The 993142-nt window shown below is 45.1% G+C and overlaps 2 protein-coding genes across 4 annotated transcripts; one reads left to right on the top strand and one right to left on the bottom strand.

The window, feature by feature from the left end:
- Nucleotides 1-210277: 210277 nt before the first annotated feature.
- SHLD2 (shieldin complex subunit 2) lies at nt 210278-777946 on the bottom strand. 3 transcript variants are annotated; one of them, XM_069240624.1, is made up of 11 exons: nt 777793-777946; nt 684693-684803; nt 679479-679589; nt 602337-603844; nt 542831-542938; nt 515021-515215; nt 459954-460088; nt 365093-365299; nt 359065-359299; nt 212521-212636; nt 210278-210987 (listed from the first exon to the last, which is right to left on the bottom strand). In XM_069240624.1, the coding sequence occupies exons 2-11, from the start codon at nt 684734-684736 to the stop codon at nt 210815-210817; spliced, it is 2832 nt and encodes a 943-aa protein (XP_069096725.1). In that variant the 5' UTR covers nt 684737-684803; nt 777793-777946; the 3' UTR covers nt 210278-210814. The 3 variants fall into 3 exon arrangements, with proteins under 3 accessions (XP_069096725.1, XP_069096726.1, XP_069096727.1); XM_069240626.1 differs by having other exon boundaries at nt 210837-210987; nt 212525-212636; XM_069240625.1 differs by lacking the exons at nt 679479-679589; nt 684693-684803; nt 777793-777946 and adding an exon at nt 654127-654232.
- A 358-nt stretch (nt 777947-778304) lies between these two features.
- GLUD1 (glutamate dehydrogenase 1) lies at nt 778305-959583 on the top strand. Its single transcript, XM_069240627.1, has 13 exons — nt 778305-778834; nt 830073-830153; nt 830854-830909; nt 836919-836982; nt 851292-851386; nt 873298-873477; nt 880223-880360; nt 907639-907776; nt 917833-917913; nt 919244-919367; nt 937842-937933; nt 952704-952766; nt 957419-959583. The coding sequence occupies exons 1-13, from the start codon at nt 778456-778458 to the stop codon at nt 957536-957538; spliced, it is 1611 nt and encodes a 536-aa protein (XP_069096728.1). The 5' UTR covers nt 778305-778455; the 3' UTR covers nt 957539-959583.
- The last annotated feature ends 33559 nt before the right edge of the window (nt 959584-993142 follow it).

Below are 993142 nucleotides of genomic sequence, written 5' to 3'. Positions count from 1 at the left end.
TATTCTTAAACATATATTTTACATTATCTTTATATTATATTACATTTTTTGTGTTGTTTTAAATTTACTACTAAGAAAAACATATATAAATATATATGTATATATAAATACATAAAACACAAATGAACAAATGAAATGCAAATACATTGAATTCAAAAATAAAAAAGATTCTAAAAATATTAAATAACAAAATATATATACACATATCTGTATAACTATTATAAAAATGAAACAAATAATAATATTACATATATTTAACCAATATTAAAAAGATAGTAAAGTCTTGGAATGATAGATATACTATTTCATTCCAATGTTTACAACAGTAGGTAAATTGTTAGACTTCAGAGGGGTAAAACATACTATTCCCACTCCAGTTTGTGCAACTGTAGGGAAAGCGTTGGTCTTCATAGGGTTTACATTTACTATTCCAACTTCAGTCTATGCAACAGAAGGGAAATAATAAGATTCCAGAGGGGCAAAATTTACTATTCCCACTCCAGTATGTGCTACAGTAGGGAAAACATTGCATTCCGGAGGAGTTAAATTTACTATTCCAACTTCAGTATGTGCATCAGTAGGGAAAGAGTTAAACTCCGGAGGAGTAAAATTTACTATTCCCAAATCACTCTGTACCACAGTAGGGAAAGCGTAGGACTATGAATGGTTTAAATTTACTATCCCAACTCCAGTCAGTGCAACAGTAGGGAATGCGTTGGATTTCAGATGGGTTAAATTTACTATTCCAACTCCAGTCTGTGCAGCAGTAGGGAAAGCATTGGACTCAGAAGGAGTAAAATGTACTATTCCCACTCCAGTCCGTGCATCAGTAGAGAAGGCGCTATACTTCAAAGGGGTTAGATTTACTATTCCCAATCTAGTCTGTGCAACACTACAGAAAGCATTGGACTCCTGAGGGGTCAAATTTACTATTCCCTCTCTAGTTGGTGCAACAGTAGCGAAAGCGTTGGATTCCAGAGGAATAAAATGTACTATTCCCTCTCCAGTCAATGCAACAGTAGGGAAAGCGTTGGACTTCGGAGTAGAATTTACAAGTCCAACTACAGTCTGTTCAACAGTAGGGAAAGTATTGGACTCCGAAGGGGTAAAGTTTACTATTCCCGATCCAGCCCATGCAACTTTAGGGAAAGCGTTGAACTCCGGAGAGGTCAAATTTATTATTCCCACTCCAGTCTGTGCAACAGTGGGGAAAGTACTTCACTTCAAACACATAACATATATAAAACAAAACACTATTACCTTTTAACAAATATAAAACGCTTAATATTACATTTAATAATTAAACCCAAAGATATATAACAATAAAAGTAATTAAACAATTAACATGATTAGTAAACAAATTATTAATTCTCTTTTTTTTAAAATTGGCATGCATTTATTACTTAACTTACCACACTATACCCCCACAAAACTACCAGCCCACACTTGAATTATAGCTAAAATAAATAATTGTAACAATTAACTCAATTAATAATCAATTAAATATTAATTAATACTTTTACTAATTAATTAATTAAATATTAACTTCCACCCAATAACCCTACAAACGCAGTAGCCTGCACCTAATATACCACTTACAAAATACAATTATTACACAACTTGCATAATTATTCATGAATTAAATAATTATTATTAAATTAATAACTATTTTTTTATTTAATTAGTACTAAATAAACATATATGTGAAAAAGTATTACACAGTTTACATATTCATTAATGAATAAAGTAATTAATAATACATTTGAAGTTAATTATAACCTAATTAACTTAACACCCTATGTCTTTACAAATCCAATTGCCCACACCTTATATATAAAACTTAAAAATATAATAATTAAACAATTAACACAACTAATAATCAATTAAACAATTGGTAAAAATGTATTAAATAATTAATATTTACTTCAACCTACTGAACTTCCTATCCAATACCCCTACAAACTCAGTGACCTAATAATTATGTAATTAACATAAATAACAATCTATTAAATATTTAATAAAACATTATTAAATAATTATTGATTAATTAAACTAACTTCCCACCCTATACCCTTACAAACCCCCCAGCCTGCCACAATAGTATAAAGTAGTATTAAAAATTAAATAAAAAAATTGAAATAACTTAAAATTAAAAGCTATATTTAAAAATATTGTTAACAATTATAAAACCAATATTTAATATATCAAATTAATATATTACTATAACACATTATTTAAAATAATTAAAAAACTATATTATTTACAACTACACTATTGAGAACGATATTTAGAATGCAGATACTTTTGAAAACATATTACTTTCTTAAAAAGTGAATATTAAAGTCAGCAATGTTTCTGCATCATGATGTATATTTGTTCATGATATCTTTTCTCTGATATTTCTTCATCTTAATATTTTTAAATTTATATTATGTCCAAACGCCATTTTTCTAAATCATGTTAATATATTTACATCGGCACCAGTATTGCGGTAAAATATTAGTGAGTTCAGATTCAAGCAATCAGAAAAAAGTAAACTTTTCTCATAGTAAAGAGCAAAATTATAGATATGTAGCTACACCAGAAATGGTTCCATTTAAATTTTCGATTAATTCCTCATTACTCTATCTGGCATTTAGGGTCTCATTTTGAGTTTGGCGGACGGAAAGCATGTCTGGCAAAGTCCCGACAGGGTGGCCGTCACTTTCATGGCAACCATCCCGGCAGACCTATTAGGAGTTTCCCACTTCCTGCCTAGTGAGAAACAAGCTACAGCATTGTCTCCAGCTCATAATCGAGCCTGCAGCAATGCTGTAGCCTGCAGGGTGCACCAGCACCCTCGCAATGTTCACTGTCTGCAAAGCAGACAGTGCGAGGGTGCTGGGCTGGGGGATCCCTTCACTGCCCATGCCAAGTGCATGGGCAGTGAAGGGGCCCCCCTGTGGCACCTGCACCTGTTCTGCACCAGCCTTTTCAATGTGGTGAAACAGCCATGAAAAAGCTGGTGGAGAACGAGGTCGTAATTCACAGGGCAGCTCTGCATGCAGTGATGACCTGGCGCATTACGATCTCCGCCACTGCCAGGCCATTGGGATCATGGATCCCAGGGATGCTGGCCGATCCTTGTGGTCTGACTGCCAAGGTCTTTATGTGGCAATCGGATCTCCACAGCAGCGGTGGTCCTGACCGCCACTGCGGGGCTGGTGATCTGAAGATCTCCAGCTTCGTAATGTGGGCATTAATCTCAAGTTATAAGGGCAATGGTGTGAAGTCCGTTTGTCTACATTGCCCACTCCCTATGACCACACAAAAGATCTCCACATACGTTTGGCAGGCCCAAGAGTACTCCATACTGGTCTACCCTAGCCAAAGATTCACTGATCACTAACACCAATAACTAATGCCTATTGTAAGGCCATTACTTGATCATGAAAAAACTTCAATCTAGTGTAAATATCGCTCCTCACCCCCCCACTAAATTATGTTATGTTATGTAAATTATGTTATGTAATGTACACTACATGTTATGTTATGTACCCAATAATCAGGATTTAGGACCTAGCTTGACATTGAATTTACTCGGCCACTGCTTGACGTGGGATTATCTTCATAACTATACACTTTTTTTTCAAAGGACGTCTTTAAAAAACTAACAATGACATGTGCCTCAAGCCCAATTTTTAAATAGTTGCAGTACTTTCTCACAGGGAGAGAATACAGAGCACCAATGCTAACTTCCATGTAACAACCTGATTTAGTTATTGGTGATTTTACACCAGTATTTTGCTCCTTTTGCTATTAAGGGACAGTTATGTATGCGTTTATGAAAGCTCACTAGGAGCAAATGTATTGATGTGGTTTGCCACCATGCCAGGGTAACCAAAGTGCCATGTAATGCTCTTGGAATATCCAGATGATATCACAGGAAGTTACATTACATTACGTTTCACTCCATGATCTCACAGGAAGTGACGTCCTATGGGTTATGGTTTTAACAAAATCAAAGGAAAGAAAGTGACTAATTTTTTTTAATAAAAGCTACAATAATTACAATATAGATAAAACTGAATGGTGTTAAGTTAGATAGAAATATTTCAGTTACCAACACTACAGTTACGAGGGTTAAGGAGTACAGCCGTGATATACCAGGGGCATATTTTCAAGAACTGACGAATTGCTGTGGTCAGGCATTGTTGTCTCCACTTGTTCTTATGAGGCCCAAATATGAAGGGGCTGAAACGCGTGGACATTTGTGTTAGAAAGGGAGGTTGTAACAAAGATTTATTGAACCTTTAAGGGATGCACCACACATTTCCTTATGACTCAGAAGGAAAAGTTTATAGATTGTGAGATGTGTGTCTTTTAGAGTACAACCATTGCAGATATGTGGATTATTGCCTTATGGGACGATATAACCACATTGTTTGTAAATGTAGGAGAGCAATGATTTATATACCTCTTGTGCCATTTAGTAGTTTTGATAATACATGTTTGTATTTGTGTGTAGTTATTTGTATTTAGGATGCTTGTTCTTAATGATTTTCGTCCTTTTTTCAAATGAATGAATAAATGTTGAAATGTATTTTCATTACCAAGGGAGTATTAATAACCCCATAGTGTATGAACTTCTTTTGTAGATTCTTTCCTACTAGTTGACCAAGTTCATTTGTTGCTTTCTCGCTACCCAGGTCTAGTAGGGTTAGAAGGGTAGACCTCTCTTTTTCAGTGTAGTGGAACGTAGCGATGCATCAGAAAACTTGTTCTTCCCTACAACATTTTCCTACACCATGGATTTGTCGTTTTTATGTGAGGGTGCACCAGGGCGTAAGGTCCCATGGTGTGTCATGAAAATGACTCATCAGTAGGAAGGATGACATAGGGAAAACTGACACGTGCTTCAGAAGTGACTCATGGCTGATTTGCAGCATGTAGAGCAAGGCAAGTCAGCCTTGTATCACTTTTTAGTGTGTAATGCAGCAGAAACCCCTCAAAAAGTGACGCTTTTAAAAAATAATGTCTTTTCCATACATAGAAAGGAAAAGAAGGGTCAGGTAGAAGCAGCCAGGGCAACTACTCCAACAATCCGAGCACCAGACAGGATGCCCTGGTAGACCTCTAGGGGAAGAGGGGGATTAATCTTAGTGAGGAGGAGAATCAAATACTTATAATAGAGGTGACAAAGCATGAGCATCAACTCTTTGCCACCTCAAAATTGTCATTTGGGAAGAAAGAGGCCATATGGATAAGTCCACAGTGGATAAAATCAACTGTGTAGGCATAGTCAAAAGTACAGTGACAGACTGCAAGAAGTGCTGTCATGATTACTAGTTCAGGACCCAGGAGAAATTGGCCAGAAATTTGAAGTCAGCCATGCAGACCGGAGGAGGAAGAGGACCTGAGGTCCAGGAGGAGCTGACATCCTTGGAGGAGCAGGTAACATCACTCATCCCAGTTGGGTTGGTGGCAGGATTGGAAGGACCTCACAGCACAGTCTATGAGGACCAACAAGACCTACAGGGTAAGTGGCAACAAGGGACAATATCAACTAATATGTCAGACTCAGCTGCGCAGCATGCAATGTTTCAGCACCGCACTGCGCTGAATGTAAGGGAAAGGGATGGAATTTACCATATTTCCAGTCACATATCATAGAAATGTAACTTAAACACTCACATGTTGCATAGCCCGGTCCACATCTGTTATGTATGTACAGCCTATGTGTGATGTGTTTCACCAGTCCTGCATCACTGTTGGATCTTGGGATTTGTTGAACAATGTATAACATCCAGGAATACAAGTCTCACAATACCAACCAAAAGATCTGAACTCGAGCACCACAACATGGCTGGACACTGGAACCCTGACCACCCTGACTTGGATAATGCATGCCCTGGCATCATGAGGCTAGTGGGTTTTTCTTGGGGCCACATAGCCAAATCTAGACTGCAAAGCAATGGAATGGAATGGAGTTGTTATTGAATGTAAAATGACCGTTCCTCACCTGCGAGGGGAGTCAGGTGTTAGACATGTAAAGTATTACCACTTAGAACTAGGTGAAGATCCACATGCAGAGGGGCATAATGAAAACAATAGTAGAGCAGGGCAGCACAGCAAACGTCCATGCTATGCTGCCCTGCGCCACAGAGAAAGGGCAGAACGGCACATTCATGTTCCTTCTCCCAGTGCTGGTGCCATTATGACAGCCTAGTGACAATGCAAGCACCATGGTGCCAGGGTGCCTGCGTTGCTTTCAGAATTGTTTTTGTGCAGGAAGGGACACCTTACTGCACAAAAACAATCCATAGATTCATTTAACTCTTCCTTTTTGTGCTGCAGAATGCAAGACATATGGAAAGAGGATATATTTCTCCTCCTTATTCCTCCCCTGGAGAGGCATATGGTTTTGACTGATTTCCAGGTTTACCCTTCCTTGTAAATCTGGGAATGAGTCAAAACCCATGGAAGTTACATTGGAACACCCACCATAACGCACATGTGACAGTAAGTGGTGTCACTGAGCCTAAATGAGGATTGCCAGAGGAGTCATGTACAAGTTCAAGTGAGTGGAGCTGAGTCTAACAATGTGTGATATTCAGTAGATAACCAACTTTGGCAATGATGAAATGGGGTGAGCGTCAGCGCTAGCTATCTACCTAGTTTGTCTGTGCACATCCCCCCAGAGTTAGCACACACTGGCCACTGTTTTCACAGATAGCACACCCATGGTAACTACATGCACTTACATATTCCTGCACTGTAGCAAGCTTGCTAGCTGTGTAGTGTGGATTCATGGCCAATATGAACCTTGCCCACACAAATGCACAATATGCATGGAAGACAGCACAACAAGGCACAGTGCTCTGGTATAGCTTGTGTGAAGGCTGACAGCAGGAGGAAATTGAATACATCAACAAACACACATCACTTTCACAGGAGCTTTGGCCTGAGTAGCGGCCACAGGCAATGCTTGGCACCCTGGTGACGTCAGACAATTTTGGTGCAATGTGCACAGTAGTGCTATAAATACATGAAAAAACATGCATAGCCGTCATGAAAAGAAGTGCTACTCTCCAAGCTCGATGTGTACCTTACCTCAACTTATCCCCACTGGCAGGGAAACATAGCAAGCTGTGTTAATGTGTTGTATTGTGTGGTATGACACAAACAAACACCCTTGTCACATAGTGGCGGATGAACAATGCACAGATACTGCCATCTGAAGGGCAACTACAGTGCCAATTCCCCTCAATACATAGAAGTCATGTAAGTACTACACATCACTGTTGAGATGAAGGTGAATGAGGATAAATACTGTATGTCAGCCACATTACTCCTGTCAACATGTAGCATTGATCAACTCTGATATATATCAATTTTCTTGCAGAGGAAAACACAACTCTTCCTGACCAGCTGCCTGTCCAGGTTGACCAACCTTCCAATGACATCCTGCCACCTATGGACAAAGACGTTTCAGCAAATTGTGGACTACACTGCTAACCTTCTCCAGGTGTGGGAGGGGCTGACTTTGTCATAGGGTCTCCAAAAGAACCACCTACATCTGAACTTACCCCATCTGCAAGTCCCGGCCCAGTTCTGGACTTTGAAGACCCACAGGTTGTATTTCAAAACAAAGCAGTAGGAGTTCAGCTGCAGATGTTGGATGAGGTGTGGGCAGGGATGGAGACCATTGTGGGCAACCTAGAGGGAGTCCCTAGGTGCCTCAGTCCCAATAACAACACTTCTGATGCAATTTGAAGCACCTAGACTCTGCTCCAGAGATTGGTCAGTCCCTGGCTGACATCGCTGGTGTCATAAGGAAGAGGCAACAACAACAGTCCTGCCAATGTGACACCAGTAGGTTGTCACCTAGCTCGGGGCTAAATGCACCATCCTTCAATCTATGGAGCGGAAGCAGGACTCCTACATTATAACAGTGTGTGCTTTTCATCGTGAAGGGGTTGCTGTGCTGACAAGCCAGCAGACCCTTCTCAGCGCTGTGTTACCTTCCTTGTTGGCACAGGGAAATGCTACTGGGGACAGGGGATCCACATCTTTAGCACTTGATGTGTGTGTGCCTTCGATGCCTCCTGTACAAACACCCCCACCCTCAGAGGAGGCACATTACACATCAGATGAAGAAGATGTGGACTGTCCCACTTTCAGGCGAAGAACTTCCTAGTAGCATATGTTGGTGGCTTAGGCCAGTTTCTCATTTGACCTGTGTTGAGTAGAATGCCATTGACTTTGTCATCTGGCACTGCCTAGTTTGTGTTTGCCCACCTGTTGTTCTTATCTATTTGCGGACTGTTAATGTGGCCTCCCTTTTCTAATGGCAATTTGGATCTCCTTCTGACTGGAATGCTCCACTCTTCTACATGTCACATGTACTGTCTGGACATCATTTAGCTCTCAAACAATGTTGTGGTTGTTGCTGCTACTGTGGTCCTTTATATTTACACACATGTAAACAAATGCACTATTGTTAACCTGTGTGTTGCATGTCTATTGTTGATTGGACTAAGTGGACCATGGTGGATGTGCTTACCCTTAAGGTACTGCCTACTATCTAAATGGAATTGTGTTTAATAGCCCCATGGAGAAATCTACAAAGGTCAAGGAAAGTAGTTAATGTGAACCCTATGTGCATCTAAACTAGTAAGTAGTTACCCAAGGTCACAAGTGGGAAGTGCAACAATTAGCAACCAGTCAGTGGTTAGGATGAATGAAAATTATGCTCTGGTTGGGCCCATTTCCATGGATACTAGCCAGCAACCAACAATGATGTGACAATAAAATGGTACAAGGGTGAGTGTGTAAGTGTCTGGCACCAGAGTGTGACCAAACGCACCCTTGAATAGCAACAATGGGTTGACATAATCTTCCATAAAATACATGTAGCATAACCTACACACAGTGCAACAGTAGGTGATTACCTGTTTTGCCCTTTGTGTCCATTCACAGCAAGAGAGCCACTTACAGTGCGCTATCATATTTAAATATCCCTTAAGTGACTCCATTGCAAATCTGACAGGATCTTCTCCACAGGTGTTTCACCTAGTAACACATGTATACAAACACTGCCGGGAAATCCTACAACATGTGCTTAACCAAACCGAGGCATGTATGACAGCTCATACACATTAAATCATTAAGTAGTTGTGAAAGTGGAAAACATTGTTTATTATTATCATTATAAAACTATTGAAATCTAAAATTAACTATCCTACACCTACTTATCCTATTTAAACTATGACTAAACTACCCTATGCTAACTAACCTGAACTACCTTAACTTAACTCTATCTTAACCTCCCTAACCATAACATATACTACTCTACACATATATCGCAAAGCGCTACCTTTTTCTGGGCGGTACAGCCAACAAAAGCCTGGCGTAAACAGAGCACAAAAGTGAAAGGACTCACCATTGGAGACAGGGAAGAACTACGCTGCCATGGAACCCGAACTGCAAGTTTTCCTGATGATCTTCTACGTTATGCTCCACCACCAACACCAACGCCGGCGAAGACGACGACGGTGAGTACAGCCGCCTAGCACACAAGGGAAGGAGGAAAACAAGAGTGACACACACACTCGACACACACAAACCATACACACAAAAAGCTGCATTACAAAAACAATTTGACACCGACAATCTGAAGAATAATGCAAGGACAACAGGAATTTATGAAAGTGATTGTAATCAGTTCAACATCAAAATTAATAATCCGATTTGGCCATGAAACAGATATGTGCACGTGTATAAAAAAGGGACACTGCCTAGTCCATAGTTCAAAGGGGCCACATGGCCAAAGGGCACAGTCCAAGGCCCAACTCGAATCCTGCACCAATCCGGATAGAACACTGCAGGGGACTCAGTTGTCAAATAGGCAGGCACCTCAGGGGGAGGGGGGTTGGCACCTCATCCGGATACGGGAACAAGCCCACTGGTTCAGGAGGGGGCAACATGCCCATTGCTTTGTCCTGGGGAGTGCAAGGCCACAGTTCCTGGAGTGGGTGTCTTGCCCACTGGTTCTGGAGGGGGCAACATGCCCTGTGTTTTGTCCTGGTGAGTGCAAGGCCACAGTCTCTTGAGTGGGTGTCTTGCCCACTGGTTCTGGAGGGGGCAACATGCCCTGTGTTTTGTCCTGGGGAGTGCAAGGCCACAGTCTCTTGAGTGGGTGTCTTGGCCACTGGCTCTGGAGGGGGCAGAATGCCCATTGCTTTGTCCTGGGGATTGAAAGGCCACAGTTCCTGGAATGGGTGTCTTGCCCACTGGTTTTGGAGGGGGCAGCCCGCACAGTAGCCCCTAGAGGATGGGCTACAACGCGTCGGCCGGTGGTGATGGCTGCATGCTGGTGGTGGTTGTGGGAGGCTCCTGGACAGCCCCTGTACTCGGTGATGGCTGCATGCTGGTGGTGGTTGTGGGAGGCTCCTGGACAGCCCCTGCACTCGGTGATGGCTGCATGCTGGTGGTGGTTGTGGGAGGCTCCTGGACAGCCCCTGCACTCTGTGATGGCTGCATGCTGGTGGTGGTTGTGGGAGGCTCGTGGACAACCCCTGCACTCGGTGATGGCTGCATGCTGGTGGTGATTGTGGGAGTCTCCTGGACAGCCCCTGCACTCTGTGATGGATGCATGCTGGTGGTGGTTAGGGGTGGCTCCTGGGCAGCCCCTGCACTTTGTGATGGCAGCACATCCACAGGTGGCAGTGAGGGCCCTGTGACATCTGCTGGTGGTGGCGGTGTTTGCTGACATCTTCCGCTTGTGTAGAGTGCCTCTTCTCCTCCTGGTCATGGGTTTGGGCTCCCTTACCCTTCCTGGCAGGGGTGGATGGGCTCTTCCCCCTCTGCCTGGTGGTGCAGGCTCCTTCCCCTTCTTTCCAGCTGGTGCAGGCTCCTTCCCCTTCTTCCCAGCTGGTTCAGGTTCCTTCCCCTTCCTCATAGCAGGTGTCAGACTCTTCCCTTTCATCCCAGGTTGTGCTGCCTCCTTCCTCTTCAGTGTTGGTGTTCTGGTATCCCCACCACCACGACTAGGTGGTGCTACCACTGTCCCCGTGGACTGTTTGGCTGAGGTGCTGGTCTTTGTCCTTGCTACCCTGCCCATACGTGCAGGATGGGGGAGGGGTAGGGAAGAGGTCAAGTTGGGCAAGGTGAAGCTTTTTAGGGACGTTGGGGAGGGAGGAGGGAGGAGTAATGGGAGTGGAAGATGAGGGAGTGGTCGTCGGAAGTGTATGTCTGCTGGATTTGGGTGCAGGTGCATGGGCTGTATGCTCTTGTGAGGTGGATGGCTGTTGGGTGTCTGAGTGCTTGCGTTTGTGTCCTTTAGGTGGGGGGACAGAAACGGTGGGAGAGGACACAGGGGAAGCGTGCATTGATGTTGTGAATGTGTCTGCCAGTGAGGTGTGTGTTCTGCTTGGTGTGGTGATGATGTTGGTACTGGATATTGATGTAGTAAATTCTGGTGTGAGTGTGGATGTAACTGGGTTGGAGATGGAGGGGGAGGAGGAAGGGGAGACAGTGGAGACAGTGGATGTTGTCGTGTCTGCAACAGTATGGTGTTTGTGTGAGGTCCTGTGGGATGAAGTGTGGTGCTTGTGTTTACCTGTGCCACTCTTGGGTGTTGTCTTGTGTGCATGCTCGTCTGTCTGTGTGCTTGGGATGGGTTGGGGTTGAGTAGAATGGGACTGGGAAGTGGAAGTTGGAGGGGGGACGGTAGAAACAGGGACATTGGCTGCCATCAGAGAGGAGGCTAGAGCCTGAATCGATCTGTGTTGGGCCGCCAACCCACCATGAATGCCCTTCAGGAATGCATTGCATTGCTGCATCTGTGATGCAAGCCGCAAGATGGCATTCACAATGGTTGACTACCCTACAGAGATGGATCTCAGGAGGTTGATAACCTCCTCACTCAGGCAGCAGGACTCACTGGGGTAGAGACTGAGATGCCTGGGGCAAAGGAGATGCCCACCCTCCTGGGTGAATGAACACGAGCACTCGCTGAGGGACTACTGGGAGGGCTGTGCTGGTAAGGGAGTGGCGGCTGATCCTGCAGCTGGGGTGGTCACAGAGGTGTCTGCCTCCACCAGGGAGCTCCCATCAGAGGAGGTATCAGAGTCTGTGTTGTCCCCTCCGTAGTGCTCCCCTCGCCCTCCGTCCCACTGGTTCCCTCAGCGTCAGTAGACTCTGCCTCCAGAGACCTGTGGGACGCAGCTCACTCTGTCGCCAGTGCCTCTGCTACTCTGCCAGATGATGCTAATGCACATAAGGACAGGATGACAAAACAAGAAAGGCGGAAGAGGGACAAAGGATACACTGGGTCAATGACTGGAACAACACCACCATTGGCGTACACTGCAATCTCACACACAGGGAACAGGCCTAAGAACTATCCATTGACCTACCAGTGAAATGGCTAGTCACTAAGGAATGAGGAGAGGCACACACCGCCAACTGCAGCACACCCGGGACCCATGCAGCCCTGCCAAGAAGTTAATACTAACAAGCTAGGTAAACAGTATTTTACATTCAAACCCTTAGCCACCAGAGGACCTATGCTGCTATGTCTGGCCTGGCCTAGGGGCACCCAAGGACACACAACCACCACCCAGATACCACCCCACCAGTCGTAAGTTGTAATGATAGTCACTGTACTCAACCCCTTGTGGCTGCTGTGATGCCCTCAAGCGCCCATCCATCTCTGGGTAAGCCACTGCCAGTATGCAGGCCATCAGGGGGGTCAGGGTCCGACGGGTGCCCCTTCCTCATTGGGAGGCCATCCCCGGCTTGGCCGCTGCGGTCTTCCGTGCCCAGCATTTCAGGTCCTCCCACCATTTCCAACAGTGGGTTCTCTCCGCCTGCCATAGACCCCCAGGGTCCGCACCTCCTTGGCGATGGCACACCTAATTCCCTTCTTTTGATGGGCGCTGACCTGCAGAGGCAGTACAGACAGGAGAACACCATTAGACAAACAGTCCAGTTTGTCACACAAATGGCCCCCCCATACCCGATCCCATCACCATTGGTACACACATAGTCCAGCACACAACATGTACACCGCTAAGAGGACATCCCCCACCCCCTTACATGATGCCTTCACACACAACTCCATGCATTTATGCCATATGCATCATGCCCACGGTGTACTCACCTATTGGTCTGGAGGCCCATACAGCAGTCCGTACTGGGGTAGGACCCTATCCACCAGTTGCTCCAACTCCTAAGAAGTGAAGGTTGGGGCCCTTTCCCCGGTCACACAGGCCATGGTAGGTTCCAGAAACAGATCACAGCAGCACATGCAGTGTAGGTCCTCTCCGATGGAAGCTCAGGAAACAAGTGAGGATTGAGATAGAAAATGGCGGTCACTTCCGCGGGGGTGCATCCCGTCACCACCGGCGTAGATCCCCATTGGCCACTGTACCCCACAGGTCCCAATATAAACGAATGAGGAATTGCACGGCAGTTCACGTCCGCCTCCCACCACGGCGCACAACGTCGGCGGAATTACCTCACTTCCACCTGCCCCTCCGCACAGGAAAGGCGGTCGCCATTTCAGGGGGGTGAGCAGGCCTATCGATAATTGCTGCGCCACAGGATAAATAGGCACAAACATTATAAATCACACTGTCCCAAAGCATGTTTGCTGTTGTGGTATAGTTGTTCAAATTGTGACAGCCTACTCACTCTTGTGTCCCTTGGATACCTACCGCTGAAGATGAATAGGAGATGGAGACATATCCCCATGTACAGACCCCTGGTGGACTTGGCTACACTGGAGGACAGGCACATTATACTCACCTATAGACTGGACTGGGCCACAACCACAGAGCTGTGTGCCCAGTTGGAACCTGACCTGATCTCCGCTATCTGTCATCCCACTGGGATCCGCCTCTTGTGCAGGTTCTATCAGTGTTCCATTTCCTGAAAACTGGTTCTTTCCAAGTGACAGTGGGCTTGGTAGCAGGAATGTCACAGCCAATGTTCTCAATTGTGCTAGCAACAGTCTTGTCTGCCCTGATAAAACACATGTGCAGCTATATTGCTTTCCCTCAGGTGGAGGATTTGGCCATTGTGAAGGCCGGGTTTTATGCAATGGGACATATCCGCAGTATAATTGGGCCGATTGACGGAACACATATTGTATTTGTCCCCCCGTCAGAATGAACAGGTGTACAGGAATCGTAAGAGTTTCCAGTCCATTAATGTGCAGATGGTGTGTCTGGCGGACCAGTATATCTCCCACGTCAGTGCTAAGTATCCTGGATAGGTGCATGATGCCTTTGTCCTAAGGAATAGCAGCATCCCAAATGTGATGTCCCAACTACAGAGGCACAGGGTGTGGCTAATAGGTGAGCCCTGGTTCCCACCCAGTATATGTTGGTGTTCGCCTATGGTGTGGGCCATATAGGATAGTGTGTGCTAAATGTCTCTCAATATTTGCAGGTGACTCTGGTTACCCAAACCTATCATGGCTGCTGATCCCTGTGAGGAATGCTAGGACAAGGGCAGAAGAACGTTATAATGAGGCACATGGGTGAACCAGAAGGATCATTGAAAGATCTTTTTGCCTCCTGAAGGCCAGGTTCAGGTGCCTCCATCTGACAGGTGGATCCCAGTGCTATTCACCCAAGAAGGTCTGCCAGATGTACAACCTGGCCCTCAGATGCCATGTACCTTTTCTGCAGGAGGAGGAGACTGGAGATGCCCCTGTGGCAGCAGTGGACCCTAAGGACAGTGAGGATGAGGTGGCAGAGGATGAGGATGTGGACATTGGTGATACGTCAGTACCTCCAATGACACACAGGTGACACAGTGCAACTTCACATTTCTATGACTACTGGTGTATTCTGTGTGGCATGACCCACTTCTTTCCCTTACTTACTGCTACCTATGGATATTCATTTTACAGATGTCAGTGATATTATAACATTCTCCTGATGTGATCACAACATCCAGCTACAGGTCATTAATTCTATGCTCATGCTATTTACAGTTCATTTGCAATGGTTGTTGCTGTTTCAATCAATACAAATGTGTAATACATGAAATACTAGTAGTCAAATTTTATCCAGGGGTGTTAATTGTTGTGGTAAAATATAGAGGGGAAAGTGCAATGGAATTGGGTGATGATGGAGGAAAGTCCAGGGTACTGTTCCAGTCTGTTTTTAGCACAGGTGCATTGTCCATGGCGACATAGGAAGGGGAGATATGGCAGTTCAAAGTGGACAAGGTGATAGTGTGGGACACAAGGGGGACAATCAGGAGAGTCTAATTTCCTGGCGGTTGTCTTGGCAAGTGTCTCTGGCTTCTGTCTGGTTCGCAGGGAACGTTTGTGCAGGGGGAGGGGTGCTGGTGGCCTGTTGGTCCTGTGGCGGGGTCTCCTGGCTGTGCTGTTGCCTCCCTCATGATGTTGGCCATGTCTGCCAGCATCCCTACTATGGAGATCGGGTGTTGTTAATGGGCTGCAAGTCCTCCCTGATCCCCTGATACTGTCCCTCCTGCAGCCGCCTATTCTCCTGCACGTTGCCTAGGATCTGGCCCATCATGTCCTGGGAATGTTGATAGGCTCCCAGGATCTCGGAGAGTGCCTCCTAGAGAGTCAGTTCCCTGCTCCTGTCCTCCCCCTGGTGCACAGCAGTCCTCCCAGTGTTCCTTTTGGCCTGTGCCTCTGTCCCCTGAACGGTGTGCCCAAAGCCACTGACCACAGGTCCCTGATTGTCTTGGAGGCGAGGTTGGCATCGGGGTCCCTGTACAGGTGGGCACACTGCTGATTGACGTGTCCTGGGGACAGAGGTGTAGGTACGGTGGGTGGGTGTTGTAGTGTTGGTTCCTGATGGGGGAGGCTCTGTGGTGGTCTGTGAGTGGGCTTGGGTGACCGGCTATCCAGTGGTCCCTGATGGGCCAGGTAGATCATCCAGATCGAGAAGTCCAGAGTTACTGTCATCACTGGGTGCCTCTTCTATTGGGGGACTGGATAGTGGTGGCACCTCCTCTCCAGTGACATTGGTTGGGGTACCTGTGGGGATGTAAATGATGTATTATGCTTCAAGTGTCTGACATTAGTATTTTTGTAGCTTCCCCTCTATAGTTGTTGTTCCCCTGCCAGCGTTTGCTTGTGTATGTTGGTGTATTGTGGGATTGTTAGTTTCCCTATGCTGTGCATGCTTTAGTGATGGGTGTCCATGCAGGGCTGGGAGGGGTGTCCATGCATCCATGCATTGGTACAGCATGGAGGGCCTGGCATTGGGATTAGTGAGATGTGATGGTGGAGTGTGTGGGATGTGGTGGAGTGATGGGAGTGAGGGTGAGGGTGTGTGATAGCATGTAGGTATGGGTGGTGATAATAGTTAAAAATTGACTTACCAGAGTCCAGTCCACCGCCAACTCCGCCGATTCCTGCCCATGCTGTGAGTTGTGGGGGAGGAGGTGGGGGTCCACCGCCAGTCCTCTGTATGGCCAGCTGGTGTCTTGCTGCTATGGAATGTACCTTCCCCTGTAGGTCGTTCCACCTCTTCCTGATGTCGTCCCTTATTCTTGGGTGCTGTCCCACTGCGTTGACCCTGTCCACGATTCTCTGCCATAGCTCCATCTTCCTTGCTATTGATATCTGCTGCACCTGTGCTCCAAAGAGCTATGGCTCTACCCCAATGTTTCCCTCCACCATTACCCTTGACTCCTCCTCAGTGAAACGAGGGTGCCTTTGTGGTGCCATGGTTGTTGTGTGATGTGTGTTGGTGAAGGTGTGTTGGGTAATGCGGTGGGGTGTGTGATGTGGAGTGCATGAGGGGTATACGGGTGTCAGTGGTCTGTGTGTCTAGTTGTCTCTGTGCTCTTTTTCTCAGTCTTGTGGTGGCAATAGTTGTTGGTAAAGGGTTGTGGGTATTGTGGGTGTGTGTTTTATAGTGGTGTGGGTGTGTGGGTGTCGTGTGTGTAGGAGTGTCAGGTGTGTGTTTTTCATATTGTCCAATGTAGTGTTGTTTTGTCTGTGGGTGTCTATTCTGAGCGTGCCAGTATGTGCCGCCAATGGTTTACCGCCATTGAATGTCCACCGTGGTGATTCGTGGGACATAATGTGATGGGCGTTGTTCTGTTGGTGTAACGGTGTGGGTTTTGGGACTACCAGTTCATCACTGACCGTTGGTCTGGCGGATTTGTGTATGTGGCTGTATTCTGTCGGACTGGTGTGTGTGTGTCATAATATGGTGAACGGATATTCGCCAGCGCGGCGGTAAGTTGCCAGCCGTCAGCGCGGCGGTAAGCAGCATTTACCGCCAATGTCATAATGAGGGCCAGAGTCACATAATAAGAACATAAATTGTACCTATACACACACTAGCTAAACAATAAAACCTAAACAAATATATATTATCTTGTACTCTGTATTTTTCTTATAAACATAGCCTAAACGTCATCCCCCCACCCACCTGAAAACCTAACCCCCCCATGTCTCCACCTAACAAAAACTCACTAATAAAATATTACAATTACTAATACTAACTGAACCCATCCCTAAGCTACAACCTATCCTAACCTGTGCTAAAATAGTAATCTATTAAAGCAAGATCTAAAAAACAGAGGAAAGGCTAAATGTCAGAGAGAGGGATAAATCTGTGCAGCAATCCGATCCACAGACTGCTGCAATGTCTGCACTATCTGCATTGATGAAGCTACTTGCAACTCAATCCCAGCCACTCTTAGTTTAAGTTCTGCAAGGTCTCCAAGGGCTCATTTTGAAATTTGGATTGGTGTCCTGGGGTTGTGGTCACGGGCTGTGGTGCTTGTGCTGGCTGAGCTGTTGAGGTGCCCGGAACTGCAACTGCTTCCCCACCATGGAGTATATCAACATCCTGGCTGTTGCTTCACATGGCCGGTCCTTGTTGTTCTTAAACTCCAGAATTCCAGGTCCTGGCTGCCTTCCCTTCAACGTACAACCTTCCCATGTTCCTGTAGGCCTGGGCAACATACCTGATGTGGCGGTATCTCTCCAACCTGATGGTATAAGCCTTTTCTGTTCTGGATTCATGAAGTCTGGTAGAAAGGAAGTAAATACGTATTTGACAAAGTTGAACTTGTCATCAATATTAAGCTTTAAAAACATCACGTCATGTCCATTCAAAGAACCATTTATTGAATGAAAAATTAGCAATCAACAGAAGAAACATATACTTCCCCTAATGTCAAAATGAAAACATACCCATGTGCTGGCATTGTAGGTATATGAAATGGCAGTGTCCGTACAAATAAACCTATAACCATTATAGTACTAAGACTGATTAGGAACTATGATGTTGTGGACACATAGAATAGTACACATGGTCCACCTAGGGACTCCAGGGGGTTTGTTGTGAAACATGCAGCAGGGTATATTCTATGGCCAATAACCTATGTGAAATGAATAATGTCTAGCAAGTTTAGCAGCACAAAAGGATGATGGACAGAGTGCTGAAACTTTTCAAACACTCACCGTGGGACGTGGGTACATTGCTCGCTCCACCATTGGATTCAAGCTAGCTTGGCTGATGAAGGGTGATACCCTGAAACCGGTGCTAGGATGCTTGTTTCAGTCCAGGGAGGACCTAGCTTGTCAGTTCTGGCTGGACTGGTCCCATGGGGAGCAGGGTCAAGACTGAGTTGCATATGTTTGGGTCCAAACTGGGATGACATGGCAAGCATAATAACAATGGATTAAACCCAGATGTGTGACTGGGGGTGAGTGTCTGAAACGTTTCAACACTCTGTCCATCAATTTATTTTGTGATGTTGTAATGTCTAGCAAGTACAGGTAGTGTGCCTCAACATAGCTTAACTGATATGGCAACTACACAATACCACACACATTGCTGCATAGACTGACTCTTGCCAGGTAGTTGAAACATAGATAAAGGGTGGCAGTTACCTCAAATTAAACAGACCTGTTGGACACTTCTCCAATATTGAGTCATGGAAATATCAGGAACCCTATTGCATGCCTCGTGTAATGAAATGCAAGCAGTACCATGTGGACCTTTAAATACCCTAGTGTCTTGCCATACATGTCACCAAGGAATCCTACCTTGACGCATATCACCTCAAACCATGTCCATGTAACGAGTGAGTGCATGCATGCTGTGGATATTTCATATGTATAAGTATCTTATGCTGTGTCTTGCAGGTATTTGCCAAATATGAGTCAAGGGTGACAGCTTTTTTGGGAGCCAGTCGGGGGTAATACCACAAAAAGGTGGACTGTGTGATGGGCTGTATGCTCACAACGCAGTGCAGACATGTGTGCGGTCATTTACACATTGGCTATTTTGTTAAAAAAACACCACAATGTATGATCTTGTGTCAAATATAGGACACTGGGTTTATAAGGGCATGAGTGAGGCATTTATTTAACTGCACTACCATATGTGGACTGGTGACATGTGCCACATCTAGCCATACCTATTCTGTTTGCACTGAGGTAGAAATACATCCTGTCGGGACCTGCCAGACAAAATGTCCATACATTGGAGACAACTACACTAGCAATGTGCATCAGACAGACAGATTGAAGTTGAACCATTGAACGCCATGTTCAAATAGAGTCTCTCTCCTACATCCTTAAAATCACCATGGCATTTTGAAAAATGCTACCCTGTTACCCCATCTCACACATCACTGATATTCAGTAGTTTGTGAGATGCTCAGGTACCTATGATGCTGGATGATAGTTGCCATACATCATGATAAATGTGGGCTAAGTGGTGAATCCAAAAAAATGATTACTATGGTCAATGTACTCACACACTCACAGCAGCACACAACGATATGCCATTTGAAGACTGGTACTGCTCTAAGATATGTTACATGTTAACGTTGACCCCCCACAAATGCATATGCAGCATCTATCTTAGGAAGGAAAGTTGTTTTGTGATTTCTAGCCTGCTCACATGGTCATACAAGTTAAATGGATTTCAAAATTTAGCTAGACACCTAGCTACTGGGACATGTATGGATCCCAAAACAGTTTGGGCTTTGAATGGCATGAATGTTTGAACATGCCTTTAATCCTTCACACTGTAACAATTGTGGTAGTGATGAGAAATGTATTCTGCATGTTTTAGCATAGCATGATGTGAACACACAATAATATGACTATTACATTTGGAAATATGTTCACTGTGTATAGTTTCCCATAAACATGTAATGTTGACTATTGGTAATGTTGTCTAGAATATGTGTTACGCCCCAGCCTCACCTGTGTCCTGCTCAAATTTGGACTTAGGCAAACATACTGTGTCTAGAAAATCACAACCTATCTCATGCAATTTTTCTGTCAAATAATTTTGGGAAAAATGTGCTACTTTCTGTCCAATGCATGGGTGATAGACAATTACATTTATGATCATCTGGTGGTCTTTGGGCTGGTGATGGTACATGTGTCATAAGCATCCACATCAAAGCTGGCCAAACATTACCTCAGCAGATTCTGAGCCATCAATCATGTAGTCCTGCATGCATAGGCAATACATGCACATGCCACTTTGTCCTACTTCATTTGTGATTTGACATGTAAGGGAAATTGTTTACAAGTGAATGGTGATACCCCTTACACATCTCAATGAAACCAAAATCAGAGATCCACCACAATCCTTACAGAGCAGAGAAAACATTCAGGTGACACTCACTGGTAGCACTGGGGTCCCTGAAGGTGTCTACCTAAGCATTGGTGTGTGGTGCAGGTCCTCCTTCAAGACAAAAACATGATACGTTGCTGTGTGAATATTGAACATGCACACTGTGTAAATATGAAGCACAGTACATTGACCTCACAAATGTCTGGTATTGTCTGCATGTTGGACATGTAGCATATGGCAAAGCTGGCATGGCTTAATGATGAACATATATATGCCATGTTGCAGTGTTTATAGATAATATCATACAAATCACGTCATTGGTGCACACAGTGCTGACAATGTACAAAACAATCCTTCATTGCTAAATGGTGCAAGGGAGCATGCCATTCATGGCTATGTGAACAGTCAAATTTGACACACCACACTCTGCAAGGTATTAATTTTGCTGGGCCTTTTCAACTCTATGCATGTTCTTAACATTGCTACACACATCAAACAGTATCATGCTTGTTTTTCTTATTCACTAAGGGCTACATGGACTAAAGTTTTGCGAGTCGCAAATTGGTTGCAGAGCTATTTGTGACTGTGCAAAAAGCAAAATGGTATGTTCAAATGACATTTCGGAGTCCCAAATAGCGATGCGACCAATTACCGACTCGCAGAATTTGCGACTTGAGATTGCGACTCGCAATTAAGAAATCGCAAATTGCTAGTCGCAAACCGCATGTACAAAGCAGTCGCACATTGCGAATAGTGACAAAAAGCCCATTTTGCACACCCAGATTAGCACTGATTCCAAACAGGTGGTAACCAGAATCAAAGTATAAAAGCAGACCCAGAAGGCATCTGGGTTTCTCAAAATGGCTGCACTCTACGTGATTGCATGGAGGAGGAGGGTCCAGGCTGCCCAGCAGAGGAGGAGGAGGCAGAGACAGGAGAGGATATAGGGAACCAGGCAGACCATATTTCAACAAACTGAGGAGGAAATATATGACAAATACAGACTGAGCAGCGCAGTTATCTTAGAGACTTGCAAACTTTCCCCATGTAATAGGGTGTGTGGATGGGACACATATACCCATTTGCCCACCTGCAAATCTGGAATATGTGTTCCACAATAGGAAATGTACCCACTCACTCAACATCCAGGTGGTATGTGATGCCCGTAATGTCATAACTGATATAGTGGCAAAAATTCAAGGGAGCACACATGATGCATACATATTCAGGCACAGTGGGATACACCAACGCCTAGACCTGTAGTGCACACCAATGTCTTAAATACATGTCACTGCATAACCACGTGAAGCCATGCTCATATCTGCTGTTTTGTTACACAGGCGACAGCGCATATGCTCTGTGGCCATGGATACTCACCCCATAACACCTGCCATTCAGAATGAGAGGTGATACAGCATTGGACATCGGCGAACCAGAACCGCCAATGAGAGGACCTTTGGCATGTGGAGTCACGTTTTCGATGCCTGCACAAAAGTGGAGGGGCACTCCAGGATGCCCCAGAGACTGCATGCAAGATTGTGGCAACATGTGCCATCCTACACAACATAGCAACCTGACGTGGACTACAACTCACTGTAGATGTCACAGATTTGGAGGATGAGGAGCGAGAGCCACCACAACGACAGCCTGGGGATGGTAGCATTGCACTGGAGGGCAGACGGGACCACATTGCAACTAACTACTTTGGCAGGTACGTGGCAACTGTTACAGCACTCACAAATGTAAGACACACATAGCCAGGTTGTGCAAAAAAAATATCCCTTTAATGTCAGGAATGTAATAATGAACTGTTGACGTATAACTAGCAATAATAATGTAACAACGTCTGACACATTTACATTATGTGCCTCAGGCAAATCCCAGATAAGCAAAATCACACCATCCTGCGACAACGCCCACCATGGCCCAATCCTGGTTGGTCCCCTGATGTTTGGCGGGCACTGCTACTCCGCAGGATGCGTGCATCTGAGGCAGAAACTCTGCTTACGCTGGAGATGTCCTCACTATCCTGAGCGGTATCGCCAATGCCCCTTGCTGCCTGGGTGGTCTGTATTAGGTCCACTGCATGACTGATGCGCCCTAGTACCTTTGCTGCATCTCCGGCAAAATGCCAAGGTCCACCTGTAGCGTAACAGTGTGCCTTGACAGCAGGTAGTTGTGGTTGCGAGGCGGCCAATCGACTGATTCAGCCGGTCCAAACGGGCAGCAGTGTTGCACTCTCTGCCCCTTGCATGGGCCCTATCCGCTACCAGTTCCCTGCACATTGATGGTGGTGGTGAGGTTTGCCTAGTTGTTGTTTATGGTGATGAATTGTGTTTCAACATTGGAAAATCCCTGTGATAGGGTCTGTTGCAGTCTGTGCAGGTTCCTGTTCATTAACCTCATATGTTTATTTTGCAGGCGGTGACTGCTCAGTAAGGATGCCTCCAGTCCTAGGAATTGTTCACCTGTGACATCCTTCTCACCTGCTGACTGTGTTTGACGTCGCCGTCTCCGCCCAGACCCAGCTGATCTATGTGGCCGACTCACACTCTTCTGTGGCCCCAGTGTATGGTTGCCTGTCTCAGTGTCCACATTTGTCTCCTCAGTGGTCTCACGTGCCTGGTGGACAAGTGGTGTGGTCATGTACTCCCCTGCAGATACACTGGCCGCCTCGTTTGCTGTGATGGTGGCAGATTCATCTCCCTGCACACTAGGGTCATTGGTGGGTACTTGTAGGAGACCTGTGGGAATCAGGGGATACACTGTCAGTGCCTCTCATACGTGTGGTGTATCAAACTAAATGTTCCTCAAAAGTTGGACTACTGCACTACATTGCCCATAATGCATTGTTCTGCAGGTTGCAATATAGGCATGGAACACATTTGGATGATGCATGCTTTTGTGTACTGTGGTTGTGTGCATGGTGCATTCAATGGTGTAAACAAGTGAGACTTGCTACTTACTTTTGAATGTTCCCGGTGCTGAACAGTCCAGGTCCCCCATTTCTACGACAGCCTCCGGCTCAAGTGTGGTCTCCACCATGCTCTCAATGGCTGTAGGAGGTGGTACTGTGGATGGTCCTCCACCAGTTCTGTGCGCCTCCCTCATCCGTTCTGCCACCCTTTCTTTGGTCCTGGACCTGAGGTCGTAACACCTTTTGCGGACCTCATCAATGGTGTGATGGCTGACTCCTATCGCATTGATCTTACTCTGAATGTCCAGCCAGATCTTCTTCTTCTGTGTGTCAGCGACACTGTGTGTCAGGGACACTCATTGCTGCCTTGCCAAACAGGACCTCATGGTGCAGGCAGCATTCCTCAGTCAGGACCTCCAGCTCCATATCAGAAAATTTCAGTTTCTTCTTCCTCCCTGCAGTGGATGTCTCCTTGGTCTGAGTTGACATGGCTGCAGTTGCTCCTCTCAGCTGGGTGTGCCTCTGCTGTCTGTGCTGGGTAGACTCCTCCCAGTTCCATGGTGGTACTTCCTGGTTCTGATGTCATCACTCAGAACCAGAAAGTGTGTTTTATTCTTTTTTTTTGGCACCCACTCGCAAATTGCAACACAGTCTCAATTTACGACTCCGGGCCACACCCATGTGCAATTAGCAAAATCGCAATTTGCGATTTCACAAATTGCGATGCGACTCCGTACTGAATCACAAAATGGAGTTACGATTTCTACTTACATTCCGTTTTGCAAGTCAGAAATAGCGATTCGCTTTGGGTTGCTATTTAAGACTCGCAATTCTTCAGCTTCGTACATGTAGCCCTAAGTTCCTTACATGTTACTAGTGCAGGGTAAGCATTAACCATACATGCCCTGTACAGGCTCATTCATGATTGATAACCATGTTTCAAAATACATGTATGGTAAATTATTTGGGGTGAACCAAACACCCTGTCCAACCTGTGGCATGATAACATTTGAGTGTGCTCCCCTGCAACATACATGGTGGATGTCCCCTGCGCTTTGGATCCAGTAATGAACTCGCAGGTGAGGGGTCAACATACCCTGCACAGTGCCAGATGGGGGCCCCAGCACCTCTGGGCCTCCCCTGCACTACATGGACTGTTGCGGATAATGTTAGGTCACTGTGAACAGCCCCGGGGCATGTTTTTTGCTCTTAACTGAGTTAGCCTCTATTATGGCATACTACCCTAGAAATTATCTGAGCTTTCCAGTCGAAAAAATCAATACCCGATTATTGCTAAAGACAGACAGTTACAAACTTATGGAATATATGTACTTACCAACAGGTTCACAAACTTCCAATAAATCAAATCAGCCTTCTGGCTCACCATATCTGCCCATCTGTGCTTGAGTTGGTGGACAGTGTGGTCGACTCCGAAAAAAGACAGCTCATGTGGAACTGTATCTTCTCCCACTGCTGCTTTGGCTCTCTGGTAGACTCACCCTACACTCCCGTCAAGGTCATGTAGGAGACGTACTAGACGAGCAGCCAAAGAAGGCCCCCAAACTCCTCCTCATACAGTTTCGTCACCCTCTTCTTCCCCAGCATTTCCCAAGCTAAACTCCCCACCCTTAACTGGAACAAAACTAACACTAGCCCTTCCCCCTACCACTAAATCTACAACCCCCTAAATAGATTTACACCCAACAATAAAGTGAACAAAACAATTCTGAAGATAAATACAATACACAAATAACAATATTTATACACAACAGGGACAGCACAGACACCAACAGGACCGAAATACTAAATCAATCAACAGAGCACACACCATCCAGCTCCACCAGCCAGCAAAGACAAAAAGCCTGAAAATGAAAGTGAAAGCAACTTCACACTTCCTGGTTTGCAGCATGGAAAGCCATTTTATCCTTTCCTAAGTGGATGAGACATGTTTTCTACAAATGAGTAGTTTTTTCTGACTTACTGGTAGAGAAATAGTCAAAGCGTGATTTACGCACAACGCATGTCAATGCGCAATGCATTGTTTTTTACGCATTTAGGGGGTCATTACAACCTTGGCGGTACAGGACCGCCAGGGCTGAAATGACGGAAGCACCACCAACAGGCTGGCGGTGCTCCCCTGGTCACCGCGGTCGCACCGCTGGGGCCGGTGGTTTCCCGTCACAATGGCCCCGGCGGTAGTAATCCGCCAGGGCAGCGCTGCTAGCAGCGCTGCCCAGGGGATTACGAGTCCCCCTACCGCCAGACTTTTCCTGGCGGTTTGAACCGCCAGGAAAAGGCTGGAGGTACAGGGAGTTGCGGGGCCCCTCGGTGCCTCTGCACTGCCCATGCCACTGGCATGGGCAGTGCAGGGCCCCCCTGACAGGGCCTGAAAGTGAAAAGCGCGACGGGTGCAACTGCACCCGTCGCATGGACGCAACACCTCCGGCTCCATTTGGAGCCGGTTCCCATGTTACAGCCCACATCCCCGCTGGGCCGGCGGGGATGTCATAATGGGCACCGCGGGAGTATGGTCGCATTGGCGGCCGCACGGCGGTTACAACTTGGCGGGCGGCAGTTGCCGCCCGCCAATGTTGTAATGACCCCCTTAATCTGCTGAATTATGCTCCAGGTGAATGCATTGAGCAAAAGGCCAATGCATGTGTTTTTTTTAACGTAGCCTATTGTGTGTGGTACAGTGTAGTGAATTGTGCAATGCAGGTAAACACTCCCAGGGTTCACTTTTCTTGCTCAACTTTTCTTAGGTGATATGCTTGAAGTCTTGAGTTGTGTTGCATGTGTAGGTTAACAGTGCCCATATGTGTGACTTATTTCTGTGAACTACACATACATACTGTGATTTGTGGAGACGTATACATTATTTAAATGTATTACAGTTTGTATTATGCTTGGCTGAAAATAGGTAGATGCGCAATAGGCCTTTTTTATGTCTGAGATAATACAGTCCTATGCAAATGAAATATACATTGTTATACATGATTGTGCACAAACTTAAAGATCACATTATCTGTCTTAATTCCTGACATGGGATGTTTTACTGACAAAATACACACTCAGGAAATGGCATACACTGGGTGATTCAGCCAGTCTACAATGTATGTGGCATTCAGCTCACAAATTGACTGTATAGATGTGAAAGGTATGTGGTGTGTGGCTAGGCCAATATGACACCCGTTATTATTTCAAGACATCATTTAGCAGAATAAAATACCCAACCACCACCTCATCATGTTCTGGTACACACAGATCTGCTGTCAGGGCTTGTTGCCTGGCACAATATGTGTGGCATATGCACATTACACTGTCGGAAAGTGTTTGCCAAAAATGTGAGTCTATATATTGATCATCACAAGGCCAGCTTGAGTAGCCCAAACAAGTGTGATGACTTCCAAGAAGGAATATGTTTACCATTTCCATGCACCCCATTATTTGGCAACATAGAGGAGTTATGTGAACTTAGCATTTGGGTAGACATTCACATCAGATGGTCACATGAGCATTTGCTGACAGACTACGCCACTCTAACCTGGAATGCATTAGTGCATGCTACCTTGGCAGGAGTGATATTGTATGCTGTTATACCTTGACATCTATTTTGCTCTTTGCTCTTTGATTTTCATTCTGTCCTGTTTTTCTCAGCACACGTAGATGGAGCTGTAGGGGTTGCAGCATTGTTTGTTTAAGAGTAAGACGTACCAACACGGTCACATCCATTCCAGCATGTTACAGTTCCATCCTTGCCTAATGGGGCAAGTGTGCCTGCATTGGGCCTAGGTAGCCGGTCCAGTACAGGTAAGTACTCATCATTCATATATGTAATGTAAGAAACCACACTTATTTTGCTATGTGCTTGCAAACATTGATGTAGCATATGGAGACTATCTGGATTGCACTGTGTGCCCATGCATATCATTTGGGACTCTGTCCACAGTCATAGGAATATAAGGTCACTATACTGGCCTCCACAACTGTCAAGACATACAACACACACACTTAGTCATTGCACACTGTTTACATCCATACTCCCTTTGGACTGTGGTAAAATGTCTGGTGATCAGTACACTGTAGCAGCACATATACTCACAATATGTGCGCAATGTTCCACATTGCTACTTTTGTTTGGTGTATGACTTCCCGATTAATCACATGCGTTTGTCACATGTTGTTGATATGCACACAGATTTTAGTCTACATGACGTCCTGGGGTGAGACACCTAACTACATTCCTTTGTGATGGGGCAAATTTTATTAGTTGAAATGTGACTGTTTTGATATTTACAGTGAATATGAAATGATATTGCGTACAGGAAGCAGTGTTTATACATTTATTTACATTTTGACGAATCATTCACCCAAGAAAAAAGAAATATGTCCATCAAGCCAAATCACTTTTCAGTAAAACAGTTCTGTACAATGAGGCTTCTTCGCCGGTACCTGCAATTTCCCCTCTGACCTCATCTTCATCCTCATCCATATCCCGTGCTTCATGGTCCTCATGGCCCACATCTCATGGGACTTTTGTCTGCACACAGATGTTGTGCAGTATACAACACACTAGGATCATTTTGCAGTCAATGGGGGGAGTATAGCAATCTTCCCCCAGACATGTCTAGGCACTGGAAGAGAGACTTCAGGACCCCAAAATCCTGCTCCACAATACCCCTGGCCTTGCCGAGTGCTTGGCTGTGCCTGGTTGAAGTTGTGCTCTGCCCCTGTCTTGAGATGTGCAAAGGGAGGCATGACCCATGGATGCAGATCATTTCCTTGGTCAGCTGAAAAGACTAAAAAATAAAATTCAGTCACTGATCATGGTGATTGATTGACCAACATTCAAGTACATGTCTGTTATGTGTACTGAAGGACTCATACACATTTCTACCAGTACTGAACAGTATTGGTGACTTTTAGATTAGCACATTTGATTCCACGTCTCCTCCTGTTCCATGTGTCATATCAATAGATGTGCATTGCTATTTTTGACAGTGCCATAATCCGACAATCACATTTGGTCGATAGCTCCTTGTGATAGGTGTTTTGAAGGTCCATTTCCACTGTAAGTGATAGTATGCTTTTCTTAATTTGGAGTTTTTGGTCATCCTTTGGTTGGCTGTGCTAGTACCAACATACATGTGTCCCTGTGGTACCACTGGTGTTGTTGCTGCGCCACCTAGATAGCTGTACGATTCACTGAAAGCCTTCAGCTGCCACTTTTCATCAGTCAGTATGTCATGGTGCATTGGGATTGACTACATAGGTATGCAATGTGTGGCATCTCAATGTAGGACACACTGAGTTTGTAATTTACATCTGTCTACCACAGACCTGTACACAATACATTAGTTTTCACACGTATGTGTAAATTGCCTATTTGCAAAGGTTCTATCATCATTGCTATGTAAAAAGAATGTTGAGATCAGTATCTTGGGTACACTGTGGTACCTTGCATAGGTTGCATTACAATCTATATTGATAATTGTTGAATGCCATGTTTGGTAGCATTGTTTTATTTTTTGTGACCTGTGCATTGCTGCATTCATATTGTTTTCCTTTGGGAAAATTACCCGTATTGTTGATGTAACTTTGTGAACCTGTATATACATTTACCCATTTCTGGGGCCTACACTGACATTGGATGGCACAAAATTATTATTCCTGACACTTTAATACACATACAAGTTAACTGGCATGTGTGACACACTTGCTAATTTTAAATAATTTTCTTTCACAAAAGCCTAAAAATGATGAGTCTTGAATGAGACGGAGAGTAAGTACACCATTTAGAAGACAATTATCTCACACTTCTCCATTTTGTTGGCTTGGGGATCATATTGGCTTGTCTGGCCTACAAAATGTTTTATTTTTAATTTCGTTACCCGGTGCAAAAGATGTAGTCCCATTCATTCACAAAAATTGAGGTGTGACAGTAGTAGTCACTGATGTTCAGTTGCTTCTGGCATTGATAGATCAGTGAGTGCATGTCAATGTTGAACATCATTGTCTGCATGTTGCAGTGCGTTGGACCACTATGTGGACAGGACATAAGGGCCCAGATGTTTGGAAATGTGGCACTGTACAGGCATCAAGTAAATTATCAGCACTAAACTACCTCACTAGGAAAAGGCAGTGTAGGACACGTTTTAGGCCATCCACCACAGTCCTGAGCTGTTAAACTGCAATGGCACACAATAGACTGTGCAGCACCAAGACAGGCACAATTGCAACATAGTTGATCATGGTGGCTAAATTTCATGTGAGATGTACTTTGTGCATGAGGGGGCAACTTCCTGCACACCATGAACCTATCTATGTGCCAAGGAATGCAAGAGTGTTTTGGTTAACTTAATTATTTTTTCTTTGGTACACATGACCTGGGGAGGGCAATTAATTTGAGACATTTCACAGTTTACATGGTATGGGATACATGACATGACTCATGAACCATTGAAGTTGTGGGCACAAAGACGATAGTCTTGGAAGCCCTTCCTTGCACACAGTGATACAGCACAGCATTTTTTCTAATGTTGCATTGCTCTGGACCTTTCAACTATTGAAAGGCATGCACAGTGGCTTAGGGTGTCTTAGCATGTGTGACTTGCAGGGTTGCATTGCACATGTGCCATGATTTATTATGCAAGTATGAGGGACACCCCTCCTACATATGCACGGTCTCAGAGATGGCTATTTTATCATATTATACACTATTAGGTCTGTCATGTACTTCTGATGTACTTTCCATCCAATAGGCCATTCCCATACCTCCCATTCTGGAAGCACTCATTAATGATGGAGTGCTTGAAGATGTAGGCATCATGAGCACTCCCAGGGTACTTGGCCAGCACGTTGATGAACATCCCTAAATGGTCCACAATTGCCTGTACTATTACTGAGTATGTGTGCTTCCTGTTGCGGTGCAGGTATGATGTTGCAGCAGGAGGCACCAGTTGCACATATGGGCAATCTATAGTCCCTAAGACGTGTGGAAAACCAGCTATGGCATAAACGCCTTGTTTTGGGCGCAGTTGTTGCTGTGTCTTGGGGAATATGAAGTATTGGGGTGTGAGGCTGATGGTGGCATCCAGGATGGAGGGTAGGAAAGATGAAAAAGATGGCTGGGCGATTCCTGCCAGTGTGGCTGTGGTGGTCTGGAATAAACCAGATGCCATCATGTGGAGGACTGCCATCAGCTTGACCTGCCGAGGGATGTCAATGCAACTCTGAGATGTTGGCTGGAGCCTTAGTGCAATGTGGTTCAGAAGCTGTGTGATGGACTCCCTCCTGAGTCTGTAGTATGTAATGACCTCCTCCTACCTGAGATCAAGGAGGGCAGCCCTTTGGCTGTACACACGCTCTCTTATCCAATGCCGCCTATGTGATGGGGGTGGTTGTGGTTTCCTCACTGCTCCTAGTTAAAGTATTAGCACCTCCATAGCGTAGTTGAGCTTGCCAAAGTGATTTGGGTATGCTCTATTGATATACTAGTGCCAATGCATCATTCCTTACACATGAGTTGCCAATGTTTAGAAATGTTGACTTGTTTCAGGCTCTGTGTGCTGCTTTACAATGATGCATCACTTTTACCTAAACTCTTAAATATCAATGTGTTGGTTTTATGTTAGGATTTAGGAAGGAATGCCTACCTTGCATTTTTTAACTACATAGCGCAGCCAGTTCAGATGCAGGTATATTCCAACGTAAGCCTACAAAAAGTGATGCATTGGCCTAAATGTGTCAGCTTGTAAATATGGAGTACTGACTGTGCAGCCAGAGCATCAAAAAAAAAAAATGCAACAGCAGCGCAACATCCTTGTAACTATGCACCTAGGCGTATATCTATCACGGGTCAGATTTTGTTGACATAACATACTGCAGAAACACGATCTTATGCCTGATACAGTTATTATGTGTTCAAGGAGAGCAAGCTATGCAAATAACAGCCTCAAATACCAATAAGAATCCCAAGCACTCAGATGCAGCCTTAAATGACCAGACATGGCCTCAATTAACATACAAAACTACTATTCAAGTTTTTTACACACACACACACACAACCTCCCCGCACAGTGAGCAGAACCACAAACTTCCTTCACATGTCTTAGGCTAGGCATATTTTACGGTATAGGGCCCTTTTGGTTTCCAGCTCTCGTTAAAAAAATGCACACCAAACAAACCCTAGTTGGTGGAATTACATGAAAAGTTAGTGAGATTTTGCAGTGTTCAGTAAACAAGTGGAGTTAGGCACATCGCTCTACTCATGCTGATTTTTAATGTCAGGAGCATGTTCTACACTGAAAAACCTGCACAAATGCCACCATGTGGTGCACCAGAGAGCTCTGCTTCTTGAGTTGATTTTGCTGCTGCTCGAGTAGATTTTCAACTTGAATGGCAGCTTTCTGATTGAAGTTGCGGTCGCCCGCAATGGGGGAAATCTCGGCAGGTGTCCTCCTAATAACCAAATATTGCACTAGGAGATGCCAAATCTTGCTCCCCAACCTACCATTGATGAGTTGCATGTGAGAAAAAACTTTGCCCAGGCAGTTGGTGGAATTTGGCCAGAACTCGGTGTTAGATGTGTAACGCAGAGTGGCCAAAACTCTGCCATATCTGCCACCGGAGCAGAATTTACTTTCCACCACTAATTTTCATCTAATTCAATACAAGCATAATGTCAGATGTTCTTTTCGAGTCTCTGTTTTGATCCTTCCAGTCAATGTTTGGTCTTTCTATCTGATCATGGAATCTCTGCAAAATGCAGATGTATTCCTAATTTGACGTCTTATTTGGCTTTTCCTACTTTACTACTATAGAAAAGAAAATTTTTGTCTGAGTGAGGTACATCCACCAATAATTACCCCATGTTTTAGGAGAGGTACACAATTGCTAGTCATAGCTAAATGCTGATCTTATAAAAGCTAGTCTGCAAGACCAGTGTATATTGGCTGACATTTTGGCTGTTCGAAATTATTTGGTGAGTCCATAAGCAGATGACTCCTCCTTTTTCTTTTTGAGCTCCAAAGAAGACCAATAGAAAAATACTGCAACACATGCTATGGAAGATGGTGAAGTGGAAACCACATGCGAAAAGTCATGTTTCGAGGTGCTCTAAATTACAAGTGGAAGTACAAGGGATCTGCTAAATGGCTAATGGGAATACTTTATTTCAAATTACCAACCAAAGTGGTGAAAGAAGCTACAGCTTTTCTAGATGCTAACTTACTATTGAATTCACCATCACCTGTTAAGAAGAGTCTTTCCATTGTTTGATCATATAAGCAGCAACTTCTGAGATCAGGGCTAGCAGGGGTAATTCTAGGATATTGATGGACAAAGCAGAGGAAGCAGCTGCTTCTTCTTTTAAACACCAAATGGCAATGTCCCTGAATAATGATGATCTTTTTCAGCACCACATCAACATATTCAATTAAAAGTACTTTGCCATGCAGGTAAGTATTTTTTTAATAAAATAAGTTTTATTTTATTTTAAAGTGGCATATGTGTGGGTGGAGGTAAAGAGGTGTAAGGGTGACTTTAGGATTTGTGAGTGGGTAGAAGTAAATGGAGGTAAGGTTGATTCGAGGAAATAGGAGTGGATAGAACTAAAGGCATGTGAGGGTGATTTTACCGTGAAGAGGTGGATAAAGGGAAAGTGAGGTAAGGGTAATTTCAGAGTTCACAGCTGGGTAGATGTAAAGGGAGGGAAGGGTGATTTTAGGACCTAGGGATGGGCAAGAGAAAAGGAAGGTAGGAGTAACTTTAGGGTTAAGGGTAGGTAGAGATGAAAAGAGGTAAGAGTATTTCTAGGATTTGGGGGTGGGTAGAGGTAAACAGAGTCAATGGTAATTTTTGAGTTTAGGTAAAATGTGGATTTGGGGGGGTTTAGAGGTATCCCCAAAAATATAATTAAATACAATTGTGCCCCCACCATTCCTAGTGTTGTAATCAATAATGTAATTTGGGATATTATCACTGATGCCATCAATATCAGTAAACATGTCATGAGTGGTGCAATCCGTGAGGTCATAAGCAGGACATCGTGAGGGAATGAATTCTAGTTAGCTCAGTGAACTACAAATGGTAAATTCAGTGTTTTTTTCAGTTTAAACTGAAATTTTCACCTAACTTTAAGGTCACTTTAAACTTTGTTTCAGTGAATTTCTGAAGCTTTTTCAATGGAAAGTAAAATATCATCAATCTAACTATAACATCACTTTAATTGTTGTCTTTTTTCAGTGAATTTATCAGGTATTTTTAAAGTAAGCCAGATCTTATTACTATTAAAAAAACTCACCCAATGCAGCCCCCCACTGCACACGGCCATACAGCATGGGGTTTGGTACAGAGCCTGGCCTCAGGCTAAGCCTGCACCTAAACCCCCTGCGGTTGTGCAACCTACCACACACATTCTTTGTTCATGTGTGGCATGGCCAAAGAATGTGTCTATGCCCCCTCTGCGGATGACCAGTCCCCCACCATGCGCAGCCTAGAGCTGTGGTGCACATCATGGTACTCCAACCATATTTTGTTTTAATTTTGGCCCGTGAGGGGGTGGACAACACCATAAGGGCCAGGGGGTCAAGCTACCCCTAACCTGACCCTTATATATATATTTTTTAACATTTTAATGGCAGGACTATGAGAAATGGGGTCGGTGATTGAGTGAGGTATTAGCCCTGCTCAAGCAACAGTCACAATCCCTGTCGGGGAAACCACAAAAGTAACTAAATTAACATGTTCATAACCCTCTGATCGCTTAGCACAAAAGCAGTCAGGGTTAGCCCTGAGGCAATGTGTAAAGTATTTGTTGCAGCAGATAAACATTAATAAAGTGAAAACACAACAAGAAAAATCTCAAACCAATGTAGAACAAGCATTTGCGATGCAATGGGTCTCGCGTTTGCTTGAGCTAGAGCAATTAGCATTGTAAACTCCTAACCAGACGTTTCTTGCCACATAAATTGAAAATAAAAATAAAACAGTTTCACATAACTAACTGAACTTTTCTTGCCATATAAACTGAAAAGTAAAAGTTTCACATAAGCGAGTTGGCGGCCACCATCAGTGCAAAGCAGACACACAAAGGGAAATCAGAGTTTACTCGTAGTGAATCCTATCAGCAAAAGTGCAATTATCCATGTAACCTGCAAAAGTGCAATTATCTAAGTAATTGGCAAAAGTTCAACTAACTATGTAACAGGGTCGATGTCGTGCAAAGCGCTTGACTTTTGCCCAGCGAGATCGCGCTGCGAAAAAAGAGAAAAAGTAGTCCAGAAACCGGACAGAAAACGTGGAGCCTCGTATGTTTTCAGTACTTGGTTCCTGCGCTTGAGGAGGGCTAAACACCGGAAAAAGCATGACTTATGCATATCTTTCACTAATGAAAGCAAGCAGATTTTAAAAGGCAAGCCCATGAACCAATGAAAGAGACTGACGTGACATTGCGTGGTTTGAAGTCCAAAGAGAGATTACAACACGGGACAGAGCGCTTTGCTCTCTCCCTTAAAAATAGAGTACATTTTAATAGATTATTGGACACTAAGAGAACAAAAACCCAATCAGTACACATTTTTCTAGGTATATGAGAAAAGAGCACCTAAAAGATCAAAGCACCAACAATGGGCATCTGGTCGCATGACCCTAGGTTAAAGTAGAAAGAAAATGGCCAACTGCAATGGCACATGGTCAGATACAAGAAGTGGATTGAGCCTGGTTTTCACTTACCTTTGGATTTAGAAGAAATTTGGTGAAATAATTTCTAGGGAGGTGAAGTTCAGTGGGGCAAGGAGGAAACAGTGCAGGCATTACCAGACAATGCCTTTACCACGCATTATATACCACGCATATCCCTTTCACATGCATTCCTTTAGAATGCAAGGTAAGCATGGTGAAGGTAACTATGTATGTGTGTGTGTATGTATAAATTATGGTTTAGGGGTGGGTAAGGTTAGAGGGTGGTAAGGCTGTTTTAAGGATTTAGGGGTATGTAGGATTATAAGACAGTAAGGGTATTTTTAGGGTTTAGAGGGTAAGAGTATAGGGTGATAAGGGTGTTTTTAGGGTCTAAGAGTAGGTAGGGGTATAGGGTGGGAAGAGTATTTTTAGGGTCTGGGGAGGGTAGAGGTATAAGGTGATAAGGGAATTTTAGGGTTTAGGGGTATTGGGTGGTAATGGTATTTTAAATGTTCAGTAGGGGAATAGGATGATAAGTCTATTTTTAGGGTATGGGGTGTGTAGGGTGTAGGGTAGTAAGGACATTTTCAGGGTTTAGGGGTGAGTAGGGTTATTGGGTGGTAAGTGTGTTTTTAGGGTTTTGGGGTGGGTAATGGAATAGGGAGATAAGAGTGTTTTTAGGGGTGAGTAGAGGTATTGGGCATAAGGGTGTTTTTAGGGTATGGGGTAGGTAGGGATATTGAGTGCTAAAGGTGTTTTTAGGGTTATGAGGTAGGGAAGGTTATAGGATAATAAGGGCATTTTAGGTTTTAGGGGTGTAGGTATGTGTTTTTTGGGGTTTAGGTGTGTGAAGGCAAATAGGGTGATTAGAGCATTTTTTGGGGTTTGAGGTGGGTAGAGGTATAGGGTGGTAAGGGTGTTTAGGGTTTAGGGGTGAGTAGAGGTATAGGGTGGTAAGGGCATTTTAGGGTTTAGATGTGTGTAAGTATATAGAGAGGTAAGGTAAAAAAAGGGAGAACAACAAATATTTTATAGAAAGGGAGGTTAAGGGGTCTGCCTCAATTAAACAATTTAATTTTATAATATTTTAAAGGAAAGAGGAGGGTTACACAATTACTAACTATGTGTATAAATGTATATATTCACTGAAAAAAAACAAAGGCTACAAGGGTGCTATAGTTAGGAAATAAAATTAAAAAAAGAAAATAGAAATTCACTCAAAAAGCTAAAGGTTACATGGATGTTATAGTTAGGCTCACATTTCAAACATGTTATGTTATGAACATTTATATAGTGCATAGCTACCCAAAGGCCTCCTAGCACTATACAAAACCATATAAATTCATCAGTTATAGGTAGAGTTATTTTGGGTAACTATAACTCGCACCCTCACCATGCATAGTTTTCTCATCAATAATGTTACTGTAAATGTTACAGTGATATTATCAATGATATTTTAAAAGATGTCATGAGTGCTGTAATATCTGGGGTAATCAGCAGTGCATGGTGAGGGCCTGTGGCCAGGCTCTGCTGCCAACTCCCTATGGCTGTGCGCAGCATTGGTTGGCTGGAGGGCTTGCCTACACCCCTATACCCACCGACTGAAGCCGAGTCCCAAGATGGATGCCAACACTTCCTGGTTGAGGTTTTGACAGCCAATCAGAGCTCCGCAGATCTCTGCACAAGCTAGTTACTATTTACGAAACCTTTGCGGCTTTCTTTTTATTTTAATATCTCAAAAACTATTGAACTGATTCACCTAAATAACACAAAGCACTTTTCTGGACCAATAGCTACCCTCCTGCCACATTTGATTCAATTCCACCCAGCAGTTTGGGCTGTAGTCATGTCTAAAATCTATATGGGAATTGAAATGGGAAGTGCCCTTTTGTTTTTAACCCCCCCCTTCCTCACCCCCTTCTTGACGAATCACCCCAAAACCTCCCATGAATATATATATATATATATATATATACATATATACACAGGATTTGGTGCTGCAGAGAATAGAGGTGGTAGCTGCTGAGAAGTCAGACTTACCGCTGATGCTATTTGAGGTTATAGACAAGCAGTTTGATTCTGGTCTCCTCTTGGTTCTCAGAGCAGTTTTTAGCTAAAAAGTATTTACTGTCCCGAGGCTCTGAGCAGTAGCACAGCCAACTGGCCCTTGGAATCACTTTGGTAGTATTAGGGTCAATAGGTGGCAACAAAGCATTCACCAAAGAAGCAGGCAGTCCTCTGAGAATCCTTCCACAGTTTCAGAAAGTGAACTGAAGAGTGGGTCTCAGGGTCCTACTTTTATTCTCCTTGAAGTGATTGGAGTTTCCTGCCTACCCTGCCCTGGCTCCACCTGGCTGCCTGAGCGATAAAGTGGTGTAAAGTTATTTGTGTGAAGGGAGGGCACAGCCGATTGATTTGCAAGTGGGGCTGTGTCCAGCCTTGCCCCCCCATCCTGCCAGTGATGCCCATCTAGGCACAACTAATCCCTCTATTTTGTGGTTTTCTGGGAAAAATAAACATAAGTCGAACTTCCAGCTACACCTAGTCATATGACCCAGGAACAGGTTGCAGGGACAAAATAGCTAGGACAGGAAAATGCCAACTTTCTCACAGTGGCTTTTTGAAAATTCTTACTTAAAATATGACATTACCATTTAAAAAGATATTAAATTATAATTTTGTGGACACCAAGCATGAAATCTCTACCTGTTCCCAATCAAAAATTATCACTTATTAAATTTAAGACAGGCAACCCAATGCTATTCCATGGGAGAGGTAGGCCTCACAGTAGTGAATTTTGTAGTTTTTCACTATCAGGACATATGAACCATAATCTTTTAAGTACAATTTTCCCTGCCCCATGGCCTACATAGGGCCTAACTTAGGGGTGACGTAAATGCAATAAAAGGGGAGTTTAAGGCTTGGCAAGGGGGGTATAATGGCAAGTTGATTGGCAGTTTAAAACTGCATTCAGGCTGCAAATACAGACCAGAGATTTGTTTAAGAGGCTACTTAACTGAATGGGGCATAAGTACTGCAGGCCCACTAGCAGCATTTCATTTACAGGCCTTGAATATATGGTATACCACTGTACTAGGGACTTATAAGTAAATTAAATATACCAACTAGACGTGAGCCAGTTTTACCATGATATATATAGAATGAGCACAAGCACTTTAGCGCTGGTTAGCAGTGGTAACATGTAAAGAGTCCTAAGGCTAGCAAAAACAAATTCAGAAAAGTAGGAGGGTGAAGGCAAAGGTTTGTGGTAAGACCACCCTAAGGCTGACTGGTCTAACATGTACCCCACCGCTAAACGTAGGGAGAACAACCCAACCACCTAGGAGTTCCCATCACTATGGCAGAAGAATTTGGATAGACCTTCAGCAAAGGAGTGATCCGAACTCGGATGGTGTTCCACAGTCTTCCATAGTGAAATCCATTTCCTGTAGGGAGATGACCACTACAGCAGTTTTGCATTCTCACCCATCATCTGCATGAACCATCTTAGGGACCTGTAGTCTGTCTAAAACTGGAAGTGAGTCCCAAACAGATATGGTCTCAGCTTTGTCAGTTCCCAGACCACGGCAAAGACTTCTCTTTCAGTAGTACTCCACCTATGTTCCCTGGGCAGTAGCCTCTTACTGATGAAGGCTACAGGTTGGTCTAGGCTCTCCTCATTCAACTGTAAAAATGCTGCCTTTCTGCCAAGCTTTGAGTCATTAGTTTGAACAATGAACTCGAATGTCAGAGGACTTGAGTACAGGGTCTGCACACATGACCTGTTTGAGTGTGCCCTAGACTTTCTGAAAGCCCTCTGTCCAGATCACCTTTTTGGGCTGCTTCATAGAAGTCAGTTCAGTTTGGGGGTCACAATGGTGCCATATCCCTTAAGAAGCCTCTTGTAGTTTCCAGTGAGACCCAGGAAGACCCTTAAGTCTTCTTGGATTTCTGGGGGCTCCCAGGCCAGAATAGTCACTATGTTGGCTTGAGGGGCTGAAGGGGTGCACTTTACTCCTGCCCATGGGATGTTCCAAGTGCACCATAGAACCCTGCCCTATCTTGCACTTGCTTGCCTGGATAGTCAGGCCTGTCTGTTGCAGGGCCTCAGCACTTCCTATAGGTGAAACAGGTAGTGTTCCCAGCGGCTGCTATAAAACAGCTATGTCATCTAAGTAGGCAGTACTGAAAGCCTCCAACCCCACTAAGACCTGTTTATCAACCTCTGGAAAGTGGCAGAAGCACTCTTTAAATTGAAAATGGCCCATTGAGGTAGAGAATGCTGATGTCTCTTTGGCACCATCTGTTAGGGCTAATAAACTAAGGTCAAAAGTATTCAGGTACTTGACAGCCCCTAATGTGCCAATGAGCTCAGCAGCTTGGGGGATGGAGTGAAAATCAGTCTTGATGACTGTATTGAGTACCCTGTAATTCACATAGTTCTGAGGGTGGTGCTTGTTGGGGCAGCTATGGCTACCAGCGACAGGGACTACTGGATTCCTCGTTAATTCTGGCCCTCACTTTATCTGTCAGCCTGTATATTTAGTTTTTGACAGACAGGCTTTTCCCGCTATCTATATCACAGGTTCACGAGTGTGTAAGCCCAGAAGTTAAAGAACCATTGAAGCAAACTGTCCCATGAACTGGTGATAGTCCTTCTGCTGTTCAGGGGTCAGAATGGAGGAAAGGGTAATACCTTCCCTGGATCCGTCTTTCTCTTTAGATGATAGGAGATCAAGGAGAGGTACTCACCCCGCCTCTTCAACATCATCTGCCACCAACAGCATGGTGACCTCAGACCTCTTTTAGTGGAGTACTCTTAAGAGTTGTCTGTGGGTCTAGAGGCCCACCAAGTAGGTGGCTTTATCCTTCCTCTCAATCACTTCTTATGACCTGTCCAACAGTCTTGGAGGACCCTAGCTCAATAACACACACCTTCTGGCCAGGCTGAAACCATGAGGATGGTCTTCTGGCCATACCAGTGTTGCCCAACCTCCTGGCTAACCTCTAAGTGCTCATTCTTAGATACCTTCTTCCAGAATTTGGACATCTGGATCCTGAGGGCTAGCAAGTTGCTAATCACATTTAGGGAGCATGGGGCTTATTGGGAGATACCGCTCACCCTTCCTTCACCAGACTGAGAAGTCCCCTAACAGAGTGTCCACAAAGAAGTTTGAATGGGCTAAACCCAACTGCCTTCTGTGGCACCTCTCTGCAGGCAAACAGTAGTTATGGTAAGACGCACCACTTCTGCCTGTTGGGCTCAAGAAGGCCCACAATCATACCTTGTATGGACTTTTAGAATCTCTCAACAAGCACACTGGTTTGAGGATGATGGGGTGTGGTCTAGGTATGTGTAGGCTACTCCACACACTTCCCACATGGACTTCATGTAGGCAGACATGACGTTGGTGAACCTCTCAGACACAACATCCTTGGGGACCATTACTCAGATGAAGATCCCCGTCAGGGCGTTAGCCACTGCAGGTGCTGTCACAGACCTCAGAGGGATTACCACTGGGTATTTAGTGACATGGTAACCAAAACCATGATATACATGTTGCCCAAGGCAGTTTTGGGGTTCAGAAGTCCAACAATGTCGATGCTCACCCTTTCATTGGGGGGGGAGGTGAGCAACAAGTAAGAGATTCAGGGGAGCCTTCAGCTTTTTCCCTGTTTTTCCACTGGCTTGACAGATGAAAGATGTCCTGCAGAGTGTATCTGAGGATATCTGCATCCAGTGCCAATGAAAGCGGGAGACAGGTCTGACAAAGGTCTTTCCCGTCCCAGATGCCCTGGCAAGGATATTTCATGAGCCAGTCCTAGTAGAAAAGCCATGTAACATTGGGGGACCACCAACACATATGTTGCTCCATGAACAGGCACCTTAGGTTCACTAAATAGGAGATCATTCTCCCAGTAGATGAGGTGATCTTCAGAGTTGTCACTAGCTATGTGGGTTTCAGCTTGCTGCCTCATGTCCTCTATGGTTGGGCACTCTTTTTATAACTTGCAAAACTCCTCCCTAATAGGCCAACCCTCCACTTATAATCCAGTAAGCTCAGGTAGTTCTTAGGAGGCCATGCCCTTGCTGGTAGGCTCCGGGGTATCCTCCTCTGGTCCCCAAACCACCTGGACCGTGGGAGTCTCAGGGGTAGGTTTCCCATTCCACCTTCCCTTCCCTTCCCTTTCTCTGTAGCTGTTTGGGCCATTCGTCCAGGCTCCAGACCTTCTTGACTCCCCTTCTGGGCAGCCATGAACCTTTGGTCATACAGACTGTTGGAAATGGGCCTTTTTGCAGGGTTAGCCCCAAACATTTTGCCTCTCACCTCCTATTTTTGACTGTGTGCAGTTTTAAGCTACCATTTTAACCTAGCAAGTGCACCCAATTTCAGGCCCAAATCTTCCCTTTTACTACATGTAAGTCATCCCTAAAGTTGGCCCAAGGCAGTCCCATGGGCAGGATGCAGTTCATTTACAAGATAGGACATGTACTGGTGTGCTTTACATGTCCTGATAGTGAAATACTGCTAAATTTGTTTTTCACTATTGCAAGGACTTTCTCTCCTATTGGGTAACATGGGGCTTGTCTTGAAATGTCTTTGAAGTGTAATTTCCCATTGAGAGCAGATAGAAATATGGAGTTTGGTGTCTCTGAACTCAGAATTAAAAAATACATCTTTTAGTGAAGTTGTTTTTTAAATTGTAAGTTTTAAAAATTAGATGTACAGAAGGAAGTTTAGGGAGAGTAGGAAACTTGATTTCCAGACCTGGCTTGAGTATGTGTATTCCTTTTGCAGAGCACTGGATGGTTGGGTGAAGGGCAGTGAGGTAACAGGTTATCAGGGGCTGTACAATTTGTTTGTATGGGAGCGAGTACTTGTCTAGCCTGTGTTTTCCAGAGTTGTGCCAGCACTAGATTGATATTAGGCTCAGTGACCCCAGGAAGCTTGTTCAGGATGTGGACTGCTGGATGAATACCAGGGTCCACAAGTGGTTGAATGGGGTAGACTCAGCCAAGAATGGGCAGGGGCCCCATCAGAAGAAGGAGGGGGAGGTCAAGGGAGACACAGACAGGTCCAATGATCAGGGGGTGAAAAAGGTTCCCCTCTGACAGGAAGGAAGGAGGTTCTGGAGGGTGGTGCCTCAGGGCGCCCCATTTTCAACTACGTTACTTTGAGTGTTCCCAGCTAGGACACAAGAAAGGGTACTCTGTCTGTCCTAAGAAAATCCTCACTGGTGGCCCCTCTACAGGGGTTGTCAATGTGGCCTTAAAGGGAGGTAATCCCCCGGAGCAAGTCGTAGACCATGCCTTAATCTCCCTTAGTTAGGCTGTGTACTCAGGTGTGAGATGGTGATCCCAGAGTGTGGTAGTCAGCACTTCCACCAGGTGAAAGTGGAGGTGGCCCCAGTAACTGTTCTGAGGGACACTTGGGCTAGCCCGACCATGGTTAAGGAAAGGCTAGTTTCCCCAGAGCCATACACCAGCCAGGTGTGCAGAGTGACTGAAGCCCATGGGCAGACCGTTTTAGCACTATGGCTCTGGTGTCCTTGGAATGGGGTGGGAAGGTGACCCAGAGAAGGGTCTTAGTTAGTCCCCAGATGCCCAAAGACTCTATTCTGAGGAATTAGTTGCCCCCGGTGTCAGGGGAACTGTGAGGGGCAGCCTCCAAAGGCGCTCTAACAGTTCAGGTTTCTGGGGTACCAATCCAAAGTGGAAGGTACAGGACCCCAGCAAAAAGGACAGGAGGAGGGAAAGCCCACCCCTGTCCTCTGCTCAGCCTGAGGGTACAGACCCTAATTTGAGTGACCAGTCTAAGGATATCACCCCTGAACTAGTGGGAGGTGAATTGAAAAAAGGTTACAAGACACCCCGGGACGACCTGTGGCCTGGCTCTTGACACTGACAGCTGTCAGTGGCCTTTGTTGGTTGTTCCCCTTTGTTGTCAGAGTTTTACCCGGGTTGGGGACCAAAGTCAGACTCAAGGGGTGAAATGGGTCACATCACACCGTTGCACATGGTGGTACTGTCTGCCTATTGTGATGCATATACGAGCAAGGTAAGGTTAAGTGCTGCACAGATGGAGTCCACATGTTAGGAGAAGGGTTTCCCCTGGGTTAGATCAGTGGATCCACCTGGGTCCAGAGAGGCATAGAACTGGCAAGAGCCCCTTCATTAGTGGGCCATTGTCCAGGTTCCATCACCCTAAGCAGGAAATTCCAGCAAGGTAGTCATTGGCCTACACTGGCTTTAGGCTTGAATGGGGTTGTCTACTTGAAGACCACAGCACTCTCAAAAATGTATATAAATAGTAACAGTTTGTAGTATGGAAGTCTAATGATCAATGTAATTTATCACTGAATAAATGTTTTATATTTCTCAGCAAAGAAACATTTAATGAACAACTGCGTAATTTATTTGTGTGAACAGAGAGTCCTCCTTGATGTAGTTTTATTCCCCTTCAGACAAGTCCATAAAGCAATGGTATGTAGTCAATCTTTGTAATAATAGCCACATGTAGTCACTTATTACAATGGCAGCCAACACGTGTTTTGTCACACAGTGACTTTTTCAAGGCTGCAAAGAAATACGTATATATACTTAATAAAGAGCACAGCTAGCAAATGTATTGAGACATGACAAAGTTGGAGGAAAGTGAAGCACCGAAATGTCAAAAGTATCTACCTACAATGGTGAATAGGTGAGAAAGGATATCAGAGTGTAAATAAACCACTCGTGTTTCCAAAAAGGAGTCATGTTAGTACTGTGGCGGTTCTCAACGGTCTTACCCTCGCAGCGGAGAGGCGTAGGGGAACGGTCCTTGTTCCGACGGGTTCTGCTCTGGCCGAGGTAGGGGCGACCCCTTCCGGTAGCCACGGTGCTGTTTGGTATGAGCGAACCACTACAGTCCGTGCCCTCCAGAAGGAGTCCCAGAGGAAAAACCCCAGTAGGGTAAAAAACCTCCACAGGAACTCCCTGAAACGAAAAGGAGGACACCAGGGTATTAGGACCGCAGTTCAGGAAGGCAGGAAAACAAAGCAAATCAGGAACAGACAGGATTCGCAGAAGGATATCAAATAGGAGCGTGACTATCACCAAGGAGTGTTGCAACGCAATGAACAGGCAGTTGGAATCCCCTTAAATATCCCTGGACAGGAAACAGGAAACAGGAAGTAGAACACCGCCATCTTGGATTGGGGAAAAGAAAACAGTAATGAATTAGGTATGTGTGTTAGACAATGCATGCTGGGTAGAGAGGAAGTGGTAAGCATGCTGGGAAGAGAAAAAAGGCAAGTATAAAGAACCCCCAATGTAAGGGTTCGGTTTGTCCTAGGAACATCGGTAAGTGGTGGTGGGCAGGTGAATACATGCAAGAGAAATAAATGTTAAGCGCATAATGCGCTGTGTGCGGCCATGCCTGAAACCCCCTCGGGGTTTCAGGCTCTGCCGCGTCTGCCTTTAAGGCAGAACTTGAAAAAGGGGGAGCGGGGAGCGGCGAGCGCCGTGACCCCCAGACCGGCTCCCTGGAGCCTTTATGGCCCTCGCCGGAGCCGCGGCGACCCCCGCGACCTGGGTGTCTGCCTCGGCGTCTACCGCGGCCCGGGCGTCGGCCGCGGCAAAATTAACGTGCCGCACCGCGGCAACCTGAGCCCGCGGCCGCAGCGAGCGCTGCGGTGTAACAGTATGCCCCCTCCCCGAGGCCCCGGGTTTGTGAGGGAAGAGCCGAAAAAAGCGGCGGATTAAAAGAGGAGCATGGACTGAAGAGGCATCCTCCCAGGAACACTCACTCAAAGGGTACCCCTTCCAATGAATAAGGTATTGGAGGCGCCCATGGAAAAATCGAGAGTCACAGACCTCCTGCACTTCGTATTCAGGCACATTGTCAACCAACAAAGGAGGGGGACAGGGCAACTGCCTATGAAAGAGATCAGGACGGTAAGGTTTCAGTTGCGAGACATGGAATACTGGGTGGATCTTCCATGTCCGAGGTAGGCGAAGACGCATGGACACTGGGTTGATCTTCTTGAGAATGAGAAAGGGACCATAAAAGCGGGGCTTGAATTTGTTTTGGGTGAGTCGGAGAGGTAGGAATCTAGAGGAGAGCCAGACCTTATCATGGACTTGATATAGAGGAGCCGCACAGCGTCTCCTATCTGCTATTGTCTTCATGCGGGACTTGGTGGACACAAGGTTAGAATGGATAATTCGCTGTATACCCCGTAGCTGTCGAACGAAAGAGGAGATGGCGGGAAGGTTGGAGTTGTCTCTCAGGGAAGTTGGGAAGGCCCTGGGATGGAAACCATAGGAGCCATAGAAAGGAGAGACTTTAGAGGCACTGTGTAGAGAGTTATTATAGGAGAATTCGGCAAGCGGTAAGTAGGGAGCCCAATTACTTTGTGTAGCGTTACAGAAGCTACGTAAGTACTGCTCGAGACCCTGATTGAGTCGTTCTGTTTGTCCATTGGTTTGAGGGTGGAACCCGGATGACAAGGCCACCTGGATCCCCAAGATCTTGCAGAATTGGTTCCAGAAACGGGAGATATATTGGGGACCTCTGTCTGATATAATAACTTGGGGTAGCCCATGTAGCCTGAACATTTCTTGAGTAAAGACCTGACTTAACTCCTTTGCCGTGGATAACTTTCTCAAGGCCGTGAAGTGGGCCATCTTGGTGAAGGAGTCCACAGTTACCATTATGACGTGGTTTCCCATTGAGGAAGGTAAGGCGCACATAAAATCGGTGGATATTGTAAGCCATGGGCCTGGGGGAACAGGTAATGGGCGGAGTAAGCCCACAGGTCTGGTTCGGGGTGTCTTGGCTTGAGCACATGTAGGACAGGATAACACATATGCCTCAGTGTCAGCCTTGAGAGTTGGCCACCAGAAAGAGTGAAGCAAAAGATCTTGAGTCGCTTTCACTCCTCGATGACCCGCAATAGGAGAATCATGGCACATGTGTAAGGCTTCGATTTGCACTGTTTTAGTGGGTAAAAACAGGGCCTTATCATGATAATAGTAGTCATGATCTATGTGCAGCTGTGGACGTAACCTCTTTAGTTCTGTTTCGTGTAGACGGGCATATTCAGACTTAACTTGATCTAAAAAGGTCTGTGCTACCCCTATGATTTTATTGTTGTCGAATAAGTTTTGAACCGCGGAATCACCGCACCCAGGATAACGTCGGGACAGGGCATCCGCCAGGATGTTCTGAGAACCAGGGATGTAGGTGATATAGAAATCATACTGGCTGAAGAAGAAGGCCCATCGAGCTTGCCGGCTATTTTGGCACTGGAAATTTCTTAAACACTGTAGATTTCTATGATCGGTCCGGGCTTCGAAGGGCTCCTTTGATCCCATCAAAAAGTGTCTCCATTCAGTGCACGCGACCTTTAAGGCGAGTAATTCGCGTTCTAGCACGGAATAGTTTCGCTCAGAATCAGATAGAATGTGGGATAGATAGAATACAGGGTGTTCTAGGTCATCATCGTCTTGTCTTTGTAACAAGGCAGCCCCAATGGCTCTTTCTGAGGCGTCTGTGACAACAATGAATTGTTTGCTAGTGTCTGGGTGTCGAAGAATAGGGGCTTGACTAAAGGCTTTCTTTAAGTCCTGAAAAGCTGACTCAGCGCCTGGTGTCCAACAAAAACCTTTCTTTAGGTGTTCCTTTTTGAGGGTTTGAGTAATGAAGCTGGTTCTCTGGGCAAAGTCTGCTATGAACTGCCGGTAGAAGTTGGCTAGTCCCAGAAAACATTGAGTCTCCTTGATGGAAGAAGGAGATGGCCAGTTCAATATAGCCTGTACTTTGTCTGAGTCCATGGCAATTCCGGTTTGGTCTATACAGTATCCCAAATATTTCACTTCTATCTGATCAAATTCGCATTTTTCAGGCTTACAGAACAAATGATGTTGTCGGAGTCTTTCTAAGACTTGGCGGACGTGTTTGGAATGTTCCTCTGGATGAACCGAATAAATTAGGATATCGTCAAGATACACTACCACTGTTTGTTGCAAAAGATCAGAAAAGATAGAATCCATGAATCTTTGAAAGATGGACGGGGCATTAGTGAGTCCGAAGGGCATTACTCTATATTCGTAGTGACCAAAAGGTGTTCTAAAGGCGGTCTTCCACTCATCACCTTCTCTGACTCTTAGCAGATGATAGGCTCCTCGGAGATCCAGCTTAGTGAACCTCTTGGCTCCTCTGACTGCTTCTAAGATGTCTTTGATGAGGGGTAGCGGATACCGGTCTTTGATAGTGATCCTGTTTAACCCTCTGAAGTCGATACAGGGACGCAGGTCTTTGGTTTTCTTTGGTACAAAGAAAATAGGAGCCCCGGCGGGTGAAGAGGAGGGAGTTATTAACCCACTTTGTAGATTCTCATCTAGGTACTCCTTCAGAATTTGTTTCTCTGGTTCGGTGAGGGAGTACATCCGCCCAAAAGGAACTACAGTGTCTGGCTCTAAAGAAATGGCACAGTCGTATTCTCTGTGGGGTGGCAATTCAGGTCTTTCTGGCTTCTGGAATACATCGATATAGTCCTGATACTGTCTGGGAACTCCCTGTAGAACATTAATGGATCCTCCCACCTGGGCAGGTGTTGTTGAGAGACTTTTTGGGGACCAATAATCCCCGGCCGGATAGCAATGGTGTTGACAAAAATGGGAGGATAACGAAATAGTTTTTGTTTCCCAGTTGATGTAAGGATTGTGCCGTGTAAGCCATGGAATTCCCAGGATCATGACATGGTGTGGTGATGAGATTAAGTCAAACGAGAGAATTTCCTGATGTTTACCGAACTGTAAACAGAAAGTAGGGGTGGTGTATTGTACCGGTCCAGAGGCCAAGAGTGACCCATCAACAGTATGTACCTGTTCTGGTATTTCTTTGGGTATTTGTGTTATTTGTTGTTCTTTGGCCCAGGTTTCATCTAAATATAGGCCACTGGCTCCGCAATCCAATACAGCCAAAGTTCTTGCTTCACGGCCATCAGTTAAATGGAGGATAACTGGTAAGAGAAAAAGAGCAGTTCCTTCCTCCCTGGAAGAGCAAATAGAAGGTATATCACGATATCCCGTCCTCACCCTTCTTACTGGGGACGGGAGTTGGCGTTTCCCAAGGGCTTGGTTGGACGAATGGGGCAGGCGCGAATTAGGTGACCAGCTGCACCACAATATAGGCAAAGCCCCTTCCTTCGTCTATGTTCCCTTTCGCTGGCGGATAGAAGTCCGCGAGCTGTGTCAATCTGCATGGGCTCTTCCTCGGTATTCCCTTTGGATTCAGGGCGGGCTTCCTCGGAACGATGGGCGAAGGGACGAGATGGTACTGAGTGAAAAGGCAAACGACTCTTCTTTTTCTCCATTCGTCGTTCATTTAACCGATACTCTATAGTTAGTGCTTGGTCCATCAACCCTTTGAGGTTTTCTATCCTGGCAGAATGCACTAGTTCATCTTTGATGTCCTCTCTTAGACCTCTACGGAAGAGTGTCACCAAGGTACGTTCCACCCAGGTTGTTTCTGCAGCTAATTGTCTGAAACGGGTGATGTATTGTAATACATCCTGACTCCCTTGTTGGACTTCGCAAAGAGCCTCTTCTGCTGACGCCTCGAGTCCAGGGCGTTCAAACATCTGTTTAAAAGTAGTGATAAAGGTGGAATAATTAGATAGACAGGGATCGTTTCTGGTTACTAGAGGTGTGGCCCAGGCCAAGGCTGGTCCTGATAAGGCACTAATCAAATACCCCACCTTGGTCTTATCTTGTACAAATTGCGAGGGGCGAAAGGCAAAGTACACCGTTAAGGCATCCAGGAATTCTTTTAATGTGGTGGGATCCCCGGAAAATCGAGGTGTAGAGGCGGCTACTGCAGGGACATCTGTGGTCCTGGAGGCAAAGGTTTGTCGATAAACAGTATTCTCAGTACGTAATTGCTGGAGTTCTTGAGCCTGTTGTTGTATCGTCGCCAGTAGGTCCTGATTAGTAGGTTCCGTGTTTACCACTGGGTTATCCATAGTTCCGGACTGCAACAGGAATTGTGGGCGTTGCAATCTGTCGCGGTTCTCAACGGTCTTACCCTCGCAGCGGAGAGGCGTAGGGGAACGGTCCTTGTTCCGACGGGTTCTGCTCTGGCCGAGGTAGGGGCGACCCCTTCCGGTAGCCACTGTGCTGTTTGGTATGAGCGAACCACTACAGTCCGTGCCCTCCAGAAGGAGTCCCAGAGGAAAAACCCCAGTAGGGTAAAAAACCTCCACAGGAACTCCCTGAAACGAAAAGGAGGACACCAGGGTATTAGGACCGCAGTTCAGGAAGGCAGGAAAACAAAGCAAATCAGGAACAGACAGGATTCGCAGAAGGATATCAAATAGGAGCGTGACTATCACCAAGGAGTGTTGCAACGCAATGAACAGGCAGTTGGAATCCCCTTAAATACCCCTGGACAGGAAACAGGAAGTAGAACACCGCCATCTTGGATTGGGGAAAAGAAAACAGTAATGAATTAGGTATGTGTGTTAGACAATGCATGCTGGGTAGAGAGGAAGTGGTAAGCATGCTGGGAAGAGAAAAAAGGCAAGTATAAAGAACCCCCAATGTAAGGGTTCGGTTTGTCCTAGGAACATCGGTAAGTGGTGGTGGGCAGGTGAATACATGCAAGAGAAATAAATGTTAAGCGCATAATGCGCTGTGTGCGGCCATGCCTGAAACCCCCTCGGGGTTTCAGGCTCTGCCGCGTCTGCCTTTAAGGCAGAACTTGAAAAAGGGGGAGCGGCGAGCGCCGTGACCCCCAGACCGGCTCCCTGGAGCCTTTATGGCCCTCGCCGGAGCCGCGGCGACCCCCGCGACCTGGGTGTCTGCCTCGGCGTCTACCGCGGCCCGGGCGTCGGCCGCGGCAAAATTAACGTGCCGCGCCGCGGCAACCTGAGCCCGCGGCCGCAGCGAGCGCTGCGGTGTAACAAGTACTGTAAAATACTTATAAAGTGCACATGCAGTCAGTCTGTGTGTATGTGTTAAAATCACACCCGAAAAATATGGGTAAAGAGTACCCTATCCAAAACAGAAAATAAAATAAAAGGATGGTCAAAAGACACTCATCGAATAAGTGAACCTACCAGAAAAATGAGAGTCAAGTCATCTACACATAGTTATTGGAAAGTTACTGCTAAATTTGTTTTTCACTATTGCAAGGCCTTTCTCTCCTGTAGGGTAACATGGAGATTGCCTTGACACATCTTTTAAGTGTAATTTCCCATCGGAAGCAGATGGAGTTATGGAGTTTGGTGTCTCTGTACTCAGAATTGAAAAATACATTTTTTAGTGAAGTTGGTTTTAGAACTGTAAGTTTGAAAATGCCACTATTAGAAAGTGGGCATTTTCTTGCTTAACCATTTGGTGCCTCTGCCTGCCGGCTAAATATACATCTGGGTCAGGATGACAGTTGGGCTGTTTGTGCATTCATAATAACAAGTCACACAAATGGAGCTGAGGTGTGCCCTGCATATTCTCATGGCCCATCGCCAGACTGATGGGTCTTCCTGAGCTATAGTCGTCAGAGGAGCTGACAATTGCACCTGAATAATGCTGTGCCTAGCCTTACACAAATCAGTCTGCAACCCCCTGTATTGTGCCTGAGGCCAGAGCAGGGAAGGCAGGGTCTCATGCACTACAAAGACTTCTCTTTGAAGCTTGCCTACTTCAAGACAGAAATGATATAAAGAACTGGACCTCTGACACCACAGAGTTAGAATACTTCTAGACTGAGGACATTCTGCCAGGAAGAAGAGCTGAATGCTGAAGAAGGGGCTGCTATTCTGCCTGCTGCTTTGTTGTGCTCACCTGCTGCTTGCTGCTTCTGTCCTGGGAGTGAAAGGACTGGACTTTGCTTTCTACATCCTGCTTTCCAAGGTTCTCCAGGGTCTTAAACTGAGCTATCATCCTGTTAAGTAGTGTCAGGGACATCAAAGACTTCACCTGCCAGCACCTGGGTGCTCTTGCTGAGAGTCCCAACTTGCCAGGTGGTGCCAAATCCAGTTCCTGGGCCCTTTGAAGTAAGCTCTAGCACAACCAAGAAGAAACCAAGCACGTCGACTCCAGAGTGACTTCGGAACCGGGGCCGCTCTCCGACCCCGTGCCACTGCCTGCACCAGAGCCATGGTCCCTGCTGAGTGCAATGACTGTGACCTGCAAAACTGGCCCAACTGCACCGGAGCACTTCCGGTAGTCCGACCATAGCGTGAGTCCCGAGTTGAGCATGGTGTGATCGCGACACCGCAAAGTTGACACCTCGTATCTTGACATGCTATATTCATCGACCTTCTGGGTCATAAGGAACTGACGCCTCACCACCGACACCGCATCACCTCCCCTGCACTGTAAGGAGCCTACGCCTGAACTCCCATGCCTAGCAATAAGGAACCGACGCCTCACCTCCCCAATAGCAGTAAGGAACTGACTCCACACCAGATCCAGCGACACCTCACCTTGCTGATTCAGTGCAAAATCTTTGTTTCCTCATCATTTTCCAAGGTACTATGTCTGGTGTCCTTGCGAGTCCGTGACCATCCTTCACTCCCTCACGAGTGGCGTCAGACTGCTGGGAACTACTCCGTCAAAACACTGTTAGAGCTATTGTGTTTCTAAGTGCTTTACTAACGTTTAGGCTAGATGTATGACCTAGAGTTTTGCGACTCGCAATTTGTGACTCATAAAACCATATGTACCACAGTGTACCTCACACTGTTTGAGATTCCCAATGGGGTTGCAAATTACTTACCTCAAGAATATTCATGGGGTAGGTCGTAATTTGTGACCCCATTGGGAATGGCTGCACTCACAGGGATGGTGGCCTCCAGGGGACAGCAGATCACCATATCAGTGACTGTTTTGGATAAAGCAATTTTTTTTCAATGCTCCCCGTTTTTCTTAAAGGCAAATGGGATGCATTTCAAAAACAAAAATTAAAAGTTTTCTTTTCATTTTTTCAGAGCAGGCAGTGGTCCATTGGACCACTGCCTGCTCTGAAAAAATATTTTCGCTACCATTCACAAAGGGGAAAGGGTCCTATGGGTACCCCTTCACATTTGCGAATGAGTTAGCACCAATTTGAAATTGGTGCTGACTGCAATTGTTTTGTGACCACATTCACGGTCACAAAACAATCATACATCACACTGAGACTTGCAATTAGGAAGGGAACGCCCCTTCCTAATTGTGACTCGCAAACCCTATTTCGGATTCGGTAAAGAGATTACTGAATTGCAAAATTAGGTTTGTGCATAGCCAAATGCTTTTTTCTCGTTGCAAACATTTTGCAACAAGAGTAAAGCTTTGTACATGTGGCCCTAAATCTTTTACATTTTTTATCTTTATTTGGTTGTGTTGGATTTTTGTCGTTTTGGTCTTGTACTCATATACATATTGGCCATGTTTCTAAACTGGTATGGAGTACTTTTGTGGTGTTCTCATTGTTTTAATGTGTGTGAGTGTGTACAAATACTTTACACATTGCCTCTGAGATAAGCCTGACTGCTCATGCCAAGCTACCACGGGGCTGAGCAGGGTTATCTTAGCTGTGTGACTCCATTACCCTGACTAGAGAGAGGGTCCCTAATGGGACAGGATGCAAACCACTGCCAACTAGAGACCGCATCTTTAACACAGACTCATTCAGGTGTGACTAGAGTCCTCCAGATCACTTCCAAGAAATCAATCCTCAGGCATGGCAGGACTCATAGCTACCCTAAGAGACCCTGTGGCAATACCCCATTGAAAGGGAACCAGAGCCACTGGGTAGTGACTCTCACAGTTGCCTGCTGCTACAACCTGCATGCATTAGTTACCACCTGCTCTGAGGATACCAGTTGACAATTGACAGTAGTCATGCTGGCTCCTCTGTCACGCAGGGGCTCCACTCTCTTTACCATTGATGGTGGACCACTGAATGCATGTGACCTTTGATCACCATCTCTCTGTCACCAAGGAAGGCTAGGGTAACTTTGGCTGTTCCCCTCTGCACTTACTGGGGACATTTTTCCCCCAAGCGCTACACTGGCCAACCTAGGGGTGCACCCACCAGCGGAGAGTTGTGCCATTTTTGGGCACTTGGCCTTACCCTTGATGTGCCCAAAGTGGTAAAATTCATAGCACTTACGGACCAATTTACAAGTGTTCTTATCCACAAACCGTATTTTTGGGTCAGACTGGGGCTGAGTTCCTTTCCCCTGTGAGTTATTTTGGTGGCCTTGAGAGAACTTCTTTCTAGTTTTTTCTTTCCCCTCATTCTTCTGGTGGAAACCCTGACCACCCTTTTGGGAGTCCATGCCAGATACCTTCTTAGACACTCTACTGACCCAGAGGTCAGCCTCCCTAGCAAGGTCGGGGGTCCGTGAGCTTACTGTCCTTTACGGGCTGGTGCAGCTGTGTTAAGTATTATGCATGTGCTCCCTCAAGATTATATTGTACAGCCCAACATTGGTGTCAACCTTGCTGTCCCTCACCCAGCCATTCAGTGCCACGCTGGAATAGTTGAAGATAGCCACCTAATACTGGTTTGGGAGTTTTTGTCTATATCTGACCCGAACCTCTGACAGTACTCTTCAGGGGTAAACCCACGTTTAGAGATAAGTATGTCTTTCATAGGAATATACTTTGTCTGGTCACTAAACTCAAAGTAAGAAATATGCCCCTCCACACTGCAGGCATGTGTTTCCACAAGCTACTTCCCCCCCCCCCCAACCACATATACTCCTCTGGGACCCTATGCATTTGCAGGGCTATCAGATAGGCAGAAAAACATTTGTTTATGTCATCACTTACCACGTAACTGGGCACCAGGTCTTATGGTATGCAGACCCTCACCTCTCCAGGAGACGCTGAATGTATACTGCCACCACCACTTCTGTATTTTGAAGCTTGCCTGGCCTTACACTCCAGTTCCTTCATGTTCTTCTCATGCTCCAGGAGTAGCTTCTTTTCAGCCCTCTCAGTCACAGAATTTTCTTTGGTGAGGACACTCTCTGACCTCTGCCTTTTCTCTGGCCAAGGCCTCCCTGCCTCAGCCTCCATATCCTCTGATTCCAACTTCATTTTGACCAGCTGTAGTGTGAGCTTCCTCCCCACCTTCCTGTCCTCCAGCTCCTGGAGTGGAGACAAACTGCTGGTTGCCCCCTCATGGAAATCCTCTGGGGTGTGTTGTGCTTCTCCTGCAGTTCAGGACTCATGTTTGGGTCCTCCTCCTCCTCATTTTCCAAATGTACTCGCTCCTCCTCAGGTTTGTCCTCCTCTGGTGTCGCATGCCACCTCTTGACTTCCTTATAGGCTCTGTGGGCTAACTGGATGTCTGACTTTGTAGCCTTCTTGTTTGCAATCAGCCTACTTTTCTTGCAGAGCCTCTGCATCTCAGTGCAAGTGAGGGTGTCAATGTTGAGCAGCTCCATCTCCATAGTACAAAAAATGGAGGTAGGACACTTCAATTTAGTAAAAGGAAAAAACAGCCAATGGGAAATTAAGAAGAATTTAAAAGGAGGTCAATTCTGGTGTCACATTATTTCTATGGGGTTTTTGTTTTATACAAATCACTGTATAGAACTGCATAAACAGAAGTACTGGACCCGACCACTGATCACCAATATGAGAAATTGGATTGTTGCTTGAGTGGGTTGTTAACCATTGTCAGACAACATCCACAAAACTCACTTAATTAACCTGTGCTGACCCCTCTGGTAGTTTGGCACAAAGCATTCAGGCTTACCCTGGAGGCAATTTATAAAGTATTTATGCAGCACACAAACAGTAATAAAGTAAAAATATCATCTAAGAACAATTCCAACATTAATTTAGAAAAATGGAGTACATTCTATTAGATTATTCAACACCTAAATAACTAAAATTCAGTAAATAGAATCAGAGTTATGAGTTTTAAAATTTGAAGGTTACAATCTAGCACCTAAAAGATCAAAGCATCAACCATAAAGATCTAGGCGGATTGGGCCAGGCAGCGCTTATCTTTGGACTAGGAATTTTTTTTGTGGGAAAACGTCTGAGAACGTAAAGTTCAGTGGGGCAAGTCTGCTGGTGGTGTCCAGGGAGCAGGCAGCAGCAAGCTGCTGGATAAAACTGTGGTGAAGATTCCTCGGTTCGAACATAGGGCCTGATTTAGAGTTTGACGGACAGGGTTACTCCATCACAAACGTGACAGATATTCCATCCACTATATTATGACCCCCATTATACCCTATGGAGCTATTAATATGGTGGACTGGAAATCCGTCATGTTTGTGATGGAGTAACTCATCTGCCAAACTCTAAATCAGACCCTTAGTCTCTTTTTTAGATTTCACAAATCTTCAGCGGGACAAGATGGGAGGCTGTAGCAGACTAGGGCTCGACAAAGTGGTATACCGCTTCAGTGAAAGGACCACTAAACAGGAGCTACTGTTGCAGAAACGAATGAAGCTGGAGTTGCCATGAAGTCAGGCCAACTGGTGATACAGCTTAGCGGATAGACAAGCAGTTTGGTCCCGGCCTTCTCTCTGTCCTCAAAGCAGTTTTTAGCCAGAAAAAGTTTAAGTCCGAAGTTTTGAATATTGGCCATTTGTACCACTTTCAGGGCCTCAGAACTGGGGAGATACCACTTGCAGGGTTGGTACTCAGTCTGGGTGCTGGAGCAGGTTCAGGATGGTTGGAGCCTTTTCTGTACCTGAGGCTTTGATCAGGAGTCCAGCCAAAAAGCCCTTGGAGTCATTCTGGTATTCCTGGGTTCAAAAGTGTAATAGAGCTCAAGCAGCAGGACAGGCCTCTGAGGGTTCAAGGCAGGCTTCAGGTAGCAAAGAAGTCTCCTGCCCCTCCTGCCCTGGCTACAGCCTGGCTGCCTGAGGAAGGGAATGGTGTGAAGTTGTTTGTGTGAAGGCAGGACACAGCCTAGTGATTTGTAAGTCGAGCTGTGCTCACCTCCGCCACCTGATCCCCCTCCCCCCCAAGATGGGGTTGATGGCCCAACCAGGCCAACATAATCTTTCTATTATGTGGCTGTCTGGTAGGAATAAAAAAGTCCAACTGCTAACTACACCAAGTCATGTGACCCAGAAACAGGATGCAGACACAAAATAGCTAGGCCAGGAAAATTTTAACATTCTAAAGGTGGCATTTTCAAAACTGGAACTTAAAATCTGACTTTACTATTGAAGACATTATTAAATTACAATTTCTTAGACATCAACCATGAAATCTCCACCTGTTCCCAATCAAATGTTAGCGTGCATGCAATGTAGTAAGGCAACCAAAGCTATTCTATGGGAGAGGTAACAATCACAGTAGGGAAAACGTACTGAGAAGCTTTTTACCATCAGGACATGTAAAATGCAAAAGTACATGTCCAACTTTTTAATACCGATGAACCCTGTCCTATGGGCTACCTAGGCCCTACCTTAGAGGTGACATACGCAATGAAAGGGGAGTTTAAGGCTTGGCAAGAGGCTTATGCCAAGTCAAATTAGCAGTTTAAAATTGCAGTGGAAGACCTGGGACATATTTTAAGGGGCTACTTAAGTGGGTAGCACAATAAGTGGTGCAGGCCCACTAGTAGTATTTAAATTGCATGCCCTGAGTATATGATTATGTAATACGACTAATAAGTAAATTAAATATACCAATCAAGTGTGAGCCAATTTTACCACGTTTTAAGGAGTGAGTACAAGCACCTTGGTAGTGGTTAGCTGTGGTACGGTGAACATAGTCCTCACACAAGCAAAAATAAGTTAAGAAAATTAGGAGGGTGAAGGCAAAAAGGTTGGGGGAAGACCATCCTAAAGACCTAGGTGGTCATTATGAACATGGCGGGAAACACTGCACTGCCAGCGGTGGCGGTAACTACCGCCAACAGGCTGGCGGTCCGGTCCGCCAAATAGCAGCATGAAGCACATAAGAGACAAGCAATGGGCCATCCACCCACCGCCATTTTGGTAGTCCCGCCAACGATGGGGGAAGTCACCCCCAGGACGGCGGAAAGGCCCCTACCCGCCCATCAAATTATGAAACACCACACCGCCATCAGTTCCGGGGCAGGAACCACCGCCAGGCAAAGTGTGGCGGAAACAACCCATATAAAGGGAAACACTCACCAGAGGCATACAGAACACACCAACGCAGACATGGAGCGAGAGTTGGAAATAATCCCAGTACTTCTCCTTGCCATATTTCTCCAGGACTGTGACCGACGACGACGACAGTAAGTAACGCAGCCTAGTACACATGGGAAGAAAGGGCACGGTTACATACCCACCCCACCCACACCACAAAGCACTCCCAACCCCTCCCACCATCCTAATCCATACATACTATAACAAGATGTACTTACCAGACACAAGCCAATAAATACCTGAACCAATGCACACACATGTGCACACCACACTCCCACAGTGAAATGCTGCACAATGAATCTATATTGTGCCAGCAGGACTGCTGGGCACTCAAATTTAATAAGAACAAATAATATAAAATGTCCAAACAAGGCCATAGGCTAGTCCTTAAACAAGTCACGTAAGGTTACACTTGAGTCCTACTATGGCAATTGAAGCTCCACTGAGAAGGGGGCATCAATGGGTCAGCCAGGCACCACAGGGAACAGGGGCAGGGGGTAGTGGGGGTGGTGAGTCAGGTCTTGAAGTGGGGGTCTTGGGCTTAGGTTTCGGAGGTAGAGGTGGAGAGGGTTAGGGCTTGCCCATGGAAGGAGGGGGAGTGGGCATAGACCGGGGGAGTGGCAGAGGGACTTGGGGCAACACATGGCTTCTTCCTTCCTGGGGAAGGGGCACAGGAATGGGAAGGGCAACCTGTGGCAGACTTTGATGAGGAAGGAGTGGACTGGGCTAGGGCATGGAAACATTTAGGGACAAGACGGGGTGGGCCAGTGGGTTCAAACAGGTCCACACTGGAGAAAAGCTTCTTAGGTGCAGTTGCAGTTGGAGGGGATTTGGAGCCAGGTCTGGGAGTGGAGGTTGAAGGAGTGGTGGTACGAGGTGTAGGTGTGCTGGACGTGGATGCAGGTGCCTGTTTAGTCTGCTTATGTATGTTGGATGTGTGTGGTGTGAATGAGTGTGAATGAATGTGAGCGTTTGAGTGTTTTGGGAGGAGTGGGGTGGACACAGTGGGAGAAGACAGACTGCCAGTGTATATTGATGTTGTGTGGGCATCTGCAGGTCTGGTGAGTGTGCTGCAAGTGTATGTGAATGCAGGTGTGGTGTCTGGGGTGCATGACTGGATGTCAGCTGTTGTGGTGACTGCAAGAATGGGGGCAGCAGCAGTGACGGAGGGTGCAGTGCGTATGGGTGTGCAAGGTGAGGTGACAGACAAGGAGGCGGGGGAGGCTGACACAGTGGGGAAGGTGGATGTTGTTGTGTGTGCTTTGATATTTTGGGTGTGTGCCTGACTGTGGTGGGAAGTGTGGTGTTTGTGTTTCTCAGTGTGCTTCTTGTGTGTTGATCTGCATGCGTGGCTGTCTGTATGTGTGCTTGGGATGGGTGAAGGGAGTGAGGTGCTGGAAGGGGTAGAGGTGGTGTGAGGGGGGACAGAAGACCAGGGACACTGGCTGCAGTCAAAGAGGAGGCCAGAGCCTGAATAGATCTCTGTAGGCCAGACATGGCACTGTGAATGCCTTCCAGGTATGCATTGCATTGCTGCATCTGGGATGCTAGCCCCTGGATGGCATTCGCAATGGTTGTCTGCCCTACAGAGATGGTTCTCAGGAGGTCAATAGCTTCCTCCGTGAGGTCAGCAGGGCTGACTGGGGCAGGGGATGAAGTGCCTGGGGTGAAGGAGACACACATCCTCCTGGGTGAGCAGGCACGTGCAGCTTGGTGGGGAGCAACTGAGAGGGCCGTGATGGTATGGGGGTTGCAGAAGGTGACAAAGAATGGCCCAGTAGTGTCCGCCACCACCAGGGAACTCCCATCGGAGGAGGTAACAGAGTCACTACCTCCAGTGGTAGTTGCCTCCCCGTGGTACTCCCTTCGCTCTCCAACCCACTGGTCCCCTTGGTGTCGGTCAACTCTGCCTCCTGGGAACCGTGGGCTGCAGCATCCCCACTCACCGGTGCCACAGCTCCCTCGCCAGATGATGCTAATGTACACAGGGACAAAAGAGCACAGGGGTGGGGAAACAAGAAAGAAGTATGTCAATTCCAGGAAATATGCACATGTTGGCACATATACACTTCCACCCATCTCAGGCACAAACCCTCAGCAGACACAGCACATGTTATGAATGTGCCCCTGACTGGTAGGCATGACCCCACAATACACTACATTCCCATCCTGAACCATTACTCTGATACACTTTGTGTAGTGAACCAATGAGGGACGATGCCAAGCCAACACATCTACAAGTTCATGAGGCTACATTGAATACAATGGTCCAAACAGGGGACCCCTCACAGGCCTACACACCTTGCCAAAACTAGCTATGACACTATCCCACAGATGTGGAGGGGGGCAGGACTGCAGGGACACACCTGTCTTTGTTCCTGGCACTACTACGCATGCACCCCTTCGTATCTACCTACACTCATCATAGTGGCATCACAACAGTGTTGGCACTCACCCCCTTGTGGCTGCTGTGCTGCCTTCTAGTGCCCCTCCAAATCCGGATAGGCCACTGCCAGAATGCGGACCATTAGATGGGGTCAGGTTCCGAAGCGCACCCCTCCCTTGTTGGGAGGCCTTCCCCAGCTGGGCCTCTCCAGTCTTCCTGGCCCAGCGTCTCAGGTCCTCCCACCGCCTCCTTCAGTGTGTGCTTGGCCAGTTGTAGACCCCCAGGGTCCGCACTTCCTTGGTGATGGCTTGCCACAGTCCCCTCTTCTGATGGGCTCTGACCTGCATGGGACACACAGAGTACAGAAACAGACGTCAGTGTGGGTACCCCATACACAAATGTCATGCCCAATCAAACTGACATGGCCCACGGAGGCATGCACATGGACAAATTTCAAGCCAAAAACTGCCAAACACACTACGGGTGAGCAGTTACACGGCGAACAAAAATGCATACAGGCATCCAACACTTTCACACACATCTAAGGAGAACAAATAGCAACTCACCTGCTCCACTGGTTGTCCATACAACTTGCCATACAGGGATAGGAGCCCGTCAACCAGCTTCTCCAGCTCCTCCGCGGTGAAGGCTGGGGCCCGTTCCCCCGTAACACGCGCCATATGAAGGACTAGAGTCAGGACACAGCAGCACACGCAGTGGAGTTCTTCCCTTCTCGAAGTGCAGGAGTCAAGGGTCAAGGGCCTGTCAAAATGGCAGTAGATATCGCGGCAGTGTGCACAGTCACCGCTGGCTGCGATCATGATTGGCCCAGCTTCCACATTGACAGCCATGTAATCCAATGATCAGGTGCACGGCGGTGAACACCGCCTACCGCCATGATGAGTTACGCCAGCGGAATGAAGTCACTAAAACACTACAATCCCTGGATGGCAGGAGGCTGCCATTTTGCATCCACCACGGCTCCATAGCCTGGCCGAGGGCCTCATCCATGGCCCCATTCCCTCTCTCCTTCGTCGAGTACTGTCATGTGTACTGGTCCCCTACATGTAATCATGGTTGGAAGTGTGTCTACACTGTGATGGCATTATGACTGAGACACCTCACCACACATTAGCCTGACAGGATTACCTCGTTCTTTGTGTTTGTGTGCATTACATATGTATTGCGTTGAAAACATGAATTGTGTCACCATGTGATGCAAGTGTATGTCCAAACTCAAGATGTGTTACTTCATGACCCAGACTGATGTGGCGAGGGAGAGACCCATCTGGTAGATCTGGGCACCATGGAGGAACGTCATCATCATTACTTACCGACTTAATCGATCTACAATCCTTGACCTCTGTGCAGAAATGGATCCTGTTCTGAAGCCGGACAATAGGAATCGCCATGCCATACCTATAACTGTGCAGGTACTGTCTGTGCTCAATTTGTTGGCCACAGGCTCATTTCAAGTGACAGTGGGCATGGCTGCAGGTGTATCTCAGCCAATGTTCAGCCACACCCTGTCTAATTTCCTGAATGCATTCGTTCAACACTTGCAAAGTTATGTCCAGTTTCCCCAAAGGGCTGATCTCACCGCCATCAAATCAGGATTCTATGCCTTTGCAAATATTCCCCATGTGAAAGGTGCCATTGATGGTACCCACATAGCCCTCATACCCCCAAGAGTGAATGAACAGGTGTATTGGAATCATAAAAACTATCACTACTTAAATGTCCTATTGCTGATCAGTACATTTCACATGTCAATGCAAGGTTCCCAGGATCAGTCCATAATTCATTTGTCCTGAGAAACAGCAGTGTGCCACACATTATGGGACAACTACAGGGGGACAGAGCTTGGCTCATAGGTGAGTGTGTATGACACTGGGTCGGTTACATAGCTGACAGCCAGGCTGCATGCAAGTAAAATGTGTGTGTTTCAACCCTCTTTCGCCCACTTTTGCAGGGGATTCTGGCTACCCCAACATGCAATGGCTCCTGACACGTGAGGAATCCCAGGACAGATGCAGAGAGGAATTATAATGAGGCACATGATCGTACTAGGAGGGTGATTGAGCGCACCATAGGGCGCCTGAAAGCAAACTTTTGTTGCCTCCATCTCTCTGGAGGATCCCTTTGCTATGCCCCTGACAAGGTGTATAAGATAGTGGTGGCCTGCTGCATGCTGCACAACTTGGCTGTGAGGAAAGCCATCCCACTTCTGGAAGAGGAGGATGTTGTCCAACCAGCCTTGCCACCTCAGAGGAGGGATGAGAGTGATGGTGAGGAAGAGGGGGAAGATATCAACTCCAGGCCCCAGCTAATACCACTATACTTCCAGTGACTCTGAGGTACATTTCCTACGATGTTGATTGCTCCACTGCATTGTTTCAGGCTGACTCATGTAGTAAGTACTGTGGTGTCCTTTACTAGTGATAAGGCAAAATCATGACTGAAGTGGCAGATGCAAGTGCATGCAATGGAATGTACAGTGTAACATACTTTAGACACTACAGTCTTTTAGACCCCCTCCTGCAATAAAAGCGGCATTATGCTAGTAACTGTCTAATTCATTCACAATTGATAGCTCATATTAATTAAGGACAGATATTTTGAGTGCACAGGTGTATTTATTCCAAGTCAAAACATCCATGAGTGTTGGGACAGTGGAAGGGAGTGGGCACATGGTGAACAACATACTCAGGGACAAATGCTCAGCTGTTGGTTGCGCAGGGGTATCGTCCATGGGGCCATTGGAAGATGGTGAGATGGCAGTGGCATGTCAACGAGGTAGTTCAGTGGCACACAAGGGAGACAGTTCAGGGCAGAGTCACTTCCTGGTGCTGGTCTTGGTCTTGGCTGGTGTTTCAGTGGGATGTCTGGGTCGGAGGGCACGTCTGCAAAGGTGAAGCTGGGCTGCAGGGGTAGGGGTGATGGTGTCCTATGAATCTTCTGGCAGTGCCACCAGTCCAGGGGACGCTGTAGATGTAGATGGCAGGGCAGTGTCCTGGCCAGTGGTAGGGGCCTGCAGGTGGTTGGAGGACTCAGGCTGGATGTTTGTCTGGTGCTGCAGCACCCCTGCAATGAAGGCCATGGTGGTATTGAGCTGTTTCCATTGCCTCCTAGTGGTGTGCTACCTGCAGCCTCTGATTCTACTCCGAGGTGGCCAGGATCTGGCCCATCCTGTCCTGGGGATGGTGGTATGCTCTCAGGATCTCAGAAATCACCTCTGCATCCCTCCTTGGGCCAACCCCCTATGCCACTGATGGCCTTCCACTGGCCCTAGCTCCCTGTGCCTGTGTGCGCTGCACAGGTCTGGCAGTCCCACTTGCAGTTGGCCCTTCATCATCCTGCCTGGTGGTGGGTGGAGACTCTGGCCTCTGTACATGTTGACACTGGTGTGGGGTCGTTTGGCCAGAGCTGATGGTGGTGGCTGAGTGGTTGGGGTGTTAGTGGTGTCCCGGGTGGGGCTTCTGGAGGGTGACTGTCCAGGGCTGCGGGATGGGCCAGGGATTTCCTTTGTGTCCAGACATCCCTCTGCACTCTCCTCAGTGTGGCCTTCATCTTCAGGTGGAGGACTGGGACTCCTTGATGTCTCCACCCGGGTGGCCTGGGTGGTGGTGCCTGTGTGTGAGAAAATAGAGATGTGGCTGTCCTGCACTTTCTTGTCAATTGCAGCACTGGTCAGCAGTAATTGGTGGTTGAATTCCCATGTAGTGTACATTTTGATGCATTTATTGAGGGGGGGAGGTGCATTGTGGGTGTTTTAGTGCTACTGGGATTCCATGCATGGGTTGGTGACTGTGCACAGGGGGCTGAATGGTGATTTGTATGGGGGATTGTGGGCATGCAGGTGAGTGTGTGGGTGTTGTGGACTGAATAGGGGATGGGGTCCTGGTGGTAGTGAGAGGGATGGGGTGATACATGCATTATAGGTGTGGTGATTGTTAAGGTATGGCAGTTGACTTACCCGAGTCCAGTCCTCCAGTGGGGCCCTCCGGGTGCAGGATAGCCAGGACCTTCTCCTCCCAGTCGGTGCTTTCGGGGGGGGGAGGTACGGGAACACCACGAGTCTTCTGTACGGCGATGTTGTGCCAGGATGCCATGGAACATACCTTTCCACACAGGTCATTCCATCTCTTCCTGATGTCATCCCTTGTGCGTGGATGGTTTCCCACAGCATTGACCTTGTTGACTATCCTCTGCCATAGCTCCATCTTCCTGGCCAAGGGTTTCTGCTTCACCTGTGCCCCGAATAGGTGTGGCTCGACCCTGAGTATTTCGTCCACCATGGTCCTTAGCTCCGTGTATGTGAAGTGGGGGTGCTTAGGGGTTGCCATGGTGTGTGTTGTGAGTGGTGTGTTGTAGGTGTATTGGTGAGGGTGTTGTTGCATGGTTGGGTGTGTGGCTTGTGATGGTGGTTGAGCAATGTATGTGTATTGGTGGTACATTTGTGTATGTGACTTGTGTGATGGTGAGTTCAGTGTATGTGTGTTGTATTGTCAATATCTGTTGTGCTATTGGCGTTGCAAAGGATTGTGGGGTGTGTATGTGTGTGTTTTAAAGTGTTGCGGATGTGTGTCAGGTGTGTGCTTTTCGAACTTCCCAATGTGTGCATTTGTTGTTGGCGGGTCCCATTGCTGGATGTGGCGGTTTGTACTGCCAATGGTCGTTTGACATTCACTGCCCGCCAAGCTGATTTGTGCATCATTATTTGGTGGGCGGGGACTTGTCTATATGGCGGGGTTAGGAGAACTGCCTTTCCGCCGTCGTTGGCCCTGGAGGTAGGTGGAGGTTGCAAGGTTTTTGGAGGTTTGTCTTTTTGGCATCATTATACGGTGGTATGAAGTTCACCGCTACTGGAGGTCTTTTATTCACCGGCAGTCGGCGATGAATGCTGCCAAGTTCATAATGAGGGCCAAGTCCCCAAATCCTGTAATGGCCACCACAACACTTCTGCTCATGTTGCGGTCAGCCAATCAGAAAAAGACACCCCAGGCAATCAGAAATATTGTTTTATTTTTTATTTTACCCTAGCTGTCACTATATCTATAAATTTTGAACCTCAATTTCTTCAAAACTACTGCCATTTCAGAACCTGGGGGACCCAGTACCTGTGTCCTGAGTTAAAAAAAAGACACAAGCTGACAAAGTGGTCCTTGTGTGGGCGGTTCCAGGACACCCTCTAGGGCTAAAATAAAAAAATAAAAAAAATTCCATGTTTTAGGTCCTATGGTACTTCCACTGACCAGGAGGAGCCAACGGTGAGCATATGAGGGGAGTGTAGTGGTATCCATTGTGGCCCTCTGTGGTCCTACGGGAAAACTGCAGGGTACCATTGGACAGTGCAAGAGTTAAAAAGTGAAGCTTGTACTGTCCCGCAGCAACATGGAGTACCGCTGGCGTGATGATCCTGCAAGAGTACCACAGAATTGCAAAGAAAAAAACAGAAAAGGTGGTCAGGAGCAGCGCAGGGTTGGCCGCTGGTGGTGGGTTTGATGCAGGCAAGTCCCTGTTGTCCAAGCACCCTCCTGTGCATAGTCAAAATGTATGCTCAGTAAGAGAGTTGGGTGGCTATGATAAAAAAAACAAATTTACCAAAAAGAAACAAAGTTATAGTGACATTACAGTTAGGTATGGTAATCAGATCTTATTTTAATGTGAGAAAAAAACCTAAAAAAATCACTGAAAAATCAACAGTTAAAGTGATGCTATTTTTTTTTAATATACAACCTTTTTAGATAACATTTAAAAATCCTTAGAAATTCAATGACTAAACAAAAGTTAAAGTGACATAATAGCTGAGCCCTGTAATAATATAAAAAACTATCATTTTACAACAGTACAACACTGAAATTTACCAGGTAAGAGACCAATGGTGAATGAGGGCTTTACAAGAGTGCCTTAACATAACCTTAGCATAACACTTATAGGGCCTCATTTACAACAAACTGGCACATCGACCACGAAGCTCCAGGTTGCCTGCGCCACCCTGCGACCCCCTAATGACACCATGGTAGCACTGCATTTACAAAACAGTGCACAGTGGTGCTCATTAAAATTTCTGACGCAGTTGTGGCGTTTTGCTGGACTAGCAAAATAAATGTTGACGCTAGTCCAGCAAAGCTTGGGGTAGGCCACTTAAAACAGCCTAATGTCATTTTAATGCCTGCCCTTGAGCAGGCCTTAAAAAGTGACGCTAGAATGACACAGTGAAATCTACAAGATTTCCCTGCACCATTCCTGCAGGCTTCCTAGAGGGGGAATGCCTTACTTGCATACATTATGCCTGGCGCAGGTATAATGTGATGCAAGGGTTTACATACTAGCGAAATGGTACCAATGCACATGTTTGTATATATGGTGCAGAGTGGGGGACTGTTCCATGCTGCTGAAGAATTTAAAAAATGACACTATATGCAAGGGGCTTGTGAATTAGCCCCATAGTTTATAGAGCTTGCTATAACTTGCCACCATGCAATTCTTATGACATCACACATTACATCACTCATCACATGTTAAAAGACATCACTGATGACGACTCAAATGAAAAAATTCATGACATCATGCAGTCATTGTCACACTATCGTAATGTGTTTGTAGGTTTGAAGTAATTCAACATACTACAGGTGTTCCCTTCCTATTTGCGATTCTGAGTGGTATACAATACCATTTGCGACCGCATATGCGGTCGCAAATGGTGTCGCAGTTACCATCCACTTCAAGTGGATGGTAACCCACTCGCAAATTGGAAGGGGTCCCCATGGGACCCCTTCCACTTTGTGAATGGACCCACAAATATTTTTTCAGGGTAGGTAGTGGTCCAAGGGACCACTACCTGCCCTGAAAAAAACCCGAAACTAAAGGTTTCGTTTTTTTTTTAAGTGCAGCTCGTTTTCCTTTAAGGAAAATGGGCTACACTTAAAAAAAAAAAACCTGCTTTATTTAAAGCAGTCATGAACATAGAGGTCTGCTGACGACAGCAGGCCTCCATGTTTGCGAGTGCCTAGACTCGCTATGGGGCCGCAATTAGCGACCCACCTCATGAATATTAATGAGGTGGGTCATTGCGACCCCATAGCGAGTCGCAGTCGGTGTCTGAGACACCGTACTGCATACCAATTTGCGAGTTGCAAATTGCAAGTCGCAGGGACTCGCAATTTGCAAGTCGCAAATTAGCATTTTGCTACATCTGGCCCAAAGTCCCTTACGAACATTCTGACCATAGGCAGAACCAAAAAGCTGTCCAAAGCCTACGTTTCTCATATGGAAGCTGCAGTCCAAACAACAGTAAATTCTGAGCATGTCAACACTGTTGCACCTGCACTGGCACCAAGGAAATCCAAAGCAGAAGGGTCCTCACTAAGACCATGTGGTTATTGCGGCAGACCCATACACCGCCCAGCCGACTGCCCAGCAAAAGGCAAAAAGTGTGCGGGTGTGGAAAATGCAATCACTTCACGAAAGTGTGCCGTTTAGGGAAAGGAAAAGCACCCAGCTCCACCATCAATAATGTGTCCAAACACATGAACACAACTGTGACATGAATGATGATGAAGATGCTGAACACAGTCCATTCTGAGTTCACAATAGAGATGGCGATGCAATCTCAATGACACCTGCCAAAATGCCAGCTACAGGTGGGAGTACACCCCGTACTACCCTCCGTGGAGACCGAAGCCATTAACCTACTATCTACAGAAGCCTACTAGATGTTACAACCTCTGCCACCACTCCAGAAAATGGTGATCAAAGTCTTCACGTATGTACACTCATCACCCATGGGCCCCTGAATTCCCTCATCTATATTATAGATAATGGCCACGGCATGATGATGGGGTGCCGCACCACAGAGGCACTTGGAATTGTCATGTTCGCCTTTGGAGTACACCAGGAAGAAGTCTCACATTTCAGCAGGATTCCTGGAAGTGTTTGAAGGCTTTGGGTGTTTGAAAGGAAAATAAATAAAACTCCATATCAACTGCTCTATGTAGCCTGTGGCCCTGTGACACTGTACAATTGCCTTCCATCTGAGGCCTCAGACCGAAAAAGAATTAGAGAAGCTGGAAGCCACCAGGATAATAGTGAAGATATCAGGACCCACCTCTTGGGTGTCCCCCATCATGGTAAGCAGAAAGCCAAAGCAACCAGGTGAGGTATGCATACATGTAGACATAAGGCTCCCCAAAGTGGCAATCAAAAAGGGAATGTCACCTTACCCCCACCATTGAAACCTCATAGAAGAGCTGAGTGGAGCATGCTGGTTTTCAAAGGTAGACCTCAGATCTGGCTACCATCAACTCACCCTGGCGGAGGATTCAAGGTACATTACAACATTCCCTACAAGTGGGTTTGTGGTGATATAGATGGCTGAATTTTGCCATCTCTAGCTCTGCAGAATTGTTTCAGAACCCAATCCGAGAGCTTCTATTGGGCCCACCGGGAGTAGTGAATGTCAGTGATGACATCTTGGTATATGAGAAATCCATCCTCGAGCACAATGATCGACAGCGGAGCATCTTTCATCAGATAAAAGATTCTTGACTAACTCTTCGCCAGAGCAAGTGTGAGTTCCACTGACAACTATTGAAGTTCTTTGAATATACTTTCTCAGCAGAGGGCGTTGTGCCTGATCTGGAAAAGGTATATGACATCAAAGAAGCAGTCCTGCAAGCCACAGTATCTGAGGTCTGCAATTCTCAAGGGATGTTTAATTATTGTGGACGTTTTATACCAGATCTGACCACTTTGACGCAACCTCCAAGAGAGCTCACAAAGTCAGCCACCCCGAGTTACTGGGGAGAAGAACAAGAGAAAGCATTCCATGCCACCAAAGCAGCTCTGTCAGCTCACACCACGTTGATGTATTTTGATCCATGGAGGGAGACCAGCATTGTAGTTGATGCTGGCCCAAAAGGAATGGGAGTGATGCTGATGCAGCGGCCTAAGAGTGGTGTATGGACACCAGTACCATTTGCGAGTCAGTCTCTCATAGAGACAGAGCAGCAGTAGTTGCACATTGAGAAGGAAGCAATTGCAATACACTGGGAGTGCCGGCATTTCCATCGGTATGTCTATGATCACTAATCCCACCTTCCACTTTTCCAAGGGACGGCATCTAAACCACTACCGCGAATTGAAAAATGGATGCTTCAGCTCCAAGAATACAAGTGCCAGGTGGAGTATCGTCCAGGTACGACCAGCCTGGCTGATTACCTATTGAGGCATCCTCAAGCTGCTACCCCAAAAGAGGAGGAAGAAGTCAGCAAAACTGAAGAGTACGTGCAGCACATAGCTGACCACTCCCGACCACTAACAATCTCGGCTAACCACTCCACCATGGAGCTGCTCTATGTCACCTGCTCATGGGGTGGGTGGTGCAAGATTCAATGCCTGATTCCCCCAGTTAAATCCTTAACCCAGTGGATGATCAGCGTGTCCTGACCACGGGGCGAGTCATCAATGCACAAGCCATGCCAAACAATCCCGCCTCAAGTTAGGCATATTAGGAGCAGATTTAAGAGCCTCTAGCACCACCTTAGCCCTGCCATAGCATCATTTTTTTACACTAAGGCTGCGCTAAAGTGGCATTTTCCCTGCCCCATATTTACAAAGTGGTGTAATAGACGCATTGCGCCACTTTGTAAACCTTTGCACCACATTATGCATGCACCAGGTATAATGTATGCAAGGGGGATGTTCCCCCATTAGGGGGGCCAAAAAAGTGGGGCAAGGAAATCTAATAGATCTCCTTGCACCATTGTTTTCAGCACTTTTAATACCTGCTCAGAGAAGCATTAAAAGGGGGTATACCATTATTTATAATGGGCCACTATGTACTCTGCAGGAGTAGAGCCAAAATGTTGGCGCTACTCTTGCAGAGTACATCAATAGCTAAAAAAAAAATTGACGCTATTGTCCCCTATCCTGTGCCATGGTGCACTTTATTTTAAATGAGGGGCACCAATGGTGGTGGTAAGGTGGCACTACGGGGGGCAAGGAAAGTGGTGCTGCACTAGATGCAGCACCACTTTTCTTAAATCTGTCCCTTAGTCTTAATGAAGGACTGATTCTCAGGCAGAAAATTCAGACTAACTTTTGAACGCCACCCGTGAACCAACACTCACATTCATGGCTCCAAATTAAATGTTTGATGAGGTGAGGCAGAGGTGTCACAGAACATTTCTCAGTTTAAGCAGCTTTATGTGTCAAACCCTCCAAGTCCCAACCTGAAGTGACTGATGCTGAACTTGGTGACATGGAAGAGACATCCATAGAAGACGGTCCATCCTATGGCTTTCCGAGCCCGTGAGAGAGGATAGTAATAATGCTGATCAGGGCATTGGTGCTACCGAGAGGGCGAGCAGCAGTACTAATACAACAGTTAAGTAATTTATGGTAATTAACAGTAAATGAATTAATAATAAATAAATACATATTAAATGGCAATGTACAAAAATATCGCATTAAATTCAGTCAGGGTTAATAACGGAGACAGTAAACAACCGCCAGTATAAAAGATACGTACACCTCTAGTAAATATGGCGTAATATCAGTAAAATAGGATTCCGTTACTAACAAACAATCGAGGAAACCTCTTTGTAACAAGAACAGTTTCAGATCTTTTTTGAAGGTTGTGAGGATTAGTCTTGTTCCTTGCTGTTTTTTGAGAAGGTGTGATTCAGCTGATTTTGTATAAAGTCTGCTGCTTGGCAACACTCAACAGTTCGAAGTTTATCTAGCGCTTAATCGATTATTTGCCTGAGAGCCGAATTTTCTTATTATTGCAGAAGGTTACAATGCTTTTATTTTTATTTAGCGTCTCTCATCAGGAGCTCCCCCTCGCGGCCATTAACTAAGTGAGAAGCATTTGCTCTCCAGTCTGAAACACCTCTGACTCAACATGAATGTCCCTGGACTTGAAAGGTTCAGGCAGCACCCTGGAAATAAGGGGGCGCAGTTAGATCTTATCTAGCGTCTGCTTAGGGGCAGGGGATAGCGGCATTGATTTCTTGAATAACAAACATCCGTATGCTAGATATTATAAAGACAGAAAGTAAGATGTGTTAAATAGCTTTTATTCACGAGTAGATGCTGGGGTCAATTAAATCACGCAGGAAGAGTAAGAAAACCTAGGAGGGCAACGTATGTGCAATTCAAACACACTTTTGCTTTGGGATATTCCCTTCTAAGCTCTTTGTTACTTGGGTCTGCTCATTTTGATCAGATTCTTTGAAAAAAGCGTCATTTACATTTTGGATCAAGACAGAAGAGTTTTTCAATCCAGTTGTTGGCTGTGTTTTTTGCGAGGTGTGTTAGTCCGCTTGCCAAAAGAGTCATTCCCAACGCAGTATATGGATGGTGAAGAGAAACGTCAATGCAATGGAGTCACATGTACGCTCCCAACTGTGTTTTGATGACACTAGGAAGTTTTGCCCAGACGACCAATGAAAAAAACTTACAAAAGAGACACAACATAGTCTGCTCCCTGTGTGTGTGTGTGTGAATAGCACTTCACTTGGCATTTCCAGTGAACAAATTCATTGCATTCCTTACCTTTCAAAATTGTGACACACAGAAAGTTTTTTAGGAATAATGTTTTTATTACAGATATTACGCAGTGGTGATAGCCACTGTGTAATTATGGTTCAGTCTCATTTTCCATTGAAAAGGCAGTTTTAGGTCTGCCCTAAAGAAAGCTTTAGCAATCTTGATAGCCTCATTTTTTTAAACAAAAAAAACAAAATAAAAATACTGGCACATAGGAGTCTTTAGCCAATACTTTTTATCCATTTGCACTGCTGAAATATCACTCAAATAATGCTCCCCCCCACCACAGCACACAGTATACAACACTGGGTCAGCCCACTTTAGACATTGGATAGGTTCACATTGAGAGACTGGATTTTGCTTGTGCACATGTATATAGCCACCTATAAATAGTCTGCCAATGTCAGACATTTGAAGATACTTGTGTTTACCTTTGCCTGCTAGGACGTATGGATTGTACCCTGTCATAACTGACTTCAATAAAAATCAATACATTTAAATACATTTCCAATATTGCCTCATTATCATAAACCATTTTTGGCGTAATTTTTTATCGTATGGAAAACAAAGAAAAATTATTAAAATTGCAAAAGTGTATATGCAAATATATAATGAAGCCTCTCACTCAAGTGTGTGCAGGCCATTTGAAGCACTAGGGTGTTACTCAAGAGAGACACTTGAGGTTACACCTTTATGAAAGAGTTTTCAGTCTTTGGCATCTGTATCGTGAGGGACTGCTAGCAATGACTTGATGTACTGCAAGTTTGTGTAAACCAGTTAGATCTGACTCCAGAGGGACACCACTTGAAATATTGCAGATCTGTTAAAGAATTTTGAGTCACTACTGTGTAGTTATAGTGAGAGCAAAGATTCCATTGTAAGAAGATATTTTATTTTGATAATAACTTCACACCACTACATGAACCTTAATGAAACTTTCCAAAAAATGCATCCACTTCAGCTCCTCTCTGGAAAGTTTTGGGGTGATCCGTCATGTGTGAGCAAAGAAAAGGGGGGTCCTAAAATGCTGATTTGCCATCTTAATTGCTATAGTAAATTTTGGAAAATGAAATACAGTTGCACAGAATTAAACCAGATTTGACATAAGGTAATCGCTTTACTAAAAAGGGGTGTTTTTTGTAATTTGGTGCAAATCTGTTCAGCAGTTTTAGAGAAATTTGGGCCAGATGTAGGAAGTCTTTTGCGCCTCGCAAACTGCTAAAAATGCAGTTTGCGAAGCAAAAAAGGCTTAACGCGATGCACAACCTCAAATTGTGAGTCGGTACCGACTCGCAATTTGAGGCTGCGACTCGCAAATAGGAAGGGGTGTTCCCTTCCTATTTGCGACCGCATCGCCATGCAGAGTTGCTTTGGGACCGCGAATGCGGTCGCAAACCAACTCGCAGTTACCTTCCACTTGAAGTGGATGGTAACTCATTCACGAAAGGGAAGGGGTCCCCATGGGACCCCTTCCCCTTTATGAATGTCACAATTTTTTTTTTTTCAGAGCAGGCAGTGGTCCTATGGACTACCGCCTACTCTGAAAAAACCGAAACCAAATGGTTTCGGTATTTTTTCTTTGTGCAGCTCGTTTTCCTTTAAGGAAAACGGGCTGCAAAAAGAAAAAAAAAACCTGCTTTATTTAAAAGCAGTCACAGACATGGTGGTCTGCTGTCTCCAGCAGGCCACCATCCCTGTGAGTGCCTAGATTCGCTATGGGGTCGCAAACTGCGACCCACCTCATAAATATTCATAAGGTGGGTCTTTGCGACCCCATAGCGAGTCGCAGAAAGGTGTCTGAGACACCTTTCTGCATCTCGTATTGCGAGTTGCAATTTGCGAGTCGCTATGACTCGCAAATTGCAAGTCGCAATTTTTTACTTACCTACATCTGGCCTTAAGTCTATAAATGGTGCTGAAGGTAGTCATATAGAAGTTACAACATAAGTATTTTCTGGAGTGTAGATGCCCAGATATGCTCTGATTGGTCACTTTAAAGGGATTAGTCAAACCTGATTGGCTGGCCAAAAACTGAACACTATTGGTAGCAGCCATTACAGGATTTAGGGGCATTGCTTCTGAGTTTCAGAAAAAGAATACAAAATGTGTAAGGGGGAAGGGTGAGCACAACCTGACCAGAAGGGGAATGGCCACAACATGGACAGTATGTTGAGGCAGCCATTACAGCACTTAGGTGGTCATTATGACATTAGTGGTAAATGCCCCTTACCGCCGTGGTGATGGCCGCCAACGTACCATTGCGGAGGTGAACATCCGTTTGCCATATTATGACACACACACATGAAACCAATAGAATACTGCCACAAACACAAATCCGCCAGACCAAAGGTCATTGGGAAAGTGTTGGTACGAACGCTCATACCGTTACGCCAACACAACAACGCCCACCACATTATTACCCACAAATCACCACGGCCATGTGGAGAAGTGTGGCACAATGGCTAGAGCGGCAGACCCTGAAGCAGAGATCTGGCTCAAGACCAGGGTTCAAGTCCCACTTCGGCAGGTCTTGGGCTCAATTCCCTTGGACCAGATAATTTTCGCCTCGGTGCTTAATCTAATTAATGAGTCCCACTCTGCAACTCTGGGCAATAGCTTGCTTAATCTCCACAACGGCCCCAACAGCGCTTGGATGCCTGGCTTCACCCTGGGGGTGCCCAGGAGTGGGCACCTCACAGGGAAAAGCCAGGAGGGGTTCCATAGTGGTATGAATACAGCACCTTGAGACCCTAACGGGTGAGTAGTGCGCTATACAAGTGCAAAGTTTACAGTTTAAGGCGGACATTCAACGGCGGTAAACCATTGGTGATACACACCAGTGCAGTCAGAATGGCCACACAAATACAAAACAACACAACATTGGACAAAACGAAAATCACACACCTGACACTCATACACACATCACACCCACCCACCCACAGCACTACAAAACACACACCTACATTACACACAACCCTTTGTCAACACAAAAAGACTGCAATTGATAACCACGCAAATCACAGAGGCAACTACACACACACACCACAACCACCCATACATCCCTCACGCACTCCACATCCCACACCCCACCACATTACTCAACGCCCTCTGCACGACACACACCACACAACACCCATGTCCCCACAAAGGCTCCCATGTTTCACAGATGACGATTTGCAGGTCATGGTGGAGGAAATAATCAGAATAGAGCCACAGCTCTTCAGTGCACAGGTACAGCAAATATCTGTTGCCAAGAAGATGGAGCTATAGCAGAAAATCATGAACAGGGTGAACATCGTGGGTCAGCATCCAAGAACAAGGGACATCATCAGGAAGAGGTAGAAAGACCTACGGGGGAAGGTACGTTCCATGCCAGCAAGGCACCAGCTCACCATCCAGAGGAGTAGTGGTGGGCACCAACCTCCTCCCCCACAGTTGGCAGCATGGGAGGAGCAAGTCATGGCAATTCTGCATCCTGAGGGACTCACTGGAGTAGCCGGAGGGCTGGACACTGGTGAGTCAAAATGTATTACTTATCACCCCCCATACTTGAATGCCATCTCACTCCCTTACCCTGACTCCCATCACTACCCCATCCCACACAGTGCACCTACACATGTGACTAACCCCAATGCCAAGCCCTGCATTCCATACCAATGCATGTACAGCCCTCCCAGCCCTGCATGTACACCCACCACCAATGCATGCACAGCATGGAGAACTAACAATCCCACAATACATCACCATACACAAACAAAGGTGGCAGGGCAACAGCAATGATATAGGGGAAGCTAGGGATGTAGAATATGTCAGAGACATGAAGCATAATACATCACTTACATCCCAACAGGTGCCCCAGCCAATCCCAGTGGCGAGGAGCTGCCACGACTATCCAGTCCCCCAAAAGAAGATGCTCCCAGTACCGCTGGACTTCTGGATCTGGATGACCTACCTGGCCCATCAGAGACCACTGGTCAGTCAGCCACCCCACTCCACTCCCAGTCCACCACAGAGCCTCCCCCCTCAGTATCCAACACCACAGCACCCACCCAACGTCCCCACACCTCTGTCCCCAAGACACGTCAATCAGCAGTTTGCCCACCCGTATAGGGACCCCAGTCCACACCTTACATCCAAAAAAATCAGGGTTCTGGGGCCAGTGGCAGTGGGCACACCGTTGAGGGGACAAAGGCACAGGGGAACAGGGTCACTCAGAGGACAGCTACGTACCAGGGGGAGGACAGGCCCAGAACACCGACTGTCCAGGAGGCACTCAATAATGTCTTGGGGGCTTACCACTAATCCCAGGACAAGATGGGCCAGATTCTCAACAACATGCAGGACAACCAGTGGTTGCAGGAGGTTCACCATCAGGAGATCAGGTAAGATTTGCAGGCCCTCACCACCATGGTCTCCATAGCAGAGGTGCTGGCTGATATGGTCAGCAGCCTAAGGGAATATACAGCACTCCAGCGGGCCCCTTTCACCAGCCAGTCAAATGAACAGCCCACCACATCTGCTGCAGCTAGTGGACAAGAGGCACTGCCACAGGACCAACAGGCCACCACCACCCCTCCCCCTGCAGAAGGTGAACCGCCCAGCAAATGGTCCCTGCGACCCAGACAGATGCCAGAGACAGTTGCCAAGACCAAGACCACCACCAGGAAGTGAGACCCTCCTGAATGTCCCCCTTGTATTTCACTGTCTGGCCATGTCCACTTTGAATTGCCATTGCTCCCCTTCCTGTGGCCCCTTGGACACTGGACCTGTGCTACAGACAGACTGGACCAATACCCTGGACTTACCTTTACATCACCCCATTCCATTGCACTATTCCTTTTATATATTCCACCACAATAAACACCCTTGAACACAACTTGAGTGATAGTGCTTTATGTGATGAAAATGTGCAATTATGTTCACAGTTACATCTTGTTCAATTGACCTGAACTTTGTGATAGCATAAACATAATGACCTGTAGCCGTCTGTATTAATCACATCAGTACACAGTTGTAATAACACCATCATCTGCAAATTGAGAAGGCATAGGTGACAGTCAGTTGAGATGCAAAGGAAGTGACTGCCATCCTGCTACAGCCACACTGAACACATCAATAATTAGAGGAATGGTCAGTTCCACTGTCTAACCTGTGTGTCTTTTTGAAGTACTGCAGTATTACTGATGTTCTGTTGTCCACATCCTCATCCTCTGCCTCCTCATCCTCACTGTCCTCAGGGTCCACTGCTGCCACAGGGGCATTTCCAATCTCCTCTTCCTGTAGATAAGGCACATGTAGCCTGAGGGCCAGGTTATGCAACATGCAGCTTACCACAACTATCTAGAAGACGTTCATAGGGGAGTGGCACAGGGATCCACCTGTCAGATGGAGGCATCTGACTCTGGCCTTCAGGAGGCCGAAGGTACGTTCTATGATTTGCCTGGTTCGCCCATGTGCATCATTATACAGATTCTCAGCCCCTGTCCTAGCATTCCTCACAGGGATCAGAAGCCAAAACAGATTTGGGTAGCCAGAGTCACTAGCCAGAATTGAGGGGCAAATATTAGCCTTACACAATGGTATGGGGGATTACTCCAAAAGGCATTACACTGACATATCTTGGGTGGGGACTCACCCATCAGCCACACCCTGTGCCTCTGTACTCGTGCCATCACACTTGGGATGCTGCTATTCCTCAGGACGAAGGTGTTTTGCACCGACCCAGGATACTTGGCAGTGACGTGGGAGATGTACTGGTCAGCCAGGCACACCATTTGCACAATGAGTGAGTGGAAACTCATCCGATTTCTGACCACCTGTTCATTGTGCCGTTGGGGGGGGGGACAAATGCAATATGTGTTCTGTCAATCTCCCCAGTAATATTAGAAATATGTCCCATTTCATAGAATCCAGCCTTCACAGGTGCCAAATCTTCCACTTTGAGGAAAGTAATGTAGCAGCACATGTGTTTGAGCAAGGCAGACAAAACCCTTGCCAGCACAATTGAGAACGTTGGCTGTGACATTCCTGCTGCCAAGGACACTGTCACTTGGAAAGAACCAGTTGCCAGGAAATGAAGCACTGATAGAACTTGCACAACAGGGGGGATCCCAGTGGGATGATGGATAGATGATAGCAGATCAGGCTCCACTTGAGTACACAGCTCTATGATTGTGGCCCTGTCCAGTCTGTAGGTCAGTATTATATGCCTCGCCTCCAGTCTAGCCAAGTCCACAAGGTGTCTGTACATGGGGGCTTGCCTCCTCCTCCTATTCCTTCCTCAGCGGTAGGTATCTAAGGGACACATGAGTGTGAAGGGTGTTACAAACTGAACAATGGAACCACCACCCCAGTGCAACTGGGCATGTATGTAATCTGAGGATGTGAATGGCAATGTATGTACAATTCACAGCAATGACGCAGTTCCAAATTTCTGATTGCTGTCCACCACATGCAATGGCGACCGCCTGTCCTGTAAATATGGACAGGTGGAAGTGATGTAACTCCACCGGCATTGGGCGTCATGGCGGAAGGCGGTCTTGCACCACCTTGCTATTCTTCATTAGCTTACATGGGGCTCTACGGAGTACAGCATCCAATGAGGATCATCGGCGATGGTGATGATGTAGACCACCGTGGACGTGACTACCATTTTCTACCTATAACCTCACTTGATTCCTGATTTTCCACAGGACAATACCTACCCTGCGTGTGCTGCTGTGACCTGTGTCTGGATCCTGCCATGGCTGTGTGATCGGGCAAAGGGCCCCTGCCTTCACTTCGGAGTTAGAGCACCTGGTGGAAGGGGTCCTACCCCTGTATGGACAGTTGCATGGGCCTCCAGACCAACAGGTGAGTACACCATGCAGACAATGCATGCAACAAGGTGTGGGGTATATCTGGTGGTAGGTGTAAAAGCAGGGCGCCGGGTAATGTGTATGCCAATGGAGATGGAAATGTAATTTGTAGGCCATATGTGTGAAAGGCCGGATTGTCTGGTTAATGATGTCCTCCTGTCTGTATTACCTCTGCAGGTCAGCCTCCATCAGACAAAGGAATTGTGGCGTGTCATCGCCATAGACGTGCGGACCCTGGGGATCTATAGCAGGCAGAGCACCCACTGCAGGAAAAGGTAGGCGGGCATGAGACACTGGGCCCGGAAAAACACAGAGGCCCAGCTGGGGATGGCCTCTTAATGATGGCGGGGCCCCCATTGGAACCTGACCCCCTTGATGGCCCGCATACTGGCTGTGGCATACCCAGAGCTGGATGGGCGCATGAGGGCAGCACAGCAGCCACAAGGGGTGAGTACAGTGAGCGTGACAACCATTGGTTTTGGCTGGCATGGGATCCAGGTGGTGGATTTCAGTAAGTGGGTGCCTTTAATGCCAGCTCAGACATTGCTGCATGGTCCAGCATAAGGTAAATGTGTGAATAGCAAAATCTTGTATTCCTGCTAGGTGGAAATACAGGTCAGACAGGGCTTAGTGGGTCCCAGGAGGGGTGTAGTTGGTGGTGGGTGGCTCTCATCTTGCTGTGGTACCTAGCCAATGGAATGCCAGAGCGATGCATAGTGCCCAATTGTGGTCCCTGTATGTGATGGTAATGTGTATGCCACCTGTGGTGTTGGTGCTGTAATTGACCAAGTGCTCCCTTTCTCTTTCCCCCCTATTTTCGTCTGTCATCCTGTCCATGTGTGCATTAGCATCATCTGGTGTAGAAGCAGGGGCACCAGTGACTGAGGAAGCTGCATCCCACTGGACCCAGGAGGCAGAGTCCACCGATGCCGAGGGGACCAGTGGGATGGAGGGTGAGGGAAGCACCACGGCGGAGACAAGAGGTGACAACACTGACTCTGATACCTTCTCTGATGGAAGCTCCCTGGTGGTGGCAGACACCTCTGGAACCACCCCAGCTACAGATACAGCCAGAGCCCCGTACCAGCACCGCCTTCCCAGTATCCCCCCACCGAGTTGCCCGTGCCCGCTCACCCAGGAGGGTGGGCATCTCCTTCGCCCCTGGCACCTCAGGCCTTGCCCCAGTCAGTCCTGCTGCCCTCAGTGAGGAGGCTATTGACCTCCTGGGATCCATCTCTGTAGGGCAGCCAATCATAGTGAATGCCATCCAGGGGCTGGCACCACAGATGCAGCAATGCACTGCGTTCCTGGAGGGCATCCACAGTGGGTTGGCAGCCCTACAGAGATTGTTTCAGGCTCTGGCCTCCTCTCTGATGGCAGCCATTGTCCCTGTTCCTACCGTTCCCTCTCCAACTACCACTTCCCGGTCCCAGTCTCCTCAACCCCACCTCATCCCATGCACACATACAGACAAGCATGCACACAAAACATCAGACAAAAGTAGCACAGTCAAACACAGGCACCACACTTCAGGTCACAAGCACTCACACAAACAACAAGTAACAAACAGTTGCACACACAACCACATCCATTGCCTCCACGGCCTCCCCCTACTCCTCCTCCTCCCTCACAGTCACAAGCGCACTCACACCTGCATGCACTGCATCAACAGCTCCCACCACATCACCCCATCATGCAGCACACACACCTCACTTGCAGACACCTCCACAACATCCATCCATTTGTCCCCTTTGTCCTCTCCTACCCTATCTGTCCTCCTCCTAAGAGACACAAATGCATGCACTCAGACTCCCAACAGCCATCCACCTCACACGCGCACCTCTCCATGCACCTTCACCCAAGTCCAGCAGACGTACACCTCCGACAACCACTCCCTTAACATCCACTCCTATCACTCCTCCCACATCCCACCCCAACATACCTAAGAAGTTTTTCCTAGCCCATCTCGACCTCTTCCCTCCACCCCCCGTCCTGTCTGTAAGAGGGGGGTCCCAATGACCCAGCACAGCACCTCAGCCAAACAGTCTGCCACTGCTCCCATCAAATCCTCAGCTGCTGGTGCAAAGGGGCCCCAGAGTGTGACGGCTGTCACTCCTCCTGTGAGCACACCTCCACCTCAGAAAGGGAGGACTATACTGGTGAAAACCAAGGGACAGGAGACGGTGACAGTAGAGGCACCTCCTTGTCCTGGAGGCAAGAAAGGGAAAGTTCCCACTCCACCACCCGAGAAAGGGAAGGTACCTACTCCACCACCCAAGAAAGTGAAGTTTCCCACTCCACCAGCAAAGAGAGGCAAGAGGGCCCCTTCACCAGCAGTGGGCAAGGTGCCCTCACCTCCAGCAGAGGCAGCCAGGGAAACACCTCCATCAGTAGTGGGCAAGGAGCCCTCACCTCCAGAAGAGGCAGCCAGGGTAACATCTGCAACAGCAGTGGGCAAGGAGCCTTCACCTCCAGCAGAGGCAGCCAGGGTAACACCTCCACCAGCAGTGGGCAAGGAACCCTCACCTCCAGCAGAGGCATCCAGGGTAACACCTCCTCCAGCAGTGGGCAAGGAGCCCTCACCTCCAGCAGAGGGCATGTAGGCCACCCACCAGGGACAATTAGGCATGGAGCCCCCTCCAGCACCAGTGGGCATGTTCCCCACTTTAGAGACTGTGGCCTTGACTCCCCACCAGGGTCAATTGGCCATGGAGCCCCCTCCACTTCAGATACTGTGGCCTTGCACTCCCCACCAGGGACAATTGGGCATGGAGCCCCCTCCAGACCCATTGGGCATGTTCCCCACTTCAGAGACTGTGGACTTGCACTCCCTACCAGGGACAATTTGGCATGGAGCTCCCTCCAGACCCAGTGGGCCTGTTCCCCACTTCAGAGACTGTGGCCTTGACTCCCCACCAGGGACAATTGGCCATGGAGCCCCCCTCCAGAACCAGTGGGCCTGCTCCCCACTTCAGACTGTGGCCTTGCACTCCCCTCCAGGGACAATTGGGCATGAAGCCCACTCCAGAACCAGTGGGCATGTTTGTCACGTCAGCTGAGGTGCCCCCCCCTCCCTTCCACCTGAGGTGCCTGCCCATTTCCAACATGATGCTCCTGCACAGTGGAGTCTGGATAGTCAGAAGTCAAGTTGGGCCCTGGACTGTGCCCTGTGGCCATGTGGGCCTTTTGGACTTTGGACTGGCCATTGGCCCTTTCTGAACATTGACGGATGCTTTTGTTTTCGCATGGACAATATGGTGGCGGTTGGCATCAAATAACAGTGTCAGTTAAAGCTCAATGTGGTCCTTGTTTTAATTAGACGTGGGTCCTGTGACATTGGCTTTTCTCTGCAGCTGGTTGTGTGTATGGTGTGTGCGAATGGTGTGTGTGTTTTGCATGTGTGTGTCACTCTCCTTTTCCTCCCTCCCTCCCTTGTGTGCTAGGCGGCTGTACTCACCGTCATCGTCTTCGTCAGCGTTGGTGTTCCAGAAGGACCATGGGTTGGAAGAGCATCAGAAAGACATGAAGTTCCGGTGCCATGGCGGCGGCACAGTCCTCTGTGTACCTGTTGGTGAGTCTTTTTTTTTTTGTGTTCTGTTTCCGCCATGCTTTTGATGGCGTTGGTACCACCCCGGAAATTCTGGCGGTTGGCTGTGTCATAATATGGTTGGCTGTACCATGTCTTTCACCTGGCTGTTGTTGGCTACCACTGTAGTCAGTGGTGTTAACGCCCTGACAGTTGGTGTGGTACATTGGCTGTCTATGGGAGGAATTACCGCCATGGTCATAATTTGGCGGTAATTACCGCCAACATGTTGGTGGTATTACCACCACTTTAACCATCACCTCCAATGTGATAATGAGGGCCTTAGTGTCCATTGAAATGCATGGCAGTGTATGGCAGATTTTGTTAGTGGTAGTCTATTAAGTCACAATACAATTCATTTGTTGATGGCACTATACTACGTTTTAGGAGTTGTGGTGTGTTCTAGAGTGATTTCATTGTGTGAAATATTGATGGTCTGCTGGAATTTGATCAACCATGTTTGAGAAGAAAATGTTTTCTTGCATTATTTTCAAATAGAGCTTATGGAAGGTCCTCCAGAAGCTAAACTGGGAGCACATTTTCTATATATTTACTGTATTTTCCACAACTGTATGAGGATAAAGTCTGACATTCTCAGTCAAATGTACTTTCAACAGAAGCAGCAGCCTGCCAATTGATTCCCCAGTGTTCTATGCAGCCTCCCACAGTGTTCTAATATACAACTAAAACACTAACATTATAAATTTATGATAGAAATATGTCACACCTGAAGCCATCTTGATGAAATCAGTGCTGTACAATTTAAAGCATTTCTTTAGAAATTAACAAAATTAAAGTGTGCCATTACGTCAAAGAAATTATGGGTAGTGCTTTACATTGCTAAAATAAGAGCACATTTTGTATGAGTTCTCAAATGCATTTTTCATCCATGTCAGTAAACTATTCTGATATCCAAACTGAAACATAGTTTTTCAATATGCTTCCCACAGAGCTATAATAAACAACTAGAGCACTAATATTTGTATTGACAACAAAAGTGTGCGTTACCTGGAACCATTTCGATGGAATCAAAGCTGTAAAACCTAAGACATTTCCTGTAGAAATTAACAATATGAGGGGATTCTTTTTGTTATAGAAATTACAGTGAGTGCTCTAAAAAGCTAAAATTAGGGCAAGCAGGTATCATGTGGAGTGGCAGCACAAAGGACCAAGATGGCTGGAAGGAGAGGGCAGGGGCACTCACACAGAAGACTGAATACCAGCTTGGAAAGTGCCATGCCAATGGACCAGGGACATTAGATGGAGGAAGCAGGTGCATACACACGGAAAATGGAGGACGGTATTTAGTGGGGTGGGATAGGGGCAGCAAACTGACCATGGAGGGCAGGCCTACTACATGGGGCTGGGCAGCAAGCTGACCACAAGGGGCAGATGGTAGAGGGCAAGTGAAAGGGGGGCAGGAGCAGCATGCGGCCACGGAGGGGAGGCAGGCATCAGCTCGGTAGCACAAAAGACCACAAACAGCAGGAAGGAGGGGGCAAGGACACATGCATGGAGAACAAAGGGAATGAGGGGGTAGGGGCAACAAGCAGACCACAGAGGGCAGTCTGTCAGGGGCACAACAATGGACCATGTAGGGCAGTTATAAGGGGGACGGGGCATACACATGGAGAACACAGGGCAATGGGAGGGGAGAGGAGTAGGGGAAGCAAGCTGACTATGGGGGCAGGCTGGCAGAGGCAGCACAACTGACTACGGAGGACAGAATAAAGGGGGCAGAGGCACATGCATGAAGAACAGAGGGCATAGGGGCCTGTGCAGCAAGCTGACCAAAGAGGGAAAGCTGCTGTAGGTTTGCCATACAGAAGTTGCGTGGGCCAACAACTCTGCAGCACATGGCAGAGAGCTGTGTGAAGTTGGGCTGTTGGCTGAAAATTATTTCATGAAACATGAATCTACTGAAAACATTACAGTTATAGAGACATTATAGCTAGGTATGTTTGTATGATCTTCCCTTTCACTAAAGGAAGAATTAAAACACTGAAATTCACTGAAAAAAACATGTTAAAATGATGTTACAGTTGGGTGCTGAAATGGGTTAAAAACTTACATTTATATACAAAAAGCACTGACATTCACCAGCTAGAGTTTAGTGAACTTACTAGAAAGTGTGTCCCCGTCATGCACTGCCAATGACCTCACAAATTATATCAGTCACAACATGTTAAATGACATCACTGGTGACACAATCTAATGAACACTGGAAGGTATTTAACGAGGTATACTCATACCTAATTTTCTATAAAGTCTGTAGTCCTGAAGGGCGCAACTGATGGGACAGAAAAGTTCTCTGCCTGATGATGGATCTGTACTCCTGTTTTGAGTGCCGCAGCAGCAGCAACATATGGATCCTTTGTACTGATACTTCATGTAGAGAGAACAAGGATCAGCTATAGGCACTATGACTTAGGCTAGTCTCACAGAGCGTGATCTTGTTAAACTAGGAGGAGTGCATAAAGAGTTACCCTGGTAGTGGTAAAAGGCTACTGCCCTTACTACGTATTAAGTAACATGAGTGTGGTGGTGACAGCATACCATTTTTGTAAAAGTGATCAGTTCAGTGAACAGGATTTTTTACCTGTGTCAGTGGAGTGATGGCTACCAGCGCATTAATGTAAAATACCACTGACCTGGTCAGTGCACTGCTCTGCCTCACGTGGCTTGACCTTGCAAGTAAAGCCCTTTCTCTGGCTCCCTTGAACGCCTGACCTCTGTCAGGAGTTTGAGGCCCTCCTCCACCCGCAGGCTTCTGCCTGCGCCTCATCCCTGGTGTCTAGTGGGAGAGCTCTGCTTTCCTACTAGGCTACCTTCCACCTTTCTCCTCTTTTTCTCCTTTCTCTGCTTTGCTCTCTGCTCTGCTTCTCTTCAGTTCCTTTGTGCTCCTCTTGCTTCCCTACTCTCTTCATCTTTTGTCTCTCACTCCGCTCTCTCTCTCTCTCTCACTTTCACTCTCCCCCTTTCTCTCTCTCTCCCCCACAGCTGCTGCCCCTATGGCCCACCCCCTTTTTGTGGCCCGCCCCCTTTTTCACGCTGTTTTTTGCCCCTGCTCCCACCTCCCAGCTGTCCTCTCCTCCCCCCCACCTCCCTACTTAATGGCGGCCGATGTGCGGCTGCGCTGCTGGCACACTAAAGGCAAGCCCGTCTGCACCCGTTGGTGCCTGGACCGCGCCCTGCGCCAGAACCTGTGGCTCTCGTCCCCTCCACCGCTGCCACGCACATCTTCACTATGACACCGCCACCCTCCGCGCCCTCAACACCGGCTGCTCTCCCGCCTGCCTTCAAGCCTCCCCGCAGACCACACACGGACCCTTCTGCCAGAACTGCACCTTCACCAGCCTCCACCCCAATGACCCACCCACCGAGGCAGGATGCAACCATCTCAGATTTATCCTCTTCAACACCCGCTCCGTCCACAAGCACGCAGTAGAGCTATGGAATCTACTCGACTCAGCTTACCCAGACGTCGACTTCCTGACCGAGACCTGGATGAACTCCCCCTCAGCACCTGACATTGCCATAGCCATCCCTGACGGCTACAAGATCACCCACGGGGACCGTTCCAACAAACCAGGAGGAGGTATCGCCATCATCCACAAGAACACCCTCAGGATCACCACCAGCACTGAAGACACCCTCAGCACCGCTGAACACCTGCACTTCCAGATCCACAATGACCCAAACACCATCCTCCGCGGGACCCTCATCTACAGGCCCTTGACAGCAGTTCAACTCTTGCATTCACTGATTACAGACTCCTCTGGGACTTAAACTTCCACCTCGAGCACACCAATGACAACAACACTGCCACCCTGCTCGACAACCTCTCCAACCTTGGCCTCAAACAGCTCATCACAACACCAATCCACTCCACCCCATTTTCTCCACCAGCAATCACGTCTCCTTCAGCCACACCACCAAACTCCACTGGACAGACCACCGCTGCATCCACTTCTCCTTCAAGAAACCCACAACACACCACCACCCACAACGGATCCCCCACCGCAGTTGGAACAAGGTCACAGAGACCAACTTATCGCGACCCTTGCCCAGAACCCACTCATTGGCACCATTGACACTGATGCAGCTGCCTGCAAGTTCAGGCAATGGGTTGACACCTGTGCCAATACTCCCGCCCCAATCAAGAATCCCTCCAACAGACGCACCAACAGACAGCCTTCTGGTTTATCGCCGACCTCCACAAATCTAAGCAAACCTGCAGAAGACTCAAAAGAAAGTGGCGCCAAGATCAGACTCTGTACAGCCACACAGCCTTAAAAAACACCATCCGCAGACACCACCAACTCATCCAAACCGCCAAGAGAACGGCATTCAGAGGCCGAATCAACAACAACGCACACACCCACAAGGAGCTCTTCAACGTCGTGAAGGAACTCTCCAACCCCAGCTCCAATGCCAACGACATCCCGCCATCCCAAGACCTCTGCGACTCCCTTGCCTCCTACTTCCACCGCAAGATTGCAGACATCCACGACAGCTTCGGCACCCAGAACCCACCCCCCCCCGGAAACCACCAACACCACAGATTCACCTCCGACCAACCTCCTGCTCTCCTGGACCCCTATCAACGACAACAACACCATCGAAATCATGAACACCATCCACTCCGGCTCTCCATCTGACCTCACCACATCCTCAATAAAGCAAGCTCCGTCATCGCACCCCAACTACGGAAGATCATCAACAGCTCCTTCGAGTCTGCCACCTTCCCGGAGAGCTGGAAACACGCCGAGATCAACGCCCTCAAGAAACTCCAAGGTGGACCCAAAGGACCTCAAGAACTTCCTGCCTATCTCCCTGCGCCCCTTCCCGGCAAAAGTCATCAAGAAGGCTGTCAACACACAACTAACCCGCTTCCTCGAGAGGAACTGCACCCTGGACCCTTCCCAGTCTGGATTCCACAGCAACAACAGTACCGAAACTGTCCTCATTGCCGCCACCGTCGACATCAGAACCATACTGGACAATGGCGAAACCACAGCCCTCATCCTCCTGGACCTCTCGGCCGCATTCAACACCATCTGCCACCACACCCTACGCTCACGCCTCAGCAATGCAGAAATCCGTGACAGAGTCCTGGACTGGGTCACCTCCTATCTCACCGGCAGAAACCAGAGAGTCCACCTCCCCCCATTCCACTCGGAGGCCACCAAAATCATCTGCGGCGTACCCCAGGGTTCGTCCCTTAGCCCAACCCTCTTCAACGTCTATATGGCCTGCCTGCTTACATCACCCGGTCCCACAACCTCAACATCATCTCATACACCAGTGACACCCAGCTGATCCTCTCCCTCACCAAGGACTCCGCCAAGACCTACCTCCAAGAAGGAATGAAGGCCTTCGCAGAATGGATGAAGAGCAGCTGCCTCAAACTCAATTCTGACAAGACGCAAGTCCTCATCTTTGGCTCCACCCCCTCCGCATGGGATGACTCCTGGTGGCCTGCCACTCTCGGAGCCGCTCCGACTCCCACCAACCATGCACGCAACCTAGGATTCATCTTGGACTGCTCAATATCGATGACTTAGCAGGTCAACACAATCTCCTCCTCCTGCTTCAACACCCTCTGCATGCTCCGAAAGATCTACAAATGGATACCCACCAAAACCAGAAGAACAGTCACCCAAGCCCTCGTCAGCTGCAAACTGGACTACGGCAATGACCTCTACGCAGGAACCATGGGCAAACTCCAGAGGAGGCTGCAACGCATCCAGAACACCTCCGCATGCCTCATCCTGGACATCCCCTGCCACTGCCACATCACAGACCACCTGAGAAACCTGCACTGGCTCCCAGTCAACCAGAAAATCACCTTCAAACTCCTCACTCACTCTCACAAAGCACTGCATAATACCGGACCAGAATACCTCAACAGACGGCTCTCCTTCTACACCCCGACCCGGCATCTCCGCTCCGCCGACCTTACCCTCGCAACCATCCCACTCATCAGCAGAACTACAACCAGCAGTCGATCATTCTCGCACCTCGCCACCAAAACGTGGAACACTCTTACCATCCACCTGCACCAGACCAAAGACCTCCTTACCTTGAGGAAACTTCTCAAGACCTGGCTGTTCGAGCTGTAGCAGCACCACCCCCCTTTTACTACCCCGCCTCAGCTCCTTGAGATCCTCACAGGTGAGTAGTGCGCTTTACAAATTCCTGATTGATTGATTGATTGCTGCTGTGTTTCATGCGATAATGTATGTGTACCTTTCTGAGGTACAGTATATCTAGGCCTGTAGTTTCTTATTGGAAGCACAGGGCCTTGGAAAGGCACGTGGAAGTGGAGGGGCCATCCCACACAGGTAGATTGCTTGCATTTCTGAGAGCTGGGTGGGACATAAACTGGAGTAAGGGAGAGTCTGACTCTCTGGTATCTCAAAAGGGTTCTTTGATTCTGAAAAGTTCACCTGCACGTGGGGTCTGGGCAAATTTCAGGAAGGAGATGGGGCTGATAAAGGAATTATAAAGAGCCTGGATAAAGGCCTTTAAAACATTCTAATTCGCATATATCATTGAGGCTGACATCCAGGTGTAATCCTCTAGCTCTAGCCACTCTCATGGCTTGTGCTGTGGGACTATCAAATTTGGTGCTGCTCATGCTATGACTGTTTCCTGGATAGAGAACAAGACAGAAGAGTGGGCATAGAAAGTGGGCAACCCTCACAACGCAAACTTCAAAGACTTGGGCCCTTGTTTGTAATTTGGTGGATGGCCCATCGCATTGCCAGGGAGACAGAGTGAATTATGAAATAAACATCAAGCAGGCCATCATTTATAATGCAATGGCAAGAACCGCAGTCATGGTGGTTCCTATCAGTGCATCTTGCTGTTTGGTACAGGGCTGCATCAACGTGACAGAGCCCTGCATCAAACAGTTGTAGTTTTACGTCGAGCACAAGAGTGCTTTTCGACCTGTTGTAAGTATTCTGTGGGCTTTTAACCACTCCCATCTCATAGCCATCACTTTCTCTTGTTTGTGGGCTTGCCTTTCAAAAATTCCTTGATGTCATTGGTAAATGTTTTATGTTTGTCCTGCTTTGGGCGATTTTGTTACCGCCTTGCAGACTGACCCTGTTGCATGGATTATTGCACAATTGCCAATATACTTTAGTGTGGGCAAACTAATTTTTTCTTTTGTCTCTCCCGTTTGTGCTCCATGGCAGCCATGGCGCAAACAACGTGAACAGCACAGAACAGCAGAGTGAACTCCATCAGCAGTATTGAAGCACTAGTCACATTGTTCACACTGCTACCTAAGTCATACCTTTTGGCTCTCCCCTTCACACTCCAAAGCTTTGAAAGAAACACTTGCAATTGATAAATGCTTTACATAAAAAAACACAGAAATCCTCAAAGAGGCTTTCCCGACACAGCAGGAGAGCCGAAACTACAATAGTCACTGCACGCTGGAAAATCGCCTCATAATGCTTTGCAAGCATTCTTTTCCAAAACATTTTTGCCCATAACCCAGCCTGTGGTGGTCCTAGAATAATGGGTCTACCACCAAAACGTTCAGCATGGCACACTCTTTCTCTTTCGGTCATCGCTGGGTCCCCACACTAGGTTTGTCGGGACCCCTAAACAATAACCCCTCCCACCATTCACTATCTGTTTAAGCTCTCTCATGGCTGGAACTTTTGTTTTTACAGCTGAGAGTAGTTTGTGTTTTAAGGGCCTTGTTTGTAATATTGTTGCAGTAGGCCTGCCAACCCTGAAAATATGTAGTGTACTATGCCCTTTAGGGGCTAAATTTATGCTGGCACTATGTTATTTTCTGCCATTTTGTTTTCATGTGGTTATTTTCTTTAGGGGCTAATTATACTGTTGCATGACCATAAGCCAGATGTATCATGCATTTTTGCAGTCACAAACATCCCAATCTGGCTGTTTGTGACAGCGAAAATGCATTTTGGTATTTATGAATTCCAATTTGCAATTCCTTGTTACCGAATTGCAAATTGGAATTGCGACTACATACCGATTCGGTATTAGGAATGGGCTTGTCAAGGGCGTCCCTTTCTAATATCGAATTGCAGCAGCATGTAGGAATGTTTTGTGACCAAAATGTGGTGGCAAAACATTGGCATTTTACCACCTACTTCAAGTATGTGGTAACCCATTCAAAACAGGAAGAGATCACTTCCCCTTTGTGAATGCAGCGAAAACATATTTTAAAAGCAGGCAGTGGTCCCATGGACCACTGCCTACTGTTAAAAAATGAAATGTAAACTTTTAATTTCTCTTTTTTAAATGCATCCGGTTTTCCTTGAAGGAAAACGGGCTGCATTTTTTAAAAAATGCTTTATTTAAAAGCAATCACAGACATGGTGATCTGCGGAGCCCAGCATGTCACCATCCCTGTGACTTTATTGTTTCCTAATGGGTCACACATTGTGACTAGCTTCACGAATATTAATGAGGTAGGTTGCTCTGCGACCCATTAAGAAACACAAAATGAAACTCCATGAGTTTCATACATTTGAATAGCGATTCCCTAATTGAGATTCACAGGGTATCGCAATTAAGATATTGCAGTTTTATAAAATGATACATCTGACCCCATGTTTCTTATAAATGCTGTTTTTATTGTGGTTTCCTCTAGGGGCTGTTGGGAGAATTACAGTTAACATACTACAATAGTTGCAGCACTTCGAAATCTGCCCCATAATGCATTGCAGACCATTCTTTTTTCAAAACATTTTTGCTCATGACTCAGCATATGGTGGCATGGACAAGGGGATCACCACAAAAACCTTCAGCGCTATGCACTTTTTCTCTGTAGGTCAACTCTGGGTCCCCACACTAGGTTAGAGGAGACCCCAAAATAATAACCCCTTCCACAATTTAGTGTCTTTTGAGTTCTTTCATGGCTGGATCTTTTATTTTACAGCTGAGAGTAGTTTGTGTTTTAAGGGTCTCGTTTGTAATATCATTATAGTAGGCGTGCTTACCTTGAAAATGTGTAATTGACTATGTTCTCTAGGGGCTACTTCATGTGTAAACTCACCCCATAATGCTTTGCAAGGCATTTCTTTTACAAAACATTTTTGCTTATAACTCAGCCTATGGTTATCCTAGGAAAATGGGACCACCTTCAAAACGTGTTCAACACGGGGGCGTGGCCGGGCCACGAAACAAGATGGCCACTTAGAGCGAGAGCTCCGTGCCGAGGCGGTCCCGGATGGGCGACGGGGGCGAGAAGACAGCCGGACAACACACCGGGTCCGGTGCCCCTCCACCCCTACAACAGCGGCGACACAGAATCATGTCCGGGGACCCCGTAGGAGCGGGACACAAGGCAGGAAACTCGCGACTCGCCCCAGGCCGATAAGGCCTGGCAAAAGGGGCGGAGTCGCGTCTTCGGAAGACCGGGGACGGCGTGCACGCAGCAGCAAGGAGCAAGCTGAACAGGCCGCAGGGACTGCGGGAGCCGTGACGACCCGCATCCATCTCCCTACAACGGCAACAAACACCCGGGGACCTTCGACCCCCCAAAGGGAGACGGGGAGACGCAGCAAAGGGGTGCGGCCCCTTCGACAGCCGGGAGAGAAACCCGCAAGGTAGAATCGAGTCTTTTCAAAATAGGAACGGCATCGCCGGAGGCAGAGGCACTACTTCTCCCATCTTTTCCATCACAGAGGGACAACAAAACTCTCCCGCTGGGATAATAAACTCTCGCCCCCCCCCTCCAGACAGCTAATACTGAGGAGGGCAGAGGGGCATGACGGGAGGCACGTGGAGGCGAAGAGACGAGAGGGGTGAGCGACTGGAGGGGCATCGGAGATGAGGAGAGCCAGAGGGAGCCAAGAGAACAGAGATACAGGAGAAGGGAGAGGACTGGCATCAGTGTAAGAAATCAAAGCCTCCATCGCCCCTTATACTTATACTTATACTTAGCGCGGGCTACTGACGGGGACAGCCGAAGAGCCACACATACCCCTGCTCAGAAAGACCTGGAGGAAAGTAAATCAGCCCCTTCCCCCTACCCCCCTCAGCTATTCAACGTCAACCACTGAAGAATCAACCTTGGCAGACACAAGTCACAGCTCTCCAACAATAAGGGCCAATGTAGGCTCTACAACGACCCCATGGCAACTCCTTGAATATAACCTTCTCTGCCCCATAGACATAGACATTGACAGGCCTCTGCCATTTCCAAAAAACGCTAGGAGGATACACTAAAGAGAATGAGGGCAAAAAAGATATACGGAGAACAATAAATAAGTGAACGCGGAGACAGGAGGAGGGAAGGAAAGAGGGGGAAGTCAAGTCTATCACCAGCAACCAATGACCCAGAAAAATGAGAAGAGACAATATAAATTCGAGACCAGGCTGGCACAGAACATCTATATCCTTATCGGAATCCACGGAGGGAGACTCGGGCCCCACGTGGCCAGACTCTGCAGACAATTGAGGCGATGCTCGGCAACAAACCGAACCATAAACCTGTCAGCAAGCCTGCACGACAACTATTATTCTCAGAAGCGCTACAACACAAACGCCTAACCCCCACAAAGATAAGCCCTCAAACATCGCCACCTTTAAACGAGTTCACCACGATGTCTGATAAAGATCAACCCACAACTATGGACAGGATACTACAAGAGATCACCACCGTCAGCCGCCGCAGAGAGGGGATGGACACCTCTATAACTTCATTGACACTAGAAACCAAATCCATGCGATCTGACATTGCAGGCTTTCAATCTAGAGTGACAGGGCTAGAGCAATGCATGGGATCACTAGAGACGCAGATCAACACGTCTCAGGAGCGAGAACAAGACTTCCTCTACCTCAGGAGCAAACTAACGGACATGGAGGACAGGAGCCAGAGAGACAATATCCACGTACTTGGGATCCCGGAAAACGAAGAAGGCTCGGATATGCAGGCTTTTCTGACCTCCACTCTTCCAAAAATGATTTCATTGGACTTTGACCCGCCGCTAGAATTCCAACGGGCACACAGGATAGGCCCAAAACGCTCTGACAACTCCTCAAGGCCCCGCCCAATCATCGCATGCTTGCTGCGGCATAATCAAACCCGACAAATACTCCAAGTAGCACGCAACCACGGCCCTTTCCGAATAGACCAGCACGAGATCCGAATAACCGCCGATTACTCCAAGGAAACCAACGAACGTAGAAAGGCTTTCCTAGCCCTACGACCCCGGCTTCGCAAACTAGAGATGAAATACGGTCTCTTTGACCCTGCAAGAATGTGGGTTAGCAAAAATGGAGTATCCAAGGACTTTTATAACCCCGACGAATTGAGACTCTTCCTTGACTCTTTCCAATCCCAGCCTATGGACTCTCTCAACACAGACAGTGAGCATGACATTGTAGGAGGCAGTGATAGGGCCGAAACCCCCCACTCGGGAATGGAAAAGGCGAAGACGGCTCTACACGACACCGGAGCCAGTCATAGAGGTAGAGACATGGAGAGACTAACCAGATCATATGATGACAGGGGTCAGATTTTACACGCAGTAGTAACCCACACCCAACTATCGGAGAGAGACAAATCCCGCTCCCCTTTAAAGCCTACAACTGGATCTTCTTGAGAAGGTAACGCAACAAGACGACTTGTGGGACTATCGCTAGAAAGTCGAAAATAACAACTATAGACTCCGCGGAAGGATGAGTACCTTTCCAGATCATATGTGTATTACTATTGTAATTGTCTAAGACTGCTAGTATCAATGTTAAAACCAGATACATGAAAAATCTATGTTCTTTATGACTAGAGCCGAGGCCCTATAATGGAAAACTACCAGTAAATCGTTATTTGCCCTCAGTACACGACAGATGATGATTACTAGAACAGGGATCAGACCCCACCAACTCCCTGTATGTTGAATAAGGGCCCGGTCCCGACCCTATATTCCTATAACAAGGTAACAAGGTAACAGGGGCATTAAACAGATAACAAAAAATAAACACTAACTAACTATCATGGAACTTACCTTATATTCCACACACTACAAAATATCTCACGGTAGTAAACAACAAAGTATGTGAAATCTTCCTAATACACACCACACTCGACCAGCGCTGACATTAGAACCGTTTAGCCCCCATTATCACCCCAAGGGATGGGACTAGACCACGTAAAGATAAATTAATTCCAATACAGGGACACACAACACGATATAACCTGAGACATATCAAAGCTCCCATTACTTGACTTTATTTTATTCTACAATATGAAAATGGGGAAAAAAATAAAAAATAGAACACAAGGACATAATACAACATAATACCGCATAACAAAGCGAAATAATATGACATCCTACACTGCCACACCACACCACATTATAAAATCACAATGTAAATTATAAACTATTAGCTATTCCTTTCCCCGGATGTTCGTACCTACCCCCATCCTAATCATTATTACTATCTTAAACTATCATCTACAACAGAACGACTATGATGGTGGCACATACCAAGTAAGACCTTAGTAGGTCAGTATTATGATGTAATAATACACGGCAAGGAGTTTGTAATAGGATGAGATATGCATTATCCTCGCGTAACCCGGGGCTCAGCTACACTCATTACCTATCCTACGATTAATAGAGAGACGCTTGGCATAATGGCTCCTAACATGATAATGTGATAAGATACCAGGATATGTTATGTTGATCAACCTAATATGTCATTGAAACGTTGTAAGGCGAGACGAGACGAGGCAGTGTTATAGTTGAAAAGAAATGCTCAGGAAGTATTATATTATATTGTATATTGGTATCTTTATGTACCCTTGCATACGCGAGAACTGTAATACTCTGTTTGAGCTCTTTCCCCCCTCCTTCGCCCTGCCCCCCCCCTCGCCAGCCGGTCTCGGTCTTTCTGTCTGCCCAGTCCCTACTTTAATTTACGACCCTATCTTATTAACTCCTAAACACCCTACGATACCATACAACATCAAGTACTAGGCACAACATCCTAAACACCATACCCCATCAACACCCAACACCCCCCCTCCTCTCCAGCGCCGCCCAGGTACTATAGTTATTAACCGACCATTACTTCTGCCAATATACACTTTAGTTATATAACTGATACACTAGCCACTAACCACCGATGAACAGACCCACTTCTCGATACATAAACAGAAGCACTGCTGTGTACCCCCCCCACCCCTCCTTATCACCGACATATCGATAACTGGCTGTCTGTTGTTTCCCCCCTCGCCCCCCCCGATCGAGATCGCCCGACGGCACGAGAGCTCCGAGAGAAATCGGTCCCGCCGTTTACAGACCTAACGAACAAAGGAGGTTGGACTCTTAACCTCCCTCATCCCTATCCTTCTCCACTTCTTCCCCCCAATTGCACGCTCTCTTGTTATACTCTCAATTTCAACTTCAGCACACGCATCCATCCCTTCCCTCTCATTCTCCCTCTTTTCTTCTCCCTCTCATTTCTCCTTGTCTTCTTTTCCCCTCATATTTCCCCTCCATCTGGCTCTCGTCCTACTTATATTGCCTCTCTCCCTTCACCCTCTCCTCTCTCTTCTCCAGAGGACTCCCTTGGCCTCCACCAGCTGCTAACCCCGTATAAAATAAAACACTGTATCATATCGAAACACAACTCCCACTCTAACAACTAAGTCAATATCTCCCACCCTCCCTCCCCCCCCCACCAACACCAACCCCGGAACGAGGGTGCTTACTCACAATTATCCAAGATGTCGAAGTCCCACCCTCAAGCGACACGACCATTACGTATACTCTCTTGGAATGTACACGGCATGACGAGCTATGTTAAGCGGAAAAAAATACTGTTCTATCTTCAATACAAAAAAACAGATATAGCTCTGATTCAAGAGACTCACCTTGACACCCTGGAATCCAGTAAACTTAAACGGGATTGGGTAGGGAGGGTTGCCTTCAGCTGCCGTCCAACGAGTCAGGAATCTGGAAGTAACGGACCCCGCAAATGTGGAGTGGCGATACTAGTGCGTAAATCCCTCCCGGTCACTATCATTAAAACCTGGAATGATACGGAAGGAAGGTATATATTTGCTAAACTAAAACTAGGGGACACTGTTTTATGCGTGGGATCCATTTACGCACCAACCGGCCCAAAACGCCCATTCCTTCTACAGCTAAATCGCCTCCTGACAGAAATCGGAACTACTCGATACATAATCGGGGGAGACTGGAATCTCGTCCAAGACGCCATAATGGATAGGACAGGCCCTGTTGATATATGTAACAATCACGACAGAGCGCTTCTGACAGACCTGACCACCGACGTCGGTCTAGTGGACTGCTGGAGAATACAACACCCGAAAGATAAGGAATATACGTTCCTATCCACCGTCCATGGCACCCAATCGCGTCTGGATTATTTCTTAGTATCACACACTGTAATCCCTCATATACAAGACACCTGCATCCTAGACAGCGGGCTCTCAGATCACTCCCCAATACTAATCCGGATCCAGGTGGGACTCTCCTTCTCTGGTCATAAACCATGGCGATTGGCTGTACACAGATACCGCTCTCCCCAAGGGAAGGAACAATTAAAAGCTCATATAGCTACATACATGGCCGAGAATACAGGCACTGTATCCTCAAAAAGGATCCTATGGGCGGCAGCAAAAGCAACCCTAAGAGGGAATATGATGCGAGATGCAACACTGGCCAACAAAGACAGAATAGCCCGCCAAACCACCTTAGAGACCACGATACAGGACCTCACTAAACAATATACCGCCCAACCATCCCCTAGGCTGCGACATGCCTTAGAACAGGCCCGCATGGCACACAACGAACTCTATACATCTCAGGCGGAATACGCACTGCAAAAATTGCGAGGCCGCCATTACGAACAAGGGGAAAAAGCAGGTCGCCTCCTAGCAGCGCAGCTCCGACAAAGAGAGGCAGCCTCTGCCATTGCGGCCATAACATCTTCTTCAGGAGCAGTGCTAACTCGCCCACAAGACATTGTAAACGAGTTCGCCAAGTACTACCGACATTTGTACACTCCTGAAACAACGACAGATCAAACACAAATTGAGATATTCCTTACCACGGCCAATCTACCCCGTCTGTCTGAGGCCGGCAGGGCCCTCTTGGACGGTAACATAAGCAAAGAAGAGATAACCCAAGTTATAACAAGCCTCCCCTACCATAAATCTCCAGGAGCGGACGGATTCCGTGCGGAATTCTATAAATGGGCTGGGGAGGAGGCAATAACCGCAGTACATGAAGCACTGACGGAAGCATGTCAAGAAGGCTCCCTGGGCGCTCTATCCAATAAAGCCACGATTGTCATCTTGCCTAAGCCAGGGAGAGACCACCTTCTCTGCGGCAGTTACCGTCCTATCTCCCTTTTGAATGGGGATGTCAAACTCCTAGCCAGTGTTCTAGCAGCGCGGCTCCGCAAGGTGATACCATCATTGATTCACAATACCCAAGTAGGATTTGTACCAGGCCGTACCTCCAGAAATCATATGCAAACTCTTTGCCATACACTGTTAGAATCCATACAATTACCTGACGAAGCCCTAGCCCTGTCCCTAGACGCGGAGAAAGCATTCGACCGCATTGAGTGGTCCTACCTATTCACAACCATGAAGCATTTTGGCCTGGGGGAACACTTTATCTCTAAAGTACGTTTATTATATGACCACCCCACAGCACAGGTTAACTGTGGGGGCATCATGTCAGACCCATTCCCTATTGGAAGGGGCACACGCCAGGGATGCCCCTTGTCGCCACTTCTATTTCTATTGGCCATGGAACCCCTAGCTGCCACCATACGAAATTCTCACCAAATAAAAGGGATCCATATCACCGGGGGCATATCCAAAATGTATCTCTACGCAGACGACATTCTGTTAACAATGTCCGATCTAGAAACCTCGCTCCCAGCACTACTTTCCACTATAGAAGACTTCGCATCCCTATCCGGATATCGGGTAAACTGGGATAAAAGTGAGGCACTACCATTATCCCGCATAACGACGAGGGCAGCGATACATGGCCTCCAATTCAAATGGACCCGACCCGCCTTAAATATTTAGGAACGTTCATTAACCGAGGTCTAGAACATATGGTCAGGGACAACATAGACCCCCTTATATCTAAAATGAAACAAGACTTTGCCAAATGGTCCCTACTAGGCCTGTCCATGTGGGGCAGGACACAAGCGGTCAGAATGGTCACCTTACCACGCTTCACATACATGCTAGGCATGCTCTCCCTACAGATATCTCTTTCCTCACTCCGATTAATAGACGCATCCATAAGGGCCTTCGTCTGGGGCTCCTCACGCCCAAGACTGAAACCTGCAACAATACTGGCACGACGGCCCTACGGAGGATTAGGACTACCCTCGGTAGAACAATACTCTCTGGCCCTACAACTCTCACAGCTAATATATACACTTCCGGATATAGCCGATCCACCGCAATGGGTGATCACAGAGAAACTCCTATATGGACAGTATACGGAGATGGGAGGAACATACGCCGACCATGTCCCCTTAGCTAACCCCATCCTCAAGGCTACAAACACAGCGTGGTGCAGAGCCCATCGACTACTAGGAGTACACCCCTCCCTGCATACTCAGGCTCCCATAGCAGGGAATAAAAGCATTAAAATAGGAGGGAATATTCTCAGATGGCCCCAATGGTCCGAGGCAGGTATCCACAATATATCTCACATAATAGATGGAGATAGCTTCCGCACATTCGCCTCCCTCCAGGAAGAATTCGGTATCCAAAGTAACCAGGAGTGGCGATATCTACAGCTCAAACACTGTATGCGGAGAACATTAGGAACCCCCCGTGGATGCTCAAAACCTCACCCATCGTCACCTATCTTCAGAAATGGGGCCGACAAAAAGGCATCTTGGCTGGCCTCTATGCCGAATTAACTAACCACCTTCACTCTCATCCTTTACTTGAACGAATACTCTTAAAGTGGCAGGATATACTAGAGATAACCTACACGGACGAAGAATGGCCAGACATACTAGAAGCCCTCGACAGGGGCGTACGTGAAGCACGCCTGAAATTTTGCCTATTTAAAATCCTTCAGGGGTGGTACTGGACCCCCGTTAAACTCTTCAGGGCAGGGTTGATACCACACGCGAACTGTTGGAGATGCACAGAGCCATATTGTGACCAACTCCATATTCTATGCCACTGCCCAACGGTACAGTCACTATGGGACGCGGTATGCCTCGCCTTATCGGACTTCATACAGATACCAAAACCGACCCCACCAGCATTTATCATTCTACATGACATTCGCCCGTATCCCTCCCTATCGCGGGCACATAAACGATTAATCCACACGGCGCTTGCCACGGCCAAAATATGCATACTCCGGCACTGGAGATCTAGCATTGCCCCCACACCCATAGAATGGATGACGGCCATGTATCAAACGGCTACCCATGAACGAGTGATTTATAACCTACAGGACCAAGCAGAACAATTTGCGGAGGTCTGGCGCCCATTCTTGAAGAGACCATGAAGCGGCTGGTGGATGACCAACGGATGACCAATGTTCAATGATCAATGATTAGGGAATATCAATTACCAATCACCCTCTGAGAATCCTAGACCCCGGAAACACATTTAATTTCCTACTGTCCCTTCTCTCTCTCCCTAGCTACGCTCTCCTCTCCCCTTTCTCTCTTTTTTCTCTCTCTCTATCAATCCACAGGCCTCTAATTTTGACATATGCCCGAGACCCTGAACTACCCAACATAGTAATACAAGTTGCTTCCTAACACAAACAAGGACTGAGAAATCAACTCATATAAGACGTAGACACTCTCTAACCGACCTCACCATATCTAACATACATACTATCTACCCCTAGATAATAACTTGCTACAGACGGAGAAGTACAGAATGATTTACTCTTCGGCCTGAACAAGCTAGTCTCAGGATACAAAGACCCCATGCCTACCTCGAGTCTCTTCACCTTACATCCCCCCGCGATTACCCTTCCTCTTTCTTCCTCTTTCTCCCCCTTCTCTCCCCCTCCCCATTTCACATGACTATTTCGTCTCTCCCCTATACCAAGATCAACCCCCCCCACACAAACCTATCCTCGCTCCCCCTCCCCTTACCACCCCCCCCACACCTGTTTTCCATTTCTCTTCAAAATAAGGGTACAAAACTCAACTATGCAACTGGGAATTTTTACTTGCCTGTCAGTACATGCATATATGCTCACAATGGAAATAATTGTGGTAAAAGAACAAAAACAATGTTTTGAAAGCTAAACAGTTTGTTTATATGCTGTATGTACCGCCTTATATATTCTTAATAAAACTTTTGAAACTTAAAAAAAAAAAAAAAAAAAAACGTGTTCAACACAACTTGCACTTTCTGTCTATATCATCTCTGGGTCTCACACTAGGTTAGTGGGGACCCCAACATAGTAACCCATCCCACCATTCAATGTATTTGTAAGCTCTCTTATGGATGGGACTTTTGTTTTGCACCTTGGAGTAGTTTGTGGTTTAAGGGTCTTGTTTCATATTCCAGTAGATCTCTAGTTCCTTAGTTATAATTAAGTGGAAGAAAGGACCAAAATATGCAGCAGGGTTGACCAATTAATGTGGTAAAAGAATTCCACTTATAAATTAACAATGCCAATATCTCCAACTCAAGTAAATGTGAGACCTACTGCACTGAAAATGCTTGTTTTAGGTCCAAAAATAAAATCCAGAAACAGGAAAAAATAATTGAATCCCCCCCCTCACCATGGGAGTCATCTCCGATGGCGAGGGGGACATTATTTCTTTTTTACTGTCCCTTGCCACAATGGGACAGTCAAAAAAGGACTATGAGGGTCATTCTGACCCTGGCGGCCGGTGGCCGCCAGGGCCACCGACCACGGGAGCACCGCCAACAGGCTGGCGGTGCTCCAACGAGCATTCTGACCGCGGCGGTTCAGCCGCGGTCAGAAGCGGAAAGTCAGCGGTCTCCCGCTGACTTTCCGCTGCTCGTTTGAATCCTCCATGGCTGCGGAGCGCGCTCCGCAGCCATGAGGATTCTGACCCCCCCTACCGCCATCCTGTTCATGGCGGGAAAGCCGCCATGAACAGGATGGCGGTAGGGGGGGTCGCGGGCCCCTGGGGGCCCCTGCCGTGCCCATGCCAATGGCATGGGCACGGCAGGGGCCCCCGTAAGAGGGCCCCGCAAAGTATTTCAGTGTCTGCCTTGCAGACACTGAAATACGCGACGGGTGCCACTGCACCCGTCGCACCTTCCCACTCCGCCGGCTCGATTACGAGCCGGCATCCTCGTGGGAAGGTCATTTTCCCCTGGGCTGGCGGGCTGTTTTTCAGCAACCGCCCGCCAGCCCAGGGGAAAACTTGTAATACCCGCCGCGGTCTTTTGACCGCGGCGCGGTATTTTGGACGGCGGCATCCTGGCGGGCGGCCTCCGCCGCCCGCCAGGATCATAATGAGGCCCTATATGTCTGCTCATCATGATTGGGTGTGCAGACTTTCAGCCATTTCTCTGACAGTGTAGTCACCACCGTAGGCAAATCTATGGTCTGCCTGTAGGAGAATGACCTGGTTTGTGGTGGGTACCACAGGTAATTACACCTTATACCAGGTCCAGTTATCCCTTTTTAGTGAAATGTAGTCATTGTCTAGAAGCCAGGCTGTCTACAGGTAGCTGTAGGTAGAGCAGCCAAGGCTGAGCTAGGAGACATGCAAAGCTCTTGCAATACCACTGTAGTCACACAGTACTCCCACAAATGAAAGGCAGTACTCAGTGTTACCAAAAATAAAGGTACTTTATTTTAGTGACACAAGGCCAAAAAATATTTTTGGGGACTACACTCCCTTAGAAGGTAGGTAAATCACGCAATATATACACTAGTAACCAAAAACAGGTCAGAAAATAGTGCTAATAGTGAAAATCACCATAGGTTGCAATGGGCCTGGGGGAACAAAAACCATATACTAAAATAGTGGAATGCGAAATATGGTTTCCCACCCAGGCAAGTGTAGTGTATAGAGGGCTGCTGGGAGTGTACGAAAACACCAAAGGTAAGTAAAATACTACAGCCCCAGGGCCCAGGAAAGCAGGAGTAGAACACAGTAAGTTTCCTAAAACACACTAGAAGTAATGGTAGAAGACAGTGCAAGAATCAGAAGAGACTGCAAGACAGCAGTGATGGATTCCTGGACCTGAAGACCTGTGGAAGAAGGGAACTAATTCCAAGAAGCACTGAAGAGTCCAGGGAGAACACGAGCCCCTGCTAGCTCGGATTAAGGTGCAAAAGGAGGACCCCCGGTGAGAAAACAAAGTCAGTATTGCACCAAAGACGATAGATGTAGGTTCTTGGTTGGTGCAATAGATGTCCAATGCCGGATGGATGAATGTAGTCTTGTTTGTGTTGCTGGATTCCACCAACAAGCCTTGGTAATTGCAAAACCTACAGTTTGCGGAAAATGGTGCTGCCCGGGCCCAAGAATGACCAGGACGAATCTTCCCAGAAGGGAGAGACAGAGGGCGCTCTCAGCAACTCAGAGAGCCCTCAGAAGACCAGGCAGCGCACACAGGAGTCCCACAGCACGGGGACAAAGGAGTTGCAAATGGCGGTCATCGCAGCACTACAGAAAGGGATCCCATGCCACCGTAGAACAACTCAGGGAGCTGAGCATTACAGGATAGAGTGCTTGGAAAAGTGCACAGAAGCCCTAGGAGCTACAAAACATGTGGTGCACAGGGGTACTGTCTGGCACGGGAAGGCAAGCTTTTACCCTCCACCAAATTTGGACAGCTGGATCTTTGGACAGTCAGAGTCACTTAAGTCTACCACCTGTGTTCCAGGATCCATGCTCATCGTCAGGAGAGGGGACACAGAGTACCGGTTGTCGCTGCAGAGAGGTGCCTGCTGAAGCAGGGAAGTGACTCCATCACTCCACGGGAGATTCCTAAGGTTCTTCTGGTGCAGGATGAAGACAGGCAATCCTTGGAGTGTGCACAACCTGGAAACTGTTGCAGTTGCTGGCAGGAGCTAAAGTTACAAGGTCACAGAAGTTGTCTTTGCTTCTTTGTGGCAGTTTTGTAGAGTTCCTGAAGCATTCAGCAGTCAATCCATCTGCAAAAAATGAAGTAAAGGATGCAGAGGATTCCTGCTGAAGTCTTGCAATCCAAATCTGAAGAATCACCCAGAGGAGGGACCCTAAATAGCCCTGAGAGGGGGATTGGTCACCTTACCAGGTAAGCACCTATCAGGAGGGGTCTCTGACAACACCTGCTGGCACTGGCTACTTAGAGGCTCCCAGGGTTCCCTGGCCATCCTGAAAACAAGATGGCAGAAACCAGGGACACTCTGGAGGAGCTCTGGGTACCACCCCTGGGGTTGTGATGGACAGGGGAGTGGTCACTCCCATTTCCTTTGTCCAGTTTCACGCCAGAGCAGGGACTGGGGGTCCCTGAACCGGTGCAGACTGGATTATGCGAGGAGGGCACCATCTGTGACCTTCAAAGCATTTCCAGAGGCTCTGGGAGGATACCTCTCCCATGCCTGTAACACCTATTTCCAAAGGGAGAGGGTGTAACACCACTCTCCTAAAGGAAATGCATTGTTCTGCCTTCCTGGGAATGAGCTGCCCAAGCCACAGGAATGCAGAAGCCTTTCTGTGAGGTGGCAGCAGCTGGGGCTGCAGTGGAAACCTCAAAAGGCTGGTATGGCAGTACGGGGGGCCATGGTGGAACCCCCAGAGTGCATGGGATTGTGCAACCAAATCTGGAATCAGTATTGGGGTACAATTCCCAGTTATTAGGCACATCACATGACCATAGTCAGGGTTACCATTGTGAAGCTTCATGTATGTATTGACCTATATGTAGTGCATACTTATAATGGCGTCCCAGCACTCACAAAATCCGGGAAAATGGGCTTGAACGAAGTGGGGGCGCCTCTGCTAGTGCAGGGGTGCCCTCACACACAGGTACTATGCATCCAGACTTCAGGGTCCGAAGGCCTGGCATATAGACGACTTATAAGTGTCCTGGGTACCATATACTAGGGACTTGTAAGGGGTGTCCAGTATGCCCATTTGGAGTGGAATACTGGGTTACCAGTATGTAAGGACACACTTGGAACCAGAGAGAGCATAAGCACTGGTGTTCCGGTTATCAGGACTCCAGTGGCACAGTTAAGCACACTGACAAAAATAGTGAAACAGACTGACAAGTAGGACACAAACCATAAGCACTGGGGTCCTGACCAGCAGAATCCCAGTGACACAGTCAAAACACACTGACAAACAGGCCAAAAATGGAGGTAACCATGTGTTAGACCTGATAGCCTTAGGGTGGTCACCCTCAATCTTTTGCCTGCTGCCTTGCTGCCCTCTGGTTCTGCTGGGAAGTGCTCTCCAAGGGCTTGGTTTAAGCTTGCCTCCTGTTTCCTGAAGTCGCAGGGCCAAAAAGACTTCATCTCTGCAAAGAACTCCTTGTGTGGCGAAAAATCGATGCACATCCTGCCGGAAAGACGCACAGCCTGCCCTGCGGTGAGAAAACCACTGCACGCTGAACCGGAACGATGCAGCCCGGCTCCCCGAGAAAAGATTGATGGAGCACCAGCGTTGCGACCAGAACTTCGACGCACGGTCCACTTGATCGACGCATTGCTGACCCACAACGATGCAGCCCGACTTCCAGCGAGTAGAATTAACACAGCACCCGCCGTGCATCACAAATTTCCCTGCATCGTCCACCGGATCGATGCAGCTCCTGTGACTTCATCCTGTACACCCATGATTTCTCTGTGTCGTCCCCGGGCCATCCAAATACCCCCCAACCCGAAGAGGATCCAAGCCTGCGTGCCGGAATTCAACACATTGTCCGTGTGCTCCCGGAGAAACCAACGCACCCCTTCCCATTTTCCACGCATCTCCTCCTCTGCGGTCCTGTGTGGATAATTTAGACAAATACCAGGTACTTTGTGATTGCAAGAGACACTTATTGCTTTTTAAGAACATAAGACTTTTTATCATTTTCTAAAGTGTAGTTATCAAATCTTGATTGTTTTGTCCCGCATTTAATCAGATAAATATTCTATATTTTTCTAAACCTGTGTGGTTTATTTTTGTGGTGTTTATACTGTGTTATTGCATGATTTATTTCACAAATACTTTACACATTGCTTTCTAAGTTAAGCCTGACTGCTCAGCTACCAGAGGGTGGGCACAGGATAATTTGGATTGTGCGTGACTTACCCTGACTAGAGTGCACCAAACCACCTTAGAGACCACGATACAGGACCTCACTAAACAATATACCGCCCAACCATCCCCTAGGCTGCGACATGCCTTAGAACAGGCCCGCATGGCACACAACGAACTCTATACATCTCAGGCGGAATACGCACTGCAAAAATTGCGAGGCCGCCATTACGAACAAGGGGAAAAAGCAGGTCGCCTCCTAGCAGCGCAGCTCCGACAAAGAGAGGCAGCCTCTGCCATTGCGGCCATAACATCTTCTTCAGGAGCAGTGCTAACTCGCCCACAAGACATTGTAAACGAGTTTGCCAAGTACTACCGACATTTGTACACTCCTGAAACAACGACAGATCAAACACAAATAGAGATATTCCTTACCGCGGCCAATCTACCCCGTCTGTCTGAGGCAGGCAGGGCCCTCTTGGACGGTAACATAAGCAAAGAAGAGATAACCCAAGTTATAACAAGCCTCCCCTACCATAAATCTCCAGGAGAGGACGGATTCCCTGCGGAATTCTATAAATGGGCTGGGGAGGAGGCAATAACCGCAGTACATGAAGCACTGACGGAAGCATGTCAAGAAGGCTCCCTGGGCGCTCTATCCAATAAAGCCACGATTGTCATCTTGCCTAAGCCAGGGAGAGACCACCTTCTCTGCGGCAGTTACCGTCCTATCTCCCTTTTGAATGGGGATGTCAAACTCCTAGCCAGTGTTCTAGCAGCGCGGCTCCGCAAGGTGATACCATCATTGATTCACAATACCCAAGTAGGATTTGTACCAGGCCGTACCTCCAGAAATCATATGCAAACTCTTTGCCATACACTGTTAGAATCCATACAATTACCTGACGAAGCCCTAGCCCTGTCGCTAGACGCGGAGAAAGCATTCGACCGCATTGAGTGGTCCTACCTATTCACAACCATGAAGCATTTTGGCCTGGGGGAACACTTTGGGCCTGATTCTAACTTTGGAGGACGGTGTTAAACCGTCCCAAAAGTGGCGGATATACCACCTACCGTATTACGAGTCCATTATATCCTATGGAACTCGTAATACGGTAGGTGGTATATCCGCCACTTTTGGGACGGTTTAACACCGTCCTCCAAAGTTAGAATCAGGCCCTTTATCTCTAAAGTATGTTTATTATATGACCACCCCACAGCTCAGGTTAACTGTGGGGGCATCATGTCAGACCCATTCCCTATTGGAAGGGGCACACGCCAGGGATGCCCCTTGTCGCCACTTCTATTTCTATTGGCCATGGAAACCCTAGCTGCCACCATACGAAATTCTCACCAAATAAAAGGGATCCATATCACCGGGGGCATATCCAAAATCTTTCTCTACGCAGACGACATTCTGTTAACAATGTCCGATCTAGAAACCTCGCTCCCAGCACTACTTTCCACTATAGAAGACTTCGCATCCCTATCCGGATATCGGGTAAACTGGGATAAAAGTGAGGCACTACCATTATCCCGCATAACGACTAGGGCAGCGATACATGGCCTCCAATTCAAATGGACCCCGACCCGCCTTAAATATTTAGGAACGTTCATTAACCGAGGTCTAGAACATATGGTCAGGGACAACATAGACCCCCTTATATCTAAAATGAAACAAGACTTTGCCAAATGGTCCCTACTAGGCCTGTCCATGTGGGGCAGGACACAGGCGGTCAGAATGGTCACCTTACCACGCTTCACATACGTGCTAGGCATGCTCCCCCTACAGATACCTCTTTCCTCACTCCGATTAATAGACGCATCCATAAGGGCCTTCGTCTGGGGCTCCTCACGCCCAAGACTGAAACCTGCAACAATACTGCCACGACAGCCCTACGGAGGATTAGGACTACCCTCGGTAGAACAATACTCTCTGGCCCTACAACTCTCACAGCTAATATATACACTTCGGATATAGCCGATCCACCGCAATGGGTGATCACAGAGAAACTCCTATATGGACAGTATACGGAGATGGGAGGAACATACGCCAACCATGTCCCCTTAGCTAACACCATCCTCAAGGCTACAAACACAGCGTGGTGCAGAGCCCATCGACTACTAGGAGTACACCCCTCCCTGCATACTCAGGCTCCCATAGCAGGGAATAAAAGCATTAAAATAGGAGGGAATATTCTCAGATGGCCCCAATGGTCCGAGGCAGGTATCCACAATATATCTCACATAATAGATGGAGATAGCTTCCGCACATTCGCCTCCCTCCAGGAAGAATTCGGTATCCAAAGTAACCAGGAGTGGCGATATCTACAGCTCAAACACTGTATGCGGAGAACATTAGGAACCCCCCCGTGGATGCTCAAAACCTCACCCATCGTCACCTATCTTCAGAAATGGGGCTGACAAAAAGGCGTCTTGGCTGGCCTCTATGCCGAATTAACTAACCACCTTTACTCTCTGCCTTTACTTGAACGACTACGCTTAAAGTGGCAGGATATACTAGAGATAACCTACACGGAAGAAGAATGGCCAGACATACTAGAAGCCCTCGACAGGGGCGTACGTGAAGCACGCCTGAAATTTTGCCTATTTAAAATCCTTCAGGGGTGGTACTGGACCCCCGTTAAACTCTTCAGGGCAGGGTTGATACCACACGCGAACTGTTGGAGATGCACAGAGCCATATTGTGACCAACTCCATATTCTATGCCACTGCCCAACGGTACAGTCACTATGGGACGCGGTACGCCTCGCCTTATCGGACTTCATACAGATACCAAAACCGACCCCACCAGCATTTATCATTCTACATGACATTCGCCCGTATCCCTCCCTATCGCGGGCACATAAACGATTAATCCACACGGCGCTTGCCACGGCCAAAATATGCATACTCCGGCACTGGAGATCTAGCATTGCCCCCACACCCATAGAATGGATGACGGCCATGTATCAAACGGCTACTCATGAACGAGTGATTTATAACCTACAGGACCAAGCAGAACAATTTGCGGAGGTCTGGCGCCCATTCTTGAAGAGACCATGAAGCGGCTGGTGGATGACCAACGGATGACCAATGTTCAATGATCAATGATTAGGGAATATCAATTACCAATCACCCTCTGAGAATCCTAGACCCCGGAAACACATTTAATTTCCTACTGTCCCTTCTCTCTCTCCCTAGCTACGCTCTCCTCTCCCCTTTCTCTCTTTTTTCTCTCTCTCTATCAATCCACAGGCCTCTAATTTTGACATATGCCCGAGACCCTGAACTACCCAACATAGTAATACAAGTTGCTTCCTAACACAAACAAGGACTGAGAAATCAACTCATATAAGACGTAGACACTCTCTAACCGACCTCACCATATCTAACATACATACTATCTACCCCTAGATAATAACTTGCTACAGACGGAGAAGTACAGAACGATTTACTCTTCGGCCTGAACAAGCTAGTCTCAGGATACAAAGACCCCATGCCTACCTCGAGTCTCTTCACCTTACATCCCCCCCGCGATTACCCTTCCTCTTTCTTCCTCTTTCTCCTCCTTCTCTCCCCCTCCCCATTTCACATGACTATTTCGTCTCTCCCCTATACCAAGATCAACCCCCCCCACACAAACCTATCCTCGCTCCCCCTCCCCTTACCATCCCCCCCACCTGTTTTCCATTTCTCTTCAAAATAAGGGTACAAAACTCAACTATGCAACTGGGAATTTTTACTTGCCTGTCAGTACATGCATATATGCTCACAATGGAAATAATTGTGGTAAAAGAACAAAAACAATGTTTTGAAAGCTAAACAGTTTGTTTATATGCTGTATGTACCGCCTTATATATTCTTAATAAAACTTTTGAAAAAAAACGTGTTCAACACAACTTGCACTTTCTGTCTATATCATCTCTGGGTCTCACACTAGGTTAGTGGGGACCCCAACATAGTAACCCATCCCACCATTCAATGTATTTGTAAGCTCTCTTATGGATGGGACTTTTGTTTTGCACCTTGGAGTAGTTTGTGGTTTAAGGGTCTTGTTTCATATTCCAGTAGATCTCTAGTTCCTTAGTTATAAGTATGGCCACTGGCATTAAGTGGAAGAAAGGACCAAAATATGCAGCAGGGTTGACCAATTAATGTGGTAAAAGAATTCCACTTATAAATTAACAATGCCAATATCTCCAACTCAAGTAAATGTGAGACCTACTGCACTGAAAATGCTTGTTTTAGGTCCAAAAATAAAATCCAGAAACAGGAAAAAATAATTAAATTCCCCCCCTCACCATGGGAGTCATCTCCGATGGCGAGGGGGACATTATTTCTTTTTTACTGTCCCTTGCCACAATGGGTCAGTCAAAAAAGGACTATATGTCTGCTCATCATGATTGGGTGTGCAGACTTTCAGCAATTTCTCTGACAGTGTAGTCACCACCGTAGGCAAATCTATGGCCCGCCTGTAGGAGAATGACCTGGTTTGTGGTGGGTACCACAGGTAATTACACCTTATACCAGGTCCAGTTATCCCTTTTTAGTGAAATGTAGTCATTGTCTAGAAGCCAGGCTGTCTACAGGTAGCTGTAGGTAGAGCAGCCAAGGCTGAGCTAGGAGACATGCAAAGCTCTTGCAATACCACTGTAGTCACACAGTACTCCCACAAATGAAAGGCAGTACTCAGTGTTACCAAAAATAAAGGTACTTTATTTTAGTGACACAAGGCCAAAAAATACTTTTGGGGACTATACTCCCTTAGAAGGTAAGTAAATCACGCAATATATACACTAGTAACCAAAAACAGGTCAGAAAATAGTGCTAATAGTGAAAATCACCATAGGTTGCAATGGGCCTGGGGGAACAAAAACCAAATACTAAAATAGTGGAATGCGAAATATGGTTTCCCACCCAGGCAAGTGCAGTGTGTAGAGGGCTGCTGGGAGTGTACGAAAACACCAAAGGTAAGTAAAATACCACAGCCCCAGGGCCCAGGAAAGCAGGAGTAAAACACAGTAAGTTTCCTAAAACACACTAGAAGTAATGGTAGAAGACAGTGCAAGAATCAGAAGAGACTGCAAGACAGCAGTGATGGATTCCTGGACCTGAAGACCTGTGGAAGATGGGAACTAATTCCAAGAAGCACTGAAGAGTCCAGGGAGAACACGAGCCCCTGCTAGCTCGGATGAAGGTGCAAAAGGAGGACCCCCGGTGAGAAAACAAAGTCAGTATTGCACCAAAGACGATAGATGTAGGTTCTTGGTTGGTGCAATAGATGTCCAATGCCGGATGGATGAATGTAGTCTTGTTTGTGTTGCTGGATTCCACCAACAAGCCTTGGTAATTGCAAAACCTACAGTTTGCGGAAAATGGTGCTGCCCGGGCCCAAGAATGACCAGGACGACTCTTCCCAGAAGGGAGAGACAGAGGGGGCTCTCAGCAACTCAGAGAGCCCTCAGAAGACCAGGCAGCGCACACAGGAGTCCCACAGCACGGGGACAAAGGAGTTGCAAATAGTGGTCATCGCAGCACTACAGAAAGGGATCCCATGCCACCGTAGAACAACTCAGGGAGCTGAGCATTACAGGATAGAGTGCTTGGAAAAGTGCACAGAAGCCCTAGGAGCGGCAAAACATGTGGTGCACAGGGGTACTGTCTGGCACGGGAAGGCAAGCTTTTACCTCCACCAAATTTGGACAGCTGGATCTTTGGACAGTCAGAGTCACTTAAGTCTACCACCTGTGTTCCAGGATCCATGCTCATCGCCAGGAGAGGGGACACAGAGTACTGGTTGTCGCTGCAGAGAGGTGCCTGCTGAAGCAGGGAAGTGACTCCATCACTCCACGGGAGATTCCTAAGGTTCTTTTGGTGCAGGATGAAGACAGGCAATCCTTGGAGTGTGCACAACCTGGAAACTGTTGCAGTTGCTGGCAGGAGCTAAAGTTACAAGGTCACAGAAGTTGTCTTTGCTTCTTTGTGGCAGTTTTGTAGAGTTCCTGAAGCATTCAGCAGTCAATCCATCTGCAAAAAATGAAGTAAAGGATGCAGAGGATTCCTGCTGAAGTCTTGCAATCCAAATCTGAAGAATCACCCAGAGGAGGGACCCTAAATAGCCCTGAGAGGGGGATTGGTCACCTTACCAGGTAAGCACCTATCAGGAGGGGTCTCTGACAACACCTGCTGGCACTGGCTACTTAGATGCTCCCAGGGTTCCCTGGCCATCCTGAAAACAAGATGGCAGAAACCAGGGACACTCTGGAGGAGCTCTGGGTACCACCCCTAGGGTTGTAATGGACAGGGGAGTGGTCACTCCCATTTCCTTTGTCCAGTTTCGCGCCAGAGCAGGGACTGGGGGTCCCTGAACCGGTGCAGACTGGATTATGCGAGGAGGGCACCATCTGTGACCTTCAAAGCATTTCCAGAGGCTCTGGGAGGATACCTCTCCCATGCCTGTAAAACCTATTTCCAAAGGGAGAGGGTGTAACACCACTCTCCTAAAGGAAATGCATTGTTCTGCCTTCCTGGGAATGAGCTGCCCAAGCCACAGGAATGCAGAAGCCTTTCTGTGAGGTGGCAGCAGCTGGGGCTGCAGTGGAAACCTCAAAAGGCTGGTATGGCAGTACGGGGGGCCATGGTGGAACCCCCAGAGTGCATGGGATTGTGCAACCAAATCTGGAATCAGTATTGGGGTACAATTCCCAGTTATTAGGCACATCACATGACCATAGTCAGGGTTACCATTGTGAAGCTTCATGTATGTATTGACCTATATGTAGTGCATACTTATAATGGCGTCCCAGCACTCACAAAATCCGGGAAAATGGGCTTGAACGAAGTGGGGGCGCCTCTGCTAGTGCAGGGGTGCCCTCACACACAGGTACTATGCACCCAGACTTCAGGGTCCGAAGGCCTGGCATATAGACGACTTATAAGTGTCCTGGGTACCATATACTAGGGACTTGTAAGTGGTGTCCAGTATGCCCATTTGGAGTGGAATACTGGGTTACCAGTATGTAAGGACACACTTGGAACCAGAGAGAGCATAAGCACTGGTGTTCCGGTTATCAGGACTCCAGTGGCACAGTTAAGCACACTGACAAAAATAGTGAAACAGACTGACAAGTAGGACACAAACCATAAGCACTGGGGTCCTGACCAGCAGAATCCCAGTGACACAGTCAAAACACACTGACAAACAGGCCAAAAATGGAGGTAACCATGTGTTAGACCTGATAGCCTTAGGGTGGTCACCCTCAATCTTTTGCCTGCTGCCTTGCTGCCCTCTGGTTCTGCTGGGAAGTGCTCTCCAAGGGATTGGTTTAAGCTTGCCTCCTGTTTCCTGAAGTCGCAGGGCCAAAAAGACTTCATCTCTGCAAAGAACTCCTTGTGTGGCGAAAAATCGATGCACATCCTGCTGGAAAGACGCACAGCCTGCCCTGCGGTGAGAAAACCACTGCACGCTGAACCGGAACGATGCAGCCCGGCTCCCCGAGAAGAGATTGATGGAGCACCAGCGTTGCGACCAGAACTTCGACGCACGGTCCACTTGATCGACGCATTGCCGACCCAGAACGATGCAGCCCGACTTCCAGCGAGTAGAATTAACACAGCACCTGCCGTGCATCACAAATTTCCCTGCATCGTCCACCGGATCGATGCAGCTCCTGTGACTTCATCCTGTACACCCATGATTTCTCTGTGTCTTCCCCGGGCCATCCAAATACCCCCCAACCCGAAGAGGATCCAAGCCTGCGTGCCGGAATTCAACACATTGTCCGTGTGCTCCCGGAGAAACCAAGGCACCCCTTCCCATTTTCCACGCATCTCCTCCTCTGCGGTCCTGTGTGGATAATTTAGACAAATACCAGGTACTTTGTGATTGCAAGAGACACTTATTGCTTTTTAAGAACATAAGACTTTTTATCATTTTCTAAAGTGTAGTTATCAAATCTTGATTGTTTTGTCCCGCATTTAATCAGATAAATATTCTATATTTTTCTAAACCTGTGTGGTTTATTTTTGTGGTGTTTATACTGTGTTATTGCATGATTTATTTCACAAATACTTTACACATTGCTTTCTAAGTTAAGCCTGACTGCTCAGCTACCAGAGGGTGGGCACAGGATAATTTGGATTGTGCGTGACTTACCCTGACTAGAGTGCGGGTCCTTGCTTGGACAGGTGGTAACCTGACTGCCAACCAAAGATCCCATTTCTAAAACCATGCTAGAAAGAGGCTACTTTCTCACACAGCCAACATCTAAGTCGGGTGTGCAGACTATTATGTTGGTAGTATACATACTCTTTTGCAGTTGAGACAGAATATACGTATCACAAACATATAAATTGGGCCCTAGGGCAGTAAATCACATATGTGTCTGAAAATAGATTACACAAAAGGAGATCTTGACCTTCTTAATGTTGTCAAACTGTATCTGGACATCAGCTTGGAAAAACTCAACACCACTTCTGCCTATTGTGACCAGCACTGGGGAGCAAGGTCTGCTATTATCCCTGCTAGTGTAGAATACATCAACCAGGAGAATTAGAAGGACTCACCCTGGGGCCTGGAACACCAGCATATGCCTGCCCTGTAAAGAGGAGGAGGAAGTGTGTGCCTGGTTGAAGCGTGGTCCAAGGGGGTCCTGTTGAGTTGATTCCTAAAGCGAAGTGGGATTCTGGTCCAATTTGGGAACCATCACACCAATCGAGCTGTCTGCCTATGAGCAATTATTTTCATCCCTGTATGTGAGGTGGGGGCCATGATGAAGAATAAGGGTCATCACTTTGGTGCAGCACTTGTGGCTGCAGCGGGCCATCAACAGACCTGCCAACTTCAGCAAAAATCTCACAGTGTGAGGATGGGGCGGGCCTTGTAGGTGCGTGGCCTCATGCTGAGAAACATCTAAGAGGCACTTTTGTCCCCACCCTGGCCACAAACGCCCTCCTCTTCCTGAGACTGCTGACAATGTCCTGGGGTGTTTTCACACTCATTAATGGACATCAGCAGTTAAAAGCCCCTGACAACGATCTGAGAACCACTGTCCACAGTGGTTATCAGCTTGTTTTCCCTGCCACCATGTGATATTGGCTCCTTACCGTGTTGGAGCCAGCATGGTGTGTCACACAGTGGGACAGTGTGAGTTGGGAGGTCTGCATCAACCTGTATAGTGGTGTGACCTGGCGGGGCTGTCACCCAATGGCAGCGTATGTGACCCCCGTAAGTCAGGTGGGGGCTACAGTGAAGAGAGAGGGCCATCACCTTAGGGCAGGACTGCGACTGTAGAGGGCCATTGTCCTTTGCAGTGTTGTGACCAGACGAGGCACCGTCTTCCTGTGTGCAAACCCCATATGCCAGATTGGGCCACAGTGAAGAGGGATTGCCATTACCCTGGTCCTTACTGTAAACAAAAAGAGCAGTCACCCTGTGCAATAATGAGGCTCAGAGGGACCATCACCCTCTGTGCTGCTGTTCAAGGCCCCTATATGCCAGGTTGATACTACAGAGAAGCGAAAGGGCTGCTGCCCTGGCACAGCATGAAACAGTGAAGCATAACTGGTTGTAAACCATGGCAGTAGAGCACTGACTCAACTACCTGAATCCTGAAGCACTCGAGACTTGCCACCAGACTCAGGAAGAATTATCATACAGCCAGAGGAGCGCCATAGACTCCTGCTGTGTCACTGAGTTCTGCTTATTGATGGACTGCTGACACCCCTCTGGACTTTCCATGCCTCAAGTCCAGAGAGTGAGTGGTAAAAATGATTACCCAGCGGCTGGGCAACTGAGTAACTTGTTCTGAATAAAGAGCCACAGTGCTGCGATACTTTGACTTTTAAAAAGTCATTGTGGAACCTGCAAAACTAGTACTCAGTGGGGCCTTACCTGAATGTTGTCTCACGTAAATGGGAAATAACTAGTCACAAGAAAGTGGGACTAAAGATCTTACCATAACAACACGAGTATTGACCTTGCAAAGAATGTGTATTGTTTGTGGTGTGGGGTGCTGTACTTTAATTTGTTTTTGTATATAATTACAACTTTTTCATAAAAGCAAGTATTGGGTTAGACATTCATTTATTGGGATTGCTGAATGTGCTTTGAGTATTGTGTCTGTGTAAACTTTGCACCTACCTCTCACTCCAAGGCACCTTGGCCTACTAGCTCTGTGTGACTACTGACAGTCAAGTGCTGAAGGGGTACTTGGCACAGTTGCTTAGAGCCCATAGTAATTTAGGTCCAGAGATATTAGGAGTAAACTGCCTCTCCTCCATGCTCAGTAGCACATGCTTGTCCTGTGGCACCTTGAAAGGGGATCTGACAATAGGTGACAAGTGCTGGGGCACCTAACAATTAGGGGTCCAGGGTACATGTCCTGCATTGGCCATTGCCAAATTACACCAGTAACACAATATGTTAAATTTTTAGACACAAAGGCAATCATTTTGATACTGGTGGTAAAAACCGCCTACCGCTGCAGCAACAGCTACCAAAAGACCGTCGCTGTGGCTACCAGCCATCCGCGTATTATGACAACAGCCAGATTTCCGCTAGAATGATGGCAGAAATCCAGCTGTGGCTATGCCAGCAGATGGCGATAAGGTGGTGCTGCTGCCACCAGCAGCGCCACGCCAGTAGACCGCCACCAGCCATAGTATGACCCATAAAACGGCCTGGGGGTGTTCTGCTGGTGGACGCTGGTGGTGGCAGTAGCGCCCCGTCTCCTGCCGGAGGACCCCCTGCACACAGGTGAGTCGGGTCTCCTACTGGGGAGGTGGTGGGGTTTGTTTTGTATGTGCGTGTCGGGGTGTGTGTGTATGTTTGTATGTGCGTGGATGCGGGTGTGTGTTGTGTGTTGGATGCGAGTGTGCATGTATGGATGTGTGAGTGTGTGCATGTTGTGAATACGTGTGTGCATACATGTTTGAAAGTGTGTGCGGGTGTGTGGATGTATGCACATGTGGATGTTTGTGTGGAAAGGGCGTGTGTATGTGTGAGTGTGTCAAGGGGGAGCATGAACGTAGGGTGGGGTGGGGGGCTTTGGAGAGACAGGGGTTTGGGGGGCTTACTGGAGAGGGAGGGGGATACCCCTATAAGTGACAGGGAAGGAATCCCCTATCACTGATAGTGACTACCGCCATGGTTTTCGTGGTTTCCTTACCGGTAAGGAAGTCACAAAAACCATGGCGGTAGCCGGGGTCATAATCCCGCAGGCGGACAGTGGCGGCTGCCGGGCTGGGGGTGTAAATCTCCAGCCTGGCGGCTGTTACCGCCGTGGTGGTCGCAGTGGTACATTGGTGGGTTGGATTCAGCTAACCCGCCAACGTCATATTGTGGCGGTAAGTACCGCCAGCCTGCTGGCAGTACTTACTGCCATGTTCCCACTGGGGTCGTAATGACCCCCAAAGTCTGTACATGTAAATAATGGAGAACAGAGGTGTTAGAAATGGGGTCTTTGGTTGGCAGTCAGGTTACCCCCTGAACAAGCAAGGAACCTCACTCTAGTCAGGGTAAGTCACACACAATCCAAATTATCTTGTGCCCACTCTCTGGTAGCTTGGCACTGAGCAGTCAGGCTTAACTTAGAAGGCAATGTGTAAAGTATTTGTGCAATAACTCATGCAATAACACAGTAGAACACCACAAAAATACACCACACAGTATTTAGAAAAATATATAATATTTATCTGGTAAGATGCAGGTCATAATGATTAAGATGCAATAAGTATATGTTGAAATATCACTGTAAAAATGATATAAAGTGTCTTTAGTCTCTTAAAAGCAACTAATGTCTACTGCAAGCACAAAGTACCTGGTTTGCATTCAAAATCTCCACAAGGAATCGCAGAGGAGGAGATGCGTGGAAAACAGGGAGGTGTGAGTCGATTTCTCGGGCCGCATACGGCGACGCATCGTTTATTTTCCATGCAGGGAAGGCTTTGCGTCAATTTCTGACGTGCGGACTTGGATCCTCTTTGGGTTGTGGGGTTTTCGGATGCCCCGGGGACGATTCATTGAAATCAGGCATGGACAGGACAAAGTCACAGGGACTGTGTTGATCCGGTGAGCGTTGCGTAGAAATTTCTACTGCACAGCAGGCGCTGCGTCGATTCATCTCTGGAAATCGGGCTGCGTTGTTCCGTTTCGGCTGTGTGTCGAATTTCCAGTCGCTACCCAGGCGCTGTGTCGATCTTCTCCTTGCAAAGGTGGGCTGCATCGTTCTGGTTCAGCGTGCAGTGAGTTTTTCACTGCGATGCAGGCTGTGCGTCATTTCTGGCAGGCTGTGCGTCGATTTTCACCACACAAGGAGTTCTTCTTTTGGTCCTGAGACTTCAGGGAACAGGACGCAAGCTCTATCCAAGCCCTTAGAGAGCACTTCTCAGCACAGCCAGAGAGCAGCAAGGCAGCAGGGCAACATCATGGCAGCAGTCCTTCACAGAAAGCAGTCAGGTGAGTAATTTGGGCAGCCAGGCAGTTCTTCTGGGCAGGTTGCCGGTTCTGGTTCAGGTTCTCTTCTCCAGGAAGTGTCTGTGACAAGAGTGTCTTGTCAAGAAGTGTTTCGAAGTAGATTGTCTACCGCAGAAGTGTCTGAGTTGGTAGGGGCAGAGGCCCTGTTTAAATACCCAAATGTGCCTTTGAAGTGGGGGAGACTTCAAAGAGTGGCTTAGAAGTGCACAAGGTCCCCTGTCAGCCTGGTTCCAAGTAGGAGGTTTGGCAGTCCTTTGTGTGAGGGCAGGCTTCTGTCCTTTGAGTGTCAAGCCCTCCACCCTCCCAGCCCAGGAAGACCCATTAAAAATGCAGATGTTTGCAAGTGAGGATGATTATCCTGTGTTTGGGGGTGTGTCTGCGTGAATGCACAAGGGAGTTGTTAACTAAATCTAGCCAGACGTGGATTGGAAGGCACAGGATTTAAGTGTAGAGAAATGCTCACTTTCTAAATGTGACATTTCTAAAATAGTAATATAAAATCCAACTTCACCATTAAGCAGGATTTTGTATCACCATTCTGGCCATACTAAATATGACCTGGCTACTCCTTTCAGATCAGGATCTACCACTCAAACAGCATATGAGGGTAGTCCCAATGCTATCCTATGAAACGAGCAGGCTTCACAGCAGTGTAAACATGAATTTAGGAGCTTTACTCTACCAGGACATATAGAACACACATGTTCATGTCCTGCCTTTTACCTACATAACACCCTGCCCTATAGGCTACCTAGGGCCTACCTTAGGGGTGACTTATATGTAGATAAAAGGAGCGTTTAAGGCTTGGCAAGTACTTTCAAATGCCAAGTCGAAGTGGCAGTGAAACTGCACACACAAGCTTTGCAGAGGCAGGCCTGAGGCATGGTTAGGGGGCTACTTATGTGGGTGGCACAACCAGTGCGCAGCCCACTAGTAGCATTTAATTTACAGGCCCTAGGCACATGTAGTGCACTTGACTAGGGACTTACAAGTAAATTAAGTAAGCCAATTGGGTATGAGCCAATGTCACCATGTTTTAAGGAGAGAGCATATGCACTTTAGCACTGATTAGCCGTGGTAAAGTGCGCAGAGTCCTAAAGCCAGCAACAATGAGAAAAAGATAAGGAGGAAGGCAAAAAGTTTGGGGGTGACCCTGCAGAAAGGCCATTTCCAACAATAGGGTTAGGAGTAGACCCTAACATCATGTCTGTACATCAGCTAAAGGATTTATGTCGGGACAGAGTGTGGAGGGCTCCCAGATGGGGGGCAGTGATGTTCTTGTTGATTTCAGAAAGAACCAGTTTGAGAGACTGGGTGCAAGGGAGGAGTCTGAGGGAAGAGAACCATGGCAGGAACACAGGAGAGAGCACTGTGGTGCCAGTCTCTTGTGTTCCCTTAGCACAGATGCATTCCAGACAGCTGGCAATTGTGCCCCTTATGTACTTTCCAGAATCTTCCCAGGCACATGCACCTACTGAAGGTACCACGGTCACCTATTCCAAGAGTAGTCATTTTGGTGAGCCTAGAAGAGACCCTGAACCTCCAGTTGGCTCCCCAGAAACCTAAAGCTGAGCAGGAGTAGAAGGCGAGGGAGTTTGAGAGGGAGAAGCTGTGGCTAGATCATCCTGAAAAGAAGGAGAAGTAGAGGAGAGACGGGAGGACTGGGCCCAGGAAGAGAAGTTAAGGGAACAGGACGAGAAGCTAAGAGAGCTGGAAGAAAGGGAAAAGGAGAGGCTACGAAAGCTGGAGAAGGTAACAATTTCCTTTGAGAAGGAGAAGGTTAGGATGGCAGCAGGAAGACCTCCATTTGAGAGACGGACCTCCACTAATGGCCACCTCCCCAGGTAGTAACCAAATTTCTCAGAGACCTGCTACACATGCATATGAAAGGGCAGAATATCCTGAAATTATTTGTGAGCTTTGAGGTCACTTGTAAGGCACAGAACCTAGAATGAGGTAGCTAAGGAAGCTGCCTTAATGAGTCACTTGCCTTTTTTAGGAACAGCCATCATTGAAAGCATGCCTGTGGCAGACCAGATGATCTATAAGTGAATGAAGGAATCTCCGATTCAAAATGTTGGGCTGAAACCCGTTGAGTACCTATAAGGTCTCAAGGAATGCAAGCAAGCAGACGGTGTTCTGTTTGAGCCCTGGATTCACAATGTTTTGCTTCACTGGAATGAGTGGGTGAGGGATGGAGGCTATGGATTTTCAGTCCCTTAACCAGTTGATGGTGACAGAATGACTCACAGAGGAATGCTCTACCCCACTTAGGCAACACCTGTCCAATCTGACAAAATGGAATCTAGAGAAGCTTGCAGTGTTGGCTAACAAGTGGTTAACTAACAGGGTTGACAAGAGACTAGAACAGCACATTTATAAGTCAAAAGGGAAGAATGTCCCACAGACTGGTTCCAAGTGGGAAAATAAGATCCTGGGTAATTCTCAGGGGCCTGAAGAGAGCCCAGGTGAAATGAGAATGGTGACAGTATGTCCGAGAAGAAGGATCATGAAAAAGGATAACAGAAACATCTTCCAGTTCCAATGTGGTGACTTGCTGTAAGTGCCAACAGGTGGAAAACTACAAACTGGACTACCAGATGAAAGACCTATACCAGCTGCACCCATGACAGCAAGCGTGCCACACATGTGTGAAGTGACCCAAGAGTGCTTGATTACGCTCAGCCAAGTGAGTGGCTATGCACAGCTAGGAGAGTGACCCAGAAGCTCTGAATCACATTAATCCTAACATAATTGGGTCTGTGCAGGACTTTAGTATAAATGGAAGGAAAGTGCCTGCCCTGAGATATACTGCAGACTTCCAAACTATGGTTGGGAGGCACTAACTTACACCTGAGGAGTTTCTTCCTGGTACCAAGGATATAGGTGTGGTAGTCAGTGGAGAGGACATAGAGTTCCTGTTTGCCTGAGATAAGATCGCCCTCAACAGCAAGGCAGCCATATTAAATGCTGCAACAAGAGGAAAACAAGGTGTTGAACATTGGCCAGTGATCGGACTGCCACTGGCTTGGTGCCAAGACCAAACGCCTTTATGGCTTGGACCAAATCATTAGTATTGACAAGAGCTCAGGCGGCATGTCAGTCTGGGGATGATTCTGAAATTCTCCTAATTTGCAGGCATAAGGACAAGGTAGTTTGCAGGAAGAGATAGAATCCTGGAAGGCACAGACCATGGAGGCCATTGCTTTTGCTCCAGAGGGAGAGAAGGGTGGGGCTTCTGAAGCAACCAGGAGCCAAAATAAGGGATGCACAGTTTTCTTATGCTTGTGGCACTTTGTAAGAAAATCCAGAAACAGATCAGCAAAGGAGTGCTTGGAAAATACTATAATGGCTGGAGAGATAGCCTACTCTATACTGAGCCAGTAAATCCTGAGCTGGGTTCTAGTAGAAGGCTAGTGTCTCAGTTAATGCACAGGAATTTCCCACTCGCCCACGAGGTGCCCCATGCAAAACATTAGGGCATTAAAAAAAAAAAAAAGATAGTTTGGACACTCTGTTCTACTGGCCAGGGATGTACAGAAACACAGAAAGGTTCTATATAACCTCTTCAGCTGTTCAATTTGAGCAGATGGGAATAGACATTGTTGTTTTATTTGACACTACCCTCACAATCAGGCAACAAGTATATCTTCGCTGTTGTGGATCATACTACTAGGCAGCTCTGAGTAGCATGGCTGCATGGGTTGTATCAAGAGCTCTCTTATGGATCTCTTATAGGGTTAGATTTTCGACATCTGTAATCTCTGACCAGGGAAACAATTCCATCTCCTCCTATATGAGAGAGATGTGGGAGCAAGCCAAGGAACAAGCTGGTGTGACACACCACGTCTCCTCTGCATATCACCCAAAAAAAATGGTTTGGTGAAGCAGGTTAACAACACACTTAAGTCATGTCTCTTGCGTGCCTATTGAGGGATTCCACATAAGGGGGTAGGGTTCAATCCCTTTGGGCTGCTGTATGAACACATGGTACAGGATCCACTCACTTTTTTCATAGAAGAGTAGGAAGGAATCTCAAAGTTTCCTGTTGAAAATGTAACAGATTAGCATATTTAAAAAAAAAACTGTCAAGATTCTGCACATTGTTTATAAAACACAGGAAGCCTATGTTTGACAGCCAAGGAAGGATTCTGCTTTGCAGAGCACAGGCAGTTCATAAGGTTGTAGGCCATAAATCAGGAAGCTGATGGCACAATGCAAGGAGCAGGTGATGGAAAACCTTCAGGCTAGCCAGGCATTAATGAAGGAATGGTACAAACCGCATGCTACACTGACTAGGTACCAAAAAGTTCCGGAGGATTTGGGGCAGAAGCCTATTTGTTGGGGGCTTTGGAAGACAAATGGGTGGGCCATACAATATAGTTCAGAAGATTTTAGAGGTTAATGAGGTTACCTATTTGGTGGAAACAGGTGACCCAAGGGACCACAAGAGGGTGCTCCATGTGAACAGGCTGAAGTCTCGCCTCCATTTGGATTACACAGTGAATATCATGGCTGTGATAGAGAAGGTTGAGAAAGACAGTGGGCCTCTTCCTCACCTGCTGCCTATGGATGGGTAGGGTGGCACTGGAGAAGGGGTTCAAGTAGCACCTGAGTAAACGTCTGCACAGCAAAGAGGGTGTAGAGAAATGTTGGCATGGTTTACCAACCTGTTTTTACTGGTTTCAGAGTTGACCCACATCTGTGTGCATAGACATAGGAAACAGTCTGCCAGTGAAAGGCAGAATGTACACAATGTCTGACCAGATTCAGGGATGCATCAGGGCAGAGACTGCCAAGATGTTCGACTTGACTGTTATTGATAGACCTTGTAGCCCCTGGTCTAGTCTTGTGGTGCTAGTAGCAACACAGGGACTACAGACTTGAGGATCTGTGTGGACAATCAAGCCCTCAATGAGGTAACCAAGACTGATGCTAATTCAATCCCCAGAGCGGATGAGCCTGTGGATCTGTTAGGTGCTCCCAGGTACTTGGGCAACTTTGATTTGATCAGTGGGTACAGATAGATCATCTTACTACCAGGTGCCAAGGCGAAGACTGCATTTTCTATGTCAGAGTTGCTGTATCAGTAATTGGGGATGCCCTTTTGTCTGAGACTGCTTATGCCACCTTTCAGTGCCTGGTGAACCATATTATTGCAGAGTTGAAGAGTTCTGTGTGGCCTGCCTGGATGATAATGCAGTGTTTAACACCTCATGGCACAACCACCTGTGATACCTAGAAGAGTTATTGGTCAGGATCCATGAGTTGTAACTGAACAGCAAGGCAGCCAAGTGTCAGGTGGGGCAGTCCTCTGTAGTCTAAGCTGGGCCTGAAGTGGATAACAGGAAGATTAGCCTACAGGTTGCCAACATTCAAGCTGTAATGGAGTGGGAGTTGCCTACTAACTAGACAGAAGGGAAGGCCTTTCTAGGACTCACTGGGAATTACAGGAACTTTATGGGGAACAATGGAAGCATATATGCATCACTGAGTACTTTAATCTCCAACAAGCAGCCTAGAAAGCTGATCTGGATTTGGGATTATCAATAAGCATTTGAGGGACTGGAATTTAGGATTATTAACAGGCTTTCAAGTGACTGAATATTCCTTGCATCTATGGAATGTGGCCTACTGGTCCAGTCATGTAAAGTTCTACTGCTGTGTACCTAACTTGGCATTAGCCTACATTGTGTGATTATGTAGCACTGTGCACCATGTGTGTGATTGTGTGCACACTGTAATGTATCTGTGCCTGTGTATGGTGTAGTAGATAGAGTAATGGGGGTTCAATATTGGAAGACCACGGCCTTGAAAAGGCATGTGGAGGGGCCAGCCCAGACATATTTGTGGTTTGCTTGCATTCCAGACAGCTAGGTGGGGGACACACAGCATGGAATGGAAAGTCAGGCGCTCTAGTGCACTTCAAAAGGGTTATTTGATTCTGGAAAGGTCACTGGTCAGTGGGGTATGGGCATATCTCAGGAAGGTGAGGCTGATAAGGCAACCACAACGAGAAAAGCAGTGGGCATTTGTACTGGATTTGCATATACATTATTGAGGCTGACATCCAGGTGTGATCCTCTAGTCACTCTCATGGGCTGTGTTGTGAGGCTATGAATTTTAGAGTCACTCCTGCTGTGGCCAACTGCTTCCTGGAACAGGTGAAAGGACATAGTAGTGTATACAAAATGAAACTCAGAAACTATGGGACAGATTTAAGAACCATGGAGCTGCACCCAGTCCAGCGCCACTTTCTTTGCACCCCTGAGCACCCCCACTACCACCACCATGTGTGCGCTGTATTTTAAATACGGCACACCATGGCGCAGGGTAGGGGGCATTAGCGTAATTTGTTATTTTTTACAGCATTGATGTATTCTGCAGGAGTAGTGCCAAAACTTTGGTACCACTCCTGCAGAGTACATTAGGGGCCCATTATACATAATGGAAGCCTCCTTTTAACGCCTGCGTTAAAAGTGCAGAAATAAATGCCGCAATGAATTCACTTAGATTTCCTGCACCATTTTTTCAGCTCCCCTAACAGGGGAAAGTCCCCCTTGCATACATTATGCCTGGTGCAGGCATTACAAAGTGGCCCATTCCATTCATTGCGCCACTTTAAAAAAATGATGCTGTGGTGGTGCTAAAGGCTCTTAAATCTGCCCCCAAAGGTTTAATGGATGGGTATTTACTCCATCAGGGCAACAGAGTAAAGTAGTCTGTTAAGGGAGTACCCACGTGTCAAATTTTTAAATGTCCGCTGGCCCAGTGGACACCCCTTGAATGCCAGAAACGTATAAAAATATATATATATATATATATATATATATATATATATATATATGATGAATCTTTATGAAATTTTCCACCCAAAAAGTGCCCAAGGGTTAGGGTCTTTTTGTACATAGAAAGTTTCGGGGTGATCCATCAAGCACAGTCGAGAAAAAAGGGAGTCAATAAAGTGTGATATTATGTGGTTTAATTCTGTTCAGTAGTTTTTGAGATATTTGAAGAAAACTAAATTTGAATATCTGGGAGGAGCCTAAGCATATATCTCATGGTGAGAGCTGATTGCCTGCCAGCAATTCAACCAGGATGCACAAGCAGCCATCTTGGGACCAATATACATAATAGCACTCTATTGAAATGCATTGTGGTAAGCGGCAGGTTTTGAGAGTCACAAAAAGGAGAACATATGAAGGGTGACAATAGATTTTAATTACAATATTAATCATTTGCTGATGGTACCAACCTAATTTTAGGAATTGTGGTGGTTTCTAAGGTGATTTTACCCTGTGAAAATGCCTTTTGGTGGGATTTCGTGAATCATGTTTTCTCATGATTTTCCCATAGATGGTTAGGAAGGTGCTCCAGAAGCTAAAATGAGAGCATATTTTGTGTACGTTTACACTATCTTCTAAACCATATGAGAATGCAATCTGACATTCTAAATAAATCATGTGGTTCCAACAGGTTCAGCCTGTCAGTTGATTTCTTTGTTTTCTACTGCAGCCTCCCAGAGTGTTCTAAAGAACAACTAGTGCACTGACAGTCTTACTTATGACAAAAATTGTGGCACACCTGAAGCCATCTTTATTGAATCAAACTGGTAAAACTTAAAACATTTAGGCCCAGAAATTGAAAGAGCACGACGCTGCACCAAACTTGGCAGTGCAGCGCTCCATCATTTTCAAAATGCAGGGATGAGCTGTATTTAATAGAATACAGCACACCCCTGAGATTCCTCCTAAGCTGGCGCTAAATTTGCTGCAGAACACCAATGCAGCCACCCTTGTGCCACGGTGCAAGGATGGGTGAGTTGAGAGGGAGATTGTTTTTGTGCAGGAAGGGACACTTTCATGCACAAAAACAATCTTTAACAGTGATTTTCTCTTTCTGTGTGTGCTTCAGAATGCAGCACACACAGAAATAGCAAATAACAAAGAGAAATGAAAGCATTTCTCCTAGTTGTGCCACTCTAATGCCACCCCAGGTGTGGCGTTAGATTTTGGCACTGCCTCAAGTTGACGAAATAACATAAATCTGAGGCAGCAAAAAAATTAAATGAGTGTTGCTGTGGCACACCCACAGCAACACCCATTGCACGGCCCTTCCATTCAAAGTGCTGCGTGTGAACGGGCCGTATTTACAAGGTGGTGTTAAGCCACAAAAAGTGGCTTAACCCCACCTTGTAAATACAGGGCATTGCACCACAGGAGCGTCACAAAAAGTGATGCTCCGGTGGCGATTGGGCCTTGCAAATCTGGCCCTTAATTTAGAAAGGAAGAAAATGAGGGGATTAATTTTATCATAGCTATAACTCGAGGTCTAAGGTAACTATAACTCTCACCCCGCCATGAACAGTATTTTCTTCAATAATTTACTGCTAATGTTTCATTGACATTTTTATTGATGCTATAAAAGTTGTCAGGAGTGCTGTAATATCTTGGGTAATTAGCATGGCATGGCGAGAGCGCAAGCTATAGTTACCTAAGTCTGAGAGTTATAATTAATTAAAAGAAATAACTCTAACTATGACTGCTGAATTTCTCTGGTTTTGTGTAAGCAAATTCAGAACCTAATTATAACGTCCCTGCAACCTTGATAGTAAGAGAATTTCTATTTTATGTAATTTTAATTATTAACTATAACGTCCCAGAGAGGGTGTCTGTGGGTGTCAGAGTGGGTGTATGAGTGTCCAAGTGGGTCTGTGAGTGAGTATGTGAGTGGGTGTGTGAGCGGGTGCATGAGTGTCTGAGTGAGTCTGTCGGTGGATGCATGAATGTCTGAGTGAGTGTCTGAGTGGGTGTGTGAGTGTCTGTATGAGTGTGGCAGTAGCTGTGTGAGTAACTCGGCCACAAAGGAACCTAACCTGCCCTCTTATCCAACAAGAGTCCACAGCTTTGCACAAAATATCTACCAAAGTGGAGTTCTTTCTGCCTCCTTGGGTAAACGTCCTGTATGTATTCTACACTACAGCTGTATAATGGAGCACAAGACAATGTCACAAGTGACTTTGTGTGAGATTTGGCAACATAATTGTTTCTGTTGCATCTTTCTCTAGAACCGTGTGATAACATGAATCATCCTATAGAGAGGCCAACAAGACTACAAAGACGTAAATCTCCAACAAACCAGGGTCCTTCCTCTTATCTACATGACGTAAGTGCTTCTTTGTTTTGTAGAGATGTCCTCATATTCTTTGGCATCAAAAATGCACCACCAAAATTGGCGGGAAACGCATTGTCGGGCTCTTTGGTAAGCTTGCAAGACGAGGAGAAGACATTTTCATACTACTAAGGTAGACATTGCGGAGCCAAGCGGGCACGGCTTCCAGGTGATTTGCACATTTGCATACTCATAGCAATTTAAAAGAAAACCATGGACTCTAAGGGAGGGAGGCTGCACCATAAACAATTTGAGGTGGGGGTGCGTGGCCCTACTCCCCTGGTTGATTTCAGCCCCAGGGACCCCATCCCCCAGAGCCCGGTCATGTCTCCTGGGTGTCCCCCCGGCACCTACAGTGCAATGAGACTACAGGGGGAGCCTCAAGGCCCCTGCGGTCCCAGCCGACCACGCGCATCCTGAAGGGGTGGGCAGTTATCTTGCGCACAGGGAGCTGCTAAACATGCAGCTCTCTGTATGCAAGTGCAATTGTTTCACCTCTTTCCCTGCCCACATCTCTGTGGACAGGAAAAGAGATGAAACCTCCTTTTCCAGCTGGAGAAAGCACTTTGACAGCTCTTGTCTGCTGGAACCAGAGTGTTTACTCTGACTTGGCGGGAGCTGTCAAACTCCCGCCAAGTCAGAGCAAACAGCTATGTCCCAGGGGGGGCACCCCATGATAAAGCAGGCCTTGATGGTGGGTGGTGGTCCCCAGGGCCAATATTGGCACACGAAGGGGCCCAGAGGCCTCCCTCCAACCTTTAATTTATCCCAGGGAGGTGGTGGTCATCAGGCCGGGGTCCATGAGGGACCTCTTTCATCATGTTATTTCAACCCCGGGCATGTGGTGGTCCCCTGGGCTGCGAGGAGGCCATGCGGACCCGCTGTACTAATTTGATATTTATCCCGAATGAGTTGGCAGTTCTCTGGCATTTGAGTGAGGCCGTACAGGCCTTCCCATTAAAAATGATTGTTTTTCCCCAGGGAGGTGTTGGTCATCTGGGCGCGGGGGCAGCGTCCCACCCGCACACTTATGTTAATGTGCCCTGGGGGAATTGGTGGTCCCTAGGGCTTTTAAAAGTCCTAGGAGTGGGGCCCCATGCATCTTCTTTTTTAAGCTCCCAATGTGCCCAGGACAAGGCCCACCTGGGGGCAACATTTAAGAAAAGGGCTGTAGACCACAATTTTTCTTTTAAAGCTCTTGGATCCATTAGTGGATTTTTCAAGATTTTTGTTTAAAAAAATGCTTTTTAGCCCTGGCAGGGTCCGTGGGAGACCCCTAGACCAAGGCTAGGGGCTCAGGATGACCCTACCATGGCCCCTATTATTTTTTTTCTTTTTTGTGGAACATAGCTCAAGGTAAGCCCTAAGATTGCTGTAAACACTTCCTTGTTGAAGTGTTGGCAGTGGATCGGATATCAGCACGCAGATGATACTCATCCATAGATATCTATATTTTTTAAACTCTAATATCTCAAAAGCTACTGATCCGATTTACAACAAATTAGAAAAAGCACACTTTCTGGAGCTAGCTGGAGCTACCTTTCTGACAAATTTGGTGTAACTCCATCAGGCGGTTCGGGCTGTAGTCATGTTCAAAATCCCTATGGTAAAATGCATGAGGAAAATGCATTCTGGGCCCCCTATTTCTTGGCCCCTGCCTGATGGATTTTTCAAGTTATTAAAAAAAAATTGCATATCTAGTGATGCAGATCCTCTGTGGATCTGACAGATCTCATGCTGAGATCTGTTTGGCTGCCAACAGTCAGCCAGGGAGTGACTCAGCCGAACCCCAGCCAAGTCCCAAAGAAAAGTGAAAATAAGAGAAGGGGGCAGGGTAGGAATACCCTGACCAGCTCAGGGACCTTGCTGTTGCCCAAATGCATTTTTTAAACTTTTTGCCAAAATTGTCATGGAGGATCTGCAAATAACGGCATACATTAAAATAAATTATTCTTAAAGAGTCTGCTGCAGTCGAGCTCTCTCCATGCACAGTTTTCTCATCAATAACTTTACTGCAAATGTTGTAGTGGTATTAGCAATGATGCCATACAAGATGTTATGAATGATGCAATATGTGGGGTAATTATTTGTGCATGGCGAGGGCATGAGTTGTAGTTACCAAGGACACAAGTGATAGTTACTTGAAATAATTCTAACTATAACGGCTGAATTTCTATGGATTTGTGTGTGTAAATTCTGATCCTAGCTATAACGTCCCTGTAACCTTTGAATTTTTAGTGAATATATAGGAAATGCATGCATTTTTTGTGTTGCTAATAACTTTAGCGCTGTTTGGCAAATCTTTGCAAAAGTTTCCAAAGAAGTGGTCTTTTTGACTAGTTTGTGCATGGAAAGTTACAGGATGATCCATCAAGTGGGGGGCCAAAAATAAAAGGGGAGGAGTACCAAATTGTGAAACCCCATTCATTTTTCATAGATGGTATAGCACCAAATTTGACAGGAAGATAGATCTTGATGAACAGCTTGTACTTTTAGTGATTTGATGAAAATAAATTCTGTAGTTTTTGAGATATTAAGATGTAAAAATATTTGGATATCTGGATGGTTGGGTTTGAGTGACTCTTGCCAGAGTCCCTCTAATCCAGTTTTAAAAAATTGAGCATTTTGATTAGCCAAGGGAGCTGTTTTTTCCTCTTGGGCCAGTTTGTTCTCATGGGAGTCAGACTCTAACAGGAGCAAGTGCTCTGATTGGCTGCCAGCAACATGTGGAAAATGTTTCTGGCAGCCATTACAGGACTTGGGGACTTGGGGCCACTTGTACAAAAATCAGGTTTTGAGACTCACAAATTGCGATTCAGAGCGACTTGCAATTTGCGAGTCGCAAAACCTGATGTACAACAGTGTCAATGATACAGTTTGGGATTCCCAATGGGGTCGCCATTGACCTACCTCATGAATATTCATGGGGTAGGTCGCAATTTGCGACCCCATTGGGAATGGCCCCCCTCACAGGGATGGTGGCCTCGTGGAGACAGCAGACCACCATGTCTGTGACTGCTTTTAAATAAAGCATTTTTTTAAAAATGCAGCCTGTTTTCCTTAAAGGAAAACAAGATGCATTTCAAAATTCAAAATGAAAAGTTTTCTTTTCTTTTTTTCACAGCAGGCAGTGGTCCGTGGGACCACTGCCTGCTCTGAAAAAATATTTTCGCTACCATTCACAAAGAGGAAGGGGTCCCATGGGGACCCCTACCCGTTTGCGAATGGGTAAGCATTCACGATCACAAAAAAATAATACATACCATCTGGATTATGCATTAGAAAAGGATGCCCTTGTCACGACCCTTCCTGATACCGAAGCACAAAACCCAAACTGAGATTCGGTAACAAGTTACAGAATCGCAATTTGGACTTTGTACATCCCGAATAGCATTTTTTAAGTTGCAAACGGGCCGATTCGCCATTTGCGACTTGAAAACTGCTTCGTACATCTGGTCCTCGGTCCCCTATCCAGAAGCTTTTTTTAAAAATGTAAGGGGGAAGGGTAGGGATACCCTGACCCATTAGGCCCTGTGACCAAGACCCTGAAGAATCCCCCCCGGGCACAAACTAAAAATAAGAGATAAAAAATGCTCCTGCTGGCTGGGAACAAACATCTGTTCTATTTTCTTGCCCGCACTCCTGCATAGGGTTGGCTGCCTGTGGGTCAGTTGGACGCAGAGCCTGGCTGCATGTCAGGGTCTGTGACCAACCCCATACCATGCACCACTAAAGGCCATGCGCGGGCATGGGGTTGGCCTCCTTTTGGTGTGGTTGGAGGCAGGTCGTACAGCCAAACCCTACAATGCATGACCAGAGGCCATGCACTGTGAGGGGCTGGCTTTATGTATGGTAATAAAATAAAACTTCTGTAATTATATTTTACTTTACATTACGAAAAACCTTAGAAGTTCACTGAAGAAACTAAAGGTTAAAGTGATGTGAAGGAGCTAAAGTGAATGAGACCTTTTTGTGGAATGTTTTGTGAAGATTTATCAAATGGAGCTAAAGTTTTTAGGAAAAGAAAAAATATACATGCATATATGTTTATTTATATTCACTAAAAAAAAACAAATGTTGAAGTAACATTATAATTAGGGGAATTTTTCAGTGCCAATGTTAACGTTTTGAAGTTAAAAAAACACAGAAAATCTCCAGTTATAGTTAGAAGCACTAACTATAACTTGCTCCCCCGCCATGCACTACTTATGACCTCACATATGACATCACTCATGACATGTTCAATTACATCATTTATGACATCTCAAATGGCATCACTGATGACATCTATGATGACATCTCAAATTGCACCATTGATGACATCGCTAATGATATAATCCAATGAGTGTGCTAGTTTGTTGTTCAGTTTATGTAGTGACAGATGACCATAACAGCTGTTTTCTACCCATTTTTGTGCAAACCTAGGTCTAGGTAATAGTTGTAGGTGTGCACAAAACGAATGTACACCTAATGCACCATAGATGTGTAGAGGTATTGATCACATTATAAGTCTTGGCACTGATGACTGTACAAGGAACAGTTGAGTTGTGTTCATTTTGGTCTATACAACTTTTTGGTTCTGCATAGAATGTTTCCAACAGGAAAAACACTCTATGCTGTAGATACTAACTTTTGTAAGCATCCTTGTGTTATTAGATTGGTTGTGTCATGATAATAATTTATACTTAACATAGAAGAGGGTCCGTACCAGAAAGCAATCTATGTACATTTGCTTGATTTGCTTCAGAAGATGTAATGTATACAGTATAGGATGCAAGTAGTATGATCTTTAGATCCTTCAGATCTTGCTTTATTTTAACCAGTAGTGTCATTTTTGACAAATGTTTCATACAATGTTCACTGTTCTTGGTAAATTCCTTTAAATACTCTCTAGTGTATTTCCCAAGAGAATTTCACTGTTTGCAAATAGTGTGTCATAGAATCAACTCTGTTTATAGAGTAAACATTGTTTACATTACTCAGTTTTCTACTGATACGAACTTTGGGCCTGATTTAGATATTGGCGAACAGGTTACTATCTGTCACTGTTGTGATAGAATAACCTATCCACCAATATCTAAATAAGGTTTTTATTTCTTAATGTACGTTTGGGGTGTGTCTAAGGTTTGATACAGATAAAAGCTGTCCCTAGTAGGGCATTTGTTTTGGAACTGGCCTTCACTATTTTAGCTTTCTTTGACCAGTTGTACAGATATTTAACAACTTGCGCAATGAGGGTTTCCCATATATCTGTGGTTGATTGATAATGTGATCTATGCTTCATGTAAAGTGTACAATATAGGGTCCATGTTGCACACAAGTCTTGTTTTAAAAACTTAAGGGAGTTGTTTCTGTGCTTGTAGAAATTATGCCTAATTTTGTCCTGAGCTATTTTGCACTTACTGATTAGACTTTTAACGGTATCGTAATTACCTGTATGCAGGAAAATGAAGTTTAGAGGGTGTCATCAGTGATGTCAGAAATTATGTCATTTGAGATGTCATGAGTGGTGTCAAAAATGATGTCATAGAACATATTCTGACTGATGTCATATGTGAGGTCATAAGTAGTGCATGGAGGGGGCACAAGTTATAAATAGTGCTGGTTACTATAACTGGTAAATCTCTGTGTTTGTTTTTACTTCAAAACATAAACCTTGTTCTGAGAAATTCACCAAACTATAATGTTACTTTAACTTTTCCTGTTTTCAGTGATTTTCTAAGGTTTTTCTAAAATCAAGAACATATTTGTTGTTTATTACACCTAACTATAATGTTACTTTAGCCTTTGGTTCGGTCAATTTCTACTGTTTTTTTTAAGTAAATTAATTAATTATGTGTGTCTATGTATGACAGAATTATGTTATAATATATGTAGTGCTTAGATATTATTTTGTGAAAATAAAGTTTTTTTTTTGTTATGACATAGCAGGGTATAGTTTATACTTTGTAAAATGTTTGTAAAATGTGAGTATGCAATAAATAGTTAGATATTCGTTATTTGAGTAATATATTGGTATTCACTTGGTTCTTGTAACTCTCACATGTATACATGATACAAGCAATCCATTCTTAAGATGCCATTACTCACACAAGAGCCTCTAACCTGTTATCTAAAACAGGTCTATTCTGAGCTAGCCTCTGTTGGCTTATTTATATTATTTTGAACTGTTTCCCTTATTTGCTCTTTTTAAAATCACTTGCAAGACTTTCACGAGAGCCAGAGAACCCCATGATAATTAGCGGCTCTGGACACCCTCTTGCAACAGTTCACCACTAAGTAGTTGTAGTTAGGATCTAGTTTCTATGGAAAAAGCATTTTGTGACTTGCCTATGTCTTTGACGCCCATTGATAAATCTCCACAAAAGTTTTCAAAATAAATTTGACGCTCACTTCAGCTGCTGTCTTGAATGTTCTAGGGTGATCCATCAAGCGGGGGCTGAGGAAAGGGGGGTCCCAAAATGTGTTTTCCCCATGTTAATTCCCATATGGTTTTTGAACACGACTACAGCCTGAACTGCTGGACGGAATTACACCAAATTTGGCAAAAAGGTAGCTTTTGGTTTGGAAGGCACCCTTTTTGTTATTTGGTGTAGATCTTTTCAGTACTTTTTGAGATCTTAAAGAAAAATCTAAATTGTATATATAGGGACACAAAGGCACCCCAAACCTTCCCAGTCTTGTGCTTATTGGCTGCCAACACATCAATCATAGTGTTGGCAGCCATTTTGGGACTTGGTTTTTAGCCAAGATTAAAAAAAGAAAAGGGGCCAGGGTAGGGACTCCTTGACCCCTTAGCACTGGGGCTGTGGTCACAGAGGAACCCCATCAGAGTAAAAAAAGTAAATGTTTAATTTTTTTCAAAAATCGCGGTGGATACGCAACGCCTCCAAAAATGTATGAGCCTGCGCTTGTTTTGAAAAAGAGCCCCCAGGTGGACCAGGTTCCGGAGGCATTATTTAAAAGAAAGGAGAGGGAGTGCCCGGGCCCCCCTTCTGAGGCTCTTGGGGCCCAGGAACCATTACCTCCCCAGGGCTTTATTTGGAAAAAAGGAGGAGGACACACATGGCCTGCATCCTGAGGCCCTATAAGCCCCAGAGACCACCACCTCCCCAGGGCTAAATTAGCTGCAATAGGAGGGGCATGCCGTCCCCCTCAAGCCCGAGGGACCACCACCCTCCATGTAATGGGGGGTGCCGTGGAACACCCCCAGGCCCTGGGGATCACCACTTCCCCGGGGCCAAATGTTCTAACGAATGGGAAAGGGTCAGCGGGAGCCCATAGCCCAGGGAATGACCACCACTCCCCCCCCCCCCCCCCACCGGGCCGGTGCTTAAAAGTAAAAATGGGGCCATGCAGACCCCTCCTAGAGCTAATATTAGCCGCACCGCCCCCATTATAATTGAATTATGGTGGGCCTTGGTGGATCGTGCTTCTGGGGCCAATATTGGCCCAGGAGCGGGGCCACATGGCCCACCTCCCCCATTCAATTGTGGTGGGCTCTAGATGATGGGGTCTCCAGGGCCTATATCCTCCGGCACTTATATAAGTAATAAAAGGTCTTTCCCCTTTTGCCAGGATGATCGACAGTTCACCAAAAGGCCCCCCCATGGCATTTGCCACCATTTTGGTGGTGTGTTCTTGGTGCCAAGGGATATGAGGGCATCTCCACAAAACAAAGAAGCACTTACTTCATATAGATAAGAGGAAGGACCCTGGTTTGGTGGAGATGCACGTCTTTGTAGTCTTCTTGGCCTCTCTATAGGAGGGTTATTCAAGAGTTTTGGAGTAATTTGCACGAGTCACAATCACATTGCTAAATACACACAAGGCCGCTGGAGAATTTTCTTCATGGTCCACTACGCAGCTGTAGTTTAGAATACGTACTGACATTTACCCAAGGAGGCAGAAAGAACTCCACTTGGGGAGATATTTTCTGCAAAATTGTGAACTCTTGTTTGATAAAAAGGCAGGTAAGGTTCCTTTTTTGGCTGAGTCACTCACGCAGCCACTGACACACCCACACAGACACTCACACACCCTCACAGGCATACTCAGACACTCACTCAGACACTCATGCACCCTCTCACAGACCCACACACCCACTCACAGACCCTCACGAACCCACTCACAGAACCACTTAGAAACTCTCAGACGTACTCACAGACCCAATCAGACCCTCATGCACCCACTCACAGACACTTACGCAGCAAATCACAGACCCACTCAGACAATCACGTACCTACCGACAGACCCATTCAGACAGTCATGCATCCACTCACAGACCTACACGGGGCTTGGGGGTTGGGTGGTTATAGGGGGTTGGCTCCAGGGCCTGACCCCAAGCCTGGCCCTGCGGCCAACACCTGCTGTGCACCCAGGAAGGCCATGCGTGGTGCTGGGTTGGGTAGTTATAGCGAGTTGGCCGCAAGGATTAACGTATAGTAATTAAATTTACCTTACGTAAAAAAAAAAAAAAAAAGAAATTCACTGAAAAAACAGAGGATATAGGGGCGTTATAGTTAGGAAATAGAATTTTTTTTAAACATAGTTATTCACTTAAAAACCCCAAAGGTCACAGGGACGTTACAGGTTGTGAATTTACTCACACAAAAACATAAAAATTCAGCAGTTAGAGTTATTTTAAGCAACTATAACTCATGCCCTAAGGTAACTATAACTCGTGATCTCGCCATGCACTGGTAATTACCTCAGATATTACAGCACTCATGACAGCTTTTATAGCGACAATAAAAACACCAAAGAAACATTAGCAGTCAAAGTATTGAAGAAAAAACTGTGCATGGCGGGGGCGGGAGTTATGGTTACCTTAGGGTGTGAGTTACAGTTACTTGAAATAACTAACTATAACAGCTGATTTTCTATGGTTTTGAGAGAGCAAATTCAGAACCTAACTATTACGTCCCTGTAACATTTGTTTTTTTAAAGTGAAAATGTATATATTTATACATATATTCACTGAAAAAAAAAAAGGTAACAGGGACGTTATAGTTAGGTTCTGAATTTACTTGCACAAAACCTTAGAAATTCAGCAGATATAGTTATGGTTAACTCAGGTAACTATAACTCATGCCCTACGGTAACTATGATACTATAATATTGCCAGTAGTGCCCATACTACAGAGATCTAAATACTGGGAGTCAGAGTTGGCCTATTACTCAATAGTGAGTGGGTGTACCCATTCTATTGCCCTCTTCCTGCAATAGGCACACCGTGCGAGCATCTGTTCATCTCTCCTGGGACAGGATTTTGACTACTTCATTTCCTCATCACAAAGCAGGGTTGATTAAGGGGCTGATAGTGCTCAGAACGAGGTGCCCTGCTGTTGTTATGTCATAACGGTAAAAGAACTGATAGGAGTTTAAACCCTCTGCTTCCCACACACACAGTGTTCTGGAATAGTACTTGACCCTATGGTGCACCCTGCCACTCACCTCTGGGTGTTATTACTGCACAATAAGATTTACCAGTGCTCTTAAGCACACTCAAGTGAAGATAGAGGATGGTGTAAATCTCATGTAAACAAACTCTACTTATTCCACTACACGGGCAGCTACCCTCCTGTGTTGTTGAGCTTGCCACCCTTCTCCTAAAAGCAACAAAGTGGGGTAAACCAAATCCACTAAACTGAACACTCAGCAAGGTTGGGGACTGTCCCAACATAGTCACTCTGATGCCTTCTCCATGTATACTCTTGAAGAATGATCCCACCCACAGACTTGGCTCCCCAAGGACAAATTAGATGTGATTCTCCAAGAGAACATTGACTCTAGATCCACCATTGAACACTGCATCAACACACTATCTGCTGATCTAGGATGTTTAAGAAATGACGATTGCAAACTCTCAGAGAAAGTGAGACAACAGAAAACACATTGGCTGCACTGGATGGAACAACGCATGCACTTACAATGCATGCCTTTACAATGCGGTAAGTACAATACATGGTCATTACCACGCATGCACTTACCACAAAATGTTTTTACCATGAATATGCTTTTACCACGCATGTCTTTACCACAAAACATTTGTAGTAAAGGCATAGTTGGTAAAGGAATATGCATGGTAAAATGTAGAGGTAAGTATAATATATATATATATATATATATACACACACACACAAACACAACTTTCCACCCAAAAACCCTACCTACCCTAAACCCTAAAAATAACCTTACCACCCCAAAACTTACACACCCTAAAACATAAACACCCCTTACCACCACAAATCTCATACCCAGCCTAAAACCCAAACCCCCTTACCACCCCAAATTCCATACCCACCCTAAAACCTAAAAATGTTCTTAACACCCCAAAACCCAGACCATCCTAAAACCTAAAAATGCCCTTACCACCCCAAAACCCATACCCACCCTAAAACCCAAAAATAACCATACCACCCCAAAACCCATGCCCACCCTAAAACGTAAAAATGCCGTTACCACCTCAAAACCCATACCCACCCTAAAAATGACCATACCACCCCAAAACCCCATACCCACCCTAAAACCTAAAAATGCCCTTACCACCCCAAAACCCCATGCCCACCCTAAAACCTAAAAATAACCATACCACCCCAAAACCCATGCCCACCCTAAAACCTAAAAATGCCCTTAACACCTCAAAACCCATACCCACCCTAAAACCTAAAAATGTCCTTACCACCCAAAAACCCATACCCACCCTAAAACCTAAAAAAGCCTTTCCCACCCAAAAATCCATACCCACTCTAAAACATAAAAATGCCTTTACCACCCAAAAACCATACCCGCCCTAAAACCTTAAAATGCCCTTACCACCCCAAAACCCATACCCACCCTAAAACCTAAAAATGCCCTTACCACCCCAAAACCCATTCCCTCCCTAAAACCTTAAAATGCCCTAACCACCCTAAAACCCATACCCACCCTAACACTTTTAACACAATTACTACCAATAACTGTTACCCACCCTAAACACTATATATATCACTAAACCCACTTAATACTTACCTGTACTTACCTTTAAACTTTTACCACGCATATACTTTTCAATTCATGCCTTTACAATGAAATATGTTGTAAACGCATGCGTGGTAAAGGTATATTCGTGGTAAAGGCATGCGTGGTATAGCCATGCGTGGTAAACGCATATGCGTGGTGAATGCATTGTCGTAAGTGCATTTTGTTGCATTCACTGCGTTGTAGGTGATGTTCCCGCTGCACTGGCCCCTCAACAAGCCTTGCATTCTACTAACAACTGACATCCAGAAGCAATTAATGGCTATACAGGGCAGGGCAGAAGACGCTGAAAGTCGCGCAAGTCGCAATAACATATGCATTGTGGGAATGGCAGAGGGGGTTTAAGGCACCAATCCATTGTTATTTATTGAGCAATAGCTCCAGTCAACCATAGACCCTCAGGGGATTTCTACCCGCTTCACTGTGGAACGTGCACATAGGGTACTAACCAGACACCCTCCTCTCGGAATGCCACAACCCCCTATGATTGCACATATTGTCTCCAGAGATCGTGACACTCTTCTTCAGAAGGCCAGGGAGAAGGCTCCCATAATATTGGACAATGTTATGATATCTCTGTTCCCGTATTACACACTGAAAATACAGCACAACCGAACATCCTTCCTGGCAATTAAACATCAATTGGGTACTGAAGGACTTACATATGCCTTAATGTACCAGGCATGCCTGAAAGTAACACATGACCAGACCACTACATTCTTTGACTCCTCAGACACTCTGTGGGACTGCCTGAAGCAACATTATCCCAATGCACGATGCCCTCCTCCCCTGGAATGACCTCAAAGGAACAGCAAGAACCTCCTCAATGCCATAAGTGTTGATTGACTTGAAGGCCACCTCTGGGGCACCACTATGTCCGCAGCAGGCCCTGGAGGGTAGGAGGGCCATCTTGGCATGGATGTCTTCAGTGGGATCACAATGCCGCCAGCCATTCTCAAACTCCTTAGCTAGTGATGACTCCCCATTCCCCTTACTTACTAACCCTTCCTAACCTCAGGGGGAGGTGTGGGTGTTGATATGATAGTAAGATCCAGTGTCTGTATTGCATCAATGTGTCTTTATTGAAGAGATTGGTATTGCTAATTATTTGTTTGTTCTAATTTTCTCTGAAGTCAATCTTGGCACAATATTTACTGTATACATATTAATTATGAGGGTTAGCTCATCAATAATTATCCTTCCAGGTTTACATACTAGTATTCTGAATACCTGTTCATGTGGCACCTGTGCGGGGTGATTGAACCCATTGTAATGAATAATCCCCAGACACGAGTTTTGCTCCCCCTCCGCAAGCGGTTTCAATACGTATCAAATTGTTTTTGTAAACTGTTTGCTAGTATTTCCTTGGTCAGTCACAAGCAACATAAAATCCTGGCACAGCGCCAAACGCCACAAGGTGAATATAGTCTGTTTGCACTAAACTGCTCAACAAGTGGAGGGATCAGTTGTTGGCCACTACATACTCAGGGTTTGCCCATGAAGCAGCCATTTGGTTGAGAACTGGAATTACCTCTGAGGCACAGGACACGAAAGTCAGTGTTGACTAGCATTAGATCTTTGTCAGAGGGTCCCTAGGTGGTGAAATGTTGGACCTGGCTAATATATATGCATCAAACCCTGAACAAAACATATTCCTCCAACATATATCCTCAATTAATTGAGCTATGGATGTTAATCTAGACCAAACACATCCCCCTTACCGAGTACAAGGGTGATCAAACAGGCTAAGGCCCTTTATGGTTGGGCACCAAATTGGTCCCTGGTAGACGTTTGGAGGGAATATAATAGAGGCTTGAGTGAATACTCCTTATTCCCCACAACATAATCTGCATGCACACTTAGATTACATCCTTTGTACATCCCACATGATTCAACAGTTCACCAATACCTCTTACCTGGGAAAGACCTTCTCAGATCACGAATCACTAGAGGCCATTCTGAGCTGGGACAGGGTCCCGACACCTATTCCTATGGGGCGCATGCACCCAACACTATTAAAGGATGCAGTCTTCCATGATATCCTAGGCATTGCAATAGACTCCTATTTCACTGATAATGAAGATACGGCCTCCACACCACTTATAGAATGGAAGGTGTTCATGATGTAACAAGAGGAGTATCCATAGCCACTTTAACAGGTGCTAGACATATGTGATCTACATCACACAGAAACACAGTTGGGGCCTCTTGAATGCAAATCAAAACAAGACCCACAGGCCTAGAGAACCTCCAAAACACTAGGATACGCCATGTGGAGTTATTAGAAAATCTGGGCTAATTGACTATAGGTTATACACACAGAAAAAACACTCCTAGGGTGACAGGGCTGGACCATTGCATGCTTGCAATGTACAACCTCTACTGTCTAAAACCCAGATCCTGTCCATCATAACACCGTCCAAAATAAACTGCACCACACAAGTAGGGATTAATGAAGCCTTACGCTTCACATTTCACTGAGCTCTATAGAGCCCAACCTACACTCCCTTCCTCTACCAAAGATGATTCTCTCAGTAGCCTCAGACTCCTTTGAATTTCACCAGCAGTCCGAACATTGTTAGAGGCCCACTTGATGCCAGGCAAACTATGACAAGCAATGAAAGGGAGGGCACACAATAAAACATTGCCATAGACGGTTTGTCCATTGAGTTCTACTCAGCCTTTGCCCCCTGACTGGTCTCACATTATCAGAAATTATACGTGTCATCCCTGGAAGCAGATGCTTTAGCCCCGAACACCAAACAAGCTATAGTTACCTACCTGCTTAAACCAGGCCGGGCCCAGGAAGACCTTGTCTCATATAGACCGCTCTCCTTCTTAACTTCCGAAAACAAGATGCTTACCAAAGTGTTAGCCCTACAGCTACTTCCACTGCTTCCTGATTTGGTCAATATTGACCAATATGGCTTCGTCCTGCTTTGGAGCAATTTTCTGAACATTAGACATTTATACCAGCTGATGGAGATAGTGCATGATTCATTCCCAAATGCCACTTGCCTCTAATTGGACTTCGAACAGGCTTTTGATTCCTTAGATTGGGATCATATGCTTTCAGTCCTGAGCATATCTAATATACCTCCCTCCTTCATCAACTGGATTAAACTATTGGATGCTACTCCCACAGCAAGAGCCAAAACTGGCACACACATCGCAGAGTGATATCCTGTTTCTTGAGGTATACATCAAGGGTGTCCATTGTCACCCCTGCTATTCATGTTAGCAGTGGAACCTTTTGCACAAAACCTTAGACAGGAGGCAACAAACTAGTTTATCTCAATGGGACCACAAACTCATGCAGTATCTCCATGCACTGATGATATGCTACTATATGCACGTGACCTTAGCATGGACCTTATACCAATTGCTACCATACTACACTCATTCAGATCCCTGCCCAGCCACCAAGTCAACCATTCAAAGACATGCACATTTACCTTTTGCAGCAATATACCCCACAACAGACTATAACGACTGCACATCACACATTCCAGTACCTGGGCATCCAGGTTTATAAAACACAGAAGGACTTGTTAGATAGAAACTTACTTAAGGCCATTGCAGCACTTCAGGCTCAGGTGAAATTCTAGGTTATTCTGCTTCTCTCTGTAGCAGGTCGTCTTGCCCTTTCCAAGATGGTCATGTTACCCAAACTATTATATTACTTTGTCAATTTACCGGTAATTATTCCATGGTCAGTCTGGAAATTACTAGGCTCCCTTGTCCTTGAACTCATTTGGGCCCTGGCAGATGTTGAGTCAGTCTCCCAACATTACAATTACCAACAGAGAGAAGTGGACTGGGAGCCCCTGATTTCCGGTCTTACTGCATTGCAGCCCAATTATAATAGCTTTCTCACTGGGTGCCAGGAATAAATCTGCAGAAAATTGGGTATACGCCACCTACGCTACACACAGGATGCTTACATAAACTCCTTTTGCCAGGAGTTGTGTGCCCCCCCCTACACTTTCTGTACTCCTACATAATGCCAGAACATATTAGAAATAAGCACTCCGTTACACACATAACACACTACCCTATGCCCCAAACATTCCCCTCCATGGTCTGCCTACCCCTTTGGGCATGCTCACGTTTACAAGACTAGCACCTTGGGAGGAGACGGGATTACTATGATTGGTGACCCTTTTGAGAATGGGCTACTAAAGTGCAACCAGGACTTCATGCAAGCCCATGAACTCTCCGGAGCTCATTTCCTGATGCATGTTAACATATTATGTAATATGTGGACATGGGGCCAGAACCTACAACACACACACTGGTGCAGGCAATACATGAGTTGGGCAACAGCAAACAGTCAAGTGGCTATACAAAGATCTACGCTCCCATTTACATACTTCACTCCTCCCACTGAGTTCCCAGTCGGAGACAGAAATCTATTCTATTGCATGACAAGGAATGGTGCTTCATTCTGGAGCATAATACCCTGCAGCACACATTTCAAGTTCATTCAGTTTATGGCCCTGCATAGGTAATACTTGTTACCCTCTAAACTACAAAGATTTTCCCTACGGTCCCATCCTCATGTCTGCGATGCTGGACTGAAGATGCAAATTTATTACATATGGTATGATCATGCCCTGCTCTTCTCACGTACTGGGCAGAGGTCTGTGAATCCTTTAGATCCCTTATGGGAAGTGCACACTGGGACACAACAGAACACTGTCTACTGGGTCTCTACTTGAGACCCAAATCCTTGAAAGCAGTAGTATGATCCGTGGACCTAGCACTTCTCCTTGCCAAGAGTCAAATAATGAGATGCTGGAAGTCCCCCACAGCACCCCAAGCAACAGGCTGGCGTGAAGAAGTATGGTGTTGGGGCTCTGATGATAGCCTAGCGCTCCATGGAGAGGAATATAGCAGACTACATAAACAACCCATAGCCGTGACTTAGGATACCATGCTAGAACCTTTTAAAACACAAGAGGAGGATATAGTCTGATTCCAAGACACACAACTACAGCTGACTTGTATGGGTCCACCGCCCGATGTTTGACTTTTTAACAAACGTTGACATGATACTGTTTGGAATGGCCTCTGTGTCTGTTTCAGAGTCCCCCAAAAAAAAAAAAATATGGCAGGTCACGCAGCATGAAAATAAATGCAGACGGAATCACCCACCGCTCCAGTTATGAGATTAGAAAGAGGTGGTATGACCAAAGGGCATTAACAAAGGAGAAGGTGGCAACAATACTGTCTGAGTCCTGCGCAACTGGAGGTGACCACTCAACTGTACCCCCACCCACTGCACTGGAGTCGATGGTTGAGACCACTCTGGAGTCTGAAGCTGTTCTGGGATTTTTTGGCACCTCTGCACCTGGAATATCACAAAGTAAGTGTAAAATATTTACAATTATTACATCTCTGAACCCAAATCTAGGCTCAACATCCATTAAAAACTGAAGCATACATCAATCGGGTGTTTCATTAAGTGGTAACAAAATGTACCGTCATAGTGTGTTATGGGTCATGTAATCAAAAAGTTAGCACTGCAGTCACTGTTGGACATTTATTATTCTAATGCCATAAAAACTGAAAACATTGAAATGTCATCATATCAATTATTAAATAAAATTAAATTTTAACACAAATCTCTGTTGCGATCTCAGTAAAGAAGTCACATGTTCATGTAGACTTTGTACAATGGCTTTTTATTTCATACAGTCCACACCAGGAAACCACCGCTGTGTCGTCCGTCAAACATGGGTTTACAACTGACAATCTTGGAATACTCGGTCTTGACGACAGCGACAGAATACTCAAGCCAACACTCTCGATCCACAATAAATGAACATAACATATTATCCCCCTTTAAAAAAAAAAAAAAACCTTTCCCAATATGAACACAAACATTCCACCCAAAACAAAAACCCTTAACCTAAAGACAAGTAAGTACTACAAAGAAAACTTGATATCACCAAAGGTGTAACAAAACAGTGTAAGAACATGTGCCCTAATATCTATAACATTACTTGAGTTACCACGGAACCCACTTTCACAAGCAGATTTCAGCAGCAGCAACTTCCTAACAAATGTTTGACACTTGATGCGTACCACATCTCCAGGCTGAAAAGAATGCGCTTTTGTCGAATTTTTCCAGCCATATCTAATTTTCATTCTTTCTTGTGTTTTTTTTACCTCACCCAACATTTTCTTCTGGTCCACTTTCTCAGTGATCTTACCCCCTACAGCCTTTGCTAACCAGGCAGGAAAAAGTTTAGATGTGGAACGCCTTCCCCTGAGGAGATCAAAAGGAGAAATCTTTGTAAGCGAATGTGGAGTAGTGTGATAAAACCACAACATCAAGTTCACTGCATCTTCTACATCATGCCAATTTACTTTAGCCCACTTAATACATTCTACCACCACTTTATTCATCCTTTCTTCCAACCCATTTGTTTGAGGATGGTAGTGTGAGCTTTTCAAAAGTTTTATACCTGACTGTACAAGGAACGTTCCCATTTCATGACTAACAACTGAACTCCATTGTCAGAGACTATATACTCTGGAAACACTTCTCTCCAAAAAAATTCCCTGAGAAACTGTATGGCACTACTAGCCCCAGGCTTAGGAAAAAACTTACCTCAGGACACTTTCTATGGTAATCTATCAGGACAAAAGCATAGCGCAACTGAACTGGGAGAAAGTGAAACAGCCCCACCATGTCAATTCCCAGTTTGACCCAAGCTTTATCAGGCACTGGTATAGGTTGCAAGGGAGGTTTCACAACATTTAACCCTTTCTCTGCACTGTTACACACCACACACCTACTCACAACCATTTCCATATCTCTGTCCATAGAGGGCCACCAATAATGAGCCCTGACACGTCTCTTTGGTTGTACCTAAGTGCCCTTCATGTGCATGGTCCACCAACATAGAACGAATAGCAGCTGGGGGAACACATTTGTCATTCCTTAAAATCACACCATCTTCAATCGACAATTCTTCACATACTTTGGAATACAGTTGTATCTCAGAACTTAAGTTCCTTTCCTTTGTCCAACCATTGACAATATACTGCTTAACACTGCCCAACACAACATCGTTACTCTCAGCAATTTTCCACCCTGTCTCCGTGCAAACCTTGGATTCATCAACAGCTACAGATGCTATAAAGCAATCTTCCTCGTCAGACTCCAAATCAGTAGTCACCTGTTCATTAATAGGTAACCGAGACAAAAAGTCTGCAGTAAAATTTTCCGGTAATGTATTCAACATGGAAATTATACTGCAATAATTTTGTGCTGAGATGTGTAATGTGTGGGGTGGTGTAGTTGATTTTGTCCCCATTCAAAATGTACACCAAAGGCTTATGGTCAGTTTGAATTACATACCTCCTGCCCCGACATAATTCCTGAATTTTTACCTCGCCCAGTAACAAGCAAGTAATTCTTTCTCAATTACAGAGTAGCTGATTTCCGGTTCACGCAAAACTCTTGAGGCATAACTTATGACTTTTTCATCCTCACCAGAACCCTGGGACAAAATTGCACCCAGACCATACTTGTTAGCATCCACTGTGATGATGCACAATTGGCTAGGATCATACAGACTCAGATTTCTAGCATTAACCAATTCTTATTTGACCTTATCAAATGTGTTTTGACACTCACTATCCCAAAGAAATGGAACCTTGATTTAAAGCATATTAGACAAAACTTTCAATTTACTGGCATAATCTGGAATAAACCTAGCATAGTATTCGCACATGCCAATGAATGAACGTAACTCGTCCTTGTTCTTGGGTTGGGAGATTCTAGAACCGCCTTTACTAAACCTGGCCTCGTGCTATCCCCTCACTAGACACACAGTGCCCCAAAAACTCAATTTCTCTTTTACAAAATTCACACTTCTCTTTCTTTACAACAATACCATTTGTCTGAAATATCTTGAACACCGTTCTAACGATGTCGTCATGCTCTTCTAAACATTTAGCATAAATCAACACATCATGTTGGAAAGTTAGAACTCCTTTGACATTTACTAAAAGCTTGTACATTATGCGTTGAAATACTGACGCTGCAAATGCTAGCCCAAAACTGGAATGTACCAAATGGGGAATTGAAAGCCATATAGTGGTGTGATTCCTCATCCAGCACCACCTGATGATAAGCTGAGGCTAGGTCAATTTTAGAAAACCACTCAGAACCTCTAAGTTCTTCAAGAAGATCACTAATGTTGGGTAGAGGGTATGAATCCACCCAAATTTCTTTTTTGAGGCTCTTCAATTCTACACACAAACGCATGTCCCCATTTCGTTTCCTGGCAACAACTAATGGCGAAAGCCACAGGCTAGGTGGAACCACACCAAAATATTCAAGCCTTTATATGCTACATATATTTGCCATAGATCGTGCGTCCCTTGAACTCTAGGCAGTCTTCTATGTAACCTTCTAGATCTATCTTTCTTGCCTCGTATGAGACAGGTTCCCTATCCGGTGGAAGCAATTTCCTATCACTCCGTGTTGTGAAATAATTCCAATGTAATCATTGTAATGCGTGCCCCTGAGTCAACCAATAAGTGTAAACTTTTATCTCTCATCTGAATGCCCACAAAGGGATCGACACATTGCCTATAATCTCCAACAAACCTGTAATTGTCCTTACAATGACCAATAAATTGGTCTCTTATCAATTGGTCCTGGAAATCCCTAAATTCACATTTCGAAGATAACTGTCTAAGTGCACTAATATATGTATCTATATCTTCGTTATGCAATTGAGAACGTTTAAAAAAGAGAACGTTTAAAAAAATTGTGTCTCAAAACTACCAGACTTGGTAGTATGTCGAACCTCATAGCTAATTTCCTGCTGGCTACTTGATAGTCATCCAATTCTTCTTCATTTTGTGCCAACTCCGTTAGGTGTTTAAAAACCTCTCTGCCTTCATATCCCAATGAATGTAGTAACAAATATTCAGAATACTCAAGCCAACACTATCGATCTACATAAATGAATATAACAAACTCCATGAGGAATATATTGATGACACCAATATGGAGGGAGTGAAGGACTCAAACATTGGAGCTGGAGAACCCATACCCACAGCTAGTCAGCAAAGCACACATACTGTCCAACCTAGCACTGCTTCATGATCAGCACAGGCACCAATAATGGAGGGTGATGATGTCACTCTGTCTAATCATCCCATCCGGCACCCAGATGTGAGGAACAGACAGCAATTGTCACAGTGACTGTGTACACTTGGAGCTGTGAGGCATATCTTGCCATGGATCTTGAATAAAATGTACAGTTGTTTGGAGGCCTTGAGGCATCCATGATCGAAATTCAGTCTCTGTAACATAAACAGATGAAACTAATAAACCAAAAGTTGCAGAACATGCAGCAGCGCATGTCATTTGGATTTGACACTAGGCATGTGCACTGTTACCTGGAACCAAAAACACATATGTGAGTATGCCTAAAATTTGCATTTGATGAACACAATCATATGTGTCATTTGTACTGCATCACATTCCCTAATAAAAAGCCATCATCAAACTCCCCTCTTTCCAGGAGTTGGTGTATTCCACTGTGCCTGAAGATGTAGGAGTCATGGGTGCTCCCTAGTTATTGTGACACTGTATCAGTAATTAATTAGTTTACATCGCAGACAACTTGTATGTAGAGAGAATGGATATTTTTCCTATTCCTAAAAAGGTATTCTATAAAGGCTGGAGGACAAATTGAAACATGTCTATCTATGCATCCTATAACATGGGGAAATTTGGCAACCTGATATTATTTTATTTTTGTGCGTTACATTTCCTCAGCATTCCTGAGTAGGTATATGTACCTGTTGACATTTTGGAGCATGGTACTTAGAAAAATCCTGAAAAGGAAACATGAGAGAACACTTTGGGACACCCCACCAGCAACAGCAAACCCACCCTGGTAACTGCCAGAGGCCAGAATGTGTAATGAGCATAATATCTGCAAATGATTGGGGATGGAATTGCTGCACCAAGTACTGCTTTGAAGATGTGGTTTTGCCATTTCAATTAAATCTAATATCACAGCACTACTTAGCCTGTATTTTGCAATTATGTCCTCCTCTGTCTGTTGGAAAATGATAAGTCTGGTTCTAAATATTCTTCCTCTGCTGAACAGCCAGTAGTTGCATCCTCACATACAGAGCAGCCTTTGTAGAAATGCCTGATGCTTTCTGGGCCAGCCTTTCATAGTTTGTACACAGTTACCACTTGAAATGAATTTGTGTTAAATGGCATGTGCAAACGGGCATTTTTGTGACAAGTTGCTAATTGTGACAACCTCGAACATAAGGTTTGTGAGTCACAATTATCGAATCGGTAATTGCGACTTGCAAATTTTGGTCGCAAAAAGTACCGATTAGCTAAACGATTGCCTTGCTAACTTAAATTTGTGAATGGCTTATGTACATATGAAATTACCACTACTTCACTGGCTAACCTATTTGCGGCCAATTTGCGTGTTGCAAAACCTTTGTACATCTATCCCTTGGTCTTTTGACAGACACTTCTAACTGCAGATTCCCCAGCTTGTGAACAGATACCATAGCAATACCTCCCACGTTGGTAGGTCTGTAAACTGGCTTAGACCAAAATGGCCTGCAGGATTGAGCAGGCAAAATGCTCCTTTCGATGTTTGTGAGCGTGTGTAGCACCAAAAGATGTCAAGACCTGATGCCTCATTTGCTAATACAGGGGTTGCAGCTTTGGCCCTGTTTGAATGAGTCAACATGCCTTCTTTAGGCTGCTTCCCTAGTGCATAGCAGATTGTTATGCAGAGCCCAATCCATCTAGAGATGTCCCACTTTGCACTGTCTTGCCCTTCTTTGATCCTGGAAAACCCAACAAAGAGCAGATTGTCCACTAAATGTTTTTGGTACAATCAATATATAGAAGCTAATGGTCTTTTAGGATCCATAAATAGAGTCTCTCTTCCTCCTTGGAGGGATGAGGTAGAGTAAACACTTGCAGAAGTGTGATAGCCTTCCCAACATGAAAAGAAGTAACCACTTTCAGTAGAAATGAAGCTCTGCCCCCAAAACCAACTTATCTTGGAAGAAGGTGGTACAAAGTAGAAAGTCTTAAGGGAGAACTGGGCGGTGGCTGGGAAGGGATGAACATCAAGAAAGTGAGAATTAAGTTCAAGTTCCACTGTGCCATTACAGAGGATTTAGCATGAAAAAGTGTTGCAAAGCTTTTAAAAATCCTGTCATAGTGAGTGATTACAATAACCGATGCCGCTACCGTGAAAAAGCTGAAAGAGTAGATACATATTCCTTAACTGTGCCCAAAGCAAGTCCTCGCAGGGCTAGGGATAGAGCAAACAATAAAACTTCAGGCATTTTTGTCTGTAATGGGTCAATTTGGCAGATGCCGCCCCAATCCACAACTTCGTCCTAATGATTGGAGTACACTGATTTTGAAGAGGGATGTCTTGCAGCCAAGATGACATCAAACCGCAGGTCGAAGGAGGTTAACTATTGCTGCACAATCTCAAAGCATGGAGATGGGAAGTGTGAGGGCCTAGGTGCAACATCCTGCCCTGCTGCTGTGATAGAAGATCCTCCCTGAGCATCAGCTTGTTCGTAAGATAGATGCTCTTGCCCAGGAGTTCAAAGTATTGAACTCTCCTGGCCCAATCCGGTGCCACTAAGATGATTTGAGCCTGGTTGTTCCTGATCTTCAGAACTCAGTTGGGAAGAGGCAGTGGTGGGAAGGCATACAGGAGTCCAACCTAGATGGAAGTCCCAAGCGGCCTGTTTATCATCACACTCTTCAATGATCTGTGCACTAAAGACAGCAGAAATCCCAAAAGAATATGAGGATTTAGTCGCCGTTTTTGATGAAAAGGAGGCTGAGAAATTGCCACCACATCGACCCTACGACTGCAAAATTGAACTGGAGCCAGGTGCGATATTGCCATGTAGCAGAATATACGCATTGACCGAAGCAGAGAATCAACATTTAAAAGAGTATTTGTATCAATATCTTGCTAATGGTTTTATTCGTCCTTCTGAATCTCCAGTGTCATCCCCACTATTTTTCATACCAAAGAAGGATGGGAGTCTTCGAACTTGCATTGATTATCGAGCCCTCAATCAGGTTACCATCAAGAATCGATACCCACTGCCTTTAGTGTCAGTTTTATTAGATCAAGTAAAGAATGCTAGAATCTACACCAAATTGGACCTGCGAGGAGCATATCATTTGATTCGAGTGGCTTCAGGGGATGAATGGAAAACCGCTTTTCGGACTCGATACGGATTATTTGAATATCAAGTGATGCCTTATGGGTTATGCAATGCTCCAGCTGCCTTCCAGCATTTCGTTAATGATATATTACGAGAATTCCTCGACCGGATTGCCGTGGTTTATATAGCTGACATTTTAATCTTTTCCGACAATCTACAGGAGCACATTTCCCATGTTCGATCCATCCTCACAAGGTTTCAAGAAAACCATCTCTATGTAAAATTGGAGAAGTGTGCATTTCATGTGGAATGAGTTAAGTTCTTAGGATTCATTTTGTCACCAGAAGGAGTTAGTATGGATCCTGCCAAGATAAAGACAGTGCAAAAATGGCCTTCTCCTTGCAATGTCAAAGAGATCCAGAGTTTCTTGGGGTTCGCTAATTTTTATTGAAGATTCATATCCAATTTTTCTCAAACAGTTACACCCATTACTCGATTGTTGAAGAAAGAAGTGAAGTTTGAGTGGACAAAAGAAGCTGAAAATGCTTTTAATTTTTTGAAGAATTCCTTCGTCTCAGCTCCAATCTTGCTCCACCCCAATCCAGATGAGCCATATTATGTGGAGGCAGATGCTTTAGATGTTGCCATAGGAGGTATCCTTTCCCAGCGTCATAAAGATACAGGTCAATTACATCCAGTGGCCTATTTCTCTCGAAAATTAACACCGCCAGAGATAAATTATTCAATTGCGGATAAGGAGCTATTGGTAGTCAAAGAAACTGTTCGTGAGTGGAGGCATTACATTTTGGGAGCTAAGCTTAAAGTGACCGTTTACACGGACCACCGAAATTTACAGTTTTTAAAATCAGCTCGAACTCTAACAGCTAGACAACTGCGTTGGTCCCTATATTTTGCAGACTTTGATTTTGATATCACTTTCAGACCAGGAAAAGTAAATGGGAAGGCAGATGCTCTATCTCGAATTGATACCGGTGCAGTTAAAGAGCCTCCAGAAAAAGAATTGATTATTCCACAAGAGAAGTTCATATCTGCCATATTGTATGAAAATTTAACCAAAGAAATTCAAGAAAACTTTACATTCGAAGGAATGCTGAAGTGGTCCAAAGAAGGCCAAGGAAGAGAAATCAAAAAAGGTTTGCCATACTTTAAAGGTGCACTGTATGTTCCGACTGTGGAGCTGCAAGAAAAAATTCTTCAGGCTTATCATGACGATCAATTGGCTGGACACAAAGGAATTCAAAAGACTCAAAATCTAATACAATGAGAATTTTGGTGGCCAAAAATGAAAACTCAGAAAAGACAATATGTGTCAACTTGTGACAAATGTCAAAGAGGGAAATCAAATAGAACAGCTTCACAAGGTCTGTTAAGACCTTTGCCCACTGCACCCCATGCCTGGCATACTGTTACTATGGATCTTATAGTGGACCTCCCTAGTAGCCAAGGTTTTAACACTATCCTAGTTTTTGTAAACACTTTCACTAAAATGGCGCATTTCATTCCTTTGAAAGAAATCCCTCGAGCCCCACAGGTTGCACAGTTGTTTACACAACACATAGTACGCGCCCATGGTATCCCAAAAAATCTAGTTTCAGACAGGGGTCCCAATTTGTTTCTCGCTTTTGGAAGGCCTTTAGTAAAAGATTAGGAATTGATTCTCGTTACTCTACCAGTTACCATCCTGAAACCGATGGGAAAACAGAGAGAGTGAATCAAGAGTTAGAACAGTATTTAAGACTCAATTTATTCGATAAAGAGAAGGAATGGCCTGAGTTGATGTGGGCAGCTGAATTTGCTTACAATAATGCTGTTCATTCCACCACTGGGTTCACCCCCTTTTATCTGAACCATGGTAGATATCCTAATGTAATGTTGGGTAAAGAAGATGATTCAGTGCCTGCAGTAGAAGAGATGGTGAGGGATTTGCAGACCACGTTAGATAGGGCTAGAAAAAACATCATTCAAGCAAAAGACTCATATAAGACTCAGGCTGATAGAAAAAGAAGAGAGAGCCCCATTTATTCGAAAGGAGACAAAGTTTGGTTATCCACTCGTCATTTACGTCTCAAAGGAAATCGCAAATTTCATCCACGATTTATAGGCCCATTCAAAGTTGACAAGATGATCAATCCAGTGGCAATTAAATTGCAGTTGCCAGCTCATTTAAAGACACATCCTGTTTTCCATGTCTCCTTGTTAAAGAACAGTCCTCCAAATTTACGTCAAAACTCCTCTCCAATTCCTATCCAGATTAGCTCTGCAGAAGAGTATGAGGTCAATCAAATCTTAGATTCCAAAATCCGTAATGGCCAGCTTTATTATCTAATTGTTTGGAAAGGTTATGGTCCAGAGGAACGATCCTGGGAGCCGCACGAGTATGTACATGCTTCAAGAGTAGTGAGAAACTTTCATAGAACCTACCCAAGCAAACCTAAATTGGAGAACTGTTCCTTGAAGGGGAGTACTGTCATGACCACACAAACTTGCCAAGTCAAATCAAAGAAGTGCATGAGAAAAGCAAAGAGATATCCTCAGTGTAGACAGCAAAGCCCAAACTGGAAGAAGGTTTGCAGAGTAATCTTGCGCTTATTTCAAAGGAAGAATCAAGAAGAGAAGATCCAAGATGGCCGCTGTGAGTCCTGAAGGTTAGTTACAGTTCTAGTCTTGCAATCGGTTGGTTGCTAGGTTACGAGCTCTCCAGCTGGAAGCCTTGCACTTCAACTGAGGTCTGACAGAAATCAGCTGTGTGGAGAGAGAGCGCGCTTCAGAACAGAAACTCCTGTGAGGTAAAATTACATTTGAAGATTATATTACAGAAAACGGATAAATATTGTCAAGGTTTATTCGAAGAGTTTGATAGTAGACCGTTCCCGTGGAAGTCGGCAAGCCTACAGAGTTAATGTATGAATTAACCTTATGTTTACAAGGTTCTTGTTTAAGATATTTAAGTCAAAGAAAAAACGAACTTTAAAAGAGCAAGTATCTACAAATGTCAAGGTTATAAACAAAGGCCAAGTTTAAAGGAGAAACGAACTGTTAACAAATAAGCATTTACAAATTCAATGGTAATAAACCAAAATAGAGTTTAAAAGAGAAATGAACTTAAATAAACAAGCATTTACAACTACAAGTTATCGACAGATGTCGAAGTAAGGAAGGAGAAACTGTCGCGTGGGCTCTCATTATTCTAAATGAGACTACTGGATTTCTAGGCAGCATAATCGATAACGGTGTGGGGGACCGAGTCTGACCCACGTGTAAAGAACTCTGTCACCCTAAATCCGTTTTTTGCTCCGGCTAACTAGCAGTGCCTTATTTCTCCCATGTGGAAGGAATAATTCGGCAGCCGAGCGCATGACATCTTTGGAACTTCTCAGGGAAGTCGTGGTTACTCAGATCCAAACCAACTCTCTTATTTACAATATGATCTCATGTACAAATGACAAAGACAGTATAAGTCTTATATAATGTTTTAATAAAACAACTGTATTTTAGATATTAAGGCGTGAGCCGCAATAACCAGAACGATACAACACAGTAGGATTGAAATAGTCACCAGGAGAGTAAAACATAAAAACAAAGCTATCATATTGTCTAACAGTTTCTACTCTCCCTCTGCTTGTTCTATTTAGAGCACAGCATGTTAAGCTTCTAGCTTGCCTATTAGAATCACTGTGGAGACATCAGCCCTCATACCTGAGCAAAGACCTGTGATCTTGGTTCAGCATCTGCAACGAGGCAGTCAGCGTCTAGTTGTGGTTCCCTGGTCGGAATCTCCCTCTTGCGTGTATTGGGACAAGGAAGTGATTTTATAACTAACATGTCATCGTGATCACAAAATGTCCCTACGCAGGAATGCCAAGTCTAAACTCCTACCACGTCTATCGGCAATGTACCAGACTGTATCCTTGACTGAAGCACAGAGTAAATGTTATGGAGAACTCCAGTGCTGAAGTAGGCAAAACAGTGTGATATGAATAAAAAAACAACACCGTAGAACTGGCTATTCGAAAAATAACAGTACGAAGCCTAATAAAAAGCATGTAGAGCAAAGTGCACAGAGGCTCTAAGCTGTCAGCAAATGAATAAAATATAGTCAGGGCAAAGTGCATAAAGGCCTAAAGCCTGAAGCTAAAGCGCAACGAATATGTAAAACTGACCACACTACACCCTCCCATTGTCGGTAGCAAGTGGTTCCAATAATATAAAACGATGCCCCAGAAATAAACAATATAAAAATCATATATTTCGACAAGGTGAGAAGACAACAAAGTCATAAATTTAGGCAACATGTGACCATATAACCAAATTCAATATTGTGTCAATTTTGTAAAAAGGGAAAAAAATCCAATCGTCAAACAGAAGCAACAGAACGCAGGAGTTCCTCCACTTCGATATATGTCAATACCGGAAGATCCACGCCACAAAGTACCATGGAGCAGGTGTGGTCCAAAGCCCCAAAACCATTCAGGGCGGCACCCCGTGCAGAGCCTATGAAAGAGACAATACCATCTTCCTCCAGGAAGGGAATCTCATAAACCGCCTCACGAAGCAAGCGCATCCGTAGTGCACAAGTCTGGGAATGAGCCCTAATCGGGAACATCAACAGATCAGAATCGACCATTGGAGAGCGCTGCAGTGAGAGACAGAGAGCCAGTGCATGTTCAAACGAGCACCAAAGGCATCGAAACACGGGTTGCACACAATCCAAAACCGGTCTAAATGACAGAGACCAGTCACACTCCAAATGTCCCAGGAGTGTTGCTCCAAAATGCTGCATCATGCGTTCACGACACAGCTGCGCTGACGGGAGCAGTAATACAGGATCTTGTCGTGACGGGACAGCCATTGCGAAAAAATAGCAACAACAGCAAAACTCCAGCCAATAAAGCTAAAGTAATCGGGAAACCCCCAAAAATGCTTCCGAAAATAGAATGTATAGCCGAAGGTATCAAACCGAATATGGAAGAGAAGGTGTGAGTAAAACCAACACCAACGGCTTTGAAAAAATGTACAATACCAGCAGTGCTGGATGCATTAAATATACGTCCCACAAGTTCACCGAAGTGACTTGGAAAGTTAGTATTCAAAAGGGACTGTATCTCCGCCGATGACCTTGCCACTTGAAGTGTGTAGGTCTCGCTAGCAGATGTAAGGGCCACATGCTTTTGAAACAACAAAGCTTTTAGCCGACTCAACTTGTCGAAATCAACCTTGGAAGTAGCAATATGAGGCCAGATGTCTGCTACCTCCCTAATTTGAGTGGGGGGAAACAACACATTCCCGCAGCACGTAACGGCCTTGTTGACAACGACGATGTAAACTATTCCGGCACGCATGCCACAGCAACGTTCGCTGTTAAGAACAACGTAACTGCCGTTAGAAAGCACCTGGAAAGTGTTTTTAATAACTGGGACTGGAACTCCCTTCAGATAACAAGCTAAGTTAGCAATCGAAGCGTTACACGCCCCGTACAAGGACAGCTGTTTACAAACCATTGAATGGCTGACAGAAGCTTCGCATTCGCTGCCGCTAAGAAAAACCTCCCTCAAACCATTAACACATCTGTACTGAAAGGGAAGCTCCCACACCTCGTGTATGTAACTGTCTCCCAATAGTTCATATCTACCCACTGGAATGTGCTTCAAACACGAAGTAAATTGCAAAGTGGAGATAGGCAAATTAATAACCCCATGACCGCGTCTGACTCTGCCCATGATATAAAGAAGACATGTCCGATTTAATAATGTCAATGGCAGAGGAAACAATGCTGTCAATTGTGTAAACACGGTCAGAAAGGGTATGCATGCCATTATCAACAACAGACAAAGTCTGCATCAGGTTTTCCTGATCAATCTGCCTCAACCGGGCTGCAGCCTCTTGTTGTGAAAGCTTCCAAATCTCATTATAAACTTCGTATAAGAACCTTTTCTTCCGTGGTACTTTGGGACCCGACAAAAAATCTTGTAAATCAGTATCATTAGACAGTAACGTGAGATGTGACTTAACTGCATCCAGCGTGGATGACTTCAACCATTGCTGACAAAGCTTCCCCACACTGTATGTAGTTATAATATCAGCATGTTCTGGTGAAATATTACGAGGGTCTGCCCTACTAGTCCTGAACCCCCCTGAAGAGGTGACAAAACGTTGATGACACACATTAGTGTCTACAGGCCATAATAACCACCCGCCTGGATGTAACGATGAAATGTTAAGCGTACCATTCTGGACCCAATGTGTAAATTCACTAAAGGTAGCATTCACATAATGTTGCCAATCTCTCAATTTAGAAGGGACAGGTATACTAGGGAAAGTCAACTCTCTAATTGTCGCTAAGCCCAAACAGCTAGTCTGTTGTACTGTGTCATTGAGGAAAATCATCTGCACAGGGATAATACATGCTCTAAATAACGTGTCCCTGCCTCGAATTTGCCAATTTTTTGAACCCCAAACACTTTTCAAATCAACAGTTTTAAACCAGTATTCATACCCCTCGACCGAAAGTTTAGATACAAACAAATTTGAATACAGTAATTTAGTATCGGTCAATAACATTTGCTTATTGGAATACGGTGCAACTTTAAAATAGTAAGACTTAGCATTTCGTTGATCATGCCCAGAAAATTATGCAAATTTATCATAATACGTTTTCGAACTCCCTTGTGGAGGAGTCGAGCAATGTTCCCATTGCACATAATTAAATATGGACTTAGGGCTACTAGCTTTATGAATAAAGTGGTGTCCATAATAGTTGTAGCAAAACATGTCACCATGATTATCTCTAAATTGGTAATCATCTTCATCGTCATAGACAGTATAATATTGCAAATCCGTTAGCATAGAATCTACTGTCTTCACATCCAAATCATCAGAAACAATGCCAGGTATAACAATATCATTCATTGACAATTTGAGGACATACGGTATTTGAATCAATTCAGTGGGACCATATATATCAAACATTACTTTATCCCACACAATCCCATCCGGAATTGGTATAGCAGAAATGTTTACTGTGGACAAGTCTCTTCGAACCATATGAGACGAAAAATGCGGTTTTAACACAGTCTCCACGTGCTCAATGTCAGATCGATCAGGAAGAAAATGACCATGTATTATCAGAAAAAAAGTAACCACAAATCCCAACCACAATAAAAGAGTCATCACGGCCAAAAACAGCCACAAATAGTTCCAAGGAAAAACAAAATATGTGCGTTTATGCCAATCCAGCATCCGACGTGGACCGTGGATAGAAGACATCGAGGACGAGGAGCCGGACACATCAGCATCAGTGTTATTGATGCAGCCAGAGGCAGTTCTAGCAAAAGGCGCAACTGTGAACATAGAAGCAGATGGAGGCTCTCGCCTTGGCACGCTATAGATCACATGTTCAGAAACATCAGTAGAACGTACAGCAAGTTGATCAAAAGATTCCATATTAATCATCGTCGGTGGAACAATCGCAAGATCATCATCCACCCTCCCCAAGCTCGGAGAGGAAACAGCATCGGTGTAAATCACCTGCAGCGGGATTTCTTCCCCAGTAGTGAGAGGGATTCCAGAACTACTGGGTGTCCCTCTTGGTCTGCTGTGCAGAATCGGCCACATGTTGTAACTTGACATTATCAATGGAAACAAAGCGATTTCCTTTGGCCCCTCGCAGCGGTGGTAAAATCACAGTTCTTGTGCCGCTAACTCCCAACACAGGGACAGGTGCTCAATAAGAAGGACCAAATTCTTTTTTAACTGCGACCTTTTCACGCACTAGATCCCCAATCCTGGGTATCCAGCCAGTAGGTGTTACTGGCTCATCCTTAATTCCTGAGGAGGCAGCACAGGCAGAAGAGTTATCTTCACAGAATTGTTGTAAATCCTGCAAAACAGTGACACGATCATTTATGTCAAAGGGCGTATCTGCCGCCTCCACACCAGGACCATCTAGATCAGGAACATACATTTGTGTTCCAAACAGGCACTCATATGAAGTACGAACCCCCAGTGACCTTCTAGGCAAGTTATTAAGTGCTCTCTGTACTCCATATAGGTGGGCTAGCCAACCACGACCCGTACCTATAACCCTGGCCGTTAAGGATTGCTTTAAATCACGATTTAAACGCTCCACGACAGAATTTCCCTCTGGATGAAATGGAGACGAGAACTGGAGTTGGACCCCCAATGAAGCCATGGTGTCCCTGAATGCCTTAGAGGCAAAAGCAGGGCCCTGGTCCGAATGAAAAGCCGCAACTGCAAATATATCGACAAAGATGCGCAAATCTTTAATAACAGTTCGAGCGTCAGCCGAGCGTTGTGGCCATACCCACACAAATCTGGAGCACGAATCTACAGCAACCAATATATATTTGTATGCACTATCTGGTGTCAGCGGACCACAATGATCCAAGTACACACACTGTAAAGGCTTATTTGAAATCAGAAGGGGCGTCTGCTGCGGGCGTCTAGCCGACGATGCTTTAATTTGTTGAAAGATGTCACAACAAAGGACATACTGCTTCGTCTCTTTATAGAGACCAGGCCACCAGTAACGAGCCTGTAAAAGTGAAATCGTGGCAGCCACCCCAGCATGTGCAGAAGCCACCCCCTCATGTGCTGCAGAAATTAATCGAGGTCTCTCAATTTTATTGGGAATTTCACGTACACCAATGCCTGGAATTGCAACAGTAGCATTCAGCGCACCATTCAAGCAGTAACTATATTTAGAAGGAAAACCTTTAGGAAAGGGCGTGCCTTTATGGCAGCCGAAATTTCTGTGTGGGACTTGTATGCAATCGGGACTGTCTCACCCTCATTAAAGGTGACATACGTAAACCCAACAGCCCCAGGTATCACCCTGATGACTAAATGTGTCTTATTGTCCCGTGTGTGTAAGTGTTTAACTGCCAAGAGATCAGTCTGTAACTCTCGTAGTATGTGTGTATGCTCAATCGTCCAAAATTTACTTGAAAAATTCGGGCGAATCAATTCATATAAGGGTTTTATACGCGTAGCATAATCAGGAATGTAAGTTCTGCCAAAATTCAGAAACCCCAACAATGACTGGAGCTTCCGAACCGTATTAGGAGGCTGCAATAAAGCACATTTCTCCAAAAAATGTGGCGCTAAGCTCTTGCCCTCACTCGACAACTCATATCCCAGGAAAATGACGCTGAGGAAGGCAATCTTTGATTTCTTAAAATTAAACTTATAGCCAATATCAGCAAACCCCACAACAATGCGCGATACACGCCTTAGATGTTGCAGAATCTCATCGTCTGTCAGATATATGTCATCAACATATGATAACGCTTCAGGGTCGAACTCGTGCAGCATTTCAGTTACACGAGCCGAAAACAGTCCTGGGCTATTCTTATACCCCTGAGGCAAACGACAATTTTTTTTCTGAGAGCCAAACGCACTGAAACTGGTATAGTCCCGACTTTCGGGCGCTATATTCTGGCAGAAAAATCCATTCGAGATATCCAATGTAGTTTTGTATTTTTTACGCACTATATTATTCATAAGCGCTGCGCTGTGTGAATTCTGTATTGCATATGTGCGTGTATGACCATTCAAATGTCTATAATCCACCACTATCCTATATGAATGGTCCGGTTTAGCAACCGGAAATAAGGGATTATTCATCGGCGAGACACAGGGCTCAATCACACCCTGGTACTCCAATTGTGTAAGAATTTTCCTAACCGATGCCCTTGCTTCAAATTTAATAGGATACTGCGGTTGTGGCTGAGGTTCGCCCTTTATCGGAATTACGTGATAAGGTGATTGTCTGTCCCACCCCACGTTATTTCTATACAAGGCAGGAGCCTGTGCCAGAGCCCATGATTTACTATAGGACTCCGCTAGTTCTCTCGGAACAAGTGGTGAGAAGGAAGGTGTAATAACCTCCTCCCCAACCGGACAGTCGCGAACAAAGTCAGGTGGCCAATCCTGTTCGGCCAGCAGAACATCATATGATTTTACCACATGGTCCCAAAAAATGGCGTTTATAATACGGTCAATGTCCCCTTCCAATCGCAGAGTCACTTCATATACTCTATCAGGATCAGCGACTCGCATATCCGCCGTCTCGACTTGTATGAAGTCATCAGTTGCTTTCACCTCCAGATGCTCTAGAAGACTCCGGCGAACTATTGTGACCTCTGCCGCGCTGTCTAACAGTGCTAACGCCCATGTTTTGTTCGTCAAGAGAACTCTCTTCTTGAGCGGCATGTCTAACTGAGACTGCTGCCACTTTCTTCTTTTTAAATTGCTGTTTTTGTTGCAGTGGTTTCTCTTCTTGTTTAATAGAAACCTCTGCCGAGCGTTGTGAATCCTGTCTCGGTTTCACGTACTCCGTCCTCCGCTCTGACCGCCCACCGCTCTCACTTCTCTTTTCCGAGGAGTCCTGAAAGGAACGAGATTGGCGTGTATCAGTATATTGATATCTATCAGGCGTCTTCAAAGTATCCCTATTCCGGAGATTATACTTATTCTGTGGGGTCTCCGGTTGCGGAGACTGCCCACCATCTTTTTTAGGTGTTTGCTGTTTCTTGTCCCAGCGCTTTTTTGAACCCTCAGGTTGTTGCTGTTTAGCATTATCTTTATTATTTTTACCCTGTAACTGGGGTTTCTGTGGTCTAGCACCTAGGCTATCTCGACCAATACTAGAATATGTTTCCGCTATTATTCTCGGAAGTTCCCGCTCCTGATTAAGCAGCGGAACATCCCGAAGACGCATTCGCACCGCTAGCGCTACTGCCTCTCCTTTGAGATTACTCAAAATAATAGAAGAAACTGTGGCAAAATTGCCCAGCAACTGCATGCCCAAATCTAAGGCAGGGGCAGCCCCATATTCATCTTGAATTTGTTTAAGCACGTCCGGTAAATTAGCTAATGTTGGTGTACCGTGTGCCGTAGTGTAGAGCGCGGCAAACACCGTGCCCCAGGTATTACAAAGGTCCACCGGAGGAACCATCCCATACGGCAAACACATCGTCAAAATTCTATGTTTATCCTGAGGTCCCGTATGGGGAAATACTGCTTCCAGCGTATTAATTTTTTGCGCCAGCCAAAATAGAGTCTCCTCTCGTTTAACCGGATCCTTACCCATAACAGAGTGTACAGTGGCCGGATTAATACCCGGAACCACTGCCTGTGGGTGCGCTGGAGCAGCACGCGCTGCGTTTGTATTTAGTGTCTGCATTACAAACTGAACTAATCGTCTATATGTAGCCGTTAAGTCTGTGTATAAACGACGAACTTCAACCACTGCCAATTGAGCAACCGCAGGATGAGGTGTATATGTAGCCAATAAAGGCCAGGTAGGACCATCATTACTCAATGGACCTAACCTAACTTGTGCAACTGTGTGTGGGAGGGCGCCATCAAGCCAATTATGGTGTTCTTGATAAGATAGAGGTATTTCTAAATAAGCGTAAGCCCTGTATTGTCCAGGGACATTCGCAACAGTGTATTCGTGAAAAGTATTTGTACCCCCATCCACTGCTGGAAATCCGACCCAAGAATAAAAAGGTTCTGTTCTATAGGCTGCATGGGCGTCCACCACAAAAGTGACTGGACCCCCCTGGACCGTCAGTCCATGTGCCAACAGATGTCCTGTGAGCGGTTGACGCATATTGATTGCAATATTCACTACATTAGGATTCGCCATTTATAAAAAATAGCTCCAGGTCAGAGAAGGCACACCAATATAGGGGTTTTCCTTTCAAAGTTCAAGCTTGAACAACCAACCACTAAGCAATAGGAAGCACCTATCCCGTGGCGGCGGAAAGCCTCAGCCCCACGGACGTCTCCGTATACGGAACCGAGGAGTCAAAATATATATGAGACCAAGAGAGTCAGTCGGACCTAAACATTAGAGCCTGACCAAACGTTGGCGGCGCCATGTCGCGTGGGCTCTCATTATTCTAAATGAGACTACTGGATTTCTAGGCAGCAGGATCGATAACGGTGTGGGGGACTGAGTCTGACCCACGTGTAAAGAACTCTGTCACCCTAAATCCGGTTTTTGCTCCGGCTAACTAGCAGTGCCTTATTTCTCCCATGTGAAAGGAATAATTCGGCAGCCGAGCGCATGACATCTTTGGAACTTCTCAGGGAAGTCGTGGTTACTCAGATCCAAACCAACTCTCTTATTTACAATATGATCTCATGTACAAATGACAAAGACAGTATAAGTTTTATATAATGTTTTAATAAAACAACTGAATTTTAGATATTAAGGCGTGAGCCGCAATAACCAGAACGATACAACACAGTAGGATTGAAATAGTCACCAGGAGAGTAAAACATAAGAACAAAGCTATCATATTGTCTATCAGTTTCTACTCTCCCTCTGCTTGTTCTATTTAGAGCACAGCATGTTAAGCTTCTAGCTTGCCTATTAGAATCACTGTGGAGACATCAGGGGCCAGATGTAGGAAAAAATCAAATTGCGACTTGCAATTTGCGAGTCTGTGCGACTCGCAAATTGCAAGTCGCAATTTGACATGCAGAAAGGTGTCTCAGACACCTTCTGCAACTCGCAATGGGGTCGCAAAGACCCACCTCATAAATATTTATGAGGTGGGTCGCAGTTTGCGACCCCATTGCGAGTATAGGCACTCGCTAACATGGAGGCCTGCTGACGTCAGCAGGCCTCCATGTTAGCGACCTGCCTTTTAAATAAAGGTTTTTTTTTTTTTTGAAGTGCAGCCCGTTTTCCTCACAGGAAAACGAGCTGCATTTCAAAAACATCCGAAACCTTTTGTTTCGGTTTTTTCAGGGCAGGGAGTGGTCCCTTGGACCACTCCCTGCCCTGAAAAAATAATTTGGGGTCCATTCACAAAGGGGAAGGGGTCCCATGGGGACCCCTTCCCGTTTGCGAGTGGGTTACCATCCACTTCAAGTGGATGGTAACGAGTTGCATACCACTCCGACTCGCAAATAGGAAGGGGACACCCCTTCCTATTTGCGAGTCGCAAATGCATATTTCGAGTCGGTAACGACTCGCAATATGCATTTGTGCATTGCAAACCCACGTTTGCGAGTCGCAAACGGCGATTTTCGCCGTTTGCAACTCGCAAAAGGGTTGCTACATCTGGCCCCAGGCCTCATACCTGAGCAAAGACCTGTGATCTTGGTTCAGCATCTGCAACGAGGCAGTCAGCGTCTAGTTGTGGTTCCCTGGTCGGAATCTCCCTCTTGCGTGTATTGGGACAAGGAAGTGATTTTATAACTAACATGTCATTGTGATCACAAAATGTCCCTATGCAGGAATGCCAAGTCTAAACTCCTACCACGTCTATCAGCAATGTACCCAGTGCTGAAGTAGGCAAAACAGTGTGATATGAATAAAAAAACAACACCGTAGAACTGGCTATTCGAAAAATAACAGTACGAAGCCTAATAAAAAGCATGTAGAGAAAAGTGCACAGAGGCTCTAAGCTGTCAGCAAATGAATAAAATATAGTCAGGGCAAAGTGCATAAAGGCCTAAAGCCTGAAGCTAAAGCGCAACGAATACGTAAAACTGACCACAGTACAAAACTAACTGTAATAAACAAGCATTTACAAATACATATTAGCAACAAATGTTGAAGTAAGAAAGGAGAAACAAACTTTAATAAACAAGCATTTACAAATACAAGTATTGACAGAAGTCACAATAAGACAGGAGAAATTAAATAACATCAGCTGATTTGAAGAACGCATTATCACCAACTATATATATATATATATATATATATATATAGCAACATAAAACCAATCTCTAACAAAGGTTGAGAAGTTCTTCCAGAATCAGTAATAAGCATTTTTTAAAGAAGAGCTATCATTTATAGAGAGATGCAAGGCTACAGAGAACTCAGGGTGAGTGAAGAAATAATAGAATTAAAGAGAATTAAGGGGGTCATTCTGACCCCAGCGGTCAAGGACCGCCGGGGCCGGGGTTGGCGGGAGCACCGCCAACAGGCTGGCGGTGCCCCGCAGGGCATTCTGACCGCAGCGGTTTGGCCGCGGTCAGAACAGGAAAACCGGCGGTGTCCCGCCGGTTTTCCGATGCCCTGAGGAATCCCCCATAGCGGCGCAGCTTGCTGCGCCGCCATGGGGGATTCCGACCCCCTCACCGCCATCCTGTTCCTGGCGGTTCCGACCGCCAGGAACAGGATGGCGGTGAGGGGTGTCGTGGGGCCCCTGGGGGCCCCTGCAGTGCCCATGCCAATGGCATGGGCACTGCAGGGGCCTCCGTAAGCGGGCCCCACATAGAATTTCAGTGTCTGCATTGCAGACACTGAAATTCGCGACGGGTGCAACTGCACCCGTCGCACCCTTCCCACTACGCCGGCTCCATTCGGAGCCGGCATCCTCGTGGGAAGGGGTTTCCCGCTGGGCTGGCGGGCGGCCTTCTGGCGGTCGCCCGCCAGCCCAGCGGGAAACACAGAATGGCCGCTGCGGTCTTTTGACCGCGGTGCGGTCATTCGGCGGTTCCCGCCAGGCGGGCGGCTCCCGCCGCCCGCCGGGGTCTGAATGACCCCCTAAGTGTTGAGAGTAGAAAGTGAAAAACTGATGTTGTATGTCCCTAGTAATTGAGACTGTGACTCTTGCAGGTGCTGTATCCAATCTTAGATGTGAAGAGGCAGACTGAGTACTGGCGTTCATCACTTCTGTGGCAGTCTCTCTACCATCCCATTCCCCTTTCCCCCTCCGGGGTACTCAGCACGAAGGATTAATATTCGTTGTGAGTAGCTCGGGTCGGGACTGAGGAGTTATCTTCTGCTTCTGAGGAAATCGAATTGAAGTATCCTGACACAAGGTAGGAGAAGACTGGTACCCCAGACCTCTGAATTTGTGCTGTAACCGCTACCCTAACTTTCATGAACACCAAAGGGCCATTAGAAGCCAAGAAGAGCACTATGGACTTAAAATGCTTCTATCCCACCATGAAACTCAGGTAGCACCTATGATCCCTGCAGGATCAGAATGTGTAAATTAGCATCCTTCTGTAGTAAAGCATGCTAGGGCCTGCTTAGTGCCTTGATTTTTTTACTTAGCATCTCTTTTCTGTCTGTAACCTTTTACATGACTTTTCTTTAAAGTGACAATGTACTGCGGAATAATGTACATGTTGCTTGTTCCTAGTAAGCACTGATGCTATCTAGTCTGCACACTCTGTCCAAGGCTGAGCAAACAGAATGTGATGCCTAAACAATCTAACTGTCTGTGGAGACTTTTCACTGCGTAGATCTTGCACCTCTAACACTGTGTGACATGGATGGTGATCTATCCCATAGTATTCTTTTTCTAAGCATGCATGTGGTGCTGCCAACACATTTTAAGCCACAATGGCATACGATCACATACACAAAAAATCTCATATTGCAAGTAATTCTGACTTAATTAAGTGTTTTCCCTTGATCTTTATTCAGATATGTTTTTGTTGCTTGACCAATGTATCTCACTTTACATTGTTGGCATTTAACAAATCCTTTTTGTTGTAACATAAGCCAATTAGTTGCGTATTTAGGTTAAAATTGATTTCTGATCAATTTATCTCGCAATGATGGTACTCTGCGGAATGTCATCAATGGTCTGTCCCCTATTAGTGAGGCCATGTAGATATCTTTTTTGAGGATGTTCCAATGTTTCTGTACAGCTCTCTTTATTTAATAACTTTCCTTACTATACATGGCTATCATCCTCATAGAATTTTCCTATTTTATGCATCCAGTTTCTTTTTTTGGAATCAACAATCCATTCTGTGTCTTATTCTTGATTTTCTCTAAGCAATTGTCCAGAATATTGGAACACATTAGAGCCATCAAGTATGCAGATTTGGGTATGCAATGGCCAAACACCTTCAAGGACATCAAGAGAGAAATTGGAGGATGCTGAGATACTATGGGATAGATCACATACCAGAACATGAAAGAGGGGGACCCAGGACAAGTAAACTTCGCCAATTAGAATCAAGAATCATTATACCGTTAAGGACTAAGGGAGTCATTATGATCCCCGGCGGTTCAGACCGCCATGCCGGTGGTGGGTAAAAAGACCGTCACCGGCATGGCGGTCTGAACCACCATATAAACAACACAGGGGGGCCGCCATAGGCGGCCCTCCTCCAACGCCAGGCTGCCGCCGACAGGCAGCCTGATGGTGGAGGGAATCATTGTCCGACAGGGCAGTGCTGCAAGCAGCGCTGGCCCTCGGATAATGATCCCTTCTGGCACCAGCCTTTCCGTGGAGGGTTCCCCCGCCAGAGAAAGGCTGGCAGAAGGGTTGCTCCGGGGCCCCCCTGGAGGCCCCTGCACTGCCCATGCACTTGGCATGGGCAGTGCAGGGGCCTGTGTGCAGTGCCCCATCGAGCAGGTCACTGCCCGATTTACGGGCATGGCCGGCAATGTCCTGGCACAGCAGAATGTTCTTTATATGGCAGGTGGGGCCCCAGGGCGGCTGGCGGTCAGTGAAATGACTGCCAGCCTGAACACGGTGGTAAACACCGCCGTGTTCCTAATGAGGGCCTAAGACTCCTTTTGGGTTGAATAACAATGAAGAGATGTTTGTGCATCTATGAACTGTAAATCATTATAGGTGACAATAAGGTGGACATAATCTAAGACATTTTATTGTTGTAAATTGAGCTGCTTTAAATAACACATTTTGTGTAATTGAAATTTAAGAACTGTCTTATTTTAGGAAAAAAAAAACTCCTTAACTTTTGGTTCAGATATATATATTTTCTTTATTTATATTTACCCACATAATTATAAGCAACAATTGTTTATTATAGGTTGTTTGTGACAGTGGCACTGGATTCAATTCAATAGGTGATACTTATTCATTAGGGGACTAACCCACTATGGTCAAGATCAGTAATGAAATAATGTAGGACAGACCGCCGTGATTATATAATAACATGTATGGTTACGATGTGTATTAAATTCGAATTATGAATCGCAGTTACAGTCCTGGAAGACACCTATCGCAACAATTAGAGATTGATAAACAGGAATTGAGAGCAGGATCCAGAGTACAACCCCACCTTACGCTTAAGTGGTGCGCAGCACATTATTCGCCATGTGCGATGACTATACAGTGTTTTGAATGAACTGTAAACAGCATTGAAAAAACCTTTAACTTTATAATCAATTAGATCACTGTGGGTAACTATATTTATGTATTTAAGTTCACACATACTAACTACAACTTGTTTTTTTAATGATGTTGTAAAGTTGTCATGAGTGCTGTAATATCTAGGGTAATTAGCAGTTCCTGGTGAGGTCACGAGCTATAGTTACCTGAGGGTGCAAGTTATAGTTACTTGAAATCACTAACTATAACTGCTGAATTTCCATTGTTTTTTACGAGTAAATTCAGAACGTAACTATAACATCCCTGTGACCTTTGTTTTTCCCTGTAAATTTCTATGGTTTTTTAATGTAAAGTTATTTTAATAACTATACGTCAATCCAACCACCGTCGCACACCCCACCCCACACCTTGCATGACCTTTGGCCGTGTGCAGTGGGGGTTGGCCGCAGAACCTGACCCAGGCTCTGCAATCAAAACCCTATAATCACCAAACCCTGTATCGTCTTATCTCTGTTTCTGCCTTTCTACTAATTTCTTGCCTTCTATTTGTCCATCCCTGCCGTTTCTTGCTTTCTTTTTCTACTTCTCTGTCTGTTTTCTGCTTGTTTCTTGCCCTCTGATTATGCCTTTCTGCTCATCTCTTGTCCTCTGTTTGTACCTTTCTGCCCATTTCTTGTCCTCTGTTTATGCCTTTCTGCCTATTTCCTACCCATTTCTTGCCCTCAGTTTGTGCCTTTCTGCTCATTTGTTCCCTCTCTTTGTGCCTTTTTGGTCATTTTATGCCTGTTTATTTCCCCCTGTTTCTGCCTTTCTGCTCATTTCATAACCTCTGTTTCTGCCTCTCTGCCCATCTTCTGTTAGTTTCTTGCCCTCTGTTAATGCCTTTCTGTTTATTTCTGCCCTCTGTTTCTGCCTTTCTGTGGGATTCTTGCCCTCTGTTTCTGCCTTTCTGGTCATTTTATACTAGTTTCCTGCCCTCTGTTTCTGCCTTTCTGCATGTTTTTTGCCCTCTGTTTCTGCCTTTCTGCTCATTTCTTGCTCTCTGTTTCCGCCTTTCTGCTTGTTGACTGGCCTGTGTTTTTGCTTTTCTGCAAGTTTACTGCTCCTTTCTTGCCCCCTATTTGTCTCTCTCTGCTCCTTTATGTCCTATATATTTCTGCCATTCTTTTTGCTTCTTGTCCTCTGTTTCTGCCTTTCAGCACATTTCCTGCCCTCTGTTTCTGTCTTTCTGGCACTTTTCTGCTCATTTCTTGCCCCGTTTGTGCCTTTTTTGTCTGTTTTCTTGTCCTCTGTGCCTTCCTGTCCATTTTCTTGCCCTCTGTTTGTGTCTTTTTTGTAATTTTTCCTGCCCTCTGTTTGTGCCAATCAAGCCTGGCTTTAGGGCAGTGTGAGTGGTGTGGCCACACTGGGTGCTGACCTGAGGAGGCGCGCTGACCCCAGTGGGCTCTGCTTTAGCCATAAGTTATGATTTTAAAAACACCTGCTGAAGTGTTCCTCGTAGTCCATCTTTCAGGTAGCAATAAAAATGTAAGGATAACTCTTGAGATTAATGTTTCTGCTGGAGAGGCAGATGGAGTTTGTCTAATGGCAGTTTTGACTCGCCATAAAATTGCATAGAGGGTAAATATGCCTCCTGCAAATAACGCCTACGATGCAGATCACAGATATGTATTTTATGTGGATAGCTTACTGGATTAGTGCTTTTATCACAGAGATCCTTTTGTTACCGCAATTCATTAGATACAACCCTAATACAGAACAATGACTGTTGAAATGTCATCAAAGAGCTGCATGTAAACTGCATAAAATATGTTAGGACGTTATGTTTTTTCCCCCTAGTCTTTCATTATCTATTCGTAATGTTGCTAAAAAGGAAATTGTTTGGGTAGATAAACACTCTTTTTAATAAGGCCAGCCTTTACCAGTGCTTTAAAATAAAATGAAATGTATGTGAAAGAGGGGCTGTGGAGAGATGAGGGGGCACTTTTGCATGGTGGTAGTGAGGAAATCTGAGGAGGAGGTCATGGGGGAGTGCCAAAGATTACTGTTGCACCGGGTGCCACCAGCGCCAGTGCCGGCTCTGGTGCCTATTTTCTTGTTTTCTGTCCTTTTGGGCTATCTGAGACCATGGGGGGAGCCTAGTGGCTCCTTGCGGTCCCAACTGGCTCCCACCTCTTGTGGGAGTCGGTATTGCTCCAGCAAGCAGGTAGATGCTTTTCATAGTTGACAGGTTCTGCTGTCAGAAAGCAGACTCTGTTTGCTTTGCTTGGTGGGAGTAGCTCCCACCAAGCAAAAGCAAACAGCTATGTCCTGGGATGGGCTCACTGGGACATAGCAGGAGCCAGGCCTAGGGGGTGGCAGTCCTCAGAGCCAACAGTGGCCCCATGGCCCCCCCTTCCAACAACAAGAGCACTGGGGAGGTGGTGGTCCCCAGGGCTAAGGGGGTCCAATATGGTCCCCCTATGATTATTTTTAATGTAGGCCCAGGGAGGTGGTGGTCCCTGGGGCTGTGAGGGTGGGGCTGTGCACCCCCCACACAATATTATGAATGCCCTGGGCAGGAGGTGGTGCCCGGAGAGGTGAGGGGTACCCGGCAGCCCAGTGCATTCCAATAACTTGACGCCCTAGGGAGGTGGTGATCCTCGGTGCTGTGGGGGAGGCCGATGGGCCTGGTAGGTGGTGGTCCCCGAGGCTACAGAGGGGCTGGGTGCCCCCCATTACATTGAAACAATGCCCCTGGGACTTGGCCCCCTGGGGGCTACAAAAAAAAACAAAGCATGGGAGCCCGTGCTTAATTTTTAAAAACATTTTTTGGTGGATCCGCTAACCCACCATGCCTCTCACTGAACATTTTAAAAAAATGCTTTTTATCCCTGAGAGGGTGTCCCTCTGGGACCTCACCACCAGAGCTAAGGGGTCAGGGTGTCTGTACCCTCACCCCTTTTTTAAAACATTTTTGTCTGGGACTCTGCTCAAGCCCAGTCCCAACATGGATGCCAACAACTCCTTGTTGAAGTGTTGACAGCCAGTCAGATCTCAGCACGAGATCGGGAGGGGTCTGAATCCTTCACGTCCCTTTTTGTACAAATATGGATTTCCTTTAATTTCTCAAAAACTACTGAACAGATTTACACGAATAACAAAAAGGGCTCTTTCTGGACCTAGAACTATCTTTCTGCATCATTTGGTTTAATTTCATCCAGACAGGAACAAACACGTTTCCTTGCCCATGCTGGTGCGGGCAGGGAAATTACTGTGTCTCAGGGGAGGGCACGCTGGGGCACAGTAAGTGAGCTGCCCAGAGAGATGGGGTTCCTAAGGACTTTAAGGGTCCAGGGAGGGTGGCCACGAGGCCTCCCTCCTTTTTAAATGGTGTTGCAAACCAAGGAGATGGGGTTCCCAGGGTCTTTTTAAGGCTTGGGAAGGGGGCACGTACAGCCCCCTTCCCCTTTAATTCACATTTTGGCTCCAGGGATGGGGTCACTGAAGCCTAATTAGGCTCAGGGAGAGAAGATGTATGCCTACTCCCATCATTAACAACTTGACCCCAGGGGATGAGGTTCCTGGGGCCTTTTCAGACTCGGGGAAAAGGGCCTTGTACCTCCTTCCATTTAATTTACATTTTGGCCCAGTGAATGGAGTCCGCTGGCCTAATTAGGCTTCCCTCTGCATTATTTTTAGGCCTGGGCATAAACGTCTGCTCCGCTCCCTGAGTTTTTGGAATTTGGGTACTTTGCGCTAAGCGAAGTTGTGCAGAGTTCCTGAATTACATCATCTGGCACACATGAGATTTGTTTTTGGCACTCGCTCACGCCACAATATTACTAGGCTGCTAGCAACCACATGCATGATTTCATGCCTGCGACAGCACCAATATAGTGCCGCACATGGGCGTGAATGTACCTCGAGTAGATTTTCTACTCAAGAAGCTGTTAAATCTCCTCAAAAAGAGGATTTCAAGTAGATTTTCTTCTCCAATGGACCGTTCAGGTTGGTTTTGCAGTGCAGAAGCCTTTTTTTTTTTTCCAACAGAATTGAAGTGCCGCAGAGACTCCAACTTCCTGGTCCTGTCTAACAGGCTTCTCCCAGTGCTTTGTCCATCTCCTGGTCACTTTTCTTTTGGATTTCGAAGTGGAAGAATCACTCTCTTTGTCTGCTGGATTTTTAACTTTGGATTTAAGGACTTTGTTTTTGTAATATCACACAAGTAAGTTAAAAAACTATTGTATAAGACTGTTGTTTGTTTGATAGGGCAAGCACCAATATTTCTTTGTACTTTTATTTGATGTTTAAATTTTATTGTGGTAGATGGCCTGGAGTTTAGGTAGGGGCTTGGTTACTTTTTTGCATTTCATGTATTTTTCCTATTTTGTAAAGGAAAAATGTTCCGCAGTTCAGTACCTTTTTTCCATGTTTGTTACATTTGCAATATTCATTTATTTTTCTATGTGCCCTAGACTTCCAATGCGGCATCTAGTCAGTAGGCCCAGTACTAGTCATCAGTGCATGAAAGAAATATCTCTGTAGTATATGTTTTTAAAACTTCATTTAGGGCATTGGATTACATTACAAAATGTTGGTTATTGTTTGAATTTCACTTTTTATCAGTAACACATGTGTTTGTAGGGTAATATATGCTGGCATAGGAGGATCTGTGTTGTAAAAATTTTTATAGCTCAGTTAATTTTCGTATTTTGCATTACTGAATTATTGGTAATGTTTTCTTCAGTGTTATCGCCATGCCTCCTTTTTCTGGTCAGTCTGTGTTTGTCATCATCCACCATTTGTCTTTGTTCTCCATGCCTTGTGGCCAGGCATCGTTTTTGTGTAGTCTGAGTACATAGGCCTGAATGTGTTCTTTGTTCCCCATGCCTCCATGCTCCCTGTTGTTGTTCGACCATGTTGCTGATGGCCATTTTGTGCACCCAGCTGTGTGCTTTTGCTGGAGGCTTGTAGTTGTTCTTTGTGTCCCATGCCTTCTTGCTCGCTGTTGTTGTTTGACCATGTGGCTGGTGGCCATTTTGTGTATCCAGCCAGGGTGCCTTTGCCCTGCATCATTCAGTTTTTTTTTTAGGTATCATTTCATTTCCTCCTGGACACTTGAGGTGCACTGCAGACACATCCGAATCATTATTTTTTTTTAATGGTTATTCCATTTTCCCCTGGAACACATTGTCTGTCATAGGCACTCACAAACCTTTGTTTTTATAAAGATTATAAAGATTATTCCATTTACCCATGCACTTCTTTGACTGCCACAGGTGTCTCCTTTAGAATGGATGGACCTAGAGCAAAGAGCTATATCTGTATGTTGTGTGTTATTCTGACTGGAAATTAAATTTTATGGTATGGTGGTGTTGTTTGACTTTAAAGTGGTTGATTTATTATTACCTAAGTAACCAACCACACTAATATTGCCTTTGTCTGTACTAATTCAAACTGCAACAAGTCCACATTTCAATAAATGTTTTTCTTGCTTGTTTGCTTCTAGGTGCACAAGAGAAAAAGAGACAACACCCGTGACAGTGACATCAGTGTCTCTTCCACTTGTGCAGTTGCTCCCAAGAAAGTAGTCAGTGAGAAGAAACAGCTTTCTATCAGTTACGTGCCAGCCACAACCTTTTTCGGGAGGTGTGTGCCTGTCGCACCAGCCTCTGGTAAGCAGCAATCTGACATCAACAGCACCACCCCAACCTAAACCTCAGACCATGTCTGTCAGTGAGGCAGCCACTGCAATCACGGCGACGACCGATTTGTCCCTTTCGCAAAGTAGTACCCAATTGTTTTAGGAAACAGAGCATAGTGAACAGCAGCCTTATCCAGCAATAGTAGATCTTCCTACAGTTGGAGAAGAACAGGACCAAGAACCTCCTCTTTTACAGTCATTCGCTCACAGATCTCTAGAAAGGAAAAGGAAGGGTACTACTCCATCTTCTACAAGTGGGGGGCGATGAAGGGGAGGAAGAGGAAGACATCCTTTTGGACCTCACCCTTTTTGCAGGGCCACCCCCAAAAGTTTTGCGTTTCTTCTCCAATTTTTCTGACCTCTGGCTCTAGGACTCTGGGCACTTTATCACTGCTGATCAGTGCTAAAGTGAATGTGCTCTCCCTTCTAAACTTTGTATGATTGGCTTACATCTGATTTGCTTATTTAATTTACATGTAAGTCCCTTGAATAGTGGTATCCCTTACACACAGGGCCTGCAAATTAAATGCTACTGCTGAGCCTGCAGTGCAGCTTGCATAACCCACAGAAGTAGCCTTTCAAACCTGTCTCAGGCCTACAACAGCACGGCCTGCATGCATAGTTTGCTGCCACATAGACCTGGCATCTGAATTTACTGGCTAGGCCTGGAATTCCCCTTTTACTACAGATAAGTCACCCCTACGGTAGGCCCTAGCTATCCCCGTGGGCCAGGTGCAGTGTAGATAAGAGGTAGGGCATGTTCCTTGTTGCGTGGCCTGTCCTAGTAGTGACAACAGCCTTTTAGGTTTCTCACTGCTGTGAATACTGCCTCGCTCATAGGATTGCATTGAGAATACCCGTTCATACGGCTGAGTGGAATTGACTGAGCTATGAGGAGTGGCATGGGCATGTTTGGTATGGTTGGAATGGTAGTAAGAAATGCTGCCTACTGGTGTAGGTGTAATTTCTATTACCATTGTAGAAATGCCACTTTCAGAAAGTCAACATTTCTCTGTGCTTATAACTCTGGTGCTTTTGCAGCATGACTCCAATCCACATCTGGGGTAGAGTGACAGCTGGGCTTTGTGAATACTTTTCAGACAGCCAGTATACAGGGAGGGTGGAGGTGTAACAGGAGTACATCTGCATACTGAGTGGTCTTCCTGGGATGGGAGAGATAAAGGCGGGGAATTCATGCATTTGTAAAGGCTCTGCACTTGCCTCATACAAAGGTGGTGGAGCCTGTTCTTCTTGACCCAATCTCAAGGTGGGAGGGAGCCCTCTCAGGGTCAATTTCTTGCCAGGATTCAGAGCCGAGGAGTGGACAGCCCCAGCGAGTATGCAGTGTGGGGATGTCTCCCCCGCCCAAATTGGCTACATACCTTTGCTAGTGCGGCATTTGTGGCACATCAATCTTGCTAAGATTATTTGAAGTACCCTGCCCTGATGTAATAGGAGCGCAGGAGCTCCTATATGTGATATGTAGATTGAGGCTTGAGTACCATAAATCTTCTAAAGAAAGTGCAGACGTGTTGACACCTCCGGGTAAAAGTGGTGTTGGTGATTCTTGTGAGAACTGTATTTCACCATTGTATTTCTGCCTTTCTTGTTATGCAGCATATTTATGTGACCTGGTTCCTGTTGTACTTGACATGCTGGGGTGACACCCAGGTTTCAGAGTCTACCTTCTATGCAGGGGGGGGTGGGGGGGAGTGTGTAGGAGGATATGGGCAATATGGAAATGTTCCATTTATTTGCATTCATGTTGATGTCTTGGCATTCATGATAATGTGTTTGTTATGATATGTACCTTTTGGTGATAATGGTGACCTGACTACTGCTTGTGTTGCAGAATACTAGTAACCAATGTGTTTATCTGACTACTGCTTGCTTTCGCAAAGTACTAGTAACCTGGTGATGTTCTGACAGTTGGTTGTGTAGCAGGGTATTACTGACACATGTTGTTTTTTAGCCCAATTATGTTTTTTTGTATTATTTTTTTTATTTTTATTTTTATGTATCTTGTTGTGGAGTTTTCTTTGTGGTGTATTTATTGTGTCTCTTGTATATGTTGTGCAAATGCTTTACACTTTGCCTCTGGGATAGGCCTGACTGCTTGTTCCAAGCTACTGAGGGGCTGAGCGGGGGTTATCATGGATGTGTAGCTCCCTTGTCCTGACTAGAGTGGTGGCCCCTGCATGGTTGAGGTGTCTACCCTAGCCAACCAGGAACCCCATTTCTAAAACATCCTCATTCAAAGCAATCCTGTCCCCAGCAAGTGCACCGAAATCACTCACCTCAGCGACCTCACAATGGCACCAAAAGTCTCAGAGTCAGAAGGAGACACCACAGCATACCGTGACTGCCCCATGATGCATATTGAGTCTACAACCACCTAATTCTCGAAATTTGCTTGCGTCAGTGGCCCCCAAGAAGAAGAAAATCCAGGCTACTATTAAAGGCATGTTTAGGTAGGAGGGGCCCTATGACTGCAACCCAGAACATCACACTTGCATAATGGGAAACTGCCAAAAATGTTAGCGCTGGACCTCCTCCCTTTTTCTTTTGTGGAAGGAGTGAGATTCTTAGAATTTTTGGCAGCCACTTGCCTGAAATGGAAGGTTCCATGTTGGACCTATTTCATCAGAGTTGCTGTTCCAGCGAAGCATCACAATATGTTGCAATTGGTTGGGCAGGCTTTGCACCAAATTGTTGTTCACACTATCTACCTGATGACAGACATGTGGAACAGGTGTATGGCAAATGATTATTGTGCATCGGTGCACACTGGATCTCTTTTGTGGGAAAGCAAAAGCAAATGATATCTAGAGGTCTTGGCCCTGAAGAATGTTTTAAGAGCATTCAGGAGCATGCAACAATGGCCATGTACAGCTGCAAACATCTTGGATGAGTTTAACAGCAAGGTGTCTGAAAGGCTGCGACTCAGAAGTCTCAGAACTGAATTTATTGCCACAGACAATGGCAGTAACATAGTCAAGGCCATGGCAGACGGTGGCTATTTCAGGGTCCTGTGTTTGGCGCACTCCATCAACCTGGCTTTGCAACACTTTCTTAAAAAACAAGCAATATTAAGCAACATACCGGCCACCTGAAGATGCATCTGCACTCATTTAAGCCATTCTTATAAAGCACAGGAGCAGTTGCAGATTATTCAGTGTGCTAGCAGGGTACCAGTTAAAGCTCTGATACAAGAGGTGCCACCATGTTGGAACTCGCCCAATTACATTGTTGCATCTGCTACATGACCAGCTAAAGAAGGTGTCTGAAATGTTCACAGTCACAGATGTCAATGAAAACAGAAGTTCATGCCTTGGTTGCGAGCTTAGTCTTTCGCTTAGCTTATAATGCAAGGATGCAAAATTACACCATCTCATCCAAAGAGTACAACTGTGCCACTCTACTTGATCTACAGTACAAAAAAAATCTGCCCGCTTTCATTCCTTTATCTGAAGAGGATGTTTCAAACTACACGAGATGGATTGTTAAGCAAACCCGACACCAGGAAGAAGAACAGGTGGAAGTTAGAGTCCCACTCCACAGTTCTGGGGTGCCGCCTTCAACTTCCAGAGAAGGCAGTCTTGTCTCATCACAGCATCCAACATCATCAACAAGAACACTGGCAACAACAGCAACAGATGATCTGGACCCAACCTCTGCAATGGCTTGGTTTCAACTGGCAGGCCTAAGTCCAGTGCAGAGGCGAGGGCAAAAGAGGTTGAGCAAGTGGCAGCACCAATGACCATTCAGAGGATGTTTCAGGAGTATCTGGATTACCCAAAAGAGGTCTATGCAGATCAAAACCAATTGATGTATAGGTATGGGAAGGTCCACCAAAGGCCAGAACTCAGCAGACTGGCAATAAAATAATCTGGTTTGTCCTGTAGCCAGAATGTCTGCTGTGTGTGTGTTCAGTGCAGCTGGCGCAATTGTTACAGTGAGAAGGACCGGTACCTTGCCTCAAAACGTGGAGCATTTGACCATGATAAAACTGAACCAACATTTCTTACCACATGATTACACTGTTCCTGAAACAGCACATGAGGAAGTGGAGCATGATTGGTCAGAATCAAGTGAGTTAGCTGACCGACTTCTCAAGGAACTCTACTTCCCTGACAGAGTGCCACCATATAACTTTTTAATTATTTATTGCTTAACTTTTCTTTGCCATCCCCAAAAAATAATGTAGCTAGTAGAACATTATGTTTATGTCTAATGTACTCTTCCCCACCACTTGTTAGCCACATGTATGGCCAGACTGGATTTGGACCAGTGTGCAGTGTTCCAGCCTCCACATTCCTTTAAGACATTGGAGACAATGCCTGTCTCCCTCACATGATGTTACCTATCCTATATTTTGCATCATCTAGCAGGACTGTCCCAGAAGATAATTTAAAAGACTGCCATTGCCAATGCTAAATTCCAATGTGTTGCAAGGAGAAGATACAATTTTGTATCTACCACTGTGCTTAGATTGGAAGAATTAACTACTAACTATTGCACCAATGAGTGATGATATATTATTGAGTGATTGTGAGTGATGATTGATGAAGTATGTGGTAGAAGACAGTGAGGAAGTGTGTTCAACAAATTTGTGAACTTGATGTTTGATGGCTGATGGGTGATCATTTTTCCTGAAGGTGATTGGCCTTTCAAACTTAGCAAAATTTACCTTCAGGATCCACTCCTTTTTTCTGGTTTCAGAAACCAGACCAGTCACTTTAGTTAACAAACACAAATCTACACAAAACACTCAAATTCTATTTCTCTATTTGTTGTTCAGCATCAGTGCATTACAAGTTTATCTTGGTTGGTTTGTGAGTGGGACGGAGTTACTCAGAATCAGGTGGAGGTTGGAAGGAATCAGGGCGGGACTAACTACTTCAACAGCTGAAGAATAAAATTATCGACTTCAAAAAGAAACCATGATGATGAGGAAGACTCTGAGGCGTAGTCCTCACTTAGCTCTGTGGACTGGAGAGAGGTGCATTGATTTGGGAAATGCTACCGATTCTGTGTTTGCTGCATTGCTGGCTCAAATATGAAACTCCTTTTATGCTCTTGCTCTGCCTCTGACTCTTCTTGCTACACTCCTGACTCCTCATGAAACGTAGCTTCCTTCTGTCCTTCTCCTTGACTCTACAGTTTCTGTTTTTCAATAAGCAGGCCTTCTCCTTTACTGCACAAACTAAACTTGGTGAAAGCTCAACACTCGAAATGGCAATACAATATCATTATAACATCACTCCTCCATAACTTGTATTTTTTAAACCCAGAAACCTAGAAACCTAAACTTGGTGAAAGCTCAACACTCGAATTGGCAATACAATATCATTTTAACATCACTCCTCCATAACTTGTATTTTTAAAACCTAAAAAACAAACATTTAGAGATAAACTATCTTGGGTCTCTCTGTGGCTGAAAGACTGTTTGAAATGCATTTGACTGAACTGTGATATACTAATTCCTTAATTAAGGCAAAATAGGCAATGACAATCACCCACTAGTGGTCAATATAGCTACACAGGGTAGTAGCGCAAGGGTATAACTAAATTACATGCACTTTTTTCTTTTTTAAGCATATATAAAAAACAGGCTATGCTAAAAGACAGTGAAAACACCAAAATAAAGATCTGAGGCATAAATAAAGTTAAATACATTTCCCTTTTATTATTTACAATTATAAAACCCACCCTTTTCACCCACAACAGGCCCACCACTCTCCCCCAAGCTAATTGTCCAAACCCCAACCAAAGTCCAACCAAAGTCTAAAGTCCAGCAAAAGAAAGAAAAAGTTCAAAGTGAACAAACCCAGACCCAACTCCCTTTTCCACCCTCTCCACCCACAAAAAGTGTCCCTCCCAACCAAAAACAAATGTGAAAAAGGGTTAAAAAAAGGTAGTCTCTATATGGGTCTGGAGATCATTCAGGGTTTCCTCAGTCTGTGCCATTCGGCGATCCAGGTGCTCCAGGTGTTGTATGATGCATCGCTAGAATATGCAGTCTGAGCAATAGGGGATGGCAGGCAGTGGTAAGATGCGGATGGGCTGCTGCCACTGAAGCTGCTGAATGTGGAAAGGGTAACATTTGAACTGGCATGAATCCGTTGCTGAAGCCATGAAATATAAATCACTTGTACATATATGTGGTGCATGCCAAAAGGGATTTTAATTTTTTTTTGGGGTGTCTGGGACAGAACTTATGAAAGAATAAAGAACTGAGGTGCTAAAAGGTGACAGAGTGGGCACTGGGAGGGAAAGGAGAACTAACTTGTTTTAAGTTTGGAATACATTGACAAGTTTGTAAATGCAGCATTAACTGAAGCAGATGCACACTGCACAGACAATATTATTGTACTGCTGAACTGAACCACGCTGTAGTTACATCATAGTATCATGGGTGACTAAATGCCACGGGCAGGGAGGTAACGAATGATGAGGGTGGGAGGACACATATCTGCCTTGCTTAACAAATACAGTGAGTTAAGGGAGTAGACATAAAACTAAAATATCCACTACTGTGAACCAAAGTTTGATAACCAAGAAAACCAAGCAAAGTAGGTGAACACATCCCTCTCCAGAAGAGCTCCCTTATTTCTTGATCCAAGCAATTATCCATTCATCTTTTAATTGTTCTAGTCACCCTTTGATACCCACCATTTAAGATTTACATTCTCTCTCATCCAGTCTTTCATCGATACACCTATCCATATATCCACTTGTCCATTCATACTCATCTATCCACCCTTTCAACCATCCTTTCACCCACCCATCCATTTACCAGCGCATTGCTACCATCCATCCTTTAACCTACCCAAGCATCCTTTTACCCATCCACCTTTCACCCACACAGGCATCCTTTCACCCATATACCCTTTCATCCATCCTTTCACCCACCTCTGCCATATACCATTTCACCAATCCTTTCTTTATCCTTCCATCCTTTGTTCCTTTTTTCATCAACTCATCATTTGTAGTGCCTTTTCATTCTGAGCTTTTGTCAGCTGAGATGCAGATAGAAGAGGTCATTATGAACTTGACTTCTGGTGTAGCTGTTAAGGCAGGGGGTTCACAAGCAATGTCCCTGCAGTGAGTATACTAGTAATTGTTAACAACCAATGCCCTTACCTTCTGCATTCAGTTCACCTCCTCCGACTGCTGCAGTATCCGGCACACTGCTACTGCCACAGGCCTCTGCACTGGTGGTCGGTGTGGCTGGAAAAACATTACACATTTTAGATGCCAGATATACCTCCCCTAGTTATTTTTTAAGAACTAATTCAACATCATACAACTGCAAAAGATCACTACAGTTCTATCTTCTTCTATCATTCACTTTAGGAATGTTGTTGGTTAACTAGATTAGAAAAGTCAGGTAGTCCAATCAACCACAAATGATTCATAACGGAGAGGCAGAGCGAAGCCACTGAAGTGCAATGAAGGGATGGAATATTTGTTCAATCCAGGGCCTACGGTGAGGTCGTGGTTGGCAAATTCAATGGGACCATCCTCATGCTAGTTTCTAGCTGTGCAGCACTGTCATCGAAAGTGCTGGTATAGCATACTGCTATATGACCATGGCCACTCTCTCATTTTACTGTTTGAGTATGAGCAAGGAAAAGAAAACCTTCACAAACATGCATATTCTTGGTAGAGTATCTGTCCTAAAAATGTGACTTCTTAGTGTTACATTACCATTCCACAAGATATATAAGGGGAGAAGGGAAAGCTAAGCTTCCTAACAAAACAAAACAAAAGCTACATACTAGTGCAGACAGGAGGAAGTCAGGTACAGAGACAAGAAAAATAGAAAAATGTAGTGATATCAAGTATTTAAAAATGCTTAGATAGAATAAATATGAGTACAAAAAAGGTAGACAGGAACAGTAAAAAAATACACATTATTCTAAATGGCAAGAGGTAAAAGTTAGAGAAATAATAATAATATAACAGGAAGACTTGCTAGGGCCCAAAGATCTGACAGATGCCGCACTGCTGGTGGCATTGACATCCTCGTCTCCCGGACCAGCCTCAGATCTTGCCCTCTTCTTCCCATTGGGTGCTAAGGTAACAAAAAAGAAGATTAAAAAAATTATTAGTGGCACTGCTAATCTCCCAAAAAATATTTGATAGGCAAAGGCAGAGTAACATTGTACTTTTCTAAATGAGATCACCTATAGTACTAGTATCAACTCAAGCTGACCTATTAATTTCCAGCTCCAAAGCCCTACTCCTAATTTCCTAAACCTAAACTATATTTCCAATTACCTACCACTACTAATGCATTTATATTGAAATTAATTATCTTTGCTTCTCAACCACCTTTGATGAGCCACCTCAGTCTCCCTTTTTTTCAAAGCATAAATGCATACTACACATCACTGGGAGACTGTGATTGGGACTGGATAAGATACATAAAGAAAGGCACAGAGAAGAGAATGCTAACTCTTTGATATTACTTGCTACTACTACCACTATCTTATTCTTAGGGACAGGACAAAGAGTCTCATGGCTTCTTAACTAATCAGCCCAAACATGCGCCTACAAGTAGAATTAGGTAGCGCTGACTAAGCATCTGGCTAGCTCAAACTGGATCACATATTATTCATTGTAATGTAAATTTAACTCTGTGATTCAGCACTGCTATTAGAAAACAATTAGCATTGTGGAACACACACAACAAATAAATAATTATTTGCCCACCGAATCCCGACACCTTGACGCCCAGCAGGTCGAGCAGGTCCTGCTCGTGGTCCAGTATGTCCGCCCAACAGTGCGTCAACTGCAGCTTGGACATCTGGACCCCAGTGTGCTGACGCACACAATGCCGCACCCTCCACACAGCAGTTGACGCACCCGAAGGGCATAACCGCTCCCAGGCCTGCCGCCTACTGCCAGCATGGAGGGGTGGTAGCACTGCACAAATGACACAAGTGCTGCCACCTCTGCCTCTGTATAAATGGGTAGGGGCTGTATCCCTTGGTGGCACAGAAGACCACAAGGTGTGAGGCTAACAGAGTGGATTAAGTTAGGCCCAGTACCATGCATAAAGAAACAGAAGAAAGCAAAATGGCCGTGCATATGCAAACTGTGTGGTGCCATTCATGCGTTGTTTTCAGTGGGTGCACATGCATTACGCTCCTGAACTTGAAAAATGTAGCGTGAATGGGCGCATCAAGCAATTTCGCCCGCTGGTGAAGTTCCACAGAGCTTGTGGAGTTTTTCACCCACTCTGCAGAATTCCAGGTAGCAGAACTGTGTGAGCTCCACACACCCCTACTTGCCTTGACCCCAAGGGATGGGGTTCTTGGGGCCTCTTAGAGGCATGTTAAGTGGGGCCAAGAGTCCCTTCCCCTCAAAAAAATAATATGCATCACTCTTCCCCCACCCCCACGCCCTGATCCATCCTGGAGGGTTTTATTAAGTAAGCGCAAGAACCTGTGTTTCTTTTTTAATTCAATTGTGCCACAGATTTATGGACCATTTGCTAATTTGTGGCAAATGTTTTTTTTAAATGTTTATGGCCCCAGGCAAAGGACTCTCTGGGACCCCACTACCCTGCCTCCTGAACCCATTATGTATGTTTTTTGTGGTTGTTGTTAGAGCTTCGACTGAGTCCAGAATCTTAAGATGGCTGCCATGACTATTTGGTTGAAGGGGTGGCAGTCAATCAGATCTCAGGAGGTGATCTATTGCCTCCATGATTCTTCTGTGGCACGATAAATACAAATGTTTCGACCCTTAATTTCTCTAAAACTACTGAATGGATTAACACCAAATCCGAAAAGGCACTTTTTTTCTGGACCAAGCTCTAGCCTTCTGCCCAATGTGGTGTAAATCCATTCAGTGTTTTGAGCTGTAGCTGAGTCTAAAGTTCCTATGGAAAAATGAATGGGGAAAATGTACTTTGGGACCCCCTTTTTTCTCAGCTGCCGCTGACGGAGCACTCAGAAACTTTCTGTGCATAAACTAGTCAAAAGAAGCACTTTTATGGAAGTTTTATGGAAAGTTGTCAAACGGCAATAATTTTAATCGCAACACAAAAAAGGAATCGGGGGCCAGATGTAGCAAAAATAAAAATTGCGACTCGCATTTTGCGAGTTGATGCGGCTCGCAAAATGCGAGTCGCAAATTGGAATGCCAGAAAAAAAGTGATCCGATTTTGCGACTCGCAGCCGGACTCGCAACGCTGTGTGCGAGTCCGCAGTTTGCGAGGTCGCTGTTTGCGAGTGTGCAAAAAAGAACTTGCAATTAGCGAGTGGGTGTCGCAAATTGCGAATACCTTCAAAATTGCTTGCAGATGCAGCAGAACACTCCAGAAAGCATACCAGAACACTCTGGAAACACTTCCTGGCACATGATGATGGCATCACAGCCAGGAAGTTAACAAATACACCTGGGAGGAGGGCTCAACAGTGAACAGTGTCTCTGCCACTCACAGTAGGGTGCTGAGGAGTGGTAGGCACAGCACCATGGACGCAGCAGGGACCAGCCAGGCTGGCAGGAGGGGCAGGAGATCATAGATAACAGCCAGGACAGATTCATGTGGCACATGGCGTTAATGTGCCACATGACTGGTTGGCATTTTCCTGCCCATGGACAATTTCAACTTGTATATAGTTTCTTCATGACATTAATAAAACAGTTATTTTTGTTCCACTTAACAAATGGTTAATAGGTGAGTATGGTGGGAGTTGACACGTACCGTCCAAAATATTGCGTTGCAATGTGGTCCCGTCTCAGTCTGCCTTGATTAGCTAGACTCCTATCCCCATGATGGCGATGTGGTTGTTCTTGCTCTTCATCATCAGGATCTGGGTCTGCAGGGGTGAGAGGTAGCTCACGTCGGGTGGCTATGTTGTGGAGGATGGCGCATGCGACCACAATTTTGAAAGCGGTAATGGGGGTGTATTGGAGGGCGCCTCCACTGCGGTGGAGGCATCTGAATCTTGCCTTCAGCAGTCCGAAGGTGCGCTCGATCAGGTTCCTGGTCCTCTTATGCGCACTGTTGTATTGCCTCTCCGATTCAGTTCTGGGTGTTAAAAACGGAGTCATGATCCAAGGCCTGAGAGCATATGCACTGTCACCTGTTGGGCACAAAAGTACACGGTCAGGAAGTCCAGATTGTTGTGCACAGTGACCTGTGTGTATGTCTGCAAGTGTCTGTGGCTCTACCTAGGAGGTAACCGTCTCCAAATTCCCCACGTTCCAGGCGTTGATGTATCCCACTATGCCTAAAAATGTATGAGTCATGGGTACTGCCAGGAAACTTAGCTACGATGTCCGTGATGACATAATGGGCATCACAAACAACCTGTATGTTGAGTGAGTGGGTACACTTCCTGTTGCGGAAAATGTGTTCCAGATTAGCAGGGGGGCATATTTGAATGTGTGTCCCATCTACACACCCTATGACATGAGGAAAGTGGACAATGCGGTAAAAGTCCAGCTTGGTGCTGTTAATTTCTGCCTCATTCCTTGGTAAGTATATGAAGTGAGACATGTGCGTGACTAAGGCATCTAGGAATGCCCTGAGGAACCTTGACACTGCACTTTGGGATACCCCACCTGCCACGGCAATGACCCCCTGATAGCTCCCTGAGGCCAAGAGGTGCAGTGCGCATAGCACTTGCACATGCGTAGGGATGGCGCAGCCACACAGAGGCCCTCATTCTGACCTTGGCGGGCGGCGGAGGCCGCCCGCCAAAGTCCCGCCGTCAGCTTACCGTTCCGCGGTCGAAAGACCGCGGCGGTAATTCTGACTTTCCCGCTGGGCTGGCGGGCGGTCGCCTTCAGACCGCCAGCCAGCCCAGCGGGAAAGAGGCTTCCACGATGAAGCCGGCTCGGAATCGAGCCGGCGGAGTGGAAGCTGTGCGACGGGTGCAGTTGCACCCGTCGCGTATTTCACTGTCTGCGCAGCAGACAGTGAAATACATGTAGGGGCCCTCTTACGGGGGCCCCTGCAATGCCCATGCCAGTGGCATGGGCACTGCAGAGGCCCCCAGGGGCCCCGCGACCCCCCCTACCGCCATCCGGATCTCGGCGGTCCGACCGCCGGGATCTGGATGGCGGTAGGGGGGGTCGGAATCCCCGCGGCGGTGCAGCAAGCTGCGCCGCCGCGGAGGATTCAATGGGGCCGCGGTACACTGGCGGGACCCCGCCAGTGGTGCCGGTCCGACCGCGGCTTTACCGCCGCGGTCGGAATCCCCATTGGAGCACCGCCGGCCTGTCGGCGGTGCTCCCGCGGTCCTCCGCCCTGGCGGTCAAAGACCGCCAGGGTCAGAATGACCACCAGAGTCTTGTGTTCTAGCTGTGGTTTCAGTAAATCTATTAATTCTAGAATGGCTGCGCTGCTAAGGCGGTATTTGTCATAGATCTCCTCTTCAGTTTGCTGAAAAAGAGTCTGACTGGTTCTATATATCTTCTTCTGTCTGTGGCCCCTCCTCCTCCTCTGCTGGGCTGCGTAGACTCTCCTCCTCACTGCTATCAGGTATATCTCCGCCATCTTGAGTAACCCAGATGCCTTCTGGGTCCCCTTTTATACTTTGGTAATGGTTACCACCTGCTCTGAGTTAGTGGTAAATGGGACATGCAAACTGGGCTTTTTGCGACTAGTCGCAATTTGCGAGTTGCAATTGCATAAGGTTTGCGACTCGCAAATTGCGACTTGCAATTTGCGGGTCGCAAAATGGGGTCGCAACGGATGCGACTCGCAAACGGGTCCCATCGCTTTTTGCAAGTCGGAAATGGGCTTTTTGCATCCCATTTCCGATTTTGCACTGTCGCAAATTGCGAATCGGCCCGTTTGCGAGTCGCAAACGTTTGCTACATCTGGCCCTTAGTATGGAACAGTGGTTACCGCCACTGGTCAATACAATCAAATATAGGTTTTGTTTCTTATTGATCTAAAATGTTATTAAGCTTATTATGCTTGCTGTGTTTTGTAGCTCAAATATACTAAGAAGTCATTATTTTCCGAGTAGTACATTTGCACATTTCTGCAAAGTGTAACCTTGTTTTCATTGTTGACAACTAGAAGCAGGATTTTAGGAAAACAATGAATGCAGTATTAGATTTATGAATGATAACCTTAACAATATCTTGTGCTTCCATTAGAAGATCCAGCCACCTGTTCATAGGTTTTTTGTTGAAAGTAACATTAACAAGTTTCCGTCACAATATTAGGTTCAAGAGACTTGTATTGAGAAAAAAATGTATATAAACAGCCCTAATTGCATGTATGTTAGGATTAGGCTTCATCTGTTCCTTTTCTTGCGAGGACTCTGGCCAGCAGAAATGACAATTGTCTTTGATTATTTGCTCTGCTACTGTTATTTGTTTGCATTAAATGGATGTTAGGCCTGAGGGCTGCCCAATGTGTTGTTTTTTAAATTTTTAATAACAGTTGGGTGGGAAACTACAGAGAAGAGCTAGACTGCTAACTTTGAAAAATACTCACTTAGGGTTTGATCCTACACTTCCTTGGATTGTAAAACAGAGGGCCCTAGAATAGCATGCATAAGCTACCTGGCACGTTTTGGATGGTTGTATGGCTTTCTGTTTCCCAGGTTTGCCACCATGTTCAATCCCTGGATCTCAGTTGTTAAGCTCCCTTCTATATCTCTTGATTGTTTTGTATTCTATCTCCTTGGTATTCCAGATTTTGGGGCCCCCAGGTTTGGCACCTGTGGCCAGGTCAGTGTTGGGCTCATCACAAAACCTTTCGCCACAGAGTCTGGTAGAAATATTTCCATTATACTCTCATATGGTTCATATCTTCATGTCCTAATTTCTTTGTTACCTATGTATTTGTGTGTTCAGTTCCAATTTTTCTCTACTCTGTTGAGCCTGCTGCTATCTTATTGAAGTTCCAAAGCAGACAAACACCACAGGTGTCTCTTTTTCTAGTTCCTCTCCTCCGTTCCCCTTTTATCTTCACGCTTCCTGCTTGACCTACGTATCCTCACACTGATCGACAAGAGAGTGAGAAAGAAAAGCGGAATTAAAATTACAACCAAAACCATCTCGCAAGGCTTGACAGCATGGAGAAAATAGCTAAAAACTGTAATGAGAGTGTCAGTCATGAGAAGGAAGGAAGAAAGACATGAATGAAAGAGGTGGGATAATTGAGTTCAAAGAACATACTATTGGAAGTGCACAGGTATAGAACTCTGATATGAGAGATGTTCAACAGGAGGAGCAGATGTAATCTTACTGCTCACTGGAGGAATCCATAATAAGGCTCAATATAAGGACAGCTGGATAAGCATAAAGCAGTGTAAGAAAAAGTAACAAATGAAACAGAAGAGGTAAGAACAAACCCATCAGACTAAGACAATAAAGTGCCTGTTGTACAAGATTTAAAATGGAACAGGGGCACTGTATCAATTGTTGATAAATGATTCAACAGTTTTAGTGTGGGAAATAATTTAGGCATCAGCGACCAGAGGGAATATGGAATGTTCACGCTGTTAGATTAACTTTAAATTAAGCTACAATTAGAATGAGCGTGAGGAGAAGTGACATCTGCATAGGTGAGGCCGAAGAGCTCCTAACCAGATGAGTTGAGACAGACGCTTGTAGAATTTAAGCATTTTTTTCCTTTTATTGGTGGTGGTGGATGCTTTTTTCATCATGAACAGCCAACACTTGTTTTGTCTATTGGAATTTATAAAGGCCATTTAAGTCAACAAAATCAGTTTTAAGTAGTAATTACGTAACTGCTCAAAAGTGTACATTCCATAAGTCAAACTTTTAAGAACATTATGATATAACTGAGTTTGTGCTGGCCAGTCATGAGTATAAATGGTACTATCCACTAGGTCATTGTTAGACCTGACAGCCTTAGGGTGGTCGCCCCTCAACTTTTTGCCTGCCTCCCTCCACTTTTCTGACACTGTTTTTGCTGGTTTTAGGACACACTGCACACCTTATCACTGCTAACCAGTGCTAAAGTGTGTATGCTTGCTCCCTTAAACATGGTAACATTGGTTCATTCCCAATTGGCATTTTTGATTTACTTGTAAGCCCCTAGTAAAGTGCACTACATGTGCCCAGGGCCTGCAAATTGAATGCTACTATTGGGCCTGCAGCACTGATTGTGCCACCCATATAAGTAGCCCCTTAACCATGCCTCAGGCCTTCCTTTGCAAGGCCTGTGTGTGCAGTTTCACTGCCACTTTGGTTTGGCATTTAAAAGTATTTGCTAAGTCTTAAACTCCTCTTTTTCTACATATAGGTCACCCCTAAGGTAGGCCCTAGGTAGCCCATAGGGTAGGGTGCTATGTAGGTAAAAGGCAGGGCATGTACATGTGTGTTTTATATGTCCTTGTAGTGGAAAACTCCTAACTTCAATATCCACTACTGTGAGGCCTGCTCCTTTCATAGGGTAGCATTAGGACTATCCTCAAATACAGTTTGAGTGGTAGATTCTGATCAGAAGGGGGTAACCATGTCATATTTAGTACAGCCAGAATGGTAATAGAACATTCTGCCTTTTGGTGAGGTTGAATCTTATATTACTATTTTAGAAATGCCACTTTTAGAAAGTGAGTATTTTGCTGCACATAAAATCCATCTGCGCTTTACAGCCTGTCTCCAATCAACATCTGGGCTGGGCTGGTTGACAGCTTCCTTGTGCATTTCACCCAGACAACCACAAACCCAGGACACTCAGTCACACATGCACTCGTCTGCATACTGAATTGGTCTTCCTGGGCTGGAAGGGTGGATGGCCTGACACATTTCAAAGGCTAATGGCCTGCCCTCACACAATGGACTGCCAAACCCCCTACTGGGACCCTGGCAGACAGGCCTATACTGAAAGGGGAACTTGTGCACTTCAGAACCACTTTTTGAAGTCTCCCCCACTTCAAAGGCATTTTTGGGTTTGTAAACTGGGTCTCTAACCTCACCAACTCAGACATTTGTGGACCTGAACCTGCAACCTGTCAAGAGGAACTGCCTGGCGACCCAAAGGACTAATCTAGACTGCTTTGCTGAGAAGGACTGCTGCCCTATGACTTTGCTGAGAAGTGCTCTCCAGGGGCTTGGGTTGAGCTTGCCTCCTGTTTTCAGAAGTCTCAGGGCAAAAAGTACTTCATCGCTTCGGGAAACCCCTTGTGCGCCAAAAATCAACACACAGCCTGCCAGAAACGACACACAGCCATCTTGCGACTGAGAAATTGCCGCACAACCAAACCGGAATGACGCAGCCCAACTTTCCGAGTGAAGATTCAATGCAGCTCCTGCCTTGCGACAGAAAATTAGATGCACAGCCCTACCAGATCGACGCACAGACAAACCGAAACGACGAAGCCAATTCCCCGAATGGAAAATCGATGCAGCGCCTGCCATGCGACAGAAATGTTTACACATCGCCCTACCTGTTTGACGCAACACCTGGGACTTCTTCCAGCAAGCCCAGGAATTCCCCGCATAGTCCCTGGGCGTCAAAAAGATCCCCGCATTGCAGTAAGGAAACAAGACTGTGTGCTAAAACATTACGCAAGCCCCTTGCAGCGTGGGAAGAAAAGACACATTGTTTGTGCCGTGTCGGAAAATCCAACGCACACCTTACTTTTCCACGCATCTCCTCCTCTGCGGTCTCTGTGCATGTTATTTTTTACGCAAACAAGTTACTTTGTGTAAAGAAAGAAGACAACTGTTGGTTTCTAAGATATAAGACTCTTCTTACACTTGCAAAAGTGATATCTCAACTTGTGCTTACTGAATCTTTGTCATTTTGACCTTATTTTAACCACATAAATATCCTATATTTTTCTAAACCTGTGTGGTGTACTTTTGTGGTGTTTTCACGGTGTTACTGTATGATTTATTGCACAAATACTTTACACATTGCCTTCTAAGTTAAGCCAGACTGCTCAGTGCCACAAACTAGAGGGTGGGCACCGGATAATTTGGATTGTGTGTGACTTACCCTGACTGGGATTGTGGTCCCTACTTGAACAAGGGTGTATACCTCTGCCAACTAGAGACCCCATTTCTAACAGTCACATATAATAGTCTTTATACTGCTAAAGAATTGTCCCCCGTCTATGGTAAGTCGAGAATACCCGGTCAGTTACCTAGGATAGCTGTGTGAGCATGAACATGTGATATATAGGTATTTCACATATTTTGAACCAAGCCACTCCACAATCTAAACAAAAAATAGACTTACAAGTCCACAAACATCTATGAATACTCATTTTCTGATATGGAAATTACTTAAGTGTTTTATCGTTTTTCAGTTCTCTTAGAGGACAGACAAACCCTTGCAGGACAACTTGCCTTTACTCTTCGGCTAGTCTTCTTGGGAGACACCAAAGTTCAAAACACTATCTTGATACAGACGAAGAAGCATCTCAAATTCCCTCTCCTAGCCTGGTTGCAGAACATAAGAGATGGAAGTCCATTACTTAAGGACTTCCCGAATTCAGCGTGCCATACAGGTGCCACTCATTAAGTGCGGAACTATTGAGGCAGATAAATATGAACCAGTTGTGCTGTTGATAAGCAAAGATTTGTGTACTGAAAGTGGAACTCTACATTAGTGTTCTGGTGTGTGAAGCAACCTTACCCACTGGTCACAGAGCAAGCACAGGGAACTGGGAAACCAGGATCCATCTACAAAATTATATATATTTCTAGGGGCAGAAGTACAATCTGCTGCAGTCTTAGATTCTGCAAATAGATGGAGTGAGGTGCTCCCACGTAATCCTCTGTGGAGACGGAATGGATTAGGCTTCAAATCGCTACCACAACTGAATGCCAAAAATATAGAGAGAACGTCTTACAGAAAGTACGCCACCAACTATTTAGCATTTTCTGGGTATTCATTACAATGCGGACAGCCGAACTGGTAAGCTCCTTGGTCCTTCCCAGAGGGAGTTTTAGTTTTTCAAACACCCAGTTCTTTAGATTTCCCAGGCGGCTCATCGAACACCTGTTGAGGTTTGACAGCATTCTTCAGCTTAAGAGCGAAATGTGGACTTTCATTCACAACCGCCACAATTTTTTTGCATGTTTTTGGTATTTTTACATCCTTTCCTTAATTCCTACCTGGGTCAATTATTTTGGAATTCAGATGAAGCATTTCCAATTTTAGTGCTTAATCTTACTGTATTTTACTGCATTCTTACCAGTCTCTCCACCAATCTGTATGGACAAGGTACAAAAATGCGGGCAGTTTGCTAACTTTAATCATTTATGCTTTACTGAACTGAAATCAGTTTCAAAGTGTCTTGGTTTGGAACGAGTCAGAAGAAGACTTTTAAGATTCTGTCAGCCTCACACCATTAGAAAGGAAAGCATCAGATACAACTGAGAGAGAGTAGCTTATATAATCTATATTAACAAGAAATGTTTATGAACTAATGTACAGTAATGCCGCATAGAAACTATATTAATATGTTTTGTTAAAGACGTGCACTTGAATTGTGCCCACAGGGAGTGGCCGCTAATGTATACGGGGACTAATGAAAATGACTAATGTTTATGAGTAAATGCATTTAAGTGATTTTATACTAATTATTAATAATTATGTGATTAAAGTTTGCTAATAAATCTTGCAGGCCTTAGTTAGCATGAGTCGAGGCGTAGCTGCCTGGCTCTCATATTAAATGTGTTTTTCTAACGTGCAGTGTGCTGACTTGCTAAAGGAACATGAACTCTTGTTTTCCTTCAAACTAGAAGCTGAATGTAACTATAGTAGATCCGTTCTCATTAAATTCATATTGCTTGTAGAAATGTACTAGCTAAATGCAACAGTGTAGATTAGTATAATGTACAAGGTCGCCCAAACCGGTACAGACAATGGAGCTACTGACCGAAGATGTGCAAAGAATTACAGAAGGATGAAATCATACCGGACGTTCTACCTCTGAAGACGTCAATCATATGGACCAATAAACTGCCTGAGAACTGATGCGGGGGGAAAGATTTTATGACATAATGTGTTTTTTAATTGGCTAAGGATAGTGGGGTGCAACCTTTGTCCAACCAGATTTTTGGGGAATGTACAACGAAAAGGGGATAAAAACCCCTGACACCAGGAAGTAAATCAGAATTAGGTAGTAGGAGACTAGGAGAGGGGGAGATGCTGATGCTACGTTTTATGATCCAGAAACTTTGTCACTTTTATTAGTGACAGGGTGATTTATTTAGAACCACCCTTACCCTTAGATTGCCCATTTTCATTTTACCTCCTTATGAGGGAAGTGCCCTTTTCCCAAAAGCTGAGTTCCAGACTGATGGCGAATCAACTGATGTCCTGAAGACGAAGACCGAACCTGAGTGCTGACCCAAACCTTGGAGGGTAACTATATGACAATGAAATTGTGATTGGCTGTTTGCTTTTCCTTTATAGGTACCAACTGCTATTCTTTTGACAGAGGCCATAGCTAGATATTTTCCAAATTTGTGTTACTAAATTGTTTTGCATGAAGCCCAACATGCCAAATGCTAATTAGAGGTTAGTTGAGAAGGGTTCACTAAACTGACGCAAATAGAAAAACGACTGAATCAGCCTATGTTCACACTCTGCTATGTTCTGATGTTTGTGATTCTTGCTTTGATGAAATCTTATCAGAATTGCCATATAGTGACTATGCTATTGTGCTAATTGGTTTTGAGAATAATAAACGTGATGGTAGTATTGTAACAAATAGGGAATAAATATCACTAAATTCATACTAAACTGGTGTGGTTATTCATGACTGAAAGGTCATGGTGGTGTCTTGAGTTGATTAATGTCTTTGACTAAAGTGAAATGCATTGTTGTAATAAATATTGATGATATTATTGACGTATTGATTGACATGTTGATTAGTTATCTCGTCCTAAGGTGTCTCTCAACTGGGTCAAAAGATTCATTGGCCTAAAACGAGTCCCCAATGCGTAATAATTTAATATAAATGGACGCGTTAGCACAGCTAATGGAGTGAAAGTGTACTTAGTTCAGTGGCTTCTTGCACGAATTAGCAGACATTGTTATCATAGCAGTTGAACATAATAAGCATAATTATACACTTCATTTTTTATCTACTTCAGATTAAAATTAAATAAAATGAAACGCTGCACACATTGCGTTAACATTAGAAAATAAAACGTTAAAAAATTAGTATTAAGAAGGATTACTTGAGGACTTACTTAAAATTATGGAGGCGGGATTTTGATTCAGACTGGCTAAATTACACTACAACTTAAACATGCAGGAAAAAATGCAGGCAATAGCCGAAAACATAGCAGTTATTACCCTTCACAGTCAGCAAGCTCTTGTCTTTTCTTCCTATAGGCAGCTATGAATTGCATGTTATCAAATTCAATAGGCGAGGCAGAGTGACCTGTACAGCTCGCTATTGTCCTCTACAAATGGCAGCTAGGAAAACCACATTTATGGTTTGGGCTATCATCTGTTCTACAAAACAAAAGTATTAGGAATCAGAAATATTTTATAACAATTTTATAGTAGAATCCAAGGGCCTGATGATTTTATTTTGCAGCCATAAAGCCTACAATTTGCAAAACAATAGGAGTTGCGACCGCAAAATCAGGAGTTGTAATTTACCAAACATACTTAGAGAGCTGGAAAAGTGTTTCTGATTTGCAAAGGGCCTTTTGCAACCCATCCTGAATCGCAAAGAAAATTGCAAACCACTAAACTGATATGGACACCTAGCTTGCAGTGTTAACCAATTTGCAAAATTGAAGCTGTCTCAGGGCACTGTTTCCACTTTAGGGAGGAGTGTGGGAGTGTGGAGGAGACAGTGGTCCAGGGGACGACTGCAACCTTCCATCTATCTCATTGCCTGTATGTGTGAAATAGATGCTGTATATATGGCTCATATACAGGCTTGCTGAGCAGCTAGCTTATATAAAGGCCAGATGAGATATACAGTATCTATTTCAGTTATGTACTACAGTATTCACGAGCAGGGGACGCTTTTGCTGCTGCACCAGAATCATTGAAACAACTGTTGACTAAGAGTCACAACAGTTTATTTTGGAGTGCCTTTTTTGAAATGCATAACTTTTTGACAGACTGCATGCATGTGAACATTTTAAAGTAGCCCTTCCTACTTTAAGGGACAAGGGCTTATTTTAAAATATGTTTAAATACAGCGAACGCAGGGCTAGATTCCTGCTGCCAAGGGGCGCTCCTCCGCAATGGAGAAGGAGAGTCACCCCAGTGGCTGAGCCACCAAGTGAAAAATAAAACAATAGTGCACTATCATTTCATTTTTCATCTGCTGGCTCAGCCAGCAGTACAGGTATGGATGCGGCAGGGCCATGGGATGTGGGCTGGGGGAGGAGGAGAGAGTGTATCTAAGTCCGCATGTGTGTTTAGCCGGGAATCTCAGGTTTAAAAGCCGGGGTGTAGAAACTGCAAAGACGCCAGGGCTGTGTCTGAGTGGCAGTCACTGCTGCTCTGACCAATCCTGACAAAGCTTTTACCCTATTTTTTAGCATGAAAGCAGTGCCGGGATTGCTGGGGAGCCTCTTCTGGTGTCCCAAAGAATGCTGGGACACCACAAGAGGAGCGAGATGGCGGGAGACTGTGGCGCAACAAAAACAATAACTGTTTTGTTTTTTTAAACATTGTTCCCCCTGCCGTGCTCCCCACCCCCATTGACATTTGCGGTGGCTGTCGATGCTCCTGCCCCTCGCATTCGTCCACCTCTGCATCCGTAGACGTTCACAGGGAGTCTCACTGTACCTACTAACTCCTACTGAGCCAACTCACATGGTGCCACCATGTGTCAAGCGATTTCAGCTCCCTTCACACGGTCACACAGTGAACAGCCAAAGTCATACGGTAGAAAGAAAGACAAGCTGGAAACCACTGCACAAAGTGGCTATCCAGCTTGTCTTATGAGGCGGTATGCAACCTATGTCCTTGAAGGTGTGTTGAAAACACCCCAGGACATTGGCGATAGTTTTAGGAAAAAAAATATTTTTTTGGTAGGGAGGTGGGCTTGGTAGGGGGCTCAGGGGATGCCTCTTATATAGTTCTTGGAACAAGGTCCCATCCGCTCCTCACACAGTGAAATTTATTTAGAAGTTGGTAGGCCTGTTAAGATTACTGAGGCAGGAGGCTTTGCACGCTCCCGTAATGTGCTAAAGCTTTGACACACTATTTCGTTAACAAACATACACAACTGCATGCACACTCCTAGACAAATGCATGCATCATATGTTCTGTTTAAAATGGACAAGTGTTTTTGTTGTGTTTTTGGGTTTAAAATGTAACACCTTTGTACATACAAATCTCAGTAACAAGAAAGTATTTTTAGGTTTACAGTGTAAGAATAATACAAACAGTATGGTTGTGATTAAGGGTGTCGCCATGTGGGAGTCAGCCATGCATTGAGAAGCGTTTGAAAAATAACTATGTCATTACTCACTCTAATAATATGCAGCTAATATTCCCTAACCTTGTTAACCACTAGTCCCTGCTGAGTCAGCTGTGTCTAAGTCATCCGGCGAGGCTGTTGGGTACTGCAGTCTGAGATATTTGGAGCATGTCAATCTGTGAAACTCTGTGGAGAGCAATGTTATGCATGATTTCCACATCAGGTATGCCTCTGGTTTATGGTATGTCGACGGAGTTAACTTTTCCATAACCTGGATGTGCCATACCCTGTGCAGCCAAGCTGAGTGTATAGGTACCTTATCTGGTCCCCAGTGGGAGAGCATTGGCTGGAGCACCGTCCCAGGTTCCAGACTGATATGCCAGCCCGTCTAGATTTCAGAGGAAAGGCTAGAGGATCGGGAAGCCCCAAAATATTATAGGCTGGGTAGCATGGCAGCTGCATGCCAAGATAGGAGTCTACGGACGACAGAACTATGGGCCATATTTACAAAGCATTTTTTAAGTCGCAAACAGCACGATTTCCGAAATCGGGCTATTTGCAATAGCAAAAATGCTTTCCCAGATGCACAAACACTCAAACTGCGATTCGTCACAATCGCAGTTCGGGTGTAGAAATCGCTATTTGGAAGGGACATGTTGCAGAATAACAACTTGAACATGCAATAAAACATGCAAGCAATAGCCTCAAACATTGCAGTTATTTATACACCATAATTTATACAGTTATAAAGTGCTTGTGTTCTCTCTCTCTCTCTAAAACATGGGCCCTCATTACAACCCTGGCGGTCGGTGTTAAAGCGGCGGTAAGCCCGCCAACAGGCCGGCGGGAAAAAAAATGGGATTACGATCACGTCGGGACTGGCCAACATAGACAGCCACTTTAACACTCCGACCGCCACGGCGGTACAGACAAACAGCATGGCGGTCACCGCCAACAGTCAGGCGGAACACAATGTACCGCCCACACTATTATGACAGGCCAGTCCGCCTCCTTTTCCAGGGCGGATTCAACGTGAACAAAAACACGGCGGAAACAGGACTTGGAAGGGGAAACACTCACCTCTACATAACCCACGAGGAACCAGGACGCCATGGAGCCTGAACTCCAAATACTCCCTGCGATTGTCTTCCTGCTCCTCTACCAGGAGCACGACCGACGGCGGCGACGACCACGGTGAGTACTGTACCTACAACACAGGGAGGGGGAGGGCAAAGAGAGTGACAAATACACGCAACATGCAACACCCCCACCCCCACCCCCACCCACAACAACACACACACCAATATATGCTGAAACATTACATATGCACCCCCCAACCCCGCCTAGAAGAACGCAATGACAAAAGGAAAGGAGTTGAACGATTGTAATCATGTAAAATCCATTAATCAAAAATGTATATATACACTATAAACAAATATGTACACCAAGAATTCAAGTCCAGGTACTGCACCAATATAGTCCGTGGACCACTGGGCCTAAAATGCATGGGCGAGGCCCACACAAGATACCCGATCGAAACGGAGAGAACACTGCAGGGGCATGAGATCAAAAAAAAAACAGGCACCTCAGGGGGAAGGGAATGTGGGGCACCTCAGCCGGATGAGTGCCCGACGCCAGCTCCACGAGGGAGCTCCATGCCTTTTGATGTATCCTGGGGAGGGCAGAGCCACAGTCTCTCAAGTCTTTCAAGTGGGTGGTTTGCCCACTGCTTTATCCTGGGGAGTGCAAAGCCACAGTCTCTCAAGTCTCTCCAGTGGGTGAGTTGCCCACTGCTTTATCCTGGGGAGTGCAAAGCCACAGTCTCTCAAGTCTCTCAAGTGGGTGGTTTGCCCACTGCTTTATCCTGGGGAGTGCAAAGCCACAGTCTCTCAAGTCTCTCAAGTGGTTGGTTTGTCCACTGCTTTATCCTGGGGAGTGCAAAGCCACAGTCTCTCAAGTGGGTGGTTTGCCCACTGCTTCATCCTGGAGAGTGCAAAGCCACAGTCTCTCAAGTCTCTCAAGTGGGTGGGTTGCCCACTGCTTCATCCTGGGGAGTGCAAAGCCACAGTCTCTCAAGTCTTTCAAGTGGGTGGTTTGCCCACTGCTTCATCCTGGGGAGTGCAAAGCCACAGTCTCACAAGTCTCTCAAGTGGGTAGTTTGCCCACTGCTTTATCATGGGGAGTGCAAAGCCACAGTCTCTCAAGTCTCTCAAGTGGGTGGGTTGCCCACTGCTTTATCCTTGGTAGTGCAAAGCCACAGTCTCTCAAGTGGATGTATCTCTCGGAAGGGGCTTTGTGCCAAGGACTGAGGTAGTGGATGCCTTTCTCCACTGGTTCTGGAGGGGGCTTTGTGCCCAGACTGCTTCATCCTGCCAGGGACTGAGGTAGTGGATGTGATTCTCCACTGGTTCTGGAGGGGGCCTTGTGCCCAGAGTGCTTCATCCTGCCAAAGACTAAGGTAGTGGATGCCTTTCTCCACTGGTTCTGGAGGGGGCTTTGAGCCCAGAGTGCTTCATCCTGCCAAGGACTGAGGTAGTGGATGTGATTCTCCACTGGTTCTGGAGGGGGCCTTGTGCCCAGAGTGCTTCATCCTGCCAAGGACTGAGGTAGTGGATACTTTTTCCACTGGTTCTGGAGGGGGCTTTGTGCTAAGAGTGATTCATCCTGCCAAGGACTGAGGTAGTGGATGTGATACTCCACTGACGGTGTGGCAACATGGAAGCTGCCCAGACCCCTGGTACTGACCACCAGCCTTGTACGAATGACCACTGGGGATGGCAGCCATGTCTGCGGTGGTGCCACTGGCTCAGGATGTAGCGTGGCTGCTGGCGGTGCTGGCGGCGGGCTCAGTAGCGGCGGTGCTTGCGGCGGTCATTGGGCAGCGGTGCTGGTGGGGGGCTCACTGACCTCGGTGCTGGCGGCGGTGTCATGAGCGGCGGTGCTGGTGGGGGGCTCACTGACCTCGGTGCTGGTGGCGGTGTCATGAGCGGCGGTGCTGGCGGGGGGCTCACTGACCTCGGTGCTGGCGGCGGTGTCATGAGCGGCGGTGCTGGTGGCGGGCTCGCTGACCTTGGTGCTGGCGGCGGTGTCATGGGCGGCGGTGCAGGTGGCGGGCTCACTGACCTCGGTGCTGCTGAAGGGCACAGTGTCTGCGGTGCTGGTGAAGGGCTCAATATCTTGGGTGCTGGTGGCGGTGCCCTTGGCGGCGGTGCATGTGGAGGTGCCGGTGGCGGTCTTGTCCACTGTGCAGGTTTGCCGCGACGTTGACTTGCCTTTCTTTTTTCAGGCTCTTCCCCACCTTGGATGGTGGCGCAGCTGTCATGCCACTCCCAATTGTTGTCTTAGCTGAGCCCTTGGTGGCAGGTGTTTTGGCCTTTTCCCTCCGGGATGTGGGAACCTTCTTCTGTTTAGGGGGTGGGGGAATGTCCTTGACCTCGCTCCTTGGGACACTGGCAGCCCTGCTGCTGGGCGCACTCCAGAATCCGGTTACTGCTGGCACCACTGTGCCCGGTGATGTGGTGGCTGAGGTGCTGGGTTGGGACCTGGAAAGGCGGGCCCTAGGGGACGGAAGGGGTGGGGGAGGTGAAGGGAAGAGGTCAAAGTTTGACAGGAAACGTTTTTTAGACACACTGGGACGGGTCGATGGAGGGGGTTTGTGAGTGGAGGAAGAGGTAGTGGTTGTGGGAGGTGTTCGTTTGCTGACTTTGGGTGAAGGTGCATGGGCTGGAGGCTGTCGTGAGGTGGATGGCTGTTGGGTGGGTGTGTGACTGCGTTTGTGTACTTTGGGAGGAGGGCTCACAGACACACTGGTAGAGGACACAGGGGATGTGTGAATGATAGTGGGGGTGGTGATTGCACGTGAGCGGTGTGTGGTGATGGGCGTGCTGGTGATGGAGGTAGTGGCTGAGGATGTAGTGCATGCAGGTGTGAGTGGAGACGTGACAGGGAGGGAGGAGGGAGACGTGGAGGAGGGGGACACAGTGGAGGCAGTGGATGCAGTGGATGTTTGTATGTGTGCATGGGTATGATGCTTGTGTGAGTGCCTGTGGGATGTGTTGTGCTTATGTTTGCCAGAGCTACCCTTGTGTGTTGAGGTGTGTGCATGCTGGTCTGATGGTGTGCTTGGGATAGGCTGAGGTACTGGGCATTGGGTGGAGGGGGGAGTTGGACACAGGGACAATGGCTGCCATCAGTGCTGAGGCCAGAGTATGAAATGCTCTCTGTTGGGCTGCCTGGCCAGACTGAATGCCCTCCAGGTATGAATTTGTCTGTTGCAACTGCCTCTCTACACCCTGGATGGCATTCAGAATGGTAGACTGCCCAACAGTGAGGGATCTCAGGAGGTCAATGGCCTCCTCACTGAGGGCAGCAGGGCTGACTGGGGCAGGGCCTGAGGTGCCTGGGGCGAAGGAGATGCCCACCCTCCTGGGTGAGCGGCCACGGGGAACACTCTGAGGGGCTGCTGGGAGGGCGGTGCTGGTAGGGGGGTGGTGGCTGTATCTGTTGATGCGGGGGGCACAGAGGGGCCCGCCACCGCAAGGGAGCTCCCATCAGAGGAGTCGGTGTCGCTGGTCTCTGCACCAGTCCCCGCCGTGGTGCTCCCCTCGCCCTCCGACCCACTGGTGAATTCTGACTCCGTAGTCTCGCCCTCCAGGGCCATGTGGGATGCAGCTCCCTTCTGCTCCGGCGGTACAGCTCCTCTGCCTGATGAGGCTAAGGCACACAAGAACAAGGAGACCACAAAAAGGGGGAGAAAGAAAGTAGAAAGACATGTTCAGTATATGCAATACCGCTACCATTGGCGGACATTACAGACACAGCAGCCCTCTGCACAACGCCATGCACTTAGAGTTCCCTAATTCCTCACAGGGACATGGGGTACATGGCCTATGCCCGATTGCTGCACACATGGAAGTCACAGGAGCCTGACTAGGTGTAGATGGCTCTTACTACTGGTGGGGTTGGGGTGCCACTTAGCCTGCCTCACAAAGGGTCCTTGCCTACAAGGCTCGCCCTAGCCTAGGGGAACCCACAGCCCACCTCCCCCATCCAGACACCTCCAATGCGCGCAGAGTCAGATGGATGTGACTGTTCTCACCCCCTTGTGGCTGCTGTGATGCCCTCAAGAGCCCATCCAAGTCCGGATACGCCACCGCCAGGATCGGGAACATCAGGGGGGTCATGGTGCGACGGGCACCCCTCCCACGTTGGGAGGCCATCCCCAGCTTTGCCTCCGTCGTCTTCTTGCTCCAGTGGCGAATGTCCACCCATCTTTTACGGCAGTGGGTGCTCCGTCTGTGGTGGACCTCCAGGGCCCAGGCGTCCTTGGCGATGGCACGCCAAATATCCTTCTTCTGGTGGGCGCTGACCTACAGGAATAGTACAAGGGAAAAGGTACAACATTACCCGTCCGGACCGTCACAGTCATTGGCCCACGTTCCCCCCCCTTGCCCTGACGCAAATGCACTCACTGACGGATCATGCACGCCTCATCCCACCCCATCTGCCATCCACACCACTCAAAACAGGCATTGCCCATACAGCATGCTCACAGTGTACTCACCTGTTTGTCTGGAGGACCGTAGAGTAGCGTGTACTGGGGAAGGACCCCATCTACTAGTTTATCCAACTCCGCCGATGTAAAGGCAGGGGCCCTTTCCCCAGACACATGAGCCATCGTCGCTTCCAGACCGAGGTCACAGCAGCACTTGCAGTGTAGGTCCTCTCCTGTTGAAGATCAGGTACCAAGTGAGTGAACAGGGAGAAAATGGCGGTCACGTCCGCGGCGGTGCGTACCGGCACCGCCAGCGTACATCGTCATCAGAGGAGTCGGTGTCGCTGGTCTCTGCACCAGTCCCCGGCGTGGAGCTCCCCTCGCCCTCCGTCCCACTGGTGAATTCTGACTCCGTAGTCTCACCCTCCAGGGCCATGTGGGATGCAGCTCCCTTCTGCTCCGGCGGTAGAGCTCCTCCGCCTGATGATGCTAAGGCACACAAGAACAAGGAGACCACAAAAAGGGGGGGAAAGAAAGTAGAAAGACATGTTCAGTATATGCAATACCGCTACCGTTGGCGGACACTACAGACACAGCAGCCCTCTGCACAACGCCATGCACTTAGAGTTCCCTAATTCCTCACAGGGACATGGGGTACATGGCCTATGCCCGATTGCTGCACACATGGAAGTCACAGGAGCCTGACTAGGTGTAGATGGCTCTTACTACTGGTGGGGTGCCACTTAGCCTGCCTCTCAAAGGGTCCTTGCCTACAAGGCTCGCCCTAGCCTAGGGGAACCCACAGCCCACCTCCCCCACCCAGACACCTCCAATGCGCGAAGAGTCAGATGGATGTGACTGTTCTCACCCCCTTGTGGCTGCTGTGATGCCCTCAAGAGCCCATCCAACTCCGGATACGCCACCGCCAGGATCGGGAACATCAGGGGGGTCATGGTGCGACGGGCACCCCTCCCACGTTGGGAGGCCATCCCCAGCTGGGCCTCCGTTGTCTTCTTGCTCCAGTGGCGAATGTTCACCCATCTTTTACGGCAGTGGTTGCTCCGTCTGTGTTGGACCCCCAGGGCCCAGACGTCCTTGGCGATGGCACGCCAAATATCCTTCTTCTGGTGGGCGCTGACCTACAGGAATAGTACAGGGGAAAAGGTACAACATTACCCGTCCGGACCATCACAGTCATTGGCCCACGTTCCCCCCCCTTGCCCTGACGCACATACACTCACCGTCGGATCATGCACGCTTCATCCCACCCCATCTGCCATCCACACCACTCAAAACAGGCATTGCCCATACAGCATGCTCACAGTGTACTCACCTGTTTGTCTGGAGGACCGTAGAGTAGCGTGTACTGGGGAAGGACCCCATCTACTAGTTTATCCAACTCCGCCGATGTGAAGGCAGGGGGCCCTTTCCCCAGACACATGAGCCATCGTTGCTTCCAGACTGAGGTCACAGCAGCACTTGCAGTGTAGGTCCTCTCCTGTTGAAGATCAGGTACCAAGTGAGTGAAGAGAGAGAAAATGGTGGTCACGTCCGTGGCGGTGCGTACCGTCACCACCAGCGTACATCGTCATTGGCTCCTGGGACCCATAGGGTCCAATGTTAACCAATGCAGGATTGAGCCGCGGTCTCCGACCACCTACCTCGACGGTGTACAACGCCAGAGCAGTTACCTCATATCTCCTTGTCCCACATTACAGGTCAGGCAGCCGCCATTGCAGGGGGTCACGTGGCATTAATTTTAAATGCGTCACACATATCTAGGCCTTGCATACACACTAAGACAGGCACATAGCGGATTGACAAATGTGTGCAATAAAGTTGTTGTTTTAGTACCTCAGTGTTGGCTGACCCTCTGATCACTGTTCTCATCCATAGAGCACGTCCGCTGGGGCAGGTGATGAGTTGGCGGCATCCTCCGGTGTACAGACCGCTGGTGGACCTGTCGACAATGGGAAAGCGTCATGTAATTGTCACCTATAGACTTGATCGTGCCACAATCCATGAACTGTATGCCCTGTTGGAGCCAGACCTGATGTCAGCTATCCGCCATCCCACAGGAATCCCCCCTCTAGTGCAGGTCCTGTCAGTACTCCATTTCCTGGCAAGTGGGTCTTTTCAAACAACAGTGGCCATAGCATCATGGATGTCCCAGCCTATGTTCTCAAACGTGTTGTCCAGAGTGTTGTCTGCCCTGCTGAAACACATGCGCAGCTACATCGTTTTCCCTCAGGTGGAGGATTTGCCTACAGTGAAAGGTGACTTCTATGCCCTGGGACATATCCCCAACATCATAGGTGCCATTGATGGGACACATGTGGCCTTGGTACCCCCCTGCAGGAGTGAACAGGTGTACAGAAACCGGAAGAGCTACCATTCTATGAATGTGCAGATGGTGTGTTTGGCAGACCAGTACATCTCCCATGTGAACGCCAAGTTTTGTGGCTCAGTGCATGACGCTTACATTCTGAGGAATAGCAGCATCCCTTATATGATGGGGCAACTCCAGAGGCACCGTGTGTGGCTAATAGGTGAGGACAAGGACCCTATACAGTGTGAATAGTGGTCTGGGGTTGTCCCTAAGGGTTAGTGTGTGTCTAACAGTTGTCCCTCGCCATTTGCAGGTGACTCTGGCTACCCCAACCTGTCATGGCTACTGATGCCAGTGAGGAATCCCAGGACAAAGGCAGAGGAACGGTACAATAAGGCACATGGGTGAACTAGGAGGGTTATAGAGAGGACCTTCGGCCTCCTGAAGGCCAGGTTCCGGTGCCTCTATATGACAGGTGGTTCTCTCTACTACTCACCGAAGAAGGTGTGCCAGATCATCGTGGCCTGCAGTATGCCGCACAACTTGGCTTTGCGACGACAGGTGCTTTTTCTGTAGGAGGATGGACCAGAAGGAGGTCTTGTGGCAGATGTGGTGCCTGTGGACAGTGAAGAAGAGGAGGCAGAAGAAGAGGACATAGACAACAGAAGCACCGTGATCCAGCAATACTTCCAGTGAGACACAGGTAAGAAGACATCACTGCCTCCTACATCTGATTAAATTGTTCGACCTATCATCTGTCTGTCACATTCACCCAGTGTATGGACCCTCATTTGTCACTTTCCCTTTCGATTTCACAGATGTGGGTCCCACTGTGTGACCTCTGCTATGTTCCCTCATGGACTAGAGCTGTGTGACATAGGTATGTTGACAATACAATGGACATTGCTATTTCCCTCAGTTAATGCAAATACACATTTATGAAAGCACAGACTAACTCCAGATTGTTTCGTGATTCAAGGGTGTTTATTTAAGTGCTAAATAGTGGAGGAGGTTTTAAAATGGTCAGGGGTGATGGTGGAGGAATGTCCATGGCAGAGTCCAGTCTATTTGTCTTACAGGTGCATTGTCCAAAGGGGCATAGGAAGTGGAGCTAGGGCAGTTTAAGGATGGACAGGGTGACAAAGTGGGACAGAGGATGACATGCAGGGTGGTCTCATTTCTTGGCGGGGTATTGGCATTGTTCTCTGTCTTTGTCCTGTATCTCGGGGACCGCTTGCGGGGTGCTTCTCCATCAGCAGGGGGTGGGGTGCTGGTGTCGTATTCCTGTGGCGGTGCCTCCTGTCCACTACCGACGGCGGAGGTGGTGGGCAGTTCATCATCCAGGCTAGTGTCAGGGGCCCCTTGTTGTGCCAGTGTCCCTCCTGGTGTTCACGAGGTCCTTCAGCACCCCTACAATGGTGCCCAGGGTGGTGTTGATGGACTTGAGTTCCTCCCTGAACCCCAAATACTGTTCCTCCTGCAGCCGCTGGGTCTCCTGAAATTTGGCCAGTACCATTGCCATTGTCTCCTGGGAATGATGGTACGCACCCATGATGTTGGAGAGGGCCTCGTGGAGAGTGGGTTCCCTGGGCCTGTCCTCCCCCGTCACACAGCAGACCTCCCAGTTCCCCTGTTTTCCTGGGCCTCGGTCCCTGCTGTTGCTGGGGTGGTGGGTTAGCCTGGGTTCCCTGTAGTGGTGGACACACTACTGCTTGACGTGTCCTGGGGACAGAGGTATGGGCCCGCTGGGTGGGTGCTGTGCTGGTGTTTCCTGAGGGGGAGGCTCTGTGGTGGCCTGTGACTGTGTGAGGGGAACCGACTGTCCTGAGGTCCCAGATGGGCCTGGCTGGTCATCTAGATCCAGTTGGGCAGAGCTGCTGTCATCACTGTGGGCCTCTTCTGTGGGGGGAGTGGACATGTCTGGAACCTCCTGTCCAGTGACGTTGGGTAGGGGTCCTGGAGGGGTGTAAAGGCATGATTATTGCATCTGTGTGTGCCATGGTGTGCAATGGGTGGGTGACCCTGTACCCCAGTGCTTACATTCTTGTGTAGGACCTTGTATGATAATTGTTCAGGGGTCTGTGTGGGCATGTGTAGTGGACATGCATTGGTGATGGGTGCCCATGCTTTGTTGCTGCATGCAGGGCTTGGTGTTGGGATGTGTGGTTTGTGATAGTGGGACATATGTGAGGAGTCGGAGTGATTGGGGTGAGGGCGAGGGTGGGGGTATGTGATAGCATGCAGGTAGGGTGGGGGATGACGTAGTTAAAGATTTGACTTACCAGAGTCCATTCCTCCAGCTACTCCTGCGAGGCCCTCAGGATGCAGTATAGCCAAGACCTGCTCCTCCCATGTTGTTAGTTGTAGGGGAGGAGGTGGGGGTCCGCCGCCACTCCTCTGAACAGCAAAGTGGTGTCTTGAGACCACGGAACACACCTTCCCCCGTAGGTCGTTCCACCTCTTCCTGATGTCATCCCGTGTTCTTGGGTGCTGTCCCACTGCGTTGACCCTGTCCACGATTCTGCGCCATAGCTCCATCTTCCTAGCTATGGAGGGGTACTGCACCTGTAATCTGAATAGCTGTGGCTCTACCCGGATGATTTCCTCCACCATGACCTTGAGCTCCCTCCTCAGAAAACCTGGGGTGTCTTTGCGCTGCCATGGGGTGGTGTGGGTGATGTGTGAGGTGGTGTGTGTTGTGATGTGTGGGGTGATGTTTAGGGGTGTGTCGTGTTTTGTGCGTGGATGTGTATGAGTGATGGTGTTGTGTGCCTCTGTATGCTGGTGTGGTCTCTGCTTTGCTGTCTCTCTGCTTCTTCCAAATTTTTGGTAGTAAGGGTTTGTGGGTAATGTGGGTGTGTGTTTTATATTGTATTGGGTGTGTGGGAGTGGTGTATGTATGTGTATCAGGTGTGCGTACTTCGAATTGTCCAATGTGGTTGTGTTTTGTAAAAGTGTGTGTATTTTGAGCGCTGCGATGTGTACCGCCAATGGAATACCGCGGTTGAAAGGCCACCGCGTGGATTCGTGGGTCGTGATAGTGTGGGCGTAGTCCTGTTGGTGTGACGGTGTCGGTTTTGTTATCGCCAGTTTATCACTGACCTTTGGTGTGGCGGACTTGTGTGGGTGTCTAGATTTTGGCAGATTCTGAGCTGTGGGTCGTAATAGATATGGCAGAATCCCGCTGCCGCAGCAGTGTGTTGGCGGTCTTCTGCACGGTGGTAAGCGGGATTTACCGCCAATGTTGTAATGAGGGCCCATTGTTTGGTTGACTTACATCTGATTGGCATATTTACTTCACTTGTAAGTCCCTTGTAGAGTGCTATACCATATACACAGGGCCTGTAAATTAAATGCTACTAGTGGGCCCGCTGCACTTCTTGTGTCACCCACTTAAGTAGCCCTTTAAAACATGTCCCAAGCTTGCCATTGCAGCCTAAATTCAGTGGGAAACTGCTATGTCGACTTGTCATTAACACCTCCTCGCCAAGCCTTAAACTCCCCTTTTATTACACATAAGCCACCCCTAGGGTAGGCCCTGGCCAGGCCCAAAGGTAGGATGCAGTATATTTAAAAAGCTGGACATGTACTTTTAAGTTTTACATGTCCTGGTAGTGAAAAACTCTAACTCAATTTTTTACTACTGCAATGCCTATCCCTCTCATACGATAACATTGAAGTTGCCTTAAGAAATTTTACAAGTGTATATTCCAAATGGGAAGAGGTAACCAGTTCAAGATTGGTGGGTCTGGAATCACAGTTTAAAACCCTGATGTACAGTGAAGTCAGATTTTAAATTGCAATTCTGAAAATGCCACTTTTATAAATTTAAAGCAGAAAACAATTGACCCCAAGGGGGATGTGTATGCCTTGACTTCAATGACATTAAGTCAAGCACTTATTCAAAAAAACATGTTTGACTAAATGTGGTTTTCTTAAATGAATTCCTATCATTTATTTATTCAATAATTTCAAAGTAACATGTCAAATAAAAACTGATGTAGGTGCTCCTATAGTGACGGCGCAGTGAAAGTGGGTAATGTGATATATATAGTGCTGAAGTGATATATACAATATGTACAAAAATGTGGTTAAAATGATCAGTGATCTTACAAAAGACCCCTTCCATCCAGGTGTCTTGAAGTCACCATTTATCTCCCCATTAATCCACATCGAATTATATCTATTGATGTTTCGACTCAGCATATGAGCACAAATCAAAACGGGTCATCATCAGCACTGCTATTCTTTTTAACGGTAGCACCTAAGGTAAATAAAATAAAAAAACCTTCCTTTAGTCATTTTGTGGGAATGACTAACTGACATTTAAAGATCCCATCTTACTTAATGGCTGTTAACTACTTACCCACTAGTCAGATAGTTTTCAATGAGAATTTCTTTAAACTGTTTCTTATTAGCAGATATTCATGGTCAGATATGGTCGTTTCTCCTATTAAAAGTGCGAACACCCGTTGTATATCGTCTGTTATCTGGGTTTTTCAAATCCCCTCTTTCCTTATTATGTAATAAAGAATAAGAAAGTTCAATACTGTGCAATCTGCACTTCTGTAATATTTATTTGCGATTTGTTATTCATTAACTTACAAATATTAATGTTTGTAATTCAACAAGGCCGATGGGATTGGTAAACAATTCCTCTATTCCTATATCATCACTTATTATCCAGTGCCTCTTCGGAATAACCTGAAAAAACAGGTAAACATTAGAAAACCCCCGATACATCTCTTGTATTTAAAGTATTTAAAAAGGCTTAAGGTGTGTAACTAAAAGCCCCAGGACAAGACTTACCTCTTTCGGTGGGACGGAGGATGCCAACTTGCATCTCTCCGATCGCGCCAAAACTGCCTCCCTAAGTAGATTTAAGCCATGCGTAATGTGCACCCTCCAGTGTTACAAAGTAGATTAACGGGAACCTAATCCTCTAACGAAATCCGTTGGGAGGACATTGGGCGTTCTCAGCCTGGGCAGCATGAGTCGCTTTACTGTAGCAGTTTTCATGTTTTTTGGCACTCTCCACATTATATGGGAAATAAAAAATAGTAATTACAATTATTTGAAACCTAGGGCCATATGTACGAAAGCTTTTTCACATAGACACAGAATGGGTAAAATCCTTTGGTACATTTGGCTCCTAATTCTCTAATGGAATCTCCTTGGTGGACATCGAGCCTTCTCGGCCTGGGAAGCACAAGTAGCTTTACTGTAATGGTTTCCATGTTTTTTGGTACTCTTCACATTATATGGAAAATAGTGAATAGTAATTACAATTATTTGAAACAGGTAACACTTGTGAATAATAATCACAATCATTTGAAAAAATGCAAATACATCCATGTAATAATTTAACACCGTACATAGCTTTAACATTAAAGTTTTCCAAAGCAATAGCATTTCACACGATTAAAACTGTTTGATTAATGAAGATCCCAATTGTTGAGGAGAAATGCATTATCCCAGACAATTCCATGTTTAAGGGAAAAGATGGTACATAATTTCGACAAGAAATATATTTGGAAAATCAATAGCAATAAGCCCCTTTCAGACTGTCGAAGCCCGTCTCCATTCTTCCAATGTATTGAGTCCTTAGTTATTATCCTGCTACAAGAGCCAGGTTTCGGGAACACAGAGATTGAGGCCTCCTGCATGATGCGAAGTAGGGTCTGTGTCTCTGTGAAGGAACTGAAGAGCCTGGTAAGAATCAGTACTAAGGCCTGGCAGAAGGTTTTATAGAACAGGGCAGTGAAACAGTCCGGGCCAGGTGAGCTGAGTAGTTTCAGGCAGGCTATATCAGAGTCACCTCTTCTATTCGAATGGGCATCTTCAGTGACATCACCTGTTGCGAGGTCAGGCAGGGGATATTAGAGTCCTGAAGTTAGTCATGGGTATCATCTACCTGGAGGTCCAGGGCTTCATAAAGCATGGCATAGCAATCCCTGTAACTTGACACTATGGGCCTGATTCTAACTTTGGAGGACGGTGTTAAACCGTCCCAAAAGTGGCGGATATACCACCTACCGTATTACGAGTCCATTATATCCTATGGAACTCGTAATACGGTAGGTGGTATATCCGCCACTTTTGGGACGGTTTAACACCGTCCTCCAAAGTTAGAATCAGGCCCTATATCCTCATTGTCAGCGGTTTTGTTGCCACCAGGGTGAAGATCCCACCGCACTGTCTCTGCCTGCCACTTAGCTCAGAGCTTATGAGCAAGCAGTCTACCACACTTGTTCTCTATCTCTTCCATGAAAAAGGTATGTTTAAGATGGAGGAGAACATATTCTGCTATCTCTAGGCCTAAGCTACGCAATTGGAACCGAGTGGCCTCTAGCTTCCTCCAGACCCTTGGGTCTCCCGCCCTTGATTGAATGTCCTCCAGTTCTCGCACCCGTCCCTCAAGGTCCCTCCTTTTATTCTTATGCAGTCTGTTGTCGGTAGGAGAGGTGGTTATAAGCTCTACTCCTACCCCTGCCTTCAATGTCTCCCATAGTGTGGCAATGGTGGTAAGAAGTTGATGTTGCACTCACGTAAGTGTCTGGGCTGTGTCCTGCCAGTGGAGGAGACTATCTTGCATTCTCCAAGGGCAGCCTGCTGTTGGGGTGAATCAACCCACATGGTGAGATTAAGAACAGCATCATGATCCTACAGAGCTCGGTATGTAGTGCCAGTGTACCCAGAAAGTAATCTATCCTGCAATATGTTTTGTGGGCTGGGGAGTAGTAAGTGTAGTCCAGAGTGTGGGGGTGGGCCGCTCTCCACAAGTTCCTCAACTCCACCTCTTGAAACACTGCACATCATGTTCGGATAGAGCACCTGTCTGCCCATAGCATTGGTCAGATCTATCAACTCGTTGTTCAACACAAGGTTAGGGTCCCCTCCAAGCAAGACCGATTAGTCGGGGGAATCTAATGTCTCCACTATTGCTTGCTTCAGGAATCACACCTGTTGTCGTTAAGAGCACACGTAGAAGCGACAGTAAAGGAAAGCCCTCTCACTTGTATGTGATATGCCAGAGTGAGGACACTGCACACTAGGTCTCACGATACCATTGTGTGCACTGTGCCAAGCCAAAAAGTTCCTATGTGTTTCTTTTTCCCATCTACAGCGCATACATTAACTTGAAAAATCTCACACTTTGTGCACTTACTGACAGCAGAGCTCGAGAACATGAAGAGGCAATTATTTCTCAGTGTTTCCGAGCTGTGCTGTCTACAGGCCTTGTAATAAGTCAGAGATTTTTGTAGTTAACATAGGCACTTAATATTGGAAAAATAAATGCACAGACCCCTTCTGAGTCAGTGGACTGCATGGGAGCATGATATAGGGTCTGGTGTGCAATTGTCCAAATCAGGCATCTCTTTATAAAGAACTACATATTTGGATCCACTTCTTTTTCTTTCCTAGAGGAGAATGGCTGTCGCGAATTGAACATAGGATAATCATGCAGTTTGTAATACAAATGTAAATATGATTTTATTTGCATAGCACTTACTTCAACTGTTCTTTACAGAACACATTTTAAATTATTACCATCAAAATTGGCACTCCTGTCATTTGGAGTACTGAATACATTTTGATGAGTTTTACACCTCAGATTCACACAAATATTACAACCCCTGCCTTCAGTAAAACCGTAAATCAATGGTTCTGGTCACCTATGTTCAAAAGATGCCACTGCTTCCCCAAGGAAAAGAGTGAAAGGCATAAGCAAGTAAGATTTTAAATCGTGACAAATAGGAACATCAAAGCCACATATGGAAATGGGAGACCTTAGAGGACCTCTGTAATATCACCTGCCTTTTAACTGGACCCACCTATTTAATAACTAGAATATAATATGTTTATTGCTGTGTACGAATATGATTTTGCTCTGCTCTCCATCTCTTATAGAGTATGATGTTTTATTTTGAAGCAGGCCTTATTATTTTGAGGCTCCCAAGTCCTGGGGCTTGTGTAGTCCGATGGATTTGCATGCAGTGGTGACTCACAGATCCGGAATTAAATCCAACAAATGAAAATCCTGCTGCAAGGGCATGCTGTTGTCATCCAACTCAAAGAGACTCCTGAGTTTCAGCCGGTATGAGTCGCCTGGGTCTGCCAACAGCGAGTAGCACAGATCAGCGACCACCATCCCATAAGTCACATCTGAGGACGAGACTGAGAAAGACAAAGGACGAAAGGGGCCATCAGCTTTGTTTGTCAGCAGGAGTGTTCCATTTCACAGCAAACTGAACATGTTCCACATTGTATGTTTAGGTATGACTATTCGGTTGTATATTGCCCCTATGCACTGCCATTATACAGTACAGAAGAATTATGGCAGCTGTTGACAGCTACTCGCGCCAGTGTGGAATCAAATTACATCTACCCTCTTGGATATCACTCGGCTACAGTCTGCTTTGATCGCCTTGGCAATTAGTAATTGGAAATTATGTCGCTGCTCCAATCAAAACCGCCTTTTCATCCTCTACGTCTCTACACACAGAAGAAGAAATCGAGGATGGATAGGTGCTGCAGAACTTCCTTTCTCCAACTTACCCTTCTGCCCGCCTTTGTTTGCCTTACATTACTTTCCCAGATATGTTATTTAGAGGCTGTAATTCTGAAAAAAAACTGATCCCAAGTAACAAGAGTATGAGTTTCTGAGAGAATCAGCCACAAAGCACAGGGTAAGAGTGTCAAAGTACGACCAATGGTAGGTATGGGAGGTCAGCATGAAGCCAGTTATACTCGGTCTTGAGCAACAGACAAGTTAAAAACTCCGCTGTTGACGACCAATGGTTCTTTTAAGCAATACACAGAGAAGGCTTGCGGCCAGCCCCTTGCTCGTGATTGAACAGAATGCTTGTCTATCTCAGATTTCTGTTCCTTATTTAATTCCTTTACTTTTCATATTTGTGTTTGGCACTCCCTGTGTATTGCTGATTCACATTGCTTTTGATTCCCTTTAACTTATTCCAATCCATACAAAATGCCATTGTAAACCCTGTATCTGACATGACCAAGTGTAAGTAATGGGTGGGTTCTAAGCACACTGTAACATAACATATCTCACAACAAGCAGTGCATGTACTGTCTGAGGAGAGTCCTAAAAACAGAGGAAATTTCTATATGCTATTAGGAGAAAATCTGGCAAAATAATGACGTCTGGTACATTTTGGGAAAATGTAGGAACTTTCCAAGGATTGCAATGCAGATACCCATTAGGGACATATTGGGCGTTATAGTGGGATAGGCAGTAATCGATCCCTATCAAAAAGTTACTGATGTCCCAACATCCCTACACTCAGTTCCAGTACCACTTTTAGAGGTGCAAGAAACAATGTGGTTATAATGGCGAAGCTGCCACCTTAGAGTCATCAGAATCATCCTCAATGGGACTGGACTGCCGGATGACAGGGAGGGCATTCTGACGCATGGCAGTAATTTTTTCTTTTCCGGCATGGATGACATGACAATGTTTAGGATTTAAGGAACAAAATATGGCTTGTGCTAGGATGACACTCCCAGCGCACAGGGGGCATTGATTTTGTGATTCCAAAAACAAGCCCTCCTGTGGCAGGGGTGTTGTTCTTTGAAAAACAACACACATGAGACTACTCTGTAAACAAACTAGACAAACAAAGAACATAGCAGGTTCTGATGGTTTCACCAACAGTTAAAGCACATAGACACAAATTCAAGACATACCTACGCTTCTGTTCAGCAAATCGGGAGGGATATGGAGAAAGATCTTCTCGACCATCTCAGGCAACACGTGAACCCGGATCTCGCATTCTCCATCATATGCGGTTATAAGTGCTGGTCTAAAATATCAAATACAGTATATGCTATTACTTTAAATCGAAAGCGTGAAGAGTTAGTTTTTGAAATGGAGGAACATGCACTCTAAAGAGACAGCATTTTAAGGAAAGTTAGATCCGATTTAGTTATTGTAAAGTGGAAAGCAAATAGTGTTATCTAATGTTTTCAGAATGCAGTTTTGTACAAAAGACAGTGATCATATATCTACTTATGGATTTACTTGCACTAATTACAATTCAAATACTTTTCACTACAAACACAAATGAGGTGATTCATTTCCATGTGCTACTATAGTGCCTTAGCAGTCTCACAACACCAGGGGCTGTCTTATGAATACAGCACACGTTTCGTCTTTGTGCCTAGGCACACCTTTAAAAAGGTGCGCCAGGCGCAAACAGGGTCAGTGGGCCATACTACGTGTACCCCTGCTGCCCTGAATGCCCTCAGGGCAGTGCATTCAAGTAAAATACAGAGCAGCTCTATGTTTCACTGTACAGGTGAAACATGGAGCACCCATGTGCAGGAGGATGTCTGGGGGTCTATGTGGCCCCCTGTCTATCCACTAGAGGGCTGTCTTTTGGAGGAACCCTGAAAGTGTGCCACCTTTATGTGGAGTAATTTCAGTGCCTATGACTAGCCTTTCTAGCAACACCTTCTTTCCGCCGATGATACCTGCCTGCACCAACTGTGATGGATTGCTTAGCAGATGAATGCTGCATCCAAGGCAGAACACACACAATGATGGGTACTGACTTCTGCCCAAGGGTAGCAAGCACTAAACTTTCTGGGGCTACCTCTTCAAAAATAGTGCACATCCCTAGTAGAGGTTACTGCAGCCACCGGGCTAAATCAACTGCTGCAGATGGTGACTGTTGCACGAGTACAGTATATATTGAACAAATGATGTCCCCAAATCACTGCATTCAACTGTGACTGTTTACTGCTAACCCAAAATCAGCATTAACTGTTACTGCTGGTGTGGCTACTTTCAGGGCATGGCACACCACTGTGGATTGATCATTGCTGACATCATGTTAGCACACATACATTTGACTGGCGTTTGGGGCCCTAGAGCAGCTTACCCCAGCGGCTGTTGCCTATAGGGCTGCACATACTTCTGTTGTTGACTATTGCCCCCAAGGTAGCACACAATTTAAGAAAAGGTGACTCTGTGCCCCCATGGCCGCAGACAAATCTATTGCTGCCGACTGCTGATCACCTGCCAGCCACCACTGGCAACTGCTGGTGGCTGCTACTGCTAAATCAGTGTTATGGTCTGGACGTCTACCCATAAACCAGGTCCAAGAATTCCACTGTCTGAGGTACAGGGACTGCTTCCGGAATCCATAATGTCACCATACAACGGAATATATGATAGGGAGGTGCCCTAGAAAAGCTGCCACCTCCTCAGGAAGAAAAGCCAAAAACCTAAAAAAAACTCCTTGCTGGACAAAGACTTCGTTGGGATGAAGAAAAACAGTAATCTGGAGTCCGACTGTGGAATTCTTCAGGAATGAAGAGTCAGGATCAGAGAAGGGGGAAACAAGGAAATAAGGGAAGGAACACAGCTTCGTTATAATGTTCTCCAACTGACTATTGACATACTAAACGATAGGAGAAGGAAATGGGATCAACGAACCACATGAAAGAAACATACTGTATTGGAAAAGTCAGTACGAAACCAAGAATGAAACAGCCATGATAGAAAAAGAAAGGGAAATAGAACGAAAACCTGAAGTGAACTAGCTGTGGAGCAACTTTAAAAGGCAGCTGCAAACCATTAGACAGGTGATTGCCATTCAGGAGCTGAAGGAACAAGGAGCTTGAGTGAAAGCAGCCCCATGCGAGAGTGACTCCATGGCCACATCTGCGGACTTCTTGCAGTAGCTTCTGAGCCCCAGGAAAAGTGCAATCCCACACGGTACCACAAACCTTGGGCGCCCAGGCAATCAAGATGGCATGGACACAACAGACAGCACACACTCCTATGGTTGGGATCTGCTATTGCTGAAGCTGGATGTTTCAATGGCAGCACACCCAGGTATAGATGGTTACTTGTACCGTCAGGGCAGCACAATCACTATGTGTTAGAAATGCGGTCTCTAGTTGGCAGAGGTATACACCCTTGTCCAAGTAGGGACCACAATCCTAGTCAGGAATAGTCACACACAATCCAAATTAACCTGTGCCCACACCCTGGTAGCTTGGCACTGAGTGGTCAAGCTCAACTTAAAAGGCAGCGTGTAAAGTGTTTGTGCAATAAATCATACAGTAACACAGTGAAAACACCATAAAATACACCACACAGGTTTAGAAAAATAGATGATATTTATCTGAATAAAATAAGGTAAAAACAATAAAGATTCAGTAATCACAAGCTGAAATATCACTTTTGCAGGTTTAAAAAGAATCTTAAATCTCAAAAATCAACATTTGTCTCTTGATTAGACAAAGTACTTGGTTTGCGTCAAAAATAACATACACGGAGACCGCAGAGGAGGAGATGCGTGGAAAAATAAGGTGTGCCTTTGATTTTCCGATGCGGCACAGATGTTGCGTCAATTCTTTCCACTGCAAGGGCCTTGCGTCGTTTTTCGGTGGGCAGTCTTGGTTCCTCACTGCGATGCAGGGATCTTTTTGATGCCAAGGGACGATGCGGGGAAATCATGGGTGCGCTGGAAGAAGTCACAGGCGTTGCGTCGATCCAGGAGGGCGGCGCTTCAAATTTTCTGTCGCATGGCAGGCGCTGCCTTGATTTTCCACTCGGGGAATTTGCTGCGTTGTTCCGGTTCGGCTGTGCGTTGAATTTTCTGTTGCAAGGCAAGAGCTGCGTCAAAATTCCACTCGGGAAAGCCAGACTGCGTCATTCCGGTTCGACTTTGTGGCAATTTCTCGGTCGCAAGGCAGGCTGTGCATCATTTCCAGCAGGCTGTGTGGCGATTTGAGGCGGGCAAGGAGTTTCTTGAAGAGATAAAGTCTTTTTGGCCCTAAGACTTCAGAAAACAGGAGACAAGCTCAATCCAAGCCCTTGGAGAGCACTTCTTAGCAAAGTCAGAGGTCAGGAAGGCAGCAGGGCAACAGCAAGGAAGCAGCAGGCCTTCATAGCTAAGCAGTCCAGATGAGTCCTTTGGGCAGCCAGGCAGTTCTTCTCGACAGGTTGCAGGTTCAGGTCCACAAGTGTCTGAGTTGTAGGGGTAAGAGACCCAGTTTATATACCCAAAAATGCCTTTGAAGTGGGAGAAGACTTCAAAGAGTGGTTTCGAAGTGCACAATTTCCCATTTCAGTACAGGTCTGTCTGCCAGGGTCGTAGTAGGGGGTTTGGCAGTCCATTGTGCGAGGGCTGGCCACTTGCCTTTGAAATGTAAGTGTTAGGCCCTCCGCCCTTCCAGCCCAGGAAGACCCATTCAGTATGCGTATGAGTGCAGGTGTGAATGAGTGTCCTGTGATTGTGGTTGTCTGGGTGAAATGCACAAGGAAGCTGTCACCCAGCCCAGCCCAGACTTTGATTGGAGACAGGCTGTAAGGCACAAATGGATTTTAAGTGCAAATAAATGGTCACTTTCTGGCATCCTCCACTGTGTCGAAACGAATTATGTGAAGAGACACTACGCACAAGTGATGAGCAGATGAAATTAATGACTCACGCAGGAAAAGGCTGTTGTTAAAAAAACAATAACTAGAAATGAGAGAAATCCTCAAGACAGTCACAATGAATACACCAATACTGACTGGTTGGTGGATGCTACTTATATGAAGACTATCAGTCCTGTTGAAGACTCTTGATCAATTTGTCCTTATATATGGGGTTGAAACGTCAACATATTGAAGTTATGGATTATTGTTGAGATAAACAGTGACTTCTAGACACCAGGTAAAAATGGGTCCAACAGAAGATCGCAAAACCTTGTTTTTTAACCACACCTTGTGTACATATTGTATAAAGCACCTTGGCATTTTTTCACACAATTCACTTTCGCTGCGCCGTCACTAAAGAACACCTGAATATACTGAGTTGACTGTTTTTATTTGCAATGAAGATGGATTTACTAAATTAAAAGTATGAATTGTTGAAATAACTATACTCAGAGGAGAAGTTTATTATAATTATTTAGAAATTATTTAAAAATTATTTAAAATATTTTTCCTGGAAGACAAGGGTCTTACTTCCCTCTAAGGACCACTGTTACTTTACTTTATTTAATTACCCAGGTCCATGGATTACGGGGTTTTGCCTCATTTCATTTAGTCACTTTTTAAAAGTGGCAATTCTAAAACAGTAATATAAAATCCAACCTCACCAATAAGCAGGATTTTCTATTACTATTCTGGCCATACTAAATATGGCCCATTTCTGATCAGAATCTACCACTTAAAAGTATTTGAGGGTAGTCCTAATGCTATCCTATGAAAGGAGCAGGCCTCACAGTAGTGGAAAACTAAATTAGGAGTTTTCCACTACCAAGACATATAAAACACATATGTACATGTCCTGCCTTTTTACCCACATAGCACCCTGTCCTATGTGTAACCTAGAGGTGACATATGTAGAAAAGGGGATTTTAAGGCTTGGCACGGCCCACTAGTACCATTCAAAATACAAGCCCTGGGCACATGTAGTGCACTTTACTAGGGACTTACAAGTAAATCAAATAGGCCCATTGGGAATGAACCAATGTTACCATGTTTAAGGGTGAGAGCATATGCACCTTAGCAACGGTTAGCTGTAGTAAAGTGAACAGAGTCCCAAAACCAGCAAAAACTGTTTCAGAAAAGTGGAGGGAGGTAGGCAAAACATTGGGGTCTATCACTATGGTTGGTATTTTTGTCCTCCAGGGCATGCTGCTTCTACTGGTTGCTTCTGTCATGAGGCATGTTTTTATTTTATGTAATGAATAGGTTTTTAATGCTATCTGTTGTGAGTTAGTGTCTCCCTGTACAGTTTTATCTGTGTATTCCTGGAGTGTTGTCCTTTTTCTTGTCTCCTTTTCTCTAGTGTTCATTTTGAGTTTGAGCTGGAGTTACCTGTTTAAGAACTCATGTTCTTTTTCTGCTAAATGTTTAGGTTAGCAAAGTTCATGCCCTTCTCCAACATTTACTTTTTTGTGGTCAGGTTGTTGATGTTGGGAACAGTGCTGCTTTTCTATGCCTGCGTGTACTGGCTTAACCGAACCTTCTTGTTCAGCTAATCTAGTATTCTGCATCGCCATATTTCAAGTTTGTATTACTATTTAAGCAGGATTCCAGTTTTCCCCTAGTGCTCCGTAGTAGGGCTTTTCTGTGTAATCCATATGTTACACACAAAAAAGAGCAAATATCATCCACTCACCCCCCTTCTCATCCGAACCCTACCTCACAAAAACAGGGGTCCCCCAAGGGTCAATCATCTCACCTTTGCTTTTTAACATCTACATGATATCTTTACAAGAACTGATCAATGATTTCCATCTCACATGCTACAACTATGCAGATGACACACAAATACTACTTCAATTAGAAGACCCCAAAAACATTGAAAACTCTCAAATCTTCAGTTGCCTCAGAGCCGTTGATCAGTGGATGACCTGGAGCCATCTCAAACTAAATACCTCCAAAACTGAAATACTCACATGTGGTGACTGGAAACATTATGACCCTCTGTGCGTCTGGCCTGACGATCTCGGACCACCTCCTCAATTATCCAAGGAAGTGAAAAACCTAGGAATCACCATGGATTCCAAACTAACTATGAATACCCAAGTAGACAAATTAGCACGCACAAGCTTCATCACCTTAAAGACTTTACGATGCATTTTCCCTCACCTCGGATTTCCACACAAGGTGCAAGCTACTATCTCACTTGTATTATCCAAACTGGATTATGCCAATAGCCTCTACCATGGATCATCTCTATCTGTTATGAAAAAACTACAACGTATCCAGAATTCCGCAGCCAGGCTACTACTACATATAAAGCCGCAAGCCCACATCTCCCCTGTCTTGAGAGCACTACACTGGTTACCCGTTGCCAGAAGATGCACTTTCAAGCTGCTTTGTATCACCCACAAAGCTATACATGGAACAGGACCGCTTTTCATCAGAAAAAAAATTACCAAATACATCCAACAAAGAACCCTCCGCTCAAGACTGGCACCCCGCCTTAGAACACCACCATAAAAGAAAAAGACCGTAGGTGGTACATCCTTCTCCGTCCAAGCAGCCAAACTATGGAATTCATTACCCCCAACTATAAGAGCCACAGATAACTTTCTTGTTTTCAGGAAACTACTCAAGAGTTGGCTCTTTCCTTCATAACCACCTTTTTCAAACAACTATGAACTACATATGCCTATGTGGATAATTATTTTTTCAGATTATATGTATATTTCTATTTATTTATAGTTTCTTTGGAAACTAAAGCAAGGCTGTGCGCTCAGAGATCCCATATCAGAAAAGATCTAGAATCCTTCCTGGAGGTGAACTGATGATGTACTGGAGCGTAAGCTGTATCTGACTGTGACGCGCGGGTTCTATCCTCCTCTCCTGGAGACACAGAGTAGAAGGTTCTCCCTTTATAAAGCACCTGTAAGCTTCGCCCGCTGAGCCACGCCCGTCCACCCTCGAAGTATGTAAAGGAATTCCCGCCTTTTACCAGGATGATGGACAGCTTTCCAAAAACGACCCCAATGCGTTTTACCGCCGATTCAGGTGGTGCGTTGTTGATGCTCTGAAGCACGAGGACATCTCCACATAGACGCACTAGTAACAATCACATTGCCAAAGGAACACAAGGTTGCTGGAGACGTTTACCCCGTGACCCATCACGTACCCTTAGTGTACAATATAAACGGGGCGTATATAAAACATGCTAGGTTACGCTTACTGACATACTCGTAGAAATACTCCGGTTGGGTAGGCCACGATGCTCATTTTTCAGAAACTAAACCTCAAAGGAAGCACTTCCAAATATAAACGTAGCAGGTGCCGCAGTTGAAGCTCAGCTTCTGGAAAGGACAAGCCACCCTAACTCTTGGGCTTGGCAAAGATAAAGCAAGGCTATGCGCTCAGAGATCCCATAGCAGAAATGATCTAGAATCCTTCCTGGAGGTGAACTGATGATGTACTGGAGCGTAATCTGTTTCTGACTGTGACGCGCAAGTTCTATCTTCCTCTCCTGGAGATACAGAGTAAGGTTCTCCCTTCATAAAGCACCTGTAAGCTTCGCCCGCTGAGCCACGTCCCGTCCACCCTCGAAGTAGGTAAAGGAATTCCCGCCTTTTACCAGGATGATGGACAGCTTTCCAAAACGACCCCACTGCGTTTACCGCCGATTCCGGTGGTGCGTTGTTGATGCTCAGAAGCACGAGGACATCTCCACAAAGACGCACTAGTAACAAGCACATTGCCAAAGGCACACAAGGTTGCTGGAGACGTTTACCCCATGGCCCATCACGTACCCTTAGTGTACAATATAAACGGGGCGTATGAAACATGCTAGGTAACGCTTACTGACATACTCGTAGAAAATACTCCGGTTGGGTAGGCCACGATGCTCATTTTACAGAAACTAAACCTCAAAGGATGCACTTACAATTATAATCGTAGCAGGTGCCGCAGTCGAAGCTCAGTTTCTGGAGGTGAACTGATGATGTACTGGAGCGTAATCCGTATCTGACTGTGACGCGCGGTTTCTATCTTCCTCTCCGGGAGACACAGAGTAGAAGGTTCTCCCTTTATAAAGCACCTGTAAGCTCCGCCCGCTGAGCCACGGCCCGTCCACCCTCGAAGTAGGTAAAGGAATTCCCGCCTCTTACCAGGATGATGGACAGCTTTCCAAAACGACCCCACTGCGTTTTACCGCCGATTCCGGTGGTACGTTGTTAATGCTCAGAAGCACGAGGACATCTCCACAAAGACGCACTAGTAACAATCACATTGCCAAAGGCACACAAGGTTGCTGGAGACGTTTACCCCATGGCCCATCACGTACCCCTAGTGTACAATATAAACGCAGCAGATGCCGCAGTTGAAGCTCACCTTCTGGAAAGGACAAGCCACCCTAACTCTTGGGCTTGGCTAAGATAAAGCAAGGCTGTGCGCTCAGAGATCCCATAGCAGAAAAGATCTAGAATCCTTCCTGGAGGTGAACTGATGATGTACTGGAGCGTAATCTGTATCTGACGGTGACGCGCGGGTTCTATCTTCCTCTGCTGGAGACACAGAGTAGAAGGTTTCTCCCTTTATAAAGCACCTGTAAGCTCCGCCCGCTGAGCCACGCCCCGTCCACCCTCGAAGTAGGTAAAGGAATTCCCGCCTCTTACCAGGATGATGGACAGCTTTCCAAAACGACCCCACCGCGTTTTCCGCCGATTCCGATGGTGCGTTGTTCGTGCTCAGAAGCACGAGGACATCTCCACAAAGACGTACTAGTAACAATCACATTGCCAAAGGCACACAAGGTTGCTGGAGACGTTTTTACCCCGTGGCCCATCACGTACCCTTAGTGTACAATATAAACGGGGCGTATAAAACATGCTAGGTAACGCTTACTGACATACTCGTAGAAAATACCCCGGTTGGGTAGGCCACGATGCTCATTTTACGGAAACTAAACCTCAAAGGAAGCACTTCCAAATATAAACGTAGCAGGTGCCGCAGTTGAAGCTCAGCTTCTAGAAAGGACAAGCCACCATAACTCTTGGGCTTGGCAAAGATAAAGCAAGGCTGTGCGCTCAGAGATCCCATAGCAGAAAAAGATCTAGAATCCTTCCTGGAGGTTGAACTGATGATGTACTGGAGCGTAATCTGTATCTGACTGTGACGCGCGGTTTCTATCTTCCTCTCCTGGAGACACAGAGTAGAAGGTTTCTCCCTTCATAAAGCACCTGTAAGCTCCGCCCGCTGAGCCACGCCCGTCCACCCTAGAAGTAGGTAAAGGAATTCCCGCCTTTTACCAGGATGATGGACAGCTTTCCAAAACGACCCAATGCGTTTTTAACGCCGATTCCGGTGGTGCGTTGTTGATGCTCAGAAGCACGAAGACATCTCCACAAAGACGCACTAGTAACAATCGCATTGCCAAAGGAAAACAAGGTTTCTGGAGACGTTTACCCCGTGGCCCATCACGTACCCTTAGTGTACAATATAAACGGGGCGTATGAAACATGCTAGGTAACGCTTACTGACATACTCGTAGAAAATACTCCGGTTGAGTATGCCACGATGCTCATTTTACAGAAACTAATCCTCAAAGGAAGTACTTACAATTATAATCGTAGCAGGTGCCGCAGTTGAAGCTTAGCTTCTGGAGGTGAACTGATGATGTACTGGAGCGTAATCTGTATCTGACTGTGACGCGCGGGTTCTATCTTCCTCTCCGGGAGACACAGAGTAGAAGGTTCTCCCTTCATAAAGCACCTGTAAGCTCCGCCCGCTGAGCCACGCCCCGTCCACCCTCGAAGTAGGTAAAGGAATTCCCGCCTCTTACCAGGATGATGGTCATCTTTCCAAACGACCCCACTGCGTTTACCGCCGATTCACGTGGTGCGTTATTGATGCTCAGAAGCACGAGGACATCTCCACAAAGACGCACTAGTAACAATAACATTACCAAAGGCACACAAGGTTGCTGGAGACGTTTACCCCATGGCCCATCACGTACCCCTAGTGTACAATATAAACGCAGCAGATGCCGCAGTTGAAGCTCACCTTCTGGAAAGGACAAGCCACCCTAACTCTTGGACTTGGCAAAGATAAAGCAAGGCTGTGCGCTCAGAGATCCCATAGCAGAAAAGATCTAGAATCCTTCCTGGAGGTGAACTGAGGATGTACTGGAGCGTAATCTGTATATGACTGAGACGCGCAGGTTCTATCTTCCTCTGCTAGAGACACAGAGTAGAAGGCTCTCCCTTTATAAAGCACCTGTAAGCTCCGCCCGCTGAGCCACACCCCGTCCACCCTCGAAGTAGGTAAAGGAATTCCCGCCTTTTACCAGGATGATGGATGGATGACTAAGTATTTTTTACCCATGATTCTAATTATGTATTATATGTGCATATGTGTGTGTGTATAAATATATATATATATATGTGTATGTATGTGTATGTGTATATGTTGTTTCTGTGCCTGGCATGTTTGTGGATCTTTGCATGGCTCCTGGTTTTTTGGGTTGTTATACTAGATATCTATGAATTTCTGCTCTCTTTTATCACACTTATCTACTCATCACTCTTATGTCATGTCTCTATCAAACTATCCTCCATTCTCACTCGGACTCATCCCAAATCCCTTCGACCACTTTCATCTCCTAAACATCTCTGCCTAAGCTCCTCCCTCCACCTCCACATCTAACTCACCAAACCTCACTGTACCTCTGTGACCTCCCACACAACCCTACTAAATTCTCCTGCATTCATCTCACCCTCCTACTATGCTCTCCCTAACCCTTCCACATCCTCTTTCCCCTCCGCTCCCCCTTTTATTCATCTCAAGCCTTTGGATTGAGTAAATGAAGGATAAACTCCCAATTAACACTTCTGGATTTCTTTCCTCCTCCACCCCTCCATCACTCCAGTCAATCTAACTAACAAACTCTCATATCCGCAACTCAAATTAACTCATAATAATACTAAAACTGTACTCCTTATTAAATTATACTAATCCATCACTAATTCTTTTGGGTACCGGAGTAGCGTGCTACTCATCGTAAAGCGCTTCGACGCCTCGTCAGGGGTAGTAAGCGCTATATAAATACGATTACAATACAATTACAATACAATACAAGGCAGGAAGGCACTGTAGAGAAAGCGAGCGAGAGAGAGATAGACAGAGTGAGTGTGTGCGTGTGTGTGCACACGAGCACATGCCAATGTTAGTGCTCAGAAAACTAATACTATGAATGGCAGTGGTAACAGTATTATTCTCCAAGATATAAGCAGACATTAGTGAGACTTAAAAGAATACAGAAATGGTTTCTGCAACAGCGGCGTTATTGGTGCTCCGGAGCTATAATACAAGAAGCTGCACAAAAGTACCACCTCCCCTCTCCATAGAAAGTTAATGTACAGGAAAGTATATAGAGATGCTAAGATTTGAAAGGGTAAAACAGCAGGACTGATTACTGAGGGAACATGCTGAAGCATTGATAGGCAACTGCAGAACCAATGGCTTTCTGAGGGATGAGAAAAAACGTACATGGCTGGGAATAGAAATATTAGATTGGGTACATCTAATAACCATTCAGCCACTATATAACAATCATGGAGCTGACACATATGTACATTTTAGGTAAGGACTTGCCTAGTCGAATAGGGGAAATAAGGATATGTGCTCAAATACGCTTAGACCTTTCCGGATGTTTATTTTGTTTATATTATCGCTGCAGGGATTTCAATAACAATGACATTCTGTTGCACAAAATGTATGTGGAATTTATACAATAATTTGTAAAATAGCAGCAGTGCCGAGTTCTGCATCTATATACAATACCTGTCCTTTAGATGAAAGTTTTTTAGAGGGTTGTCTGACTCCTAACATTTCAAATCTGAGTAATCAGAACTTTTCTGTTTGGGCTTTAAAAACCTATGTGGATGTGCACGTGCCCCTAGAGGTGGCGGTCACAACACTTTATTATCATGATTTATCATGATTTCAATGTTTTCTTAGCTCTAAAACAACAGAACAGACCATGCTTCTGTGGGTGTGATCCCTGTGCCATTTTGAATCACATCTTGTTTGTTCCTGATGAATGGATGCATGTGCAAAACAATATTAGTTGCAAATTGGATTTGATTTTCTTTGTGCCATTGTACAGTGGTCAATTGCTGAGACCTGACAGAGAGGTAGCCTGTCTGGCGTGCTGTCAGACTAATTTTGTGGAATTTAGGAGTTCAACGGCGGCTAGGCAAGTTTTCATGACAAGTACTGTTCATATGGATACTTCTATCTACAGATTCCTTACTTGTAGAACAAATCCAGGTGCCCAACTGGTTCTGGAAACTTCAAAGCTTTCACATCACCAGTCCCCGGAAGTGGTGTCTTGTGATGTCAACGAAGTCATATGGCGCCCACTCCTGCGCAACTTCATCAATTCCCTTTTTTTGCTGCCTGCAACGCAGATCCAGAGCTCACTCTCTCTGAGGATTTTTTCCTCACAAAATGAACAACCTTTTTAACACTGTACAGTACCAATGTCTACTCCCAAGTAGTTGGGTTTAAACCCTGTAGAGATTACGAGAGACAGATGACAAACTTGGACAACCATGCCTCTGGTGCCTAGAGTTGGACCATTACTCCCAGGCCTGTGCTTCATGTCTAAGCACTCCAAGCAAGGAGTTCTTCATGGGAGCGCAAGGCAAAGCTCTTCATGGGTTGCACCAAAGAGAGCCAGGCACTGTTCTAAACTGCCATCTTCTTCCTTTGGGTATAAAAAGAAGAAACACAAGAAAACAAACAAGCATTCTAGAGGCAAATCCCCACATCACTCTCCTACTCTCACAGGACCTTTGACCTCGAGCTGGGGTTAGTGGATATTTAACGGGTGATAATCCCTCTGAGAAGCCCCTCTCTGTTGACCCTGCTGGACCTGACTCTGAATCTGGCCCCGCCTCTATCCAGATCATTGGAACCAGGACCAGTTTCAGCCTCCTACGCAGCACCAATGCCAGCATACCCCGACTTACAGACATCTGGTCCAGATTCAGCTTAGTTTTTAAATGCCATGTACTCTAAACCATATGGACAACCTACATGTATGCCCATGACCTGGCTATGACGCTGACCGGCACTGCACCATCAGCTTCAATACCAGTGCAGCATTTCTTTGACCCGGTTTTGTGAATACATGCACCATGGGCGATGCCATTGCCATGCCACTGCCTCCACCTTAGAACCGACGCCACTGGTGCTAATACTTGATGCCACTCCTGAGACATGATTTCGAAGAGAAGCCAAGTACATCCTTGCAGAGGAACAATAAAGGTAGAAGCTGCATGAGATCTTTGGCACTGACTAAGACGCCCTGGACATGGACTTGGATCCAGGCCTAGCATCTGCAAGTGACCTAGACACCTTCCCTGAACTGGCTATGGACTTCCACACTGAATCACCCATGCCATAGGTGATGTCTCTTCATAAGATTCTAGTGAAAGCTGCAGAGGTGCTAGGTCTGAGATTTCTAACTGATGTTCTGCGACAAAACCTCAACTTCCCTTTAATGAGGACCTCCTGGAGCCAGTCAAGGCAGAGTGGGAGAAAGCTTACTCAGCTGCAGAGATTAACATACTGGTTGCTCTTCAGTATCATCCTGTCCTGGGTGATATGCCTTTTCTCTCTGCACAACCTTTGCCTAACAGCCTCATAATAGACGCTTCCTGCTCTGGATAGTCTGGAGGGATCTTCCGATCTACTCTTGCTGACAGGGAGTCAAAGTGCCTAGAAGCATGGGGAAGAAGTCTTCCTGTGCAGGCAGCATGGTGCTCAGATCCACTAGTGCCAACTGTCTCTTTTCAGGATACACTCAAGCTTTTTTAGATATGGCCCAAATGGTGATAACCTATGTGCCAGAAGACATGTGTAAGCACTTTCAAGAAGTGATTCAGTACAAAGAGAACACCTCTAGGCATATTATCAAGACAGGACTCGGACCTAGGCACAGCTGACTCAATTGCTCTAGCAATAGGTACCTCAATGTCAATCATGAGGCACGGCTGGGAAACATCCTTTTTTACGACTTTTTTTTTCCGAAGGTCGTGGTTAACGAAAGCGCAACAATGCTTTTTTTAACCACGACTTCGGTTTTTTGTGCCTTAACTACGTATGTTCTGAACAACGAACATGCGTGGTTAAGGTACAAAGAAGGGACTTGGCGAAGGTAAGTGTGGGTTTAGGTTTTGGGGAGGGGGTGGGGGGTCAGGGGGTTTTAGGTTTTAGGGTGGGGTTGGGGGGGTGGGACGTTTTTGGTTTTGGGGAGTGGGTGGGGGGTCAGGGGGTTTTAGGGTGGGGTTGGGGGGGTGATGCGTTTTTGGTTTTGGGGAGTGGGTGGGGGGTCAGGGGGTTTTAGGTTTTGGGGTGGGTTTGGGGGTGTGGGGCGTTTTTGGTTTTGGGGAGTGGGTGGGGGGTCAGGGGGTTTTAGGTTTTGGGGTGGGGTGAGGGATGTAGGGTGAATGGTGCCTATTGCTAATGATTTTATCAGGAATGCCTTTACAACGAAATATCGTTGTTAAGGCATTCGTGGTAAAATCATTAGTAGTAGCAACGAGGTCGGTGTTCCGACCTCGTTGTTAAGGCAGTAGTTGTTTTTGCAGTCGTTGTTTCATCGTACAGTCGATGTTGAGAAACTTGAATTTCTCCTCTGATGTCCAGAATAGCTTGATGGACCTACCCTTTGATGGTGCATGCCTGCTTGGAGACAAAGCCAATTAGGCCAGGGAATGCTTCAAGACCACTAAGGCCCCCGCTCATTTCCGGGGCCTACAACCACTATCCACCTCAAAAGATTTTCATCAATTCCAGTGTTTTGTGACTTCACCAGAGAATATTCTTTTGGAGCAGGCAGCAATAATATCCACAGAGTCAACGTCTCAAGCAGTACAGAGGCAAATAAAGAGGAAATGGCAGAGGCCACGCTCAGCAACCCTCCTCCTCCGCCACACCTACAGGACAGCAAACCTAGTTCATTCCCCAACCTCCATAAGGAGCCTGTGGGAGGGAGAGTGTCCTCTTTCCTCTCGGCTTGGAACGCTAACACTTTTTTACCAGTAGTTCATTCAAATAGTGAAAAGCAGCTATGTCTCCCTTTCCTTGAGGTTCTATCTCCTATGCCCCACCTTCATCTCCCTCCCCAGAGTGCTCAGGCCAGGAAAAGGGTCACATATGTTACACATGTGACTTCCTGCTGCCCAAGAAGCATGACACTTTACACCAGATTCTGGACCTCAGGGACCTGAACTACGTCTTCAAAAAGGAGAGGTTTAAGATGCTAACCATAGGTCAAGTTCTACTGGCACTGGAGCTCGGGGACTGGATGGTGTCCCTCGAGCTACATGAGGCAAACTGCCATATCCCTATCCAGTCACACTGGATGACCCTGTAGTTTGTAGTGAGTTCTACATACTACCAATATGCGGTCCTACTCTTTGGCTTGACATCAGCACCTTGAGTCTTCACGAAGGTGATGGCAATGGTAGCAGCACATCTTCTATGGTTGGGCATCCCTATCCTCCTGTTCCTGACAACTGGCTAATCAGCGCAAGGTTATCAGAGGTGGTGTTGCACCATGTGTAGGTGACAGTATCCCTCCTGTTCACCCTAGGAGTTTCGATCAACGAGTTAAAATCTCATCTATAGTCTTCCCTCTGACTACAGTTCATAGGGTCAGTACTGGGCACCACTCTTCTGCGCACCTTTCCTCCTTCTCAAAGGAATACCAACATTCAAGAAATGCTTCCATCCTTTCAGCAGGGTGTGGGAATTTTGGTTTTACGGGTTGTCAGATGGCTAGGTCTGCTAGCTTCCTGCATTCTCCTGGTCACACATGCATGCTGGCACATGAGAACCCTGCAGTGGTGCCGTCAAAGCAAAACCTGTCTTGCCTTCATTGTAATCTCCCTCAGCGCTGCTACTGAAGTGTCTTGGTGAGGAAACAAGACAAACCTGACATGCAGGATGGCCTTCAATCCCCTTCCAGCCGTGAGTATGGTAGTGACTGACCCATCCACCCTAGGGCGGGGGCACATCCGAAAGATCTATAGATCATAGCTCTCTGGTCTCCAGAGGAATGAGTTCTTCACATCAACTTGTCAGAACTGTGGGTGATCCGCCTAACTCTCAAGGCCTTCCTCCCCTCCATATAAGGTTAGTCCATTCAGATCCTGATGGACAATACGAATGTGATGTGGTACATAAACAAACAAGGGGGAGTGGGGTCTCACTGCCTTTGCTTGGAAGCACTGAGACTGATCTTGGGTACATCGTCAAAGGATCTGGTTCACCATCAGTCACCTACCGGGGTCTCTGGCTGTCAAAGTCAACAGCCTGAGCCAGCGTTATGCTGCCCATCTCAAGTGGCCACTGCTACCCAAGGTAGTTCAGGAAATCATTGTGCAGTGAGGCACTCCTCAGATGGCTTGTTTGCCTACTTGGAAAATGCACAATGCCAGCAGTTCTGCACTCTCTAGTATCCGACAAAGGGAGCCATCAGGGATGCTGCTTTTCAGTGGACTTTGATCTTTCAGCTGCATTACACATTTCCTCCCCATACCCTTGATTCCTCGGATTCTGACAAACATTAGCCAAGACCAGTCCCAAATCATTCTCATTGCCCCAGCTTTGCCGAGAAGGGTGTGGTATACGGACTTCCTGCGGTTCTCCCCATGTCCCCCACTACTTCCACCCAGCCCTGGCCTTCTCTCCTAGTCTGGGGGAACAGTTCTTCACCTCAATCTCCAAGGCCTTGACCTACATCTGTGGAGACTGAGCTGGAACATCTAAGTGCCTTTCAGCTACCACTGGACATAGGGGACATCTCAGAGGAGTTGTGCGGTAGGCACTGTTAAGGGATATTTAGCCACATGGTCTGCAGTCTTCTCTACAGACCAGCTGTCCCGTTTCAAATCCCCCATCATTTTTTATTTGTTGGTCCTCAGTGAGACCTTAATTTAGTTTTGACCTTTCATATGGGGGCTTTGTTTGCACCCCTGAATAATTGTTCATTGGGAATTTTAATGTTGAAGACTGTGTTTTTGGTGGCTATCACTTCAGGCAGACCTGTGATCAAATTACACACCCTGAGGTCCTTTCCCTCCTTTATATCTTTTTTTTATGGCAAGGTGGTGTTGCAAACCAGAGCTAACCTCCTGCCAAAGGTGGTGATTCCATTCCATCTGAGTCAGTCTGTCACTCTTCCAACTTTCTACCCCTACCTCACTCCACTAAGGGGGAGGAGCAGTTGCATCAATTGGATCTCAGATGGATTGCTAACTACTATTCAGATGGCACCGAGAAAATATGACTAGACGACCAACTCTTCATTAGCTACTGTGGTGCCAAAAAAGGGAAAACAGTGGAGAAAACAACACTTTCATGCTCTGCATCAAGCTCTGTTAAGCTTTGGTCAAGAAAAACCCTGCACAAGAAATCATGGCCCATTCCACCAGGGCCAAGTCCACCACTTCTGCCCTTACCAGATGAATTTCCATAGCAGAGATTTGAAAAGCGGTGACATGGGCATTGCTGCTCAAATTCACCAAGCAGTACTGGCTTGACTCTGAAGTGTGCAGAGATGGGCAATTTGCCTATTCTGTTCTGAATGATTTCCTAGTGTGACCACCCATCAAGCCTTCTTGATATTGTTCTGTAATCTGTTCTACAGTTGCAGAATCTGCAGGTAGAAGAATCCGTCAGAACGAAAAGTTACTTACCTGTGATAATAATCTTTCTGATGGATCCTCTATCTACCTGCAGATTCCTCTATAACCCTCACACCTCCCTTTTTGATGGATGTGTTGTAGGGAAAGTTTAAAAGATCTCACTTTAACCATTTTTTGATACTGCACTCCTCTGTTGATGTGAATCTACCTATCTCCTCAAAGACACCACTTCTAGCTTCAATATGACGCCACCATCCTCTCCCAACGATGTGGGAGCTTTGAAGTTTCCAAATCCAGTCTCACGCGTGGGCATGTTCTGTGGGTGAGGAATATTCAGGTAGATAAAATATCCACCAGAAAGATCTTTATCACAAGTAAGAACATAAAACATTTGTTCAATCCAACAACAGACGTATATATTGGGAATCATATGCATTTTGAGTGCACTCACAAGAGGAAAGCTGCCATAGACAAGTGCAGGTGGGAAGAGCCTTTGGCTTGGTTGTGGTTTCAGTTGGCACATTCTGGGACATACACAGCAGCTGGGGCAGATCATGGAGAGCCAGGAACTCTTGCAATTGTTCTGGGTTGCCAGGGAAACAGACACATGTCAAGTAGTTGAGTCACTTTGCGGCAATAGCAACACCTTTCCTCACTAATGGGGCCTAATCCTTACCCTTTCAGGAAAGGCAGTATAGTTATCTTGACTCTAGGCCAGTCCTTTTCCTGCAAAAGATAAACCCTGAGTTGACCCACAAATTGGTGAGTCCTAGGAAGTTTAAGGTTTGTAGAGGCAGACCAAGGTATAGGTTAGACAGAGTGGCTAGCTTGTGGGGGAAGAGGATCATATACACCTTTTTGACTTTTGTTGGAGAGAGTGCATTTTTGGAGTGATCTTAAACGACAGCGAAAAGCTGATTGCCCACAGGTGATCAAAGGATATGTTTCAGTTTGACAGAGCCAGAATACTGAAAGCCTAGTATCTGGAACGCATAGATGTTCTGGGTTGGTAAACAGGTTTCAAAGGCAGTTCACAGATTTCTGCTATTGTGTACTGGCAGCAAGGTCAACAGTGCATAAAATACTTTGTCTGTTTTTAAACAAAAAAGCATACTGAGGTATCTTGACAAGAAGAGTCTTACATATTCCATTGTGTTCATTAGTAGACTAATATTAACCAGGACCAATCCAAAACATATTGATATAATGGTGCTCTGGCAATAGTAGGGATGAAAGTTTCAAGGTGCATGTTGGAGGTAAACAGTATACGAAGGGTTCTAGCTGTAGTGAAAGGTGTAAGAGAGACAGGAAGAGAGGACATTTGAATAGGCACAGGGTGAGGGCACCGATCTTCCACTACACAGAAGCCTTTGGCTAAAATAAATCTCATCTGTTCACAGAGCAGCTTTGCGGCCAGGCCCTGAAACCAACCCCACGTTGTGCACAGACAGGCCCTGGTGTCAACCCCTGCGGCCAACCCGCTCAGGCAGCCAAACCTCCCTCTACCACTTCCCCCACCACATTCAAAACCAACCCTATATATATATATATATTATTTTTCTGCCAATTTAACACACAAGTTAAAGATGCCGCACTCACATGATTCCTTCAATCCTCTTTTATTAAGTAAGAAAAACCCCACCAACTAACACCAACGCGTTTCGACCTTCCCGGTCTTGATCACAGTAAATCATTCATCCATTCCTAGCACTACTTCTACTCTTCCACTAAGCCATGCCTTTATGTGGCATTCTGGGATATGAAGTGTTTTATACAAAGTGTATAGTGCTAAACACCCCACCAATAACATAAATATGCCACATAAGTGCTTCTAATATAACAAAAAAATATATACTAGAAATGCAGATATATCAATCTTTTTCTGGGGAAGATGAGGGGAGGCCGAGGGCCCTGCCAGTTCCCCTGCTTGCACTCATCACAGATGCAACAGGAGCTGGCATTGGCCCAGCCCCACAGGAGCAGTTTCCTTTTGCTCCTGCGGGATTGTAGCGATCAAAGCATTTCCATGTCTGAGATCCTGGGCAGGGAAATGTTTTGTTCTCCAAGCAACTTTGTGCTCCCAACCAGTGGGAGAACTTTACATTTTCTCTGTCTGCGCTTGTGAGCAGAGAAATAGACAGTCTCCCGGAGGTTGGGAACCCCAGGACACTGTCCCTGAGATGGCCAGAGGGCATAGAGCCCCCAGGGCCATTGTATGGCTTCAGGGAGGGAGAAGGCCACAGGGGATGGGCTTATGTTTTTAATTTGTGCCCCAAATTTGCAGATCCTCAAAGAATTTGGGGCAAATTTTAAAAAAAGAATGTTTTGGGTTCCAGGTGTGATCCAAGAGCAACCACACCACCAGCCTTGTGTGATATATACAATTTTGAAACTAAATTTTTCCAAAACTACTTAATTTATTTACACCCAAACACAAAAAGCACTGTTTATGGACCAAGATCTAGCTTTCGGCCAAATTTGATGTGAATCCATCCAGCAGTTTGGGCTGTTGCCATGTCTAAAGATCCTATTGAAAATAATTGTGGAAAAAACGTTTTTCTGGGCCCCAGTTTGAAGGATCTCCTTGAATCTTTCCAAGTGCAAACTAGCCACAAAATAGCACTTTTTCGTGGAGATTCATCAATCACACAAAAAGGCATTTTTGTATATATGTATATATTCACAGAAAAAAATCAAAGGTTACTGGGATGTTATAGTTAAGAAACAGAATTTAAAAAACATAGAAATTCACTTAAAAAGCCAAATGTTAGAGGGACATTATAGTTAGGTTCCGAATTCAGCACAGTGCCATCCATGCAGGGCTGAAAAATGGCAATAGTCTTTTACCACTCCTGGAACACTATTACAGCTTTGGATTGGTAAAATACCACCCAAGCCAACCTGGAATGAATTAAAGCCCCCTGACACATGTGTTTCGCTCTAGTTAGAGCTTTTCAGAAAGTTTCAGCTTTTTTCAGAGAGTGAGAAAGGGCTTTGTCATTTTTCAGCTGAACACGGATGGCACTTGCTGACCCTATCCTTAAAGACTCTGCTGTACAAATGGCAAAAGGCTTTGTTACGCTCTAGCTTGGAGTGGATGACACTGTGCTAATCCTATGCTTAAGAACTCTGCTAGAAAATAGACACTTGATGTGAGGTGATTCAGAGTGTTTGTGGAGTTGTCGGGTGCTCCATATTAGGAAGTTGCTCTCCACCTAAACCTGGGAACTTACAAAGTTCCCGGCTTCAGCTTTTGCACAATTTATGCGGCATTCTAAGCATGAAAGGGTATTGTCTTCACATATATACATTGACCAAGTCTAAGATTACGGTCAGATGATATAAAAGTGTACCACAATAATGAGATCAGAGTTACTGTGTTTGGTATCACAGGCAGAGATTTAATTGATCTTTGTAATGTAAAGAGTGGAACTGTGAGACAGCCTGAGTACTTTTAGAATCAAAGATCTGAGAAATGTAGGGAAGAGAAGAACAGATCTCACCAGTCTCAATATCCTGGATATTATCAAAAGCACAACTCCAATATTCAGGGGGTTTTCAGGATGGCACTGCTGAGAGTCAAGGTTTAAAAACAACAAACCTCGGCATGGATCACGATATGATGAAAAACAAAGTCATGGATGTGTTGCCGTATTAACAAGAGCGTACTTGCTATGCCACCAGATTCAATCTAGCCTGGCTGATGAAGGGTGAAACCCTGAAACCGGTCCCAGGATGCTTGTTTCTGGTCCAGGGAAGACCTGGTCTGGCAGTTCAGGCTGGACTGTTCCCATAGGGAACAGGGTCAAGACTGATTTGCATATGGCTGGGTCTGAGCTGGAATGGCATGGCAAGCACAAAAACTGATGGATTAAACCCAGATCTGTGACTGGGGGTGAATGTTTGATTTGTTCTACATTCCGTCCATCTTCAGTTGTTTTTGCAGTATTGACCAGAGCAGAGCCCTGAGAATACTTAGGAGGAGAACTCTGAGTAAGTTGGGATAATGTGAGTAGAAGTGTTTTAAGTGAGTATTTGCAATGACAAGGGAAGATCTCAGAGTAAATCTGACTTTTATCAGGAGCAGAACCTTGTGTGTGTGTCAGCAATATCAAGGGAAGAGCTATTAGTATGGGTATGATTAACAGCAGAAGCAAGTGGGAGTAAGAATCTTAAATAGAGCACATCTATATATGAACCTGAGTATTATCTGGAGCGGAGAAGAGAAATGGAAAACATTGGGTTATCAAAAACAACCTTAATTTAGGTTTTAGTAAAGAAAAAACATCTAACAAGGTTTGTCTTATCATAAAGAAAAGATCTGAATGAATCTATGGATGTTCAACCAAAAGATTGAGGGCCTGATTTAGAGTATGGCAGATTACTCTATGGTCTATGGAATTATAACATGGCGGACGGGCTATCCATCACATTTGTGATGAAGTAACTCCTCTGCCAAACTCTAAATCAGGCCCTGAGATTTTTGTGTTAAACTGCACATATATTTACTGCACAATATCAACTAGTACATCATCAAAGTAAGTAGAGATGGGGTTATGAATAATACATGTATACTTCTCTATATCTGCTTACCTTGACAATATGCTGGAAGTTTACATTTTGGAGTAGATATATGTGCATATTGATATTACTGAGCTTTAAATTTTAACTTACAGCTGACTGTAAATGAAATGAAGTCCGAATCTCAAAAACCTTCTTTCAATGTCTTAATAGACTACACAAATGTTTAGTGTTATGCAAAATGTCTCAATTTAATCACAATCTCCAGTTAAAATGCATTTTGCAGTTATAAGCTCAAACTATTTCGTTTTTCGGTGTAAACTAAAATAAAGATTTTTTTCTACCTTCCCATATTTTTGGGCCCTGTACCATGACTATGTATTAATTTAGAAATTGTACGTAGCAAGTACAAGACCCGAGAGAAAGAGCGCTGACCGTAACATGTATAAGATAAAATGATACAAAAATCAACAGGTGCAAAATGATAAAAACAAATCTCTGGACCTATCGAGAACAATGATGTTAGGTGGTAAAGAAATCTAGTTATATAAGATTGTACAATTGAAAAACAAATACAATGTGTCTAAATGAAAAATTTGCATTACACTTAGCCAAGATTAACATTTAGAAACATATCTAGGTATTGAAAGATCAGGTTATGAAAGGTAATGCGACAGATAATGCTATGGGACTAATATGATTTGGATCGGGTGACTATTCTTGCTACCAGAAAAAGCATGCAGTGTTTAACCATACAACAATTGTTTTGAAGGTTATTATTGTTCCTCATATCATATATGAATGACATTACTTGTGCAGTGACTCATTGTCTTACATGTAAAAGATTTTGTTTATCATACAAATATTTTCACTGTATCGAGAGCTACTGCATGGAACAACATTTTCTCACAGAAATAATAAACATTTTGAGTGCTAGAAAAATAATGCATTAGGACAGTTTTACAAATTAGGACTTACCTGTTTTCCAAGTGAAAATCTGAGGTGCTCGACCTGTGGTCCCGTCCATGAATTGTTATGGTCATAAAGATATAACTTTGATGGACAGGGTGCTTGCAATAAATTACCTCAGACCAAGTTCAGGTGAGTTTCACCAATGTCCATCAATTATGCATTTGTGAACTAAACTTTGACTAGCTGCCCATTTACCTTACCATCCACAATGGGCCTGAAGTTTTCTTACATGAGTGTAGGAAATAGTTTTTTTTGTTGTTTTTTATTTTTTACTAATGGGGGTGAAAACCCTTCTCAAGCAACAATCACAATCCTAGTCAGGGTGAACTACAAACATCACAAACTTAACCTATACTTAACCCTCTGGTAGCTTGGCACAAAACCAGTCAGGATTAACTTAGAGGTAGAGTGTTAAGAATTTATGCAGCACACAAACAGTAATAAAGTGAAAACACAATACAAAAGATATCCCACACCAATTTATAAAAACAGTAAAATGTAATAAATAAAATTAAACCAAAGCACAATTATTCAGCCAGAAGAACCAGAGATATGTAATTTTAAGGTTTAAGTAAAAATACCACCAAGAAGCACAAAGTGCCAACTATGGGCATCTGGTTGAGCTAGACTGGGACAAAGTCACACGTTTAGGACCACTGCAATGACGTGTGGGTCCGACACAGGGACCAGGTTATTTCTACTGAAAAGCAACCTTCTCAAAATGTGTGCACAGTGTTCATAACTTCAGGATTTCAAAGGAGCTCAACTGATGCCACCCAAGGGTCAAGGACAGGACCAGGGGAGTTACCTCCTGGTGATCAGAAACTCGCTCCAGAAGAGGCAGCAGGTTTCAGGCAGGTACAGCTGCAGGTCCAGGCAGGGCCAGTTGCAGCAGGTCAGCTGGGCAGTTGCAGGAAGCTCTATGGAGCTTGTCGTGCCCCTAGAGCCCAGAACAGAAGGTGGTTATCCTTGGATGATGGCAGTAGGTTTGGGTTTCCTTCTTTGAGAGGAGGGCAGGCCTAAAGCAGCAGGATAGTCCTCTAGGGAAGAAGGTAAGCCTCAAGTAGCAGGGCAGTCCTCTGGCAGCAGTGGGATAGCCCTCTAAAGAACAAGGCAGGCTTCAAGCAGCAGGGCAGCTTGAAGCTTGAGTAACAAGGCAGCCCTTCTTCTGTTATTTCCATACATCCAGGAGTGTACTGATGAGTAGCTCAGGAGGTCCATGTGGTAATGGTAATGTTTGCAGGCCTTTAAGAAATGTTAGAATGTGGTATTGGAATGTCAATGATGTGGAACAGTGGGATTTTGGAGATTCGGTTGGTTGGCAGTTGAAGACAACTTGGGAAGAGAAGAGAAGGTTTGGTGTGAGGGGCTGTTTGAATATATTTACTTCTGAATAAACGTACTACTTCAACTACCCGCGTGGAGTATTACTACAGTCCAATATTTATACTTGGTGCCACCCTTTGAAGTGGAGGAAACCTATGTATCTGATTCTGGAAATGTATTTCCTTCCCCTTTCTTCGTAGGTCAGGCTTGAAAAGGTCTAGGGAGACAAAAGGCTGGTGTTAAGTTCCTTTGGAAACTGCTGGAGGCAGCCCTTTGAAATGTAAGTTGGGCAGGGAACTGCCCCATGCCTCTCATCCTGGCAAGATGCAACACTGCTAAATACAACCAGGTCCTATCGATCTCTGTCTGGGCCCAACACGCTTTCCTGATGGTGGAGGAATTAACAGACCCAGGCAGCGGGAAACTCCTAGAAGGCCTAAGTACATTTATGGCAAAAAAATACCAACTTTTTAAAACTGGCAGTTTCACAATTGTAATCTAAAAGCCAATTTTACCGTTAAAGAGCATTTTACATCACAATTCATTTGAGTCCAAACATAATATTATTTTTCTACCTGCTCCCAATCAAACATTAGCACTTAATAAATGTAAGAAGGTAATCCAATGTTATCCTATGGGAGTGATAGGTATTTCAGTGGTGAAAAACCAAGGTAGGAGTTTTTCACTACCAGGATATTGAAACTCAAAAGCACATGTTCTACTCTCTAAATGCTATTCACCCTGCCATCTGAGCTGTTTAGGGCCTACTTTAGGGTTGGCTTATAAGTATTAAAAAGGCATATTTAGGCGTGGCAAAAGGTTTATTTTCCCAGGTCAAATCAGCAGTTTAAAACTGCATTACAGGATGCTATGGCAGGCCTGAGACTTGTTGTAAAAGGCTACTGTTAGCGTTTGGCACAATAAGTGTTGCCGCCTACTAATAGCTTTTAATTTACAGGCCCTGGTATATGGTATGCCAATCTACAAGGAGCTTACAAGTAAATTAGATATGCCTATCAGGTGTAAGCCAACCAAACCATATTGTAGGGAAAGAGCACAAGCACTTTAGCATTGTTTAGCAGTGGTAAACTACACAGAGTCCTAAAAGCCAACAAAAACCGTTTCAGAAAACAAGAGGGAGAAAGACAAAATCACACTCTCACATTCTCAAGCCAATGGAACTTGCTTTATTGCCCTACATCATACCAGCTTTACTTCTTGCTTGCCTATCTGCACTATCAAGTGAAGGTCCATTCATGGGCCTTTATTAGAGTACTTCTGGCCCTCCCTGGTTGTTCCTCTAGAGCAACTGATTCTTAGAGCATCTGAAGCTCAAGGGCCAGCTAGAGTATCTTAACTTTGGAGTCAGGTTTGTGGAATACGTTCCAAACTCAACTGAAAAATACAAATTTACACATCCAGTTATGAAAGCCTCTTTGACCCAACCTGTTCATTTGATAGCCTGCAAGGGATCATGTGGATGTAAAGTGTTTCAGGTACTATAGACCAAGGTGTGACATGGTGTCCGATAAGGAGAACATATAAAACAAAAGTTGGCAGTGTCAGTCTAATAAAGGTCCAAGTGACAAGGTATAGTGATCGACTGTACAATAAGGTTGAAAATACACACACATTACCCTAAGCAGACAGCGTTCATCAAATTAATGAAAAAAGCTGTCAGGTCAAATCTGGTAAGGACCAACAAACAGCCACCGGGCACACACAAGGAAAGAAGAAAATAACGCACATATTCAGCCAAGCTAGCCCCAGGGCATACTTTATTTATGTATGTATTTATTTTGTAAAGTGCAGCAATCGCCAGCGGGCATTGTAGCACTGTAGAAATTGCACAGCTATTAACAGGAAGTAACGCTGTGGGGATACAGACAGGTTTTCAATGCATGTTTATATCCCAGTAAATTAGATTCCATGCAAATGAAGGTCGGCTGGCAGCTAGCAACAAGATACACATTTCAGGATTAACAGGAAACACTACAGGTGCAAAGGGTCCTATTGATCACTGGCCAACACATGCCATGGAAAACCGTCATATACCTGGAAATCCTTCTACGTAGCCTCATCAGCATGGAGTGGCTCATTGCCAAGTCATCAGCCCTCTGCCATGGCCATGGATGACAGACGTCTTGAAAAGGAAGAATTGATATGCCAATGGAACCCAAAAACCTCCAGTATCACAACAAAAATACACCCAAGCCCAATATAGCACACTTTAGATCAGTAGAAAACATTCTACAGGACAGCCAGTCAAAAGATCATTCAAAAGGAGCAAGCCGCGTATGAGTCTAAACCAAACATTGCAAAGAATTTGCCACTATGCAATGTTTTGTGCATTCACACATACACACACACCACCCCTTCATTAATCTTCAGCTCAGGACACCACAGCATAACCCACAATGCAGTGTGCACCTAAAAGCTGAGTTACCACATTACAGTTCTACAACACTACAGTATGCAATAAAGTGATGCTAGGCAATATTTACACTTCCCACAAAAAATGCTTGTTACCAGGCAAATTAGTAACAGATGAACAAGATACTGTCCTTCGGTAACATACTTTATTGTAGAAATGATCTAACTGCAGATTCCTCACTTTTGAATATTGCCCACGCATCAGAATGGCTCCAGGAGCTTTTGAGCACTGCCTCTTTGAGCAGCGCCATGCAGCTCTCCACGGATACTGTTCTGCTCCAGAAATGAAGTGCAGCGCCAATATAGGAGCTACTCCCAAGCAATAACATCAACTGCTTTCAAGGACGTCTGTGACTCTTGACAGAGAGCCCCAACAGTAAATTGTTGTTATGAAGATTTTTATAGTGCCTAATCACCCTGAAGTGTATCCTTGTGCTTACCAGGAGTGTGGAGCTGGCCTCGATTGGCTTTACTCGAAGACCTAGGTCTTCAGCTTCTTGCAGATTTCAAGAAGTGGTGAGGAGGCTCTAATGTGGTGTGGGAGGTTGTTCCGTGCTTTAGGAGTGATGTATGTGATGCATGACATCCTGCTCTGCTTCTACATATGTGAAATGTGTGCAAGTGAAAGTCTGACTGAGTAGAGATGCTTGGTGGGTTGGTGAGGCTGTACAGGTAGGCAGTACCTGTGTTATGCCTTGCTTTGTTTGTGTGGGTAAGGAGCTTGAATGGTGAACACTTATGCGTAGGAAGCCCTTAGGTGGGCAGCAACATGAAACCGACATGGGAAGTTGAGGACCAGTCTAACAGCTGCATTTTGAATGGCCTGAATTCCTTTTGTGAGTTGGTTTGGTGATTCCCCATAGAGGGTGTGCCTATAGTCCAATCTGATGCTGATGAGGAATTGGGTGATGGTTTTCCTGGTATTGCTAGATAGCTGCTTGAAAATCTTTTTTAGCATCCTTAGGGCTTGGAAGGCGGAGTCGACCACATTAATCTAGGTGGACATTTTTAGATTGCTGTTGATGATGATGATCTAGAGGTTTCTTGCTTGTGTGCTGGAGGGGAGTGGCTCCAAGGTCCATGAGTCACCAGGTGAAGTCCCATGGTAAGCATCTTTTCCAAAGATTATCACTTTGGTCTTGTCCTTGTTGAGTTTGAGGCAGTTGGACCTCATCCAGGTGGCCACTTTGGTCATGCATGAGTTAAAGGTGTTTCTAGTGTTAGGTGTTCTGTCTGAGAGGGACAATGTCAGTTGTGTGTCACCAGTGTAGGTAAGTATGTCAATGCTGTGTGTGTGAATGACGTCTGCCAGCGGTGTCGTATAGATGTTGCAGGGCTCCTCAAATGAATCTCCAGGCCTCTGAGGAGTACGGTGGTGTGTTGACTGTTTTGCTTTATTGTGATAAGAAAGATGCAGATCCATTTAAGGGCTGGTTCCTTGGACATCATCCTTGTGAAGTCGTCTGATAAGATGGGATGGTAGAATGTATCAAATGCTGCAGAGAGGTCAAGAAAGATAAGGGCTGCTGTTTCTCCTGCATGGAGGATCATCGGGATGTCAGCTGTCGCTGCAATGATGGCTACCTTTGTACTGTGTGGCGTTTGAGGAGCTGGTGGTTGGTGAAGTGGTCAGCGAGGTGTCTATTGACAGCTTTTTCTAGGATCTTGGCAGTGTATGTTAGGCGGAAGATAGGTTGGTAGTTTCCAAGTTTGGCTGGGTCTCCTGAGGACTTCTTCAGAAGGGCATTAACAACTACATGTTTCCAGCACAGGCTTCCAGGACAGTGGCTATGTCAATGTAGGTGTTGAGGATGGGGTGAAGGCTCTTCAAAATGGGAGTTCAGCCTTTGTCGCAGCCGTGTTTCGGGCAAGTGTCAGATGAGGCCTTGAGTGGACGGTCTTCATGTCTGCTGTGGTTTCCTCTGTGGTGAGAGGGTTCCATTTTGTAAGAATGTTGCCTTTATTTGATACTGGCAGGCTTATCACAAGGTTGATGCTGCAGAAGTCTGAGAGGTCATTGTCCAGTTCATGGGCAGGGGTGATCTTGCTGATCGTTGCTGCTGGTGTAGCAAAATTCTTGTTGACAGCGAAAATGTGCTCAGCTTGGGCCTTCCTTATGGTTTCTCAGATTTGCTGGAGGTAGCGTCTCTGGCGTGTTTGAATGTGTCCTTGTCCGATTCTCCCTGGCGCACTCCATACCTCCATTCCAGTTGTTTGCAGTGCTGTTTGGTCATTCTGAGTTCTTCCTTGTACCAGCTGGTCTGTATTTGGGTTCTTGTTATTTGTTTTTTTTCTCAGAGGCCCCAGCGTCTCGGCATAGATGATGATCTAAGTGGTGAAGTTATTGTTGTCGCTGGTTAGGTGGCTTGTGGGCTCTGGTTGGCTTTTTGAGAGGGCGGAAGCCCAATCAACCTCACCTATGTTGTTCAAGTGTCAGTGGTCAAGCCCTGTTGTGATGGTTTTTCTGTGGTTGAGAATGTTGATTGAGAAGCTGATGATGGAGTGGTCAAATCCAGGTGAAGGAAGTGAGTGGTGCTGATTATGACCCCACTGTATGAAATAAAGACAGGGTACAGGATATGTCCAGCGGCATGAGTGGGGACTACGATGTGTTAGGTAAATCCAAGGTTTGCAAAACGTTCCAGGCATGTGGTTGTGTTGGATTCGGTCCAGTTTTCTAGGTGAAAGTTAAGATCTCCTATGAGGATGTAGGTGATTCAGTCATTGATCAATGTACCAATAAAGTATGGGAGGTTGCTAAGATAGCTCAGGGTCCTGGAGGATGGTAGACAAGGCTTCTGCCATGGGTAAATTTGGCTGTGATTTCCAGTTTGAAATTGAGGTGTTCCATATAGTAGGTTCCAGCTTCCATGTTGGTGGTGCAGCTAATGGAATCCTTGTATATGATGGTGATTTCTCTTCTGGTTCTTTGTTCGCAGTTTTGCTTGACAATCTAGTAACTGGCGGGAAAGGCTGCAGAATATCTGCTTTTGATGCTGCATTTAGCCATGTTTCAGTGAAAGAGAAAACCCAGGGAAATGATGTACAGCAGGTCCCACGTTCGCTGATGTTGCAGAGCATGCATGATTTCAAGATTTAACCATTGTGCAGCCTCTAAACTAGGGATCCTATTAAAGCGTAGAGTCCACCTCATCGGATTTGGAGGATGGGATGGGATGGTAAGTGAGGAATATGCAGTCTTTACCAGAAAGAGTGTTACCAAAGGAAAGTAACTTGTGCTTCAGATAGAGACTTCTAACCACAAATTGCTCATCTTGATACCAAAGCAGTACCTATTTGAAGGTTGGTCCGTGAATGGGCTCAAAAACAAAATCCTGTAGGACAGAGCAGGCATAATGCCCCTCTCAGCGAACCTAGCTATTCAGAGAGTAGTGCCTTTTGAAAGTATGGATTGATGCCCATGCAACTGCCGGGCAGATGTCTAGGACTGGAACTTCGAGACCTAATGCACCGGTAGCAGCCTAGGCTTTCTGGCCAATACAGAGTAAGATCCAGTGGGAGATGGTCCTTTTCTGCACAGCCTTGCCTTTTTTCACTTCAAGGAACCCCACAAAGAGCGAATCATCCACCTGGTGTTTCCTGGTACGATCGATGTAAAAGCTCAGTGCTCTTTTGTTGTCGAAGAGATAGAGTCTCCCCTCCTCCTTAAATGAGTGAGGTGGAGCAAAAAACTCAGGTACTGTGATATTTTGACTGACTTCGAACAGCATCACAACTTTTGGCAAGAAGGGTGCTCGCGTCTGAGAACCTATTTGAGAAGAATGTGGTGTATTGCAGGTTGACACAGAGAGCCTGAAGCTCACTTACATACCACACAGATGTTAAAGCAACAAGCGATATTGTCTTGAAGGTAAGAAACTACAAAGGAAAACTGTGGAGAAGCTCAAAGGGAGTACACATCAAGAAAGTGAGGACAAGTTAAAGTCCCTCTGGCATGATAAAGGGGGAAAGGAAGGAAACATAAGTTGTAGGTTTACTTGTTAGGTTGTTTGCTTGTTTGAGGCATGGTGAGTGAGATCCACGATAGACATGATGCGGCCAAATACTTTTTAGGGGCTGGTATGTGCACCATGGACTGTATTGGCTGCACAAATGGCACCAGTTCTATAATTTGGTGACACGCCGGATGCATGCCCACAGGCTTTTCCAGAAATGTCCAGGAATCCCTTATGGACGTGTGTTTTGATGGTTCTTAGCTTTTTAGGGACAAGCCTGATTCAACACTGGTACTCTTCAAATACAGCTGTACTATAGCCTTGTTATTGGGAAACTTGCTACTTCTGTTTCCCTTCTGTTTCATCAATAAAAATGATGTCTTGAGGCAACTTCAGGGCCTCACTTAAAACCAGACTGCCCTCATGACTGGTGCAGCAGTCTGCCTTGCCCTTTTGTGGCTCCAGAGAACTTGGTGGGGGCAGAGGCTGCAACCACCAGCAAAGTAGGTCCCCATCTTCTTCTTCCTTGTCCCATGCTGTGGCACATGCCAAGCCTCTCTGATTTCCCTTACAGTGGTCATCTGTGGCGTGAACATTTTTGTTTACTCACTGACATGTAATGGCCTCAGACAAATAGGTCTTTGTCTCCTGTTTTTGCTCAGAGTTTGACAGATCACGCCTCTATGCTTGCCAAGTAAGTTTAATCTTTACTTGCTAAGGGGGAAGAAAGACAGGCAAAAACGAGCCTTGAGTGCTACTTCCTGTACTTTTTGGTCCCTAAGAAGGAAGAGGGACACAGGCCAATTTTTAACCTTCGGTTCACAAATATTTTTTCTTTGGTAAGACATATTCAAGATGCTAATACTGGCTCCAGTCTGCTGTAATTGCATGGCATTCAGCTGGCTCTCAAAGGTTCACTGCCAGCAATCAAAGGCAAGCCAGTTCAGGTCCAGACTGTAGGAGGCTGGCCTGGTTTTTAGTAGGTACCTAAGGCACTTACACCTTATACCAAGTCAAGTTATCCCTTATTACTGAAATGTAGGCAGTGTCTAGCAGCTTAGGCTGTCTAGTGGGTAGCTGTAGCAGAGCAGCCAAGGCTGAACTAGGAGACATGCAAAGTTCTTGCAATACCACTATAGTCACACAATACTTATACACAATAAAAGACAAGGTACTTTATTTTAGTGATACAAGGCGAAAAATATCTTAGAGGCAATACTCTTTCTGGAAGTAAGTATTATACACAATATATACACTAGTAACCAAAATCATGTAAGTAAACAGTCATAGAATAGTGCAAACAGTGAAAAACACAATAGATTACAATGGGCCTAGGGGCAACACAAACTATATACTAAAATAGTGGAATGCGAAAGTCGTATTCCCCCCTAGGCATGTGTAGTGTGAAGAGGGGCACTGGGAGTGTAAGAAAACAGCATAGGTAAGTAAAATACCCAACCTCAGAGCCAAGGAAAAAAGGAGTAAAGTACAGCAAGTTTCCTCGGACCTCAAGACCTGTGGCGAAAGGAGACCAAGTCCAGAAGTCAATGAAGAGACCAGGAAGAACAGAAGATCCTGCCCACCTGGAAGAAGGTGCAAAAGTGGATTTTCCAGTTCAAAGAAAAGTACAGAAATGCACCAAAGAAGATAGCTGTGGGTCCCTGCTTGGTGCAGGAGATGTCCCATGTCGAGTTGTTGGATGCAGGCAGTTTGTGTTGCTGGATTCCGACAGCAAGCCTTGGTTCACGCAAGAACGCGTTTTGCGTCAAAGAGGACCTGCCCAGACCCAGTAGGGACCTGGGGGTCTCAACTCTGACTGAGGAGACAGAGGGGGCTCTCAGCACTTCAGAGAGGCCTTAGAAGACCAGCAGGCACCCAGGGGAGTCCCAGGACATGGGGACACAGGAGTTGCAAAGTGCGGTCGTCGCAGCACTACACAGAAGGATCCCACGCCGCCGGAGAACAACTCAGAGGTCTGTGCGTCGCAGGATACAGTGCTAGGGAGCTGGGCTATGCTGTGCATGAAGAACTTTTGGAAGAAGTGCACAGAAGCCCAAGGAGCTGCAGAAGGCGCAATGCACAGGGGTACTGTCTGGCACGGGAAGGCAAGCTCTTACCTCCAGCAAATTTGGACAGCTGGACCTTTGGACAGGCAGGGTTACTTCGGTCCACTAACTGTATTCGAGAGATCATGCTCGTCGACAGGAGATGAGTCCCAGAGTACCGGTCGTCATGCAGAGAGGTGCCTGCTGAAGCAGGGAAGTAACTCCGTCACCCCACTGGAGATTCCTTTGGTTCTTCTGGTGCAGGGTGAAGACAGGCAGTCCTCAGAGTGTGCACAGCCTGGAAACTGTTGCAGTTGCTGGCTGGAGCTGAAGTTGCAAGTCGCAGTATCCTTCCCGGATACTTTGTTGCAGTTACAGCGGTTCCTGGAGCAGTCTGCGGTTGATCTGACGGTCAGAAGCTGAAGCAGAGGATGCAGAGGAGTCCTGGTGGAGTCTTGCTAACCGCATCTGAGGAAACACACAGAGGAGAGACCCTATATAGCCTTGAGAGGGGGATTGGCTACCTACCCAGGTATGCACCTATCAGGAGGGGTCTCTGATGTCACATGCTGGCACTGGCCACTCAGATGCTGCCAGAGGGTCCTCACACCTTGGAATCTAAGATGGCTAACACCAGGGACACTCTGGAGGAGCTCTGGGCACCACCCTTGGGGTGGTGACGGACAGGGGAATGGTCACTCCCCTTTCCTTTATCCAGTTTCGTGCCAGAGCAGGGACTGGGGGGTCCCTGAACTGGTGTAGACTGGATTGTACAAGGGGGGACACACCGTTTATGCCCTGGAAAGCATTTCCAGAGTCTCTGGAAGGATACCCCTACCATGCCTACCTATTTCCAATGGGAGAGGGTGTAACACCCCTCTCCTAAAGGAAATGCATTGTTCTGCCTTCCTGGGATTGGGCTGCTCAAACCCAGGAGGGCAGAAACCCATCTGTGAGGTGGTAGAAGCTGGGGCTGCAGTGGAAACCACACAGATCTGGCTTGGCAGTACTGAGGGTCCAGGGTGGAGCCCCCAGGGTGAATGGAATTCGCCCCAATACCAGATTTAGATTGGGGGTTCAATTTCACAACCTTAGACACCTCACATGGCCATATTCGGAGTTAGCATTGTGAAGCTACATATATGTGTTGACATATATGTAGTGCACCCTTAGAATGGTGTCCCCGCACTCACAAAGTACGGGGAATTGGTCCTGGACAACGTGGGGGCACCTTTGCTTGTGCAAGGGTGCCCTCACACACAATAACTTTGCACCTAGCCTTCAGTAACTGAAGCTTAGATATATAGGTCACTTATAAATTACCTGGTGAAATGGGTGTGAAATAGTGTGTGCACTATTTCACTCAGGCTGCAGTGGCAGTCCTGAAGGAGTGTTTGTATGAGCTCCTTATGGGTGGCAAAAGAAATGCTGCAGCCCATAAGGATCTCCTGGAACCCAAATGCCCTGGGTACCTAGGTACCATAAATACCAAAAAATAAGGGGGGACCAGTGTGCCAATTAGAATTGGTATATGGAGTCACTAAACTATAGTGACAAATTTGGTAAACAGAGAGAGCATAAGCACCGGAGTTCTGGTTATCAGCACTATAGTGACACAGTCAAGCATACTGACAACACACATAGGCGACAAACTATGAGCACTGGGGAACTTGCTAGCAGGATCGCAGTGAGACAGTAAAAACACACTGACAAATAGGTCTCAAACCACAAGCACTGGGGTCCTGGCTAGCAGGATCCCAGTGAGACAGTAAAACACACTGACAAACAGGCGAAAAATGAGGGTAACCATGCCAGAAAGAGGCTATTTTCTCACCCTGACAGACAACACAACTGTTGGGTGGTACTGAAACAAGCAGGAAAGTGTGGTATCTCATGCTGTGCTGTGAAGCGCTGCTTCTGTGGAGGTAGCTAGACCCTGATGAGATTTCCCTGATAGTCAACTAACTTGCAGGAGCCCTGAATTCCAGGGCAAATGAGCTCAGCATGTGGCATCTAGTCAACCTCGAGTGGCAGTTGACACAGAGTTAGTTCAAGGTATCTTCATCCAGTCAGGAGGGGTATGCCTTGAATAAATCCTTTTTCTACCTTGAAACTTCTCTGTGTCACACCTGTTGGGCCATGAAGGCTCCAACTCGGGGCTCTTTTGGGAGACATGTTTCACCTTCTGTGGGACTCTGATCTTCTTTATACATTTCTGCCCCTAAATCTGCTTTCCTGAGTTTTGAAGGTGGTTAGGAAGAGTGGGCTCAGATCACCCTCGTAGCCCAGGTCTGAGCTTGGAGGACCTGCCCCAGCTGCTGAGTGCTTACATCTGTCCTCTCCTGTATCTTCCTCTTCGCGGGGGGAGCTTACCTTCTCAACAACAGGACAGGTTTTTTATTCTAATCTCCACAACCTACACCTCCATGTGTGGAGATTGAGGGGACCCTGTCGAGCAGATTTGACCCTGCAAAAGTGGTGGATGCTACTTTGGCCAGGCACTGCCCATCAACCAAGTCGATTTATTCTAGATGATATGGTTTGTGACCTGGTGCAAGGACCATCAGGTTGAGCCACTCAAGGCTAAGCTCTCTGATGCCCTTTTATTTGTCCTGTCCCTACCCCAACATAGCCTATCTGTAAACACTTTTAAAAGTTACTTGTCTGCCCTGCAACCTTTTTTGTGTTTGCCTGATCAGCCCTCCATATTTGTCGCCTGTTGTAGTGCATTTTCTGAAATGGCATACATTTATATATTCTCTGTTCTTGATGTGCATGCCGTTCAAACCGAAGTACAGATGTTTATGGAGGTTTATTTTATTTATCTGGGGATTGTTTCTGGTATTTAAAAACTCATGCCAAACAGAGTGCCATGACAGGGCAGCCATCCCTGCATGTATTTCTGTTGAAAGCACTTCTGCCACGCTGGTGGGTACACCTTCAATAAAATTACCTGCTAGAGTGACAGGGAAATAACAATATGGTGGAGAGCTGTTGTGAGTGGAGATGAAGCCAGTTTATCTGAAATATCAGCAAAAACACGACTGCCTCTTTTTTTTACCCATGCTATTTCTTTGTAGATAGTCTTCTCAAAATTAGTACATGTCTCCCAAAACTCCAAAACCTATATGGCAAGAAACTGACCATACTGGAGCCAACTGCCCTTAAAGCATAGATGACCAGCTCAACCTATAACAATGCTAAAATCATGATCCATGCATTGGATTACAATTTAAATCATGGAATGTATACAGTTGAATACTCAGGAGTAGCAGGGAAAGACTAACACCAGACAATCAACCCACAACAACAAAGTATCAGACCAGACCAAATCGAATTCCTATGAAAAGCTGTAATAGGAACTTATACGAAATTGTCAAATGAATCACATCCCTTCGGACCCAACTACACCAGACTCTAAACCTGAAAAAATTAGAAAATGTTTTCACATTTTTGAGGAAAAAGTGAACGATATTTGGAACTCTTCCTTATTTAAGCAAAAACTGACACAGCTTATTATTCAATAATCAAGTACCTTGTCGTGCTTCAAAGAAATCCACTATATGAATATATTATTGCGGGACTTAAATGTTCCTCCCACTTCCTGGAACCTTGACCTGCCAATATCATGAACCTTTAATATTTTGCTCTGAACCAGCCAGATCAATGCCTCCTTAATCCTAGGCCATGTGTCATCCATGACTATCTCTAATATTCAGTATTGGATTTCATGCCAGCATTTTAAATCGAACCCTGCAAAAATTGAGTTCCTCTTGTTCTTCCCTTTACACTGTTTGGTTCCTGCTTACCCCTGGCTTGACAGACTCATTAAACCTCTAATTGTACTAGCTCACAATGATTCATGGTTGACAAAAATGGCATCTTTTATTCCCACATCAACTCTACTGCCAAAGCTTCACAATATCCGATCACACTCCTTATCGGGATCAAAAATTCATCCTGGAGACACTTAAATAAGTGATTCAATCCCTAGAGCTCCCTATGATCGACTATGGAAAGATACTTCTTACAGCCATCCCAAATCTACATGAACCCCCTAAACTCTACACTATGCAGCTAAAATGCCAGGAACCAGATCAAATCACAACAGTCATTATTAAGGTTTGTCTTTATGCCTCTACCCACTCGTGTATAATAGCAACTATGTAAAACGCTCATTTGCCTTACAGGTCGAGTACACGCTGTGTAAAACCTAAAAAAAATCTAAAAGGGTAAAACACCTTCAATTCAAACCGTGCCTGGTAAAATAATAGAACATGGACAATCAGGGTGAACGCTCAGTAAGTGTCCCGTGTCACCATTGCTGGCTTGTGGCTAGTAACAAAAGGGTTTCTAACGGATATAATTTGTGTTGTAAGATGGTACACTGGGAAACAATTTAAGTCCTGCAAGTCCAGAATGTAATTCTGATGCCAGTTGTCATTTTCGGACCCTAAAGTGCCTCAGGCCGTGCTTAATTCGTGCTTGCTGTTTCCGGTGCTGAGCATCGGCACTTATTGTTGAGGGCAGGGGCTTATTCTTCTGCATCAAATATTTGCTGCGAGCAAAAGAAACCTATTGGAAAGGCGGATGAAGGAAAAAACGTCACAAAGGGAGAAAGCAGAACGCTTTTAGAGTGATCTGAAGGGGCAGGGAGTGGCTTTAATTGGATTGAAGAGGCCCAAGATGGTTTAAGGATTACGGTGCCTCAGTATTCTGTGCTCGCACACTTAATTGCAGCAGCTGCATGTTTCAGAGGAGAGCTTTGGGCACCGGCACCTTTTTATTTACAAATTAAGCACTGGCCTCAGGTAAAGAACTGTAATGTCTTTCATATACGTTTCCATCATTCTATTCTCTAAATTGAATTGAATTAACGGAGTAACTTGCTAACTAGACTCTGTTTCTCTGATCAGACTTTGTTTCACGCTGATGTCTGGTTGGGAGGAGACATACAGTGACCCCCAGTCCACAATTGCTCTGAAAGGATTGAGAAATCCTCCCATGCTTGCTAAAATGGAGTGGCACAATCTTTCCACTGTATGTACGGTTGTCAAATCTGGGAAAGCCTTCAGCTATGCCTTAAATATACACATTTTCTTGAACCTCTACAAAGTGCCAGGCAGGAATGGGGGAAGCTGTAAGGTTTTCTTTCGTGAACATTCTGCAGTTCTCGCCAATACTATGATTAATTACTAAGCTTAATGCATAACTCGTGAAGTATTTTGTGAGTGAGCTATCATGTTAGCATTGAGTCCTTCAAACTCATTTTAAGATGTTTCCAGAAAAAAAAAACGGGCACCATCTTGTGCTAGACCAACTTTAAAACGTCGCCCATCTCTACATAGATCATGATGGTGTAGTTTTCCACATAATACATAAGTGTTCACTGTCACATATGAATGGTGAAAGGCCAAATGTGAATATAAGACCATAATGCAAGTGTAAACCCTAGGAAGAATTTCTACTACTTCTCTGGGGAAGTAAACGTATATGAGAATATCGCAATTTACATATGTCAAAGTTATATTTTTTCCACTTTGATCAAGAAGCACATTGTGACTTTTTACCCTGAAAAAGTAATGCAATCTCGCGAGTCCGCGCTCTGTATGAAAGCAATTAAGGCATGCTGACCCTGCGGGTTCCCAAGCAGCGAGTCCACCCCCACTGGCACGCCTAATAGCCACAGACGTAATTGCAATGCGAAAGGAAAATAATTAGTCATATTAATAAAGGGTAAAAATGATCAACGTTTTTCTACTGGACGGATGCACCCTAATTAAAAAAACAAAATCCACATTTTCGGCACTGGTTCATGTGCAGGGTGATCCGCACTCACGTCTATCCATTTTAAATCTGCAGAGCAATCACGGTTCTTTTAAAATGATACTTCATTTTAATGGCCGAGGTGTGGCGCCGATTCCTTGTGTTAAAGCTGCTAATTGGCATTAATAGTTCAAAAGAAAAAAGGGGTTGGTGTCAGCTAAAGGGATCTTATTTGAGCAACAACAGGGAAGGAAGGCTCCTGGGGTTGCACGTATTGGCATTTAATCACCTTTAGAAAGGTCGCCTACACTCAACAGACTTTGATGTCTAGTTACAAGAATGAGTAATGTCTTCCAATCATCGAGTAATATTGATGCATTTACTAATATTGTTTATTTTCCGTTTACTGCTGCACCCTGCTAGTTTCACAAAGCTCAAGGTTGATTACCCACACAATTTGCAATAAAAAGAAAAAACACATCGTTCAGTTGAAGAAACCGTTTCTAAGAGTCACATATCCCAGAAAAATCTTCGAACAACGACTACCATATTTATTGGTTTCACGATAAACACGTAAAATAACAATTTGACAGCAGCTGATCAAAGCTCCATTGATGAAGGAACAAGGTTTGCTTTCTATTAGTAAACACGCATTCACCCCCTTTGGTCATTCCAGTGATATCAGGCCACTTAAAACATGCAATGAAAAAGTTGTGAAAAGTTAATAATAACAAAGAGGACGAGTTGCCTGTGCTTAAATGAACATGAAAGCTGTACGCGTAAGTGGCGCAATTTAAAGTAAAATGTTTGTCATTTACTTTCCAAATGACTAGGAACTGAAACAAATGCTTTTCATTGCTTGAAGCAGCCCATGAAGAACATATATGGGCCTCTGGGAAAACAGATATTTTTAAAATAATTTAAACACAGCTGGTGTTTAGAAAAATACTCCTCATCTTAATATGTTGTTCAGCAAACTAGGAGAGTTATTTGTCAAAAAAAGAGAATCACAATTAAACACAATGCTGACAAGGCTAAAGGCCTTATTACGAGTTTGGCCGTCTTGCAACTGCCAAACTCTCAGTGGCGGTCAGACGGCCACACTCCTGGTGGTCTGACTGCCAGATTACGACCCTGGTGGTCCGGCTGCCAGGAGACTGCCACCACCGTCAAGAACTTGGATCCCAATGGGTTGGCGGCAGTCAAAGTCGTGGTCAGCCATGCAGGTGCTGAGTTCGGTACAGCCATACTGCTCACAACTTCCCTTTCTGCCAGCCTTTTCATGGCGGGGTCCCACTGGGGGCTCCTGCACTGCCCACGACCATGTCGTGGACAGTGCAGGGACCCCCTTGTCCAACACCCTTGGAATGCTTACTGTCTGCTATGCAGACAGTGTGCATTTTGAGGGTGCAGGGGGCACCCTCTGTGCGACGGCATTGGCCTTTGCTCCCTGAGGAGCTGGAGCCAATGCTGCCACAGTGTTTCCACCAGGTTGACCAGTGAAAACCTCCAAATACAGAGGTTTCCACCAGTCAGCCCAGTAGAAAAGCTGTAACTGGGCCACAAGGAGACCTCCAGCTCTGCTGCGGTCTCCTCCCCACAGGTCTGGCGGGCTGATGGTCGGCCTACTAAACTCGTAATGAGGCCCTAAGATATTGGTTGCCTACGGCAGTAGCGCTTTGTGACATGATGCCTACTGGCTCGCAAATATAGATCCTTAACCTGTTCCATTTAATTTGGTGAAAAGCCTAGGCTTCAACATTACCCAACGAACAAGTTACTTACCTTCGGTAACACCTTTTCTGGTGGATACACTAGCTACCTGTGGATTACCTCACTCATTGAATTTTCCCCACGCGCCAGCATCCAACGGAAATTTTCTCCTAGCTTCAGCACGTCGACGAGGACGTCACAATTGCCCGACTCCCACGCGACGCCATCTGACGTCATACAGGCAATAAGAGGTCCTCGCCGGCGTGCTGACATCAGTTACCAACATTTTTTACGTGCCTTTGAGGTGAACAGGTAAATATCAACAAAACATATCTGATACGAACACATCAAATAAAATCTTATACCATAATATTAAATCAAATTAAATAGAAAAACATTTGTATAAGTATGTATATATATAAAAATATATACATATAAAACAATATACAAATATACAAAAATAAATATAAATACATCTGCATCAGTATAAACCTATAAATAACATAAAGGTGCTCACCCAAGGAAATCTTGGTAAGACCAGACAGGCAACGGGGAGGCGGGTGGGACCGTGAGGAATCCACAGGTAGCTAGTGTATCCACCAGAAAAGGCGTTACCGAAGGTAAGTAACTTGTTCTTCTGATGGATACAACTACCTGTGGATTCCTCACTCATTGAATAGAGTCCTAAAGCAGTACCGCACTCGGTGGAGGGTGCCTGAATGGTAAGACCAAGAAATCCTGCAGCACCGACCGCGCAAAATGGACATCCCTCCTGACCTCCGAATCCAAGCAATAATGCTTCGCAAAAGTGTGGAGGGATGCCCAAGTTGCGGCCTTGCAGATGTCAACCACAGGAACACCTCTAGCCAGAGCAGAAGAGGCCGACTTAGCTCTGGTAGAATGAGCTCTTATTTCAACAGGGGGTTCCTTCTTTGCCAGAGAGTAACACAGCTTAATGCAAAGAATGACCCACCTGAAGAGTGTTCTCTTGTGGACTGCCTTTCCTTTCCTCTTTCCCACGTACCCGATGAAGAGTTGATCTTCCAATCTGAACTCCCTCGTCCTGTCGACAAAGAAGCTCAGTGCTCTTCTCGGGTCCCCTCGATGCAGTCTTTCTTCCTCTTTCGAAGGATGAGGTGGAGGATAAAAAGAGGAGAGTGTAATAGACTGACCCATATGGAAGGGTGAAACAACCTTCGGCAAGAAAGCAGCCTTGGTCCTCAACACCACCTTATCCCCATAAAAGGACGTGTACGGGGGCTTAACAGAAAGAGCCTGTAGCTCACTCACGCTTCTAGCCGAAGTAATGGCAACAAGGAAAACAGTTTTTAGAACCAATAGCCTTAAGGGGCAAGATTACATCGGCTCAAACGGTGAGCCCATAAGAAATATTAAAACTAGGTTCAAATCCCACTGAGGCATAATTAAAGGAGTGGGAGGATATCTATTAGTCAGGCCCTTTATGAACCTCAAAACTAATGGGGATTTAAATAAAGAGGGTTGGTCGGGCAGACATAGAAAGACTGACAGAGCCGACAAGTAGCCATTAACTGTCGCAACTGCACAACCCCTCTGTGCCAAGGATAACGCAAAAGACAAAATGTCCAATAAGTGGGCACGTAAATTATCAATTTGCTTCTCTCCACACCAATTCACAAATTTAGCCCACCAGCGAGAACGGCCTTCCTAGGGAAATGTTGCCGTCCGCAGCCCACCATCGAAAATCCGCTGCAGTGTCTCTGGAAATCTTTACCGATTCCTCAAGATCCCCTTTGTGTTGAAACCACTGTCTTCGGAGGCACCACTGAAGAGCCCTCATGTGACAGCGTGCATGAGTGACCAACAGAATGCAAGAAGTGAACAGACCGAGCAGACGAAGGACCTTGAGGACTGGAATGACCGATCCACTTTGAAACATTAGAACCAACACCTGAATGTCCTGAATCCGCTGGGGCGGAGGAAAGGCTTGATTCAATGTTGTGTCCAGTACCGCCGCTATGAACAGGAGAAGTTGAGAGGGATCCAGGTGAGATTTGGGCACGTTCACCGAAAAGCCCAGGGTAGATCAAGCAGGGCCGAATGAAAATCTGGAGAAAAACCTGAAGAACGAAGCCAGGCCTGTCTTCTCATAGCGACAGTGGTGCCCATAGCCCTGGCCACAGAATCAGTTGTGTCCAGCCCTGACTGGATTACTTGGGTCGCTGCAGCCTGAGCATCCGACAAAAGGCCCAACACCTCCTGAGGTAATCCAGAATGAGATGTCTTGACCTCCTCCATAAGGGCGTGGATGTATCTGCCCAAGATACATGCGGCATTTGTGGACTTAAGGGCCATACTACAAGAAGAGAAAGTCTTTTTTGAAGACTGGTCCATCTTTCTAGAATCTCTGTCCGAAGGAACACCCGGAAAGGAACCTGGAGCAGTACGCGAGGAACATGAAGCTTGCACCACCAAGCTTTCTGGAGTCGGGTGCTTTGACAAAAAGCCTGGATCCGCAGGAGCCACACGATATCTACGCGCTACTGTCCTGTTAACAGCCGTATATGTGACTGGCTTTTTCCAAATCACCATAATTGGATCAAGGAGAGCCTCATTAAAAGGCAAAAGAGGTTCTGCAATAGCCGAAGCCGGTTGTAGCACTTCTGTCAAAATGTTAGGTTTCGTCTCAGCCACTGGAAGGGGAAGGACTAAAAAGTCAGCTGCTTTTCTTAAAACAGAGTGGAAAGAAGCAGCCTCCTCTGTATATTCCCCAGGAGATGTCAAGTCCCACTCTGGGGAAGTGCCCAAGCCACTAGCAGTGTCCAAACCATGAAGATCTGCCAGAGGCTCCTCAATGTCACCCTCCTCCAAGGCCTGCCTGTTATACTACTGTTCCTCAAGGAGGCGAAGAGCTAGCCTCCTAGAATGAAGCCTGGCCTTGATCTTTGGCGTCGACAAGCGTCCACCGACGTTGATGACCTCACCTGACGCTGATCCTCTGATCCATCTGACGCCGGATCCATCGGCACTGTGGGCTTTTTCGGCGCCGACTGAGGCATAGGACGAGATGGTGAAGAACCCTCCGGCGCCGGGGCAGCAGTCCTCATCGGAGTCGCAGGTCCTGTAGACGACGCCAAAGGAACCGGCGGCGAGCCAGCACCTCCCATTGGAAGGAAGGGCATGAAAGGTGTCGGCCGTAAAGGAGCCGGAGCACCCATATCAAAAGCCAATGGCCCGAAGGACCAGTTGGACCACCACCCAGAGCCATCTTTGCAAATATGGCAAACACCGCATTAAGAAATGCAGAACTATCAGCACCTGGCGCCGGGAACGATGGATATTGCGGAGCCTGCGCCCGAGGTGATAACGGCGCCGGCCCAGGCATCTCAGATTGCGCAGGTGAAAACTCAGGATCCTGTTGAGGTACGACCTCGAAGACAGATGGCGGAGACGTCGGAGAAGTCGGAGAAGTGGTAGGCGTCTGCGGCTGAGGAGTGATGGTGGGACTATCGTCCCATGTCTTACGGCGCCGAACCGAAGGCGACCTCGAGCGTGAACGCTCTCTACTCGAACGGCGTCGAGAATCACGACGGCGTCGGGTGTCACGGTGACGTCGATGAGATTTCGGTGATGAACATCTGCACCGGTGCCGCTTTTCCTTCTTTTTCGACTTCGCCAAAAACAGCTTAGCCTCTCATTCCTTCAACGCTTTAGGATTCATGCGTTGACAGGATTCACATTTTTCCACTTCATGGTCGGAGCTCAGACACCACAAGCAATCTACATGTGGGTCTGTCACCGACATCTTGCCTCTGCACTCTCTACAAGGCTTAAAGCCCGACTTTCGTTGTGACATTTCGATAGATACAGTAACTGTAACTACGCAGCAGAAACAGTTGCTCCCTCGAAGAATAACCGTCGCTCGAAGGCACGGAAAAAAAGGAACTGACGTCAGCACGCTGGCGAGGACCTCTTATTGCCTGTATGACGTCAGACGGTGTCGCGTGGGAGTCGGGCAAAAGTGACGTCCTCGTCGACGTGCTGAAGCTAGGAGAAAATTTCCGTCGGATGCTGGCGCATGGGGTAAATTCAATGAGTGCGGAATCCACAGGTAGTTGTATCCATCAGAAAACTATCTTTCATGCCTGAGGTCTCCACAGAAGTCTCTTCTTGTACATATCATCTTAGCTACTGAGAAAGATTCTGCTAATCTTAGCTTCAAATAGTATTGTATTGTATTGTATTGTATTGTATTGTATTGAGTATTTATAAAGCGCATTCCGGCCCGAGGGCATCGAAGCGCTAACTGGGAGAGGCAGAGTCAGCTAACAAGGGGACTCCAAGACTTATTGCGGAAAAAGCCAAGTCTTGACCAGTCTCCTGAATGTTAGATAATTGTGTTCTTGCCTTAAATCCAATGGTAGTGAGTTCCAAATTTTAGCAGCCGCAATGGTAAACGCTCTATCTCCCCACTTCGCCTTCTTAGTGCGGGATGTTTGAATTCGATAGGCAGAGGCAGATCGCAACAGCCTATTAGGCCTGTACCATTGCAGCTTAGTGGTTAGAGCCTTAGGCCCAATCCCATGGACAGCCTTGTGAGTGATGCAGAGAGCCTTGAAAGAGAGCCGCTGGGCTACCGGAAGCCAGTGTAAATCTCTAAGGCACCTCTTAGCAGAGGCCCCGCGAGGCAGTTTCAATAAAAGCCTAGCCGCAGTGTTCTGCATCAACTGTAGCTTATTCAGCGATTCTTTATCCAAGTTGAGCAGAAGCGCATTCCCGTAATCCAATCTGGAAATGACTAGAGCCAGAGTGGCAGTAGTTCTGCAGGATTGTGGAATAAAAGGAAATATTTTCTTTAATTTCTTCAAAGTCCACATACAGGTCTTAATTATCTGGTTGACCTGAGGTTTGAATGACAATTGATCGTCAAACAATAATCCAAAATTTCTCGAGGTAGACCGTGGTACAGGGAGAGTGCCACACTCTTCAGGCCACCAGATGGAAGACCAGTGTTCCCTCTTAATCCCAAAGCACAGAATCTCAGTTTTTTCACAATTAAGTTTTAGCCAATTGGCCTTCATCCAGTTATTCACTGCTGTCATACAAGCGTTGAAGCGGATGGCCACTTCCTCCATATCTTTGTTAATAGGGATAATAATCTGAGTGTCGTCTGCATACGAAGTAGGGATAAAGCCAAAAGAGCGAATTAGCTCTGCCAGCGGTGCCACGTACACATTAAATAACGTAGGGCTGAGGGAAGAGCCCTGAGGGACCCCACACGGCAAAAGGTAGGCTGGGGATCTAAAATCACCGCTGCTAACTGTGGCCCACCTATCTGATAGAAAGGATTCAATCAGCTTGAGAGCCTGATCTCTAATGCCTACCTGATGTAGACGGTCTAGCAGAATATGAGGGGCAATGGTGTCAAATGCTGCCGACAGGTCCAATAGAACCAGAAAGACCCCCTGCCCCTCATCCACCAATCTGCGTATGATATTGGATGATGCAATGAGAGCTGATTCGGTGCTGTGAGATTTCTGAAAACCATGTTGCGAGCTGTCTAGGCCCTTTGAGGCTGACAAAAAATCAACCAATTCTTTATTAAGATGTTTTTCCAAAATTTTGGCCGCATAGGGAAGAAGGGCTATTGGGCGTAAATTCGTCAGGTCATCGAGTTTGCCAGTTTCCTTCTTTTTTAACGGAATAATAGTATTTTCTTTCCATGCCTTAGGATACACACCCGTAGTAAGAACTTCCCGAATAATGGGGGCCAGCATAGATGCCACTAATTCTGGCACTAATTGAAGGATGGCAGGGGGGCAGGGGTCCGTAGGGGAACCCGATTTACATTCCAGGAGTAGCTTGCACATGACCTCTTGAGATGGCATTTTAAACCTAGAAAGTGAAAATGGCTTATCTGGCAGCCCATTAAGTGTCAATACAGGGTGCAGTGGCACAACTAACCAGAGAGGGGAGTTAGCTTGATCCTTGTCTAGCATGAAGCTAGAGTAGATGTTAAGAATTTTACATTCAAAGAATTTGGCTACTTTGTTGCAAAAGTCTTGGGAGTTTTCTACTTTAGGAGTACCTAAGGGAGTGGTAAGGACATTAATGGTTCTAAATAGCTCTCTAGAAGAGTTGTCTGCCTTGCTAATTTTACGTGTGAAATAGTCGGATTTGGCTACCAGACAGGCTTCTTTGTAAATGTTTAGTGCTAGTTTTAGCTCTGCCCTCTCGGCTTCCCAGGGGCTAAGTTTCCAGCAGCGCTCCTTCTGCCGGTATTTTCTCTGTAAGATTTTGAGGTCTTGAGAGAACCATGGTTGGTTGGGTTTTTTCCTGGTGCGGGGGACAAAGACCCTCGCCGGTGCTAGCGAGTCCATTGCCTGCGTAATGCCCAGATTGAATCTAGCAAGCGGTGACAGAGAGGATGCCTTTAAATCATTCCAATTATGAATTAAAGCTATTTCCAACGGTTCTGCTTCAATGTTTCTCCAGGGTCTTAGCAGTTTTTTCTGGGGAATGGGTATCAAAGGCTGCTGCCTGACCAGAAATTTAAATGTCAGGAGAGCGTGATCCGTCCACTCTAGCGGGGTCGTTAAGAGATTAAATTCTTCCTCAGGGTGGGTGAAAATCCCATCTAGGGTATGGCCTGCTCTATGAGTGGCCAGCCCATCCTTTAGGACCCAGTCCAGAGCCGCCATAAGATTGAGAAATTCCACGACCAGCAAATCACTCGTATTATCAAAGTGAATGTTAAAGTCTCCCAGGATAATTGCTTTAGGAGCCATGATTAAAGGTTCCAATAATGAGGTCCATATCGAGAGGAACTTAGAGATGGGGCCGGGGGGCCGGTAAATTAGCAGGCCTTCAAAGACCAAGGATTTACTAAGGAAAAGTTTAAAAGCCATAGTTTCACAGACCTCTGGCATGTGGCTAGCACTATTCCAAATGCAGGTAAACTCAGACCTGCAAATAATAGCCAGGCCTCCTCCTCTGCCTTCATTCCTGTCTACCCTATAAAAGGAGAAGCCGATGGGGGCTGCCTCAATAAAATCAGGGTCCGAATCAGGCCTCGCCCACGTTTCTGTTAGGAAGAGACAGTCTATGTTGAGAGTGAGAATAAGTTCGTTAATTTCAAATTTGTGTTTTGGGAGGGATCTGACATTAATAAGGGCAAAAGAGCCCACAGCTCTAGAATCCCTTGTACCTCCACCCGAAGCGTACTCTGAATTGTTGCCTCCTACTCCCCGAACTCCCTGAGTTTTCTGCTTTCCCACCATTGATGGTATAGGTGCCATCCAGTTACACTGCGCACACCTCCAGACATGAGTGATGTCAGGGGTAAGTGTGTGCGTGCACCGGGGGCCCGCCAAGTTCTTAAGCTCCGCTATGGTGTACCTGTACTTTTTAGTGCAAGGTGCGAGGTCCCTGGCCCTCTGACCCGTTCTGGCGCGGACGGGCGCAGACGGGCTTGCCTTTGGCGCGCCAGCGGCGCGTCCGCTGCGCGGCCGTGTTTCTGCCCTCATTTATCCCCCTTGGTGAAAGGCAGATCAACTAGACCGCAAACCGCGGTTTCTGCCGAGAAACAGGAAGTGGGCTCTAACAGGCCCAAACTTCCTGCACCGAATGGGTCCAAAGTCTCACCGGCGAAAATATACCCCCCACAGGAGAATATTATCGAGGTAAGGAAGGTGCTTTTTCCCAAACTAAAAAGTTAAGGCACATTAAAAAACAAATATCTCCTAAAAACTAGTAAATATCTTCTAAAATCGGCCCTGCAATAATTCGTTTTCTTTAAAAAAATCAGTAAACACAGATTCAAATTCAAACACAACAATGCGGCAAAATAATGGGAACCATTAAACTAAATTTGATAAAATCGACAGTAAACACGGAAACGCGCTCACCTCAGTCTGTAAACATGGCATTCAATGCCTAATAGGATCTCATATAGATTATGCCCGTTCTTTATCCTTTGATCCTCTGTTGCAGACATTGCAAGTCATCCAAAATTCTGCAGCACAACTACTCTCTGGAGCACCTCAATTTTATCATGCTGGCTGTTGGAAATGACATTTTCTGCTGCAGGGTTATCCCAAAACGTTTTGCCTTTCTCCTCCTACTTTTTTAACCTTTTTGTTGGCTTTAGGACTCTGGGCATATTGCTGCTGGTAATCAGTGCTAAAGTTGCCCTCTACCCTAAAACATGGTATGTTTGATTTACACCTGTTTGGCATATTTAATTTACCTGTAAACCCCTTGTAAAGTGATATACCATATACCCAGGGCCTGTGAATAAATTCTCCTAGTGGCCCTGCAGGACTGATTATGCCACCTACAAGTAGCCTTTCAAAACTGTCTCAGACCTTCCACTGCAGGCCCTGCGTGCGCAGTTTACTGATACATTGACTTGGCATTTCAAACTACTTACCGAGGCCTAAACTCTCTTTTTTACTACACCTATGTCACCCCTAGGTAGTCCTGTGGGGAGGTAAAAAGGTAGGACACGTACTGTTATGTTTTACATGACCTAGTAGTGACAGCCAATTTCATTTTTCACTACTGGTAGGTCAGTTCTTCTCATAGGTTAGCAATGGGAATTCCCTTATATACTTTTAAGGGGTAATTTCTAATCTGAAAGGATTAGGATTGGCATGTTCGGTATGTGTGAATTGTAGTGAGAAATCCTGCTTACTGGTGTAATTTTGCATTACTATTTTAGAAATTCAACTTTAAGAAGGTGGGCATTTCTCTATGCTTATAACTCTATTGTTTTGCAGCCTGACTCCAATGAACATAAAAGGTAGACTGACAGCTTCACTTTGTGCATACTTTCTAGACAGCCACAACACAGGAGGGGCTGTGTGTGCCAGGAGAGGCATTTGCATTCATCTACATACTGTCAGGAGAAGTTGTTCACACCTTACATGTCAATAGGCTGTGTCTTGCAATCACATAAAGGGCTGATTTACACCCTACTGATGCCTGGAGCCAGGACTGGGTTGAAGTGGGCTGTGTTATACTTTAAATGGTTCCTTTGAAGTCACCCCTTACATCAAATTCATTTTTGAGTATAAGCACAGTGGCATTGACCCCATGTTGTTAGAGCACTTTTGGGAACTGGGACTAAACCTCTGACAGAAGGAGTGCTGTGCTACGCAAAGGACTCATCTAAACTGCTCTTCTGCTGTTGCCCTGCTGCCTGCTACTTGTTGGGTGGCCTAAAGAACTCACTGGGTTACTTTTCTGCTTGTTGCCCTGCTGCCTGCTGCTCCCTGACTCAGGGCTACTAGCTTCTACTGGCTGCACATTGCCAGAGGACTGCTGGGTCACTGGAGGGAACCGCCATTGGAGTTACTTGCTTTGTTGGGCTGACTTCTGGCCAGCAGGGCTGCAAGAAGGAGTTCCACTTTGCTAAAGAGCTCTTGATTTGCTGGCCTGCCTACCTACCACAACGCTTGCATCAAGTGTTCTCCTGGGACAGTGAACTATCCAGAATTGGCCGTGGAACCCTAAGTCCGGCCCCCAACTTCATTTGCAACTAGTGCCTGTTAGGAGTTTCATTCCCTTTATCCAATAGGTTTATCCAGCACGTATGGAGTGATTTGGTTGGGGCCAATCTGAAGCGCGGGCCCTTTTGTAAAGAGATTGCCCCAGTACTTGGCAACATGCACCATAGGATGCACCTCCTCTGGCCCTTAATGCGTGGAAACTGTGTATTGAGCACTTTTCAGCTATATATAAGCGCCAGCACCTTTCCCCATTGAGACTCATGCTGTGCATGCTGAGCTGCATTCTGACTGTCGGTGCCCCCCACACCACTGGAGTTGGGTTCACCACTTCTGCTAGCAAGAAGATAGCATGGCAGGGAAAGGGGAGGATTGACAGCAGCCGAATCGGGCATCCACGGGCGGCTGCATCCTGGCATTTTCCTCATGTCGGGAACCCAGTGAGGCCTTCCCACAGCAGGTGACTCCTTTATTTTGGTTAACCAGTCATCCAACAGACCCCGGAGGGTCCCAGACACCCTGCAATGTCAGCCTTGTTGCCAGGAGCTATGTTGGCCAGAAACTGATCTGCTTGTTCAAGGGCAGCTGCCTTCCCAGGTTTCACACACAGGGGACCCAGTGAGGTCTCCCCGTGGAATTCAGCAGTGTATGCGGCCTCTTGTGTTGGCACATACCTCGGGGCCCTGGTTTGCCTCACTGGTGGCTTTAGGGGGCGAGTCCTTGACAGAGGGCCCCACTTCGTGGATCTAGTAAACGCACTGGAAAATACTATATTACCCATAATAGGCACACAAGAGATTCTGCAGCATACACTTCCTACCTAGTCCTAGTAGGGAGTATACCCTAACCCTGCTAGTAGAGATACAGGGTTAGTACACCTATGTGGATTCTCTTGACCAGAGGGGCTTATGGGGATATGTGGGGGATTTATGTATCACATTGAGGATTGATGATCTATGTGCAGCACCTCTAACCTAACAGTTGCATTTCAGACATTGATGTCATATTGTATGTCATTCAGAACTGGTATAATACTCACCACATTCATGATTCATTATGTTTTTGGTCTATGATATTTGTACAATATAAGAAATCTATTTTCATAATCCTGTGTGGAGTTTCTTTTGTTGTGCACTTCATTGTTTTACTGATGTGAATGTGTTGAGCAAACGCTTTACACACTGAGGGCCTGATTCTAACTTTGGAGGACGGTGTTAAACCGTCCCAAAAGTGGCGGATATACCACCTACCGTATTACGAGTTCCATAGGATATAATGGACTCGTAATACGGTAGGTGGTATATCCGCCACTTTTGGGACGGTTTAACACCGTCCTCCAAAGTTAGAATCAGGCCCTGAGTCTGGGGATAAGCCTGACTGCTCTGCACCAAGCTACAGGGCGTGAGCATAGGTTATCTCTGGTGTGTAACTTACTTGCCCTAACTAGAGTGATGGGTTCTGCCTGGGTTAGGTGCATACCCTAGCCAACCTAAAAACGTAATTTCTAACGCTGGCCCTTTCCTTCACAATTTGCACTGGCTGCCTATTAAACAATGGATCTAATTTAAGTCTCTTTGCAAGTTTCAAAGATTCTTAACTAGATCTCTTCATTCTGCATCTGCCAATTTATTGGTAGTTCCGGCGTTTTGAAAGTATAGAGCTGGCAGGCGCAGATTTGTTACATGCCGTCATAAACTATGGCGTTCCCTTTCAGATTCTCTGCGCCATGAAGAATCTTGCTTTTTGACGGCCTCGTAAAACCTAGCTCTTCTGTCAGATATTTTATTCTTAGCTCAGTCTAAGCTTCCCCATACTTCAAGGGCCACCTTCTTTGCCTTCTTTAGTGCCAAGGGACCTATGGTGTTTGGGCACTCTGTAAATTACATTAACATAACAAAATTCAGCAGTGTTGTCCTCTACCAAGCATCACGAATGTTAGATTTGAATGCCATTGTCTGGGCTTTCATGTAACATGGAAAGTTGGAGATAAAAGGAAACCAAGATTATCAAGTCTGCTCTTTAGTCAAATGCGGCAAAAATATAACTGTTGCTGTGTTTGGAGGGACTACTGGGTGGGTTGGGGCATAATATAGAGAGTGCAGGGAGGCAGGAATGTTAGTGTGAAGCAGCATATGGAGGAGAGCAAAGATAAACATGCATTGGAATGGTCAAAGAAAAAGAAAATAGTAGGTCCCTGATGAGAGAAGTGTAAGGATAGAAGTCAACTAATGAAATTGGTTTAACGAAGCTATGCTGTAGGACAGCGACAAACACAAAAACAGAAGGAAAGCTATTGAATAAGAAGTAATCAAATAAGAGTCACAAAAAAGCCAACCCAGGGTAAGCGATGGTCTGGCCCAAAGACCACTTTAGGTTTTGGTATTGTCAAGAAGATGTTTTTGGACAAAAAGACAGCTAAAAGTTGTCTGTTAATGAGACCCAAATAGGATTGCAGGCCTATGAATGTTTTTGATAGGCGTGCAATTACAATATATGGCAATATGTTTAGAAATTAGAAGTGATTATTGAGCATTTTTAGGCTAGTCAGACAATACAGCTATGAGTATGATGTTTTGGAGCACTGAGTTACAATTTTACTTCCTTTCAAAACCACCCCTCTCATGCCACTTGATGAATAAATATAAGGAACAAAGGTTCCAAGCACTCAACTGACATAAATTCAATAGATGACTAGCAATACAATTACCACCATCAACGGTGAATACAAAAGCATAAATGGCCCCCTTCTTGTGCAGAATCTTATTTAATTAGGAAACAACGCAAAATCACCACAGACAAACAGAAATGAATAACAACAAAAAAATGAAACGACTCAGTACCTTCAATCATCACACAAATAAATACAATTAGATTGGGAATATATATTTGTATGTAAAAATGGCTGCATCCCGATAAGTAAGGAAAGATTAACTATATACAACTATTCCAACTCAGTCAATAAAAAGGTGCCAGACGACCTAGTCTGTCAGTTGCAGTGTTCTCAATGTTTCTGTCTCATACTTCGTTGTATGAGGCCCCCATCAAGATCAAAAACAATATAGAATACGATACACAATTGTAGCAGAATTACCAGGTGATTTTGAAATGGATATTGTATGGTGTCGTTTTTTTGTATCACTTGAAAGATGGATGCTGGTTATTGAGACAATAAAGGCTTCAAAGCTGAAAGGAAGGTTCTAGTTATGGAAGTAAGCATCTACTCTGAAAGTCCAAAAAAAGTGGATATTTCAGCACAGGAACACAGGGCCTGGTAGTGCAAACTGCCAATAATCGGTTTAGAGTTACTCTCATCGGGACAATATTCTTTATAATATTTCCCAGATTCCCTCTGGCGCATGGGTTGCCCTTGTGATTGCTACCTGATAAATAAAAGCAGTGGTTTAAATACATTTGATGAGCCCTCTGAATTGTTTGAAAATGTCATGACCTTGAACATACCCTTTAATATATCTTCATCAGACACTTGGCCTAGATATTTATCTGCCCATAGGGTGGCAGATGGTAAACTGCATATGGCATTTGTTGACCAAAAGCATAAGACTTCGGAAACTGAAAAATGTTGGTGTTAATGCCAGTGACTTTAGTGTAGGTATACATGTATGCATATATATATATATATATATATATATATTCACAAAAACAAAGGTTACAGGGACGTTATAGTTAGGAAGTAGAATTTAAAAAAAACATAGAAATTCACTTAAAAAAAACAAAGGTAAAAGGGACCTTATAGTAAGGCTCACATTTTAAACGCACAAAATCATAGAAATTCACCTATTATAGTTAGAGTTATCTCAAGTAACAATAACTGGTGCCCTAAGGTAACACAACTATAACTCATGCCCCTGCCATGCACAGTTTTTTCGTCAAAAGGTTTATTGCAAATATTACATTGATATTATCAGTTATGTTATCAAAGATTTTGTGAGTGCCGTAATTTGTGGGCTAATTAGCCGTGCATGGCAAGGGCGCGAGTTATAGTTACTTTAGGGCAACAGTTATAGTTACTTGAGATAACTCTAACTATAAGTGAGTTTCTATGTTTTGTTACATTTAAAATGTGAGCCTAACTACAATGCCTTTTTTTAAGTGAATTTCTATGTTTTTTTACATTTTATTTCCTAACTATAACGTCCCTGTAACCTTCGTTTTTTTACCGAATTTCTATGGCTTTTTTAACGTAAAGTATTTTTTATTACTATACATTAATTCAAATACAGCTGCGCACATCCTTGCTGGTGTCACATTTATAAGTCATTGTTTGAAGAGAACATTGCAATGTTAATCTTTCTCTCTCTCTTTCATCCCTTTAAGGGATGAAAGAGAGAGAGAGTGACAGAACCACGGGTGGAGAGCCATGGGTGAAGCCTCAAGGCCCCCGTGGTCCTATCAAACTCCTGACTTCTGCAGGAGCGGGCACTGCTCCTGCAAGAAGGGAGCTGCTTTTAATAGCAGCTCCCTGCTTGCAGGAGCAATGTTTTCATCTGCCTTCCCTGCACGCATACTTGCGGGCAGGAAAGACAGATGAAAAATCCACTTTCTGACAGCAGGAGCTGTTTGACAGCTCCTGCTGTAAGAAACCGTAGTTTGTTTGCTTTTTGCTTGGTGGAAGCAGTCAGCTCCCACCTAGCAAAAGCAAACAGATATGTGCTGGGGGTGGGCTCCCCAGGATATAGTAGGAACTGGCCCTGGGGGATGGCAGTCCACAGGGACATGTATGGCTCCAGGAGGTGGCTGAACACCCCCACTCCAACGTGAAGCAGCCCGGGGAGGTGGTGGTCCCTGGGACTCAGGGGTACGCCCCGCACTACATTAGTTCAGTGCTATGGGGAGGGGAGGTTCCCCAGGGCTGCAGGTTGGGCCGGATAGCCCCCCGCATCGGATTTCTTTAGTGTACCGGGGAGGTGGTGTCCACGGGGGTGCAGGGGTCCAAGCAGGCCCCCTGCATTCATTTTGACCAAAGCCTCAGAGAGCCGGGGGGTCCTGGGGCTGTGGAGGGGGGTGCTCCCCTCATATGGAATTTATTGGCCCCAGGACCTGGCCAACCCTGGGTCTCTATAGAAAACAAGCGTGGTTTTTTAAAACAAAAATTGCCAGATCCGCGGATCTGCTGCGAATCGCAGCAAACATTTAAAAAATGCTTTTTAGCTCTGGGGCACCAGCACCAGAGCCAAGGGGTCAGGGTAGCCAAATGTGGTAGAATACCATCCAGTGGTTCGGGCTGTAGTCATGTCTAAACGTCCTATGGGAATTATTATGGGAAACACAGCTTTTTGACTCCCCCCCTGTTTTTCTCAACACCCCCACTTGATGGATCACTCCAAAACTTTACATGCGCAAGAAGAACCACTGGGGTACTTTTTTTTGGGAAAATGTTAAGAAGATTCTATATATATATATGTGTGTGTGTGTGTGCATGTGTATGTGTGTGTGTGTGATATGTATACACTTGAAAGAAACAAAAGTTAAAAGGACATTATTGTTAGGGCCCAGTGACCTACCCCACTGCTGTGCATAGTGAAAGCCAAGTGCGGCGAGCGTTGTTTGCCTGCTGTAGGTTGGCTGCAAGGCCTAGTCACGAGCTATGCCCTGGGGCAACCCCATGCATCTCAGGGAGCTGGCTTTATGGAAGGTAATAAAATATTACTTTTCATTAAAAAAATCCTAGACATTCTCTGAAAAAAACAGAAAGTGAGGTTACAATTACTTGAAAATGTCATTGACAATTTAATGTTTTAAACTTAAAACACACTGACATTAACCAGGTATAGTTATCTCTAGTAACTATAATCCGCACCTTAAGGTAACTATAACTTGCATCCTCACTATGAACAGCTAATTATCCCACATATTACATCACTCATGACATGACTGATAACATCAATGCAACATTTTAAATAATAGAAGTGTGCGTGGAGCGAGCACAAGTTAATAGTTACCTCAGGGCACGAGTTATATCTACTAAAGATAACTATAACTGGTGAATTCAGTGTTTCTTTTTAGATTAAAACATTACATTGTTAGTGAAATCTTCACCTACCTATAATGTCACTTCAAACTTTTTTTTTTTAGTGAAAAGAAAAAATATATAGTTATAAATATATATAATAACAATATATACATGTACATATAACTATATATATAACTATATAACTGTATATATAACTATATAACTAAATATATATATAAATATAACTGTTAGACCTGACAGCCTTAGGGTGATTATCCCCCAACTTTTTGCCTGCCTTGCTCCATTTTCTGACCCCTGTTTTTGCTGATTGTAGGGCTTTGCGCACTTTACAACTGTTGACCAGTGCTAAAGTGATAACGTGCATGTGCTCTCTCCCCTAAACATGGTATCATTGGTTCCTACCCAATTAGTATATTTAATTTACCTATAAGTCCCTAGTAAAATGCACTACATGTGACCAGGGACTGTAAATTAAATGTTACTAGTGGGCCTGCAGCACTGATCGTGCCACCCACATAAGGGCCGGGAGCAATGTTGTCCTGGCAGTGAAAAACTCACCAATTCATTTTCCACTAATGCGAGGCCTGCTCCTCTCAGAGAATGGCATTAGAACTGCTCTCATATACTTTTAAGTGGTAGATTCTGATCTGAAAGGAGTAGGCATGACAGGTTTAGTATGGCCAGAATGGTAATACAAAATCCTACTTACTGGTAAAGTTGGATTTAATATTATTATTTTAGAAATGCCACTTTTAGAAAGTGGGCATTTCTCTGTGCTCACTGCCATTTGTGCCTTACAGCTTGTCTCCAATCCACATCTGATCTGTTATGGTTGACAGCTCCTCTTGTGGATTCCACCAAGACAGCCATAAACACAGGACACTCAGTCACATCTGCATTCAGCTGCATACTGAAAGGGTGTCCCTGGGCAGAAAGGGTGGAGGGACTCTCTCTTATACTTCAAAGGCCAGTGGCCTACCCTCACACAAAGGACTGAAATCCCCCCACAGGGATCTTCGCAGACAGGACTGGGCTGAAAGAGGAACTTGTGCACTTCAAAACCAGTCTTTGAAGTTTCCCCCACTTCAAATGCATTTGAGGGTATATACACTGGGTCTCTGACCCCACCAAATCTACACCTGGACTCTGTCAGAGGGACTGCCTGGCTGCTCAAAGGACTCATCTGGACTGCTTTGCTGAGAAGCACTGCAGCCCTACATGTTGCCCTGCTGCTTGCTGACCTCGGACTCTGCTGGAAGGACTACGCCTTAGCCACAAGTGCTCTTCAAGGGCTTGGAGTGAGCTTGCCTCCTGTTCTGAAGTCTCAGGGCCAACAAAGACTTCAACTCCTAACTAGTTCACGCACTTCAATGACTCCAGCACTGATGCTGCTGCCTGATGCTGCACTGCTGCCTGCTCCGTGCTCCTTGCTGCACCCAACGACCATCATCTGCAACGCAAATCCAACATCGCCACAACGCCGCTGACATCACGCAGTGTGATTGAGGTACTGAAAAGTTGATTCATTGAATCTTGACAGACTGGATTCATCAAACCCTGCAGGTTCACATGGAACTGACTTTTCGCCACTGCCACGGCATCAGCTCCCCTACAACAGGACGGAACTGACTCCTCACCTCCCCTACCTCGCAGTACGGAACCGACGCCGCACCTCCCCGGACGTCGTAAGGGACTGGAGGTGCACCAGCTTCAACGATGTATCACCTCCACGACTTTGTGCAATGTCTTTCTTTGTTTTCAAAGGTACTGTGCTTGGGGGTCCATGCGACTCCCTGACCGGCGCTAGTGGTGTCGGACTATTGGGAAGAACTCCGTCAAAGACATTGTGATAGCCCCAGTTCGAGTTATAGGGTTTATAGGCGCTTTATTGGGATTTAACCCTTATAAATTCATATCTTGGCTTTTATACTTTGGATTTTTGACATTTTGATCTTATTTTATTCAGATAATGATTATACATTTTCCTAAACCTGTGTGACATATGTTTGTGGTGTTTTCACTGTGTTACTGTATGAGTTATTGCACAAATACTTTACACATTGACTTCTAAGTTAAGGATGCCTTCTCTGTGGTAAGCTCCTAAAGGAATGAGCACAGGAAAATTTGGATTGTGCTGTGCTTACCCTGTCTAGGATTATGGTGCTTAATTGGACAGGGTGCATACCTCTGCCAACTAGAGAACCATATATATATATATATTTATATATATTTATACACATTGATATGTGTGTGTGTGTGTGTCAAGCCTCCATGAATGCTTGTTTTTCTTCAAGTGATCAGCTGCACCAGGTGTGCGCCACTCTGCAATCCATTAACCATGAGGAACTGAATGCGGTATGAAAGACTGTATATATTTAAGTTCCAGCACCATACATATTGGTATGTAAATTTGTTCAGCAAAAGCCTTCAACTGGGCTCTTATTTCAGTATAAAAATAATATATTTATTTAAGTTACAGCACAATATATCATGGGGAAGCCAACAAATTTTGACAAACACCTGCAAGCTGGCCAATCCATAAACTAAACTCAATACTTTTTATACAGTCCTTCCTCTATTACTTTTTTCTTCAAAGGGCCCTGTGCTCAACTGCAAAATCATAACAAAGTACTATAGTGCAACGACAGAACAATCATCATCTTATGTTAACATATATAGAAGAAATATGAAAAGAAAAAGAATAAAAATATCCAGGAATCGGCAGCACCACGTGTATAAGTCATATCATTATCATTAAAATACAAATGTAAGCATCATAATTTCAACATGATCAGTGTGTATTGTTGAGATGATTTTCATTCACAAATTGATGATACAACAACAATAGGTACTAATACCCCTTACTTCTATTAGGATATCATCAAATATTTTCACATATATGGAGTTAAATAGGGGTCTTCCTATGTAATCTCTTTCCCATTCATCATATATCATCAAGTGTAAAGCACAGTGATTAGTGCTGAAACAACTTTTTGAAGGTAAGTACCAGTCAAAATTAAATTACAATAACAGCTTTCTTAGAATGATTCCTTTCAGCTGGGTCCACATCATCACTAAAATCCAAACACTGCGCTTGACTGATATCCAATAAAGCAAATACCAATATTAAATATTTACACAGAGGTCTGCGTCAAGATTGTGACCCCACAGTCTCTCAGAACCTAATAATAAGGGTTTGAGTGGATGCAATTTAATGTTTTTTAACCCAAAATGATCTCCTTTGTGAAGATACCAAAAATATTTGGCCATGGGACAACTCCTATTGTGTTTTTTTATGGCTCTGACGTGTTGTAAAATGAAGACTTTTACTTTATTTATTGTAGTTCCAACATATTTCATCTGACAATTACATTCCAAAGACACAGACAACTAACTGTTTTAGAGGTAATGCTTTCAGTAATCAGTCAGATTCTACCCTCAAACATTTTATATTATTTTTTGTTTATTCCTGTAGGGTTTAGTCAGACTTGTTCAGTATGTATTTGGTAAGACAAGTCTTTATTAAAGTAATGTTCAGCTGTTACAGTCACAACTAGGCTGTAATATGCCACACATGTAGTCTCTTCCGTACATCTCTCCATGCTTGAGATTACCCCTGGTTTCACTTGTCATCGTGGCTTATGAGAAGCCCCTCAGGAGAATAACAGACAACAAAATATTCTGGCCCTCATTCTAAGTCTGGCGGGCGGCGGAGGCCGCCCGCCAGACTTCCTCCCTCCAGAATACCGCACCGCGGTCGGAAGACCGCTGCGGCTATTCTTAGTTTTACACTGGGCTGGCGGGCGACCGTCAAAAGGCCGGCCGCCAGCCCAGGGTAAAACTCCCTTCCCACGAGGACGCCGGCTCAGAATTGAGCCGGCGGAGTGGGAAGGTGCGACGGGTGCAGTGGCACCCGTCGCGAATTTCACTGTCTGCAATGCAGACAGTGAAATTCTTAGTGGGGCCCTCTTACGGGGGCCCCTACAGTGCCCATGCCATTGGCATGGGCACTGCAGGGGCCCCAGGGGCCGCACGACAACCCATACCGCCATCCTGTTCCTGGCGAGAGAACCGCCAGGAACAGGATGGCGGCATGGGTTGTCAGAATCCTCCATGGCGGCGCAGCTTGCTGCGCCGCCATGGAGGATTCTAATGGGCAGCGGAAAACCGGCGGGAGACCGCCGGTTTTCCACTTCTGACCGCGGCAAAACCGCTGCGGTCAGAATGCCCTGCGGGGCACCGCCAGCCTGTTGGCGGTGCTCCCGCCGACCCTGGCCCCGGCGGTAAGGAACCGCCGGGGTCAGAATCAGGCCCTCTGTGTTTTAGTAATAATAAGGGGAAGAAAATTCACCTGTCACTTTCACCCGTGTTCAAACACACACTTGTGTATCTGAAGCTGAAACAGAATGTAGGAAACAAATCTCCCTGCTATACCTTCCACTTGTGCCTGCGAGGTTTGTGTGGTTCCCAGTGGACTTTTACCCATATCACTTTCAACCTCATCCCACAGAGAGTAATCTCAGACCCTCACTTGGCTGAGGCCACAAACCTGTCTCAAGCCATGGTAAGCAAGGCAGCGATGTCCTTTTTCCTTTGAGTCCAATGGGTTTTGCTCTCTTCTCCTCTCATCCCTGATGTCTCTGCTCCACTTCTTCATGTGTCACACTCCTCCTGTCAGCCCCAGTGTCTCTGCCCCACTTCTTCCTGAGTTGTGTTCCTTTTCTCTTCCCAGATGCCTCAACTGTACTTCTTCCCGCCTTGCTCTGTCCTTTCCAGCTGTCACAGACCACTCTGATCACACTGGTCTGCTTCCAATGTCTTCTCTCCTCACCTCCATTACACCCTCTTTAGATCCTGTTGGGCACAGCTGCATCCAATCTTTTCCAAAAGGATGTGTGACTAAAACATTAACTTGTCGTTCCTCTTTACCTTCTTTGGCCGCCATGTTGGATGTATCACTGAGCTCTGGGTTACAATCCCAAAACAACATACTTTGCAATTTCCACATTTCCAGAATTCATTGTTCTTATTTGTTAGCCAGTCCCCCTTTCCCCTGATATAAACAAGTTACTCATAAGCACATTATTCAATAATCTTGCTTTAAGGTATACGATCTTTGGATGTGAACTAATTCTGGCTTTCAAATGTTCCTCAGAGAATATGCCAGTTTTTTCTAAAATCGATCTTGTATGCCGGTGTTTAGCATTGTATTCCATTAAAAATCTGATCTGAGGCTTATGAGATTCTGGATCTTTTTTTGAATGTGTACCCAGAGGTTATGTCATTGTAGTTCATCTCTTTTGTGTCTGTGCACCTATCTTTAGACAAGAACCTTTTAGGTTAACCTTTGTTGGAGAATCTAGCAATCATCAAAGTAGCCTCTTTTTCTAAGTTCTCAGCAGACAAACAGATTCTTCATGCTCCTAACAACTGGCTGTAAGGGATGCTCCATTTTAATGCTTAGGGATGCCAATTATTTGCACACAGTAGTCAATTAGTTGTGATTTCTTTGCAATGGATTTGTGAGTTTAATTTATCATTTTTAACATGCAATGATTTGTCAAGGAAGTCTATCTTTGTTTTGCTCCATACTGCAGTACGCTGGATAATACATTCACTGTGGTAAAATTGATCAATGTATTCTATTAGCATTGATTCCTCTATGTCCCAGATGTGAAAAAATAGTTGATAAACCATAACCAAGGTACTATTCTCTCAATTAATCTATTGTGTTCATCTGCTCGGGCTCCCTCCTTTTCCCACCAGGTTGCCATATGTGGGGACAAAGGAGGTCCTCATTGCTGTTCCTTATATTTGTAGCTATATCTTGCTGTCAAAGAGGAACACATTATGTGTAAGGCAGTATTGAAACATAGTCATTATCCTTTGAGTGTGTTGTAAAAGGTTGAGGGGTCTTGCTGTTAAGAAATATGAACATGAATTCATCCCAAGATCATGCTTAATCAATGTTTACAAAGAAGTCACATCCATCGTCACCATAATATATGTAGTTTTCCCGGGGATGTTATTCACTTTGTGTAAAAATGTATTACTATCTCTTATGTACGATGGTTGCAAATATTTCATTGATATTATCTGTGATGTTATCAAAGATGTCATGAGTGCCAGAATTTGTGGGGTAATTAGCAGTGCATGGTGACAGCACATGTTATAGTTAGCTTAGGGCATAAGATATAGCTACTTGAGATAACTCTAACAATAACAGGGTAATTTCCATGGTTTGGTACATTTAAAATGTAAGCCTAACTATAACATCTTTGTAATCTTTGGTTTTTAAGTGAATTCCTATGGGTTTTTTTAATTCTATTTTCTAACTATAATGTCCTTGTAACTTTTGATGTTTTTCAGTGAATTTTTATGTTTTTTCTAACATTAAGTAATTTTCATTACTATATGTTAATCCAACCACTGCCACACACAGCCTTCAGCTGTACGCAACAGCGGTTGGCTGCCGTGCCTACCCTGCGGCCAGACCTTGCGGCCAACCCCTCAAGTTGCACACGGCCCGTTGGCCCTACGTGGCAGGAGCTGCCCATGACCTGTCTCTCTGGGTGTGAGAATAGGTGTGCAAGGGTGTATCTGGGGGTGATAGTGGCTGTGAGATTGTCTGTGTGTCAGAGTGGGTGCATCAGTGTCTGTGTGGGACTGTGAGTGGGTGTGTGAGGGTTTCAGTGGGTCTGTGACTGGGTGTATGAGAGTCAGAGTGGCTTGGTGAGTGGGTGTGTGAGGGTGTGAGTGGTGCTGTGAGTGGGTGCACGAGGATCTGAGTGGGTCTGCGAGTGGGTGGGTAAGGATCTGAGTGGGAGTGTGAGTGGGAGAAAGATTGAAAAAGAAATTGAGAGAGAGAGAAAGAGAGAGGGAGAGAGAGAGAGACCGTTTTTTAGGCTTTGGTGAATGATATACTTAGAATGAGATATTTCTGGACAAACAGAAAAGAAAATGTATTGGTCAATTAAAAAGAGTGAGATAATCTTTCAGTATGAACCTTAAACTTTTAAAGTTTAAAATACATTAAAATAGTGAAATGACCACAGACACAGCAGGTCTGTGACCTTAACCATTAGATCACGGGTATCTTTTGTTATAATCATTGCATGGAAAGACCATTGCAATGACTATTTCTTTCTATGGGATGGTAGAGAGAGAGAAAGAGTGATAGGATCATGGGGGGAGACTCAAGGCCCCTGCTGTCATAAGCAGGCTCCCCATGTCCTGTGGGATCCAGCATTGCTCCCACAAGCAGGGAGCGGCTTTTAATAGCAGCTCTCTGCGTGTGGGAGCAACGTTTTCATCTGTCTTCCCTGCACGTATATTTGCATGCAGGGAAGACAGATTAAAACTCAGCTTTCTGCAAGGTAGAGCTGTTTCACAGCTTTATCTTGCAGAAACAGGACTTTGTGTGATTTTGCTTGGGGGGAACTGTCAGATCCCAACAAGCAAAAGTCAACAGGTATGTCCCAGGGGTAGGCAACCTGAGACATAGCAGGAGCCAGCCCTGGGGGATGCAGGGCCATCAGTGGCTCCGTGAGGGGGGTCACACAACCCCCCTCCAAAAAGTATAGCAACAGGGAGATGGTGGTCCCCAGGGCTGCAGGGGTCTGAAACGGACCCCATTTACTCTTTTATCGTAGCCCCAGGGAGGTGGTGGTCCCCCGGGCTGTTGGGGGGGGGGGGGCGCACGTCCCCACCAAATTACATTTAAGCCCCAGGGAGGTGGTGGTCCATTAAAATTAACAATGCCCCCGGGACTTGGCCCACCGAGGACCTTGAAAATGATGAAGTGCAGGAGTCCACACATCGTTTATTTTCACTGGATCTGTCGTGAATCTCTGCAAAAGTTTTCGAAAAATGCTTTTTTGCTCGGGGGGATCCCTCTGGGGCCCCAGCGCCAGAGCCAAGGGTTCAGCGTGACTCTATTCTGGCCCTTTTTATTTTTTTTCTATTTTTGCTCTGGGACTGGCTTTGCAGACAGTGAACTTTGCAACGGGTGTTAGTGCACCCTACACACTACAGCATTGCCGCAGGCTCCATTACGAGCCAGAGACAATGCTGTAGACTGGTTTCCACTGGGCCAGCAGGCAGAAAGTCTGTTTCCGTCCACTGATCCAGCAGGAAACAGGTAATAGGGCCGGCGGGGATGCAGCGCAACTGACCTACCTGTCGGGACTTTGGTGGACCGACTTTTCCAGCTGCCGAAGTCGTAATGACCCCCTCATATCTACATAATACATATACACACACACATATATGTATGTGTGTGTGTGTGTATATATATATATATATATATATATATTAATTAATTAGTGGCAGTCGACACTGGATAGTTATAGTTAGGGCCATTTTTTTCCATAGACAAAGCGTTTTTTGTTTTGCCAATAACATTGGCGTTGCTTGACGCATCTTCACAAACTTTTTAAAACTTTTGATATGGTCAGTTCAGCTGCTGTGTTGAATTTTTTTTGCTAAACCATCAAGCAGGGGCTAATCTAATAAACAGAAATAGGCAACTATAGTACAAACATAAGCACATGAACTTACCAGTCGGGTGAGATTACGACAAACAAAACATTATGGTGGTCATTACAACCATGGCGGTCAGTGTTAAAGCAGCGGTAAGACTGGCAACAGGCCGGAGGTAAAAAAAATGGAAATACGACCGTGGCGGAAAACGCCAACATAGACAGCCACTTTAACACTCCGACCGCCACCGCCAACAGACAGGCAGAGGACAATGTACTGCCCACAGAATTACAACCCACCAAACCGCCACCTTTTCTGGGGCGGATTCACCGCGAACAAAAACACGGCGGAAACAGGACTTTGAAGGGAAAACGCTCACCTCTACACACCCCACGAGGAACCAGGACGCCATGGAACCAGAGCCCCAGATTTTTCCAGCCTTTATCTTCCTGCTCCTCTACCAGGAGCACGAATGCCGGCGGCGAAGACCACGGTGACTACTGCACCTACGACACAGGGGAGGGGGGAGGGAAAAAAACAGTGACACACACATGCAACACCCTCACCCCCCACCCTCACCCACTACAACACACACGCTAATACATCATGATACATCACAGTTACACCCCCCAATCCCCACTGGAAGAATGCAAGGACAAAAGGAAATGAGTCGAAAAATTGTGATATATTCAATTACATACATCCGAAATATTTACAAATATATACATTTATACTATATACAATTAAATACACCAAGAACACAAGTCCAAGGGAGTCCACCATCATAGTCCGTGGATCACTGGGCCCAAAAGGCATGGGCGGAGCCCAAACAAGATTCCCGAACAAGACGGAGAGAACACTGCAGGTGCATCAGATAGAAATAAAACAGGCACCTCATGGGGAAGGGAAAGGGTGGGCACCTCAGCCGGTTGAGTGCACAACGCCAAATCCACGAGGGGGTCCCATGCCCACTGTTCAATCCTGGGGAGTGCAAAGCCACAGTCTCTCAAGTCTCTATAGTGGGTGGTTTGCCACTGATTTATCCTGGGAAGTGCAAAGCCACAGTCTCTCAAGTCTCTACAGTGGGTGGTTTGCCCACTGCTGTATCCTGGGGAGTGCAAAGCCACAGTCTCTCAAGTCTCTACAGTGGGTGGGTTGCCCACTGCTTTATCCTGGGGAATGCAAAGCCACAGTCTCTCAAGTGGATGTCAATCTCCACTGGTTCTGGAGGGGGCCTTATGCCCAGAGTGCTTCATCCTGCCAAGGACAGAGGTAGTGAATGTATCTCTCCACTGGTTCTGGAGGGGGCTTTGTGCCCAGGGTGCTTCATCCTGCTCGTGGCGGGCTCAGTAGCGTCAGAGATTTTGCCGCTCATGGGCCTGCAGTGCTTGTGGCGGCGGTGTCCTTGACAGCGGTGCTTGTGGCGGCGGTGTCCTTGGCAGCGGTGCTTGTGGCGGCAGTGTCCTTGGCAGCGGTTCAGCTGCTGGCGGTCCTGTCTGTGGCAGTGGGGCTGCTGGCGGTCGCCTCCTGAGCAGCGGGGCTGCTGCTGGCGGTCCTGTCTGTGGCAGTGGGGCTGCTGGCGGTCACCTCCTGGGCAGCGGGGCTGCTGCTGGCGGTCCTGTCTGGGGCAGTGTGGCTGCTGCCGGTCGCCTCCTGGGCAACGGGGCTGCTGCTGGCGGTCCTGTCTGGGGCAGTGTGGCTGCTGCCGGTCGCCTCCTGGGCAACGGGGCTGCTGCTGGTGGTCCTGTCTGGGGCAGTGGGGCTGCTGGCGGTCGCCTCCTGGGCAACGGGGCTGCTGCTGGCAGTCCTGTCTGTGGCAGTGGGGCTGCTGGCGGTCGCCTCCTGGACAACGGGGCTGCTGCTGGCGGTCTTGTCTGGGGCAGTGTGGCTGCTGGCGGTCTTCTCCGCCGTGCTGATCTTCCCAGACTTGCCGGTTTTCTTGAGCCCCTTCCCCACCTTGGAAGGTGTCGCAGCTGACTCCACAATCCCAACTGTACCCCTGTGAGCGACTTTGGTGGCTGGTATCTTCCCCCTCCCCCGCCGGGCACTGGCCAACTTTTTATGCTTGACAGATGGGGGACTGTTTCCTAAGTTTCTTAGGAACACTGGGGCAGGTAGATGCAGGGGGTTTGGGAGTGAAGGAAGAGGTAGTGGTCGTAGGAGGTGTACGTTTGGTGACTTTGGGTGAAGGTGCATGGGCTGGAGGCTGTCGTGAGGTGGATGGCTGTTGGGTGGGTGTGTGGCTACGTTTGTGTACCTTGGGAGGTGGCCTCACAGACACACTGGGAGAGGACACAGGGGATGTGTGAATGGTGGGTGTGGTGACTGCACGTGAGCGGGGTGTGCTGGTGGGTGTGCTGGTGATGGACGTAGTGGCTGAAGATGTAGTGCATGCAGGTGTGAGTGGAGACGAGACAGGAAGGGATGAGGGAGGCGAGGAGGAGGGGGACACAGTGGAGGCAGTGGATGTTGGTATGTCTGCATGTGTGTGATGCTTGCGTGAGTGCCTGTAGGATGTGTGGTGCTTATGTGTGCCTGAGCTTCCTTTCTGTGTTGAGGTGTGTGCATGCTGGTCTGATGGTGTGCTTGGGATAGGCTGAGATACAGGGGTGTGGGTCTGGGTGGAGGAAGTTGGAGGGGGGAGGCTAGAGACAGGGACAATGGCTGCCATCAGTGCTGAGGCCAGAGTCTGAAAAGCTCGCTGAAGGGCTGCCTGACCAGAATGAATGTCCTCCAGGAATGCATTGGTTTGTTGCAACTGCCTCTCTACACCCTGGATGACATTCAAAATGGTAGACTGCCCAACAGTGAGGGACCTGAGGAGGTCAAGGGCCTCCTCACTGAGGGCAGCAGGGGTGACAGGGGTAGGGGCTGAGTGCCTGGGAAGAAGGTGATGCCCACCCTCCTGGGTGAGCGGGCACGGGGCAAAGGCTGAGGGGCTGCTGGGAGGGCAGTGCGGGGGGGGGGGTGGCAGCTGTACCTGTAGATGCAGGTGCACAGATGGGCCCGCCACTGCTAGGGAGCTCCCATCAGAGGAGGAGTCTGTATCGCTGGTCTCAGCTCCTGTCCCCATCGTGGAGCTCCCCTCGCCCTCTGTCCCACTGGTGAATTCGGAGTCCGTAGTCTCGCCCTCCAGGGCCATGTGATGCAGCTCCCTCCTGCTCCGGTGCCACTGCTCCTTCGCCTGATGATGCTAATGCACACAAGTACAGGGAGACCACAAAAGGGGGGGGAGAGACAGAAGAAAGACATGTTGAGTGCATGCAATACCGCTACCGTTGGCGGAGACAACAGACACAGAAGCACCCTGCACTACGCCGCGCACTTGGGGTCCACCATTCAATCCCTGGGACATGGCTTACAAGGCTATGGCCGATTTCTGCACACATGGATGTCACAGGAGCCTGACTAGGTGTAGTTGGCACTGTACCCAGGTGGGGTGGGGTGCCACAGGGTCTGCCTGAAAAAGGGGACTTAACTTGCAAACTCGCCCTGGCCTAGGGGCACCCACAGCCCACCTCCCCCACCCTGACACCTACAATGTGCGCTGAATCAGCTGAATGAGAGTGTACTCACCCCCTTGTTGCTGCTGCTGTGATGCCCTCAAGCGCCCATCCAACTCCGGGTACGCCACCACCAGGATCCTGAAGATCAGGGGGCGTCATGGTGCGACGGGCACCCCTCCCACATTGGGAGGCCATCCCCAGCTGTGCCTCTGCAGTCTTCTTGCTCCAGCGGCGAATGTCCTCCCATCTTTTCCGGCAGTGGGTGCTCCGTCTGTGGTAGACCCCCAGGGTCCGGACGTCCTTGGCGATGGCACGCCAAATATCCTTCTTCTGGTGGGCGCTGACCTACATGAATTGTACAGGGGAAAAAGAGAAGTTATTACCAACTGCACCGTCACAGTCATTGGCACGCATCCCTACCATTGCCATGTGGCACATGCACTCACCGTCGTTTCATGCACGCCTCACTCTCCCCCCTATCTTTCATCGACACCACTCCACACAGGCATTGCCCATACAACATGCACCCAGTGTACTTACCTGTTTGTCTGGAGGACCGTAGAGTCCCGTGTACTGGGGGAGGAACCCATCCACGAGTTTCTCCAACTCCTCCGTGCTGAAGGCAGGGGCCTGTTCCCCAGACGCACGAGCCATTGTCTCTTCCAGACTGAGGTCACAGCAGCACTTGCAGTGTAGGTCCTCTCCTGTCGAAGATCAGGTATCGAGTGATTGAACCGATAGAAAATGGCAGTCACGTCCGCGGTGGTGCATACCGTCACCGCCGGTGTACATCGTCATTGGCTTCTGGGACCCATAGGGTCCAATGTTAACCAATGCAGAATTGCGCTGCGGTCTTCGACCGCCTACCGCAACGGTGTACAATGCCAGCGCAGTTACCTCATATCCCACTGTCCCACTTTACAGGTCAGGCAGCCGCCATTTCAGTGGCCCACATGGCTTTATTTTTAACTGTGTCACACATACCTAGGCCTTGGCTCAACACTCATACAGGCAAATTTCATTTTATGAATAGTTCTCCGAGTAAGCTGTGTTTTCGTGCCTCAGAGTTGGTTGACTCTGTGCTCGCTGTTCTCCCCCATAGGCACCATCCGCTGGGGCATGTGAGGAGATGGCGGCATCCTCTGGTGTACAGACCGCTGGTGGACCTGTCGACTATGGATTAAAGACATGTGATCATCACCTACAGGCTTGATCGTGCCACAATCCTGGAACTGTGTGCCCAGTTGGAGCCAGACCTTATGTCAGCTATCCGCCATCCCACAGGAATCCCTCCTCAAGTACAGGTGCTGTCAGAACTCCATTTCCTAGCAAGTGGGTCATTTCAAACAACAGTGGCCATAGCATCAGGGATGTCCCAGCCTATGTTTTCCAACGTGTTGTCCAGAGTGTTGCCCTGCTGAAACACATGCACAGCTACATCGTTTTCCCTCAGGTGGAGGATTTGCCTACAGTGAAAGGTGACTTCTATGCCCTGGGACATATCCCCAACATCATAGGTGCCATTGATGGTACGCATGAGGCCTTGGTCCCCCCCGGAGGAGTGAACAGGTGTACATAAACCGGAAGAGTTACCATTCGTTGAATGTGCAAATGGTGTGTTTGGCAGACCAGTACATCTCCCATGTTAAAGCTGGCTCAGTGCATGACGCTTACATCCTGCGGAATAGCAGCATCCCTTAGGTGATGGGGCAACTCAGGATGCACCGTGTGTGGCTATTAGGTGAGGACATGGACCCTATACAGTGTGAATAGGTGTCTGGGTCTGGGGATGTCCCTAAGAGTTAGTGTGTGTCTAACAGTTGTCCCTCGCCATTTGCAGGTGACTCTGGTTACCCCAACCTGTCAAGGCTACTGACCCCAGTGAGGAATCCCAGGACAAGGGCAGAGGAACGCTACAATGAGGCCCATGGGCGAACTAGGAGGATTTTAGACCAGACCTTCGGCCTCCTGAAGGCCAGGTTCCGGTGCCTACATATGACAGGTGGTTCCCTATTCTACTCACCAAAGAAGGTATGCCAGATCATCGTGGCCGGCTGTATGCTTCACAACTTGACTTTGCGACGACAGGTGCCTTTTCTGCAGGAGGATGGTCCAGATGGAGGTGTTGTGGAGCCTGTGGACAGTGAAGACGAGGAAGCAGAAGAAGAGGACATCGACAACAGGAACTCGGTGATCCTGCAATACTTCCAGTGAGACACAGGAAAGAAGACAAACCTGCCTGCTACATGTACTTTAACACCACTACCTCTCTACTGTCTGTCCTTTTCACCCAGTGTATGGTCACTGAGTTTTCACTTTCCCTTACGATTTCCCAGATGTGGGTCCCACTGTGTGACATCTGCTTTGTTTCCTCATGGACTAGAGCTGTGTGACATAGGTGTGTTGACATTACATTTGAAAGAGCATTTTGTCACTGTAATTGCTAATACACTAATTCGAAATCACAGACAGACTCCAGATTGTTTTGTGCTTTAAGGGTGTTTATTTAAGTGCTCAATATTGGAGGGGGTTGCAAAACGGTGAGGGGTGATGGTGGAGGAATGTCCATGGCAGAGTCCAAGCTATTAGTCTCACAGGTGCATTGTCCAAAAGGGCATTGGAAGTGGAGCTGGGGCAGTTTGAGGATGGACAGGGTGACAAGGTGGGACAAAAGGATGACAGTTAGGATGGTCTCATTTCTTGGTGGGGGTCTTGGCATCGTTCTGTGTCTTTATCCTGGATCTCAGGGACCGTTTGTGGGGTGGTTCTCCATCGGCAGGGGGTGGGTTGCTGGTGTGGTGGTCCTGTGGCAGTGCCTCCTGTCCACTAGTGCCGGCGGAGGTGGTGGGCAGTTCATCGTCCAGGCTAGTGTCAGGGGCCCTTTGTTGTGCCACAGTGTCCCTCCTGGTGTTGAGGACTTCCTTCAGGACCCCTGCGATGGTGCCCAGGGTGGAATTAATGGATTTGAGTTCCTCGCTGAAGCCCAAACACTGTTCCTCCTGCAGCCGCTGGGTCTCCTGAAACTTGGCCAGTTCCGTTGCCATCGCCTCCTGGGAATGGTGGTAGGCTCCCATGATGTTGGAGAGGGCCTCGTGGAGAGTGGGTTCCCTGGGCCTGTCCTCCCCCTGTCGCACAGCAGCCCTCCCAGTTCCCCTGTTTCCCTGGGCCTCTGTCCCCTTAACCGTGTGCCCACTGCCACTGCCCCCAGGTCCCTGTTGTTGTTGGGGTGGTGGGTTAGCCTGGGTTCCCTGTAGTGGTGGACACACTGCTGATTGACGTGTCCTGGGGAGAGAGGTATGGGTCCGCTGGGTGGGTGTTGTGCTGGTGTTTCCAGAGGGTGGAAGCGCTGTGGTGGCCTGTGACTGTGTCAGGGGAAGCGACTGTCCCGAGGTCCCAGATGGACTGGACTGGTCGTCTAGATCCAGTTGGACAGAGCTGCTGTCATCACTGTGGGCCTCTTCTGTTGGTGGTGTGGACATGTCTGGACCCTCCTGTCCGGTGACGTTGGGTAGGGGTCCTGCAGGGGTGTAATAGCATGATTATTGCCTCTGTGTGTGCCATGGTGTGCAATGGGTGGCTGACCTTGTACCCCAGTGCTTGCATTCCTGTGTGGGACCTTGTGTGAGGATGGTTTAGGGGGGTGTATGGGTATGCACAGTGGCCATGCTTTGGTGATGGGTGTCCCTGCTTTGGTGTTGCATGCAGGGCTTGGTGTTGGGATGGGTGGTTTGTGATATTGGGACATTTGTGAGAAGTTGGAGTGATGGGGGTGAGGGCGAGGGTGGGGGTATGTGATGGCATGCAGGTAGGGTGGGGGATGTAATAGTAAAGATTTGACTTACCAGAGTCCATTCCTCAAGCTACTCCTGCGAGGCCCTCAGGATGCAGAATAGCCAAGACTTGCTCCTCCCATGTTGTTAGTTGTGGGGGAGGAGGTGGGGGTCCGTCGCCAGTCCTCTGTACCGCGATGTGGTGTCTTGAGACCACGGAACGCACCTTCCCCCATAGGTCGTTCCACCTCTTCCTGATGTTATCCCTATTTCTTGGGTGCTGTTCCACTGTGTTGACCCTGTCCACTATTCTTCGCCATAGCTCCATCTTCCTAGCTATGGAGGTGTGCTGCACCTGTGCTCCAAATAGCTGTGGCTCTACCCGGATGATTTCCTCCACCATGACCCTGAGCTCCTCCTAAGAAAACCTGGGGTGCCTTTGCCGTGCCATGGGGTGGTGTGGGTTGGTGTGTGTTGTGATGTGTGGGGTGATATTTAGTGGTGTGTTGTGTGAGGTGTGTGGATGTTATGTGGGTGATGGTGTTGAGTGCCTGTGGATGCTTGTTTGTAGATTGTGGGGTCTCTCCCTGGCCTTCTTTTGGAAATTTTGGTAATAGGGGTTTGTGGGTGATGTGGGTGTGTGTTTTATATTGTATTGGGTGTGTGGGAGAGGTGTGTGTATGTGTATCAGGTGTGTGTATTTCGAATTGTCCAATGTGGATGTGTTTTGTAAAAGTGTGTGTATTTTGAGCGCGATGGTGTGTACCGCCAATGGAATACCACGGTTCAAAGACCGCCGCATGGATTTGTGGGTCGTGATAGTGTGGGCGTATTCCTGTTGGCGTGACGGAGGAGGTTTTGTTTTCGCCAGTTTATCACCGACCAATGGTGTGGCGGACTGGTGTGGGTGTCTAAATTTTGGCGGATTCTAAGCTGTTGGTCATAATGACCGTGGTGGAATTCCGCAGCAGTGTGTTGGCGGTCTTCTGCACGGCGGTAAGTGGCTTTTACCGCCAATGTTGTAATGACCCCCTATAGGCCATGAAAGTGACAACAAATTAAGATTTGTGTTTTTTATAACCTGAACTCTCCACAGGAATACCCTCTCTCTTGGTTTAAATGCTGCCATCAATGCACGTTCCTTATGAAATACACCTCAAGAACTCCCAGCTTAAAGTTAGAATTTTGAGCTCCATAATTCCACCGGTGGAGGTCGGTCCTTATTGGTGTTGAGACGGAGCAGCAACACATTTTTGCTGCAGCTGTGAGGGACCCACAGACAAGCACAAGACGAGAAACAGGATCTACATGCTGACAAGCTGTACTGCAAACCCTTGTTAGTCAATCATACAGTGAGCTTGGAGATCCCACTGTAAGAAGGTTAAAATCATGCCAGTAATGCGAAGAGTAAACCAGGTGAAGGAGTAGAGATGGAGCCAAAGCAGGAACATTGCACATGCAGAAGGTACAGGTAAGTAAAGATGTGCTCAATTGCACAAATGTCAGTCGTTAGTGTGCAAGTCTGGGTGTGTATGTATCTGCACCTGTGGGTGTGCTCACGTGTGTGTGTGAGAGAGAATGAATTTGTATGTTGGCTGTGTATGTGTCATGCATGCTGTTCCTCTGTTCTACAGTGCCCCACCCTAAAAGTCACCTTACCACTAGGATCTTGGGCTAATTGTGACATCTAGAACCCCCATTCATAGGAGGGTCATCTTTGGTATGATTAATTTATCCAGACACAATGGTGAACATTCTTGGCATGCTCCTGCTTAGTACTGGAAATGGTCTTTGTACACTATGGATGCTCCTAGTGTGTCTATAAATCATCCTCCATTTAGTTTTCATTATAGTTATAACATATATGTAGGTTTATTTTTCATTGTGGGGGAGACTGATATTTAAAGGTGGGTTTTCATCAGGATTAGCTATGAATGGCAATGGCCCAATCATCTGTTATTGTTCTGCCATCCACTTGTCTACACTGCTTGAATAATGTTGTCAATTCATCTAAAGCCCATTTTTGAACATCTTGTCATGTTATGGCTTTCCATTGCATTGCAATGTTCTTAATACAAACCCCATTGCCAGGTCTATAAATTTACATATCTATTTAGTACACTTAATTCTAGACATGCTGCCCAGAAAGTTCACTAGCGGGTTAAGGTCTATCAGCCTACCTAACAGCTCTGCTATCAATGTCTGGATAGCAGCCCAAAATGTCTGTACCTCACAACACTCCCACACAATGTGATAAATGATTGCTTGTACAGTTTTGCACCTTGGGCAGGTTTCTGAGGTACCTGGGCATAGACGGGCAATGAGTTTTGGAGAGATACAAGTTTGGTGTAATTAATTAAATTGGATAAACTTTAATCTGGGATTCCTACATATAGTCCTGGTGAATGCTAGTATTGGTGCTGATTTCTTATTGGTGATCTCATTTCCCAGTTTTAACTTCCGATGTCCCTTTTTAGGGCTAAAGTTGAATACAGTCAGGTTACTGAATGTCTATATTAGCTGATGATTAGGATCTTGAATATCAGCTTGGATCTAGGGGTTCACTGGGTCCCTCCTTTCACATCATCCTGACAGCCTACACCACGGCATTAACGAGGTGAAATAGCCCTGTGGCTACTCCATTTTGCTCTCTATGGGATTTGTATGAAAGGATAGACCCCCTCCGAGTAAGGATTACCAAAAATGGCTAAAACTGCCAATCCCACGGAGCCTGCTCATATGTTTTCAAGAGATTTCAAAACCTACAGAGGTGATTTTGGTATTTATGGGGCATACGAAACTTCAGAACCAAATCTCTGCGTTAATCTCATCCAGCAGAATCCCACTGGTTGCAGAGCCCTGGAGTGAGGGGATAATAGTCCTACACCACATTGGATTGACAGTACTCTCAAACCCACTAATATTTATGTCCTCTCCTTTTCATCCTCGGTGTTCAATCACATCCTCTGCAAGATCAGCTGAGCTTCCCGGTAAGTTAGGGACTCCGAGACCTCCCTCTTCAAGCAGTCATGTTTACTTATCAATAACAAGTTGTTTTAGAGTGCTACCCCGTAATAATCCTGAAAGCAATCTTTGTAGTTACTTAAGCACAACCTCCCAATATGACTGAAACAGCCATAAGGGAATTTAATAGCCTGAGCTATATTAGCATATTCATTATCACAGCCCTTCCCAGAGTTGAAAGAAGGAGTCTACATAAACTGTCTAATCTCTGATATTACTCTCTCATGATCCCACCTACTCCTCCAGCGACAAGGTAAAAGTCAGCCACATCACTCCACTCACATGGAACGACCACTCAATTGTCCACTTCAACCTAACAGGGCCACAAATCAACCGTAGAGAGTCTAGCAGCACAGCGAGCCGCTGCTGGAAGAAAGTTACTGAAACTGAATGGCTTAACAGCCACCAACTACACTACCCAGACCCCACTAACAATCTCATCAATGACACAAACAACTTCAACAATTGGAAAACCACCTGCTCTAATGCCCTGGTACCTCTGAAAAACAACAAACCCAAAAGATCCAACAAACAAGCTAGCTGGTTCAATGCTGACCTTAGAGAGTCCAACACAGTTTACAAACAACTCAAAAGGAAATAGAGACACACCAGAGGAACCATTGCAAGAAACACCTGCAAGGTCACACTGAGATGCTATCACCTTGAACCAGAAGAAACCAAGAAAAAGGTCCTGACCCTGAGAATCAAGTCTAGTTCCAACAGATTCAAGGAAAGTTTCTCCATCATCAATTAATTCACAAACCCAATAGCAGCAACCAACCCAATAGCTGCAACAACACCATCACTGTTACACATGCCTCTGCCACAAAATTATCACCAAGTTCTACAGCAACTTAAAACCCCAGGCACTCCGCATTGACTTTCCCAGCAAGGAGCCCTCTATCCATCGAGGACACTGCATCAGTAATGAAGAAAGCCCACTCAGGGGCACCCCCTGACATCTGCCTCCACCATATCTACAGCCTCGGAAGAGCCACGATCAGGATTGCACTCACTTCCATCATCAACACCTCCTTCAAGACAGATACATCCCCAGATAGCTGGAAACAAGCCAAAGTCACTGCCCTTCTCAAAAAACCCTCAGCCAACTCTGAAGTACTCCACAACTACCGAAGAATCTCGCTCCTCAACTTCCCAGCCAAAGACATCAAGAAGACCATCAACACACAACTCTCTGACTACCTAGATTGCCAGAAACTCCTGGATGACTTGCAATCAGGATTCCAAAACAACCACAGCACCAAAACAGCCCTCACTGCTGGTACAGACGACATACGCACCATTCTCAACCATGAATAGACCTCCGCCCTCATCCTCCTTGACCTCTCTGCTGCTTTTGACACAGTCTCCTACCACACACTTGTTGCCAAACTACACACAGTGGAAATACAAGGACCAACACTCAAATGGAAAGCTTCCATCCTCCCTGGAAGAATACAATGAGTCAGGCTCAAGCCGTTCACTTCAGAACCTAAGGACCTCACCTGCGAAGTCCCACAAGGATCATCACACAGCCTCAAACTTTTCAACGAATACAGGACTCCTCTGGCTAACATCATTAGATCCCATGTAATCAACATCATCTCCTATGCTGACGACACCCAGCTAATTTTTCCCATTCATACAACACTGTCACCATCAAAAACAAACTTCAAACAATGCATGGCCAGTGTGGCCAATTGGATGAAAGAGAACTGCCTCAAGTTCAACACTGACAAAACTTAAGGGATGATCTCTGTGAATATGAGCTCTTCTTGGCACTCCACCTGGTGGCCCGCGATCTCGGACACACACATACCCTAACTGACTATGCTAGAAACCTAGGCCTCAACCTGGACCCCAACCTCACCATGAAGTCCCAGGTCAACGCGTTCCCCTATCCATTTTTCTACATACTCTGTATGTTACGTAAAATCTTCAAGTGGCTCCGACTAGACAATGGATATACCATCTCGCAGGCTATAATCAGAAGCAGGCTGACTATGGCAAAGCACTCTTCGCTGACATCCCAACCAAACTTCCTCACAGAATTCAAACCATCCAAAACACCGCCACCAGACTTGTCCTCGACCTCCCGCACCGATCCCCCGCCACTCCTGAGAGAGCTCCACTGGCTTCCCACCCAAAAGCGCTGCCAGTTCAAACTTCTCACACACACATTCAAGTCACTACACAACAAACTACCCAGATACCTCAACCATCGTTTCACTTCTACCAACCTACCAAACAACTTTTATCAGCATCACTCTCAATCGCACAAACACCGCACATCCACAGAAGCAGAATGTGAGATCGATAATTCTCCTACTAAGCCACCAAATCCTGGAACGGCCTTCCCAACAGATCAGGGCCTCCTCCTCCTCACTTCTTGATTCTGCAAGAAGCAAAAGACCTGACTTTTCAATTATTATTCTTGCAGGTCCATTCAAGCTGTCTGTATTCGGGCCTAGACTCACCACACACCTAATCAGTACCTGGATACCAACATGGATGAGAAGCAGCCCTCTACAAATTCAACTTACATTACATCAAGCCAGATGTACTAAAATGCAATTTTGCATTTCCTAAATAGCGACTTCATAGAAATTGCTATTTAGGAAATGCAAAATGCTATGTACAAGGATGCCGATTTCCTAATAGCGATTCCTACAAAGTAGAAATCGCTATTAGGAAATCGCAAATGAGAAATCTCATTCCATTTGAGACAATGGGCCAGTTTTGCATTGCCCAAATTGTGATTTCCTATTAAGAACCAAGGATGGCTATGGGCAAAAGGCCACCCTTGGTGCACCCCAAAAATAGTAGTGCACACAGAGAGCACACACATGCCCAAGGGGTTATGTGTGTGCTCTGTTGCACTTAAAAAAAAGCATTTTAGGGTGCTTTTTTTAAATTGCACATGGTTACCACTGACTTGAAGTCGATGGTAATTGCATTTCTTAAATGCTCATTTTACATTTAGGAAATGCTTTGTACATGTGCAAGAAATTGCAGATAGAAAATCCCTATTTGTAAATCCCTAAAGGCCTTTGTACAAAGGAAAATGCTGTTTTGCATTGCTTAGCAGACCAAAGATGTGATTTGGCCAGTAAAGAAATGCATAACGCCTTTGCACATCTTGCCCATGATTACCTGAAATTAACAGTACACCAGTATGGTGAATTTAGATCCTCAAATATTTAAATATATTTGGTTCCCCTTGTAGTGAAGACCCATGTGGCTCCAATTTAATATGGGCAAGTGTATTGGGAAAAGGCAGTATTTTTACTAATTAATATGTAAACCAGACATTTCACCAAATTCATCCATCATCACCATTCATTATTTCAGGTAAACTGTTTGGCAGATCACACAGGTATAGGAACATGTCATACACGTAAAACAACACCATGTGTATTTGCACTTCTACATTCATTCGTCCTTCAGATGGCCTTCTGCATAGTATATTTGTGAGGGACTCTATTGAAGGTGAATAGTACGGGTAAGACAGGGCACCTTCTTCTCGTGCCACTCCATATCAGCCATGGGAAAAGTATCACTCACCTTGGCTTTACTCTTGTGACCGGGCTAATGTATAACAGCTTGACCCACCAAAGGAAGGATGGACCCATCCCAATTTTGCGTTGCACTGCAAACACGTTTGCCATAAAAAAGTACTGAACATCTTCTCTATATCTAATGAGGTGACTGCTAAGTCTACCAGTTCCTGAGATATTTGTAAGCGCCACTCACGTCAGTCACATGTCACCTTGAAAGTAACTCTGCTCTAATGAAAATTGTTGTGAGGTGTGCCCTGGTGTGAAGAAGAAGGAATCTGGAGGACAAATTATTTTCAAAGACAGCATCTTTAAGGATCTCCTAGAAGTGATAGAGATTAACTCGAAAAATTGCTCAGCTTTTGTTAGATGTATGAGAAGGTCAACCAAGGAGGGAATTATGTGGACATAGTTAGTCAATTCTTGGAAATATTTCCCAGCTTCAAACTTGTCAGTGAGGAACTTATAGGGTTGCCTTATTTCAAAGAAACAGTTGGAGGTACAGCAAAATGTGTTTTAAAAGGAACTGAGAGTGGTGTAGTACTAAAAAATATAAGGAACTGATACAACACAAATAAAATACCAAACCAATATAGATAAATAAATGTAACAAATTGTTTGACACCAAAATGCCAAGAATCTAATCAGTAGAACCAGAGATGTGCAATTTTAAAGATTTAAGGTAAGTATAGTGCCTCAAAAAGCACAAAAAGCCACTTATGGTTATCTAGTCGTGCTAGATGAGAGGAAAGTCACAAGGTCAGGCCAGCCACGATGGAGCACCAGTCGGATATTGGGACAAGGCTTGTTCCGCTGAAAAAGGTTACCTTCTCGAATTTGTATGCCAAAGGTCCAGTGCACGGTGAAGGAGGCCACCGGGAGAAGGGAGAGCGTTGAGGATGATCATCGCTGAAGTGCAAAGATCTTGTCTTTCGTCATGGACGGTCATTGCTGGAGCTTCATGCTGGCATTAACTGTGGGCTGTTAATGCTGCCATGCAAAGTACAGATCTTGTGTTGCTGGTCATCGCTGGTGGTGACTGTAGCACAAAAAGTTCGGTTCACTATAGCTTTTATTGGTGGTCGGCGCTGGCAGCAAGATCTTGGTGTGAACAAGCCTGTTTGTGGTCACAAACGGCCCAAAACTTCAAGATTTCTCTTTTTCTTCCAGAAGGAGCTCAAATGATGCTACACTAACCCCCTTGTTATAACATTGGCGGTCTTTTTGGAACACCGCTGTGCTGGCGGATGCCAAAAGACCACCAGAGTCAGCAGTCTCACGAGCGCAGTATTACGAGTCAGAGACCGAAGACCTCCAGGTTACAGCCACAAACCCGACACCGCCAGGCCGTCTGAGGGAGGGAGGGAGAGAGGCGGCATCGGCGGTGAAAGCGCCAACATCCATCCCCTCCTGAATGACCACCTCGACATGGCCTTCTGTGTGGCCCAGACAGGTAGGTGGAGCTACTGGTGTTTGCAAGTGTGTGGATGGGGAGGTTTGCAAGTGTGTGGACGTGTGGGGGTGCGTGTGCCTTTGACAGGAATGGGGATTCCTGTTGCCGGGTGCGTTACCACCAGGGTTATTGTGGTGGGGCGACCACTGCAAAAAGCCTGGTGTTGTGCTGCCTCTTAATATGGCCGGCAGTCTTAGGTTTGCCGGCGGCCCGGAGCAGCTCACCTCTCGCTGCGGCGTTCCGACTGGACTGGCAGGACTGGTGGCATTGTGTTGGTTTGGCTTTGGCCAAACCGCAAGACTTGTGATTCGGTGGTCTTTAACGCCGGGTCCGCGGCGGTTAAACCGCCACCACGAGTGTGGCAGTCCCAAGACTGCCACACTCGTAATGAGGGTCTAAGTGTCCAGGACTAGGGAGGCATCTCCTGGGGATCAGGAACTTACACTGACAAAGGTCAGTAGGGCTCTGACAGTTCCAGAGGCAGGTCTAGCTCAGCGGGTCAGCCGGGCAGTTGCAAGGAGGCCTTTGGAGCTTGTTGAGTCTTTTTAGCTCAGAACAGGATGCCAGCCACCTGACCTTTGGAGTCACTGTGTCTGGGATGAAGCACGCAGATCCATTCTTCTTTCTCAGAGAGCAGGGAAGACCACAGGCAGCAGAACAATCCTCTGGCAGCAGGGCAGTTCTTCTGAGTATTCACGGGTCTAGGAGTGTACCAAAGAGTTGGTCTGAGGGCCTAATATTTCCAATTTGTTCCAGCTTTGATGTGGGAGAAACTTCTAGAGTTCTTCACCTACATCTGGTTCTGAAATGTGTTCCTTACTCCGCCCTGGTCCCAAGCCTGGCCTTTGTAGAAGTACAGCAACTTCAGCTAAGCCTTGCGTTCACCTCTCATACGGGAATAACCAACCAAGCCCAGCCTTCAAACCATGCACAGCAAGAGCGGAGTGGATAGACTGGCCTATAGTACCACACTGTCACAATCCCACCATACATATAACTCACAATACACAGTCCTGCATGCTGCAGAGTAAGCACAACTCCTTGCAAAAGGTCAAGCTCCACTCCCATCTGTGTATGGATCTAAGCCCCATTTCCAGTGACCAAAACAGCCCTAAAAAACGATTAATTTTCCTCATATTCCAGCAGTAGGTTGGAAGGTAGACTCTGCGTTGTTAGGACATTCCATACAGCAATAACAGTTTGATGATTCTTTAGTATCTTATCTTTAGTGTACAGCCTGGTAAAATTTAAATTGGCATGCCCAGAGATCCTGTGGTTTATATCACAGGATTTTTGTAAGGGATTGCACTATGTATGATGCCTGTAGTAATGTATCAACGTAGATAATAGTGATGGAATATTTGATGGCACGAGTGATGTGATCAATTATGTAATTTGTGATGTCATCAGTAGGATCATGTGCGAGTTCATGGTAGTGCACTTGGTGCATATTATACTTTGTGCAGTCAACTATAACCGGACAGTTAACGTGTTTATTAAGTTGATTGTGTAAATGTCTTTTATGCAAATGAAACCACATCTTACACTGTAATGTTTTGATAGTATACTATATTTATCTCCTATGCTTTTATATTGCACTGTTGCCAAATAAAATATCTGTGAGGACACCACTGCCACCGCACAGCCTTTATCTATGCTTGGCTGGTACTGACTGAAGGGCCTCGCACTGATTCTACCCAACCACGCAACCTACTTACCCTGTGCATGTTCATTTGATGGGATCTGCATTTTTGAACAAGCATTTACTTTTCAGTGAAGAGCTGGCATTCTGGAGGTGGGCATAATGATGTCTTACGAATCTAAAAAGCTTTTTTTCCGGAAACTGAGATTATGTATTTAAATTGGAAAAACTGTATTTAATAGCAAGATGTCTGAAGCTGTACATTCTGACACGCTGATGTTTTGGGACAAAGTAATTGCTTTCAATATATTTTAAGATAAGATTTGCATTTACAGTTCATTTAGAATTCAGTACACTTAGGGCCAGATGTATCAAACGATTCTGCATTCGCAAACGGTGTGAATCGCAACATTCCACTGTTTGCGAATGCAAAATAGCCTTTCAGGATTCGTGAAGAGCATTCGCAGTGCAATTTAAATCTAAAATCGCGATTCCCTAAATAGGGAATACCTATTTGCGATTACCTATGCACATGTATCATGCATTTCCTAAATACGAACTGGGCATTTAGGAAATACAATTACCACAAATTCAAATTTTGTGGTAACCATGTGAAATTTTTTAAAATGCATATTTAAAAGTGCCATGTAGCGCACACATGCCCCTAGGGTATGAGTGAGCTTTACACGTGCACAATTTCTTTGGAAGGGTGCATCAAAGGCGGCCCCCAGTACCCTTGGATTGCCTAAATTGCAAATTCCTAACAGGAATTCGCTAATTAGAAAATGCAAAACCATTCGCACCTATGGGCCTTCAGGCCAATAGGGATAAATGGAGTACCGTTCCCTAATAGCAATTCCCTAATAGTGATTTCGCATTTTAAGAAATCACTATTAGGGATTAGGGATTTTCTTACATCCCATTTTGCATTTCTCAAATTGTGATTTCTTAAAATTCGGTATCTAAGAAATGCAAAACAGGTCTTTGATACATCTGGCTCCTAGTGCTGATGTTGATTCTTGTTTGTTTGGCTATTATTGTAGGACTTGTCTGAAGACATGTCGTTATGTGTTAATATTATATTAATAAAGCAATGTGTGTTTATGGCATTAATAATACAGCTGTCTGAGGTCTTGGCTGGTAAGACTGGTCTAAAATCTGCTGCCTCAACCTAAGACCTCAGGGGCGGTACCACCGATGCGTATGCTTGTGAAATGTACCTAGGTCTCCTTTATAGATGAACAATTGTGATATCTGTGTAATTTGCATTTGTTCTACGTTGTGCCTTTAAGCTAGATTGTCACTCATAGCAAATATTATGGAAGAGAATCTCTAAAAAATGAAATGAGGGGGACTATAGAACCAAAAAATTAGGTTATGTATATTAAAAAAAATATAGGCCATGTTTAATTGCATTCCCAGCTTTTTTTTAACTGCATGCAGGGCGTAATAGACTTTTATCCATTTTTAGGGAAATTGCGCAAAAAAATTGACCACTTCCAACTAATTTTAGAGGACAGGTGAAACCTCCTCACAACTCGGGGTGGTCATGCTTGTTCGACACTGGAAGAATTGAGTGTTAAATCAGAACATATGTGCCCCGATGCTAAGGAAATAGTGCGATTTGGCAAAAACATTTTTTTTTTTTTTTAGAGAATCTCAAAAGGAGTCCCTTTGATTTGTCCAGATTCTAAATCCCCCAAAGGAATTGCTACTTTAGGATTCGCAAAGTACCAGTATAAACAAGTCTTACGTTGGTTAGAGGGCCACTTAGAATATGTATTTATTCCTGTTTACCGGCTCCGGAATTATAACCTCCTCACACACTCAGGCAGCAATTGTGGTAAAGTCTGCTGCTACCGGTCTGCCATGGCTGGTGAACTAGTCTGCAATCAGTGCAGACAATTAAAAATCAGTACTTACACAACAAATTGGAAGTGGCAAACCACCAAATGGTTGGAAATCTGGGTAACAGTAATTGAAGTAGGTCTGCCACCTGTGCGAACCATAGACAGCATATGTCTTGAGTGAGCTGGGCCCACGCCCAGGGCGTGAACTCCCGAGGGGGAGGGGCGCATGGATCTGCCTGCACGAAGGCCTGCGTGCAGCAGGGTGTGCCACTTGGCTCCTGAGATTCAGTTTAAATTGAAGTAATCAAGATTACTACGTCAGAGGCGCAATTTTGAAAACCTCAAAGAACCCCCGTCTTTCCCCTTCCATCTCCCTCTCACCCACCTCTGCACATCTCTACCCAACCAACACCCTAGCAACACTATAACCGAGCTGAGCTGTGGGTGATACAGGGGAGCAGGGGAAGGAGCCCAGAAATTTGCATTCATGGGCCAGTGAATGCCCTGAATAAATAAGCCAGGCAGGGGCGTAGAAGACAATACATTTCTGGGGGGGACAGGACAGCCTTGAGGACTTCTCAATTGACCCTATACAAATCACCTGTTGTTTTCAAGATGCAGGCTCTGATAAATGTATACAATCATATAGTTTATACCTGAAATAGGGAGAAAAAAAGGCATGTTGTCAGTTTGAAAGTACGTTTTATTATTATTTCCATTCACAAAGTATTTGGACTAAATGTAAAAAAAAAAAAAACATGGATTAACCTGGCATCTTCATGCACCAAGCAAATAAAGGTAGGAGGGAGAAAAGGAAGAGCATACCCTTTGCGCCCCACACCCATCATGATCGCACCTTATGCAAATTGAAACAGCACTGGAGATATTGAAAGCGATTAGGTACAAACTGTGCTCTGAAACGTAGTTCTAGTAACACTTCTACTCCTCTGTGTGATCTTGGGCAGCTCAGGCCCACATCAGTCAAAACTGAGAGCATTTACAATAAAGTAGCCCTTGGTGTTACAGACTATTTAGTACATGGGATTCTGTGATCCCTGTATAAACAGAAGTCATTAATTTCTATATAAACGGCTACTTCTGATGCATCACGTCACCAATTATTAAAAAAACAGAAGTCAGAACAAGACTATTATAAGGTTATTACAGTCCAGTTTTGACTTGCCTTCTGCTAGAGCCAGCAGCCAAGGTGAAAGGCAGGTCAGGACATGGAACATAATTAAAGCAGCTCCTTAACCCCCAGGGTGCCTGGGGTGAGCTGGTCTTGTCCAGGCACACGGTTATCATGTGCCTGGGAAGAGACCAGCTCGTCCTGCACCCGGCCCACAACCCCCAGTCGGGGATGGAAGGGAAATTGCTTCCCCTTCCACCCTGACCTCACCCCTCTCGGCAATCTGATGACGTCAGTGCGCCAATGTCATCAGCAGCTGCTGAGGACGCGCTGGAAGCCATTCGCTTCCAGCGCATCGAGAAAAAGGACCTCAAACAGGTGAGTCCTTCTTCTTTTGGGGGTTTTCGGGGGAAAACAGACACGGGGAAAGGAAAGAGTTTTTCCTTTCCCTGTGCCTGTTTTCGTGGAGCAGGAATCCCCACGAGGCACCAGGGATTTCCTCTGTAGTTTATTTTGGGGAGCGACCCCTTGGGCAAGGGTCGCTCACCTGGGGGCAACAATAAATCCTGTTTCGCCTCCTTCCCGGGGGCCATTTGTTCGGCAGATCTGCCCCCAGGGTGGGTGCAAACCCACAAGGAACCAGGGATTTCGTTTTTGGGCAGCGACCCCTTAGGCAAGGGTCGCTGGCCTGGGGCAAGTTTTTTTTAATATATTTTGCCTGCCCCCCCCCCCCCCCCGGGGCTAGATCGGCCATGTTTTTTAGCCGATCTCGCCCCTGGGGGGGGGGGGAGGAGGTCGAAACCCACCAGGCCCCAGGGATTGTGTGTTGTGTGTCTTGGGGGCACCCCTTGGACAAGGGTCACCCACCCAAAGGGGGGAAATTAGTGTTTCCCATTTTTGCCCAGATGGGCCTATTTCTTTTAGGCCTATATGCCCCCAAAGAGGGCAGAACCCACCAATACGAAAGGGATTTTTGATTTTCTTCCCCTTTGTTTTTTGTGCTGGGGGTTCCCCCTTTTGCCCCCTTTGGCAATGGTTGCACCCTAAAGGGGGCACAGAGCTGTTGGTCACTTCTGCCCCCCCCTCCTCCTTGGGGGCAGATCGGCCTATTTTTTTTAAGCCCATCTGCCCCCAAGAGGGGCAGAAGCCACCAAGACGTCAGAGATTGTTTTTGTTGGTCTCCTTTGTTTTTTTGTGTGCTGGGGGTGGCGCCTTTGACAAGAGCCGCCCCCCAAAGGAGGCACAGAGCAGTTGGCTATTTCTGCCCCCTCCCCCTTGGCGGCAGATCGGCCTTTTTTTTATAGGCCCATCTGTCCCCAAGGGGGGCAGAATCCACTTAGGCACCAGGGATCTTGTGTGTGTGTATTGTGGGGGGGGCCGCCCCTTTGGCAAGTGTCACCCCCCAAAGGGGGGCACATTACTGATGGCCATTTCTGCTCCCTTGGGGGGCAGATCGGCCTATTTTTTTTAGGCCTATCTTCCCCCAAGGTGGCAGAAGCCACCAAGACATGAGGGAATTTTTGTTTTTTGTTCCCTTTAGTTTTTTGTGCTGGGGGCAGTCCCTTTCGCCCCCTTTGGCAAGGGTCGCCACCCCCAAACGGAGTACAGAGCTGTTGGCCATTTCTGTCCCCCTTGGGGGCAGATTGGCCTATTTGTTTTTAGGCCCATGGGGGCAGAATCCACCAGGGATCTTGTGTGTGTGTTTTGTGTGGGGGGCCCCTTTGGCATGGGTTGCCCCCCTACAAAGGGGGCACATTACTTATGGCCATTTCTGCTCCTTTTCAGGGCAGATCGGCATATTTCTTTAGGCCCATCTGCCACAAGCCACTTAGGCACCAGGGACAATTTCTAAGTTCTTGGTTGCAGGTTGTTTGTCAACTGGCGAAGTATTGTATTTGTGATTACAACAGTTTATTTCTTCTTTTTGTTCTAGTTCAAAGCTTTTGCTTCCTTTGCTGTGGATCCTTGCGGTTTTGGCAGTAGTTGTCCTGCGGTTTGCATAGTTGCATGCTTTAGGTAAGTAAAAGCAATTTACTCCAAATGAGTATTGTTGACAAGCATGAATGACATGTTTGTAGGTGGTGTACTAAATGCAGGATTGTGTGTGAAATCTTCCTTAATTTTGAGCACAATGATATTTGTGTTGTCATATGTCTAATTTGCTTCTTTCTTTTTTCTTTTTAGTGGGATATCATTGGTGATTGCTGTGTCTTTGCAGAGTAGTTGCTGGTGAGTAGCTTTTTCAGGCAAGTGAGTGGTATAGTTTTTTAGTACATAACTCTTTGTGATAAAGCTACACTTTGTTTATTACTTATTTTAGTGCCGGTTGTTGTTGACAATCCATTTGTTGTTAGAAAGGATCATGGCTTGCAGCAGAGTGAACGCTCAGCAGGTTGTTGGCATGCTTTTTGAGTCGTCTTCTGACCATGATTATGAGACTGACTCTGCATCTGAAGCAGAGGAGGAAGTGAGAGATTCTGGCAGTGAGTTTTCTGTCCGAGAGGATTCTGAGGAGGAAGCCACTCTCAGTGCAGATGAAGCGCCTGTCTTAGAGGAGGACATTGATGTGCCAAGAGTGCAGCAGCCTGGGGCTGAAGGGTTTCCTATTGAAAGACCTGACACCTGGACTGCCTGAAACATGGAGCAGCCACAGTTACCTGCATTTACTGATCTCCCAAACTATTTGCCTGTCAATTTCTTTCACTTAATTGTGGACAATGTATTTTTGGAAGAGATTGTTGAGCAGACTAATTTGTATGCGGAGCAATATTTGAGGGACAACGCTGCCAGACTTAGGCCTCAGTCTAGAGCTACTCAGTGGGCTCCCACATATCTGGAAGAGATGAAAAAGTTTTTAGGTTTGACTTTTTTGATGCGGTTGATAAGGAAGCAGTCACTGGCTTCTTAATGGTCTACTAGTCCCTTGATGGCAACCGCTATATTTCCTGCAACTATGACTTTTAATTGCTATTTGCTTCTTCTTCGTATGCTGCATTTTGTAGACAATGCCTTAGCCTTGCCACAAGATTACCCTGATTGTGACCATCTTTTTAAGATTAGGCCTGTTCTTGATCATTTTCTATGTTCCAGGCAAAAAGATAATTGTGGACGAGTCTTTGGTCCTGTTCAAGGGCCTTTAGTTTTTAAGCAGTACATTCCTAGTAAGAGGGCACAGTATGGAATTAAATAGTATATGCTGTCAGAAAGTAGTACAGGATACGTGTCTAATTTCCGGGTCTACACTGGTAGGGATTCCAGTATTGACCCCCCCCTGGTTGTCCGCCCACTTTTGGAGTTAGCAAGAAAATTGTGTGGGAACTTGGTAGACGACTGTCTAACAAAGGTCAACATTTGTATGTAGATAATTTCTACACTGGAGTGCAGTTGTTCAAGGAGTTGTTCAGAGTGGACACTGTTGCTTGTGGCACAATCTGTTCTAACCGGAAAGGCTATCCAAGGGCGCTTGTCTGTAAAAAGCTTGAGAGGGGACAGTGCAGTGCCTTGCAGAATAATGAGCTGCTAGCTCTGAAAATTTCAGACAGGAGGGATGTGTACATGCTATCTACCATCCATGATGAGAGTGCTTCCCCTATGACTCTTTGGGGTCAGGTTGCCGAAGTGCGCAAACCTGCGTACATTTTGGACTACAATAGGCACATGGGTGGTGTTGATAGAGTAGATCAGAGGTTAGAGCCTTACATTGCTCTTCGTAAGTCTTACGTGTGGTATAAAAAGTTGGCCCTACACTTAATTCATTTGGCAACTTTTAATGCTTTTATTGTGTTCAAGGATTGTTCACCTGAGTCAAGGTTGAAATTTGTTAAATTTCAGGAGTCAGTGATAGAGAGCCTTATTGTGGTGGAACAGGCAAAAGTTCCTAGAGTTGCAGTGGTGGAGGATGTGGCTAGATTGAAAGATCGCCAATTTCCAGATCACATTCCTCCCACTCCCAAAAAAGACTTCCCCACTAAGAAATGTAGAGTATGTGCCCGAAGAGGTATCCGGAGGGTGAGCCGGATGTACTGCCCCGACTGCCCTCCAAAGCCTGGGCTGTGTGTGCCCGGCTGTTTAAGGAGGTACCACACGAAAAAAAAATTGGGGGAAATACCGTGAGCATAAACTGCCTCTTTTATATTTTCAGATGTTCAGTTTCACATTTCTGTCATGTTTTCAGTTAAAGCTTTTGTGTTTGTAGTTTTGTACTATTTTATAATTAGTTAATGGTTTGTTTGTTGTTTATAAACAAAACAAAAGTGATGGCGGTGTGCGCTGAGTGGCGCTTGGCTGACGATGAGTGTGGGGTGGCACTTGGCTGGCGGTGTGCGTGAGGTGGCACTTGGCTGGGGGGGTGCATAGGGTGGTGCTTGGCTGGCGGTGTGTGTGGAGTAGCGCTTGGCTGCCAGTGTGCGTGGGGTGGCACTTGGCTGGCAGTGTTTGTGGAGTGGTGTTTGGCTGGAGGTGTGTGTGGAGTGGCGCTTGGCTGGCAGTGTGTGTGGAGAGGCGCTTGGCTGGCGGTGCCAGCCAAACATCAGTCCACACACTCCCATCAGCTAGTGTGATTGCTGTTTCAGGCATGTGGGCGTATGTAAGTGATTGGCCCTTGAGTGGCGCTGTCTGTCGATGTGAGTGTTGTAATGTGCTTGGCCTGTGGCCGGCGGAGTGAATGGTCTTGTGCTTGTCATATATGAAAGGTGTGTGAATGGACTGTAAAACGGTTGGAGCCTTGATGCGGCTTTACAGCTCACGAGCTGCGAGTCATTGGTTCAGTTTTTTGGCATTTCAGTTATTAACAGTGCATTTCACTTTTGTGAAATCTCTTGTTAATAAAATTTGATCTACTGAACCATCACTCAGCCTTGTGCCAAATCCAACCAGTATGTGTGGTAAAAATGACAAAACCTGCTCTGCTGTATTCAGGCATCGCAGCACACCTGTGACACGGTAGGTGTCTCAGGTGGGACCCCGATAATGAAGCATGCCACCAACTTGGTTGGTGGGTGTGGGGTCTTTTAAACATAACCTAAGTGTGTTTCTTCTCACAATTTTAGTGTTTGTAACATCACAGAAGTCAGTGGACACATCAGCAAAATGATATATTACTAAACTACCTGTGTTTGGGGGGAAGTGGGTACCTATGTTTTTGGTCCCAGGTGCGGCCTTCATCTAGGGAAACCTACCAAACCCAGACATTTTTTAAAACTAGACCCCCCCCAAGGGGGCGTGGTCTGGGCGCCAAAACGAATGGCTGCATTAGCGAGGAGCTCTGTGTGCCGGGGTGGTCGGGCCTATCAAGGGGGGCGCTACTTTTCAACAAGAGCCCCTCCTGTTACATCGGGCAAACACGGCGGACCCGGGAACCGTGGAGCCAGGTGACGCAAAGCAGCTCTAACTGCAAATGACAAGATATGGACGGGTGCGGCCTAGCAAGGTGCACTTAACCGTGGCTTCGATTTCAGCGAGGGGCGGAGGGCTCCGGCGGTGATTGGAGCGACCGGGAGTGTCTCTCCTTGGTTGCTCGTGCTGGCTGGGGATCCGCTCCCTTCGACCAGACCAGAGCATGCTAGGAGGGAGAGGCGAGAGGTGAACACCCTCCTCCTTCGTGTGGCAGGTCAGCCCAGTGAGGAGCAGAGTGCCTTGGACCGGTGGGGGGCCCCACGGACGTGTGGCAGGTGCGGCAGACGACCGGACGCGATTGAGGCTGATGGAGTACGGTGTCCTGGGGCCCACGCAAGCCCACGAGGTCCAGGCAACTCAGTTCCAGCAAGTCACCCTGGCTATAGGGCAGAGGGGCTTTAAGGAAAGGAGCAGGAGGAAGCAGCACTTCTCTGCTCAGAGCTCCCCAGGCAAAGGCAGGCAGCAGATGCAAGAGACCCATTAGGAGGTTACCCGCCCTTGAGAAGCGTCTAGTCTCCCCAGCGGAGTACTGTGAAGGGCAGGGCCAACCTGTCTGACCACTGTGGAGCAGCGGTTGGGGTCCAAAGTAGTTAGACCCCCTGGGGCTTATCACTGCAGATGCCATTCTTCTGCCTTCTACTCTCCCAACCTGGTATAAGCCAGGCAATTCGTGTTGGGCCCAGAACAAGCATGGGATGACTCTGGGAGCTCAGTAGGGGAGGTCCATCGCTGCTCTGATTGCCGCAGTTGGAATTGAGATAGCAACCTCTTGTTTTGGAAGATTTTTGAAGTTGCGAGATCCCCTCACCGCGACTGACATCTTTCTCAGGCCTTATATGCTAGGTTGAGCCCTCACGACGGCCATAGTACCGGAAGCCTCAATGGCTACGACGCAGACACCAACGCTCCTGCGGCAGGACCAAGGACTAATAACCACGTCTTCATCAGGTGAGGCACGAGATCAGGGTGCGATGATGGGACGGGTCTTGCGGAGGATGCTTTATGTAGAGGGCCGATCCTGTGGACTCTTTGGAACTCCACTGGCAGGGAGAAATCCAGACCAGTGAGCTCAGGTAGGAGATTTTTGAGAAAAGATTTGATATCGGAGCCCTCTTTGTGTTCCGGAATGCCAAAGAGGCAAACGTTATCTCTGCGACTCCTGTCCTCCAAGTCTGTGACCTTTGCTTGCAGAGACTGTAATTCTGCAACTTGCTCAGGCAGTGACACGACTTGGTCCTCCACAGTCGTGAGGCGTCGATCTAAGTCATTTACGGTCTCCTGGAAGCCGGCAACGTCAGCTCGTATGGATGTAGAGGCCACGGTCGGGTCTGATATCTTTGAATCCATTGCCTCGAGACAGCGCCCCACTGCAGTGATCTCCTGCAATATGCGATCCGCTATCTCCATTGCCTGGGGTTCAGCTGGCAAAGTCGCGGGGCAAGGAGGGACCGTCTGCGCTGCCATGGTCTTCGGTTGCGCAATGGCCTCAGAAAACAATAGTTGACAGGAGTGTTTGCCGGAAGACTTCCCGTTTGGCATTGCCCAGGAGAGGAGATGATCCTGAAGGGGAATTACCTCATGTAGATGTGGTTATTAGACCTTGGTCCTGCCGCAGGAGCATTGGTGTCTTTGTCGTAGCCGCCGAAGCTTCGGGTATATTGGCTGTAGTAGGGCTCAACCAAGCATTTTAGGCCTGAGAAAGATGTCACTCGTGGAGAGGGGATCTCGCAACTGCAAAAACTGCGCCATGAACTGGCACGCCAGACCATCTCTGCAGCTAAATCTCAAGGTCCGTACTCTCAGGAGAGGTATGAGATGAAGGTGGCGATGGATTTTTCCAGACTAACAAACGAAAAGCGGAAGGCATTCTTGGCCCTCCGTCCCCAACTCAGGAACCTGGAAGTTAAATTTGGTCTTTTCGAACCAGCTCGCATGTGGATTACATATAAAGGTAAATCCAGGGACTTCACTGAACCTGTGGATCTCAGCGCCTTCATAAATGGCCTCGCTCCACATCCTATGGATTTCGCCACAACACATTCGGATCCAGACACCCTCACCTCTGGAGATCCCCCTCTGCTTCACTCCCTCTTTCTCAGCCTCAACGTACAGCCTCGCGAAAGAGGGGCAGGGTTTATGACCGTCCGCCTAAATCACAGGAGGGCCGGGACCATGCCCTCCAAGCGGTGATTGACCACACTCAGGACCAGGGCAGAGACAAGTGCCGTTCCCCCCTGAAGCCAGCTTTCGAAGAGCACCCGTAATGTTGGACTCCATGGTGCTCAGAGGACTCCTCGTTCCCCGCCCAGCAACAGGTGCTTTCTCATTGGACAGCTAAGTGTCATATTAGACTATCCTTATCATTCTCTATCCCTTCGGCTGGGAGGGTGAAGGGAGGGACTGGGCCAGAGTTATGTCCTTACGTTTGGGTAGTGGCTGCAGTTATTTACCTCTACTTTTGGGCTTGATACATGGCAAGCTTCATCATGAATACTTTGTCACCTTGGGGGTTAAATTATGGTCGGAAACGATGAGCAGCAAAGGATACAAACAATTTATTGAAGCAATATTGCATAAGTTTCATGTTACAGTTTATTTAGATTTGATTATTTACCATTAGCACTTTTTGTATGGTATCAACTATACGATGCATATCATGCGATCTACCTCTGGCTGTGGGATAGGATCTCGCCACCAGATGCCGCCAGTCGCCCCCCCTCCGTGCCCTACCCCCCTGGGTTTTCTTTCCCATAACCCCTGGGGATTCACACTCACAGGGAGCCACCACGAGACATGGCCCATAGAGGAACCCCTGCATACTATATGTCCCAGACAGTCGGACTATTTAATCACCCCGGTGGTCTAACTAGTGAGATGCTCAGGTGGCACGTGCCATAGGATCTTAGTCCTCATTCCGCGACCTCCTGTGACCACCTTACTTTTCTTAGGCACTCCCTAGGCCGTTCTATATGAGTACTCCTTTACCTGTAGTTATGGGCCCTTTGACCTGCCCCCCCTTGACGCTTCCGACAGTAGCTGTCACGCCTTTCATGACCCCCGAGATACCCCTCGTTGGCGCTGTCAGCCCTGAAATGATATAGCATGGACCTTATCCTCTCTATTCGCTCTGGTAGGTGATACCTCACGAACACCTGTTTGGGCTGTCGGCCAGGTTGCAGTCCTCTCCTCTCCTCTCTTTCAGTAATACCTCTTGTCGTATCTCGCCTTTCCATGCTCTTTGTCCTCCACTCACTATCGCCCGGTGATATTTACCAGTGGGGGCTACTTGGTAGTTCTGTTAGGTTGCACGCTCATTCCTTCGTCCCCATCCTGCCTCCCCCGATGCACGCCCGGCGAGCGGGTCTTACAGGTTCCGACCCGCAGTCTAAAAGGGCTTTCTGTGGCGAGATACTTTCTCATTCACAGTAGTTTTTGATTCCTATTTCTTCCCCTATATTTATTTCATTGTACTCTTCTTTCGCTTCTTACTCACTTTCCTCTCCCTTCTGAGCATAACCCTCTGCACACTTCTTCCCTTTACCTCAGCGCTTAGTATCCCTTTCTATTTCTTTCTCTGTCTCTTGTGCATCTCTCTTTTTCTTACTCCTTACTCTACTGTTAGTCTGATTTTTTCTCTTCTGTGGCCGAGGGTTTCCCCCATATTTTCTCCCTTACCCATTTGTTCCTTGTCAGAACACAAGTGCTCTGAGCTTCGCCACTCCCAGCCTACTCTTTCATTCATTGCAACAACGTACACATAATCTCCCACTCCCCTTCGACTAGGTCTCTACTATGCTCCATAATGGGGTCAGTGACCCCGCTCACGGTCCTCTCTTGGAATGTACACGGTATGACGCACTACATAAAGCGACAGAAGGTCCTATCTTATATCCGATCAAAAATGACTGGCATTGCCCTGTTGCAGGAGACCCATCTCTCCTCATCAGAATCTGAAAAACTCCGTAGAGACTGGGTGGGCAAGGTGCTTTTAAGCGGAGCGCCATCTGTGCACAGTGAAGCGCAGGGATTGGGACGAAAATGTGGGGGGGCGATACTTATTTGTCGATCCCTACAGTTCAGGCTTCTTAAAACTTGGTGCAATCCAGAGGGGCGTTACATCCTCGCCAAGCTCACCCTGGGCTCCACAGTTTGTATTGGTGCTATCTATGCTTCCACAGGCTCCAAACATTCTTTTTTTCTTTCCCTATATCGCCTACTGACAGAAATCGGTGCATCCCAATACCGGCTTGGTGGGGACTGGAATCTAGTGCAGGATGTCATCTTGGATCGATCAAGTGGTCTTGATGCGGGCAATAATGCACATCGGGCCCTCCTAAGTGAGGTCCTTTTGGATCATGACCTTTTGGACCACTGGTGCCTTTCTCACCCATCCGATCGAGAATACGCCTTTGTCTACCCGGTATATGGGACTCAATCCCGGCTGGGCTACTTTCTGATTAATCATCGGTTATTACAGATGATTTGAACATCTGAAATTCTTCCGGCCGCACTGTCTGATCATGCTCCGGTTTTATTGGCCCTGGGGATGGTCTCACCCAGTCGTAAGCCTTGGCGTCTCCCAAACCTCGGATACCGAACCCCGAAGGGGAATGAACAACTTAGGTCTCACATCGCAACCTATCTTCAGAACAATAAAGGTTCGGTCGATTCGCCCCAGCTATTGTGGGCAGCGGTGAAGGCAACGATTAGAGGACAGCTTATAAGAGACACGGCCATTTCCAATGCCGAAAGGCGTGATCAGCAGAAAAAACTGGAAGAATACATTGCCCAGACCACCCGCGTATACACTCAAACTCCCACTCCGTCCACTCGTCGTCACCTGGAATTAGCCAAAATGGAGCTCAATTCCCTCTATATATCTTGGGCGGAATATGCCTTACAGTGACTGAGAGGTCGCCACTAGGAGCACGGGGAGAAGGTGGGTTGCCTGTTAGCCGCTCAACTCCGTCAAAGGGGGGTGGTACTGGCCATACCAGCCTTACGTGGATCCGGCGGCACGTTTATCATGCCCCCACAGACCACTGCAGAGGAGTTTGGTCGTTTCTACCAAACTCTATATACCCCAGAAATAACTGAAGACACAGGTCGCTTGGACACATTCCTTGGGAGGGCAAATATACCATGTCTCTCGGATGAGGGTAGAGTGCTCCTGGAGGGTGACATGAGTAAGGAGGAGATACAGCAGGTGATAGCCAATCCCCCATATCACAAGGCGCCTGGGGAAGATGGGTTTACGTCAGAATTCTATAAATGGACGGGAGCTGATACTGTAGACGCCTTATATGAGGCATTCCGGGGGACTGATCAGAGGGGTTCTCTAAACTCTCTCTCCAACAAAGCCTCTATCATAGTTCTACCCAAGTCAGGTAAGGACCCTCTTTTATGTGGTAGTTATCGTCCCATATCCCTCCTCAATGGATATATCAAGATCCTAGCAGGGATCTTGGCATCCCGCCTCAAGAAGGTCATCCCCTCTCTGGTTCACCACACTCATGTCGGTTTTGTACCTGGTCGCTCATCAAGGAATCACCTATGTACGCTACTTCACGCCATCTGGATGGCTAGGGATTCACAGGAGGAGGCCCTTGCCCTCTCACTGGATGCTGAGAAGGATCGTGTGATCGAATAGAGTGGTGGTACCTCTTCGAAACATTGAAACGTTTTGGTCTCTGGACTAGCTTCATCAACAGAGTGCGTTTGTTGTATGACTCCCCGACAGCCCAGGTAAATTGAGGCGGGTTTCTCTCCGACACTTTATCTGTCAACAGAGGGACTCATCAAGGCTGCCCCTTGTCACCGTTATTATTCCTTCTAGCTGTAGAACCCTTAGCGGCAACAATTTGAGTTCCAATCTTATTTCTGGAATATCGGTCCCTGGCGGCGTGTCCACCATTTATTTATATGCTGATGATATTTTACTCACCCTCACTGACCTACCTAATTCCTTACCAGCCCTCAGAGCTATCCTAACGGAATTCGAACATCTTTCGGGCTATCGGATCAACTGGGACAAGAGTGAGGCGCTACCATTATCCCCAATGACAATAAGCACTTTGGTTCAGGGATTCTCAGTCAAATGGAAACAGTCACATCTTCATTATATGGGCATTGACATTAACAGAGGTTTGGATAAAATGGTAGCTGACAATTTAGACCCATTGCTTAGTAGTATGAAATGGGACTTTGAGAAATGGACACACCTGGGGCTCTCTATGTGGGGCAGAGTGTAGGCGGTACGAATGGTGACCTTACCATGTTTTTTAAACATCCTCAGCATGTTACCTTTGCGAATACCTCTGTCTCTCCTCCAAGAGATAGATCGCCATATCAGGGCTTTCGTTTGGGGGTCCGGGCGTCCACGGCTATCTAGAGCTGCTTTGCTCTTCAGACGTGAGTTTGGAGATTTCAGTCTCCCCTCAGTGGAACATTACACCCTAGCATTACATCTTTCGCAGGTGGTCTTTTTACTCCTGGGAGTGCAGGACCCGCCACTTTGGGTGGAAGTGGAATGGACACTCTTGCGATCCTCATCAGGACTTCAGGTGCTCTATAACGCAGGCCCGGCACCCCGTTGTATCACCAATCATATGATCGGAGCCATGCGAAATTCATGGCGGCAGGCCCACCGTTTAATGAAAGTGGACCTCCATATACATGACAGGGCGCCAATATGTGGCAATAAAGGTTTTCTGATTGGGGGAAAGACTATTTTCTGGAAGGAGTGGTGTTTGAAAGTTCTTAGGAGGGTGGACCAACTCATAACAGGGGACAGATCGAAATTGTTCTCGGAACTCAGGGAGGAGTTTAATCTCCCGGAACATCACTCGTGGCACTGTATACAGCTTAGGCATTGTCTGGAAAGAAGCTGGGGGAACCCACCTTGGCGACTCCCTCAATCCCCGATACTTCACTATCTGGAGACCTCGGGTCGCTTGAGGGGAGCCGTATCAGGACTGCAGACGTTGATGAACCGACACCTCTTCTCTCTCTCCCCCTCCTCATCTTCCTCAACAACAAATGGCAGGCAGGCCTGCAGGTCGAGCATGAACTGGAGGATTGGGCAGACTTAATAGAGGCCAGAGAACGCGGAGCACAGGAGGCCTGTTTGAAATTCAGCCTTTTCAAAATGTTGCATGACTGGTACTGGACTCCCCAGAAATTGCGTATTGCAGGGTTATTATCTCACGCCTCCAGCTCGAGATGCTCTCACACTCAAGATTTACTACATATATTACATGACTGCCCGGTCATTCAGCCCTTTTGGCTTTCAGTGGGGGACACCCTAAGAGAAGCGTTGCTCTTACCGTCTTCCCTCACTCCTTCCCTCCTATTGCTGCATGATACCGGAGAGCTCTACTATCTCTCCTGACCGCAACACCATCTATTACACACCGCACTGGCCACAGCTAAGGTATGTATCCTCAGGCACTGGAGCGCATGGAGAATGGATCACTGCAATGTATCAGACAGCCTCCCAGGAGCGACTCATATATGACTTACAAGATAAAACAGAAGTGTTTCTACAAACCTGGTCACCCTTTCTCTTAGAGTCAGGGAACTGAATACCCACCACGAGGGTCATGATACAAATGACCAAGCGGTGCCACGCTTATCCGGAAAATGTATCATTACACACCAGTGCGATATCATCCCCTTCTGCCCTGCAACGGCCCCAGCTGAGTGCAAACACACAACCCCAACTGCTCTACATTTGGTCCTCTCAGGAAGTACCGACCAGTTACCACTAACTTTTTTTTTCTTTCCTTCCTTCCTTCCTTTTTCCTCCCCCTCCGCTCTTCCCCTTATTCACCTTGCTTTCACAATTCTCCTTGGAAGTATCCCCTGCCCTTACTCCCCCTCCCATCTGTGATATTTATCCCCCCCTCGGTCACCACCATTCCCATTATCATTCTCATTATCATCCCCATACATGTCTCTGCACTATACAATCTCACTCTCACTCTAACTCTCGCTCTCTCCTTCTTTCTTTCTCTCATTGACACCCACTCCCTATGTTATTACCTCTGTCTCCACTATCATTATTAACCCATAGTTATGATTCTCTTGATTTACTTTTTCAGTTTTGTATATAGCTTCTTCAGCAGATGCCCCCTTCCAAATCCGTGATCCCATCCTTGCTATTTCATACTGTCACCCAGCGACACATACTCTTCTTCCCTGCTTTGCTGTCAACGGGGCGTTATTCTTCCTCCATCCTCCCCCATGTCACCTTTTGAATCCTTCCTTCCTCTTGTCATGGAGTGGATATCTCCCCTCCTAGCAAACTGCTCGGACCACCGTTCCCCACCATCTGCCTGTGTCTCGTGTCTGGGGGGCCTACAGAGCCGTCTCTTACCTATAATTCACCATCCTCATGGGACATTCTCATACTTCCCATCCTCCTATCTTCAATCTAGTCGAGGGATACTGGAGCTCTGAGACACTTACAGGAGGGGTGGTTCAGGATGGTAGGTTTGATCGTTCTTTGAGGAATATCTCTATCCATGCCCTGTATTGGGGTCTGAAGGGGGACGGAGGAGGAATATTGTAGTATTGTGGTACTGTAGCATTGTAGTATTGTGAAATTGTATTTTTTATACAGTATTGTGTAATTGTATTTTTGCACTACCGTATTATGGTATTGTACTACAGTATATTCTGTTACTGTGCTATGGTTGTTCTATGTGCTTTATCACAGTTGCAGTGTTGTGCCTTAGATACAGACATGGAGTACTCAGGATCTTTTGGACATTATTATAAACCAAAGTGTCTCTCTTTTCTAATATGTTCGACCGTTTCTGTGTGGTATTGCCAGATTGTAAAGTGTACGATGCACATGGATCTTACGGGCCTGTTATTTGCTCTATGTACAATGTTATGGAAAATAATACACAATCACAACACAACAAAAAAACTAGACACCCCAAGGAATCCAGCGAGGTGGCTTGCGTGGATCCCCCAACATTGTCTTACCCAGACTCCTCTGCAAACCTCACAATTTGCTTAAAAAAGCATATTTTCCTGACTTTTCTTTGTAGGATCACAGCTCCGGCACAAAATTCCTACTCCCCAGCATTCCCCTTAGTCTCCCAAGTAAAATGACACTTCACTTGTGTGGGCCCCCAAAGCAGAGTCAACCTAAAGATGTATAAAAGAAACATATGTGCTTATCAACTCGCAGTGCTGTCCCCTCAAACTGTACAGGTTCTTGGCCTTTTTCTGTTGCAGGCACCTGGGCCCCCACACAAGTGAGGTATCATGTTTATCGGGAGACTTGGGGGAATGCTGGACAGAAGGATATTTGTGGCTCCTCTCAGGTTTCAGAACTTTCTATCACCAAAATGTGAAGAAAAACTGTTTTACTAGCCAAATTTTGACATTTGCAATGGATTCTGGGTAAGGAAACACTGGGGGATCAATGCAAGTCACACCTCCATGGACTCCCTCGGGTGTCTTGTTTTCAGAAATGTTTGGGTTTGGTAGGTTTCCCTATATGGCTACTGAGCTCAGGACCAAAAACGCAGGTACCCCCCCCCCCCAAAAAAAAAAACTGAGTTTTTTTTTTATAACTTTGATGTGTCCACGTTGTGTTTTGGGGCATTTTCTGTCACGGGCACTAGGCCTACCCACACAAACGAGGTATCAGTTTTTATCAGGAGACTTGGGGAAACGCTGGGTGGAAGGAAATTTATGACACCTCTTAGATTCCAGAACTTTCTGTCACCGAAATGTGAAGAAAAAGTGTTCTTTTAGCCAAATCTTGAGGTTTGCAAAGGATTATAGGTAACAGAACCTGGTGAGAGCCCCACAAGTCACCCCATCTTGGATTCCCCTAGGTGTCTAGTTTTAAAAAATGCATAGGTGTGGTAGGCTTCCCTAGGTGCCGGCTGAGCTAGAGGCCAAAATCCACAGGTTCGCACTTCGCAAAAAATAGCTCTGTTTTCTTTGAGAAAATGTGATGTGTCCACATTGTGTTTTGGGGCATTTCCTGTCACGGGCACTAAGCCTACCCACACAAGTGAGGCATCATTTTTATCGGAAAACTTGGGGAAACGCTGGGTGGAATGAAATTTGTGGGACCTCTCAGATTCAAGAACTTTTTGTCACCAAAATGTGAGCAAAAAGTGTTTTTTTAGCCAAATTGTGAGGTTTGCAAAGGATTCTGCGTAAGAAAACCTGGTGGGAGCCCCACAAGTCACCCCATCTTGGATTCCCCTAGGTGTCTAGTTTGCAAAAATGCACAGGTTTGATAGGTTTCCCTAGGTGCCAGCTGAGCTAGAGGCCAAAATTCACAGGTAGGAACTTTGCAAAAAACACCTCTGTTTTCTTTGGGAAAATGTGATGTGTCCACGTTGTGTTTTGGGGCATTTCCTGTCGCAGTCACTAGGCCTACCCACACAAGTTAGGTATCATTTTTATCGGGAGACTTGAGGGAACGCTGGATGGAAGGAAATGTGTGGGTCCTCTCAGATTCCTGAACTTTCTGTCACCAAAAAGTGAGCAAAAAAGTGATTTTTTTCAGCCATATTTTGAGGTTTTCAGAGGATTCTGGGTAACAGAACCCGGTGACAGCCCCACAAGTCACCCCATCTTGGATTTCCCTAGGTGTCTAGTTTTCAAAAATACAAAGGCTTGGTAGGTTTCCCTGGGTGCCGGTTTAGCTAGAGGCCAAAATCCACAGGTAGGCACTTTGCAAAAAACATCTCTGTTTTCTCTCAGAAAATGCGATGTGTCCATGTTGTGTTTTGGGGCATTTCCTGTCGCGGCACTAGGCCTGTCCACACAAGTGAGGTATCATTTTTATCGGGAGACTTGGGGGAACGCTGGGTGGAAGGAAATTCGTGGCTCCTCTCAGATTCCAGAACTTTCTGTCACTAAAATGTGAGGGAAAAGTGTTTCTTTAGCCAAATTTTGAGATTTGGATTCTGGGTAACAACACCTGCTGAGAGCCCCACAAGTCACCCCATCCTAGATTCCCCTAGGTGTCTAGTTTTAAAAAATGCACAGGTTTGGTAGGTTTCCATGGGTGCTGGCTTAGCTAGAGGCCAAAATTCACAGGCAGGCACTTTTCAAAAAACAGCTCTGTTTTCTTTGAGAAAATGTGATGTGCCAATGCTGTGTTTTGAGGCATTTCCTGTCACGGGCACTAGGCCTACCCACACAAGTGAGGTATCATTTTTATCGGGAGATGTAGGGGAATCCAGGGTGGAAGGGAATTTGTGGCTCCTCTCAGATTCCAGAACTTTCTGTCACCAAAATGTGACGAAAAAGTGTTTTTTTCGCCAAAGTTTGAGGTTTGCAGAGGATTCTGGGTAACAGAACCTGGTGAGAGCCCCACAAGTCACCCCATCTTGGTTTCCCCTAGGTGTCTAGTTTTAAAAAAATGCACAGGTTTGGTAGGTTTACCTCGGTGCCGGCTGAGCTAGAGGCCAAAATCTACAGGTAGGCACTTTGCAAAAAACAGCTCTGGTTTCTTAGGGATAATGTGATGTGTCCATGTTGTGTTTTGGGGCATTTCCTGTTGCTTGCGCTAGGCCTACCCACACAAGTGAGGTACCATTTTTATCAGGAGACTTGGGGGAACACAGAATAGCAAAACAAGTGTTATTGCCCCTTGTCTTTCTCTACATCTTTTCCTTCCAAATGTAAGACAGTGTTTAAAAAGACGTCTGTTTGAGAAATGCCCTGTAATTCACATGCTAGTATGGGCACCCCGGAATTCAGAGATGTGCAAATAACCACCGCTTCTCAACACCTTATCTTGTGCCCATTTTGGAAATACAAAGATTTTCTTGATACCTATTTTTCACTCTTCGTATTTCAGCAAATTAATTGCTGTATACCCGGTATAGAATGAAAACCCACTGCAAGGTGCTGCACATTTATTGGCTCTGGCTACCTAGGGTTCTTGATGAACCTACAAGCCCTATATATCCCTGCAACCAAAAGAGTCCAGCAGATGTAACAGTATATTTCTTTAAAACATCTGACATCGCAGGAAAAAGTTACATAGTAAAACGTGGAGAAAAATGGCTGTTTTTTTCACATCAATTTCAATATTTTTTTAATTCAGCTGTTATTTTCTGTAGGAAACCCTTGTAGGATCTACACGAATTAACCATTGTGAATTCAGAATTTTGTCTGCTTTTCAGAAATATTTGGCTTTCTGGGATCCAGAATGGGTTTCACACTCATTTCTGTCACTAACTGGAAGGAGGCTGAAAGCACAAAAAAATCGTACAAATTGGGTATGTCCCAGTAAAATGCCAAAATTGTGTTGAAAAATGGTCATTTTCTGCCTGTTCCAGAAAGCTGGGAAGATGATGATTGTAGCACCCCAAACCCTTTGTTGACGCCATTTTCAAGGAAAAACCAGAAGCCTTCTTCTGCAGCCCTTTTTTCCCTTTAAAAAAACAAAACAAAAAAAAACGAAATCTTTACTGTATTTTGGCTAATTTCTTGGTCTCCTTCAGGGGAAACCACAAACCCTCTAGAATCCCTAGGATGTTGGAAAAAAAGGACGCTTATTTGGTGTGGGTAGCTTATGTGGGCAAAAAGTTATGAGGGTCTAAGTGTGAACTGCCCCAAATAGTCAAAAAAAGGCCTGCCACCTGAGGGGGAAAAGGCCTGGCAGCGAAGGGGTTAAAGAAACAAATGGAACATTGCTTTTTTTTCTTCTGCTCTATTTTAATACCTTAAAATTACAGAAGCTACGCACTAAGGCAGTGATTCCCAACCTTTTGACTCCTGAGGACCTCCACTGTATCACCACTGGAAGACGGGTACCCCCAAGCAATTTGTATAATTTAAATTTCAAACATTAAAACAACAGTAATTCGCAAAAAATATACAAGCAAGTTAACACCAAACAAATACTCAAATTACTAAAGATCTAATTATATTATATTGAAAAAATATCCAAGAATTTAAACATTTTAATGGGAAGGTTGGTACTGCATCTCAGGTGCCTAACTTTTTAATGTTTAGTCTTATTTAGGAAAGCTGAATCCTCAGGTTAGATTCTACATTTACCAAGCGATTTCTTTTTTAGGTATGTAAGATCTGTAAATTCTTTTTCACATAAATATGTGGTGGGGAAATGAAGTAAACCATAAGGGCCTCGCATCTCTCCATAGCCTCTGTCATGTATAATTAATTTGTTTAATAGCACCTCTCATACCAGTGTAAGGTTTTGGAGCACTTTACAGGGAACTACAAGGTGTAGGATTCACATTTCATCCACACTCATAGGCATTTTCTAAGAGTGCTTGGTGTGGAGAAACACAAACTCGGGATTCAGAATGTAGCACAATGGTTAGCTTTGACTTTAATAATAAGAATATATTTCTACACAAGCAAACCTTTATTAGCATCATAGGAAAAATGAACGACTGGGAAAACAAAACATAACTTTCTAATTTGTGCCATGCAGTTTGCATGCAGCTCTTTGATGGCAGTTCATAGCTCACTGTGCTAGATTATGGGTGTAACTTATGACCTGCACAGTAACAAAAAAATCTCTGTGAGAAAAGTAGTAACCCACTGTGCTAGGCACATAAAATACTGTTCTTTGCATGATACACATTCTTTGCATATTAAACATCTGCGCTACCTTAGATGAGTCAAACCTCCCACTAGACAAAACCCCTACCTCTCTCCCACAGGTACATTAATCACCAGAGTTATCTTGATGCTGAAAGCCTCTGGTGAATGCTAAGAAACGGGGGTGGCGAGGCAGGGGGATGAAAAATAAAAAAAGAACACTTAATCTGTGTATGGCTGCCGTCTCTCCTACGTCCTCTTCTCTTCCTGAGTCCCAGCAGCAAGGAAGCACACAGGCTCCCAGATTACCTTAAGCCAATCAAAACGCTGCTGTCGCCAGCATGACAGCAGCTTCGTGATTGGTCTGAGCAGCCTGGTTCAGCACTCAGGCAGGGACTGGGAGCCTGTTCATGTTCTCCACCTGGCTGTACAATACAGCCGGGTGGGGAAATACTAAGTGTGCATGTCTGTTTGGCCGGTCCAAGACAGCCAGCTAAACCCTCATGCGCATTTATGGTGCACATTCCACTGCTCCTCGATGTGACACAGTACCACCCACCTGCCCTAACTTGTCTCTGTTTTGAAACATAAAATGATAATAACACTGTGTTATTATCATTTTCTTCTTTCTTTTATGCACTGCTCAGAGCAGTAGGGCAATGCCCCTCGCCCTTAGCGGAGGAGCCACCACTGCTGGATGTACAAGTTAGCAGTGCCTTTAACTGCTGCACAAAGGAAGTAATAAATATAAAAACACAAGTGTTTCTAGATGTCCCAGCTAAAGAAGTGCTTTTCTGCTGGCCCAGGTCTGCGGATTCCCTGGGAATGTGTCTCGGACCTTTGGGGGCCTCAGACCACAGGTTGGGAACTTCTGCACAAAGATTTTAAGTGGCTTGCGGGTAAGTTGATGGTTTGACTATGTATTATATGGGTTATTGTACCCCTTGGCATAGATGATAAGGATTCTGCAAGTCATCTTGCAGTTCCATACTTTATAAACAAGCATTGGCAAAGCCAATAGGTCTCAACTATGCAGAGCTATTGGCTTTGCTAGTGTGTTGTAGCAATGTTGTAAACTAGCATGGCTGCTGTTCAGCATGGCTATACGTTAATAGCATAAAGGAGAATGACATGTCATAAAGTGTTGTCGATTGGTGTGGCTCAGAGTGTCGAGGAGTGAGTAGAGTGTCATAGAGTGGAGTAGTGTCAGAGTGGAGTAGAGTGGAGAGGCATAAAGAAGGGTGGAGTGACATAGGGTGGAGTAAAGTATTGTGGAGTGCCATAGAGAAGTGGTGGAGAGTACAGTGGAGCAGAGCAGATTGGCAAAGAGTGCATAGGTTTTTAGTAAAGTGGTGTAGAGTGCACTGGTTTAGAGTAGAGTGCACTACTCCAGTGGTGAAGAGTATAGCCACGGAGTGAAGTGGTAAAAGCATAGATTACAGTGGCACAGATTGCAGTGGTGCAGAGTGCTGTGTCGTAGGATGATGTGGTGCATGGTAGAGTGGAGTGCTACAAGATAGAGTAGCATAGAGTGCAGTGATGCAGCATAGAGGGGTGTAGAGTGTAGTGGTATAGAGTGCATTGGTGAAGAGTGCAGTAGAGTGGCACAGAGTTGAGCGGTGGCGAGTAGAGTGCAGTGCTGTAGAGTTCAGTGGCACAGTGTGCACTGTTGCGGAGTGGAGTGTCATAGAGGGCAGTGGTGTAGAGTAGAGTGGCATAGAGTTCTTTGGCGTAGAGTGTAGTCGCATAGAGTGGGATAGAGTACCGTGGTGCAGAGTAGAATAGAGTGGCGTAATGTGCTGTGTTGCAGTGCAAAGGGGGTCGTAGAGTGCAGTGGTGTAGAGTGATGTAGAGAGCAGTAGTGTTGAGTGCAGAGGTGCAGAGTAGAATAGAGTGGCGTAGAGTACAGTGTTACAGTATAATACAGTGGTGTATAGTAGAGTGGTGTAGAGTGCATTGACATAGTCTACAGTGGTGCAGAGTAGAGTGGAGTTGCCTAGACTAGAGTGGGGTAGAGTGCATTGGCATAGAGTAGAGTGGTACAGAGTAGAGTAGAGAGGTGCAGAATGGAGTGGTGCAGAGTAGAGTGGAGGGACATAAAGTGGAGTATGCATAGTGTGGTAGCACACTGCATTACAGTCAACACATCTTCAACTGAAATGACCATTACATTTGCAAAGACATAGAGTTTTACTGATAAAAACATACAGCACACAAATGTTAATGTGTGGAAATGTCATTACCTAGTGTATTGATTTTTTTAGATCATCTTAAAATATTTGTTTCCACTGCACTTATTTTCTTATGTATCTGCACATTTCATTCACTAACATTTGAACTTTGTATGATAGATAAAAATAGCATCCTAAAGCCTTCCTCCACCACACCCCCAGTAGCTAGCATGATTGTCATATAACTTCTCTCACTTTGAAGTCAGAGAAAGAAAGATAAACGCCAAGCTCCATGGGAAGACAGAGCCTGAAATTTGGCCTTGGTCTTTGAATGCACAGCAAGTGAGACAAGATAAGAACAATATTTAAAGGCCTGTTTACAGACATAAAACACTGGTGGAAGGATACAATATACAAGTGATGCTCTACTGCAGGGACAAACTCAAGCTGGACAGCCTAAATCAAATTCAGCTAGAAAATAGAAACCAAGCAAGTGTAAGTTGCAAAGCCAAAGGTAACCAATGGGTGGAATACATTCCCAATGAAGCTTTCCAAATGTCCTCTAAATGACTTTAGCAAACCAGACGGCTTTGATCCAATGACCTCAGCCTTCAGCCTAGTTCCTATAAATTTTTATGGAACTCCTCTGTGACTGCGACAGCCAAAGTGTATCTTGCTATTTAGGGCCTGTTACACATGCTCTTATGGGCCAGTACTGCTGTATTGTCCTGTAACATTATGAAATGTGTGCAGATTTATGCAAATGCATTGATATGAACACTGTATTTCTGATGCTTGGTTTGGCTATCGCCAGGGCCACTGCAATTATGCAATTGTGCGCTGCAGTGTTTTTTGCATACTTTTGGATTTGCCGCATTTGCCACAAAATCTAACATCTGCTGCATAATCTGCAGATTTAAACAAAAATGGTTCAAAAGTTACTAAAAGCGCAGCAACATGTGCTGGTGCACAGTGGAAGGCCCCTTTGCAAACGTTGGCAGCTAACCTTTCTTTGGCTTGTTGCTATATTTAGGTGTTAAGCTGGTACTAATGAGGTGAAACCTAAGCCCAGAGAGTGTTAGCAAGTGTACAAATGTGAAAATAATAATGTACTATCACATTATGTCGCATAATTTGCCTCTTCTGCCTGCATAACTTAGTCAACCCTGCCACATAATTTGGTCCTCCCCTGCTTCATAATTCTATCTGCCCTATCACCAATGTATCCTCATGTAACTGTTATTTTTATTTGCCATTTTTTCTATCATAAAAATTGAAAATTAATTTACAAAAATGATAATACAAGCCAAATGAGAATGTTAAATGGAGAAAAGATAATATACTTCAATTTGCTTAAGTATGTGACAATAACAATAAGTAAACTGCCCAAAATGAAACGTGGCTTCTCCCTGTTAGCCATGCTGTAATCCAACCCTTCATTACTTAGATGAAAAAACATTGGTCCCGATTCACAAAGGTGATCGTAGATGTTTGGTCTAAATTTAGACCAAACGTCTAATTTTACGATTTTTAGGAATTCACAAAGGGCATTTACAAGTAGTACGTCTGCACTTGGGGCAGATTTCCATTAGGTGTAAATGTTATAAAGCGTTACCCTTCTAGTAGCTAAATCATATAGTGTGAAAAGATAAAATCTCACCTTCCCTGTTCACTAAATGGTGAGATCCTAGGCAACTACAAATACTCAGGGCACAAGTCCTAAAAAAAAAAAGAAGTGGGGGAGTAACCAAGTTAGGCAGTGTGCAAGTGCATGCATGACTTCAAGGCGTGTGACACTGCACTTGGCATCACAACCAATGACCTTAATGAAGGTGGCAACAGATCTTAACACCTCAAGACATATCAGACACCTCAAGACATATGTTTAGCAGGGCTATCATGAGTACATTTGAGCACATTACTATATTTAACAAATGAGAGTTTGCTTTGTGGTTGTGCCAAAAAAGTTAGGCAACCTTAACACAAAATCTGGGTCTCAATTTATAAAAAAAAACATTTAGAGGCTCTGCCACTAAGAAATTGGCATAAGAGAGAAATGTGGCAGTAAATCAGTTCAGCTTAATTGGTGCAAAGTCTGCATTTTAAGATATTTTGTGGGGGTTAAGGCATCTGCTGAAGAGATCTTTGTGTGCCCAGTATATCTCAGTGTATAATAATAATGTGTATGACGTAAAGCGCTTGGACACCCGGCATTGGATTAAGGAGTGCTATAAAAGAAATTAAACAACATAATGGTATTTAAATTGTTATTTGTGTAAATACTGGTGCAGACCAACATATCTGACATTCTTACAGTGCATACCTATCTCTTTTATGCAGGGACTGAACAAAGTCAAAACCAAGTCTCTCTTGGATACTGGTGAAGTAATAGCAAGCTGTGTGCTTTTGTTTCCTAAATAGCAGCGAGGTGTGAGGCTCCAGACAGCTTCCAGCTGGAATAATCAAACAAAAGGAGGCCTAATGGCCCCTTAACTTCAACCTTTGCCCTGGACCAGCAGAAATGTAAAATTGGAAACCCTCTCCCATGCTGCCCAGAAGGAATGAAAGCGCTTCTGAAAAGTGTGTGTGTGGGTGCTTCTTACAATATAAAAAACACCGGGTTGAAATGGCCATGCAAGTTATATAAGTGAGAAGGGAAATTCTTTTGTCCCCTTGCCCCACCCCCACCCCCACCATCGTCCCCCACACTCCAAATTCTGGGGGATACATCCCCTGCATCCTGCACACTTCCTACCCCCATGAAGTCAGGGCAGACCAGGGAAAACAAAAAGGGACCAGATGTCTCATTTTATTCCCCAGCAGAGTTAAAGTCGTGGCGCCCTCACAAAGACTGGTTCTGGTGTGAGGGCCTTTGGTGATGTGCCTTTGTTCTAGAAGAGCATAATGATTGCTCTGTATTTTTTAAATTATGAGACAAGAAGTATGCTTTCTCTTTGATTAACAGTATTACACTGAAAGTAAAATAGAGATATAACTGGGCTGTAATAAACAACAGTCATACCAACGACAGCGCATCCTTCTTGTTGCCCCAAACGTAAACAATGATATTACGCCAGAGACACCATTGATGTCTTCATGTAAGTAATCACCCAGACCCCTTAATGCTGTACCAGTGCACCTATCTTAATAAACAAGAGTCTGGAAATTAAAAATGAGTATAAGTCAAGTGTTTTCTGCATTCTTTTGAAACATGGCAGACTACCTCTGTTTGCTTTAGTAAACGTCTAAGATACATTACGGAATAGAAAAATACTTTAGAAGTGACTACTTGCTGTAAACGCTGTTTACGCTTAAAATGGATTTTAAAAAACGGCATTTTATGATTTTCACTGATAAAGAACTGACCTTCACATAGCATACGGGCTGTGTAATTAAATTGGAGGTCACGTGGGAAAACTAGTAACAAACTGAAAATGACAAAGCAAACTAGGGCCTTAAGACACCTGCTGTAAATATTTCTGTGTATCCAGCAAGTTTCAGGGTATAATATTGCTAAGGTAGTTAATGTGAACTGTCACTTTGAGAGAGATAGGAGAACAACCCTTAAAACCACCACTCACTCAAAATCTATAATATAAACACACTAACGTGGGCAGAATTCTATTGCACTTCTGACACTTCTCAATCATTTGTTATATACTGCTCCAGGAAGATAGCTCCCTTTTATGGATGGAAATGCCCCACCCACTCAGTCGTGGCATGCTTCATTATAGGCCAGTCCATCCCACAGGGTTAAGATAGTACCAACCCTGCAGTCTGAACCGTAGCCTCAAGGAGATCAGAATAATGTATCTTCTTGTCAGTAGGGCACCAGTATCAATAAATAGTTAAAACTACCTCCGCATCTATCCAAAGACACTGTTTTATTCAGGATGATGTGGGGTAGGGTTAAAACAGATTTTATACTAGTTCCTCCTGTGTTACTGGGGGACTACCAACTGGTGTTCTTGGGATCTTTGATGGATCCACACACCTTCTCAGATGCCTACCAACATGTTTTGGCCTACTGAGGTACCTGTCTGGATTATTTTATTCCTAGACCTATGGTCCTCCAGCCTTCTTCAAAGCAGAAAATATGTCCAACATCCCTACTGTCAATCACATGTTAAGATAAAATACATGCAACAAGGGAAGACTAGTTCTTATCTGGTCCTCTATGCGTCTCCATAACGTGGATCACAAGAGATAATCGATATACTGGTAGGATATATTACAAACTTAAACAGTAATTAGTGCCGTGTGGGATGGTCACCCAATGTAATTCACTCACAAGTGCATAAAAACTCAACACTGCACACAGTGTCCAAAACTAGTAACTGTTTGTTCCTCAAGACCTAGGCCCTCATTATGACCTTGGCGGGCAGTTACAGCCGCCCACCAAGATCTGACCACCGGGCGGCCGCCAATGCAGCCGCACCCCGCCACGGTCATTACCAGGTTTCCGCCCGCCGGCCCAGTGGGGATCTCGGCCGCAACATAGGAGCCGGCTCCAAATGGAGCCGGCGGTGTTGCGGCCGTGCGACGGGTACAGTTGCACCTGTTGTGCTTTTCACTGTCTGAAAAGCTGCATGGGGCCCTGTCAGGGGGCCCCTGCACTGCCCATGCCAGTAGCATGGGTAGTGCAGGGGCCCCCAGGGCCCCCGCGACTCCCCGTACCGCCAGCATTTTCCTGGCGGTTCAAACCGCCAGGAAAAGGCTGGCGGTCGGGGACTCGTAATCCCCTGGGCAGCGCTGCCCTGGCGGATTATCACCGCCGGGGCAAATTTGGCGGGAAACCGACGGCCCCGGCGGTGCGACCACGGCGCTACGGCCGCGGTCTTAATCCCCTCTGAAGCACCGCCAGCCTGTTGGCGGTGCTTCAGCCAAAACATCCCTGGACCGCCAGGGTTGTAATGAGGGCCCTAGTGCCAAGTGTAGGATTTTCTTTGCTTGCATGTAAGGTCAAGCACTTACTCTGCAACTGTCAGGGAAAAACCTCATCAGTCACAAGGAGGGGGAGTCTCCCTTATTGTCACACACTACAGGTAAGAACACATTCAAAAGACATACTTATAATCAGGAAGGGCAGGCCACCAAGAAATGTTTTTTTTTCACTTTCGCTTAGTAGCCTTTAGCTTCATTACATGATTTCTGATATCTCATTATGTCAGATTCTATCTATGTCCTCATTTTTCAGAATAGTACCTTTCTAATTTCCCAGGGTAGTATTATGCTACTAGCCCCTTTAACTAAGCGACTAGTATGTCAAACCCAATCTCATACATGCTCCCACTTCTAATATCCCATAGTGTACAGACATGTACGTTCCAACTCCTTTTTGTCCCTTACTGAAGCTGCACAACACACATCTCACCAAGACCACCACTTCACCAGCAGCCCATGACAGTTTAACTCATCTTTCTGGGCTCCTCACAATGTGGTAACACCAAAAATGACAATCTGTTCATGTGTCATAATATAGCTTTGTCTTCAACACAAACTTTCTTATATGCAATGTGGAAGCTTCTTTTGTATATATGGGAGCCGAGATTACTCCTTCAGTTATCTCCGCCATGCCCGGTTCCACATAGCGGAACAAGACAATCACCATTCCATCACAAATTTCGACCGGGATATTGGAACCCCATGCCCACTTCTGGGAGAGCTGATTACCACTGTATCACCATATTTAATGTGGTGAGCTTAGAATCAGCTCGAATTCAGCTTAAATGTCTGACCCGGCGCCCGCTCGTATCGTCCCCACACTTCCTCTCAGCACTTATGGCAAAAGTCAGCCTTAATATTGGACCCCAATGCCCCGCTTACTTCATTGCAGAAAGCACCCACCTTCTCAGCTTGCTTTTTTGGTTGTAAGCTGAGTGTCATCTTAATTGTCAGACCACCCCCCTCCACTTACTTCATCAAAAGGAGGGCTCCTCGATGTTACCCAATGACAGCCACTGCTGTCCTACTGACTCATGCCTGGGTGTTTTAAAGTGTCTTCCGTTCTATGGACGTCCCACTGGGCCTTCGTGATGGTGTCATCATGGGTGCCTGGAATGTGGACCCATGGGAATTTAGTCCCTAAGTACTTAATCTCTTCTCAGGCACTGCAAGGATCCATCCTGAGTGTTTTTCAAGGATTTTTGATATGCTGTTTCACCTGTATTCACTAAGAAAGCCTTAAGCATAGGTCAAGCAGGAGTTTAAAGTCAAAACTGCTTTCTCTCATATGTGGTCTTACATATTTTTTCGGTTATATCACTCATTTCTAGATGGTTCTGATTACTTATACTCATACTGCCACCCTCTTATCTCAGGTCAGTATAAGTGTACTTTGCATATTCTCCGTCTAATTCTATCTCATCTTTCCTTCATTTATAGACCATCCGTGGTTACTCTGTTGGGAGTAGTTCTTATGCCTAAATGGTGATATTCTTTGTCTATTCACATCTTATTATATTTTGTTTTCTAGATGACTGGTGGATATGTATTCTTATTCATTAGTTTTCAAGGCCTATGCTCCCACGCGATTGTCTAGACCGGTATAAGTGTGAATGGGAATTATTGCTATCCTGTCTGATCCCATCCTTTCTATAAAATAGATTATTTTACTGTCATCCTCTCAGTCATTACTTAGGTAAGCCCATTGTATATCATCATTGAGCCCCCGAATAGCTGTGTGGAGTGAAAATATCCATCTTTGTTCCCTTTGGAACGAAATTCGCGCTGGCTGCCTGTCGGATGTTATTGTATGCTCTGTGACATACCAAGTAACGTCATCCACTTTATGACCTGTCTCCAGAAAATGTGCATCAGTTTGGTTGGTGACTTCTTACACGTACTCCTGTGTTCATAGATGCGTATCTTAACTGGTCGGGTAGTCATTCCTCTATATTTTAATCCACATATACATATCATTATGTATACTTCATTCTTAGTGTTACAGTTAGAGAATTTTCATAGATACCTTGTTGTGCTGAGACCCAATTCCAGGGTGTATTTCTTTTTTGTCAGATGGCAAATGTTGCACTCCCTGCACGGGTGATGTCCTGTCACTGGGGGAAGGTCCCAAAGTGTTCTTTGTTTCTGGGCTACTTGTGCCTTTCTTAGTCTTGTACGAATTAGCTGCTCTTGTATACTACTCGCACATTTAAGGGAAAACATAAGTACTTCCAAATTCAAACTCTCTGATCTTAGGAATTTCCAATGCTTCTTTACTATTTTATTTATTTTATAGAAAAGTGGGGTATATGTGGTGACACATAATATATCACCTTTCGGATCCTTGGTGTGTGTCTCTAATAGGGAGCCTCTAATGCTATTGTGGGCGCCTTTTATCGACATTAGTTATAACCCCTTGTGGGTTCCCTCTGTCCCTTAACTTTTTTGTGAGGAGCTCTGCGAGTTTCTTATATTCTTTTTCCTGCGTGTAGTTCCTTCTGAGGCACAGGAATTTGCCTACCGGTAGATTATCCTGTAAACTCTTTAGATGGAAACTGCTATACCTTAGTAAATTATTCCTGTCTCTCGCGTGTAGAAAATCTCTGTGCATAAAGTTCCTTTACATTAAAAAATCCTCAGATCTAAGAAATTCAATTCTTTATTAGTCATGGTACTCCTAAACTTTAGAAAGAGTTCAATATTATTCAACCATACTCAGAAATCCACCACTGCTTCTCTGGTCCGGCACCAAATTAGTAGCACATCATCTATATATCTTTTTTATATCCTAAGATACTGATAAGGGGTTCCCGCTGAGCATATTTGTGATCTTTCCAGGAAATAGTCATACAGACAGGCCAGACTTGGAGCAAAAGTACTGCCCATAGAAGTCCTGTGGACCTGGAGAAAAAATTCTCCTTCATATGTAAAATAGTTATGCGTTAGAGCCATGTGCCCAGAGCCTATCATGAATCCCTTTGGAGTAATGGTGTCCACCACCTTTAATGTCTCTTCTTGAGGGATGCCTGTATATAAAGCTTCCACGTCCAATCCAATGATTACCTCAGTAGCCGGGTCAAACTTCATCTCATTCAATAAATTCAGGACTTCTTTAGTATCTTTCATGTACTCTGGCTCTTTTGTACCAGGGGTCTGAAGAAATTATCACAAAATTTTGATAGTGGTACGAGTTCTGAACCTATCCCACAGATGAGAGGACGGTCTGGGGTGGAGTGATTCCTTTATGAACTTTCAGTAAAATGTAAAAATATGGTATGTTAGGTTCCGAATTGTTTAAAAACTGGGCTTCCTTTGCAGTAATTCAGCCATTACCCAGTCCTGTCGCTGTTAAAAAATCAATGCCTTCCATTATCTCTGGGGGTAGGATCCCTTTGAAGTCTCTTATAGTAGTTTGAGACACTCCTCTCTGTACGTTTCTACTGGAAGAATCACAATGACTCTGTCTTTGTCTGCTAGTTTTATGGCTATATCTTGCACCATGGATAATTCAGAGATGGATTTCCTTTCTTCCTTTGTAATGGTCTGGAAGTGAAGCCATGGTGTCCCTGTCATATCCTCTACTTCTTTGCTGACAGCTCCCTCAAAGGCCAAAACTCCTGTGGGCTTGAGATGGGATGGGGGAGTACAAGTTGACCTCTTATTAAGTCTTGTGTTACCTTCTTCAATGTCTTGTATCTCCATTTTATCCTTAAAAAAATACCTTTAATCAGAAGGTTTTGAAACAAATTGACATATCCCCCCCGTAATTTGAAGAAATATTGTTGCGGATTTGGGACAAATCCCAACCCTTTGTTTAGTACCAATAGTTGTGACTGTGTCAATTGCCTGTTACTTAAATTCATCACAATATTATCCTGTGATATCACTCCTTCCTTGTATTTGTGGCCTCTTCCATTGCTCTCCATGTTACCCCTTGCTCTGTTCGCCTTCATTCCCCTCTTCCTGGTCTTCTTCATAAAAAGGCTGCTGAAAAGGTGATTGCCATGGGCCCATCGGATGGGTAATGGGCTGCAGGAAACCATATGGGTCAGCCACCCCCATCCGTGCTCATATTGCGGAACCTGGCTAAACGAGCCATAAGCCCCACAACCCCTCTGTCTACCTGTTTGGTTCCGGCCCCTCTCTGGGGGGGACCGGAGGCTTCAGAATCAATAGAGGATCTGCTCCTTGATGATGAATCTAATCTTCAGTCATCTTTTCCAACGTAATCACCCCTTGTGTAGGGATAGCACGTTGCTCCTTGATGATGAATATGAGCTTCTGTCATCTTTTTCAAGTTAATCATCCCTTGTGTGGGGATAGCACTTTTCCAGCAAGAAGTTTTTCAACACGTAATGGAAATTCTGAATCTTGGATGTCAAGTACCACTTGTAGTCATTGATCAACTTGTTCTCCTCAAGTTTCATTTTAAAAAACGTAATTGAGTCTAAAGTCTTGAGATTGTGCTCACTCATCTTGAGTTGAGCCAGGAGGTTGTCTGACAACTTCTTGGCTGTCTTTATTATCAGAACAATCAAATCCCTAGTTCATTTCCATGATATCAGTGAATAATCCCTGTGCAACTCCTTGTCCTCCAAGAAGATCAAGAATGAGTTGGTCACTATCAATCCCCGTAGTGCTACATTCGCTCGCTAATACTCTGTGAGTACTGCTGCTCCGTGCAGCAGGGTTGTGATTTGATTCTTTTCTAATTCCATCAGTGTCTCATTCTCCAATCAGCTGTATGATCTGACCCATGGTTGTGTCTCCTAATAACATTGGTGCAGCTAAAGGGGAGGCAACTGCATCCTCAGCTTGAGATAAGCCTTCAGTCATCATAAAATGGTCCGGATTCATATATCTATCCTTTCTTATTTATCTAATTATAGGTGCAAGAATCTGACCATCCTTAACTTATCGCCTCTTGCAGCTGTACCGCTCTGCGGAAGCATCCTCGTCCTGCATTGCTAATTCCCTCACATATTAACTCATGAGACAAGTTCTATGACATCATTGATAAAAGCACTGCAACATCTGATGTGACATCATTGATAATAACACTGTTTGTCAAGAGGGCTAGTTATAGTTACTTTAAGGCATAAGTTATATTTACTTGAGATGATTCTAACTGGTGAGCTTCAGCTGGTTTCTCAGTTCAAAACTTTGTGTATCAATTAGCGTTTTCCCCAAACTACAATGTCCCATTTACCTTTGTGTTTTTCCAGCAAATGTCTAATGTTATACTAAATGGAAAGTAAGGTGTTGTTTCAATTCCTAACTACAACATCACTTTAACCTTTGAGGAGAAATATACACACATACAGATACAGTTGCGTGGTAATTAAATACTTCATGCCCCATGCTTTTTATTCCAAGAGCAGACTTGTGATTCTGGCCTTGGGTGATGGACTCTGTAGACTGTGATTCACTGCTCATTAAATCCTGCTGTGCTGTATGAATGAGGCCAGGCATCACAGCTGGAGACTTTACAAACAAGTAAACTTTGTCTCTGGTGTGATAAGGGGGGGTGGGGGTCGGTGCGTATATAAGCCTGCACAACACTATGATATGAACGTGCTCACCCGACTCTATGAAAAACAGGGACAGGCATTTATTCTTGCAAAATGTATCGGAATGCCCCCCGTCGATCTATGACGTCTGCTCCCCGTACGGTATAGTCACACACTTCACCCACCTGAGAGGGGATCAAAGTCCCCTTTTAAGAAGCACTAGCTAGCAGCAAGTGAAAAAGGGGTCGCTTTAACAAACTGCTGCTCTATCTTTCATTGATGTGCTCTCCCAAGCGCCTCTTTCCATGTCATCTCTCGACCTTGGTTTGCGTCAGATACAGCAGACGAAGGTACACCTGCCACAGCCTAGTTCGTGCAGCAGATTGTGTAATGCAGCCCCAGATAGTTATCAGCTTTTTTTTTTTTACTGTTCGCATTGTGGGCCACCATCAGGGCTGTGGATCGTTTTGCATCTGGACTGGCCTGGTGCAAAGGTTGCTCCTTGTAGCCTGTTGTTAGTACGTATCACTAATTTGAGCACGTCAACAGTGATTCTCTAAAGTGGTTTTTTTTAGTCGCTATTGCCCTCACACTTAAAAAAAAAAAAAAAGGGTTGTAGTGAAAGCAACCAGTAACTTTGTAATGTGACTGTTTTACTGACTGTACACGCTTTCATGTCTTGAAATTTAGGATTTGCATTCTGAAAGACGTCTTATCTGACTATGAAAGTGTAAAATCGTTTATGCAGTAGGCAAGTGCTGTTTTTGTCAACGCGTGTGACTGTGCAAGATGCAGCTTTTGACATTCCCATCATTTGCAAAACAAATACAGCTGACAATGACCTCAACAGAACCACATAGAAACAAACTTTCATAGCTTTTTTCCAGTCTCCACTGCCAATTTTCGCCCAGTTGTATCATTAGATGTAACTGCTGGACAGCATTTCCTTTTGTGATGCTCAACAAATAAATAAATACAAAAACATTATTCTTTACGCCATATTCATAAGCTACCTGACAAATAATACGAATTGTTTATTAAGTGTAAAGGAGTGGCTGAGCCTACCTATGTATTGCATAATAAAACATATTGGTGAAGCCAATAGGCCTGGCGTTGGTTGTCAGCTTTATGGCTTTGTCAATGCTTGCTTTGTTTTGACTTTTTTTTTTGCAAAACTTTATTTCTGCGGAAGCTGCTGGACACTGATCAATCTAAAAAAAAATGGCTAAACGCAAACCTAATTTTTGTCTCAAAGGGTGTACATTTCCATAGTCGTCCTTAGCACTCAAGGGAACTACTTTGTTTGTGAATGTGCTCCTTGTACAAGGACGAATGCTGCCAGTAACAGTGAAGCTGACCAATAGCTGAAATGGGTCGATACACTGCCCCATTCTGTTTGCGATTACGTGGGAGAAAAATGTGAGTGGCACAACAGACCGAATAACCCCATCAATAAGTATGTTATACACACTATTTTAGTGAATCAAAAGGCCTTGGCTAACACCAGACCCAAAAAAAAACTGGAAAGAAATTTATCAAAACCATTCAAGGAACTCACTGTGGGTATTTGTTTAACTGTTTTCTAAGGAGCAAACAAGAGCAAGGGTATAAACATTCTACTCAAGGAAAAGGACAAAGGTAGCAACGCTGCCTGGAACATTTCCACATTACCACAAGGAAAGTGTTTCAATATCTTATCAGGGTTTGAAGAAACGCTGTGTGTAATGGGAAATAGTGATACGCCCTTTTGTTATGCGCCAGTTTCCCTTCACTGCACGATTTTCATTACTGAGCGCAAGAATGGTCTCAGGATTAAGATAAGTGTGACTTTCTGTGATATGTATAAAAATAACAAGAACTTGTGTATTTAGGAAAGAGGTTCAAGCCAAATGATTAAAAAGCTGGGACGTTAGTAGCAGCTAGATTCTCCAGTCAGGAAAGAAACAAATTATGGTGTGACAGAAATTCACGATGTGAAAATAACCACTTTTGTTAGAATGCATTTAAGTACCATTATGTTTCCGAATCAACTATTCATGGCTTACTCAAGTTCAGATGCTTTCTGTGTTTACGAGCTGTACTGTAATGAAAACTGATGTCAAAAAAACATTTTCCTTTCCCTAATGGCCTCATCAAGCAATTATAAGAATGTCTGGCAATAACAAGAGAATGAGCGGAAAGGATGTGTCTTCTTTACATGGCATTTCATAAATCACATTCTGGTCTACACTCCGGATCATGCACTAGTTCGGTTCAATGGCCGGCCGGTTTATCACTGCACCACTATCAATGTTTGAAGGGTGTGGAAAGCTTGTGAGCAGGGGTTTGCGGGCAAGTTATTTATACTCTGTCGGAAAAATGGTGGTCACCCCGTCTGCCGTATTACAACGCCAACAGGCAGTAATGCACTTGTAATTCCAGTATCCCATCTGTCAAACTCTACACAAGTCCCTTTGTATTAACTAGGCTGTCAATCCATAGCAACTAAGGATCTCAGTCCCAAATATTTCTGCCCCCTTAAGGGCAAACGTGTACTTTTTAAAGTAGCCAGCACTTTCCTTCCTCCACCGTTCAATGATACGCCTTCTTTGCCAGGGATCTGGGTGGGGGGGGCGGTGGCTGGCTGTTTTGTAACACTGACCCAGGGATCAACACATGAATTACATCTGGCGACAGCAGCTTAGTAACTCACAAGATTTTAATTTACTTGAAACTTCATGAGGTCCTTCTCTAGTCCACATGTCTATGGCCCTTACAATTCTGATATTCATGCTGGAGAACAGTTTCAACTAAAATGAATGCCTTTCCTCAATGACAAATTTACAGCTGGAGGGATTGCAATCAGTAAAGTGATCCTTTTCTTGATATGCAAACCTATGTAAAATATGTCCTTTAATGTGATGCAGAATGTCTTTAAAAGAGTCATATCTCAGACAGCATCAACTGGATCATGGAATACTTTTTATCCAAGTATTAGGAAATACACTTTTAATTTCTCAGTGCATCTTTCATAGGTGAATATGGAGTGTTGATTTTAACATAAGATCTCCTAAAAAGCTCTTACAGTTTCTTATTGGAGATAAATACAGGATACTATGGTGGTCAACTTTAATCTGGTAAATTATTGGCTAATTATCTAGAATCCAAAAAGAAATCCCATTTTAAGCCCATCATTGATAAAAATGGTAAAGTCTAAGGAAATCCATTTTTTGTGAGATCACCCACCAAATGTTTGGACTGATGCTGCTAATTTTGCATCTCTGAAATGCACTTAGCCCTGCTGTCCAGACCCCAGGTCATGTGCCCTGACCCCTCAAATATTTGTGTAATTAGCTACTACCTCATCGTCTTATCTAAATTACCTATAAGTCCCTAGTATGCTATTTGCAGTGTACGCGGGGGCCTGTAAGCTAAATGTCACTAGTGGACTCCAGCATGCATTGTGCCACCACTGTAGTGGCAAGGTGAAAACATGGCTGTATGCCTGCCACTGCATCCTCTAAACTGTCAACACAGCAAAATAACACTTTTTGTCAAGTCTAAACCTTCCTTTTTAATATTTATAAGTCACCGCTAAGATTGGCCTAAAAGCCCATAAGGCATGGTGTAGGATAATAAAAAGAAGGACATGTTTCTTTACGTTTTACATGTCCTGACAGTAAAACCTTAATATCATTGTTGTTTTCACTGTATCAAAGTTGGTATTCCTATAGACTAATATGGGGTTACAGTGGCACAATGTCTAATTGCTAGCTTCCATTTGGGAACACCAAAAATAGTACTTCAAGGAATCGAATTAACAATTGGACTAAATCTGAGACGTTGTCAAAGTCAGATTGAAAATGACTATTAATTTAAAGGTGACTTTAGAAAGTCGCTGCTTTCTTTCCCAAAGTTTCTAGTAGTCGAGACAGCAAGCTGCCCTTCATTCGAGGAGCTGTGAATTGCTCCCAGGAAAGGAGAAAAAAGGGCCTGTTGGTGGAAGGTGGTGTGGGCAAGATGGCTAGAGGGTTGGTCTGCAGACAGCCAAACTTCAAAGGGTCAGCCACCTGTCACAGGCAAATGCGAGTCATGCTTTAGCCTGCCCGATCCTTTCTCTAGGTAGAGAGGCTGGCATTTCTCCCAGAGAGTGAAAACCTGTTGCAGAACTGGTTTTCCAGGAGTAGTTGATCATTAGGGTGGACACAACTCACTCGTGTTCCTAGGACTTTGACTTAGGGAACACAGATTCTGACATCCTGGATTCAGACAGAGAGATGCAGTATAGGATTGTTTTGTGTTAATTCTCCAGTAAGTGATGGAAGAATGGGTAGGGTTGCCAGTGGGAATTTTACTCTCATGGATTAGTGAGTCATCCCCATTTACAAACTTGAAAGTGGCATAAAAGTGGCACCCCTGGGTGCCAGCCTCAGAACACTACTGGACTCATAAATAACAGGTGAATGACAGCACCTGCTGAGCCCGTGGACCTCAGAAAGAAAGGTTGCACCAAGGAGGACTGCAACTGCTGAATCACAGGCAGGATTTCAGAGGGATGATTGCTCCTGCTGTTAAACCCATGGAGAGAGACCCCCAAGGGCCGTACGTGCTCCCCCTTGCCTTGGACCAGAGAGTTGGCTTCAAGGGCTAGTTGGCTATCCTCCTGGTAAGCTCCAGGAACACAAAAGCTAAAGAAGCCCTGCAACCGCAAGAGTCAAGCTGACCAATTACAACTGCATGTTTCCTGGACCCCCCTGGTGTATTCTGAGAGATCGTATTTTAGCCCCCATGAAGTGCCCTCCCCCTGCCAGTTCGAGGAACCTTGGCTGGTGCTAGAGTTTATTTTTCATCCCAAAGGGAACTGCAACTTCTGAGCCTAGAGCTCAAAGATAATGATTTTTGAAAAAGAACCAAACGCTTCCACACCACTGGTACTCAGCTCCCCGTCGTCTCTGAAACCTTCTTGGGCAGCCTACTTTACACTGAACCAGCTGAAATGTTTTGCCGGTTTGTGGATTGCCTCAAAATCCAGAGGAGAATCAAGGCTCTAACCGGGCCACTGGACCTTGCCAATCTGCTGATGTCGGGCCCAACACAACACCCAAGCTACAGAGGACCCCCCTGATGAGCCACATCAATGAAGAAAAGAACCAGAAAGATTTCTAAGTGCAAAGGTAAAAGCTTGAATGCATCTGGCCAGCGTTCTACAGTGGTCGGCCTGAAACTTTGATTTTTACCCGGTCCCCGCATTCAAGACTCATAGACTTGTGCAGCACGTGAAAATTAATGATTTATAAAAACCTTTCAAAATTATTACTCTGGTTCCCTTTATCAGATTTGTGTCATTTTAAAGAAGAAAATGTACTATTTTTATAAACTGGAGTGGGATTTTTATTGTGTTGTCTTTACTACTTACTAAGGGCCAGATGTATCAAGCTCCCGGTTTGCATTTTCTAAATAGCCAATTTTAAGAAATCGCTATTTAAGAAATGCAAAATGGGATGTATGAGAATTTGCGAGTTGGTAATAACGATTTCTTAAAATTCGCAATCGCAATTAGGGAATGGGACTCCATTCATCCCTATGGGCCTGTAAGCCCATAGGTGCGAATGGTTTTGCATTTCCCAATTTGCGAATTCCAGTTAGGACTTTGCAAATTAGGTAATGCAAACCCCAGGGTGCTGGGGGCCTAAGGCCCCCTCTGATGCACCCCAAAAAAATATTTGCGGACATGTGAAGCACACACATGCCCTAGGGGCATGTGTGCGCTACATGTCATTTTTTTTAATGCATTTATAGTGCAGTTTTAAAAATTGCACATGCTTACCACCAAATTGGATTTGGTGGTAATTGCATTTCCTAAATTTCCAATTCGCATTTAGGAAATGCTTGATACATGTGCTTTGGAAATCACAAATAGGAATTCCCTATTTGTGATTTCTTATTTAGAGAATTATTCTGCATCCACATTAATTGTACTGCGTGATTGGTCATGGTATTTTATGGTGGTCAGAGGTCATTCACAAGTTTGCTTGGGGTAGGGAAGGCAGAAAGACGCTCAACATTCTGCAAAACTCTGGATAAATGTACAGTTGCAAGTATGTTCTACATGTGAAATTATGCCTGTGTGTGAATTTCATGTTTCACAAGCTTTTTCCTTCCACTGCTTCTTCTAAAGTTGCAGAATAATCCCTTTGTTTCTCAATGTCACCTATTATATATATATATATATATATATATACATACTATTTCACTATAAATCACCTGACAGGTGTATAGTCACAAAATATTTCTTATCATAGACTGGAAGACAGTAACATGATTTCACTGTCTATGTACCACAACTATTTGTGGCAATCTTACCTTTCTTGAGACCTAGACCTGATATGCAATTTTGCGGCATGCGCCATCATTTATTTGCTTATCTCAGTAATTTTTTTTGCACTTCCGTGTTGCCTAGGGTCACCCGAAGTTCTGCTAGGCAGACTCTGAGCCGCTGGGGGTCCTGGTGTTCTTCAATCGGTGGAGTTTGGAAACCTAAGAGAGGAACAAGGTTGTTTCAGATTCGAACAGCAGGATAACTACGAGTGTGTCACAGGCTGCTGGTGATGGAGGTTAAGCAGTCACTATGAAGTGTTTGCTTTTAAGCTAGCTGGACAGGTCCATCATTTTAAAATGCAGGCAAAAGGTGTGTTCGACCTCTGCCATTCAAGACCTTTTCCCAGGTCACAATGGAGTCGTAGACAGGACTGTTTATAGCATAGTTTTTATTCTTTTCAAATTACTTTTTGCAATTCCTTGAAATGTTCTTGCATCATGTGACCAAACCATTATTTTCGATACCATATTTTGTATTTAGGTTTGCAGTTTTTCCATGTATAAATGCTAACCTTTCTTTACTGCCTCAACATATTTAAGTTTCTCTGTTATCAGATTTTGATTTGCATAGGCAGGTACCAAAAATAAGTTTGCTGAAATCTTGATTTCTCCCTCTTATTTCCCAAGGCCAGCTTTAGCACAGGTAGCGTCCAGTGGGACAATGTCTGTTGGCGCCCGCCCAAAGACCACCTCCGCCTTGGATTCCCTTATTACCACCCTTTAACAGTGCCCCTCAAGTCTCCATAACCACTCTCTTTCAAATGAATTTGATTAATTCGTTTTATGGATCAAATCTGTTTATTAATATTTTTCAATACAAACATTGATGAGACCAATGCCCCAACATACAATGCATTCTATACAATATGATAAGGCAGTGACAAACCAAATAGTAAGAAAAGAATGACAAAAAAAAGAACAAACATTGTTTCCTTTCTGTTGGATTATATAATCGCATCAATATTCTACAGCCCCAGGACCTATGCGCGCGTAATCATGACCCCAGACACGGATAATCGTAACTCCCCCCCTCCCACTCTAGAGCAGCCTCAGAACCCTCAGGTAAGTTGGACATGTCAGAGCCGTGAACTCCGTCGACAAGATCTGCAAGAATGGACGCCATAATTCCTTAAACTCATCCCCTTCCAGCAAAGAGGACAGAGTAAGATTTTCCATGGCGAGAATGAACCATAGCTTATGAAGCCATAGTGTTAGCGACGGAATCTGGTCAGACCCCCACTTACTCAATAGGAGTTGAGTAGCTGCATTCAACGCCAAGGCCATCTGTCTACCCTTCATGGACCTCATAGGGAAGGTAAGCTCATTAGAAGACCCAGTAAGACGTATGCAGGGAATCTAGGTATATGAGTATCAAAGGCTGAGTCAAGAGTGTCTAAAATACTTTCCCAGTACCGATGGAGCTTAGGACAATGCCATAAGAGATGTGCAAGCGATCCGGACATTCCACACCCTCTCCAGCACAAGTCTGACTTAACAGGATCCCAGGCATGAATCCTTGCCGGGGTGTAGTACCAGTAAGACGCTACCTTATAAGCTGACTCTGTTCCTGCCGCGCTATATGCAGTGTGATGTGTTCTGTAAAAGATGCTCTCCCATTCCTCCTCCGAGAGGTCTCTTTCCAGCTCTCTCTCCCATCTCAACTGACCCTTAGTTCTAGGCGGTCGGGCCCCCCCTCACAGGAGAGCATAAAGCTCGGAGATCAATCGCTTATCATCTTTTTTTGTTATAATCCATTTTTCAAATGGTGTTAGGGGCCTATCTATTGACGATCTATTGGCCGGCAAGAAGGCCCAGTGTCGTATCTGGTAGTACATCATCCTGTCCGCCTCCGTCAGGCCATATGTCTCTCTCATCTGCTCAAAGGGAATTACACCCTGTTTATCAAAAAGACAGCCAACCCTTTTACAGCCCCCCGCGTACCAACGACGAAGCGCCTCTACCTGAAGACCCGGCTCAAAATCAGGGTTCGCTCCTAGAGGAGTCATTGGGGACGGAAAGGTCGTCAAGCCCACGCGTCTGGCCAGATGGTCCCATATTCTCATCAACACCTCCGTGACCGGGGACACATATAACCCGAAGGCTCTGTGACGGCGCCTTAGCCATGGCTCTTTCCAAATATGTGAGCCCGCCACTGCCTGATCCATGAAACACCAGTGCTTCTCGGAGGACGGGCGGTTCCACTCCAGTAGAAAACGCAGTTGAGCAGCCTGAAAGTATCGCAGGAGACAGGGAACAGCCAGTCCCCCCTCCCGCTTGGGGGAATACATCTGTCTCCGAGGCAACCTCGCCGCCTTCCCCTCCCATATGAATTTTAGAACCACCATCTGAAGGACTGCAATTGTTCGCAGTGGGGGTTCCACTGGGAGTGGCTGAAAAACATACAACACTCTCGGCAAGATGGTCATCTTGACGGCTGCCACCCGGCCCATCCAAGACAATTTAAGCCTCCCCCAGCTTTCCAAATCGCGCTGTACCTCCGGCGTCAGCTTCTCATAATTCAATGACGCCGTGCGAGCAACTGTCGGGCCCAGCTCCACTCCCAAGTATGGGAGCTTTGAGGAAGACCAGATAAAGGGGAAGCGGTCCCTCAGATCCTTTTCGTGTTCAGCGCTAATATACCTACTCATCGCCTGCGACTTTAACATATTGATTCGGAAACCTGAGACTCGTCCAAAATCTTCAAGTACATGCATTAGCGCAGGGAGCGAGGTCGCGGGATTGGCCATGGTAAGGATCACATCATCCGCGTACAATGAGATGAGATGTTTATCCCCCCCGAATTTAAGGCCCTCAATCCGAGGGTCGTCACGGAGACGCTGAGCCAACGATTCCATATATAAAGCAAACAGAAGAGGCGAGAGGGGGCACCCCTGCCGTGTTCCTCTTTGAACCGAAAAAGGCAAAGAAAGCATCCCGTTAACTCGTACCGCCGCTTGGGTGCTTGGTAGATGCATCGAATCCAGGCCACAAACCCAGGGCCCAACCCGAAACGCTCTAGCACCTTAAACAGGTATGGCCAATGAACCCCGTCAAACGCCTTTTCTGCGTTGACAGACAAGAAAAGTGCCTCCCTTCTAGAGCGTTCCGTTTTGTCTAGGAGATGGAGCAGTCGTTTGGTATTATCGCTACACTGTCTACGCTGTATAAATCCAGCCTGATCCGGATCAACCAGGCCAGGCATATAGTACTTTAGACAATGCGCCAGGACACCTCTAAACAGCTTAGCATCTATATTTAGGAGCGAAATCGGCCTGTATGAAGCACAGTCTACGGGGTCTTTCCCTGGCTTCGGGATTACTACAATGGTGGCATCAAGCATGCTAGGTGCGAGGGTCCCCGTACGTAGAAAGGAGTTAAAAAGGTGCACCAAGACTGGGACGAGTTCCACGCAGAAGGTCTTATAAAACAGGGCAGAGAAGCCGTCCGGACCAGGCGACTTCCCGGGTTGCAAACGCAAAATTGCCGATATAACCTCTTCCGCCCTTATAGATTGCTCCAGAGAAGCCAAATCCCCCTCCGGGAGAGGTGCAATTGCAACACCCTCCAGAAAGCTCTCTGGATAAGAAGAATCGGGCTCCTCCGCCTGATATAAAGCCTTATAAAACTTTGCAAAGGCGTCTGCTATTTGGTCACTTGTGTGCGCCTCGTCCCCCGAGGGAGAGCGGACCATTTGTATCAGTGACGCCATTCGCTGTGCTCGTAGCCTGTGCGCCAGCAGCTTCCCACATTTATTAGTACCCACATAGTACTTGGGTTTGAGTCGCGCCAGCCCATATTCTGTCCTGTCCCAATCCAGCGCTCAACTGTTTCCTTTCTTTCTCCAACTCACGCCAGACCCTCGGGCCCCAGTACGTTTATGTGAACGCTCTAGCTCACTGACCCGCCGCTCCAGTTCCGCTCTTAGGAGTCTCCTAGCCCTGTTATCCTTAGCCGATAGCGACATCACCTCCCCCCTAACGACCGCCTTCAGTGCCTCCCACAGCGTCGCCTCGCAAGTGGACCCATCATCATTCCGATCTATGTAGTCTATTATAGCCTTGCGGATCTCTTGCACTGTTGCGTCATTCTGGAGCATTGAGTCCCTAAACCGCCAGCCCGCCGCACTTACACATTCTGTATTCGTATGAACGACCACAGTAATCGGGGCGTGGTCTGAAAGCGACCGAGGCTCAATCAAAGAATCCCCAATCCGGGGAAGAAGTTCCTGCGAAGCCAGGAAGAGGTCTAGGCGAGCATATGTCTTAGTCGCTGCCGAGTAGAAGGAATAATCCCTTAATGGGGGATGAGCCCTACGCCACACATCCACCAAACCACATTCATTCAGCGAATGACTGCCAGTCTCGGATATGGACCCTGTCTGTCCCCACCTCTGATCCGAAAGATCCAGCCCCCCATCCATCACCAGATTGAAATCTCCCCCAACCAGGATAGCTCCATCTGGGGATTGCAACAACGGGGTCAAAGCTCGTTTTAGGAAAGCTTCCTGCTGAGAATTAGGTGCATATAAGGAGGCGATGGTAATAGAAAAGCCCCCCAAGCCCCCCAAGCCTCCCCGGTATCTCATGTAACTTGGACACCACCTCGCCCGGGAATGAGCGCGCCAGAAGGATCGCCACTCCCGCGTGCTTTGTTGTAACCGAAGACCAGAACTGCCTAGGGAACCACCTTGAGCGCATCCGGTATATATCTTTCAGGACAAGGTGCGTCTCTTGAAGCAAACATATGTGACAGCCCGACCTCTCCAGGGCGGACAGAACGGCCAACCTCTTAGTAGGGTTATTGAGCCCACGGACATTCAAACTCACACACTTAAAAGGCATAGGCTAAAGTAAGAGTTACATGCAAAGAGGAGGATAGAGTGCCAAAGGGAGGCCCCGAATCCAGATCCACCCCATCTGTATCCACAAGCCCTGGGAGAAACTCCATGTAGACGCCAATCCTGCCAGGAAACCCAACAACAAGTAACAAACACGCACAACAGGTGCATAGGGTATATGAGTCCTCGCGCTTCCTTCCTCACGAGGTAAGGTTCCCAAAGGGCAGTAGAACCAGTCATGCGTGACCATCCACGTCCATCACCTCCGCCGCCCCGACCCTCTCCAACGGCCGACATGCCGTTCGCAGCAAGGTCAGACACCCAGCAGGACACCTCCGGGCACTCTTCTCTACGCTGAAGTTCCAGCTGCCACACTACTCAGAACGGACTCCCTCTCCGATCTCAGCTCGGAGGGGGACGGACGCCGCGGCCTCCGCCTCTTCTCTTTTCGTCGCCACTGGGGCTGGCCAACCCCCGACAGGGCCGGCCTCTCATTCGACCCCTGTGACTCATCCTCCAAGCCCAGGATCCGCGCCGCCTCCGCAACAGATGTCACCTGCCAGAGCTGCTCCTCCCAGCGAAAGACCAGGCGTAATGGGTGACCCCAAAAATAGGAGACGTTGTGCGCCCGCAAGTGTTCTGTGACCGGTCTAAGCTCTCTTCTCCTCTGTAACGTGCGCACAGAGAGGTCATGGAATAGTTGAAGTTCATGTCCTCTAAAGAGGACTTTTTGAAGAGTGCGGGCTTGCTGCAAGATCCGTTCCTTGAGGACAAAATCATGGAGGCAGGCCAAGATGTCCGGGGGACGATCCCCAGGGCCACCAACACGACCGACCCGATGCACCCTATCCAGGGCAATCTCCTGCGTCTCATTCGGGCCCAGCAGGGAGCGAAACAGGCCCTTCACATAGTCCCCAATGTCCTCCTTCTCCGCCCCCACCGGGGCCCCCCTGATGCGTATGTTCTGTCTTCTCGAGCGATTTTCCAGATCCTCGACCGTTAGTTGGAGATGGTCTTGCTGCTCACGGAGGCAAATCACCTCCTGCTGCAGGCCCGCTAGCTCTTCACCACATGGAATCTCTCCATTCTCCAGCTGTGAGACACGCTCTCCCAAGGAGGTCACCTCTCCTTTCAACTCCTTCACCTCCTTGGATATGTCCCGTCGCAGATCCTGTATGTCACTACGGAGTGAATCAAAAAGGGATGTCAAAAAACCATTCGTGACCGGCGAATTACCATCTGGGTCCACCTCCAGGCGAGTTTCAGGAAGTCTTGTCACTGGTGGGTCTTCAGCCAAGCTACTTGAGGGTAAACGAGCGCCTGCCAGCATGTCTTTCACTGACCGCTCTCGCTTAGACTTAGCCGCTGCCATAATTCTCAGGGCTAGGCGCGGGGCGTGGAATCAGCTCTCCACGTTTCTACACCGCCTCCTCGCAACGGTGGGCTCAGAAGTACACGCTGCCCCCTATGCCTGGGATCCGCGCCCAGAAAGTGCTTCCCGCTAGACGTAGCGCTCTGGTCCTCTGCTCTCGTGTGCCAGGCCCGCTCTCCCTGTCGAACTCAGGGTGTCTCCTGTTCAGGGCCTCTACTCGTATGTAGGCCCCGTTCATCGATCGCTGGTGTCTTCCAGGCCACGGCGCCCACCCGGGCCCACGCTCACCTGCTGTCAAAAGGGGGGCGCAGGATGTCTTCACGATGACGTAATGGCCTCTCCCGTCTTCCCTCCGGGACTGAAGCTTCTCCCCTTCCCGCGGCGACACATTAAGGGAGCTCGCCTCCAGCCCCAAGTGGCGCTAGCACGGGGGAGAACTCCTCCACACCCCCAACTCTTCACGTGCTAAGCCCAAGTCCGCCACGCCCACCGGCAAAACACAAGCACCCAAGTGCCAAAAAAAGGGGGAAAAAAAACGATAAAAATAGATAAGGCTCCGGGGCTCTTCAGCCCCCCCAGCCTCAAGGGCGAGGTCAGGGGAGCCCCAGGAAGGAGAGTCTGCTCACCGGCCTGGGCGGCCGCCCCGGCCGCACCGCGTCTCAGGCCGCCCTTCTGCTCCTCGTCGTCGCCCTCCAGCTGGGAGCCGCCCGCACCGCGCCGAAGCCCTCAGGCGGCAAAGCGCGGGTCACAGCGGCAGTCGGAGGCTCTGGGGGGCCTCAGCGCGACCCCCCTGGCAGACCCAGTGGTATTCAGAAGGGCCAGGGCGGCGGAGCTCGGACAAAGCGCGTCCTAGCACGCCGCCCCCCGATTAATTTGTTTTATGGCGCCACACATAACAGTGTCAAGAGTAAGAGCACTTTACACAGAGAGAAGTCAATCATAGGTGTGTAAATCAGTGTATAGGAAATGTTACATAAGGTAGAGGACTGTAAGGTGTAGGAGTCACGTCTGGTAAGCAGTAAAGTATGAGTGCTTGGTCTGGAGAGGCACAAACTCCGAATTTAAATCCTACCCGAATTTAAAAAATCGTAACGCTCTAAACTATACCTTGCGGGTTGCATGCAGCTCTTTGATGAGAGTTAATAGCTCACTGTTCTATGAATCAAAATGTTAAATTCTAAACTGCAAGTAACAAAATGATCTCTCTGACAAAAGCAGTAACCACTAACCTATTTATAGTCAGTGCTTTAAATGGGCTGGTACTTTTCGGTACTGAGTACCGGCACTTTTTTATTTTGAGAGGGAGAGTACCTGCACTTCTCAAGAAAAACGTAAAACTTTTCATTGGAGAGTACCGGCACTTCTATTTTTACCTTTCAATACACTTTGTCATCTACATGGTATATATTCTTTGCGGCAGGCACAATAAACCTCTGATCTGCCTTCCACTAGACAAAAATCCAAACTCTCTCCGGGAAGAAAATTAATTACCGGAGTTATCTTGACATTTTTATTGTTGCTTGAAAATTGTTGGAGGCAAAGAACACAGCAGCAGGTGCTTCTGAAACCCTAATATACTTGCAAACCGGGTGCCTTCAACCAAAGTCAGCGCCCAGTGAGGAGGCACCGGCAGTGGCGTAACCAAACGTGAGGGCCCCCCTGCACAGTACATGGAGGGGCCCCCCTCTCCGGACTTACTCGAGGGGGTATCAGGGCAGTGTACTGTGCTGAGGTGGGTCCCTGGAACTTGGACCTCTCCGCACTGCGAGGGCTGCTGGGGCCTTTGTTACGCCCCTGGACACGGGTCGCCACGCCCTAGAACTGGCCCAGCTCACCTTTGTGGATTTCAGTTCCAATGCCTCCTGATTTAATTTGGAGTTTGTTTCTGCTTAACCCACACATTCTCGCCCTCCCCATTCCACTTCTTGGCTTTGCGGTTGGGTGTTTTTGCTCCCTGGAATGCAGACAGTCTTGTTGGCTGCAATGTTCCGTGCAGAAAGTGACAATTTTAAGCTGCCGTCTGCGCCAGGCCTTTATCGAATATATCTACAAGTGAATAACCTTCAGGCGCCAGGTGTCCTGCATGGCGAACCCACCTTTAATCATTAATGTCCACCTTTTTTTGAATTTTTGAATTAGGTAGAATGGAGCAAGTGACTGAAGAAAGGAAGTGGCTTCCATAATCGTTTTCGAGTGACGTGAATCACAGGCTTATGTGCGGCTAGACACTGTGCTACATGTAACCGACAAATAGTGGGAAAATACCAATAATCACCACAGAAGAGGTCAAGCATAAAGAAGAAATGATTTAGAAGGCATGGACAGCCACTTAACAGCACTAAATAAACGATGCACACAGAACAGAAAAATACAGACGTAAAAACAATGGAACTACTTTTGTTTACACGTACCAGTGCTTAATTTGTCAGGTGCTTGCAGGTAGTGGCATCGGCAATCATTTTTGGGGACCCGGACATATTGTTATTATCAACAATAACTAAGAAGACGAGAGAGAAAGGCAGCAGGTGAAGAAGGAAGAGAAAGCAAAACAGTGGCAAAGGAAGTGAAGGCCAGGGGACAAGAATGAGCCACGGGGTGGACTCAAGCCTCTGCGGCTTTCGTATTTGGCGACCAAGGCACTTTTGCACATATTTATTTAATCATATACTAATGTTATATATAAACTAATTTTGAATTCTAAAAGTATATTTGCAAAATAATTTCTGTTTTTGCCGATGTGGAGGACTGACAATGGTAATTTCATTTGGGGACTTGGGTCTAGCGTAGTTGAGAAGCAGAGGATTAAGAGGGAAGGGCAGTTTTATTTGGAAGCAGTATTCCACGAGTTCGGTGTATATCGAGCTAACTGCTCTTGTTAACTGCCCTCTTCCTGTTCACAGTGCTTCATTTGTGCCGGTGTTTGCAGGTGGAGCCCACTGGCGTTCATTTCGTGGAATAGCAATTACTTTTCCTCATCAGACTCTGATCCAGAGCAAGAGAGCGAAGCATGCAAAAGGAGAAAGAAGGAGGAAGAGAAAGTCGAGAAACTGTGATAAGAGAAGTAATCGGGAACAGAAGAGAAACTGTCGTGTGAGGTAAAGAGGCAGAGTGTGTCTGGTGGCAACTGAAAGAGGCACGAGGTGGAATCAATACTACAGCCTTGTTATCCAGCTCTGTGTCCGCACTGGGGAATAACATGAAAAAGAAAAGGCTCATGGGAGATATCTGCGGTCACCTCCGCTGCACATTTACTTAGCCTTTCAATCCGACCTCAAACACACTCACCACTCTCACTCGTCAGAAACAATAACTGCTCCCTCCTAGAAAAAAACCAAATTGCACTTTTTAGCTTATGGAAATAACTGACCAGTGTGTCTTTTCAACTACAGCTTTCTTGTGTAAGGTTCAGGAAATTCCAAGAGGATTACAAAATGCTCCTCTTTACACCTGAATGACCTTCTCAGTGACCTGAATAGTTCACACACAAAGATAACTTTTGTGGTCCAATAGTCTTATTTGGACCCGAATGTATAATTCAATAAGAGTTAAGTAGTGCGTTGTCTGATCCTATCCTGCCATCTGCTGTCCGTTAAACTGTACTTCATGCCAGAACTCGCTGATCAGGCAGGCTTTGTATTGTGTTAAGAATAGTTTGCTTAAAACGCTTACTATTCATGTCAAAAATGCCTTTCATCTATCTGTCCAAGGACTCTACTGAATAATGTGTAACTTACTTATCGGACCCAGTTCACATGAGGTAAAGAATAGTGCCCCAGACTGCACCTGACGAGTGACCGGTTCTTTACCCGCTTAACAACTGCACCTCTTGGAGTGACTGGTGCCCCTAGCAGCTACCACAATTATCACTTTGAGTGACGGACACACTACGGCACACCACACACACCTTAAGTATTGTAACCTGAGTGATTAGTGCGCTACACCTCCTGAGGATGGTGCCTTTTCAGTGACAAGTGCCCCTTCACTAAGTTAACCCAGGATATCTGAACTCCTACAGTCACCTCTACATTGCTTAATTTGTGCTTGTTTTTCCGGTGCGGAGCACTGGCACTTATTTTTGAGGGCCGGCGCTTAGTTTTCTGCCTCAAGCATTTACTGCGAGCAAAAGACACATAAGGGAAAGAGGGGGGAAGACAAAAACGAAAAAAGCGTCACAAAGGGCGAGGCCACCCCCCTCCTTAGACCACCTCTCCTCCAGCCCTCTCCCCTTGTCTATGTTCCCTACGTTCCCCTTGTTCCCTCCTCCTCTCTGCTTTTCCACCCACTCCTCCCCTGACTATGTTCCCCGATTTCCCCACAACTACATTCCATCTCTCTCCCTCCCCACTCTCCTTTAGCAATGCTGTACTACCCCCTTTCCTCCCCGGGTAACCCCTTCCCTCCCTCGGTCCGAGCAGAATCACCTCCTTTCTTCAACTTCCCTTTCTCCCAATCCCCCCCACTCTGCCTGATACCCGCTCCCTCACAGCCACCTCACTTAGCGACCAGGACCTATCCAACCCCCTCCCCTCCCTTCCTTCCAAACCTCCCTAATCCCTATGACTCCTCACACTCCTCCCCTCTCCTTCCACCCCACCGCCCCACTCCTCTCCTATAGCCCCCTTATTCTGCCCTTAATTCCTATCCTTCTTGCAATGCCAACAACGACAACTCTCCTCTCATCCCTGACGCACCAACTCCTGCTCTCATCCAAAACCTTTCCCCACCTCTGAACCTATACCCCTACTCCCCTCCCGTTCCCCCACCTCTCCCTGCCGTACACTGCCTAGTGCACCCCCTCCTGTTTCCATCGAGCCACCCAACATGCCGTGCTCTCCCTCACTCTCTCTGGAAAATAAGCTAGGCTCTCTAATCACCGCCATCTCCCAACTTGAAGCAACCATTTTAGTTTTAAGCTCCAAGATCTCGACTTTTCCACACACCTCAATTCCTTTGACAACCACTCACCCTTCCACGAGATGCACCTCAGCCCCACATCCCATTATAGCTAAGCATAGCCTGTCGTCTGCAAATCCACACAAGCACTCGAATGCCACCCTTCCTTTACTTTCACTTCCCAGTAACCCTGTTATCTACTCTATTCCGACCATCTCCTCTGTCAGAACCACTCGCCCACCTAAATCCCGAGCGCCCTCATATAAGTACAATATCCCTATCACCCCTCATAGCCCAAGTGCCCCCATCACCAAAACAGTTGTGTCAGAGCTGCGCTCTTTGCTCCACAACTGCAGATCTGCAATAAAACACAAACTTGAAATCTCCGATACCATCAACTTGCACAATATTGACATGCTCTTCCTCACAGAGACCTGGTTCAACGATACCTCTCACTCTATGTTTGATCTCCTTGTACCCACAGGCTATTCTATACTTTGAAATGACAGAATTGACAAAGTTGGGGGAGGTGTTGCAGTCATCTTTAGAAACTCCCTTCAACTTAAGGTTCTTCCTAACAGCTCCTTCCACACTTTTGAATGCCTATCTCTTGAGCTTCAATTGCACCACCGCTCACCTCTCAGATTCCATGCTATTTACCACCCACCTGGTAGCAGCCCTTCGTTTATGAAGGAACTCACGGACTGCATCAGCGACCAATACACGCAAAGTGACAATCAGATCTTCGTGGGTGACTTCAATGTCTATTGGGGCTCGCCTCAAGACACCTATGCGAATTTGCTGGCCACCTTCCTCTCTGCAAACGATCTTATCCAACACTGCACCGAAACAACACACTCTAAAGGCTCAATCCTGGACCTTGTTATTTCTAAAGCAGGCTTGCTGACTATCGCTACCCCTATTCATGTAGACTGGTCGGACCACCTCCTCATCCCATTCTCTCTTCACCTATCACACTCTATAACTCTTGGCCAGCCTAAGAGGGCTACTTCCTGGTTCCGTGACACTAAAAATATTGACCTCAGCACCCTCTGTGACTCTGCAGTGCTATCACTTCCAAGGCTAGACCCGGACCTAGATGTTAACGAACTCACCTCCCAATGCTTCACAGTCCTTGCAGTCGAAATCAATAATGTCGCTCCGCTCCAAAGCAAAAAGAAAAGGCCCACTCCCTCAGCACCTTGGTTCAACAAATCCCTCTATGAAGAAAGGAAGTTCCTAAGAGCCCTTGAGAAACAATGGAGACAAGCGCCCTCCACTGAAAATTTGGCCACTCTTCGTTCAGCAAGATCCAAGTACCACAAGCTCATCTTCCTTGGAAAAGCGTCGCACTACAAATCCCTCCTTGACTCAGCCAAAAATAGACCCAAAAAACTATTCGACCTCATCAAGAACCCAAACAGCTCTCACCCAACCTCCAAATTGGAAGATTCCACAAAGAAAGCAGCGGAATTCGCTGTATTCTTTGACGAAAAAGTTAAATCACTTGTAGATCAGGTCATTCATCCTACCCCTACTGAGGAGCGCAAATCCTTAACCATTTGGCAAAACTTTGACCCCATCTCTGACGATGCTCTCCTTAAATGCATCCTCGATACAAAGCCCTCTAACCACTCTCTTGACCCCATCCCTAGTACCATTGCCATTGACTTCTATACTAATTCTCTTTCCTATTGGACCACTCTGGTCAACCTCTCCCTCAGTCAAGGCTCCCTTCCTGTTTCCTTCAAAACTGGGCAGGTCACCCCTCTGCTTAAAAAACCCACCGCTGATGCGAACGACCTCAACAATTACCGTCCTATCACTAACCTACCCTTTCTTGCGAAAATCACAGAAAAATGTGTAGCGAAACAACTCTCTCGCCATATCAAGGAAAATGATCTTCTTGACAATTTCCAGTCTGGCTTCATTCAAAACTGCAGCACTGAAACAGCCCTGCTGCTAGTGATTGATGACGCGCTGCGGATACTCGATTCAGGGGAGTCTTGTCTTCTAATTCTTCTTGATCTTTCTGCAGCCTTTGACACTGTCAATCAAAACACTCTCCTTAACACTCTTCAACAGAGAATGGGCATGGAGGGCACTGTGCTCAAATGGTTTGCCTCCTTCCTCTCTTATAGATCCCAAATGATCAAAATAGCGAACAGTCTTTCAGCTCCTTTAGCGATCAGTCAAGGTGTTCCTCAAGGCTCCATACTTGCACCCACACTGTTCAATCTCTATTTAGAACCGTTGGGAAATCTCCTGAGTAAATCCGGGATCCACTATCATCTATATGCGGATGACACTCAGATCTACCTCAAGGTGGCCTCCACTCACGATCTCTCCTTCCTTAGCTCTACTCTCGACTCCATTCAAAACTGGATGGTAACTCATCAACTGATCCTGAATCCCTCCAAAACAGAATTCCTCCTCCTCTCCTCCTCACTTTCTCATCCCCCAGTGCAAACATGGATGGATCAGATCAATCTAATGAACAATAAGCCATCATTGTCGAGAGCGCAAAGTCCCTTGGTGTCATTCTCGACAAAAAACTCAATCTACTCTCCCACATCGACTCCATTGCAAAGTTTGCTCGACACCAACTGCGCCTTCTTTGGGGGATTCGGCGCTTCTTCCCGGAGCACGACCTTAAAACCCTGGTCCAATCGCTGGTTCTCTCCAGATTGGACTACTGCAACTCTCTTCTTACTGGCCTTCCCAAATCCCACCTTTCCCCCCTGAAGTCTATTCTCCATTCAGCAGCTCGTTTCATATATGGGGCCAAAAGAAGCGACCACATCACACCCATTTTATCCACCCTCCGTTGGCTTCCCATAGAGGCAAGATCTATCTACAAAACTGCATGTATCACCCACAAAGCCTTGCACTCCTCCTCCCCTCGCTACCTGGTGAATAAACTGAAACTCTCTGGGGGCTCCAGACCATCACGTAATGCAGAAAAGTTATTGCTTGAACCTCCCATTTTCAAGAAGGAAAGATCGATGGCCCAATCCTTTTCAGGCAACGCGGTGAGAATCTGGAACTCACTTCCGCCTCAGCTTCGGACCACCACCTCTTCCCAGGCCTTCAAAACTGACCTCAAAGCTCTCCTCCTTCAAAGACACTTCCAAATTTAATTCTAGCTCTCTGTTTCCTAAAGGAAGTCCTTCCATTATAAGAAATTCTGTTCTCCACGCCTATAGAAGTGCCTTCCCAGGGTGTTTTTGTGTTTTGAGTGTCTGCCATTTAGTGCAGTATTATACCTCTACCTGTATTTTGTACTCTTTTGTATCATGCACACGGCACCTTTCCTTTTACAACGTATCATTTGCTACCTCTTATATCTTGTTTACTTTTGATACATGCACAACGGCCACCACTGCCTCATGTAACGGAAGTATTGTTTGAGTGTTTTGAGTGTCTACCATTTATTGCAATTTTTTTACCTTTACTCGTACTTTATGTGCTCTTGTAACCTGCACACGTCACTTTTTCCTTTCGTAACGTATCGTTTGCTACCTCGTGTATTTTTTTGCTCTTGATACTTGCACAATTTTCACTATTGCCTCATGTAATGTAACGTTTGTTTATGTAACAGGCTCACTTGTAATTCTTCTCCTCTTGTATCTCTACTTTGCCTATTGTGAAGCGCTCTGACACCCTCGGGTATAGTCCGCGCTATATAAAAACGCATTAAATAAATAAATAAATAAGAGTGAGCTGAAGGGGCAGGAGTGGCTGTAACTGGATTGAAGAGGCCCGAGATGGATTCATGAGTACGCAGCCTCAGTATTCTGGGCTCGCACATTTAAATGCAGCAGCCGAGTGTTTAAGAGGAGGGCTTTGAGCACCGGCACCTTTTTATTTACTAATTAAGCTCTGCACCTCTACCACGCTTAGCGTCCACTGCTTATACCTCCAGGAACTCTAACGATGACCCACACTGTGGTCGAGTACTCCTACCATACACATTGCACACTCACACTCACAAACACACTGGTAACCTCTCCGATGAACCGGAGCCAACTCCCCGGGTCCTTTTCCCTCTGGAACGCGTTTTCCTCTTAGTACAAAACCTGCAAAGTAGCTGTCTGATTTGAGTACCACAAACTCCTTTTCATTTGATTGCCATTTCTGAAATGTAAGGTCACAATCAACCCTGCTGTCCTACACACTCACCACGCTCGCATGTCGAGCCGGGTTTCTGCCAGTTAGGGAACTCAGAGGCAACTGGACAATCGCTGTAACAGGTATTACCTTTTGTCCCTGTATGCCCAGAAATCAGATAATACTCCAAGTTCAGTGAATGTAATAAGCTCCTTTGTTCGGTCGCGCCTGCGAAAGGGCTCATGCGCTGTCGCTTCAAGACACTTGGAGCATATCCATTGCTTACCATTTGTTGGCTTCATTGTCAGTCTTATTTCCTGCCTACTAGTTAGCCAGCACGCGCCACTGTCACTTATTTTTTGGTTTCAACCTTTACTGCTTGAAATTGTTTTTTTTTCTTTCTTTTTCCTCCCGTCGTCTTTGCTGTTGATTGTTCCCCAGTTGCTTGTAAGCTATCTCTGGTGCCTGCTCCCTCCCACCTTTCTGTTGTCTGTGTTGCTTCCTCTCTCCCACATTCCAGTTGTCCATGTTGCTTGTTCCCTCCCCTTGTTTGTGATGGTCCCAATAACAAACGTTGTCTGTGTTGCTTGCTCTTTCCCATCTACCATCCTCCTTTGTAGGTATGTCTCCCACCTACCATTAAAAAAAGCACAGACACGGCTAGTGCTGCCTGAGTCACAGTGCTCTGTTTACCTTCCCATTCAGTGCCAGTTCACCAAATAGACAAAGTAGGCACGGCCTATGGCCCCCACTCCTCTAAGGGGCCCCGCGACAATGGATAAAAAATATTGATTTGATGTTGAAAGAAAATTACAACCTATCAGGAGATAATTTACGAGGGGGACCCCGAAATTTCGATTGCCTAGGGGCCTCCACAGGGTTTAATCTGGCACTGCTCCCGTTGCCTGTGTTGGTTGTTCTCTCCCACCATCACTAATGTTGTCCGTCCTCCCACCCCACTGCCATAAGAAAAAAAAAACGACATAACACGGCCATCGCTGGCTACATCATAGCGCTTTTTTTTGTTACTTTTAGCCATGCTGCACAGCAGTCGTGCTACTGTACAACATGGCTAAAAGTAATAGCTCTTGCACAGGGGAGAGCTATTGGAATTGCTAATGCTTGTTAGGTTTTGACACTCAAGTACAAATAAAATGTGAACGGCACACAATAAATACACTGTGGAGGTATTGTTATGGCTTTCCAAAAGGATACATCATTAAGATTCACTTTAATAACAAGTTAAATAGTGCAAAAAAATGTTTTTCTCTTAGCATCAAATTATGTTGTTTCAACAATCAACAATAAAACAGAATGCGTGCACTTATAGGGCCATAAGTATGAACACATTTTCTCAGAGACAAAGAATGGTCAAAATTATTTGATACATCTGGGCCACAGTAACTACACTTGCTCAGACTAGGCACAAGAGCTGTAGTGAGCTGCTGCGCTGCTTTGCCTGAGGAGAGATGCGTGCCGATGCCATGCAGCACGCTGCGTGTGCTTCCAAAGCACCCTTTTGGTCAGGAACGTCCACAGGCATTGTCATCCATGGCAGAGTGTATTAGAGTAAAATGTCACTCTAGATGGGGTGATCAAGCTAGGATGTGCAGCCCGAAGGGCTGTAACACAACCTTTGCAGTCGCCAAGGACTTCCAGGGTACCACACTGGGATTGCGACAAAGTCCCATACAGTGATCAGCACACAACAACAGCATGCCAGGTTCAGGGGGAGGAATAGCAAATTGTTTAGGCCCTGATGCAAAAGTGGTCCGCCCTACAATATTTTGGATGGGTTCCTCCCACCCACGGTGGCGGCATACAAGATCCTCCTCTTGGCCATTATCGATTTGGGTTAGGCAGGGCAGTGGCATGGGTCTCTTGTCTTCACATCACTCTAACCGTGGGGTAGCGATCAGGCTTAGTTCTAGCAGGGGAGCCGGGTGGGCTTGGCACAACCAAACATGACCTTTGGGCCACCCAGTCACAGCAGAAGAGGCCACGGAGAAGGCACCTGTTAAATGCTTTCTCCACCTCAACATCAGAAAGCTGTAATGTTGTTTTCAGTCTTTAAAACTGAAACTGAGCGCTGTGTGTAGGGGATAGAAGTGGGTGAGCCAACAAATTTAACAGTGAGAGCCAAGTCAGAGCCGAGCTAAGGGTCTGGGGATCTGAAAGACCATGCACGAGCCAAACCCCAAAAAATTTTACTATGTAAAACAAACAAGAAACTTCACGTAAAATAAAATAAAGTCTCTTCAAAATTCAAAAAAGTGTTTTTCTTTAACACATGACAGCTTTGAAATTAATATGTCACAACATAGTCCTACACTGAAAAGTACTTATTAAAAGTGATGCTTTTTAAACATTAGCTTAGAGTCATTCCTGCCCCTTACTCAAACTGGTGACAACGCCATCAGTAAACCAAAAGGCCAGGCAGTTGTCACATGACCCCTGTATGCGACCCAGATTATTATAGAGAAAATATTAGTCTATGAAATCAAACAATAGGTTTTTGTATAGTTGGTTTTCTGATTCATGTGTTTGAATGTGTTTTCATGCACACATATGAAGAAAAGTACGCTTTGGTGAAATGGATACCGATTTTTCTCTCTTTGTATGTTAATGCTTTGTTTATAGCTCTTTGTGCCGTTTTCTGCAGTATTTATATAGTGCAAACTCTACTTGGAGGTACTGAAGCACTTTATATGAACACCAGGTATATTTCACAGGGTCACATTCATTACTTTTAGGCACTGGTGATTGGCCCAGGATCACAGGATGTAGAGCCACCACTGAAGCTTGAACCTAGCTTGCTCAAAGTTGGAAGCTCTCAACATAACACCACATCCAGGTAGATTGAGGGTGGCAGGTAGGAGGTTCATGAAATCTCGGTCTAGAAGTTCCAACAGGACCTCAAGCTGAGCCAGAGCCATGCTTCAGGTTCAAGCTTCGATCAAGGTTTCAGTGGGTCCCCATCTTTAGTTAGGAGAATGCGGACAGAGGTTTACCTGCTAATGATGCAGCAGGTGCAGTGACACCAGGGCCCAGACTTGTGAATGGCCTTCTGCACCTCAACTATGGGCTGCGTTGGGGTTCTGATAGTGTTTATCTATTTTAGTTTGTGTAAGATGCATGCAGTAATATACTTTAGGATGGGGCATGCATTATATTATTCACATAGTAGCAGCGCAAGCCTCATTGGATGAGCAGCCTTGAGGGTGAGGAAATCATAAATGTCCCCCAAAAATTAATGTGGAATTACAATACCTAAAAGAGTAACAGCCTGATTCACGAAGATAAACTTACAGGTTTGTGGAAGTTTACTATTAGTTTGTATTCAAGAACAACAAGTGTACTTTTACTGACAATAATGTTACGATTCCGGACATGCTGCAGTCGGGGTGAAGAGTTCCGCAAAAAAACAAAGGACAGGCCCAACTTTTTATGTGCAGACTCTCTGCTATGAGTGCAGAGTCTCTACGGTCATAAAATTACTATTTGTACAATTAAACTTGTAGTTTAGGAATACCAAAAATAGCTAATTTACACAAAGTGTAAGTTTATCTTTGTGAATCAAGCTCTAAGCATGTCTGTCTGATTTCTGCCACATGTTGGGGTGAAGTAAATAACTGTTATCACAAGTGAGATAATGTGTTGGGCTGAATTTGTTCTCACCAGTATGGCAGAATTACAAATGTGAGCATTTCATAATCTGATATCTTGTTACAGTACACTGCACATTCCCAGGTTACAGTCATCGCCACTGAAATTGTGCACTTCTATGGCTGTGGTGCTATCTGCAAAATTATGGGTTTGCCAAATTTGTCACATAATCTATCATCTACTGCATAATCTGCAGATTAAAAAATGCTTCTATCCTAAAGGGACCAAAAGTTAAAACAAAATGCAGCAATACATGTTGCAGAGCAGTTGAAGAACTTTTCCAAAGGTTGACTGTTCGCCTTTCGGTTGATTATTGATATACTTGGCTGTTAAACTTGTGCTGATGAGGTGCAACACAGGTGCCAACACATAAAAAACAAAGTCAAGCCCAAGTCAATGCCATCATTGCTTAGTGCCTCGACATACTTAAGATGCTAACAGAGATTTTCAAACGGCTCCCAGTCAACATGTGGACAATCATCACCCACACTCTTGCCACCAGCAGTCTAAACTACAAGAACCCCCTCTATTCCATATAAACAAGGCTCTCATCAGGAAGCTGCAGAACATCCAAAACTCGGCAGGCAGAATCATCCCAACCTCTCACGACACTCACACATGTCATCTCACCTCAAGGAGCCATACTGGCCATCCATACTCAAATAAGCAAATTTTAAACTCCTCACCTAAACTTTTTATGGCACTCTGGCCCAGTATACCTCAACAATACCAACTGCTTTCGCAAACCTTCCAGACAACTCAGCTTGGCAAGACTCATATTTGCACACACCCCACACATATGAAAAACCAGATCCAGTGGATGAGCGTTCTAGTGCATCTCTCCTAAAGCGTGAAATGAGATGCTGTTACACAACAGAGCCTCCTCCTCACTTCCTGAATTTCACAAGAAGCTGAAGACTTGGTTTTTCGAATAACCAAATTAGGCCCTAGGCTTGGCTAATCTCACACCTGCTCAGTGCCAGGATACCCTGGGTAAGAGTGCGCTTTACAAACTAACATAACATGACATGACCCAAGAGAAGCAAATGCAATTTAAGAAGTATTCAGTTCAGACTGACACAAAACCCAACAATGCTGGAGTATTCAGTTAGGTTGGATGATTGCTTTTGTTTCACATGTTATGTGCCTGATTGCTTATGTGCCCACATCCATAATATGGGTGGGCTGAGAGGCAAAATTATTCCCTCATCTGTGTGGGGTCACGCTCCATGGAAATGAGGGAACAATCTTTGAATATAGCACTGGCTACACGTGTGCCAGCGCTATCAGTATTACAGAAGGGGCTGCACATGCATCTGCTGCCCCTTCTGTAACTGGGGCACGCTGTGTAATACGGCCCGAGAAGGTTACTTTTCTGACCTCAATTACCAAAAAACTGTTCTCAGTTGTCAACAACACTGCTTCCTTTAAAAGTGTTGCTCTTTTTAAAACGTTTTTTAATCAATGAAAGTATACTGCTAAAAGAATGACTGACATGAAAATAAACAGTTACAAAGTTCACAGTATGCAAAGAACTAGGTATTGTGCAAATTGCAAGGAGTAAGCAGGCAGTCTTTCTAATGGGAAACGTCAAGGCTTAGGTGCGGTAGTGGGCATATCTTTAAGCTTGAACTACTATTACAATCTGCATGGAATCAAGGTGCTTGGGTTGAAGTCTGGTCTGCTAGAAATTATAAAGGTTGGGGCTGCTGACTGTAGACATTAGCTCTTACTCTCAAATAATGCTCTAGATGTGTGCACACCTGTTTGAAAGAATATATGATGTAAATCTTGAGCTTGTAGGCTACCTGCAGAATTGACCAAAATTGGGCACACAATGGCCCACCCGAATGTTCCCTTGGCCCATCCAGATGCAAATTCCTGGAACTGGGACTGGTAGCGATCCGCACCGTAGACACACAAGCAGCTGGCTTTTGATATTTGAGCTTAGTAAGGCCGGATCTTAGCATCCAAGGCAGTATATAGCCTCTCCTCCAATCCTTCAGCAGTGCATCCATCTCGGCAGACTTTGAAGTCTAAGCCCAAACTGCTGCCGAAAGGCTAATATTTCTGTCCCCTGTGCAGTGCTCCCCTGGCCGGGCTGCTCTGAGTGGCTATTGGGGTGGCAGGAGCCAAGCAGCCATTCAGAAGTGCTTCATTTTTTCTAGGGATCCAACTGTGTTCAAGTGCATCTTGCTTGAAATTGAGTTAAATCTGTTACAAATTAATATTCCATACTTTGACTGTGACCCAAGCCCCACAGTGTTGGTAAATATCCCGTAATATCACCATGCTCAGCTAATCGGGTACTTGTTGCTGTGACTCCATCCTTTAATGCCAGCACTGATCACAATGGTGGGACTGAGCGTCCAGCACATTTCCTTCGTTCAGGTTTTGCTGTGACATTAGTGATACTTCCTTCAAAGCCACCTGGTACCTTTCGGCAACAGAGCTGAACAAAAGCGTTCTCCCAGTTTCATTCTAGCTACAACTGCCTGGGCACGGAGGTGGCGGCGGCGAGAAGGGTGAGCAGCACAGAGGCATGCAGAGAGAAGGGGGAGACAGCCATTTCTGTGCCTGCGATGTTCATTTATGGCCAATGACCTTCCTCGGGGCTGCACATACATTGGGAGACTCCAGTCTGGGGTAACCTAGTCTCGCTTGCACACTTTATACATGCTATACACATTCACACACATTACCTCACAGGAGGTGGGAGCAAAGGGTGCCAGGCGTGGTTTTAAACAGATTACATCATAGTATTAGAAGTGTACCATAAACAAATATAGATCTGAATATATGAGAGGTAATTAAAGATTTTAACCATAAAATCCTACTTGGTGACTACGTTTTAATTATGAGAGATTACCAAATTTATATTAACATCTGGCTATGTATATGTGTATGCTAATGACCTTAATCGAAATTATGTTTTAGTTGGAAACAGCCATTGTGTAATTGTTAGCCAGCCATTAAATCAACTAAAGTCATAAACACGGGTTCCAAAATGTAATTATAGTTTGTTTTATGTCCATCTAAATGTGTTATAATACAATGTTTTGGAGATTAGTTCAGTGCTTTAGAAATAATGTTACATGAAAAGAGTCAACCAGACTGAAATGACAACTAGCAATCATATAGATCTAGAGAGCTTTTCCATATGAATATAAATTGCTCTGCTTGATCTTCAATGTTAAATTACATTTTTTTCAGTCCCCACAAATTTGCCATGTCGAGTATTCATGGGTCGATGTGCGTTTTAATTGCTGCCTTTCTGTTTTTAGCGCTGTTTTTCAGCAAATATAATTCTATTAGTAGACACAATTGTTATCCTTTTCCTAGGGGTGGCTACCTGGTATGTCATTAAAAAGAATATTTCTGGCTGTTAGCTCTGTGCTTTTATTTAAAAACATACTCATTTGAATAGTTAATTCTTTCCACTAGACTGTAAAGACGGGACATTTAAGAAACATATTGAAATAATGTTCAAATTGTATTCAGCATCTCCAATAATTTCTGCCTTCAAGAAGACTCAGGGCCAGATTTAGATATTGACAGCAATACCGCCAATCCGCCGCCACTGCAGACCGAGTACTCCATGAAGCTGACGGTATCCTGACCACCATATTTAGATATATTGTAGTTGAGCCGCTGACCGCCATGACGCAGTGCTCTTCCTAGCCGACAGACTGGCGGGTTTCTGCCAACCATATTTAGATGTTACAGTTCTACAGACGGTATACTGGTGGCAGACTGATGACAGAGGAAGGATGTCGTGGGATCCAATGGACATCGTACAATGGCAGTGGTTGTGGATTAGAGGTAAGTCGCATACACACACAAAGTGCCCCATAGCCATATGTGTCCCCTTGCACAACATACTACACAACACACTACATTCAAACTATTATAAATCTCCATTCCACCATAACACAACACATTAATGCAAAAACACACGTTGCCATACATAGATGACACAACATACACCCACTATCGACAGTACACCCACGCACGACACAACCACAACTAGATACTCATCTACACAAACACACTCCCACAATATCACAACTGCACACATCACAACAAGGGCTACCACACAACAACAGCCCTCACCCAAATGTTACACACAGCAACACAACACACAACCAAACATATCCAACAGCAGGCCCAGATGCAAGTGGCACAAAACCTGACACAACTATATCACCCACTACAGCTTCCTCCACCTCAACCAGCCAATCCAATTGCACACACACATACACAATTTGTATCACAACATTACAGGTAAGAGGTCCCCTTCCAATGTGCACACATGGACATAGTTGGCATGTGCAATTGTGACTTTATTGTTGTGCCAACAATCTTCCTGGAAAAAGGTAAGTTTTTACCTCATTTCCCCCTAATCTGCCACCTCAGGTGTGGAGGTTGGACTGCCAAAGCTGACTTGGCAGAAAGCCACATCGAAATCTGATCAGCGGCAAGACTGGCTGGAGTCCAACCGCCAGCCACTAATTCCAAAGGCTCAGTTGATGCGGCTAGAAATATCTGGCAGACTCAGCGGGATTTGGGCTGTCTATCGCCTATGGGGCCGCCAACATCTAAATCGGGTGGGTGGACCGCCAAGCCGGCAGATAGGTTTTCCGACTGTGAAACCACTGCAGCCAAGCTCTAAGTCAGGTCATCAGTTTTTCCATTTTATGAAGTGCCCGAATGATGTCTGTATCGACTGACTACCTGTTTTTGCAGAGGATAGCCCACTGAGTAGGCATTCTCCCCACAGGGGTGTTGGTAAAAATGCCTCAACCCAACAGCTATAGCACCTCCTCTTTCCAACTATTGCCGTTGTCAAGGCCTGGGCATGGAGATAGCACTGCCACTTCTTTGGCTGGAACCCGTCTCCATCAAAGTTGAGTACTCTGTCAGAGAGCAACTCACTTGGGCGAAATCTGTATGGCACCTGCAGGAAACTCAGCACATGACTGGTCATGAAAAAATGAGGTATATTAACAAATGATGAAATCATCAACAGGGATGGTCCGTGCCTCTGCACCAGGAGCGCACAGCACTAAATCCTGACATGACAAGTAAATATTCATCAAGAGATTGTATGTAATGCCGGAGTCAAGTTTAAAACCCAGAGATTTGCAATGTGAAGAAAAGCTAAACTCACAACTGTTGACCAGGAACCAAGGTTTAAAAATTGAAAAAAGTCTCTTTTCAGGTGGTTTAATTAAAGGCAATGATTCCATGCAGTTTCACTGCCTTAAATTAAAATCCTATGAGTGAAAGAATTGATGGGATTACAGCCACTGTGCAATTCCAAGGAAATAACTGACTGATGCTACCAACCTGAAAGAGCTGTGTTTTTTATTTGATAAATGATAGATCAGTCAATACATTCCAGTGTCCCCTTTCCTCATATGAACATTTCTATTTCACAGTGTGCAGTTTACGCAGCGTAAGAACCCGCAGAAGAGTATCTGCAGTGATACCCTCATATGGTACGTGAGTACAAATACAAACGAAAGTTACAATTCCTACTAAACGATAGCTGATAAGAATTTGGAAGGCAAAATGGCATATACTGAAGTAAAATCATACATGTTAAGCAATACAAAGCTTCAAACAAAAGAGAACAGAAAGTACCTGTAGAACATATGGACTTTGTTGAATGGAAGGCATCTGTAGCACTGTTGGTAGACCATGTTCTCATCTGTCTTGAGCTCGCAGCCACATTTTCCACACCCCGAATATGTAATCAGGGGTAATGATGCCACAATATTTTCCAATGGGGTGCGTGAATCCAAGATAAGATCCTTGATCTGGAGAGTGTCCAAGCTAAACTTCAGCTCTGAAATGTGTGCCTTCACTTGCACTACTCCTGGAATATTAACAAAAAGGAAAATATTCTGATATTTAATCACCTCAGTGTATCCAGGTCCATCATTCGTTCATTGGGTAAGACTAAAACATGAAATTTATCACAAATAATGTTGACAAGACATTTGCAAGTTTTTGCATATTTAAAAAAACGGTACAACACTAGTGCTAAAGTGCTTGTGCTCACTCCTTACAACATGGTAACGTGATTGGCACATTTATTACTTATGAGTCCGTGTATACCATATACCAAAGGCTTGTAAATTAGATGCCACTTGTGGTCCGGCAGTACTTACTGTGTCATCCACTTCAGCAGCCCTGTAAAACATGTCTCAAGCCTGTTAATGCAGCCTGTCTGCAGTTTTAAACTGTCAATTCCACTTGGCAAAATAGCCCCTTTGGGCTGAGTCACATCACTAGGTGCATTTGTTATCTTGCATTTCTGTTTTCCTCCCAGACAGCATCTCAATAGAAAGTCTGCATGTTGGCAGGATGGGCCATCTCTGACTTGATATGGGGTGGAGCTGTCACCTATCATACTTGCGCCACTAAGGCACTGGCAAAGCTCACACACAGAGGACTTTACCTTAGCCCACTGTGCCCACCGACAGACTGGGATCAGGGCAGGGAGGCAGGACATTTCAGATACCCCTGTAGAGGGAAACTACAGAAGCTTCTTCCACTTCAAAGTGGGTACCAGGTATAAATAATGGACCCCCAGACCCACTCTTGAGATCACTTCTGACCCAGGGAAGACTCAGGACTGTTCTGCTGTCCTTCTGCAAAAAGGACTGCCCAGCTGCTGTGCTGCTCTGCCTCCCCGTTACTCTGCTACAGGAAGGACTGCTCTGCTGCACTGCTGCTCGAGTAAGGAGAACTGGACCCGCACCTTGAACCCAGGACCACCAGAATGACTCTAAGGACTAGTTGACTGGCCTCCTTATCTGAGCCTCAGAGACAGAAAACGCTTCTTAAACCCTGCACTTGGACTCTGCCTACTGAAACTCCCCCAAGTGGTTCCTCCTCAATTCAGGACCCTTGGAAGTGGGACTAAAGTTGCTCTGGCATCAGGCTGTAGTCCACATCAGCACTGATGCAGAGTGACTCAACCCAATGCAGAATCTCGTCCTGCAGCCCTTAAAGCTCCCTGCCGGAACCGATGCAGTGTCACACAACCCAATGCAGGGCTTCACGTCACACCTCCGAACCAGTGATGTGCAGCACAATGCCCGCAACAAGGGTATTAGTTACAATTCTCAGCATGCCTAACCTGGTCCCTGTATCCGGCCTATGGCTCTCTTGAACGTGTGACTTTGTCCCAGTCTAGAGTGTCCAGATAACCACAGTTGGCGCTTTCTGCTTTTAAGCACTATTCTTACTTAAACCTTTAAAATTACATATCTCTGGTTCAACTAAATGAATGTTGTTTTGGTGTCAACTTTTTTAATAAAATATACTCTATGTTTCTAAATTTATGTGGAATTTCTCGTGTTGTGTTTTAACTTTGTTACTGTTTAAGTGCTGCATTCATAGTTTACACATTTCCTATAAGTTAAGCTTGACTGCTTTTCTGCTAAGCTACCAGAGGTATAAGCACAGGTTAAGCTAGTGACTTTAGTGGTTTCCCCTGATGGGAATTGTGGTTGTTGCCTGAGAAGAGTTCATATCCACCAGCAACCTGCTTTCTCACAACATGGAACCTAATGCAACTTTCACATATGATAACTGGCATTTATCTTTCAGAGTGAGATAGCATTTACTAACAACTGGTAGGCAAAGGGAGTGAATGGCAGGTATGGGTTGGAGTGAGGGTGCATGGATGGTGGCCATGCATACATTTTGAGCAAATGCAGAAAGCTAGCCTCTGTTGGTATTAATGACATGTTTACCAGAAGAAGATCCAGGTTTGCACTGTGTGTACTAAAAAGTTCTAGTCAGTCCCATTTACTTGGTTTTAGAGGAAGACATCTCTCAATCGGGAGAAATTAGGACATAACATTTTTGGCATTTAGTATAGGGTCTTCGTGTATATTCCTGGAAAGTTATACCTGTTGTAAAGGACTGGGCATATAGATGGAAAAAATGTGGCTTTTGGACTACCAGAAAAGGAAAATCTATGACAAAAGATGATGAAAAGCTATTTTCTTACATTTTCAGTTTTGGAAATTGGGCCCAAAGTGCTTGACATCTAACAAATAGCTTTACCTATTTTGAGCATGTATGTGAGGCAGTCACTGGCAAGATAGAGGTGGGAGAGATACTGAAAGCTTGATATTCTTTACCCAGATAACAAACAAGCTCCAAATCCAGCTCTTTACAAATAGGCGTGAGACAAAGGCTACCCTGCGGTATCTCATGGCTCTCTTTTTCAGTGGCTTGTATCAAGCTGAAAAGCAAGATCATAGGATGCACGAGCCAACAAACACAAAGGAATTCAATCAAGAGATCAAGAACATAAAGTCCAGACAAAGGTAGCTGAGCATAAAAATATATTCCAGTCTAGTATCCATTTTACTGTACTGTCAAATGCGTAAAAATAAAAAGAGAAACTCCCACAAAAGAGGCTATAACGTAGGTGTTTTAAGCAACTCTCTCCAGCAGGTCAGGGACCCCTGATAGGAGACAGATCTGGGACCATGTCAGCATGCATGTCTCCAGAAATGGGACAGTCCTTCATGAGGAAATATTTCAGTCTCCCAATTTTAGACATACGACCATGTAATCCTGGAGTCTTCTCTGCCCTTCATCTGCAACAAGAACTTTGGCAACTTCTGGCTGCAAGAACGACCCCAATAAAACAAGGTGAAGTAATCTGCAGTTTGGCATGAAACAGGGTAAAACCACTAACAATGGTTGTTGGGAATTTTCAAGACAATGACAAGCTTGCCTAGGCACGCCACCTGCCACTTTCACTACAAAGTCAGATGAGAACCACTCACAGAAACTGATAGACTGCCCTACAAATCTCAGGCTGAGTTTCCTGCAAAGTTACAATGGCTACCTTTTGCTTTTAGTGAAGACGATATCTCACCCTTGCCCTCAGGGCCCGACTGTGGAAACAAAAGCAGCCCCGTTACAAATGCTCAAACCAGCCCCTCTCCTTTTTTCACAATTTCTCTCGTTCCATCCATCAATTCTCTCTCCCCTTCTCCCGCTCTGATTACTTTCCCTCTATCTTCCCTCCCCTCCCTCTCGTTCTCTCTTGCAGCTGCAATTAATCCAGCGCTTGAAACAGATGAGTTTTAAGTGTTTATTTTGAGTATTACAAGCCCCGCACACCATGAAACGTCTCCTCTCTCATCCAGGCTTCAACTGTCACCTTATCCGTGTTCCAATTGGAACCCTGCACAATACATTCCAATCCAACCCGTCACTACACCCTTGGCTTTCAAAGCCAGCATCCGAGGGCTCCAACCCACCAGGGAAATGCCCAGTGGAGTAGAAGGCCTGCCTGGCCCTAGTTGCCATTCTGTGACACCTCAATGAAGAACCTTAGACGTATGTTCCATAGAAATGTTCAGCTCTTTTACCTCCAATGTGGCAGCTGGAGGCGAAAATACAAAAGACTGCGTCTAACTTGCTACCACAGCAAATTACTAAAGTCACTCATTTACAACCGAGGCCTTGGAACTTGGGAAAATCTAAACTGACACACTATCATCCCAAAATACGTTTTCTAGACATGACCAATCTACCGTGATTGTATTTCAGAAGGGGTAATTTAGTTTGTTCTTTAATTCACCAATCTTTCATACATCAGTAATTTACAAAAACTCATATTTTCATAAATTGAGATGAGCATTTGTTAATTTTAAAATACATTAGAAAAGACAGTAAGAACAATGCTAGTGTGGGTTACTTTGTGAAAGAGCCCAGGGACATAGAGTAAAATCCAGAAAAAAGTCCATGCAAATTTGTTTTATTTTACCTGAGCTGGGTTATATTATTCTACCTGAGTTTGGATTACTCTGCACTAATACCCCCTGCATATTTAAGGTTGTCCAATCGGATTCAGGCAAAGTTGTATTTTATACTTAAACACAAGACTTTTTGACCAACGGTGTCAAAGATTAAGCATTCAGCTAAGGTTGAATGCAGGTACACATATTAAAAAAACACTCAGGGTTAGGGGAGGGCATGTTTGTCTATGAAAGACTAACAGATGAACATACTCTTTTACTTTTAACTGTGAAAAGCAGCATAAATAAAACCCAGCTAGCATCCCACAGAGACATTACCTTACTTCCTCGAGCAATGCCCTTGTCTCGTATAACTGGCCTTACATTATGTCTACATATGTCAGGTTTCCTCCATTCTGAAAAGATTTAAAATGAGGTGACAGGAGGGTAAAGACACTTTTCTCAGTTATCTTCAGGGCATTCCTGTCTACGGCAATAGGCTTCCAATACTCGCAGAAAATGAGACGGGCTCCACCCTGAAGGCTGGTTGGAGAGAAGATCTTGGTCTGATGTATTCACTTAGGCCCATCCTGTAGCAATTCTCTTGCTTATATGACAGCCCTAATAAGCCATCATTCACAATAAAGGTTCCAGGCAGTTTATGTTAACCAAATTGATTACAACCTGGTGTAAAGTCACAATAGGCTGACTGCTGCTTTCCACCACTGCCTTTCTCTGGTGTCCACAGATCTGAATGAAGCGAGGTCAAGGCTTCTAATCCCACAAGTACTTTACTCCAGTTTATTAGAGATCCAAGGAACCCTGTGAAGAAATGTGTAGTGCAGCACTAACTCCCCCCAAAATGTCCTTACTTCCTGCAGGCCAGGCCCTTACAGTAAAAAATCAAGATAGACACATATGTACTGCAGGACATCCAGCCACAATCTCCTGCCGCTCTACAGACTCGAGTGAAGGAGACACAAGGCAAGTCCTGTTACACCATCTTCCGTTTCCTACCCTGCCAAGGACAGAAACACATGAAAATGGAGGTATAAGCAACTATAAGTGGACCCCAAGGCTTTTACTGAGGAAAAAGGGATCACCAGCTATGGATTAATCAACAATTAGATAGAGATTTAATATAGTGTTGGAAAGGAGAAAGTGCCCAGAAGAACTTGAAATCGAAATGGCAAAACCAAGGGAAAAGATCTGAAATGAGGGGAAGTGGACCAAGTAGCTCAAACTTCAGAGGAGGTTCTAAGTAGGTCTGAGATGGGGAGATAAGTGACATTGACCAGGAAATTGTCCAATGGTAATGCCAAATAGTTATTTACTCTGCAAAATCTTTTGCAAAGACGCATGTACGTCCATGTGTATTTTGTGTACGTGCATGTGCTTTCACATGGGGTCTCTATGTATGTCCTGTTTGTGATTGCATGGCTGCTTCTTGTCTGTTCTAGCATGTACACCTGTGGTGCTGTCTGTGTGGGTATATGATCCTTAACATATATGCTTATTTATATGCGTGTGTCAGTGTATGATCCACTGAGCCAACACGATGGCTCAGTGAGTTGACAGATACCTCTGGTGTGATCTGCAAGCCACAAGTTTGGGACACAGCAAAGCTAACTCAGCCTTCCATCTTCCCAGGTAAGTACACATAGTACCAATATATTTGCTAGTAGTACCACTCATAAATTAAAGTACATACATGTGGACGGAAGCCCAGTGGTAAAGCAAGTCACCTTTATTAAAAGACAAACCTCTTGGCTTTGTTAGAGCTTACGTAATTTGGGGTTTCCTAGGTTGGTCAGACAGGTAGGTAAAAGAAAGGAGATGATTCATTCCGTTTTCCAGGCGATTTACCCGCAAGCCACTCCGCCCAAGATCCTCACCTGAATACTTCTCAGTAAGGAGAGATGAGATGTCCCCGATATTTGGTGGTGCGAACTCATCATTTTGATATTTGGCTTTAAAGTCCAGGGCTCGTCTGTCATCTTCAAACAGACACTCGCAGGAGGACCACGGCGTTGTGTGTAGCTCTATGCCCCCTGAAAACGTATTCCGTCGGGCAAATAGATTTCGAAATTCCCATATATGCTCTTTAAATAAAGAGGAAAAAAAGAGAAATTAAGTTATGTGACTCCGGAGCTAGACAAGACACAGGATAAGCAAACAAATCACACTGTCTGTTTCCACACGTCTGTTTCATTACCACGGATTTTTTTTTCTGTTTTCTATTTCCACAGTTTTTTCATACAACGCAACACATCAGCTGGAGGTAGGTCGTCATCAGAAGACAGACTGATAATCAATAAGAAAGATTTCCAAAAGGAGACTGCCGAGAAAACAAGCATTGATCGAGTATAAACACCTTTAAATAATAAAGGTGAAATATGGTTCTTTATTGATTGGAAAGTTTGTATGTGTGGTTGCATGTACAACTAGTCAATGTGTGGGTGGGTCAGCATGAGTATGGAAGGAGGATGAGCGAATAACAGAGTATGAAAGGATGACTAACTGCATACATATAAATAAGTGCATGGATGGATGACCAGATGGGTGAACGAGTGGGTGAGTGGATGACTTGGTGGATGAACAAGCATTCTTGAGTTCCCTGCTCCTGCCGCAGCCTAGTGAGCCTGTCACAGGCTGCCCTGCGGTCTATGCCCCTAACTCAAAATGTATGTATTTATTTATATGTTTTTTCCAAAACGCCACTTCACCAGATGAGATTGCAGCGTTTTACATATAACTTTTTGTACATAAGCGAGTTATGCTCAAATAAAGAGACACAATTAAACCAGGAAACAACTGAAACAAACGCGGGAGAGTTTGGAAAGAGGAGAGAGGGGGACGAGGTGAGAGAACCATGTAAAAGTTGAGTATTTATCAACAACGGCAGCCCCTAAACCTATATGGAACCTGCATAACCTATTAGAAAAATACGCAAAGCTAACACGGGGCTCATTTCTCTCACGCTAACATCACACAAATGGTGCCCATGTGAGTTTAATTAATCAATCATTCATATACATACGTTTTGTGGGACCTGGCCCTTCTTGCAAAGTCTCTTCCAGATTTCTTGTCTTCAGTTGCTGACTTTGTTTTGATGGCATCAGTACTCTGTGCACTTTCATTGCTAACCAGGGTCAAGGTGCTTGAGCACTCTCCTTCAAACATGGTAAAATTGGTTTACACCAAATTAGTACATTTAATATACTTGTAAGTCCCTCGTAGATGATTCTACATGCACCATGGGACTGTAATTTCATGTAAATTAAATGATACGTGTGGGCCTGCAGGAGTCATTATGTCACCCACTAAAGTAACCTTTTAAAACATGTCTCAGTCCTGTCGCTGCAGCCTGTAGTGCAATTTTAAACTGCCACATCCACCTGGCAAAACAAACCTTTTGCCAGGCCTAGAAATTCCTTCTCAATACAAATATGTCCTTTCTAAAGAAGACTATAAAGGCCCTTAGAGCAGGGTGCATTGTACTTACAAAGTAGGACATGTGGGAATAAAGTTTTACATATACTAAAAGTGAAAAACACCTAGAGTCATTTTTCACTACTGTAAGGTCTATCTCTCCCATTGACTAACACTAGGTTACTTTGTTACATTTGAAAAGTCATACCTTTAGATTGGGTGCAACCAAAATAAGGTGATGTATTAAATGCTTGAATTAATTTCAGCCACTGGCAATCACTCGGCCTCATCCCAATCCCTTGTGTTTTTCCCCAACATGGCACCACACTTTGGACCCAGCCATATTCCAAAGGGAACAGTCCACCCTGAACCGTCAAGCCAGGCCCTCCCCGAACCAGAACACAAGCAACCTAGGACAGTTTTTTCCCTTCTAATTGTCTCTCCAGCTAGGTATAGCTTAATTCACTTAAGCTGTCAACTGTGACTAAATTCAAGCATTCTATACATCACCTTGTTGTTGCAGTTGACGCCCTAAGTGTGACAGGTATGCCCAGACGTGGGTCCCGTGCTCACTGTGACACTGGAATCAAGCTATACCTGGCTGAAGTGCCCGTAATAAGGAGGAAACCAGTCCTAGGTTGCTTGTGTTCCACTTCAGGGAGATCTTGACTAGGCAGTTCAGGCTGGACTGTTCCCATTGAAGCAGGGCAAAGATCGATTTGCATATGACTGGGGCAACCTGAGGTGGTATGGTGGGTGAAAAACCATGGTTTGGGATGTGGCCGATCAATTGCCGTTGGCTGAGATTAATTCAAGCATTCCATACATTACCTCGTTGTTGCAGCTGACACCCTAAGTGTGACAGGATACCAAGACTAGTAGGGTAGGGAGGGGTAGAGCTAGAAAGAGTATTGGCGAGACCCCTAAATTACAGTGGCCCATGTGGTGGATTTGATCTATTCAGTGTGTCTGTCCAATAGATGTCTTGTGAACAGGGAATGCTTCATCCTTTCCAGTGCCGCAGGGAATTCCACAGTACATCCATCACTTTCAGATCTCCTCTTGCTACCCAACACCAGACTGCTGGAGAAGACGAAGGTGCAGTAATGCGCATGGGAGTAATCTCAGGGCTCCAAATGGAGTGTGTACAATTAAGTCCCATGCTCCTGGGTGGACTGTCCTCCCTTTGTGGGGCATATTCCATAGGTCAGAAATTAGCTACTGTATACTGCTCACCTTCTTCAAGATGAAGTATACATAAAAGTGATGGATGGAATACTTGAATTAATCTCAACCACTGGTAATTACTCAGGGCCACATTCCAGTTCATTATTTATTTGCAAACCTGGCCACCTCAGTTTGCACCCAGCCATATGCAAATCAGTCTCAACCCTGCTCCACTGCTAACAGTCCAACCTGAACTGCCAGGCCAGGTCCACCATGAACCACAACACAAGCAACCCAAGACTGGTTTTGCTCTTATTAGGCCTTATCAGTCGGGTATAGCTTGATTCCAGTGGCAAAGTGTGCACTGGACCCATGTCTGGGCATACCCATCCCATTTAGGGCTTCACAATGATGTATATAAAAAGTGACAGATGGAATGCTTGAACTAATTGTTTCTAACCTCTTTTGAAATAAACTATACATTACTTTTTTTATATTTACATTGTCTTATGGATTTGAGCCTTTTTGGTCTCGGTCAGCATTATATTGTTTCATTCAATATGGCCACCACATTCACTGGTCTAGTCTTCGTGACTGATTTCTGGCACTGAGCATGTATAAATGCGGAAGTGCACACCGCATAGCTAGACCTTAGGGCACTTCTATGAGGCACTCCATACAGTGATTTACTCAAGCTTGGCGAGGTTCTCCATCTTTTTTCCCTGTATTGAAGTTACGAGCTTTAAATCATACCCCATCTTTTTGACATTAGATGGCTTTATTTTTGCAGCCCCATTTCATTTTCTTCAGGTCTATATTTGGCTGCTTCCCAAGCTGTCATCTGATTGATCTCTAGGTATAGGCAAGTTTCCCATACCAAACTGGTCGAGTTGTTTTTTGGTACTAATCCTCTCTACGTTGATTGTGTTTCTGTTTGATTTACAGACAGCACCAATTATTTCATTTGTATCAATTTGTTTGACTACTTCAAGTAAGTAAATATTGCTTTTGAATCTTTTGGGGATCGATACATTTTCGCTATTCCTTTGTAAACAGATGTTTTTTGATCCTTTTAAGATTTGTTACACTATAAGCACACTTTCACCTTTCAGTTTTTCTGGCATGTGTTTGCTTGGCACTATTTGAGCATCAGCATCTTAAGTAATTGTATGTCCACTCAGACATATTTAATACCTATTTTTATTCTTTAAGACTTTTGGTGTATGAGGGGCCATCTCTGCAATTCTTATATACTATGATGGTCCTGAGTATGGTCTCACAGATTAGTGACATTTGAGACCGAAACATTGACAAGTCCATCTTTCCGTGAATTTTCCAGATCTTCACCATTTCATTTATTGATCTTCCTGGTGTATAAAATTGGTATCAAATTGAGTGTTTTTTTGGACATTAATCTTTGTTTATGGTGAATGTTCTTTGGTATAGTCAGATATTGAAATTGCTTTGACAAAATTATTGTGCCTGTGGAAATTTGCTGATTTGTACCCCCTAATCAGACATACATAGTATAAGGACTGGTCAATTTTCTGTGTGAGTCCTTTCTTTAGGATTGTATCCTATACCAGCCAATTCTTGATTTATTTCTCATTGTCACCGTTTGGACAGATAATTGTTTTGGTATCACTTTTGTAAAACTTTATTGTAAATGATTTCCTTATTAGCCCTTAACCTTTACTCATAATACATACCCATGACCGCAAGAGACTATTGGGTTGCCCTTCTTCTTTATTACTGAATTATTCTCAGTCACTGCCAGTTACTTAGGCCGCATCCTAGTCTATCATTATTTTGCACACCATACCACCTCAGTCTGAACCAGACATATGCAAATCAGTGTCGGCCCTGCTGCGGTGGTGCCCATATTAGAAACAAGAATTCGATCAGGCACCCACTGTTCAAATTTTTTTCTCTTCATCCTCTAACATTCTTTGTCAAACACCAGCCTCACACCAGTGTGCTCTTCCACATGCTGTTCTAGATAATAAAATGTGGCATTCTGGCCACTATGGTGGCGGACCACTGGTAAAGATATTGGGCGATAGGGGCTCAGCTAAGGATGCTATGCTGGGTGTAAGGGTCGCTAGTTATTACTCTGACTAGGCGGTCAACGGGGCAACCAGATACAGCTGCCAAGAAAAGCTATGGCCTCCAAACAGAAACTATGTGCTGCTAATGTGTGCACCACTATCTGCTGGTTCGAAGAGGGGAAATAAGTGCAGATTGTCAGGGTTTGGGGGGGGTGATCTCATTGCTTATAGAGGTGGTTCAGTGATAACAAGGAGGAATACTAGATTTAAAGAAGGGACTGATTGGCAAGCACCAATCTTCTTGAGCACTCATATCCTGCTATATCAGTCTGTTTCTGTACCCACACAAATGTATACCTGACGGTTGTGCCTCTTTGAAGCTGCCCTGAAGTGGAGGTTGCCTACCTGCACCTTTTTCGACGTTCCTAAGCAGCCCCAGAGATGGAGTCATCATTTGAAGACATTAAGGAGAGATGAACCCTGCTGACTTTCTGTAACTTGCCAACTAATTGGTGCTTCTGTGTGCTTTGACTCACTTTTAGAAATCTGAAGACACCAACTTGGCATCAATTACCTTTGTGAGAGGCACACTAAGCGAATGGCTATATTCACATTTGTTTGCAGTCTTAATCTTGGGTGTTGCCTTCACCAGGTTTCACCTATCCATTTTCAGAGCAACCAATATCAAAATATTTTTCCATAAATTCAATATGGGGTAATCCATAAATGAACAAGATCCCAGTAGTATGTTTTACACCATCGCTGCACAACTAACTTGCACCAACGCAGTTAAGCCCATTCTGAATGAAGATTGCTACATTTTTTACCATTCAACTATTTTCACACATATACAGGTTAAAAAACAGGCTGCAGATAGAACATAGTAAAAGTTGAGGCAAAACCAACACCCAGGTTTCTCCCAGAACTAACAATGGTAGCCAATATTCAAAGCTACTCTTCCAAGGAAGCAGCTGTCTAGCGATCGAGCCACTGTAGCATGGTTCTGTCAGTTCTGAGTTTGATTCAATATCGTCCATACAGTTTGCTCACTCCCATTGGTAAGCACGAAACCTGTTTGCAGCAACACCTGGTTACCTCCTCAAACTGTGCAGGGGAAGCTGGGTGACTAGATCATGGTAGCCAAAGACAAGTGTAAATGTTAAAAAAGGTAGTGGCAACAAGAGTCCAAGGGGCACCACAACTCTGGATATAGAGTGGAAAGGAAGAAGAGTACGACATGAGGCAACTGGTTAAGAATGAATTAATACATCAATGAATTCAGGTCAGTACTGCATCTGGCAAACCAGCTTTTGCAAGTAGGTTCAGTATTACGGTAATAATGAAGATGTCAATTGTAAGTGCATCAAAGTAATGACAACAGTATTATTCCAGGCGAGCAGCAAATCATAAGAACAGCTACACGGACTGGTTGAATCCCTCTCTAGTCCTGAATTCTGCCTGGTAATGACACTAGGAAACTGCTGCTTTCACAAAGTCTGCCAGTCGCTCTGCAATATTCTGCTTTAGCACCTTAGATGCAATCAAGGGGAGAGACTTTGCTCAGAGGCTGGCTGCATCCTCTCAATCCATTGATGGCTATTTGGGTCTTGCATACCAGACAACGTAGGCTGTCTGTCTGCGAAAAGACCTACTGTCAGCTTACAGTAGGATTAGAGCCCACCACTTATTATCAATGTTTGGTTTTATTTTCACCCTCATTAACTTGCTTCTTATTTTCTAGCTTTTGTGGACTTTCCTTCATCATCCTATGATTGTCTGTCCATGGAGCATGGCCTCATTACTTGTTTCTTCCACTGCTTAATTTCCAAGCACTATGTTTTTCTTTTTGGGTGCAGCACTAGATAAGAGTGCAGTGTTTTGCATCTGTCTCCCTCATGTATATCTCCCCCACCCCTGCTGCGCTCTGTATTTTTCTCTCCATTACCTGTATGCTTTTCCCCACCATCCTCCTGCATGCTGCCGCTGGCCTCATGTGTTTCTTACTCATGCACCGACCCAGCTCAGATCAGTAAATGTTAATACAAAACCATCTGCATTACTTTGTAGGTAAACGCATGCGTAGTGTGTGAACCAGTTCTGGCTTTATAGTTACTGTTGACAGCACTTCACATGTTGTGACTTATAGTTTCACATGTCCCCTACAGAATTATGGTCTGTTGATGTTCCAGGATGCAAAGAGCTGTTGGATTTAATAACCAGGGCAGTCACAAGCTGAAACATGACAAGAGGCCAACTGGCAACTATCTTCACTACCTGCAGCAATAGCTGTAGTTGTAAGACATGGACTGTTAGAAATGGAGTTTCTAGTTGGCAGTCAGTTTACACCCCATTCAAGTAGGGACCCTCACTCTAGTCTGGGTAAGGCAGACACACAGCTTAGATAATACCTGGCAGTTTGGCACAAGCAGTCAGATTTGTTTCAGAGACACTGTGTTAAGTATTTGTACCCAAACACACAGTAACACAGTGAAAACACTACAAATGGACACAACATCAGTTTAGAAAAATAGCCAATATTTATCTAAGCAATAAAAGACCAAAACAACCAAAATCCAACATACACAAGCAAAGATATGATTTTTTAAAGATTAAGGTGGTCATTACAACCCTGGCGGTCGGTGTTAAAGCGGCGGTAAAACCGCCAACAGCCCAGCGGAAATAAAATTGGAATCACGACCATGGCGGAAACCGCCAACATAGACAGCCACTTTAACACTCCGACCGCCAAGGCGGTACAAACAAACACCACGGTGGTAACCGCCAACAGACAGACGGAGGACAATGTACCGCCCACAGAATTACAACAGTCCAATCCGCCACCTTTTCCGGGGCGGATTCACCGCACACAAAAACACAGTGGAAACAGGACTTGGAAGGGAAAACGCTCACCTCTACACACCCCACGAGGAATCAGGACGCCATGGAACCCGAGCTCCAGATACTGCCAGCCTTTATTTTCCTGCTTCTCTACCAGGAACAACAAAGATGGCGGCGAAGACCACGGTGATTACTGCACCTACGACACAGGGGAGGGGGGAGGGAAAAGAGAGTGACACACACATGCAACACCCCCACCCTCACCCACACACGCACTAATACATCATGATACATTACAGTTACACCCTCCAACCCCCCCTGGAAGAATGCAAGAACAAAAGGAAATGAGTTGAATGTTTGTAATATATTCAAATACATGAATCAAAAAAATATACATATATAAAGATATTCACACAATAAACAAATATATACACCAAGAATACAAGTCCAAGGGATTCCACCATCATAGTCCGTGGACCACTGGGCCCAAAATGCATGGGCGAGGCCCACACTCAATACCTGAACAAGACGGAGAGAACACTGCTGGGGCATCAGATAGAAATAAAACAGGCACCTCAGGGGGAAGTGAAGGGGGGGCACCTCAGCTGGATGAGTGCACGACGCCAGATCCACGAGTGGGCTCCATGCCCATTGATGTATCCTGGGGAGTGCAAAGCCACAGTCTCTCAAGTCTCTACAGTGGGTGGGTTGCCCACTGCTTTATCCTGGGGAGTGCAAAGCCACAGTCTCTCACGTCTCTACAGTGGGTGGGTTGCCCACTGCTTTATCCTGGGGAGTGCAAAGCCACAGTCTCTCAAGTCTCTACAGTGGGTGGTTTGCCTACTGCTTTATCCAGGGGAGTGCAAAGCCACAGTCTCTCAAGTCTCTCCAGTGGGTGGTTTGCCCACTGCTTTATCCTGGGGAGTGCAAAGCCACAGTCTCTCAAGTGGATAACAGTCTCCACTGGTTCTGGAGGGGGCTTTGTGCCCAGAGTGCTTCATCCTGCCAAGGACTGAGGTAGTGGATGCCTTTCTCCACTGGTTCTGGAGGGGGCTTTGTGCCCAGAGTGCTTCATCCTGCTCGTGGTGGCCTCAGTAGCGTTGGAATCTTTGGTGCTCACTGGCCTGCGGTGCTTGTTGCAGCGGTGTCCTGTTCAGCAGTGCTGGTGGCGGCGGTGTCCTTGGCAGCGGTGCTGGTGGCGGCGGTGTCCTGTTCAGCGGTGCTGGTGGCGGCGGTGTCCTGTTCAGCGGTGCTGGTGGCTGCCGTGTCCTTGGCAGCGGTGCTGGTGGCGGGGGTGTCCTGTTCAGCGGTGCTGGTGGCGGCGGTGTCCTTGGCAGCAGTGCTGGTGGTGGCGGTGTCCTGTTCAGCGGTGCTGTTGGCGGCGGTGTCCTTGGCAGCGGTGCTGGTGGCGGCGGTGTCCTGTTCAGCAGTGCTGGTGGCGGCGGTGTCCTTGGCAGCAGTGCTTGTTGCGGTCTTGTCCGCCGTGCAGGTTTTCCCAGACTTGCCGGTTTTACTGTGCCCCTTCCCCACCTTGGATGGTGGCGCAGCTGTCTCCACACTCCCAACTGTACCCATTGGAGCGGCTTTGGTGGCAGATCTTTTTCCTCTCTCCCGCCGGGCACTGGCCAACATTTTATGCTTTTGAGGTGGGGGACTGTCCGTGCTCTGGCTCCTTGCCACACTGGCTGCCCTGCTGCCTGGCGCACTCCAGAAGCCGTTTACTACTGGCACCACTGTTACCGCAGATGTTGTGGCTGAGGCGCGGGGTTGGGATCTGGAGAGGCGGGCCCTCGGAGTCTTAAGGGGTGGGGGAGGTGAGGGAAAGAGGTCAAGGTTGGACAGGAAATGTTTTTGGGGGAATATGGAGGGGCATTGGGAGTGGAGGAAGAGGTAGTGGTTGTAGGAGGTGTACGTTTGCTGACTTTGGGTGAAGGTGCATGGGCTGGAGGCTGTCGTGAGGTGGATGGCTGTTGGGTGGGTGTCTGGCTGCGTTTGTCTACCTTGAGAGGTGGGCTCACAGACACACTGGGAGAGGACACAGGGGATGTGTGAATGGTAGTGGGGGTGGTGAGTGCACGTGAGCGGGGTGTGGTGGTGTGTGTGCTGATGATGGAGTTAGTGGCTGACGATGTAGTGCACGCAGGTGTGAGTGGAGACGAGACAGGGAGGGAGGAGGGAGACGAGGAGGAGGGGGACACAGTGGAGGCAGTGGATGTTGGAATGTCTGCATGTGTATGATGCTTGCATGAGTGCCTGTGGGATGTGTGGTGCTTATTTTTGCCTGAGCTTCCCTTGTGTGTTGAAGTGTGTGCATGCTGGTCTGATGGTGTGCTTGGGATAGGCTGAGGTACAGGGGTTTGGGTCTGGGTGGAGGAAGTTGGAGGGGGGAGGCTAGAGACAGGGACAATGGCTGCCATCAGTGCTGAGGCCAGAGTCTGAAAAGCTTGCTGTTGGGCTGCCTGACCAGAATGAATGCCCTCCAGGTATGCATTGGTTTGTTGCAACTGCCTCTCTACACCCTGGATGGCATTCAAAATGGTAGACTGCCCAACAGTGAGGGAACTGAGGAGGTCAATGGCCTCCTCACTGAGGGCAGCAGGGGTGACAGGGGCAGGGGCTGAGGTGCCTGGGGCAAAGGAGATGCCCACCCTCCTAGGTGAGCGGCCACGGGGAAAACGCTGAGGGGCTGCTGGGAGGGCGGTGCTGGTGGGGGGGTGGCAGCTGTACCTGTAGATGCGGGGGGCACAGATGGGCCTGCCACCGCAAGGGAGCTCCCATCAGAGGAGGAGTCCGTGTCGCTGGTCTCAGCTCCTGTCCCCGCCGTGGAGCTCCCCTCGCCGTCCATCCCAATGGTGAATTCAGACTCCGTTGTGTCGCCCTCCAGGGCCATGTGGGATGCAGCTCCCTCCTGCTCCGGTGCCACTGCTCCTCCACCTGATGATGCTAATGCACACAAGAACAGGGAGACCACAAAAAGGTGGGGGGGGGAGAAAGAAGAAAGACATGTTGACTGCATGCAATACCGCTATCGTTGGCGGACACTACAGACACAAAAGCCCCCTGCACTACGCCGTGCACTTGGAGTTCCCTAATCAATCACAGGGACATGGGTTACAAGGCTATGCCCGATTGCTGCACACATGGATGTCACAAGAGCCTAACTAGGTGTAGTGGGCTCTGTACACAGGTGGCTGGGGTGCCACAGGGCCTGCCTTCAGAAGGGACCTTGCCTACTAAACTCGCCCTGGACTGGGGGAACCCACAGCCCACCTCCCCCACCCAGACACCTCCAATGCGTGCTGAATCAGCTGAATGAGAGTGTACTCACCCCGTTGTGGCTGCTGTGATGCCCTCAAGCGCCCATCCAACTCCGGGTACGCCACCGCCAGGATCCGGAACATCAGGGGGGTCATGGTGCGACGGGCACCCCTCCCACGTTGGGAGGCCATCCCCAGCTGGGCCTCCGCCATCTTCTTGCTCCAGCGGCGAATGTCCTCCCATCTTTTCCGGCAGTGGTTGCTCCGTCTGTGATAGACCCTCAGGGTCTGGACTTCCTTGGCGATGGCACGCCAAATATCCTTCTTCTGGTGGGCGCTGACCTACAGGAATAGTACAGGGGAAAAGGAGAAGATATAACCGTCCGCAGCGTCACAGTCATTGGCCCGCATTCCTATCCTTGCCATGACGCACATGCACTCACCGTCGTTTCATGCACGCCTCATTCTCCCCCTATCTTTCATCCACACCACTCCAAACAGCCATTGCCCATACAGCATGCTCAAAGTGTACTCACCTGTTTGTCTGGAGGACCGTAGAGTAGCGTGTACTGGGGGAGGACCCCATCCACTAGTTTCTCCAGCTCCTCCATGCTGAAGGCAGGGGCCCATTCCCCAGACACACGAGCCATTGTCTCTTCCAGACTGAGGTCACAGCAGCACTTGCAGTGTAGGTCCTCTCCTGTCGAAGATCAGATATCAAGTGATTGAACAGAGAGAAAATGGCGGGCACGTCAGCGGCAGTGCGTACCGTCACCGCCGGCGTACATCGTCATTGGCTTCTGGGACCCATAAGGTCCAATGTTAACCAATGCAGGATTGAGCCGCGGTCTTCGACCGCCTACCGCAACAGTGGACAACGCCAGCGCAGTTACCTCATATCCCCTTGTCCCACTTTACAGGTCAGGCAGCCGCCATTTCAGGTTCCCACATGGCATTATTTTGGACTGCGTCACACATATCTAGGCCTTGCTTAAACACTAATACAGTCATATGTCGATTTGCAAACATTTTTCGATTAAGTTGTGTTTACGTACCTCAGAGTTGGTTGACTCTCTGCTCGCTGTTCTCCTCCATAGGCAACGTCCGCTGGGGCAGGTGAGGAGATGGCGGCATCCTCCGGTGTACAGACCGCTGGTGGACCTGTCGACAATGGAGGAGAGACATGTGATCATCACCTACAGATTTGATCGTACCACAATCCTGGAACTGTGTGCCCAGTTGGAGCCAGACCTGATGTCAGCTATCCGCCATCCCACAGGAATCCCCCCTCTAGTGCAGGTGCTGCCAGTACTCCATTTCCTAGCAAGTGGGTCTTTTCTTTCAAACAACAGTGGCCATAGCATCAGGGATGTCCCACCCTATGTTTTCCAACGTGTTGTCCAGGGTGTTGTCTGCCCTGCTGAAACACATGCGGACCTACATCGTTTCCCTCAGGTTGAGGATTTGCCTACAGTGAAAGGTGATTTCTATGCCCTGGGACATATCCCCAACATTACTGGTGCCATTGATGGTACACATGTGGCCTTGGTCCCCCCACGCAGGAGTGAACAGGTGCACAGAAACCGGAAGAGTTACCATTCGATGAATGTGCAGATGGTGTGTTTGGCCGACCAGTACATCTCCCATGTGAATGCCAAATTTCCTGGATCAGTGCGTGACGCTTACATTCTGAGGAATAGCAGCATCCCTTATGTGATGGGGCAACTCCAGAGGCACCGTGTGTGGCTATTAGGTGAGGACATGGACCCTATACAGTGTGAATAGGTGTCTGGGTCTGGGGATGTCCCTATGAGTTAGTGTGTGTCTAACAGTTGTCCCTCACCATTTGCAGGTGAGTCTGGTGACCCCAACCTGTCATGGCTACTGACCCCTGTGAGGAATCCCAGGACAAGGGCAGAGGAACGCTACAATGAGGCCCATGGGCGAACTAGGAGGATTATAGAGAGGACCTTCGGCCTCCTGAAGGCCAGGTTCCGGTGCCTCCATATGACAGGTGGTTCCCTATTTTACTCACCAAAGAAGGTATGCCATGTCATCGTGGCCTGCTGTATGCTTCACAACTTGGCTTTGCGACGACAGGTGCCTTTTCTGCAGGAGGATGGTCCAGATGGAGATGTTGTGGCAGCTGTGGAGCCTGTGGACAGTGAAGACGAGGAAGCAGAAGAAGAGGACATAGACAACAGGAACACAGTGATCCACCAATACTTCCAGTGAGACACAGGTAAGAAGACAACACTGCCTGCTACATCTGGTTTAATTCTACTACCACTCATCTGTCTGTCATTTTCACACAGTGTATGGTCACTGAGTTGTCACTTTCCCTTACGATTTCACAGATGTGGGTCCAACTGTGTGACATCTGCTTTATTTCCGCATGGACTAGAGCTGTGTGACATAGGTATTTTGACAATACAATGGACATTGCTAGTTCCCTCAGTTATTGCAAATACACAATTGTGAAAGCACAGACTGACTCCAGATTGTTTTGTGATTTAAGGGTGTTTATTTAAGTGCTAAATAGTGGAGGGGGTTGTAAAATGGTCAGGGGTGATAGTGGAGCAATGTCCATGGCAGAGTCCAGTCTATTAGTCTCACAGGTGCATTGTCCAAAGGGGCATAGGAAGTGGAGCTGGGGCAGTTTAATTATGGACAGGGTGACAAAGTGGGACAGAAGGATGACATTCAGGGTGGTCTCATTTCTTGGCGGGGGTCTTGGCATTGTTCTCTGTCTTTGTGCTGGATCTCAGGGACCGCTTGCGGGGTGGTTCTCCATCTGCAGGGGGTGGGGTGCTGGTGTCGTGGTCCTGTGGCAGTGCCTCCTGTCCACTAGCGCCGGCAGAGGTGGTGGGCAGTTCATCGTCCCGGCTAGTGTCAGGGGCCCCTTGTTGTGCCACAGTGTCCCTTCTGGTGTTGACGAGTTTCTTCAGCACCCCTACAATGGTGCCCAGGGTGGAACTGATGGATTTTAGTTCCTCCCTGAAGCCCAGATACTGTTCCACCTGCAGCCGCTGGGTCTCCTGAAACTTGGCCAGTACCGTTGCCATCTCCTGGGAATGGTGGTAGGCTCCCATGATGTTGGAGAGGGCCTCGTGGAGAGTAGGTTCCCTGGGCCTGTCCTCCACCTGTCGCACAGCAGCCCTCCCAGTTCCCCTGTGTTCCTGGGCCTCTGTCCCCTGAACTGTGTGACCACTGCCACTGCCCCCAGGTCCCTGGTGTTGTTGGGAGTGGTGGGTTAGCCTGGGTTCACTGTAGTGGTGGACACACTGCTGATTGACGTGTCCTGGGGACAGAGGGATGGGCCCGCTGGGTGGGTGCTGTGCTGGTGTTTCCAGAGGGGGGTAGCTCTGTAGTGGCCTGTGCCAGTGTGAGGGGAACCGACTGTCCCGAGGTCCCAGATGGGCCAGGCTGGTCATCTTGATCCAGTTGGACAGAGCTGCTGTCATCACTGTGGGCCTCTTCTGTGGGTGGAGTGGACATGTCTGGACCCTCCTGTCCGGTGACGTTGGGTAGCGGTCCTGCAGGGGTGTAAAGGCATGATTATTGCATCTGTGTGTGCCATGGTGTGCAATGGGTGCGTGACCCTGTACCCCAATGCTTGCATTCCTGTGTAGGACCTTGTGTGATAATGGTTTAGGGGGGTGTATGGGTATGTGCAGTAGACATGGTTTGGTGATGGGTGTCCATGCTTTGGTGTTACATGCAGGGCTTGGGTTTGGGATGTGTGGTTTGTGATATTTGGACATACGTGAGGAGTTGGAGTGATGGGGGTGAGGGCGAGCATGGGGGTATGTGATAGCATGCAGGTGGGTGGGGGATGAAGTAGTGAAAGATTTGCCTTACCAGAGTCCATTCCTCCAGCTACTCCTGCGAGGCCCTTATGATGCAGTATAGCCAAGACCTGCTCCTCCCATGTAGTGAGTTCTCGGGGAGGAGCTGGGGGTCCGCCGACAGTCCTCTGAACCGCAAGGTGGTGTCTTGAGACCACGGAACGCACCTTCCCCCGTAGGTCGTTCCACCTCTTCCTGATGTCATCCCTAGTTCTTGGGTGCTGTCCCACTGCATTGACCCTGTCCACGATTCTTCGCCATAGCTCCAACTTCCTAGCTATGGTTGTGTGCTGTACTGTGATCCGAATAGCTGTGGCTCTACCCGGATGATTTCCTCCACCATGACCCTGAGCTCCTCCTCAGAGAACCTGGGGTGTCTTTGCGGGGCCATGGGTGGTGTGGGTGATGTGTGGGGTGGTGTGTGTTGTGATGTGTGGGGTAATATTTAGAGGTGTGTTGTGTGAGGTGCTTGGATGTTGTGTGAGTGATGATGTAGGGTGCAAGTGGATGCTATTGTTCTTTCTGGTGGTGTCTCTCTCGAATTGTCCAATGTGGATGTGTTTTGTAAATGTGTGTGTATTTTGAGCGGGCGGTGTGTACCACCAATGGAATACCGCGGTTGAGAGACCGCCGCGTGGATTCTTGGGTCACAATAGTGTGGGTGTATTCCTATTGGCGTGACGGTGGAGGTTTTGTTATCTCCAGTTTATCACTGACCTTTGGTGTGGCGGACTTGTGTGGGTATCTGGATTTTGGCGGATTCCGAGCTGTGGGTCATAATGACCGTGGCGGAATTCCGCGGCCGCGGCGGTGTGTTGGCGGTCTTCTGCACGGCGGTAAGCGGCTTTTACCGCCAATGTTGTAATGACCCCCTAAATCTCAATAAAGCACTTAGAAACAAAATAGCTCCAAATGGGGCTATCACAACGACGTTGACGGAATCGTTCCCTACAGTATGATGCCACTAGCGAGGGAGTGTGGCGCTGGTTATGGAGTCCCACGGACCCCAGGTATAGTACCTTTGAAAATGATGAAACAAAGCTATTGCACGGAGACACAGAGGTGAGGCGTTGCTGGAGGCGGTGCAGCACTGGTACCTTACTGCTACCAGGTAGGTGAGGCGTTGGGTTCCTTACTATGAGGCATCGGAGGTGAGGCGTTGGTGGCGAGGCATTGGTTCCTTATGATCCGGCAGGGTCAATGAATCCAACAGGTCAACACATAATGGGGCGACCTCTCGGGATCATGGTCACACCACAGGGCCACAGGTGCCACGGCAGAGTCAGATGTTACGGACATCGGTGACACAGCACTCGGGACTCACAATGTTATGGGACTTCAGAGGCACTGCAGCAGCTTCAGGCCATCGGAGCTGGGTTTCCTGCATCGGTCACGGTCGATGCAGTTCAGCGGGGACCAAGGCTTTAGGTGCAGGCAGCAGTGCGAAGTCAGGCAGCGGCACAGGTTCTGTAGTCGTCCGGAGTCGATGTGTCTGGTTGTTCTTGTTTTTAGGCCAGCTTTCACTCCCAAGGGCCTAGGAACTGGATAGGGCACGACCTGGTGAGCCATGGTCCTCAGCAAGAGAATCCAGGGGCTGGCAGGGGAAGTCTTGGATGTCCGTGAGACTTCTTAACAGGAGGCAAGCTCAGTCCAAGCCCTTGGAAAAACTTCACAAGCAGGATACACAGCAAACTCCAGTCTTTGTCCTTTCCATTGCAGCAACTGCAGGCCAACCCAGCAAAGCACACACATCAAAGGGACAGTACAAACCCTCGCAACTATTCAGCTCTTTTCCTTGGCAGAGTCTCTTCTTCATGCAGAAGTGTTCTAACATTGTGGGGTCAGTAGTCCAATACTTGTGCTCATTTCTGCCTTTTAAGTAGGCAAACTTAAAAAGAAAGTATTTGTAGTGCACAAGACCCTTCCTCTCATGCCCTGGTCTTAGACACACTCTAGGGGGTTGGAGAGTGCATTGTGTAAGGACAAGCACAGCCCTATTCAGGTGCAAGTACCAGCTCCTCCCAACACTCCAGCCCAGGAAGAAGCAACAGGATATGCAGGGCATACCTATCTCCCTTTATGTTACTGTCTAGAGTGAATTCACAAGCAGCCCAAATCATACTGACCCAGATGTGTATTCCAGCAGACAGGCAGAGGCACAGAATGGTTAAGCAAGAAAATGCCCACTTTCTTAAAGTGGCATTTTCAAACTTACAATCTATAAAACAAGTTAACCAAAAGATGTATTTTTAAATTGTGAGTTCGGAGACCCCAAACTCCACATCTCTATCTGCTCCCAATAGGAAATTACACATAAAAGATATTGCAAGGCAATACCCATGATAACCTACAAGAGAGATTGGCCTTGCAATAGTTAAACCAGATTTGGCAACATTTCACTATCAGGACATGCAAAACACCTACATGTTCTACATTTTAAATACAATGCACCCTGCCCAGGGGCCTATCTTGGGCCTACCTTAGGGGTGTCTTACATGTACTAAAAGGGAAGGTTTTGGGCCTGACAAGAGGGTGCACTTGCCAGGTCGACATGGCAGTTTAAAACTATACACACAGACACTGCAATGGCAGGTCTGAGCCTTGTTTACAGGGCTACTCATGTGGGTGACACAATCAGTGCTGCCAGGCCACTAGTGGCATTTGATTTAGAGGCCCTGGGCACACATGGTGCACTATACTTGGGACCTACTTGTAAATCAAATATGCCAATCAGGGATAACCAATCATAATCACAATTCACACAGGGAGCACTTGCACTTTAGCACTGATTAGCAGTGGCATAAGTGCCCAGAGTACCAAAACCAACAAAAACGAAATCCAACACACAGTCAAAAATACAGGAGGTAGAGGCAAAAAGACAGGGGAAACCACTCCAAGGATGCCAGGTCTAACATGGACTTCAGTACTCAAATTAGGTGCAGATCAGAAGGGAACCAGATGTGTTTAATGAGGCTATATACATACTGTTGATGAGTTCAGCACATGGAAAATTGGTACAAGCAATGCTCTTATACACAGAACAAGTACAGCACCCCTAGCAAGCAAAGCTATTCGCAGTTTAATTTTTTCTTTCATAATCCACTGTTGAAGTAAATTGGCCTCCAGGTGGTGCTTTTAGCTTGCACACGTTATTGGGAGCAATTTTAAAATATTAAAAAATGACTTACAAAGCCCTGAAGAGAGACACTTCAGAAACAAGTATAAAGTGAATGGTTCTGCTTTACTTCAAGAATTAACGCTTTTTAAGCTTCTGTACCTGTCATGGGCTAGCCAGTGGGAGACAATGCTCCACGCACACACAGGTAATGTAGGGTGCAGTAGCAGCAGTACTACAAAAGGCCCCAACAAAGGTACAACAGAAGAAGCATTGCAAAACTAACACACAAAATACAGCCCGAGTAGTGACACAGATTCAGTGCATCCCTCTCCATCTCAGCACATCCAGCATTGGTACACGCTTTCCTCAAAAAGGCAGCAAACGTTTCTCTCACACAAGCAGAATAGAAAGTAGAGAGGCAGAAGCAAATTAACATCCACTCCCCATGCACACACAAAAGACACCGCATTATCATGTTAGCTACCTATCTTCTCGTACCCACCTCAGGGGGCATGCATCGAGGATTTCCTAATGCTGGTCCGCGCTACCTGACCTCGAGGTTCTGGACTCACCTTTCATGCCTGGGCCTTCTGAAAGTCAGGATGCTCTTAATTCGAAAGACCCTTGCTCACTACTTGTCTCTAGGCGCACATGCCATTGACGAAAGGAAGACATCAGCACATCTGTGGCTGGCAGGGGCGTTCTCCTTCACACCCTTTCAAGCCTCAGTTTGCTTCAGTACAGTGTTGTGTATTGACGCAGTGTTTCTGTTTCATTTCATCTTCTTCTAGCGACTCCTAATTCTATGTGCTGCTGCAATCCCACGTTCATGTGCTCAGAAGTTCAGAGATGTGTTTGTTGCTTTGGGCCTATCTTCTGCATTTGGTTAAGTTAGGAACTACCTCCCCCCTCTCTCCCGCACCATTCCTGCCGTTGCTCTTTGTTACCGCAACCTGCGAGTTTGTGTGATCGCAGGATTTATGGGCAAAAATGCCATGTAGGTGGTGATTTTCGTCTACCCTGAGAGCTGTGTTTATGTTACCCCTTAAAATAACACTAGGTAAATCAACTCCAGAAGACCTTTCATAGTATTTATGTCCCTTCCCTGGATATTTTGTGGGCAGTATGCCTAGCAGTAGGTGTAGGTGACGAACGTACACTGTACTGTGCTTTAGTCCCTTCATGGGGAGTACTTTGCCCCACATTTCTTTCTAGAGTATTTTTACAGTCTTTTCTCTGGCGCATCCTAAGTGCTGTTTTGTAAGATGAACCCCCTTTTGTGCCTGTTCTTAGTGAGCCTTGATTCTGCTTGTGAAAAACGTCACTTTTGATTAGAAGTGTGATCTTGAGCAGCTCTCACTAGGCAGTGTGCCAGAGAAAGAAGCATAAAGAACATGGATCAACAGTCTTTCTTTCCCTCTCTTTCTCACTCTCATAAATAGATACAGACACACGCTCTTTTTCTCTATCAATCTCTCTCTCTCTCTCTCCTTTTCTCTCTCGATCTGTCCCAACGGGCATGCTTGGATCCTAACTTCACCAGTCATCTTCACAACATTTATAATATGTTACTGGGGAATGTGGAATGGTAAGTAGTAGAATGTAGAATGCAGGGAGACTATTTAGGGAGAGGATGTAGAAAGTTAAGCATTCTGTTCGGGAGCAATACTGGAGCTGGATTGATGCCTTTCTATGTAATGTCATTTTACCCTAGAATAAACAAAGGTTTACAATTATTTCAGTTGTGGTGTAATTTAATTCTCCACAACATATTGGCGACGATTGGAGAAGGTTGTGGATATCAATTTTACTTTGGATGTAACTCGGAAGCAGTAGTATTGAAGTATACATATCCGGAGAATACAGAGAGGCATTTTATGAATCTGGCAAATACTACGTGGATCCTGCAAGTACTTTAATTTTATTTCTCAATGGCATTTGCATATACTTTAACCCCTTCGCTGCCAGGCCTTTTCCCCCTCCTGTGCCGAGCCTTTTTTTGGCTATTTGGAGCAGTTCGCGCTTAAGCCCTCATAACTTTTTGTTCACATAAGCTACCCACGCCAAATTTGCGTCCTTTTTTTCCAACATCCTAGGGATTCTAGAGGTACCCAGACTTTGTGGGTTTCCCAGAAGGAGGCCAAGAAATTAGCCAAAATACAGTGAGAATTTCGTTTTTTTCAAAAAATTGGAAAAAGGGGCTGCAGAAGAAGGCTTGTGGTTTTTTCCCTGAAAAGGGCATCAACAAAGGGTTTGCGGTGCTAAAATCACCAGCTTCCCAGCATTCAGGAACAGGCAGACTTGAATCAGAAAACCCAATTTTTCAACACAATTTTGGCATTTTACTGGGACATACCCCATTTTTACGATTTTTTGTGCTTTCAGCCTCCTTCCAGTCAGTGACAGAAATGGGCATGAAACCAACGCTGGATCCCAGACACCGCAACACTTCTGAAAAGTAGACAAAATTCTGAATTCAGCAAGGGGTAATTTGTGTAGATCCTACAAGGGTTTCCTACAGAAAATAACAACTGAAAAAGAAAAATATTGAAATTGAGGTGAAAAAAACATCAATTTTTCTCTACGTTTTACTCTGTAACTTTTTCCTGCAATGTCAGATTTTCGAAAGCAATATACCGTTACGTCTGCTGGACTCTTCTGGTTGGGGGATATATAGGGCTTGTAGGTTCATGAAGAACTCTAGGTACCCAGAGCCAATAAATGACCTGCACCCTGCAGTGGGTTTTCATTCTATGCCGGGTATACAGTAATTAATTTGCTGAAATATAAAGAGTAAAAAATAGCTATCAAGAAAACCTTTGTATTTCCAAAATGGGCACAAGATAAGGTGTTGAGAAGCAGTGGTTATTTGCACATCTCTGAATTCCGGGGTGCCCGTACTAGCATGTGAATTACAGGGCTTTTCTCAAATAGACGTCTTTTTTACACACTGTCTTACATTTGGAAGGGAAAAATGTAAAGAAAGACAAGGGGCAATAACACTTGTTTTGCTATTCTATGTTCCACCAAGTCTCCCGATAAAAATGATACCTCACTTGTGTGGGTAGGCCTAGCGCCCGCAACAGGATATGCCCCAAAACACAACGTGGACATATTACAGAAAACAGAGCTGTTTTTAGCAAAGTGCCTACCTGTAGATTTTGGCCTCTAGCTCAGCCGGCACCTAGGGAAACCTACCAAAGCTGTGCATTTTTGAAAACTAGAGACCTAGGGGAATCCAAGATGGGGTGACTTGTGGGGCTCTGACCAGGTTCTGTTACCCAGAATCCTTTGCAAACCTCAAATTTTGGCTAAAAAAACACATTTTCCTCACATTTCGGTGACAGAAAGTTCTGGAATCTGAGAGGAGCCACAAATTTCCTTCCACCCAGCGCTCCCCCAAGTCTCCCGATAAAAATGGTACCTCACTTGTGTGGGTAGGCCTAGCACCCGCGACAGGATATGCCCCAAAACACAACGTGGACACATCACAGAAAACAGAGCTGTTTTTAGCAAAGTGCATACCTGTAGATTTTGGCCTCTAGCTCAGCCGTCACCTAGGGAAACCTACCAAACCTGTGCATTTCTGAAAACTAGAGACCTAGGGGAATCCAAGATGGGGTGACTTGTGTGGCTCGGACCAGGTTCTGTTACCCAGAATCCTTTGCAAACCTCAAAATTTGGCTAAAAAAACACATGTTCCTCACATTTCTGTGGCAGAAAGTTCTGGAATCTGAGAGGAGCCACAAATTTCCTTCCACCCAGCGTTCCCCCAAGTCTCCCGATAAAAATGATACCTCACTTGTGTGGGTAGGCCTAGCGCCCGCGACAGGAGACGCCCCAAAGCACAACATGGACACATCCAAATTTTTGAAAGAAAACAGAGGTGTTTTTTGCAAAGTGCCTACCTGTAGATTTTGGCCTCTAGCTCAGCCGGCACCTAGGGAAACCTACCAAACCTGTGCATTTCTGAAAACTAGAGACCTAGGGGAATCCAAGATGGGGTGACTTGTGGGGCTCTGACCAGGTTCTTTTACCCAGAATCCTTTGCAAACCTCAACATTTGGCTAAAAAAACACATGTTCCTCACATTTCTGCAGCAGAAAGTTCTGGAATCTGAGAGGAGGCACTAATTTCCTTCCACCCAGCGTTCCCCCAAGTCTCCCGATAAAAATGATACCTCACTTGTGTGGGTAGGCCTAGCGCTCGCGACAGGAAATGGCCCAAAACACAACGTGGACACATCACATTTTTGTCATAGAAAACAGTGCCTACCTGTGGATTTTGGCCTCTAGCTCAGCCGGCACCTGGGGAAACCTAGCAAACCAGCGCATTTTTGAAAACTAGAAACCCAGGGGAATCCAAGATGGGGTGATTTGCGGGGCTCTGACCAGGTTATGTTACCCAGAATCCTTTGCAAACATCAAAATTTGGCCAAAAAACACTTTTTCCTCTCATTTCGGTGACAGAAAGTTCTGGAATCTGAGAGGAGCCACAAATTTCCTTCCACCCAGCGTTCCCCTAAGTCTCTCGATAAAAATGGTACCTCACTTGTGTGGGTAGGCCTAGCGCCCACGAAAGGAAATGGCCCAAAACACAACGTGGACACAACATATTTTTTCACAGAAAACAGAGGTGTTTTTTGCAAAGTGCCTACCTGTGGATTTTGGCCTCTAGCTCAGCCGGCCCCAGGGGGGGGGGGCAGAAATGCCCTAAAATTAATTTGACCCACCACCCCCCCCAAACCCTCCCTGTCCGGGAGCGACCCTTGCCTACGGGGTCGGTCCCCCTACGTGACATTGGCGCCAAAAAACTAATCCCCGGTGCCTAGTGGTTTCTGCCCCCTTGTGGGCAGATTGACCTAAAATCGGCCAATCTGGCCCCAAGGGGGGCAGAAATGGTCTAAATACAATTTGCCCCCCAGGGGAGCGACCCTTGCCTGATGGGTCGCTCCCCATCTCTAAAAAAACAAACAAACAAAAAAAAAACACACAAAAAAAATTTGCCCTGGTGCCTAGAGGTTTCTGCCCCCAGGGGGGGCAGAAATGGCCTAAAATAAATTAATCCCCCCCCAATCCCCACCCCCCCTTCCCCCCGGGAGCGACCCTTGCCTACGGGGTTGCTCCCCCTGTGTGACATTGGCGCCAAAAAACAAATCCCCGGTGCCTAGTGGTTTCTGCCCCCTTGGGAGCAGATTGACCTAAAAACAGACAAAAAAAAAAAAAAAAAAAATTGCCCTGGCGCCTAGAGGTTTCTGCCCCCCCCCCCCCTCCCCGGGGGCAGATCGGCCTAATAATAGGCTCAGGGGGGGCAGAAATGGCAGATTGACCTAAAATCGGCTGATCTGCCCCCAAAGCGGGCAGAAATGGCCGAAATACAATTTGCCCCTCCAGGGGAGCAACCCTTGTCCAAGGGGTCGCTCCCCATCTGTAAAACAAAAAAAACAAAAAAAATCCCTGGTGCCTAGTGGTTTCTGCCTTGGGGGCAGATCAGCCTAATCAAAATAGGCTGATCTACCCCCCAGGGGGGCAGAAATGGCCTAAAATAATTCCCCCCCCCAGGGAGCGACCCTTGCCTAAGGGGTCACTCCCCTTGCGTGAAATTCACGCAAAAAAAAAAAACTCCCTGGTTTCTAATGGTTTCTGCCCCCCTAGGGGGCAGATTGGCCTCATCAAAATAGGCCAATCTGCCCCCAAGGGGGGCAGAAATGGCCTAAATATATATTGCCCCCTAGGGGAGCGACCCTTGCCTAAGGGGTCGCTCCCCACCTAAAAAAAAAAAGAAAACATTACAAAAAGAAAAAAAGAAAAAAAAGATCCCTGGTGCAGAAAAGGCCTTCCCAAAAAATGCCCCCCCTGGGAGCGACCCTTGCCCAAGGGGTCGCTCCCTTTTGACAATTTCAGTAAAAAAAAAAAAAAAATCCCTGGTGTCTAGTGGGGAAAAATATAGCGGTGGATTGTCATTCTTTACCTAGAATTCACTAGATTTTAGCAGCCACCAATGGGTCGACATATTTTTCTTTAATCGATCTCAAGTCGGCATACCATCAAGTTAAATTATCTGATTCTTCAAAAGATTATACAACATTTGTAACACCTTTTGGGGTGTATAGATATGTACGGTTACCTTTTGGGCTTGCATCTGCTGCAAGTGTATTTAAAAAATTGATGGACATTTTGTTCAAGGATTTGTATGGCATTCAAAAGTTTCAGGGTGACATTTTAATACATGTCGAAACCATCAGTGAACATAATTCTATACTGAGTAAGGTGTTGGGTACATTACAAGAGAAAGGGATGACAGATAGTAAAGGAAAGTGCAAATTTTTATGTACAGAAATCGATTATCTTGGGCATTCTTTATCTTCAAATGGAATAAAGTCCAAAGACGACTTACTGAGAGCTATACATGAAGCACCCAATCCAAAGGACAAGGACACTCTCCGATCTTTTCTAGGGTTGAGTGAATATTATTCAAGATTCATTATAGATTATGCTAGTATAGTTGAACCTCTTAGAAAATTGTTAAGGAAAAAGATAAGTTATGAATGGAGTTCTGAACAAGAAAATTCATTAAAAAATATAAAAGAAGCCATATTGAAAGCACCAGCATTAAAGCCTTATGGTACTAAAGGCAAGAATAGGATTACAGTTGATGCCAGTGCAACAGGTATAGGTGCTGTGTTCACTCAGATAGTGTTTGTTAAAGAGTTTACTGTGGCATTTATTTCCAGAATGCTAAGGAATTCCGAATGTTTTTATAGTACTATAGAAAGGGAAACCTTGGCATGTGTTTGGGCTGTGGAAACATTGAAAACATATCTTTGGGGCAATAAGTTTGAATTAATAACTTATCCTAAACCTATTGTATACATGATTGATGGAAAGGGCAATAGTAAAGCTTCGTCTAGATTAATTAGATTGTTATCAAAATTACAGGAATACAATTTTGAAATCAAACACATTCCAGGAGGTTTGAACAAACCTTCAGATTGCTTATCTAGGTTACCTGTGGAGGATAAGGAAGAGGTTGAAATATTGGATAGTGAGTGTGTTGCTGCTTATGTGGATGCTGTTGAACATTGTGAGGGTGTGATTTCTGGACAAGAGTGGAGTGAAGCTTGTGAGAATGATGTGGTTTTGCAGCAGGTTTTAAGATATGTGGCTAAAGGGTGGCCTCCCAGAAGAAATGTGGATAATCCATTTAAGAATTTTTTGCATGTAGCCAACAAACTGACTATTGAGGTTGGTATTCTTATGAGACATGATTTATATGTTCCACCTCACTCTATAAAAACAAAAGGTTAATTGAATTAGCTCATAAAGGGCACCCAGGATCTACGGCTACTAAAAGGTTGTTGAGAAGTTATTATTGGTGGCCAGGACTCGGTAGTGATGTGGACATGTTTGTAGATAGGTGCAGGGAGTGCGTCAAATCCGATAAACATTGGAAGATGTGTAAAAACGAGTAACAACCAGTGGATATACCAAATTCTCCGTGGTTTAAATTAGCCATAGATTTTTCAGGTCCGTTTAATTTACTTGATTCTGAAATGCGGTTTTTAGTAGTTATTACAGATTACTATTCTAAATGGATTCATTGGGATTTCTTAGCAAGTATAAACACAGATGTTATTATTGAATTCTTGAAGAAGATTTTTGCAATAGAAGGATTGCTAAGAACTTTGGTTTCCGACAATGAAACGCAATTGATTTATCTTAAAATGTGTAAATTTTTAAGTGAACATGGTATAAGACAAGAAAAAACTCCTCTTTATAATCCATCATCGAATGGTCAAGTTGAAAGAATGAACAGATTTATGAAAGAAGGGATTCAGTTAGCTATGGCATCAAACTTGAATGTATGTGAATTCTTACGTGACAAAGTTTGTAGTTACAACAATACAGTTAATTTTACAACTGGATTTTCACCTTTCTTTTTGTTAAGAGGTAGACAGGGAAATACCTTGATTACTCCGAGATTTGGTAAAGCTGTGGAAAATCAGAATGCGGTAAAGACAGTTGATGACAATGAGTTACATGTTAGACAAAAAATTGCAAACAAGCAAACTAAAACTAAAACTTATTATGATATGTTTAATAGAGTTAAACCTAAAATCTTCAATGTTGGTGATTGGGTTCGTATCAAAAAACCTTATAAAGGACAGAAAGGAGAATCAGTGTACACTTCTCTTGTGCAAATTTTAAAAGTCACCAATAGTTCTTTGTATTTGAAGAATAAAGGGTGGTGGAGTAAGAATGCGGTTGTAGTGTTAAAACTGCATCAAGAAATGTTTTGGAACTTTGATGAAAAGGGAGAAAAGGAAGAGGTTGATTCTCAACATTATTTGGATTAGGAGTCAAGTAAGGACAGTGCAGGTTTTAGAGAACCCAATTGTGGGAATGATACTGATGAAATGTGTATTGATGATGCTTCAGAGAGTTCTGGAAGAGTTTATGAAACACGAAGTCCAGATGAAGTACAAAGGGAGGAGGATATAGGTGAAGATGCGTGTGATTATGATAATAATAATAATGGTTGTGAGTCAAGGGCAAGAAGGATAGTACGAATACCAAAGAAATATTCTGAATTTGTAATGTATTAATATTGTTGTGTTTTTTTAATCTTATTTTCTTTAGTATTACATGTTTTGTTTAATTGGATTTTGTTAGGAAAGAGGAGATGTTGTATATAGATGTTACTGGGGAATGTGGAATGGTAAGTAGTAGAATGTAGAATGCAGGGAGACTATTTAGGGAGAGAATGTAGAACGTTAAGCTTTCTGTTCGGGAGCAATGCTGGAGCTGGGTTGATGTCTTTCTATGTAATGTCGTTTTAGCGTAGAATAAACAAAGGCTTACAATTATTTCAGTTGTGGTGTAATTTAATTCTCCACAAAACCCACCCTGCAGATTAAACTAGACCACTAGGCATCTCAGATATCATCAACATGGCTGTATCACAAGGTTCAATCATCTCACCAAAGTTTTCAACATGTATTAGCAATAACATCAACAATCTGAGTAGTTCTTGCATTCGTCCTCACTTGTATGGTAATGAAAGTCCATTTAACCTAACATTAGATGAGTGATCTTGGCCTGGGAATCAAGTTTCAAACTGCCTAATGGATGTTCAGCCGTGGGTGCAGAGGCACCTGTTCTTCCAAAACAGCAAGAAATCAGAGATCCAAACTAAGGGAACTATCCTATCACTTCTCCCATTTTCATGCCTCAACTAAATGGGCCCTCACCCCAACCCCGCTACAAGACCTCACATATTGTGGAAATCACACAACAGCCCTTTAGACACACTGTTTCCATCAACCCCTACAAACAAGCAACTACCTAGAGTGTTCTTTTCCATCTGAGTCAATTACTTGGTGTTCTTTCTCCCCTGAAAATTCTTAATAACCCCCTTAATGTTCACATTAGTAACCTCTGCAGTGTGCTATTTAAATTCTCTATAAGAAATTAGGTCTAAATATCAAATTCATTAGAACCAAGAACCATGCTGGGTGGTTCATTTATGCCTCAAACACCTTGACCACCTCTCACCTATCTTCAAAGCTCTTCACTGGTTTCCTGTTAAAAAGAGAGCACAATTATGTATTAGATTATTAGTTTATTAATTCTATAAAGACTTGCACATATGTAACTGCAGAGCACTCTAAGATAATTTTGAGTTCATTTCAATATTTGCACCAAAATGGGATAGTTGGAGTTGGTTTGGGTAAAGACAGGATCATCACGACTATCATGAATCAGGCATGTGACTGGTTAGTTAGAAGCATATCAAAAAGGGGCAGTTTGCATGTGTTTCCTGATGCACATGCTGCTTCAGCGAGGCCTGAAACAAACCTGCAAAGTGTCCCACAGTGTGTGGTCTAGAATTCTTTGGAGTTTTCCTCTTGAAGGTTTACTGGTTGTCAGAACCCCTTAAGAGGGCAATCAGAAACTACTGGGTCCAATCGTGGGGGTTGACGCCTTTTACTCCTGATGTCCTTGAGCTCGAATTACTATGGGTCCTATGTCTCAGTGGTAGCATGGGTTGACCAGTCCAAGGCTTCTTGTTTAGGGGTTGAGCAGTTAGGGGGAGGGGAGTTAGATGCAGGGGGGTGGATGCGGGCTCACAACCCAAAGTACATTTAGCAATAATAAATGACTGTCTAGTCAAATACTTGCTTTTATGAAAAACGAGTGTTTATATACAAACACAAGTGAAATGTGGCCTACACAAACCATGCACACAGGTCAGGGTTCTAGTGTTTAATAGGAAGGTCTCTGAATCCCACTTCCCGCTCCCTAGCGACAGTGGTTATTTCTTATTTGGTACAGGCAACATTCAGGTTAAGGTACACTAGCAGTGCGAGTCTCAGGAGTACCACTCCAACTCTCATCAAACTCAAAAGTCTCCCAGCGCTATGGCAGAGCAAGTTCACACTGGGCCTTCTGGCACCATAGATCAGTCTTACCCGCTCATGCAATGATTGCTTGATCGGAGTCTCCATGAGAAGCAAGAGTGGCAGCAGCTTCTGTTGGTGAGTAGGACTGGCGTTGATGGAGGGGCAGCTGCTGGGCATCCACCATGCTTCCTCTGATGAGAGGGTAGGTTCTTCTGATCCTTCCTAAAGGTGGGCGGCAGGTTCCTCTGGTTACGATCCTGAGCCGTAACAAGTCACCACAATGGCCTCTTCTGTGGATGATGGCTTGAACAAGGCATAATCCTTGTCCTTTCCGGTGACCAACCTGACAAACAGGGTCACTGAGCTTTCTCTGAATACAGGCTATGGCCCAATCAGCACTACAGCAATCTCCACGGCAGCACCCTCTGGTATACTGGGTCACCAACTTCACTCAACACACAGGCTATGGCCCGATCAGCACGGCAGTGATGCCATGTGACTACTTCACTGTGACTAACTCTGGCATATGGGGGCGCTGGCTTGAACTGGTGCATGGGCAAAAGCCTGATCAGTGCAGTAGCCGTCTCCTCACACTTCGTTATAGGGATCTACTTGCTAGGATCCCCATTGAACCTTGCTCCCTTCATCCATTTCCTCCTGCTCACAGGGCACACTGGTATTGGAAAGAAGGCAGGCACTGGTGCTTCAGGCTGCAGGGGCAGTTGGTCTTGGATATTTCTGGGTGATGTCCCCTCACCCAGCAGGGACACTGGCAGGCCTTAGCCCACAGCCATGGTCATAGGTAAAGTTCTTGCAGAGCTTTTCCTCATCGCACAGTCAGACTGCATCCTTGGCAGTTGACAATTTTGGGGGCCTCAAGCTCCACTTCTTATAGTCCGTTTCCAGGCACCAAATGTGATTTAGTGCCTGAGTCTTTGAAGTGTGTGTTGGGAGTCTGCTTCTTTTTGAAGTGCCCACTCCTCTGCCCTGCCTTTCCTGAGGAAAGCTGTCTGTCACAGCAGCAGCGACTTCAAATTTGATAGCCTCATAACACAGGACATGGAATTGACAAGAGGTTTATACCTGGAATTCAGCCACAGTGATAAGTGCATCAAACAATTACCATGGGGCCCTATACCTACTTTTTATGATTCTCTTATCATCCCCTTCTCTTTCCTGAGATGTACCGAGGCCCCTTTCCAGTGACCTCTCCCTGAAGTGTGTTGAAGAGCATGGCTCCTCCTCCTCCTCCTCTGTGTGTCCCACTCAGCTTAGAGGAATGCAGCAATCCACAAATTTGTCTGAGGGAATTTGTCTGCCTTCTCATGCTCCTCCCATCAGTCCTGGGTCTCCCAAAATGGAACCCAGAGTCTTCCATGTATTGTCCCATTCAAAGGCACATATATACACAGGACAAGTCCATAGCACACACACGCTGCACAGTGCTACATACTTACTTGATGTAGGCTAAGAGTAGGTAAAGGATACTGCAGGGGAACCTTACATGAGTAAGTCTTTAAGCCTCACTCCAGTGACACTGGAAAAAAGTCCTGTTCACTTCTACTGATCACTACACTGTACGCTGTCACCACCACACTATTACTACTTAACTCATGGCAAAGGCAGGAGCCTTTCACTACTAAGAGGGCAGCACTTTTGGCACACCTCCTGGTCCAACAAGACTGCAATGCCTGGGACAGGCCTAGGACTTGAGGCACATACATGATCCATGTTTGCCATGACAACAAAAATCAGCATTAGGGGTCCAGATACAATTGCAGCTGGGGCACTCGGGCAGGGATAAACGTCTGTCACTATGCAACTGACATTTGTATCCCAAAACTGGTTGACCAGGTGAGTAGTCAACAACTGCTAGCTCATGCACCGCCCTTAGTGTGTGTTAATTACAACAGGTATTTCATTCCCCGTTCCAAAAGGCTTTAAACTTGGCACAAAGGAGCTCACACATGATTCTTGGGCCCACAGGGAGCCAGATAAGTGCTGTTAGGACTGGTTTTATTTTGTTAAGCCACTGGAGGTTCAAACTCATTTGAGCGACTTGGTTTTTGATCTAGTCAGTTACCTTCTTCAGGTTCCTGGTACACATGATATTGCAATAATGGTGGTATGCCATCACCATGGCTTTCGTAAAATCTGTCCCAGGTGGTTTGTAACAAAGGTAGGATGCTCCTGGGTAGGGAGACCGATAAGGTGACACCCTTGAGCTCTGTTGAATTGCTGATGTTGGCAAAAGCCATTTCACAGTCCACAGTTCCCCAAATTCTTCAAGTTGTTATTAACCTCCTTGCATGTCAAGCCGTTATGCATCGTACACAAGTGTCTACATGGCTACACTCCTGAATACCTATTAAAGGATTTCCAGTCAACTCTTTCAGCCAGGAATGTGCAAATAATCTCCAAGAACTTTGCCCACTGTAATGTTGGTTAGTTCATCCTAACTCTACTTCTCCTAGTAGCGTGCAGGAAGGTTCTATTTTCCTGGCTGAGAATGTTGGGTTTATGTGTCCCCAATCGGTTGGAGAGAAGATGTGTATAGGGGCAGCAGTGGGTTCCTCAAGAGCTACAAATAAAGGACTATCTATTCATCTCGACTTGTGGAATACTTTACAACTTGGTGATGAGCACAACCCTGTAAAAAAATGTCACATGCAGTAGCTGGTAACATTTGAAAGTAGTGGGGCATCAAAATTGTGTATGACTTTGATGTAGCAAGCAATGGGAGTAACCTTAATGGACAAAAGTGGGGATGGGATGGGGGGGGTTTACATCCCGAGAAAAAAATTGAAAAAAGATTGGCAAATGGTGCATTTTAAAGCAAATTAATTTAGTGAGAAAGCAATTTTTATAAAGCAATGGGAACATATCGGTCCTCATTATGACCCTGGTGGATGGCGTTATTCTGGAGAAAAGTACTGCCAACGGGCTGGCGGTACTTCTCCCCAAAATATGACATTAAACCGCAAATTTACCACTCCGTCCGCCAGGGCGGTAACAGCCGCCGGGCTGGAGGCTTCAGTCTCCAGGCAGGCGGCCTTCACTGTCGCACCCGCAGGATTATGACCCCGCCTACCAACATGGATTTTGTGGCTTCCGTACTGCCACGAAAACCATGGCTGTAGGTACTATCAGTAACAGGGAATTCCTTCCCTGTCACTCATAGGGGTCTTCCCCGTCCCCCTTCCCCTCCTCAGTGTCCTCTCCGCCTCCCCCTCCCAACCCCCCTACATACACGCACTTGCACGCACCATCATACACACGCTAAAAACACACACTCATACCCACATTCATCCACGCTTGCATACATCCATTCACACACACTTACATTCATACAAGCATCCACGCATTCACAAAACACAACATACAAGCACACTCACAACCATGCATGCACACACCTACCACACGTAATGCACACCCACATTCATGCACACACAAACATACAGTCACCCCTCCTCCCCTGTCGGAGCACCCAACTTACCTGATTTCAGGGGGTCCTCTGGCAGGAGACCGACGGGGAGCTGCTGGCAGCAGCAGCGTTCGTCAACAGAACACCGCCAGGCCGTATCATGGGTCATTATACGGTCTGCAGCGGTCTACTGGCATGGCGCTGCTGTTGGCAGCAGCGCCACCTTACCGCTGTCCACCGCCATGGCCGTCGCCAGAATTCCACCATCCTTCTGGCGGAATTCCGGCTACGATCATAATATTGCGGTCGGCTGGTAGCCACGGCGACTGTATTTTGGCGGCCGTCGCCATGGCGGTAGGCGGTTTTTACCGCCAATGTCATAATGAGGGCCATAGTCTTGAAATATTAGACACGCTAAAAACTGCCCCATATCTTACTGCATCAATATGTTCAACAGTTACATGAATAAAAGTGAGGGCTCTCTAGAAAGGAACATGTAAAATACATTTCTGTGACTCCTGTAATGTGCCACCCAACCAGTATTTTAGTTTCTCTCTGATATGTTATTGCATCCACATATATAACACTACAAGTGACATACACCTAAAACCTGTCAGTACTATTGGCTTTGTCAATGGTTGTTAGCTGTCTAAGATAAATGAACAACAACAATTCATTTTTATAAATAATTAACATTGGAAATGTTTTAATTCTGAAATTGTGAGATTGTAAATTCAATATTATTGAGGCCTGTGGAAGGAGTAATGGACTTCAGTTATTTGCTCTTCATGCTACATATATATATATATATGCCCTTTTTCTCTGCACATCTCATCCATATGCAACCTCATCTCTTTCGTCTTCAGCATCCTCTTTTCACTCTCCCTGAATACACTTCCTCGCATCTCCCTCACTAACCCCAAACATTATTTGCACTCACTCACATTTAAGCACTTCATTTTCTTTTACTTTTGCCCTATAAATGTTTTGACATCTGAGTACTCCCTTCACACACATTTACATAGAATTTCAATTGCTACTGGAATACCCACTGACAGGCACTTTGCTTTTCCTTTAGACTCAGCGCTGGACCTGTCAATCAAAGACCCTCAAATACACCTGCCACGAATTAAAGAATGCACAATACAAGAATCATAAGATGCACGAAAAAAGCACAGAAATCCAAGATGATGAATTAGATGACTCTCATGGGAATCCTAAATTAAGTAAAACGTGTAATAAAAGAGGGACTAAATTGCTGACAAGCATTCCCTTAACACTTTTAGCACATATTGTTCATAAATCAATCCATGTTTTTGGCATTAATGTTAAGGGCTTGAAGATAGGGTCAGTTTTAACACCATCTAGCATGTAACTGTTTTTACTATAAGCACATAATTCTTTCTATGCGTTTGAGTAGGATATTTGGATCAACTTTGTAAAGGATTAAAAACCATGCTTGTCTTTTGGATCAGTTTTGTAGTGGAACAAATACAGCAGCTCAACTTCTAAAGGGGCCAGCAACCTGCAGCCAGGGCCTGGGGTGTCATAGTGGGGGAAGTTAGCCTGGCCAGGGGGAAGCCTGTGACACTGTCAGCATCATGGTTTCATTGCATCATGGTAGTCTGCTTCCTTGCATGAGGCCAGACATCCATCATTCACAGGCATAGATACCACCCTTTCCTATTTGTCACAAGCTGGGACTGGATGTAAGCATTTGATTTACAGGCTCTGGGCACTTCTAGTGCACTTTACTAGGGAGGTACTAGTAAATCAAATATGCCAATCAGGGATAACCAATCATAATCACAATTTAGGTAGAGGGCACTAGCGCTTTAGAACTTGGTCAGCAGTGGTAAAGTGCCCAGAGTACCAAAACCAGCAAAAACGAAATCTAGCACAAAGTCAAAAATACAGGAAGCAGAGGCTAAAAGAAAGGGGAAACCACGCCAAGAATGCCAGGTCTAACACACACCAAAGAATAACAGGGCACTTAAAGAAGGGTGTGTGTTGGTTAATGCCTTAATAGACCTAAATACCTTACTGACACAATGATAGGGCTCTCACAACTAGCAGCTATAAGTTATTAGCTGTGACAAATGAAGGGGTGCTTTTCTATTACAGACCTTTCGGTAGCCTAACACCAACTATCCTAACATAACAAACGTTAAAGGATTTTGGGGGTCATTACGACCCTGGCGGAAGGCGGAGAAGCAGCGGTAAGACCGCCAACAGGCTGGCGGTCTTTTTTTGTGAATTATGACCATGGCGGTTACCGCCATGGTCATCCGCCGCTTCTCCGTTCCACCTGCCAGGGCGGAGACGACCGCTGGGCTGGAGACCTGGGTCTCCAGCCCGGCGGTCGTCACTATACCACCGGCGGTATTTTGACCCGGCTGACCGCCATGGATTTCATGCGGTTTGGAACCGCCATGAAATCCATGGCGGTAAGCACTATCAGTGCCAGGGAATTTCTTCCCTGGCACTGATAGGGGTTTCCCCCACCCGACCCCCTCCCCTACACCCCCCACCACCCCTGCCACCCCCCAAAGGTGGCAGGACCCCCCTCCCCACCCCGACCCACAACATCACATCACTCATACACACACGACACGCACGCAGGCACCACCAACACACATACACGCACACACACCGACATACATGCCACCATCCACACACACAGTCAGACACGCACACCCACATTCAAACATACACGCACACAACCATATAGACATACCTACAGTCATACACGCACTCATTCCCAACCTCACAACACCCCCGCAAGCATACACGCACTCACACACCCCCACTACATAAACACACGCACACCCCCATGCACGCCCGCAACACACAACACCCCCCACCCCCCTCCCCTAACGGACGATCGACTTACCTGGTCCGTCGATCCTCCGGGAGGGGACGGGGTCCATGGGGGCTGCTCCGCTGACACAACACCATCAACAGAACACCGCCACGCCAAATCACAGGACGTAATTCTGTGGGCGGTGTTCTGTTGATGTGGCGGTGGAGGTGGAGCAACCTCCACTTCCCCGCCGCACGCCAGTATGGCTGTTGGCGGCTCTCTGTCCGAAAAAGGACAGAGAGCTGCCAACAGTCATAATACGCTGAGCGGAAAACCGCCACCACTGGCGGTCTTCCACACGGCGGTCCCTCGGCGGTCTTGGCAAAAGACAGCCGAGGTCAAAATGACCCCCAATGTCTCCTACTACACCTTTTGATTGTTATGCCAAAGGTATGCCATATGGGTTAGTCATATCTGTAGCTGCTTTCCAAAGGCTCATGAATGGATTATTTAAAGATATGCTGTCATTTTCTTCCAGAATGACATCTTAATTATGGGGAGGGAAAAGAAAAAAAACACATGACGATTGCTTAGGAGAGACACTGCAAATTCTTGAAAAAATAAACTTGACTATAAAATAATGTAAGCACAAATTTGATGAACAGAGTTGACCTAAGGTCACAAAGGTAGCTGCAAAGGAATGAACCGCATGAAAAGTTTGATAGAAGCAATTAGAGATGCTCCCAGAGAACAAAGATGATCACAAATCATTCCTTGGATTAATTGAATTTTAATCTAAATAGACATGCCCAATGACAAAACTACTGAAAAATGAGGCACAATTTGATTGATCGTATGAATGTCAAGAGGCTTTTGAGACAACCAAGAAATGTATTATCTTTGCTCCTCCCTTCTAAGGGCAAGTTATACATGTAAAAGCAGTGGCACTCCTGATGCGAGTGAGAAGGGAATAGACGGTGTGCTTACTCAAGAGAAAGTTGATGCAGAAGAAGTTGTAATTGTGTTCATTCAGTCTGTTTCTTTCTCCACCAGAATGTTATTCCATAACTGAACAGGAGGCATTGGCGTATCTGTGGCGTCAGGCCACTTCTGTCATTTGCTATGGGGCACAGATTTTGTACTGAAGGGTGATTATAAATCTTTGTGCACGGTTTTTAAAACCAATGGATTTGGAATATGCCTCAGCACAGATTGCAAGACTTTCCAAGTGATTACAAGATTAGAATTACAAAGTAAAATAAATGCCTAGCACAAAGAATGGAATGAAGGCATTTCTCAACAGAATGCCCCAAGCTCTGAAAGAATATGCTTGAGTTAGTTTGAAGGAGTACCAAGTTGTAAGATGTAGTGAAGAAAAAAATGCTACTAATGAGAGGAGGTGCAGACAGACTTATGACAATGATGCAGCCTTGTGGGAAGTCATGAAATATTTTAAGGAAGGGTGGTCATTCAAACGTAGTGTGGATGGAGATGACAAAGTATTGTGGGAAGTAAAACTTGAATTAGCCATGGGAAACGGATTCTTGTTAGGAGGGAAACAATATCATCCAAGGAGTCAAGAAACTGAATTCCTTAAGTTAGTCTTGAAGGACATTTGGGTATGGTAAAAATCAAAAGGAGGACCACGGAGTTGCATTGGTGGGTGGGAATAAATCCTGACATTGAATGTCGCTACCTTTAGGCATAATAACAATAATAGTTTGCCAAAATTCATATTTATATTATTGTACATGTTTTCCAAATTGCCAGCAAAACAAATTGTTAAGAAGGACAACAGGCACAATATTTGAAATTCTTACGAGAGGGTTTTTTGAAGGGTGACCAAAAGTGGACTCCATTTTACATCAGGAATATGGAAAGTTACTTAAAGCCATAATGAAACCAAACACATTACCATTTAACTTTATCACCCTAGTGGCAATGGAGCAGTCAAGAGGCATGACACGTGGAATCTGGACGAGTACAGTCCAGTGGTGAGTTCCACCAGGGCGCCAAATAAAGAAAAATTTAATTCTTTCAACTTATGGAACACTTTACACCGACCCAGACACAGGCGATTAGGCAGGTACTGTTTGCACATTTAAGGTTCCACACCAAACTTAGAATGAAGAAAGTTGCTTTAACTCCACACCTCTTCTGGCACTTTCTTTCTTCTAGTATAGGCCTTGCCTGGAACCATGACACCCGCTCTTGCACCCTGAAATTCACACATGTGCGTCATTAAAGCCTGAGGCCAAACAAGATTTTTTGTACGTTTTCAACTATTAGGCCTTTACCACTTTTTATATGTGAAAGATGCTAGCAACAAGTTGGGTAGAAGCTCTTGCCATGCAGCCAAGTGCACTGAGTCGGCTTAGGATGGTGGCATGCAGCACGTTACCCTCTCACACATGTAGAACTGCCAGTATACTCAATGACTACAGGCCACGTTTCCTATCCAGGACTTTAATTTTACAAATCACTGCTATCAGCTGCTGTAATCCAATTAGTTAATCAAAAACTACATATTATACAGTAAACAAATTTGTTAAATAAGAGCCCAGGACTTCAAAGTATGGTGTAAAGGGGGGAAAGCAGCAATTCATCAATATCACATAAGGAACAAGTAAATGCCATGGGCAGCTGCTATGCATGTTTCCCAATGAGAACAGATAGAGGGTGAAATGCAATACGCCAAGCTATCGCTCACACAAAGGCCAGGTCCAGTCCAAGGTCATTCTGCACACACGACAGACAGTACATATAGCAGCAGTGCGTTTCAATCACATGCATAACACATGGCACAGAGTGAGTACTGTACGGGTAGCAGCAGGGCAGGTTTATCTTACATAGAACAACAGTACAGGTGTCAGCAAGGCAAGCTTCCCACCCTTATGGATAGGGTAGAGCACAAGTAGCAGCAGTGTAAACTTACCTAAAAAACAGAGAGAGCCTCGAAAATATCCGAGGTAAACGCATTCTCTCGGTGCTTAATTTGTTAAACAAAAAAAACAAAACAAAAAAAAACAATATGTGCCGCGGCCACAATCTTTGTTCAAAAGCGAGAGGCTGGCACTATTAAAGGTTGGTGTGCTGAATACCAAAGCTTCCTAGCCTTGATTACTGGCCATGGCTCTTTAATTCAAAACCAGACACTCCCTTCCCCTTTATCTCACTGTTGCAGGCTCCTTTTCCACCCGTTGTCCCACTTTGTCAATGTTTTTCATCTTTCATTTCCTCTTTCTTTCCCTCTTTTATTTTTCTCTGTCTTGCTGTGGATCAAAGTTTGTTGAGAAAAAACATAAGTGCCAGCCCCGGGTAATATACCTTCAAGTACACAAGAGCAAATGTGTCCACCTGATAAGCATCACGTTGCATATAAGATCCTACACCAATAAGCACTTACACAAGATTTCTTAGGATAGACACTCTCAGAAAATGTGACATGTATTGACAGTTACTGTCCCATGTACCAGTGCTACAAGGCTACAGTTGCCATCAGTGGTGACAAAGCTAGACCTTCACAAACCTAAAATGGAGAGATTAACTCAATAAACCACTGACCGTCTCCGTGCCAGCTCAGCGGTATCATGAACAAGCGTCTCTGCAACGTTATTAATAAAAGACTGATCACTTTTTGACCAACAGTAACAGTTATCATACAAACCAGGAAGTTCTTCCTTAAAGCAACGCAGCGACAGCCACATTTTCACCTTACATCTGCTGACAAATATATAACATAATAAACAGGAAAAACGTGTGCTTACTTTATAGATTAAAAAAACGATTTCACTAGTTTAAGTATCCTTGTCTGAACTGCTAACTCCTGAGTCGGAATTCGATTACATCACAAAACCAATGTGTTTGTACGAAAACTGTAAGGTGAATGCCAACAATATGCAAACAGACGAACATGTTGGGCTGCGACCTCGGTCGCTTTGTGTTTAACATGTGTATTAATGATTAGCAACTCTGCTGGTAAATTTAGTACCCCAGCACTGCAGCCACATGACAGATCCCTAAAATGACTGCTATGAACAGATGAAACTCAATAAGTAAGGAAGAACTTGGACCTTCCAGAAAATTGAAATGTTAAAATAATGGCCCTAAAGGTCAATAATAAAATGAAAAAATAAGCGATATTAAAAATAATGGCAAAATAGCACAATAAATTAATGTTTTTCATAAATGATACAAAATTAGAACACATTGTAAAATGTGCATATCTGAGGTCATATGATTTCTCGCAGAGATATAACTGTCCATCAGATCACCGCAGGAAAAACACACTGTGCATTTCACACCATAAAAACCCCTGAAAAATCCAATCCCCATTAAAACTTCGGCAGAAACTATTGAATAATACAAATCTGGCACCTTATGAGAAGAGGGTGAACTCCGAGGAACAAATGGCTACAGATTCACATGTAATAACACTCATCTACAGTACGGTAAAAAAATATATTTATGTTACACCCCACTAGTTAATGTATTTCCTGACAAATTGTTTGGTACAGGTGCTTTCCGTCAGGTATGGTGATGTCTCCCGCATTTCTGCAGAAATTTTTACATAAACAAACAAAAACGCACACACAAGCTCTTCCTATCTGTTTTGAAAGTGCTCAAAATATTGGTTATTTTATAAAAAAAAGTTTTTCTCCCTCAGCAGTCCTGCCGATCTGCATTTCTCTCCCTTTCCACTGCCCCCTGCCCCCCCCCCCCTCATGGACTCTGCTTTTCCTATAATGTATTTAAACAATATACGCCAGCATGATTGTTGGAAAAGCTGAATCTCATACCCCTGCAATCTTACTGACCATTGACAAGCTACGCTCCTGGCAGTATGTTTGTGTTGCCACTGTAAGTACCAAGACAAAATGTGAATTGTGGGCCTCCCGTCCTCCAGTGTGTATCGGAGTGTAAGATTATGGGGGTAGTGGGGTCTCACTGAACTTCGATCAGGCGCTTGAGGGGTGCAGTTGCCGCTCAAGATCTGATGATTTGTTAAAGCCAGGGCGCACACGGAGGAATGTAGCTGTGTGACCAGAGAACTGTGGTAAATGCAGACTAGCAGCCTGGATACAAGCATTTTTTGTGGATGTGTGGGCCTGAGTGTGTTAAGAGTATGCTGAAAGATATTTGAAGTTCAAAGGAGGTGTGTGGCATCCTCCAGTCTCTCCTCCTCTTGATCACTGAGGCTGAAGAGAGGTTTCAGCATGTGATCGGTGCAAGTGGAGGTGACCCATGATGTCATGAAACGTAAAAGTTTTGCAAGATACAATTAAACAAGAGTTGGTAACCTAGTTTTTAGGTGGAGCGCGCAATTGTTTTGACCTTTTGTAATCATTATGGCTTTTAACCACGCCCATCTCATGCCCATTGCATTCATTCCTTCCTGGGTCTGCCTTTCAAAAATCACTTGATGTCATTGCTAAATTCTTTACATTTGTCCTGCTTTGATGCTGTTTTTGTCAGGCCTAGCATACTGCCCCTGATATACAGATTATTGCATGATTGCCGATATACTTCAGCGTGGGCAAACAATTCTTTTGGTCTCTCCCGTTCATGCTGCATGGTGGCCATGGTGCTCACAGCACAACAGGCACAACAGCATGAACTCAATCGGCGGTAGGGAGCACTGGTCACATTGTTCACAGTTACCTAATCAGAGTAATTTCTTATGGCTCCTCCCTGAAAACACTTTAAATTGGTAAATGCTTTATGTAAAACAGAAATCTTCAAAGCAAAAAGCGGCTCCGGCACAGCGGGCTCTTCACTGCACTCGGAAAACTCGCCCCATAATGCTTTGCAGGCATTACTTTTACAAAATATTTTTGCTCATAACTCAGCCTGTGGTGGTCCTAGGACACTGGAACCAATTACAAAACTTTCACCATGATGTGCTCTTTCTGTCTAGGTCATCACTAGGTCCCCACACTAGGTTAGTGAGGACTCCAAAATAATAACCCCTCCCATCATTCAGTGTCTTTTTAAGAAGTTTCATGGTTGGAACTTTTGTTTCACAGTACAGAAGAGCTTGTATTTTAAGGCCTTGTTTGTAATATCATTGCTATACACCTGCTATTTCTGAAAATGTGTAATGCACTATGCCTGCTAAAAGCTAAATATATGGTTACACTGCATTAATTATTGGCATTTTCTTTTTATGTGGTTATGCTCTCAGGCTAACTATACAGTTACATGACCATGTTTCTTACAGATGGTATTTTTATTATGGTGTTCTCTAGGGGCTGTTCTAACATTGCAGTCATTTCAACATACTAAAATATTTGTGGCACAGAAACTTGCCCCATAAAGCTTTGCAGGGCATTACTTTTGCAATACATTTTTGCTCATAACTCAGTCTGTGGTGGCCCTAGGGCAATGGGACCACCTTCAAAACATTGATTGCAATGTGCTCTTACTGTCTACATCATCTCTAGGTCCCCACACTATGCTAGGTGGAGACTACAAAATAATAACCCCTACCGCTATTATTTATCTTTTTAAGTTCTCTCATGACTGGAACTTTTGTTTTATAGTTGGGAGAAGCTGTTTTATTGGTCTTGTTTGTAATCTCATTGCCATAGGCCTGCTAGCCCTGAAAATGTGTAATGCACTACAGTCTCTATGGGCTAAATATATGGTTACACTGCATTACTTTCTCCCTTTCTTTTTTCATGTGGTTATGCTCCTTAAGGGCTGAATGTATGGTTAAATGACCCTCTTTCTTCCAAATGCTATTTTTATTTTTGTGTCCTCTACGAGCTGTTCTGAGCATTGAAGTCAACATACTATATTATTCCAGACACGAAAACTCACCACATAATGCTTTGCAGGGCAATACTTTTACAAAACATTTTTGCTCATAACTCAGCCTCTGTTAGTCCCAGGAGACCACCTTCAAAACGGTCTTTCTGTCTACATCATCTCCATGTCCCCACACTAGGTTAGTGGGGATCCCAAAATAATAACCCCTCCCACCATTCAGTGTCTTTTAAGCTTTCTCATGGCTAGAACTTTTGTTTTAAAGGCCTTGTTTGTAATATCATTGCAGTAGGCCTGCTAGTCCTAAAAATGCCCCCATGGGCTAAGTTTAAGGTTACACTACATTACTTTCTCCTGTTATTTTCATTTGGTTATGCCCACTAGGATCTAACAATATGGTTAGATGATCATGTTTCTTACAAATTATATTTTTGTTATGGTGCCCTCTAGGGGCTGGTTTGAGCATTACAGTCTACTGCCAAAAGTTTATTTCTGATAAAGGTTTATATGATGATTGTATGTGTTTCTCTCCTTATTACCAATATGACCATGATTCAGGCCAACTTAACATCCTTATTACGCTATGCCTGTTTGAACACTCTTGATATGTTTGGGTGACCCTTCTAGTTTATTTATCCTCTCTGGCTATTTGTGTTTTTTTTTTTAGAGAATTGTGTTAGCCAGACAGCAACTCTGATGGTGGGGTGGTGATAGTGGAATTCTATTGGAATTAGCATGACAGATTTAAATTAAGATGCTAAATGGCAATATTTTCATTTTTTACTGCAGGTAGCGGAAGAAGGTAAATGGAAGTGCTTTAGTTATATGCAGGGCCACTGGAATTATATGGCAGGAAAAGACAAAATTATGAGGCAGGGTTGACCAATTTATGTGGCAAGAAAAGTCCAGTTATGAATTTACAATGCCAATAGCTCTAACACAAGCAAATGAGAGACCTACTGCATTGCAAATTCTTGTTCTTCTTGGGCACAAACTGAGTCTGGCAATGTTTCATGAAACATGTTTAATGGAAAATGAGTGTTAGTGTATAGCTATGGCTAAGAAAAGACTTTTAGAAAATGCAGTATTTTTAGAAGGTCCAAAGGGGTTGCTGTACCTGTACACAAATCTGATATCTCTCAGACCAAAAATCCTACAATTTGATTCTGTGCTAGCCACTGTTGCATATGAAGAAGTAGTCTGCGCTGACATTTATCTTGTGAGCACTGGAATAAAAAGAACATTGCCTACTCGATTGATGAATGCGGATTCAGTCACATATTTTTAACAAATTTAACTAATTGGTTGAGCATCATAAATTGGTCTCTTCTCACATCCATATCATCATTGAAATCATCCTCGGTTGTCAAGGCAGAGGATTCAGCCTCAAAGTCTCTGTCTAGAGCTGAGGCCCAACAGACACACACAGCACAGTTACTTGCTCATGGCCCAACCCAAAAACTGACAATGACATCCTTGAGAGAACAAAAGAGATAGATTTGTGTGGTATTCTAAGTTAGAATGTATTTATTGGAATGCTAGGGTCTCCGAGGAGACAACAACAGTTGGAGTTGAGAAGAGGCAGAAGGAGAACGGGGAGAGAATCCTCTGTAGGGTGGGATGTTTTATTTATACAAGAATCTTATAAATAAACTACTGTTTCACATGAGAAAGCTGTGTTCCTGTGATCCTTCACTGGCGACGAGGATGGTGAAATTCCTTGTGGAGACGTGATCAAAAAACACCTCAACTACCTATTCCAGTACAGTGCGACCTCATATGACTTTTGTTGCTGCGCTTTCTAGCCTTGCTGTAATCTCTGGGAGCGGCTTGTCTTTTTTTCGTATATTTTTCTGCACCCCTTAAACACCTCGAGATGAAAAGTATGGTTTTCTCCACACCATTGTGAATTTGAAGTAGAACAGCACCAAGACCTTTGGCACTAGCATCAGCCATAATGATAGTTTGTTGACCCGGATCAAAGCTTTGCAAACATGGAGCACACTTCAGGTAGTGTTTCACATTTCTAAATTCGTCTTCGCATGCTTTATCCCATTGAAACGTAACACCCTTCCTAACCAACCCTCTAATGGCTTTGGTCTTTTCTGCGAAGTTGTCCACAAATTTACTATAAAACTCAGCCATCCCTAAAAACTTCATCACCTCTTCCTTTGAAGTTGGGCTCGCAAGGTTTTCAATTGTGTTAACTAAGTTTTTTTTTGGTTCAATACCAAGAGAGGAGATCTTGTGGCCTAAATAATCAATTTCACCAAGGTTAAACTTGCATTTTTCTGCTTTCAACGTTAGACCACTTTCCCTTAACTTCTGGAGAACCTGCCGAACCCTTGTATTATGTTGAGATACATCTTTGCCATGCACTAAAATGTCATCTTGTTAAATCTTGATTCCATGAATTCCTTCAAGAACCCTCTCCATGGCACGTTGATAAACAGCAGCAGCAGAGACTAAACCAAAAGGCATCCGGACGAACTTGTAAGTGCCAAAAGGTGTTATGAAAGCTGTCAAGTCTTGAGAATCTTGGTGAAGCTTGATCTGATGGTACGCAGAGGTCAAGTCAATGGATGAAAAACATTTAGCGTCACTGAGAAGAGCTAACATTTCATTAATGTTGTGCAAGGGATAGTGATCTATTATCACACATTTATTCAGCTCTCTCAAGTCAATACATAATCTTGGCTCGCCATTAGCTTTTACTGCCATCACTACTGGAGCCAACCACTCAGTGGCCTCTACTTCCTCAGTTATTCCATCCTGTTCCTGCCTTTCTAATTCTGTTCTCATTTTCTCCTTCACCATCAAGGGAACACCTCTCACTTTGCTGACTACTGGAGTTACAACCTTTCTCATCTTGATCTCATGAACATAACCCTTCAAACAGCCAAGCCTAGGCTGAAAGAGGTCAGAGAATTCTTGTTCATAAGATGGTCTACCATTTTCTACAGTATTGACACAGCCTAAATCTTTCAGTCGGACTGATGGGGACTCATTTGGATCAAGATAAACCCTCAAATCTTTCTGATGAGTCCAACTGATGAGGGAATCTCCTCTAATGGAGAGACCCTAGCGTTCCAATAAATACATTCTAACTTAGAATACCACACATCTTCCCCTTATCAACAAAACTAAAGAACAAATTTGTAATTTTAACACAATACAATAAAGAAGGAAATAATGCAATTATACAATGATATGCATTGTTACCTAAAGTTTTTAGAACAATGGAGAAATTGAAGCTCTTTCTCAACAAGAAGGAATAACACAGTTATATACATTGTTACCTTAAGGTTGAGGTGCTTACCCCTCACCATTATTTATACAAAGTCCTCTCAAGATGGACGTCTAATGATCCTAGAGCTCTTTCTCAGTTTAACATGGCTATCCCCTTGTTCACACTTTTTCTCACCACTTTTCACAGAATTATCTTCTCCATCCCCAGTGATTTTTACCACTCTCCCAATGTTCTATATCCTATGATCTTCAGTCTTCACAGCATTCTTCATGACTTTTATCACTTTGAGGGGAGAAGAGAATTTGGAATGACTATTAGAAAGACCAAAACGAGGATTTCTCACTTTGATGACATCACCTACAGAAATTACAATTTTCTTTACCGCCTTCCGTCTATCAAAATTGGCCTTTCTTTCTAAAGCTTTTCTAATTTCTCTGTCCATCTTATGTTCTACTCTACACCCAATATCAGGTTCTAAGCCCACCTTGTCATTTACCCAAGACGGACACATTTGTGTGTTAGGTTTTCTGCGCGTAAACAACTCAAAAGGCGTGAGACCTGTGCTCGTATGTAGAGTCAACCTATAGTTCTTGATTTTATTCAAAATTTCCTCCTTCCAACATTTGTTATTAACTAGAGCTAATTGAATAGTTTCTTTTAGTACTCTGTTTAACCTCTCTACTATACCATTAGTCTCAGGATGATAGAGAGAGGCCTTCTTATGTATAATTCCTTTGTCACTAAGGATCTTTCCATGTCTTGAGAGACAAGCTGTACACCATTGTCAGTGAGGATGGAAGATGGAAATCCCTCCCTATCAAAGATCTGATTAAGGAAGTCTATGACAAAGATGTAATTCCAATTTCAGGCCATATTGAATACATGTCTATTAAAACCAAAACATATTTGTCTACCGAAGATGTAATCCCAATTTCAGGCCATATTGAATACATGTCTATTAAAACCAAAACATATTTGTCAGTGCTGGAATATCTAATAGGTCCCAAGATGTGTAATGAAACTTCCTGCCAAGGTTCACTAGGTGGCTCCCTCACTTCCATAGGTTGAACTCTACACATCAAGGTCTTATCAGCTCTGGAACACTCCACACACTTCCTAACACTCCGCTCAATTTGGACATCCATTCCCGGCCACCAATATGTGAGCCTCAATCTTTCCTTAGTTTTAGAGATTCCTGGATGACTCTTGTGTGCTATAGATATAAGTTCATCCCTTAGTTTCTCTGGAGGAACAAGTTTAGTCCCTCTCAATAATAGACCCCCTTGAGAGGACAACTCATCTCTGACCCTCCAGAAACCACATAAGTGTTGATCTTGTTTCTCGGTGCCATCCCATCCATATTTGATTTTTTTTAAGAACATTTTGCACGACTATATCATTACTTAGATCAGTCATCCACTCACTCTCTTTAATTATCTCTTCCCTAATCATACAAACATCAAATTCATCAAGGCTCCCAGCAAGCTGATCGTCTACCGAAGATGTAATCCCAATTTCAGGCCATATTGAATACATGTCTATTAAAACCAAAACATATTTGTCAGTGCTGGAATATCTAATAGGTCCCAAGATGTGTAATGAAACTTCCTGCCAAGGTTCACTAGGTGGCTCCCTCACTTCCATAGGTTGAACTCTACACATCAAGGTCTTATCAGCTCTGGAACACTCCACACACTTCCTAACACTCCGCTCAATTTGGACATCCATTCCCGGCCACCAATATGTGAGCCTCAATCTTTCCTTAGTTTTAGAGATTCCTGGATGACTCTTGTGTGCTATAGATATAAGTTCATCCCTTAGTTTCTCTGGAGGAACAAGTCAGGATCTGAAACCTCATTCACCAGTCTAGAAAAGCAATCCGCAACAAGATTCTGATCCCTGGTACATATTGTACTTCAAAATACAATTCTTGTAAAGTCACTACCCATTTCCTAATGCTTCCTGAAATGATATCTAGCCCTTTTTTTCAAAAAATTTCTTTCAGGGGTTTGAGGTCAGTTCTCACAAAGAATTTGCTACCCCAAACAAATTTTCTTAGTTTGTTCACAGCCCAAAATACAGCTAGTGCCTCCCTCTCGATCACGGAATAATTTAATTCTGCTCCCCTTAAACACCTCAAGATGAAAAGTATGGTTTTCTCCACACCATTGTGAATTTGAAGTAGAACAGCAGCAAGACCTTTGGCATTAGCATCAGCCATAATGATAGTTTGTTGACCCGGATCAAAGCTTTGCAAACATGGAGCACACTTCAGGTAGTGTTTCACATTTCTAAATTTATCTTCGCATGCTTTATCCCATCGAAACGTAACACCCTTCCTAACCAACCCTCTAATGCCTTTGGTCTTTTCTGCAAAATTGTCCACAAATTTTCTGTAAAACTCAGCCATCCCTAAAAACTTCATCACCTCTTCCTTTGAAGTTGGGCTCGCAAGGGTTTCAATTGTGTTAACTACGTTTTTTTTTCGTTCAATACCAAGAGAGGAGATCTTGTGGCCTAAATATCAATTTCACCAAGGTTAAACTTGCATTTGTCTGCTTTCAACGTTAAACCACTTTCCCTTAACCTCTGGAGAACCTGCCAAACCCTTGTATTATGTTCAGATACATCTTTGCCATGCACTAAAATGTCATCTTGGTAAATCTTGATGCCATGAATTCCTTCAAGAACCCTCTCCAGGGCACGTTGAAAAACAGCAGCCGCAGAGACTAAACCAAAAGGCATCCGGACGAACTTGTAAGTGCCAAAAGGTGTTATGAAAGCTGTCAAGTCTTGAGAGTCTTGGTGAAGCTTGATCTGATGGTACCCAGAGGTCAAGTCAATAGATGAAAAACATTTAGCATCACTGAGAAAAGCTAACATTTCATTAATGTTGGGCAATGGATAGTGATCTTTTATCACACATTTATTCAGCTCTCTCAAGTCAACACATTATCTTGGCTCGCCATTAGCTTTTACTGCCATCACTACTGGAGCCAACCACTCAGTGGCCTCTACTTTCTCAATTATTCCATCCTGTTCCAGCCTATCTAATTCTGTTCTCATTTTCTCCTTCACCATCAAGGGAACACCTCTCACTTTGCTGACTACTGGAGTTACACCCTTTCTCATCTTGATCACATGAACATAGCCCATCAAACAGCCAAGCCTAGGCTGAAAGAGGTCAGAGAATTCTTGTTTATAAGATGGTCTACCATTTTCTACAGTATTGACACAGCTTAAATCTTTCAGTCTAACTGATGGGGACTCATTTGGATCAAGATAAACCCTCAAATCTTTCTGATGAGTCAAACTGATGAGGGAATCTCCTCTAATGGAGATATTTATCTTACTGGCTGTGAATCTATCCATGTATTGAATGGAACCTATGAAATAACCCAACAGCTTAATAGGTTCACCACGATATCCTTTAAGAGAAATATCTGGCCTGAACAACTTTACAGAGGATTTCAAATGTTTTTCGAACATACTCATAGGAATTAATGTGATCTTCGCTCCTGAATCGAACATCATAGGGACACAAACTCCCTCAATACGTACAACCTCCACTGGGCCACTTATTCCATTTTTTATTTGTAAGACAAATTTTTTGGGAGAATCGTCATCCTCCAACGTTATTTCCTGAAAAGCTTTTTTCTTTAAATTGGAATTCTTGCAGCATGAAGTAACATGTCCCTTCTTGCCACAGATTTTACAAAAAACCTTCCACCCTATGCAACCTTTAAAATTAGCATAGTGGTCAAACTCACCACACCTGTAACATCTTCCCTGCACACCCTTCTTAACTCTGGAGCCATTAAAATGATCCTTTACTAATTTCTGAGAGTTCGTCTTATCTTGTAAGCAACCCCCTTGACTGAGAAAATGGATTTCATCCTCTTTTCCCTGCAAACTCGTCTTCCTGATTTCATCAAGACAAGCCGAGCTATGTTCATGTGTTTTGGCAATAGGTACCACCTCATGAAGTGACAGATTGTCCTTAGTCCAAAAGGATTCTTTCGCTTTATCAATGTTGCAGCCCAACATGAATTGATCGCTCAACCTCTCATCTTTACTGCTTCCAAACCCACATGTGGTAGCTAATTTCCTTAGCACTGTAATGTACTCTTCTACAGATTCTCCGGACCTTTGAAATCTTTTCCCAAAATGATACCTCTCCAAAACTGTGGAAATCTTGGGTAAGTAGTGTAGGTCTAGTTTTTTTATACAGATTTCAAAATCATTGAGATCACCAGCATCTTCAACTGTAAATTCAGGTAGATTTTCAAAGACTTCCTGTCCTTCAGGACTTAAACAATGCATCAGAAGAGACATTTTCCTTTCTGCACTTAAAGATGTGCCACACACTCGAGCATAGTGCGCAAAAACACTTTTCCATTTCTTCCATGGAATTTGTGGTTCTCCAGCATATTAACAAATGCAAGAATCTTCTTCACAGCTATAGAGGCAGTCATCTAACTTTGTGGTGTTTCCAATACACCTATTAAAACTCATACATATTGAAGCATATTAAAGACAAACGCAGGATACTACCAGACACTGGATTTTCTTTTTTTTCTTTTCATTGTGTTTTAACTCTGTATCAGGCTCATTGCACATCTACAGTGTCTTACAACATGCAGAATGTTACCTGCCCACCGTTTGTTTTGTCCTCTCCTGGAGAACCACAAATTCCATGGAAGAAATGGAAAAGTGTTTTTGCGCACTATGCTCGAGTGTGTGGCACATCTTTAATAGCAGAAAGGAAAATGTCTCTTCTGATGCATTGTTTAGGTCCTGAAGGACAGGAAGTCTTTTGAAAATCTACCTGAACTTACGGTTGAAGATGCTGGTGATCTCAATGATTTTGAAATCTGTATAAAAAACTAGACCTACACTACTTACCCAAGATTTCCACAGTTTTGGAGAGGTATCATTTTGGGAAAAGATTTCAAAGGTCCGGAGAATCTGTAGAAGAGTACATTACAGTGCTAAGGAAATTAGCTTCCACATGTGGGTTTGGAAGCAGTAAAGATGAGAGGTTGAGCGATCAATTCATGTTGGGCTGCAACATTGATAAAGCAAAAGAATCCTTTTGGATTAAGGACAATCTGTCACTTCATGAGGTGGTACCTATTGCCAAAACACATGAACATAGCTCGACTTGTCTTGGTGAAATCAGGAAGACGAGTCCGCAGGGAAAAGAGGATGAAATCCATTTTGTCAGTCAAGGTGGTTGCGTACAAGATAAGACAAACTCTCAGAAATTAGTAAAGGATAATTTTAACGGCTCCAGAGTTAAGATGGGTGTGCAGGGAAGATGTTACAGGTGTGGTGAGTTTGACCACTATGCTAATTTTAAAGGTTGCATAGGGTGGAAGGTTTTTTGTAAAATCTGTGGCAAGAAGGGACATGTTACTTCATGTTGCAAGAATTCCAATTTAAAGAAAAAAGGTGTTCAGGAAATAACGTTGGAGTATGACGATTCTCCAAAACAATTTATCTTACAAATAAAAAATGGAATAAGTGGCCCAGTGGAGGTTGTACGTATTGAGGTAGTTTGTGTCCCTATGATGTTCGATTCAGGAGCGAAGATCACATTAATTCCTATGAGTATATTCAAAAAACATTTGAAATCCTCTGTAAAGTTGTTCAGGACAGATATTTCTCCCAAAGGATATGGTGGTGAACCTATTAAGCTGTTGGGTTATTTCATAGGTTCCATTCAATACATGGATAGATTTACAGCTGGTAAGATATATATCTCCATTAGAGGAGATTCCCTCATCAGTTGGACTCATCAGAAAGATTTTAGGGTTTATCTTGATCCAAATGAGTCCCCATCAGTCCGACTGAAAGATTTAGGCTGTGTCAATACTGTAGAAAATGGTAGAACATCTTATGAACAAGAATTCTCTGACCTCTTTCAGCCTAGGCTTGGCTGTTTGAAGGGCTATGTTCATGAGATCAAGATGAGAAAGGGTGTAACTCCAGTAGTCAGCAAAGTAAGAGGTGTTCCCTTGATGGTGAAGGAGAACATGAGAACAGAATTAGAAAGGCTGGAACAGGATGGAATAATTGAGAAAGTAGAGGCCACTGAGTGGTTGGCTCCAATAGTGATGGCAGTAAAAGCTAATGGCGAGCGAAGATTATGTGTTGACTTGAGAGAGCTGAATAAATGTGTGATAATAGATCACTATCCCATGCCCAACATTAATGAAATGTTAGCTCTTCTCAGTGACGCTAAATGTTTTTCATCCATTGACTTGACCTATGCGTACCATCAGATCAAGCTTCACCAAGATTCTCAAGACTTGACAGCTTTCATAACACCTTTTGGCACTTACAAGTTCGTCCGGATGCCTTTTGGTTTAGTCTCTGCTGCTGCTGTTTTTCAAAATGCCATGGATACGGTTCTTGAAGGAATTCATGGAATCAAGATTTACCAAGATGACATTTTAGTGCATGGCAAAGGTGTATCTGAACATAATACAAAGGTTTGGCAGGTTCTCCAGAGGTTAAGGGAAAGTGGTTTAACGTTGAAAGCAGAAAAATGCAATTTAACCTTGGTGAAATTGATTATTTAGGCCACAAGATCTCCTCTCTTGGTATTGAACCAAAAAAAAAACGTAGTTAACACAATTGAAAACCTTGCGAGCCCAACTTCCAAGGAAGATGTGATGAAGTTTTTAGGGATGGCTGAGTTTTACAGTAAATTTGTGGATAACTTCGCAGAAAAGACCAAAGCCATTAGAGGGTTGGTTAGGAAGGGTGTTACGTTTCGATGGGATAAAGCATGCGAAGACGAATTTAGAAATGTGAAACACTACCTGAAGTGTGCTCCATGTTTGCAAAGCTTTGATCCGGGTCAACAAACTATCATTATGGCTGATGCTAGTGGCAAAGGTCTTGGTGCTGTTCTACTTCAAATTCACAATGGTGTGGAGAAAACCATCCTTTTCATCTCGAGGTGTTTAAGGGGAGCAGAATTAAATTATTTTGTGATCGAGAGGGAGGCACTAGCTGTATTTTGGGCTGTGAACAAACTAAGAAAATTTGTTTGGGGTAGCAAATTCTTTGTGAGAACTGACCACAAACCCCTGAAAGAAATTTTTGGAAAAAAAAAGGGCTAGATTCCATTTCAGGAAGGATTAGGAAATGGGTAGTGACTTTACAAGAATTTTGTTTTGAAGTACAATATGTAAAAGGCGCTCAGAATCTTGTTGCGGATTGCTTTTCTAGACTGGTGAATGAGGTTTCAGATCCTGACGATCAGCTTGCTGGGAGCCTTGACGAATTTGATGTTTGTATGATTAGGGAAGGGATAATTAAAGAGAGTGAGTGGATGACTGATCTAAGTAATGATATAGTGGTGCAAATGTTTCTTAAAAAAATCAAATATGGATGGGATGGCACCGAGAAACAAGATCAACACTTATGTGGTTTCTGGAGGGTTAGAGATGAGTTGTCCTCTCAAGGGGGTTTATTATTGAGAGGGACTAAACTTGTTCCTCCAGAGAAACTAAGGGATGAACTTATATCTATAGCACACAAGAGTCATCCAGGAATCTCTAAAACTAAGGAAAGATTGAGGCTCACATATTGGTGGCCGGGAATGGATGTCCAAATTGAGCGGAGTGTTAGGAAGAGTGTGGAGTGTTCCAGAGCCGATAAGACCTTGATGTGTAGAGTTCAACCTATGGAAGTGAGGGAGCCACCTAGTGAAGCTTGGCAGGAAGTTTCATTAGACATCTTGGGACCTATTAGATATTCCAGCACTGACAAATATGTTTTGGTTTTAATAGACATGTATTCAAGGTGGCCTGAAATTGGGATTACATCTTCGGTAGAAATGCAGGTTGTCATAGACTTCTTTAATCAGATCTTTGATAGGGAGGGGTTCCATCTTCCATCCTCACTGACAATGGTGTACAGCTTGTCTCTCAAGACATGGAAAGATTCCTTAGTGACAAAGGAATTATACATAAGAAGGCCTCTTTCTATCATCCTGAGACTAATGGTATGGTAGAGAGGTTAAACACAGTACTAAAGGAAACTATTCAATTAGCTCTAGTTAATAACAAATGTAGGAAGGAGGAAATTTTGAATAAAATCAAGAACTACAGGTTGACTCCACATATGAGCACAGGTCTCACGCCTTTTGAGTTGTTTAGGCACAGAAAACCTAACACACAAATGTGTCCGTCTTGGGTAAATGACAAGGTGGTCTTAGAACCTGACATTGGGTATAGAGTAGAACATAAGATGGACAGAGAAATTAGAAAAGCTTTTGAAAGAAAGGCCAACTTTGATAGACGGAAGGCGGTAAAGAAAATTGTAATTTCTGTAGGTGATGTCATCAAAGTGAGAAATCCTCGTTTTGGTTTTTCTAATAGTCATTCCAAATTCTCTTCTCCCCTCAAAGTGATAAAAGTCATGAAGAATGCTGTGAAGACTGAAGATCATAGGATATGGAACATTGGGAGAGTGGTAAAAATCACTGGGGATGGAGAAGATAATTCTGTGAAAAGTGGTGAGAAAAAGTGTGAACAAGGGGATAGCCATGTTAAACTGAGAAAGAGCTCTAGGATCATTAGACGTCCTAAATCTTTAGAGGACTTTGTATAAATCATGGTGAGGGGTAAGCACCTCAACCTTAAGGTAACAATGTGTATAACTGTGTTATTCCCTCTTGTTGAGAAAGAGCTTCAATTTTCCAATGTTCTAAAAACTTTAGGTAACAATGCATATAATTGTATAATTGCATTATTTCCTTCTTTATTGTATTGTGTTAAAATTACAAATTTGTTCTTTAGTTTTGTTGATAAGGGGAAGATGCGTGGTATTCTAAGTTAGAATGTATTTATTGGAACGCTATGGTCTCCGAGGAGACAACGACAGTTGGAGTTGAGAAGACGCAGAAGGAGAACGGTGAGACGATCGTCTGTAGGCTGAGGTGTTTTATTTATACAAGAATCTTATAAATAAACTACTGTTTTACATGAAGAAGCTGTGTTCCTGTGATCCTTCAATTACTCACTATTTTTACTGTGCTTAGGATAGTGTTGTAAACATGTGGGCGGATTTAGTGAATGAATGCCTGGAAGGTCTGTAATCAGGAGATAGTGGACTATTTGACAGAGACGACTAACCACTAATTCAAGTAAAACCGAGAATCAGTCGTAAGGCAGGAACCGAATATAATGAATTGGTTATGGATGGTATGTGAGGATATAAGAAAGGTTATAGGGACACAGAAATAAAGCAACCAAGATGTTAGCTTAGCTGAGTAAACACAGTGAGACAACCAGGTGGATAAGACTAACTGAGGGCGCAGAAGGTGAGATGTTTAGATTGGAGATATTATTTGAAACTTTACTCACCAATACTTTGACTGGTAATTCTGAGATGAGATTCTTCCTTGTGGGACTTTCCCACCTGAAAATGTCAGACCTTTACAGTCTGAAATTGGAAGAAAATTTCAGCTGCAGAGACAGGTGCCATGCTGAAGTTGGGCATGGTCCCATGACCCAATGGCCTATTTGTCTAATCAAATGAAAAGTTGTCAAGTGTACGTTTCCCTAACTGCTAGACTATATGATACCCATTTCAAAAGGATAGTGTCAGTTCATTTTAGGCGTCCTACCATCACTCTTATTCATAAAAATGATACGCCAGCAACTACCTGCCAAGTCTACTGTTCTGTCTTACTGATTAACTTAAACGAGAATACTGGCAAGAATCCTCACTAATAGGTTGTTACTAATTGGGACAAATGTGATTCACTTGCCTGCACCTGGATAAGTTGCAAAACTACGTCCATGAGCATAACAGGCTAAAAGAACCCCCTGCAGTCTAAGCTATGCACGCAGAGAAGGCATTTGATTCAAATGAATGGTACTTTCACTTTAGGGGGGCTCTGTGCCCTGGAAATCAACCAATATCTCAATCTTGTACAGTTTTGCAATGTATATAACCGACTGTGCTAGTCAAACTGATATAACTTCATTACCCACCTTTGAAATTAAGTGGGGCATGAAACAGGGATGCCTGTATGCCCGCATTATTTTTACTCTGGAAATTGAGTCACTCAGATGTTGAATCAGACATGATTCAATATTTAGTGGATTTCAATGGGATAATAGTAATGAAAATTGTGTTATGGTATACATGAGACAGACAACATGCTCCTTTTCATAACAGAAATGGCAAGCATGATACAAAAGGGTCTGGATATATTCATAGAGTTTGGATGCCATTCCAGTTTTACCTTCAACAGTAGAAATCTGCTTTGTGTCCAATTCGAAACCTCAGCCCCAGTTCCCTTTGGCCATGATAATGAAAAGTATCTGAAGGATTGGGACATAGGGCCTGATTTAGAGTTCGGCAGATGGGCTGCTCAATCACAACCATGACAGATATCCCATCCACTGTATTACAAGTGCCATTGGATATACTGCACTTGTAATAAGCCGGATGGGATATCCATCATGTTTGCGAGAGAGTAACCCGTCTTACAAACTCAAAATCAAGCCCACGGGATTAAAAAAAAACATTGACCCAGAATTTACAAATAATAAGCAAAGGTTCACAGGCCATAATATAACCGAGTTTCCCCGATGCCTACCCAGGGGGGTCCTCGATGTTTAGAAGATTAAACAATATTAGCAGATTAATGCAGCATATATGTAGACATAAATAAGCAAATTGAACATTTTAAAACGCTCCATAAATAGGAGGGAATTTGAAATTGGAGGCTAAAATTTAATTTGGGGTCCTCATCTTATTTCGTTGGAGCAGGTCAAGTTTAGCAAACAGATTCTAGCATAGACAGTGTGTGGCCTCAATTGAAGCACTAGTATTTACTGAAAAAAAGAGCATGCATTGGAAACAAAAAAAGTCAAAGTGATATGCTGGAGTCTAGGACATCGTGGTGTTTTTTAGAAATAAAACTACATTTTGAAAATCTGTAACCTACCATTAAATTTTCTATTTTGCATATTTTTATTTGTACATTAAATAAAATATGTCATAATTTGTGTATTTTTATGATGTACACTTGTTTCTGTATTTTATTACATTGTTTGGCGTTTCAAACTGTAGAAGTTGTTGAGGCTGGTCTTCTCGACATCAGAACTGGCACAGTAGGGGCCCGCAGAAGACAAAAGGTTATGAACAGCTGCTCTACACTCTTCAGAATGCCCTAAACCCTATCTCTCGGGTACACTTTAGGAAAGTGGATGCTACCTTACGCAATCCACTATGGGCTACAGAAACTACTAAAATCCCTCTACTTGAACTGTACCAATCACTTAATGCAGGGTGGTATCTTTCTGCCTTATCTGCGTGGTTATTACTGGATTTTCAGCTGGCAGTTGTAAATGCATAGTTTTATTCAGCTACTTATTCATTTGCATCGAGTGGCCATGGGAAGTAAAGCTTACTGGTGTTACCTGTACAAGAAAGCACAGCCACCTCTCACTGCGAATAGTTAGCAACAAAACTGATAGACTGAGTTGGCAAAATAAAAGAAACTCCATAAAGGTTTTCAAGACCAGAGGGATGTACAGCCTGATATCAGATACGGCTATCCAAATTAGGGGATTTGATAAATGGGAAGTGATTGACATTCTTCGCAGAAATGCAAATTGATTTTGACTTAGTAAATTCCTAGTACTTGATATACTTAAAGTTCAAAGTAGGAAGCTAATCAAGATTACACACCCACAGAAACCATGGCTGTTATGGAGGAGATGATGAGCGGGCCCATCTAAAGTCTTTAAGGCTGTATTTAGCAATGTGGCAGAACTGTTGAAACCCTGAGAGATAAATGGGAAGATGACTTAGGGTCCAATGATGACACAACTTTGGAAGAGGCACTTACTCATCTTCGGGTGGTGGCTATAGCATCCAATTTGAAAAATCCACTTATATATCCTACACATGGTACATCATCATAGAGCTGAGCTGCTTTATATGGGCCCAACTTGAGAGTGAGTATGTGTCAGGTGTTAACAAAGGAAAGGTTCATTTTACTTTACAATATTTGAATGTAAGGTTATTCAAAAGTCTGGGGTGAAGTGCGTTCTGAATTGATGGCAGCCTTTGGGGTACAGTTGGACTGCACTTGGCCATCCTTGGACATGTGGCGAAGAAGCCCTGCTTAGACGTGAAAATTCTCTATATCTTAAGAACCCTTTAGTAATGATGTTGGCAATGAGGGATATTGCAAAAAACTGGAGCATTGCTTTGACCTCATATATAGATGAGTGGCGTAGTGTATGGGTTTGGAGAAAGCAATAAAAGAGGCCACAAGAAATGGCGGATGATTTGGACAGCACGAAAAGAAATTTGAATTTGCAAGGTGGTGGATACAATGTAAAGCGGGAATGTTAATGATAAGTTACTGAATGTTTTGACTACTTTATCATCATTATTCTGGCACACATAAATATAATTATTATTACGGCGTATCTACTAAGGAAAGGTTTAATAACAATGTGCACTTAAAATATGCTGTGTTTAATATAAAATTGTGCATTTAATGTTTAGGTGCCGAACAATCATGTTAAAAATAGATAAAAAAAGTTAAATAGGGCAAACATAAAAAGTGAAAAATCCCATTAGAATAGAACATCTATTAGGTGAAGAAAAGCTTTGAGGAATTAAAAACAATGGGCCGGCATTCTCACATTGCGTGCAAATATAAAAACAGTTAAAATGATCCTCATCGTGTGGATTCAATACAAATCTTCTGTTGCCACAATTCACACTTTTTAAACACGAAGAAAAGACTTTGGCCCTCATTACAACCCTGGCGGACGGTGTTAAAGCTGCAGTGAGACCGCGAACAGGCCGGCGGAAAAAAAATTGCAATTACGACCGTGGCGGAAACCGCCAACAAAGACAGCCACTTTAACACTCCGACCGCCACGGCGGTACAAACAAACAGCGTGGCGGTCACCGCCAACAGACAGGCGGAGGACAAAGTACCGCCCACACTATTATGACAGGCCAATCCGCCACCTTTTCCGGGGCGGATTCAACATGGATAAAAACACGGCGAAAACAGGAATTTCGAAGAGAAAACGCTCACCTCTACACACTCCACGAGGAACGAGGACACCATGGACCCGGAACTCCAAATTCTACCTGCGATAGTCTTCCTGCTCCTCTAACCAGGAGCACGAACGCCAGCGGCGAACACCACTGTGAGTACTGCACCTTCGACACAGGGGAGGGGGGGAAAACAGGGACACACACACGCAACACCCCCACCCCCACCCTCACCCAACACAACACACACACACTAATACATATCTATACATTATAGTTACACCCCCCAACTCCCCCGGAAGAATGCAAAGACAAAAGGAAATGAGTGTAACCATTGTAATATATTAAAATGCAGTACGCAAAAATATACATATATACACTATTAACAAAATATACACCAAGAATAGTAGTCCAGGTATTGCTCCATTTATAGTCCGTGGACCACTGGGCCCAAAATGCATGGGCGAGGCCCACACTCGATACCAGATCAAAACAGAGAGAACACTGCAGGGGCATCAGATAGAAATACAACAGGCACCTCAGGGGGAAGGGAAGGGGGGGCACCTCAGCCAGATGAGGGCATGACGCCAGATCCACGAGGGGGCTCAATGCCCACTGTTCAACCCTGGGAAGTGCAAAGCCACAGTCTCTCAAGTCTCTACAGTGGGTGGCTTGCCCACTGTTCAATCCTGGGGAGTGCAAAGCCACAGTCTCTCAAGTCTCTACAGTGGGTGCCTTGCCCACTGCCATATCCTGGGGAGTGCAAAGCCACAGTCTCTCAAGTGAATAACAGTCTCCACTGGTTCTGGAGGGGGACTGGTGCCCAGAGTGCTTCATCCTGTGAAGGACAGAGGTAGTGGATGCATGTCTCCACTGGTTCTGGAGGGGGACTGGTGCCCGGAGTGCTTCATCCTGTGAAGGACAGAGGTAGTGGATGCATGTCTCCACTGGCTCTGGAGGGGGACTGGTGCCCAGAGTGAATCACTCACCCCGTGACGGTACCAGTTGCGTCAGTGCCCCTGCCGCTCATGGGCTAGCGGTGCTTGATTTGGCGGTGCCCTGTTCAGCGGTGCTTGATTTGTCGGTGCCCTGTTCAGCAGTGCTTGAGTTGGCGGTGCCCTGTTCAGCGGTGCTTGATTTGGCGGTGCCCTGTTCAGCGGTGCATGAGTTGGCGGTGCCCTGTTCAGCGGTGCTTGAGTTGGCGGTGCCCTGTTCAGCGGTGCTTGAGTTGGCGGTGCCCTATTCAGCGGTGCTTGATTTGGCGGTGCCCTGTTCAGCGGTGCTTGAGTTGGCGGTGCCCTGTTCAGCGGTGCTTGAGTTGCCAGTGCCCTGTTCAGCGGTGCTTGAGTTGGCAGTCCTTCATGGCCCAGCAGGTCTTGTGCTGGCGGTCCTTCATGGCCCAGCGGGTCTTGTGCTGGCGGGGCCCTCCTGGGCAGCTGGGCTGGGGCTGGCGGGCCCTCCTGGGCAGCTGGGCTGGGGGGGCCCTCCTGGGCAGCTGGGACGGGGCTGGCGGTGGCCTCCTGGGCAGCGGGGATGGGGCTGGCGGTGGCCTCCTGGGCAGCAGGGATGATGGTGGTCTTCTCCTCTATGCTGCTCTTCCCAGACTTGCCGGGTTTCTAGTAGCCCTTCCCCACCTTGGGAGGTGTCACAGCTTAGTCCACACTCCCACCGGGACCCCTGGGAGCGGCTTTGGTGGCTGGAGTCTTCCCCCTCTCCCGCCGGGCACTGGCCAACTTCTGATGCTTCTCAGGGGGAACTGGCTGTGCTGTGGCTCCGTGCCACACTGGCTGTCCTGGTGGCCGGTGCACTCCACATACCTGTGACTACAGGCACCACTGGTCCCGGAGATGTTGTGGCTGAGGTGCTAGTTCAGGACCTATGAGATGGACGGGGTGGGGGAGGTGTGGGAAAAAGTTCAAGGCTGGACAGGAAAACGTTTTTGGACACACTGGGACGGGTAGCTGGAGGGGGTTTGAGAGTGGAGGAACAGGTTGTGGTAGTAGGAGGTGTACGTTTGGTGACTTTGGGTGCAGGTGCATGCGCTGCAGGCTGTCGTGAGGTGGATGGCTGTTGGGTGGGTGTGTGCCTGCGTTTGTGTATCTTGGGAGGGGGCGTCACAGACACACTGGGAGAGGACACAGGGGACGTGTGAATGGTAGTGGGGGTGGTGACTGCACATGAGCGGGGTGTGCTGGTGGGTGTGCTGGTGAGGGACGTAGTGGCTTTAGAGGTAGTGCATGCAGGTGTGTGTGTAGACGAGACTGGGAGGGAGGAGGGAGACGACGACGAGGGGGACACAGTGGAGGCAGTGGATGTTGGTGTGTCTGCATGTGTGTGATGCTTGCGTGAGTGCCTGTGGGATGTGTGGTGCTTATGTTTGCCTGAGCTTCCCTTGTGTGGTGAGGTGTGTGCAGGCTGGTCTGATGGTGTGCTTGGGATAGGCAAAGGTACAGGGGATTGGGTCTGGGTGGAGGAAGTTGGAGGGGGGAGGCTAGACACAGGGACAATGGCTGCCATCAGTGCTGAGGCCAGAGTTTGAAAGGCTCGGTGAAGGGCCGCCTGACGAGAATGAATGCCCTCCAGGAATGCATTAGTTTGTTGCAACAGAATTTCTACACCCTGGATGGCATTCAAAATGGTAGACTGCCCAACAGTGAATGACCTGAGGAGGTCAATGGCCTCCTCACTGAGGGCAGCAGGGGTGACTGGGGCAGGGCCTGAGGTGCCTGGGGCGAAGGTGATGCCCACGCTCCTGGGTGAGCGGGCACGGGGCGAAGGCTGAGGGGCTGCTGGGAGGGCGGTGCTGGTAGGGGGAGTGGCGGCTGTACCTGTAGATGCGGGGGGCACAGATGTTGCCGCCACCACAAGGGAGCTCCCATCAGAGGACGAGTCCATGTCGCTGGTGTCAGCTCCTGTCCCCGCCGTGGAGCTCCCCTCGCCCTCCGTCCCACTGGTGAATTCAGAGTCCGTAGTATGGCCCTCCATGGCCATATGTGGGATGCAGCTCCCTCGTGCTCCGGTGCCACTGCTCCTCAGCCTGATGATGCTAATGCACACAAGAACAGGGAAACCACAAAAAGGGGGGGTGGAAACAGAATAAAGACATGTTGAGTGCATGGATTACCGCTACCGTTGGCGGACAAGACAGACACAGAAGCCCCCTGCACTACGCCACGCTCTTGGGCTCTACAGTGCAATTCCTGGGAAATGGCCTACAAGGCTATGGATGACATCTGCACACATAGATGACACAGGGGCATGAATAGCTGTACTTGGCACTCTACAGAGGTGGGGTGGGGGGCCACAGGGCCATGCCTTATGGAGGGGCCTAGCCTACGGAACTCGCCCTGGCCTAGGGAAACCCACAGCCCTCCTCCCCCACCCAGACAACTCCAATGCGCGCAAAGTCAGCTGAATGAGAGTGTACTCACCCCCTTGTGTCTGCTGTGATGCCCTCAAGCGCCCATCCAACTCCGGGTAGGCCACCGCCAGGATCCTGAACATCAGGGGGGTCATGGTTCGGCGGGCACCCCTCCCACGTTGGGAGGCCATCCCCAGCTGAGCCTCTGCCGTCTTCTTGCTCCAGCGGCGAATGTCCTCCCATCTTTTCCGGCAGTGGGTGCTCCGTCTGTGGTAGACCCCCAGGGTCCGGATGTCCTTGGCGATGGCACGCCAAATATCTTTCTTCTGGTGGGCGCTGACCTACATGAAATGTACAGGGGAAGAAGAGAAGTCATTACCAACTGCACCGTCAAATTGAGTGGCCCCCATCCCTACCCTTGCCATGTGGCACATGCACCCACCGTCTTTCATGCATGCAGAACTCTGCCCCCTTCCTTCTTACATCCAGCCCTCTCCACACAGGCATAGCCCATACAACATGCTCCCTGTGTACTTACCTGTTTGTCTGGAGGACCGTAGAGCAGCGTGTACTGGGGGAGGACCCCATCAACGAGCTTCTCCAACTCCTCCGATGTGAAGGCAGGGGCCATTTCCCCAGACGCACGAGCCATTGTCTCTTCCAGACCGAGGTCACAGCAGCACTTGCAGTGTAGGTCCTCTCCTGTCGAAGATCAGGTATCGAGTGATTGAAGTGATAGAAAATGGCGGTCACGTCCGCGGCGGTGCGTACCATCACCGCTGGCGTACATCATCATTCGCTCCTGGGACCCATAGGGTCCAATGTTAACCAATGCAGCATTGTGCCGCGGTCTCTGACCGCCTACCGCGACGGTGTACAACGCCAGCGCAGTTACCTAACATCCCATTGTCCCACTTTAGGGGTCAGGCAGCCGCCATTTCAGGGGCCCACATGGCCTAATTTCCAACTGCGTCACACATACCTAGGCCTAGTCTCAACACACATACAGGCCACCTTTTGTGTATGATTGGTGTTCTGGGTAAACTGTGGGTACGTGCCTCTGAGTTGTTTGACTCTGTGGTCGCTGTTGTCCTTCATAGGAACCGTCCGCTGGGACATGTGAGGAGATGGTGGAATCCTCCGGTGTACCGACCGCTGGTGGACCTGTCGACAATGGAGGAGCGACATTTGATAATCACCTACAGGTTTGACCGTGCCACAATCCAGGAACTGTGTACCCAGTTGGAGCCAGACCAGATGTCAGCAATCCGCCATCCCACAGGAATCACCCCTCAAGTGCAGGTGCTATCAGTGCTCCATTTCCTTGCAAGTGGGTCATTTCAAACAACTGTGGCCATGGCATCAGGGATGGCCCAGCCTATGTTTTCCAACGTATTGTCCAGAGTGTTGTCTGCCCTGCTGAAACACATGCAGAGCTACATCGTTTTCCCTCAGGTGGAGGATTTGCCTACAGTGAAAGGTGACTTCTATGCCCTTGGACATATCCCCAACATCATAGGTGCCATTGATGGGACCCATGTGGCTTTGGTCCCCCCCCCCCACAGGAGTGAACAGGTGTACAGAAACCGGAAGAGTTATCATTCCATGAATGTACAGATGGTATGTTTGGCAGACCAGTACATCTCCCATGTGAATGCCATGTTCCCTGGCTCAGTGCATGATGCCTACATCCTGCGGAATAGCAGCATCCCTTATGTGATGGGTCAACTCCAGAGGCACCGTGTGTGGCTATTAGGTGAGCCCCTGGAAGCAAGACAGTGGGAATGGATGTCTGGGGTTATCCCTACAGGTTAGTGTGTGTCTAACAGTTGTCCCTTGCCATTTGCAGGTGACTCTGGGTACCCCAACCTGTCATGGCTACTGACCCCAGTGAGGAATCCCAGGACCAGGGCAGAGGAACGCTACAATGAGGCCCATGGGCGAACTAGGAAGGTGATCGAGCGGGCCTTCGGCCTCCTGAAGGCCAGGTTCAGGTGCCTCCATATGACAGGTGGATCCCTATTCTACTCACCAAAGAAGGTGTGCCAGATCATCGTGGCCTGCTGTATGCTTCACAACTTGGCTTTGAGACGACAGGTGCCTTTTCTGCAGGAGGATGGTCCAGATGGCGGTGTTGTGGGAGCTGTGGAGCCTGTGGACAGTGATGAGGATGAAGCAGAAGAAGAAGACATGCAGAACAGGGACTCAGTGATCCAGCAATATTTCCACTGAAACACAGGTGAGAATACATTCCTGCCTACTACATGTACTTATACACTACTACCTCTCTACTGTCTGCCGTTTTCACCCAGTGTATGGTCACTGAGTTGTCACTTTCCCTTACGGTTTCACAGATGTGGGTCCCAACGTGTGTCATCTGCTTAGATTCCTCATGGACTAGAGCTGTGTGACATAGGTATTTTGACATTACTATTTCAAGAACATTTAGTCACTGTAATTGCAAATACACTAATTCGAAATAACAGACAGACTCCAGATCATTTTGTGCTTTAGGTGTGTTTATTTAAATGCAAAATATTGGAGGGGGAAGTTAAATGGTGAGGGGTGATGGCGGAGGAGTGTCCATGGCAGAGTCCAGTCTATTAGTCTCACAGCTGCTTTGCCCGTATGGGCATAGGAAGTGGAGCTGGGGCAGTTTAATTATGGACAGGGTGACAAAGTGGTACAGTGGGATGACAATCAGGGTGGTCTCATTTCTTGGTGGGGGTCTTGGCATCGTGCTCTGTCTTGTTCCTGGATCTCAGGGACCGTTTGCAGGGTGGTTCTCCCTCTGCAGGGGTTGGGGTGCTGGTGTGGTGGTCCTGTGGCGGGCGTCTTGTCCACTAGCGCCGGCGGAGGTGGTGGGCAGTTCATCGTCCATGCTAGTGTCAGGGGCCCCTTGGAGTGCTACAGTGTCCCTCCTGGTGTTAAGTAGTTCCTTCAGCACCCCTACGATGGTGCCCAGGTTGGAGCTGATGGTTCTGAGTTCCTCCCTGAAGCCCATATACTGTTCCTCCTGCATGCGCTGGGTCTCCTGAAACTTGGCCAGTACCGTTGCCATTGTCTCCTGGGAGTGGTGGTATGCTCCCATGATGGAGGAGAGGGCCTCGTGGAGAGTGGGTTCCCTTGGCCTGTCCGCCTGCTGTCGCACAGCAGCCCTCCCAGTTCCCCTGTGTTCCTGGGCCTCCGTCCCCTGGACCGTGTGCCCACTGCCACTGCCCCCAGGTCCCTGTTGTTGTTGGGGTGGTGGGTTATCCTGGGTTCCCTGTAGTGGTGGACACACAGCTGATTGACGTGTCCTGGGGACGGAGGTATGGGCCCGCTGGGTGGGTGCTGTGCTGGTGTTTCCAGAGGGGGGAAGGTCTGTGGTGGCCTGTGCCTGTGTGAGGGGAACCGACTGTCCCGAGGCCCACGATGGTCCGGGCTGATCATCTAGATCCAGTTGGACACAGGTGCTGTCATCACTGTGGGCCTCTGCTGTGGGTGGAGTGGACATGTCTGGACCCTCCTGTCCGGTGACGTTGGGTAGGGGTCCTGCAGGGGTGGAAAGGCATGATTATTGCATCTGTGTGTGGCATGGTGTGCAATGGGTGGGTGACCGTGTACCCCAGTGCTGGCATTCCTGTGTGGGAGCTTGTGTGATGATGCTTTAGGGGGGTGTATGGGTATGTGCAGTGGGCATGCTTTAGTGATGGGTGTCCATGCTTTGTTGTTGCATGCAGGGCTTGGTGTTGGGATGTGTGGTTTGTGATATTGGTACATTTGTGAGGAGTTGGAGTGATAGGGGTGAGGGCGAGGGTGGGGGTATGTGATAGCATGCAGGTAGGGTGGGGGATGTAATAGTTAAGATTTGACTTACCAGAGTCCATTCCTCCACTACTCCTGCGAGGCCCTCAGGATGCAGAATCGCCAAGACCTGCTCCTCCCATGTTGTTAGTTGTGTGTGGGGAGGTGGGGGTCCGCCGCCAGTCCGCTGAACCGCCAGGTGGTGTCTTGAGACCACGGAACGCACCTTCCCCCGTAGGTCGGTCCACCTTTTCCTGATGTACTCCCGATTTCTTGGGTGTTGTCCCACTGCGTTGACCCTGTCGACTATTCTTCGCCATAGCACCATCTTCCTTGCAATTGAGGTGTGCTGCACCTGTGCTCCGAATAGCTGTGGCTCTACCCTTACGATTTCCTCCACCATGACCCAGACCTCCTCCTCCGAGAACCTTGGGTGTCTTTGCCGTGCCATGGGGTGGTGTAGGTGATGTGTGTGTGTGGTGATAAGTGTGGTGATTTGTAGTGGTGTGTTGTGTGAGGTGCGTGGAAGTTGTGTGGGTGATGGTGTTATGTGCCTGTGGATGCTGTTGTACTTGCTGGTGGTGTCTCTCTCTGTGCTTCGTTCTCAATTTTTGGTAGTAGGGGTTTGTGGGTGTGTGTTTTATATTGTATTGGGTGTGTGGGAGTGGTGTGTGTATGTGTATCAGGTGTGTGTATTTTGAATAGTCCAATGTGGCTGTGTTTTGTAAATGTGTGTGTATTTTGAGCGCGGCTGTGTGTACCGCCAATGGAATACCGCGGTTGAAAGACCGCCGCGTGGATTCGTGTGTCGTGATAGTGTGGCCGTATTTCTGTTGGCATGACGGTGTCGGTTTTGTTTTCGCCAGTTTATCACTGACCTTTGGTGTGGCGGACTTGTGTGGGTGTCTGAATTTTGGCGGGTTCCGAGATGTGGGTCATAATAGCTGTGGTAGAATTCCGCAGCTGCGGCGGTGTGTTGGCGGTCTTCTGCACGGCGGTAAGCGGCTTTTACCGCCAATGTTGTAATGACCCCCTTTGTATATTGAGGAGTATTATTACATCAAATCCCAACGTCCATAAAGCAAGAATATGTATTATAATAACAGTTAACAGAGAAAGAGGTTTAATTATTTCTTATAATAATGCAGGAAATTAACGTTAAAGATCACCTAACTAGTGATGTGTGGGGAGCTCAGAAATCCCTCAATGTTTCACTTAGGTCAGTAAAAATGCTTTGAACTTTGTTCAGTCCCTATCTGCTTTTGCTCATTCTTAGAACTAGGAAACATCAACTGCAAACGATCAAAGGACTGTTTTCAGTACAACGCCATTCTGACGTTTTTAACATGTGATCGCTTACACATGCGGTGTCTTTTCTCTTGAAGCAGGATTAAACAAGATGGGTTGCACAACTAACCCGAAACTAAGTAGGTGAAAGGGTTGTGTCCTCGACTGCTAGCCAATCCCAGTCACAGTATTATCTCTGCAAAAGTGTCTTACATGCAACAGAATATTCAGGTGACCCAGAACTCGGGTTTTCAAGACTCTTGGCAATTTTCGTTTAAACTGAAGATACTGCTTCTTCTTTGATTGGTACTTTATCTAGGTATTGCTAACGTTGTCTTCCAAATTTTAGGCAATAATTTACCAGTGTCGCCGTGTGATGGGTCCGATATTCAAGTCCCGATTGGAAATGTGATGGTCGCGATTAGTTCTCGGGTTGTGGTTATTCTGCAAGGAATCAGCAAAGACCCCTCCCTCAGGAGGTGGTGGATTAAATCAGACCACAGACGTCAGCAGAGCCTGAAAGCCTCAGTGAGCAAATAATAAAGAAAACCTTTTCATTAAAGGAATTAATTTGGGTAGCAACTCAAGCTCGTACGTGCATAAGGCTGGCATGCCCACTAGCAAAATAACAAGGGGTCCAAATCAGAAATGCGGCCTCAACTCCACCATACTATAAAATAAATGACTGGGCACAGATAACTGTGCCATGACTGATAACTGAGGGAACTGAAATACGTGAGCCACTGCGCTGGTGGTCCCGCACGAGCTAGACCCATCAGGGCTGCAGAGCACTGTCTAAAAGAAAATATGAGCTTAATAAAACAGCAATAATGAAAGCACCATTGTTTATCTATAAAGTAAGGTATAGAAATTAACATAGACACTTATTTACAGAAGAGTAGCACTTTAAGCTCTTTCTTGGACGATTTCAGAGAGAGGTTCGTCCTGATGGAAGGTGTTCTGGATTCTCAGAGCATTTCCTGAGAAGGCTCGTTTGCATAACCTGGCTTTTTTTAATATAAAAGTTTCAAGTCTCAGAGATTCTTCGGAGAGAGCATGAGCCTCCTCACATGATTAGTTTTTGTGTCATCTAGAGAGCAGCCTTTTGTTATTTTCCTTAGAACTGTGCATGCCAATTTCAAGAGGCATCCAGCTTCCATTGGGAGCCAATTTAGCATCTTTAGGACTGGAGTGATGTGTTCTGGTCTACCACGTGACTACCTGGGCTGCAGGGCTGATTGTTCCCTTCAAAGCGGGCAGGCGGACTTTTGGAATGCCGGTTTATAGGGATCTGCCAGTAATGTCTAAAGAGCAGTAAACACTGAACCACTGTTTTAAAGTCATCTGATGAAATAAGTGGCTTGATTCCTCTGAGCAGTATGCTTTAGTAGTGTGCTCCTTTCTCTAGAGTGTTAATGGGGGAGTGGAAGTGTGGGTGTTTGTTTAAACAGAATCCTAACGAAATTGCACTTTTCATGATGGCTAGCATATAGTTGAGAAGGCTGGATTTGGCCAGCAAGAAGTGAACTTTCTCACAGTGGAAGGGAAAGCAGGACGAACTCAGTTTCTAGGGTGTTAAGTCTGTGAAATGACATTCAAGATTGAAAGTCTTGGCAAGGCAGGATATTTCCTCTGGTGAGGAGATCCTGGGGAAGAGCTGAGTGCTATCTGCTAAGGAGTGATTTGAGCATCTTAGGATACAGCATATCAGTTCCATGTAAAAATTGAAGAGTGTTGGATGGAGGATGCAACCTTGGGGGCACACCTTAAGGGGGTGGAGAGGCAGTTGAAAAATTTTACTTGCTGAGTGCAAGTTGAGAAATAAGTCTGGAACCAACACAGAAGCGTTCTGTTTACCCGTATGCCTTCTTCAAGGACTTTTAGAAGGAAGATGTGGTTAACTGTGATGAATTCCGGAAAAGGTTGAGAAGTACAAGGAGGGAGGATTGACCATTATCAAATGCGTAGGACATCATCAAGTACATGCAACATTGCTGTATCAGTGCTGTAACCAGACCAGAATCGAGACTGGAGGTTAGTGAGGTGGTAGTTTTCTACTATGTGTCTGTTTACTAATTAAGCAACACAAGTGTTTTGCATTTTTTCTAGGAAAGAGAGGAAGTGACAGCATTTGTTAAGGTATACAGAGTTGGCATACGGATTTTTGAGCAGCGGCATGACCTGGCCAACTTTGAGACAGCCCAGAAACAACACCTTGTCTTAGAAAATAATTGAGTTAGTCAGTCGGTCAAAGAAGTTTATTTCCGGGTAGAATCCCATAAAATACGTAGTAAAACACAATAATACATTATAAATTATAATTCAAAAGGTAAGAATTAAAAACAGATAAAGAACAAATAGAAAAAGAAAAACAAGGTATTTACACAGTAATAGCTTAGTGATGAGGTAAGCCGTAGTCTCTGTAGCCGTCTATGCAAAGCTCACTGAAAAATCGAGCTTCCTCATAGTTTGTGAAATAAATATGATTACCACAATTCATGCTACACCCACATAAAAATCATTTCATCAAACATAATGAAGGCGATTTTATGTTTTGAGCATATTATTTCAAAGGCTAGTTTGTACCATCCACCTCTCTTTCAGAGGAGCATAAAAGAAATGTTTCCTTTCTTAACATCCAGAGACAAATTTACAAAGACAATCTGCCTGCTTGTGTCAGATCTAAGGACTCTTAACGCCACTTGATACCATTCGCGTGCCAAGGTTTAGACACAATGGCCAAATTCACTTATGTCTGAGTCTACGACAAACAGGGCAAAAGAACAATACATGTTAAATGGTCTTAGAAGGTGAAGACAATGATAACAAGTAGGAACATCACTCGAAGAGGAATGCCATTTGCAGGAGAGGGATCTCACAGATAGAATACCAACCCTGACCGCAACAAAGACTTCTTGTTAAAGGAGACTGACTCTCATCAAAGTAAGGTAAACTTGGTTACAAGCCAAGGAAAACTTAGGAATATGCTTATAAGTCAGAAATTGATCAGTAAGGCTCCCGCTCTTTATTGTCTGGTGCCACTGATCCGCAACAGAGCCGCATTAGATGTTTAAAATATTACTTTTTGTTGCTTTACTAATGTACGAGGGATCATGCCATATCAAATGCATCTAATTCTAAAGAACAAAGATTTCACAGTGTATTTTTAAATTAGTACCAAGTAGGAGTACTTCAACCAATTTGTGCTTAAATGATTCAAACTCATGGTGCGATCACACAACTTTAGATGATGGAGAAGTGACATCAAGGCAGATAAGTGTTCAATTAATTTTTATCTGGTTGTCCAGTATCAGGCATAAGTTTGGTTAACTGTGGGGGAGGCTTAGAAATGGTTTACCAAGTTGTTCTCCTTTGAAATCATGGAGTTCACATCTGCCTCTCCCCAGATTTCAGCGCTGTATTATGCAGCTGACTGAGACTTCATCATGTACACTTGTTGGGCTGGTAAAAGTGACCTAGATTGAGTGCCACTGGAGAGCTTCAAAATTGCAGCTGCTCTAAGCTGACACAGTTGTTTTTTTTTTTATCCGGGACCCCCATGGTAATAGATTACCCACTCCTAGACCAAGATGGTCAAAGGTCTGAACTTTTTCAAGAGTATCATTTCCCAGTTGCAGTGTGCCCTTAAGACTTTTAAAGAGGTTGAAACTGTACACTTGCTCTTTTGAGTATTAATTTTTAACCCTCTAAGGAGACAGAATTCTACAAATTTATTTAGAAGATTATGTGAACCAAGAGGCATTCTAGAAAATAATAGGGAAAAATCAGCAAATAGGAGCTGGGACTTTTTTCCATTCATTTTTGGGGAGTCGTTTACACAGTTGTTAAAAAAATGTACAACACCATTGATGTACAAGATGAACGTTGCTGGTGCCAGGACTCACCTCTGGTGGACACCACCCCTTTGAATTGAGATAGGGTTTCTTAGCTCACCCGTGCTTCCCCATCTAACCTGGGCATAGGTAGACTGATGTAGCCTGATCAAAATATTTAATAAGTGTGACGGAATACCCATTGAGCTAAGGACCTCCCACAGTTTTTTCCTAGGAACCAAATCAAAGGCACTCCTTAGATCAACAAAGGCTGCATAAAGGTGATCTTTTTGAAGATGAGTGTATATCCATTTTATAAGTGCTAAGGGGAAAGCCTGATTAATAGCACTCATTTTGGCATGGCACCCACCTGGAATGGGGATAAGATCTGAGCACCATCTACTCAGTTGTGAGGTTTGTTCAGAAGTTGCTTACAGAAATTTTTGTGTAAGTTATCTAGAATGCACATAGATATATAATTTCCAAGGGAACCTCAAACTCCCTTTTTATAAATTGGGATGATGTGTGGCCCCTCTGAGGAGTCTGGTAGTTCAGCCCCATCAAAAATGGCACTGTATATATGTTACAGGATACATTAACAGCCATTTATGATTGATATATGTCCTCTGGGATCATGTCTGGTACAGGGGCCTTGCCTAGTTGAACAAACTCAATGGTTCTGATTGTGTCAGTCAGTGAAAAGGCAATACGTTCTTTATCAAAGGTGTCTATCATGCCACAAGCTATTTTGCCTTCCAAGGGATTGGAGGTAATAGGCTTGAATAGAGATCAGCAAAATAATAAACCTACAGGCCTGTTTGTAAATAATGATCCGTACGCATGTCCACAGAGAAACCTCTATAGGCTATTATATGTAAAAAAATAACATAAATTTTAGTACGGGAAGCCTTCAATAAATCTTGCCAATTGCCCTTGTCCCATTATTGCTTTTTTATGATTGTATACTTGTATGCTGTTCTACTTTCTATAATGGCTTCACTGGATTTGGTTTGAATGGCTAGGATATGTTTTCCTTTATCCCTTCGGCACTCACTAAAGTACCACATAGCTGAATTAGTTTTGCCTTTTGGATCTGAGGTTTTTGTGTTTATCAAAAAAAAAAAAAACCCTGTAAGAGCAATCTGCACAGAGGCATGGACGTTCCCTGTTGCTGTGGGAAGTTCTGTGCCCTACCCTGTGTACAAACATAGTGAAAAAAAAAAAAAAAAAAAAACTTTGAGTAATCTGAAAGGTTTAGTATGGAGTTCTATTATTGGTATATGAGACTTGGGTATATGCCCCACAGGTGCTAAAATAGCAGATAAGGTGTTGTAAATGTTTGTAAAAAATGGAGGAATTACGTTGTATACTCGGCTATTAGACCCATACTCTATTGCTAGAAATATCGTGCTCCAAATAACTCAACGCAAGAGAGCCACCTAAGCCATGCTAAGTATCTGAGTTTAAAGATAAAACTAATGCGTTGTGGTGACTATCCGTCCGAGGGACAATCTTATGGTCCACAACATTCCCCCAAAGCCTAAGATTGATAATGAAGTAATCAATTCTACTTTTGTAGCCACTTCTTTGAAAAGTACGAACTCCTGCCACACCTAAAATAGCCCTTCCATTGCAGGCTAATTGGAGGCCATAGGACAGAGTTAAAAAGACTAACTGCAAGGCAGGGAAAGAACAGGACTTTATGGGTTTGACCTGCTAAGTCGGAATGCCGAGGCTCTCATCCTCCCATTATGTTAGATTACTCGTGCAAGGCAATGGTTTGTATGTGGTAGTAAGCTCACCAGCAAGGATTATTCTGGGACTATTGGTAACTTAGAAGAAAGAGTTATCAAGTATTCTTAAAGTCGAATACTGTTTGTTCTTGGGGAGTGGACGATTATACAAATTAAAAATATTGATTAGGAGCCCCCTGGATGTCTTAATACTTAGCCCTAGAATGTTAGCCAAGGAGATATCTAATCTTTTAATTGAGCATTCAATTGAGATTTTCAACCTTATTATTAGTCCTCATGAGTCTCTACCAGTTTTTGAAGTAATAGCGTCCATGCTATGTCACATAACCTGGTCTATGTATTTGGGTTGTTACCCATGTTTCCTGCAGTAAGCAAATGTGATATTATCTATGAATTAATTCCAGGCAGGATCTTTCATTTTCGGACGTAAACCATGCATGTTCATGATAACAGGTGAATGTTAGGGAGGCATTCAAAGACATCTTCTCTATTAGAGCAACTAGGTGAAAGGTAACATGAACTAGTGTTGCTCAATCTAACAGACATATTGATTTCTTTTTGAAGTGGATATCTGAGTTGCTAAAAGCTAAACCAACCTTATTGCCCATATATTTCTCCCTGAGAGGGAACCTCACAATTGGTGGTGAATCAACTTCGCTTAAACTTGGGCCTACTTGGGGATAATGTTGTAGGGCCCAAGTGGTCTTCTCTGGGTGGCTCTTAGTAGACTGGGATACAAGTGGTTTGTGGATGGTATGTCTGGGTGCCTATGTTGTGTTAAATTTCAGCTGAATGTTAGAACCAATATTATGGAAGTTTCTTAAATCTAAGGATCAGGGACATAGTTTGGTCAGTATTACTGGAGAGGTGTAAGCCTCATATTTCCTAATCACTCTGGTATATAATGGTAAAATACTTCATCGGAGAAGCAGGGCATGTGGGGGGCTTAAGTGACAGTGGAAAGTGTGAGCAGAGTGGCATGTTAGGCTTACAGTTGCAAGAACTTCTAAACTGAGAGGCGAGGGAAAGAATGTGTGTGTATGTTTTTGTCTGCGTGTACTTGTAAAAATCCCTGGTAAAATCTAACATACACCTAATTATACCCAATTGAAAGCACCAGTACCCAACTATTTACTGGAGATTACATTTATAAGGGGGGTGTAACACCCAACCAACCCCCTCCTCTGAAGCTACGCCCCTGCTAAGGATACCAATCATTCTGCTAACTTCTAGTCTTTCAATTTAATACAATCAAAGGAGACAGAGCTCAATGAAAACACTGTTCAGAAAGTATATCAGACTGAATGAGCAAAAAGCACTACCTGTTATGTTATGTCAGCAATTTCAATATACAGTGGTCCCTGGCAGAGTGTCAGGAGCAACCTGCTTGTTCCAACGATCATCACTCTGAGCAGTATTGGTTGTGGATTTGGCTACTGTTTGCCCATATAAATTAGAGGCATGTCTGTCAGATGATTTTCAAGAGGGTCTGTGATCAAGGACTGCTTAGCTCTTTATTGATTGAACTTGCCTATCTGGGACCCTTTTAGGAAAGGTAGGCCTGGAGGTTGCTAGCAGGATCAGGAGCACTATCACACACTGCATGAATAGCTCTTAAGCATTTGATTCAGTTTTGAAACAACAAGTTTAAACTTTCAATCTCCCCTTTTAAGTGGTCACGCATAGGAAGAAGATTAACAACGGAAGCTGGATCTCAACCGAAACTCGGATCAGAGTTATTGGTGTTGCACTTCAGTGGGTGAGGGAAAGGAGCCTTATTAACCTCACTATAATCCTCAACAGGGTCAGGTGTAACTAGAGGTGCAAATCTTTGCTACTAAATAAGGCAAAGTCCCTTCCTTGTGGCTCAATTACAGAAGTATCTGTTGTATAAACTGTGGAGGTGTTAGTCTTTGTGGTGGAGAGAGAGAGAGTCATTGGCAGGGCCTGGCCCAGGACCAGACCGAGGTCAGGGCAAAACATCAGGGAGGGCTTTATCAAAGGAGAGTAAGGGTTCTGATGGGGATACCACAGGGTGAAGCTTTTCTGTCAAGACACTGGTAATGACATCAACCATGGGCAACTGAAGGTACAGGATCTAGCTGCCCTCCAGACCACCATCACAACAGAAGCCCCTTCCTCCATAGCCACTGTGGGAGGAAAGGAGGAGGCCAGTGTCTAGTAAGGTGTTCATACCACTGGCATCAGCCAGGTACTCATACCTGATGTTGTCAGCCATGTACTCTGCTAGCGGTTCAGAATAGCCACAGGAATCCTCAGATCCCCTCCATTCTTGTTAATCAGAGGCCCTTTAGGGAACAGGGCTCCATCTCCCATTCAGGTTATGTGGGCCTGGTCGGAGCCAGAGCTGACATCGCACAACGCTGGTTCAGCTCCTTATCAGAGTCGGGAATCACAATGGGTTCGGCGTCAGTGGTGCCAGGAATATGCTACTGGAACACATCCCAGAGGAGGTTGAGAAGTCTCACCCAGGGCCGATCTAGATCCACCAATGGATCCTGGGTGTCCAACTGGAGCTGAGGGCGAACCTGCCGGCGAAGCCTTAGTCGGAGTTGCTTTCAAACTCATGGGGCCAGAAGCCACTCTAGAGGGATTTGACCTCCTAAAAATGAGGTTCATGGCCACATAAAACTCACAAAGTTGGGCGGGGGTCGCTCTTGATCTAGGAAACTCGGGGAAGCAAGTAGCAGACTCGGTGTCAGGCTCAGACTCCACATGGATGACATAGGAGCGGAACCTGGGCTTGTCGCATCATTCCCACACCTCGTCCAGTGAATGGGACTGGGGCGGAGAAGTCGAAGAGCTCTTCAATGTCTTCTTGCGGGACCTGCCTGAAGAAGTCATGGACCACGAAGACTGGTGCAAGCAACTGGGTGAACAGTATCAGGACCTCCCTTGCGAACAGGACCTAGAGCGGTGTGGACTCACATGCCGATCGACCAGAAGCTTCATGGCCTGCTCACCTATGGCCTTCGGTTTCCTGGTACTGCAATACTTGCAGGCCTTGGAGTCATGGTCCTTTCCAGGCACCACAGACACACTAAGTGGGGGTCTGTTGCCAATATTTGCCAGTGACAGGTCCACAAGGTTGGAAACCAGTAGGATTCTTCTGAGACATACTCCAAAAAAGTATTAGAAAACACACACTGGTTCAAATTTGGCAAAACAGTGGAGGAAAAAATCACTTAAAAATGACTGAGGCAAGGTCATCTGGATGGGCGCTGATGTTGGAGAAATAAGGAACTGACATCAGTGCACCACGGACACCATTTCTGGCATGGACAATGCCAACAACACCACATGCGCATGCAAGCAGACGGCTCAAAAATATTGGAATTTACTCTGACGCCTGGCAAATATACTAAGGTAAGAAATCATGTAGCTGGAAGTCTTCATCAGATCAGGAAGGTTTAGGCCAGGCAAAAGGTTTATTTTGCCATGTCGAAATAGCAGTTTAAATCTGCACTACAGCTGCAGTAGCAGGCCTGGGACAGGGTTTACAGTGCTACTTTAGAGGGTGGCACAATGGGTGCTGCAGGCCCACTACTAGTATTCAATTTACATGCCCTAGGTACATGTAGTGACACTTACTAGGGGATTACAAGTATATTAAATGTGCCAATCAGATCTAGGCCAATTTTACCAGGTATAAATGAAAGAGTATTGGAAAATGGCCTCTCCGAAGGGTCACCCCAAGGTTTTTGCCTTCCTCCTCTTCTTTTTCTGACCTCATTTTTGCTGGTTTTAGGATTCTGGGCACTTTACCACTGCTAACCAGTGCTAAAGTGCATGTGCTCTAGCCCTAAAAACATGGTCACATTGGCTCATACCCAACTGTCATTTTTAATTTACTTGTAGGTCCCTAGTAAAGTGCACTACATTTGCCATGCCTTGTAAATTAAATGCTACTAGTGGGCCTGCAGCACTGATTGTGCCACCCACCTAAGTAGGCCCTTAATCATGTCTCAGGTCTGCCTTTGAAAGGCCTGTGAGTGCAGTTACACTTCCACTTCGACCTGGCATTTAAAAGTACTTGCCAAGCCTTAAACTCCCCTTTTGCCACATATAATTCACCCCTAAGGTAGGCCCTAGGTAACCCATCGGGCAGGGTGCTATGTAGGTAAAAGGCAGGACATGTACCTATGTGTTTTTACATGTCCTGGTAGTGAAAAATTCCTAAATTTGTTTTCCACTACTGTGAGGCCTGCTCCTTTCATAGACTAGCACTAGGACTGCCCTCATATACTTTTTGCGAGGTAGATTCTGATCTGAAAGGGGTACCCAGGTCATGTTTAGTATGGCCACAATGGTAATGGAAAATCCTGCTTTCTGGTGAGGTTGGATTTTATATTATTATTTTAGAAATGTTACTTTTAGAGAGTGAGCATTTCTCTGCACTTAAAACCATCTGTGCCTTACAGCCTGTCTCCAATCAACATCTGGTCTGTGCTGGTTGACAGCCCCCTTGTACACGTCACTCAGACAACCACAAACACTTGGCTGGAAGGGGAAATTGTCACTTCAAAACCACTCTTTGAAGTCTCCTCCACTTCAAAGGCATTTTTGGGTATATTAACTGGGTCTCTGACCAAATCATACACTTCTGGACCTACACCTGCACCCTGTCAAGAGGAGCTGGCTGGCTGCCCAAAGGACTCTTCTGGACTGCTCCGCTGAGAAGGACTGGTGCCCTGCTGTTGCCCTGCTGGCCTCTGACTGTACTGAGAAGGACTCTGCCTTCCCCAAAAGTGCTCTCCAAGGGCTTGGATTGAGCTTGCCTCCTGTTTTCTGACGTCTCAGGGCCAAAAAGACTTTGTCTCTTCAGGAAACTCCTTGTGCTGCGAAAATCGACCCACCGCCTGCCGGAATCTATACAAAGCCTGCATTGCGACTGAGAAATCACTGCACACCCGACCAGAACAACGCAGCCCCAACTTCCTGACCGGAAATTCAATGCAGCGCCTGCCTTGCAACAGACAATTCTACGCATCGCCTACCGGATCAACGCAGCACCCGTGTCTACTTCCAGTGCATCAAGGATTTTCCCTGCATCATCCCTGGACATCAAAAGAACCCCGCATCTCAGTGAGGAACCAAGATTGCGTGCCGAAAAATACTGCAAACACCTTGCCGCGTGGAAAGATACAACGCATATTTTTTTACGCATCTCCTTCTCTGCGGTCTCTGTACATTATATTTTTGGCGCATACCAGGTACTGTGTGCAACAAAGAGACAACTTTTCATTTCTAAGGATTAAGACACTTAAAAAATTTATAAATGATATTTCAACTTTTGCTTATTGGATCTTTGTTGTTTTGACCTTAAATATGATCTATTTTTCTAAGCCAGTGTGGTGTATTTTTGTGTTTTTTTCACTGTGTTACTGTATGATTTATTGCACAAATACTTTACACATTGCCTTCTATGTTAAGCCTGACTGCTCAGTGCCAAGCTACCAGAGGGTGGGTACAGGATAATTTGGATTGTGTGTGACTTACCCTGACTAGGATTGTGGTCCCGACTTGGACAAGAGTGTATACCTCTGCAAACTAGAGACCCCATTTCTAACAAAGAGCATAAGCATTTTAGCACTGGTTAGCAGGGGTGCAGTGCACAAAGTCCTAAAGCCAACAAATACGAATTCAGCAAAACAGAAAGGGTGAAGGCAAGATGTTTGGGGGAATACCACACCAAGAATTCCAGGTGTAGCTGTGGGCTCTTACAGTATCAATTGTATCTAGAATTGTACTTTTGAATGCATACCTAATAAATGTTCATATGTTTTAATTAATTAACCATTGAATATTTACAGGTCTGTGCACACCAAGAATTATGACCCATATCCAAATGGAGTAGAATTCTTCTGCTCGGGTCACAAAAAGAAGAATGCACTTTGTAATTTACTGTACTTTAGAGATATATGGACCTCTCTTTATCTTTTACAAGAACTAGTATTGTAGAGTTGAATGTGTGTCCCAAATACCATATATTTTATGATGTTATATTGTCAAATGTTTAAATCAGTATCGTAATACGTGCACGTGCTTTATGGATTGATTCTTAATCAAAATAAACCTAAAACGAACGTAAGTGAGTTGGATTGGACAGAGTATGCGCTGCTTGCCACCCTTCAGTTAGAGTTGACTGTTCACAAGAGAGTCAGAGGGCGTCGGAGAACTTCAAGGGTTTCCTCTTCATCATAATTTGAAGTGCCTCGTGTCACGAGAGAGCTTAAACTGCTTGTTGTTTTCGAGTAATGGGGGCATTTGCAGATGAGAGTTGCATGTTTTAACTTGATTAGTTCAAATCTCGGTGCGTGAAAGAGGTCTGAACATGTAGCTATTTCCGGTTCCGTGAATGCATGTCTTCCGATTTGAGTGACTTAAATACAGAGGAACATTTCCCCACACCATACAAAACAGCTTAACTGAGTAAATTTGATTGGCAGATTCTCCTCCATGCATATCACTTTCTGCACAAATCCAAGAATTAGCATTACCACAGAATTCTACGGCCCAATTCACAAAGGGCCTACGCACTCGTGGCGAAGACCCCGCAGTCACTGTGGGCGGCCCACACTTGTGGCCGAACCTCCATAATGAGAAACTGCAGTGTGGAGGTGCAGAGGTCCCACCACAAGTGCGGGGGCTCTGCCTTGAGCGCAGAGCCCCATTGTTAATCAGGCCCCTGACGCCTGAACTCAGGTACGCTTTTGAAACTGCTTGCAGCACTGTCAAGGACTATAACGCAAAGCCTGATTCCAACAAATGATTCGAGCTGTGTCATATTCAGAGCTTTGGTCATAATATTTCAGTTTTTTTTTTTAATTAGAAGGTTTATTAATACATTTGGCAAGCAGTTTCCCACTCAGTTTGAGGATTTTGAATCACTGCAAATATGAAACTTTTCCAAACAGAGAAGCACTGGAACCTGTAACTAGCAATGATAGGTTGCCATATTTCAAATACATATACAGTCTACCATATTGACTGATCGAAGTAGGAGGGGCTGGCAATATTCTTCAGTTGAACTTACTAAGGAGTTTATGGTAAAAAAAATCGTGCAGGCTGTACCATGTGGAGAAGGGAGACGTCCTGCCAGCCGGGCCTTTATTGTCAATGACCTTGTGGAGGTGCCCTGAGCACTGCTAACCTCAGAAGACCCTACAGCACAAGGTTAGCACACTATGACCTACTGTAGAATTACGTTTTTTCAGGCCAGGTAACTCGTGGTTTGTGTTTGGAGAGTTGCAAAATTAGATCATTATCTTATACTATGGCAACAGCGTTTGCATGATTTCAAAATACCTTACAAGTAATACTGCTTTTCTAAATGCTTTTAATGAAACATTAAGCAGGCAGAAATATAAAAAGATTTTTAGTATATAAGTCTTCAAAAGCACTTTTTCAGGAGACTTTTTCTCTTCCAAATAAATTGCTCCCTCCAAAAGAATCTTTCCGGACGTTAACACTCTATGGCAACGGTCTCCAAACTTTTCATTGCCGCGCCCACCCAGTTGAAAAATAAAAATCATTGGGCCCCCACCTCAGAATTTTTCACAATGATTTTATAAAGATGGCAATGTTTAAATATGTCTGGATGTATTTAAACATTGCAGTTAAATACTGTTACCATTTTAAAATGCAATAACATGTTTCTGCTTAAAAAGAAAAAACACTTATCTGTGTAATGCTTCTTTTGGCCAGAGCCCCCTGGGATCACTTGAAGCCCCCCAGTTCGAAGGCCCCTGCTCTATGGCCTTAATTTCAGGAAGTAAGTACAATATTACCCCTCAAGCCAAGGTAATTATCTTCCTTGAGTGGCTGCTATGCACTGATCTCTCTGCTTTCTTGTCATTTGTTTTTACGCATTTTATGACTGCCGTTTTTCACTTTACTACTCTCCTGTAGTGATCTCAATGCTCACTTGTATGCGTGGTGCTCAAGCAGTGTTCGTACTGCTTTCTTCCCACACTGCCCCAGTGCAATAGTCACGATTGCCTTATTATGTTATCGGCTCTGGTACAGCTATCTCACTGCCCATCCAACTTTAATGGGTCGATCCACTAATCTCATTTGTGCTCTTATATTGCCTATATCCGTTCAGTTTTTTATTTCTCTGTTCCTGGTTTCCATGCATGATCTCACTGTTTGCTTCTCCTAACTCAAAAGTTTTCACTCACAGATCTCACCGATCTAATATTTCACTAGTCGCATGCATTATATCACTGACATTAGTTATGTTATCAATGGTCGTAGTTTATGTTATCAATGCAATATTCCAGCAGCATTCTTCCTTTAAGGTTCCCCAAGTACTGATCTAGTTGGCCTTCATCTCTCACTGGTCTCTACGCAGATATAGCAATGTGTTCTTCAGCCATAGGTTCTCCTGCACTGGTCTCACTACCCTTCCTCTATAATCTAGCTAGTCATCTTCAGCCGGTTGATCCACGCTTTAATCACACTGACCCACATTTTTCACTTGTGTGCATGAAGCAATATTAATATATCCTTGATTGGCTGATTGCTTTACACCATTCTCAATAGCCACGTCCTTTCGCAGGTTCACAAGCACTGATCTCACTGGTCTACTTCTCATGCTTGTTCTTGCAAAAGGAGCCCACCACCTTGATGAAGCGGAAAAAGAAAGACTAACAAACATTTATATATCATGCAACAAAACCGTATATGCAATGTGTTTTAGCAAAGAAAAATAAAATGTGTAGAGAAATGTGCCCACGAAGTAGGTCACCATCAGTTTAAACAAGCTTAATTAATCATGAAAACCGACAAAAAGTACTAATATGTCATATTTGAAGTTATACTTTATGATTTTCTCATTGAAACTGATACATGCTTAGCTTAAATTTAGCAGAGGATTTGGCCTAGTTGCCTGGTCTCAATTTTAACTGCGTAGTCCATTTATATTAACAAAGACGTATTTGAATCTTTAAAAGCTGTATTTTTCCAGTAGAATGACTAATACACTTATCTCAAAGTTGCGTGTTAGGCAACTTTCATCCCCTTTGAAGCTCAAGGTCAGTTTCTGCAGGTGCAGACAATGAAGACACTGATGCAGAATTAATTGGCAACTTTGTTGCTAGTCATGTTCCAAAACTCCAAGGACACCTTACACGTAGATGAGTATTAAGAGAAAAGACACTATTCATTGGTCAAAGAGAAATCACCCCATGGACCCAACAATGGAAGAACCTGAAGAATTTGGAACTTTTCTTACTTAATCCCACCGGACGAAGAGAAGACACGCCATTTTGAAGCCATATTTTGAGAAGCCATTTTGATGCCATTTTCGGAGCCATTATTGACGCCATTTTATGCCATTGCCACTTTTACCTTAATGACACTTTGATGCTTTTTCTCTATCCCAGAGAGAGACTCTAAAGAATTCTCACCCTAGGGACTTTAACTTTACCCCGTCTTGCCCATACGATAACTTTTGCCCCTGTATTCCTTGCTGCTGCAAGGAAAACTTGACTTTAACTTTGCCCCTCCTTTGGAGAAGCCCCATGCTGATCGAACCGGTACCTGAAGGACGAAGTCTTACCTTGAATGCTGATTGTATTTGGTAATTATGAAAGGATAAATGTATTAATCATTGTGTTTTCCTTCTTAGGTACCAACTGCTTATTTTGACAGAGCCCAAGCTAGAAGTTTTCTAAATTTATGTTGACTAAATTCGTTTTGCATGAAGCCCCACATGCCAATGCTAATCAGAGGTCAGTTGAGGTATTCATTTAATGCACCGTGCTGAATTGAAATCTTGTTATGCTGATCAATGTATGCAATTAGTCAAACTCAGTTGCTTTTATTAGTGATTTGCACTGCTATATCTGAGTGCATTATAATCCAAGTTTTGCGTAGGTTGCATTTCTTCTGCCGTTATGGACAGCCAGTAATGTTCGTATATGTGTATCATTTGATTTTGAGACTTACTTACATCGTATTAGCTTTGTTAATATAGGGAAATAAACTCCTTAACTTTTAATAAACAGGTGTGGCTATTCACGACTGAAAGGTCATGGTGTGTCGAATTACTGTTTTCTATTGATCTAATTTGTTGTTTGATTACTAATTGAGTATTGGTTATTGGTTATAAATGATTATTGATTACTGATTTGAGGGATCTGACGATTTCTTTGGATGAGGAGAACTCAACCCGGTCAAAAGGTTCACCGACCTCCGGCGTGTCCAAGTATAAGTAATCTACAAGGACTGGACGTGCTATCAACCTTCTCTCCTTGATTTCCAAGCACTGAGCTCACTTGTCTTCATATTTTGTTGGGTGTCAGCCGTCAGTCATACTCATTTTTCCTTACACTGGTTTCCATGCGCCTGTCTCGCTGAGGTACCTATTTTATGCTTGCTATGTATTCTACGTAAACGGCCCATGCAGTGATATCACTGATACCTTCCTGTCTTTCTACGATTCATTCATCACATTGGCTTTTTTTTTATACCTCCCTGGCTCACAAATTCTGAACTCATTGACCTGCATATCTCAGTGTCTCCTAGATAATGTTTCCCTATGTGCTATTACTTCAAAGGTGTTCAGACCCCAATCCGTTGTTCCTCCTCCATTACCGACTAAATGAAAGTCTACCAAATGCAATTCTATTCTGAGTTTAAACTTTGCAGGCTCACATACTGGTGCTAGTGGGATTTATGATTTCATTGCTGGTTTTCAAGACTTCCTCTCTCTCTAACACTGTAACCTCATCCTGTGCTTTCTTTTTACATGAACTCTCAGGCTTTCTCTGAAAAGCCTTCTTTTACCTTTACCTTTATCTTCCCACCTTGTTAGTGTAGATATTCTCAGGATCTTTCTGTCTCACGTCATCCAAAGTTTATTACATAACCAAGAGAAACCATCATAAAAGGAATGTGGGTTATTATTACGAAACACTAATAATTATGATCCGAAACCATGTTTTTTACGCATCTCATAGGTCACAAACCTGATTTAAATGGCTAATAAATTTTAAGAATACAGGATATGATACAACCAAATATTCTCTAGAACTGAGTTACCTTTACCTGTGTAGTGATTCCTGGTTCCTTTACTCCTTGCTCTCCAGATCAGGCTATGAAATAGTCTTTTAAAACATGCAATGGTTTTAAAATGTCGTAAAAGCCCCCTAAATTTGCTTCTTTATGCATAAAGCTCTGCCCATACTTGTATATCCTACAGGTTTTATACCAGGCCATACATAAGCTAGAACGGAAAGATAGACACTAAAGGTCGCCAACAAAACAGCCCTACAGATGTGGGCATTTGCTTTTGAAAACAATAGATCCCACTGCTCTTCCAGTGGAAGGGTCTAGTCTGCCCGCAGTTACAATTTCAGAAGCATGGCCTTGATTTACAATAAAGTATAGGCCTAGAAAAGGTGACTTGTTTGCACGATTGATTCCACTGTGTATAATTAATTCATAATCCGAGCTCCACTGCCTAAAATATTTAGTTATTTATTTAATACATCTTTATTGAGCTTTTCAAATACAGTTTCTGCAATGTTTCCTAAGATGGAACGCTGCCAATTCTTTAATGGGTACAGAGAGAAACATCTACTGATCTTTATGAAAGTCTGTTAAAACTTTCAGAATAAATAAAGATACTATTCTGGGCACCACAGTACCTCACAGAAACACGCTAAAAAGCTTTTGGCTGAGGAATCTAGAGTTCACTAACCACACATTTAAAGAGAAACAGACAAGTGCCTTAGTATGCCCATCCCACAACTTGCAGCCTTATGTTCACAGAACTTCAGCAGTAAAGCACTGCACTTTGATTATGTTCACATCATTTGAGCAGCGGTCAGGCTTGTAGCAATGTATATCTCACTCCTACCGCATCTCAGTGAACTCCTACCGTATCTCAGCCTAATGAATGTTCCTAATTGCCTCTCTCCCAGTCTTAGGCATGATGTATTTTTTAAGGACCAGGAATGGGCTCATATTCACCTAAAACAGAACAATAACCCAGCGGGGTGAACTTGAGCCTCCACAGCTATGGGGGATGAGCAAACCTTTCCGAGTATCAAGTCGGACTGGAAATTTACTATTAGGGTGGAGACGGACTGATGTTTCAATTCACATAAGAACCTCTGCAAGACCTGGTGGAAGAGTATCACTTTTCTCCACACCTCATAGCCCTCATGCATACAGCTGTAAAGGACTGGCCAGCCCAAAGGACAAAGGACAATAGAACATTGGAATGTTGGGAGCTCCATTGAAGATAAGGGAGTGCTCTGGGCTTCTAATGACTGGTAAAAGCCTGGTGTTCCAACATTCCAATGTCTGTCTCAAAGCAACAGCTTTGAAAAAAGGCTTCCCGGAGCCTGAGAGGATATCAATCCCCTCTGGTTCTGTGAAGTCTTTGTTCTATTTGTTAGAACATTCTGCCCTATAGGAGGCGGAATGTTCTAATAGCCTTATAGCCCGCCATAGTTAGGCTATCCCAGCCATTAAAGGCCCGCTCCGTTGTTAAAGGCCCAAGGTCCTCGCCTTCGGCTGGGCCCTTAACGCTGGAGCGGGCCTTTAATGGTCAGTATTGCCCGCTTTGGAGGCTATATGGCTATAACCAAGCTTTGTGTTTGATCTTTTCTTCCTCTGGCTCTTCGTTATTTGATTATTTATCTAGCGGTAGGAATTACATTTGCTTAAAGTGGTTGATTAAAAAAAAACTTTGCATGATATAAAAATCATAAACGTTGGTTTCATGCATTATAGAGATATTTTTCATCAACAATACATTCTGTTGCACTAAATGAGAGCATGTTGTGAGTGCTTGCCATTTATTTGAGTATTATGTTTTTCCTGCTCAGTTTATCACAACTGGCTGTATGGTACCAGAATATTGTCTGACATAAATGTTGAGTGCTAAATATAGTTTACAAAAATATGACCCCAATCCAGTTAAGAATAGCAAATTAAATGCACCAATATTTTTTAAACCATATTTAGGACACAATATTGATGTCAGATGATATTTCTGAGAACAATATCCTGGCATACAAGCTAGATGACTGGCCCCCTTGAACAGATAACCCTTTTGATTTTTTAGAGTACCTGACGCACATTGCCTTTCTATTTTTTTTAATTTGTACATGTTTGGCTTTCTACCATTCCGACTTGCCAGTACTGACTGGTATTCAGGGTGCCTTTCTTCTTTCAGCTCTTCTGAAGACTTACTGTTTACAAAGCAGAGACCGCTCTGGGTAAAGGTTTGGCAGTGAGACACTTTCAACTCCCTTAAGGACTCAATATATATTTAGATGTTGTGGCATTATTATTAGTACAGTAGTGTTCCCAGAGCTTTGGCTAGACTTCATCAACTTTGTTGCGACTGCGATCATTTTGCAGAAGTTATATCCAGGCTTGCCTTACACCAAATCCTTTGACTTAGGCCTTGATTGATAACTTACACCTACCAATGAGTAAAGGAGGCTTATTGGGGTCAGTCTTCCATCGCAGGTGCAGTATCCCACGTTTACAGTGGATCCCATATCATAGGATTCTTACTTTTTGTGTGCTTGGTAGCTACTCCTTACTGCTGAGAAAAAGTCTGACAGAAGGCTGTTATACTTTGTGATTCCACACACAAAAACACATGGCATGTGTAAGGAAATGCCTATTTTTGCATGTTTACCCTCACATTTTCGAGCTGATGCTGCTGGTTTTTCCATTCTGTCAGACTTTTTCCTACAAACCAGACCTCAGAGCCAGTGTTTTAACCCCATACAAATTACATTTCGAACTGGATACACCAAATTGACAAGGCCTGACTTACTTATAAGTACATAGTATATGGGACCCACGGTACCCAGGGCATGTTAGTCAGAGTGTCCACTCAGGGCTGCAGCACTGTCTGTGCCATCCTTTGTGCAACAAGGTACAAATGGCTTCCAGCCTGCCACTGCAGACTAGAAGAGCAGTGTTTCACTGCCATTTCGACTTTGTCATTGAATCCAATGGCAAAGCCATCCTATCCCTTAACATTATATATGTGCCTCCCCTAAGGAAGGCCTATGGAGTCCAATGGGACGGAGCTGTATTTTGTTAAGTAAGACATATGTTTTTAGATATATCTTAAGAGCAACACTTCCAAATTGATGTTTTGCTGTGGGTAAAGTTGGTAGCGCCAATGGCTAACACAGAGTTACAGGGTGGCATCCAAACCCACCTAACCTTTGACTGGGACCAAACTGGGTCATGTAAGGTATCAAATTAAGAGGGTGATTCTGACACCCGCCGGCCGCGGTAACCGCGGTGCCGGCGGGAGCCGTCAGAATACCGCTGCGCGGTCAGAAGACCGCCGCGGTTATTCTGTGTTTCCCGCTGGGCTGGCGGGCGACCGCCAGAAGGCCGCCCGCCAGCCCAGCGGGAAACCCCTTCCCACGAGGAAGCCGGCTCCGAATGGAGCCGGCGGAGTGGGAATGGTGCGACGGGTGCAGTAGCACCCGTCGCGATTTTCAGTGTCTGCATGGCAGACACTGAAAATCTTTTAGGGGCCCTCTTACGGGGGCCCCTGCAGTGCCCATGCCATTGGCATGGGCCCCCAGGGGCCCCACGATGCCCCTCACTGCCATCCAGTTCCTGCCGGTCAAAACCGCCAGGAACAGGATGGCGGTGAGGGGGTCGGAATCCCCATGGCGGCGCAGCTTGCAACGGAAAACCGGCGGGAGACTGCCGGTTTTCCGTTTCTGACCGCGGCCATACCGCCGCAGTCAGAATGCCCTTGGGAGCACCGCCAGCCTGTTGGCGGTGCTCCCGCGGTCGTTGACCCTGGCGGTCAATGACCGCCAGGGTCAGAATGACCCCCTAAATGTGGCATTAAATGCGACCTGATGACCAGGACGAAATTATTGTCACTATTAAAGATATTCAACTTTTTGAAAGTTGCCACTCTGTCTTCTGCTCGTCCAGTAGCTTCACCAAGGCACACAAAGACAGCTTTTGGACTGCCTGAGTAGACATGTAAACAACTCAGAGGCTCAGGAACAAAGGCAGTGCCGCAGCAGCGAGGTGTCACCTCCACTGCCAAGATGGCCACTTGGGGGCTTAGCCCAGAAGCAAGCTTCAAAATGGAAGCCACCGTCGATAGGCTGCCAGGCCTAACACCCCTGAGCAGGATGCATTTTGTTTCTGTAGACAGCATGGAGACAGGGTCAAAGTGGGGAAACTCACTCCCAAACTGGTTTTACCGTGGATGCGTAGCCCTCACGTAGCCAGACCTCTAGGGTGGGCTACCAAGCTCCTGATGACCGAGAAAGGGTTGTGCCACCTTGAAAAGGACAGGAATGTGGCATTCTGGGGTAGCCAGATGCCATACATCACAGGAGCATTGTCACTAGATAGGAGGGAAACCATTATTCCATTGGCCAGTGACCATGGGGTCTCACTCAGGGAACTTTCCTGGGATAAATATGGCACCTCTGGAACTCTGACCCTCAGATCATGCTGGAATCAGAGAGAGGACTGAAGAAGTACTGCCCTGCTGCCCCTGGACCCGCACAAAGAGAGCCTGCATGCTTGGAAGGACTGCACCTGCTGCACGTTGGGCTAGCAAAGTTTGGCCTGTGTCTACAGCTTCTGTCTCGAGGAAAAGTTGATTCCTGACATCCAACAACAGCAATGACTCCAAGGATCAGTCGGCTGATCTTCTGGAACCAGCTCCAAGGACACAAGAGTGGCATGGGCGAAAGTCGCAAAGTTGGTAGCCACCGCAGAGGTTTAGTCGCAGTCACCGGGCACCCAAAAGGAGAAATACGAGATAGCCAAAACCTGTGCCTGTCTGCTGAACCCGGGACTGCTATCCAGGACCATATTTGTTGTGCCCAAGGGCCAGTAACCCCCACCAACTGATTTTGCCCCAACAGTGGTGCAGATGGACCAATAGATCAGCATCGGCTGGCTTGCTACTGCAACGTAGAGGACTTCGAAGTACCCTGACCTCTGTGGCCAAATTCGCCCCACTCCACCTGGGGAAAACCCACAAAGGCACCAATGTCAACCGCACCATAAGCAAAGCATCCTTTGAGCATTTTTTTACCGCCAGCATCAGGACCACTCCATTGATGTCTATGGCGGTCGTCCTGGAAAGTTTGGATCTTGCCTTAAAAACATTCTGGTGGCCAAGTAACCATCCAAAGTTTCCTTTCTGCCCCCCCCCCAGACTTCTGTCCTGCTGGACCTGGCCACCCAACTCAGGCTGGAGTTATCAAACTAATTTTTACAAACTTTTCAAAAGTTTCCAAACTTTTTGTTGGCCAATGCTTGTTTGCAGTCGATAGTCCATTGTTTATTGCTTCTAAAATCTATACCTCCCAAACTCTCTGGTGGATTTTGACACTTCAGGTCTATAAAACCGAAGAAAAAAGGGAGGCGGGGCCAACCAACATGGACGATCGGACGTGAGCTCCGTTGGCTCCGTCCAAATTCCCCGAGGCCCGATGCAGTGAGGCAGTAAGGAGTCGCTAACGGACCTCCCCAGACTTGGGGACTGGCCTCGGAACCCCGGGAGGGGTAGAACCCGCCGGGATTGCCGGCTGTGAGGGGCGCGCCACCCGGTGGGGCCCTTCGTTCGGGCGCACATCCCGCGGTGGGGCGCAGCCTTGAGGCCCACGCTAGCTGAGCAGGGGCCGGCTGGAGCCGGCGAGGGGCCGTCGCCCCGTAATGGAGGAGTAAGGTGCAGGACCCCCGACGTCGGAGCTGCGGGTGAGTTGAGGAGGGCCACACCGAGACGACCGCCTGGGGGCACGGCAATGGCGAGGTGAGATCGGGGAAGGGCCTCCCTTCTCCATTTTGAGTGGCGCAGTCGGTGGAGGCCCAGCTTAGGGTACCGGGCTGAGACCCACAGGTGGCCCCCTGCCCGCTAGAAACAATAGAGCAGCAACAGGATGACTTCCCCCCGGTGGGAGACAGCAACTACTTTAAGAAATATACCCGAGCTGCGATGGCGAGGCTATGCATTTGGGGGTCGGAGGAGAACTGCTGGAGGTCATTTTGAGAGACACAGAGTTGGAAAGACGCTTCCGAAGGGGGCCCGGAGAAAGCAGAGATTAAACAGGCGAGTACGGGCACCGACCGGCAGGTCACTACCACTGGGAGCTAGTCCACAAGGGGGGGGCGAGAGTCCATTGAGGGGAGAGGATATATCAACGAGGCAGAGGAGGAGGAGAAACCCTCTACCCCCCAAGAAGTGTGTTGCGACAGAGGAGCGAGGACCCAGAGGGGGCCCCTGAAGTGAAGAAGAGCAGCTCTGAGAACAGGGTGAGCCCCCAAGTAAACACGGGGGCTTGGTCCTTGGCAGATTCATATGCCACAACGTAAAATCCAGGCCAACCGGGTCTCCAGCTATTTCGCACCGGCCAGAGTGGAAAGTGCTGAACAGACACAGAGAGATGAGATGGCGCTTACAAAGGAGGACCTCCTGGCCTCTCTTCGCGCCTTTAAAACCGAAGTGCGTGAAGAGCTCACAACAGATATCAGAGCAACACTAGAGGCTTTCCAAGCAGACGTCAATGGGAGGCTATCCGCCCTTCAAACAGATGTAGATTCAGTATGGGCCCATACTTTAGACTTGGAAACACACATTCAGAACTTACAACAGAAAGTAGCCCCGGTGGAGACCGAGATCACAAATATTAAAACAAATATTAAAGCGCAACTCCACATCGCCACAATGAAATTTGAAGACCTGGAAAATCGAGCACGCCATACGGGTGAGAGATCTGGAATAGGGAGCAGAGGGGCCTGACCTAGAGGCCTTTGTGGTAGGGCTGTTTTCCACACTTCTGGGAGAGGATCAAACAGAGGTACAAGTGGAACGAGTACATTGTGTGTGCAGCAGAGTATCGGGCGAAGGGAGAAGACCGAGAGACATTCTGGCTAAATTAAGCTCATTCAAGGTGAAGGAACAGATCCTTCTATAGGCGAGACAACAGGACCCCGTCTCCTTCCAGGGTGCAAGATTCTCCCTAATCCAGGATATAGCGCCAGCATCCCTAGCTCGACGACAACAGTTCAGTCGAGTGATGGAGGCGCTGTGAGAGAGGAATATAAGATATCGGTGGACCTTCCCCTTTGGCGTGGCGTTCGAACTCCACAATAAAGCGTGCCATTTTTCGACGGTGGAGGCGGTGCCTGCCGCATTGGGATTAGAGCCTAGAAGTGAGAGGGGTGATACCACAGCCGCGGGGGGAAGAGCAAGGAGGAGATGCCCCCCCGCCTTGGTGGACCAATGGAAACAACAGAGGAGAGGTAGAAAGACCCCCAGAAAAGGAAGCCCCACGTCAGTCTGGTACCAAGGAGAGCTTCATCATTCCTCTGATACGAGCGGGGGGGCTACCCCGGTGGAGAGCTCCAGGGGAACTGTAAAGACAGGGGGGTCCCCCCCCCTTCGACGAGAAAGTGTGGAAGTGGTCTGCACGGTTCAGGTCTCAGTGACATTTGCCACTCGAGCATACTTTGTTTTTGCTGGTCACCAGGGGTCCGGGGGGCACCGCCTTTGCGTGGTTTGTTGGCGTGGCCAGGCCTGGGGGGAGAGATGAGACGGACCTGGATCCTATCCACGACATGGAGTTTGTAGGGCAGTCTGCAGTTGTATACTGCCAAGATTTTGTTTGTACTTTTCTTCTGAGAGGTTCTTTCGAGTTGTTTAATGTTTACCATCCATGTCGAGGTGCAAAGAGTCATGGGGCATCTTCAAAGCTGATTAAATGTTCCCAGAGGAGGAGGACAGGAATCATGATGCGGGGTATTGGAGATACTAATAGGGGCCGTTGCTGATTCACAGAGGTAATGCTGGAATTACTTTCATGGAATGTGAAGGGCCTCAACTCCCCAAATAAGCGTTCTTAACTGAAAAAATACCTTGAGGATCATTGGTTTGATATAGTGGCCCTACAAGAAACACATTTGAAGAGGGGGGAGGGACACCGTCTTCGTCACAAACACTACCCTCAAATTGCGCTAGCTTCAACACCCACAAAATACTGCGGGGTGGCGCTACTGTTTGGCAGCTCAGTCCACTTCAGGGAAATAGGGTCTAAGAAAGATAAGGAGGGACGGTTCCTGATGAAGAAGGGCAGCCTGCACGGGAAACTTTGTACGATAGCTACTGTCTATGCTCCTAACAGCGGTCAAACCCAATTTCGGTTACAGTTCCTGAGTGAGCTAGAGGGCTATGCAGAGGGCGAAATTATCCTGATGGGAGACTTTAATTTGGTATGGGACCCAACATTAGACACAACGCACCCACAGAGGTCACAAACGATTGCTTTTGCCAAATCAGTGAAGTCCTCCTTTCGCCGTTTGGGGATATTTGACTCCTGGTGGGCCCTGAAGCCCCAGGAGAGGGATTACACCTTCTTCTCACATACCCACACTCATATTCACGGATTGACTACGTATTGTTCAGCCAAACACTAAGACAGATCCTTACAACTGTAGCTATTAATCCAATTGTTATATCGGACCAGGCACAGGTGGTGGTTGGTTTGAATTGGTCACTAGCACGCAAGCCTTCCAATCGCTGGTACTTGCCCGGGGTGCTCACCCGTGACGCAACATCCTGTAATGATTTACGACTAGCGATTAGGGAATATTTCCAACATAATAGGGTGGGTGATACTAACCCGCACACTCTCTGGGATGCCTTTAAGGCAGTTATACGGGGTAAATGCATTGCGCTTGCCGCTGCGATGCACAGATTAAGGACTAAAGACCAACTCCTTTTGGAAAGCGAACTCAAGGTAGCTGAATGTGAACATAATTGTCCCCGACTTGGCAAGCTCAAAGGAAGTTGGTGACCCTCAAAGGTAAACTACAGGCTACCTATACAAATAGGGCAGAGATGACCCTGCTGAGATTACGGAAATCCCATTACGACAAGGGCAACAAGGTAGGCACCCCCTTAGCAAGACAGCTTCGAGTCCAACAGGCCCGAGACTACTTTGAGCAGGTCAAAGACGAGCACGGAGAACACCTCACTGAAGAGGGGAAGGCAAGGGCATTTAGATGATTCTATGAGCGTCTTTATCAATCAGACCACCCACCCACGCCCAAGAGTCTTACTTGCGCTCCGTCCAGCTTCTGCAGGTCTCCCAGGAGACAAATGAAATGCTAGAGGCACCATTTATTGTGGAGGAAGTACAGGCGGCCATTGACGCCCTTCCCCTGCATAAGGCTCCGGGCCCTGATGGCTTTGCAGCCGTTTTTTATAAAACCTTCGGTGCAGAACTGGCGGGACAGCTTGCGGTACTGTTCAATTATATACGAGGGGAAGGTGCGGTGTCCCCATCCATGGGGGAGGCTCTGATCACTCTCATACCAAAGCCCGGGAAGGACCCTCAATTCTGTGCCTCATTCAGGCCCACTGCCCTGCTGAACCTGGATGCCAAATTATACTCTAAAATCCTAGTGCAGAGGCTGGAGGATGTGATGCCTGAGCTGATACATCCAGACCAGTCTGGTTTTATTAAAGGTCGCCAGACTCATAGCAATTTAAGGCGTGTCATCCACTTAATGGAAAAGATACACAAGAAAAAGGTCCCAGCACTCCTATTGGCCTTGGACGCTGAGGAGGCGTCTGACCGGGTTGAGTGGTCCTTTTTAGTGGCAACCATGAGACGGTTTAGATTCGGGGACCAATTTATAACCATGGTAATGAGCAACTATGCATGCCCTAGATCCCGCATCTCGGTTAATGGGGTAACATCTGAATTTTTTTATTTATCTCGAGGCATGAGGCAAGGATGCCCACTTTCCCCTCTGCTTTTTGCGCTTAGTGTCGAGCCCTTGGCAGTGTGAGTGAGGGGCTGCCCGGAGTTCCCAGGCATTACATTTGGCGCAGATTTCCATAAAATTTCCCTATTTGCTGACGACATTTTATTGTTTGTCACTGAGCCCCGCACATCTCTTTTAGCAATACAGGAAGCACTGACGCTCTTTAAACAAGTGGCGGGGTTCAAGGTAAACACAGGGAAATCCTATCTCCTCAATCTGACACTGCCCACTGGGGTAGTGACCCAGATAGCCTCCCTGACCCCATTTGCTTGGGCCAAGAAAGACATTACCTACTTAGGCATTCGAATTGTCCCCCAGGTGGCTGATCTGTTTGGTGCTAACTACCCCCCTTGAATTAGGTCTCTACGAGATGACTTCGGGAGGTGGTCCCCGTTATGGCTATCCTGGCTGGGGCGCATCAATAGTATTAAAATGACTGTGCTCCCCAGATTTCTATATCTCTTTCAGAGCCTCCCAATTGAGATCCCGCCGGATTTCTTCACGGAGACTCGAACACTATTCACAAAATTCATTTGGCAGGGTACAAGAGCTAGGGTATCACACAGAGTTCTGATGCGCCCCAGAGAAAGGGGAGGGTTGGCACTCCCTGATCTCCTGCTATATTATAGAGCAGCACAGCTGCAGGTCTTAGCTGAGTGGTCCCTCCGAGAGTCAGATAAGATTTGGCTGCATATGGACAGAGCGGTGACAGGCAAGACCTTGTGGGATATCCCATGGAAGCCTAAGGGGGTACGACCACCAAACGCATACCTTAGCACACCCACCGCCACTACCTTAAAAGTGTGGGACAAGGTAACTAAAGCCTATGAGCTTACATCCTTCCCCTCGCCACACACCCCTATCCACTTTAATGAGGCATTCCCAGCAGGGGAACTCCCAGGACCATTTGATCGATGGAGAGAAGGGGGCTGCTTACACATTGCAGATCTATACCATGGAGATCAACTTAGGACCTTCAATAATTGCTGTAGGGACTTTCAACTCCCACAATCCGAATGCTACCATAATACGCAGTTAGTGCGCTGGGTCACGCAGCCACATATGAAGGAAGCAGCTACAAGGGATCTTCTCCCAGTGGAGAGATTTGCAGTATTTCTACGCTATACTCTATACAGGCTACGGCACAAACAGCGCCGACCCCGCGACACATCCCCTTCTGGGAGCAAATCTTGGATGCTTCAGTGGAGGAGGACCAATGGCGCTATCTTTATCAAGATATAACCAAGCACAACCGCTCAATGGCAGCTAGGGAAGCTCACTACAAACTGCTTTGTAATTGGTACCTATATCCTGAGAAGCTTAAGAAACTTTACCCTCAGGTGTCAGATAGATGTTGGAGGGGCTGTGGCATGCTGGGAGATTTTAAACACATATGGTGGGACTGCCCAACGATGCGCCCCTATTGGAACGAAATTCTCTCTCATCTGAAAGAAATGCTGGGATATCCCATTCCGATCACGATGGAACATGTCCTCTTGGGCCTCTGGGCTCAAGAACTTCAGCACCAATCATACGGGGACCGGGCTATCCTGTGGCTGGCTCTGGGGGCGGCAAAGACAACCCTAGCATCCTTCTGGAAAAAGCGGACCCACCCCCTATAGCGCTGTGGTTCACTCGGTTGTGGAAAAGCCTTGCCATGGAGCGTCTGGTTGATAAAGGGGACGGCTGGCGCAGAAGTTTTGATTGCATATGGGATCCCCTGGTTCGGTTTCTTTCCAAAGGGCTTCCCCTCACGAATGGAAGCCCCAGATTAAGGGTTTGCACCTCTTCCATATCTAGGACCCGGAGTCTGAGACGGGGGGGGACTGGAGAGGACCCCTGTGGGTCCAGAGAGGAGGACCCACAACCACTGACTACTCTTAGCTACTCTTGACATGGCCAAGGATGGATTGTTTGTTGTATGTTAACTTGTTTACTATTTTTAATCTGTTTCATTTACTGTAAGTGCTGGCTATGCTTACAACCTTGCAAGATGATAAGCGTCCCTTAGAGTGGAGTATTCACATTGAACAATGTAATACTTACCCCTGCTGGGGACAACGACAAAGGGGATGGAGTTGTATTGAGTAGTCTATGATGCCTATTGATTAGATATGCCTGTACTGTTTTACAAAATGTCAATAAAAATAAGATTACAAAAAGAAACGTCTATAAAATCTCTAAAATATAATAAATTTTCAGAAATTAGTGTTTTGTTTCTTTCTTGTTGTGTGACTTTGTTATTCTGTTCTTTTGGTGCTGTTAAATGTTTTGCACATTGCCCTTTTGCTAAGCCGTACTGCTTGCAGCCACAGCTACCCAGGGTTGAGCTTAAGGTTAAGTAAACTACCTGACTGGACCCAAGACGGTATTTGTGAGCGGCCTCCCAGCCATATCATATAGTGCACCAAATCCGTCACAGCATGATTATTACAGGCTGACAAACATGAACATATGTTCACTGTTGATCAATACACAGGATTCAAAACACTCACCCTTTTTTCTTTGAATCTGTGGAAGCCAAAGAGTGCCAGCACCCCATAACACCAGTGTGCCATGTTTACCTTTGACCTGCTCCACTGTCAGAATAATTTTCTTTTGTGTCTGTCCCTTGTAGAGATACAAAGATTCTAGAATTGAAAGAAAACAACGTGCAATAAGTTCACATGAAGTCTGAGAGCTAGTGAGTCTGTTTAAGAAATTAATTTGAAAAATATTTTTTGTAAAACAAAGTAAAAAAAGAGATATACTTGTTAAGAAGTGTTAACATCACATGAGCGTGAGTGTTTTGTCGGTTGTTAATAAAGTGTAAATGGTACGACATAGATCAATACGTTGTAATTTACATGACTTAGAACAGCTCCTTCACATCCCAGAAGTGCAACAAACTACTTTAAAGGGAAACACATTTTACACTGTATTTGACCTGTCTGTACGCAAACATTGTTTTTTTTCACATTAGAGGGCCAAAGATGGGAACAGCAGGGCTGTGTTCAACAAATCTTCCGTTTCAGGTTCGCATCTCACTAGCCACTTGCGACATCAGACATGTGTCCTCCATTTCGGTCTTGCTACAGATACATTAAGCTGCTTAGAGAACCTCATGGAATCAAGTATTCAAAAAATACAATAAAAAGAACAGAGGAGAGCGCAAGAAACAGAGAGAGAGAGAGAAAGAAAGAGAGAGACAGAGAGAGAGAGATTGAGAGAGAGAGGGCTTAGGGTCAGCAATTCCCAGGCATGGCTTTTCTGTGTTGTTTGGATGGGTTGTCCATTAAGACTGTTGAAGCAGATATGCTAAAAAGAAAATTATTAATTATGTTTATGTGTTTTGAATAATTAAAAGTTGTAGAAAATTAATCTTAGAGAAAATAATGTGTACGTTTGAAAATGTGCCCTCAGGGCATGTCAGCCATTTATACGATATTGTACTAAAATAACTGAAATAGTGTGAAATAACGAAAATATATAAGAATAATGTAGTAATACGTCATAATGAGATGTATAACCTATGTTTTGCATTAACTCACAGAGCTAACTTAGCTGAAATAAAGGCCTAGTCTTCCTACACCTCGCATAGGAAGAATTGAAATACTAAACCCCTTGCAAGAAGCTGGATGCATGAACTGTCCCTGAAACGCCTGATGTTAAAGTTGCTTAGCTAGAATTTTCTGCTATGTACCGGCGGACAGGAGATGATAAGGACAATTTGATACAATTATGTGTAGAGTAGGCTAAATGTACTTTCCCAGGACTCGAACAATAGAGGCACTGACTGAAGAGGAACATGCAACAATTTCGATACCAGAAGAGCCGGATGATGAGGACATCGTATGGCGAACCAATCCACATCTTGTGAAAGGACTAATATTGAAATGTGTAGATTTGGTAAACAAATATTATACGTTAATGTCATATCTGCTGACTGACTGACCAATTGGGAATTAGGGGGAAGGACTGGGAGACCCTAATAAATGACAATGGGCTAAAATTTGAGATGCGAGGGGAGAATTGATGACGTCAGGAGACGCTGTTCGAGATTTTGTCGTTGGGCTCAAACTCTGAGAGCCTGATGCGTAGCTGATCAATTTGATGACCTGAAGACGGAGACTGACTTTGTAGCTGATCCATTCTGTGGATAGGCAGCTATGAAAATGTGACTGACTAACTTGTGCCTTTTCTTCTAGGTACCGACTGCGCTGTTTTATAGATTTTCACTTAGAAAGATGTTTTTCCAAATTTATGTTTTTCTCTAAATTGTTTTGCATGAAGCCCCACATGCTGATGCTAATCTTGATTAGGTAGGCTTCCTAGGGGTGACGTTGACAGTGACAAATGACTGACTAGCTATTTGCTGAACTCTGCTATTAATGCTGACATTTTTATTGCCTTTTATTCAAGCATATGTTTTTCTTCATGTTCTGATTGCCCATGTCATTCGCGTTAAAATTAATATCGTGCAGTATCTTTCCTAACCAATAAAAAGTCAGGTACAAGCGGGTAGTGTAACTCAGTTGACACTACTTTCAAATATATCTCAAAGAAGAAACCTAAAGGCATTAAATTAATAAGGAAGTTCTCATATCATATGCACAATGTGTATGGTTTCTTCCCACATTACAAAGACAAATATTTTGGATCTAACCAGTCTTACAAATGTAACAGACTGAACGGTGCAACTAATGAAAGCTTTTACCTGCAAGACTACTTTTCAGTGTAGCATAGGCTTATATCTAAGTCGTCATGTCCTCATGGGAGAATGTGACAGAATAGACAAATATAACTTAGACATCACCTTTTCTGGCATTTCTAGGGCCAGTAAAAAGGATTAACGAAGACCTCATTACAACAGCCAAATACAGATTAACAGTTTGATGTACGAAGTGACACAGTAAAATACAGTATCCAGGTCCAATATCTAAAACTAAGAATAGTGCAGGAGTAAATATAACACTTATTAAGGAAGAGGTGGCATTAAACTTTGCTCAGAAACGCAGGGGGAGGGAAGAGTAGGAAAACACGCAGACCAAACAGGCAAACGTATTGAAGAAACTCATATTGAATTAACAATATGTAATGTAGGAAGGTATATTTCCAGTGGAATAAAAAAAAGAGGAATAGCTGTGTCCAGAACAGTACATTTTGGAGAATTTATTTATGGCATATTTTCATCCACAGTTACATAGATAGTATATATAACAGAATAACAGGACGCCGAATCAGTACTGTTAGAACAAGACAAAACACAAGAGGGTTATGAAAAAGAGGTATTGAGGTGCCGATGTAATAGAAAACTCTTCAGTTCTTGCAGTGTGACAAGTGACCTTGTGTAGTTCAGGGGAGCAGAGCCTAAGAAGGATTGGGAATGAGGAGGCTGGTGTCTCCAGGAGGAAGACATCAGTGCTACACATGGAGCTCTGAACCCCAAAACTGGTCAGATTCTAGGTCAAGTAAAGAAGAAATGGGGGAATAGAGAACTTTGCATTTCAGGTAGGCTAATTTGAGCGCACATCTGACTTCTAGCAAAACAAATGTAGGGAGACGGAAACTGGAAATATAGGGCGAGATTAAGTGGCCTCCTGTATGGAGAGCATCCTTGGCAGAGGCTCAATGGACTTTCATATATCAGTCAGAAGTGCATTACCAACCCAACACATGCCTTAAATAAGTTGTCATAGGAGCTCAACAGCGCTCAAACTAACATTCCCTTTGAAAAAGCACATTACACATAACTCCATAGATTGGTATTGCACAAATGAGATGAAATTCATCTAGTTGGCTATGCATGTGCTATTCCAATAGTACATCTAATGACATATAACCACATCTGCATACACAAATGGTATCAAAGCTACTTAATGCAGAAAATACAGTCAGGCATAACCACCTGAATTCAAGCAATAGACAAACTTACACCCCAACAAACGAAACAAAGAGCAATGTCTTTTTTCACATGCATCCATGCACACAATATATTACACAAAGATGTAACCAGGTCTAGCTGGCTGAAACCAAAACGATTCAATGGCTGAACAATCATTAGTTTACTCTAATTCTACAAGCCCCTATCCAGTGTGGCCCACATCAAAGCAATAGGAAACACACCACAGACAATTTAGTGAAACTACTTTGAAGCTGGTGATATGGAATCCCAGAACTGTGGAAGATGCCAAGATTCTGACACAGGAATGAAAATATATGATTCTGCTGATAGTTTTATTTTAAGATATAACATATGGGTCTACTAGATATATAAGTGACTGGTGTGAAATATGCAATATGTTAATTAAATAGATCTGTCTAAATATGGCACAGCCAGAGATTTTAGTGAAGAAACCTATCTTCCTTCTAGACATTTTACGAAAGAGAAAGGGCAACATAAAAGTTGTCACATAATGGTGGTACACAAGCAGTTATTTTCCTTTCTGTGCTCCATTCAGTTAAATCTTAACATGCACTAGTGATAAGTGATGGAGGTGGTTATGATGATGGCGTTGACTTTATTTTAGTGGTGTCCCTCATGTTACAAATGTCATCAAATGTGTTAGTGTATGCCTTATGTTAATCAAAGCACTAATGGTTTGAATATAGACATTGCATTAATACGTCTTTATTAATGTGCATTCGTTTACACTACAGAGTTCGACATAAGTGGTATTTGAATTAAATCAAATGTTATTCTATATTATTAATGCTTCCATAATGTGTGTTTTACATTCATTTTAAACAAACAAAGGAATCTGTCAATACATTTGAATGGGTATATTGGAGAACTGCATTTCTTCTATTTTTGCACACATTTTTAACCATTAATCATTATAAATGGTTAAAAATGTGTGCAAAAACACTCGAAAAACATATGAACGTCCAACGCTTTTTCCATCCCACACTTTCCACATTCAATCACCTCACCTTTCGCCATCTTAGACAGTCTGTATGGAGAAAAAAAAGCTCTATGTAGTGTAAATATATGATTTCGTCTAAACGGAGCAGGTTTCACCACTTTATATAGCGTGCACATAGACACCTCCCAAGCCTCCCCCAGCTGTAACTCCGAAAAAACATCACCCCAAGGTTCTTAAGACAGATTAAATTCACCGTCCCCAGCCTGTAGCAACTCCCAATACCACAATGCCATGACTTTTTCTGGGAGGGGATCTAGCAAGATTTTATCCTCTATCTGGAACTGCCAACCACATCTCTTATTATCCTTAGCTATCCACCTTTTCAATAGGAGACAATTTAACCTCGACAAAGCCCCACCTGTCTTCTGCGACATTTCCTCCCAAGACAGCAAGTCTCCTTACTTTACTAAATCTCCCCAGTGTTTAAAACCTGCCTTTTTAATTGGGGTGGCCAAAACATCCTTCAAACACCCTGGGGTACCTGGCGAGTCCCAAATAGGTGACCATTTGCTATAATAATCAATCCCCACCAGGGACCTGACACTGAACCATAATTGGGCAGCATCCTTCAGAAGTTTCAGCTTAATTTTTTTTAAAGAATTTAGGATCCCCAAATTTGAACAAATAATAATTCAACCCCTCCTTTACTTGTGCTAACATAGCCTTAAACATACAACCCGAGTCTGTCCTACCTAGAGCAGAGCCCAAAATCCTAACATTCTTAAATTGAAACACCCAACCATACACTAACAAATCCGGTAGTGCTAATCCGCCTTTTTCCCTCTTCCTCCGCAGCTTTTTCCAAGAAATCCTCACTCCCTTCTGTGCCCAAATAAATGAATTTATCCGTTGCTGAAATTTGCCAATCAAAACTTTATCAAATAACAAAGGAATTGTGTTGCATAAAAAAGTAACTGTAGGTAAAATTATCATTTTAACTAAATTAATTCTACCCAGAATTGATAAAGGTAAATACATCCAATTTTTCATAAGCTTACAACACTCCCTCATTAACAAACTAAGATTCGCCTCTGCTATTTGCTCAATATCTTGGAGTATCTTAATACCAAGATACCTCATTTCGTTTTTACTCGTCCAATTCCCCTTACTATGATTCCATGCCATTATTAATGTCTTATCGGCATTTATCTGATAGCCCGATACCTTACCAAAATTGTTAATTATATCCAAAAGAGCTGGTAAAGCCGCGTGTAAATCTGATGTACAAACTAACAGATCATCTGCATAGAGGGAGGTTTTTTCCCCCACTCCCTGTATACAAACAGAGGAATTTTCTGCTCTAGTCCAATCCTTCTAGCAGGAGGTTCGATATATAAGTTAAACAATAGTGGCGAGAGTGGGCATCCCTGTCTCTTGCCCCTTAATATTTGGATCGGAGGAGTCAAACTTCCATTTACCAGAACCTTAGTCGCAGGTTTCGAATAGATTAAACGCATCACCTGACAGAATTTATCCCCAAAACCGTATTCTTTTAAAATATTGAAAAGAAAAACCCAATTCACCCTGTCAAATGCCTTTGCAGCATCTAGCATTATTGCCGCTAAAGGGAGACTAACTGAGGTGGCAATGTCAATTGTCCCTATTAAACTCCCTGTCAATTCGTGTAAATGCCTCCCCTTCATGAATCCTTTCTGGTCCTTATGTATGAGACCACCCACCACTTTGTTTAATCGCTCTGTCAGCACCTTAACAAAGACTTTATAATCAGTACTCAATAAAGAGATTGGTCTGTACGACTCACACCTGACTGGACTTTTGCCTGGCTCCAAAACCACTGTGATTATAGCGCTATTCCATGATTCTGGTAATGCCTCCCCCTTATCATATATCTTCTCGAACAAAACCAACATTATCGGGATGATAGCATCCCCCCACATTTTATATAATTCAACCGGGATACCATCAGGGCCCACAGCTTTCCCCCCCTTGCACGACACCATTGCTGACTTGATCTCTTCCATCCTAAATTTATGATCCATCATTTCCTTCTCTATATCTGAAATTTTAGGGAGGGTATCCGACTCCAACCAACTTTGAACCTCTTCATCTGTTACCATAGTATCCTCTTTGTATAGATCTGTAATGGAAAATCTCCCTAATATCATGGGAACTGGACTGTCTCTGACCCTTTTAATCAGAGATCTCTCGGATTTCATTTCTCGTCCTATCTGTCTTTACTTTCCAGGCCAACAATTTGCTGGGATTCTCTCCATATTCAAAATGAGCCAACTTACTGACATCCCATCGTTTTTTTTAACCTGGACTGTAACAAGGCCTCTAATTGCAATTTCTAATGAGACCTCCTAACCTCTAACTGCTCTAAGGATTCTAAACCACCCATCTGTACGCGATCACACTCATTCAATTTCTTTTCCAACACCTTCATTTCCAATCTATACTTCTTATCCCTTTGAACCGTGAGACTCATGATTTTGCCTCTTAGAAAGGTTTAAATGTATACCAAACCATGCTTATTGAAGCGGAACCTATGTTAAACTTAAAAAATTCCTCCATCTCTATAAACAATTGTGACTTCACCTCATCCTCCAATAATAATGCTTGATCTAATGTCCATCTTCTCATCTCTCTTTTGGTGCTAAGATTGAGTGTTATAACAACAGCAGAATGATCTGACAAATGTGCAGCCTTATATTCTAAATTATCCACCATATCCTCCAATCCCTGATCTAACAAAAAATAATCTCTTCTAGATGCATGTCCATGCTTCTTATTCTTAAAGGAAAAGACCCATTGTGTACCAGCTCTTACTCTCCAAATATCCCGCAAGCCCAATTCTGTCATCCTGGATTTAAAAAAATCCTGAGATTTTAACATGACAGTGGACCTTGCACTTTGTGACCTGTCTAAGTCATTATCCAACAGAACATTAAAATCCCCCCCATAACTATTGGGTCAGGAAAATCTAGCTTTTGTTAATTAGTCCTACTGTTTAGACATAGAGAGAAATATAATTGTGTCTTTGAAACCTGAACATCCAAAGTAGATGGACTAACACATTTTGAAACACATTTGTTTCAATCCTACGTGGAGCTACATGGACGGATGCGGTTCCCATGACAAACCTGGGAATGGAAGCCAATATTTCAATCTGGAGTCATATGATCGATTATTATTGGATGATGCCCCTTCAATATAATATGGACTGCTTTCCAAAGTGAACCAAATTGCTCCATGAACTTTAATATACTGATGACCAGTTGGACTTTGGTCAGAGATCCCTCCAGATTCCTGAAGATGAGAAGGTGAGCCCCTGTTCATGTACCCCATATGCTATGCCCCTTGGAGAGGTATCTTCCTCTCTTGCTTTGCACCCTTGAGATACCCCATTGAGACTTAGAGACTTTTACATATCTCCCCTTGCAGAAGACTCTTGACCGAGCTTCTGACATGCTGACGCTTTCCCTTTTTGCTTATCTTTTACCCAGTAGTCTGTTGCCCGAGATTACCTTTTTCCAAATTCATTTTGCCCTTTTTGTACTTTTTGTCTTTTGCCCACATGTGTTTCGCCACACATGTTTTTCCCTGATTTGGCTGATGGTAGGGCTTTCTTTTGCCCAGCTAAGTTACAACTCTGCTGATTTAATTTGTCTTGACGCTTGCCAAGCCTGTGCAATGCTTGATTTATGTATCACAGATAATCTTGTTGATGGTTTGTACTCTTCTTATTGAATGCTTAGTGTTATTAATGTTAACTTTCCCTTGGAGGTTTGGGGGCCCCAGATATAAAACTGTATGCTCTCTGTGCTCAGGCTCAGTTCCTACATTTTTGGACCCACCCTGTCCCTTTCCAGCCTCACGTGGCGGTGGAGCGTGATATGGTGGCGCCTATTCCACTTGGAGTGGCGATATGCGCTAAAGCAAGGCGCCCTAGAGGAGATGTAGATACGGCTAGGATGCTGCAGTGGGTATGGGAGGAGTTGCGTAGGAGGGCCGGAGTCCCGCTGTTGTATGCTCCATCGCTGTCTCTGCTGCATAACCCGATGCTGCCTTGCGTGGCTGATGGAACAGCTGGCCACCTGATTGACAAGATGAATCTCCGCACCTTTGCTAACCTTTTTTCCCAATGGCAAGTTTATGCCCCCCCCTGCGCCGGAGGAGGGGGTGAGGTGCCCTTTTCCGAATTATTCCTGTACCATAGACTACGTGCGGCGTGCCGGACACTGTGCGAGGGGTTCCCTGACTCGCCGCCGATCTTTACAGCTTTGGAGGCGGTGGTGGGTTCCCCTTCTCCCCGTAAACTAGTAACTCGAATTTATCGCCATATGCAAAACATGACACCAGAGGTAGCGCCTAAATCTATGCTGCATTGGAACGAGGAGCTGCAGCCTGAGATTTCTGGGGAGCAGTGGGAGTTCTGCTGTGGACAGCTTGCTGAGCTTTCGCCAAATTACAAGCTGCGTTTAATACATTTTAAATACCTACATAGGTTCTACAGAACCCCCATCAGCCTGAAAAGAATGAGGCTTAGAGAGACGGACGAATGCTGGCGATGTGGGTCGGCCTTGGCCTCTTTTTTACATATAGCGTGGTCCTGCCCGAAGTTGAAGGATTATTGGTCTCAGGTTTTTGTATCGGTAAACCAGATAGTGGGCCGCTCGGATGTCCCTTCCCCTCTGCTTGGGCTACTAGGATATGTCAGAGACACTCCGCCAGAAATGCGCAGGCTGCATGCATTACTTTTGCTGTTTGCTAAGAGACGGGTGGCGATCCATTGGGGTAGGCCGAGGGTGCCCGCGGTGAGGGATTGGCTGGCGGAGGGCATACACAGCTAACCACATTCTGGGAATTAATGCCACCAGCATCTAGACCCCGCGACATCTGGGATCCGTTTGTGAGCTGGGCCCGGGAACAACAGAGCCGGGAATAAGAAGGAGATACCATGAGCGAATGTTCCCTGGGAGGGGGGTGTCGATGGGGCTATATCACACTCCTCGCTTATCACAACATGGAGGAAATGACTTTAACACTAGCATGACCCTAACCGATACCCCTGTTTTATTTTGCAGCCGCCCTCTCTAGGCACTAAAGTAGAATGTTATGACCCTTTTGAGCCCCTGTGCCCAGTTTAGGTGCTTACAATCTCAATGGATATGACATGTTGACTATGGTAATATGTTTCTTTTTATAGGACACCTAATTGCATATTATATGTACACACTAACGATCATAACTGGCAAGTTTGTTTGTTGTATTCACTATAATGTAAAATGCTTAATAAAAAATAAAAAAATAAAAATAAATGTTAACTTTCCCAAACTTATATGGTCGCCTTGTGCAACCCTAGGTAATAAAGTATCTTTATAATTTTGTCTTACGAGTTGTCTACATGACTTTGAGCTTAAGGTTGTAATAAAACCCCTTAACTTTATTCCTGACTGGAGTTTTCCTTGTATGGCCACATCAGTCATACTGGGTAAATTTATTGGTTAGTATAGAATTTGTGTTAATGGTTCTATCACATCCTATGCTAGGTCCATAGATCCGTTGACTTCGATGAGCACTGACTCCTTCGAAGGATGAAAATGCTCTAGCACTGGTTATAATCACTGGCTTGTCAATGCAGGGGAATATAAACTACTGGTCGTGCAAAGACACCAATCCAATATAATTTGGTCATGATAATGTAATACAGGTACCAGCCAGTGGCCAAAGTTTGGCTTTTCAATGAATCAGAGAGCCTTCTTAATAAATGGAGAGGATCATTACGAGTTTGGCGCTTCCATGACGACAGTGTTTGTGGTACTGGTCGTACTGCCAACAGACTGGCAGAGAAGACTGACAAATTATGACCATGGCAGTCTTCACAACAGAATACAGCCAATTCACCGCTGGCACCGCCAGTGTGGTCAGGCCACCAAGGATGGTGGGAGGTACCTTCAGGCCGGCGAAGACCATGTTTCCACTGGACAGATTATGAAGCTGCACACCGCCAAGGTTTCCGCAGTGGTCGGACCACCACAGAAACCAACAGTATAAATGGAGACACTCACCTTCAGGAAGCCATATATGTCTGGAGCTGACATGGAAACTGAACTAGAAGTCTTCTCGCTGCACCTGCTCGCCCAACGACTCCAGAACCAGCGACAACAACGACGTCACCAACTGTGAGTACACACACTTACCTGTCACTGTCGCTTAATGCCAAGGTTGCGATGCACACAAAACATACGCATCCGGTACTGGTGGCGATGGCGACACCTACAAGTACTCCTACACTGACATGCACATTCACATACAGCCACATACACACACGCGCAGACTGAGGACACACACCATGCCAACACAAACTACCAAAACACACACCGAGCTGCAAAAACGCACAACAAGACCAGCAAAGTACACAACTACACAGCAACCTCAACACCTCATACGCACCGTCAACACTCCACAGCACACACCCCCACCTGACAACACATACAAACAACAAGATGTAACAACACCATTGTACCAATACACACAATCCCACAGCCATACAACAAGGCATCTATCACATCAAGCGAACACACCACATAGCGGTTCTGACATACCAATCACCACATGCACACACGTACACATTACAACTACACAAAGGCACACCACACACCACATAACAAATGCCAACACTAACAATACACACAATATCAACATAAATTAATGTCCCAAAATCATACATACCCAACACACCATACCCAGCCATCACTGCTGGACAAATGCAAAGCACACACCCACACAAGCAGCCCTGACACAACTGGTAGAACAACCACCACACACAAAACACACATACAAAAGAAAGCAGGCAAGACCATAACAGCCATGAGGAATGAAAGGCATGACAAATAGATAACGTTGGAACCAACAACTGGTTCACCCAGATGTATGGGAATAAATAAATACATAAATAGATGAATAAATAACTATGTACAATAAATAAAAGCCCTTGGGCCGTTCAAAAGACGAAAGTGCAACATGCACAGATGGCATGTCTGACTGCCTCTACTTGACTGGTGACTGCTAAATTACCTTCACAGGTAGGGGCATAAAGGGGGCAGGCAGGCACCACAGGGATTGGGGGGACAGAGTGGGGGTTTGGGCTTAGGTTTGGGAGGGGGGTCTTTGGGCTTGGGATGGGGGCTTTGGATGTGGCTTAAGGGAGGGCTGGGAACACTTTGGAGGGGTTGACTTATTGGCAAAGGGCGGGGCATGGGTAATAGCAGGGGGGACGGGGAGGACTTGGAGGTGGTAGGGCTGGACTTGGGGAGGGAAACTGATCTCTTGGGGCTCACACAGGATGGGAGAGGAATAGGGAAAAGGTTCAACTCTAAGAGGAGAAACTGCTTTGACACACGGGGACGGTCATGGAAAAAGGGTTTGGGACTGGAGGGAGAGCGAGTGCTTGTAGGAGGTGTGTTGGTGGATGTTTTGGGTGCATGTGTGTGGAAGGATGGCTTGTATGTGCTGGGTGTCTATTGGGTGGGTGAGTGTGGGCGTTTATGTGTCTTGCGAGAAGGGAGGGTGGAGGAGCTGGGAGTTACCGTGTTGGATGGGTGTGTCTGTGGTTGTGGTATCTGCGGATGTGGTGACTGGGGTGGATGTCTGTGGGTCTGCTATTGGGCTGACTGTGGGTATGATAGGACTCGTGGCTGTATTGGTGAATGTCGGTGTGGTGTCTGCAGGTATGTCCGGTGCAGTGTCTGTGAAGGTGAGGGTGATGGGGGAGTCTGTGCAGGTAGCGGGTGTTGGTGTGTCTGCAGGTGGGTGTTGTGTGTGTGCATGCCAGTGGTGGGTCTTGTGGTGCTTGTCTTTGTCTGCGGAACTCTTGGCTGTTGAGGTGGATGCATGCTTGTCTGAATGTGTGCTCTGGCTGGGACAGGGAAGGGGGGGATTGGGAAGAGGAAGATGGAGGGGGGACGGAAGACAAAGGGTGACTGACTGGCTGCCATCAGTCTGGAGGCCAGAGCCTGAAAGGATCTCTGAAAGCCAGCAAGTGCACCATGAATGCCCTCCTGGAACGCATTGCACATTTGGACTTGAGTTGCAAGTCCCTGGATGGCATTCACAATGTTCGACTGACCCACAGAGATCAACCTCAGGAGGTTAATAGCTTCCTCACTGAGGTCAGCAAAGCTGACTGGGGTAGGGGCAGAGGTGCTTGCAGTGAAGGAGACGCCCACCCTCCTGGGTGAGCGGCACGGACAACTGGGTGGGGTGCTACACAGAGTGGTAGTAAGGGGGATGGCAGACAAAGATGGTGCTGGGGTGGTCCCAAATGGGTCTGCCACCATCAGGGAGGATCCACTGGAGGAGGATTCCAACGATGATGATGCGGAAGTTCCAGTCTCCCCGTGGCACTCCCCTCGCCCTCTGGGCCTCTGAGTCCCTCGCTGTTGGTGGCTGCAGCACTCTGGGTTCCGTGGCCAGCAGCATCCCCACTAACCTGTGGCCTGTCTCCTTCTCCTGTTGATGCTGATGCACACAAATAGAGAGAAAGGGAGGGAGAGACAGAGAGGAGAAGAAAGGGTTATCATATTCCTTACATACACACATGTAAACATGCACAACTGTAGGTAAACATCTCCAGGCTAGGCTATCTCTGTTGGCATTACACATATCCTAAATTATGTGACAACATGTTACAGCTATCCACCCCTTTATGCCATCCCTCACACCCACATCAGATTACAAGTTAGTTAGCACCAGTGGAGTAATACAATTGAACATCTGTAAAGCCATGTCAGCATGCTACTCATGCCCTGGCAGAATTAGGTATATCAAGCTTATTCCAGATCACATCTCTCCATAATCCTTTCACCTATTGGAAGAGCAGGTGACTGATCACAACACATCATGTGGGTCCTGAAACAACATGTGACCAGTCCATCTCAATTAGTTATGTCCCTTAATAGTGTAGACTACCCTATTTACAGACCACACAGCACCTGCCATATATGCCACATGGCTGGCCGGTCCCCTATACATATATGGCAACATAGGTACCTGAACTGATGAAGCCAGAACAACCGGGACTCCCATACAGGTGACAACTGATGTGTAGAATGCATATCTGGAGAACCGACATGGCATGACATTCACGCATTCGCAGTGGAATATCTGCAGACACAAAACACAGATACACCACATCACTGCATAAATGCTTGTGCTGCTACAATGGTCTACATAGCACACGTCCTACATCCATATGCAATCACTGAGTGCAGTGTCACAACAACTAAATTTCAGGCAGCCACAATTGACATCATAGGCCATCTACCATTCCACCTGACATGCAGTTACAACTTGACAAGATGAGTAAACCAACTTTACTCACACCATACCTGACATGTGATTGCCTGTACCCAACTCCAGACTACACGAATTGCACAGGAAAATGACATGTACACATGGACCTACACGACGGCCAGTGCATATACAGCATTTCCCACTACAACAAATACCTGCTTTAGGGATAGTGGTACAACAAAACCATTACTTTGTGATCACATAAGTGAAGCAATACCTAATCCTCATCAGACTGGACACATCAGCTAGGCCAAGGGTAGCAGAGATTATTACACTTCATATGCTGTACCCCTAAGTAACCATTGAGACATGATGTAGGCAGCGTAATACCGAGATTGCTAATGAATTGGTAAGGCATTGCCACACATAGCATTGGCATAGCATAATGTAAAGGCTAGCCCTGCTAAGGCACTTATCTCCTCAAGAACTAATCCATTGGGACAGAGATGAAATGCCCACATATCAATCACATAGAAAACCATGATGAGTCTAAATACACAAATCAGACACCCAAAGTAGAATGTACTTTCGCTGCAACCTTCACATACTCCATAGAATGGAGATGAACGGACAATGGGGGTACAACAACAAACACAGATATGTACTGTCCGACACAGGTCATATCTATGGTGTAAATGAGATGGCAGCCTCACATGGACTCCATACCTGTACCAGTACTAGTTATGTTTGGCCCTGTACCAAATAAGTGAGTCACCCAGTTGATCCAACAGGTGATCAGCACAGATGGGAGTGGTCAGACACCTTAGAGCCACTAACGCTAATATGCAGATGGATGGACTAGGTTTGAGTCAATGGGTATGGTGAAACACCAACTCATATCCATAGGAATGGCAGGATGGGGAAACACATGTGGCATTGACATCTGAGCAACTCCACATGCAGTCAGAATGATGTCTTGATACAGGAGTCCAAAACTTACACATAGCTAACCATGATGCCAGATCCACACCTCATACACTGGCAAGGTGGGACAAACTGATTCCCACTAGCGTACAAACATTCGCCACCTACTACATTGTCACAGAAGCTACAGTAGGACAGCAAACACCATACAACCAGGGCCAAGTACCGGGAAACAGTCAATACCTACCACCTTGTGGCTTCTGTGCTGCCCTCATGCACCCATACACCTCAGGGTAGCCCACTACCAAAATGCGGGCCTTTAGGGGGATTTGGGTCCAACGGGCACCCCTCACTCATTGGGAGGACATCCCCAGCGGCGCCTCAGCGGTCTTCCAGGCCCAACGTCTCAGGTCCTCCCACTGCTTCCGACAATGGGTGCTCCGCTGGCTGTGGACCCCCAGTGTCTGCACTTGGTTGGCGATGGCATACCAGATCCCCTTCTTCTGCTGGGTGCTCACCTGCATGGATGAAAGTCAGGTACACATGCTCCATACCAACAGGAGTTGACACTACACAACTGTAACAGCAAGTGAGCCCACATACCTATCCTCCAATCACACACGCCTGTACGGTATGCCATTTGCATGAATCTACTCCAATTTCAGTTCACACGGCAGACTCACCATCACACACAACACTAATCACACATGGGTGGGGCATTAGATTCACCTGTTCCTCTGGTGCTCCATATAGTTGTCCATACAGGGATATGACCTCCTCCACCAGCTTCTCCAGCTCTTCCTGTGTGTGAAGGCAGGGGCCCAATCACCTGCAGGAATGGCGTGATGGCTCCCAGAGGAAGTACACAGCAGCTCACGTAGTGGAGGTCTTGCTAATAATAGTGTCAGGAGTCAAGTGAGCAAGGCTGCAGAAAATGGCAGTCATGGCCACCACATACAGGACCGTCACCGCCAGCGGTCATTGCCATTGGCCTCAGTCCACCATAAGCAGCAATATTAACCTATGACAAGTTGCGCGGCAATTGCGACCGCCTACCAACATGACGCATTCCTCCGGTGGACTTAGGTCACTTCCAACTGTCCAGAACAGTAGGTCAGGCTCCTGCCATTTTGGGCATATGTACTAAATGCATGTGCTTAAATAAGTGCGTCAGACATGTAATCGTCCACATATCTGTGTCACCCAGTGTTGTTACTTCATGGTTGTGCTACATAATGGGCCAATTATGAGAATATGACGTGTTGAGCCTGTATATATGTAGATAGTTCTGTGTAGCTACTCTGAGGTACATAGGCGTCGGCTAACTATCGGTTGATTTAATTACATATGTGTGATCAGTGCAGGACTGCACAGTCACCCACACATTGTCTTATACATATGTGTCATAAGTCCTATCCAACTTCCATTTCAGCCAGTGTGCTGCAATGACGGTGTATGATGTGCATTTCTACGATCTGTAATGTTTATGTCAGCAGTGCTATGCATCCACTACACGTTAGGTGGCTGTCACTATACCATGTGCTGCTGATGTGTGCCTACTGCACGACTTATTGTACATTCTCTCCTCTAAACATAGATATCCTGCCATGAAGGAAATGAGACAATCACCAGTATACTGTCCACTGGTAGACCTGGAAACCATGGAGGATAGGCATGTCATCCAGACGTATCGTCTGAATCGCCAGACCATCATGGATCTATGTAGACAGCTGAAGCCAGATCTAATGAAAAGCAATCACAATCCCGATTGCATACCTCCCATCATTCAAGTCTTGTCAGTGCTACACTTCCTGGCCACAGGGTCATTCTGGAATACTGTCGCCTTAACAGCAGGGATGTCTCAGTCTATGTTTAGTCTGGTGTTGAAGGATGTAATGTGTGCTTTCTTGAAACACCTGGACAACTATATCAGGTTTCCCCAAAGAGCGGATATGGCCTATGTGAAGGCTGACTTTTATTAGATGGGACAAATTCCTTATGTGGTAGGGGCCATTGACGGCACCCATGTATCCCTGGTCCCTACCAGTGTCAATGACCTGGTGTACAGGAACAGGAAGAACTACCACTCTTATCAACATGCAGGTGGTGTGTCTGGCAGACCAGTACATCTCTCAAGTGACAGCTAAATTTCCTGGATTAGTGCATGACTCCTACATTATGCAGAACAGCAATGTCCCACACATGATGGCAAGACTACACACAGAGAGGGCCTGGTTGGTTGGTAAGTATGCAATGTAATGTGTTTGTATGTAATGTGACCTGCCATCACAATCTGACAACTCGCTGAACCTTCAATTTAAATTGTTCTACCATTGTTTTTACAGGTGACTGTGGCTATCCAAACCGTCCTTGGCTGTTGACACATGTGAGGTACGCCAGGGGATCTCAGTTTCAATGAGGCCCACATGAGGACAAGGCATTTAACTGAATAAAATTATGGTCTCCTGAAGGCAAGATTCAGGTGCCTGGACCTGTCTGGAGGTGCCCTCCTCTACTTGCCCCACAAGGTTTGCCAAATCATAGTTGCTTGCTGCATGCTTCACAATCCAGCCCTGAGGTGTCGGATACCATTGCTAGCTGATGACATTGAGGCAGCTGTACCTGTGGCTGCACATGGTGATATGGAAAGTGATGAAGAGCCAGAGGAAGAAGGAGCAGCAGACTGTAGGACTGAGCTCATCAATCAGTACTCCCAGTGACATACAGGTATATGAGGTGGGCCTTTTCAAGTCTTGTCTATGCACAATTAGAAGTGGATAGCTGACATTACACCTCCTGGCCTTTAGCATATGTGAAGATGTAATGATGCCCAATGCCGATGTGTGGGTTGCGGAAGCAGACAGATAGAATGTAAGGTGTACAGTATTAGTGGTTCACCTCTAACATGTGTTGTAGCAACTGATTCCAACATTCACTTCTCTCAGGGACTGATCAGTTTTGAGCTGGATTTCCTGCATTCTCCTATTCCCATCTCCCCCCATCCACTGGACGTGGATTTCATCTGTGGGTCAGCGAACCTAAGGCTTGAGGTATACATTGTCAGTAGTCAATGGTGACAGAGTACAATTCTGAGAGTTGTACACGACAGATAGCCTGTTAAAGAGATCTTGTGATGGGCCTGAGCCTGGTGCTGTATAGGTCCCATCAGGGTGCCCATGAATTCGAGTTATACTACAGTAGGCACACAATTGATTACCTGTATATGTGCTTATGTGTCATCATGCCTTCCATCCTGATGTTACTCTCTATCTTGCTCTAACTGCAGATGACTCAACAGACTATGCACTGGTGTTAATGTGGATTTCAACCTCACTCTGTAACATCTGTCTAGTGACATTACTGTTGTCATGTGTGTCCTGCTGAGGAAGCCTCCATCTGATGGCCATTACACTGCTAGTTCAAATCAAGGGGGCATTATCAGACCATGTTTGGGTAAAAGGACAATTGTTGTTGTATCATTAAAAACACATATACAGTAGCTGTGTCCATAAGTGATTTATTGTGCTTTCAAGTTTTGTGACAAGTGAAATAAATGTGACCAACTTAACAAACAGCTGATGAGTGGAGTCACGGTAGATGGATTTATCAGAGTAGCTGCTATAACATTTGGTCACACAAGTCCAGTGTCCTTGTACCATGGGAAAATTGAGTTCTGTCTCAGAACAGTCTACAGGGTATCTCAGTGGCACACAAGGGTGACAAAGCAGGAGAGGTTCACATCATGGCAGTGGGTTAGTGGGTTTGGTCTTGGCATTTGCTCCTGCCTGACATCTGGATGGACGTACAGGTTTGTGGAGGGGGTTCTTCAGCTACAGAAGGAGGGGTGTCTGAGGCTTGGGGTTCCCCCGGCAGGGCCTCCATTCCACTAGCTGCCGCTGATTAGATGGGGCAGATTTCACATTGCTAGTGGAAGGGGCCTGATGGTGGGTTGCTAAACCACGCAGGGTGCTGCTGGTCATGTCCCTCAGCACCCCTGCTATGAAGGCCATGCGGGCACTGTGTGCCTGCCACTGCTCCATGACCTCCTTATGGTATTCCCTCAGCAGCCCCAACATGGTGATGATCTGGCTCATCCTGTTCTGGGAAGTTTGGTGTGCTCCCAGGACTTGGGAGATGGTATCTTGGTCAGTGGAGTCCCTTGGGTGCCCCATCCTCTGGCCCACATCATCCCTCCCACGCCCCCTGCTCCTAGCAGCCTGTGCCCCTAGCACGGTGTGCCCACTGCCAGTGTTAGCAGGACCATCATTGTTTGGGGTGTGAAGATCCGACTCAGGTCCCTGTACTGTGGGGCAAACAATGGATTGAACAGTGGTTGGGGGCGCTTGCTTGGCTGTGATGTCGGAGCAACATAGGTAGGGGGGATTGATGTGTGCAGGGTGAAGCTGGGAGTGGTTAACTGACCAGGGGTCCCGGATGGGCCAGGTAATGGTTGTCACTATCCAGATATCCAGGCGTGTTGTCCTCACTGGGGCCTTCATCATGAGGAGGGCTGGCAGTGTCTGATATCCTATCCATGGTGGCAATGGCAGGGTTACCTGTGGATGAAGCAAGACACCGAGTAGAGTTAAGAAGGTGTGTTTGGGTTCCCTCTTTGTGGGATGCAGACAGTGGCTTACCATGATTCCCTGCAATGACAATGACAGATGCTACACAGCATTGCTAAGTAGTATATACAAGTCTGTGACAGGAGTACCATACTCCATGTTGGGTGCTGTCATCAATGATTTGTACATATGGCAATGGTGATGGGTTCTGTTACTATCTGATACTTGAAATGACTATTTAACTCTGCTACCTAGTGAGTAGTAAGGCTTAGTAGTTGTCACACAGTATGGCTGCACATTGCACCATGCTGTCCCATTGGGAACACAGTATGTGGGTATGCAGGGATCATATTCCTGTATTTGTATCTTGTGCATATGCATGAAGTCTGGCATCTTCCTTCAAACCCACGGTCAGTCCATTACAGGATTGGGGATATGGATCAGTGTCCATTTGGAATTGTCACTGAGCTGTAGCTGTGTTTTGCCTTGCTTGCCATTGTGGTGTGCCATTGCATTGCTGTCATTGCCATGTACTGGTGAGGAAGTATGCAGGACACAACAATTGTGTGATATTGATTTTGTAGGTACTTACCAGACTCCAGAACCCCAAGTATTCCAGTCAGGCCCTCAGGATGCAGTATATCCAAGACCTTCCCCTCCCAAGTTGTGAAATGTGGGGAAGGAGGTGGGGCCCACAGCTTGTCTTCTGCACAGCTATCTGGTGTCTCGATGCCATTGAATGCACCTTCCTCCGGAGGTCGTTCCACCTCTTCCTGAGGTCGTCCCGTGTGCGTGGATGGCTGCCCACTGAGTTAATCCTGTTGAATATTCTTTGCCATAACTCTATTTTCCTGGCAACTGATGTTTGCTGGACCTGTGCTCCAAACAGTTGTGGCTCTACCCTGACAATGTCATCCCCCATGACCCTCAACTCATCATCGGTGAATCATGGGTGCTTTTGTGGGGACATGGTTGTGATTGTGTTGACGGTGTATGGGGGGGTGTTGTGTATGAAAGGCTGCAGTGTTGTGTGAGTGATGGGGTGTGGGTGGTGCGTTGTGAGGGATGGACGGTTGTCTTGGAATGTGTGTGCTCCTTATGTGTGTTTTGTGGTTGTTTACCTGGTGTGTAGTGCATGTGATGTGTATTTGTGCCTACAGTGTTAGGGTGCTCTCTGTGTGTATGTGCATGCTCTCTGTTTCTCAGTATTGTGGTTTTGTTGCAAAGGATTGTGGGTTGTGTGGGGGTGTGTTATGTAGTGGTGTGCGTAGGTGTGTCCGGTGTGTGGATGTGTGTCAGGTGTGGAGTATTCAAACTGTCCAATGTGGTGTTCTGATCTGTCAGTGGTGGTTTCTGATCGCGGTGGCTCGCACCAACGTTTTTCCGCCATGGAAGAACCGCTGTGGTGATTTGTGAGTCATAATCTGGTGGCTGGATTTGTGCCGGGCTGGCGGTGCTGGTGGTGGAACCACCTCTTTCCCGCCCTCCAGTGTCCTGGCGGTTCTGGAATTTTTGCTGTTTTTTGGAAGTCTTCACGCTGTGGGTCGTAATACGGCGGTCGGATGATCACCAACATGGCGGTCTTTTGGCAGCCGCCACCGCGAAAGTCTTGCCAAAATACCGCCAAATTAGTGATGAGGCCCTTAGTGTTATACAATGCAGACATGTGGACTTTGCAATTCAGTTTAGTCTGGATAGGCATCGGACTATTAAATGGTGCTCAACAATGACTGGGCCTGCTTTGTACATTCGGCTAAAGGCCTCAAGTAGACCCGCTTTGGTGTACTAACATGCGTGGTATCCTTGAGCATTGATCCATAATGTTACAATTTACGGCTAAGCAATTTTCAAAATTCTCCCTTATCACAGAAATATGGGTCATGGGTTTGAACATGTAGGTCAGCTCGTCAGGATCATCTGGTGAGACAGTGAGCACTGACATATTTTATCATTGCTTGCTACAAAAGCAGATGTGCTCTCTAAATTTAATTCGTAGATTTCAGCGGGATGGCTGCCTACATCACAAACAGACTGTGCTGTTTTATTAAGGACTCAGTTTAGCATTTTCGGACTTACACATTCAATTGTAAAACAGGTTGAACCAATAACATATGCATCCAAGTTTCCCTCCCATGCAAATGAAAAGCAATCCTAATTGTGATGTATTTTAATGCAGCCAAGGTACTTAAAACAACAATGTGTTTTCACAAGGTATTTCATAATGAATGTCAGTCATTTCTAAGCCCCATAAGTAACAGATGTTACTACTAACCGAGTTATTGCACTCAGTTTAACAATCCTGAATTGATGGGTCGGCCTTTCCTGCATTCAAAATGTGACCTTTAGATCACAGTGAATGTCAGAGGGGGGCATTAACTCACGAGCCCGCCTGTGGCGGATTCGCTTAAGGGGGCCCTATGTGGCAATTGCAAATGCAATGATGGTTTTGGAAAGAATTGAAAGGAACGAGAAAATGATAAGGGGAAATCTGGATACGTTCCGACTCAATTGGGACACATCCAGTAATGGATTTGATCAATGTCCATCACACATGAGACCAGTAGAAGAGAAGTCTAAAAGAACAGTCCTTCAGTCTACCATTACCTACCTCACCATCGATGTCCTCGCCAAGATTTTGAAATCAAATGTCCGGTAGGCCTGAAAGTACAAAATGTCATTGCACTCTAAGTCATAAATTGCACTTTTCCTGCGTTTTCCACAGAGTCATATACTTTGTACTGCGTTCACACGTAAAAAATTAGACAGAAAGGATATAAACACTTTCTTGTCAAAATGGAAGGAAAAAAGATCCCTGTCTCCTCCTTTCAGAAAATAAAGAACTGTGAAATGTAGTGCCAAAATGGTTTAACGAATACATGCTGCACATGGGTAGGGAGTGTGTTTGTACATCTGTGTCTTGAAAGACCCATGAGGCGGTGCTACTTAGTAGCAAGCTCAAACTCAGAGCAAATGTCTGCTGCTCACAGCGAGAGACACTTAAGGATTTCAGCTGACTCCAGGCACTGGTTATCTTTACTTGATTTACAAAACGAACGCAGAGTCAAGAATTACAGATTTTTCAGACCACAAGATTCACTTTCCTCTGGAATACATCAGAAAGGTTGACAGATTTTACACATTAGTAATTGTAAGAGAAGTGTTGGGAATAAGTTCGGAGCAGGCGGATGAGGTGTTGATGAGGAAGTTCATGAAACCTGATTTGAACACTCCTAAACTGTGTAGTGACAGACATCTTGCATCTCATTCTCAGCCTAGAAATAGACTGAAACTCATTCCTACAAATGTTAGGAAAATATATGGGTCATTGGTGGAAAGAGCATACAACATGCAGAGTGTTCAGAGTTCTAGGCGAACTCCCATCTTAAAAATGTTTTCTTGCTAGAGGATAAAGGATTACAAAAGTTGAATGAGCTAATGCACATTCTGCCACGTGCACTCCTCCCTCAATACAATTACCACAACTATGGGTATTCCCATTGTCTGACATCAGTGGCGCCCTCAGGGCAGCACTTGCCATCCACGCTAAATATACAGACTGCCCATATGTGCGAACACTTTTTTCCATAGACACAGAATAAGTAAAACATTTTGATACATCTGGCCCTAAGGTACTTCCGTGAATACTGGAAATCTACACAAAACTAAAGAGGAAACCTATTATGTTTAGACTACAGAGTGTCAAAGTTTATTTCAGAATCCGACTCTCTGGTCTCAGATTAGCCATTCATTGCATCATCATACAAGAGTTAACAGTGTGATTTTTTAATCTTATCTAAGGGCTAAGGTCGTCCAAATCAACTTCTCATACATGTTTGTGTCATTGTAAATTCTTGTGAACATTGCTTCCTTCCTTTCCATGAATGCAATAAATCCTACTACACAAGGCCTGTATTAGTTAGACTGCACTGGCATTGGTAGCTCTGTGGTCTCCAAGATTAACAAAAATCTCCTCCTGACGATGTTGACACTTTCTGAGCATATTTTTAGGTAGACTCACGCTACCATGGGATGAAAAAGGGAAATAGCCTTACGTGGAAGGCTGATCCCTGCATGCCAATACCACACATGTCTTTACAACGAATATGCATTTGCCAAGCATGCCGTTACAACGAATTTCGTTGTAAAGGAATTAATTGTAAAGGCTTGCCCGTTATAAAGTTTTAACTTGTAAGTATTAAATTTAGGGTTTAGGGTGGTTATGGGTTTTTGGGTGAGAAGTTTTTTTTTAGTGTTTAGGGTAGGTATGGGCTTTAGAGTGGGTATGGGTTTTTGGATGGTGAAAGGTTTTTAGAGTATAGGGTATGCATCTGTATATATATATATATATTTGCTTTCATGTGCCAGGTCTGCACTTCTCCCACAGACCTGGCACACACTGCATAGGGGGCAGGACTTTCTGCATTGCCCACTGATAACATCAGCCTATTTTACAATTTAGAGGGCATTCCAAGTGTCTAATTGGCTGACTATACAGGTAACTTTCCACACATGAAAAATTACTTTTTCTTTGACAAAAGGAGTCACACCCACCATTTTGTGAGTGATGAGAGAACTGAGATTACCGCTAATGCTTCATTTTGTTTCACCATGGCACAGTCTGGTGAAGCTGAGCTTCTAGGATCATCCACTGCTGCTGCAGTGGGATAAGGAAGATGCAGTATTTCAGAGAAATCGGAGACATAGATAGGCAGTTCTATGTGTGGTAGTTTCTTTACTTAGTACCTGGGAAGCAAAAATCAAAGGATGTTGGATTATATATAAACTGTATGATGAGAATCTCAGATGTAGGGGCAAAAGGTCACTATTTCGTTGGCACATCATTCATGCACATGCCAAGGAGTATTCCAAGTTTCACAGGCAGAGCACGTAGTGAAGCAAGGGACAACATACAGCTATCTGGCAAAGTAAAGAATGAGAATGTCTTTGTTCTGTACTGTAGGGAGTGCCCAGTGCACATATAGAGTGGAGAGCGGGACAAGTGTACTGAGGAGCAGCAGATGGAGGAATATTACTGCAAGATCAATCAATAAAAGGATGTGCAAAACAATGATTGGCTGCCCATCGTGGGCTAGGCGCCGGGCCTGGCCACACCCAGTCTGTGCACAGCCAAAAGCTGTGTGCCATGGGGGTATGCTATCTGCATCTGGTCAGGCACTGAGGCTGAAGGTCATGTGCAGTAGGTTTGGTCATGTACAGTAGGTTTAGGTTGTCCATGGTAAGATGGCTGCAGCAGATGGAACAGGACAGGCCTTGCGGGAAAACTCAGTTACACACTCTGAGGCCTTGCGCAGTGGGGTTTGGGCACCCGATGCATATTGAGTGCAGTCAAAGGTTCTGAGATTCTGCCATAACAGAGGGGCTGCCCTAGGTAAAACTCCTCATTTAGACCCTGAGCTGATCAGTTTGTTTACAAACTAGGAAGAGATCCTCGGATGGAACTAATATGGTTACTCAATCAGTGTCAATATTACCTCTTGGAAGTGTAACTCCTTTATTTTGCATATTTGATATGATAGAGGAGAAGCAAATGAAAGGCGCCTCAGTAGATTTAGATTTGAGATGCAAATGGAGGTAGCAAGCTAATTGATTTTTAGGCAATGCCAATGTGCCGTTCATTTGAGAAAGATGTAAGGCAGTACTTATCAATGAATCAGTTTTTGTATAGCACAGCTACTCACCTGTGAGGGTATCAAGGGGGGGGGGTGGCCAGACAGAACCTCATTCAAATAGCCATGTCTTGAGGTTCTTCCTGAAGGATGGCGAGTGATGGACTTTGTCTGAGGTGCAGGAGTAGGTTGGTCGAGCTTTTTGCTGCAAGTTAGGTGAAGGACCTTCCTCCGGCGGTGGTTTTCCGTATGCGTGGCATGGTGGCCAGTGCTTGCTGGGCAGAGCAGAGGGATTTGGGGGGAGTGGAAGAAGACGCGGTGGTTCAGGGAGGCCGGCCCGACGTTGTGTATGGCTTTGTGCATGTGGGCGAGTAGCTTGAAGGTGATTAGTTTTTCTTTCGGGAGCCAGTGGAGGGCCCTCAGGTGCTGGGAGATATGTTCTTGGCATGGGAGGTTGAGGACATGTCTGCCAGAGGTGTTCTGGATGAGTTGCAGCTTTTTGATGTTTCTCGTCGTGGTGACTAAGGCGTGGGTGACTGTCCTGCAGCAGTCTGCTGGGATCCATTTGAACATTTCCCAGAGATTGCAGAGGGCGTGCCAGCAGGAGGAGGTGACTAAGTTTACCTGGCGAGTCATGGATAGGGAGGAGTCGAGGATGATGCCTAGATTGCGGGCGTACTCAGTCAGTGAAGGCAGGGTGCTGAGAGATGTGGGTCACCAGGAGTGGTCTCATGCTGAGGTGGCGTTTCCGAAGATGATGAGCTGTATCTTGTCAGAGTTGAGCTTGAGGCACCTTTCTCTCATTCACTTGGCGACAGCTTCCATTCCCGCATGGAAATTCCTTTTGGCCGTGTCCAGGTCTTCGGTGAAGGAAATTATGAGTTGTGTGTCATTGGGGTATGACACAATGTTAATTCGGTGGATTCTGACGATGGCTGCGAGTGGAGTCATATATATGTTTGAAAAAGTTGGACTCAGAGAGGATCCTTGAGGAACTCCGCAGCTGACTCCTATGGGTTTAGATGTATAGGGAGGGAGTCTGACCCTCTGCGTTCTTCCGGAGAGGAAGGAATGGATCAATTTCTGGGCTGTTCCGCAGATTCCTACGTCGTGGAGTCTGGTGCATAGTGTGCTGTGGGAAACAGTGTCGAAGGCCGCTGAGAGGTCGAGGAGTACGAGTTTTGGTTAGTAAAAAAGGACTTAAAGGTTGTGTACTTTAGAATTCCCAAAACAATAGTCAGAATTACCTTCAATTCAGGTAGAGGAATCTACTTTGTCAATTTCTGAGATTTGCCATTTTGCCTTTCATCAGTACCATGGTGCTGTATGAAGGTGCTTTGGTCAGCAGTGCCATTTGTGAGGGAGAGTTAAGAGGATGAGAACATGTTTGTCGACACTTTGATATGGTCTTAAGACAGCAGGACTTGGAAATAAATGTTATGTTTGTAAAGGAAACTTTGAAAAATGAAGGTTTGTTATCAATCAGGAATGGCATTTTGGGGTTCAGTAATGGAGCTGGTGCCCATTGGGAGCAGATGGAGAAAGTAGAAAGAATGTCTTTAGAGGAGAGGACTCATCATATAAACTGTTTTGAAATGAAGGTAGTATTTTTTGTAACCAAAAATGTCTTGGGGACTTGAGACATTGTTTAGTACCATGCATATGGACGATGGGCCTCATTACGAGTGCAGCAGTCTTAGGACCGCCATGTTGCCAGTGGCGGTCATACCGCCAGCAGGCTGGCGGAGAAGACCACCAAATTATGACCACTGCAGTATTCACAACAGAATTCATCCAAACCACCGCCGGCACCGCCACTACGGTCAGGCCACCACAGATGACGGTAGCCACCTGAAGGACAGAGGAGACCATGTTTCTGCCAGACAGATTACGATGCTGCACACCACCAAGGTTTATGTCGCGGTGACACCACCACGTAAACCTAGGCGGAACCCAACTGTATGAAAGGAGACACTCACCTCCAGGAAGCTACACTTGTCCGGAGACCAGAAACTACATGTCTTCTGCTGCTCGCCCAACGACTTCGGAATCTGTGACAACGACAGCAACTGTGAGTACACACACTTACCTGTCACTGTTGTAAAATGTCAAAGTACCTACGCACACACAACATACCAATCGGGAATGGGTGGTGAGGGCGACACACATGTAACCTCACACTGGCACGCACACTCAAAAACAGCCACATACACACCCACACATACACTTCGACCATCAAACACCCACATGTCAAAAACACACACCTACCTCCAGAAACACAGCAAAGTCACACACAACAGCACAAAACAGCACCAAACTACACTACATCACAACCGCTAAACCGGCAAAGTATTGACCAGCATTCACTATAGACACTACCCATAGACAAATCACACATACAACACAACGTACCACCAACAGGGAACAAACACACTATCACATAACAATACAACGAAGCATGCGACATACCCAGCAGACACACAACACAACATATATGATATACCATTCACCACACAAGCTCATGCAAAACGGTTTGGGTGTGGAGGGAGGGGAGTGGTTGTCTGAGGTGTCGGTGTGTGTGTGTCTTGGGTGCATGTTTGTGCGAGGTATGCTTGGGGGTGGTGGGTGTCTGCTGGGTGGGTGAATGAGGACGTTCAAGTGTCTTAGGAGAAGGGTAGTGGAGGCACTGGGAGATGCCATGGTTGGTGGGTGAGTGTCTGTTCGGGTAGTGACTGCGGGTATGGTGGATGTGCTGCATGTAGGTGTCTGAGGTTGTGGTGTCTTAGGATGTGGTGACTAGGGTGGATGTCTGAGGGTCTGCTGTTGTGCTGTCTCTGGGTAAGATAGGTGTAGTGGAAGGATCCGAGAATGTTGGTGTGGTGTCTGCAGGTGTGTCTGGTGTACTGACTGTGATGCTGGGGGTGGTGGGGGTGTCAGGGCAGATTGTGACTGTTGCTGTGTCTGGAGGCGCATGTTGCTTGTGTGCATCCCAGTGGTGTTTCTTGCGGTGCTTGTGTTTGTAAGAGCTACCCTTGGATGTTGAGGTGGATGCATGCTTGTCTGCCTGTGTGCTTTGGCTGGGTCAGGGAAGAGGGGTTGGGGATTGGGAAGAGGAAGGTGGAGGGGGGACAAAGACAAAGGGTGACTGGCTGGAGTCAGAGTGGAGGCCAGGGCCTGAAAGGATCTCTGTATGCCAGCCAGTGCACTGTGAAGGCGCTCCAGGAATGCATTACTCTGTTGGACTTGATTTGCGAGTCCCTGGATGGAATTCACTATGGTTGACTGACCCACAGAGATTGAGCTCAGGAGGTCAATAGCATCCTCAATGAGGGCAGCAGGCCTGACAGGGGCAGAGGTGCCTGCAGCAATTGAAACGCTCACCCTTTTGGGTGAGCGGGCACAACCAACTGGGTGGGGAGCTACAGGGAGGGCAGTGGTAGAAAGGGGGTGGCAGACCAAGATGGTGCTGGGGTGGTACCAGATGGGTCTGCCACCGCTAGGGAGTGTCCACTGGAGAGTAGTCCGAGGATGATGATATGGATTCTGTCTCCCCCGTGGCACTCCCCTCGCCCTCTGGGCCACTGGGACCCTCACTGTCAGTGGTCTCAGCACTCTGGGTCCTATGGCCGGCAGCTTCCCCACTTGCCTGTGCCCCATCTCCTTCATATGCTGATGCTGATGCACACAAACAGAGAGAGAGAGGGTCATCACACTCTTCACACACACAAACATTACAACATGCACAACAGTAGCTATACATATCCTGCTAGGAAAGTCCCCGTTAAAAACCCTTTAGAGCCTACATCATGTCACAAGAAGATACTTCCAACTTTCCCATTTTACAACAGTCTCACCGACAACATAAGCCAACCATCTGACCACTACTTGACCATCCCATCAAATCATATGTTACTCAGAAGCATCATGCACATGATGGATTGGCTAAACCAAAACATTTATCCTGATGCAGCTCATCATTGTCCATCATCACATCAGTCTAAGGAAATCCAGGTGACTAATAACACAGTATCATGCCTACTCCAACTCCACACCTGTCCAGTCCATCACCAAAACTCATGTTCCATGAAAGGTAAGTCATCTCATTTCACATACCACACATCTTGCCTTCCAATCACATGCCTAACTGATCATTCTGTACATAACTTACACAATGGCAAAATCTCTGATGCATACAGTCCATGTGGCATTCCCATACAGTGGGCATCAGAAATTTACATTACGTGTCTGGGAAACATTTATCTAAATACTAGTAAAAGATGTATCAGGAGTTTCCGCACCCACTAATCAGATACATTATCACATAGGCAACAATTCTATGTACTGCAATTGGGGGCTACCTAGGACACAGGATACATCCACAGACAACCACAGGGAGCATAGTTACACCAACAAAACTATGGAAACCAACAGTGTGCTTGAAGAGCTCATACCATTCAACCAGACATGCTGAATATAAGCCTCTACATGACAAAATAAGAATACCTACATCACTAACAACTGTCCTGACATGTGATTCTCACTATCCAAGTCTAGACTTAACACTTACACAACTGATTACCAATGTGCCATGAATGACACATGCACCTACAGGAAAGCTAATTTACTGACAACATATCAAACAACACCACCAGGTGTGTGATACGGAACATCTGCTACACCATTAACTCTGGCAGAAATAAGCAGAGCCATAATCGTAACTGTCCAAACAGCCATGGATCAGCTAAGGTAAGTCTGGGAAAAAAGAGGCTGCAATATATAATCAGGCACAAAGTATCAATTGACACATGATGTATGCAGCAAATAGCATATGTAGCACTCATGTTGGTAGGGCATTGGCCTATATAGCATGGACAATAAACTTGGGCTAAGGGTTAAGCAGCCTAGCCACTTGCATTCTCTACAACAAACACATTGGGATACAAGTTATTTGTACACATGTCAATGTAATACCATGAAAGATGAAGGTCTAATAGACAAAGTGTGTTCCACATTGTAGGATGTCTACCCTTATGAAACTTCACATTTCCCACTGTATGAGTATGGCATGACAATGGGGACACCTCCTCAGATCTCATGGGGACAGTACTAAGTTGGCCATAACAAAAGCCTGATTTGGGTGACAGCCGCACATGAAGTGTCCGCACTTGCTTGGTGATGGCATGCCAGATTCCTTTCTTCTGATGGGCATTGACCTGCATGGATGACAAAGGCAAAAGGAGAAAGTCATGTCCATATGCACCATACCAATAATAGTGGACAGAAAACATCAGTAACAGCAAGTAGACACACATTCCCATCCTCTCAGCTCAAACTCCTTCACAATATACTTTCTGCATGCATCAACACCTTGACTGGCTTACATTAATGGTACACCTTCATATACCACACCTATCACACACTGGTATGACATTGGACTCACCTGTTCCTCTGGTGCACCACATAGCTGTCCATACAGGGGCAGGACCTCCTCCACTAGCTTCTCCAGCTCTTCAGGGGTGAAGGCCAGGCGCCCTATCACCTGCAGGACGTGGCATGATAGCTCCCAGTGGCAGTACACAGCAGCTCAGGTCGTGGAGGTCTTGCTGGCAGCAGTGTCAGGAGTCAAGTGAACAATACTACAGAAGATGGTGGTTATGTCCACCACGTCCATAACCTCCACCGCTGGCAGACATTTCCATTGGCCCAAGTCCGCCAAAGGCAACAATGTGTTCCAATAGCAATTAACACCGCAGTTGTGACCGTCTACCGCCATGATGACTTCCGCCGGCAGACTTAGGCCACTTCCATATGTCCAGTACAGTTGTTCAGGCGGCTGCTATTTTAAGCACATTTCATGTATGGAAGTGTTTTATAAACTGCGTCGTTAACTATTCCCCATATGGTGCTGTACATCTGTAGGTACTGATCTCATGTTTAGGTGACTTTTTGTGCTCTGTGATGTAAATGCTGCGTGTTGTTGGAGGATTTGTGGTGACAGCAATATACAACTACTCTGAGGTTCCTAGGTGTTTCGAAAATGTCGATAATGGCCAACAATATGTGTGAAACATGTCTAAATGATTGGTTTTACAAACACATACAGTAACAGTTGAATTTATAAGTATAATTCCATAGTTAGTTTAGGCAATGTGCACCAAGGAGGATGTCATCTGATGCTTAGCTATGTGCTGTACCGTATGTCAGAGGTAGTAGCCATCCTCGACAGCTGTTATGTGTGAGTAATTTTATTAACTGTACTTGATGTGTGCATGCTGCATGCTACATACTATGTTTAAATTTTTTCACATAGTTACCCTGCAGTGAGGAGAGGATGACAACCACCAGTGTACCGTCCACTAGTAGACCTACACACCATGTACGAAAGACATTGTATACAGACATATTGTCTGAAGCGTCATACTATCATGGATCTTTGTAAACAGTTGGAGCCAGATCTGATGCTTGCCATTAACAATCCCTATAGCATACCTCCCATCATTCAAGTCTTGTCAGTGCTACACTTCCTGGCCACTACCTCCTTTCAGAATTCAGTGGCTGTAACAGCAGGGATGTCTCCGCCCATGTTAAGTTTGGCTTTGAAGGATGTACTGTGTGCATTGTTGGAACAACTGGACAGGTACATCAGGTTTCCCCAACAAACAGATTTGGTCTAAGTGAAGGCAGACTTGTATTCTATGGGACACATTCCACATGTGGTTGGAGCCATTGGTAGCACCCATGTAACCCGGGTTTCCCCCAGTGCCAATGAACAGGTGTATAGGAACAGGAAAAACTACCACTCCATAAATGTTCAAGTGGTTTGTCTGGCAGACCAGGACATTTCGCAGGTTACTGCAAAGTATCCAGGATCAGTCCATGATTCCTTCATCTTGTGGAACAGCAATGTCCCATTGCTAATTACATGACTCTACAAAGAGAGGGCCTGGCTGGTTGGTAAGTTAAAACTGAAATATGTGTTTGCAATCTATGGGGGTCATTCTAAGTCTGGCGGGCGGTGGAGGCCGCCCGCCAGACTTCCCCCACCAAAATACCGCTCCGCGGTCGAAAGACCGCTGAGGGTATTTTGGGATTTGCCCTGGGCTGGCGGGCGACCGCCAAAAGGCCGCCCGCCAGCCCAGGGCAAATCAACCTTCCCACGAGGACGCCGGCTCAGAATTGAGCCGGCGGAGTGGGAAGGTGCGAGGGGTGCAGTGGCACCCGTCGCGTATTTCAGTGTCTGCAAAGCAGACACTGAAATACAGAGTGGGGCCCTCTTATGGGGGCCCCGCGGCACCCCCTACCGCCATCCTGTTCCTGGCGGGAGACCCGCCAGGAACAGGATGGCGGTAGGGGGTGTCAGAATCCCCATGGCGGCGGAGCGTGCTCCGCCGCCATGGAGGATTCTCAAGGGCAGCGGAAAACCGGCGGGAGACCGCCGGTTTTCCAAATCTGACCGCGGCCAAAGCGCTGCGGTCAGAATGCCCTGCGGGGCACCGCCGGCCTGTCGGCGGTGCTCCCGCCGACCCTGGCCCCGGCGGTCTCAGACCGCCGGGGTCAGAATAAGGGCCTATATCTCCTGCCATATTTGCATGTCCCACATGCATGTTTGTATTGTTCAACCATTTTGTTCACAGGTGACTCTGGCTATCCAAACCGTCCTTGGTTGTTGACACCAGTGAGGTGCCCAACCACACCATGGGAAGTCCGCTACAATGAAGCCCATGGGAGGACAAGGCGTGTAGTTGAGTGGACCTTTGGGCACCTGAAGGGAAGATTTAGGTGCTTGGAATTATCACAAGGAGCCCTCCTTTACTCACCCAACAAGGTGTGTCAAATAATAGTTGCCTGCTGTCTGCTCCACAATTTTGCCCTGAGATGTCAGATACCATTTATACCAGATGAGGGGTAGGCAGTAAAACCTGTGGGTGGAAATGCAGATATGCCAAGTGATGAAGAGCCAGAGGAAAATGAAGTAGGAGACTCTAGGGCAGATCTCATTAATCAGTACTTCAACTGACTAATAGGTATGTGAAGTTGACCTATTGTTGTGATGTGATTGTGCAACCAGCTGTTGATGGCTAGCATGTTACCTCCTTTTTTTGCATCAGCTGTGGGACTGTAGTGAGCTCCAATGCCTATGAGCGAGTTGTGAATGCAGCCTGAAAATTTGTATTGTATACAGGACAGAGTGGACTACAGTATGATGTATTGTAACAGCAGATGCAAACTTACACTTCTGGACATGACTTCTCTGATGTGAGAAATGTATTCTGCTATGTCCTATTCCTTTTCCCTTTCACTAACAGATTTGCCTAGATCCTGTTTGGCTCAGCAACATTGGCAAATGAAAGACAGTGTCAGAAGCAGATGGGAATTGCTGACAGACATAAAAACCAGGTCATATCAGTGTTGTTTAAGTGGGGTGTAACCAAGATTGTTATACTGTCAGGACACTGGGGTGAAAAAATGTTTTCCCATATATTTCACCTGTTGGAGGCTGTCAAATGGTGTATTTTGTGTCTGGATATGTGTCTGGCTCATGTGTAAATGTTGGATCGTAGCCTCTCACATCACAATGGGTTGAGTTGTTTGTGATCTACATTGGACCTAGCTGTCATGTTCTTACTTTCCAGACCAAGGTGCGTGTCACTGTAGACTGACATAGGTGAGTGACAATCCGACAGGTATGGGACCAATGTAAGTGAAAGGTTTCAGGACTGGGTACTTCAGTAATCATCTTTGTATGTTCCATGGGATATGTGATTTTGAAGTGATGGTATGGGTTATGGGATAAGGCTATACCAGGTGATACAGAAGACCTATCAGTGTGCCTCCTGCCTTGTAGGAATAATACCATGACCCCGAATTCTGTATCTTAGCGTACATTCTGATGCTACTCTCAGTCATGCTCTATGTGCTGTGTGCAATGCTACCTATACATTTGTGTAGAAGTAGATTTCAACTTCTTTGAAATCTGTCCTGTTACATTTCTGTTGTAATGAGTCTCCTGCTGATGAAGTCCCCATTTGATGTCCATAACAATGGGTGTACGATACAGAGGGACATAATCAGACCAGAGTTGGCATGCAGAACTATTTTACATGGATGATAAAAGACACATACACAGGACCTGTGTTTAAGTGTGATTTACTGTGAACATCAAGAGAATATCTTTGACTATAAAAGGAAAGAAATTAACAAAAAAGGGATGGGTGAAGTCATGGTGGATGAAATCATCAGGGTAGCTGCTACACCAGTTGGAAACACAAGTCCAGTGTCCTTGTACCATGGGAAAATGGAGTTAGGTTTCTGAACAGTCAACAGAGTGTATCAGTGGCACACAAAGGGAACAATTCAGGAGAGGTTCCCTTCCTGTCAGTGGGTTTGGTCTTAGCATCTGCTCCTGCTGGATGTCTGGGAGGACGTCCACGTTTGCGGGGTGGGTGGGTTCTTCAGCTACAAGGGAGGGGTGTCTGAGGCATGCCTTTCTCCTGGCATCCACAGATGTAGAAGGAGCTGATATTATATTGCTAGTGGAAGGTCCCAGATGTTGGGAACAACACCTAAACAGGGTGGTATTCATGTCCCTCAGCACCCCTGCAATGGAAGTCAGGTGGGCATTTTGTGCCTGCCACTGCACCATGACTTCCTGGTAGTGGTCCCTCTGGAGCGTTTGAATTTCCCCCAACATAGTGATGACTTGACCCATCATGCCTTAGGAACTTTGGAAGGCTCCCAACACTTGGGAGGTGGTTTTCTGGTCAGTTGTGTCCCTTGACGCCCCATCCTCTGGCCCACAGCATCCCTCACACACACCCTACCTCCACATGCCTGTGCCCCTGGCACAGTGTGTCCACTCCCAGTGGTTGCAGGTCCATCATTGTCAGGGGTGGCAAGGTTAGACTCAGGTACCTCTACTGTGGGGTACACAATAGATGATACAGTCCTTGGGTCACAGGTTTGGGAGTGAATGGTTGCCTGTGATGTCGATGCAACAGGGCTCGGAGGACTTGACGTGGGCAGGGTGAGGCTGAGAGTCATTGACTGACCAGCTGTCCCAGATCCCCCAGAGGGGGAGTGACAGTCTCTGGTATACTTACCATGGTGGCACTGGCAAGGTTCCCTGTGGAGGGATAAAGACACAGAGTTCAGGTTAAAAGGGGTGTATTGTTGCATTTGTGTGAGATGCAGACAGTGCCTTAACATGACTCCCAGCAATGGCATTGACAGATGCTGCACAGCATACCTTAGTTGTACATACAACTCTGTGACTTGATTTCCATACTTCATGGAAAGAGTTGTTAGACTAGTTTGGTAGCGATTGTACTGCTGATGGCATTTGATATTGTCTGATTATAGCAACACAAAAGGATGATGGACGGAGTGCTGAACAATGCAAACACTCACTCCAAGTCACAGATCTGGGTTTAATCCATTGTTCTTTTGCTCACCACGCCACCCCAGTTTGGACCCAGCCATATGCAAATCAGTCTTGACCCTGTTCCTCATGGGAACAGTCTAGCCTGAACTGCCAGACCAGGTCCTCCCTGGACCGGAAAAAAGCATCCTGGAACCGGTTTCAGGGTATCACCCTTCATCGGCCAGGCTAGCTTGAATCCAGTGGCACAGTGAGGACGGGACCCACGTCTGGACATACCCTTCCCACTTAGGGCAACTTTAGCAACACAAAAGGATGATGGACGGAGTGCTGAACAATGCAAACACTCACTCCAAGTCACAGATCTGGGTTTAAACCATCGTTCTCCCACCCCACTTTGGACCCAGCCATATGAAAATCAGTCTTGAACCTGTTCCTCATGGGAACAGTCCAGCCTGAACTGCCAGACCAGGTCATCCCTGGACCGGAAACAAGCATCCTGGGACCGGTTTCAGGGTATCACCGTTCATCAGCCAGACAAGCTTGAATCCAGTGGCACAGTGAGGACGGGACCCACATCTGGGTTTAATCCATTGTTCTTTTGCTCACCATGCCACCCCAGTTTGGACCCAGCAATATGCAAATCAGTCTTGACCCTGTTCCTCACGGGAACAGTCCAGCCTGAACTGCCAGACCAGGTCCTCCCTGCACCGGAAACAAGCATCCTGGTGCTGGTTTCAGGGTATCACCCTTCATCAGCCAGGCTAGCTTGAATCCAGTGGCACAGTGAGCATGGAACCCACGTCTGGGTTTAATCCATCGTTCTTTTGCTCACCATGCCATCCCAGTTTGGACCCAGCCATATGCAAATCAGTCTTGAACCTGTTCCCAATGGGAACAGTCCAGCCTGAACTGCCAGACCAGGTCCTCCCTGGACCGGAAACAAGCATCCTGGGACCGGTTTCAGGGTATCACCCTTCATCAGCCAGACTAACTTGAATCCAGTGGCACAGTGAGCACGGGACCCACGTCTGGGTATACCCTTCCCACTTAGGGCAGATTTGGGTTTAATCTATCGGTCTTTTGCTCACCATGCCACCCCAGTTTGGACCCAGCCATATGCAAATCAGTCTGGACCCCCCAAATTGGGGTGGCATGGTGAGCAAAAGAACGATGGATTAAACCCAGATCTGTGACTGGGGGTGAGTGTTTGCATTGTTCAGCACTCCGTCCATCATCCTTTTGTGTTGCTAAAATTGTTTGATTATAGACATGACTGTTCACCTCTGTTACCTAGCGAACAGTCAGGCATGCTAGATGGTACAAATAAGAGCTGTATAATGCACAATGGTGTCCTTGTGACAAGACAGTATGTGAGTAAGCAAGGAACATTGACCTGTATGTGCATGTATTGCATGTGCATTGACCCAGCCATCTGACTTTCCAACTCAGGTGGGTCTAATTCTAGCTTGGGACCATTAATCTGTGGCCATTATAAATGGGCACTCAGCTATAGCTGTGGTTTGCTTGGATGCTAGTGAGAGTGAGCCACTGCATTGCAGTCATTGCCATGTACTGTTCCACACGAGAACAATCAAGATGGTGTAGATAGTAAGTTAGTTAAACATGCATGACGTGATCTTTTGTGCACATTCCAGGTTTTCACAATGATTGCAGAGTGCATTTTGGGAGTTGTAGTGATATGATTAGCCTGTAGTTCATGTGCCATTTCCAAGGGCTTTGAGGCCAGATGAGTTCAGTGGAGATGTGAAATGCCAGAGGGGGGTATTAGGTGATTTGGACAGAGGTTTAGTGGGTAAAATATTAATTAGGGTGGGTTTAGGTGGTGAGTGAGCATGCAGGACAAGACAATTGTGTGACATGAATGCTGTGGGTACTTACCAGACTCCACTCCCCCAGGTATTCCTGTCAGGCCCTCAGGATGCATATGTTCAAGACCTTCATCTCCCATGATGTCAAAGTATGAAGAGGAGGAGGGGCCCACCGCCAGTCTTCAGTACGGTTAGCTGGTGCCTGGATGCCATGGAACGCACCTTCCCCTTTCGGTCGTTGCACCTCTTCCTGATGTCCTTCCTTGTGCGTGGATAACTGCCTAAAGAATTGACCCTGTTGACTATTCTTTGCTACAACTCAATTTTCCTAACAATAGATGTTTGTTGGACCTGTGCTCTGAACAGGTTTGACTCTACCCTTACAATTTCATCCACCATGACCCTCAACTCATCATCAGTGAAACATGGGTGTTTTTGTGGGGACATTGTAGTGGCTGTGAAGACGATGTGTGGTGGTGTTGTAAGTGAAAGGGTGCAGTGTTTGGTAAATGGTGAGGTGCAGGTGCTGTGAGTGCGTGACGGTTGTAACAGATTATGGCGGTCATTCTGACCGCGGCGGACGGCAGTCACCGCCCGCCAAGCGGTTCCCGCCGAAAGACCGCATCGCGGTCAAAAGACCGCGGCGGCCATTCCGGCTTTCCGCTGGGCCGGCGGCCGACCGCCAGAAGACCGCCGGCCGGCCCAGCGGGACAGCCCCTTCAACAATGAAGCCGGCTCGGAATGGAGCCGGCGGAGTTGAAGGGGTGCGACGGGTGCAGTGGCACCCGTCGCGATTTTTACTGTCTGCTAAGCAGACAGTGAAAATCTTTGTGGGGCCCTGTTAGGGGGCCCCACGGCACCCGTTCCCGCCATCCTGGTTCTGGCGGTGGACACCGCCAGAAACAGGCTGGCGGGAAGGGGGTCGGAATCCCCATGGCGGTGCTGCAAGCAGCGCCGCCATGGCGGGTTCCCTGGGCCAGTGGGAAACAGGCGGGAAACCGCCGGCTCCCCTTTCCCGACCGCGGCTTTACCGCCGCGGTCAGAATCGCCCAGGAAGCACCACCAGCCTGTTGGCGGTGCTTACGCCGCACTCCGCCATGGCGGTCATGGACCGCCAAGGTCAGAATGACCCCCTATGTGTGCTGGTGATGTGTGTATTGTGGATGTTGTGCTGATGTGGGTTGAGAGCTGAGTGAAATGTGTATGTGTGCCTATAGTGTAAAAGAGCAAAATCATTTTTTTTGTTTTACTTCTCAGTGTATGTGAATGGCGTTCTGGATGCAAAGGATTGTGGGTTGTGTAGAGGTGTATTCCACAGTGCAGTGAGCAGGTGTGTGGATGTGTGTCCGGTGTGGAGTATTCAAACTATCCAATGTGGTGTTGTGTTTTGACTGAAGTGAGCCCACACTGCCAATGGTTTTCAGCCATGGAAGAACCATTGTCATGATTTGTGGATCGTAATATGATGGGAGGATTTTTGTCAGGCTGGCAGTGCTGATGGTGGGACCTCCTCTTTTCAATCCTCCAGGGTCCTGGCGGTTTCAGAAATTTGGCTGTTTTTTAGCAGAGTTCACAGTGTTACTCATAATACGGCAGTCGTATGACCGCCAACTTGGCAGTCTTTTGGCAGCCGCCACCACGACGGGCTTCCGAAAAAAAAAGGCCAAACTCATAATGACCCCCAATGTGTCTGCTGTGACACACATAAACAAGCACAGTGGTTTCAGATCAAGATACGTAACAGAAATGGCAACGCAGATACAATGTTATTCTCTGAAACACAACATAGATTTTTTAAAGGCAGATTATCATCCAAGAAAAGAGAATATTTTGCGGATTGGAATTTGAGGGACTATTGAGATAGGAAGCTGGATCCAGAGTATTAAAAGAAGATTCAAGGTTACTTGGGTCCATAGGAGGTAAACCCATTGGCATCCATGCCAGCTGATCACCTGGAACTTTATTAGGTTCTAAGCCTGATCTAGGAGTGGATCCATTTCACCAAGACTGTAGCACGGGTTAAGGGTAGGCCTTTAATTGCTTCATGATGATTCAGAGGGTTTGGCTAATAATGAGGAGACAGAGATGTCAGTTTTGGAGATGCCATTTTGGGTTGCACACGTTTGGCTTCCAGTACTGAAACTGGAAAAAGAGGAACCTTTTGTGATCTGGACTTCAAGAGTAGTGTTGCCTGGATCAGGAGGAGAATAACACTCTTTAGTAGAGAGAGTGAGTGAACCTTATTGTTTGGAAGATATCAGATCTAGGCAGTTTGAGGTTATTTCCTCAAAGTCTAATGAATTGCTTGATGAGTCTTATGCTCCCCAGATTAGGAAAGATATAAGGGAGCATGTAAAGTTTGCTTATGGTGTTGCATGCAAATAAGTGTGGATCCCTTGGAGTCTTCTGAGAAGATGGTCCTAAGATACAGGACTGTTAATTGTTACAGATCAGCAGAGGTAGCACTGTAGTGAATCCTAGTTCATTTTAATGGGATAACAAGAGTTAGCTTAGCCTCTGGCTTGTAGACGCGTGCCCCCGTCACCTAGTGACTTTTAACCTACTTAGCTTGCTCTGTCTTAGCCCATTTAATTATTTATTTCTTCGAAGATGGCTGCCTTGTTTATAGTTAGGCCACTTGTTATGAGTTACATTATCAGTGTCATCGCGCCAAGGCGTCAAGATCAAGCACCAAAGACAAACAAACAGTAGATGTTCACACTAAGGGATTTTCCCTCTCTATACTTTCGAGGGATTGTTGATATTAATTGCCGTCCCAAGCATGCCTGTTATCTATTGTTTTGGAATACACCTACGTCAGGGGACCTTGTAGATCTGTATAAATACATCACACTTTAGACAGATAATCAGAGGGATTCCGACCAGAGGGCATCGCCACCATCGCTGATACCGATGCTGCAGTCATCTTGACGCTGACCCAGTCCTGGGTTGGGGGCTCCTCTCATGGACACGGCTTTGGCAGATTAGGTTTAGCAAACCCAGCTCTCCTTTAGGTAGGAGGTTAGGCCTATTCACATTAGGGTAATAGGGCATATTCCATCCTTTATATCTCTTTCATGTATTGCAAAATGGTGGGGTCTTCATAACAATGACTCACTTCTTCACAATACTGTTACTTGCTATATTCATTATCCTAATCATTGCAGTCCATGCAACTTATCGCAAATTGCAGTTATGTTAAATAAAAAGCTATTATAACTTTACTGCATCTGTGTCATTGCCTGTGTTTGTATGAGACATAATATATCTGTGAGAAAAGGGTAATTTCCATTTAACCACGACAATCCCTGAGATACCTTATTTTTGAGTTCATGCGTAAACGGCTGCCATAAATCACCTTTTACTATTGTGTTTCTGGTGAGGTGCTGCTAGTGAGCCGGTAAGGTTGGGATGACAGTTGCGACTTGTTGTAGGAAAGACGCAGTCGCCTACAAACAAAAGTACTGCCATCCTTAAACCAGCAGTCTTGCTCAGAGCAAGAGTCCAAACTACGACATGGCGCCACCAACGATGGTGTTTAGGCACTAATTTACGGATACCCTGACTATCACTGTCTCACAGACAACAGGTACCCTAAGTACCATTATACGGAGACGTCCGTGGTCTTTGGGAGAATCCTCCTCAGCTGAAAAGGTAACACCTAATTAAGCTGTAGGTTGTTCGAACTCATGAAAAGGAAAATACTTCCCCCATCTGGTGTTCCGTTTCCCTAAACAACTATGGCTAATACCATAGACATTCCTGCGAATGCTAGACATGCACTGACACAACATTTATTAGCGCATGACCTTACAGACGAGGGCGGGGATGTTACTCTGATAATAGAGGCAACTGAAGCATACCAAAACAGAAACGTTTTACTGTTGGGTCACCTTTCCTGAGGTTGACCAAAGAACGCACACATTTCACACATATGAAGTTGCAAACGTGCCTGTACGGTACGAAGCATACCAGTATCATGAAATATTGCTCACATATCAAGAGCATCAGAACTGGTTTGAGGGCGCCCTACCACATGTACTACGAAGAGTGAGGTTAGGTCCCTTAAGTATTGAGGGACCTACATGGCCTATGTTTGCCACATATACACCTCACCCAGGCATACAGAATATGCCGATAGCAGATTTACGAGTTTTATATAATGAATTAGTGGCATTATATAGACGATTGGTTCAGTTCGTAATGCGTACATTGAACACAACACCAGCACGTCCAGCACCACCAGTAGCTGGTGGTTATCAATTGGCTACTGGGATTAATCCACAAACAGTGCATACTATAATGGGTAAAGTGCCCACGGAACGGGAAAAAATACCGTTCTGGATAGCACAGAAAACTAATCAGCTGGAAGCTGTGTTTCCCCATACGGGACCACAGGAAAAACATAGATTGCTCACTATGTGCTTGCCGTTTGGGATGGTTCCCTCGGTGGATGACTGTGCCACATGGGGTACAGTCTTCACTGCCATATATACTACCACACATGTTACCCCGACACTTGCCAATTTACCGGAAGTGTTAAAACAAATACAAAATGAACATGGGGCTGCACCGGCCCTGGATCTGGGGATGAAATTAATGTGTAACTTTGACGCCGTCTCCTCAATCATACTGAGTAATATTAAAGGGGAAGCGGTGGCACTGGCAATACGCCAGCGTCTCCGGGAAACTCCAAATCTGGAACAAGAGAGACAGCTACCGAAAATAATTTCCGATACCTATACTAGTATAGGACGGGATAGTTTGGGAGCCCAACCTAAAAAATTGGAGTTACAAAGTACCGCCCATAAGGAGGGTACGAAGCAGGCACAAGAGGGCTCTAAAAAGCGCTGGGACAAACAAAAAGATTTCAAAGAGAGAAGAAATAAGAGAGCTGATTCTCCACATCCGGAGTACTCCGAAAGGAGGTATAATCTCAGAAATAGGGAGCATATTAGACCTCCAGACAGATATACTGATTCACGTCCCTCTCGTTCCTTTCAGGACGCACCGGATAGAAGTAGCGAGAGAGGGTGCCGTCAAGATCGACGTCCGGAATACGTGAAAGAAAAGAAAGACTCACCACAGTCTACAATTAAAAAAGAAGAAAAGGCTCCTCAGCAAAAGCCACAGTTTAAAAAGAAGAAGGTGGCAGCACTGATAGTTAAAAATGCCAGTAGTGTTGAAAACACTGTTGAGGAACAAGACGTGGGCAGTGACTCTGTTGGACAGCGCGGCAGAGGTCACGATATGTCGCCGGAGTCTGAAAGTTCATCTGGATGCGACAGCAACTAGCAATTACATCGCGGTTGAGACAGCGGATGGCCGCGTTCTTCCCCCGATAGGGTTTATGATTTAACAATTCAGATAGAGGGAGACGTGAAACGCACTATTAGTGTAATATTTTGGGATGAGCTTACGAGTGATATCCTATTGGCCGAGAGAGACTGGCCACCTGAACACGTCCGCAAGCTCCCGCATGGGGAATATGTCATTTTACCTTCTTTCTCCGATCTTGTTCCTGAAGCAGCTAAAGAAGCCTATGCTGCTGAATGGGCTTTAGCACAGGCACCTGCACTATACCGTAATCATGTAGGTTGGGACAAGGAGTCTCCTTGTCATGTTATTCCTGTTAGGTCTACACCCCAACCGCAGCCACAATACCCTGTTAAACATGAAGCGAAAGCTCCAGTGAAGGAGATACTATCACAACTGGAGTACCAGGGAGTAATTGAGCTCTGTACGTCTGCGATGAATAATCCATTATTCCCCGTTGCAAAGCCTGATCATTCATATAGAATAGTAGTTGATTACAGACACTTAAATAGTCATACACGCACATACGCTATACAAAACTTACACAGCACGGCACTAATAAACAATATAGTGCGTAAAAAATATAAAACTACATTGGATATAGCTAATGGATTTTTCTGCCAGAATTTAGCACATGAAAGTAGGGACCTAAGTGCATTTTCATTTGGCTCTCAGAAACGCTTTTGTCGTTTACCTCAAGGCTATAAAAATAGCCCAGGCCTGTTTTCAGCCCGTGTAACATCAATTTTGAACGACATTGATTCCGATGCATTGTCATATGTGGATGATATCTATCTCACTGACGACGCCCTCGACATTCATCTTGCGGGGGTCGATCGGATCATTTTGGGATTTGCAGACCTCGGTTATAAATTTAATTTTAAGAAAAGCAAGATAGCCTTTCTTAGTGTACTGTTCCTGGGATACGATCTATCGAAAGAGGGGAAGAGCCTGGCCCCGCATTTTCTAGAAAAGTGTGCTCAATTACAGCCTCCAAACACACTTAAGAAATTACAGTCATTATTGGGTTTTTTCAATTTTGGCAGAACGTACATTCCAGATTATGCAGAACGCATTAAGCCACTTTATGACTTAGTTCAGCCCAATTTTTCTAGCAGACGATGGACGATTGAACACACACACATCCTTAGGGACATACAACGGGATATGCTAGAAGCTAAACACTTACACACACGTGACAATAAAACAAACTTGGTCATCACAATAATTGCTGGTGCCCTTGGATTTACTTATGTCTCCTTTAATGAGGGTGACACGGTGCCGATAGCATATAAATCGCATTTATACTCAAATGCTGAACAACGTTTTGCACCTACAGAAAAAATGCTGACAGCAGTTTAGATGGCCGTCATTAAAGAGAGGTCACTTGCCCAGGGGAAACGCATTATTGTTGTCTCCCCGGTGCCGGCCTTAGAGGCTGTCACTAAAGCGAGCGTTCCGAACGCTAAAGCGCTACATCCACGCTGGATTCAATGAGCAACGTCTCTGACCGCAACTGATGTCGATTATATATTCGACTTCAAACACAAGAATTTCTCCAGTATGAACAGGAGTACCCCGCTCCTCTAAATATTTTGCCACTAGACAGTTATAATACTATCATTTATACTGACGGATCGGCACAACCAGCTGTAGGTACTAAACATCAATACTCTGCAGCTTGCGCAGCCGTGTGCGGAGTAATGGAAGATGGAGTTTTCCACCCTCACAATACCTACACGCAGACCTTAGGGGACTGCACAGCCCAGTTGGCTGAGCTTAAAGCTCTTCTTCTAGCGCTCGACCATACTGAGGCAGGAAGCCAGACTTTGATAGTCTGTGATTCATATTACTGCGTCCAGTCATACAATGAATACCTCAATCATTGGAAACTGAACGGGTTTAGGGATTCTAAAGGGAACACCATTAAACACAAAATATTGTGGGGAAGGGTGGCTGATCTTAAGGATAAGCTACCATGTGTCCATGTAGTTCATACATTAGGACACCAACGTATAGGAATACACGTTGCCGGTGATACATTGGCTGATGAAGCGGCCAAAGCATCAGTAGCTACGGCTTCTGTGGCTGCAGTGACTCGTTCTCGGACGAGGTTGGATAATGAAATACTGATTGCCGTTAAAGCTTCGGCTGCAGGCAAGACCCTTCCGAAAGGTTACCCTACAAACTATACTTACCATATCAGTGCACAGAATGTTGCTTATACAACAATTCCTGGGGTTGGCGATAGAGTGATCCCCGATGAAGACCAAAGATTAGAGCCGATTACAGCCGCACATGAGGGTGTCGCTTCTGCACAAGCTGGTATACAGGCCACGATAACAATTCTACAGCAACGATACTGGTGGCCTGGTCTCTGCAGACGAACTAAGCAGTATGTCCTTTGCTGTGACATTTGCCAGCAGATTAAGGGCTCTAATATCAAACGCCCTCCGCAGACATCCCTCTTAGTGTCAGACAAGCCACTTTAGTGTGTGTACCTAGTCCATTGTGGTCCCTTACAGCCTGATGGTGCATACAAATACATTTTAGTGGCTGTGGATTCCTGTTCTAGATTCCTATGGGTATGGCCACAGTGGTCGACTGACGCCCGGACTGTTATAAAAGATTTGCTGATCTTTATCGGTACATATGCGGTTGCAGCATTCCATTCGGACCAGGGCCCTGCATTTGCCTCTAAGGCATTTAGGGAGACCATGGGGACGATGGGTGTTGAACTCCATTACTCCTCACCATACCATCCCGAGGGAAATTCGGTCGTGGAGAGGTGGAATTGTGATCTAAAGCAGTCCTTAACAGCTCGAGTATTAGGTTCAGGCCGCAGTTGGTTACACCACCTATATGGGGTCCAGAGAGCACTGAATAATCTGCCAAGACGGTCCTTGGGGGGGAAGATCTCCATATGAGGTTCTCTTTGGGATACCTATGTATGTCCCAGATCTTGATGCCCCTGGTATGGTGGCAGCAGAAACACCATTTGACATACAAGAACGTCTCACGGTTTTACAGGAGCTTCAACAATTTCGTGATGATAAATCATCTGCAAGTGCTGCCACCTTAGGAATAAGGGAATTGGCGAAAACTTCGACTGGCTGGATTCCTAACGTTGGGGATCTGGTTTGTGAGAAGATCGCTGTGAAAAAGGAGTTCGGTCCATCATACAGAGCAGCTGTCCCAGTCTTGGGAATAAAAGGCACCAGGACTGTCATCTTACCACCACTGTCTGGTTCTAAATCGAACAGATTCATCTCCATTGATGACTTCAAATTACACCATGTGGCCGATCCTTCACAGTAGACCAGGAGGTCCCTTGGGTGGTTCCCGATCCCCTCTCACTACCCAACAGGACATCCATCTACATAGTAGGATGAACATCACTACTACTGACTATGCAACTATGTCAACTGCTGTTCCAGACACTTCCTCGACCATGGGGAGGGCGGAAATTGAACTTTTGTTGGTTCCAGTCACATCTTCGGTGACCACCCCGCTTCAAGATTTGGCTGTATTTTACACGAACACTTCCACGACTAATGACATTGTCTCTCAAGAACCTCCACGAGCGGTGGATCAGAATACAGCGGGCTCCTGTGTTTGCAGAGACTACCTCTGGCTATTTCATTGACATTGATGAATTTTTTTTGGATTCATCCTCTACAGTGATTGACAATATTTCAAAAAGTAGTAAGCTGTATCGATGGCTTAAAAATACCTATTTGATCTACCCATGGAGCTATCTATGGTTTTATTTGACATTTATTGCATTATTTTTATGGATTGGTTTTGTGACTGTTTTCTTTTTGCTCATAAATGGTCACTATATTCCTGATCGCTCCTCAGTGGAGCCTGTTGATAACATTTTAACACCACATCATTCTTCACATAAGGTTCGAAGAGATTTGTCCCCTGTAAATATTACAGCAATACCCATTACTGATGGGATTGTGTGGGACAAAGTTCCATTCGATATATACGGGCCTACAGAGATTATTAAAATACCATACGTGTTCAAAATTTCAATGTCTGATGTTATTACACCTAATGTTGTCTCTGATGATTGGGATGTCCAAACAGTTGATTCCATGCTAACTGAAATGAAGGACTATTCCGCTTTTGAAAGTGATGATGTATATGATTATACAATGAATTATGGAGAAATGTTCTGCTATGACAATTGGGGACATCACTACCTACACCGTGCCACTAGATATAGGCCTCTCTTGAACTACACACAGTGGGAACACTGTTCGACACCACAGGTGGGGAGTCCAAAGTATTATAGCGATAAATTTACATACTTTTCTGGACATGATACAAAAAAAGCAGAGTCGTATTATTTTAAAATACCTCCGGCACAAATTAGGAAAATTTTGCTAACAGATACAAAACTGATTTATTCAGGACCCTTTGTTTCCCGGCTCTCGGCTGAGGGTTACGAATATTGGAAAAGCACTATTTATTTGAAAAGTGTATGGGGAACGCAAGATTGGCAGATACAGGGTAGGGAGGCTTTGTTTCGAGCATGCCTGATTCCTGTGCAAATGATTTTCTTAAATGACACTATTGAGCAGACATCCTGTCTGGGGATAGCAAAAATTAAAGACCTGAACACGCCCAGTATCCCTACTCCGGCAAAATTTAGAGATTGGCAACACTTTCTTAATGTCACAGAGGACAGGCTAGATGCAATGGTTAAGGCTGGTACCTATAATTCTTCACTTTCCAGTCCCGGCGGGTGGTTGGTATGGCCCACCGACACTAATGAGTGTCAAAGGCGTTTCTTGAACTCTTCAGAGAGTTTTTCAATTAACAGGCCTGACCCTCGCTTTATATCAGGTCAACATACAGGTATAGTTACAACATACAGTGTGGGTAAGCTGTGCCAGCAATGGGTGCAGACAAACACGTTAACAGCGGTTAAGAAACACCTGAACACTCTTTCTGACAGTATAGACTTACAGGATTTTCTGTTAGGTCCTAGAAAACAGCACTCGAAACGGTTTTTGTATGCTATGTACAATGAAATTTGGAAACTTTCCCAGATTGAGGCTGCTGCACGTTTAAGGCAACTGGATAAGGAAAATTTGGAAAAAACATTAGCTGTTGTCGACAATGGCATGAACACACTGTCCAACAGGATTTATTCACTATCAAATATAGTGTTGTCTGCTATTGATATCACTCAGACAGACTTGTCCTGGTTATATCTTGGGCAACCACAGCTACGTTCCATCATACAGCTGGGTTGGACATTACAGACACTAAAAAGTGGCCACATTCCGTGGAGATATATTAATGGGAGTGAATTCTTCACTGCTTTTAATTTTTCCAGGGAACAAGAGAAAATGGCTAAAACGGAGGCTAGTTTCACCCTGCTTCAAGTAGAGAAATTAGATAAGTTGCCCTTCACGGTAGCAGAGAGTCCTTCAACTATCTGGCTCTTACACGGCATTATTAATTTACCGATTTCGACCTTTCGTTTCTCGAGCTGCCTGAAACATCTTGCAGTGGGACGATATGAGCAACTAGGAGATAGCTTTCTTAAGGAAGAGTGGGAGTTGCCCTTTGACTATAGATGTCTGAACGGTGAAAGGGAGGTCTTTCTTAGCGGAAGTGAATGTAACACTGCTGTTCGTCATTCTATGATATGCAAACAGGTGTCTCTTCATGGTCTTTGCAATGCGGGGGTCGCAAATTTGGCCTGTTTTCTGAAGGGTACTCCCGTCCCCTTGATTCGTCCAGTGTTTCATGTACTTTCCAATGGAAGTTATGTGGTACTGAGCGATCAAAGCTGTTGCGGCATGCGACCTGGAATTGCCTACACAATCTCGGTCACGAAGGTCGTTACGTGTTGTGGACATGTTTTGTTTCCCCCCACACGAGAGATAAAAGTATCTGACATGTGGCCCCACATAGATACTATTAATGTGAACTATGACAAGCTGAGTAGGCTCAAGGCGCAATTGTTTCAGAAACAGGTCGCCTTGACATCCGCAAAAGAGACGTATGCTCTCCAGATTGCGAGATCATCAGCCGAGATGAGATACAATCCCTTTTAAATACCAATTTCCCCAAACATTTGGAGAGCTGGTATCCAGAATATTCAATGCTTCAAGCACCACTGGGATTGTCCATTTCTTTAAGGCTGTCGGGTCTGGTTTCGTGTCCATCTTCCAGACTGTCTTCGGAGTCATCCCGTCAGCCATCCATTCGCTCTTTTCGAGTGTATTTGGTGGCTTTCCAATTATTTTGGCTTTGATTTGCGGACTACTACTGCTATTTCTTCTGATTAGCAGTGGTTGTTTCTTTCCAGCAACACAGAGCAATGGAGCCGCTCCCACCAACTCCACTGTGCCGTGAGCGCATGGTTCGGATCTTCGGTGCACCTTTGCTGGTGGAACTGGAGCTTGACTGGTCGTTGTCATTTCGGCCACTTCTCTGGTGTGTACAACCAGTCTTCCGCTGCATATGGTGTCTCTTTGAACATTTGCCTATGGTCTGTCTTGCTGTGGCACCGACATCTCCTGTGGACCACGAACTGCTGATGTCCCCGATGAGGGTTCATACACGGTCATGCCCCTTGAGACTGAGGTTGCTCCGCGAGGCCACCTATGAGCCTTCCATTGTGAGATCTACCATGGATGAGGACACTGCAACGAGTGACGATACACCAGGAAATACGGCTCACTTCTGCTCTGTGGATCCGTTTGGCCACCCTGCACTAGACTTAACTTCGGACGACGTTGACTCCTTTTTGAGATCGTTAACTGGTGACTTCGATGACATTCTTCAAGGTCATGCGTTTAACAAATAATTTGATGAATTGACTTGCCATTCCCGATTCCAAATTATGCATTTAAATTAACATTTGCTGTTGCACGCTCTCCTTGTCATAGTTGACATTAACATCTCTGTATGTATTTTAAACAGATTGGTTTTTACATATTTTTAACACATGCAAATGCTTTTTTAGCTTGTTTTTGCCTTTCGCTTTTAGTTCTGACGCAATTTTTAGCATTTGGGTTCCTGTACCTTCATCATACCTGTTACGGCAATGGGGAGGCTGTAGTGAATCCTAGTTCGTTTTAATGGGATAACAAGAGTTAGCTTAGCCTCTGGCTTGTAGACTCGTGCCCCCGTCACCTAGTGACTTTTAACCTACTTAGCTTGCTCTGTCTTAGCCCATTTAATTATTTATTTCTTCTAAGATGGCTGCCTTGTTTATAGTTAGGCCACTTGTTATGAGTTACATTACCAGTGTCACCACACCAAGGCGTCAAGATCAAGCACCAAAGACAAACAAACAGTAGATGTTCACACTTAGGGATTTTCCCTCTCTATACTTTCGAGGGATTGTTGATATTAATTGCCGTCCCAAGCATGCCTGTTATCTATTGTTTTAGAATACACCTACGTCAGGGGACCTTGTAGATCTGTATAAATACATCACACTTTAGACAGATAATCAGAGGGATTCCGACCAGAGGGCATCGCCACCATCGCTGATACCGATGCTGCAGTCATCTTGACGCTGACCCAGTCTTCGTGTCCCTGCGGAGTCTGAGATAGAGACCTCATTCCAAGGTAACGAGGGTTGGGGGCTCCTCTCATGGACACAGCTTTGGCAGATTAGGTTTAGCAAACCCACCTCTCCTTTAGGTAGGAGGTTAGGCCTATTCACATTAGGGTAATAGGGCATATTCCATCTTATATATCTCTTTCATGTATTGCAAAATGGTGGGGTCTTCATAACAATGACTCACTTCTTCACAATACTGTTACTTGCTATATTCATTATCCTAATCATTGCAGTCCATGCAACTTATCGCAAATTGCAGTTATGTTAAATAAAAAGCTATTATAACTTTACTGCATCTGTGTCATTGCCTGTGTTTGTATGAGACATAATATATCTGTGAGAAAAGGGCAATTTCCGTTTAACCACGACAATCCCTGAGATATCTTATTTTTGAGTTCATGCGTAAACGGCTGCCATAAATCACCTTTTACTATTGTGTTTCTGGTGAGGTGCTGCTAGTGAGCTGGTAAGGTTGGTATGACAGTTGCGACTTGTTGTAGGAAAGACGCAGTTCCTACAAACAAAAGTACTGCCATCCTTAAACCAGCAGTCTTGCTCAGAGCAAGAGTCCAAACTACGACAGCACAGCATTCTTTGCAGGATGTCGACTCTATTGCAAGAAGTGGTCTGGTGGCAGAACGATGAAAGGAATGGGGCTAAGAAGACCATGTAGGACTACGTTCAGTTTTACTTGGGATGTATAAAGACATATTTTTTGGTGGGTTCAGAGTTGGTCAGGTAATAAATATCTTTCATTGAGGCAGATAAGTTGACAACCTATTATGTTTGATTTCTACCAGAAGAATTTGGGATGTGCAATTGAGGTAGACAGCATGTTTTACAATCGAAACTGAGTTTTTTGTGACTTGAAGGAAGATAACACCTATGAGTGTTAGCATATTTTATCATCCTTTGAAGAAGCTGTGTAAGCTTTGTATGGTAATTTTGCTTCCACGAATATGAGAATGAGGCTCGGAGTTTTGCCTAAATGGCTAATGTCAACTATTGCTTTCTTATGTAAAATCATAAAAAAGAGTTATTTCTCCAACAGTTCCAAGATGGGTGAAAGAATACATCAAGTAGTATGGAGGGTGAAATAATACATGAAGGAGTGTGGAATTGATAAGAATGGGTTGAAAGCTCATTCTGTGCATGCAGCGATGCCCAGTAAATATTTTGTATTTCGTGGCAGATAAGAGGATATGTTTAAGGCTGCAGATTGGTCAATCTTTTCTAGGCATTATTTATGGACAGTTGACCATGGGGCTATAGTCACAACAAGAGACACTGAACAAGCATGATGCTACCATCTGCTCTTTCTATTACAAGTCTATTCTCCTAGGTTTTACTGCTAACAGAATGTATACTATATTAGAGACTTGGAGGTAAGAATAGCCTATGATCAACATCCATTAATACAGTTTTAAGAATTAAAATACAAAATAAAAACAAATGGTAGGAAAGAATGTTTGTGAAAACAAAAACCAAAAAAACAAAATTACATTCAAAAGGAAGAAAGCAGGGACCTAAGGCTCAGGGATGATGGAGATGGAAGCCAGAGAAAAGACAAATGAAGTTTTGGAGCAGCACAGGTGGGCGAAAATTGTCAGCTGTGTTTATATAAGCCAGTTCTGAGTACCACAGTTGCTAAGAAGATGATTAACTTCTTTTAACTGCTGTTAAGAGTGGCACAGTGAAGGGTAAATCAATATGAAGGCATCCATGTCTTTAACAAAATCAACCTTCTCTTAGCAGTGAAACCTTGGAACTCCAACACTCTGATGCAAATATTTGCTGCATGGTTAATCCACAAATTGTAAAAATGAAGGCCTTTACTATTACAATACGTAGCCAAAATATGCAAATCTCCACAGTTAAATTTAAATGATGTTTTCCTAAAATTTCACTTCTTTAAGTTTTCATCTTATGGAATTTGTTCTTTCAAAAGAAAGCTACGGTGAGAAAGTTATGGCATTAAATCCTGTTTCAGGATTTTCTCTGGCAATGGCTTATAACCTTAAACGTTAGAGAATTGCTTTCTTATCTTCAAAGCAATTCAATTTATATGGGATAAGGTATTCCAAGTGAAGGATGTAAGGATATTGAAAGTCGCTGTAGAGTATTGTGACGACATACAGTCACAAGGCTACAGACAGCGTGCTTTTATAGGGTCATGGTGCTCTGAGCTAACTAGAAATATCCATTGTAACGTACACTTGAGAGTAAGACTCCAATACATGATGTCCTGAGAGATTCAATGGCACAGGAGTTTAGGGACTTTGGCCAACACTCAGGCTGTCTCTGAAGAATTGAAGGTTCTTCTGTGAAAGAATTGCGCTTCAAATTTGGATATTTAAAAGGACCGATTGGGTGCCTGATACGACACAGAGAAAATAATTACTTGTTTTGCCTTGAGAAAGTCATGGGGGCTGTGCCGGACAAAACACGTATTGGCTATGGACCTATGAAGTTGTGCCAGACGAAACACGTATTGACTATGGACCTATGAGGTTGTGCCAGACGAAACACGTATTGGCTATGGACCCATGAAGCTGCAAAAGGCCATGCTTCTGTGAAGTTGCAACACATGAAAATGAAGATATGTTTCAGTGGAGCCTAATCAGGAAATTGATATTCATTACACAATAAGGGCTATTCAGATGTTCTCTTAATGTGCTCACAAAGATTATATTTAGGACTGAGATTTGTCTTCGCACTGAAGAGAAAGATGTGGCTGCTCCTCCTACATGTTGTAACACACTGGGGATTTTATTGCAACTGGGGTTTATGGGATACAGCGTGCTTTATATGCTCTTGCCACCAAAGTTTTATATATAGTTTGGAGTACTTTGTTTCTTAGAATGCACTGTAGTTTTAGCTAAGAAAGGGTCTGATGCTTTGTGTGACAACTTTAACCAGTCTTGACCATTTAAAGAATAGTACTTTCTATTCTGAGAGGAGTAGTCAGTAATAATGGAAAGTCCCAACCCACGTCCCAGAATGCATTGTAGGAAACAGTCTGGACTGGTTAAATGTATCATGCTTGACACAACACCTCTTCCTCCTCCCCTTTATTCAAAAATAATTCCTCTCTATATACATATGCATACAGCATTCTGCCTCTATTCTTACCACCCCTTCACCAATATTGCATCATGTCATGGCATGTGAAAAAAGCGAGTTGAGTGGAGCAGTGTGTACCTCATTTTTAGCTAATCAAAGGGCACCAGTTTGCAATTTGTGTGCACCACACTCACCTCGCCCTGCAGACATGGAGAAGGTGAAACAGGAATGTGCGACCCAACACACTTAATCTACATCAGGTAGAAGTAGACGGATTAACTGGCATAGGCTCACATCTTTTTATTCTCAGGTCCTACTTGGCTTCAGTATTCAGCCATGCGTGCACAGTTCATGTTACCAAGCATTGAAAAAGTGGCGGGTTCCCGATCCTGCAGACAGAGATTCTCTGCAAGCCAGAAGATCACAACTTTTACTTAATAAGTTGTTAGAAGCCAGTGACTTTTGAGCACATCAGAGTGTGTGTGTAAGGGAAATGTCAATGACAACAAGGTAATTACCAGAAAATGCCTTTATCACACATCCATTACCATGAAATGCCTTTACCACGCATTGTCTTTACAACACACGCCTTCACAATGCATATGCCTTTACCACACATGCCTTTACAATGAATGGTAAGTATATACAAGGTAGGTATATATATTACCCACCCTAAGCACACACTTACTCCCAAATGCCTTAACCCACCCAAAACCATAAAAATGCCCATACTATCTAAATACCCATATATATATATATATATATATACTTATGTTAGGATACCATAACTTGTTGCCTAAAATTAGTTACCTTCCAGCACAAGTTATAGTTTATTCAGATTAGTATGACTATAAGGGTAACAATAATTTCTGAATTTCAATGGTTTTGTACATGTAAAATGTCAACCTAACTATAACATTCCTGGAACCTTGGGATTTTTCTGTGAATTTCTATGGTATTTTTAACATGCGCGTTAATATAACCACAGCTGCCCATGGCCAGGCCCTGTGGCCAACCCTCCGACAATGAAAATGGGGTTGGATGCAGTGGGTGTATTTGTTTCCCATTTTTCCCCGGACCTGCAAATCCTTAGTGAGTTTACAGAGGCGGGCCGCACTGAGCCCCTTGGTGGATCCAGGGATTGGAATAAAAAAAACAAAGCATTTGTTTCATAAGGGACCCCTCCATCTGTCCTATGGGGACAGCATAACTGTATACTAACCCCTTATATGTTTTTACAATATATTTACCTTCGCCAGGCTGATGGAAGAAACAAAATGGTAGCTGCAACTTTCATTTCAGGTTGTGGCCAACAGTCACCCAGATCCACAAATCCTCCACAGGCCACGCGTCCCAAGATATCTATAGTTTTTAACACCAAATTATAAAAAACGCACACCTTCTGGACCAAGATCTAGTGTACTGCCAAATTTTATGTAAATTGGTTCTGCGGTTCAGACTGTAGTTGTGTTCAAAAATTCTAAAAATCCCACAGGCATAGAGCAGGGAAAAGTGTTTTTGGACCCTCTCCCTCCCTTATTTTTTGCCTTTGCTTTAAAAATCATCCCAAAATATTCAGCACAGCAGCAGACATGAGTGTTGAATTAGTTTTGAAAATGTTATGAAGATTTGTCAAAAGGCGTGAAAGTTACTGGCAAAACAAAAAAACTCTCCCTATAGAACAAGTTGGTCCTAACTATAACTAATACACACACATATACATATGTATGGAATATAGAGGTTTTACATACCTGATATATACTTACAACTTCGTTGTAAAGGCAGCGCGTGGTAAAGGCATATGCATGGTGAAGTCTTGCATGATAGAATGCGTAGTAAAGGCATTGTATGGTCATGGATGCTTGGTAAGGGCATGCGTTGTAATGGCATGCGTGGTTCCATCAAACATGCATCTGTGATAGGCAATTAATTGACTTGTTTTAATAAAAAGATCACTGTCCGGATACCTTTAACTGGTACTAGTACATTTTCTTTGTTTTCAGTTTAGGCTGGGTCAGCCTTACCATCCATGTGCAGGACTGTCTAGCCAGAGGCACAGTACCAGTACAAAGCATGCAGGTGGTGATAACGTACCGGTTATGATGGTGATGCCAACGATTTTCAGAAGTGAGTGTACTAGAGTATCGGGCTGAAGCTGGTCATACCGCACATGCTGGATACAGTCCAAGTTTTGTGGCTTACGTGGAGGCAGATCTGTAAGGTATGTATGTCTAGAAGACAAGTGTGCCAGTAGGCCCAGGAAAGATGTAACATCCACAATGTGAGAACCTGAATAGAGGAGAAAAAAAGAGTTTACTGAGAGGGACAGCCAGAAAAATTCCCTAGTCACAACAAATACAGTTCCACTCTCTAAAAACACACCCTTTCATTAATATCATGTACTTGCTATGCAGGTGAAACAAAAAGCAACAATGTAATTAAAATCATGACCACGAAATTCTCAGCCAAGAAAACAAAACACTAATAGCTTTGACATTCCTTAAGTATTTGGACATCCTCCATAATACAGCATTTTAAGCTTCAATTTGAACAGTACATGTTCACCGTCTGGCTGCACTAATGTGCATGACATCTTCCTTATGTACAGTTGTTTCTTAAGCAATATTTATTTATATATTGGTGTTAAGATAGGAGTAGTTGCAAATGGCACACACATATTGGCAAATAACTGACTGAAAGTCAACATTATGAAAGGATATATAACAGAAATATTCAATGGTTCACTTCTATAAACCACAGGTGAATAAATTCGATCATCAGAGTTCAACCTTATCCAATCTTATCTGGGGATCTCAACCAGAAATAGTGATTTAAAAAGAAGCTCAAATGGCCTTTATTCTGTTTCCAAAATGTTTGTGAATACTGTGTCATAATAATTACCAAAAACCTGCCAGAATATTGATGTAACGTGATATAACTACGTTGCTTTCATTTAAAATAAAAAAAGTTTATTTGACCACCTCAACAAATATATCCAATTTCAATCAATTGAAATGATTGGAATACAGTTTAACACAGCTTGCCAGAACCATAATTTTGCTAGGCAATAGGTCTCACTGTAGAAACTGAATATCCGGTACTCCTCTCTCTCCTCTACTCAGATAGGCCAAGAATCACGATTTAGATAGGCCAAGAATCAGAAAATAAAATCTAATATGGAGAGATACAATTAGTAACAAAATAGGACATTGCACTTTAAATGTAATGTTTATTGGAAACAGGTCTTTTCAACCTAAAACTTCCTTTTACGAATAAATGGTTAAAATGCGAAACCAGGCTTTAGGCAACTCATCTTAAAAACTCAGTCCCTGTTTTCAGGCTAACAAGTTCTCAGTCAGTGTTATGAGAAAGCGTTAAATCAACAATACTATAGTATTATCAGTGGCGGCCGGCAGCTTTAGGAGGGAGGGGGCGGGCGGGACGCACACACACACACATACACACACACACTCATTCTTTCACACACGCACAGACACGCACACACGCACATCCATTAACAACACTCATACCAGGGAAGGCAGCAGTCCCAACCTCGTCACAGAGTGGGATGGAGTCAGTGAGACTGCTGACCCCACCCCACTCTGTGACAAAGTGTCACTGATTGACACTCGCCCTGGGCACTTCAGGGCTTAAACCTGAAGCGCCCAGGGAGAGTGTCAATTGGTGACGCTTTCTTCGTCACCCAGGGGAGGGCTTTGAGGCACCTTTGCTGAGCCGAGGAGGTCACGCCCATAGGAGCTGTGACCTACTCAGCCCAGCAAAGTTCAGCTCAGGCAGCCAGGAGTGTGCGCAAATCGCGCATGTCTGCTCCTGGCTGCCTGAGCTGAACATGGAGAGTGTCTGTCAGGCTGCCCTTTGTTCAGCCTGACAGACACTCTTCATGAGGGGCAAAAGGTGGGGGGGCGTCGCCCCTCCACCCTAAAGGACGGGCCGCCACTGTTATGTATAGTATACAGCATACTGGGAACATAAAACGAACAAGCTTTCACTCTTGCATTTAACATTGATTATCCCGAAGCAAACCTACAAATAGGCACCCTTTGACATAATCAATTTCACACTCTCTGGATAATAGTTCTAAGTGAAAAAATACTATAAAAACATCACCACTTAGGCTTGGCTGTTATGGGGGATCCCAAGCGTTTAAGGCAGTCCATTCAGAATATTCATACTCCTTAATTTTCAGTCCTTTCTACCAAAGCTCGAGCAAGACGTATTAAACTCGTTGATTCTAGCATTATAATTTTTTACATTTCACTCCCGTGTCTCATTTTACTCGCTGTGCTTCAACGGCTAATTCCTCCCGCATTATTTACTAACTTGAATAACAGAGTTACAGAGAGCTGAATTTTAAAATCAGGTCCCACCTGGAAATCTACTTTCATGCATTCTCTAATTTTCGGAAACCTGTGACATGTGTTTATTGTGTTACCCTTTCTCAGTAAATAAGCAGTAACCTAACTTTCAACCCGCTTTACAAGGATTACTGGTGACCTTCACTCCAATAGACCTCTGAAGTTATACTGTAATAACCAATCCCATTTCATGTATTGTATTGTGCATTGTGCTAGCAATACCTCTTCTGGATCCTTAGGACACCTGGATTTGGTCCGAGTTTCCGCAGCTGAGTGAAGTTGCTGTACAACTGCCGGACAGCAAAAGTGAAGGTGAATGGAACGCTATTAGATGAATATCAACTTGGGAGGGTGACCCATCAGGAATATAACCTTTCTCCCCTCCTATTGGCCTGGTTTGCTGGCTTCAAATCTGGGGAGACGTGGTGGGCTTTCTGGAAGTGACGAGTGAAACTGAAAAAGTGTCCCTGTACGCTGATAACATCTTACTGTTTCGCGCCGAGCCAGCAATCTCTTTGCTCAAGCTACTGTCAATGTTTCTCAACTTTCAAAAAATACATTGAATACAAACTTAGTGGCTCTTTGGAGCCATGCTTCCCCCAGAAGTTAAGGTCTCGATAGAGGGTTTCAACTGCCTGGGCAAGGAGGTCACACCTTGCTAAACCCAGTTCATGGAAAGGGAACTTGAGGCGGTCCATTGGGAAATCCAGGTCGATGTTGAGATGTGGAGACAACACCCACTCCACTTACAGACAGGGCCTCATTATTAAAAATGATCACCTTCCCCAAATTCCTATATGTGCTCCTGAACTCTCCCTGGCCAGTACTGAAGACCTTTTTCAACAAAGTGAACTGTATGCTTTGGACTACTCTCTGGGAAGGTGGCACCCCTCACTTGGCACTCCAAACACTGCAAATATGTATGGAGGCAGAAAATGTAGTTGACGATACGAGGGCCTGCCCCAGAAAATTTTGGAAGCTATTGGGACCATAGAGAGAGAACTTCGGCCTTGTGGGACAGAGACAATATGGCTGATGTGGAGGTTCAGGCCACACCCGTTAGGCCAAGATGGGTGGGAAGTTTCAAGTGGATCTATACTGTACAGAGCGAACACTCCTGTACTTGCTGGGCCTGAAATTTACAGCATCCCTTGAGGGGGACTAACCACATGTGATGTACTTGTTTTGTACTACAAAAGCTGGTATGTTTCAAGTTGTTGGGAGACAAAAAGATTTGTAAAAATACAATGTTTTATATTTGAGATGATTGAGTGAGCTTTTCTTTGTGCTCATGGGCATATCAATTTAAGAGAGACCATGTGTTCCCTGTAAACCATAGGTAAAACTGCTTTATGGAAGTCGAGAGATGTGTTTCGATTGAACTGACTGTAGGGACCGACCTCCTTAGAGGCCTGATGGAGGACACTTGTGGCAAGAGTATGATGGTAAAGAGGTGCAAAATGATTGCATTGCTGGTACCTGGTGGATATACTTGAGAGCTTGGTAGATGGCACCAATTTCACTGTTTTACAACATGATAATGTGCCTCTAGTGAACCTAAAATTGGCACATGACCATCTGCTACCTTTCTGATAAATTCTCTAAATGCATGGGTCATGGGGCATATTACCCGTCAGTTCACCCCCTGTTCGGCTAAGTTCTCCACACATTGCTCTTACAAACAACAGGAAAGCTGTCAAATGGGCCAAGATAAGCCCTAGTGTCAAATACAGGTTGCATTTAATCGTACTCTGGGACTAATTCAAAAGCATCCAAGTAATAAGATTCATTGGGCAAGTTACACAATGATCGGTTTACGGTATTATATGAAATTTGCACAAAAGAAATGGTTGCAAGGAAGGAAAGGCCAGTTTATCATCTCCCCTCCTGGTATTTGGGTGAGTGTTGTAAAGCAAAAGAGTTGTTAATCAGGGTCATTAGACAGGGTAATCGTACCCATATGAAGCAATCCCGTGCAAATTATAAGTTAGTTACAGCTGTAAAGAATCAGGAGTGGATTGATTCCAATTGGATAGCCCTTATAGAGGGCCTCAAAAATCTTTCTGGCAGATCTTCCCACATATTGACTTAACCGCTAGTCCCATTGACTATATTGTGCAACCACAACAGTGGGTTGACTATTTCTAAAAAATCTGTCTTTTTTTCTCACTAAAAGATCCCCTTTTTTGTGTTTTTCACTTTTTGTTCCTCACATTTTTCTTTCTCTCTTTTTCCTATTTTTGATTTAAAATGGTTTTGTTGGTGTAATACCCTTGTAAGCATTTCCCCAATAATATCCTATTTTCTGCTGCTTGAGAATAGGGCATATTGATTTATTGTATAACCCTACTGTACATCATCCACATGCAATATCTGTTTTAATGCAGGTAATACAGTATATTACTATGGTGTTCCATGTACACAGGGTACAGTTGTAGAGAAGAGTCATTTTGGATGAAACCAGTCCTTTATTTGTAGTCTGAAAAGGAACTGACGTCCTAGGAAAAGTCTTGGTTAGGGAAGCTCACATAAATCCTTGGATTGACCACCATCGTGAAAGGAGCAATTCATAAGGCTCCACCACGCCCATTTTTTCGCCTATAGTGGTGAAGAGGTAGACAAAGAAGACAATCTTTTGACCAGGGCTAAACTCTGCAGTCCCATCACCGCTACTCCGACCTGATGCTCCTTGCATGTTGCAGAGCACCCCTCCAGGTGTCTGGGACAACTAAAATGCCAACAGTCTGAGCTGCAAGGATGCTCAGCCAGACACCGGCGGCCTGATTCACAATAGTAATACACTAGTACTAAAAAACAAGTGCTATACATAAACTGCACTTCTGTAGAACTTACAGATTTATCCTACCTGTGTTCCTTACGCTTTTGTAGTAACGTATACTTTTGTAGTAAGTCCAGAGCGACACAGGGAATTTTTTTTTAATTAACTCGAACATGAATATCAAAATATTTATTATGCTAAAGAATAAAGTAAATTGATTTTTTATGTATTTACTTTAAATGTACAACAAAACAGAAAAAAGATACAGCACTATTACGTGAATTTTTAATTAAAACCTAATTAATTGAACTATATTAATTTAAAATTAAAAAATACATTTCTGAAGTTGAAATTAGAAATACATTATCACTTCAAAAAATATTTTAATGTACACTAATAATTATTAAATGTATTTATGCCATTATTTTTAAATAAAATATTTACTTTATGTTTTAATTTTAAAATCGGTTATTAAATATTTCTATAAATAAATAAGAAGTAGGTACAAATATTCTATATTTTTAAACATTAATTTATATTTATTTATATTTTTAGCTGATATAAACACTTGAATTTAATAATATTTAGTTTGAGGGTTTATTAAAGTCCCTTCCTCTTTTATTTTCTATGAGAGGGTGTATCATCACCGGTGGTTGGTCATGTGTAGTGCTGGACTACCAAAGTTTAAGTTCCTACAAAAATGTAAATCACTACAAAAGTGCAGTTTGTGAATACCTAAAAGTAGTAAACTTACTCAAAAGTGTAACCTTACTCAAAAGTGTAAGTTACTTTTGTGAATCATGTAAGCAAAAACAAATTCCTGAAGGAATTATTTTAGATTCATTTTGGTAATAACGTTTAGATTGGTCATTCAGAAACCAATAAAGACAACTCAATTGATGAAATTATTTATGTAGAAAGAATCTTTTGAGGGCATAGAAAAAAAGATAGGTAACTATTATGTGTTACAGTATGAAAAATCAATAGTTTTAATAATAACAGGAAAAGGTATATTCTGTACAGGACAAGGAAGTAAAAACAAATAAATGAAAGGTCATGTATATGTAAAGAAAATCCACTAAGACTTACAAATGTCTGATATATTTGAATTCACAAAAAGGTCCTACCTGGTGAACAATACAACTCAGCCTAAAAAATAAAATCTTAAAAGTAAAAATACAAAGGATTGTAATTTTAATAGTTCTATTTTATATGGGCTGATGTGCGTACATTGTCAACATTGTGATCTCTAAATGGTAAACCTACATGAGACCATCTTCAGCACTATTTTTGTTTGGAAGGACCATCGAGTGAAAGGGACTTCCATCTAGACAATAGTCCAATGTGACGTACTTCAAATCTGTAAATCTAATTTTATAGTGTTGAATTTGCATGGGTTACTGCAGTTAATAACACAAATAAAAAATGTGGGCAGTTACTTGCTTCAAGAATGATTTGTGGCAGGAAGAATGCAGAGATCGAAACGCGATCGCCTGCAGAGACAAGATGGCGGGCGGCTGATCGTCTGATTCGGATCTAGGTCCTTACCCCGCTCGCTGCTCGATAGAGAAATTCTACCACTGCAGCTGCCGTTTTCAGTTTCTGCAAGTTCTGGGGATGAGTGGAGGCAGTATCGTAGCTGCAGCTTCTTGGCTTTGGGCAGCGCTGCGCCGCAGAGCGTGGAGCCAGGGGATCGCGGGCAGGAGTGGTGCGAACAGCGCAAACCGTCTTGTGGACGTCCGGAGTGTGCCGCCACAGCTGTTTCTTTTTGGCGTCTGTGGTCAAGTCGGAAGTGCAGAGGTGCTCGGCTTGCTCCTGATGGCCCCTAAAGTGGCGAGAGCGTTTAAAACTCCCCGAGTGTCACGGGAGAAGCCTGGTTTGGAGACAAACACGGAGAGGCAGGACCAAAAACATATCTCCTGCCCCCCGAAAAACCAAGCCAATGTACAGCTAAAGGCACAGCAGAGTGGCTCGTCGATGGAGAAACTGCCGCTACAAGCAAGTGGCCTGCTGCTGGAGGGCAGCTGCAAAGACGCGGCTGCAGTGGATATGGGACCACAGATCCCTGAGATGTTTAACCAGCCCCTGAGGATGAAGTTTGTGGCCCCCCCAAGTACCTGAAAATGAAGCGATGCAAGGCGCCCGGACTCTTACGCACAATGGAAATGTAGATGACAGTACAATGAGCACAGCTGGGGCAGTGCACAACCAGGAAGGAACAGATATGATTTTATTACTTGGAATTCTTCGGGTCAGCGAATCAGACTCCCTGCAGGGTATTAAATTGATAGACTCTTCACAGATTGTGGCAGGGGAGAGAGCGGATTGGGGAGGGCTGCCAATGAAGCTGGATTTAGCTGTTTAAACCAACAGGAGGTGCTGCAAGAGGCTATAAATGGGGGGAAAAAGGCTCCCTCGACACCTAAAACAGACTCACCCAGCAGTAGCCGAGAGAGTAATGATGATAAACTGCCGGAATTCTCAGAAGGCCCAGGGGCTCCCTCTCCGGGGGCAAGAGCGACAAGAGATGGGGAGACTGGACAAATGGACACTGCAGAGACCTTCTTCTCTTTATCTGATCAGTCGAAAGAGTCTGATGACACCTCTTCGATAGATATTGACTCAGTAGAAAGCTCTGCCGCTAGTATATGGGGGTCGAGCAAGCTGACCTGCAGAAGGAAACTGAAATGCTCACAGCTCAGTTAAGTATGCAACCAAGGGGGAGCCAACAGAGAAAGGCAGCTGGATGACAGGTGAGGAGCAGGGGAGAAGCAGTGGGATTATACGGCGACTCAGCAGATATATTCAAATACTGACATTGATGATGATCTCGCTATAAGTCCAACGGCTGGGCCTCCAGAACATTTAGAACCACCCTCGCTGGAGCTTATTTATCGTACAATAGTGCACGATCGTGAGCAAGCACAGAAAGACAGCAGGAAAGCTAAGATAGCAAACAAACAATTACAGACCTCAATTAAGAGAGTTGTGAAATCCTGCCATGATATAAGTGCGCGTATTACCACAATGGAGACTCGTACCGATGTACTGGAAACAGAAGTCAAGGCTGCAGTTAAGCAGTCAGCTGCGCAGGAATTGCAAATTTCAGATATTCAATGGAAACTGGAAGATGCAGAGAACCCCCAACGCCATAATAATCTTCGGATCCTGGGCATGAGGGAAGGTCTGGAAGGGCAGGACACAAGGGCCTATAGAATATCTGGAGCAGCTGAAAGATAGTAGAAACAGCGGAGGAATCTTGGAATTAGGAGTGGGGGAACAAAAAGCTACTCACAGCTCGGTGGATGGCTAGAGGTTTACAGTGTTTCTCCCCTTTCTTTTTGTTTTTTGATGGATGGATAGTGGTAGCAGCTCTGAGGAAGCCGGGTGGGGGGTAGGACGACTTCCATCTTACGGACCTAGCGGTCTGGCGATCTCACTTGACGGGGGGGCTAGGGTCAGGTTGTGTTGTGGTGGGGGGTCTTGGCCTATGACCAAGTTAGGGGGGGCTTAAGGGGACACACAGCGGGGGAGTCAGTATTAATAGTGGACTTCAGGCAGGTACAGGGTGTGGAAAGAACAATTGGTTGATACAGTTAAGGAACAGAGTAAAATGGAGAACATGGGTCAGAAAGGTAAAATACGTATAGTAACAGTGAATGTTTGTGGGCTCAACAATGGTAAAAAACGGCAACTGGCAAGGGAAGGGCTAAAAGCTTTTAAGGCCAACATGGTTTGCATGCAAAAGACACATAGTGTAGGCTCGCAGAAACACCTGTGGAATTTCCTGGATGGAGGCTGGTGGCGTATACGAGTCAAAGTACAACTACTAGAGGGGTAGCTATAGTCACACGCATTAGATCACTGAAGGTTTTAAAACAGCTTATGGACAAATTTGGTCGAGTGGTGTTGCTGGAGTGTTTAGTTGCGGGTCAAAATTCACAATCTGGTCAATCTATGGGTCAAATGTAGATGATCCGCAAGTGCTGGACCTTGTCAATAGGGAGCTCGCGTCTTGGGAAGCTCTGGTGATAATATGCAGTGATTTAAATATACATTTAGATAATGAAAATTCTATTCAAGAACAAACAATAAATCAGGAGAGGAAACCCAAAGTTTTTGCTGCACTACAGACACTAATACTGAACTACAGTATGTTCGATGTCTGGCAGAACTGTAGGTCTTTAGAACTAGGCCACATGTATTTCTCCTTCCCACATAAGAAGTCAGTGATGCTGGACTATTTTTTTGTGTCAGCCACTTTGTGAGAGGGTTTATGGATCGAGAGCTATCCAAGAATAATATCGGACAATAACCCTCTGGTTTTGGAACTGTTTGGGGAGGGATGGTTCCCAGGCTAGGACCTGGTCATTTGATAGAGGGTTGCTAGGCAATCCAATTTATGTGCAACACATGAGGGTTTGGAACCCTGAGTTTTTGGAGATAATTTGTAGCACCCCCCTAGCCATGTAGTGTGGGACATGCTCAAAGCTGCTATCAGAGGAGAGACGCTTAGATACGCGGTTAGTAAAGAGAGGTCGCGCACTAAACAGCTGGAGTCAATACAAGCAAAATTGGCCTCAGCCGAACGGTGGTTGGGGGAGGCGGTGATAAATGATTCTGCAATGTTGGACGTTTTAAATGTAATAGCTATGGTAAAAGCCGAGATTGTGAAAATAGATATGGAAACGTCTGCGGCTAAGTTCTTGGCACACCAACAGGAATGTTATGAATATAGCGAAAAAGTCGGTAAGCTGCTGGCTCTAAAAATAAGGCAGAAGATAACTCACAGCAATATTAACATACTTGAGGATGAAGATGGACAATTGGTCAGTGACAGCTCTGAAGTTTTAAGAGTGTTGAGGGATTTTTACCAGAAACTCTATTCACAAGAAATATACCCCCAGGAGGATGTGTTAACTCAGTATATGGCCAATATCTCAGTGGGACAGCTACAGGATGGGGAACAAAACAAGCTAGAGGCCCCTTTGTTGGATAAGGAGGTTGGAGCAGCTGTTAGCACTCTCTCGAGTGGTAAAGCTGCAGGCCCAGATCAGATCCCCCTCGATTTTTCTAAGGCTTTTTCCATGGAGCTAAGGAAAGAACTTCTTACTTTATTTTTGGATGTGCAAGCAGGGTCCCAGCCACCTGCATCGTGGGCAGAGGCAAACGTAATAGTCTTTTTGAAAAAAAGCACAGATCTGCGCCTAACAGATTCATATCGCCCCATCTCTTTAATAAATAGCGATTCCAAAATCTATGCTAAGGTATTAGCTACTCGGCTAAGCTCAGTGATCACCAATTTAGTTTCTCCCTGGCAACATGGGTTTATTCCAGGGAAAGGCACGACTGATCATGTTAGACGTGTAATTACATTATTGATTGCGCTGGAAGTGGCAAAGCTGTCGATGGCAGCGATACTGCTTGACGTGGAGAAAGCTTTTGACCGGTTGCACTGGACATTTTTATGGGCAATTTTGCGCAAAAATAATATTGGCCCCAGGTTTATTAGGGCTATCCAGAATCTATATCATAACCCCATGGCCACTTTGCAAGTGGCGGGACCAAAATCGGAACCTATTTTCATTCAGAGGGGCACAAGACAGGGGTGCCCGTGTTCACTGCTGCTTTTTGCCTTATATATCATTCAACTGATTAGAAAACTATTAAGCAACAGGGTGATCAAGCCATTAGTTTGTGGATATCTGTTAAATAAGACCAAATGTCAAATCCTGACTAATGCCTGGATAAACATTGAGGATGAGCGCAAGAGGACTCAAGCTCAGTATTTAGGGGTCAAGTTGTCATCCAATTTGGATGAGGTAGTCGGAATGAATCTGGCTCCGGTTTTAGCGAACGCCAAAATAGAACTGCGCTGTATTAACAAACTGCAGCTCTCACTGGTGGGGCGCTGCAACGTGATCAAAATGACTTTTCTACCCAGGGTGTTGTATTTCTTTAGGACTATACTGTTAGAAATAGGACAGGACTGGTTCAAGCAGATGGAGGAGTTGACTAATAGTTTTATATGGTCCTACTCTAAAACACGCCGGGCTTTTCGCTACTTAATATTACCAAGAGAGAGAGGGGGGTGCGCGCTCCCCAGTTTCAAGCTATACTATTTGGCGGCGGTATTACAATATGCGCAGATGTTATGTTTCCCGGGCAGAGCTTTACAAGATACCCCTCCCTCTATCTATGCATTGATTTGCGGTAAGGAGGCCGATGCAGTCTTTTTAAGGATAGTGGAACCCAGCTACTTCAAGAAAGTTAAATTTAAAACGATCAGGGCTGTCTTTAAAGTTTGGGTTCAGATTAAACGGAAGATGGGTATGGGGAGGGTCTGTTATTATACGTCACTCTGGAATACCCCAATGTACCCAGGGATCCTCAAAAATAAACATTGTTTAAGATGGGCCAAAAGAAATTCAGAAATTGGGTGATTTTTTTTCACCACAGTGGCCATTTAAAGGTATTTGAGGACCTGAAAGTGGAGTTTGCCCTGGACAATAAAGATTTTTTTAAATTCCTAGAGATTAGGAATTTTTTATTGACCACTTTTAAGCACAACGTGTGTGGGGGAAACAACGTGTATGGATGCCTTGGGTAAAGCAACATGCTGCACCATTAGCAATCTCTACCCTCTTTTGTTAGATTCAATGCAAGATGATTTGGGACTTCTTGCCACAAATTGGGAGCGGCGGATAGGTGCCAGCGAAGCTGTGGTCCTAGAGTCTCTAGATATGGCTCAATGTGTGTTCTTGTCAAGCCCAGGATTATAAGGTATTATTTAACCTATATTATACACCTGCTAAGATTGCTAGTTGGGGGAAGGACAGAAGGCATCACTTGCCCTCGGTGTAGGAGTTCGGTGGCTGATCTATGTCATATGTTCGTCAATTGTGGAAAATTATCCAGGTTTATCAGCGACATATGGGAAATTTTGAAAAAAATGCTGAAACAAGATATTAACCTAACACCCGAGCTGGTGTTGTTAGGGGTTGATGAGACAGTTTGTAAGAATCAATTGCGATACTTTCTTTTTCTGGCAATGTCAGTGATGCGTGGGTGTGTTACATCTGATTGGCTGAAACCTGAACCCCCTTCCTGGAATCAATGGATTACGTGGCTCTTGTCTGCATACCATTTGGAATCCTCTTTATTTATGATAAAGGGCACCATTTCTAGAAAAAGGGGTTCGAAAATCTGGGCCCCTCTGTCATCATGGCTTCAAAGGTTCGAGAGGATAGATCAGCAACTATGTGATGAATGAACTTGCACTTGCTTTAAGTATGTATTAGTGAACACATACTAGCTGTCTTTTTGTGATTGATTAAGGTTTTTGATGAAACTGTATCCTGCTGTGTGTCAAAAAAAATGTTAAATAAAAAAATAAACAAAAAATAAAAACAATGGTTTATGGCAACAAACATATCTGGCGTCAAGTCTACCATCTGCAAGTGTGATGGTAGAAAAACATCCATTTATATTTTTAATAGTTCTAGCTACTATTATTTAATAATTTAATTTAACATGACCTCTATTATTTGCTATGGGAGGATGTTTCAGTACCAGTGGTTGGCCATGTGTCGTGCTGGACTTACTACAAAAGTATAAGTTAATTATGCATGAAAGTTACCACAAAAATGTAAGTTACTAGAAAAGAGTGAGCTAATACAAAAGTGCAGGTTGTGAATAATGAAAAATAGTAAACTTTCTCATAAGCGTCAACGTACTCAAAAGTGTTGATTGCCTTTGCGAATCAGGCCCTCGGTTCAAAGACATGCAATCCATTGTCTAGCCGTGCCATCAGCACCTCGTATTCTGCACGCTCGCCCCCATAGGTTAGCTACCAGCACGGATATAATAGAAAGATAAACTAAAGACAGTCTTGCAGTAAATGCTGGAAATTCAGATTGTGTTTGAAGGTATCTAAGCTTCAAGCTGTCTTCATGCTACTTTACAAATACTGTTCTTTCATCCGTATAACACATGATTAGTTGTTGGTTTAGTGCACAATAGCTATCCTAGATTTGTGTCACTACACAAAGTGCACCTCTCAATAGGATCTACATTCCAATATCACAAAGGCCAACCTGGAAAGCACAACTTGGCAGCCACTACTAGAGGCTTTTATATGGTGTTGGGTCACTATGAGCTTCTGTGTGTGCAACACAGAAGTGTGTAGGAAGAAGGTGCAACACAATGAACAAAACGTTACTCTGATTATGCATAGTCCAGCAAATAAAGACAAAATAAGCAGCTACAATGAACTGCATAGTCCAGGGAATAAAGATTAAATAAGCAGGTACAATGAACGGACAACTGGTCCAGAGCCAGCAGCATGACTCTCAAAGTTACTTGATCCTAGCAGCAGCAATCTCCATATGTCCATCAACTCCCAATTTAAAACAGCACATCTAGCAACTGACCAAAGTAAGGCAATGTAGAGGTGGGTAATAAGCCAATACAGTACATTTTTTGTCATCTGGGAAATCAATAAAATAAAAAGCAATGTTTTAAAACAAAATAATGCAATTTTTCTCAATAGTAGCATTACATTCTGTTGGATTCTAACAATTTCAGATATTTTGGAAGAAGTCATGCATTTCAAAGACCAGTCATAGGAGACAATAAAGAGAGTCTATTTAACACTTGCAGTTTCTCCTTAGAAGATGATTATGATAAACGACTAGTCTGGTGTGGACTGCAGTATGGGCCTTACTCCTGGGATCTGAAATCAATATTAATATAAGGGTGCTAGCCAGGCATTAAGGACATGGTTCAAAAGTTCAGACGAGAACCATTGTTTTTTTTTTTGGCAATGGGTTTTTATTGCCATTTCTACTTTTGTTCAATTCGGCAAGAACCATGTTAATATCAATATATCATAAATATTTTTTATCACCCCCTTAGGGTGCCTCAAGCCTGATACTAACCTGTGTCCAAGTTGGATCCCTACTTATTCGAAAGGCAACTCATACTTAGTAAGCCTGTGAACTGGACATACTTCAAATAAACTTTCACAAAGCTTCTCCAAACAGTTAAACGAATAGCGGTGTGGAAAGAAGTGACCATCATTAGCAGAACAGTGCTCACAGCATGTACAATCAATCCCTGCCCTGAAATTGAGTATGTACTTCATGCATGAATGAAAAATAAGATCCTTCATATCTAGCCAGCTGGTACTTTGTCCCAGAATGCCTTCATTCCTCATAAGCGTGAGTACATGTAAACTTTCTCAGGGCCCAAATCTTGCAAGGATAGCTTGAGTTGTCCTCCCTTTCAGTACAGGCTCACAGTTATGGGTTGCTATACATACCTAGCAACATTCGCCTAGCAGAGGATTTTCTGAAATTCATTAAAGAATGTAAGTTGCTCTTATTCTGGTATTTCTTTCCAACTGTGTCACTTTGTGTCACACCACGCAAAAGATCATTCTACTTTCTGGAAAAATACAATAACACCCCAAAAGGGCTTTTAAACAGAGCTTAATTTGTTCAAGAATAGTGCAGGGACCGTAAGTTTTTCCTAAGAGAAAGCTGTCTGCATTGTAAAATGCAGAGATTGCTGCATAACACATTTCAATACTTTTGATTTCACCTCATCCTTCTTTATTTCTCTTACAATCACCACCTGTTTCTTATTTTCACTTTTGTAGGTCCTTTTTCATCCCTGCTTTCTCTCTTTGTGACTGTTAACATGTCTTTCTCTTCCCCCTCCTTTCTTTTCAATAATGTGACTAAGGTCCACAGGAGAAGAAACACATTTAGAGGTCTGCAACAAATCACACCGCTGGGTACCAAAGTCAACCTCTTAGAGGGCACCTTATTTGCACTGAAGCGTACTGATGGAGAATAACACTTATTGACACTAGCAGCAGGTAGGTATTGCTAGTCGGGGAAGAGTACCATAGTTGTAATATTCCAATCTAGCCTACTTTGCTCTGCGGAGCATCCTCCATCATGGGTGACATCAGTCAATGCAAGACAAGAAACACTTCTGGACATGTCAGCTGAGTCGTCATATACACTGTAAACATCAAAAGCCGATTTGATCTTTAGGTGACCCCAGGAGTTTTTAAAAAGGTGCTCTGGAAGTTGACTAGGCAAAGAGAGGGATCAATTTATTTGACTTATTATGTAACTTCCATTTTAAAATTAAATTCATGCTCTCAACAGTATACCTGTGCCACCAAGTGCCACAAAATAGGGACAGCAGAGATGTGCAATGTTGGACCCTACATTCTTAGAGTGGTCTTCCCCCCAACTTTTTGTCTTACTCTGCCACTTTTCTCCCTCTGTTTTAGCTGGCTTTATGACTCTGTGCACTTTACCACTGCCAACCAGTGCTAAAGTGTTCTTTGTCTCTCCCCTAAAACATGGTAACATTGGCTTAACCTCAGTGGGCATATTTGAATTACTTATAAGTCCCTACTAAAGTGCACTGCAGGTAACAGGGCCTGTAAATTGAATGCTACCTGGGGACCTGCAACACTGATTGTGCCAACCACTTCAGTAGCCCTCTGACCATGTCTCAGGCCTGCCATTGCAGATCCAGTGTGCGTAGTTTCTCACGGCCATGTTGATCTGGCAAAATAACCCCTTTGCGAGGTCCAGACCTTTCCTTTTTATTATACATATAAGTCAACCCTAAAGTAGGCCCTGACCAACCAATGTATTTAAAAGGAAGGGCATGTACTTTTAAGCTTTACATGTCCTGGTAGTGAAACCCCCCCAAAGTCGTTTTTCACTGCAGCAAGGCCTATCTAGCCCATAAAATAACATTGGGACTGCCTTATAACATTGTATAAGTGTAATTCACGATCTGGTGTCTTGGGGTTCACAATTTAAAATCACAACTTATGGTGAAGTCGGATTTTAAATTGCAGTTCTGAAAATGGCACTATTAGAAAGTTGGCATTTTCTAACTTTAGCCATTTGGTGCCAACTGCCTGTCTCTGAATGCATTCCTTGGGTGGGTGGCAGCTGGGCTTTGTGCATTCCCTCTATACAGCCACACACAAAGGGAGCTTAGGTGTGACTTGATGGGCTATCCACACCCTGATGGGCCATAAGGGCAGGATGGGAGGGAGGAGCTGGGCAACGCCTCACATTTACACCAGACTAGGTTGTGTCCTGTCCCCATACAAAGGGCTGCATACTCCCCTGTAGTGAGTATGGAGCCAGGGCAGGAAGGGGGACTTCTGTGCACTTCAAACACCTTTCTTTGAAGTCACCCCCACTTCAAAGGCACAGCTGGGTATAAGTACTGGACCTTACACTTCTGTACCTGTGGATACTTGGCCAGGCAGATGGCCTGATGCACTGCTACAAGGACTGCCAATCTGCTGGACGGCTATTCTGCTGGACTCCTGCCTTAGTGTGCTGACCTGCTGCCTGCTACCCTTTTGCCTATGGGTGAGAAGGACTGGACCTGCATCTCTCCACCCAGAACCCAGAGTGACTCCAAGGGCCAACTGACTGGTCTCCCGTTTTCTGAAGTCTCAGGGACATAAAAGACTTCCAACTTACCTGCATCTGCACCTGTACTCTGCCATCTGTGAGTCTGCCCTGTCAAGTGGTGCCACCCCTGTCCTAGACCCTTGGAAGTGAGACCTAAGGTGCTTCTTCACCCAAACCCATGCATCCTCATCAGAACAGGCGCATCTTTGCCTTTGCGTGGACTGGAACTGGTGCATCATTGTCACAGTGTGCAACGGGCCCAACGCATACTCTTTGGAACCAGTCTTGCCGGCTTTGCGTGGAGAAAACTGACACATCCCCATCTGCTGTGGGATCGGAACCGACACATTGTCTTGGCTGAACCCCGCATCTTTCCCGATGTTGATGTAACCAGAATCAAGGTACTTTTCTTTCAGCTGGCCTAAGAGAGTCCCTGTACCCAGCCCGTGCTCCATCGTGGTTGGTCTGAACCTGTGGCTTTGTCCCTGTCCAGCACAACCAGATACCACCAATTGATGCTTCTTGATTCTTAGAGCTTTTCTACAGTTTATTGTTTACAAATTCATAAGTCAAGTTCTACTTATTGGATTACTGTTGTTTTGATCTTGTTTTATTTATTAAATTAAGTTTTACTTTTCAAACCAGGTGTGATATTTTTTGTGTGGCGTTTTCAATGTTTTACAGTTTGAAGTGTTGCACAAATACTTTACACATTGCCTCTTAAGTTAAGATTGACTGCTCTGTGCCACCCTACCAGAGGGTGAGAATTGTGGTTCCTGCTTGGACAGGGTGCATATCTTTTCCAACCAGAATTCCAATTTCTAAAATGCAATATAGGCTTGACTTAATTAGATTCCTTCAGACATGTGTAGCTAAATCGCAGTGAAGCCAGGAAAGCACATGGCATCATTCAGAGGGTAACTAACCATGCACTGTAAACTGAAGAGCATAATTTTGCAATCTGGTGTCAAATGTCAAAAAATTCTATAAACTTGATTTGAATTAGATATAATGCTGTGTGAACACAAGATCAATCATTAATGATGGAAGGCCGTGTTTGCAAAACCGGGCAGCAGATGGGTGGACATGTCTATCAGCTGAGTACACAGTGCTGTTTAACTGCTGGAATACTGCCCATAATAAATATTCCCTCCACTAACCTTGAGAATTAAAGTATGAGGTGAAATCAAATGCTGCAGAATAGAACAGTTTAAAAGGGGATGCCACAAAAGCAGTTCAAGAGCAAAGGCAACACATTACAGAACACATTACAGTTATGAGTGAAAAGCACATTCTTAGATTTGTGCCTCTCATTACAAAACACAGGTAAAAAGATCAAAACAAAGATTATAGCTTACAGTATGAGCAAAGCGTTCAATAATAAAGGAGTATACACGCTCTGTTGCAAGACTGCGGATATCTTTCTTATAGAAATCCAAAGGGAAGTGTGTTGTATTTGCACTTGTCTCTGAATGGTGTTTCAGGAATGTTCTGGAATGAAAAAAGGAGGAAACAGTTGCTTGTAGTGTTGTCTGTCTGCTTCCTCCTGCTGCGCACTATTTATTGATAAAACAACTGACTACATCCTTTGTGGTAGCTTCTTTGGGATCCTTTGCTGATGACGTCACTGTCTTCCAAAGAATAATGCATCAGTTATTCCGTAATGGGCCTAATTTGACTCATTTCCAAGACAATATCCTTATCTTTGGCAGAGATAAGGAAACTCGGGAGAAAGCATTAAATAAGGTGTGGGGCTTCTTGCAGAAAAGTGGGTTGATTATCAAACTGGATGTTAGAAATGGGGTCTTTGGTTGGCAGTCAGGTTACCCCCCTGTCCAAGCAAGGACCATCACTCTAGTCAGGGTAAAAGAGAATCACCCTCAGCTAACCCCTGCTTATCCCCTTGGTAGCTTGGCAGAGCAGTAGGCTTAACTTCAGAGTGCTAGGTGTAAAGTATTTGTACCAACACACATTAATGAAAACAGTACAACATGACACAACACAGGTTTAGAAAAATAGAAAATATTTATCTAAACAAAGCAAGACCAACACGACAAAAATCCACAATACACAAGTCAAGTTATCACTGAAGATGGAAAAAGAGTCTTCATGTAATTTTAAACACACACTAACACTGTTGGCGTGAAAATGTACCTTGAGCGCGTCACAAATAACCCAGCATGGGCGAGTGTGCGACAAAAACCATGCAGGGCAGGTTGCGAGCTCACCAGCCTCCGTCAGTGATGCTGTGCGTCGTTTCTCCAGCCCTGGGCCTCGATCTTCGGGTCGCATTGCAGGCGAGTGTTGATTTTCAGCTGCGAAGCCGGGGGTGTGTCGATTTTTCACCCGCATCTTTTCCCCGCACGGCATTCTGTGCGTGGATTTCCTCCTCTTTGGCTGCCAGCTTCTCCTTTCAGGGTCCCAGGAACTAGATGGGCACACTTGGCAGAGTAGGAGTCTCTCCAGAGACTCCAGGTGCTGGCAGAGAGAAGTCTTTGCTGTCCCTGAGACTTCAAACAACAGGAGGCAAGCTCTAAATCAAGCCCTTGGAGATCTTCACAAGATGGAAGGCACACAAAGTCCAGTCTTTCCCCTCTTACTCTTGCAGAAGCAGCAACTGCAGGATAGCTCCACAAAGCACAGTCAGAGGCAGGGCAGCTCTCCTTCCTCAGTTCTTCTCCAGGCAGAGGTTCCTCTTGGTTTCCAGGAGTGTTCTAAAGTCCGTGGTTTTGGGTGCCCTTATTATACCCATTTTCTCCTTTGCAGTAGGCCTTCTTCCAAGCAAAGTCTCTCTCTTGAATGTGAAATCCTGCCTTGCCCAGGCCAGGCCCCAGACACTCACCAGGAGGTTGGAGACTGCATTGTGTGATGGCAGGCACAGCCCTTTCAGGTGTGAGCACAGATGGCTCATCAGGAAATGCAGACTACACCCCAGCTCCCTTTGTGTCACTGTCTAGTGAGAGGTGCAACCAGCCCAACTGTCAAACTGACCCAGACAGGGAATCCACAAACAGTCAGAGTCACAGAAATGGTTTAAGCAAGAAAATACTCACTTTCTAAAAGTGGCATTTTTAAACACACAATCTTAAAATCAACTTTACTAAAAGATGTATTTTTAAATTGTGAGCTCAGAGACCCCAAACTCCACATAACTATCTGCTCCCAAGGGGAATCTACACTTTAATCATATTTAAATGTATCCCCCATGTTAACCTATGAGAGGGACAGGTCATGTAACAGTGAAAAACGAATTTAGCGTTATTTCTCTATCTGGACATATAAAACACATTACTAAATGTTCTACCTTAACCATACACTGCACCCTGCCCTTGGGGCTACCTAGGGCCTACCTTAGGGGTGCCGTACATGTAAGAAAAGGGAAGGTTTAGGCCTGGCAAGTGGATACTCTTGCCAAGTTGAATTTACAGTTAAAAACTGCACACACAGACACTGCAGTGGCAGGCCTGGGACACAATTACAGAGCTACTTGGGTGGGTGGTACAACCAGTGCTGCAGGCCCACTAGTAGCATTTGGTTTACAGACCCTGGGCACCTCTAGTGCACTGTACTAGGGACTTACTTAGTAAATCAAATATGCCAACCATGGATAAACCAATCAACCATACAATTTACATAGAAAGCATATGCACTTTAGCACTGGTTAGCAGTGGTAAAGTTCTCAGAGTTCAAAAGCCAACAGCAACAGGTCAGAAAAAATAGGAGGAAGGAGGCAAAAAGATTCGGGATGACCCTGCATAAGCAAAATAAGTCCAGCACTGGAGAAAGGTAAGATTAGTGTGATGTGTGGTGTATAGGGTCATTGGTTGGATGAGAATGCTGCATCACCTACAGCAATTTAGGATGCCCCTTCTCCGTTGATCAAGGATCACCTACGGTCATTCCTTGGGTTGGCAAAATATGAATCTCATTTTAAACCTATATGTGTAGATAAGACTGTATTTATGAGACAACCAATGCTAAAATACTGCAAATATGAGTGGTGTGATGGATGCAAGATTGAATCTGCCCAGTTGAAAAACGATATTGCATCTGTCCCTGCCCTGAAGCAATTTTGTCACACTTGACAAAAGTGTAATTTGCACAGATGCCAGCAGTGTGCCCCTGGGTTCTGTCTATACAGAGATGGAAGAAAAGTCACCATTGCTTACACATATAGACCCTGGAGTGATGCAGAACTATCATACTCCACCACTGAGTGCGACACACTGACTTGCTGGTGGGGTGTTAATCACTTTGGGAAGTTTTGTGGGGAACTGAATTTATCATATGCACTGACCTCAGTTGATGTACTCACTACAAAAGGTTCAACCAAGGAATCTGCTAGAATATCACGTTGGGTGATGTTAGAATATTCTTACAAATAAGAGTATGTTCCAGGGAAAATAAATATTTTACCAGATTGTCTGTGTGACGATTACCAGTTAAGGATCAGGAGGAATGTGTAGTGAATGAAGGGGAATTGGTGGTGGCTTCAGTTAATGCAGTTGCTGAAGGTCGAATTTCACATGAGGTGAAAATACAAGCAGTGAAGGATGATGTGGTATTGCAGGAGGTCATGAAATATGCATTGGAAGGATAGCCAAGAAAGGGTAAGGGATCTGATTGTGCTGAGAATAATGGTCACATACGTACTGAACTGTTAGTGGTTGATGACATATTGTTGAGTGGTGAAGTGCTGCTAGTGCCTGAGGCAGTGAGAGAGAACATTCGGACATCGGCTCATTAGAGCCATATTGGTATGAATGCGACCAATCGCAAGATAAAAGTGCAAAATAGGCAGCCGGCTTTGAACCAAGACAGACAGAAGTTTAAGAAATTGTACACCGTGTGCATGTAGTGACAGACAAATCGAGAGGACTTGTTGCAAGTGATATGATGGATGCCCCTTGGGAAAAAATTAGGATAGATATTTCAGCGCCTTACAATGTTCGGGGAGCTGAACCGAAGTATGCCATTGTTGAGGTGGATTATCATTATAGGTCCTGGAAATTAAATTTACCAACCAAGTAACTACACATGATGGGATTTCTTTCCTTGAAGAAATATGGGAGACAGAGAGGGTACACCAGAGATTACAGTGATATATAATGAGGTGCAATTTGTTTCACAGGACTTGAATGATTTTTAGATGACGTGGGGGTGCACATATTCGCTCATCTGTTTATTACTCCAAAGGGAATGGTCTGGTAATGAGGCGGAAAAGGACGCTCAAGAAAGGATTGTAACTAGCAGTGTGCCAAGGAAGAATTGTGAAGAAACGCTTTTAACAAATTGATATGGGCATTTCACACTACTCTGAATAGTGCAATGGGAAAGAGACTTTTGAGGTAACGAAAGGTAGAAAACCAAGAATGCAGTTATCAAAAGGTGTAGAGAAAGGCAAGTTGTGTGACAGTGACAAAAAGAACAGCTGGGAAATTGTATTGGGTTTGGTAGAGGTGTGTGTGCAAGAAATGGACCCAAAGGAAGGAAGGAAGGAAGGGGTTATCATGATCTTCTGGCCCCTTCCAAGTGAGAAAGGTAACTTGCATGCAGGACTGCTGAGTGATGGGTAATGTTCGAACTACAAGAAAGTGACGAAATGATCAATATGTCTCACAAAACATTTTGACCAAGGTCACGGAAAGCGTGGTTAAGATATACATACTACCGATTTCCACAAAAGTTGCATGAGGAATGAATACGTAATTCTCCAAAATGGTCCAAGGATTATGAAATGTCCTAGATCAATTGACTTATATCTGTAATGGTTTAGTAATTTAGAAGGATGTTAACGCTACTGCTGTAATATGATTTTATACATTTATCTTATTTTTTACTTTCAAATTATTTGTTGTTCATTCCTTTTAATTTATTTCTTACTTAAGGAGGGAGTTGTGTTGCATTCGCACATATCCTTGAATGTTAGTACGAGGGGTGTTGACTGGCTGCTTCCTCCTGGTGCGCAGCATTTATTAATAAAACAACTTACTTCATCCTTCATGATAGCTTCTTCGAGATCCTTCAAAGGAGATTATTACATTGGCAGTCTGGGAAAATATATTGTTTATTATTTATTTTGTGGTATTTTGTTCAGTGCTCAGACAACTTTGCAGCCAATTAAGCACCCTTCACAATAACCTGGGCAGGGTGAACAATTTGTACAGTATAAGGCTTTGGATGGCATTACTTACTGAAGATGATAGAACTACTGTGCATTCGACGTGGCATGTGGTGGGCCAATAGGTTATCACTTGTAACCAACAACATATTAATTTTCAAATGTTCTTCGAATCTTTAAGTATGAGATGGAAGGGGAGTGCCAGTGAATTGGGCTTTACAAATAGAAGTATTTGTCTGGATTTCAGAGAGCTGACTACAGGCATTTAGTTGCCTATTATTTCGAGACCTTTAGCAAGATAGTCTGGGGCTCTTGCATGTACATCCTTCTGAACTATACATAAGGTTTTGAAATTCAGTCTTTCCCATATGGTTAACCAATGGAGTGCCTTCGATTGCTGATGTGTGCGCAACCAGTTGACGAGACTCATAATGTATGTTTGTAGTTAGTAGACTCTTTTTTACTATAGCCCCATGTAGATGCATTGCAGAAGTCCAATATTTATATGCTACTGTTGAACAAGGGAGATGTGGCTGGGATAGTTGAGCAAGAGAGGGTACTCAACTAGACAAAGGCGGTACACAACTCACTACACAACCACACAGATTGGAGATGATCACCCTTAGGTTTCTTGCTTTGTGTGGTTTGAAAGTGATGTCCCTTTGGATAACCGAAGGCAATATGGTCAGTTTCGACAAAAAGCTGGATCCCTGCCTTGGACACATGCAAGCGCAACATTAGTGCAGCTGTACTTATATCTTTCCCAGGCAGGAAGTATCTTGCTAGTGCATGTAAAAATATTGTCTTTTAAAAACGTTTGCTATTTTACTGTTGTATGAATTTGTCGAGGGTACTGGGCTTGTGCAATTCAGGGCGTTGCAATTCTCTCTGGTTCCACCCCAAAGGTGCCAATTTTGTTAGGATGCGCTATAGTTGTTGGAATTTGGGTCTCCCTAATAACAGACAAAAACAGAAAAAGCCGCAGATGTCCAGAAGCTTACTTTGTGTGTAAACATCTTGTGTTTTAAATACTTCTGCTATTTTTACTGTTGTATGAATTAGTGGAGGATGCTGGGATTGGAAGCAGCTCAAAACTTTTAATCCGCTTTTAATTCTTTGGGTTTTGCAATTCTCTCCATTCCCACAACAGAGACGCCATTTTTGTTAGGACGCACTCTAGTAGTTGGAATTCGGCTCCCTCATAACAGATAAAAGTGGGAAACGCCGCCGGCATGCCAGAGGTGCGCCAAAAGCAAGCCCATCTGCACCCAGATTGCGTCCAGTGCCAGCCAGGCTGCCTGTGAGTCTATTAAGCCTCCTACCACGTTAGCGTACTCTAAAGATGATTTAATGGCAATTACAAATCAGCTAACCTTGCCGCGCTGTAGCCACAAATTTAATTTAAGAACTCTACTGAGCACTTTTGCCAGGACTATCTGTCCATCTTGTGGCTTTTCCTTCAATTCCCTGCATGAGTTGCATGAGTCTAATTTTAAGTCACCTCTGGCTGGGAATATCTACGCCGGCAAGGATCAGAAGGGAGCCTCACTTTTGGCCATCCTAACCACGATGCCGGTCCCTACTTAAACATTCTTTCGAATTTAGTGAATTACTCACAGGAAATAAATGGGAGCTTCTTTTCCTGACAGAAAGAAGCTCTCAGACCCTTCTGTCCCAGATATCGCTCTTTCCATCCTGGCTGTTTTCCGAATCCAGCATTAAATAGAGAGGATAAACAAGGTGGACGGTGGCAATAGTGTACAGAGACTCCTACCAGTGCTTTAATTCCAAACCCCTAAATATGGGCGCCATTAAGGGCCTCTCTTTTACAATCACTACAGACCCCTCCTTCACGGTCTCAGGCAACTACTTTACAGACCCCCCACCCCCCACAGCTGTTCATCTGAACCACTTAACCTACTAATGGACTTGATAGGTCACCTTGATATTCTCCGCTCACACTTCCTGTTGCTAGGCGACTAACCTACACATAGATCATCCTAACTGCTCTTCTGCTAAACATTTCCTATCGACTTTAGAGGGGTTTAACTTAGTCCAACATGTGATGGGGCCAACCCATAAGGCCGGTCATACACTTGACCTTATTTTCTCTCATACATTGAATATTCACATAGATCCAGTCCTCAAACTAAGTTGGTCAGATCACTTCGTGGTTCTTTTTAAAATTGGCAGGGCCTGTCCTAAGATACAGCAGCCCTCTTTTCAGAAAGTCTCCAGGTCATGGAGACATGTATCTGAACCACTGTTCTTGGAAGCACTACAGGCAACTCTCAGGTGCATTATGCCCTGACCTGGTCAGGGCGAATAACTGGCTGTTCTCAGCCCTTGACTGCATCGCTCCTTTACAAGCAGTTTCTCAATGGAGATCAATTCCTTCTGTTCCTTGGTTCAGGGACGCTTTAAAAGAAGAAAAGTCACACTGCCAGTACCTGGAACACAGGTGGAGGAAGTTTGCAACTTAAAAGCTGAAGCAATTTACAAAAAGGCACTAAATACCTTTCGTAGTGCAGTTAGCAAGGCACATAAAGAGTTTATTTCATCTTCTATTGTTGCCACCTCCAATAAACCCTGCAAACTTTTTAGGGTGGTGAACTCTTTTTTTGTCACCTAATGCCTCTCAACATAACGTGATGGGAGGCACTCTCGGAATTCTTCTATAATACAATTCAAGTGATTTACAACAAGTTTCCCCCAAGAGGCTCCCAATCAAGTATAGGAATTATGTTCCCAGGCCACTGGTATCCTATTTTGATCCCCTCATCCTGGAGGACTTGTCTATTCTACTGCCGAGCTGCAAATCTGTGTCACTACTTGACCCATGCCCATGGATATTTTCAGGCTGGCTGCACCCAGGATCAATCCCGTCTTGAATAAATTGATGAACGCATCGCTGGAGGCAGCTATAGTGCCAGAGAGTTGGAAGCAGGTCATGCTTCTACCTCTACTTATAAAAAGCTTATGCTGGATACAGCCTGGAATCCGCATTCCTGGAAGTTGATGAATTCATCAAGAACAACCTTGATCAGGGACTGGTAGCCATGGTTGTCCTCTTGACTTGTTAGCAACCTTCGATATAATCTACCATTTCATTCTCCTGGATAGTTTATGGAACACGGGCATCCAAGGCCTATCTTGGGCTTGGCTCAAGCTCTATCTGGGGGGCAGATCACAAACACTCTTTCTCCCTTCCATCACGGAGGCATGGGGTGTAAAGGTCATCGCACAGACCAACGATAAGCAGTTGATGCTCTCATTCTAGGAGAATTGACAGTGTTCAAGGGATATCTGAGGGCCACTAGCAAATAGATGTATGTGTGCCGCCTCAAACAGAATTCTGACAAAACAGAGATAATCCTTTTTGGTACTGACAGCCACCTAGAGGCCTACAACTAGCGACCATCTGAGCTAGGTGCCCACGCACCCTCCCATCTGTGTCAAAGTGGACTCCAACTTATCTTTCGAACCTCAGGTTACAGCTGTGTCAGCCAGTTGCTTCCTCACGCTGAAATCAATCAGGAAGTGTATACATTTGGTTCCTGAGAAAAACCGTAAATCTGTCATTCATGCCTTGATAACCTCAAAACTTGATTACACGACTAGCCTCTACCTAGGCCTACCATCTTGTCTAATTGATCGCCTGCAGATCATTCAAAACACCGCAGCTCAGATGATTCAGAAGATTCCGGCTTGCTCCTCTGTTGCAGCCTCCTGGCGTAGCCTTCATTGGATGCCTACTGGTAGCTGTATCAAATTTAAAGTCCTAACATTTGCCTACAGAGCTTGCAAGCAAAAAGGACCCTGCTTTCTAAGAAGATTGCAAGCCTGCCAACAGGAAAGATCACTGTGTTCAAATGGATGAAAACATCTTCCTGTTACTAGGATCTGCAAGGCAAGAAAAGGTGGTCGCTCCTGCTCCTTCATGACTGCCAAACTCTGGAATTCTTTGCCTTCGACTCTTCTCTTTGCGCCCACTGAATCCGTTTTTCGAGAACGTCTAAAGACCTATTTGTTTGATATATAGGCCTCTGGTTCTGGGTTTGTTCAATTGCCTGTTGTACTTTTAGCCACTAGCAGCGGGGCACCTCTCCAGATGCAGCTGCGCGCTTTATAAATTCTATTGCATTGTAGTGTATTGGAGTGGTCTCGAGATCAAACCTGTTTCTTCACATGTAGAGGTAATTTTGAAAACATACAAATAGTTTCCGATGCTTTACACATTTTCAATATGTGGGACATTTATACTTTGACCAGGATTTACTATAGTGCAGGCATTTGTGGAACAAAGCAGGAGATGTTGGCAGTAGAGGAACATTCTGGCATTGTGTGTCTGGTTTTGCAGGAAGGATAAAAAATGTTGATGGAATGTCTCGTATGCGGCAAAGTAAATTAAGATCACGTAAGGTCGGAAATTAGCCAAGTGGCAGGAGTTGGCTTTGTCAATGCTTGTTGTTCATGAGTTTTGCAATACGTTATTGTAGGGGAAGCGACGTGCACCTTTCCAATATAAAACAAAACATTAGACAAAAGTAAAAATACTTTTTGCCTCAAAATGAGCTCATTGCCATAGTAGTCCCTGGCAGTGAAACGAACTATTTTGTGCACTGTGTTCTCCTTGTGATAGTAAAGAGTGCCATAACTCACATGGAAGTTAGCTAGTGGCTGAAGTGGGAAGACCCACTTCACCATCCTGCATGCTGTTTTGAGCGGGATAAGACTGTGACTGTCACAACAACAAACCAGTAGATTAAGAGGCATGGCTGAAAGTCCCTATATAAAATTTTAATAAAATGAAACAATCTGGTATAACACCATCTTTACTAGTAAAGGAATAAGTTGGGTGAACGGCAAAGTATGTCGGACATGAGAAGAGTGCTTAGCAACAGACAGTGATTCGTGCTTGCAATGGCATAAGGGATGTTAGCTGTGGAGATTTAAAGTTATGGGTTCAAACAGTCCTTCATACATTAATCCATCAATGATTTAAACCCTCTGTTAAAATGTGCTTCTGAAAGACAACTTTCTATCCTGAGCAAACATATGCTAAGAATTCAAAAGGGACTGGGGATTTTAAAATTTAGCATATGTACGAATTAACTGATTGATGTAAAAGTTGGTAGGCTCAAGCTGCGTTCTTGATCTTACATTCAGCTGGGTGAAGTGCCGAGCAGCTTCCGAAGTTTAGTAGCCTGCTCCCAGTGGTTGACTGCAGTATTGTCTCTCTGTTCCAGCTGTCCTCACAGACGGTGACATCTAGAACAAAATAAAGATGTCAACAGAAGGGAAATATAATAACACAAAAATTCAAACGTTAGATAAGATAGATTCAACTTTTCTCTACCAAACGGGTGGTAACCACAAATGAAATTGTATTTACTTTCATTTTATATGGTGTTACTAGGAGGAACAAGAAACAAAACAATTGGTTTAGCCAATGAGTGCACAAGGCTAAAATTATTTTTTTTAATAAATATTATGTTTTTCTACTTCTAGGAATGTGACAATGTCCAAAAATATATATTTTAACCATGTGGCAAGTGAATGCTTGTGGTTCTACCACACATTCATAGCATCAGTGTTTTTTTGAGCCAGTAGTTGTCGGTGGGGACCATGGCACTTATTTTTGGAGACCGGCACTTATTTCCTGCCTCAGATATTTGCCCAGTGCAAGAGAGGGGAAATACACAGATCGGAAAGACGGAGGAAGGGAAAGACGGCAAAATCGTTACAAAGGGTGAAGCCAGGAACCCGTACGAGGGAGAAAAGGGGGCGTGGAGTGTCTTGTAGTGGATTGAAGACTATCAGCCTAAGTATTAGGCACACTCACGCCGCGGGCATCTGAGCAGCACTCTTTCTTTCACAAATTAAGTACTGCCTAGCATGTTCATTATTTTCCAAATGTTACATGAAATAGGAATAATTAGGCTAATGCATATAGATTCTTGATAATTAAACATTTCTATTTGAGAATACAACTATTAGGTGCTACTAACACAAAGTTTGTGGAAAATTTGAGACTGAAATAACGCTTTGCCGCGTCATGTTTACTGTTTATTTTAACAAGTGTTCAACTATCTCTTGGGCTTAGGCATGTTTAATGGTTATTATAACATTGTTCAACAATCTCCCAGGCTAAAACTCTGTTACAGGCTTTAGTTTGGAGAAGAGCTTCGAACCAGGTGATCGGACATGAACACCGACATCCACCAAAGGGTGCTGTATGGTGGCTGGCCTTCTGGCCACCCTGCTGCTTGTGCACTTATCCACAGCCTTTGAACCAGATGGGAGGTTTGCTTTCTAGACTGCACAACAGGACTTATTTTTCTGGAAACAGGTAAGCCAAGGCTACCCACCTTTGAAACTCAGAATTAGGCAAATTAGTTACCAACCACTTCACTCCAAAAATACTTTCTTTGATCATAAACATAATCATAAATGTACATAGGGAAACAAGGCAAACCAAAAATAGTACTGCTTAAAAAGGATAGATTTTAAAACATTGATAAGAGCATGAAACCTAAACATCTCGTTAACAAATTATAGGAAAGTGTATAAGAGCACACATTGTGAGAAAGTAGCCTCTTTCTAGCACGTTACCCCCCATTTTTGGCCTCCTTGTCCGTGTGTTTGACTGTGTCACTGGGATCCTGCTAACCAGGACCCCACTGCTTACACTCTCTCTCTCCTCTAAATGTTGTCACTGCATACTGGTAACCCAGTATTTCATCCCAAATTGGCATACTGGTCACCCCTTATAAGTCCCTAGTATATAGTACTTAGGTACCCAGGGCATTGGAGTTCCAGGGGATCCCTATGGGTTGCAGCATTAGATTTGCCACCCATAGGGAGCCCATGCAAAGGCTTCTACATGACTGCCATTGCAGCCTGTGTGAAATGGTGCATGCACCCTTTCACAGCCTTTTACACTGCACCAGGTCACTTATAAGTTACCCATATACCAGACCTCCCAACCCTGAAGGCTGGGTGCAGAGTACCGGTGTATGAGGGCACCCCTGCACTAGCACAGATGCCCCCACGTCATCCAGGACCATTTTCCCGGACTTTGTGAGTTCAGGGACGCCATTTTACGTGTGCTCTATACATAGGTCACTACCTATGTACAGTTTCACAATGGTAACTCTGAATATGGCCATGTTTGGTGTCAAACATGTTGGAGTAATACCCCAAGGCTTTTGCAAACATTGGTTGTATGATTGCATGCACTCTGGGGGCTCCTTAGAGGACCCCCAGTACTGCCATTACAGCCTTCTGAGGTATTCCAGGCCACCCCAGCTGCTGCCACCTCACAGACAGGTTTCTGCCCTCCAGTTGCTTGAGCAGCTCAAGCTCAGGAAGGCAGAACAAAGGATTTCCTTTGGGAGAGGGATGTTACACCCTCTCCCATTGGAAATAGGTGTTACCCCCGCTCCCCAGCACCTTGAGACCCTACCGGGTGAGTAGTGCGCTTAAGAAATTTGTTTGATTGACTGTTTGATTGATTACAGGCATGGGAGGGGTAGCCTCCAAGAGCTTCTGTAAATGCTTTGACAGATGGTGCCCTCCTTTCATAATCTAGTCTACACCGGTTCAGGGAACCCCAGTCCCTGCTCTGGCACGAAACTGGACAAAGGAAAGGGGAATGTCCACTCCCCTGTCCATCACCACCCCAGGGGTAGTGCTCAGAGCACCTCCAGAGTGACCCTGGGTTTTGCCATCTTGGATTCCAAGTTGGCAGGGCACTCTGGGAGCATCTAAATGGCCAGTACGAGCAGGTGACTTCAGATCCCTCCCCTGATAGGTGCTTACCTGTGTAGCAGACCAATCCCCCTATTAGGGATATTTAGGGTCTCTCCTCTGGATGTTTCCTCAGATTCGGATTGCAAGACTCCAGCAGGAATCCTCTGCATCCTTCACTTCACCTTCTACCAACAAAATTGCATCTGGACCCTCTAAGAACGCTGCAGACTGCAACAAAGAAGCAAAGACGACTTCTGCAACATTGTATCTTCAGCTACTGCCAGCAACTGCAACTGTTTCCAGGTTGTGCATCTTCCGAGGACTACCTATCTTCAGCCTCAACCAGAAGAACAAAGGAATCTCCCTTGAAGTAAAGGAGTCCCCCCCCTGCTTCAGCAGGCACCCCTCTGCAGTGCCGACCGGTGGCTTCGGTCCACTATCCTGAAGAAGTGCGTGGATCCAGCAACACAGGTGGTGGACTAAAATGGTCCTGATGGTCCTGAAGTCCAGCTGTCCAACTTTGGTGGAGGTAAGAGCTTGCCTCCCCACGCCAGACAGTACCCCCGTGCACTGTGTGTTTTGCAGCTGCCAAGGCTTGTTGGCATCCTTCTACGAAGTTCTTCGTACACCGAGCAGCTCCGGCCCCCAGCCTCCTGCGTGGTTCTCTGGCGGCATGGGATCCCTTTGTGAAGTGCTGTTTTCTTACACTTCCAGTGCCCCTCTACACACTAAACTTGCATAGGTGGGAAACCTACTTTCGCATTTCACTATTTTAGTATATGGTTTGTGCTCCCCCTAGGCCCATTTCGAACTCTTGTGATTTTCACAATTTCCACTGTTTTCTATTTCTGCATTCTAGTGTATATACTGTGTATAATACTTACCTCCTAAAGGAGTATAGTCTCTAAGGTATTTTTGGCATTTGTGTCACCAAAATAAAGTACCTTTATTTTTGTAACACTGAGTATTTTCTTTCATGTGTGTGAGTACTGTGTGACTACAGTGGTATTGCATAAGCTTTGCATGTCTTCTAGTTAGACCTTGGCTGCTCATCCACACTACCCTTAGAGAGCCTGGCTTCTAGACACTGACTATGTTCCATTAATAAGGGATAACTGGACCTGGTATAATGTGTAAGTACCTTAGGTACCCACTACAAACCAGGCCAGCCTCCTACACACATGCAATGCATACTGACAGACCTCATTATCTCGAAGAAGAATTTAACAATGGCCCAACAGCATGACAAACTACATCCTCATTTAGCATCTGTGAAAAACAGAGGGCAGGTCAGCATTGCCTAAAAATGTACCAGAAGGATTAAAACCGGTGTGAATTAAAACAATAAAATCTGCAAAAAAAGACTAAGTGCAAGTTATAAAGAATTTAAGTTTTTTGGCTTTGATTATTGTGAGCCGAATCCACGAGGTGGCAATAGGGAACTGGCTCTAAGGAGGAGGGAATCCACTTGGATTATGCAGTTAGATACTGTAGAATGAGGTTTAAATACAGATTATGGGTTGGAATACTTTCTTGGTGACCAATAGGGGATGTCTCTATAGAGAGACGATTATGAAGTCTGAAATAGCTTTATTATCACATTGCTGAGCATGAGAATTTCTATGGGTTACTTTTGGTTTCATTGATGTTTCTCAATATATTTTACTAAACAATTACTGATTATGAATACTTTAGATGATTACTTTGGTATAGGCTCTATAGAGAAATGACAACGTTTTTATCTTAATTTTAGAATTTATCTTTTGAATTTTATTGATAGAGTATGATAAATAAACAACATAAGCGGATTGGGTTCAAAATTACATTACTTAAGTGTAAGTATGGATTTGGTGAGTACAATATTTTAATCTGTTAATCTATATACTGCACTGAATATCTCATATATTCAAGAAATATAATTGAAGAAAAATAGTAATATTAGGTTGAATATAAATATTACTCGTATTGACTCTTATGAATCGGGCTCCTCTCTTTGTGTGTGAAGAGGATTCCGATTTCGAACATTGCAGAATAGTCCGCCTTCTATTTTGTTGGTTCCAGGTTACGTTGAGAGTCCTTTGCCTGTTTCTCAGCAACCGCAGCCTTTTAAAGATGGCGCGGCAGAAAGATACACGGTTTGACAGAGTTTGGCGTACTCGCTGCTCAGTGCTATTACACTCGGATGAGACTGGAGAGGAGACACATAGGTACAGTGTATGGAAATCACTGGGTTTTTGGACTTTAAGGTATGAGAAATGCACCTCTGGGATTGATTACTGTTGTTTTATGACCTCAGGAGATGTCGGTTAACTTGGGAATACAATATATTTGAGGAAATATTACTACGGTCAAGTGAGCGCTATATAGCGTATAAAACACGGTTTTAAATATAGAACTTATGAGACAATGAACAAAACAAAGTCCTGTTTTCTGTACATTTTACATCTTTTAGGCCCAGATATATATTTTGATTAACAGCTGTGGGAATTAAACCTAACAATTGTAAGGTATTTACTAGGGATATAAGATTTGTCTAGCCTTGGGTTAGCGCTTTGGTTGTGCACAAGGTTTGATGCATGTTAATGGGGAATTACTAATACATATGGGAGCATACATTTTTTACTAGCCCTACACTTATTATCTATTATTTTAATTCTATCATTTTTATTTTTATTTTATTCCTTTGGTGAATAATATCACAATTGGGATAATTCAGGTACGTTTATCTTTTTAGGACACATCAATTATTGGAAATTATTGGAGTGCGGTTTCCACTCTAATGCACATTTACTTATTTTCACCAGGAAGGGTGATTTATATTTAGATTGCATTATATTGATTTGCTAATTATGGGAATATATTTGTAGGATGTCCTGAGGAAGTCGAGGGGCAATCCCCTGATGAAGCACGTGTTGACAAGCTAGCAGGATTGACGAATCAGCAGGATCATAAAAGCGATACTGTGACTATTATTTGAGGCATTATTGAAATATCAAATTACGTTTTGGGAATCGGATATTGGATTGTGTTTGAAATATTGACTCTGTTTGAACATTTAAGATGGAATCATTCTTTATGGAATAAACTTTTCTTTGATTTATTGGACATATTATATTTTGGATATATTCTTACACTGTTTGTTTTTGATTCATACGTGTGCCACTACATATTAATAGATTTGGATAACTTTTGAAAGTTATCAGTTGGGGCTTAGTGGGGGTGAAGCCCCGGAAGGTAGGCACCGTATATTACATTGGTTAGAATTTATTTGTGAAGAAGAGCGCCTCTTTTACCCATTGTCATCACCCTCTGTTTGTTCTAGACTAAGTGCAACAAGGTTGGGACGAATGCACATCACAAGGGAAGGAACAAATGGAGGACCTATCATATTGGATCCGTGGGAAACCGCAATTGAAAGCGTACGATCCTCAGTCTAAAACATGTCAACAGGGCCCTGTCCCAGTGTCTGGCATTCTGAGCAAGTAAGGCTCCGAGCCTGGCGATGTTTTAAGCACCTCCTATTCCCTAACAGAAAGTTTTTTCAATGCCGCCAGTTCTCTTTCAACTCGTCTTTTGGCCAAATATTTTGATTTTTCCAAGGATTTATCTAGGTTACATATAAAAGAAGGGTTATAAAAGAGGTACAAGAGCCCAAAGTCTTCTAAAACTGCTTTCACATGGAAGAGTGAAGGTATATAAAGACTTTAATAATAAGATGGTTTAAGCTGCTTGAGGGTTTAGTCAAACTGTAAGCCAAAAGGTAAGGGTGGCCAGTTTGATAGAATACTCTAAAAACCAGATGCCTGATTCCTCATGACATACATAACTGCGGCACGAGGGGGGAAGACAGAGGAAATAGCTGAGTCTGAGATTCTCCTCTATTTGCAAAGTGTATGTATTAGAGTATTCCCAAACTCCAGCTCCATATGAAGTCACTGACACACTGTTGGTTATAAATTACTAAAAAGGGACGAAATTGTCTGTTACCAATTACTGATGAAATGTTGAACAGAATGCCCACAGACTGCCTAAATTACTGACCGCGAATTAAGAGGTTGCTGCTCCAGTAATATGACCAATCAAAAACCATCCCCAGGAAGGGAAAATTATATACCCTTAAACTATTACCCTTAGTGTTAAACGTTTTCAGACTTTTCTAAGTGGAGTTGCGTGGCCTGCACACCAAGAATTAGAATTTAAGAGAATTGGCTTCTAAATCTAAATCAGGTATGAAAACTGAAAAGGCTGTCACCAGTCCCTCCAGGCTCCTCAGATTGTGTGCCAAAAGAACTGCAAAGTTCCTACATAGAAGAGCAGAAATCAACTTACAATTGACTCTGGGTACATCCTGGTCACTCTGAACCAAGTGATTATTCATAGTATTAATGTACAGAATGAACAAGACTTGTGCATTAGACAACCCTGACAGACTCCACACTTCAGCTTGAATGCAGAAGAACATTGCCCATCAGGCCTGATCCAGCACTGGGCCCTATCTCTAAATCTGTGGTTTGATGAATCTTTCTTTCATTGTTCCGAAGGATGGGAAGACAATGCATTAAATTATTGAAAGTAATGACAGTGTAACTCAATGGTCACACATTTAAATCCAGAGACCAACTTACAGTTCAAAGGGCTTTATTTCAGACTCAAAGTCAGACTCATATACGAGTCTCATAATCACAGTATAAATGTACAGAATAACCAAAGGAGAATCAAAACGTCGCACAATATGGAATTTCATTAGCATATAAAATACCACCAATTTCAATAGTGATAGTGCAGAAAATAAGGAAAAACATCTGATGCATTAAATTAGAATCCAAGTTTTCCTGCCTAACCATTTGATCTCAAATCCTAAACTATGTTAATAATCTATGGGGTTCAAAAAGAAAAGTGGTCAGCATGACAGAACTTCTGTAGAAGTTTCTATCAGGAGAGGTATGGCAGCATGAAGCCACATAGAATTTAAAGTTCAAGGGATGCATCTCAGTAGGGTCCGCTCTCAGGAAAGGACAGAGGTAATCTGAATCTTACCTCTAATTAAACCATATTGATTCTTCCACGGGTGATCTCATAGGCAAATACTTTGCCTAGTTCAAAAACATAACCACACATCATAAATTGCTAAGTTACACTTTTGCCTTCTGAAATCTTTGGCGTTCAACCTTAGTACACCCTCCACATTGGAAATTTCACAAAAGGTATAGCTGCCAACTAAGGATACTCCTCCCGTCCTTGATAAGCTTCCCTCCAGGCATTTCTTATGTTCCTGCACAATGAGCTCCCTATTACCTTGGTCCCAGATCCTGACACCTGCAGCTTTAGGAAAACATGCAAAAAGCAAACTTTACAGTGATGGTAAAAACACAAGCAAAAATTATGGGCCTTCACTTTGGACAAGCTAATTAGACACACACACTTTTCAGGTAAATTTAATTCTATATGTCTCTTATGTTGAAATATAGAATGAATATAAGGTATAATGTTTCTGAAATACAATAACATTCTTCCAAAACTATGACAATATATAGCATGCATGAAACAATATATTAATCTGAGCACTTTACTCGTATGTATTGCGTGTATCATGTTAAATGAAAGAATCTCTTCACGCTATATAGGAAAATAACTACCCCTTCATTTTCTTGTTTTAAGAGAGGTAATGGTACAGCCAAGTTACGCTCTCTCAGGCCCAAAGCGCACTCTGGCCTCCAAGTTCCTGTAGAAGCCAGAAAGGAAGTGAATCAAAGGAGCATCAAGACCTAAATCTGAAATAATTTTCCAAAGTTTAGATCGGTTTACCTGATCAAATGCCAGGATGAATCCATGACAGTCCGGTATTAGTGACAAAGCTTAGTAACAATACAAATAAATTGCAATTCAAGCATTGTTCTAATGTGCCTTAACCTTCACGGAATCTGTATTGGTGGGGTTGATGACATTGTTATCCTTCATCCATACTCTGATCTTATTATAATGACTATCCAAGATTTTGTCGATGGAGTCAATATGAGAGATAGGTCTGTAACAACTTGGTTGTAAACAATCCTCTTTTATGAATATTGCCACGATTGAGGATTAGGACCATGAGTTCGGGATGCAACGTCCAGAGATGTTGTTAAAGAGATTAGCCAATAGGGGTGCCCACAAAGTAGTGTAAATAATCAGCTCCAATTATTACAGCACCTAGAAATAGCAGGAAATACTGTTAGAATTATAAAATGCAATAACAATGTTAGAATTCTCCCTGTGTTTTTCACTACTTGTAAACTGCTGCGCTGCACTGCTGTTTGATTTCTGTCCTGCTATAAATCATAGTATATTTACTAGATAAGCATTTAAAAATAATAGTTTAAAAGCACATTTTGCTTCCAAGTGCTTTTTGAGTGTGTAATTGAGCGTGTTATTCATTTCTAAAAGGGTTTGGTTATCTACCTATTCTTCCAGACCCATGTCATGGGACTGAAAATTACCAGAAACATTATTTATGCAAAAATTACTCAGTAGGTTGTTTGTTGGTTGCTGGAGAATGGATTTTCTGATTCAGGCTGCACACTAACTACTTCATTAGTGCCGAAGCCTGTGACTCTAGCAAGGCCTAGAGAACATATTTCTGGGGCCCAACTTGGGACCCAGATTAATCTAGATCTTTGAGAATTATTTGATGATACATTTGAAAGAACAACTATTACAGTTTAGCAGAGATGTCAGATTAATTATTGGCTAAGTTCTTTGGCTCAATATAGGGAATCAAACAACAACAAAAAGGAGGGGCTGAAAGAGAGGTGGGAGGTTCGGAATAAATTCCTGGCCCTGTGTGTACTACTCTCAACAATGTCTTAATCAATAAGGTACACACAGTTCCACACAAAGTGTCTCTGGCAATAACAGGTTGCTAGGAATATAAAAATATTTGGAGCAAGAGCCCTCACTCACCTCACAGTGACATGCTTCATCATAGGGCTATGCTCCTCGTCAGGCCGGCGCTGCAATGCCTGACGGACCCCGCAAGGGGGCTCTTTGCCGGAGATCTTCTTTTGTGAAAGAAAGCCGGTTAGCAGAAAATGCTAATCTAGGACTGGTATGAATAAACTGTTAAAAATGACTAGAGGTAAAACGTAATTTATTAGAATGTCTGTCCTCTGCCATGATTAAAAGAACAACGGGGGGAGAAAATAAAACAATGTTTAAACTCCCCGATTCACTAAGAAAAAACACTAAATCACTCAATATGGAGTTATAGTGAGAGTAGACACAAGATCCCTTGTGCTACTTCTAAAAATAAGTCAACATGTTTCTCGCTAGTTAGTCGAAAATGATCTAGTGCGATTCACCAGGACCATGACACCTACCTAATCCTTAAGTAATTAGAAACCCATATTAGCAAATCAATAATAGCAGGAACCTGAAATAAAAGACAGAAAACATGAATCATACAAAAACAACCAAAGTGTGCTCAGTGTTAGCAATTCACATCCGAACACACGTGGAAATCTCCCTTCAGTAAAGTGTGCCAAAAAGTTGTGTTAAAATCTGGGCACAAGAAGAACCCCAAATGATCACCAGGAGTCGCAGTGTAACATCACAAAAGAAACCCTAGTTGTCAATCTTTCCGGTACTTTACTTACCCCATCTGAGACGGCAGTTCTGGAGAAGGGATTAGGCTTTGTGCCAACTCCGAAGGAAGATCAATTCCGACTAAACTGCGAGATGACAGCTCTATTTCGAAAGATCCGGCTACACTTTTTCTTTAAAGACAGCCCCACTATAGACCGGGGAGGCGATACCAACCTAAGGAATCCATCTACTTTTATGCCTTCCCCTACCTCAGTTCCTATAGAAGTACTTACCTTTGAGAAGGCGGTACGTAATGAAATACAACTTCTAGAATCCCCACATCCCTTTCAGAACATATCCAAACTGGAAAGGGCAGCTATTCACTCCTTATCCCATAATTTGGAGATCACTATAAAACCTGCAGATAAAGGAGGCGCTATTGTGGTTCTAGATACAACCTTACAGACAAGAATGCCTCAGACTGCTGAGTGATGGTACCTATTATAGATGTCAACACCAGAGCAGTACCCGCTCTATTGGCGACAAAAATGCAAAAACCCAGCACTCTCAAAACAAAGTAATTTGTGCATTGTGCTGATATGTTGTGGTTTAACCTTTTGCATTGCAGAGTTCAATCCTGAAAACTTAGTTTTAATATGCTTACAAATACTGTTCCTTTGCAATGTATTGCTGCAGGTTTTCAGAGTGTGTTAGGGTGTGGCCCCTTTCCAGGGCCTTCCAGAGACTTTCCCTGCAACATGCCTGGGCGTGATTCTGGGCTGGGCCAAGACTCTATAAAAGAGAGCCAGCCCAACTCCCAGTGCTCACTATTCAGAGGTCCCGGTGCAGAGCAGCAGCTTCTTCCTGAGCTCCTGTCCCGGCGACCTATTTGGATCTTCCAGTCTTCTGCCCTAATCCTTCATTGGTGATCATTGTTCCAGGCGGTAAGACAGTGGTTGGACTGTCCCGACACCGTTATTTAGAATTTTCATATTCTTGGTTTACATTTTTTAAATGAGTAACAGATTACTTGCGCGCTACCATTTCTTGACATTTATAAGGTAGTTTACAAATAGGCAAGATGCGCAATTTATTTCATAAATATTTGACTTTGTTATTCATTGCGCGCTACCATTTCTTGACATTTACATGGTGGCTTAAGAATCGGCAAGACGTGCAATTCGTTTTATGGTGTTTAAACATTGTTGTCCATTGCGCGCTACTATTTCTTGACATTTAGATGATGTTTTACGAATTGGCAAGACGCACAACTCGTTTCATGGGCATTTAACTTTGTTGTTCATCGCGTGCTACCATTTCTTGACATTTTTACATGGTGGCTTAAGAATCGGCAAAAGAAGCGTGATTCGTTTCATTGTACTTTGATCTTGTTATTTATTGTGAGCTGTTATTCCTTGACATTTACATCGTGTTTTACGAATCGGCAAGACGCGCAATTCGATTAATGATGATTTGACTTTGATATTCATTGCGTGCTACCATTTCTTGGTATTTTACATGGTAACACTCGAATTGGCAAGACGCACGATTCTCTCCTCGAGTTTAATTCATGTTGTTTATTGTATGCTACTATTCTAAGATATTTATTATGTAATATTCAAGTTGACAAGTTATGTGATTTGTTTCCTGAATCCATATTGTGTTATTCATGGTGCACAATCCTTTTATTGTGTTTATTATGTATGTATATATATATGTATATATATATATATATATATATATATATATGTATGTGTATATATATATATATATATATATATATATATATATATATATATATATATATATATCTGCAATATGCGCAATTTGTGTTGAAACATTTTAAGAGTACACAGAAGGCCAGAGTTTCTAGATGCAATATTGTATGGTCCTAGTATACATTCTCAAAACAGGGTTTATATGACTGGTTTAAAATTTAGTCAGAATGTTTTTTCTGATTCTCATGTAAAGGAAAGTACTTGAATAAGAAAGTTTTCATTTAATTCATCTTGATTCCCCTACAGGTATCCGGCCATCTTGAAACTTAGTCACTTTAAACTTAACTCTTAGATTGTTCAGGTTTTCAGAGTGACTAGGCTTAGAATCATAGTCTAGTATTGATTTCAGGAGATATAATTTTCATATTGTGTGTTCTAACCTTTTTCTTACTACAGGTCTCCTTCCCAGCTGTTCCCTTCCAAATCCCCTCTTCCCCTCTTGAACTCTCTCAGTCTCTGTGATTTATCTATCAGAGTCTTGGAGCTGTTCAGTGGTGGACGTGTTGGGAATGTGCACAGACCCAGAGGATCTAGTGACTCTGACAATAGACGTATATCTACAGATCCCACTGTACGTTTGCAGCACATGATCCGTGGGATGATAACCGGAGCGGAGTCAGCTGGCTGGGTCACGCAACATGAGGCCGTTTTCTTAGATGCTAAGAGTCCGAGGGTACCATACTTCTACTGTCTTCCCAAGATTCACAAGGGTACTCCTCCTCCAGGACGCCCTATAGTGTCAGGGATAGGTTCCCTCCTTGAACCTCTCTCTAAATTTTGTGACTTCTTTTTTAAACCCATTGTTCAAGCAACTTCAACATTTTTGAAAGACACTAAAGATACTTTGATTCTACTAGAGGATATTAACAATACTGGCACCACTGACATGCTGATATGCCTTGACGTTGAGGCTTTATACACTAATATACCCCAGGAGGCAACTCTCACCAAAGTGGAAGACCTATTCCGGTCCAACACATGGACTTACAACACCCCTGTCAGTTTTATTATGCAGTGTGCCAGTGTGGCTCTTAAAGAGGACTTTTTCCAATTTGAAGAAAGTCTTTACCATCAAATACAAGGTACCTCCATGGGAAGTACCTTTGCACCCAGTCTTGCATGTTTGTATATGTACACTTTTGAACAACGACATATACTTACACCATCACAACCCTTTTTTTCCAACATCAGACTGTGGCGTCGCTACATAGATGACATCCTGGTAGTTTGGAAAGGGGATGCAGAGCAAGCAACCGCCTTTATCCACTGGATCAACACTTTGGATGTCCATCTTCGTTTTAGTGCTAATATGTCAGATAAAAAGGTATCTTTCCTTGACCTATGGATCACATTAAAAGATGGCCTTCTAAACTCATCTGTGTTTCACAAGCCCACAGATAGAAACAGACTCTTTCTTTATGATAGCCATCACCCTAAAGCCTTGAGAGATAATCTCCCCTTCGGTCAGTTTCTAAGAATTAGGCGTAACTGTTCAGAAATATCTGATTTCCAGACCCAAGCAAATACCTTAGATTGCAAACTACAGGAACGGAATTACCCTATTTCTAAGATCAGATGAGCTAAGAAAAGAGCCAGCAACATTCCTAGAGAATCCCTTCTAACTAACACTATACATGAAGAGCAATCCAGGTTGACTTGTGTGACTACTTTTACCCCATTGAGTAATCAGATCAAGAAAATAGTGCAGAGACACTGGCCGATTCTTAATAGTGCTGGGGAATCCCTTGAACGTCCTCTTTTCTCTTTTAAGAGAACACAAAATATTCGAGATCTAGTGGTCCACACCAGACCAGCACTACAGAAACTACCCACCCCTACTAGTACTAGACAATGGTTGGGGGTCACAGGCCATCACCCTTGTGGTGGATGTAACGTCTGCCCATTAACAATAAGCACGCAAGAATTGGGTTTGGGTGAGCCAAAGAAATGGCAATTAAGATCACATACTAACTGCCGCACTAAAAACTGTTTATATATGATTCTCTGCCCATGTGACTTGAGATATATAGGTATGACTACTAGAATGGTAAAGACACGTATTAACAAACACCGAAGTACAATTAGATGTAAAAGAACTGCCACTAAATTGACTAATCATTATATTGAAAAACATCATACCCCTGAAGATCTTAGATGGATCATTTTGGAAACCATCAAGGACAATAGAGACTGCTCCAATGGGTTATTTGAGAAGGAACAACGTTGGGTGTACAGATTAAAAACACATCTCAATGGGCTTAACAACGACATTTCTTGGACTAACTTTATACATAAGTAAATTCTTATTGTTTATGGAGCTGTCCTCCTTTATTCTTATATAACTAGGTCCTAAATAGATGTAGTAGGGTTGTTTGTTACTTACTCCAACTTAACTATGTGCATACACTGTGGTCAGTTTCCTTTGGAACAGTTTCCCCCTCCTTACTCTTTATCATGGGGTATATTGAGAGAGTCTCTCCTTGTTTGGCACCACCCTCATTTTTGGGTATACAATACATTGTCCTTTATTTATGTCTATTCTACATTTTCTGCATAGACCTTTTTCTCTTTCCATGGCTCTTCCTCCCATCCTCTTAAGGCCCCTCCCTCTGCTAAGCCCCAGTATTCCGGGAGCACAGAAGGCATGCAGGCGTGCCGGCAGACGTGGTACTTCAGACTAGTAAGTTCTCCTGTGACCTTTCTTTCAATGTTATGTAGATAGTTGTAAATTATAGTTGCTTTACGGGATCTCTCGTAATGATCCTCTTCGCGTCCGCATACCAAAGTATCCATATGCTGGAGCGCTTGAGCCGCTATGCGCTCCGGCACTTTTGGCGTGCTCCATAATGTTGATTATTCTGCATGCGCCGTGCATACCGGCGACCTCTTTTTGTTTTAAAACTATAAATTGTTAGAGATATTAGATCGCTTGAGCCGCGCTTCTATGTGTAGCGCGCACCGTAACATCCACCTGGACGCGCCACTCTTGCCGTCCCTAATGTTCCCTTTTCCTCTCCCGTTTTGACTTTACAGAGCCCTACCGTATCCTAGTATAGGACTTGTCTAGGTCTTGAATATGGCGATCGGTGGGGCGCGTTGTCCATTTCTCTACTGACGAGGCATTTTGCCTAATACCTACATTCATAATTGTGATATTGAGCGCTATTTCTTTTTCATTCTACTGCTTTTTCGGTAACACCGGTATATATATTTTTACAATACGCTAGATTTGAGCCACACTAGAAATATATGCTTATATCTACCTACAAGTATTTAACAAGTTTGTGCTGTAGTGTTCATGTTTACCTTACTGGTTCCGTTCAGCACATGGTGTTTATATATCTATATATGAACTGGAGGAGGATGTAATTCACATCCTTTATACAATTTCGCCATAGGACGTTCGCCTTTATATCTCTACAATATGCCTGTCCTTGGAAATAATGTTTATTAATATCTGTAGATACTTTATGTCTCTATATATATCCAGACCTTAACGGACCACTCAAGCCTGGTGTTCTCCCCGATGGGGCCCATCTTTTAGCATATGGAGGGTAAGCACAATGTTTTAACTTTACTATTTAAATAATTTTGACAAAACTTTTTGGCACACTTCACTGAAGGGAGATTTCCACATGTGTTCGGATGTGAATTGCTAACACTGAGCACACTTTGGTTGTTTTTGTATGATTCATGTTCTCTGTCTTTTATTTCCGGTTCCTGCTATTATTGATTCCCTAATATGGGTTTCTAATTACTTAAGGATTAGGTAGGTGTCATGGTCCTGATGAATCGCACTAGATCATTTTTGACTAACTAGCGAGAAACATGTTGACCTATTTTTAGAAGTAGCACAAGGGATCTTGTGTCTACTCTCACTATAACTCCATATTGAGTGATTTAGTGTTTTTTCTTAGTGATTTGGGGAGTTTAAACATTGTTTTATTTTCTCCCCCCCGTTGTTCTTTTAATCATGGCAGGGGGCAGACATTCTAATAAATTACGTTTTACCTCTAGTCATTTTTAACAGTTTCTTCATACCAATCCTAGATTAGCATTTTCTGCTAACCGGCTTTCTTTCACAAAAGAAGACCTCCGGCAAAGAGCCCCCTTGCGGGGCCCGTCAGGCATTGCAGCGCCGGCCTGACGAGGAGCATAGCCCTATGATGAAGCATGTCACCGTGAGGTGAGTGAGGGCTCTTGCTCCAAATATTTGTATATTCCTAGCAACCTGTTATTGCCAGAGACACTTTGTGTGGAACTGTGTGTACCTTATTGATTAAGTCAATATAGGGAATACCTATTTGCTGTAGGAGTAGCAAGCTTAGCACATAAAAGGCTATTCTCCAATTTCAGATTTCTTGGTTTAGGATCTCATGTTTATTAAATATCTCTTGAAAATGACACAGGCAGCTCCTGTTGTGACTGGGTTCATGTCAGAGCACCACTCACACATCTCTTTAATAAAGGAGTTCCTACCATGGGTTGTGCGGCGCCATTTGATGTAAATGTGTATGCTGAGGTTGTAGATTCCAATACAATGGACTTTCATACATACAGACCAGTACCAATGCTACAGAATTATGTACCCTGCTGGGATCTGGAAGTCCCAGTGACTCAAAAGGAACATCAGGCATGGTTTTGCGATCATTTACCTCACGTGCATTGAAATATTAGAATAGGTCCCCTAATTAATGATGGGCCACCCGGCCCATGTTGGCTGGTTTTACATCAGATCCTGATGCAGCAAAACCTCCTGCTGCAAAAGTAGACAGATTATTGAATCAAACAGAAGGAGTCTAGCAGTCACATGCACAGTATGTGATACAAATGACAGTCACAAGAGCTACATCTGTTAGACCTGCAGAACACGCTCAATATTAATTGTCATACAGGGAATTAGTCCACAGACTATAAATGCCATCATGAGTAAAGCACACACAAAACAAGATAAAATTCCATTCTAAATTGCTCCCAAAAACAACCAGTTCGAAGAAGTTTATCCTCACAAAACACACCAGGATAAGCATAGAATTTTAACTATGCATTATTGTCTGAATGGTGGCACTCGTAGAAGTGTGCAACATTTTAGGAAGCAAATTTGTGAGTATTTACACTACTCTGCATGGCACACACTCATTAGCGGTCCTAACAAATTTTTTAAGACAGAAATGAGTGTACAAACTGAGTACTGTAAGAAGGACGAGTATGTTAAGTAGAAAAGTGAGTCAAGATGCGAAGCTGGAGTTCATATAAAGAATGAAGAGACAGATCTTGAAAAAGAAAAAAGCAGTTGGATTGATGACAAAATATGCCCTACAAACTACAGATATTTTTTGCGCAACTGGACATGGGTAGTAACACTTCACGACAGGACAGTGCATTTGGAATAAAAGCAATATTCTCACACCATTTATTGGATGCTTAGGAGATCACTCTAGCTGAACATGATGGGCCTTCAGTTTCTATGAGGGATGCAACTTGGGTGAGTTAGCTAATAATGCAAGTCTTTTCCTACTTAGTACCTGAAGAGCCCAGGGAAAACCATGCATGTGAATGGACTTTAAAGGATGCTACAGCCTTGTATAGAAACCCACTGATCAGTTCCAAGCATCATTACCTTAAGGAGTGAAGCACAAAGGCAGGATCAATATCCTCTGACGCTAGAATCTAAATGCGACACAACATCTATTTGAGACCAACTGCAATATTGGTCATAGTGCTTTGCCAATCCACAATGAACAAGCTCTATTCACAGTTTGAAAATAGAATAGGTTTAGAGTTTAAACTCACATACACCCATGCATGCTTTACAAAATGCTCATAGCACTGTACTAATGTTGAACCTCATGTGAACATAATACATAACAACCCTGGACATTGCTAATGGGTTTTTAGCCAAAACGTACCACTTAATATCAGTATCTAACAGCTTTCACATGCAATGAGTTTCAAAACTCGTACATGAGGTTGCCTATGGGCTACAAGAACAGAGCTGGTCTATTTACTGCAAAAAGTATGTGGATCTTACAAGAAGATCCTGAGGCGCTATCTTACATTGATAACATTTACGTCACAGACAATGTCAGGACTGAACACATGACTGGGGTGGACAGAATTGTGACATTACTAAATACAAAGAGATGCAAAATCAACTTTAAAAAATCAAAAATTCTTTGTTTAAATGTAATCTTCCTTGAAGACTGTAAAGAGTTTCTTCCGCAGGAACAGCAAAGTTCACAGGGAATTGAGGCCAGTTGGTTTATCCAAGACACAGATCACATTTGTCGTTCAGGCAACATCATAAAGCAGAAGCTCAAAACGTTCCTCTGCTTCATAACATGACATTCTACATTCTAGTCCCTGAAACTACCTAGAAGTACAACACATTCCCCTTCCCAACAGTGAAAGAACATACCTAAAAACACTATAGTGGAAAATAAAAAAATAACGCACAAGTAAATCATTGGATAAATTAAATATCATTCTGAATATCTTATTGAAAACCAATGTAGACATACTAACATACATGACCTTTCCGTTTTAAAGGCAGAGTTACTTGATGCAATTTTCTTCTATGTGGCATCTGTTCTAAACCTGTCACCCAATTCTTCTTCAGTTAAAAATCCCCACACTATGAGATATTCCTCAAATGCCACCTGATGCCATTCTGCATGACAGTGTACTCTCCTGCTCCTTGTTGTCGCTTAGGAGCAGACCATTTAGATGCTGCTTTCTTTATACCTGATGACAGCCATAAACATACAACATCACCCACCTTCCACCCATAACTTTTTCTACCTGACATGTTATCCAAACACTTACCATACTTCATTTGACTTTCACAAACATTCCTGTGTAATTCTGCATTGCTAAGCCTCTGAATATTTCCTTTCCTCATCCAAGCATATCAACCCTGGTACATACACTACCATAAATGGTGACATGCAAGTTTATGAATGTGGCATTGTTCTGTAATTCTCTATAATTTTCTTGACTTCTTCCTTCTAATCTAGTCCATTTAGGACAGATAGCTGAACATTCTCCCATAAACACACTGTTAAATCTCTCAAACAAACCATTTTTGTGTGGATGGCCAATTGCGGACTTTCTATATTTTGTTGCATTAAATATCTTCCAAATTCTTCTGATAGAAATTGCAGCCCATTGTCTATCATTACCTCTTGAGGGTTTTCTTCTCTCTGAAACACTCCCTCACAAAATTCAATTACCACTTTAAGGTGTGACTTTGTTCACCACTCACCCTAAGCTCTTTTGAGTAAAAGTCTATTAGAACAAGTTCAAAATTCCTGATTGACCCCATTAACTCAAAAGGACAACACACACCATTGCCACACTCTTCCAAGCACTCTAGGGAAGATCTTTGGGTAAAACTGACGATGTACCCTTACTGTGTGAGATTAGTCATTACAAGCACTAGCTATGCACCCATGCACAAACCTCTCTACATCCTCATATGTACCTGGCCACCAGAAATCCATTCCCACCTTCCTTTTCAGAGAAGACATATCTCCATGCTCAAATGAAATGCAGACAGTAATCTTCTCTATAACTGTGTCAGCACCAATAATCTGTTTCCTAGTCTTTGAACACCATTCAAGTGGGGCAACTTGGACCAGACTAACGTATAATCAATCAAACAGGCCATCTTTCGAAAACTTGTTGCCTATTTCCTTGTCAATAAATCCATTACTCTCATCCAAACCTCGCCTCCTGCTAAACTCTCTGTCTATTGATCTTCCAATACAGCACCTAGCAAACCTGTCCCACCTCACCTATCAATTAATCATCTTCCTCATGCATTAGTAATCGGAAAAGGCAATCAGCATGGACGTTGTTGATGCCAGGAACATACTGGTAGGAACATACTGGTAACAAGTGTATACTCCTGTACCCTATACGATACCTTGGCAATTCTTCAAGAAGCTCTGCCAGTACGCTTTGTGGTGAACAAGTTCGCTAATGGTTTATGATCAGTCCTTAGTTCAAATATGGTGCTCCATACATAATTTCCCAAGCGTTGGGTACCCCATCAACAGGCTATCTTTCTCAATAGTGGAATAACTTGCTTCTGCACCTCTCAATGTTGTGGAAGCAAAAGCCACCACTCTTTCTTGACCCTCAGATATTTGTGTGAATACTGCACCTAACCCACGCATGCTGAGATAGGTTATAATTAATGAATGATTTGTAGAATGAAATGGTTTCAACTCAATTGCATTTATAATACACTTTTGTCCTCAAAAGCCTTCTGACACTCTTGTAACCACTCATATTTTGTCCCATTTTAATTAACTCTCTCATAGATTGCACTCTTTCGGAAATATGATCTACAAACTTTGTGTAATACTGCGCTAACTCAAGGAAATTACCACCACCTATCGTTATCTTGAGGATTTGGAGCATTTTCGATGGTATTCATCAACTTGAGTTTGGGCCTAATACCCGCACTTGACAAAGTATGTGACTAATATTCTACCCCCTTACCTTTAAATTTATATTGTTCAATTGACACAGTAAGTCCAGTCTCCTCCAACATGTTTAATACCTTTCTCAACAACTCATTGTGACTTCCTTCAACTTGACACCAAACTAAAATATCATCCTGGTAGAATCTTACTCTCAGTGAGTCCACCAATAACTTTTGCATGATGTGTTGGAAAACCGTGGAGGCGGAAGCCAATACAAACAGCATCCTAACAAAACGTCAGGCACCCTATGGTGTAGCAAACAATGCCAAATGATTATAGTCAGGATGCAAAAGTACTTGAAGGTATGTGCTTGATAGGTCTATGGTAGAATAATATTGCCCACCCTTCACATTGGTTGGTAGTTAATTTATGTTAGGCAGGCAAGGTATGGTGATCCTCCCATATGTTGTTATTTAAGTCTCTCAGGTCGATACACACAGTGATCTTACAGTTGGATTTGGAAGATAAGACTACAGGGCTCAACCAATTAAATGCTTGTATCAGCTCTATTATGTTGCTTTTGCTCAGTCTGTGTAACTCGTCCTTCAAATGAACACTCCAGGCAATTGGACCTTGTGTACATTTAGCAATGTACTAGACTTACGAATTATATTATGGGTAATTTTTTTCGGATAAGCCAAACCTCCACCAAACAAGCTTGTGACTTCCTGTATCCATTTCTGTGACTCACCCTGAACAATTGTTAATACCTGGTACTAACTATCAGGATCCAACACGATTTCGAATGCTCATTGTTTGGTCTATCCCTCTTTTAACCACATACATCCTTCCAGTAGCACATCTACTTTTTAAAAATATTAAGGATTGGCAGTATATGATTATGGGCAAATTCACCCCACATTTCCTTCAGGTTCATGTCAGACTTCAACAAGCTCATTCCTCCTAACTTGATCCATGTCTCCTTATGAATTCATCTGTAGGGCAAGCACATATCTGCCTACATAGCAATTCTTTTACCACATATTTCTACATATCACTTTGGTGGTTGATAGGGTTCTACAAGAGCATTTACTCTCATGTCAAGTTCATCTCCTCCATCACATATTGTGATAAGTTCTGCACTGTCATCAGAATTTGATTCATTCTGGCATACATCCTCCTTTTCTGCACTTGCACACAATAAATTAACACTAGCTTTGAAATCTGTGCTCTCACACTTACACACTCTAGAAAAGAGTATAATTTTATTGCAATTAAAATATTTCATTTTTACAGCTGTACAATTATTAGCAGCCTCAACATGTTTGTCATTCCTCACAATATCTTTTATTTGGTGTCTATCTTGATGTTTGTTTTTGAGACAATTGAAATGAAAGCTGATGATTTGTTTCTGATGTCATTTTACCTACCCCTTCCTGTGCACTCAATTTAGCAATATAAAAGAAAGTATTCTCCATACACTTAAACTACACTGATAGATTTCTGTAAGGAAGGTTCTTTTATTCCTAATAACTTTTCTGGAATACATAAATTGGATATACAATTGATGAGCTGATCACAAATAATTTCTTCATGAACATTCTTAGCTTTAAATGTTGCAAAAAGGATTTGTAACCATGCTACATATTGATCAATAGTCTCCTGCCAATTCTGCTCTTGAGATGAATTTGTGTCTTTCTACTAAGATACTAATGTTTGTGCTGAAAATCTCTCCAAGTGCAGTCATGGCCATTTTTGGACCAAACGTCCTTGGTGTGGTTTTCCCCCAACTTTTTTCTGGCTTTTTTTTTGCTGGGCTTAGAACCCTGCTTACCTTACCACTGCTAGCCAGTGCTCAAGTGCTAATGCTCTCTCCTTTGGACATGGCAAGGTTGCCTTAAACCCAATTTGCATATATGATTTACTTGTAAGTCCCTAGTAAAAGTAGTACTACGTGTACCTAGGGCCTGTACATTAAATGCTACTAGTGGGCCTAAACATTTACTTTGCCACACACTTTAGTAGCCCTTTAAACATATCTCAGGCCTACCATGGTAGACTGTGTGGGCAGGTTTAAACAATATAAACCTTTTGCCAAGCCCAAACCTTCCTTTTTAATACATTTAAGTCACCCCTAGTGTAGGCCATAAAAAGCCTATAGGGCAAGGTGCAGTGTATTTAAAAAGTCAGGTATGTACCTTTTACTTTTTGTTTTTCACTACTGCAAGGCCTGCCTGTTGCGTAGTTAAACACTGGGTTAAGTTTTATATTTAATAAGTGATAACTTTCAGTTGGGAGCAGGTGGTAATAACTAGTTTGGTGTCTTAAGAAATTTAATTGAAGCCCCTTTTTAATGGTAAAGTCAGATTTTAAGTCAGATTTTCAATAATGTCACTTATAGAAAGTTGGCATTTTCTTGTCCCAACGATTTGGTGCCTGAATCCTGTATCACTTGACTATATGTAGCAGGCAATTGGTATTTGTGTATAGCTCCCAGACAGTGAGACAAAAGGGGAATAGGTGTGAATCAGGTATAGATTGTAGCCCCTCAAAACCTACTCTTTACTCCCCATTTAGATATTTGTAAGAGGCAGAAGGACTACTCTGCTGCTATGCAAGAAGAACTTTTACTATGCTCCCCTGTTGCCTGAGTGAAAATGACAGGACCCGCATCTTGACCCAGGACCCCCAGAGTGACTCCAATGGCTAGTAGGCTGGCCTCCCAATCACAGTCTCAGGGACAGAAAATACTCCAACCACCATGAACCCAGCAACTGGACTCTAGCTGCTGTGAGTTCTGCCCCCCTAGTGGTGTCACCCCAATTGAGGACGCTTGAAAGTGGCCTGAAGGTGGTCTGCCAGCTCAGCTGTGGTTCTGTGAGCAGAACTGATGTAAAACAACACATCCCTAGTGCAGAACCTTGTATCTCAGTATACATCTTCTTCTGAGCTACCGCTGAGCATTGCATCCATGACGTAGGTCTTCATATAGCAAGCCTCTGGTTGACAGCATCCTCAATGATGACACAGGACTTCACATCCAGCCCTGCAGCTTCCTCTAAACCGCTGCTAAGCAGCGCCGCCTCGAGTCAGAACTTCACATCGCAAGCCCCTCGTCAACAGCATCCTCGACTACGATGCAGGACCTGCATCACAGCCCCACAGGTTCATCAGAACCACCACTGCACGCCACATCCGTGACGTGGGATCTCTCAACGTTCCACAAACCAGGATTTAAGGTACTTTAGTCTGTGGGACTAATTTGGTCACTATACCCAGCTTGCACTCATTGCGGTCGGCCTGAACTTGTGACTTTATCTTGGTGTGGCATGGCTAGATAACTACATTTGGGGCTTTGTGCTTCTAAGCACTCTTTTCACTTAAATCTTTAAAACTTGATATCTCCGGTTTTACCGAATGTTTGTTGTTGTTTTAGTCTCAAAGAATGTATTAAATGTTACTCTATTTTTCTAAACTGATGTGTGATTTCTCTTGTATCACGTTTTCACTTAATTACTGTTTGGAGTGCTGCAAAAATACATTACATATTGCCTCTAAGTTAAGCATGATTGATTTTGTGCCAAGCTACAAGAGGGTTAATCACAGGTTAATTTGGGTTTTGCTTGTGATTCACCCAGGCACAGATTGTGATTGCTGCTTGACAGCGGCCTGTCCCCAATCAATCAGTGACCTAATTTCCTACTGCCACCATGTATTCATCGTTTAGTTATTCATTCACATCAGAACTGCTGTCCTCTAGCCCTTTCAGGCCACTGCATGCTGGTGCCATTTTTAATACCTTCCTGCCTTTCACCTCTAGACCCTACTTTAACATAGTCAATTTCACTTGGGGACATAATCATCACAAGCTATAGCCTCTAAAAATGCTTCAAAAGCTTCTCTTCAACTTGATTGATTTACCTGGACTGGTAAAAAAAGTGGGTGGAGCTGCAACTGTATGCATGATAGTCAATGTTAAATGTAAGGCAAAAGAAAACTTGTAAATTGTGACAATTAAAATGAAATAATAAAAGTAGTCACTGTTGTCCGGACTGGCACTAAAAATAAAAAACACTTACATAACAAAAGTTGTCGCCCTTGTCTTGTTGCTAAATGCAATAAAGAATGGAAGTTTATTGTAGTGAATGCTTGCAATCTGTTAGGCCAAGCAGAGGAAGAGTTACAGAAGCCAAGGAGAGTCCAGAAATCTTGTTCTATCAGGATTCAGAGTAGAACCGCCTTCCAGTCTTTCAGAGTCAAGAAGAAGAAATCAAATCCTGGAGAAATACAGTAAGTGTGCTTCTTTGTTTTTCTACTTCCTAACAAAAAGCTGTTGAATTAATCTAACACAGTTTCTTGGTTGGCCGTGGAAGGAAAATGTTAGACGCAGAATTGAATGACATGATTCAAAATAATATTTAATATAATTCACCTGTTTAAGACAGCCGGTGTAGCTGTATGGCCCAAAGATACAAATAAGTGCATGAATCAGTTTCTTTTCAAAGTTACTGGTCATTTAGCTAACCAAACAGACCCAGGTATAATAGATGCACCCCTTTGAAGTTACCACATAATATATAGGCAAATTGTGTCAGCAACCGCTAACACTTTCCAGCGTAATAACTGTGAAGCAGCACATATCCAAATTTAGTGCAGAAATGGATTTTAATGATTTACTTTTGGGTCCACATCCTGTAAGAAATTAATTATTAATACCTTTGCCAATATGTGCTACCATTAAGGAACAACAGGACTGCACAGAAAGAATTATGGAAGCAGATAAGGAAATAATGGAGAGTACATTTAAAGTGATCGCCAATGTAAAAAAAAATGTAAATTAGCACTTGTATAGCGCACTACTCACCCGTTAGGGTCTCAAGGCGCTGTACTCATACCGCTATGGAACCCCTCCTGGCTTTTCCCTGTGAGGCACCCACTCCTGAGCACCCCCAGGGTGAAGCCAGGCATCCAAGCGCTGTTGGGGCCGTTGTGGAGATTAAGCAAGCTATTGCCCAGAGTTGCAGAGTGGGACCCATGAATTAGATTAGGCACCGAGGCGAGAATTATCTGGTCAAGGGGAATTGAGCCCAAGACCTGCCGAAGCGGGACTTGAACCCTGGTCTTGAGCCAGATCTCTGCTTCAGGGTCTGCCGCTCTAACCATTGAGCCACACTTCTCCACCAAACTCTCTCAAAATGATTATACATTATCAGCACTATTGTGCCAACTGCCTTTAATCTTCTACAAGAAGATCTAAATCTTCAACAACATGGCCAGGCTCAGGTGTGAACTATCTCACAAGTGAATTGGGCATTGCAAACATTAAAACCTGGCATGTTGCAAGGCAACTTAAAGAACTATGACTAAAAAGGAAGCTACATATAGTCTTAAGTATTGAGGAGATAGGAAGCACCCAATTTTCTGTGACAAAAGATATTAAATGGCTCCTACACGGAATAATCTCCTTATTCATTATGGCTGATCACTTCTGTTTACATCCAATTGCTACAGTAAAGACAATCCCTTATTGATAAGTACAACCATCAATATGCTAACCATCTATGGCAGTGATTCCCAACCTGTGGTTCGGGTGTCCTTGGGGGTCCAGGAAGCCTCCTCAGGTGGTCTGTGTCTGCTTAGAAAATGAACTAAACATTAACAGATTAATAAAGTACACACACAAATGTGTGTGTGTATATATAGCTGAATGCACAATTGAAAATTGTAAAATGTAAAGATCAAGGAATTTGAAATTGTAAGCTAAAAATGTAATTAGTATCCTCCGATTGATTCATGAGAGCAGTGCAGGTGCATCAATGCATCAAACAGAATATAATATGGACAATGTGTGACTTCACACTGAATTTAGAAAAGCTTTAAACTTCATATTAAAGTTTTAAAAATATATATTTTATTTGTTTGCAGATAAAATAAAATGTGCTATCATTTGTGTATGTGTTTGATGGAATGCTTGTTTCTGTGTTTTTTGTCTACTGTTTTGTGGTTCAAATCATTGACAAGGTTTAAGCCAGGGTTCCCAGCTTCTAGTAATGACTCAGTGGGGGTCCCCAGATTTCAACAAATATTTAGGGGGCACTTGGGTTCTAATAATGATAAAGTGGCAGTCAACAGAAGTCAAAATGTTGGGAACCACTGGTCTATGTCATTCAGTCTTTTGAGGCTAAGTCACTCTCCATGGAGACTGTGACCCTTTGAAGCCAGGATTAGGCTGTAAACTATTAGCTACATCTGCCCGGTTAATTCCCTCCTATCATACACATCTCAGGGGTGTGGAATTTATTAAAATATCTACTTGTCCAGGGGACAGGTTGCTTCTCAAATCTACTTGTCCCTTAAAAAGATCTACTTGTCCCTTTGGTGCCATGTAGTGTGGCGACAAATTATGGCAGCAATTAATAGCCTCTCTGATTATGCCAGGGCTACCACCATAGTAGGGCTTGAATACTTGGAGTTTCAATCGCTACTGTAGCAATTTCCTTATTTTGCCACCTTTCTGCTGATCTGCATACTGGGGCTGGAGGAAGCAGTAAGCAATAGTTTCAGGGCTGGAATGCCTTTGAGTCTGCAAACCTACTAACCTGCATGTTTTAAAGATTTTTACCAGCTTCTCTCTAATATTTTCCCATAATAAGAAAGGTTGGACATTTACTCCTGACAATGGCAGAATTAGAACTTCTTCCAGGGTTGGGAAGAAAGTGGCTGGAGGGAAAATGAACTTGCAAATGCTCAATAGATTTTCACATGAGCAAATCTACACATCGTATTTACCCATGCTAAAATACAGTTCACAAATATTTTATAGGGGTACGACATATACCATGGGTGCACTTTTGTGACTTTCTTTAAGAATTTGGGGCCACATGTAGGTAGGTTCAGATTTGTGACCTGCAAATTGCGAGTCGCAAATCCGAATGTAGGATGGTGTCCTTGACACCATCTGTGATTCGCAAGGGCTTCGCAAATGCCCACCTCATGAATAATCATGAGGTGGGTCGCAATTTGCGACCTCCTCGGGAATGGTGGCCTGCTGGAGACAGCAGACCACCATGTCTGTGACTGCTTTTCAATAAAGCAGTTTTTTTTGTTTGTTTTTGTAATGCAGCCCGTTTTCCTTAAAGGAAAACGAGATGCATAACAAAAACGAAAAATGAAACATTTTCGTTTCATTTTTTCAGAGCAGGCAGTGGTCCGCAGGACCACTGCCTGCTCTGAAAAAATGTTTACAGTGACATTCACAATGGGGAAGGGGTCCCATGGGGATCCCTTCCCTTTTGCGAAAGTGTTAGCACCCATTTGAAATGGGTGCAAACTGCGATTGGTTTGCGCCCGCGTTCGCGGTCACAAAACAATCCTACATTGCACTGCGAGTTGCAATTAGGAAGGGAATACCCCTTACCAATTGCGAGTCGCAAACCCGTTTTGTGATTCGGTAACCAGGTTACTGAATCGCAAAACTGGGTTTGTGTATCGCAATGTGCTTTTTGCATGTCGCAAACAGCGAAAGTCGCTGTTTGCGACATGCAAAAAGCTACCTACATGTGGGTCTTGGTCCCTAATTAGGTCTGGTGTTAACAAAGACATTTTGTTTTTATTAAACTTCTATTTCTCTCTCTTTCGGCTGGCTTAACTGTGAGCGATCGCATTCTGCTCTTCCACAAGGAGCATATTGACACACAAAGTAGTTTTGTTCAGTGTCAGGAACTACAGTGGCAATCAGTGACGTAACAAAACTGGAGGGTGCCCCTTTGCAAAGAACATGGAGGAGCCCCCTCTCCAGACTCACTCAGGGCAGGTGCTGTGCTGGAGGGGCCCCCTGGAGGGCGGCTGCGGGCCTTTGTTATGCCGCTGGTGGCAACGTGTGCTTTAAGAGTTCAAAAACTTTTTGGAGGGGTTTTGCCAATGTTTGTTACAATGTTGAGGGCCTGGTAGCTCCCACAAGAATAAAGTGTTACAAAAGCCATGTCAAAACAAGACACGCATTGATGAAACTGAAAGACTTATAAAAATATGTCAGATCAGTTGGCTTTGTCAGTATTTGTTTATTTTCATGCTTCCCATAATCGTGTTGAAAATGGTTACACTGATTTTCCATTACAAATATTTTTGGGAAATACTAGCATGCATCAACACATTTTACTAAATGACACTTCATTTGCATATAATCAGAGAGCATTCTGGGAGCATTATACTTAGCCTCTTAGCCTAAACTTTTCAAACATGTGTGTACACGTTTTATTTTTTTTTGTACTGGAACCAACGTCAGTAGTGAAGTGTGACCTTAAAACATTTATTTACAGCACTCACCCTAATAATGAAGGCTTTCAAATAATGAACCATATATACAAGTTCGAACAGCATTATCTTTTGGAAACACATTACCTCAACTGCAGAGAATTCCACTCTCTGTAAACAAGCAACCAAAGGGTTTGTGCTGCAGGGGGTTGGGCCTACTTGTCCCAAGGACAAAGTAAACATAAAAACTTGTTGCCCTTGACCCCAAACAAGATGTCCCGGGCGTCGGGCTATAGGAATTCCACATCCCTGCATCTAAGCAACAGTTCTTATCTTATAAGAACAAATTAAACATGTTGCGGAAAGTCAGCTGGATTCGTCCATTTATTAACTACATAAGAGACAGTAAAAGATTGTGGCATCACTTTGAATCCTCCTCCACGGATGTTGTTTCAAACTGTTCTGTGGCAGAGAATAAAAATGATACATACACGCCTTCATAAATTAAACAAATTTGGTACAATATTAATCCAGAAAGAGGTATATTAGTGTGTCAATTAATTGTCCCTGAACCATCTCATGGAACTAAACATCAGAAACACTTCTTACGCAAACATTGCTCAGTGGGTTGTGTATTGTTTGCAGTCCAACTGGATTTTCTGCTTTAGGTTGGCACATTGACTAAGTCATTAGTATCGAACTTTGCAACCCTACAGTAACCTACAGAATGTATCAGTCCTTTGAGTGAATGACATGTCAACTTTGATAGTATCGACTACACAAATATTGCATCCACCACATTACAACAAAACTAAGGAAAGTATACATTTGTTATTCTTACTTCCAGATCTACTTACCTAGGCTTATCATATGATATCTCAGTAGGCTAATTTAGAGGTTGCAATATTTTTGTTGTTGAAATGAATGCATGTGCTATCATGGAAGTATGACATTCCATTATGGCTAAACTCTTCCAACCTGTGGTAAGCAAGAGGTTGCACAAAATGTATATGCATTGAATTACTAACCAAACACCTTCAGACACTCAGCTGAACATAGAAACCCTGACCAATGGAGGATAATGGGTCAAGATGAATAACTAATAGGGGGATATGGTTAAAAAGCTATTTTTTGCATAATAAATTAGTCACAGTAACCAGTTTTCACTGCTTATTGCGTAGACTCTAAGCGGTCTGGCCAAGGCAATTCTTTTCTTGAAAGAAGGGACTAGAATCACAAAAGTGCCAGTGAACCACACATTGATGGTAGATAGGTAGAGCAGGCCTCTACCACTGATGACGTGGTCAGTAACTACAATAAACCCATATCTCCAAACCAGAGTGCTGCCCAGCAGACAGCCTACTGTAGAGAGACTGCTTTCATAATTTCCGCAGTTGCAAGTGAGGCAAAGATGCAGCCAACCTGAGCCAGCACACTATGAGTACAGGTTGCTGTATTTCACAGACTCATTGCGCCGCACCCAGGCAGGTCCAGAAGAGTAGCTATGATCCTCAAAGTGAGCATTTTGATTGGGTGTCAAGCTCAAAGACTGAATTCAATCAGACATGCTAACTTCACTTAGACTACATCATTGTCTACTGCTTAGGACCCTCTAGAATGCTGTTAAAAATATAAAGGTGTATAGAAGGGTCTCCCATTTCAGATCCTAATGGGGTTTCATCAGGATACACACAAATGTCCAGGATAGTGTAATTCAAGGCATTTTGCACCTATCCTCATGGACTGGTGATGGAATGCCTTCCCCTTCTAAAATACTCACACTACTTTGCATCACATCTGCTGGGGGCAACTCCATGAATGTCAGTTAAAAGCATCCATGAATAGGCGTTGCTGTCAACTGCTTGCCCTTTAAAGCCCCTGGGAAATGTTTTACTATACTTGATCTCTGAGATATGAAAACAGTTATAGAACCAAAAGGGAGGCAGAGCTCAACCAGTCCTTTTTTATTTAATTTTTGTAGTTTCCACTCCTTAGTTTTTGCTTGACAAATAAAAGGCTATTAAGGCACCAAAGGTGGGACAATTAAGAGGTATCATTCTTGACTTTCTGGTAAAATGATTGCCATGGCAAACTCATTGCAACACTCCACTTTCAAAGGGGATGTGTGGAGGCAGGGTGGGAGGGAGCTATTTTCAATTCTCGTCCACAGTCTTGAAGAATAAGTTATTTACCTTCGGTAAAGCCGTATGTGGTAGAGACATTATCTAGTCGCAGATTCCTTGTCTTAGAATTATCTCCAAATGTCAGACTAAATCTGGAAATTTTTGATGAGCAGCATCCCTTAGAGTTGGTAGGTGGCAATGATCTGCTCCGGGTGGCATCGTCGGTGTTGTGAGTGTCAGAAGTGACGTGCTCAGTGCCTATATAGATGCCACCCCAGCACGCTAATGTAGGTTTCTTTCATCATGTTCCACACAAGGAGCTGGGAGCCTCAAAGAACACTGACCACTGGTGAGGAACACCAGGGTCCTAAAAGGGGAAAATACCCTACCCCTAAAAATCTGATCGCAGAGCAGGGAGGATGGGTGGGTCGGTAAGGAATCTGGGGCTTGAAAGAGTCTGTACCAGATAAGGCGTTACCGAAGGTAAGTAAGTTTTTCACCTGATAGAGATTTCTAGCTGCAGATTCCTTACCTTAGAATAGGTACCCAAGCAATACCTCCCCGACGTGGGTCTGCAAACCAAATTCAGACCAAAACGTCCTGCAGGACTGATTGGGCAAGGTGCCCTTCCCTGCGTTAGCTGATCTGTCCAGGCAGTAGTGCTTGGTAAATGTGTGCAGGGATGCTCACGTTGCTGCCTGGCAGATGTCTAGGACCGGAACTCAGCGTGCTAACACAGTGTTAGCAGCCTTGGCTCTGGTGGAATGAGCACACAAACCCTCAGGTGGTTGCTTCTTGGCTGATGCGTAGCCACTGTTAATGCAGAGCACAATCCAACAGGAGATGGTACACTACTGCACCGTTTTGTTCTTCTTCACTTTGACATTCCCCACAAAGAGTTGGTCGTCCACGTAGAACTCTTTTGTGCAGTCAAGGTAGAAGGACAGTGCTCTTTTTGGGTCAAGACCATGTGGTTGCTTCTCTTCTTTAGAGGGATGTGGTGGAGAGAAAAAAAGTAGGCAGGGTAATGAGCTGGCCTACATAAAAAGGGAGTGACGACTTACAGTAGAAAGGAAGTGTTAGTTCGCAAAACCAGCTTATCTCGATAAATGTTCAGGTACTGAGGCCTGGATGACAAAGCTTGAACTCACTGTCCCTCTGGGCAAATGTTACTGCCACCAGGAAGGCCATCTTGATGGTAAGGATCCTGAGAGGACAATTGTGCAAAGAACTCATCAGAAACATCAGGGCTAGATTAAGGTCCCACTGAGGCAAGATAAAAGGAGAAAGAGGAAATATATGTTGCAAACCTTTCAAGAACCTATGTGGAATAGGGAATTTGAAAAGGGATGGCTGGTATGTCAACCACAAAAAAGCAGATGAGGCAGAAAGGTAGCCCTTTGAGGTGCCCAGAGCAGAGCTCTGCTGGGCAAGGGAAAGAATAAAAAGAAGAACCTGAGAAAGGGGAGCAGAGACAGGGTCAACCTGTTCCTCTGTACACCATACTACAAACTTGCTTCAAGGGCAGGCTTATAAAGTATTGGTAGAGGCTGTCAAGACAACATCACGGACTTCAGGCAGAAGGTTTAAAGCTGCCAACTGTTGCCACTCAATCTCCACGCAAGAAGGTGGAGCATTAACAGGTTCATGTGGGGGACCCTTCTCTGCTGCTGCAACAGAAGATCCTCCAGAAGGGGCAGGATGACTGGAGGACCAATGGTCATGCTCAGGAGCTTGGGATACCCACCTCTCCATGCCCAATCCAGAGCCCCCAAGAATGACTTAGGCCCTATCATTCCTGATCTACTTGAGAACTCTGGGCAGGAGTGGTATGGGAGAAAAGATGTACAGGAGGTCTGCGTTCCACTCAAGATGAAAAGCATCTCAGAGCTAGAGCCTCCTTGGAAACTCCAGCATGTAGAACTGCTGACATTCTGCGTTCTTGGCAGTGGTGAACAGATCTAAAAAAGACTCTCCCCACTGCTGAAAAAGACCTTGTGTTACCTCCGGATGGAGATGCCAATTGAGATCTACTAGGCAACTTCAGCTGAGTTTGTCCACCCTGGTGTTCATAGAGCAGACCCTGTTTGCTGCAACATCACATGACGGTGTGTTATCCACGAACACCTGCACTAGCCTTCCCTTAATGGTAGGGTGAATGGCTTTCAATGCCAGTCGGATCACTCGGAGCTCCAGATTCCACCAGAGACCAGAGTCCTCTGATCTCCACCTCTCCCAGATGTTTCCCATTTATTACTCCTGTCAGATTTAGTTGGAGAAGAGAGAGGAGTCTGCCCCTGACACAATAGCGCAGGTCTTCTGCAGATCTTCTACAGTTCCCTTCAAGGTATTGACCATGTCAGGAAAGGTTCCCCTGATGCTGTGGCCACTGGAGTTTCAGGTCCCACTGCAGAGCCTGCATATGCTAGCGGGCATGTGTCACAAGCAAGCTGCAAGAGGCCATGATGCTCACTGAAATCCAGATAGAGGCTGGAACTTCACTATTCTAGCCTGAATATCCTGGACTTGCCATTCAGGAGAGTAATCCCTAAACTGCACTGTGTTCAGAACAGTTCTGATTAAATGGAGCATCTGAGAATCACGTGTGACTTCAGCTTGTTGACAGTGAACCCCAGATAGCGCAGGAGGTCCGCCGTAGTCTGGAGGCATAAGACAACAGCCTGGGGCAAGCCTGCATTCAACAGCCAGTCCTCTAGATAGGGAAAGACTGGCACCCCTGATCTCTGCAGATGAGCTGCAACCACTGTCATCACCTTGGGGAACACTCATGGGGCAATGGTAAGGCCAAAGGGGAGCATGGTGAACTATAAGTGATCATGGCCCACAGTGAACTGTAGGTAACGCTTGCAGGCAGGCAGGACGGGGAATGTGAAAATATGCGTCTTGCTTGTCCAATGCTACCATACAGTCTCCTGGGTGCAGGGAAGACAGGTTTTGAGAGAGCGTCAACATTTTGAACTTCTTCTTGAGGAAAAAAGGTCTAGTATAGAACAACGGACTTCAACCTTCATGAGCACCAAAAAGGAGCAGGAATAGCAACCATAATCTATTTCTGGTATGGGCACTCTCTCTATGGCTCCCTTGGTCAAGACAGCCATGACTTCCTGGCAGTGAAGGGTTAGATGGCCCCCTGTCAACCTGTTGTACGTGGCTGGCAAGGGAGGCGGTAGACATGAAGGGGAGGGAGTATTCTTTCCAGACAATTTGGAGAACCCATCGTTCTGAAGTGATTGTCCGCCAGTGGGGCAGAAGATGGTGTATTCTGTCTGCCACTGGGTGCCCAGGATGGTAAGAGAGCAGACTATAAGGGTTTGGAGGCTGTGGCTGCTGGGGAGTGGTAGACTGGCCTGACCTCTGGCTGCTCGACCCCCGGGGTCTGTGGGTACCATGTCCTCGCTGCACAGAGGCTGGGAAGCTTGAGATCCGCGGTGGCTGGGAGGGCTGACATGTACCTGGAAGCCCCTTCAGTGGCCACAAAAGGAGCAAATGATGGATCAAGGGTGACAAGCGGTCATGGAAAGGCCCAAGGACCTGGCTGTACGTTCTGCTGTCTATAAGTGCTCCAGCACTGAATCTGGCTTGTGTCAAAGGGCATGTCTAAAAGTAATGCTTGGACATCCCCTTAAAAAGCAGTAGTCTTCAGCCAGGCATGCTGCCTTAAAGCTACTGTCAATGAAACTGCTCTACCCAGCAAGTCGGTGGCATGGAATTCACATCTGATAGGAAACTTAGCTACATCTCTCCTGTCAGCAACAGCTTGCGAGAGAACAGCATGGGCCTCCTCTTGGACCGTTGACAGCACCTGCACAATCATATCCCACAAAGCATGAAAGTAGTAGCCCACAAAGCATGCAATGTTTGCAGTGACAGGCTAGTGGAAGAAAACATCTTCTTTCCTAAAGTATCCAACCTGTTGGATTCTCTATTCGGGGTGTGGAAGGAAATGCACCAGGATTTATGTGGGAAGCAGAGGCTTAGACCACCAAGCTTTCCAGGGTAGGGTGTTGTGTGAGGAAAATGGGCTCCCCTGGGTGGGCGGTAGTGGCGGGCAGTCATCCTGTTCACAGGAGCCCCTGTTGTGGGCTTTGACGAGGTCCCAGGCAGGACATCAGTAAGGGCTTTGTTGAAAAGGAGAAGCAGATCTGAGGGAGTTGCACCAGGCTGAAGCATCTTCATCAAGACATTTGTCTTTAGTGCCATAGAGGGCAGGCTACGGTCCAGGACTTCGACTGCCCGCCTCATCACCATTGCAAAGTACACACCATCCTCTGTAGCCACGGTAGAGGGAGAAAGCATACCAGTATCTGGAGAAGTGTCCAGTCCACTGGCCTCTGCCAAGTCCTCACACCAGCCTATGTTTCGGTCTAAAAGTTGGTATTCCTCAGGGTTCAGCGACCCCTCCCAATCCTCACTGAGTCCTAGACCAAAGGAATATGGCAGGCTCTGGGCTGGAAGGTATGGCTGTAGTCGGTGCCAGAGATGGCATTGGTCAACCCTCTTCCAGCTCTGTGACAGGGATCAGAATGGGGACGGCGTTGCTGGGAGCACCAGCAGCAGGGAAGGTCGCGTTGGTACGATTTGGCACTTGCCCAGATCCATCTGTAGACCAAAAGGTCCAGGGGGTAGCTCCGGCTACCAGAATTTGGTGAAAGGCAGATCCAACCCAGGCACTAGCTCCTCCATGGAGCCAGGCAATGAATGTCAACACTCCCCTGTCTCATCCACCAATGGACAAAGTGAAGTTGAAGACCTCTTCGACTTCTTACTCTTATACTTTTTGCGGGACTTACGCTAGTGGCCCAACAACTTGGAACGTAATGATGATTGTGGACTCCGCGACAGATCCCGGAACCTTTCTCTCTAACGAGATTGTCACATGGAGAGCAACAAGGAGCTTGAGGGATAGCTCCCTCAAAGCTTTGGGGTGCATGGTCTGGCAATCGGTGCAGTTCTTTGCGTTCCAAGCACCAGAGGCAAACAAGGTGCAGGTCCGTCACAGACATCTGTAGCCGGTCTTCCTAGCAGACATCCCTGCCACACCAAGAGAAAAACTCTCGAAAAACTTCAACAAAACATCGAAAAAGCACAAAATGTGACTGAAAGAGTAGCTCTCTCTGTATATGTGATGACTGGCACAGAAAGAAAAGAACTGACACCATGGCGTGGCCCCTATATAGGCACTGCGCATGTCATTTCCAGCACGGACACCACTGACGAAGCCAAGCATTGCCACCTACCAATGCACAATGGTACTGCTCAGAAGAAAATTCCGGAAGAGCTTGAATTCTAAAGATAAGCTATATTCTAGCTCTGGCCACAATAACGCTTTTCCGTCCTGATGACCTATGGCTTAGCACTAGGGGTTCTGACTGCCTGGTGCCAAGTCACTGAAAGTGGGAGCTTTAAAAAAATCGAATACCAAGCGACACACACCCGAACCAAAGCAAAAATCTTGCCATCGGTGCTTAACACTTTATATTTGCAAGGAAGAAATTTCACAGAGTACCTTCCGTTTTTTTCAAGGTCGGAAAACCATTCTGCAGGAACAGATGTTCTGCTTTCTGTAGGAAGGACACAAAGTTTCCTCATATGTTACATAGTACTGAATACAAATATAACTTTGTTTTCGACTCTCAATCAAACTTTCATGTAAGGGCTTGCTTAAGGCATACTTCAAATTCCAGTGGGTAGCGCACTTAACCGCTACACAGGGTGACGTTGCACAGGTTTCTCAGTGGTTTTAATCATTGACTAGATCGCTAATAAAATTAAAGCGTCCCTGTTTTGAAAACAGATTCAGTGCATACCGCGGTAATCATCTAATCGAATGCCCTGTGTGCCAAGAGCAGCGGTAGAAACTGCGAGGATCAGTGTGCAGTGCTCCTATAAAACCCAGTTTGTGTCAGCATAGCTCATAATGTGAAATAGGCATCTACTTTTAACCACTACCACCATCATAAGCTGTGATATATTCTCCTGAACCCCCTGAATAGGCAAGTAGGAAATCTGCTATCGTAGGATCGCCCCTACATTTGATGCAGATTTTTTTGAAGGGGGTGGAAGGATTTATAGGGTACAATGACTACTCAAGTAAATCTATGCCAAACACACTGCAAATTTTACAAAGGCGGAATCACCAACAGGTGGACATTTTTGCAAGAGTAATTGCTTAATTAATGCGTACAGGTATTTGTCATGTTATTCTTCCTCGAGGAAAATGTTTTCCCTAAGAAGAGACTGCTCCTTCCGATGACCCTTTAAATCAGTGCGTGTGCTCTGCTCGTTCCCACCCTGGAAAGTATTTATTCATTCGGCTCATAGCAATAAATGTATCGACCTTTCCAGGAAGCAAAAATACAATCTACGTAAGTACCTATAAGCCTACAAGTCTGGAAGAGTTCACCTATTTCTAGCTACAATGTGCCACATCCAGAAACAACCGCAATAAAGACTTGATCCTTAACATGCAAATGCAGATGTGAGGATACAGTGGCAGGTTTTTCATTTTTTCGAGGAAATTTTACAATCAAAATTCCAACAATCCATAATCTGGGAATCAGTGTGTGGATTTTACGTTTGTGGAGTGCTTGTACTCCGCACCTAAATGCGTAAGTAAACGAGACCACTAGTTGCTTGGTTGTCTTCAAAGCTTCAAAAAAGAAGGCCTAACTTGCCTAAAGATGTCTGGCCCAATGAGTACTCATACAAGTATATTTTCAGTTTTACTGTTAGTTTCAGTATTAACGATCACAATTAGTTGATAGTCATTAATTAGTTCTGATAACACTTGTAACTAAAGTGCATTTGCTGTTGCTAGTTTACGAAACTGAAAAGACTTTTGCACCAAAAGATTCATTTGCCCCCCTTTTGTTTTTCTTTTCCTCCCTTATACATTACCAGATTATTTATCAAAAGAATACCCTTTAAAACGAGCTTCTGGCTCGCCTAGCTTAAAATACTCTACAGGGCACTCTATGACAGCAGCCGATTATTCAAGATGGGAAGGGATCCCATGCACAATGCCTACGATAAATGAAAATTTAAAGCTGTAATATTTTAATTTTTAAATATTTTGTGTTGAAAACACGTAGAACCATTTAAGGAAGAAACTGGCAAAATTTAAAAAGTATAGATTATTAATTGTTAATGCATTTTCCTCAATTCATTTTTAAACATGTTTTATTTTAATGCTCATTTAATAACTTTAAGACATTTAATCATTAGTCGTTGGTTCAGAATTCATGGCAAAGGCTGATGTCGATACTTTGACCACCAACTCTCTCTATCAGGCAGTATTTTGCTTAATTTATACTGTATCATATGAAAAGGCGGTAACAATCGTAAATCCAGACTACGAGGTCCACAAAACTGTGAATTTTAGATGATCTGACATCACCTCAAGCCAAACGCTGGCGACAATGAAGATTAAGAAGTGTCACAAGGATTGGATCCATCAATAAGAGTTCTCCTCCTCTGCCCACTGACTATGGAATGATCTATAACTGACTCTCAAGTTCACCCAGTGTTCCTGTAATTTAGAAAATGTCTAAAAAACGTACTTGTTCCAGCACTACCTGCCGTCCTTCCTGCAAACCGCCGATGATCACTCACTATTCCTCTTGAGTCTGCTGGACTTGGTACATCACCCACAATTAAAATCATCACCAGTCATATACATGCTTAGTACTTCTGTAGGAAGAGGAATGCCCTATTTACTCACACATTCTAAACACATTCTAATTGGAGCTATCTTCCTAATGCTGCTCCATCTCTGAAAAGCACTATACTGCTCTTTTGAGCTACGGGCCAGATGTACAAAGCCTTTGTGCAGCTGCAAACTCTGCAGTTTGCAATTTATAGACTTTGCAACAGCAAAAACATAAACAGCAACCTGGTTAATTAATGTTTATTATGTCGATTGTTCTCTGACATCCCCATTACAAGACATTCTATGAGGTGATTATTTTTGTGACCACTTTTTGCAATCATTTGTTTGATTAATCTCGTCATTGGCTTGTTAAAAAATAGAGATCCAACATAAAACAAGTTTTGGCGGAGTCAATAGTTCTCGCCTATGCAACAGCTATTGGCTTTGTCAATGTGTTTCACTAATGTGTACACCAGTGTGGCTGCTGTTCAGCATAGTTTAAATGTTAGTTGTGTAGAAGAATGTGTCATGGAGTGTCACAGATTGGTGTGTTGAAGAGTAGAGTGGCGAAGTCTGGAGTAGAGTGGGATGGAGTGTCAAGCACGTCAGGGTAGGAATCCATACACAATCCACAATGCTGTAGGGGGAATGAGGAAGATTTATGGAAAACTAAAGACACGTAATCCTATTCTGCATGCACCATAATAACGAAATAAGATATGAATCATAAGTGGTCCCAAACAAACCAAGAGACTTCAAGGTAGTCAAGAAAAGCTATGCAAGGAAAGGGACTTTGAGAAAGAATCTTGTATAATCACCAGAATGTGCTAGAACCAACTAAAACTGAGGTAAGACTACATGCAATAATCACGCAGTTGCTTGGCAAAGTTATGGAAACATGACTAGAAACAGACCTATATCACCAGTGAGTTTACATTTTAAATAGACTGATACTTCAGACAAACGTAATGCCCAGGTAAAGACAAAATGCATAGGACTGTGAGGCCGTCGGCTGAACGTCTACTAAAACAGAAGTGAAGGAAAAAAAACTGAGGAGCCCCAGATAAAGATCTAGTGAAACTGCAGGTAGATCTCCTCTTCCATGAAACATGCCGAGGAACAATACATATGGAAGCAGGTCAAACATCAGAATAAAAAGGACAGATGAATAAATCATAATTGACAACAATATCTTGGGTATGACGTTCATAATACAAAGAATATAAAAGCTGTAACAGAAGTCAAAAGTGACTGTACTGGACATCACTGATACATGTTCCTTCACATAAAGATAAAATCTCTCCCATATTTTTTGCACCAAATTCTCTGAGGAACAGTAACTGCCATTTCAGTATTATGTCAGGTGTTAAGCCCAGAGAAAAAGAAAATATACATCCTTCTTAAATATTTTGTCACAACAATAAAGAAACAACACCATACACAATTTATAGGTGCAAATGTTCAGTTGAAAGAATCTTCGATGAAATTTTGTACTGAGTTCAGAGATATTGAAATTTAGCTTAGTGTAGATATTCCTATCCCTCTGTTGTCCTTTTATTTTTACATTAAGCTTAGCCCATATTTGGAGGAAGGAATTTATGGTAATTTTCAACATCACAAAACCAAAATAGTTCTTAACTACCACTTGGGCTTCCTGATATACCCTTTCTGGTTTAGCCTAGTAACAATTCAAGCCCAACTTCAGAAAAGTATTGGAAAAAACAAAAAAAAGGGAACCTTTCTGGCGTTATCTACATTCATCAGTCATTAGGAAGTTTGTCTGCAAATCGACCAAAGAAAAAAGCATTCAAATGCTGCTTCCCACTCTGTCCTATATACTTCCACCTCTTTCCTTAAAGGAATTAAAGGTACAGATTTAGGAAGCCATGTTATTCTCCCTACAATGTAACTCTCTGGACTTCTATCCAAGATGGTAACAATGTGAGACCAGACCCTCATTGCTTTGTTCCCTGAACTCACAAAAGAGAAAGGAACAGAAGGGTAACTGGCTCCCCCCATCCACCTCCTTCATTGACTAAATATACCAGCAACACAATCAGTAGGCTAGCTCACCCCTGTGAGAAAGAAGGGAGCTCCATGGAGAGGTGGCCTACAACCAGCAACAGGTGAGGATTATGCAGGTTGTTAAGGTGGCGCTATCCCATAGGTAGCAGAAGAAGGAATGAGAAAGGAGAGAGGAAATTATGGCATCTTGCCTTGGCCCAGTGAAGAGTAGACAACACAGACGATCCTGCTGTAGGTATGACTAAGGAGCACATATTGATTGGCCCAGCCTGCAACGCTCCTACGTAGCAAACGTAGAAGAATAAAGACACAGTAAAAGCAACCTGGTGATATGACAGAATCAGGGACTGCCCAAATGTTCTGCTTTTGAGGATTCAGGTGACCCCCACATGTCATGGGACAGGATTTGGCGTGTGCCTCCCACCTGAAGGAACTGTGGCAGCATTAGAGGCTGCAAATGCATCAATGAATCCACAGCCCCACTACAAGTTCCAACAGATGGACTTGAAGCAAGAGCACATCTAGGAGGGTGGACCCAATGAAATGGTGCTACCCTAAGGCTGGGAATGTGACTTTGACAGTGTTGCAACACAGGTGCAAAGACTGTGAGAGTAAATAAAGACTGGCAATGATATGGAGAACTGGTGAGGTCCAGAAATATGCATAATACCACTGCGAATGGAGGTTCATACATGCCACAGCGGATACCAATATCATTTAGTCCCCTTGGGCACCACAAACAACACCAGACGCATACCTTTCGGCCAGAGTGAGACTCCAAAATTCAGAAATTAGCCGGGGGACAAAACAGCAGCAAAAAGCCCTGTTGCCCTCAACAAGAAGGTCTTACAGTTAATGTCTGGCAGATCTGAGGCATGTTTTGAGAAATCTTTAGCCAAAAACCTAGTAAAAGTGAAAACAGAGTTAATCGAAGGCATAGCAGGGATTAAAGCACACATGCAAAGGCTCAAACAGAAGCTGGAAGTCTCAATTTGTCAACTAGCATGGCAAACCAAACTTTTAACACCTTAAGCTTGAGGATTCCCCCACATGCCTCACTCCCTCAAAGCCCCCATAACAGAGTCCATTTTTGATATTTGGGATAGTTTGCATTATGCCTCCATAAGATTTTTCCAATAAAATACATCCAAGCCTTTTTCCACATGTGAATTATAAAGGTTTCCAAGTTTTGTGGATTCCCCTTGAGGGAACATTTTTCTACAAATGGCATCAACAAAAGGTTTGCTATGCTAAAATTGCCATCTTCCCAGCTTTGATGAACAAAATAGGTTTATTCAACACAGATTTTACAATTTTCTAAACAGTAGTCAATTTCTATTGTTGAAGTTTCTACCTACTTGAAGTTTGTGTAGGAAACAGGTGTAAATAAATGGGTGGTCCCAGAAAGTGGTACATTTCTGAAAAGTAGCCACAATTCTGAATTGAGCAGAGGTTACTGGCATAGATACTTCACAGTTTGAAAGTAAGTAGGAAAACAGAGAAATAGTTCATAATGTTCTTTCTGTTATTTGTTTGCCCTAATGTTCAATCTAGACAATATACTCTTAAATCCATCAGACTCTTCTGTGAGCAGCAGAGTATAGTGTTTATTAGCTGCCCACAAACACACAACATTGTAAGCCATCATTCACAGTGAAGTTTACAATGCTTTTTTTAATGAGTAATGACCATGCGTCAATTCATAAGATAGAATCTAATGATGAAACATGGATATAAAGAAAAGCTAAACATTTTTTAAAATGTTCCCAAGAATGTGAGTTTAGGAAAGGTGATTATTTGTACAACTTTGAAATATGGGTTGCCCATAAAATCAAGTGATTCAGACAGCGCTTTGCACAATGTGTTCTTTCTTGCATGCTGGTTTACATTTGAAAGACTTAAATGAAAAGCAGATAACTAATGTTCCATTATTTTAAATCACCACACTTCTCTCCCACAAATGGTCCCTCACTTATGAGGTAGACCGCCCTATGCAACAGGAAAAGCTGTAAAAAACTTTTCTCTGGAATTTTAATCTTTATGGGTGACATGGGTTGCTGAGGTATTTGAGTGAAGAGTTGACAGGCACATTGAGAAATCCACCAACCCTCAGACATTTCTGAATACTACAAAACCAGGGTGTTCCAGGTTGTTGTGTCTCACACAGACACCCATCTCTTTTTCTTACTCACAATGCCCTTCAAGCATCAGAATTCTTTTTTTTTTAGGTTTTCTATTTCTCTGAGAGTTAAAGTTCTGGAATCTGCCAGACACCTACCACCCAGTGTTTCCACACTTCTTTTGATAATAAAATAATAGATTTGTGAGGGTGCCCTTTTACCTGTGACAGGAAAGGCCTAAAAACGAAAACATGGAGGAAGCAAAATTTTCATTGGAATTTCAGTATTTTTGTGGCTGTTGGTAACTGTATTTCAGTTTGCATGTACCCAGGGAAACCTATCAGCCGCAGACATTTTTAAAACCTATTTGTTATACCACTGAATAGAGGTTGGGGAACAAAAAGACTGCTGCAGTGCTTCAGAGTGTAACCTCATGTGGTAATATATCACTGCAATACCTATCACACAGTCCTACTTAGTGGGATCCGTCGTACTTAGGGACAGCAAAATCGAAGGACCCAGCTGTAAGTGTCTTCCCTAAAAAGGACAAAGGCATTCACTCACCAAGGTGATACGCTTCATCATCCAGCCCCTCCTCACCACGGTGACAGCTGGTCATAAACAGTGGGCTCCCCTTGAAGTTCTTAGAGAAGTATAGAATGTGTGTGCTTGACGTCAGAAGTGGACCAAGGAATAAGTTAAAAATGTGCAGGACAGCGGAATTAACTTGATGAACATTATTGATCCCTCCCTATCGTATGGTTAAAAGAAATGTACTTGAAGGACCGCAATACAGCTGCTTCAGTATGTGAATATGTTTGTGTTTTATTCTGTGATGCTAGGACCAAAATATAAGTCAAGATTCCACATACACACAGAGTTGTGCACATAGTGCTGAGGAACTTGTTGGAGACATTTTCATCCCAACTTATGGTCTGGCAAAAGTGCTACCCCAAGGGGAGCAGAGTAGCTGCCTGGTGCCCAAGGAGGGCATTCGCCCCCTACCTGCCAATCTCGGTGGGGGTGGTGGGGAGAGGTCAGAATGCCTGCAACACCATCAGTTTGTCTTTCGGTCCCACCTTAATTATTGGCACCGAGTACAGATTGCGACAGTGCACCCTATTTTAAAAAATGCTGTTTTCAGCACAGGCACAAACTTTACGAGATCATGTTCATCCTGACGAGTGCAGATTAGTGAAGGACAGGGCTGAAGGTTAAAAACATGGTTCCACCTTTCAATACAGACAGACAGGTGCCCCCTGCAGTTGTCTGCAGTGCGTTAGTCGAAAATTGTAAGGTAGTAGCAAATATTTTGCAAGAAAGTGTTAGGAGTAAAACTTAGTGCAGTTGACTACAACTCTGAAGGTATATAAATAGACATATTTCTGGAAACTGTGATTGTTGGAGTTGGCCCCTCTGCAGGGTTCCCCCCCAAACCTTCTGCCTTTTACCCTCCACCTTTTGCTGAATTCATTTTGTTTGGCCTTAGCACTCTGTGCACTTTACCACAACTAACCATTGCTAAAGTGCTTGTTGTCTCTCCTTGGATCTTGGTAAAACTGGCCTATACCCAGTTGGCATATTTAATGTACTTGTAAGTCCCTAATAAAGTTGTACTACATGTACCCAGCGCCTGCATATTAAATGCTACTAGAGGGCCTGAAGCACTGATTGTGCAACCCACTTACACATATCTAAGGCCTTCAAGTGCAGAGCCTGTGTGTGCAGGTTTATGCAGCCATTTAGACTGGCAAGATAATCCTTTAGCAAGGCCTAACCCCTCCTTTTTAATACATGTAAGTCATCCCTATGCTAGGCCCTGAGCAGCCTGGAGGGCAGGGTGCAATGTATTTAACATGTGGACGTGCACATTTAGGTTTTGCATGTACTGGCAGTGAAAAACCCTTAATTTATTTTTTGATTTTGACAAGACCTATCCCTCTCATAGTATAACACTGGAGTTGCCCTATTATATTTTATCAGTGTTATTTTCAAATGGGTCGGAGATAACCAGTTCACGTTTGATGTCTTTGGAATTTGGATAAAACGCCCTATCTAGTGGTGAAGTAAGGTTTTGATCACAATTTCTAAAATGGCACTTATAGGAGGTTGGCATTCTTCTGCCCGTAGCTCTTTTGTACCTATAGTCTGCCCTGTGTCACATGACTGGGTGTAACTACAGTTGGTCTGTGTGTATTCGTCCTAGACAGCTACACACACTGGGACCTTAGGTGTGAGTGGATGGGCCATCACTGGCAGGATGGGAGGGAGGAGCTGGGCCCAGCCTCATTTACACTTGAATAATCTGTATCTTGTCTCCACACAAAGGGCTACCTACGTCCTGTTGTTAGTATGGATCCAGGGCAGGGAAGGCAGGGCATCTGTGTACTTCAAACACATGCCTCTAGAAGCTTCTGCCCATTTCAAAGGCACAACTGTGACACCAACTCTTCAGTACAATTCTGGACCTGTGGATACTCTGCCAATAAAAAGTGAGAAACAGAATGGGGTGAGAGGCTTGCTTATCCTGGCAATAGAATGAGATCCTCACTCCTGGGTACTCCATAGGTAGAAAATTGGAGTGTTCACCTTCTATTTGTCTCTCACAGTGTGCAGGAAGCCCACTAGGCACTGCTGACTGGGGTCACCACCACCGAGCACCAGATAGTCCTTTTGCTACCTGGGGAGGCAGAATGAAATGGGTTTACACCATCTCTTCCAGCCCTGGTAAAACTACACCAAAGGAATCCAAATCTCCTCCCATTTCATACAGGGATTGCTGCAATATTGGAGCTCCAGACCCTGATGCCACATAAATAATGTTTAAGCTTCAGTGGTGAACGTATGGTCCAATGGCAGGATTGACCAGTGCTAGCCAAGTCCATTAAAAAAACAAAACGGATCTGAATTACACATCGACACTCTGTCCCTGTTTGTCTTTCAGTCCCACCTTAATTATTGGCACCAAGTACAGATTGCGACAGTGCACCCAATTTAAAAAAATGCTGTTTTCAGCACAGGCACAAACTTTACGAGATCGTGTCCGCCCTGACGAGAGCAGATTAGTGAAGGACAGGGCTGAAGGTTAAAAACATGGTTCCATCTTTTAATATAGACAGACAGGTGCCATTGCAGTTGTCTGCAGTGGGTTAGTCGAAGATTGTAAGGTAGTAGCAAAATATTGGAAGAAAGTGTTAGGAGTAAAACTTGGTGCAGTTGACTAGAACTCTGAAGGTATATAAATAGACATATTTCTGGAAACAGTGATTGTTGGAGTTGGCCCTCTCTGCAGGGTTCCCCCAAACCTTCTGCCTTTTACCCTCCACCTTTTGCTGAATTCATTTTTTTTGGCCTTAGCACTCTGTCACTTTACCACAACTAACCATTGCTAAAGTGCTTGTTGTCTCTCCTTAAATCTTGCTAAAACTGGCTTATACCCAGTTGGCATATTTAATGTACGTGTAAGTCCCTAATAAAGTTGTACTACATGTACACAGCACCTGTATATTAAATGCTACTAGTGAGCCTGAAGCACTGATTGTGCAACCCACTTAAACATATCTCAGGCCTTCAAGTGCAAAGCCTGTGTGTGCAGGTTTATGCAGCCATTTCGACTGGCAAGATAATCCTTTAGCGAGGCCCAACCCCTCCTTTTTAATACATGTAAGTCATCCCTAGGCTAGGCCCTGAGCAGCCTGGAGGGCAGGGTGCAATGTATTTAACATGTGGATGTGCACATTTAGGTTTTGCATGTGCTGGCAGTGAAAAACTCTTAAATTCTTTTTTTCACTATTCAAGACCTATCCCTCTAATAGTATAACACTGGAGTTGCCCTGTTATATTTTATCAGTGTTATTTTCAAATGGGTCGGAGATAATCAGTTTATGTTTGATGTCTTTGGAATTTGGGTAAAAAGCCCTATCTAGTGGTGAATTAAGGTTTTGATCACAAATTCTAAAATGGCACTTAAAGGTGTTGGCATTCTTCTGCCCTTAGCTCTTTTGTACCTATAGCCTGACCTGTGTCACATCACTGGGTGTAACTACAGTTGGGCTGTGTGTATTCGTCCTAGACAGCTACACATACTGGGACCTTAGGTGTGAGTGGATGGGCCACCACTGGCAGGATGGGAGGGACGAGCTGGGCCCAGCCTCATTTACACTTGAATAGGCTGTGTCTTGTCTTCACACAAAGGGCTACCTACGTCCTGTTGTTAGTATGGATCCAGGGCAGGGAAGGCAGGGCATCTGTGTACTTCAAACACATGCCTCTAGAAGCTTCTGCCCATTTCAAAGGCACAACTGTGACACCAACTCTTCAGTACAATTCTGGACCTGTGGATACTCTGCCAATAAAAAGGATGGCCGTGCTGCTTCCAGGGCTGCCTACCTGCTGGGCTGCTGCTCTAAAGGAACTGCTGTCCTGGCCAGCTGCTCTCTTGTCTGGAGAAGAAGAACTGGACATGCAACTCATCTTGAATCCAGAATCTCAGAGTGACTCAAAGGGCTAGTGTACTGGCTTCCTGATCTCAGCCTCAGAGACTCCAAAAGGGTCTCAAAAGAGCTCCTGGACTTGTCCCCCATGTAGTGCCTCTCAGGTCCTTGACCCTTGGTGTGGTTCTCAAGATCTTGAAATCACTACTTCACTACTACGAATAGGCCCGTTCGTACCAGAGCCACAACTCTCACTCCAAAAATGAATGCGAGCTGCTACCTGCCCATCTCTTTGCACTGCAAGAGTTGATCGCCCTGGAGGACTCTCAGCGTGAAGCTCCAGCCCACCCATCCGCGACCCCCAACCTGCTCCACATATCACGCCAACCACTGCCAGCGATGCTCTCCTTGCGACCCTCTCCAACGTGAACAGGACTGTTGACACAAAACTTGACAAGGTAAAATTCAACTGGACTAATCTGGGACCCTATCCGACCCACACCCATTGTGGTCAGCCTGAACGTTTGACTTTAACCTGGTCCACAGTGATCAGATATCCACGGTTGGCACTTTATGCTTTTAGGTGCTATTTTACAGTTTATTCTTTAAAAAATATTTTTGAAAAATTCATGTCTCCGATTCTGCTGATTCGATTTTTGTCGTTTTGGCCTTGTTTTATGTATTAAAACGCCTTTAATCATTTTTCTAATCTAGTATGGGATCTTTTGTGTGATGTTTTCACTGTTTTTGTGTTTGAAGTGTTGCACAAAAACTTTACACAATGCCTAAAAGTTAAACCTGACTGCTATGTGCCAAGCTACAAGGGGATGAGCAGAGGTTAATTTGGGGTTTGCTTGTGCCTTACCCCGACTAGGATTGTGGTTGCTGCTTGACCAGGGCTCCGACCCCAATCAACCAGTAACCCAATTTCTAGCAGTGATCCAGAACCAGGTACGAAAAGTGTAAGGGAACACAGATTTGGGACCACAGCCTTACGGATGTGTGCCGCTTTCTCCACCCAATCAAGTGAAAATACTCCTACTACTCAGAGGTTCACAGATCGTACATGAGCACTGATTATCCTTTCCGTTCTAGGTTGTTTACTGAGCAGCTACAGGGTGTGTAAGGTGGCTACATCTATTTCAGATCACTCCCAGAAACAATGGGGGAAGAGTAAGGCAACATTTGAATGGGAGGAGAAGATTACACCCTGGTTCCCTGAGACCTGGCCAATAGGACAGAGACGAGGCAGGTGATCCAAAACTATTTTGTGGAAACGTACCCTATGGATACTCCCTTTAAAAGGGATGTAGCAATGGTTCTGTGGCTCTAATGCACGCATTGAAAAAGTGACCCCATAACCTTTTTTGGTCATTAAAAAAAGAGCGGTTTGCAAGTAGTAGGCGTTCAAATACCCTGGGCCTCAGTGCCACTGCACCTGCCACACTATCGGTAGCTACACCCCTGTTTAACACCAACAGAGTAGCATTCAAGGAAACAATTTTGAGGACAGCCCTGATTCTGCAAGGAGGGGGGAAAACCCAACTTACAAAGAAACTAGGTGGAAGGTTAAAAAGAATAAACAAGAGTCCACCAGAAATGTAGAGCTGATTAGGTATCAACGTTAGACTACAAGAAAGAAATAGAGAATATCTAACCAAAAGCCATTTTTTATGGGCTACAAGGCCAATAGGCTTTCTAACCTAGAAGTCTAGGGCTCAGATGTTTAAGGACCTTATTGCAAGACATAAGCCCCTAGATGGCAGTCTAAAGACAGAAGAAAGTGGGAAAAGGTGCTATTTGTATCCTTCTACAGACTCAGAGAACTACACACCAAAGACAATGGAAATAATTATGTGTTACGACTCGGTCGTCCCATTTCCAGGGGGCGCTGTAAGGGGACTGTCAGAAGCCTGGGAATCACCTTGAACACCTATCTAGAGTCCCTTGCTGACTCCTGTTTGTTTCCCTTTTCTCCATGGTACACTTGTGTAGGACTACATTTGCTTCTTGGGACTGCAAATCCCATAATGCACAGTTTGGTAGTCAGGAAAACCCGGATTCTGTTTCCCATTGTTTTCAATGGGAGAAGTCCAGTTGCTCCTTTTCACTGGATCCTCTCCTCCAGGACTTGCAAGTATCTGAAACCACACACACCTGAAACCTCTCCTGTGCAGCCCATCTTGGAACTGCTTATAAACAGCCATTTCCTCAAGCTCCCCGTCGTGCATCAGACTTCGATTCCTTTGTGTTACAGACCCTTTGTTGGATGGTGTTCCAGTTTTGTTCCTGTTCTGTTCCAGCTTGATCCTGTTTCCTGTTTCTCTGCCCTGCTCCTGATTGTTCCAGCCAGAGTCTGCTCCCTATCTCTTAGCCTTGTACCTGTTAGTTTCTTCCAGAGCCTGCTCCATGTTTCTCTGCCCTGCTCCTGCCTTGTTTCAGCCTGAACCTTCTCTCTGTTTCCCAGTCCTGTTTACTGCTAATTTCCTACTCCCTGTATTCCAGCCCTGTCCTTGCCTGTTTCAGCCAGAGCCTGCTCTCAGTTTCCCAGTCCTGTCTCTGTTTGTCCCAGCCAGAAGTTTGCACCCTTTTTTCAAGTCCTAGTCCCGCCTTTGCTTCAGCCTGAGCCTGTTCCTAGTTCTTGCCTCTGCCTCTTTGTTTGTTCCCTTCTGTTTCTGTTTCTTCTTGGTTCTTTGTGTCTGGTAAGTGTTCTATCAGTCTTCACCAGTGTATATGTGTCCTCCTGTGTACTGGGGTTGGCTCCTGGTTTCCAGGAGGCAATTCCAGCCCCCATCCTTGTCCAGTGTTATACGTTGTATTTCGTGCATAACAGTGACACTTTTCTATTGCTGTTTTCTCAGGAATCGCCACTGTGTTTCCAGCTGGACCCACAAGAGCGTGTCCTGTGTATGTAAGTACTATCCTTCTTGGTGCTCTAGGGTCCAGAGAAAGAATCACTTCTGCTGCCTCCTTTCTATGGGACTGGCAGGGTGACTATCTGTAAGAGCAAACTGCACAGAGGCATTGAGATTCCCTGTCACTGTGGGAGGTTCTGCACCTTACTCTGTGTACAACCCCAGCGTGTTTGTCCACTGGTAATCCGTTTCCTGTTTGTTCACACAAGGGTTGCTCTGCTTTTACTTTCCTGTTTCCTGTGCCTATCCATAGCTGTCCTTTCCGTGTATGCCTTTAGCTGCTCCTCTGCCCCAGTGTACTACCTCTTTAGGATATTCGGTGACCTCAAGTGGTGTCCCAACCAAAGTCCTGATCAGACCCGCCCGAAACCGTGACAGAATGCACGACCCAAACATTTCAAGCTCCCCTGGCAGTAAAGGCACACACAAACCTAAAGGGCTTTCCTATCATGTTAAGACACCCCTTTCTAAGCCTATACATTCTCTGAAATCCTCTAAAAAAGACCTTAGTTTAAAGGATAGACTTGTTAAAGAAAACCATAACTTGCAAGTTCAGTACTATACTGAGTGGCTTGCTAATCTTTCAATGATAGACTATTATGTTATTTGTGGCTATGACCCCCAGTCCCTGTCTGTAAAAGAATTACAAGGACGTAATGAGTTTTTGCAATATCTATTAGCTGAAGCCAGTAAGAATGTTCGTAACCGTGGAAGTGCTTTTGCAACCTCTGCACAAGACACTCAGGAAAAACTGGTTAATTCCTTGCCTCATGCTAGCGCATCCCAAGTTTACTTCCAGCACTCTGCCAAAACAAAGAACCCTGACACTATTCAAGAAGCCACACTAGGGAATCCCTTGTTTTCTGTTGAGTGCCTCAGCACATCTAGGCCAGTTTCTCTGAATTCAAAGTGCAGTGCTGACTCTTATAAAGACCTATCAGTCCCTCAGAGTTTTCAAGTCAGCAGGCTAGACCCTGTATCTAAGGGATCAGTAAAGACTGTGGGATTCCTTAGTTCAACTCAAATGGCTTGTGCTCCTCCCAAATTGGATGACAGTACCTCAGTCTCAATTCCTAAGTGTTGTGCTGACTCGTGTAAAGATCTACCAGTCCCTCAGTGCTTTCAAGTGAGCAGGATAGAACCTGTATCAAATGGATCAGTAAAGACTGTGTGATTCCTTAGTTCCACTCAAAAGGCTTGTGCTCTTTCCAAACTGGATGATAATACACCAGTCTCAATCCCTAAAAGCTCTGCTAAACCCTTTTCTATTCTGAGTGGGCTTGATAACAATATGGACATACACACACTAAAAGAGCAGTTTTGGCAGATCAAAAGGCAGATATTGGACTTCTATGATGAATATGTTATAACATACACTAGAAATCTTGCCCGTGGGCTCTTTTCATCAATGCATATTTCACTGTTGCCAGAACCAGACATTCTGTTTATCTGTAAGGTAGAAGAAGTAACAGAGCAGCTGATGGAAACTACTGCAAGGCAATTTGAAAACTTGAAAAAAGAAAATGATCACCAGCTTTGGCTTAAAGAACAGTATGCTACTTTGTGTGCCTCTCCAAAGACTTCTATAGAGCAGATTGTCCCTTCTATTAATGACAGTCAAAAGACAGCTCCAGTTATAAATATATCAGCCTCTTCTTCAGACTCTCTCTCAGCTTGTAGTTATCCAGTGAAAATTCCTGTACAGTTGACTGAATCTCTGACATCTCTGAGAGATTTGACACCTCTTGATTCAAAGGATGGTTCAGAGTCTTCAGAAGGAAGTGTCTCAGCCCCTCTATCAGAACAAATAAAGCCAAAGGAAGAAGAGAGTTCTGATGCAGACTCCAATAGCTGCACCTTAAGAAACCAAGATATGACTTTACTGGAGATTAATGGCAAGTTGTGCAAGTGTTGAAGAATCTGAATCTAGTGATGACAGTGGCTCCTGCCTTGCCGTGAACAAACCTGCAGATAGTGCTGTTCAAATGGTGCACACACCAGAATTTTCAGATTGTGGGGATACTCCTGCCCTTTCAAACAATATCATAGAATTTTCAGACAATAAAGAGACAGTTCCTGTTTCAAGTGATCTAATGGATTTTTCTGACCATGAAGAAATACCCGCAATCACGAAGAATGTAATGGACTTCTCAGAAAGTTTAAAAATATTTTCTGTGTCAAAGCAAAGTGTGGAGAATTCAGACAAGGAAGAAAGCCAGCAATCTGAAACTGAACAGCCTCTCATAAGAAATGAAAGCCTTTGCCTAGAACTGGACACAGTTGCAGCCTCAACCACTGATCCTGACCTGCTGATCCCTGCCAATGTGTATCCTGTTTCCAGCTCCACGATTAGTGAAGACAAGATCTCTGAGCTACCGGTATCTGATCTTGATGTAAAACCAGCCACACCAATGTCACCTGCTGTGTCCCTGAAACTAAAGACTCCTGAAAACCAGCAATCTGAAACCGAAGTTCAAGTGCTGAAAGATGTAATATTTCCCACTAAGACTAAAGACTTGAATTTGAATCTTGTATTTGAAGATCTGATGATAAGTACTGTTCTTAGTGTTTTATTGCAAGAAACAATCATCACTTCAAAGGCAAGAGCTGAAATTGTAGAAAACAATGTAAAGGTGATTTCTGAAGAGACTCCAGTTCCATTCCCTTCCAAAGAACAACCTTTCAGTGTTAACAGAGTTGAAGATAAACTACTTATAGTAGAAACGCTTTGCAAAGAAACCATCTCTGATACTACGAAAATACCACAGAGCACATGCAATGAAGAAATCTCAGTCTTGTCTGAAGATCACCCTAAAGAATTAGCTTGTGGAACTTCTACATTTTCAGATGTTAATCCAGTTTCTAAAGACTTAAAAACTCTTGTTGATCCTGTGATTGATACTCCGAAGTCATCCAAAACTAAAGAAAATTCTGAATATTTCATGTTCACCTTGAGAACACCAGTTACCCATGTCTCCCAAGTTTCTATGCTTTGCAAGCCTCAGACCACAATCAATGCAAATACTGCTGCAGAAACAGACATATCCTGCTTGTCGGAAGGAGTTACAGACCTTACTAATACGCCAATTATGTCCTCCAAAGAAGACAGTACTGAACAGGAAACTAAAGTCCTAAAGAATACCGCCCATGATGCAATTCCAGATCTCCTTGCTCCTGAATCCACTTCACCAGAAACCAACTCCATGCACTCCTCCCGTATCACTCGAACAATAAAGAGGAAAGACATCGGAGCCCATATGGGTATTAATATATGCTTTGCTCATTGGATGATTCATCTGTGGCAGGACTGTAAACTTATCAACCAAGGTTGGTGTTGGATTTTCTTGCTTTGGCTTTTCCTCTTCAACTTTTTTCAGCCAAAGGATCGCCTTCTCTTCTTGAGCAGACTGGTGGGGGGGGGGGTATACTGTTACGACTCGGTCGTCCCATTTCCAGGGGGCGCTGTAAGGGGACTGTCAGAAGCCTGGGAATCACCTTGAACACCTATCTAGAGTCCCTTGCTGACTCCTGTTTGTTTCCCTTTTCTCCATGGTACACTTGTGTAGGACTACATTTGCTTCTTGGGACTGCCAATCCCATAATGCACAGCTTGGTAGTCAGGAAAACCCGGATTCTGTTTCCCATTGTTTTCAATGGGAGAAGTCCAGTTGCTCCTTTTCACTGGATCCTCTCCTCCATGACTTGCAAGTATCTGAAACCACACACACCTGAAACCTCTCCTGTGCAGCCCAGCTTGGAACTGCTTATAAACAGCCATTTCCTCAAGCTCCCCGTCGTGCATCGGACTTTGATTCCTTTGTGTTACAGACCCTTTGTCGGATGGTGTTCCAGTTTTGTTCCTGTTCCTGTTCCTGTTCTGTTCCAGCTTGATCCTGTTTCCTGTTTCTCTGCCCTGCTCCTGATTGTTCCAGCCAGAGTCTGCTCCCTATCTCTTAGCCTTGTACCTGTTAGTTTCTTCCAGAGCCTGCTCCCCGTTTCTCTGCCCTGCTCCTGCCTTGTTTCAGCCTGAACCTTCTCTCTGTTTCCCAGTCCTGTTTACTGCTAATTTCCTACTCCCTGTATTCCAGCCCTGTCCTTGCCTGTTCCAGCCAGAGCCTGCTCTCAGTTTCCCAGTCCTGTCTCTGTTTGTCCCAGCCAGAAGTTTGCGCCCTGTTTTCAAGTCCTAGTCCCGCCTTTGCTTCAGCCTGAGCCTGTTCCTAGTTCTTGCCTCTGCCTCTTTGTTTGTTCCCTTCTGTTTCTTCTTGGTTCTTTGTGTCTGGTAAGTGTTCTATCAGTCTTCACCAGTGTATACGTGTCCTCCTGTGTACTGGGGTTGGCTCCTGGTTTCCAGGAGGCAATTCCAGCCCCATCCTTGTCCAGTGTTATACGTTGTATTTCGTGCCTAACAGTGACAGTGTGCTATTGCTGTTTTCTCAGGAATCGCCACTGTGTTTCCAGCTGGACCCACAAGAGCGTGTCCTGTGTATGTAAGTACTATCCTTGTTTGTGCTTTAGGGTCCAGAGACAGAATCACTTCTGCTGCCTCCTTTCTATGGGGCTGGCAGGGTGACTATCTGTAAGAGCAAACTGCAAAGAGGCATTGAGATTCCCTGTCACTGTGGGAGGTTCTGCGCCTTACTCTGTGTACAACCCCAGCGTGTTTGTCCACTGGTAATCCGTTTCCTGTTTGTTCACACAAGGGTTGCTCTGCTTTTACTTTCCTGTTTCCTGTGCCTATCCATAGCTGTCCTTTCCGTGTATGCCTTTAGCTGCTCCTCTGCCCCAGTGTGCTACCTCTTTAGGATATTCAGTGACCTCAAGGGGTGTCCCAATTAAAGTCCTGATCAGACCCGCCCGAAACCGTGACATTATGAGGTTTAAGAATACTTGAATGAAGTGCTGAGGATCTTGCCAGTAGAGGAAGGAACTGGACACAAGACGAGCTCTCTGCCATAAATAGTTTGTGCCCAACAGTGCTCCTGGCCTAAACAGGCTCCCTTCCACTTTGTGTAAAGAATTAGCAAGCACTGTGCTTGGCAACTAACTAGCCTATCCACCTCAATTTTGTCTGAATAGCCTCTTCACTTCAATTCTGGATGTTGCTGATGTTAGTCCTACAAAATTATACTCACAAACTAGATCAGAAGAGGATCAATACCCAAGCACATCCTCCAGTATAATGAATGATATCACAAATGGTGCTCAAGTGGGAAAAGTTAATCTACATTCTTTGTGTTTCAGTTCTTGGAGAATACGCCTCACCCACAACTTATAGTGGCATGCCTGAGCATGTCAATGATGAAGTATGCTACAAACATTTGTGGGTATGGTGTATTCTAGGCTTAAAAATCAAGAGTAAGATCTCAGTTTGGGCTTCAGGGGACCAGATTAGGGCTAATGGCTTACGCTGAGAAGAATGTACCTCCAAAGGGATGGGGTTACCCAGAACCAATGCTTTCTGTCCCCAGTCCTCCTCGGCCTGATAACAGAACAGAAAACAGCTCACATTTGATCCACCCTGGAGGTACAGGGAATACATTTTGGTAACTCAGAAAATGAAATATGTCTCTTTACACACAATATTACTTCTTCCAGTCTCAGAGCCTTGGTCTTCCATGGGTCCTGAAGACATCTGAGAGCCTCTTGGTTTAAAATCAATACACACAAAATGGAAATACTGAATTGCTCTAGTGCACACTAGAGAGATGCAGAGCTAAGGACAAAATCTTGACCAAGTACATAGGAATGAAGTTGACTAAGAGGGTGGATGGGGCAAACTGCCCTGCCCTGAGATCCCAACTCGTAACGTATCTGACAAACAGGAAGCAGACAATGTGTCATGGTTAGACCACATTAACAATATGAAGGTGAATGCCACCCCCCCCCCCCAACTCTACATTTTGAATCAATTTCAACTGTCATTCTAAAATCTGAGATTAAAGCACTGAGGTAACTCAACTTCAAAGTTATTTAGGCAGGAAGTTGAGCTATAATAAAAAGGAAAGTGTTGCTGGCCCCACAAGAGCAGGGAGGACAAGTCTGCGCTGATGTGTTGAAATATTACAGTGCCCATCACCTGTGGCCTGTCAATGTGGAATGGCCAGTAAGTGAGCCAGAGACAAGATGGCTTCATATAACATGCGCACTGGCGAGGATGTAAAGACAGCAATAAAGAAAGGACTTATCAGGCTCCTTCTACCTAAACTCACATCCATTTTCACAAAACATTTTGCCAGCTCTGAAGGGAGAGTGCTTCATGTCATGGAGGGAGTGTAGTGTCTGACCATAAGGGACATGTTTGGGAGGGACCAGATTAAAATAGTAAATGAATGTAAAAGAGACTTCAAAGTAAAAAAAAACAAGGCAGAAATTAGACTTTGCTTTATGCAATCACTCAATAGGGAAGTGGCCACTGGGCAGCTCAACCCTTAAAAAAGCCCTCTTGTCACACATTAAACATATTTAGCCCAAGTAGGAGACTATTCAAGTTGAGAGCTTCACAGCTTTTTGACTGCCCTAACATAACATAAAGAGATAATTTGTGTCCCTAAGAAGAGAAGAGTTCCCCAGGTTGTTACCATAAAATGAGACCTGCTTGAAGGTTAGGGGGAGATATACGGTGGTTCAGGGTTAGGATTATTTTTTTAATTGACCGATTTACATTGGCCAGTGGTTGCAGAGGTGTCACACCTACTGAGGAATACATATAAGAAACTACGAAGTGATTCTCTGCTACCAGTGAATTATTTTTAAAACAATAAAACAGTCTTACAAAAAGTTGTTCCCAGGGATCTGTAACAGCTTGAGATCCCAGGCACCACATAACTCAGCACCATAAAAGGCTTCTGGTTCCACGATTTTTCATTTGACTAGTGGTTTGAAGTGTAAAATAGAAATTAAATTCCCACATAAAGCAAACAATTACTTCTTTAGTAAGCACTAATAATTGTTAAAAATGATGTACAGAATTAATTTAAATACATTTATTTTTTTGATAAAGTTTACACATATTTTTTAATTCAAAAGAGTTTATTACAATATCTTATAGTTAATATATGCAATTTACATATTAACATTCATTTACATTTATTTATATATTAACCATTTTAAATAATTTAATTTAACATTAATCCTAGGGCTCATGGTTTTATGGTTTTTATTTTTTTCAGTTTTTTCAGTATTTATCCATTATAACGGCTAATTTTATCTGTGCTTATCCATATTTTTTTGCAATGGGTATATTACCTTGTTTATTTAACCAACAAATGTTTACTCATGTTTGAGCATCCAATGAGTTTTAGCAACTTACAGTACAATACGCTCATCTGAAACCATCTGCATCGAAGAACAGCTTAGACACCTGTACTCATGCAGGTAATGAAGCTTCATTAGCATACTTTTTTTCCCTACCTGCCAGTCTCCACAGCTACTGACCTAGAACTTATGATTGACAATAGTGAAGTTGTCCAGAAGAAAACCTATTTTCTGTGTTTTTCTATATTTAAAAATAAATATAGATATAAAAATAGATTGCTTTCTGGCTTTACCTGTAAGAATCAGTAAACATAGAAAACCGGATGCTATATTTTGGATGGGGTCTTATCTTAAGTCCCTAAATCTATTATTTTCTATGGAAGGGTGTTGCTGAACCGCTGGTTGGCCATGTGTAGTGCTGGACTTACTATTGTTTTAAGCAGTAAACTTACTGAAAAGTGTAAGCTACCTTTGTAATCATGTTTCTACAGGCCTCATCTTATGGGGAATCAGATGACCTTTGACCTTGGAGATTTGTAAAAATACTGGTCCTGTATTCAGTCTCAGGAGGAGTCACACGGCTGATGTTCTCCTTCGGTCAACACTGTACATCGGTGCACCCAAATATATAAGTATTCTGGTATTACCTGACTACAGTGTTCTTTCCACAACAGACTTAGGCCCTCATTACAACCCTGGCGGTCAAAGACCGCCAGGGCTGTTTCGACGGTTGCACCGCCAACAGGCTGGCGGTGCAATCCTTGGGATTACGACCGCGGCGGAATCGCCACGGTCGCACTGCCGGGACCGGCGGTTTACCGCCACGTTGGTCCCGGCGGTTGTAATCCTCCAGGGCAGCGCTGCTTGCCACGCTGCCCAGGGGATTACGAGGTACCCTCCCGCCAGCCTTTTCATGGGGGTAGGAACCGCCATGAAAAGGCTGGCAGAAAGGGGAGTCGCGGGCCCCCTACCAGGGTCCCATGGAGCTTTTCACTTTCTGCATAGCAGACAGTGTAAAGTGCGAACACTGCACCCGTCGCACCGCCGCAACACCGCTGGCTTCATTTGGAACCGGATCCCGTGTTGCGGCGACATCCCCGCTGGGCCGGCGGGGATGTTGAAATGGCCACCGCGGAAGTGCAGCCGTGCAGCGGTTACAAACCACGGCCCGCCAAAGTTGTAATGAGGGCCATAATGTTTGATAAACTAAAAACCATGAAATATGGCAGTTATAGTAGTTTAGTCAGCCAACTACAACTTAGACCTCCATCATGCACTAAATCCAACCTCAAATATTATATCACTTATGACATGATAAATGGCAAATTGATGACATAACTGATAATATCATTGGCAACAAAATAATATGGATAACAGCTCTTTAAATAAGTGTTATGCTTGGAGAGGAGGAATCCAGTCAGCAGCAATAGAGACCATTTAATACGGTGTTAAAATAATGTACTTAAGGGGGCTTATGACAAATGTGACAGTAGGAGTGCACAAAATTGGAGAAAAAAAACAAGATTTATTGAAATCCTATTGAGAAAACAAGTATAGTGGATGTATCTGAGAGGATTTAATTGTCTGGAGTTTCTGTGCTTTGTAGGTATGTTTCCCCAGAAAAGGGATGCGCCTGATGAGACTTAAGGGGTAAAAAAGAATACGCTGATTGGTTCAGTTACCTTAGAATAAGATAGTGTTGAGGTAATCAGTCATGAATAGGCTGCATTTTGGAATGCTATTTGTAATCTGACAGCTGCAGGAATAATTATTTATAAATGATTATACCTGCTCACACACCAACTCATGACTTACTTTCTTCCACTGATACTACGAGCATCGCTTCTTTTAGGGATTTGGAAATAAAAAGGTGTAGGATAGATGAAATACTGTTACTCTAAAAGGAGTCCTTAAACGTAGAGTGGGGTGCTGTAGAAAAATGAGTAAGCAGGCATTCTCATAATGGCAGACTAGTGGGAATAGTATAGTGAATTAAGTACTACCAAGAAACTGGAGAAAGGAAGGATCCAGCTTTCCCTAATGTCCTTAGTGTGTGAGAGGCTGCTGCCCTCCTAGTCTTTGATCATGTATAGAGTTTTCAGGCATGTGACATAAATGTAAATTTCTCTCCGACTTCTGAAATGGCTCATGATAACAGCCCAAAGTCATGCAAGTGTATGAGAATAAGTTTCAAGAGGGCATATCACCACCATGACAGAGTAGGGCTGGGAATAAGGCTATCATATGAAACAAGAAGAGACATTTTTGAAGAAGATGCCAACTATATACTGTTTTTGACAAGAAAATCCTTTGCTGGTGAAAATATTGCTTTCTCTATAACACACTACTTACCTGTGATTAGAATAACATCACCGGGGAATACCGCCAGTGTCCAGAACGCTGCAGCTCGCCATAGCACAACTTTGCGTTCAACTTCCGACTGATCCAAAACTACAATAGTCGCTAAAGGCACTCTCGAACCAGTCATGGGTCCTGACTTGCACTGTACTTCCTTTATATGGCAAGGGTGAACTACTGCTACCAGAATGTTATAACTCTGAGATTTGGAAGAGCAGTCTTTAAGCAGCATTGTTCTCTTGGAAGGCTCACAAGCAACAGGTGATTTGTTTCGATCTATATTGAAATCTTGGCTGATGGAGGAGCTGAACCACTTAGCTTTCTTTGTTACCTGCTGGCTTTCCAAGGCCTTCTTAGGTAGACCAGGAACATTTTCCTTTGTGCGTATCCTTTTAGGAGTGATGCCACCGGACAAGGGCGACATGGGATGGATATCACTTTGTGGCTCTTTGGCTGCCTTATTTAAGAATTTTGGTGAACACTTCTCAGGAAGGTACAATCCTTTGCTAATCTGGAATATGTCAGAGCTGTTGAATGTTTCAGCACTCTCAGGGTTGAAAAGGTCGAGGGAACTGCCAGTTTCATCACCTGTTCCATGGCCAACCGTGCTGGCAGCTGTACTGGTTTCACTAGTCTGAGAAAGTTGAAAGAATGAAGTTTCCCACTCTTCGGAAGATTCTTCTGCTTCTTTGGCTCCCTCTTTTGCTTTCATCTCTTTCAGTTCATTATGTTCAAGAAACTGCCTTTTTGCTTGAACAGCGACCTCGCTTGCAGTCACAATGCTGAGAAATTCAGTTTCTGTTGAAAGATCAGGAAATGAGGCATCAGTTGATAGTGTTGCTCCTTGTCTACTAGGGAAACATTCATCCAGGTACTGGCTTAAAGACTGATGGAGGTGATTATGGGGTGGTGAACATGTTGGTTCGTGGTCCATTGCAACTGGCTCTATACAAATGCTTTCTGTACTGGACACCAAACTGGAAATGTCATTTGAATGTACAGCAGCTTTCTCAGTAATATCATAAACACCATCTTTTGATGTATTCCTAAAACCATCATCCGTGCTTACTACATTTGAGTTTAAAAGCAAAGGACTTATGTCTTTAATTAAATGGATATCACTGACAACTATGGAACGTGTTCCTTGAGATGCATTACTATGACTGCAGCTTTCTGTATTGAGTCGTTCTGGCAATGACTGGTGCTCTGTTATGTTGGTCACAATTGGTTCATCTTTGGTCTCTACTGGCACACCACTGGGGTGGGCAGAATCCCCTTCTCTTTTAGTACACTTGGTGCTACCATTTGGAAGACACAAAACTGAATTGTCATAAAAACAATGTGTTTCTTTCCAGACTTCTCCACTGCCTCTCGAAGGATACAGTTCAGAAGGATACAGCTCCTCTGAGGATTCCAAAGAGTCTTGAATCACAGGTGCTCCAAGAAAAATATGGATTTTGGAATGCTGTGCCATCCTTTTTGGGATATGTATTGTGTTTGGGCTGCAATAAAATCAAAATACAAATATTATTTGATTTTAATCGTGCTTCACAATAGGAACACATGAATATCAGAAGGTCCACAAGTGCCATTTCAGAAATCTTGAAACTGTGACGAAACACAAAACTGATGTCAACCAAGTGAACAGAATATCTTATTGATTGTACATGACATAAATAAAAAACGCACTGATTCACATCAGTCCAAACACTAAGACATAAAATGATTCTTCTGTACTGAAAACATAAGAATAAAAAAGTGAATATTCAATTAAAAAAAACGTTAACTATTTTGGAAACAGTGAATGTATCTTTTCAAACCAAAAAACTCAGTGACGAAGTATGCAGTCAAATGCACAGGACTGAAGCTCACATCTAGAGACTCTATCAGGGAATATGCGTTGGCTAAATATGCTAATATGGAAATGCCTCATGTACGAAATAAACCCTAAAAGGTGCTACTCAAGTCTGCATATCCAGATTCTCCTACTTTATAAAGCATTTCTATAAGTGGTGGATACCTAATTAAACATTAGGACATATGCATTATTACCTGCTCTAAAACTGCATATTGTGGAGATCTCTGTAATCTCTAATTGTCCTTTAATCAAATGTTGTGGAGTACAAGGTTATTAAATTAATTCACCACAAACTGGAGTAAATGATTGAATTATATTCTTAAGAGCCCAAGACTAATCCCAATAAGCAACAATAAACAATAAACACTGGATTAATGACCAGCCATGGGTTCCGGAATAGCGTGCTGCTCGGTGTAAAGTGCTGCAGTGCTTCATCAGTGATAGTAAGTGCTATGTAAATGCAATTACAATGCAACACAATACAAAATGTTTGGCCCATATTTCGTACCCTCTGGCATGTTATGCAACCAGTAATGTTATGAAAGGTACCTTATGAACCACCAATGGGACACCACTCAAAGCATTGGTCACATTTCTTACTGTGCACTGGTACTGTGTCAATACCTCAAAATAATTAATAGTTCTGTAATATCCTCCCTTATGCTACTTTCTGAAACAGTGCCTTTGGTGACTGCAGCACTGATTTGGTCACCTTACACTGAAAGGCCCTTGATCGGCTCTCCATGGGGTCAGTGAGTGCAGTGAAAGAACCACCTGAGAAAGTGCTCGGACTGGGAACCATGATATCCGAAGTTGTGTTCGAGGTCAAGTGTATCCTCCTGCTTCTATGAAAAGCTGAAATGTTACACACCCGTGCAAAGGAAGGTCGACACATTTTGCATCATTTTCCCTTCATGGGGTGCATTCATCAGGACTTATGGGACCCCATATCAGTTCCTAATAAAAAGTTAGAAAACCACTTCTGAAGATTAATAATTCGCTGTTTTACTATGTAATGTAAGCTATATGGTAGAGTGCCGTAACATCTAATGCCGAAAAGTACTCAAATTAAGAGGACCAAACTGGAGATACCATACATGTGCACTGCTAGCAATGTCACAATCTTGAGATGAAAGGAGGGACAATGCAGGTGGCACCTATTAAAAAGCACACCGTCTGCAAATCTGTCTTTTGTTTACCCCTTGGCTACAGCGGAGACACATTCAGGAGTGAGCACAGAAGAAGTATCAGGACATGCCGCATAACATACTTGCAGACAACACCGAAGCCCCTGCAGCAACTCTAGGGGTCAGATAGGCTAGATGAGAGACAAATTAAGAAACTTATTAGAGTGGAAATACTGAGTTAGCACAGTGAATATGAAAGTTAAAGCTAACCCCTTGTCTCCAGCAACTTTAGGGAGGAAGGAGGAAGTATTTAGCAAACACAAAATGCTAAATACACCTATACCTCTATGGGCCTAATTACTGCCTTAGGGGATGGGATATCTGTCACAAACGTAACAGTTATCCCATCCACCGTATTAAAAGTTCCATTACATTCTATGGAACTTGTAAAACGGTGGTCGGGATATCCATCACGTTTGTGATGGACTATCCCATCAGCCAAGGTCGTAACAGGCCCTATATGTTGCCTACATATTCAAAATTATATAGCATGAATATGAAAAACTGTATAAATGAAGATCATCTACAGTGACTAAGCAAGTGTAGAAATCTCTGAGAAAGAGGACAGTTTTGTAACCTTGTACAATATCACTAACCATCGTACTCGATTAGTGGAAGATGTGCTCAAGGCTGTTTCATAACATACGTATGTCGCTAGCAATTACTAAAGAGTAGAATGCAAAAAATCTACAAAATTGTGTATTTAGTCAAATAGAGATTCTCATCACAACTAGCTCAGATAAATTAGGGTTTGAATTTGTTAAACGAGAAGCACATTAACATAGAGGCATCAAACATAACTGATGAGGAAGCACTAGTGAACTGTCACCAAGTACAAATGTAATTATTTACATATTGGTTTTGGCAGTAATTTGGCACAGTAATTGGACACATGTGTGTACATATAATATCAATCTGCAAGTTACAAGTATATTAGTTAGCTACTTCCATTATGAACAGAGACCTGTTAATCAGGACATAGGATGAAGAATGTGAGATCAGCAGCAGATCACAGAGAGTGAAAATAAATGCAGAGGGATGGAGCTGATACAAGAGTTCTGGAGCATTGAGAGAAAAAAAGAATGAAAAAGAATAAGGACTACAAAACACTGGGATGCCAAGAAGAAAAATCAAGTGAGGCACCGAAAAAAATGAAAGGCAATGCAAGACCATGTGAATTTCAGAAACATAAAGGAAACAGAGATGTGGGTAACAGAGAAACAGCAGCCAACAGTTACTTTTCTTAAATGTAGGCCATAACCAGTGTACTCCCGGTGCACGGCCTGGCCTTCGAGCAGGACCAGAGTAACCCAGACATCTTCTGGTTAAGGGGATGACCTCTTGTCTACTGTCATACCTGTGAAGCGCCTTCAACCAAAGATAATAGGCTAAGGATGCAATGCTTGCGCCTTGACTGGGCCCTCCACCCAGTCCCCACAGAACAAACTGCACGAGGCTTTCAGCTACACTAGGCGTCCATCTCCTGAACGAGATGTGCATGACCGAACATGCTCTGCATGCAAAGGTGTCTCACAGTTATTTAGCATGCGTATTACCACCCTTGGAAATGTGTATGTTGAATTTGCAATACTTTTTTATTGATAACCTCTTAATTTTCTTGGTCCCCTTACACATGCGTCATTGGATCCGAGGATACATCCATATATCTAGTGAGTAAGAAAACAACTACCACAACATCCAATGGTCTTCTAACGGGCTCAGAGACAACTCATTTTTACCAGTAATTGGGGTGGTATATTTTCTTCTGGCAGCCTGCATATCATCCCTAGGCGCCATGGACGACACTTTCCCACCTTAGATCCTCCACATTTTCTGTGATGTTGGATTCTTGAACATTTACGGATTCCTCACATAGCGTAACAATACTTCAGCAACAAAATGATGCCTCTGGCAGCCAATCGGATTGCTTGAATCCTGATCAGAGGTCACAAGGGCTGAAAGGGGAAAAGTGTTTATTTTGTGTGTTGTTGTTTTTTTTTAACTATTGGACCGTTCCTCACCTCATGAATAATTCTCAAATTAATGTTCCGCATATACATAAAACGAACCCTACAAAGCACCCAAAAAACTTTTTTTTGCAACATCCACTTTTCAAATACCACTTAATGTTTTTGCACCAAACCTTAAAAAGGGCACACTGAGTAAATAAATCTCTATCTTAATGACAAATAAATTTTGGTGCAATTCTGTTCCACAGCTTTTACTTTACCAGACTGCAAAATTCCTATGGAGTTTAAATTGAAAACATTAACTATTCAAACCGACTCCTTTATCTTTGACGCCTGTTGATGGATATCCATGAAACTTACAACTTACAACAAACTGTTAAATAATGCAGATTCGTCAAACTGCATCAGTTTTGTGTCTCTATTTCAAATATAATATTTTGTCTTATTAATTGCGAAAAAGATTTTCCTAAAACCAGTAAAATATCCTGAGTTGGGCCAGGCGTCTTCACTTGGATAAAGTGTAATGAAAATCCCTTCGAGATTTTAACATTGCATGTGATAAAATTACGGAAATTAATAAAGAAGCTAATCTCTTTTTGGACCCCTCCAACTTTTTACCCACTGAAAGATTTCCAACCAACATTCCTAGGTTGAACTGATGGGTTTGAGTGAAAGTTTAAAAATGTTTTGTAGTTTTATAAATGGCACCAAAGTCATTAAAGCTTCAAAATCATATTTCCTAAGAAGATATCAACTTAATAATACCATAGAGTCACTATCAGGTCAGTTTCCCGATCCCATTAGTATTGGTCATATTCTCAAAAAGACAGATTGTCCCACTTGAATCAAGAGGCCATAAAACCCAGGTTCCTTTTGGAACACTTGTTGCATAAAGATGATTAAGTGTGAAGGCTGGATAAAGGGGCAGAACCTTCTCTTGCAGGCTGTAAAAGCCATGCACCACTGACTATCCATGCCATAACTTGTCACGTATTCAATACAGCTTGAGTGAAGGAATATCTCTATGACTGGGTGGGCGAGGACATTCAAATTATCAGGTAGGCTGAGTAGGCAGAGGAACAATCAATCACTTTGTAGGGTAGCGTTTCAGGGTCTCCTTGGATATCAGTTATCTCTAACCAGTGTTATACATAGAAGTAGATGTGGTCACATGTAGATATATGTATTTAACTACTATCGGGAGGGCGTGGCTAGGCCTGCCAGCACGATGGCCGTCACATCGTGAGGCTCTGCTGGGCTGAGGGCCTAATCTGCAAATTTATCCTGTTAGAGCAGCCGTCTCCAGCACATTTTTATCGGGAGGCCCCTTGGAGCTACGGGTGCTGCTGGAGTTTCCTGTGCCGGGTTTCGCGGGGGCAGTTTGTTCCTGTTATTCCCTGTCTGGTGGAGGAGAGTCCTGCGGCTAGGGAGCCTCTCTGGGGCTTGGAGGTGAGACGGAGCCTGCAACACTCTGGGGCACGCCTTGCCAGGGGGCGATTCTTTTTCCCTGGTGGGTCCCGCTGGCGTAGCGGCGCTGTTTCCTTGTGGCACCGTGAGCTTTCGGTCATATCGGACTGCGGCCTCACGGCATTTTGGTGCTGGCAGACCTGGTTGTGGCAGGCTGTGGAAGGAGGTCTCGGGCTGGCCTGCTGGGGTTGTTCCTCCCCGAGAGTGGAGCTCTGACCGGGGCTGGGAGCTTCTCAGCCCCTAATACCGGCCTGGTCGTGCCGTGGTGGGTTGTTGGCCGGCTGCTGCTCCCTGTGACGCTGGAGGAGTTGGGGGGCTCATAGTGCGGCTCTTCCCACTTGGATTGGAGACCTGACGTACTCGCTGCAGTGTGTGGGTGCACCCCAGACTTCATCTGCTGGAAGGTCACTTTGCCGGTCGCTTCGGACCGTGGGACTATTTGCGGTGCTGAGGAGGCAGTGGGGGTTGGCTTCAGCCCCCTCCTCTCTGGCTGCTCAGTTGTGGGCCGCGCAGTGCGGTTGTGCAGGGGTCGCTACAGGAGTTGGACCCCTGGCTTATGGATGCCAGGTTGTTCCCGGTAGGTGCCCTGAGTGCGGTGATCTCTGAGAGACTACTGGCTGCAGTCTGCAGGCTGGGGCTCTGCTCGGACCGACCTGGGTGGACGGAATGACTGTGGTGGGGGCCCAGGATGCCCATCTTTGCTTTGGTGGGGTTGTACCACGCTGCTTCTCTGAGCACTTAGTGCTGTTCTTTGGTGTGAGGATATTTCGAGTCCTGCTGCCTTTTTGATTTGTCGACGGGGGGTTCCCTGCCTGTTGTGCCCTGGCAGTTGCGGAGAATGGGCAAGGCAGAGCAGAAACAGGCGAAGCTCACCTTCACTGGGGGAAGGAAGAGGGGTGGCATTTCTGCCTCTCAGCTGGGGGAGGCGCCTGTGGAGGAGGGGGCCCCGGATACTTCGGTCAAGGCTATGTTGCTGGACCTTAAGAATAGCCTTCCAGGCTTTGACGCTAAGCTTGACCACCTGACCGAGCAGCTGGATCGAATTAAGGCTAGGGTGGATGATCATGACTCCCATTTTGACCAACTGGAGACGCGTACATCTGAGCTGGAGGATCAACGTCAAGGTGAACGGGAACAATTGCTGCGTATGGAGCGTGTGCTGGAAGTTATAAGTAATAAAAATGAAGATTTGGAGGCACGGTCGCGCCGCAATAACATCTGAATAGTTGGCCTTCCGGAGTCCACAGACATGGGTAGGATGGAGGACTTTGTGGAGGCCATGCTCTCTGACCTCTTCCCTGGTGAGCTCTCCTGGCTGCTGGTGGTGGAGAGAACTCATAGATCATTGGGGCCTCGGCCCCCGCCTGGTACTCCACCACGACCCATCATTGTCCGACTGCTGAATTACAGTGATAGGGATACTGTCCTCAGGCTGGCCAGGGAGCGGCAACCAGTGATCTACAAGAACTCTGAATTGAGCATATTTCCAGATTACACTCCCAGTGTGCAGTCTGCATGTAGAGCCTTCTTTCTGCCGATTAAATGCACTCTGAGCCTGACAGACGCTAGATTCTCTCTTATTTACCCAGCGAAACTGAGAGTACAGCATGGGGGAATGCTGCATTTTTTCATGGACCCGAAACTGGTGGCTAAATTTGCCAAAATGGTACCCAAGAGGTCTGCGGCGGACGACCTGGATGCCTCCGGAGCCGAGCGAGCTGCTTTAAGTGACAATGACTAAATCGGAATGAATGGTGATGGTCGGGGTTGACTCTCCGTTGCTGTAGTGATGCACTGTTATTGTGGTATCTGCTCTATTGGGCCGCTCTGATGTCTAGTTTACTCCTTGGCTCTTTGATCTCCTTCCCCTGTCCCGTTTGGAGTGGTGGGATGGATGGCTTGGCACTCGCCCCTTGGATGAGTCCTATTATGCTATTCTCTAAGGTTGGGGTTATTGTTGTTAAGGGGGGCGGGGTTTTTGCTCTGACCTGTTTGGGGGGTCTGCGTGGGTGGGGGATGGGAATGTTCATGTTCCGGTTTCTTCTCCCGCTTCCTTTCCTTTTCCTCCTTTTCTTCTGCTTGCATGTGGCTGGCCGGCATGGTGGAATGTTGTGGCTGTGCGGTGTACTTGCTAGGACGATGCGATGGTGCATGGGGATGTGACATCGGTTCGTTGCCTCACTTGGAACATGCGTGGCTTGAATGATGGGCGTAAGGTAAGGCTTATGTCTGTTTATGTAAAGCGCCAGGAAATTGATATATGTATGTTGCAGGAGACTCATTTAGTGGCGGCTACGCAGGATCGGCTGAAGGCTGGCTGGTTGGAAAATACCACGGTGCGGTGTTCTCCTGCCATGCAAGAGGAGTGGCGATCCTGCTGGGTAAGGGACTGCCTTGGTGTAAAGTAATAGTGGATTCTAATGGCGATATAGCTTGTTGAGTGGCACACTGCTGGATAGAGCTTGCAGGCTTGTCTCAGTCTACGGTCCTAATATTGATGACCCCGAATTCTTTCGTGAAGTGTGGCGCTTGATCGAGTCGCTGGGCAGCGGTGCTGTGATCTGGGGAGTGGACTTCAATGTGATTTTGGATCCGGGGGCAGATCGTGAAAGCCTGGCCAGGGTGCAGTACGTTGCTGCTGCTAGAGCTCTTTCATCTATGATGGCTGAGGGTGCCTTGGTGGATCTATGGAGGGTGAAGCATGAGGCTACCAGAGAGGGTAAGTGTGGTAATTATGCTCATAACAGCTGACCCCACATCGATCGTTGGCTGGGTACTAGGGATGTGGAGCTCTGGACACAGTTGGTGGAACACACGGCACGTACCTTATTGGACCACTCGCCATTCAAGCTACTGCTGGCGGTGCCTTGTGGGCCTGGGCGTGCATTTATGTGGCGCCTGCCCCATGGGGCGCTTCGGGATGGGGCATTTTGAGAGGAAGTTACGAGGCCATTACTCATTATTTAGCTGAGAACAGCGGGTCGGTGAGTTCGGCCGGTACACTATGGGAGGCTTTTAAGGTGGTAATTCGTGGGATATGCCTCTCGAAACAACACAGCGTACTAAGGATGCTGCGGTGGGAGTTGGCTGACTTGGAGGCACAGATAGCGGACTTGGAACAGCTCCTGGTGGTGGACTGGTCTGAACCCACGCTTGTGGCTCTGCGAAGTGCTGTCTCTCTGTACGAGGAGACCTCTCTGCGGGAGATTTGTTTTTTGGGAAAGTATGCCAGGGCAAGGAGATACGGGGCGGGAGAGAGGGCTGGGTGCACATTGGCAAGCATGCTGCGCAAGCCATGGGCCAGTCATTACATTACTGAAATAAATAGTGCGGCGGGCGAGTGTGCTGTGGGGACAAACTGAGTCATGCAGACCTTTACCAATTTTTTTGCTGATCTGTGTGCAGAGCCTGCTGGGCTGGATGTTGAGGCGGCACAGGACTACTTCTCTGAGATTAGCCTACTTTGGTTTGACGATGCGCATGGGTCATATTTCGAAGCCCCTTTCTCAGTTGAGGAGTTTAAATCGGCGATTCGTAGTCTGCCTGGAGATAAGTCCCCCGGTCTGGATGGCTTGATCCCGCTTTTTATAAGGAATACGCTGATATCCTTGCTCCTCACCTCTCGGAGGTTTACGCAGAGGCTATAGAGGTTGGGGTTCTCCCCGCTTCCCTTCGTGAGGCCCTGATTGTCACGATTCTTAAGCTAGGCAAGGATCCATGTTGCTGTGACTCGTATCGCCCGATCTCCACGATTAACATAGATAATAAAATCTTGGCTAAGGTGATAGCGGCGCGGTTGAAGCCGCTGCTTCCGAAGCTGGTGCTACCGGACCAGTCTGGGTTTGTACTGGGTTGGTCTTCGTCACATAATTTGTGCGCGTACTTCGCGGTCGCAAGCACGATTGAAGCCAAGGAGGATGCGGTTGCGGTGATTCTGGACGCCACTAAGGCTTTTGACTCGCTAGCATGGAAGTACATGTTTGCATTGCTTGCCAGAGTGGGAATGAGCATGCGTTCTGTGCAATTTACCTGCTTGTTGTATTCGGAACACACTGCTATACTGCGGTTAAATGGAAATATCTTTGGCCCTTTTCGGGTGGCTCGGGGGACTCACCAGGGGTGCCCTTTATCTCCGCTGCTTTTCGAAATTGCGATGGAACCTCTTGCGGCGTGCCTGAGACAACATCATAATAACAGAGGGCTGGCATTCTGACAATGCCCTATACTAATCCCCATGTACGCAGATGATATTGCGCTGTATGTTCGTGAGCCGCGGAAAATTCTACAGGCACTGCTGGATGAGATAGTGCGATTCAGCGATTTCTCTGGCATTGCAATTAATTGGTCCAAATCAGCGGTGATGCCTCTTTCTGTGGGAACGGCGTGCTTTCCTTCCCAATATCCGACTGGTTGGGCTGATGGCCCAGTACGTTATTTAGGAGTTTGGCTGAGTGGAGACGTGGAGACACTCTGGTTGGCAAATTATGGTAAGGCTATCTTGTGGCTGGAAGAAAAGGAGGAGGTTTGGCGCTCGCTGCAGCTCTCGCTTATCGGACGTATTGCTATTGCTAAAATGGTGGTGCTGCCTAAATCCCTATACTTGTTTGTTAATCTCCCTCTTATACTTAACACAAGCTTTTTGTGGCGACTTCGCTTTGCTCTGATATGGATAGCTAGGGCAGGCGGGCAGCCCAGAATTTCCTGAAAGAAGCTGACGTTACCATTCAAATTAGGTGGCCTTGCTTTCCTGACTTGGAGCTCAATTATCACTGTGCGCAGTCCGATTTTGCTTATTATTAGATACTCCATGTTCGATATTTACGGCATCTCGCACCTGAAAGCGATGCGGTGTGGCCAGACAGACTCTCGGGAACCCCTCCCGTCCCAGGTCGCGCGGAGTGGATATCGTGGCATGTACTGCTAGGGCTTGGACCGCTTTATTGTGCCGAGTTTATGTGCACAAGCCCTATGCTCCGTCGATGTCAGTACTTGATGTCCCAGATGAGCGGATGTTTCGAGATGTGAGGTTGCGGGACTTCCTTGCATCGGTTGTATGTATTGCGCATTTGCGCAATTCTTGGTGCGCGTTTCCCGGGCCTCCCCGAGACCCCGTCGGTTTGCCAGGCTCTGGAGGTGATGTATCGTGCACAATCGCTGTGCAAGCTCATTACAAAGTTATATAATTGTTTACAATGTCAGCAGAGGAGAACAGAAATGACTGCAAAGGCTAGATGGGAAGGTGATGTTGGTGAGGCTGTATCTCAGGAAGCGTGGAGGAAATGCTGTGGGTTTTATCGCCTAATTATAGACTACGTCTTATCCTTTTCAAGTTCCTGCATCGCTTGTACTATACCTCACGAGGTTTGTATGCTATGGGTCTGCGCGCGGATGCGTGTTGTGAAAGTTGCTGTGCACTGGATGCTGATTTTCTGCATCTCGGGTGGCACTGTGAGGGAGTTCGTACTTTTTGGACTGAGGTAATGCATACGATTGAGGCGATGACTGGCCTGGTTCTGCCCTTTACCCCTAAACTAGCGCTTCTTGGATATGTTGATGAGATACCGTAGGCTCACAGGAGACTGGTGGGCATGCTGCTGCTACTGGCTAAGCGCAGGGTTGCGATGTGCTGGGGTCGCGGCCGGGCTCCTCGCGGATCTGACTGGCTGCGAGATGCCTCATTTTGTCAAGAACATTTACCAATCTTTTGGGAGTTGGTCCCTGAGAGAGGAGGTCCCAGCCTACAGATATATGGGCTTTGCTGCGCTCCTTTTTGGAGTCTAACCTGTGAGGCTGTCGATGCGAACTTTATCCTGCCACGCGCATAGTAGTTCTGATTTCTGTTGCTACTCTCATGTGCCATGGCTGTTATGTGGAAATGGATGGTTGCACTGCTTTCTTGCGTCTCATCTCTGCCTGTCCCTATTCCTAAACTCTCTGTTTGTTGTGGATATGTTCTCTAGCCCTATGAAAGTCTGTTTTTCCTGAACTTGTCCCTGGTTTTGCGCTGATCAATTTTTTAACACTCCCGTTGATGGCGCTTCATCTTGACCTGTTTAGTTGGGCATGGGGCTGAACACCCCTTGCGATTGTTACTGGCTGTGTTGAACGCTGTATTTGGTATTTGTACACTGCATGGGACTAGGTGATGTATTGCTTTTGCACCTCCGTTAAGCGGGCTCTCTTTGGTGTATGTTTATCTTTATAAAAATGAATGAATAATAATTAAAAAAAACTACTATCAACATGGCCTTGACAAAAAAAACACTTCTGGACTTCTGTTCAAAGGAAAGCATCTTGTACTGGTAGTGTGCACCACCTGTCACAACGTTTGTAAATTCTTACGTTGGTGCCATATGGTGGCACACCATTTAGGCTGATCACACATAGCCAGTCATTCCCTTTGTAGTGTTGCCAGGAAGTGCCCTATAGTCACAACCTTGGATTACACGTTTGGAAGAAACATACTGAACTGAGGGAAATCCAAGATGCTTCAAATCCAGTTTAGAGTTTCACTGCCACCTCAAGATACCTGGAATAGAACTCAAGGTGACTGTCTTCCATGGACAGTAAGTTAAAAAGCCCCACGGAAAGTAGCTTTGGCAAAAGCATCAGCAGCTCCTGTGAGGGTAGGGGGAGGAAAAGAGAGGGATGCACACACTGAGGAACTATTGAGTCTAAACCAGTCCCCTAGCACCAAGACATTCCATGGGTCATAGGTAACATTGCCCCAGTTGGGAGATGTATTCCCCCCAACCAGATTAGCAAACCAATGAACCCTTTCGAGGGAGTCAGTTCTAATTATTCTGCTTGCTAGAAGAAGAGTGTTGACGTTCATATGGATTTCTGCTGCTTCTACTTGTGGAGGATCATTGAGGATCCTAAAGTTGGATAACAACTATAGTAACTGACATTTAGCAGAAATGAAGATGTACTCATGAATGGTTTTGGTTTCAGCTATTATAACAACAAGGCCAGGATATAGCACAATGACTGCTCCCAAACTTATAAATGCCTAGATTTTCACCTTGCACTTTTCAGGAAGGGATGACAGAGACAACTCTGTATTTTGTTGATGCACCCAGCTGAGACAGAGTCTGGATTTGGCAATCTAAAGCCAAGTGTCAATTTGTGGTCTACCTCTTAACCAATCAGGTCAGTAATAGTCCAAATGCACAGAGGATCCTGGACAATCGCTTAGAGCTAGCAGGAACTACAAAAGGACTACAATGGAGAGTGGGTCGTTATCCTAACTGTCGTATCATACACAGGTGGTTCCTGATCTCACCTTTTCTGAATAGCACAAAGATGAAATCTGGCATTCTGTGTCAACCCCATAAAGAACATCATATCCTTCTAATTTTCCTAAAAATATGACCTTTGTATTTTCAGTCTCCTTTCAGGTGTAAGCTCCCAAGCGCCCCTGAGTCGGCAGCGAAAGATGGGGAAGTGTGGATAGGCAAGACAGTGGAAATTGTGGTGCAAGGGCCTTCTTCATTAGTCTTGGAGGTGCAGTCACTTACTGTATTGAGACTATAGCTGGGAACTTTGGATGATGTCTCATGACCTAGATTATGTCTGAAATATATGCTGAGTCAAGGCCTTAAAGAAGTCTACTACAGACTCTGCAGTGAGAACGTCTGCATTGTCTGAGACTAAAGGTCAAGCTTGATGCCACACTGTGAGCCTTAGGGATGGATCAGAATTTCTCATAGCAGGGTTCATTGACAAACAGTGTACTGGTTGTTCCTATCAAGAGTGATGATAGTAGTCAACTCCATAAGAAAGGATGTCCAAACTCATGAGACACTCATTTCAACGTACTTCTCATGAAGAGATACTTCACCTCACACAGGTAATACAGGTAATTCCAGACAGACCTAGGAGTCAAAACACGCTAGATATATTTTTCACCCTATGGTTGCAGGACCTTGCATAATGAGGTGTGAGCACAGATGTTGTTTCATCAAGGGTTAGATTCACCTTGCATAGTTGAAGCATGACATGCTGGGAGGCAGGCCACACGTCTCAAAGAAAGAAGAAGTAGGTATATAGAAGGACCTCCTCCTGCATTTCTTTCAGCTCAAAGGATCAAATGAAATCCAGCCATGTATACTCAAAACTGATCACAGTAAGGGAATAATATTTCCAATATAATGAACTATAGGATCCGTTGCTAACATATGGCCCTAGTTTCTTGATATGTACCAATGATTATGTCCTAGATGTCCCTTGTGAAACTTATGACTGAATTAGACATTAAAGAGCCCAAAACATCCAAGACAGACTTCCTTGGAGTGGTTTTGTTTAAGGCAGGTTCTATAGGATGAAGGCTACCTCAGGCAGATGCCTGAAAGCAATAGATTTGGTTTGCGCCTTGTAGAGAGTCACTCGGGCTCTCCTATACATTGTAGCCGCACACTAACAAGTGGGCTGGTGATGCCAGCGAGGTGCTAAATAAAGGAACGCCTCGCGCAGTTTCATAGCACATCCCATTACTGTGTCAGTCGTCCCTATTGTGCCCCCTTTACTTGCGCGGCCCCACGACACAGGGCCGCGCCACACTGGCGACGACGGTAAATGTCCCCCAGCTGGGCATTGGCCTGTGGCACACCTTGTGTGACCACCACCCTGGTCAACTAGTAACAGCTGTGTCACGTGGCAGGTGAGCCCACTGTCTGACTGGAGAGCCTGCGGAGCTATGTGCCGCGACAACAAGGGGTAGTGCTCTCACCAGGGGGCTGTCGCCTTCTCCCGTGATGAGGTCTGGTGAAACGTGCAGCTCTTTGGAAAGCGGGGGACCTGCCCTTGCAGAGGGACCAGAACCACTCCTTCGGCACTGCTGGATCAGTGGAAGTGAGAAGGCCCTGGCTGACCGGGGCAGGCCTGTCTCCAGCCTGACGTCGGAAAGCACATGTGGAGTGCCCCGACGGCTGAGGCCTGCACGGCAGACAGCGTGAACTGACCTGGGGTACTCTAAGGCTGCCGCTCAGGTACATCATGTGTTTTGCAGGTGAGCAGGTGTAGGAGGCTGTCCTGGTTTGTAGTGGGTACCTTGGGTACTTACACCTTATACCAGGTCCCGTTATCCCTTATTAGTGAAATGTAGTAGTGTTCTAGCAGCAAGGGCTGATAGAGGTAGCTATAGCAGAGCAGCTTAGGCTGAACTAGGAGACATGCAAAGCTCATGCAATACCACTTATAGTTACACAGTACTTATACGCAAGTAAAGACAATACTCAGTGTTACCAAAAATAAATCTGTTCCCCACCTACCAGGTGGCCCAGATAAACCACTTTCCCTTCCTTATCTGGCACTATGAAGCCTTGATAGTTAGGCCTGCCTTTTGCAGGGCCTCCAAAACTTTCCAGAGATGGTCCAGGTGATCCTCCCAGGTGGGGCTAAAGACAGCATTATTATCCAAATATGCTGCACTAAAAGCTTCCAAGCCTTGGTGAACTGATTTCACCAGTCTCTGAAAAGAGGCAGGTGCATTTTTTAAACCAAAGGGCCCCCCGCAGTGATAATGTCCCCCTATAGTAGAAAATTCATTTTTTGCTTTAGCATCTTCGGACATTTAGATCTGCCAATACCCTGCAGTCAAGTCAAAAGTGCTTAGGTACTTGGCAAATGCCAGTGTATCTATTAGCTCATCTGCCATGGGTATAGGGTGAGCACTTGGTCCATTGTTCCAGGATCCAAGTTTCCCTGTCCTCTTTGCTTCTTGGCCTGAGCCCTGGTAAGATGTGCCCTGGAATGCCCAGCATTGCTGCATGGGCCTCCAACTCCTCTTCAGCCCAAGCTGAAGTCTCCAAATCATTGCCTAGCAGACATTCTACAGGTAAATCAGTGGCTACCACAACTTTCTTTGGACAAGTAAACCCCCCCACTTGAGATTCACAACAGCCATGGGGTGTCTTACAGTGTTGCTATGGGCGTCTGCCACTTGATACTGGTGACCAAGTAGGTGTTGGTCAGGGGCAACCAGTTTGTCCATCACCATTGTGACACTGGCACCTGTGTCCCTGTAGGCCTCAACCTGAACACGATTAATCAGGGATAGCTGTTTGTACTTATCCATATTAATGGGACAAGCAACTAAAGTGGCTAAGTCAATGCCACCATCCGAGACTAAAACAGCCTCAGTGATCTCCCTAACTAGACCAACCCCAGCTACATTACCAATGGTGAGCCCAGCTACACCCTCTAGCTATTAGTAGTGTTCTTCCCACCACCACTGCTATTACTAGGTGCACTAGTGGTTGCAGTTGGGATTGTGATGGTGGGAGGTTTGGTGTTTTTTCTTTGGACAATAAGGATCAGTTGCCCAATGGCCTTTGGCTCTACACAAATAACACTAAGGTTTCTTATCTTTGTGAGAAGAGGATTTGGGCCAACCACCCCCAGAGGTTTTTTGTGCGCCTGATGAAGACTCTGATGATTTTTTATCTTTGTCCACACCCTTGTCATGTGACTTACCATACCTCTTCTTGCCTTCCTTGTCACCCCCTCTACGAGCTTTTCTGCTCACCCTTGTTCTGACCCATTTGCCTACCTTCTTTCCCAATTCTTGAGAAGAGGTCAGATCTGACTCCACAAGATATTGATGCAACAAGTCAGACACACAATTATTTAAGATATGCTCTCTCAGAATCAGGTTATACAGGCTTTCATAATCAGTCACCTTACTGCCATGTAACCAACCTTCTAGGGCCTTCCCAGAACAGTCTGCAAAGTCTGTCCAGTCCTGTGATGACTCCCTTCTGGTCTCTCTGAACTTAAGTCTATACTGTTCAGTGGTTAAGCCCAGACCATCCATGAGTGCTTTTTTAAGAATTTGGTAATTATCTGCATCATCCTCTCTGACAATAAGAAGTCTGTCTCTCCCCTTGCCAGAGAAGGATAACAAAAGGATAGCAGCCCACTGTACATGAGGGACCCTCTGAACTTTACAGGCCCTCTCAAGTGCAGCAAACCACTTGTTGATGGCATCACCATCCTTGTAAGGAGGGACAACTTTGTGCAGATTTCTAGAATCAAACAAGGGTTCCCTAACATGTGTATTCCTAAAACTGCTGCTGCCGCCATGGGGAACTGACCTCAAACCCTGCATCTCTTTCTCCACAGCCAGTGATTCCCTGTCTAAAGCCAACTGTTGCTGCATTAGCCCCAGTCTGACCTCCTCTAACCTCAGCTTTCTGAGTTCCCTATCTAGGGACTGGTCCTCAGGGTTAGAATTATGTGAAGCTTCTGAAACAGAGGTAACGTGAGAGTGTGCAGAGGCAGACCTATCTCTAACAAGGGCCACTCTAGTGACCTGGCTTCTAGGGGTGAAGGGAGCCCTAATTCAGTGTGAACCCTTCCCACTACCATTTATACTAGGGGTCTTGTTGACAGATAGGTCTGTGGAAGGACCCTTCCCAGGATTGTCATCTTGCTCCTCTAAGCATTCCTGGTTGGAGTCATTTTCTACCTCTTCCACTGTCTGATCTGGACCAGTGCTAAGTCCCCGGTCAACCTGGAGGAGAGGATTTAAGAGGAACTCCTTATTGGGGTTCCTCCCAATCCCTAAACTGCTTTCATTGCAGAGATCCCTCAAGCGTTTAAAGTTTAGCTTCTCTTAGGTAGTCTTGACAACTCTAGGGGGTAGCTTCTACAGAAGACATATTGAAATAAAAAAGTTTAGGAACGTGAGTAAAAGGTTTGTAGAATAACAGAGCTAACTTTTTAGAGAAAAGAAGAAAACTTTTCTGAACTTTATAAAAACTTTTGCAAAGTGTTAATAACTTTTTGGAAAGTTAGAAAATAGTTTCTAGGCACATATTATATATGCTCTAAGTATTGGAGCAAGCTTGTCTTGTGAAAAGCACAGGTAACAAAGTAATAAAGTAATTGCAAGTACTTATCCCACTGCTGCACCACCAATGTAGGTGGCTGGCCTGGTTTGTAGTGGGCACCTTGGGTACCTACACCTTATACCAGGTCCAGTTATCTCTTATTAGTGAAATGTAGTAGTGTTCTAGCAGCTTAGGCTGATAGAGGTAGCTATAGCAGAGCAGCTTAGGCTGAACTAGGAGACATGCAAAGCTCATGCAATACCACTTATAGTTACACAGTACTTATGCACAAGTAAAGACAATACTCAGTGTTACCAAAAATAAAGGTATTTATTTGGGTGACACAGTACCAAAAATATCTTAGAGACAATACTCCTTCTGGAGGTAAGTATTATACACAAATATACACTAGACACCAAAATTAGACAAGTAAATAGTCATAGAGCAATGCAAACAATAGGAAATGCTATAGAATGCAATGGGAGAAAATAGGTCTAGGGGCAACACAAACCATATACTAAGAAAGTGGAATGCGAATCACAAATTCCCCCCTAGACAAGTGTAGTGTGTGCAGAATCTACGTCAGGGAACAGACCTACGTCAGGGGTCCGAGCAGATCTGTATAAATGCACCTCAATTAGACAGATACAGGGTTTTCGACCAGATGCCATCGCTGCTATCGATGTTGTACGTCGCCTTGACGCAGTCCCAGTCTTCATGTTCCGACGGAGTCTGAGCTAGAGACTTTATTCCAAGGTAACGAGGGATGGGGGCTCTTCTCATGGACAAGGCATTGGCAGATTAGGTTTAACACACCTAGCTCTCTTCTAGATTAGAGATTAGTTACCTGGCATTGGGATATTAGGACATATTTCATGTCATTGCAAGATGGTGGGGGTCTTGTATTAATGACTCTTGTCTTTACCATTCTGTTTCTTGCAATAATCATTATCCTAATCATTGCAGCTCATGCAACTTAAAGTAGATTGCAGTTTTGTTAAATAAAACCTATTGAAAACTTTACTGCATTTCTTTCATTGGATGTGTTTGATTGAGACATGTTGTTCATGTGAGAAAGGGGTAATCTCCGTTTAACCACAACACTCCCTGAGATGTCACACTCTTGAGTCCATGCATAAAGGCTGCCACAAATCACCTTTTACTGTTTGGGTTTTTGGTGAGGTGCTGCTTGTAAGCCGGGAGGGTTGGGACGACAGTTGTGACTTGTTGTAGGATTGGCGTAGTCACCTACAAACATAATTAATGTCATCCTTAAACCAGCAGTCTTGCCCGGAGCAAGAGTCAAAGTATGAAACCCCGCTGTATGTGGGACAGAGTGATTGAGCAAGCCCATCAGGGCCACTAGAGGGCCAACAATACGAAGGCTCGTCTTCGAAGTAAGGTGTGGTACCCTGGTATGGACTCCCTCATTAATGAGTGTGTGGTGCGAGTTACCCCTGCTCTATCACCGCTATTGAACAGCCTCCTGCCCCGGTGATCATCAAAGCGCCCCTGCACCGGACCATGGTCCAAAGTCAGCATGGACTTCGGCAACTTCCCCGACGGACGGCTGACACTGGTTCTAATGGACTCTCACTTGTGGTTCCCGATAGGAGAGCTGGTTCCGTCGAAAACGTTTGAGAATGTAAACCCAATGCTGGAAAAGACATTTGCACTGTTCGTTCTTCCTGAGGAGTTAAGGACTGACAATAGGCCACCATTCTATGGGCAAGATTTTAAAAACTGTCTAGATTGACTAGCTGTACGCCATCGCCGCATAACCCTGCACTGGCCACAGGCCAATGGCGAAGTGGAAAGATTCATGCAAACCCTGAACAGGGCCCCGAGGATAGGGGTAGAGCAAGGGGAACACGTGATGGGGTGCATGCATAGCACTACAGGCTGCACCCCTGCTTTGTTAATGTTTAAGCAACCGCCAAGGGACTGTATTCCTGCTGACTTCCAGTGGAAGCCCAACGAGGTTGATCAGGAAAATGCTCAGAAAAGACAAAGGAGAACCAATCAGAAGGCCAGCACCCTGTGGCAGACAAGATGCCCTGACCTGCGTGTGGGGGACACCGTAGTGGTTATGGATAGGCACCTGGGATGGAAATTACGAACTCCCTATGAACTGGGACTGTGGAAAGTGGTGGTGGTGCGAGGGACCATGGTGCCCGCCCAGAAAGGAGACCAGCGGGTCACCAGAAATGTTTCATGGTTCAAGCATATGGAGGAGTCTGATGATGGCACCCACGCTGACCTTGAGGTGTGGACGAAGGGGAAGGCAATGAAATGATAGAGAATGAGATGCTGTGAGTGGAGAGGTTCTGAGTCAAGTCCCTGAGCTGTCCACCAATGCTAGGCGGCCAGATGACCCGGTAGGTCAGAGTGAGAGGTATCACTTACGGCCCAACCCGGACCCCAGCCAAAGACTCAGACTTTGTGTGCAAAGAAGACGGCTGATGCTCCGGATTTCGATGGATCATGCATCCATGTAGCTATGAAGCTATGAAACTCTCTTTCCCCTCTCTTTTTTTCATCCAATATTTATGGTTGGACCCCTTTGGACAGTTTCTAGTTGGGATTATTATTTGTCTGAATAAAGCCTTGAAGGGATGTAGACAGACACCCTGGCTCTCCTATACATTGTAGCTGCACACGGACACATGGGCCAGTGATACAGCTGAGGTGTTAAATAAAGGAAAGCGCTGTGCCTCGCACAGTTGCGTAGTACACCAGATTACTGTATCAGCCGTCTCTATTGTGCCCCCTTTACTTGCATGGCCCCACGACACAGGGCTGCGCCACACACCTCACCCTCGAGTCAATTAAGTCTGCAGCATCAAGGAGCATTTCTGTCATATATCAATAGCATTGGGTAGTGACAGATTAGATATTGGAATAGTGTTAAATCAGTGCTGTATCTTAGTCCAATCTCCAAAAGACTAGAGACTTGAGGCCACATATGAACCTCTGAGAGTTTATGCATTATGCAAGGATTATCATCGTGTTGTCAATAATAATTGACCCATCGCATACCAGACCCTTCCCCAATGACAGCAAAATACTGTTTGGAGAAAAATGACTTTGGGTAGGAGTACAAGTGAAAATAAAGGGCCACTATCTTGTAAAAGCTTGGATCTCTCTAGCCACCTGGTACATACTTGTTAATATTCTGCAAATCGTTGAATTGAAGAATGGAAGGCCACCTAGTTAGGGTGACCAGACGTCCTGGATTTTCTGGGACAGTCCCAGTTTTTAGAGGCCTGTCCCGGTGTTCTGACACTACTCTTAATTTTAAATAAATGTCCCAGTTTTTGGGACAAATGTCTGATCATCTAGGGAAGCATAAGTTAAATCTATGCTCTCCTTAAACAGAGCCTACAAAGTATGAAATAATTAAAGTGAATTATGTAATACTGTCAGGCAACATAGTCCCCTGTCTGCTCCCAGCAGAGAGACAGAAAGGGAAGCAGAGAGAGGTGGCTGGGAGAGGGTTGGGGGTGCAGGGTGCGAGATCAAGCCATAGCTAATTTTATATATGTAGTCTTGTGAGAGAGAGTGTGTGTCTATGTGAGAGTGAGAGAGAGAGAGAGAGAGACAGTGAGAGAGAGAGAGAGTGTATAGGCACACATTCACAAAGCTACACACAAAAATGGGACAGGCCAGATATAAAAGTGAGAGTAAAGCCTTTAGTCATTCCTTTATGTCTGACATGTCCCGGTTTTTGTTACTCAGAATCTGTTCACCTTACATCTAGTGGACATATTTAACACCACCATGAGGTGCAGAGAAACAAACAGTGTGAATTTCCTGATCCAGTTATTCTTAACACAAAGCTTCTGAGTCAGCTTTGGAGAAGGGATAGGGAATCCGATGAGTGCACGAAAGGGACATCTTGTGCAACGCGTGCAACGGTCTTTCAAAACGTTAGCTCTTGCTGTGCAATCTACAGTGTTGGGCACACCGTAGGTCTGGATGAGATTAGGACGTGTTTATTATCATAGACGGATGAAAAATAGGACAGTGGGGAGAAGTATAAACATTGTAAGGTAACATAGGCCTACCAATACTAACATTTCAAAGAATAACAAATTCCAACTGCACATTACCTATTCAGAGAAAGTAGTTACATTGACATCACGTATTCCGTCATTATTCATCTGACAAGATTTTGAGGAGGGTTGTTGTGTTTCCTACTTGCATAGTAGCGTACAAGATACAACATACACTTCCCTCAATACATACGGTAATTCGCAACACAGAACATTACTTATATCCTCTATACATATGGTTGTACACTCAGCAGAAGACCGCGCACCTTACCACAGTCAAAGAACACAACAGTTATTCCTACAGTTATCTTGTCTTCAGAAGACTACTCAAGAGTTGGCTCTTTCCTTCAAAACCACCATATTCAAACAGCTATGGACTGCATATGTCTGTGTTGATAAAAAAATTGTAATCTGATTATGTGTATATTCTAGATATATAAAGATCTTTAGGAAATATGTATTGCTTCTATGTCATAACAATAAATCACACACATACTCTTTAAACCTGATTAACTAATGTATATTTACTCACGGTTTAAATATGTATATATACAAATATATATATATATATATATGTGTGTGTATATGTATGTGTATTCTTGTGTGTATGTATGTGTGTGTGTGTGTGTGTGTGTATATATATATATATATGTGTGTATGTTATTCTATGCTTAACATGTTCATAGGTCATTGCATAGCTCCTAGATAAGTTGTTATATTAGATACTTATGAATCCCTGCTCTCATTTAATATCACACTGACCAAATGTTTTATTGTCATAAGCATTTGGCTATTCAAAAATTGAGTAAAGATAAATAAATGTTAGAAAAGTACACTTATTAATTAACTCCAAATATAACAAATCTTGAAAGTCTGTGTTTATACAATACTATTTTTCTTCTCATATTATACCCATTATTATATTCTTTGAACATATATTATCTTACTATGTATCTACATATCTATTTATTTATTGCTATAGTCCTACTGTACTAAAGAAAAATGAAAGAAAAATAAAATAAAATGAAATAAGTAAATTTCAAAATGTTTTTATTATTAATAATGAATAAATAAATTAAATAAAAATAGAGATCAAACAATGTGTGTATATATATCTATATATATATATGTGTGTATATATACATATATATATATATAATTATAAAAATATATATATATGTTTACTCTCTTGAAAGCTTTACTTTATCTACCTATCACCATGTCATGTCTCTATCAATCTATCTCCATCCCCACTCTAACTCATCCGAAACCCATTCTACTACTTTCATCTCCTAAATAACCCTGCTGAAGCTCTTCCCTTCTCTTCCACATGTAACTCACCCAAATCTCAGTTTACTACCATGACCTCCCAAACAACCCTACTACATTCTTCCTCATTTATCTCACCTTTGACTCATCCAAAAGCCCTCCTGCTACTATGATCTCCCTAACCCTTTCCACACACTCTTCCCTCCCCCTCTCCTCCCTTACTCATCCCAAGCGTCAACCTATTACCATAAACTCCCAATTAACACTTCTGGATTCTTCCCTCCTCTACCACTCCATTACCCAATTCAATCAAACTAATAAACTCACTTGTCTGTGGCAAATTAACTCATAATAATACTAAAACTGTTCTCATATTTCCCTATACTAATCCACCACTAATTCTTTTCAGGTTCCGGAGTAGCGTGCTAATCGCTGAAAAGCGCTTCGACGCCTCGTTAGGGATAGTAAGCGCGATATAAATACTATTATGGTACAATACTGATGCATGGATCTGACCCCAGCATAAGATTCTGGATAAGCAGAGCGCAGTAAAGATTCTCGCTTTCTCCAGCGTCACAGAACTGGCTAGTAAACTTACGAGCATAACATATACACTCTTATTGGTTTATAAAATGTTTCATTCTTACACTATATCACCAGTTCCTCAAATGGCCGGTAGATGTCAGCAACCTCTGGATCGCAAGAGGTTCAATTCAGATACATTCCTTGATGTACTATTACTCTGCTGACTGTAGTGTTTGGACAATATATATTGTACAACTACGCTCCAGACAGACTTTGATTTTCTTGGCCAAAACTCCAGCCTTTCATGAAGTAGCGCGGTCATAAAATAACTGTGCGACATATCGGTATTGCGCTACAGTTCCATTTTATGGCCTTTAACGGCGCATGTGCACGCTAATATGCTTCAACACATATACGTACAGTTTGGAGCCGGCAGCGATTTTGTTTAGAAATTCGGAATTTAAAAAAAATGTTCCATAAAAATGTTAATTCGTTCCAGGAGAGGCATCTGGATCCGCAAATAGACTTAAATAAAAAGCTCACCACATCAATTACTTTGATCTCTGTTGTGGGAGTAACGCTGTTCATTGAGGGGGTGTACCTCGCTGACAAGCTACATGTGTCCGTTATTCCATTCTCTTGCTGCTGGAGAACAGCGTCCAGTCCTGTTGGACTGACATCACTCTGCTGTCACTTCAGTTGTTTTTACTTGGTCACAAGACAGCACTGTCATGGATCCTAAGCCGCCATCCTCCTGACAGTGAGATAAGATGGGTGGTACGGGCTCTAACATAAGCAAGGGAAATGGCGGTCTCCCCCATCCCCTTACCCGGTTTGGCAGCCCAAGACAGCAACTTAAGTTTGGAGGGGCCCTCGCACCAAACGCCCGGTGCCACTACACCTGCCGCCCCAATGATAGCTGGACCTCTGCCTTCCTGACTTGCACCAACGTAAATCAACCATAAGTAGCTTTGTAGGATTCCAGTGACTGAGATTACATTTTGGTGAACTTCTCCAGTCCTTACTTCTGTCACGTATGAACGAGCTAATTGAAAACAGGAGCTACCCTGTAAACCAACCAGGAGCCCTGAGCACTGTCTGAAACGAGTAACACATTTCAATCACTTCAGAAAATAAAATAGTTCCCCAATCAATAATCACTAAACAGTTGTTAGATGATTTTTTCTATATAGAAATAGAAGCAGTGTTTCGTAAAATGTCAAGTTATAGAACGAATTTAACTGTTATTTCCACCATGTCTGTGGCATGGTCACATTTTCTAAATCAGTACGCATTTGTGTGAACCTGAGAGTGATATCCTGTCGAACTATTTTTGAAGTGGTTATCATTCAGCCGGATATCCGAGGCGTGGTCGTTCCCACATCTTGAAATCCCAACATTAGGTAGCCATGTTTTTCGTAAAGAGGAGGCAAACATTACGGAATTATCACATCTATGTTGAAGTGTTTCAAGGACTCCTTCCTTGAATCCAGAAGTTTGTTTTTACCGGAGGCTTCAGTCTTCGTGTTAGTAAGAAAATGCATGACAAAGCAAAAATACTCGCATCGACCTTTGAAATTTCAAAAAACGAGTCGGCCCTGCTGGAATTCGAACACATTTTCATTTGAAAATGGAACATACAGGAGCAAGTGCTTATGTGGACTGAGTAGATATTCCCTGCCTTGAACGGGGAAACTTTATAGTGAATGGGTTTTCCAGCAATGGTCTGCGAGCTATACATCAAGAACTGCTTTATCAGTAGGAGGAGGTGGGGTATGGGTTGATTATAACATCCAACGTATAGGGAACACAGTCGGAAGAGTTCTTACCACACATTTAACTGCTAACGTGTGTTTTTATCTTATTTTTCTGCAAGCTTTAACTTTGACCGGTGGGTGTTGGCAGCAGCTGTCCAATCGCCGTCAAGGCTAAGGTTGTTGCCTTCTAGTGTTTGAGCGCGTCCAATCAGAGAAGAGTGGGTGTGCAAGGCGCAGGGCCATTAAAAGTGTCAGCTAGCAAGATTAATAGTGTGTGTAAAACGAGCCCTGACCAAAGTTTGAAGGGAATGTGAAGAGTGCGAGGCAGCACAGCAGATACGATGAAAGGCTATCCCGAGAAAGAGATCCTTCATACATGGACGAGAGGTCATGCTTCGCTAACAGATGTGAGCGCCTTCCCCCAATCACGTGCCTTCCGCAGCACCATCTGCAATGGCTTTATAGATTTATGATCAGCTTCTCTTCGAGTGCTGCGCAACCACGTCAAACGAACGCGAGTGCACCTCCAGGCCTCTCAGTACACTGGTTTCAGAGAGGGAAAGTCGAAGGACGGCAAAGAAGGTTACACTATTCTCAGAAAATTCAAACGCTTGTCTAAAGCGGGCTAGCATCAAGGCCTGTAAAAGTGTATTCAATGAATTGTAAAACTGGATACAATTTTTTTGCGGTGGAGGCTCCTCTGTTTCACAAACAACAATTTCCAAGTAGATTTGGAATCAGAGAAATGGGTTTTAGAAGGGCACCATTGGCTACCTTCAATATTTTCAACAGCTGCAGCACTGAGTCTTGAATTTCACAGCCCCTTTAGTACGCCCATTTAAAAAGTTTTTGAAGAGATTCACACCAGTGAAAACCAGACTCAACACAAACTCCAGTAATTTGTAAATGACACCCACACTTTCATTTTCATCGATTGCCCAACTAAATATCAATGTTGCATCTTGAAATCATCACTGAGTTGATTTTAGTCTACATAGGATTTAGGGCCACACGTACAAAAAACATTTTCTAGTCGCAAACAGGCCGATTCTTTGCAACTCGAAAAATGCTTTTTGGGATGTCCAAAGCCCAAATTGAGATTAAGAAACTTGTTACCGAATTGTAATTTGTGTTTTGCAATTTTGTACTAGGAAGGGGAGTGTTCAGGCTGTCCCTTCCTAAAACCAAATACAAATGATGTTTTGTGATCGTGAACGCGGTCGCAAAACAATCGTAGTTAGCACCTTTGTGAATGCATGTGAAGACATTTTTTAAAAGCAAGCAGTAGTACCACGTTTCTTTGTTTTTTCTTTCTAAACGCATCCCATTTCTTATAAGGAAAACAGGCTGCGTTTAAAAAAAAAAGACTGCTTTATTTAGAAGAAATCACAGTCATGGTGCTCTGTTGACCCCAGATTTGACCCAGAGTTGACCCCTGTGATTTGTGCGATTCCCAGTGGGTCACAAATTGTGACTTTCTTCATTAATATTAATGAGGTAGGTCTATTTGCGACCCACCGGGAATTGCAAAAGAAACTCAATGGAGTTTCTTACATTTGGAATTGCGATTCACTAATTGCGTGTGTCAGAAGTGAAAGTAAGGGGTTTGAGAAGAGAAGATTTGAATGCAGGAATGGAATCTGGGCATGTGTTTATGAGAGAAGTATTTCACTGATAGAGGTATGAGTAAAAATGGAATGTGAGAAGAGTGTATGGGAAAGAAAGAGATTTTATATGTGAAATGAGCAGTCATCTGAAATTGACAATATGACTGTAAAAAATTAAACCATATCTGACAAGAAGCTTAATGTCATTCATAGCACCACAGGCGAATTCTGGTATTGTAACCAGTAGCACTATGATTGCTGTTTTTTTTTTTAGCACATAATGACCGCATTCAAGGCAAAACTATAATCCCCACAATGCAACATGCTGTTGGATGAAAAGCCAGGGAGGGCAGATGTTATTATATACTGTGTCACTGGAATTATGCAATAGTGGAGGACAAAATTATGCAACAGGAATAACAAGATTATGAACTGGATAAGGAACATCCTGGACTGTAATGTGACACAATCTATCACAGTATAATTTCTTCATCATTGTAGTGTCCATTTAAAGTGTGTGGGCAAAGCTGCAGCACATCAGTACCAGTTTTACAACCTGAATACAGCAATCAGTGCATGACCGGTGACCAGTTAAACATTTCAAAGGATCTGCCACTGCTTATGATTATGTGTACCACTTTCAGTTTAATCACTTTTGCTCTATACTTTTAATCGGTTTCAGCTAGAAACAAAGTATCTATTTTGATCAAATCATCAAATTATGCATTACCTGTCAAAGAAGGAAAATCCATGATTGTGCAAAACGCGCTACTGCTGCAGAAATTCATAATTCCAAGGGCCCTGATTATATGTCAAAGGCCCAACTGTCAGAGACTGCCGAAATGTAAAATAAAATCTAGTAAGTGATTTCTACCCTTGTTAGGTTGAGTGCATAAGCGTTTTGACCTGTTGTAAGTATTGTGGGCTTTTAACCACGCACACCTCAAACCCATCACTTTCACTCGTTTGTGGGCTTGCCTTTTCAAAATCATGTCATTGGTAAATGCTTTACATTTGTCCCGCCTTGGGTAGGTTTCGTTACTCTCTTTGAGGCTGACCATGTTGCATGGACATGCTTGACTGGCACTAACCACGTCTTCCATTTTTTTGTCTCATTTGTTATTTTATGTAACCTTTGTCATATTTCATTATTAACATTTGCACTGTTTTAAAGTCATGCTGGAAATTAAAAGCACATTTGTCTACCAAATGCTTTGACTTTTAAGCGTGCCTTGACAACAAGGTCAGCCTTTCTGAAAGCAGAAAATGCTTCTGTCACCAACCAGATGAAGCTGGAACTCTTTAGGCTAACTTCCGGATGGGCATTTGCGATGGCACAGACATATATAAAAGAGTACCCATATAGCAAGTGCTCCTAGGAGTTATTTATGTTCAGTTAGTAGTCGATCGGTATGGTTACATAAACATGCAGAAGAGACATTGAATTGGCAAACAAATTAATAAATCACCACATTTTTGGAAGGAATTATTTTTCTTCAATTTGTGGACATATCAGATGCATTTCTTGTGTTTAATAAAGGCTACATATCTTTTACAAATATGTATATTTCCTCTAGTGACTGGCCTTGCCTTGTTCCTAGGAATAGGTAGGTTTAGGCTGGAGGGGATGTGTTTTTTGTGAGTTGTGGTTGTGGGACCTGTATTTATCCTACGCTCTCAGTCTAGATGTTTATGTATTGTTAACTCACTTGTGGAATAATATCGGTATTGTCCAAAGCATATACTGAATAGCAGTTATTGTGGTACATTTTTTTGGAAGTTTTGGATAAACTCAGATAGTACGATGTTATGTCATTCAATGTTTTGAGAGTTGATTTTGAGTAAACTTGCCTAATATTTTGTGTGTGTTTGGATTTCAAGAGTGAGATTTTCAATACTAGCTTAGCATGTGGCTTTCTGTTTTTTTGCCTGTTGGTCTCAGAATGCAGCTGCTTTAAATCACCAGCCTGCCCAAAGGCTCACGCACCACTGTGATATGGTCAAATCTTTAGATGCTAATGATTGAATTGGTGCCTAATTTAGCACGTCTTTAAGTGGAGGTAGGCTGGCTATAAAGAGTCACATGGTTGAGGCTATTCTCTAGGCGATTAATGATAGACTCAGTAGTTGTAGCGAGGTAAAGAAATCATGCTCTGCTAACTGGTATTTGATGTTTTGAATTGTATTTATTTTCCTTGGCTTGTTGCCATGGGGTATTTTCTTTTAGGTCAAGTGAGCAAGCACTTTCCAACCTGTAGTTATCTATCATTGAGCTTTTAACTTCGCCCATCACTTTCACTCGTTTGTGGGCTTGCCTTTCAAAAATCCCTTCATGTCATTGGTAAATGCTTTACGTTTGTCCTACCTTGGGGCGGTTTTGTAACCACCTTGCAGACTGGCCCTGTTACATGGATAAATGCACAATTGCCGATATACTTCAGCATGAGCAAACTATTTTTTTTCTTTTGCCTCTCCCCTTCATACTCCATGGCAGCCATGGTGCGAACAGTGCCAGCAGTGCATACTCCATCAGCAGTTTTGGAGCGCTGGTCACATTGTTCACACCGTTACTTAATCAATCATTTCTTTTGGCTCTCCACTTTGTGCTCCATAGCTTTCCCAAAAACACTTGAAATTGATAAATGATTTAATAAAAACACAGAAATCTGCAAAGTGCTCTCCCGGCACAGCAGGAGAGCTGATAATACAATATTGACTGCACTCGGGAAAAACTCACCCCATAATGTTTTGCAAGCATTCTTTTTCAAAACACTTTTGCCCATAACTCACTCTGTGGTGATCCTAGGACAATGGGACCACCATCGAAACATTCAGCATGATACTCTCTATCTGATTAAGTCACCTCTTGGTCCCCACACTAGGTTAGTGGGACCCCAAAATAATAAGCCCTCCCACCATTCAGTGACTTTTTACGCTCTTTCATGGCTAGAACTTTTGTTTTACAGCTGGGAATAGCTTGTGTTTTAAGGGCCTTGTTTGTAATATCAATGCTATAGGCCTGCTACCCCTGAAAATGTGTAATGCACTATGCCATCTAGTGGCTAAATATATGGTTACACTGTATTATTTAATACCATTTTTTTTGTGTGTGGTTATGCTCTCTAGGGGCTAACTATATGGTTACATGAGCATGTTTCTTACAAATGCTATTTTTATTGTGGTGTCCTCTAGGGGCTGTTCTGAGCAGTACAGTCAACATACTACAATATTCGTTGCACTCGGTCATCCCATAATGCTTTGCAGGGCATTCTTTTACAAAACATTTTTGCTCATAACTCAGCCTGTGGTGGTCATATGACAATGGGGCCACCACTAAAATGTCCACCACAGCCTGCTCTTTCTGTCTAGATCATCTCTGGGCCCCCACGCTAGGTTAGTGGGGACCCCAAAATAATAACCCCACCCACCATTCAGTGTCTTTTTAGCTTCTCTCATGGCTGGAACTTTTGTTTTATAGCTAAGAGTAGTTTGTGTCCTACGGGTTTTGTTTGTAATATCATTGTAATAGGTCTGCTAGCCCTGAAAATGTGTAATGTATTAGGGCTAAATATATGATTATGCTGTATTACCTTTGGACATTTACTTTTCATGTGGTTGTGCCTTCTAGGGGCTAACTATACAGTGACATGACCATGTTTCATACAAATGCTATCTTAAGTGTGGTGTCCACTAAGGGCTGTTCTGAGCATTATAGTCTAATGCCAAAAGTTTATTTCTGATAAAGGGTTTTATTGGGTTTATATGATAATTATATGTTTTATTAATCTCTCATTATTAACATCCTTATTACACCATGACTGTTTGAACACTCTTGATAGGTTTGGGTGACCCTTGTAGTTTATTTCTCTCGTTAGTCCTCTGAGGCTGTCTTGTGTCTTTGTTTTTGGGAATTGCGTTAGCCAGCTAGCAACTCTGATGGTGGGGTGGTGAAAGTGGTATTCTATTAGAATTAGCATGGAATATTTAAATTAGGATATTAAATGGCAACATTTTCATTTTTGGCTGCAGATAGAGGAAGACGGTAAATGGAAGTGTTTTAGTTATATGCAGTGCCACTGGAATTATGTGGCATAAAAAGAAAACAAATTATGAGGCAGGGTTGACCAATTAATGAGGCAAGAAAAGTCCAGTTATGAATTTACAACACCTATAGCTCTAGCTCAAGCAAATGCAAGACCCATTTTATGGCAAATGCTCGTTTCCCTTGTACCCAGTCAAGGGTTAAATAGCCTACTGGGTGAGAGGGCAAAGACAGTTTTTCAAGTATAGATGCCAAAAATCTCACTCCTAATGGGCTACTATTAACTTTACATGGGTAAAAAAAATAGAAATGTTAAACATTTATTTAGTAGAACACTAGAGCAGTAGCAGCTGGAGTGTCAGAAGAGACAAACAAAACAAATGAAAAACAATTAACAGGTATCTCTTTTTATGAGCTCATCCTCGGTCTAGAAGTAAGTGTGATTTGGGTGGAGCGCCTAGAAAGGACCCCTGCTTCGAACATGTGCAACACATGCTGCCTTGTGATGGTGTGGCAGGCACAATAAAGTTTGAATAAAAGATGGTAGAATCTAGCAATTTAAGTTTACACAGCCTCCTGCAAATCACAGCTGATAAAGTTAACACACACAATGATGCAGATTGGAATAGTTTAGGTGTTCATAAAACTGGACTGTGTGAAACAATATAAACAATTTAACTTCAGCACAGCAAACTATGTCAGTGGAGGCAGGCAGAAATATATGAGAGGTGGGGGTGCTAGGGACTCACTGAAGAACAGAGTTATAACTGAAGTCAACAACAAGCCTTGAAATATTTGCTGTACACTATACAAAAACACATAGGCTCTCATTATAACCCTGGCGGTCGGAGTTAAAGCGGTGGTAACAATGCCAACAGGCGAGCGGTAAAAAAAAAATGGAATCATGACCACGGCGGAAACCGCCAACACATACAGACACTTTAACACTCCGACCGCCACGGCGGTAGCAACAAACACCGCGGCGGTAACCGCCAACAGCCAGACGGAAGACGATGTACCGGCCACTCCATTACAACCCACCCATCTGCCAGCTTTTCCGGGGCGGTACCAATGCCATCAAAAGCACGGCAGAAACAGTACTCTGAAGGGAAACGACTCACCTCTCGACACTCAAGGAAGAACCACAGCGCAATGGAACCTGAGCTGCAGGTGTTCCCCATGCTGGTGTATCTTCTCATACACCAGGAACATGAACGCCGGCGACGAGGACCACAGTGAGAACTGCACCTAGCAGACAGGGGAAGGGGGGAGGAAAACGAGAGTGACACACACACACACGCAACACCCCCACCCTCACCCCTAACACCATACACACAATCACATGCAACAACATTACATATCCACCCCGTAACCCTCAGGAATAACGCAAGGACAAAAGGAATGGAGTAAAATGAGTGTAATATTAGTAATACTTAGAAATACGTTCATAAAGAAAAAACAGTATGTACAATATATACAATATATACAAAAGGCGGGACAATGCCCACTCAAAAATTGTCCGTGACCCACTGGGCCAAAACACATAGGCCAAGGCCACTCTTGACTCCTGCCTCAATACGGAGAGAACACTGCAGGGGAATCAGGTCGAAAACAGACAGGCACCTCAGGGGGACGGGGAATGGGGGGCACCTCAGCCGGAAGATGGTGCAACGGCACTGGAGGGGGCTCCATGCCCAATGCTTGGTCCTGGGAAGTGCAAGGCCACAGTCTCTCAAGTGGGTGGTTTGCCCACTGTTTGGTCCTTGGGAGTGCAAAGCCACAGTATCTTTAGTGGATGCCTTCTTCCACTGGTTCTGGAGGGGGCCTTGTACCCAGTGTGCTTCATCCTGGCAAGGAGGGGCTGAGTGGATGCCTTTTTCCATTGGTTCTGGAGGGGGCACTGCGCCCTGTTATGCAGATGTTTTGGAGTGCAATGTCACAGTCTCTCACCTGGGTGTCACAACGACAGCTTTTGCAGGGGCCAGGACGCACTGCAGCCCATGTAGTCACCGCTACACACTGCTCTCCGGCGGTGACGACTGCTCAGTGAATCGCAGTGGCGCTGCAGGTGGCGGTGCTGGCGGTTGTGGTGGTAGCCTCCAAGCCTTCTCCTGCAGCCTCGGACCGCTGCCCACTGGGGCTGTTGCTGCTGGCAGTGGTGCTGCTTGGGGCGGTGCAGGTGGCGGTGCTGGCCGCGGTGCAGGTGGCAGTGCTGAGCACGGTGCAGGTAGCGGTGCTGGCCGCGGTGAAGGTGGCAGTGGTGGTAGCCTTCACCGGCAGCCTCGGACAGCTGAAGTGACATGGCTGGTGTTCTGTGCCCCTTCCTGCCCTTGGTAGATGGTGGTGCCTCCTTGCTTCTGACAGCTGGAGTCTTTGTCTTGGCCTTGCTGGCTGGTTGTGCCTCCTTCTCCTTGCTGGATGCTGTCCCATTCTTGCCCTTGCCGGGTGGTGGACCCTTCTTGGCCTTGGCAGGTGTTGGTGGCACACTGGCTGGGCTGACGGGTGCCTCCTTGGAGTTTCTCACAGCTACAGAAACCACAGCAGCCGTGGACATGGTGGCTGAGGTGCTGGGCTAAGTTCTGGTCACCCTGGCCCGAGGTGAAGGACAGGGGGGAGGGGCAGGGAAGAGGTCAATGTTGGAGAGGAAAGGCTTCTTAGGGACACTGGGGCAGGAAGAGGGTGAAGGTTTGGGAGTGGAGGAAGAGAGAGTGGTTGTAGGAGGTGTTAGTCTGCTGTGTTTGGGTGCAGGTGCATGAGCTGGATGCTGTTGTGAGGTAGATGGCTGTTGGGCGGGTGGGGGTGTACTTGCGCCTGTGTACTTTGGGAGGAGGAGTCACAGACACAGTGGGAGAGGATACAGGGAACGTGTGCATGGATGTGGGGATGGTGACTGCCATTGAGGAGCGTGTAGTGATAGGCGTGATGGTGACGGAGGTAGTGGATGAGGATGTAGTACATGCAAGTGTGAGTGGAAACACTACTGGGACGGGGGGTGGACGAGGAAGAGGAGGGGGACACAGTGGAGGCCGTGGATGTTGGTGTGTCTGCATGGGGAGAGTGCCTGTGTGAGTGGCTGTGAGATGAAGTGTGGTGCTTGTGTTTGCCTGAGCTACTTCTGTGTGTTGATTTGGGTGATTGCTGGTCTGGCGGTGTGCTTGGGATAGGTTGGGGCTGAGGGGATTGGGATTGGGTAGAGGAAGTTGGAGGGGGGAGGCTGGAGACAGGGGCAATGGCTGCCATCAGTGCAGAGGCCAGAGCCTAGAATGCTCTCTGTTGGGCCACCAGGGTGAATGCCCACCAGGTATGCATTTGTTTGTTGCAGATGCCTTTCAACACCCTGGATGGCATTCAGTATGGTTGACTACCTAACACTGAGGGATCTCAGGAGGTCAATAGCCTCCTCACTGAGGGCAGCAGAGCTGACTCGGGCAGGGCCTGAGGTGCCTGGGGCGAAGGAGATGCCCATCCTCCTGGGTGAGCAGGCACAGGAAACATGCTGAGGGGCTGCTGGGAGGGCGGTGCTGGTATGGGGGTGGCGGCTTTACCTGTTGTTAAGTTGGGCACAGAGGTGTCCCCCACCGCCAGGGAGCTTCCATCGGAGGAGGAGTCGCTGTCGGCAGTGTCCTCTCCTGTCTCCTTCGTGGTGCTCCTCTCGCCCTCCGTCCCACAGGTGCCCTCACCGTTGGTGGATTCGGCCTCCAGGCCCTTGTGGGATGCAGCTCCCTCCGTGGCCGGTGCCTCTGCTCCTCCACCAGAAGATGCTAATGCACACAAGGACAGGGTGACAAAACAAGAAAGGGGGGAGAGACAGAGGATAAACTTGGTCAATGCCAGCAACAACACTACCGTTGGTGTACACAACACATAGGGATCAGCCCTATGCACTGGGCCATGCACTACCAGTTACAAAGCTAGGCACCAGCCCATGGGGTACATTGCCTAACGCCATTAGATGCACACCTGAAACCCACAGGACACTGCCCAGTAGTCGATGCCCACTAACACTATTAGGGTTGGAGTGCTTCAGAGCCTGCCCAACAAGGTACCTACTCTGCCATGTTCGCCCTGGCCTAGGGGCACCCACAGCCCACATCCCCACCCAGGTAAATCCTTAATGCGTGCAAAGTCCTGATTCTGAATCTGTACTCAACCCCTTGTGGCTGCTGTGATGCCTTCATGCGCCCATCCAACTCTGGATAGGCTACCGCCAGGATGCGGAACATCAGGGGGGTCAGGGTACGACGGGCACCCCTTCCTCGTTGGGAGGCCAGCCCCAGCTGGGCCTCCGCCAGCTTCCTTGCCCAGTGGCACCTGTCCTCCCACCATTTGCGGCAGTGGGTGCTCCACCTGTCAAAGACCCCCAGGGCCCACACCTCCTTGGCGATGGCACGCCAAATACCCTTTTTCTGATGGATGCTGACGTGCAGGATAATATGCATAGAAAAAGGGATTAGTCATACTGTCCGGACTGTACACTCATGGCCCACAATATCCCTCCCATTCCCTTATGCACAGACATTGACCACCAGACGAGCAGCACTCTGCCCAGGACCCCTCAGCCCCCCCACACACGAGGCTTACACACACAGCAATCCATACATTCATGGCCCATGCATCATGCTCACAGTGTACTCCACTGTTTGTCTGAAGGACAATAGAGTAAAGTGTAGGACCCCATCCACCACTCTCTGCAACTCCTCCGAAGTGACTGCAGGGGCCATTTCCCCAGGACACTCGAGCCATTGTCGCTTCCAGACACAGGTCACAACAGCACTTGCAGTGTAGGTCCTCTCCTGTGGAAGGTCAGGTAGCAAGTGAGTGAACAGATAGAAAATGGCGCTCACGTCCGTGGCGGTGCATACCGTCACTGCCGGCGTACATCGCCATTGGCTCCTGGAACCCATAGGGCCCAATGATAACCAATGCGAAGTTGCGCGGAGGTCATCGACCGCTGACTGCAATGGCGCACAATGCCAGCGGAATTACCTCATTTCCACTTGTCTCTCCTCACAGGTCAAGCAGCCACCATTTCAGGGGGGCACAGGCCATTGCACCTAACTGCGTCACAGCAGACATTGGCACATCAGCTGACTCTCAAATTGACATACTGTTTCTGTAAAGGAAGAAATGCATTTTTATTTTCACATATGTGTGAATATGACCCTCTGTTCACCGTTTTTCACCCTAGAGTTCATCCGCTGAGGATGAATAGGAGATGGGGACATCCCACTGTGTACTGACCCCTGGTGGACCTGGTGACTATGGAGCACAGGTACATTATCCTGACCTACAGACTTGATAGGGCCACAATCCAAGAACTGTGTTCCCAATTGGAGCCAGACCTGATTTCAGCTATCTGCCACCCCACAGGTATCCCTTCTCTAGTGCAGGTCCTGTCAGGGCTCCATTTCTTGGCAAGTGGCTCCTTCCAAGCGACAGTGGCCATGGCAGCAGGGATGTCACAGCCTATGTTCTCAAACGTGCTGACCAGAGTGTTGTCTGCCCTGCTGAAACACATGCGCAGCTACATCGTATTCCCCCAGGTGGAGGATTTGGCCACAGTGAAGGCTGACTTTTATGCCCTGGAACATATCCCCCACATCATTGGTGCCATTGACGGTACACATATAGCACTTGTCCCCCCGGAAAAATGAACAAGTGTTCAGGAACTGAAAAAGCTTTCACACTCTGAATGTGCAGATGGTGTGTTTGGCGGACCACTACATCTCCCATGTGAATGCCAAGTATCCTGGTTCTGTGCATGATGCCTTTATCTTAAGAAATAGCAGCATTCCATATGCCATGTCTCAACTCCCGAGGCACCGGGTGTGGCTAATAAGTGAGCCCATGGTCCCCACCCAGTTGATGTAGGTATATGGGTGTGGGTCTGGCCCTAAGGGTGAGTGTGTGGCTAACAGGATTCCCTCGATATTTACAGGTGACTCTGGTTACCCCAACCTCTCATGGCTACTGACCCCAGTGAGGAATGCCAGGACAAGGGCAGAGGAACGTTACAACGAGGCACATGGGCGAACAAGGAGGATAATTGAGAGAAAGTTTGGCCTCCTGAAGGCCAGATTCTGGTGCCTCCATCTGACAGGTGGATCCCTGTACTACTCACCCAAGTAGGTGTGCCAGATCATCGTTGCATGTTGCATGTTGCACAACCTGGCTGTGAAACGCCAGGTGCCTTTTCTGCAGGAGGATGAACCTGGAGATGGTCATGTGGCAGCAGTAGAGCCTGTGGACAGTGACAAAGAGGAGGCAGAGGAAGAAGATGTGAACAACAGAAGTACACTCATTCAACAGTACCTCCAGTGACACACAGGTAAGACACTGTAACTTCACCTTCCAGTGCAGTTTTGTGTTTGACATTGAACATGGCAGCCTGATTTCCCTATGTCTATGGCCACTTACTGTACCCTTTGGCATCTCTATTTTCAGATCTCTGTGCCTCACTCTGGCTCCTGGTGTGTTTACTGCTGCCCACTACAGGTTATATCAAAGTTAATATTACAGTAGATTAGAAATGCAATGTTTACAGTTTGTGAAAATAATATGTGTCATATAATCCACAGACTGCATACTTGAATTTGTTCAAAGTGTGTTTATTTTGGTGCTAATAAGTGGAGGGGGTATTGCAACGGGCTGGGTTGCTGATGAAGGAAAGTCCAGGGTAGAGTCCAGTCTATTTGTATCACAGGTGCATTGTCCAAGGGGGCATAGGAAGGGGAGCAATGGCAGTTCAAGATGGACAGGGTGACAGAGTGGGACACAAGGGTGAAAATCAGGAGAGTCTTATTCCCTGGCGGGGGTCTTGACAATGTTCTCTGGCTTCTGCCTGGATTGCAGGGATCGTTTGCTTGGTGGTTCTCCTTCTGCAGTGGGAAGGGTGCTGGTGGCCTGTGAGTCCTGTGGCGGGGCCTCCTGTCCACTAGTGCCGGCGGAGGACTGTTCTTCGGTGTGGCTAGTGTCAGGGGCCCATTGGTGTGCCACTGCCTCCCTCATGGTGTTGGCCATGTCTGCCAGCACCCCTGCAATGGTGACCAGGGTGGTGTGGATGTCTTTCAGGTCCTTCCTGATCCCCAGGTACTGTCCCTCCTGCAGCCGCCGGGTCTCCTGCAACTTGTACAGTATATGGCCCATGGTCTCCTGGGAATGGTGGTATGCTCCCAGGATCCCTGCAAGTGCCTTGTGGAGAGTGGGTTCCCTGGGCCTGTCCTCCTCCGTCACACAGCAGTCCTCCCAGCTTCACTGTTGTCCTGTGCCTCTGTCCCTTGAACCGTGTGCCCACTGACCCCAGGTCCCTGATCGTCCTGTGTTTGTGGGGTTGCCTGGGGTCCCTGTAGTGGTGGACATACTGCTGATTGACGTGTCTTGGGGACAGAGGTATGGGCCCGCTGGGTGGGTGCTGTGCTGGTGTTTCCTGAGGGGGAGGCTCTGTGGTGGTTTGGGACTGTGGCAGGGTCACTGACTGTCCAGAGGTCCCTGATGGGCCAGGTTGGTCATCGTGATCGAGGCATGCAGAGCTGCTGTCATCACTGTGGGCCTCTTCTGTGGGGGGACTGGATGTGGCTGGCACCTCCTCTCCGGTGACTTTGAGTGGGGATCCTGTGGGGATGTAAATGCAGTGTTATTGTATCTGCGTGTGCCATCTTGTGCATGGATATGTTTCCCTCTATGGTTGTTATTAGCAAGGCAGCTTTGGCTTGTGTGAGTTGTGCTTGGTTTGGCTAAGTGATTGTCACTAGTGTGCATGCTGTGGTGATGGGTGTCCATGCAGGTCTGTGGTGGGTGTCCATGCATTTGAGTTGCATGCAGGGCTTGGTATTGTGATGGGTGGGTTTTGATGGTGGGGTATATGTGAGTTGGTGGAGTGATGGGGGTGAGGGTAGGGGCAGGAGTTTGTGATGGTATGCAGGTAGGATAGGGATATAGTAGTCAAGGTTTGACTTACCAGGGTCCAGTCCTCCTGCTACTCCTGAGAGGCCCTCAGGAAGCATGTTCGCCAAGACTTGCTCCTCCCATGTTGTTAGTTGTGGGGGAGGAGGTGGGGGGTCTACCACCAGTCCTCTGTACAGCTACCTGGTGTCTTGCAATCACGGAATGCACCTTCCCCCGTAGGTCGTTCCACCTCTTCCTGATGTCATCCCTTGTTCTGGGGTGCTGTCTCACGGTATTGACCCTGTCCACAACTCTCTGCCATAGCTCCATCTTCCTAGCAAGGGACATCTGCTGTACCTGTGATCCGAATAGTCGTGGCTCTACCCGGATAGTTTCCTCCACCATGACCCTTAGCTCCTCCTCAGAGAACCTGAGGTGTCTTTGTGATGTCATGGGTTTAGTGTGAGTGGTATGTGTGAGGGTGTGTGGGGTGATGTGTTGGGGTGAGTGCTATGAGGTGCGTGGATGGTGTATGGGTGATGGTGTTATGTGGCTCAGATTCAGTGGGTGCTCCTGGCTTGTCTTTCACTCAGTTGGCAATATTTTCTTTCGTTGTAAGGGGTTGTGGGTAATGTGGGTGTGTGTTTTATAGTGGTGTGGGTGTGTGGGTTGTGGTGCGTGTATGTGTGTCAGGTGTGTGTAGTTTGAATTGTCCAATGTGGTGTAGTTTTGTTAGTGTGTGTGTATTTTGAGTGCGGCGGTTTGTACCGCCAATGGTTTACTGTGGTAGAATGACCACCGCAGTGATTCGTGGGTCATGATGGTGTGGGCATATAATGTAACGGTGTAGGTTTTGGTACCACTAGTTTATCCCTGACGTTTGGGCTGGCGGACTTGTGTGGGTGTCCATATAGTGGCGGATTTCTCTGTGTGGGTCATAATACCCGTAACGGTATAACACCGCGGGCACAGTATGTTGGCGGCCGTCAGCACGGCGGTAGCCAGCATTTACCGCCAATGTTGTATTGAGGGCCATATTGAGGTTCCATGTAGGTTCCATCATTCTCTACATAAATTCAAAATCATGACTAAGGTGGAGGAAAGTCTTTTAATTGCTCAACTGGGACCTCTAATACGAAAATTGAATGTTCTTCTACAAGGTGCTCTAGAAGCATTTCAAGACTTCGTGGTGTCTTGGACTGCTGCTCCAACCTCCAGAGAAAATGCCCAACCCCATTTTCTTTTGCTCCTATCATTCCACAATTAAATCTGGCCCACCAGGTTTTCAATCCTTCTGAGGAAACATTAGACACAAAACACTCATTTTCTGTCCTCTCCCATCCTTTGAACTTGTTAAAGCTTTCTGGAAGACTGGCTGCTCTGAGCCTTAGACTTGAGTAAATGTAATTACATTGACCATGTTTGCTTATGCCATTATATTTGATATTTTCATAATGCACGAAGGCCACTGGTGTGGCCTTGTCCTTCTTCTGTGATGCCTAATAGATTGGCCTGAAAGACTTACAAGCAAGTTAGAAGGTCAATTTGTGTTTCTCACCTATATAAACATGGTCCAGCATATAAACTGCAGATCTCCAACTAAAAAGTCCCAATTACAAACCTTACAGTAAATCTGATAGAGTCTTCTTCCTGCAGATTTCTTACCTTTGAATTTTCGAGACGCCAGACTGGATCTGGAAACGTTTGCTCGAGCAATAGCCCTGCGTGCGCCACTGGGTGGCTCCATTCAGCTCCACTTGGTTTTGTTGACGCTGGAAGTGACATCGGGGTCACCTTTATGGGCACTACCCAGGCGCTTGGGAGTCAGTTCTTTTCTTTCTGTGCCAGTTAGCACAGATCCAGAGAGAGCTAACCCTCTGTCATTTTTTGACAGGCCTTTTTTCAACATTTTATCAAGATTTTATCTTCAAGTGTGTCGAGGATTTCACAGAAGAAGGCTGGGTTCAAACCATGTAGTGCCTGTCACTGCGTCATGTCACTTATGGACCCCCATCTCGTTTGCCTCTGGTGCCTTGAGCGAGATCACGACTCCAAGTTGTGCTTGGTCTGCCAGGCCATGGCGCCTAAGACTTTGAGGAGCAGGCTCTAAAGCTGCTTGTGGCCTAGCAGTCGACGACACTGGTACGCGTGACTCCTCGGAGGTTTCAATCAAGAAGGAGGTCGCGGGGCTGCTCCAAGAGCCCTAAGTCCTCTTCTTCCCACTCAAGGTCTCGGGACACTCGGGGAAGAGGCACAAAAAGAAGAGGTCCAAGAGAACTCAGACTTCACCTCGTCCGTTGAGACGTGTGGGGAACATCGGTGTTCCCAGCACGGTCTTCAAAGCCATTGCCAGTTCGACTCTGTACCTCCCCCCATTTCCGGAACCCAGATCACACCCGCCCATAGTAAGGCGTTTTACGAGGCTATGTGCCCCATATTCGAGCGGGCTGACCCCTCTGGCACACCTTTGGGACCGCAGGGTTAGAGTAGGCCCCATCCGGTTCTATATCAGCGGTTTTGGCCTCGGCTCTGATGGGATCTCATGGATCCGATTCTGGATCTGGACCAGTGCCAGTCATACCCAGGTGACCTTCTCTGGTGCTGGTCCTTATGCACCTGGCACCGCGGGCGCCTACTGGCGATGCAAGCCCCATTCTGATTCCCGATGATCTGGAGCCAGAACAGCGTTGCACAACGCCAGTTCTGGCGCCGACAGTGCCCACAGGTGCCAGATCATTGCATAAGCCTTATTTCACACAGTTGGCTTGGGAGAAGATTGGGAGGGGCACTGGACCCTTTAGAACACCAGATGGAGAGATCTTTGGACTGGTATGAGGAGTCAGGAGAGGCCAGTGGTCTGGACACCTCTCCAGATACTCACTTGCTCACTCCCCCCACTGTGGCTACAGAGAAAGGAGCTTCCTATGCAATGGTGGTGAGTAGGGCAGTGGATGTCCTCGACCTCAAACTGCCCTCAGGTTCTGTCAAGGCGAACATCTTGATGGAAGTGCTTCAGCCTGGGGCTTCTGCATCCAAACCCCTTCTGCCCTTTAATGGGGCACTAACAGAAGTCCTGCTATGAACTTTTTCCAAGCCCAGCACAAGGGCTCCTGTAAATAGGACAATCATCCGCCGCCATCGCCCTGCCCCGGGCGACCCAAGCTTCCTCAGCCAACACCCCACCCCTGAGAGCTTGGGAGTCCAAGCCTCCACTTCCCACCGAGCATACTCTTCCGCTTCCCCGGACAGGGAATCCAAGAGGCTGACCATCTTAGGAAGAAAATGTTTTCATCCACCAGCCTGGCAGTGAGGTCGGTGAACATCTTGTGCTTATTAATCCGTTTCTCACACATAATTTGGGCTACAGTTGCGCAAGTGCTGCCTCAGGTCCCAGAGAAGGCCTTGCCCATACTCTCCTGTTAGAAATGGGTCTCTAGTTGGCAGTGGTTTGCACCCTGTCCAAGTAGAGACCCTCACTCTAGTCAGGGTAAGGAAGCCACACACAGCTAAGATGAGCCCTGCTCACCCCCTTGGTAGCTTGGCACAAGCAATCAGGCTTATCACAATCTCAGCTGCACTGTGTAAAGTATTTATAAACACACATACAGTAACACAGTGAAAACACCACAAAAGTACCCCACACAAGTTAAGAAAATAGCCAATATGTATCTGAATTAAACAAGACTGAAAAGACAAATATCCAACATAAACAAGTAAAGATATCACTTTTTAAAGGTTCAATGGTTGTATCTTTTTAGCACAAAGTACCAAGGATGCATCAAAAACAAAGACAATGCGGGCCGCAGGGGATGTGATGCTACGGTTCTTTACTGGTAGGGGAGATGATGCATCAATTCTTTCCTCACAGGAAAGGCGATGTGTTGATTTCTGGACACGCAACCTCGCTTCTGTGCCTCAGTGGGTGGATTTTGTCATTCAAGTCAGCAGCTTACACTTCAAGGGGCCCAGGGACTGGAGTTGGCACCACTTGGCAAGTCATGATTCTCAGCAGAAGAGCCCAAGCACTGGCTGATGAAGTTTTTGATGTTCCTGAGACTTCTTAACAGGAGGCAAGCTCGGTTGAAAGATGTAGAAGGCAAAGCCCACTCCTTTCACTCATGGAATAGAAGCAGCAAGGCAGCACAACAAAGCACCATGAAGAGTGGCAGTCCCTCCAATGACATCTAGCTCTTTTTCCTGCCATAATGTCCTCTGTCCAGAAGTCTTCTAACTATGTGGGCTCAAAGGTCCGGTACTTACACCCATTTCTGTTTGAAGTAGGCAAACTTCTAAAATATCTTTGTACTGCACAATACCCTCCCTTTCATGCCCTGGCCCCAGACACACTCCAGGGGGTTGGAGACTGCTTTGTGTAAGGACTGGCGCAGCCTTATTCAGGTGCAAGTGTCAGTTCCTCCCACCCCTCTAGCCCAGGAAGACCCAGCAGGATATGCAGGGCACACCTCAGCTCTCTTTGTGTGACTGTCAAGAGTGAATTCACAAACAGCCCAACTGTCATCTTGACCAGGGCGTGTATTCCACAGACAGGAAGAGGCACAGAATGATTAAGCAAGAAAAGAGGCAGTTTCAAACTTACAATTTAAAAATCATCTTCAACAAAATATATATTTTTTTAAATTGTGAGTTCAGAGAACTCAAGCCCCATATCTCTACCCGCTCCCAATGGGAAATTACACTTAAAAGATATTTCAAGGCCATCCTCTTGTTACTCTGTGGGAAAGATAGTCCTTGCAACAGTGAAAAACAAATTTAGCAGTATTTCACTATTAGGATGTATAAAACACATTAGTATATGTCCTACCTTTTAAATACACTTCACAATGTCCATGGAGTGCCTTGGGCCTACCTTATGGATGACTTACATGTAGTAAAAGGGGGTGCACTTGCCAGGTCAAAATGGCAGTCTAAACTGCATACACAGACACTGCAGTGGAAGGTCTGAGACACGTTTACAGGGCTACTCATGAGGGTGGCACGATTGGTGCTGCATGCCCACTAGCAGCTTCTGACCCATACATGGTGCACTATACTAGGGAATTACTAGTAAATCAAATATGCCAATCATGGATAAACCAATGGCCAATACCATTTTGTCATAGAGCATGTGCACTTTAGCACTGGTTGGCAGTGGCAAAGTGCCCAGAGTCCTAAAGCCATCAAAAATGAAATTCAGCACGATCAAAAAGAAGAGGACAGAAGCAAAGAGTTTAGGGATAACCCTCCTAAAAGGGCTATTTCCACCATCTCCCAAGCAGTAAAAGACGGGACAAATGCAGCAAAGTTCACCTTTTGGAGTTGTTTAGATACAACTGACTCGCTAGGCAGAGCAGTTGCATCAACAGTGGCCTTAAGGCACCACACCTGGCTGAGCACATCTGTTTTTTTGGGGTGAGGTCCAGGCAAACCTTATGAACTTGCCCTTCGATGGCACTTGCTTGTTTGGTGAGGAGGCAGACTCGGCGCTGGAGAACTTTAGAGACTCCTGGGCAACAGCCAAGTCCTAAGGCCACTCAGCGAACCCTCGCCCACCATCTGCTTTACGCCCCCTTCTTGGCTATGGAAGCGTGGCACCATTCCAGCCCCATCCTACACAATCATCCCAGTCTATGCGAGGACGTTGGAGCGGTGCCTTCAGACCTAGAGGGTCTGCAGGCCAGAAGTTGTCAGCCAACCTGCCCCCTGCAGCTCCAGCCTCAGAGCCCTCCTAGTTTGGTTCTGCAGGACCATGCTTGCCCAGCTGGACGAAGAATACACCATCATCTCCTCCACTGCCGATCCACAACATCGGACGCATGGGTATCGCAGATCATCTGAAAGGGCTATGACCTGCTTTTCCAATCCTTTCCTCCCCCAATACTGCCAACATCTGAACGGCTGGCAGAGGATCATTTGTCTCTACTCTGAGAGGAAGTTATGGCTCTCTTAGTCAAGGGAGCCATAGAGAAGATCCTGATATCAGAAGTAGGCAGTGGTTGTTATTCCTGCTACTTTCTGATACCCAAAAAGAACAAGGGACTTCATCCTATTCTAGACCTATGGACTGTAAATCTATTCCTCAAGAAGGAGAGATTCAAGATGCACACGTTGGCTCAGATCTTGTCTGCACTAGACCTAGAAGACTGGTTGGCAGCGCTGGACTTACAGGATGCATATTTTCTTATTTCCTACCTACCAGCCCACAGGAGTTACCTGTGGTTCAAGGTAGGCGACGAACACCTTCATTTCACAGTGCTGTAATTTGGCCTTACCAGTGTATCTCAGGTTTTCACCAAGGTGATGGCGGTGGTCGCAGCTCAACTACGCAAGGCAGGAGTTTCAGTCTTCCCTTACCTTGATGACTGACTGTTGAAGGCGAGCTCGCCCCAAGCAGTTGTCTCCCACCTCAAGACTACGACAAACCTTCTGCATTCGCTAGGGTTCACTATAAATGTGTCAAAGTCATACCTGGGTCCCTCTCAGATGCTCTGTTTTATTGGAGCTGTTCTGGACACAGTGCAGTTTCGGGCTTATCCTCCTCAGCAGCGAGTCCCGGATTTTGATGCTATGATACCAAAGTTTTGGCCTCTATCCTTGATTTCCGTGAGAATGACTGTAAGGCTGCTGGGCCTCATGGCCTATTGCATCCTGCTGCTGAATCATGCCAGATGGCATATGCGGGCTCTGCAGTGGGACTTGAAACTCCAGTGAGCGCAGCATCATGGAATTCTCTCTGACATGGTCAAGATATCAGCGGGAGCAGCAAAAGACCTGCAGTGGTGGAGTTTGAACCGTGATTGGGTCAGAGGTAAACTACTCTCCCTTCCCCAACCAGACCTTACAATAGTGACAGATGCGTCACTACTGGGATAGGGCAGCCATCTGGGTGAGGTGGAGATCAGAGGACTTTGGTCTACGGCGGAATCCAGACTCCACATCAACATGTTGGTGCTCTGGGTGATCCGACTAACATTGAAGCCATTTCTTCCCTCCGTAAAGGGGAAGCTGGTGCAGGTGTTCACAGACCCCACCACCGCCATGTGGTACTGCAAAAAGCAGGGCAGGGTGGGGTCGTGGACCCTTTGTCAAGAGTCCCTGCATCTTTTGACATGGCTAGACCAGCAGGGTGGTTCAACTCCTGGCACATTCTCTGAACACCACAGCGGCCAAACTCAGCCGTTGATGGCTAACTGATCACAAGCGGTGTCTCTATTCACAGGTGGTGCAAGGTTTCTTTCAGTGGCGGGGAAAGACTTGGTTAGATCTATTTGCCTCTGAAATCTCAACATAATTGTGCGTTGGAATTTCCAAGGTGACAATAGTTCGGGAACGCTTTACGTCGCGAGTGGAGTTCGGGCCTTCTGTACGCCTTTCAGCCTGTACCACTCCTCCCGAGAGATCTCAAGAAGATCAAGAACAACTAGGCCAAAGTCATTTTTGCAGCTACAGACTGGGCACAGAGAGCCTGGTTTCCCAAACTTCTGAAAATGAGCATCGATCCTCCGATCAGGCTGCCGCTTCACGAGAAACTTCTGTCACAGCAATAGGGGAGGGTTCTCAAGCGAACCTGACAACTCTGACCCTTCATGCGTGGAGACTGAGCAGCGACAGTTGACAGCTTACGATCTTCCTCTCAAAGTTTGTAACGTTATCTTGTCAGCCAGGCGTTTCACTACAAAACAGTATACGCGTACCGTTGGCAAAGATTTGTGAAATATTGTACAGAGAAGTCTATAGATCCTCTTTCTGCTTCTCTCACTGATGTTCTTCTTTTCATTCCATCTTTTGCCCAGCAGAGCTCTGCCCTGAGTACTCTTAAGGGCTATCTTTCTGCTCTATTTGCTTTTCTGCGGCTGCCTGACAACCCGCTTTGCTTAAGCTCCCTATTGTGATTAGGTTTCTAAAAGGGCTTATACATTTGTTTTCCTCTAAGCCCTTTATCATGCTTCAGTGGGATCTTAATTCAGATCTCACCTCATTTGTGCTTCTTTCGAGCAACTGCATTATTGTCCCCTCAGGCTGCGTACCATCAAAACAGCCTTTCTTAGGGGTATAGCATCTGCCCAGAGGGTGAGTGAGATACAGGCCTTGTCATCGAGGCCCCCATAGTTCTCAGTGTTTCCAGACAAGGTAGTGCTTTGCATCCGTGCCTTTTTTCTTCCGAAGGTGGTGACTCCATTTCATTTAGGACAAACTGTCATTCTGCCCACGTTCTTTGCTCACACGAATTCTTCTAAGGAAAAGGCGCAACTTCTTCGACTGGACCCAAAGAGATCATTGTCATTCTACTTTGACAGCATAAAGAGTTCTGGGTGGAGAATCAACTCTTTGTGGGGTATGTTGGAGCAAAGAAGGGTCGGGCAGCACAGAAACAGCAGGGTTAGCTTGAGGAGTCCCAGTCCTGGACATCTGTCAGGCAGCAACGTGGGTGTTCTTGCAAACATTTGCCAAACACTAACTGCTTGGACAGTCAGGTATGCAAGGACGGGCATTTCACCTGTTCAGTCTTGCAGGACTTTCTAGTCGGAAAGCCTTTGTCCGCAGCCCACCGATAGCAGTATATTGCTTGGGTATCTAATCAAAGGCAAGGAATCTGCAGCTAGAAGTCTCTATCAGATAAATAGATTACTTACCTTTCGTATTGCAGTATCTAGTAGAGACTATCTAGTTGCAGATTCCTTACACCTACCAATGCCTTCTTGCTCTGCGGACTTATTTGCTAGGGTGGGTCAGGGTGATCTTTTTTCAGGGCCTTAGTTTTTGACACACACATGCACCAGTTCTTGTTATGGCTCTGCGCTTCTGGCATGGAAAGTCGTGATTAAAGTAACTGATGCTTGCGCATCTGGGTGCTGCCTATATAAGGGACCGTGACGCCACTTTTGGTGCCAACAACGCCACGCAGAGCCGAATGGACCCACCCAACAGTGCATGCAGGGATATTGCTCGAGCAAGCGTTTCCAGATCCAGTCAGATGTCTGGGCGAAATCAAAGGTAAAGAATCTGCAGCTAGATAGAGTATCTACCAGATAATGCATTACGGACAGTAAGTAACTTGTTTGTTGGGACCACAGCACAAGCTACACCTTCCAAACCTATGAAACCCATTTTGTACAGGAGACCAAAATGACACAATACTTTCCAAAAATCATTGATTATTTGAAACAATTGTCACGTCCACAAACATGAGTACATACTCGAGCGAAAGACTGATATAACATTGTTTGTGAACCCCATGAGTCAAAGAATGGCATGTTTTCTGAAGACTAGTGAACTAATTGGGAAGATTGGCCTAGGGGAGAGTTTTATAGCACAGGATGTAAACTTTGAAAAAAATTATATTTTTAATGGAAAGCCACACAGATGCTTTGGTAATGGGGGACATATGGTCAAAAAGGCAGTCACCCACAAGACATGCTGCCAAATGTAACATTATCTTCGAAATTATTTTGGAAATCTCAATTGGAAAGAATTTTCTCTGACGCATACATGACTATGAGTAAGCCATCTATATCAATATATATCTTAGGTCTCCTAAAGAGATAAAACAGAAAACAGAAATAGATGTGGAACATAAATCTGCATGGTCCACTTGTATGCCACCACTCAACCAGGAGGCTTAGCCCTGGAAACCAGTTGTTGAGAAATAAAATGTACAGTTATCTCAGTTAGCCACTGCTGAGCTGATAAAAGATGCTAGAGGTGGGACAAAATAATTCATGCTCAGTGAATCAAGGTGAGTTAACCCTCCCCTCCAATGCCTTCATGTACAAGTTGAATGATAGAGGCAACGGAATTCATCACAAGTGCAAAGGGAAAGGTTCAGAAGTGGCACTGAGAACCAGCTACAGTTGTGCAGCCTGGAAAAAGGAGAATCTGGACCAAGGGTGAGACTGTTTGGCATTAATCAACACTCATAGCTTTAGAAGTAAAAAAAAAATGCAAGGCATCCCTAGATTGCCTTTGAAGAGAGATCAGCATCCTCCTGGAGTGCTGTTGTGTTGCTGCTTCAGTATTGTAACCTACCTGAAGATCAGACTAATTGTAAAAATATGTTATTCTCCCAAATGAATTTGTTAAAGTAATCCCACCCAACCCTTCTTTACTTAATGAAAAAACTGGGAAAGTGGCCCAAAGTTTTACGACTTCAAAACCCTCCAACTCAAAGCCTTTAGGAAAATTACTGTAGTAAATTAAGATTTCTTAGGTGAAACAAAAGTAAAGAAAATGAATACAAACTCCTCTTAATAGTAACTCCTGTCTTCATACTACTAAACGATCTCCTATTCCCACACCCAACACACCATCTTCTTCAGACCAATTAGAAAACATCCTAATTCAGGGGCTCTTGGGAAAACTCTGTTACCTATAACCACACAAGAACTCCATGGTTAAAGAGGAGAGTTATGCTGTATATCGGACACATGTTTCAACGTTTAGTTGATTACTCCGCCTATATTGGATTACCTTTTTCGATATTTTATTAGATAAATGATTAGACAGAAAAGCCAAGAGTCGACAGCTGATGCATTCTGACCACGTCCTTTGCCTATTGTCTTAATTCTACACAGAGATCACTAATCTGTGCATACAAGTATGACTGTTAGAGGATCTTTAGAGTACAACAGAACTTGAGCTGTCATGTTTGAGGTATACCCACCCTTGTCCAGATAGCATTTCTTTACATGCTCCCATCAAATACACCCTAGTGAACAAAATTATCTTTTCCTCTTAGTACCAACCTTTTGGTTAGAACATATAAGGCTTGCACATCTGTTCTTGTGCAAGGACCTTTTTACGCGGGTTTAGTGTGATGAAGCGCTGAGCCCCAGCATCACTATCATCAACCACATATCACCAACCTTTCTATATCCCTTTCCACAGCGGGACAGCACCCAAATAAAATGGGAATACATCATTAGAACCCAGGGGATAGACAGGGTGAACGAGCGTGGATGAAGAGAACTTCCACATGTTTGATTACTATTTAACATACCTATACCACTTAATAAAGGTCTGGATACTTTTGTTTGACAACAATCTTTGGGAGTCCAGGACCTGTAATGTGTGCAAGTATTTAAAGTCCATGGCCTCTTTTGTGTGTGAGGGTTGGGAGTCAAGGGCAAGTGATGTGTGCCAGGATTAAGAGAACATGGCTTGTTGTATATGTCAAGGGTGTGAAGCTTTTAAAAAGTGGCACAGTGAGAGTCCACATCCTGTGGTGTGGGTCAGTTTGTCAGTCCAGGGCCAGTGTTTTATTTCAGGTAGGAGTCCAAAGCCTTTGTTGTATGTTGCAGTGGCAGTACAGGTTCTGTACTGTGTGTTGTGTAACAGTCCAGAGCATGCACTGTTTACTAGGTGGGAGTCAAGTTACTGTATTGTGTATGGTGTAATTTTGGGAATTTCCCATTAAGTGAAATCTCAGAAATTAACCTCTTTGCCATTTTCTGTTTATCCACTCTAGGAGAGTGTCTTTGTTTTTCAGCTCTCTCTCTCTCTCTAATGTATTTCTTCCACCTCCGTGTTCCTTCCGCCAACCCCCATTGTTCATGTGCTTGCATTAACTCCCCCACCCAACCCTCTGCTTTCCCTGTGCTTCCCCAGACCCTCAGCCCACCCACTGTTGTTCGTGTGCTTGCCCCCAGCCAATCCTGCCAACCCTCTGTTGTTTGTGTGCTTGTCCAAGCACCTCCCACCCACCCTCCATTGTCTATGTTAATGCACCCAATCACTCCCACCGTCCATTGTCCGTGTGCTCTCCCATCCCCTTCATTTGCCCTCTCCCATATTTCATGTTTGTCTCTCCTACCCTCTCTCCATGTTGCCATGCTTTCCAGCCCATTACCCATTTGTTAGAAAAAATATTTTGGGGAGTGGGTTGCGGGACAAAGCAACACACAGAGAGGGAGGGCGGTCAGAAAAGGGGAAAAAAAGAGATGTGATTTGGATATCGCTAATAAGTTTTTTAAAAGTGCATTAGCACTGGCTGCATCATATTGCTTTTTTTAAATTCATTTTACCCATGCTGCAAACCTAATATATGGTTGCACAGCATGGCTACGAAACATTGTTAAAGCCAATAGTGCTTATGGGCAGGTCTTACTAGCCTTACAGGTGTTTGTTTAATTAGCCTGCACTACCCTGTATTCCGGGTCTTGAAGTATCTGTCTTGAAATCGCAGCCTGCAAAGTGTTGTTACAAAAAACAGAAACACAGAGTAGCTGAAGGTGCCTTATATGAAAGGGGCTACATACAATCATGGACAAGCCCCCGTTCCACTGGGCCCTACGCCCAGAACTCCTTTCCTCCTTCACACAGGCTGCAACCTTTACCTGAACATGATGGTTTATCCAGTCTTTTCTGTCAGCCTGCCTCTCTGTCTGAATGTTTCAGCATCGCCGCTTCTGGCTGCCATGAGGAGTCTGTGTGTGAAAATAGATCATTTGGGCCCATATGTATTAGCACATTTTCCAACAGACACAGAATGAGAAGAAATCCTTCATAGATCAGCCCTTGGTCTTCACTGCAGCCTGTGCTCAGGACCTCTGAGTCTTTCTAGCGTTTCCCTGGTCAGGCTTATGAAATTTCCTGTTTGCCATAGCAGGAACGTCACTGTCTGAAGGACAATATTGATTAATGGAAAGAAGGCGTGGGCTAGACTATTAGCTTCCTAATGGAGTGAACATATCCACTTAGCTATGATCTACAAATGTGGACACGTCAAGGCATGAACGTTTTGCCTTTATCCTCAACTTTTTGCTCAATTTGTTTTTTCTGGCCTTAGCACTCTATGCACTTTCCCACTGCTAACAAGTACTAAAGTGAATGTGCTCTCTTCTTAAAACATGGTAAGATTGGTGTGTACCCAATTACTATATTTATTTTACTTGCAAGTCCCAGAGCCTATAAATGAAATGCTACTAGTGGGCCTGCAGCATAGGTTGTGCCACCGACTTAACTAGCACTTTAAACATGTTTCAGGCTTGTGCTTGGCTTTCCACTTCAGCCTGCGTGTGCATTTTTAAAACTGCTATTTCGACAAAGCAAAATACATTTTTTGCCTGGCTCAAAACTTCTTTTTCACTCCCAGGGTAGGCCCTGGAATGCCAAAAGGGCAGTGCGCCATGTATTCAAAAAGTAGGATATGTAATTTTCAAGATTTCCATGTCCTGGTAGTGAAAAACACTTAGATTCGTTGTTCACTACTGCACAGCCTACATCTCCCGTAGGATAACATTGGAGTTACTATATTACATTTATTAAGCTGTAATTTCCAGTTGGGAGCAGGTAACAAGTTCATGTTTGGTGCCTTTGGAATTGTACTGAAAAATCCTAAGTTATGGTAAAGTCAAACTTTAAATTACAATTTTGAAAATTCCACTTTTAGAAAATTTGCATTTTCTTGTCTCAGCTATTTAGTGCCTGGAGCCTGTCTCTGGGTCACATGACTGGGTGTAGTTGGCAGTTGGGCTTAGTGTATGCCTCCTAGACAGTCCTTAGGTGTGCCTCGATGGGCCATCACTAACGGGATGAGAGGGAGGAGCTGGGCACAGCCCTACCTACAGTTGAATAGGATGTGCCTACCTCCACACAAAGTGCTGCATACCCCCTGAAGTTAGTCTGGAGCCAGGACAAGGAAGGCAGGATGGCTGGCTACTTCAAAGGGAAACCTCTAGCAGCTACTCCCCTACGTCAAAGGCATAACTGGGTTATAAATACTGGACCTTAAAGAGTAACTTGTCAGTGCTCTTCTGGACTTGTGGATGCTCTGCCAAGAAGAAGGACTGCCAGTCTGCTGCCCTGCTAGACTACTGCTTTTCTGTGCTGCTGCCTTGCTGGGCTGATCTTCTGCCTGCTGCTCTCCTGCATGGGTGGGAAGGATTGGACCTGCATGTCTTGAACCTGTGGCTTAGGCTCTCATTATTCTAATGAGACTACTGGACTTTGAGCGGCAGAATTGCCAGCGGTGTGGGAGACTAAGTCTAACCCACTGAGGGTGACACCTGTTGCTCTAATCCGGGTTTTTCTCCGGCTAACTAGCAGTGCCTCATCTCTACCCAAGGGCAGGGATGAATAGGCAGCCAAGCTTATGACATTATTGGTTTCTCAGGAAGCCGTGGTCACTCAGGTCTCATCCGTTTCTCTCAATTACATTGGTCTCATATATACAATGACAAACAGAGGCAGTAAATGTTTCAATAATGATTTTAAGAAAACAACTGCATTTTAGATAAAAAAGCGTGATCTGCAATAACCAGAATGACACAGCATGACAGTATTCAAATTGTGACAAGGAAAGTGAAGCATAAGAATAATGCCACCATATTGTCACTACAATTAATAGACTAATTCCTGCCTAGATCGCAATAGAGCACAGCGTGTTAAACTCCAATTCTGCCCTTCAGGTTCCTCTGGGAAGACATCATCCTCCATACCTGAGCAAAGGGCTGAAGTCTGCATTAGCATCTGTAATGAAGCTTTCAGCAATCAGCATACAATCGTGGTTCTCTGGCTGGAATCTCCCTCTAACGTGTAAGAGACAGGGAAGTGTGTTTAAACTAGAACAGCTGATGTTCTGAGGAAATGTCCCTACGTAAGAATGTGCGTTTTCTACGAATGCCGGAGACTAAACTTATACCACGTTCACCGGCAATGTACCTTGCTGTAGCCTTGGAAGAAGCACAGAGTGAGCAAGAATGTCTTGCTTGAGAACAGAGTGCTGGCCTAGGCAAAACAGTTAGATAGATAGAAAATAAAACAAGACCGTAAAAGTGCCTATTGTAACAATAATAAAATGAAGCTGAATGAAATAAATCTAGGTTAGAGTGCACAGCGGATGGCCTAGTATGCTAAAATAACGTGCATGGAGCTATAGCTAAAATGGCTACACAACAAACCCAGAGCACCAGAGGGACTCCAGCAGCTAGTTGGCCTGCCTCCTGACTTGAGTCTCAGAGACGGAAGGCTGCAACAACCTTGCTCTTGTATCTAGACCCTGCCATCTGTGAGTCTATCTTGCTATGTGGTGCAACCCCACTCCAGGACTCTTGGAAGTGGGATTAAGGTGCTCTGCAAGCCTCTGTGGATCCAGCATAACCATTGCATTTCTTCTGCTGCGGAGCGCAACCCTGAACAGAATGGATGCATCGCATCTGCTGCGTAGATCGGAACAGCCGCAAAGCATGCATCGCATTGCACCCTGTCATTGTATTGGAACTGCCAATGCATCCACAGTGCAGGCCCTCATATCTCTCGCCAACAGCAGCCTTGTTGATGATGTCAGAATTTGCATCACAGCCTCGCAGCTCCTCAGAAGCAACGTAACAACCTAACTGCGTGACACATCCTTGGCTCTGGACTTCAAAACACAAGCTCTAGTCGAGAAAACCTTTTCACGATGACACATTAGGACCTCTCACCACCACATCTCTGAACTGACACATTGTTTCTGCTGAGCAACACATCTTTGACACAGGTCCTTGCAATGCTCCACAAACCAGAATTTAAGGTACTCATTTCAGCAGGCACAACAGGGTCCCTGTAGCCAGCCTGTGCGCTATCGCGGTCAGCCTGAGCGTTGAATTTTGTCCTGGTCCAGTGCAACCAGATATCCACAGTTGACTCTTTACACCTCTTGTTCTAATTTCACTAAAATCTTTAAAATTGAATACTTTCAGTTCAACTGATTGGATTTTTGTCATTTGGTCTTCAGTTTGGTATTAGAAATTACTCTAGTGTTCAAAATTTGTTGTGGGCTCATTTTGTGGTGTGCTGTCACTGTGTTACTGTTCGAAGCGTTGCACAAATACTTTACAAATTGTCACTGTATGCTGATTGCTGAACGCTTCGCTACAGCTGCTTATGCAGACTTCAGGCCTTTGTTCAGGTATGGGGGAACCTGAAGGGCAGAAACAGAGATTAACACGCTTTGCTCTAATCTTGTCTAGGTAGGGATTCGTCTATTGACTCTATGCTTCACTCTCCTTGTCATGATTCTTATCTTGTCATGCTGTATCATCCTGGTTACTGCAGCACATGCTTTGCTATCTAAGATGCAGTTGCTTCATTAAAACCTTATTGAAACATATACTGCCTCTGTATGTCATTGTGTTTGTGAGACTTATGTAATTGAGAGAAACGGATGACACCTGAGTGACCACGATTTCCCTGAGAAATCAACTATGTCATGCGCTCCGCTGCCCACTCATCCCTGCCCTTGGGTAGAGATGAGGCACTGCTAGTTAGGTGGAGCAGGACCCGGATTAGGGTGACAGGCGTCACATGTAGTGGGTAAGACTCAGTCTCCCACACCGCAGGTGAATCTGTCGCTCAAAATCCAGTAGGCTCATTAGAATAATGAGAGCCTATGCAACATGGCGCTGCCAACGTTTGGTCAGGCTCTAATTTTCGGGTCCTCCTGAGTATCTCTGTCTCACTATATACAAAGGCACCTCAGTAGTATATACGGAGACGTTCTTGGTATTGAAGGTTTCCTCCTCAGCTAAGTAGGGAACACCTATCTGACACTAGAGGTTGTTCAAGCTTGAACTCAAAAAGGATGATCCCCATTTTGGTGCGCTTATCCCTGAATAAATTGACCATTCAACCTGGCAAACCAGCAACAGGTAGCATTTGCAGTCAATATGAGACAACCCCTTACTGCACATTTATTGGCACATGGCCTAACGGCCCAGGGGGATCCATTCACATTTGTGGCTGATGCACTTGCAGCTTATAGAACAGAACTTTTCTATTCTTGGGTCACATTTCCAGCAGTTGATGGGAACACAAAGACATTTCATCACTATACACTTGCAAACGTACCTGGACAATACAGAGCATATGCATATTTAGAAATACCCCTACCTTATCAAGAACATAATAATTGGCTTGATGGCGCCCTACCCCACACAATTTTACCTGTTAGGTTAGGTCCTCTAAGTAATGATGGTCCTACTTGGCCTTTATTGGCCACTTATACACCTCACCCTGCTGCAACGCACCTAGCGGTAGCTGAAGTCCCTCGTTTATATACTGAGCTGAGGGCAATATATAGACAATTAGTACAGTTTGTAATGCAAACACTAAATTCAAACCCAGCACCTGCTGCTCCAGTGCAACCACAGGCAGTGACGGCAGGCATTAATCCTAAAACTGTATATTCGATCATGGTAAGGTCCCCGCCGAAAGAGAAGAAATACCATTTTGGCTAGCTCAAAAAATAAATGAGCTGGAAGCAGTATTTCTCCATACGGGACCGCAGGATAAACACAGAATATTAACAATGTGCTTGCCATTTGGGATGTTTCCCACAATAGATAACTGTAATACATGGGGCACAGTATTTGCCACACTCTGGTCTACAGTACACCAACACTTGCCAATTTACCGGAAGTGTTGAAACAAATTCAAGATGAATACGGGGCTGCCCCGGCCCTGGATTTAGGAATGCAATAAATGGGCAATTTTGCCACAGTTGCCTCAATTATTTTAAGTAACCTTAAAGGGGAAGCGGTTACATTAGCGGTGCGCATGCGGCTCCGGGATGTTCCGCAACAGGATCAAGAACGCGAGCTGCCAAAGATTATCACGGAGACCTACTCTAGTATTAGTCGAGATAATCTGAGGGCCAGACCAACAAAACCTCAATCTTAGGGTAAAACTAATAAAGATTTCACAAAGCAAGCTCCTGAGGATAATAAGAAAAGCTAGGATAAAAAAAGAACTCCTAAAAAAGAAAGGGGAGAATCTCCGCCAATGGAGACCCCGCAGAATAGATATAATCTCAGAAACAGGGATAATACAAAAACGCCTGACAGGTATCAATATACTGATACACGCCAATCTCGTTCCTTTCAGGACTCATCAGAAAAACGCAGTGAGAGAGGTGGGCAGTCAGAGCGAAGAACAGAGTATGTGAAACCAAGACAGGAATCACAACGCTCAACAGAGGTCTCTGTTAAAAAGGAAGCGAAACCTCCCCAGCAAAAACCCCAATGTAAAAAGAAAAAAGTGGCAGCAGTTGCAGTTCGACATGCCACTCAAGAAGAGGGTTCTCTTGAAGAACAAGGAGTGGGCACTAGTGCTACTAGACAGCGCGGCAGAGGTCACAATAGTTCTCCGGAATCATCTAGAGCATCTGGAGGTGAAAGCAACTGATGACTTCCTACAAGTAGAAACTGCGGACATGCGTGTCTCCACACCTGAAAAGGGTGTACAAAATAACGATTCAGTTAGAAGGGCACATTGAATGCACAATAGACGCAATCTTCGGGGATTGCGTGGAAAACATATATGATATTTTGTTGGCCGAACAAAATTGGCCACTTGAATTTGTCCGTACCTGTCCAAATGGGGAAGAGGTTATTAAACCTTCTTTCTCACCCCTTAATCCTGAGTAACTCGCAGAATCCTACGCCATCGATTGGGCATTGGTGCAGGCACCCGCATTATATGGCAAGCATGTAGGATAAGACAAAGATTCCCATTATCATGTAATTCCATTAAAAAAATCAACCCCATCCTCAACCCCAATATGCAATAAAACATGATGCTAAAGCACCAAGGCGTAATTGAACCCTGCGTCTCACCTATGAATAATTCTTTATTCCCAGTAGCTAAACCAGACCATTCCTACAGAATAGTCTTAGACTACAGAAACAGTCATACACGGACATATGCTATACAAAATTCACATAGCACAGCACTTATGAACAACATAGTGCCCAAAAAATACAAAACAACACTAGACATTTCCAATGGTTTCTTCTTCCAAAATATAGTGCCTGAGAGTACAGACTTAACAAGTTTCAGAGCACTAGGTTCCAAGAACAAATTCCGTTGTTTGCCCCAGGGGTACAAGAACAGTCCAGGACCGTTTGCGGCTCGTGTGACCTCAATCTTGCACGACATTGACCCTGAAGCATATAGCATTGACCTATGTAGATGATATCTACCTCACGGATGATGAATTACTACAACATTTAAGACTGGTAGCCCGCATTGTTGTGGGATTTGGCAAGTTCGGCTACAAACTCAATTTAAAAAAAACAAAAATAGCCTTCCTTAGCGTCCTGTTTTTGGGATATGAGCTATCAAGTGAAGGAAAGAGCCTAGCGCTACAATTCTTGGGGAAAATGTGCACAGTTACAACCTCCAAATACCATTAAAAAACTCCAATCTCTATTGGGTTTCCTAAATTTTGGCAGAACTTACATTCCTGATTATGCATCATGCATAAAACCTTTATATGGTTTAATACGTCCTGACTTTTCAAGTAAATATTGGACAGTCGAACACACACGCATCCTCAGAGATTTGCAAACAGACATGCTTGCAGCACAGCATTTACACATAAGGGACAACAAAAGACATCTGGTCATCAGAGCAATTGCTGGTGCCATCGGTTTCACCTATGTAACTTTCAATGAGGGTGGGACTGTCCCGATTGCATACAAATCACATTTGTACTCAGCAGCAGAACAACGCTTTGCTCCCACTGAGAAAGTCCTCACTTCTGTACAGATGGATGTCATTAAAGAAACACCTCTGGCCTAAGGCAAACACATTATTGTCGTGTCTCCAATTCCAGCCCTTGAGGCTGTTACCAAAGCCAGCGTTCCTAACGCTAAACCATTACTTCCACGTTGGATTCAATGGGCAACGTCCTTGAAAGCCACTGATGTAGACTACATTTTTGACCCAAAATTACAAACTCAAGAATTTTTGCAATATGAACTAGAATACCCAGTTCCTGTAAATACACTGCCTACTGATCAGTATCAAAGAGTCAAGTACACCAATGGCTCAGCACAACCTGCAATTGGCACAAAGCATCAATACTCCGCTGCTTGCGCAGTTGTAAGCGGCTATATGGAGGATAATGCATTTTGTCCCCAACATATGTTCACGCAAACCCTAGGAGATTGCACAGCACAGCTAGCAGAGCTAAAGGCTCTGGTGATGGCATTGGAACACACAGATCCTGCACAACTAACAATGATTGTCTATGATTCGTATTACTGTGTCCAGTCCTTCAATGAATACCTGCATTACTGGCGTCAGAATGGGTTCAGAGATTCGAAAGGCAACACCATCAAACACAGACTTCTGTGGGGGAAAGTAGCGGATCTGAAGGAAACGCTACCAAATGTCCAAGTTGTACATACACTTGGACACCAACGAATTGAAATACACATTTCTGGAAACACATTGGCTGATAAAGCCGTAAAGTCAGCAGTAGCTACAGCCATTGTTGCTGCAGTAACCCGCTTAGGTGCAGAACCGGACGAGGACTTATGGGGTGCCGTGAAAGCTACGGCAAAAGTTACACCCTACCCAAAAGCATTTCCTGTGAAATATTCCTCCCAAATGGGAGGCTGTCTAAACGCTGAGGTTAAGATACCAGGCGTGGGGGTTCGAGGAATTCCCAACAAAGACATAAGATCAGAGTTGATTAAAGCAGCGCATGAGGGGGCAGCATCTGCCCATGCTGGTGTGGTGGCTACAATATCATTGTTGCAAGCCCGTTTTTGGTGGCCGGTCCTATACAAAGAGGCCAAGCAGTATGTCCTTTTATTGTGACATCTGCCAACAAATTAAAGTTTCCACTGCTAAACGTCCACTGCAGACACCCCTCCTTATTTCAAACAAACCATTACAAAGTGTGTACTTGGACCATTGTGGTCCCCTAACAACGGACAGTGCATACAAATACATCTTAGTCGCTGTTCACTCCTGCTCCAGATTTCTATGGGTGTGGCCACAACGCTCGGTTGATGCTCGGACTGTTATTAAAGATTTGTGAGTCTTTATCGGTACATATGCAGTTGCGGCTTTCCACTCGAACCAGGGCCCTGCTTTCACCTCAAGGGCATTCAGAGACGTTATGGCTTAGTTGGGGGTCCAACTCCAGTACTAGTCTCCATTTAATCCCAAGTAGTGTTGTGGAGCGACTAAACCGTGATTTAAAGCAGTCCTTAACAGCCAGAGTCTTGGGTATGGGTTCTGGTTGGCTTAATCACCTGTATGGAGTCCAGACAGCACTTAACAATCTGCCTCGAAGGACCTTGGGTGGTCGTACTTCATATGAGTGCCTGTTCGGAACTCAAATGTATGTTCCAGATCTTGGTGATCCTGGCGTGGAGGCGGCAGAAACACCCTTTGACATAAATTAACGGGTCTCTGTTTTACAGGAATTACAACAGTTCCTTGATGAAAACGCTTCTGCCAGTGCTGCCTCCACAGGAATTAAGGATGTACCTGTAATGCCTACAGGCTGGATTCCTAAAGTTGGGGATCTAGTACGTAAAAAGGTTGCTGTGAAAAAGGAGTTTGGTCCTTTCTATCGTGCACTGGTCCCAGTTTTGGGAAAACATGGTACCAGAACTGTCATTCTACCACCGTTGGCTGGTGCTAAAGAAAACCCTTTTGTATCTATCGACAATGTCAAGTTACACCATGTGGCCGATCCTGCACAGCTGACCAAAAGGAACAGCCAGTAGTTTCCTGAATCCCTCTCACTACTGGTCAAGAAGATCCTCTACAAGTTGTAAGCAGCAACACTGACACTTCTCTGAGGTTGTGGAGGGTGGAAAATGATCTTGCATTGGTCCAACTGACATCAAACAATAAAGAAATAACTGATCGATTTGACACAACTTCAACACAGACGGATGGCGTCATTTATTCTGAAAAAACCCACTCCACCTACAAGCACGGCTCCAGCTTTTGCACAAACTGCTTCTGGATACTTTGCCGACATCAACGACAACGTCTTGGACTCATTTGCTTCTTTTCAACACCTAAACTGTCAAAAGCACATAAGGTGATAAACGGGCTTAAAGCAACTTACTTTATTCTTCTATGGAACTATCTGTGGCTTTCCTTGACAGTACTGGCTTTCCTGCTTTGGATTTGGTTTGTTATAACATTCTTTTTACTAATACATGGCCATTTTCTTCCTGAAAAATCGACAGTTGAACTGGTGAATGAGGTCATAAAACCACATTTTTCTTCTCACAAGGTCCATAGAGGCTTGTCTTTTGTGAACATTTCCGCTATACCAATTACTGATGGGATTGTTTGGGATAAAGTAACATTTGATATATATGGCCCGAAAGAGATCATTCAAATACCATATGTGTATAATAATACCCGCCATTGTTTCTGATGATTGGGATGTGAAAACAGTTGATTCTATGATGACTAAATTGCAGTACTACTGTATTTGAAAACAAAGATGTTTATCAATTTAAAGAAAATTATGATGAAATGTTTTGCTATAATTATTATGGGCACCATTTCATCCACACAGCAAGTACCCCAAAGACTATCTTTAATTACACACCATGGGAACATTGTCCGACTCCACCACAAGGGAGTTCTAAAACATACTCTGAAAAGTTTATATATTTTTCTGGGCACGATGTTTCAAAAATGCTAAGTCAAATTATTTTAAATTGCCACCAAGAGAAAATGTACGCATATTATTGAGAAATACAAAATGTATTTATTCTGATTCCGTTGTTTCCCTGTTTACTATAGAAGGCTAGGAATATTGTCTGAAGTCGATTGACATAAAAAGTGTGTGGGGAATGAGACATTGGCATATACGGGGAAGGAAGATCTATTTATAGCATACATGATACCTTTTCAAATGATATTTTTAAATACAACTGTACAACTTGGGCTTAGCAAAGATTAAGGAATTGAACACGCCCTGTATTCACACACCTGCAAAATTTCACAAATGGCAAAAATATATCAATGCAACTGAAGATCAGCTCGATGAATGGGTCCAGAATGGCACGTTTAATGCTTCACTGTCACATCACGGCGTGTCGTTATTGTGGCCAATAGATGCCAATGGGTGTCAAACATTTTATCAACTCCAGGGGGTTTTAGAACTAGTAGGCTGGATCCTCGCTATATATCATCCGAACATGCGGATATAGTAACAACATACAGTGTAGGGAAACTATGCCAGCAATGGTTAAAGAGTTCCTCACTAGATGCGGTTAAAGAACACCTCAGTCTCCCGTCTAATAACACTGATTTACAGGACTTTCTCTGGCCCCAGAAAACAATGCAGAAAGCACTTCTTATATGAAGTATATAATGACATTTGAAAGCTTTCCCAACAAGAAGCTGCTGCCGAGTTAAGGCAAATAGACAAAAAAAAATTAGTGGCACACTGAGCATGGGGCCCAGGTTTGGGCATACCCTTGCCACCTATGGTGGTACATCGAACATACAAAAAGTGATGAGAGGAATGCTTTCAAAAAGTCTAACCACTGGCAATTGCTCAGGGTGCATTCCAACCCATTGTTCTTTTGCCCACAATGTCACTCCAGTTTGGACCCAGCCAGCGAGGCATGAGTCCTGTGCACACTGTACCACCGGAACTAAGCTACACTCAACTGATGGTCCCTAATAAGACGGAAACCATTCATCGGTTGCTTGTGTTCTGGTTCAGGAGGACCTGACCAGGCAGTACAGGCTGGACTGTTCCACTGGAACAGGGTTGAGACTGCTTTGCATATTGATAGTTCCAAAATTAGGTGGCATGTAATTACCAGATGTTGAGATTAATTAAAGCATCCTATTCACTACTTTTTAGAATAGCTCACAGGAACTGCTGTCACAGGTGGACCGAGGGTTTAATGAAGAGCATACTCTACCACTACAGTGGTGGAGCTGTCCGCTAAACTCTAAATAGGCAGCATAAACTCCAGCATAGCTTTTCCCTGCCCCATAATTTTGTACTCTCAAGTGCATCTTATTAATAGTGTGTTGATTATTTTGACACTGGATGTATGCAAAGATATTATCACTAAAATATTCTATTTAAATGCCATTTATAGGCAGAACCCATTCTGCAATGCAACTTAAATAATGCAGAAATAAAACCTATAATGCTATATGGAGTAGAGGTGAAATTTCAGCATATGCTGAGGATGTTGAAATCAAACTTCCGATATCAGCAAAGCTGTGACCACAATCAAAGGAAAGGATGAACGTTTGGGTAACGTTCTGGCTATAAATTAAATCTGGTTATAATGCAGATAATTCTCAATGACCGATTGGACACACAGGAGAGACACATTGTTCTAGAAGCTGTTTATCTGAGCATCAAAATATGTAGTAACATTAGCCAGATCGTTTGTATTAATAAGGAGAGCCTTCTCAAACAATGCATGAATAAAATGCATGAGTGGCATCAGCTGACAATCCGCTTGGGTCACTCCAATACAGTTAAAGAACAAGTTAATTACTTCGGTAACACTTTTTCTGGTGGATACAGTATCTACATGTGGGTTCCTCACTTTTTGAATACTCCCATTGCACTAGCATTCAACAGATTTTTTTTCTTTCTAGCTCTCCACATCGAGGAGGATGGACGTCACAATGGAATGGCTCCGCATGCAACTCTGACTTCAGCGGAGCCATAAGAAATCCTCGCCGGTGTGCTGACATCAGTTTCACCCACTTTTTTTCATGCCTTCAATGCAAACGGGTGAATACCAACATCACAATCACAGCATGTGCAAACTCAAGTCAAGACTTTATATACATTTAAATATAAACATACATTCTGCATATAAAATGTGAAACATATACAAAATATTCACAACAATTTCCTTCTGGGTATATTCAGACAGGCAACCGGGAGGCGGGTGAGTCAGGGAGGAATCCACAGGTAGATACTGTATACGCCAGTAAAAGTGTTACTGAAGGTAAGTAATTTGTTCTCCTGATAGATACATCAACCTTCGGATTCCTCACCTTTTGAATAGAGCCCCAAAGCAGTCCCGCACTCGGAGGTGGGTGCTTGTCTGCCTCTACCAAGAAATCCTGTAGCACCGAACGGGCAAAATGGCCATCCCTCCTCACTTCTGAGTCCAAGCAATAACATTTTACGAAAGTGTTGCTGCCTTGTAATGTCAACAACTGGTACACCTCTAGCTAAAGCTGAAGTAGTCGCCTTGCTGGTTGAATTAGCCCTAATGCCTTCAGGAGGATCTTTCTTTGCCAGCGCATAACATATTTTAATGCAAAGAATAACCCACTTAGACAACGTTCTTTGTGGACAGCTTTGCCCCTCATTTAGCCCACATAGCTGACGAACAGCCGATCGACCATCCTAAATTTGCACGTCCTGTTCATGTAGAAGATCAACGCTCTCTTTCCAGATCCAGATGATGCAGAGAGGGATGGGGAGGAGGGTAAAAGGACAGACGGGTGATGGACTTCCCTAAATTAAATTGGCAGGAAATCCACCCTAGATCTTAAAACCACCTTGTTGGGATGGAAAGTGGTAAACGGAGGTTTTACACTCAGAGCTTGCAACTCGCTTACAGGTGCAGCCGACGTGATGTTTTAAATGTAATGAGCTTCAACAGGCTACTATGTAATGGTTCAAATGGTGTACCCATCAGGTACGTTAAAACTTAAGTTAAATCCCACTGAGGCATTATAATCAGACTGGGAGGAAACATATTAGTCGACCCCTTAAGAAACCTTAACATTATAGGGGACTTAAACAAAGAGGGTTGGTCAGATAAACAAATGCCAACATTGCAGAGAGATAGCCATTCACTGTCGCAACTGCACAACCCTGTTGTGCCGAGGAAAGAGCAAATTGCAAAACATCGGATAAGTGGGCCTTTAAAGGGTACATGTGTCTGTCCTCACACCATTTGACAAACTTGGCCCATCTACCAGCATAGACAGTTTTGGCGGAGTGGCGCCTAGCCGATAAAGTAACATGTACCACTTCAGTGGGGAGAGAAATGGAATTCAGGTTACCCCGTTCAATCTCAAGGCATGTAGGTGCAGGCCCTGGAGGTAGGAGTGTAGAACATGCTCCTGTGACAGCAAGAGGAGGATTGCCCTGTAAGGGAGATGGAGGGAAATGCACATTGTAGGAAGTTGGCTCTGTATGTGCTATTTCAAAGTAAGGAATAGCATGCACAGAGTCCAAGGGTTCCCCTTAGAGGTAAAATAGTGGTAAAAAGAGATAATACTAATGCTCTATTTTGTGGTAGTGTGGTCGAGCAGTAGGCTTATCCAAGGAGTAGTGTTAAGCATTTGTTGTACATACAAACAGGCAATAAATGAGGAACACACACTCGGAGACAAATCCAGCCAATAGGTTTTGTTATAGAAAAATATATTTTCTTAGTTTATTTTAAGAACCACAGGTTCAAATTTTACATGTAATATCTCATTTGAAAGGTATTGCAGGTAAGTACTCTAGGAACTTTGATTAATTACTTTAGCATGTACACTTTTTACATAAAACACAATAAGCTGTTTTAAAAGTGGACACAGTGCAATTTTCACAGTTCCTGGGGGAGGTAAGTTATTGTTAGTTTTAACAGGTAAGTAAGTCACTTACAGGTTTCAGTTTTTGGTCCAAGGTAGCCCACCGTTGGGGGTTCAGAGCAACCCCAAAGTTATCACACCAGCAGCTCAGGGCCGGTCAGGTGCAAAGGTCAAAGAGGTGCCCAAAACACACAGGCTTCAATGGAGAGAAGGGGGTGCCCCGGTTCCAGTCTGCCAGCAGGAAAGTACCCACGTCTTCGGAGGGCAGACCAGGGGGGTTTTGTAGGGCACCGGGGGGGACACAAGTCCACACAGAAAGTACACCCTCAGCAGCGCGGGGGCGGCCGGGTGCAGTGTGCAAACAAGCGTCGGGTTTCCTTTAGTTTCAATGGGAGACCAAGGGGTCTCTTCAGCGAAGCAGGCAGGCAAGGGGGGGCCTCCTCGGGGTAGCCACCACCTGGACAAGGGAGAGGGCCTCCTGGGGGTCACTCCTGCACAGAAGTTCCGTTTCTTTAGGGGCTGGGGGCTGCGGGTGCAGGGTCTTTTCCAGCCGTCAGGAAATAGAGTTCAGACAGTCGCGGTCAGGGGGAGCCTGGGGATTCCCTCTGCAGGCGTCGCTGTGGGGGCTCAGGGGGGACAACTTTGGTTACTCAGTCGTAGAGTCGTCGGAGGGTCCTCCCTGAGTTGGTTGTTCTTCACCAGTCGAGTCGGGGTCGCCGGGTGCAGTGTTGCAAGTCTCACGCTTCTTGCGGGGAGTTGCAGGGGTCTTTAAATCTGCTCCTTGTAACAAAGTTGCAGTTCTTTTGGAGCAGTGCCGCTGTCCTCTGGAGTTTCTTGTTTTTTTCGAAGCAGGGCAGTCCTCAGAGGATTCAGAGGTCGCTGGTCCCTTGGAAAGTGTCGCTGGAGCAGGTTTCTTTGGAAGGCAGGAGACAGGCCGGTAAGTCTGGGGCCAAGGCAGTTGGTGTCTTCTGTTCTTCCTCTGCAGGGGTTTTTCAGCTCAGCAGTCCTTCTTGTTAGTTGCAGGAATCTAAATTCTTAGGTTCAGGGGAGCCCTTAAATACTAAATTTAAGGGCGTGTTTAGGTCTGGGGGGTTAGTAGCCAATGGCTACTAGCCCTGAGGGCGAGTACACCCTCTTTGTGCCTCCTCCCAAGGGGAGGGGGTCACATCCCTAATCCTATTGGGGGAATCCTCCATCTGCAAGATGGAGGATTTCTAAAAGTTAGAGTCACTTCAGCTCAGGACACCTTAGGGGCTGTCCTGACTGGTCAGTGACTCCTCCTTGTTGTTTTCTTTGTTTCCTCCAGCCTTGCCGCCAAAAGTGGGGGCCGTGGCCGGAGGGGGCGGGCAACTCCACTAAGCTGGAGTGTCCTGCGGTGCTGTGACAAAGGGGTGAGCCTTTGAGGCTCACCGCCAGGTGTTACAGCTCCTGCCTGGGGAGGTGTTAGCATCTCCACCCAGTGCAGGCTTTGTTACTGGCCTCAGAGTGACAAAGGCACTCTCCCCATGGGGCCAGCAACATGTCTCTAGTGTGGCAGGCTGCTGGAACCAGTCAGCCTTCACAGATAGTCGGTTAAGTTTCAGGGGGCACCTCTAAGGTGCCCTCTGTGGTGTATTTTACAATAAAATGTACACTGGCATCAGTGTGCATTTATTGTGCTGAGAAGTTTGATACCAAACTTCCCAGTTTTCAGTGTAGCCATTATGGTGCTGTGGAGTTCGTGTAAAACAGACTCCCAGACCATATACTCTTATGGCTACCCTGCACTTACAATGTCTAAGGCATTGCTTAGACACTGTAGGGGCACAGTGCTCATGCACTGGTGCCCTCACCTATGGTATAGTGCACCCTGCCTTAGGGCTGTAAGGCCTACTAGAGGGGTGACTTATCTATACCTGCATAGGCAGTGAGAGGCTGGCATGGCACCCTGAGGGGAGTGCCATGTCGACTTACTCGTTTTGTTCTCACCAGCACACACAAACTGGCAAGCAGTGTGTCTGTGCTGAGTGAGGGGTCTCCAGGGTGGCATAAGACATGCTGCAGCCCTTAGAGACCTTCCCTGGCATCAGGGCCCTTGGTACCAGAGGTACCAGTTACAAGGGACTTATCTGGATGCCAGGGTGTGCCAATTGTGGAATCAAAAGTACAGGTTAGGAAAGAACACTGGTGCTGGGGCCTGGTTAGCAGGCCTCAGCACACTTTCAATTCAAAACATAGCATCATCAAAGGCAAAAAGTCAGGGGGTAACCATGCCAAGGAGGCATTTCCTTACACAACCCCCCCCCAAACGAAAGAGGATGAGACTAACCTTTCCCAAGAGAGTCTTCATTTTCTAAGTGGAAGAACCTGGAAAGGCCATCTGCATTGGCATGGGCAGTCCCAGGTCTGTGTTCCACTATAAAGTCCATTCCCTGTAGGGAGATGGACCACCTCAACAGTTTTGGATTTTCACCTTTCATTTGCATCAGCCATCTGAGAGGTCTGTGGTCAGTCTGAACTAGGAAGTGAGTACCCATGAGGTATGGTCTCAACTTCTTCAGGGACCAAACCACAGCAAAGGCCTCCCTCTCAATGGCACTCCAACGCTGCTCCCTGGGGAGTAACCTCCTGCTAATGAAAGCAACAGGCTGGTCAAGGCCATCATCATTTGTTTGGGACAAAACTGCCCCTATCCCATGTTCAGAGGCATCTGTTTGCACAATGAATTGCTTGGAGTAATCTGGAGCTTTTAGAACTGGTGCTGTGCACATAGCTTGCTTCAGGGTGTCAAAGGCCTGTTGGCATTCTACAGTCCAGTTTACTTTCTTGGGCATTTTCTTGGAGGTGAGTTCTGTGAGGGCTGTCACAATGGATCCATATCCCTTCACAAACCTCCTATAGTACCCAGTCAAGCCAAGGAATGCCCTGACTTGAGTCTGGGTTTTTGGAGCTGCCCAGTCCAGAATAGTCTGGATCTTAGGCTGGAGTGGCTGAACGTGGCCTCCACCTACAAGGTGTCCCAAGTAAACCACAGTTCCCTGCCCTATCTGGCATTTGGATGCCTTGATAGAGAGGCCTGCAGATTGCAGAGCCTTCAAAACCTTCTTCAGGTGGACCAGGTGATCCTGCCAGGTGGAGCTGAAGACAGCAATATCATCAAGATAAGCTGCACTAAAGGATTCCAACCCAGCAAGGACTTGATTCACCAACCTTTGGAAGGTGGCAGGGGCATTCTTTAAACCAAAGGGCATAACAGTGAACTGATAATGCCCATCAGGTGTGGAGAATGCTGTCTTTTCTTTTGCTCCAGGGGCCATTTTGATTTGCCAGTACCCTGCTGTTAAGTCAAAGGTACTTAAGAATTTGGCAGCCCCTAATTTGTCTATTAGCTCATCAGCTCTAGGAATGGGATGAGCCTCTGTCTTGGTGACAGAGTTGAGACCTCTGTAGTCCACACAAAACCTCATCTCTCTCTTTCCTTCTTTGGTGTGAGGTTTGGGGACTAAGACCACTGGGCTAGCCCAGGGGCTGTCAGAGTACTCAATTACTCCCAATTCCAGCATCTTGTGGACTTCCACATTGATGCTTTCCTTAACTTGGTCAGCCTGTCTAAATATTTTGTTTTTGACAGACATGCTGTCTCCTGTGTCCACATCATGGGTACACAGGTGTGTCTGACCAGGGGTTAGGGAAAAGAGTTCAGCAAACTGCTGCAGGACCTTCCTACAGTCAGACTGCTGTTGGCTAGAGAGGGTGTCTGAGTAGATCACTCCATCCACTGAGCCATCTTTAGGGTCTGATGAGAGGAGATCAGGGAGAGGCTCACTCTCAGCTTCTTGGTCCTCATCTGTTACCATCAACAGATTTACATCAGCCCTGACATGGAAGAGCTTAAGGCGGTTCACATGGATCACCCTCTTGGGGCTCCTGCTTGTGCCCAGGTCCACCAGGTAGGTGACCTGACTCTTCCTCTCTAGTACTGGGTAAGGGCCACTCCATTTGTCCTGAAGTGCCCTGGGAGCCACAGGCTCCAGAACCCAGACTTAATGCCCTGGTTGAAATTCAACCAGTGCAGCCTTTTGGTCATACCACAACTTCTGGAGTTGTTGGCTGGCCTCAAGGTTTTTACTTGCCTTTTCCATGTACTCTGCCATTCTGGAGCGAAGGCCAAGTACATAGTCCACTATGTCTTGTTTAGGCTCATGAAGAGGTCTCTCCCAGCCTTCTTTAACAAGAGCAAGTGGTCCCCTTACAGGGTGGCCAAACAGAAGTTCAAAGGGTGAGAATCCTACTCCCTTCTGAGGCACCTCTCTGTAAGCGAAAAGCATACATGGCAAGAGGACATCCCATCTCCTTTTGAGTTTTTCTGGGAGCCCCATGATCATGCCCTTTAATGTCTTGTTGAATCTCTCAACAAGGCCATTAGTTTGTGGATGATATGGTGTAGTGAATTTGTAAGTCACTCCACACTCATTCCACATGTGTTTTAGGTATGCTGACATGAAGTTGGTACCTCTGTCAGACACCACCTCCTTAGGGAAGCCCACTCTGGTAAAGATACCAATGAGGGCCTTGGCTACTGCAGGGGCAGTGGTCGACCTAAGGGGAATAGCTTCAGGATACCTAGTAGCATGATCCACTACTACTAGGATGTACATATTTCCTGAGGCTGTGGGAGGTTCTAGTGGACCAACTATGTCCACACCCACTCTTTCAAAGGGGACCCCCACCACTGGAAGTGGAATGAGGGGGGCCTTTGGATGCCCACCTGTCTTACCACTGGCTTGACAGGTGGGGCAGGAGAGGCAAAACTCCTTAACCTTCTGGGACATATTGGGCCAGTAGAAGTGGTTGACTAACCTCTCCCACATCTTGGTTTGTCCCAAATGCCCAGCAAGGGGAATATCATGGGCTAAGGTCAGAATAAACTCTCTGAAACCCTGAGGCACTACCACTCTCCTAGTGGCACCAGGTTTGGGATCTCTTGCCTCAGTGTACAGGACTCCATCTTCCCAATAGACCCTATGTGTTCCATTTTTCTTGCCATTGGACTCTTCAGCAGCTTGCTGTCTAAGGCCTTCAAGAGAGGGACAGGTTTCTTGTCCCTTACACAACTCTTCCCTTGAGGGTCCCCCGGGGCCTAAGAGCTCAACCTGATAAGGTTCCAGCTCCATAGGCTCAGTTCCCTCAGAGGGCAGAACTTCTTCCTGAGAAGAGAGGTTCTCTTTTTCTTGCTGTGTTGCAGCTGGTTTCCCAGCTGACTTTCCTTTCCTCTTGGTAGGCTGGGCCTTTCTTCCAGACTCCAGCTCTACTTTTTCACCCTGTGCCTTGCACTGTGCCCTTGTCTTGACACACACCAGTTCAGGGATACCCAGCATGGCTGCATGGGTTTTCAGTTCTACCTCAGCCCATGCTGAGGACTCCAGGTCATTTCCAAGCAAACAGTCTACTGGGATATTTGAGGAGACCACCACCTGTTTCAGGCCATTGACCCCTCCCCACTCTAAAGTTACCATAGCCAGGGGATGTACTTTAGTCTGATTGTCAGCGTTGGTGACTGGATAAGTTTGTCCAGCCAGGTATTGGCCAGGGGAAACCAGTTTCTCTGTCACCATAGTGACACTGGCACCTGTATCCCTCAGGCCCTCTACACTTGTCCCATTAATTAAGAGCTGCTGCCTGTATTTTTGCATGTTAGGGGGCCAGGCAGCCAGTGTGGCTAAATCCACCCCACCCTCAGAGACTAATGTAGCTTCAGTGTGACACCTGATTTGCTCTGGGCACACTGTTGATCCCACTTGGAGACTGGCCATTCCAGTTTTAGCTGGATGGGAGTTAGAAGTGGTATCTTTCTTGGGACAGGGCTTGTCTCCAGTTTGGTGTCCAGACTGACTACAGCTACGACACCAGGCCTTTTTGGGATCAAAGTTTTTACCCTTGTACCCAGAATTGTTTTGTGAAGAGGCTCTGGGCCCACCCTCCTGTGCAGGTTTTTGGGGGCCTGTAGAAGACTCTTTACTATTTTTGTTTTTGGCTGTCTCACCACCTTTCCCCTGGGGAGGTTTTGTGACCTCTTTTTTTTTTGGTCACCCCCTGTGGAAGTTTTGGACACCCTAGTCTTGACCCAATGGTCCGCCTTCTTTCCCAATTCTTGGGGAGAAATTGGTCCTAGGTCTACCAGATGCTGATGCAGTTTATCATTGAAACAATTACTTAACAGGTGTTCTTTCACAAATAAATTGTACAGCCCATCATAATTACTTACACCACTGCCTTGAATCCAACCATCTAGTGTTTTTACTGAGTAGTCTACAAAGTCAACCCAGGTCTGGCTCGAGGATTTTTGAGCCCCCCTGAATCTAATCCTATACTCCTCAGTGGAGAATCCAAAGCCCTCAATCAGGGTACCCTTCATGAGGTCATAAGATTCTGCATCTTTTCCAGAGAGTGTGAGGAGTCTATCCCTACACTTTCCTGTGAACATTTCCCACAGGAGAGCACCCCAGTGAGATTTGTTCACTTTTCTGGTTACACAAGCCCTCTCAAAAGCTGTGAACCATTTGGTGATGTCATCACCATCTTCATATTTAGTTACAATCCCTTTAGGGATTTTCAACATGTCAGGAGAATCTCTGACCCTATTTATGTTGCTGCCACCATTGATGGGTCCTAGGCCCATCTCTTGTCTTTCCCTTTCTATGGCCAGGATCTGTCTTTCCAAACCCAATCTTTTGGCCATCCTGGCTAACTGGATGTCCTCTTCACTGGAGTTATCCTCAGTGATTTCAGAGGTGCTGGTCCCTCCTGTGAGGGAGCCAGCATCTCTGACTAGTATTTTTGGAGTCGGGGCTTGAGAGGCCCTGTCCTCCCTAGATAGGACTGGTAGGGGGGAATCTTCCTCCAATTCACTATCATCTTCATCTGTGTTGCCATCCACAGAGGGGTTGGCTCTCTCATACTCTGCCAACAGCTCCTGGAGCTGTAGTTTGGTAGGTCTGGAGCCCATTGTTATTTTCTTTATCTTACAGAGTGACCTTAGCTCTCTCATCTGTAGATGGAGGTAAGGTGTGGTGTCGAGTTCCACCACATTCATATCTGTACTAGACATTATGGGGGTTATTCTAACTTTGGAGGAGTGTTAATCCGTCCCAAAAGTGACGGTAAAGTGACGGATATACCACCAGCCGTATTACGAGTTCCATAGGATATAATGGACTCGTAATACGGCTGGTGGTAAATCCGTCACTTTTCCGTCACTTTTGGGACAGATTAACACCTCCTCCAAAGTTAGAATAACCCCCTATGCTTCTAAAAGTTGGAAAACTTTTTAAGAAACTAAAACTAGTTCTAGAATCTAATTCAAACTTTTAACAAACTTTTAAACTCTAAAAGAAATGCTAACAGGGACTAACACAAGGCCCTAGCAGGACTTTAAAGAATTTAGAAAAATTTCAAATTGCAAAAAATCAAGTTCTAATGACAATTTTTTGAATTTGTCGTGTGATCAGGTATTGGCTGAGTAGTCCAGCAAATGCAAAGTCTTGTACCCCACCGCTGATCCACCAATGTAGGAAGTTGGCTCTGTATGTGCTATTTCAAAGTAAGGAATAGCATGCACAGAGTCCAAGGGTTCCCCTTAGAGGTAAAATAGTGGTAAAAAGAGATAATACTAATGCTCTATTTTGTGGTAGTGTGGTCGAGCAGTAGGCTTATCCAAGGAGTAGTGTTAAGCATTTGTTGTACATACACACAGGCAATAAATGAGGAACACACACTCAGAGACAAATCCAGCCAATAGGTTTTGTTATAGAAAAATATATTTTCTTAGTTTATTTTAAGAACCACAGGTTCAAATTTTACATGTAATATCTCATTTGAAAGGTGTTGCAGGTAAGTACTCTAGGAACTTTGATTCATTACTTTAGCATGTATACTTTTTACATAAAACACAATAAGCTGTTTTAAAAGTGGACACTTAGTGCAATTTTCACAGTTCCTGGGGGAGGTAAGTTATTGTTAGTTTTAACAGGTAAGTAAGTCACTTACAGGTTTCAGTTTTTGGTCCAAGGTAGCCCACCGTTGGGGGTTCAGAGCAACCCCAAAGTTATCACACCAGCAGCTCAGGGCCGGTCAGGTGCAAAGGTCAAAGTGGTGCCCAAAACACATAGGCTTCAATGGAGAGAAGGGGGTGCCCCGGTTCCAGTCTGCCAGCAGGTAAGTACCCGCGTCTTCGGAGGGCAGACCAGGGGGGTTTTGTAGGGCACCGGGGGGGACACAAGTCCACACAGAAAGTACACCCTCAGCAGCGCGGGGGCGGCCGGGTGCAGTGTGCAAACAAGCGTCGGGTTTCCTTTAGTTTTCAATGGGAGACCAAGGGGTCTCTTCAGCGATGCAGGCAGGCAAGGGGGGGGGGCTCCTCGGGGTAGCCACCACCTGGACAAGGGAGAGGGCCTCCTGGGGGTCACTCCTGCACAGAAGTTCCGTTTCTTTAGGGGCTGGGGGCTGCGGGTGCAGGGTCTTTTCCAGCCGTCGGGAAATAGAGTTCAGACAGTCGCGGTCAGGGGGAGCCTGGGGATTCCCTCTGCAGGCGTCGCTGTGGGGGCTCAGGGGGGACAACTTTGGTTACTCACAGTCGTAGAGTCGTCGGAGGGTCCTCCCTGAGTTGGTTGTTCTTCACCAGTCGAGTCGGGGTCGCCGGGTGCAGTGTTGCAAGTCTCACGCTTCTTGCGGGGAGTTGCAGGGGTCTTTAAATCTGCTCCTTGTAACAAAGTTGCAGTTCTTTTGGAGCAGTGCCGCTGTCCTCGGGAGTTTCTTGTCTTTTTCAAAGCAGGTCAGTCCTCGGAGGATTCAGAGGTCGCTGGTCCCTTGGAAAGCATCGCTGGAGCAGGTTTCTTTGGAAGGCAGGAGACAGGCCGGTAAGTCTGGGGCCAAGGCAGTTGGTGTCTTCTGTTCTTCCTCTGCAGGGGTTTTTCAGCTCAGCAGTCCTTCTTCTTGTTAGTTGCAGGAATCTAAATTCTTACGTTCAGGGGAGCCCTTAAATACTAAATTTAAGGGCGTGTTTAGGTCTGGGGGGTTAGTAGCCAATGGCTACTAGCCCTGAGGGTGAGTACACCCTCTTTGTGCCTCCTCCCAAGGGGAGGGGGTCACATCCCTAATCCTATTGGGGGAATCCTCCATCTGCAAGATGGAGGATTTCTAAAAGTTAGAGTCACTTCAGCTCAGGACACCTTAGGGGCTGTCCTGACTGGTCAGTGACTCCTCCTTGTTGTTTTCTTTGTTTCCTCCAGCCTTGCCGCCAAATGTGGGGGCCGTGGCCGGAGGGGGCGGGCAACTCAACTAAGCTGGAGTGTCCTGCGGTGCTGTGACAAAGGGGTGAGCCTTTGAGGCTCACCGCCAGGTGTTACAGCTCCTGCCTGGGGGAGGTGTTAGCATCTCCACCCAGTGCAGGCTTTGTTACTGGCCTCAGAGTGACAAAGGCACTCTCTCCATTGGGGCCAGCAACATGTCTCTAGTGTGGCAGGCTGCTGGAACCAGTCAGCCTTCACAGATAGTCGGTTAAGTTTCAGGGGGTACCTCTAAGGTGCCCTCTGTGGTGTATTTTACAATAAAATGTACACTGGCATCAGTGTGCATTTATTGTGCTGAGAAGTTTGATACCAAACTTCCCAGTTTTCAGTGTAGCCATTATGGTGATGTGGAGTTCGTGTAAAACAGACTCCCAGACCATATACTCTTATGGCTACCCTGCACTTACAATGTCTAAGGTATTGCTTAGACACTGTAGGGGCACAGTGCTCATGCACTGGTGCCCTCACCTATGGTATAGTGCACCCTGCCTTAGGGCTGTAAGGCCTACTAGAGGGGTGACTTATCTATACCTGCATAGGCAGTGAGAGGCTGGCATGGCACCCTGAGGGGAGTGCCATGTCGACTTACTCGTTTTGTTCTCACCAGCACACACAAACTGGCAAGCAGTGTGTCTGTGCTGAGTGAGGGGTCTCCAGGGTGGCATAAGACATGCTGCAGCCCTTAGAGACCTTCCCTGGCATCAGGGCCCTTGGTACCAAAGGTACCAGTTACAAGGGACTTATCTGGATGCCAGGGTGTGCCAATTGTGGAATCAAAAGTACAGGTTAGGGAAAGAACACTGGTGCTGGGGCCTGGTTAGCAGGCCTCAGCACACTTTCAATTCAAAACATAGCATCAGCAAAGGCAAAAAGTCAGGGGGTAACCATGCCAAGGAGGCATTTCCTTACACACATTGAGAGGAGATGGAGGTCTATGCACTACACACTTCTTGGCCAATCCGGAGCTACCAATATGACTTGTGCATGGTCTTGGCGAATCTCCTTCAGAACTTGAGCAATCAAGAGTATGGGTGGGGGGAATGCATAAAGCAGCTGGTTGGTCCAGCTCAACTGAAACGCAACCCCCAGCGTTCCCTGCATCAGACACTGGAAGCTGCAAAACAACGGGCAGTGTGCATTCTTGTGAGTGGCAAACAGGTCTATCTGAGACATCCCTCATAACTGGAAGACATGAAGAACCGTTTCCGGATGAAGTTGCCACTCGTGGTCAGCTGAAAAGTGCTGGCTGAGACTGTTCGCAAGTATGTTGAGAACTCTGGCCAAATGGTTTGCTACTATGCAAATCTAATGGTCCTGAGCCCAGGACCCAAGTCGTAAAGCCTCTCTGCAGAGAAGATACGACCCTACTGTAACCGGGCGCCTCCGGACGTCGCTTCCCCGTCGAGGGAAACGATCGCCAAGGGATACCCCGGGGGCACCCGAGGGATTCCTGACGTGATGACGTCCAACGTCATCCGTCAGACAAGAACAGCCGACGAGAGCCAAGCGGTGTGCGACGGAGAAAGAGAAGCCGACGTCAAACAGAGCCGGAGAGAGGAACACCACGGATCGCCGAGAGGGAAAGGAAACCCCGCCGTAGACGAGGAACAGCGCGAGGAGAGCGGAAAGCCTTGGGCGCCTCCCGCCCCTGCTGAGGCGAAGTCGGGAGATTCCCTACAAGCCGGCCACGTCCCTGGAGGGGCGTGGCCAAGTCAGGTACGAGCGTACCGGGACTGGGGCTGGAGTTCTGGGTGGTTGGCTGGGTTTAAGGGGCTTAAGGAGGGAGGGCTGAGGTCCTGTAAGGAAGGGGAGCCCATCTGAATAGGAATACCGGTAAATAAAGAATAACCGCACCCTCCGTACCCCGACCAGTGAATAAAAGAGTAAGGGGGTCACAGAGAGGACACAACAAAAGGAAGTCACGAAAAGAAAAGTATCCCCACACTCCTCCACCTCCACAGAACCCCCTCCCCCCTTTCACTCCTTACTAACCCTTATTAAACCGTGTATAAATAAATTGCACCACTTACCTGTTCCTTTTTTTTTCTTCTTTGTTTGGGAAATCCTGGGCCATGAATATCGGGTGAACCAGACCTCTCCCTCCGAACCGGACCAGGCCGTCCCAAGAACACCAAAGAGCCCTGAAAAGAAAAGGGAATTATTTTGTTTTTGGACTTGGAGTATAACAGTTTGGGGAACAACTTAGTGCTATAAATCCCAAACGAGCAAGAAAATAAACATACTACACCCTTAAGTGCTGCGTCTGTCACCTCCTTCCAATAATCTCGTGACTCGGGAAAAAGAGCCCGCCACAGTGGTGTCAGAAGTGGGATATTGGAAGAGGCGACCGAGACTTTCCAACCATGAAGGAGAAGTGTACCCTATCTGATATGATGCAACAGTTGGCCTCCGGACAACGACACCTGCAATTAGTGTGGGAAGAGCAACAAAAAGAGGCCAAATTGGAAAGAGAGGCACTACAAAATGCCCTTAAGAGTCAGGCCACCATAATGGCCAACAACCAGTTGGTTCATGAGACCGCCATTAAGAATCTCACAGATACCATCGCTGCTACCCGCGTACACCCGAATGTGCCCAGTTCGGTCTTACAACGATATCAAGAAGGTGAAGACCCCGATGCCTTTTTCACCAATTTTGAACGAGTTGCTACTTCCGCTACTTGGCCTCAGGAACGATGGGGCCAATATATCGCCCCCTTATTGACGGGGACTCTCCAAGCCGCCTATCAAGCGGTAAACCCCGGTGGAATAACCCCCTATAAGGATATTAAAAAGAGCATCTTAGAACGGGTGGGTTTTGATTCTGAACATTATCGCGCCCGGTTTAGGAAAGCCAAGTGGGGACCCAACGAAAATCCCCGGGCCCTATATTTTAGGATCAAAGATCTGGGTCTCAAATGGTTGGGCCCCATAGGGACAAATCGGGAAGACATTATTGAGATCGTGCTCTTAGAGCAATACATGGAGGCGCTGCCTCCGTCCACGCGCAACTGGATCAAACAACATCCAAACCCAGATACCAATGCTACTATCGAGTTGGCCTGCGCCTTTCATCGCTCCCTTGAGTTCAAAGTAACCCCCCCCCCGGTCAACACCTAGTCCCCTGCGTCTGGGTTCGGGAACATCCTCGACAGGGGGACGAAGAATCAATGAGGACATAGGGAAAACCCGGGGACTGGACAGGCCCTATATACAACAACCTCAGTGCTTCAGTTGCGGGGAATGGGGTCACATAGCTCGAGGTTGCCCCCTGAAAACAGAAAAACCGGAACCCATGGAAATAGGGGTTACTAGGGGAAGAGTCCTTTATACAGGGAGAAGAGACACCCCTTATAAAAAGAGACTGATTATCAATGGGGAAAGCACAGTGGCCCTCATCGATTCAGGTTGTAGCCAATCTGTGGCCCGGGCCGGGTTGTTCAACGCCCATGACTGTACTTCGGGACTCACGGTATCAATCTGTTGTATCCATGGAGAAACCAGAGAATATCCCCTAATCTGGACAACCCTCACCTGGGGAGGAAAAGAAATACCAATAAGAATGGGGTTAGTAGAGCAACTGGTTGAAGAAGCTATTATAGGAACTGACTTTTCGGAATTCCCACAACTCCTAGACAGCCTCAGACAGCTCGAAGAAACTAACAACTGGTGGAAAGATGCTCCTTTCTCCAGTGTGCCTCTATCACCTCCGAGGGTACGACCTAAACCCTCCCGGAAGGAGAAAAGAATAATGAAGAAAGCCTATACTCAAGACCTCTCCAGCACGCCCCGGGTAATTACAAAGGTCCTCGCCCTCACTGCCCTTCCCAGCTTCCGGACTTCTCAAAGAGAAGACCCCACTTTGATTCATTCATGGAAAAGTGCACGGCCACGGAAACCTCAGGATAAGGGTCCCTCGTTTACCGTAGTTAAGGACCTATTATACCGAGTCACATACAAAGACCAAGACGAAAAGAAACAGTTGATAGTTCCAGAACCTTACAGACAACAAGTTCTACACTTAGCACACAGCCAGCCGGGGGGGTGGGCACTATGAGAGGGAGAAAACCGAGGAGTATTTGTTGAGAAAATTTTACTGGCCAGGGGTATTTTCCCAGATTAGGAAGTTCTGTCAACAATGTCCAAAATGCCAATTGATTGACCCAGGCCCACGGAGAAAAGCCCCTTTACAACCCCTCCCCATCATTGATGTGCCCTTCTCCAGAATAGGGATGGACCTCGTTGGCCCTCTTCTACCCTCGTCGAGAGGCTATCGTTATATATTGGTATTAGTGGATTACGCCACAAGATACCCTGAGGCTATTCCCCTCTCTAGTATTAACACCAAGAGTGTTGCACACGCCATGATAGGGTTCTTTTCCCGAATTGGGTTTCCTCGAGAAATCCTAACGGACCAAGGGACCCAATTTATGTCCAACCTGATGACACAAATATGTCAGCTATTGGGGATCAAACAGTTACGGACGTCGGTCTATCATCCACAAACCGACGGTTTAGTGGAGAGATACAACCGTACCCTCAAAACACTGCTAAAGAAAGCTATCTCGGAGACAGGTAAGGACTGGGATAGGAAACTCCCCTTAGTATTATATGCAATCAGGACACACGAACAAGCCTCTACGGGCCATAGTCCGTTTGAACTGTTGTTTGGGCGACAACCACGCACCCTACTAGACATGGCCGCTGAGATGTGGGAAGAAGAAGACGGGGAAAAAAACATTCTAAAATACGCAAGTGAGTTAAAAACCCAACTGCATACAGTATGGGAAAACGTAAGGGAAAACATGGAGAGGGCCCAAGACAAGCAGAAAAGGAATTATGATCGGAATACCCAATTGAGGTCCTTTTCCCTAGGAGATAAAGTGCTAGTTCTTCTTCCCAGTTCCGATAACAAATTGTTGGCCAAATGGCAGGGACCCTACACCGTAACAGGACTAGTAACTCCCGTAACTTATAAAATTCAGCTTAACGATACCCCCCCTAGGTCCCAGATCTTCCATGTTAACTTATTAAAAAGATGGGAAGAACCCCCGAACGACCCAAGGCACGGCTGCCTAATTAATACCGTTAAGGAACTAGAGATAGGGTGGTGTCCCACTGATCCCCCTGGCGAGAGGGAGATTCCTCTCATTAGTACAGAGATCTCGATTCACCAAAATAGACAGTTGAAGAATCTCTTCGATAAGCACGTTCGGGTGTTCTCCTCGATACCCGGTAGGACACGATTGGTACATCATCACATCCTCACACCACCTGGGAAGACCGTGCGACTAAAGCCTTATCGTATCCCTGAAGCTAGGAAAACCCTCGTAGAAAACGAAATCGAGAAGATGCTAGATCTAGATATCGTAGAACCTTCCCACAGCCCCTGGTGTTCGCCCGTGGTATTGGTGCCCAAACCTGATGGGTCTATACGTTTCTGTATTGACTTTAGACAGGTCAATTCCATATCACAATTTGACACCTATCCCCTTCCAAGGATAGATGAGCTCTTAGAAAGATTGGGGAAAGCAAAATACATGTCTACCCTTGACTTGACCAAGGGATATTGGCAGATCCCGTTGGGTCCCGAAGACAAAGAAAAGACGGCTTTCGCTACCCCCTCCGGATTGTATCACTTTAAGGTTCTCCCTTTCGGGTTACATGGCGCCCCCGCCACCTTCCAACGTCTCATGGATACCATATTACGACCTCATACCAGATACGCGGCGGCCTATCTGGATGACATCGTTATTTTCAGTGAGACCTGGGAAGACCATGTGGCACACATAGATCACATCTTCTCGGCTTTAGGGAAGGCTGGACTGACAGCCAACCCCGCAAAGAGCCGGCTGGCTTTTAGGGAGATCTCCTACCTGGGTTATCACATTAGCAACGGTATACTTCGACCCCAAAAGAACAAAATCGAAGCCATCCTACACACCAATGCTCCCACCACGAAGAAGGGAATTCGTTCCTTTTTAGGTCTAGTGGGGTACTATCGAAGGTTCATTCCCCACTATTCCAGTTTGGCGGCCCCCCTAACCAATCTTTTAAGAAAAGGACAGCCCAACAACATCCCACAACTAGACCCGACTCAACTTCATAGTTATCATACCTTGCAAAGGTATCTCACTACTCAACCGGTACTGAAATGTCCTGAGTTTGACAAACCCTTTCATCTCCAAACGGATGCCTCCGATGTGGGGGTCGGGCCGTTCTCTTTCAAAAGGATGAAGATGGAGTGAACCATCCCGTCGTCTTTATTAGCCGTAAGCTATTTCCCAGGGAGCAAAAATACCCCATTATAGAGCGCGAATGTCTTGCCATTAAGTGGGCTATCGAAAGTCTCCAATACTATCTTTTGGGCAGACCTTTCCTACTGTATACGGACCATGCACCCCTTACGTGGCTCTCAAGATACAAGAATACCAACAATCGTATATTGAGATGGTTCATCGAACTCCAACCTTTCTCCTTCCAGGTTTGCCACCTCCCTGGTGACCTTATGGGCCAGGCTGACTTTTTGTCCCGCTTTCCGGATCTGGTGGGGCTCGATCAGCCCCATTCATGTGAGGGGATGTGTAACCGGGCGCCTCCGGACGCCGCTTCCCCGTCGAGGGAAACGATCGCCAAGGGATACCCCGGGGGCACCCGAGGGATTCCTGACGTGATGACGTCCAACGTCATCCGGCAGACAAGAACAGCCGACGAGAGCCAAGCGGTGTGCGACGGAGAAAGAGAAGCCGACGTCAAACAGAGCCGGAGAGAGGAACACCACGGATCGCCGAGAGGGAAAGGAAACCCTGCCGTAGACGAGGAACAGCGCGAGGAGAGCGGAAAGCCTTGGGCGCCTCCCGCCCCTGCTGAGGCGAAGTCGGGAGATTCCCTACAAGCCGGCCACGTCCCTGGAGGGGCGTGGCCAAGTCAGGTACGAGCGTACCGGGACTGGGGCTGGGGTTCTGGGTGTTTGGCTGGGTTTAAGGGGCTTAAGGAGGGAGGGCTGAGGTCCTGTAAGGAAGGGGAGCCCATCTGAATAGGAATACCGGTAAATAAAGAATAACCGCACCCTCCGTACCCCGACCAGTGAATAAAAGAGTAAGGGGGTCACAGAGAGGACACAACAAAAGGAAGTCACGAAAAGAAAAGTATCCCCACACTCCTCCACCTCCACAGAACCCCCTCCCCCCTTTCACTCCTTACTAACCCTTATTAAACCGTGTATAAATAAATTGCCCCACTTACCTGTTCCTTTTTTTTTCTTCTTTGTTTGGGAAATCCTGGGCCATGAATATCGGGTGAACCAGACCTCTCCCTCCGAACCGGACCAGGCCGTCCCAAGAACACCAAAGAGCCCTGAAAAGAAAAGGGAATTATTTTGTTTTTGGACTTGGAGTATAACAGTTTGGGGAACAACTTAGTGCTATAAATCCCAAACGATCAAGAAAATAAACATACTACACCCTTAAGTGCTGCGTCTGTCACCTCCTTCCAATAATCTCGTGACTCGGGAAAAAGAGCCCGCCACACCTACTTCTCCCTGTTTGTTGATGTACCACATAGTGGTAGTGTTGTCTGTCAAGACCTTTACCGACTGACCGTGAATGGAAGGGAGAAAGGGCCTTGAGAGCCAGATGTATTGTCCGCAATTCCAACAGATTGATATGAAACATCTGTTCTTCCACAGACCAAAAATCCTTGATTTCTAGGTCCCCCAGATGAGCTCCCCACCCTAGAATGGAGGCATTCATTATCACTGTGGTCACCAGAGGTGGTAGGCAAAACGTCCTCCCCTGAGTTAGGTTGCCGCCCACAGATCACCATTGAGGATCCGTCGTAGTGCTTCTGGAGATCATTATAGACTCCTTGAGATCTCCGTTGTGTTGAAACCACTGCTTGCTGAGGCACCACTGGAAGGCCCTCATATGCCACAGTTCATGAGTGACCAACAGAATGCAGGAAGCGAACAGACTGAGCAGATGTAAGACCTTTAAGACTGGAATGAGCGCTCCATTCTACAACATTGGAATCATAGCCTGAATGTCTTGAACCCTCTGTGGAGGAGAAAAGGCATGATTTGCCTTGGTGTCTAGTACGGCCCCTATGAACAGGATGTACTGGGAGGGCTCCAGATGCGATTTGGGGACATTGTTTTAAAACCCCAGGCTGAACAACAGGTGCGATGTCAACAGCAAGTGATGCTGCACCCTCTCTGGAGATATGGCTTTGAGGAACCAATCGTCCAGGTAAGGGAATACTGGTATTCCCCACCGCCTGAGATGTGCAGCTACCACTGCCATCACCTTTATGAAGACTCAAAATGCAGAAGTAAGATCACACAGAAGGACTGCAAACTGGTAATGCTGCGACCCTACCGTGAACCGGAAATACTTCCTGGAGGAAAAGAATATGAAAATATGCATTCTGCAGGTCTCTGGAAACCATCCAGTCATCTTTGTCCAGCGCAAGAAGCACCTGTGCTAGGGATAGCATTTTGAATTGTTCCTGTTAGAGGAACTAATTCAAAATCCTCAGGTCTAGGATTGCGGTGTAGCCATTTTAGTTTTAGCTCCATGCACGTTATTTTAGCACACTAGGCCTGCCGCTGTGCACTTTAACCTACATATATTTTAGTCAGCTTTGTTTATTTTTTTTAACAATACCCACATTTGAGGTCTTGTATTATTTCTCTCTATCTAGCTGTTCTTTGCTTAGGCCAGCACTGTGTTCTTAAACAAGACATTGTTTAATTCTGTGCTTCTTTCAAGGATGCAGTAAGATAGGTTGCCGCTAAAACTTGGTAACGCTCTGTCTCTGGCATTCACAGAAATATACATATCCTTACGTAGGGACATTTTCTCGGAACATCAGCTGTTTTATTATATAAACACTTCCCTGTTCCATACACGTTAGAGGGAGATTACAGCCAGATGACCATGACTGTATGCTGATTGCTTCGCTACAGCTGCTTCTGCAGACTTCAGGCCTTTGTTCAGGTATGGGGGATGATGTCTTCCCAGGGGAACCTGAAGGGCAGAAACAGAGCTTAATACGCTTTGCTCTAATCTTGTCTAGGTAGGGATTAGTCTATTGACTCTAGTGACAATATGGTAGCGTTATTTCTATGCTTCACTCTCCTTGTCACAATTTTAATCCTGTCATGTTTTATCGTCCTAGTTATTGCAGTACATGCTTTATTATCTAAGATGCAGTTGCTTCATTAAAAACCTTATTGAAACATATACTGCCTCTGTTTGTCATTGTATATGTGAGACAAATGTAACTGAGAGAAACGGATGAGATCTGAGTGACCACGATTTCCCTGAGGAATCAATTGTGTCATGCGCTCGGCTGCCCAATCATCCCTGCTCTTGGGTAGAGATGAGGTACTGCTAGTTGGCCGAAACAAAGCCCAGATTAGGGAGACAGGTGTCGCCCATGGCACCGACAGCTCCTCCATTGGTGATGCACTGTTACAGACCAAGGATATGGGGCTGTAGGCATGAAAGGCAGGAAAGAAGCCTATCTATACGGAACCGTGAAATCTCTCAGGGAGAAGGCCAATGGAACCATGGGACCCAAAAGCACACCAGAGAGGCCATAGTTCTATTAAAAATGCTAAACATAGACTTAAAGAAGTTTGTAGGATCTGTCCCTTGTTCCTTCTGCAGAGGCTGCACCTGTCCTCTTACCTGTTCTTAATCTCCTAATTTGGTGGAGTTACGGAAGAGAACTGTGCCACAGGACTCGGGTGACACAGAGATCTCCACTAAAGATGGCACCTTTAATACCTCGAGGGACTTCAGTTGTGGAGGAGCTGGAGTGGGACTCACATCCCAAGCCGAGCGGTGCCAGGACTTCGAAGCTGGAGACTAAAACCAAGGGGTGGTTTTTCTGGATGAATGACGCCCTGAACTATGATGATGCCACTTCTTGTGCGACTTTGAAGACCTGTGGGATGACAACTCCTTGAGACCTAGATCTACGATGGCCCTGCTTCTCCCTTTTAGCTTTTGCTAGGAACAACTTAGCCTCCCTTTTTAGGGTCGAGTCTGCGTTGCATGCGCTCGCGCATGCGTTTAGCAGCGAGACTCTTTTGTATTAAGAAAAGGGCTCGGAGCCCTGTCAACTTCACGTCGGTGTTTTTTATTGGTTGGTGGGCTTCCCTAATAAAATCTCCTTACTTTAATTAGTTGAAGGCACGCATACGTCATGCCTTTTCCGGTGGCTAGCCCTCCTCCAGCGCAGCGACCAAGTACAGAAAACATGCAAGGCTCGCTGTTTTCCATCGGGCTCGTGGACTTTTTTTTCTCTAACTTACGAGCCCGATCTCGCTTGGCAGAAGTCGAGCGCTTTACATACTTGATTTCACTTTTTCGGGTTATTTACATAAATGCACTTTTGCCCGATAGGTGAAAAGTCGGGTTCGGAGTTTACAATGCGATCAGCTCTAACATGAACAAACGTGAGAGCCGATACATTGGAAATGCTTGTTTTTAGTGCCTTAGGGTTCATGCTCTAACACGAAGAGCATCTCCCGATGTCATGATCCAAAACGTAGGCACCAGAGGCAGTTTTTGGGCGGGTCTATGACCAAAATGTTACCTCCACCCACACTCTGGACAGGGATTGACACCTGACTTCTTTGGTGGAGACACTGTCGCAGAAACATAACTTCGGCAATGAAGTTCCCTCAAAACCATGAAAGCTCACAGAGAGGTAGAAAAATCATTAGCGTTGAAGGCGTGGAAAAAAGGGAACTGATGTCAGCACGCCGGAGAGGACTTCCTAGGGCTCCAGTGACATCAGACGGAGTCATGTGCAGAGCCGTTCCATTCTGACGTCCTCGTCGAGGTGGAGAGCTAGAAATAAAATATTTCCGTCTAATGCTGGAGTAATGGGAGTATTCAAAAGGTGAGGAATTCACAGATAGATGCATCCATCAGAAAGGATTTTTTTGTTAGATAGCGAAGCCTTTGAAACATAAGTAGAAAAATAATACGGTTTATTTTAAAAAAAAAATAATACATTTCAATCAAATGCTTGAACCGAAGATCAACATGCTCAGTCAAGCCAGGCCTGAAAAGCAATGACATTAAAAAAAAAAACTGGATTTTGTCAGTGGGCATAGCTAAAACCCTTGCCTTCTACAGTATTCTGTAGGGGTCCATGTTAGAAAAATGCTTGTATAAGGCTTTACAGGTTCATAGCTTTTCTTAATAAACAGATCAGATCTGTGACATAACTTTCCACAACAAATCGATCAGTCCTGCAGCACTGATTACTGGCTTGTCCGCAAAACTAACTCAGACCTACCATATTGAGAGTATTCTGATTAATAGGAGCGCTCTTTTGAGCAAACAACTTCTGCCCAATCAAATGCAGCAGGGAGGAAGATCAATAAGCAGTTGGAGCCAAATCATCTCTCACAGTAGTGATTGTTAAAGCTCTTTCTCTGTTGATCACATAAAGCATGCAACATCTGCATGGTCAAGCCAGATCTAAAAAAATATGTGGATTTAAAGTAGAAAACAGTATAGCATAACAACATTTAAATCTGTCAATGTGAAAAATAAAAGGTATTGATGAACAAAAATATTGTTAGATGGTTCTCTATCTTTCCTTGCTTCATTTTATTTTTCTCAAACCCTGCATTTATTTAATTTTTCTTGTACCCTTCTTTTATTGGGGGAACAAATCAGAGCGGGTAGGGACAGATGTAAATGAATCAATTAGCAAAAAGTGGTCACAAATTGTGCAACAACGTTTTGTGAATTGATTCAGATTTTTCAAACCGACATATTTACCAGTAGGATCGTTTGCAAATCAGGATTCAGAGTGGGTCGCAATTCAGCCTGCTTCATCAATATTCATGAGGTAGGTCCCAAAGTGCAACTAACTCTGATAGAATACCACCAATGGTATGGTGTCCTGCTGGGCTCAGCAGACCAGCAGGTCTATGACTGCATTTTAGTAAAGTACTTTTTTTTTAATGCAGCCTGTTTTCCTTAAAGGAAAAGAGTTTGCACCGGTGCACACTCCTAAACCTATTTTCTGTTCACAAAAGCAAATGGACTACCAGCTTCTTTGAGGAGTCGACTTGTGATCCCAAACCACTGATACAAAGCAATCCAAATTGTAATTTCAAATGAACGCCCTACACACCCACTTCTAAACTGCAATTCAAGATGTATTTCTAAACTTGTTACAGAATACCAAAATTGGTTTAGTACATTTAAAAAAGCCAGTTTGCGGTCACAAACCCTGTGATTTAGCAAATCACAAGCTTTGCGACTAATGGCTTTGTGCCTCTGGCCAGGGGCGTAGCTTCAGGGGAGGGGTGGGGTGTTTCACCACTCTAATAAATGTATTTTGTGATAATAGTTGGTTGCAGGTACTTTCAGTCAGGTGTCTGTCGGATTTCACCAGGAGTTTTAACACACAGAGACAAAAACGCACACTCACTCTCCCTTAGTCTCTTTGGAAAGACTTAAAGATTTTGGGTTATTTCACTAAATAATGTGCTTTCTCTCACTTAGTACACCTACCAATAAACATTCCTCTCCCTTTCCACTGCCCCTTAAACACTTCTCTTATGCCCTGCATGTTGTATAATGTACTTTAACATCTTGTGCCAGCGTGATTGTCGGCAAATCTGAAGCTAACACCCCCACAATTATACTGACCAAGCTACGCCCCTGCCTCTGGCCCCCAGTTTTTAGAATATTCTTTTAAGGATCCCACTGATTTTATTTAAAATGATTTACCAGGTATATTTAAAGGGAAACAGCTCATGTCCCATTGCAATGTTTTCACACTTTCCATAATATTTGTGAGAAGGTATTTTGATGTTGTTTGGGGTATGCAAAGGAGGTTGAATTATTAATTTTATGCACCGGTGAGAAGCCCTGGGTAGTGGATTGCAGAAAAAGCAGCTGACTTGTAGAAATCGATGGCCCTTATCTAACATCTCACGTTGTGGGACTGCGTAGCTAAGCTAAATGCTCTTTAATCCTCACAATCATCTGTCAGCAAAAGGTTAACACCAAAGAATGGAAGATGCACAGATGTTGCCTACACCAGTATGAGCATTCAGATATTTAACCTGTTAATAATTAGTGGGAGCCTCAGTAAACGAAAGGACACACCACCTGCAGGGACCAATGCTAATGGGTTGCTTTATCTTCGTAGAGCCAGAGTGTCTCGGATGGGTCAAAGACCTCGTGATATAGCAGGCGCAGCATCAGCATTTCCCTCAGGTACTCAGTCCAACCATCATGTACTACTTTGTTGCACGTTTAAATGATTTTCTTTAGTTTGCCCAGTAAGAGCATGCGTTTTCTTACGAGAGGAGTAAGGGCAAAAACATTAAATATATTTCAAAGACAGTTTTTGGTTTGCCTGCTTATTTTTTGTTATTGTGTTAAAGACAAATCGCCCTTGGCAAAGCTTGAAGGTGACATAAATTAAAATAAAGCCATGATAAAAAAACAGCATGTTATTATTGCACAGAAGACAGATGTATAAAACACAAAACAAAACACATTAAGAATTGATAAAAGATAATTAGCTCTCCACTACACAGTGACTTCAGGTGACCAGATGCTGTATTGCAAACAGTGCTCCTGGGTGGAAAAGGGCGTCCATCTCCATTTTCTATGACCCCCCCAGTGCAGTTGTATTATAAAAGCGGCTACAAGCACCAACCTCCTTTAATACATATAGCCACGCGGCTGTGTCAAGGGGTCATTCCCTAATTTGCATGGGGTCGTGAAGGAACATTGTCTATGAGTCTGCAGACGCAACAGGGACAGTGGCCCTTGCTGTAATACAACCTCAGGTGCCTGATGAAGCAATTGGATCTTTAGCTGCTTTTGAAGACATGGCACTCAGCTGCTTTAGTAGGGTTTTCTCAGTTGTTTTTATGTTCTCGCCTCCAAGTCTTGCTTTAAAGATTGTATCTAGTTTGGGATCAGAATTATAATGCAATGTTCTCAATGGAGCTTAGAAATGTCCTGCTTCCTTACTTATAATCTTATTTATCCTAAGTCCTTTTCTTCCTTGCCACAGTCACTACTCAAGAAGTCTTCCCACCATGAGACAGGAGAAAGCCTAGAAGAATGCCTGAAAGCTAAAAATCCCCCTGCTCCTTCTAGGCGCTATAAAAAGTGTAGCTTACTCAGCATACTTCTGGATTTAACAAGGCACCCGAGGGACGGAAGTCTATGGCGGGTAGCGGGTCCTAATGAGGGAGGTCGAGAAGGACTAAGGATAGAGAATATTAAAGGTAAGCAATCAGGACACCATCAGTACATCCCTTGTGATTAAATGTGAGGAATACCGAACGAACACTGGCCTTCCAACAACAAATAAAATAGACAAAAAAGTGCAAGAAGCCACTAATAAAATAAACAAAATAACTCCTTCCTGAATCCAGACTCTGAAGACGATATTAATGAATAAATGTATGAGGGGAAGCCTAAATTTGTTTGCTACAAACTTCAGACAGGATTCATTGAATAGCTGCCTAGGAAGAAGCCAACTTTGGATCAACTCTCAATACTCTAGCGTGGCCTCGGTCCACTATTTCAATAGTAACAAAGGAAACGGTCGGGATTGCCCCCTCAAATCTAATGAGGGTATTACAAATTTTTCATAAGCTGCAGGGGAAGGAAAACACAGGCATAATGCCCTACTGTTTTTTTTTTAGACGACAAGAAACTCAGGATCAGGTGTGAGAAATACTCCATCCTCAAGGAATCTGAGAAAAGGAAAACTGTACAATAAAGCTCCTAGGTCACCAGCCGGATAGGCAGAGATAATAGCAAGCATAAAACCGATCATTATAAAAAAAAAAAAAATGAATCCACAGATTCTAAACGTTCAGAGAGAGAAACCTGAAATGAGAGTAAAACCAATGGTAAATCTCAAAGAGGAAAGAGATAAAGGAGCACTGGAAACAAAATGAAAACCCCTTCAAAAGTCTAGTGACAAGAATCTGATCCTCACCAAGACCTTCAAAAGGTCTTGAAAAGCCATAAGTGCCACCCACCGTGCCCTCAAAGTGGAAATTGATAATTATTTCTTAACACCATTAATAGTTAACCATTTCTCAAAGCCTCCTCAAAGGCACAAATAAGCCTTTTATGTATGATGGTGTCTAGCATACTGGGTAGCCTTAGGAAAAGTGTATTTGGAGCTCCTGGTCTGCAACTCAATGCTTTAAACCTCCATACCAAGAAAGACAAACACCCTACTAGAAAACAACCGGGGACCGGAGAGAAGAGAACCAGATGAAATCACCACATGTGTCACAGATCCATTGACCGCAAAAGGGGAAGTTCTGTTTGGCTTGAAGGGAACCACCACAGTTGTGTCTGCTACCTTCTCTTGAATCAGTAGCAGTGACCGAAGAATGAGGGGAAAAGGAGTACAACAACAGGACCAGGGAAAGAGCCACCAAGCTGCAGTAAAAGTTAAACATGAACAAAACTTGAGGAGCTGGGCATTCTCAGTAGAGGCAAACTGTGCAAAAAGGGTCTCAAGCCTGTGTGAAACAGCACTACAAGCAGAAGGAATGTGGGGTATCTGCTGTGGGGAAGGCAAACCTCTACTCAGTCTGTCTGCCTAAATATTGTTCAAGGTCCTTAATGTGAGTTGTCAGCGACAAACTGAATTCCTGCCCAAGATCCCATCTGCATCTCCTCCAGGCTCAAATAACTGTACTCAGTGCATCCTTGGAGATTCATATATGCCGATTTAACTGAATTCTCTCTCTGGGCCTATGTATGATGTCCTCCAAGATAAGATTGAAAATGACAGATTGCATGAAGAACTCCAGATAGTTTCCCTAATTTGAGAAATGGCAACATTCCATGAGGTTTCACTGCCCTGTGCAGACCAGTCTCCTACATGGCTCCCTAATCCAAGGGGCTGACATCTCTTGTCACCAGTAAGGGCTGTCCCATATAAAGGGAGATCTGGCTAGGGACTCTGGCTAGGGATTCAACTATTACTAGAAGAGGATGAAGGGAAGCAGGACTCGGAATGCCTATGATATAAAAATACGTAAAAATAGGGAGACCAAAAGGCAAGTTCCAGAACTGAAAGTGCTACTCTAAAATGCAAAACAACATGAACTTTTCTGATGACATGATGTCACAGGAATTCTAATCTAATTTATTCTTTTCTATTCTGTTCTATATGAACATTTCCACAGTATTCACTCTTACTGGAGGGTCTCTAGGTGTGAAGCACTACTCTCCTAGGTATTTGCTACCCCTAGCAAAATAGCATGTTAAAAAAGAAAGGCTTTCATTTTTTACAGAAAATGAGGACATATGCAAGTAGGTGTCCATTAGGGCGATCATTATAATTAATGCTTCCCTCATTATGAAAGATAATCCTTTGTAGCATCTTCATGTGGAAGAGAATCTCAAGGGTCCAGTGGCTAGATCTTTTGAGGCTGGTGATCAATCTACAACATTCTAGTTTCCTTTAGTTTCAGGACCCTAGGAATAAATCCCAGCTTCCTATTCGCTGTTTGATCGCAGTGTTAGTGAGTTGAAGTGAGTGAGATGACTGCACTACCTGTAGGAGACATTTATCTGAAGAAGACCCTTCCCAGACTGTCCTAAAGTATGTATTTGACCCTGAACTGGTCATTTGGAGCAAAAATCCACAGTCAGGAAAACTGAGCATTTATTGGAGAAGAAGGTTTTCCTTTAGGTGCCAAACAAAGTATTTTCCATGTTGATGTTTCACATTGAGGGAGTTGGTCTCCTAAAAAGCTATCCGAAAAACTCTGTTTGGAGAAAAGCTGAGCAGAAGAGAAAGACAGGATAATGATGAAAAGATGCAGAATGTTTTTCAATCTTTGAATAGTCAATGAAGTTTTGTCTTCAATTTAGAAATGAACGTCTAGCACCCACGGACATATACTAAACAGCAGGAGACTTTTGCGACACATACTTAAGCGGGTTCTTGAAGAAAAATTTCCTCTGAGGTGCTATAGCTGCACCCTCGAATAAGGCACTAGCATGGACTACACTAAAGGATATATCTTAGAAGAACGTAACCTGTGTTTCACAGAACTGAATGAGGTAGAACATTTAGATCCCTTCTGTACCGTCTTATATCGTTTATTGAAGCTTGAGATTAAACAATAAGACATATAAACATCACACATACCAGTCTGGAATGCCAAACAAGAGACACAACAGACCTTCATTATTAATATTGTGTCTACTTTGCTGTCAGCTGGAACCTTTAGGGTTGTTTCCTCAACCATCACATTTCACCCAGAAAAAAAACCCAGGAAAATTATTTTCCATATTCTGAACAGGATAAAGGCTTGACATGAATCTGAGAAAACTGATGCCATCAGGGTTCTTCCTTATTTTTAGCTTTCTCATAGGATGACACTACAAATATGCTGATGTTGAGCTAAGCACAACTAAAGAGCTTACTAAAATTGATACAATACAGGCTAAGCTGAAGTACCTGGAGCTTCACAAAGAGAAAATAACCATGACAATACCCAAGAACCATTTTAAGAGTCACAGGTAGAATCCATTTGTAAATATATTTTCCCCTCTGGTCGGACACAGGAATTTCCTACCTCTCATTCTCAGAAGAAGTGAACTCAAAATGAGATCCCACATTCTCTGGAATAGTCTTGGAAGGAGGATGGAAGGAAAATGCATAGCTGCTATACTTTCAAGAATCATTCAGTGCAGCCTGGCATCTGAGATGTCAACCGCATGTGCTATGGTCCTCTTGGCTTATATCCTTGGATGTGAGGTAAATGGAAGAGGAAAAGTTCTACAAGTGATATATTTTTCCATAACACGCGCCCATCATTTTACTCACAGCTTAGGTTGCAACAAAATCATCACCAGCGCCTGCAGGTACTTGCCAGAGCTTCCTGTTTGTCTATATATTGTCTCCTGATCTCTGCTGTAGCCGGCCACTGCAAAGAAAGGGCCTGGTTAGCCAATATAGGACTGGAATTGGCTAATAGCCCCCCGCTGTCTAAAAAAAACATTCCTGGCCAGCTGAAGTGAGAATCAGCAAGCACCATAATCATGGTTCACACCGAAAAATCTGCTAATATCCACAGTATTGTACAAAAACTTGAAGATCAAGATATCATGGAATATTGCAGTCATTTTGAAATCTTAATTCTTCAGGAAACCTGGGTCCAAACAACTGCCCCATTGATGGACTAACCCAAACACCAAAAATCAGCAATCAAAATCAGCAGCTATGGACGTCCAATGGTCACCATAACAATTTATATTTCAACATCTCTTCATGTCATGATTAATGAGATCTCCCTGAAGAAATCATGGGACCAAGCATTGAAACTCAGCATGTGACTTCATGCTGAGCATCACAATGTCTTGATCATAAATGTCTGTATAAATCCTAGTGCAGCAGAAGAGGGCAAGTTAAAAAGGCAAGCAAATATCTCAGAAGATCTAAAAATAAAATACTGGCTAGACGACACCCTCCTAACTGGAAACTGTTTAGTGGTAACAAGGGCAGGGAAACCAACAAATTGAATTCACTTTGTGACATTCTGGTACACAAAGTGCTCACAAAAACCTGCTGGAGCAAAAAAGCTGTGAAGTTGTAAAAACGTGGGCCTCAGGCTGCTAAATGGTTGATTTGAAGGAGACAATCCCCCCCGATCGGACATGTGCAACTGAGAAGTCTATCTCATATATTGAATTCACTTTGTGCTCAGCCACGTTTTTAAGTCTTGGCTAGACAGTGGACGAGCTGTCTCGAAGAGGCATGTTGTATATTCCTCAAACCCACCTATTGGCTTCCCATTTGCTCGCTCTATCATCGCTCTCATGCCTCTTCCTGTGTTTAGTGCTCCCCAAGAGCATGAACCAAATACTACTATTCATCCACTGCTCCCATTTTAGCAACTGTTTTAAGAACTACGTTTTTCTTTGTCGAAGAGCACTTCACACGAGCTCATGTTTTCGCTCACTCCAAGTGCTGTTTCGGTAAACAGGCCTGTAAATCTTGTTCTCATCTTGTCAACATTTGTGGTGCATTCAAAGACCAAGGTCAAATGGCAGGCACTGTTTTCCGAGTGCTCCGGCTTACTTTTTTTTCTCTGACTTCAAAGTGAGCATTTTTTTGACTTCCTAAACATGTTTCATGAAAACGTACTGTGCAATACCAGTTTCTTTATATTTCTCATCATCACTAAATTGGGCTAGCAGTTTTCAGGCTTAGCTGACTAAGATGCTACAGAACTGGAGGAAATTCATTCGCCCAAGTAAGATTGTGTCTGCATAGTTTGAAACATTTTGTTATATTTGTCTGTTCTTTTTGTAAAAATGCAAATATTGTTTTCATGTTTTAATTAATAATGGCCTGCATTATCACTCGTGTCTTGCTTAAAAGGTTTTACTCAACAAATGTCTATGCAGGTTGACTGTTTTCCATTTACATTTTTAATATGTGCACATTGTTGTGAGCAAATGGATAGGTTGCTATATCTAGAAACTTCATCTTTTCTCTGAAGCTTAGAATAAAGTGAGAACATGTGTTAACAAATATCATTATGATAGCAATGTGGAATTAGCCGTCACTTATCTGTCACACATCAATGCGTGAACCAATAATACACTACTCTATAAACTCACCTAGTTTTGCTCTCAAGACATGGGCGCTGGCTGAGAGGAGAATATCAGCTAAAGCGCATGCTTCATATTTTATTGAAAATATCTGCACCTTTACTTAATGAGAACTAGACCCAAATGGGTGGCAGATCACATCATGCAAGAATAGTTTCAACACAAACTCTTGAAGTTTTTTACTATACATGTTGCTGAGGGTTAGGTACAAGGAAGCAAGAATCGAGGGGCAAACTTAAAAGTATCTCCAGCCAAATAGAGGCCAAAAACAGTCTGATGTGCACGTCCAAACATGGAGTCTGACCTGTCCCTCTGTGGGAGACCTCCCGTCACCTAGTAGCAACGACATCTGCTGAAGTTTACTTACTACCCAGCCATGCTGCAAAACATCATGGCTGAAAGACAATATCTTTGCATTGCTGAGACCTACAGGATTTGCCAATGCTTGTTTAGGATTATCACCAGCTTTACTCTCGGGACCGCCTGAACAGTGATCATAGGCCCCAACAAATTCAACTGTCTATCTGTGCCACCGAACTGGAAGTTGCGGCTGCAACTCGCACCAGTGTGTACACCAAAAATCTTAAAAGGCTTAAATGGGACAAAAGAATAAGCATGGAGGAAATAACTTGGATTAAAACTCAACAAAGTGCAATTGTGCAAACAAGCAACTCCCTTATTGCACAATGGGACTTTCTTATGGACCAACTATTGAGAAAATTCCAAACCGCATCCTGCAGCAGAATATAAACTTCAAAGTCTAATGCCAAACTCAAACTTACTAGAAATCAGAAAGCCCTGAAAAGAGATGGGAGTCGCAACATGCTCAATTTTATAAAAAAATCCATTCTTCCAAGATGGTGAAATTAAACCTAAAAATAAAAAGAGAAAAATCCCTGATCTATATCTTACATGGGCATAAACCATGACTGCCCAGTGATTACGAGACGAGAATGGCCACAGATGGGTTCCAAAACCTTGGAATCTATATCATCACAGACCCTGACATGTTTTGTAATAATAACCTGGTACGACCGCTACAACAATTGATACGTGATGACCAGAACTGGAGATCCTTACTCCTGTCGCTCCTCAGCAGAGCAGCAGAATCTTAAAATGATGGCCCTATCTCGCTTCCTTTATGCTTTACACCAGTGGTTCTTAACCTGTGGTCTGGGGAGCCCTGGTGGTCCGCGAAGCCTTCTCGAGGGGTCCGCGAGAGCCTAGAAAATTAACAAATATCATTAAATATTGACAAATTAGGTCCCCAGCTTCCAGTAATGACTCAGGAGGGGGTCCCCCGGATTCCCATGATGATTCAGTGGGGGTCCCTGAGTTCCATTAATGTTAAAATGGGGGTCCACAGAAATCAAAAGGTTGGGAACCACTGCTTTACACAATATGTCTCACCCAGTCCCTGGTACCTATTTTTAAGCAATCCCGAGTGAAATTCGTACATTCCTCTGGGATGGAAGCCCAGCGCGAATACTTAGAAATAAACTGACAAGGGGATGGTATGGAGGCGGGATGAACCTGTCCGATATTCAGAAATACTATTGGGCGGCACGATTAACAGCCATTAACCACTGGGTTCACCTCCCTGCAGATGAACCTGCATTTCGCATAGATAGATTGACCATGCAAGTAGAGGGATACCTAAGAGCCATTTATGGCAGAACGTGATACTCAACGTTAAAGGGCCCAATGGCAGTAACAATAAACCTTTGACACACACCACTTCTCAAACTCAGCTTGAGGGATAAGATAACACAGGCCACTCCCCTCCGGGATACAGCAGGATTGGGTACAGCCTGGATTTGATTAATGTGATCTCATCGGTCTCTCCAGGTTAGGAGATCTCTGGGCACAGCGAGAGATCATCGCCTTTGTTGAATTGCAACGCAAATACCAACTAGCCACTACTGAATCTTTTCACTACCTAAAGATACGGCACGCACCTCAAGCAGCACTGCCAAAAGGAGCGGTGCTCCCCGACTCGTCACCTCTGGTGGACAGTTTATTAGACTAACACATGCCCTGCAAGGCAACTTCTCTTACATACCATAAACTGATCAACTGCTTACCGGATGCCCTATAATATTTGCGGGAACCATGGACACATGACCTAGAGGGTCTTGAGTATGATGATTGGCCCCAGGCCTTAGCATCCCTAAGGGAAGGTGGTCATAAGGTCAAGGTTCCATTTAGTGCAGCTCAAGGTTCTCCACAGATCCTACTATGCACAAACCACCCTGGCAAAAATGGATAGGGCAACTGACGCAAAGTGTCGTAGACAATGCAACCAGCATTCTTCCACACTATATGAAGCTGCCCTGAGGTGCGACAATTTTTGGAGTCCGTAGTTGCCTGTATAAATAGCCTATGTGGGAGCAACATGGGCGCCACTTTAAAGAGGTGTCTACTGAATGTCTGGGATAAACAGACCTAGCTGCATGGAGCAGGCCTGGGTGACTCTGGGACTGGCAATAGCCAAACAAAACATTGCAAGATTATGGGGGGTGGAGCAAGCACCACAATTGTGGAACTGGAAGCATGACATGGACTGGTGACATGTGAAAACCGTGGAAGTCATCAAAAATGGGCGAACATCTGGGGAATGACAATAGAGGAAATCTCACCACTCCCATCACTAGTGATTGTTCAAATGTGTTGCTTGCTCAAAAGTCCAAATCAAATATTGTTGTTTGTAATATGGTGTGCGAGAGAGAGAGGGTACTAAAGGACTGTCTGATGATGAGAGGGAACGTTGCCTTATTCGGCCATGCCAGTGTACGATTGTGTTTTTTTTTTGTCCTTGTTGTCTTTGCCAAGCCTTTAATAAAAAGATTTATTTAAATAAGAACATATATCAAAGGAAAAATTAAATTCAGAATGTCAATCTGGCTGTCAAAGTCTAAAAAAAAACGCCTCCTATAAGTGAGCAAAAGGGGGACCACCAAACTATTCTGGTCAATGGTCAATCAAATATCAATTGGAGGCAAGAGAGGTACCAACGCAAACAAACCTGAATCAGCCTGGATTTCCTATTTGATGCTGCATGTCTCGATGATCAACTCTCAGAAGTCTATCAAACCTAATGCACCATCGCTAATACAATTACATCAAAAATATCCTTCAGAAACAAAAGAAAACTTAATGAATACTAAAATTTACCTGATATACACAGAGGAACTTCCCCGACTCAAATTGCGGGAATGAGGCAAGATGGGGTGCCTGGTCCCAAAAGCTTACCATCAGCTCACTTCACACAGAGGTATTTTCTCCATTTTTTAGATACTGTCTGGCATCAAATGGAATTTCAGAATCCTGGCAAGGGTAGACCCTCCAACCAATCTTTAAGGGTGGATTAAAAATCAGCGCTCATAGACAATGACACAAAACTGTATGTAAGCTTTTGCTTGACCATTCAAAGCATGGGCAAATAAAGGACAGATCCTCCCCAGAAACCAGTGTGGCTTTAAAGATAACTACTGCACCTCTACTAATTTAATGGCGCTGGCCCTGGTGCGTGATAAGGTAATCAGGAGCGGCTCTATACTTTACTCGTGTTTTATTGATTTTAAAGCTTCTTTTGAGTGCATCCATAGTGATTCCTTGTGGTGCAATTGCAGGGCCTCCAATCAAACCCACTGAGAGCTATTGAGCAGCTGTACTCAAATACATAGGTATAGGTAAAGCATGGGCAGGGGACACGCATTTCACAGAAGATCCCCCACAAACATCAGGTTGAAGCAGGGATGCGTGCTGGCACCTGTACTATTCAATCTGTACATTGCCAAGCTGTCAGAGGTCCTAGAACCATCAACTGCCATCCCCCAAAATTTGGACGCAAACGAATGACACATCTGCTCTATGTGGATGACTTGGTGCTCTTAAGCCACACCAAAATTGGCCCACAGCAGCCACCTCCAACCCTGCACTTTTAGAGCAGCAAGAACAGTCTCAAAATAAGTAACACAAAATCCAAGATTGTCATCTTCGGAAAGATGATCACAGAATAGGGAAACTGGCACCTAAATGGGGAAAGGCTTTCACAAAGGGCAGAGTACAAGTTATTGGGTATCCATCTCAATAGCAAAGGCACTTTCAATACTCACAAGAACATCTTGAAAACCAAAGGCAAGAGCCTTCAATTTGGTTTCATGACTATCTCATAAAATGTGGGGTCCAAGTCTAAAGCCTGTACTTTAGGGGGTGATGGCCATGGTATTAGCATCACTATCTTATGGGAGCGAACTCACCCTGGGTAAAGAGGATAACCTGCTAGACAAGATCATTACCAGAATCTATATAGCAGTATTCCATTGCCAAAGATAACTCTGCCTGTCAAATAAGGCTTAAATTCAGTCTCACCTAGCAGTCCTGGTTCAGAGCCATTCCTAATTTAATTTCTGTCATTTACTCAGACTTGCCTCAAAAGAGAGCCTGAATGGGTTAGTCTAGTGAGACTTAAATGGCTAGAATCCCATTTTCACCTATAATTGCCACTTCTAAGACAAGTTATGCCAGCTTTTGCTTAAAGAAGTTTGAAGAAAAATCTTCTGCAGTCATCTTTCAAAACATCTATCAACAATTGCTGCAAAAAACCTGTCTAGGCCAGATAATATGACTGTTCTGAGCAGGCACTCCCATGCTTGGGCAGTAAACAATTCCTACGAACCGCAAAAACAGCAGACATATATCACCTGTACTCACCCAAGGTGGCTGAAGTTTAGGTTTGTTGCACTCAGACTGGAGGAGTGGAATGTGCAGGGTAACAGAATTCAACCAAAAAAGAAGAAATGTGCTGACTCTGTAATCAGAGTAAAGAAAACCAAATCTTGTGCATCCGCCCTTCTCTTTAACAGTTAAGAAAAGACCTTCTTCGATGAGACTTCAACTGACTGGGGGTCCAAACCTGCCGCAAGACTGTAATTGCAGGCCTGAACTCAGAACACCACGCTAAATGCTAAAATCATCAAGTTTGAAGTTTGTTTAAAAATTGACTTATCAGCCAATCCTGTGGCCCTGCAAGGTTGCTCCCATATTATCCTGTATCCTCTTGCCGCACCTTAACATTGTGGCTACCTGTCCTCCCACTGCCTTTTTCACGGGGAACTAAGCATTTTTTCAATAATCCTGTCCAATTGTGTGGAGCTGCTCTTCTAACCATGTGCCAGTCAAGGCGTGCATCAGGAAGAAGCCAAATTTCGTATATAAGGATTGGGTCAGTTTATTGTACAATTGTACTAGTATTTTTGATATAGAAGTCTCCAGTATGTGATATTGTTCCTACTCTATTCCTAGGTCCTGGACTCACAAGTTGGAGACCACATGACCGAGGAGCTAGAAAAAAACAGAAAAAGCCTGGTAAGTTTAAAGAGGGGAAAGCCCCGGGACCAAACAGCCTGCCAAATGAGTTATATAGTCAACTCCAAAATGAGTTGGCTCCATACATGTTAGAGTTATTTAATCAAATCTTTTTTGTGGGTATGGAGGCGCGGAAGTCGTGGGAGGAAGCTACAATTAGTTTGATCTTAAAGCCCAGGAAAGACCCGGCAGAAAGCGAATCATAAAGACCTATCTCGCTATTGAATTCAGATTACAAATTGTACACTCATATTCTTTCCAAAAGGCTTGAGAGGGTGGTCAGTACCCTGGTTCATGAAGATCAGAAAGACTTTGTTAAGGGAAGACAACTTCATGAACTTACACATGACCTATTGGTGCAGTAGACTTAGCACTTTTTGAGAATGCCCCTTTAGCAGTTCTTACCTTTGATGCGGCTAAGGCCTTTGACATGGTTAGTTGGCTTTTCCTGCAGATGACAATGGAGGCCTACAAGTTAGGGAAAGTCTTAGAAAAATAAAAGCCTTGTATAATAACCCAACAGCCAGAATTCTGATTAATGATAAATTATCACATCAACTTAAGATCGGAGGAGGGACCTGTCAGGGTTGCCCACTCTCTCCCCTTCTTTTTGATTTATATATTGAACCTTTGACTGCGCTGATCAGGAAGAATAGTAATATTTTGCCCTTTCAAAGCAATGGTTGGGAGAAGAAAGTGGTGCTTTACGCTGATGATTTGATGATATATACTAGGGATATAGTGGGCTCCCTTCGTAGAATATTACTCCCTCTAGAGGAATTTGGTAGGCTGGTAGGTTATTTGGTAAATCAGGAGAAAACTGAAATTATGTGTTGAAATATTGCGTATAATAGCCCATTAGTTAAGAAAGAGAAAAAGTATTTGGTGGTACAGATAACAGCTAATTTGGAGGAGGTTGCCAGGATTAACTTCAAAAAAGGATGGGCAGAAACACGGAAGTTGTTAAAGACATAGTCTAGCCTCCATTTATCTTTAATAGGGAGGTCAAATATCATAAAGATGTCTATACTACCCAAATTTACGTTTTTGTTCAATACTATCCAACTTGAATTAAAGTCGGGCTGGTTCAGAAAATTGCAGGGGGACCTGACTTCGCTTGTATGGGCTTCAAAGGGGGTATGTATTGTGTGGAAAACATTGTGTAGGGAGAAGAAATATGGGGGCATTCAAACTCCAGATTTTATAAATATTATCTGGCTTTCCAATTAAAAAATGTAAGGGCCATTTTAAATGACAGATCAAACTATACTCTTCTTTTTTGGACAATCACTCAATCCTCTGCAAAGACAAGAGACCATTTTTTATACAAGTTTGTTCACCCAAAATACTTAAAAATAAAAAATAAAAATTCGACTAAAAATCCTGAATATGGTTTCAGGTTAGGGAGCTCGTAGGGATAGAATACTACAGCAATACAGCTCCTATATGGGACTCACCAGGTTCCCCTGAGTGCCTTCTAGATAAACTATCTGTTCCCCTTCGGTTGAACAGGCTGGTAAAGGGGGACAAATCATAGACTATTCACTGGTATCCTGGTCTATGTTTAATGAGCAAGCAGGGTGTACGATTTCTAAATTTAAGTATTACCAAGTGGCAAGCTGGGTCAACTCCTTGAAGATGGGAGGGACAGGGAAGAACATCTGGGAGAAAGGATTACTTTAGAGTTTGGTTTACCATAAGGAGGATGCCCGGTGGTACTGGATGATAATTGAGGCAGGTGACCCCACCCCCTCCCCACTCCCCTGAGAGGAATTGGGGAAAAGATCTGCCTACTTTAGGCGTCATTCATCTTTGGCAGGGATCAAGGTCTACACTCTGGGAAACAGTCAAATCAGCCTCCCTGAAGAAGACCCATTTGTTTACCCTGCATAGGGCATACTGGTTGCTGTAAAGGAGAACAGCCCTGGGAAAGGTAAAAAAATTCTGTCCTCGATGTGGTGAGGAGAGGGTGGATGATATTCACATGTTTTGTTAGTGCCAGAAACGTGGGCCTATTTGGAACTCTGTTGAAAGGATATTAAAGAAGATATTCAGTTCTGAGGTTGATTCAAGCCTCCAGATGATATTTTTTGGGGTGTTGGGCAGGAAAAGTCAAAACAAGCTGTTTACCATACATCAAAGTCATCTGCTCTTCGTGTTAATATTATTAGCTAGAGGAGAAATCTGTTTAAAATGGGTCCTTTCATTATCCCCTATTGTACAGGAATGGTTGAGGTCAATCAATAAATTGAGTTGCTTAGAACGTAGTGGTCCACCAAGCAAAAGAGATACATTTTGGTTCCTCTGGGAGAATAGTTGTCAAGAGATAAGTCTTTAAAGGCATCTGATAAAATGGAGTCCAATGATTAAGAGCATTCCACAAAGACGCCTCCAGTCTTCAGACTGTTTGGGGAGGTGTGAGGTTTGCGTTGTTTTGAGTGGGACTAATATAAACCATTAACACATCGCCTTGGCCTACTACGGCAGGTGGGAGGAGGGTACGTCAGGCGGGGGAGACTTACTGTGGCACTGGGTGCCTCCTCCTCGCGACATAAACCCACGGCCCCCCTTAGCCGGAGTGGATATATATGAGGCCATAAAAAAAATTAAAAACATTGTGGTAAGTCACCGTTCCGTCTCTCAAATAAGTTTATTTGCCACCAATTCCACTTGGATATGCAGGTAAGTGGGAGTGTAATGGCTCTTAATTGGCCCAACACAAAATAGAAGAAACAAAAGGAGTATATATATATTTGGGGTTGCCTATCCCTGTTATGGACAGTCCCAGAAATTAGTTATAATGACTGGCAGCTTGAACACTTCCACCGGATTGTGTTGTGAGGCACTGGGATCAATTAGTGCAAGGGTAGAGAAGAGAAGGGAAAGGAAAAGGTTTGTGCGCCTCCTTATTCTTCTTTTAGGAAGTCTTGGTGAGCTATTTACCCTGCTGCTCCCACGTCTGAAACCCAGGATGCACCTGGCATAGCCATGTCCCTCCAAGAACGTGGCAGAGACTCTGGGTGCCTCGGTAGACAATTTCGGCCTCATGTCTCCCGGCTGCCCCATCAGGCCTCCACTCCGCCGGCACAGGAATCTCTCCAGTGTCTTCTCGTGTCTCCTCCTCTGTCGCTTTCCGAGGCACCATCTCACCGCAGTCCTTCTCTTCTTACCACTGTGCCAGCTCTCCGCAGTTTTTCTCTTCCTCCTGCGGCATTCTGGAAGACACCCCTTTATCCCAGGTCACAGCCAGTCCTTCTGCGGTCAGAGCCATAGAAGATAACGAATCATGGCCATTGAGGGAGTAGCTAGTCCCTGCCTCTCCCTCCTCGGGCGGTATTGTTTAAAGTAGCAATATCCTCTGTCTTTTGAGAAATTAAGACAGACATCATTGGTGAATAGCGGCTGAGGCGGGCATGTCACGCAACTGGGTAGGTCATCCATCTCCTCACACCATGTTTACTATTTTGCACTTTCTCCACTGCATTTTAACATCCCGGCCTGCTGTTATTCTGCTATAATTCTGCTGCTACCCTGCACTTTGCAACTTTTATTAAAGCCTTATTTACTGCTCAGGTGGATGATCTCAAAGTGCATGAACATAGTATGATGGTATCTGCAGCCCTCAATCTGGTTTGAGGCAAACTCACTTGTTCTTGCCAATGCTTAATTTGTAAAGACAAACGTGCCGGTGCCAAAGCCCTCCTCTTAAACACACGGCTGCTGCAATTAAATGTGGGAACACGGAATACTGAAGCTGCGTAATCCTGAACCCATCTCGAGCCTCTTCAATCCATTTACAGCCACTCCCTGCCCCTTCAGCTCACCCTAGCAGCTTTCTACTTTGTTCTTTTGTGGAGCTTTTTTCGTTTTTTCCTTTCCTCCATTATTCCCATATGTGTCTTTTGTCCGCAGCAAATGCCTGAGGCAGAAGAATAGGCCCCGGCCCTCAAAAATAAGTGCTGGTGCTCAGCAGCAAAAACAACAAGCACAAATTAAGCACTGGTTCTTGCCACACTAAGGTGTTGCGCTTTGCTGCTTTTCTGCATTTTGCACCTCTTATCATGCACTTCATTTACTGCTTGGGGTGGAGGATCTTAAAGTACAAGAAGACATTAGGAGGATAATTGCGGCACTGAACTTGGTCCTAGGTAACTACACTTGTTCCTGCCAAATTAAGGAATTGTGTTCTGCTGCACTTTGCACTTTCCCTCCAGTATTTTAATAAAAGTTCATATTCAGCATAGATTGATGTTTTTAACTTTTTCTTTTATTTTTGCAAATTGATGGCACTGTTTCTGCAAATATTATGTTTTGCTATTTTTTTTTGCATGGCATAAACTGGCTGCAATTTTTTAAAGATTTTAATTAACTGAACGATAAACGACTCATTCATACTAAGCAGCATGCATAAAGTACTTCTTCAGTGCTGCGCAGCACAGGAGGACAACAAGCACAATGTTGAGAAGCTTTCACATTTCCAGCATCCTGCATTGGATTAAGGTCAGGTAGTGATCATTACACTTTGTGAGGCAACAGATGAGCCATGTAATCCTCTTCTGAACTGACTATAGTTCTTTGAGCAGTTTGCCTGTACTATTCAGGTTACCACACAGTACTGCAAAAATGTATTGACAATAGCTTATACACAAACAGTTACTGTGATCAATGGCTACTGTTGGCATGATAGCCTGTCTAGTAGAGGTGAGGAGACATCACCTCAAGTATATGCAACTTTCTGGAACCCAGAACAGTGGACTACATGGTGTGTAGCTGTCCCCAACCAGAGCTATGAGGGGTCACTCTGCCTCCTTCCGTGGTTCATGTAGCATAGAGCATGAAGTGTCAACAACCAATGAAGCATCAATGTGGCATTCAGCATCACTGGAAAGCGACCAAAGGGCTTTGTTCTGCTGGTGCTCCAATAACGAAACGGAGGATGCACCGATAACCTTGAAGCCCACAACTGTGAGTGTTGTGGAGAAATGTCATATTGTTCTTCCTCAGCAATAAGATTCAAGAAGCGGGGTTGCTGCTCAGGACCCCTGTTAGACCTGCCATCCTTGGCGTGGTCTCCCCTATCTTTTTTGCCTCTGCTTCCTATGTTTTGACTGTGTGCTGGACTCTGTACTTGCTGTTTTTGGTAGAAGAATTAAATGGATAGGAACCAGTGGGAAAGTGCTGATGGGAGACTGTGTGGTCCTATCTTTTGGCTCACCACATTTAGTGAATAGGATTATTTTTGAGTTAGGAGCCAGACAACCCACTTCACAAGGAATCTCGCTATTACCCTTGGGATATTTTTATCAAAGACCAGAGGGGAACAATTCCATCTGCTCACAGAGAGCTGTAGCACCCTCATCCAGCCCAGACTTGTCTAAAATGTGCAATAGATTCTATCCCCTTTCAACGCTGGAAAATATAGACTGACTGGACATGAAACAGCTACCTCTCCATGATAGAGAAGCACAGTTAAAACATAGATCAGGGAGGGAACTACAAAAGGAAGATACATCACATAAAACGGTTGCTATAAGGAATGAGATATTACCTCATCTAAGCCAGGGTAATGATGAACCTAGTAATATACCAAATACCACTTTGTGCAATATTCCCCCTCTTTCCCCAAAGAACCGGCCCTGCAAGTTTAAACAGAATCCTAACCAGAAACCTGAAATAGTCTTACTATTCTGGAACATTGCAGGTCTAGTAAATAAGTTAGGCAACGAGATCTGGGTTAATTTTTTAGAAGACTATCTATGTGTTTGCCTACAAGGGACGTGGCTTCTAACCCCAGTCCATCTAAACGGCTACAAAACATTCCACACCCCTGCTGAGCAGTCCAGGCATGGTAGACCTAAAGGAGGACTGTGTACATATATCTCTAATAAGCTGCCCTTACAGAATCTAGTGATGCAATTTATGAGTCCATACTACCAAATGATAGAGAGTGACTTAGATCACAAAACCCACCTGGTCATTATTAATTTTTATAATAACGTTCCTCCAGGAGAATTTTCCAATACTCTCGTGGAAATGGGAAATGACTTAAAAAAATAGGTGGAAAAAATAACCGTGAGATCCTACTGATATGGGGTGGTGATTTTAATATCCATCCGTGTAAGGAAAATTCAGATAAGATATGTGGTTGGGACTCGGAAGGTATAGGTGCAAGCCTCCACTTTTCTCACAACATCCAAGGAGATGAAATGAATTTGCTAGCTCAAACCTATAACCTATCCTTTGTAAATTAACTATTCTTGGACGAACCACACTTTAAACCAACGTATAACGGAAGGGGCGCAAACACAGTGATCGACTATGTCCTAATGTCCACTCATTTTGCACACCATCTTACAAACTATACCTTACACGACATCGCAATTAGTGATCACTACCCCCAGAGCTTAAATCTCCTTCTATCCCTCCCTTCAGCAGCTAGAGAAGAAAGCATCACACTGGTAGGTGACATTGAACTGGTGCCGTGCAATGGATACACTATGAAGTGGTCCCAGACAGATCCCAAGTCTTTATTAAAACAGGTTATATCCCAATGTAAACATGCTTTCGCAGACTGCTTAAGAGAGAACCCACACCCAGGACAATGTCTAAATGCGTTTACGATGATTACTCAAACCATAAAAGAAGCTCTCACTATTAGAAGCAGTAAGTTAGGGAAAAGGACGTACGGATGGTTTGACCATAACTGCACTCAAGCACACAAGAGATTGAAAAAGGCCCTAAATGCCACAAAAAGATGCGTGAGTGACATACGTAAACGCAGACAGGAATATAAGACAGCAATAAAGGAAAGGAAATTGACTATAAAAACAAACCTGTGGGAAACCCTCCATATAGCAAGCCGTAAGAAAGACAATATACTTTTCTGGCAGACAATAAATTCCCCCGTGTTAGGGGACAGAGACACTCCTAGGATGGAAATCGCCATCTCCGAAGAAGATTGGGTAGCACATTTCTCTAATATATATTCACTGACGAGTGATTTATTAGACCATACACATGACCACGACCACCAGGAAGGCACGCGCCTAGATATAACCCCCCAATTTAGCCTTCAGGAAGTAGAGGAAGCTATAATTGAAAGCAAACCAGGGAAAGCGCCTGGCCCTGATGGCGTTCCAATCGATATATTTAAGGCCAACATCGAGCTGTGGGGTCCTGTACTGACCCAGACGTTGAGGGCCATCTGCACATGCGGACCCCCACCATCTTGGAGAGTCTCCAACATAATTCCAATATATAAAAAGGGTGACCGCCTTAATCCAGCCTGTTACAGGCCAATATCCCTGCTGGACACAACAGCTAAACTAGCAGGGAGAATAATCCTGAATAGGCTGCAATCATGGGCAGAGGAAAAGAACGTTCTATCCCCGGTACAGTATGGATTCCGGAAAGGAATCGGAACAGTGGAACAAAGTTTAAATTTAAGTCTTATCATCGCAAAGTATACTAAGATTAGAACAGGCAATCTGTATCTGGCCTTTATTGATTTATCATCAGCTTTCGACTGTGTAATCCATGATAAATTGTGGGACATTTTAAAAAGCATGGGGGTAGAACCAGCCCTAATTCAATTTATTCGCGAAATGTACACAGGGTGCAGAGCAAGAGTGAGGTACGGCCTAAAAGGGGATTGTACTCGCCCCTTTGGTCTACACAGAGGAGTGCGCCAAGGCTGCGTTCTCGCACCGTTTCTGTTCTCAATGTATATAAACAATCTAGACAAAGAATTGGCCACTAGGTGTAAAGATGTACCACAAATAGATAAGCAACCTGTCCCAGCATTACTCTACGCAGATGACGCAGTACTAATGGCCAGAACCCCAATAGCTCTCCAGAAACTTCTAACAACCTGTATTACATACATGTCACAGCTGGGACTCACTGTTAATCGCTCCAAAACCTTCATCATGAACTGCGGAAGGAAGCGCGGCAAGACTTATAACACCACCATTCTAGATAGCAAGGTCGAAATCACGCAAACCTTTTCATACCTGGGCATAACATTTGATAAGCTGGGTTCCTGGGTCAACTGCAGGAAGATGAAGAGAGTACACCTGACCAAAACAACAATGGCACTTCGACTTTTCTCTAAAAGGCTTGGGGGGATTACACCACCTAACATGATAAAGATCTATAAAGCCAAGTGTATTCCGGCCGTTACGTATGGGGCTGGAATTTGGGGACATACAAACTGTGATCTAGTGCAGACAGTGGAAAATGACTTCCTACGGCATTTGTTGAGGGTACCAAAAGGCACCTCATCGTACGTCACACATTCGGAACTTGGGGTTCCCTATATTGCAGACTTAATAAAGATCCAGCCACTACTACTATGGCATAAAGTCTGGACTTCGGAACACACCAGTTTTAATAAGGCTATTCTGACCGACTGTACAAAATCATTATATACATTAAGGGTACCATGGTTAAAATACATCATGACCTTTTTTGAAAAAATGGGCAAGCAAGACTTCTATACAAACCCAGTCTCTTTGCAGAAGATATCCAGGAAGGACCTGAGTATCTTGGCACTAAACTATCTAGAAGACATACGTTGGGAGGTGGAATAAAAAAAAACCTCAGTCATTTATAATCAAATAATTTTAACGGTTGAGGGTATGCAGCCGTACTTGGCAAACATGGTACTTCCTCGCCACCGTTACGTTCTCACAAGATTTAGACTAGACACATTCCATCGTCTAGTTTCTTTTCCAAGTATGAACGATTGGACCACTGTGTTAAAACCATGTCCCTGTGACGCAAAAACACTTCAATCTACAATTCATGTGGTTTTATTCTGTAATTTCTACGCCTACCAGAGGAAGCTTCTAGTTGTTCCGCTCCTAAGGTCAATTAATCTCCCCCAGTGTCGCACAGCCTATGTTTGTCTCCAGTCACTATCTTCTTTAGAGATGTACGGAATTTTAGCTAATTTTTTATGTTCTGTATTAAAGATAAGGAAATCTATGGGGGAGGCGATCGAATTTTAACTCATTGTGATAGGGTGTTTATTTTCTTGATTTTATGATATATTGATATACTAGACTGATTTATTGTTGTGTGCTTTTACATCTTCTTTTTATTATTCTTACTATTTTATTCTATTTTTATCTCCTTGACTTTTTCTTATTATTGAATTGTATGTATGCATCATAATTGGAGATCTTTTATGACTGTTATGTCTTTTATGACTTGTTGAAAGTCGAATAAAGATTTTGTACTACTTCTTCAGTGCTGCGCAGCACAGGAGGACAACAAGCACAATGTTGAGAAGCTTTCACATTTCCAGCATCCTGCATTGGATTAAGGTCAGGTAGTGATCATTACACTTTGTGAGGCAACAGATGAGCCATGTAATCCTCTTCTGAACTGACTATAGTTCTTTGAGCAGTTTGCCTGTACTATTCAGGTTACCACACAGTACTGCAAAAATGTATTGACAATAGCTTATACACAAACAGTTACTGTGATCAATGGCTACTGTTGGCATGATAGCCTGTCTAGTAGAGGTGAGGAGACATCACCTCAAGTATATGCAACTTTCTGGAACCCAGAACAGTGGACTACATTGTGTGTAACTGTCCCCAACCAGAGCTATGAGGGGTCACTCTGCCTCCTTCCGTGGTTCATGTAGCATAGAGCATGAAGTGTCAACAACCAATGAAGCATCAATGTGGCATTCAGCATCACTGGAAAGCGACCAAAGGGCTTTGTTCTGCTGGTGCTCCAATAACGAAACGGAGGATGCACCGATAACCTTGAAGCCCACAACTGTGAGTGTTGTGGAGAAATGTCATATTGTTCTTCCTCAGCAATAAGATTCAAGAAGCGGGGTTGCTGCTCAGGACCCCTGTTAGACCTGCCATCCTTGGCGTGGTCTCCCCTATCTTTTTTGCCTCTGCTTCCTATGTTTTGACTGTGTGCTGGACTCTGTACTTGCTGTTTTTGGTACTCTGAGCACTTACGAGTGCTAAAGTGCAAGTGCTCCTGTTTAAACTGTATGTGTAATTGGCTTTCCATGATTGGCATATTTGATTTACTAGTAAGTCCCTCATAAAGTGCACTATCGGCGCCCAGGGCCTGTAAATCAAATGCTACTAGTGGGCCTGCAGCACTGGTTGTGCCACCCACTTTAGTAGTTCTGTAAACATGGCTCAGATCTGCCACTGCAGTGTCTGTGTGCACAGATTTAACCTGACAATTCGACCAGACAAGTGTACCCACTTGCCAGGTCCAAACCTTCCCTTTTTATACATGTAAAGCACCCCTAAGATAGGCCCTATGTAGCCCCATGGGCAGGATGCAGTGTATGTTAAAGGTGGGACATGTACTGATGTGTTTTACATGCCCTAACAGTGAAATACTGCTAAATCTGTTTTTCACTGTTGCAAGGCCTATCTGTCTCATAGGTTAACATGAGGGCTGCCTTTAAATAACTGTTAAGTGCAGATTCCCTTTGGGAGCAGATAGAAATTTGGAGTTTGATGTCTCTGAACTCACAATTTAAAAATACATCTTTTAGTGAAGTTGGTTTTTAGATTGTTAGTTTGAAAATGCCACCTCTAGAAAGTGGGCATTTACCTGCTTTAACCATTCTGTGACTCTGCCTGTTTGCAGATTCCCTGTCTGGGTCAGACTGATAGTTGGGCTGTTTGTGAAACCCTTCTAGACAGTAAGGCAAAGGGAGGTGGGGAGTAGCCTGCATATCCTGATGGGCCATCTGTGCTAGAGTTGAGGGGGGGAGTTGTCACTTACACCTGGATAGGCTGTGCCTGCTCTCACAATGCAATCTCCAACCTCCTGGTGTGAGTCTCGAGCCTGGCCCGGGCAAGGCAGGATCTTGCTAACAAGAGAGACTTCTCTTTGAAGTTTGCCAACGTCAAAGGCAGAAAGGGGTATACGTATTGGACCCAAAACCCCTGAAAAATCAGATTTCTTCAAGGATTCAAGAGGAACCTCTGCCAAGGAGAAGAGCTGAAGAGAAGTGCTACCCCTGCCAGCGACTGTGCTTTGTTGGGCTATCTGGCAGTTGCTGCTTCTTCCTGTGAAAGGGGACAAAGTCTGGACTTTGTTGTGCATCCCTGCTTGAGAAGAATCTCCAAGGGCTTGAGTTGAACTTGCCTCCTGTTTTGAAGTCTCAGGGCCATCAAAAACTTCCTCTTGAAAGGTGCAGGCTGCAGACGAGCTGAAAATCCACATTCAGAACGCCGTGCGTGGACATTTTCGACACACCATCCACAACGTGGCTGATAAACGATGTGTCACCGGCTTCATGGCTAAAGTCGACGCTCCACCTGCATCGCGGCTGGCAGATCGATGCATCGCAGCTGGTGAAATGAAGCGCAACGTCCGTTTGCAGCTGCTGATAACGACACAAACCCCACGCAGTGCAGTTTTCTAACATGGTGCAACCGGATTTTGCATGCATCGTCCCTGAGGGTCAAAGTCCACCCGACTCTGCGCGGATCCGAGGTGCCCTGTCCAGAAATCGACACATCGCTGTCTTGCGAGGGAATAAAAATTATGCATTGATGACCTGACCGGAGAAGAAACGATGCACAGCCTCACTTGTGAGTAAGGAACCAAAGCATAGCCGACGTTTCTGACGCACACTCACCCGTGTGGCTTTATTTTTGATGCTAATCATCGTTCCATTGTTTTCTATGGCGTGAAACTCATATTTTTTTGAAAATTCATATCTTGACTTGTGTATTTTGGATTGTTGTCATTTTGGTCTTGTTTGATTTAGATAAATATTGCCTATTTTTCTAAACTGATGTGATGTCCATTTGGTAGTGTCTTCACTGTATTACTGTGTGTGTTGGTACAAATACTTTACACATTGCTTCTGAGTTAAGCTTGTCTGTTCGTGCCAAGCTACCAAGGGGGCGAGTGTGGGTTAACCAGGTGTGTTTCTCCTTTACCCTGACTAGAGTGAGAGCCCTTGCTTGGACAGAGGGCAACCTAACTGCCAATCAAAGACTCCATTTCTAACAACCCCACATCCACTGGCACAGGTGCTGACTATGGACCCATGAAGGGTGCACAAATAATCACTGTAAGGAAATGGCTCCCTGTTGCAGTTACCCCCCACTTTTTGCCTGATACTGATGCTGACTTGACTGAGAAGTGTGCTGGGACCCTGCTAACCAGGCCCCAGCACCAGTGTTCTTTCACCTAAAATGTACCATTGTTTCCACAATTGGCACACCCTGGCATCCAGGTAAGTCCCTTGTAACTGGTACCCCTGGTACCAAGAGCCCTGATGCCAGGGAAGGTCTCTAAGGGCTGCAGCATGTCTTATGCCACCCTGGAGACCCCTCACTCAGCACAGACACACTGCTTGCCAGCTTGTGTGTGCTGGTGGGGAGAAAACGACTAAGTCGACTTGGCACTCCACTCAGAGTACCATGTCAACCTCACACTGCCTATGGCATAGATAAGTCACCCCTCTAGCAGGCCTTACAGCCCTAAGGCAGGGTGCACTATACCATAGGTGAGGGCATAAGTGCATGAGCACTATGCCCCTACAGTGTCTAAGCAAAACCTTAGACATTGTAAGTGCAGGGTACCCATAAGAGTATATGGTCTGGGAGTCCGTCAAACACGAACTCCACAGCACCATAATGGCTACACTGAAAACTGGGAAGTTTGGTATCAAACTTCTCAGCACAATAAATGCACACTGATGCCAGTGTACATTTTATTGTGAAATACACCCCAGAGGGCATCTTAGAGATGCCCCCTGAAACCATACCCAACTACCAGTGTGGGCTGACTAGTTTTAGCAGCCTGCCACACACCAGACATGTTGCAGGCCACATGGGGAGAGTGCCTTTGTCACTCTGTGGCTAGTAACAAAGCCTGTACTGGGTGGAGGTGCCTCTCACTTCCCCCTGCAGGAACTGTAACGCCTGGCGGTGAGCCTCAAAGGCTCACCCCCTTTGTTACAGCACCCCAGGGCACTCCAGCTAGTGGAGTTGCCCACCCCCTCCGGCCAGGGCCCCACTTTTGGCAGCAAGGCCAGAGGAGATAATGAGAAAAACAAGGAGGAGTCACTGGCCAGTCAGGACAGCCCCTAAGGTGTCCTGAGCTGAGGTGACTCTGACTTTTAGAAATCCTCCATCTTGCAGATGGAGGATTCCCCCAATAGGATTAGAGATGTGCCCCGTCTCCTCAGGGAGGAGGCACAAAGAGGGTGTAGCCACCCTCAGGGCTAGTAGCCATTGGCTACTAACCCCCCAGACCTAAACACACCCCTAAATCGAGTATTTAGGGGCTCCCAAAACCTAGGTAACTAGGTTCCTGCAACCTAAGATGAAGAAAGACTGCTGACCTGAAAGCCCTGCAGAGAAGACGGAGACACCAACTGCTTTGGCCCGAGCTCTACTGGCCTGTCTCCCCACTTCAAGAAAAACTGCAACAGCGATGCGTTCCACAGGGTCCAGCAACCTCTGAAGCCTCAGAGGACTACCCTGCATCTAAAAGGACCAAGAACTCCCGAGGACAGCGGCTCTGTTCCACAAAGACTGCAACTTTGCAACAAAGAAGCAACTTTTAAAGACAACACGTTTCCCGCCGGAAGCGTGAGACTTTGCACTCTGCACACGACGCCCCCGGCTCAACCTGCGGAGAAACAACACTACAGGGAGGACTCCCCGGCGACTGCGAGACCATGAGTAGCCAGAGTTGACCCCCCTGAGCCCCCACAGCGACGCCTGCAGAGGGAATCCAGTGGCTCTCCCTGACCGCGACTGGCTACTTCAAAGAACCCGACGCCTGGTAAAGACACTGCACCCGCGGCCCCCAGGACTTGAAGGATCCGACCTCCAGTGCAGAAGCGACCCCCAGGTGGCCCTCTCCTTTGCCCAGGTGGTGGCTTCCCCGAGGACCCCCCCCTTGCCTGCTTCGCTGAAGAGACCCCTGGTTCTCCCATTGAATCCTATTGCAAACCCGACCCCTGTTTGCACTCTGCACACAGGCCGCCCCCGTGCCGCTGAGGGTGTACTTTTGGTGCTGCCCCCCGGTGCCCTACAAAACCCCCCTGGTCTGCCCTCCGAAGACGCGGGTACTTACCTGTTGGCAGACTGGACCCGGGGCACCCCCTTCTCCATTGAAGCCTATGCGTTTTGGGCACCAATTTGACCTCTGCACCTGACCGGCCCTGAGCTGCTGGTGTGGTAACTTTGGGGTTGCTCTGAACCCCCAACGGTGGGCTACCTTGGACCCAACTTTGAACCCTGTAGGTGGTTTACTTACCTGCAAAACTAACAAACACTTACCTCCTCCATGAACTGTTGAAAATTGCACTGTCTAGTTCTAAAATAGCTTATTGCCATTTGTGTGAAAACTGTATATGCTATTTTGCTAATTCAAAGTTTCTAAAGTTCCTAAGTGAAATACCTTTCATTTAAAGTATTGTTTGTAAATCTTGAACCTGTGGTTCTTAAAATAAACTAAGAAAATATATTTTTCTATACAAAAACCTATTGGCCTGGAATTGTCTTTGAGTGTGTGTTCCCCATTTATTGCCTGTGTGTGTACAACAAATGCTTAACACTACCCTCTGATAAGCCTACTGCTCAACCACACTACCACAAAATAGAGCATTACAATTATCTCTTTTTGCCACTATCTTACCTCTAAGGGGAACCCTTGGACTCTGTGCATGCTATTTCTTACTTTGAAATAGTGCACACAGAGCCAACTTCCTACAATCACAATGCAGAAATTTTAACAACCCCACATCCACTGGCTTAGGTGCAGACTATGCAGCCATGGAAGGTGCACAAATAATAACCATGCCGAAATGCATCTCAGCGAACAGGTAACACAAGGGCTGTAGTGAGAGACCGAGATGCTGTGACTAGGACCAAGAAAGATGATCCTGCACATTAGGATTGATCGCTCACAGTGTGAATTTGTTTTGCTGCATAGCAAACTGGCCTGTGGTGTACCTGCTTGATGAAGCCTAACTCTGAGCTTGCACCTGTGCTTGATTCATGCATATTGTTTAGTCACTGCTACTAGTTCTTCCTATTTGGTGTAAGAACTGTAGAGTTGGGTTAAGGCCAACAGGTGTACTCTGTAGAACTCGGTCACCCAATCCCCATTACTATGTACAGTATTATTTGTTTGCTGTATTTAAGTTTTTCTCTATTTATTAGAACAAATACTGGGGCAGGACAGTGAACTACTGCATTTTTAGGTGGAGGGCGCAAGAGCTTTGACCTGTTGTAAGTATTGTGAGCTTTTAACCACACCCATGTCACGCCCATCACTTTCACTAATTTGTGGGCTTGCCTTTCAAAAATCACTTAGGGGGTTATTCTAACTTTGGAGGAGGTGTTAATCCGTCCCAAAAGTGACGGAAAAGTGACGGATTTACCACCAGCCGTATTACGAGTCCATTATATCCTATGGAACTCGTAATACGGCTGGTGGTATATCCGTCACTTTACCGTCACTTTTGGGACGGATTAACACTCCTCCAAAGTTAGAATAACCCCCTAAATGTCATTGGTGACTGCTTTATATTTGTCCCGCCTTGAGGCTGTTTTTGTCACGTCTTGCCGACTGCCCCTGTTACATGGATTATCGCACGATTGCCGATATACTTCAGCATGGGCAAACTATTTCTTTTGTCTCTCTTCATGCTGCTAGACGGGCATGGCCTGGAGCTCACAGTGCAAATAGGCACAACAGCGTGAATTTGATCGGCGGTAATGGAGCGCTGGTCACATTGTTCACAGTTTTCTTGTGGCTCTCCCCTTAAAACACTTGAAATCTGTGAATGCTTTACGTAAAACAGAAATCCTCAAAGTAAAAGCAGCTCTCCTGGCACAGCGGGAAAGTAGATACCACAATATTCACTGCACTCGGAAAAATTCAACCTATAATGCTTTGCAGGGCATTACTTTTACAAAACATTTTTGCTCATACCGCAGCCTGTGGTGGTCCTAGGACAATGGGACCACGACCAAAACATTCACAACAGTGTGCTCTTTCTGTCTACGTCATCTTTGGGTCCCTGCACTAGGTTAGTGGGGACCCCAAACTAAAACCCCTTCCCACCAGTTAGTGTCTGCTTAAGCTCTCTCATGGCTTTATTTTTTGTTTTATAGCTGGGAGTTGCTTGTGTTTTAAGGGCCGTGTTTGTAATATCATTGTTATAGGCCTGCTACCCCTGAATATATGTAATGCACTATGTCCTCTAGAGGCGAAATATATGGTTACACTGCATTATTTGTTTCCATTTTCTTTTTGTGTGGTTATGTTCTCTAGGGGATAACTATATAGTTACATGACCATGGCCCTCATTACAACCCTGGCGGTTGGTGTTAAAGTGGCGTTAATACCGCCAACAGGCCGGCAGTAATTACCGCCAAATTATAACCATGGTGGAAAGATCTCCAACAGACAGCCAATATACCACACCGACCGCCAGGGCAGAAACAACAGCCACCACGGCGGTAGCCGCCTAGAGCCATCCGAAAGTCTATGTTCTGCCCACCGTATTAAGACACAGGAAACCGCCACCTTTTCCGGGCGGTAGCAACGACATCAAAAGCCTGGCAGAAACAGACCTCAGAAGGCAAAGTACTCACCATTGGAGATACAGGGAACAACCACGCCGGCATGGAGCTTAAGCTGCATGCCTTCCATCATGATCTTCTACGTGCTGCTCCACCACGAACATCAGCACCGGCGAAGACAACTACGGTGACTACAGCCGCCTAGCACACAAGGGAGGGAGGGAGGGAGGGAGGGAGGATAAAGAGAGTGATACACCCACGCAAAACCCCTTCCCCCCACAACACCATACACACAATCAGCTGCATCACAAAAATTTTTTTAGCCCGTAACTCGGATGAATAATGCAAGGACAAATCAATTTCGAAAAAGGGAATGTAATGAGATCAATACATCAAGATGAATAACTTAGGCAAGATAATAGATATATACATATGTACACAAAGAGGGACACAGCCAAGTCCACATTGTTTGTAGGCCAAATGGCCACAGGCCAAAGTCCAAGGCCACACATGTCACCTGCATCAACACGGAGAGAACACTGCAGGGGCATCATTTGGTAAATAGGCAGGCCCCCGGGGGAGATGGAGGGCACCTCAGCCAGGAGATGGAACAAGACCACTGGTTCTGGAGGGTGGAGGGGGCAACATGCACTGTGCTTGGTCCTGGGGAGTGCAAGGCCACAATCTCTCAGGTGGGTGACTTGCCCACTTGCTCTGGAGGGGGCAACACGCCCTCTGCTTCGTCCTGGGGAGTGCAAGGCCACAGTCTCTCAGATGGGTGACTTGCCCACTTGCTCTGGAGAGGGCAACATGCCCTGTGCTTGGTCCTGGTGAGTGCAAGGCCACAGTGTCTCAGGTGGGTGACTTGCCCACTTGCTCTGGAGGGGGCTACATGCCATGTGCTTGGTCCTGGGGAGTGCAAGGCCACAGTCTCTCGAGTGGGTGTGTTTCCCACTTGTTCTGAAGGGGGCCTCGTGCCCTTTGTTGTTGATCCTGCATAGTCTTGGGGATGTGGGTGTCATACCCACTGGCTCTGGAGGGGGCCTCGTGCCCTGTGCTCTTGATCCTAGGGAGCCTGGGCAATGTGAGTGTCATACCCACTTGTTCTGGAAGGGGCCTTGTGCCCTGTGCTCTTGATCCTGGGGAGTCTTGGCAATGTGGGTGTCATACCCACCGGTTCTGGAGAGGGCCTAGTGCCCTGTACTCTTGATCCTGGGGAGTCTTGACGATGTGGGTATAATACCCACTGGTTCTGGAGGGGGCCCGTGCCCTGTGTTCTTGAACCTGGGGAGTGCAAGGTTACAGTCTCTGAGGTGGTTGTAATATCCACTGGATTTGAAGGGGGCAGGCATCACAGCAGGCAATGGAGACAGGATTACATACCATCTGGCGGCGGTGATGGCTGCTCAGTGGTGGTGCTGCTGCTGGTGGAGGGAGGCTCCTGCCCATCCCCTGCAACCTCGGATGACTGCCCACTAGAGGTGGTGATGCTGCTGGGGGGGGGGGGGGGGGGGAAAGCTCCTGCCCTTCCCCTGCAACCTCAGACAGCTGCCCACAAGATGTGTTGGTGCTGCTGGGGGAGAGGCTCCTGCCCTTCCTCTGCAACCTCGTACGGCTGTCCACTGGAGGTGGTGGTGCTGCTGGAGGGGGGGGGGGAAGACTCCTGCCCATCCCCTTCAACCTCGGACGGCTGCCCACTCGAGGTGGTGGTGCTGCTGGGGGGGGGGGGAGACTCCTGCTCATCCCCTTCAACCTTGGACAGCTGCCTGTCCCCTTGCTTTTCCTGCCTTCTGTCCCAGGCCCCTTGCTCTTTCTGACTGCTAGTGCAGGCTCCTTGCTCTTCCTGGCAGCTGGGGAAGGCTCCTTTACCTTCTTAGCAGCTGCTGGGGCAGGCTCCTTGGTCCTTCTGGCAGCTGGGGCAGGCTCCTTGGTCCTTCTGGCAGCTGGGGCAGGCTCCTTGGTCTTTCTGGCATTTGGGGCAGGCTCCATTACCTTCTTAGCAGCTGCTGGGGGAGGCTCCTTGGTCTTAGGCTGCCTGCTGCAGGCTCCTTCATCTTCAGGACATGTGGCCTGGATCCTTTTCCACCACGAGTGGGTGTGGTGACGACCGGGCCCATGGACTGGGTGGCTGAGGTGCCTGGCTGGGTTCTTCCTACCCTGGCCATATGTGCAGGACAGGGGGGTAGGGGTATGGGTAGGGAGGAGGTCAACGGTGGATAGGAACAGTTTTTTAGGGACATTGGGGCGGGATCAGGAAGAAGGAACGGGAGTGGAGGAAGTGGGAGTGGTTGTTGGAGTTGTCTGTCTGCTGATTTGAGGTGCAGGTGCATGGGCTGGATGCTGTTGTGAGGTGGATGGGAGTGCTTGCGTTTTGTACAGACACAGTGGGAGAGGACACAGGGGACGTGTGCATGGCTGTTGTGGAGGTGTCTGCCAGTGAGGTGTGTGTTCTGCTTGGTGTTGTGATGATGCTGGTAGTGGATGATGATGTAGTGCATGCAGGCGTAAGTGTAGACGAAACTGGGACGGAGGAAGAGGCGGAGGGGGAGACAGTGGAAATAGTGGATGTTGGTGTGTCTTCTTCTGGATGGTGTTTGTGTGAGTGCCTGTGGGATGAAGTGTGGTGCTTGTGTTTGCCTGAACCACTCTTGTGTTTTGTCTTGTGTGCATGCTCGTCTGGCTGTGTGCTTGGGATGGGTTGGGGTTGAGGAGAATGGGACTGGGAAGAGGAAGATGGAGGTGGTGGGTAGAAACAGGGACAATGGCTGCCATCAGACAGGAGGCCAAAGCTTGGATCGATCTCTGTTGGGCCGCCAAGCCAGTGTGAATGCCCTCCAGAAATGCATTAGTCTGTTGCATCTAGGCTGCCAGCCCCTGGATGGCATTCACAATGGTTGATTGCCCTACAGAGATGGATCTCAGAAGGTCAATAGCCTCCTCACTCAGGGCAGCAGGGCTAACCGAGGCGAAGAAGATGCTCACCCTCTTGGGTGAGCGGGGACGGGTAACACGATGAGGAGCTGATGGGAGGGCATTGCTGGTACGAGGGTGGCGGTGGTACCGGTAGCAGTCACAGAGGTGTCCGCCACCACCAGGGAGCTTCCATCGGAGGAGGTAACTGTATCAGAACTATCCCCTTCAGTCTCCGCCATGGTGCTCCCCTCACCCTCCATCCCACTGGTGGCCTCCGCGTCGGTGGACTCTGCCGCCTGGGTCCTGTGGGATGCCACTCCCTCTGTCGCCGGTACCTCTGCTCCTCTGCCAGATGATGCTAATGCACATAAGGACAGGATGACAAAACAAAAAACGTGGGGAGAGAGGCAAAGGATGGCTGCACCATCACCACCATTGGCGTACATAGCACCCTCACACACAGGGAACAGCCCTATGCAATCTGCCATAGCACTACCAGATAAATAGTTAGCAGCCAAGCCATGGGGAGGGGCACACACCACTAATGCAGCACCCATCCCTGAGCAGTTGTGGATGCCTATGAGCTAGGTAGCAAGATTCTCCCTTCTGAACCCTAGCCACCAGGGGACCTATGCTGCAATGTCTGGCCTGGCCTACGGGCACCCACTGACACACATCCCTCACACTGATACCACCCTACCATGCGTAAGTTGTAATGATGGTCACTGTACTCACCCCGTTATGGCTGCTGTGATACCCTCAAGTGCCCATTCAGCTCAGGATAGGCCACCGCCAGTTTGGGGTCACCAGGGGGGTCAGGGTTCAACAGGCACCCCTTCCTCGTTGGGAGACCATCCCCAGTTGGGCCTCCGCAGTCTTTCGGGCCCACCATTTCAGACAGTGGGTGCTCCGCCTGCCGTAGACCCCCAGGGTCCACACGTCCTTGGCGATGGCATGCCATATAACCTTCTTTTGATGGGCGCTGACCTGCAGAGGCATTCACACAGGAAAATGGAATTAGTCAAACAGTCCTGCATGTTACACTTATGACCCACCATACCCCTTCATATCACCATTTACACACACATGGCCCAGCACAAACCAATATGCCACCCAGAGGACATCCACCCACCCCCTTTACACAAGGCCTTCACACTACTCCATGCATTCATGCCACATGCAACGCGCCCACAGTGTACTCAACTGTTGGTCTGGAGGCCCATACAGCAGTCCGTACTGGGGTAGGACCCCATCCGACAATCTCTCCAACTCTGCCGAAGTGAAGGCTGGGGCCCTTTCCCCAGTCACATGGGCCAGACACAGGTCACAGCAGCACATGCAGCACATGCAGTGTAGGTCCTGACCTGTTGAAGATCAGGTAGCAAGTGAGGGATCAGATAGAAAATGGCAGTCACGCCTGCGGCAGTGCACACCGTCACCGCTGATGTAGATCACCATTGGCCACTCTACCCCATAGGGCTCAATATTAACCAATGAGGAGTTGCACTGCAGTTCCCGACCGCCTCCCTCAACGGCACACAACGTCAGCGGAATTACCTCACTTCCACCTGTCCCTCTGCACAGGACAGGCGGACGCTATTCCGGAGGGGGGGGGGCAGGCCCTGGATGATTGCTGCGTCACTGGTGGAATTAGGACATTCTGTACAAATCACACTGACCCATTACAAGTTAACAACATGCAAAGTTCTGTTGTAGGCCCATTGTTCAGGTTTTGACCGGCTCCTCACTCTTTTGCCCCATAGACTGCTTCACGCTGTGGATGAGTAGGAGATGGAGACATACCCATGTGTACAGAACCCTAATGGACTTGGCAACAGTGGAGGACAGGCACATTATCCTCACCTATAGACTGAACAGGGTGTGTTGTTTGAATTTTCCAATGTGGTGTTGTTTTGTATGTGTGTGTCAATTTTGACTGCGGCAGTATGTACCGCCAATGGTTTACCGCCGTTGAATGTCCGCCACGGTGATTCATGGGTCATAATGTGGTGGGCGTAGTTCTGTTGGCATAACGGTGTGGGTTTTGATACTGCCAGTTTACCACTGACCTTTGGTGTGGCGGATTTGTGCCTGTGGCTGAACAGTGACAGATTGGTGTATGTGTGCCATAATATGGTGAACAGATATCCGCCGCGGCAAGCTGGTGGCAGTCAGAGTGGCGGTAAGAGGGATTTAACGCCAATGTCATAATGAGGGCCCATGTTTCTTTAAAATGCTATTTTCATTGTGGTGTCCTCTAGAGGCTCTTCCAAGCATTACTATTATATCAACATATTAATATATATTTATGGCATGGAAACCTGTCCCATAATGCTTTGCAGAGTATTACTTTTATAAAAACATTTTTGCTCATAACTCAGCCTGTGGTGGTCCTTGGACAATGGGACCACCTTCAAAACACTCTTTCTGCCTACGTCATATGTGGGTCCCCACACTAGGTTAGTGGGGACCCCAAAATAATAACTCCTCCCACCATTCAATGTATGTTAAACTTTCTCCTGGCTACAACCTTTGTTTTACAGCTGGGAAAAGTTTTGTTTTAAAGGCCTTGTTTGTAATATCATTGCAATGGGCCTGCTAGCCCTACAATTTCCCTCTAGGGGCTAAGTATATGGTTCCACTGCATTATTTTCTCCTGTTTTTTTTTCACAGGAATACACCCTCTAGGAGTTAACACTATGGTTACATGACCATGTCTTTTACAAACAATATTTCTGGTATGGTGCCCTCTAGGGGCTGTTTTGAGCATTACAGTCCAGTGCTAAAAGTTTAATTCTGATAAAGGTTTATATGATAATTGTATATGTTTTAATAATCTGTAATTATTACAGTTATGACCATAATTCATGCCAACTTCACATCCTTATTACACTATGACTGTGTGAACATTCTTGATATGTTTGGGTGACCCTTCAAGTTTATTTCTCCTCTGTGGCTGTGTGTTGCTTTACTCTTCAGAATATCAAAACTATGCACTTCAGGATATTTTAAGGCACAATGTAAAGCAATCACTCTCAGACACCTTAGTGGGTAAAATAATCAAGTTTATTTAAGGGGCAAGTTCTCATATGGCAAAACTAACCACACTAATATATATATACATATATATCAAGAGAATAACATGAGAATAATGGTGAGAATATAAGCACTGTGAATAACTGCAAGAGTAAGTGCATATAATACATGCACACACAATATACTTCAATGCTTAATAGCATGAAAATGACTGCAAGAATAAGTGCATATTACGCACGCACACACAAAATACTTCAATGCTCAATAGCATGAAAATGACTGCAAGAATAAGTGCATATTACGCACGCACACACAATATACTTAATAAATTGAAAAGCTTTACCGAAAAGAGCATCTGCATCCCTCCGCCGTACACAAAGCCGGGGAACCCAAATCGGCTGGCACAGGGAGCCTCTTCGGGACAATCAGTCCTCCTGGCGTTGCGTCCAACCCAGAAGAGAGTTCCTAAACAAGTCCATCTAGCCCCCAACCTTTATAGTATTTACTAACGCCCAGGAGTCTTTTCTAGAAAAAGACCCCCTCCTTTACAAATTGTGCAATCGGCGGTACCTTGTTCACCCTTCGAGATGTCTCCTCAGAACGGGCCAAGTTCCCAGGAGAGGGCTCCAAGGTGAAGTTTGCACTCCTCCTTGAGTACAGGCGCATCCCCCTGTTGTTCTAACAGATAGCTCGTGGAATGTAAATAGCTCCCTTCGTATCAGGCAGATGGAGCAAAGTTGAGCAGAAAAACACCCCACCCTGTAGCTTGCCGAAGCTTGTGGAAAAACACAGAACAGTGCCTTACGCACAGAACCAGACTCGACAAAATGGAGTTGTGAACCAAAAATGGAAGCGAAGGCCAATGGAAGCAGAGGCCAATGGTCCACACCCCGCACCACTGTTTACCTTGCACGTAGTGCTGCTACATGCACGTAGTGCATGTGGCAATACATTTCCACCCTTGGACCATTTGGCCAACTTACAACTAAGTATATCCTATAAGCTGAAATGGCAATGCTCTTGGGCGACACTGAGATAGAAGGTTAGGCACACAGTGAATACAACAACATAACAAAATTAAAATAACTGTTATGATAATGATTACACCAAAGATATAACGCAGTTGGCCTAAATTAGGCAGCTATCCAAAAGCCCAATCCCACCACCCCTTGTCAACATCCTGCTGCACCCCCTTCACTAACTTATGCAGGGCTTCTATATGGGAGTTGATTGATATGGAGTGGTCGGATAAATTGAAGCAACACAACCCTTCAAAATCACTGCAGCCAGGGTTGTGTTTAAGCAGTAAATAATCAATAGCAGCGCGATTCTGCAAAGCAGCTCTTCTAATTCCCTGTACATCTAATAACAGCTCAGCTAAGGCAGCGGATGTATAGTTAATATTCTTAACTACTAAACATGCAAGTTTATTAATAACTCTGGTATTATATACTGCAAGTCCTGGCACCCCTACGATAGAATATGTTAGTTTAGCTGGTTCTGTTTTGGAAAGCAATGAAATTTCAGAATCACAGTCCGTAGGTAATTGAATAGTGTCTCTGGTATAGCGAGGGTGTAGAGCAGTATCCATAGGAAACATGAGAAAGCCTAAGCGTGACCAGGCACAAGGCCCTCCGGTTAGATTGGCTGGAATATAAGTAAAAGAAAGGTTACCACAAGAAAAGAGCCAACCTTTAGGCAACTTAACATTTTGAATGTGGCTGGCAGCAGGCACCACGTGCTGGCAAAACATCTAATTATTTACATTCAAACAGGTCAGGTCATTCCGTGAGTGGCACAACGTCCGATGTGCAGCAGTTAAGTTTTTGTCTCTTTTCTCCAATTTGAGCTGAGCACATTTACCTATTTTCATAGGATCACAGGTCAACGAATAGCACACATCCCCATTTGAGATGTTAAACGTGCGTATAGATGTCATGTTCCTCCACAACCGCCTGCCCACCTCCGGGCAATGACGGCAGTACTCATAGAGTGACAGATGGGAGCGAACGTCACTCACATCCACCATTCCATCCTGGTTTGTATTGTTAAAGATGTGCAATAATACAGCAGCAGGAGTGGGCACTGCCACTAGACAAGTGGTAATCAGATCTTGAACGCTTTGCATGTTACTCATACAGAAGTGAGATATATTCAGCACTTCCTGCGCTAGATGAATCCAAACATTGTTCGGTTGATGCAGTAGCGTCGGCATCTGCGACTGACGGTTGAATGTTTTGGCTATGAGCCCCTCCCGCTCCCCGGTGGAGTCTCCCGAACGGGCTCCATACACCACACTCATGGCACAGGCACTCCACAGGATGATCTGAAAAGAACAAAGGACAAAACACGTATTATCATTCTCGCAAATAGCATTTGTCAGCGGGAACATGTTCCCATTTGTCTTGACCAGGTCGCATAACTACCAGGACATTGTCTGGTCCAGTGGCGATGACATCAGCGGGTTGAGGAGGGTTATTTGGGGATTCAATCCACACTTTGGCCCCTAGGTTCTTGTCAGTAGATCCGAACCCTCCTTTGCCTCTTACAGTGAGAAGAGCTGGGGCGCTCCCGTTCTTAACAACACCTCCATAAACCGGCATGATGACAATTTGGGCAACGCGATCACCAGGTTGCACCACTAGGTCTGCGTCACCACTGTTCAAGAGAATGACTTTTAACTCGCCTTGGTAGTCTGCATCTATCACGCCTCCTAAAACTTGGATGCCTCTCAGGGCAAGCCCAGATCGAGGGGCGATCAGACCGTAATGCTCAGGGGGAATCTGAATTCCCACCCCAGTTTCAATCAGAGTGATGTCTCTAGGCTTCAATCGATGCATGTGTAAAGCATGTAAGTCAAGTCCTGCAGATTCTGGTGTAGCTCGATATGGGGCCAAAGCTCCTGGAGCTGTTTCCCAATACACAATGGTATTGCTCGTTGTAAACGGATTAATCTGTAAAGCAGGTGTGAGCATTCTCATGAGAGGTGTCTCGGCATTTGTAAGGGGTCGGTTGTTAAAAATTTGCAAAGCATCGTACAAATTATCCCTCCACCCCTTCAGTGTCCCATCAGACAGTTTACGCAATTGTTCTTTCAGCAACCCATTCATTCTCTCAATCAGTCCCGCTGCTTGTGGGTAGTAAGATATGTGAAAAATCCACTCAATATTGTGTTGTGCACAATAGTCCTGCACTAGTCTGCCTTTGAAGTGGCTGGCGTTATCACTTTGAATCTGGAGTGGCACCCCATAGTACAGAATCAACAGATCTAATGTGTTCAGGGTGCTCTGCTGAGTTGCGCGCTTGCAGGGAAAGGCTATGAGATAACCAGAGTAAGTGTCTACCACAGTGCAGGCATACTGACACCCTGTGCTCACTGGCATTGGTCCAATGTAATCAATCTGCCAAATCTGTCCTGGCAATTTACCTCTGCCTAGCTGGCCTCTCACCACCTGTGGGACCGGTCTGTGATGTGCATGCTGACAAATGGGACATTCAATGATTGCTGTTTTAATCAAATCTAGGGGAAGATGCATCCCTCTAATCCCGGCCCACCTGTGAGTAGCCTTTTCTCCAAGATGTCCGCATTTCTGGTGTGCCCATTTAGCCATTCCCACCAAATCAGAATTCTGCGCCTCCACTTCAGCCTCTTGAATCTTGGCTCGATCGTCTGCAAGACAATTGAACCATTGGTCTAATGAATCAGTTGGACAGTGAGCGTCCACATGATAGACAGTTACGGTGCTTTGAGGTAACATTTCCCAGATCTCCTGCCATAACTCCTTCCCCCATACCTCTTTGTTATGGATTTTGTACTGATGTGCATGCCACGTGGGAAGCCAAGTAGCTAACCCATTGGCGGTAGACCAGGAATCTGTATAAATGTGACATTTTCCGGGTAGCTCTTGTTACAAAGCCTGATACACAGCATAAGGCTCTGCAAACTGGCTACTTCTTCCCTGTCCTGTAGTTGTCAAAAGCTTCTTTGTAACAGGATTATAGGACACTGCCTTCCAGTGCCTTTTCGCTCCAACATATTTTGCTGAGCCATCTGTGAACCATACATGTTTTTTGTCATCTGCAGACAAGTCTGCGATCGGCTGGCCCCACCCTACTGGGGATTCACACACTGAAGGTACATCATGCAACATTTCAGAATTCTCCACTGGAGCCTGCGCTACCTGCTCATGCAAAACGGCGGTTCCTTTTGGACCCGCTCGTGCCCTGTCCTGGACATACCATTTCCATTTTATAATGCTGGCTTCCTGCGCATGTCCAATTCTATGAGTCTTAGGGGAACTCATCATCCACTGCATGATGGGAATTTCAGGCCTTAAAATCACATTGTGTCCCAGTGAAATTTGCTCAGTATCAACCAGGGCCCAATAGCAGGCCAGCAGCTGCTTCTCAAAGGGAGTATACCGCTCTCCTGCCTCGGGTAACTTCTTTGTCCAAAATCCCAGGGGCACCCTCTTTCTTCCTTGTTTTTGCCATAAACTCCAATTGGCATGCTGCCCCTGGACTGTCACATTCAACTCAATGTCTCCCTCCCGAATCGGCCACAAATCCAAAGCATGCTGAATGGCGTCTTTCGCCAATTCAAACGTGCGCTGCTCCTGCTCTCCCCATTCAAACGCATTTTTCTTTCGTGTAACTTTGTACAATGGGGCCAAAATCTGAGACAAATGGGGTATATGCTGTCTCCAATACCCGAATAGTCCAATAAAACTCTGGGCTTCCTTCCGATTTCGCAGCACTGCAAATTCCTTAATCTTTTGTTTCACTTTTGGCAACACTTCTCTGTGTCCCTGATTCCACTGAATGCCCAAAAATGTCACGCTCTGAGACGGTCCCTGCACTTTTTCGGGGTTAATCTCCCACCCTTTATTCTGCAAATGTTCCACCACCCTGTCTAGCTGAATCTGCACCTGTTCTTGTGTCTCTCCCTGCATCATCACGTCATCTATATAGTGAGAAATTTGCACTCCAGGAACCACTGGTACTTCATCCAAATGCTCTGCCACCAGCCGGTGGCAGATAGTGGGGCTATGTAAATACCCCATGGGCAATCTACAGAAGGTGTACTGACGCCCCGCCCACTGGAATTCCAGCTGAGGCTGGCTCTCAGTAGCTATTGGTATCGTAAAGAACACATTGGCAATGTCAATGGTGGCATACCAAGTCCCACTGTGTTTCTGTATGTTCTCAATCAAGGTAATGGTGTCTGGGACCGCTGCAGTCAGAGGAGGTGTATGTTTATTCAATTGGCGATAATCAATGCAAATCCTCCAACTGTTATCACTTTTACGAACAGGCCAGAGGGCATTATTCCACGCAGTGGTGATGGGAACTATCACCCCGGCCTCCAGTAAGTCATGTATAGTCTGGCTAATCTCCTCATGTCCTCCCGGTATTCTGTACTGTTTCATTTGAATCACCTTAGTAGCTTGGGGAAGTGTTACCGGAGGAATCTTCAACAGCCCCACCCTTGCGGCGGCTATTGATATAAATCTTTTGGAACCAAATTGATAACATCCATCTTCCAAATGTAGGGTCATCCCTTTCAAAATGTCAATTCCAATAATGTACTCGGGAATGGGCACAATCAAGACAGTGTATTCTCTCTTTGGAAGTGCCCCTATTTTCATGGGAACCACTATCTGCACCGCCGGGCTTTCTTTTCCGCCCAATCCTGTAATGGTGAAGTACTGTCCCCTGAATTTTCTTGGGTTGCCATGAATCAAAGTGGCCTCCGCTCCGGTGTCAACGAGGGCTCGAACTTTTTGAACATTTCCACGTTTCCAATAAATTTCTACTTTGACATGAGGTCTGTTATCTTTGCGAGCCCATCCCTGCACCGGAGTTTGACCTGTTTCCTAATCTATTTTCACTCTGCGCACATCAGAGTCTGCCCAAGTCAGATCTGGATACAGTTTGCGGTAATTCTCAGGGAACTCCTCCTCCCTGTCTCTGCTTCGCAACCTCTCTGAGCTTACCAGCTCCCTCTCCCACTCTCTTCCTCGAGTTTTCCCAGAACCTGTCAGTTCCCGGTCTCTCTCCCTGCTCCGGGTTCCCTCTGAGCTTCGGAGCTCTTCCTCCCAATCTCCATCATCTGGGGATCTCTCTCTACTGTGGGGCTCTCTCCCTCTCTCTCTCTTTTCACCCTCACGCTCCTCCCCTCCTGCCTTTCTCTGGTTCACCACTTTGTTATCCTTCTTGTCCCTTTCCTGCTCCCCTCCTTTTTATCCAAACCGCGTTTGCGGTACATCTCCCACATGTCCTTGGTGGTTATCCCATCAATTTCATCCCTGGTCACCCCATCTCGCAGCAAGGCCTGAAACATGTCCCGCCTTGTCACCCTGTTGTTATCAGTACGATTCTCAGACCGTGAATTCCTCTCTGGCTTAGCCCATTCTCCTAAATCACTTAACTCACGCACCGCTTCTACCACCTGAGACAATGGGTTACCCGTCTGATTAATTAACAAAGTCATGATGACATGCTTATATGCAGGAGGAGCGGCCCTAATCAACCGGTTTCGCACAGACACATTTAAAATTCCATTCATCAAATCATGGGCATTACCCATAAAGATAGCTGTTTTCACCCCTTCTTCCTTCAATCTCTGTACTGCATCTCTCAAAGTATACCAAGGTTTATCGTTAGGCGGCCAGTCTGACTCTGTCGGATACTTCTGAGCACACCCTTGCGCAGCTAACTCTAACAAATTGGTCATGGGACCATTCCCTGGATAAGTTCTAAACTCATTTTGGATAACCGGGTCTGTACTTAACATACAAAGCCTCGGGGCGTCGCCGTGATCCAATTGGACCCCCTGACCCCCCATATCGTGCACCCGCACCATCCACGTAAGCAATGTTTCCCCAGACCTCTGTCGAAATCTGTCTATCACATCACTTAGTTCTTGTTGTGTATAATCCTCCAGGGCATCCAACATCACCCCTCCATGGTTAGCTGGGCTATGCTGTAACTTTCGCCGATATATGGGCTGCGCACGGACAACATTCCTGCGCTCTGTCTTTCCCTGACTAACATCTTGACAGTTATCACCCCCGGACTCATCTGAAAAATCAGATGTATCCCAGATGTTTCCATCGCAAAATTCAGTGTCAAAGGCTAATCCTGCCTGAGAGATAGCTAAATGCACCTTCTTTTTATTAACTTTCCCTCTTCGTTTCTTGTGTTTATATTGAGCGACGCTAACGGCCGTTCTCTCTGCAACCAGTTGGTACATTTCAAGCTTATCACTTAATAATTTATTTTGACAAGCTAGCATGGTAGAGGAATTTCGGGCTCCTACTAACTCCTTCTCCAGCTGCTCGTGGTCTTTTTGTAACTGTAAACATTTTTCATACAACTTTCGGTACGCAGAAAGCAAGATCCAGCCTCGCCTCCCCAACGCACAAATCTCCCTTCCCTTGTCAATTGATACCTTTTGTAAACATGTAAGAACATCTTCAGGTTCTGCATTTGACATACACACATTCCAATTTTCACACAAACCAGCACAACGTGACCATTCCTGAGCTAAAAGTTTATACGGGGCAGTTTCCCACCCCGGTATTTCTATGTCCGGATTTGCTGCATGAGAACTTGCTTTTGAGTTCGCTTTGATCTTATTAAGCATTTTCCCTTTTTTTTTTTTTTTCGAATCCTGCAAACGACTACGCCAATTTGTGTTGCTTTACTCTTCAGAATATCAAAACTATGCACTTCAGGATATTTTAAGGCACAATCTAAAGCAATCCCTCTCAGACACCTTAGTGGGTAAAATAATCAAGTTTATTTAAGGGGCAAGTTCTCATATGGCAAAACTAACCACACTAATATACATATACATATATATCAAGAGAATAACATGAGAATAATGGTGAGAATATAAGCACTCTGTGAATAACTGCAAGAGTAAGTGCATATAATACACGCACACACAATATACTTCAATGCTTAATAGCATGAAAATGACTGCAAGAATAAGTGCATATTACGCACGCACACACAATATACTTCAATGCTCAATAGCATGAAAATGACTGCAAGAACAAGTGCATATTACGCACGCACACACAATATACTTAATAAATTGAAAAGCTTCACCGAAAAGAGCATCTGCATCCCTCCGCCGTACACAAAGCCGGGGAACCCAAATCGGCTGGCGCAGGGAGCCTCTTTCGGGACAATCAGTCCTCCTGGCGTTGCGTCCAACCCAGAAGAGAGTTCATAAACCAGTCCATCCAGGCCCCCAACCTTTATAGTATTTACTAACGCCCAGGAGTCTTTTCTAGAAAAAGACCCCCTCCTTTACAAATTGTGCAATCGGCGGTACCTTGTTCACCCTTCGAGATGTCTCCTCAGAACGGGCCAAGTTCCCAGGAGAGGGCTCCAAGGTGAAGTTTGCATTCCTCCTTGAGTACAGGCGCATCCCCCTGTTGTTCTAACTGATAGCTCGTGGAATGTAAATAGCTCCCATCTTATCAGGCAGATGGAGCAAAGTTGAGCAGAAAAACACCCCCCCCGTAGCTTGCCGAAGCTTGTGGAAAAACGCAGAACAGTGCCTTACGCACAGAACCAGACTCGACAAAATGGAGTCGTGAACCAAAAATGGAAGCGAAGGCCAATGGAAGCAGAGGCCAATGGTCCACACCCCGCACCACTGTTTACCTTGCACATAGTGCATGTAGCAATACAGGCTGTCTTGTGTCTTTTTTGGGGAAATTTTGTTAATCAGCCAGCAACTCTGATAGTAGGGTGGGGAAAGTGGTATTCTATTGGAATTAGCATGGCAGATGTAAATTAAGATGCTAAATGGCAACGTTTTAATTTTTTGCTGCAGATAGAGGAAGAAGGTAAATGGAAGTGCTTTAGTTATATGCAGGGTCACTGGAATATTATGGCGGTAGGCGGGGTCATTATCCCGCAGGTGGGCAAGTGACGGCCGCCGGGCTGAAGACTCAAGTCTCCAGTCCGGCGGTCGTTAATGCCATGGCGGTCGGTGTGGTACATTGGTGGTTTGGCTTTAGCCAAACCACCAATGTCTTAGTATGGAGGAAAGTACCACCAGCATGTTGGCAGTACTTTCCTCCATATTAACGCCGTCCGCCAGGGTCATAGTGACCCCCTGTGTCTATTCACACAGAGGGGATGTTCTAGCCATACACTGTTGCATGCACTGTTCTGCCCCTCTGGTATCAATTGAGGGAGGGTGGTCGCCAGTGGCTCCACAAAACTGCCCAGAATGTCCAAAGCGTTTAAGGAAACAAGTGCTACTTGCACACAAATACCTCCCACAAAACGGATTACAGATATTTTCAGATTCACTGAAGCTGCATCTGACCCTAGGAAGAGTTAAAGTTTGGTTACTGAGAGAAAATGGGGTATCTGAAGGAAAAAAAAGGACAAAACAGAAACTCGAAAATGCATTGGCCTTGCCAGAATTCACCAGCAGCAGAGCATGCCACATTTTCCTTGCCTCGCGACGTATTCATTTTATAAATATGTGTATTCTTTGTGTCAGGATGAAAAGTGAGCTCTAAATCCTATATTTAAAACCTTTTCAGTTTGCATGTGCCAGCGTGTCTGAAATAGCACAAAAACAACTGCTCAAGGCAGACTAAAGGAAGAAGTTACACAGAAGCACTTTCAACAGGTCAGTGTTCAACAACAAAAGCATTTGCTGCTGTGAAGTGGGACGTTTGCTGGGGGACAGGTGGCGTGGGTAGTGATTGTGGAGGGGGGGTTTGGGGGGTCTCTGTCTGTCTTTCTGTCAGTCTCTCTCCCCAAGGCAGCCAGACCTAGAAACTTGCAACATCAATGGTGAAACTGGTCTTCTTCCAGAAAGGTACACGGAAAATAAAAATACCTCATTTGTGTGCCCCAAATCAGAATAAGTAATTTGTCCTCATTTCATATATAGTTGGCCCAGCCACGGTGGAATATTTCCTCAAACCTAACGAAAAATAAAATACAACTAGACAGTAAAAAGTGCTGAGCGGAATTAAACGAACCTTACTCAAACTAGATGTTTACTTATTACAGGTTCTTTTTGGGGGTTTCAATCTGTTTAATCCTGTTTTAGATATCTGACTTTCAAAAAGGTCTCAGGAAGACTTCAAAGGGTCACAACATAAATATATCTTCCCTGTTATTTTGAGTGGTGTTAGAAACTGGGTCTCTAGTTGGCAGAGGTATGCAACCTGTCTAAGAAGGGACTACAATCATAGTCAGGGTAAGTCACAACAAAACCTAAATTATCCTGTGCTCACTCTCAGGTAGCTTGGCACAGAACAGGCAGACTTAACTTAGAAGGCAATGTGTAAAGTATTTGTGCAATAATTCATACAGTAACACAGTGAAAACACCACAAAAAGTACTCCACACCAGTTTAGGAAAATAGATAATATTCATCTGAATATAATAAGACCAAAACGACAATAATCCAATATGTAGAAGTCAAGATATTACTTTTTAAAGGTATAGATGAGTCTTAATCCATAAGAATCAGTGGTTGTATCCTTTTAACACACTGTACCTAGGATGCATTAAAAATAACGATTGAGAGGGCAGAAGAGGAGGAGATGTGTTGGAAAGTAAAGCGATGCATCATCTTCAAGAGTAAGGTGATGTGTCCGTTTCTGGGCGCACGGCCTTGGTTCCTCACTGCTGTACAGGGAAAATATGGCACCCAGTTATAAAGCATGAAAAATCCAAAACGCACTGGGATAATGAAACAGGCGCTGCATCGATCCGGTAGGCAATGTGGCGATTTTTTACCTCTGAGACAGGCACTGGTCAATTTCTATAGGTGTTATGTTGATTTCCCGTCACAGTGGATTTTGTACTTAGATGAAGTCTTTGATGGTCCTGAGATTTCTTAACAGGGGGCAAGCTCAGTTCAAGCCCTTGGAGATCACTTGTGGGGGAAGGCAAAGTCCTTCCAGCAGAGTCAGGGACATCAGGGCAACAAGCAGGAGAGCAGACCTTCCAGAAAAGCAATCCAGATGAGTCATTTGTGCAGCACTGCAGTTCCTCTGACATAGTCCAGTTGTAGGTCCACAAGAGTCTGTTTTGGTGGGTCACAGAGCTAGTATATGTACCCAAAGGTGCCTTTGAAGTGGGAAAAACTTCAAAGAATGGTTTTGACGTGCACAAGTTCCCCTTTCAACCCAGCCCTGTCTGAGGAATCTGTGGGGGCTATCAGTCCTTTGTGTGAGGTCAGGTCACTAGCCTTTGAAGTGTAAGTGAGAGACCCTCCACCATTCCTGCCCAGGAAGACCCATCAGTATGCAGATAAATGCAGCTGCAGCGGAGTGTCCTGTGTTTATGGCTGTCTGGGTGGAATGCACAAGGGGAGCTCTCAATCAGCATAGACCAGACGTGGATTGTAGACAGGCCGTAAGGCACAGACAGCAGTAAGTGCAAAGAATTGGCTACTTTATAAAAGTGGCATTCCTAAAATATTAATGTTAAATCCAACTTTACCAGTAAGCATGATTTCTCACTACCGTTCCAACCATACCAAACATGACAATACCACTTCTTCAGGTAAGAAATTACCACTTAAAAGTATATAAGGGAACTCCCAATGATAGCCTATGAAATGAACAAGCAACCTTCAGTATAGTAAAAAAACATCTTTGGGAGTTTTTCACTACCAGGACATGTAAAACTTACAAGTGCCTGTCCAGCCTTTTACTTACATCACGCCAGGCCCTATGAGCTACCTAGGGCCTACCTTAGGGGTGACTTATATGTAATAAAAGGGGAATTCAAGGCTTAGCCAGTACTTTTAAATGCCAAGTCGAGATGGAAGTGAAACTGCACACACAAGCCTTACAATGGTAGGCCTGAGGCATGGTTAAGGGCTGCATTTGTGGGTGGCACATTAAGTGCTGCAGGCCCACTAGTACCATTTAATTTACAAGCCCTGAGCACCTAGGTGAATTAAATGCTACTAGTGGGTAAATTAAATATGCCAGTTGGGTAGGAGTCAATGGTACCATGTTTAAGGGAGAGAGCAGAAACATTTTAGCACTGGTTACAAGTGGTAAAGTGCACAAACTCCTAACACCAGCAGAAATTAGATCAGAAAAATAGAGGGAGGCACAAAGTTGGGAGAAGACCACCTTAGCACTGTCAGGCCTAACAAGGGCATCTCTGACCAAGGTTCCCAAAAGGTCTGCCTACCTAATTTCAAAAATAAACTAACCTGAATGTAAGAGGAACCATTTTGTCCCTTGCTCTAAGTGGGCTAGGCTGGCTGCAACAGGAAAATCTGTGTGATGCAGAACATCGTCAATAAAAAAAGAAAATATATATCACTGATCAACCTTCTTTTGCTCATAAGATAACATAAGTTAAAAAAAATAATCAGAAATTCATTGAAAAAATAAATGCCAAGTTATAGTGATGATTTTCAGATAGAAATGTACTGAATTTCGCCACTTAAAGGTAGCAACACACTCCACAACTTAGAAAGCACTGCTCATGACAGTGCACATGATTTCACAGTTGACATCAACAGATTGATGTTCTCTCTGGTGCCTTCTCATTTCACCTCAACAAGGGGCAAAGCAAAGGACAGTATATGCAACAGTGAGAACCTATCTACAAAACATCAGAGTGCTGTACACAATGGACCTGTGGATAGGGAAGTATAAGGGGTGCTTCAAGGATGGAGATTTACAGCGGAGGGGGAAGGGTGTTGATATGATCCTGCCTTTAGCTAAGTGAAAATCAGTGCCAAAGCAGATACCTTCTGCTTTTGATGCAGTCAGTTGATATCAGCTCGGCCTTTTCCATTATTCAATGTATAATAAACAACCAAGGTCTTCTACTGATCAGAATCTCATGTGATTTTAAGTAGAATTTAAAACTCGGGAGGACTGCCTGTTAAATTCTGCCTTGCATGATAGCTCGGGCAATCCCTACAGAGTCCCACACCTTAGTGCAGAGGTTGAAGATACGAATTGGCCTATTTGATATCTGGTTTACTAATTTCTCCCTTTGGAATGGGTATATTTCAGGCACATTTTACTTATGACAATAGTGGAAGAGAATGTATGCACTCATCATGGATATAGGATAATGAGAATTTGAGGGTGCAAAGCATGGTATGCATGTAATTTGGGATGTAGTTGCAGGCCACTGTTTAAGGTGTAAAATTGCTTGTTCAATTTGAATATTTTTTCACCCAAAATACAAGTGCTCAGTTGCACCAAACTTCCATCTTTTAGAAATTAATATTGCTTTTCCTCGAAAAGAAGAGAAATTGCATCAGTTCCTCAGGAGGCATGTATGGTATTTGATGACGTGCTGTAAAGCACAGCGATCTGCATGAATACTGCTGCCAGCTGCAGCTGAAGAGTTACCCTGGGGGCCAATACATTAAGAATCAGTTTGAAGTCTTCAATCATACTAATTGGGTTATTTTCCTAGTTGACGCAAATTTCTGATTTGTCTACAGGCTCCTACTGCCCTTTACTTATTCCTGCAGACTGCTGCAAGATGTACAGTAGGAAAGAGCGTTAACGGAACAGGACCTATTCACAAAGGTAAATAAGCATGTGTATATTTACTCACTTGTACATTTACTACTACTCCCAGGTGTAACTCTACACTTTTTTGCTATTTACCATTTCTGAGTGTGTAGTTACAATTATGCATACACTTATATGTCTCCAGCTATTAGATCTATCCGCCTTAGGGTGGTCTTCTCCCAAACCTTTCGCCTACTTACCTCAAATTTTTGTTGAAATTTGTTTTTGCTGGCCTTAGGACTCTGCACTTTACCACTGCAAGTCAGTGCTAAGGTCCTTGTGTTCACACCCCTAAATATGCTTTGATTGGCATATACTTGAATAGCACATTTAATTCCCTTGTAAGTCTCTTGTAGCATGGTATACCATATACCGAAGGACTGCAAATTAAATGGCACCAAGCACAGCCCCACTTACACATGAATTTCCTGTGTTCTGCCTTCTCACAACTTTATCTTGAACTCAGATCCCAGAATAACTCTAAGGGATAGTCTGCTGGCCTCCTGCTTTGGGCCTATGGGGTACAAAAGGCTCCCTCAAACAGCACTCGGACCCAGCTACAGTGAGTATTGATACCTAAGTGGTGCAGCTCAGGTCCTGGACCCTCACAGGCCCAGAAATCAAGCTTTTGGGCTTTTGTGACCATGAATGGGCTCGTTCCCACAGAGACCATGCCACTTGCACCAAAAATCAGTGCAAGCTACCACCAGACTGTCTCTTCACACTGCAGCATCGACTGCATGCAGTGGGCTGCAAATGCAAAGCTCCAGCCCGTCCATATGTGACTCCAGGCCTGCTCTTTGCTGCATGCTGAAAGCCACCCATGACACTCTCCTTGTTCCTCGCACCCCTTTCCAATGCATATGGGACTTTTGGCCCAAAACTTGAGAAAGTTCATTGTGGTTGGCCTGAGCTCTTGACTTAGACCCGGTTCTGCGACACCAGATAGATATCGCTTTGTGCTTTTTGGTACCTTTTTCACTTACATCTTTTAAAATTCATAACTATAGTTCCATTTATAGGCTTTTGGTTGTTTTGGCTCCAAATAATTTATTAAACTTTATCTTTTGTGTTTGCACTTTATTACTGTTTGTGTGCTGCATAAATACTTTACATATTGTCTCTAAATTAAGCCTGCTTGCTTTTTCGTGCCAATCAAACCAGGGTTAAGCTCAGATTAATTTAGTGACTTTTTATGATCACCCAGTAAGAGACTGTAGCTATTGCTTGATTAGGGCTCACACCCCAGTCAACCAACTACTCAATTATTCACAATGGTGTTCGGCCGTGCAGATCATGAGTTGTGCGTTGTGCAGTACTATACAGAGATTTGTGTTACAAAAAAATCACATACAAATAATTTGACACTAGAGTAACACTTTTTTAAATTCTTTCTTAGTTTTGCCATTGGCTGTTTTCTCCCGTTTCTAAATTTAAGAGCCCTACCTTCCTTTTTGCAACATTAAGATGGATCTGTGCAAATATGACATACTCATCAAGGCTGTGCTGCTTAAACTCAGCAGAGAGGACTTAAAGCAGAAAAGAAGGCTACCAAACTGGAAATCCAGGTACCTTTCAATGCCTTTGAGGAGGAGCAAGGGTGGCAGTCCACCTCAGGAAAGGAGGACATGGATGACAATGAGAAGGAGGGAGCACAAACAGAAAATAAAGAGAGAGAGGACCCAGTCCAGGGTTTTGAGCTTCCAGGAGAGCCCACCTCAACCTCAGCATATGTCCAGGGTGGAGTGTAGTAAGTACTCTGACCACAGGATGAAGATAAGTAATAGTTTATTGGTAGAGGCTACATGGCTGTGTAGTAGCACAGCCAGTGAACATCCAGAGCATCTTCAGGTCATACAGTAACTGTCCAACACTTCCAGTATCAACATTCTAAGAATGTTCCTACTCACAGCCCAGCACCAGAATGTATTGCATCATCATAGTACTCATCACAGTACTAAACATCTTCCCTTCTTCATACAAAAAAATAAAACAAAATTAAAATGCACTTAACATAACACCAACAGACCAGAGAAGAATATAGCAATTAATAAACACAAAAATGTATATAAATATATAACAAAATATGCTAGCGAAAATTATTCACAATATCTCCCCAGAATGACTATGTTTCTTAAACTCTGCCTCCTTTTCTTATTATTATTCCTCTCACCCTCATCGTTTTCTTCATTGGGTCTTTTCACAACAACTTGACCAGTTTCTGAATCACTCGCTTGACAGCAACTTTTTACCTTTACAATTTTAGCAAGATTCCATCAATGACCTCCTTTAACTTGGATGGCATTGCGAAGAATCTTCAAAACTCTAACAGGTCTCCAAAATTTCCTCTTCCCCTTTTTACATGCATTGGTGACCTAATACGAACCATATTTCCAAGCTGTAAAGGTGTTATTTGATACCCTTTGTGGTGTCATACCATTTATTTTGTTTTTGTTGAATTTGATTAATGTTTTCTCTTACCACCTGCATCAAACTAGTCACATCCGAATTTTTTTAAACCACTTTGCCATCCACACTGGTTTAAAACTTGTGTTTGCCATTCTTCCCCTTAATAGCTCAAAAGGAGAGACTTTTGTAGATGAGTGAGGTGTAGTTCTGTAAAACCAAATCATACTATATAAAGACTTTGCTATATCATGGTGTCAATTTTTGACCCACTTAATACACTCACCCAATTCATCCTCTCCACCAAACCATTGGTTTGTGGATGATAAAGAGACCTCATCACATGTTTAATGCAACAAGATTCCACAAACCATTCAAAATCATGGCTTACAAATTGAGTACCATTATCTGAAATGAGTGTCTCTGGTAAACCTTCTCTCCTAAACGTTTCCTTAAGGAAATCAACTACTACTCTAGTGGTAGGTTCCTTACCCATTTTAATCTTAGGCCATTTAGAAGCGTAATCCATCAATACCAAAATGTACTTGGTAGCACAAGATAACGCATTATAACATCAATCCCTAACTTTTCCCATGGCCTGTATGGACAATCGCTGGGCATAAGAGGAGGTGTGACCACATTCAAACTCTATCAGCCGATCCTACTAAAACACAATTCTAGCCAATTAGCTCCTCCACCTCCACATTGATTCTTGGCCACTAACTGTTTCACAAATACATTTGATAAGGGACATACCCAAATGGCCTTATGTGCCTTCTTGATAATATCCACTCTGACTGAATGTGGTGGAAAAATCTTATCCATATGTAATAACATTCCATCTTCAATAGAAATCTCACTACTTACTCCACAATAAGGATGCAACAATGGGGAAACATTTTCTCACTCAGCCACCCAGTTCTAACACTTTTGCAAACTTGTTGTAAAATATCAGGTACATTCAAAGCTGCTACCATACAATCTTCACAATCTTCCTTTACCAGATCAAAAAAATTCTTCCTCATCTTCTTTCTTTTGCAGAAAACGTGACAAACAGTCAGCTCTTCCATTTCTTTCCTCCTGTAATATAGTCAATATCAAACTGATACTGTAAACGTTTTGAGATTAACCTCAGAATTCTGGGGGTACAGCACTTATTCACTCCACTGCCCAGTATATTGACTAAGTGTTTATGATCAGTTAACAACTTGAAACGCCTTTCCCAAATATATGATCTAAACTTTTCAATGGCCCATACACACGCTAATAGTTACTTAACGATAACAGAATTTTGAATTTCAGCTAATCTGAGCAATCTAAATTCAAAAGCCACTGTATTTCCAGAGCCATCAACTTCTTTTGTTAACATAGCCACTAGACCTACTTGACTGGCATCAACAGTAATACAGGATGAATGTTTGGGGTCAAAGGGTTTGAGAGCTCCACTCTGACATAGTAACATTTTAATTTCTTCAAATGCTTTCATACCCTTGTTCCCACACAAAAACTTTACTCCTATCTTTAACAAACTGCTAATAGGACACACCTTGGAAGCAAAGTGTGGAATGTATCTGAAGTAAAACTCACATAAACCAAGTAAAGATTTAAGCCCTGTCTTGTCTGTAGGAGGAGGAGCCATGGTGATTACATCAACTAAACCCAGTCTCGGTTTGATTCTTTCCACTGAAATCATGTGTCCTAAGTACTTAATTTCTGTGCACCCAAACTTACACTTTTCTGTCTTCAGTACCACTCATTGTTTATGAAAAACGCTTAATACTTTTTGTAGAATTGGTTCATGAGCTTCTTCATTGTCAGCAAAGACCAGAACATCATCCTGACACACAAGCACACCCTCAATCTCTTTAAGCAAATTATACATAACTCTTTGAAAGACTGAAGCTGCGGAGGCCAAGCCGAAAGGCATGCATCAATATTGAAAAGTTCCTATATGAGAAATTAACACCGCGGAATGACGTGATCAGGGTGAAGTTCAACCTGATGATAAGCACTGGCCAGATCGAGTTTAGAAAATATTTTGGCACCCCTTTGGTAGTGGGTGTGAGTCCTCCCAAATTTCCTTGTTCAAGGACCTAAGATCAACACATACCATTAATTTTCTGTCCCTTTTGCAAGCTACAACCAAAGGTGACAGCCACAATGAAGACTCAATGGGCTCAATAATGCCATTGTCGAACAACTTAATATGTTCCTTTTCTAAGTCTTCCCTAATACTGAAAGGAACACTCCTGAGTTTGTGTCTGGTGGAAGCAGCCCCTTCTTTGATTTTAATGCTATGTTTGAACCCACAAATTCTACCTAAACGATTTGTGAACACAGAAGGAAACCTGAACTTTTATTTTTAACTTTCCCCCTCACAATCCACTACTAGAACCTATTCTTTCGCTCCAGGTTTCAACCCCATGCCAAATAAACCATGGTGAAACCACCTCAGGATGTCAAATCATTTGACAGCAACATATCTTTTACCTCTGATCCTTCTACCTTCAACTTCTAGATCATCCTCAATGTAACCCAAAACTTCAATGATATGACCTTCATATGAGACAGGAGAACGCTCAGTTGGCATCAAAGGTCTATCATCCAGGTTTCATTGAATAAAAAATCTAGAACCAGAATCAACTAGTAATTTAAGAATATTGTCCCCTACTTTTATTTCTACAATAGGGCCAACACAAATACTTATGCTAATTATCTTGTTTAGCATCATCAACCACAGAAACAATTTCAGGCTCTGATTCTTTCTTAGATTCCACAACGCAAACTGTCAATTTCTTTTGTGCCCTTTTTTTTTTTTTTAAACACACTTTAGCAAAATGCCCAATTATGTTTTACAATGTTTACAAGAAATATTAATTGCTGGACACTTCCCCCTTTTTGCATGTAGAGCGTTACCAGACCAATAGCAAAATTTGTATTGTTAAATCCCAAGTTAAAGTTCTTGTTTGGTCTTCCCCCTTCTGCACAGGTTTGGTGATTACAGCTACTTTCCGCATTTCAATTGGGTTATCATCAAGCTCCTTTAAGACTTGTGAAATCTCAATGCTTTTTGCTACCTCAATAGTCTCTTCAAGAGGTGGATTACTTTTGGCTAATACTTTTTGCCTAATTTGTTTGTCTTTACATTGACACACAAACTGATTTCTAATAAATTGATCTGTGAAATCTTCAAATATACAAACAGAAGCAAGTCTACATAGTAGTGAAATGGATGACTCAACATCCTCTCCTTCATTTAGTTTTCTTTTAAAAAATGTATGTCTCAAGACTATAAAACTGGGTTGCTTGTCAAACCTATTCTTCTATTTCAAAACAGCTGTTTCATATTCATCTAAAGCAGTGGTTCCCAACCTGTGGTCCGGGGACCCCTGGGGGTCCGCGAAGCCTTCTCAGGGGGTCCGCGAGAGGCTAGAAAATTAAAAAATATTAACAAATATTGACAAATTAGGTCCCCAGCTTCCAGTAATGACTCAGGCGGGGGTCCCCGGATTCCCATGATGATTCAGTGGGGGTCCCTGGGTTCCATTAATGTTAAACTGGGGGTCCACAGAAATCAAAAGGTTGGGAACCACTGATCTAAAGCATTATCAACCTCTTGTACAGCTAAATCAGGTAGGTGTTTGTAGACAGATCTACCTTCAAACCCTAAAGAATGAAGAAGGATACATTTTTCCTTTCTGCACTAAATCTTAAGGCTCCTATAGTGCCTAAATACATTTCAAATGCATCAACCCACACATCCCACTTAATAGGAGGTTCATCTGGCATATCTAAAAATGCTAGTGATGGTGAAACCCCTTGAATATTAGAAATGCTTACTGTGAAAACAACTATTAATAATATACAAGCGCTGTTTGAATCCTTTTTCTATTAGACAATACAGTAAGGGGTGTGAATCACTGTGATCCGCCCTGTGAATATAAAGAAAAAAAAACACAGTATATAAATAAATATAGCATGGTGTACAAAGTAGGGTGTGCGAATCCCCGCGATTTGCGCTGTGAGACAACAAAAGCACAGTATTTGAGTTCAAATAGTATGGTGTGCGAATCACCGCAATCCACACCATGACTGATGGAGGTCAGCAGACGACCGGCGCACTGTGACACACGCAAGTCAGGCAGCTTCAAACAGGAATACCTCACTCGTAGGATGGCGTGAAGAAAGGAGTCACAAACACTCTGAGTAAGGCAGTATAGGAACATTTCTGCATGTAAAACGTGATGACGTGGCGCTACAAACCAGGAATACCTCCCTCCTCAGACGACGTACGAAGATACCCTCACAAACAGGCAGAATAGTAAAATGTATGTCGAACGTGAAGACGCAAATCCTCACCAGTTTTTCACAAAATGTAATATTGTCAATAATAAGCAAATGCTGGTAAGATACGAGTTCCTTCCTTGCTCCATGTTCCTCCTTCACCGCTCCACATCCACTGTTGGCTTGATTATTACTATTGCAATCTCAGCTATACGCTGCAGAGTAATCCGATTACGGTAGTCTCCAAAAGCTGACAAATCAGTAAAGTAAGTGAATCCAGGGCAGTACTGTTCTGTCCTTAACTTCACCGTATGTACCACATAAATCTTCCTGTACAAAATAAGAAATAATTCCACAGACAAACCATGCGTGGGTTCGTGCGTGTAGCCAGCTCATCGCCAAAAATCTTGTAGTAAGTCCTCTGACCACAGGATGAGGATAAGTACTGGTTTATTGGTAGAGGCTACATGGTTCTGGAGCAGCACAGCCAGAGAACATCCAGGGCATCTTCAGGTCATAAAATTACTGTCCAACACTTCCAATATCAACATTCTGAGAATGTTTCTACTCACAGCTCAGCACCAGAATCTATTACATCACCATAGTAATAATCACAGTACTACATGGAGTAGGGAGCAGAATGTCTGCCAGGGGCCTGACCCCACAGGAGTTGATGGACAGGAGAGAAGAAACTTGAGCAAGAGCCGGCCACGTTAAAACTGGAGAAGGAGAAGGCTGAGAGCTTTGGAAGAAAAGAGAATGGCCATCAAGGAGAGGAAGATGACCTATGAGCTCAGTCTAAGGGAGCTGGACTTAAGAGCAGAGCCGAAGGAGTATAGCAATATTTGTGGTAGTGTAACGGCAGTGCCCACCTGAGAGGTGAGGGTCTGCATACCCAAATACTTGGTGTCCAGTTATGTGGTGACAGATGATACAGATAAATGGTGATCAGCACATGAGGTAGCTCTGAGAGTACACAAGGTCCAAGAGGAGTACATGGGGGTACATTTGTGGAGGCACATGCCCCCATTGGGGAAGGACACACCCCTGACACTTGAGGTAGAAGACCAGACCAAGTATGCCCCAATGAAGGCCAGTCTTCTTATCAAGTTTGGGCTGACGCTTGAGAAGTACCTTCAGAGGTTCCAGGACACCCACAAACTCCTCCCAGGTAGACGTCTTAGATTATTCCAGCAAGGCACTGAAGTCAGGGGTGAGAGGCTGCAAGGTAAATGATTTCACTGGGCTGTACAACCTGATTTTGAGAGAGCACATGCTCAATACCGGTCTTCCAGAGCTGCACCAACACCTGATAGATAGCAAGGTGACTGACCCCAGGAAGCTTGCTGAGGGGGTGGCCTTCTGGCTCAACACCAGAGTGTCCAAGACGGTATCTGGGGAGACTCTCAATGGGGTAGTCAGGATTCCCACCAAAAAAGGAGAGGAGACATCAAAAGAAAGAGATCTCTCAAAGACCCCAATTGGTTCTCAATGAAAAGAATCCCAATCCCTATCCGGCAACCAGAAAAAAGGCTTCTTTGATAATAACCAAATATGTCCCCAAGTGCTATGAGTGTTATGAGTATGGGCACATCAAGGGTGATCCTAAGTGCCCCAAGAGGACATAACCTCCCAGTGGAGGGAAGACTCGAGTTGGCTAGTGAAGTGCTTGGGGAGGAGACGGCCCCAATTAGTTGTGGTGGGGGGAGAATTCATTGAGTTTACCCTAGTGTTCCTGTGTGACTGGGAGACAGTTCACAAGGCCCACATGCCGTCCAATACTTCCAGGTATAGGCAGTGGTCACCATCAATGGGCAAAGGGTGAAGACTCTGAGGGATACAGGAGCCAGTCTGACTGCTGTAAGATGTCAGGTGGTGTCCTCGGAGCAAGTGATTCCTAATACATTCCACCAGTTTGTAGTACCAGACAACTGGGGGAGCCACTACCCTGTGGCTCTGATTCCCTTTGAATGGGAAAGAAGGGCCTCTAGTCTTCTGAAAGTTGCTGCAAGCCCTGCCATGCCATTAGACTGTCTTCTCTAGTAAATTATCTAGAGCACACTGCCTGGAAGGAAGTGGAGCTCAGGTCACACTTGGAAATGTACGGGCTGCTTGAGTGGGTCTGTGACCACCATTCCCATGGCTGCCCAGGAGCGAAGACAAGGAGGTCTGGAGCCTGAAAATGTAGCCCTAACAGCTGCCAAGAAATGGAAGGGCGGCAAGGGGACTGGGAAACCAGCCCCTGAATGTCTCACAGTGGAGGTAGATGGAGCACAGGATGAGGCTACCCCACAGACTACTGGGAAGGACACTGCCTCCCTTGATGACCTGCCTGTGCTTGCTGGATGGCAAGCAGGAGGAGGACCTAGCAGGGAGGCGTTCTCTAAGGCACAAAGGGAGTGCCCAACCCAGGAGAGCATAAGGCAGCAAGCTGAAGCCCAGGCAGCTGGTGCTACCTCTTGAGATCACCTTGTATATTGGGAAAACAACCTCCTGTATAGTGAGCCTAACATACCTGTGCACGTGTGTGGTAGTCCCTCACTGCTACATGACCTTCTTACTGAGGCTGGCTCATGCGATATCCCTGGCAGGACATCTGGGGGCAGGACAATAACTCTACCGGGCTTGTATCCCACTTGTACCGGCCTCCCAATTGAAGATCTCATTAAATGCATTCTGTATGATTTGCCTATCTTGCCAGGCCAGTGGGAAGACAGGGAAAAGGTTGAAGGCATCCATGACTCCCTTACTTGACACTTGCATCCTCTTTGAAAGGGTGGCATCGACATTGTAGGACCCTTGGACCCCAAGACAGCCTTAGGAAACAGGTTTATCCTGGTCTTGGTGGACCATTTCACTAGTTGCCCAGAGGTCATCTCTCTGAGGTCTGCAACTGCAGGCTAAGACCCTGATGAGGATTTTAATGAGAGTGAATTTCTCCAGGGAAGCTGCATCTGAAGGGGCATCGACATGGTGTTTGTGTACATGAAGCCAATGTGGAATGAGTGTGGGATAGCCTACATGCTCTCCACACCTTACCAACCACAGACAAATGGGCTTTGTTAGAAATTGGGCCTTTGGTTTGCAGTCATGTTACCCCCCGTCCAAGCAAGGACCCTTACTTTAGTCAGGGTAAAAGAGAATCATCCTCAGCTAACCCCCACTCACCCCCTTGGTAGCTTGGCACGAGCAGAAGGCTTAACTTCAGAGTGCTAGGTGTAAAGTATTTGTACCAACACACAGTAACTTAATGAAAACACTACAAAATGACACAACACAGGTTTAGAAAAATAGAAAATATTTATCTAAACAAAACAAGACCAAAACGACAAAAATCCACAATACACAAGTACTGGCATCAATTAAAAACCAAAAAGAGGCATCATGTAATTTTAAACACAACGCTACCGCTGTTAGCGTGGAAGCAGGCGAGTGTCGATTTTTCAGCCACAGATCGGAGTTGCGTTGATCTTTTACCCGCACGGCGGTTGGTGCGTCGATTTCTCACTCTTGCCCTGCCAGCTTCTCCTTTCAGGGTCCCAGGAACTGGATGGGCACCACTTGGCAGAGTTGGAGTCTGAGCAGAGGCTCCAGGTGCTGGCAGAGAAAAGTCTTTGCTGCCCCTGAGACTTCAGCAACAGGGAGGCAAGCTCTAAATCAAGCCCTTGGGAGAGTTCTTCACAAGACGTAAGGCAACACAAAGTCCAGTCTTCGTCCTCTAGCACAGGCAGAAGCAGCCAACTGCAGGAGGGCTCCACAAAGCACAGTCAGAGGCAGGGCAGCTCTTCATCCCCAGCTCTTCAGATCTTCTCCAGGCAGAGGTTCCTCTTGGTTTCTAGAAGTGTTCTAAAGTCTGTGGTTTTGGGTGCCCTTCTTATACCCATTTTACCCATTGAAGTAGGCTTACTTCCAAGAAAAGTCTCTCTTGTTTGTGAAATCCTGCCTTGCCCAGGCCAGGCCCCAGACACACACCAGGGGGTTGGATACTGCATTGTGTGAGGGCAGGCACAGCCCTTTCAGGTGTGAGTGACCACTCCTTCCATCCCTCCTGGCACAGGTGGCCCATCAGGAAATGCAGACTACACCCCAACTCCCTTTGTGTCACTGTCTAGTGAGAGGAGCAACCAGCCCAACTGTCAAACTGACCCAGACAGGGAATCCACAAACAGGCAGAGTCACAACATTGGTTTAAGCAAGAAAATGCTCACTTTCTAAAAGTGGCATTTTCAAACACACAATCTTAAAATCAACTTTACTAAAAGATGTATTTTTAAATTGTGTGCTCAGATACCCCAAGCTCCACATATCTATCAGCTCCCAAAGGGAATCTACACTTTAATCATATTTAAACATAGCCTCCATGTTAACCTATGAGAGGGACAGGCCTTGCAACAGTGATTTTTTTTTAGCAGTATTTCACTGTTAGGACATATAAAAAACATTATTATATATCCTACCTTAACCATACACTGCACCCTGCCCTTGGGGCTACCTAGGGCCTACCTTAGGGGTGCCTTACATGTAAGAAAAGGGAAGGTTTGGGCCTGCCAAGTGGGTACACTTGCCGAGTCGAAGTTACAGTTCAAACCTGCACACACAGACACTGCAGTGGCAGCTCTGAGACCTGATTACAGGCCTACTCATGTGGGTGGCACAACCAGTGCTGCAGGCCCACTAGTAGCATTTGATTTACAGGCCCTGGGCGCTTCTTGTGCACTCTACTAGGGACTTACTAGTATATCAAATATGCCAATCATGGACAAACCAATTAGGTACACATTTTGTACAGGAGCACTTGCACTTTAGCACTGGTTAGCAGTGGTAAAGTGCCCAGAGTAACAAAAACAGCAAAAACAGAGTCCAGCACACATCAACAACCTGGGAAACAAAGGCAAAAAGGTAAGGGAGGCCACACCAAGGATGAAAAGTCTAACAGGCTTGTTGAAAGATTCTACAAGACCCTGGAAGGCAAGATTATGGGCCTGTCTGAGCCCATGAGGCTGAAGTGGGATGTCCTCTTACCATGCCTGTTCTTTGCCTCAGAAGGGGGTTAGGCTCAGCCCCTTTTGAACTTCTGTATGGCCACCCTGTTAGGGGACCTTTCCATCTGGTTACGGAGGGGTGGGATCAAGCTCCCAAAAAATCTCCTCAAGGTGTGGGTATCTACTTGCTAGCCCTCAGGAGCAAGATGGCGAAGTTCTGGAAGAAAGCTTCTGAGAACCTGGAGACTATCAGGAAGTTATGAAGCAGTGGTATGACCAGATGGCTTGCCTGTGGAATTTCAACTGGGGCAGAAAGTGTGGGTAATGGAGCCTGTGGAGCCCAGGGCCCTCAAAGATTGTTGGACTAGGCGGCATGAGATAGTTGAGAGGACCTCAAGATACCCAAACACCCTTTAATGGTCCTCCATATTAACCATCTCAAGCCACACTATAAGAGGTCCGGAGTCACCATGCTGCTAGTGACAGGTAATGGGGGGAGGGGGGGGCGAGAGTGAACCACTCCCTAACCTTCTGTCATCAAAAGAGAGAGATGAGCCAGTCGAGGGTGACAACATCTCCCCTACCCTGACCCAGAACAGCAGATGGACTGTGGATAGTTTTTGGGACAGTTTGCCTCTCTATTTTCCTCCACTCCTAGGCTTACACATCTGTGTACCCATGATGTTAATACAGGAGACAGCCCCTCAGTGAAAAACAAAATATACTGATTGTATGATAAAGTGAGAGCCAACATGAAAGAGGAGGACTCTAAGATGTTTGAGATAGGGGTGACTGAGCACTCCAGTAGCCCCTGGTCCATCCCAGTGGTGCTGGTACAAAAATCTGAATCACCGGGCCCCACCCCAGAACTCCGGTTCTGCGTTGACTATAGAGAGCTCAACTGAGTCAGAAACACTGATGCTTACCCCATCCCAAGAGCTGATGAGGTAACTGACATATGAGGGGCTGACACATCCCTACTGTCAGATTTCCCTAGCTGAAGGGGCTAAAGAGAGGTCAGCTTTTCCACTCCAGAGGACCACATTCAGTTTAAAGTTATGCATTTGGGCTGAAAAATGCCCCCACAACCTTCCAGAGGCAGGTTAACCAGTTTTGGCTGGTATAGGAGCCTTCATAGTTGCTTATCTGGGTGATATAGCTGTCTTTAGTAGCAGCTGGAAGGACCATCTTTTTCAGTAGCAGGACGTTCTTCAGGACCTGCCAAATGCAGGCTTATCAGGCCAGTTAGTGGGAGATAGGGCAAGGGTCTGAGGCGTACTTGAGACACCCTGTGGATGGGGGTAAGGTGCAATTCTTCCAGGCCAAAGTAGAAACTATTCTGGCCTGGGAGCACCCAAAAACCCAAACTGAAGTGAGGGCTTGCTGGGCCTTACAGGATATTACAGGACATCTATCAAGGGGTATGGCACTATTGTTGCCCCCGTGAGTGAGCCGACTTCTAAGAAGCTTCCCAGGAAGGCGATTTGGACAGAGGCTTGCCAGAAAAGCTTTGACTCCCTCAAACAGGCCATAAACCTGATTTTCCCAAGAAATTCATAGTTCAAACAGATGCCTCAGAGCATGGCATAGGAGCAATCCTATCACAGCGCAATGAGGAGGGCCTAGACCAACCAGTAGGTTTCATCTCTAGGAGGTTACGTCCCAGGGAACAGAGGTGGAGTGCTATTGAAAGAGAAGCCTTTGCTATGGTCTGGGCACTGATGAAACTGAGACCATACTTGTTTGAGGCTCACTTATGAATTCAGACAGATCACAGGTCCCCCAGATGGCTAATACAAATGAGAGGTGAGAATCCAAAATGGTTGAGTTGGTCCATCTCCCTAAAGGGAACTGACTTTACGGTGGAACACAGACCTGGGTGAGACCACTCCAGTGCCAATGGTCTCTCCATGCTCTTCCACCTTAGTCATGAGAACTCCCAGGAGGTCGTGTAGTCCTCCCCACTTTCAGTTGGAGTGGCAGAGGGGTACATGTGTTAGACCTCTCAGCCTCAGGATTGTCTTTCTCCAAATGTTTGGCCCACTTACCTCCAGTTATTGCTGAAAGTTGTTTTGTTGGTCTTAAGACTGCATGCACTTTACCACTGCTAACCAGTGCTAAAGTGCTTATGTTCACTCCCCTAAAAATGGTTTGATTGGCATATATCTGACTTGCATGTTGAATTTACCTGTAAGTCCCTTATAGCATGGTCTGCCATATACCCAGGGCCTGTAAAGTAAATACTGCCAGTGGGAATGCAGCACTTCTTGTACCACACACTTAAGCAGCTTTTCAAAACACATCCCTGGTCCGCCTATGCAGCCCGAATGCAGTTTTAAACTGACATGTCGCCTTGCCAATTAAACCCCCTTGCCAAGCCTTGACCTCTCCTTTTATTACATGTAAGTCACTCCTAGTGTACGTCTTAGGTAGCCCATGGAGCTGGGTGCTAGGTAGTTAAATAATTAGACATATATGTTTACGTTTTGCATCTCCTTGTAGTGAAAAGCTCCTAAATTCATTTTTACTACTACGAAGCCTACCTGTCTCATAGGACAACATTGGGGATGACTTATTACATTTAATAAGCTGTAATTCCTAATTGGGATAGGGTGGCTATATAATGTGTGGTACCTATGAAGTTGTAATGATAATCCCTCTTTAATGGTGCACCTGGATTGTTCCTTACAATTTTGAAATTGACACTTTCAGAAATAGAACCGGCCGCGTTACAGAAAAGCTGCTAGGAAGATACACATGGCTGAAAAAGCTGCAAAATACGTCCCAGAAACAAAGCACTGCAAGCCGTCATGTTGAAAAGCACCACCCGCAAACTGCACAATAAGAGACCTCATTACTGCAAAATGTAACTGCAAAGACTCCATAACAGGATCTATCCTTAAGCAGGAAAAAACAGACTTTCTTCTTCATACAAAACCCAACCACTCCAGGTGTAGTACCTTACCCGCCTTTTTACAGACTATTCACCCCTAGGATCTCCTTTGGGTAGATACCTGTTGAGCCATGGCCCATAACTACACCTGTATGTGTGTTCTGCATGAGAATTCGGAAAGTCCTAAGGAAGAGTTTCACTAATTAACTACCAGGCCCACAGAGAAGGTCCGCACCTCCCCCACTTTCCCTTCCTCCCCCCCTCACAGTCACCCTCCTAGACGTGTGGATGCCAGCATGGCACCCCTGGTGTTGTTTTTTTTATTTCCCCCTTGTTCCCTTTTATCATGCTTTCATTCTCCTTTCAACCCCCACCCCTTTATCCCATTGCTTATTATGTAAGCAAGTGTGGACCTATGAGCCCTCTCTGATATTGCCCTTCCTCGCCCTTCAAGAATCTCTGTTCAGTGGGAGCTCAGCATATCATATGGTAAGTGTTTTGTTTAATTTTATATAATGCTCTTTCGTGCTGTATTATTGTCTTGAGGATGGCACATTATCAGGGTGGGATTGGGATCACAATTAGGCCCAGGCACTCCCAAAAAAAAGTGTGCCACAATAACAGATTGCCCTTTCATTGAGCATCATTTGCTTAGTCTTAGTAAACAATTTTTTTTAGAAATGTTAAATAAAGCATTTGAAAGCTTGTAGAGCTTGTAAAGCTGCTAAATACTACAAGCATTGCAGGTTGGCTAGACTGGCCCTCATATTTTAATGTCCTAGGTGGTATGAAAATGAAGCTCAGGTCATTACATACTTTAAAAGCAAACGTAATGCACAAATACATTAAAATGTTTTCTTAAAGGTGGGTTAAAACCTATACAAAAACAGAAAAGCCATTTAAAAAAATAACATGGATGTATTTATGTAAAGAGTCCTCATTATTTATCATGGCTCGGGGCTTTTAAGAATCTGGCTGTTTATTTTTTTTTTTGTGTAGTTGTATATAGAGTGTATATAGAGTGAGCACAAAGGCATTGGAGTGATTGATCTGAACAAATTAGCTAAGGAGCATAGTATAAAATTAGTTAGAAGTTTCTTTGAACCAACACTTACATTTGGGACACCTTATGCACACCGCAACAATCTGACTTGCCTATTAACGCCTATTGAGAAAAGCTTTTTAGATCACACTGATAATAGACGCAAAGCACTGAAAGAATGATTAGAAAAGGGACTAGAGAAACACACATATGCAAATGATTATGCTTACACTGCAATAAAGACGCAAGGCAAATTAGCTATAGAAGCATTACATGTAGGAAGGCTTTGCATATGTAGGCCAAAATCTGATCATGACACTTTATTTGTGGGAACGAGTGAATGCAGGCATGTGTTTTTGTTTCAGAGTAAATGGACATTCATGTTAAATGTACAGGATCCAGTGATCCCTGAGATCTATTAAATTTGTGGACTTAATGCTTATTACCGTCTCCCTAAGGGATGGTATGGGACATGTTATTTGGGGATAGTTTTCCCAAAGATTTATCAGATTGATGACTTAAAGCAAATACCTAAAATGTCTGAATTACAACATACAAGACAAAAGAGAGAGACAGCGGCTGCTGTCGTTGGTGACATATTTGGAGCCGTAATTCCTTCAGTAGGGGTTGTCTTAAACTCCATAAAGATCCGAATGTTGTCTACTATTGTGGATAACATGCTGACAAATTTTACAGGGGCTATACTCCTGATGGATACTGAACTTGCTGCGGAAAGAGCTATGACTCTTCCAAATCGGCTTGCTTTAGACATTCTTTTAGCAAAGAGCGACGGAATCTGCAAGATGCTCAACGAGCGTCATTGTTGCTCATTTATTCCGGATAATAGTAAAAAGATTAGAGGTATGCTTACTAACTTAACTAGAGATAGTGCAGATTTGAAAGATTTGAAGGAACCAGGAGTGTGGGAGAAAGTTGGAAAAGGAATTGCCAGAGTAGGGAGCTGGTTTAGTAATATTTGGAATGGGGTGCTTGCAAAAATATTAGGGGGTCTATTAATAGTCCAGATCTGTTTATTAGGATTATGGGGAGCATGCAAAATTAATTAAAGAATTAGAAGAAATTGGACAAAAAGAAGCAAGAGGAATGAAGAACATGAAAGGGAGAAAATGTTTAATGAAATCTGAGAGAGCTCACACAAGGGTCAAGATGTTGAAATGCGCATAATGCGCAAAGTGAAAAATTGAAAGTGAAAGGTCAAAAGAGAAAGGTTTGTGTGATGACAATCGTCATCAGAGGAGGGACTGAGAGAGCATAGCTTATATATTCTATATTAACATGAAATGTTTATGAACTAATGTGTGATAATGCCGCATAGAAATTGTAATAATACATTTTGCTTAAACGTGCATTTGAAATGTGACCACGGGGAGTGGCCGTCAATGTATACGTAGACTAATAAAATGACTAATGTTTTTGTGATCGAATACGTTTTATACTAATTATTGATGATTATATTATTACAGTTATGCTAAATGAATTTTGGAGGCCTTAAGTTAGCACGAGCCGAAGCTTAGCTGCCTGGCTCTCATATTAAATGTGTTTTTCTAAAAGTGCAGTGTGCTGACTCGCAAAAGGACATGACCTCTTGTTTTTCTTCAATTAGACGCTGAATGTAACCATAGTGGATCCATTCTCATGAAATTCATCTTGCTTGTAGAAATGTTTTAACTAAAATGCAACAGTGTAGATTAATATAATGAACAAGGTCGTTTAAACCGTTGAAGACAATGGAACTACTGACCAAAAGATGTGCAAAGAATTACAGAAGGATGAAATCATACCGGACGTGCTACCTCTGAAGACATCAGTCATATGGACCAATAAAATGTCTGTAAATTAATATGGGGAGAAAGATTAATGACATAATCTGTTCTCTAATAGGGTAAAGTTAGTGGGGTATAGCCATGAACCAATGAAATTTTAGGGGAATGTACTACAAAAAAGGGATAAAAACCCATGACACGGGAGCCATTAGAGGTGGGTTAGGGAATGCTATTGATTTTATCCAGAAACTTTGTCACTCTGTTTGTGACTTATTGGTTTACTTAAAACTATCCTTTCCTTAGATTGTCCATTTCACTTTGCCTTCTTATGAGGGAAGTGCCCCTTTTTGCCCCGGAGCTGAGTTTTGACTGATGGCGAATTAACTGATGTCCTGAAGACAAAGACTGAATCCGAGTGCTGACCTAAACCTTGGAGGGTAACTATGACAATGAAATTGAGATTTGTCTGTTTGCTTTTCCCTTCTAGGTACCAACTGCTTACTTTTGACAGAGACCGTAGCTAGATGTTTTCCAAATTGGTGTTCTAAATTGTTTTGCCTGAAGCCCAACATGCTAATGCCAATCAGTGGGTAGGACAGGTGTTCACTAAACTGACGCAAATAGACAAATGATTGAATCTATGTTTTGTTGAACTGACGCGCTGATGACACTCAGCTAAAGTTGATCTATGTACACGCCGTGTTATGTTCTGATATTTACGATTCTTGCCTTAATGAAATCTTACCAGAGTTGCCATATTGTGACTATGCTATTGTGTTTCTTGGTTTTGAGATTAACACATCTACTTTGGAATTGTAACTAATAGGGAATAAAAATCATAAAACTCAACTAAACTGGTGTGGTTATTCATGACTGCAAGGTTATGGTAGTGTCTTGAGTTGATTAATGACTTTGACTAAAGTGAAATGCATTGTAATAATAATAAATATTGATGATATTATTGATGTACTGATTGACATATTGATTAGCTATCTCAAAGGTGTCTCTCAACTGGGTCAAAAGATTCATTGGCCTAAATCGAGTCCTAATGTGTAATAAATTATCATAAAGGGACGCGTTAACAGAATCATCACCTCTTACAAATACAAGGGAATACTATGGACCAAAGAGGATACTAGAGTCTATCACGCTACCAAAAGCAGAATTCATCGAATCGCAATGATGCATGCCATAATAAGATACTATTTACACCAAGTAAACAACACAGCAACCATCCCATTCACTCTCCCAAATCCTGGGTTCGCAGTTGCCATTTTCATTCAACCACAGTGGTGGTTATTGCCACTAAGTTAACGCAGCCACTGGGCAAGGAGTATTTTTATTCACATGATAGGCACCATAATGTTCATTCAGGCACCACAAATAAATCAACTTTTTATAGTGTTGGTAACAGACTCTTGAAAAAGTATCATGTCAGAATAAATTGCCTTTTAGCGTTGCACAATGGAGTGGCGCCAGACTATATCCCACAAGCAAGCCACAATGCTTGGCTTGCCTTAAGATGGGTTTCCCTTCCCTTTCTAGCTCGGAGATAGTTCCTGCAGCTAATTATGGAACGCCCTTCTAGCAACCGATACTTCCATACCGGTTACTGTTTTAAACCCCCCCCCCCCCCCCACCCCACCCTCTCCCCGAGAGGCACAATTCATGGCAAGTGAGTGGAAGCACGGTTAAGAAATGATACATCACACACGTTCCCGGTTTCTTCCTTTGGCACGGTTACTTGAGATCCTTTGAGAACCTTTCAGATCTCCACTCCACACGTTCATAACTCTACCTCCTTAAAATCGAGTTCGACTGTCCAGGAACTAGCGGGATCTCGTTGTACCCTCACACAGTGCTAACACTAGGTGCCCTTTAAAATGCACGTTATTTCAATTCCGCAACACGGAATTTTTATAGACTTGGGGATTGAGTAAAATGCATGGGACTGCAGGTTTCCATACAGTCCTTCTACTTCCGTAACAGTTAAATACAGAGAATTTCTTAAAATAGGTCGTGCGGTTAATGAGGGGCCAGTTTAGACTTCAACATGAAAGAAGAAGTGCATCTTATGAAAGGCGAAACAAATGCAAGAATGCCTTGGAAAGCAGAAATGTAACCACAGAAAGAGTTCTGTTGCAAAGACCGACACCTAGGTAAAGACGCTTAAAAAGGAAAACAAAGAAACTTGCATTTCAGTCTACAAACTCTCCATTCTAGCTGAGTTTTGATGACGAACTGAAGTTAGCAATTAATACAATGTAATGCTGGATCATACCTAGGGTTCTAATATGTCCCATAAATTGAATTATTACCTTATGTTATGTGAGTCAAGAAACACTATTTGCTACTCACTCTTACTCACGCCTCAATCCTCACTTCATTGCCTCCCTACAAAAGTAATAGGACAAGACGATGAATGACATCCCCGTGAGCATCCACTTCAGGACAACATGATTTATCTCATGGCCCCTACCCACCAGTGGCCTATCAGAAACGAGACGGGTATTTGCTAGAATCGAGAAGGACTTACCCCATTCAGTGCTATGTCAACACCTTCCAATTTGTCAGACACCTACTACTGTGGAGTGGAACCCAGCCCAAATATTTTATCTTATTTTTTTTCTGCCTGTGTCTATTTTATCCATCCATGATTTCAAAATAATTTGCTTCAACGATTCTGTCAGGACCGGATTCTCGAATATGCTTACCTTTCTTCACTTCTTTTCACAGCAGCCAATAAAACTACAACTCCCATAAATAAATAAGCATGACACATCACCACAAGACACAAATAACCAGTAGTATTATCCATAACAGTATATATTGCTGCTCCATCAACCCCTCGTCCTCTTTCTTTGCTGCTTAGGGCAACCACAGATAAGTGTTTCTGCTGTCATGATCATTTGAACTGTTTGGTGATTACTTTCTTAAATGGTGAACGGATTCTTATCCTTTAAGGCTTTTTAATGTGTGCTTTAATGTTTCTACAGATGGTTTGATATTTGAAGCAGCTGATGCTATGCGGCTCGGATAGCTGTAGCGCAGATCGGGAACTCCTGCCCTCTGACAGCTCTCATGGCAGAGGCACGAAAGCGTGGAGGCTCTCAGTGGGTGTAAGCTAGCTCTCTCGGGACTGAGTGGCGCGAGGGTGAATGCAAGTCACCTATATCAGATCACTATGCGGGCGATTGCTTTCACCTGTTAGAGTCGCAATTGTTATTTGGTGATGGGCTGGCACACTCAATTTCAAAAGCGGCACCACTAGGCGCGTGACGGGTACTTAACCACGCGTCTGGAGGCACACAACTTCGGGCATTAACCACAACTTAGCTGCTTTAGGGAATTACCTTTTCCCCTAGTATTACTGGCAAGTAGTTAGTGTAGGAAAGCTAACAGCACTACTGACAGCAACATGCTATTGTCATTGAAGGCATGGTTACAAACAACGAATAGCCCTGTAAATATTTTACATACTGTATAAAGCTGCATGATACACTGAGTGTATTACGACTAGATGACTGACGAGACAGGAGGAGGTATCAGATATGTATGACATGGACGCATAGCTGGTATGCATGGCAGATTTGTCAGTTTCTAGGCCAGTGGAGATGTCAATGTCCAGCACATTGCAAAGGTGGAAGAATGGCTCCACCAAGACCCCCAATACATTCTGACCCAGACGCAACATTCTGATGAAAGGGAGTACCCCCCCCCCCTTCCATCGTGGATCCGGTTCACAAAAAGCCCAGAGGGGTTGCAGAACGTTTTGGGAAACTACAGAAAATATTGAAAACCTCCCAGGATGATTTCTTTATGGAAGAGGGGTCATCTAGCGGGCTATACACCCAAGGCTCAAGCCCGAGTGGTCGGACCAGGATCAGTTAGACATGGATTCTCCCTCCTCCGATAACTCGGAAAGAGTCCAAAGATCCAGTCTCTGTCATCCCTTGGGAGGGGCAAGAAAAAACTAAAGATTGAAACAGCCAAACCCCCAAAGACTGAGATCACTGTGCAGGTATCCCCAACGAGTAGCTTATGAGCTTCTAGTTGCTCTCAAGCTACCGATAAGTAGCTCTCCTGTGTGCAGCCCAGCCCACAAAAACGGAAAAGTGTATATTTAAAACAAACATGTAAACTTGTATGAAGTGGTCAGTATTAAAATTCTAATAATATTCATAGCTCTGCATGACTTTCATTGAACATAAGTAGCTTTTACTACAGAAAGAGAAACAGCCATTACTACACGGCTGTTTCGCTGACTAGCCTTTACCACACATGCCTTACAACGCATGCGTCATTACAACAAATAGCTTTTACCATGCATACCATTTCAAAGATTGTAACAGTATTCATAGTAAGGGCTATGCATTGTAATGATGGTGAAGGCTATGGGCATTGTTAGAGGAAATAATCATTCTGTTTCCTCAGGGTTAGGCTTTACGGCCGAGGTGGTTTGTGGGCTGGGAGTTTTGGCCCGGGGAGGGGCTTTTATCACACATATGCCTTTAAAACACATGCTTTTACAACATAATTTGTTGTAAAGGCATGTGTGGTAAGGGATACGCGTAGTAATGGCATTCTCGTTGAACGCACTCGTCATGACGGGCATTGCAACGGAATGCATGGTTCCGACATAGAACTCTGCAGAAAAGGTTGGAGACCCCTAAAGATTTCATTTGAGGACATAAGGCACTCACACTCCCACCAGGAAATCCTAACCCAGTCACCCCTAGCTCTCCTTTTGCTGGATTTCGGGAAGGCCTTCGACACTGTGGAATGGTCCTACCTGGAACACCTCCTGCTAAGTAACGGTTTCGGGTTATACAAAAAGGCATTCAGAAATAGAATATACCTGGGCAACGTGATCCTAATAGCACAGGACAGGAATTCTCGTCTGAATCAAACACAACTGGCCATTTTGCTTTTGGAGGATCTGGGATTTATGATCAAGCAGCACAAATGAGATTGGATACCAAAGAACAGAATGGAGTTTCTCTGATTTAAGGTTGACTCTAAGACAGCAAAGTTGGAATTACCTATCAGCAACATCAACATGTTCTCTTGGTTTACATGCAGGAAATTGTCTTTACTGATTAAAGCTGCTGCAGGTGAGGGGTGGTGGCTCAAACTGTAGTACAGAAGTGAAAAATTTAGGCCCAGGGCCGTAAATCAGTGCTGAGGTAAAATTAGCAATCTATGTCAGGGTAAAGAGCAAAATAACTCTTAAGAAAAAAATGTAAACAGCTATATCAGGGTTTTATGTACTGTAATTTTACTGTGTTTGCGTTCCTGTGCTCCATATACAATTTAGAGTCAAGGGGAAGATTATTACTTGTGAACACTCAGAGAATTATATTTTAAGTAATGCTACATTAAGTAAAGCATGTGAAATGTAAGCAGGAACAACATGGTTACCTTAATGCTTTTACACTTCTAATATGCTGGCTGAAAAAACCCAGGCACATTTACCTTTCTAATGTGCACGAAGCAGGGAAAGGGGGCAACAGTAAGTATCTAAAGGGAACTCTGACTCTATTAGATCTGTCAGCAGTCACTGAGTAGCTTCATCTGCTGTCTCTTGATGAAGATACTGGGTGATACCGGTTGTTGTGCTGGATTGTCTGAGATCCTTCCTGTAATGGAGATGACAAAGTGGATTCAAGTCCATAAATCCACCTTACAACCTGTTTGGTGCATATCAGAAATCTTCTTAAACCAAAGTATTGCTGACATCCCCTGACTAGAGTTTGCAAACTTTTTTTATACAGCAGTCGAGAATGAGCAGCCGATCTAGCCCAGTAAGATCAGTACATAATCCTGATTTCCATGCAAACAACAATCTGCTCCAAAAGCACGAGCAGCTTCGCACAATATTTCATGCTTCTTCCATCTCAAGGCACAGACTACGAAGAATTCTGCTCTTCATTGATCCCCATCATCACATCACCATAGTAAGTGCCCTGATTAACTTCGGGCTTAAATAAGGAAACAGATCAGAAAAAAACGTTTTCATCTTCACCTGATCCAATATGCGGTTGCAAACCTGTTTATTAGGTTTAAAAAGCATTTCCACATTTTCCTGGCACTGCAGGTCCTTTACTGGTTCCTTCATAGAAAAAAAATACATTTGAAGACAGTATATTAATTGGACAAAAGCCCGTGTATCACAGTCCCCCCATTATATGGCCGTGAGAGTGTGGTTTCTACTCGTCCTAGACATCTTTTAGATCAGCCAACATAACTCGGCTTCGGGTGCAGTAGGACTTTGAGAATTGGAGACAACATTCTCTCTGCCACCACTACAATACACTCCCTCTGAACCTCCGGTCTTTGGAAGGAGGCTGCACTCAGGAACAAGTGTTCTTAACAAATAAAAATGTATATAACTTAAAATAATAACACTTCCAATTTACATTTGAGAAACTGCAAACTGGAAGGTAGAAACAGAGATTAAATGATAGCGAAGGTCCGGGTCGAAAGCAGGTCAGGACGCATTCTTCCAACACGCATCATAAAATTACGACAGCAAGTTCACCTTTGATTCTTATCTGACTGTGAACTGAAAGCTGCACTCCAAAAGATAACGTTATTCGAAGGGCCCTCGTATCCTTCGAAATAAGAAAGAGGCATGTCTTAAATTACAAGTGTGCCGAATTATTAACACGGTAACATTGGTTAAGACTGTACCCTCCGCATCTAAGAAGAAAACAGCTTCAATGCTCAATGTGTACATAAAGAAGTTCGAAGTTAGTGATACCAGCCGGGCACTCCCCAAGAGTGGACGCGGATTTATCTGGAAGAACTCCACATGGTTTTTCCATCTATATAAGGGGTATGACGCAGACGATTATAATCTGCTCAGAGCGGGTAATAAATGGCTGCAAGGACTGCAATGCGGGGTGGTAGTTGGAGGAAGGTGGGGAAGTTAGCGGAGAATGTCACCTGGGAGTTGGGAGCATACCATGCCTCGTGTTTCTCACGCCACCGGTCGGGGTGGGTGTAGGCGGACGGCTTGGTAAAGGCTGCCGCACTTTCCCAAAGCGATGGTCTTTATCGAGTATGGTGTTCCCGCAGCCATGAATTCCACCTACAGAGGAGGAGGTGTTCTTCTCCAGGTGCATTGCCCTATCACAGCACACAGTTAAGCACAGCTGCGCTAATAATTCATTGCAAAAATGCAACACCAGTCACACAGAGGTCAAACAATAATGACGCTTCGTTTAAGTGACACACCAATATAACTAACCAACAAAGGCTGTCGGTGCTTGGCACCCACCAGCACGTAAGTACAACAATGATGTAAGAGGCATGCTCCCCGAAGGCCGGGCATGGCTTCTGGTTCAAAAAAGGGGAAGCTGACTGCTCAGATTTGCAGCATCAGTCTTGAGACATAGTCCAAAAGAGATGTGCTGTCTTCTCAATCCGGACATAGGCCTCCTTGCTTCCCGGAGGCTCCACGCCCTGCGATACAATTGCTATAAGGCAGTGCTTAATTTGTGCTTGTTGTTTCCGGTGCTGAGCACCAGCACTTATGTTTGCGGGCGGGCGCTTATTCTTCTGCCTCAAGCATTTGCTGCGAGCAAAAGACACACATGGGAAAGATGGAGGAAGAGAAAAACGAAAAAGCGTCACAATGAGGGAAAGGATAAAGCTGCAAGAGTGAGCTGACGGGGCAGGGAGAGGCTGTAAATGGATTGAAGAGGCCCGGGGTGACTTCTGGATTATGCTGCCTCAGTATTCCGTGTTCACACATTTAATTGCAGCAGCCACGTGTTTAAGAGGAGGGCTTTGTGCACCAGCACGTTTTTATTTCCAAATTAAGCACTGCTATAAGGGAGTTTCAAACTGGATGTGAAGGCGCCTCATGCACGTCATTTAGACGTCGTAGCTGCGAACCCTGGCTTGCCCCTTGCAACTCTTGGCACTGCTGTGGCTCAGAGATGGCAAGATCAGTGCCTGAAACTCAGGTGCAGCTCGTCCTATCGGACATCGGTTTGGGTTCCACTTTACTGGCTTTCTGTCAATTTTTATTACATCAAAAAGGAATATTATTATTCACTATAAGTGTAATAAAAATGGAATACTATTAGTTGGAATATGACCCTATCAGGCAGCTAAAGTAAGTAAAAAAATACTTTTAAATGGATGTTGCATGCATGCTTGCGGGTGAGAGTGTTCATCTGAACGACTGCATGTGTGTAAGTAAGCATATGTGTGTACCTAACTAAAGATCAAATGGCATGCGATGTCACTTCCGCTACCCCTCACATTTTGGTGAACTGACACCCATGAGGCGCCTCCCTTGTGGTGTACAAACAAAGAAATCAGTTCCTCTGCAGCCAACAGATGCACAGCTAGGAAACCCCCGCAGACCGCACAACTCTCACAGCACCGGTACAGGCCACTTTAAGCTAGATTGTCCTTCTGTTCTATCACAGGGTGTAGCAAGGCGAGCCTCCTGTGCGGTATCCCACACTCACTGGAGCTCTGCCTTGATGCATCCAACACAAAAAAGGTACACATTCCCTGGCACAACAGTAGTATGGCTGCAGATATTGACAAGGCTAAGATATGTCCTAAAAGAAACAGAAAACCCACCCAGCACATGACACAGGGCATGTGAGGCAGCTCCAGCCTGATACACCAAGACGGAAGCAGCGTGACATTGGTGTGGGTAAGACATCAGAACCACCACAGAAATCAACACTAGGTACAAAGGAAGGAACTGAGAATAAAAACAACAAGCATTTGCAATGCAATGGGTCTCGCATTTGCTTCAGTTAGAGCTACTGGTGTTGTGAATTCATAACTGGACTTTTCGTGCCACATAAATTGGTCAACCCTGCCTCATAATTTGTTTTTTTTTCCTGCCACATAATCCCAGTGGCCCTGCATATTACTAAAGCACTTCCATTTACCTTCTTCATCTATCTGCACCCAAAAATGAAAATGTTGCCATTTAGCATCCTAATTTAAATCTGCCATTCTAATTCCAATAGAATACCATTTTCATCACCCCACCATCAGAGCTGGCTAACACAATTCTAAAAACAAGACACAAATAGAGGCGTAACGAGACAAATAAATTAGAAGGGTCACCCAAACATATCAAGAGTGTTCAAACAGTCAGAGTAGATTGTACGACGAAACAACGACTTCAAAAACTACTACTGCCTTAACAACGAGGTCGGAACACCGACCTCATTGCTACTACTAATGATTTTACCACGAATGCCTTAACAACGATATTTCGTTGTAAAGGCATTCCTGATAAAAGCATTAGTAATAGGCACCATTCACCCTACATCCCTCACCCCACCGCCCCAACCCCACCCCAAAACCTAAAACCCCCTAACCCCACACCCCCTCCCCAAAACCAAAAACGCCCCACCCCCCCAACCCAAAACCTAAAACCCCCTTACCCCCCACCCACTCCCCAAAACCAAAAACGCCCCACCCCCCAACGCCACCCCAAAACTAAAACCCCCTGACCCCCCACCCACTCCCCAAAACCAAAAACGCCCCACCCCCCCAACCCCACCCCAAAACCTAACACCCCCTGACCCCCCACCCACTCCCCAAAACGCCACACACCCCCAACCCCACCCCAAAACCCCCTGACCCCCCACCCACTCCCCAAAACCAAAAACGCCACACACCCCCAACCCTACCCCAAAACCTAAAACCCCCTGACCCCCCACCCCCTCCTCCCCAAAACCAAAAACGCCCCACCCCCCAACCCCACCCCAAAACCTAAAACCCCCTGACCCCCCTCCCCAAAACCAAAAAGGCCACACACCCCCAACCCCACCCCAAAACCTAAAACCCCCTGACCCCCACCTCCTCCCCAAAACCTAAAACCCCCTGACCCCCCCAACCCCTCCCGAAAACCTAAACCCACCACTTACCTTCGCCAACTCCCTTCTTTGTACCTTAACCACGCATGTTCGTTGTTCAGACATACGTAGTTAAGGCACAAAAAACCGGAGTCGTGGTTAAAAAAAGCGTTGTTGCGCTTTCGTTAACCACGACTTTCGGGAAAAAAAAGTCGTAAAAAAGGATGTTTCCCGTCAGAGTATAATAAAGATGTTATGTTGGCCTGAATCATGGTCATAATTGCAATAAGGAGAGATTAATAAAACATGTACAATTATCATATAAACCCCAAAAAAACCTTTATCAGAAATAAACGTTTGGTATTAATCTTTAATGCTCAGAACAGCCCCTACAGGACGCCACAATGAAAAGAGCATTTGTAAGGAACATGGTCATATTACCATTTAGTTAGCCCCTAGAGGGCATAACTACTTGAAAAGAAAATTACTGAAAGTATTGCAGTGTAACCATGTATTTAGCCCTTACAGAGTGTAGTGCATTACACATTTTCAGGGCTAGCAGGCCTACTGCAATGATATTACAAACAAGACCAATGAAACCTAAACTACTCTCAGCTGTAAAACAAAAGTTCCAACCATGAAAGAGGTTATGGAGGGAGGAGTTATTATTTTGGGGTCCCCACTAACAGTGTTTGGCGAGCCAGAGATGATCTAGACAGAAAGAGCAGGTTGTGGTGAACGTTTTGAAGGTGGTCACATTGTCGTAGGGCCACCACATGCTGAGTTATGAGCAAAAATGTTTTGAAAAAGAATGCCCTGCAAAGCATCATGGGACGACCGAGTGCAGCATATACTGTAGTATGTTGACTGTAAAGCTCAAAACAGCCCCCGAGAGGACACCACAAAAAAATATAATTTGTAAGAAACATGACAAAGTAAACATATAATTAGCCCCAGAGAGCACAACCACATGGAAACAAAAAGGCACAAAGTAATGGAGTGCAACCACATATCTAGCCCCTAGAGGGCAAAGTGCCTTAAACATTTTAAGGCCTAACATGCCTACTGCAATAATAAGGCCCTTAGAACACATACTACTCCAAGCTGTAAAATAAAAGTTCCAGCCATAAGCGAGCTTAAAAAGGGACTGAATGGCATGAGAGGTTACTTGTGGGTCCCCACTAACCTAGCGTAGGGGCCCAGAGATGACCTAAACAGAAAGATTGTGTCATGCTAAAAGTGTTGGTGGTGGTCCCATTGTCCTAGGACCACCACAGACTGAGTTATAGGCAAAACTGTTATGAAAAAGAATGCTTGCAAAGCATTATAGAGCGACTTTTCCTGAGTGCAGTGAATATTGTAGTATCGGCTCTCCTGCTGTGTCGGAGAGCCGCTTTGAGGATTTCTGTGTTTTTTTATGTAAAGCATTTATTAACTACAAGTGTTTTTGTGAAAGCTATGGACCGTGAAGGAGAGACCCAAAAGAAGTGACTCAGATTAGGTAACAGTGTGAACAATGTGACCAGTGCTCCAATACCGCCGATGGAGTTGGCACTGTCCATGCTGTGAGGGCCTTGGTTGCCATGGAGCACAAAGGGGAGAGACAAAAGAAAAAATAGTTCACCCACGCTGAAGTATATTGCCAACCGTGCAATTATCCATGTAACACGGTCAGTCTGCAAGGCAGTAACAGAACCGCCCAAGGCGGGACAAATGTAAAGCAATTACCAATGATATCAAGGGATTTTTCATAGGCAAGCCCATGAACGAATGAAAGTGGTGGGCGTGAGGTGGGGGTGGTTAAAAGTCCACAATACCTGTAACAGGTCATAGCGCTTGAGGCTTGCCCAAAAAATCTTCCGTTTATCTCCTACAGCTGGCAACAGAGCACCCGGGGAGGAAGCCTTTAACCTCTTTCAGAATCTTTTTAATAGGAGCAGTGGTGATGGCTATGACACAGCAACTGCCGCTCTACATGCACACTTTAACAATCAGCTCAATCCAGATGATGAGAGGTTCCAACCATACCAAGCTTGACAGTCTATTGACTGCTTCTATGCATTCTTCTGAACTGGCAAATGGAAGGTCAGATTTTGACCTAGTCAAGGAAATGAGAGCTCAAATAATCCAGGGATTTCAGTCATCGGTGTTCAGGAGGATGATCCACCACGATCCAGCAATAATGTTAAATGCCATGCTGGGGAGATTACATGAACTGTCAAATATGCTAAATGCTGGTACTGTGGTGCTGCACCACACCTGACTCTTGTACATCTTACAGAAGACAAAACAAACTCAAGTAATGGAAAACTCAACACTTTGCACATGATTAACCAACAAGGGAAAGGACCTATTAGGCCACCCATCACCTGCGCACTGTATTAAGCTGTCTCAGTCCTAGACAAGAGCCTAATCTGCATCAAAGGATAATGGTGATTTGAAAGAAAAGATGAATGAATGGAACAAATGGCAATTGGAAGAAGGTCATAAACCAAAAGCAAAGTACAGATTCAAGGATTCTCAGTTATAGCTCTCACTGACTCAAGAGCTTCTGTCAATCTAGGAGACAACCCCTAATTCATGCCAAAAAAAAGAAGACAAAAGTTGTTACTGATCAAAACTAGAGTATTTGGATAGGGAGGACTGACTTTGATTTCTGTAGTAGAAGTGTTCGCTCTAACTATCAAATACCAGGATGCTACAGCTGCGGCAAAGTTTTATGAACTGGAGAAAGGGTCAGGAATGTTATCAACTACAATACAGAAAGGGTTTAGGATTGTTCTTCGTTGACAGCATCAGTGAGTGTGGGATAGATGCCATCCTCAGAGAATGTGCACACCTGTTCAAATTGTCTATTTGGCCTCATAAACAAACTTCACACCAGTCTACCCATCAAACCAAACAACCCTGCGGTATATAAGAGACCTTTGGTAAAATAAGAATTTGAAAAAAACGAAAGCCTTGGACGTCATCAAAGTAGTCTGTAAGTTCACAACATGGTATCACCTAATGTGGTTACTTCAAAACCAAAACATCCTGGAGTCCTTTAGAAAGCCGTCAGACCACAATATTGAATCAAAAATGTTGTGGGTCACAATTATCGTGCCCAGAATAGCCCGATGACAAGAATATTGTGGGTCTTAATATCAAAGGTAAGAGTTTTTCTTTAGGTAGTATTGTTATAAAGTTGTATATAATAGAATTTTTAACATAGTTGTATAAAATATCAATTTTTAATTAATTTGATCAATTGTATTTATGTTAGTTATATAAGTTAATAGTGTTGTCAATAATATTTGAGTTTAATTTCTTATGTATGAAGTGTAGGCTGGCAAGGGTGCCTGTTGGGTGGTGTGGTCATATTTCTTCAGGCCCTAGTGAGGGTAGTGCAGATTACAATTAATAGATAGTTCCTAATACACAGCTCGTGATATAAGATGTACAACCCGGAAGAGTGTTGAGCATGTAAGAAAGAAAAACAAAACTGTTAATGACTTCTATTTACAGCAGCAGCCCCAATCAGACATTGCACCACGAGGTGCCGATGTATGTTTGCCGCTTGCTGCTCAGCGCACCTTCACTCCCGCAGCATGGGTTATGGCAGCAGAATGGGCTCACACTGGAGCCTTCAGTCTCCACCAGCCATTGAGCTAGGAGGCCCTGACGTCTCTTTCTTACCAGCCGTGCAGCACTTATTAGCGCATCTTCACTCCCACAATGTGGGTAAAGCACATCCTCACTCCCACAGCGCAGGTTATGCCATCAGTCTGAGGTGACACCGGGGACTTCAGCCCCATCAGATATTGTGCCAGGGGCACAGATGCCCGTTTCCCACCCACCTCTCCACGCCTATTAGAGCATCTTCCCTCCTGCAGTATGGGTACCGGCAGCAGACCAAGCTGGCACGGGGTCTACAGCCCCCATCAGACACTGCAACAGGAGTCGCCGATGCTTGTTTCATACCCGCCACTCAGCGCTTATTAGCACATCTTTACTCCTGCAGAGTGGGTTATGGCAGCAGAAAGGGTCTGACACCTGAGCTGTCAGCCCCCATCAGACATTGCACCAGGATGTGCTGATGCCTGTGTCCCACCTGCCACTCAGCACTCATTAGCAATTTTTTCTCCTGCATTACGGGTTACAGCAGCAGGCCGGGTTGATACCAGGGATTTCAGCCCCCATCAGACAATGCACTAGGAGGTGCTGACACCTGTTTCCTTCCCCTGAGCACCTACTAGGGCAACTTCACTCCCACAGTACGAACACCCCCTGAAAAAGCCAGGGCCAAGAGCGGGCCAGCCTGTGCCTGTCATCACCCCCCTCCCCCCCCCGTCACTTTCTGTTTTTTTTTGGTTGTGGGGGTTAGTGTCGTCATCCAGCTGAGAGTATATTCAGTGGGGGCCTGCAATCTGTTGGCCTCACCTTTGCTTTGTTTGGCACCTACTCCTGCTCCAGAAGCAAGGGAAAGAGGAAGGTGAAATCCACAAATGTGATGGACAAGCGACCCAGAACTAGTAAGACCATTTTATCATTAAGTCAAGCGCGCAGGTGCTCTGACATGTTGTAATCTCTCTGTTGGCTTGTAATCACGCCCAGCCCATGCCCATCACTATCACTCGTTCAGGAGCTTGCCTTTCAAAAATACTTTGTTATCATTGGTAAATGCTTTATCCCTCGGTGGCGCAGTGTTGTTACTGCGTTGGCCATCGACCCTGTTACATGGATAATTGCATGTTTGCTGATACATTTGACTGCGAGCAAACTTCTTTTCCCTTTTTTGTGTCTCCTTCACACTCATGCTCACGGCGGCTGTGGCACTTTGAATTGGCTTGCTTATGTTAACTGGTTTACTTTTCATTTTCAATTTATGTGGCAGGAAAAGTCCAGTTAGAAATTTACAACGCTAATAGCTCTAACTCAAGCATGCAAGACCCAATACATTGTAAATGCTTGCTTTTGAATAATGCAGTAGGCGTGCTTACCAAGGAGATCTCTTATATAGTTGAACAGTTGTTACAAACACACCATGACTCAGACTTGTCTAAGGGGTTATTGGCTACTGCCTGCAGAGATACCTTAACCACACACATTAAGGGTACAGGCAGTGTCACGTCCAGCCCGGATGTTCAGGGTGTGCAGGCTAATGATACTTCCACATTGTTGCAGGGTCGGGTTGCTCCTCTGACTTTGGATAGGAAAATGGGTGGTGGGGCACAGCCTAAATTTAAGAAAGGGGTGTTTCCTCATAAGTCTCGACTTGGTAATAAAAACTAGCAAGGGTAAAAAAGCGGGGGGATTTGTGGTGCCTATAGTGGATGGCTTGCATCAGGACAATCACTCTAACCTGGACCTCAAAATTCCAAATGTGTTTGAAGCTCTCAATACACGGGGTGTGCCTGAGCAGGAGTAGAGTGACAGGTTGCATTTCTCCCCACTCTGAAGTGTCTAATTCTAGATGAATGACCAGCAGTAGTGGCACTTTTATTCTTGTGTGAACAACTAACTATAAAAACAAACGAACAACAATTTGATTACTCAGCCTGCGAAATATGGGTTCTGCTGGCCAGGAGAAACAGTACAGAATAATTGCAAGACCTTCCCTGGTGACTGGAAACAACAGCCAGTGTCACTATTATGTGACTAATGAAACAATAAATTGTGTGGCCACAGAAATCGAGGTTCAATATGGGCTTGAAGAGACTATTGCTCTCCCTAGTGCCAGTAAACAGCATCCTGCATCCTCCAACGCCGCTCCCTCTGACCTCTTGCCATCCCCAGTCAGTTGTGTACTCACTGATTGCACAAGTGTAACCAGCTCAGGCTGTAAATTATAGTTAATTATTCCAATAGTATTAGTCACAAACACCTGAGGGAGGCGAGCTGCGATGAGTTGCAGCTCATGGCACCAGATCCAGTCAGGCCCAGTTATCATCATGATCCTGCCTCTGGGCAATGTTGGTAGTGCATCATGATGAGGCATGGTGGCAGTGGTGCCACCAATATTGGTGGCACAGTGACAGGCATCAGTTCGAGCAGCGGCAAACTAAGAAACATTACTGCTGCTTGCACCGCCGCCTGCCTCACTCAGAGACACTGACTAGTGTCAGAAAATTAAATGGACACACTAATGACTGTGTGATTATTTTTGCAGTGACAACATGTCATGTGAATGCTGCAGGCCCTTTTCAACTGTACCAGGGTAGTACTGCACACAGTGCTGTAGTGCAGTCACACACTCTGCCAGTGCCCGCTTGCTTGCTTACTGAGCGGTGCTATAGGGCGGCGCTCCCATCATGCTTGTTTGCCTCCGCACCCATGGTGTCAAGGAGTCGCTGTAAATGTGTGACTTTGCATTATAGTGCGGTGATGCGCACCACCACACTAAAATGCATTAGTCTAACCCCTGATGTGTGGTAATTGGCAGGGCTGGCACTCAGATGGAGCTCACCTCACTTGTAGTGTCATCCCAGTGGGTTGTAGGTGAACACCCCCTCTCTACAACTGGCAACCAGGTGGTGGCCACACGCTGCCCACCACGCCTGCATTACCTGGCACTCCTGCTGCCAGTGCACAGCTTCACCTGTGCAAGACGGCCCTCCGGTCTTCGTCGGAGGTCCACGGCTCCGGCACGAGCCAGTCTCCTCGCTCAAGCGCGCCTCCAGGAGAAGGGCCGAAGCGCTCCAATTTGTGACCGGCCTGAGACAGCAGCGCTCGCATCGGCGCCTCTCTGGGAATCGGGGCCTGAACTCGACGTGCATTGAAGCGCAAGGTCCCCTGAGGCTGCCTCTTACACTGATAACGGGGTAGCGCTGCCCCAGCAGTTCGGAGGCCCTGTCAGGTGGGTCTCCGTGGGGCCAGCGCCGAGAAGCAAGGCCTGGTGCCCCCAACAAACATTTGTTCTCTCCATCACCAAGACCTGAGACACAGGAAATAGACTGTGGAGCACCATCCTTTACACAGCCATCTACTTTCAATGTTTTTTTTGTTTTTCTTCTTCTGGTGTGCCTGTTCCTCCTGCCACACCCAACCCTCTCAACACTTAGGGCACAGACATTTGTTTTGGCCACACACACTCCCAGCAAACCGGAGACACACCTGTGGCATTTGGAAGCAGCAGTCTACGCAGAGGGGAGGAAGTCAGGTCCCAGGTAGGACAATGAGCTCTTCGCCAGACGCTGGACACCGCCTGCAAGCGCCCACCATCATGGGTCACATTCGTCTGTCACCGCGCTACCCCCTTTCAGCCAGTTGCCGGATCCTACTACGGCTGCCCTGCGATGGCGCCACTGGCTCGGATGGCTGAGACACTACTTCCGAGCCACACAAGAGATGGACAGTGCGGAGCAAAAGGTCGCTAATGCTACATTTTTGGGGTGACGATCTCTACGACCTGTTTGAGACGCTGCCGAACACAGGAAATGATAATGACTTTGACGCTGCAGTGGAGGCCCTCAACAGGTATTTTGACCCGCAGCTCAAACCCGATTATGAGAAGTTCAAACTACAACAGCAAACCGACACAGAGTCGGTGGACATGTCCTACGCACGCCTGCGCAACCTAGCAAGCACCTGCACAGGCATTAATCACCAAGAATAGATAAGGGCGCAGATAATTAAGGGATGCTGCTCTACAGTGCTGCGCAAGCTATTGTAAGGCAACCAGGCATTTCGCTTGATGAAATACTCATCCTAGCGAGGTCACGTGAGCTGACCAACAGCCGTGCTGAGGACTTGGCTGCCGCCCTTGCATGGTCGTCCATTGCACCAGGTCCACAAAACTGAGCCCTGTGAAGGAAGAACAAGTTGACGCCATCTACCGCCGAACGGCTAGGCTGGCCAGAGTGGAAGAAAAGGGGTGTGGAAACTGCAGCAGTGAACACCCCACACCTGGTGCATGCCCAACGAAAGGCAAGAGCTGCTCCAGATGTGGCAAACCCCACCACTTCGCCAGAGTCTGCCTAGGGGGACGGCCTTGAACCGGAATACCTTCTGCAAGAAGAGCAGTGGTGAAACAGATAATGCTAGACAAGGAAGCAGGGGCAGTAGGCCTGCTTCAGGGTGCCACCCCATTTGACAACGACGAAGAGGAAGAAATATTTGTTGTCTCATTCACCGACAGACGAGATCAAAGGCAGCGGCCTCCTCCCATATGCAATATAACAATCAACGACACACCTGTATCAGAGCTCATTGACACGGGGGCATTGGTCAATGACCTGGACATTGACCAGTACAACAAGCTATCTCCCCCACCAGAACTCAAGCCATGCCGCCCCAAAATATATGTATATGGTGGCATAGAACAGCTTCCCTTCAGAGGGGCAATAGAGGTTACTGTTGGCAGCAGCCGACACTCTACACGTGCAAAGTTCCATATAGCGGAAGGGAAGTAAGGAACGCTCCTATGGTGTCACACGGCCGAAGACCTGGAATTGGTATTCTTTGCCCGACAGGTGCATGACTCCCCTGCCGAAGCGATGCTGGAGGAGTTCCCGGAGATCTTCCACAGATTGGGAAGCTCAAGGGCAAACAATTTCATTTACACATCGACCCTACCGTACACCCGACTGCACTGAGACATTGGAGGGTGCCATTCCACCTGAGGCCTCTGGTGGATCAAGAACTACGGACCCTTGAGGAGCAGGGGGTCATAGAGAAATTGACTGGACCAACGCCTTGGGTTTTGCCTCCTATCATCGCCCCCAAGCCCAAACAGACCGGAGCCATTCACCTCTGTGTGGATATGCACCTCCCCAACAGTGCCATCAAACGGGAGCGCCACATCACACCCACTATGGACAATATAATTGCAGACCTGAACGGGGCTCAATGGTTCTCATAGCTAGACCTGAACGCTGGATAACATCAACTGGAGCGAACCCCCGAAAGCCGCAATGGCACCACCGTTTCGACGCACATGGGGCTGCGTCGATACAAATGTTTAAGCTTTGGGGTCTCCTTGGCTGCAGAAATTTCCAGACCGCAATACGTGAGACACTATCAGGTTTGGCTGGTGTCATCAATCTAAGTGATGAGATTTTGATCTTTTCTGACACTCTGGAAGAAGAACACCAGAAGCACCTGAGAGACACCCTACAGCAGGACTAACGCTTCACCGGAAAAAGTGCATGCTCTACCGCAACTTGATAGAGTTCTTTGGCTACATTTTTTCAAGGGAAGGACTGAAAGTTGACTCCAAAAAAGTGGAAGCAATCAAGGGTGCGTTGATACCCCGCAATGCCACTGAGGTCAGGAGTTTCCTCGGGATAGCAACGTATTGCCAAGGTTTATCCCCAACCTAGCCACGCTTGCCGATCATCTCAGGCGACTCTTAAAAGCCAGTAACCCTTGGGAGTGGGGCGCGGAGGAGGACAAAGCGTTCCGGGCCGTGAAAACAGCCCTATTGGACACAGCAGTCATGTCTTATTTCCACCCACGAAAGAGAACTGTGGTGGTGGACGCCAGCCCCGTCTGGCTCGGAGAAGTGCTACTGCAAGAGCAAAGTCACCAGCAGTGGACGCCTGTGGCCTACGCCAGCTGAGCTCACTCAGCAACTGAGGCCCGGTACGCACAAATTGAGAGGGAGGCGCAAACCATTAGGTGGGCGTGTCAGCACTTCCACTTATAACTACGTGGAAATGCGTTCACAATGGTTACGGATCACAAGCCGTTGGTGTCCCTCTTCGCAGGCTCTGCCAGGCTTGCCCCTCCAAGGATTGAAAGGTGGGCCGTACTCATTCAGCCCTATTGATTTCAAGTTGTCTACCATTCAGGGGTCAACAATCCAGCAGAATATCTGTCACGCCATCCTTTGCAGTCACGCTCTGAGGAGGAAGCAGAAGAGGAGGATGGACGAATGGAATGCTTTGTAAGCACGATCGTGGGTATGGCGTGCCCCATGGCTCTCATGGTGGACGTGAACGCTGAGGACTCAGGCCGAAACGCCCTCATAGGCCGACCGAAGGAGGCCCTACATTACTGATCCTGGAAGCGTTTTCTCGACAAAACATCTGTGTCTGACCCCGAGGAACGTCATGTGATGCAACAGATATGGAAGGTGAGGTTGGAGCTCTCAGTGAGCCCCGAGGACCTCCTTCTAAGGGGACAACGTTTGGTGATACCCAGAAGCAGAGTGTTGGAACTGGTGCACCAAGGTCATCAAGGAACCGCAAAGACGAAGGTGCGCCTGAGAGACAAGATTTGGTTCCCGGGGGATGGCCATCATGGTGGACGACCTGAGATGCAGATGCCATCCATGCACAGTCACCGCTCAGGATCCTGTCCCTGCTCCGGTTGTGACGGAGTTATCCACCACTCGACCTTGGTCTCGGATCAGCTTGGACTTCGGAAGTTTTCCTGATGGCCGGCTGACGGCCCTCATGGTTGACTTATGCACTCTGTTTCCAGTGGTGGAACTGGTGGTCTCCACGGCATTTGAGCATGTCCAACCAGTTCTTGAAAAGACATTCGCCCTTCTGGGTCTGCCAGACGAAATACGGACTGACAACGGGCCCCTATTCCATGGCCAGGAGTTCCACAACTACTTACGCTCGCTGGCCGTAACACATTGGAGGATTACCCCTCAATGGCCCCAGGCCAACGGGGATGTGGAACGATTCTTGAGGACATTGAATCTCACCCTACGCATTGGAGTGAGTCAGCAAGAAGATGCTGAGCTCTGTCTCCACACTTTTTGAGGGCCTAGCGGCAGAGTCTGCATAGCACCACTGGATGTGCCCCAGTGGCGTTAATGTTCAGCTGTCCAATGTATACCAGCGGATTGCTGCTGGCAGCCTCAGACCTAGGTGTGTCAAAGACACAGGAAAGGAGAGCACTGATCAATGCGAAGGCCAGTGAGAGGCGGAGAGCAAAACACCCGAATTTGCAGATAGGGAGACAGTCATCCTAAAGGATTGCCATCCTGGCTGGAAATTCCATACCCACTTTGAACCGGATGTTTGGAGAGTGGAGAAAGTCAAAGGGACCATGGTGACCGCGGTGAGAGGGGGACTGCGGGTGACGCGGATCGTTTTGTTGTTCCGGAAGGTGGTGGCTGGCGAGGATATCGCTGATGTAGGAAGCGCGGATGAGGAAGGCGGAGTGCTGGAGATGGGTGGTGCCTCACAACTCGGCTTGCCGCATGAAAATTCAAGAAGAACGGAGTTGTGATCCGTAGGGGGCCAGCCCCACAGACCTGAGGCCATCGAGTGGGTCTGAACTCCGAGGTGGACATACCTGGTACCACTTACGGCCCAACCTGAATCCCAGCCAGCTGCTGAAGGACTTCCTGGGCTAAGTGAAAGGAACGGATGTATCAATTAAATCTCTCTCTCTCCATATCTCTCTCTGTGTCTCTATCTTTTCTTTCGTTCTTTGCTCTTCTGTTTCCGTCTTTGTTTCTACTGGGCTGTTTTTCTTTGCCTTTTAAGACATCTGTAATGCTGTACTAAAACCTGGGTTGCTGTGTCATCCCAGGGGGTCGTTGGTGAACACCCCCTCTCTACACATGCCAACAGACCCGATTCAGGCAGAAGACTCTCTGGTTTCTTTTTAACCTAAAATGGGATTCTTTTAGCCGGTATCCTGGCTGAAACTTCAACTTTAAGCCAATGTGGAAAATGTAGTCCCCCTAGTCTTTTTTTAACAAACATTAAAATATGTCACTTTACCATATCAAAATGCTGGCATGTACAAGAGCGCAATGCCACTTTCTATTATGTCATAAGCAATGCCACCTCTTTTCTTTTGAAACGTTGTTAGGGATCGAGGATATCATGGTCATAAATGCACTGTTCTTTGTAAATAAACTATTAACATGCACACAGTGCAAAAACAGCAAGAATGGGATCCATAGTTTTACAAAACAACAGGTTCCATAAAGATACGAACGTGGGCTCACGGTACTTTATCATCCGTTCCAAGCTCTCGAAGTAGAAGTAAATTCTAAAGTGAACTGTGCTTTTTCTTAATCATTGTTCTTTACATTTCCCATGTCTTCCGCATAAACAATGAAGGCTCACCTTATGTCACTACACCAACCCCATTGGCTTCGAATAAACGATTCCGTCACTCCATGATGGCTGCCAAATTGTAATAAGGCTTGGATATAAGCGTGAAGAACGAAAGTCCAAATGTCCTCTTTCTATGTCATCGACGGACTAATATTTCAGTTTCCAGTGGAGCGTTTTAGAACGGGAGATAGAAGCCGCTGATTCGCTCTAGTCTTTTGGTTCGCGGGTGCGAGCAAGCTCGTTTACTTGTTACAAAACCCCAAATAGGCGACCTTTTGAAGACTAAACCGCCAAAAAGCAAAGGCGGAGGGCGTAGAGTCGGGGACTTAGACGTCCTATCGTGGGTCACGAAAGTCGGGTAGTAGAAGAACCCGCGCACCTTATTCCACTTCAGGCAAGGAAGTTCTTAATCTACAAGCAATATGGCTGTCTATAGTCCGGAAGTTCCTTAATATGTAGTGCAGTGTTTGTGATGTCTTAGTCCCACCCCATCCTTCAGACAAAAAAGGAGCAGCCTCTATATAAGGCAGACTCCAGCTTCTGATTTACCAGTCAGGCTTTAGGGCGGTGCCGGTTCTTGTCAGCAGAGCGAGAAGTTCTGGGCCTTCCGCTCTATTGTCCCGTGCCGGCTGCCGTCCGTACCTGGCTGTGTGAACTGCAGAAAGAGTTACCATGTACCGCTACATAGGGGAGCTCGCGACCCGTGGGGGTGCGTTGCTGGCCGCGGATTCCGGACTCCCTGCGGCCGCTACAGGTCTCCGGCGGTACTGTCATGCACCCCAGGGTGAGGACGACCCCAACTTCTTCAAGATGGTGGAGGGCTTCTTCGACCGTGGGGCAGGCATCGTGGAGGATAAGCTGGTAGAGGACCTGCGTACCCGTGAGAGTGAGGAGCAGAAGCGGCTGCGAGTGCGGGGTATCCTGCGCATTATCAAACCTTGCAACCACGTGCTGAGTGTCAGCTTCCCCATCAAGAGGGACAACGGCGAGTGGGAGGTGATCGAGGGCTACCGGGCTCAACACAGTCAGCACCGGACCCCATGCAAGGGAGGTGAGAGTTCTTCGGTGACGCTGCTCTGCGCAGCGAGTAGTGACTACACAACTCCCCATTCGAGGCGGCCTATATCGTCTACTACCAACACTGCGATAGAACGAGCAGCACAGGGTTCACGCAAGGCACTGCACTAGGGGCGACGCTAGCCGAGAATTTTACAATGATAGGTCCAACTTTGTAGCAATGTTCTTCATTTGTAGCAACATTCTTAATGTTTTCCTGTCCGCTTCTTTAGTTTGTATCTCATCTGATACAGTTGTCTTTTTTTAGAACTTTAAAAGGGTTGACCACTGAACAAGAAAGCCAATAAATATGCTCCCGGTTCTGTCTACTATGATCGCTCCCTTCCAAGTTATGTGATTTCCACACCACTCTACTTAAGCACATCACCTCAAGCTTGACACCTATACCTAGCATTAGATCAGAAGGTCGTGCAGATAACCCCCAGCGTTTCACACTACACCCCCACACAGCTCTGTACAAGAATGGTAAGCGCCCGTTCCCCGGGAATGATGACAAGGGACCGCATGACAAACATGTTATGGTCAGTAGTGCAAACAATTCCTTTAGGCGTAGTAGTGCCTACAGCAAGCCGGAACTATATATGCCTAGTGAAGTAAAATTATTAGAATGGCGTTCTTTAGGCTGTTCGAAACCTACATTATTCGCAAGGTGAATGCAGCTAAGCTTTGCTGGAAAATGTTCAGGAGGCCTATAAATTACATTTCCTGACACCACTCAGTTAATGTTTATTTTGCCAATAATGAAAATGCATGAACCCGAGTTAGATCTGCGAGAGTATATTTATATTGCAAATTACCATCAAATGCTACCACATCGACTGCATAGTTTTAAGGCTTAGAGGTTCTTATTTTAATTGTGTATGTCCAAAACCGTTAATTAGACGTTTCTATCAATTTCGCTCGAAAATATATGTATATACGGTGACAATGTACAAAGGACCCAAACTTGCATTTTTTGTAAAATGCACCCATTAGCGAGCAATATTAATTCTCAAGGACCTATTCCTTCTCATTGTTTTCAAAGAGAAAGAAATACATCACATCCTTACCGCAGCCATTTGGCCCGTCAACTGAACTTTAATATTTGAGGATTTTTTTCCTTGTTAAATATCGGGATTATTTTAGTATTTTCGCTATATCTTTTTTGTTCTAAAAAATGTATTTATCAAACAAATTAAAGCCATATTAGGCTACCAACCCTCACTGTGGCACCAAACCCCATGTGTGAAAGTTGAGCAGTCTTGCCTAATGCCATCTCTCCTTACTTTGTCCACTCGAGAGCTAAGTAATTATCTGCCTCTAAGAAGGGGGACACTTAGCCTTCTTTCCCTACTGTAATTAATCTGGTGCACTGTTTCAGCTCAGACTGAGCGGGACATTGTGTCATAATGAGAATTTCTTGCAAAATTAGCAGAAGGTCCTGTGTTAAGTAGATCAAAACACATCCAATTTGAACTCAACACTACTAGCGCCCCTATAACACGTACAGCCATCAGCTTACATTATATAAAGATGACCCCCCCCCCCCCCAAAAGAAGAACCAAATTTATGTTGTGGTCAGTTTTCCTCTTACCATAATGTGGTCTTTCTCATTAACTGACCCATAAAGTCAAAACTGCACTTTGTACAGGTAAACAAGGATTCTGCTCCCTGTGTGTCGCTAGGCTGTTGAATGATACTGAAACAAAAGTAAGCTTTATATTTTGTAACAAGCAGTAAAGAAGCGGCTTCCTATTATTTGCTAGTAACTTGAGCTCGGATGAACCAGCTCTGCACTTTAAATGGAATAGTCACTGCACTGAGCCCCCATTTTTGCAACTCTGCATTTGATGGTAGAACATGTAAAGGAGTCAAGTTGCTTGTACAGTTGCTCCTGGTTTCAGTACTTTCTAGACTACTTTAGCTCTACCATTTTGATCAAGTTTATTATGCAGTGCTTTTTCACTTGAAATGAATGAAGTGACCGCTTTTGTATAGTGGTAAAAAAGTAACACACATTTAATTTCCTTATGCAATGAACCCCCTGGTCTCTAGCACTTGCAGAATGAGGAAGAGAGATTATGGTAACTTCTTTTACTCTGATCTCCATGTAATACTTTAGGCCGCATGCATTCATGAATAGCAATTGGTAGGGGGGAAAACGATTAGCAAGGTTAAACAGTTTGATGCCTATGGCACTCTCCATGAACATAGGATTTCAGATTACTCATCTAGTTTGTTCATTAAATTGAATGTTTAAATCACTATAGTACATCTCTTCATGCTAACTCAGTGGCTTTTTTTTTTTTTTTTTGCTCCACAAGGGCATAGGTGACTGGGAACTCATTCCTACTTTTCGGAAGCTTAGATTGTTAAACAAAGAAAAAAAATGGGGATTTTTTTCTCCATCTCGTATGGAAATGGACATGTAATCCTAAGAATAGCTTTTGTCACACAGCTCGCATTAAACTTCAACCGCACAAGTTTGTGAGCCTTTTGTCCTGCTGTAGAGGACTATACTAATCTACAGTGCGTGAACGTGACATATTCAGGAGACCCAACACTTAAGTGAATGAACTTGCCGATAATTGCTACTTTTAGAAGTAATGATATTTGTCCTCAGTATGAAAACACACACAATTGTGATGACCGTTTCTGATAGAGAACACTTTTGCCTTTGTGACTTATTGTGTGTTAAGTTAAAACTTTATTTAAGTCAACCTTTCTCCATTGAAAAATCACCGAAATACTGTGGAAGAACGGTTTACGTCTGCCATATAAACTCGCATTTTAGAAGCACCTACACAAGGTTAAACTAGTGCCGTTGTCACACACTGTAGTAAAGCCAGCAGGCACCTGAATATCGAAATGAGCTGCAGTAATGATTACTGCCCTTTTTTTCCAAAACCACAGCCCCTGAAGTTCTGATAGTTCCATACCAAAAGCTTCAAAAGACTGGGTAATCTCAGGTGGAAGACAAGTGTTCTCACCTAAACCTGTTCGTTTTAGGTGGTGACAGTCCAGAGTAAAAGGATTTTATTGATTCAGACCATGACAGGGGTCAACAGTATACAATAAACTTACCAAATCAAGCTGTTAGGACCAGGTATACAGGCAATACAATTTCAAGAATTATTTACATACATTATAAAATAGAAATTAATTTGGAGAATACCTGATAAATCTTAACGTTTCGTCTATACTTGCTGAACGAAACTTAAGATAACAAAGGGGTGCTGCTGGAACCATAGGACAGATGACAAACATATGCCTTAGATCCTGGACTCCTTCCTTACACAAATCACACAATCCTGTTGCATTGTACCAACAACTTTTATAGGCATTGAGGGAAAGTAGCCCTAGTAATGGTAATGACCGCCTAACAGCATATTCTGAATTAAGTGTGAGATACTTATGTACATATGTTTTGTCTAGCCGTCAGCGGGTCTTTGTACATATTAAGCTTCATACAATAATTAGCATCACTTAAGCGACTTAGTCTTGGTACAAAATTTTAAAAAGGAGCTTAAATTGTGGTGGTTTACCAGTGGATCAGTTTTCCACTTTACATTAAAATTTGATTTAAAATCATTTTTAGGATTTCATTTAACATATTTTTTTTTTTCTGGAGATAAAAAGGTTTGGTGCCTCAATATGCCTTCGGTTGCAAGGCATATAGGCTATAGACCCATCATATTATATTTCCCGTTGTAAAGACAAAGGCACTTGTAAGGTCATATTCAGTTCACAGGGACTGATTGGCTCACAGATGCCAAGTTGTAGAGAATTTGTTTCCTTCATGGTGGTCCAAAATTGACCACTGCCTTATAGATCGGTATTCAAGAGCGTAAATGACAGATGGCAGAACTTTTACATAATATATTTGTAATAGAGGTTTAAAATGCCTCTTTCCAGAGGATTTATAACATTGTTTCAAAGCAGCTGCATGCCCTAAAGCTTTGTTTCCTGAACATATGCTATAAGATTTACTATTGAGATTTTCACAAAATACTTTTCCTAAATACATGTAAGATTTTACCATTTGCAAGGGCGCCCATTCCCCCCCATGTGCCAGCTAAATGCCCAGCAGTGCATTCTTCCTTTAAGAAATATTATTTTAGTCAGTGGTGTTCGTTTTTAAATAGTATTTTGTTTTCCTGCATACTCATTCCGAACTACTAAATTACCCTTTAAGCCTAATAGAGTAAGATTGAATAAGATCACATCATAAACATACATTAAAATGTACAGATTAAAAAAAGCCATACATAGAGGAAAATTACCCACATTTACAAATTGCACTGGCAGGTCACTGAGGTAGAGAAAATTAATGGGGCCAACAGGCAACCTTGTTTCAGGCTATTTTTTGTTTCTGTTTTTGAAATTAGACGCTTATTTCCTTTCATTAACACTCTGCACCTTGTACTGGAATGCAGTGCTGTGAGTAGTCTCCATAGGCTTAAAGGGATGCCCAATAAATTCATTTTCTTCCAGTTTGGGCATGTCCATTTTATCAAATGCTGAGGAAAAATCGATAAAGGCACAGTACAGGATTTGAGACTTTTGTACCACATATTCGTTTACTAATGCCTGAACCATCACAATATTATCCACCTCCAAATGGTTAGGATGGAAGCGTGCCAGTTTTTTCGGAATAATTCCCTTTGTGGTTTTCTAATCCTGTACATGTATACTGGCTGCAAAGACCTTTCCTGATGCATCCAAAAGTGCAACCTGATGATAGCTGTTGATGTTTACTATCCTTTCTTGGGTAGGTGTATAACAATACTCCCTTTCTAAGAGGAGAGGATTTGACCTGTCTGATAACAGTGCTCAAAAAGAGGAAACGTGCCCATTCCTTCTGGATCCTTTTTCAGAGCTATTATAGGGATTTTGTCTGGATGCATTACAGCGGATGACCGTCCTCTTTTTTATATATGCAACCATTTCTTTGCTTGTTGGAGTTATTGCCAACTTATCCTGGTCTGCTGAAAAGTTTATGACCATTTGTAAGATTCAGAAGATGAATTCTCTGAATATAGCGTGAACGTGTATTCAGCCCAATTTGATGCAGGAATAGGGATAATCAAAGAGGACCTTTTTGAGCCACTATGCTTTGCAGGGAAGCTCCGGAATTGCTTTGAGGTGTGTTTTTTGCTTGATGGAGGGCAATCAAGTTCCTCCTGCTTCTGTGTGTGTGTGTGTGTGTGTGTTTTTTTTTTTTTCTGTGATGTTAAATTGTTGGTTTTTTCCTAATAGTCGAAAAATCAATATATTGAACCCAAATAAGTTTGTTTATAGCAACTGAAACGTCATTTTCCTGGAGGTTGTTTTTCCTATTTTCTTTTTTACGATTCAACTTAGTGTTTATGATGAAAATACTGTTGCTTTCAGGATAGTATCCCCTAAAATAGTTATTGATTTTTTTTCCTCTTTATTTCCTTATAATGTACAATAAATATGTATTAATTCGCTTTTCAGTCATTTTAGGATACCAGTGTAACCTACTGCATTTTGCATCAACCCGTACTTTAGCATTACCGATGTCCAGTGCCCAGCTCTCTCTGCCTGTTGAACCTGTAAATCGGGTATCGCCAATAAAACTGCATGATCACTATCTTAACTGAAGGTTATACAAACCTCCACAAGAACACTATAGAAGTCATAAGAAGATCTTACATAGTCAGTGATGGATGATCCTTTAATACTTTTTCTTGTTGATGTGGCTGGTATTTCAGGTGCCATCCTTCCATTTATTATTTCTCCATTGATTATACCTCTCCATTTTCTGAAAGCTAGGAAATGAAGATTCAGGTATATTGCATGCTTCTTTGAGAGTCTTAGTTGAGCACTCCATTAATAAGATGTTGGAAATTTTAGTATTAAAGTCTACCATTAACAGCAAGCTACCTTCATTATTCTGCTTGAGTAGTTTCAATCGATTCACATACCTTAAGTTAAATTGAATTATTCTGCTGAAAAGGAGGCACATATATGTTGAATAATAAATAGCAAGTTTGGTGTTTATTTTCAGATTTAGGAAAATTTATCTGAATGCCTTGCACATTTTGTGAGAGAAGTAGAAGGATCTCAATATCCCATTTCAAATCTGTTGATAATAATATTGCAAGGCCACCTTTTTGCATGACCATTAGTTCCTGGTGCGCTGGCATGTCTATAACAAAGTAGGAGTCAATCTGAATTTTGTTAACGTGTTATGTCTCTTGAAAGTAAAGAATTGCAGGGTTCAAAGCAGATAGAGATTCTGTTTTATCTGAACAAAAGCCAGCTGGATTCTAGGAGATTACAGGCAAGTCTGTTAAAATGGCAATTTGTATTCTTCACTTGCTTTGTTTTTGATCAATTGTTCTGGCTATCCAAGAGCAAGAGTCATCCTCGGTGAACATCATTTATGGTTGATTGTCCTCATTAGTAACATGTTTCCCATCTTCATCAACTTGAATATTGACGAAGCTTGTTGCCTGATGCTTTTATCCCCTCTTTGAAATGCACAGAATAGTCTCTAATCCATTTTTAAGTTTTTATTTTTTTTATTTTTTTATACCACTGGAGCCAGGTATTGGATTGGTAATTAAACGCACATCATAATCCTTCTTATGAGGGATATCCTGTCCTTTCATGATCATTTCTGGTATTAAATTCGGCCTGTGCAACAGAGATATCCTGTTTAGACAGAAAGGTAACCAGTTTCAGTTCAACTGAAGAAAGTTGTGGATTTATTTGTAAAATGCTGGGAACTCTGTCTATTCAATGGGATTGATTAGGTTGGAAAAGATCCAGGATTTCAATAACGGAAGACAAAGAAATTGAGTTAGCCAGATTGAAGGATATGGCCAGCGACTCTGGCATTGCTTCTGATACTATAGTTACTGTTTCCGGGACCCTTTCCTGCTGAGAGACAAACATAGGTTTAAATTTGTGCGCTTTAGGATTTAGAAATCTGTGTGATGCTGCCTTGGCAGAAAAGGAGGAGTGGGTGGATATCATCTCCTTCCTTTCCCCAGTAGCTGACGCTGTAATAGATGCACAAGTGACTTCCTTATGTTTTGTAGTTGGTGCTTACATTAAATTTTATCCATGGTGGTTGCTTTTTTGAAATGGTCAGCTCTATATTTTTTCAAATGTTGTTCTTCTCTTTGTTTTTTTTTTGTCTCTTTTGGCTAAGTAGAACATCATTTTCATATTGCTCATTTTCTAGTAGCTTATTTAGTTTGGATTCATCTACCTTAATAGTCATTGTCTTTTATCTTTTTAAAGATTGAGTTCCATGGATAGGAGCCAGATACTAATGGTTGTTGTTGATCCTCAAGATTTTCTGCGAATAATTTTCAAAGTGAATAAACATTTCCCAAGGCTGTTGGTTTCTGTTTTTTCTTTATCATTGTCAGTATCTCCCCCCGGTTACGAAGTCCATGATCTTGTTTATTTACAACTATATTCTGCTGGGTCCCTGTTATCAATCTCCATAACTGAGTGTTTTTGTGAAGTGCGGTTCTTGTTCTGTACTGTTTTTTTTTTTTTTTTGTTAAGGTTTGTAATATTGTGGTTGAGTTCTAAATTATGGTCTGAGTTGATTATAGTTTTTTTTGTAGGATTAACATGATTGACTCCAGAATTCTCTGGAGAGTGTAAGGTTTTTCAGATACCTGGACATAATCTCCATTGTGGTGACAGGGATGTGGAATTCCTATCGCCCGATGCCCGGGACATCTTGTTTGGAGTCAAGGGCAACAAGTTTTTATGTTTACTTTGTCCTTGGGACAAGTAGGCCCAACCCTCTGCAGCACAAACCCTTTAGCTGCCTGTTTACAGAGAGTGGAACTCTCTGCAGTTGAGGTAATGTGTTTTTCCAAAAGATAATGCTGTTCGAACTTGTATTTATGGTTCATTATTTGAAAGCCTTCATTATTAGGGTGAGTGCTGTAAATAAATGTTTTAAGGTCACACTTCACTTCTGACGTTGGTTCCAGTACAAAAAAAAACAAACGTGTATACACATGTTTGAAAAGTTTAGGCTATGAGGCTAAGTATAATGCTCCCAGAATGCTCTCTGATTAGATGCAAATGAAGTGTCATTTAGTAAAATGTGTTGATGCATGCTAATGTTTCCCAAAAATATTTCTAATGGAAAATCATTGTAACCATTTTCAACACGATTATGGGAAGCATGAAAATAAACAAACACTGACTAAGCCAACTGATCTTACATATTTTTATAAGTCTTTTAGTTTCAGCAATGCGTGTCTTGTTTTGACATGGCTTTTGTAACACTTTATTGTTGTGGGAGCTACCAGGCCCTCAACATTGTAACAAACACTGGCAAAAAAAAAACCAAAGTTTTTGAACTCTAAAAGCACACGTTGCCAACAGTGGCATAACAAAGGCCCCGCAGCCGCCCTCCAGGGGGCCCCTTCAGCACCTGCCCTGAGTGAGTCTGGAGAGGGGGCTCCTCCATGTTCTTTGCAAAGGGGCACCCTCCAGTTTCGTTACATCACTGATTGCCACTGTAGTTCCTGACACTGAACAAAACTACTTTGTGTGCCAATATGCTCCTTGTGGAAGAGCAGAATGCGATCACTCACAGTAAAGCCAGCCGAAAGAGAGAGAAATAGAAGTTTAATAAAAACAAAATGTCTTTGTTAACACCAGACCTAATTAGGGACCAAGACCCACATGTAGGTAGCTTTTTGCATGTCGCAAACAGCGTCTTTCGCTGTTTGCAACGTGCAAAAACACATTGCGATGCACAAACCCAGTTTTGCGATTCGGTAACCTGGTTACCGAATCGCAAAACGGGTTTGCGACTCGCAATTAGGAAGGGGTGTTCCTTTCCTAATTGCGACTCGCAGTGCAATGTAGGATTGTTTTGTGACCGCGGGCGCAAACCAATCGCAGTTTGCACCCATTTCAAATGGGTGCTAACACTTTCGCAAAAGCGAAGGGGTCCCCATGGGACCCTTTCCCCATTGTGAATGTCACTGTAAACATTTTTTCAGAGCAGGCAGTGATCCTGTGGACCACTGCCTGCTCTGAATAAATTAAACAAAAACGTTTCATTTTTTGTTTTTGTAATGCATCTCGTTTTCCTTTAAGGAAAACGGGCTGCATTACAACAACAAAAAAATGCTTTATTGAAAAGCAGTCACAGACATGGTGGTCTGCTGTCTCCAGCAGGCCACCATCCATCCCTGTGAGGGCCGCCATTCGCAAGGGGGTCGCAAATTGCGCCCCACCTCATGATTATTCATGAGGTGGTGGGCATTTGCGAAGCCCTTGCGAATCACAGATGGTGTCAGGGACACCATCATACATTCGGATTTGCTAGTCGCAAATTGCGAGTCGCTCTGACTAGCAATTTGCGGGTCGCAAATCTGAATCTACCTACATGTGGCCCCAAATTCTTAAAGAAAGTCACAAAAGTGCACCCATGGTATATGTTGTACCCCTATAAAATATTTGTGAACTGTATTTTAGAATGGGTAAATACGATGTGTAGATTTGCTCATGTGAAAATCTATTGAGCATTTGCAAGTTCATTTACACTCCAGCCACTTTCTTCCCAACCCTGGAAGAAGTTCTAATTCTGCCATTGTCAGGAGTAAATGTCCAACCTTTCTTATTATGGGAAAATATTAGAGAGAAGCTGGTGAAAATCTTTAAAACATGCAGGTTAGTAGGTTTGCAGACTCAAAGGCATTCCCGCCCTGGAACTATTGCTTACTGCATCCTCCAGCCCCAGTATGCAGATCTGCAGAAAGGTGGCAAAATAAGGAAATTGCTACAGTAGGGATTGAAACTGCAAGTATTTAAGCCCTACTATGGTAGTAGCCCTGGCATAATCAGAGAGGCTATTATCATAGCTCTTACATAATGAGATTGCTGCCATAATTTGTCGCCACTCTACATGGCAGCACAGGGACAAGTAGATCTTTTTACAGGACAAGTAGATTTGAGAAGCAACCTGTCCCCTGGACAAGTAGATATTTTAATAAATTCCACACCCATGGGTGACAAGTCATTCAGTGGAAATTTTAGCGAGCTAGAAAGATCGTTGATGCTGGCGGAATCTTTGTTTGGTGTGATTTTATAATATCCCAAAGAGTTCTCTGGCATTCTGTTCCCCTTCCCCTGTGGTAACAAGCTCAGGTCTGCAGCAGGAAGTGTAAAGTCTAAGGGTAATGCTCCAACTACATCCTATTTTGTAGCAGCAATGTTGGTCTTGTTCCTTGACATTGAATATTTTTGAGTTCAGAGGATAAAGGCAGATTATTAAGGGAAATATTCATTGTAGTTACTTTCATGGGACATATCCTGGTTCCAGTGAAGCATTGTCCACGTTTTTCTTCAATTTTTTGGGAGTAGTGTTCTGTTGATAAAGCTGTGTACTTAGGAAACATTTCTAGCATAGTAGGTCAAAGACCTTGAAGTGCCCCAACATGACAGTAAGGGGGGTGTGTGTGTGTGTGTGTGGTGTTTTTTTTTTTTTTTTTCCTTTCCCTTCCTTCATTTGCTTATGGTGCTATAGACTGTTTTCTCATAACAATAGCATGACTTGGTGTGTGTGGTTGTGTTTTTTTTTTTTTTTTTTTTTTTTCTTCTCCACCCCCCCCCCCCCCCCAAAAAAAAAACCCATTGATTGTCAACTCTTAGGTATTTCAAATTAGATATTAATCCTGATGCTATTACGTTCATTAAAATAAGAAGAATAATGGAGGAAATACGAATCAAGGCTTGCCTTGAATGTAAGAGATTGCTGCCTCCCACGCTTACTCATTGTCCAATAAGTGGGGGAGGGGGGGTGGGCAGTGGTGACGTCAAAACTCCTGCTACCTGTTGTTCACCTCCCAATGCCAGCTGGAACTGTGTGCTAGGGGGCTGGGGCAAGGACAACTCCTTGGCACGGAACCTCACACCTCTACAACCCGGGGCTTCCTGCTGCACACCTATACACTGCTTTCTGTAGGTATCAACCCACCCCTGCACCAAAGTACTGCAGGGTGACAGACAAAAACAAGGCACTTCAGCGCCTAAGGTGGTGCTCCTCTGCAGCCAGCACGGCGCCGTACAAGATGGGAGAGAACACTGTTGGTGACGTCAATACGCAGACTGCAGTGAAAAGCAACAGCTGCAGAGAAATGACTGCGGTGCAGTGAAGATGATGTATGTTGATATGCCGTGCAAACTTGTGTTCATGATCAAGCAAGGCACTGGAGGGACAGTGGCACAGCCAGAGAACAAACTTTCTTTTGAGGTGTCAGTCTGTTCTGAGGATAAAAGTAACAACAATTTACATCCTGTTAACCTCGTAAGAACAGATAAAATGTTTTTCAAGTCTTATTTTCATTGTCTGATCCAAGGTAGGTGTGGAACTTTCATGGCAGAACTAGCTTCTTTGTTTCAAGATTGACTTACCAAAATCCATATACAAAACATTCCTTTGTGTATGGACAATCCATTCAGCCTCTGTACAGTTTGATTTGCAGTTCCGATAGCTGGAATCAGATGCTTGGTTAATTCCAGTGGCAGCAATAATAATTCTCAGAGAGATCACCTCTGCAAATGTATCTGAGGGTACGAAGTGTAATACTTTGGAGTAGCCTGCTACTGTTAAGTTCATAAAAAAAAAAAAAAAAAAAAAAAATTGTGCTGTCTAGTGGTTTCTGCCTCCCTTTGGGGCAGATTGACCTAATAAAAATAGGCTGATCTGCCTCCAAAGGGGCCAGATATGACCTAAAAACAACTTTCTAACCCCAGCAATTGCGTGCTGTCATCAGATGTTAGTTTTGTGGGGGGGGGGGGGGGAGCAATTTGCCTTACATTCCTGCCCATGGGACGGGGTGAGAGGGTCTCTGGGCTGGGTCAAGGACAAGGTGGTTACGTCCGTGGCGCCTGAGTGCTGTGCCACCGGAGGTAACCACCTCGTCCTCTGTACCCAAGGGGTTAATAAGGCCTGGGGATAGGGATTTTAGACCATTTTGAAAAAATGTTGCAGTGGGTAGACCAACTTTTATCGGACCTGGTAATAGCAGAGGACACCTGATATCTTTGTCGAGGGTTGGTAACTGTGACCTAGAATCCATCCGGGCTACTAACGTGATCCCAGGTTTTGTTACAGGTTAATTGAACAGCCATTCATGCATGATTTCCATAGATGTATTTATGTTGGACCTTCTCTCTGTCTCTTTTTCTGACAAAGGTATTATTATTTGCAGCCAGTAGCACCAGTTGTTTTCCTGGAACATGCCCATCTTCAAAATGGGTGATCGAACAAATTTCAGTTGACACAGACCAGCATCCTCCTAGATGTGTATTTATTAATCGACAGGCAAGTATGTCTAGATTTTCTATACCTAACTCCACATATATGTACCTATTCAGGACATATATCTTCAAGGTACGAAGACGTGGACTTTGGTGTAGCAAATCTTTACTTCCCTTTATGCAATTACCTTTCATTTTTTTGTCTCTTGGTATTCTTGTTCCACAATCTTGTTGGTGTTGATATGATCTTCATAGTACAACTTTACAGAGGACGCAATCAAAGGTTCAGGGGAGGGTTGTGTGTGCTGCCCCTTTCTTTTCTACCTGTACACGTACCACCTGGAAACCAATCTATTAACGTATCAAGGATGGTGATCGACCTGAACACTTGGTTGTTAAATAAGTTACATGAATGGGCCAAGTCGGACTTGAAACAAAAGAAACACAACCCAGGGTTCTGTCTGTAAGTTCAAAATAAAAAAGGTCCTTATGGGTGCTAATGTCACCCGCTACCAAAGAGGGTTCCTTCTTTTTCCATATTTCAGCATTACTTTTGATGGGGAATTTTATCTGTCTGTTAACATCAGTAATTTCGTTAAAAAAATAAATAAAATAATGGAGCCATATTGTGCTCATTGAGGCTGCCATTTTTCCTTCAGTGCTTCTTGTGTATTTAGCAAGAGTGTTGCATTGCTATATTTGAGGCAGTGGTTTTGTGCCATGTTAAAACAGTGGCATACTGAAGAAAAATAATTCCTGGCTTGCCCCATCTATTACAACATTTTCTGTCCACTATGTATAGCAAACACTTGTTAACATAGGCTTTGAAGTATGTAACCACCTTGACAAGAATCTGCCTTCTACTGCTATGCTGATTCCAGAAACCATCAAATTGAATAAATCGTCAGTAAGGTCTCATGCCATTCAGACTGAAGTAGTGATGGAGCCATATCTTGAAATTAATCATCTGTTCTAGTTTTAGATTTTGATCCATACCAGGATTGAATTTCCCTTGGAGTAGGTCTCATAGTAAACGTTCTACCCACGTCGTTATGAAGTTACTTCAGTTGTTACTCATTTTTTTGTTTTCTTTCTGTGGAAATGTTACTCATAATGCTGGAAGAGAATTTTACAGCCATTACTGTTCAATGTTTTACTGCAGCTGCACGTTAGTTTTTACATCACGTAATGCTGAATACTTGTTATATTGGTTTTGCTGTACAGTTTTGAGCTAATTGTAAGCAGGAAATAATGCATTTAGCCACTCGTATAAGCTCTTAGCATTTTTTTATATTTCTCTTTAGATTTTTTTTTTTTTAATGTAATATCATTGTGTGTGTGTGTGTGTGTGTATGTATATATATCTATCTATCTTCACTTAAATAAAAAAAGTTACGGGGTGTTATAGTTGGGCTCACATTTTAAACATACAAAACCATAGAAATTCAGCTGTTATAGTTAGTTATTTCAAGTAACTATAACTCGTGCCCTAAGGTAGCTATAACTCACGCCGCCGCCTGACCTACACTTGTTACACCTGTTATACAGTACATGTGCCTGTGCTGTACTTTTTCTCTCTTCAGTCAGCACTAATGTGAGCATGCATTGGCGTCTATGTGAGCCTTCTGCACCAGTAATTTAATGGCCAGTGAAAACTAGCACTGGCAAAGCCAATAGGTCTCGCCTATGCATGAGCTATTTGCTTTGCTAGTATGTTTTAGCCATGTTGTGTATAGCACCAGGGCTAAAAGTTAATGGGGTGGAGTAGTGTCGTACAGTGAAGGGGCGTAGTGGTGTAAAGTAGAGGGAGTTGTGTACAGTTGAGTATAGTGTTATGAAGTATATTGTTGTAAAGTGTCATAGAATGGAGTGGCAGAGTAGTGGACGGAGTTGAGATTCGTAGATTGGAGGGTCGTGAACTGTGAGTAGAGTGAGTTTGGTGCATTGGAGTAGATTATTGTTAAGTGACAGAGTGGTGTGGTGTAGTGTTACAGAATAGAATATAATGGAGTGGCAGTGTCATTGAGGGAATAAAGTTTTGTTTGGGGCTTCGTAGAGGGGGTCGTTGTCAAGTGGCATGTCAAAGAGTGGAGTATGCATGGTGTGTGTGTGTAATAGGTACACCATCATTACAGAAAACATGTTTTCAATAGAAATAACCATTACGTTTGTCAGACACACTTTTACTGATGAAAGGATACTGCACACAAATGACTGTGGAAATGGCAGCACCTAGTCTGTTAATTTTCTTTAGATTGTATTAAAATGTGGCCTCCACACTGCAGAATTACAAAAAAGTTCTTCATTTGTGCGCTCCTAATTCTGTGCAGATATTTCAGAATACCTGTTGATTTTACAGTTAAATTTTGTTGTGTGCTAAAAAAAAAAAGCCATTCATTTCACATCAAGCTTTTCCAATAAATCTCTCACTTTGAAGTCAGAAAGAAAAGTAAACACCAAGCTCCCTTCGAAGACTGAGCCTGACAATTGGCCTCTGTCTTTAAATGCACAATAAGTGTCAGAAAATAAGAACAAGATTTAAAGGCCTGTTTACAGAAAGTGAGTACTCGTGGAAGGATATAGTAAATATCCATGAGGGACAATCTTAAGCTGTACGGTCTAGAACAAATAAAACCAGAAAATAGAAAGCAAGCACGTGTGAATTACAAACCACACAGCCAGTGTTAAGCAGTGGGTGGAGTGCATTCACAGGGAAGCTTTCAAAATTATGACAAGAAGTCTTCAGACAGCCTAACCGCTTTCTCGTAGGCTTCGACCTAAAAACAGCCAAATTCAGATATTGCTAAAGTGTTTTCTTTTTTTTTTTAAGAGCATATGTTGGACCCAAAATAATAATGTTACAGATTGGCCTTTTCCTTTCCGAAACAGGATAAAATGCTGAATAAGATATGAGTAGAGTTTGCAATGTAACTCGACAGGCATGTGTGGTCCTCTGACAGAAGTCAAGACCCTTGGGATTCTATTCTTGGCTGATCACCAATGCCACCTTTGTCCTGGCAGATATGTACCCCCTCCCTTTTAAGTATAAAGATAGTTACTAAATACTCTACATTTCTAAATATGAATCGTAGGCTGGACTGTTGTAAGTAAATGATTGTGTACTTGTGACAGCCTCTTTAGACCGCATTTTATATGTGAGTACTTACTGTTAAAATGAATGGTGAGCACAATTTAACTTACTGTTCTGATGGCAGCTTGCACTTTACATAGCTGGATCTGCTTACGCCTAAAAATAGAGGGAGTGCGCTTCTGAACTTCGAAATGCAAGCTTTCATAAATCTGCAGTGTTGTGAACCTGACATTACTGTTCTAAATAATGGCTGCGCTTTTTATTGCAGGTGGAAGGTGAGGAATTAGTTTGCTTTAGGTTCATTTAATTTTTACTTAAATTAGCGGATTGGAATTACGGCTTTTAAAAAATCCTGTTCTGCTTTTGCTTGCACTAACAATCCCTTCCGCCTTTCATTTGGAAGGTGCTAAATGCTGTGCTCTGCTTAGGTGCAGCGCATAATAACACAGATGGAGAAGGACAGGAAGGGATTTGTTTGTTAGAAATGTTCAGAGTTGCAACGAAGCTTGAAACTGCAGTCTACTAGGTAGAGTTTCTCCTTAAAGTGATTGGAATTGGCAGTAGAAATCTTTGGCTTTTTTCCTGTGGTATTTGTTCTCACATTTTTTTCCTAAGTTGCTTTAAGGTGGCAAACATTTTCAAAAGTTCCTTTTTTTGTTTAACGACTTAAATAAAAATCCTATTTAATGGATCCTTAAGACCTTCATGCATTTATAACTGCTGCGGACATGTCAGAGGATGCAGTTCATGAGCTGAGGTTCTTGGGCAACTTGATGATTGCCCGAAGGATAAGCCATTCCCAAACACTGGATCGATCACTCCAATCCTTATCTGCATTTACTGGTCGAAATGAGAAAATACATGTCGGAGGCTCATAAGCACTAATAGTTATTTTTATGGATAGTCTCCAGTTGTAATTGTATGTTGTAGGAAGGTAGCCTTTTTCTAGCCTTGTTACCCCCCACTTTTGGCCTGTTTGTGAGTATATGTCAAGGTGTTTTTAACTGTCTCACTGGGATCCTGCTTGCCAGGGCCCAGTGCTCATAGTGAAGACCCTATGTTGTCAGTGTGTTTGTGTGTCACTTGGATCCTGCTAGCCATGACCCCAGTGCTCATATGTTTGTGGCCTATATGTGTTCCCTGTGTGGTGCCTAACTGGATCACTGAGGCTCTGCTAACCAAAACCTCAGTGGTTATGCTCTCTCTCTGCTTTTAAAACTGTAACTGCAGGCTAGTGACTAATTTTACCAATTCTGATTGGCACACCCTTAATTCCCTAGTATATGGTACCCAGGGTTTTGGGGTTCCAGGAGATCCCTATGGGCTGCAGCATTTCTTTTGCCACCCATAGGGAGCTCAGACAATTCTTACACAGGACTGCCACTGCAGCCTTAGTGAAATAACGTCCACGTTATTTCACAGCTATTTTACACTGCACTTAAGTAACTTATAAGTCACCTATATGTCTAACCCTCACGTAGTGAAGGTTAGGTGCAAAGTTACTTAGTGTGAATGCACCCTGGCACTAGCCAAGGTGCCCCCACATTGTTCAGAGCAAATTCCCCAGACTTTGTGAGTGAGGGGACACCATTACATGCGTGCACTACATATAGGTCCACACCTTTGTGGCGTCACCATGGTACCTTCGAACATGGACATGTAACATGTCTAGGATCATGGAATTGTCACCCCAAAACCATTCTGGTATTGAGGGGACAATTCCATGCATCCACGGGTCTCCAGCATAGATCCTGGGTACTGCCAAACTAACTTTCCGGGGTCTCCTCTGCAGCTACCGCTTCTGCCAACCCCTCAGACAGGTTTCTGCCCCCCTGGGGCCTTGGCAGCCTGGTCCCAGGAAGGCAGAACAAAGGATTTCCTCTGAGAGAGGGTGTTATACCCTCTCCCTTTGGAAATAGGTGAGAAGGGCCTGGGAGGAGTAGCCTCTCCTGGCCTTTGGAAATGCTTTGAAGGGCACAGATGGTGCCCTCCTTGCATAAGCCAGTCTCCACCGGTTCAGGGATTGCCCCAGCCCCCCCCCTCCCCCCCCCAGCCCTGCTCTGGCGCGAAACTGGATAAAGGAAAGGGGAGTGACCATTCCCCTGACCAGCACCTCCCAGGGGAGGTTCCCAGAGCTGCTCCAGTGTGTTCTAGAGCTCTGTCATCTTGGATGCAGAGGTGTGAGGGCACAATGGACAGCTCTGAGTGGCCAGTGCCAGCAGGTGACGTCAAGGACCCCTCCTGATAGGTGCTTGCCTTTCTCTGTAGCCAATCCTCCTCTGAGGGCTATTTAGGGTCTCTGCTGTGGGCATCTCACCAGATAACGAATGCAAGAGCTCACCAGAGTTCCTCTGCACTTCCCTCTTCGACTTCTGCCAAGGATCGACCGCTGACTGCTCCAGGACGCCTGCATAACCGCAACAAAGTAGCAAGAAGACTACCAGAAACATTGTAGCGCCTCATCCTGACTGCTTTCTCGACTGTTTCCTGGTGGTGCATGCTCTGAGGGCTGTCTGCCTTCACCTTGCACTGGAAGCAAAGAAGAAATCTCCTGTGGATCGACAGAATCTTCCCCCTGCCAACGCAGACACCAAACTTCTGCATCACCGGTCCTCTGGGTCCCCTCTCATCCTGACGAGCGTGGTCCCTGGAACACAGGAGCTGGGTCCAAGTGTCTTCGACAGTCCAGTGGCCCTTCTGTCCAAATTTGGTGGAGGTAAGTCCTTGCCAGACAGTAATCCTGTGTATTGCGTGAACTGCAGCTGCTCGGGCTTCTGTGCACTTTTGCAAGACTTCCTTCATGTACAGCCTAGCCCAGGTCCCCAGCAGTCCATCCTGCATTGCCCAACTCGCTGAGTTGGACTCCGACATGGTGGGACCCTCTTTTGTGACCGAGTCGACCGCTGTCCCTCAGATCTTCTGAACACCTGTTCAGGTGCTTCTGCGGGTGCTGCCTGCTTCTGCGCGGGCTCTCTGTGTTGCTGATCGCCCCCTCTGTCTCCTCCTCCAAGGGGTGACCTCCTGGTCCTTCCTTTGCCCTGGCAGCACCCAAAATCCTCAACTGCGACTCCTGCAGCTAGCAAGGCTAGTTTGCGGTCTTTCTGCGTGGAAACAACTCTGCATCATCCAGCATGCCGTGGGACATCTTCTGACTTAAGGAGAAGTTCCTGGCACCTTCCGTTGTTGCAGAATCTTCGGCTTCTTCCACCCGAAGGCAGTCCTTTTGCACCTTCATCCGGGGTTTAGTGGGCTCCTGCCCCCCCCAACACTTGCGTGTCTCTTGGACTTTGTCCCCATCCTTTACAGGTCCTCAGGTCCAGTAATCCATCTTCATTGTTTTGCAGTCAGTTGTTGTCCTTGCAGAATCCCCTATCTCGACTTCACTGTCTTTCTGGGGTAGTGGGGTAACTTTACTCCTACTTTTCAGGGTCTTGGGGTGGGGTATCTTGGACACCCTTTGTGTTTTCTTACACTCCCAGCGACCCTCTACACACTACACTAGGCCTGGGGTCCATTCGTGGTTTGCATTCCACTTTTGGAGTATATGGTTTGTGTTGCCCCTAGGCCTGTTTCTCTCTATTGTGTTCTACTGTGTTTGGACTACTTTTCTAACTGTTTACTTACCTGATTTTGGTTTGTGTGCATATAATTTGTGTATAATACTTACCTCCTAAGGGAGTATATCCTCTGAGATACTTTTGGCATATTGTTACTACAGGGAGTGCAGAATTATTAGGCAAATGAGTATTTTGACCACATCATCCTCTTTATGCATGTTGTCTTACTCCAAGCTGTATAGGCTCGAAAGCCTACTACCAATTAAGCATATTAGGTGATGTGCATCTCTGTAATGAGAAGGGGTGTGGTCTAATGACATCAACACCCTATATCAGGTGTGCATAATTATTAGGCAACTTCCTTTCCTTTGGCAAAATGGGTCAAAAGAAGGACTTGACAGGCTCAGAAAAGTCAAAAATAGTGAGATATCTTGCAGAGGGATGCAGCACTCTTAAAATTGCAAAGCTTCTGAAGCGTGATCATCGAACAATCAAGCGTTTCATTCAAAATAGTCAACAGGGTCGCAAGAAGCGTGTGGAAAAACCAAGGTGCAAAATAACTGCCCATGAACTGAGAAAAGTCAAGCGTGCAGCTGCCACGATGCCACTTGCCACCAGTTTGGCCATATTTCAGAGCTGCAACATCACTGGAGTGCCCAAAAGCACAAGGTGTGTAATACTCAGAGACATGGCCAAGGTAAGAAAGGCTGAAAGACCACCACTGAACAAGACACACAAGCTGAAACGTCAAGACTGGGCCAAGAAATATCTCAAGACTGATTTTTCTAAGGTTTTATGGACTGATGAAATGAGAGTGAGTCTTGATGGGCCAGATGGATGGGCCCGTGGCTGGATTGGTAAAGGGCAGAGAGCTCCAGTCCGACTCAGACGCCAGCAAGGTGGAGGTGGAGGTGGAGTACTGGTTTGGGCTGGTATCATCAAAGATGAGCTTGTGGGGCCTTTTCGGGTTGAGGATGGAGTCAAGCTCAACTCCCAGTCCTACTGCCAGTTCCTGGAAGACACCTTCTTCAAGCAGTGGTACAGGAAGAAGTCTGCATCCTTCAAGAAAAACATGATTTTCATGCAGGACAATGCTCCATCACACGCGTCCAAGTACTCCACAGCGTGGCTGGCAAGAAAGGGTATAAAAGAAGGAAATCTAATGACATGGCCTCCTTGTTCACCTGATCTGAACCCCCATTGAGAACCTGTGGTCCATCATCAAATGTGAGATTTACAAGGAGGGAAAACAGTACACCTCTCTGAACAGTGTCTGGGAGGCTGTGGTTGCTGCTGCACGCAATGTTGATGGTGAACAGATCAAAACACTGACAGAATCCATGGATGGCAGGCTTTTGAGTGTCCTTGCAAAGAAAGGTGGCTATATTGGTCACTGGTTTTTTTTTTTTTTGTTTTGTTTTTGAATGTCAGAAATGTATATTTGTGAATGTTGAGATGTTATATTGGTTTCACTGGTAATAATAAATAATTGAAATGGGTATATATTTTTTTTTTGTTGAGTTGCCTAATAATTATGCACAGTAATAGTCACCTGCACACACAGATATCCCCCTAACATAGCTAAAACTAAAAACAAACTAAAAACTACTTCCAAAAATATTCAGCTTTGATATTAATGTGTTTTTTGGGTTCATTGAGAACATGGTTGTTGTTCAATAATAAAATTAATCCTCAAAAATACAACTTGCCTAATAATTCTGCACTCCCTGTAAAATAAAGTACCTTTATTTTTAGTAACTCGGAGTATTGTGTTTTCTTATGATATATGATATAAGTGGTATAGTAGGAGCTTTGCATGTCTCCTAGTTCAGCCTAAGCTGCTCTGCTATAGCTACCTCGATCAGCCTAAGCTGCTAGAACATCTCTGTTCTACTCCTAAGGGATAACTGGGCCTGGCACAAGGTGTAAGTACCACAAGGTACCCACTATAAGCCAGGCCAGCCTCTTACATATGTATATAGAGCATACAATCCCTGGAGTTTTCTTTGCCAATACTTCAGCACAGACTAGAGATGAGAGCAGTATGCTGCATAAAACATGTCTGTGCAGCTCTGATTTATGCAAGCTGGAGGAGTGTTGTCAGTTACAAACTTAGAGCCAGTGAAAGCTCTGCATGTACTTTCCCAGTACATTTGTGTTAACCTGAAACAAGAAAAGCAGGCACTGGCAAAGCCAGTCGGTCTTACCTGTACAAGATCTATTGATTTTGGCAATGTGTACTGCCATGTTGTGGACTAGTGTGTGAGCCATTCTGAACAGCATCCAGTTAGTGGCATGGTGTCAGCGTGGAGTGGGGGGAGTAGAGTGTTGTAGAGTCAAGTAGGAGGAGTTGAGTGTCGTAGGGGGAGTCATGTTTCCAAGAGTTGAGTAGAGTCCAGTGGCAGAGTGCTGTAGGGTGGAGTGGATTGTTGGATTGGAGTGGCATGGATTGAGGGAAGTGGGGTGGATTGCAGTGATTGGGTGGATTGGATTGGATTGGGGTGGACTGGACTGGATTAAATTGAACTGGAGTGGATTGGTTTCACTGAATTGGAGTGTGGTGGATTGGTTTGGAGTCAGGTGGGCTCAATGGATTGGAGTGGGTTAAACTGGGGTGGGGTTGTTTGGAGTATGGTGAATTGGGTTGGGTGGATTGAAAGAGGTGGATGGATTTGATTGGAGTGTGGTGGACTGAATTGGAATGGAGTAAATTAGTTTGGCACAGGATGAATTGAATTGGTGTGGATTGGAGTGGGGTGGATTGGGGTAGGCTGGCTGGCTGGATTAAAGTGTGGACGGAATTTGGGTGGATAGGATGGATTGGAGTGGGGTGGATTGGAGGGTGGGGATTGCATTGAGGTGGATAGGATAGATTGGAGTGGGGTGGGTTGGACTAGTGGGGTGGATTGAAGTAGTTGTACTGAAGAGAGTATGTGGTATAGCCCAAACAACGGACGACTTTGGACCTGGGGAAACCGGTTCAAGTTGCGGCGTCAGCTCAACATCCTGTGATTGTGGGCCACTCACTTAATCTTCCTCTTCCTACCAAAAAATGTAATGTTTCCTTGTGTAATGTAACTGGTGCTCATATCAAGTGCTACGCTATGGGAGTGGGGCAGGCTGGGTTGGGACACATTAGATTGGGGTGGGTTTGAAAGAGTGGGGTAGGTTTGATCGGATTGTGGTTACTGGTTTGGATTGGAGTAGGGTGTATTGGAATGAGGCAGATTAGAGTGGGGTGTATTCTGGTGTACTGCATGATTATGTGTTAAAGCATCATTTCAGCATTACAAATAATAAAGAAACCATGTTGATTTGCAATATTTTGTACAAGATGATAGTCATCGTTTGAGAATAGCACCCACGAGCTAAAACAAAAGAAAACAGGAGTGCAAATTTAGAAAATACGTCTGGGCAAAAAATAAAAGAAAGTTAGTAAATTTTAACCAGTGATCCTGGATGGGCTGCATACTTTCTACTTTTCCACCCTCTAGACATCTGTTGTGTTCCATCTTTGGGCAACCAATGGTTGGCATAGTTGCTTCAGTTCGAGAGGAATCTTTGTGTTATGAAACGTGGTTGACAGGATGTTTATCTATGCTCTATAAGTAGTGCCCTTAATACCATGGTTTTCTCTGCACTAATTTGCAGGAAACTGTGCTGGATAAAGACGCATGTTATGGTTTGTAGTTTTATAAAATGTGAACATCAATTATTATTTAAGTCTCGATGTAAAGAACTCGTGATGGAGCATACCACATCGCAGGAAGTAACTGAAAACAATGTCTTCCTTTTGATGATGGTGAATGAGTTTTAAAGAAATTAAGGTAAACGGAACGGGGTTTTCATTTTTCTATCGGAAATAGAGGAACTGTTCAAATAGAGCAGCGAAGAGGGCTTGACTTGACTCTCATTGCATCAAGAAGAGCCAGTGCAGTGATGGAAGATGTTGCGATACTAAATTGTCCTCCCGCAGTTACACAAGGGGCAGAATTTTGAAACCGCTGAAACGAGACGAGTGAAATACAGTAGTACAGTTAAAAACTAACTATAATCTAAGCCATCACAACAATAATTTTTTGCGTAATAGTTGCCAATGATGAGACGGAATTTACTGGGGCTTTTAAAGTGCGTAATATGGGAAGACGCAATGAGTGAGGAGAGCAGTAAAGATGTTTAAAGGGCATATGTTTCCTCTTTTCAGATGTCAGATGTCCAGTAACTGCTCTGAAGCCAGACTTCCAGGCACCAGTGGTCACTAAAATATGTACACCTTCGTAACATTTGCACCTTTGTGAATGACTTCTGGATTTGCTAGAAAGTTTAAATGAGCATGTGGACTGGCAGGATTTTTCAGTCCCAGCGGCTTGGCAGAAAAGGTTTTCAGGCTATCCACACAGAATTGTGATGACAGAAAATTGTAAACTCGCAGCCTGTGGGTCGCATTCGGACCTTGCCTTTATAATAGCAGTTCACAGCAGCAACCACCTAGGCAAACTTAATGGTCTCCTTCCCGCCCCGCCCCTCCTCCTTAGTGACAAACCATTACCTGCCTTCTCTACAGTTTGCCCTTAATGCACAGCTTCTAATGATAATGAGCACAGCCCGCCTCTCCTCTGAAGGGAATTCCCGTAAAGACTCCCACTGAGTCATAACATTTGAATAGCTGCAGTGTTTGCTTTATCTGAAACACTGAAAGCAAAAAAATTCTTCTGTAGGCTTTTTTTTTTTTTTTTTTCACGGGGTGTGGTTCATAATTGACTATCCTCTGCCTGAGCCAGTGGAAACTTATGTGGCAGGATAAAACTGTAATTGGGCGCAGTTCGTCTAGTGAGTCATGCTTGTCTTTAGTTTTTTTGTATCCTTTCTGCGAAACTATTTAACATGAAACTTCTGGAGGAGTTTGCTGTAGTTAGCTAGCTAAGTCTTTGTCTGCAGTTCATACTGTATATAGAACATATTTTTACAAGCCTTGGCGGCTCGTTAGCATTCCGTTTTTCCTGAATGTTTAGTGCTGTTCTAAGCATTTATAGAGCTGCTTTGAACGGTTTGTTGCACGTCAGAAATCAATGCACCGTTTGTGCATTGATTTCTGACGTTAATCCTTGGTGCACGACATGCACATTTATCGTCCTAAGTTAGCACCAACGTGAATGATCACGTGGTACAAAAGATGGCTGGATTTATCTTTTACAGGCAAAACTGAAACCCTTATTTTTGTAATGTTTGTGACTCGAAAGCTTGCTATTTTCTAAAGGGAAGAACACGGGTTTGTCTACACAAAAACGCTTGGAATGGGTTGTGGATGTTCGCCTTTCCTGAATGAGGGTGCTTCTAATGCTAGTAGAAATGTATGGCAATAGGATACTTAAAAGGCTTAGACGCTGTGGCAACACAACAGCCCGAGGTCACCTGCGCACCAGAGCTGAAAGAGTGGAGGAAAAAGTGACAGGATGAGGTCCTTAGTGACTGCTTCTGCTTTCTTGTATATGTATGTATGTATGTATACCTGAAAGAAATTCTGGAGTAGTTGGGGAGTTCAAATATACATATGTGCAAACGTTTCAATAGATTGGGGAGGGGGGGGTGGAGGAAGGAGAATGAAATGAAAGTCCATTTTTGTTCAGCGCATGGAAGTTGTGGATATTGAGAGATCGAAGAGCTGGACAAAAATGGAGACTGGTGTTAAAATGTTGGTTTGGTAGTTTCTGCCTCTGCCTCCTTCAAAGCACACAAACTATAGGAGCGGTTCTAAAGTCGTGGGCCTCAAGCCAAAGCCTGGTTCTGATTGACCTCAGTTAGATAAATGATAATTTCTTAGTCGCCAAGAAGTGCTCATTTATTGTAGCTGGGGAGAAAACTAAACGTTTCTTCAGAAGAGTTTAGAACAAGGAGTTAAATCATCTGTAACTAGGGTTACAAAGCATTTTTAAACTGCGAGCACTTTTCATCTCGGAAATGTTGCTCAGAGGGTCCAGACATTACAGATCTAAATTAAATGTAGGCATGGTAAGATCTCATACTGTAGTCCCTCAGTACATGGTAGTATTCTGCAAATGTGGTTTGGTGATCACAGTTTGAAAGCAGCAGCATTTTACAACCTTTGTAGCAAATGTCTGACCATGAAATGGATTCTGTGTTCTGATAGCTACAGCAGGATGGACTTCTCTCTGAGAAATCCTCATTCACAAATATATATATATAATATGTATATGTATAATATGTATATATGTTCGATGGCATGTGTAGCTGCAGATACACATGCTGTGCACATCCCGCCATCTAGTGTTGGGCTCGGAGTGTTACAAGTTGTTTTTCTTCGAAGAAGTATTTTCGAGTCAAGAGATCGAGGGACTCCTCCCCTTTCGGCTCCATTGCGCATGGGTGTCGACTCCATCTTAGATTGTTTTCTTTCCGCCATCGGGTTCGGACGTGTCACTCTTCGCTCCGTGTTTCGGTTCGGAAAGTTTGTTAAATCTCGGAAAATTCGACGGTATTGTTTGCGTTCGGTATTGGGTTAGTTAAAACAGATCGACACCGAATTTTGAAGAGCTCCAGTGGCCCTTCGGGGTTTTCGATTCCCCGGCGGGGCCTGGTCGGCCTGACCATGTGCGTCTTCAAGGCTAATGGAATGGACCCCATTCCGCTTCTGCCCCGAATGTCACAACAAGTATCCGTACACAGATCAGCATTTGGTCTGTAATTTGTGTTTTTCTCCCGAACACAAAGAGGATACCTGCGAGGCCTGTCGAGCGTTTCGGTCGAGGAAAACGCTAAGAGACAAAAGAGCAAGAAGACTTCAAATGGCGTTATGTTAAATAAAAAGCTATTATAACTTTACTGCATCTGTGTCATTGCCTGTGTTTGTATGAGACATAATATATTTGTGAGAAAAGGGTAATCTCCGTTCAACCACGACATACCCTGAGATATCTTACTTTGAGTCCATGCGTAAGCGACTGCCACAAATCACCTTTTACTATTGTGTTTCTGGTGAGGTGCTGCTAGTGAGCCGGTAAGGTTGGGACAACAGTTGCGACTTGTTGTAGGAAAGACTCGGTTGCCTACAAAAAAAAATACTGTTATCCTTAAACCAGCAGTCTTGCTCAGAGTCCAAACTACGACATGGTGCCACCAACAATGGTGTTTAGGCACTAATTTACGGATACCCTGACTATCGCTGTCTTATAGACAACAGGTACCCTAAGTACCATTATACGGAGACGTCCGTGGTCTTTGGGAGAATCCTCCTCAGCTGAACAGGTAACACCTAATTAAGCTGTAGGTTGTTCGAGCTGAAACTCCTAAAAAGGAAAAAACTTCCCCTATTTCGTGTTCCGTTTCTCTAAACAACTATGGCTAATACCATAGATATTCCTGCAAATGCTAGACATGCACTTACACATTTATTAGCGCATGGCCTTACAGAAGAGGGTGGGGATGTTACTCTGATAATAGAAGCAACTGAAGCATACCAAACAAACGTTTTACTGTTGGGTCACCTTTCCTGAGGCTGACCAAAGAACGCACACATTTCACACATACAAAATTGCGAACGTACCTGTAAGGTACAAAGCATACCAGTATCATAAAATATCGCTCACATATCAAGAACATCAGAACTGGTTTGAAGGCGCCCTACCACATGTACTACGAAGAGTGAGGTTAGGTCCCTTAAGTAATGAGGGTCCTACATGGCCTATGTTCGCCACATATACACCTCACCCAGGCATTCAGAATATGCGATCGCAGATTTAAGAGGTTTGTATAATGAATTAGTGGCATTATATAGACGTTTGGTTCAGTTCATAATGCAAACACTGAACACAACACCAGCTCGTCCAGCACCACCAGTAGCTGGGGGGGTTATCAATTGGCTACTGGGATTAATCCACAAACAGTGCATACTATAATGGGTAAAGTGCCCGTGGAACGGGAAAACATACCGTTCTGGATAGCCCAGAAAACTAATCAGCTGGAAGCTGTGTTTCCCCATACGGGACCACAGGAAAAACATAGATTGCTCACTATGTGCTTGCCGTTTGGGATGGTTCCCTCGGTGGATGACTCTGCCACATGTGGTACGGTCTTCGCTGCCGTGTATACTACCACACATGGTACCTCGACACTTGGCAATTTACCGGAAGTGTTAAAACAAATACAAAATGAACATGGGGCTGCACCGGCCCTGGATCTGGGGATGAAATTGATGCGTAACTTTGACGCCGTCTCCTCGATAATACTGAGTAATATTAAAGGCGAAGCGGTGGCACTGGCAATACGCCAGCGTCTCCGGGAAACTCCAAATATGGAACAAGAGAGACAGCTACCGAAAATAATTTCCGATACCTATACTAGTATAGGACGGGATAGTTTGGGAGCCAAACCTAAAAAATTGGAGTTACAAAGTACCGCCCATAAGGAGGCTACGAAGCAGGCACAAGAGGGCTCTAAGAAGCGCTGGGACAAACAAAAAGATTTCAAAGAAAGAAGAAATAAGAGAGCTGATTCTCCACATCCGGAGTACTCCGAAAGGAGGTATAATCTCAAAAATAGGGCGCACAATAGACCTCCAGACAGATATACTGATTCCAGTCCCTCTCGTTCCTTTCAGGACGCACCGGATAAACGTAGCGAGAGAGGGGGCCGTCAAGATCGACGTCCGGAATACGTGAAAGAGAACCATACCACAGTGCCATTAAAAAAGAAAAGACTCCTCCGCAAAAGCCACAGTTTAAAAAGAAGAAAGTGGCAGCACTGACAGTGAAAAATGCCAGTAATCTTGAGAACACGGTTGAGGAAAAAGAAGTGGGCCGTGACCCTGTTGGAAAGCGCGGCAGAGGTCACGATATGTCGCCAGAGTCTGAAAGATCATCTGGATGCGACAGCAACTAGCGATTACATCACGGTTGAGGCAGCGGATGGCCGCGTTCTTCCCCCCGATAGGGTTTATGATTTGGCAATTCAGATAGAGGGAGACGTGAAACGCACTATTAGTGTAATACTTTGGGATGAACTTACTAGTGATATCCTATTGGCCGAGAGAGACTGGCCACCTGAACACGTCCGCCAGCTCCTGCATGGGGAAGATGTCATTTTGCCGCCTTTCTCCGATCTTGTTCCAGAAGCAGCAAAAGAAGCCTATGCTGCTGAATGGGCTTTAGTGCAGGCACCTGCGCTATATCGCAATCATGTTGGTTGGGACAAGGAGTCTCCTTGTCATGTTATTCCCGTTAGGTCTACACCCCAACCGCAGCCACAATACCCTGTTCAACATGAAGCAAAAGCTCAGGTGAAGGAGATACTACCACAACTTGAGTACCAGGGGGTAATTGAGCCCTGTACATCTGCGATGAATAACCCATTATTCCCCGTTGCAAAGCCAGATCATTCATATAGAATAGTGGTTGATTATAGACACTTAAATAGTCATACACGCACATATGCTATACAAAATTCACACAGCACAGTACTGATAAACAATATAGTGCGTAAAAAATATAAAACTACATTGGATATATCTAATGGATTTTTCTGCCAGAATTTAGCGCATGAAAGTAGGGACCTAAGTGCATTTTCATTTGGCTCTCAAACGCTTTTGTCGTTTACCTCATGGCTATAAAAATAGCCCTGGCCTGTTTTCAGCCCGTGTAACATAAATTTTGCACGAGCTTGATTCCGATGCATTATCCTATGTGGATGATATCTATCTCACTGACGACACCCTTGACATTCATCTTGCGAGGGTCGATCGGATCATTCTGGGATTTGCAGACCTCGGTTATAAATTTTATTTTAAGAAGAGCAAGATAGCCTTTCTTAGTGTAATGTTCCTGGGATATGAGCTATCGAACGACCGGAAGAGCCTGGCCCGCACTTCCTAGAAAAGTGTGCTCCACTACAGCCACCGAACACACTTAAGAAATTAGTCATTACTGGGTTTCTTCAATTTTGGCAGAACATACATTCCAGATTATGCAGAACACATCAAGCCACTTTATGGCTTGATTCAGCCCAATTTTTCTAGCAGACGATGGACGATTGCACACACACACACACATCCTTAGGAATATGCAATGGGACATGCTAGAAGCTAAACACTTACACACATGTGACAATAAAACAAATTTGGTCATCAGAATAATTGCTGGTGCCCTTCGGTTTACTTATGTCACCTTTAATGAGGGTGACACAGTGCTGATAGCATATAAATCACATTTATATTCAAATGCCGAAAAACGTTTTGCACCTACAGAAAAGATTCTGACAGCAGTTCAGATGGCCGTCATAAAAGAGAGGCCACTTGCCCAGGGGAAACGCATTATTGTTGTCTCCCCGGTGCTGGCCTTAGAGGCAGTCACTAAAGCGAGCGTTCTGAACGCTAAGGCATTACATCCACGCTGGATTCAATGGGCAACGTCTCTGACCGCCACTGATGTCGATTATGTATTCGATCCAAGGCTTCAGACACAAGAATTTCTCCAGTATGAACAGGAGTACCCCGCTCCTATGCATATCTTGTCACTAGACAGTTATAATACTATCATTTATACTGACGGATCAGCACAACCGTCTGTAGGTACTAGACATCAATACTCGGCAGCTTGCGCAGCCGTGTGCGGAGTAATGGAAGATGGAGTTTTCCACCCTCACAATACCTACACGCAGACCCTAGGGCACTGCACAGCCCAGTTGGCTGAGCTTAAGGCTCTTCTTCTAGCGCTCGAACATACTGAGGCAGGAAGCCAGACTTTGATAGTCTGTGATTCATATTACTGCGTCCAGTCATACAATGAATATCTCAATCATTGGAGATTGAACGGGTTTAGGGATTCTAAAGGGAACACCAGTAAACACAAAATGTTGTGGGGAAGGGTGGCTGATCTTAAGGATAAGCTACCATGTGTCCATGTAGTTCATACATTAGGACACCAACGTGTAGGAATACACGTTGCTGGCGATACCCTGGCTGATGAAGCGGCCAAAGCATCAGTAGCTACGGCTTCTGTGGCTGCAGTGACTCGTTCTCGGACGAGGTTGGATAATGAAATACTAATTGCCGTTAAAGCTTCGGCTGCAGGCAAGACCCTTCCAAAAGGTTACCCTACAAACTATACTTACCATATCAGTGCACAGAATGTTGCTTATACAACAATTCCTGGGGTTGGAGATCGAGTAATCTCTGGTCTTCATTTGGGATCAGAGCTGATTACAGCCGCACATGAGGGTGTCGCTTCTGCACATGCTGGTGTACAGGCCATGGTAACGATTCTACAGCAACGATACTGGTGGCCTGGTCTATGCAGACGAACTAAACAGTATGTCCTTTCCTGTGACATTTGCCAGCAGATTAAGGGCTCTAATATCAAACGCCCTCCGCCGACATCCCTCTTAGTGTCAGACAAGCCACTTCAGTGTGTACTAGTCCATTGTGGTCCCTTACAGCCTGATGGTGCATACAAATACATTCTAGTGGCTGTGGATTCCTGTTCTAGATTCCTGTGGGTATGGCCACAGCGGTCGGCTGACGCCCGGACTGTTATAAAAGATTTGCTGATCTTTATCTGTACATATGCGGTTGCAGCATTCCATTCGGACCAGGGCCCTGCATTTGCCTCTAAAGCTTTCAGGGACACCATGGGGGACGATGGGTGTTGAACTCCATTACTCCTCACCATACCATCCCGAGGGAAATTCGGTCGTCGAGAGGCGGAATCGTGATCTAAAGCAGTCCTTAACAGCTTGAGTATTGGGTTCAGGCCACAGTTGGTTACATCACCTCTATGGGGTCCAGAGAGCACTGAATAATCTGGCAAGACGGTCCTTGGAGGGGAAAGTCTCCATATGAGGTTCTCTTTGGGATACCTATGTATGTCCCCGATCTTGATGCCCCTGGTATGGTGGCAGCAGACACGCCATTTGACATAAAAGAACGTCTCACTGTTTTACAGGAGCTTCAACAATTTTGTGATGATAAATCATCTGCAAGTGCTGCCACCTTAAGAATAAGGGAATTGGCAAACTTCGACTGGCTGGATTCCTAACGTTGGGAATCTGGTTCGTGAGAAGATCGCTTTGAAAAAGGAGTTTGGTCCATCGTACAGAGCACCTGTACCAGTCTTGGGAATAAAAGGCACCAGGACTGTCATTCTACCACCACTGTCTGGTTCTAATTCGAACAGATTCATCTCCATTGATGACATCAAATTACACCATGTGGCCGATTCTTCACAGTAGACCAGGAGGTCCCTTGGGTAGTTCCCGATTTCCCCCCCCCCTCTCACTACCCAACAGGACATCCATCTACATAGTAAGATGAACATCACTACTACTGACTATGCAACTATGTCAACTGCTGTTCCAGACACTTCCTCAACCATGGGGAGGGCGGAAAATGAACTTTTGTTGGTTCCAGTCACATCTTCAGTGACCACCCCGCTTCAAGATTTGGCTGTATTTTCCACTAACGCTTCCACGACTAATGACATTGTCTATCAAGAACCTCCACGATCGGTGGATCAGAATTCAGCGGGTCCTGTGTTTGCAGAGACTTCCTCTGGCTATTTCATTGACCTTGATGATTTTTCTTCGGATTCATCCTCAACTGTGACTGACAAACTTTCAAAAAGTAGTATGCTGTATCGATGGCTTAAAAAGAACTATTTGATCTACCCATGGAACTATCTATGGTTCTGTTTGACATTTATTGCATTATTTTTATGGATTGGTTTTGTGACTGTTTTCTTTTTGCTTATAAATGGTCACTATATTCCTGATCGCTCCTCTGTGGAGCCTGTTGATGAAATGTTAACACCACATCATTCTTCACATAAGGTCCGACGAGATTTGTCCCCTGTAAATATTACAGTTATGCCAATTACTGATGGGATTGTGTGGGACAAAGTTCCATTCGATATATACGGGCCTACTGAGATTACTCAGATACCATACATGTTCAAAATTTCAATGTCTGATGTTATTACACCTAATGTTGTCTCTGGTTGGGATGTCCAGACATTTGATTCCATGCTAGCTGAAATGAAGGACTATTCCGCTTTTGGAAGTGATGATGTATATGATTATACAATGAATTATGGGGAAATGTTCTGCTATAACAATTGAGGACATCACTACCTACACCGTGCAACTAGATATAGGCCTCTCTTGAACTACACACAGTGGAAACACTGTTCAACACTGTAGGAAGTTGGCTCTGTATGCACTATTTCAAAGTAAGGAATAGTATGCACAGAGTCCAAGGGTTCCCCTTAGAGGTAAGATAGCGGCAAAAAGAGATAATACTAATGCTCTATTTTGTGGTAGTGTGGTCGAGCAGTAGGCTTATCCAAGGAGTAGTGTTAAGCATTTGTTGTACATACACACAGGCAATAAATGAGGAACACACACTCAGAGACAAATCCAGCCAATAGGTTTTGTTATAGAAAAAATATCTTTTCTTAGTTTATTTTAAGAACCACAGGTTCAAATTTTACATGTAATATCTCATTTGAAAGGTATTGCAGGTAAGTACTCTAGGAACTTTGAATCATTTCATTAGCATGTATACTTTTTACATAAAACACAAATAGCTGTTTTAAAAGTGGACACAGTGCAATTTTCACAGTTCCTGGGGGAGGTAAGTTATTGTTAGTTTTCACAGGTAAGTAAGTCACTTACAGGTTTCAGTTTTTGGTCCAAGGTAGCCCACCGTTGGGGGTTCAGAGCAACCCCAAAGTTATCACGCCAGCAGCTCAGGGCCGGTCAGGTGCAAAGGTCAAAGAGGTGCCCAAAACACATAGGCTTCAATGGAGAGAAGGGGGTGCCCCGGTTCCAGTCTGCCAGCAGGTAAGTACCCGCGTCTTCGGAGGGCAGACTAGGGGGGTTTTGTAGGGCACCGGGGGGGGGCACAAATTAGCACAGAAAGTACACCCTCAGCAGCGCAGGGGCGACCGGGTGCAGTGTGCAAACACGCGTCTAGTTTCCTTCAGGTTTCAATGGGAGACCAAGGGGTCTCTTCAGCGTTGCAGGCAGGCAAGGGGGGGGGGGGCTCCTCGGGGTAGCCACCACCTGGGCAAGGGAGAGGGCCTCCTGGGGGTCACTCCTGCACAGAAGTTCTGTTTCTTTAGGGGCTGGGGGCTGCGGGTGCAGGGTCTTTCCCAGCCGTCGGGAAATGGAGTTCAGACAGTCGCGGTCAGGGGGAGCCTGGGGATTCCCTCTGCAGGCGTCGCTGTGGGGGCTCAGGGGGGACAACTTTGGTTACTCACAGTCGTAGAGTCGCCGGAGGGTCCTCCCTGAGTTGGTTGTTCTCCACCAGTCGAGTCGGGGTCGCCGGGTGCAGTGTTGCAAGTCTCACGCTTCTTGCGGGGAGTTGCAGGGGTCTTTAAATCTGCTCCTTGTAACAAAGTTGCAGTTCTTTTGGAGCAGTGCCGCTGTCCTCGGGAGTTTCTTGTCTTTTTCGAAGCAGGGCAGTCCTCGGAGGATTCAGAGGTCGCTGGTCCCTTGGAAAGCGTCGCTGGAGCAGGTTTCTTTGGAAGGCAGGAGACAGGCCGGTAAGTCTGGGGCCAAGGCAGTTGGTGTCTTCTGACCTTCCTCTGCAGGGGTTTGTCAGCTCAGCAGTCCTTCTTCTTGTTAGTTTCAGGAATCTATTTTTTTAGGTTCAGGGGAGCCCTTAAATACTAAATTTAAGGGCGTGTTTAGGTCTGGGGGGGTTAGTAGCCAATGGCTACTAGCCCTGAGGGTGAGTACACCCTCTTTGTGCCTCCTCCCAAGGGGAGGGGGTCACATCCCTAATCCTATTGGGGGAAACCTCCATCTGCAAGATGGAGGATTTCTAAAAGTTAGAGTCACTTCAGCTCAGGACACCTTAGGGGCTGTCCTGACTGGTCAGTGACTCCTCCTTGTTGTTTTCTTTGTTTCCTCCAGCCTTGCCGCCAAAAGTGGGGGCCGTGGCCGGAGGGGGCGGACAACTCCACTAAGCTGGAGTGTCCTGCGGTGCTGTGACAAAGGGGTGAGCCTTTGAGGCTCACCGCCAGGTGTTACAACTCCTGCCTGGAAGAGGTGTTAGCATCTCCACCCAGTGCAGGCTTTGTTACTGGCCTCAGAGTGACAAAGGCACTCTCCCCATGGGGCCAGCAACATGTCTCTAGTGTGGCAGGCTGCTGGAACCAGTCAGCCTACACAGATAGTCGGTTAGGTTTCAGGGGGCACCTCTAAGGTGCCCTCTGTGGTGTATTTTACAATAAAATGTACACTGGCATCAGTGTGCATTTATTGTGCTGAGAAGTGTGATACCAAACTTCCCAGTTTTCAGTGTAGCCATTATGGTGCTGTGGAGTTCGTGTAAAACAGACTCCCAGACCATATACTCTTATGGCTACCCTGCACTTACAATGTCTAAGGTTTTGCTTAGACACTGTAGGGGCACAGTGCTCATGCACTGGTGCCCTCACCTATGGTATAGTGCACCCTGCCTTAGGGCTGTAAGGCCTGCTAGAGGGGTGTCTTACCTATACTGCATAGGCAGTGAGAGGCTGGCATGGCACCCTGAGGGGAGTGCCATGTCGACTTACTCATTTTGTTCTCACTAGCACACACAAGCTGGTAAGCAGTGTGTCTGTGCTGAGTGAGGGGTCTCTAGGGTGGCATAAGACATGCTGCAGCCCTTAGAGACCTTCCCTGGCATCAGGGCCCTTGGTACCAGGGGTACCAGTTACAAGGGACTTATCTGGGTGCCAGGGTGTGCCAATTGTGGAATCAAAAGTACAGGTTAGGGAAAGAACACTGGTGCTGGGGCCTGGTTAGCAGGCCTCAGCACACTTTCAATTCAAAACATAGCATCAGCAAAGGCAAAAAGTCAGGGGGTAACCATGCCAAGGAGGCATTTCCTTACAAACACCATAGGTGGGGAGTCCAAAGTACTACAGCGATAAATTTACATACTTTTCCGGGCATGATACAAGAAATGCAGAGTCGTATTATTTTAAAATACCTCTGGCACAAATTAGAAAACTTTTGCTAACAGATACGAAACTGATTTACTCAGATCCCTTTGTTTCCCGGCTCTCGCTTGAGGGTTATGAATACTGGAAAGACACTATAGATTTGAAAAGTGTATGGGGAACACAAGATTGGCAGGTACAGGGTAAGGAGGCTTTATTTTGGGCTTGCCCGATTCCTGTGCAAATGATTTTTTTAAATGACACTATTGAGCAGACATCCTGTCTGGGGTTAGCAAAAATTAAAGACCTGAACACGCCCAGTATCCCTACTCCGACAAAATTTAGAGATTGGCAACACTTTCTTAATGTCTCAGAAGACAGGCTAGATGCAATGGTTAAGGCTGGTACCTAAAATTCTTCACTTTCCCGTCCCGGCGGGTTGTTGGTATGGCCCTCCAACACTGATAAGTGTCAAAAGCGTTTCTTGAACTCTTCGGGGGATTTTCAATTAACAGGCCTGACCCTCGCTTTCTATGAGGTCAACATACAGGTATAATTACAACATACAGTGTGGGTAAGCTGTGCCAGAAATGGGTGCAGACAAACATGTTAACAGCGGTTAAAAAAACACCTGAACACTCTTTCTGACAGTATAGACTTACAGGATTTCCTGTTAGGTCCTAGAAAACAGTGCTCGAAACAATTTTTATATGCTATGTACAATGACATTTGGAAACTTTCCCAGATTGAGGCTGCTGCACGTTTAAGGCAACTGGATAAAGATAAATTGGAAAAAACATTAGCTGTTGTCGACAATGGCATGAACACGCTGTCCAACAGGATTTATTCACTATCAAATATAGTGTCGTCTGCTATTGATATCACTCAGACAGACTTGTCCCGGTTATCTCATGGGCAAACGCAGCTACGTTCCATCATGCAGCTGGGTTGGCCTTTACAGACACTGAAAAGTGGCCACATTCCATGGAGGTACATTAATGGGAGTGAACTATTCACTGCTTTTAATTTTTCCAGGGAACAAGAGACAATGGCTAAAAGGGAGGCTAGTTTCACCCTGCTTCAAGTAGAAAAGTTAGATAAGTTGCCCTTCACAGTAGCGGAAAGTCTCAACTATCTGGCTCTTGCATGGCATTATTAAATTACCGATTTCAACGTTTCGTTTCTCGAGCTGCCTGAAAAATCTTGCCGTGGGACGATATGAGCAGCTAGGAGATAGCTTTATTAAGGAAGAGTGGGAATTGCCCTTTGACTATAGTTGTCTGAATGGTGAACAGGAGGTCTTTCTTAGCGGAAGTGAATGTGAGACTGCTGTTCCTCATTCTATGATATGCAAGCAGGTGTCTCTTCACGGTCTTTGCAATGTGGGGGTCGCAAATTTGCCCTGTTTTCTGAAGGGTACTCCCGCCCCCTTGATTTGTCCAGTATTTCGTGTACTTTCCAATGGCAGTTATGTGGTACTGAACGATCAAAGCTGTTGCGGCTTGCGACCTGGAATTGCCTATGCAATCTCGGTCACGAAGGTCGTTACGTGTTGTGGACATGTTTTGTTCCCCCCCACACGAGAGATAAAAGTATCTGACATGTGGCCCCACATAGATACTATTAATGTGAACTATGACAAGTTGAGTAGACTAAAGGCGCTATTGTTTCAGAAACAGGTCGCCTTGACATCCGCAAAGGAGACGTATGCTCTCCAGATACAATCCCTTTTAAATACCAATTTCCCCAAACACTTTGGAGAGCTGGTATCCAGAATATTCAATGCTTCAAGCACCACTGGGATTGTGCATTTCTTTAAGGCTGTCGGGTCTGGTTTCGTGTCCATCTTCCAGACTGTCTTAGGAGTCATCCCATCAGCCATCCATTCTCTCTTTTCAAGTGTGTTTGGTGGCTTTCCAATTATTTTGGCTTTAATTGGCGGACTACTACTGCTATTTCTTCTGATTCGCGGTGGTTGTTACTTTCCAGCAACACAGAGCAATGGAGCCGCTCCCGCCAACTCCGCTGTGCCGTGAGCGCATGGTTCGGATCTTCGGTGCACCTTTGCTGGTGGAACTGGAGCTTGACTGGTCGTTGTCATTCTGGCCACTTCTCTGGTGTGTACAACCAGTCTTCCGCTGCATATGGTGTCTCTTTGAACATCTGCCTATGGTCTGTCTTGCTGTTGCACCAACATCTCCTGTGGACCACGAACTGCGGATGTCCCCGATGAGGGTTCATACACGGTCATGCCCCTTGAGACTGAGGTTGCTCCGCGAGGCCACCTATGAGCCTTCCGTTATGAGATCTACCATGGATGAGGACACTGCAGCGAATATCGATGCACCAGGAAATACGGCTCACTTCTGCTCTGTGGATCCGTTTGTCCGCCCAGCACTAGACTTCACTTCGGACAATGTTGACTCATTTTTGAGGTCCTTGACTGGTGACTTCGATGACATTCTTCAAGATCATGCGTATAGCACATAATTTGATGAATTGACTTGCCATTTCCCGATTCCAAATTATGCAATTTAATAGACATTTGCTGTTGCTCGCTGTACTTGTCATAGTTGATATTAACATCTCTGTATGTATTTTTTAGACAATTTGTTTTAACATATTTTTAACACACGCAAATGCTTTTTGCCTTGTTTTAGCATTTAGCTTTTAGTTCAGGAGCATTTTTTTTAGCTTTTTGGGTTCCTGTACCTTCATCATACCTGTTACGGCAATGGGGAGGGTGTAGTGAATCCTAGTTTGTTTTAATGGGATAGCAGGAGTTAGCTTAGCTGCTGGCTTGTAGACCCTTCCCCCCGTCCCCTAGTGACTTTTAACCTACTTAGCTTGCTCTGTCTTAGCCCATTTAATTATTTATTTCTTCTAAGATGGCTGCCTTGTTTATAGTTAGGCCACTTGTTATGAGTTACTTTATCAGTGTCACCGTGCCAAGGCGTCAAGATCAAGCACCAACGACAAACAAACAGTAGGTGTTCACACTTAGGGATTTTCCCTCTCTATACTTTCGAGGGATTGTTAATATTAATTGCCGTCCCAAGCATGCCTGTTATCTATTGTTTTGGAATACACCTATGTCAGGGGACCTTGTAGATCTGTATAAATACACCACACTTTAGGCAGATAATCAGAGGGATTCCGACCAGAGGGCATCGCCACCATCGCTGATACCGATGCTGCAGTCGTCTTGATGCTGACCCAGTCTTCGTGTCCCTACGGAGTCTGAGATAGAGACCTCATTCCAAGGTAACGAGGGTTGGGGGCTCCTCTCATGGACAAGGCTTTGGCAGATTAGGTTTAGCGAACCAAGCTCTCCTTTAGGTAGGAGGTTGGGGCTATTCACATGAGGGTAATAGGGCATATTCCATCTTCTATATCTCTTTCATGTATTGCAAAATGGTGGGGGTCTTCATAAGAATGACTCTCTTCTTCACAATACTGTTACTAACTATATTCATTATCCTAATCATTGCAGTCCATGCAACGTATTGCAAATTGCAGTTATGTTAAATAAAAAGCTATTATAACTTTACTGCATCTGTGTCATTGCCTGTGTTTGTATGAGACATAATATATTTGTGAGAAAAGGGTAATCTCCGTTCAACCACGACATACCCTGAGAGATCTTACTTTGAGTCCATGCGTAAGCGACTGCCATAAATCACCTTTTACTATTGTGTTTCTGGTGAGATGCTGCTAGTGAGCCGGTAAGGTTGGGACAACAGTTGCGACTTGTTGTAGGAAAGACTCAGTCGCCTACAAACAAAAGTCCGGTTATCCTTAAACCAGCAGTCTTGCTCAGAGCAAGAGTCCAAACTACGACAACATCAAGGCAGATTTGTTTGTATTTGTGAAGAAGTGATTGGAAGACTTTAGCAATAAATTAGCTGGGTCTTGAGTCTTGCGCAATAGGATCTAATTCTAGCTTACCTATTGGAGCACATCTAATTCCGAGTGCTGTCAACCATAAGAGAAATCCAGACTATCAGTCAGTTGATCAGAGGGCGGTGACAGGAATTAGACCAAGGGTAAGCTAAGGTAAGGCCTGAGACCAGAAAGTGTTAGAATAAAGGGTAAGTGGGAAGGACCAGATGTTGGACCTGGTGGCTCAAATATTTGATAAAACTCAGATCCATCTTTGATAAAATTCTGATCTACCTTAATTAAGAGGTATAGATTTATGAGCTGCACCTTTAAGAATCCATGCCTAACATTTTGCTGAATTGGCTCGTATTTCATTAAGGCAGTACACCCTCATGTTAATCAGCCACTTTTGATGATTCTTCCTATCTATTTTTAAACAGCCGGACTACTACTTGGAATGCATTTGATTCATCTCTGCCTTAGGAAAATATTTGGGACTATCTGGACGCATATTTCAGTAGTGCGCTTGTACATTTATTTCTTTGGTCTTTGCCAGTAAAAAATCCTAACCAAACTCACATCTATTACAAGCTCACAGAACCTTCTAATCTGCTCCACTTTGGGGAGGCAGATGTAAGAACTAGTTGAACCTCTCCCAGTGTTTGGAGGACTGTCAGAGGGTTTGATGTGTTGGAGTTGGTGAAACTGGCAGAATCTTGTTGCAACACCCATAAAAAGAACCTATGAAGGGCCATCTCTTTTATGCTTGTGCAGTAGTAATTTGAACTACTCTTGAACATGGCAATTGATTTGGTTCACTGTAAGCTACACTTATACTACACAACATTGTAGTTAAGGTTGTGCCTTCAAAACTCAATGGAAACTGCCCCTGCCTTTTCTAGTGAAACCGAATTCTTAGCTTTCCTAATATGCAAGCAACATTTCTAGTATCAAAACGACTGTCTGATGCAGTCTGTGTACAAAAAGCCTCTGGATGCTTTTCAGTGCCTGCCGTGCTACTTAAATGGACCAGTTGATGACCTATTTGCTGTTCAGCTCAAGAAATGCCAGTGTGTTCGTAACCTCATAATGTAGACTTTGACACCACTAATACAAACACTACAGGCTTACGTTAAATGAGAATACTTCGGCCATGAGCCAGGGCCCCAAATTTAGGCCATTGGCGCCACTTGGAGGCGGGGGGGAATTTCAAACATATTTATTTTGCAAGGTATGGATGCCTAGAGATGGAAAATATGTGATAGCAAGTCATCAATCATTACCTAATGTCTGACATTATTGGATTAGCAACCATAGCCCAATTTTTGTTCTTCATATTTTTGATAAATAGCACACATTCATCATATGTGGGGTGGGGGGAATCTTATTCCACTGGATTGGTTAAATTCAATATAATTTAAAAAATAATTGATTAATTGTAATCATACTATAGTCCTTAAAATAACAAAACTTAATTGTATTCCTCATTTTGTTATAGGTTATGTGCATATTTTTCACTTACAATTTCAAATAATAGTTGTCACATCTTACATAGGCAGTGTATGTCATGAGTGTATATAAACAGTTTTGTCATTCACATTCGTCATTTTCTGAATAAGTGTCATCCTTCTCTCCGTCTGTTGGAATTTCACCAGCGGGAAGCCTGAACATGTCAGTGCACTTGAAGTGATTTAGACAGCAGACACATGTTGGCAGTTTGTAGTTGCAAGCTAGTAGATCTAACACAGTTTTAGGTGCTGGCTGCCCCTCCGTCCAGTCCCAGTTGCTCTGCTCTCTCGTGTCTTTCCAGCTTCCACCCTCCCCCAATTGGACTAGGTGTCTGTGGATCATTCAGAAGACTTCTCTTGCGTACAGAGGCTTGATAATTTGCATGTTCTGTATGTTTCTTGTTGATAACGGTCTATTTCAGCCTTCTTTACAAAGAATCTGTGATATCTCCAGTCATTCATCTGATAAACCGAAGATTTTGGTGCATAAAACTAGCACAGGATGTGTTCCAGTTTGTCCATCAGTTCTTCGGAGATCTCATTCGTATCCGAGCTGCAAAAATGTTTCCTGTGTATGGCTGTTGGCAGACAGGATTTTGAAGGCACTTACTTTTCCTTTTTTCTTAAATGCGCTTACTGTGTCACATCCGTTAAACGTATGGAGACCTATCATATCTCAACAAACTTTTTCACCAAGAGTTCAAGCTATTTTCCCAGTGTCAAGGACTCGCATGCATATTTTAGTACTGCATCTCGAAACAATTTAGCAATGATTCTGTCATGGAATCCCAAACATTTAATCAACACATCAATGTCATCTGAGCTTATCATTACTGCCTCATAACCCTCATTAGCAGCGTGTGCAGCATGCAGAAACAAACTACCATCTGCTTCTTTATGGTACTGTTGAGATTGGGCACTTTGTGAGTCCCTTCAGATGAGATTTTGTAGCATTTATCTTCATAGTTCGCAAACAGTGTCTTATTCTCAAGTTTTACAAAATACTCAGATTTTCTCCATTCTTTAACAAGAAATGCAATGAGAGTTGTTTTATTCCTTATGTGGCCTAGGAATTTCCTCCACTGTTTTAACAATCTGGGAAGGTGGTGATACTCTGGAACTGGTCCCTGAGTTCTACCCCTCTGATTAGCCTTTTGCTGTTCTTAATAGACAGTCCATTGTATGTATCAAACCCAACATCAATTCTTTGACTCCTATGTCCTTCCTACAAATCCATGGACAAAACAGACCGCCACCATACTAGTTTGATTCTTCTTCTCCTTTTACTCTGTCCATACCATCAGTCAGTGTGGCTGAATTTCCAGGTGTCTTTCTGCAAGTATAATGCTAAAACAGCTTTGTTTGTCCTTCGCAACTTACTTTCTGGTGTTGCTAAAAACCATGCTAAAGGTCCTAATGGATTAGAGAGTACATCCGTCATTTGAAGGTTCCCATTCTGTGCTGTCGCAATGATTCGACCAACTAGTGCTTTGTCTGCTTTCATGATGATTATCGTGCCATTGCTGGTCACTGCCTTCTTGGACATGTTAGGGAAGGTTTTTAGTTTGTTCATTTTCATTGGGTCATGAAACTTCTTAATAGGTGGATTATTCTCAAGTTTTAAGTCTGTATAGAACTGTTCAGCTATCTCACATGCCTTCATTATGTTGGATACTATGTCTTGCAATCCTTTTTTTTTTTTTTTTTTTTTTGTTGCTGTGGAGAGACTGAGATCATGTTTCTCAACAAATGGGGTTATCCAGCTATGACCCAGAAACGCTCTCATAATGGTATCTTCATCTTTTTCTATTTGTGACTTATGTAGGTCTCTGAGTACGATCTGATCTGTTGTGAACAATTTCCCTTTTCTGAACCCAAAAAGGCACTTCTGTGTTCAGCCATCAGATAACACCTTTTTACCACACCTACCTTGATGTTGGACCTTGTTGTACAACCCGGAGACTGTGTGTGTCTTAGACTGTTACCTCTATCGCTTGATGGACTGGAATTCGTCCAAACGGATTAACATCTGTCAGTTAAACTGAATAGCATCCGTTGATGAATCTGGTTTATCTCGATTTCACTGCAAGTAATGTCATTTCAGCATAGTATACCCTAAGATATCTAACATAATTCATCCTATCATAGCAAAACACCATGGGATCGTAGAGCGTATGGCGGTAAGATGTAAATGCCAATTTCCTTTTCTAACAGAATGCAGCAGAACCAGCAAGACATTTTTAACAATATCCACATACAGCATCCAAAATACAGTGATCTCTCCATTGACATGATGATGTTCCAGGAATACATCCCAAAGCAGTTTTACTTCGCAAAGGCAGCATTCTGTAGGAACTCATCTAATCTCTGCTGGCATAGGTCTTTTGCAAAGTCATTAATATCCTCAGTGAAGGAGTAGACTACCTGAGTGTTCTCTTCGTAATCCTTCTCCACCAAGGGGGAAAAATTCCAACCAAGCTAGTCTCAACATAGCTTCATATAAGTCTTTGTGTACTCTAATTCATACTTTTCACCCCACTTTCAAAGCACTACATAACACTGGCCCAGCATACCCTGGAATTACTACTTGCATGCTTCCCACATATATGGAAACCCAGATCTTGGGGTTCTAAATCACTCTTATAACATGAAATGACCTGCAATTACACCTACTCCTCGAGTCTTGTATTCTGCAATCGCTTACGACTGGGCTTTTGGAGAAGTCCCACTAGCCTTTAGGTAAGTCTAGACTCATACCTGCTAGGTTCCTGGATACCCTCCTCGTTGACAGTGTCCTCTTCAAATTTGCATGACATAACAGATAGTGCCCATTCCACATTTAGGTTAGCCCCACGCCCAATTCAGGGCACATTTGTTCTGTGAAGGTGATTTTGCATTCATTTGTAGCTTTGGCATGTCAGGAGTTGCAAGTATTCCAATCCTTCTTCAAGGATTAGCCTAATCGCCTTGTCCAGATGTCTTAGGACACACCTATGTATTGACCCTCAGGACCGCTCTCTTTCAGCGTTTACTTGACCGAGAAGCTATAACAACAGTGATGGGAAACTGTTTTGTAATTGGTCTACGGGTAAACCTAATAGGATGTTAAGGTGTTGGCTGCTTTTTTTGTTAGGGTGTGTAGGTGTCATGTGGAAATTGTCTGTTCTGAAAGTAGTCAGTGTGTGTTGTTGTTGTTGTGTATATATATATATATATATATATATATATATATATATATATATATATATATATATATATATATATATATGTGTGTGTGTGTGGTTTTTTGGGTTTTTTTTTTTTGTCTTCTCTAACCACTTTATCAGGAATTCTCTTCCATGGCTCTTCATCTTCACTTTGTTCGTCGGGTGAATCTTTTTTTTTTTTTCTTCTAAGCAAATTTATGCCAGGGTAGATATTGTTGAATAGATCTTGTGTGTATATACATGTTTGAACTCTTTTGTTTATTAGTTTGTGTTTGTCAGAGGTATCATTGCCTCCACTTTGAGGCATGCATACAGATCAACGAGTTAATATACCTGATTCAGTAATCAGTAAGTAGCAAGATCTAATCCTGAACTCAAAACCCAATGCTTGTGTATTGAGAACTCTGCTGCACGTTTATTTTCTTTTTCTTTTTTTAATATGTGTGTGAGGGAAAAGCTTCTATGCATTCTGAGGAAAAAAATGATGCTGCCAATTCACTCCAAATAGCAGTCGATAAATCTGGTATCTCAGATCAAGACGATTAACTGTTTCATTGGCAGTGCTGCTGTGGTTCATTGTGATGCTGATAGCGTGACGTCTTAGGGCTTTGGGTCCCAAACAAAGATTTTCCGTTTGATGCTCATTCATAGTAGAAATTCAAGTCGTCAGTGGCATCGGTCGATTAATTGAAGCAAATTGATTCTGTTAGTTCTTGGGTAAAGATGTGGTTTGTCTAAGGGCCTGTTTCAACAGATGTCTTTAGAAACTTCAGAATATGTAGGCAAGAACTGTTTCTTCGTTAGAAAGTAACGCGTGGAGTGTTAAGTTACATTCCCTGAAGGCCAGGATTTCAATATTTGTGGCCACAGAGAAACGTCTGACAGACATTTTTACTACCAGTTTTGACTTAAATTAGTTTTCTTCCTACAATAAAGGTATTTCCCAGCGACAGGACGTCATATAGCTCATACAATCGTAAAAATATTGCAGCAATGTTTCTTTCAGATGTCCAGCTGGCATTTAGAATTTGTCCTCTAGCTTTCGGTGTTCCTTTGAAACAGATTGAGGTTCTTTTTTGACAGGGCAGCTATCTCTCGCAAATTAATTCTGGTCTTATCTCACAAGACTAGTAATTATCATTTAGGGGTTTAGTTGAGGAGAGAAACGTAGGTTTGCGAGGTGCACGAATTTCGCACCATTTGAAAGCAGGAGGGTAAAGTCTTTTAATTTAGGAATTCTCTTTCCTTCGTGCAAGCTTTACTGTTGTGTAGATTTGGAAGCCGGTTAGAGCTTTGCTGGATTTTGGTGATGGAAGGGGCCCCGGAATTTGATAACATCTGTAACTTGATAACATCCTCCTCCGTGTCCCAAATAGAGATCAGCTGTGGGTATAAACACTTTATTTTGGTTCAGAGGAACATTTTAGAGTTTTTATTTGTCTGGAGAACGATGAGAGCTGACGTGATTTAGAGGTCTTGAAGCTGAGCTAACATGCACATTGTGGATGTAAACCAGTTTTCTTGAATTTTAACCACTTTGTTGCCAGGCCTTTTTCCCCCCCTCATGTGCCAAGCCTTTTTTTTTTTTGGGGGGGGGCTTTTGTGGCATTTTGCGATTGGGCCCTCATAACTTTTTGTCCACATAAGCTACCCACACCAAATTTGCGTCTTTTTTTTTTTCTCTCTAATATCCTAGGGATTCTAGAGGTACCCAGGCTTTGTTGGTTCCCATGAAGGAGACTAAGGGGGTTATTCTAACTTTGGAGGAGTGTTAATCCGTCCCAAATGTGACGGTAAAGTGACGGATATACCACCAGCCGTATTACGAGTTCCATAGGATATAATGGACTCGTAATACGGCTGGTGGTAAATCCGTCACTTTTGGGACGGATTAACACCTCCTCCAAAGTTAGAATAACACCCTAAGAAATTAACGAAAAAACAGCTAAAAGAAGGCTTGTGTCTTTTTTTTTTTTTTTTTTTTTTTTTCCTGAAATCACCATCTTCCCAGCTTTCTAGAACAGGCAGACTTGAATCAGAAAACCCAATTTTTCAACACAATTATGGCATTTTACTGGGACATACCCCATTTTTACTGTTTTTTTTTTTTTTTTTTTTTTTTTTGTGTCTGTGCTTTCAGCCTCCTTCCAGTTAGTGACAGAAATGGGTGTGTAACCAATGCTGGATCCCAGAAAGCTAAACATTTCTGAAAAGTAGACAAAATTCTGAATTCAGCAAGAGGTAATTTGTGTAGATCCTACAAGGGTTTTCTAAAGAAAATAACAGCCGAAATAAAAAATATTGAAATTGAGGTGGAAAAACCGCAGTTTTTGCCCACGTTTTACTCTAACTTCCTGCGATGTTAGATTTTGGAAATAAATATACGGTTACGTCTGCTGGACTCTTCTAGTTGCGGGGATATGTAGGGTTTGTAGGTTCATCAAGAACCCTAGGTACCCAAAGCCAATAAATGAGCTGCACCTTGCAATGGGTTTTCATTCTATACTGGGTATGCAGCAATTCATTTGCTGAAATATAGAGTGAAAAATAAGTATCAAGAATACCTTTGTATTTCCAAAATGGGCACAAGATAAGCTGTTGAGAAGTAGTGGTTATTTGCACATCTCTGAATTCCGGGGTGCCCATGCTAGCATGTGAATTACATGCCATTTCTCAAAAACACATCTTTTTTTACACACTGTCTTACATTTGGGTGGACAAAATGTGGAGAAAGACAAGAGGCAATACCGCTTGTTTTGCTATTCTGCGTTCCCCTAAATCGCCCGCTAAAAATAGTACCTCACCTGCCTGGGTAGGCCTAATGCTCGCGACCAGATTTCAGTGTAAAAATGGGATGTGTCCATGTTGCGTTTCCGAAGTGTTTTTTGCAAAGTGCCTAGCTTTATATTTTGGCCTCTAGCTCAGTCAGCACCTATGGAAACCTACCAAACGTGCATATTTGAAAACTAGACACCTAGGGAAATCCAGGATGGGGTGACTTGTGGGGCTCTCACTAGGTTCTCCTACCCAGAATCCTTTGCAAACCTCAATTTGGCCCCCCCAAAAAACCTTTTTCCTCCCATTTTGGTGACAGAAAGTTCTGGAATCTGAAAGAAGCCATACATTTCCTTCTACCACGCGTTCCTCCCCCCACCCCAAGTCTCCCGATAAAAATGGTACCTCACTTGTGTTTGTAGGCCTAGCACCCGCAACAGGAAATGCCCCAAAACACAACGTGGACACATCAAAATTATTACCAAATACAAAATTACCTGTTTTTGCAGTTTGTGATTGAAAGCAATAGTGTGTTTGACTGTCAAGGAGTCTCTCATGACTGTTTGATTGGTGATCCTGCTGTGGAGTATATCTGTAATTTCAGACACTCTTGAGCTGTGGATTTGCCTGCGTTTTTCATCCTGGGCTAGGCAGCCATATAGGTAAACCTACCAAACCCAAACATTTCTGGAAACTAGGCACCCAAGGGAGCCAGTGAGGTGTGACATGCTTGGATCCACCAGTGTTTTCTTGCCCAGAATCTTCAGCAAAGCTCAAATTTAGCAGAATAAAATAATATTTTTCCCACATTTCTGTGTGGGGACCACCGCTCCGGGACATATTTCCTACCACCCAACGTTCCCCTCAGTCTCCTGGTAAAAATGATACTTCACTTGTGTAGGTGGGCTCAAGTGCCTGTGACAGGGAAGAGCCAAAAACATGTTGAAACTGAGGTGGAACCAAAGCGGCTCCAAAAAGGCAGTTGGAAAAAAAACATTTTTAAGCTGACAAGTGGGGCAGAATTGTTATCTGTATAGATAAAACAATGCTGAGTGATAGGAATTATGTAGATTACTGCAGATTCCGGAAGGTTCCATCACAAAAATGGGGAGAAAAATCTGATTTCCAGCAAAGTTACAGGTTTGCAGGGCATTGTGGGTAAGAAAATGGTGCAGGATGCATGTGAAGCACACCACCCTGGACTCACCCAGATGTTTAGTTTTCAGATGTGTCTAGGTCTTGTGGATTTTTCTACATGGCAGCGTCCCTCAGTCCCAAAAGTGCAGCCCGCACCATTCCAAGTGGAACAATTTTAAGAGTTAGCAAGCTCTCATGGCCCAAATGTAAAACCAAATACCAAAATAATCAAATGTCGTCAAGCTTGCCGTGGGATAGGATGTTTTAGTGTGCAGGGGGAGAGCTGAAAGTCTGTTACCCCCTTCAGTTGGGGTGGGGGCATAACCAGGCCCATACTGGTTGGTAGCCACCGCCCCACTATTTTATTTATTTATTTGAGGTGGAAATCTTCCATGGTGGGCTTTCGGACCCCCTTGGGGGCAGATAATCCTTCAAAAATAGGCTGATCTGCCCCTAATGGGGGCAGATATGACCAACAGTAATGTGCCCCCATGGTGAAAAACCATCGTCCTAGGGACTGCCCCCCACCCCAAACAAAACACACACACACACACACACCCCCCCCCCCCCGGTGCCTAAGTGGTAGAAATAGGCCCATCGTCACCCAAGAGGAGCAGAAATGGCCTAAAATAAATGTGCCCACCAGGGGAACAACCCTTGCCTAAGGGGTCGCTCCCCTTTTGTGAAATTGACGCAAATTTTTTAAATCCCTGGTGTCTAGTGGTTTCTGCCCCCCCTTGGAGGCAGATGGCCTAAATACAATTTGACCCCCAAGGGAAGCGACCCTTGCGTAAGGGGTCGCTCATCATATATTTAAAAAAATATATATATACCTGGTTTGTAGTGGTTTGGCCTGATAAAAATAGGCCAATCTGCCCCAAGGGGGGCAGACATGGCCTAAAATAAATTTTGCCCCCGGGGAGCGACCCTTGCCTAAGGGGTCGCTCCCCACATATAAAAAAATAAACAAACAAAAACACTATCCCTGGTGTCTAGAGGGTTTCTGCCCTCCATGAGGGCAGGTCAGCCTAATTATTTTAGGTCGATCTGGCCCCTGGGGGGGCGGAGGCAGGAATGGCCTAAAAATAATTTGGCCCCCTGGGGAGCGGCCCTTGCACAAGGGGCCACTCCCCCTCATGTCAATTACCCCACCAAAAAAAGAAACTCCCTGGTGTCTAGTGGGCCTTTTTGCTGCCTGATCACATCGCAGTCGAGCAGTAGAAATGCTGGAAGACATGAAAGGAAAGGCCTTTCCTTTCAGTTGATGCCTTTCTCAGCCCCTCCAGGTGATCGGAGGAGAAATGCAAAAGCATTTCTCCTCCAATCCATGCTGGAAGCTGAGCTTCCAGCACAGAGGGGCAGGCCACTGAGGTCAGCGGCCATCGCACGTGGACGTCCTCAGACGCCACGGTAGGGAGGGGGTAGAAGGGGAAGCAATTTCCCCTTCCATCCCTGCAGTGAGGTGCCGAGGTGAGGCTCATTAGGGCGGGGGGGAGAGAGCTGGTCCCAGGATGTAACGGTTACGTCCTTGGCTGCTAAGGGGTTAAACAAAGGTTTACTGCTTCATATTTAAACTTGGACAAGAGACTTTTAGTCAAAGCAAAAGAATACTACTAGGTGTTATGGCATAAAATATGAAACACTAATACTATACATGGTGTACAGTTAACATATGCGTATTATGCATGAATAGTTATAGAGTTACACGTCGATCCTCTGAATCACCAGTGTAGTTTACCAATTTTGTTTCGGATTCTGTACAACTAAAGTGCTTCATCTGTAAGTTTGTGCTCTGCAAGAAGTCATTGAAGATTAATGCGGTTGGTCTTTGTAGTTGTACTACCCAAATAATTTGTGCACACAATAGTCCAGGCAGGAACTCCACAATTTAATTTCAGGGACTTGTCCATTTTAAGGAGTGAAACATATTTTAATGCCACGTTAGTTTACTAGATTTCCATTTTGTAAATTGAAACCAGAACCAAATATGTTCGTGCAGAGAGTAGAAGTGCAAGTAGAATTTATGCTCCAGGTAAAATTGCATTAAGAGTTAACGATCTCACTCTTGAAAATATGGAGCCTTGCTAGCAATGTTTTTTTGCGGACATGGAAAATCGTGCTCTGGAAAGTTGGTTGCAAATCAAACTACCAGGAGGCATGCTTGCTTGTTTTTCCTGCCTGCAAGAGGAGTCATGTTGTCAGACCAGTTTATCAAGAGTATACTTGTTCAAACAACTTTTGGATGTGTAAAATTTAGTGGCTTATTCATGCAAATGCTTGTTCCTGACCTTCTGCAAATACTATTCATTCGAGCAATGGATGCCTGTTCATTTTTTTTAAAAAAAACTTCAGTTAAAGCAGTGTAAGAAGTACCAAAACTTAAGCCAGAAAAACCTTCTCGCACTTCCCTTGTTTTTTTTCGTGATGCTCTACCTCGCTTAAGGCAACAAGAACATTTAACTAAATGTCCTTACAAATTATCCATTTTTGAAAGAAGGCAATTCTATCTAAGTGAAATGTGAAGATTATGCATGTGGGCCATGTAGTTTACCTTATGTTATTTGTGTTGTTTTGTGGTCAACAGCACTGTATTGTGGAGGAACATTCTTAGCATAACTACCTTAAGGGAGACATTTCAGTGGTGCTTGTGTGTTAATTTAAAAAAACGAAACCCTGCCTTGATTATATTTTTTTAAAGTACATTTTTAATAATCAAAACCTCTGGTTTCAAAAATGTGCAGCCCAAACTAGAATAAATAACTGGCATTGTTGTTATCCAATGTAATGGTTCTAATTATGACCAGATCGAGGGCTAAATTTACCTGGCTGAAATTCGAACTTGTAACTTGCTGGTCGCAGCTGATGTCCAGTCAAACGTTTAACTTGCTGAGCTACTTTGCCAATTCTTTTTTAATTACACAGAATAGTAACTAGTCTTCATCCATAACGTTCCTTAGCAAATATTTCTTTATTCATTTGTCTGCAGTTTTTGCTCAGCCCCTACCTGTGTCTACCCCTCCTATTTGCTTGTAGGGTTGGCTGCCTTGCTCCCTGTCACTTCTGAGCACAACTTTGTCCACATCCAACACCCAAGCATTCAGTACATGCTGGATATGTACATCAGCTTGGGACTGAACACTGCTCACCATTGGCACAGAGCCTACTTTTCGTGAACAAACGCCTTGGTCTTTGAATTTTGTGAACAGATTGTGGCCAGACCTGTATCAGTTTCACACGGCTTCTATAGCTGTACTCAGATCCTTAGATTCTGAATTTAGGATTCACATTACGTTTGTCAGCCGGTTCACAAAGCCATTCGACCAGATATTTCTAAATTTTGCTTCACATATCTTTAGTTGCAGACCAGACTTGTACCAAACCATAAAAGGGAACAAGCAGAACCGCACTCTAGCTCCATGGCAAGTTTGGTGTAATTTTGTTCAGCAAAGTTTGCACGTGTGGAGAGCAAACATTCCTATCGGTTTTTGAGTGAAAATGCAACTTTGGGCACCTGTCCTGTCCTGTCCTTGATAACATGCACAACTTCAACTGACCAGTCACAGGCACACACACTTACGGTGAAGAGCTTTGCAGTTATGTTAAAGTGAAGCAAAGTTAATGGTGGCGACTAATGCTTTTTCTTATAGAAGTATGGCCTCTCACTTGTTTTAGGAGGGGTTTGTAATTTTAACTTTTGGGGATTTTTGGTGGGGTCTGTATATGCAAGCATTCCCAGTGCTGCCTGAGCTTGAATGTTAGCAATTGTTAGATCTGCATCTTAACTTCAGTTTTATCCCTTTATGATTATTAAGCATGCAAATACTGAAACTGATTGCCAATCTGTTTGTGTTTTCCAGGTATTCGATACAGTACAGAAGTTAGTGTTGATGAAGTTAAAGCATTGGCGTCTTTAATGACTTACAAATGTGCTGTAGTAGGTACGTTTCCTTTCTTGATTTCCAAAAATCAGTGCCTGATGAGCCTTCTTTACATTTATGAAAATCTGAATTCAATATTGACAACAAAGAAATTCAGTTATAACTTTAATCTGTCCGTCCTATTTATGTGTAAGCTCAAAAAGCTTTGTAGCAGAATGGATGGTTGGAAGGTATGTGGGGGTTAAGTTATGTTTTTTTAAATCGGTGACGTGAATGGCATCCATAAGAGCCTGCTCTATCCCCACCAACCCATGACCTTCCTGTGTTCCCATAGAATGTTTACCATTGTTTTGTAATTAGGAGGTTAAATGAGCGATATTTGATTGCCAATCTACAGTTTGCTTGAGTAAATTGATCCTTTCTTGTAACTACCATCGGGACATAAGTAAAACCATTATTTACTTATATACACAAATGTCCCTGTTCACCTACAGGTTCCATTCATATCTCATGGAGTGGTCAAGGGAGAAAAACTAAAGTTCTGTTGGATAATGATGCTTTTTTCATCTTTTCATTGGACCTTTAGTTATATTTCCAGGTTTACAAATGCACTCAAAGGAGTCATACTGCTTGCGGCTTTTTTAGGCGAACACTGGTAATATCAAGAGCTGACCAAACTTATTTGACCCGCTGGAAGCTTTGAGTAGGGCTGCTTCTTAGAATATGGTTTAAAAAAAGTAACATGTTCCTTCACTTTCAGATGTGCCTTTTGGTGGTGCGAAAGCAGGTGTTAAGATCAATCCTAGGAACTACTCAGTAAGTATTGGTGGCTTGCATACTAATGTTACAGCTAAAACGGTGTTTCTTTTTTTTTCTTTTTTTTTTCTTTTTTTTCTTATCACTGTTCAACATCATGTGTTTTTTTTTTTTTTTTCTTTCATAATGGGTGGCATGGCCGTGGTAATGTTGTTTGTCAAATCAGTGTTTCTAGTTTACATTATTAATACCTAACAAAGCTGTCTCTGGGACAACAAGCAATGTGCAACTTGTTAAGTAGAATTTTCAGACACAAGCATGTGCCATGCAGCGTGCTCTAGAATGCATTTATAGTAGAACGTAAACATAAGGTTGGGCAGTGTAGAAAGACAGAACCACAGCTATCTCAGTACTTTAATATTGTAATTCGGGTGGCCCTCCTTGCTTTTCCTTTTGCCAGGAAGGCTATATCTAAGATCATTTATTTCTTGCCCTTGTATGTGAGAAGCTGTTGGGTTTCTAGTACACAATTTTCATGCCCCTACCGTATTGGGTCCAGTGATATGTAAGGTATATGGAAAGTAAAATGGAATCGCCTTATCGCTTTTGCAGGTGGTGATTGGCAGTTAGCCAGTCGTGGCTTGCAGGGGGAGTGAGGAGGTGAAAAGGGGCAGGGGAGGGCACTTGGGTGGGGGGTGAGGGGAAGGACAAAAAAATATATAGAATTTAAAAGTTTTTCTACTGCTTGAAGGGACAAGCATATCCCAGAACAACAGAGAAATGCTCTTCTGTGGCCTCTGTTAGCCGGGAATTTCAGATGGTAATGTTGTGCTTTCACTTCAGGCCCTCAACCATTGACTTGAGTTTCCATAGCAGTGTGTGTCCTCCTGCATGTTTAATACTTATTTGTAGCCCTATCATGAACTTTTCTTTCCACCAGTGCATTGTTTCAGTCACACACCAAGAACCCAAAATTTGTTTGGATAAATGGTGCCCCTGACCTGTTCAATAAATCATGTTTTTGCCTGAAAACGTTGATGTCATGAATAAATACTAGCAAAAGTCTTCTGGCTGCAGATTCCTTACCTTAGAATATTCCCATGTGTCAGAGTGGATCCGGAAACTTTTTCGTGAGCAGTACTCCTGTGCCTAGTAGGTAGCGTTTAGCTTCGCACTGACGTTAGTTCTTTTCTTCCCGCACTAGTCGGAGCAGATCACTTTTTGACTGACTTTTTTTTAAATTTATTTTTATTTTTTTATACACTGAGTTTTGAAACTTTGACACTTTGGTGTCGTGGGGATGTCCACAAGGAAGGCTGGTTTCAAACCCTGTGGCTCCTGTCACAGGCAAATGTCTGACTGATCTACACCTCATCTGCCTAATCAAGCTCGCCCAATATCCCAAGACCTGCATCAGTTGTCGGGCCATGCACCCAAAGCCCTTGAGGGAGTGGTCCCTTATGCTCCTTGCTGCTCGATGTGCCACGACGGTCTTGATCGCCTGGAGGAAGATCCTGGGATCTGTCGTAGAGCCATAGATCATCGTAGGTTGAAATCATCTGTTTGCGTAACTCCCACAAAAGAAAGGAAAAACAAGTAGTTGAAGAGGTCTGCATTCAAGGCCTGGCTCTGCGGTTGAACCTGAGCATGGGCAGTCTCTGCGCCTCCTTGAGTTTCATGGAGCTGGAACGACTCCCCTGCCCAACTGCTGACTTAGGAGGGCCCCCTACTGGTCTTCAGCCGGTAGGCTTGTCACTAGTGCAAGTCGGGCTTCCTGGATCCATGAATAGATCTGAACAGGAGCCGATATTGGCGCCTGAATTGTGCTCCCACCCCTCCTCCCTGCGCTGCCTCCAATGCCGATGTCTACTGCACCCACTGGTGATGTAGTCCACATACTCCTACCCAACTTCAATATGGAGCCGGGTGGGTGTGGCTAATGCAGAGTGGGGACAGACCACCCAGGATAGAGCTTGTGTTCTGTTCCTTTAGGCTAGGACTTGGGGCCACTGGACCTTGATGAATACCAGCTGCTGGATGTCAGAGGAAACCTGGTGTAAGGATGCCAGTGGACTGGATATCTCCCCAGATACTAGCTTGGTTTCTCCTCCTACCGTAGCTATAGAGGAAGGATCCTTCTTTACTATGGTGGTGAGGAGGTGGGCTGCGGTTCTGGACCTTCAGTTACCTATTGTGTGCTTCAGCCAAGAGCCGCCAAATCCTAACCTGCTTCTTTTGTTTAATGAAACCCTCATGGATGTCCTACTGGGGTCTGGTCCTAACACAGGAGCTCCTACAAATAGGTTGATAGCCCGCTGCCAACACCCTGCCCCAGGGGACCCCAGTTGCCTGACCTCCCACACCCGACCCTTGAGAGCTTGGTGGTCCTAGGCTCCACTTCCAAATTTAGTACTGGTTCATTCCCTAACACTTCCCTGGACAGTGTATCCAAAAGGCTGGATACCTTGGGGCAGGTTATGTTCTCTTCCAGCCAATGAACACACTGTGCCCTTTTCGGCTGACGCTTCCACTTGCTCTTTGACTGTTGCGCAGGTGCTACCAGTGGTCTTGGAGGAGGCCCAAGCAGTACTCTCTCAAGCCATTGCTGACGGGAGAGACTCATCTAAGTTTACCATACTCTGTGGGCTGGATACAGCAGATTCATCAGGCAGAGCGGTTTCGTCATCAGTGGCCTTATAGTGCCACACCTGGCTGAGAATGACTGGCTTTTCTGGGGAAGTCCAGGCCTTGTTCGTGGCCATGCCCTTTGATAGCTCCCATCTCTACAGAAACAAGGCTTTAAGGACAGCAGAGCTTACAGCCAGCTCCTAGTCCTTTCCATGACCGCCACCAACCATGGTCTGCCTTCTGCTCCTTTTGTGGCCCCAAAGGGGGCTTCAGCTGTGTCTCCAACTGCAGTAATCAGGGCTTCCAGTCTTCCTCCCCTATCAGGATGACTGGCCTTTAAATAAGGGCTCGCTGGGGTTCACTCTCAACATGCCGAAGTCGCATCTCACCCCTTCTCACATACTCCCTTTCATCGGAGCTGTTCTGGACACACTGCAGATTTGGGCTAATCCTCTTGAGCGGCGAGCCCAAGATATTCATGCAATGATACCAATGTTTCTGTCTCTATCCTAGATATCAGTGAGACACTCTGAAGCTGCTAGGCCTCCTGACTTCCTGTTTCCTGCCTGTAATGCATGCCGCTGGCATATGAGGGTTCTGCAGTGGGACTTGACGTTCCAGTGGACCCTGCATATGGGGAAGCTCTCGAAGGGAACGGTAAAAGAGCTTTAGTGGCGGATGACAAACAGCGATTGGGTCAGAAGCAGATCCCTCTCCCTTTCCCAACTAAAACTGACTGCAGTGACACACGTTACTTCTGGGATGGGTAGGCCATCTGTGACAGATGAAAATCAGATGACTGATCTCCAGTGGAATCAAGACTTTACATCAACTTATTGGAGCTCGAGCGACCCGGCTGGCATTGAAAACTTTCTAGACTCCATCAAAGGAATGCTTGTACAGGTGTTCTTGGATAACACGCATTCAATGTGGTGCTGCAATGAACAGGAGTGGCTGGGGGTAAAGGACCCTTTGTCAAGAGGACATGTGCCTCTGGACATGGTTGAAAGATTGCATAATTTTTCTGGAGGTTCATCACCTGACATGGTCTTTGAACGCCAGTGCGAACAAACTCTGACTGGAGACCTCACTCGAAATCTGCTAGGCGTCTTCTGCAGAGGTGGTGCAAAGTCTCTATCGGCAGTGAGGAGAGCCTTGGTTATATCTGTGTGCCACTGCTGAGAATACATGTTAGCACTTCTGCATGCTGGAGTTTCCAAAGTGACTCTCCCTTGGAGACTTTTTGTCTTGAGTGGCGCTCCAGTCTGCTTTACACCTTTCCATCAATACCATTTCTGCCTAGAGTTCTCAAGAAGATCAGGAACGACAGAGCCCAAGTCATTCTTGTGGCTCTGGACTGATTTTAGAGAGTGTGATATCCTGAGCTGTTCAGCATGTCCATCGGTCCTCTGATCAGACTACCTCTTTGGGAGTATCTCTTGTCGCAGCAACATGGGAGACTTCGGCATCTAAACCTGTCAACACTCCTCCTTTATGTATGAAGATTGAGTGGTGACAGTTGACAGCTTTTGACCTTCTGCCCAAAGTCTGTTATTTTGGCAGCTCAGCCAAAACGGTATTGTCCAGCCATTGAAGCAGGTTTATAGCTTGGTGTCCAGACAAACACGTTGACCCCTTATCTACACCCCTTTCCCAAGTTCTTTTGTTCATCTTTACACTAGCCCAGCAGGGCTCTGCATTGGACGCGTTGAAGGATTATTTGTCTGCTGTTATGTTTGGATTTGTAGAGTGCGACTAATCACTCATGAGGGTATCCAGGCAATAAGTAAGGTAGGTCTGAAAGGGGATGGGGGGGGGGGTGGAGAAACCTTCACACCTGTTTTGTCATAAGACAGTTTTTGAGGTTCCTTATGAGGGGGGGGGAGAGCGAGGGAGCGGTTCTGAGGTGTAGCAGAAGGTTGTTCCAGGTCTTGGCTGCGAGGTTTGAGAAGGAATGCCCTTTACTTCTGGCCTTCTTTGTGTCGTGGAACCCTTTATAGATGTGGGTGAGTTGCTTGAACTTGCATCTTTCCTGGACTGAGAGGCATTGGAGACTATTGAGGTGTGGTGAGATGTGTTTATTTTGTTGGATGTTCAGGCTGAGTCTGGTGGCAGCAACCTGAGGGTTTGGAGTTGGCAGAGAAGATGGTCTGGAATTCCAAAGTAGAGTGTATTTTCGTAGTCCAGTCTACTTGTGATAAGAGCCTGGGTGACTAGTTGTCTGGGGTTACATGGGATCCACTTTATAATCTTTTGCATCACATTCGCTGGATGTGAAAGCATGGTAATTTTAGTCCTCGTTACTCCCGAGCTGTGATTTATAGATATTCATAGTAATCAGTATTAGCTTTAAAAAGATTTTGTATTTTTGCCTTATTCGATTGTAGTTTGTGATTTATGCCCTTTGTGGAACCACAATTTGTTTGCCTCATGATTTGCTTGGCCTCCTCTTGCCATGCAGTCATGTGGAAGAAATTTGGAACCTCCTTAAGAAGCGAAGACCGAGTTAACCTGACTGGAGTGATGCCAGTCACATTTTAATATATATTATCTGAACGTTCCTTTCCGTATAGTTCATTTCGTTTGTACTTTTTCATTCATTTTTTTTCTGTCAAGTTCTTAGCATTGGTAAGAAGAAAAGTAAAGCTTAACTGTCTGCTCATCCTGATCTAGAGTTTGTTGTTCCCTGAGAACGGTGTAGAACCTTGATCACTCCCTCGGGTGAAAGTTGAACCTGATTTTGCACATGTAGTATGGAAAGGCCTTTGCTATCTTAAGCCGAACTAAATCAATGCTAACGGCAAAGACATAAAATATTATTGAACATTTGAATGGTACATATGCAGTTCTATGTGTAAATGTTTCTACATTTTGTTACTGTGACTTTTTATTGGTCATGGCTGTTTTACATTGGTAAAACTACTCTTCCATGTGCACCTGCTTCTGCAGTATTCATGTTGTAGTGTTTTTATAATCTTGAATCGGTTCCCATAGAGACTGTCCACAACCATCCACAGGTCCAAACTTTGATCAGTCCCAGCAGAATCATCAAACCTCACCAGCAAGTCACTGCACAGAAGAGATCTGCTAGAACGAATGGGCCGAACAACCTATATCAACAGCAAAGGCCCCTGTTTGGTTCCAAATTTAGGGTGTCATCCTCATTGTTTCCACCATGCTTCCTGTGTACTGAGTTTAAGCAAATATAAGTGACATTACCTTTTTATCCCTAACAAAAATTGTCCCAATACTCCCTAAGAAATGCTTGATACAATGTTTGCGATAAATACATGCTGATTTATTAGCACATTTAATTTAGGTTTTCTGTAATCTTTTTGAGAAACCTTGCTGTATTGTACTCTGCAATTCCAACGACTTAACCTGAGTGACCTCATGTTTAAAATATCTAGGTTCTACTTACGATTTTTTTTTCTGTTCTAGGACAGCGAGTTGGAAAAAATCACCAGACGATTCACCATTGAGTTGGCAAAGAAAGGTTTCATTGGTATGTCTCATCTAGATCTTTAGATAGTGTGTTTAGACTGTGGTTTTAGAGGAGGGACAAGAGGGGGACCATTTAAAAAAAAAAACAAAAAAAAAAAAAAAAAAATGAAACTGTATATTTCGAAGAAATCTCATGAGCTAAACTATCTATATTTATGTTGGTTACTACAATGGCTATATTGTGGCCCTAAAAAATAGGATTGCAATAAAAAAAAAAATGTTTTTGTTATGCTTTGTCTTTTTTTTTATTTACCTCTATTTATGATTGTGCAGCACATCTTGTGTTGGGGAATGGACTAAAGTAATTATGCATACCTGTAACATTTCCCTTATGTTGAAGTTTTCCAGTTCTATTCCATGGAGCGTAGAAGGCAATCCTAGAAATAGACTCACTATAGGAGTATATATTTTCGAACTACCTCTATTGACCTTACAGGAAAGAAAGGATTCTGTTAATCCCAGGCCATGAGAACATCCCCTCGCATTTTAAGTTGTGACAGATTGTAGATTTGTACATAGAATTTTGCCCAGGGGGGTTGTCTTGTTAATTTTATTTTTTAATAGGCTAAATTAACTCTTCCCCCACCCCCCAAATAGGAAGACAGAAACAAGACCGTACAACTGACCTGTAGCCTTGATAAGACACTTTTGACCCTGTTACTAGACCATTTGTGTAATACTGTAGACTGTAACTACATTATTTCACAGACCAAGAAGCTGGATTTAGAAATTCCCACACACTGTCAAATGTCTTTCCACCTTTGGGTAACTAGGAAATGCGAAACGTTCCAGGGAATGATGTATAGTCCTGCTGACGGATTTTGACAAAGTAAATTGGGGATAACTGTGGATATCTGGATAGTTCATGGGATTAATTAAATCCTTGCCCAGGGATATATTGTGAGGATTAAACGCAGTGAACCAGGGGAATGCACAGATTCGTTTCTTGATAAAGAGGATGTACTCAAAGTGTGCCTGCTGCTCCTTCTGTTTACTGTTGGCGCTATTAGGCTTTATAGCTTAGGCAGTGATCTCTCAGGCTGGGCAAAAAAACTATACAGTTTCCGCTATTTGCTGAATATTCCTTCTTTATATAAAATATTCTTTCTGTTCCTCCTCTTAATAAAGGGAGGTTTATTTATCAAGGTTTGAAAAAGACTGATTATGAACCAGAAGTGCTGCAGCTGTCCTCAACACTTGGATGTTAGATTGGGGTAATTATGCTGGATTACGTCAACCTATTAGTTTACCTCGGGATGAGCATTTCAGCTCACTTCTAGAGATCTGATACGAAGGAGACAGTGCAGTGTTGTCTGCAGCTTTAATCATAAAATGTAGAAGAATGTTGTTTTTGGTGCAGTGGAAATATATAGGTGTCCTGCAATTTCTTCTGCTATTCATCTATACTTTGACATTCCAGTTTTGCCTCCGTGTTAGATGCCAAACGTTACCCATTCATTGTTCTTAGCACTGAGTAGCTACAAAATCTGTGGTACTAGTAGCACATCTACGATGACAATTCATGCTAGCATAACCAAAAGTATATGATTCATTGATGAAGTGAAGGGATCTCTTCAGCAATGCCAGAAGCGCATGAACTGGGCCATACATTTTGGCCTTAGTAAGTGTTCTCAAGTCTCTTCCTATTACTACTCTATAGAAAAGGATTCTGGGGTGCGAAACATTGAGTGCAAAAGGAGTAGCTGCTCCTTCAACTGAGGATTCTGGTGTTAAAGAACAGCATTCCTCTTGAACATATATCTCAGTTTAGATACTAATGAGATCTTAAAATTGGGATGATCTCCTTAGTGGCGACCATTGCAACAAACCAGACTTTCAAATATGGTGCACTGACCTCTTTCAGTGGAAGCCATTGTGAAAAATGTAATTCTTGTTCTGAGCTGTCAGATGGTTTGGGATTCTAGCAATACTGCTTTGAGAACTCTGCAGCGCTCTTGTTCGTTCAGGTTCAAATTTGTGTTTCAAAATTGGGTCCCAAATCTGATGTACATAACTAAAATTAATCCTTATTCATGTTTTAAATGTTCAAAAAGACTTATGCTCCAAACTAACAATCCTTCCATGCTACCAAGTCTACAGTAATATTAGCTCTGGACTTGTTCCTAAATTCTTCCTATTATCCATTGAAATATGCAACTTTTGGTAGCCCTTCCTTCTTTAAGCTTCTGCCTAATTTGACCAGTTTGCTTAAATGTGGCAAAAAACTGATGTGGACAAACCTTTTTATGCGGATGATCCTGTGTATTAGATTTTCAAAATCCTCTATGATGGGAGAACACACTATGAGTAATGTACAAACAGGCACATAATAGTTTAAAAATGCTAATTTATGAAATGTTAAATGGAACTTGGCTCTGATAATATCTTGTGGCTTTCATGTGCCAATGAAAGAGGGTCAAATTGATGCAGATTGCTGTTTAAATTTTCAGGGTATTGTCATTAGTAGTTTAACAATTAACCTAAGTGGAAGTGGTTACATGGTGGTTGCAATTAAAGTTTGACCTTGATCCAGCTCTCCTGGAAATAGATTGAACCCCGCTGGTCTTTGGTCTGCTCGGCAGAATACAAGACATATTCTGTTGTCCTCTGCCATTATAATTCAAGGTCAGGGAACCAAACTGTAGGAAGTTGGCTCTGTATGTGCTATTTCAAAGTAAGGAATAGCATGCACAGAGTCCAAGGGTTCCCCTTAGAGGTAAAATAGTGGTAAAAAGAGATAATACTAATGCTCTATTTTGTGGTAGTGTGGTCGAGCAGTAGGCTTATCCAAGGAGTAGTGTTAAGCATTTGTTGTACATACACATAGACAATAAATGAGGTACACACACTCAGAGACAAATCCAGCCAATAGGTTTTGTATAGAAAAATATCTTTTCTTAGTTTATTTTAAGAACCACAGGTTCAAATTTAACATGTAATATCTTGTTTGAAAGGTATTGCAGGTAAGTACATTAGGAACTTTGAATCATTTCAATTGCATGTATACTTTTCAAGTTATTCACAAATAGCTACTTTAAAAGTGGACACTTAGTGCAATTTTCACAGTTCCTGGGGGAGGTAAGTTTTTGTTAGTTTTACCAGGTAAGTAAGACACTTACAGGGTTCAGTTCTTGGTCCAAGGTAGCCCACCGTTGGGGGTTCAGAGCAACCCCAAAGTTACCACACCAGCAGCTCAGGGCCGGTCAGGTGCAGAGTTCAAAGTGGTGGCCAAAACGCATAGGCTTCAATGGAGAGAAGGGGGTGCCCCGGTTCCAGTCTGCCCGCGTCTTCGGAGGGCAGACCAGGGGGGTTTTGTAGGGCACCGGGGGGGACACAAGCCCACACAGAAATTTCACCCTCAGCGGCGCGGGGCGGCCGGGTGCAGTGTTAGAACAAGCGTCGGGTTCGCAATGGAAGTCAATGAGAGATCAAGGGATCTCTTCAGCGCTGCAGGCAGGCAAGGGGGGGCTTCCTCGGGGAAACCTCCACTTGGGCAAGGGAGAGGGACTCCTGGGGGTCACTTCTGCAGTGAAAGTCCGGTCCTTCAGGTCCTGGGGGCTGCGGGTGCAGGGTCTTTTCCAGGCGTCGGGACTTAGGTTTCAGAGAGTCGCGGTCAGGGGAAGCCTCGGGATTCCCTCTGCAGGCGGCGCTGTGGGGGCTCAGGGGGGACAGGTTTTGGTACTCACAGTCGTAGAGTAGTCCGGGGGTCCTCCCTGAGGTGTTGGTTCTCCACCAGCCGAGTCGGGGTCGCCGGGTGCAGTGTTGCAAGTCTCACGCTTCTTGCGGGGTGTTGCAGGGTTCTTTAAAGCTGCTTCTTGAAACAAAGTTGCAGTCTTTTTGGAGCAGGTCCGCTGTCCTCGGGAGTTTCTTGTCGTCGTCGAAGCAGGGCAGTCCTCAGAGGATTCAGAGGTCGCTGGTCCCTTTGGAAGGCGTCGCTGGAGCAGGGTTCTTTGGAAGGCAGGAGACAGGCCGGTGAGTTTCTGGAGCCAAGGCAGTTGTTGTCTTCTGGTCTTCCTCTGCAGGGGTTTTCAGCTAGGCAGTCCTTCTTCTTGTTGTTGCAGGAATCTAATTTTCTAGGGTTCAGGGTAGCCCTTAAATACTAAATTTAAGGGCGTGTTTAGGTCTGGGGGGTTAGTAGCCAATGGCTACTAGCCCTGAGGGTGGGTACACCCTCTTTGTGCCTCCTCCCAAGGGGAGGGGGTCACAATCCTAACCCTATTGGGGGAATCCTCCATCTGCAAGATGGAGGATTTCTAAAAGTTAGTCACCTCAGCTCAGGACACCTTAGGGGCTGTCCTGACTGGCCAGTGACTCCTCCTTGTTGCTTTCTTTGTTCCCTCTAGCCTTGCCGCCAAAAGTGGGGGCCGTGGCCGGAGGGGGCGGGCAACTCCACTAAGCTGGAGTGCCCTGCTGGGCTGTGACAAAGGGGTGAGCCTTTGAGGCTCACCGCCAGGTGTTACAGCTCCTGCCTGGGGGAGGTGTTAGCATCTCCACCCAGTGCAGGCTTTGTTACTGGCCTCAGAGTGACAAAGGCACTCTCCCCATGGGGCCAGCAACATGTCTCTAGTGTGGCAGGCTGCTGGAACTAGTCAGCCTACACAGACAGTCGGTTAAGTTTCAGGGGGCACCTCTAAGGTGCCCTCTGGGGTGTATTTTACAATAAAATGTACACTGGCATCAGTGTGCATTTATTGTGCTGAGAAGTTTGATACCAAACTTCCCAGTTTTCAGTGTAGCCATTATGGTGCTGTGGAGTTCGTGCAAAACAGACTCCCAGACCATATACTCTTATGGCTACCCTGCACTTACAATGTCTAAGGTTTTGTTTAGACACTGTAGGGGTACCATGCTCATGCACTGGTACCCTCACCTATGGTATAGTGCACCCTGCCTTAGGGCTGTAAGGCCTGCTAGAGGGGTGACTGACCTATACTGCATAGGCAGTGAGAGGCTGGCATGGCACCCTGAGGGGAGTGCCATGTCGACTTACTCGTTTTGTTCTCACTAGCACACACAAGCTGGCAAGCAGTGTGTCTGTGCTGAGTGAGAGGTCTCCAGGGTGGCATAAGACATGCTGCAGCCCTTAGAGACCTTCCTTGGCACCAGGGCCCTTGGTACTAGAAGTACCAGTTACAAGGGACTTATCTGGATGCCAGGGTCTGCCAATTGTGGATACAAAAGTACAGGTTAGGGAAAGAACACTGGTGCTGGGGCCTGGTTAGCAGGCCTCAGCACACTTTCAATTGTAAACATAGCATCAGCAAAGGCAAAAAGTCAGGGGGCAACCATGCCAAGGAGGCATTTCCTTACACAAACCAATTGATCCCTTTATGGTGCATCTTGCAGTGCCAATAATGACGTAACTAAAGAAGAGGACCGTTTCTCATTGGACTAACTTGCTTCAAGGAGCATTAACGATGCAACTCATAAGACTGGCTAAAGGAAGAATGGCTTTCACAGATAGTTCTCCCCCTCCCTCCTTGGGGAGCCGGAGTAGACTGACCCAAGGTATACACTCTCCCTAAAATTTAATATAAAGTTTAATATAACCAAAACCAAGGGTATCCTTTGCCTAGCTAGAGAAGCATATCTCACATTGACTCCTTGTACTGTTCAAACCAGAAATGTTTTTTCTTTTTATATTCAGACCCTTACCCACTCTAGTAGTGTCATGCTTCATCATGGCAGGAAGGACTTGACCGTATTTCAGGAAGCATTTAAAAACCTATCAACAGTGATTTAGGTTATGACCGTCTGGATACCAGTACCATATGATGTTGTTCTGGTCCCCCTTTTATTGTCTCCTCTTGGCCCTATGCAGAAGCTGGTGCCGCCTCCACCTCCCCCACCACCCTAAAAGGGTAAACGTCAGCATTTCAGAATGGAGGCCCAGTGTCTTCATAAAGAAGAGCAATATTTAGCAGGTTGTGGTGAGCACTTGCTGCTGAGACATCCGTGAGAAATCGAGGATGCCTTCCCTTCCTGGCCAGTCTGTTTATGACACTGTAGCCCTCATGTGATATGCCAACAGGTAGGGGGGCACCTCTCTGTCAACTGTCTTGGGCACACCAGAGTGGAATGTGCTAACCATTTGGCAGGCTGATTGAATACCAGGGCCAACAGCCTGAGTCAGCCGCAAGTGGCATCTCAAGTTAAGTGGTTCTGGACATCTTTGCCTAGTGAACAGGCCCCAGGTGATTCTGTTTGCTGCTTGTGACAATCCCCACTGTTCGGTCCCCTCCAGTGTTAGTTGCAGGGAGCCGTGGCAGTGTTTCAGTTGAGTTGGAAGCATCTGCATTGCTACACATTTCCTTCCATAACCTTGATTCCTTAGGTTCTGAGACATTTGCTGTGACTGGGCACAAGAAATCCTTCGCATCCCAGACTGACTGAGAAGAAGGTGGTACATAGATCTCCTGCACCTCTTCATAAGTCTTCTGCTCCATATACCTCTCGGAGTGGATCTCATCAAGTTTTACACTACAGTCTCCAGAACCTATTCCTTAGTGTCTGAAGATTTTGCGACAACACGAGTTCTCCAGCTGCCACAGGAGGTGGTTGATGTTATCCAATCTTCTCATCACCATCAACAAAGTTGGTTTAGTCAGGGAGGCTGAGAAGTATAAAAAGGTGCACTGAATGTGCTAGTGGACCACTTGAAGTCCTGTTTTTCGGATGTCGTAAAATTAGCATTATCCTTGGCTCAGCAGAGTTGTGCAGTGAGCACAGTCAAGGGGTATAATGGTTCTCTCAACCTTTCTGTGCCTCTTGAATCGATTATCATGGGTTTTCTGAAAGGATTTTCAAACCTGTTTTATCAAATCCGGTCATAAAACCTCAGTGGTACTTAAACCTTATACCTAAGTTTCTGATGGAGGCGTTTTATGAGTTTTAGAGACATTTTTCTTGTTGCTGTGACTTTGGTGATGCATGTTGTTGAGCTCCTGACAATGAGCTTTCGTCTGCCATTTACACACTGCTTTCCTGACAAGCTTGACCTTAGAAATGTAACTCCTGCCAAAGTTAGTGGCTCCTTCTATTTGGGTCAATCCATCAACCACAGCTCCTTTTTATTCCCCTGCCTAAATTCAACTAAAGAGGAGTTGCATTTACACAAGCAGGACGTCAGATGTGCAGGCAGTTATTCTATTGAGTGCACAAAAGATCAGGTCCGATGACTGGCTATTTGTAGGATGCACAGGGAGCAAAAAAGAAAAGGTGTTTCAGGACAGGATTGTGTCCTGGATTCTACGATGTATCAAAATGTGTTATGCATGTTCAAAGGCAGAGCCGACTGAGTGACTCCATGCACATTACACCGGATGAAATAATTCACTGCACCTTTGGCTGGAAGTGTTCCGGTGACTGACTGACTGACTGACTGACTGACTTCTACAAGTGACGACCTAAACTTCCCTTCCTACTTTCTTTCTACATTTATACCCTCCCCAAGGATTGGTACTGCTTTGGACTCTATAAAGAGGTGCTGAAGCTCCATGTAGAAGTATCCACTAGAAAAACGTGACTTGCTTTTTGGTAACCATCTTTCTGGTGGCAGCTATCTGCCTGCAGACCCCTCGGTAGGGAGCATTGCACCTGTGCTTGAGACAGACAATAAAAATACCCTATTACCCAGAACGCTAGAAAAGAATGGACGGAGAGCAGACTAGGTTAAACTTGCCCATAATGCAGTGGCTAACATAGTTTTGTAGAGTGTATTATTGAGCTTAAAAGTGTATTAAGGTTTTTCTCTAGCCTGACAATCAAATTATTAAATTGTTGGGTATTTGAGTGCAGATCCTATTATACACTAAAGCTAAGCTGCCTGAGAAGACCGTGATAGTTTGCAATGAGGGTCAGATGCTGACGTGGCTCTTTTTGTCCAAAAATGTAGAGCTATAATAGGACTGATCCCGGGTCATCCGAGGCAAATGGCTGAGGCCCCAATAGCCCCTGCTTGCCCCATGTCCTCCCCCTCCCAAAACCCCAACTCAAAAATGATGTTACCATATGTATGAGCCTTTAAGAGAGAGAATATTTGTTTTGTGGTCAGTTTTGCTCAGACAGCATTTTAAATGATGATAGCGGTGTCTGTTGCATTGGGTTGTGAAAAATATTATGTTCGATGGCATGTGTAGCTGCAGATACACATGCTGTGCACATCCCGCCATCTAGTGTTGGGCTCGGAGTGTTACAAGTTGTTTTTCTTCGAAGAAGTCTTTTCGAGTCACGAGATCGAGGGACTCCTCCCCTTTTGGCTCCATTGCGCATGGGCGTCGACTCCATCTTAGATTGTTTTCTTTCCGCCATCGGGTTCGGACGTGTTCCTCTTCGCTCCGTGTTTCGGTTTGGAAAGTTAGTTAAATCTCGGAAAATTTGACGGTGTTGTTTGCGTTCGGTATCGGGTTAGTTAAAATAGATCGACACCAAATTTTGAAGAGCTCCGGTGGCCCTTCGGGGTTTTTGATTCCCCGGCGGGGCCTGCTCGGCCCGACTTCGTGCGTTTTCAAGGCTAATGGAACGGACCCCATTCCGCTTCTGCCCCGAATGTCACAACAAGTATCCTTACACAGATAAGCATCTGGTCTGTAATTTGTTTGTCTCCCGAACACAAAGAGGATACCTGCGAGGCCTGTCGAGCGTTTCGGTCGAGGAAAACGCTAAGAGACCGAAGAGCGAGAAGACTTCAAATGGCGCCGGCATGACACCAACACTTGGAGAAAGAAGAAACCTTCTCCATCGCGGATTCGGACTCTGACGAGGTTGATTCCGAACAGATGCCGAGAACCGTGAGTAAGACGCCCCTGCCCAAAACTCACAGAAAATTCACTAAAGCCCAGGGGACGCCACCGCCAACAGGCCATGGCTTAACCCGAAAATTAGGTGACCGGCCATCGGCACCGAAAAAGGACACACGAGATACCGGCACAGAACAGACTCTACCCCGGGTCAGAGCAATCTCGACATCGAGAGAGCGGCACCGAAATGAGTCTGCACCGAGAGAACGGAACACCGAAAGGCAAAAAAAGTGTCCTCGGAGCCGAAAAAGACGGTCAAAGGTTTTGATACCGAAACATCCGGCCTCGGAGCCGAAACCAAGTTCCTACACCGAGGAACAGGGCCTGTCCTCACAGATGCAAGGACACAGATTCGGACAGGAGCTAGAGGCAGGGGAGCCAGATTACATTTCAAAGAAGGCTCCACATTCAGAAGGACACAGGAAAAATCAGTACTCTCCCTCCAATCCGAATTAAAAGGAAACTTGCCTTCCAAGAGAAGGACAAGCAACCCCAAGCAAAGGTGGCAAAACAAATAACTCCGCCACCATCACCGGTAGCCACTCCACCAATGATGCAGTCTCCAACTCATACAGGAATGAGTCAGGATGATCCTGATGCATGGGATCTTTATGATGCGCCAGTATCAGATAACAGTCCTGACTGTTATCCAGCGAGACCGTCACCACCCGAGGACAGTACTGCCTACAACACAGGTGGTGTCAAGAGCAGCCGTGTTTCACAATGTCACCCTGCACGCAGAACCAATAGAAGATGACTTTTTGTTTTATACGCTGTCATCCACACATAGCCAGTACCAGAGTCTCCCTATGTTACCGGGAATGCTGAAACACTCAAAGCAAGTGTTTCAAGAGCCTGTGAAAGGCAGGGCCATCACTCCAAGGGTGGAGGAAAAAGTAGAAACCTCCACAAACAGACCCTGTGTACATCACACAGCAATTAACACCGGACTCCGTGGTAGTAGGGGCAGCTCGCAAAAGAGCGAACTCACACACATCGGGAGATGCACCACCACCCGACAAGGAAAGTTGCAAGTTTGACGCAGCAGGGAAAAGGGTCACGGCACAAGCAGCCAACCAATGGCGCATTGCCAATTCACAGGCCTTGCTGGCTAGATATGATAGGGCTTATTGGGACGAAATGCAACAGTTCATAGAACATCTACCCAAAGAGTTCCAAAAGAGGGCACAACAAGTGTGGAAGAAGGCCAAAGTATCTCTAACAATCAGATACGGTCGGCAATGGATGCAGCTGACACAGCTGCTAGGATTGTAAATACAGCGGTCACCATACGGAGACACGCATGGCTACGCACCTCAGGATTCAAGCCGGAAATTCAACAAGCAGTGCTGAATATGCCTTTTAACGGACAGCAGTTGTTTGAGCCGGAGGTGGACACTGCTATCGAGAAACTTAAAAAGGACACAGATACGGCCAAAGCCATGGGCGCACTCTACTCCCCACAGAGCAGAGGCATATTTCGTGGGGGGTTTCGAGGACAGAGCACAGAACCCTCAACCTCACAAACAAGACCCACTTACCAGAGTCAATATCAGAGGGGAAGTTTTCGGGGACAATACAGAGGGGGACAGTTCCCTAAAACTAGAAGGAAGTTCCAAAGTCCCAAGACACCGCAAAATAAACAGTGACTTCAGCGTCACAAATCCCCAACACAACACCAGTGGGGGGGGGGGGGGAGACTAACCAATTTTTACAAAAACTGGGAGGAAATAACAACAGACACGTGGGTCCTAGCCATTATCCAACATTGTTATTGCATAGAATTTCTACAATTCCCTCCAAGTGTCCACCGAAAACACACGTGTCCAAACAACACATGGATCTATTACAACTGGAGGTCCAAGTGTTGTTGCAAAAAGATGCAATAGAACTAGTACCAATTCATCAGAAAGGAAAAGGGGTTTACTCCCTGTACTTTCTCATACCCAAAAAAGACAAAACTCTAAGACCTATCCTAGATCTCAGAACATTAAACATTTACATCAAATCAGATCACTTTCACATGGTGACACTGCAAGACGTGATCCCATTGCTCAAACAACAAGACTACATGACAACACTAGACCTCAAGGATGCGTATTTCCATATACCCATACATCCTTCCCACAGAAAGTACTTAAGGTTTGTAATCCAAGGAGTACATTACCAGTTCAAAGTGTTGCCATTCGGAATAACAACAGCGCCAAGAGTTTTTACAAAATGCCTTGCCGTAGTGGCAGCCCATATCAGAAGGCAGCAAATACATGTGTTCCCGTACCTAGACGATTGGTTAATCAAAACCAATACGCAAGAACGGTGTTCACAACACACAAAGTATGTCATAGAAACCCTTCGCAAGCTAGGTTTCTCAATCAACTACAACAAATCACACCTACAGCCGTGTCAAATACAACAGTACTTAGGAGCAACAATCAACACAACAAAAGGGATTGCCACTCCAAGTCCACAAAGGGTACAGGCATTCCAAAACATAATACAGGCCATGCACCCAAACCAAAAGTTCCAGGTAAAATTAGTAATGAAACTACTAGGCATGATGTCCTCATGCATAGCCATTGTCCCAAACGCAAGATTACACATGCGGCCCTTACAACAGTGCCTAGCATCACAATGGTCACAAGCACAGGGTCAACTTCAAGATCTTGTGTTGATAGACCGCCAAACATACACCTCGCTTCAATGGTGGAATACTATAAACTTAAACAAAGGGCGGCCTTTTCAAGACCCAGTGCCTCAATACTTAATCACAACGGATGCTTCCATGATAGGGTGGGGAGCACACCTCAACCAACACAGCATCCAAGGACAATGGGACACTCAGCAGAGACAGCTTCTTATAAATCACTTAGAACTACTAGCAGTATTTCTAGCGTTGAAAGCATTTCAACCTATAATAACCCACAAACACATTCTTGTCAAAACAGACAACATGACAACAATGTATTATCTGAACAAACAGGGAGGGACACTCAACACAGTTGTCTCTTAGCACAAAAGATATGGCATTGGGCGATTCACAACCACATTCGCCTAATAGCGCAGTTCATACCAGGAATTCAAACCCAGTTAGCTGACAATCTCTCTCGGGATCACCAACCAATCCATGAATGGGAAATTCATCCCCAAGTACTAAAAACGTACTTCCAAAGATGGGGAACACCGCAAATAGACCTATTTGCAACAAAAGAAAACGCAAAATGCCAAAACTTCGCACCCAGGTACCCACAGGCTCACTCTCAAGGCAATGCGTTATGGATGAGTTGGTCCGGGATATTTGCATACGCTTTTCCCCCTCTCCCACTCCTTCCGTATCTAGTAAACAAATTGAGTCAAAACAAACTCAAACTCATACTAATAGCACCAACTTTGCCACGACAAGCTTGGTACACAACACTACTAGACCTCTCAGTAGTGCCTCATATCAAACTGCCAAACAGACCAGATCTGTTAATTCAACACAAACAACAGATCAGACACCCGAATCCAGCATCGCTCAATCTAGCAATTTGGCTCCTGAAATCTTAAAATTCGGACACCTAGACCTTACACAAGAATGCAAGGAGGTCATAAAACAAGCTAGGAAACCAACCACAAGACATTGCTACGCAAATAAGTGGAAAAGATTTGTTCATTACTGCTATAATAATCAAATTCAACCATTACACGCATCTGCTAAAAACATCGTAAGCTACCTACTACACTTACAAAAGTCTAAGTTAGCTTTTTCATCCATTAAAATACATCTCACTGCAATTTCACCTTATCTGCAAATTACGCACTCCCCTTCATTATTTAGAATCCCAGTCATAAAAGCATTTATGGAGGGTCTGATAAGGATTATCCCACCAAGAACACCACCAGTTCCTTCGTGGAACCTCAACATTGTATTAACACGACTCATGGGTCCACCATTTGAACCCATGCACTCATGTGAGATACAGTACTTAACATGGAAAGTAGCATTTCTAATAGCTATCAAATCTCTAAGAAGAGTAAGTGAAATATAAGCCTTTACCATACAAGAACCCTTTATTCAAATACACAAACATAGTAGTTCTACGAACAAATCCTAAATTCTTACCTAAAGTCATATCACTGTTCCACTTAAATCAAACAGTGGCACTCCCAGTGTTCTTTCCAGAACCAGATTCTGTAGCTGAGAGAGCATTACATACATGAAACATCAAAAGAGCACTAATGTACTACATTGATAGAACAAAACAAATTTGCAAAACAAAACAATTTTGTTGCTTTCCAAAACCCTCATACAGGGAATCCAATATCCAAACAAGGCATTGCCAGATGGATAGTTAAATGTATTCAAACCTGTTATATAAAAGCAAAATGAGAACTGCCTATTACACCAAAGGCACACTCCACTAGAAAGAAAGGTGCTACCATTGCCTTTCTAGGAAACATACCAATGACTGAAATCTGTAAAGCAGCCACATGGTCTACGCCTCATACATTTACCAAGCATTACTGCGTGTATGTGTTAGCAACACAGCAAGCCACAGTAGGACAAGCAGTATTACGGACTTTATTTCAAACCACTTCAACTCCTACAGGCTGAACCACCGCTTTTGGGGAGATAACTGCTTACTAGTCTATGCACAGCATGTGTATCTGCAGCTACACATGCCATCGAACGGAAAATGTCACTTACCCAGTGTACATCTGTTCGTGGCATGAGATGCTGCAGATTCATATGCGCCCTCCCCGGGAGCCTGTAGCCGTTTTAAGTTGAGAAAAGTTACAGTTGTACATTTGTAAATATATCACTTTTAACCACATTATGTACATACATATTTACTCCTTTGCATGGGCATTATTACTATATACTCAACTCCTACCTCACCCTCTGCGGGGAAAACAATCTAAGATGCGCAATGGAGCCGAAAGGGGAGGAGTCCCTCGATCTCGTGACTCAAAGACTTCTTCGAAGAAAAACAACTTGTAACACTCCGAGCCCAACACTAGATGGCGGGATGTGCACAGCATGTGAATCTGCAGCATCTCATGCCACGAACAGATGTAAACTGGGTAAGTGACATTTTCCATATTATGCTTTTCTTTTTTGCTTACTTCAACCAAAGCATCAATGTCTGTTCTAATGTTATCTGCATAACAATGTGCACCCTCTTTCAAATTAGCCAGTGAAATATTGAATATAAAGTGCATGAACAAATTACTGATGAGTAGGCTTCTGTTACTTATACTGGGGGTGAAACCTGCTTAGTGATCGGTTGCAGTGTCTGGGGAGAGGCAAGCATTTTTCTTAGTTTATTTTTTTAGTTTTGAGTAGTACTGCCTGAAGATGAAATTGCACTCCGTTTGACTATACTGTTTTTACAGTTCGGTTCTTCATTTTAATGTATTTACAAAAGGTGATAAACTGGTCTAGTCTATACGCATTTACCGTGAATTAGATTGTTTTCTGTCTGGTTATTTTGTTTGCATATATTGATTATCATTTGTGTCTTTTGAACAGGACCCGGTATAGATGTGCCTGCCCCAGATATGAGCACGGGTGAGAGAGAGATGTCTTGGATTGCAGACACCTATGCCAATACCATTGGACACACGGTAAGTACTCTTTAGTGAGCTGGCATTCGTTGTATGCCTTCTAGAAATGAAAGGTGAACCATCGCGTTGGAGTGATGTTGGGTGTATTTTTGTATGCCACTTTAGCAACATATTTCATTGGTGCTAGCTATGTGAAAGCATGCGTAATGCTGTGTAGATTTGAGTCTGTCCCACGGATCTGTATTATGCAGATATAGAGTACCACCCATGACTGGCTAAAGTGAGGTACATAACAGGACCTGAATGTTTCCATATAGCTGTTATAACCTAGATTGCTTTTGGGCCATTTGGTATATAATTAATGCTGATCTGCATAGATTAGTAATTTAACACATACTAGGCAGCATGATTGCAATCACGGTTCTGTTGTAGCATGTATTTTTCAGCACCTGTCCCTATCAGGACCAAGGATCATATCAAAGACCTCCAAAGTTGCTTTTAAAGGGGACATGGTAGGAACAAATTCACGTGGTGGTAACTGCTGTGATGTAGAAGAAGGGGACTTGGGAAAGTAATGCATGTACCCCACCACCTCGCTTCAGTGCTGACTTGTGTCACCAACACATGCCTGGCTCCCGGCCACCTCTGTCTCTCTCTTTCTGATTAATCACTCCGGCCAGTTGGTTGCAGCCCATGTTCATATTCAGCAAACTTTGTGGAAAGGTTTGGTGCAGACTGCTCCTCCCCCTTCAACTTGGTGTTGGACTCCAATTCTCAGGACTTGAATCCACACACTACTGTTGACAGTACACCACCTTTAGCAGTCCCCGGTATTGCAGCAGGGAGATCCACACACTGGTGACTGTGCACCTCAGCTGTGAACTGAAACAGTAGTTTGCCAGTGCACCTCTGCCCTGCACTCCAGCAACCCCTGCTTATCCAGGATCTACAGACGGCACTGCAGCACTCTTGTCTATTTACCATCTGAACTCTCATGCAGCTCTATCTACCAAATAATTAAACCAGTGCACCTCTTTCTGCATTTCCAGCTATTCCCATGAAGTGGCAGAGTTGTGAGTAAGTTTTGTCCTGCTTGTACCACTTGCATATTATTCTGTACTGTGTGCTGTAAATACCTCTGCCGGTGCACCTCGGGCCTTTTCTGCAGTGCCATTCTAGTGCTGATATTTTCACACCGCTCTCCGGTTCACGTCACTCATTCTAGATCACCTTCTTTTACATTTTTAGTACTGAGACTCGCACATAGTTTTATCAGTAACTTCAGTGATGCAGCACATCTGGTTATCCTAATGTGTTCCATACAGGGAGTGCAGAATTATTAGGCAAGTTGTATTTTTGAGGATTAATTTTATTATTGAACAACAACCATGTTCTCAATGAACCCAAAAAACTCATTAATATCAAAGCTGAAATTTTTGGAAGTAGTTTTTAGTTTGTTTTTAGTTTTAGCTATGTTAGGGGGATATCTGTGTGTGCAGGTGACTATTACTGTGCATAATTATTAGGCAACTTAACAAAAAAATATATATACCCATTTCAATTATTTATTATTACCAGTGAAACCAATATAACATCTCAACATTCACAAATATACATTTCTGACATTCAAAAACAAAACAAAAACAAATCAGTGACCAATATAGCCACCTTTCTTTGCAAGGACACTCAAAAGCCTGCCATCCATGGATTCTGTCAGTGTTTTGATCTGTTCACCATCAACATTGCGTGCAGCAGCAACCACAGCCTCCCAGACACTGTTCAGAGAGGTGTACTATTTTCCCTCCTTGTAAATCTCACATTTGATGATGGACCACAGGTTCTCAATGGGGTTCAGATCAGGTGAACAAGGAGGCCATGTCATTAGATTTCCTTCTTTTATACCCTTTCTTGCCAGCCACGCTGTGGAGTACTTGAACGCGTGTGATGGAGCATTGTCCTGCATGAAAATCATTTTTTCTTGAAGGATGCAGACTTCTTCCTGTACCACTGCTTGAAGAAGGTGTCTTCCAGGAACTGGCAGTAGGACTGGGAGTTGAGCTTGACTCCATCCTCAACCCGAAAAGGCGCCACAAGCTCATCTTTGATGATACCAGCCCAAACCAGTACTCCACCTCCACCTTGCTGGCGTCTGAGTCGGACTGGAGCTGTCTGCCCTTTACCAATCCAGCCACGGGCCCATCCATCAAGACTCACTCTCAATTCATCAGTCCATAAAACCTGAGAAAAATCAGTCTTGAGATATTTCTTGGCCCAGTCTTGACGTTTCAGCTTGTGTGTCTTGTTCAGTGGTGGTCGTCTTTCAGCCTTTCTTACCTTGGCCATGTCTCTGAGTATTGCACACCTTGTGCTTTTGGGCACTCCAGTGATGTTGCAGCTCTGAAATATGGCCAAACTGGTGGCAAGTGGCATCGTGGCAGCTGCACGCTTGACTTTTCTCAGTTCATGGGCAGTTAATTTGCGCCTTGGTTTTTCCACACGCTTCTTGCGACCCTGTTGACTATTTTGAATGAAACGCTTGATTGGTCGAAGATCACGCTTCAGAAGCTTTGCAATTTTAAGAGTGCTGCATCCCTCTGCAAGATATCTCACTATTTTTGACTTTTCTGAGCCTGTCAAGTCCTTCTTTTGACCCATTTTGCCAAAGGAAAGGAAGTTGCCTAATAATTATGCACACCTGATATAGGGTGTTGATGTCATTAGACCACACCCCTTCTCATTACAGAGATGCACATCACCTAATATGCTTAATTGGTAGTAGGCTTTCGAGCCTATACAGCTTGGAGTAAGACAACATGCATAAAGAGGATGATGTGGTCAAAATACTCATTTGCCTAATAATTCTGCACTCCCTGTAGATTGCTCTACTAATAAACTTTAGTTAATTTTCTCTCCATTGGTATTGCTGCCCTCATTCAAGGAATCTGTGTACCCGGGCGCTGCATATCGTTCAAAATCGTTCAATCCTTCCAAGTACCAAGAATACTACAATTAACAATCTGGTTTCATACATACTATGAATACTGCACTTTATTCATGTCTTGCCCGTTTGGCAATCTTCACCATGTTACTTTCAAGAGCTTACATCTTTTGAATCACAAACGCAGACACTGCATTTTACCTATGCACGCCCACAGTATTGGCAGACCTGTCCTTGCAGTAAAAAAGTTATTTCTGTTATTTACATTCAGTCAGTTTTTGTATAGCGCAACTTCTGACCCATGAGGATCTCAAGGCGCTACATATGTAGATATATTTCACCAGCAAAGGCGCCTTGCAGTTACAGATCTCGATATATTCATGAAATACAGTTGGAAAATACCACGTTTTATATTACTCCAGGCATATATTCCACCGTGCATATGTTATTTATTTTGTTTGTTGAAATATCCAGTGCTAAAAGATATACATAAAACAACATTGATGCCTCAAAGGGATATTCACACCCATAATTTCTTTGATATGATTCTGAGTGTAGATAAATTGCAATGTAGAAAAGCATGTAGGAAGAATGTAGACTTGCTAATATGCTAATCACGAATTGCTTTCTTGTCTTCTGGGACGCAGGCTTTCAACTCAACTCAGGTCTGTCAGAGAAACAGTCAGCATTGTCTGGCCTGCACCCCACTTGGAAATGTCTGTATCAAGAAAGGGCCTTTTTGTTCTGTTATTAAAATTCCGACCCACTTAAACACTTTTCTAACCGTCCTTGCCGTTTGTGTGCGGTTTCTGAAAGCTTTAGGTCTAATAGCCTCGTGCATCAGTGAGGTTTGATATATACTAATTCAATGCAAAGTTTGCAACAGCTTCTTGCCTCTAACCTTCCCAGTCAGGTATTTCCGTCTCTTCATAGGTGACCTGAGGTTTCAGGCTCCTGAAGAATACTTTCGCCCTCAGTCTCCTGTGATTACATTGGTCTCTGAGTTCTTTGATTATGGTTTAGGAGCTCATAGTGGGGAGCATCAAATTAATTTTAGGGAAGTATAAATGTGAAAGCGGATGCTGCTCCACAGAAGGAAAGCATTTTGTGTTTAATTTAAGCAACTGCACATTATAGACCTCTATTGCACTCTAAAATGTTACTTAGAAGGCACAAAACCTTGTTTGTTGCCTGAGAGAAAGGTGGTTGCAGTCGTAGGATGGATACAGGCGTAGGAGGTGGAAACAAAGGAGACCAAAATAGGTCAGGTTCCTATAAGACTTATGTAGGAGGCTGGCCTGGCTTATAGTGGGTACCTTGTGGTACTTACACCTTGTGCCAGGTCCAGTTATCCCTTATTAGTAGATTAGAGGTGTTCTAGCAGCTTAGGCTGATAGAGGTAGCTATAGCAGAGCAGCTTAGGCTGAACCAGGAGACCCGCAAAGCTCCTACCCTACCACTTATATCACTTAGCACTATATCATAAGAAAACACAATACTCACAGTTACTAAAAATAAAGGTACTTTATTTTAGTGACAATATGCCAAAAGTATTTCAGAGGATATAATCCGTTCTGAGGTAAGTAATATACACGCACAAACCAAATCAGGTAAGGAAACAGTTAGAAAAGTAGTGCAAACACTGTAGAACACAATAGAATGCAATAGGAAACAATAGGCCTAGGGGCAACACAAACCATATACTTCAAAATTGGTATGCCAACCACAAATGGACCCCAGGCCTAGTGTAGTGTGTAGAGGGTCGCTGGGAGTGTAAGAAAACATTAAGGGTGTCCAAGATACCCCACCCCAAGACCCTAAAAAGTACGAGTAAAATTACCATACTACCCCAGAAAGACAGTAAAGTTGAGCTAGGGGATTCTGCAAGGACAACTGGCTGCAAAACTCTGAAGACGGATTCCTGGACCTGTAAAGGAAGGGGACCAAGTACAAGAGTCGCACAAGTGTCTGGGGGGGGGCCGGGGGGGGGGGGTTTCAGGAGCCCACTAAAACCCGGATGAAGGTGCAAAAGGGCTGCCTCAGAGTGGAAGAAGGCGAAGATTCTGCAACAGCGGAAGGTGCCAGGAACTTCTTAAGTCAGAAGATGTCCCACGGCGTGATGGAGAATGCAGAGTGGTTTCCACGCTGAAAGACCGCAAACAAGCCTTGCTAGCTGCAAGAGACGCGGTTGAAGGTTTTGGGTGCTGCCAGGGCCCATGAAGGACCAGGAGGTCGCTCCTTGGAGGAAGTGGAGACGGAGGGGGCGCTCAGCAACACAGAGACCCCACGCAGAAGCAGGCAGCACCCGCAGAAGCACCTGAACAGGCACTTAGAAGATCTGAGGACAGCGGTTGACTCGAGTCACAAAAGAGGGTCCCACGACGTCTGAGTGCAGCTCAGCGAGTTGGGCAATGCAGGACAGAGTGCTGGGAACCTGGGCTAGCCTGTGCACGAAGGAAGTCTTGCAAAAGTGCGCAGAAGCCCCAGCAGCTGAAGTTCATGCAGTACACAGGATTACTGTCTGGCGTGGGGAGGCAAGGACTTAGCTCCACCAAATTTGGACAGAAGGGCCACTGGACTGTCGGAGACACTTGGACCCAGCTCCTGTGTTTCAGGGACCACGCTCGTCAGGATGAGAGGGGACCCAGAGGACCGGTGATGCAGAAGTTTGGTGCCTGCGTTAGCAGGGGGAAGATTCTCTCGACCTACAGGAGATTTCTTCTTGGCTTCCAGTGCAGGGTGAAGGCAGACAGCCCTCAGAGCATGCACCACCAGAAAACAGTTGAGAAAGCCGGCAGGATTAGGTGCTACAATGTTACTGGTAGTCTTCTTGCTACTTTGTTGCAGTTATGCAGGTGTCTTGGAGCAGTCAGGGGTCGAGCCTTGGCAGAAGTCGAAGAGGGAAGTGCAGAGGAACTCTGGTGAGCTCTTGCATTCTTTATCTGCTGAGATGCCCACAGGAGAGACCCTAAATAGCCCACAGAGGAGGACTGGCTACACAGAAAGGTAAGCACCTATTAGGAGGGGTCTCTGACGTCCCCTGCTGTCACTGGCCAATCAGAGCTGTCCATTGTGCCCTCACACCTCTGTATCCAAGATGGCAGAGCTCTAGAACACACTGGAGGAGCTCTGGGAACCTCCCCTGGGAGGTGCTGGTCAGGGGAGTGGTCACTCCCCTTTCCTTTGTCCAGTTTCGCGCCAGAGCAGGGCTGGGGCGGGGAGGGGGGGGGGACCCTGAACCGGTGTACACTGGCTTATGCAAGGAGGGCACCATAGGTGCCCTTCAAAGCATTTCCAGAGGCCAGGAGAGGCTACTGCTCCCAGGCCCTTCACACCTATTTCCAAAGGGAGAGGGTGTAACACCCTCTCTCAGAGGAAATTCTTTGTTCTGCCTTCCTGGGACCAGGCTGCCCAGGCCCCAGGGAGGCAGAAACCTGTCTGAGGGGTTGTCAGCAGCAGTAGCTGCAGAGGAGACCCCGGAAAGTTAGTTTGGCTTTATCCGGGCTCTATGCTGGAGACCCGGGGATGCATGGAATTGTCCCCCCAAAACCAGAATGGTATTGGGGGGACAATTCCATGATCCTAGACATGTTACATGGCCATGTATTGACCTATATGTAGTGCACGCGTGTAATGATGTCCTCGCACTCACAAAGTCTGGGGAATTTGCCCTGAACAATGTGGGGGCACCTTGGCTAGTGCCAGGGTGCCCACACACTAAGTAACTTTGCACCTAACCTTCACTAAGTGAGGGTTAGACATATAGGTGACTTATTTCACAGCCATTTTACACTGCACACAAGTAACTTATAAAGTGGACATTATTTCACTCGGGCTGCAGTGTAAGTCCTGTGTAAGAATGGTCTGATCTCCCTATGGTTGGCAAAAGAGATGCTGCAGCCCATAGGGATCTCCTGGAACCCCAATACCCTGGGTACTATATACTAGGGAATTATTAGGGTGTTCCAGTGTGACAATCAGAATTGGTAAAATTAGTCACTAGCCTGCAGTGACAATTTTAAAAGCAGAGAGCATAAACACTGAGGTTCTGGTTAGCAGAGCCTCAGTGATACAGTTAGGCACCACACAGGGAACACATATAGGCCACAAACTTGTGTCACTGGGATCCTGCTAGCCAGGACCTCAGTGCTCATATCAAACACACTGACAACTTAGGCTTTTCACTATGAGCACTGGGCCCTGGCTAGCAGGATCCCAGTGAGACAGTAAAAACACCCTGAATATACTCACAAACAGGCCAAAAGTGGGGGTAACAAGGCTAGAAAGAGGCTACCTTCCTACAACTTACACAATGCAAACGTTCCCACACAAAGATCAAAAAGTATTTAAGGTGAATTATTGATACATTTTCTGTGTCGCACTTTTGCATAGTAATAATCTAACCAACACATGTTTCGTCATTTTCAATTCAACATTGACTTCATCGGTGCTAGAAGATATTTATATAGATCAAAATCAGCCATGACACCTCATTAGAGAAAAGGCATTGAATTGCAGCTTAATATTTGTGTCTTGCAGTAAAATCCTTGTCTGTGACGGGGGGAAAAAAGACGCAAACAATGTGGGTGTTATAGAAAGATAATTATCTCCAGAAGCATAAAAAGAAAACACTAGTATAGTGTGAGTAAGTATAAGCGATGTGACGCGCTAGCTGAGAAAAGGTTCAAGCAACAAATAAAGGTAAGAATGTTAAGACCATGGAGGTTAAAAGGGAAGATCAAGACAATTCCTATGTGTCGAATTCTTATTTTAACATGGTAATAACAGAAGAGAACATTTAAACCATGCACCACCACTTATCCAGTCTTTCACTTGTCTCAAATTGAGACGTGATGAATCGTAAGTCAAGCAAGGTAAGTAAACATCTTACCTGAATAGATTAAAAAAACTCTTGAGATGTGATAAGAGGTAAATCCTGCAGTGTCCTGTGAGACCAAGTAATTAGAATCCTAAAGATCAAGTATTATGTTATGTCCCAATTTTGAAGGAACCACAAACTTCATTATCGTGCATTTGTGGTTGAATACAGTTATGCTATTGTGCTAAAAAAGTAAAGGAAAGAGAGCTTATGGATCGTGAACAAGTAAAAACTATAATGGTCCAAAAGTATGGTGACCATCTAACATTTACCTGAATTTAACTGACGTATGATACGTGCACAAGGATAAAAAAATAAAAAAAACACAGGCGTCTTTGAAAAGTGTGAGCGGTGCACCCTACGGCCCTGAAGAAAGATAAGTGTCTGAAACAACATACACAACACTATTAAATGAAAAGATGTATCGCCAATCGCTGAAGGAACTTATTGGTCAGTATGTGCATCTCATTTTCTTGATGCCATTTAGTGCATATGCTCGATTCCTATTTTTCTCCATGATCAAAACCTCTACGTTAAGTGACTAGGGGTGTTTCATTAAGTTTGCAAGACTTGAGAGCAGAGAGAAAAAGTACATATATATCCATTTTAATTTTGGTATTCTGCCACTGATCTTCTCCATAACGACCATCACAAAGCCATCATTCTCACTTTGAATATGCTGTGCATGCAAGAACTAGGTCTGGTGACACACGGTAGACTCTGCATACTTTTGAAATAATGCTTTCACTTTGGCTTTTATTTATTTATTTTTGGTCCGGAGTGTGGCCGCTGGATAGTTACAAGCGCTGTGGTGAATGAGTTGGCTTTTGTGGGGAAGTTCACAGTACCAAAATCAGAACATATGATATCTTCCCTTGATTAGACCTCTGATTGCATTTTGATCTAGTTGATTTTTACCAGATCTGTTCTTCTATAAACGCCTCGTTAAGTCCTGTTGAAGCTTAGCATCTTGAAGGGCCATGAAATGTGTCTGCACAGCTTGTGCTTTGCCAACACTTTCCGTTAGGCCAGCTCAATGGTTTCAGTACTGAAAGCACTTTAAATAATACGAGGGCAATCTTTTTCCCAGAGAAGTTTATATAATCTGGGACTCAGGCAGGGGGCAAGACAGACTTTCAATAGCGCATTCAGTTCTCTTTATTGTTCTCCTCGCATGGCTTCGGTTTTGATGCCAGGAAAAGGAAATAAAAGACCACTCCCGCCTTCCCCCCCACCTCTCTGCTCCACTTCTAATTAAGAAATCTAGCCATTCGCTTTTTTTTCACTGGCTGCCAAAGGACATTAACAGTACAAATGAAGAGCATGCTAATGTGCTTAATTAGTCTTTGTGTCTTATGCCCTGTCTTGCTTGAAAAAAGTTGAATGCATATGCTGTTTGTTTGCCCCAGTTTTAGACCAGAAAAGTCATTTTTCTCTCACATATACCTGGCTCATCTTTCTTGGTTCTCATGCTTCCTTACCAGTGATGATTACTAAAAAAACAAGCTCAAAAGCCCAGTAAGAAATTTCAGACTGCCTTGAATTCATGTTCTTTCTTCACTTTATCCTTTATTGAAGAGTCCAAGGATTTTCAGCAGTGTTTCAAGTGTTAACCTCTCCCTGGTATTTTACTTTACTTGCCATTGCTGGAGACTATATGGGCTATCTTATTTCTGAATTTTTGGGCCACTTGTACGAAGAACATTTGCGCTAAGAAATGGCCGATTGGGCATGTCCGACAGCAAAAATGCTTTTAGTTTTGTACAAAACACAATTTGTGATTAGTTAACAAGTTACTGAACCGCAGTTTGTTTGTGATTTGGTATTTGGAAGTGGCCTGTCCATGGTGTCTCTTTCAAATACTGAATCTGAATGGGATCTATCAATGTTTCGCAACCTAATTATGGTTGCAAACCATTCATATCGTACCGATTCGTTGAAGGAGGCTGGTACACCAATCATCCTTAGGGTGGCCCTACCCTAGACGTTTTGCCTTCACCTCCTGTTTTGTTGCAGTATCTTTTTGTTGGCCTTAGGACTCTGAGCACTTTATCACTGCTAATCAGTGCTAAAGTGAATGTGCTTCTCCCCTAAAACATGGCAATGTTGGTGTATCCACAAATGGGATATTTATTTTACCTGCAAGTCCCTTGTAGAATAGTAATCCATGGCCTGTAAGTTAAATACGACTGGTGAGCCTGCAGCACAGATTGTGCCACCCACTGAAGTAGCTCTGTAAACAAGTCTCAGGCTTGCCACTGCAGAGCCTGTATGTGCAGTTCCCACTACCACCCCAACGTTTCCCCTAAAAACCTCTTGACAAGCACAGAACTCCCCTTCTTTTTTTTTTTTTTTTTTTTTAAAGTCACCCCTAAGATAGGCCCAAGGTAGCCCATAAGTCAGGATGCCATGTACACAAAAGGCAAGGCATGTACCTTTTTACAAAAAAAAAAAATCATAAATAGGACATGAAAAAATGTAAAGTCTTTTTTCATTACTGTGGGGCCTGCCCCTCATAGGCCAGCATTGTGAAATCCTTGTAAAATATTTAAGCTGTAATTCCTGATCGGAGCGGAGTAGCTGCATCATGTTTAGTACAATTGGAATTGGAATAATAATATCCTCTTTACTGGTAAAGCCATTTTTTTATTGCTATTATAGAAATGCCACTTTTAGAAAATAGACATTTCTCTGCCCTTTGTGCCTACAGCCTATCTCCAATACACGTCTGACTTGGGCTAGGTGACCGCTACACTTGTGCATTCCCTTCAGACATCCATAACACAGGCACTCCACTACATCTGCATTCATCTGCATACTGATGGGTCTTCCTGGGGAGGAGGTTGGGAAGGGCTCATACTTACATTTCAAATGGTTGTGACTAGAGTCCACACTAAAGGGCTGATTATCTCCCACTGGCAGCCTGGATCCGAGGCTGACCTGAAAGGCGGACCTGTGCACTTCACAAGAACTCTTATGTAGTCTTCCCCCCCCCCCCCCCACCCCCACCAAAGGCACTTGTCCGTATAAATACTGGGTGATTTGACCCACTCGGGTGGATCACTACTGGACCTCGTAGAACCTCTGCTGGAGTAAAGGCTACTGTGCTGAAAGGAAGTGCCCCATTGCTGTGACTGACTGCTTCCCTGCTTTGCTGCACTGCCCAAACGCCTGCTTGCTGACATCTACCCTGCTAAAAGGGACTACAGACTGCACCCAAGGGCATGCTGATTTGCCCCCTGTTCTCCCCTGAGGTCTCGGGGACATCGGACACCTCTTAAAAGAATTAATGGAACTACCACACCATTTGCAACCACCTTGGAGGTTGCTTCATCTAGACCTGCAGCCCCTGTTCAACCACAACTCACCTAATTGCTTTGTTCCTCCCTACTGCCTTGATGAACAAAGATCTGTGAGCAGCTTTACCTCAACCTGCCACAGCGCTTTCCAACAGCTCTGTGAGTGGCCCCCACTGGGCTTGCCGTATCAGCCAGGACCTGCTCTCCACTGGAGGAAAGTCTTCATTTGTGCCCAGCCGTAGTGCGACCCCTGTCTGATTTGTGTGCCCCACACATAGGATTTCTCCAAGTACCCTTGTTAATCACTCCTGCACTGCAGTCCATGGTGCCCCTACTTGGTTGCCTTTGCACCAGGGACAAGCTGGCAACACTCACTTTCACATCACTCTGCTCCCTGTTGCACGTCGGCCCAGGTATTCTCTGGTTTATGGCCTGCAGCAGTGTCGTTTTGAGATCTATTAGACTCTAGAGGTCTTGACTGAATTTCTATCACAATTGTACTTTTTCTTACCTAAACACCTAAGCTGGATCCAATCCGCTCCAACCAACCTTCACAATGCTTATTACAGGAGAACAGCATGTTTCAACAAGTCCTGTAAATAATCTAACTCTTGTTTTGACAAACTCTAAACACAAATTGCGATTGACATTTATTGTCGTTTTGAACTTGATCTACACAGATAAATAACCTCTATTTTTCATAAATTGGTGTGGAGTCTTTCTGTGGTATTTTGTGTGTGTGTTTGTCTGTCTGTCCCATGCTGTGAGGACCAGTTCGCTCTTCATAGTGGGGGGAGGGGGGCAAACACTGTCCGTTCCAGACAGAGACTACCTTTGTGAAGACCTGTGCGTTAAGGAGAACCGGTCCCCGTAGTGTTCAAGTAGCTTTGAGCGAGTGTATCAAAAAACTAAAAGTGCAGTTATTTGCCTCGGTCCGCTTTATAACCTTCCCTACTATTAAAGCACACGTGGCGTTAGAATAGTAAATACACACTTCATTACAATCAAAAGCCGGTCCTCCTAATTATAGGTGTCCTGTTTTGTGTGTCACAAATACTTTACACATTGCCTCTGATCAGCCTGCCTGCTCTACGCCAAGCTACCAGAGGGTGAGATTGTTATCTTTAGCATGTAACTTTCTGGCCCTGAATAGAGTGGTGGGTTCTGCCTTGCTTAGAGGGTTAAAACCCAGCCAACCAGATACCCCATTTCTAGCAGAGGTGGTAACCCATTCGCAAATGGGAAGGGGGTCTCATGGGGACCCTTCCCCTTTGAGAATGGAAAACAAATATTTTCTAAGTGCAGGAAGTGGTACCACTGCCTACTCTTAAAGTAAAATGTCGTTTTTTTTTTTTTTTTTTTTGAGGGAGGGGTTTAAGGAAAACGGGCAGCATTTTGTGGGGGGGAGGGGACAAAAAAATTTGCTTTATCAAAAAGCAATTCCAGAGATACTATTCTGAATACCTCAGCAGGCTAACATCCCTGTGATAGCTACGATTCCTAATTGGTTGCAAATTGCAACCTACCTCATTAATATGTATGAGGTAGATCTAGTTGAAACCTACTAGGAATCGCTAATGAAACTAGAGTTTCATAAATTAGAAATACCAATTTCCTAATTGCAATTTGGAGAGAACCACAATTTGGAAATCGGTATGTCTGTTAGTACATTTGGCGCTTTGTTCCCCACTCAGTCAGTGATTTGTAAAGGGCAACTAATCTCCCGTAGGGCCTCAAGGTGCTGTTTGTGGGCGTGCTGCTCAGTCGAGGAGCTAGGTCTTGAGGTTCTTCCTGAACTGCTTCAGTGATGTGGTCTGCCTGAGCTTGAGAGGCAGCATGTTCTGTGTTTGGGCTGCTAGGTAGGAGAAGGATCTGCCTCCTTTGCTTTTCTGGATCTTGGGGAGGCCTGCAAGGGTAATCTGGGAAGAACAGAGATGTCTGGATATTTAAAAGGTGAGGCGTTCATTAGGGTATGCCAGACCTATGTTGAGCAGTGCCTTGTAGGTGTGGATCAGGAGTTTGTATGTGATGCGCTTGTTGACTGGGAGCCAGTGTAGGTCTCTGAAGTGAGAGGCGATGTGGCTATGTCGGGGAATGTCCAGGATGAGTCTGGCTGCTGCATTCTTTATTGTTTGTAGTCTTGTAGTTTTTTTTGGTGATGCCGGCATAGTGCCTTGTCGTTGTCCAGTTTGCTAGTGACGAGTCCATGGATGACTGTCTTCCTCTTGTTGGAGGGTATCCACTTGAAAACTTTTCGCAGGCGTTGGAGGGTGTGGAAGCATGATGAGACGGCGTTGACTCGGTGGGTTGTGGATAAAAATTAGTCCAGGATGATGCCCAGATTACGTGTGTGGTCCGTGGGGGTGGGGGCTTTTCCTAGTGCAGTGGGCCACTGTGGGTGAGCTGTTCCAGGTGGAAGGGTCGGAGCCGATCTCTTTTCTGAGTTACTAGATTGTGCCACATATTTAAACAGTCATGACAAGGTCTCTGCATGTTTCAAGGCAAAAGAGTTGTTGCTGAAAGCTAAATGCTCGATTGCTGAGGTGGCGCCCTATTTCCTGGCCATGACAACCGGATTCTGTTTGCTTCCTATAAGAAACATTTACATTCAGTATAGAACTCCATTTTAATGTTTGTTTCCTGGAGGATGGGGTTCGGCATCCCCAAAAGCAAGGCTACGAAGGAAATTCTACATGCTGTGAGGTTGTTGGTGCATTAAGCATGGATTCCCAGAAATCTGTCTCTCATGGAAGCCCTGCAATGAGTAAAGTTGCCATTTCCTGAAGTAAAACGCAAAGGGAAATCTGCTTTTGGAATCGGGGTTTCTGTAGCTCCTTTCAGACTTGCTTGAATAGGCTGTTTAGATTCAGTGTGCACTAAATTTTCTTGTTTACCTGTTATATGCAGTACATCATACCAATTGTGATTGTCATTCAGGGGCTGTGGTCTATTGGTAGACTGTCATTTTTTGAAGGAGGTTTTAACCAAACTGGCATGGACCTAGAGTGCCAGGACTGGAGAGCAAGGATGATCTGTAGTCAAATTGGTACGTGGCCATCACCCTTTTCAACTTAACAGCACTATAGAGTGGTGTCAGCTGGGAGAAAACCATTGGAAAATGTAAAGTTTGAAAATATAAACGTTTAAGTGTAAAATACAGTTAGCTTCAAAGCACTGCAAATGTTATCTAACATGCTAACAATAAATCTAGCCCTTTTTATTGTCCTTTTTCTGAATTATTTTCAATCAACTTTTGGTACGTCTAACTTTTATAAGATTTCCAAACGGAGTTGCCCTCCTTTCGTCTTTATCACTTTTAGGACAAAAAAAGAGTTCTAGGGTCTTTGGCAGATTGTATTTTCCCTCGTACACCCCCCCCCTTTCTTTACGCTTCACGTACTGGAATGTTCACAGTAAAGCAAAGTCACTTCTCTAACGCTCCCCGAAGTGATTTAGCTTTTGTGGCACCCTGATACTTTCAGATGAGGACGTGTGACCTATATAATCTTTTAGAAGATCAATAGGTTGGTGTGGCATGCATCTTAATTTTCAGAAAAAAAATGTTTTAGCATAGAGCGTGACATAATTAGTTTGTTGAAATAGTTCACAGTTTCTGTGCTGTGGCATACGTTAAAGATCGGCCCTCTCTAGTGTCTTTTTTTTATATTTACGGAGTACCAAATGAACTTTAAAATATATGCTGATGAGTCTGATCCTCTCTGGTTGGATAGCAAAACCTCCTCACTTTCGCTTCTAAAGTGAAAACTGGTAAACTATCTCTTGCTCCCTGAATCAGTGCAGAGGCTGGGAGCTAACATACACCTTTATCCTGTTTAAAACAAAAAAAATCTTTCCACACCTCTGACAACAGAAATGAGCTGACCAAAGAGCCCTCGTCCTGTTGCGCCTCAGCTACTACAACATTGCCTTTATGGTCTCATGAAACCTACCCTTAAACACTTTATTGGCTCAGTGCTAGGATCAACGTCAAGTTCATGTGCATAGCCTATAAAGTGTACTGGGGGAGTGACCCGGTTCACCTGCTGAACTGGCACCCCACTATGGCCCTGGCAGAGCCATCCACTTAGCATCCACGTTATGGACCAGCCAACAATCGTTTAATGAGGAGAACCACCAAGTCAGATCAGTGGGACTTAAGGGACTCACTCTGGAACATCCTGAGCCAGAACTTGAAATCTGAACTAAACTACAACCTCCTGGGAAAACTAAACTATTCAGACATTTCCTTAACTGAATCAAATTTGGCAGGGGCTTGTGATTTTAAGTATCTTGGGCGTAGTTGATCTATTGCTTTCCTAGCAATCCACTGTGTTCTGCTCCGCCCCCAATCAAGTTCTCTGAAGCGTTTGAAAGACAACGTGTGTGTGTGTGTGTGTGTTTGGCTTTTTTTTTTTTTTCCACGTCCATTAGTTCAGAACTTTGACTTGTCTCGGTGAGCACCTCAGTACTGGTATTCAGTACTCTCCATTAGCATGGCTTTTTGTATATTTCTATTCCTACATCCCACATCTTTACATTACAATACTTAGGACCGCAAGTCTTTCCACGAAAGCTGTCAAGTCATGTCTTGGACGCCCTCAAAATCCCAATGAAACAGTGCATGTAACCTTGGAAGATTCTAAATTATCGAAGCACAGTTTACTTCTTTGAATGCTCGGTAGCTTAATTGACCGAGGAATCGACCACTAATTCGTAATTTTGACATGCTGATTCTTTCTTAATTCTATTCAGATAGTAATTTGATCACTCCATATTTAGTACACCGGGTTTTCTTGCCTTACAGACAAGGATGTTTTGCAGTCTTTTCTAATTTTTAACTCTCAACTTTTACTGACGTTCATTAGTTAATGTGCTAAAAGATGCAGCGTATATTGGCACCTGCCTTGTGAATTGTATCCCTGAAGACCTCCCAGCATAGTAGATAAGTATGGCTAACTATTATGCACAAAGGTTTAATGCTTGTGTGGGAGTGTCAAAACAGTATTGTAGTATTTATATAATGTTTACTACCCCTATTTTGGGTCCTGAGGCACTCACCCACTGTGCCTGCATGCTAAACTGTGCCGGTGAATGGTAGTGTTGTCCACTGTTTTGAGCCTGTGTGTGAAGTGTTTTGGTGTAATACATGAATGACCGTGGAAGTTCTGACCTATCCTAGGTCGCAGAGAATGTAGTATGGTGGTAGGAGGAAGTCTGAGTAAAAAATCTATTTGCATTGACTTGGTTTTTTGAGGCACTTCTAAAGCAATCTAGTTATGTGCATGGTATGGGCCCATCCAGAAGCAAACTAAGACAAAAAGGGAGACTGGGAGCGATCAAGCTCTAGCATACATGCTCTCTAATGTAAGAGAATGGATAAAGGCGGTCCCTAACAAGAACAGGGTAAAGGCCCTATTCATCACCCCTGATGTATGATGAGTCAGAAAACAAATCAATTAATTTAGGAGCAAGGACACTCACCCACGTAATTGGGTGAATGCTTTATCATTGGGCAGCTCCTCGTTCCTCACAAAGTTGCTCTTTGTCAAAGATGTTTTAATGAAAAAGTGCTGTATAAGTGAAACTTATGTGAGATGCATAGATTGGAGCTAATAGAGGTGTAGAAAGGGCTAAGGGACACCTAAACTATGTTTATTCTCAGGGTCTACTTAGTCATGATTAAAAGCAATGGTAAACAGGGTGCATTTTGAGGTTAGAATTTCCTTACAGAGAGCTTCCACTTTCACAAATAGTGGGGTAGTCGCATGTTACTTACCTTTTTGTAAGCAAAAAAAAAAACAAGAAGGAGACCTACCTATAACTTTAAAACACCTGCGAGGGCATCAAAATGGCAGAGATACGGGAGAGCAGTTGTTTTTCCACTTAGCCCTGTGCTTCTCTGATGTGTGAGCTTTTCAAAAACACAGCTTTTATGTCTGCCCCCCCCCCCCCCCCCCAGTCGTTCTCTCCCTCTCCCTCTTCTCTTCTGTTTTGATGCAGACTATAGTCAAGACAGGAGTCACATTTCCTCTAGCCAAAACACCTTCTCCGAAAACCGGTTCTAGCCTGAAAAACGTATTGATTATGACTGCTGGACACTGTCACTCTGGTCTGTCCTGGAAGAGGGGCGCTACTACCCCACATTGATTCCTCCAGAGCTCTGGCTTTAGGATGTTTTAGGGACAGTCAACCTGCACCTAACTACTTCAAGGCTTGTCCTAATGACACTGTCCTGCTGACCCTTAGCACTGCAAAGATACCTCCCACAACCTGTTTTATCGACTTGTCAAGGCTTCGGCACCTGCTATCTAGTAACTGTACACTACACTTTCAACAGCCCACCCAGACTACAAGCTCCAGAGACGAAAGATGCCACGTGACTTGCTTTGCCTGATTTCCCCACCTCCCCGCACCCTTCATTCAGTTTGCAGGAAGATGTGCGAATTTTCCATGAGCAGGGAAGGCAGGTAGCATGTAAAATAGTTTTTCTCTTCTGAGTAGTTAAAATGTTTTTTAGTTTCTACAACTTAATTTACTTAGTTCAGCAAACCAGAAGTACGTTTCTTGTATCGGATATGCTTTCACTTTACTTCATGCCTCCTGATGTAAGAAATGAAGCATGGTCTAAGATTCTTAAACATACTGCACTTGTCTGGCATTTGAATTTGACTAAAATGCTACTCCGTTCTCTATTTAGCATTCAAAAAGGCAAAAACACTAGCATGTGTGTTAAGACTGCCAATCCTTCCTTTCACTCAAATGCTGAATCAGGTCATTGGCAGACATTTTAGCGCAGGATGGCAGATTGCCTATATAGTCGCTTTGTTGGTGTTGCTCATTAAAATGCTTTCTATTACAGTACTTGGCATAGTGGACCGTGCAGTTTCCTACTGACAGCTATTTCTAAAATTGATTACATGAACTGTGGGAAAGTTGTTAAGTAGTTTACCCTCCCCCCCCCCCCCTCCCCAAATCAACTTGAATAGATTTGTTTATTTCCAGTATTAAGCTCCCGTCTGATAAGGCCCCTTATTGCCGATGTCTTATGTGGTGTGTATAAGCAGGGTTTTCCTGTGGTTGTAGTTCTAAAATCCAAAATGTGGACATGTAGTTTTGAAATGCTTTGTTCTTGATGACACCAGGAAGCCACTCTGTCCATTGTATTAGATACATTTCCACTTGCAACTTTTGTAAATAATAGATAGGCTACTGTGCTTCCGTATTCTAGGTGCTGCAAGTTGTAGGTTTTGCATACACAATAAAAAATACAAAGTACTTTTAATACTGCCTACCATAATGATGATATGGTTATGTCCAGTCTTTACTTCCATTGCCTTGAAGTATCCCCCAAATATCTATCACTTTTTAGGTCGCAGTCTTCCACTGGTGCAAGCTCCTTCTAGCTCACATATTTCATGACCAAAATGTGAAAAGCAGTTCAAATACATCTTTGTAGAGGATCACACGAAAATTCATCAGATGCTGATGCAAGAATCTTCATATAGTATTGACTATCAAAATTGGAGGAAACCCTTATCCGAATCAACCTGCCGAGATGAATAATATAATGTATACACCCTTGTTAAGCCCATACTAATTGTCCACGTAGATTACGTTTCCATTCTGAATAACGCCACATGGGCTTTTCTCAGTAACAAACCTCTTGCTGAAATTGCTAAACAGCGGCATGATCCACTTGGCATACATACAAGTTGTTTGGAATTTCAAGTTGGTATATTGATTCGAGTTGATCAGTGGGCTGGATTCAATGATCTGCGATAAAAGAACAGCCATACACCTACCTTTTGTAATTGTCCCTCCTGCCTCCGTGAGGGATTGTAGTTTTCCTGACTGGACCCAGATGGGCTGTTGGGTAAAAGCTTTCTAGGATATAAAGTGCCTCAGAGCATGGGGTTGGAGGAGGCCATCCTATTTAGCTCAACCCCTCAGAATACATTCTGCCAGTAAATTATCCTGTCTGTGTCCGCCTTGGTGGCCACATTCAGAAATGGTCCACAGATCTTCCACACCCGCTGGGAGAAAACGCCCACATTCTGTCGTGACATAATAAGGCAAACCTGGGGTTGCTGTACCCACCACCATCCCATCCCCAAAAAAGCTCACTTTGCCCTGCATACAGGAACTGTTTTGGATATTGCTGCAGGGAATGCACCAGATACTGTAGATGTCTAAATGGTGCAAGTCTGTCTCCAGCCTGTAGGTGGCAGGCAACGGTAAGTGTTGAACTAGGCACTTGAATACGTTTAGCTCAGCTTTGAACGTGGTGGACCCTCACTTCTGGGGTGGCCGAGCAGAAATCCCTGTTGAGCCACCCTTACAGCATTCTTCCATCTACAGGGCGATTAAGGCACTGCCTCACAGTCTATGCACAGGATGTGAACCTATTTTAGATGCAGGCTCCAAACAAAATGAGTTTATCAAAACAACTGGTTTGGCTGCCTGCATTTTTCAAGTGACCTTTGCACCTCCCAGTACACTGCAAGATGGTAATCTATACACTTTACACTTGTTTCAAAGGAACACCGAGGTGGACGGTCTGTATCCTGATCAGTTGTGAGCTTCAGGATGATGTAATGACGAGCAATTTCTGAAGCCAAAACAAAGAAAGAGAAAAATAACTTGTACTTTTTCCTGCCCAGTAATAGATGACAGAAGTGTGCACAACCTAAAATCTGCACCAAGACAGTAGGCAATACAATGATTATGGAAAGTGACAATTTCCTTACAAACAATTTGACGCCCTACTCTCTAGGCTCCTTTGCATCACAATGGCTTTAACAGTATATTAATAATCCCTGGTTTCGTGTGTGGACTAAAAATATCTTTATTGGCTACTCATGTTTTTTTTTAATTTATAATCCTGGACCATTTTTATAGATCTATAAGATTCCAGGTGACTGTTTGGACACTGGCATATGGGTCAGTATTTGTAATCCTGTACCAACTTCTAGTGATCTGGAAACTTAACAAGCAAACTTCCTTCCACTGTCAATCAGTGGTGATATTGATGTGTAGAAACCCTTTGGTATAAGCCGGTTAATACAGCTGAAAGTAAGATGGTGACATGTTATGATACTCTGTCATGAACTTGTCTTTATGGTTGTTAAAGCTGCCTGTAGTATGTTTTCTTAGTTTTGCTGTTGTAGTTTGATGCTTCAGCAGTACAGCTAAAAGTATTATCTACACTACGGGCCAGATGTAGCAAAAATCCAATTTGCGAGTTGCAAATTGCGAGTCCTTCCGTCTCAGACAGCGTCTGCGAGTCGGTATGGGGTCGCAGAGACCCACCTCATTAATTTTAATGAGGTGGGTCGCAAATTGCGGCCCCATACCGACTATAGGCACTCGCAAACATGGAGGCTTGCTGTAGTCAGCAGAGCTCCATGTTCGTGACTGCTTTTAAATAAAGCAGTTTTTTTTTTTTTTTTTTTTTAAGTGTAGCCCTTTTTCCTTAAAGGAAAACGAGCTGCACTTAAAAAATAAAATAAACCGAAACCTTTAGTTTCGGTATTTTTTCAGGGCAGGTAGTGGTCCCTTGGACCACTACCTGCCCTGAAAAAATAGTTTTGGGTCCATTCACAAAGGGGAAGGGGCCCCATGGGGACCCCTTCCAATTTGCGAGTGGGTTACCATCCACTTCAAGTGGATGGTAACTGCGACACCATTTGCGACCGCATATGCGGTCGCAAATGGTATTGCATACCACTCCGAATCACAAAAAGGAAGGGAACACCCCTTCCTATTTGCGATTCTAAAATGCATTTTGCGAGTCGATCCCGACTCGCAATATGCATTTCTGAATAGGAAAATGCGATTTGCGAGTCGCAAACGGCAATTTTTGCCGTTTGCGACTCGCAAATGCTTTCCTACATCTGGCCCTACGTCCACTCCACACATAATTCACATCATGTAATTTGACTGTATGTCCTGATATGAAAAAGATAGTTCGTAAAACTGATGCATATGGTGAGTATTCCAGCAATAAAAGTAACTGCCATCTTAATTTCATTTAACATGAGTTTGGCAGGTAAAGCAGCATTAATCCACGGGTGTGCTGTTCCTTGCGTGCCATAGGCACTTTGATCTTGCTCGGGGAGTGGGAGGAGGAGCGCCTTGCAGTCTCTATTACTTGTGCTTTGGGGAAAACCTCTCAAATAGTTTCCTTACTGAATTCAGGTGGTTTAACTCATTGGATGTTCCTCTTGCAAAAGAGTAAATCTCGCTTTCCTGGGTCATGAACCATTATGTAACGTGTCTGTGATTAAGTATGTCTTCCTAAAACGGAACATGCCCTGTGTCTAAGTATTTGTTCCTGAAGTTGTTCAATGGAGTTTCTTTGCGGCCCATCCACCATTTTTGAGAATCTTTGTGTCTATGACTAAGAGTTGGCTGCCATAGTACTGGGAAACGGGGCAGAAGAATCGCTTACCATTGCATAAGATGTGTGCTTAGCCACAATCAGGTGAGATGTGTGGCTGGTGTCTGAAAGGGTCTCACTCATCAGTGTCCAATCACAAACTGCAGTACCTTGGAGTGCGCAAAAAACACTGTTCACCTGTCACTTGCAGCGATTCCAGTTTGTACCTCCTTTGTGTATATTGGTCTCTTATTGTCAGGTGTATTAATGGAAATGCCAGCCCTGTATATCAGTGATTCCTGTAGGGCATATCTCATGAGATATCTAGGGTTACTATGCTAGCTGTAACGTACTGCAGATTTGTGTGCGTCCTTATACTTGAGGCTCTCAAAGCTTCTCCCATCTATTCGTCCTGACTTGGCGCCTCTTAAAATGCAGTGAGTCACTTTGTGAATAAAATGATTGCTTCTCTTGCAGGATATTAATGCCCATGCCTGTGTAACTGGAAAGCCCATCAGCCAAGGAGGTATCCATGGTCGTATTTCTGCCACAGGTCGTGGTGTGTTTCATGGTATCGAGAACTTTATCAATGAAGCGTCTTATATGAGCATCTTGGGAATGACTCCCGGTTTCGGAGACAAGACCTTTATCATTCAGGTAACCTTAAGAACATGGTGGGATTGGGAAAGGTGTTTAAATGTACATATGTGGAAATGTTTCTTCTCAAAAGTATTTATTTTCACAGTGAAAGTAATTTTAAGTAGAGTAGAAACCTGAAGGCCTTGGTTTGATGCTCCATTCCAAATATAATTGTGATTTATTGGTATAAGTATTTAGTAGTGGTAGCATAACTTCTGTTTTTGCACATTTGTATTGTCCAAACAAAAATAATTACCATGACCTGGTGCATTTTCCTATTTAACGTAATACTTTTCTTCTAGAGAGGGCTCTGCAGTCTTGCAGGGCTCTGGATGTGTTCCAGGCACTTTTGGGCATTTTGGTTGTCATCATGTAGGTCCATCCATTGTCCAAGTCTGGGACTCGTTCCCTAACCCTATATGGAACATTTATGAGAAGTGTATGCACTTTGTGTGCTTTGTAAGTGGCCTTTTGAATGGTGGTGTTCATTTAGGCCATTATGTATGTGCCACAAGAGTGTGGTTCCTTTTGATTGCTTGCTGTGTCCATTTTGGGCATGCTACTCTCCGTATGCATTTGTCTGCCTCTATAAAATCTGTAGGTAGCCTTTTTCTAAATTACTGCCTTTTATCCCTCTCCTCCCGGCTCCTTTATTTTGGACCCAGTTCCCAGCTTGGCCACTAGGGAGGTATATGGTACCAGTTGACTCACCCTTTACTTGGTTCTTCTCTCATGGGGGCACCAAGGAGTACTTTGTTCCATTGTAGAAGAAAACTGCAGCAGACATGGGGAGATGTGTTTTCACAATTTTCCGTCCAGAATTGACTGCACCCTATAAAGTGTACAAAGTCTTCATGCTGCTATTACTGTGTGGAGGTGCACTCAGCTGTTCAAGAATAAGGACTGCCCCTGATCCCAGAAAGACCTGCAGAAGTCCCAAGTCTAAAGTTTACAGTTTAAGGTGACCATAAGCCTGCATCACCCCTAATCCATTCTGTGCCCAATGGGTGCTTGCTTCACCACTCCTCTGCCCCTTAAGGATTAGGAGGCAATGTGCCATCACAGGCAGTAGCTGGTGTGGGTTATGTGTCTGTTGGTGGTTGTCTTGTTTCCAGACCCACAAGAAACACTCTTCTAGCCAAAGGGTTTACAGAAAGATCAGGTTGATCAAGTGGAAAACATAACTCTATCTTAGATTTAGAACTGGTGCCATCAGTGACTGTAGTTGACTCCCCTGTTCCTATGGGTTCTCAATCACTTCTTGATGATGACTTATGTCCTCCGATTAAAGTCTGATACTATAAGGCTCCATTGGGACTTCATAGTGAATACTTGCCCACTATTCCCTTTGTCCATTCAAATAAATGTCTGCCAGGTTGTGTTCTGCTGGTTGTGGGACTATAGTAATCTGGATTGACCACTCCCTCTTCCCCTCCCTCAGCGGTACACTGGTAACTCAGTCTGTTGACTGTACCAGTGAGGGAACACAATTCACCTCACTGGGGCAGGGGCTCCTTGTTTGGGTTTTATAATTTTGGGATAATGCGTTATTTTTCCATTTGACACTGGAAAAGCTGCTGCTGAGGCTTCAACCCAGTGGCTTCCCCATTGTGATATCAAAATCTGGCCGAAGAGGTTAGTTTGGTATACGGTCCAAACATATGTTTCCCTTGTCCACTTCTGGAGGCATTTTGGGGAGCAAAGTTTAAAAAAAACTATTTTAATTCAGCCTCAGGTGATTGTTTTTCACAGCAAAGCTCATAAGGCTTGCAGCGGTGCTCTGTTTTTAGTAATGGGTCTGTGACCAACTAGCTCCAGGTCATTCTGGACACGATTTCCAGATCAGGATTTTCCATTGGCAGGGTAATAGATTCTGCTGATGACTATGGAGCGGAAGGTCCATAAAATTCCAGCAGGCTCCTTTAACTTCTTGAGGCGTAGGTCCCTACTCTCTCTTCAACCAAGTCTGAGAATTATTTTTTTTCCTTTGTTTCCTTGCTAAAACAGCAGAGGTGTCACACAGAATTTGACGCCAAGCCATAATTCAGAGCTTTTGTCCTTCTTTTGGTGGTGCTCTGACACTGATGTTAGTAAATAGGGGAAAATGTCCTCATCTGTTGACGAATATTCCACCAGGACCCATTGCCCTTTTCCAGTAGACCGGTCTTTGTTGAAAGCTCATTCATTTCATTTCAGTATTTCAGGCATTCAAGGCAGTGATAAAACCTAGTGATTTTTCTTTTGGTCTTCCTCACAAGGTTTTGGAAGAGATTGATGAATCGGGCAGAAGTAATTGTGCTTGCCTGCTGAACAAATTTGTACATTCTCAATAACTCCGTACATGTCTGTAGCGGTAGTTTCCTAAAACAGTGTATTCATGGTTGAGCTCATTCTTCAGTGTTCGCCCCAGGTTGTTGTAGGACTAGTTATTGGAACGAGACTGCTGGATTTGGGACAGCAGCACCACCGTTTGAGGTTGACTGAGTCAATCCCATACTGTCTTGGCAGCTGTTAGCCCAACCCTTTTGGCTAGCTAGCAGAACCTCACCTAGACAGCAAAGGTGATTTGTGGCAGCTTGACACATGACTCTGACTTCTCTGGGGAAGTTAAGGTCGACAAATCTCACCCCTTTATCTCATTAGCAAAGGTACCATACACACACCTAGGCCAAAGAAAAGATGCACAATGGTTTTCAATATATATTTTTTGTAAAGACCGTAATCTACAATAAAATAGAAGCTGCAATTATTAGAGCACTGACGCATAACAGGATTAGGATTGTTGTGACCAGTGAGAAGAAAATAAATTCATATACATATATGAATTCTACCCAACTCCTAAGCGAGAGCATAGCGGTGATTACCCAGTCTAGCCATACTTAGTCCATGAGAGGAGCACCCACCCCCATTTCCTGGAAATTGGGGGACTATCTGTTGTTTCCTTGGCTGGTTGTTGAGCCAGGGCTGAGGTCAGCAGTGAAATGGCATGCAGCGTGGAAGGATATCCCGGCTGGCATTAGCTCCCTGTTTTCCCTTGGCCTGTGCAGTGTTTTTATAAGAAACCTATTTCTGTTCTGTGACACAGACCTGATGTGGGCATGTGTCAAAGTGTCGGACTGTTTAGGTATTCTTGTGCTGACACTGGTAGCTGGAGTATCATGTACTGTACTTGTCAGCCTTGAGCAGAGGTTCATGGTGAAATATCATGCATGTAAATAACTCATTTGCAGAAACACAGCTGATTAGAAAAATGAAACATCCCCTCTGAAAAACAGGCTAACTACAAATGAATAAGTGAAATCTGAGCACATATATATATATAGGGGAAGTACACAGGCCTAAACTAAGCAAAAATATGTGTGCCCAAGCAAGGTGTAAAGTGAACCCACAATGAGATGACACTGGTATTGGACAATTATACCCTTCAGTAGTATCCTGCGTTATGGGGATGTGTACAGCTGTGTGGTTTGTGGAGGCCACTTGAAAGTCTGCAGAACTTAGGGTGATTTACATATCAGTACCTTCCTTCCCGCCATCTGTGCAGTAACATTGTGGAAGTCTTCATGTTCCATACCTCAGACATGATCTACAGCAGTAAAATTGACATGGGGACTTCTTGTGAGTCGGAAGGTCTTTGTGCTGTTATCCATTTAATGCGTTGTTAGTCTTTTGGTGCTCAAATTGATCGCGAATTTGCATACATTCCATAACCAGGAACTCTGCCAGGTCACATCAGATGTGTTCTCTTGATGGTGTCGTACCAAACATCACCCATTTTGTCTCCATGTTAACGCTGTAAGTATCATTGGTTTTGCTCATTGGAGTGCTCTTGGGGTATCTCTGGCAAAGTGGTATATTTTGTTTTGGGGCTTCCGTGTTCTTGCTGATTTTTTTTTCTGACTCAGATTCTGCATTGGGTGCTGTAGAAAATGAAGTCTCAAAAGAGGTGGTATTTTGACCATGCACAACTGAGCAAGAGATCTGTTACTCTGACCTACAAGGTAGTAGCTGGTCCCCCCCACCCCCCCAACTTAGTCCTATTTGAGGCAAGGTTAAACATTGCATCCCAAATGTTAGGGAGGGTATTGAACCCCCAACTTGGGGGCTGTGGGAGTTAATATGCGGAGGAGAGTCTGCCTAGGTTAGGTGGGTGGGATGGCCTCTCTAGCTAGCTAACAAGCAGCCTGTTAAAATCTATTTTATCTTTTTGTTTATTGGTAAAACAATAAGTTTCGGGCCCAACGTTTTACTCAGAAGCCAGTTGTAAACCCTGCGAATAAGGCGGATGCTGAAACTATGTAGTCCTGATTACATCTCATTTCTTTTTCATCCGCCATCAGACACTCCCTGCCTTTTTATCTCCTCCTTATGGGTTATTTTTCAACACTGCTTTCTCCCTTTGCCACTCTTTCCATCTTTCTCATTCCTCCTTTTATGTTTTCTCTCTTGCTCTGCTGAGGAACATCAAGGCCGGGCCCCAAAAATTAGTGTTTTGTCTGCCCCACCTATAACACCCTGCTCAAATGAAGAATGTTATGCCTTCCACTACAAGAGTTTGGATCAGTTTGCGGGGAGGGCCCCTAGTGAAAGGCTACGTGGCTGCTGCAAAAAAAAAAAAAATACTGGTGGCGCTGATAAAGTTTGCAGAGATGACGAGTCTAGAGTAGTTTGGGGTGCGAGACGGATCTTTATTGAGCCGTGTTGTCCTTTTGTGAAATCTTTGGGTTCTCCGGGATTGGGGGTTGTTCTGGCGCCACCCAGTGTCCATTACTGGAATTAGTTTTTTTTGCCTCTACTCCTACTGAAATTTCAAAAGATAGCATATCTGCGTTTTGATGACGTACTCATCAGAAAACCTGTTACCAGAAACAGGTAGCTGATTCTTTTGCAACGTGGTGTTACCCTTCCGCCAGGATTTTTTTTACATTAACTGAAGCCTACAGAACATATTCTAATTTTGAGATCGATATGTTTCAGACTGTATGTTCAGCCTCAAAGGATCAAGGGACTCCCACTTCGTAACTATTTCATACTCCAGGATTCTTGTCATCTGGGACATATTTCCTGGAGATTAATTTAACAACCAAATACATCCTGAGAGTCGTAAATCACCTCGCTGCCATCAAAACACCAAAACATTTGGACGAAAGAACTAGCCTGCAATAGGCTGTTGATGAAAACATTGATGTGAAGTAGTGTCCTAGGTGACTTGGAGACCTCGGGTAACCTTATGCAGTGGATGTCATTATTGAGCAGTATTTAGGACTCTGACTCTTTCCTCCTAACTGGCTTACAGATGTTCTTATTAGATTTTCGCTCCTCTTAGTCATTTGAATGATAATTCACAAGGTCAAAGGGAAAGTGGATTTATTTGAATCATACGAAGTACGGCAGAAATTGACTTAGAATTTGTCACATGCAGCGAAGTACTGCTTTCTAGCTGCAAGGCCATTAAATGCTGTTATCTACTGCTCCTCAAATACTAATTAAGTAAAGACCGTGCTGACCTTGATGGGTTCTGACCTCGTCCCTCACTTGTGTTTTTTACAAGTATCTTCCCATGAAATGTGAGCGAAGCTACCACTGGCTTCTCCACATACTTTTTGTCTGCATTACCTCGTCAAACCAAGCCCTGGGGCAAATGTTCTTTCGCGTGTTAAGCCATCTCCTTTTTATTCCAAGTATATTCATTCATTACGGCTTCCATCTTCCTTGCGGTCACTGCTGTATATTTGTAGTTGTTGAACTGAAGGATGCATCAGTCAAAGAGTGTGTTTGCTATTTGTACACTGTGTATTTTTGTGCACAGTCCAGAAGATGGCTGCAGTTTCATGGGTCCGTGAATTGAGAGACTAAACAATTGAAACAATAAAACAGGATGTTTAATAGTTATCGGAATGCAGCACCCTTTCAGCGTGGGCGCTGTCTGCCTTTGCAGAAGGAGAATGGCACATGAAACACGAAATTGGCAAAGGGTACACCACGTTGATAGCACAGGTGTAGACTGTCTAGCTGAACGTTAAGTACTTCTTGAATTACACATTTTCAGTGTGCTTGCTCTTCTGTATTTCAGTATGCATGCACATATTTGTAGTTCAAGCACGAAACGAGTTTCTTTAGGACTGTGGTCCTTCACGTTTTGACTTCAGCAAACCCAGAGTTACTCATTACTGGAATCTAGGGACCTGCACTGATTCATCATTGGGATATGGCGCCTCCATTCTAAGTGATTTGAACTGCAAAACATATGCACATACGTATTCTTTAAACCAATACACAAATGATGAAATAGTTTACTTAATTCACTAAAAACATAAATATTCTAATTTACGTGGGAAGGTTGGGGCTTTTCTAAATTGAGTTGAGGTCACGAATCGTCCAAATTGTATTCTGTTTGATGCAGTTGAACTGCTCCCACGAATCAATTTGAGAATACCAACTTTATTTTAGTGTCCCGTTTCATATTACTTCGGTCGCATAGCAATTTAAAAATTGTGTATGTGGTTGGTTGTGTGTGTGTATATATACCCCCATGGGTCCTGAACCACAGGTTAAGAACCGCTGCTCTAGCGTGAATGCAGGTAATCGCTACATGTTTTGCACTGTTTGTGACCCAAATAACTTTTTTGTTTGTTTTGATCATTCTTTTACTGCCCAAATTCTACCATATTCCATAGTATAATTTAAACGCACAAATACAGTTTTCCCAATTAACTATTGGTGTTTTCGTGCTATTTAACTGTTCATTTTGCTGATTTAACAGGGATTTGGTAATGTCGGTCTGCATTCAATGAGGTACCTCCACCGCTTTGGTGCAAAGTGTATTGGAATTGGAGAGATTGATGGCACTATTTGGAACCCTGATGGAATTGACCCCAAGGAGCTCGAAGATTACAAATTGGTACGTTGTTTGGGTGTTCGATTTGCTGTGAACAGAGATCGCAGGTGTCATTCTTTTTATCTTGTTCCCCTGTGTGTCCAAGAGTTTTGCAGGTTTGCCTCCCTGTATTCGTCTTTACAAGCTGTGTATATTGCTGATAAAGAAAAATCTTCCTGCTTAGGGTATTGGGCGTCTTACCAGGTAAGCAGCAGGCTAACCTGTTTTACTTCTTGCAGTCGGGTATATTCACTGATCATCAAAAAAATAGGGAGTAACCAGTACTCCGAACTGTACTCAAGCTTTTAATCTTTACTGGCTTTGTAATCTGAATTAGTGGCATTAAAATGTCACTGCACATGAGGGACACAGCTGCTGCACTGTCTAAACTGAAAAGGTCTTTAAGGTAAAAAAAATAAGTAATTCATTTATATTTTCCTGTTGAAAATAAAGTATGGGTCATATAAAATATCTGCGATTTAAAGATTTAAGAAATATTTGTCCTTTTTTAACCCTCTTAAAAATGATTTAATCAACCAGTGGAATTAAATTTACTCTCTAAAATATCGTTCAACTCGCCAAGAGGTTTGAACGGTAGAGAGTAAAATGCGTCCTCTTCAGAATCTTCTACGGAACCCTGATACCTGGGAGCTGGGCTGCAGCGGCCCTGAATGAAGTGTTAATATGAACCCTCTCTTTATTCCAGTTTCTCTGGCAAGCAGCCTGGAGGCACAATTCCGCACATCCAAAGTAATGTAACGTTCCTGACTTTACATTTGTTTTCAGGTCTGCTTTACATACAAATATTAACCTGCAATTTGATGGGATGCCTTTGATTGGGCATCAGGTTGATTATACTTTGCAAGCAGTAAAAGCGGAAAAAGATAATAAAATAGAATCCCACTGCTACAAAAACGATTTTGTTTGTTGCCCAAAGACTTCCAACACCCGTAGATACCAGCTCTTCAAAAACGAATTAAATGCAGTGGCCATCTCAAAGAACCAGACCCAGGGAATTTCATGGGGTGATGGCAGAAGTAGGGAAAATGATGCAGTTTAAGAGAATCGCATTAAAACAGACAGTCAAAAAAATTATTTCGACCACAGTTCCTTGGTCGAGGACAATTATGATCTTTCTTGAATAATAAAGCATCAAAACAGGTTGTTTTACATGTAGTGAAGGAAGGTTAGTATACCCAAATTAAGCAAATAACTTAGCACTCCAGTAACATGTTTTATTTCCAAAATACAGTCCTTACACATGCGGTAGAGGTTGTCTGAGCTAAAGCAGTGGAAGAATCGATATGACTGAGAGATCTTGCTAAAAATACATTTCAAAACAAAATTATTTATAAACTTCAACAGGGCATATGCTAAAAATCTTTATCCTCTCACCTTAATCCTTGGGCTTCATCGGCAGCTGGGTGCACAACATGTGGGGGTATCGGTCATCTTTTTCCAACAATTTATTTGGTGGAAAGTTGCTCTAAAGTCAATGTTGGTGGATATAATAACTTTCCCTAATGTTTCCTACTAGGTTTAATCAAAGATTAAAAGGGTAAGATTGTGGACCAGAAACTTGATTATTGCTGTTATAAACATATCCTTAAGACAGATGTCTGAACAATTGTTTCTACATGTTTACCGCTATGTAAACCTCTAAGCCATCTCCTTTTTTTTAAAAAAAAAAAAAAAAAAAAAAAGCTACTTGTTACTATGTGCTGAGCATACACCTTTATAAGAGAATCCTGCCACCAAAAAGAATGTTACATGACTATAATATTAGTTTCTGAGGGATGAATCTTCTCCCAGATTTTTCAATTTATGAATTGTCTTGCCATGTGTCAGCCGTTGGTGAGAGAAACACTTTTCAGGACCAGTCTATCGAGCCCTGCCAGCCAGAGCCATATGGCTTCGGCTGTGACTCCGCCTCTGCCATGATGTCTCTGGAGTAGAGTAGGTGCCAACTTGTGCGCTGGCATCAGTTCCTGCTTTTCTGTGACTCATGGATATGACGGTCCTGAGATCTTTCGCATTGACAGAATTCCTCAGCATTTGGACGTCGTTGAGGGAAAATGTCTCTTACAAAACATTCAGGTTTCAAGCCTGGTTACAAATTCTACAAGATGGCTCTTTCGGTTTTACATGGCAATTGCATGTGGTTCCTCGGATCGGAGCACAAACACCATCACCTTTGGGTCCTTTGCCTTCATGCATTCAAAGATCATCAGGGAGAGGGAGGTCAAATTGTTTCTTGTCTGACTCTAAAGGGTAACGCTTAATTGATCTTCACCCACCTGTGAGGGAAAAAAAACTTTCAAAACATCTTCACTTTAAAAAAAATAAATATATATATATATATATATATATATATATATATATATATATTATTTTTATATATTTCCTTTTTAAAAAGGTATCATGGGAATGAGCAGTATTTGTCCTCGGAGAGACAGCCCAGCTCTTAGGACTGCGTGGAATCTCAATGCTGTTCCCTGGTACCAAACTCTTCCTCCCAACCAAAGAAGATTAAAAAAAAAAAAAAAAAAATGCAACAAGAGTTTACAAGTTCATTGGACGCCCCTGTACAGTTCAAGGGTTGTTGGATCTGTTCTTGATGGCCTCTGTTCCCTTTGAACCGCCGCTCCCTCAAGGAGGAGGACGGTTCAGCAGGCTTGGCAGTTATGATCAAATGACTCCTGAGATGGCAGCTCCCCAGACTCCGCATAAAAAGATGTAGCATACCAAGGCACTGTCCCTATTAAAGCCGTAGCCTCAGTTGGCACCAATAAAAATACTATTCACAGAGTGGACTAAGCACCAATTTTGAAATCATTGAGGTGCAAAGAAATTGTGTTGCAGGGGAAAAGGTCTAGGCAAACTTTAATGATCTTCCCTTCGCAGAGCATCTCTGTAGAGCTCACAGGTTTGTCACAATGTAGATTTTAAGCACCGACTCCGAAGCCATTTCAATAATGAGCATTGTGACTGCACAGAGGATGACTGTTCGTAGGCTGGTTACCTCCTTCACAAAAAAAAATACTGTTGCAGGCTTATATCTGGACCTAAAGAATGAGTCGTCGGAACATTTAACCATAAGGGCGCATGCCTTAGCCTTCAGGTGACCCTATAGTACATAAAGCAGCTCATGCTATGAAATTGACCATGCTCTCAATGTAGGTGAAGTTTGAGATCTTGGAATCCTCCTCCTCCCTAGCATAGCCCTTGCTCCATTCTATGAAGTCCTCTTAGTTATGGCTGCCCATTAGTAACCCTTTTAAGTCCTGTCGGTTAACAGACAAATTGCCAGACATTGGCCTATTCCATGTTATTCCCACCTGTCACTAGAATGTCTGGTTGTCCAAATATCTTCTTGAACCAGAATCCAAACACCTGCAGCACCTCCTCAGAGGGAGTAGAAGAAACTTGACTCTGTATGCCGTAAAGCCTTCCCTTTTGACAGCCTGCTAATACCACATGACTCCTGGGCCGATAGGTTCATTCCTTGAGGTAATTGACAATGCTTAACAATAAGCTAGCTGCACCACATGAAAAAGCACTTTACAGACATGGTCAGTGACTTATTGGGTGTATGCAAGCAGATGTACCTGGACTCTGTGGACATTGTTTCTCAAACTCTGGGCACAGCTTTCATAATGCACTGGCACACTGAGAATGCTTTCCACTGGTGGTGCCCAAGCCACACTCGTGGACATTCACTTCAATTGGAAACTCCACCTACAGGACATCAAAAACAGAAAAGCTGCAGCTTTGTGTTTGAGTTTGCCTTCGCAGTGCAAAAGTCCCACAACAGTAAAAACAGTTTTGTGGCTACTCTGTTGTGGTGAGGTCTCAGTAGAGACCACTATTCTTAGTCTGTCCAGCAACCCCCAACAGCATACCAATTCTTCTGCTGCAAGGGTGGATCTAGAGGATCATTCCAACAGCAGCAGATGCAGTCTCTTCTATACTCTGCTGTCTGTTAGGCAAATGTTCTTGCCTTTTTAGAAAAAAGTAATTGGTGTGTTTCTGTAGAAGGTGGCATGTTTACGTTCCCTTTACTCATTGTTCTGTTAAAAGGCTGGTGATCCTGCACCCTTTCCTGGATCTTTGCTTTCTGAACTTTTCCATCTAATAGGACAAGTTCAACATTTGCCCTGAGCTAGATCTTAGTGGACATGAATGTGGGAGGCTGGTTGGAATCCCTAGATCTTCAGAAAGCATATTTGTATTTTCCAGTTCTTCTACTCCATAGGCTCTACCTGAATTTCATGGCAATATCCCAGCAGAATTAGCATAAGATGTGGTGCTTCAGTCTGTTGGCACTTTGCTCTTTCCTGCTTTTTCCACTTTAGCAGAACCAAGGGCAATTGCAGCTTTATGGTCTGATCCTCTAGCCCAGTACGCAGATTCTGCAGGTGCACATGCAGAGATGAAGCAGAATGGGTCAGGCTCTCAGACCTTCCTACCTATGCAGGTCGATAGACTAAGTTATTTTACTGGTGCGAGTCAGAAGATATGAACTCCTTTAAATCTTGCCTTTCATACATCTTGTCCCTTTCACACCAGGGTCTGGCTATGTCTGCAGTTACAGGTCCTGTCTGCCTGATCAACCTTCCCTGTATTGATCACCATTGACGCGTTTTCTGAAAGCTTTGTTTAACGTTTCCTTGCACTATGTGTATTGTTCGTCGGTGGGATTTAAATCTAGTTCTGACATCCTTGATAGCATTCCCATACAAGTTGAACACCATTGTCTGCCTTGACTTGTTCTGAAGATATTTTTGTTGGTGGCACTAACTTCAGTGGCTAGGGTCTAAGAACTTCCAGCTGTATCAGTTAGTTAACCTTTCACAGTGATCTACCCTGATAAGTTGGTTCTTGACACCTGACCGCTCTTCCTATCCAGTTTGGCTTCTGGCTTTTATATGGTTCAGTTTATTATCCTGCCATTTTTTTCCTTTCCTCCACTTTCAGCAGAGTAATGGCAATGGTGTAGACTGGACCCCACAATCTTCTGTACATAGTGACTGTTCAGCTGTTCCAAGGTTCTCCAGAGCTAACTAGTTCAAAGCAGTGACCAAACACACGATTTCTTGGTGGTGTATCCTCTGTTACAAGATCTGCTACACTTTGCTAAGAAGGACACTCTAGATGACATAAATGTCTAGTCCCCTAGAGCCATGGCTGCATCCAGTTTTTCCAGAGGAATTTTGCTGACTTGACCTCTTCTGGGTAGCTATTTGATCATCTTTGCATAATTTTGCCAAGCACAGCTGCAATGTCTCCTGCGCCTAATTATGTACTTTGCCCAAACTGTGTTGATTGACTTGTTTGACTGACCTGTTCCATCCTGTTTCCCAAGAAGATGTTGCCTTGGTTCTCATTCATAAAGTGAGGAATCTGAGGGTAAATGTATCAATCAAAAGAAAAATGTGCTTGCCTTCAGTAAATATATGTTCGATGGCATATGTTGCTGCAGATACACATGTTTAGCACAGTCCGCTGCCTGGTGTTGGGCTCGGAGTATTACAAGTTGTTTTTCTTCGAAGAAGTCTTTTTTTGGTCACGGGACCGAAGGACTCCTCCCTCTTCGGCTCCATTGCGCATGGGCGTCGACTCCATCTTAGATTGTTTTTTTCCGCTGTCGGGTTCGGACGTATTCCTTTTCGCTCCGTGTTTCGGTTCGGAAAGTTAGTCAGAATCTCGGAAGAAAGCGTCGGTATTGTTCCGTTCGGTATCGGGATAGTTAGGTACATCGACACCGATCATCAGACTTTGGGGTAGCTTCGATCCCCCATCGGTGCCTGGTCGGCCCGACCGCGTGCGACATCGAAGCCGATGGAACGGACCCCGTTCCGTTTCTGCCCAAAATGTCACAGTAAGTATCCTTATACAGATCAGCACTTGGTCTGTAACTTGTGCTTGTCCCCCGAGCACAAGGAGGATACCTGTGAGGCCTGTCGAGCCTTCCGGTCCAGAAAAACACTCCGGGACCGAAGAGCCAGGCGTCTACAAATGGTGTCCACGCCGACAAAACAACGTTTCGACGACTAAGAGGAAACATTCTCGGTTCCGGACTCAGAATCCGGAGACTCCGACGTCGAACAACAAACAGTGAGTAAGACGTCGAAAATAAAAACCATCGAAAAAACAAAAGCCCAGGGGACGCCACTGCCAACAGGCCATGGCTCGACCCATAAAACCGGCGAGCCATTGAAGGCGCCGAAAAAGGGCACGCCCATAGCGAAGACACCCGACTCCGGTCGAGGAACCGCCATGGAGCAACCTCGGAGCCGAGATAGCGGCTCCGAGAAGCAAAAACAAGATGCCGGCACCGAAAAAAATCGGCACCGAGACACACTGCCGAAAGCCACAAAAATTCAGTCGGTACCGAAGCCGAAAAAAGATTCTCTCTCGGCGCCGAAAAGTTCCACACCTCCTTCCTACACAGAGGAACAGGGAATAAGTGGCCAGATGCACAGATTTGGACAAGAGCTCCAAAGTGTAGAATCAGACTACACACAAAAGAGACTGTACATCCAACAAGACACAGGGAAGATATCAACCCTTCCCCCAATAATGAGAAAAAGAAGGATCGGATTTCTCAAGGATGACGCACAACCACAAGCCAAAGTGGTTAAAAAAGTCACGCCTCCGCCCTCTCCACCACAACAGGCATCGCCGGCACAAACTCCGCCACAAATGCACTCACCAGCGCAAACTACTATAAGTCAAGATAATCAGGATCAAGACGCTTGGGACCTATACGACACCCCAGTGCCGGACAATGATCCCGATTCATACCCCACAAAGCCGTCCCCGCCAGAGGACAGTACCTCATACTCTCAACTGGTGGCTAGGGCAGCAGAATTCCACAATGTCCAACTGCATTCCGATCCTATAGAGGATGATTTTTTATTTAACACCCTCTCGGCTACACATAGCCAATATCAATGTCTCCCAATGCTACCAGGGATGTTACGGCACGCAAATTTTTTTTTGAAGATCCCGTAAAATCAAGAGCCATCACCCCAAGGGTGGATAAGAAATACAAACCACCACCCACAGACCCAGTGTTTATTACTTCGCAGTTACCACCTGACTCCGTAGTAGTAGGGGCAGCTCGCAAAAGAGCAAATTCCCATACATCTGGCGACGCCCCACCTCCGGACAAAGAAAGCCAAAAATTTGATGCGGCAGGAAAGAGTAGCATCACAGGCAGCCAACCAGTGGCGCATCGCAAATTCTCAAGCGCTGCTAGCCCGATATGACCGGGCACACTGGGATGAGATGCAACTTCTCATAGACCATCTTCCCCAGGAATACCAAAAAAGGGCGCAGCAAATAGTTGAAGAGGGACAAACGATCTCAAACAATCAAATCCGCTCTTCAATGGACGCAGCCGATACTGCAGCGAGAACAGTCAACACTGCTGTCACCATAAGGAGACACGCTTGGCTCCGCACTTCAGGGTTCAAACCTGAAATCCAGCAGGCTGTCCTTAATATGCCCTTCAACGAGAAACAACTTTTTGGCCCTGAAGTGGACACAGCCATTGAAAAACTTAAAAAGGACACAGACACGGCCAAAGCCATGGGCGCACTCTACTCCCCGCAGAGCAGAGGCTCTTTTAGAAAAACTCCATTTAGAGGGGGGTTTCGTGGCCAACCCACAGACACCACCAGCCAACAAACAAGAACCACACCATATCAGGGTTCATTCCAAAGGGGAGGTTTCAGGGGATATAGAGGGGGTCAATTCCCAAGGAGTAGGGGAAGATTCCAGACTCCAAAAACACCTCCACCTAAACAGTGACTTTCAAGTCACACAACCCCTTCACTCAACACCAGTGGGGGGGAAGACTAAGCCAATTCTACCAATCTTGGCAGCAGATTACAACAGACAATTGGGTATTAGCAATAATCCAACATGGCTATTGCATAGAATTCCACAAATTCCCACCAAACATCCCTCCAAAAACACGCAAAATGTCACCACAACATTTAGAACTTTTAGGACTAGAAGTTCAAGCACTACTGCAAGAGGATGCAATAGAGTTAGTACCAGTACAACAAAAAAACACAGGAGTTTACTCCCTGTACTTTCTAATTCCAAAAAAAGACAAAACATTAAGACCAATATTCGATCTCAGGACACTAAATACCTACATCATATCGGACCACTTTCACATGGTCACACTACAAGACATCATTCCACTGCTCAAACAGCAAGATTACATGACCACATTAGACCTAAAAGATGCGTACTTTCATATACCGATACACCCTTCTCACAGAAAGTACCTAAGGTTCGTATTCAAAGGAATACATTACCAATTCAAGGTGTTGCCATTCGGAATAACAACTGCACCAAGAGTATTCACAAAATGTCTAGCAGTAGTAGCAGCACATATCAGGAGACCACAAATACATGTGTTTCCTTACCTAGACGATTGGCTAATCAAGACCAACACAGTAAGAAAGTGCACAAACAACACCACATATGTCATACAAACCCTTCACAAACTGGGTTTCTCCATCAACTATTCAAAGTCACACCTCGAACCGTGTCAGACACAACAATATCTAGGGGCAACCATCAACACATCAAAAGGAATTGCCACTCCAAGTCCACAAAGAGTTCAAGCATTCCACAAGGTAATAAGTGCTATGTTTCCAAACCAAAAGATACAAGCAAAATTTGTGCTAAAACTTCTAGGCATGATGTCATCATGCATAGCCATTGTCCCAAACGCAAGACTACACATGCGACCCTTACAACAGTGCCTAGCATCACAATGGTCACAAGCACAGGGTCAACTTCTAGATCTGGTGTTGGTAGACCGCCAAACATACCTCTCGCTTCTATGGTGGAAGAGCAACAATTTAAACAAAGGGCGGACATTTCAGGACCCAGTGCCTCAATACGTTATAACAACAGATGCTTCCATGACAGGGTGGGGAGCACACCTCAATCACCACAGCATTCAAGGACAATGGGACGTACACCAAACAAAATTTCATATAAATTACCTAGAACTGTTAGCAGTATTTCTAGCTTTTAAAAGCCTTTCAACCCATAATAACACACAAATACATTCTTGTCAAAACAGACAACATGACAACAATGTATTATTTAAACAAACAAGGAGGAACACACTCAACACAATTGTGTCTCCTAACACAAAAAATATGGCAGTGGGCGATTCACAACCACATTCGCCTAATAGCACAATTTATTCCAGGGATCCAAAACCAACTAGCAGACAACCTTTCGCGAGATCACCAACAAGTCCACGAATGGGAAATTCACCCCCAAGTTCTGAACAATTACTTTCAAATTTGGGGAACACCCCAGATAGATTTATTCGCAACAAAAGAAAACGCAAAATGCCAAAACTTCGCATCCAGGTACCCACACCGCGAATCACAAGGCAATGCTCTATGGATGAGTTGGTCAGGGATATTTGCATACGCTTTTCCCCCTCTCCCTCTCCTTCCATATCTAGTAAACAAATTGAGTCAAAACCAACTCAAACTCATACTGATAGCACCCACATGGGCAAGACAACCTTGGTATACAACTCTACTAGACCTTTCACTAGTACCGCATGTCAAACTACCCAACAGACCAGATCTGTTAACACAACACAAACAACAGATCAGGCATCCAAACCCAGCATCATTGAATCTAGCAATTTGGCTCCTGAAATCCTAGAATTCGGACACTTAGACCTCACACAAGAATGTATGGAGGTCATAAAACAAGCTAGAAAAGCTTCCACTAGACACTGCTATGCATCTAAGTGGAAAAGATTTGTTTGCTACTGCCATAGCAATCAAATCCAACCATTGCATGCCTCTACAAAGGACATAGTGGGATACTTACTACATTTGCAAAAAGCAAACCTCGCTTTTTCATCTATAAAAATACACCTCGCAGCAATATCTGCTTACCTACAAACTACTCATTCATCGTCTCTATTTAGAATACCAGTTATTAAAGCATTCATGGAAGGGCTAAAAAGAATTATACCACCAAGAACACCACCAGTTCCTTCATGGAACCTTAACATCGTCTTAACAAGACTCATGGGTCCACCTTTTGAACCCATGCATTCCTGTGAAATGCAATATCTAACGTGGAAAGTCGCATTTCTCATTGCAATCACATCCCTCAGAAGAGTAAGTGAAATACAGGCATTTACCATACAAGAACCATTTATTCAAATACACAAAAATAAAATAGTTCTAAGAACAAATCCAAAAGTAATCTCACTGTAGGAAGTTGGCTCTGTATGTGCTATTTCAAAGTAAGGAATAGCATGCACAGAGTCCAAGGGTTCCCCTTAGAGGTAAAATAGTGGTAAAAATAGATAATACTAATGCTCTATTTTGTGGTAGTGTGGTCGAGCAGTAGGCTTATCCAAGGAGTAGTGTTAAGCATTTGTTGTACATACACATAGACAATAAATGAGGTACACACACTCAGAGACAAATCCAGCCAATAGGTTTTGTTATAGAAAAATATCTTTTCTTAGTTTATTTTAAGAACCACAGGTTCAAATTTAACATGTAATATCTTGTTTGAAAGGTATTGCAGGTAAGTACATTAGGAACTTTGAATCATTTCAATTGCATGTATACTTTTCAAGTTATTGACAAATAGCTACTTTAAAAGTGGACACTTAGTGCAATTTTCACAGTTCCTGGGGGAGGTAAGTTTTTGTTAGTTTTACCAGGTAAGTAAGACACTTACAGAGTTCAGTTCTTGGTCCAAGGTAGCCCACCGTTGGGGGTTCAGAGCAACCCCAAAGTCACCACACCAGCAGCTCAGGGCCGGTCAGGTGCAGAGTTCAAAGTGGTGCCCAAAACGCATAGGCTAGAATGGAGAGAAGGGGGTGCCCCGGTTCCGGTCTGCTTGCAGGTAAGTACCCGCGTCTTCGGAGGGCAGACCAGGGGGGTTTTGTAGGGCACCGGGGGGGACACAAGCCCACACAGAAATTTCACCCTCAGCAGCGCTGGGGCGGCCGGGTGCAGTGTAGAAACAAGCGTCGGGTTCGCAATGTTAGTCTATGAGAGATCAACGGATCTCTTCAGCGCTGCAGGCAGGCAAGGGGGGGCTTCCTCGGGGAAACCTCCACTTGGGCAAGGGAGAGGGACTCCTGGGGGTCACTTCTCCAGTGAAAGTCTGGTCCTTCAGGTCCTGGGGGCTGCGGGTGCAGGGTCTTTTCCAGGCGTCGGGACTTAGGTTTCAGAGAGTCGCGGTCAGGGGAAGCCTCGGGATTCCCTCTGCAGGCGGCGCTGTGGGGGCTCAGGGGGGACAGGTTTTGGTACTCACAGTCGTAGAGTAGTCCGGGGGTCCTCCCTGAGGTGTTGGTTCTCCACCAGCCGAGTCGGGGTCGCCGGGTGCAGTGTTGCAAGTCTCACGCTTTTTGCGGGGAGATTGCAGGGTCTTTAAAGCTGCTCCTTGAAACAAAGTTGCAGTCTTTTTGGAGCAGGTCCGCTGTCCTCTGGAGTTTCTTGTCTTTTTCGAAGCAGGGCAGTCCTCAGAGGATTCAGAGGTCGCTGGTCCCTTGGAAGGCGTCGCTGGAGCAGAGTTCTTTGGAAGGCAGGAGACAGGCCGGTGAGTTTCTGGAGCCAAGGCAGTTGTTGTCTTCTGGTCTTCCTCTGCAGGGGTTTTCAGCTAGGCAGTCCTTCTTCTTGTAGTTGCAGGAATCTAATTTTCTAGGGTTCAGGGTAGCCCTTAAATACTAAATTTAAGGGCGTGTTTAGGTCTGGGGGGTTAGTAGCCAATGGCTACTAGCCCTGAGGGTGGGTACACCCTCTTTGTGCCTTCTCCCAAGGGGAGGGGGTCACAATCCTAACCCTATTGGGGGAATCCTCCATCTGCAAGATGGAGGATTTCTAAAAGTCAGAGTCACCTCAGCTCAGGACACCTTGGCGGCTGTCCTGACTGGCCAGTGACTCCTCCTTGTTGCTTTCTTTGTTCCCTCCAGCCTTGCCGCCAAAAGTGGGGGCCGTGGCCGGAGGGGGCGGGCAACTCCACTAAGCTGGAGTGCCCTGCTGGGCTGTGACAAAGGGGTGAGCCTTTGAGGCTCACCGCCAGGTGTTACAGCTCCTGCCTGGGGGAGGTGTTAGCATCTCCACCCAGGTCAGGCTTTGTTACTGGCCTCAGAGTGACAAAGGCACTCTCCCCATGGGGCCAGCAACATGTCTCTAGTGTGGCAGGCTGCTGGAACTAGTCAGCCTACACAGACAGTCGGTTAAGTTTCAGGGGGCACCTCTAAGGTTGCCCTCTGTGGTGTATTTTACAATAAAATGTACACTGGCATCAGTGTGCATTTATTGTGCTGAGAAGTTTGATACCAAACTTCCCAGTTTTCAGTGTAGCCATTATGGTGCTGTGGAGTTCGTGTAAAACAGACTCCCAGACCATATACTCTTATGGCTACCCTGCACTTACAATGTCTAAGGTTTTGCTTGGACACTGTAGGGGCACAGTGCTCATGCACTGGTACCCTCACCTATGGTATAGTGCACCCTGCCTTAGGGCTGTAAGGCCTGCTAGAGGGGTGTCTTACCTATACTGCATAGGCAGTGAGAGGCTGGCATGGCACCCTGAGGGGAGTGCCATGTCGACTTACTCATTTTGTTCTCACCAGCACACACAGGCTTGTAAGCAGTGTGTCTGTGCTGAGTGAGGGGTCTCTAGGGTGGCATAATACATGCTGCAGCCCTTAGAGACCTTCCCTGGCATCAGGGCCCTTGGTACCAGAGGTACCAGTTACAAGGGACTTATCTGGATGCCAGGGTGTGCCAATTGTGGAAACAATGGTACATTTTAGGTGAAAGAACACTGGTGCTGGGGCCTGGTTAGCAGGGTCCCAGCACACTTCTCAGTCAAGTCAGCATCAGTATCAGGCAAAAAGTGGGGGGTAACTGCAACAGGGAGCCATTTCTTTACACTCACCATTCCATTTAAATCAAACAGTAGAATTACCAGTGTTCTTCCCACAGCCAGATTCCGTGGCTGAAAGGGCACTACATACATTAGACATCAAAAGAGCACTAATGTACTACATTGACAGAACAAAGCTAATCAGGAAAACAAAACAACTGTTCATAGCTTTTCAAAAACCACACATAGGAAATCCAATCTCTAAACAAGGCATTGCTAGATGGATAGTCAGATGTATTCAAACATGCTATCTTAAAGCCAAGAGAGAATTGCCTATTACACCAAAGGCACACTCAACCACAAAGAAAGGTGCTACAATGGCCTTTCTAGGAAACATTCCTATGAGCGAAATATGTAAGGCTGCAACCTGGTCTACGCCTCATACATTTACTAAACACTACTGTGTAGATGTACTAAATGCACAACAAGCTACAGTGGGCCAAGCTGTACTAAGAACATTATTCCAAACTACTTCAACTCCTACAGGCTAAACCACCGCTTTTAGGGGAGGTAACTGCTTTATAGTCTATGCTAAACATGTGTATCTGCAGCAACATATGCCATCGAACTGAAAATGTCACTTACCCAGTGTACATCTGTTCATGGCATTAGTCGCTGCAGATTCACATGTGCCCTCCCGCCTCCCCGGGAAGCCTGTAGCCGTTTAGAAGTAAATCTTAAATCTTAAACATTTGTACATTTGTAAATAATTATTATAAACTTTTTATGTACATACGTATTCACTCCATTGCATGGGCACTATTTATAGCAAACAACTCCAGCCTCACCCTCTGCGGGGAAAACCATCTAAGATGGAGTCGACGCCCATGCGCAATGGAGCCGAAGAGGGAGGAGTCCTTCGGTCCCGTGACCAAAAAAGACTTCTTCGAAGAAAAACAACTTGTAATACTCCGAGCCCAACACCAGGCAGCGGACTGTGCTAAACATGTGAATCTGCAGCGACTAATGCCACGAACAGATGTACACTGGGTAAGTGACATTTTCAATATAGATATATATATATATATATATATATATATATATATAATATATGTTCAATGGCATGTGTAGCTGCAGATACACATGCTGTGCACATCCCGCCATCTGGTGTTGGGCTCCGAGTGTTACAAGTTGTTTTTCTTCGAAGAAGTCTTTTTTTCGAGTCACGAGACCGAGGGACTCCTCCCATTTCGACTCCATTGCGCATGGGTGTCGACTCCATCTTAGATTGTTTTTTTTCCGCCATCGGGTTCGGACGTGTTCCTTTTCGCTCCGTGTTTCGGGTCGGAAAGTTAGTTAGAATCTCGGAAAAATCGTCTGTATTGTTTGCGTTCGGTATCTGGTTAGTTACAACAGATCGACACCGAATTAAGAAGAGCTCCGGTGGCCCGTCGGGGTTTTTTTCCATCCCCGTCGGGGCCTGGTCGGCCCGGCCACGTGTCTCTTCAAGGCTGATGGAACGGACCCCATTCCGCTTCTGTCCAAAATGCCATAACAAGTATCCATATACAGATCAACATCTGGTCTGTAACTTGTGTTTGTCACCTGAACACAAGGAAGATACTTGTGAGGCCTGTTGAGCGTTTCGGTCCAGGAAGACACTCCGGGACCGAAGAGCAAGAAGACTTGTCCTGTCGGCGCCGACGCCATTTGCAGAGCGTTTCGAGGAGGAGGAAGAAACATTCTCCACCCAGGAGTCGGACTCTGAGGAGATCGATCCAGAGGAAACGCCTAAAACCGTGAGTAAGACGTCGAAACCAAGAACTCACGAGAAAAGCGCTAAAGCCCAGGGGACGCCACCGCCAACAGGCCATGGCTTAACCCGAAAAATAGGTGACCGTTCATCGGCACCGAAAAAGGGCGAGCTGGTGTCGAAGTCATCCGACTCCGGTCGAGATACCGGCACACAGCAATCTCGGGCCCGAGATAGTGGCTCAGAGAAGATTCGTCACCGAGACAGCGGCACCGAAACGGGTCGGCACCGAGAGAGCACGACGCCGAAAGTAAAGAAGGTTTCGTCGGAGGCGAAAAAAGCAGCCGAAAAGGTTTCGGTACCGAAATATCCGGCCTCGGAACCAAAAACAAGTTCCTACACTGAGGAACAAGGACTGTCCACACAAATGAAGACACATAGATTTGGACAGGAATTAGAGACAATAGAGCCAGATCACCCACAAAGACGGCTCTTTATTCAAAAAGATACTGGGAAGATCAGCACCTTCCTCCAGTCAAAATGAAACGCAAGCTTGCCTTCCAAGACAAGGACAAACAGCCACACGCAAAGGTGGCTAAACAAGTAACACCACCACCATCCCCACATCACTCTCCGCAACCATCACCGGTAGCCACTCCACCAATGATGCAATCCCCAACTCATACAGGAATGAGTCAAGATGACCCTAACGCATGGGACCTTTATGACGCACCAGTGTCAGATAATAGTCCAGAATGCTATCCAGCTAAACCATCGCCACCAGAGGATAGTACAGGCTACGCACAGGTGGTGTCAAGAGCAGCGGCATTTCATAATGTCAGCCTTCATTCAGAGCCCATTGAAGACGACTTTCTTTTTAATACACTGTCGTCCACACACGGCCAATATCAGAGTCTTCCTATGCTACCCGGAATGCTAAAACACACCAAACAAGTGTTTGAGGAGCCTGTTAAAGGGAGAGCCATTACTCCAAGAGTAGATAAAAAATATAAACCGCCACCAACAGACCCAGTGTACATTACACAACAGCTAACACCAGACTCTGTTGTAGTGGGAGCAGCGCGCAAAAGAGCCAACTCTCATACTTCAGGAGATGCACCACCTTCAGATAAAGAAAGTCGAAAATTCGATGCTGCAGGCAAAAGGGTGGCGGCACAGGCAGCAAACCAGTGGCGTATTGCAAATTCGCAAGCTTTGCTAGCCAGATATGATAGGGCCCATTGGGATGAGATGCAACACCTTATTGAACATTTATCCAAGGAGTTCCAAAAAAGAGCGCAGCAAGTAGTAGAAGAAGGACAGAGTATCTCCAATAATCAGATACGGTCAGCAATGGATGCTGCAGACACAGCTGCTAGAACTGTCAACACAACAGTAACAATAAGGAGACATGCATGGCTGCGTACATCAGGATTTAAACCAGAGATACAGCAAGCTGTGCTGAATATGCCATTCAACGGACAGCAGTTGTTTGGGCCGGAGGTGGACACTGCGATCGAAAAACTTAAGAAAGACACTGACACGGCCAAAGCCATGGGCGCACTCTACTCCCCACAGAGCAGAGGCACATTTCGAAAGACACAATTTCGAGGGCAAACCACAGAAGCCACAACCTCACAAACAAAGCCCACTTACCAGAGCCAGTATCAGCGGGGAGGTTTTCGGGGACAATATAGAGGGGGACAATTTCAAAGGAATAGAGGAAAGTTCCAAAGTCCCAAAACTCCTCCAAACAAGCAGTGATTTCAAGGTCACAAATCCCCAACACATAACACCTGTGGGGGGGAGACTAACCAAGTGTCTACAAACATTGGGAGGAAATAACAACAGACACTTGGGTCTTAGCAATTATCCAGCATGGTTATTGCATAGAATTTCTCAAATTCCCTCCAAACATCCCACCGAAAAGACACAATATGTCAAAACATATAGATCTTCTAGGACTAGAAGTTCAGGCATTGCTACAGAAAGAAGCAATAGAGTTAGTACCAAAACAACAAATAAACACAGGAGTTTACTCCCTGTACTTTCTGATACCCAAAAAAGACAAGAGTCTGAGACCTATACTAGATCTCAGAACAATAAATACCTACATCAAATCAGATCACTTTCACATGGTTACATTACAAGACGTAATCCCACTGCTCAAACAACAAGACTACATGACAACACTAGACCTAAAGGATGCATATTTCCTTATACCAATATATCCTTCACACAGAAAGTACCTAAGGTTTGTATTCCAAGGGATACATTACCAATTCAAAGTGTTGCCATTCAGAATAACAACTGCACCAAGAGTTTTTACAAAATGCCTAGCAGTAGTAGCTGCACATATCAGAAGGCAGCAAATACATGTGTTCCCGTACCTAGACGATTGGTTAATCAAAACCAACACGCTAAGACGGTGTTCACAACACACAAAATATGTCATAGAAATCCTCCACAAACTAGGTTTCTCAATCAACTACACAGTCACACCTTCTGCCGTGTCAAACACAACAATACTTAGGAGCAACAATCAACACAGCAAAAGGGATTGCCACTCCAAGTCCACAAAGAGTTCACACATTTCACAATGTGATACAGACATGTATCCAAATCAAAAGATACAAGTCAAACTGGTGATGAAAATACTAGGCATGATGTCTTCATGCATAGCCATTGTCCCAAACGCAAGGTTGCACATGCGGCCCTTACAACAGTGCCTAGCATCACAATGGTCACAAGCACAGGGTCAGCTTCTAGATCTGGTGTTGATAGACCGCCAAACATACATCTCGCTTCAATGGTGGAACAGTATACATTTAAACCAAGGGCGGCCTTTCCAAGACCCAGTGCCACAATACGTAATAACAGATGCTTCCATGATAGGGTGGGGAGCACACCTCAATCAACACAGCATCCAAGGACAATGGGACATACAGCAAAAACAGTTTCACATAAATCACTTAGAACTGTTAGCGGTATTTCTAGCGCTCAAAGCATTTCAACCCATAATAAGCCACCAACACATTCTTGTCAAAACAGACAACATGACAACAATGTATTACCTAAACAAACAAGGAGGCGCACACTCGACACAGTTGTGTCTCCTAACACAGAAAATATGGCATTGGGCGATTCACAACCACATTCGCCTAATAGCATAATTTATTCCAGGAATTCAGAACCAGTTAGCAGACAATCTCTCTCGGGATCACCAACAGATCCACGAATGGGAGCTTCACCCCCAAATACTAAACACTTACTTCCAAATGTGGGGAACACCACAAATAGATCTATTTGCAACAAAGGAAAACTCAAAATGCCAAAACTTCGCATCCAGGTACCCACAAGATCAGTCTCAGGGCAATGCGTTATGGATGAGCTGGTCAGGGATATTTGCTTACGCTTTTCCCCCTCTCCCAATCCTTCCATATCTAGTGAACAAATTGAGTCAAAACAAACTCATACGAATAGCACCGACATGGGCAAGACAACCTTGGTACACAACACTACTAGACCTCTCAGTAGTACCTCATGTCAAACTACCAAACAGACCAGATCTGTTAACACAACACAAACAACAGATCAGACATCCAAATCCAGCATTGCTGAATCTAGCAATTTGGCTCCTGAAATCCTAGAATTCGGACACTTAGGCCTCACACAAGAATGTATGGAGGTCATAAGACAAGCTAGGAAACCTACCACTAGACACTGCTATGCAAATAAGTGGAAAAGATTTGTTTATTACTGCCATAATAATCAAATTCAACCCTTACGCGCATCTGCCAAAGATATAGTAGGATACTTACTACAATTGCAAAAGTCAAAGCTAGCTTTCTCTTCAATAAAGATACATCTTACCGCAATTTCAGCCTACCTGCAAATTACGCACTCAACTTCATTATTTAGGATACCAGTCATAAAAGCATTTATGGAAGGCCTAAAGAGAATTATACCACCACGAACACCACCAGTTCCTTCATGGAACCTCAACATTGTCTTAACACGACTCATGGGTCCACCTTTTGAGCCCATGCACTCTTGTGAAATGCAATACTTAACATGGAAAGTTGCATTTTTGATTGCCATCACATCTCTAAGAAGAGTGAGTGAAATTCAAGCATTTACCATACAAGAACCATTTATTCAAATACACAAGCATAAAGTAGTTCTACGGACAAATCAAAATTTTTTACCAAAAGTGATCTCACCGTTCCACTTAAATCAAACAGTAGAATTACCAGTGTTCTTCACACAGCCAGATTCTGTAGCTGAAAGAGCACTGCATACATTAGACATCAAAAGAGCACTAATGTACTACATTGACCGAACAAAACTAATTCGAAAAACAAAACAACTATTTATTGCTTTCCAAAAACCTCATACAGGGAATCCAATTTCTAAACAAGGCATTGCTAGATGGATAGTTAAGTGTATTCAAACCTGCTATCTTAAAGCAAAGAGAGAGCTGCCTATTGCACCAAAGGCACACTCAACCAGAAAAAAAGGTGCTACCATGGCCTTTCTAGGAAATATTCCAATGAACGAAATATGTAAGGCAGCAACATGGTCTACGCCTCATACATTTACCAAACACTACTGTGTAGATGTGTTAACGGCACAACAAGCCACAGTAGGTCAAGCTGTACTACGAACATTATTTCAAACAACTTCAACTCCTACAAGCTGAACCACCGCTTTTGGGGAGATAACTGCTTACTAGTCTATGCACAGCATGTGTATCTGCAGGTACACATGCCATCGAACGGAAAATGTCACTTACCCAGTGTACATCTGTTCGTGGCATTAGTCGCTGCAGATTCACATGCGCCCACCCGCCTCCCCGGGAGCCTGTAGCCGTTTAGAAGTTGATCTTGAACATTTGTAAATTTGTAAATATATTACTTTAAACTTCATTATGTACATACGTATTCACTCCATTGCATGGGCACTATTACTAGCATACACAACTCCTACCTCACCCTCTGCGGGGAAAACAATCTAAGATGGAGTCGACGCCCATGCGCAATGGAGTCAAAATGGGAGGAGTCCCTCGGTCTCGTGACTCGAAAAAAGACTTCTTAGAAGAAAAACAACTTGTAACACTCCGAGCCCAACACCAGATGGCGGGATGTGCACAGCATGTGAATCTGCAGCGACTAATGCCACGAACAGATGTACACTGGGTAAGTGACATTTTCCATATATGTTCAATTGCATGTGTAGCTGCAGATACACATGCTGTGCATTATCCTGCCATCTAGTGTTGGGCTCGGAGTGTTAAAAGTTGTTTTTCTTCAAAGAAGTTTTTTCGAGTCACAAGACCGAGGGACTCCTCCCTTTCGGCTCCATTGCGCATGGGCGTCGACTCCATCTTAGATTGTTTTCTTTCCGCCATCGGGTTCGGACGTGTTCCTCTACGCTTCGGTTCGGAAAAGATAGTTATCCATCAGAAAATTCGACGGTATAGTTTGCGCTCGGGTTAGTGCTAGCACATCGACACCGAAGAAAGAAAAGTTCCGGCAGCCCTTTGGGGTTTCCACGCCTTGGCGGGGCCTGGTCGGCCCGACCGCGTCCATCTTCAACGCTCATGGACCGGACCCCTTTCCGCTTCTGCCCCAACTGCCACGCAAAGTATCCTTATACAGACCAACACTTGGTCTGTAATCTGTGTTTGTCCCCCGAACACAAAGAGGATACTTGCGAGGCCTGTCGGGCATTTCGATCCAAAAAGACACTGCGGGATCGTAGAGCTCGAAGACTCCAGATGGCGTCGACACTGGCCGGACACACCGACGTCGAAGAAGAGGAGACATTCTCCATTCGAGATTCGGACTCTGAGTCCGAGAGTGAGCAGCCAAAGACGCAGCAAACCGTGAGTAAACCACCCCCGGCAAAAACTCACTCGAAGATCATGAAGGCCCAGGGGACGCCACTGCCAACAGGCCATGGCTCGACCCGAAAACACAGTGACCAAACATTGGCACCGAAAAAGGCCTCCCAGCAGCCGAAGACATCCGACTCCGGTCGAGATACCGGCTCCGAACAGACTCTGCACCGAGATACCGGCTCTGAACAGACTCTGCACCGAGAGTTTGGCACACCAAAAGTCAAAAAGGTTTGCTCGGAACCGAAAAAGACTGTCAAAGATTTTGGTACCGAAACATTCTTCCTCGGAGCCGAAACAAAGCTCCTATACAGAGGAACAAGGCCTTTCCACACACTTACAAGGCCACAGATTTGAACAAGAGCTGGGCATGGGAGAGCCTCACCATACCCAAAGAAGGCTCCATATCCAAAAGGACACGGGGAAAATCAGAACTCTTCCTCCAGTCAAAATGAAGCGGAAGCTCGCATTCCAAGAGGTGGAAATGCAGCCAAAGGCAAAAGTGGCAAAAGAGAAAACTCCACCACAATTTTCGCCACAGCAATCACCAATTAATTCGCCACATCTGTCCCTGGTAGCAACACCCCCAATGATGCAGTCACCAACGCACACAGGGATGAGTCAAGATGACCCGGATGCATGGGATTTGTATGATGCACCGGTCTCTGACAATAGTCCTGAATGCTACCAGGCAAGACCTTCACCACCTGAAGACCGTACTGCTTACATGCAAGTGGTTTCCAGGGCAGCTACATTTCATAGTGTAGCATTGCATTCAGAGCCCATAGAAGATGACTTCTTGTTCAACACCCTGTCATCTACGCACAGCCAATACCAAAGCTTGCCAATGCTGCCAGGCATGTTAAAACACGCTAAACAGGTGTTTCAAGACCCAGTCAAAGGCAGAGCCATCATGCCTAGGGTGGAGAAGAAATATAAACCTCCCCCTACTGACCCTGTGTACATCACACAACAGTTAACTCAAGATTCAGTGGTAGTAGGAGTAGCCCAGAAAAGGGCGAACTCGCAAACATCTGGAGACGCACCACTGCCTGACAAAGAAAGTCACTGACAAACTGAAGAAAGACACTGACACGGCCAAAGCCGTGGGCGTGCTCTACTCCCCACAGAGCAGAGGCACTTTTAGGAAGCCGCACTTTAGAGGGGGTTTTGGGTCCAGACCACAGAGCCTTCCACCTCACAAGTCAGACCCACATATCAGAGCCAATATCAGAGAGGAGGTTTTCGAGGACAATATAGGGGTGGACAGTTCCCTAAAACAAGGACATTCCAGAGCCCAAAAACCCCACAAACTAAACAGTGACTTCAACGTCACAAACCCCCACCACACAACACCAATGGGGGGGAGACTCAGAGATTATTACCACAACTGGGAACACATAACTACGGACGCGTGGGTCCTAGCCATTATCCAACATGGTTATTGCATAGAATTCCTACATTTGCCACCAGATGTGCCTCCAAGAGCACACAACATGTCCAAACAACACTTAGATCTATTACAACTAGAAGTCCGAGCGTTGTTCCAAAAAGAAGCAATAGAACTAATACCCAACCATCAAAAAAGAACAGGTGTTTACTCCCTGTATTTCCTAATTCCAAAAAAGGGCAAAACACTGAGGCCCTCATTCCGACATTGGCCGGCGGCGGCCGCCAGAATACCGTTCCGCGGTCGAAAGACCGCGGCGGTGATTCTGACTTTCCCGCTGGGCTGGCGGGCGGCCGCCTTCAGGCCGCCCGCCAGCCCAGCGGGAAAGCGGCTTCCACGATGAAGCCGGCTAGGAATCGAGCCGGCGGAGTGGAAGCTGTGCGACGGGTGCAGTTGCACCCGTCGCGTATTTCACTGTCTGCGAAGCAGACAGTGAAATACATTTAGGGGCCCTCTTACGGGGGCCCCCTGCAGTGCCCATGCCAGTGGCATGGGCACTGCAGGGGCCCCCAGGGGCCCCGCGACCCCCGCTACCGCCATCCGGTTCCCGGCGGGAGAACCGCCGGGAACTGGATGGCGGTAGGGGGGGTCGGAATCCCCTCGGCGGCGCAGCTAGCTGCGCCGCCTTGGAGGATTCCTATGGGCGGTGGTACACTGGCGGGAGACCGCCAGTGTTGCCGGTCCGACCGCGGCTTTACCGCCGCGGTCGGAATGCCCATTGGAGCACCGCCGGCCTGTCGGCGGTGCTCCCGCGGTCCTCCACCCTGGCGGTTTGAAACCGCCAGGGTCGGAATGAGGGCCTGAGACCCATATTAGACCTCAGAACACTAAATCTTTACATCAAATCAGATCACTTTCACATGGTGACACTTCAAGATGTGATTCCCTTGCTCAAACAACAGGACTACATGTCAACATTAGATCTCAAGGATGCTTATTTCCACATACCCATCCATCCTTCCCACAGGAAATACTTGAGGTTTGTAATCCAAGGCGTGCATTACCAATTCAAAGTGTTATCGTTCAGCATAACAACAGCCCCAAGAGTATTCACAAAATGCCTTGCAGTAGGAGCTGCTCACATCAGGAGACAGCACATGCACGTATTCTCTTACTTAGACGATTGGTTAATAAAAACCAGCACTCGGCAACAGTGTCTTCTACACACAAAATATGTCATAGAAACCCTTCACAAACTAGGGTTCTCTATAAACTACCAAAAATCACATCTACAACCGTGTCAAATACAACAGTACTTAGGAGCAACAATCAACACACAAAAAGGGATTGCCACTCCAAGTCCACAAAGGGTACAAGCCTTCCAAATGTAATACTAAACATGCACCCAAACCAACACTATCAAGTGAGGTTTGTAATGAAACTCCTAGGCATGATGTATTTATGCATAGCCATTGTCCCAAACGCAAGACTACACATGCGTCCCTTACAACAATGCCTAGCAACACAATGGACACAAGCACAGGGTCAACTTCAAGATCTAGTGTTGATAGACCGCCAAACACACTCCTCTCTTCAATGGTGGAATCCTATAAATTTAAACCAAGGGCGGCCATTCCAAGACCCAGTGCCTCAATACGTGATCACAACAGATGCTTCCATGATAGGGTGGGGCGCACATCAACCAGCACAGTATACAGGGACAATGGGACGTTCAACAAAGATGACTGCATATAAATCATCTAGAGCTGTTAGCAGTGTTTCTAGCATTGAAAGCATTTCAACCACTAATAGCCCACAAACACATTCTTGTCAAAACAGACAATATGACAACAATGTATTACCTAAACAAACAGGGAGGGACACACTCATCTCAGCTGTGTCTCTTAGCACAAAAGATTTTGCATTGGGCGATTCACAATCACATCCGCCTAGTAGCACAGTACATCCCAGGGATTCAAAACCAGTAGGCCGACAATCTCAGTCGAGATCACCAACAAACACACGAATGGGAAATTCATCCCCAGATACTACAGACTTACTTTCTACACTGGGGAATACCAGAAATAGACCTATTTGCAACAAAAGAAAACGCGAAATGCCAAAACTTCGCATCCGGGTATCCACACCCTCAGTCCAAGGGCAATGCGTTATGGATGAGTTGGTCAGGGATATTTGCCTACGCTTTCCCCCTCTCCCACTCCTTCCTTATCTTGAAAACAAATTGAGTCAAAACAGACTCAAACTAATACTGATAGCACCAACCTGGGCTCACCAACCATGGTACACAACACTACTAGACCTGTCATTAGTACCTCATATCAAACTACCAAACAGACCAGATCTGTTAACTCAACACAAGCAACAGATCAGGCACCCGAATCCAGCATCGCTCAATCTAGCAATCTGTCTCCTGAAGTCTTAGAGTTTGGACATTTAGGCCTTACACAAGAATGTATGGAGGTCATTAAGCAAGCTAGAAAACCTACTACAAGACATTGTTACGCAAACAAGTGGAAAAGATTTGTTTAATATTGCCATCATAATCAAATCCAAACACTACACGCTTCTGCGAAAAACATTGTAAGCTATTTATTACACTTATAAAAATCAAACCTAGCCTTTTCTTCTATCACAATACATCAAACAGCAATATCTGCCCATCTGCAGATTACACATTCAACATCACTCTTTAGGATCCCAGTCATCAAAGCATTTATGGAGGGTCTAAAGAGAATCATACCGCCAAGAACACCACCAGTTCCCTCGTGGATCCTCAATATTGTATTAACACGACTCTTGGGTCCACCATTTGAACCCATGGACTCTTGTGAAATGCAATACTTAACCTGGAAAGTAGCCTTCCTAATAGCTATCACATCTCTTAGGAGAGTAAGTGAAATTCAAGCATTCACCATACAAGAACCCATTATACAAATACATAAACATAAAGTGGTTCTCCGGACAAATCCAAAGTTCTTAGCAAACGTTTTATCACCGTTCCCCCTAAACCAAACAGTGGAACTCCCAGTCTTTTTTCCACAGCCAGACTCAGTAGCTGAAAGAGCCTTACATATGCTAGACATCAAAAGAGCATTAAGGTATTACATTGATAGAACAAAACAATTTTGCAAGACAAAACAGTTGTTTGTAGCCTTTCAAAAACCTCATGCAGGAAATCCAATATCCATACAAGGCATTGCCAGATGGATAGTGAAATGTATTCAGACCTGCTATATTAAAGCAAAAAGAGATCTGCCCATTACGCCAAAGGCGCACTCCACTAGGAAGAAAGATGCCACAACGGCCTTTCTAGGAAATATACCTATGACAGAAATCTGTAAGGCAGCCACATGGTCTACGCCTCATACATTCACAAAACATTGATGTGTTGACAACACAACAAGCCACAGTAGGACAGGCTGTATTACAAACATTATTTCAAACAACTTCAACTCCTACAGGCTAAACCACCGCTTTTGGGGAGATAACTGCTTACTAGTCTATGCACAGCATGTGTATCTGCAGCTACACATGCCATCGAACGGAAAATGTCACTTACCCAGTGTACATTTGTTCGTGGCATGAGTCGCTGCAGATTCACATGCGCCCTCCCGCCTCCCCGGGAGCCTGTAGCCGTTATAAGTTGATGAAACCTGTGTATAAAAAATATTATATATTTATAAATGTACATTATGTACATACATACTCACTCCATTGCATGGGCACTTTTACTATATGCACAACTCCTACCTCACCCTCTGCGGGGAAAACAATCTAAGATGGAGTCGACGCCCATGCCCAATGGAGCTGAAAGGGAGGAGTCCCTCGGTCTCGTGACTCAAAAAGACTTCTTCGAAGAAAAACAACTTGCAACACTCTGAGCCCAACACTAGATGGCAGGATAATGCACAGCATGTGAATCTGCAGCGACTCATGCCACGAACAGATGTACACTGGGTAAGTGACATTTTCCATATATATTAAATAATCTTCCCACAATTATTTACCACCTTCCCTCTTTCTCTGGGGAGTTAATATGGCGACTAGTATGAAATGCACGTATGTTGCTCTGTCTGTTCCTCTCCACACCTTGATGTATGGAAAAAGTTCAGGAATAGACACCAGTTTGCTGGTTGGTATCTAATATACTCCATTTGACGTGTTAAGAGACGGAGTCATGGCTGAGGCCACGCCCCACCCAACACTGGAGAGCTGGGCCTGGAAGGAGACTTCATAAGGTCAGGTATCTGTGGGAAGATTGTGTCCTCTAGAAATATTATTACGAAAGGTAGGTAATGTTTCTTGGCATATAAAAATTATTATTGTTAGAACTGTAATACTCATAACCTATCTTTGATGTGGAAAAAGGGTTATGAAGACTACTCAAGTCTATTATGATATCCTTGAAAAACAACCTGAAGAGTTCTGTGGGCTTTCTGGAGTTCTACTGACCTAATTAAAAGTATCACTATCTGCATTTGACTGCAAACAAAACTGAATGGATGACAGGATAGGTGAAAGCATTTGAAACAAGAAATGTTTAGCTGGCACTGTATATTGTGGATAAATAAATATGCTTCCCTTTTGGTAGAGTGTTATTTGATCTTTAGCTTAAAGTTGAATGTTGACTTGTTTGAATTCTTCTTCTATCAGGTGTCGACATCGCTATTTATTCTGTAGGTCAAACTAAAGCTTTATAACCCTTTAGTTTTTGGTTGCTATATTGTACATATGTTGCACTTTCCATACCTGTTAAGTCTGACTGAATTGCTTTTGTGTGTGTGAATATATATATTCTCATACCCTTTTTTAAGGCCATCTTGATCAACTTACAAATAAATCAAGTATATTGGCTTTCCAGTAAGATTTGTTTTTCACATTGCAGTAGTTATTTAAAATTGATATGTTAATATAGCATCCACTCGTGCATTTGCTACCTTTGCCAGGCTCCTGCCATACACTGCATCACAACTATGACAAGATCTTTAAAGCATCACCTTTACATCCATAGTGGATTGATTTTAGGAAACTTACATTTAGCCAAAATAGGTGAACATGCTACTGAATAAAGGAGGCTTAAACTTCCATGGCTAATTGAAAATTAAATATTGTGATAGTATGTCGGTGTTGCAGAATCTTGTGGAAACTCTTATTCAAAACTTCATATCAAAACTTTGTCTGCACACACTGTATAGGGGAATCCGTTTGTTTTGATAAATTAGTTTGACTTATTGATTTACAGCATTTGTGATGCAACTGAATGCTTAGCAATGGTTTAGATATTCACTAAACTCCGTGACCTCCAATAATCTGGGATTTTTCTTCCTCTGTTCTAGCAACATGGAACAATAGTAGGCTTTCCCAAAGCTCGACCATATGATGGCAACATCCTAGAAGCAGACTGTGATATCCTTATTCCTGCTGCCAGTGAAAAGCAACTGACAAAGGCTAATGCACAAAGGATCAAAGCTAAGGTGTGGGACAGTGATCTTCAACCTTGACTTTATTGCCTATTTTACTTCAGAAATTGTATTTTTTTATGAAGAGTCTGCAAAGTGTAATTTGGACGTTTATGATACAGATGTTTAAAAGTAACCACAAGCACATGTACTATTTTGTGTGAAATTTGAAATACCTTTTATGTTTCTGAACTTCAAATTTCCCTGAACTGTTTTGCTCTCCAATCCAATTTCAAGCTTTGACAAAGTGACAACACACTTTCCAGTGTTTACAAAGGCATACTAAAACTGCTGATAATACGGGTCCACTTATTTAGGCCACGCACACACAGGCCAGAAATTAACCTTACAGGATAATATATTAACTGTTTGGAGGCATGACAAGAAAAGCCTGCACTTTAAATACAGTTCATTAGTGTGGCTTAAAAACAAAAACACACAATTTGTTGTAATTGCTTATAACATCCAGTAGCCACTTTTAGACTACAGGTATGTTAATTTATTCCCTTCAATTTAAAGAATGTCCTGAGCTTCAATTGTAGCATGGGAACATCATATGGACAGTAGACAGCAATGCTTGGGGAGCAAAGCAAGTGTGATCTGCCACACCTCCATTCTTGTATTCTTCTGGAGGTGATTGGGCATGGCTTCATAGTGTACAGTTCTTGATTAGAATTGTTCTGTTCCTCCTTGCAGCAGATCGCCTAGCATCCTTCATCCTTGTTTGTACCTGGACTGATGATGGGATTCAACCAATGCGGCCTGTTTCCAAGCTCCTTCTCTGAAGCTTATCCACTTTTGTTGGCCTTTTAAATGCCAAGTAATGCTGGCCTGAATCTGACCTCAGATTTTTTTTTCCATAACACCATTTCGTCCAGGGTGATTTTGAACTCCGATGAGGCCAGCTGCTAGAACATGCCATGATTTCTTTAGATCATTAGTCTCATTTTCAGAGACCTTACACCATTTAAATTGTTTGCCGCATTGACTTCCAGTCATCTGGTATAAGCCCTTCAGATTGCAGCAATCTGAGCTCCTTCACTTCACGCCTAATACTGGAGTGCATTGAAGGTGTCCTTTTAAGGTGTTTATGTGGTCTGTTTGCTGGTGTTAATACCAGTGTTTCTTCACTGCTTAATTCAGCCTCCTTTTACTTGAGTAGTTTGTTCTGCTGCTCTTTTAGTCTAAATTTACCACTAACCCCTCAAATGTACTGCACAAGCAAGTTAGTACTCTGATATGAGTTGAAAAATATCCTACTGAGGTGCCCTTTGATTGGCCCTCAATGCTGTACATCTTCATCACTATTGGAAATGGCCCTTTTTGCAGGGTTATCCCCTAACGTTTAACCTTCTTCCTCCTATTTGTTTGTGATCTGTTTGTTTTTGCTGGTTAAGTGTCTCTAACACTGATCAGGCAGCAGTAAAGTGCACAAAGTGCAAGTGCTCCCTATGTAAATTGTATTGGTGATTGGTTTATCTATGATAAAAATGCTGCCAACAACGCCGCTGGCATGCACCATGACCCGTCGACATCACAGAATTCCACTGCCCCGCTTCGCACCGCACCCTGGTCTCAAAGACGGCACCATCTGACGCCGCCACTGAGCTGCTGCTTGCACCGTGACCTGTGGGCCATTGTAGGAAGTTGGCTCTGTATGTGCTATTTCAAAGTAAGGAATAGCATGCACAGAGTCCAAGGGTTCCCCTTAGAGGTAAAATAGTGGTAAAAAGAGATAATACTAATGCTCTATTTTGTGGTAGTGTGGTCGAGCAGTAGGCTTATCCAAGGAGTAGTGTTAAGCATTTGTTGTACATACACATAGACAATAAATGAGGTACACACACTAAGAGACAAATCCAGCCAATAGGTTTTGTATAGAAAAATATATTTTCTTAGTTTATTTTAAGAACCACAGGTTCAAATTTAACATGTAATATCTTGTTTGAAAGGTATTGCAGGTAAGTACATTAGGAACTTTGAATCATTTCAATTGCATGTATACTTTTCAAGTTATTCACAAATAGCTATTTAAAAAGTGGACACAGTGCAATTTTCACAGTTCCTGGGGGAGGTAAGTTTTTGTTAGTTTTACCAGGTAAGTAAGACACTTACAGGGTTCAGTTCTTGGTCCAAGGTAGCCCACCGTTGGGGGTTCAGAGCAACCCCAAAGTTACCACACCAGCAGCTCAGGGCCGGTCAGGTGCAGAGTTCAAAGTGGTGCCCAAAACGCATAGGCTATAATGGAGAGAAGGGGGTGCCCCGGTTCCGGTCTGCTTGCAGGTAAGTACCCGCGTCTTCGGAGGGCAGACCAGGGGGGTTTGTAGGGCACCGGGGGGGACACAAGCCCACACAAAAATTTCACCCTCAGCGGTGCGGGGGCGGCCGGGTGCAGTGTTAGAACAAGCGTCGGGTTCGCAATGTAAGTCAATGAGAGATCAAGGGATCTCTTCAGCGCTGCAGGCAGGCAAGGGGGGGGCTTCCTCGGGGAAACCTCCACTTGGGCAAGGGAGAGGGACTCCTGGGGGTCACTTCTGCAGTGAAAGTCCGGTCCTTCAGGTCCTGGGGGCTGCGGGTGCAGGGTCTTTTCCAGGCGTCGGGACTTAGGTTCCAGAGAGTCGCGGTCAGGGGAAGCCTCGGGATTCCCTCTGCAGGCGGCACTGTGGGGGCTCAGGGGGGACAGGTTTTGGTACTCACAGTCATAGAGTAGTCCGGGGGTCCTCCCTGAGGTGTTGGTTCTCCACCAGCCGAGTCGGGGTCGCCGGGTGCAGTGTTGCAAGTCTCGCGCTTCTTGCGGGGAGTTGCAGGGTTCTTTAAAGCTGCTTCTTGAAACAAAGTTGCAGGCTTTTTGGAGCAGGTCCGCTGTCCTCGGGAGTTTCTTGTCGTCGAAGCAGGGCAGTCCTCAGAGGATGCAGAGGTCGCTGGTCCCTTTGGAAGGCGTCGCTGGAGCAGAGTTCTTTGGAAGGCATGAGACAGGCCGGTGAGTTTCTGGAGCCAAGGCAGTTGTTGTCTTCTGGTCTTCCTCTGCAGGGGTTTTCAGCTAGGCAGTCCTTCTTGTTGTTGTTGCAGGAATCTAATTTTCTAGGGTTCAGGGTAGCCCTTAAATACTAAATTTAAGGGCGTGTTTAGGTCTGGGGGGTTAGTAGCCAATGGCTACTAGCCCTGAGGGTGGGTACACCCTCTTTGTGCCTCCTCCCAAGGGGAGGGGGCCACAATCCTAACCCTATTGGGGGAATCCTCCATCTGCAAGATGGAGGATTTCTAAAAGTTAGTCACCTCAGCTCAGGACACCTTAGGGGCTGTCCTGACTGGCCAGTGACTCCTCCTTGTTGCTTTCTTTGTTCCCTCCAACCTTGCCGCCAAAAGTGGGGGCCGTGGCCGGAGGGGGCGGGCAACTCCACTAAGCTGGAGTGCCCTGCTGGGCTGTGACAAAGGGGTGAGCCTTTGAGGCTCACCGCCAGGTGTTACAGCTCCTGCCTGGGGGAGGTGTTAGCATCTCCACCCAGTGCAGGCTTTGTTACTGGCCTCAGAGTGACAAAGGCACTCTCCCCATGGGGCCAGCAACATGTCTCTAGTGTGGCAGGCTGCTGGAACTAGTCAGCCTACACAGACAGTCGGTTAAGTTTCAGGGGGCACCTCTAAGGTGCCGTCTGTGGTGTATTTTACAATAAAATGTACACTGGCATCAGTGTGCATTTATTGTGCTGAGAAGTTTGATACCAAACTTCCCAGTTTTCAGTGTAGCCATTATGGTGCTGTGGAGTTCGTGTTTGACAAACTCCCAGACCATATACTCTTATGGCTACCCTGCACTTACAATGTCTAAGGTTTTGTTTAGACACTGTAGGGGTACCATGCTCATGCACTGGTACCCTCACCTATGGTATAGTGCACCCTGCCTTAGGGCTGTAAGGCCTGCTAGAGGGGTGACTGACCTATACTTGCATAGGCAGTGAGAGGCTGGCATGGCACCCTGAGGGGAGTGCCATGTCGACTTACTCGTTTTGTTCTCACTAGCACACACAAGCTGGCAAGCAGTGTGTCTGTGCTGAGTGAGAGGTCTCCAGGGTGGCATAAGACATGCTGCAGCCCTTAGAGACCTTCCTTGGCATCAGGGCCCTTGGTACTAGAAGTACCAGTTACAAGGGACTTATCTGGATGCCAGGGTCTGCCAATTGTGGATACAAAAGTACAGGTTAGGGAAAGAACACTGGTGCTGGGGCCTGGTTAGCAGGCCTCAGCACACTTTCAATTGTAAACATAGCATCAGCAAAGGCAAAAAGTCAGGGGGCAACCATGCCAAGGAGGCATTTCCTTACAGCCATGCACTCAGGCGTCACCTTGCTCACACCGCAGCTTGGGCCTCGCCGCCGGCGACCCTCCTACTGACACCCGTGCTGCTACCTGCACCGGGGCCTGTGGACACTGCTTGTGAGGGACACAAAGCACCTCCTATCCCACCAGCACCATCGACTCCAGTGTCGTCAACAGATGTCGCTGTCTGCACAGAGACTGGTGGATACAGCACTGAGCCCGTCCCGCACCACACTGCTGACTTGGGCCTACTGACAACATTGCTTCAACAACCGTTTCGCCGTTGCCTGCACAGTGACCTGGTGACACCACACGTTGCACCAGCCCGCTTCACACCGCAGCCCTGGTCTCACCGAGCCGCTGCCTGCACCGCAGCACTGACACCATCCACGCCAGTGCTCCTGACTATCAGCCCGCAGTTCGATCCGCAGTGCATGTGACTTCAAGGGCCCGACTACCTCTGCACCGACTCCGGAACAGACATCACGACGCCAGCGACGGCGCTCTCAGGATCTCATTGCAAGGATCATGACGCCCTGCAATTCCAACTGCACTGTTTGCAGGCCTTCCTAAACCCTAGCTGGCCCGCAACGCCGCAGCCGGCCTGAACTGTTTTTTTGTTGATCACGATGCTGTGATATCCCCGGTGGAGCTGTTGACTTCAAGGAACTGTATTTTTAAGTTAATTCTTGCAAAATTCATATACTGTATGTTGGATTTGGATTTTTCCCGTTTTTGTTTTTGTTTTATGTAGATAAATATTGGTTATTTTTCTAAAACCGGTTTGGTGGTGTTTTTTAGTGTTTTCACTTGTTACTGTGTTATGTGCAAATGCTTTACACATTGCTTCTGAGATAAGCCTGACTGCTTGAGCCAAGCTACCGAGGGGGTGAGAAGGGGTTAAGTGAGAGTGATTCTCCTCTACCCTGACTAGAGTGCGAGTCCCTACTTGGACAGGGTGCAAATCGACTGCCAACCAGGGACTCCATTTTTAAGTCACATTTCTAAATTTGTCTGCCACATTGTTGCTTACCAAATAAACTTACTAAGTTTGATACGTAGCCACTCTTGGACAACTGTAACCCCGTGAACAGGTACAAGCTGGAGTTTTTTTAGAGACTGCAGTCGTGCATTTGCCATTGATCACTTAAGTCCTGCAGATCCTGCTTCTTATTCAGGATTTCCACCTCTTGCTTGCTCAGTTCCTCCTACATCTTCCATTGCTTGCAGCAAAACCAAAAATCTATTTCAGTTGCTGGGATGCCTTTGGGCACTACATATCATCTAACCTGTAACAAAAGCTCTACCTTTTATCACTTTTTAGTGCGCGTTATCCTGGATATGTCTGCAGCTCATTCTCGTGAATGTTGGATCCTTGGCCGAAAGATAAATTGGGTGTACTTTGGTGGTCTAGGGCCTCTTACATATGTAGCATATCAGTGCAATATCTTGCGTTCGTAACTCATAGAGTTTGTGATTGTATTTGTAAATATATTATGTTATGACAAAGGGGTCCCCCTGGTCCGCGGCAAAGCTTAGGGAGATGAAGACAAAGTGTAGAAAGCAGGAAAGATTATAGAAAGCCTCTTACTCATGGGAACAAAGAGCCACATGCAAGCAATTGATTTTTTTAATACAAAGAGTTGATCAAATCTGAGAAAACAGCGTACTTCTCTGACGGAATTCGTGAAGTCTAACATTCGGCCCGAGAGCTTTTCCAAACCCTACAGCAGTTGTTAGCAGTACCTGTGGCTCAGTTAGTATCTCCTTCTCAAGACTGCTGTGACCGCTTAGCTGCCTTTTTTAAAACTAAGTCGAATCAGTCTGTTGATCTGTGAAAGCTTATCACCTCTGACATTGCCAGTGATGTTACTGCCAATTTAGGAAACGCTATCGCCTTGAACGTTTCCAGTGATGGTACTAGGGTTTTGGAGTTAAGGTATATTCCCCATACTGAGGTCCCAGAGCTTTCACCTGAAGTGTTTTAGAGCGCCTAGGTCTTACTAAATCCAGCTCCCCGGCTGATCCATGTCCTGCCAAGTATTTTCCTAAACTAGTAACCTATATTACCCATCCTTTGGCCACTCTTGTTTACAGCATTCTGGCCACAGGCTCTTTTCAACTACATTGATAAAGGGCATCTGTCTTACCACTCCTGGGGAGGGGGAAGAAAAAACCACCTTAGATCCTTAGGTTGAAAAAAATTTAAGTTCCATTTCCCAATTACCTTTTCTAGCTGAAGTCCTTAAGGCATCTTAATATCTTCTAAACAGAATATCTGGGGTGTAACAACATCCTTGATCAGATGTAATTTGGTTTCCGGAAAGCCCATAGTACAGAAACCGCTCTATGTTGGAAGTAGTCAGAGACATTCTGGACTAAGGTGGGAAGGCAGCACTGGTCCTGTTGCACCTTTCTGCTGCCTTCGATACAGTTAATCACTCAATTCTAAAGTAACGACAGAGAAATTGGGCTTGCCGGCCCAGCCCTGATGCTACTAAACTCATTCTTAAATGACAGGGAGCAGTCTGGGCAATGAGAACCTAGTCCTCCAAGTTGTTCACTCTTCCCTGTGGAGTTCCACAGGGGTCTTCATTGAGCCCCACCTTATTTAATATCAATATAGCCCCAGTTCTGAACCTCATCAGGGAGTCTGTTTCTTTGCTATTTCGTATGCTGATGATACACACGGGTAACATTGAGGAGACTGCTTCCTGTTTTAAAGGCTGCGTGTCAGCTATTGTTAGGTGGAAGAGTGTGCACCGTCTAAAACTGATCTCTGATTTACTCTTTGGCCTTGACAAAACACTGTGGGGCTCAAAATGGTGGCCCCATTGTGTAGGACCACCTCCACCTACCACAGTGAGCAAAGTTGGGAACCTGGGCGTCATGCTTGACTCCAGGCTTATCTTTGCTGATCATACAAACCAGTTGACATTTTCAGCTTTTTCACCCTGAAATTTTAAAAAAAGATTCTCCCACTTCTACCATGTAAACCGCAGAAAACTGTGGTCACCTCACTAGTTCATACAAAATTGGACTACTGCAATCCCCTGTATGCTACGGCTCAGAGTGGGATTCTAAACAAACTTCAGAGAATCCAAAATGCAGCTGTATGCTTTCTGAAGAAACTAAAAAAACATGAGTCAGTCGCTAAAGCGAGGGAAGATCTCCACTTGCTCCCACTCCTCCTTAAGAGTGGCTTTCAAAACCCTTTGCATTTCCCAAAAACTTCATCTAGCCAGCCCAGCCCCCTTGAAAAGTAGAATTGCTTGACATGTCCCCTTCCGGTCTCTTAGATCTTTGAATTCCAATATTTTAATTACTCCCATAATTTCCAAAACCTCATGGGGTAACAGAAGCTTCTCCCGTTTCACCTCCCACCTCTGAAACTTCATGCCTGGTCACTTTAGAAACTCAGTCAATTCTGTCAGTTTTCAGAAAATCGTTCAAAACCTGGCTGTCAGTCCTTAGTCTTTCATTGTGTACTCTTATTACCTTCCTTCTTTATCGCTGTCTCATTGAGTGTTCTACATTTGCCATATTTCTCCTCTCTTAATTTTTTGTTCTTCTCATCTTTACTCTTGAGTCAGCGCTGAGACGTCCTTAGCTATTTGTTTGCACTTTATAAATATACAAATCCTAAGCAATTTGCGACCTGACACCGTGTGGCGTGTCAAAATAGACTACCCGCAAACAATATAAAAGCAATTGGCTGAGTCATTAGATGGAAATGAATTCCTTACAAACATCTGATACGGTTTCTTTTATTTCGTACCTACCAGTATTGGTGTTAAAAATGAGATCTGGAAACACTGTCTGCTTTTTCTGACCTGCTTTAAAAGATCAGACTAAGATTTCAATTTGCTTCATCCCCATCATCCGACCAGTAATCCAACAATAGGTTTTAGATGCAGAGGTCATTCAATCCCATGATTCTTTCAGGTCTGTGTTTTTGCGTTGGTCAGTTGGTTGCAGGCGCTTATTTCGCATCTTTGGCGTACCGTTGCACAAAACCTTATTTTATTCTGAAGGTCACATTGGAAATTTCTTCAACACCAGGAAATAATATATCCGTTTGTGTAGCCTCTTCCTCGTTGAACCGACTGAGGATAAACTTCGTAATCTTGACATTTCAGTTGCTTTATTTGTAAAGGATGACATCTCTCACAAAACAAATTACCTGTTGTTTTATATATTTTTTTTTTCTTCCGCTCGTAGTTTGTGGCAGTTAACCACGGTAAAGGCAACGCAACTACTGCCAGATGAATAGTGCTATTATCGATTTTATCCGTGTTGTAGCTTTCCTCTGCAGGGGAGTCTTTGGACATATTCCACTAGAGCTGAAGCTTCATCAGTAGCTTTTCAAGGGCAAGCTCAAGTTAAGACGTATGCAGATCAGCCATACTGAATTCTGAATTTACTAATGCATTTATTAACCTAGTACATAATGTCCTGGCCAAACGAGGCATCACGTTTGGTGTAAATGGAGACAGAGTATTCACTGGCGTTTACGATTTGTTCCTTTAGACCCATAAGGCAAACCTCAGTCACTGTTACCCTGCCTCGGTTGTAATTCGTTTTTACATTATTTTACTTCAGTGTAATATGGGGATCCTGTCACTGATGTGTTCTCAGATGTTTACATTTCTTGTATGTTGCCCCTGTTTCGCTATGCTGAAGTTGCTGTGGCTCTGGTGATTGCTAGATAGGCTGCCTAAGCTTCCTTAATATTAAATATGTGAAGGCTGTTTTAGCACCTTTACGATGAAGACCCAAATATAATGAAACTTTTCTTCATGTGTTTTTAAGTCCTTGATGTTACTCCTTTACAACACTCACAATGCCTTTGCCTTGTTTTTTGGCGCTTTGTATCTGATTCTCCCATCTCCTGCCTGGAGCAACATACAGGTAATGCGGGCTCCAAGCATCTTGAAACCTCGGAAAACTTTGTGCAGCAGCCCCTCTTCAGAGCAGGTGGAAGGGTCTGGTCTGCTGTAAGAAGGGCTCTCTTCCAAACTGCAAAGGCGATAGGCCAATGATTAATGCTAACCACTAAAAGCTAACTTGCTCCATAGATAATTGCTTTCTCTACACATTTTGGAATTTACTTTGGGGGCTTCTTGATGATAGAAGTCTTGGTGGTTGAGGCAAGTAATGGCTATAAATATTTACTGTTTCCTGCCGAATGCTTAGGGCATTATCATGCCTAATGAATGTTTTGCAGTGTGAAAGAATGTGATTTCCTTATTGCCTTGTATATCTTTAATGAATTTTATAAGCGTGCTTACTACCCAAACTCTGTGCCTACAGTGCGAGTAGGTAGAGTTTTGGTAGCAAGCATGCTTTCTTATTTACTTTTGTAGAGTGGTTGATAGGCAAAATCTATGTAATAATTTCAGGGGTGACAACAAATTCACAAACAAGGTAGACCTTTTAATTTATTCAACAAATTGGTCAAACATATTCTCTTTTTAAAGTATTCAACCATTATTAATCCATGTAGAATACTCTGTCCCTGATGTCAAGTACAATTGGACTTACTACTATATGGTAGGGGAGGGTATTTTAAGCCTGTGATTTTCATATTATGTCATTACCCAATTAATGTGGTTGTGGCGCACTAATTTTGGGCATTTCCTATAGGTGTTTCAGTAATCTCCTGTGGATGGCTGTGTGGTGGCAAGAATTTATTGAAGACCATTGCATTCATTGGCGACTAGCATGGCATAACTTTTATTTTTAATTTTTTTTTAGATTATTGCTGAAGGTGCCAATGGACCAACGACCCCAGAAGCTGACAAAATCTTCCTGGAGAGGAATATCATGGTCATTCCAGTACGTATAGCAAATAAAAATATATCAGTTTTGTCATATGATTAGTGTAGGGAAAGCTCATTGTCTTCAGAATATGCGGAGTTATTTTCTTCTTTTTGCTGTTTAGTGAGTGTTTCAACTAAAACAGTTTTTTAGCAAGCATGCAGTCTGCTACTGTCCTGGGTTAACCACACGTGATGAATGTTGAGGGTTGGACAGCTGGTGGTTGATAACTCATATGTGCCTTAAGGAGGCATAATGAAAGTGTGAAATTAGCAAAACGTATCGGAAAGCACTAAAGCATTGCAGCGTCAAGGCTGCGTAATTTGACAGCTGTAAATCATGCATCATTATCTGTTTCGGGGAATGTGCTGAATACAAATAGCTTTTACATTGAATGACTAAGTAAGAAATTGGATTTAACTTTTTTATTTTTTTTATTTTTTTTTATGGGTGTGTGGGGGCAGAAAGATAAAAGCATGGGCAGCCCTAGCACCATTTATTGGTAGTGCACCTTAATCACTGTAGCAGTTTGATGGACAGTGGTTTAGTTCCACCAATGGCTTTGAATTTAAATAGTTTTTCTATAAGAATACAGGAAGTACTTTGGTCACACACTGCAATCATTTCAGTTACTTCACTACCTTAATCTACGTGATGCATACAGTTGACCTCCATGGCAAATTGAGAGTACCCTGCAAGCATTATTGTGTCTCACATGTGCACTGTTACACACTAACCGATTCTGAAGATGGCCCCGCAGTTGTTCAAGCTGACCTGCTTTTAAGGGGGAGATTCAACAGTGCCTTGTATGCTATGCTTTATAATGACATATTTAAACATGCTGCCCGGCTTTTTAATTAATGAATGACCGTTCTCTGTAGTTGTGTAAAACCAAACCAAGGTCAACTGTAATCAGATCTCAACCTCTCCCTGGGTAAGGTGGTTCAAATGAGCAGAACAGCATCATGTTTCTGCTTACTGAGCAGCTGAAATACGCACTCTGAGGATTTGGCCTTCCAACATGGGAATAAAGCTTAGCCAATGATTTAGGGAGCAATAATATTTATTTGTGATTTTGATAAGGTTTGACAAGAAAGCCCTCCGTTTCCAGGACCTTTAGATCGTCCATGTTTGTGGTCTGTTGACCAGAAAATGTAGTGGAAAAGCTGAAAATAGGTGTTGGGTTAGAATGGGATTTAACCATTTTGCTTTAGGTGCCTTCAGTATAGGTCTGTACTTTGGTCTGCATATAATGGATCACAACTCTTCATAATATTGTACAATTATATAGGAACAGTTACTGCTCACATAATATTGCCCGCTTCTCTCTCCTTTTTCCATCTCTTAGGATCTTTACTTGAATGCTGGCGGTGTAACAGTATCTTATTTTGAGTGGTTGAAAAACTTGAACCATGTCAGCTATGGCCGTCTGACTTTCAAATACGAAAGGGATTCAAACTACCACTTGCTCAGTAAGTACAGACAAGCAAGCATCGTGCTACAATTTTTTAATGCCCTCGAATATGCCCCATGATTATCATATAAAGGAAAAAATAGACCATGTTTGAAAATATGAAACTTTTATTTAGAGCTCTATGGTTAAATTATGCCGCAGGACAAATACTTATTCTCCATCCTGCAGGTTGAGAAACTAGGTTTTTGAACGGAGAGAACTTCTGAAGCTTTGTTGATTGTCACAAATGATAAAGTTGGATAATTGCACGACTTTGCTGGATATTACATAGGATTTAATTCCCCAAGCAGTTTCAGGTCTTCCATTTATCTCGAGGGGAATATTTTAGTGGTTTAGACTTGGTGGAGGCCTCGTATTAGTGGAAGAGCTATCGATGCTCCCTGCTGTTTAATTTTTCTTTAAAAAGGTTTGAAGGACAGTATTTACTATTTTTTTTTTTCCCCATAACAGTCACTTGAGGCATGTATACCTGTTTTAGAACTTGTGTACTGACGTCTATCTCTTGGATGTCAAAGTAGCAAGCTGCACTGTTACACTCCATACGTGACCCCTAGTATTAAGAGCATTTCTTTGACCTTGAGAGTTGCCCTTTGATATCCTACGCCATACATAAGATATGGAGTGCATGAGCCAGAAGCCCTCCACATCTAACAGCTTTATTAAGTGTAAGGAAATGCCTCCTTGGCATGGTTGCCCCCTGACTTTTTGCCTTTGCTGATGCTATGTTTACAATTGAAAGTGTGCTGAGGCCTGCTAACCAGGCCCCAGCACCAGTGTTCTTTCCCTAACCTGTACTTTTGTATCCACAATTGGCAGACCCTGGCATCCAGATAAGTCCCTTGTAACTGGTACTTCTAGTACCAAGGGCCCTGATGCCAAGGAAGGTCTCTAAGGGCTGCAGCATGTCTTATGCCACCCTGGAGACCCCTCACTCAGCACAGACACACTGCTTGCCAGCTTGTGTGTGCTAGTGAGGACAAAACGAGTAAGTCGACATGGCACTCCCCTCAGGGTGCCATGCCAGCCTCTCACTGCCTATGCAGTATAGGTAAGCCACCCCTCTAGCAGGCCTTACAGCCCTAAGGCAGGGTGCACTATACCATAGGTGAGGGTACCAGTGCATGAGCATGGTACCCCTACAGTGTCTAAACAAAACCTTAGACATTGTAAGTGCAGGGTAGCCATAAGAGTATATGGTCTGGGAGTCTGTCAAGCACGAACTCCACAGCACCATAATGGCTACACTGAAAACTGGGAAGTTTGGTATCAAACTTCTCAGCACAATAAATGCACACTGATGCCAGTGTACATTTTATTGTAAAATACACCCCAGAGGGCACCTTAGAGGTGCCCCCTGAAACTTAACCGACTATCTGTGTAGGCTGACTAGTTTTAGCAGCCTGCCACAAACCGAGACATGTTGCTGGCCCCATGGGGAGAGTGCCTTTGTCACTCTGAGGCCAGTAACAAAGCCTGCACTGGGTGGAGATGCTAACACCTCCCCCAGGCAGGAATTGTCACACCTGGCGGTGAGCCTCAAAGGCTCACCTCCTTTGTGCCAACCCAGCAGGACACTCCAGCTAGTGGAGTTGCCCGCCCCCTCCGGCCAGGCCCCACTTTTGGCGGCAAGGCCGGAGAAAATAATGAGAAAAACAAGGAGGAGTCACTGGCCAGTCAGGACAGCCCCTAAGGTGTCCTGAGCTGAAGTGACTCTAACTTTTAGAAATCCTCCATCTTGCAGATGGAGGATTCCCCCAATAGGGTTAGGATTGTGACCCCCTCCCCTTGGGAGGAGGCACAAAGAGGGTGTACCCACCCTCAGGGCTAGTAGCCATTGGCTACTAACCCCCCAGACCTAAACACGCCCTTAAATTTAGTATTTAAGGGCTACCCTGAACCCTAGAAAATCAGATTCCTGCGACTACAAGAAGAAGGACTGCCTAGCTGAAAACCCCTGCAGAGGAAGACCAGAAGACGACAACTGCCTTGGCTCCAGAAACTCACCGGCCTGTCTCCTGCCTTCCAAAGATCCTGCTCCAGCGACGCCTTCCGAAGGGACCAGCGACCTCGACATCCTCTGAGGACTGCCCCTACTTCGAAAAGACAAGAAACTCCCGAGGACAGCGGACCTGCTCCAAGAAAAGCTGCAACTTTGTTTCCAGCAACTTTAAAGAACTCTGCAAGCTCCCCGCAAGAAGCGTGAGACTTGCAACACTGCACCCGGCGACCCCGACTCGGCTGGTGGAGATCCGACGCCTCAGGAGGGACCCCAGGACTACTCGGATACTGTGAGTACCAAAACCTGTCCCCCCTGAGCCCCCACAGCGCCGCCTGCAGAGGGAATCCCGAGGCTTCCCCTGACCGCGACTCTTTGAATCCTAAGTCCCGACACCTGGGAGAGACCCTGCACCCGCAGCCCCCAGGACCTGAAGGACCGGACTTTCACTGGAGAAGTGACCCCCAGGAGTCCCTCTCCCTTGCCCAAGTGGAGGTTTCCCCGAGGAACCCCCCCCTTGCCTGCCTGCAGCGCTGAAGAGATCCCGAGATCTCTCATAGACTAACATTGCGAACCCGACGCTTGTTTCTACACTGCACCCGGCCGCCCCCGCGCCGCTGAGGGTGAAATTTCTGTGTGGGCTTGTGTCCCCCCCGGTGCCCTACAAAACCCCCCTGGTCTGCCCTCCGAAGACGCGGGTACTTACCTGCAAGCAGACCGGAACCGGGGCACCCCCTTCTCTCCATTCTAGCCTATGTGTTTTGGGCACCACTTTGAACTCTGCACCTGACCGGCCCTGAGCTGCTGGTGTGGTGACTTTGGGGTTGCTCTGAACCCCCAACGGTGGGCTACCTTGGACCAAGAACTAAGCCCTGTAAGTGTCTTACTTACCTGGTTAACCTAACAAATACTTACCTCCCCTAGGAACTGTGAAAATTGCACTAAGTGTCCACTTTTAAAACAGCTATTCGTGAATAACTTGAAAAGTATACATGCAATTTTGATGATTTGAAGTTCCTAAAGTACTTACCTGCAATACCTTCCGAATGAGATATTACATGTAGAATTTGAACCTGTGGTTCTTAAAATAAACTAAGAAAAGATATTTTTCTATATAAAAACCTATTGGCTGGATTTGTCTCTGAGTGTGTGTACCTCATTTATTGTCTATGTGTATGTACAACAAATGCTTAACACTACTCCTTGGATAAGCCTACTGCTCGACCACACTACCACAAAATAGAGCATTAGTATTATCTCTTTTTACCACTATTTTACCTCTAAGGGGAACCCTTGGACTCTGTGCATGCTATTCCTTACTTTGAAATAGCACATACAGAGCCAACTTCCTACATTGGTGGATCAGCGGTGGGGTACAAGACTTTGCATTTGCTGGACTACTCAGCCAATACCTGATCACACGACAAATTCCAAAATTGTCATTAGAAATTGATTTTTGCAATTTGAAAAGTTTTCTAAATTCTTAAAAGACCTGCTAGGGCCTTGTGTTAGATCCTGTTTAGCATTTCTTTTAGAGTTTAAAAGTTTGTAAAAGTTTGAAATAGAACCTAGAACTAGTTGTAGATTCTTAAAAAGTATTCCAACTTTTAGAAGCAAAATGTCTAGCACAGATGTGACTGTGGTGGAACTCGACACCACACCTTACCTCCATCTTAAGATGAGGGAGCTAAGGTCACTCTGTAAAATAAAGAAAATAACAATGGGCCCCAAACCTACCAAAATACAGCTCCAGGAGCTTTTGGCAGAGTTTGAAAAGGCCAACCCCTCTGAGGGTGGCAACTCAGAGGAAGAGGATAGTGACTTGGAGGAAAATTCCCCCCTACCAGTCCTATCTAGGGAGAACAGGGTCCCTCAAACCCTGACTCCAAAAATAATAGTCAGAGATGCTGGTTCCCTCACAGGAGAGACCAACACCTCTGAAATCACTGAGGATAGCCCCAGTGAAGAGGACATCCAGTTAGCCAGGATGGCCAAAAGATTGGCTTTGGAAAGACAGATCCTAGCCATAGAGAGGGAAAGACAAGAGATGGGCCTAGGACCCATCAATGGTGGCAGCAACATAAATAGGGTCAGAGATTCTCCTGACATGTTGAAAATCCCTAAAGGGATTGTAACTAAATATGAAGATGGTGATGACATCACCAAATGGTTCACAGCTTTTGAGAGGGCTTGTGTAACCAGAAAAGTGAACAGATCTCACTGGGGTGCTCTCCTTTGGGAAATGTTCACAGGAAAGTGTAGGGATAGACTCCTCACACTCTCTGGACAAGATGCAGAATCTTATGACCTCATGAAGGGTACCCTGATTGAGGGCTTTGGGTTCTCCACTGAGGAGTATAGGATTAGATTCAGGGGGGCTCAAAAATCCTCGAGCCAGACCTGGGTTGACTTTGTAGACTACTCAGTGAAAACACTAGATGGTTGGATTCAAGGCAGTGGTGTAAGTAATTATGATGGGCTGTACAATTTATTTGTGAAAGAACACCTGTTAAGTAATTGTTTCAATGATAAACTGCATCAGCATCTGGTAGACCTAGGACCAATTTCTCCCCAAGAATTGGGAAAGAAGGCGGACCATTGGGTCAAGACAAGGGTGTCCAAGACTTCAACAGGGGGTGACCAAAAGAAAGGGGTCACAAAGACTCCCCAGGGGAAGGGTGATGAGACAACCAAAACTAAAAATAGTAAAGAGTCTTCTACAGGCCCCCAAAAACCTGCACAGGAGGGTGGGCCCAGAGCCTCTTCACAAAACAATGGGTACAAGGGTAAAAACTTTGATCCCAAAAAGGCCTGGTGTCATAGCTGTAAACAGCATGGACACCAAACTGGAGACAAGGCCTGTCCCAAGAAAGGTTCCACTCCAAACTCCCATCCAGGTAACACTGGTATGGCTAGTCTCCAAGTGGGATCAACAGTGTGCCCAGAGCAAATCAGGGTCCACACTGAAGCTACTCTAGTTTCTGAGGGTGGGGTGGATTTAGCCACACTAGCTGTCTGGCCGCCTAACATGCAAAAATACAGACAGCAACTCTTAATTAATGGGACTAGAATAGAGGGCCTGAGGGATACAGGTGCCAGTGTCACCATGGTGACAGAGAAACTGGTTTCCCCCGGCCAATACCTGACTGGAAAAACTTACACAGTCACCAACGCTGACAATCAGAGAAAAGTACATCCCATGGCAATGGTTACTTTAGAATGGGGAGGGGTCAATGGCCTGAAACAGGTGGTGGTCTCCTCAAATATCCCAGTGGACTGTCTGCTTGGAAATGACCTGGAGTCCTCAGCATGGGCTGAGGTAGAACTAAAAACCCATGCAGCAATGCTGGGTATCCCTGAACTGGTGTGTGTGAAAACAAGAGCGCAATGCAAGGCACAGAGTGAAAAAGTAGAGCTGGAGTCTGGAAAAATGGCCCAGCCTACCAAGAGAACAGGAAAGTCAGTTGGGAAACCAACTGCAACACAGCAAAAGAAAGGGAACCTCTCTTCTCAGGAAGAAGTTCTGCCCTCTGAGGGAACTGAACCTTTGGAGCTTGAACCTTATCAGGTTGAGCTCTTAGGCCCAGGGGGACCCTCAAGGGAGGAGCTGTGTAAGGGACAAGAAACCTGTCCCTCTCTTGAAGGCCTTAGGCAGCAAGCTGCTGAAGAGTCCAAAGGCAAGAAAAATGGAACGCATAGGGTCTATTGGGAGGATGGACTCCTGTACACTGAGGCCAGAGACCCCAAACCTGGTGCCACTAGGAGAGTGGTAGTGCCTCAGCTGTTCAGAGAGTTCATCCTAACATTGGCCCATGACATTCCCCTTGCTGGGCATTTGGGACAAACCAAGACGTGGGAGAGGTTAGTCAACCACTTCTACTGGCCCAATATGTCCACCATGGTTAAGGAGTTTTGCCTCTCCTGCCCCACCTGTCAAGCCAGTGGTAAGACAGGTGGGCATCCAAAGGCCCCCCTCATTCCACTTCCAGTGGTGGGGGTGCCCTTTGAAAGAGTGGGTGTGGACATAGTTGGTCCACTAGAACCTCCCACAGCCTCAGGAAATATGTATATCCTGGTAGTAGTGGATCATGCTACCAGGTATCCTGAAGCTATTCCCCTTAGGTCGACTACTGCCCCTGCAGTAGCCAAGGCCCTCATTGGTATCTTTACCAGAGTGGGTTTCCCTAAGGAGGTGGTGTCTGACAGAGGTACCAACTTCATGTCAGCATACCTAAAGCACATGTGGAATGAGTGTGGAGTGACTTATAAATTCACTACACCTTACCATCCACAAACTAATGGCTTAGTTGAGAGATTCAACAAGACATTAAAGGGCATGATCATGGGGCTCCCAGAAAAACTCAAAAGGAGATGGGATGTCCTCCTGCCATGTCTGCTTTTCGCTTACAGGGAGGTACCACAGAAGGGAGTAGGGTTCTCACCCTTTGAACTTCTGTTTGGTCATCCTGTAAGGGGACCACTTGCCCTTGTTAAAGAAGGCTGGGAGAGACCTCTCCATGAGCCTAAACAGGACATAGTGGACTATGTACTTGGCCTTCGCTCTAGAATTGCAGAGTACATGGAAAAGGCAACCAAAAACCTTGAGGCCAGCCAACAGCTCCAGAAGTTTTGGTATGACCAAAAGGCTGCACTGGTTGAGTTCCAACCAGGGCAGAAAGTCTGGGTTCTGGAGCCTGTGGCTCCCAGGGCACTCCAGGACAAATGGAGTGGCCCTTACCCAGTACTAGAAAGGAAGAGTCAGGTCACCTACCTGGTGGACCTGGGCACAAGCAGGAGCCCCAAGAGGGTGATCCATGTAAACCGCCTTAAGCTCTTCCACGACAGGGCTGATGTCAATCTGTTGATGGTAACAGATGAGGATCAGGAGGCAGAGAGTGAACCTCTCCCTGATCTTCTGTCATCAGACCCAAAAGATGGCACAGTAGATGGAGTGATCTACTCAGACACCCTCTCTGGCCAACAGCAAGCTGATTGTAGGAGAGTCCTACAACAGTTTCCTGAACTCTTCTCCTTAACCCCTGGTCAGACACACCTGTGTACCCATGATGTGGACACAGGAGACAGCATGCCTGTCAAGAACAAAATCTTTAGACAATCTGACCATGTTAAGGAAAGCATCAAGGTGGAAGTCCACAAGATGCTGGAATTGGGAGTAATTGAGCGCTCTGACAGCCCCTGGGCTAGCCCAGTGGTCTTCGTCCCCAAACCTCACACCAAAGATGGAAAGAAAGAGATGAGGTTTTGTGTGGACTACAGAGGGCTCAATTCTGTCACCAAGACAGATGCTCATCCAATTCCAAGAGCTGATGAGCTCATAGATAAATTAGGTGCTGCCAAATTCTTAAGTACCTTTGACTTGACAGCAGGGTACTGGCAAATAAAAATGGCACCTGGAGCAAAAGAGAAAACAGCATTCTCCACACCTGATGGGCATTATCAGTTTACTGTTATGCCCTTTGGTTTAAAGAATGCCCCTGCCACCTTCCAAAGGTTGGTGAATCAAGTCCTTACTGGCTTGGAGTCCTTTAGCACAGCTTATCTTGATGATATTGCTGTCTTTAGCTCCACCTGGCAGGATCACCTGGTCCACCTGAGGAAGGTTTTGAAGGCTCTGCAATCTGCAGGCCTCTCTATCAAGGCATCCAAATGCCAGATAGGGCAGGGAACTGTGGTTTACTTGGGCCACCTTGTAGGTGGAGGCCAAGTTCAGCCACTCCAACCCAAGATCCAGACTATTCTGGACTGGGTAGCTCCAAAAACCCAGACTCAAGTCAGGGCATTCCTTGGCTTGACTGGGTATTACAGGAGGTTTGTGAAGGGATATGGATCCATTGTGACAGCCCTCACTGAACTAACCTCCAAGAAAATGCCCAAGAAAGTGAACTGGACTGTGGAATGCCAACAGGCCTTTGACACCCTGAAACAGGCAATGTGCTCAGCACCAGTTCTCAAAGCTCCAGATTATTCTAAGCAGTTCATTGTGCAGACTGATGCCTCTGAACATGGGATAGGGGCAGTTTTGTCCCAAACAAATGATGATGGCCTTGACCAGCCTGTTGCTTTCATTAGCAGGAGGTTACTCCCCAGGGAGCAGCGTTGGAGTGCCATTGAGAGGGAGGCCTTTGCTGTGGTTTGGTCCCTGAAGAAGCTGAGACCATACCTCTTTGGGACTCACTTCCTAGTTCAAACTGACCACAGACCTCTCAAATGGCTGATGCAAATGAAAGGTGAAAATCCTAAACTGTTGAGGTGGTCCATCTCCCTACAGGGAATGGACTTTATAGTGGAACACAGACCTGGGACTGCCCATGCCAATGCAGATGGCCTTTCCAGGTTCTTCCACTTAGAAAATGAAGACTCTCTTGGGAAAGGTTAGTCTCATCCTCTTTCGTTTGGGGGGGGGGTTGTGTAAGGAAATGCCTCCTTGGCATGGTTGCCCCCTGACTTTTTGCCTTTGCTGATGCTATGTTTACAATTGAAAGTGTGCTGAGGCCTGCTAACCAGGCCCCAGCACCAGTGTTCTTTCCCTAACCTGTACTTTTGTATCCACAATTGGCAGACCCTGGCATCCAGATAAGTCCCTTGTAACTGGTACTTCTAGTACCAAGGGCCCTGATGCCAAGGAAGGTCTCTAAGGGCTGCAGCATGTCTTATGCCACCCTGGAGACCCCTCACTCAGCACAGACACACTGCTTGCCAGCTTGTGTGTGCTAGTGAGGACAAAACGAGTAAGTCGACATGGCACTCCCCTCAGGGTGCCATGCCAGCCTCTCACTGCCTATGCAGTATAGGTAAGCCACCCCTCTAGCAGGCCTTACAGCCCTAAGGCAGGGTGCACTATACCATAGGTGAGGGTACCAGTGCATGAGCATGGTACCCCTACAGTGTCTAAACAAAACCTTAGACATTGTAAGTGCAGGGTAGCCATAAGAGTATATGGTCTGGGAGTCTGTCAAGCACGAACTCCACAGCACCATAATGGCTACACTGAAAACTGGGAAGTTTGGTATCAAACTTCTCAGCACAATAAATGCACACTGATGCCAGTGTACATTTTATTGTAAAATACACCCCAGAGGGCACCTTAGAGGTGCCCCCTGAAACTTAACCGACTATCTGTGTAGGCTGACTAGTTTTAGCAGCCTGCCACAAACCGAGACATGTTGCTGGCCCCATGGGGAGAGTGCCTTTGTCACTCTGAGGCCAGTAACAAAGCCTGCACTGGGTGGAGATGCTAACACCTCCCCCAGGCAGGAATTGTCACACCTGGCGGTGAGCCTCAAAGGCTCACCTCCTTTGTGCCAACCCAGCAGGACACTCCAGCTAGTGGAGTTGCCCGCCCCCTCCGGCCAGGCCCCACTTTTGGCGGCAAGGCCGGAGAAAATAATGAGAAAAACAAGGAGGAGTCACTGGCCAGTCAGGACAGCCCCTAAGGTGTCCTGAGCTGAAGTGACTCTAACTTTTAGAAATCCTCCATCTTGCAGATGGAGGATTCCCCCAATAGGGTTAGGATTGTGACCCCCTCCCCTTGGGAGGAGGCACAAAGAGGGTGTACCCACCCTCAGGGCTAGTAGCCATTGGCTACTAACCCCCCAGACCTAAACACGCCCTTAAATTTAGTATTTAAGGGCTACCCTGAACCCTAGAAAATCAGATTCCTGCGACTACAAGAAGAAGGACTGCCTAGCTGAAAACCCCTGCAGAGGAAGACCAGAAGACGACAACTGCCTTGGCTCCAGAAACTCACCGGCCTGTCTCCTGCCTTCCAAAGATCCTGCTCCAGCGACGCCTTCCGAAGGGACCAGCGACCTCGACATCCTCTGAGGACTGCCCCTACTTCGAAAAGACAAGAAACTCCTGAGGACAGCGGACCTGCTCCAAGAAAAGCTGCAACTTTGTTTCCAGCAACTTTAAAGAACTCTGCAAGCTCCCCGCAAGAAGCGTGAGACTTGCAACACTGCACCCGGCGACCCCGACTCGGCTGGTGGAGATCCGACGCCTCAGGAGGGACCCCAGGACTACTCGGATACTGTGAGTACCAAAACCTGTCCCCCCTGAGCCCCCACAGCGCCGCCTGCAGAGGGAATCCCGAGGCTTCCCCTGACCGCGACTCTTTGAATCCTAAGTCCCGACACCTGGGAGAGACCCTGCACCCGCAGCCCCCAGGACCTGAAGGACCGGACTTTCACTGGAGAAGTGACCCCCAGGAGTCCCTCTCCCTTGCCCAAGTGGAGGTTTCCCCGAGGAACCCCCCCCCTTGCCTGCCTGCAGCGCTGAAGAGATCCCGAGATCTCTCATAGACTAACATTGCGAACCCGACGCTTGTTTCTACACTGCACCCGGCCGCCCCCGCGCCGCTGAGGGTGAAATTTCTGTGTGGGCTTGTGTCCCCCCCGGTGCCCTACAAAACCCCCCTGGTCTGCCCTCCGAAGACGCGGGTACTTACCTGCAAGCAGACCGGAACCGGGGCACCCCCTTCTCTCCATTCTAGCCTATGTGTTTTGGGCACCACTTTGAACTCTGCACCTGACCGGCCCTGAGCTGCTGGTGTGGTGACTTTGGGGTTGCTCTGAACCCCCAACGGTGGGCTACCTTGGACCAAGAACTAAGCCCTGTAAGTGTCTTACTTACCTGGTTAACCTAACAAATACTTACCTCCCCTAGGAACTGTGAAAATTGCACTAAGTGTCCACTTTTAAAACAGCTATTCGTGAATAACTTGAAAAGTATACATGCAATTTTGATGATTTGAAGTTCCTAAAGTACTTACCTGCAATACCTTCCGAATGAGATATTACATGTAGAATTTGAACCTGTGGTTCTTAAAATAAACTAAGAAAATATATTTTTCTATATAAAAACCTATTGGCTGGATTTGTCTCTGAGTGTGTGTACCTCATTTATTGTCTATGTGTATGTACAACAAATGCTTAACACTACTCCTTGGATAAGCCTACTGCTCGACCACACTACCACAAAATAGAGCATTAGTATTATCTCTTTTTACCACTATTTTACCTCTAAGGGGAACCCTTGGACTCTGTGCATGCTATTCCTTACTTTGAAATAGCACATACAGAGCCAACTTCCTACATTAAGGATTTCTCCTATTTTGTTGCAAGAATGCTCTCTTTGCACTAAGGTGGAGGGAAAAACTACTCAAGTCTTATCAACCTGTTCAAAGAATGTAGCCATTGTGTCCGAAGATGTTTTAGAGTGAACTTTTCCTTCATAATTAATATCATCAAGATCCTTAAGCGTTTTTCATGATGAAGAGGTGGCGGGGTCTTTCTGAGATGTTTCTCCCACGCTTCAGTACTTAATAAATAGAGACCTAGTTTCTTAGTAAAGCTGCATCGCCTGCAGGGAATTGTCTTGAATGGCTGAAAACAACTCCGGAAATAACCTAGACTGCTATAGAACCTGGAAAACAAAAGTTCAAATCTCAATCCAGTTTGTAAACTGAACAGCAGAGCCCAGTGCTCGGTGTACTCACAGTGGAGTTGAAAGATGATCTGGAGCTCAGCTGTCTGGAGTTTTGCCGTGTGGGATTACATATATCAACATGCACCTTTAGAGATATAGCACAGGTTTTTACTGTGTGCTTCGCATGCAGACTACATTTGCCTATCTAGGCATAGTAGTTTGTTTTCCCTTATTTAAAAAAAGAAAGAAAAATGAGTTAAAATTGTAGCATAATGTAAATTACGAAAATCCTAATGTGGGCCCACTTTGTGTCCTTTAAAAAACGTTATTTTATTAAAAATACTAGAAAATGCTTGGTGGGCGTAGCTTAGGTTTTCAAGAGGCAAAATGTTTCCTGTAAAATGTTCTCTGGGATTCGATGCAATGATGGAGAGGATTGTTGATAAATTATGCAAATAATCCTGTGGTTGAAAACTACATTACTAGTTTTTATTTTAAATAGCTTATTATAAATGTCTCTGGATAAGTATGTTATAAGATTTCCAAGATGTTTGCTGTGCTCCTCATTGAGTTACCATGGTGCTTGCCATTGGAGTTTTCACTCTTACTCGGATCCACCCCGCTCCTTTCTGAAAGTCAGATCTGGTCAGTCTTCCTAAAATGTAGCAATGTTATCTCTGCATTCTTCTGTTTTTTTTTTTTTTTTGGGGGGGGGGGGGGGAGGCGGGGAAGCAAAACCTCTCTGCTGTCACAATCAGCCATCCACAAATACCCCTGTGAAACCTCTGTTGCATATTGGGCCTACTGGACATACAGTAAGGCTATCCAGTACGCGCCTGGCTTACATTTTGCATCTGTTCTCTAAAGGCAGGAGATGAGTCCTAGCTGCTAGAGCTGCTTGCTTATGAACTGGACCAGGATTGATTCCTGGCTTCGGGTCAACATCCAAAGATTCTGGGTAAATCACAACCTTTCTGTGCTTGAAGGAAAAATCTTTTTAAAGTTTAGTTCGCTTGAAAGGCTCTCTAATGCTTCTGGTTAGGTTTGCACTATGAATGTTTGCAACAAAAAAGCCAGGAAGCAGATTATCATGTAAGAATGTAACCTTGTACTCTCCTATCTAATTTGCAATCCTTATGGCCAGTGGTGTCCATAGCTGCATTTTATGAGACATGATCAGTTCAATAATGCATATTCGGGTATGGTTCAGAGTTGCTCGAGGATTATAGCTCAGTTTCTTTGAGACAAGGTAATACTTGTAGCCATCTTTCTAAAAAGGAGTTTCCTTGAGTTTCACCTTCTTGGGGTGGTTTTCTCAAAATGTTCCTATGTGGACTAACTCTTCCTCAGCTTAGAAAATGTGCTATATGTTTGCTTTGCTCTTCGGTTTTTGCCTACACAGGTCCTGGGAACGTTAGCCTCCTTACACCCACCAGTAGCCATATTTCCAGCACCATTCAGAATATTGCATAACACAAACATGAATCATACGTGATAGGAAAAAATCCAGTGTTTAAAACTAACTCTGAGATGGATGTACAATTTATACATATGTATGATTCATGTTGACCGTCTTGAAATTAATTTGTTATAGTTTATTGTACATGACTTGTGACATAATTGTCAGCTGGGTAAACATTTTTTTTTTTTTTCTCATACTTTTTTTTTGTGGGAATGCCACACACATTTTTTTTCCGTATTTTACATGGTTCATGTTTGTGTTGTGTACCAGTCTGAATAGTGCTTGATTTATGGCTATTAGGAGGTAGAATAGAATTTGTCAGAAGTCAGCCCTGGTCCAAACCATTAAAGTGATAGGCTTCTGTGTTTAAGAGGGAACTAGCACCCCTGCAGAGTAAATGTGAGTATCTATGCTTCCTCGTGTACATAATCTTCGCTTAACACTGCTCTGAGTAATACCTATATGGAAAAGCAATTTCAGTTGTCACTAGGTGGCAGGATACTCCTTGTTTCACAACAGTTCACATTGTACAGATTAGGAATATCAATTGCCATAAAGGAAACAGTCTTTCTTTTTAGTTTGTTTTTAGGTTGAGCCTAGGTAGTAGTGCACATGCGCCGTCTGCTAGACCTGCTGTATTCAGTAAAAGGACTTTGATCCCGGGTGCTGCTTACCATAGGTTGACTGCAGTGTCGCTCTCCTATGCTGCCTTCTAACTTGGCTGAGGAGCACCGGCCAAGTACAGTTTCCTTACGCTTTGCCTGTTTTTCTGTTGTTAGGGGGAACTCTTATTTTTTTTTTCTTATTTTTTTCTTTTAAATTGTTGCCTTCCTCGGCTCGTATTCTGATGTAGTACGTATTTCTGCCCCTATTTTTTAAATCGTTTTCATGTTCACAACCTTGGTGTTTTCTGGACGGCTAGGCTTTTCATGCGCGATTTGTTTTCCACATTTGCCGTTTACTTGTTCTTTAATTTACTAATCAGAAAATGTGTGTAGTTGTGTTGTGTAGTGTAGGAAGTTGGCTCTGTATGCACTATTTCAAAATAAGGAATAGTATGCACAGAGTCCAAGGGTTTCCCCTTAGAGGTAAGATAGTGGCAAAAAGAGATAATACTAATGCTCTATTTTGTGGTAGTGTGGTCGAGCAGTAGGCTTATCCAAGGAGTAGTGTTAAGCATTTGTTGTACATACACACAGGCAATAAATGAGGAACGCACACTCTGAGACAAATCCAGCCAATAGGTTTTGTTATAGAAAAATATATTTTCTTAGTTTATTTTAAGAATCACAGGTTCAAATTCTACATGTAATATCTCATTTGAAAGGTATTGCAGGTAAGTACTTTAGGGACTTTGAATCATTTCATTAGCATGTATACTTTTTACATAAAACACAATAAGCTGTTTTAAAAGTGGACACAGTGCAATTTTCACAGTTCCTGGGGGAGGTAAGTTTTTGTTAGTTTTGTCAGGTAAGTAAATCACTTACAAGTCTCAGGTTTGGGTCCAAGGTAGCCCACCGTTGGGGGTTCAGAGCAACCCCAAAGTTATCACACCAGCAGCTCAGGGCCGGTCAGGTGCAAAGGTCAAAGTGGTGCCCAAAACGCATAGGCTTCAATGGAGAAGGGGGTGCCCCGGTTCCAGTCTGCCAGCAGGTAAGTACCCGCGTCTTCGGAGGGTAGACCAGGGAGGTTTTGTAGGGCACCGGGGGGGGACCCAAGTCAGCACAGAAAGTACACCCTCAGCAGCGCGGGGGCGGCCGGGTGCAGTGTGCAAATACGCGTCTGGTTTACAATGGTTTTCAATGAGAGATCAAGGGATCTCTTCAGCGTTGCAGGCAGGCAAGGGGGGGGCTCCTCGGGGTAGCCACCACCTGGGCAAGGGAGAGGGCCTCCTGGGGGTCACTCCTGCACAGGAGTTCCGTTCCTTTAGGTGCTGGGGGCTGCGGGTGCAGGGTCTTTTCCAGCTGTCGGGAAATGGAGTTCAGGCAGTCGCGGTCAGGGGGAGCCTCGGGATTCCCTCTGCAGGCGTCGCTGTGGGGGCTCAGGTGGGACAACTTTGGTTACTCACGGTCTCGGAGTCGCCGGAGGGTCCTCCCTGAGGTGTTGGCTCTCCACCAGTCGAGTCGGGGTCGCCGGGTGCAGTGTTGCAAGTCTCACGCTTCTTGCGGGGAGTTGCAGGGGTCTTTAAATCTGCTCCTTGAAACAAAGTTGCAGTTCTTTTGGAGCAGTGCCGCTGTCCTCGGGAGTTTCTTGTCTTTCTTGAAGCAGGGCAGTCCTCAGAGGATTCAGAGGTCGCTGGTCCCTTGGAAAGCGTCGCTGGAGCAGGTTTCTTTGGAAGGCAGGAGACAGGCCGGTAAGTCTGGGGCCAAGGCAGTTGGTGTCTTCTGTTCTTCCTCTGTAGGGATTTTTCAGCTCGGCAGTCTTCTTGTAGTTTCAGGAATCTACAGTTTTAGGTTCAGGGAAGCCCTTAAATACTAAATTTAAGGGCGTGTTTAGGTCTGGGGGGTTAGTAGCCAATGGCTACTAGCCCTGAGGGTGGGTACACCCTCTTTGTGCCTCCTCCCAAGGGGAGGGGGTCACATCCCTAATCCTATTGGGGAATCCTCCTTCTACAAGATGGAGGATTTCTAAAAGTCAGAGTCACCTCAGCTCAGGACACCTTAGGGGCTGTCCTGACTGGCCAGTGACTCCTCCTTGTTTTTCTCATTATCTCTCCTGGACTTGCTGCCAAAAGTGGGGGCTGTGTCCAGGGGGCGGGCATCTACACTAGCTGGAGTGCCCTGGGGCATTGTAACACGAAGCTTGAGCCTTTGAAGCTCACTGCTAGGTGTTACAGTTCCTGCAGGGGGGAGGTGTGAAGCACCTCCACCCAGAGCAGGCTTTGTTTCTGTCCTCCGAGAGCACAAAGGCTCTCACCGCATGAGGTCAGACACTCGTCTCTCAGCAGCAGGCTGGCACAGACCAGTCAGTCCTGCACCGAACAATTGGGTAAAATACAGGAGGTATCTCTAAGATGCCCTCTTTGTGCATTTTTTAATAAATCCAACACTGGCATCAGTGTGGGTTTATTATTCTGAGAAGTTTGATACTAAACTTCCCAGTATTCAGTGTAGCCATTATGGAGCTGTGGAGTTCGTTTTTGACAGACTCCCAGACCATATACTCTTATGGCTACCCTGCACTTACAATGTCTAAGGTTTTGCTTAGACACTGTAGGGGCATAGTGCTCATGCACTGGTGCCCTCACCTATGGTATAGTGCACCCTGCCTTAGGGCTGTAAGGCCTACTAGAGGGGGGACTTTATACTGCATAGGCAGTGTGAGGTTGGCATGGCACCCTGAGGGGAGTGCCATGTCGACTTACTCGTTTTGTTCTCATCAGCACACACAAGCTGGCAAGCAGTGTGTCTGTGCTGAGTGAGGGGTCCCCAGGGTGGCATAAGATATGCTGCAGCCCTTAGAGACCTTCCCTGGCATCAGGGCCCTTGGTACCAGGGGTACCAGTTACAAGGGACTTACCTGGATGCCAGGGTGGGCCAATTGTGGAATCAAAAGTACATTTTAGGTGAAAGAACACTGGTGCTGGGGCCTTGTTAGCAGGGTCCCAGCACACTTCTCAGTCAAGTCAGCATCAGTATCAGGCAAAAAGTGGGGGGTAACTGCAACAGGGAGCCATTTCTTTACATGTAGGTTTTTAATTTATTTGTTTTTGTGGTTATATGTAGTGCAAAATCGACCTAAAAGTATTGCAGCACTTGAAACAAGTCAAGAAAAGCATAACTGCTTTTCCACCCCGCCTCATCTTTCAGCATCTAATTTTCCTTGGAACCGGCTGATGTTTGCTTGTTTCTTCCGAGAGCCGCAGCATTGTAAAGCAGTCCAAAGATACCCCGAGTGTGGTTTTCAATGGGGCGTTCTTCTCCGTGTTGTCCAACGCAGGCCACGCTCAGTTCATGCATTTTCGTCGGCACACTAACAATTTAGAAACCTTTGCATCCCGTCTTCCGCCTGTTTAGCTTCAATTCAAGTTAATGCAATAGAAGGACATATCAGTTCCTCGCACCACATGAAACACTGAGATACCCAGACTGAAAACACACACCCTCCAAACAAACACTGAAACTAATATAGTGCTGTGTTCGCTTCTGCACCTCATCCGCTACGAAGTACTATATAAATGCAGCTACAACAACACCTTCTCATCAAGTGGCACTTTCATGCACAAAGAGCCATTACTCTCTGCATTTGTGTGGAATTTAAATTCACATGCAGTGACCAGACCTCCTTTAGTTTAACTATTTTTCTGAGAGCCTGCCAGACATTTTTCTCGATAGTTTCATTTAAGTAAAGGGCAATAAAAAAAAAGGTGTACTTTCCGAGAAGGAGGTCTTTTGGAATTTTTGATCTTCATGAGTGATAAAGGTTTGTGCGCTGCATGGCTAAATACATATAAGATCTCAAAGGCAAGACCTATTGGGTTTGCCAATGCTTGTTTTCTTTACTTATGAGTATCTTATTGTGGTTTAAAAAAATACATTCATCTGGGTAATCAGAAATTCACATGCATACTTTTTATGTTCAACTGTCTGTGGTGACTGAAGCATTTACGTTCCCAGACAGACTGAGCTTTGTCCTGGGTCCCTTAAAGCACTCCAGAGAGGACCACTGAAGTGCTCAGTTTGCTCGCCGTCTTAATTGCAAAATCATGTGATGATGTGGCTCTCCTTTCTTTTTTTTTTTTTCTCTCTCTCCAAGACTCATGGAAGAAGGATGTAGCACCAAAAAGTCACTATGCAGTTCTCCTATCCCATCAAATGTCCCTTTGGTTGTTGAAGTTCTCGGCACTTTTCCATTTATTTTCCTGTGTTTGAGGGAGCCTTCAACCCAAACGACCTCTCAAACTGGGGAGACAGTGCTCTGTAGGAACACAAGTGGTGTACACAGAAGAGGAGAGAACCTTAACTGATATCTCCAACCTATAGGCTTGATACGATGCCCATTGTTCCCGACTGTTTTCAGCATTCGTGGAATTATGGAGTACAGTAGTTTCACCCAGGATTAATTCCTACTTTCCTCCTATTCCTACTTTCCTCCCTTATGAACACATTTCAGTGAACCCTGGTAGATAGGGCACTTTTCGAGTTTCAACAAAGGTAAAATATATATTGGTAAGAGTGTAAGAACTTGTAGGGCAGCAGGTTAGGCAAGTTTGATGATTTTTGGCATCACATGCGAGGTAACTATTCAGTGAATTATGAGTGCAGATTGACATCTCTGTGCATTTTGATTAGGAGTTGGATTTTTCTTAACCTGCTCGGCATCAAAATGTCACATTTACTCTCATGCTTATCAGGTTGTTAACTTGCTTAATCCCCAAAGAGCTTGTTCCTGTGCCACTAAAATTGTTGAAATGTACGTGCCTGCCTTCAATGATTAAGCACCCAGCATTTGTGACCTGAAGTCCAGGTGCACTATCTTAACTCTCAACATCTCTCATCCTCTGAATTGTGCTGGCTTGTAAATATTTCTTAACAACAGTTCTTATTTTTTATCCTCGCCCCCAGTGTCTGTTCAGGAAAGCTTGGAGAGGAAATTTGGGAAACATGGAGGAACTATACCAGTCGTGCCAACGGCAGAGTTCCAAGCACGTATCTCAGTGAGTATAGTCCATTAGCCTTGGTGTGTGCAGTCACGTAGATCTATTTTGTGGCTAGACGGCCAGCTTCAAGCTTATGTGACTATGGGCCAGATGTATCAAGGAGGCCTTTTGCGAGTCGGAAATAGCGATTTTTAAGAAATCGCTATTTCTGATTCGCAAAATGCAATGTATCACATTTGTGAATCTGTAACAGCGATTTCTTAAAAATCGCAAATGCTATTACCGAATCGCAAATTGCGATACCGGCCCCATTCACAACTATGGGCCTGTAGGCCCATATCTGCAATTTTTTTGCATTTCCAAAATTGCGATTTCTTAACCAGAAATCGCAATTTTGGAAATGCTAAACTTCAGGGTGCTGGGGGCCTAAGGTCCCCTCTGCTGCACCCCAAAATCATTTTTTGCAACATGTTAGGTACACACATGCCAAAAGGGCATGTGTGCTTTCTTTACACGTACGTTTTAAAAATGCATTTTGCACATGGTTACCACCAAGTTCAACTTGGTGGTAAATAGTTATTCCTAAATGGCCAATTAGCATTTAGGAATTGCTTCTTACATGTGCTAAGAAATCGCAAATAAGGAATCCTTATTTGTGATTTCTCATTTAGAGAGTCGCAATTTGCGACTCCCTAAACAGGGTCGCAATTTTAAGGAATCGGTATTTTAGCGATTCCTTAAAATTGCGTTCAGAATGTCTTTCATACATTCTGAAATGGCTTTTTGCATTTGCAAACGGGCATTCACACGGTTTACGAATGCAAAAAGCTTTCATACATCTGGCCCAATCTCATTTTCGTTACGAGATTTTCTTTTTAAACACAAAGGTGAAGCTTTGATCATACCTGAGTTTGAAACAGAATATCAGTTGTATTGTTTGCAATGTGCCTCTGTATTGTATCATGTTGCGTGACTCATTTAGATCTAGAAGTGGTTGTTTAGACTTTCTTGTGTTTACGATGTGACTGATTCTCAGCTTTTCTTTTGTTGGTGAGTGTGCAAATTAAAGATTTGTCTCCTTTTTAATTAAAGGAAAAAGTTGTGGGAGTGGTATGTCTGATAGCTCCAGACAGCTGATTTCAATCCAATGTATATATAAATCTATTTTATTTTCAATTTTTTTTTTCTTCGAATATAAACTGGCAGCACTGCCTTTACAAACGATCAAAAAGATTGAGGGAAGAACACTTGCTAAGTCTTCATGTTAGGCTTTTTTTAATAAAGCATTTATTTTATGGCAATTTTAAATTATAGAAGTGATCGGAAATGTACTGCTTTATTTCTTACTGTCTTACACCATTTATGTTTTGGTATGCTATGTTTAAAGCTTCTGTGACATTAGTTGATGTTGAACGGGTTGAACCCTGCAGTTCTACTTGAACAAAAGATGACAACAGATGTTTTTTTTTTTTTTTTGTTTTGTTTTTCCCCCCGTCTTTTTAATAAGAGGGGACGCTTGTTAATACATGCATTTAGACAGAACAAAAAAGTCAACAAACATGTTATTGAATGACTAATCAACACCAGCCGTTTGGGCTTGTCATAAGTGATGCAGAATGAACAAGCCTGATGTTTATGCACTTATTTATTTTTCTTTCCAAAAGCACAATTGCCAAAATGTGAACTCTGACCACTTAAATTATTATTTTTTTTTTTTAAATAACCAACTCCTTGTATATCTGGTATTCTGACTTTTATTTTGAGACTCGCATTGCACTAATCCTGCACGTGCAGAGTGAGCTAGACTTGTTCCTGGCAGTTTAAGATCCACGACTTGTCATGTGGCCTGGAGGATAGCTCCAAGCGTACTCAGAGGACTACTGTCCCAGTCTAGGGTTTAGCAGGTTAGTAGTCTCTGCAAACAGTCTTTAATGATCAGTGTACTAACCTTTTTTGGTATAGTTCCACTGTTATGTGCAGAGCTTTGCTTTGACCATGTGTATGGTGAGCACTTGCATATGGTATGCATGTAGTAAGTCTTTTATAAGAGGACTACATGTATGCACGAATCGGAATACTGAAGCCAGTTGTTTGGCATGGCAGATAAGGACAAAATATCCAGACAGTGGAATGTATTGCCTGAATTCCTTTAGCTGGACGGTGGAAATCCTACCTTTTAGAAATTTCATGAAGACTTTTTTAGGAGCTGCTGATTAGTTCTTCGTGAACCCTGCCCTTTTGTTGATGGTAGCGGTGAAGGGTGGGAGTGCCATTTCTGTTAAACATGGAGAGGAAGTGTCTAGATCAGGCCTACCCTTTGTCCTCTCACTGCTTCAGGAAGACTGATGGCTGCGGTGTAGAAACCTCACCCTTAGTTATACCTGTGTGGGTGCTACAGCTTGGAGACCGCCCCAGTTCTACCTGCTTTGAGCAGCATCACCTTAACAAAGGTCAGTGTCTGGAGAGGAGCCTCCGAAGGAGACTTTTAAGAGAACCACCTCAAACCTGTTTTTAAGTTTGAGACAATGGATCCATCTCATGTTTAGAAAATGTGCAGACAAGCCTTGTCCAAACCACCCCGCTTTGTTACACTTCCAGGTTCTTCATGACAACGGAAAGGTGTGTTCCACAGGGCACTCGAAAGACAGCTGAGTGACCAGGGCCAGTGCCTGCTTGAGAACCAGTGCCCTAGAATTGAGTGGCCATCACCTGAAGTCTGCACTTTATGCTTTAAGAAGATGGGTTTACCTAGTTCCATAGAAGCCTGCTGAGAGATCAAAGATAGCTGCCTGGCCCTGCCAGATGAGAGACTGTCAAGAAGACCAGCAGCGTGTTCCTGGCTTAGAGAGCACCCAGAGAAAATAGACTACCTGAGAAAGTAAAGCTAGGAGCAGCCCCTACTGCAGTGGGTCTTCTGGTCTCCCTCTGCTGTCCCAGGCAAGAACTGCAAAAGACTGAGCATTTGTAATCATCAGCCCAAGTTGAGCTGCAACTGCTTTGCCTTGATCAACGGCCTGAATTAAGCTGCAGTTATATTGCCATCTGCCTCAGTTCCGATTGGACTGAAACTGCCTTGTGTGCTAACACCAGCTCAGAAGCAAGCAGGGACTACCAAAGACGCCAGCTTGCAGTAGTTGGTCCTGCAAAGGGACCAGTCTGTCCAGGTTGACTACACATGCCAAAAACACTGGCTGTGCCCCTCCTCCTCTTACGACCGAAATCAAGTCAGCAAATGTGGGCCAGGTGCCTCTGCCTGTGGTTGGGAACAAGCTGACACAAGCTTCTACAGTGAAAGAAAGGGCTTTAAAATGTTTTCACTCCACTACTACAAGTGCAGTAAAAAATAAAGAGAATAGGTTGTGCTTTTGAACTTGCAGCGAAAGTAATCCACAGGCAGTAGAAAAAGGTAATATTGTTTTTAGACCTGAAAGCACGCCTGCAAAATACTACTTAAAATACATTTTGTTAATTGTGTTCTACCAAACAATAAAAGCTGTTCTCAATGAAACTTATGACAAAGTTAAAGCAAAGTAGCCTTTTTTTTTTCTCTTTTCTTTTCAATTGTTCTCCGAATAAGTGTGTTGTTAAATCCTATACAGCCCTACATTCACTTATTTTCATTATATGGGTCTACTATGCAATGGAGAATAAACTATGTCTCCTTGCATGTCATGTTCTTCTTTTTTTCCCGTACTTTGGAAGTTGAAAAAATAAAGTGTACAGATAAGCTTGTTGTCTTTTTGCCGTTATCCTTTTCCTTCAGTGTATCTTCTATATAGGTAAGTACAATGAAAACACAGGCAAGGGAAATTTAACAATGGCAGGTAGTACTCGTCAAGAGTTGGACCCTGGCATCCATTCTGGCCAAGGGAGCCTGGGCCTCTGCTCCCCAGGTTATGGATGGTGTGCCAAACAATAAACAATGCCCTAAATGACTTAAATAGAATTTTACCAGTGCCCCTTTCTATCTCTCTCCAGATAAAGGTAATTAAGCCTAATCTCTTTCTATGAGATTTTTCTTTCTGGGTGCAATAGAAGCCAAAAACTGATTTTATGAGACCAGTGCTATCTGGCTAGGTGCTCCCAGTCCTTGCCAGTTTCAGCTGTCTGCTCTATGCAAGTCAGTGATTGGAAAAGTTGGTCAACATTCAAAGTCATTATGGCCCTACTATATACTAAGCCTTTTCACAAAAGCCCAAGCTTTGCAATCACAACAAAATGCAGGGCTGCAGTGTGCCAAAGACACATAATGAGTCAAAGTATTTCTGACTCTCGAATATGCCCTTTGCAACTCATTGCGATTAAGAAGCTGGAGGTGGTGTGAAAGGCCATTCCACTTTCAACTCTGCTGAAATAGCAATGTCTTGAGTCTGTGGTTTGTAACAACACTTGTCAGGCTAGGACGTAGAGGAGAGGGTTGTGAAGTAGAAACTTATAGCGCTTCTCTTCTGTTAGTCACCGCTGGGGGCAACACTTGAGAGCAGGCATAGTTTTAGGGGATAGCTTAATGATCCCACAATGTTCATTCACAGGCAGCTCTTTTCTCTTAAGCAATGGGGACTACCATGTTGGAATTCCGCAAATGCATGTATGGCAGTCTGCTGTGCGTCGCAGATCTCAGTTGTTATATTTGCAGCTGCTCTGTGGGAATCGCACACTGCATCCCTTGTTCATTAATATTAATGCGGCAGGGAATCTGCAAACCTTACTGAATGCCTTTTTTGCTCTTCAACAGATTAGTACATGCATTGTAGCACAAAAATAAATAGTGGGCAACATTGCATAAGCTGCAAAAATTACATCTCTTGAAGTGACACAAGAATAGGACAGAGGCCTCAAGTCCATAAATTGGTTGCCTATAAAGGAGTGTTTGAGGCAAGTGTGGCTATAGATACATGCTTTGCATACTCCTGCCACCTACTGTTGGGTCCTGATGGGTGTAATTATTATTATTATTATTTTTTTCCCCCTGAATAAGTCTTTAGAGTCACGAGGTAGGGAGACTCCTCCTCCTGGTGATAATGCCAATGTGCATCGACTCCACTGTTTTTAGCCGCCGTCTGGTTCGGATGTGTGTTCCTGCGCTCTGTGTTGACACGGTCACTGTTCTGGTTTCAGTTCATACAACACTATACCCCTCGTCTGTATTGATTAGAGCGAGTTTTCCATTCTGCATATCAAGTTGTTTCTCTCACTCATCGAGTCATTTTGCTTCGACTGCGGCCCTACAGTTGCGGAGGAGCATCAAGGATACTCCAAACATCTTCAGTCATCCAGATGTCGAAGGAGAAGAACACCCTCCGCTGACTGCGGAGGAAGGGGCGTTATCAATTGAGGGCAATTTGGCACTGAACTGGAGGTTAACTTAGGAGAGGGAGGAGGTTGCACAGGCCCAACAATTTGTGAGCACAGCCCCCCTGTCCCTCAACACTGTCTGTTCATCCAAAAGACACTTGACCATTGTGGAACAACATACAGAGGCCTTCCTTCTGCCACTGCCTTCGGGCCGTGACTGGTTGGGACACCTCACTCCGGCTTGGTGCCAAAACATCAGCCGAAGCCTTCAACATCAATGACTGGTTCCAGAATGCCATCCAGTGTCTACCGGACCCTTGGTGCTGGGCCGAGCATCGCCGTCCACGTCTGCCACTTTGATATTGAGCTCTGCTTTGGTGCCGAAACCGTAACCTGAGTCAGACCTGAAACCTTCAAAGCCGATTTTTCAAACCTGATTCCAGCAAGCCAGTAGAGTCCCTACTCCATAGACTCCAAGAGCAACTACATGCCAAGCAAAAGCAAATCCACATCCAGCCGCACAACGAAACACACTCTTGCCAGATCTTCGGCTCTGATTCCTCCACTAACCAAAAGTTGGTTGTCTTTCCAGGAGAATCTGAACTTTAGCATTACCACCAAAACACCAGAATAAGTCAGACAAAGCTACCAGCCCTTTGCCTTCTCCACCACCCGCTTCAACCTCTCCATGAAAGTTTATAGAAGACCAACTAGATATTTTACCTCTGTGGCCTCCACAGTATGATACAACTGGACAGGGTGGGGGATAAGACACTATTGGGGCACCACCACATGTCGGCCCTGGGATACTTATGATAATGACCCTCCAGGGGACACAGATCCCACCTGTCCGTCATCTCCTGTTGACTCAAAATTGTATCAGGAGCTTGTAGGTAGAGCTGCTACAATTTACAACGTACAACTCCATAAAGAGCCTTTAAAAAAGGACTTCCTCTGTGAAATGCTTTCCATTACTCCTAGGACCACTTGGTATCTTCCTATGCTAAAAAGCATGTTAAGACACACAGGACATCTTTAAAGACACTATTAAGGCTAGGGTTACAATGCCTAGGTTAAACAAAAAGTATAAGCTGTCCCCATCTACATCAGGGGCCAGTTAACACCAGACTCGCTTTTCATTATCACTGCTTGCAAGTGTGCCAACTCGCAAGCTAGTGGAGGTGCCTTGCTGCCAGACAAAGGAATCAAGCGTATTGATGAGAAGGAAGAGGATTGCGGCACAAGCAGCCAATCATTGGTGTATTGCCAGTTGGATGAGACTACTTGCTTGTTAAGATTGTGCCCACTGGGATGAAATAGGGGATCTGCTAGAAAAAGAAGTGTGTGCCCTTTAGACGCGTACTCCTTTCACAGCTCAGACTATCGTGGAGGTTCTAAGGCGACCTCTTCCGATACCTCCTATCATCGTAATTAGGGTCAGCAAACCTCCCCAAAAGGGTACTTACAAGAATTCTATTAGGAAACCATGCCAAGGTCTGAAGTAGGGGTGCTTCCCCACGCGAAACACCCACCACCAAACAGTGTCTTCCCTCTTCTATCCCCGACCACATAACACCTGACGGAGGGAGTTTACAGGATTTCTTACCCATAGGGAAAACTTATCACACCTCCCTCTTTCCACTTCACACTTGCAGGCTATCATTGAAAATCCAAGCTCTTTTTCTTAATGGAGCTATAAAACGAGTCCCTGTACGTCCTAGGAATTTAGGGTTATACTCTCTATGCTTCCTAATAGCTAAAAAAAAAAAAAAAGATTTGTTGTTCTGGCCAGTTCTAGACTTCTGGCCCCTAAACGAGTACATCCTGCCTGAGCACTTCCACATTGTCACCTTACAACACGTTATCCCACTTCTCCAGTAAGGTGGCTTTATGGCTTCATGGCTTCACTAGACCTAAAGGACCCCTATTTTCCCATACTAGTTCACCCAGCACATTGCAGATTTGTGGTGGGTGGCAAACCTTGTTAGTCTGCTTTTGAGATGACTACTGCACCTCTAGTATGCCCATCAGTGGTATCAGTCCATCTACACAGACAAAACGTTTCCAATTTCCATATCTGGACGATTGGCTATCAAAGCCAACCCGTATCAACAGTGTCAATAACACAACGCAATCCTGCAGGAATCCATAGTTTCCAAGCATTGTTACCCCAATTTCAGACAAATCAACAGCTCGCAGTGAGGACATTCATGCGTCTCCTAGGTATGGTGGCCTTCTGCATTGCTATAATACCCCATGCACGACTGCATATGCGTCCGTTACAGGAATGCCTAGGTCGACAATGGTCTCAGTCACAGGGTCAGTTAGAAGATCTAGTGTTGATGGACGACCTCCGTTTCTATCTGCAGTTATATTTTAACTTAATGCCAACCAAAATGTACTGTTCCTTCCTTTAATCAAGGAGTATTAATAAGTAGCCTCTGACCCCAGTCACCAGCTTCACCCACCCCTCCCTTTAAGCTCCAGCAAACAAGGCCCCTGGTTTGATCCCATAGTCCGCTTGGACTTACTTGCCACCTTGTGTAATCGCTGTCACTAATTGTTTTTTGTAAAGTATAATTATAGTCTTGTTTTTATGGACCATTAGTTGTCCCATTTTGTTTTGCCTCCATACTGTGCCCTGTTAGCCTGTTCTTTGTCTGTGTTTTTTTTTTTTTTTTTTTCCCCCACCCTTTGTCCTTCCCTGCCAGTCCCTCCCACCTTCCAAAACTACTGTGGAGGCTGCTGCGAGACTGCGCTACGGGTGCACCACTGCCCCCCCCCCCCCGAAGGCACGCCAAGAGCAGGCCTGCCTGTGCCTGTCCATGCCTGGAACGTGCCCAGCTTCAGGAACCCTTGCACTGCTGACCCCACAGATCACTGGGCTCTCGACCCTGAACGCAACACCTGCTGCCACGCATCACCCCACCACAAAGCTGGACCATTCACCTGCACCCACTGCCAATATTCCTTTGCCCCAGGACTGACCGCCATCACTGCCACCAATGCCTCACCATCTCCGCCAACCTAGAATGCCTCAAAACGAGTCTGAGATACAATCTCCACCCGCGCCCCTGATGTAACCATCACCAAGACCTAGCTCACCCCAGTCATCGCCACAGCAACACCCCCACAGCTACAAAATGAAGTGCCACAACTGCACCAACAGGCACGAAGGCGGCATCGCCATCATACACAAGGAATCAATTGCCTGCACCATCACCACTGACAAAACCACACCCATCATGGAACACATGACCTTCTTGCTGCACGCTGAAGACAAAACCACCATCAAAGGCACCCTCGCATACAAACCACCAGGACCAAGAACCATCAACACCATCACTGAATTCATCCCCCCGCTTGCCATTGAATCCGTACATTAAGTCTTCCTGGGAGACCTCAACTACCACCTGGATGACTCCACAGAACTACTGGAAAGACTGTGGACAAAACCAGCCTCAAGCAGATGGCCAAACTCCTGCACAAAGCAGGGCACATGCTGGACCCCCATCTTCACGTCCAGCAATAGAATCTGCTACAGTGACACCACGTAACTTATCTGGTAGGATCACTACATTATACACCTCACCCTCGCTGGATCCCTGACACTGCCCCCATCCCCTACAGTGCCCCCTCCTGTGGCTGGACCGACACCCTCTGCACCCCACAGCCCAATGTCACCACCAACTTGGATCAGGCAGTACAGAACTTTAACGACTGGATCATCAGCGCTGCCGACCTGGTTGCCCCGACCAAGCCAGCCAAGATCCACAGAACCACCAAAAAAGCCAAACGCAGGTGCAAAGAACTAGATAGAAGATGTCGCACCAGCAATAACCACGCTGATCAAGCCCTCAACTACCACCACCTGATCAAAGAGAGACAAAAAAAGAGGCCCTGACCCGCCAGATCGAGAACAGTGCCAGCCTAACCAACAAACTCATCACCATCATCGGGTTGCCTGCCCATCAAACTCCACCCCCCCCCCCCCCCCCCCCAACACACACACACACACACACACACACACACACACAAGAACTCTGCAGTGCAATCGTCGACAACTTCCACAACAAGATAAAGAGCCTCTACAGTAACTTTGATCCCTAACCCTCTGACCTCCCCAGCATCCAATCAACCTTCAGTGTTGACCACCCGTTCAACTCAGCACACTGAACATGAGCTCAGGGCACCCACCGACCCCTGCCTCCACAGGATCTTCATCCTCAGAAGAAACAAGGTCTGCCAACAGCTCACCACCTTCCTAAATGCCTTGTTAACTACAGCCACTTTTCCAGAAGCCTGGAAACGCACAGAGATCAGACCCCTCCTCAAGAAGCCCTCTGCAGACCCAAGTAAGCTCTACAGTTACAGCCCGATCTCCCTGCTCCTGTTCCCCGCCAAAGTCCTGGAGAAGGCCATCAACCTCCAACTCAGCAAACACCCCTCCTAATGAGGCTTCAGAGCCAATCACAGCACCAAGACAGCTCTGATCTCCGCAACAGATGACATCCACGTTCTGCTCGACAGAGGAGAAGCAGCCGCCCTGATCCTGCTCGAACTCTCCACGGCCTTTGACTCTGCCTGCCATCACACACCAATCATCCCACTACGCCAGATTGGGATCACAGACTATGTGCTCAGGTGGATGGCATCCTTCCTCATGGGACGTACCGAGAGTCCACCTCCCTTCACTTTAGCGGTTAAGCATACTGTCTGTGACATTTTCCCCCCCACCCAGCTCCTCCATAAGCTCAACACTCTTGAGTGTCTACATGACGCCACTCGAAGACATTGTGAGATAGCATAACACCAACATCATCTCCTATACTGACGACATGCAGCTCGTCCTCCCGCTCTCAACAGACCCCCACCAAGACAAAGACTAACTTCCACAACTGTATGAAGGACGTATCCGCCTGGAGGAAGGACAGCTGCCTGAAACGCAACAAGGACAGAACAGAGGTTCTGATTGTGGGACAGTACCATCTTTTTGGCATGGTTACCCCCACTTTATGCCTGCTGTCACTGTTTTGACTGTTCACTGGGATCCTGCTTACCAGGACTCCAGTGACTGTGGTCTCTCCCTCTCAATTTGGCTACTTAGGGCTTAGCACACCACATATTTGGCATACTGGTGCCCCATATAAGTCCCTAGTATATGGTACCTAGATACCCCTAGCATTTGGGCACCAGCATGTATTATGCCACCAATGAGAGCCCATGTAAAATATCTGCAGACCTGCCTTTGCAGCCTGTGTGAAAAGGTGCATACCCCCTTTCACTACAGGTCACTGCACCAGGTCACCTCTATGGCAGGCTGCAAGTTCCTGTGTGTAAGGGCACCCCTGCATGAGCAGAGGTGCCCCTACGAACTCGAGCTCCATTTTTCTTGGACTTTAAGTGGGATGAAGCCATTTGACCCGTGTACTGGACACAGGTCTCTGTCTACCTGTGTCCAGCTACATAATGGCATCTCCGAACCTGGGCATGTTTGGTATGAAACATGTCGGAATCATACCCCAGTACTGTTGCCAGTATTGGTTGTATGATTCCCTGCACTCTGCGGGCTTCTTAGAGGACCCCCAGCATTACTCCTACCAGTTGTCTGTGGCCTGGGGTTTTCCGGGCCGCCTCTGCTGCTGCCATCTCCAGAGATAGGTTTCTGCTCTCCTGCTGCTTGATGAGCTCAGGCAGAGGAGGGCAGAACAAAGGATTTCCTTTGGGAGAGAGAGGCAGCACCCTCTCCCTTTGGAAATGGGTATTACATGGCATGGGAGGGGTAGAATCCCCAAGCTACCGGTATGCTTTGAAGGGCACATTTGGTGCCCTCCTTACATAAAGCGGTTTGCACCAGTTGGAAGAATCTTTCTTCCCTCAACAGAGACAGGGTGCTCCTCTGCAGTAACCCTAATTTCCTGCCAAAAGTTGTCTGACTTTCACCAGAATCTGTTGCAGAAAGGGCTATCCACACATTACATGTCAAAAGAACCTGTATGTTCTAGATTGATAGAACCAAAACTTTTAAATGCACTAAGTAGCTTTTGTTGCTTTTTCACCACCTCCTAAAGAAAGCCTATATGCAAATCAGTATTGCCAGATGGCTAGTTAAGTGCATTCAAACATGTTATGCTGATGCCAAAAGAACTCTACCTACGCTTCCTAGAGCAGAAAGGAGCATCCATGGCTTTCCTAGGAAAAATTACAGTAGGTGACTTGGAAAGCAGCTACATGATCTACACCGCACACTTTCACTAAAGGCTGTGTGGATGTTCTAGCACTCCAGGAACCGAATGTAGGTCATGGAGTGCTATGTACACTTTTCCAAACAACTGCAAAATGCACAGGTTAGCTACTGCTTCTGAGGAGGACTGCTTTACAGTATATGCAAAGCATGTGTATCTACAGCCACAATGCCTCGAACGGAAAATTTTACTTACCCTCTAAGCATCTGTTAGGGTCATGTAGAGCTATAGATTCAGATGTGCCCACCTTCCTCCCCAGTGACCTGTGGCCGTTGCAGTTGACTTTGTACACCCATGGATATCTCTTTATTTATGCTAACTTTACACTCGATTCTCACCCGCCTGCGGGAATGGACTTGAAGGCCATGTGCATTATCACCAAAAGGAGGAGTCACTCTACCTCGTGACTTGAAGGACGTATTCGAAGAAAAACAACTTACACATATTCTGACCCAACACTACATGGCAGTATTGTGCAAAGCATCTGAGTTGACAGCATTACATGCCACAAACAGATGCTTAGCAGGTAAGTAACATTTTCCTTCTGGTGTAGATGACTATATCCAAAACAAAATCAGAGCCCGTACTAAATAATTAGCCAAAGAATTACCTGCAATTTCTTATTTTATGGGTATTATTAATATAATACTTGGCGGTACACCACTTAATATAATACTGTTTTTTTCCACTTACCAAATAAGTGTGATGGGTCATCCCCCACTTGGTGCTGCTTGGATGACTAGGAGACAATTGTTTTTAATGTTGCCTCTGTATGATCTACCAGTGTGTTATGAAGAAGCTTGAGTACACGAATGCCATACTGCGTATAAGAACATTTGAATGTCTGCTGACTCAATTTCTGATTTTGTTCAATGAATTCGTAAGTAATCAAAATCAGTTAGTCTCCTGCCATAAAATGTGAACTTGTGGACATGAACAATGATTTGCCAAAATGCCGAGGGTAGCGAAAGGGACATTGCACATCCTTTGTCCTTAATGACCCCCAAATCTTCCACAGAAGAGATATCACTTGACCTTAACTCTGACAAATGGGTAATTCACAATGTTGAATTTTCATAGTATCTACATGATTAATATAACCGACAAATGTCTGTTTTTTGATTTTATGGGTACACTTATGTCAAAATGTCCCATATGCCACAGTTAACCTCACTCATAACATGAATTGCCCCCAATGCTCTACCAACTTTTTGTCATGGGTGCCACCTATGCTAAGAGCTTACTCAAGTATGCCAGCACCAGTATTTTCCATGTGTATGCCAAGAACTACCTCTATTATGCCAGTATTTCACCCCGAGTATACATTATTCCAAAAATTACTCCAGCTATGTCGGTAACGGGTGTTTACCCTGCTTAAGAAGGTGCTACCATATGCCAGCACCAGTGTTTGTCTATTGTGACTCCCTTAAGTCAAGCATTACTTTCAGTAGGGAAGGGACACCAGTAGGCTTGTAAGCTGAACACCACATTCTTACTCCCGCTCCCTTGCATACTTATGCTCATTTTCAGTCACACATATTCATTCACGCTCGCTCTTAACTCACTTATACTTGCTCACACCCACTCATTCTTTCTCCCAGTTGCAGTCACTCACCTGTCACTTACTCATTCTCACTCATCTCTCCCCCTCACCCATTCTTACTCATTCAAACTTAGTTCTCACTCGCAATCACTTTTACTGTCACTCATTCTGACTCACTTGTACTAGGTTATTAACACCCAGTCTCTCACTCTGCCTCTCACTCTGCCTGTCACCGACGCAATTTCACTCACACGTGCTCTCATACAGACTTACACATGCACATACCATCCCTCTCACACAAACATACTCACAATTATGGAACTTGAATTTAAAAGCATTTTTACTTACCTCAGCTGCCAGTGAAGGTCCTTGTGCTCCATTTTTTTTTTTTTTTTTTTACAATAATAGTAAATAATAGATTATTATTATTAACTATTAATATATTAAAATGTGCAGGAAACATGGACACCTGACAACCTTAAGAGTGAGCTGCCCCTGTGTTCTTGGCATTTAATTTGCTACGTCTGAGGCCACGGGTCTCAAAGGCAGTGCCAGAGGTTGCAAGTGCAAGCTAGGGGGTCGCAGCTGAAACCCCTTAGCTGACGTCCATGCTTATCGTATGCACAAGCATACCTAGCTGTTGCAGAAGTTTGGTCTCTTGACAATAATGGTCTTTTTCCAAACACAATAAACCCCTGGAAGAAAGGCAATATTGGCATTTCAGTTTGTGCCACAGGGGGGAAAAAACAGCAAATAGCACAGCAGCTTTTAGCCGGCCAAGGGTAACAACTGCCCCAAGACCTTAAGTTATGAATAGATAATTTCAGGTTGCCTAGTTGTCTATCCACTTGCAAGTTGTACTCATTCCTGCAGTATGGTAGCTGGTGGAAGGGTGACTAATTGAGCTTTTGTTTATGATCTTTTCTACTGAGATTACCTCCTACCATTGGTCGCTTACAGATCTCTTCTACAAGGCTGGAATGGGATCAATGTAGATGCATTACCTGACGTTCGTACTTGAATGTGCTTTGGCCCAAGTGTTTCATGTTCAAGAAGATGCTGCAGTGGCAAAGTTAGGTCTGCTGTGCATACCTAATCTTCTCTAAGCGGCATAATGTTATTGTTGATACAATGTACGTCAGTATTTATACAATTTTAATACCACAATTTGTGTTGGCTCACGCAGTGCTTTTTGAACATAGAAAAACTTTCTTTAAAAGGTAGCATATTTCTACCCTTGAGGAGTTCTTCTTAGGAAACCTGCTCTCTTCACATTGTGTGTGTTTGAAAGCTGCAGAAGGTGGAGATAAAGAAGGGTTAATTCAGCTAGGATAATACATCCTTTATAACCCATTTCTCTCTTTCTGAAGTTACATTTCTAATTTTCTTAAAATGGTAATAGAAAATGATGCCTTTGTATAGGCATGTTAAAAAAAAAAAAAAAAAAAAAAAAAAAAACACTATTTAGAGTATTTTTCTCCGCTTTGAAAGTGTCCCACAAGACCTTCCTCAGCTGTGCATTGTTTATGTAGGTAGTGAAGATGTCTGATTTGAGAACCAATATGTCACTTGGGTAAACTATAGTTTGTTGTGCTTGGGAACCTACAGAGATGTCATACATTACTGTTAATTATTTTTTCTTAACTGTGTGTATGCAAATACAGAACCAGGTGTCACAATTAATCATGAGTCTGTTAATCGGAGTGGTGGCACTTACCACAGGTTTCTTCTCTCATCTCTACAGGGTGCATCTGAAAAAGACATTGTTCATTCTGGATTGGCTTACACCATGGAGCGGTCTGCTAGGGTAAGCACTTTTCCATTTAACTGGTTAGCCTGTAGTTACTCAGCTAAATTGGGTGTAAATGATTAAAAGATGTGGACATTGTTCAGGCTAGTTCATGTGATTTTTGGTGGACAGATTGTTCGTCACTGTGCAGTAATCTAGTCGTCTAAACCTATGCTGCCCATTCTGAAACTGGGAGGGCTCCCAGAATGGAATTGGCACATGTACCACCTTGCCCTGAAACACCACCGCAGTTCCCTTTGCATCTAGTTCATTTAGCAACTACATAAGCATGATTAGGGCTTGGTGCAGCTTCACATTTCATACCTACCCTTTGAAATCTACATTAAAGCAAATCGCACAAGATCAGAGAGAGAGAATGGATAGTGCACAAAATGGGCGTTCAGCAGTGGTATCCCATGAAGCAGCAAATAGTGTACTCCGAGTAAGAGGAGACCTAAGATGAAAGCCTACATGTGGAGACCAAAAGTAAGGCAAAACAGTGACTGAATTCACAAACCTTAAATGGAAAAGGAGTTAAAGTAATGTGAAATAAAATGGGAGAGCAACAATCCGAATGATGTGTGAAGAAAGGGAAAGGCCAATAAAATGGGGAGTACAATAGTAAAACTCTACCCTGCCCGCAGTTTTTCCCTTCCTGTGTTTTTCTTTGACTGTAGAACTTTGTGTTGTACACCACTGAAAAAGAGTTTCGTAATGTCTGTGGTTTTTCTCTCAAAAATGTTCTTTGGATTGCCCTATTTGGCTGAAAATGCCCCAGTGTCATGAGTTAAATGTTGAATGCGGCCTGCGTTGTTTTCACAGCACCCATACATAGCTGCAAACATAATTGGCTCTTGGTGCTCATAGCTGGGCTGCAGTTTGAAGACATTGCAGTAAAACATAGTTTGAAAGTGCCTTTGCCATATAGAAATTAATAATTCACACCGAATGTGTGTGTTTTAAAAGCTCTCAAGTCAGGATGGCTAATGTATTTTTAATTTAAAAAAAAAAACGCCAAGATACATGTTTGACTTTGGTGCCCATTTAATTTATTTTTCACAATTCAGATTTTTTATAACGTTAGTGGAAAAGTGACAACTTAGTTTGTGCTGCATAAGCCTTAGAAATACTTAGGCCATTCATTTCACCACCAGATGGTGATTACTCATTACTGTCTGGAAATAGAGGTGGTTTTGGCTTTCTAGAGAACAGTGGTTTGGCCTCTAGACCCAGGAAGGAAGGGTGTTGTCAACCTAGTGCCATGTAGCAAGGAGTAGACTTTAAGAGGGGCACAAACAGTTGGTAGAACAAAAGACAACCTTAAAACAGTACCTACCTTTACTTGTTAAAGCCAATTGTGGCTGTACTGCAGGAGCCCCCTTGACACTTTGGCACCAAACACTAGAGAGGTCAACCAATTCAGACCAGGACTGAGAGTAGGAGAGCTGACCTAAATATGGGAGTGGCTATGGGCCTGCCTTGAGCTCTTCAATGGAGTTCAGCCATCTTGAGTTAAAGCTTCTGGGAATTTTTGCCAGAAAACCAAGAGAAAGTGCTACAAAAGTAGGTGGATATAGGTCAGGAAAGTAAGTGTTATTGGTTAGAGAAAATTTGTAGTTTACTGCCTAGTGCAGAAGATAAAACTGATACCTCACCCCCACCTCCCTGGAAAATTACTATATCCAGGAAGACTCGTGTAAAGAAGGCCCTGCTAAAGAAAGAAGAATCTTGACTTCTTCCTTGCACTCATGTACTGGAACCTTTCTCCAGTCTTAGAGGGTCATTGTGATATTGGCGGGATACCCTGACGACAACCACGCTGACGGTTGACGGAAGACTGTCTGCACGGCGAAGCCCCTGCTGGCTGTTTAATGATTTTCCCACTGGGCCGGTGGGCGAGGGAAACGGGACCTTTACATTGACGCCGGCTCCAAATGGAGCTGGCGCCAGTGTGACAATGCAGAGAGTGCAGCAGCACCCATCGCGCATTTCACTGCCCGTGATTCAGGCAGTGAAATGCACGATGGGGGCTCCTGCACTGCCCATGCCAAGTGCAGGGGCCCCCAGGTGGGCCCGGAGACACCCATTCTGACAACCTTTCCCTAGTGGTGTAAACCACCAGGAAAAGGCTGGCGGATTATCCGCAGGGCAGCGCTGCCCTGTCAGATCTGAAACTCTGCCACCGCCAGGCTGCCTAGTGGCGGCAGCGGCATTTCCACTGTGGTGTTCCCGCCACGGTTGTAATAGGTGGGCGGACCACCACTACTGCAGCAGTCCACCCGCCACTATGAGATTCATAATGAGGGCTTAAGTCTAAAGGTACTCATTGGGTGAGGTCAGTGCTTAATTTATAGATAAAAACGTGCCAGTGCCCAAAGCTGCCCTCTTAAACACGCGGCTGCTGCAATTAAATGTGCGAACACAGAATACTGAGGCAGTGTAATCCTGAAGCCATATCGGGCCTCTTCAATCAATTTAAAGTCACTCCCTGCACCTCCAGCTCACTCTTTCAGCTTTCTCCCATTGTAACGCTTTTTCGATTTTTCTCTTACTCCGTTTTTCCCATGTGTCTTTTGCTCACTGTAAATGCTTGAGGTAGAAAAGTAAGTGCCGGCCCTCCAAACCGGAAACAAAAAGCACAAATTAAGCACTGGGTGAGGCAGCAAATCCATCCCTGTAGCAAAGCTACTTCGCTGGCAAAGTAATAGAGCTTTGTCATAAATGGCGCTTTTGATACCAAAACAAATGACTTCAACTGGGTCATGCAGGCGATGTGTCAGACTTTGAGAGATACTCGTAGGCCTCAGCCTTAAACTTTGGCCTACTGAAGGATTTCAGAGACCAGGTCCCGAGGTAAAACATTTAACAAACGACCCGCTTGGTGTATTTTAACGCTGCTCGTTTGTGGTTTGCCTCAGATCACACACAGGTCCTTGTTCAACATGATTTGGTCCCGCAATGGCTTGATCACCACCAGTTCCTATTATAAGATTTCTAATGAGATTGTGTTTGTTGGTAGGGGTCACCCCTTCCTAAATTAATAACCCAATTTCTGACAATGATGAAACAAAAAATACCACAGGTAGAATCCTGTGAAAATGTCTGTATATGGGAGCGAAGGGTGAAAGCGTTTCTGCAAGTAACATTTTGTAAGAAATGGACACAACCATTTGAGAACAGGAGCCTTCCTGTTGAAAGTAGAATCCTGGATAGGATTACCTACACTGAAAGGGCAATACAGTATTCTGTAACACCAGAGCAAATTTATTGTGAAAGCCAAAGGGAAAGTATTTTATTATTGCTTCTTTGGAATTATCAAAACCAAAAGTAGTCTGAAAGCGAAAAAGAAAAATGAAGCGCTGTATGTTGGTGGTGAATGGAACAGTACATCGCATATATGCTACATTACTGTCATTGTGCAATAAATTGTAAGTATATGCAAAGTGCTCAGACACTTGATTGAGTACAAAAACTTATTAGAATGCGCGTTTCCCAGTGCCAAGGTAAGCAATTTAGCAGCTCGGTCAAGCACAGCAGAATTTTGGAAAGGAACAGAGGCAAAAAGGGGTAGAACAATCAATTATATTTTCTGGCAATCCTCATGCCCTGTTCACATTCATCCATAGTGCTTTGGCATGTAGTAGAGAAGATTGCGATGTAGTATGTTTTTTGTTTTTTTTTAATTACTTTTTTTTTGGCACGAAAAAGCTTCCAGATCTTAACTACCAACAGTTGTGCTGATTTGTTTTAGAGTTCAAAGTGCCGTAATCGTGTTTTTTTTTTTTTTTTAATAACCTTGTATTATAAATACCTCTCATCTATGTATTATGGCTTCACGTTTGTAATGATTTTAATTAATATAACAATAAAACCCGGTTGCGATTACGAGTTCAAAGTACCCTTTCCTTCCCCCGTTTTTGTGCACTACCTGTTTCAGTAGAATAGGAGAAGGCGCATAGTCTGGGGGGCTGCAAGTGTATCACACATTCTTCAGAAATCTTTGTTCTAGTAAAGCTTGTGATCTCAATTCGGCGGAACAATAGTCACATGTTGACTAAAGGAAATAAAAAAAAATTAAAAAATGCACATATCCTTGTTCTCAAAAGTCTAGCCTAACGCAATACGTTTGAGGATCAAATTAAGGGAAATAGATGGAAGATTGGGAGCTAACTGCATTTTTTTTTTCTTTGATTGACCTACATCATGAGGATCATAATCTCTGTCAAGACTACATATTTTTATTGTAATTTTACTAGACTGGATTTAACTTTTTTTACATTCACGTGAGTTTCTGAAAATGTTTTTTTTTTTTTTTTTTTTTTTTCCCACATTTTTTTTTTTTTAAATGGAAGGGACCTAGTTAAATTGTTCAGGCACCCAGTAACTTGGTCACCTTTCTCCTTCATAGATTGTGTATGTTAGCGTATGTTGCTTTTGTGTGATAAGCTACTCAACTTTACATTCCACCATGGTCATTGTGCCGGTCTGTTTGCAATGTGTTATAATCTATTTGTTAGATATTAAAATAGTGATAATTTGGTTCAACAAAAAAGCCATACAATATGAGTGGCTAGATTTTCCTTTATGGATTTTTGTTTTATAATGATGCATTGTTTAATGTGGCAATATAATCTCCCCTGCTCACCAATCCTGTTTGCCTCTATTTTCAGCAAATAATGCGTACTGCCATGAAGTATAACTTGGGTTTGGACCTGAGAACAGCTGCCTACGTCAATGCAATTGAAAAAGTGTTTAAGGTGTACAACGAGGCTGGGCTGACATTCACATAGAATGGCGACGATTAGTCTTCTACTCCTGGACCTTTGCTCATCCGCCTGGACCTTTCCTTGCCCAACCAAGTGCTTCTCTCCTCCCCATATTCACCAGAAAAGTTACTCTGTTTACACGTAACTGCGAAGACCCTGCTTTTTTCCTTCACTTGGTTTTTATAGCAGATATTAGTTCTAAAAATGGCTTCCGTCCAAAGTATAATATAAATATTTTTTTAAAGAGCACACTACCATTTTAAAACCCTCCCTCCTAGGGTATAGTATGCTGTTAGTCTAAAGATAATCCCCAGAATGGCCTATACAAGTGTAGATGAGTGAATGTTTAAGTGTCGTAGACGACCAGATACTGTTACCCATTCATTGTTGTAGTTAATTTTGTCACTGTCTCTCTTAAAGATTACATAGCCAGTGACTGGCTAGCCCACTTTGCTATGAGCTGTGCATGTGTTTTGGGCAGAACGCTGCAGAGCCTAGAGGTGGCTGGTGTTATTTGTCTCACCCCAGTTCTCGAGAAGAAGGCACATAGAAATGTAACACAGCCTAATCAAAGCTCCCATTTACAGTCTGTTCAGGATCATCACAGTGGCTGTATGAGCGTATCTGACAGCACTTCATTGTGTGCTTAATACGTCTGATAAATAAGTAGGATGGTTCTGGTCTGCAGAATTGGGGATTGAACGGGAGGACTCCTGTGATAATCCATGCAATTTGCATTCTGCCTACCCTGCTTAAGCCCCACTGCCCCTCCTTTGGTGATGCTGCACTGCCGTCCTTACCACAACAGGAATGCAAGTCTCCCAAGAGGGAAATACACTGTCCTATGCCAACGCCACTAGCATCTACTGCTCTTTTAATGGAAAAGCCAGTGTTACTAATGCAGAGTTGGTACTCAGCAGAGCTGTCCTATTATCAAATGTAAATGATGTGCTCCTTTTGCACGACAGCACTATTTAGCATCAGCTCCTGACGGTTATGCATCCCTTATAATGCAGGATGTGCCATAGATCAAGTTTGTATGTGAAGGCGTTGACCTTGTGTTCTGCATTACGTATTATGACGCTGCACTCTTTTCATCAATGTCTAAATATCATTTCAGAAGGCTGAGTAAACAAGCCAACCGCCTTAGCTGTTCTTTATGCACAGCCAAATTACTTAAGGCACTTTGTTCGTGAAGTATGTATATTAATACATAGCATTTTGGTTTAATTACCTCAGGAACAACCTCCTTTTTTGTTGTGGTTTTTTTTTTTTTTTTTTTTTTTTTTTTTTTTTTTCCTTTTTCAATGTTGTGGGAGTGACAGAAAGCTTAATAGCCTAGTGGACCTTCTGGGGGAAGTTATAAAGCTGTTTTCTCCGTTTCTATGTTTTAACTGCAGAAACAGCATTTTTGTGATCGTTGCTGCTCTTCTAGGACTGCCTTTTATCATGTATTAAACCTAGACTTTATGAGAAATCGCCTGTAGGTCCAAGCGGAGCTGTATTTTTGTATTCTGTCAGTCATCCACATTGAATTCTCTTGCGTCTACCAAGATCACAGCTTAGACAACACCTGTATTAAAAAAAAAAAAACACTTGTTACAACGTTTGCTAGTAGGAAATGATAAAGGGACGACAGAATTCTATTGACATATGCTATCCTAGTACAAACCACTTTTGTAGCCCTGAGATTTTGCTCTTGAAATTACATTCTCTCAAAATTAATTTTACATTTAGTTATTAATGTTTGTTTTTTAAAAACAAAAAACCCATGAAGCTATTATTTTTGGTTACTTTTTTGTACCTATCCAAGGTCTTGCATATTCTAAACATAATCATGTGCAGATGATACAAGATGTTTAATTTGTTTTGTTTTTTAAGACCTTTATCAATGTAGTCCCAAGTGCTAGATATCTTATTTATGGACAAAACACGAACTTTTTTAAAAATGCATACCTACAGCAGCTCCTGTGTCTGGTTTTTTTTTGGGTTGCTTTTCTACCAATAACTTTGTATTTGCATGACTTCGTTGACGACCAATTATTAAAAGCCAGCCTTTACAAAACGTACATCATGTCTTCCTCTCGCTTATTTTTGGTGTCAATTTCCTTCTATTCAGTGACCAGTGTATATCTTTCAAGGGATCTGGATCTATTTCATATTTTTAGGATTCTCCTGCTCGTTAAAAAAACAATGTTTTGTGAATGAGCCATGTAGGAAACTGCCTGTGTATATACCATATCAAAATGGGATGTAGAGTCCAGTGGATCCTCAGAGGCTTCACAGAGGCTAAAGTAGATAACACAAATGCCCTCTTTTGTGGCAGTGTGGTCTCGCAGGTAGGCTTATCAGCGGGTTGTGCAAAGCATTTGTTGTACACTCAGTCAAGAAATGAGGCACTCACTTAATGACTAACTCCAGGTCAATATTTTTATGTAGCATAAATATATTCTGTTACTTTATTTCTAGAACCAACAGGACCTTTGTTGCGGTACAGTTGTAGGTTTGTATCAAACTTGTATATCAAATACACTTTGTTTAGGTTTTTCAGATAATACAGCCTACAAGTAAGTAGCACTTTTACTTTATAAAAGTAGACAATGCAACTCTTATAGGAACCAGAACAGTTCTAGGGGAGATAGTGTTAACACAGTTTACAGGTAAGTACTCAACTAACGATCCCACTCTTCGGGGGTTAGGATGTTCACAGGTCAAAGTTCAAGTTGACCTCTTTCGATTCGCTCCGGTTTGAAATCTTTCCTTCTGTCTTCGCTTTATCAATTGTATTATTTTTCAATCGTGTACTTCTGCTTTGTGTTTGTCTCAACTTGTCGGTCTGGGCACCGACCACTCACTCTCCGGAGCGACTCCAACTGTTTAGGCCTTCCTCACCACATCACTGAAGATTATGCTGAGCTTATAAAACGGACGCAGTTTTGTTACGTTTTTGGTGCCATACAATTCTCCCACACAGTTAACATCTATGGTGTAACTTGCGCCTCCACCCATTTACTAGGAGGCTACTTGCAATGCCTGCGAAATCCTTCTCGTCGAAAAGACCCTTTGGAACTGAAAAGCTCATCGTTTGGAAATGGCGCACAAGACTCCAGTCTACACTCCGTACATCTTTGGGAGGAGCCCGCCCAGGAGGAGCTTGAACAAGAGGATGCCTTTTCGATCCAGGACTCGGACTGCGCGGATGTCACCTTGTGGCTTTCGAAATCCAACTGCATGTCAGAGTACTGTGGCCCCACCTGCCCGCACCCCAAGACTATCAGAAAGCACTCTGTAAAGGTCACTGGACTGCCACCAGGCCATCGCTTGGTTTGAGAAACACTTTCGGCTGCTCCAGCTTGGCTCTGAAAATTGCAAAGACCAAAACAACATCTTCGACCTCCAGCACCTCCATCTGAGACATCGTTGCCATCTCGGTCTGAACTTCGCTTCGGTGTGAAACAAACTACAGCGATTGAAATCTTGGGTGCCGAAAACCACAGAACTTGGGAGAAGAAGGACTCTAGTCAGCCTCGACGGGCGCCACCTCCACTATCCTATCCTATCCTATCCTATCCTGACAAGAAGAGTAAGAAGATAGATGCTACTGCAAAAGAATGGCTGCACAAGCAGCTAACCATTGGCATATCACCAATTCACAGGCCTTACTAGCCAGCTATGACTGGGCTCACTGGGATGAAATGGAGGAGCTCATCCAGTTTTTCCAGGAAGAGAACCGCAAAAGAGGGCAGAAAATTGCTGAGGGCAAATCATTACAAACAACTCCATATGCTGTGCCCTAGATGCCGCTGATACAGCTGCATGCGGCATTAGTACCAGTGTCTTGATTAGGATGCATGCGTGGCTTGAACGCTCTGGTTTTAAACCAGAGGTCCAGCAAGAGGTCTTTAATATGCTGTAGGAAGTTGGCTCTGTATGCACTATTTCAAAGTAAGGAATAGTATGCACAGAGTCCAAGGGTTCCCCTTAGAGGTAAGATAGTGGCAAAAAGAGATAATAATAATGCTCTATTTTGTGGTAGCGTGGTCGAGCAGTAGGCTTATCAAAGGAGTAGTGTTATGCATTTGTTGTACATACACAAGCAATAAATGAGGAACACACACTCCGAGACAATTCCAGGCCAATAGGTTTTTGTATAGAAAAATATATTTCCTTAGCTTATTTTAAGAACCACAGGTTCAAGATTTACATGTAATACTTCAAATGAAAGGTATTGCAGGTAGGTACATTAGGAACTTTGAATTAGCAAAATAGCATATACAGTTTTCACATAAATCACATATAGCTATTTTAAAACTAGACACTTAGTGCAATTTTCAACAGTTCCTGGGGGTAGTAAGAGTTTGTTAGTTTTTGCAGGTAAGTAAACCACCTACGGGGTTCAAGTTTGGGTCCAAGGTAGCCCACCGTTGGGGATGCAGAGCAACCCCAAAGTTACCACATCAGCAGCTCAGGGCCGGTAAGGTGCAGAGGTCAAAGTGGTGCCCAAAACGCATAGGCTTCAATGGAGAACGGTGTGCCCCGGTTCCAGTCTGCCAGCAGGTAAGTACCCGCGTCTTCGGAGGGCAGACCAGGGGGTGTTTTGTAGGGCACCGGGGGGGGGACACACAAGTCCACTCAGAAAGTACACCCTCAGCAGCACGGGGGCGGCCGGGTGCAGGGGGCAAACAAGCGTCTGGTTTGTAATAGAAATCAATGGGAGTCCAAGGGGTCTCTTCAGCGATGCAGGGAGGCAAGGGGGGGGTGACTCCTCGGGGTAGCCACCACCTTGGCAAGGGAGAGGGCCACCTGGGGGTCGCTCCTGCACTGGAGGTCGGATCCTTCAAGCCCTGGGGGCTGCGGGTGCAGAGTCTTTACCAAGCGTCGGATCTTAGAAGCAGGCAGTCGCGGTCAGGGGGAGCCTCAGGATTCCCTCTGCAGCTGTCGCTATTGGGGCTCGGGGGGGTCAACTCTGGCTACTCACGGTCTCGCAGTCTCTGGGGAGTCCTCCCTGAAGTGATTGTTCTCCACAAGTCGAGCCGGGGGCGTCGGGTGCAGTGTCAAGTCTCACGCTTCCGGCGCGAAACGCAAGTTGTTTCAAATTTGCTTCTTTGTAGCAAAGTCGCAGTCTTGGGTGAACAGAGCCGCTGTCCTCGGGAGTTCTTGGTCCTTCTAGATGCAGGGCAGTCCTCTGAAGCTTCAGAGGTCGCTGGTCCCTGGGGAGAGCGTCGCTGGAGCAGTGTCTTTAGAAGTGGGGAGACAGGCCGGTAGAGCTGGGGCCAAAGCAGTTGGTGTCTCCATCTTCTCTGCAGGGTTTTTCAGCTTAGCAGTCCTCTTCTCCTTAGGTTGCAGGAATCTGAGTTCTTAGGTTCTGGGGAGCCCTTAAATACTAAATTTAAGGGCGTGTTTAGGTCTGGGGGTTTAGTAGCCAATGGCTGCACCCTCTTTGTGCCTCCTCCCTGAGGGGAGGGGGCACATCCCTAATCCTATTGTGGGAGTCCTCCATCTGCAAGATGGAGGATTTCTAAAAGTTAGAGACCTCAGGACACCTTCGGGGCTGTCCTGACTGGCCAGTGACTCCTTGTTTTTCTCATTATCTCCTCCAGCCTTGCTGCCAAAAGTGGGGCCGTGGCCGGAGGGGGTGGGCAGCTCCACTAGCTGGAGTGCCCTGTGGTGCTGTAACAAAGGGGGTGAGCCTTTGAGGCTCACCGCCAGGAGTTACAGTTCCTGCAGAGGGAGGTGTGAAGCACCTCCACCCAGTAAAGGCTTTGTTACTAGCCACAGAGTGACAAAGGCACTCTCCCCATTTGGCCAGCAACATGTCTGGTGTGTGGCAGGCTGCTAAAACTAGTCGGCCTACACGGATAGTCGGTTAAGGTTTCAGGGGGCACCTCTAAGGAGCCCTCTGGGGTGTATGTTACAATAAATTGTACACTGGCATCAGTGTGCATTTATTGTGCTGAGAAGTTTGATACCAAACTTCCCAGTTTTCAGTGTAGCCATTATGGTGCTGTGGAGTTCGTGCCTGACAGACTCCCAGACCATATACTCTTAAGGCTACCCTGCACTTACAATGTCTAAGGTTTTGCTTAGACACTGTAGGGGCACAGTGCTCATGCACTTGTGCCCTCACCTATAGTATAGTGCACCCTGCCTTAGGGCTGTAAGGCCTGCTAGAGGGGTGACTTATCTATAATTCATAGGCAGTGTGAGGTTGGCATGGCACCCTGAGGGGAGTGCCATGTCAACTTAGTCGTTTTGTCCTCACTAGTACACACAAGCTGGCAAGCAGTGTGTCTGTGCTGAGTGAGGTGTCCCCAGGGTGGCATAAGACATGCTGCATCCCTTAGAGACCTTCCCTGGCATCAGGGCCCTTGGTACCAGGGTTACCAGTTACAAGGGACTTACCTGGATGCCAGGGTGTGCCAATTGTGGAAACAAAAGTACAGGTTAGGGAAAGAATACTGGTGCTTGGGGCCTGGTTAGCAGGCCTCCGCACACTTTCAAATCAAAACTTAGCATCAGCAAAGGCAAAAAGTCAGGGGGTAACCATGCCAATGAGGCATTTCCTTACACAAACCCCCCCGCCCCCCCAAACGAAAGAGGATGAGACTAACCTTTCCCAAGAGAGTCTTAATTTTCTAAGTGGAAGAACCCGGAAAGGCCATCTGAATTGGCATGGGCAATCCCAGGTCTGTGTTCCACTATAAAGTCCATTCCCTGTAGGGAGATGGACCACCTCAACAGTTTTGGATTTTCACCTTTCATTTGCATCAGCCATCTGAGAGGTCTGTGGTCAGTTTGAACTACAAAGTGAGTACCAAAGAGGTATGGTCTCAGCTTCTTCAGGGACCAAACCACAGCAAAGGCCTCCCTCTCAATGGCACTCCAACTCTGCTCCCTGAGGAGTAACCTCCTGCTAATGAAAGCAAAAAGCTGGTCAAGGCCATCCTCATTTGTTTGGGACAAAACTGCCCCTATCCCATGTTCAGAGGCATCTGTCTGCACAATTAACTGCTTGGAGTAATCTGGAGCTTTCAGAACTGGTGCTGTGCACATTGCTTGTTTCAGGGTGTCAAAGGCCTGTTGGCATTCTACAGTCCAGTTTACTTTCTTGGGCATTTTCTTGGAAGTAAGTTCTGTGAGGGCTGTCACTATGGATCCATATCCCTTCACAAACCTCCTGTAATACCCAGTCAAGCCAAGGAATGCCCTGACTTGAGTCTGGGTTTTTGGAGCTGCCCAGTCCAGAATAGTCTGGATCTTAGGCTGGAGTGGCTGAACTTGGCCTCCACCTACAAGGTGACCCAAGTAAACCACAGTTTCCTGCCCTATCTGGATTTGGATGCCTTGATAGAGAGGCCTGCTGATTGCAGAGCCTTCAAAACCTTCTTCAGGTGGACCAGGTGATCCTGCCAGCTGGAGCTAAAGACAGCAATATCATCAAGATAGGCTGCACTAAAGGACTCCAAGCCAGCAAGGACTTGATACACCAACCTTTGGAAGGTGGCGGGGACATTCTTTAAACCAAAGGGCATAACAGTAAACTGATAATGCCCATCAGGTGTGGAGAATGCTGTCTTCTTTTGCTCCTGGTGCCATTTTGATTTGCCAGTACCCTTCTGTTAAGTCAAAGGTACTTAAGAATTTGGCAGCACCTAATTTGTCAATCAGTTCATCTGCCCTTGGAATGGGATGGGCATCCGTCTTGGTGACAGAATTAAGTCCTCTGTAGTCCACACAAAACCTCATCTCTCTCTTTCCATCTTTGGTGTGAGGTTTGGGGACTAAGACCTTTGGGTTAGCCCAGGGGCTGTCAAAGTACTCAATGACTCCCAATTCCAGCATCTTGTGGACACCCACCTTGATGCTTTCCTTAACTTGGTCAGACTGTCTGAATATTTTGTTTTTGGGAGCCATGCTGTCTCCTGTGTCCACATCATGGGTACACAGGTGTGTCTGACCAGGGGTTAGGGAAAAGAGCTCAGCAAACTGTTGCAGGACTTTCCTACAGTCAGCTTGCTGTTGGCCAGAGAGGGTGTCTGAATAGATCACTCCATCTACTGAGCCATCTTTAGGGTCTGGGGAGAGGAGATCAGGGAGAGGTTCACTCTCAGCTTCCTGGTCCTCATCTGTTACCATCAACAGATTCACATCAGCCGTGTCATGGAAGAGCTTAAGGCGGTTCACATGGATCACCCTCTTGGGGGTCCTGCTAGTGCCTAGGTCCACCAGGTAGGTGACCTGCCTCTTCTTTTCTAGCACTGGGTATGGGCCACTCCATCTGTCCTGAAGTGCCCTGGGAACCACAGGCTCCAAAACCCAGACTTTCTGCCCTGGTTGAAATTCAACCATTGCAGCCTTTTGGTCATACCAACACTTCTGGAGCTGTTGGCTGGCCTCAAGGTTTTTGCTTGCCTTTTCCATGTACTCTGCCATCCTTGAACGTAGGCCAAGTACATAGTCCACTATATCTTGTTTAGGCTCATGAAGAGGTCTCTCCCAGCCTTCTTTCACAAGAGCTAGTGGTCCCCTTACAGGGTGCCCAAACAGAAGTTCAAAGGGTGAAAACCCTACTTCCTTCCGAGGAACCTCTCTGTAAGCGAAAAGCAGACATGGCAAGAGGACATCCCATCTCCTTTTGAGTTTTTCAGGGAGCCCCATGATCATGCCTTTCAATGTTTTGTTGAATCTCTCAACAAGACCATTGGTTTGTGGATGGTATGGTATGGTGAATTTGTAAGTCACCCCACACTCATTCCACATGTGTTTCAGGTATGCTGACATGAAGTTGGTACCTCTGTCAGACACCACCTCCTTAGGAAAACCCACTCTGGTAAAAATACCAATGAGTGCTTTGGTTATTGCATGGGCAGTAGTCAACCTAAGGGGAATTGCTTCAGGGTATCTAGTAGCATGATCCACTACTACTAGTAGGTATAGGTTCCCTGAGGCCGTGGGAGGTTCTAGTGGACCCACTATGTCCACACCCACTCTTTCAAAGGGGACCCCCACCACTGGAAGTGGAATGAGGGGGGCCTTTGGTTGCCCACCTGTCTTACCACTGGCTTGACAGGTGGCACAGGAGACGCAAAACTCCTTGACCTTCTGGGACATGTTGGGCCAATAGAAGTGGTTGACTAGTCTCTCCCACGTCTTGGTCTGTCCCAAATGCCAAGCAAGAGGAATATCATGGGCTAAGGTCAGTATGAACTCCCTAAACTCCTGAGGCACTACCACTCTCCTAGTGGCACCAGGTTTGGGATCTCTTGCCTCAGTGTAAAGGAGTACATCTTCCCAATAGACCCTATGTGTTCCTGTTTTCTTTCCATTGGACTCTTCAGCAGCTTGCTGCCTAAGGCCTTCAAGAGAGGGACAAGTTTCTTGCCCCTTACATAACTGCTCCCTTGAGGGTCCCCCTGGGCCTAGGAGATCAACCTGATAAGGTCCTAACTCCATAGGCTCAGTTCCCTCAGAGGGCAGAACTTCTTCCTGAGAAGAGAGGTTCTCTTTTTCCTGTTGTGTTGCAACTGGTTCCCCAGTTGTCTTTCCTTTTCTCTTGGTAGGTTGGGCCCTTTTTCCAGGCTCCAACACCACTTTTTCACCCTGAGCCTTGCACTGTGCCCTTGTCTTGACACACACCAGTTCAGGGATACCCATCATGGCTGCATGGGTTTTCAGTTCTACCTCAGCCCATGCTGAGGACTCCAGGTAATTTCCAAGCAAACCGTCTACAGGGATATTTGAGGAGACCACCACCTGTTTCAGGCCATTGACCCCTCCCCACTCTAAAGTTACCATAGCCATGGGATGTACTTTAGTCGGATTGTCAACGTTGGTGACTGGCTAAGTTTGTCCAGCCAGGTATTGACCAGGGAAAACCAGTTTCTCTGTCACCATGGTGACACTGGCACCTGTATCCCTCAGGCCTTCTACACTTGTCCCATTAATTAAGAGCTACTGCATGTATTTTTGCATGTTAGGGGGCCAGGCATCCAGTGTGGCTAAATCCACCCCACCCAAAGAGACGAATGTAGCTTCAGTGTGACACCTGATTTGCTCTGGGCACACTGTTGATCCCACTTGGAGACTAGCCATTCCAGGGTTAGCTAGAGTAGTTAGAAGTGGATTTTTTCTTGGAACAGGCCTTGTCTCCAGTTTGGTGTCCAGGCTGATTACAGCTACGACACCAGGCCTTTTTGGGTTCAAAGTTTTTACCCTTGTACCCAAAATTGGATTGTGAAGAGGCTCTGGGCCCACCCTCCTGTGCAGGTTTTTGGGGGCCTGTAGAAGACTCTTTACTATTTGTCCCTTTGGATGTCTCAACACTCTTCCCCTGGGGAGGCTTTGTGACCCCTTTCTTTTGGTCACCCCCTGTAGAAGTCTTGGTCGCCCTAGTATTGACCCAATGGTCCGCTTTCTTTCCCAATTCTTGGGGAGAAATTGGTCCTAGGCCTACCAGATGCTGATGCAGTTTATCATTTGAACAATTACTTAATAGGTGTTCTTTCCCAAATAAATTGTACAGCCCATCATAATCATTTACACCACTTCCTTGAATCCAACCATCCAGTGTTTTTACTGAGTAGTCAACAAAATCAACCCAGGTCTGGCTCGAGGTTTTTTGAGCCCCCCTGAATCTAATTCTATACTCCTCAGTGGAGAATCCAAAGCCCTCAATCAGGGTAGCCTTCATGAGGTCATAGGATTCTGCATCTTTTCCAGAGAGTGTGAGGAGTCTATCCCTACACTTTCCAGTGAACATTTCCCAAAGGAGAGCACCTCAGTGAGATCTGTTTACTTTTCTGGTTGCACAAGCCCTCTCAAAAGCTGTGAACCATTTGGTGATGTCATCACCATCTTCATATTTAGTTACAATCCCTTTAAGGATTTTCAACATGTCAGGAGAATCTCTGACCCTATTTATGTTGCTGCCACCATTGATGGGACCTAAGCCCATCTCTTGTCTTTCCCTTTCTATGGCTAGGAGCTGTCTCTCTAAAACCAATCTTTTGGCCATCCTGGCTAGCAGGAGGTCATCTTCACTGAGGCTATCCTCCTCAATGACTCCAGAGGTGCAGGACCCTCCTGTGAGGGAAACAGCATCTCTATCACAGTTGGAGACGGCTTGAGGGGCCCTGTTCTCCCCAACTAGGACTGGAGGTGGGACTTCCTCCACATCACTAGTTTCTTCCTCTAGGAGGTCATCCTCAGAGGGGTTGGCTTTGGCAAACTCTGCCAACAGCTCCTGGAGCTGTATTTTGGAAGGGTTTATGCCAGTTTTAATATTTTTTAATTTGCAGAGAGACCTTAGCTCCCTCATTCTAAGGTGGAGGTAAGGTGTGAGGTCGAGTTCCATCACTCTCTTCTGCATTAGACATTATGTTTCTAAAAGTTGGAATACTTTTTAAGAATCTAAAACTATCTCTAGAACTTAATTCAAACTTTCACAAAACTTTTAAACTCTAAAAGAAATGCTAACAGGGACTAACACAAGGCCCTAGCAGGACTTTTAAAAATTTAGAAAAATAGCTCAAATTGCAAAAATCAGTTTCTAATGACAATTTTTGGAATTTAGTTGTGTGATCAGGAATTTGCTGAGTAGTCCAGCAAATGCAAAGTCTTGTACCCCACCGCTAATCCACCAATGTAGGAAGTTGGCTCTGTATGCACTATTTCAAAGTAAGGAATAGTATGCACAGAGTCCAAGGGTTCCCCTTAGAGGTAAGATAGTGGCAAAAAGAGATAATACTAATGCTCTATTTTGTGGTAGTGTGGTCCAGCAGTAGGCTTATCAAAGGAGTAGTGTTAAGCATTTGTTGTACATCCACAAGCAATAAATGAGGAACACACACTCAAAGACAATTCCAGGCCAATATAGTTTTTTGTATAGAAAAATATATTTTCTTAGTTTATTTTAAGAAGCACAGGTTCAAGATTTACATGCAATACTACCAATGAAAGGTATTGCAGGTAGGTGCTTTAAGAACTTTGAATTAGCAAAATAGCATATCCAGTTTTCACATAAATCACATATAGCTATTTTAAAACTAGACAGTGCAATTTTCAACAGTTCCTGGGGGGCGTAAGAGTTTTAGTTTTTGCAGGTAAGTAAACCACCTACGGGGTTCAAGTTAGCCCACCGTTGAGGGTTCAGAGCAACCCCAAAGTTACCACACCAGCAGCTCAGGGCCGGTCAGGTGCAGAGGTCAAAGTGGTGCCCAAAACGCATAGGCTTCAATGGAGAAGGGGGTGCCCTGGTTCCAGTCTGCCAGCAGGTAAGTACCCGCATCTTCGGAGGGCAGACCAGGGGGGTTTTGTAGGGCACCGGGGGGGTCACAAGTCCACACAGAAAGTACACCCTCAGCAGCACGGGGGCGTCAGGGTGCAAACAAGCGTTGGGTTTGTAATAGAAATCAATGGGAGACCAAGGCGTCTCTTCAGCGATGCAGGCAAGGGGGTGGGGGGTGCTCCTCAGGGCAGCCACCACCTGGGCAAGGGAGAGGGCCACCTGGGGGTCGCTCCTGCACTGGAGGTAGGATCCTTTAGGCCCTGGGGGCGGCGGGTGCAGAGTCTTTACGAGGCGTCGGATCTTAGAAGAATGCAGTTGCGGTCAGGGGGAGCCTCTGGATTCCCTCTGCAGGTGTCGTGGGGAGGCTCAGGGGGGTCAACTCTGGCTACTCATGGTCTAGCAGTCGCCGGGGAGTCCTCCCTGAATTGATTGTTCTCCACAAGTCGAGCCGGGGGCGTCGGGTGCAGAGTGTCAAGTCTCACGCTTCCGGCGGGAAACGCAAGTTGTTTCAAAGTTGCTTCTTTGTAGCAAAGTCGCAGTCTTGGTTGAACAGAGCCGCTGTCCTCGGGAGTTCTTGGTCCTTCTACATGCAGGGCAGTCCTCTGAGGCTTCAGAGTTTGCTGATCCCTGGGGAGAGCGTCGCTGGAGCAGTGTCTTTAGAAGTGGGGAGACAGGCCGGTAGAGCTGGGGCCAAAGCAGTTGGTGTCTCCGTCTTCTCTGCAGGGTTTTTCAGCTTAGCAGTCCTCTTCTTAGGTTGCAGGAATCTGAGTTCCTAGGTTCTGGGGAGCCCTTAAATACTAAATTTAAGGGCATGTTTAGGTCTGGGGGGTTAGTAGCCAATGGCTACTAGCCCTGAGGGTGGCTACACCCTCTTTGTGCCTCCTCCCTGAGGGGAGGGGGCACATCCCTAATCCTATTGGGGGAGTCCTCCATCTGCAAGATGGAGGATTTCTAAAAGTTAGAGACCTCAGGACACCTTCGGGGCTGTCCTGACTGGCCAGTGACTCCTTGTTTTTCTCATTATCTCCTCCAGCCTTGCTGCCAAAAGTGGGGCCGTGGCCGGAGGGGGCAGGCAGCTCCACTAGCTGGCGTGCCCTGTGGTGCTGTAACAAAGGGGGTGAGCCTTTGAGGCTCACCGCCAGGTGTTACAGTTCCTACAGGGGGAGGTGTGAAGCACCTCCACCCCGTACAGGCTTTGTTACTAGCCACAGAGCGACAAAGGCACTCTCCCCATGTGGCCAACAACATGTCTGGTGTGTGGCAGGCTGCTAAAACTGGGAGCGACCCTTGACCCCAGGGTAGGTCGCTCCCCTGCCCTCGCGGCGCCACCAGATCCTCTGTGCCTGCCCTCTGCTCTGTTGTTGTGCTGACTGTCCCCCAGAGTGTCTGCCTTTTCCCCTGTGTGTGATCGTGTCCCCTTTTGCTTTTTTGTATCCCAGAGTGCCTGCTTTCCCCCTGTGACCGCGCTCCCCTTGCCTTCTGTATCCCTGAGTGCCTGCTTTCCCCGTTGTGATCGCGCTCCCCTTGCTTTTTGTATCCCTGCCTGCCTGCTGCCCCTCGTGCCCCCGCCGTCCCCCTCCGTCCTTCCGCCGCTTTTTGTCGTTCTTCTCTCGCTTTTCCGGCTTTTTGTACCCCTTCTAGGTACTTTTCCGCTTTTTTGGGCCTCCTCGCCTCCCCGAGGCCCTTCGCCGCTTTTCCCGCTCTTTTTCCCCCCTACCCGCCCTCCTCCCGCCTCCCAGCTGTCCCCGCCTCCCCGGCTACCCCTTATATGGCGGCCGCTGCGAGGCCGCGCAGCGGACGCGCGCAACAGGCGCGCCGAAGGCGCGCCTAAGGCAAGCCCGTCTGCGCCCGTCCGCGCCTGGACCGCGCCCAGCGCCTGAACCCCTGGCCCCCGCGCCCCCCGCCTGACCTACTCCTCCGCCTTCCTTGCCAACCTCAACCCCGGCCGCACGCCGGGCTGCTACCGCGTCACCCCGAAACGTACCCTCGGACCCTTCACCTGCAGCAACTGCCGCCTCACCTGCCTCCGGACCCACTCCGCTCCCGCCAAGAACTACTCCCCCGGAAACAACCTCCACTGCATCCTGGTCAACACCCGATCCATCCACAGGCACGCCATCGAACTGTGGAACCTCATCAACTCTACGAACCCGGACATCGCCTTCCTCACCGAGACCTGGATGAACCCCACCTCGGCACCCGACATCGCCATAGCCATCCCCGACGGCTACAAAATCATCCGGAAAGACCGCACCAACCGCATCGGAGGAGGCATCGCCATCGCACACAAAAACTCCATCCGCATCTCGACCGACACCGACAACTCACTCCCCGATGCCTAACACCTCCACTTCACGATCCACAGCGACCCCAAAACCACCCTCAGAGGCACCCTCATGTACAGACCACCAGGGCCTCGCACCAAGTTCAGCGAAGACATCGCAGACTTCGTCAACCCTCACGCACTCTCATCCACCGACTACATCCTCCTAGGAGACCTCAACTTTCACCTGGAGAACCTCACCGACAACAACACCACCGCCTTACTGGACAACCTCGCCAACCTGGGACTGAATCAGCTAGTCAACACCCCCACCCACTACGCCGGACACATGCTCGACCCCATCTTCTCCTCCAGCAAACACATCACCTTCAGCCACACCACCGAACTCACCTGGTCGGACCACAGCTGCGTCCACTTCATCTTCAAGAAGACCACCGTGCTCCACCACACCCAGCAACCACCAAGAAGACACTGGAATCGTATCACCACGGAACAGCTCGCATCAACCCTCTCCCAGAACCAACCCACCAGCACCACCGACCCCAACGTAGCCGCCAACAACCTCACAAACTGGATCTCCGACTGCGCCAACCTCCTGGCCCCCCTGAAGACTCAAGCCAGCACCAACAACCACAAGAAAAACTCCTGGTTCACCCCCGACCTCAAGAACTCCAAGAAAGAATGCCGCGCCCGCGAGAAGACGTGGCGCCTTAACCAGACCGAAGAGAACATGTCAGCTCTCAAGGACGCCACCCGCCAACACCACCAACACCTCCGCGCCGCACGAAAAACAGCCTACCGGAGCAGACTTGACAACAACGCCCACAACAGCAAGGAACTATTTGGCATCGTCAAAGAGCTCTCCAACCCGGAAGCAGAAAACAACTCCATCCCTCCCTCACAGGACCTCTGCGACTCCCTCGCAACCTTCTTCCACCACAAGGTCACCGACATATACAACAGCTTCCCGACCGCCGACACGAGCCCCCTCCCGCCCCCCGGAACCCTCCACCGACACCACCACCATCCTCACCTGGAACCCTACCACCACCGAGGAGACCACCCGCGTAATGAACTCGATCCACTCCGGATCCCCATCGGACCCCTGCCCGCACCACATCTACAACAAGGCCGACGACATCATCGCACCGCACCTCCGAGACGTCATCAACGCCTCCCTCACTGCCGCCACCTTCCCAGAAAGCTGGAAACACGCAGAGCACAACGCCCTCTTAAAGAAACCTACAGCAGACCCCACCGAACTCGAGAACTTCCGGCCCATCTCTCTCCTGCCGTTCCCCGCCAAAGTGATTGAGAAAATCGTCAACGCTCAACTCACCAACGCCCTGGAAACCAACGACTCCCTCGACCCCACACAGTTCGGTTTCAGGGCCAACCACAGCACCGAAACCGCCCTCATCGCAGCCACGGACGACATCAGAGCCCTGACCGACAAGGGAGAGACCGTGGCCCTCATACTCCTGGACCTCTCTGCAGCCTTCGACACGGTCTGCCACCGCACCCTGATACGCCGCCTCAGCAACGCCGGCATCAGAGGCAAGGCCCTGGAATGGATCGTCTCCTTCCTCTCCGGAAGGACTCAGAGAGTCAGCCTGCCCCCCTTCAGATCCACAGCCACGGAGATCATCTGCGGCGTACCTCAAGGATCCTCCCTCAGCCCCACTCTCCAACGTCTACATGACCCCACTGGCGAACATCGCACGCAAACACGGACTCTACCTTATATCATACGCCGACGACACCCAGCTCATCTTATCCCTCACTAACAACCCCACATCAGCCAGGACCAAACTACATAAAGGAATGAAGGAAGTGGCGAACTGGATGACAGACAGCCGTCTGAAACTGAACACAGACAAGACGGAGGTCCTCCTCCTCGGCCCCACTCCCACCGCATGGGACGACTCCTGGTGGCCCCCCCGCCCTAGGCAGCACTCCCCAACCCACCGACCACGCGCGCAACCTCGGCTTCATCCTGGACTCTTCCCTCACCTCACCAGACAGGTGAACTCGGTGACCTCGGCATGCTTCAACACCCTCCGTATGCTCCGCAAGATCTTCCGCTGGATCCCCACCGACACCAGGAAAACCGCCACCCACGCCCTCGTCACCAGCCGCTTGGACTACGGGAACACCCTGTACGCCGGCATCGCCACCAAGCTGCAGAGGAAACTCCAACGGATCCAGAACGCTGCCGCAAGACTCATCCTGGACATCCCTAGCCACCACCACATCTCCGGACACCTGAAAAAACTCCATTGGCTACCCGTCAACAAGCGGATCACCTTCCGACTACTCACCCACGCACACAAAGCCCTTCACAACCTTGGACCCAAACTCATCAACAACCGCGTCTCCTTCTACACCCCTCCGCGCACTCTGCGCTCCACCGGACAGGCCCTGGCAGCCGTAGCCCGCATCCGCAAAGCCACCGCCGGAGGAAGATCCTTCTCTTTCCTGGCAGCGAAGACCTGGAACTCTCTGCCCAGCCACCTTCGCGCCATATCTGACCACCTCTCCTTCAGAAGGCAGCTCAAGACCTGGCTCTTCGAGCACTGACCCCGCCCCCCCCCCCCCCCCCCCCAGCGCCTTGAGACCCTTGATGGGTGAGTAGCGCGCTTTATAAATGCGATTGATTGATTGATTGATTGATTGATTGATAAAACTAGTCAGCCCACACAGATAGTCGGTTAAGGTTTCAGGGGGCACCTCTAAGGTGTCCTCTGGGGTGTATGTTACAATAAATTGTACACTGGCATCAGTGTGCATTTATTGTGCTGAGAAGTTTGATACCAAACTTCCCAGTTTTCAGTGTAGCCATTATGGTGCTGAGGAGTTCGAGCCTGACAGACTCCCAGACCATATACTCTTAAGGCTACCCTGCACTTACAATGTCTAAGGTTTTGCTTAGACACTGTAGGGGCACAGTGCTCATGCACATGTGCCCTCACCTATGGTATAGTGCACCCTGCCTTAGGGCTGGCTGTAAGGCCTGCTAGAGGGGTGACTTATCTATAATTCATAGGCAGTGTGAGGTTGGCATGGCACCCTGAGGGGAGTGCCATGTCGACTTAGTTGTTTTGTCCTCACTAGTACACACAAGCTGGCAAGCAGTGTGTCTGTGCTGAGTGAGGGGTCCCCAGGGTGGCATAAGACATGCTGCATCCCTTAGAGACCTTCCCTGGCACCAGGGCCCTTGGTACCAGCGGTACCAGTTACAAGGGACCTACCTGGATGCCAGGGTGTGCCAATTGTGGAAACAAAAGGACAGATTAGGGAAAGAACACTGGTGCTGGGGCCTGGTTAGCAGGCCTCAGCACACTTTCAAATCAAAACTTAGCATCCGAAAAGGCAAAAAGTCAGGGGGTAACCATGCCAAGGAGGCATTTCCTTACATATGCCCTTTGATAAGGAGCAGTTTTTCACCCGGAAACAGTTGAAAAGAAGACAGTGACACAGCAAGAGCCCTGGGTGCTCTACAGTTCCCCACACAAAGGTACATGTTTCGTCACCCCACCTTCTAAGGTGGTTACAGAGCTATGACCTTGGAGTCGTCTACGTCCCAAACCAGAAAGCCTTCAACCTCCTACTTCAGAGGTTTCTTTAGGCGGCTGTCCTACAGAGGCAATAACAAGGGTGGAGTTAAGAGCACCACCTCCTCAGTCTCTACCTCCACTGCAAAGCAATGACTTCCCTTGTCTCCCCGCCCCCTCTCGCCCACTCCAAACCTGTCAGGGGACAACTTCAAAACTTTCTTGCAGAATGGGTCAACATCACCGCACACCAATGGGTCCTTTGTATTTTCCAACATGGTTATTTTCTGGAGCTCATTACCACTCCTCCAAACATTCCCCTTTACACTCGCAAACTATCCCATGAGCACCTCCCACTTCTCAAACAAGATTCAGGGCCAGATGTAGCAAAGGTTTTTACCCATTCTGTGTCTATGGGAAAAAGTGTTCGTACATATGGCCCTCAGTTCCTTCTTCTCAAAGGGGCCATAAAGCCTGTCCCCTTACAACACTAGGGATCAGGAGTATACTCCCTGTACTTTCTTATTCCCAAGAAGGACAGCTCTCAGGCCTATTCTGGACCTTAGGCCATTAAACCACAACATATTCTCTGAACATTTTCATATGGTTAATCTTCAAGGCGTTATTCCGATTCTTCAACAAGAAGACTTGTTTCAGTCACCCTTGTCAAATTCCATCTACAACCTTTTCAGATACAGCCCTATCTCAAAGCAGAGGTGGGGCTAGCATACCCCAACCAGGCCCTCATTCAGAATTTTCAGTTTCTTCTCCCCCAGTTTCAGGAGAATCACACATAAACTGACATGACTGTCATGGGTCTGTTAGCAATGATGGTGTCCTGCATTGCCATTGTTCCTCATGCCAGACTCCACATGCTTCCCCATAGACCACCATACTCGCTGCACTCTCCAATGGTGGAAAACAACCAACCTGTTGAAAGGACGGCCTTTTCTGGACACTGAGCCTTAGGTCATTCTGACCACAAGTGTGAGTGCCCCAACCAGTCAAAGACCTCACAGTACAGGGCCTCTAGGATCTCCGTTACTAATCCCTATAGATCAGTTACCTCAAGCTTCAGGCAGTGTTTCTTGCTATGAAAGCATTTCTTCATCATCTGTCTCACACCGTTGTTTAGTCTGTATGGACAACATGACAGTCATGTATTATTTACAGAAACGGGGGAACACAGACTTCCCAATTGTCAAAACTCTTTCAGTCAATATGAAAGTGGGCTGTCTGCCACCAGGTGAATTTGGTGGTGGAGTATCTCCAACAACTTTACAGACCTGCTTAGAAGGATGCAGCAACAAGTTTACAAATGGGAAACTCACCCAAAAATCCTTCAAACGTACTTCACAAAGTGGTGAAACTCCTTAGATACAGCTTTTCACCACAGCTGAAAATGCAAAATGTCCAAGCTTTGCCTGTAGATATCCCTACCCTCTATCCAAGGGAAAGCTCTATGGATTGACTGGTCAGGGATATTTGCTTACATTTTTCCACCTCTCCCTCTCATTCCATTTCTGGTTCAGACGATCAGGCAGGCATCTCTCACCATGATCCTTTAGCTCCCACTTGGGCACATCCACCATCGTTTACCAAACGTCTGGACCTCTCAATTTCCCAAGAGAAGCTCTCCAACAGGCCAAATCCTGGACAGATCAGACATCTAGGCACCAGGTCAGTCAACCTAGCGATATGACTCTTAAAGTCATAGTTTGGTTACTTAGGATATCCTGAGGAATGTGTGGACCTTCTCGGAGAAGCTTGTAGACCCACAACTGGAGCTTGTTATGCTGCAAAATAGAAAAGTTTTGTATGTTACTGTCAACACATTAATCTCATGAAAGCTACTGTCCAAGGCATTGTTTATTTGCTACTTTTAGAGAAAGCACATTTATCCTCCCCTTCTCTTTGTTTACATCTCGCAGCTCTAGCTGCTTATCTACAGAACAGACAAGATAAGTTCTTGTACAGGATCCCAGTCATCAGTGCTTTCATGGAAATCCTGTTCGATGGCATTTGTAGCTGCAGATACACATGCTGTGCACATCCCGCCATCTAGTGTTGGGCTCGGAGCGTTACAAGTTGTTTTTCTTCGAAGAAGTCTTTTTCGAGTCACAAGATCGAGGGACTCCTCCCCTTTCAGCTCCATTGCGCATGGGCGTCGACTCCATCTTAGATTGTTTTCTTTTCGCCATCGGGTTCGGACGTGTTCCTTATCGCTCCGCGTTTCGGTTCGGAAAGATAGCTAGAATCTCTGAAAATTTGATGGTATTGTTTGCGTTCGGTATCGGGTTAGTTACAGCAGATCGACACCGAATTTTGAAGAGCTCCGGTGGCCCTTTGGGGTTTTAGATTCCCCGGCGGGCCTGGTCTGTCCGACCACGTGCGTCTTCAAGGCTAATGGAACGGATCCCATTCCGCTTCTGCCCCAAATGTCACAACAAGTATCCTTATACAGATCAGCATCTGGTCTGTAATTTGTGTTTGTCTCCAGAACACAAAGAAGATACTTGTGAGGCCTGTCGAGCATTTTGGTCGAGGAAGATGTTAAGAGACCGAAGAGCAAGAAGACTACAAATGGCGTTGACGCCGACAGGACAAAAACACTTGGAGGAGGCAGAAGAAACCTTCTCCATCGAGGATTCGGACTCGGAAGAGGTCTATCCCGAACAAACGCCGAAAACCGTGAGTAAGACATCGATACACACAACTCACGGAAAAACCACTAAAGCCCAGGGGACGCCACCGCCAGCAGGCCATGGCTTAACCCGAAAAATAGGTGACCGACCATCAGCACCAAAAAAGGGAACGCATGTGTCGAAGGCATCTGACTCCGGTCGAGATACCGGCACAGACCAGGCTCGACCCCGAGACAGCGGGTCAGAGCAATTTCGGCAACGAGAGGGCGGCACCGTAACGAGTCGGCACCGAGAGACCGGAACGCCGAAGATCAAAAAAGTGTTGTCGGAACTGAAAAAGACTGCCGAAAAAGTTTCCATACCGAAACATCCAGCCTCGGAACCGAAATCAAGTTCCTACACAGAGGAACAGGGACTGTCCTCACAAATGCAAGGACATAGATTCGGACAAGAACTAGAGTCAATAGAGCCACATTAGACTCAGAGAAGGCTCCACATCCAAAAAGACACAGGGAAGATCAGTACTCTTCCCCCAATTCGGATGAAAAGAAAACTTGCCGTCCAAGAGAAAGACAAGCAGCCACAGGCAAAGGTGGCAAGACAAGTAACCCCGCCACCATCTCCACCACGCTCAACACAACCATCACCGGTAGCCACTCCACCACTGATGCAGTCCCCAACTCAGACTGGAATGAGTCAGGACGATCCCGACGCATGGGATCTTTATGATGCGCCGGTATCAGATAACAGCCCAGACTGTTATTCAGCGAGACCGTCACCACCGGAGGACAGTACAGCCTACACACAGGTGGTGTCAAGAGCAGCGGCGTTTCATAATGTCACCCTGCACACAGAACCTATCGAGGATGACTTTTTATTTAACACACTATCGTCCACACATAGCCAGTACCAGAGTCTCCCTATGCTACCGGGAATGCTGAAACACTCCAAAAAGGTGTTTCAGGAGCCTGTGAAGGGCAGGGCCATAACTCCAAGGGTGGAGAAGAAATACAAGCCGCCACCAACAGACCCTGTGTACATCACGCAGCAATTAACACCAGACTCTGTGGTAGTAGGGGCAGCTCGCAAGAGAGCGAACTCACACACCTCAGGAGACGCACCACCTCCAGACAAGGAGAGTCGCAAGTTCAACGCTGCGGGGAAAAGGGTTGCAGTACAAGCAGCCAACCAATGGCGCATTGCCAACTCACAGGCCTTGCTGGCTAGATATGATAGGGCTCATTGGGACGAAATGCAACATTTCATAGAACACTTGCCCAAAGAGTTCCAAAAGAGAGCACAACAAGTGGTGGAGGAAGGACAGAGTATCTCGAACAATCAGATACGCTCAGCAATGGATGCAGCGGACACAGCTGCTAGGACTGTAAATACAGCAGTGACCATGAGAAGACACGCGTGGCTGCGTACATCAGGATTCAAGCCGCAAATACAACAAGCTGTGCTGAATATGCCATTTAACGGACAGCAGTTGTTTGGGCCGGAGGTGGACACTGCTATTGAAAAACTCAAAAAAGACATAGATACAGCCAAAGCCATGGGCGCACTCTACTCCCCACAGAGCAGAGGCACTTTTCGGAAATCACAGTTTCGAGGGGGGTTTCGGGGACAAAGCACAGAACCCTCAACCTCACAAACAAGGCCCACTTATCAGTCAATATCAGCGGGGAGGTTTTCGGGGACAATATAGAAGGGGACAGTTCCCAAAGAGTAGAGGGAAGTTCCAGAGTCCCAAAACTCCAGCAAATAAACAGTGACTTCCACGTAACAAATCCCCAACACAACACCAGTGGGGGGGGGGGGGGGAGACTAAGCAAGTTCTACAAACACTGGGAAGAAATAACAGTCACGTGGGTCCTAGCCATTATCCAGCATGGTTATTGCATAGAATTTCTACAATTCCCTCCAAATGTCCCAACGAAAACACACAACATGTCCAAACAACACATGGAACTCTTACAACTGGAGATCCAAGTGTTGTTGCAAAAAGATGCTATAGAGATAGTACCAATTCATCAAAGAGGAACAGGAGTTTACTCCCTGTACTTTCTCATACCCAAAAAAGACAAAACTCTAAGACCTATATTAGATCTCAGAACACTAAACCTCTACATCAGATCACTTTCACATGGTGACACTGCAAGACGTGATCCCACTGCTCAAACAACAAGACTACATGACAACACTAGACCTAAAGGATGCATATTTCCATATACCTATACATCCTTCCCACAGAAAGTACTTAAAGTTTGTATTCCAAGGAGTACATTACCAGTTCAAAGTGTTGCCATTCAGGATAACAGCGCCAAGAGTTTTTACAAAATGTCTGGCAGTAGTAGCTGCTCATATCAGGAGACAGCAAATACATGTGTTCCCGTACCTAGACGATTGGCTAATCAAAACCAATACGCAACAACGGTGTTCACAACACACAAAGTATATCAAAGAAACCCTTTACAAACTAGGTTTCTCACTCAATTACAACAAGTCACACCTACAACCGTGTAAAATACAACAATACTTAGGAGCAACAATCAACACAACAAAAGGGATTGCCACTCCAAGTCCACAAAGGGTACAGGCTTTTCAAAACGTCATACAAGCCTGCACCCAAAACAAAAGATTCAAGTAAAATTATGATGAAACTACTAGGCATGATGTCCTCATGCATAGCCATTGTCCCAAACGCAAGATTGCACATGCGGCCCTTACAACAGTGCCTAGCATCACAATGGTCACAGGCACAGGGTCAACTTCAAGATCTAGTGTTGATAGACCGCCAAACATACACCTCGCTTCAATGGTGGAACACTATAAATTTAAACAAAGAGCGGCCTTTTCAAGAACCAGTGCCTCAATACGTAATAACGGATGCCTCCATGATAGGGTGGGGAGCACACCTCAACCAACACAGCATCCAAGGACAATGGGACACTCAGCAAAGACAGTTTCACATAAGTCACTTAGAACTACTAGCAGTATTTCTAGCGCTGAAGGCATTTCAACCTATAATAACCCACAAACACATTCTTGTCAAAACGGACAACAGGACAACAATGTATTATCTGAACAAACAGGGAGGGACACACTCGACACAGTTGTGTCTCCTGGCACAGCAAATATGGCATTGGGCGATTCACAACCACATTCACCTAATAGCGCAATTCATACCTGGAATCCAAAACCAGTTAGCAGACAATCTCTCTTGGGATCACCAACAAATCCACGAATGGGAAATTCATCCCCAAATACTAAAGACTTACTTCCAAAGGTGGGGAACACCACAAATAGACCTTTTGCAACAAAGGAAAACGCAAAATGCCAAAACTTCGCATCCAGGTACCCACAGGCCCACTCTCGGGGCAATGCGTTATGGATGAGTTGGTCAGGGATATTTGCTTATGCTTTTCCCCCTCTCCCATTCATTCCATATCTAGTAAACAAATTTAGGCAAAACAAACTCATACTAATAGCACCAACTTGGGCAAGACCACCTTGGTACACAACACTACTAGACCTCTCAGTAGTGCCCCATATCAAGCTACCAAACAGACCAGATCTGTTAACTCAACACAAACAACAGATCAGACACCCAAATCCAGCATCGCTGAATCTAGCAATCTGGCTCCTGAAGTCTTAGAATTCGGGCACCTAGACCTTACACAAGAATGTATGGAGGTCATAAAACAAGCTAGGAAACCAACCACAAGACATTGCTATGCAAATAAGTGGAAAAGGTTTGTTTATTACTGCCATAATAATCAAATTCAACCATTACACACATCTGCTAAAGACATCGTCAGCTACCTACGACACTTGCAAAAGTAAAAGTTAGCTTTTTCATCCATTAAAATACATTTCACCGCAATTTCAGCTTATCTGCAAATTACACACTCAACTTCATTATTCAGGGTCCCAGTCATAAAAGCATTTATGGAGGGTCTAAAAAGAATTATACCACCAAGAACACTACCAGTTCCTTCGTGGAACCTCAACATTGTCTTATCACGACTTATGGGTCCACCTTTTGAACCAATGCACTCATGTGACATACAGTACTTAACATGGAAAGTAGCTTTTCTGATAGCTATCACATCTCTCAGAAGAGTAAGTGAAATACAAGCATTTACTATACAAGAACCCTTTATTCAGATACATAAGCATAAAGTAGTTCTACGAACAAATCCTAAATTCTTACCTAAAGTCATATCACTGTTCCACTTAAATCAAACAGTGGAACTCCCAGTATTCTTTCCAGAACCAGATTCAGTAGCTGAAAGAGCATTACATACATTAGACATTAAAAGAGCACTAATGTACTACATAGATAGAACGAAACAAATTTGCAAAACAAAACAAGTGTTTGTTGCGTTCCAAAAACCTCATACAGGGAAGCCAATATCCAAACAAGGCGTTGCCAGATGGATAGTTAAATGCATTCAAACCTGTTATATAAAAGCAAAAAGAGAACTGCCTATTACACCAAAGGCACACAACTAGAAAGAAAGGTGCTACCATGGCCTTTCTCAGAAACATACCAATGACTGAAATATGTAAGGCAGCCACATGGTCTACGCCTCATACATTTACCAAACATTACTGCGTGGATGTGTTAATGCAGCAAGCCACAGTAGGACAAGCAGTATTACAAACTTTATTTCAAACAACTTCAACTCCTACAGGCTGAACCACCTCTTTTGGGGAGATAACTTCTTACTAGTCTATGCACAGCATGTGTATCTGCAGCTACACATGCCATCGAACGGAAAATGTCACTTACCCAGTGTACATCTGTTCGTGGCATGAGACGCTGCAGATTCACATGCGCCCTCCCACCTCCCTGGGAGCCTGCAGCCGTTCTTAAGTTGAGAAAAATTAGACTTGTACATTTGTAAATTTGTAAATATATCACTTTTAGTCACATTATGTACATACATATGTACTCCATTACATGGGCACTATTGCTATATACACAACTCCTACCTCACCCTCTGTGGGGAAAACAATCTAAGATGGAGTCGACACCCATGCGCAATGGAGCCGAAAGGGGAGGAGTCCTTCGATTTCGTGACTCGAAAAAGACTTCTTCGAAGAAAAACAACTTGTAACGCTCCGAGCCCAACACTAGATGGCGGGATGTGCACAGCATGTGAATCTGCAGCGTCTCATGCCACGAACAGATGTACACTGGGTAAGTGACATTTTCCATATAATTACATTTGCATGGACATCTTTTTATATACTTCCTCTATACTCCTTTTCTCAAACACCTGAAGGAAAACAATCTAACAAAAGAATCTCAGACTGTTAGTTGCACATTCCTTACCTTAGAATTTACCCCATGCATCTTTTGATTCCGCTTCCATCGTGGTCGTCATGGTCATATGTAGGTGCCATCCTGATGCACGGACATCAGTTATTTTCTTTCCACGCCAATCAATGATCAACTCCAAAGAGCTACCCTCCTTTGCTTTTTGACTGACTTTTCTACCTTTTTGTCGACTTTTGGCCTACTTGGTGTGTTGATGTCTTCCCTCAAGAGCGGCTTCAAGCTTTGAAACTCCCTTTGCCACATGATGTCAGTGACTGAACCTCACCTCGTGTGCTTATGGTGCCTGGAGCGCAGTCATGACCCTAAGTTCTGCTCTTAGTACTGGGCCATGAACCCAAAGCCTTTGAGGGAGTGATCCCTAAAGCTCATGGCGGCCCGGCGCTCGGCTCCATGTTGCTCCCAGTCTTGTTTGAAAGGAAGGTCACAAGACTGTTTGCGGAGCCATTACCACTTGCCCCACTGCACATCATTGGGACATTCGGATCACAAGAAGTGGAAGAACAACCTTCCTTCGACTTCACCCAATCGCTCAGACGATGTGACGCGGGAGGACCGTTAATGCTCTAGGCCTCTGTCCTCCAAGCCCACTTCTGGGTTGGCTCCACGTCTCCCTGAACTTCTGGGAGCTGGAGCCACTCCTGCCCAACTTAGTTTTACAAGGCCACGCACCTTATTTTTAGGCAGTAGGACCCTCCTGTAATGCCTATGGGCCCAGTGAAGTCTGAGGGGGACCCTCTGTTTCCAAGCCAGCGGCTTCGGCCTCTGCTCTGGTCGCCCCCCCAGGATCTGTTACTGGATCCGTGCCGACGCCGGTTGAGCCATTGCAAACTTCCTCTGTACCGGAAAGGACACAGACACTTCCAACGCTACTTGGGCACACGATCGACATCAGGCCCATACTAATTCCCGACTCTGAGCTGGAATGATGTCGCTTGACAAGGACTTTCCCCAGATTGGATCCTGACCTTATGTGCATTGGTACGGGAATGGTGAGAGTATGAAGTGGTTGCAGACCCTTTAGAATTTCAGCTAGAAGATCCAGAAATGGACTGGGTTCAGGAATTAGTTGAAGCCAGTGGCCATGACACCGCCTGTGACGCTGGCATGCCTTATTTCCTGCCTACCATGGCTATGGAGGAGGGAGACACAAATTCAGTGGTGGTGAGAAGAGCAGCCGAGGCCCTAGGCCTCAGGCCGCCTTGTCTGGCTGTCCGGTCTAACCTCCTGATTAGGTACTTCAGCCTGGCGCTTCTACGTCTGAACCTGTGTTACAATTCAGTGAAGCCCTTACTGAAGTTCTGCTAGGGACGTGGTCTAAACCCAGCACAGGGGCTCCTGTCAACAGGACACTAGATTTCTGACCCTACATCCTACACTTGTGAGTTTGTTCATCCTGGCTTTTTCCTCTTCTGGCACATTCCCTTCTACATCTCTGGACTGGGAATCAAAATTACTGGACCAACTTGGGAAGAAAATGTTCTCTTCTTTCAGTTTGACGTTGCGGTCCGTGAACCCTGCATGCCTTTTGGGCTTCTATTCCCATACATTATGGGATACAGTTCCACAGGTGTTGCCGCAGGTCCCGTAGGTGGCCCAGACCATTCTCTCCCAAGCTGTTACTGATGGGAGAGACACAGCCAAGTGACGATTCATTGTGGGCTGGACAAGACTGGCTAACTAGGTAGATCGCTTGCATCAGCTGTGGCCTTGAGGCGCCATGCTTGGTTGAGGATGTCTGGCTTTTCGGAGGATGTCCAGTGTAAGGAAATGCCTCCTTGGCATGGTTACCCCCTGACTTTTTGCCTTTGCTGATGCTAAGTTTTGATTTGAAAGTGTGCTGAGGCATGCTAACCAGGCTCCAGCACCAGTGTTCTTTCCCTAACCTGTACTTTTGTTTCCACAATTGGCACACCCTGGCATCCAGGTAAGTCCCTTGTAACTGGTAACCCTGGTACCAAGGGCCCTGATGCCAGGGAAGGTCTCTAAGGGCTTCAGCATATCTTATGCCACCCTGGGGACCCCTCACTCAGCACAGACACACTGCTTGCCAGCTTGTGTGTGCTAGTGAGGACAAAACGAGTAAGTCGACATGGCATTCCCCTCAGGGTGCCATGCCAACCTCACACTGCCTATGCAGTATAGATAAGTCACCCCTCTAGCAGGCCTTACAGCCCTAAGGCAGGGTGCACTATAACATAGGTGAGGGCACAAGTGCATGAGCACTGTGCCCCTACAGTGTCTAAGCAAAACCTTAGACATTGTAAGTGCAGGGTAGCCATAAGAGTATATGGTCTGGGAGCCTGTCATGCACGAACTCCACAGCACCATAATGGCTACACTGAAAACTGTGAAGTTTGGTATCAAACTTCTCAGCACAATAAATGCACACTGATGCCAGTGTACATTTGTTTGTAACATACACCCCAGAGGGCACCTTAGAGGTGCCCCCTGAAACCTTAACCGACTATCTGTGTAGGCTGACTAGTTCTAGCAGCCTGCTACACACCAGACATGTTGCTGGCCACATGGGGAGAGTGCCTTTGTCACTCTGTGGCTAGTAACAAAGCCTGTACTGGGTGGAGGTGCTTCACACCTCCCCCTGCAGGAACTGTAACATCTGGCGGTGAGCCTCAAAGGCTCACCCCCTTTGTTACAGCACCACAGGGCACTCCAGCTAGTGGAGTTGCCCGCCCCCTCCGGCCACGTCCCCACTTTTGGCGGCAAGGCCGGAGGAGATAATGAGAAAAACAAGGAGGAGTCACTGGCCAGTCAGGACAGCCCCTAAGGTGTCCTGAGCTGAGGCGACTCTGACTTTTAGGGATAGGGAATGTGCCTCCCTCCCCTCGGGAGGAGGCACAAAGAGGGTGTACCCACCCTCAGGGCTAGTAGCCATTGGCTACTAACCCCCAGACCTAAACACGCCCTTAAATTGAGTATTTAAGGGCTCCCCAGAACCTAGGAACTCAGATTCCTGCAACCTAAGAAGAAGAGGACTGCTAAGCTGAAAAACCCTGCAGAGAAGACGGAGACACCAACTACTTTGGCCCCAGCCCTACCGGCCTGTCTCCCAACTTCTAAAGACACTGCTCCAGCGACGCTCTCCCCAGGGACCAGCGACCTCTGAATCCTCAGAGGACAGCCCTGCATCTAGAAGGACCAAGAACTCCTGAGGATAGCGGCCCTGTTCACCCAAGACTGCAACTTTGTAACAAAGGAGCAACTTTAAAACAACTTGCGTTTCCTGCCGGAAGCGTGAGACTTGCCACTCTGCACCCGATGCCCCCGGCTCGACTTGTGGAGAACAAACACTTCAGGGAGGACTCCCCGGCGACTGTGAGACCGTGAGTAGCTAGAGTTGCCCCCCCCCCCCGAGCCCCCACAGCGATGCCTGCGGAGGGAATACCGAGGCTCCCCCTGACCGCCACTGCCTGCTTCTAAGATCCGACGCCTGGTAAAGACTCTGCACCCGCAGCCCACAGGGCCTGAAGGATCTGACCTCCAGTGCAGGAGCGACCCCTCAGGTGGCCCTCTCCCTTGCCCAGGTGGTGGCTACCCCGAGGAGCCCCCGTGCCTGCCTGCATCCCATTGAAACCTATTGAAAACCCGACGCGTGTTTGCACACTGCACCCGGCCGCCCCCGTGCTGCTGAGGGTGTAATTTCTGTGTGGACTTGTGTCCCCCCCCCCAGTGCCCTACAAAACCCCCCTGGTCTGCCCTCTGAAGACGCGAGTACTTACCTGCTGGCAGACTGGAACCGTGGCACCCCCTTCTCCATTGAAGCCTGTACGTTTTGGGCACCACTTTGACCTCTGCCCCTGACCGGCCCTGAGCTGCTGGTGTGGTAACTTTGGGGTTGCCCTGAACCCCCAACGGCGGGCTACCTTGGACCCAAACTTGAACCCCGTAGGTGGTTTACTTACCTGCAAAAACTAACAAACTCTTACTTCCCCCAGGAACTGTTGAAAATTGCAGTCTAGTTTTAAAATAGCTATATGTGATTTATGTGAAAACTGTATACGCTATTTTGCTAATTCAAAGTTCTTAAAGTACCTACCTGCAATACCTTTCATTGTAGGTATTACATGTAAATCTTTAACCTGTGGTTCTTAAAATAAACTAAGAAAAGATATTTTTATACAAAAACCTATTGGCCTGGAATTGTCTTTGAGTGTGTGTTCCTCATTTATTGCTTGTGTATGTACAACAAATGCTTAACACTACTCTTTGATAAGCCGACTGCTCGACCACAGTACCACAAAATAGAGCATTAGTATTATCTCTTTTTGCCACTATCTTACCTCTAAGGGGAACCCTTGGACTCTGTGCATACTATTCCTTACTTTGAAATAGTGCATACAGAGCCAACTTCCTACATCCAGCAATCGCTTATGGACATGCCCTTCAATGGCACCCGGCGCTTTTCAGCGACAAAGGGACTCTGCACTCAACCGCTTTAAGGAGTCCTGGGCTATGGTGGTCCCTTGTCCTCGCAGCTGTTACTCACACCCCACCAGAACAAGAGGACGCTCCTTTTCCTACCTCGCAGCTCCAGGCTGGAACGCCTTTTCTCTGCACATCAGACAAACCACCTACCTCCTCAGCTTCATGAAGGAACTGACGACATGGCTTTTTTTTTTAAGAACCACCAGTGAATGCTACACTGGCACCCCCACCGCCTTGAGACCCTAACTAGTGAGCATTGATTGATTGAAGAAGTTCAAAATGCTCACTCTGGCTCAGGTCCTATCTGCCCTGGAAAGGGATTGATAGCGTTGGACTTGCAGGACACCTTCTTTCATATTCTCATTCTGCCTGTAGACCGACATTACTTGGGGTTTGTGGTAGGTCATGAGCACTTTAATTTCACCTTGCTCCCCTTTGGCCTTACCAGCGCCCCTTGGGTGTTCACGAAAGTGATGGCAGTAGTTGCAGCTCATCTGCGCCAGCTAGGGGGGTTCAGTCTTTCCTTACCTCGATGTCTGGCTGTTGAAGGTGGGCTCATCCCAGGATGATGTCTCCCACCTCCAGATTACGAGAACCTCCCGCGTTTGTTGGGGTTCACTGTAAACGTGCCGAAGTCACACCTGACTCCCACTTAGATGCTCCCTTTCATCTGAGCTGTTCTGGACACATTACTGTTTCGGGCCTATCCTCCCGAGCGGCGAGTCCAGGATATTCAGGCTATGATACCAATGTTTCAGCCTCTGTCCTGGCGTTCGGTGAGAGTGACTCTGGGGTTGCTGGGCCTCTTGCATCCTGCTTCTCACTCATGCCAGATGGCATATGTAGGCTCTGCAGTGGAACCTGAAGTTCCAGTGGGCGCAGCATCAGGGGAATCTCTGACATGGTCCAGATAGTGTTGGGGACTGCTCAAGATCTGCAGAGGTGGCTTTTGAATCGTGATTGATTTGGTTGGGAGATCTGCCTTTGAACCAATCAATCAAAGGATTTATAAAGCACACTACTCACCCGTTAGGGTCTCAAGGCGCTTGGGGGGGGGGGTGCTACTGGTCGTAAAGCCATGTCTTGAGGCATTTCCTGAACATCAAGATGTCTTCGGTCTGGTAAAGGTGGAGCGGTAGGGAGTTTCAGGTCTTGGCGGCTAGGTAAGAGAAGGATCTTCCTCCGGTGGTGCGGGGGATGGAGGCGAGGGTGAGGCTGACGGAGCGAAGATCGCGAGTGGGGTGTGGAAGGTGAGTCTGTCGTTGAGGTAGGCCGGATGTGTGTCGTGGAGGGCCTTGTGTGCGTGGATGAGGAGCTTGAAGGTGATCCTCTTTGATATTGGTAGCCAGTGTAGGCCTCTGAGGTGGGGGGAGATGTGGTTGCGGCGTGGGACGTCAAGAATGAGGCGGGCGGATGCGTTCTGGATTATTTACAGCTTTGCTTTGGAGTTTTGTTCCTGCATATAGGGCATTTCCGTAATCCAGCCGGCTGCTGACCAGGGTGTAGGTGACGGTTTTCCTGGTTTCGATGGGGATCCACTTGAAGATCTTGCAGAGCATGCGGAGAGTGTTGTAGCAGGAAGAGGAGATGGCGTTGACCTGCTGAGTGTGGAGTCCAACATGAATCCCAGGTTGCGTGTGTGGGTGGTGGGTGAGGGTGCGGATCCTAGGGAGGTGGGCCACCAGGAGTCATTCCATGCTGAGGGGTTGGTGCCAAAGATGAGGATTTCCGTCATGTCTGTGTTTAACTTGAGGCGGCTTGATTCCATCCAGCTGGGGTCAGCGTGAAGTCCGTTGTGGAGGTTGTTCTTTGCAGTTGTAGGGTCTTTCGTGAGGGAGAGGATGAGCTGAATGTCGTCTGTATAGGAAACTGTTGATGTGGTGGGTTAGTTCGATGTTGGCGAGTGGGGCCATGTAAACGTTGAAGAGCGTGGGGCTGAGCGATGATCTTTGGGGGACGCTACGGATGATTCTGGAGGCTTCTGACAGGAACGGTGGGAGGCGGACTCTCGGAGTTCTGCCTGCAAGAAATGACGAGATCCAGTTGAGTACTTTGTCGTGGATTTCAGCATAGTGGAGGCGTGTGCGGAGAGTGTAATGGCATACCGTGTCGAAGGCTGCGGAGAGGTCCAGGAGGATGAGTGCTGCTGTTTCTCCTTCGTCGAGCATGGTCCTTATGTCGTCTGTGGCAGCAATGAGTGCGGTCTCAGTGCTGTGGGTTTTACGAAATCTGGATTGGGAGGTGTTGAGCGTCTTGCTGTCTTCCAGGAACCGGGATAGTTGGCTGTTCACAATTTTTTTGGATGACCTTGGCTGGGAAGGGTGAGAGGGAGATCGGCCGGTAGTACTTGGGGTCGTCTGGGTCTGCCTTTGGTTTCTTCAGCAGGGCATTAACTTCTGCGTGCTTCCATGTTTCTGGGAAGGTGGCTGACTCGAAGGAGCTACTGATGGTGTTGGAGAGGTGGAGAGCGATGATGTTTGCTTTATAGAAGATATTGTGTGGGCAGGGGTCCGATGGTGATCCGGAGTGGATGGACGCCATGGTGTTGGCGGTGTCTTCTATGTTGACGGGGGTCCAGGTGTGGAGGAGGTGGATGCTGCTTGGGGTGTTGGATTTGTGGGTGTTTGTAGTCAGCTGGTGGGTCTGGGGGTTGAAGCGGTTGTGGATTTCTTCTATCTTTCGACAGAAGTGGGTTGTGAGTGAGTTGCAGAACTGTGATGGTGGGGGTTCGTTGGAGCAGGTTCTGGGAGTGGAGAGCTCTTTAATGATGCCGAAGAGCTCTTTACTGTTGTGAGGGTTGGTGTCAATGTGGTTTTTGAAGTGGGTCCCTTTAGTGGTGCTGATCAGTTGGTGTTTGCGTATGGCATCCTTGAAAGCAATGTGGTTGGAGTTGGTAGGTTCAAGGTGCCAGGTTTTTTCCATTCTGCGACATAGCCGTTTGGATTCCTGTAGGTCTGGGGTGAACCAGCTGGCCTTGATTCTATGGATAGTGTTTGGTTTTTTTTTGAGCGGTGCGAGGGTGTTGGCGTAGTCTTCTATCCAGTGATGCAGGTTGGTGGCGGCTGTGTTGGGGTCCAGAGTCCCAGGGGGTGGGGCCCGTGCGAGGGTGGAGCTCAGTTGATCCGTTGATATTTTGCTCCAGTTGCGTGGGGGGGGGGGGTGTTGTGTGCGGTGGTGGTGAGTGACTGGTTTCTGGTAGAAGTGGATGCAGCTGAGTTCGGTGGTCTGTCCAGCTGAGTTCGGTGGTCTGTCCAGCTGAGTTCGGTGGTGTGGCTGAAGGAAGCATGGTTGCTGGCTGAGAAGACGGGATCGAGTGTGTGGCCTGCGGAGTGGGTTGGTGAGGTGACAAGTTGTTTGAGGCCGAGGTTGGCGAGGTTGTCCAGCAGGTTGGTGGTGTTAGTGTCGTTGTTTTCTAGGTGAAAGTTCAGGTCGCCGAGGAAGATGTATTCTGTAGAGTTGAGGGCGTTGCCACTTACGATGTCAGCTATGGTGTCGCAGAATTGAGAACAGGGGCTTGGGGGGGTCTGTAGATCAGCATTCCTTTGAGGGTGGTGTTGGCGTTGATGTGGATTTTTAAGTGGATGTGCTCGGCGAGGTTGAGGGTGTCATGGGTGCTACTCGAGATTTTGATTGTGGTTTTGTGGACTATGGCGATTCCTCCTCCTGGTTTGTTTTTGCAGTCTCTTCTGGTGATTTTGTAGCCTTCAGGGATGGCTATGGCTATGTCGGGTTCTGAGGCTGAGTTTGTCCAGGTTTCGGTGAGGAAGGCAATGTCCGGTAAGGTTGAGGTTAGTAGGTCCCATAGTTCAATTGCGTGTTTGTGGATGGAGCGGGTGTTGAGTAGGATGCAGCTGAGGTGGTTGTTGGCAGGTCTGTCGCAGTGCTTTAGGGTGCAGGTGAAGTGGCAAGCTTGGCAGGAGAAAGGTACCTGGTGTTCTTTGGGGAGGACTGCAAGCAGGTGGGGGGCATCCTGGATTGAGGGCGTTGAGGCCACTGGCAGAATAGCGGCGAGGGGGGGTGGGGGCCTTGCGGGCCAGGGGTAGTGTTGCTAGGCCCGCGCCAGCGGCACGTCCGCGCTGCCAGAAGAGGGGAGGTGGGAGGGAGTGGCAGCTGGGAGGAGGGAGGGAGGGATCAGCGAATGGGAAAGTGGGGGGGGCGGGGAGGTGGGGCTCAGCGGCAGGAAATGGCAGAAAAGAAAAGAGAATCCAGGAGGGAGGGAGGGGGGCAGGGCCACGGAGCTCAGCAGTGGGAAATGGCAGAAAAGAGAATCAAGGAGGGGGGCGGGGCTCAGCGGCGGGAAATGGCAGAAAGGAAACGAGAATCAGGGAGGGGAGTGGGGCCGTGGGGCTTAGCGGCAGGAAATGGCAGAAAAGTAAGGGAATCAAGGAGGAGGGTGGGGCTGCGGGGCTCAGCGGCAGGATGCTCGGAAGCGCTCAGGAGAACGAGCGTGACCAGTTGCAGCAGAGTGGAGGCGGCACGGGGCAGCGGTGTGTGGAGTGACCTGCCTGCCAGAAGCAGGGTCTAGCAGGGTCAGATCTAACAGTAGTGACAGATGTGTCTCTCCTTGGATGGGGTAGCTGCATGAGGGAGGCAGAGATCAGAGGCATCTTGTCTCCAGCCGAGTCCAACCTCCACATCAACCTCTGTAGCTCAGAGCAGTCAGGCTTGCATTGAAAGCATTCCTTCCCTCTCTCAAAGGTAAAGTGATGCAGGTGTTCACAGACAACAACACCGCCATGTGTTACTGCCACAAGCAGGGCGGGGTGGGGGTTGTGCATCCTTTGTCAAGAGGTTCTGCGTCTCTGGACGTGGCTGCAACATAAGGGCATATCTGTGGTGGTTCAACATCTGGCAGCCTCTCGGAGGGTCAGAGTAGATGAACTCTGCCGTCAACGCAGGGCCGATCATGAATGGTGTCTCTATCCGTAGGTGGCGCAAGGTCTCAAAAATGGGGAGAGCCTTGGCTAGATCTGTTCACCTCTGAAGAGAAAGCACAACATCAGCTGTTTTGCATGTCGACATTTCCAACTCAGCACTTGCTCAGTGATGCTTTTTGTGTAGAGTGG

Source organism: Pleurodeles waltl, chromosome 6 (assembly GCF_031143425.1).
Source record: "Pleurodeles waltl isolate 20211129_DDA chromosome 6, aPleWal1.hap1.20221129, whole genome shotgun sequence".
Classification (NCBI taxonomy): domain Eukaryota; kingdom Metazoa; phylum Chordata; class Amphibia; order Caudata; family Salamandridae; genus Pleurodeles; species Pleurodeles waltl.
This window is presented reverse-complemented; position numbering and strand designations above follow the sequence as displayed.

Coding starts and splice junctions, on each gene's coding strand:
- GLUD1 (XM_069240627.1), top strand. CDS start 778,456: ATGTACCGCTACATAGGGGAGCTCGCGACCCGTGGGGGTGCGTTGCTG. Junction 873,478..880,222: donor ACAAGACCTTTATCATTCAG/GTAACCTTAAGA, acceptor CTGATTTAACAG/GGATTTGGTAATGTCGGTCT. Junction 937,934..952,703: donor AGTTCCAAGCACGTATCTCA/GTGAGTATAGTC, acceptor TCATCTCTACAG/GGTGCATCTGAAAAAGACAT.
- SHLD2 (XM_069240624.1), bottom strand. CDS start 684,736: ATGGCCCAGGATTTCCCAAACAAAGAAGAAAAAAAAAGGAACAG. Junction 542,939..602,336: donor TGATGTTATTCTAATCACAG/GTAAGTAGTGTG, acceptor ATTTTGTTCTAG/ATGTCACCGTCTGTGAGGAC. Junction 359,300..365,092: donor CCTTACTGAGAAGTATTCAG/GTGAGGATCTTG, acceptor TTAATATTCCAG/GAGTAGTGCAAGTGAAGGCA.